Genomic DNA, 1,072,663 nt, shown 5'->3' on the forward strand with positions numbered 1-1,072,663 from the left:
GAAAACTCTTGAGATAATGGAAGGCAACACACAGTACAAAAGGCTTGCCTTCCCTGAAAGATTTTATCACCTTCAATAGCAGAATGGTAATTTCATAATGGACAATTTCTAGAAATGTAAGGAAATGTTCCAAAACTTTGTCCATTTGGATTCTAAAGTCCCACAAGATCTTGACTTTCTTGTTTTCCATGCTTTCCCGCCTGTCTTTAGCCATCCTAATGTTGTAACTTTTGCATAATTTCCAGTGAATCATCGTCATCACCACCACCACCACCACCATTTGATTTTTATCCCACTCTCCCCCACCATAGCAGGCTCAGAGTGGCTCATAACAGTATAAAAACGCAAAAACTATAAGGCTCCCAGTGGAGGCTCCCAGTGGAATTCCGAATCATCTTCAAGGTGTGGGTTTTGACCTTTAAGGCCTTACGTGGCCTGGGACCCTCGTACCTGAGAGACTGCATTACCCCATGTGTCCCTACTCGGCCTCTGCGTTGGGCAGAGGCCAATTTGCTGGTGGTTCCTGGCCCCTCAATGATGCGGCTGGCCTCCACATGGGCCAGGACCTTTACAGCCCTGGCCCCGGCCTGGTGGAACACTCTTCCTCCAGCTGTCCGGGCCCTGCGGGACCTTGGTGAATTCCACAGGGCCTGTAAGACTGAGTTGTTGCGCCGGGTCTTTGGCGTCCAGTCGCTGAGGTGCGCCCCCCCCCCCCACCTTCCTTGCTTTGCTCCCTGGTTCTCTTGCTCCCTATTTTATAATCTGTTTTTGCATATTTATTGCTATTTTTAGGGAGGAGTTTGGTTGCTCCCTTCATTTTGGGGTGGTTTTTAAAGGAATTGGATTGTGGGACGCCATTTTTATTGTTATTGTTTTGACCGCTGTTTACATGGTTTTAATGGTTTTAACGAATTTTAGCATATACGGTCACTATTGCGACAGTATTGATTATATTGTTATATACTGTACATAGATTATGTTGTGCACCACCCAGAGCCCCTTGGGGATTGGGCGGTCTATAAATAAATAAATAAATAAATAAATAAATAAATAAATAAATAAATAAATAAATAAAGCAATAAAGCAATAAAGCAATAAACAATAATGCACTAAAATATGTAAAACATATAAAAATGTTCAACCAAGGATGGAACGACTCAGAAAGTTCCCAATCCTATATCCTAAAACAAGTTCACTGTAACTAAACAAAGGAAGTGAAAGAAAGGAGGACTGGTTTCTATAGTATATCATCTATAATTCAAGGAGACCCCAGGCACCCGGAAGTTGGCAACCCTTCCCTGGAAAAAGTTCCATATGCATGCAGCCTAGCACAGTGATTTTGAACTAATAATGATGGTCTCAACAGATCTGGTCCGGCCCTTGTGATAAGAAATCCATTCCACTCAGAATCTATAGGGGAAAGTAACTACCCAAATTAACTACTCTCACAGAAGTAGTGTTTTTTTATTTGCAAATTAAAACTCTATTTGATATAGACATAAACAAGGCACTGGCGTGGATACAAGGGAATGTTTCTGAGGATGGAAGGAAGTCTGTTCGCACAGAATGAGTTTCTCACCATATCCTCCCAATGATGCCCCCAAAGGCACCCCGAAATGCCACTGTTTCAGCCCCAGGAAAAGACTTTGGGGCTGCAGTGGGAAGAGAGGCAAGTAAATTGCGCTCTGTGGTTGGAAATTTTTCCATTACCAGAAAACCTTACAATTGATCCATTCTCTCTTTATGCCCCTGGCCAGCCCCCACTATGCTGGTGGTGGCAGTGGACTACAATCCTATTCCATTCTAAAGGTGTTTCCTGGTCTGTTAATTCTTCTACAGTTCTGATCTCTTTTTATATCATGCATTCTTGATCTGAATTCACGCACCAACAAATCAGACCCATTCATTCTGTCAGATCCAGCTGAATCAAAACCAAACTTGACACAAGTGGTTTTGGAGGAGAGAGTGCAAGCTAGACTTCCATGCAGGTATTTTTAAATATAATTTGCAATATAGCTCAGTCCTGTTTCTTTTACCCTGTGCAGAATGGAGCTGCAACAGCTTCTAAAGAATTCTCAATTCACTCATAAAATTAAAATGTAAATTAGAATAAGAGTACTATAAATAACAGATCTGCAACTGCTGGTAACACAAACAAACAGATTTGCCAGATGTTAGCAGAAAACATTTTCAATGTCATGTCGAAGAGATTGGTTTTTCTTCCCTAAAGAATTAAAACTTCCAGCAAAATGAACTTTTGATGGCTTTTCCCAAGCTATGTATATATCCCAAAGCAACACAAATTCAAAGCCTGTGTGGAAATAGTATTGTGATTAATGTAATTTTTTATATACTTCAGGAAGTGCTACATAAAAGGTTATACTCCAAAGTCAGTACTTCCAGAGGCTGTCAGGATACCAACAAGTAGAAATTGGGGAAGGGGGGAATAAAAGATTGAGCCACTGGGGGCAGCAATGATGATGATGATGATGATGATGATGATGATGATGATGGTGATGGTGATGGTGATGGTGATGGTGATGGTGATGATGATGATGATGATGATGATGATGATGATGATAATAATAAAAAATAGGAGAAGACTGAATGGAAGAAGACAAATGATAGGAGAAAGTCAATATGAATGACTCAAGGCTAGTGGCTGACTTTTTTCTAAACTTCAGTTTCAGGGCTACATGACTATAGTGGCCTGGTTCATTAGTCAAATCAAGGTGGTTTAAGAAAGCAATGGTTTGAGGTTACCATAGTTTGCCCATTTCAGATATAAGAGATCAGGTAAGAAATATTTTTTGGATTTAAATAATCTTACCTTTAAATGTTAATGGTTAATTATATTTACTTTCTATTTTTTATGGCAAATTCTAAATTGTGAATGCTTGTTATTCTGGAATTTGTATTGTTTTAATCCATTTTTATGATTGATCTATGACCATAAATAAATACATTTGAATCAGACATAAGAGCTTTTTTTGGTGAACTTAAAGGTGAGTGAGGGTATTGGCCAGCATGCAGAGGAAAAAGAGAGGAATGTGATCAAAATAGTGGAAACTCACTGTTACCTAGTCCAAAGTCAAGAATTATTTAGCTGTACAAAACCAAAGGCATTTGGCAGCTTTCCACAGTAGATCACTGGACTGTCATATATCAGAAGCATAGTGCCCCAAGAACATTTGGCCTCAGGATGTCAGAGTGAAGGGAAACGCACATTTTCCCTTTGCATACTACTGAAAAAAGCACAGAATTAATTAAAAGCAGTCTCTAAATCATGCCCAATATCATGCATGGGCTTAGATGGGCATTATTTAGGGCCATTCACCCTCCCTGCCTCCTTCCCCTCTCCCCAACTTTCCCAAAATGAGAAAGAGGGCTTTGCAAAAAAAAAACCCTGGAACTAGCCCTTCTCTAAATACAAACTGCCTAACAGCCCAGATTCACCAGATGTGCACTGATCAAAGCTTTCTTTGAATATTGTGATATCCCTCAAATGTTCTCAGTTCTAGAGCATGACACTGGTTTTACAAATGAAGTTCCTGGACCATTATAATCAAGCCAGAAAGGACCGTTTGGTCATTTTTCTGATATCAGAATCATATCTGGGTCAATCTTAATACCAATCGCAAGTGCCCTTTTCATATAAATTCTAGTATCTCTTTTTCAATAGAGCAACTGTATTATCATATCATAGCCCAAACTCTGCAGCATGTATTGGGTCTTGGATCCAGAAAAGCACCAGTTGGGATCCAGTCCAAATCCCATCAATGACAGTCATTGTCCAAAGTCTAGCCAAAACCTAGCAAAAAATGTCACAGTTTAGATCTACCGGTAACTCCAATTCAGTCAATTCTTTTCTAGGCACCACCAGACTATGAACAATTTTGAACTACTGGACTGGATGCAAATCAGCAGACACAATGGCAACAACAAAAACGCTGTAGCCAACAGGACCACTCAAGCTTCCAGAGATTCATTTCTGACTTCTTCAATAGATCATCGTACCCCTGCTCAGCACAGAAGTAAAACTAAAAAAAAGTCTAGATCATGTCCTTTGTGTTGGACCCATTGACAATTTAGGGCAATCCAGTGGTGTCCGGGAAATCCTGAGATTGACTAAAAGTAGCTTCTGTACAGCTCATGAAATCCCCCTGAATTATAACAAAGTTTCCTAAACCAGGCTTCTGCTAGCAGATTAAGTGACAGAAACTCTAATTAGTTCCTGGTCCCCAACATGAGGTAAATACTATCAATATTAGCCACTGAGAACCTGTGGAAAGCAAAAAAAAATGTCTTGAATGATCACCACCATTCCTCTCTCAACTCTCCTATTTAGGGTTGATGAAGGTCCCAGCCTGAGTCAAATGAGACAGCGAAACGTTAGGTCTCAGTCAGACAGGTCTCTGCTCCCCCATGTTGTTCGTAGAGACTTGGCATTGCACTATATCTAGGTCAGAGGAAAAGTTTCCTTCAAAGTCTGACCAGCTGCATCTATTTAGATGGACAGCAGACTTTAAGCAATCTTTCTTCCCAACAGTGCCCGTAGCCTTATTGGACTTTATAGCTGGAGAATGGAACACTGGCGTAGCCTATTCATCTGCAAAAGATGGAGCATGTGTGTCCATTGCACATGATTCTTCAGAGGCATTCTTGATTTCTTCCTCCATTGTTCAATTGTCAAGTTGAATCTTGGTGCTTCTTTTATCATAGTCTGCTTTAGCATTGATGTATCTCTCAGAAGCAAGAGAGAATCCTAATTTCAGCATCTTGTTACCTAGGCAGTGTTCAGTGTTTATTCTGAGCTCCTACACATGCTGTGCAAGCAGCTGGGGACCCCCACACACTGTCCTTTCCACCTCCAAAATCTTTGTAAGCAAAAAAAAACAAACAAACCCTGGAATCAGAGTAGAAGGGAAACTGAGAATTGACAGGAAAAAAATACATAGGCAGGAAGGAACAGGAAGATAGAGAGCAAGGAAAATGGAGGTGCCCCATATACAATGAGGGAGTAAAGGGACACTTTACCTCACATTATTTGGGATTGAGATTATTTCCTTTCATTGATTTATAGTGGGGTACAGACTGCCCCCGATCAAAATTTAACTGGCAGTATAATCCTATGGTCATTCAAGTATAACAATTTCAATTATTTTAGACTACAGTAACCCTGCACAGGATTTAGGGGAGCCAAGTATCCCACCATAGAGTGAGGACTCCTGGCCTGGGCTCGTTTATCCCTGATGCCTCTCAACAGGACAGCAGGAGAAAAATGTGTGGCAGAACTAGTGTGGCAGTACTAGTCCCAATCCACAGGAAGTTGTACCATTCTCCCACTGAAACCAGTGGCTTTTCATTTATGTTCTTTATTTCTTTTACTATTAATTAAACCAAGTTGAACAACCAATAAGAGATATTGTTTCGGCAATTGATTGAAAGCGTCCTCCTTTTCAAAGGGTTATACATTTACCTTTGAGCATTCCCACATTTCTACAATAGCAGGCAAATATCTAGCAACCCTGTCTGTAACCCATCCATCTTTGTTTCTTAGTAGCTTAATAGTGATCTTCTTTATGTTAGTTGCAACTTTTCTGTACCAAAGATTTCAAAAAGACTACATTGTGGTTCCCAGGATCAGGGCCATAGTGACTTGTAATTGGGTGCTCCTTAAATTTGAACAAACCTGTCTGGGATTAAAGCAAGTTATACTAATATCCTCAATGAAAATAATGCCAGAGGTAGAATCTTTTCAGATACAACAGAACATAACTCTCTTCCCCAGAGATTTTCATGAGATGCTCCCCAGTATTATTGGACTAACAGGAGCTGCAGGGAAGAGATGAAAACCCCATTATGATGTGTGCTGTCACTTGTTAGAGCTTTCTAAAAGTTATTCCACAGAGATCCAACAATCACAAATTTTCCGTAAGCATTAACTTCAGATGTCAAGTCTTCCTGCAACTAGTTATGTTCTTGAAATGCCTCTGTTGAAATTATTATTGCTGCTGCAGAGGTGAAGGGAAAATAGACCTGGGGGGCGAAATGGTAAGCTGCTGTTTCACTTTAGCCAGTGACCTGGGCTAATGAATAGTAGCATGGATGACTCAGAAACTCGTCCTTCTAGAACTGCTTTTATTTAAGGGAGGGCTGTTGTTAACCCCAAATTCCCTTGCAGAATTCCATAAAAAAACTTTTGCTACAGCAAGTGAGGCACACCTGGAATCAATTTCATGTTGCTCACTGTTTAAGGGCCATGTGCAGAACCAAATCAATATATTGTTTTGGTAGTCCTTTGAAAACAGGCAGGATATTGAATGATATTGATATCCTAAGTAGGCAGTCTTCACTTTAGTTGGAAGAATTGGCTGGAGATGGACAGGGATTGACAGCCTACCAGCATAGTCAAATGAGCAGTCAGTTGTACAGTTGGAATGATTTAATTAAAGAATAAAAATAATAAAATATTTAAGGAAATGAACATACACAAAGTCAACAAGATCTAAGAGAAAAGGGGGGAAGTTGGATAGCATTTCAGGGAGGGACATCTTGAAAGTCTGGCGCCTCTATCTTCAAAAATGGGCAGCCAGTGCTTACACACTCAGAAATTCCCCAGAATCTGCCAGGCTCTTCAGCAAGTTCTATGGTGGGAAAAATTACTTTTCTCACCATAGACTTCAATGGAGCTTTCTATTATACCCAGCTGGCTCTGTGGTAGAGGTTTCAATGGGAGGCACTCTGGTGGGGTTCTTAATCTGGGTGGGGGCATTTCCTGCAGGGCTGCTGGTGTGAGTCTCCTGAAAACAACCAACCAACTTTGCTAAAGTTTGCTTGGGAGGGGCAAATGCTGTGGGCATCAGGTTCACCTTCAACTCCTGCCTATTCTTTCCCGGTAGTTAATACAATGTAAGGATTCAAAGATCCTTCTGTGACAGACTTTTTGTGATATGAGGCATCAATATCCACTCCAAAGGTCAACATATTGATCCGGTAGGGATCAATGCTTCTTGTGGTTATCAGATTATGGAGGGTCTTATTTTAGTTCAAAGGATCAGATTCAGGTTACTGCACACATTTCCAAAAGGCAATAAGAAAAAGATTATTAAAAAAACCCTTTGGTACAAGTACTACAATAATATATACTTCATGATGATGTATAAAGATAAAACATAAATAGCACCAAATGAGAGTCGAATACATCATACTTAAATAATAACTTGTGCATTGCATTTAGGAACGATGCCCAGGCTAAAATTTATTTTACTTATTTTATTTTATTTATTTTAGCTTATTTTAACCATAGGCACACATTGACTTATATCTATTGCTGTAAATATCAAAGCATTCCCTGACCACAGGTTAGATCCAAAGTATCATTCCCAGAAGGCAGAGAACTCTTGGTAATGTTCTCCTAATAGATGGGAGCTGAAGTGTGTCTCCCTGTCTGTAGTTAAATGCCCAACTGCAACTGGCAAGTGTGGAGTAGGAAGGGAAAGCTGCCAGTTCATTGCCAGCAAGTCTCACTTCTTTCTTGTATCAAATGGGCATCTGCTGACAGCCCTGACAGGGTCCAGGAACCTTGGCCAGCTGGATGTGAAAAGAACTGAAGACTACAAGCTATGGTCATATGCCCTGTGACTATACTCCTGCTGCATATCCGCTGTGTTCTGTGGTTTGCTGAGGCTGCTTAAGCATGGTCCATTCTGCACAGCACAAAAAAAAAAGATGTCAGAAGGACATCTTAAAAAGAGGCAACTTCTTTTTACGCCACACAACCAAAAGAAGACATCCTGGGGACGTCTTTAGAAAAGCCATTTCTCATGTTTGTTCCAGACAGCAAAAGTGTCGGAGGAGAAAAGAGGCTTTTCCCACTTGACCAATTAGCTGTCTGGTCAGTTTCCTCTTCAGCTTGTGCCCAACATTTTGTGTGCTGTTGAAGGGATTTTCCCTGCCTTCATTTGCTGAACGTTGCCCAAGGACGTTAGTTCTACAGGCTCAGATTCTGGACATTTTTTCAGCCCAAAGAGTAGACAGTTGTACTTAGCTTGTCCTGCCGATTCTGGCAATATATAGTTTTCCTTTTTAAAATTTTCACTGAGGTGTCTGCGAAGAAATGCAGCCATGAATACGAAAATCTTAGCCACTAGTAGAACTGGTCTACCATCCATTGAGAAGTACGGGGTAGACCTGCCCTCCATGGACCATTTTAGTTTTTTCTTACTGCATAGAAAAGCAGAGAGCAAGCACCTGTATCTGACACCTATATTTGCTTTATATGGTTTATATTCAATATGAAACCTTTAAAATATGATATATAATTTCTTCCCAGTTCCTACAGATGTATGAAGTGTGTACCTAGACCAGGGGTCCCCAAACTTTTTAAACAGGGGGCCAGTTCACTGTCCCTCAGACTGTTGGAGGGCCGGACAAAAAAAAACTATGAACAAATTCCTATGCACAAATGATTGTAAAATGTTTGATTTCACCTTTCAGCATTTCTGTCATGGTCTATTTTTAGAACAGTGACCAAAGTATGTCAAGTACAGGGTGGGCTCCAAATATTGTTGGGGAGGCTTTGGAATACCTTCCCCTGTGAAAAAAAAGCAGAACTTTCCAAATGAAGCATTCCATCTAACCCAGGATCAGGTATCTTCCTGGGTTCTTTCCTCCCTAGCAGCCAGCGAGCGATTCGCCAGCCTGGCTGATGCCAATGGGAGTGAGGCGGAACAGAAAGCCTGAGAGCAACACATGGAGTAGCTGAGAGGGAAGGGCGGAGCAGGCATTGCCACATGTAAGGTTTCCAACTCTGGGTCAGAAAATTCATGGAGATTTGGGGGTGCCATCATGTAATTGCAATCAACAGCCGTTGGGGCCGGTTCCTCCTCTCCCTCGAGCCCCCACTGCACATGAATGGAGCCATCGCCGCCATGCCTGGCGGGCCGGATAAATGCCTTCAGGGGGCCACATTTGGCCCCCGGGCCGTAGTTTGGGGACCCCTGACCTCTTTGTTTCTGACCACTAAAGTTTTGGAAGATCAGTTTGACCCTCATAAAATCTGGATTTAAATGTTCTGTCAGTGGACCAGATATTATTAAAGAAGAATTCTCACACAATGTATTGTTCCGTCCAATGTATGAAAGCATCAAAATAATTTTTGTCTCCAAATGTAGAAATATCAGGATTTATCTTTGTACCTTACAATATTATTTAGTTATCACGGGGATGATGCAAACATGATTATCTTTGCTGAACAGTAGCAAAGCTCAGAGTAGTTTTTATTGAGCTTGGTACTTCATGATATTTTACTGATTCTCTGCCATTGATTGGAATTTATACCCACTTGTGAGAGAGTTTATACCCCCTTTTCATTATTTTGTTCATTGCTACAGCCATTAAATGAATCATACAAGGTCCCATGGTAAGTCTCAGCAGCCTTGGATCTTCATTTTTCATTCACCTTACATTTAATTCCTAGAATGGGCCCAGTTATTTTGCTTGTATTCCCACCTGTTTTATGAATCACCTTTTTTTGAATTGACTGTGCATTGTTCCACTAGTCATGGAGGAATTGATAGGTTGGTTTAATGAATTCTAACCATTCTGTGACTCTATATTTAGCTCATATTCTTTTTTTTTCATGCATTCATTCAATAATGCTTTCTCCTGCTGATCCTGCAACAAATATTGAGAGGGATTCAATGCCAAAAGCAAGAATTTGGGGAGCATTTCGAACAAATATTGAGAGGGGTTCAATGCCAAAAGCAAGAATTAGGGGAGCATTTCGAACTGCTGCTGGAGGGTGGAGTTGGGAACCTTACAGTGGAAGCCTTTATGTTGGAGAAAACATGGCATTCATCTTCATTTATGGTGACAGTCATGAAGAGAGTTGTTTGGATGAAAAATTGATAAGAAGGAATGTTCATACCTGCATTTATGTATTTAAACATTTATATCCCACCTTTCTTCTTGGTTCAAGGTGCTTAGAATAATAATTAAAATATCCCCAGCTAAAACAAAACAAAAATGAAAAGCCTTAAATCCATCCAGAAGCAAATCTTGGAAGGCTGCCACTCACCTGGGTCATGTGGGTGGCACATTTGACCCCCTGACCCCTCCCTCCCATCTCCCAGGCCAGTAATGCTGTTGCCTGAGACAGCACCATGTAGGGGGTGAAGCTGAATTTTAAAGGCACAGTTCCAGACACCATAAGCTTTTCCTCAGAAGAAGCTTATCTCTCACACACTGATAAAGTTCTGTTCTGAGATGGAGCTTGCTGCGACAAATATGTGTATCATCAAAACTCAAAACAATTATGCCTTTTTGCTACCAAACTATTGGTTTTATTTACATGCAAATATATGCAGATTAAGTGGGTAATCAAATTATAGTCTCTTTTAACTCTTTTACAGTCCAATTCGTGGGGAGGGATCCCCCTCTGGAGGCCACACTCCAGGTGTTTCAGGTGTGTCCTTGCTGTCATTCAGCGTCAGTAGGCCACCCATCCAAATATTAACTGGAGCGACTTTAAAAAGAATTATAGACAAACTGTTTTTTTTAATTGACTGTAATGTTTAATTGACTGTGAGTAAGTAACTTGTATCCATATTTAATAGGGCCACCTCTTTTTCTTGATGGCACATGTGGGGGAAAAGGTCATTTTCCTGTCAAATACCTCTTCATTTTTTACCAGATCATCGCAACTGTACAAAATGAATTTCTGGATACTGGTAGGTCAGTTGGCAGTGGGAAAGATTAACATAAGAGCAACCCAGCTGGATCAGACCAGTGATCCATTTAGTCCACTATCCTGTCTCACATATTTGCCAACCAGTTCCTCTGGTTTTGCCTCTTGGCACAAGGATACAGAGGCTGACGGCCTCTGAAAGTGGAAGTTCCGTTTGGTTACCAGGGCTAATTGCCACTGACAGGCAATTAGTCCGTGGACTCCAAAACAGATGAATCTATGGACTCCAAAGCAGGTGAGATCATTTACAACTGATACCTCAAATGTGCTCGTGAAGAAAATGCTAGCTATGCTGCAACGAGCTTCTTGGTTCAGCCAAAACAGTAAGAAAGTTTTGAAAGCAAGCCGATCAGATGTGCTGAGCTGCATCACCATCTAGTGGCCACACTTTAGTTTCAACTTTTATGTCGGTTCGTTGGGGGGGGGGGGGCAAGAAGTCCATCCAGACTCCCCACAGAAACACAGAACATGTTATAAGTGATGACACAGCATAGACATGGAAATGAGATAGAGAGGCTAATTCTCATAATTAAACAGCATAATGACAAAACTCCTCACTTCTTTAAAAAACAAATGAAACAATTGAATATAAAATAGGGGCTGTGTGCTATTTTTGTGCTTCCTTACCCTTGCCTAGCTCTTCCATTATAATTGCATTGACTCCCTGGAGAATTGCCTGTTAATTAATTGCCGATATGTATTTTCTGTTGGTTTCACAATTTAACCCTTTCTCTGTCACATAATTTTCCTATCTTCTCTCCATCCCCCTCCTTCCCTCCCTCCCTCCCTCCCTCCCTCCCTCCCTCCCTCCCTCCCTCCCATGCCAATAAAAGGCCTGATATCTCCAGGAACAATGATCACCAATGGTACTCTGTCAGTTCCCACTTGTAGTAAAGTGGACATTTCTCATGACTGTGGACAGTGAGTCACTTTTCTTCTGTCTCCTCAGTTTTGCTTCCTTTCAAATAGATGTTGCAGTACCCCATGTGGGGTCAATGTGGCAATTTAATGTACTTGGTTATGGCCATAATCCCTCCATCTAGATCAGCGTTTTGTTTTTGACACTGCCCACTGCCCACCCCAAATGCCTTAGGGAACGAGGACACTGTAGAAGGGACAGAGACTGAGGAGAAGTGCCTGCACTTTACATGGGCCATTTTCACCCAGCACAATTTAATCAAGTTACAATTGGTATTTTACAATCTGGGTCTATTTTATCACAATTTCTCCCTTCGCATGGCTGCCCATTTCTGTGAAGGAATCGAGTGAAGAGTAGATATGGCAGAACGGATGAGACTCTACTTACGTCTGCTGGCTACCCCATCCCTCTTCACTGTATTTTCATATTGGCTAGGATTTTGTTTCCATTTTCTCAGCTCCAGATTGTTACTGAACACAGCACCATATGTTTATAATCTTCAAAACAACCATTAACACCGAGTGTGGAAAGTATTTATTTTTTAAAAGGAAGAATGCAGTATGAAAATACACAAATTGAAATCTTTACAGATGACAAGCTGTCCTTATTACACCAGAGGCAGGGGAGATGCACAAGTATCTTTTAAGATTCCATCAAGAGGCTGTTCTCCTGTGCTGAGCAAGAATTCTGCCTCCCAGATAGCCAAGGACTTCCAGCCTATGTGGGCTCTTCTAAAACCATGCCATTCTGAGAAGAAAAGTCAGAGCCCCACACATTACCAGTGAACAGTCCAACTGCAATAAGTGAGCACAGTATCGTAGTTACAGTGCTGGACTAGGATCTCGGAGATTCCGGATCAAATCCCCACTCTGCCATGAAGCGTGATCCCCCTCTCCACCTAACCTACCTCACAAGATTGTTGGGGGAGGAGGAAGAGGACATAGTTAGGTATGCCACCCTGAACTCCTTAGAGCAGTGATAGCGAACCTTTTCAAGATTGAGTGCCCAAATTGCAACCCGAAACCCACTTATTTATCGCAAAGTGCCAACACGGCAATTTGACCTGAATACTGAGGTTTTAGTTTAGAAAAACTGGTTGGCTCCGAGGCATGTGTTACTTGGAAGTAAGCTTGGTGGTAGTTGGTGGCTTTTCTTTGAGGCAACCGTGCAACTCTTCCAATGGGTGAATCACGATCCTAGGAAGGTTTACTCAGAAGCAAGCCACATTGCCAGCAACCAAGCTTACTCCCAGGTAAAAGATCGCACTTCAGTTCTTCGCATGAAAATCAGTGGGGTTTAACAGTGCTTAACAGGGTTACCTACATTGCTTCCCCAAAACTAGGTCTTATGTTTAATGCTAATAATCAAGCCCAGCGGCCCAGGCCAGCCTAGATGTGTGTGGGGGGGGCAACTCTGTGCATGCCCACGGAGAGGGCTCTGAGTGCCACCTCTGGCACCCATGCCATAGGTTCAGCACCGCTGCCTTAGAGAAATTATAATTTTAAAATATATTAAATAAATAGACCTGTACCAGCTGGACCGGGGGCAGTCCCTGTTCTTTGGAAATTCTCACATATACATCAGAAACAAGCAATGCAAATGGTGCCCCCCTTTTGTACTTCACCAAATTCCAACAGAGTACATTAACAGATGGGGGCAGGGTTTGGTTCCCTGGCACACATGTTCTCGTTTGATTAAAAATAGCATCTACACATGAATTAAAGTGTTTGTCTGTGTTGCTCTGCCATCAGGGCTAAAACTAATGACAGAATGGGAAAGCAGATTTTTATTGTGATAAAGCATGGCTGCTCACTGTTTTCATGTAACATTGCAATCATTTAAAGAGATTATGGGTTTTTACGCATTCAGTGCTTACTTCGAGGTTGTGTAGTTTGCAGTGGATTTTTCCCACAGTTTTTGTTTGTTTGTTTGAATGGGAGTCTCCCGCTGTGATGTGTCCATAGATGAGCTGATCCACCATTTGACCAGCCCATGGTGGTGCGTTCCAGGTGTTCAGGAGCCATTCCGGGGTGGGGGCAAGCAACGCTGCAACAGGGGCAAAGGGCGCGCACGTGCCCCAGGCACAATTCCCCTTTGCTCTGCCCCTGCCTGCCCTCCCCCACTTCTGTGCTCTATCCAATTGAGAGCAACTGCTGCTGAGCAGGTGGGAAAAGCCAGAAAGACCAAAAAAACCCAAAGGAAGCAAAAAACATGTTGATTCCGTTGCTTTCCCCTGAAAAAGCGGCACTAACCAGTTTTGGAAACTATGGGGAGAGTCCGAACTGGGATTGTGATAAGCTCTGAACAGGGGGAAATATGTGCGTAACTGAGAATCCAACCCAAAGGGAATGTATGCTGAACGCAAAGGAGACCAAATGGACTCAATGGCCTGAGATTTCCTAGCTCATTTGATTTAGTGCAACTATGTCTGCTAGAGGGAGGGGACTGCCAAAAGCTTAGCCTTTAACTCTAATTGCCCTGGAAACTTCATTGAAAATGCAGCCCATACGCAAAGCAAATAAATAGCTAAAATGACACTGCAGCCTATCTGTCATTTGCAGAGAGGGAAACCTGAACATCAGTCAGTCTCTGTTTCCCCCTCCATCTCTGTAGTCCTGCCTATCCCATATGCCCAATATTTAATATTGCCTGGGGGCGGGGGGGAGGCAAACCATAGCATGTTTCTTTCCTTCCTATCTGTCTTGCCTGATTCCCAATGAATGCAATTGAAGCCTAACCACCTGGCACCTTTGCAGACAGATCCAAACATCAGTGTAGGAAAGCAAGAGCCATACTTATGCAGAATTTTTTTTTTGGGGGGGGGGGTCCATCCTTCTATAGCTACTGATTAGTAGAAAGTGAACAAGCTGAGCACAGAAATGCCAGTCAGGTTGATTTTGTTCCCCGTGTACCTAAATACGTGCATATCTGCTGATGCCAAGGCACTCTCTCTCCCCCTCTCTGCCCAAGCCACTTCAAATTAGCTGCCAAGTAAAGTGAAACCAGGTAGCAGTGAAGCAGAGCAAATCATCAGGCTATCAAATAACTGCTCTATAATACTGGGAATAATTTTGTTCCAAATCAGGACACTTCCAGGATTTACGAATGACCACAGTTCAGATTGCAATTTGAATAGTATACTTTTGACTGAACACCCATAGAAAAGAATTTTAACTGGAAGCGTCCCCACTTGTTACTGCAGTCGCATCATGGGATGAAATTATTAAATCTTCCTTCTTTAAAGGTACAGTAGCCTTGTCAGCATCTGGCTGTTATGATGTCCTCTTGTTCACATCTGGTTAAAGATACCAAAATCTACCAAAACTTGTACAGCAACCTTAATCAGAACACAATGAGTGCCATGTGCTCTGGGACAAAACATTCACTGGACTAAGAAGCTCAAGGTCATGAGGTCCAAAGACATAGCATGCACATCATTGAATTTATCCAACTATGTTTATGTGTACAGCCCTACACTTGGTTTCCTCTATGCTAACACAACACAAAGTTTGCAGTCTCCTTACACACAGTCACCATCTAAATATATTGATGATTTTTTACAGTCTTCCTTCATGAATTATCAGGCTCTGTTTTGTGAGTCCTGAACCTTAGAGGCAATATGAATCTGTACAAACCAGTGTTGATTGCATATTGTAGTAAACTGGGTACCTTTTAAGGCTAAAAGAATCTGCTAAAAATACACTCCACATCTTTTAAGTTTTCATACTTCACTCCTCCAGTCCTGAACAAGTTGCTTCACAACTTTACAAGTTAATTATCTGTAGATTTGTTTGCACCGTTTCTATCAAAACAGATGAAAATAGCCTCCTGGTGTTTCTACTATTATTAGGAACTGACCACAATCATGCTTAGATCATTTCTGAAAATAATCCTCCCATCTTTCTTGGTGCTGCACTCTGGCTGACCCAGAGCTTGTCGGAGCTGTTGCTTAAGACCAAGGGGTGCAGTGTTCATGAAGTCCTTTGTCCCTGTAAGGAAGTCAAGTGTATGACCTCCAGTGGTATCTCCATCAATAAAACATTCAGTGATATCCCAAACTGAAGGGAAATCATACACTTGGTATTTGACTCCCATTCCCTCCAAGACAACTTTGATGTCATCGGCCGTAATGTAATGGCCACTGTCAGTTGGGGGTAGACAGTGTCTGTATTTCTTCCATATAGAAGCCCATCCACTGTTACCTGTTGGAACACATCATATGGAATGGTTAATTTCTCTAAATCAGTGAGACTCTCTCAGTCACTGGAGGGATGCTTGTGATTCTTTGATATAGCATCTATGGATCTTCTGAGCACTGGTCTCCAATATGTCTTCTGAAACAAGTTGCTGGTAAGTGGCAAAGCTAATGGGCTTGTGGTTGACATGGGGTTGCCACCTTGAAACACCTGTCACCAGAAGAACAGGTAAGCTGCAAGCCTCTGTGAGGAGTAGGCCTCATGCCAGGAGTGGATGCAAAAGAACCATTTTGGTTGATGGTAACTGCAGATGTGAGTACCACTGCTGTAAATGTTATATTAAATTGAGGGAACTACATGGTGCTGTGGGTCTGTGCTTTGTTATTAGATGCATAACTTAATTGTAAATACTAGGTAACTTGGAAGCAGGAGAGGGATCGAGACAGGCAACTTTGTTCTCCTCCCTCCACACTATTATGCACGAACATGAAAAATCAGTCATTTTTGCTCTGTGTTTACTTCAAAATTGTCACATTGAGAGCTGCTCTTAGTCAGCTCACCCAAGCAAGCCATGCCCAGCAGATCAGCATAGAAGTAATGAGAAGTGACAAGGAGCAAATCAGAAGAGCTGGTCCAGACGCTGACCTTTTTTAAAGACAAGCTGGCACATCTATTCACTATCAGTCTTACTTGTGGGCAAATGCACCAGCTTGTTACTTGAAATGGAAAGCTTGCAAGGCACATGATGTCTATCCAGATGTTGAAAGAGAAACCGCATCAATGAACAAATCCAGAAGTCGGGCCTGAACCTGGGGCACCACTTGAGATGAGGTGTGAGCTAGCTCAGCTGTTACTGACATGTCAGACTAGATTGGATTAACCGCTGAATACGTGTGTCACATTGGAAAGGTAAGCAGACATAGTAGACAAAATGCAAGCACTATCATAATATATTACACATTACTCCCCATTATTCCATAACATAGAATACGTAACACAACGTGTTCTGCTTTTTACCTGAAGTTCTATATTTAATTCAGGCAACCATATGATCTACGGCACAGGTGTCAAACTCGTGGCCCTCCAGATGTTATGGACTACAGTTTGACACCTATGATCTACGGCATTAGTCCTGTTTTCAGTGAAGATGGGTGGCTGGAGCATTAAGAGCAGGTGACTTCACAATTCTTTTGTCATTGTTTTATTTACATATAAAAGATGCAAGGGTGTTAAATTCAGTAGCAACAAATTAAGAGTACAGGGCTGACAACTCTGCCTTGGCAAATTCTTGGAGAATTGGGGCAAAGTTTATGGAGAGGAGGCAGCTCAGCGGTGATCTGATGTCATTCTAGGACTTGCATTTCTCCTAGACTCTATGACAGGAGTCCCCAACATGGTATCCACCAACACTTTTCCTAGTACCCATCAAAATGGAATGGGGTTTTAGCTCAGAAGGGTTTCTGACGGATTTATAAAATGTTGAACAATTATTATTAGAGTCCCTGCCATTTTGTGCTTTGCTCCACATCTTGTGGCAGTCCTTTCAGGTTGTGCCACCACTCTGGGTCAGAATTCCAAAGGTGCACACAGACACAAAAGGTGCATGCAGGGTATGCATCATGGTACATAATTTGCCCTCCAAAGCTGCTAATTCCTCTGGGGAAATTTATCTCTGCAGCCTGGGGATCAGCTTTAATTCTGAGAGCATGTCAGGCCCCACCTTAAAGTTAGTAACCCTTTAAGAATTACCAGCAAAGAAAACGAAGGAAACAATGAATTTTAGTTCAAAAAACCCAGTCATTTCCACTCAGCTAATTAAAAACATGTAGAGAGAATACACAGGGAGTCAGTCCTTCCTATGTCAAATTGAAGTGTACTGAGCTAAGCACAAAGGTAAAGCCTAACTGTCAGCACAACATAAAATGTGACACAGAAGTTGTCAAAGGAGCCTTTCATAAATGGCATTGGTTCATCAGTTGTTGTTAGCCACTCTTGCGATTTTTTGTTACTTCAGTGACTGGAATGAATGTGGGTTTTTTTTCCATTTCAGATGTTCATTCATTTGCAAATGGATTCACATCTCTGCAGCAAAGCAGACGTTTCGTTCAAGCCAACAGAATCTGGAGCCTATTTAATTACTGCAGGAGAATCTACTTTAAAAAATATTCAATGCTTTTTTAAAAATAAAAGCCTCTTACCTGATAAAATTATAATGAGAAGTTTAGCATAACAATCTAGGCAACTGTGAAAAAACTTGATAGTATTTGCAATATTCTCCACGCGATACAGCATCTAAAAGAGACAATTGGCACTAAGGAAAATAAGCATATTGCTAACACTGTAAGTAGCACTAAGAACTTCTGACAATGAAAGCAAATCTGTGTCCCAGTTGCTATTACCCTCCACAGAGATGACAACAGGACAATTTCTAGTCCCATTCTCCAGAGTGGGGCACTGGAGAAAGGCCATATTAATGTGGTGGTCTGATAGTTGAACTGAGGGTAACATAGCATGGTGCTTTATGGGAACATTCTGCTATATCCTTATCATTGGACTGTTGCCATGAGCTTTAAAGCATTTGGGTAGAAGGAATGAAGAATAAGATGTCCCAAAGAAAACAGAGTGTACCCATGGTTAGCCAGTCCTCAGCGGATTCCGTATGGGCCAAAAACAGTGGTGTGAAAATGGTGTAAAATGGTGTAAAAGGGTTTACACCATTTTCACACCATTTTCACACCACTGTTTTTGGCCCATGCAGAATCCAGCTTCTTTTTAAAGTCACCAAGGAAACCAGAAGACATTTGCTGCTCAGAATGGGCTTCACTGAACAGGACTACAGAGTGTGGAGCTGCCCCTCCAGATTGTAGAGTTGAGCAATTTAATAATTTTGATAATGAGGTGAAGACTAAAATCAAGGAAACTGGTAACAAAAATAACCTAGGATTGAATCAATTTCCCTCCAACTTAGATGCCACCTTCAGTGTTGAGAGATTGAGGGACAGGGGTGCTGTGTGGTTTTTGGGCTGTATGGCCATGTTCTAGCAGCATTCACGGCCATACAGCCCGGAAACTACACAGCACCCCAGTGATTCCGGCCGTGAAAGCCTTCGACAATAAATTAAGGGACATTTGAGTAATTTTGTGCAGGGAAGTCCCAAATGACAACATTCAGACTGCACTTCCCATTAGTGGTGATCATGCTCCCCATTACAGTGGTGCCATTTTTTAAGATCCACCAAAGTAAGGCCACAAAGTTGTGGATGGCATTTGTGACCCATACAGCTACTGCCAGTGATGCATACAAAGAGAATGATTCTAAGCTTACCAGCCTCAGCTCCCTGTCCTCACCTCTACTCTTCACTCCAGTGGAAACAAAAGTGCAGGGTGGGAAGCAACATACAACCAGATGTGAGGCTGTAATGTTGTGTGTGTGATGTCCCTCCCCCTCATTTTTGCTGCTGCTGGAGCAAAGTCGTCTTACAACTCAAAATGATTCACTTCTCACTGTATTAATTCCTTTGAACGGGGAGTGATCAAGTCTAGTATGAATAAGAAGCTCTACTTAAGTGGGTCATCAGCAGCTCTTTCAAACTCATGAAAACCATGGAATTGATTCTGACTAATGATATAAAATGGTCCACCTGAATAGAAAAGCTGCTTTTCGGTTTCTGTCAAGCAACGCATATTTAGCATTTAACAAAATATATGCTGTCACCATATACGCTACATTGGGTTTTTTAATACTTCTCCCACACATTTGGTGCAAACATCTTTTACATTTCCATATCTAATGGCAAACCTGGCTGACCCCCATATGGGTGACAAAAGTCACAGTTCTAGAACACCCAGAAATGAGTCAGGAAAATTAAACAGGGGTATATTAAAAGCTAACTCACTTTTTCCAGCTAGGTTTTTGTGAATAAAAGTTTATTTCATCCCTTTTTTATTGCATTTCTTGCCCACTTGTTGTATTATGGTATGTCATGCCTTAAACAGTTTTATTTCCTCTACCCTAATCCTACTGCCCTGTTAACTGAAGTTTTCAGTTGGTATCTGATTGTTTTATTCTGTAATCCCCTTTGAGTCTCAGTAGGAAAAGTGATCAAGGAAGGAAGGAAGGAAGGAAGGAAGGAAGGAAGGGTGGGTGGGTGGATGGATGGATGGATGGATGGATGGATGGATAAAATGTTCACTCATTAAGAAGCTATATTTGTAGAAGTTAGACATCTCTATGTGCTTGAAAAACTGCTAGGAAGATATGAATAACTTAGTCAAAGGAGGAAATAATCTTCAAAAGCCAGCCTAATGAGGACTGAAAACATTTTTCAATAGATGGAATGGTGTATTACTTAAATGTGTAAGTGGGGAAAGGGAGTGCTCAGGTTCTTTGTAAATCCAGCAAATTGAAAACCATGAGTTTGTACTGCACAAACCAGGAAGGTTTATACAACTGATGCTGAATTTACCTGGATCAGGTGTATGAAGTCATATTTCTTTTCTACATTCCCTTCTTTTGCTTGCTTTTCATATTCCATGGAGGTCTGCTGGTGCCAGGTAAATGAGACATTTTTGAGATCAGGAGAATTCTTAATTGCCTCTGTTTATGAAAAAAAAAACACCAAACAAAATTCAATAAGGCAAAATGTATGTTCCAGTATCTTCTTTGGATAGTAATGCAATGCTATACCTTTGTATGCCAGAATATGATGTGGGTTGGGCTCTATAACTTCATTTGCAATGAAGGCTCCTGGATGCTGAGACTGGATTATTCTAATCATTTTCAAGTCTTGTTCCCCTACACAATAAATATACATGAAATCTTATCAAAAATCTTGCTTTTTTGAAGTCACAGTTTTTTGCTTAACTTACAGCATAGCTTTGGAAGTTACACACAAGGACCATCAGCCACTTCCGTAATATTCACTTCTAGAGTGGTTTCTGTGTGTTTTATTAAAATGTTGTTCTGACATCTGTGTTGACCCATACTGATGGAAGTGCATCATTTTGGGATTACAAAGAAGGGATATCAAATTTATTAAATAAACTGTTAACCTTAAAGTAAAACAAGACTGCATTGCTGGAGTAAAAAACTTTCTAGACTTGCTTGTTATCAGGAGCAACTCACTCAAACAAAAAGCATGAATGGAATATTGCAAAATGTTAGTTAAAAATTATTCTTTACCTGTGCCACTTCCCACACCTAGCACACTGATAGTAGATTTTCCATTTCCAACACTGAAATTATAAGCATTTATTATTAAAGTATTTTGCAGTTTAGTTTATTCACCTGCATGTTATTGTTATTAGTGCACTGACAAAAAAATCCGAGAACTTTGGGTAGGAAAATATGTTATGTGCGTTCCTCCAAATTCATAGCATAGTTTACTTTTTGCATTATGAGAAAGACTCTGGAAATCTACATGGCCACCCTCAGTGATGATGAGCTAAAGAACCTGTTTTGTGACCTGCTAAACCTAACACAATTTGTGACCCGCTAAACCTAACATAGCTCACAAGATATATATGGTGTCTCATTTTAAGAATCACTGATATAAATAGGCAAGATTTTAAAAAAATTTTTATTAGATTTATGCTTCACCCTTTCCAACTGAAGTTGGACTGAGGGCAGCTTACACACAGGTGAAAACACTGTGGACAAATTTAATATTTTCAATTAATCAACAATGCTCTGCTATGGCTGGATCAGTGTTTAAGAAGATGTTATCATGTTTTATAAGGGTCCTTAAAACTTGAATTTCACCAAAATTAAGATGGCAGCCTTAAGTGTTTACCTGGGAATAAGGCCCATTGAACTTAATGAAACTAGTTGTTGAGTTGGATTCAGCCTATGAAGCTTATTTCCATTTTGAACAGTGCTAGATAAAAATTAAATATGGTGGTATAGGAATCAAGTTAAAATATCTTCCTGACACAAACTGACTAGTAAAGAGAGGAAAATGAAGAACATTTGCTGATGAAGTAGATAATTTTAAATTAATTTAACAAATCTTTAGCTTTCACATACAAATAAATACATAAATAGATGAAGGTAGATACACCCTCCCCTTCATTTCAACTGAATCCATGAAGGTGATTTACAGCCATTAGAAAAATTGACCATTCCTTGAAGCAGTGGCATTGTATGACATCTTTTCCAAACATTGTGAAATGGTTCCTTACCTGGCTACTATATTTGGCAGTTCCGTTTTATTGAACTGGTCCATGCACTGGTGTTCAGTTGAATGGTCTAAGAATGACTGAAAGGCCCTTGTGTATTCCTCTGCTCTAAGGCTTCTCATGGAGGGCGTCACACAGATCTCTTTGGGAAGCAAAACTGTATTGGTATTTGTTAATAGCGGGAGAGAAAAATCATTATATCACATAATATGATGGAGAACTTCAGTCTTATTGAGAGTAGAAAAACCCAGCAGATGAGGTTATGCAAAAGCGTATTTGAGAAGCTCCAGTGGAATCAATAAAGCAAAGCTTGTTGATGGAGGACTGTCAAGGAGCTGTGATATTTGACATTTTTTATGTCATTGTACACTTTTTGGCACACTGCTGATTTCCAGGAGCAAGTAACCTTACAAATTTATCGATTAGGCCAAAACTATTAATGTAAAGATATACATCTGACAGTAGACCTTTACTTGGCAAGTTTTTTATAGGCTTATTTAGCCAGTGCTACCTAGCAACTGACAAACTGTAAATGTGACTTGATGAACAACCCGCTCTTTGAGTTACACTGACTAGACAACTGTAAGATTACTCATAAATCCTCCCTGCCTGGTGCAGCTCCAAGTTATGCTGGCATAGTGAAGTTTATACCAGCATACCTTTAATCTAACGTACCCTGTCATAAAAAGTGTATGTTAAATGTGCAGAGTTGGAAGTTGGATAGGAAAAGAGCAGCTTTGTTGTCATCCTAGTTCTCCTCTGCCAATGTAAAGTTATGCCAGCAAAAGAGCTAGTGTGCCAAAATACACACCTATTTGAACCACAGGCCCATTTTGCATGGAAGGGCTACCCTGGGGCTGTCCAATGTGCAGTAGTGCTGGGATTTGGCAAGTGCCAGTCACACAATCCAGTAATGAAGGAGTTAATTGTTGCATGCTAATTAGTTAGAGATGTCAGAAGTCAGTGACCAGGTAATTGATACCTATTGGTCTAGCAGACTTGGGGTGGACTACATGCAGTTCTGCATGTAGGCTTTAGGTATGTGTTCTTTGTTACACTCTGCTCATGCTCAGTAGATTGTTAGCCATGTGATAGTCAAGTAGCAAGCTGGCCGAAGGAGCTGGCTAGATAGAGATATATTTACTTGTTTTCTATCCAAGTTACCCTTCCCCATTTTTATAGCTAGTAAACTTTATTTTCAGTAAGCAACTGTCTCTGAATTTTTATTGCATGTACAACAAGTAGGCTTGTAGTGGGGTCTCCTCACATTTCTCTGTTTACATGTGAGGAGGCAGCCCACAGTCTGCAGCACCATTTGTCTGCTGAACTCTGCCAACTCTCAGTTCCTGATTCTCTTAACTTCACCCATCAAATCAGCCTTAAAGGCACAGATCTCTTCCCCTCCACTGTCCTCCCGCCCTCTTTCTCTCTTCCTGCCGCTGCTCCTGCAGCAGGGAAGAGAGAGGCTTGTTTTAAAAGAAAGGTTAGTTTGGGGATGGTGGAAGCAGAGTGGAGGAGGTGGGGTGGAGCCAAAAAGAGATCCTGCTTATACTATTCCTTTTGAAATCTCTGTGTTATTATTATATCAAGATATTGATATCTCAATATAAGCATTTAGAGGAAGCTGGCAACATGAAAGGGGGGTGAGGAGGAAAGTATGGACGGCAGGGTGAAGCTAGGTAGGCTGGCTGTGGGCAGAGGGAACTTGTCCAGGGCAAATATGTGCTCACTGGCAAATCTGTTTTGCTCTGGCAGTGAAGCAAATCAGAGTTGTGCTAGAAGTGGGTCTTGCTTGCCACAGAGAGAATGGAAAGTGAAAGCAGGATTTCAGAAAATACATCCATGCAAGGAATCTTGCTATGGCAGACATTTGCCCTCATTCTGCAACAGACACATTGTGGATAATTGGCTAGAGAGAGCTCATTCCTCTTCAGCCAAGTGTAGCACAGTTCTAGGCATGCTCCAACCTCAGCAAGGGAACAAAATGCCTGTCATGGGTAACATCTGTTACAGCTGCTTTCTACTGTATGCACTGTCACCATGTTCCTCTTGCCTTTTCACAGCAACCAAGCAGCCACCCAGTGCTTACTAATGGAAGGCCACTCCTTACCCCCAATGAAAGCAAACATAGAGGAGTATCAGTTACAAGAAGGGATATGCTAGCAGTGGTTCTTATACAGGGGTTATCCCATGTTTATGTTGGGGCAGGATTGTGGTATCTAGGGGAAATGATTGCAATATGAAATTTATAAAGTTCAGCTTTATCCTGCATGGAGGTACAGGAATGCATGAAACTTCATCCATCATTGACTTTCATTCAGCATTCAAAGGCATAGGAAACATGAAGGAACAAAAGAACAGCAACCCCTATTCCCCTGGCAGGCATTTCATTGATGTTTAATTAAAAACAGTGTGTATTTCTTTCAGCAGTTTGATATCTTTGTGTTATTTTTATGACTTGCTTTTTGCATTTTGTGATGTTTCCATTCTGCCACGTGTTGAGTGGTAGGTTCCAAGCAGTGGTAATCTAGGGCACGGCAAAATTGATTGGTGGCTGCTATTCATGGGAGATGTCTCTGGGGACATGGTTCTGATTGCTGGGCGATAACAGAGTTGCTTGTGATGCTGCGAGATTAGCTGTCGATGTTGCCATGCTGCCTTCCCGTCCTACTGCCAGTCCTGTGCTTCTGGCTTTGAGGCTGGGGAAGCAACTAATTGCTCTGATAACAGTTCTGGATCAAAGAGCTGCCTTGCCCATCATGTAGACATTTTTTTCCCAGATAAAATTAAAGCAAACAGATTAAAACAAAATGAACACTTTAATTAATTTTCAGAAGTACCTGAATCGTCTAAAGAGTTCAACAGCACATCTGTTTCAAAACTCTCGCTTTTTGATTTCCTGTGACAAAAAAAGAGAGAAGAATTGTCGAGAAGTCCGAATAACCACCTCCCTGTTCTTCTGCTGCCAGTGAAAGCAGCCCACAGTTATCCTTTGAACCCTATAACTGGGAATATGTGCTCATTGGCATACCTGGCATCAGCTTCATGAGCGGTCCTAACTAGAGGCAACCTGGATCCATTCATGGGACAAAATCCTTTGGGGAATACTCCAGCCCTTAAACAGCCATCTGTAATTTGGTTTGGCTTGGCTTTGCAGAATCTGAATCAGGAATGATAAATGTATTGTTAAGGCTAATTTAGATCATCATTTGCTAGACACTCTTTGAAACGAAAACTTAGACTGGTTAAGTATTTGTAATCAGCCCTCTGAGATTCTGCCATTTCCTTGCAACATGGATGACAGGCCTCTCAAAAGAGGCAGATTTTGGTGGTATAGTTCACTGATCAGATTAACAATACCATTTTAGTATTCAAAGGTACAGTTAGCTACATATAGTGCACAACATATAGACATGCTTTGGTCTGTCTAGGCTGATATTTTCAATTCTGGCAGTTTCTCCAAGGATTGAAACAGGGATCTATCTCCCCTGAGATCTTTTTAACTGGATAAACTGGGATTTCAGTCTGGGATCTTGCACATGAACATTGTGTGCTCTATCGGTAAGCTGTGGCTCTTCCCAAACAAAATCTTCCCAAATAAAGTTAGTAGTTTGAATATATATTCAGTCCAGCACATTAGCTAATATGCTGTTACAAAAGTCACTGATTTCATACCAACATTCAAATAAGCCTTTCATTTCCATAACTCCAAGCACTAAATAGGTTTAAAATAGGAAGATTTTACATTGCTTACAAAATGTGCTATTTTGAATGGGGAAAAACAAGATGGCAAAGGATTGAGTATTGATTGGTTCTGGTGGGTTTTCTGGGCTGTGTGGCTGTAGTCTGATGGGCATTGAGTATTGAGTTTCTTCACTCAGCTTACAGTACTGCTATGTTGTTTCTGATTTTTTTTGAAAAAAGAAAAAAGAAAGACAGATGCAACTGTGTTTCTTGTAAGTTTGTGTCTTCACCTACCTTTGCTGGCAGCTGAAAAATACTGAACATATCACCTCAAACACTCGCAATGCTCTCTGAATCTTGCTAATTCACCTGGTATTGTCCATTCATTTTTCAAGCCACTTTTTAAAGCCATAAAAAAATTAAAATTGGCTTTTTTGTTAGTTGTTAATCCATGGACAAAACCATAAATACCCAGGGTGTTGGAGTCAGTGCATAAAACTAAGCACAGAGAACAGTTATTGCATTCCAATGGATTGAATGACAGACATCAACATCCCTCCAAAGACCCTGGGTGGTGCCAGGGAAGGTACCCCGTCCAAAATTCAGTTCACTGCAGGTAACACTGCCCTGTGTAACCTTCCTCCTAATGGTTTTGGAGTGTTTGTGAAACCTTTCACTGATACAGTTTTGCAAGATGGTGAGCAATCCTTGTTGATACACAATGTAGCCTTCTCTGATGTGGTAATTAAAGTTGTTGATAATATTAATAATCATATATCAACAAAGCAAGTCTCCATCTTGAATCAGCTATCCAACACACAATCAGTACTCTCTCCTCCTGTGATAGTATCTTGCTGAAATCAGAATGATTCTTCACATATCTCTTACCTTTTCACCTTTGCCACTGGCTCCATGTTGTCTGTGGGCCTTTCGCATGCTCTTTCCTCCTTTAGTATGACAGTCTGGTTCACCTCTGGTTTATATACTCCAGCTGAATGTCAGTATACGAAGTACAGTATTCAAGTGCGGTTGGCCTTCTCTCACTCTTTACCAGTCCTTCTCTGATTTCCCCACATCTATTTCAAAGCGATATCTGCTTTGAATCATCAGTGCTAAAGGTTACAGGCAGATTCGTCTCTTAAGGTGATACGTTCATCTGTTACTGTCACTGTATGCCTAGCCCACTGAGGACCCGTAGTATCTGAGAATGTCCTTCCTCACACCTGTTATCACTCCCCCACAAACTGCTTGAATTAGTATGCTCTGGAAGAAATTTGATCTTCACAACATGGATAACTGATGAAATCATAATGTTAGAGCCCTCTGTAATGCATTTAAGAGACCTGGCACATAAAGTGTCTGGAGAAAGAGATGACATTTCAAAGGGGATACAGAACATACCATTTCTCAGTTCTGTGCAACACCTAGCTCACTGTAGGTACTAAATATAGACACAACAATTGTGGGTACTACATATACAACGAGCAGATAGTACAGGATGCAGCATTCGTAGCAAGCAGCATAGTATAGCTTGCTGTTAATACTGGGCAAAGACTAATGTTGAAATATGTGAACAATAAGTTACATTAAGTGCACTGCACTTACCATTCTCTGATCCACTTCTGCTGGGTTCTGGGGTGTCCAATTATCAGCAAGCAACAGTGTGTACATAACCGAGTGATAAGCTGCTTGTCTGTAATGCATATATATCTCAGATTACCTCTTAATATAAACTGTTGTGACAGTGTAAAGTAACACTGTTTCAATATATTCTCATTTGTAAGTCGCTTGACAAAAAACTGTAGAGTTACCATGCACCAAAAAACTCTTTCAACAGCAGCAGCAACCTCTGTTACAGTCAGCTGATTTCCCAGCTGCTATCTGAAATGACAAAACAGTTTCCTTGGAGAGCACTGAAGTCCTGGGAATTCATTGCTCATACTTTGCCTTGCAGGGTCTGTGCATTTGTCCTCTAAGGCAGGGGTAGGGAACCTGCGGCTCTCCAGATGTTCAGGAACTACAATTCCCATCAGCCCCTACCAGCATGGCCAATTGGCCATGCTGACAGAGGCTGATGGGAATTGTAGTTCCTGAACATCTGGAGAGCCGCAGGTTCCCTACCCCTGGGTTAGTCGATTCAATAAAATAGAGTTTTTTCAGATCTTGGGATGAAGTTAGTCCCAGGAGGCCTCAATGGAAAAGACATCTAAGTGGTGAGTTTCATCTCAAAAAAATGTAAACTGATTTACAAATTAGAGGTAGGAACTGCTGACAGAGGATAAGAACAGCTGCTTTGAGAAGGCACAGTACTGAAAAATTAACACATCTGACCAGTTCAGTAAATGATTTGCTCCTTTCAGGAGTAAAATATGAGCCCAAACAAGGTCCCACCATGCACAACTGGTTCTCAGAAAATATAAAAATATTAATGTAAAAAATGGAATGTCACTAAGGAAGCATAACGAATATGACCACTACTTTTTTTCCATTGACTGTTAAGTCAGAAATGTTGTCTTTTAGAAATCTAAATTAGAAATTTATTAACCAAGATCAGATCTAAAAAATGGCTATTCATAAATATCAGAAATGCTGTAAATTTGAACAAAATCAGACCACGGGAGCTCCACTGACCCGTGGACACTGCTTTGTCTTGCCCTCTGAGATGTCTAAAAACCAGTAGGCATACCACTCCCCCAGCCTTCCCAACCCTCAGTGGGTTTTTTCTCTCCCTTTTTGGTGCACCACTGCTACCTTTGTAGGAATTACCTACTGAGACAACCAGAGCTCCTAGCTTCCCTTCTCTGCATCTTTTCTGCATTACATTCCCCTTTCTGCATTACATCTCAGCTTCCCTTCTCTGCACCACATATAGATAACCCCTTAGAGCAGGGGTAGGGAACCTGCGGCTCTCCAGATGTTCAGGAACTACAATTCCCATCAGCCTCTGTCAGCATGGCCAATTGGCCATGCTGGTAGGGGCTGATGGGAATTGTAGTTCCTGAACATCTGGAGAGCCGCAGGTTCCCTACCCCTGGACTAACCAGATTTCTCAGCTTCCTTTTTGCAGAGTCTGTCATTCTCCACATCCACTGAAGTCTCACTCATTCCTTTTCTTATCTGAGAAACACACCCTACAATAATTCTCCCTATGAAGTTCCTCTTACTTTCCTTTAAAATTCTTGTTGCCAAGAATCTAAGCTTTTGCATAAATGGATTCCCAGGTCTATAAAGAGCAGCGAAGACCATCAGCTATTTTTATGAATGGAAGAACAGGGGAGATAACTGTCCCTGCCTAACAGGAAGGCAGTTGCTAAGGTGCTGACCCGGGAAGAATGTTTCCTGAGGGTAACTGAGGACCTGCTGACTGACAATAACATTCTAAGTTACAGTCAGTACATTTCCATGCCAAATGTTCATGGCAGAGCAAAGATTCAAAGCCAGATAGTCCCAGATCCTAATTCAACACTGTACTAACTGTACCACTCTAAGGCACTACAGTTTGAAGTGAAAGAGTCCACACAGATGTTAACCCCATCCGTGGAAATCAAGCCTTAATGTGATCTCATAGCTGTGATCTGATGTGCTCCTACAACATTATGGGGGAGAAAATCATGCCTTCTCCTTTTGAAGGTCATCCCTCCAAACAACAAACAACTGTCACATTCTCCAAAATGTTTTTCCTTAGCTCAAACTATAACCAGCAGTCCAAACAGGCCCAATTTAAGTTTTTCCTATGTTGAGAATAAAAAAGTTTGAATTTATATCCCCCCTTTCCCTCCTGTAAGGAGGGGCTTACAAATGCCTTTCCCTTCCTCTTCCCACAACAGACACCTTCTTGTGAGGTAGGTGGGACTGAGGCCCTTTCCGCACAGGCCATATACGGCGCCCTGGGGACGGCAAAAACACCGTCCCGAGGGAGCCGTTCGCACACGGGGCGAGGTTTTCAGAAAACGGCGGCTTCGAGCCGCTGCCATGCGAATGCACTGGACGACCACACACACGGTAGGTGGAGGGCTCGAAGGCGCCCTCCCCCCCTTTCGCCCTTTACCTACCGTGTCTGTGGCCGTCCAGCGCGTCGCCGAGGCCTAGGGACACGCCCCCTGCCCTGCGACGCTGGAGCACTCGCGCAGGGCAGGGGGGACGTGTCCCCAGGCCTCGGCGATGTGCCGGACGGCCACAGTCACGGCAGGTCGGCCGGGCAACAGTGCTCCGCGGCGCCGTCTTCCCTGCTGTTTCTGGGACCGTTTGTGCAAACGGTCCCAGGGGGGTTGGGTCGGCGTTGTATACGCCAACCTAACCCCAATCGTGGCCGTGCGGAAACAGCCTGAGAGAGTTCTGAAGAACAGTCACTAGTCCAAGGTCACCCAGATGGAATGTAGGAGTGGGGAAACAAATCTGGTTCACCAGATAACAGTCTGCAGCTCATGTGGAGGAATGAGGAATCAAACCCAGTTCTTCAGATTAGAGTCCACCTGCTCTTAACCACTATGCCACGCTGGCTCTAAACTTCCTTTATTTAGCTCCTTTATTTGTATGCTTCTCATTCCACCAGTCCAAGAAGTTATTCAATGTAGTTGGGTGGAAACTGCACATCATCAATGATGCCACAGAAGCAGCAATTTTGTGCCAGGGGAGACTAAGCCAAACTGCCCCAGTTTTGAAGAAACACCAGAAAGATTCTATGCTTGGTGAGAACAGAGAACAAAATGCATTTGACTGGTCTCCAGTGGGAGATTGTCTCTTTAATGAGCTCAGTTACTGGACCACTTGCTGCATTTGCTCTATAGCCACAAAGGGAGCAATGAGGCATGAGTCATATTCATCACAATTTCCTCCTGTTTGTCTATAACAGCTGACTGTTGGACACTAGTTGCCTCTGCTACAGTAACCGGAACCATGTCATCAACTGACTCTGATTTATTTGCCTTATAGCCAAGAAAAATATTAGGTCCTTTAGGGAGCTGCAATGTCAAGCAGAGGGTCAGTCTCAGATGCATTGCCCTGTATTGATTTGAGATCATAAATAGCATGATTGGCTTGGGAGGAGAGAGAAAAAGAAGAGGGAGCTGGTTTGGAGAGAGAGAGAGGGAGACAGAAAACAAGGGGGGAAAGGCAGAAAAAAGAAGGACTAATAGAAATAAGAAGGGATGATAACAGTAGCAATGACTGAAATGGGGAAAAAGAGATAGAAATAGAGAGTTAGGGAAAGACAGTAGCATGAGGAGGCAATGGTGACACAAATAGGATAAGTTGCTTGATGATTCCCACTTGTATCTATATATTTTATTCACAAGTGTGCCTCTATCTGCCAATTCCTAAATATGCTGATAGATGGCACGCATAACCCAAACAGATGTTTCCCTTTAAAAAAAAGCATTATCTGTGCATGTATAGACAATTCACTTACCTTTTGAACTGCCAGCAACTGCCACTATTAGAGATCCTCTCTGGGCCTGGCTGCCATGTCAGAGGAGCTTCTCTGTGTCCAGCCAGGGTGGTGGATGCTGGGAACTGTTTCAGGCTCAGGTCCCTTGTGCACGGGCAAAGTACAGTGGGTTGCAGTTGGGGTTAAGCAACCCGCATTGCCGTCCGGGTGTTCGCATGCCTCCATGCAGCCAGCGAACGGAGTCTGCGGAGGGGTGCCATTGCACCTTCGCACGGAGGTGCATTTTTTTCACTCACCTCCCTCTGCTATGAAGCCAGGCAGGCATGGACCTCCACAGCCATGCTGCCGTCCCTGTGCCCCTCCGTAGCTATGCAGCAGAGAGGCAGGGACTGGAGAGAAAAGGGGAAGCGAGGCCAAGTAACGTGCTTCCCAGGGCAGCTCGCTCAGCAGCGGCTGCAAACCAAATACCTGCCTGGTGAAATTATGAAAGAAATAAAATAGAGGATAAGAAAACAAGCAGGGTGGCAACAAGCAGTGAAAGATATGGACTAAAAATACGCATCCCTGGTGACCAACAGACAAGGCTCAGACTGTGAGGACCTCCAAGGGACCTTTGAGCAGGAGGGGAGTTCATCATCTGTAGTCCAAAGTTGTGCAGTTCATTATCCCACATATGGGAAACAAACCTAGTCGACACCTGAAAAAAGAATGAAATGGTCGAATTCTGAAAGTGAGTCAAAAAGCAGTATCGCTACAGAGTGAAAAGGAGAAACATGGGTACGTTGCAACACACTGACTGGCTCTATGGTAGTTTAGCAAACAAGGACACTCAACAGGTACAGCATTGCCTTCAATGGTACATTGGAGGGTAGGAGGCTGAAGGTGAAAAAGGACACTCAGGCAGCTCCATTTTCCAACAGAGGGAGTTTGGATGCAATCCCAGCTGCGAATGGATAAGATGACCAAGCAACAGCCATGTGGGCTGTCTGCCAAATGCCTTTTCCCAGAAGAGATAAGAAGCGTGACCTGCTCCTTCCCTCCCTGCCTCCAACGTCAGTAATAGACAGACGGCACTATTCACATGAAGTCTATTTTACCTTACCCTCTACACAGTCGGTTGCCAAATCCTGTCACTGACAACCCCACTGGTTGGACAGCCAGCAGCTATATGCTGGTTGATGTAGTCAAGGGCACAAACATTTTAACACTCTGAGAACTTTCTGCTCAGGCACTCCAGTCCTTTGCAAGAGCAAAGGCTGCTGGAGTCACATAAATAGTAATTGGCACTATTGTTGCTGAAGCACAGTCTTGTCCCTGGGAAATGGGACAAAGGAAAGTCTTCCTCGCTTTCAGGTACAGTGGGAGGATCTTTGCATCAAGCGACTGCTCCTAATTGCTCCATTTCCCCGCTTGTTAGCAAATTCCCTTGTACTCTCAGAATACTAAGCATTTCACCACCTCTAAATTTGATCTTAACCTTTTTTAAAAAAAATACTGTGGATTAGCAGATCGCTTTTCTGAAAGTTGGATTGAATTTATGTTTCAGGTAGACTTTCAAAGGTGTTCTGCACAGCATCAGGAATCTGAAATGGTTCAGACAGAGTGGGGAAAGGGATTAGACGAAGGGAAGGCTGAGATAATAAGATAAAAAGCTCAGCAGAATAATTACAGCAAAGTGGTGGAGTAAGTAACTCACTCAGACTGGGGAGAAACGATTTCTAGTGAAAATAGGAGCAGATTAATGGGTTAATGGATTAATGAGACACGAGAATCAGCGTTCTCCTTCTGGAAAGAATCATGGTTTCTCTACAGCCAGCGCTAAGCACAATTGATTTCAGTGAGCGAGAGAGAAAGAGAGCTGAGTGCTTGCTGAACTCTTCTGCTGAAATCAATAGATTTTCAAAGTAATTACCTGGGGTATGTTTACTTAATTATTTATTTGACTTTTACCCTACCCTTTCTGACAAGTCAGACTCAGGGTGGCTTCTGTGACAAACACCCATAGGGGAGGTGGTTTCAAGTGATAGACAGCCCGGAAATGGTTAATTCCTGCTCAGTCCTGATTGGCTATGGGAAATTGCCTGGGGGTAGAAAAAGAGGCAGCAACAGTCCTGAGAGATCTTTCTGGGGAGAGTCCCAGGAAGGGAGACTCCAAGAAAGGGGTCTGAGCCCAAAAACTTGACAGGGCTACAAAATAAATAAAATTAGGGTGACCCTAGGAACGTGTCATTGGGGGTTGCTTACTCTCCCTAAAGGGGAGGTCTCCTAGATATGGCTGCAGGAAAGTGCCTGAAGGAAACTGATCAGTTTTGAAGTGGAATACCAGTTCCCTGAGGGGAGAGCTGTGACCCTTCTTGGTATAAGCCAGTGGACACGGGGATTCTAGGCAGGGACACAACCAACTCACCTTTGAGCATAGGACCATTTGAGAGCCTAAATACTACTTTGAATGACAATACATACTTCTGTTTTTTTGTTATATGTTTATGTGTTCCTCAACCCTACTAAGGGAAGTTTAGCTTTACTGTTTATTTAAATAAAATCTTTTGTTGTTGTGCTGTATGGCAATATGGGCTCTGGTGCTGATTATTCCGGAGATACTCAAAGGAAAATGGGGAATAATTCCGGAGGAGATAGCTCCTCCGTTTTGGGCCTTGTGAAAGGGGAATTATTGTCCCCCCATCCCCCCCCGCTCGGTTGTTGTGGGTTTTCCGGGCTGTGTGGCTGTGGTCTGGTAGATCTTGTTACTAACATTTTGCCCGCATCTGTGGCTGGCATCTTCAGAGGTGTATCATGGAGGGAAGTCTGTTACACACTGTGTCCAGATCAAGATCAATCAGACCACGGCCACACAGCCCAGAAAACCCACAACAACCAGTTGAATCCGGCCGTGAAAGCCTTCGATAATATATTGCCCCCCCCCTTTTGGCATACTTCAATAAAACTTATAAAAATTCACATCAAAATAACATTAAAATAGCAATTAATAAATCTCAATTATGCTTTAATACAACAGGAAGGGGAAGGCCAATTAAAATTCTAATAGGAAAAGGAAAACAAAATACAACAATAAATAATAAAGGGAAGGAAACAGGCAGGGGTAGAGAGGCCAGCTAGATGGGACAACCATAGGCCTGGCAGAACATTTCAGTCTTGCGGGCCCTGTGGAATTGCAGCCAGATGCTTTTTGGGACCACCAGCTAGTTATGTCCTGAAGAGTTAGTTGCTCTTCCAGGATGTATCAAGAGAGGCAGTCCCACAGATATGAGCATCACATATCATTAAGAGATTTAAAGGTCAGTACCAAACCATGAACCTGATTCAGTACTCCATCCAAAGCCAGTGCAGCTGGCAGAACACAGGCTCAATGTTTGCCCACCACAGGATCCCTGTAAGGAGTCATGCCACTGCACTCTGGACCAGTTAGAGTTTCCAGAACAGCCTCAAGGGAAGCCCCACATAAAGTGAGTTATAGTAGTATAATCTGGAGGTGATCATCACATGGATCACAATGGCTAGATCACAGTGAGATAAGTAGGGGGGCAGTTTCCAGATCTGGCAAAGGTGGAAAAATGCCACTCTGGCGAAACTGGTGACCTATGCCTTCACTGATAACGAGGCATCCAGAGTCACCCCAGACTCTTGACTAGTAGAATCTTATATGTTTTTAATCACATGAAGCAACCAGATTTTACTAATACAGTGGTACCTCGGTTTTCGTCGATAATTGGTCCGAAAGGAATTGACGAAAACCAAAATTGACGAAAACCAAGGCACCATTTCCCATAGGAATCAATGTAAATCCAATTAATCCATTCGAGGCACTCCAGAAAGTGTCTCCAATGGATTAATTGGCTTCCTCAAACCCCAGCCGGGAGGCAGAGGGAGCTCCTTATTTCGGCAGTGACATCAGGGGGTGTCACTGCCCAAATAAGGAGCTCCCTCTGCCTCCCCGCTGGGCTTCCACAAACCCCAGCCAGTTCGGTTTTCGTGGACTTTTCGTTGGTTTCAGTTTGCGTGGAGTTTTTCTGGGCAATTTTTTTCAGGGTTTGAGGACAAAAACCGAGGCAATCGACGAAAACTGAGACAAATTTTGCCCAGAAAAAGTCGACGAAAACCGAAACCGACGAAAACCAAAGTCAATGATAACCAAGGTACCACTGTAGTAATTCTGATGATGAGTGCTCTCTAAGGATTAACATTTCCCCTCCCCCAGCTCCGATTGTTTCTTTAGCTTTCTATAGCTTTGCTCTGCTTTTCATTCTCTTCCTTCTGAATTCTGTTTTATCCTCACTCTAATTTAGAATTACATTGAGGTATCTGTTTCCTATTGTTGTATTGGTCAGGCTTACAGAAATCATTTCACTCCAGGAATATGTTATAATTAATAATAAAGAAGCTAAGTTTTACAAGAGCAAGGTTTCTAGGTCACATCAGAGACCTTTACCAGAGATCATTACAACAAACAAGCATTTCATTTCAGTTAAAGAACCAGTTAAAAAACAAACTAACAAGAAGAGCTGAAAAAACGCCTATGCACTGGTCTAATGTCCTTCTCTAGGGGAAATAGTCCTTAAGTAAAAAGAATGATCCTTAACCAGTTCTAAAAGAAATATCCCTAAATGAAGGGAGTGATCCCTAACCAGTTCTAAGGGATAAAATTGGGGGAAACTGTGTTTGTTCCCAAATTCTTCAACTAAAGAACTATTATTTCAAGAACCTAATGTTTATCTACTTAGCAGTGATTCTATCTCAGTACATATCAAACACCTACCAGTGAACGACATCATATATATCCTGAATTACAAAACATATATTGTTCACAAATATCAATTTTCCTCATTCTTTTGTTTTGTTACCAGCCAATATTATTTTCTGAAATCCCCTTGCTAACCTGACTTGTACAGCTTCCCCAAAAGAGACAAATGAAACAGTTCTGAGCTTTTTCATTCCTATAAGCCTCTCTTGTGCTGTATTTCTGACTTCTACAATGTACAAGTGTTTTTCTTCCCCATCAAAAAGTGTGGGGCAGAAAGAAAACAGGAGACATGTCAAAAGTCTCAAGAGTGATAGTGGTGGTTAGTGAGGGGGAAATAATTAAAAGGTTGGTGAGGGAAAAAATTAAAATAAAAAGAGATCCTTCATAATAACTATTCTAACGCTTTCAATAGCTGTGAGATAGGTGACCATTCGTCCCATTAGAGAACTGAGGCTGGGACTTTGCTTAAAATTAGCCTATGAATTTGCAAAAAGGGCCAGACTGTACATCTTCCAGGTCCATTTTTTCCCATGGGAAAGTGAACCACCTAGTTAGTTGTATTGACCTTGCTTTTTACATGGGCTATAAGATGGGATGTATGGCAGAGAAAACACTTGCTTCTAGAACTTTTTCTAATGATTAAAATATTTATTTCCAATACATGTATTCATGTTTAAAGTAATGGGGAGAGACTTGTATTTGAAATGCATTTGCATTATCTGCTTCTTCAGAAAGAAGGAAGAGTAGAAAACTTTTATATCAGTTGCATAACTTGGCAGCAGTTAGTGAAGAGAAAGGTACTGAACATCACTATGTAGTAGGTTTAATAAGAAGCAGCATATGCAAGTGAAAGAAGCCGAAAGGGGGATAATGTTCTGTCCCCTACTGTTTAGCAAAGTATGAAGCCTCGTTCCAACTTCATTGATCTTTCTCTGGCAAAACATAAGAAGAATCCAGCTGGATTAGATCAATGGTCCACCCAGTCCCAGATACTTTCTCACACAGTCACCAAACTGCTGCTCTGCAGGACAAACAAGCAGGGCATGGTGGCCAATGGGCATCATTTATGCATAGACTAATGCAGTTTTATTGATCCATGAATAATCTTAAAATGCATACTTTTTATGGGAAAACCTCAGTGCAAGTGGAAAAATATTGTGAGAATGAAGAATCTCTGGTTCAAATTATGTAAGGATTAGACACCAAAAATGCACACAAATTAAAAAAAACAAGGATTGTTATATAAAGTAAAACAGCATTCCTAATTGTGCATTTCCCCATTCCTTAGCTAGCTGAATTTTTCATTCCCCACCCCTTCCACAATGCCAGTCATTTTTGTCCACTGATAAGCTGGTTGTAATTACAAAACTCCAACCCAAGTTTGACTTCATTGGATGAAAAAATTCTCTTTCAGTATTCCAACCACCAGAATAGGTGGTGGGCATGTTCTAAGCAAACAATGGAAGTTTGAGGAAAACAATCATGCACAGCAAATAAGCTGCGATTACATCCCCCTGCCCCTCCCCCCCACCACACTCCCATTGACAGTAGATAGGCACATTCCATGTAAATCAGCAAGGAAGGTTGCAAAGTCTGCACAACAAAAAAAAGAAAATTGCACCTTGGCCTGAAGGAATGTGATGTCTTGTTAATACCAGGGATTAACTTCCTTAGGTAGCTGAATAGCTTGGAGGCTGATTGGACCTTTGTGATTTTATTCATAATCCTCTTGCACTAAATTGCTTTCCCCACATAAGCAGATTGATCTGAGTGCAGAGATACATGGAATAGCTTCAGTTACCACAGGACACATCTTTTTGCACATAGGGTGGTAAAGGAAAATGGGCAGAAGCTGACACTGGTTCAACTGGTCAAATGATGTTGCTAGGGAAACTTGACTAGGGAAACCAGAGGAAATTAGCAGTTCTTTAACTGAGAAGATATTTAACTGAAGAGCAAAAGCATATCCTCCAGTATTTTACAACAGGGACACACCTTTGCATTTGACTTGTTCTCACACTTAAATTCACTGCCTGTGCCATTTCTCTGGATACAGTGCTGCAAGTTCTTCTCCACCTACTGTACATTAAAGTGACTGCAGCATTTCAGCTGAACGTTTTATCTCCCAATTGGCCAGGTTGGCTTCTGGTAGAATGGCTGCCACTCACATACATTTGGCAAGATTTACTATCTAAATAGGCAGTTAGGAGGGATAGCAGGCATAACAGGACACCGAGCAAGGGTGTTTTATAATTTGTATGTATGCATTGGGCTATGGGCGGAGGGATAGCGTCAAGATGCATCTGTCTTGCATTCCAAGACCTGATAAGTGAATTTTTTAATGTCCCACTGTTCTGCTATCAAAGCCACTTAAGATATGTTTGTTAAAACAACTAGAACCCGTAATAGATAACTGGTTGTGGTGAGTTTTCCAGGCTGTGTGGCTGTGGTCTGGTAGATCTTGTTCCTAACGTTTTGCCTGCATCTGTGACTGGCATCTTCAGAGTTGTATCACAGACAAAAGTCTGTTTCACACCATGTCTAGAGAGAAGGGAAAGTTTATTGTCCATATCCCAGGGTGAGGAACCAATCAGTAAGTGTTTGGGTAGAACTTGCTATGCAAAGGTGTGGTTGAGTGCCTTGTATTGCAGGTGGGGTAAGCAGTCTATTTTTTAAGTACTGGTAGCCCAGCTTTGTTAATTTTCACTCTCTTCTTTCTTGTTGAAGTTGTCTTGGTGTTTGTGAATTTCAATGGCCTCCCTGTGCAGTCTGACATTGTAACCTTCTGAATTCACAAACACAAGCTTTTTGGAGCTTTATAAAGAATTCCTAGGAAAACCTTAAGCTTTTCCCAAGAGGTATTTGAAATAAATGACACCATAAAAATTAGGAGTGGAAAAAACAAGAACATCAATATTTTTCAGGTTTGGGTTTAACAGACGCAGAACTTTTTGAAACCTTCCCCCAAAGTTAACATTCCATATCAGCTTGTGGGGTTTTCTAAAAAAAAATTCAGATTATTAAACCCAAAACCAAAAAAATATGCCTGCCTCCAAACTCGACATGTGTCTCCAAGGCAGAAAGAGTTGAATGCTGGGCTCACCTGAGCAAGTCCAGCATTGCAGGCTCGGCCTGCCTGGGTCCAGCTTTATACTGTTGGTTCTGCTTCGAAAGTCCACCTGACTTCAGAGACGGAGCTTCAGAGGTGGACCCAGCAGTATAAAGCTGGACCCAGTCAGGCCGAGCCCACCATTGAAGAGCACACCCTGCCCTGAATAACACTTACCATTCAGGGGCAGGCTGCATAGTTAAACACTGGACCCAGCTAGGCCAATCCCAGTTGAATGCTGTCCACTGTTCACCACTGGCATCACATAAGGGAGGGAGTGGAGAGAGAGGGGTTTGGGTTTTTTTAGGTGGTGGCTAAAGCAGCCTGAAAAATGCCAGAAAAATTCTGCTTTTTTTCAGAATATGCTTATTTGGCTCCCTTTTATTGCCACTTTTCTTGCAAAGGGTGGGGACTTGGAAAATACTGACAAGGTATTTTGGTTGGGTTTTTTTTCCTTCTCAGATTTACCAAATGCCCATCTCTTGTACAAATGCTACCCCCGCTCTGCCTCTAGAGTTCTCTGCAAACTGTTTTCCCCTTCCTGCCCTTAAATGCCTCCACAAAATCTACTTTTCCCACAAAACCTCCACAAAACCTCCACAAAATCTCCACAAAATCAGTTATGCACAATCACTCTAAATCATTCTAAAATCATTCTAATCATTCTAAAAAATCATTCTAATCATTCTAAAAAATCATTCTAAAAAAATCATTCTAATCATTCTAAAAAAATCATTCTAAAAAAAAAATCCCAAGGATGCAAACATTAAATTTTGTTTTATGAAGTACATGACCAAAATTTCATTAACACTAAATGAGACAGTGAGTCAAAGCAGGGTATTTTCAAACACATTTTTCAGAAATCTGTAGGTGCAACTAAAGAAGTGTGGGACAAAATATGCACTTTGTTTTAACTCCGGATCAGACAGAAGGCAATGAAGTTGAAACATGGTCCCAATTGGTAATTATCTGGTTGAGAGCATTAATAACATCTCACCACTAGATGGCGGTGTGATGCAAATTTTGTACAGGTTAATTCCTGCCCTCCCCCTTCCCCCATACCAGTATTATTGCTGTTATGATTAGCATTGCTTTTCTCCCTCTCCCTTTGCTTATTTGGTTACCTTAGACAATGGAAAAGCAGAGATTTAGACTCAGCCTTTAACTGTTGATTATCAAACCAAAGCTAAGATTTTTGCTACCTTTTCATACAACAACAACAACAAAACCCCCCATAAACATTGCAGGTTGGTCTCTTAAAAAAAATTTCTAAAAGCAGCACTGCACCACTTGAAATTAATCTCCAAGCTTTGTTAATATAAGAACTACCACCACTAGAGTATATATCCTGATTACTGCTGGATAGAGATCCAATTTACTCCTGGTGGTTTGTACTCTGAAGGAAACATATAGCCTTATAGTGCTTCTCTGTCTTTGGTAAAACTTGAAATCTGTTTTATAGCCAGATAATGTTATGGAATGAAGGCTATGCCACACTTTCTTGTAAGACTCATGCAATATGCAGACCTGGACATCTTTCTCCCCTCCCCCTTTCTACTGAGGATCAATTCTGAAGAAGAGTTCTGAGACAACTGAAAGCCTGCTCACCGCTTTGAGATATTTTACTTTTTGCTTCACAGTCACAACTGGACTGCATTATTGGAGACATGGAAGAGAAGAACATAAGAAGATGAGCCCTGCTGGGTCAGACCAGTGGTCCATGTAGTCTGATAACCTGTTTCTCACCAAGCAGTTGCCGTGGGTGGGGAGAGAGGAAGAGAAATAGCATTGAGGTCAGTCGTGTCCTGATGTTACCTCCTATCACTGGTAATATCAAGGTTTCCTGCAATCATTGTAACCACCAAAGGAGCAGCAGTGGCGTAGGAGGTTAAGAGCTCGTGTATCTAATCTGGAGGAACCGGGTTTGATTCCCAGGTCTGCCGCCTGAGCTGTGGAGGCTTATTTGGGGAATTCAGATTAGCCTGTGCACTCCCACACACACCAGCTGGGTGACCTTGGGCTAGCCACAGCTTCTGGAGCTCTCTCAGCCCCACCCACCTCACAGGGTGTTTGTTGTGAGGGAGCAAGGGCAAGGAGATTGTAAGCCCCTTTGAGTCTCCTGCAGGAGAGAAAGGGGGGATATAAATCCAAACTCTTCTTCTCTTCTTCAGTGTACCAGTCTTACATGAATTTGCCTAATCCCCTGTTAAAGCCATCTATATTTGTACCAAGTGTGTTTTCTCCTTTCACTCTTTCCCACTGTGCAAATCTAAAAAGCAGTGGAGTTTTTTCAAGACCTGAACTCAGTAATTATGTATCACGCACATATCTTTCCTACCCTGTTTCTCCGAAAATAAGACATCCCCTGAGAATAAGACGTAGTAGAGGTTTTGCTGAAGTGCTAAATATAAAACATCCCCCAAAACTAAGACGTAGCAAAGTTTTTGTTTGGAAGCATGCCGGTCGAACAGAACACCAGAGCATGCAGCTGTGGAGCGGAAAAATAAGACATCCCCTGAAAATAAGACATAGCGCATCTTTGGGAGCAAAAATTAATATAAGACACTGGGCCTTTCCCCACTTACCTTAAGCCCCGCACTACTCTCCTCAAGTAACGCGGGGTCCCCCGGCACTCCCCACGACAGGGGTGGCGACAGCACAGCCACCCCGACGCTGCCGCTGTCACACCCCCTCAGCACGCAGGATCCCTGGCTCTCTTGTAAATGGCGCCTTTTGATGACCCCACGCTGTCGTGGGGACGCCCGGGCGTGCACCAGGGATGGCGAGCGCTGAGAGCAGCACGTGGCATAGGGGGGATCATGGAGAGTGGGGAAACGCCCACTGTCTTAGTTTCGGAGAAACACAGTACTTTCTGTCACACCAAACTACACTGGTGTGACAGTGCCTCTCCCCACCCATATATACACAGATACCCTAATCTGGTTTCTCAGCTATTCAAAAGAATATAATTCAGCAGGTCCACTAAAAGCAGGGATGAAGAGCTCCAGGAATAGTAAATGGAACCTCCAGGACAGGGCTTCAGTTCATGGCTTTTCACATGCACATGTAGACAAAGAGATGGCTAGCCACAGCAATGCCATGGGTCGATTTACTCGCTTCCCCTGAAGGACTTAATTTTGTAGAGATCTACTTGTACTATTTATTAATAAAATGTTAACATATATATGAATTGGATTAAATGCGGTTTTTTCTTAGATATTATGGAAAAGAAGAAGAGATATTAAGACAGAAGCAAAGGTTGTTTTATTTTACACAGTACACTAACAGGGCTTCCACTTTGCAAATCTGACTTAGAAGAAAAAAACAACAGAGTTGGGTAGAAAAAAGGAAAAGGAAAAACGACTGTTAGAAACTGTTGGGGAGGTTGCATCCTGGCAATGACTTATCGGTCACAAGCAGTGCCGGCTGGTCTAGCCTTGCTCCAATGTTGGATTGCCAGATGGGTTTAGCAGGATCTAAGAAGCAGCATTTCCCTCAGCCACATAGTGAATGCTGCATAAAAGCCTGGCCAGCAGAGTCAGAGTAACTCCTGTTTACTGTGCTCTGCCTTCCCTGTACCCCTAGTGATGGCAGGGTACAATTACATTAAGAGTAAAATAAACTGAGATGTATTCTGACTGCTGCATGGCACTCACTTCAAGGACCCTCCAGATGACCTGAACACCAGGAATCTTGTCTCCCCCCACCATCCTCCCTCTATGTTGCCCTGGGCAGAATCCCCTCTCCCCCCCCCCCAATACCTCATACCCAACCAGAATTAGGCCCCACTGGCACTTCTAAATTGAGTTACCATGAAGAACTCACAGCTGTCAGAAGACTGCAAGTGCCTATGGTGATAGGGATGCCATTTGCCTGTTCTGTTTGTTTGTTTGTTTATACATTGTTTTATGTTACCTTTCTACCTAGGTAAGGGTCCTTAAAGTGAGGAACAGTCAAAAACTTTAAAATGCACTCCTATAAGTATGCAAAGGCCCCTCACTGACACACCTCATGTCCCCTGTGGCCCTCAATGGAGCAGCAAGGGAAAATTGAGGATGGGGGGAAATGGCATCATGCAAATCCATGATGTCACTTCTGGTTGGAACCCAGAAGTGACGGTACCACAATGTGTGATATTGCAGGAATTTTCTCAATCTCTGTGATTAGAAATCAAGATTATAAATCTTGTCGCTCAACTGTGAAGATTGAACTGCTTCCATACACTTGAATTATGAGCGTCCACTATCCCATTTAATAAAATCAGAGTACTTATACTCATAAAAATTACTGCAGGGAGAACCATTCAGATGCAATATTAGCAAACCATTTCATGAGCAAAGTTTGCTTTATATATATATCACAAATTGGAATGGTGCTTTCATGTGAGTAATAAATCAACTGGATGAGACCTTGCTATCCAATTAGTTCAACCCTTCAATCTGCATCTGTCAGCCCTGGCAGTATCCTCAGCCTTCCTGATGAGTCCATCCTTTATTTACTGTTCTTTCACACATCTGTCACTTCTGATAAGAATAACTTACCTGTCCAGAGTGCCAAACTGTAGAGATAATTGCAGGTGCGCTCACCCCACGTCACTGTTGTTTGCATTCATTGTGTTTGTTTCCATGCAAGAGGGCCCTCAAGTTGGCAGCAGTGCGAGTCAACTTCACAACTGGAGTTGGCACCTAACCTGCACAGCCTCCCTGTAACTGCCAGGGTACCTGCAAGGAAATGCTAAAGAAATCAGACACAACATTCTGCTGGGAAAGCAAAATCCTCCATTGGAACTCCATGAGAGCGCTTAGCAGTTCTCATTTCCAGTACCTTAAAACAATTAAAGCTCACAGCATCCCTCCATAGTTCACAGCTACCGCAGGTGATACAATGCCACTAGGAAAGTAAGTGCTGCCTCTTTTGCTGATAGGGAAAAAACAGCAGCGTGCATAAGAGTGTCATGGTGAGCATCAGAAATCAACGGCTCTTTAACGAGCAAGGTCCTTTCCAGGACCATGTGGCGACACGTGATTCTGCATATAATCAAGAGATAAGGGTGCTTCATTATGGGGGAAGCAGCTAATCTTGCTTCTGTGCCCTGCTCAGAGTCATAGGAGAAAATGCCACATGGAGAATTTAAGTCCTTCGCTTTCAGCACACAGCAAACATTACTATTTTCTGGTACAAAATGGTATTTCTGTGCTGTTTGAGCATGCCTCCCTGTTTCACCTGGTGCACCATAATTGCTCATAATGTTGTAATGCACACACATCGCATGTATAAAATAGATGTATGCAAAAGTTACCTGCCATTATCTGCATTGGGTTTTTTTCCCTGATTTTTTTTCCTACCTGGAAATGTTTTGCATGAACAGAAATGTAAGTTGTGAAGCAGCCCGGCCTTCCTCTTCTGTCTCATGGCTCAACAGGAGCTGAAAGTTAGCCCCAGAATTTTTTTTTAATTCCGGCATCTCTTCCTTAAACATGTGAAGTGGTAAGAAAGTAATTCTGACCATGTGCAAAGCTCCTTTAAATTTTCTATGAGTAAATATCACATGACCGTCCCTTTCTCTTCTGAAATCGGGAGAAAAGACTTGCAGGTCAGAGGGGAGAGACCTACAGCCAGCTATGTTTTTAAGAGTCTCAATGAATGGATGCATTCATATACCCAACATACAAACAGCCAAACCAACATCAATTCTGCAAATCTCACTGGCCCATCAAGTGATTTCTGTAAGCATGATCCTTTCACACAAACACCTTGAGCCCTAACTTATTAATCCAGACACTGGTCACAGGTACTGTCTGTGGAAGTAGCTAGGGTATTGTTATGCTAGAGTTTCTATGTTCTTTTGATGCGCCAGTAAAGGCATTTTAAAATTCCAGAAGACCACATTGTCTGCCTGTCAAGTACCAGGTCATCTTCAAAGTTTTGATAAAGTCATTAATGGTCTTAGACCCACATATCTGCATGACCACCTCTCTCCGTATTACCTTCGGAGACCCCTCCAGTTTGCAGAGTGGAATTTGCTGGAGGTCTCGGGCCCCAGGACTGTTCAGCTGGCATCACCACGAGCCAGATCTTTTACAGCCCTGGCCCTGGCCTGGTGGAGCACTCTTCCTGGTGACATCTGGGCCCTGTGGAGTCTGTCGCAATTCCACAGGGCCTGAAAAAAGAGCTGTTCCACCTGGTCTTCTCTGTCAAGCCAGCCAGACCGTCCTTTTTTTCTTAAATCATCTCTGGTGCTCGTTCAGATGTGGCATGTGCATTCTGGGTTTTGTGCTCCCATGTTGGGTTGTTTTTATGCCATCTGTGTATCTGGGTTTTTTTTTTTGTATTTATGTATTTCTGCTGTTTTAAAAGTTTATATTTATAGTATATTTATTGTATTTATTGATTGTTTTACTGTAAGCTGCCTTGAGTTTAAGGCTGATTCCACATGGGCAAAAAACAGGTGTGAAAACGGTGTGAAAACGATATAAACCCTTTTACACCGTTTTAAACCCCTTTTACACCATTTTTACACCGTTTTCACTTTGCTGTTTTTGGCCCATGCGGAATGAGATATATGGTGGGGTATAAATGCAATAAATAAATAATAGACAGGATAAACCCAGGTTGGTCAAGCATAGCCATGGTAGGCTGCGCTTTCCAGCTGATCCACATCCTTGAGCCATAAGAAGAAACGTGTTGATTTATATCTCACTTTGTGAGGTACAGGTGGGGCTGAGAGAGTTCCAAAGAACTGTGACTAGCCCAAGGTCACCCAGCAGGAATGTAGGAGTGTGGAAGTACATGTGGTTCACCAAACAAGCCTCCACCACTCAGGTGGAGGAGTGGGGAATCAAACCCGGTTCTCCAGATTAGAATCCACTTGCTCTTAACCACTACACCACGCTGGCTCACACTGAACACTCAAATTCACTTCTAAAAAACCTCTTTGAAAAACAAGAGTCCAAGTTGGATCCAGATGCAAGTGTTTTAATCTGAGAAAATGCTTGGGAAAAAGGTCAAATTGGCCTGTTGGGCAATCAAGCTTTACATAATCATTTGTTATATCTTAGAACCAGGAATCCCTCCACTGGATGATTTTGTGCGGATGAAATGGCGAGGAAGAAGTAAGAATGCATCACCACCATCCTTACGACATAGAATAAGCACTATTGCATGTTCTAAGTTATGCCTGGTCATATTCACAGTGCGTTTTTCTTCATTTGTGTTCTAGATAGTTACTAATCTGCTTCATTACTTTAAATTTATCTGAAAATCGGTGGGCTGCATGGGCCAGAGAAAGGGCAACTGAGGCAATCATGTTGACTTCCCAAATAATCTCCTCTTTCCAAACATTATCCAGGGCATGGGAAGAAGCATCAACTATGTCATCTGGAAACTCCTTAACAGTTGTCAGAAATCCTGATCCATCTGCCCTCAGGTCACAGCCATCCTAATAAATCCTACGGAGCTGTAAGTCTAAATCTCACCATGTTGTAAGAATCACTTCAGATTGAATCCAAATAAAACATGTGACCGATTCCATGCATGGGGGCCAAGGGCCAAAATGTTCTTGCCCTACAGTCCTATGGTCTTCAAGGAAGCCATGAAAAACTGTGCAGCGATCTCCCGAAAGCTCTCTGTGTGGATGCTGGCATCTCCTTCAACCAAAAGTCTCAACATTGAGTCTGATATGATTTCTAACAGCTCAGGCAGGGAGACACCAACAGAATCCCTAACCTGTCCTGCTTCCCCAGCTATACCTGAAATTAAAATTTTGTTTATCAAGCATCAGAATGAGTAATATTAGTGTGAAGTCTGCCTCCCTGAGCCCTGAATCTGGGCTGAAACTGCACTGAGAAGCTTGAAGGACAAATCTAGGAAATGTCCACTCCTCCTGCTTTATCAAGCCTTGTCTTGGTGAAACATATACAGTCAGTTCCTAGTAATTGATTTCCCATGGACCAACTTGGCATTGAACAGCAGCAATTTAGAACCAGACAGATGGCTGCTACTGTGGCTGTGTGAAACAAATATTATGAACTCACCCAAAAGCTCCCAGCGCTGTTTTTCCCAAAGGATCCGTCACTGCTGCCCCTGAAGTATTCAAAGATGTAGCAGTTGCATAACAGTGTTACTTAAAGCCTATGAAAAATATGAAGGAGCCAAGCATGCCATCTTGATAAGATAAGAACTGATCTTAGATTCCATTTGGAAAACATATGTTGCTTTCAGACCCCACTAAAAGATGGCAGCATGGAAAGGGTAAATCTGCTTCCTGAGAGATTTAATTCATTGCTACTAGACTGCTCATGAATCAGCATTTTAAAAAATAGCATCTGCTAATATTCGCCATATGGACTTACTTCCTTGCCATGAAAACCTCTTGTTCTAAGCATATGGGAGCAGGCTTGGTGTCATAGATATCAATATGCCTGAGTAACTGCTGGCATTTTATTGGCAAACGCTGCCATTATGAATATGCGTCTCTCCTGTGGGATGAGCTCCTGGCTATTTTCATCAATGCAACCATTGGTTTGCTGTATTAAAAACACAATATTAACAGTGCTTGGATATTCAAGTAGGGATAACTCAGCCAGTACTTCAAAAGCTGGTAAAAATACTAACACTTGAGCCCTATTAAAACAGCTGGGTTTGTCTTTTGAGGCTGATGGAGGAGCACATCCCCATCTGATGCCGCCAGTTATATACTTAATGGGAAACGTGTGTTTGACTAAAACTGATTGGGACGTATCTATTATTAGGTCGATTCCACACAGCAAATGTATAACTGGTTGCAGTCATTATAAAGGAACCCGTTTTCTTTTTCCTATTCACACGCGCGCTGTGCAGGCAGCAACTGGAGCCCATGGAAACAGTTCAGGTTGCTTTTGCACCTTTGCATGGAGACGCTTCTCTTTTTTAAATTTCCTGCAACACGTGCATAGCTGCACAGACATGAACCCCTGCAGTCATGCTGATTGTCCCTGACTGTGGATGGCGTGATGGATGGGAAGGAAATAAAGTGCCTCCTGCTTGGCCATTCGCGTGAGAGCGGCTCCAACCAGGGATTTTGCAAAATGATCACTGGTTTTCAAAAATCCCAGGCTGAGGGAAATAAAGCGGGGCAGATTTGTTTTGGGGGCAGGACCTGTGTGAAGTTCCCCGCTCCAATGGTTTGTGTTGCATCCTCCTACACCCGTTATATTTGTCCTGTGCAGAATCCACCACCTCTTTCTTACAAAAAGGGTCAGTCATATAAGGTACTTCCCCCATTTTTGTCTCCATAATAGACCTGTGAGGTCACATAGGGTATCTGGGTAGATGACTCATCTAAGGTCACCTAGTGAGCTGCCCAGCATAGTAGGGAATTGAACTCTCGTCTCCCATTTCCTAATCTTATACTATAACCACCGTGCCACACTGTGTCTGGACCACCACAGCAAGTATAGTGAAGTGGCTAAGAGCATGATCTGGCCGTCTAGGTTCAGATTTCTTCTTTATTTTTATTTATTTGTTTGTTTGTTTGTTTATTCGATTTTATAGGCTGCCTTTTATAGGAGCAGCAGTGGCGTAGGAGGTTAAGAGCTCGTGTATCTAATCTGGAGGAACCGGGTTTGATTCTCCGCTCTGCCACCTGAGCTGTGGAGGCTTATCTGGGGAATTCAGATTAGCCTGTACACTCCCACACACGCCAGCTGGGTGACCTTGGGCTAGTCACAGCTTCTCGGAGCTCTCTCAGCCCCACCTACCTCACAGGGTGTTTGTTGTGAGGGGGGAAGGGCAAGGAGATTGTAAGCCCCTTTGAGTCTCCTACAGGAGAGAAAGGGGGGATATAAATCCAAACTCTTCTTCTTCATCATCCCCAAAGGGCTCTAGGCTGCTCACAACAACCCCAAGCAACCACATAACAATTCAATTCAATTAACAGAATACATAACCATCTAAAAACAATAATAAATTAAATTAAAAATCAATCCAGCAGATAACTTCAGCACAACAATACAATTCATGATTGGATTGAAGGCACCTGATCTAAAAGGCTGGGAGGGGCTGGCAGCGCCGAAAGATGGAAGCAGCAGGCACTGCCAAAGATGGTGAATGTGGCGGGTATTACGAGGGGGAAGCCGATCCGCGGCCAGCCTTGTCAAAGGCCCGGTGGAACAGCTCAGTCTTACAGGCACTGCGGAACTCGCCAAGGTCCCGCAGGTCCCAGACAGCTGGAGGAAAAGCTTTAGAGCTATGCACTTACACCGTCCCTTGAGGAACATCAGTTTCCCACATTCCATCAGTAAGAAACTGATCAGTAATACAGAGATAATAATATTGGCCTCCTTGTAAATGTATGTGAGGAGCTTTGCAGTGCCAGTCTTGTAAGCGTCTATGAATATATAACTTTGCTTAGGACAGCAGTATTGAGCACTTCAGAACATAATTCACAAATCCCAAGAGGTTTTAAGATTTGACTTCCATCATTATATGTTTATCAACATAATTTTGAAAAGGGTTCCAGGAATTACAAGCAGCAACAAGCTGGTGTCTCTTGCTTCCTGTTTTGTTTTGTTTTGTTTTTGTTTTTGCACTTCTCTCCCGTTGAAGAAACGTACAAGGGGGTTGGATAGTACACCTCCCTTTTACAGCATCACAAGCAAATTCCGTCTTTGCACATTGTTTTCCAGCATAAAGGGTGGCTGAGAATTACCTTGGCGGCCATTGCTGCCTGGAAGGGAGAGGGGTGGGCTCGGTGCCAGCATCCAGCCCAGTAGGCAGAGCTGTCAGAGTCTGTTTCATGGGGGTTGGGCTGAAATGCTGTTTTTCACAATCTCTGGCCTTGGTGGCTGGGACAAATAGTCAAGAGAACACTGTACTGTTTCGGTTCACATAAAGGAGGGGGGAACCTTTGCAACATATTATCTCTTGTTCTGAGCGGAGAAACTCAGAACAGACTTCTGCTTCTGTCTTAAGCAATAAAGCCTTTGAACTTTCAAGTGCTTCATTGTCTATTCAGGGGAGTCCTGACAAGAGCCATTCTGCTGCCAGCGTGAATGGGTGATGTGGACAGAGGGGGGGCATAAGAACATAAGAACATAAGAACAAGCCAGCTGGATCAGACCAGAGTCCATCTAGTCCAGCTCTCTGCTACTCGCAGTGGCCCACCAGGTGCCTTTGGGAGTTCACATGTAGGATGTGAAAGCAATGGCCTTCTGCGGCTGTTGCTCCCGAGCACCTGGACTGTTAAGGCATTTGCAATCTCAGATCAAAGAGGATCAAGATTGGTAGCCATAAATTGACTTCCTCCTCCATAAATCTGTCCAAGCCCCTTTTAAAGAGCTATCCAGGTTGAAGTGGCCATCACCTACCCTCCTCTGTGGCAGCATATTCCAAACACCTTCAAATCACACGCTAGTGAAGAAGTGTTTTTTCCTTTTATTAGTTCTTAATTCTTCCCCAGCTACTTTTCAATGAATGCCCCCCTGGTTCTAGTATTGTGAGAAAGAGAGAAAAATTCTCTCTCTGTCAACATTTTCTACCCCATGCATAATTTTATAGACTTCAATCCCATATCCCCCCTCCCTTGGATCGTCTCCTCTCCAAACTAAAGAGAGTCCCAAACGGCTGCAGCCTTTCTCCCTCATAAGGAAGGTGCTCCAGTCCCTCAATCATCCTCAAGGTTGCCCTTCTCTGCACCTCTTTTTTCTATCCTCTTCAATATCCTTTTGAGATGTGGTGACCAGAACTGAACACAGTAGCACTCCAAGTGTGAGTTCGCATTCCACAGCTTTTATATAAGGGCATGCCACAATCTTTGCAGTTTTATTATCAATTCCTTTCCCTGATTATCCCCAGCATAGAGCCTTTTGCCTTTTTTTCACAGCTGCCATACATTGAGTTGACATTCCCATGGAACTATCAGGAATTAAGACGCCTAATCCCTTTCCTGAAGTCACCAGCTGACTGATAGCACTGACCCCTGTATGCGTGTATGTGACGTTTGGATTTTTTGCCCCTATGTGCATCACTTTGCATTTTGCTACATTGAACTGCATTTGCCATTTCTTAGCCCACTCACCTAATTTATCAAGGTCCGCTTGGAGCTCCTCACAATCCTTTGTGGTTCTCACCACCCTACATAATTTGGTATCATCTGCAAACTTGGCCACCACGCTACCCACCCCTACTTCCAGGTCATTTATGAATAGGTTAAAGAGCACTGGTCCCAATACGGATCCTTGGGGGACACCACTCCCCACATCTCTCCATTGTGAGAATTTCCCATTTACACCCACTCTTTGCTTCCTGTTTCTCAACCAGTTTTTAATCCATAGTTAATCCGGGGCACACTCTTATATGGGTAGGGCAGGCCTTCCCGTGCCTCCCTTTCGCCCCGGCTACGGCAGCTTCTCTTACCCCCCTTCCCTTGTTTTTTGACCTTGTAGTGTTGCGCTATTGTTTGTTGGATTTTGTTGTTACTTACATTTCATCTGTCACAGCCTGGTGGGTTGTGCATGGGGACTGATCCATTCAAGGGAGGAAGAGCCGGTGTGCTGGGCCTCCCCTTTTGGTGGGGGCCTCCATAAGAGGCCTGGGGGGGTGGTGGTAGCCAGCATGTGTACCACATGCCCAGGCAGGGCTTGTGGGTGGCTTGAACCCCTTGGCAGCAAAGGGAGTTCATCCAGAGGCCAGCGCCCAGATGGCTCCCACTATCTTGCTGCTCCGGGGGTTTTTCCCACATGCATCAGACTGGGGAAAGCTACTACTGGGGGACAGCAGATGTGCTGCCCAGTAGTCACTGGGGGACAGCAGGCGTGTAGCCCAGTGCCAGATCCGTCCCCTATGCTGTGCCTCTGCTTCCTTCAGCCAGCATACCAACAAACAGACTGTGGCCAAAAAAAATTTCCACACAAATTGGTTGTCTGTGTTTTCTTTTCCGCACCTTCAAGCTGATTCTCTCTTCCTCAGGCAGCAAAACGTAAAAGCATCTGCTGTTCCAAGCCTGCACATTGACTCATCATGGCAAGTAACTGTTTTGCTCCACATGGTCTGAGAAAGGACACAGGGTTAATTCAAGCCTTTGGTGCATTGCTTGGGAAGCAGATGAGCAGAAACAGGCGCACCGTACAATTGTGAGCGCTTAGGTACCCAACCAGAAGTAGTTTCTCAGGGGAAAAAGAACCACATTCAGTACCAGACAAATTGAGCCTGCTAGGGAAGATGTTGCAATAATTGCCCAAGGGAAGCCAGCGCTGTTCCTAGCAGTTAATTCATTATTTGTGCAATATATAAAACCACGTTGATGGGGCGGATGGTGTAAAGTTGATGTGCCCCAGGGAGCGACGTATCTCGGGTTCTGATAAACATTTGTGCTGCCTGTATCCAGAGATTATCACGAAGCAGATCATTAGTATAGTTCTCACTTTGGAAAAGAATGAGGGAGAAAGCCCTTATCTCTCACAGCAAATAACTAGGTTTCTTTTCTCAGTTCTTCAGTGTGGATTTATTTTTCTGAATGTTTGGAATGGTGAGTGCAATCATAGTGTTTCATTTCATCACAGGGGGGGGAGGGTATTTCAAGGTGTAACATCTGGTTTCATCTGTGCCACTATCCCCGGAGCTCTCATTTGCAAATGAGGGACTTGGTCTCATCTCAAGAGATCAGCATGCTCAGCAAGTGAATTCCAGACTCTCTTTCTCCTTTTGATTGCTTTTTGCATGTGGGCAAAAGGATAGGCCTTTTTAATCTTAGGTGAACGATCCATCCTAGAAGGGTGGTGTATGAAGGGATGAAATAAAATAGCCTGGTTTAGGAAGCTCTGAGAAGTCATCTATTTATGGCCTGCCCAGAGGGTGTTAGCAGTCCGAGAGACTTGCCACCTGTGCCCCCTTAAAAGCTAATTGATCTTATATGCCAATGGGTCTTTGACTGAGAATAGAATAGTCAGACATTTTGATGCATTTTGAAACAGGGATGCATAGAGGTGGGCTAGAGCAGAACTTAGACTTGGATCCATCGTAGCATTTGTGAGGATGGAAGAATTTTCATTCGCAGAACATGACTTTCTTATTTCTTTCTTAGCAACAGCATTTTTGGGAGCAGTTTGGGCTGCAAGAGGAAGACGAAGGCAAGAAAGTTGTATTCCACAAGGGAAATCCTTCTATTCACAGAAGGCTCCTTCGGATCAGCTTGTAGTCTTGGGACTGTCTTCTGGCACCCACTAAAGTGAAGTTTGTATGTTAAAGAGTGTATTTAACAATATGACAAACTGACATAATAGATCTATCGTTTACTTAGTAGTGAATAACAGTAAATGAGGATTCACTAGACTGTCAATAACTGTGAATGAATATTCACTAGACAGGCCAACCTACTTTAATGGCATAAAAATGGACTATCAGACAATCTCAGGAAACTGCAAGAAATTATAAACACTATTGACAATTACTAAAATTAAAACCAGAACTTACCCCTTCAGAGATTGTTAGCCTTGTGGAGTTCTGGGTCAGTTTGCCCCCCTAGCAACCACACAAGGCATGTGTGCAAATAATGTGTGCAAATAATGTGCAAAGAAATAGATCTCTATTCTTTTTTCCCAGCTTTGCTTTTGTATCCGGGAATCTCCCAAACTCTTGAGATGAAACAGCAACTACCGGTAGTTACTGATTGAAAAGCAGCATGTTTTGTTTGGTTCAGCCACTGTGCAGTAAAAGCACTGGAAAAAAATGCCACAGACATACTGCCGGGGAAAAGCAGACACTTCACAACTCTTGGTTGTTTTTTGCAGTCCTCTGAGCCACCTGGCCCACTGCTGTGTGATTTGTTGACAGAAGTCTGTGTCTGCATTCAGTTGCTTGTGGAGACATTGGGCAGTTCCCCTGTGACATGAGCCGTCCGGGCTGTTCCACAGCAAGGACCGATTTTAGTCAGCCAGGCATGCTGCTGAATCAGTAGCTTAATAGTTCCTCTGAGGTCAGGCAAGAGATCAGGAGAGCTGGATGCAAAAAGTGGAAATGAAAAGGCTGGAGCAATTTGGCTTTGCTATTATAGAGGTTTATTCAGGCTGTGGGGCAGATTCGAAGTCTTTTCGACCTAAGCGCTGCTCTTAAAGTCTCAGCGCTTCCTTTCTCTTGAGCTTGGCTCATTTAGTCATTTATTCTGAACAGTTACTTCCTGCTTTCCTTACGCAGCCTTAGTGCAGTTCACAACAGATTACTTGTGCTGCTGCAAACTTTAATGTCTCTGGTGTGAAAGAACACTCAGAAAGGGGCTCCAGGCAGCTGCCATTGTTCAGCCTCCCATGGTTATATCTCTCCTCCACAGCACTCTGTTTTTCAGTGACTGCTGTTGCTGTTCAAATGCTTTCCAAAAGGCACCTTCAGGCAGTTCTCCAGAAAGCACCTGCTGGCTAAGCTGGATGTTCAGGGGCTGCATGAATGGAGAATGGGCCAAGACAGAGCAGCCAATGGAGAAGGTACAAAGGGTTGCTAAACTCCGGGGGGGGGGGAGGGGGGGCTGGAAATCTCCTTTTCAACTGATCTTAAGATGGAAGAAATCTGTTCCCTGAAGAAAATGGCTGCTTTGGAGGGTGGACTCTATGCATTGTACCATCCAGGCTCCACCCCCCCATATGTGCTGCTATTTCCCAACAGGGCTGGCAAGCCCAGCGCGAACAAATGCAAGTGACAGACCTGTGTCTCACTTTCAGGACTATCAATACCAGATTGTCAGCTGAGAGAAGAACTGTGGCCCAGAGGAAGAGCATAAAGTCCAGGGACAGACTGGATATTTAACATAAAGGGAAATTTGCTGCTCTGGAGAGCCACTGGTGGCCAGGAGCAATCAGACTCACACCTAAGGGTCTACCTCAGGGACCATTTGGCTCAGACCCCTCACCAGCAATGACAGTCACCAGTTGTATCCTCTTGCACTGTTTCCACCTTGGGGGTAAATAAATGCCCATGTGTCAATGAGAACTGCTCAGCCTGGATTGCTCCAGGGCCATTTTCACTTCCTAATCCACTCCTGATAAAGTCCCAGGCTGCATCACCCAAGCAGCCATGGAGCAACCCGTGTTTCAAAAGGGTAGCAGCACCAAGCAGCACCAAGGAATAAATGGGCTTGTGCCTGAAGCCACCTCTCAAATCTGCTTGGCTGCTGTTTGGGTGCAAGGTGAACTCCAGAGATCCCCGCAGCATCACTAGAACTTCCCTCCACTCCCAGTATAGGAGGAAGCAATGAATGGGGTTGGCAGCCACAATTGTTTCCTCTATTGCCCTGCTTAGGATGATGAAAGGTCTTCAACGAGCATAGATAAAGCCCAACATTCAACTTCTAGCACCTCAGGTTAGGGCTGAGATCTCCAAGAGCTGCTGCCCACCAGAGTAGATAATACCATGCTGGATGGACCAAAAGTCCAATATAGGATAAGGTATTTCATACGCTCAAATGGTAAAAGGTGTACAAAGGACCACTGCAAGTCTGTATAGAATCCTTGTTTTGAGGTCAAGCAGCATTTCCTTTTATTAATCGGGGATAGTCCTGCCATAGCTTGTTCAGCTGAGCAAAATCAGTACTTTGCATGGGCACCTCAATGTGCAATGGACAATGAGTCTGTGCCCTAACAGGAGGCAGTGGATTTTTGAAAATGAAGAAAAATGGTGCAAAGTGAACTGCTTACTACTAATTAAGCCCAGTTTTTTTGGCCTCTTAATTGTGACCGCGTGCAAGTGATAGATGCTGTGAAATCTGCAGATGCTGTGAAATATGCTGCCTGTTGTGGGAGAAGCATATTGAAAATACACTCTCCATTCCCCCCTAAACAAGATTCTGGATAGAAGAAGGATGGCAAAAGGCACACCAAATGTGTTCCTAACATTTTTTATCAGAGCACAGCAGCTAACAGCATCTTGGAAACTGGCTTGCTGCATATTTATACTTTTTGAAGAAGGGTTCCAGTGTATGAGTACACTTGTAAGCCACCTCTAAATCAAATTATAAATAAATAAATGAATAAATTTCTGCTGAATTGTGACCCTGGCAGGGCACTAGATGGTGCAAGAGTATGCATTTAGAGCTAGTCAAACAGTGATTCCCTGAAGCAAATACATTCTTCCGAACTGAGGGGTGCTTGGAACAGAATGTCATGCAAACTTTGACGCAGGAGATCAGTAAAGACTCTGTTCTTATTTTCAGGTGGAATCAGTTGAGTTGTTCAGTCTGGTCATTTCCAGCTTAGATCAGTGTGACTCCTATCTATACTCACTGCTGAACAACTGCACCCCCCCCCCCCGGTGACTTCCTACATATAATCCTTTGGGTGCCACCTACTACCTAATCCCCTTTTCCAAGGAAGGCCTCCTGAGTGATTTCCACACAGGAAGGGGTTTGTCCAGCCTCCACGTTGCTAGCGCAGCCACAGATAAAAAGCAATGGCATCCCCATGGCAGGTTTCCCAGAAGTTTCCATACCTCAGTCCCCCAGTAGTGGTCACCCCACCCTTCTCTGAGCCCCTGTGGGTTTTACAACTTACAAAATGCTATTAGAATGTTATTATATTGATATACTGTTGTAACAATACATTAACCAGGTTCCCATAAATTCCCAGCTTTCGTTTGTTAAAACAGCATGTTTCTAACTGCTTCCACTGTGAAGATGTTCACTTTGTACTTGTCCAGAATTCCATAGGACCACAGTTGTGCCACGTTCTCTTTACTCCTGTAGAAGGGGAAGAAGCCTTTGCCTTTATTTTTCCACAAAGAATGAGGGGTGTTTTTTCAAAAAAAGCATAAACTGAGAATTAGGAGACCCTGAGTGCTGAGAGAAGTCTGGAAAAGCTTGACTCTCCCACATTCTTATCAGAGAAAGTGAAAGGAAAAAGTGCGCATTTTTCTTTCCACTGGTCTTCTCGTGACTCTTGGTTTTTTTCCACCCAAACAACAGCAGTTCCTCTGACAGGGACAGAACCAGGAACTGGGAAGTGGGCGGGGGGGGGGCAGAAGGATGAATCCATATGGCTGAGGGGCCACTTCGCTGCAAGATAATCCTGTTTGCTAAGAAAGAAGTGGGAAAAGCCCGCTGTGAAGCACAGAGCCATGCAGAAAGCCGTAAGTACACCAACAGCCAGTGTTTCATCGTAGCTTTGCAACTGTGCCCAACTCGACATCAGTTTCAGGACTAACCACTCTCCTAAGCCTCTAAAAGTCATCCATCATTTTCTCTGAGTCAGTCACCCCCTTAAACAAGTGGCAAATCCAAAGGACTTAATTATTAAAGCTGTGTTACTTATCGGCCACACAGAAGGGTTTTTGAGGATTGATTAGTTAACACAGCAGCAAGAAGCTCTGAAGACAAAAAGCTGCAACGAAGCAATAAATAGCAGGTCACGGAGCCCTTAGTCAGCTCTGCTGAAATCAATGGAAGCCATTTAACAGCTTCAGGGAACAGAGACTCAAACTCCAGATGAACATGTTGGCCCATGCTGTCAGTGTGCCTGTTGCCAATAGGCATTAGCCATGTTTCCGTAGACTCTACTTGGTGTGAATCTGAACACTTTTGTCAGGCTCTAAAGAAACTGCTGCAATATCACCACTCTAATAGAATGCAAAGTGGAGTAAGAGTAGGAAATACTTTCTTGTAAACTGGCACTTTAAGAGATGCACACACTGATATCCCAGCAATTTGGGGATGTCGTTTGGAAAATGAAGGAAACTAATACTTTTTAAGCACAGCTGATTAAAGGATGATTGGCTGGATCCAAATTGCTGAAGTGGTGGTCATATCCAAAATGGTGTTCTACAGTGGTGTTCTACAGTGAGGAGGAGGAAACTGTCAACAACCCCCCCCCCCAACACCCCGCTTGTGCAAGTACTCTTGAATCCAGCCTAATGAATTTACATTAAATTGACATGAAACTGCCTTATACTGAATCAACCCATTGGTCCATACAAATCAGTATTATCCACTCAGATTCGCAGCAGGTCTCTCGGGTCCAGGTCAGAGGTCTTTCACATTACTTACTACCTGGCCTTTTAATGGAAATGCCTGGGTTTGAACCAGGAACCTTCTGCATGCAAAGCTGATGCTCTACCACTGAGCCACAGACCCCTCCATAGTGAGTCTCCCAGCTCCTAAGTCAAGTGTCTGCATTAAAACTAAACTTTTAAAAATGTTCTCCCCACCTCCCTTTTTCTTTATTTTGCATTTAGGGGAAACTCGTTTATTCCCTTCAGGTCACTAGAAGGTGTGCTATTATTTTTAAATTCAATTGCACCCGTTGCTTGAAATTAAATTGTTTTTACTTGCAGGAAACTACACATTAACTTTTGTTTTCTGTTTCACACAAATTGGTTTTCCAAAGGGACAGTCATCCCATACATTTCTAACCCACAGTTTTGCCCAAATTGGTTTTACCTTCTTTTGTACTACAGCACATTAATTGGCACAAACATGTTCATTTATCAGAGCAAAAGACTATGCTTTTAGCAGTTTCTTTTCTGGGTATTTGTGATTCATGAAATTGAGAATGTTTATATTCTCAAAAGCGGTTCAATACGTTTGACTGAAATATAAGTGAAGGCGTTACACATCTAGAAAAGCTACACAATCACTGTGACCAGCACTGATAATAACTGAACTCACAGGCTTCACATGTATTTCTGAAGGGAGAAAATGGCTTTGCTTATTAAAGGAATGGCAGAACTGGGTTGCTGTGGGAAAGTGCAGAACTACTTGGCTAAGAGTCAAACTAGATGAATTGGAGATCACAGATGTCCTAGCACCTTTTGAAGCTAAGTTACAGCTGCACAGGACACTAATTCTGACTGAAGTTCTGTAAGGAGGAAAGAAGGGGTTATGCTGATTAAAAATAGCCAGGCACTCACCTTTAGACCTTCTTTTTTTCTTTAAAGGGTTGGTTTCTACTCATAAAACTGTGCAAAGATACATCTCTATCTCCCCCCTGCCCTGCTGGTCCTAATCCAAATGGAAGCGTCACATGGCTGTAATTCAGTTGTCATTCACTAGGAAGATCAAGGTTTGGGAAGCTGAGAAGTGTAGTGCATACCTGCCGATTATTACATTTGATAAAGAGCTAGCAAAGTCACTGTCTTCTCCTCATAAAGACAGCTTTCAAAGTAATTAGGGTGGAACCTTTTTACATAAAATAGTTCATGCTGAATTAAAGCTTAATCTGTTGTGTTGAGTAACTACTTTAATAGCTCAGAATCTGGCCTATACTCTTAAAGTGAGAATATCTGATGTGTTGCTTTGAAGTTTGGAATAAAATGAAATTGCCCTTAAAATAATCTGTCCTTCATTCACATATGGAAATATGATTACAGCTGGAAAAATTAATGCCAGCCTTCTAGAATTCGGTTAAATATTTAACCATGCTTGCATAAACCGCAAATGGGCCAATCTTTCTTTTCTTACAGAACAACAGAGATGTCACTTTGGTTAATGATAATTGCCTTCCCACTGCTCCATTATGGACAAGAGGAAATTCTTTACTATCTGTAAGGATTAGGTTATGACAACTTCCATTCTGTGTCTGTCAGGGGTATCGCTGATACAGGCAGTTGGAGGCAGGGTAAAAGCACAAGGCAGAGCAGCCACAAAATGTACTATTCTCCTACTTGTACAGGGCAAATAGAGGTGGTTTCCCACTCCCCATGGTCAAAATTTTCCCATTGTCCTCATAGTGCTTAACCAGGTTTGCTGAGTAGTGAAAAACACCAAGCCGTCTGTCTTCAGGACCAGAACTGCATTTTTTTTAAAGGGAGGGAATACAAAGTGGTGCCATATATTATATACATTTTTCTGTATATACACAGATAACCAATGTATATAATATACACGTATAATCAGCAGCTCTTTTAAATGATAGACTTCTGGAGGAAAGAAACTTTTTTGGTTTTGCCATCAAGTCATAACTGACTTATAGCAATCATTGATGGGGTTTTCAAGGCACGAGGCATTCAGAGGTTGTTTGCCATTGCCTGTCTCTGCATTATACCCCTGGGATTACTTGAAGGTCTCCCATCCCAATACTTCCCAGGGTCAAGGTACAAGGCGAGTGACTGGCCCAAAGTCACCTAGCAAGCTTCTGTGGCATGAGTAGGGATTCAAACCTGGGTTTCCCAGATCTTAGTCTGATCCCTTAACTGCTACGCCACGCTGGCTGTCATGAAGTAACCATGTCCTCCTAGAACTCTTTTTGTTGATGGGACCCAGGGGAGTTCATGTGTGTTAGATGTTAGGAAGACAGACATTAATGAACTCAGAGCCATGATGTGAGCCATTCCATGGAAAGTATCCAGGAAGGAAGAGGAAGTGAAGGATGGGCATTCCTTAAACAAAAGCTCTTGCAAACTCAAGTCCTTAATATTCCAGCAAGATTGAAATGTGATTGGAATCCCCACTCTGCTGGCATTGTTCTCTGGGTGACCTTGAGCGAATATCTTTCTCAGCCTAGCCTACCTCACATGGCTATTGTTGTCAGGATGAAATATCTAAACAAATAAAGACAAATAAGGATAATCCAGAAACTGAGTCAGGTTTTCAGGGGCATAGTTTCCCACTAGCTTCTCAGCAGGGATGATCATAGCCAGACTGAAAGAGTTTGAATTTATATCCACCTTTCTCTCCTGTAAGGAGTCTCAAAGTGGCTTACAAACTCCTTCCTTTCCCCTCTCCACAACAGACATCTTGTGAAGTAAGTGGGAAGGGATGCATGAGTACGCAGAAGACACTTGATGAACAATAGTTACAGCTTGTTTACCGCTGCCTGCTGCCGCTCTGCCTGCCCCTAACCCCCTAGAACAGGTTCTGTCCGTCTTTCAAACATCTGCTGTTTAGAAAGCAGGATTGTATTGCTCTCCCTTTCAAGAGCATTTGGATTAGCCAGCTGAACTATTTTTAGCAGATTTAATATTTGTTACTAAGCTGTTTTGAAATTAGCCATTAATATATGTATTTGTATTTTAGATGTTAATCTATACGCTACAGGAAAGTCCTTGAGATCCTCTGAAAAGGAGGTTTCACTTGTAAGAATGTTTTTCTGATAGAGCGTGCCTTGATCTTGAAATATACTGGGGCTTATTAAATAATTGCTTCCTTAACCCATTTTGAGTCACTGTCGTATGTCTTTGGTTCCATAATTACAGTGTGTTTAGATGACAAGATTTTTATCTTGATGCACCAAGACTTTTACAGAGATTACAAAGTATCTTGAGCAACTTCATTCCCACTCCCTTTAGCATTTTATTTGCGTATAAATACATGTCAATACCACAAGATGGCACTTTCTTAGTTGCAACACATACTATTACAAACACTTATCTTCTTCAAGATGTTCAGAATGCAGATTTGGAAACGTCTTTTTTTTAAAGAAAAAAACAAGACTTCCTACAAACAGACTTTTGTTTATCTGTGTGTTGAATGTATAATAAATAAGATCAGAGGATAAACTAAAAAAAAAAGAATTTACAAATATTCCAGATAAGAAAAATTTAAATTACAAAAGTGGAATTCATATTAATTCAACTGAATTACAGTTTGCAATGATTAAAATGCATCTAAATGGCTTATCAATTTAAAATATATCTTCAAGCAATCTTTCCATCTCCTTGGTCGTCGTGAAAATGTTTGTTCATCTTGTTTAAAAAACCCAAACCAAAACCAACTGGACCCCATGCAATTAGAAAGCCATCTGAAACCACTTCTTGTGCTGCAGAAACATTTGATAAATGTGCATCATCTTGCTGTTCTGATGAAAGGGGAGTTGAGATTATTTTCCCATCTAAGGAACACAATAATGTTGAAAGCCAAGGAAAGTCCAGAAGTCTCAACATTCCTCTGACGTATTTTGGAAAATACATGAAGAACCAGCATTCAGTCTCAAATGTAACTTGGATGTAAACACTAGAAAACTCATTATTGAAAGAGGTGAAAAAATAATGAAGCCTGCACTAATATAGTGCATAATGACACAGGGTCCCACTTGTCCTTTATAATATAATGTCACCTTTATTCCACAGGATTGTCATGCTTTTAAAGGTAAAAATCAGTAGAGGTTGGTGGCTTTGTTTTATTTTGTTTTTGCCCTTATTCCCGTTGTCACTCCAGAGGAGATGTGTTTCTGAGGTCTCGTTTGGGAAAAGGTCATAAGAGATGAGCCTTTAATGATTTGTTTCAGATAAACCCAAAGGCAAAAAATGTTCTGTTGGTCTTCTGCCCAGTTTTAGCAGGGATGTGATTCCTCAAAAACCAAACAAAAAGCGGAGAAGTCCAAATGTTACAAAAGGGAAATCAGTTAAGGCAGTTGATGTCTACATTTGGATTTCTTTCCATGTTACATGTCAACATCTCCATCGTAGGCTAAGGTCAGACACTTTTGTTGTGGAGGAGAATGTTGTTGCTGTTTTGGCTTTTTGCTAAAAGAGAATTTTAAAAAGATCACTTTAGCAAACTTAAATGAGTCACTTGATTTACTTCTAGAATCTAGGTCATCCTCAACTCTGTTATCCAGCTGATTTCAGTAAAATTAAGTACATATTTAAAGATTTTCCACCTGGGCTAGATGTGCACTTAGCAAATCAGAACTAGGACTACCATCCAGATGCCTAGATAATGACTCACTCTTTTTAACATTCATATTCTGCTTTTCTCACTCAGGAGGACCCAAAGCCACTTATCACATCATTCTCCCCTCCTCAACCTTACCCTTGCAACAGAGGAGAAGGTGTGAGGTCACCTGAAAAACTTCCATGGAACAGCGGTGTTTTGAATTCAGTTGGTCCAAGTCCTAGTCTAACTAATATATTACTCTGCTTCTCACATATCACCGAATCATAGTCATTGTTCTTACTATTCCAATCAACACATCACAGGAAAACAAATCACCCAGGATTCCCCAGGAGAATCAGGAATTGTGTTCCTTCTGTTTTCAGCCTCCCAGATTAGAACTTGGAACTGTAGTAATATTAATTTCCTGTCCAATCGGAACATATTAAAATGGGCAACTCTGCAGTTCTATAACTGTGTCCATTTCTGATTTGCAAAATAATCCTGAGTAACAAAATTCATGTGTCACCCATTCTTTTGCTGTCTACCAAGTAGAAGATTAATGCAATGACTTGGATTCCAACATAAATCTCAACTGACAGAAGGGATTTCCATTAGTGGAAAGGGACTTCCTTGCCGCCTTCTGTTCAAATCGTCACTGAAATCTTGCTCTGGGGAGCAGGAGACTTATACAAACAGCCTGAGGTCTCCAAGATCTACAGTGGGAGGGGGGAATCAGTGAAAATCATCTTCTGCTATTTGTGGAATTTTGCTCTATAGTTCAATCCTAAAAGAATAATCCCCAAAAGTGCTATTCATGAAAACTGAAAATAAAGATTTTAAATTTTTATTCATATTAAACGACGACTGAAATATAAGTCAGACAGAGAACAATACCATTAGAATAGTAAGAACTATGAGTATCATACAATATTATCCTGGTATTTTCCTTTCCAACACATCACAAACATCATTTAGATTTTCATAAATGTATATTGTTTTTAATCTTCCTTCTCAAATTTTATATTGATAACAGCTCCCACAATTAAAGATACAAGCCACAGCTGAATGCAAATATTAGTTGTCTCAGCCATGGGTACTGATCTGGCAATGAGTTCAAGCAAGGCTGCACACTCGGACCTCTCTAATATTTCTATTTTGCTTATTTGAGTCCCAGATAACTAAAAGTGTGGAGAACACTCTTTGTACATGCCTTGAGGAATATTAGTAAACTAGAAAGTTTTAGATATAATATGAAAAAAACAAAAATGTTTTTAAATTTCAGTTGTTCCACATTACATCTAACTGAAGGTGAAGTAGCCATGGAATCTGATTTCTGCATTAAAAAAAACTTTTTTCAATTTAAATCACCTTGACTGGAATCAACTTTCAAGTAAATACATCTACCAAACTGAGGCAAAACATTGATTTCAAGCAAAAAAAAGAATGCAATGAAGAGAGAGTTAAGAAATTTCCCCAACATTAGCCCCTACAGCTCCAATATGCTGAAAGATAGAACTAGGACACGTCATCTAAGCACTACGCATAATGTATACCTCTACCCTAAAACTGAGGCAAAAATCAAATAAACAAAATAGGGTGTCAGGCCTGGCTCTGCTGGGGCCTGGCATCTCAGGGCTGGAGCCAAGGTCACAACTGTGCCTGCTGTTACCTGTGGCCTGAGGGCCTCTTTATTCTGTTTCTTTGTGCTTGCTTGCAACTAGTGAAATATGCATACCTGCCCCCACCACCCATTTCCTGGAGATGGGAGTACAATGGGAGTATGACTGCCAGGGCCTTGGGCAACTCATAACAATACTGCATTCATATTATCTCTTTTCAAGTGGGCAATTGTGGGAAACAGTGGGAGGGGGAACCTCTGAATGGGCTATGCTTCAATGATCGGTAATATAAACTAGGGGCAAAGTCTCGAGCGTCAGCTCTGGCTTTTTGCAGCCCAGGTCTTGACACAGTCCAATAAAGCTCTAGAAATATTCCCGAGTCTCCATTATTGACTGGAGTAACACCCTTACATAGGGGAAATATGCACAAAAAACTCAGGATACTTACCAAAGAAGATACGATGTAAAGATTAGGGAAACTATAATAAAAAACCCGCCTGCTGATACTCCATAGACCCAGATTTTAAGTTTTCCATCTGAGGCAGAAAGAGGAAGAAAAGGAATAAGACGAAAGTTATACACCATTGAAGACTCTTCCCTCTGCAAACACCAACCTCCTCAGCCTTACACCCCTCCCCCCCAAAAAAAATCTCCAGGTATTTCCAAATCCGGAACTGGCAACTCTAACTAACCCCAGCAGAGACAAACACCAAAATGAGTCAGCTGAATACTCTGAAAAAGAGAAAGTTCTGAATTTGTTGGTTTTTCACAGTTTTACAGAAGAAAGTACAATTTTGTTCACAGAATCCTGCCCACATCTGAGAAAGTTTTTGTGTTGTCACAGCTGATTCAGTGCCTCCTATTCTGCTCTTGCAATTTAAAACTCGCTACTTTGAATAGCCAAATATTTCCAATATGTGGCTCATGGAAACCAACATGTAATAAGACCCTAGCAGTGCTGCCTTCCAGAATTCAGACGCAATACTGCTGTGGCTATTCAGTTCCAAAAGCCTAAATTCCCTACGCTTCTTGAGACAAGAAGGGTAAAACTGAACCACGTTCTTGACACCTTTGACAACTGAGCAACTAACTGGTTAAAGGCAAGATGATTCCAATCGGGCTGCCACGTTGAAGCTATTTGTAACTGTCTGCATAGTGAAGCAATTCCTTGCTGTGACGCATACTGCTGCCACACAACAAGCGCTTCCAAACTTCTTCACTATGAGGGGTCTGTTGTAAAAAGTTATTTAAAGGCTTCCTGGTTAACAGTCAGGGCTCCTGTATGGATTTCTTATCATGTGAAGTTCAGTGAGATGGGGCAGGGTCATCTAAGCAGAGCTCTCAACCTTGGCCTGGGGTTTACCTGCTTCAGTGCCAGAAATAAAAAACATACTGACTTCCAGGCAAAGCCATGATTTTGAATAATACCCAAAAGTAACAGTGTGCAGTGGAATATCTTGGGGGAATGGGAATAGGGGGTTCTTGTGACGCAGATGCCACTGGCCTCAGTCACGTGGGGGATACATTTGGCTGTCCCTTCCTCCCTGCGCCCCCACCTACCAGCCTCTGCTCACTTGCCGCCTTGAAGGGCTCCAGCTTGCACAGCCCACCCCCTTCCCTCTCTCCCTGTGCCCAGCTCTGGCCAAACTCCCCAGGCTCCCCCTCCTGCCTCCTCTTGCCTCCCCGAACTCCCATTTCCCAGCTTGCCAGACCTGCTGCCTCACCCAGCCAGCAGCTTTTCCAGACCCCAGCTTGCCTGGCTTGCTGGCACACTCTCTCCCTACCACTGCACTCGCATGGATAAAATGCTTTGCCACAGAGATATAGATTCTCCCTTGGCTCTCATAGTGAAAATCACATCTTGAAGGAAATGTGCAGCAGACTGAAAGAATAGCAGTAGGCACACAGCCTTCAGCTGAATTCACAGTTCACTGAAATAGAGCCAATATGTTTAATAACATTACAGTGATAGGCAGCTGCAATTAATTACAGTTGCACAGATTCCATAGATATTGCAGGCAATATCATTCTGATTTTGCTCAAATCTCGTCTCTAGCACCAATAAATGCATTTTTCTGAGTGACAAATGTAATGCTTGCAAAAACCTTCAACCTTCTTTGGCTGCAGCACCATGCAACCATTCCAGTCATTCTATACTATATGATTTTGCATAAAGTTGCTGCATCTGTTAAAACCTTATTATGTTTTAACATAATTAATTAGAATATGTTGGCAGATAAAGGTTTGGACATTCTCCGGTAAGGTTTCTGCTTATATGATCTAGTTAGCATGACCCTTACTGATACAATATTTAAGGAAATCCCACCATATCTTACCATCATAATATTTTTTTACCTGGGTTAAAAGGTTGAATAGACCATCCTTTGAAAATGTCATGCATTTTAGAGTTGATGGGTTTATTTTTTGCAGCATTCGTTTTAACATCAGCTTTCTTATCTTCTAAACCCGGTATCTTCATGCAATAATCCAGGAAGCCGTCTGATCTCATTATTTCCGTATAGCCTCTCTTGCAACCACAGACTCCGCTCTAGTTAATAAGAATGCATGCGATACTGACAACAGTTTGTTCACACTGTTATGAGAGGAATTCATTACAAAAGAGGTATCAGCCGAAAGGCTTGCCTGCTTTCCTCAGGTTAACCTAACCCCAAATGATGTATTTATTTGCTTAGATTTGAAGCCCAATTCCTCCTAAGTACTTGGGACAGGCAGTTGTATTTCTACAGACTGAAAAACAGTGTCTGATTCATACTGGGCACAATAAAGCAATAGGTGGTCTGTTTGTTTTCCACTCTGTTCACATAAAAGCATTACAACAAAAAATGCTGAAAATAAAATCAGTCTTGTAGAAAGATCACTGTTTCTCTGAAACCCCGGCAACAGGCTGGGAAAAATATAGACTTGAATTCAAAGAAACATGAATGGAGTTGTGCTCACAGATCCTTGCTGACTTTTCCTTCTCACTTCAGATTCTTGTGCCCCACCCCCCAAATTGCTCACAGGGAAAGTGGCAAAAACCAACTCTTCGGCATGAACAGAAGTGCCTCTCCACTTGCTCAAGGGAAGCTTTGGATCCAGCCCCTTGTTCTGGCATATATAACACAACATTTAGCTAATATATACATAGCATTAATTCTGAAGGTAGAAAAACATAGGCCCTTTCCACACGGGGGCTGAGGGGGTGTGCGTCAGCATAGTTTATGCTGGTGCACCCCTGTCAAGGACACCAGTTCGCGATGGGATCCGGTCCCGGGCTGGAAGCTGCACTGGCCGGTCGCGGCTCATTCATAGAAGCCGCGCCGCTTCCAAATGCTGTTAAGCCTTTCCTGTCACTCTTTTCTGTTGCATTGTGGAGGTCAGGGGACACGCCCTCCCGGCCAGAGTGACGACCCTGGAGAATGAGGCGAGGGGGGCGTGTCTCCTGGCCTGCACAACGCGACAGAAGGTGACCTGAGGTAAGCAGTGTTTGGGAGGGCCGGGGAAGAAACGCCGGCTTCCACCCGGTGCTGTTTGCATAGCACCGAATGGAAGCTGGCATTTGCAAAAAACCTCGCTTTTGAAAACCAAGTAGGAATTGAGCGCCGCTGCAGCAATTTGGCAGTGTGTATACGGTGGAATCGGCTAACTGTCCCACAGCCAAAACGGTGGTTTTACTCAGTTCCCGCCGGCCGGGCCACTTTTGGCCCAAAGGTACGATGCGGAAAGAGCCATAGATTTAAGAGATGAAAAGAAAAGAGGAGTACATACAACAACATTAGAGCTACAGGTTAAACTTCCTAAAATACAACCACTGAGAATTTTCTGGTTGATTTTAAAAGAATAATACTGACGTTCCAGATCCACTGAACTTTGAGGATCAGCTGCTTCTGTCTTTTGCCACACTTTAAAAAAAGACATGCACACAAGAAAAGTTTGGATTTATACCCTCCTTTCCTCTCCTGTAAGAACATAGGAAAGAGCCTGCTGGATCAGACCAGAGGCATTTGCAATCACACATCAAGGAGGATCAAGATTGGGAGCCATAAATCGACTTCTCCTCCATAAATCTGTCCAAGCCCCTTTTAAAGCTATCCAGGTTAGTGGCCCAAAGCCCAAAGTCACCCAGCAGGCTTTATGTGGAAGAGGGGGGAAACAAATCCAGTTCACTGGATAAGAGTCTGCCACTTACCTGGAAAAGTGGGGAATAAAACCCAGTTCTCCAGATTAGAGTCCACCTACTTTTAACCACTACCCCAAGATTTATTTATTTATTTATTTATTTATTTATTTATTTATTTCGATTTATTATACCGCCCCATCCCCGTAGGACTCATGCTGCATGCATGAGTCTTTGTAAAATTTGAATGGACATACACAAAAAGCAGCAATGTCTCTGAGCTTTTCGGGAATTCATCCCATGCTCTCCCTTTGATCACAATGGAACTACTGAGAAATGTGGCTGCTTCCATTATCTCTTTTCAGAATATGAGTACAGGAATATAACATCATATGAAATTCTTACAAAGGTAGTCACTAGAGTCAACTGCACATGTAAGGGGACTCGTTAGATAAAGCACATGCATAATTAACTTATGGAACATGTTGTCATGGTCTTATAGCCACAACCCACCTTACTTGATTATGCCACTAATTGAATTAAGCAAGCAGAAATGAAAAGAACATGAGTCACTAATCTTGGTCAAGACAACTAGAATTTTGCAGAATATTCCACAGTTCTCCACCCACCTACCACATGCACAATGGCCATGTCTCAGCCATGGCTTAACTATCATTAAAGTCCACTGTGGTAAACAATACAGCAGGCTCTAGACAGCTGTTGGCATGCGCAGCAGCAAGGGAATATATAGTGTCCCCCCCTTTTTATTTTAAACTATGTGTCTTCAAAGTTTCACAGATATGAGAATCCATGCTGATCCTCATATCAAGTCTGTGAAGCTTCGAAAACACATCTTCTAAAACAAAAAAGGGGAACAATCCTGATCAGTCCAGCACCCAGGATCAGGCTTTCCTTCCCCCTACTTCTCTTCCCAAGGCCCACAGCTCTTGGGAAGGGAGGTGGGGGGACAATCCTGTGTGCTGGACCAATTGCTGCTCAGGACTCACTTCCACACACAGCTAGGCTGGAACTGAGTCCTCCGTAGTGATTGGTTGGAATAGAGTTGTTGCCATGTTCGAAGCCTTAGCCAATTATGTAGGATAACCAATTAAATAACTGGTGTTCCCTCTAAATGCCAGGCTACATTCATATCTCTGTACATGAGGGTTTTTAAAATCCTACTTTATTATCCTTCTAAATTCTGATGATGTAAATTGTGCCATATGGATTACCTGTGTGCAGTAAGAGAAGGGCTTTTTACAAGCTGGGCTGCAATGCCTAGTTGTAGTTGGCTGCCTCTGAATAGAACAACCACCTAGAAGAGAAATGGTCAAGAGAAATAATCAAAACATACATTTCAAAATGGGACAGGATGTTGTAGAAAATACTGCTATTATGTGATATTCACTTCCTCTGAGGAAAAACAATGCATTCATGTCACTCATGAATGAGGGGGAAGTTTTAGTGTCCATTCTACATCAAAAATGTATTCCTTTGACTTAGATTGTCTTTATGTAGTGTCTAAGTGTATACAGCAAAATATAATATGTGAACGTGATAACATACAGGTAAACTGTTGGAGAGATGGGACTAGCTACGAGCTCCCTTTTGGGGATATACTGTCTGGTAAACCTGTTTTTATTATTGCATAATATGGGTTATGTTCCTCAAGCAACTTGTTTATGCAGGAAACTTGCAAATAAAATGGATACTTGTTATTTTCAAAACTCTGTAGGCTATACCTGCATTACAATACTCATTATGCTCACATCTTGTGGCAGCCACATGGCGTAGCCCGTATGAATGGACCAATTCTCCTGCAGCAGCCCCAGTGGCATTTCCAGATACTCTGTTGGGGGCTGCTGATGAGCATAAATGAATGCATATTAATTGGATGGTATTTAACCTAAACAATCTATTTGTCTGTAAACATACCAGCGTGTTTCTAACAACAGGAAGCCTCAAGTGTGAAGGACGAATGGTATAAAAAAACCTGACATTTTGGAGGATCAGATATTTCTTCTTCTGCTTGTGAACTCTCATTTTGCCCCTGGTGCTCGCTGCTGTTGAGAGGGAACATGAATGCTGAGTCTCTAGTATTCCGTCCTTTGTTTTGTTAGTATTATTATTATTTGACATAAGCAAAGAGGGGAAAAAACCTCATTTTCTTGATAGCATTTTTAATGTACATGCTCCACATATCGAATTCATGTCTTTGTTTTGCAGTAGTTGGCTGGTAATATTTGTTTTGTTGGCATTTTTTTTTGCTTTGCTGTGTACCTGTTCCCTGCTTGTGATATGCTAAGGAAAGTTGCAAAATTCAACGCTTCACAGTTGCAAAAAGGATCCCTGCTCCCTTTGACAGTTTTTCAGGTCAAATTCAATTCCAAAAGATATTCATGAGAAGCCCAGCCAAGTTCATATCCGACACTCAGTCCTGGCACTCAAAGTATCTGGATCAGTTCTCAGAGTTCAGAAGTGTATACTTCTAGACTATGGGACAGAATCCAAGAATTTTGTCTCTAAGTACCAGTTATGCTTCCAAGAGCCAGACATGAGGCTTTTTGACACAGAGCCATCTCCTAGTGCTAGATCCAATTTCAGAACCCAAAGGTTCATCCTTCTGGGTTTTCAAAAGAAAACAGATAGAGTAGCACCTCTTTAGTGCCTTGTTCCTAATTGTATTCATATATTTAGTACATGTTTGTCTTACTGCAGTGCTGTGCAACAATCTATGTCTTTTACGGTGCAGGCAGTTCTCCTATGTGGTAGGGATAGTGCTACCAGTGGCAGATGGTTGAGCTGAAGGATTCTCAGTCCCTCCAAACTCTGATTCTGAGTTTCTCCTAACTAATTCTGAATTCCTCCTAATTTTGATTGTGAAAAGAGTACTTAAAATTTTCCTTGGTTTCTCAAGAAGAAAAGGGGATAAAGTTTGAGTTGCAGCTTTTGTACATTTCTAGGGGCATGCAGCAGACATACCTGTGACGTTCACTCCATCAGAACGCTGGCACCACACAGTGCGCTCATTGTCTTGCCAAAGGCTTGCTTTCCACACATAGTTATAACACTTCCCTCCTACGGTACAAACAAGTCAACATCAATCAGTTTGCAAGGCAGCATGCATGTGGACTATTCGAGGACATGGAAAAAACCCAAAGGCTGTTTCCCTACCAGAGCAAGGCCGTGTTTCTAACTCCTGTTCAGGGCAGCTATCTTGGTTTTCAAAAGACTGAATGATAAATGTTCTTGATCGAGATTGGCGACCTGTGGACTCAAAACTCCTGCCATCGATGCACGTTAATTCACAAGAGCTCCACTCTGACCATTCCGTCAAATGGCAATCACCTGCAGGTAAGAAGCAGGGGGAAAAGAATGAATAAGGGCTATGATGAATAAATATCCTATTGGCACATAAGTGGACTGGTAAACACCACTGTGTTTGCTCCCTGGTTGACAGAACACACACAAGCATAGGTATATTTTTGTATGTGAATATATTCATGTATGTGCATGCACGTGTGTGTTTGCACATGTATGTGTGCACATGTGGGTGTGGGTATGTTCCAGCCACCAGTGTGTGTACTACCAACACAGTTCAGGATTGCTCCATGTAAACTCACTTGGTGTGGTGGCTGCATATTGTTTAAACCCATAATGCATGTAGAAAATCTACCATGGGGGACCTGTGAGAAATCTGCAGTAGAGGGAAAATTGCACCATTCACTTGTCCCTACTTTCTCCTGCTGCTTCTCTCTGACTACCCTTCCTCCCACTATTTTTCTTCTCTTGGTGTAGTCGACCCACGTGGTCAGCGTAAGAACGAGACGAGACGCGGAGATAACATCTGGTGGAGATCGGCAGCAGCGGGAGACCGGAGGTCCGTGTTCCTAGCGAGTCTCTCGTCTGCCGGTTCCTGGCACCTTTTATTGTTATTCTATCGGGGGCGTGTAGGAGGGAGGACCGGGGGGAGTTCCGGGAGAGCAGGAGGTCGGGAGATCATCATGTGATGCATGATCTCATCTGGCTACGTGCGGAGAGGAGCGTAAGCGTCTGAGCCTAATCCTCACCTGGGGGGGGGTAAAGCACCATTGTCCCTGGGCGCTCGTGATTGAGCCAGGCAGTTCATGACCCGTGACTCATGGGGGGATGAGGAGTGGGGGTGCGGTGCGACCAGCAAGGCCGTAGGTCCGTTGGCGTCCCAACGTTCTACCACGGTGCTGCTGGGTCAGCAGTGCATCACTACATCTTGGCCCATTTGCTCTCCTCCTCCTTTCTTCCCTCTTTTGGCCCCTGCTGCTTCTCCTACTTTTTTGCCCACTCACAGCATTGCCTATTCCCTCCTGGTCGCAGTGCTTCTGTCACCCTTCCCACAGCCTTGTACCTTCTCCACCACCCACACAGTCCCTGACTCACTCATTGGGGGTGACAATGGTCTCTCCTGCCAGCCTTCCTGCCCAACCGGCATGGGATTGGTGCATTGCTGCGCTTGTTTCTGCCTTTGCCTGCTTATGGAATTACCAAGCATCCTTCAAAATGGCCAAGATCTCAAAGGGCCTACCTTTGCGGCTGATCCGGAAACTGAAATTGGTCCAGGATGCAGTGGCACAGCTTCTCACAGGTGGCTGTATTAGGGATCATATCTCCCTGTGCTGCGCCAACTGCACTGGCTCCTGGTGGAATACCAGATCACCTTCAAGGTCTTCATTTTGACCTTCAAGGCCCTTTGTGGCCAGGGGCCCCCATACCTCAGGGACTGTTTTTCCCCATATGTACCTACTCAGCCTCTGCATTCTGCAGGGCAAATTTACTGGTAGTCCCTGGTCCCTCAATGTTCGACTAGCCTCCACTCGGGCCAGACCCTTCTCAGCCTTGGCCCCTACCTGGTGGAACACTCTCCCGCTGGCCATCAGGACCCTGCAGGACCTTGAACAGTTCCACAGGGCCTGCAAAATGGACTTGATCCACTGGGCTTTTGGGGAAGCTGGTTGCTGATTCGCCATCCCCTCACTGTCTCCCCCCTTACACTTTTCCCTGTATATCACCATGGCTGGTTAACATTGTATTGTGGCCATCCCCTCCCAGGGGGGTAGAAGGTCTTTTTAAGTCACTTGGTTTTGTTACTTGGTTTTGTTGAAATGTTATGTAAATTATTCTTGGGTTTTAATTATGGGATTATTTTTATATGGTTTAATTAGTATTTTATCTTCTGTACACCGCCCAGAGCCCTTCGGGGGTGGGCGGTATATAAAATTCAATAATAAACAAATACATAAATAAAAATCCCAGCTTTTTTAACATGTGGTGTTGTTTTTGCAGATTTTTTTATCCACATTCCAGGGCTATGTGATACTGTCTTGGAGGGACATGGCCTGACCATGAGAATCACCTCTTATTGCTTCAGTTACATGTAAAGAATCGCTTCCAGATATCAGGATCATTGCAGTCCTCTAATTCCATCATTTTAGATTCCTATTATCTGCTTTTCCATTCTGCATGTGGATTTACACTGACTTAATATAATGGTGATCTAATTTGTGGAGGTTTTACAGGTGCACCATAAAAGTGAATGATCTACAATAAAAGGGTTATATGCAAAAGAAAGAAGTTTTTCTTTGGATTAAAACGCTCGTATCTGAAGGTTGTAAATCTTATTGAACTATGATACAGGTGGGTAGCCATGCTAGCAGAAAAAAGTTTTAATCCAGTGGCACTTTTAAGACCAACCAAGTTTTATTCTTGGTATAAATTTTCATGTGCATCCATAGTTCCTCAGATACTAATTATGACTTACTCCTGAAGGACAAAACAAATCTATAATCAGATCTTTCCAGTATTTAAAAAAAGGCTAATAGCAGCCAGGCTCCCCGTTCCGCACAGGCCTCAGGAGAGGAGGTGCACTGGCATATTTGATGCCGGTGCACTCCCCAGGGCCCCTGTGGCCTGCAGGGCTGTCTTTGCACGGGGCCTACTGCTTTAGTTCCCATGTTACCTCCTCTTGGCTGCCGTCGCTCTGCAGAGCTGCGGGGACACGCTCCTGCCATGGCAACGCCTCTGGGGTTGGAGGCCAGGAGGCTTGTCCCCTGGCCTCTGCAGAGCAACGGCAGCTGAGATAAGGGGAGAGGGGAACTAAAGTGGCACGGGGAAAACGGCTGTGTCCACCCAGTGCCGTTCACTTGGCACCAGGTGGACACCGCCGTTTTTCAAAAGAGTCGCTCATTGAGCAAATCAGAAAAACATCGTTGTGCGGGGAGGTGGGCCGTTATGGCTTTGCTCCAGCTGCAACAGCATTTTTACTGGCCCCACACCGGTATGGTCCATGTGGAACAGGCCCTAGATAGCCTCAGGTTAGCCTGATTTCAGATTTCAGAAACTAAGCAAGATCAGCCCTGGGTAGTATTTGGATAGGCAGCCTCCAAGGAATGCCAGGGACATGACATGAAGGCTGGCAATGGGAAACTAGCTATGAACACCCCTTGCTTTGAAAACCCCACAGGAATTGCCATAAATCAGTTATGACTTGATGGCCCAAAATGAAATAGCTGCCACGGAGGCCCTTACCCATCCAGTGAAATATGGGGAGGTTTTGCCTTCCTCTCCCAGTCATGTTTTAGACAACTGAAGACAATCCTCCATACAGTGTAAAAAGATGGACAAAGCCTATTTTTCCATTAGAAAGACCATGTGGGGAGGAAATGGTTAAATCCTTTCTCTCACACACCTTGGTTCTGATCACAATCAGGAGACCCCATGAAGTAGCTATTAGCCTTCCCAAAATGTCAGAAAATCTGATACTTTCCAGCATCATGATTTTTTTGGATTCCAAACAAGCCTGTAAATGTGCAGAAGACTGGTTTACAAAATGTAATGGCTCAAATTATAGTGGCATCTTTGCGGGACAAGACATTACTATTGTGAAATTCTCTTTTTGTGCTAACATAAGGAGTTACCTGGGCAAGGCACAGAACAAGGAAGCAGAAGCACACTTTCTTTAGACGGAAGATCTCCACATAATGAACTTTCCACCTGTTTAGATGCTGCTGATAAAGAGCCATTATGTACCATGCACGTGAGGTTCCGTACTTGGATTCCATCTCCACACTGTCCACCCTAAGAGAAACAATAGAGGCACATTGTGCTAAAATAGCCCTTAGTACATTAATAATGAATGCTAAGTATGCTTGCATAGATCCTTCCCCTTGGAAGCAGCCCAGACAGTTCATTTAAACCTGAAGCAGAAGTGCTTCATCTGATGTTCACGACTAAGAAAGAAAATGAAGAGGTCTTTCCTATTTTGTTTCTAAGTGTTTAGATGTTTTATTTAATAGTTTTAAATATTTAAATGCTGAGTTAAGTGGTTGGTTGTTCACTGTCCCGGGACCCCTAGGTTGGGTGGAAAGGCGGCGCACACACATTTTAAACAAAATAAGCTACTTTTGTGGTAGCCTTGCGCAGACTATTGTTCATTTGCTGTGTCCACCAAAGAACACATATCCAGTGCAAAGGTGATATGCGTGAAGAGGTGTGTTTGTAGTGGTGGTGGGAGGCCAAGGCCTTCCATAAAAGATAAAATCAGCCCAGTTGGACCAGCAGCTTAGTTGTATATATTGGTCTTTGACTGCAGTAATAAGACATTATTATGGAGAAAGGTATTTTTCCTCAGAAATATAAAACTATACCAGTTTTGTAAATGGCTCTTAAGAATATTTCATACTTTCCTCTGTGCTGTATTTTCACTGAGTTATGATCTAATTAGTTTGACACGACCAAAGCGAAGCAGAACCCATCCTCCCTCTACCATGCATGAAGAAGTTGAGTGTGGAAAATCCAGAACGGTTTTATGTGAACATTGGATAACGGCTCAAATGTTTAGATGAGGCATAATCCATGGGATAAAAGGGAAGCTGGAAAATGCATAAAGGAAGCTGAAGTTTGCATGAAGACAGAAAAAGGCATCCAGTCTGTTGATGCTGACAAAGCAAAGGTGTACGTATTTGATGCTCCGCAGTTCATGCCAGCATTTACTTTTTCCAACCATTAAAAAAAGTAATTGCCCCAAAGAGAATAGTCACACTCAGCACTTCATACAACAGCTTTAAACTACACCCTTTCAAGGACTTCTGATGTAGAGAGACAAGCTACACAATATTCTTAGAGCAAAAGTCAATTTTGCCAGTGATAGCATTCTGAAAAATTAGATCATGCTACAGTCTTCATTCGCTGCTGTAAAAAAAATCCATATGGATGCTATTAGAAATGTACATTCCTGTTATTTTTGTAATTATAACCAGTATTTAATCAGCTGCTTGTTAGCTTTTGTGACAGAATTTCCCTTCATTTGTTATGAACCTGCTTCAGTGTTAAAACATATCACACTATAACTTTAAAAAATAGTATTGTTTCATGTTCTGGAATTGGCAACATTAATTTTCCACCTACAATGTCAAGAGGTTGTTTTTAAATAAACACCCAACAGTACCTCAACTCTGCATGGGGACCATTCTCCAAGAACCAAACTGTAGCAGGGTTTTGCTGCACAGTTTCTATACTGAGTGAGTTCAGCTGGGCAAAGCCTTCCTTCTCCTTGTGCTTGCATGATAACAGATCGGGTACGCAGCATCTGACCTAAAACAAGCAGAGAGATGATGATTAAATTTTGTTTTGGAGACGTTTTTGAGTTGTCAGAGGTTGCAATCCAATGCACAACCTGTCAGTCTTGGTGCAACAGTTTTAGCTGGAGCACCGGAAGGTTTTTATAAGATGAGTTATGATAAAGAATGAAGCAGTAGCTGAAGTCACCAATGGGCAGCCAACACAGTGGAGTGTCCAATTTCCTTCAATATGAAAGGAGAAACTTGGAAAAAACAGTACCCTTTGTTCATAGCACATCTCCCACTCATAGAAGAGAACAGGAAGCCTTTTTGCGTATAAAGCCGTAGATCATTTATGCTTCGGTGTATACTTTGGCCATTCATGCACTAGTGGCCTGCTCCGCAGTGAGCGTACATTCCCTTTAATTTTCTTGCTTCTCCCCACCTTCCCCCACTCAACGAACAGAAATTCCTCCAGCTCTTTGGGGCAGCATTTCAGAGCGATCAGATGAGTCTAAAATTTTTATTCTAACACTGCTGGTCTATTGCTGGCACAATAGACCAGTGAAATCTACTTGATGTTTACATGGTCTGGTAAAATAACACTAGATGCAAGATGGCACATACACACCCAAAAAAGGCAGTAGAAGCACCTCCTCAGCTGGAGAAGAGAGAACAGATGGGTAAAATGGTGGATCAGATCGGCTGAGGACATTTTGCAGCAAGAGAGTCCCATTTAAACAAAAAAGTGCAAAGTTGGTGGCCGAGGAGCACTGCATGCATAAAGGGCCTTTGATTCCTTTAGTCAGAAAGGCTTGCCATTCACTTTACTGGCAAGAACAGCTTCCGCCTACAAATTTGCCCCTTCCATTGACAAGGAAGCTCCAAAACTTGACTGGATATTTAATAATAGCGATGATGTAGTAATGAGAGCGCATTAACACAAAATGTCTGCAGGTTATAATTAGATGCATCCTGTACAGAGCCAAGACATATTTCTCCACTCCCTCACTTAATGAGACTCTTTGTTGGGAATCATCTTGATAAAGACGGAAATCCTGTCAACGCAATCATCAGTACTGTACGGCTACCATTCAGGAGGCGCTTTCCATTTCACTAACAAGCTGCCTTCTAGTTTGAATACTGTAAGAGAAAACATTCCTTCTTCCGCCCTTTCTCTTCATATAGGTAGCACAGGATGTTTTAAAAAACCATGAGATTGCTGATACTTTAATGAATAGCATTCAGCGTCACTATTCCAGAAATGATAACCTAATTTCTTGTTCTATTCTCTGAGTTAGGGATATTTCACTGAAAATAAATAGGCTTTTAATGAAAATTGTAAAAGTGGTTATGGGCAGTAATGGCTATAACAGTGCTTGCAATTTTTCAGTTACAATAAATGTAATTCGGTCATAAAATGCAAACTTTGCCTGGCAGGAAAAAAGCAGTCAAAACATATAGCCGCTGCCAGTGTGAAATGCAGTGCTATCATAATTATTGAATTGGTACCATATGTCACAATTCATGATAGTTATTTAATGAAGGATATCACACGGCAAGAAATATTTACCAGAATACGGTATGGGATTTATAAAACGAGTTCACGGACAATATGTTATGCTATTCCATTAAAACAGTTGTAAACCCGATTTCTATAAAAGTTAGTTGCAGGAGAGGAAACAAGCTTCATAATCAGGATTTCTCTCTGTGTGTAATCATTCATTATGATCTACGTTATCTTTATTGATTAACATTCTGTGAAGGAACATAAAGGGAGCACTAGATGCTAGTTTGTCATCAATTCCATTAAGCTTCTGCCTGGAGAGGTGGAACTTAAAAATGAGTTTAATTAAGGAAACAGTGAAGCATTTCTATCAGCTGCTACTAATTAACAAAGAATAGCAGACAAGCTTCTGTGAATCAAATGTACACCTTCCAGTGCTGAAAATACAGATCCATCTGCACTTAGGTGATAACTCCTAGAGCCAACCTGGCTTATAATACCAAAAAGTTTGTACATTATCTCAAAGTCCTTAGTCTCTCGTATACCCTTTTTAGTTTTGCATTCCTATCCCTCTTCTATAAATCACTGTTTCCCTAAAAAGAATCTTGTTAAACTGGTGGGGCTCAGAGAGGAAATCTAACGTAGATTTTGAATGAATATGCTCCATCAGAAATGAACAAGATTGCTATTGTTCGGGGGAGATATTACGGCCACAATCTTGCATATAACAAATTGATCCTCTGACTTCAGTGGGATGTATCCAGCTAACCTGCACAGAAGACTGATGCCAATATAATTACGTTAGTCACAACATTTAAAAATGACCTTAAGAAACTCTGGGTCCTACCAGACCTTTCACAAATGTAACGGGAATCCAAGAATTTGATATAGTGGCATTTTAGATTAAATCTATTGGTGCAAAATCCTGGAAAAAAGCAATTGCAAAGCTGGCTGAAATGGATTACGTAATTTATTTTTATTCAAGGTTTTATTCTCATATCCTTTTGGCTAACCTCAAACTGAAAAACATATTATAAGTTGAAATGATAAATTGCTTATTTCTGGAGTAAAAATGCAGTTTCTAACCATGGTATTACTAATATGCTAAGAATGGGCTTGTTGGATCAAACACAAAGTCCACCCACTTTAGCAACTGGTTTCCAGTAATGACTCTCTGTATACCCCAAAAAGATACTATGTCATTAACTTCCTGCATCTGCGAGTCAATAGTATATTGTTTCAAAATAATGAGGGTACATTTTGGGGTATTGCGGGTACTCTATTTAGGGGTCATAAATGGTATCTTGCTTGTGACAGATCCAAATCTGATTAAGGGTCACATTAGTCCTCTCTCTTGCTCCTTTTCCTCATGTGATAACATCAAAATTGAAGAAGGAAATCTTGAACGACCTCCCATTAGTCATTATGTGCAAATCTGAAAGACTTATCTAAATGAAGTTAATTTCTTTCTCATTAACTTGGATTCTCAGTTTAATCCCAGCTGTGCGCGTAAACTGCCGTCAAGATGCAAGCAACTTGTGGTGACCTCACAGGGTTTTCATGGCAAGAGACTTAAAAGAGATGGTTTGCCATTGTTTTCTGTGCATAGCAACCCTGGACTTCCTTGGTGGTCTTCCAAACAAACACCAACCATGGCTGCCAGTGCCAACCCTGCTGAGCTTCTCCAATCTGATAAGATAGAGCTAGCCTGGGCAATCCAAGACATGGCACATTTAGACATATTGAGTAATTTGAGGTAGCTGAAGGCATCAAGCTCAGAGCGATGCTCAAGGAGCAAAGAACTACGAGAAGCTGTCTAGCTCTGACCTGAGGGATCCATCTGTATTGGTCTGGGTGACATCATTTTGCCATCAGTTTTTCAGACTGCTGCCTTGCATGTATGAAACTGAAATAATTTTAGTGGCCATCATGCTAACTGGGGCAGTCTGCAAGTTGCCTGAGACACAGTGGGGGGTGCAACACTGGCTATTTGTTTCTGAGATTCCTGTTTTTGTTTTTTTCACTTGTTCAACTGGTTGAACACAAGATCACAACTGGGACAGCATCACCCCTATGCAAAAACTGCTGGCATAGCAGCACCACAGGATTTTTGTCAGGTGCTTTTTGAACACTGCTTGAAATGTTTCCAGAGAGCTACTTTGATCAGAAATAAGTCACAGGTTCACAGCCTTCCTCTCAGGGTTTGTCTCCCCTTTGCCATTGTCCTTCTGTATTTACTATAAATAAATTATTACCAAATGAAAGCAGTAGCTCAGTTTTTAAAAAGTGTTTCCTGAAATTCCTCTGGGTAGCCTCCTCTGGGAATATGTGCTTAAATGGAATCTATAAGCTCAAGTATATTTTTAACTCTCTTTCTATACCTAGCAAAATCCAGTGGCAGAAATATTGAGAAAATAATTTTTTAACAGAAATTCTTAGCGCCGAAGCCTGTTAACCTTAGCTTCTACTTGAAATTAAATTCTCATTGTGTACACCCAGGACATGTCTGTGCTAGAAACCCAAACCAAGACCTTTAAACTTCTGTGCTTTCCAACAGAGACCTTTGGAAATTACAGCAAATGTGGTGGAATAAAAGAGCAGCAAGGCTGCGTATGGTCTGTGTATGTTTGTGTGTGAGCTGATGGTTAAATTGGTTTCTAACTGGTTGAATATGACATCTAGATTTTCTTCCTTCTTGACCACAATAAAGAGATATATTCATGTACTGACATAATTCATAAATTATGTACAAGGCACTTTCTACAGGCAAGATTTAGAGCTAGGTGTCACCAAAATTCAGTTCCAAATAAATCATGTGCGCATTTCAGGTCTCAGGTATGGTGGCCATCAAAGCTTACAGACTGCTTTCCTGAAGCTATGGGAAGGCGATGCAGAAGTGAGGTACTTCAGTCCTCCCCCAGCACTTCTCCTGTCCCAAGGAAAAATGCTGAGGGATCTCTGTCACCAGGCTGAGTGAAGGAGAGGCTGGCAGAGGAAAGAATGGAGCCCTGTGGCCAGTCAGGCTCCCCATAAGTTAGTGGGGTGTCAGGCAGGTTCCTTGGCACTTTTTCTGTCTAAAAAGAATGGCAAAACCAGTGGCATGAGAGAAAGGAAGGAAGGAAAGGGGAATTTAACAGCAATTCTTCACAAGTTACCCACTTGTACGTTTCTGTGGCTAATAGTGAAATAATCTGCATCCAGCACATTGGTAGTTATAATACCAGGAAAGGTGGCATAGTATAGCCTGATCTCATCATATCTTGGAGGCTAAGCACAGTCAGTATTTGAAAGGGAGACCTCTAAGGAAGACTCTGCAGAGGAAGGCAATGGCAAACCACCTGTGATTAATTACTTGCCTAGAAAACCCCTTGCTGGGGTCAGCATGAGTTGTCTGTGATTTGACGGCACTGCACACACATATTCAAGGCAACAAAGTAAGTACTGACAGCTTTCAGTACAGCAACAGTTAATCATCTTGCTGCACATTTGCTGAAATGCATTAAATGACTGGCTATTTTTTTTCATATTGAGCTTCTGTGGATTTTCTTTCAGTAAACCTTAGATTTTAAGCCAGTGTCAATATATTTTCAGCTTCACTTCATCAACTATAACCTTGTTCTTGAGATTATCTAGAAATGTATGGATTGCATTTGCACTGTTAGAAAATACACACACAAATACTCGTCTGTGATTCTGTGTGCAGTAATACCTATTGCCTCTGGCACCCATATGATCATATGATTCAAGAGGATGGCAAACTTGTACTTTAGAAAGATATAAAAGGTTTGTCTGGGAACAGTGGTAAGATCCAAGCTCACCTTAAATTAACTTTTAACAGATCCTGGTATTATGTGCAAGATGCAGATTCTCTTTGCGTAACTGCAGATTGCTTTATTATTAGCCATACCAACACCCATGAGCAAATCATGGGCTTATTCTCACAATAATCTCTGGAAGGATGGACCCCAAGATGTTGGACTAGTAGCCACTGGTGCCACATGTGGGATGCTGATCTGCGCAGGCTAATGGCTTGTGGTGAACTCTGCTTTCACTGATTTTTTCAATTCTCTTCTAAGCATTGCTGTGACACCTTCCAATATCACCCAAGCAGGAAAACCACTCCCTGACCAGGCTTGACAGATTTTCTCTACGTTTTCCTGTCATAGGCTGGCTTTTAATATGGTAGTATTTGGTGGCAGCCTTGGCCCTGTTAAACTACCAAGAAGGCTAAGGAAGCCTGTTATCTTAAAACCTTTCTTGGCAAACCCCTTATAAGGCATACATAATAATAATACTGAGGCAGCAATAACTTAAACAGAACAAAATATTTATTTATCAGAGAAGAGATGGGAATGGGAGACAAATAACTGGGTGGAAGAAATGGTGGAGGAAACAGAAATATAGGCCCTTTCTGCACGGGCCATAAACGGCGCCCTGGGGATGGCAAAAATGCCGTCCCCAGGGAGCCGTTCGCACAGCCGGCGCTGCGAAAACGCAGCAACGCCGACCTGGCTCCCCTCCCCCTCCCCCAGGGCGGCGTCAGGCCGCCTCCAAAAACCTCCCTCCTGGAGGGAGGTTTTTGGTAAACAGCGCATTCCCGGCGGTGCGGTGCGAACGGCACCACCAGGAATGTGCTGTTTTCCCCGTCCCTCTCCCACTCACCTCATCGCCTCCGTCGCCCTGCTGGCCTCCTAAGACCCTCCCTCGCTGTCCCCCGACCCCTGGAGGTCGGAGGGCAGCGTGGGCAGCTCTTAGGAGGCCAGCAGGGCGATGGGGGTGACGAGGTGAGTGGGAGAGGGACGGGGAAGAGGCGGCTCTGTGCGGAGCCACCTGTCTTGCACCGGCCTCTTTGGGGGCCGCTCGCATGCTCTCATGCGAACGGCCCCCACCCCTTCACTGGCAGAATTCCTGCTGGTGGGGAAGCGCCCTTTCCGCAGTGCGGAAAGGGCCATATATTTACAAAAGAGAGCTTTGGCAGATAAGTAATATTTGTTTCTCAGGCACAGACTTAGGTTTGTTCAGATTCTGTAAGCTTAGATGGTAATAAGATGCTGTTGCATAGATGATACAGTTCCTCCAAAATGGTATTATGGCTAATGGGTATTCATACTGGGTTCTTTCAGGCTTTGTACATTTACTAAAGTACCCCCACTCAGCCTTCACAGATAGAAAACACTCAAAACAAAACATAAAACGCCCTGTTGAGGAAAACAAAAGCAAAACCCAATACAGCAGACTAACTGATCTTTAGGATTTTTTCCCTCTTCCTGGAAGACATATCCTTTACTGGTTATATATATGCTCCTCAGTTTGGGCACTCAACAACCTAACCACCAGTATACTTCAGTCTGTGTAATATTTGCTTAAACCACAGCATACAGGGCTGTCACCACGGTAGGGCAAGCCAGAATCACACACAGACTGCCACTATTTTCCTCAGAGTTATTATGCTTTGTCACAGCAAAGGCAGATAGCTCTCTTTACTTCAGGAACTTCAAACGCCAAAAACTCTCAGGTTGTTTTACCCAGGGAAATATCCTTCTCCCTCAGTGTCATCAGATCTTTTACCCAATCAGAGTGCAGGGATGCCTCAGCCAATCAGATGGCTTCCCTGATCCTAGGCTTTTATACCTCACTCTAGATGTAAACAATAATGGCTCCTAACAGATCTGCACTTTTAAAATACACACTTTCTCCTGCAGTCTGTCACAATGGCTTTTAAAGAGCTTTCTATAATGTGCAAAAATCAGTTTTCTCTGCATTGTCCTTTCTCTACCCTAAACAGGTGCCTGGAAGTTAGTGAACACAGCAGCTGTCATGCCAACTCTGCCATTAGAATCAAATTGGTTCTAAATTATAGCATGTCACTCGTAGGAAGATACATTTTGCTGAAAAGCTTAACAAGTCTGAAGTATCTTTGGATATCTTTGGGTAGGACCTAATATGACAAGAACCCAACTACTGATTTTTTGAAAACCTTAACACATACCATTTTGACTCAAATAGATCCTTGTATTATAAATACAAATGTAGAAGATGTACATTCAGATTTGCACTGTGAAAACACAAATTGTTTTGGATATACAATTAGCTGTAGATATCTATTATACTAGACATCCTGTCTAGTTTCTGAGGAAAGCAATTTCCATACATAGTCTGGCTTTTGAAGCATTACTTAATAGATGATTTACAGAACAAGGAGCCTTACTTGACATGTTTGCTTATCCTGGGAGCTGGACCCTATGCCAAATATCAATCCCCATCCAGTTGAACTGATATAAGTTCTATTGTTACTGCCTTCTAATGAAATGTCAGACATGGGCCCTTTATGCACTGTACAAATAAAATGTCTTGCTGACCATGACCTGCAGTTGAAAATAATGGGTAGACCTGTCCTCCATGGAGGACAGGTCTACCCATTGCCTCTTAATGGGAGGTAGACCAGCCCTCTGAGCATTTCTGATTCTTATATCGTGTCATCAGAGCTACAAAGTCACCTCCCTCAAAAAAATAAAAATAAAAAATGACACGTGCATGGGATCATCAGGAAAAACTAACCGTATTCATGTACTTTTTAAATGGAAATAACAAACGGATGAGCTGCTAGCAAAGGAAACCTCCATGGGAAACCTTCACCAAATGGCAAGCAGGATGGAGAATATTTGCAGCAGCACAAAATGCCCCCATCTTGGCAAATAAGAATCACTAGTTTTGCAATTTTTGAACAATCCTGGTTGAGAGAAAAAATTCGACCCAAAGGTGTCTTGGAGGAGAAAAAATTACTGGGAAAAGGGAGTTACAGAGAATAAAACCAACAGTGAGGAAGCAGCTGCTACTGAAACAATGTTATTTTAATCTTCACAGCCAGTTGGATTTACAACAGCCAATCAGAAGTCTTGTTGGGCAAGAACCTTACCTAGCCCCACCTTTTTTCTAAAAACATTTGGTGGTCCCCATGGAAGGTTCACCATGTTGGGGATCCTTGTTACACTACATTATGTTTAAAGTCAGACTTCTATCTTCAGAACACATGTTTTGAAGCACTTTAGTGTATATTACTGTTCAAAGAACACAGACAGAACATTGATCAACAAGTTACCTGAAAGGCCACATGAATGTGAACATTCTGACCAGGCAGACCACTCGGACAACTGGCAATTTACCACACATTCCACAAGGCAGTGAGCAATCATTTTTGCAGGCTTCTCCAAATTTAGCTATTTTTTAAAAAGAAAGAAAAACAAGTCACTTGTTTGTCACTGATGGGTCAGGAAATAATATTTTAAAAACAGGTCAAGGAGCCAATTCACATTGATCTGGGTCCAGGTAACCCAAACAGGAACACACTATTAGCTGATGTGGAAATAGCCAGCCAATTAAAGTTCATGTAAGTGAAGTTCATGTAAATGAAGATTTGGTAAACATAATAGCTTCACCACAGAAACACTGAGAGGCCTGGTCTACACATGCAGCAGAATGTTATGTTACAGTTCTGAGGTGATAACACTGGTACTGCTACAGACAGCAGATAAAGGATTTTTTTCAAAGCTCCTATATGTTGACAATTACAAGTGAAAAGTTCAAACAGTATGTAAGCTAGAACTTCTCTCTACATTCCTGATTAGAGACAGTTTTTACATAGGGCAATATTCAAATGTCTGTTTTACCTGCAGTCTGAAACACTATAGCCTATTCTACTACATCAAGATTCGATGTATGTGTGGTGCCAGGCCTTTGGCTGTAAGCTTCCTGTGAATGAGCCATTCCTGTGCACCACTGAGCACCAAGTATATTCCTTATATGTAACAACTGCAGTGTTGAACGTAGTATTTTTCAAAGATAAAGAAATACACTTGGTAGTTATTCATTCATCTACATTTGACGGTGAATTTATTGAGGTCTACTGACCCAGTCACATATAAAATCAAAATGAAACCAACAATACTGAAAAGATAAAAATGTACAGAACATGTTGAATTTTATAATTCCTAGAAATGTACCAGAGACAAGTGGGGAGGGGCTCTATAAAGACATCAAAGCTTTGTTCTATGTGTGACTTCTATATTCTTTCAAACCTAAAATTTTTAATCGCAAGAAGAGAGGATGAAAATTTCAGGATTCTGGTTACCACACAAAGTTGTATCTAGACAGTGTGGACTTCTATGATGTGTGAAAATATGAAATTCTGTATTGAGGTAGCAGAAACCAAGAAAATGCATTAACTCACTCCAAGGGTGGAGGGCGTCAAATAAATTGAAAGTATAAATATAAACAAATAAATAAAAAATATGCTGCAAACCATCTCTGAATGCTTCTTAAAAACTCTACAAAATCATCATGTCAGCCGCAACTTGTCAAATGAGCAAAAACAAAAGCAAACTCTCAAATGGTTCAGCAAAAGAACAAAAATTTTTGAAACATCAACAAACTAAAAGACCTGTGACAATAAGTCAAATTTTGTATTATGTAGCACAACTTACCAAAGACTTCAATAGCACAGATGTATCAGATGAAAGCTCACCTGCTCACAGTAGTTCATGGTCACTGTTTTCCCATCACTGCGTACACAGCTCAGAAGGCGATTCTTAATCCCTTCGCCACAGATTGCATTTTTACTTAGCTGACAAGTGCTCCAGTCTAAAAATACATAATGACCACATTTAGTTCTGTCTGGTATTCTGTATGCATGCTAGTTTCATTGTATCAAAAATTATCTTTGCTATAGACATTTGAGGTAAAGAGATTAATTTTAAAACATGGGCCAAATTTTACTCTTTGTCTCTTAAATCACTTCAGTGTGCAGTAAGGTTGTAATTCTAAACCCACTTCCCTAGGAGTAAGCCCAGTTGAGTAACACTGGACTTATTTCCAAATAGACTAAGCTTTATCAAGCGCCATGCTTCTCCACTGGAAAAAAATAAATAAACATTTTTCGAAGGCTACTTCTTAAAGCAAAGCATGTTGCAATCTTTGTCTGATTTTTGTCTGACAAAAACAAATCATGTTTCATTCTTTAAAAGGTGCATAAACTATCCTGTTCATCTCAGCATAAACTATTTTGCAGTGCCATCCTAAACTGATAGGATCAACATTCCCCACAGTATTATCTGGGGATTAATCTGAATGTACTTGCTTGGACTGTGAGGCTGCTCTATCACCTTCAGATTCTGGTAGAATCATTGGCTGGTCCTGCACTGCTATAAAAGCAGAGAAACCCCAGGTTGGAACTGATGGTTAGGTTTTGGACCAGACCTGTTGCTCAGATCCAGAAGCTCTGGAATTATCCCCCTACTCCTGAAAAAAAGGGTGATAGAAATAAAATGGGTAATGCTGCTATGGTGAAGGTGGTACAGTGTAGTAGGGCCACAGAACTGGTTGTGATGGTTCCAAAGGCACATTCCATTCTGGAAGTAATGGAGGCTAGATATACAGGACCAGTATTCCAATTCTTCTTCTGACAATGATAGTGCTGGAGAAGGCAAGTGGAATCTGGCTGCTCTGTCAGAGCGGGCTTTCAGGGTGAACTGAATTCAAAACTTACAAGTATTGGTGTTTTGCCCCTTGCCCAGACGTAACAGACACAGTGAGTGCCCATCTGATCTGGTCATCTTGGTCTCAGAACATTTTTAAACAATTCCTTCTGCACCACAATGAGAAGGATTAAATAAAAGTGACTTTGGGAATGTGAATAAAATAAATTGCTGAAATTCTGTCCTCCCACAGCAGTGGCGAAGAAAGAACTGAAAAGGAAGGGTTCCTCCCCTCAAGCACAAGACCATTTAAGCAGGAAAATGGCCGCATCTCATGCTCTGAAGAGAAGAGCTCACCCCTGACTTTTCCACACGTGGGGCTGATCTTGGCATGGAGATTTCTCTCTGCTTGCCCCCTTCACCCCGCTGTCTCTCAAACTATTGCTCTGCCCATTATTTTAAAAAGGACTACAAAGACGTTCAGAACTATACAGCTGCATCAATTTGCATACAGGATTCCTAGCTTCAGTGGGAGGGATATCACCATTTCTGAATCCCTTTGCATGTTCTGTAAATGCAGAAGTCCTTACAGGCAGAAAAATCTCAAATGTGCATGCAGGTATCTGTTTTGAACAGATTCCTGGAATGGGGCAACACAGTTTTTACCTCATCTTTCTATCAAGAGGCAATGGATTAATTCACTTCTATGTAGTCACAAGATTTTATTGAAACAAAAGATTGCAATGACCATTAAATTAATAACGTAAGTCTCCTATGCGTACAGTTAATATACTGCTTGATTTGCACTTTTTCTTGTTTTACAACATCACAAATGATAATCAGTTTCAACGGCCATATTTAATGATTAGTAACTGAAGTTAGATCTGTTTAGATTAAGCCTTCGTAGCCCAACTTGTCTGTATGGTCCCTAAACTGATAACTAGTTTTGTGTAATTACATTTTTTTGTCTGCAATGGTAATATAAGTTTTTGTTCTAAAGCATCTAAGTAGCCTCACCCAAGTCAATGGAAGCACTTGTATGTTATTTCTTACAATTAATTATGTAAGTGGAAAATAGCAGGTCTAGTTTCAGCAAAGTATGGCTGAAATTTTAGGCACACTTACTTGGAAGTGAGTCCCAGTGGGACTCACTTCTTGCCAAAGAGGCATAAGGTGGGCTGTGCTAAGTAGATAATTGAAAACACAAAAATGCCTGGAGAGTGAATAGAACATAATTTTAGGTAGTTACTTTTAAATACAGGGCAGTCTATACAATTTGCTTGAACATATATTTACATTACTATTTCTCAATTATATAGCACTTTTCTGTATAGAAAGTATTTTCCTGTTCTTAGTCAGTCTTATAAGAATTAAAACCTACCTAAATGAGCTCTGCCCCTAAAAATAGTTTGCCTCTTGTGATATGACATCAACCAAAAGGGTCAGTAATGACGGGGTGCTTGTAGAGCAGACTATCTTTATGTAAATGAGTTCCAGTAGGCTTTAGCAAGCATCATAGTAGACTCAGAATCAGTCTTTCCAGAATATATCTTTTTTCTTCATTTACCATTCAGTCCTCTCCTTCAGACACATGCATAAAGGAGCACAATTTGTTCCAAGTCACAGTGAAGTACACTTACCTGTTACATTGTAATAATAGTGAAAACAATTTTGATTTAGAACACAAGGCCACATTTGAGAATCTTCAGGGCAGGTTTTGGGATGTACAGGAGATCTCAATAAACGTCGTGTTCGCGTTTGCATTATGTTGGAGTCACAAGGCTGAAAAAGAGGACAGGACAAATGTTAACAAAGGGATGGTACAATTTTGTTAGCAGAGCTTGAATGACCTCTTAGTCAGGTAATGCCATGTCCTTCCTGCAAACAGAAATTCAAAAAAGCTGGCTAATGTAAATATTTACAAAGTGTTGTAGCCACAGGCCTTAAGAACATAATAAAAAACCATATTAATAAAAGCGATACAATGAAATAAAATATATAGTAAGATAAAACACAATAATGAATTCCATAGACAAAAACAGGACTGACAGGTTCTACCTTTGAAGGTTGGCATGCACAAATGTTTTTCTTAATTTAATTGATAAAAGAGGCAACCCGATATGTAATTGCTGGATTTATGTCCATGAAAGAAAAACAGATGTGATCCTCATCTAACCCCAAAGCCTGTGAAATAACTTGGTTGAGTCTAGATAGAAAATGGGCAATAGAAAAAAATAATGGGCAAGGTGTTCTATATGATTACAGGCACAGGGTCAGAAATGAAGATCAAGAGAAATTTTACTGTGTAATTTCACACACAAGTGGTTGGGATTTGCCACAGTGGGTTCAGCAGCTGCTATTTGGTTCAAATAGCTGCTTAACACAATAGTGACTGAATATGGTACAGGATAAAGAGAAAATGCCAACTACACATACATGCCAATGCACTGATGTAGATCCACTAATGCAGATAGCTTATCAGTCCTGCATCCATATTATCCTTGCTTTCAACTACAGGGAAAGAACAGTGTTTTGCTGGCTGGAGAACCTTTGCTTTATATAAGGCTGCCAAAACAAATTCTGGAAAAAAATATCCCACAATATATTTTATTTTTTTCCTGTCAAACTTCCCTGGGAGTTCAGAATGTTTAAGAAACCTTTAACCATAATTCTCAAATCTCTTCACCTAGCCTCCGGCTATATTTTTTTTAGTAGTTTAATAAACTCAGTTCAGATATCATTGATCACAGTCCTGATTAAACAAAGCAGAATTTATCCTTGTGCAGCACATATTTAATTTGTCTGAGTTTGGAAACTGAATTGAAGAATTATACAACTGGAAAAGACCAAAAGATCATTTAGTCCAATCACTGTCAGGACTTTTTAAAGATGTGGATTAGACGAGGGCAGGAGAAATTGGGGAAAGAAACTATCATGTGACCAGGCATGGTAACAGTGGCAATCTGACAATGTCAGTCTGTGTCTTTTGGCATGAACATCAATGAATGAACGCAGTGATCTGTCTCACAGGCTCTGTTCTTTGCATTCATTCCTTGAGAGGTGAGGAAGGTGGCAACGAGAGACCAGCCTTTTCAGCAGTAGCACCTTATTTATGGGACATCTGCTGCCTTGCTTGGCATCTGCGCTTCCATCTTTCCGGTGTCAAGCTAAAACATTTCCTTTCATCCAGGCTTTTCATTAGGAGTTGATCTTTTAACACTATTTTGGACTGGAAACTATTATTTTAAGCTGTCTATGGTCTGCTTTATACAGACTATGTTTTTTATGTTTGGGCTGGATTTTCATTGCTAATATTTTGTTTTCATCCTTTTTATTCTGTAAGCCACATCCAGTAGGTTCTCGTGAAGGTGGAAGGAAAATTTGCTAAATAGATATATAAATAATAAACTCATTTCATGATGCCTTAGACCAGGGGTCTGCAACCTGCGGCTCTGGAGCCGCATGCGGCTCTTTCAGCCTTATACTGCGGCTCCACGTGGCCTGGAGGTCGGAGGGTAGCATGGTTGTGTCCCTTCAGTCCCTCCAGAGCAGCACTGGAAAGAAAGGTGGCCAAACTGGTGGTGGCTCCATGCATGAGGGCACCACTTTTCACGTCCCCTCCACTCATCTCTCCTTCCAGCTCTGGAGGGCTGGAGAGACACACCCACACTGCCTTCCAGTCCCTGGAGGTCAGAGGGTAGCATGGGCATGTCCCTCCAGAGCAGCCGCTATCCCCCCTCTGCCATCCCTGCAGATGCCATCCCCCCTCTGCTCCACAGAGCAGGCGGCCACCTGCTCCGTCAGGCAGAGGGGGTTTCCTTGCCCAGCGCCGCTGCCTCCCACAGCGCGAGAGGCGGCGGCACCAGGCAGGCTGCAGCTGCCACCCCCCCTCTGCCCCACGGAGCACGCGGCTGCCTGCTCCGTAGGGCAGAGGGGGTTCCCCTGCCTGGCACCTCCACCTCCCAGTGCTGGAAGGAAAGGTGAGTGGAGGGGCCAAACCAGAGGCGGCTCAGTAGATCTTTGGGGACGTGGAAAATGGGTCCAAATGGCTCTTTGGGTGGCAAAGGTTGCCGACCCCTGCCTTAGACTTTCACCACTTAGGGTTCTGGTAGGCTAGGTGTGAGAATGCATGATGAACCCCTCTGTAATTTCTGGCAAAAGTGGCAAAAATGTTTTCTAAACAATGAAAAAGGAAGAACTTAAATGAGAATGCATGCAGTCACCCATATGGAAAGGGCACAAAGGCCAGAACGGGTTCTCATCCCACCTGAAAGAAGGCAAGCTAAAATTGTTTGTTCCCTGTTTAATTTGGTCGAATTATCAACCTTTTTGCAGATCCTACAATAACAGTGCAATTCTGTGCAGAGTTCCTCCTGTCCGTACCGACAGAAACCAATAAACTTAGACTAGAGAATGATTCTGCAAAGGATTACACTGCAAAGGTAGCTTTGTTGCAGTTTAAATTCCATGGCCTCTTCACGTTTTAACACATGGATCTGAGGTACTGAACTAACCTGTCCCATTCATCAGCATTCTCCACCATTAAATGCAATACTCTGCAATGAGCTTAGGTGTAATTCTCGGTAGGACTGCACTGCTCACCTGCAGCCTCCATACTCTTATAAAGCAAAAAATTCCAACTTTGCCAATATTCAAGTTATGGTGCTTTTCTGGTAAACATTAAAATGTCTCATCCTCTAGGTTGAGTCATTTCTGGATACAAGATGTCACATACGTGTCTGACCATGTAAGATCTTATCTATTGGCTGTGGGGAAAAGTTGAGATATTGAGCATGTCCCTGTATCCGTAGTGCCCTCCTGTATCATGACATTGACACCTTGGAGGGCAGCCACTTCAGTAATTTAATCGCTCGTAAGGGCAATTATGTCAGCACATACTTTTAAGTGTCTTAACCTGCTGCACTTCATCACAGATGGTAGTGAAGCTGGGGCCAACGGGGGCTACTCAAAGTGATTAAGAGTGGCAGAATTATACCATGAAAGAATGGCAAATTCTAGGCCACTTGATGCCAAAAGTAGCTCTCTTATTGATTCCAAGGAAAGCGAAACGAGACAAGCAATAGAGCACGAAAAAAGTTCCAGGCTTCTAAATACTGGAATGAAAGCCACATGAAAAGTTTAATTAATTATCTTTGATTATATATAATTAAGGACGAGAACCAGTTTTTACCTGTAGAGGGAGGAATCAAGAGCCATGGACTGGACAAGAAATTCTACGAATTTTTTTTTAAATTTTCATATATATTGGGGATTTTTACAGTCACATCCTTCCACAAATCACACTGAGGGCTCTATCTTTCCCCCTTTAAAAGGCCATTAACTATTCAGACCACAGTTCAAAAACACGTGCTTCTATTGCCTTGCAGCTGCCACAGAAGGCAGAACTTGAGCAAGTGTCAGAAGAAGGACTGAGGAGGACTCATTCCTTTCCCTGAATATTCAAAAAGAGATTCGAGCCACTGATGCTCAGAAGCTCCGTTTTGCTATGGTTTCACCTGATACAATGCTGGCACCGCTCCAGACAAACTGCAGTGCAGTTATTTAGGCTCTGTCTAGCAATGTGAGAAAGAGCACACAGTTTGACCCCAAGCGTTTTCTCCATGGACATCTGCCAGGAAAGACCGGGCTTCCTGCTGTTGCACTGCGTCTGAATTAACTAAATGCAATCATTCTGCTATCTTTCGCCTTGTTGTATAATTTCATGTGGCAACCTTATTGAAACCTCTGCTGCTAGCCAGGGGAATGGTCACCCAGACACATATCAGATCAGCCATTATTCTTAATTACCTGAAAACTAATCCTGCTGAAAAGTGTTTACGAATCGTTTATTACATTTCATGCAATTAATTTGATTGTTTACCCTTGCAGGCAAAAATAATAGCGTAAATGATTTGCCAATAAGAATCAAAGAGAAGTGTCTCGCTAGATGCTCCCAATTAATGCTCTACTGCATTTATTTTGATTTGTTAAAATCAATCACAGCGCCAGTGAAATCAGAGAGGGCCAGTTTCTAAGCAACCACTTCTGGTTTCTTCAGCATACAACTAGGTAAGTGCCTGAATTCTTTGAAGGTGAGGGCCACATTTCAAAAGAATCGTTTTTCTGTTCTGTTCTTCTTTTGGTTTATGGTGGTTAGTTATGAAATCCTACTTCAACACTGGTCAAAAAACTGCTGGGCAACTGAAAGCCAGGAGAGGCTCCTCCCTTTCATCTGCTAAAGTCTGCAGTATGTAACTTGGCAAATGGCCATTTTATTCTGATAGTGGATATTGAGATCACAATCCTTTATACAGATTTGGACAAATTCTGATGTGCATGCATATACTGCTCAAAGGGCGGGAGAAAATCAAGAAACCTAAACTCCATCCTGAACAAACCCAAAATGTGTTTTTCCCTGGGCACAATTCTGCTAGGATACAGTCCCAGCCTGCTGAAGGAGAGAGCTGCTTTGCCCAGGCTGAAAGAAAAGGGCAGGGAAGGCCAAGGGTCTCTGGGTACAGCATAAACTCTTCCACCTTTTCTTTACTGAGTTCAGTCCAGCCAATCCTAGTACACGTAGAGGCCAGGAAATACTACAGTCACCAAGGTGGCTCTGTGGTAAATCACCCGGAAGACCCGAATGTGGGGATCCAAGAAGTAACATAGGTGAGAGGAAGGGAAATCCCTTCCCTCTTCTTTGGACCGTGTTTCCTCCTTTGCCTACTCCTAAATTTGGCCTGATTTTCATGTTGCAGTCCTCCTAATTACTGGATATCTCCTTCCCTCTCTAAGGCCCCTTCTGCACATGCAGAATAATGCACTTTCAATCCATTTTCACAATTGTTTCCAAGTGGATTTTGCTATTTCACACAGTAAAATCCATCTGCAAAGTGCATTGAAAGTGGATTGAGTGCATTGGCCAGTTTGTAGGTTTCCCCTCTCCCTAGTTGCCCAATCACCATATTTCTCCTCTCTCCCCATGCTGCCTGATCACTAGGCCACCACCTTCTGTTGTTGAAAACGAGAAAAAACACTGCAATTTAGAGAACCTATTCACTCAGACAATGGGATATAACTATAAGTCGCATGCCTTACAGTCTAGGCATGTCTTCTTGTTGTCACTGAATATTTATCAATACTTATAAGCCCTTAAAACACTGCTAGCTATCTGAAGTTAATATAACACAAAGATATCAAAATGAACTACCACCATTTTCTACAAAGTAAAATAACTGTTCAGGTCCTTAATACAGCTTCTTTATCTCTGTTTACCTGACATATAGGAATTGAATATTGAAGTAATGTAAGAGATTAATTGGCCAGTTTATAAAAACTACTAAAATCCTTCAAAAGGTCTGTGGGAAAATGAGATATAAGTAGGCTAGAGTTTGTCCCTAAAGAGCATTTGCTTCAGAAACTCTAGGCTTTGGTCCAATTCCAAAGAGCCAGGCTCGAGAAAATAAATAGAACTGCTGCATTTCTTGTAATCAATTACATTTTGCCCACTGTGACCTGCTGTCACTGACGGGAGCTAGAAAAGGAAGGGAGAAGTACAAAGAATCTACCTGTACTTTCATGCATTTACAGAGTACAGGAAAAGATATTTTGCTCAAGAAGCTGAACAAAGTTAAAAATGAAGTGATGCAAAGCCAAAGCAAATCAAAACATGTGCCACACCTCTGCCAAAGTTTTAGTGGTGGCAGCATAACCTCACATGCTTTTCATGATCTGTTTCCCAACAGTTGATTACATCAAGCAAGTATGTAGAGTTCTATCAGGTACAGGTTTTTTTAAAAAGTACCAGACAAGAAGCAAGAGATCCATTGAGCCTCTGATCGCTCAGGATTGATACAAGATTGGCTGCATGGGGCACAAGTTATAGAGGTCTGTACTACACAACTCAGTCATGCTCCATCCCAAGGTGGACTATACTAAATGATGGCTGCTGAAGTGATGGACTAGCTTTGCATCAGGATTGACCACAAATGAATCCAAACCAATCTCGATCCAAAGTGAATCAGTAAAACTTATTTGAAGGAGTACATTCCGAATCATACCTGGGAGAACTTGACCGACCCTATGACACTACCTTATAATGAGTCATTAATCTACAGTTATTTCTATTCTGGAACAGTTCTGCAGAGCCTTGTGCAAATATAGGTAATTCCCAATATTTGCTACTTGAGATCCTTTAACTGGGTATGCTAGGGATTAAGTCTGCAAACTACTATATATATTCAACCTGTTACCCAAAATGGTGAATGGAGAATTAGTGAGAGCAGACTCTTGGCTTAGCAGAAGGTCAGGCAAGCTGTGGTTCTTTGTTGCCTACATATACCAAGATCAGCTTTTGCATGAAATTCCACAGGAGAGTGAATAAAGTTAAACAATTTTATTCAGGAATAATGGGAGTACACAAGCACACAATAATCAAAGTAGGAGAACACACGCACAGTCTTAGGACATATGCAGTTCTGAGGGGATAGATTTGGAACAGCAAAGGAACTGGGGAAATTTTCAGGGGTGATATACCAAATCCTGAATTGACTTTGGGTCTGTGAAGCAGAGTCCAGCAACCTACACTGGGCTCCAAGGAAGCAGGATAGAAAGCAGGTGGCACCCAGCAGCAACTGAACCATTTGCTGGCTCAGAAGTACTAGGCAGAACAGTGTGGCCAGATCAGTGGTCCAGACACACTGAATGCTGAGTGTTGGATGGGGGCCTATTTTATGGAGGAGATCAGGTCCTCTTGCCATGCTAAGAGAGTTTAATCTCCCAGGACAAAGAGGAGGCCTGCCTTTCTGAAGAAAGACAAGAGACAGACATCAATCTTAATAGTAGGGTCATTAATTTAATGGTTCAGGCATCAGCTTGATGGGCCAAGCTTAGGAATGCCTGAAAAGGGGGAAGATAGCTGATGGAATTAAAGCTATAGAATAATGACAATGCAAATGTGGTGACTGTTAGAGAGGTTAGTCAGAAAAAGAAGTATTGAGTTAATGCAACACTGGGCAGGAACACTCACAGCAAATGCATTAACAAGTCCTTTGTCTCCGCAAGGGTGTATTGTCCAGGCCTGGAGATGGGATTGCCCTCCAGGGCAGGCTCACTACGTTTTCCTAATCCCTTCAGGAAGGGTTGAGAAAGGCTATATGCATGACTGGTTTGGCAAGGGCAAGTCCAGACAAGTTTTTACTTACTGTGTGTCCTTGCGGGTTCACTGAGCCAATGCAAACAATGGGCTCCCCATTTTGGCACTGTACCGCTAGGCACACCAAGGGTTGGCAGAATGGGTAGAAGCATCACTGTCTTAAAGCAGAGTTTCCCCTCCATAGGTTGGTCTAGCTACCGACCAGTGAGTCACAACCCATGCGTGTTCTATGCTGCAGGCTGGGACTAACGGGTGTGTGTGTGTATGTGTGTGTGTGTGCATTGTATTCTTATTCTCAGCAAAATAATCTGCTCAGATAAATTGGCCTATATTTTTGCAGCCTATTTAGTTTTTACAGCATTAACAGTTTCAGTTAGATATTCACTGGGAATCCCGCGTGTTTCTCTATAGCCTAGTCCACTATCAGCCTTCTACTCAGCATGGCCACCACATGCTGTAGGGCTGATGGGAATTGTAGTTCCTGAACATCTGGAGAGCCGCAGGTTCCCTACCCCTGCACTAGTGCCTAATGAGATGTCTGTATTGATCAATACACTATATGCAGGTTTAGCAAATGGTTTCAGAGTTCTGGATGCATTTTGTATTTTATACAGTGACTGCTGGTGTTTGTTGATCAAAACTGAGTAGCAGAGAACCACCCCAGATGTTGTGTGTGTGACATTCAGAGATAGTTTGCCATTGCCTGCTTCCATGTGGAGTGAGAGAGTTTTGAGAGAACTGTTACTGGCTTCAGGTCACTCAGCAGGGTTGATGTGGAAAAGTGGAGGAATCCAACCCGATTCTCCAGATTAGAATCTGCTGCTCTTAACCACTACACCAAGATGGCCCCATCCTATATGTTACACTTGACATAAACATTATGTTTCCTGTGGCAAGCTCCCTGCATCCCAGTTGTATAATTCAGGATTGTTCATTATGTCAACCCTGCCCACCGACACAGCTTTGGGATGTGAAAAACTACTATACAGTGGATTTCTAATAAATTTCATGGAGTGGGGAGGGGTGATGATGTCTAGACTTATCTGATCTAGAGTGGCTCCATTACTTGTTAAATTATTTGATCCAATTGTGCTGACACCATCTCTAACTATTTAGACACAATTTATTATGAATATTACAAGCTTTAACATAAAACACAGCTCCACTAATGTGCAAATGTGCTTGGGAGCTACACAGATGTAAGGAACTGTATTTTATGTTTCACTTGGAGGTATACTTGGAGGTTAAGAGGTAAGTGCTCCATTTGAAAGCATTCTTGAGCTACTGAAATGTTTTGTTCTGTAATATATAACACTGTCTCTGCGATCTCCCTCTGAGGGTTCTCATCGAGCACCTCACTTGGCCCTCATAAATGCAGGCTACAAAGGTTGTAACATGTTAACCGGCCTTGAAATTTATTGAAAAGCTTGCACATAGTGAAGATCATGACCTTTAACGAGCTATTCGTAAGTAAATGTGCAACTCAAAGCTCACAATGTAATAAAGTGTTCTGCAGAAGAAGGACCTGACCAGCTTTAACTGTATAATGAACCACTCATAACAATCGGCATGCAGATGTGAAGGCTCTGTAACAATTTAATAAGCAATTTACAACACAAGTAGTGATTAAAACATAAAATAAAAGGTAGCTTCACACAACTTATCAATAATGGGGCTTTGAACATTTTTGGGTGGTGTTAACCGCTGGCAAAAGAATGAAGCTCAACTCACAAGCAGGGAGCACTTACATCTACTCTGAAACACTAACATCAAAGGCCTCCAATATCGAGGCTCTTTAAAAACTTACAATTATATTGTGTCTGGTCAAAGAACATACACACAAAAGATTTGCTTCAGTAGTGAAGATTAACACGCTCACTGTGTTGATTCTAACTGTGCCATTCTTTGTACAGTGTGTTCAGATCAATGGTCTTAGTCTGGAATAATTATGTATAGGATTGCACTGTAAATTACTCACAGGGAAGAAAAGTTCACTGAAACAAATGGGACAGGTTTCTATAAAATTGTCTAAATCCATTAACTGTGGATTTAGCATTGACAATGCTACCTGTGGCTCTTCAGGAGAACTGTTCCGCAAGGTGGAGTTGCCCCATGTTTAAGGAGAATGGGCAAGTCTATTGCCTAATGAGACTTGTGGTTGGCAAATAATTCCCACCTTGAGGAAAGGGACTGGGGAATGGGTAGATAAATTGTGAGCCTCTTTCATGCCAGAGACAGAAGGGTACAATCTCTTTCTCAAAAAAAGAAATATCCTCTACCTTTCTCAGCAGGCTCTGAACTTCTATCCCAACACCTCGATGACTTTTATCATAGGCAAGCTCCAGACTAATAGAATTCTGAAGCTTGTAAGCCGTCTTGTGGCCTAAGTGTGACTAGAAGGTTCTTCCTTTTACTCAAAACATACAGGGGCTAAGTTTCAACAGTGGAGGGGAGAGATAATTCTATATGCACAGAGGTTCTAATAACTGAAAATATTAGTCAAATATTGTCAAATTAGTCAAATAGTCAAATATTGAATATTAATAATTATATATTCTATTATTGTATAAGTATGTTTGGTGGTGTGGCACACAACTGCTATGTCGCTCATGGGAATTGTGAATGTGATTCCCTCCGAGCACTATTCTAAACGTACACAAATGTCTGCATAAAAGGATATTATCATGTTCTTTTCAGTGCTGATGAATACTTTACATAGGAATAGGACAGACACTGACCGCATGTAGTGCTTAGAAAACTAGTGAATGTAGACTAGAAGTCAAAGGCTTTAATAGCCATAATCAACTGGATATCGTGGGTTTTCTGGGCTGTGTGGCTGTGGTCTGGTAGTTTTTGTTCCGAACATTTCTCTCCACATCTTACTGTGAGATACATCTGAGGATGCCAGCCATAGATGAGGGCAAAACATTAGGAGCCCAAAATACCAGACCATGGCCACAGGGCCCGGAAAACCCATAACAGGCAGTAGACTAGGAGCCTTATGCAGTTCTTTCTCTTGACTCTGACTAATTTATGTAATTAGCTGTAGGTCAGTGGCAAAACTGCTAGAGAACTGATGAATCAGCCTGTCTTGGAAGGGTTGTACTACATCTGAAGGATCAAGTTCATAGTTTTGGGAAGCCAATGATCCTAGCCTTATGCTGGAAGCTCGGGTCTTCTACATACACAGAGCACCTTTTATCAGGGCTGATGCACCAACAGTTGATGTTCTCTGAAAGTGTGATCTGGCTATGGATGATATACTTTACAAGAGGCCATCTTTAAAACCTCTCTAGAATTTTCAGCTGGTCCCTAATGCAGCATTTACAATGCAATCCTATGCAGACTTATTCGATTCTAAGCCCATTGAAATTAATGGGTTGAGGCTGGAGTAGCGCTGTTAGACTATGGTCACGGGCTGGATTGTTAGCCACTCTTGTGCTGAAAGATCTGCACTAATTGACTATTTGGTCCTTACCTTTAAGGCCCTATACAGTTTGGGATACTTTAAGGACTGCCTACTTCTGTGCTATCCGGCCTTTCAGTTGAAATATTATCATGCCTGTCTCTATGTGCCCCCACCTGAGGAGGTGAGATCACAGTGATAACCCCAGACATGGTTTTGTCAATGGTGGCAGCTCATTTTTAGAATGCTGTCTCCCTTGAGGCTTCACTGCCCTCTCAATACCTAGAATTTCTCTTTGCCCAGATTTTTACCTGAAGGATTCAGTCTTCTAAAGTCTTCTAATGCTCTTGTTCTGGCCTCATTCTTCCCTGATGTCAATTTTATGCCTCGTGATTGTACAGCTTGTTTTAATATTGATAATTTCTATGACTGTTGTGTTTACTTTTCTTAACTTGGTGAGGGAGCCAGGCCTCTGCAGAGGCAGCAGATACATGTTCCAAATAAACAAACAAGAAACATCTAGTCTTAGGGTTCAGAATACATGTGAGAAAAATGTACCCTCATGACAGGGCTAGGTTCTGACTCCCGCACAATTCTCATGTCAGTATCCCTGCCCCAGTGTTAGGGAAAGGGAGAGAACAACAAACAGATTTTGATCCCACGGGAGACACATAGAGACTATAAACTCTGGAAACCATAAATGAGACTACAAAAGAACCAAGGATTACTGGAAAGCATTTTTCTGTCACATGGTGTGGTGGGTTTTCCGGGCTGTGTGGCCGTAGTCTGGTGGATCTTGTTCCTAACATTTCACCTGCATCTGTGGCTGGCATCTTCAGAGGTGTATCACAGAGGGAAGTCTGTTACACATTGTGGCCAGTGAGAAGGGAATGTTTAGTGGGGTATATATTGTCCATGTCCCAGGGTGGGGAACCAATCACTAATTGTTTAAGTGGAACCTGCAGTGCAAAGATGTGGCTGATTTCTGTCACATGTTTCCTCCTACAGCAATTTAAACTGACCCATATAACCAGTGTACAATAAAATAAATGAGATCACTAATTTTTATTTTGTTCTCAGGAAAACATTTGAAGTTATCCTGAATCAAATTAGACCAGCGATCCATGTAGCTCTACACTGAGTACCTCCACTAGCAACAGCATCCTGGGGGCTCCAGAGGGGGTCTTTCCCAGCATTTGAGATGCTTTACTTGGAGATGTCAGGGCCTCAGCCTGAGATTTTCTCTGTGTATGACAGGTTCTCTGCAACAAACACACAGCCTCCTCTCATACAATATTGATAAACATGGGAAGCTGCCTTATGTTGAGTCAGACCATTAGTCTATGTAGCTCACTACTGTCTGCTTTGACTGGCAGTTGATCTCCATGGTCTCTGCACATGCTCTACCACTGAGCTCACCTGGGCAAACTCTAAATGATGATCTAAGGTTACAAAATCCAGGCAATGTAGCAAAAAACTTGTTGTAGCTAATCCTGACTCTTGCTTCAATCATTCATCAACACTCCAGTAGTTCATATCCTTTTTATGGGAACAAAAACTTGATTGATATTCATATAAGCCTATAAAGGTGCTGTTGATCCACAAGCAGAAGGAGCATTTCCTCTTTCATTCTGTTCATCACGCTATAAATTTACATAATTAAACAAACTGTTTTCAAACCCTCTTGAATTAACCGCTGCAAATGCTAACGGCTGATGCTAACGAGGAGGCCACTCAGATCTAGTACTGGGGTTATCAACTGTTGTAAGCAAGAAAGTCACAGCTGATACAATAAATCTCAGATAATTATTCCAGGGACTTGTTACACAAGTTGCATATTAAGTCAGTTTAAGAATGCTTTGATGAATTCAACTGAAGTCAATTAATTACATTTCCAAGTCAGATGAACGCAGAGTCAACACATTGCAGGTATTGCCACGTTAAATATTCAGTGTTGAAGTAACAAGAGATGATAGCCTTTCAATTGCCTATGCACATGAAGCAATCAAGTGATGATGTGTGAACACACTGTTGTTACAGGAATTAATATGAAATCTCTAAAGAAAAATGTGGTTCAATTTAATTTGCCAATGTTTATTGAAATAGACAAGAAATACATTCACTCTTAATGCAAGAATTCCCCGAAAGGTCTTTCAGTACAAAAAAGAAAACTGAGTAGTCAACTAGATGATAAATCATATAAGAAATAATAATACATAAGAAAACAAACTTCAGAGGGAATGGTTCCTGATGCACAAAGATGGAACACTCATGACCAAATCCCCAGGTAGTAAAATTTATTCAAAGGTATACTGAATTTGAGAAGTATCCTCCTAAGTCAGTGGTGGCGAACCTATGGCACAGGTGCCAGAAGTGGCACTCAGAGCCCTCTCTGTGGGTATGTGCAGAGCCCCCTCACATCTGGGCTGGCCTGGGCCACTGGGCTCGATTATTAGCATTAAACCTAAGACCTAGTTTTGGGGAAGCAGTGTAGGTAACCCTGTTAAGCGCTGTTAAACCCCACTAATTTTCATGCGAAGAACTAAAGCGCGATCCTTTACCAGGGAGCAAGCTCAGTTGCTGGCAATGGGGATTGCTTCTGAGTAAACCCTCCTAGGGTCGTGATTCACCCGTTGGAAGAGTTGCACGGTTGCTTCAACGCAAAGCCACCGACTACCACCAAGATTACTCCCGAGTAACGCACGCCTCGGAGCCAACCATTTTTTCTAAACTAAAACCTCAGTATTCAGGTTAAATTGCAATAAATAAGTGGGGTTTGGTGTTGCAATTTGGACACTCGGCCTCGAAAAGGTTCGTCATTACTGTCCTAAGTAATGCACAATCCAATCAAAATTAGGGATTTCAAAGTGGAATTCTAAACAGAGTTAGGGAACAGAGTTATAGCTTTGTAGTCCTAGGGGCAAATTGTGAGGGGGGAAGCATAGGGAGAACACATATCCCATAACAGCTGTGATGGAGTTTAACACGGCCACAGCAAACAGCCTGGATCCAGGCACTAGCTGACCTGCCTCTCTGCCAATGGCAACCCATCCAGCCTCCCTGCTGGGGAACCTGTGCGATGAACACAAGCCACTGTGTAGTTCCCTTACCACTTGGGAGAGAAGTAGATGACAGACCCACAAGCTTGACATGTTGTGGAATGGCTCCAACCCAAGATCCCCAAAAGTGCGGGAGGTGGGTGTGCAAGGCTTCCAAATGAATCCAGACCAATGTCTGAGTCCCTGCCTCCCGCTCAAAAAAAACAAGTTGTGATGAAAACATGCAAACCTCATAAACAATTATAACAAACTCCCCATCAAGGTATGTCACGATAGACCAGGAGAAAAAAGGTGGGGAAGCCAGGACCAACTGCCTCAGGCTCTGTGGCTGAGTGTAGCTACAAAGGGGCTGAGTGGACCAGAGTGAAGACTTCTGCCTCCCAGGTCTGCCCAGGGAGCCTGCTTACCTGCGGACACTGGGTCCAGCGTCCCCACTCCGAAACCACACATTCACTGGGGCAGTAGAGGGTACACTTTTGAGTGTCAAGAGGAATTTCAGACTGATTACAAAACCTGTTGGCTACAGTCTCCTCTTCACCCTCTTCAGGGGTGTTTATACATCTACAGGAGAAGAAATGTGTTATCAGTTGAATGTTCCATGCTGAACAAAACATAAACAACAAATTATGAGTACAAGTTGTAACTATTTTTGTTACCTACATGATTTATTTGTAATTCTCTAGACAATATTCTCTAGACAATGCTATTTTGAATTGGATACAACTGTCAAAGACTTGAATCTTAAGTCTTACTTCAGCTTGCATTGTGCTCTCTTTCACTGTGGGTGGTCTTGCACTACAGAACGTGTTCGTAGAGTGTTAGGAGCTTGTGTTTATGCCAGACCAAAGTCTTCCAATGAGTCAAAATGTACCTATCACCAGAGAAAAGTGCTGCAATGCAGAAGGACACCTTTGCAAAGGACAAAGATGGGTACAACCAGAAACAAGAATCCAACTGTTCTATCATTGATAAGAACATAAGAAAGAGCCTTGCTGGATCAGACCAGAGTCCATCTAGTTCAGCACCCCACTACTCGCAGTCGCCCACCAGATGCCTTTGGGAGCTCACATGCAGGATATGAAAGCAATGACCTTCTGCTGCTGCTACTCCTGAGCACCCCGTCTGCTAAGGCATTTGCAATCTCAGTTCAAGTAGGATCAAGACTGGAAGCCATAGATCGACTTCTCCTCCATAAATCTATCCAAGCCCCTTTTAAAGCTATCCAGGCCATCAGAACTATAGCCTCTGAATATTTGTCTCATCTTGTATGTTACAAGACTCACAACAATTGAGTGATCTGTAGTGTAGAACAGAAAGAAAATGAATGAGCCCATTAAAGTCAGCACTAATGTAAGGCTGGGGCATGATTATTAGAAATACTGGGCTGGGTCCAGTGCTTCCATGAATGAATGAAGTTTACAGACATTATTTCTAATCATCTTCCTCTTTCCTTCCTGTGATTCTGAATAACCACTGCTAACAGTGTGGGAACTCTCCAGATGGGACACCATGGGGCTGCATCAAGAAAGTGGCCTTGGCAGAAACTGACTCCCTTTTACTTGGGTGGAGCTCCAATCTGTTCATTCCTAGAAGAGTTAATGAGGAGCAGAATTCTACCTGTTCTCCCTACTTGCAGCACTTACAGACCACATGTCATCCTGTCTGGGGAATCCCCTTATCTTCAGCTGCAGCTTTTCTAAGTGGTGCAAAAGATGAAGCGAGAAGGGGAATGGGGTCGCTTATGGTGACCCCATTTAGAAATGAACAGAGGTGGTTTGGTCCTTGCCTGCCTCTGCATAGCAATCCTGGGCTTCCTTGGTAGTCACTCATCCAAGTACCAATCAGGGCTGACCCTGCTTAGCTTCCAAGACCTGATGAGATCTGGCTAGCCTGGCCATCCAGGTCAGGTCACCTACATAATCTAATCCTTGCAGAATTACAAGGGTGGGAGTACAGCAATGACACAAAGTGTGTGTGTGGTAAATTGTTCCAGTTCTTTAAAAATTTCTATTTCAAACTCTTCCGCTTTTATGTCTATGCACCTGATTTTCCTAGTCTGTCTTCCTTCTCCACAATGGAGGGAGTTTTGCTCGCTGTTAATTTCACACGGAGACCAGGGTTCTGTTTCCCAGGAATACTGACTGCATTCACTGTAACATGGAATTGCTTCATACACCTTCAAGGGGGGGAAAAGTACAGGCAAAATTATACATATCAGTCATCAAAGAAAGTGTCTCCAAAGAAATAGTTTAGCAAGACAACACGTACAAAACCCCTCTTTGTCATACACATGCTACTGAGAAACACTTTTGATTACATTCCTTAAAGAAAGTATATTCTAACATTTAAATTCATTGATTCATTATAGTCTAGTAAAAAAATATGCAAGTATGCAAAACAAAACTCTAATGCAAAACTCCCCAAACGTAATAGACATGCAACTTAGAAAAAAAAAAGGGGGGGGGCAACCACCATTCTGTCAGAAGCCTAAAGAACAATTCTATTGCAATGTCATTGCTCCAAATGGCTCATACAAAACCCAGATACAATTATACAACAGGTTTGCAACAGTTCTATTGTAATTTCATTGCTCCAATGGCTCACACAAAACCACCAGATATCTTCTACAATTATGCAACAGTTTTCATTTTTTAAAGTTTTCTATCGCACTAACTGAAAAAAAATCTTTTCCTTTTTGGATTTCACATTCTCTTAATACTTAGCTTACAATAGGAGAATGAAACATTTCCCTCAAAGATTCACGGAAAGTCACAACTGGCTTTCCTTATTCTTCTCACCCAAGTACCGCTTATTTATAAAGTCTCTAAGGGCAAACAACAGCAGTGGCACATGAACTCTATTATAAAGCAAGCAAGAGGAACAGGCACATCATCACCAGTTTGCCTCTAAACCTTATTTTTAAAATACAATGGCATGTTTAAAAATTGTGACTGAATGATATTTTCCAGAAAGGATTTAAAGATATGGCACACCCAGTGCATTTATTCTGCTTCCATTTCTCTGAATATAGGCAGTAAATTCAGGCTGTCTACCTAGTTATAGGCAAACTGCAGATAGAATCTTCATTGCTACTCAAAGTATAGCATGGAAATCAGGGAGAAATGAAATAATGTTAGCACTATTCAGAATGCTGAAAGGTTTCCTTCTTAGGCAACAGTCTGGAAAACATTTAATATGGTAGGGGTTAGGGAGAATGTTACCTTTCCATCACTGCGTGGTTTGCCTCATTCTTTCAATGATAAACCCGTGGCTCTTTTTATTTTACATTATGTATTATGATCTGCAAGTTGGGGGGGGGGGGAGGTTAGGAAAGAACAACTGTGTTTTCACACACAGTTTGTTGTAAGAATTTTCATCTCATCTACTTTTTGCTATTGTCCCATTTTTTCATACCAAGGCATGTGACAGTTTTACTCCTGAATTCCATTCACTATCTTGGAAATAATAAATGGAACTCCTGCTGAAGCACAGTCATCATGGAATTTGAAGGAGGAGGAGTGATACCATGATGGAAAGGGAAGAGTGTTGGGTTTAATAGTAGGATTGAGCAATACTGAAAATATTTGGTAAAATTCAGATTCAGCTTTATTCGGGTATAAAATTATCTGTATACCCAAATAGGCGGATACCATATTCGGTACACCCGAATATATTCAGATATACCGAATAATTCAGGTCCTTTTTAATTTTTTTGGTATTTTTAGGTGTTTTTTAAAGGGATTGTTTAAACAATCCTCAAATGCCACTGAATCCCAAATGTCAACAAGCTGATCCGAATATTTTGTATTCGGATGGGCTCAGATTCAGAGCCATTGTATTCGTGCCAAATGTGGCTCGAATATGCCCAAATCACCAACCCTATTTAATAGTTCCAATTCAGGTGTCTTGCAGCTACACCATTCAATGATAATCCCACCACAAAGATGCAATTTTTCATTCTGAAGCTAAAGCCACATTTGTTATATATGATGTTTTATGCACATGTAGCTGAAAGACAATTCATATGTACAATCTCCTTCAGCATTTTTCACTGAAATAGTATTATCTGGGTAGCAATGAAGGAGTATCTATTCTTTCTCATCCCCTTGATTGTGATTATGTTCACACATCTCATTTGATAGGAAACTGCATGTTCTACTGCATATTTGGGTTACAACCAGTCTATGATAATTTAGAGGTTTGTTTTAAATGGAGCAGTGATCCAGCACTTCATTTCATTTGACTTCTCACAATCTACACTCACAATTTTTTGTACACTGAGTGGCTGAATATTGGAACTGCAGGAATAAGTATACCGAAACACCTGTTCGTATGTGTTCTAGTGTGTGCTCACTGTTGTGAAGGACAAAACAGTCCTCATGGGTTTAACACAGGTTTATGTACAGTTAACGATGAGAACTATTAGAACAGTGAACAACTAACAGAAGCTCTATGTCTGAATTCTATCAGGACTCAGCTACACTGCTTTTCCTGGGTCTCTTAGCTCCGACCATTAATTTAAATTCTTAAAGGCATATCATCACATCTTTCCCCCTTCTGAATATATACTAAAGTACAAACTTATTTAAACAATGTAAAAATACTATAAATACATAGCACATAGGGATTATTCTGCCCTGTATTAGGTTGCTAGTACAATCTACACATCAATCACTATATCATGCAGGTTTTCTGATCGCTCTGCCTCTTGAAGTTGCTCTCTGTTTGGTTGGCAAAGGAGAAGAAGTGGTCATTGCTGCAGGCTGAGGTTGAACTGGATCTGATGTAGGAGATTTCATGCTGGTTGGAGAGTTTGGTTCTAGAGTTTCTGGAGTCTCTGGTTCTGAAACTAACTGGGGGTATTTTCTACTTCTTGAAATAGTTCCAGTGTTAGTCATAATGAGGTATGATCATGGTGTTTGCCATTGTTCCACAGCTACTGAAGGGTTGGACCATTCTTTATCATTATCAAGATTTACTATTACTTGTGATCTTTTTGGTAGTAATGGTAATATGTGAACTCTATGAGGCTGATCGTAATATATTCTGTATCCTGCTCTGGCTTTTCTGGTCATTAATTCAGTCTTCAGATTTGGCCTTTGAGGGTGCAAGGCTGTCCCTAAGGTAGGAAGTGGTGTTTGAATTGGTGGCCCATTATTAGTTGTGGAGGACTGTATCCTGGAGCAGTTATTGGAATAGTGCAGTAGGTTAGGAAAGCTACTGTAGCAGTTATTGGAGTAGTGCAGTAAGTTAGGAAAGCTACAAGAATGGGTCTTCTTATTTTAGGAATTTCTTTGTCGTTTGCACAGCTCTCTCTGTTTCCCCTTTTGACTGTGGGAAGTGTGGACTGGCTGTGATGTGTTCAAACTGGTATGTCTCTGCAAACTATTTTCCTTCAAACTGAGGTGCATTGTCAGTCATCATCACATCTAGACAACCCCATCTGGCACATATGTTTTTCTGACAAGTGATGATTGTGAGAGTTGACATGTCTATCGAAGCAATTTCTATAAACCTAGAAAAATAATAAATAACAACCAAATAATTTTGATCATGCAGTGTACACACATCTGCACCAACCCTTTCCCAGAGTCTGGGAGAAAAGGAGTAGGAAACCAAGAAGGTTTGAGTCTCTGGCAAAATTCACAGTTCTGAATGAAAGAGATAAGATCTTGACTAATTTGTAACCACCACACGGAAAGTAGTGCATGTTTTCTGCATTTGGTAAAGCCTTGATGTCCAGTGTGAAACTGGTGTAATATGTACAGCCTTTTCTCAGTGGGAATAACAATACACTTGGTAGACAAAGTGCATGTTTTGGCCACCCTTTGAACACATAGTTAATAACTTTCTGCAACTCTGCATCAGAAGAAGTAAAAGTTTGTAGCTGATGTTGAAGAGATTTTGAAATTGCCTTAAAGTTCACTTTTGGAAGTAGAAATGCTGATATGAACCTAGCAGTGCTGAACGGTGCATCTGTGACGAATGCACTTATCCTGCATTCAGGTTACAGGGTGGAACCGCCCCTGAAGGAGTTAAGCCCTGGCCAGCCCTGATTGGCCAGAGAAAAATAGGCAGATACTATATATACTGTCAGTGAGAGGGCTGAAGGGTTCTGGCTTTTTAGTCTTCGGACTTTTTTGGCTCTGTGTGAGCGTTTGTGCCCTCGGATACTTTTGAGGCAGAGTGAAGAGTATCCGCAGAGATCTCTCACTGCTGTGGTGTTTAGAGCATAGCTGAGGAAGCTATTGAATGATCTTAAACCCTGAGTTTGGAGGCGTGTGTCCGCCCTCAGGTGTTTTATTTCTGAGGGAAACCCCTGTAACAGTCTGTGAGTCTGTCCTTCAGTACAGGGAACATCAGTTTTGGGGAGGCCCAAATCCTGTGGCAGTGAAGCCAAGTTTTGGGATTGTGGGAGAGGGAGGCTGTATGCCTGAATCCCACAGGGCGAAAACTGAGTGTTTTATTTTTGTGAGGAGGAACAGCGGACTGAGGTTTTATTTTTAAAAAGGGAGTGTGAAACCTCCTCAGTAACATCTTTGAGAAACATCTTGTTCTAAAACAAAATCTGGAGTGAAGGGACACCTGCGAGTGTCCATTGTGTAACTGAAGTAAAGTGCCTGAAACCGTTAAGCTTTGAGAACCAAACTCACTCAGCAACCGTTAAGCTTAAGTAAACTCTCTCTGAAACCAACACGCTTATTTCCTCTCCAGTTTACCTGAGAAGCCTCTTGTTAAGCCAGCAAATAAAAGTTTTAAGTTTTGTTCATCTTTAAAAACTGCTCCAGTCTATTATTGTTTTGTCTGTGTCTGTGTCCCCCAAACAAAAGGGAGGTGGTGGCCGTGAAAATCAGTTTTTGTGGGCTATAAGAAAAATTTATATTTTGGTGGCAGCGCAGTATAATAGGCCCTTTCGTTACAGCATCATTGCCTTTTAGTCTTAGTTTAATAGGAGGTTGTGGCGCTCTGCCTCTCTGGCCATTCCTGGGAGCCCTTGGTCCTTCCCTCCTATTCCTTCCTGGGCATTGTCAGGCCCATCCTTACTCATTCTGGGGATTAGTCAGGCATTGCAGCCACAGGATGGCAGGGTCCCTATCTCTCCTTATCACTGTGTTCCTCCTCGCCCGCTCTTCCGCGTGATGCTAGGCCTGCCCTATCCCTCCGCCTCCTCAGGCTTGCCACCTCCAAAATCTCTCAGTTGCTCTACTCCTTTGTCCCCTCTCCTCCACATTTTCACATATTCGCCTCTTTCAATCTCTTGTCCTTCCTCCTGCACTCTGCTCTCTTTCTTTCTCCCCCTTCTGTTCTCCTCTCCCCCCTTTTATCCCTCTCCCTGTCTCTCCTCTGCCCCAGAATGGGGAGCACTTTCCCTCCAGTTGTCCCTTCAGCATTGTAGGGAGGCGCAGGCTGGTAAAGGTGACAGCCCACAGTGGGGAAAGGAGGGAGGGATGTGTGCCTGCATAGAGAACCACTCAATGAACAACAGCTACAGGTAAGTATATCCTTATCCTTCATCATTGTGGCCTCTGTGCAATCTCCTGTGGGAGAGTAGCAAACTTTTATTCATGAAGGTTGGTCATCTAAACAAGGATTGTAACACAGCTTTACCCACTGCCGTCTCTGCTTGGATATTGATGTCCATGGTGTAATGCTTAATAAATGTCAACCAGGTTGCTGCCTTTCATACATCTGCAAGGTCCACCCTGGCCAAGAAGGCTGCTGAAGCAGCCTGCACCCTTGTTGAATGCACATGAACCTCTAAGGGACAATGAACCCAGATCCAGAAGGATTTGGTCCTATCTAAATAGCAAAACAAGACTTTACACATGTCCTGGGAGTACAGCATCTGTTCTACACACGATTGTGGATTCTGAAAGGCATTAAACCTTAACACTACTTTTGAAAAGTGCTCCAGACTTGGTCAGAGGAGCACCATATTTGGGTAGAATTGAGTTAATGGAGGGTCAGAATGCAGTCCAACATTATATACCATGCTAGCTTCATTCATATGCCACTTTTTCACACCAAAGCTGCTTATGTCATTCTCCTTTCCTCCATTTCATCATCACAACAACCCTATAAGGCAGATTAGGTCAAAAATGTGTGACTGGCCTTACATAACCCAGTCTTTTTCCACAGCAGAATTGTGATTCAAACCTGGGTCTCCCAGATCCTAGTCTGAAACCCTAGCCACTATACCACACTGACCTTTAAGGGGTGGCAGCCATAGACACCACCCTCCAAAGCAGCCATTTTTTCTAGGCCTAGGGTAACTGATTTCTGTTCTGGAGATCCCCTGGAGGAAATTGCAGCTTTGGAGGGTAGAGTCTATGGCATCATACACTTCTGAAGTCCCCCCTCCTTAAACCCAGACTTCAACCCTCAAATCTACAGGAATTTTCCACCCTGGAGTTGGCAATCCTGCCTCCTTCACACCCAATAGCCAACCTATCTTTATCTGCCCTGTATTCTTAAGCTTTCTATCTCTCCCCTCCTCCTCCACAGCTTCTATCTTGGAATGCTAGTCTGTTTCCACAGTGGGACCAAAGAAGCTTACATTAGCCTCCTGTCCTCTCCTTTTTATCCGCACAACAACCCTATGAAGTAGGTTAGGCTGAAATTATGTGACTAATCCTGAAGCACCCAGTGAGCTTCCACAACAAGATGGGATGTCACAGATCCTATCTGAAGCTCTAACCACTACATCCAACTGGCTTACATTGGGGGTCTGCTGCTGAATAGCAGAAAGCAGCCAGGCCTAGTTAAATCATGCAAGCCAAGTGATATCAAGTCACCCAGAGGATGCTGCCAGACAAAAAGTGGCCAATCTCCAAGTGAGATCTCCCAGAATTACAATTGAACTCCAGGCAACAGAGAGCTGCCACTCTGGAGAAAGGAGCTGACATTATACACTGCCGAGGCTTCTTTCCTCCCCAGACATTGCCCTCCTCGGTGTCTTCACCACAAAATCTCCAGGAATTTCTCAACCTGGAGCTGGCAACCCTAGCCAGGCCAGGCCCCAATTAATCTTCCTTCAAAAGCCAAAATAGGCCTGGAAAGGGCCCTGTCCCCTTCCACTGCTTTTTAGTTTGTTGGGAAAGGGTGGCCTAATAATTGGATAAATCAATAAACAGAAGCCTAATTGCTGTGGTTGCCTAGTCGAGCAACAGCCACAGATGGAATCAATTCAACAGCCACTAATGTTATCAATTCTGTCCAGTGGCTTCAAGAAGAGGTCTCCTGGCCTGTGATATCTGAGATCGTTTAAAATAGAGGGGCCAGGGACAGTGGTGGGATTTAAATAATTTAACAACCGGTTCCGGTAGTTGGATGCAAATAATTTAACAACTGGTTGTTTACAAGCACCATTTTAACAACTGGCTCTGCCGAAGCGGTGCGAACCTGCTGAATCCCACCACTGGCCAGGGACCTTCTGCATTTAAAGCAAGTGCTCTCCCACCGCACTGTGTCCCCTCACCACAGGTTAGGGGATATCAGCAAACTCAAAGCAAGAATTTCAGAGACAGTGACCATTATTTCTGCCTACAAAATCATAACAAAAAAGTACATACATACAAAAGTATACTATAGTTTCTCTAATAAGAGAAGTCAATGCCGTGTAAATGGCACCATTATCCACTGGAGAACCAATAATTATTACACAAGGTAATCACTAGAAGTAAGTTATCAGACATACAGAAGCAACCATATAGAAATTCAATACAGGATAGATTTGTAAGCTGGGCCAGATTCCAGAGTTCCCACTCAGTCTCAGTCTCCTGGGACATATCTGCATTGTGGCTTCCTGCATTCACAGTTCAGTTGCTTTAGCACTAAATCAGACAAGTGGGGAATGGAAAAAGCAAGCACTAGTGGACTGTAAGGGCAGGATGTCCATTAGATAACCTATTCCGATATCATCAAGCCGAGGCGTCTCTAGACGCCTAGAATTGTAAAATACAACAATTCATTTACAAACCCAGACAGTATTTTTTTTACAGTACATCATTAATACTGAGACAAAATAAACAATTTTCCCTTGGACTGGAAGTGCATTTACATTAGTACAGAATAGTGTCTTTCTGACTGCCTGGAACCATATCTTTAGAAAACCACAACTCCCATTTATTTTATTGTTTCCTCTGACATCAAGGTGAGAACAGGAGAGTGGAGAGATTTTGGACCAGTAAATATTGCCTACACAAGCACCACAAAGGGGGGAGGAATTCCTTCCCCTCCCATACACAAAGCGACCTCTCTATCTAGAACGAAAATACTTAACATGTTTCCTAATATAATGTTTAAAGTAACCCCCACTTTGACTTTCTAAGTACCTCCAAAGTAAAGACACATCTGGGACCAAGCTGTTTTCTCATCTTCATTCAGCTTCCCCGCACTTATTCACTTAGATTCATCACATCCATTTATTGTTGTTAATGACGACTGCTCGGCTGGTGTTTTAGTCAGCAAGTATCCACACCACGTTGCTGACACCTTGGCTTCTATGCATCATTTGTTCTAACAGCTCAGCTTCTGCAGCTATCACTATTAATTGAGGTGCAACTTTATGTCTGCCTCCTCGAATTGATATTATGTACTGCTAGAAAAATGCTCATTATATTATATGTTATATTGTAATATAATATACATTATCTTGTATTTAATTTATTGAGAGGGTTCCTTTTGCTTATTTTTGTTATTTATGTTATATTGAAATGTTGTGCACAGCCCAGAGCCCTCCGGGGGGTGGGCGGTATAAAAGTCAAATAAATAATAATAATAACTATGATGATGATGATGATGATGATGATGATGATGATGATGATGATGATGATGATGATGTTGGGGGGAGGAGCCCTGCACACTGCGGGATTCCTGGTGTGTGAAACACAACTCAGAACATTCTGCGCACAGAGATCCACTGCCCCCAGCCCAAGGTATCCATCAAAAGTTTGCTTTTATACTCAGCCATCCTTTTCTGATTGAATCTCAATTATTCCCTTTATAGGAGACAAGGGGAAAACCTGCTCTCTGCCTCTAGTGATGGCTAGAAATGAAAATATGAGAACTAAGCCTGCTCCCACTTGACTGGCTCCCCAGGTTCTGTTTCTTGGTCTTCCTGGGAATAACACAGTTTTAGGAAGTGACTTATATAATTTCCAACAGCTGTGAAGGACATTTGTGTTTTGGCTCTAGAGTAGACTATGAAGCCCCAGGAGCTATTCTACCATGGTCCCTTTTGTCACGGAAAAACATCAAGTTTTGAATACTCAATTACAGACACATTTATCTTTCTTATATACATGACAATTCTAATCTATCAGAATATGAAAAGAAATTGCACCTACTGCTCAACTTCTGTTTAAACATTGCTAAGTACAGGGAATTTATGACTAGTTAACACTGGCATGTTGTATAAACACCTACACTTTCAATAGCACATGTGGGAGACTTCAAAGATTGACATCTGGATCTTAGTACAAACTGCAAAACTTAATGAGAGAAGTTGGGATGGTTTTCTTGTCTATCTCCCCTTTCCTTTCACTGATCTCAAGACCATTTTCCTGCAGCCACTCATTCGTCCCTTCTGTCTTCCTCCACCAGTCTTGCATTCTATCTCTCTTGCTCATTTTTCAGGCTGATTTTGTTTGAACGAACGTCATAGTTTCCTGCCACTCTTCATTTCCTCTTTTATGCTCATTGGAAATCTAAGTTACCTTTGCTTCTCAACCATACAAAAATGGGGTCCTCCTCATTTTTATTCAGCTTCCTATGCCATGGCTCAGGCCTGTTTCCGGTGTTTCTTAGAATTCAACTCCTGTTGGATTCCAAAATCCTCAACAGCCTATCTCAGGGGTGGCAAACCTATTGCATGGGTGCCAGAGGTGGCACTCAGAGCCCTCTCTGTGGACACGTGCAAACAGAGCCCCCCCACACACACACACACATCTAGGCTGGCCTGGGCCGCTGGGCTCGATTATTAGCGTTAAACCTAAGACCTAGTTTTGGGGAAGCAGTGTAGGTAACCTTGTTAAGCGCTGTTAAACCCCACTGATTTTCATGCAAAGAACTAAAGCGCAATCCTTTACCTGGGAGTAAGCTCGGTCACTGGCAATGGGGCTTGCTTCTGAGTAAACCCTCCCAGAGTCATGACTCACCCGTTGGAAGAGTTGCATGGTTGCTTCAAAGCAAAGCCACTGACTACCACCAAGCTTATTCCTGAGTAGCGCACGCCTCGGAGCCAACCATTTTTTCTAAACTAAAACCTTAGTATTCAGGTTAAATTGCCATGCTGGCACTTCATGATAAATAAGTGGGTTTGGGGTTGCCGTTTGGGCACTCGGTCTCAAAAAGGTTCACCATCACTGGCCTATCTCATACTCTAATACAGCTCTGCATGCCTTGCTGAACTCTCACCCAGACTAGTGAAGTTCCTTACTAACCTGACTTTGTGGGGTTTTTTTTTACAGCTGAAAACTAAACTAGACATGGTACAGGAGACCCATAATCACGATCTCCTAGGACTTTTAAACAAAAAGCATCCATGTGTAACCCAGAGTTCACTAGGGGAGCTAAAGAGTTAGGATATTCCCATATAAGGAAGAAAAGGCGCACATTCTATGTGTGAGAATATTTGTATTTGATTGTTGAAAGGTCTGTGTGCATGAATGTATGTGTGTTTATATTGGTTGGCTAATAGTTCGTATTTTGGTTTTCTGTTATGAATGTTGCAATGGATGTTATATGAATTCTCCCAGATTTGTTGGAGAGCCTGAAGCTGTAGGTAGTTCACCTTAATGGGGTTCCAAGTTTGTTATGAACTATATACTTATATTCCAGGGCTATATTGGAACCTTTGAAGAGAAGAACAGATGGCTCAACAAAGACAAAGCAAAGCAGAAAGCCCATCCATCTCAAAGGGATCCAGCTAGAGAAAAGCCAGAAAAGGGCTGAGACTCTGGCCACTTCAGCACAGCAAATGTACAATGGGTTGCAGTCAGAATAAAGGAACCAGTTTTCCTGTTTTCACGTTCACATGCATCTGTGCAGGCAGCCATTAGAGACCACAGAAACAATCTGGGTTGCTGTCGTGTCTTCGCATGGAGACGTGTCTATATTTTTTAATTACTTCCCACACGTGCATAGCTACAAAGGCATGCATGAATGAACCCCCACAACCATGCCAATGTCCCACAATAGAACCATCTGCACCTGCATAGCTATGCAGAAGCAAGCTGCAAAAAAAAAAAGGGGGGGGGGAACATAAGCAAATAAAGTGCTTCCTGCCCGGCCATTCACTTATGAGCGGCTGCAACTTGGGATTTTTTTTTAAAGGATCGCTTGTTTAGTGATTTTTTTTTAAAACCAGTTTGGGGAAAATAACACGGGACAGACTTGTTTGGGGGATCTGTGTAAAGCCTCCCCCACCCAGGTTTTAAGCATCCTACCCCCATGTTTATTGGCCCGAGTGGAAGGGCCCTCTGCTAATCTGTTTGAGCACAACCAGCCTGAACTATTATATGTTAATTATTGTTATATATTTGATTGCTGTTCTGCACGTTATTTCTTATGAAAGAACAAAAGAAAAAAAAACAAGTTGGGAAATGGTTTACTGAAATTTTTGTAAGTTTTGAGTGTCACCAGGTGGGATCACACTGTCAAAAGAAAGTGAACTCTGTTAGTTTTAAATGGAGAATGATATCTGTTTTGGGATTTAAGTTGGGTTAGACATGCAGGGATGAAATCTGGATTGAGGCAATCAGGCTGGGGAAAGGGAAGTTTCACTTTTCCCTCCTGTACCATTTTTCTAAAGGAAAATTTCCCCCAAAGTTCTACAGCTTCACTCCAAAACGTCTTTTAGATTTAGCCTTTAACAAAAGTACTCACTGAACACCCCATCGTGGTTCTATTACATTATATTCAGCACGGTGCTCTGTAAACCTTGAACACCTGGGGGGAAAGTCCTCCCTCCCTCTCTGAGCACACATGCTTTTTAGCCTGCTGCACAAGATTTTGTCTTGTATTTCAAACCCCTGGGCTTCATCCCTGAAGTCCTCCACAACTGTGCCAGCTTCTGCCCCTTTTGCTCTCTTTTCTTGGAGCAAGCTGTTCCAGCTGGCTTACCAGACCCTTTGCCTTTGAGAAAACACTCGCTCATATCCAGATAGCCAAGTCTGTCTAGTATTTTTTTTCCTCATTATGTAAACTGAGCACATCAAATTGTTGCATTGTGTACAGCTGCTTTGTGCCATCTCAGGGCAGCTACAACAAGGAAAGAGTCAGAGGAAACATCTTTTATCCATTGTGAGTCGTTTGCTCAGGCTTTGTTCTGATACTGCAGAAAAGCTTACCGAAGAGAGATGGTACAATCATGGCTATGACTTTTTCCCACTGTTTGGGACAAGTTATTTATTTATAACACACATGCCGCTTTATCACAGTGGCCTAAGCAACTTGAAAAAAAAAGTAAAAAAAGAAACATTACAAGATTCTTAAGGGTAGGTTTCAGAGTCTGGTGCTGGGGACTGCTGGTCTGCCCTTAGGCTTCTATTCTATGATTCATCCTGGTTTTCTTCTTGTCCCCCATGCTTTTCAACAGCTAAATAAATCCGCTGGGAGAAATCATCCTGAGATTTGGATTGAGTTGCCATCAACATACAGATGACACACAGCACTATCTTGTACTATCAGAAGATTCCAGGGAGGTTGTGGAAACTGCGAATAGATGCCTGAAGGCAGCTTTATAATAGATGAGGGTTCCCAACGATCTGAAACTTAATCCCAACAAAATGGAGGTCCTACTGGTGGGGGAGTCCTGACCGTGGAATAGGATTATCTGCTGCTCTAAATGGGTTATACTCCCCCTAAAGAAGCTGGTTAATAACTTGGGGGTGCTGCTGGACACAGGTCCCCTGTTAGATAAACAGGTGGCAGTGGTGGCCAGGGGTGCCTTTCAGCAGCTTTAACTATGAGACAGCTGCACCCCTTCCTGGGAAGAAAAGATGTTGCTGCTGTATTACATGCCCTGATAACATCAAGATTAGATTACTGCAATGTGCTCTATATGGGGCTTCCCTTGAAGATTGTCAGGAAGCTACAGTTGATACAGATTGCTGTGGTCAGAGTGTTGCCTGGAAAGGAAATTATGGATCATATTATTCCATCTATACTGGCTTCCAATTTGCTTCTGGGCTCAATTCAAGGTGCTAATATTGACCTTTCAAGCCCTGTCTGGACTGGGACCAACATACCTTAAAGTTCCCTTTCTCCCATACAAAGTTATCAGTTCACTCTGGTAATCTTTGGGACCCTGTTTCAGTTGCCACCACCATTTGAGGCTAGACAGATAGTGACCCAAGAAAGAGCTTTCTAGGTTGTGGTACACTGGGGTCCCCTCCCCCCAGTAGAGTTGTCTGTCTCCCTCCATCAGTGTCTTCCACCAGTGGGTGAAAACTTTTTTGTTTCACTTTACATACTTTCAATAACCACTACAGGCCCTCCTCCCTGATTCTGGCATGGTTTGTTTGTGCTTTTTTAATTATTTCATAATTTTAAATACTTTCAGTTGATTGAATGTTTTAATATTTTTACGGGTACCACCTTGGAGTCTCAGATAGTCTGGCAAGGTAGCATAAAAAAGTTTTAAAACAAATAATAAAAAGATTCATATGTTTGCAAAGCGCTGTCAAGTCACAGCTGACATAGCAACCCCATAGGTTTTTCAAGGCAAGGGACATTCAACCACCACCACCACCACCTTTATTAGGCATTTAAAATAGGCTCTAGAGCATTACCAGACATTTACGAAATACAAATCAAGAGTACATTCAAAATGCAGACAAAAAGACTGTATATAGTAGTATACATTACTTAGAAAGTTCTGTCGCTTGCAAGGGACATTCAGAGATGGTTTGCCATTGCCTGCCTCTGCATTGGCTCAGAGAGTTCTGAGAGAATGGTGACTGGCCCAAGGTTACTCAGCAGGCTTCATGTGGAGTAACGGGGAATCAAATCCAGTTGTCCAGATTAGAATCCGCCACTCTTAACACTATACCGTGCTGGCTCTCAACAACCTTGCACAGCTTCCAGAATCCAGAGAGAAGGCAGACTGTTCCAGAGAGTCAGCACAACAGCACAACCATACAAAACGCACGCATCTTAGTAAAGAGAACCAAAGCTGACTATATGAAAGAAGTAACTGCTCTAAAGATCTCAGCTGGTCACAGGGCTTAAAAGTGGCCCTTCAGATGTGTTGATCCCAGGGTGCTTAGTGGTGAAAGCATCATAATTTTGAAATGAGCCCGGAAATACAAGAAACCAATGAAGCTGTTCTAAAAATCAACATCATATATGCTTGGCAACTATGACTCGTCAACAGCTATGTGGCTGTATTTCACATCAACTGAAGTACCTGAGACACAATCAAGAGTGCAGACACTTTGAGAGGTAGCTCTGCCTGGTAACATGGCAGAGTGGTTTAGCTTTATCTTTGGGAGAGGACAGTGCACACAGTTTTTAGGCCTGTCTTTGGTGATGAACAGACCTTGTACCATTTAGCTTGACTCTTTGGAAAGGGCAGGCTGGTGTAGGTGAAATCCTCTCTCTCTGTGTGTGTGTGTGTGTGTGTGTGTGTGTGTGTGTGTGTGTGTGTGTGAGAGAGAGAGAGAGAGAGAGAGAGAGAGAGAGAGAGAGAGAGCCTTAAAGAGAATTCAAGCCACATTCTGAAATCATAGCTGGCTTAAATGTATGTGCCTCAGCCAGGTTCCTCTTTTGACTATCTGAAGACTTGCGTTGCTGATCTGTTTTCCAAAAACAATCTGGAAATAAATCTTTTTTTTTTGTTATTCACATACAACTTCTACCTCAGTAATCTATACGTTCTTGCTCACCACAAAACTTACCTCACAGCATCAAACCCAAAGCCTTTACACTTGCTACCCTAAGAACATCTTGTAATTGAGGAGAAGATTAACAGATCAAAATATACCTGCTCCCCCAAAATCTTAAGAGGCTGTGTGGTCCCCTTGATTCCAGGAAAGGACCTGTCACAGCATCCATTAGCAACTCCACCAAAGTGCTCTTTCAAGAGAAAGGCTGGGCCCATGAGAAGCCCTTTTCAGTTAGCCTGACAGTACTAAATAAGTGACATGAAGCAATGGCATCACCTTTCTCAATCATCATCTGTTGGGATTCAGGTACAGGTCTTTACCACTACACCTTTCAGAGGATCTGAAAAGGTGCAAGAGAAGCAGCAGCAGAAGCAGACATGTTTGCAATGCAACTGATGTGTGGAATACTGCTGGCACATTCTAGATACAAAAAAGCTAAAGACCTCTGAGACTGTGAGGTTTGGAATCAAAACTAGTCGGAATAGACATGTCCAGAATCTAGACACAATCCACTACCAAACTGCAGGCAGGCCTACTTGAAGGAGACTGGTCTTGAAACAGTGAGAAATTGGCATGTAATAATCATTGACTACTTCTGTACAACAGCCTGAATCCTTATTTCTTCTTTATCCTCTAATAAGAAACCAGTCACTATTGCAGGATTTCAAGTCCTCTTTCATAGTAGTATTCAAATGTTCAGTGTGTTTTAATATTTTAGGCTGCAAACACAGAATACTTTAAAAATAAGCCAATAGTTAATAGAGTTCTAGCCAGGCTCAGCTAAAATTTGGGTCTGTTTATTTTTTGGAAACTCTTCTCCTATGATCCCATGCACTATTATGCAAGGTGCCCTGGGGATAGATCTGTCTGTAACCAAACAAATGTGTTTATATGTGCATGGCCTAAGAAAGGAAAGGATCTCACCTAGGTTTGACATAGTACGTCTTCTGAACAGGTTTGATAGGAAAACATGTAAGATTAGTTGATATTTAAACACAGCATTCTATGAACTGAAATCAATGCTCAGGTAACAAATGGACCTATCCCTTCCTACCTGCATTGATCTGCTCTGTTCATTTCTTATGTTTCTCAACAATCATTAGCAGTTGGTGCTGGAGCAGTGGACCCCATTATTACTGTTTAAGTTTGCTAATACATGAAGAACGTAGCTGTTTACTCATAACCAAATGCACATTTAAAATTATATACAAATATATATGCATGTGGTGTGTTCACACATCTGTCTGTCTGTCTGTCTGTCTGTCTATCTATCTAATCTAATATACATTTATACACATACACACGATATAAGATAAGATTAAAATCACTTTCAAAAGTGACTAAAACTGATTTTAAAACCTTAGTTATAGGAAATTTGTAACATATGGGGAGTCAACACATGAAGATATTTATAGCACTCACAAGTACACTTTGAGAGCTATAATGATAACTTGTCATATATCACTGATGGCCCAGCAAACTGGTTTATGTGTAATATATCTAGCTGTAATCTTTGCAACCATTCAGAACATACTCTGCATGAATAAGAACTGGTGCAGTGGGAGGGATCAGAATCCCAGGTAGCAGAGGCAATGATTTCAGTATCAGTTTACTATTTGCAGTCTGGGAAAGAAAGAGTTCCTTGATTGGAGAAAGCAGGATATTCAGCCTAGTGGCTGAATTTCCAGTTGTTGTTTGGTATTTGGTGGTGGGGTGGGGTGGTGATGGGGGGAGGCTGAGGGCCTAGGTCCAAAGGCCCAGGGTTCTTCTAGAGCTTAATTTGTGATTTCTTCAACTGTTGTTAAGTTGCTGCTAACAGCATTTTCTTTGTTTCAGTTCAGGTTTTTGGTTTTTTGAGTGTGTGTGTGGGGAAGGGGTTAGGCCAAGCCCACGGAGGCCTGCCTTTGGTTAAAGTCTACTTAAGGAAGGACTGTAGCTTGTGGTTTTCCCTTTTATGGTTAGTTTGCTTTTTATGGTTAGTTTGCTTTTGTTAAATTTCTGTATAAGTGTCCCAAATTTTGATTCTCTTCTGCCTCCACCAGTCTGCCACTGCTTCTGTTTTTAATTTGCTTTTTTTTGGATTAGAACTTTACTTCTGGGTTTTTTGGTTAAGGTTTGGGTCATTTAAATGTCTCCCTGTGTTTGCTGTTAAATTGCTTCTCCTTTTCAGTTTGACTAGTCTTAGCTGTTCATTCCAAATTGTTTAGGTTTTGCTTTTCCTTACAGGTGTTTCTGTTGCAATTATGGTGCCGCTAGCTTAAAATGTGCCCCCTACAGGCCAAAAACCATAGAAATACTAAAAAATATCCAAAAAATTTGCCCATTTTTTCCCCAGAAACTTTGAAACTATTTGAGTTTAGCAAATCAGATATTCAGCTTTTTTTTTTTTGGCATAGTGGCTAAGGGCAGGTGCACTCTAATCTGGAGAACTGGATTTGATTCCCCACTGTGCCACTTGAGCTGTGGAAGCTTATATGGTGAATTCAGATTAGCTTGTGAACTCCAACACATGCCAGCTGGGTGACCTTGGGCTAGTCACAGTTCTTCAGAGCTCTCTCAGCCCCACCCACCATACAGGGTGTTTGTTTGGAGGGAGGGAAAGGAGATTGTCAGCCCCTTTGAGTCTCCTTACTGGAGAGAAAGGGGGATATAAATCCAAACTCTTCTCTCTAATGACAATTTTAAAGCCCAATAAAGGTGAATCCGAATTTTCAGTATTGCTCAAGCTTAATTTGGCACAGCACTGCAGCTCAGAGGTGGTGCAAATATAGAGTTGCACATTTTAATTTTTCTGTAGATTGGTGTTGGGGGCTGAGGGATGGGGGGGCAAGCAAAGCAGTTTCCCTGCAGCTCTGCTTTAGCTTCAGATCCAGATTGCGGGGGGGGGGGCTGTTATGGTGTAAAAAAGTGTAAAAAGTGTATAAAAAATAAACTGGGGGGGGGGGTGGAAGCCAAGCTGGAGGTAGCTCAAAGGCAGCTGGGCTAAAATAACCCCACATTTTGGCCATTTTAGATTCAGAGGAGCTAGATCCACTCCTCACCCATGACATTTTGGACCCTAAAACCACCTCGGGAGGAAAGGCAGAAGGGCTGGCAAAGGCAAAATCACCACTGAAGTCCCTTCTCCTTCTAGCTCTGTGCCAGCAGTCTCCCCCTGCTCCTTGTCTGTTGCCACTGCCCTCTTTCCTGCCAGCCTTCTTCTGCACCAAGGCCTAGCTGAATGAGACCTTTTACCATGGAGATGATGCCTGAGGCAATCTCGGCAGCTTCTGCTTGGGGCTGTGGCTCTCCTTCCAGCCAGAAACCTGTCAGTGGCTGGAGGCACTCCATCCTGCAGGCCCACCAGGCAGGTCCCAGAAAGCGGGGCTGAGGGCGGCCTGAGCTAAAGCTTGGTGTGGCCATGGACATGTGGGAAGGCTTTTTATTTATTATTACTACTTTTTGTTCTTTTGAAATTTTGCACCCTTAAGAATTTTGCACCCAGGGATACCGCCCCTTATGTGCTCCAAGATGGAATCCAGGATTCAAAATGGAACCTGAAAGAGATGGTACCTATATGGGCAATTGTAAAGCAATCAAATTTCCTATTTTCATCTGCAGACTATGTTCATGTGGGCACACATGTAGTATTTATTCCCCACCATTCCTCAGATGACCTCCTGCCACTTTGTCGGGGGGTGGGGGCAAACCATTTCTATATACATGCATGCACTCATAATGGTTAGATCACTAGAAAAGTCTTAGCCACATATTGGTTATCAATAATTTGTGGCTGTAGGAGAACATTAGCCTTGTTTCTTCATTGATTCTAAGCTGTTTTACTCAAAAATTCTACTCTAGGAACTTTAGTGTCTGACACTTCTACTCTCATCAGCTGGAACCACAGGCACTTAGAACTTCTGAAAATAGAAACACGACTCAATATACAGCTCGGAAACCACACAACCCCCCAGTGACTCAATATATTGGTGACTACCAAGATGCCGTAATCCTTTAGGAAAATATTAACTTCAATTTTCCTTAAACAAGTATCTCAGTTTTCAAGCAAGTAAATCTTGACGTTCCTCACAAGAAAAGTCAATATGTTCGTATATTAGGAGTAACTGCTGACAGATTCAAATAGTTAGCACTGGAACTCTGAAGAAAGCTTTTATACTCCTTCTACCAAAATGGAGATAAATTAATGCTTGCCCATTGCTTCAAAGAGGAATGGGGCTGTGTGCATTGAAGTACCAAGATGAAAGACATGGAGACACTGATGGGGAAACCCCGCTATAAAATACAACTTGTGCAAAATAATCAAGTTCTTTAGATGAACTAGCTTTGGTATGCTTTGATTTACTGAGGCACGAGTGGCAAAATATTATGAACTTAGATATAAAACATGGCTACTGAGACACTCCAGCTGTAGTTTCATTTGGTATGATTTGTTCTATCCACTTTACTCTTTTCCCAAAGTGACCAGAGTTCATGATCAGACAGCCATTAGCATGAATCGGTTCTGAAATGGCTCACTCTTTATGTTACACTGACAGTCCATGAAGAGCCCTGGTGATAGTTTAAAAATCGGAGTTCACGATCAGACAGCCGTTAGCATGAATAGTTTCTGTAATGCCTCACTCATTTTGTTACACTAGCGGTCCATGAAAATCCCTGGTGAATTTTTAAAAGTCTGTTTTTTTCCCCAACAATCAAACTCATGTAACTAGAGGTACAGAAAATTAATAGAGACAGCTATTTTGATATTTTCTGACTTCAGTAGGAGATGGCTCTCCTTCAGCAAATAGGGGCAGAGAGCTGAAGAAATAAATCCCAAACCACCAAGACAAGATCATTGCTTTGTACATACTCAGACAGTAACCCTGCACTGTTACTATTTATCCAGCCCTCGACAAACAGTATTCTTCCTGTCTCAACTTTTTAAAAAAAACCTAGAAAGGAAATATATAATGGCAATTTTCACAGCTAACAAACCTCCACTTTGTATGAGAGTGATATTTATTTTCAATTTAGCTTTCACAAATCAATTTCTTGGCTTAATTAATGAAAGACCCCTGTTCAAGAGTAATTCCTCACTTGGGGAAATTCCTCTAGACTAACAGCTTTATGGATGTATTTTCTTGACTCTCAAACAACTACAGCATCACTTGAGAGAAATGCCGCAGATTTCAACCTGGTTTTTAATCTTATCTTTAATTGTTATTTATGGGGGAATCCATATCATGTTGATTATTACACTCCTGTATTGACTTACTTTTTGGATTTTCACTTTGGATAAGAACATCTAGGAGGTTCTTTATGAGAGTTTCCCAACTGCTCAATCCAACAATTCAGAATTAAATTAGAACTTACTGTCAGGCCTGGCTCTTGCCTTGGCCTAGCAGCGAAGGGCTCGAGGAGACGTCACACCCGTGCTTGCTGATATCTGCAGCCTGAGGGCCTTTCTTGTAACTAGTGAAGTAAGCAATCCCACCCCCCTTTCTCTCCCTGGAGAAGGAGTATGTCGGTTGCTGGTCTTGGGAAAACACATAACAACACTGTATTTATACTATCCTTTTCTCATGTGTGCAATTGTGGGAATTAATGGGAGGGGGGGAACACCTGAGTGGGTAATGTCTGAAGATATACACTCGCTGCTAAAGCTTGAGCACCAGCTCTGGCTTTTTGCAGCCCAGGTCTTGACACAGTTCAATAAAGCTCTTGAAACATAACTGAGTCTTAATTATTGACTGGAGTAACAGGCCCTTACACTTACAGTGCCATCCTAAGCAGAGTTCATTAATTAACATATATATTTTACATTTTTATCCTGCTCTTTCTTCAAGAATTAAGGGCAGCACACATTGGTGTCTCCATCCTCCATTTAATCCTCACAACAACCCTGTGAAGTAGATTAGGCTGAGAGAGTATGATTGGCCCAAGATCACCCAGCAACCTTTCATGGCAGAGTAGGAATTTAACCTGGTCCTCCCAGATCTGGTCAAACGCTATAATCACTAAACTTAGGAAGGTGAAATTCCACTTCAGATAGTATTGTCACTGAAACATTTTCATAGACTGGCCTACCTGTTCCAGCCCTGCATTTCCACCAAATATATGTACAGGTAGGTAATACCATCCAATCCAAGATACCAGAATACTAAACAAAAACTATGTGCTTTGAATTGCTACAAACTAGAATGGTTGAAACAAGCCCAATCTCATCATATATCAGGCGCTAAGCTCTGAGAGAACACCAAGAAACTTTGGGGTCACTATAAAGAGACAGACAATGGCAAACCACCTCTATTCATCTCAAGCCTTAAAAACCTTATGGGGTCGCTGTAAGTCAGCTGTAACTTGATAGCACTTTACACAGGCATAATTATGTTTCCTCAGTGGGTAACATAAAAATGATTAACAGCAAAAGATCTGAAACCTACTTGGCATGCTATAAGAAGTGGGGGAGTTTTAACAAGTGGAAGAGGTTTAAAAAATCACAAATGACTGATAAAAATGCAAGTGGCAGATATGGCTATGCAAATTTTGAAGGGGCAGGGGCAGGAAAACTCCTGCAGTTCCCCAGACATGATTTATTTTTTTAAAAAAAATCTCTAGCACAGACCAATAGATATGAAACATGAAAAGGCACTCCAAAAAAGTTAACAAGGCTATTTAAATCATGAAACATTTAGGGGACAAAATCCATTAAATCCTACAATTTACCATGCAGGCAAAACGTTTCACCTGTGATGAGTTCATTTTGGTTTCAAAAGCAGACGTACAAAATGAGCCACATACTTCAGCAGGGAACACCTTGCATGAACATGAGGCTACCTATCATTGGTTGATTTAGGTTGCAGTCCTAAGAAAAAAACTTCCTGGAAGTAAGCTCCACTGAATAAAAAGGGACTTATTTCTGAGTAGATCGGCTAGGGATCACTCTCTTAACCTAATCTGAATGGCAGAGGAATCCAAGCTCTTTTCTTGTTCCACTGTCCAAGAGCTTTTAACTGGAGAAACTGGGACTGAGCCAAAGACTTTCCATATATTGTGTATCATAGAACTGTGCTGCCTTCCCCTAAGTTTCACATAGCTGCTAGATATAACAGTTAAAGGATTGACCCCTCAATCTGGCTAGAACTACTGCTGTATGTCGCTGAAGTATTATATTGTGGAAAAATACTTTGGAGAAACTTCAATTTTAAAAGCTGGCATGAAATCAGTAAATTACATCAAACAGATAAATATTCATGTCAGGCCTAGATTATTATTCTGATTTGTCTTCACAGTGATCCAGAATTGTTCTTAATTTATAGAGAATACTGGGTTGAAAGCGTAAGGGAGAAATTCTAGGTAGGTCTACTCACAAGTAAGCTTTTTGCTATTAACAAACACTTAAGAATGTTTATATGACCTGAACAGAAATCAGAGTACTAAGCACCAATTTGGTTTCCAAAAGCCATCAGGAAAATATTAAATAATGCAAGGCAGACAGGAATTGATCTAACAAACAAATTATTTGGCAAATGGGTTTGAGCAGCCCCATCTACAAGCTGGGTGCCTGGCAGTGATGCTGAAGCCCTGCTGCCCCACTACTCCCAAAAGGGACTTCCTGGTGGCATGGGAAGGCTGCAAAAGTGCAAAACCTCTTCATAGCCAAGAGGCCTCTATGGGGCTGTTCAGGCGAAGTCTGAACTGAATGCCACTGGTGTACAGCAGCTAACAGAGAGGAAGCTGACTAAAGTTGGCCCCTCCCCAGCCATGCTCCTGGACTGCCCCCTATGCATCAACGGAAGTGGCATAGGTGTGGGAATGCTGGTGCCACAGCAGGAGCCACATCCCAGTGATTGGACCCCCGCCTTTGAATGGTGCTCAAAATCTCAATATGTTCATAAAAACATGAAGCAATTTTGGGGCAAGTCACAGTGTCAAGTTCCATTTGCCTCTGGAATAAGGTAGGGTTGTTTTAAAACTTAATAAAATTTTCCTGTTACAGTTGCTATTATTATTATTGTTACTATATTATTATTTGCTAATGAATACTGCTCTGCAGTTTTTCTTGTGGTCTCTTCCAACTCGTATGCCTGATTTTTTTTTTACAACCCCAGGCTCTTAAGAAACTTGTCTCATGATAGGTTCTAATTCACTGTTAAATATTCAAAGATGGGTATCTCTGCTCAAATTAGTAAGTGCACAATGACTGGAAAATGATTTTTCTTAGAAAAACAACAACTGATTGACATGAACTCTCCCAAGTCATCACCATTCTACTCTATGATAGAACCCAAGGGACTGCAGTTTATTTATTCAGATTAATAGCACTAAACAGTTTTGTTTTTTATAAACCTCATGGTGTGTGTGTGTGTTAAAATAATCTGATTCCAATGTGTTAAGTCACTGGCATCCTTCCATGCAGTTTTAAAAATGAGCTGGTGTAATTAAATGTGAAAAATATGGGATAAAATATTCTCTGAGTGACTGTTCATTTCAATAAACTCCAGGTCTCTAATTAGTAGCAGCAGGAGTCATGAGACCCTAAAGCTCTGTGTGAACAACAGACTCCTGGCTTGTAAACCACAATGATTCCCCAAGCCGTCGCAGTGCTAAATGTTTTCAAAGTGTTTAAGCCTTGGTTGGGGCGGGGAAGAGGAGACGGGTCCCACTGAAACAGCAGAAATGAAATAGCTCACTTCCCAAGAACCTCCACTTTCAAGTGACAGAGTTACATCTCCAGGCACCTCACCTGCAATTCTGAACAAAGGCATGTGGCCTTTGCTATCACCTCTATCTCAACACAGCAGAAATTTCTTGAAGAATCCTCTTGGATCTAATGCTATAGCCATCAGCTGTACTTATAAAGTTGACTCCAGAGGTTGAATACAGTGCTTAAAACTCTAATGATTTCTTGTATGTATTATGCGACTGACATTATTACCAACAGGAATGGAGACAAAAAAATAGTATTGGGGGTTTTTTTTCAGTGTAATCCTAAGAACCGGTGTACTGTAGTGGTTAAGAGCCCCAGATTGTAATCTGGAGAACCAGGTTTGTTTCCCCACTCCTCTGCCAGAAGCCTACTAGGTGACCTTGGGCCAGTCACAATTCTCTCAGAACCCTCCCAGTCCCACCTACTTAATAAGTTATCTTGGGGTGGGTGGGGGACTATTATAAGCTGCTTTGAGATTTCTTACAGTAGAAAAAAAGTGGGGTATAAAAGCTAACTCTTCTTCCTGGGAGTAGGAACCACTGACTAAATTTCGATAAAATTCTGAATGAACCAGCTTAGGAGTCACAACCCCAGACTTGCTCAATGAAAGAAATCAGTACTTTAGAAGAAAAATTCTCATTTACTGATGCCAAGCATAGGAAAGCTGAGGGCTATATTGTCTGAACTGACTACAGGGCAACAGGCAAAAAATTATAGCCCCCCAGTGGAGACACGTCAGACCCCCCCCATTTCCTTCTCCGAAGGTGAGAAAGCGCGCACACACACACACACGCACACGCGCACACACACACACACACACACTCTCTCTCTCTCTCTCATGCATTCCTAGAGGGAAGAAAGAGGAGGGAAGAGGGAAGACAGTCACATGCATTTCACAGACAGTGATAATGACTAAGGGGAGGGGGTGAGAAACCTGACTGGTTCCACTCCACCTCCCTTTGACTGAAAAGAGATAACAGTACCTAAAACAAGCAAACTTTCCCAGGGCCTTCAAGCAGGAAGCTTTCAATATCTAGAAATATGGCAGGACCCAGGCTAAGATATTAGAGGGTCATGACATGACATCAGGATCATTTAGAACTGTTCCGAGTGGACCTGCTTAGGTCTTTATTTTTGATGCTAAACATATCCTGAACCTTCAATTCTTACGGGCATTTTTCAGGATGAGATCCTGGGTGACTGAGAGAACAAGAGGATTGCCCTCTGTAAAGGAATTGATCTTACATTATATGAAAAAACTTTACAGAGTAACGTGTTGTACTGTACATGTGCTTTTAAAATGACAAATGGCTGTCTCATTGAGAGTTAAAAACATACATTCAAATGCAGGCACCTGAATTTCATTATCATGGAAATAATTCATCAAAAGTGGTCTGGGTCTCTGAAATGCTCAATTGGGGAAGCTATTCTCACTGTCTTCTGACTTTATATATACAGATATATATGTCAGATTACAATGAGAGCTTTCCCCATTGAGCATTTCAGATATATATATTTACTGTGCTCCTACATACAAAGCCTAACCAAAGAGCAGACTTATTAGTGGAAAGACTATTGCGCATTTGTGGGGGGGTTTTTTGCTGATTCGAGAATCTTTGCAGTTTTTGTAGTCTCTCTCCCAATAATAAAATAAGGCAAGCAAAGCAAATTTAAACAAATATAAATAAGGATATATGCTGTCTGATTTTGAAGCAGTAATTTTTTGCTGAACCGTAAAGGGCATGTTCAGCAGCAAGAAAATGAATGTAGAGTCTTTCTGGGCATCTCTAGGTTACTGTGTAAATAATTTTGGGTTTCAAAGAGGGAGGGGAGCCTTAGTGGTGAAGAATAACAGAATGAGGAGATTCTCCTCAACTAAATGAGAACAATAAAGATCAAGACAGATTACATCACCAACCTGAGCCTTTGGAGATGTCCATGTTAGCAAGGCACGACAAGCAAAAAGGAGAGAAAATTATATATCCATTAGTTTTATTTCTGCAGAAGAATAATGAAAAGGAAAAAAAGAGTACAAACCCTACGTAAAACTATAACATCTATAATGCCAGGTTGCATCTGATTCTTTCTTTCTTTCTTTCTTTCTTTCTTTCTTTCTTTCTTTCTTTCTTTCTTTCTTTCTTTCTTTCTTTCTTTCTTTCTTTCTTTCTTTCTTTCTTTCTTTCTTATGCCCTTCAATGAAGTGCACATAAGCTGGTGTGAATGAAAAACTGACTAAATAAATGCATCCTGTTTTAACTCATCTGTTCAGCATAATGGGCACTCAAAATCAAAGATGGTTTATGGGCAGGAAGATGCATAATGCTTTAACGGGGACTCACAATTGCAGAATATCAATTATGACAGGCACTGATGTCTCAGAGGGACATAAATCTTATTTGGTTATTCCTGTCAATGACAAAGACAGACACAAATAGACAATCACAGATCCTATGAAATATGTCAGGAACTTGCATCTGGTGGTGTTGGATTTTGATGAACTGCTAATTGGTTATTAATACAATGGTCGCTTAAAGAGAAAACAGTTTTAAAAGAGTATAACATCAATATTAGAATGAGTATAACAACATCAGTATTAGAAAAACAGAACAGTTTGCAGGAAGGTAGAGATCTTCATTTGAATATTCTTAAAATAATATCTTGGCAACTGCATTTTCTAGTCTTCCTGCAAGTTGTGTAGCCCGAAGAAACTATTTTGGGAACAATATGATTAGTGAATACCATAATTTCCTCCCATTAAAAATAACACAGAAAGCACCAAATCCCTATTCCAATTATTTTAATGGTGTTCATATAAGAAAACATGTCAAGGAGTTCTCCTGAAGCTCAACATTGCTGCAGGGCCCTGAATGTTTCATAACATCAGGCCAGCTTTCTTACAAGTCATCCTGAGGACAACACGTTGCTACACCACACAGTACATCATTCTCTTTCAAGCCTGATATTGACATTTCAGCATGCATGGAACCTGTTAGAAACCAGAACTTAGCAACAGCATACTTGTGGAGGCAGAAGGAAAGTGAGGAGAGTCACAGTGTTGCATGCCTGGAGCGCAATGGAGATAATGGTGTGCCCAACTATCATGGAGCAAGAAAAACACAAGCAAGAGGGTGGGAAATGCCAAGTGCGCTAATAATTGCATTAATAAAGTAATTGGCAAAGGGAGGTCAAAAAATGGGATGAAGGAGAACAGCTGGAGAACAGCAGTGGAAGACTACAGATGGGAAGAGGATATTGAGAGTAAGATTGTTGACAAGGTTAAGCCAGTGGGATAAATACTGAGATGTGAGCCAGAGAGCTTTGAGATCCAAACAGAAGCAGGTGGTATGAGTTGCAAGAGTAGTGAATAACAAGATACGGGTATCTGAGCCCAACTTACACGATGCTTTATGAACAGAACAAGATGAGCCAATGCAGAGATGTGCTGTAGTAAATATTGAACATTGAAGTGTCTTTGTTCAACTTCTCCTTTATTGCTAAACTGGAAACAGAAGTGCAAGTATGCCTGAAGGAGGATTTTTTCCTTTAGCAGCCCAGTCTTTTGTGTTTCATGGAGTGAATACCTTCTGCACCAAATTCAATAACATACCATGCTCCTAAAATGACTGCTTAAAACTGGAGCATTTGTTAAAAAGAAGCCACACGAGCTCTCGCCACCCAGATACTAAAAACTACCATCTCTGGATGTTTAATGTACAGCTTTCACATGTCCCTTCGCTATCTAACTGCATGGCCAGCTGCTGTTTAGTAGCTTTCAGACTTACAAAAGTGGAAGCACTTTGTTTATTTCCTGAGTTCATATGGAGCAAATGCGCAAATCTGCAGAAGGCTTTCCCTGCTTTTTTTGTAATTACTATAATCAGATGGTCAATTACTACAATTAACTAAGGTCAAAGACCTTCACTCGGGAGAAGGGCTAATTGCTTTAGATAATTAGCATAGGTCACCACATAATTCAAGAGTCATTACAGAGAGAGAAAGTTGATCAAACTTAATGACTTGGCTTTCTTGAAAGAAAATATTTGATTCAGAAATTTAGACATAGGTGACCGACTGTTTTGCTGGGCATTTGCATAAGATCACGTCATAGTGACTTGTAAAAAACTAGCTTAATTCTTCACCCATATTTGGGATATAATTTTCTTAGGAAAGATGCAGACAATTCCTGTTGAAATCCATGCACTGGATGATATCCTTTATTGATCATCAACAAAGGCCATGCAGTCATGTAGGCAAAACAGCAGAAATTCTCTTGAAGAATTAACACATGTGGCTAATTATAAGTATGCTATCTGAAGCACATACCAACTTCGTTGTTAATTCTAGCCTGATCACATTATGCACAAGGTTACAGTGAAATAAGTACAAGCTGTTTACAGAAACAGATGATTGGGGGGGGGGGATGCTTTCTCCCCATGTCCCTTCCTTCTGATCCCTCATAGAAAATTCCAGGAAGACACCATATAGGAGTGCTTATCATGTTTCCCCACAAATAGAAACAATGGAACTCAGAGGATGAGTCTGTTATATAGCTAGATACCAAATAAGAATCAAGTGGAGAATAAAAGAAAATATTAATCCAATTGCATTCTCAGTAGAAGATATGTAATCTACTTTCAGTAGCTTACTCTTGCCCTGGTCTGGATACCCCAAGATGGCCCAGTCTCATCAGTTCTTGGAAGCTAGGCAGAGTCGGCCCTGGGCAGTATTGATGAGAGAACCCCAAGGATTACCAGGATCGGTATGCAGAGACAGACAATGGCAAACCTCTGCTGAACATCTCTCGCCTTGAGAGCCCCATGGAGTTGCCATAAGACAGCTGAGAATTTATGGCCAAAAGAAAGAAAGAAAGAAAAAGCTGGATCTACTTTGCTTCTTAGATAACCTACTCTCTCTCTTGTTTTCAGCTTCATAATTTAATATAGGAATAATTAAGGGGTCCATCTGTCAATACTAATTTTGCCTGGGACCTGTTATTTATAAGTTTCAATTTTTTTTTAAAAAAAAATTGTAAGCTGCCTCAGGCAGGTTTCTGGAGAGATGGCATAAACACCTTAAAATTAATAATAAATAATAATAATAAATAATAATAAAAGTGCAATCTTAGCATTGTCTGCAATGAACGTTCTATGCAGGCGCTGCTAGCAAAAGCAGTCTGTGCTGCAGGCAGTCTGAAGTCAAGGCAGGCAGAAGGTACAGGCATGGGCAGGTGGCCTAAGGTCAAGTCAGGCACAGGCATTGCCGGGTAGGCTAAAGCCAATGCAGGCATAGGCGTCGTCAGGTAGTCCAAGGTCAAGCAAGTCCAGGAGTTCAAACAGGCAGACAGACTAGGCATGGAGGAACAAGGCGCGAAGCAGGGAACAGGTGCATGGAGCTTTCCAATGAAACACACTCATTGCACCCAGGCAAAGCCAAGCCCAAGGTAGGGTTTTTGCTAATGAGACCACGATCCTGCAGAGACTCAGCCCTCCTCTGTTGTTGCTGTTTCAATATTGCAGAGCCTTTTGCTAAATTAAGCTGCAATGAGGGAGCTTCTTTTTTTACTACTGAGCCTTCTTCGTGCCATTGGCTAGCACTCAGATCATCTGGGGCTGCTAAAGGCTCTCCCAGCTGTACCCCGTCTGGCTCAGTTTTGCCTGGCAGGGAAGGGCTTGGCTCTGCTACTTGTATCTCAGATCAAGGAGCCAGCTCTGGGTCTATGGTGTCATCTGGCTCTGCATCTGATTCCTTATCTCCCAGAAACTGGCTCATAATACAGTCTCTACTCTGCAATCTAAGCACTGCTTCAAAATGGATGCTTTGAGTTATGAAGCCATGTTTGTTACAAACTCTGCAAATGGAAGATATTCTAAGAGGTTTAACGGCACCACAAAATTAATCTGTGCTCCGAGGTTAATGTGATATGACAGATAATGGGCTATCTTTGACAGTTCTTTTGTTACAGAACTTAGTGATACATCACTGAGAAGTGAGCACAAAAGAGCTTTATTGTAGTGACTGTATTAAATAATCCTTCCCATGTTTCCTATCTCCTCTTCCATGGGTTTAACATCTTTGGTAAAAATAAAATCTCCCGAAGGTCCAAGACTGCCAACTCCAGGTTGGGAAATTCCCAGAGATTTGGGGATGGAGATTGGGGAGAGTGGGATTTGAAAAGGGGCGGGACCTCAGTGGGATATATAACACCATATACTCTGCCCTTCAAAGCAGTCTTTTTCTCCAGGGAAGCTCATGCCTGTAATGTGGAGATGTAATATCAGGAGATCCCCAGGTCCCACCTAGAGGTTGGCAACCATATAAAGGCTACATCAAAAACAAATATGTCTGTAACATCCATGATTTCTGCAAGTGTACTTATAAAAGCTTTTTTGTGGGCATTAAGACTGATTTAAGTCATCTTTCCCCATTTACCTCCTCATCGAATTGTGCCTTCCCATTGCTAGTTCTCCACTATTCATGAGTAGACTCAAGGTCCAACCCCGCATTTACAGATGAATTCCTAGTTTGGCTACACAAGGAAGGAGATGAAGGGGACCTCCGGATTCTTAAAGCCTACCACCAATTTTTGGTGGTGTTGATGGAAAGTGCTGCCAAGCCACAGCCAACTTAACCCAATTTGTAGGGTTTCAAGGCAGGAGACACTCAGAAATGGTTTCCCATCTCTCCTCTATTAATAAATTTTAATTCTGTTGTTGAACTTGCCTCTATATTATTTTGTGCCATTAAGAAAGTGGTTTGCCAAGAGATAAAACAATGGGCTCTTTTCACCTTCTAAGACCCCACAGTTAATAATTTTACAGGGCTGAGGAAATTTTTTATATCACCTCACACTACCATCTGAAACAGCTCAGTTCCTGGAAAAAAGGCAGAAAATCTGACATGTCTGGTCAGAGAATGCTTTGCCTGCCTCAGTAAGGTAAGAAGGTGAGGGTCTGTCTCAAGGTTTTTTGAACTCCTCTGTGTGTTCCTTCTCATACAATGCTCTGGTGTTTCAAAATACTATCTTACACTGAGTGGAAAAGATTGCATTTACAAGCCAAACTTCCATCTCCCTGACCTGTATTTCTTCGAATAGTAACCACTGTATCCCCAAATTTGTCTATTTCCAGGATACAGTGAAATCATTGAAATATTGCTGGAAAAGTTCTGCAACAGGCCTGAGCATGTGTTGTCCCATGGGTGCATGCACCTAAGACCACAAAGATGAACAATTGTGGCTGACACTAGTTGCATAATCAACTAGGTGAACGTACAAATGTTGATTTGTCCTTTCCTTTTTCATTCATTAAAGTCAATAAGCAATCTTAGAAAAATCATTTATATTACCTTGACTCTAACACTAAGTAAATGTGTTTTTACTAAATCGTAAAAAGATGGAGACAAATTTCACCAGGTTTATATCAAAGCAGCTTAGCCTGCAGCCATACATTACAATGCAAAGCAAATTCTAGAGACTGACATATTTTCACCTGCTGCTTTACGATTGACAAAGTGAGTATGATTCAAGGCAAATGAACAATCTGTGTCAATACAGACTGAAATAGAAAAGGAAATATGCAACACAGTTTCATATTTTATTCATTTATACTGGTAGAAATGAGAAGAACAGGAACACAGTACATCAACTAATCTAACTGGTCATTTAGGCATACATTTTGCAAGAGAGAGTCCTAAAGGAGTAAAACAAATCTTGTGTCAGAATTTGTCACAGATGTCTAAACATAGCTTGTCACTTCTTTACACAGACACATAGGAAAGATGTTCTCAGATGTGGCTGTCCCTGAAGTTCAACTGCTCAGCATGCTCAGTGGTATTTAAGACTGAGTGCAGCTGGCATGCTGTTTAGTGGCTTCCAGAGCCCTGGAATGTTCACCTTGAGTTGAGATAAAAGACATGTGAGAAATACAAGAAACTCATATAGCACTCTTCTTGCAGCAGAAACACTTATTCTGCGGATCATGGAAAGCACCATTTACCATTCCTGTCAACCAAAAGAGCCACCTGACAACTGTGTGCCCTTCATACCATCTCAAACAATACTACATATCAGCCTTTTATTTACCACAAACCCTCTGAGTACAGCACCACCTTATGCAGTGGCATATGTGGACCCAACCTCAAACACAGGCAACATGTTCTGTTATAAAAACAAAACAGCTTGAACCATAGTAATGATGAAATTATTCCAGGTTCCAAAGCAACTGCCTACTTTCCTGGAAGACGGTGTGTGTGTGTGTGTGGGGGGGGGGTGCTATAAAGAGCCATAGGTGGCATTTCAAAGAGCCATGTGTGGCTTTCAAGCCCATGAGCGTTATAAGGTGACATGCAAAATTAACTCCCTGCTTTTTGGCCTATGTCTAGCTCTGATAAACTAGCAAACAAAGCTTATAAATGTTAAAGGGCTATTTAAACAGAATGTCAAGGAAAGATAATCCCAAATGATTTTTTGTGGGTGATAGGAAAAGATTCTTCCTAAAAAAAAATTTATATTGGAAACATTAAAAACAGTTTTAACCAGAATCCACAGCCGATTGGATTATTCTTGTGAATTGTTAAACGTTACAAAAAATTAAATAAAACCATTTGCCATTATGTTAAAATATAATCAAACACCTCCCTTTTTCACAAAAAAAGAAAAACGGATAAATTCTTATTCTAATATGCATCTGAAAAAAAAACCCTTTCCCATTTTAAAATTTACAAGGCATAAACCTGTAGTCTGCGGAGCAGAGAAAATCTTTTGGTATATTTAAATGGCTTTGATTTCTAGATTTTTTTTTAAAAAAATCACTAATTAAATGCTAAACTGTTTACCCTACAAGAAGGAAGGGGAAACTGTTCTGCTTTAAGTCAATATGACAGGATTATTGTTTATTTTATTAAATTTATACCTCGCCCATTTCCCAATCAGAGTTGGGCTCAGGGAGGCCTACAAATTAAAACATTGAATAGTACAGTAAAACTTTACAATAAAATCGATAGCAATGCTAAAAACTAAACTTAAAATTCTACAGATAGCGAGCAAAAAACATCAACACCCAACACTACACTACACACCTTCCCCCATCTCGACATAGTCCTATCAAGGCATTGTCAGAGAATGGGAGGAAAGAGAGAAAAAACAGATGAAAGGCCTGGTGGAACCATTCGAGGTCCTGCAGGGCCCTGGTGTCAGCTGACAGGGAGTTCTACTTTGGCACTCCAGATTTTATAGACTACAATTCCCATCAGCCTCTGTCAGCATGGCCAATTGGGGCTGATAGGAATTGTAGTTCATAACATCTGGAGTGCCAAAGGTTCGCCACCATGGTACTAGGCTGCACTCAGGGCTGAAAAAGCCATGGCTCTGGTTGAGGTCAATCTAACATTCTTGGGGCAATGGACCACCAGGAGATTACAATTGGAGGACTGAAGTGCCGTCCTTGAGCAATATGGGAAGATGCCATTCCAAAGATACAAGGGCCCCAGACTGTTCAGGGCCTTAAAGGTCACTTTGAACATGATCTGGAATTCCACTGGCAAACAGTGCAGCCAGCATAGCACAGGTGTAATGTGCTCCTTCACCATTGGTGAGGAGTCTTGCCACTGCATTCTGGATCAGTTTTAACTTCTGGATCAGTCTCAAGGGCAGGCCCGCACAGTTACTTTAATCCAATGTGAGGTGACCACTGCATGGATCACTGTGGTCAGGACTGAACAGGATGGGGGGGGGGCAGTACTGTCATCCAACTAATTTGCCTGCTAGATGGGAAAAGGCCACTTTAGCCATGTGTGTGACCTAAGCCTCCATAGACAAGGAGGGCTCCAAGGTCACATCCAGGCTTTTGATGAATGTGGCAGATTGTAAAAACAGTAGAAAACAGAAGGCTGTTCTAAGAGGATAACATTTGGAAGCTTTAAACCAGAACAATTATTCCATGCACATTATCATCATCCTCAGCAAACAAAAACTGATTTAAGCAACTGCAATAGGACATTTCAGGCAATAAGACATTCCCGTCTCTCCCTTGCATGCCACCTCTCCCTCCCTCCCCTTCCCTTGCATGCCACCCCTCCCTCCCCTCTCCCTCCCTCCACTAGGGTGGGTGGGCCATGTCCAGATGCCGGGCCGCCTCCCCCTTCCTCCCCTCCTTGCATGCCACCCCTCCCCCTCTCCCCTCCCTCCACTAGGGTGGGTGGGCCATGTCCAGAGGCCGGGCCCCCTCCCCTTCCCTCCCTTGCATGCCACCCCTCACTCACTCCCTTTCCCTTGCATGCCACTCCTCCCTCCCTCCCTTCCCCCTCCCTCCACTAGGGTGGGTGTGCCAGGTCCAGATGTCGGGGCCCCTCCCCTTTTCTCCTCTCCCTTACATGCCACCCCTCAGGATGACAGTACTGTCATCCAAGTCAAACTGGTTTGTTAGATACTTATCTATCCATTTCTTCTAGTTGACAGTATGCAAACGAGTATATATTTTCCAGTGAATCAGGAACAAGAAGCACTCAAGAAAACAAGTGCAACAGAAAAGTGCACTTTTAAAATGAATACTAATCAATTATCAGCCCCATCCTAAGGGGGTGCTGGGGAATTACCATCAGCAGGCAGTGCAGGCCTATGCTGGCGGATTTGCTTTCCCCTAGGGCATTTACCCCAGCAGAGGGACAAATCCACTAGTGGGCAGCCACTGCAAACTGCCAAGACATTTGGACATAGCGCAGAGCACCACATCAGCACTCCAGTGCCTCTGCTGGCTCGTTTTGGGAACATTTTGGAGCATGGATGGGAAGGAGCCGATGTTAGTCAGCTTCCATCCCGGTTTTGACACTGGATATGCGGCAGCCTGGGACTTGAGCTGAATGGAGGGCTTTTCAATGGTGGAGAGGTTTTGCTTTGTATTTTGCCTGCCCACACCATTGAAAAGTGGCCCTTGGCCACCAAGGGCTCTGAATGTCACAATGGTGGAAATTTGCTTTCGCTTTGGCAGGTGTACTTTTATCACTTCTAGCTGTGGCCTTGGAGTTCTGAGGCTGGGAAGAGACTCCAGGCCGAACAATGTGAACTGTCTGTGTCTCATATGGGGGTGGGGAGCTCTCTCTCATATTATCAAGAGTTTGGCCTGTTTTTTGCAGAACTCTCTTTTTAGGTTCCTGACATGTCTTCAATAAAAGCCTTGAACCCATCAAGTGATTTATTGTCTGAACAGGGAGTCTGACACTTGATTCGGTTGCCTGATCATGTAGCCAATTGGACAATTCCACCTGTTTTTACCAGTGCAGTATTTATTAAAGCATAACAATTAAAGATGTGCTGCATTTTTTTTAAAAAAATTAATAAACACATTTGGAGGAGAGCAAATTTCACAGTGCAAATAGTAATTACTTTTAAATTAATCTAGTTAGACATTTCATCACAAATAACATGGTGCTACAATAGTTTGGTTCCTTGCTGATTCTGGTAAGACAATATTGTGGTATTAGAGGTGGTTAACAAGTGGGGTTACCAGGTTCCTCTTAGAAGCTTAGGGAAGCTTTATGGAGGTGGGTTCAGGGGAAGTGATCTGCATTCCCTACATGATACTGTCCTTGTAATTCAATACAGTACAATTCAATACGATCCCAAAAATAGGTCTAAAATGAATCTAAAAATAGAAATAGCATAAAATTAAAAATTCTGGTCAACAGATTAAAAAGTCAAAAAAGAACATACATGGACAACCTGGAATCCAGTGGATGAGCTTTATATCATCACTTTAATTTTAGAGGAAATAATCTGAAAAAGACTTCATGTTGTAAGGAAGCCCAAAGTTCAGGTTGCATTGGTTGTCATATTTGTTTTCCATGATGTTTGTCAATAGGGTTCCCATCTGTCCAATAATGGAAAGAAATTGTCCACTGATTCATGCCACTGCCCACGGATGCTCAACTGGATGGTGGACAGAAGAACCAGACAGTAGAGTTGGAGCAATCAGTGCCCCTTGCGTGATTATGTAACCTTCAGCTTGATGCAGAAGCATAGCACTGTATCAATGGGGTGGGTGGGTTACTGAAGCACTCTCTCCATAACTGTCTGAAAACCACAGAGTGTGAGCAAAGGGCTAGAGCTTCCTTCCACCCCAATGTGATGCCAAAGCTTCCACATCAACTGTTTAAAAATCCACAAGAATAATCCAATTGGCTATGGATTCTGGTTACAACAGTATTTAATTCCTCCAGTATCACAGTTGTTTAGGGAAATCCCATTCTTCCCAGCCTTAATTGTGATGCTCTTAAGGCAATCTGTTGCAGCAATAACCAACACCTTCTAGAAAACCACACCAGCTCAAACAGGACAATACAACCGAGCTATTGCTATTTGTATTTCATTTCCATTGTATGTTGAGAAATCCCCCCGACTGGAACTCCTTCTTTTGTCACTTGTTGCCATAGAAACTCTTTACATCCATCAAACATCTTGATTGGAAAAACATGCATGGCTGTTGAATCAGTCAAAATCAATTTTTGTAAGCCAGTTACTTTGAGCCATTATGCATAAATATCATCAGGCTGAGAAAACCAAGGCACCAAGCCAATCTGCTGTTTAATGTGATGCTGGGAAAGACCTCCAAGTTTCTTCCAGAGGCTGCTATGAACTCACAAGCCATTGATTTGCAATTCTCAAGAGCAAAGATTCTTTGTAATTGCGGCTGTAGCAATATCAGACTCGCACATAAAACTGTGCATTCTTTAGATGCTATAATATTGCCAAAGGAAAAAAAAAGTTCTAATAATATTTTTTTCCCAAAACAAGAGAGCAATTTTAAAGACAAATATAGTTTTTGTGTGCTTCTTTGATATCAAGCAAGATGCTTGCAACACAAAAGTGGCCCAAGAATTGGTTTCTTGCCAGGCTGGGCCAGGCTTAGTAAACGGCCTTTCACCTAATTGGCTCTGGTCAGGATTGCTTGCAGGCAAAGAAACTTCTGTAAATTGGAAAAGAGGTGTTTTCTGTTTGCATTTCAGGCTGTTCCCTTATGCTGGGTAACAAACAGCCAAGGAATGTGTGGCCAGGCAGGGAAGTATTAGTGCTACCTGGCAGATGTATTTACACGGCTATGCTGGCACTGCAAGATGGTAACAAAGTTGACTTGGGATAGTATCTTCTAAACATAACCTGATCACATCCTGGAGATGCTCTACTGATGATTACATGTATGCTTTCCTCAGAGGGCAAGTGCCATCTCCCTGGGGTTGTTCCAGGTTGGGAAAATGGTGAAGAAAGGGCCTAGGCCGTTCTCCCCGCATATCTCAGTTCTCATCTGAATTCTCATCCCTGAGTTCCCTGTATGAAACTCCATGTATACTTCTAATTCAAAATCATTGAGGCAGCCACATGACTACCTACCATTGAGGCAGCCACATTGAGGCAGACTACATGACTACATGTGGGCTTTGCAACATGTGAGTTGGCCCTTAAAATTAGACATATTTAGGGTTGCAAGGTCTGGGCTGGAAAATTCCTGAAGGTTTTGGGGGTGGAGCCTGGGAAGGGCATGGTATGGAGAGGGGAGGGACATCAGCAGGATAAAATGCCGTACTGTCCCCCCCTCCAAAGCAGCCATTTTCTCCAGGGGAACAAAGCTCTGCAGTCTGGAGATCAGATGTAATACAGGAGATCTCCAATCCTACCTGGAGATTGGCAGCCCTACATAGTTCAGTGCCAGTCAAGATCAACTTTTCTATAATTTTTTTTAAAAATAAAATAGTGTTCAACTTTCAAGAAATGAGAAACCAAAGCAGATAATGGCAGAGGAGGCGGTAGAGGAAGACGAGAAAGAAAATGTTTGTGTGAAAGAGAAGTAGGACATTTTTTAAAAAACACAACATATTGTTAGATTATGAAACATAAGAAGGCGTAGCTGGTTTCAAGCCTTCTTTCTTTTAAGTTGTCATTTTGTGTCATTGTGGAAACAATGAAAAAAGAAAGTAATCCCACACAAAATAGATAAAAGTTATAATTACAACAGCAAGGGAGAACAAACATATATAGCACACTATGCTATTGCTCTCACACACGCCTATGAAAAATGTCAGCCAGTTTTTTAATATTATAAAACTGCACCCATCCATGACAAAAGTACTGTTACTACACCCTTGTTTTTCCTCTAATGTTCCACCTTTGCCACCTAACTATAACACACTATCCTTCACCACACTAAATAGATTTAATTTCGTCTTCTTATGACTGTGCCTTTTTATTTTGAATACGATGGCATTGCAGTTGTCACATCTCTTCTTTTTTTAAAAAAATCATTTAATTATTTACCTGTGAACTATATTTTCAGTGCTGTTGATAGGCATTTTTACCAAGATTAAATCTCCTTATGCCAAAGTAACTCTGAAACATTTTCTTGAATGTTGAAAAGAGTGGTATTCTTCCTGAACAAAAATTGCTTTCAGCAATGAACCACTGAATAAAGAGCACAATGCAATACTAAAGGGATTGTTCTTGTACATGATTCCTTGGAAGAAAGTCCTACTGAATGCAGTGGAACGGACTTGTGAATAAATATGCAAAGGGCAACCTGTAGATCTTTAATCCTAGTGTACGTGCCCTTTCACTTAAATGAATGGGAATTATAAACAGGCATCTTTAGAAATCATTTTCAAAATTGTGAGTTATCTCTGTCCACTTAATTGCAAATCAAAAGTGGGTTCTTCAGTTGATAGTGAAGCAGTTTCCTTCTTAGCACTGAAAGCCCCTGGAGTGACTACTTTTAATAAATTGTGAAGTAGTTCTTATTTCTGATTTGTATTATACTAGAGCCCAAAGGGCTTTTGATTCATCAAACACAGGCATAACAGAGTTACCCAAATGAATTCCCAGGCTAAATTAAAACAACCCAGGATGTGTAACAATGTATTGCAATAAGAAAGAACTGCACCACAGTAATTTAATCACACACCTTCATAAGCTAACACCCTAGACAATATATTATTTTTGAATTATTTTGAACATCACCGCAAATAGGACAGATTACATGGCTGTCATGGTCGATAGCGGTTTGAAACTACACCTGGGTCACAAATACATGTAGTGAGAAATAGGTGCTTTCAAATGAAGCACAGCAAGCCATTGTGGGAATCTTATGCAATGGCCTACATGGGTGTAGAAGTTACATTGGATTATCCTGGATCAAATTTATTGCTGGTTTAACTGCTACACATCTCACAAGTACCACTGGAAAGCTGTTCCTTATGGTAGCACTTCACGCAGATGCAGGAGCATCTTAAAGCTTTTACTTTATGCATCTCCCATCATCACTCTCCCCTGAACAATGAACTGAAGTGCTAGAATGTTTGTACAAACAAGTGCAGAACGTAACTGCTTCTGTTTGAGGTATTGACCAAGGAGAAGCTTTTGGGTGGAGTTCATTTGAAAGTGATAATGTTTGTACCTACAATGTTTTTTTCCCCTTATTCTTCATTCTCCAAAACCTACTCTTATTAGAACAGCTAATGTCAGGGGTTTGATCAAATAAAGCCCAATTCAGACACAGCACAATGACTCCCAGGAATGCCATGTTCCTAGGCATGTTGCCAAACATCATCTGAAAGTTGAAGGCATTACAAACAAATCTCTCATTGCTAGAATGTATCATGAATGTAACGTTAACCTTCTGAACACTTATGTGCATGCCACCCCCCACCCCAGGCTTCATATTGAAACGGAAATATATCCAGAGATTTTAAAAGTTACAACTTTTCAAGGAATGGAATGGAATGCTGCTTCTATTCCAGGGTCCAGGCAGAGTTTTACTCACTGGCCAATTAATATTAACCTCCCTAGCAAACTGAGCTCTAGTTCAAAAAGCATAAAAAGATAATAGTGTTTCCTCTGAGAAAGACCATAACATCAAAACTGTAATCAAGAAGCTAACAGATGAGTATTTTCACAGCATCATGCCATACACACCAAGACCAATGAGTATCTTGTTAAGCAGCAAAATTGGGAAAATAATTCCTCCCAGTGCAGTTTTCACAGAAGCCCACTTGGCATCATTCTGAGCCCATTTGAGTTCTCCTTTTTTAAATAAGTCATTTCCCACAGCTGCAATGTGGCTACAGGGAACACAAATTGGGGGCCACCTCTTTAAAAACAGTAATGTAGTTTGGCCCTGAACAGTCCTAGAATTCTATCATCCAAGCCTAAATATTGGGGGATAGAAGAATTTCATACAAGTCTTGGGAAACACAAATTTTGGGAGGGGAGGGCACCGGCAGTGATTTCCTGCCTTGTCGCTCTGGCCTGCCCCACCAATGGACAGGCACTGAGAATCGATGCCCCACTCTTGCACTGGAAAAAAAAAACAGAGGGAGAAACTTTCCTTTTAAAAAGGAGGGAGAAACCTTGGGCAGAATAGTGGCATGTACAGGCGCCGTGAATGGGAAGGTGGCAATTCTGTTGCATGCACAAGGATTTTAGATTTCGATTTTAGACCAGGGGTGGGGCGGGGTAAGGGCGCCGATCCTCAGCGCCTGTTTTGTGTTCAGAGTCATTTAAAACTAAAATAGTGAAAGTAAGTGGGGGGAACAGGGGGAGATTCAGCCAATCAGAACGCGGAAAACGGAGGTTGTCCACGCATGTGTGGATGACATTGTGGAAGAGCTCGCGGTGCAAATGGAAAAGCCCCAGGCTCATGAAGAAACATTTGGGGCATAACGCACCAGCCCTGCCTCGAATCCCATGAAGAACCAGGGAGCAGTGAAGAGTCAACAGCAGGGCAAAAAATGCCGTGGCAGGCACGGTCCCCGGATCTACCATGGCCTAAGAGTCTTTAACATTATTCATAATTATCATCAGCTATCCACATTGGCCTCGTTTATTAACAAGCAATGGACAGCCTAAGGCCATGGTGGTGAACCTGTGGCACTCCAGAAGTTCATGGACTACAATTCCCATCAGCCCCTGCCAGCATGGCCAATTGGCTATGCTGGCAAGGGGTGATGGGAATGGTAGTCCATGAAAATCTGGAGTGCCATAGGGTCGCCACCACTGGCCTAAGGTAAAATAGCTCAAGGTGGAAACATGCAAGTAGTTACCCCAGCAAGGAATGATTACAATGAAGGCCATACTGTCAGGGACAGTTTTAAGAATTTTGCTTATTTTGGGGTGGCACAAACTGGTTATTTAGAACAGCTTAGTACTATACTACCTTTTACAACCAATTTGCATCTGTACAAGTGGGATATTTCCTTTCCTCATTTTTGTAATTGCAAACATTGTTTATCATAATATATTGTAATAATCGCATGTGGTTCCATCTGCAGCTACCTATATCCACTGACTGAGTAGATCCATATGAGTAAAAGAGATTTTTTTTTTCTGAACTTGGGCTGCAACTCAAAGTTGCAGAAATCTTAACCCTCTGATAAAAAGGTGTGGAGCGTTAAAAACCCTCAAAAACAGTGCTGCTGCAGTGAGGGAAGGAAAGAGGATTGAGGAAAGTAGTGCTGAAGACACAGCTATGTGAGAGGAAACCCTCCCCCCACAACTCTACTGCTTTTCCCTCCCCCACCTCTGTAGCTGCCAGCTCAGCTGTCTTTTTAAAACTTTCCCCCATCTACTAATTGGTTAGACTTGAAGGAGAAGCAGTTCTGGAGGTGCAAAGAAGATTCTCACTCCACAGTCTGACTGATTAGAAGCCGGAGGAAAGTTTTAAACGGACAGCTGAGCTGGCAGCTACAGAAATGAGTGTGAGAGTCTCCTCACCCACTGATATACTTCTGCATTTGCTGGTTCAGCTGTACTCCCCTTTTTAGTCAAATTTCAGGGAGAAGAAATATTGGAGGTGTGTGTGTGTTGTGTGTGTTTGGTTCCTGGGGAGTCCTACGGACTTAAAAAACCCCGAAGCAATAAAAGGAATGCCTGCAACATTACAAAAGGAAGCCCTCAGTGGCAGTTGCTAGACAACCACAGCATTCTACCCTTTGTTTTTGTCAGTAAAAACAAGGGGAGAGGGTGAAGGCCCATTTCCAAACCTGTTTGAACCTATGAGGGACGATTCATCAGGGCCAGGATTGGCAGCAATCACTGGATGACTAGATACCACCCGACTGCCCAACTCACCTGGCTGCTTTCTACTGTTCGACAGCAGCCATCCTATTAGACAGAGCCAGTGTGGTGTAGCAGTTAAACCTTAAAGCAGGCGATCCAGGTTTAAAGCACCAGTCTGCCATGAAAGCTGACTAGGTGATGTTTGACTAGTCCCATGCTTTCAGCCTAGCCTACCTCACAGGGTTGTTGCAAGGGGAGGAGAATGCTGTAAGCTGCTTTGGTCCTTACTGTGGAGAAACTGTATCGATGAAGTAAATAAATAAAAGTATAGCTGAAGATGGGATGCAGAGAAAAATGGCTGAGAAAAAGAGAATGAGGCAGGGAAAGGGGAGAGGATATGGGGGTTGCCAAAGGGAGGGCAAAGGGAAATCATGTGGGGAGGGGGATAAAAGGGAAAGTGATATGTCTGCCTTGCACAAGTCCTTGATGCTGGGGTGGCGGGGGAGGGGGAATTGATGACTGAGGAATAGGTAAAGGTAGGGTTACTGTTTAGTGGGAAAGAGAGAAGGAAGCAGGAAAAGAGAAGGGGCTATGAGGGCTTTCCGGGAAGAAGAGGAAATGGTGGAGGAAGAAAAATGAAATGTCCCCCACAATTCCTTGCAGGTTCCCACCTGTTGAGAATCATTATATTTTCTGAGAACACTCCTTGTAGACATTAAACTATGCTGAAGAGACTTCCTTCAATACATATATTTTGAAAGCCTTACTCAAAATGTGATCATAAGCTATAATATTCTAAGTGCTGCAATGTATTATTTTATAAAATTGTGGAGCCACAGCTGAGGATGTGATACTATATGAGAGTACAGAGGGGAAGTGGAAGGAAACAGTTTACAGTTCTGGACCTTCTGAAACTGTAATAAATATTAGAACTCCTTAGTAGAAGCCAATTGAAACACAGGAAAATAACTTTCTGTGTTACAATAGAACTTACTGAACACAAAGTTTTCCTGGGCATATAGGGTTGCCAAATCTTGGTTGGAAAATTGGGGGGCTGAGTCTGGGGAGGGACCTTAGGGGGACATAATGCCATTGTCCATCTTTCAAAGCAGCCATTTCTTCAGAGGAACTGATTTCTGTCACGTGACGATCAGCTGTAATTTTGGAAAATCTCCAGACCCCACCTAGGGGGTGGCGACATTAACACCAAAAGAGGCCACAAGCTGCACAGTGCTGGTAAACCTTGATTTTCAGTACTCATTTGCTATTGGTGCATGAGCAGCTAAAAACTAATAGCAAATGGCTATTGGGGGTTATGTGGCCATGGTCTGGCAGCTTTTGCTCCTAATGTTTTGCCCACATCTATGGCTGAGATTTTCAGAGGCATGTCACACTAAGATGTGTTTCTGTCTCTTACGATGCCACCCATAAAATGCAGGCAAAAAGTTAAGAGTAAAAGCTGCCAGACCGCAGCCACATAGCCCAGAAAACCCACAATAACCAGTTGATTCCAGCCACGAAAGCCTTCGACAATACACTAGTAGCAAAGTGCCAAGATGCAGATAAACCAGAAACAAAATAAGGTAGAGTCTACCCTTTTCTTCCATTACTGAAACCTAGTCTCAGTCACATTCGGAAATACCAATATTCTAAACTAAATATCATTTGCATGTGAACAAGCTGCAGTGAGTGACAAAAGCTGAGAAAAATATCTCCTGTTTGCCGTATAAATATTGTACTTCTTTCAATGGAAATGGCATTGCTCTGGCTGATTGGCTGCGGAAAGATTTTGGCAAGCGTTCCTTCTATGTATCGGTTCAGCAATATTGCTCACAGCCTCATGTCTCATAATAAAACTCACACACTACTACCTTTGATAGTTTAATGGGCAAATGAAATATATTTAGGGCACCTGTGTGTATTTAACACCCAAGTACATTAAACTGTCCCATAAAAAAATAGCTTTCATTAAATTTATAATAGTACCATTATGTGGAAATAATTACGCATCCCGGTTTGTGATCCTCTATATTGTCAAAGCAGTAAAGACTGTACTCCCACTTCTGTGTTTTGCCACAAATAAGCTATTTAAAAATGTTTAACACATAATCCGCCAAACACTTGGGGCTTGTGAAATGAATGGGAGTTGCAAGGCGGCTATATGTGATTGATGATGCCCTTAAGGCTCTCTCCAATGCACAATCAAGTCATGTGTAAGTCCCTCCCATCAATTTCAACAGACATTTAAATATGCTTAACTCTGTGCTTCAGTGTACTCTTAGGGTTTCACTCTAGTTCACAGCTGTACGTCATAGTCTGTACTGTAATCAGTAGGGTGTTGCATATATTAGTACCTGCAGAATTCTAGCCTCCCCCTCAAGCCCTAAACACAATTGCTGGGAACTTAGTTGAATTGATTACAATAATCACTAAGGGAATGCAAAACATGCAGTAAAACTGATAGCTCTTCTTTCTCATGTACTAATTTTTCACATGCAGTGCGATTTTAAAGTGGGTGAACCCGCGATTCCTTCATGCACATATCTGAGGTGGCTTAGAAAGAACTGAAAGAACTATACCTCATGCCTTGCTACACATTTGTATTGGTTCTTAGTTTACAAGTGTTGAAGTTTTCAATGTGAAATCAAATGCTTGTAATCATATGATAGAGAATGTTTACACAAAACCTATTAAACCAACAAAGTACATTTAGAGTAACGCCATATCTGAGCAACAGATAAACATTATTATAACATGAATTAATATTCAGCTATTTTAAAGTGGCAAAGTACCATACCCCTGATTTGAAAAATTATAGGTTTAATTAATATCTTGTTTTTCCCAGTTAATAATAGGAAGAATATATTTTGCAGTTACTATAGAGGGAATTATTAGAGCTGGTAAACTTGGGCCCAGCAGAAATTCATGTTTCATTAAAACATCTGGAAAAAATAGTAAAATAGTATCTGTAAATCAGTGCCTCATAGATTTTGGCCAGTTCACCATACGCTGCAACATAGCCAATGATCAGAAGAAAAAGGTGGCAATATTCCACTGTGAATCTGTAAACTGCCAAAGTGCTAAGGGCTTTTTTTGGCCTAAAACCTTTTAAGTGAAAAGAAAAAAAAATCCCAAGGCACTGGTAGGAACAAAGAAGCAGGAAGTCATTCATTCAAATGCTGTAGAAGAACTAAATGCTTTTTAATTTACCCAATAAAATGTTGTGTATGGAAGTATCTTAAACACAAACATGTTTCACACAGAGATTGTCTCTCCAATAAAACTGCCATATTTGCCTGTTTTGTACTCCTGGTTCCGATGTTGAACATTTATTGCACTTGTTACAGCATCTTTGGTGATTACTAGAGCAGGCTATGTCCCATTACTAAGACAAATGTCGCCATGACACATATTTCAAATATTATTTTTTATTATTGTTAATTAAATTTAGTATACTGCCCACCCCTGGAGGGCTCTGGTATATATTTTAAGGTACTAAAATGCTATATAAAATGCCACATGATATATTTTAAGGTACTAAAATTCTTAGAAACTATGAAGGGGGGGGGATAACTTTGGACTCCTGCCTCCCTCCACAAAGTCACTCTTCTGGATCCAACAAACTCTCAAAAGCTGGACCAGACTATTTCTCCCCCTTAACACTTTTATCTACACCTCAGCGGATCTCAACATTCCATCATTCCTGAAGCAAATATAGTCCTCACCAGGACATTTTTCGTTTTCTTGCTTCATTTACAGTGTCATTTTTTTTGGCATACATGATGTTCCCTTGAATATGCAGAGAATTTTTGTCATGTCTGTAGGAGCCCCATGGTATGACTTTCCTCATCCACATAGGAGACATCCAGTTTACCATTAAATATAGCAATTAAAAATACCCCATCACAAACTGTGAATCAAGTATTTATTCTGAATCAGAATGGAGTATAACTTATTGTAAGTGGGGATTTGCACTTCTATACATACAGGGCTGGATACCATGTAGAAACTATATTCCAATGTAACCTTTTCCTTGTCATTCTAATTTTCTATGTGACAGAATTTTTTCTCACGGGCAACATTTTACCGTGAAGCATCTCTTGCAGTCTGAAGAGATGCATTCAAAACACAGCTTTATTACTTTGTCTACTATTCATGGAAACTAGGCTTTAGTGCAAATAATTTAATACATACACAATACATTTAATACATTTAATACATAATACATTCAATACATACATACTAATTTAATACATACATAATACATTTAATACATACAACGCTTCTTTTCCCAAAGGCAGTTGGGTCCATCTGTTGCCATGTAAGTTGATGAGGCCATGTGAGTTGATGGAGTTGTTACTTCCCATGCTAGTATCACCTTAGATCCCATAGGTGGAACATAATTTCCTCAGCATAATTATCAGAGTGGTGTAAGATTAAACCACGCTGCAGCTCCTCTCCTATGCCTAGAGAAACTGACGTGAAGAGGGATATGGGGGTAGGGTTGACCATCAACCATATAGTTTCTGGTGATATCCAGAGAGATGTAACATCTCTTCTGGATCTTCCCTGTATGTGATGTCATGTTGTTAGCCTGATGGTAACAGAGTTTTTGACAATTCCTAGAAAGGACTGACATTGCTTCTGGGTTTCCTAGAAGTGACATTAAATAAATGTGATTTTAAAAAGAATCTTTCTCCTGCTGGACACTGGAATGCCAGTGAGCACATAGCAGTCCTAGGACTGATATAACTTAACAATTGGAACATAAGGCAAGTCTAACAGCACAGCAGGAGTGTTTAAAAATGGTTCATTTTTTCCACAGTATCTTCCTAGCAAAAGGGAACTTTGTGACCTATTACTCATGGAACACTTACCTAGGGACTTTTAGCTACGTAGTGGGGCTGAAGTGTGGTCTCCTCACATTTCTCTGTTTACACATTTGTTGGATCTGGGAGGGGATGTTTTTTACGCTACTAACTGCATTGCTAAATAATAACGTCAAGATTTGGCAGTGCTAAGTAGTGAAATGGTTGCCATTCCTCTTAGAGAATGTGGCAAACCAGAGTTGCTTTTTTAAAAGTCACAAGGGACATATCTTTTTTGTTCCTAATGTAAAAAGAAGCACTCTGCAGATGTTAATTCTCAGTAGTTTTACACTTACAGAACACAACACAACCCACCCTGAGCCCTGCAGGGATAGGGCAGAATATAAATTTAAAATATACATAAATAAACAAATTAAATTAAATTATGCAATTAATGCTTAATGTAAGATTTAAAAATGAGATTTAAAACTATCTAGGTCAAACATACATAGAAGAAAGTCAGATATTTTAAAGTCAAAATCTTATTTGGTGATTCCGATCAAGGATATCAGTGCAGGTAAACTATGTGGAAGATGCACAAAGTCATTCTTAAATGATTTCCTAAAGCTTTAAAAAGCAAATTTTGTACGTTGCAAATTACTTTCTGAAATGTTTAAAATATTTGTGTTCCTTCAGCCTACAAGCTGAATAATACAGAAAGCTAATTTTGTACCAGCAATATCATTTGCTGTGTTTCTAGGACAGCATCCCTGTGTATTGTCTGAGTATATTGCTTTATGTGTCCAACACATTTTCAAGGTTAAAAGTAAGCATTAGAGGATTACTTTCCTTTGCAAATGATTTTATTTATGCGGTTAAGTACATATGCGGCCAAAGAACCGCATAGGCTCAGTTGCCTTCTGCCAAACACAGGCCTTTTGTTATTTACATTTAGATTTAGAAGGTTAATTTTTATCTATTAAAACTTTCACAGTTCAAGGAAGGGCCACCAATTGCTTTAAAATTATGCAAAATCAGCAGCACCAATAAAGTAGAAACAGCTGCAAAACAAAGACATTCGATCAGCCCAACCCTTTCCGAAACAAGTTGGTTTTATACCATTGGTCCTCCTCAGAAAACTAATCCCAAATTCTTTGAGACCATTACCATAAAGGCTCTGCTCCATGCAACCAATGTTCTAATTTCATGCACTAAAACAACTCAGGGTGCCTCTGCTGCTAAAGTAAAACTGCTTGGCCTTACATATGCATACCTGGTAAAAAAGAGCAATTTCCTCTAGAAATGCTTGTGTTGCTAAGGAGGTGTGGTGCTGTTTTCCCTCGCTAACCCCAGGAAGGAATGTAAATCTAAACAGTGACAACCTAACACCTGGTTTTTTGATTAACATTAAGGTGAGAAGGTCTATTAATTTAACTATCTATGGGCGAATTCCCACTGCCTCCTTAGCACGGTTTCGGGCCACTTACTAACACGGTTTCATCGACGTCCTCCCCATGACTTCTGTGGCAGCAACCGTTTCTGACGCTTGTTCGCCCTGTTAATCCACATTCTGGCAGAACCTGGATGCAAGTGGTTCAGGCCCCGTTATCACAGTTTACGGCTGTTCTGAGGGGAGGAACAAGGTTTGGAACCTGGAGTTGTTCCCCGCCCCAGAGCGTGACGTGCATTTTGCGCAGCCAATCAGATTGATTTGACCCTTGCGCAGTCTACTTCCCGGTTGATAGAACGATCACGTTTCTGAGCATGTGCAATACAAGTAAACGGTCGCCTGGTAACCGATTTAATGGTAAAACTTTCAGAAAATAGTTGCTTTACTGTAAATGACAAGTATTCATAGTGGTTGCACTTCAGCGTTCGCACAGGTTTTTTAATGGGTAAAAATGGGTAGTGTTTCTGAAGTGGCTAACAGGTCCCGCCCAACTGAACACCGACCAATCAGATTAGGGCAATGAAGCGCGATCACATGGCTGTGGGGATTGCAACGATGCCTGCACCCGGGAGTGTCTGCTGTGTGCTCGCTGTGGTGGGGAGGGAGAAACTGCGATGAGCAGAACACGGATTCACAAGGAACAGGTTTGGATCCGCTTGCAATTTCAAGTGGGGATTCGCCCTATGTTTATTATACTGTTCTCTCATGGACTCTCATTATATCCTGTCTCCATCATATCCTAGCAAACACTAGAACTAAAGAGGCAGAAAACTTGAGTTTCTCTGTCTGAAGTGGTAGGCAATGCATTTCATCAGTTTTATGGGTCTTTTGGGCCAAAATTACAGCCATCTCCTATACGAGACTCCTATATGTATTCAAGCCTTTTGTTCCAATATAGAGATCATTCAAAAATCCTTCCTTGGTGTTCTCTGGCTTCCTCAGAGAGTTTTATGTCCTCATCAGCTCTTGTGAATAAATATTTGTATTTCCTCAAAGCCCCCTCATACTGTTGCCTTTTCTCTTTGGCCCCTTTTTAAAATCAACTACTGGTTGCAGATCTGTATGGTAGATTTTCCAGTATTATACACATACAGGTGATGTGCCCAGTGGGTCTCAGGTGCCAAAAACCCTGATACACATCCTCTTTTCACACACACTCTATGGTAGTTTGATAATCCCCTTTGATAATCCCCTTTCTAACAACATTTCCCAACTATTTGAACGATTACCACATACTCTATCTCCTGACTGGAAGTGAAAACTCTGCTCTTGATGACTGACTTGGAGTCTTTATGGCTTTTGTTTATGGATTATTGAAAGCCATCGTGAACCATGAGGAAGAAGAACATTCTCTAACCCAGGATAGAGTTTGGAGGAATGTTTAAGATTCTTGGCCGAAATTGATAACTGTGGGTAAAAGTTGGCTATCATCTCCTAATCTACAAGAGATAGGAACCTCTGTGTATAACTGGCAAGAGAGACTTTGTTTCCCTTTACTCATTACAGACTTTTCCCTAGATTGAAGTTCTTCATGTGAAATTTTGTCAGATCTCAGATACTAAACAAGGTTGACCCTGGCAAGTATTTGGATGGGAGACCTCTAAGGAATACTAGGATTGTGACAGGGAGGCAATGGCAGGCAAAAACCACCTTTTATCATGAAAACCACACCACAGATTGCCATAAGTCAGATGTGACTTAATGGCAAAAAAGGCATATTCTTCAACATTTACTAAGTGGAGTGAAAAGTGGAGTGCAAATTTGTTGTTCAGCCCTTACATGTACTCAAAAGTTCAAGTTCACTGTTTCTGATGTATTGTTTAAGATCTCGGTGGTTCATTTTCTCACAAACATTAATATGTTTCTCACAAACATTAATATGTGAGGTGAAACCCTGATTTAAATGTAAGTTAAATGAAAGATTACTGCACATGTGATTTTTGTGAAGACAGTTATAATGTGTTACTGATTTTCTCTTCAATATGCCTTTAGCAAAGGATACCCAGGTGTAAAATACTGCTGTGATCCAGATGAAACACTACAAGATGATTTAGGACAGTCTGGAAAAAAAATGTAAATGAGTGGGATAATTTGTTGTGTTTCACATCCTATCATGAAAATGTGACATAAATTGCAGCAATTTATTTCAGGAGGAGGAGCTCCAATTCTCTCTACACTATGGTGAGTTTTATTTGAAAGAGATGAGAGTTCATTATAGAACTACACAGAAATTAAACTGTGCTAGCGTACTGAATAATCTTAACTGTTTTAGAAGACAGTGTTAACATACAAAATCGTTTGAACTGCCTAAGGGTCTAGGAGAATCACATGATCTCAGGACATGTGGAGCCTAATGAAAGGGCAAATGGTTCCCTCGAGCCGTTTCCACTAGGAGAAAACAGCAAGGCCACAAAGGCAGAAGCCCCCCTCCCCCACAGTTCTCCAAACTGCACTGAGTAACAGAGCAGTTATAAAAGTTAGTTTCCTGATGTACATGTGACTGAGTCAAGTCAAAAGAAGCCCAACCTTACTCATAGTTCTTAAGTTAATTACTAGACACAATGAGAGGAAATGAATTCAACACAGTACAAGTATTAATATGTTTTGATCAAATGTCTCTCTCAGAGATCCGATGAACATCAACAAATTAAAAATACAGTCACCTCACCTCCACTCAACAACAAAAGATCCATACATTTTCCGACATTCCACCCCACCCACAAAAAAGGAAGGGGAGTATGGAAATCTCATTCTGCCCCAGCAGGGGGAGTCAGACAAATGCCCAGGTGAAGAGGATAGTCTTCGCTAGGTGCCAAAACACCAAGAGAGTAGATGCCTGGCAAACTTCTGGAGGGAGGGTATTCCATTGTAGAGAAGGCTCTCCAGGCTGCCTCCCTTACTTCTGAATGAGGCAGGCAGGTGCCCCACTCCAGTCTCAGTGCCTGGGCAGGAATGTGTGGGTGGACATACTCTCTCAGGTACCCAGGAACAAAGCTAAATAGGGCTTTAAAAGTTAGAACTAGCCCTTTGAATTGAGCACATTGGCAGCCAGCACAGACTCCTCAGAATAGGGGTTTTGTGATCTGAGTGTGATTTCCTCTATTCAGATTTGTTATTATAATAAAAATAACTTTTTTCATTTATTCACTTGCTTTAATATTCCAGTGCATATCTCTACTGGGTACGTAATAGTGAATTTATCTTCTTTATATTGACGTTCAATACAGTCTATTACAGGGGTAGGGAACCTGTGGCTCTCCAGATGTTCAGGAACTACAATTCCCATCAGCCCCTACCAGCATGGCCAATTGGCCATGCTGGTAGGGGCTGATGGGAATTGTAGTTCCTGAACATCTGGAGAGCCGCAGGTTCCCTACCCCTGGTCTATTAAGTCAATTTTCTTCAGCTTTCTTACTGACTGGTACACTAATATCTGCTTTTGTACACACTGTTTATAGTCTCTCTCTCCCTCTCAGCGAGAAAATACTGAATTGAAACTAATTCATTGGTTAGATTTTCTAATGAATATCTATTGCTCTTCTGGCTGTTACAATGACTGCTACCTGATATTTGCTTTCTCTGGGCGCAGCTCCCAAATTATATAAATCATCTTTGTTTCCCATATATTCTGGCTGTTATTAGCTGAAGGTGGGACCTTAACAAATACAAACAAATCTGCCGTCGAACTGTATATCAAAGCAATATATGACCATGAAAAACAGCTATCAGGTGATGTGTTTATCACAGGCCATTTATGCATGTGTGGTCTCCTTCACTTTAAGCATACATTCCCTTCGGGTTTGATTCCTTTCTACACACACAGTTTTCCTTCTCCGGCACCCACCTCACTTTCAGATTAGAGAATCATCGCAGTTTCCAAAAGCTCTTTAAGTGCAACTTTTTTTCTCTCTTCCCAGGGAAAATGAAGGAGATTTAAATGCATTAGTATTTTCTCAAGTTTTCTCATTCTTCCCTGCCTTCCCCTGTCCACATCACAGTACCTCCCACTGTATCAGCCACCATTTCAGGATAATCAGGTTCCTCTGCTGGTTTTGTTGTTAAAAAAAAATCACGTAGGCAGCCCAATTCAAAGGTCATCTCCAAAGAGGCAATCAGATGTTCAGGCACAGAGGCAGAAGAAGAAAAATCTCTTCTCTCCTGGGGAAGCCCATAGCTGCGAATGACTTAAGCTACTCTTTTGGGTGGTGTAAGTCTGCACCACAAAAAGAGGGCATTCCCAAGCCAAAACTGCACCCTGGGAACACTCTGGGAATGCCCCTGGACCCCTCTCCCCCTATGCTACTGCAGGCATCTTCTGGGTTTGCACATTTGATTTGATTTTTATACCGCCCCATCCCCAAAGGGCTCTGGGCGGTGTACAACAGTTAAAACACAATATAAGTAAATAAGCATTTAAAAGCAGCGATAAAATTCTCAATGCATTTACAAAATACAAAACTCCAGATTGAAATTTAAAGCTAAAATCAAGATATAGGTGGCGTCCAGCATTCCAATAATATAAAATCCCTCCCTCCCCACGGTAGAGGGAGGCATGGCGAGTCTCATTAGATGTTTGGTGGCCCAGATGTTAAGGGCCAAGGAAGGGGCACTATTGGCGGCTGGTTCCTCCAAAGGCCCGGCGGAACAGCTCCGTCTTACAGGCCCTGCGGAACTCTCCAAGGTCCCGCAGGGCCCGGACAGCTGGAGGAAGAGCGTTCCACCAGGCTGGGGCCAAGGCCGTAAAGGTCCTGGCCCGTGTGGAGGCCAGCCGCATCGCCGAGGGGCCAGGGACCACCAGTAAATTGGCCTCTGCCGATCGGAGAGGCCGCGTAGGGACGTATGGGGTGATGCGGTCTCGAAGATACGATGGTCCCAGGCCGCGAATGGCCTTAAAGGTCAACACCAACACCTTGAAGATGATCCGGAACTCTACTGGGAGCCAATGCAGCTGCCGCAGCACAGGCTGGATATGTTCCCGAAAGGCGCTGCCTGTAAGCAGACGTGCTGCTGCATGATGGACCAGTTTTAATCGCCGGATCAAACGCAAGGGAAGGCCCGCGTAGAGCGAGTTACAATAGTCTAGTCTGGAGATGACCGTTGCATGGATCACAGAGGCTAGATCCGTTCTGCAGAGGAAGGGGGCCTGACGAAGGTGGAAAAAGGCAGCCGGGCCTGACGAAGGTGAAAAAAGGCAGCCGGGCCTGACGAAGGTGGAAAAAGGCAGCCCAGGTTGTATGGGCCACCTGGGTCTCCATTGAGAGAGACAAATCCAGGTGGACCCCCAGGCTGCGAACGGAGGGGGTCGGCGCCAATGTGACCCCCTCCCACACCGGCGCGCTGGAAGGCCCTCATCGCTGCCAAGCTTTCAGAGGATTCTCCTGCGCTCTCGATGGATTCCAGTTTCTTAACCTGCGTCTTGTTGCAACCTAACCAGCCGCAATCTCCATCAGCCTCCCCAAGCAGTGCTGTAGGAGCCGCGAGGCGCGGCGTGCTGCTCCTCCATCAACAGAATGAGCTGCTGTGTCATCAGCTGCATTTGATGGCAAATCAGCCCAAAACTCCGGCACTCACAGCTTTCGAGCAAGGGCTCCCATGTAGATAGTTAAATAACAGCAGGGGACAATAATGCCTCCCTGGGGTACACCCCGCATTGGAAGCGGGCACTTTCCAGGAGGCTCCTGGTCCCTGCACCTCACTTTGCTGATTCCGCCCCGGAGAAACGCAGGTTATCCACTGAAGCTGACAGTACCCTCGCGACTCCGGAGGCGCTAGGCGGTGGGCCAAAAGGTCGGTCACCACATCAAACGCTTTCGCGCGTGAGATCTGGAGCTAACACCAGCAGCCACTGCATCCGCCTTTGGTCAAGTTGAATACGGAGGTGCGTATCTGTGACGGGCGACGAGAACAGTTCTTCCATTCCCATGCTCCAGCACATGGAAGCTGGACTGGAAGGGGTCAAAAGCCGATGCGTCATCCAGAAAACCTTGTAGCTGCTCCAGCACCACTCTCTCAATTACCTTCCCCAGAAACAAAAGATTCGAAACGGGGTGGTAATTGGCCAGATCTCTTGGATCTAACGATGGTCTTTTTAAGAGTGGGTGGACCACTGCCTCCTTCAACCCATCCGGGAAGGTTCCTTGCTCAGTACCCTCCTGCTGGAATTGAACAGTACCCTCCTGCTGGAATAACAGCTCTTCTGCCAGTGTCTTTGTCCCTTACACTGGTTGAGTGGACACCTGCGTCAGCACAATGCCATGCCACTTCCATGGCTCCATTCAGCTCATTCTCTTTGGATTGCACTCTTAAAGTCTATTGTAGGAATGATAGACTGGAGCAATGAACCCAGTGAAATTGACAAGGCTGGCTTCTCTCCTTGAACATCAACCAGGGCTCTTGCCTGCATTACTAGATTCTTATCCCTGCCACCTTCTTCCCTCCCTCCCTTCCTTCCATTCCTGTAAGATTTTAGGTTTCTATTGCTCAGGATGGCAGGCCTTGCCTTGATTAGTAATTTCAGTGAACTACTTATAGTATTTTAGATGCCCCAATCCTTTAAAAAGGCAGCAGGCAGCCTCCTAGAATGGAGGTTGTATAGCAACAACAAAGAGGTGGGAGGGCAAAATTCCTGCTCAAATAAGGAAACAAAAACCACAGGAGAAAAAAAGAATAGTACAAGCAGGAAAACCCCACTGCAAAGCAAAGCTAGAGAGTCAGTGAGTCTCAGCCACAGCGTAAATGGGGCATGCATAAATGGCCATAGTCTTCACTGGATTGAGAAACAAGGCCTACAGTGGTTATGTACTTGTATGAACAATGTTTGCAATCCTTTAGGAGTCTTATAATGCTGAAACTTTGGGGCTCTAACAGCTGATTTAATTATATAGTTACCTTAATTAAAATTAATATGTACTAGAGGTAAAAAGAAACAGAGCTGTGACCTACTGCTCAATTTTCTTCTCTTCCTTTTAGGAAAATATGTTGCCAACTATCTTTCCCTTTCTGGTTTTAGGCAGTCAGTTGTCTGATTAGGATACAGTACTAAGATTGCAATATTTATAAAAGTTAAGTATGTACTGCATAGCTAGGATCACATAAACGATAATGTGACTCATGATGGTAAATCTTACTTATTATGCCCCTTTCTATGTGGTAATTGTATGACTAAAGATGATTACCTGCCTCTCTTTACAATTTCTAGTGCTCTGTGACAAGTTATCAAGCAGCTGCTTTGTGGTCACTGGTAGCCTGAATCCAGTCTATCAGGGTATCTGGCAGTGTTTTGCACTATAGTTCCATCCAACTAAGGCACTGAAGCTCCTCAGTGCTTCTGTACTGCCTGGATATAGCAAGAGACAACTGACTTTTATCTAACAGTGGTTAAGTCCTGTCTTAAGCAAGTAGAGGGAAGCTCTCTTGGCAAATCAATCTATATTTAGCTGATGAGATGTGTACTTAACTGTTAAAATGACTAGATTCCATGGATGCGATGTTGAAGACAGTTACATAATCTCATTTATCAACCTTCTTGAGAGAAGGAGCTGCTCACTGAATACTAACCTGCTACTCTGCAGTGGCACCTTCTCTTTATGTTAGGTTGCCCTCCCAAGCAATTCACTCCTTTGAGATCTTAAAGTCAAGCATTGTTTATCTAACGTAATGTGCAAGTTCATTTTTGTATTGAAGAAACCATCTGGATGCACAAGATGCCTGTTTCTCTTTAAAAGTGTGATGTAGCAAAAATATGTGTGATTCAGAGAATTTTAGGACATCATTCAGCTGAACTTAAGCCAATTTAAGACTATAACAGAATACAAAACACACTTTAGGATTAAAAGGCTCATAAATTACTACTAATTAGGTAATAAAGCACAACAGATGGAGAAACTGTGAGACATAAGCCCACCTGAAGGCAAACTGTAAATAAAATAGATGATAACAATAACAGGAATTTTGCCATTTTGTCAATCAGGTGCCCTCAGCAGATTTAATCAGATAGAAAGGGCAAGGATCATAAAAGCAGCTGGTAAGCCTCAAACTTCCAAGGATCCTGCCCATATCCTCCAGTGAAGGTATAAGTAGTAATAGCAAGATTTTATTACATATGACCATAGGTCAAAACAATAGAAAAACACAGGTATAAAAACAACACCTCTACAATATACAATCAGATGACGACTTGTGTATGTGTGTAAACTCCCAAGAGACTGTACAATGAAACTTTCTAATAAACCCAGAGGAGGCATGTTGAAATATGTTACTTGCCTTGGTTACATGTTTTAGATACATATTTATGTTTTAGATACTTTGTCAATAGCAAAGTATCTAAAAGTGTGGTTTCCGGGCACCCTAGTGATTCTGGCCGTGAAAGCCTTTGACAATACAAGGAAGAGAGAGCTTCTCTAAATCGGAGAGGGGATTTAGGTTTGATAACATCTTTGCAAGGAATATGGCTCTAGGGTTTTTATAAAGAGGACCATATCAAACTTAATATAGCATGTCCTCAAGGGTGGACGTGCCACATACGCAATTTTGCAAGGCCACTGAAGTTTGAGAATATTGGCCAAGAAGTATAGCTGACAACATGGTCTGAAAACAAATGGAGGTAGATGCCATTCTGAGATTTTTTTTCATGTAATATTAGCCAAGTAAGATAGGTAGCATTGAACAGGCTTCTGTTCCCTCAATTTCTGCTCCGGGATCTGATATATAATATTAATCTACTTGGCAGTTCATATAAGAACTGTGAAGTGCACTGAAGGTTTAAAATACATAATATAAAATGTTAATCATTGTTATTAACTTAGAACTCACTTTCAGTAATGTACTCATAATATCATATTTGGAGAATTACGGTCATAGAACTATTCCCTCACATTAAGATATGCAATGGGTCATAAGTCAGTCTCTCCTGAAGAAGGGCTTCTTTTTTCTCCTTTTATATTAAGTTAAATGCTCACTGTGCACCACAACATATGCTAGGCATCCCCCTCTTGTACAGCAAAATGTGAACTTCCCAAATTGTCAAGTCTCTTTGCAATGGACCACAGGGAGTGAGTCTAAATGGCTTATCCTAAATAGTCAACGAATCCTCTACCCTTCCCTTCAATCAGAAAAATACTGAAAAATTAAATGAGAAGCATTTTTTTTCCTTGAGCAAGTTCAATGTACTGAAAACCCATTGCAGTACTCCATAAGCCCAGAAATGCAGAACAAGCAAAGCCAGTGAAAGGTCTCAGTATTATTAAATGCAATGAATTTCTGGTCATTATGCCACCAAATTGCCCCTCTATAGAGAGATTATTTCTTGGACACCTCAGACATGGATATGACATTTGACAACCACTCCACACTGTAATTGGAGTCTGGATTCCAAACTTTTAATGAGACTCTCAGTCTAATGCTGACAACTTAGAAATATGTCACATTTATATAGTAAGCTAATATCTGAACTATGGCTGTTATTGCTCACTTTCCATAGAGTGATATCCGAAGACTAGGAATAATAAAGACTACTAAAACTTTTTAATCTGAATGCTCTTAATCCATCATCAAAATATAAATATGGGTAAATAACAGTAAATTAAACGGAAGGGCATTCAGTATAGAACTGTTACACACAAAAAACTGGTAACGCTTAGCTACTCTGGCAATAATGTGATGACAGCTATGGTCCTATTGCTCACCTTACACAACGAAAGAAAGAAATTTGGACCAGTATGAAAAAGAGTGCTGTTTATCCCATTATATGTTTCCAAAGAGTCAATGAAAATTGAGCGAACTCTCCAAAATTGTCAGCTCCCAGAGTAGATGAGAATACTATAACTTTCTCACTCGTAAAACTGGTTTGCCACTCACTGCTCCTTCTGCATCAGCATTTCCATTGCAATGGGTTCTGAGTTTGTACCTTTTATGCCAGGAATGGCTTGCTTATCAGTACCAAGTTTCATAGTAAATCAGTATGTTTTTTATTTACACAAGGATAATATCTGAATGCAATTTTCACATGATTACGGGACACCAGGGTATCGTTACAGATGGTGTTTTCCACATGCAGAAGAAAGCAAACTAATAAAAACAGCACAATCAGATGGTGGCAGTATTCAGTGCTAACTTTTAACACAGGCACCAGGGCAGAATTCTCAGCAGTAACACTGATTTGGCGTAACTATTACAGGTAATGAAATTGTTTCCTAGTATCTCTGCCCCCCCCCTCCCTCCCCGGGCACATACATAACATAGCAACTACAGTAAAAAAAGCACTAAGTAAAATTCTGCCTCACAGAAAACTTTAGTGGCAGCAAGTGACTAGACTTACATTCACTATTTTTCAACATCACATAATCTGCCAAAGTTAATTAAGTCACACAGAATACTATACATCAAGATCCTAAACGTCATGTGAAAACTGATAGTTTCATTGAGTCATCTGGATACATCTTATGAAACATTTTCATGTTCTACAGGCACTTACATTATTGCTGAGATCTACAAAGACCCCAAGATTTTACTTAGCCCCTCTAATTCCACTTAGAACCAACTCAGACATCATATGGATGCAAATCATGGGCCTTGTAAAGACCAATGAGCCTTTGTGGTGTTCAAGGTTCTAAGAACTATGTCCCCGTTGCACCCCTCCCATTCAGTGGCCTTGTGATGTAGCATGCTGTCATTGCCCCTGCTGCATAATTATGGCAGACTTCAATCTAAGCACTCAGAAGTGATGTTCCACTGTTATACAGAATAGCACACAAGAAAAGCCGTCTAGCATCCCCTATTCCCATTACACACGTGCAACATTGGACAAGCGGTGTTGCAAAGAACAGATAATTCTGTGGAGTGGGTGTTCCGGACTTTATACGGGAATATATTTGTAACTCATGTTGATGGCTGCAAACAGTGAAGAGCCATGGAACTATGTGGAAGATGTTTTATGGCAGCCATAAGCTTCTACTCCATCCCCTTTGGCCTGCACAGTGTCATGGGAGATGGGAATTTGGCTTGGGCAGACCTGAATGATTACAGGCTTTCTGAAGTCTGCCTGATGGCTGCTTAAGGAGAGGGAGGCAAGGTTGTAAATTGCGCTACCATGTGAGCACAAAGTCGCCTGCAGAACAAAGAGCTTCAAGTGATCCAACAAATCTATAAGAAATTATTTATCAGGGAACATGCACCCAGTCCCCCTTCTGAGAGTCTCATCTATATTTTGTGTTTGTACTTCTCAACAAAAAATGCATGTTAAATCTCCCTGATAGGACAAGCCTAAAAACTGATACACCTGTTCTAGTCAGCTGCAGTGTGCCGATCACAGTCCCGCAAGTAAAGGGTAGTGTTGTATCAAGCATAACAACATGAAAATTCACAGTGGAGATGAGTATGATTTTAAAAGTTTCCTAGGGCTTTTCTGAAAAGTAAAGAGGAAAAAAGGAAAGCACTAAACATGCTTCCAAAGGGCAAGTAAGGCATCAATCCTTCCATCCTCCTTTGTTCCCCAGACAAAGGTGTTAGAATAAGTTCAACTTTAGTGTTAGCTGTTGTCAGGCTGATTTATGACACCTCAGCCATGTGAGTCTTGCAACATGGCAGACTGTCCACTGGAGATTTGGCAGAAACCAGCCTTTTTTCTTAAAAAATATTGCTGTAAACTAATTGAACCTCAGTAACTGAAATTAAATGATAATAACTTTTTCCTTCAGGCAGTTTGACCTTCTCGAGCTGCTTTTCTAATTTCGCTGCTTTTCTAATTTCACTGAAACCACCACTTTGGGGGGGCTGGTGATTTTTCTGGAATGCTGCAATATTATATACATACAGATATACATATATGAGGTGAGTGTGCACATACATGTACACACACAATGCATTCCAACACATTACTTCTTTTATTTTTAGCCTATTCTTCCACTAGGAATGACTTTAAAAAATGAGACTGCTTTAGTCAGGCTTCTGGAGCAGCACATACAATTAAAAATAATAATAATAATGAACACAAATGTCTTGGACAAAAGCTTCCTACCACTAGAAACTGAGCGTGAAGGTCAGTTAGCCTGAAATAAACTACAACTTGGTAGAGAAAAACTGCCTCAGAATCTGTTTTCAGCACCAGGCCTTTTCCACAGAATATCCAGCATGTATGTTGTGCATGTCAGGGATTTGTGCTCGGAACCAAATAACAGAGCAAAATACATATCCAAAAATATATCATTGGTGTTTTTCAGATATAATCAGGTGCCCCAAATATATCTGGGATCATTCAGGATACCAAAAAATTCTTGAAAGATCTGGAATTAATCAGGAAAACCAACATCTGGGGTTTGCAGGCTCACAAGACTGTTCCCCCACCCCTGCCAACCATGATTCTGTGCCTCCCAAAGGCTGGAATCAGCTTGCCAGGCTGGTAAGATTATGTCGATTTCAAGTGATTTTTGTTGCTGTTTTTAAAGGGTTTGTTCTTTACTAAAGTTTATTTTGCTTTTGTTCTGGGTGCTGGTGGATACTTGCATCTTACATTGAGAGGGTCATATTTTACATAGGTCAAGATTTTTGCATTTTAGCTTCATATTTGGGATTTTTACATAATTTCAGATTCTCAGGTTCTATACTGCAATTGCTTGCAATAACCCTTCTTGGGTTTTACATTTTTCGCAGCTTTTTCCCTCCATAGTAAGCAATGCAGATATCATGTTCAGGGACCCATAGAACTGGACCCCTTCATTCAACTTGAACTTTGGGGATTATTTAAAGCACAGGCTTCTGTGGCACCCTTGCAATCTGGTGCCAGAACCCTTAAAAACACCCCTCACCTCACCCCACCCCACCCCACCCCCGGAAAGCTTCCCTGCAAGGAATAAAGGAGCAAAAACAAAATCAGCAACACACACAAACCGCTAGATCAGAATACCAAACCAGTGTTTGGAACCAGGGAAAACAGGAATACCAATATTTTTCAGTTACAGTATAGCTGAATCTAAAAAAAACCCACTTTTTTTGCTGCACACCGCTAGTGCCTGTAGTAACTATTGCTGAGCTCCCTCCTTCCATGGACACAAACTGAGGATTGGGAGAAGAAAAGCTTTCAGGTAAGAGAGAGTGACTCTTATTTTTAAAAAGTCAGTACTACTACGTATTAAGAATTCAATGGGGCAACATTTGGGGCACTCCCACAGCCGGCTCCATGATACTGTGTGGAATTTGTTGCTAACTTTACTCCTGTCAGACTACTATCAATCTCAGTTCCTTGTCAGAACATTTCTAAGATTCAGATGATATATTCCAGTGTCCTGATTGTACATGTGAAACTGAGTAGTATCCACAGGCATGCCTTCTTTCAGAAAATTTTAATACCCTAAAGAATAAGTATTCCCTCCAAATGCATGCTCACTTCATGGACCTCTGACTGACTGAGTATAAAGGTAAGAAAGAGCTGTGCATATAATGTGGGAAATAACTTATCTGGAACTTTTGGCATTTATCACTGAGCAGTCCTCACAGTGTCAACTCCCTTGGGCTCTATGAACAAGCCCAAATAATTGTATTTATTTCAATATTTATGCCCTGATTTTTACCCCAATGGGGACTCAAAGCAGCTTAAAACTTTCTCCTCTCTCTGCTTTCATCTACATAACAAACCTGGAAGATAGGTTAGGCTGAGAGACAGTGTGTCTCTGTCCAAGTCCAAGGTCACTCAACAAAGTTCCACAACAAAGTGGAGACGCAAAGCTGGGCCTCAGCTAACACCCTAGGCACTAACCACAAGCTACTTAAGAAGTGGGGTTTGTACATGAATGGATGAGTTAAAAACAATGCTAGATTTGTGAAAAGATAATTGCAGTGTGAAGGTCTATCAGTGGATTGCAGTCTTTCCACAGACTCTCTTAAATATGTCAGATACAGCAACATTTCAGCAAAGTCTTCATCTGTTTGTTAACTAGCTGCCCCCTCTCATTTCCACACCTCTCATTCTAGCCTTTGACAAGCAACAGGAGTAAAAATACAGTCTAATATCTTCAGAGAAGTTTTTACTGTGAATAGCTATGCCCAGCACAAGTTACACTGCAAGCCTGAGATTTCTTACATTTTCGGAACTTGAAAGCAAACAAGTTTATTGGGGAAAGTCTACATTTCCACGAAAGCTCTAATTGTGGAGGTCATGGAAGGGAAGACAAGTAGCAGGTACTCAATAATATTTGCTTTAGTTGAATTGTACTTACACAGAAATTGAAAATAAGCCTTCAGGCAATAGATGGAATGTAAGCTATAATACCAGAGCACAGAATCATTACAGAAATTCAAAGCATCCGATTTAAAGTTTAAGACCTAACATAATTCACCAGCCTCTCCCTCTCTCTCAGGCTAATTTTTAACCTGTGGCGGCTGTGAAGTACAACTGCCCACAGTATGCTTGGGGTGATCTGACATCATTCCTGTCTGTTCAGGAAAGGCAAGTGACTTATCATAAAACAGTATGATTTCCTTCTTCACACCAACATTAGCACTGCCAAAGAAAGTTAATGCAGTTGCAAAAACACTTTCTTCCAACTCGGTATAGCTTGGAAGATCCCTACTTTGATATAGCCTTTCTGGCTACCTGGATCCCAGTAACACTGATCCTACACTACTGTAAGGTCTTCACTTTTATTATTATTATTATTATTATTATTATTATTATTATTATTATTATTATTATTATTATTATTATTATTATTGTTGTTGTTGTTGTTGTTGTTGTTGTTGTTGTTGTTGTTGTTGTTGTTGTTTACGTTTGTATACCGCCCTCCCCCGAAGGGCTCAGGGCGGTGAACACAGAATATATAGACAGAGCACAAAATAAAATAAATCAACAAACAACTAGAAATAAATAAATTATGGCTCTGTACATATTAAAACTAAACCCCATTAAAACACAGCATTCTAATTACAGAAAACACAAAAAACACAATAGATGGCGTCCCACAGCTAAACCCCCTAAAGGGGGGGGCGGCAGGGACCACTGATGTTATGAAAAAAGGGGGGGCAATCAGCGGCCGGCCTCCCCAAAAGCCCGGTGGAACAGCTCAGTTTTACAGGCCCTGTGGAACTCACTGAGATCCCGCAGGGCCTGGACAGCTGGAGGAAGAGCGTTCCACCAGGCAGGGGCCAGGGCTGTAAAGGCCCTGGCCTGACTGGAGGCCAGCCGCATCATTGAGGGGCCGGGGATTACCAGCAAATTGGCCCCTGCCGAGTGCAGAGGCCGACTCGAGACATATGGGGCAAGACGGTCCCGCAGGTACGAGGGTCCCAAGCCGTGTAAGGCCTTAAAGGTTAACACCAGCACCTTGAAAATGATTTGGAACTCGACCGGTAACCAATGCAGACGGCGCAACACAGGTAAGGTATGATCTCTAGCGGCACCCCCTGTGAGCAAGCGAGCTGCCGCATGCTGGACCAGTCTTAATTTCTGAATCAGATGCAAGGGAAGGCCCGCGTAGAGCGAGTTGCAATAGTCTAGTCTGGAGATGACCGTTAGCAACAAGATCCACCAGACCACGGCCACACAGCCCGGAAAACCCACCACAACCAGTATTCAAAATGGCTTTTTCACACAGGTGATAGGGCTGCACTGTAAAGAAATAGTTCAGACAATTGCTTTGGAAGAGATATTGGGACTGTGAAATTTATTACTGTGTATAGTAATTTCTACATGACTTAGCATGACATGTTAATGCTTATGCTTTGTTTCAGCTGTGTCAGATCAAATGTCCCATTCTGTTGACTGTATTTGACTTTAATGTAATTAGCCTTGGGCCTCAGTAAGAAATATGGCCTATAAATAACTCAAATCAAATTATAAGAGTTGGTTGTTGTGAGTAATCATCACTTTTACTATTTCTTTGAAAGACTGATTTTCTCCGAGCCACAAGGGAAAAATTCTGAAATAGCCTTTCTTTGTCATCTCCTCAGAAAGTCAGTTGAAAATATCCTCATTTCAGGGCTTTGACTTCATTCTTTCCTGAATACTGTTAATCATCCAGAAGATGATGAATTCTCTTCATTCCAGCCTCCGCTAAACTACTTTTGTTCTTGGTGGTTGGGAAGTCTGTCAAAATGGCAGAAGCGGCTGATGCCTACGATGCCTCCCATTACAGATAATAATAAGTTCAGCATTCTACTAGAGAACAGTTGCTGAGGCAGACTTAAGACGACACTCACAAATTGGATAGAGATCTTTTTTAAAAGCTGTCAGACCAACAGTAGAGATAACTACTCCCTATAAAATATAGGAGCCACATGGAAATTCCTACCTGAATTTACCTGTGGGGCAGGAGAACTGTGATTGGGGCAAAGGAAAGTGGGACTGTGCAAAACTGATTCTGATTATATGGGGGAATTTATGTTGTATTCCTGGCTTTTCCTTTTCATGTGGTTGAAAATGAATGGATGAATACATTTATTTGCCTTGCTTTTAACCTTGTACCATGAATGATCCCAGAGTTTGAGGTGGGAGAGCCATTAGCAAGTTCTACTATGCAGTACCTCCCTTCCAAACACTATACTTTGCTATCTACATTTGGCCTCTTATAAACCTGACACTTAGGATCTTTTGTAGGATCCTGATCCATGGGTCCCCACTTTCTTGAGGTGAGATGTGTGACCACAGGAGGCATGGCCTTTACTGTCATAACATCCCAACTCTGGCATTTTTTCTTTTTCTCAGGCATTTTGTTGACTGCCCCCCTTTGTTCCCTCTTTTTTTGCAGTGGTAACTACAGCTGCCTGTTTTGTTGCTCCCTTAGGATGCTTTGCTGGCTTTATCACCTTGTCTTGTAATGTTGTTTCTGTAAAGAGATTATTATTGGTTGTATTCTGAATTCTAAAATCACATCAAGAGCGTTTGGACCTGAAAGATGTGCTGTACAAACAGCTGAAATTGATTAATAAATAACCCTACTTCATAGATGTTGCTAGATGCCAGTTTAGCTGCAAACTACACCAAACCATAGTTGAGCATGGTGTGGCATGATAACTGAATTGATAAAACAGATAAGAGGCAGCTGTAGCAAATACAATGCTAGAAAGTCATTGTTGACTGCACAGGCTGAGGTTACATTTCAAATGAGGACTATGAAACAAAGCCATCACTCCAAGATGCTTGTCACCTACGGACCTTGTGAGTAAACAAATGAACTGAAGTTTCTTTTTCTTTGTCAGGTCTGGTGATCGGTCTAAAATTCTGATGAAGGCAAAGTTAGTGGCAAGAACAGAAGAAAACAACCTGCTCCCCCAAATATACTCAGGAAATTATAATATTATTTTATTTGTTTTTAAATCCTAATGGTTATATGTTGAATTTTTTTAAAAAAATCAAAGGTAGGAAGCAGCCTAAAACCAGCCCCCCCATCTGCCCCCACCACCATAACAGCCAGGCTAGGCCAGCAGAGCAGCTGATCTGTGGGCCCACAGAAGCCCTCCTGCCTTCCCCACCCAACAGCCAGCCCAGCCCACAGAAACCCTCCTGCCTCCCCCACCCCAAGCATCCCTATTCCAACCTCCCCTCATCCCAAGTCTCACCTTTCCACTCTCCACACCCCAATACTCATCTTCCAATTTCCCCCCCAGCCCGAGCCACATTTTCCAACTCTCCCCCACCCCAAGAACCCCCATTCCACACCCCAAACCTCAACATCCAATTATCCTGCCACCCCATGCCTCACCTTTCAACCCTTCTGCCACCCCAAGCTACTCTATTTCATTCTCCTCTCACCTTGCTACCCTCTCCCACCCCACGCCACTCCTCTTCACCCTCCGCCTCTGCTCACCTTTCCACCTACCGCAAGCTACACCTGTCCAACCTCTCTTCCCTAAGCCACAGACCCAGAACTAGATAGGTGGAAAACACTGCAATGGGATCGGGGGGAGGGGGCATGCTACAGTCCCAGTAAAGCCCACTGCAGGGGAAGATGCATTCTCTTCCACCCTTTGCTAGGGCCCACTGCATATCCCCCTCAATGGGCTTTGCTAATAGTATTTCAATAAAAAGTCAAAACAGCCTGGGATCCATTTCCCGTTGTAGCCAACCACATGCCTCAGGCAACCCCACAAAGAATGCAACCATGCAACAAACAACCTTATTCCATTATCTTATCTACTTTAACTGCTATTTAAAACCACACTAGTTCTCTACACATAACACCTCCATGCATTCAGTCAATGTGCATAGAAGGGGAGCAGGAATGATTATGCTAGCCTCAGTCCTTGCCTCCACATAACTGCCACCTCCAGAGCTTTGTATCTACTCATGGTGGACATGTACATGTATTGGCAACATCCCTGTGATTGGAAATACTGATGTTCTCAATCATAGGGAGAGATTGCCTGGATGTAAACTTACTCCTCTGTGCATAGATGCTACTAAACACATGCTGGGTTCTGAGTTCAGGTCTATGGTCCCTGAGCATCAGGAGCATTTGGAAATTATGGTTAATAACCTACAATAGATCTATCAGCTAGGTCTGTGACCACTGTTACACTATGAGGCAGTGAATTCCATGAATACAACAACCTGACAGCAAAACCACAGAACTCCCTTAATTGATATCTTCTAATGCTACTATCAAGATAAGCAGAAGCTTAAGATTCTCTTCTGAATAATTAAATTACTTGGAACCTTACAGAGCAGTGAATACGGGATAACCATATATCATGTAATCTGGAATGAGTTGAGGGTTAACATTAGTGATAATTTTAAATCACTGTGTATCTGCAGAGGAAAAATCTTTATGTTTCCTGAACAAAGTTCCCATAGTGACTTCACTAAGGTCACTTTTGGAAGGAAAATTGCTGCAATAGTAAAAGGAAACTAGTTGTATCAGCAATGACAAAAGATACCAGCACAGTTAGGTGAATATTGTCAACCTACATAGATTGAAACACCATGCATGTATGACCTACAGGTATGGGACTGGCTATATTAGAGCTCACTGGCTGTTGGGAGCACACTGAGTAAATGGCATAGAAATCTGCAAGTTGAAACTGTCACTAAAGAGCGGCCACGAATCAGTGCGGCTGGCATTGCCAGCCAGGAAGGGCACAGTGAAGAGGCTCCCGCCGTGCCTGCCCTTAGAAGGGTGGAAGACGGGTGGAGGCCATGCCTGTTAACAGTATGGATGTCACAACGCCGGCACAGCAGTGTGACATCATCAGGAAGGGCTGAATGGGAGCCTTTATAAGGCCTTGGTCCTGGCCCCCTCCTTTTGGCTTATGGCCTCACGCTTCTTTCATCCCTTTCTTGAAGCATGCTCATCATCATTTCCTAAGGATATATTTCATCCTATATGTTAGGAAGTAAACTGAAGATGAGCATGTGTTGTTTCTATTCATACACTCCATATCATCCTACTCTCTGAGACAATATGCGACAGTTGTACAGTGCTCTTTGCTCCTTGGTCTTCTGGACAAGTAGCGTATTACTCCGGAAAAAATTATTATCTGTAACCCTCACTTCAGTATTTATTTTCTTAGGCTCTGTATGTTTGCAACAGCTCTGTTTATTTGTCATATGTCTTTTTTTTCAATACCTCCCCTTTTCATTTTCCACATTTTCTGGGTCCATTCTCTTAAAGAAGGATCCTGATGTACACTGGTAGAGAACCACACTGTTGCCTATTTCTCACTAAGCAGTCTTCTAACTCCTTCCCATATTAATTATTAGATTTGAAGACAGATCACCAATTTGTCTAATACCCTTTTCAAAGTGAACAGAGAGAAATGTGTGGCCAGGGGCTCTACAAATGGTCGGCAGAAAGACAAGCAAGTTTGATTCTTCCTCCTGCATAGAAACATTTATATAGCCTACATGTCGGTTTCCAGTGAGAAATAAAGGTAGTTGAATCAAAGTTAATGTACTTCATCTTGTGCAAAAATTGTCATGATTTAGAGGTAAAAGTCGAACACTTAAATCTACTTTTTGATATTACTGGATAGGAATTTTAGCTTTCAGCAGTCAAGATAGCCTGCCAGTTTATGGTTTGCTAAGGGCCTTCCTGGAAAAGATAATGTTATATATATATAGATTATGAAACAAAGCAAAGATTAACTTTTTCCTTTTAGAATTAACTGACATGAAGGAGGCTGTTTCAATGGATTTTAAAAGCATTAGAACAGTTAAACCTGTTTTGAACCCATATATTCTCCTGTCGGTATTAATTGCCAAATTGCTTTCATTATATTAAATTAGAACATTAAGTGAAAAATATTTTACTCCTAATTTCCTATCTGAAATATTACCATTTATATCTTTATCCTTTCCTAATAGAATACATTTTTGAAAATTACCTTGTAATTGTCAGATAGAAACTTATTAGAACAGGGTGAAATTGAATTAGGGGAAAAAAATCAGGTAGGGCAGTTTGAAAACTCAATCTTCACGGATTGTTTTAGATATCATTATTCACAAACCACTTGCTTCCGAATAGTTTTGCTAATTTCACTGACTCAAATTAGTTATGTGTGGTCTTGCCAAACATGATATAAACATTAATTCACGGTGCCTTAAAATACCAGAATATTTCTGAGTCTGCTTTCCTCAGCAGAAAAGTAAACCATATCAATATATAATCTGATTGTTCAGAGAAAGTAGGGCCTGGTGCAAGGACAGCAGTGCAGTCTTAAGCAGAGTTATACTCTTCTGAATCCATTGAAGTCAGTGGGTTTAGAGCAGGACAACTCTGCTTGAGATAGCACTGAAGATTTACTAGAAAGAAGAATTCCTCCCCTTCTCATTTCTGTAGAATTCCCTGAAACCAGCCAACACTTTGGAATTACTGTTTTTGTCATACACCTCACCTGGTTCTTCGGATCCAGTTTTGGACAAGGACGCCCTCCATTGTATGGTTTTTCCTTCAGCCATCTGGATCGAGTTCTCACTCCTGTTCCACAAGTAGAGCTGCAGGGGGTCCACGCAGACCAGTCGCTTAATTTGCAATCAAATGGACAAGGTACCATACACGGCTCTTCGATGTAACCTAATTATCAAAATAAAGAAAGAACATTTGTTTATTCATTTATTTATTCCCTGACCTTTTCTCCTGTGGGGATCCAAAGAGGCTCACATCATTCTCTTCTCCTCCATTTTATCCTGTGAAATAGGTTAGGCTGAGAGAGTGTGACTGGCATAAGACCACGCAATTTTCCATGGCGTGAGCTGGGATTAGAACCTGGGGCTCTAGCACTCTTAATCACTATACCATACTGGTTTAATTATATTTAATCATGTTAATACATAGATAACTGTCCGGTTCACTTATATTTATTAATTGAAATCCTTTCCCAGTTCCTTAGGGCTAAGCAAAAGCCTAAGAACCATCTGTTTCTTGAAAGTTTTATCGCAAAGGAAGGATATTTGAGGTATCATGGACAGTGGAGCAGAAAACTTAAGAGACAGGTCTAGTAGCACCTTACAGACCAATATGTTTTGGGGGGGCATGAGCATGTTTTGGAGTCACAGACTGAATCACAGAAAAACCTGGAAAAAAGCCATACCGGCTTCTTTTTCCACAATAAAAAAACCCTATATTTGAAAACCTGATTATTCCTGGGGCAGAAAAACCTGAATAACATTTGGCATTTTTTGGCCTTTTAAATCTCCCTCCCCTCCACTGTCATCTCCCAAGCCCACATGGAGGATAAAATGGAGGAGAAGAGCCAGTGGAGGAGGGGACGGAGTGAGAAATCTCTATGCGGCACTGAGCAAACTCAGAGTGCTTTTCAAACCTTGCAGAGCTTGACAAGCCTTGGCAGGGGAAAAGTCAGCCAGATTCTATATGTGATGCTGAGCTAGCTCAGTGCAACATTCAGGAGCTATCATTCCCTATGGGGCTTGAAAAGTATCAGCAGCGGAAGAGGTAGGGTTAGATATTGCATGTGGGGCTGAGCTTTCCTCCAGGGCTTGAAAAGCAGCTCTCCCCCCATTTCCCAAGCCCCTGAGAACTTTAAAAATGGGGGAAGGGGGGGGGGGAACTGGAAAATTTCAGGTTCACTTTTTAACCCAAATTTTTCAGTAATAGCCAATGGATGTCACCTTCATTTGGATTTACCAAAAAAATGTCTGGGTTTAAAAAAAGTCGAACCCAAAATTTACCAACATTTTTAGTTGGTGCTCATGCCTAGATCTGACTAAGGAACCTTTGATTCTTGAAAGCTTATACCCTAAAAATCTTGTTGGTCTCTTAAGGTGCCACTGGCTCCAAACCTCGCTGTTTTATTGAACACTACTGAAGCAAGACTCACTTCAAACTTACTCTGCTTTTTAGGATCTACTGAAAAGCAATTCCATACTTTCCCCTTTCCCCAACAGAAAACAGAGGAAAATCCAAAGCTACCATCAAATATAATCTATGTTGATTATATGTGAGTTAATCAATTAATTAAACTTAAGTAACCTAAGTAAATGTGCATATGTACAGGTCAATGGCAGTTGCAATAGAAGCACATTGGCTTGCAGCGTACGAATTAATGTCAGACTGATCTTTTCCCACCTTTTTATTCCATCTATGACCCCCTCCTCCACAAGGCACCACCAAGAACAAAAAGCACCATAGCATGGGCATGGTAATAAACCATAGGAAACTGGAACAATGGCTTTCCAGCTCCTCCTCAACTTACCTCAGCAGATAATTTTTGTTCACAAGGTTCCCTGACCCCAAACTATGTCTGTTCAGGGATCTAAAAAGAACTACAGTGGAAAGGGAATGGTGGGGAAAGTTCACTTCTACCAGTACCTTCTGCGTTCAACTTATTTTGGGTGAAGTTCAGGATATACTGTTGGCAGGCAAGGCAGGGCGGCTGTTTCAGGGCAGTGTCATACCAGTCGTCTATATTGGTGTCATAGACAGTTGAGACAAAGATGGATGCCAGATCTTAATTCTGGACTTTTATATCAAAAGAGGGGTTTTGCTTGAACATGTTCTCCTGCTTCCAATCATATGCATAGCAGCCAGCAATGCCTTTCCTAGAGATTCGACCATTACCATCTTGGTTACAGCAGCCCAGCCCTATGAGGGGCACACCGGTTCTCCAGCCCACAAAGGAAATGCAAATGCCACCCAGTCTTAACCAATCAGCTCTTAACCAATGCCAATCAGCTCTTAACTAATGCCAACCAATCAGCTCTTAACCAATGCCACCCAGTCTTAACCAATCAGTCCTTTCTTCCATAGCTGATCCTATCATGCACTTCCTATCCAACTAACGGAGAACCATCAAACCTTATTCTGGATTGGAATACCCAGAGTTGCAAATTCATGAACTCCACCTAAAATCTGATCAAAAACTGGATGGTCCCTGGCTCTGACTCATCTAAGTAATCATCCATTGTATTGTTCTCTTCTGAGAACAGGAACTCCTCTTTGTCCTGAAAGAATGTCTCTCTTAGCCTGGCCAAAGGGTCCAATTTTCCTAGCCTGTCCAAACAGAGGCTCCTTGCCCAGTGTTTCCTGAGCTCCGTTTGGTTTGGTTACACTAAGTTCAGTGTACCTTGGTTTACTTACGCTGTGCCTGATGTCGCCACTCCTTCTCTGCAGACCACATGGGCATTTGATTCTTGGACATTCCTCTCTGATGAGGTGATTATCACCCTTTCCGCAATGATCTCTCCTATTCCAAACCTACCTGTAACCGCTATCTAAATCCTAAGCTTCTTGAATCTCTCTGTGTCTTTATGTAGGATTTGCGTGCATAACTTATTATTTTACTTTTCAATAAAATGTTAAAAATTATCCAAATTCTGATATCCTGCAGGTTTTTAAACCCTGGAATTAATCGGTAGAGATCTCAGCACGAGCCTCTCACATTGCTGTTTGTTCCTGCTAATTCCCCCAAATTAAAAGGGAACAAATCCCAGACCAATTTGGGTAACAATACGTGTCACATCAAAAATCATCTCAGAAAAGACATTCCCTGCTGTGTGACAGAGAAGCAGAAATGCCTGTTCTGACACCCGTTTGTAAGTATTTGCCTTTATAATAATTAATTTTTAAATAAAAATACTCTCATTAATTTATTTTAAATGATTTCTAATTAATTAAATACTTAAACACTGAAGGACTCATTCAAATATTAAAATCCAACAGAAAAATGAATGGTTTCTAATATCCTGTGAAAACATCAGAAAAACCCAAGCTGATAATGTGCTTTGTTGGCCAAGACACTAAATTTTCTCATGAGAAAGGGAGACACATAAAATGTTTTCTTGTACAACATTACCGGGGGAGAGGGGCCAACAACACCCAGAGCCATTCAAAAGAGTGTGAATACATATATCACAGTGAAATTTGTTCTGGACAACAAAAAACAAAACAAACTACTTAACAACTACATCCAACAGGGTGGGCCATTGTTCCCAGGGAGGCTTCCTGGCAGTGTGGACAGGTTTAAAATGCAATAAAGCCTCTCTACTGCCGGGAAGCCCCCTTGGCCTTAATGGACTTAAGACACTTTTTACTGGTGTAAGTTTGAGGCCCTAGCGGGCCTAGCCACTGGCACAATGACGGCTGTCGACTAATGTTGGCCCCTCCCCCAGCCAGGTCCCTGGACTACTCCTGCTATGATGATGGGAGCGGGGGCTAGAGACACTGGAACAGCATCTGGTGCAGCATCCCACTACTGGGGAGGGTCGTGGCGGCTTCTAGCTGGTGGATTTGCCCCTCTGCTGAGGCAAGTGCCCTGGGGAGAACAAATCTGCTGGCATGACCCACACTACTCCCATTGGCAGATTTCCCCTCCCCCTTGGATGGGGCTGTAAGACTGGTAGTGCCATTTACTTTTCTTTTTGATGCATCCACAGTATTTTTGTTAACCTTTAGCACTGCAGCCAGACAACAAAGTACAATAATTATTCCATTATAGCGTTTTATTTCAACTTGTCTTTCAAGCTGCATGGCCTAATTTAAAATAAATAATTTAAAATAAAAGAGTTACTTTGCAAACTAAAATGCTTTCTCTTAGCCACATCTCCAAATACATTCTGATTAGACACTAGCTTAGCTCTTCACTAAGTATCAATAGTTCCCTCACACCCATTATGAATCGGCATTGACTACTAAAATTTTGTATGCATTTGATACTTGTGTATTATAAATAACAAAGCCCTGCAAAATGATGTGACAATCTTAACCTTTCACTAAGCAAAAAAGACCATCCCACTGACAACTCATAATGTATTAACTTCAACAAAAGAAAGGCATTACTAATAAGAGAATCTGGACAGTCAGCTTTTGGCTTCTTACAAATTCAGATGAAATATAGTTCTATGTCTGATGGCATGACAACTTAAATAACATCAATAGAAAACTAAGAATCTTGTTTAAAAACTAGGCGAGACAGAAGGATTACTGACTGATAAATGAAGCAACGTCTACCAAGCTCTAGGCACATTTTACTAGCTTGAGATCTTGTAGAGGATTTTAGTGTTTTTTAACTGATAGTACATAGAAATGTAATCATATTAATACTATTTGTTTGTTTGTTTTATTTATTTCATATTCTGCCCTTTCCCTGCAGGGCTCAGGGCGGGTTACAACATAAAAACTTATCAATTAAACTTTAAAATACAACATTCCTATAAAAACAATTAAAATACAATACTGACCGCCCACCCTAATAGATTAAAACTGATGACAATAAATAAACTTTTCCACCTTCCCTCTTTCAGAGGCCGAAAAGAGGTGATCTATAATCAATTCAATCTGGCTGGCTAGATGGAAAGAAAGAATTCAAATGTATAATCTAGTCACTGAGTCCTAGTCACCATAAAGTCAACATAGTCACAATTGTGTTACCTAAGTGAACTTCTGTGAAAAGCTTACTAGAAATGAAGGGTTAATTTGTTTGATACAACTTTCAATGAAAGGCAGACAACCCTCTGGGAGGGGAGGGCGGGAGCTGGCCTGCAGCTGTGGTGAACAGCTCAGCTGGCAAATGGCGCCCTGACACAGGGGGAGCTGCCAGGCACCAGCTGGGTCGCCGTGCCATGGGATAGGCCAGGTGCAGGGACCCGGCCAGTGCCCGCTCATGTAATGAAACGCCAGGCACCCAGCAGTACACCACTGGTGTCTGCTTCTCATTTAAACCAAGCTTGAGCAAAACAGATACATATTTTACTATTCCTACCATGAGTAAGAACTCAGAGGATGATAAGAACTCAGAGGATGACAGAACCAGAAGAGTCCCCCAAGAGTACTGTACTGCTCATCAGCCCATCATTCCTTTGCCACATTTCAAGGGGTAGTACATTTTTAAGTGACTTTCTTAATCAAAAAGTTATTATGATCAACATAACAGCTGATTAGAAGGTCTTGCTGTTATCATTCATGTTTTTGTATAGTGATTTTAAAAGAACGAAACACTTTACAAAGCTTCCCAAAAAACTAGAGGCTCTACCTGCCACACTGGATCCTTTTCTGGACTTCTTCAGCTTGCTCTCCCAAGCTGATGTCTTAAAGTTTGACCTACTACCAGTTCCTTGGATCCCTGTTCCTTTTGGTAGGTGAAAGGAGATGGTATGAGGAACAATAAGAGAAATGATTAATCTCTCCTCCTCTTGGGGTTCTTTTCCTAGTTCCCTCAATGACAGAGGTGTAGCTAGGGAAAATGGAACCCGGTGCAAAATCTGAGTTTTGCGCCCCCCCCCCCTGCCCAATAGGTGGCCACTGTGATGCTGGAATCCAACAGCATCACTTTCAATGGTGTTTAAACTAGGGAGCCCAGATTCGCCTTTTAAATCCACCTTAAAGGGAGAATCTGGGGTCCTCAGTTAAAACAATATTGAAAGTGATGCTGTTTTGGGGTGGATTATCCCTCACCCTGAAACAGCATCACTTTCAATATTTAAACTGGGGACTTCAGATTCACCCTTTAAATCCATGCCAAAGGGGGTGGATTTAAAAAGGAGAATCTGGGGAAATTTGCGGGGGGTGTGCCTGCTGTCAGGGGTGCAATTGTTAAGCTAGCAGCACAAAACGTTCAGGGTATCTTTAGGAGACATGCCTGATTTTTTTTTGCACACACCCCAGCACACGCCTGGTGCAACGTGCACCCCCCAGTCCCCTGGTAGCTATGCCTCTGCTTAATGAGACACTGGTAGCACCTCTCCTGAAAAAAAAACCCACCACTGTTCCATGAGAAGGATCCAGCCAATTACAGCCCAGTATTGAGCCTTCCATTCATGGGAAAGGTGACTGAGTGAGCAGTGGCCAAGCAGCTTCTTGATTTCCTGGATAAAACATCAGCCCTAGATCCCCTCCAAATCAGTCTCTAGCCAGGATACAGCACTGAGACAGCCCTGGTAGCCTTGGCGTATGACCTTTGATTATGTCTTGACAATGGTAGACCAGCGTGGTTGATCCTTTTGGATCTGTCAGCTGCTTTTGACATCACTGACCATTTAGTCTGGGGTGAGAAGCACTGCACTGAGGTGGTCCTCTGTGTTCCTTCAGGGACACTCACAGAAGGTTATTGTTGGTGGAGAGAGGCTGGCTACCTCAGGTCCTAACCTGAGGTTTCCTTAGGAGTTCATCCTCTCCCCAATGTTGTTTAATATCTGTATTTGTTCTCTAGTGGAAATCATCAGGATTGCAGTTGGGTGCCACCAATATGCAGATGACACCAAACACTACCTCCTGCTTGAACAGCATCCAGCTGCTATGATCTTGGCCATGGACTCATACCTGGACAACATGGTGGATTGGTTAGGTGAGAGCTACCTGGAGTTAAATCCTTCAAAAATCTGTGGTGGGCTGGTGTGATGGAAAGAGGAGGGGAAAAAAACCTTGCATAGGTAAAATAAATGAATAGGCCAAGAAGAAAGGGTTGGCCACAGTCAGAACCTTCCTAGAGTTCGTTCTTTCAGCAAAAAACTGTTCGTGTTTATTATACAAATTGCTGATGGATCCCTATTGAGGAGAAAAACAGGATATTAATCTCTAAATAAACTGAATAAAATTAGCACACAGTATTCTTCCTATTGAATTATGATATTCCAGGTACAAGCACAATCAAAATATATTTTATGGCTAGGAGACAATAATCTATGGATTTAATGGAAGAAATATATACAGTTTTAGCATTTAATAGAAATCAATGGTGCTTCCTTAGCTATTTCTCTTGTTGCAAAATTTCTGCACAGTGTCTTTAGGAAAATGCAAAACTACTTGGATGAAACTGGGATGTTGTTGGAATAAACCCCCTCTTCTCAAGATGCTTGAGAAGCAGATGCACATCTCATTTAATTGGCGTTAATCTCATCTGCATACACCACTAGCATATTTCATCGTTATAATTAACACACTCTTAACAGCTGAACACTTGGAAAGAAAGCCTAAAGGTGCCTCACAGAAACCAAGGTCCTTGAATGGCATTCCATATATCACTCCAAGTATCAGTGACAATGACAACAGTGATTTCCCTGGAAGAAGGGGGAAAAATGGTCCCTTCTTGAAAAAAAATGAATGCTGTCAAACAATGACGGCTAAATACACAAGCTGATTTATTTTGCTTATGCAAATAAGCAACTGAGAACTGAGGCCTCAGTTCAGCAAGATAGACAGCTACACAGGAGTAGCAGAATCATACAAAATTCCCTCTGTGCCTCAGCACATTAATTTTAAAGCCGCTAGCTCTGAAGAATGGAGCTTTGACTCTCAGAAACGTATACCCAGAAAATCTTGTGGGTCTCTAAAGTGCTACTGGATTTGAATCTAGTTGTTCTGCTGCAGACCAACATGGCTACTCTCCAAAAGTGACCTTTTCTCCGCAGGGTTACCAAAGAGTACACGAGGGTTCATTTATTCATCCTCTTTGCTCCATGTAGCATGGAAGGAAAGCTTAAACCTGTATAACGAGCAGTGAAATGAACTGCTGAAGTCCAAACAGTGATTAATTTATCAGCAATTACATGTAAAATGGTAGAACAGACCCTGGAAAAATGCACATGGGGGGGGGGGGAGGATTGGAGTCAGGGAAAGTGCAGCGTTCAATCCCAGTTAAATCATACTGTTCCTTCTGATCTTTCTAATGGTGCACCTGAAAGACATGTTCTCATACACATAATGAAACTACATATCACTCACAAGACAAGTGATAGTTTTATAGGGCACTAAAGTTATTTGAACACAGGCTTACATAAGCCTGAGTTGTAGAGATGAGAATCAATGTTTCAGTATTCCCACTGAATACTAATTCAATATTTTTACAGCAGTAAATAGGTTTAATTAAATACAGCATCCACCAGCTAAAGTGTTAGAGTTGATAGTTGGCTAGATTCAGAAATTACATGAGCAAACTACATTGAAATCAATGGGACAGATCAGTTATGGCAATTATTTCAAAGTCAGAAAAATATATCAATGAAAGTAAAATTTAGGCTACAGTCAACTAAAGTTTAGCATTTTAAAATTCCACTGATTTGGGTGGGAAAGCTAAAAAAAGTTCATTCCATGGCAGTTAAAATTACTGAAGTTTCAAAGTTTAACTTTAGCTAGGTTCATACGGCATAAAAAAAGGCACACTGGGCAGTAGTTATTTTGGTTACTGGGGTATAGAAACATCTTATTTAAGACATGTTTCAGGATTGCCTCTTTTACCTCTTTTAAAGAGATGGATCTATATCATTACATAGAGAGGCATTTATTACCTCCTGGATCTACTCAACCCAAGACGAGACATGGTCAGCTGCAAACTTCAAGTAGCTTGCCCACTTCATGAAACTTCATCAACTGAAAGCCATCCATACAACTAAGACCAGAACGCACTCCAATGGCATGGCTAAGAATGAATTAAACCAAATGTGGAATTGAGGAGAAAGGGGAATGTTTGGGAGCAATTGTATCCACAGTCTGAGTAATATCCATTTCTACAGGCCAACAAGGACTGTGCCAGGAGCATTGCATTGCCAAGGGACACTCCTACAGCAGATCATCCTAGTGAGGACCCAAATTTTGCAGTGATTTCCAGCATCTATAAACCTCATCACACAACAGTCCATGGCAAGGACAGAGTGGAAAATCCCCCAATTATCAAGCCATGCCACTTACCCCCAGGGAAACTCAAATCAACAGTATGATCTACTTTATGCATAGGGACCCGAATGTTTTTGACATGGTGGCCATGGAGTTCGGTGCAGCTTCTCCCATCAGAACTACCTGAATGTACTAAAGTTTTCAAGAACAACAAACTGTGGATTTTCCAATGTCAAATCTGAGAGTACCTCAGTCAGCTCAGGTACAGAGACAGTTGGACAATGGGTTGGTGAGTACATCAACAGAATGTTTGTCACTAGCATGAGCTATGTACATTCAACACTGAGAGTCCGGGCAAGAACAACATAGAGGCTCAGTAGATCACGGCCACTGCCCTTCTCTGACCATTACATTTAGGCTGTTGTGGTACCAGGAAACCTGAAAGAAAGCAACCCCTCCCTCTTCACCCACTCATGTTTTGGTGCATATCTGCTGGCCTCCTCAACCAGTATCACATTTTGATTGAGGGATAATTTACTACAAACCAACCTGGCATTCCGCAGCAGCACGTTTAGACTAGATAGATGATCAGCAAGATCACCAGGGTCATGAAGCACATGTACCCAGCCACAAACAAAACCATCTTTAGCAGAAGCAATCTTTTGTGACCAATGGTGTCACAGGGAATATTATTTACCCAAATGGGCAGCTAGAATGTGCTTCCCAGGTCTTAAGTAGTCTGCTCCCATGTTTCCAATTGTATACTGAATTATGGCAGATGACAGTAATTCTATGGGTTCATTTCTGAAGGGGAAATTTCACAAGATAAGGAATCAATATAATTTATCTATGGTCCTTTACTATAAATTAATGTTCAGGATGAAGAAATCAAGATAAGACTACAGATTTTTTGTTGCTGGAAAGTTATGATTATTTATTTGTAGTTGTAATGTTCATTTCATCCTGTGAGAATTGTATAAAATCATTACCTACTGAAGAAACTACAAGAATTTCTCACTTGGTAATGGGGCAAGAATGCTATTCAGCCATAGTTTCAGTGCATCCATTCTATGATTTGATGAACCAATCAAGGGACCACCAGTGACAAATTAGCCATTACGCCAAATTTACCAGGAAATATGACACAGCTACATATCTTACATGTTGAGGCCACTTTCAATAGCTGCTGTACCTAATTTAAAAGCATCTGGACAATTTAACTGAGCATGAGCTGTTCTAAACTATCATTAGCCAGCTAACTTGTCTCAGAGCACCAGCCCTCTATCATGCAGCTGTGTTTAGACATACATCAACAATGCTGGTTATCTGAATGGCTGAACACAGGCCAATTTGTGACATTTTAGTTCTGCAAGGAGAAAAATCCCCAAACTAGAGCAAAGAAAAAACCGTCAGCAGAACAGTACAGAGCAGGCACTAATAAACAGTGAGAGTCAAACAAGTCAGTCAAGAGTTTTCTTAGATTTTTTCAGACTGAGTCTAACAGAAGTTTAAAGTTCCTCTGATTAAAGGTCAGTTGTATCTTGAAGTATGCTGAGCAACAAAAGAACTATATAGCAGCATCCTGTTTACTAAAAGCATTGTTACCATACTCAAAGAGTAGCCATAAGAGCCCCTATGTTATTCTGTTATCTTGCAATAAATAGTGACAACTCAGAACATTTTAGGAATAATATTACAATACCCACATGTCCAAACTATGAGCTAGTACTCCATTTAAAAATAACATTCTCAATGGTATTTCGCAGAACATTTATAATCAATCTGAATGAGGAATCCGTAGAGAAAACCCTAATTGTGGTAAGCCCATAAAGTTTAGCTCACGAGTATACTAGAACAATTTAGGACCCAGACAACTGTTTTTCAGGAATAAAAACGAAAAAGGAATTTGGATTTATACATTGCCTTTCTCTCCTGTAAGGTGTCTCAAGGAGGCTTACAAATTCCTTTTGCTTCTTCTCTTCACAACAGGCACCTTGTGAGGTAGGTGGAGTTGAGAGAGTTCTGAATGAACTGTGACTGGCCCAACATCATCCAGCAGGAATGCAGGAATGGAGAAACAAATCTAGTTCACCAGGTAAGAGTCTGCTGCTCATGTGGAGGAGTGGGGAATCAAACCTGGTTCCACAGATAAGAGGTCACCTGCTCTTAACCACTACACCATGCTGGCTCTTCTGCAGCCAGTCATACATGGCTCACTGACTATATTTGCTATGTGCTGTTACTGTTGACAGCAGAGGATAGGACTTGTAATAATGGGTTTAAATTATGGGTAGAAAGCTAAATATTATGAAAAAAAACTTTTTACAGTAAGAGTTGTTTAGCAGTAGAATTGGCCATTCAGGGTGGTGGTGAACTCCCCTCTTAGGCAGTCTTCAAGAAGAATCTGGGTGAACACTTGTCAGGAATGCTTTAGGCTGATCCTGCATTGAACAGGGAGTTTGGCTAGATGGCCTGAATGGTCCCTTCCAACTCTATGATTCTATGATTTACCTTGTAAAATCATTAGTGTTTTCAATATTGGACTTTAGCTAGGAAAATCTAAAGTTAAAAATTACACCTTAGCCATAGACTTACTTGCTCAGTTCAAATGTGTCACCAAATTCTGATTAAGTTAGTAACTTCCACCTTAACACGGAGCTTATTTGCCATTGCATCTAAAGTAATGGCAAATTATGGTTTGTGCTAACAATATAATTAGGCTTGGCGATTCGGGTGGCCTGAACCAAGCCGGATTCAAATCTATTTGAGTGCTTGAACCCAAACCACGATTTGGGCATTCAAATGGATTTGGGAGGGCTTAAAGGGCTCCCGTCGCTTTCAACAGCATTTAACTTTTCCCCTGGAGTTCAGCATGGAATGGGGGAGGGGATTTAAAGAGCTCCCTTTAAATGTTCCTTTAAAGGGAGCTCTTTAAATCCCTCCCCAATCCACGCCGAACTCCAGGGAAAAAGTTAAACGCTGTTGAAAGGGACAGGAGCCCTTTAAACCCCGATTCTCCTGAATCCATTTGAATGCCCATTGCCAGAATTGCAATTCAGGCATTCAAATGGTTTTGGGCTCCCTTTAAATTCACCCTGTTTGACTCCCTTTAAATCCATCCCCACTCAATCCTTGCCGAATGGGGTGGATTTAAAGGGAGTCCAGACAGAAGCTCCTTTTAAATCCACCCCCACCCTTAATCCATGCCCAACGGTGTGGATTTAAAGGAAGTCCAGACAGAGGCTCCCTTTAAATCCACCCCCTTCAATCCACGCCAAACAGGGTGGATTTAAAGGGAGCCCAGACAGATCCCTGCTCTCCTTTAATCTCTGCTGAAAGTGGACGGGGAGAAGAAAAGTCACTTCTCTCCTCCTCCCTCCCTCCAGGAAAGATAAAAGGAGATTCTCGTGCAGATTCTCTAATCTGACCTGGTTACACTGTAGCCAATGGGGAATTTCTGGGGGTGTAAGCAGGGTGCACATTTTTCAAGGGAGAGGCATCACACTTTCAGGATAGCTTCAGGCAAGAGCAACCAGGTTTGGTAAACCCTGGCATGCTTACACAAACCCAGAAATTCCCCATCGGCTGAAATGGAGTCAACTCCGTTCAAGGGAGAATCTGGGAAAATATCTTGGGGTGCCTGTCAGGGGCACTTTTTTTAAGCTAGCGGCACCAAAATTTTAGGATATCTTCAGGAGACTCTCCTGATGATATCACCCAGGTTTGGTGACCCTCAAAGGGGTAGTGCCCATCTCCTGTTAGCTCCCATTGAAAACAATGGAGGATGGGGGACCCCCTTTGGAGATCCATAAAATTGGACCCCCTGAGCCAAACTTCACCAAACATCGGTGATATCATCGAGATCGTCTCCTGAAGATATCCTGAAATTTTGTTGCCACTAGCTTTAAAATGCACCCCCTACAGGCCAAAAACAAAAAACCACTAGAAAAAAATCAAAAAAATCAAATGAACCCGAATTTTTCAGTATACCTGAATATATTCAGGTATACTGAATCAAGAATTCAACTGATTCGGCTATATACAGTGGTTCTCAACCTGTGGGTGGCGACCCCTTTGGGGGTCGAATGACCCTTTCACAGGGGTCACCTAATACCATCCGAAAACAGTCTTTTATTTTTTACATATGCCAATTTTATGGTTGGGGGTCACCACAACATGAGGAACTGTATTAAAGGGTTGCGGCATTAGGAAGGTTGAGAACCACTGGGGTATAACAATGATTTTACAGCTAAATCAAGCCGAATCCAAATTTTACCGAATTTTTTTGGTATTTCTCAAGCTTAAATATAATGTTCTGGGAAATGAAAAAAATTGTGCTTTTCATTTGACTTTCCACAGAGAGACAGTAGCAGGAAGAACATGATGCCAAGTTTCTCAGGAAGTTTTCCTTAACATTGTTGCCTACAGGCAACAAAAACATAGGACAGCCCTCCTCAAGAAATAAACTGTGAGCATATATTTTCCCCTTAGTGTCTGAAAAGGCAAAAATCTAGAAAAAAAGTGCAATTACTCTAAAGATGTTGCCTTCCATGAATTTCCTGTCAGCACAAAAATGATATTGTTATATCCCAATGAACTTCTCCAGGACAGAGTATCCTTAAATTATGGCCGTTTCCGCACGGCCACGATTGGGGTTGGGTCGGCGTATATGACACCGACCCAACCCCCCTGGGACCGTTCGCACGAACGGTCCCAGAAACAGCCGGGAAGACGGCGCTGCGGAGCGCCGTCGCCGAGTCGACCTGCTGTTTCTGTGGCCGTCCGGCATGTCGCCGAGGCCTGGTGGCACACCCACCCTGCCCTGCGTGACTGCTCCGGCGTCACAGGGCAGGGGGCATGTCCCCAGGCCTCGGCGACGCGCTGGATGGCCAAAGAAACGGTAGGTGGACGGTGCACAGGAGGAAGGGCGCCTTCGAGCTTGAAGCGAGGTAGGAAAACGGCAGCTTCGCACTGCTCAGGCGAACGGCTCCCTGGGGACAGTGTTTTTGCCGTTCCCAGGGCGCCATATTTGGCCCGTGTGGAAAGGGCCTATGTTTCCTTCTTAGTTTTCCTACTTGGATTCTAATTGCAATAAATTTGAACGGCACAACAGTAAGGCTAACAAGCTATTTCATCCCACAGCAACTATAGTGCTGATGGACAAAGGAAGAATAAGAAATATAAGAAATAAATAAATAAACAAATAAGAAAATAACTAAATAAACAAATAAGAAAATAAATAAATAAGAAAATAAATAAATAAACAAATAAGAAAAAGTGCACCAAACTTGCATGAGTACTCACTAAAGGAAGGGATTTTTTAAAAATAGCAAAGTGAAGAACTAAGGAAAAATGTGGTGACTTGAGAAGGGATGTGTGTGTTAAGGTAACAGTGGCTTTGTCTTGTTTGTTTGTGCTCAGTGGTGCTCCCTGTTTTGCTCATTCTCATCATCAGCTGCCATGAGCCCTTTGTTTTTCTCATTTTTACACAGGCTTTTATTTCACCAGTTTTAGTTAGGGCTTTTGGGGAAGAAAGTTTGTTTAGTGAGACAAGTAAGCATCCTGTTAAGAGGCTATTACTTATAACTTACATGAACAGGCCCTGTGGACAGGATCTCTATGCATTAGAAGAGCAACCTTGAGCTTGGAGAGGATCCTGTCTGTTATGGATATGGGTTCCAGTGATAGCTTATAAACTGGAATAGACTCTCTAGAGAAAGCGAACCAAATCTCCCCGCAAGGTTTATTTACTTCAACTAAGACTCAGCTACAAAGTATTTACTATCATCAGGGAAACCTATTGGGGGTAAAGTTGAAAAGGAAGTCATACTTTATTTTCTGTGCAATAAACATTTGCTGTTCATCTCCATCTGTGTCTTGTCTGTCCAGTCACATATCTATGAAAAAGCAATTTCTACTAGCCTCATAAATAATTACATTATTGGTCTAGCAGGTTCCCAAATAAAATATCTTTAGAAAGCACATAGCGTACATGCTGCCCTCTCTTAAATCAAAACTTGTCTCTCTCCTTTTCCCCTGACTGTGGGTGGACAGAGTGGGGAATTAGACATTCTTCAGTACAGCGGGCAGATGCCTCAGAGTCCCCCCTCCCCCTCTAGCCACAACAAAGACTTTAGCATTTGAGCACTGTTCCAACAGTACTTATTCTCATCTTCTTTACATTTCCTTTCCATAAGTTTGTAAAGGTGGGATGATGGCCTGAAGCTGCGGCAGGGGGCAATATGAACTATAAATACATTGGTTGCCATGTCAAGCATACAGGAAAGTCAAGAGGAATCCATACTTACATCACAGCAAAACAACTCTGCTGTGTATCTCTTTTATATTATGCTTTGCTTCTGATGAATAGCACTGCATAGCTACTATTGAAATACCACAAAATGTAGAAGTCCCTTTGTGACAACACCCTTTTCCCAAACTTATAAAACAGGGTCTAGCATGAGGTGGCAGAATTGGACAATAAAACACGTACCACTCACTATTACTGCCTGTTTGTTATTTAGGGATACTTATACCCAACTGTTTGTTGTTGTCAGATACAAACCACTCTCCCTTCCACAGAGTGATTTCCCATCTTTTTTCTGAAAAGTGTATAAAGAAAAAAATCCCTAGGAGTCTCGGATATGGTTCAGTGAAAGCTTATTGCCTGTAGAGATGAAAGACTTGATGTCAGAGAATCAGTACATTGTGAGGGGTTGCTACCACTAATTTCTATGGAAGTTAGCTCAACCCTTTTTCTAGTTTCTAGAAAATACTGGAAAGGAAAACTTTCCTACTTCCTCATTTGAGAACAGTTGGGTTTGCGAGTATGACCACAGTCTATATCCTTGAGCCAAGTTGTATCTACTGTTCATACTTTATTTTATTTATTTATTAGTTGGATTTATTATACTTCTTTGATCTGACTAGGATGGGCAAATTTGTTTGGAGACTTTTGAGGAAGGAGTTTAACAAGGATCACTTTCAGTCAATTTCCTGATCAGTATCCTCCTTCTTGTGTACCTCGCTTATTTTCACAAAAGGCAAGCCATCTTACCTGAATGGTTGCAGTGAGAGTGTTCCACAAGTCTGCCAGTCTTATCATAACAGGCAAGGGCTTGAAATCGCACACCTTCTCCACACTCTTTGGCATGCCCATGAAATCTCGCTTCTAACTGTAGTTCTGTTTTTCTGACAGAAATAATGCATTCTGACCAATTTCCGTGGGGCTTGGTGGTAAATATTGAGCAAGGGCACTGTTCTGTTTCAACTTGAGGATACAGTTCTGTATTCTGGCACTTGTCTCGCTTTCTGCTTCGTCCTGTTCAGATTGGGAAAATATGCTTGTTAGTGCAACATCTGCTGCTTTTGATAACAATATGTCATATTATTTATACTTGAAGGGGTTTAATATAGTTAGAACTAACACAATCAGAAATGTAAATACAGAGGAGCTGGTTCAAAGACATCTATTAGCTGCTGCCGATACTCTGGAGTGCCAAGACAATGCAGTTGTCTCCAGGGCAACCAGGGAACCTAAAGGAATGTGGAAATATTTTTTGTTCTAGAAAAAGCTCAGAAGGATGGAAAGACAGCAACTGCCTGCCTACCGTTATCCCAGAAAAAATGGCAATGTATGTTCATTTTCTCCATAATTATGTGATGAAAATAATTTTTGTTCACTGTTCACAGTTTGCCTTGTAATTAGTGGTTGCTTAGGCACACCTACAATGTAAATTAAGTATGTGGCATCTCTTTGCTGTCTATTTTTCTATTTCAACATGGACTTTGCACAAAGATTTTGAGTTCATTTTCTGAAATTACTACATTTTCCTCTTCAGTCCATTTTTCTATTAGAGCTTGGCAGCCAGCGCCTTCTCAAAAGACACCTGCTCTTCCAGCCATGTGACATAATCCTTTGTTACATTATCTGAATTAGTCGGATACACGGTGGATTTCTTCACAATCACTTCATTGGCCAACTTCCCCATGTTGGATTGCCATTCAATGATTTGTTGAGAGATCCACCTATTGTACTACCATGATATTCAGTTTTGCCAACTCATCACTGGAATTCCCCTGTTGCTTCTTTAGGTGCAAGGCCAAAATGTTTCTGCTCAACCAGGCTTTTAATTAAGGGGTTGATTTTTGAACAGCATTTCAGTATGGAAAAGGAGCAGCAGTGGCGTAGGAGGTTAAGAGCTTGTGTATCTAATCTGGAGGAACCGGGTTTGATTCCCAGCTCTGCTGCTTGAGTTGTGGAGGCTTATCTGGGGAATTCAGATTAGCCTGTGCACTCCCACACACGCCAGCTGGGTGACCTTGGGCTAGTCACAGCTTCTTGGAGCTCTCTCAGCCCCACCTACCTCACAGGGTGTTTGTTGTGAGGGGGGAAGGGCAAGGAGATTGTAAACCCCTTTGAGTCTCCTACAGGAGAGAAAGGGGGGATATAAATCCAAACTCTTCTTCTACTCTTCTTCTTTAAGCTGCCAGAAGTCTGTTCTTAAGCTTAATGATGGGCTGGGCTTTTAATGATGAATTTTAATTAATACCTTTCAATTTTTCTTTTACTATATTTATTTTGTAAGCTACTTTGGTTAGGTTCCTGGAGGAATTGCATACAAAATTCTAAAATAAATAAATTCTTCGGTGACAGGAACACAGTTACACAAAGAGACGCATGTTATTAGGATTAACCCTACCACTAGACAAAAAGGGACCCGTGATAACCGTAAGGCTATCTAATTAATCTCTATTCCCCACCTCCTTCAAGAAGCTCAAAAGTGTTCATGGTTGTCCTTTTCCTGTGAGGCAGATTAGTTTAAGACAGCATGACTGGCCCAAGCTTACCTAGCAACTTTCATAGCAGTGTTGTGATGTGAACCTGGGTCTCCCAGATCCTACACCCGTGGTGGTGAACCTTTGGCACTCCAGATGTTATGGACTACAATTCCCATCAGCCCCCTGCCAGCATGGCCAATTTATCTAGTCAGTGTGGTACCGGTGTGTTGCTGCAGCCAATTGGCCATGCTGGCAGGGGCTGATGGGAATTGTAGTCCATAACATCTGGAGTGCCAAAGGTTCACCACCACTATCCTACACTGTAACTACGGCCGCAAATTGGCTGCAGCAACACACCGGTACCACACTGACTAGATAAATATGGAAAGGATTCTAGCAAACCTGGGGGAAAATATGTGAAAGGTGACTTTACTGGGGCATGGGCTGCACACACCATGTTATCATTTTCTCCATGGCATCCAAGTGCCTACCAATGGAGTTTTCAAATCTTTTACAGTACAATGAAGAACAAATAGTTTATACGGGTTCAGAATGTGTCCGCTCTTTCCAAGAGATTGTTACACTGGAATGCAGGTCTAATTCTGAAAGAAAAGCAGATAAACATTTCCTAATCTAGAACCTCCCAGATCTATGTACCCAGATTTCAGCTCAGCATTTCTGGTCTCTAGATGCTACCTTGGAAAACCTCTCCCTTCCACAAACACACACACAACTAAGTCACTTCAATCCCAGAAGTGAACTCTATCCAACATTAGATTTTTTTCCCCAGTTACCTTCTTATCCACTTACTGCCCTATCCTACACTCTTGCTTCACCACTGGCTTTCCATTTGTTCCATTTTAAGGGAACTTGCTGAAAATAGCCTCATGGAATAAATACACCTCTTAGAAAAGCAATTGTAATCCCTTATCCCTATTCTACTACTTTCACCAAGCCCATCAATCTATACCAAGAATGGGTTTGTTCTGAAAGAACAAACTTTACACATACAATTTTGATACCATTGTGTCCCAGCATCTGTGAGTGAATTTCACTTTGTATTAATGGCTAATATAATAGGTTTGCACATTCAGCACCTGTCAAGTTTTCCTTTGAAACTGCAAAGTGCTTAAGCCAACTACACATTTTCTCCTGATATTAGAAATATTAAGACAAATCAGCTGAGTTGCATCAAAAAAGTGTATTTCAGTCCACTTTTTTCCAACCATCAGTGTTTCAATTAGCATATTAACATTCTCAGAGTCAGTTTTAACAAACTATTATCAAAATTACTTTTTCTCAAGACACAGCGGCCTTAATGAAAGACTTTTCCTATTTCCTTTTCAATATAAATGGGTTTTCAGCATTGACAAAAGTGTTGAATTGGAAAAAAAAACTCTGGTACAGTAGAAATCTATTTGCCCTTCACACAAAACGTTCAATTTCAAGACCAGCGCAATGCATATTTGACTGAGTTCATAATTAAAGAAGATTAACATGGCTTTCTTGACCATGCGGATTACAGGGGAAAAACTTCATAATACAGACAGCACAAGGCTGACCTAAAATTAACTTTTAACAATCATTTGCTTTGGGATACTTCTTATGAATAATATTAAATGCACACTGTACCTGTGGATTTAAGAATAAAATGAATTATACTATTAACAAAGAAAGTGGTCTAATACCTAATCTTTGGGCCCAGTTAACATCAAATTACAATGACAAACTGTAAAAAAATTTCCATGACTAAATATATTTCTCTAAGAACAACGGTTACTACAATATACACAGTCATAAAATCATGGAATTATTTTCACATAATGATACATTTAATTTATATAATCAGAATAATTAAATAATGTGTTATCTCAATACAGGCGAGAATCTTCTTTAGAAACAAAAATTACATTATTGCTAACAGCATTGAACAAGGGCCTGCTTTATCTCTGAGTAAATCAACAAAAAGTTAGTATGGTGTATCAAACCATCCATGGATTTTGTGAAAAAGTACTTCTTTGCTTCCTGTTCCATTGCAGTATACTGAGTTCTTCTGATTTTCTTTGTGGGAAATCAGAGGTCTGCAGGAACAGAATGGCTGCAAAGTGGAGTCTGCAGTGGGAGGACTACGAGATGGAAATTGCTGCCCCCTCTTCTGAAGACTTAAGTCCTTCAAAATACATCATTGGACACATGCCAGGATGTGCATTGTGCTCAACTACGTTTCCTCTCATGGCTGTCTGGTTTATCACAAGAGAGACTCTTTTGAAATGCATTTTGTGGTCAGAACACTTATATCCACTGTGACTTGGACGCCATGGCTGTTTCAGAAAAATCTCAGGATGCTACTGGAACACAGTCTGGTTCTAGTCACATGAATGAATTTCAATTGGTAGAGGCTCATGAAATGTGCAGTCTGTCATGTGTAACTTTACCCCTTGCCCTTCTTGGTTGTTGGTGTCAGTTTGCTCCCATGAAGTTGCCTTCCACTGAAAGTAAGTGTTGTCTACTCTGACTGGTAGTGGCTCTCCGGGGTCCCAGGTAGAGTTCTTTCACATCACCTACTGATTCCTTTTGACTGGCGATGCCTGGGATTAGAACTGGAACCTTCTGAATGCCAAGCAGAGGCTCTACCACTGAGCTATGTGGGGGTGGCTCAAGAGGGTCCAAGAAATAATAAATGCCTCTCCATAGGAGTCCTGGCAGCTTTGAAAGAGAGGGTGATGATATCCTTCCTCAAAAAGAAATCCCTGCACTTCAGTGATCCAAATACCTACCACCCAGTGGTCAATATTCTTTTCTTGAGTAACAGCTTGAACATATGGGTGCTCTGCAGCTTCAGATCTGCAGATTACCTAGACAAATTTCAATTAGGATTTAGATTCAGGGCTGGGTTTGAGACAGAAACAGTCCTGGTAGCTTTGACAGATAATCTTCACTAGGAAAATGGCAGGTAGTGTGTATCCCTGGTGATCCTTCTGCACCTCTCAGCAGCTTTTGATACCATTAGCCATGGCATTCTTCTGTAGGGACTAATTGGGCTTCAGCGGTTCTGTTATTACTTGGCTGGCATAATCCAAAAGCTGAGGCTGGAGGACTGCTGCCCAGTACTTATGCTGCAGGGTCCAACAACTGTATTTTTTACCAACTACATACTGGTAAAATTGCTGGAAGAGATTGTCTGGGAATTTGGATTGAAGTGTCACCAATATGTAAAAAAAAATTCATCTCTGTTTCTTCTTAATAACTGAACCAAATGAGGAAGTCCTGACAAAATGCCTGGGAAAGATAATGGAATGGATCAGGATCAATAAACTGATGCCTGATGCAGACCAGAATGAGGTGAGACTCTTCTTAACCCCAGCTTTCTATGCTGCAACCTGCAGATATATGGCAAGTGGTAACCAAAAGATAGGGCTTTTTCATTGGTGGCACCTTGACTTTGGAATACTCTATCCCAGTGGAGGCTCCACTGGTGCCTATTTTTCTCATCTTTTGGCCACTGGTTAAAGCATTTCTTTTTTTTTTTTAACTCCTGATTTTAACTAAAGGTGTTCCACATTTTTAGAGGCTTCATAGACTGCTCCTAGCCGGTTTTATCAGTATTATTTTAAACCACTGTGTTTTATCTGCTACTATGATCTGGATCACTTCCTGACATTCCTTTTCCCCCTGGTACACTACAGGGCTAAAGGAGAAAAAACAGGAGCATAGACAACTAGAGTGAGAGTTGTAGCGGACTCACAACAAAGCCACAAGAGTTCCTTAAAGGGAGTTTATGAAATCCTATGAGGTGGAGTGAAAGCTGCTAAGAAAGATTATTATGTGGCCTCCATTGCATCTGTAAGTTTCTACCCAGCACAACTGATTAGGATAATTTGGTCCCTTACATCCCTTACTGAGGATCATCAAAATGTTAGAAATTTGGCCATTAGCTGCGAGGCATTTTTGACCTCTCCATGAATAAAATTTTGTTAATCTGCCATGATCTCCTCACCACTTGTAATACAGTGAGTGAACTATAAGCCCCTTGGCAGTCTTCTGGTCCAGTATTAGATCCATTCCCAGACCGAAGTTGATTGGATCCTGTCAGTTGTGGCTGACCTGGTTCATCAAAGCCATCATGGGGGCGGGTACAAGCTTCTCTGGAAGATCCTCTGAAGATGCCAGACACAGATGCAGGTGAAACATCAGGAGAAAATGTGGCTAGAACATGGCCATACAGCCCAGAAAACCCAAAATAACCTAGGCCGTTTCTGCACGGCCTCGCCACTTCCCATACGCGCAGGAGTTCTGTCGTAAGGCATGGATCGTTCTGCATCGCAAGCGTGGCGAGCAGGCAACGAGGAAAACGGCAGAAGGCAGGGCGAAAGGCTGAGGCTTCTCGCTTACGGAGCTGCCTCGCTTGCGCCAGAGCCCCGCCCACGCTGCTCTCCCGACCCTGGTAGGTCGGAGGACAGTGCGGCGCGGGCTGCACTCCGGGTCCGGCTTAATGCAGGAGGACGAATCTGCGGCGCGGCGCGAAAGTTCCACGGGCGCATTTGTGGGAAAGGCGAAAACGTCTTCCCCAACAACAACCCTTTAAAGGGTTGTTGTTTAGGGCGGCTTGACACCGCCCTGGGGGGAGGGAAGAGGCGTCAGGTCGCCGCTGCTGCATTGCAGCAGCGGCGCTCTGGTCGGCGGCCTGGGGGCGCCTTTTTTGGCGCCCCCAAGCCATCGTAAAAGGGCCGTGCAGATACGGCCCTAGTGATTCTGGCCATGAAAGCCTTCGGCAATGCATTCCCTGGAAGACATTATCAACCAGTTGTTGACCTTAGAGGTCTTCCTGGGAATGCTAAAGAAGGAAGTGGTGAAGCTGCTTTTTGAAAAAAACCTATAATTGGCTCCATCTAATCCCAACAATTATCTTCCAGTATTGCAAATGTCTTTTCTGGATGAGGTGGTTGAAATAGCAGTGGTGGAACAGCTGCAGGCATTTCTGTAGAACTCACTGGCCCTGGATCCATTCCAATATGACTTCTGGCTTGACCAAGGGTTTTAGATCATGCTAGTTGCCCTTACAGATGACTTGCAGATATCTAGTTCAAGGCAGGTCTGTGTTGCTGTTGTTGCTTGACTTTTCAGTAGTGTTTGACATGATTGACTATGAGTTGTTAATCCAATGCCTCGCTGGAGTTGGCTTACATAGGACAATCCTTCAATGGCTGACCCCATTTATCCAAGGCCAGGGACAGAGGGTGGCACTGGGGAGAAGATTTCAACATATTACCTTCTGGTATCTGGAGTTCCACAAGGAGCAGTCCTCTCCCCAATGTTTTTTTTTAATATCTATATGTGCCCCCTCGCCCAGCTAATCAAGAGTTGTGGGCTGGGAAACCATCAATATGTAGATGACGCTCAGATCCATCTGTGGATGGATGGATACCATCCTGGAAATTCTGGCCAGGTGTTTGGAGGTTGGGAGGAAAATAATTAAAGCATAGCTGTCTGAAATTTAACTAATCAAAAACAGAGGTCCTGGGGATGAGTTGCAGAGATAGGGGTCAGGTTGGTGAGTTCAGCTTCCCGTTCTAGACTGAATTCAGCCAGAACCAGTTTCTTCTGTCAAGAATCTGGGAGTGATTCTAGATGTCTCTCTTTCTTTGGAGGTCCAGGTTTATACACACTGGCAGATCAGCATTTTTTCACTGTCACAAGGCCTGGCAATTGACCCCTTAACCAGGTTCTGGCTGACCTAGCCACAGTATTGCACACAACAGTCACCTCTAGATTTAGACCACTGCAACTCAATTAATGCAGAGCTTTCCTTGAGACTGATCTGGAAATTCCAACTGGTCCAGAATGCATCATGGTGGGTCCTGATAAAGACCCCATGGAAAGCTCATATACCACCAGTGCTCTGCCAGTTGCACTGGATCCAGATTGAATTCCAGATCAGGTTCAATATTTTGGTACTAACCTTTAAAGCCCTAAGAGGTCTGGGACCACTGTATCTTCAAGGCCATATCTCCCTTTATAATGCCCAGAAAGCATTACACTCTGTGGGCACCAACCTTTTAGTGGTCTCTAGCCCAAAGACTAACTTGTCCTCAACCAAAGCCAGGGTTTTTTTGGTAGGGTATAAATTCCATTCCATTCCATTCCATCCATCCCATTGGTTCCATTTTTGTTATTTTGAGTCACCTCGAGGAGGTCTGAAGAGATGGTATGCAAATTTTCTAAATGAATAAATGAAGAATGAATTTGGACACTATATCCTCCCAGAGCAAGCAGGTTAATTTTAAGCAGGAAAAAAGACAGGGAAAGGGTTAAAGATACTTTCCTTTTCAATCATCCTTTAGGATGCTGCCATGCTTTTCAAGAAAAAAAAAGCTGGCAAAAATTAACACACATCTGCATAAAACATCACTTCAGCCTTGAGTCAGTACTTCATCTATCATAATACATTATGTTAGACCAAATTCAAGCAAATAAAATTAAGAAAAATATTTTCTTGTTGCTTGGATAAACGTTTAATGTTTTCTATATCAACTTAAAAGCAGAAAGTTTTAGCTATTTGTATTTCATTAGCCAACTAAATACATCAAAGGTTTGAACAACAAAGGATAAAAGAATTTATATTTTCTAAAGCTCTCATGTTATCTTGTATAAAGAGGTTTCAAGAATGAGAGAATGCATAGTAGCTATCACATTGCCTCTTTTAAAAAAGCATAACGTGCAACCAATTAAAGGTTATTCTGCAATTGTACATATGACCTGGCTTTTGAATAACACTGTTTCATTGTATAAACACAAGAGTATCAAACTGCTTTATTCATGAGCATGGCTCATTAATGAATAAGAGTTATTCTTGCTTTAAAAATTATTACTGTGTATTTTTTTGGGGAAAGAATTTATAATATAATGGCATTCATAATGATACTTGTGCTTCAAAACCAACAGGAATTCTCACTCTCTCTCAAATCATTGTTTGCCAAAACTAATGTTCTTATCAGAAAGCAATAATTGAATTCTATAAATTGCATTCTTGGATTTTTACAAAATTGGCATTATAGTCCAACAAAATTCTCATGTGAGTTTGAACAGTATTATGCTGGAGGTGGCCTTTCCATATTCAAACACTTCAGCACATAGATAAACCAACATTATTTCAAGCCCATGTTAAAACTTTGATATGGAAGAACTGGCTTAAGAAGAACAGAATAATTTTGGGAAGTTTCTTGGCCCTATTGCACTTATTGCAAGGAGGTGAAAATCTGTCACATGTGTTAGTGATTAATACAGAGTTAATATCAAGTAACTGCATTTATTGGAGGTTAACACACTACCTAATTTTTTTTTTTTACAAGGAGGGTAAAAGGATCTTGGTGCAAAGGTTAAGCAGAAAAATGGGAAAGGAGATACCGAGCTCTTTTCTCACCATCTACTGAGTCTACTGTGTAAAATTAAAAATCCACCACCACCGCCTGCCAACAGAAAAGAGAGAAATAAAATAAAAAGGTGCAATGAACCTTTAATACTAGCCAGATGCTCCTCAAGGAGTAAGTTCAGTGCTTTTCCCAACCCGACATAGACAAGTTTGGTTGTATGTTCACAGAATAATTTTTGACACAGGTACTTCCACATTTTATACCAGGAGTTCACTAGAAAGGGAGCATATGTGCCTGTTCCCCCACCTGAGAACAGGGTCTCAGTCCTAGATAAAGTTCTGAACCAGGTCTTAGTCTGAAATTCGTTTTTAATGCCTGGATACACTGGAAGGTAAAGCAATAAGGGAGAAGTGCACGCGGCTGATCCTTCAAGTACTGATCCTGTTTTTATCTCTCCTGAACAACTTGAACGGCTGAGACTTCCTGGCCTTCTTGAGTTCTGACACCCCTCTTTTTATACCTAACTTGCTTGACACTACAACTTTTCACAAAAAATCATAGCAAGATGCTTCATGGTAATTTGGACAAGAGTAATGTTGTTTTGAGAGCTCTCTTCCCCGTCCCCCCACCGTGCTTCAAAAATTTCAGCTTGGCAGAAAGATAAGCTCAGCTGCATTCTAAACTATCCATCCTTCTTTTTCTCCAAATCCTAGGATACAGACACTGTGGCAATCTACCATTTTCCAGAAGAAGAAAAAGAAGGGGAGGTTTTTATGCCCCCATTTTCTCTACATTTAAGGACACTCAGTGGCTTGCATTCACCTTCCTTTCCCTTCTCCAAAATAAGCACCTGGTGATATAAAAAGGGGGGGGGGGCTGATAGAGTTCTGAAAGAACTGTGAGGTCACCCAGCAGTCTCCTTGGGGAGAAAACAAATGCAGTTCGCCAGATTGGAGTCTGCCTCTCCTGTGGAGGAGAAAGGAATCAAAACTGGTTCTCCAGGCTGGAGTCTGTTGCTCTTATCCATTACATGCTCTTGCCAGGGATCTTGTTCATTGGAAGTTCCTAGAGGTAAGGTTTGTATATCTTAGGTTAAATAAGAAGCTCTGCTCTTATGTTGTTGCTGGAAAGTAAATTTTGGGGAATGGTCATAATGTTTGGAGAGACTTCTAGTGGGGTAGCCAACTCCTGGTAGGGACATTATTGGAGATTTGGGGATAGATTGGGGGGGAGGGGGGTTTTGGGAAGGAAGGGAGCTCACCAGAATCGAATGCATACAGCCCACCCTCAAAAGCAGTCATTTTCTCCAGGAGAAGTGACCTCTGCAGTCTGGAGGTCATTTGTGATTCTGGGAGATCGCCAGGCGGCACCTGGAGATTTTGTTTTTGATGACAGCAACGAAGGCATGCAAAGGTACTAGTAGTTGGGTAACAGCACACTTTAAATTAAGCTATTTTGAACCTGATCCCGATGAAGCCTACATAAATTCATTTCAGGAGTGTTCATGCCATGTGGAGAAATCTCATTCCTTTCTCATTCAAGCTGTAATTAGACAGCTTCGTATTTAATGATCAATAGAATCACAACCTTACTGCATATACAAGATGCTTCACATTTGTCTAGAGACAGGGAGCTCTCTCTGCCTCCCCCCAAAATATTGAAATGGTTAACTCATTCCTTATGACATTAACATGTAATCAGCATATGTTCCCCGTTTTGTTTATTTTGTTTTTAAAACATTTTGACAACAGTTTCACAAATGACATAAGTCTGCACTCACTTTACTGTAAAAATGTAATATACGGTAACAAAATGGAGCAAAAAAATAAAGATTCAGAAGTTTGATTTTTATAAAGGGAAAGCAAAAAAGAAATGAGGATTTGAGGGTGAATGCCACAGGGATGGGGGACATGCAATAAACCCCACATCTCTCTGAATGTACTCATATGGATGATTGCTCTATCACTCATGTAAATAAACAGTGTATCCACTTAAACAGTTGATGATACAAGTGGGATTCAAAAAAGAGATTCTTTACCAACTCTAACCAGTCATAGCAAGGATTATTTTGGTAAATGAATACTAATAATCACAGTTGACAGGAACCACCTTCTTCAGAGCATTCAAACTGCTTCACGCCTTTCCTTAGTATCCCTCAAAAGAATCCTAGGGAGTGGGGCTAAGGCTGACAGAATAGTGACTTGGCCTATTGCCAGTTACTAACTCATAACAGGGAGAGCTTATAATCTGAAGTGGTGACGGCCGGACCTCTTATCCACTGTACTACACTAACTCTCACATTTCAGTTACAACACCAGTTGTCATCACAAAGTGTACAATAGCAACTAACAGCAACTAATAGCAACATAGTAGGTACAGATAGCTCAAAGGGGCACTGACTAAAAGTTTAATATCTAAATATATAAACAAAAGCAGATATGAAGGCAGGAAGCCAGCAGGGGGATGGGGGCTTCCCAGTGTTTTGCACTGAGTGTTCACATGTATGACTATCTGCCACTCAGGCCAGAGAGTCAGGTGTGCCCTGGCTGCAATCGAGTCTCCTGGCATACAAGGAGCGTGTCCGTTCTCTTGAAGCCAAGGCTGCGGCGAGACCTGGAGAAGCTGGAGAGAGGCAGAGAGGGGCAACAGAATGCAAGGCTTCTCAGGGACCCAGCGGCCGGGTCCCATTCTGCCAAGTGACATCTCTCTTCAGATGTCATGGAGAATGAGAGTCCTGGGTGACAAGAGGTGCCAGTCTCGCGGTGGGAGAAGATGTTCCCTTAGATGGGACCCCTTCCTTAGTTGGTGGTCAGGATATCCCCTCTGCGCACTGAGGATACCCTCGAGGAGGTAATCCTTGTAGTGGGTGATTCGATCATCAGGAATATAGAGAGTTGGGTTTGTGACGAAGGCGTTGCGGACCGCATTTGCGACTTGGGTCTGCCTGGTGCGAAGGTTGGGCGATGTCACGCCACGTCTAGATATAGGCTGTTAGACAGTGCTGGGGTGGAGTCAGCAGCTATGGTCCACATTGGTACCAATGACATTGGGAAATGTAGCCGGGAGGTTCTGGAAGCTAAATTTAGGCTGCTAGGAAAAAAGGTTAAAATCCAGGACCCCAAGGTGGCATTCTCTGAAATGCGCACCTGTTCCGCAGCGCAGAGGCGTTATAGCCAGAGGCAAGCTGAGGCAGGAATACAGGGTCTCAATGCGTGAGATGAGAAAGGTGGTGCAAGGCAGAGTGGTTTCAGATTTTGTCAGGAACTGAGGGAACCTTTTGGGATAAAGGACGAGGCCTGTACAAAGGGACGGAGCTTCATCTTAACCAAAGAGGAACTAGGCTGCTGGCGGCTCAACATTAAAGGTGTTGCAGAACAGCTTTTAAACTGATCCCTGGGGAAAGCCGACAGGAGCTGAGGTGACTTCGGGTTCGGAATACAGAGATCCAATGGGGATGCAGACACAGAGAAGGAGGTTTTAAATCCAACCTTACACATACAAGTGAAGAGCACAGCAATGGCGATGATAAGTGATAGTGTCTACAAAAGGCTAGAGGAGCCAAAACACATAAATCCCAGGTTAGGGACAGAGATAGAGTATACAAGCAAGTCTCTATGCTAATAGTAGAAGCGATTCGAGACCTAAAATGGGGGAGCTGGAGTACAGAGTTTTGAAGGAGGACATTGATATAGTGGGCATCACAGAGACATGGTGGAATGAGGAGGAACCAGGTGGGATGCTGTTTATCCCAGGTTACAGGTTCTACAGGAAGGATAGGACAGGGCTGTGATTGGGGTGGAGGTGGCCCTCTACATCAAAGAGAGAGCATAGTGTCACATAAAAAATAAGACAATGCAGGGGAGCTGAGTTCCAAGGCAGAAGCACTGTGGATATCAATAACTAGGGGTGAGAAGCATAGTTTAACATTAGGGAATATATTATCGTCCCCTGACCAAAGCTATCAAGAGGATTCTGAGATGGAAAAAGAAATTAGAGAGGCCAACAAAGAAGCAAAAAAAATGTCGCGGGTAATGAAATGCGATTTTAATTCATCCCCACATATAAACTGGAAAAATGCATGTTCAGGTCATAGTAAGGAGAAGAACATTCCTGGATAATCTTGCCTAAATGACTGTGGTTTAGAGCAGATGGTTGTTAGAACCAACCAGGGGAGATATGATCCTAGATCTAATTCTATGTGGAGGACCCAGGACCCAAAAGATGGCGAGGAAGTCAGTGTGCTGTTGAGCCGAAGTAGGGAACAGCCACCACAATGCCTGTCCAGATTCGAGTATCTCTGCATGCTGAGAACAAGTGACAACTACTAATGTAGTTACATTTGCCTTCAGAAAGGGAAATTTCTCTCAAAGATAGAGGGGGGATAGTGCTTAGGAAGCTGAAAGGAGAAAATCAAAGAGAGTCAAAAAAATGTCCAAAGATGTCTTGGAGGTTGTATTTAAAAAACACAGTCACAAAAGCTCAGCTGGAATGTGTTCCGCGAGGTTAGGAAAGGCAGCGCCCAGTCCAAAAGAAAAGCCACCATGGTTAACAAAGGGACGTTATGAGAATTATTAGGAAAAAAAAAGATGTGTCTTTTAGAAAATGGAAGTCCAACTTAACTGGATAAAAGGAATACCAGAGAGAACACAAATGGTGGCAAAAAGAGAAGCCAAGTTAGCTGTAAGGGAGGCAAAAGGATTATGAGGAACACATGGCTGTAATGAACATCAAAACCAGCAACAAACAGTTCTTCAAGTACATCAAAAGCAGGAAGCCAGAAGCAAAGGGAAGCGTGGTAGGTCCAAGTTAGATGACAAAGGAACAAAGGGTGTGCTAAAAGGGTATTGACAGGGAGATTTTCGCAGAAAAGCTGGAATGAATTCTTTTAATCTGTCTTCACTCAAGAGGAGGTGAGGAAAATTCCTGCACCTGAACCAAAGGCTTCTTAGGAGGCGAGATCCGAAGGGAACTAGCAATAACAAAGATAGGTGGTATATTGCTGAAGAAGTTCTTGGCAGCCATTGATAAACTAAATGTTGCAAATCCCTGGCCCAGATACTGCATCTCAATCTACAGAGTTCTTAAAAGAGCCTTCAGCGACATGAAATTGCTGATCTTCTCACTTTAATATGCAACTTATCCTTGAAATCCAGGCTCCATCCCACAAGAAGACTGGAGAAGATGGCCAATGTCACACAATCTTTAAAGAAAGGATCTACTGGGGGGGACCCGGAAATTACAGAGCCAGTCAGTTTGACATCTGTTCCTGAGGATGAAATTAGTAGAATCTTGGTCATTAAAAGATAAAATTATAAAACATGTGTAGAAAAGCAAGACCTGCTGAGAAAGAAGTCAGCATGGCTTTGCAGAGAGCAAATCCTGTCTTTACAAACTTACTAGGAGTTCTTTGAGGATGTGGAAGCCAGGCATGTGGATGATAAAGGAACCAGTGGACATTGTCTACTTTGGAAAAAAGTTTCCAAAAGGCTTTTGACAAAGTTCCTCACCAGAGACTAATATTGAGAAAACTCAGCAACTGAGAAGGAATAAGAGGGAAGTCCCTCCTATGGATTAAAACTGGTTGGAGAAACAGGAAGCAAAAAAATGGGTGTAAAATGGGAAATTCTCACAATGGAGAGATAGGAGTGTAAGGTGTCCCCAAGGATCCGTATTGGGACCAATTGCTGCTTTAACCTATTCCATAAAATGACCTGGAAGTAGGGGTGCCAGGTAGCGTGGTGGCCAAGTTTTGCAGATGATACCTCAGAATTATGTAGGGTGGTAGAGAACCACAAAGGATTGCGAGGGAGAGCTCCAAGCGGACCTTGATAGAATTAGGTGAGTGGGCTAAGAAATGGCAAATGCAGTTCAATGTAGCAAAATGTAAAGTGATGCACATTAGGAGAAAAAACCCAAACTTCACAAACATGCCTCAGGGGTCAGTGCTATCATCAGTCACAGACCAGGAAAGAAAGGGATTTAAGGCGTCTTAGTTGATAGTTCCATGGGAATGTCAACTCAATGTATGGCAGCTGTGAGGAAAAAGGCAAACTTTCTATGCTGGGGATAATTTAGGAAAGGAATTGAGAATAAAACTGCAAAAGATTGTCATGCCCTTATATAAAGAAGCTGTGAGATGCTGCACGCGCGACTTTGAGTAACTGTGTAGCTCAGTTCTGGTCGCCACATCTCAAAAGTTAGGATATTGAAGAGATAGAAAAAGTGCAGAGAAAGCGGCTTAATGCGAGGATGATTGAGGGACTGCAGCACCTTCCTTATGAGGAAAAGAGCTGCAGCGTTTGGGAACTCTTAGTTTTGGAGAGGGAGACGTCTGAGAGGATATGGGATTGAAGAGTCTATGTAAAATTCATGCATAGGGGTAGAAAATGTTGACAGAGAGATTTTTCTATATACTTTCTCACAATACTCAGGTCCGAAGGGGCATTCATTGAAAATGCTGGGGAGAAGAATTAGAACTAATAAAAGGGAAACACTTCTTCACGCATAGCGTGTGATTGGGTGTTTGGAATATGCTGCCACAGGAGGTGGTGATGGCCTACTCAACCTGGATAGCTTTAAAAGGGGCTTGGACAGATTTATGGAGAGGAGAAGTCGGTTATGGCGGTCACCAATCTTGATCCTCTTTGATCTGAGATTGCAAATGCCTTAACAGTCCAGGTGCTCGGGAGCAACAGCCACAGAAGGCCATTGCTTTCACATCCTACATGTGAACTCCCAAAGGCACCTGGTGGGCCACTGCGAGTAGCAGAGAGCTGGACTAGATGGACTCTGGTCTGATCCAGCTGGCTTGTTCTTATGTTCTTATGTTCTTAAGCCATCTATGAACTGTATTGCCAAAGACTTTCACGGCCCGAATCACAAGGGTGTTGTGGGTTTCTGGGTTGTATGGCTGTGTTCCAGTAGTTCTCCTGACGTTTTGCCTGTATCTGTGACTGGCATCGTGAGATCCTCTGAAGATGCCAGCCACAGATGCAGGCAAAACGTCAGGAGAAAATTCTACTGGAACATGGCCATCTGTGAACTGTTGTCCAAGCGAAGTTTTCTATATCAGTCTCTAGGCTTTAAAAAATCTGAGAAAGATACGCTTTAGCAGTGTGCCAAGTGTGCAATTATCTTGGCAGTTAAAGACCTCCTATGTCAAGGATAATTTTTTTAAGTTTTAATGAGAACTTGGTGACCTCTTTTTTGGTTGACTGCAACAGTTTGGAGGGGAGTCAGATACTAGTGATGACTAGGTATGTTTGTGTGTGTAAAATGCTGTCAAGCTGCAGCTGGCTTATGGCAAGTCCTCAGCCAAGCCATTCCACAAGGTGGGAGCCACAATGGGCAGTTGTTGATTTTGTCCATTTGCAGTTTGGCACCTGCAGAACAGTGGTGTAGCTGGGGGGGGAAGGGTGAGGGGGCTTGAGCCCCAGGCGCTACTTGCTTGGGTCACATGGGAGACACATTTGCTGTGCTATAAGAGAAACATTAATCTTGCAGACTGAGCTTAATCTTGCAAACTCCTTCTGGTTGCTTTAAAAGCCAGGCAAAGGGGCCTGCAGGAAAGCTCAGTCTGCTGGAGATCACTTTGCTGGGGGGTAGGCTACTCTGTGAAGGCTGAATTTACTCTTCCTTGCAAAGATCTTTCCCTCTTGTTTTAACAGCCTGACAAAGGGGCCTGCAGGAAAGCTCAGACCACTGACAATCATGTTGTGGGGGTGGGGAGTGCAGGCTGAATGGCTCACAGATTCCACGGACGCTGCTGGACTCATCCATCCCTTTCCACAGAGAAGGGGAGGAGACTTGATCAGCACAGCGGCAGCAGCAGTGAGCGCACACAACCAAAGCCCAAGGCAAGCCAGTGGTCTTCTTTCCACCTTCCTCATCTCATGTGGGGGGTGGGGGTGGGGAACACAGAGAGAAAAAACAAACAGTTGCCTTTTGGGCTTTCTCTTCAGGGAAGGAGCTCTTCTTTATCACGCAAGGGTAGTTAAAAGTGAGTTGGACAGTTGAAAGTGAAGGGGAACTCAAGGCCAGTTTTTCACCCTGCTTCCAAGCGTGCTGAATGGCTTGGTGGCATTGCTCCTCTTCTTGCAGTCTGGCTTGGCTGCCTCACAAAGCCGTTGTGAAAGAAGAAATGCAAAGCAAGAAGCTTTCAGTTTCTGCAGAATGTGGCACGTCCATGGCCTTTGATCATATTTCTTTTCTGGGGCAATTTGCTTTCCATTCAAGGCAGGCACATATCTAACAAGAGGTGAGTAATACTTTTTCGGGAGGGGACGCGCACAGTTTTGGGCTTGCTCTGGGTGCAGTTTTCTGAAGATATGCCCCTGCTGCAGAAGACCTTGCTCAGATGAGTAAAACTGATGTGGTATTACATAGGAAGAGAAATATGAGGATCAGAGGCTAAGAAGGGTTTTGTATGCAATGCTGAACACCTTAAATTTAGCCTGGTAACTGACTAGCACCCTGTGGAATGACTGTAGAATGGGAATAATTTTATACGTAACACATATTGGGTGGGCACGAGGGACAGTATATGCCACACGTATTGGGTGGGCACAAGGAGCAGAGTCTTTTCTGTTGTGGCACCAGGTATGTGAAACCTCCTCCCCATATAAATGACAAATTTCATGCCCTGTAGGCATTAGGCACCCTGACCTGAATGGCTGAGGCTAGCCTGATCTTGTCAGATCTTAGAAGTTAAGCATAGTTAGTGATGGTTAGTAATTGGACAGAAGACCATCAAAGAATACCAGGATGATTAGGTAGAGGAAGGCAATGGCAAACCACCTCTGTTAGTCTCTTGCTTGAAAACCACACTGGGTTGCTATCAGTCAGCTGCAACTTGACAGCACTTTACAAAAACACAAGCATCAGTAAAAGGCATTTTTATTTTCTCAGGCTTCTATTTGAACTATCCGAACATTTTTATCTTGCTTTCCCCTTCGTGAATTCCTTTTTGCCCCATTCTCCAAGTTCTATATCAACTGTAAATCAGTTATATGCTGATGTTTTATGACTGCAGGTAGTTATATTTTCTCTGTTTCTTTTCTCTGTTCTTTGCCACTTGTTTGATATTTCATATAATATAGTGCTTTAGAGTTTTTATAGCCTCAAGGACATATTATTGAGAGGCAGAGTATATATATTTAAATTAAATAAACAAATGCACCATATAATAAATATATACAATCTGTCTGCCTCTTGATGCTGTCTTCTGCGTACTTATAAAACTGCTACACAGGCATTTTCTTCCAAACTCTATTATAGAAACTGAAGCCTCAGTATTGTATAGAGCCAACGTAAAAAGTTTTTTTTTTGCTTTTTGCACACAGACTTAGCAGCTAGAAATAAAGATGCTTTTTTTGCTGTTAATTTATCCAAATATATTTTATGCATTAAAAAGAGCATATGACTGTTATTTGCATTAGCCTCAGGAATAGGCCGTTACAGATTTTAATTTCAAAAATAAGTTATATATTTAATTAAAATTCATAAATGATGCAGTACTACTAAAAGCATGTGACAAGTATTATTTAAAACTATTGCTACTTTACTGCAAATATCTTAAGATTGACATAATTTTGCAAGTTATATCTCTCCATCACCTGATCATTTATTGCCGATCTGCCCCCCAACCTTAAGAAATCAACATCACAGTCACTGTAATCATACTAAACATATTTTAAGGTGCTTTCCCATTATGACCTCTCTCAAGATAACAAGTGCTACGGTTTAGTAGTACAAAGTTCTGTGTGTCAGAATATCAGCATTGTGTATGTGTGTTTTTACAATACAGAGTAGGATGGATTTAAAAGTGGTAGCAGAACAGAAGGTACCCAAGGATCACTGCACGCAATCAGTGTCATTTTAGAACTAAATAGCTACAGACGCAGTATTGGCATACTAGCAATGTTTAGGAGGATGTTACCGTGACAAGAAGCATCAAATTTACGTTGGGACAAACAGAATTGGTTTGGGCCCAATATTGTGTTACAAAAGCTAGAGCCTTTAGAGAACAATGCTTTAATTGCATTTGACAATTTTTAAACTCTCTGTCGTGCCTGGAACAAGGACTGGGAATGAAGTATGAAATATTGATATCACCTGTGAGAGTTCGTCTTCTGGTTCTTGTTGATCCACAGTCTGAAGAACATGAAGTAAATTTAGACCAAGGGGTGAATGTGCAGTCATCTTTGCAAGGAATCAGGCACTCCTGCACAAGGGAAGGCATAGGTTCCACCCACTTCAGGCATTCACCAATGTCTACTGAATGGTTACTCTCCATAACACATGTAACAACTAGATAAAATAGAGAATAATGAAAACATTAAAAACCCTTGTTACAACTGCATAATCATTGGACTACTTATTAGGAAGGCATACACACAAACACAGACACATCTCTCTATATACATATGTGTACACACACATATATATCTTCAACATTTTTTAAAAATGAAAGATATTGATAGAAAAATGAATACTGGGCACCATATAGATTAAAAGCACCTTGTTTTCCCCCCCACAAACCTGAAACAAAATCTGGGAACAAAGAATGTGTTGTTCAGAAATAGCAATCAATTAATTCCCTTATTTTCCATGTTCTTCCTGAGATACCAACAGAGTCGTTCACCTCAATCTTCCAATTTCATGGGTTACAGAAATTCTAAAGCAAAGTCCATACGACAACTTACATATTCCAATTAATATGCACAATGGGAAAGTTTTCAGCATATAAACAACTGCAAATCCTTTTGGTCACAAGGCACAGTACACCCCACATTACCTTAAAGGGTGGAATTAGGAAAAAAACTGGGGAAGAAAAACAGACTCCACGAATTCGTACTAAACATTGAGATGTATAGAACATACCACAAGCTTTACACACAAAAGGCAATGTTTCCTTCAAAAGTGTTCATTTGGAAGAAGCTATTAAACAGTGAAAATAGTTTTAACTGGGAATGCAATGCCATTTGTATCAGCTGCTTTTTTCCTGGTGGCATATCAACATATGAACATGTAAAAATATAATGTCAATATTATAAACAATGTTTCCGCAATCTTTATTCATACCTGGGTAATTCAAGCACAATTGGTAATGCTCACGTGCTACAAGAACAATGAAAACGGATTCCATATGGCTCTATTCTCAACGATTCGGCACAGCAATTGAATCTGCAACAAGTATGACAGAGTGCCCCCACGCCTAACAATGTTTTGTTGCATAGTAAAATAGTTCTTAATCAATTATTTGGATAAGTAGGGTAGAAATATCAAATATGTCATAACAAAGCTTCTCTCCCACCCCTCCCCCACTCATGAGTCATTAGTGCTGATAATCTCTTATGAAAAGTATACTGCATTACCATGGAGGAAGCTGTGATATCATTTTCCTTTAATTCTGATCACAGAGAGGGAGGGAGGGAGGGAGGGAGGGGGAGAGAGAAAGGGGCCAATTCTGAGCAACTTTGTGTAACAGCCCTTTAAGAACTATTCTAATTATGCTGTTTGGGTTAATTTATCATTAATTAAAAATCAGTCTTCTTGAGTGAACAACAGTCAAAGATATGACAAACTGAAGTTAAATGTTTTGATTAAAATAATTTCAGACTCTCACATAGATCTCCGATGTGTTCTTTTTGTCTAGACCCTGGAGAATCCCATCGCTAATTAATGGCTGGCTGTTTTCCTCACACATTACAGTTCAGCTCCAGTTATCCAGTTAAGTGTTATGATTCTGTGAAAGACTGGAGGTTTTTTTTCCCAATAAAGCTGCAGAATGATGCAAAACCTGAGCAGAGATGACGTTATTACATCTTGCAATAAGCTGGCCATGTCATTATGAACATCACAGATTAATCCCCACTTTAATGATTACCCATGCTGCTTTCATTGCCTCTGCCAGCTGAAATAGATTGAATTACAAAATGTGGAAAAGTTGGATACATTTTAATGCATGTTTTTGAAGTGCAGTAGATTAAGCTTTGAGCTAACAGCATGCCAAGGAAGAAAAATAATCACTTTTAAAACAGAAAGCTGCTCCCCACCCAAGATAGAACTGTACTTTAAATGAGCCTACTGAGATATTGCAGGCCTTTTTTTAGAATGAAGCAACATTTAAGTCAATGTATCCATAATTTTTCCCAAATGGCTCATAACTGAGTTTTGATTTCTTGGATTTAAAATAACTACTGCTGGCCACCTACAGAGAAACTGTTACAAATTGGGAGAGAGTGCTATTAAAAAGGGACACTCCAAAAGAGAGTTAAATATGCTTAAAACAACTGAAATAAGCATTTGTGATGCTACCTTGCATTGCAGCTGAGGTATCATACATGGTACCCTTTGGGTATGTACTGTCAAGTCACATCTCATTTCTGACAACATCATAGAGTTTCAAGGAAAAAGACGTCTGGCAAGACATTCAAGGCAAGAGAAGTTTGCCTGCCTCTGCATGGGTTGGCAGAGTTCTGAGAGAACTGTGACTGGCCCAAAATAACCCAGAAGGCTTCATGTGGATGAGTGGAGAATTGAATATGGATCGCTATCTGTTGTTCAAACCTGGCTCCAGATAGCTTATTGACACGCAAGCACCCTTTTGCCAACAAGTATGCAATACAATTTGAGGTTTGTTGAGGAAATCTTGTGAGTATATGTAAATAATCAGTAAATCCCCCCTTAGGCTGCTGTTGACCTAACTTTGAACAAAAACAGTCCAGAATAAGATCTTTATTGTTGGAGTGTGGGAGCAGGTGAACTGGAAGCTAATCATCACACCCTCGACATAATCTGTGAAAGGGAAGAAATGTGAAGGTTTTCCTAATTTCCTCAGTTGTGTTTTTCCACCAAGTAGGAGCTATGACCAAGAATACCTGAGCATGGGGTTAATAAACTGCATTTGCCTGGAGGAGATCATCACAAAGGCCCTGTTCAGATGAGTGAAACAAAAAGCCCTGTAAATACCCAAATCCATGGACACAACAAGCTTTATGGGTGATCACTGGAAGTCAATGATGTGACTACAAAATTGATAAAGTATGGTCACTTCACCTTACTACAGAAAATAATTGAGATACTCTGCAAAAGCTCACATTTCCAAATGGTCTTCAAGGGCAATCCCATGTCCAGTGCATTCAACAGTCTAATCTCAGGATTCCTTAAAAAAATGTTTTCTTAATCTTCCCTGTTTCACATGCAGAGTACTTACACCATAACCTGCAAACTGCCCATATTCACTGCACTTCTAATTCATGCACAAATATCTAATGACGGAAGTATTTGAACAGCATTCAAATTCCTGACCTGACGCAGTTATTCTAGATCTCTTACATGCATTTTTCTACCATTTCAGGCACAGGCAATGATCTACTTACTGACTTACACATATGCAAACTTTTGAAGAGAACAACAGGGTTTGCTAAAATAAATTAAACAATAAACCAGTAATTGCTTGTTAGGGCACTTTAATTGACTCATAAGTACCATATGCGAATCAGCATGGTTGCAGGAACCCAATTATAGACCTACTTATGAAAATGAGCAAGCCATTTGCATGTAGCAGGCATAGACCCCCTAATTAATTTCTTGATGTCTGTCAAGGGGAAAAAAATCTCCAATGAACAACACTTTGATCAAAATAATGGACTGTGAATGACTGCTGTAGTTCCAATGAAGTAACTTAAAACTTTTTGCATAAAAATGAAACTGTTTTCTTAATAGCTCAGAAAGAGAACTCTGAAATCTATTTTGTGATGGTGCTTCTAAAAATTGGCCACTTAATTTGAATCAAAATTGTACCAGTTCATCATCTCTTCAGTATCTTGTCCTTGATCACTGAACTGGTATATCATAAAAGAATTTTGGGTCAGTTATGGGCAGTTTTATGCTAATTTCACAATACACAGAACGTAGTTGATATATTCACATTGTGTGCATTGCCAAAAGAGAAATTATAGTGATCTATACATTATCTCATAATTTAGAAACTAATTCATCCAACATAACATTCTAAGATATAATGGGATGGATCTGTTTGCATGAATGCATTTAACTTACCTAGATCTTCCCTGGCAAACTCCAAGTTCCCAAAAAGGGTCTATTAATGAGTGAGGTTCTACCTCAAAGGTAAGTTTCAGAGTGTGGGGCTGGGGGGCTGCTGCTCCATCCCTTGGCCTCTGGGGCCTCTGGAATATCTTGTTCCTCATGCCTTTCAACATCTAAGCAAAGCCATTGTGAGGTGAACTGGAGGTTTAGACCAATATGTGAATGACAGTGAACACTATCTCGTGCTTCCAGTAGATAGCAGGGAAGCTGTGGAAACTGTGAACAGGTGTTAAGGGGCAGTTTTGGAATCAATAAGGTATAACAAGTGGAAACTTTATCCCAATTGTGGAGAAATGGCTCCTCTCCCCCCCTTTTCATCCTTCTCCAATCAGGTATCATAGATGTGGAGGACTTTGAAATTCCAGAGGAACATCAGAAAGAGCTACCTGACCTAGGGAGGAAAGATATCTTGACCAAGCCTGACCAGATCAAAAGAGGGTGGGGTCTGGGGACTGATAAAACTCTGGGAAGAGAGGGGCGAGGTCTCTTCTCTTTCTGCTGGGTCGCTGAAGGGGGCAGACCTCTTGCCAGGGCTGTGCAGAGAGCAGCTATTTTTGAACCATGTGCTCACCCAGGGAGCTCACTCAGCCTGCCAAGTAATAAGAACTCTTTGAGAATTGCAACCTTCTAAGCTTTAAGGTCCTTCCCTATTTTCAACAACTGCTAGGGTATGTTTAGGGCGAGGGACAGAGGATTTGTGTTTATATCTCCTTTGTTTTGGAAACCCTTGCTCAATCTGGTGCAGTGCTTGTAACCATTTTATTTTTAATAAATACTTTTAAACCTTAGATGTGGAGAACAGTTTTCCGTACCACAAATGTCTTGAATGTGCTATCTAAATAGGAGGGGGAAGGAAGACTGGCAGCTGGCGAGCAGCTTTTCCTCCAGGACCTCCAATCTACCCTGTGAAACCCAGAGAAGGGAACCCAGGGGAAACTGAGGCTAGGCCTCATGGTAGGAAAGGAAGTTGTGGACCCCTGACCCTCCCCAGCAGGCAGTTTCTCAAACGATCAGGTGGTGGCAGCAGTTTACCCAGAAAGAAAGCTGAAGGGGCAGATGCCTCTTCTGAGTTGTGCTGTGTGGAGCTGTGTGGTGCCCGCCCACTGTCCCGTTTGCCCTTCCCACTGCTGTAAGTGCCATCTGGATTGGACTGTAAGGCTAAAAATTATTGATAACCCTTTACTCTGTCCAATCCCTTCTGACTTACACACACAATTTACTGATCTCCTTATTTTCAATATGAATACAAGGGTGCTAATGATGGCAGGAATTGGCTTTTTTGAACTTTGCCACTAACATAAATACTATCATATATCCTCGAATTATATTTTCAGGAGAAAAAGTTCGGACTCCTTTGACCTTAATACCCACAGTAAAGTGTTTCCTTTTTTATGCTTGACCGTCTATTTTAACTACAGGTGGTTAACAACTGTCCAATAGGAAAGAAAATTCAGTTCTTGTTTTGATGCAACATCACTAAGAGTAATTTGCTTTTATATTTCTATGATGAAATCGTTTCTCTTGTTTTATTGGGGGAAAAACACAGAAAGAACACAGCCAGAATTCTGAGCATTTGGAGATGATCACAAAACTGAAGAGGTAGCATGACAACTATACACTAGAATTTTTGTTTTATTAAAAAAACAAAAACAGTACCATTTCAAAATCTAAAGAATGATTAAATTTGTTTCCCCCCTGCTGGTTACATGGTTCTCCCTAGTTTTGCCTTTTTAAAAGATGGTGAAAACTAGAACACAATGACCACTAGAATTAATGGAAGTATCAAACATACAGTAGAATTTTGTCTATTTTCATAACACTCTGCCTTCTGCACACAAAGATTTCTTAAAGGAAAATTAGAAAGACTTTGCGGATCAACCAAGTAGATTTTAGTAAACAACTCACAAATTTGATAGACCTTTAAATGTATTACATAACAATTAACAGTTTAACAGTGAAGCAGAGTGGAGACCCACAAAGGGGGGGGGGGGAATCTAATGACTAAATGACTAAAACCAGTGGAGATTCAAATAGTTTAACAACTGGTTGTTTACAAGAACCATTTTAACAACCGGTTCTGCTGAAGTGTTGCTTCGGAATCTAAATGACTAACACTATTCTCTTCTGACCCCCCAGTGCCATAACATTCCCTGCCCATAAGCACTGGGAGGATAGCAAACAATTACATCTACTAGTCTCTTCTCTCCCACCCTGTTCCCTCCCCATTCTTTCCCCTTATTCCTGGCTGGACCATACTATACCATCATTCCCTGGTTTGTGTGTAAGGTCACCATACTTTTTGTCAGTGGTGTACCACTAATAGGGACAAGGATATCCCATGTCCCTGTGTGCATACTGTTCTGTCACATGGGGAAGCACCAGGGGGCCAGCTGGGTCCCTGCACCAGGTCTATCACATGGTGCAGTAACCCAGCCGAAGCCCGATGGCTCCCCCCTGTGCCAGGGTGCTGCTTGCTGGCAGAGTTACTTGCCGTGGCTGCAGATCAGCTCCCGCCCCCCCAGGAGGGAAGAAGCCAGCCTACAACTACAGCACCCACAACAAGTGGCCTGCCACCGAGCCCCACCCCCAGCCTCTCTGCAGGCTGTCCCTTGCTGTCCCCATGCCCTGGGGAGGGCAGGAGCCGGCCTGCCACTGAAGTGCCCTCAAGCCCTGCCCCCTGAGCCCCACCCTCCCTGGCCCCCCTGCTGGCTCCCCAGCTCCTATAAATGGGACAGAGGGGACAAGGGGATTCAGGTGGCGGAGAGGGGTGCGGGGAGACAGTCATGCCCCTGGGCACAATTTAACCTCTGTACGCCACTGCTTTTTGTTTTCCCTGGGACTGATTTTGTCTGTTCCATAGTTAGGCACCTTTTAAACTGGTTTTCAAGATGTGGATTTATATGATTATTTAGGTATTAATGCTGCATGCTTTTAATGTTATTCAACTGTACATTTTACATTGTTGTTTGCTAATCTGAGCCAAATTGTGCCAGGAAAGGATGGGATAAAAGTTGAATTAAAATTTTTAAGATTGCCAGCATTAAATAGCTGAATTTATTTCCCCCTCTATTGAATTAAAGACAAGAAAATTTTTGATAAATGGTTGTATTGTTGTAAAATTTGAGAGAATATGTGTATATATTCATTTGCTAGAAAGGATTATAAGAAAAAATGAAAAATAAGGCATCGATATAATAGCTGAATTTATTTTCATATATTTTTATTTGGAAAGAAACTAGATGAACATTTTTGGAACATAAAATCTCATTTGCCTCTGGCTGGCCAAAAGGCCGTAATAAATATCTATCTATCTCATTTGCCTTTGCCCCTTTGCTTGAAGAGGAAAAAAAGGGAGTATGACCCTGCTAGATAAGTTCCAGCTATCAATAACCATGGCATCCCTATGGACTGAGTAGTCAGGATGGTCCTGTCTGACCAACCAGTTCCAGAAGATGGTGACAGGAACTGCTGCTTAAAACCATGGATATTGGATCACACAAACTTTTGGAATAAGGCAAAATGTGAGTAATTTGAATGCCTGTTCTCAGTTTTACTTCCTCTTTCTCAGTTGGATTATTAGATTTAGAATGCAGCATCTGTAAGCGCTAACATTTAATTACAGCTCTGTCACATCAAATGCAGATTTCAGAAATTCTGCAATAAAAAGGTTTACGGTGGAATCAAAGGATTTTATGCCGTGCTGTTCTAAAGTGCGAAGCAAATCTTTAAACAAGCTTTGTTGCATCTTCCAGCTATTGAAATGGTAGCTATTTTTCAGACTTAGCTTGGTGCCAGAACTGAATAAAATAACCTGTGAATTTTTTAAAGTGTTTATTATAGAAAGCAACTTTCAAAAAAAGAATAAAGGATGTCTATAGACATTCATAGAAAACAATAGGCTAAATACATCATTTTAAAATTTCTGTGTCATATAAAATTACTGGGCATTTTCACATGGTCAGACATTATTCCTGCAACTCTCATAATGATGACCGAGTTATCCTTTGATAACAAAAACATTCCTGTCAAGGACTCTAATATCTGCTTAGCAACCTCATTCTAGAACACAATGGTAACTTTTATATTAAATAAAATAAATCAATAGTTCCTGGAATTTCTAGTTTTATTGGTCCAGTGTTGTCAGATCTTAAACAAGGTGTTCTTTATTTTTCTCATTTTCATTCCCAGAGTTCAAACATTCAGGTATCCCTTTACACTTCCTACTAAGTCTAAGATACTTTCTATTTCTTCAGAAAAATAAGACTATACACCTCTACTTACAATATACTTTTTCTCAATGCAGGTGGAAGAATATATTTTGGGGTTCATCCTCACTACAGAAACGTAGTAGATCAGAGAGAGGAAGTATCTTTAAAGTCATATGTATTAAAGTAATCTACTAATATTTCTAATTTTAAGCAAAAAATGAAAAGTATTCAGCCTTCGAGAAACAGAGAATAATCTTGAGGATGTAAATGTAAAGCGTAGTTCTCAAAATCCTTTCTGTTGTTCTTGCCATTAATTTAATTTTGCTATTCTGAGAGCCATTAATTGCATTTCAAAAGGTGGGGATGAGAAGTTACTTTCATCAGCACTTTATAACACACTCTAGAAGAATTCTCAGCTTCTACTTTTCTGCACCTTGGAGCTAGAATATATGAATGCCTGAAGGAAGGGTACTGTCAAGAGAATAGTCATCATCAAGGAACTCTCTAGCTTTCAGTGGCTAAGCGAGTTCACAGGTGCAGACTGCGTTCAGTTAAGCTTATCTATTCAAGGCCCCAGGACAGTAGTTAATTGGGATGATTTGGTTCATCTGGAAGGTTCTGAACAGCAAGGATCTTTCACTCCTTGAGGTGACTTTGCTCTGAGTCTGGAAAGTTTGGCCAAGGCAGCCTCTGGATTGGTCAGTTGGAGTCAGCAGATTATGGCCAGCATTTGCATAAAGATTTGCCATTGGAACAACAGTTATTCACCTTCTCCTTTTACGTTTGCTGGAATTGGCAGGGATTTTTGATGGTCAATAGCTATCTTTCTTTTCTGATGTCTCCCATGTAATACAAAGAACAAGAGATTTTTTAAAAATACCTCTGTAATATGTTGTACCACTTAGGTTCTGGGCTAGCTGAGGTGCTTCCTGATCACATCAGCTTCATTTAGTACTGTAACTGGAGACCCCCAAAGAAACTCGGGATTGTTAAACAGAGGCAGGCAATGGCAAACCACCTCATGCTTTGAAAAACCTACAGCATCATCATAAGTCGGCTACAACTTGACAGAACTTTCCACCCATGAAGATATGTTGCTTTTCTACTAAATAGTATAAAGTGGATGACTAAGTAAACATTTTATGGGAGAGTTAGAGTGACAGATACATATGTTTGTGTGTGTGTGTGTGTGTGTATATACTGTATATGTTTTCTCTCTCAGTTAAAGTAAAGTTCTCCTTACGTTTATGAACTTCTGAGGTAAAAATGGCTGGTCTTTTGAGAGATAACTATTCTAATTTAACATGCCGCACAATCCACATTTCTGCTCGTTACTCAGCTTGACAGGATTATATATTCTAAATATACCTGTTGCCCATCAAGGATTGCTGAAAGTGGGAAGAATGAGATCTCAGCAGGAATTCTTTGTACATGCCTTCTCATAGCCATGGAGTCTTTGTCATGCTGCATGGCCTGTCCATGTTATTTGGTGTAGCGATTGTATTTTGCTGTAATACAGCACTTCCCTATCTGTCATATGTTTGGAGGGGGAGGATTTGAGAGCTAACTCCAGGCATCATTTTCTGTAGCTAAACCCTGGATCAACCATCCTTCCTCCTGTCATTTTACCACTCAAAGGCAATTCACCCATTTTGCTATTTAGCTTTTTAAAAATGGTAAGCATTTCTTGGTTATAAATCCTGATTCATTAACATCACATCCATAAAAAAATTCATTTTGTTCTAATAGCAAACTCCACAATTGAGGGTGTATCACCATAGCAAAGCAAAATAGGGCCACCCACAGACAAGGCAGGGGGTCTCTGGATACTCACACAACTTGCCAGGTTTGCAAAAAATTATTTTGCAAATTAAAAAGGAAAAAAAAACAGATAGATGCACTTTCCCTAGGGGAATAAACAGTAATGAGGACTGAGTAAACTAATTGCTTTCCAGGAAGTACAGAATAGTTGAAGTAAGTTGGGGAGTGGGATTGAGAGAAAACAGCATGGAGAGCGATTGGTCTGCTTGAGCCCTTGACAACTTGAAGTAAATAACTAGAGGGCTTTGAGGCAACACAAGCTCCATGCTCAGTACAACCTAGTGCATCCTTTAAAGAGTGCTCAAAATACATGTTATATAGGTGGGGTGCTGTGTTTTTCCGGGCTGTATGGCCGTGTTCTAGCAGCGTTCTCTCCTGATGTTTCGCCTGCATCTGTGGCTGGCATCTTCAGAGGATCTGTTACATGTTATATATTTAGGCATACACTGAAAAAATTCTAAGCCTGGACCTAAAACATGTATGGGAAGAATGCAGTAGGCATTTGGAGACATATGTATCCAACACGCACACTTATCAGGGAGCTATGAGTGCTGAAGCTCCTTACTGAGAGTGTACTTGGTAGCAAACCTGTGCTACCAAGGGGCAATATTGAGGGACAATCTAGGCCCCTTCAGGTGTATTGTAAGAAAAATAAAGTAAATAAATTATCCATCCAATTGTGATCATTGTTCAGTAGAAAAGGAGGGGAGAGGTTCATGGTGTTGTCTAGAACTGTTGGTGTCAATAATGATATAGGCAACGAATGAATACATGAATGAATGAATGAATGAATGAATGAATGAATGAATGAATGAATGAATGAATGAATGATATAGGTAATCAACATTACTATTAAAAAGATATAAAATTAATAACCACTAAGTTATTTATTTTATTGTAGATGCAGTCTCATACTGGTTGTTTAGAGACTCAACTGTTGTTGTTTTTGTCTATTTTAGTTTAGTTTAAGAGCCAGTGTAGAGTAGAGGCTAAACTAGCTGTGTAGGATATAGGGGACTGCTGGTTAAAATTCACACTCCAACATGAGCTGGGGCCAGTCACACAGTCTCAGTCTAACCTATCTCTCAGAGTTATTGTGAGATTAACATGGAGGAGAGGAGAATGATGTAAGTTTCTGTGAGTCATTTCTACATTGGAGAGAAAGGCAGGTTATAAGTAAAAAAAAAACAGAACAAATACAAAAAGATGGGATCTTTAGTGATATTTTTGCAGACAAACACTTAATTTTTAAAAAAAGAAAGAGAAAAACCTATTAAAATGCAAAGTGGAAAAATGCTTATCAAACATTAATAGTGTTCAGACATACAGAAGATCATATTAGCCTCAGGGTGAGAAGTTGTTACACCTTCATATGAACGTTTAAGGCAATGAAAAGTAGGAGACTGAGAAACCACTGGCATTGAGTTATTGCAATGGACCTCTGGTGCAGTGCCTTCCTAATTCTTAAACCTGTACTCCTCAGCTGCCTTTGAAGAATTATATTAGCTTATCTGCGTGTGTGAGAGACAGACAGACAGACAGACAGACGCTGATCGATAGCTTGAGGCAAACTCTGCTGTGACACCAGTCACATTGCTCCCTTTGAACATGGTCTAACTCACAACAGAATTTCTACATACACAGGTCCAAATGCAGCTCATGACAGTTCTCTTCCTAGGACTAGCAGAGGACTGCCTGCAAACTTCTGGTATGCATGCACAGCTTTAATTGGAAACATTGCTCTTCTAAAAGAAGTGACCACAGGTAGAAGGAAGAAAGAAATTCTATTACTGTAGTTTCCTTTAATCATGGGGCAAGGAAATATTAATTCGTCATTTGTAGCATAGCCCTTTTTTCAACATGCAATCTCTGAGCCAAGCTGATAAATATTGGTTATGCATTGATCCTGTAAAACACAAACAGGGCTAACTTGTTATGTAGAATCAGTGAAGCAAGGAGGGAGAGAAATCTTTTGCTATAAAAGTAAGTGTCCAGGAGAAAGAAGGAACTACAAACTTTTATAAAACCATGTGGTTCCAAAGCAACCATAGGGTATCTGTTATTTAAATTCATCCTTCCTCCTAGTCCTAATTCACTTACAGTCACCCTGAGTCCGCTGGGTATAAATTACATTAAATAAATAAAATACACAATTTACGTTCCATTAGCTATAATGATCCTTCCAAACAGGAATGATGATCAATTTGATGTGAATGTCAGGTGACATATGCCCTGAACAGATGGCATCCATCTTGCTGTTCAAAATCCAGCTTGAACTACATGCCAGACAGCTTAACATCTGCACAGTTGCCATTTGTGGTATGGGATAATGGTTTGGCTGCCCCTTTCCTGTCTTTCCTTTCAGTGTAGGTATTTCATAGGCAACCAGCTGTGAGACGCATCCTTTTAATAGTAGTCTAGTTTAAATTGGGACACCTTTTATTGACAGGCAGCATGGTATATAGTATTTAGAAGGTTTGGCAGACCAAGGTTCAAGTTGCAACTCCAGCTTCAAGCTCTCCGGGTGAACTTAGCCCTGTAAACTGTCAACCTTACCTATTGTGAGGAGAAAATACAAGAGGGTAGAATAATGTATACTGCTCTGAGAGGATGGGGCTGGATAAAAATGTAGCAAAGAACAAATAAGTCAGTATAAAGACGACTGTATTTCTAAGATCACTTAACCAAAACCAGTTAAGAGTCACTCCATGCATGAAGCCACTGTGTGTATAGCTGTGGCCTGCCTCTCCAACTTCACAGCTGTAATTTGAGGCTATGAATATCCTAAAGTAGTCTGCTGCACATGAGCATTATGCGCAGCCTGCCATTTCACACACACTGAACCCACTAACGCATATTTTAAATTGTCAACATATTATAATATATAATTACTGTTTCCAAGTTAAGCATTAATCAAAAGCAATCACTCTTTTTTATCAATGGAAGATAAAGTTATTACAGTGGAAGGTGAAGGGCAGCCTTCATCACTGTGTTATAGCCCAAGGAACAGAACCTGTGAAAGGATCCTAGGTATAATTATCCGGAGTGTTGGAAGCATGTCTTCATTTTCATCTGTGGAATTTTGGAGGGCATGGAGACTGACAGGAGAGACTGACTTCTGGAAGCCAAAGGACTGCAAGGTTAGACTGGTAGAATTTCATTTCTATTTTTCCTGAGGTCACACAGAGGTAGGAGTGCCAATTCAAGATGGGGAAAAAACAAGATGAAAAGAAATCAGCTGCCTTACAGCCACCACACACAACAGATACAGCTAACAGGAAGCAAAAAATTCAACCACTGAGGAAAATGAAAAGTTAAGCACAGTATATCCACAAGGACATTACAATCTCCAATAGTTTAGGACCTTCAAGAATAAATTTTCAGATTGTTATATGTGGTCCAAAGATCTCAGTAAGCAAGATCAGAGCTAACTGTGTGTATATGGTGTGTATATAGTCTTTCAGGAAGCAAGATACAGTCTGACCTTGCTTACTAAGATACATAACCAGGTATAACAATCTGAAAAAATGATACTTAAAGCTCCTGCTCTATTCCAGTAATGAAGGGGATTATCTAGTTAATGAACTGGCCCTACTTCTTGTGTGGGTTTTAGAGCTTGGTCAGAAATGTTGCATTTAGTATTTTAAATCATTTCAATGGTAGCCTGTATTTTAACAATCTGAACCGAGAAAGACCTAGTGGCTGAAACATGTTTGGTTTTAATGGATCCCCACCCATTTGTAATGCATTAGAGCAGTGGTTCTCAACCTGTGGGTCGCGACCCCTTTGGGGGTCGAACAACCCTTTCACAGGGGTCGCCTAAGACCATTGGAAAACACATATTTCCGATGGTCTTAGGAACCGAGACACAAATAATTTTATGGTTGGGGGTCACCACAACATGAGGAACTGTATTAAAGAGTCGCGGCATTAGGAAGGTTGAGAACCACTGCATTAGAGTTTTTTTTTAATTGTTGCACATAACCCTTAAGTGCCCTGACCCAGATAGCCCCAGGCTAGCCTGATCTCATCAGATATCAGAAGTTAAGCAAGGTCAACTCTGGTTAGTATTTGGATGGGTGACCTTTGAAGAATATCAGGATTGCAACGCGAAGGCAGGCAATGGCAAACCACCTCTGAACATTCATTTCTTTGAAAACCCTACAAGGTCAACGTAAGTCAGCTATGACTTGATGGCACACGCACAAGCCCTTAAGTATTCATTTGATTGTTAAGCTTCCTGTCAACCTTCTTGATCCCCTGGTTTTTCTGGGTTGAAGTCCATGCTATGACTAGAAGTAGAGGATATTCAGTTACAGCAACATGTAAAAATGTTAACATAAATGAAAAAAGGGATTCTTGTTGCTTTATACTAATAATTTGGACAAGAAAAAAGACAAGCAAAAACTGGGATCAAACTGAGGGAAGTTAAGTATTTCAATTACTGTTAACTGAAGTAGTCAGTGTTAAGATGTTACACAAGAAATAAAACTTAATTTGTGGAAGTTATAGGGATTTATCTTTTTTTAAAGAAAATGCATTAGAAGTCTGGATTGGGAGGGAAAGAAAGAAATGAAGTTAGACGAGAGCCAGTACTATAAATAACACATTTAAAGTCAATCTGAAATTAAATCTGCAATAAAAATATGTAAAAATTTAATCAACAATAAAACCTAGTTCCCAAATAATGTTGACTATGAAACACACTACAACTCAAGATTAGGTGGCTGTTCAGAAGAGCATAAGAAAACCTTTGCAAAGTTTACAAGCTATTTCTGTATCAGGTCTTTATAAGGCATTGATACAACCACAAAATTTTACAATCTTAATTTGTGTTTGATGTGGTAGGTGAATCTCTAACCCTGCCGCACACTAGTCTGGTGCGAAGCTGCAACTAATAGACATCCTAATATTACCCCAGGGCAAAGAAGGACCTATGAGTCTTTGCTAGGGGGCAATATTTTCCTCAAGAGACCTGCTGCAAATTGCTTTAAGGTAGAGTGAAGATAGCAAACATTTATTTTCCTTGATATGCACTTCACTAGCAAGCTGAGCCACAGGCATTCAAATGCCTTCAGTTCCATTAGGGGTGTAAAATTATATTGGGATAATGGATGTCTTGAAAGTGGTAGCCATTTAATAGCAGATAACTGAGACCTAGGTTAAATAAAGACTTTTAATTCCAGAAAGTTTATGTAGCCTTTCACTACCGTTTTAATAGCTACAATTTTAATAAGTGCTTCACATCTAAGCAAGAAATAGGCATATTCTCCCAGAAAATTTGGCGCAAATCAACAAATGAATAACTAGATCTCTGTTCTCTCATTTTCATGTTTCCCCCTGAAATCCACCTTATGGTACAAATTAATTTCCCAATGTTTGTTTAATCAATACACAGTCACTGGTTTGCCTATTAATCTCTAGGGTAGCATTTTCCAAACTTTTTTCCCATGGCCCATTTATTTTAATTTCTTTCCTCTGTGACCCACTAAAAATTTTATGGCCTATTTATCAGTAAAATAAAACTAATTTCAATGTCACCTCAGCTCACGTCTGCCCGTGCTGGCTCAGCAAGGGTGAACCCAGCCCTGCGCCGGGTCTCATATGTATGCAGCAGTGTCAGGGAGGCTCCCCGGGGTGCTGCTTCCGCCCCCACCTCCCTCGTGGTACCAGTATCTGCCACGAGCTGTGGCTCTGTCCCCAGCCCCTTTCTGGGTGGTTGGCTAGCCAGGGAGGAGCCCCGAAGCTGCTGTATCATCCTGGCTGGTCTTGCTCCAGGTGGGTGGTGCCTTCCGAGCAAGGACGGAGGTGTTGTCGGCCTCAGCCCCAGACATTAGGTGACCCAGCATTTTGCTTTTGTGACCCAGTACTGGGTTATGACCCGCCATTTGGGAAACACTGCTCTGGGGGAAAAATCTATACCTAAATCAAGGTGGCAAACTAATGAAACTATAGGACCATTCTGTTATGCTGCAGGTTACCACTTCTATACACCAAGGCTGTGTCTGTGCCATGGGAAATGGCCAAAGTACCTTTATAATATTCTGACTCATTTCTGCTGCTACCCACAAGATACCAATTGCATGCAGTACAACTGGTCTGAATGATACTGCTATAGTGTGTTCGGTAATGGAAGCTTTTGTTTGGGAATTCTACTATAATAAGCCAGGTTCATTTACAACAGAAGAAGAGTATAACAGGTCACAGCCCTATGTACCATGCCAAGTACTGGTTGATTTAGGAATGCATCATGCCATTCCTATTTAAAATGACTTCATTTTAAACAAACGTTTGAATGTTAGATTGTTTGTTTTTGAAAGATATATAGCAACATTAAAACTGCCACAGTCCTTCTCCCTCATTCCCAGCACAAAACCCACTCTCCACTTCCCACTGCTCTTAGAAAAGCTTTTTTTCCTTATGGGCAAACAACTTTGCATGTGCTCCTGGAAGACTGCAAGAAGTTATTCTGCACCTATAATGTAACTAAAACAAGGATAACAGTCGCTAACTTTGCTGCCATTCTCTGTACATTTATATAACTTCAGTGACTTTCTCAGATAATTCCATTTCATATACCAGTGATTCCAAAAAAATAGCTTGTGACTCACCAGAAAATCCTAGGAGCTGTTTCGCTGCCAGAAGAATTTACAACAGATAATTTAACATGAGGTTATATAAGGCTGGTTTTAGTGTCAAGAAAGGACAGGAGCACTCCAGTAGGCTATGGAATCTCTCTTGAGGAATGGTTGTATTCTCTAAAGCAGGGGTGGGGAACCTTTTTTTCTGCCAAGGGCCATTTGGATATTAATAATATAATTTGCGGGGCTATACAGAATTATCAACTTAAAAATTTGCCCTTCTTGGCATGTGCATTTTCTCACTCTCTCTCCTCTGGTTCCTACCAGATTGCCTTTTCTCCCTCCCCCGCCTGTTTTTTGACTTGGCCTCGCCTCAGTCCTCTCCTGATTCCCACCTTTCCTGTTGTCCCTGCCCTGGAGCAGTGTGGCCAGTAGGGCACTGGGTCGTCAGGGGTACCCAACAGCTTTTTAGGATCTAGTGGCGCAGCAGGCAACTTCTCCCACATATGCCGGTCCCCTCCCCCTGCCTGCCTCCCTCCCTCTATTGTCTGAGCAGCCTGGCGGTGGTCAAGCACAGGAGGGATGGGCAGCGGTGGAGCAGGGCACAGATGACAGCGTTAATTGCCTGCCTGAGTGGTTGCAGCCAGATTGAGCTGATGTGGACATGAGCCCCGCAGCATAGAGAGGAGCAATCTGAATGGGAGTTGGAGCAAGGCCAGACCAAATTATTTCAAGGGCCTTATACGGCCTGCGGGCAGGATGTTCCCCACCCCTGCTCTAAAGATAGGGCCAATTCAAGCAATGCACCCACTGAACAGAGCAGCCACACTACTGCACTTTCCCAGTTACTGCTTCTGCTGGTGTGAAGGTTGTCCTCAAGGCCAGGAAAATTTCTGCATTACCACCACAGAGCTTGAAACATGATGGCCCTAAACTGGAATAATCAGTGTCATTCTCAAAGCATCTACTCTGTGGCCATCACTTTAGAATCAGCCCTTATTCCAGCTCTGCATTTGTCTGAGACACATATGCTGGTCTTCAAGTTAGTGAGGGTATTTTAAATGCAGTTCAGTGCTGAAAATTGAGGGACTGGCTGCAGGCGTATTTTGTATAAATATATTTAATGCTATGTTAGTTTGAGCACTGATTACTGCAACACACAAGTCTCAAACTGGAAAACAACCAAACAGTAGTATGTGTATTTTTTAAAAAAAATCTTATCTTTCTGTCTGTCTGTCTTCTGTTACATTTAAAATCAAGTGTCTTCTCAACCATTACAGAACATTGCCTATTTTATGTAAAATGAAAACAGAGATGCTGTTAGTAGTAAGTGGAAGGTTACTTTGAAATTGATTTTAAAAGACAGGGAAATTGCCCTTTAAAAAGTACCAGGAGGAACTGGCGAAATCAAATGCATTTCACCTTTTTGTAACTTGCCCAACAAGAAACACAGAAGTACAGAGCTTTGAATACCATTAAGAAATAAGTCTATCTGTGATGTGGTAAAGATAAGGGGGGGGGAAAGAATTGGGACACATATGCACCATGTTTTACGCATCACCTAAAACATTCTTCACTACTGAGGAGAAATAAAAATGTTTTACCGAAATTACCTCAGGGCAGACCTGCTTTTTTAAGCAAAAAAAAGAGAGAGAAAGGAATTGCTATAATGAACAAGCTAGCAGGAGTAGATGCTAAAAGATGAATTTCTTATATTTTCTTCTAAAAATGGGTATCTACCAAATACAAAGAAGCATTTTGCTTTTTTGGCCTGTAAGAATAAGTGCCTTATTGGCAATTGAGAAGTCTCAAAAGAGTTGTCTCCTAGGGAGAGATGAGCCTGCAATTAGATTTACTGATCTTATGGTAATGTCTGTTGCAGGGGTCATTATCACTAGGAGCACATTCTTTTCTGCAGTTGTTAGCATTTTTGCTAGAATTGCATGTTTCTTCCCTTTTTTCTCTCCTAACTTTAAAATAAAATGGGAGTACATGTAAAGAAAGCTGCTGTCCATAGTTTCACTTGCTTTTTATAGTAGTCATTGTTCCTTTATATTACCAAAAAAAAAAAAAAAGGAAGACACTGAGGGAAAAAAGAAGACATCTTAATTATAATAGCTGCAACTCAGGTACTGCTCCTACTGTATTATTAAAACTTAATACTGGGCTTCTTACATTTCTCCGATCAAGTTTAACAGCAGGTAGATAATGTCACCATATTACAAAGAACACCATCAGACTTTTTAAAAAAGGAAAAACAAGTTCACTTGATGCCAAAACAAAGATTTTAAAAAATGGAAGACAGTACATAAATGCTGTGATTTCAGAAGCAGAACTGGAAGGGCTGGGAAGATCTCTTAGTTCCATAGTTCCAGTCCTGAGTCCCTATTTTCTGCATTCTCAAGAAACAGTATCCTATTCCCTTTCTTTGTGCACTTCCCTTTGTAAAAATATTATATTTATATATCTTGACTAGTCTCCAGAGACCTGCATGTTCAAGGAAAATTGGGACATGTTTTTTATTCCAGACTGCTGAGCTTTAAAACATGGCAGATTCTTTTTGAACAGAGGGAAGTTTCCGAAGTAGTTTTAGAAATGGAGGCCGGGGGGGGGGTTCAAATAAAAATATGCCGAATAAGATTTTGAGTTTACCGAAGGTATTCCTTTAGATTGTAGCCCTTTTTTAGAAAGCTTTAAAGAACTTTTAAAATGTTTTGTTTCTTGTTCTGCCCTTAGTGAAATATATACATTTATTTATTTAACCAATTTCCATGTTGCTTTTCTACACAATTCAGACTTCCTCAATGTAGCAAACACAAAACATTCCGAAAGCATTTTAAATACATACCTACACCCTCACGTACGTATAACAAATAAATGTAATGTAAACACATAAAAATATAAATACATAAGGCCAGAGAGGACAGCTAATAAGTGATAATGAAGGAACAGCACCAAACCAAACAAAAAAGACTTCAACAACAGCCATTTTTTCTTTTTGTTTTGACAACTTTCAAAAGATTCACAATTCAAACTCTAAAATACAGGAAAGCAAGCCTTACTGAATTTAGATCCACATCCTGATAGGTTGGCTTACAATTGCACTATAACTAGCCTTCTTTTAAAGTCTACAGATTAAATTTATAGGATATCAGCTATTTCTTGTGACTATTTCCAGATATTTTTGTTTACCTCACAGCACATTTCTAAATATGTTCATTTTTCCATGTATTAATTTGGAACATAACGGGCGGGAAACCTTTGCAGGGCAGCAGAGTTCATGCCTGCTCTGGGGGCAAGGATCCCTAGGCTGCAAGGCCATCCAGAATTTTCACCGGGGTAAATGTCGACCCAGGATGCTAGATAGCAGCATAAAACTACTCAGGAGGTCAAGTTCTCAAGTTCAGTCAGCCATGTTTGTCTCTGCAGCAACTTGGCAAGTTCACAGGAGGCATAGGCCTGGCATTGTTTGTTTCTGTAAAGGTTGCTTGCATCTAAGAATCCAGAGAAGAAACTTTTCAGATATCCTATATAGGAGCATTTGTTTGGTTGAAATAGGATCCACGACAGCAGAATCATCTTACTCCCCAGATTGGAAGAACCAGCTTTACCTCCCACCCACCCCGCCAATGTACAGATGCACAAACAGGCTCAAGATACACATATTCTCATCTCCTCCACTTCTTTTTCTGTAAAACAGAGTTATGAACAATATAGGATCAGGCAGACATTGTTCTCATTAAGACATTCAGTATCCCAATAACATTATAATGGCAACAATATTGTTGCCCAGAGAAACGAAGGTCAAATGGTGGTCAGAAGTACCAAAATTGAAAACAGCCATTTAGTCAAAAGACAAGAAACCACAGTATTAAAGCATCTGCTGCTGTTAGCTTATTTTTTGCTCTTCTAACTTGCATTTTAAGAAACACTAGAGATTCAAGTCACTTTTTCTATTATACACCCGCAATTCCTACTGCACAAAGATCAAAAGATACATGCAACTGCAGGACAAAAAGAAGAAACAGGACCAATTATTCTGACACTCCCCAGTCTTCTGAATATTAAGTAAATATAAAAACTGATAATTATCTCATTCATCTGGAGATAGGTTTTTGGGAACTAAAATTTAATGAGAAAACAATTTAAAGCTTTGAACAGCCATTAGAATTCCTCATGCATGTGTCTTTTCTAAGAAAGCACTGAAGTTTGAAATTCTAAAGTGTCAATAGCAAATAGTAAATAGCAAGTGTTTCACTAGAAGCATAGAAAACAGCCTAAAATGACCCCATGTATAATGTTTACTGAACTTTACAAAACCTTGCTATTAACCTGATAAAGATATAAATATTTGCTTTATGCAATTCATTAATGGATCAGAGATTTACATAAGAGTGAGCTATCATAATAAAGCACCTGATGAGTAGAAACAATTCAGTAGTATGACTATGGCAGCCTTCTGTGAGATTAGATTTTTTCCCCTAATGTCTGAAAATATAATTGGGATGACGAATTACACCAATGTTTGGTGCTGTACCCACATATCCCTGGTCTACGTTCAAACCTGTTTCACATTCTTTCTACTTCATCATCCACCCCAACCTAATATTCAGTACACACTGCACCATGCGTACAACTACTCTCCCTCCTCCACAAAATCCACTTATCTTCTCCCAGTGCAAGCCTGGGCTGTTGTTTGCTGCCCTGCTTTGTTGTTCCAAAGTTAAAGAAAAATGGCACCCAGCTCTCCTTCTTAAAAGTCTAGTCAGATCAAGCTATGGAACTCAGTAACCGATGCCTAGAGAAGGTAATGGGATAGATAAGGGTCAATATATTGATCTTAAATCTACACAAAACAGAGGTACTGTTTGGACAGTGCTTGAGGCCCAAGTCAGCCTGTTCCACAAGGGATTGCATTCTTCTTGAAGAAGCAGGTTTGTAGCTTGAGGATGCTGCTGGATCCTGGCCTGTGGCTGAAGACACAGGTCTCCTATCTACAAAGCTCTCCACCACATTGCCCTTTTTGTGAACTTCAGCAGATATGCTTGCTACTGCCTTTCCTTGAGAAATGTGATCTAGCCATGGTGATTCATGATCTGGTCACATCCAGTTAGATAGCAGAATAACGTATGATTAAAAATTACCGTGGAACATAAAAGATCTTCTAATACAGTGAAGTTCCAGACATAGTCATTGCCTCTCTGCTCCAGAAATTAAAACTCCAAATTGGTTTTCAAAGAGGTAAAACAAACATTTGAAAAGTGGATCAGATTTTCATGTCCAGTGTAAAACCACAAATATCTACAAAGTTCTCCACCATTAGAATCATACCATTAAACCTAAAGAGAAATTTCTCAGTGGGCCACTGCCCTAGAGGACTGTTGGTGGCCAGGGTTATGCTGAAGCAAGTCCCAGAAACACTGCCCAAGCCTCCTTCGTCCAGATCCATCATCAGGCATGAGCAGTTTGGGTCTCACCAGTTGTCTCCTTCTGTACTGCTTCCAGCTTGGGAGGGAGCTTAATTCCCATTATTGCCCCACTGATTTGAGTAGCCCTGCAGTGCTGGCTTACAGTACAGAAGGGATTGCTCAGCTTGACTTACCCCAGGGCAATTTTCACATCTCTATCTGCTTCTAATTAGAATCTGTTTTTCTTTGTTATTGTTTATGCTTCTGAAGACCTCTGAATGACCTGTGGTCTTTGAACATGTGAAGTCAGTGGAACCAAACGCAATGTCAAAAATGGGTGATCAGAGGTAAGGTGCAACTTAACAACCACCAAAGGAAAGGCAAAGCTAGAGTTTAGAGAAGGATGATCTGGCAGAGGTGCACAGGGATATAACAAGACCGACATGTCTCTGAACGTTTGCTGGGAAACCAAGCATTTGAAACACTTGATGATGAAGCAGCAAAGGTCAAGGGTGTTTTTTTAAAATGCATCTTTATTTTTTAGACAGAAATAGTAACAGTTAAGTTCATGATAATAGGCTAATGGCATACTCACAGGATGGGTGGGGGAACAAATACTATGGTGGCATGAAAACACTATAGAGGAATTGCCTATTTATGGGCTCAATAAAAGATAATGCATTCTGCAGGTAAAATGTTTTCTAAAGAACTCTCTTAAGAAATTTATGAACCATGTTTACTAGATGATTATTGAGGGCAAGTTAATATCATGTAGATAATTAAGATGGAAGTATGTTATCCAAATAATAATGTGCAAACAAGGAAGGGGAACAAAACTTAACCCTGTAGTACCTGAAAGGTCAAGAACATGTATAGTTGGCTGTTAATTATAATATAAATACAGAGAGAGAGAGAGAGAGAGAGAGAGAGAGAGAGAGAGAGAGAGAGAGAGAGAGAGAGAGATTAAAATCATCAGAATATGTTAAGGCCTCATAATAGCCTACTTTACAAATGTTGTATTGCATATAGATAGCACAAAAGGGTCGCACAAGGCAATTTTTGAGCCTTGAGAACCAGATGGATTTCAGCCAAATGGCCTTCTTCAGTGGTCAAAGGTAAAATATCTGGCACCTGGGTATTTCACAAAATTCAAATAATCAATAAGGGATTGATATACTGTGCCAATATGTGCCCAATTCTGCTACAGTGAGATCTTATATTGTATCTAAGTCATATGATACTTAAGTTTGCAGCCATCTGGCACAGTATATCAATCCCTTGGTCATGGGATTTGCCATGTTGGCAGGGGCTGCTGGGAAGTGTAGTCCATGAACATCTGGAGTGCCATAGGTTCACCACCACTGATCTAGATTGTAGTAGATTTGTTATAGCCTACTATCAGCCCTCAATATCAATGAGTATAGCCACAAAAAAGAGCTCTGACTATTATCATACATTGCTTGGTGAGACTAGTGATTACGTGGAACAGTTGAACACATTAAGACGAATAAAGTATGTTTTATCATTCGGCTCTACCACTGGGTATGAGTTCTCTACCCTTGATCCTCTACAATATGGTCTCTAGCCTTGACCCTTCTGACCCTAGATGGGTGGGCCCTGTAACCCTATCCATGCCATACTTGGCCTCCCAAGAATTGTCTACTCCAGGGGTAGGGAACCTTTAACACTCAGAGAGCCATTTGGACCCATTTTCCATGGGAAAAGAGAACACTTGGAGCCGCAAATAATTTTTGACATTTAAAATAAAGCAAAGCAAAGCAAAGCAAAGCCTTTATTGGCATACATAGAACAACAGTAACAAAACACAGCAAACATAAAAAATTTAATTCAGAACCAGTAATAATATGTATATACCTGAGGTTATCCTTTTTGCCTTTTAAATATAAAGATAACACTGTATATATTGGGGGGTTTTACCTTTTACTCCGCTCATTCTGAGAAGCGCATGGATGAGTCCGCCCTGCTGCCTGCAGGGCGGGCAAGGATGGGGCCAACGGCTCGGCTCGTGGAGCCACAGTGCAAGGGCAGAAGAGCCGCATGCGGCTCTGGAGCCACAGGTTCCCTACCCCTGGTCTACTCTAAGTGGAAGTTGAATGGAAGCAGTGCCTTCCACATAGACTATGAGCACATAAAACTGTCTTATGAAGATTCAGATCATTGCTATATTTCATCCTACTATAAGTTGGAAATTGTTCTTCAAGGTCTCCATCAAACGTCCTTCCTACCCCTGCTAAGTAATTTTTTTTAATAGGGGAATGTTGGAAATTTAACAACAAAAAAACAGTTGTTGGATCTTTCTAATGTCCAACATTTTGACTAATTTCACTGCTAGTGGACTTAGAAATGATCTACGAAGCAGTTATTCCAAAGTCCTGGATAGTCAAATGTTTCGACCTAACAGAAGGATACAAACCTAGTATTCATTAGCGACACAAAGATATCCTAAATGTAAAAGACAGAAAAGACCTGATGTCTGAAGACATCTGCTGTGGCTAACTGTACCAGAACTGAACTGCATTGGTCTGCTGCATTATGCACTGAATAGAAGCCACATTAATACAGCAGTAAATATTTGCCAAGATTAGATGGGTGTATGTAAATATACTGGGATAGAGAGATGGGTTATGAAAAATATAAGCTCAAAAGAGCAATATATTCTGCACTTTCCTCTTTCCTTTGGTTTACTGAAAACTAATTTAGTCCCTGGAGATACACATGCAAACTAATTATTTAAGAAACCCAAAGATGATCTGTTATTTTCTCCTAAAATTTGGGGAGCATGCTTCCTAAAACTACAAGGCAGTCTTCAATAGAAGAATATTTACTGCCTCAGGTTCAATAATAATATTTTATCAGGCAGCATCCATTTTGATGCTGACCTTCTTTTAAATAGCCCTGTTGTTTATCATATCTTCCCCTGAAAATCAACTTGAGAGTTTGCTTCATTTGGTGCCATTGAGAATAGATGTCCACATATTAATCCCTTAAGTTTGAAATCAATAAATCAAAGACAACAATAAACACTCTGGATGCATTCTTTCTGCATTCCTCTCAGTTTCAGTACTTGAAACTATTTAAAGCTCTTCTGCATGGAATTTTTCTACCCCTTATACAAAAACTATGTTTGCTTTTTCAACTGAAAGAACAGAATAAAGTTTAGCTATTTCAGACTTTTAAAACAACCCGGTCTACTATGTCAAAACAAACACTGCATCCAAATTATTACTGCTCCAAACTGTGCAAAGTCCCACATGAACATCAAAGGACAGTGGCATCCGATGTCTTTCCTGAAGATTCTGTTCAACAAGTCTCTTATGAGGTCTACCCATTTACCAAGAGCCTGCCGAACCAAACAAGAAAATATGACAGTTCAGATTTGTGTGGATCCTGAAGTTTTAAGGAAATAGGCCTTGCAATGAAATAATGAAACCTCTTTGATAACCAGGCCCAGTAAACAATTACTGGAACCAAAATACTCACTTAAATTGCCCTGTGACATACTGGAATTTCTTTCTTTTGTGTCAAATGAGAGGGAAATCTTTCAGGTATCCCCATTACCATTACAGAATTCAACCTGTAGCCATTGCTCAATGGGAAAATAGCTATTGGGGATGTAGACTGTAGGCTTAAGACCATAATGTAGAAGTTAAATGTTGAGAAGCTCAGCACTTTCTTCCCTGCTGGATTGCAGCCCCAGTGCTTAAAGCATTTTTATGCCACATCAGAAAGGAATCTATAATTTTTTACAAAAATGCTTAAAATCATTTCAGCATGCTATATGAGCAAGACGATTCTTATCAATCAACCAATAAATGTTCCATAACTAAAGCAGAAATAGAAACCCTTTTTTGCATGACAGATGCCAACAACATTAAAAAAACCTCATTGGTAAATTATTGCTTGAAGTGAAGATTAGTAGAACACACAAGCTTTGCCTACTGGCAACATTTTAGAAAGCAATTATGAAACTTATGAATTAAAGATTTCTGTTGTTAATGTACTGAAAAGTTATCTAGTCATATCAAACATTTCATTAGTTGCAATGGATTTATTTGCAGAAAGACTCCTGCAAGTATTAGGTATAATTTCTATAAGCAGGAGCCTTGCTCTGCAAGCCTACTTTATTTGGATGAAACAAAATGCAATCAATCTTGCCTGTTCAATATTCATGATTCTTTGTTCTAAAACAAAAATGAAAGGATATTCATGAATGTGTATATCTGAGAACGGGAGAAGGTGAAAAAAAATGATTAATTCAACCCCAAAACAGTGACTAACAGAAAAGCAAGCTAATTTTACTTTAAGTTATTAGCTACAGATATATTTTCCATTTCAATTAAAAGAATTCAAAATTATAATAATTCCCTCCATTTCCACAGTAGATTCTGCCTAGTTCTAGAGGAAAACTTTTTTGAGAAAGACTTGTCAAGGAGGATAAAATTATATTTTTTAAAGCCAGTGGAAATTCTTTTAACTTGATTCAAATAAAACACGGGCCAAGATGATGTAGACTTAGATATTATATCAGTACATTTGATTTACTTGCATTCTCAACAGCAGGCAGGTAATTCCCATATAAAACTTTATTCTTAAGCTGCAATGACCTTGACTTTTTCTGCAAGTTCAGGAATATCGTTTCAAGGAAGAGAAGAAGTCCCAGGGAGTTCTCATAGATAAGATAATGAACTGTCAAATATACCTTATGAAATACAACTGCTGTTTCCAAAACAGAAACTCTGATTTAGTGTTTGTTAACAGACAATTTTAAAAATTATGACTGAGTCTGTGTATGGAACCAGGGATGACAAACTCTGAATTACTCATTTGTTTATCTCATAAAGCATTGGCTTGTACCACAAAGACACCTACCATCTTACCAAGAGAAGGAGGAGTGGGGGGGGGGGTGTTTGTTGGTCAACATGTAAATTAAATCTTGAAGGAGTAGGTATAGATCTTCAATGATAGACATACTATTTTTAAAAAGTGGAAATCTAAACTTCTACTACTGCAAATGATTGGGATGAATATGTGAATCAAAGACTCCAAGTTACTATTAAGTGATTTACAGCCCAATCCAGGGGTGGGGGTTGAAAGTAGTTGAGGAAGTGGCAGGGCCCTCCGCTGGTGAAAATGCTTCCCCTGAGGAACATGCCCCATTGGGGGGCAAATCCACAGGCAGACAGTTGCCATGCCTCACAGGATGCCTTAACGTGGCTTAGAGTGCCATGTCAGAATCCCTGCCAGCTCCACCAACATAGCTGGGTGTTCCAGAGGCATGGCTGGGGGTCATGCTTCCACCCTGCCATTGCCTCCCAGGACACCAGTGCACACTGAGTAAGCACACTGAGCTCAATAGGGGGCTTTCTGGAGGAGGGGAAGGCTTTTTTGGGGTTTTGCCTCTGGAGGTGGCACCACTGCAGCAGCGCCATCCCTGGCTGCCCCATGGCTCCAGTTTGGGCTGCCCTTAATGCCTGAAGTTACCTCATGTTACCCATTGCTATGCTACTTCACTTTGTTAATAAATTCTGAGCTATACCCTTTTCAACAAAAAGAACAAAACTGTCTTTGTTGTAGAATGCTTCACCTGGGTCGTAAATGGAGCATTCTAAAACAAAAAGTGCCCGGTACGTGGTCAATGAAATTACAATTCTACTTAGTTTTTTTTGTTGAAAAACGTATGGGATGTAATTTTCAATATATCTGTTTATGGGGTTTTGAAAATGGATTCCATGGGGAGAGAAATATTTAGCGTTTCTTTTCCTAGGAATGTTTGTACCGAAGTTCAAACAAACAATACTTTATAATTACCTACTAATGAGTTTCTTAGTGTCTTACTTATGCTCCATTAAAAAAAATCTCTTTTCATAGTTAATTCTGCTGGGAGACAGGATTATTACCTGTCATAGCTGAAACGGCGTATCAAACCCCCTATTGATAAAACTATAAATGGTAACTAGAATAATGGTGGGGAAGAGCGTTCAGGGCCGTACCTACATTTTAAATAAAAGATATTCCTATGTGTATTTCACGTGCTTGGCGAAGACAACCACTGGACAAATAAGGATGAAAGATCACTAATATCCTCCAAGAGATGACAATCTTCTCACCTGTGCCTGACATGCTGTATTAAAAGAACCACCTTCCCTTTTAATCACAAGTCTCATAGCTTAGTTTTTCTAAAAACACACTAGCATGTGATCACATTAATGCCGGTGAAATAAACTAAAATGCATTTAATTGCTCGAAAGACACCTGGCAACTAGAACTTGCACATCAAAGCTTAGAAGTCCATTTACACCACATAATGAATTTCACATTAATTGTCTTTGCCTTTCAAGAATGTCGATCCCATACCAGGTAGGATTTTCTTTCTCTACTTCCTGTGCCTTTTCATATTAATGTTCATCCATTACATTTCATAAGTAGGAATGAGGCAGGATGTAAAACAAAGTTGCATTTTCCTATAAGAGTTGTTTGAGTGTCTTCTGTGCAGGCACACAAAGGGATTGCACAGGTGCAGGATGGCTGCAGGCAGTGATGTACCTGATGGAAATGGCATCTGGGGCATGTACTAAAATTGTGCCCTCCCAAATTGTGGCAAGCAAGCGGCAGAAGAGGTGAGCAAGTGGCAGAAGCAGCGGGTGAATGGCAAAGGCGACGGAAACAGTGGGCCAGCAGCACAAGTGGTGAGTGAGTGGTGGGGGAGGCAGACGCAGTGGGCAGAAGCAGCAGGCAAATGGCAGGGGTGGCAGAAGCGGCATGGGATGGCAGAAGTGGCGGGTGAGTGACAGAAGTGACAAGCAGCAGAAGTGGCGGGTAGCAGCTCGGGTCAATACAGCTGTCAGGACTGTGGTGACTGAAGTGGTACGAGCCCTCTTAGGAAGTTTTTCTGTGGGAGCATAAACTGTTGTCAGCAATTTTTCCCACAACATCGGCTTAAGTCTGCAGGTCCATTCATATCTGTCCTTGTATATTTAAAGGCAAAAAGACAGACGCATATTGGAGACATGAGCCTCGCCCAAGTAGAATAAACATTTCTTGTGTTTGTCATTTCGTGCCATCTTTGTCTTACACTTCATGGACTTTTAAAACAACATCATGTTGATGAAGAAAAAAATCTGAGAATAAAAACACTGTGATGAAGCAAGTCCTCTCTCCACAGACTCCAACTGAGGGAGGAGCACTCTCACCTCCTCTGTCATGTGATTGGGCAGAAAACCACCTCACTCTTGGCTCAAGACAGAGGGGAGGAGGAGTGCTTCAAGTGTTCTGAGGCTTCAGTTTCCCATAGCCAGTCTGTGCATATGAAGTCCCCAAGCGGGACTGTACTGAAGACACAATGATGAACAGTTACACTGTCTGTATACGTTTTCATGAGAATAGCACTTAATGAAAAATAACTTTTAAAAAGTTCATAGTTTCATAAACACAGTGGAGAGCTTCAAGCATGCTGAACATGAGGTCGGAACATGGCTCTCCCCCAGGCAGATCACACACTTGGCCTGGGCATAATTCACTGCCAGTGAAGTGCCACAAAGGCGGTCACTATCTTGTCTCGTTCCTAACACAAGGAGGCACATTGCTCATAAGTAATCCATCGCTAACCCCCCCAAAGAAAAACAAACTGCACTAAATAGAACTATATAAAGAAAAGAACTACAAAATAAAACTAGCTGAAGCTTTTCCCAGACAGCCCTGTAGGCCTCATCAAAAGCTCAGCTATCAGAGAAGTCGAATTTATCTTTGCTCCTCATGGCAATAAATGAAAATCTGGAGGGAGGGAATGTAGCTAGTCCAGGCATGTGGCTAGGAGAGGGAAGCACTCCATATCAGGCTAAAGCTCTTAATTTGCAATCAAAATGCTCTGCAGTTGACCATGTGCTAGCGCAGTCCTATGTAAGGCTGTACAGAGGTCACGACAATGAACCTAGAGCAGTGGGGGCGAACCTTTGGCACTCCAGATGGTATGGGCTACAATTCCCATCAGCCCCTGCCAGCATGGCCAATTGACCATGCTAGTAGGGGCTGATGGGAATCGTAGTCCATAACATCTGGAGTGCCAAAGGTTCGCCACCACAGACCTAGAGATGTGTCATCTAATAAGTTAGGCTTTCACATGCCCTCCCCTACTGGTGAAATATGCTTGGAGAAAAAATTGGGAGATATTACAGTAAGATGTGATAAGTATAGGAATGAAGATTTGGCGGAGTACAACAATGGAGTACAACAACACTCTATTTCTTTTCAGGCAGATTAAAAACCATGCATGTCTTTGTCTACGGTTGACCACCATTTTGGGTTCCATCAGTGGTGCCAAGCAGTGCTACAAGGCGTCTCAAAGCAAATGGTGCAGAGCCATACTCATCTGAGCAAAAGTTATCTGAAAATAGGTCTTGAACTTGGGGTGGACAAAGATAGATTAGACTGTTAATCAGGCTACAGAAGTATTTATGTCTCCTATTCTTTCCAAATGAATTCCTAATTCGATCTTATCAAATACTTTATGGATCACTTATATACCTGAAGATAGTAAATGGACAATAAAGTAAACCAAATCAGGTTTAATCTGAAACAAAGTCATCCCTACCCCCACCCCATGACTATTGTGTTCAAGATAAGATTCTCTACAGGACACTATATAAGTACTACACCACAGATTTCAGTGTCTACAATGCAAGAATGAATGTATTTTATTATTGCGGTCAAAGACCAAACAATGCAAGATTCTGGAAACAATACATACACAAGCTCCACCAAACTATACAAGAGTTCTATATAAGCAGGGATTAAGTTTTCGTATTTGCGTCAACAAAACTGTCTAGTTTTTGTGGAAGTCTGAATCAGACATTTGACTCTTCTGCAGAAGAAAGGCAGTTTCACTTTGAAGTAGTGCAAAGTGAATAACAACTTTCATTCAATGTATTGTTGAACGTATTATTCTATTCAGATGAACTCACCTATTGACCTTGCTATCTTCATTGTTACTCACATGCTAATGGGTGGATCCCAATCAACACATGTAAATCTAGCTTGCTAATTGCACCTTTACTTGTTAACAGACAATGGTTCCTTCCTCCACCCTAAATACAACAGGTATATACTCCACTTGCTTTCCTGCTATCAGATCCTCTGAAGATGCCAGCCACAGTTGCAGGCAAAATGTCAGGAGAGAATGCTGCTAGAACACGGCCATACAGCCCGGAAACCACACAGCACCCCAACTTTCATTCAGTGTGTTAAAAAGGGAACTCCCCATTTCTCTCTCATTATGTCTTTTGAGCAAGTCCCTGAACAGTCTGCATCTCCAAAGACACCTTTTATCTACCCTACTGCTGCTTAAATGTTGATCAGTCACTTAAGGGAAAAAAACACCAAGAAAAGGACATCACCTACAACGGACACTTGAATTTCAAGCCCTGCACATTACATAAAAGCAAGCCATGGAGAGCTAAATAAGGTTCAAACTTCATAAGGGGATGAAAGATAAAGTGCTGGTTCATGCCACTTCCCCCATTAAACATCTTAAATTATCTTTATGTTTGGGTCCTTATTAAATACAGACTTGGCATGACTAGTGTTTGATGACTGAGGTTTGCTAATAGCTCTTGTAAATTGTGTTACAGTGGGCTTGTCTTTAATGGACATATCTCCCATTGATCTGATGCAAATCTCCTACCCCTTCCTATTAATCAAGCAAGTCATACTGTGAGAAGCTTTGATGTCTTTTCACTCTTCTCCTTTCATTATTTTTGATCTTCCTTGCATAGGTATTTATTGTCTGATACAGTTCTTCTTTCCAGTTTTATATGTGCGTGCGTGCGTGGGGGGGGGGGGGGCTTGGATAGAAATATAACATTCCACATGATAGCCCAATGCTTGTATATTGATATCCCAACCTCCTGCTGTTTCGTTTTTCTTGAACAAGTAGTACACAGCAAGAGGAAAACACTAGCAAATTTTGCATGTGTATAATTTTGTACAATACATCCTTTATCATCTTCATTTTATTGAAATTCTGCAGATTACAGAATTGCCTTTGGATAAAGCGAAACATTGCACATATTACTGTCAAGACAGATTGCCATAAAGACTTTCCACAATTTTCAAGGTGCTGATGGAAAGATAACAAGTGTGAAGTAATTTGGAGAATTCCCATCAAGTGGTCCCCAGTTAACTGTCTGGTCCTCAAGATGCACCTGACAATGGTGGCTCAGAATGGCTGGCACGTAGTGTAGTTACAATGATATCCTATGCCTGGAAAGTCTTCCCTAATATAGTGCACTATACCTCCAATCCTATCCCATAAAGTATTATTTTGGAGTGCTGTGCCAATATAGCCTGTGAGATGCCACAGAAATAATTTTTCCTCAACCCATCATGGAATGACAAAACTGAAAGACCTCCCCCAAATCATCTAGAAAAGCAGAGTCACCTTCCCACTACCCCCCATACCATCATAAGCCATTCAGACCACATGTGCCACTATAGAAGAACAGTTTGAATTTATACCCCATTTTCTCAAACGTAAGGGGTCTCAAAGCGGCTTACAAACTCCTTCTCTTCCTATCCCCACAACAGACACCTTGTGAAGTAGGTGGAACTGAAAGAGTTCTGAGATAACTATGACTAGTCCAAGATCACCCAACAGGATGTGTAGGAGTGGGGAAACAACTCTGGTTTACCTGATTAGAGTCTGCCACTCATGTGCAGGAGTGGGGAATCAAACCTGGTTCACCAGATTAGAGTACACTGCTCTTAACCACTACACCGTGCTGGCTCTAGCAAAACAAGTGCACTGATTTTGTAACAAATCTAAACAAAGATTTAAGCTCACCAAGTAAAGCCCTGGTCCCAGTTCTATTTTTTTGTCTAGCCACTAGATCGAAATTGCAGGAACCTCAAAACTCTCCGGGTGTTCAGGGGAACGCTACAATTCCCATCAGCCCCTACCAGCATGGCCAGCGGTGGCCATGCTTGGCCAAGAAGCTGATAAGGGGTGCCAGTTCCTGAATATCTGGAGAGCCGCAGGTTCCCTACCCCTGCACTAGACTGTCACTAGCCAGAAGCAGGTAATGACTAGGGAGTTGTAGAAGGAACACCCTCAGTAGGCCTATTCTTCTCTCACGCTTGTCTCACTTAGAACATAAGCTTTTACTTAAAAAAAAATGAACTCGGCTCTTTAACTGCTGACCCCAACCCCACCCCTTTCTTGCATGCTTTTTTTGGGTAACACTTTGATATACTTCTTCTGCTTTGAGACCCATGCATGTTAAAGTGAGTGCTGCTGTCAAAGTCTGATCTAATCCACCTTGGGTGGGACCATCAGGGGCAATTCATTCCATAGCTTCAGAGGGACAGTGGCTAAGTGGCAGAGCATCTGATTTGTATGCTCAAGGTCCCAGGTTCAGTTGTTGGCTTCTCCAGTTTTATTTATTTATTTTAAAAAACTCCAATCAGATAGAAAGTAATTGAAAAAAGCTCTGGAGCCCCTGGAGAACTGCTGCCAGTTAGAGTAAAAATACCACTCTCGATATAGCAATCATTACAAGGCAGCTTCATGTGCTTCTATGAACTTCAGTGTCTGCCAGCAATACGAGAAATGCTGTGCAGAGGGGTTTTCTTAAGTCTTGAATAGAACAATCAACCTTCCTTGCCTGATTCCTGACCCAGCAACAGCAGCACCCCAGACTGACAAAATGTAATTTCCCCAAGGCACCCAAGTCCTTTATATGCAACTATATTTTCCAGAATCAATGTAATTGCCATGTTCAAAGTGAAAAGAAAGGAGAGGAGGTCTCTTAGATAGGCTTCCCTGGTACTGACCCAATGGTGGAAACATGTACAATGTTAGGAGGCTCTGGGGGAGAACATATTCAGACCCAACCTTAGGATGCCATTAGAATGCTACAGTTTGTGATAGACAGAAAGTTTCGATACTTTGGGGGATGGTTATTACATGTAAAAAGACTGCATTAGGCATGAGTACCGATAAAAATTATCAGCAAATTTCGGGTTTGGGTTTTAAACATGGACATTTTTAGTAAAGCTGAATAAAGCCGATATCCTTTGGGGTTAAAAAAAAATGAACCCTTTTTTTTTCCAGTTCTCTTCCCCCTCCACTCCACCATTTCCCTGGGGGGTTAGGAAACAGAACAGGGGAGAGAACTGCCCCTGTGGGCGCTTTCCAAGCCATGAAAGCATCAACAGGGGACAGATCCTCCATGCCGTGCTGAACTTGGAGGATTGGGCTGTCTTTTCCCCTGCCCATGCTTTCCAAGCAACACTGAGTTTGCTCAGTGCGGCATGGAGGCTCTGGCTGTCTCATCACCTGAAATGTTTATGATCAGTCTGTAAATGTTTTAAAGACAGTCAGTGAAATGAAAAAAAAAATCTACTTTGCCCTTGGAGAGGACACGGGACGAACCAATGTCTAACACACAGTTAAGAATTTTTATATACAGTGGTACTTTTCATTCTGCAGGAAATAAAAAGAAGGAAATCTTTACAGGAAACCACCCAATTTGACTCAATGTGAATGTTTCATTATTTAGAAGAAAAGACTGCAAAATGTCTTTAGGAAAAAAATTGACAGTTTAATTGGATTAGAGTGCAGATTAATGACATTTAGTTAATACTTAATTGATCTACATGTAATGGGAACTGAAAGTAATGAAAGAGAAGATGGATAGATAAACTGCTTTTCTCTCTTTCTGGTTCTTGCAACTTCCAATTACTGAAAGGAGAACCACAAACAAAACATCTGAATATCTTAAGGACCAAAATAAAGTTTCTCTCTTAAAGGAACCTAAGATGAAGAAATAAATGTCATGACTATCATGCACCCAACAAATGGGGGACCCACAAGGATTGGTGAGGGGAAATATCATTTCCTTCCCCCACTATATATATTTTTGTCACCCATAGCCTCCTTCTCTCCTTCCCATCAACTAGATAACCTATCTTTGTCTGCCTTCCCATCTTCAACTACCTCCCTATCCCTGGAAAGTATCTTCCTAGGAAAACTCTGCTTGGTTCCAGCCACTGAGCAATGTCAGTTGCTGAACCCATTGTGCAGTGGGAAACCCACAAGTACTTTCTGGGGCACCCTGTATCTCCCTCCCCACCAGGGACGGAGTGAGGCGGGAAAGAGCCCAGTGCACTGGTATGTGCTCCGCCCCTGCCATGCCCCCGTCCTGCCCTGGAACGCCCCCGTCCTACCCCGGAACACCCCTGTCCTGCCCCGGAACGCCCCCGCCATCCCCCTGGAACACCCTCGCCACACCCCCACAGGGGTGCACACCCAGTGCATGTCCCCCTTGGAGCTACACCTTTGCTTCCCACACTATTTCCACTTTTCCACATCACAGAAATAACCATATCCTCCTTCTCATGCTTTTGATCTGCCTTCCCACCCACCTACCCTTTCTCCACCACCCCCTTCTTCAGCTATATTTATTATTTTATTTATACCCAGCATCTTACCACAATGGACATCCAAAGCATTCTTATTTATTTTTATTTGATTACATTTCTAGGCTGCCCTTCCCCTTCATTCTTGCCTCCTTGAATTCATCCTCACAACAATCCTGAGCAGTAAGAATATATAATGGGCCAAAGAATATGTCAAGAATATATAACTGGCTGAAGTTACCCAGGGGAGCTTCCATGGAACAGTGGTTTCTGACAATGGTGCAGCAAAGCAAAGTGAAACATTTATCCTTGGCCCTATGCAATTCAATGGTCTGTGTCGCACTTTTAGGCAGTGTAAGTTTACACCAGCTAAAGGGGCCATTCCTGCGCCAAAAGGTCTCAGGAAGTCAACTAAGTCAATTCTGTCCCCAGGAATGCCTCCATTGGAGCCGGCCCAGGTGCCTGTGGTGATGAGTGGCTGTGATGGTGGCTGGGTATCCTGGAGTTACATGATGGCCTTCTGCTGGTGCTAGTGCTCCTCATGATGAAACAGGTGCCATGAGGGGCACTAGCACTGGATTGGCGATGCTGCTGCCAGCCCCTGCCCCCCCTGCCACTATTGGGTTGCACACTTAGTTTTTAAGAACCAGTTTGTTAGTCTTTGTTACTAGGCTCTGATTTATTTAATATAACAACTATCATATTTACATGTTTCTCCAAGGTAAACTCCTGACCTTGGATGCCTGCAAAATAATGAGTTAAAGACTGACAGCTTGGTGTTCATCCACCAACATTAGCTGATTAATTTCTAGAATATTGTCATAGGACATTTTATGTTACTTTATTCCAGGCATACTGTTGCATTTTATGAGCTGTTGGATTGGGATAGCATTTTATGGCTGCTTTGGATAGTTTATTGGGCTATTTCTTAACATATTTTATGTTGTTGCATTGTTTGTTTTTATGTCATGAGCCACCTTGAGCAGTTGTTTTTTTCTGGAGAGGCTGCAACCTAATACTCTAACTATAGAAAGAGGAAGAAGAGGATTTTAGGATAGCACTACTGGGAGATCTACATCCTAGACTGGCATTTAAAAACCTTTATTTGATATGAGGGTGCTTTCTGCCTCAGATAGGTCTCTGGACAGGAAAGATATAAATTTTCTATATTCAACCCACATAAGAATGTGATACTACACATGCTGGTTTCTATGAAAACATGAAATGTTACTGCACAATTGTGGTCAGGGTTAGCATTGGACAGTCTCTGATTTGTTTCTCCCACCCTCCTGCTGGCTTCTTCTCCCATGGTCCAACTTCTCTCTCTCTCTCTTGGGTCCTCTGTCATGTGTCATTTTGTATTTCTTTGACAAACTAGAAGAATGTTCAGCCCAAGCATCCAATGATATCCAGTAATCTGACTAGAGGGCCAGACTACCAGAGTGAAGGCGCCCAGTGGCATCTTCCCTGTCTGGCTTGACAGTCACACTAGGAAGAGGCAAAGAGACAACTAAAACTCCTACTTTTATACAATTTCCACTATTGGTCACCATCATCTGATCTACAATGAGATCATTTTAAACCAATCCTCTGGATTACCTAGATAACTCTCGGTCATAGGTGTCAACACCAGGTTCTCCAGATACAGGTGGACTACAAGTTCCCATAATCCCCAGCTGTGCACCCAGTTGGCAGGGGATGATGTCCCTGTAGTCCATAACATCTGGAGGGCCGCGAGTTTGACACCTGTGCTCTAGTTGCAGGAACTACCATATTAGGAAATCAAATAAACTTGCTATGGCTTTGAAGAATATGATATCACTTTTGTAGAGCAAAACAATCTGTCCTATAAGAACCTCTACATTCAGAGACAAACCAGAGTCACATCATTACTTCATTGAATGCTATTGATTTGAATACTGGCTTTTTTATACAAAAGAAATTTCAGAACATAACTTCTCAATCTAGAGAACAAAGTCCTGATTTTGCATTCTATTAGCTCTTATCTCTTTTTGAACATTTACACTGATAACATTTCTACCTTCTACTTATAAAGCTATCCTTATATAAAACATAAGGAATATATTTTCTCAGAATGCTATTTCTCAGAGTGCTATTTCACCCTTGTTGATTTCAATGAGAATACTTCAGAGTAAGGGGTATGAATTGTGATCCTTGACTTTTATATGAAAAAAAGATACTTGTGATTACATTCCCCCTCCCTTTTCTGTGAATTTCCCTTTCCCATCCACTGAAGGAAGAAAAATGCTAAGCATTCAGATTCTGGTGAAGAAAACTATAAGATGTAACTATCATTTCATTATACTCTTAACTAGGTTTGCAATGTCTGGATTGCTGAATTTAGGGATACAGGTATGGTATGTTTCCTGAGGAATAGTAAGAAATCTTAATTCCAACACAGGATTCACAAACACACCTGCAATACTGAACTCTGAACCTAACTTGTCTGGCAGAATTGAAGCATGAGTCTGTGTGTGTTTGTAGGATTTTCTGCTCTACTGAAATTTTCAACTAATGTTTTGCACCAGTCCCACGTAAATCATACAGATACATCTCCAGCAATTTTGGAGAAAACCACATGCACCTTTCAGGCAATTAGATAATAAACACTCTCTACTGAAGAGCAAAAGAATGATAATGTTGGCACATGGTGATGACATGGCTCATAACCGAATAATCAAAAATAATTAAGAGTAAAAGCAATGACAAACCATATTGTCATCATTATAGTTTAATTTGTTAATGAATCTGTGTACATAAGGAATGCCTCATTTATCGGTTTATATTTCATGCTTGACCATGCTTGTAGGGTGAAAGTCAACAGAAATGAGTAATATAAAAAATAGAAGGCCAATTTAAGCATTCTGTAGGAGTCATAGAGGACCCATCTGCTTCAGCTCTTCTACAGGTAACTTGCATGTCAAATATATTATCTGGGTGCTTTTAAACCTTCTTTATCTCTCAGTTGGGTTAATTAACCCTGGTCTGGTTCTATACTCACTTTCCTGGAGGCCTGGCTACCACCAGATTCCACCTAAAGCAAAATGTGAGGTTTATTTGAAGGATGTTTATAAGTAGTTAAACCCCTCCCCCTCTAGAGGGTGCCATAAGTGGCAGAGGGAACAAGAACTGGCATAAGAGCAAGGCACTGTGTGACGGTTTAGGCTATTAAAAGGTTAATTAGCAAAAGTGTAGTTAGCCAGGACAAGAGCACCCCAGAGATAACCAGGGTCAACCTGATTGGCTGGGCTGTAATGCTATGGCTGGTAGCCACAGATAGGGTGCACAGTCTGCTATAAAAGCAGGAAGAAGCCTGTCAGAAAGAGGTTGGGGAATTGAGAGAGGGAATTGACAGTCTTGAAAACAGACTGAGAGTTGGTGTGACAAAAAGAGACTCCTGTCACTTCCTTAGTGTCAGTCTGAGATCTTGTCTGGTGGCAGTGAGGCCAGTGAGAGACAAAGAGAGGAAGGCTAGGTAGCCAGATTCCTAAGTGATCTCTGAGAGACTGAGAGGAAGGATCAGTGTATACCAGAGACTAGAGGCCTGAGTTGGTGGCAGACGAAAGGGAAACTTATGACATGGAGACCCTCCTAAGCCAGTGTAAAAATCCCTTTGGAGATAAGGCTGGGTGTTTAAGGAGTGGGTTCTGGACCGTGTGTGGAAAGTTTACCCGAAAGTCTGTTCTAAAAGCCATCTTACTGAAACTGCTGGCATCTAAGAAAGAAATCTGCCTAAAGTAACGTTTATGTACCTCTATTAACCATCCTGAGAAGAGAAGTTAGTTATAATAAAAATCCAGTTTTTCTGTTTAAAAATTCAAGAGCCTCTCTATGCATTCCATTTGGTGCAGTTTATGGTGGCAGCATTTAAAAACTACAGTTTAGTTTGTCCTGACTGGATTTCTGTTTAAAGGCCTGTGTGTGTGTGAGTTGAGGGGAGTGCCTTAGGCCACCAAAATCAGCTACCCACATATCATCAGTAACAGGCTTTCCTCCCTTTTTGGGGCCGCTGTTTTCCCTCAGGGAGTGGGTGCTGTTATACGCTGCTATTGTAACCTCAGCTTGTGGGTTCTGTGGGGCAGTACTTGGAATGAGTTGCAACAACAATTTTTAAACAACAAAATGGTTTACTTTTCTTTACAATTAACACTTTTAAAACATCAACATTTAACGTTACAATTCAAGGTCCTGTTCAGGTTGCATTTCAAGTCCTTCTATTTACAGTCTACTGATATTGCCAAGTCCAAATTCTTCTTTGCAAGTTGGCTGGCTCCTGAAGACTCCAAGGGCTTGATGAACAGGTTGCAACATGATGAAGGTCTCCAGGAGAACTCTCACCCATTACAACCACAAAAGAAAACCCTTAACAAGGTGTTAAGGGCTTATAGAAATCAAGGTCCGAGTCTGGTAGCCTTGTCTTCTGCAAAGAGCTCTTTCAGCCTTTCTGCTGCTCTGAGTCTCCACCCCCTTACTGGGTCAACCCATTCTGGGCCAATCCATTCTGGGCATGGGGGTTACACTATCACAAAATGGATGCCTCTCAGAGACTTTCAGGTGTCCATCTTGTGTGTCAAGCATGGGTGGGAAGTTGTTTGGGAGTTTACTTTTCCAGTGGCTCAAAGGTGTGCCTGGCTGGCCAATGGGGCTAATTAATCTCCACTGTCTCATCCTAAAGTGACTTAATTGAGCTGACCATTAATTATTCTAATTTGTAACCATCCCAACACTTATCTGCATCTATCACAGCACCCCACAATCACCTACACACATCACAACAATTACCGTATATGCTTGAGTACAAGCTGACCTTTTCAGCACATTTTTTATGCTGAAAAAGCCCCCCTCAGCTTATACTCAAGTATATATGGTCATTCCAAGATGGTGGCCGAAGCTGGGGCTGCTGTGGGGATCCGGTAAGCATGTTGCTGCTTTTTTTCTAACTCACCAGAGAGCCATAAAAACAAGCTGTAAGGACAACCTGCATAGTATTACAACTAGGTGTGTGTGTGTGTGTGTGTGTGTGTGTGTGTGTGTGTGTGTGTGTGTGTGTGTGTGTGTGTGTGTGTGTTAAAAGAAACCAAGGCATTTCTCTCCTAAGGGTTATTGGTGCGTTGCATTCTGGATGAAAACAATTCTTCATATAGTACTTTACTGCCAAATACTGATGTTGCTGAAGACAAACACTTTCTTTGGACCAAAATTTAGCATGGCATGGCTATGAATCCCAGAATTATTCTACATTTGGAGGAAAACAGTGGTTCATTTGTGTTCCTAGAGTGCTGGAAAGCTGCTCATCCCTAATGCAAACTCTGTTAAGCAACTCTATCTCATCTTGCTCCCAAATACTCTGTTTTTAGCTGCTACTGAGTCAAATTCGAAGGCTTATACTCGAGTCAATAAGTTTCCCAGTTTTTTGTGGTAAAATTAGGTGCCAGTTTATATTCAGGTCGGCTTATACTCGAGTATAAACAGTCATCAGTATTCAGGAGGCATTCTGCTTTTTGTCATTTCTTAGTATAGATAATCTAAACAGTAGATGTAAAGATATAAAGCAGTTGCAACAGTCACGGGGATAAAAATAAGGCAAAGGCCAATGGTGCAAAATAAGTGCAAAATAGATTAAAATATATTTCATTACAGAGATAAAATTCCTTTTACCTATTTTGCACCATCAGCCTTGGCCTTATTTTTTTATCTCCTAAACAGTAGGCACACCATAGGGTATAAGAAAAATCATTTAATACTATGGTTTCACAGTGAAGAAGGTTAATCCATGAAATAAATCTGTTTTTACTGCCTGGCATGAATATAAATCAAAAATAAATCCTGGGTTATCCCATGTACTTTTGGCCATTATAATGAACATACCATATAATCACTGGAAATTTTAGGTAATATGGGATATTGGCAGAAGCACAAATTGTCTCATAGAAAAGATCTAGGTGGAAAAATGTTTTATTGTATCAACAGTCTAAAAAGAAAAGACATTTGACAAACCCATTTGACCTTTTTAAAATGGGAACATGGTCTACTTAGGGAATGTAGTAAATTTCAACATTCTCTGTACCATGGACCACCAGACATTTGACATTGGATTTAGAACAACAGGTTCAAAAATTTAATGACCTCAAATCTGAAGGGAAATATACATATATTTAAAATATGCCAGCAATGGTTGCCTAGAATTTTAGTTCTATGCTTTCACAGATTTTGAAAAGGCAATTTTATTATGTTTAAACGTATGCTGTTCTAGTTAACTCTGATATATGTTTTCAATGAATAAATATAAAACATAAATAAATATATTTAGTCCCATAAAACTGAAACTAATTCATAAAATGAATGGCAATTGTTGACAAAATCACATAGTTTTGCAACATACTATAAAAATTGCAACACACTCCCTATTTGAATTGTCAAATTATCTTTACGTAACAGAGTGGAAATGCTAAAACATATTAATGAATCCATTTAAAACTGTTGTGCTGCCCATTATTGGAGGGAAAATGTTTTTCATTTCTGATTGTGAATGGTTCTATAGAGTATGTGGTGCAGACATAATGTTCAAAAATTACATTTTATATACAAATCTAGATAGGATGAATTATGCTGAATAAATTTATTCAGGAACTGGTTATGATTACATTATAATGGAATGATAAATTTCATGCTGTTATTAGCCCTCATGTACTTTTTACATTAATTTGATATATCCATGCTGAAATGCCGAAATATTATTTCTCTGTTGAATTTTGTATTTTAAGCATTTGGTATGTTTGTGTGTGTATGTTTATCATTATCACACATGTACTAAACAAGCACATAAAATGTTTGCAGTAATTCCTAGTAGTTCTATGACTCCATTTGAATTCAAAATCCCAGGCTCCAACAGTACAAGTAAATTTGCACATAGTGTAAAAAAGGATGGTTGCAGGTTTTTTTGTGTCATAAAACAACATGGCTGCCAGGGCAAGAGAAAGGATCCAGCAGGTAAAAAAACCCAGCAGTGATTGCTGCACATATGGAATGATGAGTAACACAGCTTAATACTGCTGTTTATCAATATATTTAATTCTCAACATGGCTTCATGTGGGGCTACTTAAATTCTGAGACTGGGACTATAGACAGACAAGACAGATCTTTCTATAAACACCAAAAAGGCTTCAGGATTTCTGGAAAAATATGAAATAAAAGGGGTGGGTGCATGGGTTTTAAAGCCCAGCAAAATAATTGGGGAACCTGTAGCTTTAGATGGGGGATGCCCTCTGTACCCATTGCTAGGCAAACAAAAGAAAGTTGAAGCTGGCACTATGTAGCCTCCTGGCCACAGAGTTCCCAGGCAGATGCTATCAGAAAAAGATAACAAGGGAAAGCTAAAGAAAGGGGTACAGAAAGTAGGTTAGCTGGTAGACTGGAAGGAGAGAAAGAAGCAGAAAAAAGGAAGAGGCTATCATGGGATCTTTCAGGGAAGGAAAAGAAGAAAAAGTGGGGGGATGAGAAAATGGCCTATACAGCCATATAGCTTACACAAAATTCAGTTTTGTAAATCTACTGGATTCTGACATGTTGCTAAAGAAACAGACTTGGATTCACTTCACCTTGAAAGCGCTATCTTCTTTCTCGATTATGCAAAAGAACTGAATTTTTATACTGGTTGTGGTGGGTTTTCCGCGCTGTGTGACCGTGGTCTGGTGGATCTTGTCCCTAACGTTTCGCCTGCATCTGTGACGAAATTTTCAGATAGCAAAGCTTGCATACACACTGTTTGTACAACACCAACTTCAAAAAATCATAATGCAACGAGAAAGGGAAATGCACCTGGGAAAGCAATTGCTACACATGGAGCTGCCTTCACACATCTGGAATGAAAAGTCTTGTGATCAAACCTCCCAGGTAATGTTATTCTCTATTTTCAGTTTCATTTTAAAACATTTGTTTATCTCCTTTCCTGCACAGACACATATTCCTCCTCCTTTTTTTATTGCTCTCAGATTATGTAACTATTTCAGTCCATCACAAATAACAGCTTCTCTAAGCTTTAAACCATATGGTGCTGAAAATATGATAATCATTCAAAGCCCGTTTTGTCTACTTAGGTTTATTTTCACATCATTTACAACGGATCCCTTTTAATTGGGGATTGAACCTGGGAACTTCTGTATGCAAAGCAGTGACTTTACCACTGAGCCATAGCCCCTTCCAGCAACTCAGATTTAACCAGAGCTCAATCCAAGACTAAGATGCTCTTGGTGATGATTAAGCGAGTCAGGGTGTGAGAACTCTATGCCTTTTTGATGGCACTACATTACACATGAAAGCTGAAATCTAATATCATTGCTCATAGTGCACTGTATGCCTAGAATGTCTCAGAATTAACCATCTTACCAATTTTTTCAGCTAAATATTACCAGGTTGAGCCCTCCTCCTCACCCAGGACTATGTCCTACTTTTCTCTCCCTTACAATGGTTTAAAATATTAAAAGACTTTGGGCATTCTTTGCAATGTATGGTTCTGTTCTCTGTGCAGACACCAAGGACAGAATTAGGTAATTATGGATGTAACAGTTATATAACTGTTATGGATGTATGGATGTAACCAGTTATATAAATGGTTTTGATCATGCATGTTTACACCCATGTAAGAGGAAATAATGGAAAAGAAGAATCCATGGGGCATGTAAATCCACAATGTTGGATGAACTATGCCCCTTTGCCGAAAAGTTCTGAGAGGCTCATTCCGCACATGCAGAATAATGCACTTTCAAACTGCTTTCAGTGCTCTTTGAAGCTGTGCGGAATAGCAAAATCCACTTGCAAACAGTTGTGAAAGTGGTTTGAAAACGCATTATTTTGTGTGTGCGGAAGGAGCCAGAAATTTCTACTGAAAAGTGCATGTGGTTTGATTTTTAGTTTTTAACCACAGCAAATTTCTATGCTCATCCCTTTGTCCTGGGAAGAGATGAAGTTTTCAGATAGCAAAGCTAAATAGATTGCATACACACTGTTTGTACAACATCAGCTTCAAGAAATCATAATGCAACGAGAAAGGGAAATGCACCTGGGAAAGCAATTGCTACACATGGAGCTGCCTTCACACATTGGGAATGAAAAGCCTTGTGGTCAAACCTCCCAGGTAATGTTATTCTCTATTTTCAGCTTCATTTTAAAACATTTGCTTATCTCCTTTCCTGCACAGACACATATTCCTCCTCCTTTTTTTATTGCTCTCAGATTATGTAACTATTTCAGTCCATCACAAATAACAGCTTCTCTAAGCTTTAAATCATATGGTGCTGAAAATATGATAATCATCTACTGGGACAGCCTTCCATTAAAAATATTTTGCGCAGATTTCTAGAAGGAATGTCTAACAACCCAATAAGCTCCTCACTATGCTAAATTTGCTGCCAATAATTCACAGATGGTAGAATGTCTTTCCCTTTCCTTCAACTGATAACATAAATATGATTCGGGTCCACATTAAACAGTTAACATGCCATGACCATACATGTGTGAGGACCCCGCCACCTCCTCCAACCAAGACTCCTTAAATAATAGGGCAATCATCTTACTTCGGACTTAAGTGGTTTTTAATGCAGCCTAAGTGCCAGGGAACCTGAAACACGAGGAAGCTCATAAAGCACCTGGGTTGAGCCATGACATTGAATTTTTTTTGAATGAAGAGGAAAGGTATTGCTGCAAGGAAAGCAGAACTACAAGCTTCCCCCCCACCCATCCCAGTGGCCTATCATAGTCAATAATGACAGACTTTTCTATATTGGAGACATCACCCAAGATCCTGACACAATCCAGAGGTATCTGCCTAGGCCAAGGATATTGCTATTTCATTAACTAACTCACAATTCCCTTTCTCCGTTTTTTTTGTATGCAATCAAATAGGGCACTCAAATAATTAATTTGTCCTCCATCACGTTTCAGGAAGTTATGTTGCCTCACCTTGACTGTGTTCATGCCGATCTAACTCACTTCAACCTAATTAAAGTATGATAATCCAGTTGCCTCACCCAAGCTCTTTGTGCCCATGTAGATTTGGCTCGCAATAGCTTAATCAAAGTACATCCCCCATAATGTTTCCTGCCAAAGATAGAGAGCAGTTGACAATAAACTGCTTGACCTAGGCAAAAATCAAAATGATAAAACTGCCACCATCTCTGGCCCTTCTGTCCATAAAAGGAAGTAACCTCAAACCTGGAAATTGTTCCTCGCATTTCAAGTCCTTCTGAGAACTTCTGCTACAATCTGCAGACTTTGAGCCCTATGCGGGGGGAAACTGGGGTGGGTTTCCACTGGCAAAAATGCCCTCCCTAGGGCACTTACCCCGATGGAGGGGCAAAACTGTTGGTGTGCGCTTGATGCCAACCTCTCCAGGCACCGCAATATGGCAGTGGGGGAGGCACAGGAGCGTGGCTGAGGGAGAGCCCAGATTAGTCAGGTTCCTCCCTGCTATTCACCAGTTTGCAGCGGTGACTTATACAACCCAAAATTCTAGTCCATAGAGGCTTCTTGTCAACGGGGAGGCTGTTTTGGTTTTCAAATCTCTCCACACCACTGAGAAGTATCTCTGGGAGAGGTGGGGCAGTGAGGTCACAGTGCCGCCACTCACCTCACCACTTGGATGAGGCCTTTTGCCTCCTTGCTTTGCCAGCTTCTTGCTCTCTCTCTCTCCATGGCCTTCAGCTGCATCTCCCACAGACCAGTCCAAATCTTGAACCCCAGATTTAAGGCTGTACGTCCCTTCCTTAAAGTTCCCAATTCCCCCCTCCCCCCATTTTATAAAATGCATCCTTTTGTTGATGTGTATGTAATTGCTCAGGGAATCAATTCTCAAGTGCTCACTGTAGATTCTTTACATTTTTTACTTTTATGGAACTAAGTTATTTGCTTGTGTGCTCTATTACCACCCCCAATCTTTCTTCATAATTTTATTATGCCATTCTGCTACTAAGATATACATCCTGATATACAGAGGTTACAAGGTCTCAATAAAATTTTAAAGCTAATTTTCCCTTTAAAGTCACTTTCTTCTGCTCTGTGTCCAGTTTGGGTAACACACGGATGCACAACATTATACATTTTCAGACTTTCTGCAGTACTTTATTTTCAAGGAACTCTCCTTATCTCAAACAGGGTTTTTTTTAACTTTCTGCAAAGATAACTCAGTTGATTCTTCTAAACTAGCATTATTTTTATGGAAGTTTCTCTCATCGGCTGTATGTTTTTTTCAATCCTTTAAAATGCAATCTTTTACATAAAGTATATGTGTGTGCATATTTACCAAATAGGTGAATAGGCAGGCATTATACTGTTTCTTTCCTCTTCCCTACAGAACTCTGGAAGAATGTTCATTTTTCCTAGATGAATCAGCAGATCTTAAAGCAATCCTTTCTTTATTCTGTTCTACAAATAGATGCTACTGCAGACTACACTTTTCCTTACTACCCAGAATGACTGTTGCACAAATTCTTCTCCTTTTCCTTCCTTTGGAAATCAACCCATCAAACATTTTAATTTGATCAGTGCGACCTCAATAAATTGATCAGTATTATTTAATTTGGATTTAATAAGCACAACTTTGTTTCACTCTTTCTCTACAAACACACAAACATGCAATCTTCCCCCTCTCTTCAGTTAGAAGGGGGCACCTTTTCTAAGCACCTCATACTTCACAGAACCATGGGGGGGGGGAATGTAAGATTAACTTTAGAAAAATTAGTGCCCATTTTCAATAAACCATTAACCTAAGAAAAGCATGATCAGCCAACATCAATACCATCACCATTCTCAATGGAACACCATTCTCAAAGAAAGTACCCTTCAGTGAACATACTGCACAGGGGGCCAGAATAACAGCCCAAGTCACAAAACAAATAAAAAGTTGGTGAAAGAATATTACCTTATATACACAAACCAAAAATAAAAAAGAGGAAAATAAAAGATGGAAAAACTAGTCAGAACAACAATGCTACAAAAATATATTTGAGTTATTACAGAAATATGCTGTCACTCCAATCTCAACAGGAAGTTGTTAGATTATGATATATCGGGTTCTGTGGCAAAAAAAGAAATCATTCAAAATACCATGGTTCAAGAGAGATTTAATTTGAATGTTTCTTAAGTAACTCGGCTATAGTGATAATATATTAAAAACAATTTGTTCTTTTCAGCTTGGGAGGATTCAAAAGGATGTTGTTTAAACTGTTACTAAGAGTAGGATATAAAAACACCTGATTTATCAGATGCTCCATGTAAATTACGCATAAGAATCCAAGGACTAGCTGGAGGGCACGAAATGAAACTGGATAATGAAAAAACATAGGAAACCAACATTTTATCAAGGAAATTCACTTATTAATTCTTACCTCTTGACTGCAAGCCGTGACCACATGGCTCACTGACTCCTAATATACCTTGTCTTATAGAATCTGGCACTAGTACACACTGACCCCATTTATGGATCTTCCAGCTGGAAGAGTAAGAGAAGAAAACTTACAAAGCTGTGACTGATCTTTAAAAACAAGCCATCAAATTAAAACAGAGTATTCATCTAATGTGTGACTATGTTTCAGGTGCAATTTATCCAATCAAACATCAGCATTTCATTTATTATAATATAGCGGCTCTCTACATATTGTAGCTGTGGTATATCAAAACCCCAACAACAAATGTAAGAAAATGTGGAGACTGTAGAAGAGAAACAGAATGCAACATTAAATTGATACAAATTGATTAAAATAAATACAGTGTACTAAATGGGTTGCGGCTTCATCAGTATTTTAGTTTACCAAGCAATGCAGCTGTAAACACAGAACTTCGGTTTTAAAATATAGGTGCTATACCCTACCCAAGGACAGGATAGTATAGTATATGAACAATCACACTTTTAAGAAGGATATAAGAATAACTTATTAAAACTAACATGTTTTTAAACATGCAAGATGTACAGTTTAGCTAGATCAGCAGGTTCATCAATGTGTCAAATATAAAAGCTAATTTTCCTTAAATACATATATATCATTTAGTTGTATCCTATTATTTGACATAATTGACAGATGTTCCTAATGTAGAAAAAATATCTTTAACATTTGCAATCAATTGGCAGCCTGATAATACAAATCTTTTGTTAGTACAGCACACACAGTTTGTCTGACAATAGCTAAACCAAACCTTTTTTTGCTTATCAAGTATCAATGATTTAACCCTTTGCCTTACTTCCTTGTAACATAAGAACATTTATGTGATTTCCAGTCTTGGGACTCAACAGCTCTCATGAATGCTATGATAGAGCCTGTCCTATCCTCACTCCTTGTCTTATAAATTCTGCACTATTGTGAAGAAAACAGAACCAGCTCTAGCACAGCAGACCGTTCCAGACCAAGGACCTACATTAAATAACTGTTAAACTACAATTGTGGAACAGCAAGTCACATGACTTCAGAATTATATGGCATGAACAAAGGAAGCTGGAGTTAAGCTCTTTCCAGTGTGAAGGACAGGACAGTCAGCAATAGACTAAGATACTGACAGCCCAATTCAGAGCGGGAAGAACTCCGCAGTGGCTGGAGACAGTGCAGCAAAGGCAGTGCCATGCCGCCTTCAAAGAGATTTCCGTGGCAAAAACGCATACAAAAAACGAAAAATCATAGCCATCTGGAAAAATACCATTTGAAAAAATGACGAATGCCATCATTTGCTATAGCATAAGTCTGCAGCCTGGAAGGGAATATTTCCTGATCTGAAACCCCAGTGGAAGCCGACTAAAGTCAGCTCCATCCCTGGGAATGCTCCCGGCCCACCCCCCGCATGCTCTCCTATGCCAGTTTAGCTCCTAGGCAGCAGACTGTAACAGATTTGAGCACTGCAGAGTTGTGCAGTGTCCGCACGCTGGGATTTTTGCTCTTTCCACAGGCATAGGTGCCCCTCACACTGGCAATGTGGACAAACATGCCAGCGCAGGCCTGCACTGCTTTTACAACCCAGTCCCCTGCCCCCCGGGATTGGGAAGCCCCAGACATGAAACACAAGTCAAATACCTGTTGGAAACTGACCAGAGCCTGAAAGGAGTGGGGTGGCATAGAAACTTAATAAAATAAATAGCAGAAAATACACAAGAAATCATATCTCTTAGTCTGCAAGACCCAAGCAAGGCTGTTAATGACAGGATGCTTTGGTGGTTAATAATTCATAGGGTCACCATAGGTTGAAAGCTATTTGATGGCACTTAATACACACACACACACACTCTACAATAAGGAACAAACCATGAATCAGAACTGTATTGGAATCTTCTTCATTGCTGAATATGAATAACCTTACCTTGTCATCCTTCTGCTCCTCTCAACACATTTGAAAAGAAAAGCAAGATGTAAGGCACCTTGTTATTTATGGACTTGAACTAACAGCAGATTTTTTCCAAAAAAGTGGCTGCACAGGAGTTTGCAAGCAATCCCTGCAACACACCCAGGAGCCCCAATTCCTAAGAGATATCGCATAGCACCAGCATTTCCATGGCTGTTGGGTCATAGTACTGGTAAAAGACCAAGAAATCTCATTACATTGATTACAGCATCTTATAGCCAGTCTTATGAACCACACTGATCCCCAAAAACAGAATTTCAGAGGCAGAAGGAAATTAGAAGTCATGTGCTGCCCCCACACCGGATACTTTAGCTTTGTGACTGCATGGTTGTATACAGACTAGAGTATGCAAATTTCACATTTAATGATTTTGTTCTTTTGATTATTTATATTACCTGTACGCCGGACAAAGAGGGATGTTTTCACATTCTCTTTCTTCAAACAAAGTGTCTGGGCATTCTTGTCCTCCATTGACAGCATCTTGAATGATAATCCTGTAGCGAGACTGTTTCATTGTAGTAGAATTACCTGATTTTTAAAAGATGCAATACAATGTATTTCTACAAGGGACAGTTAAACCCATGCATTAGGCATCTTGCCTTTTACTGAAGAAGCCACTAACTAGGTATAATCAAAGTCAGAACCTAGTGAAACATACACTTTATCAGGAATCCTCACAGCTGACACATGGGTACAATTAATGTGATTAGGCCAAAGGGAGAGTTACCTATAGAGCTTCTGATCCTATATGTCTGCTCAATAAAAGGAATATGAGGATAGTCAACTGCAAAATAATATTCTCGATATATTTAGGAAGAAAGAGTTGCAGGAAAAGAAACCCAGATATCAAACAAATGAATGGTATCTAAGTCACAACATTCTGTTGCTACGATCCAGCAATTATCTTATAGGCATGGAAAGGGTTTTATACATGTGGAATAAATAATAGCAGCTCAGGGACAAATGACAGGATTCCATTCTTTGCACATATTGGTAGGTGAATGGTACAGCACTGAGTAAAACCAAATGCCTACCATCATCATTGGGTGACCCAGATTTTCAGCATTCCAGGAAATGAAGAAAAAGTTCTCTTTACCCACTTTCAACATCCACACATAATTTTAGAAATCTGTATTGCACCCAAGATATCTGTCCCCTGAACTGGAAAGCCCCAGTCTTTATGCTTCCTCATATAAAAGATGCTCGAGCCCTTAATAACTTTGGACACTCCCCCTGCACTTCTTATAACTTTATAATATATTTTTTCAGATACAGCAACAGGAATGACATTATATTCCAAAGGTAGTGAAATCATATGTCTATATAAGAACGTTATAATACTTGCCATTATACTTTCAATCCCTTTCCTATTACTCCCTGAATTGGATCTTGCCTTTTTAGCTACTGCAGCATAGTGAGCTGCCATTTTTAATTGAGTTATTCACTACAACCCCCAAGACATCTTTTCTCCTCAGTTTCTGTCACCTGGAATTGGTAAGGTCCTTTTGGAGGTTGCACATATTGGTAAGGTTCAGTTTTTGCCACATTGAATTGGTCCTCTTGGATCACTTCATTAATCACTTTGGTCTTTAACATCCTTAACTATTTGTTATCATTTGCAAACTGAGCCACTACATTGCTCATCTCAGAGGCGTATCAGGAGGAAATGGCGCCCGGAGAAAGGATTGTCTCCGGGTTCCATTTCCCCCTGATACCCCCCTCTACTACACAACTACATTTGTGTTCTGTTTTAAAAATGCTTTTGAATTCTACCTTATTGCCCTAAAGATTTTTTAAAAAATCTTCAGTAACGCATAACATGAAAATTACGGCAACCAGCAATTCAATCTTAAAACAGATGTACACCTAAACTGAGAAGGGGGGAACTATTTAGGACTGCACTGTTTGTATTTCAAAGGCAAACTGTGTATCCTTTCTTCATAATAGTAACTTTAATAAAGAACCAATTATGTGTGTAATAAGTGAGAGGATATATGACATCGAAAGGGATCAATAAAATGAAGCTTTCTCTACATTTCCTTTTCAATTCCCATTTTCAATTTATGTTTTCCATTATCGTGTTATTTCCTTAAGCTCAGTGTCATCTGCACTGAAGGTGTATGATAATTCTTTGCCAGGTAGCTTGACTGATGACATTTAACTGAAGGGCAAGCAATAGGTGGGAAAGCTGGCTGTAGATTTTCCATCTCATTTCCAGGTATTTTGTCTGAAGAAATATATTTGTTCCCCAGCCAATGTCTAATTAACTTTTTTTAAAATGTCCATTTGCTTAAGTCTTATTATGCTGGTACAAATTTAATTTTATATCTGGCTTACAATACCTGTTCTTCTTTGTCTGAAGCTTAAGCATTCATCTACTTACCATTGTTATCATATAAACTCCTCATGCATATATATCACAGTGTTGTCTAAACTTCCAAGTGTACTGCAGCACAAATTAAAGAACCTGCACTCAAGCCATATCAATAACAAATCCAGTGAGCGACAAAATCCCCACAACTCACTTTTAATTTAGAGCCATATTAAAATAATAAGTCTGCCGAGGAAGTTAAATAATTAATTTGGAAGATTTTGCTTTAAAAAATGTACAGGATTATCCAATAAACAAAGCAATTTACTAGTTAATTTATTCCACTTATTCAGACACTGTTCATTGAAAGTATACTAAATAAGCATCTAATTAAAACATTATTCATTATTTTTAAAAGGACCTAGGAAATCTACCAGAAACTGAACACACTGCAGTTCACCGACAGGAATTTTTCAAGGGGCAGAAAATATGAGAGCATATGAACAAATATAACTTCCATGCTGAGAGTTTAATTAAATGCAGAATTTGCCATTGTAAGTATCAGTGGAGAACTCTGCATACAGCATGCATAAGGACCATACTGGGGGAAAGCTTATTTAGTAAGAAAGTGCATTTTAATTACAATTGTATTATATTTTTTTCTTTTAGAGCTGAAAATAATGGCTTTGAACGTTCCCTGATTTTTCCAGAACACTGGTGAAAACATGATCCACTTTTCCCTAATTTCTGAAACCTGCTCTCATTCCACTACTCTGTACAAACAGCTTTCTCTAGGAAAGGCTAAGTCTACAAGAATTATCTTAAGTGACGAGCATTTCATTTGATATTCAGCACATTACTATCGTACTCCAGACTCTTCCCCAGAATCAGTGAGCATTTTGAAAGACTGGGCAAAATAATTTTCATTTTAAAAAAATGAAGTTGTGAGAACAACTTCACACCACTACTAATCCAAATGACATTTGAAATTGAAATTGTTTGAAATTGTTTCAATAGATCAACCATATCTTCCTCAAGATAGGATTCAGTCAAATAACTATGCTGAGATAATGTTAAACTGATCACATTTTCAATTGGTTTAAAAACTGATTAACCAAACTATCTCCTGGCTGTGCTTGTACAAACAGTTGTAATGACCTCCATGGCTGTCTACATGAACATAATGGGTTATATCATTGCAGCAGGCCATTGCATAAGGCAGACCAATTCACCTGCACTTCTGTCGCAGTGCTGGAATGTTAGGAACACAGCACCCTATATGCTCTTGAGGAGCTTGTGCCGTGACCTCTAGCTAGTCTGAAGATGTTGAAGCAAACTCAAATTTGCCATCCAGGTATTAAAATTCCATCCCCAATTCAAAGCAAATAAGCAAAAATTAGGTCAACAGTAGTACAGCAGTGGCAGTGGTAGCAGCAATAGTAACAGATGGAACTGTGATACGAACTTGAAAATATTACAGAATCAGACCTTTAAATAAAATCTGAAAGCTTTTTGAGATCCTTGTTCTGTAACATGTAGTCCATGGACCACTGCATCTATGGCCCTCAGGTGAGCCACAGGAAACTTTTAAACTACAACAACAGATAAACAGTGCAAGCCTAAAGACACTTTCCTGGGACTAATCCTCATTCCACAGCCCCAATAAGATTATGAGCAGATCTGCTTAGGATGGCACTGTATTACCCAATAGAACTTAAGCAAAGAAACTTCTGGAATGGCAGTCTCAACAACAGTCTGGGTCTACCTAGCTTGCCATCCCATTGGGGGGGGGGGGGGGCTCTGTCTTTTCTTAGATTCTGAATATGAAAGTAGAGCTTGATGTTCTTAATTTTGTAAAATTCTTAACAAATTAATGCTCTTGTAATATTAACAGATCAAAAAGTGATTGGGAGGTTCTGGCAAGCAGTCAGTACAGACCCATGTAGCAGCATGCACAACTTTGGCGACAGTATGCACAACTTTCCTCGCTTCCAGTACACATGCACAACTTTCATGCTATAGTAGTACAAGCACTGTAAACATCATGGTAATCCCAAGTTGGATCCACATTGGTGGGACTCAAGACGATGTGTCTCGACTGGAAACATTATCTAAAAAAATTTCCCCTGCATACACCCAGATAATCGAACGTCTTGGAACTGTAAATATTCCTTTATGATTTGTACTGATATAAAAGCAGACTTATGGTTGAAGGTAGAAAGCAAACAGGGTATTTTCAGATTTTATTTATTCCCTTTTACAGAAACATACCGTGTTGGCAAACAGTAGGGCAACTTGTCCATTCACTGAAAGGGGTCACCACACAATCTTTTTTGCATGTGAGTAGACAGGGGCGGACTGTTTCTGGCCTGATGGATTCTGGGCACCTATCAACATAATTAGAAATGCAACACATGAGAGACCCAAAAAGGAACAAACATTATTCAGGAAAAAATGCTCCACAGTGCAAAAATGAAGACTGCTATGAAAGATCTGTTTAATGTTTATATTTCCAAATTAAAAAAGGAACAAATCTCAAGTGCATTATATACCATTGTCAAGGACTGGGAGCAGCCCTGGATTTCCAGGCCGCATTTACCCCAAAAGAGCTTGGTCAAGTGCTCAGGACCTGAAATTGTCAGGATGCCACAGGCTGGGTGGTGGAGGTTGGTTGAAGGTGGAGGGAGGAGACAAACCAGGGGCAGCCAGAGAAGAGATCTTCTTTCAGGCAGCCAGGAAAGAGGGCTTTCTGAAGCCAGCACAGCAAAAGGCAGGCTGAAGAACTGAAGACAGGTCAAAAGCCCAAGCAAAGCAGAACCAGACTCCACCCTCATTAGCAAAGCTGTCAGTCAGATTACCGGCAGCTGCACTCACACAGCTGAAAGGGGGATTTGAGAGAGGGTTTCAGAGAAAGCAAAACGTGGGGCTTGGAGGAGGGATAGCAAGGGAAGCAACGCCAAGCCAAACAGAAGGAGGGTCCAATCCCAGGGTGAGCTTACTCCATACTCAGCCAACCTAGGGAACTAATGAAGGCAAGGATGACCTCCTTAAAAGGAGCCAGTCTGAGGCCAGGTGTAAGGAATTCCATAGACGCAGAAATAAAAGGCTTTGGGAGTAAAAGTCCATTTATTAAGACATCTTAGAAAGCTCAAGTACACGCAGTGGCAGGAATGACACCTCCCGCCAGAAGCACAGGTTATAATACCAGTCACCCCATCCCCCCTTCCTGCTTCCCATGGGAACAGAGGCTCTATCCCCACAGAAGATAAAAGTCTCCCACATGCATCTAACACATCAGCCTGGCTGTGGAATGCACTCAAGGTTACTTCACCATCAACACCCATTGAATCTCTTTACACTCTGCCTCCCTAGTGAAGACCCTCTGTGGTTTGTGCGGAAAGGCGCGTGGAAAGCAGTGAAATAAGGGTAAATTTTAAATAAGTTTCTCTCAACAAACCCATTGATTATAAATTCTAGAGGGAATATCCCACTCCAAGAAAACTAAATATTGCAAGCTGCCATATTAAAGGAGTCCAGGAGAAGCAATTTCAGAAGTGCTTGTGGCCACTGGGTCAATAGTCGGTGGGGCCTCTCCTCAAGTGGTCGCAAGCAGGTAATCGAAGCGGGAGCCTCCCTTGGAGCAAGCTGGAGTCGAAGACAGGATGGATGTTACTGGTGAGAGTTAGGCACCCAAGGGCAGGACACTACTAATCACTTTAGTAATCTGAAAGGTCCTACAAATCTCTGCTAAGTTTAACATTTATGCATCGCCTCTGAGATTTTGTAGATAAATACACCCAGGAGCCCACACCGCAGAGGGAAATCCGGAAGGTAGTTTCTATCCATTGCAGTTTTGGGGAGTCCCGCTTGCTGTGCGCGGTTCGACCACTTCCATCCCTCGGCTAGGGATGAAATCCATTGTTGAAACTCTGGGGGTCCAAAGTAGCTGCGGTAGTTGCGGGTAACGCGGGAAGGGAGCCACCAGACACAATTTCAAAGGGGTTTTCTTTGTGCTACTATGAACTGCATTGTTGTAGGCGATTCAGAAACGGAATAAGTTCTCGCATCTAAATTGTCCTTGGTGGTAGTTGGTGTAAATAAACGAAATAATTGCTCTAGGGTTCTGTTCGTTTCCGCCTGCCGGCCACTTTGAACGTAGGAATAAGGACAGTCAAGGCCCCAACAACCTCTAAAAAACGCTTTCCAGAACTTCTTTGAGATGAATTGGGGGTCATGGTCGGAGACCACCTTAACGGGGCTGGGAATGGAGACGGTAAACATAAGAATAAACAGCCGCTAACTTAGGGCGGAGGGGATGGAAGCATGGAATAAAATGGGCTTGCTTAGAGAATAAGTTCACCACCTATAAAAAATCAGACAAGGCGGACTTCGGCAAATCTGTAATGAAATCCATTGGAGATGACTTCCTGGCTACGGGAAGCCACCGAGAGGTTTCGTCAGTCCATGGCTTTCCTGGATGGTTTCCTTTGGCTTCTGCACAAACCGAGAGCCTCTTTAATGTATGCCTCAATGTCTCTTTATGCGCATTGCGCTACCACCAGAACTGCCGGGCGGGCTATGCAGAGTTTTCTAAAGCTAAAAATGTCCAGCCGAACGGCATCGTGGGTGTTGTAAGAACTTGGTTTGCGGAGGGGGGGGAGGCATCGCATCTAACATTCCCTCCGCCAAAATCCATTCTCCAAACGCAATTGGGAGTCCTCCTTCGTCATTGGAGGCTCATGGCAGCTCCGCCTCCACTCCTGCAGGAAAGGAGAGGACGACTGGGAACGGGGAATTGGGAGAAGGGACGCTTGAGGATCGGGTGACAGCCAACCCAACTGAGGGGGTAAGAATAGTGCTGGAATGTCTCAAGGCAGCTCCACCCTCTCCCTCGGCAGGAGCTGGCCAGCTAGTTTGTTGGTTTTCTCCTAGGGAAAAATGGACTGTAAAAGAGAAACGAAAAGAAATCGGGCTCCAACGGGTTGTTTTATGGACATCTTGAGGGGTGGTGAGCTGCCAGGTTTCATGATCCACCAACTTGAAAGGTGCCTAGCCCCTTCCAGCCAGTGCGGTTTCTGCTGAGAGGCTGCCTTTGATGGCCGCATTCTTGTCTCCCAAGCAGTCCAGTTGAGTCTCGGCACCAGAGAATCTCTTAGACAAATAAGTACACGGAACCAGTCTACCATCTCTATTTTTCTCTGCAACAGGGGCTGTCCCCAGCTTTGTCCTGAGGCGCTCCACGGAACCACAAACGAGATCCGGGTCAGGGTGCTTTAGGATAGGGTTCGGTGGTAAACGAGATCTTTTAAGAAGTTGAAAGGTTTGACATTTCAGACCAGAAAGGGGCCCTGGCTTCATGGACAGTGGATCTTACCTCTTAGTGCTGGCAGAGGTCTGTGAGTGAGAGCTAGTTCAGCAAATTGGGTATAAAATCATAGAACATAGTAAAACCAAGAAACGACTGGAGTTCTTTTGCGGTTGGTGGGCAGGGCTACTGAGGACTGTCAACTCTTTTGTTATATTCCATTGACATTCTCTGGGCTAGATCCGTAATCCTAAATAGCCGGAGGTCTCGATGAAAACAGCATTTGAAAGAGTTTGGCAAAGAGAGAGTTGCTGCTGCCAATACCTCTCAACCAATATTTCATGCTCTCTATAGTTTGCTGGTGCAAATTAAAACGTCATCTAAGTATACAACTACCCTCAGTACAGTAAATCATGAGAACTTCTGATATGGGCCAAGGAAAGCTCCGGGGCCCTACTTAACCCGGAATGGCAGTGGAGTTCACTTCTATGGCAAGAGAGCCTGAACGCTGTTGCTGTAAATCCAGTCTGACTGTTCCAGGATCTTTAATATCATGGACTGACAGATCTTGGGGCATATTGTCGCTGGAGCTGGCCTTTGGCACGGGTCCAACCCGAGCTGGACTTCATGCTGTTGTTCCCGGGTCCCTCTGTATGGTTTTCGCCTTTGTTGCACCAGCCTGCTCCTCCTCCTATAGTTGGCGCTCACGGTTCCATGCCGCTTGGGCATCTCAAGTCGCCCACTTCCTCATCCCAGCCTCTCGGAAGCGTGGGAGAGGAAACTCGTCCGGCTGGGAATGCAGGCTTTCCCTAGCTCTTCGGCTATCAGGAAGCGAGCCACCGGAGACACCTCGTGAGGCTGTGAGGCCACCGTATTCCCCGAGGCACTCAGGTGCGGTCACTGACCGGGATGGGGGTCCATTAAAGCGGCACGATACCCTCCCACCCCAGGTTGAGTCCTGGTGTCCTTTGACGGCTCCTATGCTGAGCTAATGGCAGGGTTCCTTGGGAGCATCACCAAAAATACGGTCCAGGAATCGCTCAATGGACTCTCCTGCTGCCGTATTTAAAGGTGGTCGCCTGGCCTCCATGACAGGTTGCATCTGAGGTCTTTGTAATCCACACCAAAACGGTAGAGATCCGACCCACAGGCCATCCATGGATACCAAACGACCTTCCAAGAAGTCCCCTATCGCTGTTGCCACGCCCCTGGCTCCAACGGAGAAGGAAGACCTGCCTCCAACGGAGTAAAGGAAGATCTGCATTGATATCAGGACGGGAAAGAGCCACCAGCTGGTGGCCCGCTCTCCCGCCGGCTCTCCAGATTCAGAAGGGAAAGGTCGGAGCCCCTTTGGGGCTACAACAAACCTTCCAGAAAGTAACATCTAACCTCTCCATCAAGACAAGAGGTCCACTGTGCAAGAATATAGATGGGAATTCAGGGATTCCTGCTACAATGTATGGAATTCCATAGACGAGAAATAAAAAGCAATGGTAGAGTGAAAAGTCCATTTATTAAGACATCTTAGAAAAGCCTAAGTACACGCAGTGGCAGGAATGACACCTCCCCGCCTCTGGTGAAGCATTGGTGGGTTATAATACTCAGTCACCCCATCCCCCCCCTCCTTGCTCCCATGGGAATAGAGGCTTCATCTCCGCAAAGATAAAAGTCTCCGGCCATGATCTTGGCCCATCGCCCGGGCTGTGGAATGCACTCAAGGTTACTTCACCATCAACACCATTGAATCCTTTACACCAGGGAGGAAATTTCTGGACTTCTTCTTAACAATAGGGAATGTTCCAGATAGGATAGAGGTGAGGTCACCTACATTGGCATGTGAGAGCAGAAGAGCAAGTAAAAATGAAGCAGGTTGCTAACTTTGTGAATATTGCAAAGCTGACAAAGATCTTTTGTTTCCTAGAAAGGCTGATTAAATTATTATATTAGCATTTTAATTATTCTATAATTCTAACATATATTGTTGTGCAGATCAGTCACAGAACTGATGAACTCTGTTAGTATCATTCATTTTCTTGGAAATGCAAAGTAAGCGAGACATATTTCCCATCAACGAACTACATGGTTTATGATGTATTGTCCAAGTATACTCAAATCTGTTTTTCATCATTATTCATTAAGGAGCAGTATTTCTAATTTGTTTCTACTTTCTGTCCTCCAGACACTACCAAACAGATCAACCAGAAAACTGGTATATCCTTTGGTACGGACTGATAGAACCCGAACCCACCAAACAGAAATAATAATTCATTAAAGAATTTTCACTGTGCAATCCTAAGCACAGTAACACACTTAAAAGGGCTTAGAAGATTATAACTTTGTTTAGAGTAGTGCTTACTAGCAGCACTAACAAAGCAGTTCAAGAAACGTATGCCTTACCTGAAGAACATGGCCTTCTTGTCACACACTACAAGTACATAGCCCTGGATCTGGGCTCCCACACTATCTAAATGTAAATATGAGTTTTGGGTTCTCTTCAATTCCTAAACATGCACTACCCAAAGAGAATCAGGAGCACTGTGCAAGTAAAGTGGGCTTACCAGTTGGATGTCCCAAAACAGAGGGGGCTTTTCAGGGCAGCATTGTGTGTGATGTGACATCACTTCCAGAGAAAATAAGTAGTAGTGCTGGCTTTTATACCCTCTTTTTCTTTACTGAAAAAATGTCAAAGAGGCTTACAATCGCCTTTTCTTCCTCAGTCCCCCTACAATAGGCACCATGTGAGGTAATTGGGGCTGAGAGAGTTCTGAGAGAACTGTGACTAGCCCAAGATCACCCAACAGGTTTTGTGTGGAGTAGGGAATCAAACCCAGTTTTCCAAATTAGGGTGTGCTGCTCTTAACCTCTTATATCGGTAGGAGCGCAGACCGAGCAGGCACACAGGCTCCTCAGGAGTTCCTGTCAGCCTTACTCTTACTGCTGCCCCTTGGGTATACTGATAGCTCTGTGAGGGGATTTTTACTTTTCCCTCCAAAACTGACTGATCTTACCAGGCCCGATTGGGGTACCCTTAAATGCCTCTTAAGGCTTATTAACAGGCAAACAAAGATGAAACATTTATTTATAAAATTACAAGAAAATAAGTTACAGAAATAGCTAAACTTTTCTTTTTAAATGGCAGGAATATTTTATTAAACACTTTAGTTGTTTCAGATATTTTATTATAATTTCCAGACAGTTCTCTGACTCAGTTTTAACAAAACTTCCTTATAATAAACTTCCTTCAGAGGGAAAAACTGTCCTTCACAGAACCTGACAGATACTTAGATATCCAATTCCTTTCACCTTCCACCTGGAAACCCACTCCTGACTTTGTTAATTAAATAATACACACCCTCAGAGACTTCACTGTCCCATATCTAGGTGTTTTCTCCATAGAGACTTACAAATAAGCCCTCCATATGATTTGAGTATTGCCCTTGTGATGATGTTTCCCTGGGACCTTGGCACAGGTTTCCCATTCAGCCTGGCCTTTCCCGTTCCTTTATCAAAACCCAACTATCCAGCCTCTCAAGAACCAAAGCTCTCTCTTTCTCCTTTCCTCTCTTCTTTCCCTTTTTCTTCCCCATACACCCACCCTCTGGCTTTTCAAACAGCTGCAGTACCAGCCAGCCAATTAGGTGGAGCTCCAAGTTAACTCTTTAAGTTCCTTTTCTCTAACAGAACTGCACTTTAAAATGAACCCTTAATCAGCAGTGCGTCACACCTCTATACCACGCTGGCTCTCAGAAGTGAAGCCACACCTACCCTGGACAGTCTAGGAGAGTGGTTCTCAACCTTCCTAATGCCGCGACCCTTTAATACAGTTCCTCATGTTGTGGTGACCCCCAACCCTAACATTTATCAGTTTTACCGATGGAGAACACTGATGCAGAGAGTCTTAGGCGACCCCTGTGAAAGGGTTGTTAGACCCTCAAAGGGGTCGCGACCCACAGGTTGAGAGCCACTGGTCTAGGAAGTCCCCAAATTTCTATGATAAATACTACAGAGGAATTCCTAGAGCATTGCAGGGTGGCTGTGACATCACTTCAGGATTTTGGTCAGAAGAGTTGACATGACCCTTGCAGTGCTGTTCCCTCTCCTATTTTCCTTCCATTGTCCAGAGAAGGGTCTTCAATTTTTTCCAGTACAGAAATGTTAACTGCCACTTTGGACAGGCATACTTCCAATGATGGGGGCCAGTATGGGGGCCAGTAGGAGAAACAGTGGGATGTGGAAATGATGACACACTATGTACCAATGTTATGTTCAAGCAAAAACCCAGATATTATATCAGAAGTCAACCAATGCCCTAGATCCTCTGAGAACTGTAGAACATTGGTTGATGTGCTGATGTCACATCTGGGTTTTTGTGCAGATGTGGCATCTGCATGTAGCACAACTTCTTGTCCATCCTTGCCCCACCTCCAAAGCTCCCAAGAGAGCCAGGAAGTGGCCTGGCATTCCCACCACCGTATTGTTTTTCCAGCCTGAAATATTCCCAGGGCTATTGGGCATATTAGGGAAATCCATGTATATGCCAGAGAATATGTGAAGTTTCCTAAAAAGTGCCCCCTACAACTGTTTCAGGAAGCTAAAATGGCATAAAGGGGAGGCTGAAGCCCCTTCTTCATTTGTGCTGTGGTCCTGATTCTCACCAGGTACTGTATGCTCAGGAATTGAGAAGAACCCATAACTCATGTGCAGTTGCATTACATATGATGCAAGATGTGGACTGAGGAAATTCTTACATATTCTGGCGCAAGAATACTTTTATTCCTGGCTTTTTTGCTGTACCGCCCCCACCGCCCACCCACCTGTTGTGAGCTCATCTTTTACCAGATCTCTGCAGTTTTAATAATCTCTAACTGCTAGGTTTAAACCTTTTTGTCACAGTCTTTCAATATAGCTATGTAAATAAAATTCGTATGTCATCCATTCCTAATTTGAATTATGTGAGGGAAGGGAAGGGGGAAGTTGTCTATGATGAATGACATCTGCTGTTCTGCATTGAAACACTAAGAAAGACTTGGCTTTTCAAAATCATAAGTTCCATGCAGATAGATTGCAGAAGAAACACCCACCATTGAAAGAAAACATCCCACCATTCCGCAGCTTAATCACTGAGCCTTTAAAGTATAGCAGGACCTCTGCATCAGTCATATAGCACACAGGCTTCTTCAGTAGGTATTCTTGTGTAATATATAATATCATCAAACAATAAAAAAAGTTTTTAAAATTAATCCAAGTGAAAGAGAGAAATGACCTATTTAATAAGTGTATATATTGTTCTTGGGGGAATTCTCAGTGTATAATGAGTTTTTTTGTTTCCATTATCTCTTTGGAATGTAAAGCTACTGGAATTTATTTCTAGGTTCTATTCATTTTTCTATCCATTTGGAAGTCCATAAAATAGAAAATGAATTTAGCTCTCACCTCCTTCAAAGTAATAGGAAAGAAAACCCTCATTTCATAAATTCAGCACAGTGGCATAAATTGAATATTTATGCAGATACACAAATCTTATTTTTTGAAGTTACCCTGCGGTTAAACATTGCAGTGGCAGCTTTTAAAGAAGGCCTGCATGTTTAAAATTTCATAACTAGTCAAATGTGATATAATAAGCAAGTCCAGTCACAAACCATTATTCTGCTCATTACTGTAATTAATTTCTAGCAAACCCTACCTGCATACCGCAGGCTTCAAGCAGCATAGGCTCTGCATGGGTTAAGGAGGATCAAGAATTGTGAGCTTAGAAAAGGATGGAAGAGCTTAATCCTGCTAAATCCATGTTCAGCATGCACAGTCAGCAACAAACATGTTAAAGAATCAGTGCTTTCTACATCACTAACATCTGCAGTTTCTGCTGTAAGATCCCCATTAAATACTGGCATTTGTTTGCATATGTACAAAGTACTGCAGTGGAATGTTCTTATCAGGGTTCCCCTTGTCTTCAATCTCACTGCTATTGTAACCCCTATGTAAGAATGGGATGACCCACAAAGGGGTGAAGTCTGAAAAGAAGCAGAACTCATGAGGTTGGAGGAAGCAAGGCTACCAGGCTGGGACCTTGATGGATTTTTATAAGCCCTTAACACATTGTTTAGGGTAACTGCAATGTTGTTGGGAACTAGTGGGAAGGGAGTTGTTTATTTTTGCTACATTGTAAATGTTAGAATTTATTGTTTCAAGGTTTTTGTGTATGTAATTGGTGAGAGTTCTTTTGGGGACCTTCATCATCTTGAATCCAGTTCACCAAGCCTCTGGAGTCTTCATGAGCCAACCACCAGCAGGAAGAATGGACTTGGCATTATCAGACTGTAATAGGAAGGTCTTGGAATGAAACTTGGCAGTGTGAGAGGCAGGCTAGGTGGGATCTTTTAGACAGCTATACCAGAATTGGCTTTTGAAACATTCCACAGAGAATACAAAGAGACTAAATTGAATTTAAATAGTTTTATAAGTTTTTGGTGCAGACATTCATACAGTGAGGCATAAGGAAGCACACACAGTTCCTACGTGATATAAGCAGGGAGGAAAAATAGGTTTGGATGATAGATTGGGGAGGGAAGCAGCGGGGACTATACGTTACCTAACTTCTGCAGAGAAGTTCTTGAAGAAGGCAAGGATTCAAATGGCCAGCATGTAAATCCAAGCGAAGGATGATATCGTGTCTCAAACCACTAGACCAAGAGAGATTCAGGCCAGTAAAATGAGCTGGAACGAGCCAGCAAGCTCACTAGGAGCTGGCTAGCTAGTCAGCTAGCTCTAGAGCAGAGCCAGCAAGAACTTGGGATGCGCTGTATTTTTATACCCCTTTGTGCAGTTTGGGCAGGAGAAAGTAAGTTTCGTTTTCCTGGATTTTCTGGGTTTCCCATGCTGGGATTGCTGGGCTGAGCTTATCAATAGTTCATCTATTGTCTTCTAAATGTCAGGACAGTAGAGCCAATTGTTTCTTGATTGTATCAGGGTTAGTCTTGAATGACTTCTACAGAGTTACTCTTTGGAGTCTCTGCCCAGGTATTCAAATTTGGCTGAGGCTTTGAGTGGATCAGAAAGGGAATGATTGTTAAGGAAATGGTACTAAAAGGCAGAGGAAATGATGATCTGGTATCAGGGCGTTCTCTAGGTTCTTTTGTGTTAGCGAACTTCTTTGACGGGGAGTGATAATCAAGATGCATGTCCATGGGGCTTCCAGTCTCAGCTGACGGCATTAACCCTTTTTAATGATCTCATTTTGCTACCAGACCTTTTTGTACATTTTGGTCTATATTAATATCTGAACATTCTGCTACACACACAAAAATATATGGCTATTGGCATTTGCCAGTACATATTGCAGGAAAATCATATGAAATCCATATTCCAATAAGTCAGGGTAGAAAGGGTAGGGCAACGGGATGCTCATGCAATCCAAGCAGAGAGATTGGTAGTGATAACCAAGTCCTATTAAGTTGGAGAGGCCCCAATGACAAGCAGAGAGGATAGGGTTTACTGAATCACAAAGAAGAGCCAAAAGATCCTGAATAAAGGAGAATCAAATGAGAACCGACCGGACACACTAAAGAGGTCACTTCAGCAGAAGCACTCATTGTCATAGCTGGGAAGCAGAGATGGAATTCTGGGGTGAAAATCATTGCCTGGCTAGATTTTTACTCTTTCTGGGAAAATACAGAGGTGCTCAAATATGTGGAACAGAGAATTTGGGATGTTAGTTAGCAAGGTTTACGTTATGGGTGGAGTCTGACCAACATGCAATTTTGAAATCTTTACCTCTTTATTTCCCTTGTGATAAACATGCCACATTATGTACGTATGTGTGCGTATGTATTTAGACATTTACATCTTGCTTTTCTTCCCAAAGGGGACCAAAAGCAGTTTACCCTGTTCTTCTCGCCTCCATTTTTCCCTTACAACATCCTTGTGAAGTAGGTTAGGCTGAAAAAGAGTAACTTACCCAAGGTTGCCCTGCAAGTTTCCATGGCAAAGTGGGAATTCTCCTGTATCTCCAATGAAGGGCCAACCAACACCTCTTCTGGTGACTCTTCTGGTCAAGTGTTTGTAGGAACTGGGCATGACCAAGTAAGACTTTTGGGCGGAAAGGCTTTTGATTGACTATTTGATTGGCTGTGCAGATTTTTTAAATTTGTTGCTTTGGCAGGAGCTGCCGCCACAGCACAAGGATCTGTACTGTGTTACTGAAGTTAACCTATGGCAATCATTTTGTGGCAGGCTCCACCCCCTGCAGTAGCCATTTTGTGGCAGTTATTTTGTAGCTGCAGCTGCCCTGACATTTCAGAATTTGAAATGTGCCCTCAAGCTAAAAAAGGTTGGAAACCCCTGCCTAGACTGTAATTCTCACTACTAAACACTGTTGGTTCACATTACAATTGTTGTAGGGCACGCAGTATCTGCAGAGTAGTAATCTGATACCTGTAAGCATTGTATACCACTCATATAACATTTTAAAGACAGCCTTCATTGTTTTTTTCTCTCTTAATTCTAATTTATTACAGCTAGAGAATGATGGCTATAAATTAGTGACTCACATATACTGTGAGGTACTGTAGATTATGAAAAATGCAATTCCATTCACTGGAGGACAAATGGCAAGCAGCTCCCTTCTATTACTAACTCTTTTTTTCTGACAACAAAACAGCAAAACAAATTAGCTTTCCTTCTTGTTAGCTATAAGTACATATATATGTTTCTTCTACTTACTTGGCTGGGAGACTACCAAGGACATTCAGGGTTACTATGCAGAGGCAGATAATGGGAAACCACCTTTGAACATTTCTTGCCTTGAAAACCCCATAGGGACTCCTAAAGTAGGCTGCAACCTGACAACACTTTTCATGACATATTTATGTTATAACAAGACTGGCCATGGTTGTTCTTACATAAATATTCTTGACCCAAAGAATACTTGAATTTTCATTAGTTTTAGGTTAAATGTTTTCTTTAAAAAATGAGGCAGTTTCCCACAGAGAACATTCTAATACTCTTACAGTTCAGCCCCACTTATCTGTGGCAGAAACAGCCTAGTATAGTGGTGTACAGGCTCGGTGGTGGCAACTGACTCAGAGCCCGGACTCGCCTGGCCCACCCACACTTCGGCAGCCACGGCAGGGGGGCGGGGCTCTCGAATGGGCCATCTGTGTCCGCATACCACCGCAGGCGATGGAGGTGGGGCCCGTCCCCTCGGGCAGTGTGGGGACTGTGGGGAGGCGCAGCAGCCCACGGGTGAGCAGGCACACAGCAAGGCCTCCTGAGGAAGCGGCGCAGGTGGGCGCAGGCCCTGCTGCCACGAACGCAAAGGCTGGGAGGGGCTCTGGGCACTGGCGGGCATGGCCTCCCACAGCTAAATCAGCTGTGGGGGAAGGCCGCGAGCGACAGCTGGGGCGAGGAAGGGTAAAAAGGAAGAGGATATAAGGGGGTGGGACACGGCTGAACGGGAGCTGCCGCAGCAGCAGAAACTGGAGAAGGGGGTGGAAAGCAGCGGGACAAGGAAGCACAGTGGTGGGAAGTGGACTGGGAGGGTGAGGACCCAGGAGCCAGGATACCACAGCAGAAAGAGGGTTTCCTTCCCGACTGGTCCCATCCCAGTGAGGAAACAGGGTGGGAGTCAACGCCTCAGCCTGCTCCCAAGCCTGTGAAGTAACAGGGTGGGAGCCCCTGTCTTCTTCCAGGCCCACTCCTGTGAAGTAACAGTGCGGGAGCCACACCCCTACTAACAGGCAGCCACACAGGAGAGCTCTAGCCCAGCCCTCCAGGGAGAAGGGAGACTAGGCGGCCAGCTAATGACAGGGACTTCATAAGGTGGGTGCTGCCTACGGCAGGTGCCCTGTGGGCAAGGTTGTTTCTTGGCCCCTTGGGCCAACTGGAAAAGTCAATGACTCGGGTGGACAACCCCCAGGTCAGGGAAAGTCCAACCGCCCGAGGATCACCGAGGAGGAGGGGAACCACCACAAGTGGCTAAAATACTGGAATTCAGAAGATCTCAATTTCAAAATGTGGAAGACCCAGATTCAAATTTCCATTGTGCCATGATACCCACAGGGCCTCTCTCCCAGTTCACATCACCCCACATGATGGCTGATAGCATAAAGTGGGGGTGAGAAGACAGGCTCCTCTAGGAGCTCCTCTCTGCCACTCTGCCACTCTAGGCTCCTTGGAGGAAGGACAGGAAAAAGAGGTGTATTAAATAATTAAATACTCTGACTTCCAGCACTAGCCACCAGCAAAGTACTTCTACCCAAGCACGGCCAAATGTCTTCAGTTAACGGGTGTTACACTATCATAATGCTTCCTTTTTTTTTGTCAAAGTACAAGATTTCTATAATTGCTAGGATAAATCTAGCCAGGTTTTTCACTGTTGAAAATGAGTGGAGTGGTCCCTTTTGACCACTCACTTATGCTGGGGAAAACAGAAATTGTATAACAAAAGCCACGTGCAATGGGCATTGAAACAGGAGGCAGTTGAATGAGACTGAGTGGAACAGCTGGTTCGATCCACCATCTTGTCAATTTTGTTTGAAGTTATTCATTTTGCCTTTTAAGTGGCCTACAACTCTGAATTGTAAACCAGCTTTCCCAGTGAACTGTACTTGTTCATCCTCCTCTCAATAGATTTTAAGACTGTTGACCTTCATTGTCTCTGGGACATATGCTAAGTCTTTGGGATGTGAGTACTTAAGGGATCTGCAGATGAGAGGAGTCTACCGTTTACCCTAATCCTTAATTTCAGAGTCCAACTGTTCCAAAATTCCAAAGGTCTTGCTAACTATCCACTTACAGCGTGCTTTATGTCAGGTTAAGTTATTTGATTAATTATGGTGCAATTAATCTTCACTCCAGTCTAGTTTACTGATGATTCTCATGGGATGCCACTGAAAATTACTCCTAGCTCCATCCTACAATGCCTCTCTGATTCACACTGGCTCTTAATAAGACTATTATCTCCAAAACAAACCCAAACAGGTACTTCAGAAGATAAATACGGTATAATCTGACAAAAATACCTCCGCCAAGCCTACAAAGAACAAATTTTCAGAAATCTCAATGAGTGCAGTCTTTCTGAGATACTTTCCTAATATATTTCACTTTTGAAGATTTTCTCTGAGTTATCAACCCATTCTGATATTCTATCGGAACTATTTTATATTCTGCTTCAGTTCAGTGTCCCTCTCCTGAGTCTTCTTCACCAGGGAAAAAGATTAAAACAACTTTAAGTACTGTATTATGACACAGTAAATGAAATAATGTAATACTGATAAGCCTTTTGCTTGTCAATGGACACTAGACAGCCCCTTTTCTCACTCAATTAATCTAATTAACCTAAAGAATTTTAATTAATTTAGTGAAGTCAACACAGTCTGCTAATTTTTAGCAGAACTATTCTGAGGGATACAATAAGAATTAAAAGTAGGTTGTAATTCTCAAGACTCATTAACAGTGCGAAAAGTAATTAGCAAATGTCTTGCTTTTTTCAAAAAATGTATTTCGGGAAACATCTGTGCTTCTCACTTTTCTGAACTAAAACAGAAAGTAAGTTCATGAACTGTGTTAAATGTGTTTATTATTCATAGAGTAACCTCTATACAATCAACAGCATGGTACATATGTTGAATGTACCTTTTCTTTTCAGAAGTCAAGAAATGCTAAATGAATCTCTACACTGCTTAAAATATATATTCTAGGGTATTTCTGTTTGAATGCTGGCTGCAGTCTGAAAGCATTCATAAAACTGCCAGAATGTTTTATGAAATTTTAAAATTATTATTTTTTTATTAAAACTAATTGCAGTTGTTACAGTTTTTGACACTCAGATCTTGCAAAGAGAGTATGTTCATGGTTGCCACATGAATATTGTCCAACTTTGGTACATGCAGACATATATTTCCTATAAATCTGGATTTCCAACTGCATGAATCCAAGTTAAAAAAATGCACGTTGTCCTTTCCATACAAAATGGCAAGTGTAGATAATGGCAGGATCATACCTAGCGCCATCTCTCCTTATACCAAAACTTTACATGAGTACACAATTTGTATGGTGCCTTTCTACTTTAATAAAAAACTGAAAAATTACAGTTCTGAAATAACAAGTACAATATCTTCCAAAAAGATGGTGTCAGTGCCATTTGCTGAAATAGGGTGTTTGGCAGCCTCTCGGTAGAGACTGAAAAGTTCCATTCAGCATCCAACTGGTTCTCTGGGATATTGACAGTTATCACACAAACCCAGTCTCTCTCTTTCTCTAGAGAGAGAGGGGAGAGAGAGAGAGAGAGAGAGAGAGAGAGAGCTTTGAGCAGCAATTAAGGGGTTCCTTGGCAATTTCTGAAGGCTGCTTCATGCATTAGTAATTCACGTGTATTCCATCTGCCAACATAGTAGTTCCCTGAAGCAGCATACAAGACAATCAATATAAATGTCATAAAATAATAAAAATTAGCTTACAGTAGTATCAGAAATAAACCAAATAAACCAAAACTCTATTGAGCAGTAGCTACACAAGACCAAAAGAAAAGGATTCTCGGGCTGTGGCTCAGGATCCTAATGTGAGGTGTAAAGCTGTTGCAGATGGGGTGTGAGGCCAGGAAGGAGGAGGAGCTGAGGCTCTGGGAAGTTTGATGGCAAATTTGGGTCTACCTCTGCAATGCCATGAAATACAATCCACTGCCCAATAATGCTATATGTTTATCAATACTGAACCCACAAATAAATTATAAGGGTGTCCAGTGTTCAGACTTCTTGATTTTACATTAGAGAAGGGGAAAGTAACATGAAGTTACTTTGCAAGAGGATCGTCAAAATTAGTACAGGTCTAGGAGTGGGCCTCATTTCTAAGAGTTCCTCAATCACTGATGTAACCAAAACTGAAAAAGCCCTATCTCTGGTAGCCAGTCATTTGACATCAGAAGGATAAGGCATACAAATCTAACGGTCAGGAATGCTTTAAGATACCTTTAAAATCCTAAACTGCCTCAGATCAGATTAAAAATCAGCACTTTCCATTGGACCAAGAAATGAACTAGAGGCCAACAGAATTTTTTGAGTACAGTGGTACCTCAATTATCGTTGACGTCGGTTTTCATCGGTTTCGGTTTTCGTCGACTTTTTCTGGGCAAAATTTGTCTTGGTTTTCATCGATTGCCTCAGTTTTCGTCCTCAAACCCAGAAAAAATTTGCTCAGAAAAAATCCACAAAAACCGAAACTGACAAAAAGTCCACGAAAACCAAAATTGGCTGGGGTTTGAGGAAGCCCAGCCAGGAGGCAGAGGGAGCTCCTTATTTGGGCAGTGACACCCCCTGATGTCACTGCCCAAATAAAAAGCTCCCTCTGCCTCCCGGTTGGCGTTTGAGGAAGCCAATGAATTCGTTCGAGGCACTTTTTGGTTGCGAATGTTTAATATAGATTTTAATGTATTTTAATGTTTTAATGTTTTAGTCAATAGATAAATGCCCTTTTTACTAATTCTGTAATTTATTATGCCAATAAAGGCTTTGGAATTGGAATTGGAGTGCCTCGAATGGATTAATTGGATTGACATTGATTCCTATGGGAAATGGTGACTCGGTTTTCGTCGATTTCGGTTTTCGTCAATTCCTTTCGGACAAATTATCAACGAAAATTGAGGTACCACTGTATAGGCAAACTGGATTCCCAGTTACCTATTCTAGTCAGTGGTCTCACCAAAGAAGTCTAAACTAACTGAATTTTCTCAACAGTCACCTTACAAAATTCATACTCCAAGCATATAGATAACTAACTGTGATAACATTTCCACTTGTATTTCACACATGCTTTTCCCTGTACCCCCTGAGATGCAGAGGTGCTTTAAAGAATCACAGAGTAGGAAGAGACCCCAAGGGCCATCAAGTCCAACCTTCCATAATGCAGGAACACACAATCAAAGCACTCCTAACAGATGGCCATCCAGCTTCTCTTTAAAAACCTCCAAAGGGGGCTCCACCACACTCCGAGGTAGAGTAGTCCACTGTCAAACAGCCCTAACTGTCAGGAAGTTTTTCCTGATGTTTAGGTGGAATCTCTTTTCCTTCACCTTGAACCCATTACTCCTGGTCCTAGGCTCTGGAGCAGCAGAAAACAAGCTTGCCCCCTCACCAACATGACATCCTTTGAAATATCTAAACATGGCTATCATGTCACCTCTTAACTTTCTCTTCACCAAACTAAACATACCCAGATACCTAAGTCTCTCCTCACAGGGATTCCAGACCTTTTACCATTTTGGTTGCCCTCCTCTGGACCCGTTCCAGCTTGTCAATATCCTTCTTGAATTACGGTGCCCAGAACTGTACACAATATTCCAAGTGAGGTCTAACCAATGCAGAATAGAGAGGTACAATCACATCTCTTGATCTAGACACTACACACCTATTAATACAGTACAGAATCATATTGGCTTTCTTGGTCTCTGCATCACACTGCTGACTCATGTTCACTTTGTGGTCTACTAAGACTCCCAGATCCCTTTTGCATGCAGTGTTGTCAAGCCAGGTGTCACCCATCCTCTATCTGTGAATTTCATTTTTTTCTGCCTAAGTGTAGAATCTTACATTTATCTGTTGAAATTCACTTTGTTTATTTTGGCCCAGCTCTCTAATCTGTCCAGGTCATTTTGAACTCTGACTCTGTCCTCTGGGGTATTAGCTACCCCTCCTGTTTTGGTGTCATCTGCAAATTTGATTAACATGCCCTCTATTCCATCATCCAAGTCGTTGATAAAAATATTAAATAGCACTAGACCCAGTGGCAGCCCACTAGTCACTTCTCTCTAGGATGAGGATGAGCCATTGAGAAGCACCCTTTGAGTTTGCTCAGTCAACCAATTTCAAATCCATCTAATAGTAGAATTGTCTAGTCCTTGGGTCTGCAACCTGCGACTCTCCAGATGTTCATGGACTACAAATCCCATCAGCCCCTGCTAGCATGACCAATTGGTCATGCTGGCAGGGGCTGGTGGGATTTGTAGTCCATGAACATCTGGAGAGCTGCAGGTTGCAGACCTCTGGAGACTCTAGTCCACATTTCACTAGCTTTCTTGAAAGAATTTTATGGGGCACCTTATCAAAAGCTTTACTAAAATCGAGGTATGTTATAACCACAGCATTCCCTTCGTCTACCAAGCTTGTCACTATTAAAAAAAGTGATAAGATTAGTCTGGCATGACTTGTTTTTCAGAAACCCATGCTGACTTTTTGTGATCATAGTATTCCCTTCTGGCAGACCGTCTGTTTAATGGTCTGCTCCAGAATCTTCCCTGGTATTGATGTCAGGCTGACTGGACGGTAGTCATTAGGGTCCTCCTTTTCCCCCTTTTTGAAGACTGGGATAACATTAACCCTCCTCCACTGGGACTTCTTCTGTTCTCCAGGAGTTCTCAAAGATTATAGCAAGTGGTTCTGAGATTACTTCTGCCAGTTCTTTTAATACCCTGGGATGTAGCTCATCAGGGCCTAGAGATTTGAATTTGTTTAAAGTAGCCATGTGTTTCTGCACTAACTCTTTATTCTGTGCTGAATTTCTCCTACTGTATCTTCTGTTTCATTTCCCCCTGGATGAGCACTGTGTCCTTTTTGGGAAAAGGCTGAGGCAAAGAAGGTGATGAGTAGTTCTGCCTTTTCTCCATCCCCTGTTAGTATTTTGCCATCTCCTCCATGCAGTGACTCTATCCTATCATTTTCTTCCTTTTGCTGTGGACATGACCAAAAAAGGGGCCTTTTTATTGTTTTTAACCTTTCTAGCAAGCCTCAGCTCATTGTGAGGTATAGCTTTTCTGACTTTCTCCCTACACATCCTGGCTATTTGTTTGAATTCCTCTTTGGTGATTTCCTGCCTTTTCCATTTCTTGTACATGTTTTTTTTTAAATATTAGCTCAGGTGAAAGTTTTTTAGACAGCCATCCTGGCTTCCTTAGACACCACCCATTTTTCCTCCTCACTGGAACTGTTTGAAATTGTGCCCTCCAGTTCTACCACTTTCACTCCACAAATCAGATCATCATTATTGGTGAGGAGCAGATCTAAAATAGCTGTTCCCCTTGTTGCTTCTTCCACCTTCTGGACTATGAAATTGTCTGCAAGGCAAGTGAGACATTTGTTGGACCTGACTGTCATGGAAGAATTTGACTCCCAACAAATCTCAGGATAATTGAAATCTCCCATGACTACTACTTCTTTCCTTTCTGAAAGTTTGGTCATCTGTTCCAAGAATGCACCATCCATCTCTTCAGACTGGCATGAGGGGTCTATAATAGACCCATACAATGAGATCAGGGTTGTTTCTCTCCCCCTTAATTTTTACCCAAATGCTTTCAACCTGGCTTGCAGAATTTAAGTAATGGACCCGCTCACTGCTGTAATAATCTTTTACGTATAATGCTGCTACTCCTCCTTTCCTATTTGATCTGTTTCTCTGAAATAGGTTATACCCTTTGATTCTTATGTTCCAGTCTTGAGAGTCATCCCACCAGATTTCAGTGATACCTATTATTTCATATTTGTTTTGCTGTGTTAAGAGTTTGAGTTCATCTTGTTTATTTCCCATGCTCTGTGCATTGGTGTAGAGACATCGAAGGCCATGAGGCATTTCCTCTGACTGCTTCTTCAATGTTTTTTCCCTCCTGCTGTTGGCTCTTGACCTTTTTGCTCAGTTCTCTTTATAACCTTTAGACTTTCATCACTATCACTTGATGAACTCCTGTCTGCTTGAATACTGAAGAGTACCCAGCACTTCACTTAAAACTGAACCCCATCACTTGATATGGTAGCAGCTACCTGTGCCTATTTGGAAAGAGCTGATGTTGTCAGAATTTTAAACAAAGGTGGGAACAGTTACTCTGGCCAAGGATGTGCTCCATTTTCCCACCATCTTTCCCAGAAATGGGCAGACCAGTACCATCCAATGAAATGCCACCTGGATGGATATTTCAGGAAGCATTTGCTTTCTCCAACATTCGAACACAGAACTAAACTCACATATACATTTTTTCTTCAGCTGCAAGTGAACCAATACTGGATTGAGAAGCAGGAATGTTAGCTGCACATGCTTCCAAGCTGAAGACACTGCTTCATTATATAACTGATGTTCATTATTCCATCAGCCCAAATTGATCCATCTGCCTTGAAAATGTGCCCAAAGGAAGATGAAAAATTTGGATTTATACCTGCCTTTTTCTCCTGTAAGGAGCCTCAAGGCTTACAAACTCCTTTTCCCTTCCTCATTCCACCTTGTGAGGTAGGTGGGGCTGAGACAGTTCTGAAAACTGTGACTAGCCCCAGGTTACTCAGCAGACTTCATGTTAGGAGTGGGGAAAGAGATCCAGTTCACCAGATAAGGGTCTGCCACTCATGTAGAGGAGTGGGGAATCAAACTTGGTTCTCCAGATTAAAGTCCACCTGCTCTTAACTACTACACCACATGTGGTCTCCCATCACGGTGGATACTACCTATTCCTCTTCCTAAAGCCCAATCTTGTTCAATCAATTCCAGGGCACAACACAAGCAAGGAGGAGGAATTAGAGGGACTAACGGTGGTGGCTTGCACACTTTCTAGGTAAACAGACTATTTTATTCTGATTATTTTAGCTCTGCAGGGAGCAAAAATCATGCATTTGTTTATCCTGCTTACATTGCACATTCAGTGTACAACAAAGGACATAAACAAGTTATCTTCAATTATAAGTTATACCTTTTGGCTGGGACCTGGCCAGAATTATTCTTCACACAGAATACCTTCCTGGTCTGTATGCCCATTCCACAAGTCGCTTCACCATTCCAGTTAATTGTAGCATTTAGAGAAGTTATCAAGGTATTTTCTGAACAAGGATTCCATACAGATGTTTCCCAGTAGACCTGATTGCAAGAGTGATCATTGCAGGAGCGGTATTCTTGTAATGCCTGACTAGAAGGACATGCCTTTCCACCTATAACACATAAAACCAATGATTGACATCAATGGCTTAGGAAAGAAAGACACATTGTTCCAAACACACTACTTGCACTTCTGATTTTTAATTCATTTGTTGCCTTTTCAGCTGCAGTAAAGGGCCAAAAATTAGCCTTGCAAACATTCCACCAAAACATCCCAAAAATTAGCCTTGCAAAACATTCCACCTTAACATATCAGCTTAGCATCTTACCTTACATCATAGCATTGTTAAAATAAATTGTCCCATTTTGCCTATTTCTAAATGTTCAATTTTGTGGATTGACTTTCATTGCAAAGCCATGAGATGTAGACTTGCCTTTTCCCTGTCTAGATAATACAACAATATGAATGTGCTGTAACCAAGGCAAGGCCGCAGATGCACCACCCCACTTATTTGCCTCAATCAAGAATGCTTCAATAAGCAGCAGTAAACAATAATTCAACAGTTTACATTTAAAGAATTTAAAGTTAATGGAAGCCAAATCAGGTAATGTTGCTTAACAGGTAAAACCCCTCCCCTGGATGTTTATACTAAGCTTGGTCAATGCCTTAAATATTTGATAAAATTCAGATTCGGGCTTATTTGGGCATAAAAGTATATGTATGTCTGAATAAGCCTGAATACCAGATTCAGTATGCCCGAATATATTCAGATATTCAGATATCTGAATATATTCGGGTCAGTCTGATTTTTGGGGGTTGGGGTTTTTTTGGTGTGGGTTTTTTTTTTCCGGCCTGCAGTGGGTGCATTTGGGCAGGACATATTTGGACCGATTTTGGCCCGAATATGCCCGAATTCACCCAGGTTATGGCCAAATCTGGCATTTCACTAATCACAAAAGCGGAGGAGGAGGAGGAGAAGAGTTTGGATTTATATCCCCCCATTCTTTCCTGTAAGGAAACCCAAAGGGGCTTACAATCTTTTTTCCCTTCCCCCCACAACAAACACGCTGTAATGTGGGTGGGGCTGAGAGAGCTCCGAAGAACTGTGACTAGCCCAAGGTATGTGTTTGTTTGTTTGTTTGTTTGTTTGTTTATTATTTCGGCTTCTATACCGCCCGATCCCCGAAGGGCAGAGTACACATTGGAGTGTCGGAGTGCACATGCTAATCTCGTTCACCAGATAAGCCTCCACAGCTCAAGTGGCAGAGCGGGGAATCAAACCCTATTCTCCAGATTAGAGACACCTGCTCTTAACCACTACATCACGTCATAAGAGATTCTTCCCCTGTCATAATAGTTTCCTTTTCTTTTTCCTAATGGAAAAACTAATTATGTTTTTGCTTTCTTCATTTACATCTCTGGTTCCAACAACTGTATAAATAGTTTGTTGAAAAATAAAATGATAATTAAGAAGGGGTGTGAGAAGACAATGATTCTTAAGCTAAACTATCTTTTGTTCCACTTAACCTCTGACTGGCTCAAGGATGAAGGATCGCTGCAGTGATTTTGATACCACTTGACTTTGCTCACCAGTAATAGTCTGGGACAGGCACCCACTTTCGGTTAAAGGGTTAATCCACTCATGATCTAAAATGAAAATAGATCTTTATTTGCTGTACAATAAGGACACCCATGCCCTAACCCGGATAGCCCAGGCTAACTTGATCTCTTCAGATCTCAGAAGGTAAGCACTGTTGACCCTGTTTAGTACTTGGATCAGAGACCACCAAGAAATATTAGGATCACTATATAGAAGAAGGCAATGGAAAAATCACCTCTTTTAGTCTCTTGCCTTGATAACAGCCCTACTGGGTCGACATCAGTCAGCTGCAATTTGATGGCACTTCAGATGCACACAAGGAAGCCAATTCACGAAGTCCTTATTATTTAATTCCTCCATCTGTAGCACTGGTAAAATTATAATAACCTAACTACCGGTAATTCATACTATAAGAACATGAGATGAGCCATGCTGGATCAGATCAAAGGCCCACGAAGTCCAGCATTTTGTTCACACAGTGCCAACCAGCTGCCTCTAGAAAACCCCAAAGCAAGATGATTGCAATAGCACTGTTTTGCCTGTGCTTCTCAGCAACTGATTTAAAGAAGAGTACCAGCTCTGGTACTAACCAGAAGGAGAAGATATTAGTAATGACTCCACTTCCCTTTTAAAGCCTTCCATATGGGCAGCCATGACCACATCCCATGGCAGTGAGCTCTGCAACTATGTGCTGTATGAAGTACTTCTTTTTGTCTGTCCTGAACCCTCCCACCTTGAGTTTCAGTGGATGACCCCAGGTTCTAGTGTTATAGGAAAATGAAAAAAAGCTTATACTATACTAACTGTACAGTATGAAATTGTAATCAGTGTTCAGAAAGACTTAGATTACTATTTCCAATTGGCTATGATGGCAGGGGCTGATGGGATTTGTAATCCATGAACATCTGGAGAGCCGCCGGTTGCAGACCCCTGCTCTAGGGGAAAATCAGACAACTCATATATCCATTTATGTTTATTTTTCTGTCCACGCATCTTGAAGAGTTCCACTGATATGATGGCTTAAGGTGAATAAGTAAATCTGGATGCTGCACATTTCCCACACATGGATAGACACATCTATAAATTTTATACTATACTACTCTATTGGACCAATTTTACAGGTTAAATACTATAGCTCCTGCTCTGCACTTCTCCTCCTAAAGCTAAAAGCCACTATTCCGTTATATAGATAGATGTTGGCACCTATGTTGCCTAAGATAGCACCTTCATCTACTCTAAACCAAATGATAGGAAGTAAGCAGATATGGTACCACTGAGGAGTATTTTCAAAATTACTTATAAACAGTTATTTCATCTTTCCATTTTGGTAAAATTATGCCATGGGTTATTTAATACAGTGCTTGATATATAACTATGCTAAAGCGTAAACATTTTTTAAATGATGCATTAAATTTTAACATGAAAACATACAATCACAATTTTTTCCCACTGTGCTTTTCCACAGCCCAATCTTAGTCATGTTATTTAGAAGAAGAAGAGGAGGAGGAGAAGTTTGGATTTATACCCCACCTTTCTCTCCTGTAAGGAGACTCAAGGTGGCTGACAAGCTCCTTTCCCTTCCTCTCCCCACAACAGACATCTTGTGAGGTAGGTGGGGCTGAGACAGTTACAAAGAACTGTGACTAGCCCAAGGCCACCCAGCAGGAATGTAGGAGTGCGGAAACACATCTGGTTCACCAAATAAGCCTCTGCCACTCAGGTGGAGGATTGGGGAATCAAACCCAGTTCTCCAGATTAGAATCCACCTGCTCTTAACCACTACACCACACTGAATTATCCTTGTGTTCAATAGGTCTTCTTCATAAGCTTGCATAGGATTATAACCTTAGGGTACTTTACAGACCTACAGTAATTTGCAATATTACCAGGAATGAACATTATTTATCTTTTTAAAATTCAGCATTTTGAGGTATTTACTAGCATCATTAAACCATTTTTCACTGTTAACAGATTCCATTGGCAATATAGTGGATTAAGAAATATTTGCAGATGCACAGGTTTTTTTTCAAGGATATAGGTTATTAAATAGTAGTATCACAATAGAATGGCATTTCCCCCCAATTCTTTTTCCAGGAAAATGTGGAACGGCTCACAGTTTTGAAAAGCTGAAGGCCAGACATAATGCACACCATTATATTCTTTACTGGTACTTATCTTCCATCATGGTGTTTATACAAGAGATTCTATTTTTAAACATGTTTGATCTGACAGTCTTAAGCATGAACATTCACGCTTGTACTTTTCCCAACTTTTTTTTAATTGGTTGTGGCACAAGAGGCCACTGTTGAGCTGCTAATAGGACACTCCTCTAATGTGATGCAAAGATTATTAGGTTTAGATGTCAGGAAGGGACCATACTACGTACATATTCCGAACTATTCAGTGCAAATATGCATTTCTTTCATCAATAAAAGTCAGGCACAAAGCAGAAGTGTACAAGGTCCCTCCCGCTCCAAAAAATGACCCTTCTCCCACTTCCCATCTTAATTTCTACAGCAATCTGTGCCGTATCTGGGGGGGTGGGGAAGTGTTTCCTGGATGTAGTAAACCTTATTTTCAAATTCCGAGTCTCAACACTCAAAAAGTTTTAGAACTACTGCAAATAAAACTCAAGCCCTCCTCAGACAATGGCTGGCCCATTATCTTAACCAGTAAATAAGTCAGAAAAATTCTTCTAAATAAGAACCTTTCTTAGCCTTGCTGCAGCCCAGGAAGGTGGCAAACAACAGCTTTAGGAGATCTGCTACTCACCTTCCCCTGGCAATGCCAATATAGATCTTGTGCGGCTTTGCTTCCCTTCTGCATTTTTGCCAGAGCATGAATGAGAACAGGATGACCACTGTGACCACTCAGTTACAACGCAGTCCCTTCCACAGGGCACTTCGCAGCCTGTTGTTCCAGAGGGAGAAGGAACCTCTGAACAAAAGTCATCCGATACATCCTCCCCTAAACAAGGACACAAAATATGGAGAGGAAAAAAACAGTTTAAGATTAACAACCGCTTTTGAAATGAATGTTGCAGTAGTCCTAAAGTAGTGATTCCATGATGTGCTATGGTGCTCACTATGTGTTTCCTGGCACCTCTTTGAAATACACTGCTGTTCCAGCCAACCGTAATTCAGTACTCAGTTAATTCTACAATTTTTGATTCAGTGTACAGAAAAGTATATGCTAACATGAAAGAGAAGTCTATTTACAGGTGATACACATTACCCTTTGTCAGATCTTGCAAACTCTCTGGACACACAGACACAGATGCAAACCTCTAAAAGAGGCCGAGAAAAGGACTTCTCATAGGTAGCACCATCTTGAAGGAGTCCCATGTTTGAACCCTATAAAGTTCTATTCACTCAATTACAAATAGTATTCTCACTTGGAATGTTTTTCCCCTTAAGATTTTTTGGAAAGCTTTCATTATCTTTAATGAATCCAAGAGAGACCCACCAGAGTAGCCGGTCATTTAAACACGTGCTAAGACAAGTGATAAAACTTGGAATTGGAGCTGCAGAAGGCAAATTCATCTCTTTGTTGGCAATGAGGCTTGTGTCTATCATGAGGCAGCCTGGCATATAATTACAATGTAGACGGTAAAACTCTCTATTGCTTTCGCAAGGCAACGTGTCTGTGCCAGCCTGCAAAGGAGAGAGACAGGCTGCCAGTGGAAGTGCTTAAAGCTGTCAATTGTGCAACAGTAATTTCTGCATTTATATCCCTAAATGAGGACAGCCTCATAGTCCCCGAGGTACAAATAAAACTTTCCAAGCATATTATCGGGAGTATTAGAACGAAGCAGGCAGGCAATCATGCTACAAGAGATGTTTTCAAATATTTTCTTTACAACCCAGTCTCTCTAGGTCTTGCCTCTACTGATCAGACAAAGCTTGAATCTCCTGATCACTGTTATTATTATTCTAACCCACTGAATGATTAAACAAATTTGAAAATCCCTCTCCTACAGCAAAGCATCTGATCATGGGTAAATACCGGTCTACTTGTATAATGCGTTTGGTAGGATTCTTTAACGGCACATATCACCCCCTGCTTAATCATTCTTTCAGAATGGTCTATTTCAACAGTAGCACTCTGGCTGATCGCATCAAGCTGACAGGTAGGATGTGTGGAAGATCTTAAACCATGGACCAATTAAGTGCTTGCTTCTATAAGCCATTCTGGTACCACAGTCCTCACAAGCATTTGACAGCCTGCCACTGTCACACTTGTTACCATCGCTCTGAGAACTGGGGTCAAGGTGGGGACTGCAAAGAAAGGGCAAACCTACAGGATTTCAATACTTCAGACCAGCCCAACAGCCAAAAAAAAAATCCATCCTGTTTTACCAATTCTATTCACAGGAAGTCTACAAATCGTTAGTTCCTGTCAGGTTTTATGTTGTAGTAGACAACTGGGTACACACTGAAGACTTACTTCCCTCCTTTTTTCAATCACAGTGGAATGAGTTATACACATTTAATTCTTGTCATTATCCATCTGGGTCTCACCTCAAGGATTACTGATGGGCATTGGTGGAGCTAGCTGAGCTAGCTTTTGGGGAAATATATGTTTTGTTCTTCGGGAAGCAAAAGAGTTATAGTTGAAAACTTGTCCTTTCTTGAAATTATTTTGTGTTTTTAACTTTAATAATAATTTAAAAACCCTCTGTCATCCACAAGGTAGAACATCATGTCTGAAGAAAGAGTCCAGGCAAGATCTAATGCTATTGAAGAAACTGGAATTAAATGGATCTTAGAGCTAATCCAAACAAAACATGGCAAGAAATAGGTTATAGTGCATGTAATGAGTACAAAATGTCACCAACTTCTGCACAGATCATAAAGACAATTTTGAAAATGCTGCATTATTTTTGTAAGTGTAAGTCCAGGCTATTTGCTGAATAAGTTATAGAAATCATTTGTTTAGAGGTGAACGTATACTGGACTGTAAAAGAGCAAAGAAGAGGTTTCATTGGACAAAACTCCAGTCCCATCTTGTCTCGTTACATTCCTACCCTTTTCCACACAATAGAAAAAGGTTTTTTGGGACAGTGAATGAACCTTGTAGTAGTAAAAAGTTTATGTATGCAAAATTCAGAAGCAACTAAAGTTTTCTGGAAGAAAAGAATGATTAATCTTATCGTCACTCATTTTATTTCAATTTACACATCTCAGATGTTTTATCTGAATACCACTCCCTAAATTCATCTACAAATATGCTTCAGATGAAATTTTTAAGTCAACATACGCTGACCCCGAATACTCCAATGACCATACAATGGCTTGTACCATTAGTCTGATGATAGAAGTCATGTCTTTATCTCAGCAAACCTACTTTGTGTCCAACAATCTACTGTGCTATAGATTATTTTCATAAAACTTCAGCAAGGTATATACAGACACCTACAGTTAAGTATGAGACCCCACAAAATCAATTTTAGATTTCATAAGGTATTATCTACATTTGGTATAACTGCCCCTCTAAATAAGATTATTTCCGCAATGCTGTCAACCTACATTGCACTATATGCAGAAACACAAAAAAGAAAGAGTTCTTTCCAGAGGAGCTGAAAATCAGATGTCCCACAGAGGAGAAGACAATGGATAAGAGATGAAGGAAGAACAACATGGGAAGAAATAGCATAAATAGAGTTACAGATACTACAGTCTTAGTTATAAGATGAGCAGGTCTAAGGGATGGAGCTGAAGGCTTCACATGAGGGGGGCTACTGGAGCAGGATTTGAGCAAAGGCAGGGAAATGATACAGTAGCATTCCAGGCAAAAGGGATACAATGAAGGAAAGAGTGGGGTCATTGAAGGAAACAATTAATGAGAGATCCTCTAGCTGCTAAAGCTAGAATGAGTCAACAATGTGATGTGGCAGTTAAGAAAGCCAATGCAATTCGGGCTGCATCAACAGGAGTATAGTGTCTAGAGATCAAGGGAAGTTATAGTATCACTTTATTCTGCATTGGACAGACCCCACCTGGAATACTGTGTCCAGTTCTGGGCACCACAGTTCAAGAAGGATATTAACAAGCGGGTCTATAATCCATGCCCTATGAGGAGAGACTTAGGGAACTGGGTATGTTTAGTCTGAAGAAGAAAAAGTTTAGGGGTGACATGATAGCCATGTTTAAACATTTGAAGGGATGTCATGTTGAAGATGGAGTAAGCTTGTTTTCTGCTGCTCCAGAGACTAGGGCACAAAGTAATGGATTCAAACTACAGGAAAGGAGATTAGGAAGAATTTCCTGACAGTAAGGCCTGTTCGATAGTGAAATTCTCTGCCTCTGAGCGTGGTGAAGCTCCTTCTTTGGAGGTTTCTAAACAGTGGCTGGATGGCCATCTGTTAGAAGTGCTTTGATTGTGTGTTCCTGCATGGCAGGAGGTTTAACTGAATGGCCCTTGTGGTCTCTTCCAACTCTGTGATTCTGTGAAAGAATGATATGAAAGAATGAGTCAATCCAATAGAATGATTTGATTTTTGTAGGTAACATGGGGTTTATTTAAGATACATGTAGTACGTGGATTTTTTTTTTGCCCTATTGCACTATGAGAGACTTGATTATATAAATAACTTCGCAACCAAGCCCTGAAACACAGAAGATTCTCATTTGCACATAAATGACTTGTACAACATTTTTGCATCTTTTAATGACACACTGTCCATCAATATTACTCCTTGTATCCTTCCATGTTCTCTGTGTAAAATAATGAAAGAGTCATTAAAATACTATGCCTGCTATAAAATTTTATGTCTCATTTAAATCTCAGGACACAATGCCAATAAACCTTGAGTAACTGCTTGTCTATTACAAAGATGCCAGTAAATAGTAGTAAATTTAGAAGTGGGAGGGGAGGAATCTAACTTGTCATTTGGCAGTTTGCTAACAGCAGTTTTAAATCTTTCATGATAAATAAGCTAACAGGGGAAAAAAATGTCCCCCAGACACCTAATTAGCTAATGGAACTGTAGCATTTAGACATTTCACAACAACAATTACAGAATTTAAAACTGTAAGATTGATTTGATATATTCCATTCTGAATGTACTCAGCACTTGGAAATGTTGCCATTGACTTTTTTTCTCCACATCACAACACCAAATCAAATATTATGTCACACTCCACAGAAATTTCCACCTGGGTGCTGGCTTTTGCTAATGCCAATCCATAGTTAAGAACTTCTGTACGAAGTGTTGTCAGTTTGTCAGTGTGACCAGCAGGGTGAGGAAATAATCTAATTGCTTTGCTCCGCTGCCATTTTAGCAGTCGAAAGGGAGAAGAAAAAGAACAGTCAAGCAAAGAATGACTGGGGCACAAATGTCAGACAGGAGAACAAAGCAGCAAAGACATGATGTACAAAGAGGAAAAAGGAAAAATTCCTGAATGCTTTACAATATTCAAATATGAATCAAGGGGAAAGACAACCCAACCACAAGGAAGAGGAAGGAGACATATGCTCTAAGATAAGTGAATGGTTTTAAACAAGAATTTATCAATTTTCTTTATTAAAATCCTGCTCTAAAAAGTAAAAAAAATCTAAACTCTTAAAAATCCTACTTTTAAAAGTTAGGTATTTTCTCACTAACATTCAATGGCATTGTTACCACCTGTGGTGGGTGGGAGGGCTCTGTTTTTGGCCCCTTCCAAACACGCAGAATAATGCACTTTCAATCCACTTTCACAATTGTTTGAAAGTGGATTTTGCTAAACCTATACCCTCAATTTTATATAATCCTAAGACTGTGTGTACACTTTGCTGCTTTCATTATTGTGTGCTTGTACATTTATTATTTCCCTTTAATAAAATTGTTAAGTCCACACATTGCATGAAAGGTGAATTCTCACATTCGTTTTGTTTGCTACATGTATGCTGTGTTTTGTTTTCAGATTTACATTCTTGGTTATCATGGGACACCCATTTGATTTAATCAAAGAGTCTGAATACATTTTGGGGTGAGCAAAATCTTGCCATTTTGCCTCATTTAGTCTTTTCCACTCTTATGGATTTGATCCCCAAAAAAGCCACAAAAATTTGTAACTCTAAGAATGAAGAGGGTATGGTCCACCCATAACCCCCCAACTTGTAGTCCATTTGTTTTCCCATGCCTGGGACATTTGAGGACACAGAGAGGGACCAATCCAGGCACTTAGAGATGGTTCTTTCATTGCCAAGCAGATGATTCAGAACCCAAAAGTATCTTTTGAAGGGCAGTTACTATTCCAAGATCTACTATATGTTGTCTCTTTGAGACACATAGTGTAAAAATTCCCCTTTTCAGACATAATGTAATCAGACTCCCTAGGTGTTGAGATAGAATCCTAGTAATTTTAACTGACTCACTGGAATGAGATCCAGAATCAACACATATTGGATAAACATTGTGAAAGAAAAACATTAAACAGTGGAGTGAACATTATCACTGACCAAAAAATGAGTCCAAAAAATGAGGACAATCCCATGAAGCAATAAGCATGGATAAATCTGGTTTAATAGAATCTGACCAAGAATGTTATTCGCTGCCCTCTTACCCCAAACATATTGCTCATATTCAACCATACCATCTGTGCAAGAAGCCGAGAAAGATTTATGTGAAAAATGATTTATAGCTACTACGCCAGGACAATCTTCTCCAAACGTGTCCAGGAATTTCTAAGTCTTTCAAATAAGGTGACAAAAATGTTAGAGTACACACAAAGAAGAATTTATATGTACACAGAAACGTCTTACTGTGAAAACAATGGAAAGTTATGCTCTCCCCAGCCCTACTACTTGTGTGTGGGGGAGATAAATGGGCATGCAATTTTATTTAAACAAAACAACCAGTGATCTCTTCACTGAGTTGTCTTCTCAGTGAAAATGTTTACTATGCCTAGTCAAGCCTAAGGAGCAGAATCTTGTCTCTTTTGTCCCCAGTTGAGTTTATCTTTGATGCTGTCAGTCATTCTCCCTTCCCTCTTTGGCTCTTTGGGGGAGAGATTGGTGCTTACTTTCCTTGTCTCTTCCTCCCTCAATGGATCCTTTCTTTGGCATTTTCCAAGGATCTGTCCTTGATCTCGTCCCTTTTCCTCTTCATTTTTCTTCCTTTTCACCCTCCTTTTATCATCTTTTGGCCTGTCATCCATAAACTGTTGATGTGCAGCTTTCTCTCAATCCCTTCTCTGTGCCTGCTGGAACTTTCCATGGTTACTAATTGCCTTTCTGCTTTTATTACTTCATGGATGTCTGCTCATTTTCTTAAATTAACCTTGATGAAACTGAATTTCTTGTAATTTCTGTCCATAAATCTTTTCCTCTCCCAGTCTTTATGAACTTTGATGATCATATAATCCATTTTCTGCCCAGAATGTAATTTTTTGGGGTTGTCTTTATTTTTCATTCCTGAGAGTTAGTCCTTTGCTAAGTAGGATCAAATAGCAGAGCCCTGACAGATGTTCTAGAAGTAAAGGAGGAGGAGTAAGTAGTAAATAGTGGTAAGGTTTACCTGCATTGTTCAGTATGTATTGCAGCTGCTATTAATATGCTTCTACTATCCCAAGGTAATGTGTCCTTTCCTTGATCCCAACCGGACACGTAAGTTGGGGGGAGGCAGGAACCCCAGGTACTAATCATGCGGATCACATGGAGGTTGCATTCAGCCAGCTGCCTTCCTCCCCTGCCCACCCCCAGAAAGACTGCCTCCCTCCCTCCCCCAGGATGACTGCCGGAGCATGGCCCTCATGTTGGGTGGGTGAGCTGGAGGGCAAGAAAGCAGGTGGCATCAGTGGTGACAACTATGTTTGCTGCTGCCTTCCTTGAAAGAGGCAAGGAAGGAAGGAAGCTGAAGAAGGGGGTGGGGACAAGGCCTGCTTGGCCAATCCTGTGCCCTCATGCTCTTCTGGCCAATCAAAAGCCTCCTGTACCTCCAAGCAAGTTAAACGTTAAAGAAAGAGGTGAGAGGTATCCATTGCGGAAGGGAAGAGCATGGTAGCCAAGCCCTGCCCTGCAGTCCATGTGCGCCTGCTGGCTGGTCAGCCTTTTCTCCTCCCACTCCTTGGAGCCAAGTATGCCGGCCTGTCCTCTATCAGTGGTGGTGGTAGGTAAGGGAGAAACCTTGAGAGCCAAAGGTAACTCCTCACACTTGCACTGGAAAGTGCAGGGTCCACAGAGCCTTCCTGGTGGCCTTGCCCTGGTTGCTGGTCTGAACTGTCCTGATTATGGTCAGGGCTGGTGCTCGTTTTCCTCTCCCTCCAGATGCAACAGACTATACCCGAGGCCCCACCCAGAGTAACTGGAGGCCTTTGGAAGGCAGATGGGGGGGGGGCAGGGGGTGGACTCCTGAATCTCCTGTAATAAGGAGAAACTACATTCATAGCTAAATATTTAAGATCTGAGTAGAAATTCTGAAAAACAGCAATGGATGGGGAAAGATGAGAAGGGCACATCTGAAAGCAACCAGCCAGACTGACTGACTGGGAGGGGGCCCAAAGCTCAGCTGACCTGCCCCACTGAGGAGCATTTGCTGCCATCAGCTACACTTACAAATGATACGTTGCTATAGAATATTGCACAGCAGTCTACCTGCCTGCTCCCTAGCTTTTTTCACTTGCATAACAATGCTACTGTGAGAGGACCTTTAAGTGAAGGTATGTGGAGAAGGTAACAGTTGATAAACCATAAAATCCTAAGAAATAAACCATAAGTACACCGCAAATTAAAACATCACCTTATACTAGCAAAAAGGAAAGTAAAAACTTCAGATTAGTCTGAAGATTAAAAAGAAACTCTAACCCACCCTTTTCCAGCCCCATAATGGAATGTTCCCATCCCCACTCTTTCAACTCTCTAGATCAGTGAGGAAGTGAAGAACTGAAACTGAAAGCAACACGAGACAAGCTACATAGTGGAAAGAAAAGAAACCCAACAAGGGGGGAAAGCGCATAGTCTGTGCAGCTCCTAATAAGAGCCCTGTCTGGGAACATCCTGCACTATCAAGCCAGAACTCCAGATAGAGCTTTCTGGGAAGGTGAAGGAGCTCAGCCAGTTAAACCTTTGTTGACTTGAAGAAGTGTATATGCTGACCCTTCTGCATCTTGTGAATTTTTCTTTTCTCTGTCTGGCTGATTACCCACCGGCGCAGAGGGGCGTGGTGGGACAGGAGGCGTGTCAGGGCAAGAAATCTTATCCCGATGTGCATCCTCTTTGGGGCATGCCGAGAGAGGAGGCGTGTTGGGTCAAGATTTATTGTACCAATGTGCTTCCTCTTTCTCTGCGCACGCTTCTCGAAAGCAAGGCACTTCTGGCATGACTTTTCATACCAAGGAAGGATGAGGCCGGAGAACTGTGGGTAATATGCCTCCTACAACCTTTTCTCTGAGGGAGCCTTTACTTCTTTCTTGCTTGACTCTCTCTTCTTTCACACTAGTGGTTCCAAGTAAAAATGCTGGCTAGAAAAACTGAGCAAAATCTATGATAATGTTGGGTTGTCTCCTTGAATGGTAGTAGAGAATTGCCTCAGGAGTGCAGGGGGCATAGGAAGGGGGGACAAAAGCAGAACTTCCAAGATCTGACAAGATTGGGTAGGTCTGGGCCATCAGGCTCACTGATGGTGGAAAGTGGCTCAGGAGGAAACTCTAATGTTCACAGAAAACTTCTGCTGGAAGCTGACTGCTTATGACAAGGTTTTCTGTTTGCATTCCAGGCTGGTATCTAGCACCTAGCTTTGTCTGACAGAAACCGAGAGAATGCATTAGAGAGAAAAAAAAAGCAATGAAGTCAGAAGATTCAAAATGTTCTCCCAGTCAAAATATTACTGACAGCTATTCCTGTCTTTCTTCTTCCTGTATTATGAGTGGCAATTTAAAAGCACTCTGCACATACTCAGTGGCTTCTTCATTAACCATTTACTCTGGAACAGATGACAGTAATCCATTGTTATGCAGAATTAAAATGTAATTGTCCACCAATCACATTCCAGTGATTTTGATGTTTTCACATCTATTTTTCAGACCTAATTTATATCAGTATTTTTAAGCAATTGCAGTTCCAACCATCCTGTCTATATGAGGACTAACAAACCTTTTTTTAAGTTACCCGGGATGATGTCCCTTTACATTTGACTCCTACTTTCTCTTATTTTAAGCTATTTCTGCTACTTCAATTAATTATTTTTTTTTGCTGTTTGCTGGGATGGTGTGGCATTTCTGAATCATTCCTTGTTGGGGGTGGGTGGGTAATTGTTGCTTTTCTGCACTTTGAATGATCATAATTGTGCAATTACAAAATCATGAAAAATAAAAACAATATTTTGGGGGGTGGGAGGTTTTTCCCCCCAATTTCTCCGTTTGCCCCAGGCACCATTTTTGTAGCTATGCCCCCGATCCCCACAAGTGAGTAGGGTTTGTAATATAAACTGCTCAATTTTTTAAAAAAGCCTCCAACTGTTGTTATCCAGTCCTCCTTTCCAGTTCCCCTTGCTTCTGGAGTAATAAAAGCTTCCCAATTAAAAGGTAAATATGGCAGCCAGAAGAGCTCACTAGAAAAGCAGGATAAGCTTCCGGTTGTCTACTCTTTTTGGAATTACCCAATTCCTACTGTCTCCAGACATGTTCTTCTGCTGAGGATGATCAAGATTGTCTTTTTCAGTCTTCGGAGTTGAATCAAGGGGCCAATAAAATAACAATTCAAAACAACCCTGATGGGGGTGGACGGGAATTGTACATTTGTAAGCATGTATTTATCCCCTGCCCCATGTTGATTCTCCTCTCTTCTTGCTTGGGAAGGTAGAAAAGAACCTAGCAAGACAGAGTGGCTGACATCTGTGTTGTTTTTCGCCTCCTACCAGAATTCTCTTAAGTGCTCAAAAAACTTGTTTGAACATTTAAGACTTCGAAAGAGACAGATATTCACAAAAACGTTGTTTTTTTCCAAATCATGACAGGGTCAGAACATCACAACTTCCAAGTCCATGTCTTATTCTGAATGTTTAGACCATTATATCTTCCTGCAAGTAAAAAAAAAGCCAGATAAAATCAGCTTGCACTTTAGAGATGACCCCAGCCGTTGACTTATATCCCACACAGACTATATCCATAGGTGAAGCAATATGAAATCACAAATTGCAATTTTATCACCTCCCCACTCCCCCAGCAGCCTGAAATACCCCCAAAATTTCATTGCTGGGGGACAGAAGACCCTCACATGCAGGATTCCAGGGAACACTTCAGGCTGCCATAGGGGGTGGGTGCAAGTATTCTGCGTTCTGTGTGTGCATTTCTCCCCAGCTATTTAAATATTGAGTGGGATCGAAGCACTAGTCACTCTTTGTAATGCTAAAGTTCAACTTTTACATGGTGTTTTTGTACAGGTCAACAAAAAGTATTACTATTAAAAATATGAATCCGCTATTGTTTGAAGGGAGCAATCTATTGGGTTGCCTCAGAATTCTATCATTTCATTTTTCTGCATATTGAGGAATACGACTGTTTCATTTGTTCTTAGTTACGTAATAGATTTTGTTCTGAAATCTGTTCTGAAATAGATTTGTTGTCAAATATGGATTGCCTTGATGCAGGATTCTTATAATTATTATATTTCTGCAGAATGCAAAAAGACCTGGCTATAGATTCTAAGTTCTCGGACAAGCACATACAGTGGAAGGCTGATTTCAAGGCTATAATTAAAATTCTTAACTTGGAAAAATGAAGTGCAGCCATCATGTTCCTCGACTTTTTTTATTTTTACCTGCTAACATATGCCTCAAGAAAAGAACCTTTAGTTTGCATAAAGAATTGAACCACTAGCAAAGAGAAACAGTCCATATGACTGAACAAATGGCTTGTGTTGGCAGAGTTCCTGTTTTCAGAAACTCTGAAAGCTAATCATAATAAATAACTATAAATGCCACCTGGATTTCCAAAGAAGAAGAAAAGAACACCTCTCCCAAACACCTGTGTTTGAGATTCCAATATGAAAGGATCATGGAAAACAAAATAAAAAACAGTACAAATAAAATCTGTATGGAAATGAAAGTTCAGGAATCAGCACCTGAATTGTTAAAAGTTGAAGAGGAAAAGGAGTTTGGATTTATGCCCCCCTTTTCTCTCCTATAAGGAGACTCAAAGAGGCTTACAAGCTCCTTTCCCTTCCTCTCTCCACAGCAGTCACCCTGTGAGGTAGGCAGGGTTAAGAGAGTTCTGGAGAACTGCGACTAGCCCAAGATCACCCAGTAGGAATGTAGGAGTGGAGAAACAAACCTGGTTCACTAGATAAGACCATCGCTCATGTGGAGGAGCAAGGAATCAAACCTGGTTCTCCAGATTAGAATCCACCTGCTCTTAATCACTACTCTGCTGGCTCTCTGCAAGTATTTTGGGAATCTTTGGACCATCCAGTGCTTTAAAGCAAATAAATAAACAAATAAACAGGGGAAAAAGAAAAAGAAAGTAGTCTTTTCTAGAGATTCATTAAGTTTTCATTGCAGGCATCACTGCCACCTGTTAACCTCATAATTAGGGTGGTATAAATATGCTTGCAACTGATGCTTAATGGAAAACAAAAGATTCCAATCAGTGACAGTAATTATGGGTTCAATCTAAAAGACTCTGAGGATCAAACTATACGTGTTATGCAATGCATTCACCACAAGGACTCGCAATGAGTACCAGCTGTGGGAACTCAATTTTGAAGTCCTGCAAGGGTCTAAATCAAACTAGAACTGACCTGAAATAGCCCTGTGGGACTTCACTTGCCTCCCAGAGCACACCACCAATGCACATGCTGCTTCTCGACAAGGAACTGTTCCTACCATCTAAAAACACAAGATGCCATTTTCAACCAAAAGCTTTATGTTCCAGTCCAACGCCTTGTTTTGTACCCCATCCACTGATGAAAATAAAAATGAACAAAAGTCTAAAACAATGTCAAAACAACAGTCATACCACAGTCTTGGCATCAGAATTTAATAAGATTTCAAAATGAACGTTTAAATGAATACACACACAATAAAAGCTTTATTATCTGGCACTTGATTATCCAGAATGTTTAATTATCCAACACTGACCAAAGGCTCAGTTTTTCCACCTCAGCTGCCAGACCTCTGCAATTTCAGGCAATATGCCCCATTCCCACCTCTTCAGAAAGCCAGCATATCTCCAGCTACTGCTGCACTTCTGACATCATCTTTGTGTGCCTGCTTTTCCATCACCCTGCCTTGAGCTGTTGGGAGCTAGCTCAGCTAGATGACTTGATTATCTGCTGTCTCTATAGGGTGGCTCTATAGCTTGAGAGAGTCTCTCCAGGTATAGGGCTGTTGTCATGGCTTTCCCAAAAGAGGTGGCATTTAATTGATGTAGATTCCTCTAGGTAGAGGGCAAGGAAGAGAAATAAGCTTGTACATCCAACAAATTTACTTAATAGGCAATTCTTATTCATTTACAGTGGTCAAGGCAAATCTAAAAGGAACTAAAAATGTTAGACCTGTCATTTCAATACAGATGTAAGAACAAATTATGCTAAGTGTACAAGACTAGGAATGCCTGGCATTACAAGTATAAAAGCTTGTAAGAGTGACATCTGATGGAGGGTACTTTGATTCTCAAAAGCTTGTATCCTGAAAATCTTGATAGTCTCTAAGGTGCCACTAGACTCAAATCTAGTGACTGTATGTAGTAGCTCATAACTTTGTGTGGACAAGCAAAGCAAGTTCATCCCACCATGGTACAAACAACAATCTCCATTTTAATAATCATTTGCCAGCTATCTCATATGGCACTTGAGTTAACATGCTCTCATTAACACCCATAACAGCTCTAGGGTGATTTAATCATCCACATCACACTATCACAGTTAAAAAGCAATTCCTTCACACATACACCCAGAAGTCTTCCTTATTAATACGTTACACAAACAAAACAGAGAGAAAAGTCCAACAACACAGGAGATCCACTGTGAATAACAAAATACATCACAATTGTTTAGATTGGTAGGACTGGCTCTGCCCACTTCTATTTACCCCCCCTCCCCATTTTGACACAACACTACTATACTCCTCATACAAAGTGGTGGCTGTTAACTTGCGATGATGTTATATGACAGTTCAGAAAACCGAGCTACAACAGTCCACTCTCAATTGAGATTCATCAAAACAGATGTTAAATTCTGGCAACAAACCTCAACACATTTTTGTCTTATCTTCTCACTCTAGACAGGTCCCTAATCTTAGATCAACGGAAATGTCTAATTTCACTCAGAAAGTCACATATACCCCCTAAATAAGTAAATAATAGGCATGATACCGCAATATAAATGTTATCTTTCTGGTGTGCTTCTGTTTTGCCTCCGAGCTTGGAATTTTAATTACATCATTAATAATTGTGCCATCATTTATAGCCCACAGTGCATGATTCCTAAGGAGGCATTTAAGGAATATTAAATATCAAAGCAGCACCATCTTCTATAACCGGTCCATTGGTTATATTAGAACGGCCATCTAATCCTATGCACAACTCAGTTATGATAGCATCTATAAAAGTATTCAGAGGGAGAAATCATTTATGATAATATAAAAAGAAAACACTCCACAATGAGAAAAGGTTTTTTTTTCTCCTTTTAGACCACAAGGAAAAGCTTACGGGAAAAAAGGATTTTCAAGTGGATTCAAACATCATTTATACTTGCCCTTTAACTTAATCTTGATGTAGTATATTTTTATTTGTTTCCAGTTCTGAGAATTTTCTCCTACTCCGTGTAGGCTTCATTCAGTGCAGCCCTAAGGACAATTACTCCCTTATAATTTCCTTGAGTTCAGAGGACCCAGAAAGGTATAACTCTACTTCAGATTGCACTGAAAAGTTGTGGACTATGACCCTAAGCAACAACAAAAGCATGCACATAGTCAAAAGAAAACGGAAGATGTGTCGTAAGCAGAACATGCTACGAACACAAATTACAATCACATACCAGTGGACAGTTGCAAATTTCCCTTTAAAAATCCATGCTCAAATTATAGGTAATGTGCTACATTTCTTTGACAATGTTATTCAGAAATTATATTGCTAACTTCACTCTTTCTAGTAATATCTGACATGAGAGTCAATAAGAAAATTGAAAACATTTGGCAAAATCTAGAAAACAACAAGCTCAGTAGGGCTTCGGGCTAATGAAAAACAGCTGTAGCCCATATAACTTTTTTCAAAGAAAAGGACACTTTTATTCATTTTTGGTTTTGGTATTTAAATGCTAAAAAGCATTTACAGTTTTAAAAAAAACTTTAAAAAATAATTTGATAATGCAAAGTGTACTTTTAAAGCCAGGAACATTTCAGAGTCAACTGGTTCTGGTGGGTTTTCCAGGCTGTGATAACTTCCCTCTGTGATACACCTCTGAAGATGCCAGCCAGAGATGTAGCCAAATGTTAGGAAAAAGATCCACCAGACCACAGCCACACAGCCCGGAAAACCCACCAGAACCAGTTGAATTCGGCCATGAAAGTCTTGACAATACATTTCAGAGTCAGTTTGAATCATCACATGGAGGGTCTGAAGGTAGGGCTGAGGGTAGGCTGAAGGTGGGAAAAGGAGACGTGAGTAGGACATTGGCAATATCACTATATCCCTTGCAGGTAAAACAAAGTGACAAAGAGTAGCTCTAGGAATCACCAGAATTTCTATGGTAGAATCAAAGAGTTTCTAGTGATTTCTAGAGCTATCCTACGTCACTTCCACATTATACCCAGAAGTGTCATAGTGATGTTGGTGACACTGATTTTTTAAAAAAATTATTTTTCTCACACCACTGCTGAGTGGCAGCAGGCAATGGGGCTTGCTGGCATGAAGCCTCCCACCATAATATGAGGCCTGGCAAGCCCAGTAAGGGCACTTTCGCATGTGTAGAATAATGCAATTTCAAAGCACTTTCACAATTGTTTGCAAGTGGATTTTGCCATTTCGCACATTAAAATCCAGCTGCAAAGTGGATTGAAAGTGGACTGAAAGTACATTATTCTGCATGTGCAAAAGTGCCCTATGTCATGGCAGCAATCCTCGTGAATACTTCTAAGCCATTTGTATAGATCACAGCTTAATTATGATATGTATGGTCCTCAGTCACAAGGGGGGATTCACAACTAAGAGTTGTTCTGGATGTAGGATTATATGTCTATGGCTCATTATACATAGAACGCTTACCTCAGGACTCTTTACTGCATAAGCATAAGCATAAGCATAAGAATTTTATTGTCATTGTGCACGCACAACGAAATTTACAGCAGCATTCCTCGATGCACACAATTTCAGACTCATACATCATCCTCACTTTCCCCTTCCTCCACCCATCCCTACACAGCCCCAAATACATCAATATGAAGCAGCGGAGTTTAGCATAGCCACAGCTCTAGAGTAGAAGCTGTCTCTAAGCCTCTTTGTCCTAGTTCTGAGGGCCCTGTATCGTCTGCCAGATGGTAACAGTTTAAAAAGAGAGTGTGCTGGATGAGACGGGTCCCTCAGAATATTTTGGGCTTTATTTAGGCTTCGGATGCACAATGGGATTCGGATGGTTTAGGCTGCACAGTGGGATTGTAGTGGAATCTCCTTGTGTTTCTCTGTTTACACATGAGGATGCAGTCAATGGCCGGCAGCTCAGTTTGTCTGCTGAACTTTGCTGGGCCTCTGCTTCTCCCAGTTCTCCTAACTTCACCCATCAGCTGCTTGAATACCCGGGTCTAATCACACTCAATCGTTCCAAGGCAAGAACTGATATTCTCTCTCTGACCTTCCCCTCTCTTGCTGCCACTGCTGCAAGAGAAGAGAAGAGAAGAGAAGAGAGACGCTTGTTTTAAAATAGAGGCTTGTTAGAAATAAAGCTTTAAAAAGCCCTCCCAATCATTGGGAAGGGCAGAAGTACAGTGGAGGAATGGAGCCAAAAAGAGCCCTGCTTGTACTGTTCTTTGCAAAAGTCAACTCTATTATTATTATATCGATATATTGTTATATCGATATGATCATTTAGGGAAGTGGGAAGGAGCTGGCAACATGGAACGGGGGTGAGGGGAAGGTGTGGATGGCAGTACGAGGGAGTGGGAAGGCTGGCCATGGGCAGAGGGAAGATTTCCAGGGCAAAGCTGTGCTCACTGGCAAATCTGCCTTCTCTGGCAGCGAAGCAAATTAAAAGTCATGCTGGAAATAGTCTCGCTTGCCGCAGAGAGAACAGAACATGAAAGTGGGTCTCTAGAAAATAGATCTGTACAAGAAATCTTGCTGCAATGGAGGACATTTGTTCCAACTGCGCACCAGACACCTTGTGCATATTCAGCTTATAATAGGTTTGAAAGTGTATTTCTGTGTGTTCTAACTATCTTATGAAGCACAGATATGTCAGAGACAAGTTTATTGTTCAAGATTTGCGAATCAGAATACAGGAAATCCAGCATGGTGTAGTGGTTAAGGTGTAAGACCAGTACCTGGGAAATCCAGGTTTGCATCCCCAATAGTTCCATGGAAGCTTTCAGGATGACCTTGGGCCAGTCACATACTCAGTATTTGGATGGAAGATCTCCAAGGAATACTAGAGTTGTGACACAGAAACAGGCAATGGCACACCACCTCCGAAATCTTGTAAACCCTAAAAGGCATTTTTACCTGGATTACATTGACTCTCAATATTGGATGCCTAAACATAGGGCTCATGCATTGAAGGGAATGCATAAAACCAGATGTTCCTCTGTCCAAAATGCATGAAAGCTCTATGGAATGCATTAGAACTCACTTTCTGAATTGAGAAAACCTGGAAGGTGTCTACAATGGTTGATACCCCCATCCATATCAACTGCTAATATCACAGAAATGAAAAAAGTAATAATCTGTCTATAACTTAGGGGATGGAAAAGTCACTTCTGCTTATTCAGTTATTAAAACCAAGGACTGCTCTTTGATAGCAAGTGCTTTCTGCAAGATATATTCCCCACTTGCATGTGCATGAAACAGGAATGCAGGAATGGAAAAAATATTAAAACCTTCAGTATTAATAAATATTTCCCAAGCTAAGTATTTTGTGACATACCTCCTAATAGATGGTGTTCAAAATTCAGAACACATAGGCAAGCATGATTACATTACTGTCTCCAATTTATTTCGCTCCTCTCATGCATGACAATAAAATACTACCTTTGAACTTTTATGTAGCATAGCTGAGTGAATTGAGTGCATGCAGGCACAAAAATATAATAAAGCTTTTGCTAATTCTATAAATTATTGAAGCCCTCACACAGCAAATAGAATCTTGCTGTCTTCATGCATTCTAAAAGTCTGACTTTACACAAAATATCGAAGAGGTAATTTCAGTAATAGGGTGTGTTTGGGGGATGAGTTTTTCCTAGCATGTTCAAGGGAAAATGTAAAGGAAAAATAAAGGTGTTTTGCAGATTCTGCTCATAATCCCCAAAGCAAAGATGTGGCCCCATGCAGATTTACAAGGAAGTTTTACTAGAGGATAGCTCAATGTATGCAAAAGGATGTGTACCTAGAGCTGCCCTCTACACCGAAATGAAATGATAATGCAGCTCCATAAGTCCTGGACCAATGGATTGGCATGCTTCAGTTTCATGATACTTTGTTCAAAAGTTCTTAAAATGCAGAGGTCTAGCATTTTAAATGATTAACAGTTTCACCTATAGTGTTTTTGTTTTGTTTTAATATCACTAAGCATTTGTCAATCACAGATGAGGGCAAAATGTTAAGAGCAAAAAATACCAGACCACAGCCCGGAGACCCCACAACAGCAAGTATTTGTCATTCATTTATTATAACCCCCCCCCAAATAAACAAAACAAAAAAACTCCCTCCCTTGCTCTCGATTACAGAAAAGCTTTCCTACAATCAGGATAGCTTTTAGAAAGCTGAGTCCTGCTAAACCAGGGGTAGGGAACCTGCGGCTCTCCAGATGTTCAGGAACTACAATTCCCATCAGCCTCTGACAGCATGGCCAATTGACCATGCTGGTAGGGGCTGATGGGAATTGTAGTTCCTGAACATCTGGAGAGCCGCAGGTTCCCTACCCCTGTGCTAAACAGAAACAAACATACATACAAAGCAAATACCTTGGCCTTTTAAAGTTCAGAATGATTCGGAAGAGTAATTTCCATCCTCTCTTCTTCCTTGCCAAACTTAACTTTATCTGTTTCTCCCCCATCTTTCTCCATTTCCCAGAGATTTGCACTCTGTATCAGCACCATTAGAAGAGTGCATCCCAGGAAAAGTAATCATCTGGATACCTGATACTAGCCAGTATCCAACAGTACAGTTCCAACGATTGAAAGACACAAAATTTCAGAAGACGTAGCGATAATTTCCATTGATTCCCACCTCCCACTGCAGCTCTCTGAGCCCACCCCCTAAATTTTTTGCTTGTGGGAGGTCAGCAGACCTACAGGAATAGCATAGGGGGCAGATCAGGAATCTACAGTAGAAGAAGAAATCAACAGACATTAATTCCCATAAATCAACTGCTCTTAAGTTGCTGAATGTGTGGTTGCATGAGTTATTGTATATCAGGCACCTTGAGACTATATTTCCCAGTGTTTCCAGGGTACACCTTATACTGTCCTGCACACCTTATACTGTCCTGCCCCTCGTACTGTCCTGCACACTGGCTATCTGTTGGACCATCTGCCAATCCCCTCCCATCCCAGGGTTTGACCACTGGGGTTGGGTGCCAGACGTCTTCTATTATTAATTCAATTATTTATTGCAAGTATTACTGCTGCTGTAGTTTATAGTTTTATAGTTTTATGGCTTTGTATTTTGACTGGGGTTATTCGATTTGTTTTATTGTATTGTTGTTGTTGTGCACCGCCCTGAGCCCTTTGGGGGTAGGGCGGTTTACCAAATCGAATAAATAAATAAATAAATAAATAAATAAATAAATAAATAAATAAATAAATAAATACTGTGCTGGGGCAAATAGTCAGAAACAAAAACTGGGGACCAGAATGAAAGAGATTGACTCTGTTCCCACCCATGCCAAGTCAATGTCATCAGAATCACAAACACAGGTAACTTGGGGGAGGAGAAAGTTGCTCTCTCTGTGTGTATATGTTTATAAAATCCAATGATGGAGAGACTGTACTCAACTTTATTTGAAAGAGCATCATGAAGAGCTGCTAATGCAACTAACAAGGAGTATGAGCTTCAGAGGGAATCTCTACAAATAAATATATAGCAACATTAATTAAAGGTAGAGGAACATTTTAAAAAACTTATCTAAATAACAAGTTGCCAAGAATGATTGTCAGCAGAACAAGCTACAAAGAATGGTTAGCAACTGGAAAAAAGAAAAGAAAAGCAAATTGAAAATTTAGAAGTCTCTGAGCAACACTTGAATGAGAAAAATAAGTACACCAGGCTAAATCTGTCAGGGAAGAGAGTTTCAGATATGTCACCACTATCAAATGTCATCAGCTACCTCAATTCAGAAAGTGTGGGATCCCTTGAAAGGGTTCTCCGAAGATCTAAGTGGAGTCGGTAAGCAGTTCTCCTGTTATATAAATTAATTCCCTTATCAGATATATCATGCAGAGCACTCCACATGCAAAGCACTAAAACACAGGTCTTGAGCAGCAGGAAAGATTACTTGCCTTACAGTCCCTATGAATCCTTACTGGAAAAGGCCAGGAAAGCTGCTCCACAAACTCAAAGCCAAGGGCTTTCTACAAACAAGTCACATTCTTTATACAAAAAACCTAGGCCGTTTCCGCACGGGCGGAATATGGCGGCCTGGGGACGGCAAAAACGCCGTCCCAGGCCGCCATTTTTGCATCAGGGGCGAGCTTATTGCCTTTGCAGCCGCGACCAGCTTCTTGCGCCGCCGGGCGCCGAGTCGGCATTTCCAGAGTGCGCTGGGGAGCGCGCTTTTCGGGAAACGCTGGCTGGGAGCCGCCGTCGCGTAAACGGCAGCAGCTTCCGGGCGCTTCCCCACTCACTCCTTTTTTTCACTTAGCCTGCTCTCCGGCCCTCTGGAGATAAAGAAGTTGGGGCCTGGGGACATGCCCCCCTGCTCTGCGACACGGAAGCAGGCGTGCAGGGCAGGGGAGGCGTGTCCCCAGGCCCCGGCGATGCGCCGGAGGGCCGGAGAGCAGGTAAGTTGACCGGGCGCCGGCGCCCAGCGGCGCCGTCTTCCTGGTTCTTTCTGGGACCGTCCATGCGGACGGTCCCAGCGTCGTCGGGTCGGCGTCAGAAACGCCAACCAAAGCCCTTCCGCCCCCGTGCGGAAACTGCCCTAGATAGTTGATGTGATTTAATGCTAGAATGGCAGACGGACCAAGGAGATCTGGGTTCAAATCTTGACTGAACTAATAAAAGCCCAGTCCAAACTGTGGAGGCAGCTGGGGACAGGGCTGCTGCCGTGCCATCCCGCTATCTCCAGAAAGCTTTCTAAAAGCACAGGGAAGGATAGAACAGGAAAAACCCTGCCCACCTCTGGCAAGTCCTCCATTGGGGCCAATGGATATCCGCTCCCCAAATGGGTGGTGTAAGTCCAGGACTGGGGCTGCGGCACAACTAACGTCGGCTCCACCCAGGAATGCCACAGCATGCCCCCCTCCATGCTAGTGTCTGTTTTGAATGGCAGCACAGCCTTGCTGCAATTGCAACTTCCAGCTTTTACAGTGGTGGGGCTGAGGGGCACCCAACTGCCAGCATATTGGGCCCTCTACTGGTACAAGGCTGCTCTGGATTCACAGATAGGTCCATCACCACCACCCTCGGATAGGGCTGTAAGTTTATTTGGTGATTTGCAAATAATCTCAATCTCCTAGGATTGTTGTAAAATAAAGTAATTCTGATTGTCGCTTAATTCTTTTTCCCCCGTACTGAATCCATCCCGTAGAATAAACATTGCACTATCAAAAGTAAACATTACTAGGTGGGCAGATAAGAACCTAGTGTTGTTCTGTGCAATTATAAATATACTGAAACCATAAATGCAGCACTGAATTGCAGATGCATCACTGCCGCAATCCCCTTTTCTACTAAAAGGTCACTCAGCACATTAACTCAGTTTCATTGATTTGGAAATTAAGAGAACTGCCACTTTAATGAACCTCAAAACCATTTAGGAAAAATAACCATTTTAGGGGTTTTTTTGCATGAAATACATGCCACTTAATTGTAAGAGAAAAAAGGGAAGGCAATTTGATTTTCTGATTATGCATCATAGGCCAATTTTGCACGCCGAAATTGCTCCTCTGTTGGCATGGGGAATGCCCCGATGCAATCGGGAGTTTTGCACTGCCTCCTGGTGCTGCAGCATGGCTACCATGTTTCTGCCCCGGAGCCGCCCTGCAACATTGGCCTTGCTCCATGAATTTCCTGAACCACAAAGGTTGAGGTTCTTTTGAAATGCCCCTTTGTTGCTCCAGAGGCTTCTGTCACCATGCAAAACTCCTCCATAGCAGAATTGGGGTCAGTTTTCCCACCTTGTTGCTCTGGCCTGCCCCACCAATGGACAGGCGCTGACAATCGGTGCCCTTCTCCCCCTTGCAGTGAAAAAAAAAACAGAGGGAGAAACTGTGGGTTTTAGAAAAGAGACAGAAACTTTGGGCAGAAAAGCAGCATGTACAGGCGCCATGAACGGGAAAGCGGCAATTCTCTCGTACACGCAAGGATTGTAGATTTAGATTTTAGACTGAAGGGTGTGAAGGATGGCGATCTGATCACCCACAAGGATTTTAAACAGGAGGGGGTGGGGTGTGAGGGTGCCAATTCTCAGTGCATGTTTTGTGTTCAGAATCATTTAAAACTAAAATAGTGAAAGTGAGTGAGGGGAATGGGGCAAGATTCAGCCAATCTGAATGCAGGAAATGGAGGCTGCCTGTGCATGTGTAAAAGAGACTGCGGAAGAGCTTAAGTAGCGCTTATGGGAAAGCCCTGGGCTTGTGGGGAACCATTCGGGGCTTCCCTCACCGGCCTTGACTCGAGCAGAGGAAAGAGCTGGGCAGCAGTGGGGAACTACAAGCAGGGTGAGAAGCCTTGCAACACATACACTCCCCGGATAAGCCACAAAGCAATTTTGATGTGCAAAATTGGCCAAAGTAGACCAAAAGGAAGTGTTCCCTCTAAGCACTCACTTGCCAAAAGAGACCTTTGACAAGTGATTTTACCGGATTCTAAAATTCTATTTATTCTATAAATTCTATAAATTCTATAATTCTCTAAATTCTATTATTATATTCTATTTATTAAAATCCAGGGGCCTGGGCGAATCCCCAATTCTAGGAATCGTCCAAGGGATCATAAGACTGATTAACTGATTGGCAAAAATAGAACACATGAACAAACAAGATCGTTCCTTGCGATTCATGCTGGAAGGTGTCCAAAGGAATTAGACTACAGGAAGAAATGTCATGTTTGTTAAGTCTCTCTTATTGTCTTCTCTCAAACCACAGACAGGTGGGTAATTGCGTGTACATCTACTAGGAACGATCGGAGGGTTGTCACAGAGCCCATGTTCACAACAACAGCAAGCATGGGCATGTTGTTGTGTGCGCATGTTTCCGTCAACATCATCCTATCTGAACAGTTATCATCAAATTTCTAATATGGTTCCACAGCAAGCGCATCAGAGTGAAGAAATATAGGGCATACACTGTACGGATTTTCTTGTTTATGCTACAAATATGCCTACTACACAAAGTGGCTCCCACAATCCTCCCAAAAGGAATGGGATGATAGCTAATCTGAAGGTCATGAAGACTGAAAGAGTCTTTGCTGAACAAAATGTTCTCAAATAGATACTGCTCCTGATTAAGCTTTATAGGAGGACTGATGATTCCTTCAGCACTGGGCGGGGGGAGGGGGGAAAACCTTCTCTGCTGGCCCAAAATTGTAATGAGAAGTCCTCCGTGAATCAGAATAAATCCTTACTTAGCAAAGATTTTCAGCTTTGTCAAAATATGTAATTTGAGACATACAGCGGAACACTGGCTCTTCTGGGCAGCTTTTTATCTGCCGCTCACCTTTCTTTGAAGCTTACAGAAGGGATTAAATTAATCAGATGATTATGCGAAGCATGTCACCGGTATCACATTTTTCCATTTTGCTTTGCACCAGTTTAGTTTATGCAGCGTGCATGAGGACAAAACCAAGAAAGAGGCTGCGGGAGTCACAGGAAAGAGATGCATGCTGTTGGTGTGAATGTACTGACAATATCCAGTGAATTTGCTAGGGAAACAAACCTTCAGGAGCACCTTATAAGTGCAGACTGTGCTGTCCTTTGCCTGGGTTGTTTGGAGACATAAACACATGCAATCTCACGCTGAGTTCCTTGGGGAATGGGTATCATAAGTTCTCCCAATTCCTCCGTTACACATCCTTATCAAGACCTGAGAACACTGCATCAGCTGGTTCTGGTGGGTTTTCAGGGCTGTGTGGTCATGGTCTGGTGGATCTTGTTCCTAATGTTTCGCCTGCATCTGTGGCTGACATCTTCAGAGGTGTATTAGATCCACCAGACCACGGCCACAGAGCCCGGAAAACCCACCAGAACCAGTTGAATCCGACCATGAAAGCCTTCGACACTGCATCAGCTGTTTGAAGTATGTTGGGGAACTAGGATCTTCAGGTGGCATCACAGCACAGGTCATTCACCCACATCACAGTGTTTCCTACTGTCTTCTCCTTATGCATTGTTACTTCATTAACAGATCAGTAAACAACTCAGCTGTTGACCTGCATTATCTACAACATAAAAAATCCGGAAACTGGTGCAAGCCCTCCGAGGAACTGTGTAATTCTGCTGCTGCATCACTTTGGACAGGGCAGAAATACATTCACCAAAACTCTACCCGATGTAAAAAAAAGTGAGCATCTCATTCTGTAAATGTATATTGCCTCTGTATAATAACTGTACATAGTTTGCAGGATGCTATTTGAACCAAGCACAGTTCCTACCGAATAATTTAAATAAAGAAAAATCAACAAACCCCAGAGAAACACAATGCGACACACTACGGTTGGTCACATTCCACTGACTTGTTGTTAACACCTACTACCACATAAACACACATTTCACATTTAATTTAGCAGAAGTTTCAAAAGTCTGAGCTGTCAGAGGCCACAGCAGTGCATCCAGTTTAACCTGACCATACTAGTCTAAAGCGAACAACACTAGACAAGCCAAGAATCAGCATGTATTAACACAAGGAACCTACCCCAATATCTTCTTGAAGGCACTCCGTGGCAGACTGAAAGCACACAGGTTGTACAATAAAATTAGTCAGTAAGATTGCCATTAAATAAAAAATGTTCTTATGATCAACACCCCTTTCAGATGGGAAAAAAGATTGCTTCATTGGTATTTTTTGGTATGATCTGGAATGTGATTTTAAAATTGCCTGCCTCAGAATGGCTGAATTGGGAGAGGGCTGTTTTGAAGGGGGAAAACACCTTGACTAAACAAGGAAATAAAATTACACGATCTAATCCAGCCATTACCCAGGTTGTATCTTCCTAAAGCCAGTCTCTCAGTGTGAAATGTATGTAGTCTCCTAGTTACAAACTATGCTATCATCAGTTTGGGTTTCACACTGACATCTTTGTTGTACCATTTCTGCAGCTTCTTCACTCTTATCATGTATGATTTGTATCTCATCCTCTAAAATGGGTCACTGAATAGCATATGTTGTGGCATTTTGTAAACATATAATTGTTTCCTTTTCTTCATGCAACTGATTTCTTCCCCCAAATTACAAAAGCCGGCCTGACAGCTCATTTGTCTGGAGCACATGAGGGGCCAACCCCTCCCCCTTTTTATTAACAACATTAACAATTTAAGCCACAATCCCTTTGGGATCAAAGCTAAAGTCTGCTGAAAGACAGACTATTGCATACTGATTAATATCAAAGGCACAAGTGGTTACAATTAAGTTGTGAGGGGGACCTTTTATTTCTTAGGGTGCTGAAAATGGGAGAGTGTGCAGTTACTCACCAAGCAGATTTTGACATTTTCCACACATCACGACCCTGGCAAAAATCCTTTTGGGAATATGAACGGATCAGTTTGCCATGGTCTTAGATTATAGATACAACAGAAAAACCAACTGCAGCACTTTGGGTAGTTTCTCTTTCTATTGATGGGCCTAATTATGAGAGCCAGCATGGTAAAGTGGTAAAGAACAGGTGGACTCTGGAGAAACGGGTTTGGTTCCCCACATGAGCGGCACTGGTGAATGAGGTTTGTTTCCCCACTCCTACACGTGAAGCTTGTGGGGTAACCTTGGCCCAGCGACATCAAAACTCTCTCAGCCCCGCCTACCTCAAAAGGTATCTGTGGTGGAAAGAGGAAGGAAAGGGTTTTTTAAGCCAGATTCCTTATGGCTGAGAAAAGTGGGATATAAATCCAAACTCTTCTATGCACACTTACAGTCAACTCCGCAAAGACGCTATGTTCATAAAGGACACAGTCACAAAGAAGTTTATTTGTAAGAACCAACAGCACACCTGAAGTGACTGCAATTTGCACATCTGTGGTGACTCCTACAAAAAGGCTGTTGAGATTAGGCAAATAATGTCAGCTGCAGGTATGAACCAGCACGTGGAAATACTGGTTCATAAAACATCATTACTGTATGGATTCCATCTGCCCAGTGGTCGGTCGCCTCTGCACACTCCTGAACTATTCATGTGAGGGATGCTATAACTATGAACCAGCCCATAGCTACTGCACATCTAACAAAGCAAATAAAATGATAAAAGTATTACAAAGCCAACCGAGTACCAGAGAAAGGAATTCTCCACATACGAAGGCTGGTCATCTATCTCAATGTTTCGGACCATGACAAATGGTAGGATGATAACTTCCACTTTCCCTGTCATCATTCATCTTTCTACTGGCCTTATTGCCTCAAATTCTGATGATGAACCTCTGTAGTCACTCATCTCAACAGCCAAAATCTATTGCCTTTACCTGAAAAGAAAATTACTCCTGAAAGGAATTGAAAGGGACATAAAAGCTACATTCAGTTCCGGAAACAAGAGGGAGCAACTTCCAGGACCTTTAATCAGGCTTAAGCAGCGACCACAAATACTACGATAAAGATTTTTCTTTCCATTTTAAGAATATCAGAATCACTTCCCTGAATTAGTTCTAATCTCACCAATACCATCGTTGTATATAAATGAAGCCAGCCCTCATACACAGAAGAATCCTGGTTGAGTATTATTAGAAGTTTGTTCTCAGTAGCAAGGAGGAGGATGGATAGAAAATTTTGACTCCTTCCTTTAAAAAAAACAGTCTACACCCCTGCTGATGTGAATCTGTCCTTTGTGATCTCTTTTCCCATGGAAGTGCTCCCACTTGCAAGTGACTGCAGCTTATTCATGCTTGGAGCAAACTTAATAAGGACACCATATTTATGAAGAGACTTGTGGTAATTCCCATTTACCCTAATTTCCAACTGATCTTCCAAGGATTATCACAGTAGTGGAAAGAGAATGATGGATTCCTCCTGCTCCCCCTGAGCTTGTTCATTCTTGGCAGATTAGGCCAAATCTATATCTGAACATGAGAGACCCTTGAAGCCACGTAACTGACTGAAAAGTGACATTTCAGTAAAGTGTAAAACTGACTATATACATGGTGATATATCACTCAAGGAGATTAAGAATGAATACAAAGCAGTTTACTAGGAAGAAGCTTCCACCATGCCCCCTTCCACACATGCAAAATGATGCACTTTCAATCCACTTTCAGTGTACTTTGAAGCTGGATTTTATTGTGCGGAATGGCAAAATCCGCTTGCAAACAATTGTGAAGCTGGATTGAATGTGCATTATTCTGCATGTGCGGAAGGGGCCCATGAGGTTGCCATATTCAAGAGCGGAAACTGCCAGAAAAAATGCTCCTCTAAGGCAGAAATGGAGAAAATAAAAACAAAAAAAATCTCCCCTGTTGCAAGAGATCAACTGAACTGCCATAGCTGGAAAACTTCTGCCATCAAACTTGCCCTTCATTCTGAGGCTAACCTCTGCTTGAGCATCACTAAATCAGACAGACAGCAGTCACAAAGAATAAGAAACATTAACTCTTTTTGTTTTAAGACAAATGATGACAAATGAGGGTTTTATTTCATTTTTGTTCATGTTATAAACTACCCAGATCCTGACCTAAAACTGAAAACCCTCTAAAATGAACAGATTTTTAATCGGTTTTTGAAATGAAGAAGGGTGAAAGCAATGGTTCAACTAAGCTAAAACTTGGAGTCAATCAAGGTCCTGTTTCACTACATATTTGTAACAGCCCCTGGGTAAGTTATACAGTACTCCCTGGGTTTTATTACAGTTCCATCATCACCTTGCTTGTATACAAACTGCCAGAATTCATAAATAAGGATTGTCTTCTCTTGGTAATATTTTTGAACCTCTTCTATGAATTGATTCAGTGTGCCAAGTTCTTTGCAGACAATCCCCTGAAACAAGGACGTAGGTACGGGGGTGTTCCCGGGTTCAAACCACCCCCCCACATTACATGTCCAAAGCTCTGCCCCCCGCTTGTGGTGTTTTTTGCTTTTTTAGTGTTTTTTCAGTTTTCAGGCTAGCAGCACAACATTTCAGGGATTTGTTGGGCGACTCTCCTGATCAGTGGTTCTCAACCTTCCTAATGATGTGACCCTTTAATACAGTTCCTCATGTTGTGGTGACCCCTAACCTTACATTTATCCATTTTATAGATGGAGAACACTGATGCAGAGAGACTTAGGCGACCCCTGTGGAAGGGCAACCCCCAGGTTGAGAACCACTGCTCCTGATGATACCACCCAGGTTTGATGAGGTTTGGTTCAGGGGGTCCAAAGTTATGGACTCCCAAAGGGGGTGCCCCCATCCCCCATTGTTTCCAATGGGAGCTAATAGAAGATGGGGTCCATACACCTTTGAGGGTCCATAATTTGGACCCCCTGAACCAAACACCACCAAACCTGGGTGGTATCATCAGGAAAGTCTCCAAACATACCCTGAAAGTTTGGTGCTGCTAGCTTAACAATTGCACCCCTGACAGCAGGCACCCCCTCAAATTTCCCCAGATTCTCCTTTTAAACCCACCTCCTTCGGCATGGATTTAAAGGGAGAATCTGAGGTCCCCAGTTTAAACATTGCTAGAAATGATGTTGTTTCTCAGGGTGGGGATAATCCATCTCTAAAAAACAGCATCATCGTTTCACGTTGTTTTATACTGAATCTCTGTGATTCTCCCTTTAAGTTGGATTTAAAAGAAGAATCTGGGGTTCCCAGTTTAAACACCATTGAAAGTGATGCTGCTTGGGGGCGGATTCCAGCATCACAGCGACCACCCTGCCCCCCCAAAAAAACTCAGATTTTGCACCGGGCTCCATTTCCCCTAGCTATGCCTCTGCTCAGAGGGGAGGGCAGAAGGGACTGCCAGCTGCAGGCTGGGAGCCCAGCTGGTAGGGGCGGGCGGGCGGGCGGGGCAGGGGAATCTGCTGTCCCTGGCCTCGGAGAGCTGGTTTTATAAGCACTGAGGCTGGGCGGGGCTTGGGGAGGCAGGGCCCTGCCCCCGAACCCACCCCATAAAAAAACTATTCCTAAGTCACTGTTCTGTAATGTTAGCATTAACAAATGTGAACAATGTTTTTGCAAAACTGTCAACAGGAACAGCCATGACAAAGCTGATTTAGAACCATTTGATGCCACATCCAATCTAAATGCTTGAGAGGAGCAGTCCCATATGATTATTGTACAGCACATGTCTGAAGGTTCAGAAACATAGACTTCTTTTTTTTGCCTCGTTAGGTGCTTGTAGGCAACTCTGCAATGGAGCATTTAGTCACCTGTATGACACATTACAATCTGTACATGAATTAGAATTATGTTTCCAGATACCATTCTACCAGGCATGGCCAATTGGCCATGCTGACAGAGGCTGATGGAATTGTAGTTCTGAACATCTGAGACGCAGGTTCCCTACCCCTGATTTAGGACCAATCTGTGATCTCTCAACAGTTAAATCCAAAAAAGAGACCCAGCCCCTTAATGATAAATGCCTGATTTTACTGGCAGCAACTTCTATTTGTACCTTTGAATGGCACGGTTTCCTTCTGGAGCTGAGCTTAATAATGTGTAAATTGGCCAGGAGACAAAGATGGGATTTGCAACCAGTAAATATATTTTTTTGTTCTGTTGCTCTTTAAAACAAACTAAAATGGCTTTACAGGGAACAACCGAAAACATAGAGAAATGGTTAAAAAAGAGGATAAGTAAAAAAAACAGAAAAGCAGAGAATGAAGAATTCCAAGGATCATTAATTTGGCAAGTTAAGACAGATGACCATTCTTACCAGATTTACCAAATCTGTATCTGAACATGAGGTACCCTTGAAGCCAAGGAAGCTGATTGACATGTGACATTTCAGTAATGTATAAAACTGGCTATATGCATGGTGATATATCACTCATGGAGCTACAGAATGACTACAATACAGTTTACTTGGAAGGAGCCTCCACCATGAGGTCGCCAGATTTAAGTTCCCCAAACTGGGCCACATAATTTGCATATTTTGCAAAGCTTTGGTCAATTATGCAAAGCAAACACACTAACTGATATAATACCAGTAGCTACCTTTCCCTGAATACCACAAGTTGGGTATAGCAGCAGAAAATATCTCTTTACCTGACCCCTTTGCTCATAGCAGGATATGTTCAGGCTGTCCTTTGAGATAACAGCAAAGTTTGTCTGGGCAAAAGAAAGATAGAGCAAGGGCTTGTGGTCTTTGATTTATTTTTTTTTGTTCTAATAGTACATGGCTCTGCGTCTTATCAATTACACTGCAAGTAGAAGTTCCACAGAGGAGATGGTTATCCGTGTGGTTTTTTTTCTGGTGCTTGTAGTGGTTTGCCTGACTCTTAGCTTGTAGTGGTTTGCCTGACTAGAAATGCAAAATCCTCTTATCAGCTGAAAAAAGATTTGAGGTTCTGTTCTGTTCTATGCTATCTCTTACTGATTACATTGGGGTCTCATCCATTTGCATGACATTTACTGTCAATGAAGTGTGAACAGGATCTCAATATTAAACCCAATCCTAATTTACTCTGAAGTAAACGTTGCCAATTCAAATGGCATTGGCTTCCAAACAAGGGTTTATAGTACTGCTACCCTGAAAATTAGGAGCCGCGTGGCGTAGTGGTTAAGTGCTTGCACTGCCACTCACACGGTCAGGAGTTTGAGCCCCCTGTGGGTCAGATATCCTGGCAGCTGGCTCATGGTCAACTCAGCCATCCATCCATTCTTGGTCAGTAAATGAGTACCTAGCTCATAGCTAGGGGGTAAAGAATAGCCGGGGAAAGCAATGGCAACCACCCACAAAAAAAAGAGGCTTACCTATAAAATCACCACCACAAGCTTGCAGGACCCCAGGGTTGGACAACACTGAAGGGGAAACTTTACCTTTACTTTTACCCTGAAATAAAGATCTCCAACAGTACACACTAATATTGATACTGTTTCCTCGGCACAAACCATTAAGAAACCGCTCTACAAAAGTCAGATTAATATATCAGTCCAGAACCCCAGCCAATTAACTGAAGCCAAAAAAAGACCTATCACAGATCCTTGTCAGAAGAGTTGTCACAGACATCAACAGCAGGTGACAGTACCTGTCTCAATCCAAGTTTCAGAACCTTAATAATTTTATTAATTGACACCCAATCAACCCCTACTCAGCCATGAAGCTCACTACGAATCTTAGGCCAGTCCTTCACCTACTCACAGGGTTGTTATAAGGATAAAAAATGAAAAGTATTGTGAGAAAGAGGCAACTTATCCCACTTTGGAGGAAAGGTATGATCAAATATAGTAAATAAAATTAAACAAGTTTTAAAACTACATATAAAAGGTCTGCCCTTCTTTGTATGTGGTTCCTGTGGCAAGATCTACATAGCTCTCTGAAACTGTTACACGTCACATGGATTTCCCTCACATCTGTAAAAACAGGGATTTGGATTCTAAACATTATGTTCCTTCACAGAACAGAGAAAAGTGATTTTGCATACTCCTCACTGTCAATGGAACTCTCCTCTCTGATCCTCACAATATTCCTGATGACCCATTGACCCACGGAGGCATAATTTCAGGGGGCGTAGTCCACTGGAGTGGTAGGGAAGAAAGGGAAAATTACAATGTATGCAGTACAAGTTAAGATACCCAAGCAACATAATAACTAAGCAGTTAAAACACACCAGAATGCAAACCACTAAATCACATAGCATGAAAAGAACATACAAAAAAGAAAAGCCATAAAAAATAATGTTCATTACTTTTATAATCTTCAATACTTTGGCCTTTTCACCTTAAATGTTGTTCAAATATATTAAAGGCTTTCTGTTTAAAAATATGCATAGTGATATAAGATAAAATTGTCCTCTTTCTAGCCTTCATTATTTAAAGTCTAGAAATATCCTGCAGACCATATTCTATGAATAAATGTACAAGTGTATAACATGTAAAGTATGCAATAACAAAAAAGGTAAAAAGAAAGCCCACAAAGCAATTTCAAGGCTCAACTGTTGGTTACAATCTCAACACACAGCTCAAAATGGCATTTTTTCCCCAGAGAACACATTGATTTAATAGCTCCTGTATTACTACTTTAGCATCCTGATTTGCACTTCAAACCTTAGACATGATGAGCCGAAGTTAAGCACTTTAAAGTCCTCTTGATTTTAAAGAGATTTAGGCAGACTTAAAATTTGCCACTATGTGAAGCAGCATAATGCCCTGCTGAAGTCTCTGCCCTTCTCAAATCCCACCCCTCCCGACTGCCTCTGCCCTAAAATCTCAAGGTATTTCCCAACCCACAGCTGGCAACCCTAGAGTTTTTAACTATGCTGTTCAGTGGCAGCTGAAGAAAAGACGCGGCCGCAACTTACCCAAGCCGCCATTGCTCCCTGGGGAAGGGAAAGCACTTCCCCATCCATGCTTGCAGCCCTCCCAGCAGGTAGCTCATTTCGCTCCCGCCCTGAGCATGTGCGGGACCTGGACTCGCCTTCGTATTTTGTGTTTAATCCTTTTCTCCATTATTTTGTCCCTTGGCTGACTCCCCTTCTCATTATTGAAAGATCAAATAAACCAGTTTGGGCAGGAAACTTGGGGAAGGGATATTAGGAAACTAGCTTTGTGGCAAAGGGGTTCTTTGCCTTCCAATTCTTTCTTGCAAACTCTCTTCCCAAATACTGTTCTCAAAACACAGTTTCCAAACCCCACTTATTTACAAATCTACTGTCAAGCTGTATTGATCAAGGATACAAGCTTATGGCAGTTTCTCAAAATAACACTGGCCCGTTCCCCATAGATCCTCAAGAATGTTTACAAACTTTGGACCCCACTTGACAACACTCACCCCTGAAACCATTCCTGGCTGCCATTTTAATTGTTCCAGCTTTTTTAAAAGTTTTTCCATGGATTTGATGCTACGTTGCTTCAAATCCTCATGCTATGATTCTCATAGGTTGTGTACATGAGACTTTGAAGATTCGGCCCCTCACAAAAAATACTTTAAAATGACAAAATAAACAGGCAAGCCAAATTGAGTGAGCTCTGTGAAAATGTTGCCAAGGAAGAAGTCCAGAGACTGCAGAATAGCTTGGGAAATGTTTGAAGAGATATGCACAGTAAAGGAAAATGCTGTGAAATGTTTCCACCTAAAGAATCGCTTAAAGAAATAGATGCAAAACAAAACGTTTTCAGGCTAAAATAAAATGATTTGGGGAAAAAAAAAACATGAGGAACTCCAAGGAAGAAACATTTTATTTCCTGCCTCAAAATATATAATTTTGGTTGTGCTGAAAGAGTCATTATTCTGATCCAACTAGGAAGCTTCTTTTTAGCTAGATGACAGTCTGTACATGGTAGTTTGCTCTTGAACCCAATGCTACACCTGTTGCATACCAGAAAACTAAGGACAGTGCCTATAACTGATTAAAGAACAAAGCTGAGCACTTCCTCCCTCCTTTTTTTAAATAAATTTAATAAATAAATTTAATTAATAAATAAATAAATAAATAAATAAATAAATAAATAAATAAATAAATAAATAAATAAATAAATAAATAAATAAAGAGGTTCCATTGTGGATTACCTAACCTGAGGTACATATGAACTGTTGCAGATTCCACATGACCAGAAATTTGGATTGAAGTTGGTATCTTCAACCACAGTTCAGCTAAAAGGAAGTTCATACCTTTTAACCTATGTATAATTCTCTTCATAAGTCTTAACTAAAGACACAATTATCCAATGTCAGGAAAAATAAACATCTTTAGAAGAGTGTAAAGTGTGTTCCTATGTGCCATGTTTCACTTCGACAGAAGGAAGAATTACTATTAGCATTTATAGATATTCTGTTTCTAAGATTGGCACTGAAGTAACACATGGAGAACTGTATCCATAATCCATTTGAGGAGCAAGTAGAAAATCTATTGCTGTAAGTTTGGTTTTTCTACTTTGGGAAGATAAAGAATCATTAAAGTGGGAATCGTCTTCACTTGGCAAACTCAAAGGACAAAAAATGTGTTTGAACAAGGGGATGGATTTTCTCCAGCTGTCTGACATGGGATTGATATTGCCCATTACAAAATAGTGGCTGTCTAACATGCAAATCTTCTACAAACATTTCCATTTTGATACAGTGTTAAAGTAACTTTCATCACTAACACATATCTTCCTCGTGTCAAATAGGACTTTTATCACTGTAAAGGTTACAACCAGAGATTCATAATTTTCATAATCCAATTCAGATTTGCATCATTTCCACATTGGAATAGCCACAAAGAGCATTGAGTTGGAAAGTTGTATATTTACCTGAACTTTTAACAAACACTCTTTTCATATTTTTGCCCATCATGGTTTCAACTGTTGCCTAGTAACCATTCTGTAATGATTAGTATCAATCTAAGATCTAGAACGCCTGTCAAAATTCCCATTCTGCCATACACTTCAAAAGGATGATGTGGATTCAAGACAGTGGGTTTTTTCCACATTAGGGTTTTTCCCCCATCAGTTCTGGCTCTGGTACTGCTTCTGTTTAATTTCTAACCAATTTCTGAATGTATTTTGTGCCTTTAGTTTTCCTTGATCTCTCCCTCCCTCCTCTGGGTTTTCTAGCTTTTTTGAGACCCCCTAGCCCCACTGTTTTTCTGGAAGCCAATTTTGAGTTGTTGTTTTTTCCAGTGTGAAATGTTTCCATCAGTTTTCTGGCCTGCCCAATCTTTTAGCCCAATTAAGTACCGATTGATTGTTGTCACTATTAAACCACTCTCTCTCCCATCTAAGAGAAGTGATTTCACTTCTTAAAAAAAAAAAAACCTCTGCAATATTGGAGGCTGACACTGTTGTACTTAGAGTTTAAATAGATTCTCTGAATCCCTGCTTGCTTCTTTCTTTCAAAGTAGCAGCCCACCTGGAAGTGCAAGGCTGATGGGGCTGGCTGCTGCCACCTTCAAAGTTGGTTTTCAAGGAACAGAGAGTCAGGGGAAAAAATCCATGACTTGAAAGCCCTCCATAGGGTGCACTTTGGCTGCTAAGTCCAGGTGGAAGCTGACCAATTGCCTTCAGGAGGACTTTTGGGTGGCGGTGGGAGGTGAGGAAAACAACAAACTCCCCACCTGTCGAAAGTCTCACATGGGTTGAATTCTACCTCTACACCACCCTTTTGGTGGCATAAGTCTGGTGTCTCCAGCCATACATCCACAGCTTGAAACCCAGATGGGGAGCTGACTGCAGGGCTTCATCCCTGCGGATCACTCCAGCATGCCCCACCTGCACTGGTGACTGATTGGATGCCAATGAAGTGTAGAATGGCCAGCCTCCCTTCCGGGTTGGCACTGCCAAAGTTCAGCACCTGGCCAACCCTCTAGTTTGTCAACACCATCAGTGCATTTGCCAGATGCACTGGTGGGTGGGGAAATGGGCCAGCTGAAGCCTTGCTGTTCCATTGAACCATCTGTCCACCCTCTTGAATGGGGCTGTGACTAGAAATGGGAGTCATGAAAGAACAAGAAAAGATCCTTAAATGTAAAATGTACAATTGGAGATTAAGATCAAGATACTTCATATACCATGTTATTCCCTATTGTGAAAGTTGGACAACTAAGAAAAGCTGGAAAGGAAGCAAAACCGATGTATTTGAAACATGGCAGGAAATTCTACTGAAAAAGACCATAATGCTAGGAAATGTTGGAAGGTGGCATGAAAAGAGGGAAGACACAGAATGAAAGCAATAAAGCAGCTTACCGCCTTCAAGACCTGAGCAAACCTGTTAAAGTTTGTAAGGCATTTGAAGTTCATTAATTCTTAGCTAGGAAATTACTGACAGCATACAACACATACAAAAAAAACAGAGAAGGAAGAACAATGTTATAATAAGACTTACAATGTTATAAGACTATGCATGTGTTGTAAGGCTTAGTATCCCATTAAGGAGGAAAGTGAGTCATAAATATCTAAAGGATTAGGTGCATTTTGTGGTTTTTTACATTGTTTTTAATTTACATTGGAAGTTGTCTAGGAACCCTTCAACTAAAAAAAATTATAAAATATACTTTTAAAAAAAACAATAAAACTTCAAGAAAGTCATAAAAGCTGGAAGTGTTCGCGTAAGGGATGGTGGAAGCAGCTAAGACAATAATTCAGAAGAGGAAACAACTGTTTGCCACATTTACTAAACTGATTGATTGTAGTGAGGAAATGTGACACTGCCAACAGTTCAGATTACTTAAAGCAATATTTTTTTTCCGCTCTGATTCATGTTGAGTTACACAGGCATAAATATAATCAATTCAAGTCACCTGCATGTGACTTCATGGACCACACATTGGCCTCTAAGGGTGACAGACAACACAATGAAGAAAAGATGAAAATGTCATGCCCCTCCTACCACAAGTATTTCACAGGTCTAGTAAACCCTTTTGATTTGAAAATTCATCTTAGCTTTCGGCCAAGCAGGAATATTCAAACCAGTCATCAAATTCAACTTTAGGAAAACATTCAGACAACTTTTTGGAATTAGGCTGCATCCCCATAGTGAGAATTCTCTGTCTCTCTCTCATATTTGCTGCAGATGCATTCAAACTGACACCAATGAAATCTACACATACATATTTCTCTACCAGTCACCATTGTTCTCCTCTTAGCCATCAAAGCCTTTGAGGGGCTTTAAGTGTTGGTACAGGCCATTGTGCTACAGCATTATAATGTTACAATGATTTGTTATAGTGATCTAATTAGTTCCTCTTGAATTCTCAACTTTCTCATTTTAAAAAAGAGGCTGTCTCTAAACATTACACGTGGAAGAGATACTCTTCCTCCTTACAACTTGAAAAATGCAAAGAGCTAGAGACAAGTACTTTGCCAAGAAATTCAGGGAAAGTAGTTTGTACAACAGGTTGTTGTAAGTAATGATGCTACATGGTCTAGCCATTACAGTTTTAAAGGGCAGCTACGAAGGGAAGGAGGAGGGCTGGAATTATATAGAACAATTCAATAACCAGTGATACTAAGAATTATGAAAGTATGAGAGTCATAACCTACAAACACTGGGTTGAATTAGTACACAAACTGACAAGCTGCATTCAGAAACTAAAACTCCCATGACTAAAGAAACTTGACATAGTCAAATAAGTACCATAAATTTCTATGCAATTTCTGTATGCACTATAAAGCAAAACGAAAATTGGAACTTATTTATAGCAAAATAATTTCTAGGTAGTACCTCTCTAATTTTCCCACTTTCAAAAGTCTGAAGTATTAGGGCAAACTTGATCCCATATTAATCAGTGAAAAAAATTTACAATGCCCTGAAAAGAAAGAAAAAAAACCCTTCAGCTTGTGTCAATGGACACTTTCTAGCAAGCAGGACACACCTGTGGCTGTCTCTATAAGTCTCCTGAGAATCAAGGTACAAGTACAAAGAAACAGTCATATAGTTAACTAGCTAAATACATCACAATTAGTACCTGACTGTTGAGAGTCCCTAGTTACCAGTGATCTAAGGCCTTTCTTTCAACCACTGGCAGATCACACTATCAGATCTTAACAGAATGTCACCTTGTTGACTGTGCTTCCTTTTCACTTTGTTTTGGAATTGCAACAGTGACTCCTTCAAGACAGAATATAAAGCTAACAGCATCCTGAAATCCTTTTTATTTCAGACAGCAGAAAGTCTCAACCTCTATGAGATTTATTATTGCAAAGATCACCTCACAGCTTGGAAGATATAAAAGAGAGAAAATAAAAACAAGTCAGGGTCAGATTAAGTTACAGGAACTCTGAATGTATGCCTAAATTTTATTTCTTAGTAGCTGACTATTAAATCAGTTGTGTGGTTTTTTTAAAAAAAACTATCTCATATGCATGTGATTAAAAACAGTAAGGGATCAAACAATCACTGCTTGCATCAAATCAGCCTGAAAAACTTGAAAGTTACAGAAATGGATGCTATAGTCAAAAGCCCTGCAGTTCTAATATTCATTCCTCTGAAGTCTCGGTGTGGATAGACGTTCACAAACTCTACCAGAAAGGAAAAATTCATACATGTATGCTAAGACATAGTTTACCAGCCATCAACCAAATATGACTGAAAAAAGCTTCCCAGGTGGTAATTCAGTGATCAGAGAGAAACATTCTGTTCTATTAAACTATGCGTGATGTCCATTGGCAAGTAATTGGACATCATGCTGGGGATCCATTCTGGAAACAACCACAACAGCCCCTATATGTGCTTGAAGTTGCTTTATTTTAAGCTTCTTTACATCATACAGAAGGAATCTTAGGCATCATTAAAAAATCATCTGGCTGGGATGGGAATACATCTCACACAGACATACCTTCATGTACCTTGATTTATCTCCCTCTCTGAACCTACCAATGCTTCTTTTTCTAGCGTATCATGTCAGAGCTCCTCCTTCTTGGCTTCTCCACTTTTTCCTCGATGCTGTCCTTTCCTGAACTCTGCCATCTCTCCCCTTTATCCCTGAACTCTTCCCTTCTTCCCATAGGTGGCCCAGGCCCCATCTTCTGTTCCTTTCTCCACAAGCTCCTTCTCTTAATGACACAATCCAATCTGAGTACTCAGGTAGCCAGAACACCTCACAGCCCCATCCAAAGCCTCCCTCAGACCATAGGGAGTAATTGAGCTCCTAGCAGTACCATCCCAGGGATCACACACAGCCCAGTCTGACCTCTTCATGGCAGTCTCAAGGGTCAGCCTTTGTCTGTCCAGCCAGAGCTCTTGATGCCTGCCATTACAGTCATTCCTATTCTTTGGCCTGGTCACTTCCCCACAGCAGGTAAACTTTGACCATTCTGTCTAGTTTCCATGATACCTGAACCACACTCTTCCTTGAACCACACACATCTAGTCTGTGTGGCCTCATCAAGAGACAGCATAGTTTAGTGATTAATAGTGGTGGACTCTAACTAGGAGAACCAGGTTTAGAATTCCCCACCTCCATATGAGTGGTGGACTCCCATCTGGTGAGTTAGGATTGTTTCCCCCCCACTCCTACGAAGCTCCTACTAGTCACAGTTCTCTCAGAACTCTATCAGCCCCACCTACCCCACATGATGTCTGCTGTGGGGAAAAGGAAGGAAGGAGTTTGTAACAGCTTTGAAACTCTTACAGGAGAGAAAGTGCCTCTAATGCTACATTGGTAGTTTGATTTGAAATTTACACATAACTGATCCAGCCTAGCTTGCATCTCTGCCTGAAAATTAAGATTGCAAGTTCTATGTGAAATCTGCAAAGTTGAATCAATCAACCATGCTAGTTTGTATTTCTGACTCAATATCACATCACTAGCTTGTTATAACAAAGAGAAAAATGGAGGGGACCACATTTGCACAAATGGGGATCCTTTACAGGAGCAGGTACCATTACCTGAAGAAACCCCCACAAAGAATCCGTATCAGAGGACAAATTAGAGCTGCAGTAACAAACTATCATTACTGTGGCAAACTCTGCAACTTCCTTTGGTCAATTTCTAATTTGCTCTTAACTGCACACAGTGTATCTTTCCTAATGTTACATCTCTAATTCAAGATGAGATTGACCAAGCTGATATAACTGACCTGTATCTCATAATTCTAATGTTACATCACTAAAGGATGCAATTCCTTTCAAAAACAGAGAAGGAGGATAAATACTGAAGGAGAAGGTGGCACTACATGGGACAAGGATAAGCATTAGGATTGCGTGGTAGAGAAATAAAATAGTTAAGCAACATGATTGCATGCTGAAGGGAAGCCAGCTCTCACAAATAAATCTGGAAGAAAAAAAAGAGGTAAAAGCACCTGAAACAATGGAGGAAAAAATGAAGGGAAAACATGACCAAACTGAGGGGAAAAATGTGAAGAATTACAAAAAAATTTTAGCATTTGGCAGCATTGTAAACATCTCATGTAGAAAAGTAAATGTCTGTATATTAGGTGGGCTTTCAACCCATGGTATACATGCCAACGCTGAACAGAAAAGAAGTTTCACAGTACCACAGCAAAAGTCTCTTCTGGTACCCACTCACTGAACATCCAAAGACTGGAGCATCAAAGAAGGTCCTTTATTGAAGACTTTAACTGATGAGAGTTTTAAATGGAAGCATCCCTAAGCTCTGGTCAAAGTTAAACCATATTATACTAGAGATTCCAGTAACTTTAGTGAGCAGCACTAAGTTAGTTAGCAATTAATCAATGTAATTTTGTTAAAACCAGCATTTAACTTTAAAGTAACAGCTGTAAAATCCCAAAATATGTATCATGTATACTGTCTATATCCACAAGCACTTTGAAGGCTCCTAAACCTGCTTTTAAAATGTTGGTGTTATAAGTAGAAAAGAAACTGTTTAATTGGTTCCAAGTAACACTCTGTTAAAAGGGATAATAACGGTGGTTCATTTTTCACACAGCAAGACATTGATTTTCATAAATGTTAATTCCTGTTGTTTCCATGACCCATATCTACTACAGCAGAGTCTCTTTCCATGTTGATAATATCAGATATATAATCACAGCAAGAGTCAGGCATTCTACGCCCCTCTCTGCTTAAGTTATTATTACAATAGTTATAATATTCTTAAGGTTTGATCTCGTATTTGGCAAGCAGAGTACAAACATACAAGTGCTTGTTTTATACAAGCTGTTGCTCATTTACACTGGATTCTAAGGGATCACATGGGATCAGAAAGGATAGTCATGCAAAAGCAACATGGAAAAAAAACCTTGCCCAAAGAGATCTGTAGACAATTTATTTTGGGTATCACAACCGCAAGAGCCAACACTTCTCACAAGTAATATTATCCTTCTGTTAACATAAGTTTATCTAGTTTTAAAATATCATATTTTCTTCAAACCTAAAGTTATGGAATCAAGTTGTAAAACAGAAGAAAAAGAGGTAGCAATACAACAGCATTCACAATAGTAATTTCTAAGGATCTTCATATCGACATTCATAAATATCTAGAGTTAAAGATTGAGGGAATTTCTCATTTTCCAAGGGACTCCAAATTGTTGGAATGGTAATGTTCAGCAAACTATGATGAGCTCCAAAATAGGTAAAGCAGGACAGTGTGGCAGATGAGATACTAGATAATAGAACATAATGCAATACAGACTAACTATTCCCAGAGAAGCTTTCTGTGCCTCTTATCACTTGATCAACAGTGACAGTAATTAGCCACTGGCATGGCATACAGTAAAAAACTAGCTGAAACAGCCATGAGGATGTCTGATATGTAGAAGTGGTTGCTTCCCATGCCCAGCAAGTATCTGTAATGGGAAGGGGGGTCCATGGTTTGACAAGAAGACTATTTCTCTCCCACTGGTTGAGGGCAAATGGGAGAGCAGCCCCACACAGAGCCTCCCAGAGATCCGTCCAACCCAAGAAAGTTCTTTTAGGCTGAGAAAAAAGTGACTTGGAGGCTGATTAGATCCACAATGTCAGAAGTGCCTACTCAGATGTGCTAATTAAATGTGCCAGGGCTAAAAAGAATATCCACAAGAAACTTAAGATTTTGATTAGTTGCCTCCAAGCCCCTTGTGCCCCAGTTCCACAATTACATATTTAAGGCTGATTACACAGGGAATGTTGACTCTTTTGGGCTCTTTTCAGTGTTGTTGGCTTGCAGAGGGCTCCCTCCTTGTGTTTCTCTGTTTACATGTGTGAGGAGAAAGCCCAGTGCCCGTCCCAGCTGCTTACTGAGTCTCAACTAGCCTCTCCTTTGCTGCTTCTTAACTCCATCCCATTAACAGCCTTAAAGTCACATATCTCACTGATATTCTCTCTTCCCCGGCTCTTCCTAGATACCTTTGCTGCTGCTATTGCAAAAGAGAGAGAGAGAGAGGCTTATTTTTAAAAATAGAAGCTTGTTTGAAAGAATGTTTTAAAAAATGCACCTCCTGATCATCAAGGAGGATAGAGGAACAGGAGAAGTGGGAGAGCTTCTTCAGCAAATTAATGACCAGAAGCAATGGTAGCTACCAGTGCAGTGCTAGCACAAGGCAACAACTGTGTAGTGTCACAATTTCATGGGTTTCCTCTCTTAGTGAGCAGCACACTGGCTCCATGACTGACTGGCACATGGAGCAGGTAGGGAGTGGTTTTTCTCCACCCAGCCTGCCATGAACAGGGTATGACATGCTGCCCTTCACCGATTGCTGCTCCAGGTCAGGATAAGATGGATGTGCTCCTTTCAGATTTGTTGAACTTTCCCCCTTGCAAAAGCCAACTCTGTTATTACTACAGCCATCTGTTGTCATAGCATTTAGAGAAGGGAAGGAGTCGGCATCAGAGAGGAGGGTGAGGGAAAGCGTGCAAAGGCAACATGAGAGAGTGGGTGACAGGACTCAGGAAGGATAACAGGACCACTATCAGTTTCACCAGCATGGCCAATTGGCCATGCTGGTAGGGGCTGATGGGAATTGTAGTTCCTGAACATCTGGAGAGCCGCAGGTTCCCTACCCCTGCACTAGGTGGACTGGCTGTGGGTGAAGGGAAGAAGTCCAAGCCAAAGTTGTGCCCCTTGGCAAATCTGTTCACTCTGGCTGTGAAGAAAAATTAAATTCATGCTAAAAGTAGACTTGCTTGCTGCGGAGAGAATAGAAAGTGAAACAGGGCTGGAGGATATATGTCCATACAAGAAATCTCAGGTGATGCACATTTGCTCTCATTGGCGCAGCAAATGCCTCAGGCACTGGCCCAAGAGTGCCGTGGATAAAGATCTTTTGTATTGCCATGGTACAGCTCAGAAAGACAGATTTATGTATAAAGTCCTTCAGTAGCCTCATCTACTTTGCTCCGTCTTGCAGTTTTCTTCTAATTTATGCCATAGGTCTTCTTTTGTCTGATTAGTCATTTAGATTTTTATTGTAGCTGTTTATTATCCTCAAGTAATCTTCTTCGTTCTTAATTTTATTTCTTGCTAGGTAGCACAATATAAAAAAAGCAAATTAGAAATGGACTGCAAGGGAATTATATCAAAGCATAATGCTGACTAGGAAGGACCCAGATTTTTTTTAAAAAATATATCTAATAATAATCAACTTAATGGACAATGTCACTATCAAATTCCTTCTAAAGAAACAAAGAACTAGCTTTAAAAAAAAGAAAATGTACTGACCTCAATGTATTTTTGCTTGCTGTACAATATACTTCTTGCTTTCATTTTAAAAAATATATGATAAAGCAGAACTGAGATATATTACAAATAATTGTATGTTTCATGCCAGGATATCTGCACAATGTCTCTTTAAAGCACACTTGGGTCCCTTCAGTTTGTTTAAGACTGTGAGAGTGTTAAAGCAGCTGATACTGATGAGGGGAAAAAAGAAATAAGGAAGCTGATATTTAACCACTGGAGTTTTCTTGGCAATATTAATGTTCCAATATTAATTTAATTCAAAATTTCTAAATGAACATTAGGGAAGATGCTGCCAGGAACATTTAAATTTATCTTCCATTTGATATGACTTTTTGGTAACTGAACTGGTGTTTGAATGCATTCTCTATGGCTTTCTCTATGAACTCTTCCTCAGCAGGATATAGTGCAGAATAGAGTCATTTCCCCCTGGAGTATAGCCAGATCAAAGTACCAAAAGAACATAAGTAGGCCAATCCAGAGCTCTGGCAGTGGGATGCAGTACTGCTGCAGTGCCACCCCACCACCTCCAGGAGGACTTCTCAGCAATGCAGGGAGGTGAAAAACAAAAAAAGCCCTCCCACTGGGTGGTGTAAAAGAAGTTACCTTTGCTTCCTCTTACAGATTGGTTGGTCATGGGTTATACCACTCCCATCACCAACCAATCTGTGTGAGAATGACACTTAATCTGATTTATTTAGTTAGTTAATTTGTGGAGCCTGGGCAAAAAGACAATGGAATCAGTAACAGAACTGAATAAATTGCGCCCACTTTTATGCCTCTCAAGTAATTGAAATCGCAGTGGAGGATACTACAGGATCTTTTCCTTCAACATATCTCAGTACTGCTGTTATATACCAGTGGTGGCGAACCTATGGCACGGGTGCCAGAGGTGGCACTCAGAGTCCTCTCTGTGGGCACTCCCACACAGAGTTCATCATGTGGGAGGGGGTGGAAAATCACCCCCTTTACACACACACACACACACACACACACACACACACATCTAGGCTGGCCTGGGCATGATCCTTTACCTGGGAGTAAGCTCGGTTGCTGGCAATGGAGCTTGCTTCTGAGTAAACCCTCCTAGGATCATGATTCACTCCATTTGAAGCGCTGTAACGGTTGCTTCACTAAGCTTACCCCTGAGTAAACGCGTGCGGCCCCAAAGCCAACCTTTTTTTTTTTTTAAGCTAAACCAAAACCTCAGTATTCAGGTTAAATTGCCATGTTGGAACTTTGCGATAAATAAGTGAGTTTGGGGTTGCAATTTGGGCACTCGGTCTCAAAAAGGTTTGCCATCACTTTTATATACTATTTACTGAAATGCAAATAAGTTCTGTCAAGCAAAAAAATGAGGCAACAGCATATTTGGTAGCCAGAATAATGCAGGGCTTTCGTTTTATAATAGGTATTTGAGATACTGAGCTAACAGTTGTTGGGATTACTGGCTGAGATCAGAGGCTGGAGCATGTGAGAATGTAAGATCACCTGCATGATGCATCCCTGGGAAAAATACTGTAAACTTGAACGCAGCTTGACAGTAATGCACTTATTTTGTATACCATCTCTCAGGAGTCTAGGCAAAGACGTCCAGTTTATGTTTTTCCAGTTAAATCAGCCTGAGACCCTTGAAATAGTTTCTGGTTAGTATAAAGTTGACATTACTAGGCTAGGGCTATCCTGATGGTATAAAGAAGGGAAGGGAAATAAAGACAGATGAACACAAAACCAGGGGAGAGATACCAGGTAGCTCTCATAATGCTGGTGTGGCTATTAGCACTTTAGTTTCTTCCTAACTGGCAAGCTAGGCATAAATCTCACAGGACCAAGAATGCAGATTTAATTTGCAAACGGTTCTCTCCTCTTTTGTCCCCCATACCCCCACTGCGATGCTCCATACTTGACCAATAAGGCTGCAGGTACCAGTGGACTTTTTTCTTATTTGGCCAACAGGATTCTACCTGATCCTATATAAAGTTGCTGGACCTGGCGCTTGGTTTGGGGAACTCATTATTTCAATGACTGGATTCTCAGACTACCCTGCTTCAATTCCCAGCTTGTTTCCAGATGGACAGCTCCAACTCTTTCACAACATGGAAAAGAATCAAATGTGTGTTTAGTGCTGTGTGATAGAAGCCACAAAACTGCATTTTGGTGGAAAGGATACATCTTTTATGGAAATTCTTATTAGTCCAATAAATCTTTTTTACAGAACTGACTACACACCTAGATTAATATGTTCAAGCCACGGTGAGAAAGTATGTTGCACTATTCATACACGATGGCAAACTTTTTTCTACAGTGTAAACATACAAGCCATTAATTAGTTCCTTTCATGACTACTTTCTTCCTGAGATCATATAATGTAAAGAATGAAAAAAATTGTCTTACAGACTGATCTAGGGCCCCTTCCACACATGCAGAATAATACACTTTCAATGCACTTTCAATGCACTTTGCAGCTGTGCGGAATAGCAAAATCCACTTGCAAACAATTGTGAAAGTGGATTGAAAGTGCATTACGCTCCATGTGCGGGCCTCACTCAACATAATAATATCTTATTTAGTTTTCCTAATATGTACATTTTGCTGAATATATATAGGCAAAAGTTGTGTCATTCTTCTATTTCCAAACACTTTCTCTTGTTCTGCTGCAAGTCTTTCCTTACATGTATCCTTAAAAGGAAAGGTACATTTTCAAAGTAACATTAAAATCTTAACACATATCCCTAAAATAACCCTTTATTACAGTTCAGCCATTGTGTACTCAGATATGTAACTATTTAATACAGCTATAATAGGATTCATAACTGAACTTGACCTTGCAAAAGAAGGGCTTTAGATGAACATAAGGAAAATGGAAAAGGCACTGCAAATTAAACCACACAGTTTGAGAACAGAATCTGAAATAAGGAAGTTAAATAATGTTCTGCTATTATTTCCCAAGAATAGGGGAACAAATGGCACTTGAGGTTAATTATGCATTCGGTATTCAGGAAAATATCAGCGAAATGTTTTGTGGATTCCCCAAGCTTAGCCACCAAGATTATAAGAACTGTTTTCTTAAACTTCTATTAAGGGAAGTACTGAGTATCATTTTTGTATTTACAAAAAAGGATTATGAAAACGTTAAACATGGTTGCTCACAAGGAACAGATGGGACATGGTTCTATGTTAAGAATACATGTTTCACACACAGATGTCCCATGTATTCCCATGGTTAAGAATAGTAAAGGAGAACAGAGTACAAGATGGGTGGGAATTCCTTAAAAGCGAGATCTTGAAGGCACAATATCAAATAGTTCCAATGAGGAGAAAAAATGGGAGGTGTCTAAAGAAACCAAGATGGATGTCTAAAGAACTCTCAAGTGTGCTAAGATATAAGAGCGTCATGTACAAAAAATGGAAAAGGGGGGAAATTACTAAAAAGGAATTCAAACAAATAGCCAAGACATGTAGGGAGAAAGTCAGAAAAAGCTAAAACTCACAAGCTCAGACTAGCAAGAGATGTTAAAAACAATAAAAAGGTCTTTTTTGGTTATATCTGTAGCAAAAGGAATAAAAGGAATATCATAGAGTCACTGCATGGAGAAAAGGGGAAAATTCTAACAGGGGACCGAGAAAAGGCAGAACTACTCAACACCTTCTTTGCCTCTGTTTTTTCCCAGAAGAAAAACAGTGCTCAGCTGGGGGGAAATGGATCAGAAGATTCAGTAGGGCAGTGGTGGCGAACCGACGGCACTCCAGATGTTCATGGACTACAATTCCCATCAGTCCCTGCCAGCAAGGCCATCTGGAGTGCCGTAGGTTTACCTCCAATGGCAGTAGGAGAAATTCAGCACAGAATAAATAAAGAGTTAGTACAGGGAATACCTGAATACTCTTGAAATGAATTCAAATATCCAGAGCCTGAAGAACTACATCCCAGGGTAATAAAAGAACTGGCAGAAGTAACTTTAGAACCACTTCCTATAATATTTGAGGAACTCCTAGAGAATGGGGGGAAAGTCATAAGAACATAAGAACAAGCCAGCTGGATTAGACCAGAGTCTATCTAGTCCAGCTCTCTGCTACTCGCAGTGGCCCACCAGGTGCCATTGGGAGCTCACATGCAGGATGCGAAAGCAATGGCCTTCTGCAGCTGTTGCTCCCGATCACCTGGACTGTTAACGCATTTGCAATCTCAGATCAAAGAGGATCAAGATTGGTAGCCATAAATTGACTTCTCCTCCATAAATCTGCCCAAGCCCCTTTTAAAGCTATCCAGGTTAGTGGCCATCACCACCTCCTGTGGCAGCATATTCCAAACACCAATCACACGTTGGGCGAAGAAGTGTTTCCTTTTATTAGTCCTAATTCTTCCCCCAGCATTTTCAATGTATGCCCAGAGATCCCTTCCTGATTCACTCAAGCCTCAGCCAAATTTGAATACTTAAGGCAGAGACTTTAGGAAGCACCTCTGCATAAACCATTCAAGTTATCCCTGATATAATCTAGGACCAATTGACTCATTGTCCTGGGAAGTAGAGATAATAGATAGAGCTGTTAATTAGCTCAACCCCGCAAGCCCAGCAAGGAACCCCAAGCAGTTGCAAAGAAACGAAACCTAAGTTTGAATTTCCCGCCTTACCTGTGCAAAGGGGTATAAAAATACTGCTCACCAGAGCCTCAGTGCTCATTTCTAACCTGAGCCTCCCTTGGTCAAGTTGGTGTGAGACATGATATATCGTCCTTCGCTTGGGTACCTATGCTGGCACAGAGATCCTTGCCTTCCTCTGGAACTTCTCTGCAGATTTTAGGTAATGTATAAGACCCCTGCTTCCTCAACTCCCATTCTATCATCCAACCTATCTTTTCCTCCCTGTTTATATACTTAGGAACTGTGTGTATGTGCCTTAACGTCTCACTGTGTGATTGTTTGCAACCAAAACTTATATAAAAATATTTAAATCCACAATGTGGTCTTTTGTGAATTCTCTGCGGATAATGCTTTCAAGCCGCTTCTGGTATAGTTGTCTGCAAAGATCCCCTCCCAACCTACCTGTTGCACTGCTGCCAAGTAATTCCCCATTGCTATATAAAAATAAGTTCGTATACTGTTAAGCTGAGTAACACTCCCCCAGGGAAATGTTACTGTTTCCCTCTATCTGTGTCTTCTCCAGCAAGTGAGACTTTTTTGTATTGTCAAAGTCATTTCATAGCCAGAATTAACTGGCTGTTGTGGGTTTCCTGGGCTCTGGCTGTGGTCTGGCGGTGTGAACTTGTGGATCTTGTCCCAGTCTTGGCTTCTTATTTTCTGGCTGGTGTTGTTGTGAAGTCACAGCATCTCCTTGTTACTGGTCCTCCCTTCTGATGTGGTTTTACTTATGTGTTTTTATTGAATTATTTCATAAATAACTATTTTTAACTGCTTAGATATTTGCAATTTACTGAAAACCCTGGATCAGGGGGAAAAGTGGCATTAAAATGTTTAAAATAAATAATATTTTTTTGTTGGAAATCAGGTGGCAAAATATAGGGAAGACCAGTAGCTCCTTTGGGAAAAAATTTCAGAGTTCCATGGCACAAGCTGAGGCTATTTTTTTTAATCTCTTAATCCATATCAAGTTGATGTTAGCCTTCTGTGCTGGCATACACTCTCTAAAGTCAGCAACACATACCTACACTAATTATCTGTGCTGGAATCAGGAACCATTTTCAGTAAACTGTAACTGCGAAGCAGCATACAAAAGAGAGAAAGAACACAAAAGAAGAAACAAGATCTCCTTGTGCTTGTCATTTCTTTGGACTTTGTCATTCATGAAGTGCTACATTCATCAAGGAACAAGGGGTTGTTTTCTAACACTATACACTATAATGCTTTGTCTCTTTTAATTGACCACTAGATTGTTAAACTGAATATGCAAAGCACTCTGCAGGCATTTGTGGGAAATGTTGGACACTTTGACACCTAAGAAATAACAAGAACTCACTATTGTAGTATTCTCTGAAAAAAACAGCAAGTGTAACAGGAAGTATTATGTTCTACCTCGAAAGGTTTTACAGCTGCCCAAGGCAATTATCATTACACTGTTCAATGAGAGCAGAAAGGGATTACTTCTTTCTTATTATTTGATGACATTTTGTACTGATTGGTCATTGTGTATCAACCACAGAGCCAATAAGCTTACTGCTATGCAATTAGGGATGTTAAATTTTGTAATCTTTATCCTAATGGACATCAGAGAGGGAAGAAAAATCATTTTGTAGATTGTTGGAGTATGGGTATTAATAACTAGTAGTTTTAAGATGATCAATAGAACCTCTAATACAAGTACAATCTGAAAGTCCATGACGTTCTTGTTAATTTTTGTTGATATTTTATAACAGTAAGGAAGAACTTTCAAATCATATTTCTGCCCTAGCATATCTAAATTACCACCTCATTTATTTTTAACCTGCCAGTTAAATTGAGTTTCTATTACAAAATCTTTCCTAATTTGGGCTGAACAGGGGAAATAAATGTCCCACCACAATAGCCGTGGGGAAAATGTCTGTTCGAACATGGCTGGAATCCAAGAGGGGACTACCATGTCATCATGGAGCATGAGAAAAAATAGTCTCTCTCACTCAGACTCAGACACACACACAGACTTCATCAATGACACCAAACCTATCGGTATTTCTCTACTATTATTTTAAAGAAAAGCACAACAAATGCCTCTCTTTAAAAAATAAAATGGAAAAAAAAAAAAAATTGAAGTGGAGACAAAATGCCAATATCTTTCATTATTTAAAAGCTAATGCTAGACCCCTGAGCTCTCAAATTGCAGTGAAATGTACTTCTTTGAGGACAGGCATGTCAGAGAAATGTTGACTTGTTCGTCAATCTGTTCTTATAAAGTTCTTGATTGCTCTTCTGTAAAAAATATCATGTTGAGAAAATCAACTTGCCTTCCTAAGCTTTCTGCTTCTAATGAAGCCAATTATAAGACCACAAATAAAAAATTCTTCACAGGCACAACTTTAAGAGAAAAAGCAAAATACTTTGCCCCAGACTTAAATAGAAATAACAATCTAACTGACCTGGTTGTAATTAAGGGGCTGCATCTCAGAAGACCCTTTGATGCCCCAAAACAAATATAGCATTTACATTAAGTTCTCAGGCATGAATGGTACATATTTACACATTCTATCATAGTGACAATGCACTTTTCTACAGAATATTGCATTAAAAAAAAATCATAACCTACCTTGATTACAATGTATGCTTCTTTGTTTGGTTAAGCACTTAAATAAATGTGATTGTAGTGATTTTTTTTTTTAAACTTGTGTGTGTTTTATGTGTTTTACATTTGTGCAACTTGCCAAATAAGGCATGGTGGCTGATTAAGTAGCTATTACTCCTGCCACCTCACAATCTACTGGCTCATGTCTAGGCCATCATGGACAGATAAGACTCAGTTAAACCAGCTTTCATTTTTGAGTGAGGTCAGCAGCAAGGAGCATACTATGGGACATGCTCAGAACTCTATAGGAACTTCAGAGATGATATAGTTGGTTTTTTTTAAAAAAGCACACTGTATTTGTTGAAACTGGAATATTGAGTGTACAAGAACACACTCACCTTTCGAAATCAGGAAAACAGAAGGGGCAATGTTGGAATATAATGATTAAGTGTAGCCATACAACTTCATACATGTAGACACACACCCCAAAAAAAGCACTTTTTTGTAAGTTAATTTTCTTTTTGTCAGATAGGTTAGGCATGACAGAGAAGGGGAAAAAAAGCACTTGTACAAACATATTGCAGTACAATTTAGGAACAATGTTCACAAGCCGTGCATAACAAGTGAACTCCTTTCTGAATGTTTAAGTACACGTTCACTATTTATGATCCAACAGAGGAGTGTTTGCCCAGCACGGATAAATCACAGCTTTCCTGTGAAAAATAAACACCAACTAGAAAGTGGAGTAAGGCCCCATTTATCGGCATTTTGAAAAGAAAACCTGCATGCACCCTTCATACTAAATTATATATGAACAGCTTTTGAATTCAAGCAAAAGTAGTGCTTGGGCCAGTACTAAGAGAAGTATATACAAAAAGTGCTGAGTATATACCCCAGATTGGATCAGTTCATGTAACCTCCAACAATTGCCCTGACTAAACAAGCTGCTGTTTAAATTTTGAGGACTTTAAGCAATTTTATGGCTTGGACTTCATCAAACAAATACAAAAGAATGACCCTTCAAAAGCTGTTTGTAAGGATACCTAACGCTGAGTTTTAATCTCAGAATTCATATTTGGGAAAGTTCTTTGTATCTTTGTATTAGAATCCCATCAATGTTCAAAACATCAAAGTTTAGTCTTTGTTGTGTAGCCCAGATCCCCTAAATCAGTGGTTCTCAACTTTCCTAATGCCACGACCCTTTAATACAGTTTCTCATGTTGTGGTGACCCCCAACCCTAACATATATCCATTTTACAGATGGAGAAAACTGATGCAAAGAGTCTTAGACGACCCATAATTCTGTGAAAGGCGTCATTACGACTCTAAAGGGTTCGGCTGATTCCTACAGGATTGAGAACCACTGCCCTAAATGCATCTATCATCGCTGTACTCTAGGGACTGCAGGGAAAGTCATCATGTAAAAGCAGACTTAGGAAGTCTGTCAAAGAAAATAAAAAAGCCTGTTAAAATGAGGTATTAGCACAAGATGATGCAAATCTAAGTGGTCTTTGCTCAAAGAGGATTAAAACCTGAGAGCAGAATTCATAACTTAGCTGGTAATGAAACATTACCAACAGTGACTGATGGTAATAAGAATTCTTTGTTTACAATGACATCCTCACTTTGAGACAGAAATTTAAATGCACACTAGAAACAAACTTTGGGAATTTTATCCCATTGCAAAATGTGAGAGAAATTGCAATCATGGAATTTCAACAGAGTAATTATTATTATAAAAACTCTTTTGGAATCTCTTTAGTGTTACATTGAAACAAACATCTTTTATACCACTGGCATCTATGTATGGTTCTTTTGCATACAGGCAGCACACGCAGTCCCTTTGACCACATATTCCATTATATCTGAAGTGAACACATTAACTCCCTTCTAAACTAATCCCACTGGTAACTTATACTTGGATTTTCTACATGGAATGGATTCTACGTATCAAGTGTGGACAATCACCAGAAGTATCCACTGGTTCCACAATAACACGTCTTTCCCTCATTTTGAAACCTAAAAAGAAAAAAGATGGTTAAGTTTTACCCCCAGAACAGATTAATAAAATACATTGTACAATTTGCAAATTACATTTGCAAAATACATTGCAAATTTCCTTTCTTTTAAATAAGGAACTTTCCATTTGAAGGTTTCCTTTTTTTCCAGTGGAAGATTCCTCATTCAGCAGAAAGGAATCACTGGCCCAATCCATTTTGTCTCAAGGTTGAAATAATGATATTTTATAAAGCAATAGATTTGTTTCAGAACTAGAAAACTACGTAGGCTTATTGATAATGGAATAATAAACGTGATGAGTTTCTGTGCCATTGTCTAAGAAAGTGATCCCCAAATATGGAGTGCACTGACATATTTCTTGATGCTAACTTGTCCTTTCCCCAAGCCTGTTTCCAAAGTGAGGAGGAGGAGAGGAAAAGGAGAAGAAGAGAAGAAGGAGGTTGAATTTATACCCCACGTTTCTCTCCTGTAAGGAAACTTAAGGTGGCTTACAAGCTCTTTTCCCTTCCTCTCCCCACAACAGACACTTTGTGAGGTAGGTGGGGCTGAGAGAGTTCTGAAAAACTATGACTAGCTCAAGATCACCCAGCAGAAATGTAGGAGTGCGGAAACACATCTGGTTCACCAGATAAGCCTCCCTGCCAAGTTCAATTGTGGTGGAGCAGTGGGGAAATCAAATCTGGTTCTCCAGATTAGAATCCACCTGCTCTTAACCACTAAACCACTCTGGCTCTAGCTGTTCTCATTACCTGTTCTCAAAATTCCAAATGTGCCCACAAGGTTGGAGACTACTGGTCTGGGTGCTGATATTAGTAACTAGAATGAATCATCCAGACTCAGATCAGCCATCTAGGTAATAGGCAGCCCCATCCAAGTGGTCAGCCATGGTGCCAGGCCACCCTGCTGCTCCGCTAGAGGCTTCCCGGCATTTTTAATGATGTTTTTATTGACTATTCTTAAAGGCCAGATGTTTTTTATGGGTGGGTTTTAATGGTTATGGGTTTCTCTTTAGCAATGGTATGTTTTAATGGGACTTTTAACCCCATAATGTAAGCTGCCCTGGGACTTCGGTGTAGGGCGGGGTATATGTGGAATAAATAAATAAATAAAAACAGTTAGAGAATAATACAGCATGCACCTTTTTTTCCTTGTGTATCGTGACAGTTTTCAAGGACACAAGGGCCCCATGCCGACCAGGAAGAAACCCGACACTCAGGAGGACATTGAATATTGCACAGTTGAGAAGATGGAGGAGCAGGCACAAGACAAAGCTTGTTTTCAACAGGTCTAGTCACTTTGGTGAGGAAACAGAGAAATATACAGGTTATAGCTTGAAGGAATATAGTCTTAGTAGGTAATATGGTTTATTTTAAAAACAGCATTTAAAAAAACATTTAAAAACTATTGCTAACAGTGGAGTGATTTCTCTCCTGCAATAGAGGAAAGCATTTGCTAACAATCGATATAAATTAATGAAATTCATTTTTTGTATTGTTTTATCAGAGTACACTGTGATATGAAAAAAAAACAGTTATTTAAATACATCTTTACTTCATAAACTCTAAAAATAAGTGGCCAGAAAGACTAGAAGCTTATTTTGTTTCAAATAATCACATTTCAATCTTACTAGCACTGATCACCTGTTAGAAAAAGCTGCTCTATGAAGAAAGGAAGCCTATGTGGACTCAAAACTCCACTGATCGTCACTTGCAAATAGGGCCTTACAATTCACGCAGGGGCCTGCCACCTGTGGCTCTCCAGATGTTCATGGACTAAAAATCCCCTCAGCCCCTGCCAGCATGGCCAATCGGCCAATTGGCCATGCTGGCAGGGGCTGAGGGGAATTGTAGTCCATGAACATCTGGAGAGCCGCATGTTGCAGACCCCTGCAAGGCTAGGGCTACTTTATTTACAAACCAGCTAAGATCTGAGGGGAAAAAACAACACAGACAACCTAAGCAACATTACCACCACCTGCTGTTATTGCAAAGGAATGCCCCCTCCCCAACACCCAATTGCCATTCTGAGGACAAGTCCAGTGACTTTAAGTAGATGAAAGTAGGGCTTCCAACCACTCAGTGTGTATAGTGATCTCTCATCCCCCAAGTCTCCTTGGCAGCCACAGAGACAAAGAATAGCCCTAGGAATTGCTGGAAACTTGGATCTATAATTCATATCTAAAGAGCCCATATCCCAAATAATGAGCCAATTCATAGACATGCAGCCATATATGCGCTACAACTGCAGCAAGCTTTCAGCACGGAGACAGTAATTTTTTTTTCCTGATAAGTGCCAAACCATTTTAATTGATGCAAAATCCATTATCACAGAGCTTTGAAAGGGTGCAGTTCTATAATATTAGATCATACAAAGTGGGATAAGATCTAAAATGTTTTGATTTTCAATGTATATGTGCAGAGAATTCCAGTAAACTTTAACACAAATGCCTTTCTCAGTCACAAGACATACTTTGAAATGCAGGAATGACAAGAAGAGAGTAGAGTTTTTAAATGCACAGTCCAAACTCATAAATTTCTTCCCGAGGCATTTGCAGAATGATCAAATGTTAATTACTCAAATTTAATTCAAAACTAATGAAAAGTTCCACTTAGATGAAAAGACTGCTTCCTAAATTATTTTTTTCAGAAACAATATTGCATTTGACATATTCATTTAGGGACTAAGCACCAATCTCTGGCAGAACTAATTCAATTCCTCCTTCTAAAGTAAATAGATCCTTTCTGGTTATGGTTCTTAAAGTCAAACGGTAGAAAGAGCAAGATAAATATTAGCCCATTTTAACCATCAAGCTATTCTGTTTCAAAGAGCCTCATGCATTTCTTAATATGCCCTTCAGCATTAGGCACTGCAAAATAATTTATCATTTTGGTAATTCACTGGCAAACACGCAAGCAAGTCAAAGTCAGGCTCCCTGCGTTTCGTCATCACGAACGGATTCAATTTCAACTGTAAGAACATGATATTAGCCATGTTGCTTGTTTTGACACTGTTTTGCAGGGCCTGTTGGCAGTAATCCATTTATTTTTGGAGTGCCCCAGCAACATAACGTAATAAATAGAATTAATTCCCTGAATAAGAAAACTAGGTGGTTATTTATCTGTGGAAATATTTCAGGAATAAAATTAGAATGAGAAAAGAACGGAACAGAACTGATTAACAGTGCAATCCTAAACAGAGTTACATGCTTCTAAGCCCATAAAATGGTCTCAAAGGGGTTTAATACTGCACTGAAAAGCTATGGCAGCAAGGAAAATGTTCTTATTGAAAAAACAAGAACTAGTTAGGCAACTATATCATCTTGCTGGCTTGAGGATTCCCAAAAAATGAGGAACTGCTGAAGAACCATTATCTATAGCAAGAATTTGTTACGAAACATGAAATCAAATTACAAATGTGAGGACAAGGAAGGGATAAAGGGGGAAGAATAATCAACAGACCATATTGATTTGGAGGAGAAAAGGACACAACTTTTAATGAGTAAAATTATAGGAGCACCAGCATAGCTCAAGGCATGGATCCAACGCTGGGTGATCTTCCTGTGGGTCAATGACCACCCCTCCTGTCAGCTCACTTGCTGGGCAAGCAACCTTGGGATGGCAAGTCCAAGTCCAGGGGTTCCACCATCAGTGTGATCCATTGTGTGGCTTTGTTGCCACTTGAGGAATAGAGCTGGGTCCCAGTCCCCAAGCTAGGCATAATGCAGACAGCCCCACTCTCAAGAACTCTTACAAGGGTTGCCAGACCCAGACAGGCAGGGATGCAGGCTTAGTCCCTTAAATTAGATCAATTTTATTTATTTATTTTTAGATTTGTACCCCGCCCATCCTTAAAGGGCTCAGAGCACCCGCAACATCACAACCACAATAAAACCACAATAAATATACTAAAACAAATATTAAAACACTTACTAAAATAATAGCTCTGTCTTACAGGCCCTACTGGAGGCTCTAATCAGGAGTCTTGCGGCCACATGCTACACAAGTTTCAATTTCTGGATTAGGTTCAAGGGCAGGCCAGCATAGAGTAAGTTACAATAATCCAATCTGGAGGTGACCATTGCATGGTCACTGTGGCCAGATCAGAACCAATGACCAAACAACCACAATAAGTGTCTCTCCCGCCAGTCCTCCTGTGACTGCAGCCAAGAAGGAAGGACATAATGGATACTAGGAACCCACATGTCCTGGCTCCAACTTAGAAAAAGGCACATCATCCACCTGACAAAGAGTCACTTTCCTGAAGGAAATTCCGAGTGCCAAAAGATGGAACCCCTCAGCTGCTTCCATGATCCAGCCAGCCGCCTTGCTCAATATTTACATCAGTGAAGTAGCCCCATGCGATCTATAACATTCCAATAACTTGGACCAGAAGAGCTGTGTCCCATTGAGGCAGGAAATTATGGAACACAAATCCCCCTCCATGGCCTACCTTAGGTCCACCACTTTCCTACAAGAGAAACAGTTTTCTCCTAGCTGGATGACCAGAGCATCTCCCAAACCACCCATACAACAATCTGTCATGTAATGGTGGGAACAAGAGCCTCGCAGTGAATTCCTTTGAGCTCAATCCACGTGATTGAGAACCAGTCCTTTAGTCCCAGAGGTGTCCCCCATCTAGATGAACCATGTAGATCCCGATTCAAGTGAACCATGCTGTGACCTATGATCCAGGACCCCAGGATTCCCCTGATGGAAACGAAAAGAAAAGGACAAGGTGAGCTTGAGGGGTAGAACATATATATGCTTAAAGGGAAAACCTGCAACACTCAAAGGTCTGCATGCAAGTGGGTGAGAGCATAAACTCCACCACCTCTGTGGCCATGTCTATGCAAAAAGAGTGCACCCCAAAGTCCCTCTGCTGGAATCCCAGAACAGCCACGCACACCTGAGAATGCTGATAAACTGAAATGTGTAGGAAAATCCCATCCGTATGGATAGGAGGAGACCGGAGATCCTTAATCTTTTGGACAGATGATCTGCGGTTGCCTGCACCGGGCTGGGCAGCTCTTGGGGGCTGAGTGAAGACACACACAAGTTCCCTGTCCCTTCTGGTTATACTGGAAAGCCCCTACCATAGTGAAACAAGCCCCCCCAAACTGCCTGCCAGCGGCACAAGGCAGAAGCCTCAGCCTTTGCCACAGCCCTTTGTGCAGTGCTTTACTGCAGTAAAGCCTTTCCAGCCCCAATGGCTTCCCAGTGCCCTCCCGCCAGTAGTTCCAGCAGTTGAAAAAGAAAAAAAGAGAACAAAAGCCAAAGAACAAAAAAAGAGGGGGAGAGAATCAAAGAAAGGCAGTAAAGGAACAAAGTGTGGGGAAATGAGGGAACCACAGAATGAAGGTCAGCCTGGGAGTGGGGGGTGGGAGTGAATTTAGTTCATCTATACTTCCCAAGTCAAGGAAGGATGAGCAGTGGTAGAGACCAGTGGTGTGATTCCAGCTCTGATCCAGCCCTGCTTCCCCATGTGCCCAAAGAACAAAGACCCACAGAAAGAATAAGAGCGGAAGTAGTGTGACAGTGCCTGCTACTCTCATGGCTACCACCACTTATTTTGCACACATTGAACACAATCAGCGCTTACTTCAGACTACCTTGATGCCACCACTCTGCCACTTCCAAGAACCAGGAGCCACCACTGGAAAACAGAGCTGACTCCCTATATCTAGGAGGAGCAGACAAGATTGAAAACTCCGGCTTCCAGGCCTGTGCCTGGAGTCCCCACCCCTCCCTCAGCAGGTCTGGTGTCTGATTAGCTGCCCAAGCGTGATCAAGTTTGGTCACCCGGCATGCTGTTCAAAACAACTGAAGGGGAAATCCTTCCCTGCCACTTGCTCTCCAGCCGTTTGGCTGCAAAATCAACCCCAGGGTAAATTCCAGGGTTCATTGCTTGCGTGAACAATACACAGGGAAACTACAGAATGCAAACATACGACGAAGGGTAAAATTCAGCAATGTATAAACACTAGATATTATTTTTATAAAGAAGCATAAGGAAAATTAAGTGAACTGCCATCCCAATAGAAAGCTTTGACTATTTATAACTTCAAGCTCTAAATGCTGATGAAGCAACAACATTACCTATAGTGAAAGTCACATGCAAACCTATGCATCTTTATTGCAACAGTTAGGCCTTCTAGAGCTTTATTTTTTTTTTTTATTCCCTTTTAAAAGTAAATTATACCTTCAGCATCTGACCCCCTCATATTCGCTAAAGATCTGGAAAGAAAAACAGAAGTCTGGAACACGAACAACAAAAAGAGAGATGTCTTTCCAAACGTCTTCAGCAATTCTGAATGTATGCAGCAAGACAAGAATTTCAAGATATATTGTCCTTCACGACTACTATTGGATTCGGGGTCTCTTTAGTCAATATTAAACTCTAAGTAATGTGCATCTGTCACCAGAAGAGAAGTCAATATGTGCCTAATATCTGGTCCAATCCTGCAAAAGTCATTGTTACTCGAGTTTCAGGTAGTAAAGTGTCTCTACTTCATATAATACCTGCTATTAGTGAAGCTCAAAATGGATCACATGGATTGTGATCCTCAAACCACTTAAACTTTAACAGCAAGTATGCTCATTTAAGCAGCTTGTGAACTACATTATCATGTTCTTCTTTCAGCGCCATTGTAAATTAGTTCAGAAACTGAATGGAACTCGATTTACAAAATGTGAAACTCAAGTATAAGACCTCGAAATAGGAACAAAATGAGCAAAGAGATGGAAAATCATGTTTTCTTCAGTAGTATTCAATCCTTATTAAGGCAGAGGTATCAAGGTTTCCCGCAAAGGTACTAAGAAAAAAATAGTACACCTATGGAACGTGGACCATTTTTTCCCCTTTTTTAAACGCTATTCTTCTCATGATCCAAACCCAATGGAGCCAAAGAAAGGACACATTCAAAATAACTTTTGACAACATCATGGAGATATGCACTATGGCATTTAAACATATGATTTATGCAAGAACTATAAGAATGATCTGGTATGGTTCATAAGGACCCATTTCCAGCTATTATTTGCGTGCTCCAGGAACCAGAGTCTACATCATTGAGGGAGAATTTATGAGTAACTCCAGATGTTAATGGACTACAATTGGCCATGCTGGCAGGGGCTGATAGGAATTGTAGTCCATGAACATCTGGAGTGCCATAGGTTCACCATCATGGGTCTACATGAACATTAGCTAGAGAACAACAGACTACAGTGGTTAAAAGCATCTCATCTACCATTTGTGGAAAATAAAAGGTTCTCAGCATGGCTGGGTTAAGGAGCCAAAGAGAAGCTGACAATGGAATAAGGGTGTCATGCCCAAGATGTACCAGGGTTTGTGCATGGCCAGGCTCAGCCCCTGTCCCAGTAACACTAATCAATATCCTACCAAAGGCTGGAGGAAGGCATGAAGTGGAATGGTAAGGCACAAGTCATTGTTACTAGCAATGACACGAATGGCCAGGAACAAGAGCAATTGCATGGCATCTGCTGTTTGGGAAAATGTTCTCAGCTGCTTGTGGGCTAGTGGACACATTTACACTCATCACAAGGTGGCAGCCAAGAACTCCTTGCCTTTGAGGAGCACTTCATGCTGTTGCTATAACATCATCTACAAGGATGAAAAAAAAAAGCCTGCAGCATCGTGATAGTGAAAATAGCAGAAGTAAATCGTAGTTAACACTGCCATGGAAATGTGCGTGCTGACCCAGTGTGAAGTGGCTGAGGTCATACTCCCACAAGGCATTTGCTGAATTTAACATTACTGTAATAAAAGATGCAACTGAATGCCAGAAGGATAATGTTGTTCATTATAATATGTTCTGTGAGTTTACTTAGTCTTTATGAAAGAAATTTAGTCATTACAGGGGCCTTAACCTGGAAAATATCACAATGCTGCCAAACTTATGTGGACAGGAAGATGGTTAGCTGTGATACTTATTTAGAAGGGCAATAGTGTCACCTAAAGGAAGACATCACCTATTGGAGACAGCCAGCAATGAAAAGGGGCAAAATAGCCTCTACAAAGTAGAAAAAAACAAACTTTCCCCCATTTAGATCCTTAATGAAAGGCACCCATTCACATACATATGCAAAACTACAGGTAGGCTTCTCATGGAATCCTACAACAGGCTTCATTTAGAAGGTCAGAGATGTTTGAGACTCTTTATCTTTGCCTCCTTTCTTTTTTTTTTCCCCTCAAGGATCAAGAGTTTGTCCTCATCGTTCCACCCACACTGTCAAGCCATTTTCAAACTTCAGGCTAGGAGCATACTTCACAGTGCCAAATCCTCATAGACACTTCCTGCTGCCATCTATGCAGCCACCTCAAGAGGCCCAGTGTTTCAGAAGCCAGTAGTTTGCTCGCAGGCTGCTCCTTCCTTCTCATGTGCCAAGTTGAGCCAGTTCTAATCTGCAGTCAGGTCATTTGACTCAGGGCTGCTGCTACATGAGGGGCTGGGAGTGTCCAGTGGTTAGAAGTGCTCCTGTGCCTTCCAGGTGCTCCTGTGCCTTCCTAGGATGAATGCGCAGCCTTCCTGTGCCTTCCTAGGATGCATGCGCAGCCATTCCAGTTAATGACTTAGGAGGCCTGGTGGAACAGTGTAGCATTCAGGGGGCCACACCAGCCAAGCTCACTATAAGCCAGTTTGTCCTTGGCTAGCTGACTCTTTGAGGACTCCTTGAGAGACTGGTAAGATCCTTTTGGGTGTAGTGGTGTCTGTCAGCAATGCTGGCATCCTTATCAGAGCTCCAGAATGCATCCAGGATCTCTCCCACACCCAGGTGGCACAGTTCACAGATACTGAGACATAAACAAAGGCCACTTACAGCATACATGATGAGAAAAGTTGTTTTTTTCCAGTGAGACAGAAGAGAAAGCAATCAACAGTGTATAGGCTGGGGGGCTTCGGACACATGGACGAGGGGTTTACTTCAAAGCGGTACAGCACACACTGCCCCAGCAGAAAGCCCACCTTCAATGCAGAGTGGCTCAGAAGCTGCAGCACAAGCACAGTCTTCAGCCTAATGTCCTTGTTACACTGACAACCATCATGTCTCTGGTCCTTGGCTACCTTCACCTCTTTCTCTGGCTCTACTTCCTCAAAAATCATGAGGTCTTCCTCACCATCGTCCTTCTTCTCCTCATAGTCACAAACTGTACCACATCACACCACACGTGCTCTGCTTCTTTGAGGGGGTTGATGTGAGAGTTGGAGCAGTGCAAAGCCCAGGTACATTATAGAGGATGTGACTATCAAGATGATCTGGAAGATCCAAAAATGGACATGCAAGAATGGAGCAAAGGCATCACAGCAGACATTCTCACAGCCTGGCTGCTGTGTGCTGCACACAAACTTGCTCTGCTCATCATAGTAGATGGACTCACCTCCCACAATTGTCAGCGCAATGCTGAAGACAATCAGTACAGTGAGTCACACTTTCCGTAAAAAAGTTGAAAGTTGGTTGATCAACTCAAAGAGGTGCTTCAGGAAACTCCAACTCATTTTAGCTCAGCTCTGGCCAGGTAGTCTTCGGTGGACCCTCATAAAGACTCCTGCACAGCAGTAATTCATCTTCTCCTGCCCGTCTAAACAATGGAGCCCTAGATGGTCGCCACCCCTGCCCCTTGTCCATGCCACGCCACCCCCTTTTCCCCCTCCCCATCATTCTGGTCTCTAATACAGGAAGAACTCTGAACTTGAGGCTTTATGGATAAAACAAAATACAACATACATATTTGTAAGGACATATCATGTGTTAAATCATGCGTAAACTGATAGTTAATCAAAATACCATTCCTGTTTTTCAATCTAGGTAGAATAAGCCCATAGTAGGGAAATTTCACATGAAATCTGAAAGTTTGTGCTATCTTGTAGTTTTTCCTCCTCTATTACCTTGACTATAACAGAAAATCTGGGAAAGATGATCCACCAATTGTATCTCTCACCTAAACAAACAATTAAAATATATGGGTTATCTTCAAGTAATTGTTATTGTAACACTTGTTCCTTAGATTTCATCCCCATGTGGTGGTTTCATAACCATGCCAAGGAGTATTGGGCTAAGATCACTTAAATGTTGAACACTGGATGTGGTAATACAACTATTAGATCTCCAGAACTGTTTCTGCTAAATTATGTTCAATCATTGCCATGTAAGCTGAGGATAATCCTCCTGTATATGATTACCGCAACCAGGCTAGTTTTCTCTAGACATTAGAAATGACTGTCCTACACAACAAGAAAAGATTGACAAAGTGAAGGTACTTTTATTTTAGTTAATCTTACAAAGAGGTTAAAATCTGTAACACTTGGATGTCTTATAGTCTGCCAAACTTATCTAAAAATCCAAACTTATGTCTGGATTATCATTTATCTATAAAATGTATTATTTTATTATTAAAATTTATATATACATTTATCTATAAAATGTTTTATTTTCTTAGAATTTAAAGTTAATAAAAAGGAATATATTCAAAATCATCCCATCAAACTTCAAATATTATGTTCGTCATCATCTTCACTATGGCCATCATCCACACTGCAAGTCATTCCAGGGGTAAACTTACAACTGTGGCATGAATCATTAATTTTTTTTTTAAAAAAAGGCTGTTTGGGGCTAAAACCCTTTGACTATTATAATGCACTTACCAGCACCAGCAGACATACTAAGACAGTCAGGAGCTTAGTACAGACTTGGCAAAGAAACCTGGAAACAAAGCTTTGTATAGTATATGTTGTAGAGAAACTGTGAGGAGGCCTGCACTAGCCAAAGAATTCTCTGCACCTGTGAGTTACATACACAACAAACAGAAAGTCCCCAAGACATACCAGATTATCTGTGGGACAAAAGTCAGAATATTCTTCAAAAGGAAGATAGCTATTTACCCTACAAACTGATAATTTTACCCTGCAAATTGTCTGTGCATTCATATTAAGTACATCCTAGACATTGGAAAATTGAAAATGTTCTACTTCTGTGACTAGAAAGATTAATCATCCTTTCATGGATTTCAGCCTTTACATTTCTGAATTACAAATTTAAAGCATGGTAGTTCCCCACCTCAAAAGATTTCAGTACAATCCTTTTATGTCTTGTTTCAAAGGGTCTCCTCTAAAAGAAGCCTCCTGTTACATATTTATCATTCTATTATGTGGCTTTAATCTTATAAATTCTACTCACAGAAACGTTTTTGTGGTGAACCTACAGATCAATAGCCAAACATCCCAACAATGTAAATTTAATACCTCCAGGTGAGAATATATTTATTTCCTGAGGTGTTCTTTATCAAGTAAATTAGGTCACTTGGAAGAAATATTTATTTTGTACTAACCATTTCCCTTTTGGAAAAAAAATCAATTTGCTAGATCACTTTGCATTTTATCCTGTAACAGTTCAGTTTGCTTTTCTCTCAGAAAACAGGCCAGGGAAGACTCTTATTCACAGAATGGCCACTTTTATGTGACTTCTTGTAAGCTTCACCACAGGTGTCAAACTCGCAGTCCTCCAGATGTTATAGACTACAGTTCCCATCATCCCCTGCCAGCATGATGCTGGCAGGGGATGATGGGAACTGTAGTCCTTAACATCTGGAGGGCTGCGAGTTTGACACCTATGCTTCAGACACAGCTCTAGTTGTTTACAAGAGGTTGTGGTTCAGTGGTAGAACATCTGTTTGGCATACAGATAGTCTTCAGTTTAGTCCATGGGATCTCCAGTTTCTTTACAAAATCAGGTGACAGGTGATGTGAAAGATACCTTGGAGAGCCACTGCCAGTCTGAGTAGATAGTCTGAGTCTGATTCAGTATGAGGCAGCTTCAGGTATTCTGTATATCCACCCGACATGGCTAAGATCTGCATCTGAATAATTCTCCATGTAGGCAAGGCCACCAACCTGGGCCTTTGCTAAAGTATCAGCATTGTGAGATCAACTCACCTGTGAGGTTCTGTCATGCAAACACAAATTCACCTCAAAGAAGCATGGCTCTTAAGTGCCTGGATATGTGACTAAAGGTAAGACTGCTTAATGCATTGATCTTTAGTTTAAGAGACAAATTTGGAATTGGGCTAAATCCTAGCCAACTGTGGTTCACACCACTGGGATCATTACCATTTTCTCTGTTGAAGAGAAGAAAATACGAACAAAAAACGAAAACATTAACAGAGAAAAAGAGAACCCCACTGAACATATGGTTAACAATAACAAGTGGGACCTATGTGATTCTAAAGGTGAGGCCTGGGTCTGAATATGGTGCAGAGGACTGACTTTAAGTTACTTATACACATTACGGTTCTTGTCAGGGAATCATTCTTGTTGTTTGGATATACATCCTAACCAATAAATGGCTAAACGATTGAATGTCACAATTACAACCCTCCCCCCCATCAGAAAGCAGGAGTCATTAAGTGAGTCCTTCTTGCCCATTCATGGGAAAGATTCCAACCCCTCCCGTCTTTCCCAGACCCAACAGCAAGCCCCAGCAGTCCATCCTGGCCAGTGGAGCAGCAGCACCTTGGTGCCCACTGCTCTGCAGGCCATGAGAAGCCATCCCACCTCTTCCTCCACACACCAAAAAGGCTGCTCTGGCTGTCAGAAAATCCACAGGCCAAAAAAAGCTCTTCTGCCTCCCCAACCCAACAGGCCACTCTGGCCAGTGGAGCAGAAGCGCCTTGGCACCCGCTGCTCTGAATGCCAAGAGAAGCCCTCCTACCTTACCCCCCCTCCCCACACACACCAACAGGCCACCCTGGGTGATGGAGTAGTCCGAATGCCAGGAAAAGCCACCCCAGCTGGAGGAGCAATGGCACCTTGGTGCCCGTTTTTCCCACTTGCCTCACTCAATCCACACCTTTCTGACCTATCTCACCCACAAGTCACAGACCCAGGACCAAGTAGATGACAAGTGTCATGTTAGGAGTAGTGGGGGCACTACGACCCTGATGAAGGTCATTGCAAGGGGAAATGCTTGTTTCCCCACCCTTTGCTAGGGCCCACTGCATCTCCCCCACAATGGGCTTTTGCTGCTAGTAAGAAAATAATGGGCTAGCCATCCAAATGCATGCATTTTTCGTTCCAATTTAATTTTGATTGGAAAATGAAGCATGTGTTCCTATCTATCCCACTGAACCTCTAAGTTGCTAATTTTGGTTGGATTATTTAGGTTGTACAGAAAACACAAACTGTTTTCTCAGTAAATATTGCACTTTGAAACAAAACTTCACACACCCAAAGGGGTCAGAGAGCCAGTCAGTGAGAGTGTAGGGGGAAGCAAGGAAAAGGGAAGGAGGCCCTGGAGCAATGCCTGTAGAGGAAGCCCGGATTGTTCTGCAAGGTTCTTCCCTGATATTGAAGGCACTGGAGGAGGCTAGGGTAAGCCCACCTCCAGGAAGTTCTTTTTGGGTAGCTCAGGAAAGGGTCAAGGGGAATGAGCTAGCCTTTCCCATGCTGTCTAGGAAGAGGAAGATGGCTAGAGAACAGGGATGTGATTCTCCCTTCCTGTCTGCATTCTGAAACCCACACCAAAAGCTGCTGAAGAAAAGGGTTCTGGAAGGTGCAGCTGCTCCAGATCCCAGTCAGAGGGTTAGGGGAAGAATTGAACAATTTGAAAAAGAAGACAGTATAACCTCACTTTCTAATTTACCACTATTTTGCTACTACCAATTTCCTGAACAAGTATACACTAAGCTCCTAGAGGAAAATCCCATCTTTGTTTCCATTTCTATAACCTCAACTTTGTCTGCAATATTAATTTCTTATTCAAAATTGCCTTGATCCCTTAAGTAAGGTCAGAGGGCACTGCAGGAAAAGCCAAGATGTGACAGTTGGAGAGTTAGCTGCCCAGCCTAGATGGAAAGGGAAACAGAAAGGGTAGAACCCTGTTTGTCATAATTTAGGATCACGTTAAGTAACTTTTTAAACATTATTTTGAAGCTTCCCCTTAACCTCAGAGGTTGTTATCATACAACTGATGGCCATTATTTTTTCTACTTTATAATTTTGTTTTTGTTAAACCTGTTAGTTATCGCAAGACTGTTAGTTATCTAATTCAGCCTTTACTGCAACCAAAGACTAATCTACAGGTGGAGAAATTTGCTGCCATGGCTGGAATGAGTAGTGGATGGATATGAGTTGTTCAAAGAAACCCAGAAAGGGTCAAAGATGAGGTGGAGTGGCTCTGCATGTGAGCAGAGGATTTGCTTACCAGGAAATACTGGAAGAGGTGAGTGATAGCCCCGTGGAAAGTGACTGGGTGAGGATAAGGAAAAGAAGGAGAAATAATGTCATGGCTGGAATTAGCTACAGACTGCCTGCCCTCTTTGAGCAGCTTAATAGTGTATCCAAACAAATGACCTGGTAGTTATGGGTGAGTTCAGCTTCCCTGATATGCACGGAGAGACAAACTGTACTAAGCATCCACAGTCACACAACTTCCTGATTTGCCTGGCTGACAACTTCCTTTTTCAAATGGTAAAGAAATTGTGGAGAAATCTGAGAAGGGCTCAACCATATTCAACATAATATGAACTTTTAACAGCATCATTGAAAGAGAGAGGACACAGCAACTACGAGGGGATCAACCCTTTCTCCTTCAGCCATTTTCTTAATACAAATGGATATTTCCCTTGCCTCTTCCAGAGGTGCTCTCTGTCTTAATACGATTTAATTACCAGAACAGCTTTCAGGGGATGATTTATTACTGGGGAAAATGGCATAGGGAAAAGAATTCAACCTCTCCCTGCAACACCTCAGTACCAACATGCTCTGTCCAAACACACATTGCTAGTGCAAAAAGGAATTTAAAGTGATTGAAGAAACAATCAGAAATGTCCAAATACCTGTCTAATTTGGGCCAAGCCAAACCTGTTTTAACACATATAGGCCACATCTTTACTGAATGTAGACCTCTCTTGTGAAAGACTTATCTTATCAGGAGGGGTTAGGGAGAGGCAAATCCAATTTTTTTAAAAACAAGCAGCAAGAAAATCCCTCATATTGACTGAATAGATAATCAGCCTTCAGCAGACTGAGTATTCTGGCAGAATGACAGGACAGACGATCTGCCCAAAGACAGACTTGCTTTGCCTTTGTAAACAAGCACGTCTTCAGCTGAGATGATGTGCTTTTGCTATCTTACATCTCTCTACAAAGTCATATTTTGCAGGAGCAGAGGGTATAGTAAAGAAAATACACAAAGATAAATTATTCATCAGGTATCTGTCTATCCACTTGCTTTTCTTCTGACGCTAGAAAATGATTCAATTCATGGACCTACCAAAAATAAAACAAAACCCTTAGATTAAGAACACAAAATAATATTTTAAAACAACTTTTCTCTATTCTAGATTGCACTGTGACAGTTCCATTTCCAATATTATCTATTAAAAAGCCCAAGACATTCCTGATAACTTGCTTACACATTAGTGACATACATAGAACTCATCTTTGTGCAAAAATTTCCCATTCATTTCAATTTGCAATGTTTTGCCCCTCCAGCAACATGAATGCAAAAGACTTTCAACACAAGTAACCCCAACAGTGTGACAGGATAATCAACTGGAATTCTTGAAGAAGCTACCACGGTGTAGATGGTAAAAACCAAAAAAAGATTAAAAATTTACCAGTATATTGCTACAGTTGTGAAGTCTAGCACACTGGTGTCTGTTCCTACATACATTATTCTACTGCAGTGCAATCAAACTGACATTTACAATTCACACCAATTATTTGCTGGCAATCCAAATTACTTCTAACATACCTTCCTTTAATTTGTGCGTTTCATCCAATGTGCTTTGGGCACAGTAGACTTTCCGAACTTGTATCCCCCCTCCACAAAGGGCTGTGGGCTTCTGGTGCTGAGGGTCCTGCTGCTCTAGCAGGAGAGAAACGTCACATTCTTTCCACTCCGACGTCCTCCATGAATATCTTGAGGAAAACAAGAAACATGAGGAAATTCTTCCAAAGCCATTTATCTTAACTGAATTGATTAACTCTTGCTAAATGGTGGATCACAATGCAAATGTCAAAGAGCTAATACGGTAAAATTCGCAATGTTTACAGTTATGTACACATCAAGCACTATTGTTCTAATAATAATACCCTAACACAGTCAGATTTAAGTAGATTATTCTTGACAGTGACTAGATGCCTATGATAACTTATAAGGATAGATGCTGACTGAAGTTCCCTGGTTGTACAGATGCCCCAGAATGCAGTTCACTGCCCTGATCGCAACACAGAAATGGAGATCTCTTGCTTTTTAGAAATTTGTGTTCACTTTGTCTCAAAGAGGATGGGTCAGAAATAAGCAACGTACTTTCTCTCTATCCCTCTGAAACATCAACTGTGCTATGAATTGCCTCAACTCTGGGAAATGTACAGGTATGTGCTTGCTATTTCTGCCATTCCTTTGAAATATGGGCTAAGGTAAAAGAAAGACAAATAAAGCATCTCAGATGAGGCTTCCTTACATTTAGGAAATGAATAATAAAATACACAGAAAGTTCACTTACTGGACTATTTCTAGGTATTGTTGTTTATCAGAATAAAGACTTTATCCTATCACATCACAGTATGTCAGTTCAGTGCCAGATTGGTCTTTTTTGATAGGCCGAATTCCCACTGAAAATTTAATCTAGGTACAACCAAGTTTCAAAGGAATCGGCACCTTTTCATCCAGGTTCCAACATCCTCACTGCAGCATGTTACTAGTGAAGACATGGGGTGCCTGCTGTCAGGGGTGCAATTGATAAGCTAGCAACACCAAAATCTTTAGGAGACCCTTCTGATGATACCACCCAGGTTTGGTGAAGTTTGGTTCATGGGGGCCAAAGTTATGGACCCTCAAATGTGTAGCCCCCATCTCCTATTAGTTCCCATTGGAAACAATGGGGGATGGGGCATTCCCTTTGGGAGTCCATAGCTTTGGACTCCCTGGACCAAACTTCACAAAACCTGGGTGTTATTAGTAGGAGACTCTCCTGATGATACCACCCAGGTTTAGTGAAGTTTGGTTCATGAGAGCCAAAGTTATGGACCATCAAATGTGTCGCCCCCATCTCCTATTAGCTCCTATTGGAGTGTTTTTTCAAAAAGGTGCATATACAAGCAGGTCTGGGGAAATCCTGTGATAAGGGGGAGGAGGAGTGCCAGAAACGGGACTGATCTGTGTTCCACGGTTCGGCTGTGAGGAGATCTCAAGGGAACCTGGATATTTCGGGTGACTATCCCAGGATTAATCGCCAGTGAGGAAATCACCATCGTTTACCAAGGGTCAAGTTAGAGGATATATCCAGGACTCACTGTAGGAAATTTAATTTTAAAAGGTGGCACTAGCCCAATTCAGCTAGAAACTTCAGTGGTGGGAGGGGCTTCTTCCTATGTTCCACGCTGTCTTTCCAAGTCCAAATACCCCTCAATACCCCTGCAGCCGGAATCACTTTGGAGTTGCATATGCTCAAAATACTTCACGTGCAGCTTCAAAACTTATGCAACTAACTGCCTGCCAGAGCAGTTTCAGATCTGGCTAATGATGGGGTGGAGAAAGAAGCCAATTTTCAATATGACATTCTTCAAATATGCTGTGTGGCTGAGGGGAAAGTGACTCACCAAAAAACATATTGTGTAATCTGGCTCCATAGCTGATTAAGTCAGGCAGGATTTGTGCTACAACCTTCTAGAAGATTCCAGATACTCCCTGCGCTGAATTTACTCACAGTTCCTATTTATCCTAGCTTCTCAATCCAATTTCTTCAACATATTAGAAATCCTGTCTATAAACCAGAATTTCTATTGTTCCCTTGTCCTCAACATCCCATATACCTAGAGTTAACTATTAACTGTAATACCGCCTATCTTCTTGTTTCCTACTTGTTGCCATTCCAAGGGTATTTGATTAGTAAACAGAATGCTTGGCTGGTATGACCTTTGGTTTGATCCAGTAGGACTCTTCTTAATTCTTCCTTGTAGCAACCCTTCTCTACTTACATAGAAGCCTACCACCCTCTACAACTCTATCTCTCTCAGGTTTAGGGTTGCAAGAAGGTCAAGTTGTCACTCATCATTCATGACTTTTAAAATCTCTAGACAGCCACAACCATTACACCTCTCAGGTTGTCTCACAGAGGCATCAGCAGATAGGGTGACCCAGTCCCAGTGGTGGGATCCAAAAATTTTAGTACAGGTTCCCATGGTGGTGGGATTCAAACTGTGGCGTAGTGCCAATGGGGCTGGGCTGGGCATTCTGGGGGTGTGGCATTCCTGGGCGGGGCTGTGGCAAGGATGCAGCCACTGTGCTGGTCCCTGGGCAGGAAACGAATGCACACAGGCGCAGGCTGCCACGCACGCCAGTGCACCTCCTGCTACACTGCTTCAAGTTCTGTGCGCTACTGCTGAGAGGAGGGGCGTAACTAAGGCAGAAATCACGTGGCAAAATCACCAATTAATAACCCCCTCTCGGCACACACAAATAATTAATAACCTACTCTCAGGAACCTGAGAGAACCTGCTGGATCCCACCTCTGCCCAGTCCCCTTTAATCATTGTCCCTCTCTCAAATACTTCACAAAGTTATTTGGGGTTGGGGGTTCAAATGCTGTCACCATTTATTCATATCCTAAAAGATATACAGACCAAAATCTTCACTGGTATGTGTGTGTGTTTCTTTCCTTGAGATAAACAACCCAAAGGATTAAACAAAGAGTTTACTTTTACTTAAGGCTTGAACACAACACTGAAGAAAATAAGGTACATGTTACAACGTTTTGTTTCCCTTGACCTTTTAAATTCTAGCGCTGGGAATCTTTCCTTACAAATTGATGTTTCTCTCCGTTTAGCTGCAAGCTGTTCTTTGCCTCTGCTTCAGTCAGTCAGACATACTGTTTTCTTTCTCAGTACCCTAGTTGCCAAATCTCAACTGCTCTCTTAACTGCTTTTCCACTTTTTTGCCCCAACATGCTGTCAGCATTCACTAGTAGTTGCTTTTAGGTAGAGGTGGAACCTCTCTTTTCCATCACACATTTGTTCACTGAACTAGAATTTGCATATTGCTGATGTTCCACGACCTTTGATCATGACCACACTCAAACCACTCAAGACTAGAGGTTTTGAATGGTAAGAAATTAGCCCCATACAAGTAGCCCTGAGGTTGATTTCTACTAGTAGGCACCTGATAATGACATAAGTAATTGTCATACCAGTTAAGCAGTAAGATGGTAAATATTTCCGCTTTCCAATTTCATATGCATTTTTAAAAAATTTAATGTTGACAAGCTCAAAATCTTTTGCTAAAAATAAAGACTTAAATTACCAGCATTAAAGTAATGTCTTAAGTAGTATTTAATGTACATAAAAACTTCAATTCAAATGATAATGAAGCAATGTTAATTGCAAAAAATCCTTTAAAAACTGCAACATATGGAAAATATCAAAGGCTCTCACAGGCAAAATTAACTAGGTGTTGCATGTTTCTGAGCTGTGTGGTCGTGGTCTGGTAGTTTTTGATCCTAATGTTTCACCTGCATCTAAGGATGGAATGCCTCTGAAGATGTCAGCTGTAGATGCGGGTGAAACATTAGGAGTAAAAACTATCAGACCAAGGCCACACAGCCCAGACAATCTACAACAGTCAGTACGGGAAATATTTGTGGAACTACTTATTTACTTTGAATTTGCAAGACTTTGAAATGAACAGTCACTTTAATTACATAATAACATGCGCATATTTGGAAATAACAAGCACGGGGGGGGGTGGAAACATAAAGGAACTGATTCTCTACATGACATTCTTTTAACTTAATAAATAAGAAACTGTCCTCCCACAACACACATATTATAATAGATGGAACCTTCTTTTGTAAGAATAACGTTTTAAATATTATTCAGTAACATGGTTATCACTGTTTTTCATACAGACAAACTCACTTCTGGAGGAGTTAGATAAACAGCACAAGGTAAATGTGCTGTGTTTTGCTTCCAATCACATTAAGCTGTCAAATTTCCCAGGCCTAAATGGAAATCAATTTTCAATACCTAATACTTAAGGACCGGTACCTACTCTTATTTAGTCATTAATGCTTTAAGCAGATGTGTGTTGATTTAAATCCATGTTTAGGTGAAAAAGTAAAGATCTACTGTAAATTAAGTGACTAAATATGAAAATTAGAAGCCCTTTAAAAATATGCAGGCTTGATAAACGAGTCAGTCAAGTATGAATGGACGATGTACAGCACCTTTCAAACCTATGTATATAGTGTTAATTAAAAATATAGAACAAAGTTACACCTATCTGAGTTGAAAGCTGAATGAAGGAAAGCAAATACTTTCCTGCGATGCATCACTCAAAGCTCCCTAAGTGAAATAAAGAAGAATCCATATTTGTTTCAATGGAACTCTCACTTTGTAACATGATAACCAAGTCTGGGGTATCTCACTGATAAAAGCTTGTAACAATAAAGAAATAGAGTACATGCCAAGCACTCAGTTTTTCTTTCATCCTGAACAGTCACCACAGGTAAGAGTTTTAAAGTAAGATGGTAGGAATGTCACAAAGAGACACCACTATCTTTGTATGGATATTTACGTGTTGAAAATGTTCAATAGCCTTACTACACTGTGGAGTGTTCCTTCAAATCTGACTGTTTTCAATAAACATAGCATCATTTAGTGTTGGGAATGCAGGCTGTTGGGGAAAGTTGCTCCCTAAACCATCTATTGGATTGAAGCTGATTTCTTCTGGTGTGGGCTCTCCTACCCATGCTCGGGCTGAGGTCCCTTCCTAGGCTGGAAGGTCCTCAGAACTTCCTCAGTTCCTCAGAATTCCTCTTCAAATGGATGGCCTGCTTCCAAGGAACTATAGCAGTCACCCCGGAAGTGCCACATTCTGTAAAAAAACAGCACTTCTTGGACATTGGTGACAAGACCTCAGTCGTTACCATCTGCCAAATAAAATTTTGCAAGACAATACTTTCAAAATCCCCAAAATTACCAGAGAGTGACACTCTTAATGAACCATTAAGTTAGGCCCTGACTTAATAGGCCATCACTTATCACTCAGATTTAGGAATGCAGTATTTCAAATATGTCTCAATCTTTTCTTTTGTATTCAACAGAAAGAAAAATATATATTTCAAAAGATTACTAGCTGTAAGAAAACTACGTTCCCCTTGCAAATATTTTGGTGAAGACATTCTGAACACACTGTACATGAAACACTATGTGTGGCTGTAAGTAAACACACTTTCTCAAACTCAGTAAACAAAACCTCAGTTTTGGGCCAACTGCTTAATCCTCAGAGATGCAGCTTCTGAGATTCATAAAAATAGCAAGATGTTATGGATACAAATCTCCTTTCTCTCTCATTAAACAGCAGGAAGTGTATTCCAATCACATGACTGCCATTGAGCACAAAGAATAAAATCACTGAGACAATCTGGTCCTTTTGTCTGACTGATTGACATAAATTGGAATGGAAAAGCAAAAATCAGCATACAAGGGTGTTTTTTTTTGAAAGAGCTAATCAAGCAATGTTTTTTTTAAAAGTACCCTCTCTCCTATAGATAGCTAGATGCACAGAGATGATGGACAACTTGGTGATTTTGAAGTAACATGATTGGGCCATGAACACCTCACTTGTGACCTACACATTCTTTTCCTCAGAAAGATTACTCAAGTATGACATCCCTTCTTATGGGACAGACAGGAACAGAATGTAAAATTCTGGTAATGCTTGAATAAATAGCACCAGCACAAACTTTCATGCAATCATTCTACCTTTTCCACTAAAAAGATGCTTAAATACACCAGCCACTGACAACCACCAGAACACACCATCATCAACCCTGAACAAATGGAGGGAGATCAGAGAAAAGTACATTCCCATGACCATTTGCTGCTGAACTGTCTACTAAGCATGTTCATAATAAAACTGGGGTGTGTAAATTGTAGTCTGACTAAAGCTCGGTTTAGTTAAACTTGTGACCCTTGAGTGCAGACATTTGATTCTTTGATTCCAAACCAGGAATTCAAATGGGTATGCACATCTCATTTGTAATACTCAAAGGACTACAAAAAAGGAAAACAAAGAAACAACCAGTCTATGCATACCTATAAAATAAACATGTTTCTTAGTTGCTTTTATCAAACCCACTGTGTGGTTCCTTGAAGCCTATCATCCTTTCACAACAGACCAAGGCAGTTTCCGCACGGCCCCCGAGGAGCCCCACGCCGGCAAGAATTCTGCTGGCGTGGGGAAGACCATTCGCATAGCTGATGCCAAGTAGGCGGCCCTCAGGGGAGGGGCCGTGCGGGAGGACAGGCGGCTCCGCATGGAGACACCTCTGCCCCCTTCCCCGTCCCACTCACCTTGTCCCCGTCGTCGGCCTGCTGGCCTCTGAAGCCCCGCCCACGCTGCCCTCCGACCTCCAGGGTGGTGTTCAGCGGAACACTGCATACGCCGAGGCTCGCAGCTGTTCTTGGCAAAAACAACCCCTTTAAGGGTTTGTTGTTTAAGGCGACCCTGGCCTTACGCCTCTGGGGGGGGGGGAGCGCGGTCAGGTGGTGCGCTGCTGCATTGCGGCAGTCTGCATGCGAGAATAATCCTCTGGGGGACGGCGTTTATCCCGTCCCCAGGGCGCCATAAAAAGGCCGTGCGGAAATGGCCTAAGCAAATGTTAGGTAGCACCTTGAGTTTAGTCATTGCCTTCACTGAGGACTGCAAGACCAAGTAGTCACAAAAGCCTCAATTATAAAAATAAATGTATCTTAAGGAAAATGTGTAGTTTCTAGGTCCAGAGATGGAGTGCTATCACAGGAGGGTACACTGTAGGTGTATTCTCTGTGGTGATGTCAGTTATAGAGATCTATACCTCATGCCAGAAGTACCTCATCTATACCTCATAACTGCGGGACTGCCTCTCCCCTTATTGCCCTCCAAGACCCCTCTGGTTCACGGAGGGGAATCTGCGGGTGGTTCCGGGCCCTAGGGATGTTCAGCTGGCATCAATATGGGCCAGGGCTTTTACAGCTCTGGCCCCGGCCTGGTGGAACACATTCCCCAATGACATCTGGGCCCTATCTCAGTTCTGCAGGGCCTGTAAGATGGAGTTGTTCCGCTGGGCCTCTTCTGTCTGGCCAGCCAGGCATCCCTCTTCTTAAAATAATCCCATAGTCTCCGGCTGGGTGTGATACACATGCTTGTTTTTATGCCTTTTTGAATTTTTATGCCATCTTGTAAAAACTTGGTATTTTAAATATTTCTATATTTTTGTATTGTTTTTGAACTATTTTATTATGATTTAATTATTTTGTAAGCCGCCTCGAACCCTTTGGGAATTGGCGGGATAAAAATGGAATAAACAAACAAATAAATAAATGCCCCTCATTTCAGGCCTTCTAGAAGTCATTGAAATCTGCATTGCTCTGGAAAGCTTTTAATGGAACTTTATTTAGCTTTATTGTTGGCGAACTGACCTTCAGTATTTTACCATCTGTTTTGTCTGCTGAGCTCTGATGCTTTTAATGGGAGGGTGATAATGTTTTGAATTATTTTGGTTCAAACATATGGTAACAATCATGCAAGGATTGCTGCCTTTCCACACATTTCCCATGTTTTTCAATCTTGAGAAAGTTTATATCTGAGGTCACAGGAAGAGTGTGAAGTAATAGGTAGGTAGATCAGTGCACTACAGTGAAGGGGGAAAGGGACAAAATTGCTTATTTCATCTTATTCTATCATTGTTGCTGCACTGACAAAGACGTACAAGGATGTGCTCAGCCTGTGTGGTTATTCGTCCATGTGAGTCCCACCAATTTGGAAACAATCTATCCCGTAGTTGAAAAGGACTTCGGATGGGAGGTGATACAGAGAAGATCTGTGATCACAGTGACACCACTTTCTACAGATAGATCACAAGAGGATTTGAAGTTCTCAAATTAGAAACAAAATTTCCCTGCTAGAAGTTGACAACTAGACTTGGATTTGTGCACAAGCCAGGATTTGTCATTTACATCTGACAGACTGATCAAAGTTTGTTGCATAAACCAAAATTTAAATAAACCATGGTTTCTAGTAACATATGGACAATACAACAATGCCTGTGAACAACTGTGTGTATAAGAATGGAGGGCTGCCAGAATAATAATCTCCTTATATGGATTCAGAGTTGGAATGTCCTACCCCTCCCTAATTTGTCCATCACCCTGAGAGGATAAATCCATCTAGTTAACTGCAGTCCCAACTTTTATTTGCAAACATGAGCTGGTGAGGCTTCTCAAGCTATAAGGTGTCAACTGACTATTGTTTTATTTTGCTGCAACAGACTAACATGGTCACCACTTTGCAGAGGTGGCAGCAGAAGGCTGGCGACCCCCCGAGTTAATGTGAGAGAGGCTGGCCACCATGCAGCATCACATAACACAGTGACATCACTTCCGGTTGTGTAACCTGAAGTGATGTCACCTATCACCAGACACTCTACCAATCTCCCCCGCCCCCATTTTTTTATATGGTTTTACTGGTATCACTTTTCTGTCCAAATTTCTCCTACTGGTGCATTGGGCATTAGCAGGGGACTGGGGGTAGAATGTGGGGAACTTGGTCCCTCTATCCCTTTCCACAAATCTGAATTAAGAGGCCTACTCACATTAAAATCATCCAAGATCAACGGGTATCAACAAGATAAACAGCACAAGTACAGTAGATATATATCCTGGTCATCTTGTTGGACTTCCCAGTTAAATTGTATGGCTTGTTGAACATTTGTATGTAACTAGCTTAATCTCTGAACTAGTTATACTGATGCAAACCTGTGTCTCAAGAACTATCTTTGCAGGTTTTGATATTTGTTCTTTAATAGAGCTCTGTAAAAATCCAGGGTACCTTACGCTACCAACTTGGCATTTAAAGCTTTTTTTCAAGTAGAGTCAAATTAATAGTATAATATTAAAATACACACGTTCCTCTCTCTTAGAGGTGCATCAATACATGTTTTACCCAATATGGTTCTCCACCTAAATAAGTGGGTCCAGAGCAGTATAAAACATTTCAGGATCAATATGTCATCCACCAAGGAAAATATGAAAGTATTAACATACCTTGGACATGGATGAAGATGCCTTCCTCCTCCAATGTTGCATGCCTCTCTTTCTTCTGTTTCAGGACATTCCTTCCCAGCTCCTGTGGCAATATGTGTTATATTCCGAGTTCTTATTCGGAATCCTGGTGACAGGTCCCCTGTGTGACAAGTCTTTGAGCAAGAGCTCCATGAAGACCAATCTGACGTTTCACACTCTTTAGGCATAACACAGGACTGAAAGTTCAAAGGGATGGCTTCTTGAACACAAAGGCTGTGATAAGAAAATATTTGGTTACACTAAAAACCTGAAGACTACAGACTTTATATTTTAGCCAGTTGGCAAATTACATTTTTGCCAAGCCTTAAGATCTTTTCTGGATAACGAAAGAAAGTAAGGGGAAAAGAAGCAGACACTTCTATTTGTTTGCAATGCAATATAGGATCTCAACCCTGCAATAGAAGTGTATGGGTACACAAAAAGAACCCTAGAGATTGTATGCCACAACTCCAGGGCTGATAATGTGTTTATGCTAAAGCCAATGCTTGCAAATCTCAACATACGTGACAAATGTATGGAAATGACATGCATAGAATGCAACCTCCAGAAATAAGTTTATTCTTAACATAATGAAAACCTGGATGTAGATTTCTATCCTTTCTTCACAATCTCATCTTATGTTACATTTTAATAACAGGATCACAGGACTTAATTACCCATAATGGAAGGTTAATAACATTAAATACAGCATAAAATTACAGAGGCACTAAAGGGTTATTTCTGCTTGATAAACTTCAAACTAATTTCATTGATATATATGCATTTGTGTGTGCTAACTGAAATAGGATCCTGCAACTATGTTACTTGGAAACATTGGAATATGTTACACAAATAATATAATAGTTGATGGGTGTTTTCATATGTTAATTGCTAACATTCAATATTGTAATTAGTAGTTAAATAGTGAGGATGCTTAAAATGTAGACTATGTGCAGGAACAGGCACACCAGCCTTTTTCTGTACTCAATATTCAAAGACAGAGGTTTTTAGGAGCTGCTTAAAAGTTTGATGTGTACATATATTGTTCGCTGGAAATCATGCAGCAGTCTTCCTGCCTGCTTCAAGAATTTGCTGCTTCCACCATGCTCTGGGAGTATTTCTAAAGCAGATATTTTAAAAGATGTCACAAGTTTCTTAACTCAAATTTAACCTTTGCAGCAAAGGCGGTTTAGGGGAGAAGTGAAATAATACATTATCTTTAACAGTTTTATCACTGGGATACATGAAGTAGATGCCTTTATTCAGGATCTATACAGAAAAGAAGTTTCGAGAGCGAGTGAAGTTGTTCTTTTCTTCATTGCTTCATGTTGCTCCTACAATAGTTCAGTGATCCTCAATGGGGCAATAAAAGAGCCACGCAGCTGCAGAAAAATCTGCTCTTATTAACAGCAAGAAGGAACAAAAAATGTAAACAGTGCAGGAAACCATGTAGAAGAGTGTATTCCTCAACAGACACATGCATTTAACATGTTTCTAGAATTCGCATAATGCAGTTAATGTAGACTTGTATTGTTACTGTCTTTAACAGATACTCAGGTGGTAAAGCATTTACTGGTTACCCCAAAAATATATATTTTAAGTATTATTGAGACAGGGTTTGAAATTTGTTTTGAATATTTCAGAGCGATGTATAAATGCAAACTATCAAATTCATACAGTTTGAAAACTGATAGACAAGGGAGGAAAAGGAAGACCTTGTAAGTATTACCACTAGTAGTGTACTATCCAATAGGTGATCAGGAGACATACTGGAGGAAGCTGATCATAAATGACCTGGAAGTCATAAATGACCTGGAAATAGGGGTGGGTAGCGTGGTGGCCAAGTTTGCAGATGATACCAAATTATGTAGGGTGGTGAGAACCACAAAGGATTGCGAAGAGCTCCAAGCGGACCTTGATAAATTAGGTGAGTGGGCTCAGAAATGGCAAATGCAGTTCAATGTAGCAAAATGTAAAGTGATGCACATAGGGGCAAAAAAATCCAAACTTCACATACACGCTTACAGGGGTCAGTTGCGCTATCAGTCACAGAACCAGAGGAAAGCGGGATTTAGGGCGCCTTGAAGTTCATGAAAGTTCAATGGGAATGTCAACTCAATGCATGGCAGCTGTAAAAAAAGGCAAACTTCTATGCTGGGGATCATTAGAAAAGGAATTGATAATAAAACTGCAAAGATTGTCATGCCCCTTATATAAAAAAACAGTGGGTGTGACCGCGACTTGGAGTACTGTGTCCAGTTCTGGTCAGCCGCGATCTCAAAAAAAGGGATATTGAGGAGATAGAAAAGTGCAAGAGAAGGGGCAACAAGGATGATTATTGAGGGACTGGAGCACCTTCCCTATGAGGAGAGAGGCTGCAGCGTTTGGGACTCTTTTTTTTAGTTTGGAGAGGATGCTGACTGAGGGGATAAGTGATTGAAGTCTATAAAATTATGCATGGGGTAGAAAAATGTTGACAGAGAGAAATTTTTCTCTCTTTCTGCACTAATACCTAGGAACCAGGGGGCATTCATTGAAAAATGCTGGGGAAGAATTAGGACTAATAAAAGGAAACACTTCTTCACGCAACGTGTGATTGGTGTTTGGAATATGCTGCCACAGGAGGTGGTGATGGCCACTAACCTGGATAGCTTTAAAAGGGACTTGGACAGATTTATGGAGGAGAAGTCGATTTATGGCTACCAATCTTGATCCTCCTTGATCTGAGATTGCAAATGCCTTAGCAGACCAGGTGATCGGGAGCAACAGCCGCAGAAGGCCATTGCGTTCACATCCTACATGTGAGCTCCCAAAGGCACCTGGTGGGCCACTGCGAGTAGCAGAGAACTGGACTAGATGGACTTTGGTCTGATCCAGCTGGCTTGTTCTTATGTTCTTATGTTCTTATGATCCATGAAACAGTCCCCATTTCCTTTCTGTCTATAAAGCAAAGTGTAACTTTATTCTTTGTATATTATATTTAACTGGAGAAATCTCTGTTGCATACTGGAACCGGAGTAACCGAGATTAGAAGCAGGCTCTATATTTAAAACCACATCATGTGAGACAAACCTCAGGATCCTCCATGATGATATTAACTTCCCTGAACAATAAAATGCCTCTCGTCTAACCAATATACATCCACAAAAGGTCATAAACAAGGATAAAGGTATATCTGCACACCAGTGCAAAGATTTCAGCAACATTGATTAAAAACTATGCACCTTGCATCCTGTGAACCCCTTCCCTTTTCCATGTGAGTGTGAATTAAATGTGAAGTTGAACAGACATCAGAAGGAAATATGTGCAGAATCCACAAAATCTCATGAGTCCAAATTTCTTCAAAAACATCTAAAGTAATTGATTTTTTCCTAGTCTAAAGCCACATATGAGAGATATTTTACATTTACTTCTTCAAGAAGATGGGAAAGTAGATATTTTCAGTAAATGTAATAGGAATGTTAAAATACGAGGTGACTGAAGGGAGCCTTCATATCCAGAGGCAGCAAACATCAGTAAATGGGCAATCCAAGGGGCAGGGGGGAGCCATATTGGAAGTGGTGTGCCGCCTGTGCCGTCAGCACCGCATAAAGTGGCTTGTATGCTGGTGCAGAGGCACTTACCTCAGCGGCGGACACAGCAGGGCTCTGCAACATCCAAGCCCACAAGGGGACAGCGGTACAGAAATTTAATAAACAAAAATGAAATTAATTCAGAAGTCTGCCCCACACTGCTGCTTCTGCTCTATTGCAGCCAACTTTAGTCAGCTCCCAGTGGAGTTTGGGATCAGGTGCAAACTTACAACACCAAAAAAATGTGTGGCATAAATTATTTATGATAATAGGCTTCCCTGGGACAGAAGAGGATTTTCTCCTTCTTCCTAACCACCTTTTGGGAGGTGGCATTTATTCCCCTTCCCTAAGGCACCAACCCCAGCCACCGCTCTACCATACTCCTCCTACTCGGGTTGGGCTGCCTGGGAGGTCATCAGCCTCTATCTATAACCACTATGTTTGGTCTTCTAAGGCAACTCATTGGCCACAGTAAGAAATAACATGCTGGACTTGATGGACCCACTAGTGGTCTGATCCAATAGGCTCTACTGATGTTCTTATATTCTTGCTGCTAAAAATACCGACATCCATTTTGAGCATGCTAAAAAAACCCCAATATTTAGCATAAACTGTGCAAAAAAGTAAAGCTTTTTTTAACTGAAACAGAGGCCCATTCCGCACACACAAAATAATGCATTTTCAAACCACTTTCACAACTGTTTGCAAGTGGATTTTGCTATTCCGCACAGTTTCAAAGAGCACTGAAAGCAGTTTGAAAGTGCATTATTCTGCATGTGCGGAATGAGTCAAGTGTTAATTTCTCCAACACAAAGTTTCTACAGGAATCAGTAACTACTGTCCACTGTGTTAGCTGAGGAGCAGCCAGAAATTTCCACTAATATCCACTCCCACTGTTGTCCCTACATTGTTCCTGAATGTTCCCTCAACCCTCAGGAGCAGCATTTCAGTAGATTGAAGGAGGAGGCAGGAAGTAGGGAAGAACTACTAAACCAGTTTCACGGTGCTGGTAGAAGTTAGCATCTGATCTGTAGATGTGCATAATTATGTTTTAATAAAATGTTCGTGGATATCCAGTAATGGATAAATCCTTCCTTTGTAAGCTTTTTCAGGATTTCATTACAATTGCCTTATCCTGTATCTATCGCCTGAGCATATTGATCTCTAAAAAGAAGTTAAAGATTTTTCTTTCTTTCTGGCATTTGCTGACCAGAGTTAAGCAAGTGGAATATTTCAGTCTATTTCACCTTACTCCATTACAGAGCAAACAATTTAGCCCCTAGTTTTAATTACTGGTGATGGTATATTTAGCAGCAATAACAACTTAACATCTCTGCAACACTTCTGAAGACCAGCTCTGCAAAACCTCAGAGGCAAAGATATGGGTAGCTGTTAACCAGGAAAGAATTTGACCTACTAAGAACAATAGAAGTTCTGTAATTAAAAGCTGTTTTGGACTAGTTCTGTAATTTACAAATTACACCCACTGAGTGGACTTGAACAAGAAGTTATTCCCAATTTTAGTATGTCTCAAGTATGTCCTTCTCCCATTAAAGAGCTTCATGGAGGCAAGGGGGTATCTGCGATAGGCATCACAGCATGCAACTTCTCCTCTAAAATAGTTACCCCTCAGTATTTTGGGATTTGTCTTGTTGTGTTCAAGCCTAGACGGGAAAGGGATGACAGCTGACTTTTTCTTTGGGCCAAAAGATGTGTCCTATCTTCACAAAGAAAGGGCTAATTAGAGCCCGGTGAGTCACCTCAAGATGCTTTAATCAGCACACCAAGTAGACTTTTTCCCACCAAATCAGCGTCCAAATGGTCTAAGCATTTATGTTTATGAACCTTCAAGGCTCTCCTACTCTTTGGTCCAAAGCCCTTGAAAAGCAATCAGGTGTTTTTTTTAGCTCTGGCATCCCTGTCATAATAACCCTTACTCCTCAGGACCCATTTTAAGGTATAAAACCAGGTTGTTTGGTCCCCATGGGTGTGTATGTGTGTGTCCTGGATCTATGCCTCACACCTCAACTTGTGTGGGGGTCCTCTCTTTACTCCTGAAAACATGAGCATTTCCTTCCTTCATGTGTTTCTTGAGCAGTTCTTCGGGACTGGCATTTATTCCCCCTCCCTAAACACTATCCAACCTCTTTCATTTTTCCTATAGTTAACTGCTTTAAGTGTGTATGTTTTATGGTTTAAAATTTTATTTCATTTTTAGTAAAACTCATGTTTGTTCCAACAACTGCCTCTTTATTTTAAGAATTTTAACTTGGGATAATCCTGGTATACAGTTTCTCAATCCTAGCCTCCACCCCACCTCACTCTGCCTCCAGCTAATTTCACAAAGAAAGGGCTAATTGTTCCAACAACTGCCTCTTTATTTGTTCCAACAACTGCCTCTTTATTTTAAGAATTTTAACTTGGATAATCCTGGTATTAAGCCAATCCTAGCCTCCACCCCACCTCACTCTGCCTCCAGCTAATTTCACAAAGAAAGGGCTAATTGTTCCAACAACTGCCTCTTTATTTGTTCCAACAACTGCCTCTTTATTTTAAGAATTTTAACTTGGGATAATCCTGGTATACAGTTTCTCAATCCTAGCCTCCACCCCACCTCACTCTGCCTCCAGCTACTCTCATTAAAAGAAAGGGCCAATTGTTCCAACAACTGCCTTTCTTTTTTATTTTAGTTCTAAACAACTGCCTTTATTTTTAAGAATTTCTGAATCTCTAGATAATCCTGGTATACAGTTTCTCAATCCTAGCCTCCACCCCACCTCACTCTGCCTCCAGCTAATTTCCACAACTTAAGTGGAGACTGCCTTCCTGGCATAAGAGTTCCTGAGTGTGTGAGTTCCTTCCCCACCATAATGTTAACAGACTTTCAGTAGTAGTATAATATGAATAAAAGGGTCTTACCTCAGCATAACATTTTTCCCATCACTTCTTGTACACCTCACCTGCCTTGTTTGATAGCCAATCTCTATATCCAATGATTTAGAACTGAGGTGGAGTTTAAACCTATGGAAGTTTTGGTCATTCTCAACCACTTGAAGTTTGAAAGTGCTTCGTTCTGTAGAATCCAAACTGAAGTCCATACTAGTTCTCCCAATCATATTCATTTCTTTAAGGTGAGGCAGTCGGCATTTACTCCAAGATCCAACTTTCAGACTGTAGGTATATTCCTCTTCCCCATGAGAACAAGAGATAAAACCATTGCAAGTCCTTGATTCAGTGAGATTTGGACATTTGGCCCCACCGTAGAGTGGTGGAGCAATAACAGAACGAGTTCTATGCTGTAAACGCTTTCCACAGTGTCTCCTACAAACAGACCAGGAGGAGAACTGTGATACCACACAATCCCGGGGACAAGGAATTAGGCAAGCTTGTTCCATAGGTGGTTGAGGAATGAAATGTTCACATATCTCATTTGAAACAACTGTTCTGTTCAGTTTTTGTACACACTGTACATGTCTGTGCTGTAATCCATGCTGTGCAGTTACACACTCTGAAGTCCGTGGCTTGACTTCACCATGAGCAAAAGGAACTAGAACACACATGTGCCATTCTGAAACTTCCCATTCAAAGAGTTCAAGATGCCAGTCACATATTTTAAAGCAGCTCCTCTGGCTATCAGGCCTATCACTTTGTTCACAGTTTGAATGGTGGGTGGTCCAGCCTTCAGAATGGACACACCAAACTACACGACTCTGAACCCCACCTGAACCACAATCACCTATGCATCGACCCCAATGACCTAAAAAAACAGAGAGAGACAATAAATCATTCAAATTGCCTGTACCTGCTATATTATCAAAGAGATCTACAAAATGACTTCATGTGGAGACATCTCGCTTTCAGTCTCATTTATCATAATGGAACTAACTGATCGCTGAGAAGACAGGCAATCACAGCGCTCCCAAAACCTAACTATGAGCAATGAGCTTGATCCACCAACACAGGTCCAATTCCCGTGCCTTCTATTACCCTGTCATCTCCTTCTTCCTTCCCACTCGGGCTTCTCACAACATCTGATCGTGAGTCCCCAGTGTGGTGTCTTTCCTGCTGATGAGCAAGTGATTTTAGGAAGTAGGTGGACCTTTTCCCAGCTGGGCAGATTTTTGGCAGCAGCTGCTATCACAGCACAAGGATCTTATATGCCTAATAAAGGTGGTTGTTATAGCACAAGGATCTTCACAGAATAACTGAAAGTAAACTGTGCGAATGCAAGAAAATGTTTTTAAACATGTTCATTTTAAAAGGCACTCTGTTAAACAGACCTTTTGTCTGAAATGCTGAAGAGTTATCACTATATCTTGTCTCACCTAAAGACAGATGCTCAATTGTGACCTAATGCCCAATGCCCCTCTTCTTCCTGTGGAATGTTCCTCTGTGGGCGTGGTTCTTCAGGAGCAGACCTACAAGTGGAGCATTCTACAAGGAAAAGAGGGGTATTTGGTCGCAATTGAGCTTCTGTCTTTTAATGAGACAAGGTTTAGCGTTATGCATAACCTCACCACATTTGGTGGCAGGCTCTGCCTCTTGTGGCAATCATGTTGTGCTTGGCTCTGCCTTCTATGGCAGCTATTTTGTGGTTGCACTCACCACCCTGTGTCAGAATTTCAAAGGTGACCACAGGCTCTAAAAGGGTAGATGCATATGCTCCAGTTCTAGAAAATTGTATTGCTTCAGTACCACGCTCGCAATAATTATTCTATACATTTTTAATGAAAGCAGGTAGTTGATAAACAGCTAGTTTATAGTACATGGCATTCAAAGGATAAATTAACAATATTTTGTTATAGTTCATTTAAGAGACTGAGGCCAGATCAAATTGAGTGAAGTATTGTGAAAAAGTTGCAGAATAACTGCAATAATGTATTTAGAGATGCTCCTTCAATAGAAGCCCTTTGGACACGAGGTGATTAAAAAATATATTTAAAACATTCATCAGCCATCTTTTTCCTAAGATTTACACAAGCAACAGAATCTCAGTAAAAACACCTTTCTTAAGAACAGTTTCATTGCCCTCCACAAAAAGCTCTTTGAAACAAGACAGTCTTGCAGGAGCTTGGCAAAGTCAGCACAGTGTGGTGGTTAGAATGTCAATCTAGCACCTTGGAGACCCAGGTTTCAATCTCCATTCCATTTGTTAAAGGGGTCTACAGGGGAACCAGGAAATGACCGGCCAGTCAGCCTAACATCTGCCCCAGGCAAATTAGTACTATAATCAAATACAGAATCATTAGCCACACAGAGGAACAAAGTCTATTGAGGGAAAATCAGCATGGCTTGAAAAGGAAAGTACTGCCTCACAAACCTTTTGGAGTTCCTTGAGGAAGTGAACATGTAGATAACAGTGACATGGGAGACATTATATACTTTGACTTTCAAAAGGATGTTAACAACATACCTTACCAAAGACTCATCAGTAAAATTAAGTTGTTGCATGAGAGGCCAGGTTCAAGTATGAATTAAAAATTAATTAAATAGCGGGAAGCAAAGAATAGGAATAAATGAACAGCTCTCACAATGGAAGAAAGTAAGGAGTGGCATCCCACAAGATTCAGTATTGGGGCCAGTACTATTTAATTTCTTAATAAGGGATCCAGAATTGGGGGTGAGTAGTGTAATGGCCAAGTTTGCAAATGACACAAAATTATTCAGGTGGTAAAAACCAAGGATGATTGTAAATATCTCCAGGTGGATCACCACAAACTGAATGAATGGACAATAATGTGGCAAACAAAGTTCAATGTTGGTAAGTGTAAAGTGATGTACCCTAGAACAAAAAAAATTCCCAGCTTTAAGTATGGGCTAATCTGGTCTGCATTTGCTGAGATTGAGAAGGGAAAAGATCTTAGGGTTGTAGCAGATAGCTCAATGAAAGTGCCAGCCTAGTTTGCTGGATTAATGAAAAAAGCAAACTCAGTAAGTACAGGGTTATTAGGAAAGAGATTGAAAATAAAACAACATATATTATACTGCCTCTATATAGATCAATGGTGTGGCCTCAGTAATATGATATACAGTTCTGATCATTTTATTTCAAAAAGCATGGAAGAGGACAGCAACTTGAGGTTATCCAATGAAGCTGATGGGCAGTAGATTCAGGACAGACAAAAGGAAATACCTCTTTACATAGTGAGTGACTAAAATGTGGAATTCACTGCCAGAGGATATGGTGATGGCCAAAGGCATAGACAGCTTTAAAGAGAGATTAGATAGATTCATGGATGATACATCTATCAATGGCTACTAGCCTTGGTGACTAAAGGGAACCTCCACTGTTCAAAGACAGTCAACCTCTGAATCCCAGGGCCAAATGCCAACATCAGGGTAAGGCCTCAGCCTCTATGCCCTGCTGTTGGAACTCTAGAGGAACTGGTTGACCACTGAGTGATCAACAATCCACAATGGGCACAAAAAATTGGCTTGCAGTCTAATCATTTACTGAGTTAGTAATATGAACCAGGCCTACCATGGGGCTACAGTATGCCCTTATACCATTCATGTGAATAAACACAACACACATCATCAGGAAGTTTCTTCAAGCTAATCTGAAAACTCTGTAACGAATGGCCAGAATCTGTTATTAGTCTGGCTTCAATAAGTCTTTGATGGCTCATGTGTTTGTGGTATTTTCACAATTCTTCAGTATTGTTCCAGATGATTTCATTCATACAGTACAAATTGGACCGTGTTTTATCTCTGCACTGTTTGTCTCGCTGCAAAATGGCCACTGAGTGAGGCAGCATGCTGGATTAGATGGACCACTAGTCTGATCCACCAGGATCCACTTCTTATGTTCTTAGTCGGCCATGGAACTTTGCTACAGGACCATTGGCCATGCATATACTCTCAACCTAACATCTCATAAGGCTGTTGTGAGGATAAAGTGGAGAAGAGGAGAATGATGTGAGTAATTTTGAATTCCCAACTGGGGAGAAAAATTGGGATAAATGAAGTTAATAAATAAACAAATAAAACAAGAAGTGAGGAGTATCTCTATATCTGTTCCAACAGGCCGTTCCACAATGTTAGCCTACCACTAAACATGCCCTGGTTCTGCCATATGTAGAACAAACTGTTTTTAGGGAGGCACAGCAATGAGATTGTAGTCCCAACAGGGGACACCAGGTTCAGACTTGGCACTGCATGAACCCAATCAGTCAAACACCAAGAGGGAGAGGTATAAAACCCACTTTATTTTGGCTGCAGTCCAAAACAGGCTACTTGCTAAAGGCAGAAGCAAACAATCTTACAAAAGCTTAGACGTTATATGGACAGGTATGTGTCAATATTATATCAGCTGATACATCATTTGGAGACATCCCTCTACGCTGGTAAACAGGTAAAGCCCCTTCAGACAATTTCTTGCATCCCTTGACTATGGAAATGAAGAGAAGGGGTCACATGGGTGTGAATTTTACCATGTCAATGAGACCTTGGTCAGCATTCCAGCTTAGTTGAAAAGGAAACTTTTCCACTGCAAGGTCATACAACAATAAAGCACTTACTATGGCTAATTTCCTCATCTCTGAAGTGGAGGAAGAGTCTAATTCAGTGCTTATCTTGCATACTTAATGTTCCTCAGCAGATCAAGGAAAGCTTGAAACTCCCAACTGAGTTACTGTCTTTGGCCATGGATGTAATTCACACTTGAGGTCATTAGTATGCAGAGGTTAACAGAATCTCCAGATGCCCTGTGGCTTTGCATGGGCATTGACTATAGGAAATGGATCCTCAGCTCATCAAGTTAACAGTATAAAACAATGGAGAAACAGAAAAATACAAAAATGGAAAACTAAAAAGGCCTCTATTTGCTTTCTCAAACGCCAAGCCCAGGCTGCTACCACAAGATCACCCTAAGAGCATGATTGGTACACCAGAGTGTACCAGGAGATACAGTTCAATAGGCAGAAGAATTTGAGAACATTAAGGAATTTAGGGTCACAAACTTCACTTTGAATTGGACCCGGAAGCCAAAAGATAATTAATAAAGATATGAACACTGATATTATATGTTCTGAATGGCTGATTCCCGCTCAAAGCAAGACCACCACATTTAGCCCCAAATAAAGCTTGAGTGGTTTTCAACAGAATCTCCCACAGAGCACATTATGGCAGCATAATCTTGGAGGTTACAGTCATATAGACTAGCATGGCCAAGTTGGTGGAATCTTTTATAATGATAAGGGCCTAACTTCAGAGCAAAATGCTTCAGTGAAAGTAAGAGGAAGAAAAAAATGCATTGTCACTGAAAATAAGATTTCTACTAGAGTTCAGCTGCAGGGAAAGCAGTGCAGTAGAAGATATAACAAATTTCAAAAATATCTCCACCTAGTGGCAGAGAATTTGACTCCATACATTATGCACAAAGAGTTCCAAAATCTTAAACCACATTGTGATTTAATGTTCACAGTATTCCCAACGAATCCTGGGTTGTGTAGTTGGGCGAGGTGCTAGAAATCTAGGTTCCTTCTGTTACATTATGTGTATGATCTGCTCCCTTAGTGAAAAATACATTTCCTACAGGTCAAAGCAGTTGAGGTATAGCTACTTTTAGTGCTAGATAAGTTCACAGGTATAAAATTGAAACTGCATACATACGAGTAGGTACTTCTAATTATTCTATCATAATCAGAAAGGGATTGCTTTTAGCACTTCAGTATACAGAAAAGACAATTATACTATCTTAGAGCATTTTACACATTAATCAGCATTGTTCTCATTATCATATATACTTCTCAGCAACTTTAATTGGGAACAAGCAAATGGCAAAGCTCATTCTAAAGCTCATTTGAAAGCTAAAAAGGCCTAAAGGAACATGAAAATTTAATATCAACTTACACAAAAGACATTTTTAAAGTGTAGAATGAATTTGAAAGAAATGTATAAAGCAGCAGTCTAAATGCAAAAATAATTTAAAACTGATTAAGGAAACAATTTGTAAATAGGAAGACTACATATAATAAAATTAATATTAAAAAATCTGAATCACCATCAGAATGACTAAAAACATATTATATCAAATGCGCCTTCATTCTTGCATTCCTAGCAAAAACAAGAACTGCAGCTACACAAGATGCTGAAGAACAATACTATGAACATCCAATATTTTTTATTCTTAAATGTCAGCCTGGAGGACATTCATGCTGGGGCCGCAGCTGAAAGGTACTCTTCTGCCTTCAGGTCAGTTTTAAACTACTAGGCGTTAGTCTTTCTTTAAATAATTGGTATCAGGCCATGTAGGAAGATTAATACAGTTAATGGGTTGTTGGAAATGTGCAGTGATGGCCCTTCTATGGTAGTCACGTTCAGGTTGTTCAAACATGAACTGAATAGCCCATCAAACATTCACCTGTAGAGATCATGATACATGATGTGAGCCAAACTGTTTGGTAATTGAACACTATTAGAAATTACCTCCAGATGTATTGGATTTGGAGCACTGTCCCTATGTTCCTCTGGAGGCAAATGCTTTCTATCTTGAAATCAGCAGAAAGTGCCCCACATTGCACACTGCAGTGGGACACCACATCCATATAAAGGACAGAAATGTAAAAAAGAGTTAGGATACAAGCCATAATTTGGCCCACTGGGCAAATAAACAGGTTTCCTCCAGTGAATAAATAACAACTCCAAGGGATTGTTTGAGTTTCAGAAGCAGCAAAGGAAAAAGATTAGACCATCGTGGATTCCACACAGCATATAAACAAGCTCATTTATAATGATTGCAACTCGTTACAAATATGCTGTGCGGAATCATGGTGACAGATCTAATCTGAATTAGTCCATCTATCATTAGTTAATAATAAATACCACACTGCAGATCTGTTTATAGATCTCCAAGCATTTTATCCAGTTTGACCCTCAGTTAAAGACAGATCATTTCAGCATCCCAAACCACATATATTTTTACACAAAGGCCAAATGAATATCCCCACAATTCTTTCCATTCAATGTTTGTGCTGACTATGCACCCTTATTATTGCAAAACAAATAAGAAAGGATATGAGATTTACCCAGAGATCTATTAGTGGCAGGAACAAGACTATTTACCACACTTTGGCAGTCTGTTCTGTCCCTGGAAAGCTGATCTTTAGGCCATTTCTGCACGGCCGGAGCAGTGGCTTCCCACTGGCTTAAATAAAGCCAATGGAGCGTCGGGACCCCTCGCTTTGCATGGAGCCACCCAGGGTGTTTGCGAGGCACTTACCTTTCCTTCTTGTGCAGCTCTGGATGGCTGGAAAGACATGCCCACGCTGCCCTCCAACCCCCAGCATGGGTGTGTCTTTCCAGTCATCCATCGCAAACACCAGAAGGGCCAGAGGGGTTTCTCAAAGCTGCCTACCACGCTAGTAGCGGCTCCTACACCACGCCAGCGTGAGAATACTGGCGATGAAAGTTCAAAAGCAGCCGCCCTTCGCACTGCTTTGGGTGGCATGTGAGCATTGGCATGCTGCTGCAGCTGTGCTTAACAGCCGGGACAGTGTATTTACCGTTCCTAGGGTGCTGTTTTTTGGCTTTGCTGGACCTAGTTAGTTATACAGTGTACTTTCAAAAAGTTCATACCTACTTTGGATTGGCTTTATTTGATTGGTGGTGGAAAGTGGTATCATGTCGCAGCCAACCAATGGTGACCCCAAAAGGTTTTCAAGGCAAGAAACAGAGGTAGTTGCCATTTCCTGCCTCTGTGTAGCAACCCTGGACTTCATTGATAGTGTCCCACACAAGTACTAACCAGGGTGACCCAGCTTAAATTTCGAGATCATGCTAACCTGGGCTATTACACTGGATAAATATGGTTTTAGGCTGGATTTCCAAGAGATTACACTTTCTGAACACATTTTAAGCAATACAGGTGGAACTGAATGGACAGTCAGTACCTACTGCAGCTCTCATAATATCTTCTAAGGAGCAAACACTGAAGTTGTTTACACATTCAGAACAAGCACATAGTAGGATTACTTTGATTTAGGAAGCAGATGATGTTACTGCATATTTAAATTCTACTATACAGTTCTACACTTATCTGAATGTTTTCAATGGCTATGGAGTGCTTCACATGAAAATCCATTCAGTCAATCCTGTTTCTCCATACAGCCAGAAATGGTAAATTCCTGGTATGCTGAGCATGCAGACCAGTCCAGCTCATCACAGAAGCTGGCAACGAAAGTACTGAATCTAAGAATTATAATTCCAATATGATTCTAGTATGATATATTCATGTACTTTTATCTCACTGTACTGAGCAGGAGCAGAGTAAAAGAGAAAATTGATAACTTCTCCCTCATCCTGACTTCGTGATAGTTCGTTATCTTCTATCCACAGCCTGGAAACAACTGTAGTAGTGCCAAATAAGGAGAGTGATCAAGAACAGTGCTGGGCCTTGAGTAGGAGTAATGCTCCGTGGACTGAACTCAAAGTTTGTCAAGATCAAGATCAGGGAATCATACTTGAGTTTTTAGTTCATGCATACCAATATATTCAAGCAATATGGCAAATTACAAGAACAAAATCCCTTTCTCCCACTAAAGTAGTTGCACAATAACAACAAAATGCAACATGAGAATGGAACCAAGACATCCAATTCCCTGTGTCCCAAGAGCTGCTACAGTGAAGGCAACTTGACAGATGCCAGGCCTACCTTCTTTTAAGGAGTAAGGGGTTTTCACAGCTGCTCCAAGCCAATTCAGAACAACTCTTAAGAAAGTTTGTTTCCACCCTAACATTTAACCAGACCACAGCTTAAACTCTCACTTCTTAGCTCCTGCTCTTTGAAAGTGTTAGACCAGGGGTCTGCAACCTGTAGCTCTCCAGATGTTCATGGACTACAAATCCCATCAGCCCCTGCCAGCATGGCCAAGGCTGCAGACCCTTGGGTTAGACTGAGACGCAGAGCTTCAAGTCAATTCAAAGGCAATACAACCACTGCACTAATCTGAAGGGAACAGAAGCACAACTGCCTTGTACTTTTTTTGTTCCTCTTGTCATCCAAAATAGATTTTTTTTTCATGTATTCTGACAAGAAGAAGTACAAGTTCCCAAGGCAGTAGAAACTTGCACCTTTCCATTAAGGAGGACACAAGAAGCTATGCTGTATTGCACATGTGATAATAAAGCTTCTGGTGTGGATTTTCTGAGGGTCATAGTTCATGTGCCCTGTAAATGCCATGGCTGGAATTAGTGTTGAGTTAGTGTTGAGTTAGCATTAAGCGTCCTCAAGTTGCTTGCAACTTATGGTGACCTTATGAATTTACAATCTCCCAAACATCCTATTGTTAAAAGCCTTGCTCAGGTCTTACAAACTAAGGGCCATGCCTTCTTTTATCTATCTCATTTTGGATCTTCCTCTTTGCATGCTGCCTTCAGCTTTTCCTAGCATTATTGTCTTTTCCAGTGAATCTTATAATGTCCACAAGGAATTATAGCCTCAGTTTAACTATTTTAGCTTCAAGGGAGTGCTCTGAATTGATTTGATCTAGAACCCACTGATCTGTCTGTTTGGTAGTCCACAGCATCCTTAAAAATCTCTTCCAACTCATTTCAAATAAATCAGCTTCCTTCCTGACAGCTTAGTTCACTGCCCATCTTTTATAACCATGCATAGTAACAAGAAATACAATAGTATGAATTATCCTGGTTGCCAGTGACACATCCTTACACTTGAGATTTTTTTTAATGATACCTTCATGGCTGCCCTTCCCAGTCTCAATCTCCTGATTTCTTGGTTGCAGTCCCCTTTTTGGTTGATGATGGAGTTAAGGAAAAGAAAATATTTTAACAATTTCTTAAAGTTCTGTAGTTCCTAGGTTTTTTAAAAGTTTTTTTAATATGAATGACAGATATTCCCCACTACTCCCCCCCCCCCCAAAAAAAAAACCCTGTACAACAAACTGGTTTTTAAATTTACCTGTTTCAAGTGGCATTTAAGAAACAAAAGTAAGAACAACCCTTAAGTATGCAGAACTGAATATATGGTTCTTTGAAATATTGTACAAAGGAAAAAAGTGATGGCATTTGGAATTGCATGAAATAAAAAATATGTATTAATATTGTGAAGTTCAAATATTGGAAACTTATCTAAAAGTAGTGTTTATATTTATTCCTTACAAATTCATAAAAGAGGTAATGTCTTTCTTTTCCAGTCTACTTTGAAAACCTGCTTATAAAAAGAAAAGCACAAAAGAAACATAATGCAGAGCACAGGCCTATAACAGGAAAGACAGAGAAAGAGTAATTTCTTCTAAATGGAATTCAATTAACATAGATGAAGAACCTCATTGTTAACCATCATTTTGCATCTTAGAATCTTTCCAATATGCAGCAACAATTTGTGAAAGTATTTACTAATATAATGCTTTGCTAAAAATCCATTGCAAGCAGTCCTACCATTACATAGTTATTTAGCAGCGGGGTGTAACTTGCAATCATAAGTACAATTACCACAGAAGTTCAGAATTATATTCTTAAAATTATAAAATCCAAAGTAGTGGAATCTTCCCTACAGCCAGAAACTGAAAGGAAGAAAAAGGATAACGAGTTTTTTCTTCCTCCTAATAAAAGAGAAAAGACTTACTTCAGCTTGGATGCAGTTGATCATTCTCTCTGTATTATTCACACAATAGGTTTTTGGCATTCTGTCCTATGTGGGATGTATAGGTGGGTAATCTATTCATTGGCACAGCTAGAGATCCAGCATCCACAATTTGGCTAATTAAAACAAGCTTATTTAGAATTACCACACAAATCAAAAGGAGCCATACATGACTACATAATAGTTCTATGTGCCCCCAAATACATACACATACATACCATATGATGAATAGAGGGAATTCCATAAATCTAATTTAATATATAACCTTTTAAATTAATGGAGTACCTCTGTGGGGTTATCTTTTCTTCCTCTCCCACCCACAAACTTGAATCTTAGCTGGCTCTTATATATATATGCAGCAAGGGAAGGGCTTCTGTAAATCCGACTCCTTTCACAAAAAAAAAAACTATGGAGGAAAGCTTTCTCAAGCTCTCCAGAATATAAGATGTCCTATTCCTAAAATCAGTTAGTTCATCTCAGGATCAGAAAAACATGAGAGGAAGTCTCCCATCCCTAGACTCTAGGAAAACATGATGGGACAGTTCCATCCTAGGACTGAAAAAAACATATTCAAGTTAACTCCTAAAATAGGGAGAGGGAGCTTGAAGCATGCCTGATCATAACATACTCATCATGTCCACATAAGACTTTCTATGAGGGACAAATCTCTTTACCCTCTTGGAGACCTTCTGAGTGCTCCTGTATGCTCTCATCCTTCTGATTCTTAGATTGATTGGTTGTGGGTGAGGTGGGTGCCTTTGCTTGCACCCATCCCTTGGAACTGACGAAGCCAGTCTGATGCTAGAGTTCCGATTGAAGCTTGCCAGAACTGAGGAAATTAGGAGGGGAGACTTCTAAGTTACTCAGAGGTGGGAGCTGACAGTGCCAAGGATGGTTGCATGGGTGTTAGGGACCCTGACAGAAGCAAGGAAGCTAACATGGCCTTCTACCACAAAACCACCTTAAGTCTGGAAGCCCTCTCAGAACGGGCTTTGCGGTTAAACTTATGAGACACAGCACATTTCAATACACTGTGTGCTTCACCAAGGCAAATAAGGCAGGACTTGTGCTCATCCGACACAGCCATCATGATGTGGCACTCAGAGCATTTCTTGAAAAGCATTTTGGTATGGCTGTTGATCCTCTCTCACCCTGTATTTAGAGGCGCGAGCGTCCAAGACCCAAGCAGGGCTTAGTAAAGTCCTCTAGACCCAGCAAAGCTGCCCTAGAGCAGCTGAAGGAAGCAAGAGAGAACTGTAGAGCAAAGAAAACTCACAGACCAAGCTTAAATGAAATAACAGGGATACTTGCTAAATGGGACTCTGAAAGAAGCCCAAAAGAGAAGCTGGAGGGAGAGCAGTCCTGGAACCTCCAGGCCATGCGATGGTTTTAGGGGCAGGAAAAGGTCCACTATTAGTGCTCTTGGAGTGAGGGGCACCATGGCTTGTTAAGCTAAGTGGATTAGGCTGTCTGCCATTCGGCTGGACTGTCCAGGCACAGCCCCCAATATGGGGCAGCACCACAACCGACAACAAGCTATAGGATCTAGATCCTTCTGTAGCATGTGCACTGTAAGTAGGGTTTCCCAGGCAGACACTTTGTAGTATCTGAGACAGGAGGAATTGGGGGGGGGGGGAGATGGTGACGAACCAGCACTTAATGAAATGAGCTCCTGATTTATGACTGACTGCACCTCCTCTGGCCCAGTCCATAAAAGGACAAGAAGAGGAGAAGAGTTTGAATTTATATCCCCTCTTTCACTCCTGTAAGGAGACTCAAAAGGGCTTAAAAACTCCTATCCCTTTCTCTCTCCACAACAAACACCTTGTGAAGTAGGTGGGGATGAGAGAGTTCCAAAGAACTGTGACTGGTCCAAGGTCACCCAGCAGGAATGTAGGGGTGGGGAAACAAATCTGGTTCACCAGCTAAGAGTCTGCCACTCATATAGAGGAGTGGGGAATAAAATCTACTTCTCCAGATTAGAGTCCACCTGCTCTTAATCAGTATACCATGCTGGCTCTGGACCGGCCTAGGAATCAGCCCCAGGAATGATACTAGGATTTATAAATCCAACGAGGCAGAGAAACAGAGGAGGATTGACTCCTTTCTCCCTTCCACTGAGACAGAACTAAATGTGAGTAGTGGCCCTACAGCCCCAGGATCCTCCATTTCCTCAAGAAATAAGTGATCACAAAGACCAGTAATAAGACAGGATGCCCCGCCCCCACTGCCACAGCCTGGCCTTCAAAATTCCGGTCCAAGTCACTTCCCAGAGCAGGAAGGTTATGGAAATAGCCTCCTGGAATAAGTCAGCTGAACTCCCTAAAAACATAACACACAACATTATCAGGTTGGCCTTCAGTCTGCAGAAACCTTGATCATTATACTGCAACAATTAAATGAAATAGCAGCCAAGGTGAAAGCTGGACAGCACAGTTTTGGTCTATGTACTTTGGTCCATGGCACTTGAGGTGTTAAAATGGAAACAGAATTAGGTCATGTTGACAATCTACAGTGCAGACGGAAATTATCAACTCCTGCCGGGTGTTACCAAAAAAAAAAAAAGGAGCTCCTCTTGGAAATACAACTGAGCACACACAAATGGATTAGCCGTAAAGCTATAAGGCCCTCCCCATCCCAGATTCTAAACTGCCGAACAGGAACAGGAGATTTGAAAGACTTTCATTATCTACCCAGTTTAGGAAAAGTTTAACGCATATTTTTTACTTTTACCCAGACAGTCCTCCCCGCAAGACTTATACAGATTAGCAAATATTTATGGGAGATTCACCACATTTGAACTGTGAGGATCTTTAAGGAGGAAATAATTCACAATCTTACCATTGGGAGAGTGACTAAATACCCTAATCTTGTGGATAAGAGCAATAAAAATCAACTTCCCAAACACTATGTCAAGAAGGATGAGACAAAGCTCTTTTTGAGGGAGGTGGATAAATCTGTAGACACAGAGCTTATCAATTTGAAGGGAAAATTAGCTAATATCAAGGCAACTTTAATGGTGGATAATGATATGAAGTTCAGCATAACATATCTGCTCCCTCCTTAACTCCATCACACAGGAAGCTACAAGTTTACTACTCTGATTTTTGCTCCTCTACCAGCTATGAGGACTCCTCTGACCGTTCCGTTCCAGAAATATTGAAAGAACATGTAAAATTCCAAGCAGCACATAGCCAAACATGTTTCAAACAAAACAAACTTCAGTCAAATAAACCTCAGGAACCTCTTGAGGCCCAGAGGGATCTGCACCTACAGGAGGAACACACTCCCCCATCTCCACTCCAATTGGCTAAGTCAAAGGATGAATCCTCTGCTAAAGACAAGGGCTCCCTACTTGCTAGTGATCCACACTTTGCTGATGATGATTCTCTGACTCACTCAATGTCATTGCAAGCACAGTAAGCTTCCTAGTCCCCCCCATGAGGAATCGAGAGGCTAACATTCAAGCAATCAATGTAAGATCACCCTTTTAACCCAGAATGTAGCCAAGAGGGTTGCATCTATCAGAGACACTTGCTTTACTCACTTTCTTTCCCAACATGATAGTCCATTGATTCAAGAAACATGGGTGATTTTTCATTAAGTGGATTCCACTCATTCTTAATTGGGGCAGAACCAGGGAAGAAGCATGGAAGAGAAAAAGGGGGTTTGGGAGTCCTAGTCTCTACCACCCTCTATGTCATATCAAGCCCCCCCCCCCCCGCATTTAAAATATATGCCATGGCCATGTTAATCCAATTTAAATATCATGCCCTGTTGGTAATAAATGTATATATGTCCCCAGTGAGGCAGAAATTTCAGATCAGAGAATGTGGACTGAATTAGAAACATATGTTGCTAACCTTGTATTGCTGAACCCAAATGTATCTGTAGTAGTGAGAGGGGAGCTGAATGCTAGATTGGGCCCCAGTGATGATACTCTGTACACAAAGTATAAAAGTTCCCCACTCAACCTCTCAGTTGATAGATTTCTCCTCAACTGCTGTTCCGAAGATCAGAATATTAGCCTTCTTAACACAATTAGCAAACTGTATGCAAAGCACTTACAGTGGAAACTACAGGACTGGCTAGAACAAGAAAACATACTTGCAGAAGAGCAAGCTGGTTTAGGGAAATGCCAATCTACCATTGACCAATGCCTAGTACTCCAGCTGGAAATGCACAGAGGAGCTCAACTGCCATCCTAAAATCGCTTTAGATGAAAGGGGACCATTGTATTTCTGCAGCACTTAAATTTTTTGAAGTCGAGTCAATTGCACAACTTCCATATATATGTAAGCCACCAGGGCCCCATTACTCAAAGCTTTAAAAACTGGGAACTGGTACACCTAAATTTCTCGAGATCAGCCCCTCCGGGCACCGCAAAATGTGTTTCTAATGCTACCTTGCGTCTAGAAACAGGCCTCAAACAGAGCCATCAGTGAATCTATTAGGTACTCTCTCTCTCCTATGGTATACTTAACTAAATCTTGAAGTGCTTAAACAATTAAAAGCCTTTACACTGGCTTGGTGCCAGGCCCTCCCCTCTGCTGTCCTGGAAGGCCAATACAGGAAGACTCCTTATCAGGAGAGAAAATGTCTCTGTGGATCTAGGCTCACAGAAACAGTTGAATATGTGCTTCTTCACTGTCAGTTTTACAAAAATATACGTATGAGTTTAATTTCGCCACTGTTTTATGGATCCCCAGTCATACAGGTCAATGTTATATCTCCATGTTGCTTACAGACACCAATCCTGATAATTTTCAATGTGGCCAAATTATGTGTAACAGCAGTTGAAATATGTCACAGGATGGTCTGTGCAACACAGTAGGCTTAATGACTTGATAGATACAGCCTTCAATTTACCAATTCTAGACTTTTTATACCTATGCTGTTTTAAAGTCTTTTCACCCCTTTTAGCATTTGTGCATATTGTTTTAATGTTGCATCCTTTATGTTCTATTCTTTATTTCTTTTTCCTTATGCTGGTCTGTGTTTGCAATAAAGGACTGACTGACTGACTGACTGACTGACTGACTGACTGACTGACTGACTGACGAGGAGGAGGAGGAGGAATGGCCCCGGTAAGCCCGATACACAGAATGAAAACTTCAGGGATCACATGGTTTATGATCCTGTCAAGTCAGGGCAACCCCATATGTTAAAGCTGTTCTTATGTATTCATCTGAGATGCTGCTCATTTTTCACTGACCACCAGTCACGGTTGTTAAAAAAAATCTAGTGTGAGTTTCTAGAGAGGTTCAGTTGCCTCCCGGGGTCTCTATAACTTAAATCTCTAAGCAGGGAATAATTACACATTGCCTCTTTCAAAACATGCATGTGAAAAATATGTGAATGAACACTGAGTTGTAATGCATAGTATGACGTCATTTGCATGTAGAATCTTTGCCAAAAGAAGAAAAATCTTGCTGGTTTTTAAATCAGGAGGGGAGATGTGTAAGGGAAGAGTCCTCAGGCAGTGACCCTTCATATTTAAATGGGAAGTGACAGAGGGTACGCAATCCAGACATCATGGAAAATTCAGGTCCCATGGTTCTTTGAATTGCTAGACAGCGTGTGCATGTGTGGGAGTGAAGGGTCCAAAGTCAGCGGCATTCATAATGAGAACTGGGACCTCCCAGATATCCCCTGTTCCTCTGGGGAAGCCTAGTAAAGTTCAAGAACTTGACACTATTAAAATCAGAATCTAGATTAATTTTCAAATGTCCCACAGACTTCTGTCCTTAACCACTGAATTCACAGCAGCCACCTGACTATGTGGAAGGACAAGGCAAACTAAAAACAATACTGATAGACAGCTAGATTGGAAAGTATTAGGAGACTTGTTTGGAGGAGCAAAACGGTGATATATCAAATATTCATTCTTGACATTTCTACTTCAATATATTAAAAAAAACCATTCTGGGCTGAATTTCAGTAACCTACCTACATGTAAATATGATTGAAAGAATGGATTCACCCGGATCATTGACAATAATAGACAGAATACATTCATTTTCCTTCAGACTGTGATAAACTATTTACTTACAAAGTATTGATCTTCCATTAGTGAAAGATTACAATAAAAAAAGAGAAGAATGACAATCCATCTTTGAAGGACATTTACTAGTCTAAGAAAGATAGTGAAAATTCTAAAAACTGATATGGTCTATAGAAAATGCATTCTTTTATTGCTTTATTGCTGCTTATATAATCACTACTAGTTGTGAATTATTCAAGTTTGAAACAGTTCATGTATTCTTTTGACGAGTTCTTTGCCAGTGTTTCTATTTAATATTGTAAGATTTTTTTAGTCTATTGTGTTTTTCTTAGACTTGTTCATTTACTTTGAAAAAAATCTAAAGCAATAGTTGCCAAAGTTTCACCAGACCAATTCACTAATTCAGTTAGGACAGAAACATTTCATCTGGAAAAAACTGAGATGCTTGGAATTAAACTGTTTTTACATATTTAGCCCATTCACATTGAAATTATCAGAAACACAGAAGGACCTAAAAGCCTGAGCATGCATAGCAAAGTCATAGCATGGTAAATTCCCTTGTTCTTGACTTATTTATGAGCGATATCGAGGACCACAGAGATGTCTTTTCCACTGTTCTTGAAAATGTATCAGAATGGAAGCTCCACCACATATTTCAATGTATTTATTTATTTGTAATTAAAAAGAAACTTATTTATATTGTTCACAGGCAGCCTTTCCCAGTTAGAGTCAAGGCAGCTTAAACATCCAGTAAATAGAATTCAGCCTGCAAAACTCTGAAAGGAACTAGATATGGATATCTTACAGAGCAATAAAAAAATAAAGTAAAACAAAGGTGCAGAATTCATTCCTATGGATTTTTGGTGCTTCTTGATATTTTGTTAGACACAGCAGCAAACTTATCTGCAATGCCTCATTGCTCTATTAAATTTTCACTTGTAGCAGCTTAAACAGAATAGAAACCTCCAGATCTTTTGCACTGAATACTACGCTTGGCAATTAGCAATTAATTAGATCCTTTTAAAGGACATTAAGAGCACTTTTCCTCCATAAACCCAAGATCAATTTCAATAAACCGGCAGAAAGAATGAACAGCAGTGTGCTTAGATTTATTAAAAACCAAACGAATTGCTTTCATCCCAAAGCCACAGTAAACTGATATTTTAGTTAGGTTAGCCACAAAGAGATAGCTTCCTAGACTTTTTCCACCCTAAAGGGTTCAGAAAGGTAATGAGTCCTATGAGTAATAATGAACCCATCTTAGACTTAAATTTGAACACTGAATCTTTGGAGAGGAGTCTAGTTTAGGTTCAGTGATAAGAGCAAATCCAAATCACAAAAAAACCCCACCTCTGAAAAAAACCCTTTGGGTTTTTTCGGGTTATTAATTTGCTGATAAAATAACCAGGGCTATTCAACACAGCCAAATAGCCTGGGAGCTGATAAAGCCAAATGATTCAGCTTTTGGACAGAAAGGCAGGGGAGAGTGGACTTATGCAAGCCTGGCATGCAAGATCACCCACTCCCCTCTCCTGTCCAAGCCCTCTTGGGCTGGCACAGGAGAGGTGGTGGGTGAGCATGTGCAATCTGGCATGCCAAGCTGGGCCGCCTGGTATGCAACATCGCCCATACCCTCTCCCTTTTGAACTGGCACAGTGTCAGGAGTGCAACTCCCAGCATTACCAGCTCCCACCCTTTTCCAAAAAGAGTGTGAAAACAAACTGAGAAGCTACATCCCACTGGAGCTTTAGAACCAATGAGAGGCCAGGAGCTGGGGGGAGGGGGAAAGTTGATTGGCTGCTGCCTGTTTTTGTAAATAGAATAATTACTGGAATTGAGGACAAGAATCCTCAGTTCCAGCACCCTGTAGCTAGGGCGACATAGTTCAATAAAGTTAGTTCCTTTTTATTAAGCCGACTTCAAGTGTGTTCAGCCTTACACACAGAAGAGGCAGCGGGTGAGCATGCACGATCTTGCATGCTGGGTTGCGCAGCCTGGCATTCAAGATCACCCATCCTCCTCTCCTGTCCCAGCCCTTTTGAGATGGGGGGGGGAGAGAAGTGTTTGTGATCTGTCTCCCGCCTTTCGGGTTTGAGCCTGAAGGTTAAGCCTGCATTGTGCTCTGACTCAACATTTCTCAAAGATGAGGGGGATAGTGCGCAGGAAGCTGAAAGGGAAAACCAAGAGAGTCAAAACTGTCCAAGATGCTTGGAGGTTATTTAAAAACACAGTAATAAAAGTTCAGCTGGAATGTGTTCCACGGGTTAGGAAAGACAGCACCCAGTCCAAAAGAAAACCACCATGGTTAACAAGGGAGGTTGAGGAAATTATCAGGAAAAAAGAAGATGTTTTTTAGAAAATGCAAGTCCAATTCGACTGATGAAAAATACGAAAAGGAACACAAATGGTGGTAAAAGAAAAGCAAGTTAGCTGTAAGGGAGACAAAATTGGATTACGAGGAACGAATGACTGTGAACATCAAGACCAGCAACAAACAGTTCTTCAAGTACATCAAAAGCCAGCTAGGGAAGCAGTAGGCCCATTAGATGACAAAGGAACAAAAGGTGTGCTAAAAGATGACAGGGAGATTGCAAAGAAGCTGAATGAATTCTTTGCATCTGTCTTCACCCAAGAGGTGAGGAAAATTCCTGGGATGTTGGCACAGTGTATGTCGTGTTCCAGAGTCGGGGGGAGGGGGTGTTGCAGTGGCGGCACACAAATGGAATCAACCATCTGCCAGGGGAAGTGCCCTGGGCAGGGCAAATCCATCGGTAAACTGGTGTGTTGCTCCTATAAGCAGAACCCCCCCCCCCATTTGGATGGGGCTCTTAGGGACTTTCCCACACGTATGTACACTTCATAGCTATGAGAACACTATGCAGCTGTTGTTCTTTTCACAGACTGCATATAGTTGGGGTCCATTACCCTATGAACAAGTTGTAGAAATTCATATGCATGTAAAATAAACATTTATAAGCAAGCCAATGGCTTTCTACCTCATGGCAATTCTATTTCTTTTGCAGGACTGCCATATATTTTCCCCAAACTGTGATTTAAGTCAAGGTTATTCTAACCATCAAGAGAAATGGCCAACATAATCATTGCTTTAACTTTCATTCCCTATTCTGGTTTATAATTCATATATTCATTGAATAAGCAAGTATATTAGCTGCTATAAGAAAATATAACTGTTTGCAATGAAATAGAGTCTACCCAGGATCATAATCTAAAACACCTGTTTATCCCAGGAATTTCCTAAAAGAAGATTTAGAATGCTAGAGTGAGAGCTGATGAATTTTAGAGCTTAAGGGCTATAGTTTGTGGGGGGGGGGGCATCTTAACCATGTGCTCCCCACTTCTGTGTATAGCTAAAGAAAATGTATTTGTTTTGCTTGTTTGTGTGTGCCTTTCACTATACTCTTACCCATGGCATTATTACCCATGTCATCCCTACCCCAATTCACCTACTCAGTCTGAACACAACACTATATGAACACCACTACAGTTTCACAGTTTATAGCAGTAACATTGCCTGTATGGAATGTCAACACAAATAAACATTCTGAAGTTTTTTTGGAGAACATGCAATTAGGGACCGAGAACATTTACTTCTTTATCAACCAAACGTACTACTTTTCTGCATGTGGGATACGAAGTAAGCAGTACTCTTCAGGATGAACAAGGGATCTCTCAGAGAAAGTCAGTCTGACTGACTGACTGACTCATGAAGTGACAAGCTGAAAAGCAGCTGTATTTCAAAGGTGCTTCGCCTGAGGCTACTATTAGAAGCTAAATTCAATACCTCCAAGATGAAGAAGGCAGCAGCCCCAAACACAAGATGATAGCCAAGATATTTTGAAAATTGCAGCAGCATAAGAACAGCCACAGAAAACATATATAAACAAATGATTCTGTTGAATAACTAAATGTTTATAACTTGATTAACAAACCCAAATCAAATGTTTTAAGAAGCAAACGAAATGAAACAAAAACAAAACTGTGCATATTCCCAATAGTTGCTCAGTAAAAGAGTATAGCTCCATGAAACAAACATTAAATGCTCAAATTCAGTATTCACACTGTTTGGTTGACAGTGTAAATATTAATCATTTTAACAATAAATATAAAATACGATGCAGTATGTGTCAAATGTATAAGGCTGAGCCATAAATTGTATATAGAAAAAGTTTAATATGAGGATGAAGAATCGGTTTTAACAAATTTTGCTGCATTCTGTGTATCACAAACAGACCTGCGCTCACAGAATAGAATTTTCCAAGTTGGAATCTAGGATGGATTTGCATATAGCTGGAAGTAACTTGCACCAAAGTTAAAGTCGGGGATGCTTATCCAATAAACAAAGTTTTACAGGTGACTCTGTGGGGGTGAGGGTGGAGACCAAACAGGAATAGTGAAAAAATGCATGAGCCTCCAAGGGAGTGGATATTCCACAATGTATTAGCCTCAACAGTTCCTGCTCTGGAAACCAGGGATGCCAAAAGCTACTAGTGGCTGTCAAATACGCCTTCTTCTGCAATAAATAAACAAACATCAGATGAACACAAATCACATTATTTGCCCAGCAACAAATGAGTGATCAGGCCCCCAGAATACTGTCCCCTTAGTTCCCCTACCTCTGACTGACATGCGCCACAAAGCATGTAACAAGGATGTGCAGCCCATGAACAAATATAAACTACTGTTTCAAAAAGCAGCAGTGAACCTCAGAGTTCTACCACCCTTAGTATTTAAAAAAACCAAAACCTTATCCTTTCCACTACAGCATGCTGTGCTACCCAAAACACTATTCCCAAGTGAATCCTTGTAAACAGTGTGGAAGGGGCAGCAATGTCAGATGGAATAATCAGAAATCTTGTGCTTTCACGACCAGAATCACTAGGACTGTGGTGGCGAACCTTTGGCACTCCAGATGTTATGGACTACAATTCCCATCAGCCCCTGCCAGCAGGGCCAATTGGCCCTGCTGGCAGGGGCTGATGGGAATTGTAGTCCATAACATCTGGAGTGCCAAAGGTTCGCCACCACTGCACTAGGATGTTGTGGGTTTTCTGGGTTGTATGGCTGTGTTCCAGTAGTATTTACTCCTGACGGTTCGCCTTAATCTGTGGCTGTCATCTTCAGGACATAGGATCCAGCCCTCTGGGGAGGCAAAAAAGGATTATGAGGAACGCATGGCTGTGAACATCAAAACCAGCAACAAACAGTTCTTCAAGTACATCAAAAGCAGGAAGCCAAAGGCGGTAGCTGCAGGGCCCGCTAGGATGACACAGGAAACAAAGGGTGCGCTAAAAGAAGATGACAGGAGATTTGCAGTGAAAAGCTTTCATTCACCCTGCATCTGTCTTCACCCAAGAGGTGATGGAGGGAAAATTCTGCACTGAACCAGTAAGGTTTTAGGAGGTTAAATCCGATAAACTAACGAAGAGAGGGTAGATGGCGAAGAAGTTCTGCCATTGATAAATCCAAACGCTACTAAACTTCTTCATACCAGATTGTATTCACCCTAAGAGTTCTTAAAGAGCCTCAGCTAATGAAATTGCTGATGTTCTCAATTTCTAATAAGCGCAAGTAAACTTATCCGGAAATCAGGCTCCATCCCTAGCGACTGGAAGATGGCCACACTGCCACACCAATCTTTAAGAAAGGATCAGGGGACCTGGAAATTACAGGCCAGTCAGCTTCTGATGATCTGCCCTAAATAAGAATCGCATGTTAAAGATAAAATGAGGAAAACATGTACAAAAAGAAAAAAACCTGCTGAGAAAGAGTTCAAGCATGGCTTCTTTGCAGAGGCAAATCCTGTCTTACAAACTTACCAGAGTTCTTGAGTATGTAAAGAGGTATAAGGTAAACCAGTGACATTGTCTACTTGGATTTCAAATAGCTTTTGACAAAGTTCCTCACCAGTAGACTACTTAGAAATCCTTCAGCAACAAGGGAATGAGGGAAGTCCTCCTAAGGATTAAAACTGGCTGGAGAAACAGGAAGCAAAGAGTGGGTGTAAATGAAATTTCACAATGGAGAGATGTGGGGAGTGGTGTCCCCCAAGGATCCTCAGATTGGGACCAGTGCCTTGCAACTCATTCAGTAAAAACACCCAAAGTAGTGGGAAGGCAGTGGCTGCTGGTAGACAGATGTTCAAATTCAGGTGAGAACCATGTTGATTACAGGGTCCAAGACCTTGATAAATTAGGTGAGTGGGCGAAAATGGCAAATGCAGTTCAATGTAGCAAAATGCAAAGTGATGCCATAGGGGCAAAAAAAATCCAAACTTTACACGCTTAAGGAATAAAAGCACGTCACAGACCATATGGACGGGCTGCCTTAATTGAGAAGTTCCATGGAATACAACCGTGTATGGCAGCTGTGAAAAGGCAAACTCTACGCTGGGGATAATCAGAAAGGAATTGATAATAAAACTGCAAAAGATTGTCATGCCCTTATATAAAAGTGGTGCATCACACTTGGAGTTCTGTGTTCAGTTCCTGCCTGGCATCTCAAAAAAGGATATTGAAGAGATAGAAAAAGTGCAGAGAAGGGCAACGAGGGATGATTGAGGTGGACTGGAGCGGCTCTTTATGAGGAAAGGCTGCAGCCGCTTTTGGGACTCTTTAGTTTGGAGAGGAGACGCCTGAGGGATGGTGATTAGCCCATAAAATTGGCGCATGGGGTAGAATGCTGACAGAGAGAAATTTTTTCTTTTCTCACAATACTAGAACCAGGGGGCATTCATTGAAAATGCTGGGGAAGAATTAGACTATCAAAGGAAACACCTTCACGCAACGTGATTGCGTTTGAATATGTGCTGCTACAGGAGGCGGTGATGGCCACTAACCTGATAGTTTTTAAAGGGCCGGAGATTTATGGAGGAGAAGCCATCATGCATTACCAATCTTGATCCTCTTTGATCTGAGATTGTACGCCTTAATGAAACCAGTGCTCGAGCAACAGCCGTAGAAGTGGCCATTGTTTTCATATCCTATGTGGAATCTCTAAAGCAGAACGGTGGGCCACTGCGAGTAGCAGAGAGCTGGACTAGATGGACTCTGGTCTGATCCAGCTGGCTTGTTCTTATGTTCTTATGTTCTTATGTGTGGCTTTTAAATCACTGGTTTGCTTTACACTTACAGATTTTTAAATCAGGCTACTTTAAAGGGAAATAGAGATGTATTTCATAATTTTTAAATCATTTTATTATCTGCCCTGCCCCAAACTTTCTCCACTCATCCTCCACTCAACTCGCTTTGATAAATCCTGACTCAGGACTAACTAAAATGACCATTCATCTCTCCCCCTAGTTTCTTTCAGGTGGCATTCTCCCCTTCCCTATCTCCAACCACATATTACTAAGCTAGTGGAAGAAGGCTTCAAACCATAAATGTGCCCTAATCCAATTATTGTAAACAAGCTAATTCCTATAGCTTAATGCAGAAAACATGCTTTGTATGCAAAAAGCCTCAAACTTAATCCCCAGCATAACCAACTAAAGGAACTAGGGAGCAAAGTGGTGAAAGATTTTCCTGCCTGAGAGAGCTTTTCTTAAGGTTAATATAGATTTATCCATTTTTGGGCATTATCTCGGTGCTCAGAATTCTTGACTCCATCAGTTCTTTTGCTTTGATTGCTGTATGTTCTAAAAAATGTATGAAAGAGATATCTCAACAAGCAATAACTTTCTCCATCTAGGAAAAGGGTTGCAAGTGCCAGATTTAAGTGTTCAGCACATAGCATTCCTCTCATAAACCACTAAACAAATATAAATGTCTTAGGTTTTCTTCTGGGGATAATGTAGAGGAACAGAAGCATTGAACAGGAGCAAAGAAGAGTAGTAATATCCGTGACCACAAGAGATACTTGAAAATCAACAAATGATACCTTTATGTGAAAAAAAAAATCCAGACGCAAACATTCAGTGGTAGTCAGAAACAATAAATGCTCAAGTGAGATTCATTTCTAGGACATAAAACTACACTAAGTAAAACTCTCTGGAATTCAAACTGCTGAAGAGGAACTGTTTCCAGTAAGAGACTGTCTCTGTAACTTTAAACTCTTTGCTCTGTTCTCCACTAAATAGAAGCCACAGGGCAGCAACGGATACAGGAATTTCTTTCTCCCTCCAAACTGATAATGCAGCTCCTGGCCACGTAGCACACAATGGTCAAAGGATATGTTCACAAATCTGAGTCCATTCACTACCATATTAGTTCAGAAGATGCAGCACTGGGGACTACCAGCTATAAAACTGTCCATTAATTCTGTCAATTAAAGATGTTTTACAGTGTCAAATGAAACAGCAGAGTTCAGGCTAGGAGATAAATCAAGGTTTGCAATTACATTAATAAACCTGGGAGAATCCTTAGGCTACCTCTGAATGGAAAGATTCCCTGGAAAAGATCTTCTTAAGTGATGCAGCCAGCACTTCTTGATGGCCATGAAAGCCATGTTAATATATGGTCCACACATAGTGTAGGTTGTCACTTTTATTTGGTTTCCTGTACCATTTTTTTTTTGCTATCGAGTCACAGCTGACCTATGACAACCCTGTAAGGGTTTCAAGGAAAGAGACCTTCAGAAGTGGTTTGCCATTGCCTGCCTCCATGCCATGAGCCTGGTATTCCTTGGAAGTCTCCAATCAAAATAGTAGCCAGGTCTAGGCTGAGGGTTAATGACTGGCCCAAGTTTCCATGATGCAAGTGGGGATTTGAACTTAGGTTTGCCAAGTCCTAGTCTGACATCTTTACTACGACACCATGCTGGCTCTCATTCCTGTACCATACCACAGTTAAATGATTCAATGTGGGAAGATTTCTAATCACTGTGGACAGATCAGTGCCTGGTGAGATTTACACAGATATCTTCCTGCAACCTCCAAAGTGGGTCCACCCTCATAGGCTGATGAACCATAATGCCCTCAGAGAGTTTCCTGCTGTGATACCTGAAGGTCTTGAGGACACTTCTGGTGGATCTATGGAATTGTAAGTTTTTCAAGTGGTCGATAAACTGCTCCCAGGCACCTTCTTCAAAACATCCTGAGAACGTTCAGCTCCCTGGCTTACTATGGAGTCAAGAGCAATGAAAGAAGTAAGACAGACAAAATAAAAACAGCAGAAAATTTGTAGCAAATATGACTAAACACAAGTTAGAGCTTATTATCAAGCCTACTCAATGATGGTGATGTGTTCTTACTTTATCACCACCATTGTTTTCATGACTTCTGGCTGTGTGTTGGCCAAGTTGTCTCATGGCATAAGTGGGTTTTTTTTAATCTGTCCCTCAATTAAACTGACTCTGACTGATCCATAACTCATCTAGACTAACAATGCAGCAATTCAATCAACATGTTATCAGAGCACCATCTAATCAGTTGATTAAAATAACTGTCATTTAATTAAGAATGAGTGGCTTGAATGTGAATATTTCCTCAGAATAAAATATTTCCACACATAAAGCATACCACTCTGGACTACAAAATTCTCCTCAAGTGCTGTATCTGGGGTGGGGGTCCCCCCTGCTCTCCATTCAGAGACATGCTCCCCGATCCAAACCAGTATGGCACAAAACTGCTCTGAGAAGCACAGCTGACATTTTCAGTGCTTAGCCCTTGATCTTCAAGGCTAATTAAAGCTGGGGGAGTGGGGAATCAGTCCTTTGGCTCCAGGAATTAATAACTGACTTTCAGAAGGTTAATACCAAGGACCCTAAAGCAGGCAGTTATGAAACCTGTCCTGAAAAAGCCATCTGCGGATCCAAACAAACTAATATTTCTTGTGGTAATTATCATTTTTTGACCAAGATGCTCTAGTAAATGGCAGCTGGGTGTCTTCAGATATTTATGAATGAGACTGCTAGTTTGACCCTTAAAGGTACAGTAACTCTGTCCTCCTTTGCATCCGATCATCACACATGGGAGCAATTTAACAGTGTACTTCAGATGGCAGTTGTGCTGTGTGATCCAGCCTTATTAAGTGTGCCTGCTAAGAATACTGACACTTTTTGTGTTCCTTACAGTGCCATCTTATACAGTCCATTGACTTAAGACTGGAGCAACTGCCTAAGATTGCACTGTTGGTAAACTAAGCCAGAGGAATCACTTGTCATTTCACAAGGATTTGATGTTACTGATTCAGACACGGTTCATTTTCTTGCAGCCCCACCATTTGCCAGTTTTCCTCAGTAAATTAAAACAGCTAAGGATCTGCTCAGGTGAAAAGGTGAATGAGAAAGGATTTACAAGCCTATTAAACAGAGTGCCTTGTAAAAGAAGGGCTTGGAGTCTGATCAGAGATTGATTAAGTCACAACAATAGGAGAAGAATCGTTCCCTTTCACTGTGTTCAGTAAAATAATGAGGAATGTGATAAAATGCCATTTTCAGAGACCAAAAATGGAATATTTAAGAATGTATTGAATCCTTTAAAAAAGTCAACTGCGGCAACGTAATTAGAAAATGTCACAGACTGCATTAAAACTATCATAAGTAGCCCTGAGAAATGCAAGGGCAGTTACTAGGCTAAACCAATCCGATAAAGACATCTTTATTTTAATTTGTCAGCTTTTATTCGACAGGAAAAGGACTACACTGTCAGCTCATATTGCTTATCTAATTCACTGACCAGCATGTAATTGCAGTTACAACTTATTTTATGTAGTATAAGCTGAACTGCTTCTCATGTCTGCTGAGTAAAAAATGATACAGTACTTATTCTTGCAAAGGCACAGTGACATTTGCTCACACACTTTGACACGCAATGCATATGTACATGGGGAAAATAGGCTACTTTGGATAATGATCACATATCAGAGGATATAATGGCAGTGATGCTAAATATCAATCTCTTCATTCCAGGAGTAATAAGGTGTGTATGGGTGCTTAATAATGGTAGCAATTATAACAACAGCTTCAGTGTAAAAATTTAGCTGTCCTGTCATCAGTGTATTTTTGTGTAGGTCATTCACTGTCACTGAACAAGTGGGGGTTTTTATAGCAAAACATGAAGTAAACTGTGACCCCACGGTCCAAATCTTGATCTGAGATTGCAAATTCCTTAACAGACCAGGTGCTCAGGAGCAACAGCCGCAAAAGGCCATTGCTTTCACATCCTGCATGTGAGCTCCCAAAGGCACCTGGTGGGCCACTGCGAGTAGCAGAGAGCTGGACTAGATGGACTCTGGTCTGATCCAGCTGGCTTGTTCTTATGTTCTTAAGTTCTTAAAAAGCGCGTGATACTCATGGGAAAAGTCCCGGTTTGGGCGAAGAGTCCCCATGGCTCCAGTGTCCAATTCGGCTCCATCCTGGCTCTGGCATGCACTCTCCCCCTTGGCAAGGAAGTGCAACTTTTTGAAAAACATGGGGCAAAGCCAAATCGGTGGGGAGACACAGGGGAAAGCATAGGTTTATTTTTCTCGCTCTAGGGGGTGATGTGAAACGTTCCAACCAATCAGAGCACAGTAGGCTGTGCACAGAATGCATGCAGCCTTTTGTGTGTGTGTGTGCGCGCGTGCATGCGTGCGTGCGCTGGTCGTGGCTACGAAGGAACGAAAATACGAAGCTATATCTGTGAGCTTGAATTGTTTATGCATGGCTACGTTTGAACGTAAAAACGTGAATAATAACGTGAATAAAAAAGGGGAGGGGTATTGTTCCTGCCCCAACACAATATGACAGCCTATCAGAACAGCTGCACAGGTGCAGTGAAAAAGGCTACATGCGCGTCTACGTAGCGATGTAGCTGCACGCAAAATTTTGTTTTAAAAAAAGCAGAGGAAAGGGTCATTGTTCCCACCCCACTCCAACACAACAGCCAATCAAACGAGAAACAAAAGATCCACTGAGCAGATCGTGTGTTCATGGGAAATGTTGCATTGCTTGAAATGGATTAATTTTGAGGTCCTCAATAGAAGCAGGCTGTGGTGGGGAGGGAGAAACCCCAATAAAAAGGTGCTATATCTTCTGGAACTGGGATGTACCGGGTTTAGTTTCCCAGTGGAGATTCCCCCTATGTGTACTACTGTACACAGAGATAGCAAAATTAAACAATATTTTGAGACTTATGACATTATTTTTTAAGTAACAACCATCTAGACTGCATCATAATGTGTAAAAATTTTAAGAACTCTGAAGAAAATGAATAAAGAGCTCGTCTTGCCAGTTTGTAAATGTCTTCATTAGCTCTTTAAAAAAGAAAGAAAACCTCCACTTCTTCTTGAAGATACCAAAGAAGGGTCATTTACAGAAACTAAAAACACATTACAAAGCTCTTGTACAAGGCTCAAATAATATCCGCCTTGAAAAGCTGAGATTAATTTTTGGCATAGACAGTGACCACCAGACATAACAGCAGCAAATCATGATTTCATTACCGCCAGTCTGGAGAATTACTTTAGGCAGTGCTATTACTATTCTTCAAGATCAACCTAGTACACTTAGGCTGAATATTTGTAGTTGACGTCTAGCATAAGTAGTGTTGGCACAACTCCAGCCTCTTTCCATATGATCACGGTCTAGCCTGACAGTCTGACTTGCAGTACAAAGCTCTGAGAAGTGAGGCTTTTATTATCATGGACAGATATTGTTGATTCAAAAGAAAAAGTCAGTTCTATTTCCAATTTGTTGGATGGCTTTGAAGGGAAAACAGTAGTTAATGGATAATCAATTGCAGAGGATTCCATGGAAACTGTACTATGAACTTGCTTATATAGTTCCATTAGCTTGTCTAACAATATGAAGGAAGAAACTATAACTACAGCTATCCATTAGCGCCATAATTGTTGAATATGTATTATTTGGGATAATGTCTGAGTGCACATTGAAAAGAACAGCAGCTGAATAAAATGGAAATACAAAACAAATTGTTTGCTGCGTAGCCAGCCTCTTTTTTATTTGAAAAATTTATACCCCACCTCTCCATATAATGTACCCAAGACAGTTTGCAACAAATCAAAAAATAGTAAAATCATAACTATCCAGTAAAATATCATTATGAAGATGCCTCTCAACTACTTAGATTATTCCACACCTGGGGCCACAAAATAGAAGGTACTATTAAACAAAAATGATGTAGAACAGTTACAATAGCACCATGGAGACCAACAAGATTTTCAGGGTATAAGCTTTTGAGAGTCAACGCTCCCTTCATCTTTATATCCCAGTCAAAAGGTAGGAAGGGTGTTATAAAGAAGGATGCAAATGTATAGTGCATACTGTTATCAACTTGATTACTGCAGAGGGGAAATTGAATCATAGTGTGGAAGGAAAGCAGATGCAATAAACAGTATTACTTCCCACTTTCTAGCAGATTTACAGGAGGCAAATCAGATCTTGAAGCCAGTCCGGAAGAACCTATGCCCCACAGAGCCACACCAGCCTACATCTGTAGGTAAGCAGAACTGGGGACATTCTGGGGGCAGAGCTGACTTTAGTCAGCTTCCGTGGGGCTTTCATGCCAGGAACTCCCCTGGCACAGCCCTCAGATAAATGTCATTAATACAGTGCTGTAAGTCTGTTTCCTCTTCGGGGCTCTTCATGTGGCAGAAGGGATTTTGAATTTGCTTCCTGCTTGCACCACCCAGGCCCCTTTGGAGGCGGGGCTATCTCTGGACACAGTGCAGCTCCCCCCACCTCATCTGGATTATGCAGTTAAACTCTAGGTCCCAAGGTTTATCAGGGGCAAAGGAAAGGGGAACTGTGCCCAGGGTGCGCGCGCCCTGCACCCCTGCTGCAGTGCCACCCACCCCTGCCTTGCATCGCGACACCCCCCCCATCCCGTGGGTGCTACGCCAGTGAAGTTTATAAAAAATTCACATTGCATAGGATGACTGTAGAGAGCAGAATCTAGTTCTATGAACATATACTGAAAAATACAGTACTCAGTATCAAACAACGTGGTGAAATGCTTTCCACCCCAGAATTAGTGCCATAGTTCAGTGCTACATGTTTAGTGCTACATAATTTCCCTGTTTTCCCATGACCATTTGCTCTGATTAGTGCTCTGTATTAGTGCTGAAGCAGTTAACTCTTTGTCTATTTCTAAGTGCCTCAGTCGACATTTGATTCCATCTCTTCTCCTTAATATTATATTAAGAGTAAAATAGATTAACTAGACAGCAGATTAATAAGGAAATTTTGTAATAAACTAGCGGGCCCGGCCACGCGTTGCTGTGGCTCAGTCTGGTGAAGTGGAAAAGAAAGAAAAGGGAAAGCAAACATGGGTCATTGCACAATGCTTGCAAGGGAGGGGAGGGGCAAGGGCCCCCTCACTCCCCTCCCTCTCTCCTGTTCCCTTGCATGGCACCCCACCCCGTCCCTCCCTAACGTTCCCCTTCCTCTGCTAGGGTGGGCGGGCCATGTCCAGGTGGCAGGCCCTGTCCCTTTCATTCCCTTCCCTTGCAGGCAAATTACCTAGCTTAAAACACGCTGGGAGGCATGAGGTACGTTGTGTTCAGATTTCAGAGCGTTTGGTCCAGCAAATCCCCGGACCCTCCCTCACCTTCCCCTTCCGCCGCTAGGATGGGTAGGCCATGTCCAGATGGTGGGCACCATCCCTTTCACTCCAGATGGCAGTGGTTTTCAAGGAAGGCATGGTTGTTTCCCTTGTATCAGAGGGTGTTGCTTTGATGGCCAGCAGATGGGGCTGTAGCAGAACAGAACTGTGTTTCCAACTGTCACAGGTGTGGCACGTACACAATAACTGGCACAGTTGTGACATGTTCGCAACAGGAGGTGTGGAAACAGTATGGAAACCTGGCTGCACGCAAATGCAACGTTGTGTGAAAATTTCAAAGCAATCGGTACAGTAGTTTGGGAGATTACCTTCAGCAGGAGCGCAGATTTTCAGCGCAATCCTAACAGTCCACCCCCTTGAATGGGGGGGCCAGGAGTTGACTCTGCTTTGGGTGATCTCATTTTCCGCTCCCCCGAGTCCTTCTTGGAGGGGGCGGGACCACATGAGGGACCCCAGCAGCGCCACCTTTTATTGCAGATCCCCCAGCAGCCCTGCTGAGCTCCAGGGACTTTCCTGGCAGATGGCAGCTTGGCTGAGTCCACGTGAGAAAGGCGATCTCAGGTTTTAAAGGAGTTATTACCTGCAGCCCTGCAAGGTTGCACTCGTCGGGGCTGTTTGATGGGGAGGCTGGATGGGTGGGAATTGTTTGCTTCTTCATTGCCAAGGAGGGCAGGAGCTCATGAGGAAAGCCTTGCACATGGATCTTGGAAGGTTACTTACTTCAGAGTAAGCCAGTGGAAGATAAGCTTGTAGATCGTGGAAGGGAGTAAGGCCGGGATCATCTTCAGCCATGGGTTGCCAACTCCCAGCGGGCAAATCCCAGGACATTTGGGGGGAAAATTCTCAGAAGCTGTGGCTTTTGGGACTAGGGTGGGGGACATGCTCAGTGAGGAATATGGCTGTTGAGTCCACCCTCCATGGCAGACATTTTCTCGGGGGGGGGGGGAGTTCTGCCTCCCCTGAAAGTTGACAACCCCATTAAAGGCACTAATTTTGATCCACCATCCAAGTGGAATTTGAGGGGGTTCTTTTGGGAGGGCATAATCAGTGTCTTTCAACACAAGAAAAGAGAAATGTGTGAAACGGGGTTTTTACTGTTGGACATTTGAATCACGTACAAAACAAACTTTTTACCCCCCCCTTTTTTTTTTTGCTTGGATGGGTAAAAATGGGCGCCAAAGAAGGGAACTTCTCTCTGCATGAGAATATATACAGTGTTATCTTCATTTTAGATGTCAAAAAGTATTTGCGGCTCCAAGTGTTTTCTTTTCCGTGGAAAACGGGTCCAAATGGCTCTTTGAGCGCTAAAGGTTGCTGACCCCTGCTGTAGACTGTGTCTTCTCTTGGTTGCTTTCATATGCAACTTATCCCTGAAATCAGGCTCCATCCCTGAAGACTGGAAGATGGACAATGTCACACCATTCTTTAAGAAAGGGTCTAGGGGGGACCCGGGAAATTACAGGCCAGTCAGTTTGACATCTGTTCCTGGTAAATTAGTAGAATCTATCATTAAAGATAAAATTATTAAAAATGTAGAAAAGCAAGACCTGCTGAGAAAGAGTCAGCATGGCTTTTGCAGAGGCAAATCCTGTATTACAAACTTACTAGAGTTCTTTGAGGGTGTAAATAGACATGTGGATAAGGGGGAACCGGTGGACATTGTCTACTTGGATTTCCAAAAGGCTTTTGACAAAGTTCCTCACCAGAGACTATTGAGAAAACTCAGCAATGAAGGAATAAGAGGGGAAGTCTTCTTATGGATTACAAACTGGTTGAGAATCAGGAAGCAAAGAGTGGGTATAAATGGGAAATTCTCACAATGAAGAGATGTAGAGAGTGGTGTACCCCGAGGATCTGTTTTGGGACCAGTGCTCTTTAACCTATTCATATATGACCTGGAAGTAGGGGTGGGTAGCGTGGTGGCCAAGTTTGCAGATGATACCAAATTATGTAGGGTGGTGAGAACTGCAAAGGATTGCGAAGAGCTCCAAGCAGACCTTGATAAATTAGGTGAGTGGGCTAAGAAATGGCAAATGCAGTTCAATGTAGCAAAATGTAAAGTGATGCACATAGGGGCAAAAAATCCAAACTTCACATACATGCTACAGGGGTCAGTGCTATCAGTCACAGACCAGGAAAGGGATTTGGGCATCTTAGTTGATAGTTCCATGGGAATGTCAACTCAATACATAGCAGCTGTGAAAAAGGCAAACTCTATGCTGGGGATAATTAGGAAAGGAATTGATAATAAAACTGCAAAGATTGTCATGCCCTTATATAAAGCAGTGGTGCGACCACACTTAGGAATACTGTGTTCAGTTCTGGTTGCCACATCTCAAAAAGGATATCGAAGAGATAGAAAAAGTGCAGAGAAGGGCAACGAGGATGATTGAGGGACTGGAGCACCTTCCTTATGAGGAGAGGCTGCAGTGTTTGGGACTCTTTAGTTTGGAGAGGAGACTTCTGAGGGGGGATATGATTGAAGTCTACAAAATTATGCATGGGATAGAAAATGTTGACAGAGAGAAATTCACGCAATGTGTGATTGGTGTTTGGAATATGCGGCCACAGGATGTAGTGATGGTCACTAACCTGAATAGCTTTAAAAGGCGCTTGGACACATTTATGGAGGAGAAGTCGATCTCTGGCTACCAATCTTGATCCTTCTTGATCTGAGGTTGCAAATGTTTTAGCAGACCAGGTGCTCAGGAGCAGCAGCAGCAGAAGGCCATTGCTTTCACCTCCTGCATGTGAGCTCCCAAAGGCACCTGGTGGGCCACTGTGAGTAGCAGAGTGCTGGACTAGATGGACTCTGGTCTGATCCAGCAGGCTCTTTCTTATGTTCTTATGCTTTCAAGTGTCTTGCTTCCTTTCAGTTCTTTCAGTCTTTGTCCAGTTCTAACTGCTGCAAAACATAACTTGTGCTCTTTGGACCACCATATAATAATATGGACATCACGAATATTCCGGTCTCCAACTACCCTCCAACTCACTCTGACTGACTGGGTAGAACTAAAACAGGAGATTGCTGGGTAAAGAAAGGGAACTGCCTATTGGGAAATGTCTTAAAGGGACAGGGGCTAACTAAAATACCCTCCCTTAGAAGACTTAGCAATGAACTAAAACCATGCTAACTATGGGGAAACTAAAGCTTAACGGGGAAATAACAAAAGCCTCTGTAGAGGCATGACAGTAATACTTCTGAGGAGTGGAATACAAAAAGTCTTAACTGAGAATGACTTACAGGTCTCTCTCTGGTGAGCTCCACCAAATGATTTAAGGAGCAACTCTAATAAATCCTGAAGCAATTCATACCCAAGTCTTCCCAACCAGAAGATGGCAGCCTTAAAAGACTGTTTCAGGAAGAAAATGTAACACTAGCATAAGTTCAACAGAAACAAAAAGGAAACTGCTTTTGAGTCCAGAAACAATGAGATATAGAATGATAAAGCCAGAAGGCAAAAAGTTATTTTAGGTTTCTACTTAAAATAAAACACACAAATATTGAGGGAGCTGAAGAAAAATCTCTGCTGACCCCTGCATGGCCTAGCAACTGAAACTTTGGATGATTGACTGAACGACAATTCATGCAGGTGTACAGTAAGCGTAAACTTAAACACTATACATCAAGAACTGTACAAAGACCTATGTATGTCACCTTAAGTGTCATACATGACATGAAGCACAGAAAGCAAGCCGGTAAGTTTAGCGTTTTATAGTCCTCATATCACTGAATAGAGGGTGCACTTGACAATAAAAGTTCTGAATACCAGTGTAATCCAAATTTTAAATGTAAAACATCCATTTTATTTTACTTTGGCCAAAAAGCAGATAACAGATTAAAAAAGGAAGATGCAGGCAAATATATTAGCAACTTGCCTTCACCCTCATTCCTACTGGTGGGGACTACTTCCGCTGTCGCTAAGCAACGGTCCCAGACTTACCTAGAGCCACATCTGTAGCCCAGGGCTGGGAGGATAGCTCATTGCTCTTCCAGGATGGGAGTGTCAGGCAGTCCTAATGAAAAGGAATCAGCTGGATTAGCTCACTTTCAGCCAAATCCACACTTATCCTATAATACAGAACTGTGATGGAATAATACTGTAAAACTAGCAGAATCACACCTACATGTTAAAATCGGCCTTTGATCTCAAGACCTCCGGATGGAGAAACCAAAAGGTCATGGAAATGTACCCAGGACAGGAAGATGCCCAAATAAGGCACTTCAAATAAGCTTTGCGGACCTCATGGCAAGGGAGAAAGTTTTCTTGGAGACTAAAAACAAAGGCTATGGTGACTCTATCATGGGCTAAACTAAGAAAAACACCTCTTGGCTGGACGTCCCGAGAGATCCATAAGACTGTATTCAGCTGAGCCATTTCTCTAATTGCATTTATGTTTTATTTCTTTGTTTTGAACTTTTACAATAAAATAGTTGAGTACTCAGCTGGTTGGAGTTATTGGAGAAAGGACCCAGATTTTTACTGAAACAAGCTCCCAGGCTTGGTTTCATTATCAGTACTATTCCATCACAGGAACCTATTCAGCATCCTGCAGAAGGGGCACATCAGAACTAATCACAGGACAGTCCTCCCTTCTCATCAACGTGGGCTGTGTTTTGGGACCAGCTTATTTTTCTTTGAATGGTATTTGAAATTCTTGAGCTTGCTCATTAGCCAGCCATTTGGGATTGCTCTGCACACACCCTGCTTCTCAATACCCATCTTAATGTCAGCTGCAAACTTTCTCAGCAAACATTTTACAGTGTCATTACAATTGTAAATGATATAATGGATGTTGAACTAAGGAATTAACCTGACAAAGTCTGCCATTCACAGTGATGCTTTCTGGTATCTCTTTTTCTCAGCTGTACAAAAGATAATTTTAATTCATAAAATGTGAACCTAATTGTTCTATATGATGCATCTTTAATTGAAAAATATAATATTATATTACAAATGCCTTTATCAACCAGCCTGTTAATCTTGTCACAAACAGGATTGTTTAGGAAAAGTATTTTCAATTAAACCATGTTGACTCACATCAACTATTTTATTTTTCAACGAATTGTCTAGCCAGGATTCATCATTAAACTGGAATTTTCCTTTACCCATTTCTTTAACTACTTTAAAATGCAGAAAACCAGAGTCACCACTCTCTAGAACCATGGTGGCGAACCTTTGGCACTCCAGATGTTATGGACTACAATTCCCATCAGCCCCTTCCAGCATGGCCAATTGGCCATGCTGGAGGGGGGTGGGGGGGGGGGGGGGCGGGGGGGGGTTGGGGTGGGGGGGGGGGGGGGGGGTGTGGCGGGGTGGGGGGGGGGGGGGGGGGGGGGGGGGTGGGGGGGGGGGGGGGTGGGGGGGGGGGGGGGTGGGGGGGGGGGGGGGTGGGGGGGGGGGGGGGTGGGGGGGGGGGGGGGTGGGGGGGGGGGGGGGTGGGGGGGGGGGGGGGTGGGGGGGGGGGGGGGTGGGGGGGGGGGGGGGTGGGGGGGGGGGGGGGTGGGGGGGGGGGGGGGTGGGGGGGGGGGGGGGTGGGGGGGGGGGGGGGTGGGGGGGGGGGGGGGTGGGGGGGGGGGGGGGTGGGGGGGGGGGGGGGTGGGGGGGGGGGGGGGTGGGGGGGGGGGGGGGTGGGGGGGGGGGGGGGTGGGGGGGGGGGGGGGTGGGGGGGGGGGGGGGTGGGGGGGGGGGGGGGTGGGGGGGGGGGGGGGTGGGGGGGGGGGGGGGTGGGGGGGGGGGGGGGTGGGGGGGGGGGGGGGTGGGGGGGGGGGGGGGTGGGGGGGGGGGGGGGTGGGGGGGGGGGGGGGTGGGGGGGGGGGGGGGTGGGGGGGGGGGGGGGTGGGGGGGGGGGGGGGTGGGGGGGGGGGGGGGTGGGGGGGGGGGGGGGTGGGGGGGGGGGGGGGTGGGGGGGGGGGGGGGTGGGGGGGGGGGGGGGTGGGGGGGGGGGGGGGTGGGGGGGGGGGGGGGTGGGGGGGGGGGGGGGTGGGGGGGGGGGGGGGTGGGGGGGGGGGGGGGTGGGGGGGGGGGGGGGTGGGGGGGGGGGGGGGTGGGGGGGGGGGGGGGTGGGGGGGGGGGGGGGTGGGGGGGGGGGGGGGTGGGGGGGGGGGGGGGTGGGGGGGGGGGGGGGTGGGGGGGGGGGGGGGTGGGGGGGGGGGGGGGTGGGGGGGGGGGGGGGTGGGGGGGGGGGGGGGTGGGGGGGGGGGGGGGTGGGGGGGGGGGGGGGTGGGGGGGGGGGGGGGTGGGGGGGGGGGGGGGTGGGGGGGGGGGGGGGTGGGGGGGGGGGGGGGTGGGGGGGGGGGGGGGTGGGGGGGGGGGGGGGTGGGGGGGGGGGGGGGTGGGGGGGGGGGGGGGTGGGGGGGGGGGGGGGTGGGGGGGGGGGGGGGTGGGGGGGGGGGGGGGTGGGGGGGGGGGGGGGTGGGGGGGGGGGGGGGTGGGGGGGGGGGGGGGTGGGGGGGGGGGGGGGTGGGGGGGGGGGGGGGTGGGGGGGGGGGGGGGTGGGGGGGGGGGGGGGTGGGGGGGGGGGGGGGTGGGGGGGGGGGGGGGTGGGGGGGGGGGGGGGTGGGGGGGGGGGGGGGTGGGGGGGGGGGGGGGTGGGGGGGGGGGGGGGTGGGGGGGGGGGGGGGTGGGGGGGGGGGGGGGTGGGGGGGGGGGGGGGTGGGGGGGGGGGGGGGTGGGGGGGGGGGGGGGTGGGGGGGGGGGGGGGTGGGGGGGGGGGGGGGTGGGGGGGGGGGGGGGTGGGGGGGGGGGGGGGTGGGGGGGGGGGGGGGTGGGGGGGGGGGGGGGTGGGGGGGGGGGGGGGTGGGGGGGGGGGGGGGTGGGGGGGGGGGGGGGTGGGGGGGGGGGGGGGTGGGGGGGGGGGGGGGTGGGGGGGGGGGGGGGTGGGGGGGGGGGGGGGTGGGGGGGGGGGGGGGTGGGGGGGGGGGGGGGTGGGGGGGGGGGGGGGTGGGGGGGGGGGGGGGTGGGGGGGGGGGGGGGTGGGGGGGGGGGGGGGTGGGGGGGGGGGGGGGTGGGGGGGGGGGGGGGTGGGGGGGGGGGGGGGTGGGGGGGGGGGGGGGTGGGGGGGGGGGGGGGTGGGGGGGGGGGGGGGTGGGGGGGGGGGGGGGTGGGGGGGGGGGGGGGTGGGGGGGGGGGGGGGTGGGGGGGGGGGGGGGTGGGGGGGGGGGGGGGTGGGGGGGGGGGGGGGTGGGGGGGGGGGGGGGTGGGGGGGGGGGGGGGTGGGGGGGGGGGGGGGTGGGGGGGGGGGGGGGTGGGGGGGGGGGGGGGTGGGGGGGGGGGGGGGTGGGGGGGGGGGGGGGTGGGGGGGGGGGGGGGTGGGGGGGGGGGGGGGTGGGGGGGGGGGGGGGTGGGGGGGGGGGGGGGTGGGGGGGGGGGGGGGTGGGGGGGGGGGGGGGTGGGGGGGGGGGGGGGTGGGGGGGGGGGGGGGTGGGGGGGGGGGGGGGTGGGGGGGGGGGGGGGTGGGGGGGGGGGGGGGTGGGGGGGGGGGGGGGTGGGGGGGGGGGGGGGTGGGGGGGGGGGGGGGTGGGGGGGGGGGGGGGTGGGGGGGGGGGGGGGTGGGGGGGGGGGGGGGTGGGGGGGGGGGGGGGTGGGGGGGGGGGGGGGTGGGGGGGGGGGGGGGTGGGGGGGGGGGGGGGTGGGGGGGGGGGGGGGTGGGGGGGGGGGGGGGTGGGGGGGGGGGGGGGTGGGGGGGGGGGGGGGTGGGGGGGGGGGGGGGTGGGGGGGGGGGGGGGTGGGGGGGGGGGGGGGTGGGGGGGGGGGGGGGTGGGGGGGGGGGGGGGTGGGGGGGGGGGGGGGTGGGGGGGGGGGGGGGTGGGGGGGGGGGGGGGTGGGGGGGGGGGGGGGTGGGGGGGGGGGGGGGTGGGGGGGGGGGGGGGTGGGGGGGGGGGGGGGTGGGGGGGGGGGGGGGTGGGGGGGGGGGGGGGTGGGGGGGGGGGGGGGTGGGGGGGGGGGGGGGTGGGGGGGGGGGGGGGTGGGGGGGGGGGGGGGTGGGGGGGGGGGGGGGTGGGGGGGGGGGGGGGTGGGGGGGGGGGGGGGTGGGGGGGGGGGGGGGTGGGGGGGGGGGGGGGTGGGGGGGGGGGGGGGTGGGGGGGGGGGGGGGTGGGGGGGGGGGGGGGTGGGGGGGGGGGGGGGTGGGGGGGGGGGGGGGTGGGGGGGGGGGGGGGTGGGGGGGGGGGGGGGTGGGGGGGGGGGGGGGTGGGGGGGGGGGGGGGTGGGGGGGGGGGGGGGTGGGGGGGGGGGGGGGTGGGGGGGGGGGGGGGTGGGGGGGGGGGGGGGTGGGGGGGGGGGGGGGTGGGGGGGGGGGGGGGTGGGGGGGGGGGGGGGTGGGGGGGGGGGGGGGTGGGGGGGGGGGGGGGTGGGGGGGGGGGGGGGTGGGGGGGGGGGGGGGTGGGGGGGGGGGGGGGTGGGGGGGGGGGGGGGTGGGGGGGGGGGGGGGTGGGGGGGGGGGGGGGTGGGGGGGGGGGGGGGTGGGGGGGGGGGGGGGTGGGGGGGGGGGGGGGTGGGGGGGGGGGGGGGTGGGGGGGGGGGGGGGTGGGGGGGGGGGGGGGTGGGGGGGGGGGGGGGTGGGGGGGGGGGGGGGTGGGGGGGGGGGGGGGTGGGGGGGGGGGGGGGTGGGGGGGGGGGGGGGTGGGGGGGGGGGGGGGTGGGGGGGGGGGGGGGTGGGGGGGGGGGGGGGTGGGGGGGGGGGGGGGTGGGGGGGGGGGGGGGTGGGGGGGGGGGGGGGTGGGGGGGGGGGGGGGTGGGGGGGGGGGGGGGTGGGGGGGGGGGGGGGTGGGGGGGGGGGGGGGTGGGGGGGGGGGGGGGTGGGGGGGGGGGGGGGTGGGGGGGGGGGGGGGTGGGGGGGGGGGGGGGTGGGGGGGGGGGGGGGTGGGGGGGGGGGGGGGTGGGGGGGGGGGGGGGTGGGGGGGGGGGGGGGTGGGGGGGGGGGGGGGTGGGGGGGGGGGGGGGTGGGGGGGGGGGGGGGTGGGGGGGGGGGGGGGTGGGGGGGGGGGGGGGTGGGGGGGGGGGGGGGTGGGGGGGGGGGGGGGTGGGGGGGGGGGGGGGTGGGGGGGGGGGGGGGTGGGGGGGGGGGGGGGTGGGGGGGGGGGGGGGTGGGGGGGGGGGGGGGTGGGGGGGGGGGGGGGTGGGGGGGGGGGGGGGTGGGGGGGGGGGGGGGTGGGGGGGGGGGGGGGTGGGGGGGGGGGGGGGTGGGGGGGGGGGGGGGTGGGGGGGGGGGGGGGTGGGGGGGGGGGGGGGTGGGGGGGGGGGGGGGTGGGGGGGGGGGGGGGTGGGGGGGGGGGGGGGTGGGGGGGGGGGGGGGTGGGGGGGGGGGGGGGTGGGGGGGGGGGGGGGTGGGGGGGGGGGGGGGTGGGGGGGGGGGGGGGTGGGGGGGGGGGGGGGTGGGGGGGGGGGGGGGTGGGGGGGGGGGGGGGTGGGGGGGGGGGGGGGTGGGGGGGGGGGGGGGTGGGGGGGGGGGGGGGTGGGGGGGGGGGGGGGTGGGGGGGGGGGGGGGTGGGGGGGGGGGGGGGTGGGGGGGGGGGGGGGTGGGGGGGGGGGGGGGTGGGGGGGGGGGGGGGTGGGGGGGGGGGGGGGTGGGGGGGGGGGGGGGTGGGGGGGGGGGGGGGTGGGGGGGGGGGGGGGTGGGGGGGGGGGGGGGTGGGGGGGGGGGGGGGTGGGGGGGGGGGGGGGTGGGGGGGGGGGGGGGTGGGGGGGGGGGGGGGTGGGGGGGGGGGGGGGTGGGGGGGGGGGGGGGTGGGGGGGGGGGGGGGTGGGGGGGGGGGGGGGTGGGGGGGGGGGGGGGTGGGGGGGGGGGGGGGTGGGGGGGGGGGGGGGTGGGGGGGGGGGGGGGTGGGGGGGGGGGGGGGTGGGGGGGGGGGGGGGTGGGGGGGGGGGGGGGTGGGGGGGGGGGGGGGTGGGGGGGGGGGGGGGTGGGGGGGGGGGGGGGTGGGGGGGGGGGGGGGTGGGGGGGGGGGGGGGTGGGGGGGGGGGGGGGTGGGGGGGGGGGGGGGTGGGGGGGGGGGGGGGTGGGGGGGGGGGGGGGTGGGGGGGGGGGGGGGTGGGGGGGGGGGGGGGTGGGGGGGGGGGGGGGTGGGGGGGGGGGGGGGTGGGGGGGGGGGGGGGTGGGGGGGGGGGGGGGTGGGGGGGGGGGGGGGTGGGGGGGGGGGGGGGTGGGGGGGGGGGGGGGTGGGGGGGGGGGGGGGTGGGGGGGGGGGGGGGTGGGGGGGGGGGGGGGTGGGGGGGGGGGGGGGTGGGGGGGGGGGGGGGTGGGGGGGGGGGGGGGTGGGGGGGGGGGGGGGTGGGGGGGGGGGGGGGTGGGGGGGGGGGGGGGTGGGGGGGGGGGGGGGTGGGGGGGGGGGGGGGTGGGGGGGGGGGGGGGTGGGGGGGGGGGGGGGTGGGGGGGGGGGGGGGTGGGGGGGGGGGGGGGTGGGGGGGGGGGGGGGTGGGGGGGGGGGGGGGTGGGGGGGGGGGGGGGTGGGGGGGGGGGGGGGTGGGGGGGGGGGGGGGTGGGGGGGGGGGGGGGTGGGGGGGGGGGGGGGTGGGGGGGGGGGGGGGTGGGGGGGGGGGGGGGTGGGGGGGGGGGGGGGTGGGGGGGGGGGGGGGTGGGGGGGGGGGGGGGTGGGGGGGGGGGGGGGTGGGGGGGGGGGGGGGTGGGGGGGGGGGGGGGTGGGGGGGGGGGGGGGTGGGGGGGGGGGGGGGTGGGGGGGGGGGGGGGTGGGGGGGGGGGGGGGTGGGGGGGGGGGGGGGTGGGGGGGGGGGGGGGTGGGGGGGGGGGGGGGTGGGGGGGGGGGGGGGTGGGGGGGGGGGGGGGTGGGGGGGGGGGGGGGTGGGGGGGGGGGGGGGTGGGGGGGGGGGGGGGTGGGGGGGGGGGGGGGTGGGGGGGGGGGGGGGTGGGGGGGGGGGGGGGTGGGGGGGGGGGGGGGTGGGGGGGGGGGGGGGTGGGGGGGGGGGGGGGTGGGGGGGGGGGGGGGTGGGGGGGGGGGGGGGTGGGGGGGGGGGGGGGTGGGGGGGGGGGGGGGTGGGGGGGGGGGGGGGTGGGGGGGGGGGGGGGTGGGGGGGGGGGGGGGTGGGGGGGGGGGGGGGTGGGGGGGGGGGGGGGTGGGGGGGGGGGGGGGTGGGGGGGGGGGGGGGTGGGGGGGGGGGGGGGTGGGGGGGGGGGGGGGTGGGGGGGGGGGGGGGTGGGGGGGGGGGGGGGTGGGGGGGGGGGGGGGTGGGGGGGGGGGGGGGTGGGGGGGGGGGGGGGTGGGGGGGGGGGGGGGTGGGGGGGGGGGGGGGTGGGGGGGGGGGGGGGTGGGGGGGGGGGGGGGTGGGGGGGGGGGGGGGTGGGGGGGGGGGGGGGTGGGGGGGGGGGGGGGTGGGGGGGGGGGGGGGTGGGGGGGGGGGGGGGTGGGGGGGGGGGGGGGTGGGGGGGGGGGGGGGTGGGGGGGGGGGGGGGTGGGGGGGGGGGGGGGTGGGGGGGGGGGGGGGTGGGGGGGGGGGGGGGTGGGGGGGGGGGGGGGTGGGGGGGGGGGGGGGTGGGGGGGGGGGGGGGTGGGGGGGGGGGGGGGTGGGGGGGGGGGGGGGTGGGGGGGGGGGGGGGTGGGGGGGGGGGGGGGTGGGGGGGGGGGGGGGTGGGGGGGGGGGGGGGTGGGGGGGGGGGGGGGTGGGGGGGGGGGGGGGTGGGGGGGGGGGGGGGTGGGGGGGGGGGGGGGTGGGGGGGGGGGGGGGTGGGGGGGGGGGGGGGTGGGGGGGGGGGGGGGTGGGGGGGGGGGGGGGTGGGGGGGGGGGGGGGTGGGGGGGGGGGGGGGTGGGGGGGGGGGGGGGTGGGGGGGGGGGGGGGTGGGGGGGGGGGGGGGTGGGGGGGGGGGGGGGTGGGGGGGGGGGGGGGTGGGGGGGGGGGGGGGTGGGGGGGGGGGGGGGTGGGGGGGGGGGGGGGTGGGGGGGGGGGGGGGTGGGGGGGGGGGGGGGTGGGGGGGGGGGGGGGTGGGGGGGGGGGGGGGTGGGGGGGGGGGGGGGTGGGGGGGGGGGGGGGTGGGGGGGGGGGGGGGTGGGGGGGGGGGGGGGTGGGGGGGGGGGGGGGTGGGGGGGGGGGGGGGTGGGGGGGGGGGGGGGTGGGGGGGGGGGGGGGTGGGGGGGGGGGGGGGTGGGGGGGGGGGGGGGTGGGGGGGGGGGGGGGTGGGGGGGGGGGGGGGTGGGGGGGGGGGGGGGTGGGGGGGGGGGGGGGTGGGGGGGGGGGGGGGTGGGGGGGGGGGGGGGTGGGGGGGGGGGGGGGTGGGGGGGGGGGGGGGTGGGGGGGGGGGGGGGTGGGGGGGGGGGGGGGTGGGGGGGGGGGGGGGTGGGGGGGGGGGGGGGTGGGGGGGGGGGGGGGTGGGGGGGGGGGGGGGTGGGGGGGGGGGGGGGTGGGGGGGGGGGGGGGTGGGGGGGGGGGGGGGTGGGGGGGGGGGGGGGTGGGGGGGGGGGGGGGTGGGGGGGGGGGGGGGTGGGGGGGGGGGGGGGTGGGGGGGGGGGGGGGTGGGGGGGGGGGGGGGTGGGGGGGGGGGGGGGTGGGGGGGGGGGGGGGTGGGGGGGGGGGGGGGTGGGGGGGGGGGGGGGTGGGGGGGGGGGGGGGTGGGGGGGGGGGGGGGTGGGGGGGGGGGGGGGTGGGGGGGGGGGGGGGTGGGGGGGGGGGGGGGTGGGGGGGGGGGGGGGTGGGGGGGGGGGGGGGTGGGGGGGGGGGGGGGTGGGGGGGGGGGGGGGTGGGGGGGGGGGGGGGTGGGGGGGGGGGGGGGTGGGGGGGGGGGGGGGTGGGGGGGGGGGGGGGTGGGGGGGGGGGGGGGTGGGGGGGGGGGGGGGTGGGGGGGGGGGGGGGTGGGGGGGGGGGGGGGTGGGGGGGGGGGGGGGTGGGGGGGGGGGGGGGTGGGGGGGGGGGGGGGTGGGGGGGGGGGGGGGTGGGGGGGGGGGGGGGTGGGGGGGGGGGGGGGTGGGGGGGGGGGGGGGTGGGGGGGGGGGGGGGTGGGGGGGGGGGGGGGTGGGGGGGGGGGGGGGTGGGGGGGGGGGGGGGTGGGGGGGGGGGGGGGTGGGGGGGGGGGGGGGTGGGGGGGGGGGGGGGTGGGGGGGGGGGGGGGTGGGGGGGGGGGGGGGTGGGGGGGGGGGGGGGTGGGGGGGGGGGGGGGTGGGGGGGGGGGGGGGTGGGGGGGGGGGGGGGTGGGGGGGGGGGGGGGTGGGGGGGGGGGGGGGTGGGGGGGGGGGGGGGTGGGGGGGGGGGGGGGTGGGGGGGGGGGGGGGTGGGGGGGGGGGGGGGTGGGGGGGGGGGGGGGTGGGGGGGGGGGGGGGTGGGGGGGGGGGGGGGTGGGGGGGGGGGGGGGTGGGGGGGGGGGGGGGTGGGGGGGGGGGGGGGTGGGGGGGGGGGGGGGTGGGGGGGGGGGGGGGTGGGGGGGGGGGGGGGTGGGGGGGGGGGGGGGTGGGGGGGGGGGGGGGTGGGGGGGGGGGGGGGTGGGGGGGGGGGGGGGTGGGGGGGGGGGGGGGTGGGGGGGGGGGGGGGTGGGGGGGGGGGGGGGTGGGGGGGGGGGGGGGTGGGGGGGGGGGGGGGTGGGGGGGGGGGGGGGTGGGGGGGGGGGGGGGTGGGGGGGGGGGGGGGTGGGGGGGGGGGGGGGTGGGGGGGGGGGGGGGTGGGGGGGGGGGGGGGTGGGGGGGGGGGGGGGTGGGGGGGGGGGGGGGTGGGGGGGGGGGGGGGTGGGGGGGGGGGGGGGTGGGGGGGGGGGGGGGTGGGGGGGGGGGGGGGTGGGGGGGGGGGGGGGTGGGGGGGGGGGGGGGTGGGGGGGGGGGGGGGTGGGGGGGGGGGGGGGTGGGGGGGGGGGGGGGTGGGGGGGGGGGGGGGTGGGGGGGGGGGGGGGTGGGGGGGGGGGGGGGTGGGGGGGGGGGGGGGTGGGGGGGGGGGGGGGTGGGGGGGGGGGGGGGTGGGGGGGGGGGGGGGTGGGGGGGGGGGGGGGTGGGGGGGGGGGGGGGTGGGGGGGGGGGGGGGTGGGGGGGGGGGGGGGTGGGGGGGGGGGGGGGTGGGGGGGGGGGGGGGTGGGGGGGGGGGGGGGTGGGGGGGGGGGGGGGTGGGGGGGGGGGGGGGTGGGGGGGGGGGGGGGTGGGGGGGGGGGGGGGTGGGGGGGGGGGGGGGTGGGGGGGGGGGGGGGTGGGGGGGGGGGGGGGTGGGGGGGGGGGGGGGTGGGGGGGGGGGGGGGTGGGGGGGGGGGGGGGTGGGGGGGGGGGGGGGTGGGGGGGGGGGGGGGTGGGGGGGGGGGGGGGTGGGGGGGGGGGGGGGTGGGGGGGGGGGGGGGTGGGGGGGGGGGGGGGTGGGGGGGGGGGGGGGTGGGGGGGGGGGGGGGTGGGGGGGGGGGGGGGTGGGGGGGGGGGGGGGTGGGGGGGGGGGGGGGTGGGGGGGGGGGGGGGTGGGGGGGGGGGGGGGTGGGGGGGGGGGGGGGTGGGGGGGGGGGGGGGTGGGGGGGGGGGGGGGTGGGGGGGGGGGGGGGTGGGGGGGGGGGGGGGTGGGGGGGGGGGGGGGTGGGGGGGGGGGGGGGTGGGGGGGGGGGGGGGTGGGGGGGGGGGGGGGTGGGGGGGGGGGGGGGTGGGGGGGGGGGGGGGTGGGGGGGGGGGGGGGTGGGGGGGGGGGGGGGTGGGGGGGGGGGGGGGTGGGGGGGGGGGGGGGTGGGGGGGGGGGGGGGTGGGGGGGGGGGGGGGTGGGGGGGGGGGGGGGTGGGGGGGGGGGGGGGTGGGGGGGGGGGGGGGTGGGGGGGGGGGGGGGTGGGGGGGGGGGGGGGTGGGGGGGGGGGGGGGTGGGGGGGGGGGGGGGTGGGGGGGGGGGGGGGTGGGGGGGGGGGGGGGTGGGGGGGGGGGGGGGTGGGGGGGGGGGGGGGTGGGGGGGGGGGGGGGTGGGGGGGGGGGGGGGTGGGGGGGGGGGGGGGTGGGGGGGGGGGGGGGTGGGGGGGGGGGGGGGTGGGGGGGGGGGGGGGTGGGGGGGGGGGGGGGTGGGGGGGGGGGGGGGTGGGGGGGGGGGGGGGTGGGGGGGGGGGGGGGTGGGGGGGGGGGGGGGTGGGGGGGGGGGGGGGTGGGGGGGGGGGGGGGTGGGGGGGGGGGGGGGTGGGGGGGGGGGGGGGGGGGGGGGGGGGGGGGTGGGGGGGGGGGAGGGGGGGGGGGGGGGGGGGTGGGGGGGGGGGGGTGTGGGGGGGGGGGGGGGGGGGGGGGGGGAGGGGGGGGGGGGGGGGGGGGGGGGGGGGGGGGCGGGGGGGGGCGGGGGGGCGGGGGGGGGGGGGGGGGGGGGGGGGGGGGGTGGGGGGGGATGAAACCGTGGAGCACATCATCTGCTGTTGTAAGAAAATAGCCCAAACTGACTATCTTGAACGTCACAATAGGCTAGCAGCAATGGTGCACTGGAACCTTTGCAAAAAGTACGGCCTGCCCTGTAGCAAGACCTGGTACGAGCACAAGCCAGAGAAGACCACTTATTATTATTATTATTATTATTATTATTATTATTATTATTATTATTTCCATGATAGGGAAGGAAGCAGCTGCTGCAAAAGCCAAGACTCAAAAGAATCCAAGAGCTTGCTAGCCCTCCCGCCCATCATTTTCCAGGTGAAGGAGCAGTTCTGATGCCAGAAGCAGGGAGAAGCCTCCAGCAGGGATAATGAGAAAATCATACCTCCAGGGTCAAATTGGCCCTTTCCTCTGTAAAATGAAAATATCCTTGGGTGGAAACCAGGTTTACCTGACGACCATCTGTTAGCTGGCAGGCTTCCTTTTTTCCTTCCTTACTCCCATGCCTACCAAAACCCCTAAACAATCCCAAAATCCTTGGAGATACATTTTCTGAACTTCAGGAATTTCAGGAGTGTTTTGCATCACAGCAGGTGTCCCCGAGCCAATTTGTAACAGCTCATTTCAGTCATAATTTCAGCTTGGGTATATATGAACTCGCACAACCAGTGATGACTGACTATCCTTGATAACACATGCCTTCTAGAGGCGAAAGAGCAGGCTGAATATTTGTAAGGCCAATTTTGCTGAAAATATTAACGTTAAAAATTACAAACTAATGATTTTCTGTATACTTAATAAGTCTACACTGTTGTTGCCCCACTGATGGGAACAGAACCATTACATTTATCACTGCAAGAAGAAATGCTTAAGTCACCAAAATAGGCAAAGTCTGCTTTCAGTAAATCCAATTCAGTTAGACAAAAAGCATACTTGCTTATATAAAACTCTTCCTCGGGCTGGAAGAACAGAACATCAGGAAGGAAATCTGTCTCTCTCATTATCCTTATGCCAACAGACACTGGTACAGTAAACTGTAACATTCATCTATTTGAAGGTCTTATTTTTCGACATCAACATGGTAACAACATTCTCAACTGAAACATATTTAGCAAGAACTAAATGGTGCCTGCTTTTGTGAGCCTTTTCAATGTAGCAGTCTCATGTCTTACAATAAATTTGATATACACCAATGTCAGCAGTTCTGCACTGAATTCAAACGCACATGTAAAAACCAAAAAGTAATGTAGTTCAAAATAGACTCCAAGGGAATAAACGGCAAAAGAGATTCATTCAGAGGCATCAGATATTGTCTCTTTCCAGTTCATAAACTAGTAAAAAGGACACCATTCAGTATTTTCTCCAAGCATGGCAAATGAACACTCACCTGCAATAAACTCGCCTGTTGTTTCTAATACTAAATCATACTTTCTATAAACAGCTTGTTTTGGTCAAACAACAGACTGCCCCTACCACTTTACTTGCTTTCAGAAAGGGCTTGAAGGGACAGCTCCTTCAAGTGATCTTTGGTTTACCTGTCCAGGTTCTTGTTTTATCCAAAAACTAAACGGGTGCTATTTTGTTAGGATTGTTGGTTGTGTGACAAACTTGGGATACAATTCTAGTTTATGTTGTTAGCTATCCTTTGGAAAAGTGTCATAAAGAGAATAAATTAAGTAGCAAAAAGATAGACACACAGATTTATAGATTCAAAAGTCCCTGTCCTAAGGGTGGCTGATATAAAGGACTTCCCCGTGGATTTTGACAATTGTGCAAGGATCCTAAAGCTAGACCAGCTGAAGGAATGTATGCCTGGCAGCCCAACACTGCAGTTTCACTCAAGAAGAAACTAAGGCTCATTCCGCACATGCAGAATAATGCACTTTCAAACTGCTTTCAGTGCTCTTTGAAGCTGTGCGGAATAGCAAAATCTACTTGCAAACAGTTGTGAAAGTGGTTTGAAAACGCATTATTTTGCGTGTGCGGAAGGAGCCTATGACTTTCTATCACTTGGCAGAGGCAAGGACTTTCTATTACCTGGCAGAGGCAAGAACCTAGAAGTAGCAGTAGGAGGAGGAGAGGGAGAAGAAGGCGTTTTTGCCGTCCCCAGGGCGCTGTATTTGGCCCGTGCGGAAAGGGCCTTAGTTTTATATGATTGTTTTAAGGTTTTTATGCTGTTTTATCTGATTCTTGTACACCGGCCAGAGCCCTTCGGGGGTGGGCAGTATAGCAAATTTGAAAAATTAATAAATTTTACACAGCTATCACTTTATTCAAGATTAACAAAAAAATGTAAATACTTTTTTCTCACTGCAAAATTTAAGTACTGTGTAACATTTCACTTGTAAAGGACTTACTACTGCAACCCCAAGTTGCTTTCTTGAATAACTTAAATGAGCACTGATTCCAGAAACAAATTTAAAACTCTCACTACTTGTCATGACTACCTCTGAACCCTCCAAAAACTGAACCTTCACTGATTTCTTTTGATAAAGTGGAGCCATGCATAAATCTCTCAGCAGTTTAAAACCAAATGTCAGCAGAAGTAATCTTCCCATTGCATCTTTGTTCCGCTATGTCACCAACAAAGCAAATCAAATGTTTTCAAATACCATTTGGGGAAGATATTCATTTATCACTTTTTGTGTATGTGTGTGTTACTGGTAAAATGACAGATAACTAGCTCTGAATAATGGAAGGCTTATATTATCTTTAACAGTACTGACAACAAAATGTAATGGCTATTAACTCCACTTCAGGGAATATTTGCAACTTTTCAAATGTGATTTCAAAGTGATAAAAAGGCATCCCTGTCAGAAGGCAAGTGCAGTTCAAATGAAATCATTCTGAAGTTCTTCCCAACATGACAAGAAGTCTTTCTGTTTGTGAAATGCAGGCAGCATAACAATAGGGTAGGCTGCTACAATTAAAACATTAAGAAAATGTTTGAACTTGCCCTGCTGATGGGGTGGAATCAAAAGCAGATCTCCACGTCAAGAGAAGGTTAACACAGGTCTTTTCTGAACACCACACACCCCATTTTGAAGGCGCTTTCAATCCCATGGTTTACCAGGAAGTTTGTCTGCACTCCCCTCCGCCAAATGTTGTTTCCTGGCCATCAATGTTTTTACCTTTTTCATGCATGCGCTACTGCAACGACTCATAGCATTGCTGGTTTCCTGATCCACAAAACAAGATGAAAAAAGAGAAACATACTCAAAATTTGAGAAGAGGGGACAAAGCAGGGGAGGGACAAGGGGGCAAAGATGAGGGGGGGGACGAAAAATGGCAGTCCAGGTGCCAAAAGGAAGGATTGACAGGAAATGGGGGTTTGGCACAGGGGCCACAGACAATGTCTGACTGTTTTCGTGAAGAAAAAATCATGTTAAATATGAGGGAAGCCAGCCTGGAAATGATTTAGCAAGAAAAAAAACACTGCAAATGTGTTTTGAGAAACAACGGACAAACAGTTGTCTGGAATCATTTCTGGAACCAAAAAGAAAAAAAAAACATGCAGAAGTCCATGGAGGACATGCTTTATTGTGGAGGAGAAGTCGATCCATGGCTACCAATCTTGATCCTCCTTGATCTGAGATTGCAAATGCCTTAGCAGACCAGGTGCTCAGGAGCAACAGCAGCAGAAGGCCACTGCTTTCACATCCTGCATGTGAGCTCCCAAAGGCACCTGGTGGGCCACTGCGAGTAGCAGAGTGCTGGACTAGATGGATTCTGGTCTGATTCAACAAGGTTCTTTCTCATGTTCTTATTATCATCCTGGAAACACTGTAAATGACTTGTGTGGAAAAGGCAACACTTGTACAACCCATAACATTTTAATAGTTGTATTTTATTTTAATGTTTAGACTTTAGGGCCTAGTGAACAGGGGCTCACTGAGCATGAGCAGCTGGTAAGTTTGTTCATATGTTACCAACTGCAAGAGCCCCCCCCCCCCCCCGTCAAGCCACCCTATGCAGGAGATGGAAGGCCCAGAGCTTGTCTGAGGGAACTGATCATTTCCTTACAGGTATGTGGTGAGCCCAACTAGGGAGAAATGGGATAACAGAATCTTCCCTAATATAACAAAAGAGTTTGTTAGGTTGTTAATTATGTTATGGTTCAAAATAGGGTTTAACGCTTCCCTCCCCAAGTCAGCCTGCAGCAGGAAAAGGGAGGCCCAGAGCTTGACTGAAGGAATTGATCATTTCCTTACAGGCCCAAGCTAGAGCAAGACCTGTCACAGTCACCACAGAAAAGCAAATGGGGAAGAAGAAGAAGCCCTGTACTTCTAATTAATATTTTGGACGGCTCCCTCTTTTATTACTGGGCACTGATGGTATCTGTAATTGTTCTGAGTGCCTTTCCTGAAGGGCACTGAAGATTCTGTATATCTGAGTTGTGCTATATTCATAATCACTATGGTTTAGTTTTAATTGAAGTTGTAAAGTTCTTGCGTTCATATTAAATGTTTGTTATCATGAACGCTGTTACCCCATTTAAGCAATTTCACATTTGTTTAGCAAGCCACCAGGTGCTGGCATTGTATTGATTTTAAATTTCCCCCCAAGACTCCAATAGAGATTTATGTAGCCAGGGATCTGCCAGTTTACACTTGCACAGAAGTATAATTCTGCATGCAAATATACAGGCTTGGGCCTGTAAGGAAATGATCATTATATACACACACATACACACACGCGCGCACAGACAACTCATCATAAAGAGTGGCATAGATTTATCCTACCACCACCACTGCTGTTCAAGAAGGCAGAGTCAGCAACTTCTGCCGGCCACAGGTTGCCCCCAGGGCAAAGCCATTAGCGGCTTGGCTGGAGCAAAGAGCAGTTGCGGTGTCAGGCAGGTGGGAGCAGAGCCATTGGCTGGCAGGAGCCTCAACAATCTGGCCGGCACAGTTTTTGCCCTCCTTGGCTCTGCTCTCCCATCCACTCTCCCCTCATCATAACACCACTCTCTGTAAATGAGGCCAGCTGTACAATCAGCTAACAAGCAATAGAAGTCACCTAGTAAAAAGCCATCCAGTAAGGATGAAAAGTGCATGGTAATGAATAGCCAAATTCAACTAGGCATTGTGCAGTTGGGAATATAGAAGGCATGAAGCACACAAGCAGAGGAAATTATCAGCTTTACCCATCAGGCAACTCTTCTATGACAACCCTTTCCAGCCTAATCACAAACCGTTTTGTGTTTTCCGTAGTACTTCAGTCATTACAGCTGTTCTTTCTAGTCCTATATGCTCCGTTCCTGGACCAGCCAGCTACAGTCAAGATCAATCAGTCAAGAAATCCTGGCAGTGCCAGAATCTAGCTTTAGGATTAGAGGTCAGGATTCCAAAAGGCCACCACGCTACACTGCCAAAGGAGCAACAAGAGCTGTTTTTAGTGTAAACTGAGGACACAACTCAGCATTTGCCAGCATGATTACTCAGTCTCAGTACTGAAGCAATTCTTGCCAAACGTAAACTTCTGGCACGCCAGTCTATGAGAAATAAACAAACAGATGCAAATTATGCACTTGTATCTCCAAGGTATTCTAGCTACTCTGGCACAGTACTTTAAATAAAAGAAGAAAAATTAAGAGAAGGGATTTAAGAGACAAGGGCTTAGAGAATGGAGCAGACAATGAAACCCATAACTAACATGAGCCCAAATGGCTGCAACATCCAATCAGAAAATTCAGTAACACAAACGTAATGCATAAAAAGTCATATTTATCAAGAATAAAGGTCCACTGAAATCTGTTTCCGAGGGTAGCTGTCTGCAGTAGAAGAGTTAGTTTCAAGTCTAGTAGCACCAAAGACATCAATATTTTCAGGGTATAAACTTACAAAAGGACCATCCTTTTGCCCCAGTAAATCCACACAAGTGATATAGTTTTGTGCTGACTCCAAGGTCTATTGCTGAACAGCTGCCATCTCTCCAATCCACCAAAGGACAACCCACTGAGACCACCTACTGCCACCCACCCAATGCTACAAGAAAAAGAACAGAACAAAGGAAGCTCTTGAATGCTTATGCCCAAAAAACTCTTGTTGGTTTTTAGGGTGCAGTCGTATTTCAATATAGCATTTAAAATTTGTGAGCATATTCAGATTAGAATTAATTCTTCAATCTGTAGTCTCATCAAAAAGTTACAAGGGTGTATAATAAAACTCTACTGAAACTACATACATTTCTGTCAGAAAATATCACAGGATATTTTGTCTTCTTACTCTGAATATGCTGATTCAAATTCAAGCCTATAACAATAATCTTAGCAGATCAAATGAGTGACTTGATTACCTGCTCAATCCTTTCCTCCCCTGAAATAGATCTAGACATAATAGGAGTTGTCCACAGACTCTTCCACAGATAAAGATAAATGATTAATTGTCATGTGCACCTGCTAACATTTATAGAGCCATAACTGCAATGAGGCATGGAACATAATGTGTTTGAAATAAATGTTCATTGAAACCAACTCCTGACAAAATGTACCCAAGCCTGATGGGTTCCAAGCCATAGAAAAATGGACTAGTCCATCATGAGGTGGAGATGGATGGGAATGGGTTTTTTCCCAATTGAAAGTGGCATCTCATTGTCAATTACAAATACAGTCATGCCTTTATCAGCCTTGGAATCTTGGCCCGAATACACTCTTCTTTACAAACCTATTTGATCAGAAACTATAAAGGAACAAAAGATACGAATACATACACTGCAGGCAAAAACGCCTTGTAATTAAAACAGCTGTACCTCCCTTCAAAACTACTGTCCCAATGCCCAGACTCTTCCTCTTGTTGTTTTTCCTTCTCTCAGCCTCCAGAACTTGTTATTGCAAGTATTTTGCTCAGTTTCAAAGTTCTTCTCAGTCACTCTGATATACCAGACCTTGAATCAGAAACACTTTCTAATAGAGTCCATGGTAGTTTCACAAACTTGACAGTTTAAGACAGATCAAGGATCAAGGTTATCATTTCAAAAGGCCAAGACATTTTGAGAAAGAGTTTCACTTTAAATGAGAACAAAGTTTGAAGGGTGAATTGAGTTCACAGAATCATAGAAATGGAAGGGAACATATATGCCATCCAGTCCAAACTTCCAAAGCATCACTGACAAGTGATAGTTCAACCTCTGCTTGAAGATTACGGGAGCTCACAAGTGCCCTAGGCAGCGGATTCCACTACTCTTACTGTAAAAACAAAAATCCCTAACATCCAGTCAGTGTGCCCATTTTTGTGAATCCTGTCCTCTTCTGCCAACAGGAACAGCTCCCTGCCCTCCTCTAATTGATAGCCTTTGAAATACTTCAAGAAAGTAATCATGTCCCCCTCAACCTCTTATTCCCCAGACTGAATATTTTCAAGTCCCTCAGCCTTTCCTCTTAGGGTTGGGTCTCCAGGGCCCTCACCATCCCCATTTCTTTCCCCTACAACCACTCCATCCTGTCCACATCATGTTCACAGTACTCTAAGTGCAGCCTGTACACCAGCCAAACCAATGCAGTGTACAGAGAGACTATGACATCTTGTGATTTGGATGTTGGGCCCTTATTGAAACACCCCAAGAAAACATTAGCCTTTTTTTGGCACTGTGTCAACCTGACTGCTCACATTTAGCTTAAGATCTTGTTCACACACACCCAGATGTGTAATCCTCATCCAGTATGCTTCCCATTTTTGTTACCCAGATGTAGAACTCTACACTTGTCCTTGTTGAGATGCACCTTGTCCACATCTGCCCACTTTTCCAGTGAGTTCAGATCTCATTGGATTCTATATCTATGTTCTGGGGCATCTGCTACTCCTCCCAATTTAATGTTATCTGTTAACCACACCCTTATCCAGATGATTTATAAAAAAATATTCAAAATTATTGCGCTCAGAACTGAACATTGTGGCACCCCACTTGTCATAACCCCAGCCAATGTAGCTTGGGCTCTGCCATGCTGTTTGTAAGAGTTTCTTCACACGCTTTCAGCCTGAGAAAGTTATCAAGTCGCAAATGTTATCGGACTTGGGAATGTGTATGTCTCTTGCTCTCCTTTTCCCCCTCTTACCTTCCAAATTCCTGGCAGCTGGCTCGCTGGCTCGCTGAGGTGAGAGGGGGAGGGAACCACTGGGAGCATATAATTGGTGTTTTGTGAAAAGCTGACCAGTTTAGACAATTTTTCAAAGTTACATACCTATGCTTGCTACTAATAAGCAAGGATTCTATTAGCAAAGTATTGGTTCCTGTTATTCAAGCAAGACTGGGAATGTGACACCACTCCAATCAGATGAAATACCATTGACTGCTACTCTTTGGGTGTGATTCTACAACCAGTTCCCTACTCACCTAAATATTCTAGAGTCCAGTCTGCAGTGCTCCAGTTTACCCATCAAAACGTCATGGGTAGCCCTTTCAAAGGTTATACTAAAGTCACTTAAACAATGCTGATGGTGTTCCCATGATCCAGTAAGGTGATCACTTGACTGAAGAAGAAAATGAGGTTGGTCTGGCAGGACCTTTTGGTGACAAATCTGTGCTGACTTTCCTGGTTTACTAAGTTGTCCTTCAGATGCTCACAGACTGACCTCTTCAAAATCTGTTCCACTATTTTCTGTGGGATTGAGGTCAGATTGATTGGCCTATAATTAGTTCTGACTCATTCCTCCTCTTTTTTTTCTTTTTGAAGATTGGAATAATATTCATCCTTCTCTAGTTTTGTGGCACATCTGGTTTCCAAGAGGTCTTGAGGGTGACGGACAAAAGCTCTGCAAGCTCAACATAAAGTTCTTTGAGCACTCTTGGGTTCATACCATCTGGCCGGGGGGGGGGGGGGTTGTACTCATCCAATGCAGCCAGGTGCTTCTCAACAACTTCTCTGCCCATGTCAACCTAAAGCCTAGATGCTGTTCCTTCCCTACTACTATCTCTAGATGAGACTATTATCTTCTTCAGGGAAAAAAGTCTGATCACATCAAATAAATTCATCCATTGCTAACTGAATTCTCCAGAACAATTTTCTGGATACCTGCACGGGAACTGTCATAAATAGAGAAAGAAATCACAGTAATGAGAACAAGTGGCCCTCATATAAGCCTCAAAGGCTTCCGAAATACCTAATTTTCCTCATATTGTTAGCACTGAAAAAAATGTACTATTTCCTCCTTTAATTTTACTACTACCAAATATATTTGCAATAAAGAAGTGCTCATTTTCCATCTTTTACATTGTAACTCTCTTTTCATTGATAAACTGACGGTAAGTGGTGCATGGTCCACATACATCATTGTTCCAATCCTTTTATTACTTAATGCTTACAAAACCCTTGACTTCACATATTTTTAATTAAAAATTAGCAAATTTTGCTGAGGGGGGAAATTCAGAGAGAAAAAGATGGAGGTAAAGCTGCTTTAGGAATCCTATGAAGCCCAATTACAATTACTACCACTCCAAACCAGTGCTTTAGATAGCTTTGAAAAAATGGTTAGTAGCTACCATAATAAGCACTCAGTACATTGCCTGTTCAGATGGCTCTGTTCATCTAGCAGTAATGGCAGCATACATAAGGCAGTTTGACCTTCAAAATGTACGCTCCAAAATTAACAGCTGGACTGATGTGACAAGTCAGCAGGTGTCAATCAAACAAAGGAAAAGATAGATGGTTTCCCTGATCAGGATTCATAACTCTCACCCTTAGAAAGATGGAGAACAGATGTCATTTCCTGCAGGGCCTTCTGTATTTATCTTCTTTAGAGAATTCAAACTCTAAGCACCTGAATTACTTTATCAGGCAACAGTGCTGGTTTTTTTTAAAAAACTCTACTGGCTGGTTACTCTTCCTGGCTCAGGAAAATGTTTGCACACTGTATGATTTATACATTAAAACACCTGTCCCACTCACTCTTCCCCATCTTGCAGCGACTGCTTTTTTTGTTTGTTTCTATTTTTTAATTCATATTTCAAAGACTGGCACACATTAAAATTCTGCTATCCATTATTTGGCTAAAATTTCCCTGGAATTATTGAAGTTAGTTCCCATTACCACAAATAAAACTGAAAATGTAAGTGGGCTCAGACTATAATATACATGTCAATATTTGACAGCCAGCTGCCTGAAGGCTATTTATGCCCAAACATAACTGGCTATTTCAACACTGGTTGTTCCAGTAAAAGAGTAGGGAAAATAATATACGGATGATAAACTAAAGAGTAGCTTTTTTTTTTTGGCTAAGTTGCTTATAATAATCATTTGTATGTATTTCCAAAGCAGGCAGCTTCTATTCTACTGAAAGTAATTAAAGATAATATATATTTCCTTTGGAAAAGCTGCATAATACCAAGGCTTGGATCCTAAACTTTCTTCCTTTTTGCATTCCCTTTGTCCAATGCAAAGGACTCTTCTACTGTAGACCGTCATTCCCTCTCGTGCTTTGGGCAGTTCTGCTGATATAAGACTGATGTTGTTCACAGAGCCCAGAAGTACTTAGTATGGAAAGAACTTTCTCTGTTACTAAGGGCCACCTTCAAAACAGGCACATTGAAACCAAGGTATAGGATCCAAGCCCAAGTTACCATCCAACCTCTCCCTGTGATTAACACAGCCTACTGCTTGCACACACAGCATGGCAAAAGTGTTTATTATTGTCTTCCCTTTCCAAAATCAGGAGCCTTGATCTTCCACACATAATACAGAAGCTCCTGCCATACTACGAAAACAGCTATACTACACATAATGGTGTGTGTGGAGAGATGTCTCCAAGGGACAAAAAGGAAGTCAGAAAACAGGAGATGTCATGAGCAGAGGGATCCTGTGCTTTGCAAACAGGAATTAAGGCACCCATTCATCTTCCTATAAACTAGTCCTTGCTTGTCATTCATTAGTGTTAGCTCATCTGTACAACCGGCCTTCCCTACCAGGCTGCTATTCCCCAAACCATTCTCTTACCACTTTCTCACAGTGTTGATTTGCTGATTTCTTGCTTTACTCAGATGGGTAAAAATCAACTTTACATATTTACCCAGATTTTTAACAGCATCTGCTCTATTATATAAACAATAATTTGATATAAAACAAAATTCAATTTTTAAAAAGCCTGAGAAGTGAAAATGACACAATCTGTTTAAAATGTGCCAACAAGGAAACAACCCTTTATGCCCCCTTCTCGTGGAAACACCAGGCTGAAGCCGGCAAAGAAACTAGAAATTAAGAGAAAAGCAAAGCAGTGAGGTGAGGTGAGGTGAGGTGAGGTGAGGTGAGGTGAGGTGAGGTGAGGTGAGGTGAGGTGAGGTGAGGTGAGGTGAGGTGAGGGACAAGAAAATGTGGTGAAGCCAGCACCAAAGCAGAGGTTTGGCAAACGTGCAAGGGGCATGAAAAACAGACTGCCATTTGGGTAGGAAGGAAAGAACGTTTCAGTGTAATCGCACTGCAAGGGAAGCCAGCTTGGAAACGTTTCAGTGAGAGACAAAATTGCAAAAGTGTTTTCAGAAACAACTGAGAAAAAGATGCAACTGAGAAAAAGGGTCTCTCTTGTCCTTTGCTGTGTGTTGCATCTGCTGTATTTTCCTGGTAGGTGTAAAGATGGTTTGTAGGTTATGTTTCTTCATCAGTTTCCCTATTTGATCAGTGATTCCCTTGATGTATGGTAGAAATATTTTTCCTGTGGTGGGCTATTTCTACTCAGTCCTCTGGGTTTCTCTTGGTCTTCTGATTTCTGTTGTGGAGTAGCCATTAGCCTGCAGAGCCCAGTCTAGATGGGAAGCCCCCTCAGCCCAGTGATAGCCTTCCAGGACCAATGATGGCAGGAAGTTACATCTTGCTAGTGCAGTGGTGGCGAACCTTTGGCACTCCAGATGTTATGGACTACAATTCCCATCGCCAGCATGGCCAATTGGCCATGCTGGAAGGGGCTGATGGGAATTGTAGTCCATAACATCTGGAGTGCCAAAGGTTCGCTAGTGTGAACACTCTCTTCAACATACTCACTTCCAAGATGTACAGGTACACTGCCAGGGCAAGCATGTATCTTAAGTTATCAGGAGAGAGATCCTGGAGTGATTGCTAGGTCTATCTGTCTCTCTATATCCAGGACTCCCTGCTTAATTAGTGTTCTTGCCCATTCCAGGCCCAGATCTAAAAGGGCCTGGAGGGAGTGAATCAGATGTCAGGCTATATGATGCCAGCAATATTTTATGGGGAAGATGTGGAACTTCTAGATGTGGGGACACACTGGAAGGATATTAAAACTGGGATCAGAGAGTGGTACTTTTGTTTTATAATGCAAAACATTTACTGGGTGCCAGTGGTGCATCTTATGACATTTCTCAGCAGTTAAATGTTGGGCCAGTTTTAAATCAGTTTTGCAAGACCAAAGAGAAATTGCTTTTCAGTTAGCAACTGGTTGCTGTTTCAAGAAGGAAAGAGCAACCCAAGCTTGAAGATTGATCTAGAAATAGAGAGAATGGGCAACAGAAAAAAAAGTCAAAAAGCCATTAATTTTTCCACTGGGTTTGCAAAGGGGGGTATTCCCTTAAATTCCTATTTAAGTGTCCATCTGTCTGCAGCCCACACGAGACAATATACAAACTAGAACCAATATAAAAACTAGAACCATGGACTCCATGGCTTGCAAGCAATGACAAAGGGGGGGGGGGGGTTTCATGAAAGGAAAAAAAACTATTTAAAATGAGGTTATTATTTGAAGAGAAAATGCAAAAGACCGACAACAGAACAAACAGAGAATCTTCTGTTGCAGAACATGCAGAAAGACTGTAGGAAGAGATCAAACTACCTTTGGCACTTCCAAAGACTGTAGGAAGAGATCAAACATGGCCCCTGACAGTTTAACAGGCTCGTGAGCCAGGTAAGGTAAACTCCTTCCTGCTCCCAATCTGGCTTGGGAAGCCAGCTGTGGGCTTCTTTCCTGCTCCCAATCTGGCTTGGGAAGCCAGCTGTGGGTTCGCCACATACCCCTACCCACTCTCAATCTGGCCTGGTGAGGCCACTGTCAGCTGAGGCAGCCCCCCCCCCCCCCCGTGCTAATGTGGTCTGGTGAGACTTCTATGGACTTCCTAGCAGAGGCAAACCCCTTCCCCTTCCACATGCTGACCCCACCAGAGTCATTATCGGCTTGTAAATCAACTGTGAGATCACCAACCCAGGCAGACTCCAACATCCCTGCTCCTAATCTGACCTGGTGAGCTATCCCCTGCTGCCCCCCATAGTGCCAATCTGGACTGGTGAGCCTGCTGCCATCTGAGGTAGTCCTATACACACCCAATGCCAATCATCTCCCCCAGCTGAAGGCTCACCAGTCAAGGCTGCACCCCCTCCCACCCCGGCTGGCAAGTCTATTCGGGGCTCACAGCCATATTTCCTGTCCAAGGCTCAGCCCAACATTTATATCATATTCAGTCCTTACAACAAATGTGTTTGACATCCATGTCATAACATCTTTCAGTTACTTCTGCTTGTCCATTAAGTGCTGATAGTATGTGCTGTCCATACTGTCTCCGGTGAAAGAAGTGTTTTGTGATGGTGCTATTGGTCCTGCAGTTAGAGATGTTTTTCCCCAGAGTATTTGTGGGGGGATTTTATTTTCATTCACCCTTCTCCCTGTTCGTGTATCTTTGTGTTTCTTTAATTGTTTTAAATATTTTATATACGTTATCAGTATTTTAAACATTGTTTTCATTATTCACTATCTTGGAGACTCCAAGTTGGGTAGAAAGGTGGCATACAAATGTTTTAATAAAATAAATCAAGCAGTTACACAGCATCTAATGAGAGATGGCTAAGCAACAGAAATCAGTCAACAGATAGCATTTTGCTACCTTCTACAAGGAGGATGGTAGTAGATAGAAGACAGAACCCTAGGAAGGGAGGTTTGCCAAAGGGAGGTAACAACCCAAATGAACTGAACTTGGGCTCTGACAACAAACTTCCATATGGCTAGGTGAAAAATGAGCAATCCATCTGCCACATCAAAACATTCTTTCAATTCCAATAAGTAACAGAAGCATTTATTGTTCATTTCCATTATTAAGTTAAAAAAAGAAAACTACCTTTTAGTAATACAGCACTTGAGAGCTTATAACATTTGTATTTGTGCTAGTTACATTTATCTTTTGATATTCCTACTTCTCAGCTACATATATCTGAGTTTAGAGTACTATTACAAAACTAGAATCTACTCAGGCATATGTAAATTAATTATCACAAATATGCATTGTGACTAATGCATTATACATAAATATACAAAATAATCACTGCTGCCAAAATAGGCATTGAGGTGTACCATGGATACCCTGACCAGATTTAATTCTATTATACAACATTACTAACGTCTGCAATACTGCTGTTGATGGTTTACTAATTAATTATCAAATATGCAGTTGCTTCTATGTAATTATATTCTTTTATGAGGCTGTCTTATTTGATAATTATCATGGACAGTAGAAATTAATTACAGTCTATTCTTTATTAATGCATTTAGAACCCCTGAAGAACAATATTAACTGTTTAAGCAGTATTAATGTGGGAAGCTTCTTTCCCAAATAATGAATAACAGAAAATGATTAAATAATTATTTTGTTCCAACAGTCAGTATCCAAAACATTCTATCAATTCTACTTAAATTCTCTTTGACAATCTTTTTGTATAACAGAAGCAACATTAACAACATAATCACCTGGAGTGCTATAGGATATCATATAAGATCCCTACACCTGAGTTTGAGGGTTATATTGCCATGATGGAGGCACAACAACACACCAATCTGATGGAGCCAAACTGGGCAGCATGGAAGACACTTAGCCAATATCCCAATTTCCCCAATGGGTTAGATGAAACAACACATCAGCAGAAGGCATTTACTGCTGAATTATCTCCATGTTTCCCTTCTTCCTAGCAGTCCCTTCTGGCCCCAAGAAAGTTGATGATTGGGCTCACTAGTCTAACAAAGAGTAATACCCACACACAAATGGGGATGGTGTAGGTAGCACAATCACCCTTCTTATCTCTTCCACCAAAAAAGCAAACAGATCATTGCACTCCATTAATTCACACAATTCAAGTGTTCAGTTGTGTTTGTGTCTTCCATGTTCTGTTTTGCATACAGATATGTTTGCCGATGATGACATCATGGAGGCATGCTGGAGATGTTTATTAAGATAAAACTCTGTTTATGTTACTAAGGACCAAAAGATATACTTATTGACAAGGAATTGACAAGGAAATCCCTACAATAAATGTACCTATCTATACTTGTAATCTCTATAATTCTCTTTCGTTGTCAAAGTTTTTCAAAGTACGAATAAAAATCTTTCAAAACAAGAAAAGCTCGGCAATCAGCAACTCTCTCTTGACAAAAAGCCCAATTGACAGTAGGTTTGTTTCATGTATAACCAGAAATCTACAGTAGCACAAGCAACTGTTCACGCAGGATGAAAATATGTGAGCATGTCTAAATGATCCTGTTTGCTGACAGAATTTACATTGAGTGTGTGTGAGAGAGAGAGAGACAGAGAGCAAGTGAATGAGAGAGAGAGAGAAAGAAAGAGAGAAAGAGAGAAAGAGAGAAAGAAAGAAAGAAAGAAAGAAAGAAAGAAAGAAAGAAAGAAAGAAAGAAAGAAAGAAAGAAAGAAAGAAAGAAAGAAAGAAAGAAAGAAAGAAAGAAAGAAAGAAAGAAAGAAAGAAAGAAAGAAAGAAAGAAAGAAAGAAAGAAAGAAAGAAAGAAAGAAAGTGTCTATCAACGCTTAGGCCAGTTTTGATGCAGCATTCTTCCAAAAACTTTTGACAGTGAAAGGTTGACTCAAATATGAGGGATAGACCTGGAAATTAAATAAGTTTAAAAAAAAGATAAAATGAGATCCTGGAAATGTTCAGTAAAATGAAATTGCAAACTGTTACACACAAACTGACACCCAGTCCAAGGGAAGGTCATAGCAACAAAGACTGCTTCTGTCTGTGAGATGGATAAGCGCAGTACTTCTCCCATGGGAAACTCATACCAGTGGTAATAGTAGTCCATATTTGTTGCCTAATTTTGAGCCATTAAATATGTTTGGGACAGAGGAGTAGGTTAATGTGGCTTTCATGGTCTTTTTGCTTGCTTGCTTGCTTGACTTGGCTTGGCATACTCTAATAATGGTTATTGGTCCTTTCCTCCAATTCTGAAGTTGTTTATGTGTTTCATTGGAATATGTGTCTTATGATAAACTATCTAATTTGTTAAGAACTAATACCTTAGAGAGATACATAGTAATTTGGGAACCGCTAGTAAACTTCCTGAAAAGTGATGTTGATTATAAAAATGTACTTACTTGCAATGTTACCATTATATAAAAATAAGACAGATCTTTAAAGGATATTTATTTATTTATTTATATGTGTGTGTGTGTGTGTGTGTGTGTATGTGTGTGTGTGTGTGTATATATATTTATGTATATATATGTATATGTATATATGTGTGTGTGTGTGTGTATATATATATATATATATAATGATGTAATTAGCTAAGAGGAAGTCATATGTAATCACTCTTTGTTTTGTTCTGCTTTATGTTTTTTATAATTTTAAAGGACAATGGGATTCCCACTTTTGATGGCGTTCAGCTGACTTCACTGACTCAGTTAAGGTTATAGTGAACCAAGAATTATTACTAGAGAAGCAAGTTTCAACAAAATCTTTCTACCAACTTAAGCCTAGCTCAAAACATGGTCCCTTCTCTTGATTCAGCTGATCTGGCCACCTGGATCCATATCACAAAACATTGAGATTAGACTACAATAATGCTCTATACATTGGCCTTCCGTCAAAATCAATTCAGAAATTCCAGTTGGTACAGAATACCGCAATCCAGCTATTAAGAAGAGCTAGATGGACTACACACATTACTCTTATCCTGAAGGAGAAAAGGAAATGCCATATCAACTGGAGCAAAGATGAAGGAAAAAACAAAGGTGCAGTTGGAAGACCATTTTATTCCAATATGCAACATTCCCACTGCACACAGTAGGTAAGGGGTTTTTCTCTTGGGTTCAAACCCTCCCCCCCCCATTACATGTCCAAAGCTCCACCCCCATTTGTGGTTTTTTTGATATTTTAAGTGATTTTTTGTTTTTGGCCACCTACGTCCCTGGCACCACGGCTTTTTCTTCATTTCTTTGCTCACATTTTGGAGGCACTTCACAGGCTGTCCATCAGTCACAAGCTCAATTTAACGATTAGCATTTAAGTTATTCAAGGTATTAGCTATCATTTACAAAGTCTTTGGACCTTCATATCTATGAAAGTGCCTCTCCTACTACATTCTGCCATGACAGCGAGTGTGGCCAAGCTGCAAAGAGGCAAAACCAACAATTGCCACTACATGTGCCTTCCCATCGTGGCCTCTACCTTATGGAATAGCCTGCCTCATCTGTAATATTCCCAGTGCATGGGGTTAGTAACAACTTATATAGGGAAACCAACAATATATTTTAATGGCAGGCAAATAAATATATTTTAATAGTAGGTGACAGAGGACACTTTGATTTGACATGATGTTTGTCTGGTTTTTGGAAATCAGTGTTAAATGAGGCCACGCATAGAAAAGCCTCATGTTATATCTGATGTGAAGCTACTATGGTCCATTTCCCACAGCTGCTGCAGTCCAAAAAGGCATAAGTATTTAGAAAAAGAAGTGGAAATGTCTACGCAGTGCAACAGAATGATTCTATATCAATTAGAGTCAAACTCTAGGTGCTTGCTTCTCACTTTGCATTCCGTCTCATCGTTGCTCATTCAAAGGAGATGCTTCTCTCAATCTTGCCCAAAGGCAAAAATGATGAAGTACAAGTCAACGTGCATTAGCAAATGGAATGAAGGGGGGGAGGGGATGAGTGATTTAATTAAATTGCAGATAATATCTACATACTACCACTACTAGATAAGGTTTGTAGATCATTTTCCACACAATTATCTGAAATTCTCAGTTGTACATAAGCAGTGGGAACTCAGTGATGGGATGGGTTTGGGTACAAACACAACAGTGATGACACCATTAACAATGCCATCTAGTATCATACATTATTAAGGATATTTTTAGACTGACTTCCATTTGCTTATTTGATCTGCAGGTTATTATAAACTGTTGATTGCTATTGCTGAATTTAAATGTGGTTTAAAACTGCATTTTAAAACTGCATGTTATTATGTTTCTTCATTTTACCAGTCAGTTTACAGAAATTCTGAAACCATATATTCTTAAATAAAAATAAAGAACTTCAGGAAAGTCTGTTCAGTTATTTTTCAAGAACTATGCTCGGAGATTTCCAGTCATCCAACAAACAAACTGGAGGTAATTCAGATTTTTAAAAATCAGTAAGAATAGGGGACAACAAAGACCAGTTTGCCCTCCATAACCTTCTTACAGGTGCCTTATAGGTCGGTGACTGGCCATTGTTTTTGAACTCTCCTAATAGTTTTAATAGTACAACTCTAAACAGATTGAAGCAAATGGACTTACAACAGAATAATTCTGTTATTTAATTATGACAGTTCTAACTCCAAAAGAAAACTCAGTCCAAATTCACAAAAAGAAGGGCTTTAAATCTGGTACCTGTTGCATGCAATGTATCTGTACATCCACTGAACTATGGGCCCTCCCCGACCAATGCAATAATATCTACTACTCTTTCCTTTTTAAATTTCAGTACATTATTGAACACACTGGTGCCAGTGTGTTCTCCCACTGTTCTAAGTTTGCATTTTCCCCCTCAGAGCTATGCATAGATATACACATGCATGTTGGTTAAAGCCCCACAGACGAAAGGTAAAAGAATCATGCAACTGCATCATTTCCCATTTCTGCATTATGTTTTAATCAATGAACATATGTACTTGTGGAGAAAGATAATCAGTAAGGAAAAACACAGAACTCCCGAACTACAATGTACTATGGAAAGTAAGTGGATTTTCAGCTTTGCCTGCTCAAAATGAGAAAAATTCCACCAATAATTCTGATACCTTGGGAGCTTTACTACCTCTAGAATTTATGTTTCTCTCAGACAAACAAAAAATGTCTAAGCTATTGAACAGCCCTAATGTAGAAATTTCTGAAGCAGTTGCTACATTTTTAATCCATGTTCTACATGATATGTAACAATGATCCTGTTTTTGTATTTGGAATGTATGGTACTTCTGGTTTATGCGTAATAAAGGTTTTTGGATTGGATTGGATTCTGATACCTAGCTCATCTGCAAAAACACAAACAGCCCAATATCAAGCAGAGTTACTCCCTTCATCACTTAGGGCTGTACTGAAAGGCCCTAGATTAAGCACTGACTTTTTAAAAATCCAGAAGGTATGGCTGTATCGCAACAAAGGATCTACTCTACACAAAGTTTGTTTAGGCTGTAGATATTTCTCCACTGAGTTACATAATTCTGTATATTGGCTTACGTACACTTGGTCACTTGCAGGTAGAACTACGAATCAGCAGGAACTCTATGGTAAGAACTTTCTGTAACAGATGAGGCCTTCCTTTTCTTGTTAGTTTTTCTCTTGGGACTCTCCGCCCTCCTGTCAGTTCCCAGGGACTGCTCAGAAAACCTTGTTTGGTCATAAAGTAGTGTGAGAGGCAATACAATGCAGGCTAGGATACTAGTGTAGTTTCTACAGAAATGATGGAAGAAAGAGCAAAGGTGATAAAACTAGCATTTGTATTTGAATTGACAAACCAGAGTCTGGTTTCACAAAATAACCACAGTTAAAATAAACCATGGCTTACTGTGATATGTAAACCAGGTAAACAGTTCAAACTTAGATTTCCCCTCCCCTTTTTGTTAATTTTTATTGAATTATTTGGGGTTAACTCTGGTTATTGCTAGTGTTCTGGTTGTTTTGTTTTTCAGTTCTCAAGCAACAATCTGTTATCACTTGGCATTCTACAAATTGATATTCCCATGCTGGAAACAATCTCTCATCTGCTGAGAGTTTGTCAGGCATCATGCTTTATCTACTGCACACTTGACTTTAAAAACTAACTAAATAAAAAAAGTTTTGAAATGGTGTGAAGAACAGGAGTATTTGACAGAGACTGTTTAGCAAGGCTTTTTTTTATCTTGGTTGGTAGTAAATGTCTCTTTATTACTGGATCAATCAACTAAATGAGTTTTATATGATGTAAAATTGTATAGTGGCATTCAGAACAAACATAAGATGCAGTAGGTAATGTGTGCTTAATTCTCAGAATCTGAAGGCTACTTGAGATTGTTGAGACACTTCTTGCAATTCCATACCTCACATCGGCAATTTAGTTGAGTTACATGGATGCAGTTTTATTTTTGGGACGGAAAATTCTCTGGCTATTACACTATAGGAAGGTTGAAGGTCTTTTATGCTTGGCATAATCCTAGGTTTACAGAATACCCTATAGGTTCTAGGGAGGCCCATACTAAAGTAGCTAGCAGGTCTACATATTCCAGGAACCCTCTAAGTCTTGTGATTTGTAAAAGAGGATTTGGAGGGAAAACTAGGGCCAACCAGGGTGGAGGGGTGGTGCCTGGGAAGAATGCATAAAAAGCCTTTCCCAAAAGAGAGGGTGGTTCACTCCTAGGGAGCAGTACTGGGGAGAAGGTGGTGCAGATGGAGGAATCCCTCATCCAGGAAGGTGGGAGTTGGCCTGAAACCTAGTTCCAGGAGATGGCTAGGAAATGCACACATTAAGGTTGTTGTTATTTTATTTGCTGGCCTGTACTGATCTCATCCTACAGGTGGTTTGGGTTATTGTAGTAATTAGATATAACATTGGTCTTACCCGTGAAGGGGACTTCTCCATTGAGCAATTGATGACATCTGGGTATTTGTCAGCTACCATTCAGGAAGGCAGGGGTTAAAGAAAAAACTTCCCAGGCTCCTCTCTGTGCTGTGGCTCCACCCCTTCTCCTGGGCTCCAGTTCTGGCTTCTCCATAAAGCAGTATCCAGCTGAAAAAATTCTGTAAAACTTGACATTACAACGTTCAAACTTGCACCCGATACAAGAGCAAAAAGCCATAGTAACCAGTAAAAGGAATTCTTGTTGGGCGCTAAGGGAACAAGGGGCTCCTGCAACAGTATGTCCAACACAAAGAGGACCTCCTGGGCCGGTTACCAGAACAACAAAGTGTTTGTTTATACTTATAACTATATATATAAGAAAGGAGAAAAAATTCTAACTAATCTGGGAGCAGGATAACGACCAATGGGAGGGCAGATGTCATCAATTGCTCAATGGAGAAGTCCTCTTCACGGGTAAGACCAATGTTATTTCTCCATTGAGCAAGATGACATCTGGGTGAACTCCCCTAGCAGTGACAGACTCGGTTAAAGGGTGGGGTCGAAATCCTCTCCAATGACATGTTGAAGGACTCTGCGTCCATAATCTGCATCGGCAGCGCTGAAGACCTATGGTGCCTGACAAAGGTGGATAAGGAGGACCATGTTACGGCTCTGCAAATTTCAGCCACAGGTACATTATTGTTAAAGGCCACATTAGCGGAAGCATTGCAGACAGAGTGTGCCATGATCCCTACTGGGACCAACAGCTTTTGTACCCTATAAGCCTAATACATTCCCTCAAACACTTACTGATGGAAGGGGATGATAGCTTCTGACCCCTGTTATGATTGGAAATGAATATGAACATGGAATCTGATCGCCTGAATTCCTGCGTTCTAATTAAGAAGGCTTTTAAGGTTTTCCTCACATCTAATGTATGCCAGTACACCTCCTTGGGGTGTTTGGTATTAGGACAAAAAAGTGGGCAGAAAAATTTCCTGTTTCCTATGGAAGGTAGAATTGACCCTAGGAATAAAGGTAGGGTCAATACCACCTTGTCCTTATGAAAAACACATCATGGAGGTTCATCAAGGAGCAGCTAGCTCCGAGAAACCCTTCTGGCAGAAGTGATGGCTACCAAAAATGGTCTTCATATGAGGGATGCTTAAGAGAAATGTCCATTATGGATTCAAAAGGTTTTCTGGTCAGGGCATGTAACCCTGCATGCAGCCTCCATTTGGGAAGTGATGATTAACTGGTTCATCTTTCTGTGGCAGCTTTTCCTAAGGAATCTAACTATGTGTGGATGTGAAGTGGGAATGTATCCTTCCAGTCTAGGTATTCCTGCTGTAAGGGCTGCCATTAGTCTGTGTAGAGTATTAGCTCTAAGACCTGATTCTATACCGTCCTGCAAAAAACCTTAAACGTCCCGGAGTTTAGGGTCTGTAGGTGTCACTCTCTTCCTGCAACACCACCTAATAAACACCTTCCAGGTTGAATCGTAAATTCTTTTGGTGGAAGGTTTCCCGGAAGCCAGTATGGTGTTAAGTACAGCTTTGGGATACCCCTGAGACTCTAATTGTCACCTTTCCACCTCCAGGCGGTCAAGTTGAGCCGCTCTGGTTCCAGGTGGAAAATGGGTCCCTGTTGTAGGAGATCTCTGTGCGATGGGAGTCTGAGGTTTGGGTGCCAACAGCTGTAAGATGTTGGTAAGCCAAGGTCGCCTGGGGCTACCACGGGGCTACCAAGATGACATCTGCTCTGCTCCCTGATCTTGGAAAGTAGTCTGGGAAAGATGGGACCAGGAGGAAAAGGCGCATATGAAATTCTGTGAGGCCAGCTGGAGGACAAGGCATCCATATTCTCTGCCTCCGGGTGATGGAATCGAGACATGAATCTGGGAAGTTGTTTGTTCAGATTGGAGGCAAAGAGATCCAAGACTGATGTTCCCAGAGTTCGGGGTATCATTTGAAAAATCTCCTCTTTCAGTCGCCACTTCCCTGGATGGATGCTCTGTCTGCTCAACCGATCTGTCTGAATGTTCAAGTTTCCCTGAATATGTTCGGCTCTGATGGAAAGCACATGAGTCTCAGTCCACTGAAAGACTAGAAGGGCTTCCTTCTGTAAATCTGCGGACCTGGACCCCCCTTGTCTGTTCAGGTAAGACTTGGCCGTCGTGTTGTCTGTCCGGATTAGAACATAGGATCCTATTAAAAGATGTTGAAAACATCTCAGTGTGAACCAAATCGCCCTTAATTCCAGCACATTGAAGTGAGGTATGGTCTCCTTGGCTGACCAAGTCCCTTGGATTGGAATTCCCTCGAGTGTTGCTTCCCAGCCCAGTAGACTGGAGTCCGAGAACATCTGTTTGGTGGCTGTAATCCAGAAAAACCCGTCCTAAGTTTTGGCTGGCCAAAAGGCCGTAATAATATCTATCTATCTATCTATCTATCTATCTATCTATCTATCTATCTATCTATCTATCTATCTATCTATCTATCTATCTATCTATCTATCTATCTATCTATCTATCTATCTATCTATCTATCTATCTACCCGTCCTAAGTTTAAATAGGTTAACCTGATCCACCATAACAGGCCGACTTTGACAGAACTCGGAATCACCACCTCTCTGTGGGATTTGTGGGCAATGAGATCCTGAAATGGGCGAAGAAACCTCTGGAGCGGTCTGGATCTGAATCTTCCCCACTGTATGGCCTCTGAGAGTGCCACCATTAGACCCATCAGGTTTGCGAGTGTAAGTAGAGAACATCTGTTCTAGTGCAGGATCTGAGTTATTTTGGCCTTCAACATTCGTTTTTCCGGAGGGACCAGAATTTTGCAGGAGTTGGTGTCTATGGTGAAACCTAAATGTTCCAATCTCCGTGAAGGATTTAGTGAACTCTTGGTTCGGTTGACAAGAAAGCCATGACTCTACGGGACCTGGATGGTCTCCTGAGTGTGTTGTAGTGCCTGTGTATTCTGATGTCTCTTTCCCTGAGTAACCCTATCAGATTAATGAGGAGTTTGGAGAAAACTCAAGGAGTGGTGCAGAGGCCAGAGGAATTCGTCTGGCTGGAGAGAGTCTGCGATGGACCTCAGGGTTTACATTCTGAAGTGTTTCAGCCTTACGAAACAGTTGACATACTTCAAATCCAGAATCGGATGCCACTCCCCATTTTTCTCGGGTACTGTAAACAGAATGGAATAGACTCCCCGTTCTCTCTGCTCCTGTGGAACTGGCTCCACAGCCTCTATTTTTAATAGATGTGTGATGGCTTCTAGTTTTCTTGATCTCTTGTCCAGAACTTTGGACAATGGAGACATCATAAATCGACTTGGGGGTAAGGAGAGGAACTCTATTACATACCCTGATTTTCCTATTTCCAGGGACCAGGCATCTGCGTGAGAGGCTTGCCAAATCTGGTGGAATTTGAAGTCTGCCCCCCACTGCATTGCAGTTGGCATCATGCCTTGGATTGACTATTGTCTGTTGGTATCGGTCTTTTGCAGGAGGTGGCCTTCCCTGGTCCCAGTGAGGGCAACGAAAAATGTCTCTTTTAAACTGACTGTCGCTCTGTTGGGGGCGAAAAAGGAGTGGGAGGATGACTTTTTTGTCAAACCCACGATGTGGTTTTGGAAGATGCTTTGGTTTCTCTTTAGGATAGACCAGGAACTTGTTAAGTTCCTCACCAATTATCTTCTATCCATGGAGGGCGCATTGAGAAACCATGGACTTGGACCGCCAGTCAGTCTGCCAAGCCCTCAACCAGAGTAAGCGACATGTAGCCACTGAGGAAACCAAGGAACGGGCCGAAAAGTGACTGAATCAAGGTGGCGTCAGCTGCAAAACTAGCTGCCTAAGCATTCTGTTCACCCCTTCTCTGTGGGATTTGTGGGCTGTAGTAATTCCAACACTTTTCTGGCCCATACAATCAAGGCTCTAGAGATAATGGAAGCTGTAGCCGAGGCTCTAATGGCCATAGCCGCTGCTTCGTGTGCTCTTTTGCAGAACTGATCAGATCTTCTGCACGTCTTTGATTTGGCCTCTGCCATCCTTAGACACCAGGCCTGAAGACTGTAGAGCTGCCACTGGGCCATCTATAATGGGAACTTGAAATATGTTATTAGCATAAGCAGGTAAGTCATTCAATTTATGTAAAAATTGGGGAACCTTTTATTGGCCGCAGTTTGTCCCATTGATTAGTGACCTGAGTTTCAAAATATTCTGGGAAGGGAAAAAATCCTTTAGAGTCAGGATGAGGTGGAAAGAATTCACCAACACCCTTATGCGGAGAAGTGGATTTACGTTTAGAAGACCCTTTACTGCTTTTGGCTTCTCCAAGATGCAAGGCAGCAACAGATTTAAACAGTAAGTAATGGTAATCTTCCACTTTAAACAGGTGAGAAGATTGTTCAGTAACCTGCATCTCCTCTAAATCCTCTTGATCAGAGAGTATCTCCCCCTCCTCCTTACTCTGAGTCTCAGAACATGAGGAGTTCTCAGTGGGCTCTGGGATTAGTTTTGGTTTTGGTTTTGGGCAGTTTTAGTTTGCTAAACAGCACCAGCCCTTTTATTTTCTCTGATAGAATGCTTGGAAATGGGGGTAATGGAGCTGAGAGAAGGACTGGGGGGACAGAGCTCCATCTGTGATTTATAAAGAGTTAACATCTCCTCTCTCACCACTGCCTTCTCCTATTGGAAGGCTCCTTTAATAAAGGCAAAAATTTTAAATCTCCTAAGGAGAGCTTACCACTCTCCTCCTGTATAGCGGGAGCTTCCACCGTCTTGCCTCCCTTCTCATTTTGCTCCATATTGAGCATGTTGAAGTCCGGACCTGGGAACACCAAGGTACGTTAGACTTGTGCAGAGCATGGCATTGCAGCCGTCTGCCATTTCCAATGCGACCTTTTCTTTTAGGGCCCAAGACACCTGGCCGCTAGGAATGGCGCTTGAGTTCGCTGTTGCCACCCCAGCTGGGGACGCTGAGAACTCGCTCCTCTGATGGCTGCCAGAGCCCTCCTGGGACCTTTGGCTGCCTTCACTGTCCTCTTCAGAGGACAAAAGGGTTTCCCCCTGAGGCATTGCAGAGAGGAGAAGAGGGAGGTAGAGGGATCGATCAAGCTTTGCGCTTCTGCTGTAAGGCAGTCAGCCGATCAGCACGGTCACGAAGGGAGCACTCAGCCGCTTAAAGGAAGGCTAATCTCTCTCCCAAACAGTAGAAAGTAGTCCAAGAAAAACTTTTCTCCAGTAAAAAAATTAGATAATGGTGGCTCTGAGAGCCACCATGCCTGCTCTTCCTAAGGCAGGGAACAAACTGGAGCCCAGGAGAAGGGGTGGAGCCACAGCACAGAGAGGAGCCTGGGAAGTTTTTTCTTTAACCCCTGCCTTCCTGAATGGTAGCTGACAAATACCCAGATGTCATCTTGCTCAATGGAGAACTCTTTAATAAACTATTTGTTGTTCTTCTTGAGTCCTCAAGTCTCATTTGATCACCTAAAAGGTATTCCCTTTTGGGGAAAGAAGCAGTCTGTGGCAAGGAGGGTGTTCTGGGCCCTCTTGAGTTAGGCCCATACCAGAGTGGTGGCCGCTAATGAACGCCTCCTTTTCTTCCCACTTAAGACAATGCCAATACTCACAGTCGTAATAAAATTTTGCTCTTAGCCATGAGAAATCAGTGATAACATCTGATTAAATAATTTTTGCTCATCTGGCATTTATATTTTAACTGATCAATTAATTCAGATTTAATTACATTGGTGAAAACGTTTTTAAAAGATATTGGTGAAAGTATAGAAATTCAAGATTTCCAAAAAATCACTTGTGAAAACTTACACTGAAATATGTTTTATTAGCCTTTAAACTGCCACAGGACTCCTGCTTTATTTTGATGGTATACAGACTACAGTAACCCATCTGAAATTGTGAGTTTCCTAGTTCCCTCTTTCTTATTCTTAAGCATGCAATGTTTAGTATTTTAGTATAGTAAATGCCAAAGAGACAGCCAGAAGAACTAATGATTAAGAATGGTGGACTCTAATCTGGAGAACTGGGATCGGTTCCCCAGTCTTCCATTTGAAGAATGCTGGGTGACGTTGGACCAGTCACAGTTCTCTTAGAACTCTCTCAGCTCACACAGAGGCAGGGAATTGCAAACCACCTCTGAACATCTCTTGCCTTGAAAATCCTATAGGGTCAGCTGTGACTTGATGGCCCACACACACACAATGCAGAAGAGATTTAATAGCTTTAAACAAATAAGCACGTCATTAATTCACATTAAAATTTGCCATCACTGATGAATCAATGTAAACTTTAGGTCACTAATACATCACTTAAGCTTGCAGTATTCAACTATCTAAACAGGTGACTGAGCAAATGGAAAACTAAACTACTTACATGGGTGATACAGAAGTGATTTATAAAAATGTGTGCAAAGGGACTACAAAAAAGAGACACAATGTTTTAAACTTCTCTAAGGAAGCAACAAGACACAACAACAAGGTAAGATAAGCTAGAAAAAAATGAGCACAACCAGGACAGAGAGATACACACACCCAGAAGGAGGAAGAGCGGGAGGAGGTTTTAGTAATGATTTATAGCTTGCCATAAAACTACTGAGTTGTACAGATTGCTTCTCTCTGCCTGATCCTGCGCTAGTGTTTTTTTCCAAACATCTGACTGCTCAGTCATATTTAATAGGGATCTGTGAACAACTACTAAATTAACTGTGGAGAAATGATGATTTTAAGTTAATCATCCCAGGCATTTGCCTAGCCCAGCTCTTAAAATGTGGTATTCCAGTACGCAAGCTTCAGCCTTTGACTAAAACCTGAGTTCTGTTGCCTTTGAAATAATGAGTTTTTAAAAATCATTAATATGAAATGGAAATACAATGAGGTCTTATGATTGCACACGGTTACCATCATTCCTCAAATATTATTTTGAAAAATGGATTCCAGCAAAACAAACCCTAGTGAACAGGACTTGCTGTTTCAACAAGCACTACTTATTAACACAGACTCACTGAGATGTTACAGTTCAGAAAAACATTTCAAATACAGAACTCAGGTGCATTTTGTTAATAAATATAATTATGTAAAACACCAAATTCATGAATGTGCTAACAAAACCGCAATTTCAAGCAGATGGGTCATTATTTACAACTGTTTGATGCAGATGGGATACTTAGTCAGTGCTAAGTATTCGCTACATTAGGTAGCGATCAAAACATGCCAGACGGAAAATGTACTTTATTTTCCACCCTTTCACTGTGCTGCTAAAAGCAAACTTCTGCATTTGTTATTGCTGTACATTGTAGAACTTATGGAAGTTTTGAGTGCAAATAAAGTTTCCAGTAGGAACTCTTACCAATAAATACACATAGTATTTATATAGAACTTCCATAACCAAAATATACATTATTATATAACAGATGTACAGAACAAAAAGGCAGACTCTACAGACATTACAATATGGCAGAATGAATGTGAGCAAGGGAAGACACGTAGAATCATTCCTCCTGGCTTTGCCTTCCATCCTACCTGCATTCAGTTTTACTTCTGAAAGCAGTCTACGGCATATATAAACACTAGGTGGAAAGGCCTCTACACTGAATCAGGTCATTACATGAATAAAGAACCCAGTCACATCGACAATGCTTATAAACATTCTGTCATCATGTTGAATGTGCACAAGATAAGCAATTGCACTCGGATGCACCTCAAAACTTGTTTCTGCAAAGAGCACTCAACAAGCTTGTGGTTCAGTGGTTAAGAGTGTTAGGCCCTTTCCGCATGGGCCATTAATGGCGGCTTGGGGACGGCAAAAATGCCGTCCCCAGGCCGCCGCTTCGACACAGGGCGAGCAAGGCCGCAGCCACGCCACCCTCGCATACGCCGATCCCCAGCCGGCGTTTCCCCAGTCTTCGAAGCGACTTGTTGGGGAACGCCGGCTGGAAGCCGCTGCCGTGCGAAGGGCAGCAGCTTCCCAGCACTTCCCCACGCTCCCTGTATTTACCTTGTCCCGGGCCTGTGTGGTGCCGCTGAGGCCTGGGGACACGCTGCCCTGCGCCTCGCTGGAGCAGGCGCTACAGGCCAGAAGCGGTCCCCAGGAATAATCAGCGCGCAAGCTGTCTGAACCGACTGGGCGCCGGTGCTCCGCGGCGCCGGCTGCCCAGCTCTTTCTAGGACCGTCCGTGCGGAAACGGCCACGGACTCTGATCTGAAGAACCAGGTTTGATTCCCCACTCCTCCACATGACCGGCAGAGTTTTATCTGGTTTTCCTGCTCCTACACATGAAGCCTGCTGGGTGACCTTGGGCTAATCATTGTTCTCTCTCTCAGTCTCACTTAACTTTCAAGATGTCTGTTGTAGGAAGAGGAAGTAAAGGAGTTTGTAGGCCACTTTACCTACAGAAAAGAATGGTGAGATAAAAATACAAATTCCTCCTCCTTCTTCTTGGCCCAACTTGAGTTTTTATCCATTGTGTTCTTTCCCTACTACAGTGTTACAGAACTAAATTTTCCTGACATTTCCCATCTCACCGTATTTATAAACATTTTTAGATATTCTGAGCATCCCGAAAAAAAAATCAGTTCTCACATAAACAGGGACAACCAAACAGTAGATTGGGAATTCAAGCAAGTGAGCAAAAGTATAGGAGGAAGGCCTATGCTAGGAACATCACATCTATTACTATACATACACATGCATGCAAGAAGCATAATAGATTCTTCCCATATTTTTAAAAGGACCAACAACTATGTGGAAAGAGACAAAACAGTGAGAATAGAGGGTCAGAAGGAAAAGGAAGGAAGTAGCAGAAGGATGGTTGAGAGGCAATAAGGGAGAGAAAGAAGCAACAGGAAAGGAAGAGAGATAGACAGCAGGGAGGGTTTGGGAAAAGGGGAAGGAGGAGAAAGCATCAACAGAAGGATTGCACTGAAGAAGAGAGAAAGCAGGTGGGATTGAAGTCAGTCAACAATTTAAACTGGAACACCTGCACTCTGATCAGTTATGTAAGATTAATGAATTGTATCTCAAGACTTCCTAGACCCGTGGTGGCGAACCTTTGGCACTCCAGATGTTATGGACTACAATTCCCATCAGCCCCTGCCAGCATGGCCAATTGGCCATGCTGGCAGGGGTTGATGGGAATTGTAGTCCATAACATCTGGAGTGCCAAAGGTTCGCCACCACTGTCCTAGACTGTACTTAAACTATGAATGGCATATAGTGATCAATACTACTCTGAAAAGAAAGCATGATTCAATGGATGTTTTGAAAGGTTATTACAATGTCACCGCTTAAACCATGGTGTAATTATTTGCTGTCCGATGGAAGTCCAAATCTTAGCTATAGTTTTATCATGCCATTTATGGTATGCAACACAGATTCTGGACAATATAAATACAACAATACCACATAAAAAATTCTGATAGGCACAGTGTAAAGTGGAGCCTGACATCCCACAGATTGATCACTGTAATAGGGAGGAGGGGAAACGACATATTCTAAATTAACTGCTTTTGAAATCAAGCTGTGTGTCTCAAAACTGAGGGAGGGGGCTGAAGTTGCCAGTCAGAATATAATATAGCCCTGACTTCCCATTACATAGGGATTGCAGTATATTCAAATTATTTTATCTACAACCAATCCAATCAAATCTAATTTCTATCCCTTCGTATACAAAGGGGAAAAAATCCATTCCTAGCTAATATCATTTCAGCCATGCCTCATAAAGTAGTTAAAAATTACTATTTTTTTAAAAAAAGGTCATTTAATAAAACTTTTTGCATATTCTTATGTTTTATTATACTGACTCTTTTAAAGTCACAAGGTTAAAAATGATTCAAAATTGTACAGTGTAATTTAAAAGGTACTCCAGTCTAAGCCCTTTGATTTCAATCAGTTTACTCTAGAGTAAGTCTCCTTAATACTGCAATGCTTATCTTTGAAAGCCGCATTTATGATTCTATCAGCTCACGGAGGAAGAAAATGATCAGTCTAGCAACTACTACCAGTTTTTTGTGGTACAGGGGTACAGATCAAGCAAAGCAGGATAATTATGTGAAAAAGAAAAGGGGCAGACAAAAACAGAGACGATCTTTGAAAAGAGATGTATTCTGTTTCTGGAATCAAACTACCGGTATTATCTCTCTACCAAATGTACAGATTTTAAACAGACCGTATTTAGGGTTAGAATCTACATGTGAAAGGCCACTCCCATGAAGAAAATAACACCCCAAGGCCATTTTGGATTAGGAAAAATATTGCAGGGGCAGCCTAAATCCCCTCCTCATATGCCATGATCTGAATGGCAGACTCCCAACTGGAATAAAAACTCCAAGAAGGGATGTGTGACCCATTGATTCAAAGTCAGGTTGGACTATTCAGACACAACAAACTAAAAATTGTAACATGTAGTCTGGTCGTAGTGAGCATATTTCTTTTCTCCTGCTTTTAGTTTTAGCTTTTATAACTTTTTAAATATCTATGACTTCTAGTACTATTTAGTTTGAGTACCATTTTAAATAAAATAAATTTCAAATAAAAAGTGCATCTTCAGAGTCTGTCTCTTCAAGTGTTGTAACAACATATGCTCATTTTTGTATACCTGTTTATCCTCCTAACCCTTAGAAAATGGCTCCCCAATATGGGTACTCATACTTAAAAAAAAATAGTGTGGCATTCATATTTCGGATTCATTGCAGAAAGAAAACAGTGTAAAAGTAGCACACAACAGCAATCATGTCTACAACATAACATGCAGAACCACCCAAAAAATGACAACTAATATCATGAAAGTATATATATCAGAAAGCTAAGGCTGGCTGCATCTTCCTGGTAAGTGTATGTTCAATAGCAAAATCAAACTTAAAAGCTAAAGGTATTCTCCTGTGGGATCATGTCACACCAAGACATTTACTAGGCAGACTATGTTTACAGGATGGTTTGGCATTACCTTCCCCAGTCATCTATACTTTACTCCCAGAAAGCTGAGTACTTCTTTTGCCAACTCCATCAGGTTGGAAGGCTGAGTCAACCTTGAGTTGGCTACCTGAAACTGGCTTCCATCAGGACTGAATTCAGGTCATGAGCAGAGCTTTGATTGCAGTATTTCAGCTTACCATTCTGCACCATGGGACTCTATAAAACCAAACTTATTGCTGTGTATTCTGAGAAACAGCCCAAGTGAGACTGCATAAAGGAATAAATATTTCTACTAGGTTTGAAGACATCAAAGATGTGCAAATCTCTGGAATAAACTAATAAAATAGTTCATTGAGCTTTGCCATGGGAACAGGTATTTGCACATTTCTAAACAAAATTGGAATAACTTGTTTATGCAGTGATAAAGATGTAACATTATCCGTGTTTAAGTGTAAAACAACGTAAGCAACAAATTTGATCTCTACGGGCAATGTGCTTGTTCTGTTATTCTGTACATTCCATTAACTGCTATACCTAAATAAAGTCTTGATAATGTTGTATCTCTCATCCTCTTAATTTTATAGCTGTTGTATTTTTTGAGCCAGGAATAATGTGGTGATTAGAAAAGCATTCAGTAAGAAAATGTGCCAATGTTGCAAGGATACACATTAACAAATTTATGGGAAGCTAATTTCTATCTCCAATGCTGAACGATAATATCATCAATTGTTCCATAATTTGCTGAAGCATTTACTAAAATGAACTAATAAGAGGTGGTGGTAATAACAATGATTGGTTCTTGGCAGCTTTTCTTTACTTGTCTAACCGAACTTAGTTTATTAATTTAATGGATTCACTTTCAAAAGTACTATAAAAATATTTGAGAAAGAGTGGGCATTACTACATTCAAAATCATCAGGCTGCAAACTATTTTGAAAAGGGTACCCAAGTTTCTAGTATTTATGAGAGTAGAGAAAAAATCCACAGGAATTTGAAGTGTGTCAGAAATTAAGACAGTTCGTTAAAATATATGCACCTCAATATAACTAATAAATCAACATGGCCCGGAATGTAAGTTAAAAAATCCACATAGTAAGGCCAGGTACAGGAGATGTTTGTGCAAACCTGGGGGGCAAGTTATAGTGGGAACTTATACAGGAACTGTTTTCCAGTGTTAAGGAGACACATCCCTCAAGGAGATCTTTATTACTCTTTCCTTGTGGCAGTGCATGTTGAAACTTTGTACTACTGCTTGTGGCAGAAAGGTTTGTGTGTGGCCTCTCCACCACCCAAAAAACTTTTGTTGAGATACTAAGGATTTGGGCACCATTAATGCACCACCATGTACCCTCTTCCCCCACTTAGTGCATCCCTCTTTACATAGGCGTTTCACCGCGCGGCCCCTCGCCACTCTACCGCAGGAGAGTTCTGTTGGCGTGGTAAGCGTCGCGAGAGAGGCAACGGAAGGCGACGAAGGCAGGGGCTGACTCCGCGACGAACGCTTTCTGCCAGCCCACTTTACGGTGTCTGCCGCCAGCTAGCCTGCCGCGGTAAGCAGCCCGCTTCCGCTGCCCTCCGACTTCTGGAGGTCGGAGGACAGTGTGGGCGGGCTCGATACTACGCAGGCGCACAAGGAGGACACAGTAAGTGAAACATCAGCTGTCAATGGCGGCGGTTCGCAGCGCGAGGAAGACAATCTCCCCAACAACAACCCTTTTAAAGGGTTTGTTGTTTAGGGCGTTTGACGCCGCCCGAGAGGAAGAGGCGTCGAATGCGCGCTGCTGGGTTGCAGCAGCGGGCGCTGTCGAAAACGGCGACCTGGGGGGCTTTTGTTTCAGGCCGCCGTAAACGAGGCGGCAGATACGCCATAATAGTTTGTATGTGGGAACTGTATGGCTGTGAGTAGGATGCTAAAGCAGACACACCAGTGTCAATTATCTAGACCAGGGGTAGGGAACCTGCGGCTCTCCAGATGTTCAGGAACTACAATTCCCATCAGCCCCTACCAGCATGGCCAATTGGCCATGCTGACAGAGGCTGATGGGAATTGTAGTTCCTGAACATCTGGAGAGCCGCAGGTTCCCTACCCCTGATCTAGACTGATAGAACAGAAATACAGGGTGGGATTTCTTTCAGAGGACTGCCATGTTGGACTGCAGTAGAGCAACTAGATTTGAGTTCAGTAGCAGCTTAGGGACCAACAAGATTTTAAAGGTATGAACTTTCAAGAGTCAAAGTTCCTTTTGTCAGATACAAGTAGGAATAGAGATCACTGAGTACATATATCCCAGTCAAAAGATGGGAGGGATGATACAAAGAAGGAACAGAGGATGCAAAGGTACAATGCACTTTGTAAATAGTTTTATTAGAGCAGAGGAAACATGCTTAGGGACAGACAATTAGCATCTATAGCAACTTAAGAATCCCATGTCCCGATTTATCCCTGGGCAGTCCATTGTTCTAAACTTGTGAATTAACTCAATTAACTCAAGCTTACAGTGTAATTCCCCCTTGGGGATTTTTGTTTGAGAACTGCCATTGGAAGGTCAGCAATGGAATGACCTGGAAGATTAAAATGTTCTCCCACTGGTTTTTGAGTGTTGTGGTTTTTAATGTTGGCTTTATGCTCATTTATTCATTTGCAAAGAGACTGACTTGTTTGTCCAATTTAGAGAGTGGAAGGGCATTGCTGCTACTTGATGCCATATATAATATTGGAATATAAATGTGAATGACCCTGACATGGTATGGTGATGCTGTTACGTCCAGTTATTGTGGTTTCAGTGTGAATATGGAGACATCTTGGTTTGTTACAGGCCTTAGTCTCAGAATCCATGTTAAGAAGGGCATTGTTGTAAGTGAGAAGTTGTTATGGTTAGGAGGAAAGAAAAGGTTTATCCCCCAGTGCCTATAAGAAAAGAGTACAATTGTCCACTATAGGTTATAGGGTGTTAATGATGCATTAAACTAGTTTGAATGACAGCCATGTGGCCACTCATAGTGTTCTGTTGTTTTTTCATTTGGGTCTATCTTGTAGGAGGTTGGTTCCAATTTTGTTGGTTTCATTTTGATTGTTATCAGTCTGATTTTGCTGATCTGTTTCCTGATAGTTAGAATCTCTGTCTGAAGTATCAGAAGAAATGCAGCAGCAGTATAGAGCTTGACAGTAGGTACCCGATGGTTTGGTATGTTTAGGATGGTGACTGGAGGCGTGTAGATATGTTCAGAAGATTTCTGGTAAAAGGTGGTAAAAGGTGGCTTCAGTTATGCATTTGTACTGTGTCTAGACAATATACTTCTTGTGTACATTGGTTTATGGTCAGTTTGATGATGGGGTGGAAACTGATGCAGGCCTGGTAAAATTTCTTTAGTGTTTCTTTCCTATGTGTCCAAATGATAAAAATTTCATCAATAAATCTCAGTTATAAGACAGATGTTAATGAATGGGAGCTGGGGAAGTACTGTTTCAGGTCAGTCATGACAAATGTTGGCATACTATCATTCCCTGTGGGTGCCCGCGGCTGTGACATTGACCTGAAAGAATAAATCATCACCAAATTGTTGGATGCCACAAGAAAAGGTCTGGGTGACCTTGAGATTCTGGATATCATTTCATGTTTACCCACTTTTTCCTGTTAGAAACAATTGGAAACAATGGGAGATGGGGGCAACATCTTTGGGGACCCATAGAATTGCACCCCCTAGAACCAAGCTTTACCAAACTGGGGGGGGGGGTCTTATCTAGAGAGGCTCCCAGTGCCACCCTGCAAGTTTGGTGTTTCTACCTTGAAAAATGCCCCCCTACAGACATCCCCAGAAATTCCCCATAGGCTACAATGGAGCCCTGTTAATTCAAATGGGAGAATCTATGTGGGAAAAGGCTCCTTAAAGTTTAAATAGCTGAAATTCAATAACCCAACTATTTAACTATTCAGTTTGGGGATTTTTCTTGGTTCTTGTACTCAGTCTTGAAAAAAAATCAGAAAAAAGTCAAGTAGGGCCTTTTTCAAGTTTTTTGCTGATACAGTTTTACCAAATCAATAATCCTAGTTTTAACTCACTTCGGCAAGATTAATCATATAACCACAATTAGTTCACAGTGAGGCATTTGTGTACACATGCATACTCACACCTTCACTTTGTAGCATGTTACACTTTTTCATACCTACTTTTTTGTAAATTATACCATATCTACATATTTTATCCGATCATATGATTACCATTAATTCAGTGGTAATTCTCATATCACACAGGATAACACAGTTAATACAGAATACATAGTATGCTGTGCAAGATGGATATCATTATAATCATGGCACATAATCCCATGAACTGTTTATAACCACATTGGTGAAGTATGAGACGAGCCGGGAAGCAATCGTGGAAAAAGTAGTAACAAAGCCAGATTTTTAAAAAAGACTTTATTAACAGGTCTGGTTTATGGAAAAGACAGCCTATAAATACTCTAATTTTTTTAATGTTACAAATCCAAGAGTATTGCAAGGCAGAATTTGCTTTAGGATAAAGGAAAGACAAAATTCCAAATAAATTATACTGTACTTTTCTGTCATTTTATGTATGTGAATTCATCTTAGCCAGATCCTCAAAAAGACATAAACAAAAATATACTCTCATTTTAGTTAACATAAAAATGATTAAGTTTGAATGAAAAACATTTTGCTGCTTTAGAGGTAATAAACTTTCCCTCAAAAGGTTCCCAAATTTTCCATAATAAATATTCTAAGATAAAAAGTGGATTCTTTCAAAGTTAAAATAAGTTTTGCTACTTTGAGCAAGAAGCTGCTGGACTCTGTAATCAGAGAGGGATTTAGGGAGCTGGGAAGGTATGCTTACTAATTTAAGGGGATCAGCATCTTACAGCCAAATCAAATAAAACAGAGAAACCATCTGCTTTACAGAGTTAAATGATTAATTTTTGGATGGTTTTCTAAAATGGTGTTATTTTGGCATTCCATTTATTTATAAGATGCTATAACTGGCAGCCCAGCATTTTGCATAACAGGGTTATAACTACATTATCCAGTTATCCATCTGGGCCTTTTTCAATTCAGTGGTTTAATTAAAACTCAATAGTATTATCAATCTGTTGCATTTTTCATTTTGATGGTTATTACATTTACAGTACAGCAGGAGTACAAATTAAAAAGAATAGCAAGATAAATTGCATTCAAAAATTTCATTCTTATATCTTCAGCAAATTATACCGTTACAACATTTTCTAACTTCTTTGGGTATATAAAACAATTTTCCATTTTGAAATACAACAATAATTGGTTTGTCTGTGTTCTTCATAATTTCTTCATAATTGATTCCATCAGTACTGATAAAGAATTTGTGCCAAAATTTTTGATTGTATTTAAGAGACCTTTTTTCTGTTTAAGATTTAAAAAACTGTCTTAATTCTCTGGCTTTTGTTATTTTTATCATTATGATTGTGTTATATTGACTGTATATCGTCTTGAGTTGAACTGGAGAGAAAGAATATTAGCAATCTATTATGTTTTTGTTGTGTAAAGAAATACATAATCCAGCAACATGAGATAAACAAATAGATGTCCCCTTTTTAGAAGACATCACTAAAAGTTTTAAGACTCCAATCATAGTAGAGGGAGAATATATCCTTATCTAAAAATACGCCAAACCCCCACCCAAACTGAATAGATTTCCAAGTACAATCCGTTACAAAATAAATGCTAACTAGCTAAATGTCCTTGCTTTTCCTTATAAAACAACGATATTCTTTGAAGTGTTCTGATAAAGGAGGGCACATTTCTTTTGCAATTTGTGCTTTATTCCTCAGAAAATGAGCACTCAAGATTATTGAATTTATGATGGCATAATTATAAAGATACCAGAGTATTATTGCCTAGGTACTTAATAAAGCTCTTAATGTATAACAATGTGCTCTGAAACAATGAGTTTGGACAAAGACAAGAAAAGAAAACCTATGGAGACAAAGCTACTTGAATGTATTCGGTATTAAGTAGTTTATCATTGCATTTCCTTTTTTAAGGCCTAAGTCCACATATTCAGTTCATCTAAGCAAAAGGAATAACTTGCTAACAAAAGTCATGCTACAGCAATTGGAAAAGTTCTTTAATTGCTTTAAAGGAACCTGTAGTTATATTTGGCAAAGTTCTTTCATTGGACAATCTATTTAATAATTTTACCAAAACGGGGAGAGGAAGAAGAAAACCTAAAGCTGGTTTAATTCACCCATTTAACTTGTAGGCTCCTTTGAAGAGAACAGAGTTACTGGGGAGTGGGTTGACTCCTTAACCACCTTAACTGGAATGGTCCAGAATGAATACACTTAAAATACTAAATGATAATGGAATCATTTCTATGCCCATGCCTCTGACAAGGAACACTGTTCCACACTGTAGTAAGGTTTTTCTAGAAACCTCCCAAGTGTGCTTTTAAATATCTCAGCTATCAAAGATTCTGCAATTTCCTTTGGGAAAATATTCTTCAGTTTAATACATCTACCTGAAATAAGACTTTTGTTGGCTCTGAAAATGACAGGTCACAAGAGGGCAACTTCCATGTAATGAAGATTCACTATTCCAAAGTCAAAAGGGTTTTCCCCCCTCATTTTGTTTGCATTCTTAACTCTACTGCTATACTATTAGAACCACACTGAACTTTTAGGTTTGCAGGAAAGAAATATTGCTTTTATCACAGAGAAAAAAAAGAGGTCAATATCTAAGTTTATCACAGAGAAATAAAGAGATAAACATATTGTAGACATGTTAGAACATAAGAACATAAGAACTAGCCTGCTGGATCAGACCAGAGTCCATCTAGTCCAGCACTCTGCTACTCGCAGTGGCCCACCAGGTGCCTTTGGGAGCTCACATGCAGGATGTGAAAGCAATGGCCTTGTGCTGCTGTTGCTCCCGAGCACCTGGTCTGCTAAGGCATTTGCAATTTGAGATCAAGGAGGATCAAGATTGGTAGCCATAGATCGACGTCTCCTCCATAAATCTGTCCAAGCCCTTTTTAAAGCTATCCAGGTTAGTGGCCATCACCACCTCCTGTGGCAGCATATTCCAAATACCAATCACACGTTGTATGAAGAAGTGTTTCCTTTTATTAGTCCTAATTCTTCCCCCCAGCATTTTCAATGAATGCCCCCTGGTTCTAGTATTATGAGAAAGAGAGTTATGTTATTTTTATTTTAACTAAAGAAATGCTTTTGTAGCAAAACTATTTCTTATTGAAACAGAAAAACAAATTTAAATGCATACACATCACCTTCATTTTTTATAAACAGGCCTGAACCACTAGGGTTTAGGATAACTCAATAAGGATCAAATCAGATAATGTACTGGATAATAAGGTTTCCTTTGAATATTAGATTGTGGCAACCCAAATCCTTGATTTCTTTTCTAACCCAAAGATGTGAATCACAGTTAATGGATCATGACTTAAATGGATATAAAGATGGCAGCTGTACTAGCATAGAAAGACCTTTGAGGTTGTTTTCATGTTGTTTTTAAGAGTCAGAATGCTCATCTTCTGCAATAGAAATGGACAGCAAGAAAATATGTTCCTGCCCTTAAATGTTTACAAACAGAAGCCTTTATTGGCATTATGAATTACAAAATTAAGAAGGAAAAAAACATTTATCCATTAACTGAACCCGTTAAATGTGTTAAAAAATACATTGAGTACCCATGTACAAACCCCTATATATAAAATACATAGAGAGATAAATTAACCATGACTATTTTGTAAAAAAATAATTACGCTTGGTCAGCCCTTGAATGTATTTTGAAGTGACTAGATAGAGATGATTTCACATCTTATACGACTATCAGGCAATTGCACCTCAGGGCAGCTAAACCCATGTCCTGAATTCCATATTTTAAAGGAAAGCAGTCACCTCTCAGAAGTTATATTCAACTGTCATTGGAAGGGAACAATATATAGGTGATGAATTGTGGTTGGATTTGATAGACCAAATTGGGTTTCCTTTGCTTTACACTGAATTGTGGTGATTTGCTGTGAACTGGGCACTGCTTTGAGATCAGCAGATTTGAAAAACCTGGAACAAGCTTTTGCTGGAATTTCTTTAAGAGGCCTTCAAAGTCTGCATTCTTCTAAAGCAGCACAGTAACTGGAATACGGTTCTGTCATATCCTCAGTGAATCAGCATGGAGACCCAACTGCACTGGACTTCAGATCTGCTGCAATTCTTTTGAGCCAGGCTATTATTTAATTCTTATGCTCATAGGTTATATCACCATGAAGTATGGTTAATAAAGTGGTGGCCCATTATTCATTTAGCAGCACATGTTGGCTTTTATTTCTTTTCTCTTCCCACTACGGGCACAAATAAAAAGAATGAAACAAATCATTAATTTTGTGCCCATAAAACTATTCCTCATGCTTAGAGCACACATTTAGCACGCTGATGTCAGCTTCTGATAGATAAAAATAATGTAGTCAAATGATTTACTTAACTCTTTATTGTTAAGTACACACATGCACATATTTGGCTAAAAAAGGGTAGATATTTTGAATAAAACAGGGAAGTCACGCCTTCAGTCTACACTTCCTGTCTTATTTTTTGGCCTGACCTTTAACTTAATATTTTCTCTCAGCTTTTATTTACTGAGAGTAATCACTTTTTAAGTACTATTGATCAGTTGTATTGCAATGTGAACGATTAATGTAGAGGGTTGGGAATTACAACCAATGATGCAGAGGAAGGGGTGGGGGTCAAGAATAAAAACAAAACCACTGGACTATGTACATTTAATCTCTAAGCAAAAGAAAAAGAAATCATCCAAAATTCCAAATATCAGAAAGCAAATGGTGCGGATTAGAATGGCTGGTATGACATTTAAGAAAAACCAGGGGAAAATATGAGATTGAGAAAAAGATGTTTCCCTTGATGATACAGAAAAATCAAGGTGATAGTAGCACAGAATAAAATCAGTGTATATACTTAATTTAAACGCTGTGCTGAAGCAAATCAGGCTCCAGTACACTGTGTTTTTCAATACCCCCTCAAGGACCAGCCAGATGCCTCCTAATGACACCTACATAAAAGGATTTTTAAGGCTCCCTTTCTATCTACAACCAAATATGTCTCAAATGTTGTCCAAGTATTTCTCCTAAGTTTCCTACTCTAAAATTATCCAAAAATTGCTTTCAGTATAACAAATTATAGTATTTTCCTTTGCTTTGCTCATTTTTCTCAAACTGTTTCCATCCCTTGCTTTGAACTAGTATCTGCAGTGTCTAGTTATGGAATGAGACATCTTCCAATCATCCTCCACATCCTCCGCATATTTATATCTATCTTATCATAACATGATTATAGAAACAGAACAAACTAGAATATATGCAATACAACCAACATCTGAATGTGTCAAATGCAGAATTAAAGAATAAAAAAGGAAATTCCAATTTTCTCCATTGGCCTCACAGACAATGCAATAGACATTTAATAGAAATATTCCAGAAAGTATCACACCACAATGGGATCACTACCCTATGCATTATGTATTAACTTCATCCACAGGAAAAGAATTATTATTCATTGCTGTTATACGTAAAAACACTGTGCTAGATATTATATAAAACTAGTTATCTAGTTCTTGTTCAGTAGCTTTTGTGTCATAAAGCAAAGCTAGTTTTCCATGACCTAATGATGACCAGAAGCTCTCAAACACTTCAAAAAAAAGCACTTAAGTGAAACAGAAAATATGAGATAAAGTGTACTGAATTGGGATCATGAACTCAACCTCAACACAGTTCTTTCATTTTCCAGGAGGACAGTATGGAACAAACACAATGAAATTGTGTGAGCTAGGTAGTCTGGAAATGAGGGTTAGAAAAAAGTAAAGTTATTTTTTCTAAGTGACAATCTGTGTGACCAGATCATCTCCACAGATACAGAGTACATATCTTGCAGAGTTGGGAATGTGAGGAAATAATGTGATCATAAAGAAGAGAAAACTGATCACTTGTAATTTTAACATGTAAAGGAGCACATTAAAATGATTTTGTGTCAATTTCTCCCTGGGAATTCCATTTATTCTTATTATTAAACCACTAACCCCTTGACATCTTTTACTGACCGTAACTATAAACTTTCAAAATAATGCATTCCAAGTTTAGCACCAAATCATGGTATTCTCTCCTGAGGAAGAAAAGGAGGAATAAGTGAGTGTGGATGTACTATTTTTAAAAGTTGATTTTATTTTTTTAAGTGCTGATTTTGTACATTTATTGTTTTTAAATAATGATTTTAATGTCTTTTTAATTGTTTGCTGGCTTGAGGGTCCTCATTGAGCAGAAAGGAAGAGTACAAATGCATAAAAACCAAAGCACAATCCTACCAATCCCACTGCTAAAAAGCCTCCTACTATTCTATTGCTTTGAAAAAGCCTAAGTCTCATTTAGCATCCTTGCCCAAAGAAACAGGTAAATATAACTCTCACTTGTAGCTGGTTGAAGGAAATATGCTGGGTCCAATCCCAATACAGAAATCTGCAACGACTGTAAATGCCTTTATTCCAAATATACTTACAATTACAATTCTATTATGTCTATGAATCTCATACAGTGTTAGAGTACTAATTAAATTGAGTTGGCTTTTGTCCAAATACTGGATACTGTGGTGTGGAAGAGAGCAGTTCAGAGTTCCTAGATTATTGTGTAGAGAAAATATGGATTTCTTAATTCTTGCTACTAGAAGAAAAAATTCTACTGAAAAATGAAATATGGACAAAAGATAATACATTAACCCCAGTGGCAATCCATCCATGCTTCTATGCATCCATCCACACCAGAAGCAGCAGCAGCAGCAGCAGCAGCAGGAGTAGTGAAGTAATAAGAAAATATCGTCTGCATTTTTTTCCTCCAACTTTTAGTTTTACTTTTTCTCTGACATGCTTTTGCCATTTCAACTCTTCAGTGCAAGAAAATTATGGTAATAAAGGAGTAGAAGGGAAACCCTACGAAGTCCGTCTCCTCCTGACCTTCAGACCATCCTGCCATATGATGGTGGCAAGGGTAGGCATATATACCCTTCTCCAACACTGACGTTGTACAATGCTAGGTCCAGTAATAGCAAGGCCACCACCCGGGAAATTATTTTGCAGGGCATGAAGTAGACTTGGCAGGAGTGACAAAACCTGGGTAAGGGAGGGCAAGATACTCACCTTGAAAGAGCTAGTCCCACCCCCAGTCTCTCGGTCCTTCATTGCTTACAGACAAAGGATCAGAGAATGACCTTGCTCATCCAGGAGTCTTTCTCCTTCATGGCATTCCCCATCTCAAAGATCCCAGGCATTGATTGTGTGGGATGCTGAAGAGTTTGGCTGTCTGGCTGATATACTGTCTGCCTAATGCTCCAGCTCATACCCTACCAAGCCTGTCGGAGGTGGTTTCAGGATGGACCCTGAGAGATTCCTAGATTGATAGGCTTGGGGGACTTCAACACCCATGCAGATATGGCCACTTCAGTGCAGGCTATGGACTGTGTAACTTCAATGGCAGCACTAGGACTCTCTCAGTTAGTCCCAGGCTCCAGACATCAAGAGCACATGCTGGATTTGATTTTTGGCACAGACATAGATATGGGACCAATATCTATTGATACAGTGCAGTGGTCAGACCATTTTGCTCAGCTGAGAATCCCATCCCCTCCCTGTGTAGGAGTCAAGTAGACTTATGCATGGAGACTTATGGATCCGATTGGCTTCCAGAATGCTTTCCAGGATCCAATACCTCCTAGCAACTTGTTACACACTCTGGTAGAGGTCTGGCATAGTCATCTCTCTGGAGCCATCAACATGACAATCACCCAATGCCAATTTCAAACAAGCCCATTGGTACAATTTGGAGTTACTGATGAAAAAGTGGGAGCTTAGATTACTAAAGCAAGTTTGTTGAAGAACTCATGATGAAGCAGCAAGAGCATCTTATAGGACATTTATGAAATCCTAGGAGATGGTGGCAAAGGCTGTTATAAAGGAGTATTATTCTGCCTCCATCGCATTTACTAGATCTCATCCAGCTGAACTGTTTTAGGTAATTTTGTCTTTAACTACCCTCACTGAGGGATCTTCAAAAATAGTAATGTGACATTAAGTTGTAAGGCATTTATGAGTTTTTGCAGATAAAAGTCTTGTCATTCTGCCAAGTCCTTCCAGCCAGTGTTGATACAGTTAGTGAACTGGAGGCTTCCTTAGCCATCTTCAGGTCTGATACGGGAACAATTCGGTTGTCTCTCCTATTCCAATGCTGATAGAATACTGGCAGCTCTAAAGCCCACTACACCCCTTAGACCCATGCCCCTAGTGGCTGATGAAAGCTGGTGACAGCATGCAGGCTCCCTTGATGGATATCATCAATTTGTCTCTGGGATTTCCAGAGGCAGGGGTGGGGTGTGTGTGTGTTTGAAAGTGGCAGTGGTACAACCACTCTTAAAGAAACTATCATTGGATCCACTTGATTTAGCCATCTACCACCAGTGTCACAAACTTTTGTTCTGGAGTAAGTTAGCTTAGAACAGCTTCAGATATTCCTGGAAGACACATCACAACTGGATCCTTTTCAATCCAGTTTCTGACCTGTCATAGGATGAAGATGGTGTTGGTCGCCCTCTATTCATGTATGGGGGCCTATAAGGGGTGATTTTCTCTAGTGTTATTTAACATTTATATATACCCTATTGCCTACTCTGGATTGTCATCAGTTTGCAGCTACACCCAGCTGTATCTGCTGATGAGTGGCCCATTTGGATGTTGCCCCAAATATACTGACCAGTTGTCAGGAAGCCATAGTAAAATGGTTAAAACAGAGTCAGCTGAAATTAAATCCAATGAAGACTAAGGTCCTTTGACTAGGCCAGGGAGACTTAGGAGTGGGATACCAGCTCCTGACACAGGATGCAATTAACATCTATACCACCAACACTCTGAGAGTAATCCTGGATGCCTTCCTTTCCATCAAGGCCCAGATCACAAACATAGCTAATCTGGCATTAACTACCTGTCCTGTTCTGCCCTGACCTACCCATGGGGTTCTATGCAAAGGTTACCTCAAGGCTAGACTACTGTAACTTGCTTTACATACAGCTATCCTTGAGATCACTCTGGAAACTCCAGTTGGTCCAGAATGCAGCTGCTCAGGTCCCCACCAAAACAACATGGGGAGAACATATTCAGTTAGTGTTCTATCAGTTGCACTGACTCCTGGTGGGTATTGGATCTGGTTCAAGGTCTCAGTATTAACCTTTAAAGTCCTAAATGGTCTGGGGCCTCTGCAACACATTCCCCAAAGAGTGCTGCATTCAGCAAATTGTTATTTTTGGCTCTGGCCTAGTGGAATACTCTCACAGGTGAGACCCAAGGCCAGCAGGACTTACCGTATGTCACTTCTGCAGGGCCTGTAAAACTGAGTTGTTCCACCAGGCCTATGGCTGAGGGCAATGATAGCACTCATCTTGACTAATCCGCTATTCTCTTCCACCCACTCTGTTGAGATTTTTATGACTGTCAGTTATGGTGCATCAACTGGAAACTGGGTTTTTTTAATTGTGTACATATATATTGTTGTATTGTTGTGTATTCAATGTTGTAAGCCACTCTGAGCCCATGGCTAAAACACTGATGATGATGATGATGATGATGATGATGATGATGATGATGATGATGATGATGATGATGATGATGATGATGATGATGATGATGATGATGATGATGATGATGATGCATTTCAACAAATTTTTTAATCTATATGTTTTCTCATTATTGATCCTGGCATGTTATCTGAACAATCAACCATGCACCTCTGTGGAATAAAGGTCAAACAAGCACATACTAAAATATAATACACAGAAAGAACTCAAGTCAGTGGAACAGTAGTGAAACTTATCCTATAGCTAAAGCTTATCCTACCAAATACCTTTTCCAGCAGAAACTCAATAAATGAACTGCCTACTTTGACAAAATAAAGAGCACATTTTCTTTTATAACTTATTGTACACAGATGCTTCAAAGCCAAAAGCAGCATAATGTACCTTGAAATGAACCTTCCCTTTGTCATCAAAATGTAAGTCCTATTCTGACAAGCGTTCATATGATTGCAAAAAATTAGCAGTTGACATAACTGATTGAATTGCCTTAAAAGAAGAGCATCAAAAGAGAATATTTCCTAGTGTCCCCAAGACTAAAAAATAAAAAGATTCAATACTTCATATTTAAAAGTTTAGCACAACCTCAACAGTATGTGCCACGTACCTACACACACACACAGTGAAGAGCTCTTGATTTATTCTCAGCCTTGTATAAATCCTGGGGTTGACTAACCTGCAATTATTCACAGGATTGAGGATTACAGGTTAGGTGAAAAAAATTTAAATTTATGTATATCATTCTTTTGCTAAGATCCTTTCAAAGACTCACAACAGTATTTAATTATTCATATTTACTTATTTTGAACTTTTCTAAACCTACCTCTTCAAGCACATAAGAATATTCCCAAAACACTAATTTACAAGAAATCAGGAGAGGTGATCTCTCAAGACAATGAAGATCCTACCACACATACAGTTCTAAAATACATACAATTAGTGATAACAAGAAAAGAAAAACAATCCTCTAGAATCACATGGAGTCAGGAAGAAGGAAAAAAACACTCCACCGCTCTAAAACTCCCAAATGCTGCAGTTGTGTAATTGAATCAACATTAACTTATTTAAAATATTTATATCCCTTCCCTCTGTCAGAAAAACAAAGACAGTTTACATATGTACATATACATAAAAGCAGTATAACAAAATTCTAATAAGTGATTAGCAAATATCAGAAAATGTAGACACACACTCCTCCAGGAGGGAGGAAGAGTGTATAATGAAAAGTTGTATAAAAATATATGAGGAAAAGAAAGGACAAATATTAGGAGTTATATACAAAAACATGATAGAAGATCAAGAATTCATGATAAGAATCATAATGGAAAAATGGCAACAAGATGGAGTGAAAGACATAGACCTTATTAAAAGGATTATAGATAATATGAATAAAATAAAAATAGATAAATAACATGCAGAACTAGGAGAAGAAATTAATATTAAAATGGTATAGAACACCTAAAACAGTTGGTATATATGATAAGTGGGCTCTAGTCCGAAATGTTGGCATTGTGGAGAAAAATGCACAGGATATATACCCATGTGGCTAGAATGTATAGAAGTAAAAAAAAATATGTGGGAAAATGTGATAAAATACATAGAAAAAAATATGTAAAGGTACAAAAAATAAAGATAAATATAGGATTTACCATTTATAGGTATAGTGGATTATACTATAATAGAACAAAGAAAAAGAAAACTTTTCAAATTCATGAGATTAGAGCGGTCCATGCAGTAATAGCATTGGGGTGGAAGGACAAAAAATCTGACAATGCAGAAATGTGGTTGGAATATATATGGGAGCAAATACAATTAGAAATTTTCGACACAATGTCAAGAAAATCAACATGGCAAGAAAAGCAAAAGGATATGAAGGAGATTTGGATGGAATTCAAAAGACTGGCTAAACGTAAATTGGAATTACATGAAGAAGAAAATGGACAAGAAGATTGAAAAGAATGGACCTGCTGCTGCGCATCTAAAGAAGAGAAGAAGAAGGAGGGAGGGGGGAGAAAGGGGGAAAAATGATATGGAGGATGTATATAAAGTATACAATATAAATCTGTAATAATTCCGAAATATCAATAAAAATATTTAAAAAAAAGAAAAGAAAATGTAGACACAAATGTCACAAAGAGCATTCACAAGGTTAAATATATTCACACAACTCAACAGAAACCCTGTTGCAAAAGGATTGCTTTACAACACCTTCTAAAACACTGAACCTCCTCTGAACCTCTTCTGGCAAGCCATTCCAGGGACACAACTGAAAAAACAATCAGACCAAGGGTGAAACGTCTGGAATGACACAGCTTCTATGAATGGTCAAGAAGAGAACAGGTGGCTCATAGGTTCCTACTAGGGATATGCATTTGGATAGTTCTGGTCTGCAGGTATATCTGAAAAATACTTTAGCAGGTTCACGGATATATTTGGGTGTCCAGGTGGTATCCAGGAATCATTGGAATCTAACAACTTCGCCAATTGGAAACCATTCTGTTTCTCCATATTCTGTTCTAACAGTAGCCTCTTGTCCAGAGTATAGGTTGTGCATCAAAACAATTAGATGCTGTGGCACATCCAGCCACAGGTTTTTATAATCCACACAATCAAAAACTTTGCTGCAATCTATGAAACACAAGCATGTTTTCTTCTGAAATTCTCTCACACACTCCAGTTACCAAATAAATTAGCAATATGATCACTAGTGTTTCTTCCTTTGCTGAATCCAGCTTGAATACAAGACATTTCTCATTCCACATAAAGTAGACTGTGTTGGAAAATTGTGAATAGTCATTGAAAGCTCCTTTTTTCAGAATTGGAATGCAAATCTACTGTTTCCAGTAACTGAAATTGTTCAAGATTTTCTATTCCTTGCTCCATCATTAATCAAAAGGAAGACTGTAACCAAGAATTTGGAAGGAGATTGACACTGGGAAGAGTAGACATGAAGGAGTTAGTAAAGATTCTTAAATGTAAAGTTAATTCATGCTATAGCATTCCCGATTATTATGTATGGGTGTAAAAGTTACACAGTGAAAAAAGCTGACAGGAATACAGTAGCTTCATTTGAAATGTGGTATTGGAGGAGAGTTGTATTTATTTATTTTACCTTTATTGGCATAACAGTGCATTTCCATAAACAATAGGTTCATTCAGGCCAGACAAAGGAGGAGAAAGAAAAGAGAAAGAAAAAGAAAAATAAAAATAAAAAGGAAGGAGATGTAGGAGATATTAGTGAAGGACTCTGAATTATAAGTAAGTCAAGAAATTTGGCTACGGAATCAGTTATATCACTGCTACTATTGTCTAATAAGAAGACAATCTTCTGTGAATTGGAAGCATGCTCCTTTTAAGCTAACGGGGATAGCAGCTTTGTTCTAAGTGCAGTATAAAGGGGGCAGTAGAGCAAGATATGTACTACAAGATATGTACTACACAGTCCTCATTGCATGCACAAAGCCTTTGATGGTAGGAAATTTTGACAAATCTCCCTGTTAGTGCAGCTGAAGGAAGAGCGAGCCAGCATCATTGCTGTACGTAACCTGGGTGAAATTATTTGATAAAGATATTTAGCCCCCCTGCTTCCTATGCGGGGGATACCCAGGGCTAGAGATGAGCAAGACCTAGTGGCCTTTTCAATTAAGATCCAGCAGCCTCCTTTTCAAAAACTGAAATATCTCTGTACAATCACTGTGCACTTGCATTCCAAATTAGATCAACTCAATCATGAACTCTTTCTAAAAGCAAAAATGGGCAAAATAATGCTTTGATCACATACTTTGATCGCATTATGAAAAGACAGTGGGAAAGACAATAATAGTAGGAAATGTTGAAGGCAGAAGGAAAAGAGGAAGACCCAACATGAGATGGATTGATTATAAAAGAAGCCATGGCCCTCTGGTTGTAAGACCTGAGCAAGGCTATTAACGATACCACATTTTAAAGGACACTGATTTACAGAATTGACATGGATTGGAAGCAATTTCATGACACTTAACATACACATCCAGGAATCTCAGGGCGACAGTGATTTAAGGCCCCATGTCAGTGACTTCTCAACAGGTCTTGATACTGGATTACCAGATTGGTTTGGTTTGGATTCCTTGATTTGAAATTGTTCTGTTGGACTTGCGAAAGGGTTCCTTGTTTTCTTGCTTGAGACATGAAGGATACCCAAAAGAATCTCATCTAGAACATCAGTTTTACTAACCAGCATCATTTCCATCTTGTCTGGATTAAGTTTAAGGTTGTCTAGCTGTCGCTCACCCACATTACCATAGCATGTAGGTGACAAACACTTCAGGAGGTTTCAGTCAATGAAAATAGACCTAGCAACCATCAGTATATTAATAACCATCAAGGATGGGGATTTTTTTTTCTAACATACATATTAAAAGTAAGAGAACAGGAATCTGAAAAATACTACAAGAAAAAATCATAGTCTTTCCAAGGTATGTCCTCATTTTCTCCAAGAATGATTTCACTAGTGGAGACTTTTAATTGAAAATTGTGACACAACTCCAGAGTTCTTGCACCCTTCATCAGCACAGTTAGTGCAAAGCTATCCATGGAAAACAAGCAGAGTAGTAAATTCACATTATCTACATACAAACTAATGACAAAAAATGCACTGATTGACAGAAATAATGTAACACCAAAAGAACTGAGAAAAGCATCACAATTAATCAGTAAATATCAATAAGGGAAACAAATCTAGGTGCCATCAAGTTCTGAACAGCCTAAGAGAACTCTAGTGGGTAAGATTCAACAGATGACATGGTAGCAGAGAGAAAAAAGTCTTCAACATTATAACTATCTTCCATAGATCTTTAAAAAAAGCTGTTTTGAGTATTCTGTTTGGATTGACATGAAAGTTAGATCTTAAAAAAACAACCCTATATCATGTAAATAAGATCACTGCTTCATCACCTTTCAGCAATTTTTCAATGCACTGCATATCTTAGAACAAAGCTCTGTTAGAAAACAGGAAAGCTACATAACATTGCACTTTAAAAAAAAAAAGAAAAGTGACTTTAGTTACTACCTGTTCATGCCAGTTTCTGGTTCTAAGAGCTTTGGAACAGGGTCAGGAGCTGCAGTAATTTCCAAGATTTCTTTCTCTCAGCCAGACCTTCAGAAGAACCTCAATAAAGTAGCTCCAACTACCTTGCTTCTTCCTGATATCTCGAGATGGATCTGGCATTTCCTTCTTGGATCACCCACAGCCAGCTTTTAAAATGCCTTCCCAGAGGAGGGGCCTCCCCAGATTACTCCCATCTAATTTCCTGAAAGGGGGAATCTTGCAGATCAATAGGGTCGCAGCCGAGAACTCTTTCTCCTGTGTCCCCCTCCCAGAATCATTCACAGACTGTGCTTTAGGCCTGGAAAGGACAAGGCCTCCCATTTCCTGTCTGGCCCCTCCTCCCAGATTGCCTGGGACTGCAGGGTCACAGGCCATCATGAACAGAGCCAGGCTCAACACCATCTTCAGCAGTTCTACTGTCTTGTTCCCCCATCCCACGCAGGAGCAGCCTTTATTGTCATTGTGCCAGGCAGCTGAAATCTGGGCCTTACTGCTGCTGACCACTTTCCCAATATCCTTGCTGGTTCTGTCTGTCTCTCTCCCACTTCCATGGCCTGCTGTCATCATCTGCTGTCTTCAGAGGAGCAGGGAGGAGTTGCTGACTCTTCCCCCCCCCCCCCAGGAGAGAAGTGCATGGGAGGCAGGGCAATCCCTGGACAGATAGCTATAAATATTGTGCGAGTAAAGCTCTGTAATCTCGTTCTCTTACACAGACGTGTTTGTCATTTACACATAAACAAAAAGGGTCAGTCTACAGTTTCCAACAGTAGCCTACTAGCTGCTTTCCCTGTTGACTTCTTTTTCAATCATCCCAATAGTGAATTAGAGCCATATTGTTTGCCACATCCTAATGATTTTTTCATACACATTAACAGGAGGAATACATGAAGAAATCGCTCCCACATCAAAACAATAAAGGGTTAATTGGCCTGTCTAGATTCAAAACAGGTAAGGACATCATAGGGTCTGTAATGTCAACTGAGAGAAAAATATGTAAAACAGGCAAGTCAACAAATTATGTAAAAAAGGTAAAACAAAACGTCTGCTCTGCAGGGTGCATTGTACAATGAGTCCCTGAAGAAGTTCCACCATGGAAAAATTCCATGTTAAAAATTACCATACTGGAAAAACATCACTATGAAAGGCAACAACATAACAATCAACTCCACAAAAAGTTAACAACCATATCTAATTTCTCCAATAAATACAATTAAAATAATGGAATCTGCAACAGAACTTGATAATAGTCCCAGTTTAGTCCAAATACAAAGTGAAGAATACATCGGAGAAGACCAGATCTCAACCATTTCTTGAAAACTATTTTGATATACCCCTCTTATTGAAATTACATACTCCTGAAGAATGGTCATAAATAAGTTGACACATCTTCTACAAGTGGCTCGCCAAAAATGAATATATGAATATAAATATGTATGCACACAATAGAAGCCCAACTCTGCAGTATTTGCAGAAATGTGTTTTTATTCCAGCTGTGCACTAAAATAGGATGCATTAATGCCCTCAGTAAAAGCCCTTTGACTTAGTGTACATTAGCAACTTACAGCAAAGAACTGTCAAGTCTGTATTATGCATTGCTAGTTGAGGAAAATATGTGCATTAAGTGCCATCGAGTCACTTCCAGTCTCCATAACATTCTGTCATTGATAACCTCTCTCACGTATTGCAAACTGAGGGCCGGAGCTTCCTTTATAGAATCAGTCCATCATACGTTGGGTCTTCCTCTTTTCATGCTCCCTTCATGACTGTCTTGTCCAGTAAGTCTTCTCATACTGTGACCAAAAAAAAAATAGCCTCGGTTTGGTAATTTTAGCTTCTAGGGAGAATTCAGGCTTGATTTGATCCAGAATCCACTGATTTGTCTTTTTAGCAGTCCATGGCACTCGTAAAACTCCCACATTTCCAAAAACAACATTTCCAACAATCAACTTTTTTCCTGTCAGCTTTCTTCACTGTCCAACTTTCATACCCATATGAATTATCGTGATCTTGATTGCCAGCAACCACATGCTTACACTTCAGGATCTTTTCTAATTTTTTTCATGGCTGCCATTCTTAGGATAAAGCATGTTGGTTTAATTTTAAAAACTTCTGCACTTTAACAAAGTAACAGTGAACCATAATCAGTATCAGCTAAAGTTTTTCCCACATCCATCCCTTATTAATATTGTTGTTCCTTTCCTTCCCCTCTCTTAAGTTATCGATGCAAGAGCTCGTTGTTTCATGGAGCCTGTGTGGACGTCCAAATGCAGAATGTTCAACTGCACAGAAAAACAATAGGCACAATTAAAACAAATTTACAAAGCTAACATGCATGTTCACAAAAATGCAATAAATGTATTGCACTGTTGATGACTTAACCACTAACTTTCACAAGCTGGCCTCATCGCTATACCATATGCCACCAAGGAATCAGCAATCCTCAGTCCCTGAAAAGTGTAAACCATCTGGTTTAAAGTTTCAGTTCCGGGATGCTGACTGCTGTGCCAAAAACATCCCTAGAGGAATTCTAGCAAAATAAATGGCAGCTATAAGAGAAATAGCATTTTTGACTTTCATGTTGTTGTAAACTGGCCTTTTCATCAAAGTGAAGTAATAGCTTGAGGCATACTGGAAGTTTCTACGCACTATACAAGTTGAGCCACAGCCTTTACCTGTGGCTCTAGTTACACATATTCTATATCTTCTGTAACTGATATGATGTAAGCATTTCCATCCAAAGAACAGATCACAGTGAAACAAGATCTGTCCCAATCTGAATGCTAATTGGTATTCTAAGACCTGGATAAGTGGATAGGGTGCATTAGGCAGAAAAAGATCTCCAGGGGACCTGAAACTTAAGTACTGAACAGCTGTTAGGTTCTATTAAAGATATCTTAAACAACAAAGCATAAGCTTCAGAGCTGTTGTAACGGTCTACTCAGAAAACTGATATGACATCCCCCTTAAAAAAAAACCAAAGCTATGGACCAGTTCTACAGACTGTTAAACCTAAGCTAGCAATACATAACAACAACTAGATACCATCATGCTATGACAAATGCTCAGATTTAAGACCATTTAGTGTCAATCTGCCCTACAACAGAGTATACTTACTTACAAGCTACCAGCATTTGTGTAAGACTGTCCACTTTTATACCAATACCAAGAAAGTTGTCCCCAGTGTTATCTGGTGGTTTTCAGTCTCCTCCAAGAGATTTTTATAGACTATCAACTTTGGTATACTAGTACTAGCAGTAAAGCCCAATTTAAAGTAAATAAAATGGGTTCTAGATAGGGGTTAGGGGAAGACAGGCACAGGACTGATTGGGCTGGTGGAATGGCCACTGCTTTTTCTGCCTGCCCACCTTCTCTTGACCCCATTTCTCCTGTCCCCCCATACCTTTTGCTTCTTCCACTCTGTCTTTGCCTCGGTCTTTGGGGTGGGGTGGGGTGGGGTGGGGATGGGGAATAGAGATGGTGCTGGCTGGACTGGCAGGGAGGGCAGCTTCTCACTGTGGCCCTGTTGGGACAGTTTGGCTGTGCAGGGAAAGTGGACAGCCTAGATTTTTGCTTGGGGAAGGTGCAGTGGGGTTTCTTCTGGGCCCTGCGGAGCAGAAGCAGCTTATCACCAGTGCTCCATAGGACCTGGCTTGGTCATTCGTGGGGAGGGGGAGATGGGGGAAGGGGAAGATTCTTCTCACAGGCCCTGCACATATCCTGTCAGGGCTAGCTCAGTCTTTGAAGGGTGGGAGAGGATGTGCGGGCAATTGGGGAGGCACCTGCCAGTTCTGGCCGGGGGAACTGCCTTGGTGTCCATGGACCACCAGTCCCAGCTTGGTCTATGGAGGGTAGGAGAGGGCGTGCAAGGGAATGGGGAAGCTTAAGTTGGGCCAGCGGGGCAGCTTGCTGTTTGGGGGGAGGGTAAAATAGGGAGTCTTGGCATGGAGGGAAGGGTGGATGGGGAAGCCTGGGTCAGGAGAAGGTGGAACGGAAAAGCTTGGGGTGAGCTGGGAGAGGGCAGGCAAAGGAGTGGGGAGATTTGAGAAGGCAAAGCAGCCTGGGTGGCTAGTTGGGGTCTGAGAGAGTTTGACAAGGGAGTGGGGAGGGTTGGGCTGGGCTGGGCTGGGCTGGGCTGGGCTGGGCTGGGCTGGGCTGGGCTGGGCCAGCAAGGCAAGGCAGCATTCAGCAGCCCGGCTGTTGCTTTCTTAGACAGCCAGGGGTGCCTGCTGTCAGGAAGGTAATTGTTAAGATAGCAGCACCAAACTTTCAGGGTATCTTTAGGAGACTCTCCTGGTGATACCACAAAGGTTTTGTGAAGTTTGGTTCAGGGGGTCCAAAGTTATGGACCCTCAAAGGAGTAGCCCCATCTTCTATTAGATCCCATTGGAAACAATGGGGGATGGGGAACACCCTTTGGGAGTCCATAACTTTGAACCAAACCTCACCAAACTTAGGTGATATAATCAGGAGAGTCTCCCAAAAAATCCCTGAAATTTTGGTGCTGCTAGCCTAACAATTGAGCCCCTGCAGGCCAAAAACTGGAAAAAACTTTAAAAATACCAAAAAAAAAAAATAACGGGGCAGAGTTTCAGACATGTAATGGGGGGTTAAACCCCCCCCCCTTACCTACGTCCTTGGGCAGGGAAGTGGGTGGAACATCAGGAGAATGACCTTTCCACCAATGGGCATGTAAGATTGAGTCCTGACCGCCAACCGGGGGGGGGGGGGTCATCGTCATGACATTCCACCCCTCTGACGTCCTTGTGTGGTAGTGCAGCAGACAAATCTACTACACAATACAATAGTGTAATAAAAGTTATTCTAGAATCTCAGTTTGCAGCTAAATATTTGGCTCTTTCAATGTGTGATCTAGTTCCTGGAAACCTCTTTAGTATTCCTTATCGGGGGTGGTGGAAACCAGTGAAACTTATACTTCATTCTGTGATTACCACAGAGTTACCCACAGGGTTATATCCCTTCCCTAACAAATATTTTAAAGGTCTGTACAAGCACTAGAATATCGATCTATTCAGTATGATGCCAAATCATATATCAGTCACTAATCAGAAGCAGTTTCAAGAAACAACAGACTGTAAAAACTCACATGCAAGTACCCTTTGGCTTAAAAATGGGGTTGCATTTCCCAGCTGAGCATACAGTACAGTATATTCTATTCCTGTAACTTTTTCCTGTCTAAGAAAGCATGTTAAAAATATAATAAAGCTGCTAACTGCCACCCTCCCACTCACCTCCCAACACTACTGCCATTTTCCAGCTGTCAAAGAATAAAAATCATATTGGCTTCAAATAATGTATCGCAATTCTGTCACACATACTCCTAATCTCCTGGCCTCCAAAACTCACCTGCCTAACTACTCCTTATCTGCTCCTCTGCAACTAGTGGGTAAATCTCTTCACAACCAATTTTGTTTGAGCTTCTTTTTTCAATTCAGTGTTTTATCCACCCAGTGTCTCTAATACCCATTTTCCACTACCTATACTCTACAGCAATGGTTTACAACTAAATGACTGGAACCCTCCAGGAGATTCTAGATCACCACCTCCAGGATCATGACCATCTAGGAAGTGCCTTTTTATGTTTTTGGGGAAGACCTGCAGCTAGCATGCTTGCATTAAGAACAAGGGTCTCACACAGTTCCTGCCTCTCTTTACATGCGTGCTGAGAAAAGAGGCAAGACGAACATCAAAGTCATTCAGCAGTAGAGAGGTTTCCTTTTTATCATGAGCAATTCTTTGCAAAGGATCTCTGTTGTTTTTTCTCTGTTCACTACTTGGCAAAGATCAGTCACCACAACTATTGTCAAGTAGCCCTCCAATATTCCAGGCAGATACTTATGAAGCCGAGCGCCCTCTTCCAACAAACGCTGATACTTCACAGACAGTGAGGCTCAAGAAGCAAACGAGCACACATAGATGTGGGCACTGATAGGGATGGGCAGATGTTGGGGAAAAAAGGGTAAAGGAAAGCTTTGACAAGCAACACACAACTGACTCTGACAGGGGAGGGGGTCCAGCATCTGGACATGGCCCACCAACTCTAGTGGAGGGACAGGAGGGGGTGAGGGGTAGCATGCAAGGGAGGGGAGGGAAGGGAAGGGGCCTGGCATCTGGACCTGGCCCACCCACCCTAGTGGAGGGAGGGAGAGGTGGCATGCAAGGGGAGGGAGGGGTGGCATGCGAGGGAGGGAAGGGAAGAAAAGATTAGATTTATACACTTTTCTCTCCTGTACAAACTCTTCCCTTCTACTGTCCACAACAGACACCTTGTGAGGTAGATGGGAGTGAGAGAGTTCTGAAAGAACTATGCCTGAGAACCCAGCAGGCTTCATTTATAGGAACAAGGAAACAAATCCAGTTTATGGGTAAGAGTTCACCAGTCATGTGGAGGAATGGGGAATCAAACCCGGTTCTCCAGATTAGACTCCACCGCTCTTAACTCCTACACCACGCTAGTTCTTTCCATTCTGTTTCCAAGACTTCAGTTTCCTTGACTGCCCAACACTCCATACAATGGTTTGAATTTTCACACAGATCTAAATCATAATGAGAACCAATGATCAGAAAGTTTTTTAAGTAGCATCTGGATGTACAAACTCATGTACACGTGCCCACAAGTTTAAAAACTGTATCCTCTTTCCTTCATCACTGAAATGCAAATACCATGAAGACTGGCGTGCATTACAATCTGAAATCAGAATATCAGTGTATCTATATTCTAATACATAAGTCAGCCAAAGCTGGGAGTACTTAAATCTGGAGACTAGACCCCTGAACAGACAAGACAGCCAAAACTTGAAAATATATACCAGGTTTGCACAAATAAAAATGAAAATCTACCAACAAAATAGGTTGGAAGGTTAAAAACACCAAAAGAATGAAAGGAGCTTTAAGAAACAGATGCCCTTAGTGGCAATTACTAGGCAATCACAAAAGGCTTGGTCTCTATCATTAAAGACGGTGGAACAGGGCCCTCTCCTTTGATGAATTGGCCTTTGAGGGAGGACACATTGAGGATAGAAGCCACACTAGGCAACTGATATCATAAACTTTACATGACTCACTTCTGTCTAGATGTTTGCTAACATTCACCACCCCATGAAAGCCAGTGTGGTGTAGAGATTAGAGTTTCAGAGTAGGAACTCTAATCCCCATGGTGCTCTGGAGACATTCTGGGTGGTTCTGAGCCAGTTAAACCTCCTCTGTCTAATTTACCTCACAGGCAGGGCAAACATTGAGCATTAAGAGCACCTGGATATTTCCTGTGGGCTGATGTCCTCTCACCTGCACCTGGGCCAGGTAATCCTCTGACAGAAGGACTGAGTCCAGCCCATCCATTTCCCATATAAGGCAGGAGAGTTGGGGCCCAGGCAGTCCAAGATGAAGACAGGGAAGACAAAGCCTGGCCCATTGGAACTGTGGATGAGAGGCGGCAGCAACTGGATCAGCTCACATGATGAAAAATGGACATTGGCATCTAGCCCAGCCACACCTCCCTCCCCCTAAAAATGACATTCAGGTGGCAACAGTTGGGCTGATCCTTACACAAAACATGGACATTTCACCCGGCAAGTAATTGTGGGATCCTACTACCGGTAGTCTATATCTAATTCTCAATGTGGCCAAATAGATGGATACTTAAATTCAGAACTGGAGTCATGAACAGACAAAACATATATTTCTACAAATGTGACAAAAGTTCTGGGTTTGCAGAAAAAAATCTGAAATTAAAAAATCCTTGGTATTTACCGTAATCTCCCAGAAATAACTGAAGCAGCATCTGTAATTTTAAAAAGGCAGTAGTAAGGCAAACTGCAACAGCTCCTACTCCCTGAAGAAAGACAGAGGCCCCAAAGGGAAGGAAGCGTGTTGCTGGAGGGTGGATATTTGATGGCTATTATTGGCACTCCCCAACTCACGCACACACACAAGCCCTTTCAATCAAAAATCCTGTCAGGAAACTCATATAATCTGCCACCAATTCTTGAGGTAAAAATAATATGGAACTAGAGAGGCATTTGAAAGATAAAACAAAGCTAGATTTCATTTTACAAGCATTCTTCTCAGGTTGTTTCAGAGAAGTAAGCATTTCTGGTTTCTTTAGGCAGATATTTTTCTTAGAGTTTACAGAGCAAATGCAGTTTCTTAAATGGCTGTTTCAGTTACAAGAATATAGCTTCACTTAAATATGGCTGTTTCTGTTTCCAGATAATTTCACATATAGTTTCACACACATACAAGTGTCTCTATTTAAGGTAAATCTTTTCTGCACAGTTCTGAACACTCTCCTAAACTCCCACCCTTAACTCCAAAGGGAACTCACACTGGCTTGGGACAGATTAAGCTCTGGGATTTCATGAAACCCACTCTTAACTCTGCCAGTTAAGAAGAAGAAGAAGAGTTTGGATTTATATCCCCCCTTTCTCTCCTGTAGGAGAGAAAATCTCCTTGCCCTTCCCCCCTTAAGCTAAACACACTCTCATGGCTCTGTGGCACCAATATCTAGATGTGGTCTCCTGATGAGACAATAGCCAAGCCCTCTGTGTGGTCTTAGCAGTGTCCCCATGAAATATGCCTCCCTGTTGTTTTCCACCTTCACAAGGCCTCTTAGCCTCAGTGAAAAAAAGGCTCTTTCCTCTCAGTCTGAGGTCAAATCCCCACTACCATCTTAGCCAGGTTTCAGAACACAAACTAACCAGGTTTGAGGGACGACCTCCCTGGTCGAATCCCCACTACTGTCTTAGCCAGGTTTCAGAACACAAATTACCATTAGTTTGTGTTCTGAAACCTGGCTAAGACGGTAGTGGGGATTCGACCTGAGATTCCTTTGAGAACACAGGCCACCTAGCCGTTCTCCCTCTGTGGCTCTTAGCCTTTAGACACAATCTCCTCTGACTGAATCTGAGGACTGACACTATTTGTGTGTCACACAAGCTCACAAGCTGCTTTCAAATCTCTTAAAACACAAACTCTGTCTTCCTGACAGGCTTTTCCTGCTTTTATACAAGCCAGCACACCTGTGGCTCCTGGCTACTGCATTTCAGTCAGCCAATCAGGTGTTGCTCTAGTTAACAGTTTGGTGCTCCTGCTCTGGCTGAACTGCACCTTTTAAAATTAACTATTATAAAGCCTAATCCATCACACAAACCAAGGACTTCAGATCTCCCCTGTCTTGGATGGGGTTATACTCCCTTCCAAAAACCAGGTTCACAGCCTGGGAGTTCTGCTTGACACAGTTTCATAACTGCTGTGACTCAGAGTCTGTTTGCCCATTTTCCACTGGTAAGTCAACTGTATCCATTCCTAGTCAAATCAGATCTAGCCATTATTTTCTACACAGTGGCCAATTATGCCTGGTGAGATTCCCACAACTTCAAAGAGAATTGGTCACGGAGTCTTTGTTTCAGAGCACGCTCAGCATTATTATTCACTGCCCTGTTTGCAGCAAGGCAGGGACTACCCATCAGCTGGCTTTTTGCTTGTATCAGAGGGGTGGGTGGGGGAAGACATTTTTACAGGTTCTCTATCGCATATGCATGCCTTTAATTTTTAATATAATTTTAATATTTAAATTCTCTTCTTGATATATCAACGTATCACAACAAAAAAGGCAAACTATTAAAGTCTTGAATACGGCATTTGTATACTTTGCCTGAACACTGACTGTCTTTTATGGTGTGGAGGGGTGGGTGGGTAATGGCAGTATGCAAACAGCATGAACCACCATTTGCTAAACTCCTTGGATTTACAATTGTCCGTCTCCTGCTGTAAACAAGACTGACTGGCTTTTCCTGTTGTGGTCTGGAATCACTCACTGCTTGTGTATAAAATTACAAGGCTGCAGACCAATCAGGTATTTGGGCTGATCAACCAATCTTACTATTTTTACATTTTGTGTGTGTTATTATCAAGTTATCAATCTATTGATATGGTTATTTATTTTTTAAAAAATCTAAAGATATGCCAGAGAGAGGGCAAGGGCAATTGACATTATATGGCAGGACAAGAAGCTGGAAGGAATTGGAAACAGGGAGAAGGGCAAGGGAGTGGGGGAATGAGACTGGGTAGGCTGGCAGTGGGTGAAGGGAAGAGGTCCAGGGCAAAGCTGTGCCCACTGGCAAATCTGTCCCGCTCTGACAGCGAAGCAAAATTAAATTCATGTTACAAATGGTTTCGCTTACCACAGAGAGAGTGGAAAGTGAAAGCGGGGCTAGAGGAAATGCATCTGAACGAAACATCTTGCCATGACAAACATTCGCCTCCACCACATGGCAAATACCAGTGCTAAGGAAACTGTATTACCAACCACTGTCAATCTGATAGCTTGCTAATAAGAGATCACTGGTTAATTTTTTAAAAAGGTAGCCAGAGACTAGACAAAATATTCCTTTCCCCCTTCTTTTGAAAGGAAGAACTAAATAATGAAGGGGAAAGGAGAAAAGCAGTTTAGAGCTAGTTTATGATCCACATATGGAGACAGACAGCTGTGATTTGGATGACAGTGAGGTACCATATGGTGCAGAATCTCAGCTTAGGAATCTGCCACTGCTTTTGCTGTGTTGTGAATATTGTGTAAGTACAACAAATATTGAAGACATGTGCAAAATAAACTAAACTGTACAGTACCAATGGCCTAGTGTAGCACTGAGAAGTTGGATGAGGATATAAGAAACCAGGGTTCAAATCTCCGCTCAACCCATGAAGCTCATTGGCTGACCTTAGGCAAACTAATTTACCTCACAGGATTGCTGTGAAAATAAATGAAGGGAGCAAACAGCTCTGACCTCCACTGAGGAAGGGTAGGATACATTTTTAGGCCATACGGGAGAGGATTCACACCTAGAACTATATTTTACATTTCTTAGTCATGGTCACATTGGGGTTTGTTGCTTCTGTTATTTAAAAGTCAGGTGAGAGGTTAGATGTTTTAATATTCCACATTTTTTTTCTTTCTTTGTTCATGAAATATTGTACAGCTGATCTTTTTTCAGTTATTCAGCACCGGAACAAAAATAGACATGCTTCAGTCTCATATGGGTATTTTCTAACTAGATGTTTTGGTCAATTCAGATAACAGCATTGATTTTTTAAAGCAGTGTCCTTTTGAGATTGTTCAATTGATTGGTTTGAAAATTATCAGTTGAAGTGTCAAAAGTTTATCACGTCCAATTAAGTGTAAAAGGGTCACACAGGTATTGTGTAAAACATGTCCTGATATCCTTCTTCCTCGACAACTGCTTGTGCCTAAAGTGGATTAAAGAATGATGTATCACTACAGGAAAACAGAGGTAGAGGTACTGTGTTGGCTGTTAAGAGTGCAGCTCCTGTTATTTAACTCTGCTATTAACATGAAGAGGTTTTAAAAATTGTTTAGGCAGTTTTTAATGATATAAAACAGTGTTATTTTAATCCACAAACTGCTCATGGATTTAGACAAATTCTAAAGCAAGGATATTTTAAATAAAACAAACTAAAATATGTGCCTCAAGCTGAGACAAGATGGATTTTCAGACAAATTGAGAATAGTTTTTCTAAATGGTAATATGGCATTGGGCTCACCTATAAAGAGAACTGGCAAACACTCATTTATAGTAGCTGGGAAAAGCAGAAATCTGAGCAGTTACTTATAACTCATATGCCTCATCAATATCTAGAGGCAAAATAGCTGTACTATCTATTATGATATATTTTACTCTTGTAGGGCATAGAACCTACCACAGAAATCGATACAATGGCACTTATACTTCATTGTCGTAAAGCAAGTATTGTGTATACTCAGGTTAGCACATATATATGCTCTGTCCTTGGAAAATCTTGATTAGTCTGACAGAAATGCAAAACTTCATAAAGAATAACTTGCTTTTAATCATCTCAGCAAATCACTTGTCCAAGTTGATGGGAACATGACAAACTATTTAGGGGTTACGGGAAATGTTGTCTTTAATAGCTTGGGATGCCTTCTAAGCTATGCCATGGGGATGTGCCTGAAAGCTGACTCCTCCCAGCTTTCTATTAAAAAAAGAAAACTTTACACATAGAACTGGTTCTTGATAATCAGCAAAGAAGAAAACAGGAATTCTGCACAGAGGTCATACAGCACCTCCAGGGGGGGATCTACCAATCTTGATGGGGGCATATAGAACTTTTGGAGTAATTAGAGGGCAGGCAGAATTTTAGGCAGACCCACTTGCAGTGACTTCCAGCAGGCAATAAAGGACAGCTGTTTTAGTTTTACACTGTGTGTTCGCCTTCCTCTTAGATTAAAACACTTTAAAAGTGATACGCAGAAAGCAGCAATCTAACCAAAACATTAATGAGTTAGAGGACAGCCATCGGACACATTGAATGTATGTCTGAGATTTGTAAACTATGTGCACATATTATAAATATACCATTACAAACAGCATTTCCTGGTAAGGTGTGTTGCTTTTAATGTCCTAAATTGAAGTCCTAATTCCAGGAGATCTCCAGGTCTACAGAAGGTGGAAACCCTAGAACCCACCAATTAACCCATCTATTAACAAGGATAGTTTTGTTTATTAAAAAGTTAGCTACCCAAAAATACAAGCTCACAATCCTGATCACAAACAAACAGAATTAATTACATTCCATAAAACCCAAATCGGCATGGATTACTTTAGTCTCACTTTGTTATTCTATGTACCACCTGTTCCTGTCTTTTCATCTTCCCATCTTCGTATTTAACATTTATTGGATCATTTGTTACTATACAAAAATATTAATTTAATAAAAATGTGCTATGTACATTCTCCTTGGTGTCAAAATTGGTTTGTCACATGGCTTCATCCTGAAAAAGCAAACACAAGGGGCCTTCATTCTGCAGAAATAGCTGCGTAGTTCTTTAGATCCCAGTTTATAAATGTAAACAATGTAAACAACTGCAATTATCAAAGCTCACAAGGAATTATAATCTGCATCTTCATTTTATCCTTGTGAGCAGCCTGTTCCTGTGGATAACTCTATTTGCATATCTAACTTCATTTTTTATACCTGTGCCTATTCCTAAAAAACAAAAATATTTTGAAAGACATAAAATAATATTATACCTGCAGAACTGTTATATTCCTAAAACTGAAACCTTGTCAGTTTTGCTGTTGCTAATTTTAAAAGAAAATTTCAACAAACAGGCTTTTCAAACATATCCTGCTCCTAATCAAAATAATCAGTCCTAAGTACATTTTAATGGGTTGGTCATTACATTTTCCAAAATGGGAACATACAATTGGAACACTAAACACTGCCAAAGTGTACTTGTCTCCATGTGTTAACACCACAGCATAATAGCACAAAGCATAGAGTGCAAATGTGCAGCATGGAATCAGACACACACACACACACACAAAACCCATCTGTAGGCACTTAAATCTGTGACAGAAATGCTATTTTCCCACCAGCCTTACAGGAAAATTTGAAATTTTACAAATCATGGAGGGTGGTGATAGAAAGTGCTGTCACGTGTTGCAGACAACTTATGACAACCCTGCAGGTCTTTAAAGGCAAGAGATGAACAGAAGTAGCTTGCGGTTGCCTTCTTCTGCATAAGGACCCTTAGCTTCTGAGACCTAACAGGATTGGGCTAGCCAGGGCCATCCATGTCAGAGCACTAAGGAGGAAGGTGGTTTAACTTCCCCCCAACACAGGAACACTGTCTGCACAAGTGCAGAGATGGAGAGAAGACAGTCTAGTGTATATACCAGGACACCCACTACCCAGGGTAACCTTGCCATTGCCACCCCTCAGGTTAATGGAGAGGTGGACCAGGAGCTGCACAAGCCCTTCTACCTCACCCTGCACATGTTTAAGCCAAATGGCAGCACTGTTGGAGGTGGACAGAGGAAGAGGAGGAGGAAGACCAGGAAACTCTCCCAAATGAGCAGGAGAGAACGGCCCATTGGATACTCACCATGAAGGGCCCTTCTCATGGATATCAAAGAGGACATCTTGGAGTGGGTGATATGCTCTTTTTTTCTGATTTGCAAAAATAGACCACCTAGAACCATTCATTCCATTCTTCCTCCTTTTCCCCACACCTCCAGACAGACCAATAGCCTTTCCTGTATCAAGCTGTAACGGTGACCCTTATATCCCGGGCTAGGGTTCAGGGATCTTCTTTTTTTACTCTGTTGCCACCATTAAAGGGAATGAACTGCTGCTGGCTGCCAAATATATAAAGGATCCCACCTCACATTCACTCTTGGTCTGAGAGGAAAGTCCTTCAGAGTTCCATATACAAAAAAAATGGAGGGAACTCAAAATTGACTGGGATTCTAGTATCTCAGACAGGCACTCTTCCACCCCTCACACACAAACGCATGCTGGCACGAGGGTAACTTGAATGCAACGAATTAAATTTATTTTAAAAACAAAAGAAAGGCTTCTTAAACTGGCTCAGATAGGTACTAACGCTTGATGGTTTCAGAGAGTTACAGAGCTTCAGTTATAACTTAGATATAACTTCAGATATAACTTAGGTTTCTCAGACCTAACACACACTCAGACACACGCAGGTGTCTCTCAGAAACGACTTGGCTTTAATATACTTTACTTTTCCTCACAGACACACCCTTGACCTTATTTCTTCCACTACCCACTGTTTCACACACCCTCAGTCCTGGCCCTGTGAGTTTCAGGCATTACACAGCCTCCCTCCCTCACACACACCAAACCCTCTCTACCTAGAGGTTTGGGGGCTTCCCAGACTGGTATGGTACAGGGGCTGGACAGACTCCTAGGTCTGGTCAGTGTCTACTGACAAGCCTCTGGCCGGCGCTTCACTCTGCACCAAAAAGCCAGTGCCTTCCTTCCTCTCACAAGCTTCCTTCGCTTGAGGAGAGTCACTAGAATCCTGCCAGCTATCTGAGCTGGACCAGAATTCCTTTACACCAGAGACAGAGCGGGGAGACTTCACTCCACAGACTCTGCTCTCAACTGAACACGAGCTGTTCTCTTCAGAACTCTCCACAAAGAACTGTCTGACAGGCTCTCTCTGTCTTTCTGTTTATCTAGCAGCGTTTTAGCGCCCTCTTACATTGGCCAGGGGCAACAGTGCCTTCCATCGACCAATCACCTTGCTTTTATTTAAATTAGGGCCTGCTGCCTTACTTTTACTGTCACCCAGGCCTCTTTAAGCAGGCCTGCTTCACACCAGCCCTTCAGGGTGGAGCAAGTCCGTTACACAAGCTCATACGACCAAAGGTTTCGAGCATAATCCAGTATATTAAAAGATGAAACATTACAACATCATAACAATCTTAGACATAAACCAAAACATAAGAGGAAAAACAGCGTTTGAACATTACAAAACAGAACAATAGCAGTCCAATAGCAAGACTGATAGCCTAGCAGGATGAAGACAGCCTCACCTCAGCCAATACCAGTAAGGAATATTTAAGTGCTCAGTCTCCATTCCTGACAGGCAGTGTTAGCAACTCCTACTCTTACCAGCATTTCACTAACCTCATAGTTGAAAAAGCGTTAAACAATGGAAATATCCCATTTTCAGCCTCTGACATATGCTGTAGTTGACAGATTAATCCAATAGTGTTTTGTCTTTCAAGTCAGGACACAAAATCTTAATTTGTTGTTGTATTAAATTTTGATGTCAAATATACATGACCTATGTCCTCTCTTTTTCCCTTATTATATCAACACAGGATTTCGGGGTGGGGGTAAATGGGCCCTCAGCTCCTGAGCCTATCAGTCTTTAAAAGAGTCTGATGTACATACACTACCTGTGTGAGAAGATGGTGTAGCTGAATTCCCAGTTTTCCTTTCTACCAGCACAGTAATCTTTTTATACACAAACACTAAGTGTACTCGTCTTTCAATTTCTTAAAAACATCTTCTAATAATCATCGCTAAATAGAGGAAAGGAAGCAGAAGTGAACTTGAGTGGCTAAAGATGAGAAATTAACACAAATTATTGTGTTGGTTTTAAATATTAGCTGTTTCAACGGAGGTGGACTATTATTGCTAAAGCACTACAGCATTCACAAGCGAAAGGATATCAGAGTTAGGCAACTTTGGACTGGAGTTTGAGCTATGCATTCCCTTCTGCCCTGTTATGCTAGAACTGGTGCCGTTAACTCACTTATAATTCCTTCACCATTTTGTTTCTAGACATCTATTCATTTCCAGACTTCCATTTCCATCATCCTATCTTTCCATGATTGATACTGATGTCAGCAAGAGGTATAGAAGCCTGCAGGGGGTAGAAGAAAAGCATTACGGCTGACCTGCCACAAAAGACTTTTAAACAGCCTTAGGTATCACATCTGCTTTTGTGACATCCGAACAAGACCGGGGATTACTATGCCATCCAGGACAGTGTTTCTTTCCCCCACTTATCATACAAGATATTTTTTTACCCGCCAGATACACTGAGATAAATCTCAACTACAAAATTTTGAAATGCTTCATCACCTACAGTAATGACTTCAGCCCAATGCCTTGAAAGGGAAAATATCTTGTATACATAAGATCAACAGTGCTTTATGTGGAGCTACAATCTAGCAATATGCAGTTTCTGCAAGATGTATAGTGACTGTGGAGTCTTGCCAGCACAGGTGAAAGTGTGCTAATGTTCTTTAGATATCTATAATCTACATCAGACCAACTGCCAAAGCAGAGCAAAGCCACTTTAAATGAAGAGGAAGAGTTTAAATGTATACCCCGCTTTTCTCTTCTGCAAGGTGTCTAAAACGGCTTACAAACTCCTTCTTTCTCTCTCTCCACAAACGATATCCTGTGAGGTAACTAAGGGGAAGAGAGTTCTGAGAGAACTGTGACTAGCCCAAGGTCACCCAGCAGGCTTCATGTGTACAAATGGGGAATCAAACCTGGTTCTTCAGATTAGAGTTCACTGCTGTTAACCATTCTCATGGTGTACACAAAACCATGATCAAAGATCCCCAAGGACCTGAAGAAAAAATGGGCTCCTCAAATTTTAGGTGATCCGTGGACTCTGTCCAGCTTGACAAAAGCCTGATGAGCGACTAGTTTTTACAACCTTGCTGTAAAGGTAGAGAAAGTGTGATAGCGAACACTTGACAAGACACACATCACAACTAATGGGATGCATACAGCATGAGGCCTACAGATGGTACCTGCTTATTTCCTCTACAAATGGATTATAAGTGACCTACACTTACATTTCTATGTTTAAAAAGAGCCAGTCTAACGTAACAGACTTACAAGACCTTTGGCTCAAGGCAGTGCAGAAGCAAGAGGAGAAGGTTACAAAGAATTAATTAAAAATTGGAAGTGCTGAAGCTTTGATAATTCTCCAGAGGATGGAGGCTTCACATGTAGGACAACTTCTGAGAAAATCTATTTATCTCTTTGGTATAAACAATGAATCTACAAACATTTAAATTTGAGGTGTACTTTCTAAAAACCTGAAACAGCAACGTGCTAAAATAAAAAAATCAGGTGAAGCAGCAAAGACTACACATATTAACTCCTTTAAAGAAAATGCTACATGGATTTTCTTCTCATTTAGAAGGTCATTTTGTACTCTTCCCTGCTCATCTTACCATTTTTTAAATGCCTCTTCAATAAAATTCAGATAATCTGGAGCATCTTGCCGTTAATTATATTTTGAGGAGAAAGAAGCACATATGGATGAAAGGGCAAATATAGAGACAATACACAAGGAGTGGGGTTTTCATTACATGAGCTGAGCTTTTTTTCCCCCAGAAATTGAACTTAGGAGGACACAAGCTGTGTGCAACTGGGGTTTCTGTGTATTTCATATCGGGGGAAATGCTGCATTTTGCCAAAATGGAATCAACAGACATCTGGAAATTTGGTCTACACAAATTAATACCAAACGGCTTAACTGAATACAGAAATTTTAATTCCTTAGTGGTTTTGCAGAAGAGGCCATGTCAGCAGGTCACCTTGTGTTACAGTGCAGCAGAAGCAAGAAAAGAGGTTCCTGCCAACATTCCTTATTCTCCTACCCAATCAGATGACATAAAGAAGTCCAGCTATCCAGTGAATCTGGTTACCCTATTTAAAAGGGAAAGCTGAGAAAGGCTGCAATCTAAGAATGCTTTCTTAGGAACAAGCATTGTTGCATAAAACAGGACTTACTTCCAAGTCGATCAGTTTAGAAAGTTCCCTTAATCGTGTTCGTTTACAGATGCAGAAAACCGGCTCAAAAATCAACCAAATCGCATTGCTGTGTTATGCTCCTTTATTTCTCAGGAAACAGAAGGGCAAAATGCTCAATCATGCTTTCTTTACTTTTCTATAAGGAGGAAAACGTAGACCATGTCTGAACTTCCCTCCCCTTCCCTCTTTCCTTAATGAAAATATTATTGATTTTTTTATCCCTGCAAATCATTGCCTTACAGCAATTTCTTTTAGGTGCCGGTTCTCACATTTAATTTGTAATGTATGCCTTAAAGCAGAGTACATCAATAGAGTCTCCAGAGAGATACTGAGAGATTTTTATTCGAAACGTATGTAATTATATACGAAACATTAGCCACCTGAACAAAACAGATCAAACAAGAAATTAATTAATATAATTCCATTTTTATGTACATCTTAAGGACACACACAGAATCTGATGAGAAAGTTTGAAATATTTACCATGTTAAAAAATGAAAATAATTTTTTCCTTATTTATCTGGACAATTTTGTGTGAACTCTTAACATATGAGATTGTGTGCGCGAATCTGGTTACCCTGTTACAGCATACTGTTACTTCTTCAGACCATTCAAATGTATGAAGGTATCTGCATTGGGACACATCCCAATTTTATAAGGGGGCTATTCTTGGCAGATGGTTACCAGAAGTAGAACAGAATATTCTCAAGCTCTAAACCTTATATGAATCAAACTTCTAAAAATGTGAACTTGGAAACTACTGAAAGAACTGTCAACTGCATATTATGGTGACCCTTGGACATGTAAGTACAATACATTTAAATAAACAAACACTAAAGAAATTTAGTCCAAATTACAACAGACCTGTTTCTTTTCTTTTTTTCATTTTGTAAAATGGCCAGGGATTAGATTTATTTATTTATTTTGTTTTAATTGGCAGGTGCATGACTATGCACATTTAACCACTGGTATTATTGAAATTGCAACTGAAATGGTGATGCTTTTGCTTAATTATTCTGCTGATTGTATTGAACAAATTACTAGTTAGTTCAGGAGATTTTTCTTGAAATTTAGGTAAATAGGTAAGTTAACCTCTATTACTTCCATTAAGACAGACAGACAGACAATTGTACACGAACTAGGTATACCATACATAGAATTAATAATCTTTGTTCCAACTTTGCATGAAGATACATCTAATACATACTTACACATGTATACAGATTAAGTATAAACACAAAAATAGTACCTTTGGACTGCTTAATTATTGTCTCAATTCAGTAATGTGGTTTCATACAATGTAGGGTACAGCATCTGTATCTTTGTAGGACCTGATCCCCCCTCCTCTTGAACAAGAAAAGCCTTCCACCTATCTATAGCATTTTTATCCTGCCTTTCTCCAAGTTCAGGACAGCATTTAGAACTGTATCTCTTTCCTTTGATTCTCACTGAAGCCATCGGATTGGATCAACCATTTTTCCACTAGTGCAGGTTCTCCTTGACTACCAAACAGCCCGTGTTCTGGTTCGTGAGAACCACCATGTGGTGGAAAGAACTGCAATAAGGAATTGACTGAGACTGAACAAAAAAATTGGCTGAATCCAACCCATTCCATTTTGAAAAGGAAGGAAGCCTGTGGATTGGCTGGTGGGGGAGGGGGGAACCAGCATTTCCATTAATATTATTATCCACTTTTGATGAAGCTATGAACATTGATTTATGCCCCAAAGCCACACCCGGTGCTATAAGCAAACAGCACAGTTGTGCATATGAGCAACTCTGAATCAAGACCTGTATATTTAACAGATTAAGTGGCACTATTACATTCAGCCCCTATGACCTTTCAGAGAAGGCCTAGAGGGAATCCATTAATGATAGGCCGATTGGGTGGTATCAGTTATCAGCTACTCTATATATCCCTCTCCTCTTACAGCTAAGTGTTCTCACTAGGATTTTCCCCTCCTGGTTAATAACCTCTATCAATGTACCTCAAATCTGATTTGGGACTTTGTGTGCGGTAATAATTAAATCATTGTGAGGGCTCCAAAAGCTGACTTATCCTTTCTACAATAAATCAAGGACAAACTAATGAGACTATCAAAAACGATAAAGAAACAGTGACAGTTTTTTTCAGTGCATGCTTATGCTGAACTCTGTTATAGATAAAGCTAAATGGGAGTGGGGAGGACAAGCAGCTCTTTCTATTATTTTGGGTGATATTACAAATTTCGCATACAGACGGAGAAAACACCCAGAGTGAATTAAGATCCAAGTTTTCTGAAAGCTCAGTTTCCAAGGACAGCTTTAATCCCTGATCTTCCTCAAACATTCAATTTATTCCAGTGCCATAGGCTTGTTATTCACAAATGTCATTCATCTGCACACTGTGCCTTTTCAGAGGTTATTCTAGAAAAGGTCAGCAGTCAAATACCCATCAATACACACTAAATAGGTGAAAATGCTAAGTACTAGAAAAGTTCTAAAGTATAATTTCTAGCATTTCAAACCCATATTCTTCCTTAGATAATGTTTGAGGACTACGACAGTAAGAGCAGAGGCCAACAATTTGTGACACACCAAAATGGATAGAGCACAATAGTCACACATTGTGATCTGCCAGAGAATCTTGTGGGGCCCAAGATGAGCAGTTAACAAAGTTTAATGTTTACAAGGTTTACTGAGCCTTTAGATGGTTCATAATCTATTGCTGGTTAGCTGGCTTCAAGTCTGGTACCTTACCACTGAAAATGTGGAACTAAGCATTTTTTTAATGTTAAACTACACTACACTAATACCCAATCTTCCTTTTTCAACCAAGCTTCCCCCCACCCACCCCCACCCCGGTCCAATATCATTAAACGTTTGGCTTTGCACTTTATTTTTTTGTCTGACCCACTTTTCATGCTATTTTCATATGACTTTCAATTCTGTCCCTGCAGAATCAATGCTTGTTACGGTAGAACTTTTATGGTTTACATTAGGATTATATGCCAAGCATTTCTACTGCTATAATGCCCTACTTTTTGCTTTTTCCCATTTGTATCTTTATTCAACTTGCTGGAATAAATGAATCCATTTCTTTCTGTATATCCCTGACCTTTGAACATCACATCTGCCCATCAGCAATTCCTCTATTATTAATACCTTCACTATTTACAGCTTCCCATAACTAATTGCTGCTTCTCATAATGCTGGTTCCCCATAGAGGAATGCTTCTGAAAGGTAGCTGCTTAATGCAGGTAGGTATTCATGTATGGGAGCATGCTAGGTGAACGGCCCCCAAATGCATGATTTGGGCCCATGCCATCACAAAAGGCTACTGCTCACATCAGAGATAAGAAGCCATACTAAGCACTCCTTTCATCTAACAGAACAGGACATACAATTTAGGAGAGCAGCACATGTCCTGCATTTATAACACTGAAACTTCAATCTTTCCCATCTTTTACTTTTCTCTGTTTGCCGCAAGGAAAAGAATCCTGCCTAGAGCTTTGCTTGAGTTGCTGCCAGTCAGAATAGAAGATACTGTGCTAGACAGCAGTACCGCCTGTGTGTACAACAAAGCACAAATGTCAACTTTTTGCAGCACTGTTCCTAAATTATTTGCTTTGTTATATAATCAAAAGACCTTTACACAATCCCTTTAATAAGATAATACATTATTAATCTCAACTAACTGACTAACAGCAAAACTAACTGATTAAAGTTTTTAATTAGCCCTTGTGAAAATCTGTGCTGTTAAGAGATCATGGAGAACATACCTGATTCAGAACGCCTTCTTATATTTTAACCAGACTGGCCCTGACCCTGAGTCCCCAAGACATGCAATAGAATTTGAACAGAGCTGGAAAAACTGGTAAGTGTCGAAATATTGGTGATAGTAGTAGCTCCCTAAAAGGGGAAACTAAAGAATAAAGTTAGAAGATTGTACACAACAAAGTATACACAGAAGGCACACAGGGTTTTCCAGCATTTTTCTCAACCCCTGAAGTCCCTTTAGATCCTCAAAAAGATAATTCCTAAGGAAGGACAGCTGCACTGGGAAGGGTTGCAATGAGAAGGTATATAAAACTGTTCCCTCCTCTCTCTTTCATCCACAGAACTGCGCCAACATCAGAGGGAGGAAGGATAATTTCACCTTCTCAGGCCTCCTCACAACAGCCCTCGCCAGCACTGACAGCTATTCCTCACATGGATCCCATGACCCCATGAATGACCTTTCCAGGAGTTGAAAGGGGCTGCAGGAGCAGGGAAGAAAAAGATAAAAAAATCAGCATTCTGTGCACACTTCGCTGGCTAAAACCTAACATTGATTTCACTGGTTCAGGAATACCTTGTTATATTACAACTAGCAATGCCACGATTGTGTTACAGTTGATCTGAGACAATGCTTCTGTATAATACTACACAATTATACATCCTATATGGCACACATAACAGTAAGGCAGCTGCTATGGCAATTCAGAAAGAATGTAATTGCTATCGTGTATACATATACATTTAAATTCTTGTGGTAAAGTTACCCGGTCATTTCCTAATAAAGCCAGCACTACAGATTCTCATTATGGAAAGATATGTATAATTAATAAACATTACTAATTTAATTACGGAATCTTCCCTATGCATAAAATGTCATAACTAGAGACATGATGTCTCAGGACCTCCAAGGAGCGAGAAGCCAGTGATTTGTCCTATTAAGAAGGAATTTAAATGACACATATAACCATTTCCAAGGGATCAAAAGAGACTGGACTTTAACCTTGTTACTAGCATAGAATTTAATGCCGCCTCTTATTCATGTTTAAATGCAAAACTTCACACACAAAAGAAAACTGAAAATGTCCCCTGAGTGGGATTTTAAAGTTAGGTGAAGATTGCGGACCCATAATAAATTACAGAAGAATACATTGTCAGGCAAAATATAGATCAGATCACTAGAAGTACACAATAAATCTTAGGTATCGTACAGAGTTGAAGTTTAGCTGCAAGGTTATCACAAGCTATCGAATCAGAATGCCCTAGCCTGATGAAGTTAATCAATTTTTTTCTCATTATGCAAAATTTATGAATAATAAAAAATGTGGAAAATAAGAATATACACTTCATATTGGTAATCTGAGGCTATTTGTCAGTGTAGTGAAGCCAGAGGGCACAGGATCGGCATAGTGTATGTAGACCCACACCACAAGAATGAGAATGCGTGGTCTCTCCTTAGCAGTGAGAACCAACCTAAGCCCAGCAGCCACTTCAGGCCAGTGCTTTAGAATAAAGTTAATAGCACACAGCAAGGCAGGGCCACTGACAATCCCCTGCTTTCAGATCCAGAGCCCTGTGTCTACTGTTTTGATGCCCCAGAATGCACAAGAACGCCTTATCCTATTTTCCCTAGCTCAGTGGTCCAAGCGGCAGAAGCAAAGCTGGATCACAAGATCAGATTGTCTCTCGCTATGGATAAAACTTCAGAGCGTGCTGATTCATAGGCACCAAGTTCAACTTACACTGTCACCAAATTAAAGCTCAATCAGCCTCAAGTCATCCATATAATCATTATGCAAATACGTCTGAAGGTTAATACTAACTTTACAATGTGTTCACTCAGACTTCCGTGGGTAGCTTCTTCTTTCCTCCCCTTTTGTTATAGGGAGATGTTTGCTCTAAAAACAAGTCAGTTTAAATGATCCCCTCAGAATCAAATACCTGCCCAGGAGTAGACAAAACTAAAACGTTTTATATACTGATCGGATGAATAATATTTGTGTGCTGATCCTTTTTCCCCCCTGGAAAACAGTAGGGTACCAAGTTGAGTTAAGCTTCCATGCTGAAAGGATGTCAGCGCCCCTTTCGTGGTGTTCCGACTGGATTCTCTTTGAACATATGCCCTTTCAAGTGAAATTAATCAATCTCTTTATCGCTCCCACAGCATCTGGAGCCATAATCATTACCCAACTGCTGAGAAAGAAATGAAACCGCTAATCGCATAGGGAGTAGGGCTTACCGTTCAGAGCAGGAAAGTTTTTATTAAGTTCTAATTTGAAAAGTGATTTTTCACGACTAGCCTTCCAAAACACACTGAACACACAGGAGACTCTGCTTCAGCAAGACTTCGAGTGGCCTCCCAGAATACATATTGAGAACCACGCTAATTAGGGTATCATGCTTTTTAAAATTGTACATTTGACTGCAACGATCCTAAATTATAATCCAGCCAAAGTCAGGCAGGTTTATGTCCCGTGGATTTCAATGAGAGAGATTTGAGAGCGGGTTTCCTTCTTCCGTTGAAAGCAACAGGGTTTAAAAGCACTTAACTTTGTTGAATTGTGTCCTGCTGAAGTGACACTCAGAGGGTTATTTCAGCTAAAATAATTGCAAAACCTTTACATCATGCACAATTAAAATATAGAAGCTGCCCTGGGTTGTAATTATCTTGCAGTAAATTAGCTTTGACCAAATTAGGGAATATTCACATGCTGTGAATTAAATGATCAAAAATTGGCAAGGCATTTCCAGGAAGGTCTCAAGCAAGACAGCCTACTGATTTAGCTAATCCGTGCCTCTTTCATGTTTGGCCAAAGACAAGTAATGCATTGGACTCCAACAGGATGCAGCTGAATTGCAAGCGCTGAAATCTAAATGAGTCAGAGAAAAGGAGACTTGCAAAAACAGCTCCAATGCAATTTTTTTTTGTTGTACACCAAGCTGGCTCAATTCAGGCTATAGACTCTAAACCAGTTTAAAGCTCCATAGTAGTAACCTGAGTATTTAGAACAACAGTAATAAGGACAGGAAACCTCTTGGCATCTTGTATTTGCATGCATTAGAAGAAATCCACCCAGGTAAGTTAAAGAAAATAACCGATCATATGTGAAACTCCAAAATACCAGGTCTTGAATAAATATTGAAGTATTACCTTGAACACCAAAGCCTTTTAAAAATAAATCCTCCCAAAGCATTGTATTTGATGCTTTAAATGCATTCAATTGTTTGCGCTTACTTTATTTTATACTAGAGGGATACCCATTCAATTCATTCATTCACCAGGTCCATAATTCACTGTGCTTGCAATATTTAACAGTCGTTTCAATACAGAATGATAGGTTCTACCATTCTGCCTCCTGCCACAAGAGCTGTAGTAATAATGGATGAAGCAACAGCAAATAATATATTTTTTTGCAATTGAAGCTGAAATTAGATTTATAACAAATGTCATACATCCCCATTCTCTCCAATGTAGACCCAAAGCAGCTTCCATTGATCTTCTGTCCTTCATTTTATCTCCACAATACAGAGAATAGATCGCCCAGCAAGCTTCTGTGGGCAGAGGAGGAATTCGAACTTCTCCTAGTTCCTAGTCAGACACTCAACTACTGAGCTACATTAGCTGTGACAGTCCAGGGAAGTTCTTCAACCACTCTTGCTTTCTAAAGAAGGGATTATGTTCCGTCCTCCCTGTCTGAGTTTTCTTTATCCTCAGTATGGACTCCAAGTAGCTCACATCATTCTTCTGTCATCATGACAACAACCCTATGAGGTATGTTATGCTGGGAGGGTATGATTGCCCCAATGATTGGATGGGAACACAATGAGGAAGTCTAGGGTTGCTACACAGAGTAAGTCAATGGCAAAACACTCTCTTGCCTTGAAAACCCTATGGGGTTTCCATAAGCTGGCTGTGACTTTACAACACTTTCCACATAAGCTTAGATCCTAGCCAGACACTATAACCACTAACTCTTGCCTTGAAAACCCTATGCGATTTCCATAACCTGGCTGTGACTTGATAGCATTTTACACACAAGCATAGCTACTAGCCAGTCTAACCACTATACCACACAGATTTTGATAGGTCAAGAAAGTTTGTTAAACCCCTGCTGCTTTGTTAGAGAGGAAATGTTTTCCACTCACCCTGTCTGTCCTGCCTACCTTTCCTGGCTTCTTGGGAGTAAACCTTTGCATTCACTGCAAACATCAAAGGCATGTTTGGGATCTAAACTATGCCAGGATGTTCCAATCCCCTTTCTTTTGGGCATTTGTTCTGCTGAGCTTGCACTTCAGTAGTGGCCCTGGGTCCTATTGGGTACCAGTGCATTCTCATTGATGTAGCTGAGCAAGCAAAAATGCTTCCATCACCTTCAGCTTCCAATGTAGAGATTCTTTTGCTTCAGTGCAGGAAACTATGAATATAACATGGTGTGAAATATAGGGTCCCCGTTAGGGTTGCCACCTCTGGATTGGGAAATTTCTAGAGTTTTTGGTGTTGAACTTGGGGAGGGAGTTGTTTGGGGAGGGAAGAAACCTCAGTGGGGCATAATAAAAAAAAGTCCACTCTCCAAAGCAGGTGTTTTCTCCATGAGAATTGATCTCTGCAGCCTTGAATTCAATTGTAATTCCAGGAGATCTCCAGGCTCCACTTGGATGTTAGTACCCACAGCTGGCCAAAGAAAGATAAAACATCACCTTGATAGTCTAAGACACACCATCATGTCCTCACAAAGCTGAGAAATACTGTGGACAGTTTAAATAATGAAACTAAGGTTAAGGGCTGAAGAGAAAAGGGAAACTCCACGGAGGAGGTTTCCTCACACAGCTTCCCATTGTTTGCCTTCTGTTGGCAGGCATCATAACAACACTAATTCTGTTCTCTCAAATGAAGTAATGGCTTAAATTTCTTGAAAGCTCTCTGAAGTCAGTTCTGCACCAGTGATATGTTAGGCTGCTGTTGTTCTTCTGTTCATTTGTTTCACCATACAAAGAGATTCACACATGGGCAAGTAATTCAATCTAGTCATCTCTCTCTGCATGTGAAGAGAGGTATTACATGGTTCTTATGAATTTCTATACTTCCCCAAATAGGTGCAGAATTGAGGCATAAGTTTTTTTAAAAAAAGAGGAGGGAGAGGAAGGGAGAGACAGAGACAGAGAGAGACAGAGAGAGAAAGTGTAGATTCCTACCCGTTTTCCAGACAAACTGATGGGATTTTCTGCCTTCCAAATCAGATGTGTGTAAAAGTAATAGAGCAAGCACAACCAAGCAACTTCTTGAACTCTGCCATGCCCAGTGAGCGGAAAGCCAGCTATTCCTTAGAAACATACTTCATGAAATTCAGTCCAGTTCACTTCACTATTCCTAAAACAGAAAGAGAGAGTTCATTAAAACCGCACTCACCAGATCATCTTAAACAGTGGCAGTTTATCAGTTTTACCTAGGAAAGGAAAACTTTATAAGATGGTATCATGGCCTATTTGTTCTGGAACATTAGTATTAGATGTTATCATGGCTTATTTGTTCTGTTTGCTCAAACAATGCCTCACACATTTTTGATACAATTTTGACACTTCAATGCAGCATGCTATTACATGCCGTTATGTACAACAAATGCACACATTTCTACCTTACTGACTGTTCACATGATTAGAAATGGCCATTGGCAGGACAAACAAATAAAAAACCATATACCACACTTGAAACTGTACATGATTTTCTCTAGGTAGAAGTGACATCTGTGTAGCAAAGTAATCAGTCTTTCTTCAAAAGGAAATGAGATTTAGATATGCTTGACTTTGAGTTGGATCCTGTAGATCCATTATTAGAAAACACCGGCAACCACAAGATTATCTGGGTCTCCCCACCTCACAACCACCATTTCCAATCCATGAAAATGTATTTGCAGGGTTGCAAGAACTACCTAGATCGGTGCCCACTGACACCTTCCCAGTGACACTATCCTCCAAGTGTTTTCAGAAAGTAGGCGGGGCAAGGTAGGGCTCTTGCATGGCATGGATTCTGATTGGTTACTGGAGAACTGACTGGCTGTGCAGATTAAAATAATATTGCTTCAGTGGCAGTTGCCACCATAGTGCTGGTTTTATTTTTTTCTCGCCTTTTAAAAGAAGTACCCTTCTTTTCCCTTGAACTTGGATTTCTTCTGATATATGGTTAGCTCTGCCTGCCACGGTTCCCATTTTGTAGTTGTGTTCATCACTCTGGGTAAGAATTGCAAAGATGCCAACAGACTCAAAAAGGTTGGAAACACTTGACATAGAATAACAAGTCAAGATGCTGTAGTCCAAAGAGAACTGTTGAGTGGAAATCCATGACTGGAGTCAACTGCCAGTTGGAGGGAAGAGCCAAGAAGATTGGGGTTGCTTGTGCTGACTTTGCAGCTCAAGGAGCTGGCTCCAACCTGTAGACTCTATCATTCACTTTCATTTAGGAGATTACTGCTAAATGAAGCTCAAAATGAAGATAATTTGTTGGGGGGTAGGGAGTCTGTACATTCTTATTTGGGAACAGCAGAAAACACCCATTAAGTTGCTTAATTAAACTATGCTGTGGGGCGGGGGGTTGCATCTGCTTGTTACTGGAAGCCCTGGAAAAATCCTGGGGCAGGTCTGGAGTGGGCAACGTTCACAAGAGATGCCATCAAATTTAATCTACAAAGAAATGCTGAAGTGAAACTGATAAGTTGTGATAAATGGGAAAAGCAAAAGAGTTCCAATAAGACTTGGACAATCTTTCTCAAGTGCTTTCCAAATCAACCAGGCTAACTTAAATAGTGGATTCAGCAACTCAGTGAAAAAGTTGAAACACCGGATGTTACTGACATTCCAACTTATGTAGCCGAATGCAATGCCAACAGCTTTCAACTTATGACACAAAGCAAAAGAGGAAATGTAAATATCTCAAATGAATAAATGAACGAAATGTCTCCAGAAAATAAATGAACAGAGGTCAATAGAAAACTGGCTTCCTTATCCAGAACAAATTTACAAACTCCCAATAACTTGGTATTTTTATTGTATGCCTTTTAAGCACTTATCTCAATTTTTAACATTTTACCTTTGCAACTGGTCATTTTTCACATGATTTGTTTTGTGATTCATATCTTGGAACAGGACAGATACAAGGAATACGTTTCTTTCCACAAAAGGTCACTAACATCATATTTGCAATTATTAAAAAAATTATCAGTTAAAAGTTTAGGGCCAAGCTATTACTTTTCCAACTGTATAAATATGAGCCATTATTACTATACATAATACATAGTTTGTGCTTCTTGATAAAGTCAAGATAAGTCTGAAAATACAGTCCACGGTAGATACACAATAAAAACCCGCTTTTTTAAAAAAATGTGGTTTTAGGTAATTTACTCTGGAATGGTTTGCACCATGATAAACTCATTCAATTATATTTATCAGGTATGGGCTATCTAAAATAAAAATATAATGCCATTTTTATCTAACTTCATTCATTTGTATAGTTGAGCTATATAGCAACTCTTATAGAAATTATATACTGGGCCTTTGCTGGGAAAGGCACAGCATCAAAATTAGCCCATCAAGAGGTTTCACGAATTTCTCAGTCTGAAAATTACATTTTAATTCAGCTCGGACTAATTCAGGGTGCCAGGACAGTTCTGGAGGAGGGGAAATTATCATCTGAATCATACTCAGCTTGTCCTTCACAACACTAAGGGACAAAATGATATGAAATTCATATGTCATAAATGGTTCCCAACATGACTCACAGTTATAAATTCTAGGGGAAACTTACCTTTCAAAAGCTCACAATTTCTCCATTTGGCTGCAAGTGGGTCACAGGGATGGAAGGGGCTTCAAGCTTCCCTCCTGTGGCATTTTTGCTACCAGAATGGTACGAGCAACCTGTTTGCTCTTTCTTCTGACTTCATGTGCCCTGATGTGGACATGTAGTGCTGGAAGAAGGTGCAAACAAAGCCCCCCAGCCCATGCTGTTTCCTGAGGCAAAAAAAATACTATAAGAGGGAATCCCTCCTGCCTGCTCCATTTGCAGACAAATAGAAAAAAAAGAGCTAGCATGGTTATGCTAGGATGTGCAAGAGAAACTTGTAGGGGATTCCAATTAGTCCCAGTTCCAGTAACCTCTACATCTGCTTAGCTTCGGCAAGAACAAATGCTTCCATGCCACTCACTGCAATGTTACAAAGTTGTTTTCACTATAACTCCACTCTGTGATCATGTTAAACAGCATGGGCATGACTTAGCAATATAACTGGAAGCAGTACAAGCAGACAGAGCTTGCTATGCAGGGCAAGCACCAGCTATGTTATGTAATGAAATGATCCCAGTATTGTTGGACTACAATATTGTGGACTGACCCCACAAAAACAGTCAGGAAGAACTCTCACCTATCAGCCCCCAAAGGGAAGGGCAGCACATGTTTAAAATGGGAAACTTGTTTGAACATTGAAAGCTCACCAAAAAAAGAAGCAGCAGCAGCTTTGGCAGTTCAATATCAACCTTTATGTTGAGCTACTCCTAACAACAAAAGTAATACAGGGGAAAGTGCAGAGTTGCTTAGACTCTTATAGTGTACCTTCTCTTTTCTTTCTCCCAACCAAAGCTCAGAAAATCTGTAACTATCTCAGAAGGATTTACACAGTTTGGCTGTTAGTTACTGAGACACCTTATTAAAAGTGATCTTTACAAGGCACAGAACTCCAATACAACCTGGCCAGCAAATTAGACAACATGATTTGACTAGCTTGTGGGTAAGTAGAAGGAAAATCCTAGCCATGGAATTAATACATTAAAAAATGAAAATTCAGAAGATAATAACATATTATAACAGCACTACATAACAGCACTATGGCCTGGCTAGCTGGGGCCAGAAAGTGATACCGGTGTGTGTGTGTGGGGGGGTATTATTTGACACCCCCCCAAGAATTTGTGTGAGAGTATCACACAGGATTTTACTGTCCATGGCCGTTTCCGCACGGAGGCGGAAGCGGCTGGGTCGGCACATTTCGCACCGACCCGACGACGTTGGGACTGTCCGCATGGACGGTCCCAGAAAGAGCCGGGACGACGGCGCCGCAGAGCGCCATTGCCCAGCCGACCCAGCATGTCCCCAGGCCTCTGGCACGTCGCCGAGGCCTGAGGACACGCCCCCCCCAGCGTGCGCGCCTGCTCCAGCGTCACAGGGCAGGGGGCATGTCCCCAGGCCTCGGCGACGCACCGGAGGCCCGGGGACAAGGTAAGTGCAGGGAGGGAGTGGGGGGGAGGCGCCTTGAAGCCCCTGCCGTTCGCACGGCAGCGGCTTCAAGCCGGCGTTCCCGGGATAGTGCGCTTCCCAGTGCACTCCGGAAATGCCGGCTTGGCGCCAGTTGGGCGGTGCGAGGGCGGCGTGGCTGCGATGCAGCTGCGCCCTCTGTGCGAATGGTGGCCTGGGGACGGCGTTTTTGCCGTCCCCAGGCCACCATATTCCGCCTGTGCGGAAACGGCCCATGTTATCTATGACATCTATGGGAGAAGGGACTGCAAATGAAATGTCAAATTCAATGCAGACATACAAATCTATTTATCTCTTCTAATACATTCACATGAGGCAAGTAATGTTTTGAACCTAAGTACAGGATCAGTATAGGCGGGTTGAGGTCAATAAACTGAAGCTCAGTTCAGATCAAATGAAATACTGTTAGCTAACTATATAATTTACCAGATTCTAACAAGTTTGCTTGTTTTAGAATAAGTTTACAGGTTGAGGTTATCTATAAATGGGCCTTTGCAGGCTAGAGAGTACAGATACTCATAAGGCAACATTTCTGATCAAGAGGGAAGCCGGAAAGAACTCTTCCTAGTTGACCCAGGCAGACTGACTTCCCATAGCTTAACCCTGCAGAAAGACTGCAGGGACCAGAACCAGATCTTAAGGAGCAGGCGATGTGAAGGAGCAAAGTAATTAAAGTATCTCAGTTGTATTTTTGACACCAGGGTAAGGAGATGGCATTTCCCAAAGAGGATGTGGCCCTTGGCCATAGGACCATCACAAATACCTTCAGGAAAATGTGCATGTGAGTACTGCAGAAAGGATGTGGGTTTTTTGATGTGTGAGAGCGAGAGCGATGACAGACAGACAGACAGACAGACAGACAGACAGACAGACAGACAGACAGACAGACAGACAGACAGACAGACAGAGATCTAAAGTGCTTGGGAAGTAGCTTTATTGGTACTTGGCATGCAGGGAGTTCTTACCCTCCAATAAAATGATCCAGGATAAGTTAGGTTGCTTGCCATTAATGTTATTGTCAATATTATGTAACAGTTGCCCACGATAATATACAATTAAACTTCACCCAGCACTCAGAATTGCAACAGCAGCACTAGGAACAGGGTAAGGGGAAAATTGGAAGACAGCATTTTTCTATCAACAAGATATATGTACATATTTATATAATTTATACAATTTGAGTCAATAATGCAAATAAAAAACTAGCAAATAAAGAATTTACATTGTGAAAAACATCGAGATTGTGAAAAACATCCTTGAATAAGAAATGACTGCTTATTGTCAGTACTATAACAAAATTTCTTTACATTTTTATTTATGGTCAGAGAGGATTCAAACTATGGGTAATTGAGAAGGATGACACATAATAAGGGAAACGGTGCCTCAGAGTCCTCAGTACATTTTAATTTCAGATTCGAGTCCAATAGCACCTTAGAGGCGAGCAGGACTTTTTTGGGTACATGCTTTCAAGAGTCAACATTCCTTTTGTCAGATAAGGGAGCTCAAACTATTGAAAGCTTTGACTCTTGAAAGCTTGTTGGTTGCTAAGGTGCAACTGGACTGAAATCAAGCAGTACAGAGCCAGAGTGGCGTAGTGGTTAAGAGTGCTGGACTTTAATCTGAAGAACCACATTTGCTTCCCCACTCCTCCACATGAGCGATGGACTCTTTTCTGGTGAACTGGATTTGTTTCCCCACTGCTACACATGAAGCCTACTGGGATACCTTGGGATAGTCACAGTTCTCTCAGAACTCTGTCAGCTTCACCTACCTTGCAAGGTGTCTATTGTGGGGAGAGGAAGGGAAGGAGTTTGTAAGCCACTTTGAGACTCCTTACAAGAGAGAGGGGTGGGGCATAAATTCAAACTCTTCTTCTCTTCTTCTTTTATATTTTAGTTGCTCAGAAAAAGTTGTTAAAGTACCTAAGCAAGCTCCTGCCTCAGACATGCATACAGAAGACAGATACTGAGTTGAGCAAAGAGGGGGAGAAATAAATTAGACTAACTGTATGACAGGTTAACTGCTGTGGCTTCACTCATTTGCACCAGAGTAAAATAGTAAGATCAGAATTAGACACTAGACACAATCTAACATACCATCAATTCTTTGCAGAAATGATAAAAAAAAACTGCACAGACACCATACGTCAATCCTACAGCACTATGAATAAATTGCATTATGAAGGCTACAAACATTCACATCAAAATTAGTTACTGCATATCTCAGCCTCCAAATGTGTTGGCATGGTTGATGGAAAAAACATTCATTCAGCAGTCAGCAAGGCTTTTAAAAAAATAAAAGGTAAAAACTTATTCACAAGAGATTTAAATGCACTCAGGTTGTATACCCAGCAGTTTCAAATACAGATTATTTTCTTTCTATATATGTTGACTATTGGTTCCCTTGCTTTTTCAGGGGAAAGCCATTAGGAAACGATGACACTGGGACCATCTTGGTCCTTCCCAAGCGAATAGAAAATTATTTTCAACTACGAATTTAACTTAAATGTATCATCCATTTCAGTTTATTCCATTCTACATTTCCTTTTCGGATGAGCCCCATAACTGTGACTTTGTTGCTGGTGTAGAGGCAAGATCCTGATCACAAAACAGGCAACAGAAGCTGCACTATCGATTCCATTTGCAACAAGAGTGTATTTTAAAATATACTAATTTCATCTCAGAACAGCCTTGCATTATGACACCAGTGAGCATGACCGAATCAAGACTGCTTATCTTACTTAATTCGGTTTTTTCATATTCCTCTCTTGCCACACGCATACTTTGTTCCCGAAGAACAATGGCCTCATAGCCACTCCTGACCTGAATTGCAGCTTCTAAGAACATCCTACTGATCATTAATGATCAAGTAAACAATTCCAACTATAACACTGACAAAAGCAAAGTCACTCATTTATCTCATGAACTCCTATAATGGATCACAGGTATAATAATATGGCAATGGGTTAAATTTCCAATTCTCAAAAATCTGCCAAGCCATTTCAGAGTATAATCTTAAACAGTTACAACTAGCCTCTGTTTAGGATTTCACTGTTAGCTTCCACTTCATTCTTTCTTTTACCATCAGCCCATGCCCCCAGCTTATAATTACAGTAGTCACAACTTACAGCTACAGTATAGTCACATCGTCTGGAAGCTTTCTGTGTGCAGAGAAGCGAAAGCATTGTTATACTTGCACCACAAGTATACACATCTTTAGTTCTACTGCTGTAACTAAGAAGCAAAAGGAAAATATTGAAAACCACACATTTCCTGCTTGGCTACCACAAATTTTGATTTTGTCATTCAACCTGGAAATTTAATAAAGGAAGCTTTGCATTTAGAAGTTTAATTATGAACTCAGTTAAGTGGATTTTAATGAAATATATCTCTAGCAAGGGAGTCCAAACAGATGCATTACGAATACATTAAGGAAAACACCAGAGAACAAACTCTCCATCAGCAAAAAAAAAAAAAGATTTTAATTAAAAGAACCATAGAATGGAACTCTTCTGTGAAGTGATAGTACCCTTATATTCAATTCATCATTAAGTACTTCCAACACATGCTGTGGAACTATTCCTGAGTCCGGATAATAATTTTGAAAGTTTTATATTGCTTCTACGCATTCCTTGGTGGCCTGGATGAACGGATCATTGGCATACATGCAAGTGAAGCCAAGTCTATATGCAAATATGTAGCACCACACATCTGTGCAGATGCATGAACTACTTATACGAAAATTGTAATCAGAAGATTGCTGTGGCTTCCCTTACACTACAAAAGAAACCCTGACAGACAGAATATGTAATTGAAAATAGGAAATATCAAGAGGAGATGAGCAAAGTTCACAAATGAGATCTCCTAAATGGCACATCTTTAGGGCACAGAAAAATCAATTTAAAAATCAGATTATTTTTAATTTAAACCTGTTTGTTTAAAATGTCAACTACATCTAGGGCCTCTTTTAAAAATAATCTGAATTTAATACCAATGTGTTAATTCTGCCCTTCAACGCAGTGGTCCTCAATCCTGGGATGGCTGTGAGCCCCTACCAAGCTCCCTTTTTCTTTATTTTTTGAAGGACATGCTGCTAAAACCCTTCCCCCATGCTTATCAAGCAAGGCATTTCCAACAACATCAACAACCTTTATTGTCATAACAGTGCATTTCTGTAAACAACAGGTTCATTCAGGCCAGACAAAGGAGGAGAAAGAAAAAGAAATAACAAAAAAAATTAAAAGGAAGGAGAAGAAGGAGATGTTAGTCAAGTTTACTCTTAGGAATCTGAATTATAAATAAGAAATTTGGCTACTGAATCAGTTACATCACTGCTGGTATTGTCTAATAAGAAGATGATCTTCTGCGAATTGGAAGCATGCTCTTTTTTACCTAACAACGGTTATAGCAGTTTTGTTGTAAGTGCAGTATAAAGGGGGCAGCAGAGTAAGATATGTTCTATGGAAACTACACAGTCCCCATTGCACACACAAAGCCTTTGATGGTAAAGGATTTTGGCAAATCTCCCTGTTAGTGCAGCTGATCGAAGAGCATTGCAGCAAGCAAGCATCATTGCTCTACGTAACCTGGGTGAAATTATTTGATAGAGATATTTAGCCCCCCTGCTCCCCATGCAGGAGATACCCAGGACTAGAGGTGAGCAACACCTGCAGGCCTTTTCAATTAAGAATTGATGTTCCTGGTCTAGCAGCCTCCTTTTCAGGGACTGAAATATCTTTGTAGGTGAAAGCATGGCCAAGAAATCCAATGAGTAGCCTAGCTTGAGGATTTTGGATTCAATATGGCCCCACCATTCAGAGTGATAAAGAAGATATAAGGATTTGTGAATCAAATAAGTGGCTTCATAGTTAAAGCAGAGGCGTAACCAAAATTTGAATGTGGCAAGCCAGGCTCTTGTCTCCAAGAGGTGCTGTCCAGTCTCAAGGCACAAAACAGCGTAGGGCACACAATGAGGCATACCCAGGAGTTTGTATAAGAATCTTGATTGTACCTGCTCAACTGAATTGGACCAGGAGCCTATATGGGGTAAAACCCCATATAAAAGCTGCTGGGATACCCTGGCATTAAAGACTTTAAGCGCAGCGGGTACATATTGTTTGCCCTTATTATAGAAGAAACACATGATAGCTGAGACGCTGGCCACACAGTTTGTAATCACATGGTCTCTGTGACTTGCCCAACCCCCTCTATAGTGAAGCTGCAGGCCCAGGTATTTAAAACATTTGACCTGTTCCAGCTGGTGACCTCCTAACAACCATCGAGAGGGCTTCCAGGATCTTGAAACACTACTATCTTAGATTTTTGAGAGTTTAGTGTCAGGCCGTTGTTAAAACAATATTTGTTACAGGACACTAGTAGTTGCTTCAGACCAATTTTAGTGTGCGACAGTAGGACTGCGTCATCAGCATATAATAATAAGGGAGTTGGATGACCAGCTAGACTTGGGAAGTGAATTAACTGAGTCGAGTACAGTGGTTAAATAATTTAAATATAGTTTAAAGAGAAGTGGTGCAAGGACACAATCTTGTTTTATTCCCCTGGAGATAGATATTTCAGGTGAGAGCAGTCCCTCCTGATTGCATTTAACTTGGCACTCAGTGCCTTAATGAGCAGAAGTAGTCTGTTTTCAGCACCCATTTTGGCAAGCTTGGCCCATAGCTTGTCTCTAGGAACAAAGGCCGCCTTTATGTCCAAAAATGCAGCATACTAGGTTTGCTACAAATTTTGGCAATGAGTTGATTAATGACCATTATGTGATCAAAGGTAGACTTGCACTGCACAAACAGCTGGTATTTTACCATGTCATAGTATGAGTCCACTAAACAGCAATGCCACACAACTGCACAGGCCAGGACCAGCCATTTCAGAAGAGTTGCTTACTGAGTGTGGAGCCAGAAAGAGTTCACCTTGGATCTTAAAAAAACCTATCTGCAACTATGCAGCAACTCCATGACACTGATAGCCAGTACAGTATAGTGGTTAAGAGCAACGGCCTCTAATTTGGAGAACTGGGTTTTATACCCCACCCTGTCACAAGAGCAACGGACTCTAATCTGGTGAACTGGGTTTGTTTCCCCACTCCTACATATTAAACTTGCTGGGTGACCCTGGGCTAGCCATAGTTCTCTCTGAATTCTCTCAGCCTCACCTATCTCAGAAGGTGTCTGTTGCAGGGAGGGGAAGGAAGGGCAAGTATAAGCTGCTTTGAGACACCTTACAGGTGGAGAAAAAGGGGAATAAAATCAACTCTTCTTCTGTTTGTTTGGGGGGTTTGGGGAACTAGCAAAGGATGACTTGTTCCCTAGGGCTAATGAGATACCAATTAGTTACTGATAACAAGACTAAAGATAGCCATTGTGCTGTAAGATTAATTTACAAAGCTACTCACCCTTAATTTACATTGCTACTTGCCCTGTATCCACCAAGTTTCTTAAATGCAAACCCATAATTTCTATTGCACCCATTTTGTCCTCTCTCTTTGTTGTTGATGATGTTCTTCAAGTCCACCATTAACTTCATCGTAAAAGCTACAGGCCTCAGCACACTGACCTCTTTCTTACAGAGACCTTCAGCAGTGTTGGCACATAAAGAAGAACGCGACAGATTCTCCAAAGAAAACTTTTTTGGAAACCATACCCTAGCAAGGGCAATTATCTCTTCAGTTTGTAGGAGACCAAGAGTTCATGTTATATCATCACTGGCCCTATCATTTTTGACCTTCCCTGCTGTCATCCCCATTATAGTTCAATTAACAGAGGAGCCCTGCAGTGGCTTGATGAGCATCTGCTGGCAATACCTGGCAATAATTCAATAAGGATGTGCCATAGGAGGAAATAATGAGAAGTCAACTCGATTGTTCCCTGTTCCCCCTTGAGAATGCAGAGCAGCTTGGCTTATGGGAAAGAGCATGACCTACTGAAAATTGTCAGCTCATTTCACGTTTCAGAGTTTAAACATATTATTACTCCCCGACAACAAAAAATGTTCTTGTTTACTCTCTGTGGATGCAAAGTCAATATGTTTTCAATAAATCATTTTTTTAATTCCCTTGATGCAAGCACTGCAGATATATTTTTCTAAGGGAAAGTGGAATTTGTTAAGCATTTTACAAACCCAGTTGTACCAACTGACTGACGGGCTGCAGAACCTTCTATGACAGATGGAAAGAACAAGACAGTCGGCCATAAAAGTCAGTTCTATCAGCTGCCCAGCAGGTGTAGAAGGCAGGCTATAAACTTCCCTGCATCAGTGAAACAGAAACTTATGGCATTCTTCTGGTGACAGATTCTGACTACAGCAATGATACTAACAGTGTGACGCTTCCAGCTTTGATATGGTACAGTAATGTTGCATAACATGTTTCATGTGGTTGAAGTACGTCAAAGTTTGCCTAGCGTGGGAAAATGATTTCACATTTCTTAGTTAGGAACGGAACACCCATGTTCATTTGACAGACAACAGGACTAGAAAAGACCCCATGGATCAGAAAAGCTATTAGGGTTGCCATAATATGTTTAGAAGTACAGCAGATAACAGCCAACTGCCAAGCTCTACATAGTAATAACCTTTTCTCTATAACTATATTTGGATAGGCAGAACAATCTTAGGATCCTTCCGCACATGCAGAATAATGCACTTTTAATCCACTTTCAATGCACTTTGCAGTTGTGCAGAACAGCAAAATCCACTTGCAAACTATTGTGAAAGTGGATTGAAAGTGCATTATTCTGCATGTGCAGAATGTGGATGTGCCTTTGTATGGCAGACAGAATAAAAGTTGATTCTGTGACCCCTGCCTAACATTAGCACAACACAGCATTGCAAAACAAACTCTACTGTAAGTAGTATTGAAAGCACTGTTCTGAGCAGCAGATTTTACCTGACTAAGGTCGTGGTCTGCTCATTATGTACCCTGATAATTTTTGATCAATTACAGATTATACTGTCCTAATTTGAGCAATTACTGATTACGTTGTCATAATTTAATGATATGGTAAAAACATGTCAAATAATAAGTTGAGATAAAAGCTCAGATTCTATTGAAGTCACTGGAATCAGGACTGCATTCTTTATTTTAATTTGAAATAAATGATTGGAAATAGTTCTGTAATACAATTTCATAACTGCATTTTAATATTTATAAGCAACGCTCATCCTCATTTTGAAGGTCAGTTGATTTTTATTTTTATTTTTGCTTCTGATTTAATTTGGACGATCATCAGAACTAGGTACTTGTTTCCAACTCTAGCTTAAACTTTAAATATCAATAAATGCATCTGAGATTCAGTACTAAAAATAGTAGCTTCTACACCAACAGTCTTTCTGCAGTGGGATTATTACTGTGAACCTCCAGAACGAAAACCAAATCCAACAAAAATCACACTGGACTTTAGCCCTGGCAACTTGATGCTCCCTTGATTTTGACCCCAGTGAGCCGAAGCTTCCCTTACTGTTCCATTCCCTTCTTGCCTACAGAATTCAGAATTATTATTGTTGTTGTTGTTGTTGTTATTTAAATTTGATAAATCGCCCACCCCCAAAGTGTGTGGCATACAAGCCTACAGTACATGTGGCTGATTCTGCTACATCCCTAAATTTTTCCTGCCTTATGCCATCTTCAACTCCATGCCCCAACACGCGTACAAGCTCTACTTTCTACGACTACACTCAGTCAACCCAGCTTCAGAGCTGGGATGCATTCAGAAGACACAAATAATGCAAACATCCTTGGGTTCACTCTCTCTCCATGGTTTAGTTCAGAATCCTGGTTTTGAAGCAAACAAAACTTGATAATTGGTCTAATTTGGATGTCATAACAAACTGCCATTATTGAAAACTTCATGTTAGGGGCAAGTGATTCCAGGGCCCTAAGCAAAAGTCAAGTATAGGAGATTAGAATCACCCAGGCAGTATGGGGAGAGGGAAATCAGCTGTAGAGGGACAGGGGCCCTCAACTGTCTTACAGTTGAAGCCTTCAACCCCTCCCTGAGTCTTAGACAGTACAGGGGATCAGCAAGGTGAGGAGGGGTGGCCGACCGTCAGTTGGGGCTGCCAGCACTTTTACAACCCCACATAGCTGGCCTGGGTGCCCCATGGCTGACACTGTTCTTGCTTTCTGGTTTCTAATTTTGGCATTGCACACAAAGCAAAGAGGAGCATGTAAACCCAACTAATTGTGGCTTGTTTTCAACACGTATAGTCTAGGGCAGTGGTTCTCAATCTGGGGGTTGGAACCCCTTTGGGGGTCGAACAATCCTTTCACAGGGGTCACCTAAGACTCTCTGCATCAGTGTTCTCCATCTGTAAAATGGATAAATGTTAGGGTTGGGGAACTGTATTAAAGTGTCACGGCATTAGGAAGGTTGAGAACCACTGGTCTAGGGTGTGTGATGTCTGAATAGAGTGTGTTTTTTAGTTAATCTGTGCCTTCAGTTTCTTCACAGAAACTGTTTGCAATTATTCCGGTGGTTGTCAAAACTGTTGTGAACATTCCATTACGATTCTTGTTCAATACGTAGAAATTGTAAGAAATCATAACTTATTGAGCAACTTAGAGCTATATTTACTACATTATTTTTCTTCAAAACATGAACCTCCAAGAACATCTTAAAAGTGGACAGCAATTGCTCAGGGTTGAAGAGATAGATTGATTCTTAAGAAATGGCAAATCTCTTGTGCCCTACTTTTAAAAGATGAGGATGTCACCGTGCCAGAAATTGCTTCATGCGAACATCTTATTTGTAAGATTAATGTCCGAATCAAGGATTTTCTGTTACATACAGAGTAGGAAACATACACAAGATAGATCACTAGAGCGGTTTTGTGTTAACCACAACTTGCTTGTAGTTCTTCACACTTCACCCTTAACAGGAATCTTGCATCCAACTTTGTTCTCAAGGATTTAAGAGAAGTACTAGGTCAAGCAAGAAAAAAATCTAAAGAGATTCATATTTTCAAAAATGTTGCTGCTTTCCTTTCAACCCCTGGGATCTTTGACAGCTATTGACTCAACCTTATCTCATACCACTGCAGACACTAGAAAGTAGGCTAGCTCTATTTCTGGATATACTACGTACTTTTACCCTCACCTATATTATAATAGGAACACAAATAACCTCCAGTGTACATTTTTTAGCTACTTTGGGTAACTTCAGTTCATCCCTCAGATTATGGTCACTTTCAATAATATATGTGTTCCCTTTGTAGACAATCACAAACATGTGGTTATAGCATTTAATAATATTTAATGAAAAGGCACAAGATTCATAGGACAAGCCACAAGGATGTTCAAAGATATTATAACATTAATGCCTGACACCCAGCCACACAAGTGTCAGGTCTTGGTACACACTGTTTTCCTATTTGGTTGTCTGAATGGCAATACCAGATAAATGCTTTCATGTGGATATCCAAAAGAACAGAAAGAAATCTGGAGTTCCAACTAATGTAATAAATTAATGCTAAATATGCAAGTTAAACTTTAATCCAATTAACGGCTCCAGAAACATCCAGAGGTGAATGAATTACAGGATAGAGCTTTATCACTTTGGATACACAATTCTACTCATAGCTCCATGGTTAGAAATCAAAATTCTTCCTGAATCTCCTTTTGAACCATGTAAGGCAAAAATATTGTGCTGGCAAGCCTGCAGATGAGATAGTTTAACAAACTTTCTCCCTTAGATAGGAGGGCTGGTTCCAGCAGAATCTCAGTCCATCAGAAATGGAAATTTCAGCATGGTGCTGGGAACAGTGGGTTTAGCTATCTTTTTTTCAGATTTTGTAAAACTCTCAAATAAAAGGCACACAAGCCATTCCTCCAAATTCTAATAGGCTCTAGCCAGCCCTTTCTTCTGTTCATGCGACTTAATGCATCTTCACAGTCAGTATCTCTTCTATGGGCCTGGTACTTGTTTGAAGAAACACAACGCGTAAAAACTATTTTCTTGGGGAAAATCGGCATTAATTTAAATGAAACTTGCTTCTATGAAAGTGTTCTTATGACCACAATGTTAGGATATATACATGCACCTATAATCGCCAGATTCTTATTCAAACACTGAACATTACAACACTGCATTGACAAAACAGAGACTTAATTTACAAAATTCCTATTATTGTTCAAGTGATCACAGCCTGTGCCATCCCCACCCTTGAACACTGCAGAAAGACCTATTCTACTTTCTCTATTCTGCCTTAATTTACTCTGCAATAGAATGGCCTACATTGTTTTAAAAGCCAAGAGAGTCTTTATTCCTTAGGTTAAAGACACACTGGTACACCTTAATTGTTCTACAATTCATCATCAACAGTTCAAAATGAGCTTCATCAGCATGTAAAATAGCAGGCTTTGTATTATGTAGCAACTTAATGTTCAAGCATGTGCATTAAAGATATGTATTTACCCACCTACTCAGAGATTTAACTTCTAGAGACCCTGGGGAGAGAGCAGAATGAAAATTTAAAATCTCAGAAAGCCACTAGGAGCAGTTAAAGGGATGTCATGTTCTGCTGGGTCTGAGTGCAGGGCTGTCTCACCCTCCAATTCCAGGGTTGCTTTTAGTTGGACAAGTGCCCCAGGACTGAGACTCAGAATAGAGCAAGAGAAGGGAATTTCTCTTCACCTATTTGCCCCAGTCTCGTTTACCATTTACCCATTTCACCAGCCTTGAAATGGGTCTGGCTCTTGCCCAACCCTGGGCTCAACCAATCCTCTGTTTCCAGGCCAGCTCTGGAGACTGACAAGTCCCTAGACCAGAGGTCCCCAAACTACGGCCCGGGGGCCAAATGTGGCCCCCTGAAGGCATTTATCCGGCCCGCCAGGCATGGCGGCAATGGCTCCATTCATGTGCAGTGGGGGCTCGAGGGAGAGGAGGAACCGGCCCCAACGGCTATTGATTGCAGTTACATGATGGCACCCTCAAATCTCCATGAATTTTCTGACCCAGAGTTGGAAACCTTACATGTGGCAACGTCTGCTCCGCCCTTCCCTCTCAGCTACTCCATGTGTTGCTCTCAGGCTTTCTGTTCCGCCTCACTCCCATTGGCATCAGCCAGGCTGGCAAATCGCTCACTGGCTGCTAGGGAGGAAAGAACCCAGGAAGATACCTGATCCTGGGTTAGATGGAATGTTTCATTGGGAAAGTTCTGCTTTTTTTTTTTTACAGGGGAAGGTATTCCACAGCTTCCCCAACAATATTTGGAGCCCACCCTGTACTTGACATACTTTGGTCTCTGTTCTAAAAATAGACCATGACAGAAAGGCTGAAAGGTGAAATCAAACATTTTACAATCATTTGTGCATAGGAATTTGTTCATAGTTTTTTTTAGTCCGGCCCTCCAACAGTCTGAGGGACAGTGAACTGGCCCCCTGTTTAAAAAGTTTGGGGACCCCTGCCCTAGACCAATGGATACTTGCCTTGAAGTGGTAAGTTCACTGGCTCTTCCCCCAGACTTCTTCAAATAGCTAACTACCTTGCTCAGCCTTTTCTGTGAAGGTCAGTGCTGCCTGTTCTCCCTGCCCCTTTGTCAGAGCTCCACTAAGTCTCAGCCATCTCAGGTAGGAACTCGGGTGGGTTGGTCCCTGTTGCTGAGAATGCTGCTGCGACCCAGCTGAGCTCCTTCAAGCTGGCTGACTCCTGAATAGACTCTGCCAAGGCCACACTCAGCTGCAACCTGACAGGCGTCTTCCCAGCCTCCAGTCTTGCTTACGCAGTGTACTTCAGTGGAGCTTGCAGTTCACTGGTACGTGTGGGGGTGGAGATGTCCTGAACAAGGGAGAAGACCTGGGATCAAATTCCAATTCAACTCAACAGACAGCCTTTAACAAATTATTTTCTCTTAGATTAACCTACTTCACCAGGCTGTTGTATGAGTAAAATACAGAAGGGAGAACTATATATGCCACTCTGAACTCTTGGAGTAACTGCACGGCAAAGGATGATAAGACGATTAGATTGGACTGATGGATGGATGGACAGACAGAAACATTTAAAATAACATCAGTTTTATGCCACATATGTTTATCATAAGACATTTTAAAATTCTACCTTTTTTGTTTCTCCTTGAACTATGCAGGGCAAAAAGGTTGGTATTCGCAACCTGGGGACATTATGGACTGTAAAGCATGCATGCATGCATGCATGCATTCATTCATTCATTCATTCATTCATTCATTCATTCATTCATTCATTCATTCATTCATTCATTTTTAGATTTATACCCCGCCCATCCCTGCAGGGCTCAGGGAGGCGAACAACATAATATAACAGTATACATTAACTAGAATACAAACTTGTAAAATAACATACGTAAAACTGTAAAATAAAAATGTTTCAGATGGCGACTTAACACATCAAACCTAGCACTAGTCAGTTACAATAACAGCAGCACATTAACAATTCAATATATTAGCAATATATCAATACATTAACAATACAGCATGAGATAATTTGCTTTGGCTGTTGGAGAGCTAGCAGGATATAGTGGGCAGAGTGTTGTTGGACTAGGAGTAAGATTCAGTAAAACAAGCAAACGGCCCTATTGTTCTATGTGGGCAAGTATTTCATGAAAAAAAGCTAAATTTAGGGAAATATGAACTCACAGGAGTTAAAGTTAGAAAGATTATAGTGCCTGAGCAGCATGTCTTCTACAGCTTTAAAAAACAGTAACTTAAAAGTCAGACCACATTCATTCACAATCCGATTAGCACTCATGTATGCACTGCTAACTCTCTCAGAGTGTACAAAATCAATATGGCAGAGGAAGGAGATCATGTTTATATTCCCTTTTTTTTTGAACAATTAAAGCACTACAATATAAAGTAGCACTTTCTATTTTGTTTGTTTTATTATAGTTTATAGGTTGAATGGATTTTCATTTTATTTCCTCCCTCAAGCTTTGGAAAAGATAGACTATGAACAACTGAACTTACATACACAAAAAGCCATCCTTTGTACAATGTCATCTGTAATAGTTGTATGTAGGATTGCATGAACTACAGAAATTGGTCACATTTTGGTAAAACTCCTAATTCACAGGCTCTGATCCATGAATTCATTTTGTCAGGATGTGAAGCCTCTCATACCTAAATCCGGCCACTGCTTCATCTATCCTACTACAGACCACTTTAACTGGATGGACAACATTAAGAATTCTATAAACCATTCAAAATACCCTTTCTGGACTGTACTATTACAACATCATTCTGTCCTCTTCCAAGCCCCAAAAGCACATCATCTGGATTATGCATGCCCTGAATGCAGTGGAATAAATGATAGGATTGAAGGACAGATTAAAGAACTGAGGTGGGAGAACGTCTAATTCTTAAACATTATTTCCACATGCTTCTCCTCAAAAGTGGGACTACAAATGTCACAGCGGCATCCAAGAGGCCAGGTATAACATATACAGACACTTGGGCACCTTCAGGCAATAGAAGGTTGAGAGGGTTAACACGGAACTCCATGTGATTGGCTAGAGAGAACTGCACAGAGTTCTTAGCCAGAGCACTGAAAGTTCTGAGGAGAGAACTGATTTGAATGCCAGAGTGAATGGTTGTTCTGTTGTAGCTCTGTTCTCTGGAGGTTGAGGGCCAGTTCTAAGTGAGCAGAGTTAATCTGATTAAGTGTCAGGAAGAACAGATTTAAATTAGGGAATCTGTATCAAGGTCCTGGAATTAACCATAACATAGTAACACTGGTGGCTTGGTTGATTTTCTCTGAGGAGAATCCATGTTAACAAAGAGAATCTTATGGGATTAAGAGACACTGGTGTTGAAGTCACCTTGATAAAAATCTAAATTAGTGGCTCCTGAACAATATGTTAACAACAGATTTTATTGCATAAAGGGCATAAGTAGGCCAGAATTTGAGGTTCCAATTGAAGAAATTCCCATCCAATATAAGCATTTTATTGGAAAATGGCTTTTGGGTGTTTTGGATGAGACAGTAGTGCCCATATTAACTGGCAACAACCTGGCCAAGCATTGCACAAATATTAACACTGTAACAAGAGAGAGAGAGCTCAAGTTACAGAGGCCCAAGAAAATACCTCAGCTGGTGAAGAGGCAGAGTTAGAAATACAGATAGACACATTTCATGCTGCACAGTTTCAAAATGAACAGAGAGATGAGGAATCTCTTCAGGAAGTGTGGAATGCAGCTGAACCATCTGATCCTGATGTTACCATCGAATGTCCCTGCATTTTTAAAAATCATGGACAAAAGAATTCATAGAGTTGCCAGGAGAAAAGAGAATGTGGAAAAAGAGAATGCAGCTGATAGTTCCAAGTAAACACAACTGGCAGATGACATCCCTTTAACTGGACATCTAGGTACTAATATGACCAGAGACCATATTCAATCAAGGTTCTACTGGCCATATATGGGGGGGAGGAAGAAGAAGAAGAAGAAGAAGAAGAAGAAGAAGAAGAAGAAGAAGAAGAAGAAGAAGAAGAAGAAGAAGAAGAAGAAGAAGAAGAAGAAGAAGAAGAAGAAGAAGAAGAAGAAGAAGAAGAAGAAGAGGAGGAGGAGGAGGAGGAGGAGGAGGAGGAGGAGGAGGAGGAGTTTGGATTTATATCCCCCCTTTCTCTCCTGTAGGAGACTCAAAGGGGCTTACAATCTCCTTGCCCTTCCCCCCACACAACAAACATAAAGGTTTTCTGCCAGTCCTACAAAGTCTGTCAGTTGGTAGGGAAAGTTTGGGATAAAACCAGGGGATTGTACTTTACCTGAAAATAGTATTCTCACACCACTTGAATAAAGATCAAGAATGACAGCTGAAAGTGTCCTGGCAAGGGCAAATCTGCCGGGGCAGCTGTGTGCTGCTTCCATGGGTGGATTCACCCCTCCCCTTTGGATGGGGCCATCAAGCTTTCTTAGAAAAAACAGAGCTAATCAATTGTTTAGAAAGGAGATAACCCAACCTTCCCATCTCCTCCCAAATAGCTGATCAGTAATATCACTGTTTTTCTGAGAGAGTTCGGTAGAAGAACCCATAGCAGATTGGTCAGGGAGAAGAACTTCATAAACAGCACCCATCTGTCCATGCATTTCCTCATCCGCAGAAAGATGTATTATTTATTTATACTGTCCGTCATGAAAAACCATAGCTCATGAAAAAATGCAAGTGGAAGGCCCTGTCCAATGCAGACGAAGCACCTTCCAATAAAAGTTCATGATAACACGAGTTGTTTTTCTCTATCAAATTTTAGTTCTAAGGCAACTCAAACGAAAAGACCGCATAAGTATTTCTGGGATATGGAAGTAATGGTTCCTTCACCTAGTGGCATGTCTTTCTATTGAGTTATAAACTCCCTCTGCAATTCAAGGGAAATTGCTCTGGCAAAAAGGAACCCAGAACATCTGTACCGATCAAATGGAAGTCTGTATTAATCACCTAGGAATTAATGCTCAAGCTCAGGAATGTATGAAAAATACCCTACTATAAATCAAGAGTTTAGCAGAAATGCCACCAAGTTTTTTTAAAAAAGATCATTCAGACTTAGTAATTCCTAACTATTATAAAAAGCTATTAATATCACTTCAGTAGTAACTTCAGAGGCATTATGAGCCCATTTAAACTGGTAGAAATGTGATACCTAGAATAAGGACTTTCACACGTTGCCCCTGTTGTCTTGGGAGATGGGAGTGGAAAGCGCCACCAAGTTGCGGCTGATTTATGACGACTAAATAGAGTTTTCAAGGCAAGAGACATTCAGAGGTGGTTCGCCATTTGCCTGCCTATGTATAGCAATCCTGGACTTCCTTGATTATCTCCCACACAGATACTAACCAGGGCCAACTTTACTTAGCTTCTAAGATCTGACAAGACCAGGCCAGTCTGGACCACTAAATAGTCCATTTAAAGTAAGGGCAAAAATAAAAATGGCACTGGAAAAGGTGTGAAATATGATTTGCTGGGGCCCTGATTGCAAAACTGTGCTCCTTGGCTCCTAAGGCAAGACAGACAGGTAGAAAGTAATAGACAAAATACAATGGATTAGATATGGAACAGAATAGAAAGGAGTAAGGTATGAATAAGATATGAAAACAAAAGGATTGCAAAGCTCTCCCCATCTAAGGCAGGAAAAGAACAAATGAGGGCAACTCCCACCACAGGACATAGGAAGTAGAAGAAAACTTAGAATCATGGAGTTGGAAGTCCAAACCCCTGCAATGCAGGAACATACAATCAAAGCATTCCTGACAGATAGCTATCCAGCCTCTCTTTAAAAACCTCCAAAGAAAGAGACTCCACAACACTCCAAGGTAGTGCATTCCACTGTCAAACAGCCATTACTGTCAGGAATGAACGCATTACACCTTGAACCCATTACTCCTGGTCCAAGTCTCCGGAGCAGCAGAAAACAAGCTTGCCCCCTCACCAACATGACATCTCTTCAAATATCTAAACATGGCTATCATGTCACCTCTTAACCTTCTCTTCACCAAACTAAATATAACCAGCTCCCTAAGTCTCTCCTCGCAGGGCATGGATTCCAGACCTTTTACCATTTTGGTTGCCCTCCTCTGGACCCATTCCAGTTGTCAATATCCTTCTTGAATTGTGATGTCCAGAACTGTAAACAATATTCCAGATGAGGTCTAACCAATGCAGAATAGACAGGCACAATTACATCCCTCAATCTAGACACTATACTCCTATCGATACAGGCCAGAATCGCATTGGCTTTCTTGGTCTCTGCATCACACTGCTGACTCATGTTCACTTTGTGGTCTAGTGGTCTACGAAGACTCCCAGATCCCTTTTGCATGTAGTGTTGTCAAGCCAGGTGTCACCCATCCTATATCTGTGCATTTCATTTTTTCTGCCTAAGTGCAGAATCTTACACTTATCTCTGTTGAAATTCATTTTGTTTGTTTTGGCCCAGCTCTATAATCTGTTCAGGTCATTTTGGATTCTAACTCTGTCCTCTGGGATATTAGCTACCCCTCCTATTTTGGTGACATCTGCAAATTTGATTAGCATGTCCTCTATTCCATCATCCAAGTCATTGATAAAAATATTGAATAGTACTGGGCCCAGGACAGACCCCTGTGGCAGCCCACCAGGGGGAAATGGCACCTGGGGACAACTGCTTCGCCCCCCCCCCCCATTGCTCGGGGGTGGCTCAGATGGGCACCGTGGCAGCAGGCTGGCTCTTGGCAAAAGGCTGGCTCTGTTTTTAGGCGCCTCCCCCACACCGACCCAGCTCTTCCGAGCCAGGTTGGTGTGGGTAAGGATAAGGGTGGGGGGAAATTTTGCATGCACCCCCCCACCATTGTGCCTGGGGTCATTTGACACACACCCCTGTCCCCATGGGCAGTACGGCCCTGCACCCACTAGTCACTTCTCTCCAGGATGAAAATTAGCCATTGATGAGCACCCTTTGAGTTTGGTCAGTCAACCAATTACAAATACATCTAATAGTATCACTTCTGGTCCACATTTCACTAGCTTACTTGCAAGAATATTATGGGGCACCTTGTCAAAAGCTTTACTAAAATCAAAGTATGCTACATCCACAGCATTCCATTCATCTGCCAAGCTTGTTACTCTATCAAAAAAAGAGATAAGATTAGTTTAGCATACCTTGTTTTTCAGAAACCCATCCTGACTTTTGTGATCACAGCATTCCCTTCTAAGTGCTGGCAGACTGTCTGTTTAATGATCTGCTTCAGAATCTTCCCTGGAATTGATGTCAGATTGATTGGGCGGTAGTTATTTCAGTCCTCTTCCCCCCCCCTTTTGAAGATGGGGATAACATTAGCCCTCCTCCAGTCCACTGGGACTTCTCCTGTTCTCCAGGAGTTCTCAAAATTGTAGCAAGTGGTTCTGAGATTGCTTCTGCCAGTTCTTTTAATATCCTGGGATGTAGTTCATCAGGGCCTGGAGAACTGAATTTGTTTGAAGTACCCAGGTGTTCTTGCACTACCTTTTTATTTATTCTGCGCTCAATTTCTCCTACTGTATCTCCTGTTTCACTTTCCCCTGGATGAGAACCGTTTCCTTTTTAGGAAAAGACCAAGGCAAAGAAGGTTTGGGAAAAGACTGAATCAAACTTGTTCCTGCCTCCCTAAACGGAGGGGCAGGAATCACCCAAACAAGATGTGCTGTCTCAGGGAGAGAAAGGTGGACCACAGAAAGGAGCATAGAGATTTCTTGTGACAGTGAGTCCTACAACAAGAATTCAGCAGGTCTGGTTGTTTGCTGAGTTTTCTGATTATGACAATATACTTCCAGATCCTAACTCACCACAGTCCACCATAAGTGCATGTCATTCCACCTAGTTCCAGGAATTTCTGGTGCTTTCATGCAAGCTAAAATAAGGCTCACACACAGAGAACTCTAATGGGACTGACTGGCAAAAGACCACACTCCAATGGAGCAAGTACTTCCCTTCTCCTTAGACACATGAGGCATAAATCACCTTTCTGCATGGCAGCTCGAGTGAGACTGTACATATGCATCTTTTTCATGTATTTATTATCAGGGCGCTAAAGTTATCTATCACTTCTGCTTGAAGATCTGCCCTGAACTGCAGAGCTACTATACATACCATAAAGTAAGCAGCTCTTTAAAGTGACTGTTAATATTATAGATGATTTTGTAGCTCTCTTGATTTTTGGTTTTAATTTCAGTTACATATTTAAGACAGTTGTGTTTATGAGATAAGTTGATGCACAACAAAACCAAAGAACAGAAGGCTGTCCAACTATCTCCCTCTAAATAGATAAATAGAACTGCAAGCAATACCACACATTGCATGATGTAATTCAGGTGGAAACAGCGCAGTGTGTGTGTGTGTGTGTGTGTGTGTGTGTGTGTGTGTGTGTGTGTGTGTGTGTGTTTGTTTTTAAGGGCACACCAAGTTGTTTCCAACTCATGGCAACCCTATGGATCGATGTCCTCTATAATGTCTTCTCATTAACAGTCTTGCTCAGGTCTTGCAAACTGAGGGCCGAGGCTTCCTTTATAGAGTCAATCCATCTCATGTTGGGTCTTTCTCTTCTCCTGCTGCTTTCAGCTTACTCTAGCATTATTGTATTTTCCAGTGTGTTTTGTCTTTTCATAATGTGTCCAAAGCTCAACAGCCTATCCACATCTGCCTCTCATTTCCTTGATTTTAGCTTTTCCTATTAACTTCAAACTTTTTTATCTGAGCACTCAGAAATGTTTTCCAGAAGAAGTACAAACTTACATGTACATATAATCTCCTTCAGTTTTTCTGGTCAGTCCCTGATTAATCCACAGTAGTAGATTTTATTGACTACCTCAGACTAATAGCTTCATTCACACTTCCACGAAACGGAGAAAAAATACCATTTATCACAGTAGCATACATGTTATACAAAACTCATTATGAACCAAACCAATTTCTTAAAAATACCCAAAGATATAAGAAAAAATGTTACAAATAAAAGGCACCTCAACTGATAGAAAGTAGGGAAAAGCTCACATTTACTATAGCTAGTTAGGGAGGAACAGTGATTCAAGAGATGGTGGACTTCAATAGATGTATCGTTGCTGCTGAGTTTACAGACTTGACAGTAGGTTATAACATAGCTAGTCTCCCTCAAAAAGAGTATATATCAATTAACCTTAAAACATGGATTTCAAAATACATTGGGGAGGGGAAGTTTAGCTCAAAAAGCAAAGTAACTGTTACAGCTCACCTTCTACTCATAAAACCTGAATTTTTGTTGCCATGCTTTGACAAACACTTAAAATCAGAAGGCAGCTGCTCCAAAAAGTTAATTTTGCTTACTAGTATAACAAAGCACTAGAATAGTTAGCATGGGGTTCTCAAGTATGACTCCTATATATGGGTCTATGCATACTAAGAATTCCCATAATGTCCTTCCAAACTTGCAGAGGACATTGAAACTTTAAACAAGTTAAAGTTCTTTTCTTTGATATAACTTTTAAGATCTGATAAGCAACTTTCAAAATCCCAAATGAATGGGATGCTATAAGACTAGCCTTAAATAGACCACTAAAAACACATCCTGTGGGTACAGATATCTTCATCTACTCTTTAGTTTTAATTTAGCAACTCCTGGTTTTAACATGCAAAATATTACAAAAAAAGAAGCCAAAGTTAATTTTATTTTCAACCGCATTATCACTGGAGAAGGAACATTTAGAACTGTTCCTTGAATCAATCATCAATAATAAATTGAGAATGTGCACATAACCCCTTCTCTTCACCACCAATGTGGCCAACCCCAACCCCATGTCGACCAGCAACATGCAAGACATGTGCCCTGGCCACAATAATTGCCATGATCACTGTTTGATGAACAAAAGCTACAAACACTGGTGTACTATTAATACATTTATTTTTATCCAAAAAAGCACCAAAAATATTGAGTTGAAATGGCAAATGAAAGTTGTATGGGTTCATCGGACTAATGAAATCTTGGACTCAGACTGTAATTCCTTACCAGTACTGATTATCATTCCACAGCCCCCTCGCACTCTTTAGCAGAGATCATGTATAAAAAGTGCCCTCTCACACAAATGCTGAGAGCATAAATAATGCATATCTCTTAAACACACCTCTAAAGCTCTCTCACTGCTTGCCACAATGTCCTTTCCCAGTGTTTTCTCCTGGACTTCTTCCTAACTCTGACTCAGCTAAAGGCAAGTATCTCTACTGTGGCTTCTACCTTCAGGAATGGCCTGCCTGAAGTGGTCAGGAAAGCTCCCTTATGTCTGTTATTCAGCAAGCTACAATAAACAGAACTGTTTAGATTTAGAACATCATCTTTTTAAAGGAAAAAAGGCTATAGTGTAACGCAGGGGTCTGCAACCTGCGGCTCTCCAGATGTTCATGAACTACAATTCCCATCAGCTGCCAGGGGCTGATGGGAATTGTAGTTCATGAACATCTGGAGAGCCGCAGGTTGCAGACACCTGGTGTAATGGAATAGGTCAGGAAGGGGCTTTTATAAAGGTAATCAGGACTGTAGTCTATGCCACTGTTTATGCTATATACTATCTGTTTATTATATGTCCTCTCCTCTTACTACATGGTTTTCTACTTCTGTAATTTCATGCTCTGCTTTCTTTGACATATTATGTAATGTTTCTAGTTTTATAATCCAAGTCCTGTTGTATTGCTTATTAGATGCGTCATGCTACTGCACTGCACTGTTTTATAGTGTGTCATCATCCTTGAGTCTCAGGGAAAAACACACTTTCCATTTTTAGAAAGCTGTATAGAAAGAACTAAATCTCAGCAAAGATATATGTGCACCCAGTTGTACCTGTGAAATTCAGTTACTAACTGCTTTTACTGAGCAGACCTTGATAAAACTCTTCCATCCTAACATTTGTACATCTTTATTAGCTCAGGCTTTTTGTAATTACTAGCAGGGTACCCGCGCTTCGCTACGGGGAGTGAGAAAAGCGGAACGCAGAACTGCAAATACTCCACCTGTAAGAAATGCAAAGAACTCCATCCGTAAGGCGGTTGTGGCCAGTAATATCTTGGAGCATCCTATTTAGGGCCTTGAAACCTCATGTGTGAGGCATGGTGCAGTCATGGTGCTGGGGTCCCGCCATGAGGCATCCTATCCTGTGATCACAGCATCTGTATGAAGTTGTTGAATCACACTGTAGCGGGTGCAGCAGAAGGAATGGGTTGCTATGCATTGAGGACCATGGTGTTGGATAGTAGGGCACCTAAGGTTCTGCACGTGTTAAGAGAGTGCATGCGTCTCTGTGAACTTCGAGGTGACAGTCAGCATACTTCTGTACAGGGTGGTTGTGAACTGAGGGGTGACATACAGAATATTTCCTCACAGCCTACCTGTGGAGGCAAGGATCGGGTGGGTTTTGCACATGTTGCAGCAACTTCCTGACGCTGTGTGTGTGTAATGTAATGGGCGTAAGTTGGATGTAATGGCGTAAGGGGCATGCTCTCCCTTTAGCAGTATTCCCAGCAGTGGAAGGAACAGGTCCCTGTGTGCTGGAGGAGCATGGTGTTAGACAGGGCCCCCCCTGTGATTCTGCAACGTGACATCACAGTGTCTGCATGAATTTGCTGAGTCACCCTGTAGCGGTTGCAGAAGAAGGAACATGTTGTTGTCCGCCGCAACAACAGGCTGCATAGCAGACACCTGCTGATTCGCCATGTGTTGGTGAGAGCACTGCCCGCACATGCCATGGAGACAGGCACCCTGCACACTTCTTTCAGCATGTTTGTGCCACTAAGGGATTTCCTGCACCACAGTTCCGAGGGCATGCCTGCAGGTGTGGCGGGGTGGGTTTTGCATGGTTTGCAGCAGCTTTCTGGTGCTGTCTGTGTGCAGTGCCTCTCTGCCCAAATCCCTGCATGTAAGGCACCGCAGACCAGTGGATCTGCAGTGCCCAGAGGGCAACACCATGGGCTTGTCGATTTGGATAGTGGAGTTAGAGCAGCAGCAACGTAATGTCACTGGAAAAGTCCTGTGACATGTAGTTGTATAATATAAACATTAGTCAATACCAATCACTACATAGAGTGAGTGACTCATCAAAGGAACTAAAAGCTGTTCCATGAGTGGGTGATTCTCAATGGTGGTTGTTCTACTCTCATGTCCGGGAGGCAGGAGGGAGAATCCTGGAAGGGACCCCTTCCTCCAGGAAATAATTCTGATTACCCCTGGGACAGCCCTTTATAGGTTTTCTTTGCAGTTGTCCAGTTGGATCCTCAGCGTACACTGAATGCTGCAAATCTAACGCATTTATAGTTTTTGTAGTTAGTAGAGATAAATCCCCCCTTTAAAAAATCTGGGAGTCTGTTCTATGTCCTCTGTGAATGGATCGTCTGTATCTGAAAATTGAGTTTCCTCCTGTAAGCATTCACCCTCACTTAGATCCTCTATACCCAAGGGACTGTATTGAGAGAAGCTAAATGGTCCAGGATCTAATGGAACAGCTACCTCTGCTGGCTGTTGTGGCCATTGTCTGGTATTCTGGGAAGGCTGAAGTGCTAAACTGTCACCCACGGAATGTTCGGGCAGATGGGCAGAGATGAATAGGAAAAACAGAAAATAGCTAATAACTCAAGTTGACTTCAATATTTTTGGAAATCCTTTCTTATTGAGCGCCTTGGGCACATGAGGAACAGGCGTGCCAAATTTCAAGTGCGTAGGTTCGGCGGTTTCTGAGTTCCGTTGGCGAGAGAGTCAGTGAGTGGAATTCGCTTATATATAGATAGATAGTGAACTTCACTGTAATGATCACATATTCCATCAGGATTTAAATTTCCAAATATGCCTTCTTGGGGATGCAGCCCAAAATAAATTTCATGAGTGGGACTGCAAGACCTCTCTGCATGAGCAAAAATCCACTGCAAGCAAGAACCACCAGCCCACCACTATTGGGGCGGGGGTGGGGGGTGGGATATCTTGTTCAGCTTATTTTTAGAATAATATGAAAACCTCTTGAATAGCAAACTTTTATAAACAACAGCAGAGTAATACCTGTATATATAACAGCAGAGGAAAGATGTACAATGTGAGTACAAAATCTTAATAGCTTTTCTTTTTGCCTATCAACTTTTAAACTTTCTGCTTTTTAAACTGAAACTTTGTAACTAATATATAAATTTAAATTCCAGAGGGGTGGCAATGTTTGAAGTGCTTACCTGTGACTGTAGTTCATAGGAGCATACACATCTTTAGGAAGCCACTGGGTTCTTTCTTTTTTTATGCACAACTACTGAAGGCTGTGTTAATTCAATGTTTGGAATGTTTTCACTCCCTTGGAATTTATGGCAGCTACTTTATAGGCTAGTTTCACTGCTAGGACAGTAGTAACATCATGCTTATTAAGGTAACTTCACTGCTTTTCATGCACTGTCATGAATTACAATAAATTTAAGCCAGATTTGTGTGAAAGCATAATATTAAAAAAGGTGAGTAAATGCGACACCTTGTCCTTTTTACAGATACTTTATTTTTAAATCTAGCGTCCCAGAGGTTTGATGAGCCTCTCCACTGTCTGTACCTGGCATCCTCTGGACTACAACTCCCAGAGTCCTTCACTTTTTCTGGTTTGTTGTTGGGAACATGCTACTCAATTATATATTTCTTTTTTAATGTTTAATTTCAAATATGTTTTTGTGAAAGACATTATGAACCAGCTAGTTCCCTAAACGACTCCCATTATTCCTGTCTTTATAGCATCCCAGCTGTAATTTGAAAATATTAATTTTAAAATGTCAGTAATATCCCTACAAACTCAAATATAATAATTCAGCCAACATTTCTGCTCATGACTAGCATTAAGAAGTAAAGGAATGAAACAGAACTTACGGAAACTGACCTGCCAATGGTCAACAAGGATCAAATGTCTGGTCTCAAATACAACACTTCCAGAAAAATTTCCTTTCTTCAATTCATTGCAATTACTTGCTTTTATAATCCTCATATATGTCCCATGTCTATAGTGCAGCAGCCTTGTCAATAGATCACATCATCTATTCTATTCTAAACAAAGCCAGCAAGTTGGGCTATCTGCTACAGATAATTAATAACATGCTTTTTTTTTTTTACTGCTATGTACCTCTGAATGGTCACTAATTTTTGCATTGATTCTGCAAAGGATAATGACCTGAAAAAAATTCTAAACCTTTTAAAAAAGATATCTAGTTATGCTGCCAATTTGATCTATCGACTCAAGTGACTCAATAGGAACTCGGGCACCCAGTGTCTACCGTGTTTCCCCAAAAATTAGACAGTGTCTTATATTAATTTTTGCTCCCAAAGATGCGCTATGTCTTATTTTTAGGGGATGTCTTATTTTTCCGCTCCACAGCTGCATGCTCTGGTGTTCTGTTCGACGGGCATGCTTCCTAACAAAAACTTTGCTACCTCTTACTTTCGGGGGATGCTTTATATTTAGCACTTCAGCAAAACCTCTACTATGTCTTATTCTCAGGGGATGTCTTATTTTCAGGGAAACAGGGTAACTAGACACCTCTACCAGAATGGGGGTAAATTCTCTGCCATTTTTCCAGCCCCATTATCCCGCATCCTGTTTTGTGTTGCTTTTTGTCCTGCAAGAAAAAATACATAGGCAGTAGTTTGGTGCCTCCAAACTGTCCCCCCTCCATGCATGACACACACAGAGAAGATAAAGTCTCTCTGAGCAGGCAACTGAAGTTAGGGGAAAGGGTGCAGCGTTAAACGATCGTCTTCCTTCCCTGCTGATGCAATTATCTGAATGTGGAGCCTTGTACTATTTAGCCTTGAAAATCCCAACATCTGATTGTCAGGGTCCACCCTTTCATTCTGGAACAGTATCATGACCATCTTGGCTTCCCCAACCCCTGTTTCTATCCACAGAATATAGGGTCAGTGCATTAAACATAGCCTGTATTGAGATTTCTGCATTGCCTAATCTATCCAACATCTGAGGGTCAATTCGTACATTCAACATGCAAATAAGAAAACATATATAACAACTCATATGACTAGTCTACTTGTATGAAAAAGAATGCAATACCACAACAACAACCAGGTTTTTTTACATCCAGGAGACCTTGAAAATCCACTTTGCTGTTTGTGGAAATAGTGACTATAGTTCTCTTCCTACGTACTGTACTCCTCACCAAAGTACATCACTTGAATGACCTTGTGCATGAATCAACAGTCACCACAAATCTATTTAATCAACCCTCACATAAGATGTAACCAAAACCATATGGCACCACTCTGAGTACATTACTTTAATGAATCTGTGCATATTATACAAGCTTAAGTCCTGCTGACATGGGCTTAAGCATGCCAAACTCTGATCTGAATTGTGGACAATGTGTCACACAAACAAGGGATTATTATAACTCACCGATGTATGTAACTCAAATAAAACTACACTGGAACAGTTCAGGGTTTTTTAATAGAGGGAAGCGCTCTTTTCTGCTTACATAAATTGGAACATCTATCGATTTCTGTTTCTTCTCCATTACCAAGAAATCCCACACCTTTAGCGCCAATTGGATATCAATATAACTGCACTTTTTAAAAATGGAAACAGTTAAGCCCTTAAAAGCTAAAAGATCAGGGACATAAAGTAAGTGTGAAATACCTTTTGACAACACATCAACAGAAATTCAGTGTTCTATAAGAACATCATTATGAACAAGTTTTGGGGGAAAATCATTAATCTCCTCAGTGTGTGTTTATGTAACGTGTAAATATTACAAAGTCATGAAATATAACAATTTCTGTACTTCTTGTTATGATCAAAGAATTAGAGGGCTGATTTCTAAGAGTTGATAACATGGAAGAAGAGGCTGAACTAATTGAAGACCAATTTTAGGTGTTTTATTTTAAATAAACCTATAGGCTGGTATCGCTTAGAGCACTGTACACATGCAAGCAAGCTCCCACATCTGTTGGATGGGGAACCACAATTCAATTCAGCATGTGCAGCTTCCCTCTTTGATGCAACAGTCAGCACTACAAATTAATTTGCATTTTTAATCCTGGTCCTGAGGGAGGGTCTGGATCAGTTTCTCACCCCCAGGTCTACCTTCTCCAAAGCTGATAAGCAAAACAATACTCCCCTGCCTGCATGATACTGTATCACAGCAAATCTGTATGATAACCTGTGACGTAACTAGGTACAATGGCACAGGTCTTTCCATTACATTTGCATCTCTAGATCTGATTTCGGAGATCACAGTTATCTCTTTCTTGGCTCCTGAAAACCCCAGCTAAGACTCATTCTTTCAACTGAGCTTGCTTACTCTCTAGTCTCAGAACTGGAAGGATCCTGTCTCTCAATTCTGGCAGCTGAATTAGGCAGCTACACCACCAAGAGTCCAAGTTTCAGAAACAGCTCTGTAAAATTCCTGCTCACCTGAACCCAATAACATCAGTCACTTTAACATGCAACTGGAAAAAGACTTTGAAATCGAAAGGTAATAGTAAAATACGCAGTGGTGTATGGGGCCCAAATGGTACCCGGTGGCATGACCGCACTGCCAGTATCCATATTCTAGCAAATAAATCAGGCTTATGACCGAGTCTGAAATCAAATCAACCATTTCGGTGCCATTGCTAGCCGCCAGACTGCCAGCCGACATGATTTTACCTTCTATATGATGCCCAGATTTATGGATGAATAATAAAAAGATAAAAACATTGGTTACTTTCTACTAGCATGACTGTACTTTCAAACTCTAAAAAACACAGAAGGTAACTGAATTTTCCTTCCATTCTAAACAAGAGAAAATATAATCTATAGATTTAAAAACCTTACTCACACTCCCCACATACGAAATGAGTTAATAACTCTTGAGTTAAAGTAAAACTTTTGACACTTCCTCAATTACCTCACATTTTATTCAAATATTCCCAATGCCAGTCTTTAGAGTACAGAGGTAATCATAACACCTCAGGTGCTCTGCATATCTCCTAGCAAAGAGAAATTCTAGGGGTAGCACTCTTCGGTTCAGGCAATCTACAAATAAAGCATGCAGAGGCAATCCATCATATTGGATTCCCAGGGAGAAACCTTGAGAGCTTTCAGCCAATGTAGAACTCACTGCCTGTGTTCTTTATCTGTATTTTATCTGACATTTCCTCCAAGGACCCCAGAATGGTACACATGGGTCTTACTTCTTCCGTCCTGTCTCTTTTCAATATTTCCAACACTCTACCTGCTGGGTTGGTGTTTTGTTTTTGTTTGTTTTGTTTTGTGTGCATGTGTGCATACTCATATACCCGCCTTTGTACTCTGAACTGGCAGAAAATTATCAACTTCTCCAAACTGTGACAGATTTTGAACAAGAGAACCAGAAAAGTAACCAAGATGCCATCTCCTAATAATTAGCTGCCACTGATGAGCCATCCACAGCCATCAAGGAACATCGATTTTCTTTTGTCATCGTGGCCTTCTGACCTCATCAGATGTATCCGAATGTGTCAAGCCATAGTGATCCACCAGTTCACTATAGTCAAAGAGCAATATCACAACAACATATATTTCCCAACTACAATTTTAAAGTTGACTGACACTACAGACAAATAACAACCTGATGTGCTCCCTCATCATTTCCCCTCAATTTATACGCATTCACTTCTCTTATCATCTCCTAATTCACAGTAAACACAGTTAATCTTCAAGATCAAAATCAGAAATCAAGATATGAACTGCTTTTCTGATTCTAATTATTAAGAAAGCTGTGTGTTATCAGTAATCACACCACAATTCAGTCACTGTAGCAAAGTTCTTGTCAGTGCTGACCGGGACAGATGATGGGTAGGGGAAAAGGAATAATATGAGCCAAAAGATATTCCTAACAACAAAATCATAGTTTAGCCATCAAATATGCACTATTTATTGATATTCTCATAACCAAGCAATGAAAGTGGAGCACTAGCTTGGGAGGAACCATCTCCTTTGGACTTTGGAGCACAAAGTGCCTCCTTTTAACTGTTTTATTAGGACAACATCATTCCAATGAGAACACTTGCTGGATAGCATTGCACTGAGAACACTTGCTGGATCACAAATCTATCTAACTTAGGACAGCCTACAAGTGGAAACAGCTTTCAGGGGCCTCAATGACAGAAAGGGCCTCCTCCACACTTGTTCCTATGACATGTCTGAGAACTTCTGCATCCAAAACCTGAGGCATGATTTTCTGCAAAACTACACAAAAAGTAGAATCATTTTGCTACAGAATTATGTTTAGGATTAAATTTTCCAAAGCCTGCTCAATACTAGGTGATTACTGACTAACACTGTTATTCAGACTAATTAAGAGCCTTAACACTGAATATTATTAGAATTGTAGAGTTGGAACGGATTATCCAGAGGCCATTTAGTCCAACCCCTGCTCAATGCAGAATCAGCCTACAGCAGTGGTGGTGAACCTTTGGCACTCCAGATGTTATGGACTACAATTCCCATCAGACCCCCGCCAGCATGGCCATCTGGAGTGCCAAAGGTTTGCCACCACGGGCCTAGAGCATCCTTGACAAGTATTTGTCCAGCCACTGCTTAAAGACTGGCAGTGAGGGAAAGCTCACCACCTTTATCCCTTAGCTTTTTCATATCATATCATATCACCTAAAATACAGAAAGGTTCCTCAGCTTGGTCTCCAGGCCCCTGGTCATCCATGTTGCTTTCCTCAGTACCTGCTATTATAGCTGCTTGTACTCCTGCAAATAAATATACAACATTTTAATGTAACGATATGTTCAGTGGGTTAAACAGGACTGTTACAACAACCAAACTAGGGTGACTTTTCTAAACATTTAAACATTTTAAACATTTTTCCCTTATCGCTCAGCCAGATAGGATCTTGGCAGCTTACAAGATTAAAACACCATAAAAACATACAAAAAGACAACATTCTAATAACTTACAAGATCTAAAAGAAAACTCCAACATCTCTTTAACTTCCATTATTATATTTGAAGTCCCAAAGACAAGAATGCACAGAATGCTACTGTATGGGAAGCAGGTATTAATCTTTCTAGAAAAATACAGCAAAACTTCAGTTTTTGGTGAAAGAATGAATGCTTGAATCAATTTTTCCATTCAATGATTTTGCACTATCATTCTGTATAAAGATTTTTAAAATCCTTCACCAAATCTCATGGATTTTTTCAAATGTATAGAAATAATATTGCTGAAAATTACAGAACTAGGGTATAATTACAGAGTCTAGGGTATAAGATATATCTATAAATACATATTGGTTTAATCCTAAATCACAAAATCTTTCCCTAAAAATTCTAGCAATTATAGGTGACAGCCAGGTTCATTTTTAACATTTCAGTGAACTGAGTTGGCTTCTATTTGTTTTAACAGCAGTATGCTCACACTCCAGTTAAATAACAACTATACAGATAATACCTATTGAACTTGCATTATTTACCTATATTTCCTTTGTACTGAATAACAATACTGAATCTTGGTTAGTATAAAAAGATAATACTGGGAAGCATAATGCTACTTTTTTCAAACATATTGTTAAATAAATTATTCAACGAATCTGAAAACAAGTGATATAATCAATTTTCTCCAACCAAGTACTGGTTGCATTCAGACACCATGAACCACTAGAGATTAGTCTGGGATAGGAATGAAACATATGTTTTACCTCACCTTTTTGCCATCACTCCTCCCATTTCAAGCATAGAACGAACAAAGGCTTTCATGTTTGGAAAGTCTTGAACCAAGCTTCAAGGTAAGACGGAGATGTTCCGCCAGGCCTATGGTTGAGGCAATGACGGCTACATTGCTACTTACCTATTTTGTTTATCCTTATTGTATTGTATTTATGTCAGTTTGCATTAGGTATGTCCTTCCTTAGTTAGTCATGGGGCAGTGAATGAGATAATTACAATGTGCTAGGGGATACAGTATATTGTTTTAATATAGAAATTTGATTGTTTAAATGTTGTGAGTTGTTAGCCATCCTGAGCAGACTCCAGTTGGGAAAAGCAGGATAAAAGTCTAATAAGCAAGCAAATAATTAAAATTCAAGGGCCTGGGTGAACTGAGGAATACAAATTCCAGTTCGGTTCAGTGCCTGTATCCAGATAACATGGTGACATGAAGCCTGAGTCAAGGTTTCCCAAACACGGAAGCCTTCAATTGGGATCTGCATGTAACTGGAAGAGCGTGGAAGAGGAAAAAGCAAGTTATGCTCATCCTGGACAAACAATGGTTCATCTGCAGTGTCTGAATGTAGTCCGTGAGTCTTCTGTTTATTTTGTAAAAAGACATACATGAAACAACAGAGCGAATATCACAATCATTTACAACATGGTTAGTGCTGCTTATGCTCTACCTGGATTCAGGGGCGTAGCAAGGAGAAAAAGCGCCCAGTGCACTGGTGCGTCCTCTGCCCCGGAACATCCCAGAACGCCCTCGCCACACCCCCACAGGGGCACGTGCCTGGTGCGTCACTTCCCCCCGCCCCCCGCCCCCTTGGAACTATGCCTCTACATGGACTAGAATTTTTCTTCAGCTGGATATAATGCTGTCATGATGATGGACAGCTTTCCATCATGTATGCAAACTGTATTTCAACTCTAGGCCCCTGTAAAGTGGAATGGTATGGTGAGTCATCATTTATACCTAGTACGGAGCCTCTAAGACTTCTTTGCTATGATTTCTGAACTGATGAGAAATACCAACAAAAATATGGGAAATAAGCCAGATGTCATGTAGTCAGTACACATTATGTCTAAGCTTCCAAAAAAGCCAGCTCGTTAAAAACACAGTAGCTATAAAGCTGATAGTGTATCCAGCTCTTCATGGTTTCCATTTCAGAGTCGGTACAAAAATTAAAGGCAAAAACAATTGCCTGAATCCACTCCAATTTAATCATTTTAAGACAAGTCACCATATTCCTTTACCACTAACTATTCAATATGCAAGAGAGCGGCCTAGATTTATGCTCTACTTCTTCTGATCTCCAAAACTAATCCCATCAATCTGCAACACATTCTGAATTCATGTACAGAACTGTGAGACCATGACACAGTGGCAGATTATCTGCTTTACATACAAAGACCCCAGGTTCCATCCAGAATAGATAATACTGGCCTTCATAGACCAATGGTCTAATTCAGCAGAAGGCAACTTCAAGCGTTCAAACACTTCTCGTATTTTTGAAGCCATGCCTTCTCTCTTTTCAGAGCCAAATCATAGTTAATGAACCTTCACAACGCTTTGCTATGGCGTCTGAATTGACAAACTACAGTTATAGACATTGCTGCACCTCCAGAAGCTGCTGCGCCATGGAGATGGGAATGAATTTATTCATTCAAGCGTACTGGAATTTGAAAGCAAACAAGCAAGCTCTAACCATATGATCACCTGCTGCTTGTCTTGAAGCTCAGATAGTTAGCCTAAACAATGGTTAGTACAATGTATTGTTGAAGGCTTTCATGATACCTTGTCATTCCACAGGCATATATACTCCATTTGTATTGTCGAAGGCTTTCACAGCCGGATCAACTGGTTGCGTGCGGATATGCGGAGGTTCACTCCAATAACCATTAACACCATTGTTAAATTGGAAGAGAATAGGCCGCAGCCCATTTATTAACAGTATAACATTTTATAACTGCAACCAATAAGGAAGCTGGGCGAGGCATAAAGGAGCACATCCATGGCCCCCAGGCAGCAAGCACTGACCTGGTTCATGGGGCAGCCCCCAGCTGCCCCCCGGACCCTTCGGACAGCCACTACTGTCCGGCACATCCCCCAAGGGACTGGAACAGGAAGTTACTAGGTGTCACATGAGTGCACACTCATTATGTGACACCCCTTCCTGCCGGGCAGCGAGCTCTTGCATGGCCCCCAGGCGTGCATATCGAGCTCTGCCCTGCCTCGGACCTCTTATGGAGGCCCCCAAAGCGGGAAGGTCCGGCACGCAAGCTCTGCCTTCCCACGAACGGGTGTGCTCCTATGCCCCCATCGCCACTGAGCTGTAAACACAGCTCCCGCCCCAGCTTCCCGAGCCCGGAGTCATAGCTTATTGTGAGGCGCACAGCCACTCCAACAAAGCATGACGTATGGCATGCAGCCATACATCCTGTCCCCAGTCTGACAGATGGACTCCATCGGGCAGGAAAAGGGCCTCTATAGAATGTGAAATGCCCATATGAGAGATCACCCTTCCGCCCATATCGCTCACCACCCGAGCTGCGGCCTTGCACACTCTCTTCTTGGCACCGTTAACTTTGCCAAGAGATCTGGCCCCCCGCCAGACCCGACGCTCAAGCAAAGTGGACCAAAAAATTGTTGTCCTTGGCATGCGCCAACTTAAAACTGCAAGGTCATTTTTGATTTGGAGCAACAGCGCCATGCCCTTCCCCCCAGGGATGTCGTTTTCGCCCAGCTGCAAGACCATGGCGTCTGGATGGCCAAACTGATGCACCAAGTCATGCAATAACGGCAGCAGGGCGTTCCAAGCCATGCCTCGTTTCTCGAGCCAACGAATGTTCATGGCAGCATCGAAACCCAAGTTGTGTCCCCATCCGGAGTTTTCAGCGTAGCATCCAGCCCAGTAAATGATGCTGTGACCAACCAGCCACACGGAGAAATTACATCCCTGCAACGCTAAAGGGAAATCACAAGGACAGGTGAGGCCGCACGTAGACCCGATAAGCCAGCGATCTCCACTGACCGATGGCCCTGATTTTGTCCTCAGACAATCCATCTCGAGCTGCTGATGTAGCCGCTCCAATTCTAAATGAATGAGGACCAAACTCCCCAGCTGGCATCCCCACCGCTTGCAAACATTGCCGTAACACTGCCGTATATTGAAACTTGGACAGTGAGGATCCATCAATATGAACGAACAGTGGACCCTGGCAGTGAGGCCTAAGGGACAGATATGCCGCCATAGTGGCCACCGGGCATGGCAATCCAGGGGGTGCGGCCGGCAAAGCTACGTGGGTGCCCCTTCCAAGCTGGTCTGTCTTTGAACTGCCTAACCATATCCGCAGCCTACCGTCTTCTATGATAACATCCTGGTTTTTTAAAGCCCGGGGGGCCGAGGATGTAGTGGATGGAGCCACCAACTCACTGCATCTAAATGCCCCATGAAAAGCCAGGGTAAAAGCCGCTTGAAATAATATACCCTCATATTGGGAAGAGCAGATCGTTGAGGTAAAACTAAGTAATGTCTGCAGTAGCTCCCTGGTGATAGGCCGCCTGCTGTCCTGCTGCCGAGGAGCTGACTGCCGCCAACCTCCTAATGCCCGTCGAACAAAAAAGGAACGTGTAATGTCTGGCATCCCTAATGACTGACTAAAAAAGGAAATGGCCGCTAGGTGGACCTTAATGGTCCTTACTGCCATTCCCCTATCATGGAGGTCAGCCATGTATCGTAGCAAAATTCCTTCCGATATCCCCTGTTGGATCAGCAAGCCCTTGGAACCAGCAAAGTCTAAAAAGGTCCCTATCGCCCCTTCGTATGCCCTCCTTGTAGCCGGTGCTAAGGATTGCAGGACACCTTTGGCTATTGTCAGTTGCCAAGATCCCACAGGTTCACAGGAAGCTGGTCGGGCAGAGGGTTGGCGTCGGGAGCTAGAGTTCTGAAGTGGTCGACCTGGCGGCGAGACAAAGCATCAGCAATGCTGTTGGTAACTCCTGGGAGAAAAACTGCTTTGAAAGAGATGTTATAGATTAAGCACAATAACACTAACTCTCTAACCAAACGCATAACCCGCTCTGACCGGCTTGATTGCCGGTTCACCACCCTTACAACTGCCTGGTTATTGCACCAGAATTTTACTGCATGATCCCGGAAAACATCCCGCCAAATGTGCACCGCCACCACTAGCGGAAACAGTTCTAAAAAAGTCATGTCCTTGAGAATCCCAGATTGGTGCCAGGCAGCAGGCCATTCGCCCCTACACCAACATCCAGCAAAGTAAATTCCAAAACCAATTGATCCAGCAGCATCCGTATGCACTTGGAAATTCTCTCTAAGTTCCCAAGGCACTTGCCACAGAGATACCCCATTGAAATGATCTAAAAAACGGAGCCAAACTGTCAAGTCCTGTCGGAGGCTGGCTGTAATTCTAATATGATGATGAGGTACCGAATACCCGGCTGTTGCCCTGGCCAACCGAACGCAAAATGCCCTGCCCGGAGCTACCACCTTGCAAGCAAAGTTAAGATGCCCCAGCAAGGATTGCATCTCCCTCAGCTTGCATTTTGACTTCTTGCATGTAAGCTCAAGCAACTCCTTCAACGCAGACAACTTGTCCTGCGGAAGGGATGAAGTCCCAGCCTCAGTGTCCAGTTGTACTCCTAAATATGTCAAGAGCGTTGCCGGGCCCTCCGTCTTGTCAGCAGCCAATGGGACCCCCAGGTCAGCTGCCAATGCCTGAAAAGTAGCCAATGCTGTTGCGCAGAGGTAGGAGCCCCCGGCACCTATAAACAAAAAATCATCTAAGTAATGTGTAACCTGCGCTGCAGGCAGCCTGTCCTTCAAGGCCCACTCCAGGAATGTGCTAAATTTCTCAAAAGCAGCACATGCGATGGAGCACCCCATGGGCAAGGCTTTATCGACATACCATTGCCCCCTGAAGTGAATACCCAACAAGTCGAAATCCTGCGGGTGTATGGGTAACAGCCTGAAAGCCGACTGAATGTCGCATTTTGCCAACAGCGCTAAAGACCCCACATTCCTGATCAGCCCCACAGCCTCGTCCAGTGTGGCATACCGCACGGAACAAATGGCGGGATCGATGAAATCATTCACCGACCCCCCTTTTGGGTAGGAAAGGTGTTGTATCATCCGATACTCCCCAGGAGCCTTTTTGGGCACCACCCCAATAGGAGAGACCCTCAAATTGGGCAAGGGGGGTGATGAAAAAGGACCAGCTATCCTGCCTGCCCCGCATTCTTTGGAAATTTTTGCTGCCACAATGTCTGGGAGTTCCCTTGCTGACTTGAGGTTGGGAGCAAAAGAGGCAACCCTACTGCCAGTGAATGGGATGCGAAAACCCAATTTAAAACCGCCCTCCAGGTAACTAGCATCCGCGCGATTAGGATACTTAGCCAGCATTTTGACCAAAACTATCACATGCACCGGGGAAGGAGCCAGACATCGCAGAATCTCAGGAACCTCACGCCTTTGAGACGGCAAGGGATCCTCCCTGGCTGCCGTTGTCTTTCCTTGGGCCGCCGGAGCCAGGGGTCAGGCAGGACCGAAAGGGCTTAAAAGGGGCCTGAAAACACTGAGTCTTGGGATGCGGTCCATAGCACTTGGAACAGACATGTTCATATCTGCACCTATCCCTTTTGCAAGAACCTTGATTAAAGTTCCAGCAAGTAAGCCTATTGGCCGCCCGCTGTCCCGCCCATTTTTTCTTTTGGCCATCTCCGACCAACTTGGGCAACTGATGGACTGAAGTCATCCACGTTTGGTCGTGGATTAAATCCCATCTCAGACCAGGACGATGGGACGCACTTCTCCTAAAGGATTCGTCGTACTGTAAGGCGGCCGCCTCCCCAGCCAACGAGCGAGCCTTTAAGACATTAGCCCAATGGGCTGCTCATGCCAGGCCCAGAGAGGATTCGTAGCACTAATGAGGGCCATATATTCTGCATACCCCTTCAGCCAATTGTCAAATGACCTGTCGGCCCCATGTATTTTTCCCTTGTTTCTGCTTGACCGAGAACCGGACAGCCCCGGGTCACCTTCCGGCCTCAGGACCTTAAATATGTCCACATAATAGCCGTCCAGAGCTCGCTCTCTCAATTTACGAGAGAGGTGCGAACCAGGAGGATCCCCTGCATCCCAAGCGGAGGACCCGCCCGGACCGTCCGCAATGGGCGGAGCACACTGCCCCTCACTGCCTTGCTTCCTCCTATGCGCCAGCCACACCGGTAATGAGGGAACCCCTGCTCCCCGCACCCAGTAATCCCCTGCCACCTGTACTGAATCCTCATCCGTTGACTCACTGGATGAGGATGTACTAGGGGATCGTCTTGAGGACCTTGAACGCCGTGCAGATTTTCGCCCTTTACGTCTGCCCCTGGTCTGAGCTGTACTAGCCTGGCCGGATGGACCTGGCGCCTCCTCGCCTTGACCTGCCGTTGACCAAGACTGAAACCTGTTGCTCGCCATGTTGACTAGATGATGGCAGGGGTCCAAATGGACCGAGAGGGAATACCTCCCTTGCAGGACCAGCTACTGCTTCGGTTGCGGGCATCTGTCCCTCCCCTGGTGGGCGCGGGTGAAAAACAGAGGCTGGCACGGGGGAGAAACCGGCATACGGCTGCTGCAGGCCAGAAAAAACCGACGGCCACTGGGGAAAGTACGGCATTGCTGACGCCTGCCCCAGCCAGCCCATGGCCATGGCTGGGCCCAAATAAGGCATGTGGCCAAAGGAAGGAGCACAGTAAGTGGGCAGCGTCATATTGCCCGGCCCACCTTGCCCCGTAGGTGGAGGTGCTGGCATAGACACCTGGGTACCTGGGTCTCCACCTATTATATATCCTAAGTGCTGGCTCCGTGAACAAGGTGCTAACGGCCCAGGTTGGGATGTTGGTGGCCTGTGCTCCTCCTCAGCTGGGGGAAGCAAACACTGCTGCGCCATCCCAGGCAAGGTAGCCTGCGGCTGAAACTCGCCCTCCTGGCCAGTGCTTGTTTGCACAGCTGGGGTCCGACCCCTGCACTGCTTAGATGCCCGGTTTGGTTTTGGTGCCATGACTGAAATTAATGCACCTTTTGAGATTATACCAAATTAAATGTAACAATATATAAAAATCTAACGATTAACAATTATTAATTTTTTAATTTTTTGTATTTAAGGGTTGTTTTTTTTAGTTTTTAAATTTCTTTTTTTTAATCTATTTATGTAATTTAAACTTATTGAACTTATATAACTGCTAACCTATCAACTATTATAACGAATAAGTCTAACAACCAGCTCATCCACTAAAAACTATGAAGTATATTTAAAATTATGAACTGCAGCAACTGTCAATCCAACCGGCAACTGACAGCTGCCAGAGAAAGAGCAGCCAAAAATGGCCGCCCCTTGCCTTCAAAGGTTCGAACCAAAAAAGGCCGCCCCTTCTTTACCAAATTGCAGAGCAAGCTGCTTAAATGGCTCCTACAGTTGGTCAAAGCAGCTGCAACCAGGTGGAAGCCGAACAAAAGGGGACTAATATATAAAAACCTAAAACCTAAGTGAGAGGAAGAGGAAAATAAAAGGTTTGCTATTTTCGCAAGAGGAAGGGGCCAGGAGAAGGCACAGCACTTGACGCGCTCGCAAAAAATGCCCCTTAAAACAATGGGGGATTTTCCCGTCAGCCGCTTTGCGAACCCCGTTAACGAAGGCCAAAGGTCGAACACCGCTTCATGACCGCCTCTCTCTCCTCCCGCCCCTTCCGTTACCACTAGGAGGCTCTTTAATTAACGCTGTTAGCACCGCTCCTAAAGCTCCTGCTGGCCGGACCCCAAGGGACGGGTGAAAAAACCAGCGAAAATATTTTTGCTTTTTTACAGCAGCCTCCGCTCTTCCCGCTAAACGCTGAAGGAGCGACGGCCAGTAACTGCCGTTCTCATGCTCCACAGCCTCGGAAGAGGCTGTTCCTCCCGGCCAAGCCCCTTATATGGGGTTGCTTGGCCCCTGTCACATGCTGGTTCCTGGTCACGTGACCGGGGCTTCTCCGGCCGAGAACGGCCAGGCGGTCGTTTCCCACTCTCCTCGCCGCAACAGCACCCCAGGTTAATGCCTGGGGCGCGTCTTCTGGTGGGTTTTCCGGGCTGTGTGGCTGTGGTCTGGTGGATCTTGTTCCTAACACAGTGTGTAACAGACTTCCCTCTGTGATACACCTCTGAAGATGCCAGCCACAGATGCAGGCGAAACATTAGGAACAAGATCCACCAGACCACGGCCACACAGCCCGGAAAACCCACCAGAACCATACTCCATTTGCTTTACTACCATCAGATCCTCTGAAGATGCCAACCACAGACGCAGGCGAAATGTCAGGAGAAAATGCTGCTGGAACCCGGCCACACTGCCCAGAAATCCCACAACACCCCAATGGTTAGTACAGTTTATGGTTTGGCATAACATCTGAATTGAGCCAAAGCTCTTTCCAACACTACAAAATTAACAAAGTTTGTATAGCAGATACCACTATCAAAAGAATACATTTGTATAAACTAGCTCTTAATTTCTTATTACAATGAACTTGTGTTTGACCCTCCTAACGGGACTGATTTGACACACTGAAGATTAATGAATCAATTATTTTTGGACAAGGTACAAAGCACACAAATGGCTTCGCTATTTAATATATATATAGCAAGTGTGCATCTTTTAGAAGACTTCACATCCATAAAACAATCAAGAGCTATTTTTCAATGAAGACATCATGAGCTGAAGGCTCATCCTAAAAATATGGAAACCACTGATATGAAAAAGCTAAGGGATAATGGTATAGTTCAAGCAATTCTTTAAAATGATTGCTGTTAAAGGTTTTCTCTTTGGCAAATCTCAGCATTCACAAGTTTAAATGAAATATAGTTTAACAGAAATGGGCATGGTTCTCTTGACCCCGCAGAACTGGTATTCGGAACTCACTTGTAAATCTCAACAGCCATGAGGGCACTCCATGACAGCTGCAACCTTTAATTTAAGCAAAAAAAAATATTAAAATTAAGAAACTGTTCTAACAGACTAGCTAACATTTACAAACGTAGAGGTGTTTCAGGGCTACTTCTCAGACATCTTGGCAGCAGAAAATGTTGAACAGGTCCTAGTCCAATCAATCTAGACTTTTCCCACTCACAGCCGCAATGTACATCATCAAGCTAGATTAGTGGTCCCCAATATGGTACCCATGGACACCATGATGCCCGTCAACACCTTTCTTGACATCCACCAAATGTTTTTAGAAAGATAGTGGAGACAGGTGAGGTTGTTGCCCAGCAGAACTTCTGATTTGCCAGTGAGGAACTGATAGGCTATGCAGATTAAAATGACATTCTATCCGTGGCAGTGGCCACCACAGTGTTTATTTCATTCTCTCTCACCTGCCTTTCCCAATGTAATTTTTAATTATCTCTCCTCCCCCAAGCCCTGCACTTGGGTTTCCTCTGAATGGGTGGCTCCACCTCTTGTTCAGCCATTTTTGGGCTGTGCCTCCCTCCTTGTGTCAGAATTTCCAATGTGCTCACAAGTTCAGACAGATTAGAGCTAGATAATATGTACATTTAGCTACCCATGCAAACTGATTACACATGTAAGGTCGATTCCCCATGGGGAAAATCATCCTGGGATTGGACCGGGACCATAAAGTACAGTACCTTTTGATCCTGGTCTGTCCCTCCCCACGGCAGCCGAGGTCTGGAGTTGAAACCAGGATCAGAGCCCAGGATCAGCTCCACAGCTCTTTTGCTCCTCGTTCCTGATTGGATGTTGCTTTAGGGCAGGAACGTTTTGTTTGTTTGTTTTCCGTAACAGCTACGTAACTATGTCGTCACAAAGCAAGAACGCCACACAAACGTGCACCTATTAGTTGCATGATCGTAGCTTTGTATGCAAAGCAAAACAATAAAAAAGAGCATTCCTGCCCGCCCTGAGTCTCCCATTCTGCGCATGCCAAGACCACTGTGCTGTGATTGACTGACAGCACCAACAGAGACTCAGGGATTCCCCACGATACTGGGCTCATCCTGGGATCACTAGAAAAGATGTACCTTCCTGGCAGTTTCTGAAAATCCCTCCATAAGAATATAAGAACATAAGAACATAAGAACAAGCCAGCTGGATCAGACCAAAGTCCATCTAGTCCAGCTCTCTGCTACTCGCAGTGGCCCACCAGGTGCCTTTCAGAGCTTACATGTAGTATGTGAACGCAATGGCCTTCTGCGGCTGTTGCTCCCGATCACCTGGTCTGTTAAGGCATTTGCAATCTCAGATCAAGGAGGATCAAGATTGGTAGCCAGAGATCGACTTCTCCTCCATAAATCTGTCCAAGCCCCTTCTAAAAGGCTCATCCAGGTTGAGGTGGCCATCACGCACCTCCTGTGGCAGCATATTCCAAACACCAATCACACGTTGCGTGAAGAAGTGTTTCCTTTTATTAGTCCTAATTCTTCCCCCCCGCATTTTCAATGTATGCCCCCTGGTTCTAGTATTGTGAGAAAGAGAGAAAAATTTCTCTCTGTCCACATTTTCTACCCCATGCATAATTTTGTAGACTTCAATCATTATCCCCATCAGTCAGCCTCACTCTCCCAAACTAAAGAGTGTCCCCAAACGCTGCAGCCTCTCCTCATAGGGAAGATGCTACCCAGTCCCTCAATCATCCTTGTTGCCCTTCTTCTGCACTTTTTTTTCTATCTCCTCAATATCCTTTTTGAGATGCGGCGACTCAGAACTGGACACAGCTTACTCAAGTCGCTTGGTTGCACCACTGCTTTATATATATGGGCATGACAATCTTTCCAGTTTTATTATCGAGATTCCTTTCCTAATTATCCCCAGCATAGAGTTTTGCCTTTTTTACAGCTGCCATGCATTGAAGCTTGACATTCCGCCATGTGAACTATCAACTAAGACGCCTAAATCCCTTTCCTGAGTCTGCTGACTGATAACGCACTGGACCCCTGTAGAAGCGTGTATGCGTGAAGTTTGGATTTTTTGCCCCTATGTGCATCACTTTACATTTTGCTACACATTGAACTGCATTTGCCACTCACCTAGTTTATCAAGGTCCGCTTGGAGCTCTTCGCAATCCTTTGTGGTTCTCACCACCCTACATAATTTGGTATCATCTGAAAACTTGGCCACCACGCTACCCACCCCTACTTCCAGGTCATTTATGAATAGGTTAAAGAGCACTAGTACCAAAACGGATCCTTGGGGAACACCACTCCCGACATCTCTCCATTGTGAGAACTTCCCATTTACACCCACTCTTTGTTTCCTGTTTCTCAACCAGTTTTGAATCCATAGGAGGACTTCCCCTCTTATTCCTTCATTGCTGAGTTTTCCTCAACAGTCTCTGGTGAGGAACTTTGTCAAAAGCCTTTTGGAAATCCAAGTAGACAATGTAATCCACCTGGTTCACCCTGTCCACATGCCTGTTTTACACCCCTCAAAGAACTCCTGAGTAAGTTTGTAAGACCAGGATTTGCTCTCTGCAAAAGCCATGCTGACTCTTTCTCAGCAGGTCTTGAAACTTTTCTACATGTTTTATAATTTTATCTTTAATGATAGATTCTACTAATTTACCCAGGAACAGATGTCAAAGAGCCCTGACTGGCCCTTTCATGTAATTTCCTGGGTCCCCCCTAAATCCTTTCTTCTAAAAGATTAGTGTGACATTGGCCATCTTCGGGAAGTCTTCAGAAAGGATGGAGCCTCCGATTTCAGGGATAAGTTGCTGTAGTATTAAAAGTGAGAAGATCAGCAATTTCATGCTTGAGCTCTTTTGGCTAGAACTCTTGGAGTGAATGCAATCCGGTCCAGAGGATTTGAAGTAACATTTAGGTTTATCAATGGCTGCCAGGAACTTCTTCCTTGTCTACCACTATCTTTGCTTCGCGTTCCCTCGGATTAAACTCTGCTAAGAAGCTTCTTCTTTCTTGGTTCAGGTGCAAGAATGTTCCTCACCTCCTCTTGGAGTGAAGACAGATGCAAAGGAATTCATTCAGCTTCTCTGCAATCTCCATAGCCATCTTTTAGCACACCCCTTTCTTTGTTCCATTTTGTCTCATCCTAATGGGCCTACACGCGGCTTTTCGCCTTTGCTGGCTTCCATAGCGCTTTTGATGTACTTTGAAGAACTGTTTTGCTGCTGGTCTTGATGTTCGCAGCCATGCGTTCACTCATAATCCTTTTTTTGCCTCCCTTACAGGCTAACTTTCTCGCTTCTCTTTTGCCATGTTGTGATTCCCTCTCTTTTGCCACCATTTGTGTTCCCTCTTCATCAGTCAAACTGGACTTCCATTTTCTAAAAGACATTTTCTTTTTTCTGATAATTTCCTCAACCTCTCTTGTTAACCATGGTGGCTTTCTTTTGGACTGGGTGCTGCCTTTTCTAACCTGTGGAACACATTCCAGCTGAGCTTTTATTACTGTGTTTTTAAATAACCTCCAAGCATCCTGGACAGTTTTGACTCTCTTGATTTTCCCTTCCAGCTTCCTGCGCAGCTTCCAGCTTCCTGCTTCCCTTTCAGCTTCCATGAGGGGGATATCGCAGGGCAGAGCCAAAACTGACCCGAATTTGACCCAGGAGCGGGGGAGTTCTCCGTTGTCCCAGGACACCTACCAGGGCTATCCCAGGATGAATTCCCCGATGGAGAATCACCCTAAATCTCACACCAGCAGATGTTCTGTTAGCTTGGTTCACTACACACTGGAAATCCCTTGCATGGAAATAGAAACTTTAATATCATTCATACTTCTGCTCATGTTACACCTCAGTTTGATAACAAACATTCTGAATCTCTACCTTTCCCCCATCCAATTTATCTTTATAGTGTTCGGTAGTCCAGTTGTAGCTACACACCAGTTCTAGCTACCATACTTTCTCATATGGTCATGCAGTGGCTATTTTTTCACTGGATGAATGGAATGGTAGCCAGGATTGGGCACTCGGGGTCTTCACAGCAGCAAGAAGTGGACAGACATATTGTGACTCAAAAAAACCTGCTTTCTGCACAGCATTCTCTTACAGCCAATTGTTACAACTATTCTGCCACAGTAGCCCTTACACATTTACAATGTCAGCCTTTAGTGCCATACACAAAGCTGATTATACAAAAGTGCTGAGAATTACAAAGGTATGTCACAACCAGTCATGAAAGTTTGTATGTAAACAAGATGTTGAGGCCATATTCTAATGAGCTGACCTATTGATTAGGCATTGGCCAAGTTAGTAGCCATTGACTACATGTCCAGGAGCACCTACATTGGAGGTTATAAAGTTATCTTACCTTCTTTGTTCTACACCAGTTAGCATTATGCAGCTCTCTGTTTCTGTCTTGTGCTGAGGCAAGTGTGCGAATGTACCAGTGTAGATTAGAGTGTAATGTTTTCTCCATGTTTACTCTTCCTTTAGCTAGTAAACTTATTATAAAGCAAATCACTGGTATCCGGGTCATTATTGCTCTTTTATTATGCACTGATTTAACGTAAATTCAACCAAAAAGGTATGTAGAACTTTACACCAATTGACTTTTAACATGCCACACTTACAAAAGGTTCTGTTATAAGCATTCAAAATATTCAATTTATACTGCATGTGAAGCTACCTTTTAAAGGGTCTCTGTCCAACATAGCATCTGAGGCCAGTTACGTGAAACAGATACCATACATACCAGTGGTGGTTGTAATTTTCTTCCACCTTTCCTCCAAGGAGCTCAGAATTGCATATATTGTTTTCTCCCTATTTTATATACTGTAGAATACACTGTGATTGGTCCAGTGTATTCCATGTGTGAGTGAGGATGTAAAACCAGTTTTCTCTGAGCCTGACACTCTGAAATGGTCCATTGGTAGACTTACCCTGAAGGGGCCTTCTCCTGGACGGCGACGAGGGCATCCTGATTGGGTGATTCCTAGCTCATTCTCAGGGAGGCAGGACCTATTTTTTGTTGTCACTTCCTGAGGAGGGCTTAATCACCCTTCCTGGATCCAGTATTTGGAGTAACAAAGTAGTATAAGAGAAACGTTCACTAACAGGTAAGAAGAAACATTAGGAAGTAACAACATATAAATGCGGCAACAAGCCTAAACATATGCTCCTAACAAGGGCTGTAATGTTTGAATTTGTAGCTAACAGCTTATCGAGTGGTTGCGTGAGTGCTCATTATGTTTGAAAAAAGTAGTAGCGGTCCGATGATCAGTATTCGGTGTTCTTCGGGAGGGCCAGGATGCCCTCGTCGCCGTCCAGGAGAAGGCCCCTTCAGGGTAAGTCTACCAATGGACCGTTCTCCTGGAGGCGAGGCTCGGGCATCCTGATTGGGACCTCCCAGAGCAGTGTCCCTATCGGGTGGGATTAGTCACCGAATATGTGCTCTAGAACTGTGTGGCCGAAGGCCGTGTCGGTGTCTGCTAAAGATTGTAATCTGTAATGTTTAATGAATGAAGTGGAAGAGGACCATGTAGCTGTCTTGCACATGTCTTCCACCGGCACTTGCCGTCGGTAGGCGGCGTTTGTTGCTGCACTTCTGGTGGAATGTGATGTGATTCCTGGTGGGACAGGAGTATTAGACGATCTGTAGGCTTCTGAGATGCAGGACCTTATATTTGAGCTGATAGCAGCTCTGGACATTTGTGCACCTAAGTTAGGTGTGGAGACGTTGATGAGTAAGGATTCAGTTTTTCTGATGCCTTCTGTGCGAATAATTTCAGTGTTCTTCTGACGTCCAAGGTGTGCCAGAGAACCTCCTTTGGGTGTCTTGGATTGGGAAAGAATGAAGGAAGTACGATTTCTTGAGCAAGATGAAATGCTGACCTTACTTTGGGGATGAAAGTTGGGTCCAGACGCATAACTACCTTGTTCTTGTGAAATACGCACAATTGTGAGTTGATGGACAAGGCGCGGAGTTCTGAGACTCTCCTTGCTGAAGTGATGGCTACGAGGAATATTAGTTTCATTCTGAACCATCTCAAGGGTATGGACTGGATGGGCTCAAAGGGTGGCTTTGTGAGGGAGTTCAGCACGAGGTTGATTTTCCATGAAGGGAAGCGATGGATGACTGGCGGCTGCATTTGGCGGACTCCCCGTAAGAATCTGACAATGTCCGGGTGTTTGGAGGCAGTGATGCCTTGTAAGCGGGTCCAAACCGTAGATAATGCTGTCGCCAATTTGCGTCAGTTCTTCAGGGTTGAACTTCTAGAGACCTTTTTTTTCCGCTCCCCTCCTGCAGAGTATGCACTAAGAACCCTGGGAAGACCTTCGGATGGATGGGATCTCTGTGTGGTGGTTATCCACGCCCACCTACCTGACGAATGATTTCCACAACGAATCATAGATGCGGAGAGTAGATGGTCTTCGGGAAGCAATGATAGTGTCTATCACCTTTGGGGAGTAGCCCTTCCTCTCTAGCGTCGCGCGTTCAAGTGCCACGCGGTTAAGCAAAACCAATCGGGATTTTGATGGAGTACTGGGCCTTGCGATAGCATGTCTGGAGGTGTTGGGAGGCGAAGCGGTGGGCTGACGGACAGCTGAAGAATGGAAGAAAACCATGGTCTCCTCGGCCAACAGGGAGCCACCAGTATTACGTCCGCCTCTTCTCTCCAGATCTTCCTCAGGAGTTTGGGAATGATGGGGACTGGGGGGAAGGCATATAGTAGGCCTGGTGGCCAGGGGGAGGTCAGCGCATCGGTGGCCGTTGCTCTGGGATGGTGGTACCTGGAGAAAAAGGTTGGTAATTGGTGGTTCTCCTCTGACGCAAAGAGGTCCACCTGGGCTGTCCTGAACTGTTTGATTATTTGATGGAAGATCGATGGGTGGAGTTTCCACTCCGCTTCCGAGATGGTTTGTCGGCTTAGCCAGTCTGCCTCGACATTGAGGTTTCCGCTGATGTGTTCTGCTGATATCGATTTCAGATGTGTCTCCGCCCAGGTTAGGATGTTGACAGCCTCGTGATGTAGTTGGATGGACCTCGAGCCCCCCTGATTGTTGAGATGGGCTTTGGCTGCCACGTTGTCGGTTCTCACTAGGACGTGGTGTCCGTGGACTTGTTGATGAAATTGTTGTAACACCAAGCGAATGGCCATCATCTCCAGGAGGTTGATGGGAAGTGTCGTCTGCTCGGGTGTCCAAAGGCCCTGGGCTGCTTGACCTTGGAGGGAGGCTCCCCATCCTCGCAGGCTTGCATCTGTGGATATTTGTAGTTTTTCGCCGTGGAGGTAAACTTTTCCTGTGGTCAGGTTCTTGAGTCGGGACCACCATATGAGGCTGTGTTTGACCTGAAGCGGAAGGACAATTGTTTTGTCCTTCTTGGTGGTTCGATCAATGCCATGATGATAGGGCCTCAGGCACTGTTGGAGGGCTCTGGCGTGAAATCGCCCCCATTGAAGCATGTCGATGATGGAGATTAGGAGGCCCATCAGTTTTGCCAGTTGCAGGATGGTCGTTCTCCTGGCTCTTATGAAAGATGTCGCCAGCCTCTGGATCTTGATGGCTTTTGTGTATGGTATGAAGAGTGCGTTGGCTTCTGTATCGATGATGCTCCATGCGCGTCTTGGGCACGAACGAACTCTTAAGTTGACCAAGAAACCGTGCGAAGCCAGCGTCCTCATCACTAAGTTGACATCTTCGTTCGCCTGATCTCTAGATGTTGAACGAATTAGGATGTCGTCCAGGTAAGGATGGACGTGGATGCCCTGTTCCCGTAGGGCAGTGATGGGGGCCAGTAGTACCTTTGTGAAAACTCTTGGGGCGGTAGCGAGCCCAAACGGAAGAGCCCTGTATTGGAAGCGGTGGTCTTCCACTGCGAACCTCAGGAAACGACGGTGCTGTGGATTGATTGGCACATGCAGGTATGCCTTGGTGAGGTCTACTGATGTTGGAGGTGGGGTCGGGTTCGGGGAGGTTCTCCGCAAGAATGGACCTTGAATGTTTCCATCTTGAACCCGATTGCAGCCATTATTGCCCGGTTGACATAACGTGGAGTTTAAGATGGCTCTCCACTCTCCTCGGGTTTCTTTTGGGAATGACGGTGAAAGAAAGTGGGAAGTATGAGCTCCGCAGAAATGTCTCCGATTGGGGACCTGTCTCTATGGCATGAATTTGAAGGAGGTGGTGGATAGCCGCCTGCGTTCTCAGTCTTTTCTGGACTTAAGTGGGGTGGGGAAGTATTGAAATCTGGGTTTGGGAATTTTTTGAAGAATTCGATTAGAGTAGCCTGAGGTGACCACCTCTGAGATCCATTTGCTCGGCGTTGGTTGCCTCGCGTCCCATGATTGGTTCTGGAAACTTAGGAGGCGAGCGCCGACCGGGATGTCGTGATGGTCAAGGGATTCCTGTTAGGCGGTCCAAGCTACTGGAAAGCGATTTGGCTCTCCTACCTGCTCTGGAGAGCCGAGAGTCTACGAAAGGAAGGCTGACTGGCATTGGGGTTGTTGCTATTGTTTTGACGTCTGCATGAGGTGAAGGAGCTGGACCAGTGTCTGCAGTCTTGGGGGGCGCGCGTTAGTGTACATTGTGTTCTAAAGGTAGAATACGATTTGGTGTTTGAATTTTGTTCTGACCTAACGTATTTTGGCATGGTTTTCTTGTTTCCCTTGGATTCTACCAAGACTGCGTCCAGGTCCTTGCCGAAGAGCCGGGAGCCATGGTAGTTGAAGGTAGAAACGACCTGCTTGGAGTGTAAGTCGGCTTGCCAGGCTTTAAGCCAGGCTTGTCTTCTAACTACTACTCCCAGGGCTTGTATGCGGGAAATCAGGATGAGAGCATCGAGGTTGGAGTCGGCCCAAAATGAGACAGCTGACAGCATTCTCTCCAGCCCTTCTCTAATTCCAATATGTTCTGGGGGAATGATTGCCAGGATTCGCCTTGCCCAAATGATGGCTGCCCTGGCCATGGTGGCCGAGGGAGCCAGGGTTCTCATGACCATTGCTAGACGGTCATGCATTCTCTTGAGGAGAATTTCCCCTTTTTTGTCAAAGGGATCCTTTAATGTGCCTTCTCCATCCTTGGTAACCAAACCTCCGGACTGCACTGCCACTACGGGAGCATCAACTAGTGGGGTTTGGAACACAGAATGTATGTGCTCGGGGAGGACATAGAGTTTTTTAAGGAGTGATGGGTAGCTCTTATTGACATCTAAGTTAGTCCATTCTTTACGGATTTTCTTTTCGAAGTACTCTGGCAGAGGAAAGGCCCTGGGGGCTTCCTCAGATTGAGGGAAAATTACTTTTGTGCCTTTTGGGCAACCCTTAACTGGCTTTTTGGACCCTGCTGGAGCAGATGGATCTTCCGCGTCTTCCTCATCATGTAATTCTAAAGCTGAGATGGTTTTGGTGATCATTAAGGGCAGTTCCTCCTGCTTAAAAAATCTTTTGCATTGATCACTAGGTTCAATGCTCTACTGGTTCCATAAGGTCCCCTTCGCTAAACTCCTCATCAGATATGTCAAGTTGGTCCCTATATCTGGAAGTGGATGGGGGTGGGCTCTGGGATTTGGAGGAGGAACTGGATCTGTGTCTTCTCCTTCTGTTCCTATCTCTTTGCCTGGATCTATGGCGCCCTCTGGTGCTTTTTTGTTTTTTCTTGTCATGGATGTTAATCTCCTGTCTGATCTTTTTGGTAAACATACGCATTAACAACTCTGGGGAGGCATGAGCCCATGACCTCATATCAGTGAGAGAAACTGTGTTGGAGGAGGTTCCTCCCCCCTCCTCTGTGGCACTGCCGTGCCTGGACTCTGAGTCAGAGTCATTGTGGCTGGAATGGCTGCAAGCGGGATTTTCCCTTCCCGCGTCGTCTCCGCCCCCTCGCTCTGCAGAGGAGCAGGAACGCTCTCTGCTGGCCTCTTCCGTCTGGTTCTGAGGGGGGTGCGGAGGGGGATGCGGAGTTCCACCGTGCGCATCCTTGGAAAGGGCGCTGGTGCTCCGAGTGGGGGAAGCATCCTCCCTCTCTGGCTGCTTGCGGCGCTTGGCTGGGGCCGCTTTCGCTTTCGTGCCCTTGTGTTTTTTGGAGGGAGGGGGAGCGAGCTCGGAGCGAGCCGTCTCTTGCGTTGGCGGCTGAGAGGCTTGGGAGCAAGTCTCCGAGGCCACGTTACTGGCGCCCTGGCGTTGCGACCCGGAGCGGGTGGCTGCCCGTGTCCCTTCTGCCGCGGACCTTCCGAAGGTGTCCCGTGGCGGTGAAAAGGAACGCAGTGAGGCCATGATACGGCCTGTGCGTGGTGTGGTTTTCCCCTTGGGTTTTGGCGGGAACCGCGGTGGGGGAGGGGAAAGACTCAACGAAAAGACAAAGACACACAGTGGGACAGGACTTACTGTAGGAGACTATGGAAGACAGAGGAAATTAGAAAATTGTTTCTTTAGCCTGTTGGGTATATTGGGCTTGGAGCACTGCACAAGCCCTGCTCTCCCTATCTAGGCAGGAACAATACTGGATCCAGGAAGGGTGATTAAGCCCTCCTCAGGAAGTGACAACAAAAAATAGGTCCTGCCTCCCTGAGAATGAGCTAGGAATCACCCAATCAGGATGCCCGAGCCTCGCCTCCAGGAGAAACTTGTGTTTACTGGATGTCTAGCTGTTAAAAACAGATTCCTAGAAATCACAAGAGTTGCCCACGTTGTTCACTTTCATATTCCATTTTAGTGGGGGGCATGTTTGTAAGGCAGCAGTGCCTCTAACTATCTCACCAGCCTTAGGGGTGGCATAGGAATGCAGTGCCAAGATAGATGCCATCCTCTGCATTGGCTCAGTGTCACCCATAAGGACATAAACCATCAACTTGCAAAACAACTTGCCTCATCTGTTCCTAAAATGATTAGGAAAAGACAATACCTTCAGCCTGAGAAGATAGTTCCCATTCCAGCCTCAGTGTACCTGCCCCTGTGAAACAAAGGGTATGCTAAAATGATTTCATCAAAAGTTCCTGCCAAGTTATTCTTATAAACACTAACCTCATATTTTAGTTTCTAACTCCTCCAAAGACCACCTTCACTTACATTGGCATTGTCCCAAAACCATTATTGAACCAGCTTTGCCCTAAAAATCAAGTTATCTCCAGCACTCCCCAGCTTGGAACATCGAGTCTAAGTGCTGACCATTAGGTGCTGACCATTAGGCTGACCACCACTTAACTTTAGTGTCCTTCTCTTGTTTCTCCTCCTGAGAACAAGAGCACCTTTGTCCTGGAAAGATTAAGTTCTCCTAGTATAGCCAGAGTGCCAGATCTTCCTTATAAATTAGTCGTCCACCCTGCAGTCAGTGCCCAATTCATCTGAGCCTACTCCTGGTTCAATTGTGCTGAGTGCCATCTGCTTTTACCCCGTCTCTTCAGAGCTCAATGCAGGCATTGAACTCTGCTTTCCAGAAGCCATTCTTCAGGATAAGGTAATTATCACCTTTATTCCCCAAAAGTTGCTATCTATTCCAGCTCTCTACCCCCAACTCTATCTATATCTTAGGACTGTGTGAATTCTCTCTGCACTTTAACCATTTGTGTGCTTACTTTTTTATTATTTTATTTTTCTAATAAAATTTTTAAACTTGTATTCCAGATTTTTGTAGGTTTTTTGCAGAAACAACCTTCATAATTTTAGTGGAAAAGATCCTGTTTACTCCTCTCAGCTAATTCCTCAACCTAAGAGGCAGACCCAAGCATTTTGAGTAAAAGTACAGTTGGTGGTTTATTAGTTCTCAGCCCTTTGTCTCTCCTACTGATTAAAAGTGCAATTTTTAATCTCTAGAACAGAGATGAAATAAAATATAAGTTGTTGCTCTCCATTTACCTCCCATGCTCTACCTTCTCTCTCACTGTAGTGGTTTCCCAGTTCCATATTATTTGTAAATAGGAAAGATCAGCAGTAATGTAATCCCACTGGGAAAGTTCATGGTTATTTTCACAATTCAGTCATCAGTGAATGACTCTCCCATCCAGACTGGCATACAGCATATTTCCCCCTTAAAGCACTGCATATCAAAGGATAGGTTTTTGCACTGTGACAACCACATTTTCAGTTTGTTAATTGTTTTTTATTTAAAAAACCCGAAGCTTTCAATAAATCAATCATGCAAGCTTTGTACTATATTCTATGATGAACATCTAAAGAAGATAAACAATAGTCTTTTCTCATACAACATCTTTCCAATGTACTATGATTTTATAAGGCAAGCAAAAATGATTTGGCAATTCAGTGTTCTGGTTTTACACTCATCCAAGCAAGGGCCATGCTATAGCTCCCAGGAAACTGTTCACATAAACCACTGTTCCTCTGTCTGACTTACACAACTACCATGCTGCACACTGATGTGTCTCTTATGGGCCATTTGATTTTTCCCCAAAAGAATCCCTCTTCATTTCAGTGGGATAGGGGATATTTCATAAGACGCCACAAGGCAACGCCTTTTGGTCTGCTGTGAGTGCTCATTTAGAAATAGCTGCCTCTATCATAGAAGGGCATTTGAAACCTCCTAACATTTTGGAGACTGACCCTGTCAGAACTGAAACAGCATTACAGAGATGTTCCCAGTTCCACCACCTGGAACCCTGAACAGCTTGCCCAAAACCTGGCAAAGCTGCCCAACCACTTTACCATGTGTTCCAAGATGATTTCTGCTCACACAAGAACCAAGCCAGGCACAATAAGAGAATGTTTTATTTATAAAAGTTACAGGAAGTAAAATGATTAAAATTCCATTATATATTAAGTCCAGAGCAAGAGCAAAAAACAACACCCAATTCACTACATAAAACATAGGATACCTGCAGTGAAGACAATAAATCTTCTGTGAGCAATCTGATAATAGCATGCGGAAAAATAATTCAAATTATGCCATAATACAGAATACTAGCTTCAGCACCAGGCAAACATGACAGGTAGGCAGGGAAAGGAAAAACAGGAGCTGGTCCTAAACTCCTATACCCAATCATAGGTTTTGACCTATAGGATCCAACTAAACACGTCAACCAATGAAATCCTTCCTTCATTAGGAATCTTCCAGAAAAATTCACATTTATCTCAACTTCCCCTCCCCACCATCCTTTCACCACAGTCAAGTCTGATTCTCATAAAGGACTTCACCCATTCCACTGCTCATCCCTGGAAGAAATAAGGACCAATCATTCCAAAACCAGGTGCACCTGCTTAACCTGACTGGACCTTTTAATTCTCAAGTTAACACCTAGGTGGAATGACATCACAGATCCCGATAGTAGTTATTTTGAAACTGAACCAGTTTTCCTTAGCAGTTCTTTTGTGGTGTCACCTGTGATGATAGAGAAGAAGAGTTGGATTTATACCTTCCTTTTCTCTCCTGTAAGGAGACTCAAAGGTGCTTACAAACTCCTTTCTCTTCCCCCCTCACAACAAACACCCTGTGAAGTAGGTGCGGCTGAGAGAGCTCAGAAGAACTGTGACTAGCCCAGGGTCACCCAGCTGGTATGTGTTCGAGTGCACAGGCTAATCTGAATTCCCCAGATAAGCCTCCACAGCTCAAGCGGCAGAGCAGGGAACCAAACCCAGTTCCTCCATATTAGAGTATATCTGCTCTTAATCACTATGCCACTGCAGGATACCTTGATTAACACTCAGGGCAGCCCTGATCTCAGGGAAAATATTATTTCCTGAGAACAGAGCAATAAACTCCTCAGATTACAGATGGATAGGAGGTCAGTTTTCTTCTATTGAGAGAAATGGACAGGCGGTAGATGACTATTTGCACACATAGGCAAGATCAATGACTATTTGCACACAGGGGCCAGATCAATGACTATTTGGATATGGGGCCATAAAGGTTTGGAGATGTGCTTAATTTGATTGGAGTATGGTGCAAAGCAGCACACGTGAGCGCTCAAACCCTATTTCAAAGTGAAAATCTCCCAGCTAGGAGAGAATGGCTTAAATGGCCAACACATTGAAACAGCTATGAACAAGTCAGCAAGGAGAAATTGAGTCACGTCTGCCCTGACCAGCCTCTGCTTTCCATTTCCAGCAGGCTTGTGTCCATTCCACTGAAGGAAATTTCAAGGTCACACCAGTTACGGGATCATGTTTTTAATCCCCCCTCCCTTTAGTTCTGAGTATGACAGTATTTTGATTTGTTTCCAGTGCTTTTGTGCTGTAATGAATTGAGGTAGTATTGAAAGAGAGAAAGTGCAGAGCTTGAGTGGTGTCACTACCACGTAAAGCAGAAAGGGAGAAAGCACATGGGGCAAGTCCTCTCACACATACACAGTGTTCCCCACCACATTTTAGGCTCTCGGGGGTAAGAGGAGGAAGGGAATGGAGGATCACGTTATTATGATACCCAACCCCCCTTTGCCAAAGTCCAAAAATATCCACAGGTTCAACCAAATTTCCCACTCAACCAGATCAGGGCCATTTAACATACGCTAATGTTGCTAGTTTACTTGTAAAAGTTGAAACAGTACACCACATGCATACTTCAAAGTGACACATACCTTAGTAGACTCATTTAGAAAGCTCTCCCACATTAGTTTTTTTTTAAAAAAAACACATGACAATCAGAACATTACATGAGGTTTACTTAAAAGTGATATTTTAAAAACTGAACTACCTAGTCAAAGTTAAAAGTTCCATTGACTCGTCTCTGTTGAAGAAAAAAATGCTTAATTTTTCTGGATTGTGCCCACATTTCATTTGCACTAGATTTGTCTTATGAACAAGGGAAAGACATATGAGTCTTTTTAACATCAGCCAACAATGAAATTCAGTTGATCTGTTTTTCATGGTATAACCAGTGTGGCTACTACTGTCATAAAAACTCAGAGATCCTCCAGTACGAAAGTCAGGTATTTTATGGCAAGAAGCTGAATCCCAAGATTTCTGATAACCAAAAAAACCCCATGCTTGCTAAATTAGAATGAAAATATAGGGAGCTAATCTCTGTACAATAATAGGTAGCCATTTTTTAATTTGCTCCATTTATTTCAATAAGCTCACGTGTACGATAAGTGACTCAAGAAGGCTTAAACGGGATCTTTTGTGGGAAATGTGTTACACTTCTGCTTTGCACTTCCATACTCCAATATCTGTCTCAAAAACTGCTGCTCAAGGGCAAGCTGCCTTCTCTCTAAGAAACTTTGAGTGCTATACATAGTTGTCCTCTTTTCCACTTTATCTTTCCAACAACCTTATAATTTAAGCTATGACGAGAAAGAGTTCAAGATCACTTCATGAACTTCATGGCTAGATGGGATTTCATGCAGGACTTCCTACTTCCTCTCCAGCATTCTAACCACTACATCCCATTCTGGTTCTGTATTATGCTTGATTTCACAGCTGCTAGTTCTTTAGCTGGTTGTTGGCCTTCATTACAATTCGACCCTCACCCAGAGGCCTAGGGAGTTGTTATGTATCGGCATAGTATTCGTGTGGATTCCAGAAGGGCTGCCTTCTGAATCTGATCTATGTTGATTTTGTCAATCTGAAGATGTTTCAAGTGCTGCCCTAGAGTTCTGGGAATTGTGCCCAGGATGCCGATTACCACTGGGACAACCTCAGCTCATTTGTGCCATAGTCACTGAAGTTCGATTTTCAAACTCTGGTATTTAGTGACCATGTTCTTTTCCAATGACCCTGCTGTCACCAGGTACTGCTATGTCGATGATGGTCACTGTCTTGTCCTTGATCACTGTGATGTCCGGTGTATTATGTGCCAACACTTTGCCTGTTCAGATCTGAAAGTTCCACAACATCTTGACCTTTTCCATGACTTTCCCTGAACAATGTTCCCACCAGTTTTTAGCTGTCCTAATATTGTAATTCCTGCATAAATTCCAGAGGATCATCTTGGCTGCAGAGTTGTGTCTCTGTTTGTACTGAGTATGGACAATCTTTTACTGTGACTGTTATAATCATCATTTGCAAGCCTCAGGTGTCTTCTCCATATTTTTAATTATGTTAGGCATCTACACACATTGTTTACACCAGCTCAATGACTAAACTCCAAACCCCTACTCCCAGAAGACAAGGCTGCAATTGTTCTCTGTGGTCCCAAGAATCCACAAAGAAGATACAATATTTCTTTTTATTCAACTGTATATTTTGTTTATGGCAGGTGGGTTTTAAATTTTTCTTAAAGAATAAAAATAAGGGGTTAAATGACTGCCATATTTGTGTCATTAAGCCTTCTACACATTTTAGAATATAATAATTAATATTTACATGTATGTTAAGACTTGCATTATAGTTCCCTCAAACCCAGTAAATAAAAATGCAAATATAGCAAACAAAAGAAACTGCAAGAATAATTTCTTTCATTTTTTTGTAAACATTTATGCTCTGCCTTTATCCATCAACCACAATGGATCACCAAGGCCAGGCCAGTGGCTAAAAACAATTAAAACCATAAGCATTCCAGATTCAACACATAACATCATTCAATAAACCATACTACACCTTCAAAGTATAATACTATACAGTCTTTGGTTACCTGTCAAAAGTCCAATTGAACAATATATCCTGGCAGTGTTTGTGAAAGAAAACTGACAGTGGCCCCTCCTCATTCTTATGATACCCTATGATCAGGAGCCAACACACCAACATGTTTTGTTTGCGAGGTTTGATGTACATGAAAAAAATGGATTCCAAATGTTCATTTATGAAAAGCTTTTTCCCCATTGACAAACAGAATCGGAAGCTTGTCTTTGAATGTTATATGCAAGAAATAAAAGATTCATGCTTATAAAAACAGCCTTGATTTCTGAAACAATCTTGGTTATCTCTGATTACAAAAACAGACTATAATAACTAAGTATATCTATAGCAGATATTTATAGAGTTTGGACAGTCTATGTAAAGAGACAGTATACTTTGCTGTTTAGACTAGGACAGCCCAATCCAGATGAGGGGCTGAATACTCACAGGAAGAAATGGAGCGCCAGATGTCCAGGCCAATCTGGGGAAACACTGGCATCCACTCAGATGCTGATGTGGGGGGTCAGGCTGGAGCATTCCTCGGGGTGGAGCTGAAGTCAGTCAGCTTCCACTGGCACCCTGGGAATGCCAGTGCCCAGGCCTGCAGATTTATGACACACAAAAGTGCAGTGTAAATTTGTTTGGCCCATTGGGTTATTCATGCAGTGGGAGGGATTTTTTGTTTTCTCTCCATTTTACGCTGCCTGACACCGCTTCGCTGTGCAGCCTCCAGCTGCCTCCTCACACACAACCCCGTCTGGATTGCACTCTTAGACCTAGATACCAAGATTCAAGCCCATCAAAAATTCACCTTAGGCCAGTCATCATCTCTCATCCTAACTTGCCACACAGAGCTTTCAGGAAAGAGAATAGAACCACTTATGCTGCACTGGGCTCCTTGGAGAAAGGACACTGTTAGATATAACAGGTAGGGCTTTTTTGCACACACGGTTTGTTCTGGAATAAATATATGTGGTCGTCACGGTTTGTGGTATTTGTTCACACACACTTGTGCCGGAATGTGCTTCGACCCCTAATCTGTCGCCCATTCGAACCTTTACCTCAGATTTTTCCTGTCGCTCGATGCTTGTGCAACTTTCCTCTATAAAACGGTTTCCCTCCACATTCCAGTGCCTATGTGCAAAACGCAACGCAAATGAGCAACTTTTAAGAATCACGCCCCCGTGGTGATGCAATTTCTCCCAGCCAATCGGAAGGTGCCAGGCAATTGCTGATGCGCACGCAGATTTTTAAGTTTCGTTTCCGTCTCACTTGCCTCCCCCAGCTCATGGCGGTCGGTCATGCATAAGATTGCTCTGCTCATTAACTTAACTGGTGACGAAATCTAAAATGTGTATAATAACAGAGAGCTTCAGAGCTCAATTAACTCAGTCACACTTTGGGTGGTTGCAGAACAGGTATGTTTGAGAAGGGTCTGGTGGGGCATGGGCCAATGGGAGTGCAGGATGCACAGGGCTTGGGTTGGTATGCATCCCACACAGTGATTGGCTAAAGGTTCGTCATTGGATGTTCGAATCCTTAGCCAATTATTTATGGTAAGATACTATTTTTTAATTCCCTATTTTAGCACACAGGTTGTTTTTTAAAAAAATATATAAAATCAGATTGACAGTTTATATATCCCTATTAAACTGGCAATTTTACTAACATTTATATTTGGTAGCCGATTACTCTCAGATCTACCCTTCATTTACTTCAGATTATTATTATTATTATTATTATTTATTAAACTTGCTATACCACCCTATCCCCGGAGGGGATCCCACCATTTCATTGCTCTTTAATTGCATAATAATTAGTTGTAATGATGAAGCTACCTCTTGATTACCTTACAGATCACACCTAAGGATAGATATTATTGCTTTCAGTGTTTCTTTCTTTTAAATGGGTGCTTACTTTCATGTCACTCTTCCTAGTTTATGCTCAACTTTTATGTACACATGTATAAATTGCACCTTATGACCCTTTAAAGAGTGATATCATCAGGAGAGGCAAATGATCAAATACAACACAACTGCTAGCTTGAATCTGTTTACTTTTTTCAAAAAAAATTGCTTACTATGAAGCTTGAGGAATTTATCATTTAACTGAATCTACTAAAACTGCTTTACATACCAAATCTAATTTATCAAACATCAGCATCTGCACTCTTATCACGGACCTCCTCCTCATCTCCAATTTTCTAAAATACCAGATGTTGCTTTTTTCTGGGTTTATTAACTTAATATACTAGAAAAGACTGCTGTGCTGTTCCCCTCCGCTTTTTAAACAAAGTTGTGGAAAGCTGCAGATCTTTTGGGAAAACCTACAGTGAAAAACCATTAGGTATAATAACTCAGTGTAATGCTTCAGCATAAGAATTACTGTACTCATTTATTTCTCGCCACTCATAGAAATTAATTTATGCTATTGTTGTTGTATGCTATGAACTCTGAAACGAGGGCAACAGTCCAAAGAATACAGAGCCGGATCACCCCAAGTCCTATATTATCATGTATTGCCACTGATACCAAAGCCAAATGCACACACACATCCCAAATGACCACTTAGTGATGACTGTCATGTGACAAACTGGGTGCACAAAAACCACTTAAGCGAGTGTGTGCCCTGGCCCCTTGTTCACAGTGAGTCAATAAAAGCAGGTGCTTTTAGCACGTTTAAGGTGGTATGCACAAAGCTTGGCCTTGAGTCACATGCCAAGTTCCACATAAGCAGCCTGAACAGGCTGTAATGTCATGCGACTAATATACCAGAGGTGAACTGGAACTGGAACACATGAACCAATCATTCCCTTCATAGTTAAAGCAGCAGAGAGCACTTACTATCCTTATTTGTAATTGCCAAGGGCCAACTACTGTGCAGACCAAAGAATCTGCAAAACAGGGCCAGCCAAAGCTAGGATTTCAGGTTCTGCAAACCCAGGGCAACTCCCAAGTTCTCCAGAAAAGCAAATATGTTTTAAAAATGGGAATCTCAAGGGCATTAAGAACAGTGTTTACATATGCACACACATTAGGTAAAAGAGTATAGTCTGATACTGAAACACTGGTGCCAGCCAGCAGTGCCACAAAGAGGTGGGGGTGGTGGTAAAAAGGGGAATGGGGACAGAGGACAGGAGAGAGGAATCAAGCTAGTGATGAGAGTGGGAACAATAGGAGTGAGATGGCTCTTCCCCTCCCCTGCAACTCTTCACAGTTCTCCACTTGTAACTCCGTAACACAGTGATGGCGAACCTATAGCACGGGTGCCAGAGGTGGCACTCGGAGCCCTTTCTGTGGGCACACACACACAGAGTTCGTCATGTGGGGGGCAGAAAATCACACCCACACACACCATTACTCTCTAGGCTGGCCTTGGCCACTGAGCACGACGTGCGTGCACCACAGTGAGCAGGGAGGACTCGGCTGGCGGGCCTGGTGCCTATGCTCTGGGTGGCTGCTGCCTGAGGGGGGGCGCAGAGGAGGCAGAGATTAGCTAGAGAGGCACAGAGCAGTGCACGCAGAACTTGCTGGAGGCTAGAGCAGGCTGGCCCCTGCTCAAGCGGGTGGGGCAGAGGAAAAGGGAGCCAACTGTTTTTTTCTAAACTAAAACCTCAGCATTCAGGTTAAATTGCCAGGTTGGCACTTGGCAATAAATAAGTGGGGTTTGGGTTGCAGTTTGGGCACTCGGTCTCAAAAAGGTTCGCCATCACTGCCCTAATTTTCAGTTTCCAACCTCCAGGTGATGGCTGGAGATCTCCTGCTATTAAAACTGATCTCCAGGAGACAGAGATCAGTTCGCCTGGGGAAAAAAACAGCTGTCTTGCAAGGTGGACTCTATAGCATTATACCCCACTAAAGTCCCTCCCCCCCACAAACCCCAGCCTCCTCTGACTCCAGCCCCAAAATCTCTGGTATTTCCCAACCCACAGCCAGTAACTAACCATTGTTAAAAGATACAATGGTGCACCTGTTGGATGGGGAGCCAGGATCACTCTAAAGACTTTCAGGATTTCATACATCCTCAGCATACTCAGAGAAAAGCCTTTAATACTGCCTCCCCACCATTACCCCTTCAAAGCTGCTGATCTGCTGTTGTGGAGTTTGGTTCAAATGTTGATGACAGGAAACAACGATCTTCTTTCATCTGTGGTAGGACACATTTACTTGTGGTCACAGTGCAGCAGCTTATAGGCTGGGCGCATGTCTGTAAATTCTATAAAACCTAATCATCAGTCCAAATGCTATAATCAGCTGCATGGATTTTCACTAGGGATTGTGGGAATTTTCAAAGGACCACTTAACTCAGATCACCTCTAACAGGGCAAACACATTGAAGTCGTTTAGGATCAAGATGCCTACCCAATTTAAAATGAACAAATTGGGTTATCAGCTCCATGTTCTTATTTGTAACTTTAAATTGCACATAAAGGATTACATTCTGTTTAAACCCTCAGGAAACAGGGATGCGCTCATTGCCTTAACCGGAAACCTTTAAAAGCTCCTTTGAAATATGTGCCCCAAAATAAACCACCATCAAACATTCATGCAACAATTTTTATTTGCTGTTTCGAGCTGTAATCAAATTTGCATGCTGAAAAGCTGGACTTCACTCTCCGTATGTAACACCACATTTCAGAATTCAATCAATCAGAAATAAATATAAACTCCCTATATCTATTAGTGGTGTGAAAGCAATCAAAACAGAAGCAATCTTCACATTCAGGTGACCATAAAACATAAGGCACACAGAGACACATATCTTGTTAGTGCCTTAGTAAACAGAAGTTCACTATCACCAATAATTCATAACTACCTTTTACTGAATCTGCACGCCTATCATTAAATGTTAAACATTTGCGAAGTTAATGAGATGCCACATTACAAATTTACATGCAAAGCGGAGCACCGATTTTGCCTCTGAAACATGGCTGATCCCTTCACCTTATCCATTTCAACAGAAATATCTATCAGGGAAAACAGAAGGCTCATATATATTTTTAAAAACCCACTTCCCCCAGCTACGTTTCAGCTGTCACCAACAAGAGGGGAGACCCTAAATTAAATGTTCCCAAGCTTAAGAAAATAAGTTGCAGGTACCCTATGTAATCAGCTGGAAAAATGACTGCATTCGGAACAGTCAGGAACCTCAAGACCTGTCTGCGCTGGTGCTTTACTGTGCATTAATCAATCTTGATTTCACTTGTGGCATCTTAAAGAGGTACAGCTGGGAAACAGATAAGTCCCCTAGGCTATCGTACGAAAAAAAAGGTGATAGACTGAAATGTGATTTCTTATGTGACAGTTTCACATTTACAACATAACAAGAGCCTTGTTCACAAGTTACAGTTGATGCAAGTACAATCTGTGTACAATGTTGATTTGATTTTTCTTTACATAGCGTTAAGTAATTCTCGTATTATGCTCAATGCATGAACAGCTGAAACTGTGATTAAAACCACACATTTACCCAGGGACTGGTCCCCAGTTTCATTTAGAAGAAGAAGAAGAGGAGTTTGGATTTATATCCCCCCTTTCTCTCCTGTAGGAGACTCAAAAGGGCTTACAATCTCCTTGCCCTTCCCCCCTCACAACAAACACCCTGTGAGGTAGGTGGGGCTGAGAGAGCTCCGAAAAGCTGTGACTAGCCCAAGGTCACCCAGCTGGCTTGTGTGGGAATGCACAGGCTAATCTGAATTCCCCAGATAAGCCTCCACAGCTCAGGCGGCAGAGCGGGGAATCAAACCCGGTTTCTCCAGATTAGAATGCACCTGCTCTTAACCAACTATTATTATTATTATTATTATTATTATTTATTATATTTATAAACCGCCCTCCCCCGAAGGGCTCAGGGCGGTGAACAGACAAATTGCTAGAGCACAATAAAATCAGTAATCATTAAATAACGGCTCTATACATTTTAAAATCAACCCCGTTTAAAATGCAGCGTTCCAACATCAGGTAAGCAATACGCTCCTACTATCATAGTGATCCCCAAGGAAGGGGAAGGAAGAGAAGAGGGACAGCAGGGTCCACAGATGCTGCTCCTTTATAAAGTGAATGCACGCTGGCTCTTTCTTACATACAGCTGTATGAATATGCAGGTTGTTCACTGTGTCCACTATAACATATGAACAGGGCTTAAGTCAGTGCATCTTACCTGAACCCCAACCTTGAAAATGATTATTTAATATGTGAGCCGCAAGCACTCTTCTGAGTGCTGTCTTTCTTGTGATTCCCCTTCCTTTCATCTATTCCACACGCATATATATACACACAGAGAGAGAAAGAGAACAAAAGGTGATACGCCCAAGCTTAAGTTCTCATTTGGATCTCACCATGTAAATTTGCAGCAATTGCTGTATCAAAAAAATGAGAAATACTGTAAGATAGATAACTATGTTCCTGTCCATACAGTGATGTCTGGCATGAGTACTTGCCATGTGGATTTTGCAAATGTCAATTTACAAGGAGTGGTCAATTAAAAGAAATTTTAAAAGACACTCTCCACAGAGCCTTGAAGGCATTACCCCATGTATCATCACAAGCAAGTTGCAGAAGTGAACATTTTCAAAGGAGAACTTAAGGAATAGATAGCCCCCATTCTTTCAGGCTTTCTGGAATCACACCACTATGGTTTGCTAAATCTGATAGCTTCCTTCCGCAGGGGGATAAGGAAAATATTTACGTCAAGAAATTGAATCCCTTAATGCAGTTTCTTGTTGTCTTATGCATTGGTTCAGGATTCAGGACTATAAAGAAAAAGTAAAGTTGGAAGATAACTGTGCTGTTGCTCGAGATTCAGCAAGCTGTGACCTTTTGCAACTGAGATAGCAGTCCAGGTTCTGGGAGGAGACAAGGTCAAGAACAGTGAGGCTACATTCCGTTCAATTAGCAAAGATGAAATCATGAACCTCAGTATCTGTGAGAACAGGATGGGCTTAGCTACAGATAAACCCCCATCATTCCATCTCATTCTGACCCTCCTCAGGTCACATGACTAGGAACAGGTTTATGTGGACAACTGACATCATCAGCCATGGATGTGACGGGTTAAATGAGTTCAGACCAACTCAGACTCTTGGCCATAACATTTAGTATTTTCAGTTCAGTTTGGCTCTTGGTGCCTCATTTATGGCTCCATGATCCAACCCTTGGACTTTTCAATTTCATACCTGCTTTCCCTTAAAAAGAGTGAACTTTGAAAGGTGAAGGATTTCAGCTGAAAGGGTGACGTCTAGTAATCTGGACAAATGTTATTAGTTAGTCTTTTTCATTTAGCCTTTGTTATTGAAATCCTCACTGTTCTCTAGAGGATTTTTAAGAAATATTCATTCACAATTTGTCATCAGGGGGCTTCAATTTAATTCCAGTATCTAAGCCTACATGGCTACGCCTGCCATGATAATTGTTTTATGAAACTGAAAGTGACCTATCTTGCAGGGGTGTCTTTTTTTATTCTAATTCTAGAAAGATTGAAAGAGTGCTGCTTAGCTTCTGGTTGATTGGCTAAAAAGAGTTGGTGGCAGCAACTAAGGTGTGAGGACTCACACCCCAGGGTTCTGGAATTTTTTTGTGGGTTGCTAGCCCATCCTGAGAATCCCTTGGTCTAGCGGTTCATGACAATCTGAATTTACCACAGGCCAGAAGGATTGTGGGGAACTATTAGAGAACTGTCAAGATGAATTCCTGTGGCAGCCAATATGCATCCATGGTTTTTCAAATGAATTAATATGTCACATGGGAAAAAATGGTTTCTGTAACATCAAAATCTAGACTATGCCAAAATCTGGCCAAAAAATACACAATTTGTTAACAGTGGAATGGAAAGAAGATAGGTACAAAGAGATGTAAAATCTGTAGTCATATGCATTCTAATTCTTCAACTGAGAAAATATTCTTGGTGTGCTGAGGTTTTATTGTCTTCAGCAGTGTTATTTACCCAAAGTTTTGTGAAGTCTCTCCCTTTTAGTGTGGGGAAATTAGCTAAAGCAGACTCTTGGTTTTACAAAAGGCCAGGAACGTGGGGTCCCGATTGCCTCTACATATAAGAGTCAGCTTTCTGTAGGAGAAACTCGCAGGAGAGAGAATAAAGTCTTTTTTAGGGATAATAGACGTTTTTTATTTATTTTATTTATTTCTTAGATTTCTATACTGCCCCATTTCCGAAGGGCTCCGGGATAATAGAGGTTTTTAGGGACAATAAAAGCATCAGATCACGTACACAGTCCTAGGATATAAGCAGTTATGAGGGGATAGGTCTGGAATAGATAAGGAATATATGAGAAGAGACAATAACAGTTATACTCACCTGAACATGGAGTGTAATGGTTTGATGAACAGAATTGAGTGACCAGCGCTTAGATCTGGAAGAAACAGTGCTGTGGAACAGTATCACAGACAGAGAGATACTGAACACTGGCCACTGGGAGAGTGGGCTTTTTATAGGGAGAAAAGGACCCTCAGGGTTATGCAGAGTGATCCTAAATCTCCCTAGACAAAGAAATTCCCTGCCCTTCCTGGGAAGGACAAGAGACAGACATCAATTTTAATGGCTGGGTCATAGGTCAGGTTGGGACTTTAGCCTGATGTGTCCAGGGTTAAGAGTGTCTCCAAGAAGGAAGTTAGCTGAAAAAAATTACAGCAATGAAACAATGACAATGCAAAGTAAGGTGGTCATTGGAGGTATTGTCAGAGGAAGAAACATTAGTAGGTACAACACTGGGCAGGTAAGAACATTAATACATATATTGTCTTCACCGGGGTGTATGGTCCAGGGCTGGACATGGGATCTCTCTCCAGGGCAAGGTCTTATCAGGAAGTGTATGAGAGAACATTATGCAAGTTGCTTTGGAGGGAGACAAGTCCAGTCAAAGTTCTTTTTTGTGCTGTCGAAGGCCCAGAAAACCCACCACAAAGTTCTTTTTCTTTGTAGGTACACTGAGCAAATTCCCAAAACAGGCTCACCTATTTTGGCACTATGTTGCTAGGCACCCCAAGGGTTGGCTGAGGTGGTAGAGATGCCACTGTGTTAAAAACAGGGTCCCTTGGTCCACCATAGATCAGTCTAGCGACAGTGTCATCATCCAAAATGTTCAGAAAACAAACACAACTTGACCTAAGGCCAAATACCATTCCAAATCTTTCAATATACAGTTCAAAACCACCATGATGTCTCTCAAATCCAAAGAACTATCATGATTCTGTTAACTCTTTTAATGGTTCTGCTTACTAGAATCAAAAACTCCATCATCATAAGTTTTTGTACTATTCCTGACCTAATTCTACAGCTGTTTCTCAAACCTCTTAGCTCACATCTAAAGACTATTTTAAGCTGTTTTAATAATGCAGCTTTTAAAAACTCCAGCTGAAAGTAGAAAGCCTAAATTGAGTAAAGAATGTAGTTTTCCCATTCATTAACCTTCTCTCTATTGATGCATAAACTGAATTCTCATCTGTACTTTCCCAGAATATATAAAACTCTTCCAAAAACATATCTTAAAACACTCCATGCTGCATTTACCACAGAACAAACCCTTGATTATACTACAGTAGATTAAAATGTTGTGGTAAATGCTTAGAATAGGCTAATTTGATCTGATGCAATGGAACCTTTCCAGTTGTTCAGGGTGCAAAGATGGCAACAACCAAATTAGAATAATAAAATCTCAGAGTTGGAAGGGTCCATAAAGGCCATCCAGTTCAATGCAGGATCAACCTAGGGCATCTCAGACAAGTGTTTGTCCAACCACTGCTTGAAGATTGCCAATGAGGGGAAGCTCACCACCTCTCTCGGCAGCTAATTTCACTGCTGAACTACTGACACTGCAATTTTTTCCCAAATACCTAGACAGCTTTTTTTGCCTGTAATTTAAACCCATTAACATGAGTCCTGTCTTCTGATGCCAACAGGAACAGTTCCCTGCCATTAAGTGACAACCCTGCAAATACTTAAAGAGAGTACCTTATCTACTCGTGTATAAGTCTACCTTTTCAGCACATTTTTTGTGCTGAAAAAAAGCCCCCCCCGTGAATTCTATAATACTAATCGAAGTAGAACAGGGTGGTGAGCAGGTGGGAGGAATGGGTGGCAAGCGAAAAAAGGCTGGGAGCTGAGGGAGTTTTTCTGCACCTGCTCCCTGCTATGTGGACACAAAGGCTGCTCCCAGATAAGCCTTGGGCTGTTGCTTCTGCATCTACATAGATGGCTGTAGTAGCTTCATTCACAGTGAATATTCAGTGAATAGGTATGAATATTAAATTTATATGTTACAGAATTTTTGTTCAGGCCAGGAAGCTCCATGAATGCTAGGGAGCCATACTCATTGGGAAATCCGCACCATTGGAGCCCATGGTGGCAGGAACTCCCCCGCACACATAGGGTGTCCTGGGGTGCAGCCAGCACCTTTCTCGGCCCCCACCCAGTGTTTCTGGAAAGCAGGTGGGACTTCTGTCCAGCTGAGCTTGCAAACCTGAAAAAAAAAAATTGCTTTGGGGCAGCGGCTGCCATCACCACGCAAGCATCTTTACTGTGTAGTGATAAGCTATCCATGTTGAAAAAGAACCTGTATGGACTTTTTAAAAGGGGGATCTTGTTGAGCATCTTCGAACGCAGGTCGAACGCAACTCGAACTTAGGTCGATAACACGAGTGCGGAATCGACCCCAGAATATCAACCAGAGACTGAGACCTGAGGGGGAAAGGGTAGCCACCATTGTTCCCAGGCAGGTTAAAAGCAGACAAAAATGATCAAATATTAATAAACAAATTGATAAATTGATAAAACAAATTGATAAAGAAAGCATAAGGGGGCTAGATTTCCCTGCTTTATTCCTTCCAATGTATATGTCTTGAAACCCCTTGCCTATTCCTTTCTCTATTGCGCACCTGTCCAGCAGCTCCGGTGCCTTCTTCCCTTTCCACTTCTTCCCTCCCTTAAACACCTGTCATTCATTTTGTTCCATTCCACCACTTACTCCAGTTGCTCCTCCACCTTCTTTTTGTTCCTGCTTGCCCACTTCTCCTTTCCCCTAATAACCTCAGATCTCAAAATGAACCTCCAGGGACAGTCAAAGATTATCCAGACATCCACAGATAACATCAATGGTATTGTCCAAAGTCAGCTGGGAAAGCCCACATGGTTACCACGACTTTGTTAGGTAATCGTAGAAGATCTCAGCATTTTAATACATTTTAATTTCACACCGTCCTCTTTTTTGAATGTCACACTTTTCTGCAGATCAGAAGGTTGTTCTAGGTTTGTAGAAACATCTCCCCATCCTAAACATAGCCCCCTTGTGTAGATCTTTTCATCTGCACTCTCAAGCCAAGAAGTGCCATGCGAATTGTCACACAGGATACAGTACTTTGTGAATAACTCGGAAGCCAAGCAGGGAGGTTTGCCAACTTTCTATACTTGTTTTACAACCAGCAGCCTTAAACAAACTTTAACAGCTCACAAAACCTGGTAAAATATTTTACTACCACTCTAAATGGCATATTAGTCATTCATATCTGATAAACAATGCTTTTCAAGCAGCTTTGAAGGCACTTGGAGATACCAAACCCCATAAAATTCAGAAGCAAGCAACAAACAGATAATTTGAAAGCCATTCTGTGCTTAGAGAGTATTAATCTAAGGAATGTTACTGGTATGAATAAAAATAAATGACTAGAGGAGAGAATGCATACCATGTAGCATTTACACAAAAATAAGCTAATTAAAAATCTGATTTAAAAGTGTACTTTCACCAGGATGAAAGATTAGAGCTAGGTCCAACATACTTGCATAGTTCTAGGGTTGCTAAAAAGCCTTTTCAATTAGCCCAGTGAAGAGGACAGCATATTTTCCCTGGAAGCTTGCTCCAAGCAACCTTCAGGTAGGCTTCAAGTCCATAAGAAGAAATAGAACTAAATTTCCCTGGAGACTCAAATCCCATTATTTAGCAGGCAAAGCATTCATGATTGGGAAAGGATTCACTTCCTGTAGGGACTGGGACCTATCAGTTTTGCAGAGGAAAGGCCTGTGAAAGCTAACCAATGCCAGGAAAGATAAAACTGATAGCATGGAGTTTCTATTTAGATAAACTTTGGCTTTGCAAGGGATATTCCCATTTCAATTAAATATTATAGGAAGAATTGCTACCTCAGCAACTTTTACAGGAAAACTGTCAATTTATTAAGAGTTCCCAGGCAGACAGAACAGTTTTCTCTAGTGGTTCCTGAGGTGATCATTAGCCCCAAAACACATGCTTCTAAGGATTGCTTTGGAAGTATTTTCAATTATAATAGGTTTAGGGGAAATGAGAACTGGAACCAAGGCAAATATATATTCCAGCAGAGGCATACAGGGTTTTCCGGGCGCTCCCCCAGGAGACCCACCCCCGCACGTCCCTGCTACAGGGAGCCTGGGAGGGTGGAGCGCCCCAGCCCTGCCCACCTGCAGAGTGGGCAGAGTTGGGCATCCCTCAGCTCTGCTCCCTGGTCTGCCTGGAGATCAGGGATGTGGCCCCTTTCCCCTGCTTTTAGCAGGCCCAGTCCTGCCTTGAACTATCTTTTCAAGTTATGGTGAGCATTTCAACAATAACTTGAAAAAGACAGTCCAAGGCAGGACGGGGTCTGCTAAAAGCAGGGGGATGGGGCCACGTTCCTGATCTCCAAGGTCAGTGCCTTGGACAATGTTTTCAAGTTGTGGTGATCATTTCAACAACATACCCATGAGCCTTTGCTAAATATGCAGATTAATAATTAATAATTTGCTTATTTAGCAAAGGCTCATGCGTATGTTTTTTAAATGCTCACCATAACTTGAAAACATAGTCCAAGGAGCTGACCTGCCCCCACTTATTTTAATTCTGCCAGCAGCCGGCTGAAAAAGCAGCCTGCTCCGGCTAGGTTGTTTAGGCTCCATGCTTTGTCGGAGGCAAGTCAGAGTTGCCTCCCTCAGGGAGGCTGACTCTCTGGTCACATGGGGGGGTCAATTTTGCACCACCACCCCATGTGACCGGATGGCATGAGCCTGGAGACAGGGGTTACCCCATCTCCCCGGGCAGATACGCCACTGTATTCCGGTTTCATGGGGAGATCAACGTGAACAGAGAAAGAGCCTACTAGCACTATAGGGCAGGGGTGTCCAACCTATGGCCCTCCAGATGTTCATGGACTATGATGCCAGCATGGCTGACCAGCAGAGCTTATTAAAATTGTAGTCCATGAACACATGGAGATTGAATCTCCCTGCTGTGGGGCAGCACAAGCTCAAATACACATTTCAGTGGCAGACACAGGATATTATCTGAATGAGCAAGTTATACTAAAAGAGCAGAGACACTGAATCAACAGCAAAAACAAAACGCACCAACATTTGCTTCCACATGGGTTGAAGGTCAGTTTAAAAATAATTAGTATAGCACAGGGGTAGGGAACCTGCGGCTCTCCAGATGTTCAGGAACTACAATTCCCATCAGCCCCTATCAGCATGGCCAATTGGCCATGCTGGCAGGGGCTGATGGGAATTGTAGTTCCTGAACATCTGGAGAGCCGCAGGTTCCCTACCCCTGGTATAGCAGAACAACAGAAGAAATCAAGAAAATTCCACTTAAATGTAAGAGAGTATTGTGAATGCTAATGCAGTGTAGTAGTTAAGAGCAGCAGACTCTAATCTGGAAAACCGGAAATGGAGCAGAAGAAAACATGCCAGACCCATATTCACTGCGTATTACCTACACACATATAAGTCATACTCATCCAGGATTTACCCTTGAGATCACAGCCTAAATCAGAGGTCCCAATTATGGTGCCCATGGGAACTTTCCTGATGCCTGCCAAGTGATTTTAAAAAGTAGGTGGAGCCAGAAAAGACTTTTGCCCAGCTGGCTGTGCAAATTTTTAAAAATATTGTTTTGGCGGCAGCTGCCAATATAGTACAGGGACCTTCACTGTGTGATTGAAGGTGAGCTGGAGCAGCCATTCTGTCTCAGCAGCTCAGTCACCTGTGGAAACCATTTTGTGGCTGCACCCACCACCCATGTCACAATTCCAAAGGTGTCCACAGGTTCAAAAAGGCTGGTAACCACTGACCAATACAGATTAAAGTAACATTGTTTCAGTAGCAGTTGCCACTACAGTGTTTGTTTTATCTGTTCCTACTGCTCTTTTCCTGTGTATTCTTAATTAGCCCTCTTCTCCCCTCTGTGCATATGGCTCAGACTCCTGTGGCAGCCCTTTTGTGGTTGCGCCTACCACCCAGTGTCAAAATTTCAAAGGTGCCCACAGGCTCAAAAAGGATGAGCACAATGAGACCAGGTAGATAATTGTTAAAATCCCTAAAATTAAAAACTGAATTAAAAACCTCTCCCAATTTTTTTAATGCCAGCAGAAATCTCACAATATCAAACCCAATTTTTAAAAAAGATGAAAGCATGGCATGAAGATCAGCATTAAGGAATACACTAGCAACTTCATACAACAAAGCTGAGGGAAAGATGGATATAATGGAAGAAGAGTTGGTGTTAGAAGTTGTATACGCGCTCTTAGAGCAGCACAGGCTTATCAAGTGGAATGGAAAATTAAATCCTAAATCACAGCCCAGGACAGGAGGGGCAGATTTAGACTGATCAACTGAACTGAAAAGGGAATTTAATCCCAGTCACAATTTCTGTTATTTGGCTAAACTTCATAGATTACTTACTTACTTTGAATGCAAAACTTTACACTATTGAATTTGGATTGCCTTTAGAAGGGTACTCCCTGGCTAAGGAAAGTCCGTAAATGTCTTAACCTAGATTGGAGTTCTGTGTCAAGACCAGAGTCAAGTCTGATATTAATGAAAGACCTATCTTGGACCCAAATACAGGAAAGGAAATATAGAGAGCCTTTATAAATATAGGATTAGCTAGCAATTTACCTTTTCTAAGTGTTCTGCCTTAATTCTACATTCCTGATTGTACCCAAGCATCTGTGCTTCTAGAATGTTATTAAAGTATACTTCTTTGGGATCTTTGAGAGTATGGTCTTCTACAAACTGCTCCAAAAATATCTCACCCACATTTCAGCGCAGGCTACTTTGTTTTGATGCTGAGAAGGAGTCAGTGCTAAGAGAGACAGCGTTAACAGATTCAGATAAAGCGAAAAAGGCCAGCCCACATGCATCTGTTTCTTTCCCAAATCTTGTGATTACATATTAAACTGAGAATTAAATGGGTTATTGCTATAACTCTTCCAACTTTGATTCATTAAATGCTGTAGAAAAGTCCCAGTGATGTAAAGTACTTGCAGATCCTACTTACAGTCATAGAATCTAGTGGTATAGTGAGTATTTATGTATGTTATCCTTCCAGGTTACTAAAGATAATGGCAGCAAAAACAACATGGCTCCAGACACAAAAATCCAAGCAATTGAAACAGTTTAGAAAAGCATAGTGTATTTTGAATTATAGGGCTATAATTCTATCTCAGGATTCTGGTAGCTATATAAACCATTCAAAGAATGCTGCCATGGTATCTAATATCACCAGACTCCCTTGACAGAGCTGTAGCTCCATAATTCAAAGATGCATGTTTAGATGACCTTCATATAACTTCTGGATGAATTCAGCAATCGGCTGTGGTTTTAGATGGGAAATTAAAAGGGAAGGGAATTTCAGTATCACATAGCTTGCATCTGGATATGTACTTAAATAGTGGTCAGTCAATTGTTTCCTCTCTCCTGAGGATCAGTCATTAACGTTCCCACTAAAAGTTCACCACTCTCTTGGCATAGGTGAATAACATTTACAACAATATTGCACTATAGAATATTGGTTTCTTTTTTGTGTTGAGTAGGATATTATAGTAAACAAGCCTAGCCATTCGGCTAGTGAGGAAAAATACTTGTTCAGCTGAACAGTTAAACAATCTTATATAATGGTTAATACCTAAAATAAATGCAAAGAATGTCAACAACTGAAATAACTTTGCATAAAGAATTAATTTAGTACAACTGAAACAAAGAGAAGTTTATACTAATTACAAAGTGTAATTTAGGAAACAAAGAAACATAAATGTTATACTGTACATTATTATTTATAGCTACAATTTATGTAAACAAAAAATGTGACATTCATACAATTGAATAGTTCTTGGCTTTTACTGACATTCTGCCCCAAGTGAAATGCACGTACTTCAGTACAGATCACGGCATGCAGGATACCTGCATGTGGAGGGAACCTGCATGTGGGGGTAAGATATAAAATCCACCTTTCTCAAAATGTGAAAACACACTGGTTCCCAAGATCAGAGGCATAGCCAGGCCAGAGTGCGCCCTGTGTGCACTCTGTGTTTTCCGCCCCCCCCCCCGCTCTCTGCCTCGCCAGCCCCCCCCCCTTATCTTAGTGCAGACTGGAGAAGTGGCCTGTTCCCTTAAGGCTGAAAATGGCCTGGTGGGAACTACACTTCCCAGGAGACCCTGGGGCTCGCAAGGTTCCCACCAGGCCATTTCCAGCCTGAAAGGAACAGGCCGCTTCTCCAGCCTGCACTATTTCATGAAGGTAAGTGTGTGGGGGGAGGGGGCACCACGAGGGGGAGCCAGAGGGCGAATTTCCACCTCGCCCCTGGGCACACGCCCAGTACAACGTGCACCCCTCCCGGTAGCTTTGCCTCTGCCCAGGACACTACAACATTTTGGGGAATGGAGACCTCTGTAAACTTTCATAGTCCTCCTCTGCTTATTCAAGAACCCCTAGAGCGTCCATGGGGAAGGAAGAATGGGGATATGGAAAGTGTGGGAAATGCAAGACCTGTGTAGTCTAGATCTCTTCATTCGGGTTTCAGAACTAATATTCTAGGTAAAGAGATTACTTTGGTTGACCTATCTGCACTAGGGGATGGACTGAGTATCTCTACTGGTTTTCTTATATGTAGCAGTGGCGTCTGATGCCATTAACTATCATACTGTCTGGAATTGCTGCTATTAACTGAGGAAGTACTTCTTCCAATACTGGTTCAAGGTCTTCCTGAAAGATAGATTCTAAAAGGTAAAGCTGACAAATCAAGCAATAATCCTGAGTTCTAGCTTGCATAGTTTAAGGTTCCATTCTGTTTATATTTTTAACATCTACATGATACTGTTGAGAGAAGCTGTCCAAAAATGTGAGGTGTAGTGTGACCAGTCGGTGTAGCATGTAGTGGTATAGTGAAGTGTGACCAATTCTGTCCCCTTGCCATTAAATTCTAGGGAGAAACAGATTCTGAGTTTTTAACCTTGGCTCAGTTATAAGCTGACAGCTGTGGTAGTAAGCTATTTTATTTCTCACTGAGAACTGAGGCAGATTACAGAGTAAAGAAAAAAACAAAATGTAATCTCAGTAGGAATATAAAAATTCAAAGACAATGCAGCAACAATGAGAACAGCAAGGCAAAGTATAGTGTGAGAAATGCAGAACATGGGAGTACAAGGTATAAAACAATACAGCAAATGCCAGACGATACCTTCAATAATAAATAATACCAACAGTTATCACTTAAGCAGGCCTATTTCCCATATGAAGATGTCCTTCAACACTGTGCCACCCCAGTAAAGTTCTGTTGCCCTTGTAAGAACACACTCCTGAACATTTTTGTTCTGAACATTCTGCAGAATGACAGAACTGTGGGATTTCCTCTGGGAGGCCATTCCACAAGGTGGGAGCCACCATGGAGAATGTGTGTGAAGAAGAAGTTGCTGTTATCCAATTGTAGGAAGGCACCATCAGACAGCTTCATTCAAATGAGCAAAGCTGTGGAATGAACCTAGCAGAAGAGGTGATCCTGCAGGTATGTGGATCCCAGGTCTTCAAGGGAGCTGTGTAGGTGTTAATCAATACCTTGAATTGCACCTGGTAAGTGATCACTAAATCAGTGGAGCAACTCCAGAATGGTTATGGCATTTATGTTCCACCTGGTATCCATTAGCAAGGAGGCTCCAACATGCCTGGAATTTCTAAGTTGACTTTAAAGGGCAGAATTATGCAGAGTGTATTATAGTAGTCACAGCTGAGTTAAAATACAGGGCCATCTTCCAAGCTATGCAAAGTTGGTGGACTGCTTATTTTGCAGCTGCATTAGATTACAGTAATGATGGGTCCGGTATAACTCCAGGGCTCTTAATCAAGTCAGAAAGTATCGGATGGAACCCATCAAAACAGAACAGCACCTCAGTCTTCAAAACCTCAGTCTTCTCAACCAGCATTACCTCTGTCAGCAGAATTCAGATTACACCCTTAGCCAATTAACAACAGTTAACCACTAGTTCAGGAATGCTGTAGAATCACCAGGCAATTTAGTTAAGGAGATACACAGCTGGGTGTCATCAGCGTAATGGTAACAGCCTAACCCAAAACTGTGAATGATTTGCGGATGATTTCACAGTTCTCTAACAACAACCATTAAAAAAACTTACAAAAATGGTATTTGGGGTGTATTTTTATCCCAAGTCAAATTCCAATATATCTTGGGGTAGAAAGCGTTCCATGGTACAGTTTTTATTTGTAGTAGCAGAAGTTATTAAGTTTCACAGCACTGAAATGTTCAGCGCTTGATAATACATTCTGTCAACAGGCAGAATGTTTTTCATAGAGCCAACCCTCCCCTTGTGCATACTGATTAACTGGCATCAGTAGGGTTGCCTGACAAAGCTACAATTTTTTTTGTTTGGGAATAACAAAAAATATGGTTTGAACCTAAGACTACTGAAAAACTTCCATTAATTGTATGGAAAGTTACTATACATTATAAAGAAATCCAGCATTCAATTTTCCCTTTTCAGTCAAGACATTTGCATTTAGATTTCACAACCACAGTTTTTATACTACAGTTAAATTCTACTTCAATGTGATGCCTGCATTTAGGCTTCTGTGTTTTTTTTAAAAAAAAAGGTTTCAGATTTTTCTCCAGACATAGGGGGTTCCCTAAGTCAGCAGAAAAACAACTTGGGCAGGGAGCACACTTCAGAATTAAATATATAGATTTTTACCAGGTTTTTCAACTAGCAGAAGTTTGTGATATGTCTGAATGAAGATATCCCAGCTTGTTCAGCAGCACTAACCCTCACAGAAAATCTTGCCATTGCTGTGGGTTCCCACTAGCCAGCAGTAATTTCTATGACAACTCATGCCCTCTTGCCTTCTCTCTATGTCCTTTCCTTTCCAAATAGTAAAAAGTTAGAAAACACGGCAGAACATTTTCTGAGGAGAACTATAAAAAGCTGCAAAAATAAAGGAGGGGCTTCTATTTCAGAATGTAAAAGGTTCAGTTTAACTATTAGACAGAACAGAGTGAAAGACTGTCAATTCTTAGCCAAGGGCTAAGAGAGAGCGGCTTAACCAACCAATAGCAGACAAGCTGAATATGAAATGAGGTTTCCTAGCAGCCTGACAGTGCAAATGGTAGCATCAGATTCTTCTTGGGGCCGAAAAAGCATGTGAGAAGCAGACTTGCTTGAGTTATGAAGAAACTGTAATCTATTACATATTTGGGTAAACGGGGGTTTGTGCTAGAATCTATAGTGTGAACAAACCCCACTTTATTGTGATCCATGAATGCAGCCAGAACCTGGCTAGTTGTTGAGCATTTTCTCTTCATAACCCACCCTCCAACTACAATAACTGCAGAAAAACATTGCTACATCATGTGTAAAGTGCTGTCAAGGTGGAGTAGGATTATGGCAATCCCATATGTTTTTCAAGGCAAGAGACCAACAGAGGTGATTTCACTGCTACATCACCTTGCCTGCATGAGGGTTCGAATGGTTTAAGTCCCATATGATAGTGAGGGGAATGTGTGGCTTCCCTAACAGGAGATCTCATCAAAGCTCCGGGAGTTCAATGTCCAGCAGTAAGGACATGGAAGCAGCACCAGGTCCAAGAGCAATAGGATCAAGTACAGGAATGGGTAACTGTTATTTTAATATCCTGATACAAACCAAGAGCCATTAAACCAACTTATTAATTTTACGACAATCTGTAAAACATAGCAACTGATGTGCTAGCAAAGGATCAGTCCTTGTTGTCACACGGTGATCTATGCAAACAGCCAATCACAATCGGCTTAAAACAATGATGGGACAGGTAAACAGTATGGCATTTTTTTTTTAAAAAAAAAAGGTATATCCACAACGGAAGTGCCAGAAGTATCCAGATCATTTCACTTCAGATGCCAGTGGTTTTTCACACCAACAATTGACATTCAGGAGTCAGAAGGTAAAAACTGGAACAGCAGAAACATTAAATGTCAGGAGTCAGGTGTACTGGTAGAATCACAGTATGTCAGGGAATTGGCAAAGCACCCTGGAGGATTCTAGTAGCTATTTTCTAAGTTTTAATGCGTTGCATTTATGGACAATGAATCTACACACTTAAAAACCTTTCTTCTACATTCCCAGAAAAAAAAAAAACTATTCTTCCACTGATACAAATTTCCAAACCAAATCAACAGTAATCATAAGCAAGTAATCATAAGCAAGAATATGATTTTTAAGGATGTTTGAGGAAGAATTAAATCTATTAATATTCATGTCTACCTGCTTTACATAATTATGTAATGAGGCATCTCAATGCAAATTATCTTCTAGTTCTCTGAACAGTCAGTAAACTATTTCCCACCATTTCTCCCCAGTTTTACCGAAGAGAAATTAGAGCTATTTAGTCCATAAAGGGGATAGAGCTGTTTAAGAGAGAGATCGGGTATCAAGAATAGTGTGTGTTAGCTATTAACGTGGGGGGGGGGGGTTGCCTTCAGACATACCATAGCTGAAAATATATATGAAAAATCATTGCTTTAGCTCAGCTCAGGTATACGTAAAGTGACTCTGCAATTCTGTGAGTAATTGCAATTAATATCCCAATTCTGGAAATGTTCTAAGTTTTAGGGCATAGAAAGAGAAAAGAGGAAGTTGGCCTGGCAAAAAGCTGTTTGACAGCTCCCGGTCCCTTTAAACACTGAAAGGTCATTCTTTTTCATAACAGAAGGACTGACAGTTCCCCCCCCCCCCAAAAAAAGCCTGTTAAAAAACGCCACCCACCCCCACCCCAGCAATGCCTGTTAAATTTTTAAATGAAAGGAAGGACCAAACTGGCCTGGCCTTGGAATTACCTGGCATAGTTTCATTGGCTGCTCCAGAGTCACATTTTGATCCTTCCTCTTCACCTTCAGTCCCCACTACCAGAACTGAGCCCACCCAAATGGCTAGCAAACAGCAGGCTGGCAAGGTCCTGGAGTCACATGAGGCTTAGCAGGACAGCAAAGTTTCAAGCTCCACACGTTCTATTTTTTTTTTCAGAATTAAAAATCACAATTAAAACAGAAGATTGCCATGTCAACAATACAGCTTTCACAGAGGCTGCTCAGAAATAACCTTAATTTTTTAATATCAGGGGTGGCTGAATACTTTTGCCATTTTTTGACAAATCTCTTTCTATAATTTGGACAGTAGAAGAAGCAACAGTGACAGAGTCCACCCCAACTGCCAGAAAATGGTGGGAGGACCTGCAGGCAAGCTCATGGAGTCCAGCAAGGTTTGGCTGCCCTGACTAATCTCCCTCACTTTCCAGCCACAGGAAGTAATGGCCTCAGTATTCCCTATAAGAAGTCCTCAAGTCCTTCACTCTCTCTCAGCTTAACCTAGCTAGGGTAGGTAAGAGGCTACACTGGGGGAGAGAACGGTCCATTGGTTACTTACCATGAAGGGGCCTTCTACTGGACGGGAAGGAGGACGTCTTGTGAGATGTGCTTTCCAACCGGAACTCAGGGACGCAGGAACTCAAATCTTGTCACTTCCTGTGGTCTGATTGGACGCCCCTCCTCTTCCTCAGTATACAACTGTCAAAGCAGTAATGGTAGTATCCTCTATCGTAGAAAACAACAGGAGGTACGCCACAAATAGGAAATGACAAGAACTCAACAACGGTAACAATAACTATAACAAGAACTCAGATTGTGGAGGTGAATTCGCCCTGAACCTTACGTGTCACTGAGAGAATGTATGTATGTCTGTCTATATTCAGGAAAAGAGTGTAGAGGAAATATTGGGGAGTAATGATGATCCCGGGAGGGCCAAGACCCTCCTTCCCGTCCAGTAGAAGCCCCCTTCACGGTAAGTAACCAATGGACCATTCTACTGGCGCAGGAGGACGTCTTGTGGGACCTCCCAGAGCAGTGTCCCTCAACGGGTGGGTCAGGATCAATCCCCAATAATGTGCTCCAGCACTCTTCAACCAAAGGTGGGTTCTGAAGCTGCCATTGTGTGAATCTTGTAATGTCTGACAAAGGAAGACACTGAAGACCAGGTGGCTGATCTGCAAATGTCTGTGACCGACACCTGTCTTCTCAGTGCTGCATTGGTGGCGGCACTCCTGGTGGAGTGGGCCATGATCCTTTGTGGTATGGATTGATTGGCAGCCTTATAAGCTTCGATTATGCATGCCTTGATGGAGTGGCTGATTGCTGCCTTGGACATCTGAAGACCTAATTTGGGTTGAGTGATGTTAACAAATAGGCTACTGGATTTTCTAAGAGACTCAGTCCTAATGATAAACACTTTCAAAGATCTTCTGACATCCAGATTGTGCCAGAGCTTTTCTTCCTCCCCCGCCAGTAGAACTGCATGGTAGTGATGTGATTGGGGCAAAAGTTGGGTACCACTATATCCTGGCTGAGGTGAAAGGCGGACCTTACTTTGGGTACAAAGGTTGGATCTGGTCGGAGAATGACTCTGTCCTTGTGGAATAGGCAGAGATCGTTATTGACTGACAAGGCGTGCAGTTCTGATATGCGTCTGGCTGACGTGATCGCCAGAAGAAACAATGTTTTCATGCGCAGCCATTTCAAACGTATTGTTTGAACGGGCTCGAAGGGTGATTTGGTAAGCGCTGATAACACTAAGTGTAATCTCCAAGTGGGGAAACGGTGATTGACGGCAGGTTGCAGCTGTTTAACCCCTTTCAGAAACCTCAGGACATCTGGATATCTAGACGCTGGTACACCCTGGAAATGTGGCCAAACAGAGGTGAGAGCTGCAACCTGACGGCGAAGGGTGGTACTACGTAAGCCCTGATCAAAGCTTTCCTGCAAGAATTGAAGGATTTGGGAAATGCCTGGGGACTCGGAATTTACTAATCATCTTCTGTACCATTTAATGAATGCTTTCCAGGTTCAATTGTATATGTTATTGGTAGAAGATCCCCGGGAGGCCAGGAGGGTGTTTGTCACCTGATCCAAATACCCTTTCTGTTTTAGCAATCTCCGTTCAACAGCCAGGCAGTTAGTCTGAACCGTTGTGGATTTGGATGGAATATTGGTCCTTGGGACAGCATGTTGTGAGGTGTTGGTAGGGTAAATGCTGGAGCTACTGCTAAGTCCAGTATGGATGATAACCAAGGACGATGTGGCCAGAAGGGAGCCACCGAGATTACTAAGGCCTTTTCCGACAGGCTCTTCCGGATGACTTTGGGTATTATCGGTGTTGGGGGAAATGCATAAAGTAATGTCTTGGGCCAAGGGTAAAGAGGTAGGAAAAAACTCTAAGCTAAAAGAGCTCGCTCAGAGTGCTGCTCTCCCTGCTTAGGCAGGAAAAAATACTGAGGAAGAGGAGGGGTGTCCAATCAGACCACAGGAAGTGACAAGATTTGAGTTCCTGCCTCCCTGAGTTCCAGTTGGAAAGCACCCTCACAAGACTTCCTCCCCCGCCAGTAGAACTGCATGGTAGTGATGTGAATTCATGTATTTCTAAACTGAAAGAACTTTCAAAATCAGCTGTTCAGAATTAGCTTGGTGATACCCAAAACAATCCAAAACATTCCCAAAATGTTCGGAGTAATCACAATTTATCTCTCAAAATTTCAGAAGTGTACCAGGGAGAGATAGTAGGAATGGGAAGGGATGAGGGAGGAAGAAAGTAGGAGATTGTAAGCCCCATGCAGTAGACCTGGTCTTCGATGCCAGACACCAAATCAGTTTTCCACTGATTTTGATGGAGGCCAGGTCTACCACAATAGATCTTTAAAGGAAGCTTGCCATGGCCCAGCCAAGGGGTTCCTTGTCTCCCTTCCTGACTACTCCCACTACCTCTGCTTGTTTTAAATTTTAAAGGGCCACTGTTTAAAATGGACAATAGATGCACTGCATTGCCCTTTAACTCTAGTCGTCTTCAGCTATATGAGTACAGTGGGGTGGTTATTTTATTTTGAAACCCACCTTGAGTCTGTGCATGTAAAGCAGGCTATAAATAATGTAAATAAGTAAACTGAAGAGCTGCAGCAGGATCTGGGGTGTGCTCTCCCCCACCCTCCTTGCCACTAAAGGGAGAAAAGGAAGCAGGAAACTAGATAGGGCCACTGTTTTTCAAGGGCAGTAGATCTGGTGTCTGGACTCAGAGCGATGTTACAATATGGTCTATAAACAATAGTTTTGTGCAGTGGAAAACCCTTCAGTTAAGCTATTCACCCCTGGTAGGTGAATTTTTTTTAAATATTTCTGACCAACTCATGATATACCTGTCCAATTAAATATTTACCATTTGCACCCTTAATTTTTAATCTGAGACCACAGAATTAGTTTTACTTTACTTTCCTTGATAACAAAAATGTCAACTATACATGAATATTTACGAGTACATTCTACTTTAAACTGATAACCAGCAGTATTTTTCCCTTTTTGCTACTTAATTGAATTATGCTGTATTCAATACCTCCTGACACCTCTGGATAATTACCACCCTCTTGTATCTACAGAGTAGATAAAACCAGTACAGTTTTAATTGCCTTTTAATTAAATATCACAGCAATGTAGTTTAGCAATTTTAAGCCTGAATTTCCACAGGTAAGAGTTAATCATGGGTATTTAATAGGTTTCCAGATTGCCTCCTGTTGGGCTAGGGCAGGGCAAGGTTGTCCTTAACCAGAAAGGAGCAAAGAGCTCAGACTTTCCTGTTTCATCAGATTAGCAAGTCTCACCCAGAATGATTTAATAAAGATCTGGGGATTTTACCTGACCCACTCAGGTCCAGTGGGGGGAAGAGGCGCAGCTGCCTTCTCTTTGGAAACTCATTGGATATTTCTCTGATTGCCATTATGGAATTGATTCACCATGGGTTTGAATCCTGACACAAGCCAAACTTTAATGTGCTATTTACATTTCATTCATAGTTAAGCAAAAGTGGGGCTTTATAAATGCTTGGCATTCTTGCAGTCAGTGATAAATAATGTAATCCTTTAAACAATCCTTTAACAATGAGGACTGTATCCTGCAAAGCAGTTCCACAAAATAGGGCAATTTTCACCAATTCTACCCTCCTGGTTTAGACCTCTAACTTCTCACTCACTTCCTGGGGGGTCCCTGTCTGTAAGGAACAGTATTTCACAATGCATTTCGAGCTATGGTAGCAGAGGGAAGGCAAAGAAGATCTACTGCCTTCCTTCCATCAGTGGAATTGTTCTACAAGCTCCAAGCTTTAAATTGCAACTGTTACTGTTATTTACAGCAATCTTCAAAGAGAGAAGGAGAAAATAAGTTGTTTTAGGCACGGCAGCAAAGTCTTCAATTATATATAGTCTTAAAATGAAAAATATGATGTGCTAGATTCGTTTTGATGGTGCCAGGTGCAAAATACGTTTTCAAGTTGAAACAAGTTGCTGGAACAAAGGAGAAAGAAAAATATGGCATTCTCTGAAAGGCAGAAGTAAAATCAACGGTTCACATTGTTGTCTTAAGGCCTAGTGGAAAGGTATAACTTCTCACTTATCCTTCAGGGGGTTGGTGTATTGAACAGCTGAACAGGTGAAAAATTCTGTGGAATTCTAAGGTTTACATATTGCTTTCTAATAGAAATGGTTTTGTTTTGGTTGAGTACAATCAAAAGGTATTGCACAACTGTTTTTAAAATCCTCTTTGAATCAATCAACTACTCAATGTTTTGTCTATTCAAGTGGTAAGTTTAGTTTACTATTCATCGCTTTTCTCAAATAACATCTGAATGAATTTTTAGCCTGACAAATATGCTCATTCTAGGCTTAACAAACTATTAATATACTAATGTTTAGAATGGAATGGAATTAAAAGATTGACATGAAGAGCTCCATAGTCACGTTTCTATAGGAAAATTTACAAAAATTCCCTGTTCAAGTAATATTCATTTTAGCTCTTTATGCAATTCTTGTCAAAGTATTTAAACTTACTCAGATACTGAAACCAGAAGAAATTAAGAGAATACTGGATTGGATTAGCAGCTACATGAAGAGTTTGACTATGGACAGTCAAGCCCAAATGCTACTTATAAAACTCTGCATTCAAATGTCAAACATCAACAAAATTACTAGTGTAATAAAATATATATTTCTACTCTTTTCCATAGTACCTTCATTTCATTTTGCCATCAAGATGACCTTGCAAAGTTTTCAAGGAAAGAGGTACTGGGAAGTGGTTTGTTATTGCCTGCCACAATGTTACACACCTGGTGTTTCTTGGAGATTTCCCATCCAAAGGTCAGGGCTGAGACTGTGTTACTGACTCAAGGTCAACTAGCAAACTTCCATGGCATGAGTGGGGATTTGTACATGGGCTTTCCAGGTCCTAGTCCAACACCTTAACCAATGCACCACACTAGCTTAGTAGCCTGCTACTGAAGCAGAAATGATAGAAAAAACCACATCTGACATAGTAAACTCTGCACCACAAATGCTTATGCTAACAAACATTTGTTAGACTTCAAGGTGCCATAAGCCACATCCATAATTTTGCTGTAACAGGTTAGCCCTCTGGAAAGAACTACAGCTAGCTTCCCAAACGTAATATGTGCCAGTAGGGTATAATGGCTATAAAATGTATAAACAGAGAACTGTGCACACAGCTCCTTGAAGGACTGGCAGGATACAAATGCAACTGGCCATCTTCAGGGTTTTTTTCCCCACAACTTTCCATCAAAAAAAAGAATTTAACTGCAAATATGTTTGTGAGTTAAATTGCATTCTCACCCAGGTTACACAGGGACAATCCAGCTCAAATTGCGTACAAAGAATAGTCAGGTGTAAGATACAGTATCCACAAATTCAACATGCATTTCCACCTGCATGAAAAGATGAATTCAGCTCAATCAATCTTACTGAACAAGCACAAAGTAGATAGGAATACATATCCAGGAATGCATATCATTCGTATCATCTTATGTATGTAGATCTTTGTTACTGGATAAGGATAACTGTCTTCCTGCAGCCAAGATAAGACTGCTGTGGTGGAAAATGCGATCAAGTCACAGTTGACTTATGGCAACCCTTGTAGAGTTTTCAAGCCAAGAGATATTCAGGGGTGTTTTGCCATTGCCTGCTTCTGAATGGGCTGAGAGAGTTCTGAGAGAACTGTGACTGATCCAAGGACATGCAGCAGGCTTCATGTGGAGTGAGGAATCAAATCAAGTTCTCCAAATTAGAGTCCACTGCTCTTAACCACTACACCACACTGGCTCTCAGAATGTTGCTATACTGCTACAAAAATGTCACATTTTGCCACCCTGTAGAGGTTAGCTAGATGCTATGGATGTGATGAAGTTGGTAGGGAACCTGTTCAGCAGCCAGATATGCCGTGTTCAACTCTCATGATAAGACAGTGAGCAAACAAAGATTTGTTCAGCTCAGCCAAAACAGCATGAACAGGGTTGCTGAGAAGCTGATTCCCAGCTGATACGGTCTTGCTAGGAAACAGCTTTGGGGGGGAGGGGGGAATCTGAAATCAACTCTCAGCTGATCAATCTGAAGGGCAACCGGTATATTGAGTATATATAATCATGTCAAGCAAAGTAACAAGTAGAAATGTGGAATGTGCAGCACATCAAATTAGAATAATTATCTCTCAAAAGACCAGCCGTTTTACCTCAGAAGTTCATAAAAATATAAGGAGAACTTTACTTAAACTGAGAGAGAAAACATACAGTATATACATTAACAAAGTATCACAAATATATAGTTACATGCATTGCTCATGGTTTGTTACAGTTTGGTTGCTTTACAACATTTTTTAGTCAGAGTACTTTAATATATCATTTGGTTTACAGAGCACAGATAAACTGTCTTCTCAGTCAGTCAGGGAGTCTCAGACAGTATGTGAGGGAACAGAACACCACCAGCAGATTTTTAACTGTCACCTTTAGAATGTTCGTGCAGCTTCCCAGAATTCCATGCTGCTTCTGCTCCTGCTGCATGCAAGCAAGGCTGGAAATGCCAACACAATCAACCATCTGAGAGTCAACTTCTGATCTCAGACTTGGAAATACAGGTGTGTGTTGAACTTTCTAAAACAGCTAAGCTGAAACAAATAATTGAGAAGGAAGGAGATACAATGGATCAGAGCAGGGATGGACTGGTCATTATACTCATCAGGACTTCTCCTGGTAGGCTGGCAGTCTCTTCCCCCTAACTGGGGCTGGCCTACCCCAGTATAGAAGAGCTGCAACCAGCACGAGCAAGTATGATGCAGGTAAGGCAGGCCCAGCCTCTTCTAACCCTGCGCAGGTGGCTCCCATTTCCAGACTGCACTTGGTCCTCAGCATGTGGAAAGCAGAGCCTAACCAGATAAGCAGACAAGTGGTCTATTCCTTCCGCTCTCTTTTAGGGTCTGGGACTGAGATTAGGGCTCTTTTCCAGGGCCGCTTTTCCTTCCCAGTCTGCTCCTGAATCAAAGAATCAAGTGGGCGTGTGTCTGATACCCTACCAAAAATCACTATTCTCAGTAAGACTAAAGCACAACAAAGTTGGAGAGGTTTTTTTGGAAACTGGAAATCCATTTTTAGGTGAATGGAGAGTTTCTAATGCTTCACAGCAAATGCAGAAAGCTAACTCTTTAACTTTGCTATATCTCAGTCTTCCCCTAATACAGCAACTTGGATGGGGTAGAAAATGTCGACAGAGAGAATTTTTTCTCTCTTTTCACAATACTAGAACCAGGGGGCATACATTGAAAATGCTGGGGAGAAGAATTAGGACTAATAAAAGGGAACATTTCTTCATGCAATGGGTGATTGGTGTTTGGAATATGCTGCCACAGGAGGTGGTGATGGCCACTAACCCGGATAGCTTGAAAAGGGGCTTGGACAGATTTATGGAGGAGAAGTCGATCTCTGGCTACCAATCTTGATCCTCCTTGATCTCAGATTGCAAATGCCTTAGCAGACCAGGTGCTTGGGAGCAGCAGCAGCAGAAGGCCATTGCTTTCACATCCTGCATGTTAGTTCCCTAAGGCATCAGGTGGGCCACTGCAAGTAGCAGAGTGCTGGACTAGATGGACTCTGGTCTGACCCAGCAGGCTCTTTCTTATGTTCTTATGGATGGGGAGGGAATCAAAATCCACTCTCGATTCCTCTAGAATTGGGTTTCAAATCAATCTATCTCCCCCTCAAAAAGCCAGTGTTTTGAGAAAGCCTGAGACAGAAGAAAATCAAAGATTAGCGGGATCACTGATGTTTTGTTAGCAGGAGATCAGAAGGTAACTCCCAGCTGATGGGAGATTAGGTGGGAGAACTGCAGATCTCCTGCTGAAACCAGGTTGCAAACTGAAGAGTTCATCAATTAAATCAGCTCCATGAGTGGAAGTGGTGAACAGGTGCTGAACCAGTGCATGATCAATCATTCCTGCTATATACCACATTTTAAGTATTTAAGTTCTGGTACAGGGCCAACTGGAGATATCTGCTACACTTCTGAAACTCTCTGTTCAAATAATCTTTATTATTCAAAAAAATAAGGCAGTTAACCATTTTTAGCATAAAGCTGCCCACCCCAAAAGTCAGTAATCGTGTGCTTTTCACTGTCCAATAACCAGAACAGATATTAACTAAACTCAAAATATGACAAAAGATTATATCAACCTGAGGTCAGTACAGGATACAGAATCTTATCTAAAATATTCTGATCTAGTTTTCAATCATTTATACCATTCACAAATGCTGTGCTTGTTATTACAGTAAATACAACTACCATGCTACCATACCAGCCACAAAAATGGCTCAACACCGATCACCATTCCATGAGCAAGTTGTCATTCAACTAGAAAGAAATCTGTGCACAGTGATTTAAGGACACAATGTGTTAACATGGAACAATATCATGCTCACCCACAATAATCTTCTTGTCTGTCTTATCTAACAGCTATCATTAGACCATTCCCATCTGAGTGGCCAACCTTCTTGTTTTGATTTAAAATTTAAAGAGTGGACACCATCTGTCTACAAAGTTTTACAGGTAATATGGCCCTTGTAAAACTCATAAAATTTCTATTAAAAGAGTTACTCCATAAAACTTTGAAAGAATTGCTTCATAAAACGTTACTTTAAAGTGACTTAAAGGGCAGAGGACTTTTAATAGTCATTTAATTTTTATAGGATATTTCATTCACAAAAGAACTAGAAAGGTACAACTTAACCAAACGCATAAATAAAAGAGAAGGTGATCAATCATACTTGCTAAAGAAACACCTTGCTAATTCATGGTTCAATGGTATTGGCCATTACAGTAAACAAAAACATAAGCTAGTATTTTCCATTAATATTATAGCTGATATATGCTGAGGTTCCATGTGAAGCAAAGAGTTCCAAGTCATCACAGAGTTTTCAAGGCAAAGATGTTTGAAAGTGGTATTGCCTGCTTCCACATCATGATCCAAGGTATTCCTTGGAGGTCTCCCATCCAAATACTAGCCAGGGTTAGGGCTGAGAGTATGTGACTGGCCCAAGTTCACCCAGCAAGTCTCCATGGACTAATCCGAGACCTTAACACACTGGCACTGATCCAAGCCACCATACCACAGTGAATTCAGGTGGCACTGGCTATCCTCAAAACCACTGTACTGCAAGATAATTACATTCTTGATGGTATTTGCAACTGTATGTCACAACTCAGTCAAAACTGTTCAAATAGTGATGAACTTTTGCTGGACTGTAACAGCTCAGGCTGGAAACTGAATATATTAATTCTAGAGTGAAAAAAAGTGTCCACATATACCAAGCCTGCATTGGAGAAGATTCGAGAATAATCTTCTGTCAAATATATTTATAGCTCTGGGATTGGTTTCTTTAACTCCAGTCAGTCAGCTGCAGCTTGTAAGACAGAATGCTGAAGAATAGCAATGATATCTCATGTGAGACTGGCCAAAGATTTTACTACCCAGTAGAAAGGAATAAAGACTCCAAAATGGATAGCGTCACTGTAACAGGGAAATTTAAGGTTTTGTTTGATATCTCAAAAGACTTATGTAGGCGTATATATAGTATGTCTCATTCCTGAAACAAGTTTATATTTACCCTGTTGAAGGAACAACGCTGAGTAAAAAAGGGTCCATACTACTTTGAAACTAACCAAATGCTAGGTTGTGTTTTCCCTTTTTTATCTCTAGGCAGACATATACATCAGAAAGACACATGACTCAAGCACAAACAAATCAAATCCTCGTGTGTGTGTGTGTGTGTGTGTGTGTGTGTGTGTGTGTGTGTGTGTGTGTGTGTGTGTGTGTGTGTGAGAGAGAGAGAGAGAGAGAGAGAGAGAGAGAGAGAGAGAGAGAGAGAGAGAGAGAGAGAGAGAGAGAGAGAGGGAGGGAGGGAGGGCAGAGAGCGAGATTCCTCTCCCCTAGACATAATTTTAGCCAAACTAAATTAGGGTTTTTTCAAAGCAAACATAAACCATAGACTTGTGAAAAACAAAAACAAAAATCAAGCTTTTCTTGTCTTGACCTGTAACTGAGTGTCCTTTTAGTACCATCTGCTTCAAGAAAACATAGATACCACTTTTATCACCATATAAAAAGCACATTTTTAATTCCAGGCTACATTTTTAAAAGTCTCAACTTTGTTCTAAATCAAAAGACAGAGAACACTGTAGTTTCCTTTTTAACCAAAGCAGCAAGTTGAAAGGTTTAATATCTTCAGAAGGATGTGGTAACTGCAAGATTTTTAATGAATTAAGATGTGGTATGTCAAAATATTTAACATATAACAACAAATTATAAATATCTGGGTAGTTTGTGAACACTATAATCTATTGTAATGGTTATTTCTAGTCCAGTGATTCAGAAAACCTACTGAAGGTCTGTCAATATATATATATATATATTTAATCCTAGCATATTTTGATAAGGTTTTTAAAACTAATTTCTTCCAAGAAACTATAGAAACTGTGTTATGAAGGTGTGGATAATTTTCTGACAAACAGCCACCGCTTCCAAACAAAATAGCAGTTTTGATAGAAATAGCCATTTCTGGTGAAGCCTAAAAAAATTCTGTGCAAGCGTTATCAAGTCATTAATATTATAATATTTCAATACTATAATGTTCAGCACAACTATAAATATACATTCTTGTCACCCAGTTTCCTTTTCTGTCTACAGAGCACTCTGGGACACACAGTCTCCAATAGCTATGGTTACCAACCTCCAGTTGGAACCTGGAGATCAGCCAGAATTACAACTGATCTCTAGACTATGGAGAGCAGTTCCTTTGGAGGAAATGCCAGCTGTGGTGTGATATCAGATGAGCTTCTCAGAATCCACACAGCCAGAACTACCCGTAATCTTCAGGAATTTCCCAACCCAAAGTTGGCATTGATAGCTCACGAGTTCCAATCAGTCCCAATTTCAGGTACAAATTCCTCAAAATTAAATCCTTTCCATGAAAATCCATACTTCTGTGAACTTAGCTTGCTTGCTTACAAATGGAAAAATCAAAAAATGTGCATCTACTTGCAAAAAAAAAATTAAACTAAGATCAAAAAGTAGTGTAAAGGCACAAGATGATTGGCCACATCTACAAGTCAGTACTCAACTAACTCCCATTTAACAAGGCAAGAACATTTCAGAATGCTAAGGAATGTAGTCAACTATTGATTGATTTGTGGTGGATGTAATGATTTATAATGTGTCTGAACCAACATGCAGTAAGTGACAGTCCTGATTGGAGCTCTTGAATGAAAGGTCAGTGCAGCCAAAGATTAAGTTGCATTTCAAATACAGCAGTGTACAGGTGCTTCCCATAAAGACGATATTTCTGAAGATGCTGTGACTGTAGGTCAAGAAAGCCAACAAAAGAACTCTGTCAAATTATGCCAAACCTGGAAACATGCTTATCTTATGTGATTGTTAAAAAAAAATTAGACAGGTCCACCAAAACACTGAAGCTCACTGAAAAACTTCAGCATATTTAATGAGAATCCCTGTCTGATGCCTAAAGCCTTGGTTTCTATTCTGACAAACATAGTTGCCTTGCAAATAACGCAGCATTCATTAGTGGCTGGGGCCCTAAAACCATCCAAAGTTAACAAGCCTTGCAATAAAAAAAAATTCAAGAATCATAAAACTTCCTACAAGAGGAATTTGCCTTTCCATCCTTCAAAGGCTTACACAATTACAGGAAGAGAAAGTGAGCTATAAAATGATTAATGTGACTTGGGGGTGTGAGAGTTTTAACCAAACAAGAATGATGGGCTTGCCAGATAGAGGGCATGAGGCCCAATAAAGACAGCTTTAAAAAGTTTCCAAGATATCAACAGAAACTCAGTCTGATCCATAACTCAAGATTACATTGACCAAAGAGTGCATCAGTCACAATATTTTGTGAGCCCCAAACAAGAATTGTGTTAATTTCACACCATTACCTTCCACATAATTCTGTATTATAATGATCTCACTTTAAAGCAAATGCAAGATTCTACCTCTAGTTTAGAAATCAGTCTTCTAAAATTTAAAAACAAGGGAGTCAAGACTCAATGATTTGAGAGCGGAACTTCTTAGGATTCCCCAACTCATTTTCTCCAACTTTATTCCAGTTATTTCCTCACACAACATTGCATTTTGTTCCAGTTTAAAGCTGCATCTATGAGCACACTTATCAAGAAGACAGTCCCACTAAACACAATGTGATTAATTTTGGAATAAATATAAATGATCAAGATAGAGATCTGCTTTCTGAAAGGCTATCTTTGACCTGTCATTTTCTTACTAAGTGAAACAATAGGATGAACCTGCCTAGCACAAAACTGGAAATGGTTGTTATATCCTTGCACACACACACACCCCAGTATTACTGCATTGAAATCTCAGTAATTAGTTCTGCATGAATCTTTCTCAACTTTGATTTGGGGATAGAAAAATTTGCAGTAGTTTTCCTGTGTGGCGCAGAAAATTTTCTGCTGCTTAAACCATAATAAATTATTGTACATTCACAATAGCACCAGTTTAGTTTGTTTCTATTGTTATTGAAGCTTTGCCTTAGCATCTTCCTTCTGCTTTATTTACTGTCTGTTCTACCTGTCTTTGCTCACTTTGACTGGAAAGAGACACAGTAGATCCACCATGACAGGGCCATGACCTCACTTGTCACACAGAACAGTTCTGCCCCCTCTCTTCAAGAAGCTAGCTCCTTAAAAAAATACTATTTTGAGTGGAATTATAGTTTCAATTTCTGCATTCACAGGAACTCTTGTTAAAGACCTATCCATCTGACTGTCACTTCCAAACACACACACACACACACCCTTTAAATAGACTTTAAAACAAATTTCTCTATTTAGCATCCTACATCTTTTAAAGGTTCAAACTACACATGATGATAAAATCCATTCACATTTCTTCATGTGCCCATTCACATGTAAAATGAGGAGACATTTTCATATATTAAAAGCAGTCCATGGTTATTAGAAGCTAAGCTCTTCGAGGGTTCAGATGCCCCTGTCATCTGAGGCTAGATGGGTGGCATCCCAAGAAAGGGCTTTCTCAATTGTGGCACAGAAACTTTGAGACTCCCTTCCCCCGGAGAGTCATCTTTCTCCCTAGACATTTTTTGTTTTAGGTGCTGCAGGTTTTCCAGGCTGCGTGGCCATGGTCTAATCGGTGTTTGCACCTAATGTTCTGCCCCCATCTATGGCTGGCATCTTCAGAGGCATGTCACGGTAAGATGCCAGCGACAGATGTGGCCAAAACGTTAGGAGCAAAAACTACCAGATGACAGCTATACAACACAGAAAACCTACAACACCCAGTTGCTTCCATCTGTGAAAGCCTTCAACTACACAGTGGCGTAGGAGGTTAAGAGCTCGTATATCTAATCTGGAGGAACTGGGTTTGATTCCCCGCTCTGCCACCTGAGCTGTGGAGGCTTATCTGGGGAATTCAGATTAGCCTGTGCACTCCCACACACGCCAGCTGGGTGACCTTGGGCTAGTCACAGCTTCTTGGAGCTCTCTCAGCCCCACCTACCTCACAGGGTGTTTGTTGTGAGGGGGGAAGGGAAAGGAGATTGTAAGCCCCTTTGAGTCTCCTTACAGGAGAGAAAGGGGGGATATAAATCCAAACTCTTCTTCTTCTTTTTCTTTTGTTTAGCATACCCACAACAACTGTTATTGTCCTCCTCCCTGGTATTTGGTGTTATACTGTTATTGCACATATAGCTTATTTTAAATGTTTTATGTGTAAAATGTTTTAAATGTTCAATGTTCACTGCCTTGGGGACCCTATCTGTGTAGAAACACAGCACAGAAATGTTCTAAATGAATAAACCCCTACCCCTTTTCCAAATCACAGTACCCTGTTTCTTTTTAGGCATTTCTCACTAATCTCTACTCTGACACCAAAAGCAGAACAGGATAGAAGAAAAATCAGTGCACAGCAATATAAGGTTTATCTCTGTTTTGAAGATGACATGAATAAATGCATGCTGTTCAGCACATCAAATCTGGTTGAACCCTAAAATCACACACCATATAGTGGTTTCTAAAAATATACTACTCTGATTCCTCCCCTCACACCCCTAAAAGGAGGAACAATTTATGAGCCAGGCTCTAATGACATACCTCCAACAGCTTGTGGGGGAAAAAATCATTTAAAATATTACGATTTAGTGAATCTGCTCTACCATTCAACCCTTTTAAGGCCTTACTAAGTTGCTGGGTCACTTGACTTTCTTTTCCATTTTGATGATCACACTCCAAGCAGATAGCTATACAATCTGCATGCACCTGCAGGGCCCTTTGGTAATGAGCAAATCTGATGTAAAGGCTACTATTCTTAACCATGGAATCACACCCAGTAGTTTCTGATTTTAGTAAACTTAAGAAACTACTTGGTGTGATTCCCTGGTTAAGAATATTAAAAGAGAAGGGAGTACAAGATGGATGGGAGTTTCTTAAAAGTGAGATCTTGAAGGCACAATATCAAACAGTTCCAATGAGGAGAAAAGAAACCAGGGTAGATGTCTAAAGAACTCTCCAGAGAGCTAAGGCATAAAAGAGACATGTACAAGAAATGGAAAAGAGGAGAAATTACTAAAGAGGAATTCAAACAAATAGCCAAGACATGTAGGGAGAAAGTCAGAAAAGCTAAAGCTCACAATGAGCTCAGACTTGCGAGAGATGTTAAAAACAATTTTAAAAGCTTTTTTGGAAGGAAGGAAGGAAGGAAGGAAGGAAGGAAGGAAGGAAGGAAGGAAGGAAGGAAGGAAGGAAGGAAGGAAGGAAGGAAGGAAGGAAGGAAGGAAGGAAGGAAGGAAGGAAGGAAGGAAGGAAGGAAGGGAGGGAGGGAGGGAGGGAGGGAGGGAGGGAGGGAGGGAGGGAGGAAGGAAAGAAAGAAAGAAAGAAAGAAAGAAAGAAAGAAAGAAAGAAAGAAAGAGAGAAAGAGAGAAAGAAAGAAAGAAAGAAAGAAAGAAAGAAAGAAAGAAAGAAAGAAAGAAAGAAAGAAAGAAAGAAAGAAAGAAAGAAAGAAAGAAAGAAAGAAAGAAGGCAGAAGTACTCAACACCTTCTTTGCCTCGGTTTTTTGTCTCTGTTTAAATTCATTTTGTTAGTTTTGGCCCAGCTCTCTAATCTGTCCAGATCATTTTGAATTCTGACACTGTCCTCCTGGGTATTAGCTACCCCCCTAATTTAATAACATCTGCACATTTGGTTAACATCCCCTCTATTTCAATATCCAAGTCATTCATAAAAATATTGAATAGAACTGGGACCAGGACAGAACCCTGTGGCACTCCACTACTCACTTCTCTCCAGGATGAAAATGAGAAATTGATTTGGGTTTGGCCAGTCAACCAATTATAAATCCATCTAACAGTTGCATTGTCTAGTCCATATCTTTCCAGCTTTCTTTCAGAAATATCATGGGGCAAAGTCCTTGTCAAAGGACTTACTATCCATAGCATTCCCTTCATCTAACAAATTTGTCACTCTATCAAAAAAAGAGATAAGATTAGTCTGGCATGACTTGTTTTTGAGAAACCCATGTTGATTTTCAGTGATCACGTTATTCTTTTCCAAGTGCTTACAGACTGTCTCCTTAATGATCTGCTCTAGAATATTTCCTGGTATTGATGTCAGACTAACTGGGCAGTAGTTGTTTGGGTCCTCTTTTTTCCCCTTTTTGAAGATGGAGACAACATTAGCTGTCCTCCAGTTATCCTGTTCTCCAGGAGTTCTCAAAGATAACAAGCAGTTCTGAGATTTTTTCTGCCAGTTCTTTTAATACCCTGGGATGTGGTTCATCAGGCCCTGGAGATTTGAATTCATTTTAAGTATTCAGGTATTCCTGTACTAGCTCTTTATTTATTCTGTGCTGAATTTCCCCTGCTATATCTTCTGATCCATTTCTCCCTAGTTGAGCACTGTTTTTCTTTTGGGAAATGTAAGATTCTGCACTTAGGCAGAAAAAATGAAATGCACAGATATAGGATGGGTGACACCTGGCTTGACAATAGTACAGGTGAAAGGGATCTGGGAGTGTTAGTAGACCACAAACTGAACATGAGTCAGCAGTGTGATATGGCTGCCAAGAAAGCCAATGCAATTCTGGGATGCATCAATAAGAGTATAATGTCTAGATCAAGGGAAGTAATTGTACCACTATACTCAGCATTGGTCATACCTCACCTAGAGTACTGTGTTCAGTTCTGGGCACCACAATTTAACAACGATATTGACAAGCTGGAATGGGTCCAGAGGAGGGCAACCAAAATGGTAAAAGGTCTGGAATCCATGCCCTACGAAGAGAGGCTTAGGGAGCTGGGGATGTTTAGTCTGGAGAAGAGAAGGTTAAGGGAGGACATGATAGCTATGCTTAAATATTTGAAGGGATGTAATGTCAAAAAGGGAGCAAGTTTGTTTTCTGCTGCCTCAGAGACTAGGACACGGAGTAATGGATTCAAGGTGCAGGAAAAGAGATTTCACATAAATGTTAGGAAGAACTTTCTGACTATCAGGGCTGTTTGACAGTGGAATTCACTGCCTTGGAGAGTGGTGGAATCTCCTTTGGAGGTTTTTAAACAGAAGCTGGATGATCATACATCAGGAGTGCTTTGATTGTGCGTTCCTGCATGGCAGGGGGTTGAACTTGATGGCTCTTGTGGTCTCTTCCAACTCTATGATTCTATGATTAAACTTCAATGAAGAATCAGAGAAGCATATATGATATTTGTTCCCTATCTGCTTGTACTGACAGATTTGAAACAGGCATCCTCCTACACATACACAGTGGTTGAAGGAGCAGAACCACCTCTGGTGCATCACAAAATAATTCCAGGTGAGGTGTGAAGGAACAAGCACCAAATTATTCCATTTGCATACTAAATCTTTAGCAAAACAGTGATTCTCAGCAATGTGACAGCTTAACTCATAATATGATTTACGAGTCTGGAGCAAGGTTTTGCTTTCCAGGGCTCACAGCCAAAATAAATTCTCCTCAACAAGCATAGATTTTCATTTGCTAAGACTATTTCACAGGGTGACTGCTCTTTTTCTTCACAACACGCCACCCCTCAGTCCTAAAACATCGAGCAAAAAGCCAAGCCAAGCTTTTTAAAAGTTAAGTAACTGAAATCCAGAACACAACAGTAAATGGAGTCAGCTATAATCAGTATCAATATAGCAGGTCAAAGTTCTTCTTCTGGACTATGGAAAACATAATATAGGAAATCTGCATAAAGTCAAAGCAACCAGTACTGATCAAGGAAAGATGTATGGTATGCTTATACAAGTGATTTAGATGTGGAATTTGCTGCCAGAATGCAGTGATGGCAAAATAATTTTACCCTCCTATGAATTTTACCCTACTATGAATACTTCCGTTAATCCAGTCAATATCTGAGCCTCAACAAAGTGAAAATGAACAAAGAAGAAGTCAATGACACTGCAGGTCCATGATCTTCTTCACCTGTGGCATAATTTGAAAAAACACATGCTGCAGAGAACAATATCTATATGCTGCAGAGAACAATATCTCTTGGTGGTCTACATGTGAAGATCACAAGTTGTTCACCACCTACACCAACCAATAATGAGGTCTGCTCTAAACAAAACTATATGAGCATCCTTTGTTGTTTGCTGAACAAATACCTGTGGTATTCAACCAATACTTTTATATTTATTGTTAAGGATATCTAGAGTTCAAAGGCATACCTGAAATTCAAAGAACCTTCTATTTTCAGACTATTAACACCCATTCAAGAGATGTTTTCATTTGGCGGCACAAAATCTGCTGAAGCACACAGCAACTGTCTAGAGAGCAGGACCCTCACGGATCATAAAGCCCTACAACTTCAATTAGTGGCATTTAAACTACTTGGATATAATCAAACACTTAACATCATCCCAGGGTTTAGAATGATCTCCTGCAATTCTATGCCCTGGAATAAATCTTAATGCTTTACTGGTAATATAATTTCAAGAAGGAAACATTCCCTTCTCTATGAGGTTACAAAGCAAAGAGGGAAATAGGATGGATAATGAAAAATGTAATGTTGCTGTTATTAACCTTCTGCAATTACCGCCTTAGACATACTTAGAAGGAAGCAAGTCTCATTGTTTCTGAGGAAAGGTAGAGAGGACTGAGCTGTCAAAGACTGAAAGAAACATTGGCCATGTTTTGGTACACCTGATTTGTTTTTCTTTTTAAGAGAGCTAATGATTAGAACACAGCATTTAACACCTACATGGTTAACTGTATCTCCAGTGGTTTCATTTTAACTACAGGTAATCTGTTACACACCTCATTCCCTATTGGGCACTCTAATTAGGGTGCAAACTGCTATACAAGTCTCTTGCCAGATTGATGAAGGAGACATCTTGCAAGGTGATCCAAAAGGCTGTGTTGATGCCATTAATCATTCATCTGTTAGAAAGAATACAAAAAGCTCTTCCATTTAAACAATTCCTCTAGAACATGACTTAAAGAAAATCCTTCTCCACTATTACTCTCCATCCCTGTGATAATGAAAATCAGAATTAACTGGTGTTTTTAATTATTTCATCAGTTATGATTCTCCCATTTACATCGAACAGTACAAAGCCTTCCATAATGGGCTTATTATAGTTGGCTTAGGCCAATAATGGCATCTTGCTTGGAAAGGAGCAAGTTTTGATTATAAAATGTATATACCCTGTTTTTCAGCCCAAACAGAGTCACCAAGGTGGTTAACAATTAAAAGCAAAATATTATAAAGGTACATTCCTTTAGTGTGGTGTAGTGCTTGAGAATCTGATTTGGAGAACCAAGTTTGATATCTCATTCCTTCCCATTCCTGGGTAACCTTGGGCCAATCACAGTTCTCTCAGCACTCTGTCTGCCCACATCTACAACGACATCTAAGGCAGGGCTCAACAAATCCCAGGTGCCAAGGTGCCTAGAAATCACATTCTGGCACCTAATATTTTAAATAATGGTTTTAAATAATGGTGGAAATACAAAACTCATTTGTCATTTTGAATATGAATATGTTCTGCCATTATATGACAAAAATAAATATGCATGAAGCTATTTTTATTGCTTTCTTTATGTAAAGTTTAACTTCCACCATTCAGTAGTGGTACATGAAGTGTACTATATTTTGTATAATGGCTCAGATAACGTTTTTTTTTAAGAAGTGAGAAATTATGAGCAAGTGGAGAAATAAAAATTAGACTAGGATTAAAGTTCAGATTTTTATGGTGATGATTTATATACTTTCAACACTATTATTGCGATTTATTTATATACTTACAACACTTTTATGATAGCATTCATAAGATTATCAGAAATGGAAAAGACGTGAGAGTGAGGCTTTGTGGTAGCACTAAATAGAAAATATGGTAGCTAAATTATAAAAAACCTGAAGGCCGAGTCTACCTCCCATGTTTTTGAACTGGTTCCTAAATTCAAATAAAGTTTGTCAAGAGGGGCTAACATAATCTTTGAATACATTCGTCACAATTTTTTTTAAATTAACTGTCTTCAAAATTCTGTAGCCTTTAGTGATCACCTCAAAACCTTACATAACTAGAAGGAAAAAATGATACTACAGGAAAGCTCTGAAAGCCTCCTTGTGGTACGAGGAATGAATACTACAGGGCATAGACAGCAGTGCCATTTTGAATGTAGGTCTTAGTATAGATGAAAGGGGTAATAACAAAGTACAGACAAAAGAAAGTTGACAAATGGAGGCCAAAATTTTGGATATGGAAGACTGCTCCTCATCAATCTCTTCTGCCCTTGCAGCAGAAGCCAGACCCATGGCCCACCACAGAACTCAGTGACCTAGAGAGTACATTTAGGACGACACTGGCAGAAAAGTCGCACTGAACCCAACAGAGCATGATATAGAGCCAATTGGAAAACTTACGAAGGGGTGATGACAGTGGCAAAGAAACATTATTCCTTTGCAACCAATGCATTGGCTAGTTCACAATCATCCCAGTTGTTCAAAGTATCTCAATATCTCCTGACTCTTAAGCAAGAATCTTTATTGCCTCAGGAACAGATAATTAGCTGTGACACCTTTGCAAAGTTCCAGCTTAATAAAATAACAAATAAGACTCTGATCTTAATGCTAGCTGTAAATATACGCTAGGCAGAAAAAAGTAGACACTGTCTGGTCTACATATGGGCCACTTTGATCCCATTACTGTGATGGGCATTGACAGCATCTTAGGATCTGTGAAGGCCACCATTTAGACACGGGGTCCTTGCTCATGCTGGCTGATAAAATCAGGTAAGAGCCACATTAATGGGCCGTTCATATCAGTCATCAATCAGTCACTAACTATCTTCCCTTGGCCCGTTCAAGTTATCCACCCACTATTTAAAAGCTACCCTTAAACAAAAATGATGCCACCAGTTACTGACCAGTCTCTAATCTGCCCTTTCTAGGCAAAGAGATTGCAAGAGCAGTAGAAGACCAACTCCAGATCTTCTTAGATAACTCATGCTCCATGGACACTTTCTACTCTGGTTTCAGGCCAATCTATGGGACAAAGGTGGGGTTTGTGGCTTTAGTTGATCACCTCTGTCTGAATACAGAAAAAGACCATGCTACTTTGCCATTTCTGCTGGATCTACCTGCAGCCTTTGATATACTAGAGTAGTGGTTCTCAACCTTCCTAATGACACGACCCTTTAATACAGTTCCTCATGTTGTGGTGACCCCCAACCCTAACATTTATCCATTTTACAGATGGAGAACACTGACGCAGAGAGTCTTAGATGACCCCTGTGAAAGGGTTGTTCGACCCTCAAAGGGGTCGTGACCCACAGGTTGAGAACCGCTGTACTAAAGCATTCTACCCTATTCAGGAGTAGATGTGCCTAGGACTGATTTAAATTGTTCCTAAGGATAGGACTGAACGGTTGCCGCTGGAAACCAGGTATTATGAGTGTGGCGTTCCACAGGGTACAATCTTATCCCCAATGTCATTCAATGTTTCTCTAAAGCCTTTAGAAGAAATAATTTGTAGCTTTCAAACACCATGTCATCAACATAGCTTGCTGGGTAACTAGTTGATTGAGAAGATGGAGGTCTTGAAAGGCAGTGCGCTTTGAACTTTGGTTGGGATTCAGCTGATCTTTGCAAATTGACAACATCAACAATTGCTCACATACATGCTTCTCTGCCCTAGGATGACTGAAAAACCACCACCCTCCTGACTTTCTGCAAACTTTGGAAAACTGATTTATTTAGGAGGGCTTATTACATGAGTAATATGGTTGTACTGAAATGAAATGCTTCAGAAAGATGATTTTGTAAAATAAGGCCTGTAGATTATACTACTGTGCACTATCTGTTGCTGCAAGTATGCTCCAACTACCGTGTTTCCCCGAAAATAAGACAGGGTCTTATATTAAATTTTGCACCAAAAGATGCATTAGGGCTTATTTTCGGGGTAGGGCTTATTTTAGGGGAAATAAGGTAAATATGGTACCTTCACAATTCATTAAGGCAGGCTCTCGGCAGGCCCACTGCTTCACTGTCACGTGTGATGCAAGATGCATCCTCATTGGCAGGGAGCACCCTCCTGGATCACACCATCCTGATCTGTTACGACCAGTAGGGCTTATTTTTGGAGTAGGGCTTATATTTTAAGCCTCCTCCAAAAATCCTGAAAAATCACGATAGGGCTTATTTTTGGGGTAGGTCTTATTTTTGGGGAAATATGGTAAATTATTTAATGTGTCATGTTTAAATGCTTATGCTGTGTTCCAGCTCTGTATCAAATTTCTGCATGTTTTCACATTTCCACAATCTAAGTTATATCATAGTCAGGGTGGATAAAAATCAGATATTTTAAAAAATCCAAAAGCCAGACTTTATTTAAATCAGATTTTAAAATAAAATACTTTTTGAGGAAAAATCTATCTAAAGATAGTTTTCTATTTAAGATACATGATAGTCCAAAGGTTATTCATCATGAAACAAGGATTAGTAGCACAAGGCTGTATATTCATGCAATGTTTAAATTATTTGATAAATGAATTCCATTAATCCATTCTCAAAGTCATATTTTTCCAGAGGTTTTTGTAAGGTTATTTTGGGCAATTTTTTTGCAGATATCATAAGATGCTTGGTTTTGCATTTATTAAAACTGTGAGCTTGTGTCTCTTAACATAACATTCTTCTTCCTCACAGCAAAATGTTATAAAATAAACACATAGAGCTGATGAAAAGACCTAAATCCCATTGTTCCTTTGCAAATCTATGCAGAATCCACCCCTTATCTCTTAAGTACTAAATTAAGTACTAAGAAGTTCAATGAATAGAAGATTGTCTGGAGTGGAATAGATCTGCACAAGGAGCTAAGTGTAAGGTGAGAGGAGAAGGAAGTAAAAATGAGAATGAAATCTTTTGAGCAGAGCACTCCACACACCTTGGTACCTTGGAACTTCAGTTATCGTTGATGTCAGTTTTCATCGGTTTTGGTTTTCGTTGATTCTTTGGTTGGAAATTTTGTCTCGGATTTCGTTGATCGCTTCGGTTTTCATTGGCACGCGCACACTAATTTTGCAACAAAAACTGGTGACCCCCATTGCTTGCCAATGGGAGCCTCAGTTTTTGTCGGTTTTGGTTTTCGCCGAGGTTTCCAGGACAGATTACCAACGAAAACCAAGGCTCCACTGTATAGCCTGGGGTTTATCACATCATTCTCTTCCAGGAGGAGAAAATCTATAATGACAGCAGGCTGGAAAAGACACTTACTGTGGGAAAATTTTAATTATGTTTCTCTACTTATGGGTAAGACAGGCTGGCATGCATGCAAAATGCAAACACTGCAACAAAGAAATGTGATACCTAGTGGTACAAATGAAACTGGAGATAGTACCCCTCACAATAATTTCATAATTATGTATCTATGTATTTCTACCAGCAAAACCAAAAACTAGGGGATTTTTCAAACACCATTCAACGATCTACCAGATGCTACAAACTCCTTCCCTTCCCCTCACCTCCAGTTTTTGGGATGAGTCAAACCACCAGAACAGATACATACCAATTTAACTGCAAATGAATTCCAACTGGACACATGCAAATGTGCCTCGCCCCTCCCCCCTGACAGGAAGACTAAACAGATACCCAACCAAACAAATCATTCCACACTGTGCCACAGATAGAAATACATCCAATTGTGATATGGCTCTGAAGATGTCAGTCACAGATACAGGTGAAATGTTAAGAGCAAAACTACCATATCACAGCCACACAGCCCAGAAAACCCACAACACCAAAATAAGTAATTTTTTGATATAACTGTAAAACTAATCTTAAGGGTTACAATTTTAAAAGGTTATTATTCTATATATGAAACTTTCATCTGGTTGTAAATGTTAAGATTATAACAGCAAGAATGAGTCTTATGTGGAAAGCCATGATTTAAATCTAGTCTTACTGTCCAGTAATTCAAACCAAACTGATTGCACTGTTCATTGGATGACCTAGTTTATTAATTGTGTCAGTCTCAAATAGAAAGAAAGAAAGAAAGAAAGAAAGAAAGAAAGAAAGAAAGAAAGAAAGAAAGAAAGAAAGAAAGACAGACAGACAGACAGACAGACAGACAGACAGACAGACAGACAGACAGACAGACAGACAGACAGACAGACAGAAAGAAAGAAAGAAAGAAAGAAAGAAAGAAAGAAAGAAAGAAAGAAAGAAAGAAAGAAAGAAAGAAAGAAAGAAAGAAAGAAACTTGCCTGTGTCTTCTGTAAGTCTGGACACCAAATGTGGATTTAAAAAGAATTTTAAAAGCAATAAGACAATTTGTCTGTTTGCTCTTCTGTTTTCTCTTTGATAGAAGGACAGATATTGTTTTATTGATAAACTTAGAACATTTTTTATTCCACCCTTCTTTGCAAGAAGCTCAGGGCAACATACGCTGCTCTCCCTTTCTTCATTCATAACCCAGTGAGCTAGATTCAAATGAGAGAGGATGACTGGTTCATGGTCCCAGTTAACTCCACAAGTTGCAAAGCCATACAAAGTTCCAGGAAAAGACTTTCCTGGGCTACCTCTCTCCAAAATAAGAAATTATCTGGGAGAAAAAAAATGAATGAGATTATCTACAGTTAATGTGTGTGCTTCACACCCTCCATGAGAAACGTATAGTCTACTCTAAATGATAAAGAGCTCTGTAAGGAATGCTGTGTGAATTTAACAGGTGTATTTGCAAAAGTTTGTTATCATACATTAGCAAGAGAGCCAGTTCCCTGTTGAGGATATATCTGGGTTTGCTTCTGTGTAATGTGCGGCACAGCCCCGTGGCTCTGCCCTTTTAGGACATTATCTTAACTCTGGAATCTCAATGATTTTCAGTCACAAAGCTAAATCATTTTGCTCTAAAATTATTCCTTTGCAGACTATATTTCTAACATTACACTTTTAGTCCCAAGGAGACTATTCTCCTTTTTCACTGCCAGTTTAGTAGAAAACGGCAAAACAAACACCTTCATTTTTAACAAAAAATACAATTACACTCACTTGGATTCTTAAAATGTGTTCCATTGCTCCCAGAAGTGGTTGTCTTCATCGCCATCATTCCACACACATACAAAAGAACTAATCTTCCAAATGCGTATTTTCTACAACTCACTGGCTAGGGCTGTCCAGCTTTAAAGTTCCCACTAGGGTTTCTTAAACTGTAGTTGTCCAAAGCTCTCTGAAGCTTTATAACAACCACCAGAGAGTACCTCTTGAAAATAACAATGCTTTCTTCACTAAAGAAATTATTGTTGGCATCACTCTATTATTTCAGCGAACACAAAATAAAAGCAGACTCTGTAACTTGATGAAGTACCAGCTACATTTGAGGATGCAGCAGCTGCCATTAAGCCACAAACCAACACACAGGCATGATCTTTAAGCAGTACATCTAACCCCGTATCAGACTGTGGCAAATCCCTTAGAAGTCTAGTTTCTGCCATCCTCATTTCTGTCATAACTGCTACAATGGTGAAACTGCATGTCTGAAAAGTCAGACTCACCCCCCCCCCCCAAAAGAAACCTTAAGTTAATTTAAATTAATTAGCAAGAGCATTCCACTGAAATCCACGCTGAATCCTAGTTATGTTCCATGTGCACATCAAAGTATGTCAGGGGTTGTATCCATCCAATTCGTCATTGGATACTGTCTGCTATTGTAGGCATTCCCAACTTTGTTGGCCTAGCAGGCACTTTTTAAATTTTTGAAAACACACAGTAGATGCCACAGCAAAATAGCTGCCATGAGTCTATGATAGAGGGAGCTATTCCCAGAAGGGCTAAGCCTCTTGGGCTTTTCCGAACATTTGCTGCTTCATACAGGTGAAGGACAGCCAGGTTTCGCTCTTTGCTTTGGGAAACAGATGATCTGGAGAAGGAAAGGGTGTACAGGAAACACATTGGTGGACCCCAAGCTGGGAATCAATGTGCTACAAAAACTGTTTTTTTTTCTTGACCACACAGGAGGAATCCAGTTGCAAATGGTCACTATAAAGCAATGTCTAACAATGTATGGATGCAGCCCTGATTTTTGGATGAATAGTTAACGTACAGAATCTTTCTCCCAGCTCTAAGCAGGCAGCCTAACCCTAGTCTTCCTTGTTCTCCCTTTTATTGACATCATCATATTGCAAACGTACATTAATCCCACTTCTCTACATTTCAAGAATTAACACCTCTTCAATTTTAGCCAGGGTACTCAACAACTGAGGTTGATTAATTCTATCAAGGGGTTAATTCAACAGATCAGAGAGCTCAGCAATTGACTTAACCGTTCCCTTATGAGAATGATAGTTATTTCAGTTCAGCAAAGAGGAAAACTGAATTATTTTATATTCAGTTTATAGCAACTGATTCCGCCATGGACATATCTTGAATCACAGGGAACAGCTTTGTTAAAATCCAATCAATAATTCAATTTTAATTAGTGATTAATGAATCAATCAAACACATTTCATTAACTGCTTCATGCTTTCAGCCCTGGTTTAGTCAATTTTGAAATACCCCGCCTTCAAACTTTCAAGCAAAAGAACATTCCCTAAGCATCACTGAACTTACTTTCTTCAAATGTAAAATGAGAAATTTTACACATCTGCCTATCAATAAATAATCCCCCCCATCATAATAACTACCTGTATTTCAAACCAAAGTCCTAGAAAAGTCCATTCACGTTTTATTGAGTAAAAGGTGGAGAGGGAATTCAGAATGTGAATCCTTTGAGAATGACATCCTTTCTGGAAACTAACCGGCATTTATAGCAGGCAACAATGCTCCTCTTGAGTTAAAATTAGGAGAAAAAGAGGAGACGGTTGCCGAGATTCAAAGCTCCGTGGAGCTCCAATATGCTTACACAGGTCTGCCAGGGCACAGGCTGTTCCATTCTTTACAACACTAGGGAACGTTCCAGAAGCATCATGGGAATTTCATAAAATCTAAAAATCTGAGGCAGCATCTGTTTGCCTGGTTTCCATCGCATGTTCTGTGCAAGGACCAAAATCACCGCTGGACTCCAACAGTCCCCCCAAATTAGGAAGCTATTCAAAATTAACTGGCTATTTGACTTTAATGATCAAAACTATGCAACAGTATGTTCAAGCTAAAACATCTGGCAGGGTTGGGTTTTTTTTAACTTATTGCTATTGAAGTCAATAGAATTAAATCCGTTTAATATACATAAGTTGCCTTCGCTATTCAGCTATCCCCAGTAACTTTTTATATGACAAAAGCCACTACCTGAGTTCGCCTGTTAAAACACGGCAGGGAGAAAATTGTTCCACAGGGGCTACTTCTGCTGTTCACTTGCAAGTTACACACTCATAGGCTGCACTAGATACTATGCAATAGGATCTAATACGGTTTTGCAGAACATTAGCACAGCATAGCCTAAGTTCTTCAAACACAGAATCCTGCTGGAAATTGAACAGCTGCCTTTCTGTGGCAAAACGCCTCGATTTCTTTCTTTCTCTATCTCCACATCATGGTCTCATGCTTCCCCAGTCTACCTTCTTCATCCAGTGGTTTCAATCCAGCAATTCTTTCAAAACACAGTCATTGTTCCAATCAGATTTTTGATACTGACTCGTGTGTTTGCTTTTCCTTCTTTCTACTTCATGTTTTCATTCGGCAGAATTTGGTCTTCTCACATCCCATCTTAGTTTCCGGGATCCAGAAACTTTTCCTTTGTCATCCACACAGCTGTCTTCATGTACCCATTTTCTTTCCAAGCTTGCCTTCCAATAAGCAATTTGTTACTAAAATACAGCCTACATTTTCTTTCTCTGCAGAGAACCTTTATCTTACTGTTACCTACCTGTAGAAAAATCACAAAGCCAGTACATCTGTTCAGACCTTTACTTTGTTACTATTTAATTGAACAACTTGCTTGAACCAAGCCAAAACAAACAAACTAACCTCAGTTTTCACCTCCCACCAATGTTAGGACTCTACTTGGATTTCAAAATCTCACAACTGTTTGGTCATGGCTTCATCCCGATTCAAAGCCTTCTCTCTCGCAATGTATAGCTCAGACATTTTGAAAAGTACTCATGATTTGCCCCCAAATGGGAACTTTTTACAAACAATAGAAGACATGATACTGATCAGCCTAAGACCTGAAACTGCAGAATGAATTCCCAGTATTGAAAACGTTAGCCACAGAATAATAAGTATTTCAAGAACTCAAGCCAGTGAAGATATGTGAAGAAAAGAAGGGAGTTGCACCAAGGCAAAACAAACATAACAAAACAAATGGTGCAGAGGGGTTCTTTTTAATAACATCCCTGTACATAAATTAAGGGATAAGTCTTGATTAGGAACAAGTCTGCACAACTCCTTGTCACCACTCCTCAAATGCTTCCCATCTCACTCAACAATGTGCTGGTATTATGTCTGGCCAACAAATACCACTAAGGGTGCTCATAAATGACTACATTTACTTGCTTTCATTTTATAGATACCAACAAAAGAATCTTTAAATGTGGGAATAGTAAGCACTTATACTCAAATATACACAAAGACACTGCTACATACAGTTGACCAAAGCAGGAGAACTCAGAAACTGCCAGTATCAAATGTTGAAAAGTGCTTCAGTTCATATGTATTTCCTCAGCATGAGATTAGTGTTCCATATCACCACATAGAAGAAAAGCAGCAGAGGCAGCATACGCCTAAATGGTTCCTAATAAGCTGTACAAACACAAACCAGAAGGTACAGCTGTCCCATCATCTCACCCTGGGCTTAAAAGAGGGTTTGACTCATCTCTATCTCACAGATATGGAGAGCGTGTTTGCATCCTGGTTTGTTAACAAAAAGAGGTACAGATGAAGCATCTAATTTCTCCCTTGGTGAAAAATAAAAATGTCTCTAAGACAAGGTGGTTTAAGCTTACTCTTCTGCTACAATCACGAAGATGCAACATTAATTGAAGAAGCCACACGCCAAAAGTTAGGTTGATACACCATAATTATAACAGGTTCCTGTTAAACATCTGCCAACACTTCTCCTTTCTCTCATTCACCTACACACTCACATAAGTGCTGTTATAAGTGCCATTATCAGCTACCCAGATCTGATGATAGAGACAAAAACGTTACAATTACTTTTTCCTGTTGTACAGTAACCATTTTTAATGAACACAGATCATTCTACTTCTTCTACCACCACTGTCGCCCAACTTTATCCTTCAAAACAGGAAAGAATATTGTCAGCGTAATGAAAATAAAGCTAAGAGAGGTCAAAGATCTGTTAAAAATATTTTTTAATTAACAAATAGAACATGATAGGGGGGAAAGCCTTCACACTGTAGAATACAGCACGTTCTATGAACTGTTGCAACTAGCAAATATATATATTCAAGATGATTCAAGAAGTCTATAAAGGAAGAAGAAAAATTTACTCCCAAAGTCAGAGATAAAGGAAGCAGACACATAACATCTTAGAAGCAATTGCTACAAGACATAGAGCTTGTTTGAATGTCCTTGCTGATCCAGAAGTAATGAAGTAGGAGGGAACATGACCCTAGGGCACAAGTCAACAGCCTACCATAATGCATACATATGGTGTGCAGCAGCCAGCATCTGTTTGGTCTTCCATGTACAAGGCAGTTAAAAAAAGAACGCAAAATAGTATGCCAAAAATATAAACCAAGGCTGCAATCCTGATACAGGTAAGCTGCTTAAATTCTATCAACTTCAGTTGGGATTTCAGGAGCCCAGGAGAAGCATTACAGCCTAGTCTTACATGGAAATCCTCCTGTCAGTGAAAGTTTGCTGCCTTAATGGCTGTCATTATACTGAATACTGTCAGAGAATTAAGCGGATGCTTTAGAAAAACAGCAGATATATGAAACAGAATGTACACAGGAAACCAAGAAAGGCCAAATATCTGAACAGAAAAATACAAGTAATGCAATCTGATTCAGCAAAAACAACAGGCATCTTATTGAAGAAGAAGAAGAAGAAGAAGAGGAGGAGGAGGAGGAGGAGGAGGGTTGGATTTATATCCCCCCTTCCTCTCCTGTAAGGAGACTCAAAGGGGCTTACAAATTCCTTACCCTTCCCCCCTCACAACAAACACCCTGTGTGGTTGGTGGTGCTGAGAGAGCTCAGAAGAACTGTGACTAGCCCAAGGTCACCCAGCTGGTGTGTGTTGGAGTGCACAGGCTAATCTGAATTCCCCAGATAAGCCTCCACAGCTCAGGCGGCAGAGCGGGGAATCAAACCCGGTTCCTCCAGATTAGTATACACCTACTCTTAACCACTACGCCACTGCCGCTCCTTGAACCTTGAAGTCTTGAACCTTAAAGGCTAACAAAAAAAATGATCATGCTATGAGCTGCCCATGGTCTAGACCCCTGTTCCTTGGTTGCATAGCATGTGGGATCCACTCATGTATCTGAGCAGGCTCCAGCGATACCAACCTAAGCAGAGCTATATGGTTCTAAAAACTTAGAACTGTATATAGGAGGGCCTTGTGGCTCACAAAACCTAATGCTAGATTAAAAATGAACTATCTTTCAAATGACGCAAGGCTTTGTTTATTATTTAGTACAATAATGCAGTGCTATTTACTCGTGTGTGGGTGTATAGTGCCATCAAATCACAGTCAAAACAAAGACACCAGCAACGGTCTTTCAAGGCAAGTGAGAAGCAGACAAAATTTTCCATTGCCTTCTTCTAGAGTCTTCCTTGGTGGTATCTCTTCAGGTACCAAACCTTCTGAGATCTGATGAGATTGGGCTACCTTATGCCGCCTTCCATCTCATTCCTCTTGTTAACTGTATTACTCTTTGAGTCTTCCTATCATTCATCCAGGCTATAATCTGTCTGAACAACTTGTTGGTTGATATGAAAAGCAAATTCTACAATTAGTCCATTAAGCTCTCATGCAAACATTCATTAGCTTATCATCTCAATGCTACTCTGTGCACCTCTTTTATGAGGATATTTCATACTTTTCACAAAGCAAAGATTGTATTTTAACTTCTACGCAGAGAGATACAGTGCAAAAAAATAGTGGGGAAAACCTTTGGCATTTACCTCTGTAATCCTAAGAACACTTCCCTGGGAGTAAGGCACACTGAATAAAATAGGAGTTACTTCCGAGAAGACTCACTTAATTTTGCTCCGCAGATCCATCTCTGAATACTACCATTATATATAAAATATACAGAAAACATCTTGCAGAAAATAAGATTAAGAAAATGGCTAGTCAACCATAACTCAAATGATTTGTTACGAGTAATGCTAAGTAGGCACCTCAGTATTTTTACCCTTCTTAGTTTAAAAACGGGACCAAAGCCTTTTAAAAACAGAAATACTGGCACACAGTGCAATAATTTTCAAGCAGTTACTTACAGATTTGACAAACATCTTCATTTTCTTTAGAACAGAACTGGAATCCAGTTATCTATCCCAATCATAAATATATTTAAAGGGAAGCAAAAGTTCAGAGATCAGACGGACGTTTCTTCCAAATAATCATGCTAGGCAGTCATAATCACAAATTAACTGGTTGCTCGCAGCCACATATAGACACCTGTAGAAGTACAACACAAGCTAATCATCAACTTCACAATGTTTTCCCAGATCCGTGTGTGTGTGTGTGTGTGTGTGTGCGTGATCAAGTCACAGCTGACTTATGACAATCCTGTAGGCAAGAGGGAAAAAAGAGGCTTGCTCTTGCCTGCCTCTGCAAAGTAACTGTAGACTTCTTTGGGGGGTCAACCATCCAAATACTATATAGGGTGGATTCTGCTTAGATTCCAAGATCAGGCAAGCCTGGGCTATCCAAGTCAGGGCATCAGACTATTTACTAATATTTAAGTTACTTTATGTTACAGCCCTATCCAGCATTTTCACTGTCTCCTACCACTTGTTATTACCAGTTACTTCCAGCTTATCCACTGTACCTTCTCTCCTGTGTTTCTACATCAGTGGTTCTCAACCTGGGGGTCGGGACCCCTTTGGGGGTTGAACGACCATTTCACAGGGGTCGCCTAAGACTCTGCATCAGTGTTCTCCATCTGTAAAATGGATAAATGTTAGGGTTGGGGGTCACCACAACATGAGGAACTGTATTAAAGGGTCACAGCATTAGGAAGGTTGAGAACCACTTTTCTACATAATTCTCAAACCATATATCAGTTATTTGTCTCCATCCTCCCCTTTCTTCTTTGAACCACTTCTCTTTCTAACTTCAAAGGCATCTGTTTCCAAGAAAAAGACTTCAGTCTTTTTCCTGCAGATAACAAGTTAATTTTAATTAAGAGCCGGAAAAACCTATTATTAAAAGCCAACAATGCCTTTGTCACCCTGACCCTAGGCACTTTTTGAATAGAATCATTCAATGCCATATTTTTCTGAAGTATCATTTTTCTACGGTTTTGAATACACACGCTGGAAACAAGTGCTCAGCCCATCTTAATTCTGAGGAACTCATTCACCAGAACATGCAGTTGGATCACAGCCTTATTTAAGATATATGATCCCCTGGAAAACAAGGCGACTTTGCCACGGACATAATGATAACCCTATCCTAAACATACACCAGGGATCACAACCACTCCTACTTAACAAAAGTAAGTCTCACTCAGTTAATATAAAAGTAAATCTCACCAAAAGTAAATCTCACTCAGATTATTCCCAAGTGTGAGTGCATCTGACATCAAAATCCTATGCATGCTTATTCTAACACGATTCAATGTACATTAAACACTTAAGTGAGAAATGAAATGTAAATCCAAAGAATCTAAGGCAAGTGGGCAACAGGTATTCTTTACAACCATCTAACTTTTTGAAGCATCTACCAAACATCAGGCACAAGATCAAATAGAAGGTTTTCAAGAATGGGGAAATAGGCATCCAAGACCTACTGCTGTTACTACCTCTTTATCAAAGGACAAATTTCTACATGGCTTGACCTCAGCACACTTATTACCATGTGGCTGATAACTGAAATGTGGAGATGACCCAGTCGACCCAAGGAGTAATGGCTTTTCAAGTGCTGACCAAACCAAAAGGTTAAGCAAGTAAGGAGGAATGGTAAAATCCATTTTATGCTTTGAAAAACTCAACTAGAGGCAGGCAATTCAGGTTACAACTTCAGAGACTAGAGTATTTTTTAATAAAAATCTGGTGCTAGACACAAAGTATGAGAAAGAAAAATGACAGCTAGTGAAATGAAGTGATTGTGTATATTGAAGAGCTTTTTAAAGAATGACAATCTTCTCTTCCCAGGATCAATTTGTCCATCTACAGAGGAGGATGTAATCATGTTTGCGCTGAAGAACAGCACCCTGAATAAAATTTCTCAATCTTATTAGAAAGTGAAAAAGTTGTTTCCTCCTTTCCATTAAACAATCTTAAGCAGTTATTAAAGCTATGTGGCATGGAGCACAAAAGGGAGGTCCCCGAAGATTACCTGCTTTCTAGTTACCCAACAAACCTGTGCTATCATTGACACTACAACTGAGACATAAATTCATCATCTTGACATTCAGCTACTGCCTTAACCAAGCAAATCATACATACACACAAACCACAAGTAAGCATTTTATCCTGCATGCAATACACTACTGGAACACCCAATGAAAATACTGGGAAACATACATATACACACACATATGTACTTCCTTCGGACCCCCCAATAATTTAGTCATACTCAAGTGGCACAGATGTATGCATCTATCACTTTCCCACTAAAAAGTGTCCAATTTGACTGAAATAAAACAAGGGAATACAATTGTAGAGTGACTTGTGTTGCATTAAAGGAATATTTTTAACCTTAGTGATAAGAGATTGTCTGTTTCAAAGAAATGAATAGCAACTGATGTTATGCCTCAAGCTCTCTGGAAAAGAGTTAAAAGAGAACAAAGTGCAGGAAACTGCCCAGAAACAGATTTAATAACAGGGTTTTGATTTCTGTCTGGAAACTGAAACTTCTTTTATAGAGGACAGAAGTGTTTTTAAGATAATGATTATTAGCATTCGATTTGGAGATAGGGTTATTGAACTAACCAGTTTAATGTTACAAGCACATTTACAGACTGATTCTGAGGATGCTTCTTAGCAGTGAATTCAATGGAATTGGCTGATAACCTAATTCCTGGTTAAGCATGCAGAATCAAAGTCTGAAAGTGTTGCTTTCAAACTCCACCAAGTACACAGCCAACTACAATCTTCTGCACATTTACTTAGAAGAAGTCCCACCAAATTCATTGGCACTTGCTTCCTTATAAGTGTGTTTAGGATTGCAACTTCGTGTCTCTCACACCTGTCCTCCAGTGGACCCTTTAGGCTATATTTTAATTTGTTAAACCGCACCCTGTACAATAAAAACTACATCTAAGCAAGGAGAAGGTTCTATCACATTGACTGGGAAAAGGAAAAAAAACCAGACCTAGCATACTGCAGACACCCGCAAACTTCTCCTCGTATCGAGAGCGGGTAAAAAACCTCAATCGCAATGCAGATTAACAACCAGCCCGGGAAGGAGTAAGAAAGAGAACAGAAAGGAAACCTGCGAGGCTGTTGGACAATTCCTGACACACCAGTAGTTCTGATCAATTAGGAACCGGCAATTCGGTGCAACAACGGCTTCAGATCTTTGAAGAATATTGCGAGAATGCAGTCTGAGGGTGGATTGTAGAAGGGGAGGAGCACAGATACATACACACCCCCAAAAAAGTCAATGCAATCCTTCTGTGGGTTATCCGCATGAAGACTCGCCGGTCTGCTCCCAAATATCCTAAAGAAAATGTGGCAGGGAAACTACAACCGGGAGAGATTCAATGCATGGTCGGAGCCAGCTGCCAAGTTCGCCTCCTTTAAAAAATACAATGCAAAAAAAACCCCCATACAATGCAAAAAACATACAAATACAGAGACCAGAGCTACGGGATAGAAGAGGTTGGGATCCCTGCAGACTTACCAGGCTCGCCGCGGTCTGGCCAAGTGAGCGGCGCCTGCAGCCGCGCGCTTCCCCGGGCAGCGGAAGACGGCGATTTGGCAGCAGCCCTCCCATCGCCCGGCGTCTATGCAATAGCCGCGGGGTGTTCAGCTTCGGAGGTGGAAGGCGGCGAAGGCGCGCGGGCAAACGCCATCTGCTGCACGGCGCTGCCACGCGATTGGCTGCTCGGAGGCTCCCGCCGGCCGCGCGCCAGCCAACCCGCCCCCCTCCCCTTCCTGCGCGGGGAATGATAATAGGGAGAAACGGGGAGGGGAGGGGATGGCCGGGGAACGCCCGGCGGGCGGGAGCCTCGCGCCAGTCCTGGCACGTGGGAAGACAAAACGCCGGCGAGGGTCTGCGCTTGCAGGGAGCGCCTGCGCGCCTCTTAGGGCGAAGGGTTCAGGGAAAGAGCCTCTCGGGTGGGAGCCCCAAGTGGCGCGGTTCGCCTGTGGCTGGAAAATGAGATTGAGAGCCCAGTGGCGCTCCAAAGACTAGCCGGGTTGACTCCAGTCATAAGCTTAGAGCCCGCTTGGTCAGAGGAGGGTCATTTTTCCCCGCTTGGGGTTGCCGTCGCCTTCACCAGCGACAGATCGAAAAGGCACCTCTCCAGAAGCCCGCTGAAGTTGGCAGCCTCTGCCGCATCGGCTTTGCCGTTGATGAACTCGACCACTGTTGCATTTAAGGCAAGGGGAGTTCTGATCGGCAGCCGCCTTTCAGGAGTATTGGCAGGTCCTGGAATGAATAGCCTTACTTATGGGGAACTCAGTCGCTGCATGGTTTTTAGCCAGTCGGCTTCTGCCGGTTTATAGGCGGCCGGGTCAGCTTTCCTACCTCGCCCAGTTTTGTTCTTGTTTTGTTTTTTTTAGCGGGAAGATGGACGTCGAGTTTTCTCCTCAGTGCGAACTTTCCTCCCGAATGCAATCTTGAGATTGCATGCGCTGAAAGCCAGGCAATGGCGTCAGCCAGAAGGGAAGCCACCCCGACCTCTGAGAGGGGAAGTGCAAGGATAGCGCCGGCTGCTCCCCTTGCACCAACCTCAGCCGCTGAGTGCAATCCCGGGATGTCAATGCTGGCCTGAAGCTCTCATCTAAAGTGATGCAAATGTTATAGAGGAGACCAGCCTAGTTCCAAGGGAAACCCGAGCAGGCGACGACAGAGCAAAAGACAGTTTTAAGTGAAAATAACCTAAGCTGGGAATGGACAGAAATCCCTGTAGAAGCTAAGGTGGTCGGTCGAATCTGTTAAAAAGAAGAAGAGTTTGGATTTATACCCCATCTTTCTCCCCTGTAAGGAGACTCAAGGTGGATTACAAACTTCTTTCTCTTCCTCTCCTCACAACAGACACATTCTGAGGTAGGCGGGCCTGAGAGAGTTCTGAAGAACTGTGACTAGCCCAAGGTCACCCAGCAAGAATGTAGGAGTGCGGAAACACATCTGGTTCACTAGATAAGCCTCTGCCACTCAGGTGAAGGGAGAAACCCAATTCTCCAGATTAGAATCTACCTGCTCTTAACCATTACACCACGCTGGCTCTTAACAGGCTTGGAACCATGGCACACTCCTGATTCCTAATTGGTGCCTGGTTTTTAAGGTTAGTTTGGCCCTAGGGAAGCTCCAGGAAAAAAAAAATTATGACTGAGCAAATCACTCCTTTTAGAGACTGTTAAAACTGGCAGTCGTTTGGTGCCCTGAGGCGGGGAGAGGTCATTTTCTCTTCAGCGGAGGAGCTTACTTGAAGGCTGTTGATGTCTCTCATATTATCTGGTTAGCATATATACAGTCATTCATTACCAAATTGGATATGTTTGAGGTTTGTGTACTTCCTCTGGTTTAGTGCCGAAGGAAAGCATGTACTCCTGTATAATATTTCAACTAACTCTTCAGGATGCAAACCTTTCAAGAATTACAGTGCAATACTATGCGGTGTTACAGCAGTTTAAGTAGAACAATACTTCAGCAGTGCTGGAGCTGGAGTATTAACCTCTTGAAGTGCATTAGTCAAACCATGATGTGATTTTAGTCATCTGAAATCATCAGGCTTACCATTTTTTTGTAGTATTCCTATGCAAAGGATGATCAGAGGTGTAGTTTAATATAGATGTAATGTTTATTTCCCGGTCGCTTCAAGTTTTACCTGCTGAACTCTACAGATCTCAATGCTTTTAGAGACAAAGTAACTGTGTTAGTCTGTGGCAGAAAATTGAAATGGAGTCTTGCAGCACCTGAAATCAGGAGTCTCCAATGTTGTGCCCATGGGTGCTATGGCACCTGCCAACACCTTTGCTGGTGCCCCGCCAAGTCTTTTTAGAAAGCAGGCAGGGCCACGTGGGGCCTTTGCCCAGCAGGGCTTCTGATTGGCCACTGAATGCCTCATTGGCTTTGTGGATTTTTAAAAAGTTGCTTTGGCACCAGCTGCCAATCACTACAGCACAAGAATCTTCACTGCATGACTGAAGGAATAAGCAAGAACATATTGTGGATTTTAAAAGGCAACCTGTTAGATAAAGCTGCTTGGGGATGGCTGTTCTTCAGCGGTAGATCATGTTCCTAGCATGCAGAAGGTCCCAGGTTCCGTCATTGACATCTCCAGTTAAATGATCCAAGGCATCCACCTGAGAGCCTGAGGAGATGCTGCTGGGCCCGTGTCATTTTTCACATTTTTTTTCAATGACGTGTCTTCAAAGTTATGAAAACACAATATAAGAATGGGTTGCGATTCTCATTCGCGTCTTCGTAGATTTGAAGACGTGTCAGTGAAAACAAAAAAATGGAGAAAATGAAATGTGCACATCATTGGCAGGGAAAACGAAGTTGATTCATGTTCTTTACAACCTGAAATAGTGGCCAGCTGTGATGCAAGCAGAGGAAACTGCCCTGTGAAACCTTGCAGCAAATGGCGGGCATCAAGGAGGATCCCTGGAGCAGCAGAAAGTGGCGGGCACGAGCTGTGGAGAAACCAAAAGTGAGAGCTTTAAATCTGGCAGGAAAAATAAAACATTTTCTGATCTTCATACAGCCAGCAGCAAATGTTTTCAACCTGTCTTGGAAAAAATATGGCTAGTTTAGCATTAAAAAAAAAACCCTGGGTTTAGCAGAAGTAAAACTTCCTGAGGACATCTTGGTGGGAAAAGCTGGGCAAACTTCCTCCCCAAAAATGCTTCTTTAACATCCTCAAGACATGTTATTTGTGTTGTTCAGAAAAGACCAATATCTCAGAGTCTTCAAAACCATAAGATATTTCTGGTGTATCAAAAACCGATTAGAAGTATTTCCTTCTGCTAGTAATTGATCTCTTAATTTCATTTTACCTTCCCCTTGTGAAAAGTCTCAAAAGTTTGATCCTTTTTAGGGGTTGTTGAGGTCTCATATGTTGGCTTGTTATGATATCATTGATTATCAAGTGGAATATATTTGAGGTTTGTATACTCCCTCTGCTTCAACATGAAGGCTTCATTAGGCTATTAAAAATGCTTTCTTCCCCACTCTGGTTTTAGAGAAGTCAGTTTCCTCCCCCAGGTTCCGCTTTGTAGTAATTTATGATTATTGTGTTCCAAATAGAGTCAAAACACTCTATTTGATTTTGAAACCATTGAAGCAGATAAATTTTTATTGTCCATTTTTGGTCTTTAAGACTTGTTAATTGGTGTCTTCAAGGTAAAGCTATGGTTGTTTGTTCCTCTTTCTCTTTTTTTCCTAGGAAGGAAACCAATTATCTTTCATGGATTATTTTGTGGTTTTGTTAAGTGATGTGGTGACAGCACTGGACAAAAGCCTGATAATGTTGTTGACACAACTGCACTGGCATTGCTAGAGTTGAAGTACCAGTGTATCAGGTAAGGTGGGCCTTGGTAATTATTACTCCTTCCAACACAGAGAGGAGATTGCATTGATCCATAGCACAAAAACCATGCAATACCTTTTGTGTTATTTTGTTCGGTCTTAGTAAGCTTGCACACTGTACCGTGTTATGTTAGTTGGTCTTAGTTGGTATGACATGGCTTTTGTGTTTGGATTTTTGCCCCTTAACACTGTGAAGGGTGGTCAACTACTGAACTGGCTTTTCTGGTTCTAAGAGCAACTTAATGTGCTGACATTAGAAGGTGTTAATGTTTGTTTCAGTCCTGTTAAAAGCTTCACACTGATTTCTGCAATCGAGCAGCTGCTAAAGGTACAAGGCTAGGTCTTTTTAGATGGAGTTGAGTGTTGCTTTATTATGAAATGTAACATACAGAGTTGGGTAAAAATGTGTAGATGTTGTACTCCCTTATCTAGAGATGCTTAATCCCAGGAGAAAGTTGTCCACTTCACTTGATGTTTTCCTGGTCAGTGCTGTTGCCTGTTCAATTTAGTGGCTCATTTAAATTTACCTCTAGTCAGTGGTGGGATTCAAATAATTTAACAACCGGTTCCGTTGGTGAGATTCAAATAATTTAACAACTGGTTGTCTACAAGCACCATTTTAACAACTGGTTCTGCCGAAATAGTGCAAACCTGCTGAATTCCACCACTGCCTCTAGTTTGGTTAATACAGAGGCATTCCTCCCATTGGGCAAAGTGCGCAGCTGCCCATGGCGTCACCTTGTGGTGGGCGACACAATTGCAGGTTCGTTTGTGGGGGATTTTGTATTTTCAGTGTTTTTTCATTTTTGGCCTGCAGATGGCGCAGATTTTAGGCTAGCTAGCAGCACCAAAATTTCAGGGATTTTTTGGGAAACTCTCCTGATGATACGACCCGGGTTTGGTGAGGTTTGGTTTAGGGAGTCCAAAGTTATGGACTCCCAAAGGGAGTGCCCCCATCCCCCATTGTTTCTAATGGGAGCTAATAGGAGATGGGGATCCACCTTTGAGGGTCCATAATTTTGGATCCCCTGAACCAAACTTCACCAAACCTGGGTAATATCATCAGTAGGGTCTCATGAAGATACTCTGAAATTTTGGTGCTGCTATCTTAATAATTGCACCCCTGACAACAGGCACACCCTAAATTTCCCCAGATTCTCTTTTTAAATCCACTCCCTTCCTGCCAATGGTTGTTTTCTTTCTTTCTTTTATTCTCTCAATGCCTAATAAAGGTTGTTGTTGTTATTACTATTATTAAATCCACCCCCTTCGGCATGGATTTAAAGGGAGAATCTATGGTCCCCAGTTTTAACATTGAAAGGGATGCTGTTTCAGGGTGGGGGAGAATCCACCCCAAACAGCATCACTTTCAATGTTGTTTAAACTGGGGACCCCAAAAGGAGAATCTGGCCTCCCTAGTTTAAACACCATTGAAAATGATGCTGTTTGGGGGTGGATTAAACTAGGGAGCCCAGATTATCCTTTTAAATCCACCTTAAAGGGAGATTCTGGGGTCCCCAGTTTAAATAACATTGAAAGTTATGCTGTTTCCCCGAATTGGGGGGACTGGATACAACACCATAAAATGTTTTCATAGCAGTAATAAATCATTTTGAAAGCATTCTGAAAATGTTTTCCAAAAATTATTTCTGTTGTGTGGCATGGCCCATTGCTGTGTTCAGATTTGTGAGTTGGGGGATGCTCTATAATGTGATGGTGACTTTGAAATGATCTGGTGTAAAAAATCATTGCTTGGTCACGCTGGGGAAGGGCGGCTGACCATGGGGGGGGGCATCAAACTCAGGTTTTGCCCAGAGCTCCAGTTTGCCTAGGTACGCCTCTGGGTTTATATTATGACAACCATGGTTATTTTTGCCTGCCTCCCCAATCTTTTTTTCAGGGATCTTTATGGTGTTAGACACATTTGATCAACTTCAGGTACTTCTGGTTTCAAATGGTAGATGATATTATCTCCTTCCATGAAGGTTAAGGTACAATTTGACACAAGCTCTAGTCTAATCTAAACTCTACCCAATCTAATAAAATCCACAATACATTCTACACAAGATGCAAACATGATGCCTTTATGATTCTGACCTACAATTTGTTTTCACCCACTTTCCTTTTTTATCTAATCTGATAAATACCAAATCTGAGAGAATTTGGCCACTGCTTAGGGATATTTTGGTTGGTTGTGAATAAAAAAAAAGTTACATGAGTTTTGTTTCTTGAATTAATCTCATGTATGACAGATTGTGAATTGATTTTGTGAAATTGATTGTTGTGTCCTGTGCCCTCCAATCATATCCAGGGATTCATGCAAAATCTGCACTGGCTCCCCACCACTGGGTGCAACAACACTTGTACTAAAAAGCCAATTCAGAATTGTAGAGCCAGTGTGGTGTAGTGATTAAGAGCAGATGGATTGTAATATGGAGGACTAGGGTTGATTCCCCACTCCTCCACCTGAGTGGCAGAGGCTTATCTGGTGAACCAGACGCGTTTCCGCACTCCTACATTCCTGCTGGGTGATCTTGGGCTAGTCACAGTTCTTCAGAACTCTCACAAGGTGTCTGTTGTGGGGAGAAGAAGGGAAAAGAGTTTGTAAGCCACCTTGATTTTCCTTACAGGAGATAAATCCAAACTCTTCTTCTTCTACATTGCTCTAAATAATGTAAATCCCACAAATGATAGATTCAAACATGTGGTTAGGAAGAGTTCATTCAAATAAGTAGACAAAAGCTATAGTGATACCTGTAGTATCACTATAGTAGCTATAGTACTATAGTAGCTATAGTGATACCTCCCAAAGTCCAAAAACAGTGGTGGACACAGCACAGTATTTCCATGGCAGAAGGATTTTCACGTATGGAAATTGACTTTTTCACCTCCCTCCTCTTGCTGCATCCTGAGATATGTCCCACAGTATTGGGGAGATGAAGACCATCCTCAAGGTAGGAGAATTGATGTGTGATATGAGAAAGGAAATTTGATTTTTGGTGACTTTAAATGAAGGGGAGAAGTTGGATGACCTAACCGTTTGCCTAAATGTGACATTTCATCCCTACTCGTCTCCCTTTCCTCCCCAAACATTCCTCTCCAAAGGTACCATCCACAAATCTCCATGAATTTCCCAAACTGGAATTGCTAACCCTAGCAGGAGGACATGAGCAGCACTGGGGGATATTTGGGGCAGCAAACAAGAAGAGGAAGACAAAAAAGTTGCACTCCACCAGCTGAAATCCTTCTGCCTGTAGAAACATTGTGTTGAATCTTTCATTGGGACCAACCAAAAATAACACAAGATGGTGGGCAGGCTTGCAAGTTTGCCAGTGTTAAAAGAAGTGCTCCCCACCCATTGTTGTTGTGCTTTTTAACATCCAGCCTGAGGAGTTCTGGAAAGTTTGCACACTATATTCTGATGTTTTGGTTGGTCCCAATGAGAAATTTTATTGATTTGCCTAAATAAATGATCAAACATTTCTGGGCAGCAGTGCAGGGAGAAGACTTAAGCTGATTAGTCACTTCAGAGCAGGCTTAGGTGCCTTCTCTATATGTGAGATAGCAGTGAGTGACTGGGGACAACTAATTAATGCATCCTCTGTGGACCAAGTTAACCAAATTTGAAGTTATATTCCTCTGCCTTTAGGGCAGGGGTAGGGAACCTGCGGCTCTCCAGATGTTCAGGAACTACAATTCCCATCAGCCTCTGTCAGCATGGCCAATTGGCCATGCTGGTAGGGGCTGATGGGAATTGTAGTTCCTGAACATCTGGAGAGCCGCAGGTTCCCTACCCCTGCTTTAGGGGATCTGTAGAAGGACTTGATGACTGATTTATGGACCAATCTGTTCCTTTTGGTCTCACGTTTGTGCTTTATTGACCTCTCAACAAGGAGGGGGGAAAACCCTTGAACTGTGTTACTTATCCTTAAACTGGAAGGATAATTCCTCCCATTTTCAAACAAAATTCCCCTAGATTGATTTATTCTGCTGTTACATTGGGGAAACATATTGAAATTAACAGTTTCAAAGCCTTTTAATGTTTTATTTACATAGCGGTGTTTAAAATGGAAATCTTGCAGGAAGCCAAGCGATATAATTGGGAGCAGTGTAGGCAGTAACTAGAAATTGGTTTGAACACACAAAACAGACTTTTCCCAAGCTAGACCACTGATCTACCTAACACAAGGATCAGCTCTGACGTATGTGTGCTGCCACTGAGCCATAGAAGCTCAGATCAAACTCTAAAACATTTTTTACCTTTTCTTAAGGGTGCCTGCTGCTGTTTGGCTCACCTAGGAAAAGTTAGTTACAACGAAGCTTGAGAACTAGCAGCTGTAAGGCTACGAGTAAATACATTATCTAGCTTTTAAATTAAGCCCAGTAATGCTTTTTCCTGTGCTCAACATCTTCCTCCATCTCGTTTCCATTTTGTATGATCCAGTCTTCAGCATGAATCCATTTGTACTCGAAACTTATAGACATTTGTAGAAACAGTTAAATTATTTAATACCTTTATTGGGTTTTAGCCTGTTTTATATTTAGCTTTTGGCTATTTTGCAGTAATTTATAATGCCGTTACATGACCCTTGCCAACGTCCTCCTTCATCATCCAAAGCAATGTTTCTAACCAGAGGCTTGGGTCCTGCCATTGTTAACAGGCTCTATAAACTAATGCGCAGGGCCATGTACACCATACCCTCAAGCCAATTAAAACAATGTTATACCATTTGAAGATAATAAATTTATCAGTTAAAACATCTCAGTATCCAAATGCTGGCCAGGATTGATACGTTTTAACCAGTTTTTCAAAGAAAGCCAGGGAAGAAGTCAAATAATGTTTGAGTCACAGCAGTTGTGGCTCCTAACTGCAGGAAAGGCAAAGCCAATACCTCATAGTTATGAGTTATAATGACAATTCTTATCTAGAATGTGTAATTCAAGATAACATTGGAAAGGTAAAGGCATTAAATTATTTTATAGTTGTTTACTTTGCAGTAAATTAGATTCTTTTGTAATATCATGTTGTAGTATTTGAGATTTTTAGGAGGATAGTCTTTTCCTATCCAGCACTACTATGACTTTTACTGTTGTTATCTCCGCCTTCCTAAATTGCCATGAGAGTACAAAGTCTTTCAAGTTAGGAATGTTTCAATATAGTTTTTATGTAATTTGCAGAAGATACTGTGAAATCAACAAAATAAGTGTGTGCCTGGGATGTCTTCATTGCTCTGTCTCATGATTTACTACTTGTATATTCTCCATTGTGGGAAGATCATTGTCTCTGCCATTTATTTTGCATTGCTCATATTATAAGTGGATGAACATTTACAAGTATACCCTGGTAATTTTCTCTTCTGTAACCCGTCTTTATTATTTCAAGGTGTTATGTTACCTTGAAGTACACATTCCAGATACCAATTGTCATTATTTTGTCTCTCACACCTATTAGGTCTTGACTTTGTCTCTACTTTCTTGTCTATTAAGACCTTCTTCCTTTCAATTCAGATATTTCACTTTTGATTTCACTTTTCCCATGCAATAAATGATACTTTACACCTTGATTTGTTTTTAGATTTGAGTCCAAGAACACATTAGAGAAATAAGCTTTTGAAAATATAAGTTTCCTTCATCAGATCCTTATACCCCAAGCATCTTATTATGGCCCCATCTGGGAGTGAGAGCTTGGAGGAGTGGCCAGCATCTAACCACTCCTCAACTCTGTGGCGATGGTAGTCAGGGGTGCTGCGGAACAAAGCTGGTGTCTGATTGGATGTCAGTGCAGGAGGGCAGGCTGCCATGCTCCTGGGATGGTGGCAATGTTAATTGTCTTCCACCTGGGGGTTTGGGCCAGGAGTGCAGACCAACATACCTACCCTCTGTAACTGTCTTGATTTTGTAACTGTCTTGATTTCTGCTTTCCCACAGAACACTCCCTCCCCCAGATCTGTACATGTTTCAGTGTTATTTGTGCACATTCTTTGTATATAAATCCAATTTAAATATCATAAAATTGGAACCAAAGCATCATCAATGAGAGCAGTAAAAATGGGGGTGGAGTGAAACAGATGGTGATGACAATATGCAGAATCTAGAATAAATGTCAGTGACCATATCTGCTCATCTCTACAACAGAAATGCCTTCTTCCTGGCAAATATTTTATACAGTTCTATTTTACAGTAATTTCCTCAGAGGAACCCAGTCCTGTTAACTAGAGATAAACCCTGGAATATGATCTTCTTACCAGATCATGTGGGATAATTCTATATGGGATTTCAGAGTTCAGACATAGTATCTAGAATTGGCCCTGATTGCAAATTAGTGATAATTTTTCCTAGAACTCATTATTCTACCCAAATCTGGAGATGCCAGTAGCCACAGAACCATTGAGATTGGGTTCCAGAATTTTCTGTATTAAATGCGCCTGAGCTCTAGAACACAATAACATGCCTGAAGTATTTATTTCACATTTAGGCATTCACTACTGCCCTCATGGATCTTATCATCCTTGGATATACTGCAGATACATAGTACTGACCATGACTTCTATTCCTGCTGCTGCCTTTTTACCAGGAACTTCCTTGCCTCCACTAAATTTGAATTTGGAAAGGGCTTTATTTGCTGTATGAATGCCTGGTGAACCCTAAGGCCTCTTGTGGCATTAAAGTTGTTGAGACCATGGAGTCAATTTAGATCTAACCTGGAATTATGCAAAAGATATCTGGGATATTGATCTGTTCTGGAATGCATTTAGGTGTCTTGCCTATCAGTGTGCACTTAGAGAGAACAAGTAGGCTGACATCTCTAGTCAGCCTACTTTTAGAAGTTCCTTTTCCTACAAACTAGGGATCTAGTCTGTTGCACTTAGTTTGGCAAGTTTAGGATGATACTAATTATCTGGTATACAATTAGGAGCTATGTTGTACTAAGACTAGGAAATTTGATCCAATTCTACATTTCTATATTATTTTATTGAAGTTAAATACCGGTACTGCTGTGTAAGAAAACATGCAAGATACTGTAGGCCAAATCTCACTTGATGCAAAGAATCATCTTTCAGATCCCCAAATACATAAAGGAGAGTGATATGGCTCAAGATCATGAAGCTGGGGGGAAATGTTTCAATTATTCTGGATGTACCATTTCCCTAATCAGAAATGAGTGCCGCCACCCCACCCCCCCTTTAAGCCCAGGATGGCAGAAAGTCAGGTGCAACACATACCTGCCTTTTTTTCATTTCTGGAACACAATTACTAGAAATGCTGGGAGCATTTCAAATCAGGGAAACAGTACTGAGAAAATTACAACTCCCCTTTCGTAGTATCATGGCCCTGATCCATATTGATTCTTCCGTGGCTGCTTTCTGCAGTTTAATTACACATCTGGGAATCCAAACTTGGGTCTCCAGCATTGTATGTGTTTCTGTCCTGCATTCTTAACTAGGACATGCCCTTTCAGATCCATGAAAGTCTTAAGTCGCAGCTAAACTACAGCACTGAGGAGGGAAAAAACCCAGATACAAGACTGATCCCTGGTGAGCCTTTGCTCTAATTGATCTCTGGGGTCAATAAATTCCTCCCTTTGCTAGGGATTGTCCCAGCCATTTGCAACAAATTACTCAGATTATCAAAAGGCCTGTTCAAAATGAATATATTTGTCCTTACTTTTAGAGGAGGAAAGCCCCTTATACAATATTTCTTCATTCATTAATCTTCTCCCCTGACATGCTTCTTTTCCTAGTAATAAACACTTGAGATTTGCAGAAGTCTACCAACTGATCACTTGTTTCATTCAGACCCTTTCTGCACAGCAAATGTAAAGTGGATAAATGAATCCATCATAGCCCCGGGCCATTCGCATCACTGGGCGTCCTGTGGTCAGCAAGGGTATTGACCAGGGTGTGCCCCTTTGCACAGTAGTGCTTTCTTTCCCACTCACCTCCCTCCGCTGCATAGCTAAAAAGCCTGGCAGGCATGGACCTCCACAGCCATGCTGCCGTCCCTGTGCCCCTCCGTAGCTATGCAGCAGAGAGGCAGGGACTGGGGAGGAAAGGGAAGCGTGTCCAAGTAACGCTCGGATGTTTGCTCGGATGAAGCTGCAATCTGTGCTGCCAGCAGGCAGGCTGTGGCCAGGTCTGACCTAGCAGGGTCAAATGAGCAGCAAGCACGAGCGTAGTCAGGTCACAGTCCAATGGGTCAAGGCAGATGGCAGGCAAGGCATAGTCAGGTCACAGTCCAACAGGTCACAGCACAGGCTGGAGATTAGCAGTAGACCAGGCACATGGAGGCAACAAGAAGTACACTTGTTGCACCCAGGCAGAAGCAAGGCTTAGATAGAGAGCCTTATACAAAGGGCTGGGATTCTTCAAGGAGTCAATCCTCATCAGATGCAGAGACTTCTAATCTCCCATATCTTGCTGCCAAATGAACACTCCTCCTTTGCTTCTGAAGTAGCAGACTCTGCTTCTGCCTCCTTTGCACAGCTGGCTCATCACTGGGTTCCCCAGGAGACTCCTCCACCTGCATGCCATCAGGCAGGGAAGGGACTGGGTGTTGGCTCTGCTGCCTGGTCTTCCTCAGGAGCAGCCAACTCTGGCTGCACTGAGTCCTCAGGTTCTGCCTCAGAGGTCCTCTGTGTCCTAGTAAGCACCCAGCAGCTGGCTCATGACACAATCTATGTTAAAACAAAAGAATCACAGACAGTGCTATTCTTGAAAAACCCAGGTTGGGGGAGAAACACGGAGCGGACTCGCATTAGGAGCGGGATCTGTGTGAAGTCCCCCCCACACACACACACACACGTGTTTTATACCGTGGTTAGCCCGTGTTTATTGGCCCATGCGTCAGGGGTCTCAGAGACTCCCATATCTAGAAGTCCTCAATCTCCACTAAACCTCAGTCACAACAGTGTACATTAGCCTTAATTGTAGAGCTAGTCATATTTAAGTTACATTGTTGTCTATTGTTGGCAAAACAGTAAATGCTTATCAACAAAGCTGGTGGGATTGTATATCTTAAAAGACAACAGTCGTGTCCTGCAGGAAGGGAAAGGAATCCTACATTTATTCACATCTTGTGCCAGAAACTACAGCAGGACCTCTCAAGAGGGGTTTGCATCAGGGACGTGGGTATAGATTTTTTTATGGGGGGGTTCGGGGGGGCCACACACACCCCGCCCCTAGCGCATGGCCACGCCTCCCCAAGCCCCGCCCCTGGCCTAGCGCTTATAAAAGCAGCTCTCTGAGGTCGGGGATGGCAGACTCCCCTGCCCGCCCCCCCCCGCCCCTCCCCTCTGGGCAGAGGCATAGAGGGAAAATGGAGCCTGGTGCAAAATCTGAGTTTTGCGCGCCCCCCACCCCCGGCAGCTGCTGTGATGCTGGAATCCACCCCCAAACAGCATCACTTTCAATGGCATTTAAACTAGAGAACCCAAATTCTCCTTTTAAATCCACCTTAAAGGGAGAATCTGGGGCCCCTAGTTAAACAACATTGAAAGTGATGCTGTTTTGGGGTGGATTATCCCCCACCCTGAAACAGCATCATTTCAATGTGGCGTGGTGGTTAAGAGCAGGTGCATTCTAATCTGGAGGAACCGGGTTTCCCTGCTCTGCCACTTGAACTGTGAAGACTTATCTGGGAAATTCAGATTCGCCTGTGCACACCCACACATGCCAGCTGGGTGACCTTGGGCTAGTCACAGCTTTTCGGAGCTCTCTCAGCCCCACCCACCTCACAGGGTGTTTGTTGTGAGGTAGCAAGGGCAAGGAGATTGTAAGCCCCTTTGAGTCTCCTACAGGAGAGAAAGGGAGGATGTAAATCCCAACTCTTCTTCTTCTTCTAAACTGAGGACCTCAGATTCTCCCTTTAAATCCATGCTGAAGAGGGTGGATTTAAAACGAGAATCTGGAAAAATTTGGGGGGGTGCCTGCTGTCAGGGGTGCAATTGTTAAGCTAGAAGCACCAAACTTTCAGGGTATCTTTAGGAGTCTCTCCTAATGATACCACCCAGGTTTGGTGAAGTTTGGTTCAGGGGGTCCAAAGTTATGGACCCGCAAAGGTGTAGCCCCCATCTTCTATTAGCTCCCATTGAAAACAATGGAGGATGGGGCACTCCCTTTGGGAGTCCATAGCTTTGGACCCCCTGGACCAAACTTCACAAACCCTGGGTGGAATCAGTAAGAGACTCTACTGATAATACATCCCAGGTTTGGTGGAGTTTGGTCCAGGGGGTCCAAAGTTATGGACCCTCAAAGCTGTAGCCCCCATCTTCTATTAGCTCCCATTGGAAACAATGGAGGATGGGGTCACCCCCTTTGGGAGTCCATAACTTTGGACCCCCTGAACCAAACCTCACCAAACCTGGGTAGTATCATCAGGAGAGTCCCCCAAACAATCCCTGAAAGTTTGGTGCAGCTAGCCCAAACAATGCGCCCCCTGCAGGCCAAAAACCTAAAAAGCACTAAAATGTTTTTAAAACCCACAAATGGGTGGGCGGAGCTTCGGACATGAATGGGGGGGGTTCAAACCTGAGAACCCCCCCTTACCTATGTGCATGGTTTGCATTTAGGGGGCAACATCACCATTCCATCCAATTTATCTGCCTCTGCCTGCCAAGCATCACCAAATCAAGATGAAAAAAAATATTATTCTCAAGCCTCCCATCTATGGGCTGCAACCATCTATTTTTTCCTTTATTGAAGGCAAAAAAGCACTAATTCTCTTGGAACACAACACTTAGCATCTATGTGGTAGCGATAATGCTGCATTCAGAAGGGATTAGCACACAATCTTCTGCAAAACTGTAGCAGCAGAAATCCCCCAGGGCTGTCATTTCACTACAGACAACTCTAGAAAATAGTTCTCCACCCTCTAAACTTCACATTGTGTTATTTCAGTTTTCTGGTGGAACCATTGGCTTAAATATTGACCGCACACACATTAAGTGAAAGAAAACTAGGAGGTCTAGCAACATCAACAGAAGCAGCCATGTGAAGTCGTGCTGCATGAATCTGAAAGACAGCAAGGTCACAATCCTAAAGCATGTTTTCTTGGAAATAGATCCCATTGAATTCAGTGCATCATATTTATGAGTTAGCATGGTTAAACATGAAAGTGACCATGAAAGGGGGATTGCTGGCAACAATTCTGCTGGCAAGAATTGTAAAGCCCCTATGGTTAGCCTTTCAATCTGTCACTTACAAAAAGTAAGTCACTTATGTAGAAGTAAACCAAACTGAGGTAGACATTATGCTTTACTGGTGTTTAGAAGTGATGTATAGAAGATGGTACGTCACAAGTTTCTGCCTGCTTAAATTATTTAAATGCGTCACCACTGAAACAACTTACATTTCCTGATCCTTTGCTTTTGAGGTTGTGTGCTATTCTTCAGCACTCACATGGATATCTCCACCAATATGGAAACATTAGCTCTCTCCCATTCCCAGCCTTGCACAAAGGTAACTGCATCAGTCTACATTCTATTGCATAGTGAAACAGCTTCCTGTGGTTAGCTTGCTACTAAAGAAGCGAAGCGTTATGCTATGTTAGAAATGGTATAGTCTAGAAAAGTCTTATTAAACCTGTAGTGAAAACCTGTAGTTTTCTGCAGTAGTGCAAAGATGCAGTTGCTTACCTTTTCCATCAATGGATTTTCATCCGTAATGCAAAGTGAATGTTATTACATTTTGTTATAATTTTGAGTAGAATTAGTAACTCAGCTGTTTGAAAAATAAAGCTAATGCTGCCTCATAATATCATTGCACAGTAATCCGATTAATTACATTTGAGGTAGTGAATCGTCTAATACTGTTTGCCTGAGCTAGATTGATGTTTAGAATGTTTATGAACATTCCAGATGCCCAAATGAACCAGTCACAGCGTTTTCAGCCCAGTTTCTGTGAAGGAAGGAATTTTGTCAGCCAAAACCTCAGCCAAAATTCTTCAACAGACTGGGGGGGGGGGGGTTGTATCATTATAGCATTACTATAATACAGTAATTGACAGGACTGAAAAACTTGTTGCTACAGTTAGTATCATCTCTAAAATTACAAACAGTGAAATTTTGGTTTAAAAATTTGATTTTATCACTTTTGAACTCTAATTTGAAAAGTGTGGTAAAATATGATAAAGAAAAGGGCTATCTATCTGCATCCTACAAAGAAGAGCTCAAAAGTGGGAAAAACCTCACTAAATGAAAAACCATGGAAAATCTATTTTGAAAACATATACAGTTACATAGAAATGTATACAACCAATGGTTACTCACAAGAAAACATGAAAGAGAACATTATACAAGAACTGGATGACATCATTGAGAAGTCAGCCACAAATTAAGAAGCAAAAAAATCTAATGAATTATGGCTGCTAGAAGGATCTTTTGGTTAAATGAATGTTGTTCCTTTCTTCAGATATAAATTGTGCTTTTTTCTTTTTTTGCATGAAGCCACCAATCAAATGAATAGCTGAAGATACCAATTTTTCTCTAACAGGCTCACTCAGTGCAAAGTCACAGCTGTGAAATATGCCATTCCTTTAACGATTCCACTTTCTCCACTTACAAGTCATGTTTATATGACGGACAACATGTAGTATTGCAGCGTCTCTATTACTGAATTATTTTACCCCTTTTGTGCCAAACTATGTTCCTGTAAGAGGAATGCATGAGAATGGCAATTTTACTTTGTCCTTTCAACACTACAAAACCTATAATGCAGTATGGGGTATGATTAAACAATTGATCATATTAAAATAATTGCAGTACAAATTTGAATAAACACATTTCAGTTTTATATATGTAATATGAAGGACATGGTTTCTATCTGAAGATATTTAGTGCAGCAAGTACTTGGTGTTTTGTTGACCAGTTGCTATGTACTTGGTTGTCTGTTGAACAGTTATTATGAAAAGGCAGAAAAAGCACCAATTAAAGTGGGAAAATAGAAGAAAAATCTACCAGAATAAACAATTTACAGTTCAATCCCAAAAATATTTTTTTTCTGGGGCAAAGCACCGATCAGTAGATCTGAGTAAAGATTCTGAAAAGGCCTACTGAGATGTATTTTCATTGGTTTTGTTTTCCATTTTCTAGTAATCTTCTTAGTTGGGGCTAACACAGATAATATGTGAAATTGCTGTGAACTCTTTGTGGCAGACTTTCTCATGCTAACCAATCTATAAGTTACCAGCCACACAACAGTGGCAAGAGAAGAGCCTATATGAGTTATATTATTGTGACATTTTAAAGATGCTTGTTCCTTCATAAATTTCTTCAAGGCATTTGGAAGAACAGAATTGCATCAGATAAAAAAAGGGTACCCAACCAGATGCAGGCAGTAGGAGTATGAAACCCCAAGATTGCACCCTCCCATTATTCTGCTTCATCTAGAATTCAGATGTTTCTTCTTTCATGCCTACTCCTGTTTAAATGGATCTTGCTAACCATTTGATGTGACACTGAAGCAAAGGAGGACAGCACCTGGAAGAGAGGGTTGTAAATGCCGAGAGACAATTCTCTTTTATGAATGAATAGTGCAAACCAATATGGGAATAACAAAGCAATGTGAATGACAGCTTGGATCAAATTCATAATGACCTGGTTTGTATAGGCCAGGTGTTTTGTAGATTGGAGCTTGTTATTGTGCATCGTTTTGGCAACCCTGCTGTTCAACTGCTACTTCCAAGAAAGCTGGGCACCAAGCCACATGCTTAAGCAGGTCCTATCCTCCGCCAGATATACAAGAAATGCTTTCCACCCCCACGTCCTATGGGAAAGGCAGTCCTGCTGCTGTATCTTCAGTCACTGTAAAGAGCTTCAGGACAACTGGCACCCTGAAACCCACAAGAGAATGGAAGCCTGCATTTGGTACTATATATTTAACAAACTCTTATTTGTAACTATGCCTTTTTTTGTCCCCTGTAAAAACACTGACCGAGGGAAATCCTTTCTAGTTTTTTTAAGTCATATGAGTGGTTCATTACAAATAGCAGCTCAAGTTTTGTCACTTTTAAGATTACGGAGAGAAATCTGTCTGTCTGTCTGTCTGTCTGTCTATCTATCTAATCTGTTCCACTTAATATACCACCCACCCCCGGAGGGCTCTAGTATTATTTTTCTGGATGCAAATAATTAAATGCAAACAGTGTAGAAAAACTGAAACAAGTGCTTTTCAGGTATGTGGCTGGTTTCTGAAATATTTTCTTTAATTATTTCTGCTGGGTGTATATTCTGTAGCATTTCTGGAGGATTAATATTTTTGTCGAAAACCCAAGAGAATAATAAATAGCAAAGACAACATCAAGTCTGTGGATAAGCCTGTGATCAAGTTTAAAGACAGCATTTTTCATGGATGTGCAACACTTATCTATAATTTCTGGTAAAACAAATGTTAAATTTGGAAAGTGGAGGCCACTCTTGTTTGGTAAAGGTGGTGCAGTACAGACATTGTTTCCTGTGATGCTAACTTTCATCCAGTTGTGTTTATTCCCAGCTTCTGTCCAGGTTTTGTACCACTTCAAAATCAATTTTTATTAGGGAAAATGGAGGCGGATTTTATTTTTTATACCCATGAAAAACAAATTATTATTATACTATAAATCAACCTGCTTCTAAACTATAAGCATAATCTAATTAAAGCATAACACTTTGCAGTCACATTACGTCAGTGAGAGAGGTTGTGTTTGATTTTGAGTAGAATGTTCTCCCAGCTCAAATTTGGGTTTTCTCTGCAAGAACAGGGGACACAATATCTGCTCAGGGTGAAATGCTCTTGCCAAGGAAAGAAAGGGGTGCCTTGAAATATTGTATACGATTGTGGACCACCTTCTTTAAAGCAGTGTGTGATATTGTGATGACTTGGCTCTTGTAAAGAAAGCAGCTACTTTTACGAGAAACACACCATAGCCCTTGATGAGCCCCATGTAATCCTTTCGCTCAGAGGAGCTGGATCCCTTTTCCATATCACTGGAGTTCACTTCCTTTAAGGGAAGCAAAATGTAATGGTAGACAGAGCCTCATCAAATCTACTTCCTCTTATGTCCTGTCAAGATGGGGGATGGAAATTTTGCACACCTTATTTTGCTTGTCTTCAAGAGTGCAATCCACCTCTCCTGACAAAACAGGAGGTGGGTAGATAGATCATTTGAGGAAAGGAGATTCTCACAACAGAACCATGAACAGAGAATGACCTACATCAGTGATGGCAAACCTATGGCACGGGTGCCAGAGGTGGCACTTGGAGCCCTCTCTGTGGGCACTCGCACACAGAGTTTGTCGTGGGGGGCGGAAAATCATCCCCCCCCCACACACACATCTAGGCTGGCCTGGGCCACTGAGCACAATGTGTGCGCACCACGGTGAGCAGGGAGGACTTGGCTGGCAGGCCTGGTGCCTGTGCTCCGGGTGGCTGCTGCCCGAGGGGGAGGGGTGAAGAGGAGGCAGAGATGCTAGAGAGGCACAGAGCGGTGTGCACAGGACTTGCTGGAGGCTTGAGCAGGCTGGCCCCTGCTCGAGCGGGGAGGCGGGGCACAGGAAGAGGAAGCCAACCGGTTTTTTCTAAACTAAAACCTCAGCATTCAGGTTAAATTGCCGGGTTGGCACTTTGCGATAAATAAGTGGGGTTTGGGTTCCAATTTGGTCACTCGGTCTCGAAAAGGTTCGCCATCACTGACCTACATCTTCTCTTCCAAGATGGCATGGGTTGTGCTCTGCATGGAAATACAAGTGAAGTTAATACTTTTGTTGCTACTTGGACTACCCAAAGAAATCTAACTGTATATATAGGGTGTCCTTTTTTCAAGAGAACAAATACTTTTTTGCAGACAGACCCTCTCCCGTTTCACCTCAGCCCTGATTCTCTTACTCAATCAGAGTTCAATTAAATTTGTCTGGATCATGTCTCTTGTTTGTTTCCAGCCTTAGAGTTTACCCCACTTTTTCCACAGTTCAAGACAACTTACAAAAGCAATTAGTTAACAAATATAAAATATAACACAATTCCAAATAACTATCCCCGTTAAAATGACACCCTTACAAAATAACCTAGAAAGGTTTTCAGCAAACATCAATTGAACTGGGAATGTATTGACTCACCAATGCCAAACACATTTGGTTGGAGCTGGAAATGTTTTGATTTCAATTCTGAATCCATCCAGATAAAGATAGTTATCATACATCAAATTTATTTATACAGTCACGGCCCAGATAAAGATGTTTAGGACACAGCTTTTAAAAGCACATGGGTACATGATTCAGATACTGCAACCACAGCTCGTTTTTTATCACCTCATTTCTCTGTGCTAGCTGCCCCAATAATCTCAACCCCCATAGGACTTCACCTCTGAAGGCCCATTTTGTGAGGGTGGGATGGAATGCTGGACATGAAACAAGAATAGAGAGCTGCCCACAGTGGCATTAAATGACTCATGAAAAAGTGGCGGGTTAATTTTTTTGGATGACTAGTCGTTCCACTCATTGTTAGAGACTTATTTTTAGATCAGTTCTCCAGTGCTAGTTCAGGAGACACAGAAAGGAAAAAGAACCTCCCTCTCATCCCTCGAGACGGTCACTCCACAGCATAAATGCTAATGAACAGAGAACAGCAATGGGAAGCCTGTGTCTCCTCTGCTCTGTCAGTGCCAGAGATTCACAGGAGCCCTTCGGAGTGTTGTCATATGCAATTAGAAGAGCAGAGGAGACAGGCAGGAAGTCATTCATCCATGGTTTACAAAGCACATTATCTTTCAGACTGGTAGGCTGAGTACAGATTGATTAACAAAACATTCAGTACAATAATATGCCTACACAGGGGCAAGTTAGGAAAGGGGGGAGAGGAAGAAGAGAAAGAAAAGAACAGTAGAAACAGGATAAGATAATGAGGGAACACAAAGGGGGGGGAAGAACCTCATTTTGTGGCAGTAGCAACATGCCTAGATAGGACAGGTCAGCAGATCCCCAGAGGGTATGAAAAATGCAGATATACAGAATATTTAGCGAGACTATTACTAGTGATGGTAGATCAGATGAAGGCAGGATGTGCAGTCTGTGGAGATTGTTCCTGGTCCAGTCAGGCTCCTCATTATCGGCAAGTGCCACACTGGGTACCAAGTAGGCTCCTTCACATCCAAAATACCAGACCAAGTCAGATTAGCGCATAAAGCTCTTTTTATTTTTTGACAGGGGTATGCATGTAAATAGAAGATTTATTTCACAAGCCCATCACAGTTACTTTATGTAAGGGAGGAAAGAGAGATCGAGAGGCAAATGCTTTGGGAGAGAAGTCCTGAGACTGTTTCCATTAGGCAGTTTTCCAGATGTAAAAACTGTCAAGCACCTCTTAAAGCGTCTGCATTTGGTAATCCAGAAAACTGCAATATTTGCATAGAGAGGAGAAAAGGCATTATTTCTTAATTCCTTCTTGGGACAGGATGAGAAAGTCTTTCATGCATCAAATTGTATTTGGAGTCAAGTGTTTGCGCCGTGGACAGAAATGGAAACAGTTGGGACTGCCGCCTTTGCTAAATTGTCTTTCACCTTGGACCAGTGATTTACAGTACAATCCTAAATGGAGTTACAGCCTTTTCAGTCATTGATTTCAAAGGCCTTATAACGGTGTGACGTTACTTAGGATTGCACCACAAAATTCCATGGATATGACTGACTTCCCCCTTCTACAAATACTGTTGCAGTTGTGTTGTTGAAGGCTCTCAAGGCTGGAATCAACTGACTGTTGTGAGTTTTCCAGACTGTGGTCATGGTGTGGTAGTTTTTGCTCCTAACATTTTACCTGCAGCTATGGCTGGCATCTCCTGAGGCAGGTCATGATAAGATGTGTTTTGCTCTGTGGCACATTGTGGACTGCTGGAGCTGAACTATGTAGAATGGAGAAAGCTGTTTGAGAATAGAGAAGGCAGAAAAAAATGCAAAAACAGCACTTGAACAACTCCATACACTGACTTATGCTGCTTACTACTCCAGCATTTTATGCCTGGCAAGGGACATAAATAACCGTTGGGTCAGTGCATACAACTCCCACAATAGCAAAGGCCTGTTGATTCCCAATTACCATCTGGTCCCCACCAGCACAATGTAAGTAACTTTGCAGACTATGACTGTGCCCAAGCAATAGTTTCCTGACTAAAATGCTGGAAGGGATTGTGGAAAGGAGTTGGAAAGGACTTTATTATAAAGCATCATGCAGCTCCTCTAACTACATCATGCCAGTACCACTTACAAAAAAGCTTTCTGCACATCTTACTTTGCCTGATTTGTGTGAAACCAGCCTATAATAATGAGTCAGATTAAAATGGGAAACATCTCTAGAGCACACAGTGGAAGTTGGTACCCATTGGGGGTAGCAAGACAGTGGTAGTCGAAGCCACAATCCAAAGTAGGTGGGGCCAGTGAATTCTGCTTGTATACCCATTCACCATTCTGCTTGTATACCCATTCACCTCCCTTGCAACCCTGCAGAAGGCAACTGTATTCCGAAGACATTTATTTCACGTACTTATATGAATGTATCCTAATGTAGCTTCAGTTGAGTAATCAGTCTGGATGTATTTGATTTTAACATGAGTTATTGTCATTATTACCAGCTACTTTGATGACATTGAAATTGAGGGATAGGATTAAAAAATCTTTTCCTTAACTTCATGTACTTATTTATACATAAGTAAAATACAGAGTAAGGTACAGAGCATAAATGATTCAAGGGACACTCAAGTTAAGCTGTTAATGTTTATAGTTTGTGCTATTTGATTAAGATGTAAAAATAGTCCAGAACCTCTCACGCTACAGTTGCTTGCATTAGTATATCCAATGAGCCAACAAGTCCCCACTAAGAGTATTGTCAGTAACATTGACTATAACTGAGGTCGGGAGTTAGAATCTGAGCTATCAAAAATTAGAGAAACATAAAAAAATGAAACCTATCTCTATGACAAATTATAGTAAAAGATAGATAACCCACAAAGGCATCCAGTGAATACAGTGTTTGAACCTGCCTCCCTGTTAGGGTTAACTGCCCTATCCAGTTCCTGGAGGCAGCCAGGGACAGTGCTATTGCCATGCCACCCCACTGCCTCTAGAGGGCTTCCAGGAAGCACAGAGAGGCAGGAGAAGTTGGAGAATTTCCCCATAGGGGAAAATGGAGTTACGCCAGCCAAAAGGTTGGTGAAAGTCCATATCCCCCGCTACTGGTGTTATCGGGGGTCAAAGCCCCCTGGAATGCCCTCAGTTGTGTGAACCTTAACATTAGGCTGACACAACTCTGGAAATGGCAGCTGGAAGCTAGTCAGGTGCCTTGGAGCTCTACAGCACCTGCCTGTCTCCCTATTTGTTAAGTGCCACTTAACACTGGCTGTGAGGGTGAAAGCATCGACACAGACTAGTGACGCAGACCAGTGGCCATTCAGCACTTCACCGCCTGGATTGGGCTTCCTGTATTACTGATATTGAAGAATGAGTATAGAGTAGCATCCACTTACTCAACAATCCTGACAATCCAAGTATTCTACCTGACATGCAAAACAAGAGAAGCCTTGTGAAGAAATTCACAAGCTATTAACCTTTCCTGATTGGAGTCTTGAATGTGCAGCTAGAGAAGCAGGCACACATCACCAGTTGTCAAGCATAGATTTCCTAGTCAAGAATTACTCTGATTCACTTTATTGTGATAAAGGGAAGAAAGCTGTGTCATTTAAATTATTTTTCAGCAACTGTGGAATCCATTGTCAGATAGGCCAACTTGTTTTGTAAACATCAAACTCATACAGATACATGTTATCCCTGTTTACACTCTGTCCCACGTATCTTTTTGTGTCCTTCTATGCGTTCATCAACTGAGAGTGATGGCTCCTGAATAAAAAGAGTAAAGTTCAAAGACACCATGACAATGGCCTCTTCATATCTTCAAGCTACCTCTTCATATCTTCAAGCTAACCAGACATTTTGCACATACAGATACATCAGATTGGCTTTTCTGCACTTGTATATTCAGTGCTTGAAAATGACAGCTGAACATGGGCTCTCACTCTGTTGGCCTAGAAGCTATTTTGTGTCTTCTGCCTTGTGTAGGAATGAGATGTCTTGAAAGTGAGACACAAGATTAAACCATTAAACCATTTTATGGCATTGACTCAAGGGACAGTGGTTTTCCAGGTATCTACTCCTGTACATTCCCCAAACCTCTAGAAACACCCCCAAAGACTCCAGGGAATCTCCAGGGTTGGCCTGGCATAATTTATTTCTTCCTCTTCATTACATATACAACCCATTGAGGAGCGTGAATTATAATATTAAAATGAGCAAGATTGATACCTCTCACCCAATCAACTGATGTAAACAATTGCTCCTTGTGTGTACAGAATTCAGGAATGTTTTAGCACTCCAATATGCCTCTCCTCCTTCTCTCCTGTTACCCTGGAAACCAGCCAAAGGGCAGGAATAGAGCCACAGGAATTTTCTCCTTCCATAGCAATGCAGCAAAAGGGAAACATTTTGCCAGCCCAGCAGAACCCAACTGGAAGCCTGCCAGAACACTAACCAAGGTAAGTCTAAAGACGGATGTTAAAATTTAAAAGCCCAATCCCCTGTCCATAAATATGTATAAAATTTAAAATTAAATTTTAATTTTTAAAAATATATATTAAAATTGTAAAAAAAAAAGTAAAAAATTCCCCCTGTGGCTTTAAAGGGACTGTGGGAAAGTTGAAAAGCCGAAGACACCCCTCCCCTCAATTGACAGTGCATTGCCAGAGGATTGAAAGTGCATTATTCTGTGTGTGCAGAAGGTGGCATGCAAGGAAGAGGAGGGAGGGGGCCTGGCATCTGGACATGGCCCACCCACCTAGTGGAGGGAAGGGAAGAGAGGGAGGGGGAGGGGTGGCATGCAAGGGAGAGGAGGGAGTGGGAGGGGCCCCGGCATCTGGACATTGCCCGCCCACCCTACCAGAAGGAAGGGACGGGGAGGGAGGGGAGAGGTGGCATGCAAGGGAAGGGGAGGGAATGAGGGGTAGCATACAAGGTAGGGAGGAGAGGGGGCTTAGCATTTGGACATGGCCCACCCACCCTAGCAGAGGGAAGGGATGGGGAGGGAGGGGAGAGGTGGCATACAAGGGAAGGGGAGGGAATGAGCGGTAGCATGCAAGTAAGGGAGGGGGCCCAGCATCTGGACATGGCTCACCCACCCTACCAGAGGGAGGGGAGGGAGGGGTGGGGTGGTATGCAAGGGAGGGAGGGGGAGGGAAGGGAGAGGTGGCATGTGTGACAAATGCACTTATCCTGCATTCAGTTTACAGGGTGGAGTCTGCCCTGAAAGAGTTAAGCCCTGGCCAGCCCTGATTGGCCAGAGGAAAAAATGCAGGTACTATAAATAGAGTCAGTGAGAGTGCTGAGGGTTCTTTTGGTCTTTTTGTCTTTTTGGCTCTGTCTGTGAGCTTTTGTGCCTTTGGGTACGTTTTGTGGCAGAGTGAGGAGATTCCGCCAAGATCTCTCACTGCTGTTGTTTGTTAATAGCTGAGGAAGCTATTAAGACATCTGAAACCCTGAGTCTGGAGGAGAGTGACCGCCACTCAGGTGTTTTGAGGGAAAACCTCTGACAAGTCTAAAAGTCTGTCCTCCACAGCTAACACCAGTCTTGGGAGGCCCAGTCCTGTGGCAGAGAGGCCAAATTTGGGATTGTGGGAGAGGGAGGCTGTGATGCCAGAATCCCACCGGGCATAGACTAGGTTTTTTGTTTAGTGGTTAGGCACAGTGGACTAGGAGTCTGCTGCAACAGAGAGTTTAAACCCTCTAAAGAAACATCTTTTTTCTGGAAACATCTTTTTCTGATGAAAAATCTTACTAAAGAGACACCTGCGAGTGTCTAGTAACGTTTTAAAACTTAAGTGAAGTGCCATTAACATCTCTGCAACCGCTAAGCTCTGAAATCATTAAATTCTGAAACCAAGAAGCGTAAATCCTCTCAAGTTACCTGAGAAGCCTCTTTTAAGTCAGAAATAAACGTTTTAAGTTTTTGTTCAGTCAGATCCGTTCCAGTCTCTATTTTTTGTCTGTGTCTGTGTTCCCAAAAAGAGTGGTGACCATTTCATCAGTTTGTGTGGGCTACAGTAAAATATATTTTGGTGGCAGCGAAGAAAATCAAGCTAATTAATAGGAAGGTTCCTAAAACATCTGACAGGAATCCTTCCTATAGAGCAGAATATAATACCCTTACGTTACAGCATGCAAGGGAAGGGGAGGGAATGAGGGGTAGCATGCAAGGAAGGGGGAGGGGGCTTAGCATCTGGACATGGCCCACCCACCCTAGCAGAGGGAATGGATGGGGAGGGAGGGGAGAGGTGGCATACAAGGAAAGGGGAGGGAATGAGGGGTAGCATGCAAGTGAGGGAGGGGGCCCAGCATCTGGACATGGCCCACCCACCCTACCAGAGGGAGGGGAGGGAGGGGTGGGGTGGTATGCAAGGGAGGGAGGGGGAGGGGGCCCGGCATCTGGACATGGCCCCCCTAGCTGAGGGAGGGGGAGGGGTAGCATGCAAGGAAAGGGGAGTGAGTGAGGGGTAGCATGCAGGGGAGGGAGGGGAAATATTATCTTATTTTCTCTAGTACAGACTAGTGTTGCCTCATACTGAAACATTCTAGATGTGATATTGAAATGTTTACATAAGCTGAATCCCTAGATGTCTGAGTTAACATGAACCAGACTCGTTAAATGAAAGTTGAACCGACAGTTGAATTGTCCATGTCTTTTAATTTGATTTTCTTTACATCCTTCTATCAACTCAACAGAGAATATTATGTTTAACATGATATGACATTGTGGCTGTGAAGTTTTATTCAATGGCTCATTCAGTCATGCAAGAATGATATGACAATTATTAAATGATGGACATGCATGTTTGAATCACCCTATGACCCACATAATTCTCTACATGCTTTTCGATACTGTACTCACCAATAATATTCCATGCACTTAATGATGTGGAGTACCGACAGCTCTGGGCTAATCAAGTAAGGTTTTGGTTCACGATCCTGAAATTGTTGAAGGTAAGATATTGATTATCCTACCAAGATAAATGCCTCAATATTAGCATCACTTGAAAACTAGCCTTGCTGCATGTCTTTGCACTGTAGCTGTTGTTTTTCTTCTTCTTCTTCTTCTTTATATTTATTTATTTATTTATTTATTTATTTATTGTTTTGGCTTTTATACCACCCCATCCCTGAGGGGCTCTGCTAGTGTACTACTTGCAGACAGGCAGCCCCATCCAGCCCTGCCACCCCCACCCCCAAAGAGGCTTCCTGGTGGCAATGGGAGTCTGGAAAATTCAAACAGCTTGCTCACTGCCAAGGAGCATTTATGGGCCGCAATGGATTTACCCAGCCAAAAGGCTGGCTTAAGTCCTAATTGAGGCTTGCCAGTGTAACACCAGCAAAGGGAGGGAGGGAGTCAAGAAATGTTGGCTCCTCCCCTGGCTACAGCCTTACTACACCAGCAGCAGGGGTGCTGGGATGCTGATGTGGCGTTCAGTGCTGCAGGGGCAGCCACACACCAGCGGGATTCCCCTTCCACTGGGGTAAGTGCCCCAGAGAAAGCAAATCTGCCTGAGTGACTATGCATCCCTCCAACAATCAGCCCCCTGCTCCCAGATAGGGCTTTTAGTCCTGAAAGTTTATACATTAGAAAACAGGTATAACAGATGTTGGCAGTGTTTGGGTCCCACGAGGAAAAACATATTTGAAACCTTTATCTCAGGTCTGCATAATTTAAAGTTCACAAGTCTAGCCAATACCCACCAGCCATCTATGGCAGCCTACCTGGGGCTTCATCTGTTTCTCCTGCCTGTATGTGTTTGCGTAAAGCACTTGAAAGGCCACAAGTCAGTGGCTATTGGTTTGGATTTGATCTGGAGAATCAAATGCATATGCCTGCTTTGAATTACCCTCTAGGCATAACCCAAGAGATTAACAAATAATGTCAGTTATAAACATTGTTTTAAAATGAACCATGAACACATATACATGACTCAAAAATAATATGGGGATGAGAGGAAAGAATGCAGACTCACTCTGGAGCTGTCCGCGGTACTGAAAAGATAGTCTGGGAGTTCACAGCTGGGAGTTCACAGCCACAATGCTCCCTTATGCAAAAGATGCAGCAGAAGTCTAAACCCAAATAATTGCTGTAATACTGGTGTACTTTCTTGCTTGGTGTATTTTCTTGTAATTTGATTGTATGCTAGCTCTTGAATGTGATTAGTTTATCTTCTTGGCAATTTGCTGCTTTCAAATTCCCTGTCATTACAAAACTAGAAATGCCGAAACAGTGTCTGACAATGATAACTTAAAAAGAACAATTTTACTATTATTGCTAGTGGTTCTGGAAGATCATGGGTTGCACTCTGCCATTTTACTTAACAACATGTGGCACCTTCCCACATTATAAGAAGCATTCCTCTGAAGAAAGAACTATGAGCAAATGCTTCTTAAACTGAAGAAAGGCTCCATGTTAGCTGAGGAGGAAAGTGATAGGATAAAGCCACAGAGAGAGAGAGAGACATAAAGCAACTAGTGCATCTCCACTACAGAAGTGACTTATTCCATATATATTTGTTTCCTGATTAAAGTAACTTTGAACTATGTAATAGTCAATAAAATAAAACTTTCCTGTTTGTGAATTGCTTGTTGGTACTCTGAGAGTCTTCCTCAATACTCCCCCATTTATTGTTAACAGCAGGGTTTTTTTGTGGTGGCATTCTTCAGTACTGAGTACCGATACTTTTTTGGGAAGGTGAATCTCCCAGTTCCTGATTCTTATGTATCAACTTGCCCCACTCAGCCAGACAAAGAGAGAATGGACTCACGGGAATAGCTTAATAGGGATCTGCAGAGGGAAGAAGGAACTGGTGGGAATTGCCACTGCCCTCTATATGGGCACTGACACCTTTTTAAAAAACTAAAAAGTTTTGGCTAATAGTATGTAGATTTAAGAGTGTAGATAAAGTGCTTATAGATGAGATGAGACTTTTAGTGCTGGTGAATGCCCTAAGTCAATGATTTTTAAACTTTACAGGTTAAAAATTCCCTCTTGGTGTGAGACCACAGTCCAAAAATAAAGCACGCTGTAGTTTTTCTTCTAAAAACATAAGACTTTATTGAGAACTGAAGCATATGAGAGATAGATGATTTCTGAGGAATATAGAAAGAACCAGCCCTTAAATCCCTGCTGCCCTTGGCCTGTCCCTTGCTGGGCCCAAGAGCCGCAGCTACAGTAATATAACAAAGGGAAGAATACCACCATTCAAATACAGAGTTAACATTACAAAAGACAGGGACCTGGCCACACCTTGGAGAGTTGTGGCTGCATTTTAACTTTCGTTTCCTGGAAGGCTGGGGGGGGAGAGATAAGCCCTGCCAGGGGGTCCATCCTGACACTTGGGGGAATAGTTGTGTACAGTAGGATTCTGGCAGGTCGCTTGCCACAGTCCCATTCATATGAATGGCAACATCACAAGGCCATCGTTGGCTCCAAATCATTTTCAATGGTCCTTGCAGAAGACCTTCCTACTGGATTGTATCAGGAATAAAGAGACCTTTTGTAATTTTAAAATCTACATATGCTGGAGTCATTAGTTTCTTCCCTGTAGACTTGATTTTCTAACTGCAGTCCAATCATCTGGTATATTTACTAAGCAGATTGCTTTTCATTATATAACAGCACAAGTGAAATTATTTTAGGCAAAATCACTTTTTTACTTGAGGACATAAGTAACTGCTGGCAAAGTTTGCTGTCCTTATTAGTCGGTGTTGAAATGCTTCAGGATTAGTTATAATTAACTGTCACTGTGTCATTTCCCCTCCTCAGATTAATATTTGAAAAGACCAGCAGAAACCATGATTAAAACAACTCTATTCTGTCCTGTTTGGTCCTTGCATGACTTTATTTTGTATTTCTAAAATGTACCTCAACTGTTCATCTTCTGGTGCTTTATACTACAATATAAACTAATGGCATTGCTAATAATGGCAAGTTGCACAAAGTAGACCATATGTTAACAAATATTCGGTAAAAATATTTTATGAGACATTCGTTAAATCTGTTTGAATTACAGTTTAGATCTCAAAGTGGAATGTCAAAGGGAGTGAAAGGTGTGGAGGTGATTATAACTCATGACCAGTGACAGTACAGAGAGTACAGCAATAAGTGTCTATGAGACTTGTGCAACCACTATTTGGCATCACAAAGTATAATGAATTTGAGAAAAAGAGAGAAGGAAATGCATTATCCCAGTAACAAACTATTGCTGGATTTTGCCATAAAGATGACAGATACCTACAAAAGATGTGCCAGCTGGGACGAATATGCGGAATGCTCTCCAAAATGAAGCTACAATTGTACGATTATTCCACACTGAAGTGAATGTCTGGAAAAACACTAACATGTCAGATCGTCATTATTTATGGGGAAAAGGTAAATAGATTTCATAAAATGATAATGGAAGTAAAAACCAGACATTCCCCATCCACCCTAACAGTAAGAAATTAATTCAACACACATTTTACAGAGTCTGCTTTAAAATTCTACAGCAAAAAAATATCACAGAATAACTTATTTTATGTAATTAATTTTAAGCTATCCTTGAGATGAGGCACCTCAAAAGCATTTTTATTGGAAAACAGCGTCAGCAAGAGGAGGGACTTCAATCAGGACTAATGAACAAGGGCAAAGGGGAGTGCATCATCCATTCTCCAATGTTATTTTCCTGTTTTCCCCAAAGGGTTCCACAGAGCTGCTAGTAGCCCTGTTGAAGGAAACATACAAGCAACTTACAGTGAACGTTTCAAGAAGGGGCATTTGAAATTAGGAATGTTACATTCCCTGTGCCAGCCATGCTCAATGATGGCTCTCCCATTGTCTTGCCTAGTTTTGCACCAGACATATTTCCACTTTTCAGTAACTGTTTGAGTAGTAAGTGGAAAAGTTGTATTAACATTAGATTGACCCTCTTGTGTTGTTCTGATTTCATGTGTCTTCAGATAAGCTTCTACAGCTTGAGAAAATATAATTTCAAAGATATAGTAAAAGTTTACATGATAATTGTACTTGTTTAAAAAAAAGGCAAAATACCAAATTGTGCCTTCTCTCTTAACTTTTTAAATTATAATTGTGCCAAAAACTTCCCACTTTTAAATACAATGTGAGTGCTAAACTGTGCAAATAAATAAAAAGATATACAATTACTGTTATACTCCATTAATATATTTGTTAAGAAAAGTATAAAATTCTTAAATAAAACTCAGAGGAAAGATTGGGGTAGGGTAAAGTTTCTCCTCTCACAGCTATTGTTGAAGAATAATATGACATATGATATTAAAATGCTGCGGGGGTGGGGGAGAGATACTTTTAAAAATGACAGTGTTACAGGTATATTTTTTCCTGCAGTACAACATTTGAGTGTGGTGTCTGATGATCTTGCTAACTGTTGTCCTTGCTTTAATACAAACAAGGATAAGTAATAATAATAATCAAGACAGTCCCCATGAGGCTCGTCCATACCAAGTGTGCTGACTTCTTAGGTTGTGGCCCACCCACTCTGGGGAGAGAAGGAGAGAAGAGGTTAGAGTTAGGGTGGAGAGAGGACCTGGCATTTGGTCAAAGCCCACCCACCCCAGAGGGAGGGGGAGGGGCCCAGCATCTGGTCATGGCCCACCCACCCTGGGAGAGGGGAAACAGTAGGGAGGGGGAAGAGGGCTCATCATCTGGTTGTGGCCCACCCACCCTAGGGGAGGGAGGGGAAGAGGATTGTGTTATCCAGACTATGTTAATACCATAAAGAAGATATTGATGTCTGCTCAGCCACAACAACTGTAACCAGTATACCAACCCAATGCAATTTTGAAAAGTTAGCTTAAGTTTCCAGTGTCAACATTCTTGTTTAATTTCACAGACTAAAAATATCAGTATTGAGCCACACCACTGTATGCATATGCATATCATAAAGCTTGTCCTGTGCCATCCTAGACCTTACTTATGTCAAAAAGCTACAGTGCTCTAGTTCACTCAGCTATGCGTAATAGTTGCATTCAATGACCATCATAGCAGAACAAGAGGCTGTTGTAATCAGATTTCCAAAGCCGTTGTTAGTTCTTGCTTTGAATGACCATGGGGACCACAAGTATATATTGCTTCATATTTACCATTTTTTAATGAGTGGTGAGAAGTCCAGGAGTAATGTTACAAGGGCAGTTTCCTTGGGAAAATAAAAAGCATTGGAGACTTATGGTATCTTTGTAATACTTGTTTTATTTACAAATAATCAGACAGAGCACCATGGGATCAAGTAGGTACTCATTCAGCCTTGCTACTGTTGCTTTTGATTACTGTGCAACCTGTGAAGCTGTACCCCAATTTCTGCTAGAAAGTTCTATCTCCCTTCCCAACTGAAATGGCAACTAGAATTGACCCTATTAAGAGATACGAAAACCCTATCATGCTTTGCAGGACAACATCAGTTACGTGGAGGATTAAGATTGCTGATAACGATTCTCATCTGGTCTGACTTAGAAACCCAGTTAAATGTGGATCCTTTACCAAAAGTGCTGGAAGTACCTGGTTGTCAAGTTTCCATAGACAGTTTCAAATTGATCCCCCTGGCTGATGTGGACAGGGTCCTTGGCATTGCCAAGGCCACCTCCTGAAAGAGAAGCCATTCTCTGACTTCTGAAAAGTTGCTGAGAGTAAATTAGGAGAACTCTTCCAAGGACTATACATACCTCTTAGTCAGAAGAAAACTACTGGGTCTGATGGAACTGTGGCCTTTATTGGAAACAATGACATTTCTGCCCTCCATGCATTTCATAAGGCTTTAGGCTTCCTATGGAACAGAGACAGCATTAATTTGTCTTTAAGCCACTTGGTTGTGACCACTGGTTACTGATTCATACCAGAAGAAAAATTAGAAAAGAGTTGTTTGTAACATGAATCAGCATTCTGGACATGTAGGTGAAATCTTCCTAGAACTTTGTTGACCTAAAAGTATAAATTGGTTCTGAAACTCTCTAGTAATGGTCATTTTGCTACCTTAGCATTTTGGTCAAGGTATCTAATGCCTTCATTTGTCAGGATTCTCAGAAGTGGCATACCTTCTTCTAGTGCTTTGCTGGAAACTGCAGGTTCATACCTGTGGTCTGTGTTGTTCTAGAAGGTTCCAAAATGAGGCTTTGGAGCAGTAATTCCATGTCAGTGGATAAGATCATAGATGCCAGGACAAAGAGATTCAGTGTTAGCGAGGTTTAGAAGATTGCTTTTATAGCTTCATTTGTAATCAAAATCTAAAATCAAATGAAAGAAGTCTAGAGGAAAAGCAGAGGAGATTCTTGATGAATAATGTTTCTACCCAAGAAATTGACTATAAATAAACTGCTGTCTGTTTCAAGTCATGCTGATGAGAGAACCCAATTTTTTGCCACAAATGATTTATTAGGAATGCAATAACATGGAAATAGGAATTCATGCAATCTTAGCCAATCTTCAATTTTATGTAAAGTCGCTGTCTTAACCTGACAAACAAAATCAAATGCAGAAATGTAATAAAAGGAATGGAAACTTCCCTTGGACTAAAAGTTACTGCTTGGCTTTAAAATATACTTAAGGAGTAAGTTCTGTGGCTCATTAATCTTGTTACCTATACTGCACAGGGCTCATTTTCTATCTGACAGAGGGTAAAATACATTTTCCATTGGGAAATGGAATGGAAAATATATTATACATGCAATGCATTTTACAAATGCAGCATTTTTGGTGAATCAGGTGGATTTCATGAGCAGATGTGAAGTTTAGGGGGAAAAGGCCACTTAGAGATATGTGCAGTCTATATCTTGCAACACTGAAATTGCTCACAAATTCTCAAGGCTGGAGATGCCAGACAGCTATAGTTGTAGTTGATGTGCAATAATTTTGTACCAACAAGTCAAGAAGTAATGTAATATTCATATAAAATGAGGGGAAGCCAGTTCTAGCAGCAGCATGGAGGCATGACAATAAATATTCTAATTGGTTAGGCTGAGAAGTATTTTGAAGTTGCATTCAAACCAGTGGTGTTATTTGCTTAAGCACTAAATAAGAATTGGCATGCTGGATTCTGTAAACAGAATCTTCTTGAAGTATATGAAGAAAGGCTTGAAGCCTTCACAGTGTTTTTCCATCCCTATGAGACACAATTCCATGCCTACCACAATCTGGCTTAGTGTGGGCAGATGTGAAGTTTAGGGGGAAAAAGGCCACTTAGAGATATGTGTAATCTGTATCTTGCAACACTGTCATATGGGAATGAACAGTCTCCTTTCTGTGGTGGAGTTGCAGCTACTCAGCCTTGCTGTATTCACTCCTTCTAGTAGTAAAGTGACAAAACTGTGTAACCTGGAGAGAATCCAGGGGTTTCTACGTACTCAAGAGATTGCCCAGGTATGCAGAAGAAGACAAGTTCAAATTAACTAAAAGGAAGAAGGGAAATAGAATGACCTGATGAAGACTGGATATGGTCCATGAGGCATAGCATGTTGAGAGAGATTGAGAGTCAGTTAAAGGGGAAAGGAGATAGAGAGAAAATAAGTTTGCTCAGTCCCCTGAGAATTGGTAGAATCTTGAAGGGATGGGATGGCCAAACTGTTCCCACCTCTTGTTGTCCTCCCTGAGGCCCTAGCTTGTTTTTAACAAATAATGAGTTGGAAAACAAAAAAGGTAGAGAAAGAAACATTTGGGGGGGGGGGGGGAAACGACAATACATAAGGCTTGCTTCCTGGCAGGAAAAAAGTCCAGCTATTTAGAAACAAAAATCAGCACCAAATAAGAATCCTTTAATGATTATTCAAAAGTAAAACCAAAATAATGCAAAATTATAATAACATGTATAAAAAAGTAAGAGACCAGACTTGTTTTGTGCGCCAGTAATCAGTCAGTCTAATGTAAATATTGAAATGCAGAGTGAAACCACTTCCTATGACTGCATTAAATATGATTTACAGGGATCAGATAGACTTTCAAAACCCTTCACACCTCTTAGCATCCGTGGAGTCACCACAAAAATGAAATATTGGAAACTAACATTTATGATGACAAATGATGAAATCGTCACTTTTGAGTGCATTTTCCATGTTCAAGTAGGTAAGTACTATTTCCACTGCTCCATTTTCAAATGCAGCACAAGGCACCTATTGGACCAGGGCTATGATTTGTTAAACTATGTGCAGTCCAACAAATATGTGACACTCTTTCCATGTCTATTTAAACCTACTGGGCCTTTTGGGGGCAGGCATTTGCCATGAGATGGTCCTTCCACCTGGCTTTTGGAAAAATATGGGATTACCTGCTCACCTGTTGGTGTTGAACAGAAATGTTTTGAGAACCCTTCAAATTGACCGGGAAGGGCAGCATTTTGTGCTCACTTCACATTGTTTACGGAGTTCTGGGAAGATTCTAATTAGACTTGGTTTTTGACTGATTGGGACATAACCAGGTTGACAGGAATAGTGCAGATTGCATGGGTTTTGGTAGGGTTATTTGGCAAGCACCCAGAGACATCTATGAATGAAAAAAAAAAATTTCAAGCCAACCCACCTTTGATTTACATAGGGAAGGGGGGCCCCCAGAGGGTTTTTGGTCTCTGTTGATTTATTGTTACTATTATTTAATGCAGCAGTGTTAGCTGTGCAAAGTTCCTCACACTGCTGATTTTGGCCCATGCGGAATCCGCCAGAGTGGGGGAATCCTTAAGCTGAGGATTTCCCCACCCAGACTGTGGCACTCCCACAACTCTGACTCCTTGTGGAGGCCAAACTTGGGAGGTGGAGTCTAGGCTGAGTAATCCTCAGGCTTCTGAGGGTTCCCTAACCTGGAATCTGCCACCCCAGCATGGCCTCCACAGCCCTTTCCTATTGAGGAAGGACTGCAGATGCCATGCTAGGGTGGTGAAAGGTTACTCAGTTTGGCATCTACATCCACAGACTCCACTGCACCACTCCAGCACAGCTTCCGCAGCCGTTCCTCAGCGAGAGGTCATGCTGCAGAGGCGATGCTGGGGCAGCAGAACTCTGGCAGGACTTTTTTTTCCCTCTTTCCCTCTTCTCCACCCTCTCTCTCTTTCTTGCTCTTCCTTTCCTTCATTATTTCTGTCTTTTCTTTCCCTCTTCCTTTGATTGAATGAGACTCACACAATTAATAGGCTAAGTAATCCAAAACACAGCATAATCAGGGTGGATTTGATTTAAATCATTGGGCAGTGAGACTAGATTTAAATCATGGTTTTCTCACTGTGTTCTGTCAAAACACACAAAGATTTCCATCAGAAAACTCTCTGATAACTCCATTCTGATAATTAAGAAGACATTTTACCTTAGAAATCACTTTTAAACTTCTACAATCCTGTCCCATTTCCACCACTAAATTTTCTGGTCTTCACCACTGCCCCACAGAAATTTTATTTCCTTTCACAGTACAATGTTCTGCCTACCCCCACTGCTCGGGATGCCCAGTGAAAAGAAAAAAAACATAGCTTCAGAATAACCCACCCAAGACTGGATTGATAACCGAGATAAAACTTCTAAGCACAAAGGCCACACATCATAAACATAATAAATACACAGGACAGCCACATATAACCTCTTATAACAAAGAGTGAAGATTAACTAACACTGTGGTTCGTTAATACCTCGAATTGCTGCTAGTCCTGTTTACAACAGAGTTAGAATTTGATTATAATATTTTAATATTGTTTCACTTTGCAAAACAATGTTTTTGTAACACTTTTCTAGGAACTGGGGCAAAAAAACATTGAGCTGTCTTTGAAGTAGACAGCTTTGGATAATCCAACTACATTACTATTCAGCTTTAAAAAACAAGCCTTTTCTTAATTTTAATGTATTCTGCTAAGTGCTCGCACTCATCTACAACTGTCAAAACAGAGGATATCCAAGCATAATATTTATCTCATTAGAGTAAGTAAAGAGGTTATAATTAGGTGGATGTGATTCAAAATTATCTTGCAATTTGTCACTAGAATTCTTGACATAAAGTAGATAATGTGACTTTTCATTGGACTAATTTCTCTTGGTTGTAGGAGAGCAAAGCTTCCTTCTCTAGGAGAATTTTTAAAGTCTTTCCTATAATGCCTATGAGATCCTCACAGTGCAATCCTGACCAGAATGACAATCTTCTAAACCTGGAATTAGAAAAGCAGAGCCCTGCTTAAGACTGCACTGCAGAAAGTGAAAATGAACTCCTCACCTTTTTTGGCCCAAAGTACATAGGATGCTACTGTTCTGTCATAGGAGCACTAGACTCATAATTTGGGCCTTAAAAGCTGAGCTGCACAATTCTGTGGAAGGGAAGTTCACATGTGAGTCAGCATGGTGTAGTGGTTAAGAGAGGCAGAATCTAATCCAGTGAACCATGTTTTTTTTCCCACTTCTACACATAAAACCTGCCAGGTGACCTTGGGCTTGTCACAGTACTCTCCAAATTCTCTCAGCCCCAACTTGCAAAGTGTTTGTTGTGGGGAGGGAAGGGACGGAAATTGTAAGCTGCTTTGAAACTCCTAAAAGAGGGAGATAAAAGCGGGATATAAAAACAACCCCCCCTTCTTCTATTCCCCCTCCCTGCCGCCGTCTTCTCCAATCCAAAATGCCTAGGACTGCTTTGAGGTCCAATTAGGGGAAAAGGCAAGCAAGTGTCCACATTGTTTATCTCCCCCCCCCCATTAGACCTTGAAGCAGCAAGGGGGGAGTGGTGTAATTTGTATGTGGGGAAGTTTCATAGGAGAGAGGAATGAACTCTTCCTTCCAATGCAATGTATTCTCAATCCAGATTGGGAGCAGTGTGTGGGTATAACTGTTTTTTGGCCAAGTAAGACACTGGGAGTTTCATTCACAAAATGTCATCGTTGTGTATAGTTTGGCTCTCTCCCCTCACTTCGACCCTGCTCCTCCAGCCCTAAATGGCGACAATGGTTTCCCCAAATAATTGTGCTGTTCAATGCAATTTGCTAGAAGAAAAGAAGCAGAACACTTTTACTGAAATTGGCAAAGAGTGATATTAATTTGCAATTAGACAACTGAAAGCTTACCCATGTATTTCTTTCAGCAAGTTAGACAGCTGCATTGTCAATAAAATCAATGTGATCAGGGGTGCAAAAGGGAGAAGAATCTGCAAAGAAAACTATTCAGCACGGTCTAACAGCTGCCCTCAGCTTCACAATCCTGCTGACGCATCAGTTTCCATGAATGTCAGCAAAGGACCGTTGATTGGTTGTGTTTTTACTTCACTTTTCAGCCAACAATTGAGTGGCAAAGGAGCTTATGGCAAGGGAAAAAACTACTGCAAATATCAATTACAATTTAACTTTTTAAAATTAAAGTGCTCAGAAAAGAAGGTCTTGGTGAAATCATGGTCTTAGCAAAGGGGACCTGGCTGCTGCCTCTTCTTCCTCTGGTCACAGTAATGGCAGTTGATAGCTCGGAGGAGGATGGGATACTCTTGATGAAACAAACAAACAAACAAACAGAAGAAGAATATATGGATACAAGGAATAAGGACCTGGCATGCATGTGCTTCTTGGCAGCAAGGAGAGAACCACTTTAATATTTTCCCAGTGACCCCCAATGGCTTAAGGCTAGCCTGAGCTGCTGTTGTTTATGTAGTACAAAGCACATTTTCTTCATTGCATTGTGAAAGTGCAGAGAACTGTGTTCCGAGTCTGACAATTGCGGCATGATAAAATGCCTTTTACAGTTCTCAGAAGTTGTTTAAGGTTACTTCCACTGGGGTAGCATTGTGAACCAATAAGAAAACACTAAAACTGCTCTCAGAAAGATGAGAGCATTGATGCACTTTAAATTGTACTCGCTGTATATGTACAGGTTCGTCACACAAAAATGGAAGCAAAGAGGTCACAGGGGACTTTAATCTGCCTTTCTATCGTTAGGCTTATCTTTCAAGTCAAATTTTACATGTTGCAACCCTTGTCAGGATGAAAGCAACATTTTTCATGTTCGGTTATCAGTGCAGGAAGATGGAATCAATCCTGTGCAGCCTAGTACTGTACATGTTTTCTCAAAATGAAGTCTTGCTGTGCCCAGTGGGGCTATCACTCCCAATTTTTACTTGCGACGGCTTTAAACTCTGAGATCTTTAAATGCATAAGGAAAATATGCATTCCTTCATCTTTATGTAGTAAGATATTCTGCTTTGGCACTGGGGAAGTACAATTTAAAGCTTCAGGATGACAAGTCCCTTGAACACCTGAATGTGCAAATGGTAGCCTCCTGTTTTTCCTCTCACTTTCTCTGGTGAATTTCTAATGATAGCTACACAGACTGTTGGAAGACGGGTTACTAGGGATGCAAGGTTTTCTCACCTCAGAAACATGAGGTATATATATTGACCACCTAAAGCCACTTTGAGCTGAAGGACAAAGTCTTCTTGAAAAGTCATGCCAATGAAAGTTGTGTAAGAAGACTCCAGATTTATTTGTTGAGATTGCTCCTCAGGTCTAACACACTTGTCCCAGCTTGGGCTTGCATCTTCCTGTAAAATTAATCTGCTCTTACCCACCATTACTGGTGAGGCAGCTGGTGAATTGTTACTTCCTGCACACCTGGGACTAGAACCCTGGAAACATGGATTTGACTTTTGAACTCATGTGGTTTGAATAGAACTGTTTCTAACAACCTTGTGACTCTATGCAGAACACAGGGCAAACCAGAAACTAAGGCAGCTTCTTACCAGTAATCCAGAAGTGAGCAGCATTCTAAGAGACCTAAAATGATTGCAGTGAGAATTGCTGGTTTCTTGGACATGTTACTTCTTTGAACACTTAATGGTGGAGACTTTGATTAAATTTGCAAGCTGCTTGGGGTTGACAAATTATGCATAAGTACTAGGGCTTCAAACATGATCAACAGAAGAATAGGTTTTTCCATAAAGTCTTCCAACTCATGACAAAGTCTTGCTGCATTGCCAACTTTTTTACCATCCACCATCAGCAGTATCATGACAGGGAAGCTTCTCTTGGGAAGATTCAGCCTCTCAAAACAATTTTTAAAACCCACTGATCAGTGCTGTAGGTATAGATTTTTTAATGGGGTGGGTTCAGTGACTGAGCTGACTTTCCAGTTGTTCCATTTCATGCATGGTTTCAAGCAAGCCAGACATGTAATGAGAGGGGTTTGAACCCATGAACCCCCCCTTACATACGTGCCTGCCACTGAGCCACCCCCCACCCCACTCACATTCAAGCAGAGACTAGCCAAGGAAACTTTACATTATCCCTTTCCTCACACAAAACCCTGTGGAAAACAATTCCCTGCTGCCGATTTCACAGCTCCCTTCTCCTTCACAAACACAATTGATTAGACCAGTCCAAGCATCTTGTCCTTGCTTCATACCATATACATCAGGGGTCCCCAAACTACGGCCCGGGGGCCAAATGTGGCCCCTGAAGGCATTTATCCGGCCCGCCAGGCATGGCGGTGATGGCTCCATTCATGTGCAGTGGGGGCTCGAGGGAGAGGAGGAACCGGCCCCAACGGCTGTTGATTGCAATTACATGATGGCACCCCCAAATCTCCATGAATTTTCTGACCCAGAGTTGGAAACCTTACATGTGGCAACTCCTGCTCCGCCCTTCCCACCTCCAGCTACCCCATGTGATTTGGCTCTCTAGGCTTTCTGTTCCTCCCTCCTCACTCCCACTGGCATCAGCCAGGCTGGTGAATCGCTCGCTGGCTGCTAGGGAGGAAGAACCCAGGAAGATACCTAATCCTGGGTTAGATGGAATGCTTCATTGGGAAAGTTCTGCTTTTTTTTTTTAAACAGGGGAAGGTATTCCACAGCCTCCCCAACAATATTTGGAGCCCACCCTGTACTTGACATACTTTGGTCACTGTTTATTTATTTATTTATTTTATTAAACTTATAGGCCGCCTTATCCCCGAAGGGCTCTAAAAATAGTTCTAAAAATAGACCATGACAGAAAGGCTGAAAGGTGAAATCAAACATTTTACAATCATTTGTGCATAGGAATTTGTTCATAGTTTTTTTTAGTCCAGCCCTCCAACAGTCTGAGGGACAGTGAACTGGCCCCCTGTTTAAAAAGTTTGGGGACCCCTGATATACATGCTTGTAGAAGATAATGCATCCCCTCCCACCTTCTACTGATAGGCTGTAGCAGATTTGGGACTCCCTGAAAAAACTGCTAACTCAAACCAGTTAGGGAAGAAGGGGGCATATCTAGAGTGTTCACACAGAGTCCAACCCCCGCTCCACCAAAGCTGCTGGAAGAGCCTACAAAAACATCCTAATTCTCCAGTGTTCATTCAAAGGAAACTAAACCCAGGATGTCCTGCCCCTGGAACTTTTCATTGCTCAGGGAAGTATGGAATACCATTTAACAATATAATTATTTCAGTTGTACAAGAAATCTATGCACTATATTGGGATTCCTTTCCTTCTGTCAAATATGTGTCTTTGCATTGATTTTCTTCTTGATTTGGAGGGGGGGAAGCAATATGTAATTCAAATTCCTATTTATTTAACAGACATTTATTCACTCTTTTCTGTCTATTTTTGTGCACACGAATCTCTTCTTTGGCAGGAAGAAGAGATGCATCACCACAATCATGTCTTTATTCATTGCAAATAGCCAATTGATAGGTAGTAGAGAATGCTGTGAGCAGTATTTTGGATACAAATGCAGCTGTTCTGAAATAGTACCTGGAGAGCATTTTGTTGCTTGAATGATGTAGACCTTGCCAGTTTGGTGATGACCCTTGCAACTGGATATGTCTTAATTAGCATAGTTATTCACTCGTCTTTTTTCAAAAGGTGAGGAAATCAATTTTAGGTCAAAATAAAAATGTCATATATTATGGTGACTATCCAACAATGCTGACATGTGTCATCAATAGTTACTGCAGCAGATGGCACTGTGTTCTGATTACTATACCTTTTTCAACATAAAGATGACAGGAGATTTGAGAATTCATCCACCATTTCCTAGATGATCTTTGTTCTAGAATGCTCCGTTTGAGTCCCAGTGCCTTGGGGACAGAACTAGGTAGGCATCAGGATCCAAATGGAGCATTCTAGAACAAAGACCATTTAGGAAATGGTGGATAAATTCTCAAATCTCCTGCCATCTTTATGTTGAAAAAGATATTGTTCCAGAGGTCTGTTGGGGTAGCTCTGTCCATCAGCACAGACTGGCTCTATCACACCTACATAAGAGAAAAGTAGGAACAAGTCAGTCCTGGCCAGTTCTCCCCAATTAAAGGACAGTTTCTCTCACTGTTCAGTGGGTGTGGATGTGTATGTTTTCTTACAACGCAAGTTCTTTTCAGATATTATCTACACTCAAGCAGGAGCAAAGCAACCATGCTCATCAGAAATGTGTGGTATCTACAGTGTTCAAAATAGAATGCTCAACATTGAGCCTGACTTTAGTTGGGAATGGGTCAGGTAAAAATCAAATAAATATATAATAAAAATATTTGGCATGTGTGTAAACTTTGGTAGATGTGAACAAGAACCCTGAAGAATCTAGTTATCTGCCTGTGTGTATCGATGTTTATATGCATTACTCCTGTTCAAATAGTGTGGCAGCTGTGCATCAGGACGGTCTATGTGTGTATGGGAGGTTCCCAGAACACATGGATGTAATATATCAGTGATGGCGAACCTTTTTGAGACTGAGTGCCCAAATTGCAACCCAAACCCCACTTATTTATCGCAAAGTGCCAACCTGGCAATTTAACCTGAATGCTTAGGTTTTCGTTTAGAAAAAAATGGTTGGCTCCCTCTTCCTCCGCCCCACCTGCTCGAGCAGGGGCCAGCCTGCTCAAGCCTCCAGCAAGTCCCACGCACACCGCTCTGTGCCGCTCTAGCATCTCTGCCTCCTCTGCGCCCTCCCCCCTTGAGCAGCCGCCATCCAGAGCACAGGCACCAGGCCTGCCAGCCGAGTCCTCCCTGCTCACCACGGTGCGCGCACATTGTGCTCAGTGGCCCAGGCCAGCCTAGATATGTGTGTGTGTGGGGTGTGTGATTTTCCTCCCCCACATGATGAACTCTATGTGCACGTGCCCACAGAGAGGGCTCCGAGTGCCACCTGTGGCACCCGTGCCATAGGTTCGCCATCACTGTAATATATGAAAAGAATAACTGTAAAGTTGATATATGATGCTGGTTCCAAGTTCATGCACAGGGAAGAAGTGCATGAAATTGTGTCCTCTACTACTGTTTCCTCCCTCTGGAAGCTCCAAGCATCCCTAGAAAAATGGCTATCATGGGTACATGGATCCTTGTGAACAATGTGCCTTTGAGTTTAGGAAGCTGCAGCAAGGAAGAAGGATTAAGCAAAACCAGCCCTTTGATCTTGGCCAAATGGTGTGAGTTTGAAGATGAGATTGCTATGAGCAAACAAGAATCAAGAGGGAACTAATTTTATCCACCACCCCCACCACCCATTTAGGGTTATCAACCTCAAGGTGGAGCCTGGAAGTCTCTGAGAATCACAACTGATCTCCAGAATATGGAGATCACCTCCCATGAAACAAATGGCAGTTTCAGACGCCAGACTTTATGGTACCAACTCTATGGCACCACTGTCAAAAATCTCCCAAACCAAAGTTGGCAACAATTTCCCAGCTTCACCTACCTGCACTATAGGGCAGGGATGGTTAACCTTTTAGAGACCGAGTGCCGGGGCAGAGCAAAAGAAAACTGTGCCTGGGGCACATGTGCACTCTGTGTCCCTAACACGCCCTTGTTTGCCCCCACCCTGCCCTGGAACGCCCCCACCTTGCCTCCAGAATGCCCTCGTCATGTCCCCACAGGGGTGCATGCCCAGTACGTTGCACCCCCTTCGCCCCCTTGGTGCTATGGCACTGCCAAGTGCTCAAACTAGGGGAACAGTGCACGTGCCCAAAAAAGAGGGCTCTGAGTGCCACCTCTGGCACGCGTGCCATAGGTCCGCCACCACTACTATAGGACATCATGACCAATTGTTCAGGGAGGTGTATTCACACTCAGCTGAGATTTTTTGAGAAGTGAAAGCGTTACTGAGGGAAGGCGAAAAAAATGAAGATCTGCTTGTGCAATCTACTCTTGCTTAAGAATATTTGAACCCAGCCCTATGAGTGCAATGTAGAGAAATGAAGTGTATTTTTCCTTCTTCAAAGCTATGATTTGTGCACTCACACTTAAGACTATAATAGTGCCATCTTAAGCAGATTTACACCCTTCTAAGCTCGTCAACTTTAATGAGCTTACAAGGATAATAGCACAATTCCAAGTAAGTGAAATAAAGTGAGAGAGTCTGTGTGTATGCTGTCCCAAAACAGAAAACCTCCTTGTTTTGCCATCCATTCATTTATTAGTCCACATTAGCCATCCAGCGTCCTCAGTAATTAGCATTATGTTAGACTACCCACTCTAAAGAAGTTTTCATAGCAGTTAACAATATATCAGAGTGCAAGGAAAGAAAACATAATCCCCTCTACCCCAATAGTCATTAAAAACAATAAGAGAAGCAAATGAAACAAAATATAAACCTTTTAAAATTACAAGAGATAAAAAGATGGTTACATTGCACTTTTATATATTTAGAGAAGTTATATGATGCAGTCCATGCACAGCACAGGAATCTTTTTAAAAGTATTTAATTATTTATCTTCTATATTTCTCCCCAGGGCCTTTTCTCCCAAAGTTGCTGATGCTCCCAAGTGCTGTCAAGTCACTTCTGATTAATGGAAATCCTGTGAATTAACAACCTCCAAAATGTCCAATTGTTACCAGCCTTGATCAGGTCTTCAAACTGAAGGCCATGGCTTCCATTAGTGAATCAATCCAGCTCAAGTTGGGCTTTCTTCTTTTGCTTGTGTCTTCAGCTTTTCCTAACATTATTGTTGTCTTTTCTAATGGCTCTTGTCTTCTCATAGGTTCCTTCCGCACATGCAAAATAATGCACTTTCAATCCACTTTCAATGCACTTTTCAGTTGGATTTTACTGTGTGGAATAGCAAAATCCACTTGCAAACTATTGTGAAAGTTTGCATTACTCGGCATGTGCAGAAGGGCCATAATGTCATCAAAGTATGATAGCCTCAGTTTGGTCCCTTTAGCTTCTAGGAAGAGTTCAGACTTGATTTGTTCTGGAACACACTGATTTGTCTTTTTTACAGTCCATAATATCTTTAAAGCTTTCCTCCAACACCACTTTTCAAATGAATCAAATTTCTTCCTGTCAGCTTTCTTCATGGTCCAACTTTCACACCCATATACAGCGATGGGAAATACTATGGCATTAATTATCTTGAACCTGGATGCTAGCAACACATCAGTACACTTAAGAATTTTTTCTAGCTCCCTCATGGCTGCCTTTCCAGTTTCTGTCATCTGCTGATTTCTTGGTTTCAGTGTCCCTTTTCATTGATGGTGGAACCAAAGAATAGAACATCTTGAACAATTTCAATTTCTTCATCATCAACCTAAAAAAACACACAAGTGCATTCTCTTTGAATGGTAACCCAATCCATTAATGGAGGAGAAAAATGGAGGAAAAATAACAACAAACATGTAAATATGATTTTTATGTACCGCATACAGTCTACCCAGCCCAACCAAATGTAAGCCAACAGGCAAATATGACACTCCACCAAGAAACAGATGAACCTCTTGCCAGATTGGTTTAGCTTCTCATATGGAACAGAGAGGTTTCAAAAGCAGCGTGAAAGCCATCTTCCGTCCTCGTCGTCGCCTGCTGGGCGTCGCAGCCCCGCCCAAGCTGCCTGAAGCTCTGAAATAGGGAAACTTCACGTGGAGGCCCTCCTAAAGTCAGTGACCATTCCCTTTTGGTGTTAAAGGACGGGTGATTTAGGAGTGTGCTAGACCAAGGGTGGAAAGTTTTCCCTCAGGAGGCACCTGTGGGTGAATAAGTTTATATTGAAGTCTGTGCTGAAATAGCCAAGAAAGAAACATCTATGAAACCAAATATGCTTTTGAAACCTCTCTGTTCCATATGAGAAGCTAAACCAATCTGTAAAATAAAGTTTAGTTTAGTTTTTCACGTTACCAAGTACCAGCGTGTGTCTGCTTGTCTGGACGGGGTAGTGCCTGTATATTTTTATAAATCCTAGCCACACAAACAGAGTTTCCCTCCTTTTTACAAAAGGCTCTGTTTTCTCCACAGCGTCTCAGAGGGGTGTTGGTGCACCCACCATTTCTGCTCATGCTGTGATCCGCCTTGCCGGCTGCCATTTCCTGAAGGTTTCCCATGGATGTTTTTACTTCATGCTTCTCAGCTGCCTACAAATTCAGCATTTAAAGTACGTGCATCAATTTAATTTTCCCTGACGATGCCTTGAGCATACCGTTTCCTTTTTTGTTTTGTTTTCAATGAGCTGTCTTTGAAGTCCAGATATGAGAATCAGCTGTGCTTCTCATAATGCACCTTTGTGGCTTCAAAGATGCATTTTTCTGTCCTCAAAATGTTTTATTTGTGCTGCAAGGGCTTGATCCTGATCAAACTGGCAGCATTGGATGACCAGGTGCCTTTTTGTTCCCTTGCCTTTCAAGTGTATAACATCTGTAAATGGTCCAAGTTCTGATTTAAAATGGCTGTGATGTCTATGAGTTGGACCCATGAACACTGTAACATCTGATATGATGATCTCTTACTAGAGATCATTATTGGATTGTCAAAGCTGAAAGTGTGGAACAATACAGTATTGTGAGATACTTCTGCCACCATGCATTTGTGTGCTATAAATCATAAGAAACTGGATCATTCAAAGCAAGTTGACCAGAGAGTCCAGTGACCATTGGTGTAGTGAGGAGGGCAAGAAGGGGCTAGAGACCCATGCACAACATCCTCGCAACTGTGCCCCAGTCCCAGAGGCAGAGCAAGGGGGAACTGGGCCTGGGGCGTGCGCACACCCTGCGCCCCTACCCCGCCCTGCCCTGCCCCCTTCGCTGCTCTGCCCGGGGCGTCGTGCCCACTCCGTTGGCGCTACGCCTCTGCCCAGCCCTGTTCAGGACCAGAGCACAGTTAAATGCTGGCTACTCCCAAGCTCCATGTGGAGTTCAAATGCAAGGCCAGGAATCCTGCCCCAATCTTCACATGGAGTCCAGAGCCATTTGCTTCTGGCCTCAGTTGGCCCAAAATCTCATTGGGGCCAGAAGCAAACTGAACACGTAGCCGGTCCTCCTCTACTTTTATACTGTTGGTGGAGCTTCGGGGTGGAGCTTTGGGGCGGGGCCAACAGTATAAAAGTAGAGGAGGACTGGCTGTATACTCAGTCTGAGCCTAGGCTCAGACTTAAACATGCCCATGCCACTGACACCACCAGGTTCCTCCTTGCTCCCTTTATGAGGTAAGAAAGTTGTTCATGAAAATGAGCCTAATAAGGGAGGTGTTCCCTGATCTGTTGCCCGAGACTGCTTTTGGATACATGGTTTTGGCTCGGTACTGAAACTAAGACTGTATCTATGCTCTGCTTATTTTCCCTGAATGTTGACACCTCTGGCTACATAAAACCGGATGAGCAATGTGACAGCTGCCAAGGTCAATAAGAGTTATAGTGATTTGCTGAGTAAGTGCTGGTTGCAGAAATTAAAGCAGCTTAAGGGCAGCCGCAACTGATACAAATATGCACCTCATTCAAACTGCTTTTGAACTTTAGAGAATCAACTTGCAGGTGATTTATCTTCTGCTCCCTGCAGAGAAGTTAAGGGATGCAATGTGATTAAATCAAAGACAATTTACAAAGCCCTAGGGTTATATTCATGTGTCACCTTACTGAGAATCGAAAAGATGGACTAGAAATTAAGAAATAATAATAAAACTAAATACTGCCTGGAAAATAATATAATCTACTAAACTTCATGGAATGGATGTTGGGGAGGACTATAGAAGGCTGACTATGGCTCTACTAAGGGAGATGGGAATGTGGTTCAGAGGTATTGCATCTAGGGCACAGCAATTTCCAGAAGAGTTTCCAGGCTGCAGCCTTGAACTCCTGTGGACATTTGGAGGATGGGATTAGGTGCACTGGCACCATGACAACATGCAGCATCACTTCTTATGAAAAATAGTTAAACAATAGAGTTTGGTGCAAATATGTCTTTCCAGTGTCATGACAACACTTACGATTTTCTCTGGAAGTGACATTGTGCTCTTGCATAATGCTCATATGCCCTTTCCCCAATTTGCTGCCCTTTTTTGCCCCTTGCCAGCCTCTCAGGTGCTGGCAAGTAAAATGGGAATTGCAAGAGATGGAGGAAGACCCTGCAATCCTAAACTGCAGTGAACAGGATCAGGCAGCAAGTGATATAATTGACCTCTGTCTCAAGTTTGGAAGTACTGCTGCTAGTTAGAGTAGATGAAACTGACCTTGACAGACCAACAGTCTGACTCAGTATAAGGCAGCCTCACATATTCGTAACCCTGCATCACAACCTGGCACCAAAGAGGAAAGCTACTGGTCATGTTTGATCTGTGTTTGTCTGAATCAGACCAGAACTTAAATCCTAGTTTAACAGATTTATGGGTCAGGTTGTCCAACCTTCTTTTTGAAGAGCTATAAAGATATCATTTAAAGAAGCAGTTTAAAAGAATTGAGCCTTTCCCTTCACAATACAAGTTTGTTCCCAGACAGAAAAAAATCCTTGAATGCCACAATCTTTACCTAAGCAAGTATTTACAGCCAAGTTCTTAAGCTCTGAAAATAGAACTTCATAATGAAAGTGCTGACACGCTCTTAACAGAGGTGCTGTGAGCAGTAACACTGTAATAATTACAATGAAATAAGTGTTAGAGGGTGGGGTGAGCAGAAAGATCTCTCTTCTTTCAGTTATTAGCTTACACTGCACTAGTTTAGAATTATAGGCAGAAACACTGCTAGACAGTATGTCCCATGATTTTTCAATTTTAAAAGCTGGTAATTGACCCTCTGAGGAGAAAGCTAGTTCTTCCCCCAAGTACTACTGACATTAAGAAACCATTATTTAACATTTGTTTAGAGAAGATACAGTGGACCAAGCTGTATGGCAGGTCAGGGGGGCATTAAAAATGTTCTGATTATGGTTCTGGCTGGGACTGCAAACCAGAATTATTGAGCAGCTGACAGGCCACAGTACATGTCTGGTGGGCTGTTCTTGGCTTAATGTGTCACAGGTTGGGCAGGACTTAAGTAATATTTGCTAGTCCAAATGAAGAAAAGTGGAAACTGAATCCCCTTCATGCCGTACTGGATTAGCAGATGTGAAGGTCTTGATGTGAATGTTGTATCAATGTGGGTGGAACAGAGGACACTTTTGCACACGCAGAATAACACATTTTCAATCCACTTCCACAATTCATTGTCAAAGGCTTTCATGGCTTAATCACTGGAGTGTTGTGGGGTTTCCGGGCTGTATGGCCGTGTTCCAGTAACATTTTCTCCTGATGCTTTGCCTGCATCTGTGGCTGGCATCTTCAGAGGATTCACAAAAGATGCAGGCAAAACGTCAGGAGAAAATGCTACTAGAACATAGCCATACAGCCTGGAAACCCCACAACCCCTCACTTTCACAATTGTTAGCAAGTGGATTTTGCTATTTCGTACAGTAAAATCCAGCTGCAAAGTGGATTGAAAGTGGATTGAAAGTGCATGTGTGAAAGTGCCCTAAGTAAAGCAGGCAGGAAGAATAAATTATTATTATTATTATTATTTATTTAATTTGTATACCGCCCGATCCCCGAAGGGCTCCGGGCGGTGAACAACATTCACTACAACATCAACAGGAGCGGTCGTACAAATATAAACACATAGGCTCCATCCCATAAAATAGCTTAAAACTCATAAAACAGCAAAAAACCATAATACATAATAAAAGGCGTCCGACCCCAATTTAAAACCTACCCCCATGGGGGGGGATGGCAGGACCCCTCAATATGAATGACACAAAGGGGACAACAACAAAAGGAGCAACAAAGACTGAGGGAACAACAACTAGGAAGTGATTCAGCAAGTTCAGCAAAGAGAGAGAGAGAGAAAGCACAGGAGGAATAGAATGTAGATGATACACGACATGGGTGGGATACAGGGAAAGGGCCGGATATAAACAAACAAATAAAAGACCTGCGTTAGAATCAACCTGATTTCCATTCAGTGTTGCCAAAGTCCCCTCTCTACTCTGGCACTTGTTCTGCATCAGGTTGCAAACTCTGGGTCGAAAAATTCCTGGAGATTTTGGGGTGGAGTCTGGGAAGGGTGGCCTTTGGGGATGAGAGGGGCCTCACTGGGGTATAATATTGTAACATCTATGCTCCAAAGCTTCCATTTTCTCCACCCTCCCAAGGCTGCCTGTTTCTCCAGGGGAACATCTCTGTAGCCTGGAGATTGCTTATAATTCTGGGAGTTCTCTAGACCCACCTGGAAGATAGTAACCCTAGTCCCTTATGGCTTTTGTACATATACAAGTCATGATTCACAAGATAGCCTTTTTTGGTGGCTACAGAGGTCACCTCCTTCCTTTTTTACTAACAGAAAAGTTGAGTGAATTTAACCTTGTAATGATAGCCAGCATTTGTGACCTCTGAAATATCACACCTCAAATGGCAGCTTCTTCCAGGGTGATGAACAAGCTATGGACATATAATTATTTCTTTCCTCACTGTTTCAGAGACACAGATGACACATATGGAATTCTTTCTTATATAGAAGGGTCAAGCAAGCATCTTCATGTGCCTTGTGACTTCACTGAATGGTTTTTTTCTTGACTAGTGGGCTGATTGGTGCCATTTGTTTACACAGCTGCTGTGGATGTGTAAAACCTAGTTATGGCACATGGTCACATGGTTTGTGAAGCTGTCAAGCACTGGCTCACTGTCATTTATTTATGTTTACTTATTTATAGTATTTGTGGATCCCACACTCTACCTGAAGGCAAAGTACACACTTTAAAAATAGGGCACATCCTAGCATGATAAATGTTCAATAAAAATATAGTAAAAATGAAGAAAACAGCAGCAGAACAACAAGCACATTCCCAGGTGGCAACCATTCCTAACAGTCAAGAAAATTTCTGCTCAGCCACAGGCAAAACTTTTATATGATGGTAACTGGGAGCCCCAAATTCTATTCCTTCACAAAGCTTAAATGGCAGTGGCTTACATGCTTTGAGGAAGCACAAAAAGTGAACCAAACTTGCTTGTTGGAGGCTGCTGGGGTAATGTGCAAAAGGAGAACTCACGTGTATCTCATTGCTGCTTTTAATAACGAGTTGCTGCAGTTGCCATTATGGGCAGAAGATAATAAGTATATGGAATTCTGTCAGTCAGAAACATTGCTTGTGGGTTTGTTCATTGGGAGTTAACAATCCTGCTCAATGGAAACATATGGGGTGCTGTGTGGTTTCCGGGTGGTATGGCCGTATTCTAGTAGCATTCTCTCCTGACGTTTTGCCTGCATCTGTGGCTGGCATCTTCAGAGGATCTGATAGTAGGAAAGGAAAGCAAGTGGAGTATATATACCTGTGAGAAAAGGTCAATAAGTGAGGGCATCTGAATAGGAGTGACCTGGCAAGTGAGTAATAATGGAGATAGCAAGGTCAATAGGTGAGGCATCTGAATAGAAGTAGTCTGGCCTTTGTTCCCTTTGATTGTCTATAGTCATCCTGTGTTTGTGTGGAGCTGATTAGTCACTGTCTTGACTCTAGTGTTTTTCAAAACTGGCAGCCAAATTCTGTTCATTTTCAGGTTTCTTCCTTTCTGTTGAAATTGTCCATGTGCTTATGGATTTCAATGGCTTCTCTGTGCAGTCTAACGTAGTGGTTGTCAGAATGATCCAGAATTTCTGTGTTTTCAAATAATATTCTGTGTCCAGGTTGGTTTATTATGTGTTCTGCTATTGCTGATTTTTCTGGCTGAAATAGTCTGCAGTGCCTTTTGTGTTCTTTGATTCATGTCTGAGCGCTGCGTTTGGTAGTTCCTATGTAGACTTGTCCACAGCTACATGGTATACGGTAGACTCCTGCAGTAGCTAGAAGATCTCCCTTATCCTTTGCTGAACATAGCATTTGTTGGATTTTCTTAGTGGGCCTGTAGATTTTTTGTAGGTTATGCTTCTTCATCAGTTTTCCTATGCGGTCAGTGGTTCCCTTGATGTATGGTAAGATGTATGGTAAAGCCTTCGACAATACGGAAACAGATATTTTAGGGACAGCAGAGCCTTAGCAAAGAAGTAAGCTAAAGGCAGTAGCAAAGAGGACATTTATTAGGTGCAGGAACATTGCTGCTGCAAACCAGATATATAAAATCTATCTTTTTATCATACAAGGTGGTAATGAGCAGAGATCCTAATACAGCAAACCAGTAAATTACACATCATGCTGGCAATCTGTTTCACAATGACTAATGTGCTACTTTCCTTACAACACTGGAACCAGCAGCGGGCACATGATCGTTTTAGCAAACATTGGCCATTTCGACATTTAAAAGCAGTGCAACTTGCTAACAAGGTTAAGAGACAAATGTTTCAATTATACTGAGCTTCAGAAGCAGATATTTAGGATAGGACTAAAGTTCTGCTATTTCAGGTGCATTTTCATCTATTGGACTAAGACATAGATGGTTATCCTACAAGCGCTCTGGCAATGAAAAAAATATTTCACAAGCTCTAAAATGTCCCCTGGAGCATCATTGATTTCATTTTACTTTACACTCACCTAAAACCAGTGTTAGAATTGTTGATCAAAAAAATCTTTGAATAGTCATCTTATGGCCTGATCAGCATTTTGTAGACTCCGGTCAAGTTCAGTAGAATATTGTGCACAATTAATCTTTTACTTGTATATAGCTCAAGAGTCCTAAATAGTTTGCCCACAGTTTATGCAGGAATAGCTTCTTCCGGTATGTTTTATGTAGGGAAATATTATAGTTCAGTGGTAACATACAATATGTATTGGTGAAGGCTTTCATGGCCAGAATCAACTGGCTGTTGTGGGTTTTCCAGACTGTGTGGCCATAGTCTGGTAGTTTTTGCTTCTAAAGTTTTGCCTGAATCTGGCTGGCATCTTCAGAGGCATGACATGGCACATATAAGAAACACGTATTACTGTGATATGCCTCTGAAGATTCCAGTCATAGATGGAGGCTAAATGTTAGCAGCAAAAACTACTAGACCACGGCCACACAGCCTGGAAAACCCACAACAGCAGCCAGGTAACATAGATACCTCACATACTTAAGATCCATTGTTATACTTCAGGTTTGAGAAGTCTAATTTTTTTTCTTCCAGTGCTTCAGGTCCATCAGTTAGAACACTTGCACAAAGATTCCTTCTAGCAGGTAGAGTCAATGACAAAATAGCCGACTCTATAGGATACAGTTGATCTAGTTCTCTGCTGTGGTATATCACACAAGTCATACACTGTGGTATATGGCTCTAGAATTTAAATTCATACTTCATGTATTAGACACTAGGGATTCCAATATCAAACCCTGAAATTTCTAAACAAAGACCTGGTAATAGGCAGGTAACTTACATTATAAGTTCATAAAGGATCATTCAGGTTAAGAAATAAGTTATGATCTCTTCTTCTTTGCGGTGCTTAAACAGCAGCTTGTGTTGGTGTTCTTATTTATGACTTTACTGGAAAGGAACATCTGCAAAGTATCCATTGGACGTAGTGATGGCTATAAAGGGAAATTAGGTTCATGGAGGATAGGTCCATCAGAGGCTACTAATCATGATGACTAACGGTAACCTCCACATCCAAAAACAGTAAAACCTCTGAAATACCAGTGCTAGGAGGCAGCATTAGAAGAAGGCCTTTATGCTCTGTTTGTTTGACATGCAGTGTAAGTGCCTGGCCATGGTGTGAAACAAGATGCTGGTCTAGATGGACAACTAGTCTTATGTTCTTAATTGAATGATTTCTAAAACAATGGCACAAGCCCTTGAAGGGGTGCGGACTTCTAAAAAGCTGGATGCAGGAAGAAGATGTAAACTTACCTGAAAATCATATTTAAGCCAGAGCTCTATAGCCATTTAGCGTACATACTATGGCTTACCAGGATCAGGATCTATCTTCTGCCCCTTGTTGTGCTATATCTGGTGAAACTGTATCTCTCTCTGAGACTATGAAAAATTGCTCAAGGTTAGGACAAATCACATTCTGTTTATTTATTTATACCCACTTTTTATAGAAACAATTAGGGTTGTAACATATCAAAATTCCAGTGCTGTTAAAAGTAGATCTAAAAGCCATATTATGCTCATAAAACGAGTGCACATGCTACCTAAGTTGGTTACTTAAATGTTTATCTCCAACTTTTCTTCCCAAAGAAACTCAAAGTAGCTTTCAAGAACAGGGGGGAAATTACAATTTAAACAAAAGACACCAAAAGAAATCTGGGGTTCTTCTTAGATCCTGGATCAACAAACTAGATCATCCAAGACCAAAACAAACAAACAAACATGAGTCCTGAGCTTAGGGCCTTGCCATAGGTCTTGCACCTCTGGCTGCACCTGAGCTTAGGAAGAGAAAGCCAATCTTCAACTCAGATGTTACATCTGGCAGTACTGTTCTCCCCAGCTTCCCCCCTAGCTGAATGTGGTTTGACTGTCTCCATGAACAGCTAATTTGGGTTGCCACCTCTAGGTTGGGAATCTCTGGAGATTGAGTGGCGGAGAGCTAAGAATGGAAGGATTTGGGGAAGGGAGGGTCTCAGCTGGTCATAATATTGTTGACTTCACATTCAAAAGTAGCTATTGTCTCCGTGGGAAATGATTTCTGTCAAGTGAAGATCAGGTAAAATGCCAGCACCTTTCCAAACTCCACCTGGAAGTTGCCAACCTAAGCAGATTGAGTATATAATTAAAAGCTATGTTTCAAGGCCATTTGAAATCCACTCTGGCCCAATTTTGATTCAGACAACTCCAACATGCATTCTGCACTAAAAGACTCTTATTCCATTATAACTTGAACAAAGATGTTGTGAACTTTTAATGTTTTTATGATATGAAAATAAACGCAACTATATATTTTTAAAAAATCCAGTGGAACCTGTATGCTTAACTATTTAATGGACTGTAACCTTCAATAATGACCTTGATTCTTATGTACTGAAGGATTATATTTCTTTCAATTACTGTTAAAATGGACAATGAGCTATTTTAAATTTGAACTTGTCCCAAATAAATGAATAGATGTATACAAGCTAATGACTCCTAGCATCTACCTTGGTCAAAACACCTGAGACTGAACTAAAAAAATTAAGGCCCATTATCCATGTATTCAGAAGAAGATGGAAATGTTTATGTCATTAGATGGGATTCTCAGCTGGGGTGAATCAGAAAGGCAGCATCAGACTCAAGAGGTGGCTATACTAGTTTTTATTCACTACCATCTCATTTTTCTCTTGTTTAGAGAAAGTTGATTTTTACTTTGTAAATCCATCTCCATCTTCCTTTCCCCCATACCTTTCCTCCTTGACATTCATAGTTGGGAATAGATTTTTCCCCCTTTCCCCCTTTTTTGGGGTATTGATTTGTCCTTACTTCATTCTGTTGGGAAGCCTGAACTATAGAAAGTCAGCAAAGCAAAAGTTTGAAGCCTTGCTTCTGGTGAAATAAACTGTTTCAAAATGTGAAGACATCCCACTGGAAAAAAATAATGTATTAGCAGAGTTCTTGCCATTAGAGTTCTGGCCCAGTGGGGAATCACAGGCATCTCCAGTCAAAGGTTCACAAAGAAAAAAATATATATCGGAAAAGATCTTGGTCTGCCTGAAACCTTGGAGAGCCACTGCCAATCATGGTAGCCAATACCGAGATAGGTGGATCAATGGTATCACTCTGTATAAAGCAGCATCACATATCTTCTAAAATGTTATTTCAATATGACTGTCACAGTGCTAACGCTTCCCCAAGAGATTCCCTCCTCACTTTGTTTAGATTGGCCCATGGTTCAAGGCTGGTAACTGTGGACCCTTTTCCCCACCTTTTTAAGACAATTGCCCTTGCAGCCAAAGAACACCCAGTTCAACATACAGGTAAGCTGGGGCAAGAGTTATGAGCTTGAGGCTTCAGTGCTATTCAAAGCCATATGAGCTTCAGTGTTTTTCAAGCTTCAGCTGGTTTATTCAGCAGCAAACCTGATATTTTATTTTGAAATCAATAAAATAAGCAATCTTTATTAAGTCATAAAATTCTTCTCTTTTACCTTTTCCAGAGCGAGGCCTTTTGTTCAGTCTTACATTTTGTTTTCCGGTGAGTTCTTTTTTTCCCCTGACTGCCACTTGATCAGCCTACAATATCCCCCTGCTGTGTTATACCTCATAACACTGCTCTACTTTTTCAGGCTTTTGCTTTCCCCCTTCTTTTAAAAAAAGCTGTTGCTCTGTTAGTTCTTAAAAAGGCAATAAAAGTGAATTTAACATTACAAGCAAGCTTTGGTTAGCAGGCTGGATAGAGATCCCAGTTTCTTTGTCCTCTGACTGGAGCAGAAAAATTCAGCAAACAGGATCTAGACAGGCAAAAGACGCAGGCTCCCTTTCTGCATCTGGTGCCTACTTGCTATGTAACCCAAGAAAACTCTGATATTCTGCTCCTGTCTTTAATGTAGGAATAGTGCATTTTTGTTACACATGGAAAACAGTTTGGAATGCATGGCTGTATATTCTTTGGTCTACAGGTTTTTTTTAGATAGAGTGCAGAAGTTATTCATAACATAACATATACTAAGTTTATTAATCAAACCACTTTCCCTTGTGATATCCTGAAAACTTCATCTTGCAGTGTCATTGGTACCCACATGGACCAAAAGAAAGGGATAATGGCTAGTGGCGAACCTATGGCACTCCAGATGTTTATGGACTGCAGTTCCCATCAGCCCCTGCCAGCATGGCCAATTGCTATTTTCTGGGTGGTTAGATGGAATGAAGTCTTCCCATTGGCCTAATCAGACAAGAGCAGCTAATTCTAGACAGAATACCACAGCCAGGGTGACCAGATTCAGCTACCCAGTAGCCACTACAGTGACAACATGTAAAGTTGAGATTATGTATACGTCAAAATGTGTATATTTGGTAAATTATTTATTTGCATGTAAGGAATCTAATTTTTTCCTGAGTCTATATTGCAAGCTGAGATAACTGATATCATGCATAGTGTGGACGTGGTACTGTGCCAAGATCCAGCAAAAGGAAGGACAGGAAAAGATCAGGCCTGGAAGGAGCAGTATACAGTAGAGTTGCTATTGCTGCTTGTGTCTAAATACTCTTTCCTGGTTTTCTACAGGTAATGAAAGAGGAGTCTTGTCACCATTGCCTGTACTGGCTACTGATAGAAGAAAGCTCACTCTTCATTCTGCTTGCGAGTACACGCAGAGCGGAGCTTGATGACTGGGACTGCAAGCTAGAAACAGTCCAAGTTATAAGGCAAGGTATAAACAGTCCAGCCTTTCACTCTGTCAAGGAGTTCAAACAATATAAAGGACAATATAAAGATGAATTTGTTGCAACCAAGATCATAATTGTTGTCTGTTAACATCATTTACATTTGAATGATTAAATAAGAAGCTGGAAAACAGGTCACTAATGCCTGATGGTTGCCTTGCCCTTATTGTTTTCTGAACATTTTCAGAGCAAGAAAATGCACAAAATTGGACAGGCAGTATGAATCATAATTCCACAGAAACAGTTTTTGTGTTTGTAAAGTGCCATCGGGTTGCATCTGACTTACCCCATACGGTTTTCAAGGCAACTGATTAAGCAGAGGCAGTTTGCCATTGCCTTCCTTTGCAGAGTCCTCCTTAGTGGATTCTTTTCAAGTACCAACCCTCCCTAGCTTCTGAGATCTGGCTATACTATGCTGTTGTCCCTCCCAGAAACAGCTCACCCTCAGTCATTTTATTTTAAGCACTGTTGTTCCAATGGTTACTAGCGAAAGCCCATTTAACATTTAAACTGAAGACAGCCCTGAGTGAAATTTGTTGAGACACACAATTTATAGAAAGAAAGCATGGATAAATTCCATTCATAGTAGGTTTTCTGTTACAGAGTTTATAAAGAATATGCCAGTAAATTGGCAGAAATTCTGTTTCATATATTGCATATTTTGACTTTGTACCTGCTATTAATCCATGGATGTAAGATCTATATACTGCTCTATTTTAATTGCTGTGGTTTTGTATTGATTATGTCCTCCTTGAAAAGAGACTAACATACAAATCAGCCTTTTGTTATCTTCTTCTAAACAGCCAATAAGATTTCACTTTGCTCAGAATTCTCCTACTCCACTCCTTTGCCCTTCTGTTCTTTGTTTGCTTATTCAGTTATTTATCTCATAACACACAAAAAAGAATTTCTGGCTCAGACCAAAGGTCCATCTAGGCAAGCATCCTGCTTCCTGTAGCAGATAATCAGATGTACCTCGTTTGTCCACAAGCTGGGCAGAAGGAAAGTAGCCCTTCCCCAATTATCCCTCCGCAAACATCATTTATTGGCAAACTTCATCTGAGCCTGGAGGTTTCCTCATCATTGGATCACATATGACACTGGGAGCTGCAAATGAAGTTTCCTTCCCTTCCTGTAGCCTTAAGCTCTTATCTCCTAAGTCATCAGCATAACAAAAGAATTATCAACCAGTAGAAGTGCAGATTATGAAAAAATCTGGAATTAAAGACATCAGTTTTGAACCATAGTTGGAAGGGACCGCCAGGGTAATTAAGTTCACAACTACTTCCAACCCTACAACCATCTGTTACCCCATGTCCAGAAGATGGCAAAACAACCCCTCCAAGATCCCGGGCCAATCTGGCCTGAAGGAAAAATGCTTCCTGACCCCAAAGTGGTGATTTGCTTTATCTTGGGCATGTAAAAAATGGTCCCAAGAGCCAAGCACTGATGAGATCCTTTGTGCCCTCTCTCTCATGATCCATCTAAGTTCACAGAATCAACATCGCTGTCAGATGGCCATCTAGACTCTGCTTAAAAACTGGTTGTGGTGGGTTTTCCGGGCTGTGTGGCCGTGGTCTGCTGGATCTTGTTCCTAACATTTTGCCTGCATCTGTGGCTGGCAACTTCAGAAGTGTATTACAGAGGGAAGTCTGTTATACACTGTGTCCACACAGTGAAAATGCCAGCCACAAATGCAGGCGAAACATTAGAAACAAGATCCAGCAGACCGTGCCCATACAGCCCAGAAAACCCACCACAACCAGTTGAATCCGGCCATGAAAGCCTCTGACAATACATCTGCTTAAAAACCTCCAAAGAAGAAGAGCTCACCACCTCCTAAAGAATCCAGTCCCACTGAGGAACTTATCTGTCAGGAAGTTCTTCCTAATGTTTAGCCGAAAACTCTTTTTGATTTAATTTCAACTGTTAGTTCTGGTCTGACTTTAATGAACTTGGAAAGTCCAGGCAAAAGTAACTTATTCAACAGTTCTTTATTGTACTGGCAATCATAGTCGGAAACAAGCAATGCAAGTTCTGAAAGCTTCAGAATTCTGATAGCAGTTTAATACAGTAGCAAACCTCTTTCCCGCCACAGAAAGTTAAACAAAGAATAGTTTCACACAGGCAAGCAGAGATAATACTCAGCCAGAATCCCCCAGCCTAGGTACACAGCCAGAGCCGACAGGCGGGAAAAAACCAAGGACGATGCACACACTAACATCACCCTGACACTGACCTGGAGTACTAGAAAACAACTCCACGCCATCTGGTTTATGACAGCCCTTCAAGTACTTGATGATTATTATAATATCATCTCTCAGTCATCTCGTCTCCAGGCTAAACATACCAAGTTCCTTCAACCTTTTCTCTTAGGACTTGCTCTCCAGATCTCTCACCATCTTCACTGACCTCCTTTGGACATGTTCCAGGTTGTCTACATTCTTCTTAAACTGTGATGCCCCAAACTGAACATAATAGTGTGAGTGAGGTCTAGCCAGAACAGAGTAAAATGTAATCTGGACACGTAATCTGAACACTATACTACTTTTGAAATAGTCCAAAATCATATTTGCCTTTTCAGCTACCACATCATACTGCTGATTCATGTTCAATGTATGGTCTACTAAGACCCCTACATCCTTTTTTGCAGATACTATTGCTAAGACAAGTCTCCCCCATTCTATTGTTATGCATTTGATTTTTCCTAACTAAATGCAGAACTTTACATTTACCTCAATTTAAAAATCATTTTTAGTTCTAGCCCAGTTTTCTAGCCTGTCAAGATCATTCTGTATACTGACTGTGACTTCTACCATATTTGCTACTCCTCCAACTTTAGTATCATCTGCAAATTTAATAAGCATTCCCTCTATTCCTTCTTCCAAATAATTTATAAAGATGTTGAACACAAGTCCCAGGTCCCAAGATTTCCTGTTGAAGTCCATCTGTAAGTCGCCCATGTTCAGAAGTTGCAATTTCCTCCCTCAGTTAAAAAAACAAAACAAAACTTTGGCAGATTCCGCATGGGTCAAAAACAGCGGTGTGAAAACAGTGTAAACCTCTTTACACATTTTAAAACCATTTAACACCGTTTTCACACCACTGTTTTTGACCCATGTGGAATCTGCCTTAAGGAGGTTCACCAAACAATGCCCCCTTTAACACTAACTACATTGTATTGTTGAAGGCTTTCACGGCCGGAATTACTTGGGTGCTGTGTGGTTTCCGGGCTGTATGGCCGTGTTCTAGCAGCATTCTCTCCTGACATTTTGCCTGCATCTGTGGCTGTCATCTTCAGAGGACCCTCCTTCAGAGGATCACCACAGATGCAGGCGAAACGTCACGAAAGAATGCTGCTAGAACACGGCCATACAGCCCGGAAACCACACAGCACCCAACTAACTACATTTATTCCAGCGTACTGTTAGTCTTTAATGTGCCACTGAACTGACGTTTTGTTTTGCTGCAATGAATAGACAGAGTTACTCCTCTGAATTATTAAGGTCAAACTAGATAAGGCATTGGGCTGTGAACAGATGTCCCAAAATTTTGTTCCTTCTCAAATGCAGGGCCAAAGCAGTGGAGACAGAATCCCTGTGTCAGACACAGGGATGTTGCTGCCACTTTAAAATTGAATGAATTTATTTTAATATGCTGGGAGTGCCCAGCCCCATTGTGTCCACAATACAGCAGGATGAGGCACTCTTGTCTGCACCTTTTTAAGTGACAAAGTGGCTGCATCCTCATCCCCCACAGCTGTTTCAGCATGTTAAAAGAAGGTGTAGGCAAAAATGGACAAGAGTTTCTAATCTTGCCATGGTTTAGGCTCAACCAGGAATGGCATTCATGGCATTTCAAGTTGCTTCATTAGGCTTTAAAATGGTGGTGGCATCTATGTGTTGGACCTGTGGATGCTGTCATGTCTAGTTTGGCCCTCATCTGCGGTCCTAGGTTCAACTGGGACCACAGAACAAGGGAAGTGCAGATTTCAGATTGATAAATTATGTGCATGTAAAATATGTCAGGTGCATAACAGGCATATATCAAACATATAACAGTAATCGGAAATTGGGTGGAAATGCCAAATTCAGATTTTGCTGGAAAGTTCTTATAGAGGGAAAAACGTGGGTATTTTAAACAACAAAGAACAAAAATGGCCACAGGTTCATGCACCCCTATACATAACTCCACAGCAGGGATTACTTTCCAACTTTGGATATTTATACAGAACCCAGGTAATAAATACACATAATAGCAATAATAATAATTTTCATGTAGCCAGCAAGGTCTGATGCAGTAGTATCAGCTAAAGGTTTGCAGAATGGAAAATCCTAGTCACTTTCTTTATCTAGATCTTCAGGAACTGCGGGTGATGAAAATAAGAATGTATAAAATAACACAGTGCAAAACGCTGCAATCTCTTCTTATTTCATGCAAAGTACTTTGAAGCTCTTTAAGACAGCAGGCCATCCTTTATCTTTCTTCAGCCTTTATGTGACATGATACTTCTGCAAGTCACTGAGATAAAACATGAGATAAAGCATCACAAGAAGAAAATCTTTTGAATTACCTTGGTGACCTTGCTTCTTCAGAAAATGCAAATGTCTTTGGAAAAAGTGATATTCTAGCAAAGTCAGAGACGGCCTATCTTTCACTTAAATGAATGAGGGCTTAACCAGATATGGTTGTTTCTGCAGCTTCCAGCATTTTTCAAAGTTTTAGGTATTGGGGGAGAGGGATTAAATCTTTCCTCTTGCACCATTTTCTTGACATTTATTGCCCCCGGGCCTCGTTGCCTCAAATGGACGTGTACACGTCGGTTTTCAGTGTGAAAATGAAAAAAAGAAGGCTGCGTGCGCATCGCGCACAGCCTACTGTGGCCTGATTGGATGGGAGGCTCCACGTCACTCGCAAGGGTGGGAGTTCGAATCTGGATTCACCTCCCCCCGCAACTTCCCCACTGCTCCAGATTGGCCGCACGTTTTTTCAAAAGGTCTACTTTCTTCCAGGTTCTGAAATAACACATGCTGAGGGGGGAGGGGCAGAACCTGGATGACTGCGTGTTCGGCGCTGGTGTAGTGGGTAACTCTGCTGGAAACCTGGATATTTGGGGTGGTGAGCACACATTTAATGGTGAGTGGGGAATCGACCCTAGAAAAACATAATTTGCCCTATCAGAACAAGAAAATTTCCCAACCAGAACAAGCAGTGAATGCCTGGGACTTGGAGGCCATTCTGGAAATGAAATAGGAGCAAAAGGAAGGCCTGCTGTCCAACTGTGTCACAGTCCCTATCTGAATTGACAACTGCTAATTGAACTTGAAAAAATTCTGATTGCTGCAGAAACATACATGTCTGGTTAGATCCTGACAGAGAAAGCATCAAGTCCTTTCCCTGATGGCCCATCTGATTTATTGTTACATCTAAATTGCCCATGGTTAATCAGGAATGAATGACTCCAAAGCAGATAGAGTGACTATTTATTGATCTCATTTAATCCCATATTCTTTCATGCACCTCATAGTGGCCCACATGGTTCTTCCTCAATTTAGCTTCACAACAATGCTGTGAGGCAGGTTAGGCTGAGAAAAAAATGACTGGCCAAAGGTCACACAGAGTGATCACATGGGTATTTATACTCAGTCTCATCAGTCCTAGTCCAACACTCCAGTCATAGCCCCGCACTGGCTCTCTTACTGTTAATTTCTCCAACCAGGGCAGTTGTACTAGATGCTTAGGCCCAGCAATCGTTGTTAGGGGTGTTTTAGACTGGCTCCAGAATGTAATTTTTTGAGGTATTGGTCAGATAATATACTAGGGAACAGACTTTCAGGAACGGAAGGCTGCATGATATAGCCCAAGTTTACCAGACCTTGGTATCTTAGGAGGGTCAGTACTTGGAAGGGAGACCACCAAATAATCTGCTGAAGAAGGCAATGGCAGCTCACCTCTGGCTCTAACATACCTTGCAAGCGCCTTCTTAGGGTTTCTCTAAGTTGGCAGTAAGTCTATATCACTCATGTACACAACAGAACTTAGTGATGCTTTTAGGAGGAAGTAATATGAACTCAGAACAATGGTTAGCAACTAACTATGAGCCAGATCTCAAATGGATGCTCCAGCCTTGCCTTATCTACATGATGCCAACAGCTGTTGGAATTAAAGGTCTCAGGTAGATGGGATTGTTTGCAGAGGAGTGGGGGATCTGAAATAATTACATGGCTGGTTTCTTACCCTGTTTCCCCGAATATAAGACATCCCCGAAAAATAAGACATAGTAGAGGTTTTGCTGAAGTGCGAAATATAAGGCATCCCCTGAAAGTAAGACGTAGCAAAGTTTTTGTTTGGAAGCATGCCCGACGAACAGAACACAGAAAAATAAGACATCCCCTGAAAATAAGACATAGCGCATCTTTGGGAGCAAAAATTAATATAAGACACTGTCTTATATTCGGGGAAACACGGTAGCAACTGTTCATGTAGTTTCCTGCCACATTCAAGTTACTGAGAAGCAGCATGAGCCATACTATGTTTTAAAAACCCAATCTAGTTAGGGGTCCACAAGAAAGACACTCTTCTTAATTTAAGTATATTCACAAAACTAACAACACAGCATTATCAGGTCTGTATATGGCCCATTGCTATAATATCTGACCACAGTTCAGGTTGGTGACCATTGGTCTTGTATTGCTGTTTCGTTTTTAGAAATTTTTTTGCATATCATGCCATTACATTCATTTTAATTCAGCAGCATCTGTTGGTGGTTAGTCTGGTGACTAGTGGTGTTCTAGCAGTGCTGCAGCTGGGAATTATATTTAAGATTTCAATAGGAGAAGAAAATGCAAAGGCTCATAGCAAGGTTTAATGACTAAAATGCATAAAATCAGTGTACTTTGAGAGTCTATAACATAATACCAATAGCAATGTGAACATCATGTCAGGTTCTTGCACTCTTTCAAAAACACACTTTTCTCATGTTGCTCAGATTTGTTTATAATCCAGAAGAAGTATCTCTCTCATACACGCTCACACATAGTGCTTTTCTGGCAGGTGCTCTTGATACCTGTATTACAAGGTCAATAACCTGAATCCTTAAACCAGATTTGGCCTCTGAAAGATACTTTCCTAGTAGATGACTTGTAGGCAGAGAAGATATCCAGGCTGCAAGCTGCTGATCATTCCCATTATGAAATACAGACTCAGCTGCTGGCCTCACTCCTTTCCTGAAGTGGCTCTTAAAGAGCCACAATATTCATTAGCTTGTTTACAATATTAGCATTAGCAAAAAATATAGGTTTTCCCAAGCAATAATAAAAGGTAGCTCTTTATACCCCTAGTCAATTCAGATTATTTTCCCCCACTTTTGATTGCCAGCATTCAAATTGGCCTCTCTAGCTGTCTTTTTAATATCAGTTCGATCTGCATCAAATATCAGCTTGATCAGCATCTGGTGATGTTATTTACTACCATGCCATTTCTGCCCATTTCTATACATGGAACCTCTATTAAAGGAACAGGACCTCCTCCCCCCGCCACAGGCCAGCTGGCAACCTAATCCTTACTATAGACACCAAGTTCAGTCAGATCTTTTCACGTGGAGAAGTGCTCTTATGATATTTTACAGCATCTGCTCTTTGTAGTAATAACACAATTTCATTCTTATGTACTCTGGAAGACAGCAATCCATAGAGATGGATTGTGGCAAGAAGTACTGAAGGAAAACCGAAGTGCTGTCCTCCAAATTCTCAAAGACGACCTAACCATTTTATTGTACTATTGCTGCCTCTGTCTGTGTAAGTCTATAAAAGCAATCTAATAAAATTCTACTTAGACTCACAGACCTGGCATTTAGAGTGAACAAATAAAAAGAATTACTTCATCATGCTCACATATGCTGTGCAGCAGGAATCTGGTTTTTTTTTTTTTACCCCCTTCAGGATTCTCAAGCAAGTCCTCAAGGCTGCATTGATAAGTCCATGATTTCAAATATTCTTCTTCACGACTTAATATTTGAGAGTTACTAAGGAAGGAAACACCTTGATTGTGCATGTGACATCTAGCCCATGTAGGGCTTGCTTTGATGAGGCAAGCACAGAGCAAACTATAAGTCATGTATCACTACATTGCCACCAGCATAATATATGTGACTCTCTTACACTCCAATTTCAAGGAAATAAGATATCTCTATCCAAGGCCATTTCCACACGGCCAGCTGAGCAGGGGTGCATCAGCACAGTTTATGCCAATGCACCCCCCAGGACCATTCGCATGGATGGTCCCACTGGTTGCGCAGCTGACAGCGCAGCCTTTGCACAGGCTGCCCTGTCCCCAAACGACTCTTACGTTCTCCTGGCTTCCGTCACGTTGTGGAGGCCAGGGAACATGCCCTCCATGGCCAGAGTGACGGCTCTGGAGTTGGAGGCCAGGAGGCCTGTCCCCTGGCCTCCACAACGTAACAGAAGCCAGGAGAAGGTAAGAGCTGTTTGGGGAAGGTGGGGGGAAAACGCCATCTTCCACCTGCTGCTGTTCGCACAGCAGCAGGTAGAAGACATTGCTTTTGGAAAACCTTGCTTGTTGGGCAAGGTTCAAAAGTGGTGTTTTCGTGCCACTTGGCCAGCACGAGCATGGCGCTGCATGATTAAGAGTGGTGGACTCTGATCTGATGAACTGAAATTGCTTCCCCAATCCTCCACATGAAGCCTGCTGGATGACCTTGGACTACTCACAGTTCTTTGGAATTCTCTCAGCCCCCCCCCCTCCGCCCTCATAAGGTATCTGCTGTGAAGAGAGGAAGGGAAAGGAGCTTGTAAGCCACCTTGAGTCTCTTCACAAGAAAAAAGGTGGGGTATAAATCCAAACGCCTTCTCTTCCACCTCCTCCTGTCTTGGGAACTTTCAGGCAGCATGGAGAGAGTCTAGTTTTACAAAAATACAAGTTTGTGGGAAGCAGAGATAATCCATGTTCCTAAATTCACCAAATTCCATTTCTTTCAGTGTTTTTCCTTCCTGCCTGCCTGGCTTTGCAGCTATGAGGAAGAAAAATAATTCAAACGCCAGAAAAAGACGTGGAATGAGGTAGGCTTTGCATTCCCTGACCACTGCTTAGTTCTAGTTTTTGCACATGTGAACAAGGAGGATTTTTCTGCCTTTTTTCCCTTCTAAGATTAGTTGCAGTTAGAGAAAAACAGCGGCTGCTTGGTACGCTTACATTCATTGAGATGTCTCTGACACTGGATCAACAATTCACTGGTACACAGTGATCTGATCCTTCCTTACTGATGAGCTCATGAACCCCATCTGATATGGCACATGTGTGCTTTGTGTCGAGGAATGAACTTTTATAATCTGCTTCTTGATTGCAGTTCCAACTGATAGGATACTTTGGTGTCATATTTTTTACCAAGTAATCTTGTTCTTGTTGGGTATGAATAGAATAGAATAGAATAGAATCTTTATTGGCCAAGTGTGATTGGACACACAAGGAATTTGTCTCCAGTGCATATGCTCTCAGTGTACATAAAAGAAAAATACATTTTTCAAGAATCATAAGGTACAGCACTTAATGATTGTCATATAGGTCTAGTAAGCAATCAGGAAACAATCAGTAGTAATGAAAACATAAAATGTAAAATCATAAAATAAAATAAAATAAAATAAAATGTAAAATAAAATGAAATGCCAGCACAGGCTATAGTCATACAGTCATAAGTGGGAGGAGATGGGTAATAGGAATGATGAAAAAAGTAGTGCAGTAATTATATAATAAGTATATAATAAATAGTTTAACATTATCGAGGGAATTATTTGTTTAACAGAGTGATGGCATTCGGGAAAAAACTGTTCTTATGTCTAGTTGTCTTGGTGTGCAGTGCTCTGTAGCGACGTTTAGAGGGTAAGAGTTGAAACAGTTTATGTCCAGGATGCGCGGGGTCAGTAAATATTTTCACAGCCCTTTTTTTGACCCGTGCAGTATACAGGTCCTCAATGGAAGGCAGGTTAGCAGCAATTGTTTTTTTCTGCAGTTCTGATTATTCTCTGAAGTCTGTGTCGATCTTGTTGGGTTGCAGAACCAAACCACACAGTTATAGAGGTGCAGATGACAGACTCAATGATTCCTCTGTAGAACTGTATCCAGCAGCTCCTTGGCAGTTTGAGCTTCCTGAGTTATGCAGAAAGAACATTCTTTCTTGTGCTTTTTGATGACATTTTTGATATTAGGTGACCATTTTAGGTCATGAGATATGATGGAGCCTAGAAATTTAAAGGTCTCTACTGTTGATACTGTGTTGTCTAGTATTGTGAGAGGAGGTAGGATGGGAGGGTTTCTCCTGAAATCTACCACCATTTCTACGGTTTTAAGTGTGTTCAGTTCTAGATTGTTCCAGTGGCACCACGAGGCTAGTTGTTCAACCTCCCGTCTGTATGCGGTTTCATCGTTGTCTCGAATGAGACCAATCACCAGTATTATAACAGATGGATCGTTTGAAATGCAGTCATTGGTATACAGAGAGAAGAGAAGTGGTGAAAGTACACAGCCTTTGGGGCCCCTTCTGTGCTCATTTTCCAGGTGTCTGATGTAATTTTTTTCCTAGCTTCACCTGCTGTTTCCTATCTGTTAGGAAGCTTGTGATCCACTTACAAATATGCTCAGGTACTGCTAGCTGATTTAGTTTGGTTAGAAGAATGTCCGGTCTGATAGTATTGAATGCTGAACTAAAGTCAACAAAGAGGACCCTTGCATAGGTCTTTGGCGATTCAAGATGCTGTAGGATATAGTGCAAAGCCATATTAACAGCATCGTCTGTCGATCTGTTTTCTTCGGTATGCAAATCTGTAAGGGGTCCAACTGTTGATCCGTGATGGTTTTCAAATGGTACATCACTAGCCTTTCAAAAGTTTTCATAACTACAGATGTTAGAGCAACTGGTCTGTAGTCGTTCAGTTCCTTGATGGAAGGCTTCTTCGGCACTGGGACGATAGTGGAGTGTTTGAAGCAGGAAGGAACATAGCACATCTCTAGTGATTTGTTGAAGATTTGGGTGAAAATGGGGGCCAATTGGACAGCACAGACTTTTAAGCAAGAAGGTGTTATCTTGTCTGGGCCTGGTGCTTTTCCAGGCTTCTGTCTGTGAAATAGAACTTGCACTCCCTTTTCTGAGATCACCAGGGGTTGTAAACCCAATGAAATGGGTTCAGTTGTAGGAAGTTTGGCTATTGTTGGTGCGTCTGAGATAGAGGTTGTGGAGAAAGGTGACTGTAGATTGTTTTCAAACCTACAGTAGAACACATTCAGGTCGTCTGCCAATTGCTGATTTCCCTTCCAGCTTGGGAAGGTGGTTTGCTGTAACCGGTGATATTTTTGAGAGTTTTCCACATGTTTGCTGTTTCGTTTGGTGAAAACTGATTTTTTAGCTTTTCAGAGTAGTTTCTTTTGCTGCTCTGATCTCCTTTGTTAATACATTTCTGGCCTGATTATACAGCATTCTATCACACCCTTTCTGTAGGCCTCTTCTTTGGAACAACGTAACTGCTTAAGTTTAGCTGTGAACCAAGGTTTGTTGTTTACTATATATAATGCATAGAGTTCCTGGTTGAGTATACAAAGATCTTCTACAGAAGCTGACATATGATGTTACAGTATCTGTGAGTTCATCCAAATCTGCAGAGTGTGTTCTTTAAAAATGTTATTCCAGTCTGTACAGTCAAGGCAAGCTCTGCAGCTTTAACTTTGCCTCTTCAAGTCCAAGTTCTCACTGTGGTTTAGTTATTGGTCTTGTGGCTTTAACTCTTTGTTTGTAAGCAGGTACAAGGTGAATCATGCAATGATCAGGAATGGCCTCCACAGCTGCTCGTGGTAAAGAGCCGGGATAAGCATCTTTCAGTGTTGTATAGCAGTGGTCTAAGATATTCTTGCCTCTGGTGCAGGACGAGGATTGACATGCTGGAAAAGTATTTTGGTAGGTCTTCCCTTAAGTTTGCTTTGTATTTAAATCTCCCAAAAATAATAACCAGTGAATCAGGGTATTTGGCTTCAGTGCCTCCATAATCTGATCGGCTAGAGTTCTTAATGCCTTTTTTACAGACAGCTTGTGGATGAACGTAAACCAAAAAGAACAGAACTGAACTTTATCTCCTCGAGGGGAATAAAAGTAATTTGCGAATTAATAAGTAAGGACTCCAAGTTTTTCATCACAGAATTTTTGAATTATTGTTATGTCCTGACACCAGCTTTTGTTGATGTATATACATAACTCCCTCCTCACTTTTTTTCTTTCCCCTGATAATTCTGCGTAATCCTGTCTGAACAGTAAATATCTGAAACCCCGGTATGCACACATTGCTATTATCATCAATGCTCCTCATTTAGCCAGGTTTCAAGTAAAGCATAGGGCAGATGCGTTGTAAAAAATCAGAGAATTGCATCTGTTTAAAAGAAGTATTTCATCTATCTTGTTGGCAAGTGAGCATAAATTGGTAAGAAAGATTTGAAGGGGAAGGCCCGGGGTATTTTTTAATTCCCTTATTCCTTAGTCTATTTTAAAATTCCAGCAGCCTCCTTTACCTCTTCGCCTCTGCCGCCTTGTGCTCTTGTTTTTTGCTGGATCTGTTGTTTTGCCGGGAAATGGCATTGCCTCCTGTGCTGAAATTTCCTCCGTGGGTTGTAAAGATCTGCTTGTTGCCGGGAAATCGGCTGCCTCCTGGTGCTGGAAATTTCCTCCGTGGTTGTAAAGACAGATAGGGGTAAAGTTGCAGAGAGCCACTCCTTAAGGAAACGTTCCCTAATTCTTAGCAGAAGGTCTCTGGAGTATGAAATTCGTTGTAAATTGCAGGAAATAGTAGAAAATGTAGAAGCCATTTGAGAGCATTCCACCGAGGCAGCCCTCATCGGCGCCATCTTGGAAAAAGCCGCATTATGTTGGTTAATGTAGCAGAGTTTTGCCCAATCATGGAAGCTTGATGCTGAGTGCAGAAAAATCAGCCTTCCGAAGAAGTAAATTGCAAAAGGTGAAACTTGCATTTATTCAAGGAGGTTCTGTCCACATTCTTATTGCAGTTGAAAGAAAGATAGAAATCGTAATCTAAAGAATATAGTTGCCTATAGTGGCCACCTACTGCAGGATCATGTGAGTTCGATGTATGGGGTATTTGGTTCAACAGGAGAGACCCGTAGAAGCATCTGCCTCCATGCAAGTCCACGTGGTGAGAGAACAAAGAACAATGGCTACTGAGTCAGAAGGAGGAGGGGTGAGCGGGCAGCTCCCAGGTACAGACAAAGAGAGGAACGTCCCAACAGGTAACACTTACACACTGAGAGAGATTTAGCATCTGTCAACATTCTGGCATGCTGAATCAGTCTTCCCAAGAAGTAAATTGCATACCCAGATTGTCCGCACGCATTTTCTACTCACAAGACCCTGTGAGATAGGCGATGATGAAAAAGAGAGAAATGGGCCCAAAATCACTAGAAGAGCTTCATTCAAACCCATGCATCCCTGGTGAAGCTACTACACTACAATTGGTTTTTAATAACATCTCCCAGCAGGGATTATGTCTTCTGGAGCAAAAGTGTTATTTTAAGGCAGCTTTTTGATCTTTTGATTATAATACATCGAGGGGTGGGATCCAGCAGGTTCTCACAGGTTCCCGAGAGTAGGTTACTAATTGTTTGTGTGTGCCGAGAGGGGGTTACTAATTGATGATTTTGCCACGTGATTTTTGCCTTAGTTATGCCCCTCCTCTCAGCAGAACTTGAAGCAGTCTAGCAGGAGGTACACCGGCATGCGTGGCAGCCTGCGCCTGCGTGCATTCGTTTCCCGCCCAAGGACCAGCGCAGTGGCTGCATCCTTGCCACAGCCCCACCCAGGAATGCCCCGCCCCTGGACTTCCCGGCCACACCCCCATCGTGCTAGGCCCAGCCCCATTGGTGCTACACCACAGTTTGAATCCCACCACCATGGGAACCTGTTACTAAAATTTTTGGATCCCACCACTGAATACATCCTTGCTTTAGATTAACTGAATTTGTCCTAAGTCTTTGTGTTTAGAGGCTTCCTGTTCTTTGCTATGAGAGGAAACATTCCATGCGAGGCATGTATATTGTAACTATTGTAACTATGCACATGTAATGCTTTCTGCAATGATCTGATTTGCTGCACTCACCTTGCTCCCAATTGGCTACTGCTAAATGCATGAAGCATTTAGTATTTCTCAGCATGACAACAACCAGCTTGTGTTCCAGATCATACTCCAGGGCTGTGATTTGGCTTTGAACTGCTTGGCATCCAATCTGGGCAGCGACCCAGCTGCAAGGTGACAATTCAAAAGTGACTGCTGAAAATCTATACCAGCTGTCACCTACAAGGGCATCACTTCTTAACCTTGGAACCATCCTATCGATGCTCTGGAAACATAGCCAAGATCTACCAATTAAAGCAGGAATTCTGCCAGTTTCCAGTTAGATAATGAGACCCAGAGGAAAAAGAGAGAAAGGAAGATGTTATTACAGCAAAAAGGAATAAATGTACAATGACAGCCACCAAAGAAAGTTACAATAAATAAGATTCTGATCGATATATTGAGCACAAGACAATTCAAAACTAGTGATTTACAACTAGCATGCCAGAACCTGAAGTCAATGGAGCCAATGAATGGACTGTTAAGTTGTTTGCAGTAAAATGTTGGGATTATCATAGTGCGCACAGAAAGAGAGAGCGAGAGTGAGAGAGAGGTGTTTGTATGTACCTACTGGTTCATAAAACATACTGTAGCATTTAATTGTAATTCTTCTATAATATTACATACAAGTTGAATTCTACAAGCAGTGCAAGGAAGATATGCATGGTATATTTGCCCAACTTTTATTCTACCAAAACAGATTAAAAATTGAGACTGATTGTTGGAGGAGACTTTTAGTCAAATGCATGGGTAACTATAGTGGGGGAGAATTCAGGTGAAACAATTCCTCCTTCTTCTTGGGCCAATAAATAGCTTGCTCTGCCATGCTTTTGTCAGCAGTGGAAGGAACAGTGTTTCCCTTGAAACATCCTGTACCATTAATATGTGGAAGTGGGCAGCTGAAGCTTTTCATGGAGGCAGGGACATAGCAAGGGGGAAAAGTGTCCGGTGCACTGGTGCATCCTCCACCCCCACCGTGCCCTGGAACACCCCACCACGCCCTACAGGGGCACCCCCTCAGTGTGTCGCCCCCGTCCCCTTGGAGCTATGCCTCTGCATGGAGCCATATGTGTGTAGAGTTTTCAAGGCAAGTGGTTAAGTAGAATGGAGGCAAATAACATCTGATAAATAACATGCCATTAAACCTCTATCAAAAGGACTTTTTTGTTTTTGTTTCAGGCATTCAGCAATCTTAGGTGGACATTATTTCACCTTATTTCCCCCATCCTACTGTAACCACTGTGCTTCAAGATATTTTGTCTGTGAGGTGCCCCCAAGGCCAACTGTGGCAGTTGGTGGACTTTAAAGAACTTCTGGCAGCAGAGAAAGCTCTGCTTTATAGGATTCCACCCTGATTCAAAATGCACCACAGAAATTCATGGTCCTGAACATATTTTCCAAGACAAAAACTTCCAAGAAAAAACAGCTTTCTTGTCACTGTTGGAAATGTCTGCCTGTGAAGTACAAAAACCTGATATCTTAGCCAGGGAGTCTGGGAAATCTAGGTTTGAATTCCTACTCTGCCATGAAGCTCGGTGGCTGACTTTAGTCCAAGCATTCTGTCTCAGTCTAACCAGCCTCTTAGGGTTCTTGTGAGGATAAAATGGAGGAAGGGAGAATGATTTACATTGTTATGAACTCTTTGGAGGGAAAAGTGACATAACATTGTGTTATAAATGAACAAGTCAGGGCCCATGAAACTCATGTGTGTGGGGGGGTCCCATCTCCCCCTTTCAGGGGGTGATTTCATTTTCCCCTCTCATCATCCTCTGACTTGACTCATTTTGGAGCCTGGCTGGAACAGTGATGGTGTCTGGGAGCTGCTGGGAGCCTGGAGTAGCTCCTGGGGTCTGCTGGAGTCACCACCACCATCAAACTCTAGGGCTCCACCATAGCAGATGCCGTGGTAAGGTTCCTCTCCAGCTTCTGAATGGTATTCAATTGGGGGGGGGGGGTATTTAAACCCCCAATTATTTTTTAAACGTTTCAGATTTTTCTATAGATCTAGGGGGTCTCCCAAGTCTGCCAAAAAAACCCCCCAACAACCCCCAAACCTGTTTTGGATCACTGTGGCCCTAAACTGCAGATTTAGGTATCCACAGATAAGAAATAGATATATAGATATCTGCACTTAAGAAATAGATATTTTGATAAGATCAGTAAAAATTAATATCTGTCAGGTTAAATGGGGTAAAAGTCAAAAGCCGTGTTAGGTATCATGATACTTACTTTCTGTCATTCCAGTATCACTGTTCTTTGTTTCAGTGAGATAGCTCAAATGGGTAAAATACATTTTACAACTTAGCAAGGAAATACTACACTGGATGACATAGTGCTTATTACTAGAATTTAATAAAAACCAGAACAAGGGGAGTATGAACCAATGCCTCTTTGTAGAATAAGGATCAAACTTAGCAGCATATGAAAAGTGATGTACAACCTACAATAGAAAAATGGTTACTTTTATGTCTGATGCCACAGGGAAGCTTCACTGCCTGAATCTAGGGAAACTTTATGTAAGCAATGAGGGCACAACGGAGGAATAACGAAAAGTGAAGTGTATATTTATTGATGGTATTCAGTCAGGCCAAGTTCATAAAAAGCTCCTTTTTTTGCTTCAGAGTACCTGTAATGATGAAAGAAAAGAACATTTATAGTCCTTTTTTTTAACAGAAGGGCATTCACACACACACACACACACACACACACACACACATGCACACCCACATACATATTCATGCTGCCATTTAACCTGTTTTGCAATGACTCTTTTACTTCACTAGATGTCAAACAAAGACTATGGGATTCACACAGTCTATGAAGTACTTTGTGGTCCCTGGATATAAATTGAATGAATCTATATGTGGGAATCATTTATTTTGAAGTGTCTAATTTAGACATTTTATATTTTTGAGGAAGACAGATCAAGCGTTTCATATGCCTAAATCTTAATGGGGAGAGAAATAGTGCATTGTTTGGGAAGAGAGAAATTTTGCCTCTCAGATATAAATTGTTGAGAGGGCTGGCCCAATCCAGTAATCTTCTTCTCAAAGCCAATGGTGGGAATTGCTTAACTGTAGGAATATCATACAGCTGTTTTACCCTCCTGAGAATTTGCAGTATGGATTGGGTTTGAGCTAGTCTCTCAAATGTATTCTAGCTATGGCTTGGATCAGGCTTCTCACAGTACACTCCACAATTCCCATCTATACTATACAGAGGCAATCAAATACAAGAAATCAATATGACTGGTCGATTCCCCATGTAAAAAATCACAGTTTAAGGACTCCCCACTGCTTAAGTGCTGAACTGATCCTGGTTCTGGCGTGTGCTCTCCCCCTTATCACATGTTTTTCAGAAACCTGCACGGAAGTCCAGCTTTTTGAAAAACACGCGCTGAAGCTGGTTCGGTGGGGAGGTTCAGGGGGCAGGTTTATTTTTCCTGCTGTAGGGACTGATGTGTAGTCTTCCAGCCAATGGGCTGTGGGCTGTGCACAGTGGGCTGTGCACAAAGCACGCATAGCCTTTTGTTGTTGTGCTCCAGTTAGGTAGGAGGTTAAGAGCTCGTGTAGCTAATCTGGAGGAACCGGGTTTGATACCCAGCTCTGCCACCTGAGCTGTGGAGGCTTATCTGGGGAATTCAGATTAGCCTGTGCACTCCCACACACACCAGCTGGGTGACCTTGGGCTAGTCACAGCTTCTCGGAGCTCTCTTAGCCCCACCTACCTCACAGGGTGTTTGTTGTGAGGGGGCTAGGGCAAGGAGATTGTAAGCCCCTTTGAGTCTCCTGCAGGAGAGAAAGGGGGGATATAAATCCAAACTCTTCTTCTTCTTCTATGTAGAAATGTAGAGACTCTTATGTGCAAACTGTGTAAACTATAAACTGTGTAAACTTAAATTAGTCTTCTGTGCCAATGAAGCTGTGCAGGTTAACAGTTGGAATGGCAAAGCCACACATCTACTTATCTGCGCCCGAAAAACAGACAAAGGTGGAGTACTGTTCCTGCTCCAACACAACAGCCAATCTGCTCAAACACATAGAACCCCACACAGATGTCCATGCAGGTCCAATGATCCCCAGCATAGCCTTTTGGGGTGGTCAAATGGAATACCTCTTTCCCTTTTCAATGCACATCGTTATATGGTGCTGTTTTTTTTGTTTAGAAGAAAAAGGCAAACTCCAGCTTGCTTTTAGTAAAAGAGAGCTGTGGCGAATATGGGTGAGGAAGTGGGTAAGTGGTGGTTGGATGTGAGGAAGGGCAGAGTGAGGTGTGTGAGGATGAGCTGGATGTGTGTTGTGTGGTAGCAGTGGGTGAGGCACAGAGTGTGAAAGTTACCTGCGTGTGAGGGGGGGGGGGCTGACGTCTCACATGGCAAAGTGTGTATGTGTTTCACTTCCACTCATATTACCTAACAGTATTACCTATTTACTGTTTTAACTGCTCATCTCTAGCCATCTGTGCGAACATTCTAAGGGCATACCAACCCCTCAGGCCACAGATATGCTGCACGAACATTCTAAGGGTGACAGTTAAACACAGCCAACTTCATGGCCTGGTGTGCCAGCAAAAAGACGTTTTACCTGGCTCAGGTATGGACTTTCGGCGATTTGAAGGTCCGATTACCTGCCCACAACGAGGAGGGTCCTTGTGGGAAAATTTGGGAGGAGTTTACCCAGCAGCTTCTGAGGGAGACCATCAGGGATAAACACACATTTAGATTTTTATATATATAGATGTCTGTACTGGGTTACCAGTGATAGGCAGGGTCCTGGAGTTCTCCTTAGAAATACATGTGATCTTCAGATTGTAGGATGGAATCAAGAAGGTGGACTCTATGGTATCACATTCCAGCTGAGCTCTTCCCCTCCCCCCAATTTCACTTCCTCAGACACTAGTTGGCAATCCTATATCTGTAATACCAGTCATGATTACTTGGAAGTAGGACCCACTGAAATCATCACTTTGGAGTGTACATAGTTGTGATTGCACTGTGCTATTCATACATACCGTGTTTCTCCAAAAATAAGACAGTGTCTTATATTAATCTTTGCTCCCAAAGATGCGCTATGTCTTATTTTCAGGGGATGTCTTATTTTTCCGCTCCACAGCTGCATGCTCTGGTGTTCTGTTCGACGGACATGCTTCCAAACAAAAACTTTGCTACGTCTTACTTTCGGGGGATGCTTTATATCTAGCACTTCAGCAAAACCTATACTACGTCTTATTCTCAGGGGATGTCTTATTTTCGGATAAATGGTATATATAATCAATGAAAATTAAACATCCTTTATATCCAACAACACATAATTTCTTTGTACTGACACACTAGTAGGAAAATACAGTGAAAGATTAAATAGCTAGTATGAAAATACACTAATAGGAAAATACAGTAGAATATTCAAATAATAGCTTAGATAATATAGGAGATAATGTCAATACAGCATTCTGCTTCAGCAAATCTGAAGAGTTTAGTAAAAGCAAAACATTATAGCTCATTTGAGAGCTTCTGTAACTTTATTTTTAGCAGAGGAGCCTCCTTTCAACCTCCATACGAAAAGACTGTCTGTCAGACACTTAAGGTTCCTCACAGTTTCTTATACCAAACTGCTGTACTCGGGATCAATATGCTGCTATTGCCAGTTGTGCAGGGCCCCCCTTCCAACCTCCCACACGCAACCAGAACAAAAGAGTTCAAAAATGATAGTTATGTGTCAAAGGAAGAATGACAATGAACAAGAAATCTGAGAGATGCTGTTAACCATCTTCCATGGTACACATTAAAAGCCTAAATACAACACCACACATAAGAAATCTACTAGAGGAAACAAAAATAAAAATAAGCCTTTGGCTTAAGGCAGCGCTGCTCCTCTAATGGTTTACTAACGCCATCCATTCTTTACTCAACTCATTTAGGAAGAATCGTAGTACAATGGAGGCTTACATGCCATGTTCACAGGTTAAAGGTAGAAACAGCTATTGTAATCTAAAATCCTATTTTTAGAGCCATATAATTTTGGCTAAGAAAAAAAAGAGAAAGAAAGAAATTGGTTTAGCCTGAAAATTTCCGGGTTTGCTGTAAAGCCAAAAGAAGTCTGTCTGTAAAATATGGAGAAAATTGATCTTGCTGTTGTTTAAACTGCTGGCCATTCAAATTATCCTAATTTGAAATCCTGACCCCTCTGGCTCAGACAAAGAATGTGGAGACTTGATTGCTTGCCTTTCTTCCATTTTCCCCAGGCTATAAAAATAGCACACACTTAAACAAAGATATTATTGTAATGCTCAGAACTTTTCACAATGAGGATATCATTATGTAAATCTGGCTTTGGAACAAGCAATCCGGCTGTTTTCCAAATCCTTTCCAGGTTTGGGATAATATAGCATATTTTCTGAGTTGATTATTGTATAGGATACTTTTGGATGGGTTACTTTTGGATCTCTTTGATTCCTGGCTGCACAGTGTAAATCAAGACTTACCAGTATATTGTTTGGCCTCTGAAGAAACAAGTGCCTCCTACTGCATTGCTAGGAACATGAACCGAGTCTGGTTCCACCTCTACATATAATAAAATGGGGGTGTGCTCTGCTCTTGTTGTATAGTGCCTGCCCCAACATGAAGGAATGTGGTAGCATCTAATATACTTGCTCTTTCCTATTGGGACAGGAGAAAAATATGACTAGAGCTAGCTGGCTCTCTTGAACTGCCTGTTTAAGGAATAAAAGGTAGAAAGGAAGGAAGGCCAAGAAAGGTGGTAAGTCGCATTGCCAATGAACAATAGAGACTGTTGTTATTTATTGTGATTGGGGAGCTGTATAGGAATTTTGCTCTGAGTTTCTGACTGAAAAGGTTACACAGTAATGTCTGGCTCTGAGTCACAGAAAACACAGCAATCCTCAGACATGCTCACAGAACAGCAGTAGAGTTTAATAAAGAGAGAAGCCTAGAGACACAAAGTCTCTGAACATAGACAGAGAACAACAACTACAAGAGAGCAACTACCGGCTCATGATGAAACATCAGGCTTATTAAACATCAGGTGTGCTAAGGGAACAATCCTACTTAAAGGAACATACATCACACTACTGCTTACATACATTTTGGGAAATAATCTGGTACACACAGAGGCAGAGCGAGGGGGAAGTCTGCCTGGGGCGCATATGCGCCCTGCACCCCTGCTGTAGTGCCGCCTGCCCCTGCCCTGGAACGCCCCTGCCACGGCCTGGCCCTGCCTCCACCACAGCTCCACCCAGTGCATCGCGCCCCGCCCCGCCCCGCCCAGTTGGCGCTACGCCTCTGGGTACATACGGACATTCTGGTTTTGTTAGTATATTCATTTTGCATTGCACCTGCATTACTTCCCCTCCCCCGCAACGAAATTTATATAAATCCTTTGCAATGTTTATGGTTTCCCCATTCATTCTGGAGAATCATTGCCCTGAATCAGACAGTACTATTGTGTTGAAGAAGACCATATACCATTCTCTTCAGCAGGTACACAGAAGTTGCCTGGAAATTCCTCCTTTTATTAGGTTCTCCCTGCCTTATGCCAGGAACAGCGAAGAATCAAAATTCTCTCATCATTCACAAATAGGATCTAAATGGAGGAAGACATGCTACAAACTAGTTCTGATCTCAAAATAAAGTGAAGCAGAGGGAGAAACCCTGAAAATGATGCTACTGACAAAATTGTCCATACTTGGCTACCCCCAGATTAGATTTTTTTTCCAGAGAACTGAGTCAAATAATCTACGTGCTAGAAATAAAAGAAAAAGAGAGAGAGAAGCCAGATTACCAATTACAGCAGAGACAAAATCCCACTGTTATTTCAAATGACACCCCTAGGAGCAGAGTGTGAATCAATTTACACCAAACAGCAAGCATCCTAGGGACAGAAAATGAAGAGATGGAAATAATTTTGTTTCCACACTCCCCCAAAAATAAAGATACATAAACAGAAGAGGATACCAAAATGAATGTATCATCTACATCTTTAGTCTTGGTTTAGTTAGCTAGTTCAGGTTCATAGCTAGTTCAGAAGACTCTTCAATGAAATTACCGGTAAGTTTTAAAAGGGTAGCCATATTGAATTACAACAAAGCAACAGTTTTGTCAAGGTTAAGTGATTAACAGGGCTGTTCTGTTCCCCAAGCAAAACTGTTACTGGTGCCCTGTGCCCGGCTAGAACAGAGAGGAGTCACAAGCAAGGTTTAACAGTTCAAACAAAAGGTTTATTATTTAGAAGAATGGAGATCCTAACTCCTCCCAGGGTCTGTCTAAAATAAAGTACTTGCTTGACTGGACAGTAAAAGCTGTAGACTTTTGTTCTTTCTCTGACTGCTTCCAGGAAAGTCTACTTCTTTCAGTTCCTTGAGTCTTCATCAGGCTATTACTCTCTGTAAACCTCAACTTTGTGCTCTCTGCACACCTTTGACATACACCTTTGACGTAGCAAAATGCTGCTGCCTCCTAACTCATTGGGCACCTGTACTGAACTGAACTGAGTTAAACGGGCATTGCTGGGAGATAACAGAAAGACTGCCTCTTGGGAAACTTCTTAAAGGAACAGGGGCTAAGTAAAATTCCCTCCCTTTGGAGACTATACAGAGGATTAAACCCATGCTATCTATGGGAAACTGATACTTAACAATAAAATAATAAAGGCTTCGGTGGTGGCATGACAAGTGCAATCTTTTACAGAATTACACTGTTTTAAACCCATTGACTTTAATGGTTTTGCAGTGCACTTTAGGGGCACACAAAACTAGCTGTTTGAGGTGTATTCAGGGATATTTAAAATGACTCAAACACTACCAGAATTATGGGAGTAATGATAATTATTTATCTCCTGGAATTTCAGGATTGCTTTGGGTTAGTTGAGGTACAGACTCAGAGACAGGGTGAGAGAGAAAGCCTCCAGTAAACAGTTTTTTGGCAGTGCATATGCCCTTTTAATGTTAAAGGGTCATCATTTTCTATGGAAGGACCTGGTCCTGAAATTTTAGAATACAATAAAGCACCAAAACAGAATTCAAAACCAGGAATTCCAAAAACAACACCAAAACAGAATTCCAAACCAGAATTCCAGAATGCAATATGAATTCAATACAATGTAGGATAGCAAAAATCATGACCCTGAAATCCCAAAATGAAATTAATTTAAATTTTTTTTGCTGTGTACACCACTAGAACAATCCTAAAACTACCGTATTTACAACCTTCTAAGTCCATTGAAGTCCATTTGTTTAAAAAGGCGTATTTCTTCTCAGGAGTGCACTAGTTTGAAGAGGGTAACTCTGAAAGTGCTCCTATGCATTCTTACATGTAACTGAGGACCAATGAACACAGCAGAATTTACATCTTAGTATAAATACATAGGACTGCGCTACAACTCATTTATTGTGGCATAAACTTTCACATACTATACAATATTCTGGGTAGAATATGCTGATTTTCTTCAGCTAAGTGAGAAATCATATTCTGAAGGAGGACTTCTTAATTGGAAGGACTCCTTCGTTCCTCCAATAGAAGGAGAGTTCCTCTGGATGAAGATTGCTTGTTTGGCAGAATGAACCTTTGGATTTGGTCCATGATTAATGAAACATATTGCATGGAATCTTACTGTGTGCATTACAATACAATAAAATACAATACACTGAATTTATTACAGTCTATGGACCCAATTACGTATAAAACCAATACTAAACGATAAGATAAAAACAAACACAACAATGTCAGAATTTATACTTTCTAATCAGCATCATTTATTAAGCTAGATATAAGATGGCTCCTTAATGCCTCTGAAAGAAACGTAGCTACAGCCAAGGTAGTTCTGTTGCACTTATCCTCTAAGAGGATTTTAATTAGTATTGATGGGGTAGGCTTTCCCACGTAACTAGCAATGGCATTATCCTCAATTGACATATTCTAAGATAGAATTTACAAAAAAGCAAAATGCGTATCAGTGATGTCACCTCTCTGAGGGACATACTTTAAATCTGACCTTAATGAAAAGCTTTTGATAGTGTGGGAATGGTCAAATTCTTAAGACAATTTGCTAAAGGAATTATTGTAACTTAAGCCAAGGGAAACTGGAGGACAGAGAGAGATGAAGGAGTCAGTAACTCTGCCAAAGTGACATCCTTAAGTCTTTGAGTCACTGGTTGGACAGCCATATCAAGACTCAACAGAGAAAGAAAAGAAGGGGAAAGACCAAATTAGGTTACTTTATGTACAGTTGCCCTGGACTAATGACTAGTATAATTATCTTAGACTAAGTATGTAAGTAAATCAGAGCCCTTGCCAAGTAGAATGACCTTAAGCCATAACTTTATGGTTGCAAGCCATGCTCTATATGGCAACAAATATTTTTCAGTTTCTAAGAGTAGTACAGAATTTGGAACACATTTGATGATTTGTGGAACAGCTCTCAGAAATTTAACTTGTAATCTAACTCAATTGATACCTTGAATCCATATGGCTGGGGCATACAAAGCTTGAGCAGCAACCTTGCATTGAAAACCTTAATAGCAGGAAGTAGATAATGACCCCCCAATGGTGAGATAGAACCAAACAATTGGATTATAGCTAATATTTGTTTTTTGCCTAGCTATGCTACTATGAAAGGACCAGGACAGGGAATGATGAAAAGCTATGGCTAGGATGTGTATTACAGAATACATTATTCCATGTATAATGGATTATTTTTCTGAAACAATATTTGGATTTTCAATTTTGTTAAAATTTCATTTCAATAACTTTATTGGCATAGGTAAATGGATAAAGACATTGTCTGGGGGTCACCGCGCCGGCTCGCCCCGGACTCCGATGGCCTGGGGGCGGGGCCGCCAGCGCAACGGCAGCCGGCCGGCGCAACGCCCTGACCCGTGGCAGAAGCGCCAGTGGGGGGGCGGAGCCGGCAGACGACGGGCGCGAAGAGGAGCAGCTGCAGCTTAGCTGACAGCTGCCGCGCCTCTCGCAATCGCCGGGGTGCGGCCGGGACGACGGCACAGCTGGGACCGCCCCCGAAGACCCGGGAAGGCTTCAAAAGGCGAGAACTGCCGGGAGAGCGAGGCTGGCCGCAGCAGGGCATGGGAGGGTTGTGCGGGAGCCCAGGGAGGTCGGGGAAAGCATCGTGGGGGAAGGGAGGTGGATGAGAGAGAGAAGGAGCGACGAAGCAGAGGAAAGAGGAGTGAGAGAGAGAGGGGGAGCAGAAGGAGGAGGAGTGAGAGAGAGAGAGAGGAAGAGCATAAAGAGGAGGAGTGAGAGAGAGAGGAGGAGCAGGAGGAGGAGGAGCGAGAGAGCGCGAAGGGGAGTGCGGAGGGTCCTTGGTGAGGGAAGAGAGGAGTCCAAGGAGGGGAGAGCAGCCGGCTGGGAAGAGGGCAGCACACCCCTGTAGGGGGGCAGCCACTCCCAAGCCCCAGTAGGAAGAAACCCCAGGGAGTGAGGGCTGCCCTCACCCCTTTAGGAGCACCCTGTGGCTAAGGCAGCTGACCGCATTGAGAGCCCCAAAGACCGGGGCCACAGACGAGGAGTCCATCACCTTGGAAAGGGACGGTGGGACGGCTTGTCAGCCGCGGCCACAGGAGGGGGAGGGGGATCGCCACAGACATAAATTCCTAAAATGCTAAAACATTAAAATTCTGTTTCAATAGTTACGTTTGTTAGAAATGTGTGTGTGGGTGTGTGTATATGTATGTATATGTGAGTGTGTGTTTCCCTTTTCAGAGTACCAGTTCTTAACCACAGCCAGGTCTTTTCGTTGTCCACCTTGCTCTTGATTTTCTCCAGAAATTGACCATGCAGTGCTTTGTTGTGCCAGCTTTCAGTCCTCATTTTAATCACATTTTTCCTGTATTCTTATTTGGTTTTCTGGGTCTTCAGCAAATGTCTGTTCTTCACTTCAATCAATGCCTGTTCTTGACTTTCCTTCACATAATCAGCCAGTGCATGCTTCTCCTCTTCCACTGTTTGCTGTACTTGCAGTAAGCCTCTGCCACCAGACCTCCGGGGAAGCGGTATAATCTATCAGTATCACTGCGTGGCAGTGTAAAGCATATGGTGCATTTCGTCATAAGCTTCCTCGAAGTTTTTCTATCCAAATGCATCCAACTCAGTCTGTGTCCAGTTGATGATTCCAGCAGTGTACCTGATGACGGGTATGGCCCAGGTGTTGATGGCCTTGATGGTATTCCCACTATTTAATTTAGATTTCAAAATTTCCTGACCCCTCTTGGGTGTACTCTCTGCTGACAACGGTCTTCACTTGTCCGTGTTTGATGTTATCTTAACAACTGCAAAATGCCCAAGTATTTATAAGCTGCCTCTTGGTTGCACTTGATGAGTTGGCCATCAGGCATTTCAATCCCATCACTCTCTGTGATCTTGCCCCCTCTCTTATTGCCACAATAGCGACACTTTTCACAGGCCAAACTCCATCGAAATGTCTGTGCTGAATGATTCGGACTGTGTTTACTAGTGGACTGGATTTCGTGTGTCTGATTTCCCATACAACTTCAAATCATCCATGTACAGCAAATGTGTGAGGATTTTTTCTGAGTCTTTGACCATTTGATAGCCCAACTTTGTTTTCTTTAAAATTACTGTTATTGGGATCATGGCAATGATAAACAGTAAAGGTGATAGTGAATCACCTTGGAAAATTCCTCGCTTAATGTTGACTGTTTCGAAGTTTTCATTTCCGACTGTCAGTTCAGTTTTCCACTGTCTCATCGCTTTTTCAGTGAATACTCAAACGTTTTTGCTGACGCCAATTGTTTCCAAGCATTTCATGATCCAGCTATGGGGCAGTGAGTCAAATGCTTTCTTGTAATCAATCCAGACCATATGCAAATTTGTTCTTCAATTCTTGCAGTTTTCCATTATCATTTTATTTATTTATTTATTTATTTATTTATTTATTTATTTATTTATTTATTTATTTATTTATTTATTTACACTTTTATACCGCCCCATCCCCTAGGGGCTCTGGGCGGTGTACAACAACTTAAAACATAATAAATAAATTATTAAAATCTTTAAAACAGCGGTAACACAATACTAATAATAGTAATAATAGGAAGGCGTCCGACCAGCCCCGTTTTCCATTAAAATTCTCCCTGGGGAAAAAGCAGGGGGGGGAGGGCGGCGAGCCACATCAGATGGTAGCCTAGATGACAGCCGGCTTGGGGCACCATTTCAGCCGGCTTGAGTCCCTCCTATAAAGGCCCGGCTGAACAACTCCGTTTTACAGGCCCCATGCGGAACTCATTAAGGTCCCAAGCAGGGGTCCCGAATAACAGCCGGGAGGGGAGGGTGTTCACTCCGGGCCAGCCGTCAGATGCAGCTGCCCTGGCCCGGTGGAGGCCACGACCGCATCATTGAGGGCCAGGGACCACTAATAAATTAGCCTCCGCTGAGCCGGAGAGGCCGCAGGGACATACAATGGGGTGATGCGGCCCCTGGTTGCACGAGGGGCCCCAGGTCTGCTAAGGCCTTGAAGGTCAACACCAACACCTTTGAAGATGATCCCGAATCCTTCCACCGGGAGCCAGTGCAGCTGGCATGTAATACACAGGCTGAATATGATCATAGATGGCGCTGCCTGCAAGTTCGGGGTAGTCACTGGGCTGCATTACGCGTTGGACCAGCTTTAGTCTCCGGATCAAACGCATAGCGGGAAGACCCGCCGTGAGAGCCGAAGTTACAAGCTAGTCTAATCTGGAGGTGACCGCTGCAATGGTCACAGTGGCTAGGTCTGCTTGGGAGAGGAAAGGAGCCAGCCTCCGGCCTGGACGAAGCGTGGAAAAAGGCAGCCTGGTTGTATGGGCCACCTGGGTCTCCATTGAGAGAGACAAATCCAGGTGGACCCCCCAGGTTGCGCGCATTGTGAGGTGGTCGGGTGCCAATGTGAACCTCTCCCACACCGGGTGGCTGGAAAAATCCTGTCCTCCCCCCCGCGCCGCAAGCCAGAGGATCTCCGCCTCTCGGCGGATCTTCATAGTTTTAACCTGCTCTGCCACTAAACTTTCAAACAGCAAACCACCTCCAAACAGTGCTGGAGAGCCAAGAGGGCTGTGTGGCTGTTCCCCCATCCATCACAGAATGAGCTGCATTGTCATCAGCCGCACTGGTGACAGGTGGTCAGCCCAAAACTCTCGTACTTGTAGTCGAAAGCAAGGGGTCGCATATAGATATTAAAGAGCAGCGGGGATAATATGGCGCCCTGGGGGACACCGCAGTCAAGCTGGCACTTCCGGGAGGCCTGATCCCCCGACGACCTCACTTTGGCTGGACTTCGACCCTCGAGAAACGAGGTAATCCATTGAAGCGATTGCAGTGCGCCCCCACACCCCGGAGGCGCCAGGGCGGTATGGGTCAAAAGGTCGGTCGTGGTTGGCCACATCAAACGCTGCGGTAAGATCTGTAACAATACCAGCAGCGCCGATCCGGGCCTCAATCGAAGCTGAATATCGGAGCATGTCTGCGACGGGCGACGAGAACAGTCCCTCCGCCCTCGCGCTCCAGCACCGGAAGCCGGACTGGCAAGGGGTCAAAAGCCGATGCGCCATCCAGGAAATCTTGAAAGCTGCTCCAACACCACTCTCTCACCACCTTCCCCAGAAAATGAAAGATTCAAACGGGCGGTAATTGGGCTGTGAGGGATCCCTTTGGATCTAACGGTGGTCTTTTTAAGAGTGGGCGGACCATCTGCCTTTCCTTCAACCCATCCGGGAAGACTCCTTGCTCGAGGGAGCCATTGATGATACTCAACAGATGGGGTCGTAGCTCCACCCTGCAGGTTTTTACAAGCCAGGATGGGTAACGGATCCAGAGGACAGGTAGTAGGTCTAACAGCAGCTAAGGCGTCCGCCTTGTATTGGACATTGTGCTGTGGTTTCAGAGAGACAAGGGAAAACTGGGCCAAACAAGGGCCTGAAGACGGCAAGGGAGCCTCCAGTTCACTAATTGTATCCGCCAACGTGGGGGAAGGTCCCATGAGGCGGAGCCGCACGCGACCCATCCGTGGGCAAGGAAAAGCTCATAAAGGCCTCACAGCTGATGCTCAATTGTGGATTTGAGGACCTCTCCGATAGGGAGGTCAAAGACCGAATTATAATGTAAATACCATTGTGCCGGGCAAGAGCTAGCTAATAGCTAGTGAGGAGGAGAAGAAAGCTCTCTTCGCCTCCTTCGTCGCCATCTCATAGGCTTTCATAAACGCCCTCCTATAAGATGTTCACAAGTGGCCTCGGCTACCGCAGATTTCCAACGCCACACTCGCTCGATCGCCTAAGCACCTGTTTCATATGGCGCAACTCCTCAGTATACCAGAGAGCCGTGCCGGTGAACGGGGGCGTAGGAGGACGCCGGGGGGCAACAACCTCGATGGCATCGGAGAGTCAGCCGGGAATCCCAGTCCTCCACCTGCTCATCGAAAGTGTGCCATGGCGAGTTCAGGGTCCCGCAGGAGCATTCACAGGAAACCAAGTGTGGGATCCATAAGTTCCTCCATCGCGGGCTGGGCAGTAAATTGGCCCTGCCGCCTAGACAGGGTAAGTTGCGGCAAGTCCACCCGACTTTCAGGGCATAATGGTCGGACCATGGCACTTGCCAACACAGAGAGGATAATGCACCCAGATTTCTACTACCTCGCACACCGAAGACCAAGTCCAGCCGTATGCCCGGCCATTCATGAGTGGGGCCAGCAATTTATTAAGGAGAGGCCTAGCGCCGCCATGGATGACACTAGCTCCGCAGCCACACAGACATGAGTAAGTACGGTGTACAACATGGGACGCTTGAAGTCCCCCCAAGACAGTAAAGCTCTGGAAAACCGTGACGCCTAGTCCGGACACCACTTCCAGCAGCCGCCGGGTAGGCCGCCTCCCCGTGCGCTTAGGGCGCACCGTAATACACCAGAAGAACGGCTGTAGCCTCTCCACGGCCAACCACTCGAGGCCGACGCGATTCCATGCCGGGCGACCTCCGGGACGGGACTGCCCTAAAAGGGCGATAGATCTTCACGGGCTTAACAAAGCCACCCCCCCCACCGCCCTGTGTTCAAGGGATTGATGGAGACACATCGAAACCTGGTGGCGCGACCGCATTGCAGGGCTTAATGCAGTCTCAACTTCAAGCGCACATTCAGGTTTCCCCGGTGACACACGCCAGGTCCACCTGCTGGGCCCCAAGAAAATCCTGGAGCACCTTGGTCTTGTTGTTAATGGACCTGGCGTTGATCAACACCAAAGACGAAGCAGAGTATCCCTGATCCCAGCCACCTTCGTACTTCGGGATAGGTCGGAGGTCAGAAGGCGAACGAGCATAGCCATATCTCGTGCACCTTCTATCATATGGCCACGCCAGCTTCTACCGCACAATATCTTCCTCTCCTCTGGCCCCCATCATCAGCACTGGGATCCCTAGCCCCAAAGTTGGTGCCCCCATAACTCTGCCAACCTCCTCCCACCCAGCGCCTGACTAAACCAGACCCCCCACCAAAGGTGGGTCCAGCTCTGCTAGATAGATAGAATAAACCTAATAGATAGGGTAAACCTAAACTAAACCTAGGCACCAACAAAGCTGGGCAACTATCTATAACCTACCCACTAACACAACACTAATACAGTTCAATACAATCTATAACAAATCAAACTACTACACTACTACAAACTAATATTCACAATACTCATCTAGATTGTAAACCACAATTAACCACAATCAGGGAGTTTAAGGAAAAATTAAATCAGAGGCCAAAAGAAGAGAGCATAAGATGGCAAAAGGAGTTGCTGCCACCAATCTCCACGCCCTCTTTTAATAAGCGATAGAATTACATGGTCTACCGGCCGAGTCAATAGGGTGATGACATAGTTCTTACTGCACAGATCGTGGGTATGGGGCTCACACCACCCAGACCGATTGGTCATGTGCAGGATGTCCAGGTTGGGGAGACAAATCACTGGGGGGTAGCAACACGGAGGAACAGCTCGGGTAACAGCCAGTGGGCCGCTGCCACCAGTCACCCTAGATGGTCCCCGAGTAGAAAGCTCCGTGGTCAAAGATTGTCTATTGTGGTATAGTTCAATCAGCCCTCTCACGGCTGATATATCCGGTGTAGGGCCGGCGGCGATGTTGCTAGCCACCTGTTCCAGTTCCCCCACGACTCCCCGCCACTCAACTGGCTTCTCAAGCCGGTCTCGCTGGCCAAATGCTATGGGTATCTAGCCTCCCAAATTAACCTCCATAGTGTCTCTCTTCCTCCAGGGTGGCTCGTTGCTTCATGGGTAATAACGGATGTGGGCTTTGCTGCAGCAGGGCAGATGTCCAAGGCTACAAGGCCCAAGAGAGAGAGACCACAGCTGGGTCGCAGAACACGTGGCCTCCTCGGCAGCGCCACCTGCAGGGCCAGCTGCTTCGCCGTCTCCCACAGCAAGCCTCAATGCAGCCGCCACGCCCAGTTCTCTCCAACAGGGCTCCCGAGGCGATGGCGTCTGAGCCGAGAGACAGGGGGGAATCCCTGCCACCGATCCCCAGTACCACAGTCTCCCGGCTCTACTCAGGGGGGCCACACCCAGCACTCTCTGGCTGCACAGCCACCCAAGCGTTCCTTCCCAGGTCTTAACGGAGTGGAAGCTGTAATGGCTGTAATGGCAGCAGTAAGGGAAGCAGAGGACTCCACGGAGACGAGGGCGGAGGAGGCAAGGGGGGCAAGAAACACGAAATAGAGGCACAGGGAAATCCAGGTACCTCATGCCGCCATCGCGCCGCTTCACTCTGTTTCGCCCCAGTTGATTACGTCTCTCAGGAGTTGATTTTGTCTATCAGGAGTTGATCTTTTGTTACGTCTATCAGGAGTTGATTTTGTCTATCAGGAGTTGATCTTTTGTACCCCTTCTCCTTCTTTTGTTCCCTTTTTGCTCCACTGGCAGGATGCTATTTACTTCCAAGTAGTCCATGATGTTATCTGCTATTATGCCAGTGAGTAGTTTGAGCATTGTGGGTAAACATGTTATTGGCCTATAGTTTCCAGGTGTTGTTCCTTTGGCTGGATCTTTCTGAATCAAGTATGTCTTCCCAGTTGTTAGCCATTGATCAATTTCACCATTTTGCATGGCTTCATTGAACTGCTTGGTCATTATCGGATGCAAACTGGTTAGGTATTTGAGCCAGAAGTCATGCAATTGATCATGTCCTGGTGTCATCCAGTTTTTCACTTTCTTGCTTCGATTTGTTATCATATCCATTGTTATTTCCAGCTCTGGCACTTGTTTTTGGCCAACATCTTTTTCAAAATCTTTTATCCACTGTGCCTTCCTGTTGTAATCTTTCTCATTTTCCCAGAAATCTTTCCAAAATCGAAGTGTTGCATTTTTTTCTGGTTTTTTTGCTTTCAACATTGATTTTTGTGTTGAGGCTTTGGTAGAAATGCCTTTGGTCTGAACAAAATTGCTGATTTTGTCTGTACTGGATGTTTCTTGCTTCATATCTTTCAATTTTTCTCGCTGTGGCTGTTATTGGTGATCTCCAGTGCTTTTTCAAATGTTCTAGTGTCTAGCCAGTACCTTCTAATTAATTCTTTCATGATCTTGCCATTCTTTAACCTTTGTTCTTTCATATTTTTCAGGTTACTGGCATCTGATCTTAGTTTTTTAATCTTCTGTTCCAGTCTAATTTTCCACTTTGGTTTTGATGGTTGATTTATCTTGGGTTTAAGTATTTCAATGCCCATTTCTCTTGTGACCACTACTGTCATATTGTACATGAGCTGATTAGTTTCTTTGATGGATGTTGTTTCAATTGTCATCAGTGCCATGTTTACATCCCTTGTTATGGTTGCCAGGTCTTTTTGGGCACCATTTTCAATGCTGGCAGCCGCTGTCTTTCCTCATTTGATTGTCCATAGTGGATTATCTTTTCCCTTAGTTCTTTTTGTCTTTCTGTCAGTCTATCAATTTTTTCTGTCATGGGTACTTTCTCTGGAGGTTGTACTATTATTTTCTCCCCTGTGCTGGCGTTTTCATCTTGCAGTTCTATTATTACCTCTCCTGTTGTTTCTGAATTATGTACTGTTTTTTCATTTGATGTTACAGTTGTTTTCTTTTCACAATTTTTCTGGACTTCTTCCAGTTCTATCTCTGTAAAGACTTTATTCTGTGCAGGATGACCTCACTTTTGATCTGCTAGTCTCTTGCCTTCAGTGATATTCAAATCCTGGGTAGCGCTTTGTTTTGGCCACAATCTTCGTAGCATCCACTCTCCAAGTATATCCCCTCTTTTTTCTGGCTCTGAGTTGTAATAACAAGCCATGATGGCACTATTTTCTTGCGCACTATACTTCTTTCTTTTGGATGGTTGGTCCACTTGTAGCCCACTTGTTGACGCATGCCCAGGGACCCCAGCATGCAACGCGGCCCTTGTTAACCCGTGCGACGACCGATGCGGTATGGAATAATTTTTCATTTGTATCACCATATTGTATGAGTTGGTGGACACTCTTAGTCTGGTTTCTCAGTTGAGACCTGTCTGGCATGGGATCTGTCCCCTATGCTGCACCTCTGCTTCCTTCAGCCAGGATACGAATAAACAGGCTATGGACAAATTTTATTCCACACAAGGTGATTGTCTGTGTTGTCTTTCCACATCCTTGAGCTCATTCTCCCCTCCTCAGGTGGCAACATCTAAAAAAGGAACTGTACAAACTATAAACCATCTATGAAACCAACATCTAAGCTAAAATGTACCAAATAATCTTAAGTGCTGTGCTGAAGAAACCAAAAACTATAAGTCTCTGTGCCAAACTCTCTTGTGAATGCTGTATATATACTTATCTTGCCTTCTGCCTAGTTTACCTCATCCATCTATCTCCAAGTTAATATTCTTCTTTTTACCATCTCCTATGTATATTAAATAAATCTGAATTACTGTTTAAGTTTACCTCTGCCTCAATATATTTATTTTAGAGTTTCTAGTGAGTGGTGTTAGCCTTGCCCTTGACACCCCAATATATATATTATTTCATAATATTTTCCTGTTAAACTACATAGGCAGAAGCCACCTCTCATATTTTTGTGTGGTTAGCAGCGTGTCCAAGCTGAAAGCAGGTCCCAGGCAAAAGGTCTGTTTGCAAGATTAAATCAATGGATGAGTTACTCCTGCATAACCTGGGGGTCTCATTTTGTTTGTGGGCATGATCTTGATTACCACACCTTGCAAAGATACTGTTAAGACAAAGAATATGGAAAGCCACTTTAGCATCAGTTGCTGAATTTCACTATCTCTTCTAGCAACAGATGGTTGCTTCCTTGCATTTCCCCAACCTCTAGATATGATCTCCCTAACAACAAGATCCCATCCTGAATCAATCAAGCCTCATTCAAATCTGAATACTTAAGGCAGAGACTGTAAGAGTTACTTTGCATAAATGTATCTCAAAGCTTCCTGATATAATCTAGGGACTAATATTGACTCCCAATGTCCTAGTAGAACAATAGAAGAGTTGCTAATTAGCAAGCCCAGCATGGGAAATTCCAGAGAATTTAGAAAAATGAAACTTAAAACTCACTTGTTCCCGCCCCTACCTGGGCAAAAGGGTATAAAAGTTTAGTTCACCCCAACACCAGTGCTCATTGCTAACTTGAACCTCCCTTGGTCTTGTTGGTGTGATACACGAATTCGTCCTTCGCCTGGATTCAGATGCTGGTCATTTGAATTCTTGCCTTCTACAAGATCTTCTTCAGCTGAATTTAGGTAACGTATTACCCTGAAAACCCCCCTCCATTTCTATCCTCCAATCTATCTTTTAAAACCTTTACGTATCTTAGGAACTTGAATGTATGTGCTCTTGTGCCTTACTGTGTGTGTGTATTTTTGAACAAATTTATATAAAACGTTTAAACTCAATTTAGACTCTTGCATTACTCTGTGGAATATTCATTGCCAGAATTCCTTCCCCGTATTATACAGTCTAAACGATCTCCTCTTGGCCCCTCTTGCTGCCAACGTGAGTGCTCATTCCCCTTTGCTACTTTTAAAACCATATGTGTGCTGTTACACTTTTAGCAGCTGGTGGAGATTCCCTTTAATAAAGCCCTTACCCCTGTTAGGCCAGTAACAGTTTAGTGCATGGAAAAGAATAAAAAATCAACAGGCATCTTTTACCTTCTGGGAAGTATAACAGGGCTGAGGGAAAGTGCTTCTTGTCACCAATTTCTTCCATTTCTGAAGCAGCTCAGTCCCTGAAGGAAAAAAGGCAGGAAAATCTGACAAGTCTGGTCAGTGAGGTTTCCCAGCCTGAAGAAATATAGAAGGTGAAAGGGGTGCACATTGCAACTGGTTTTTAAACACTGAGAGCAAGGGATGAATGACCTTGTTTCACAGATTGATGTATAGTTGATTGGCAAAAAGAATGTGTGAGAGTGCATCAGGACTGTCACTTCCACAGGGGCAGACTCTTTTAAGAAAAGGAATCCGTCAGTATTTTCCTTCAATAACTGAGGAAGAGAAAATGTTAAGCCGTGCTAGCATGAAGATTCTATGTTGTAAGGATGGCATATTGGTGAGGTATCTGACTCTTGACCCACAGGGAACCTGGATTCCCCAGTGAATTTAAATGAACCTGCCTTTCACAAAAGGAGTTCTATTGATATAAGGATTACAAGACTGAGCATTAGAATGTTGAGTATATCCTTTCTACAATACATTCAAGGGGATTATATATTTATTTCCGATATTTTTATCCTGTCTTTCTGCCCTTACAAGGGCTGCCAAGGTGGCTATCAGTTAAAAAAACATGATAATATTATATTGTAAAACTATTCATATGAATCTCCCTCCCAAACATATCTCATTAAAACAACTTTAAAAAGTGTTTAAGAACAGTAAAAATACATGCAAAACATAAAACAATGGGTAGGAAGGAGCAATAAAAGAAATAAATAGGAAAGAAATTGGTGAAAATTGTGTCATAGAACATAAGAAAGAGCCTGCTGGATCAGACCAGAGTCCATCTAGTCCAGCACTCTGCTACTCGCAGTGGCCCACCAGATACCTTTGGGAGCTCACATGCAGAATGTGAAAGCAATGGCCTTCTGCTGCTGTTGCTCTCGAGCAATCTGGTCTGGCTAAAGCACGGTAATCTCAACCAAGGAGGATCAAGATTGGGAGCTATAGATCAACTTTTCCTCCATAAATCCAGTCCAAGCCTTTTTTAAAGAATGCAGAAGAGTGGCTTAATCACCACCTCCTGTGGCAGCATATTTCAAACACCAATCACACATTGCGTGAAGAGATGTTTCCTTTTATTAGTCCTAATTCTTCCCCCCAGCATTTTCAATGTATGCCCCCTGGTTCTAGTATTGTGAGAAAGAGAGAAAAATTTATTTCTGTCAACATTTTTTACCCCATGCATAATTTTATAGACGTCAATCATATCCCCCCTCAGACATCTCTTCTCCAAACTAAAGAGTCCCAAACGCTGCAGCCTCTCCTCTTAAGGAAGGTGCTCCAATCCCTCAATCATCCTTGTTGCCCTTCTCTGCACTTTTTCTATCTCTTCAATATCCTTTTTGAGATATGGCGACCAGAACTGAGCACAGTACTCCAAGTGCGGTCTCACCACTGCTTTATATAAGGGTGTGACAATTTTGCAGTTTTATTATCAATTCCTGTCCTAATTATCCCCAACATAGAGTTTGCCTTTTTCACAGGTGTCATGCATTGAGTTGACATTCCCATGGAACTATCAACTAAGATGCCCAAATCCCTTTCCTGGTCTGTGACTGATAGCACTGCCCTCTGTAGGGTATATGTGAAGTTTGGACTTTTTGCCCCTATGTGTCAAAAGCTATCAACTGCAAAAAGAGCTAGGAAACAATTCTTTTTTTAAAAGAATCATTAAAAAAACAGAGGTTAAAACCATTTACAGACTTCCCACTAGAATTTTAGCACAAATAAAACACAAGTAAAAATTCCTGAAAGTCCTCTGACTTAAAAGCATTTAGCTTCTGGTAATTCAGGAGGAGAAAAAGGGGCCAAAGTATTGTTTTTAAGAGGGGAGTTTCATAGGATGGTTAGTACATTGAAAAAGCCCTGACCAATGTCCTGATGATTGAATTCCAATAAAAGAAAGGAGCCAGAACACACACAAGAAGGTCATTTCCAATATTCACATGGCTCAAATCATTTATGTAATAAAAGGGTAATTTAAAGGATACTTTTGCTGTATAACTAGGCAGGGAAAGAAGAATAGGGAACAACCCGAAATGAGCGAAACATTTTTATCATGGGAGAATCACTCCTGAGCATCTGTATTCAGAGTGTCCATGTCATCTATTGTGGCTGTATTGGCAGCCAGACAGGACACATTATGCTCACAATGAATCAGAGGAAAGAAACAGAGGTTAGTCTCATCCATGAGGAATAGCCAAACCAACCTCGGCTGTCAGGCCAGCTCTCTATTCTGTAAGAAACTGTGCGTGACTAAGCAGTACCATAGTTGATTAGCTCTTAAGAGACATGGACCTGGCTGTTGTACGGCAGCCAGAAGTAAAGAGAGCAGAGGACAAAGGAAAACATGAGGAGAAGGAATAACAGGCCATTCTGCACCGTTGTGACATGCTGGCTGAGCACATAGATAGTCTACCCTCACAGAAGGCTCACAAAGATATATCAAAAATGAAATAGGATTGTGTAGCCTTTTTCTGTAATGGCATTCAAAATTAAACTGGTGTGAGTTGGTGCTACCTAAAGAGCAGGACTTGGCAAGCTGAGTTTCTGAGAAGTTCAGACCTACATTCTGTTGGTGTGTAGAATATAAGATAATATCTTAGATCCCTGGGAAAAGCTTGTTGAAAGAGATACCAGTCAAATGTCCCTAATTTATACTTCTTAGGGAGTATACAACAACAAAGTATCAACCTCATCGTATTGGGAGTATCAACAACAAAGCATTTAGGAATTAATAATCAATAACAATTTATACTTCTTTGGGAGTATACAACAACAAAGTATCAACAACAAAGTGTTGGGTGTATCAACAACAAAGCAATCAAGCATTTAGGAATTAATAATTAGTAACAATTTATATTAATAATTATATCAATTAATTAATTAGTATTATATTCATTAATTACTATATTAATTATATAATTAATAACAATTTGGGAGTATACAACAACAAATATTCCCAGAGAAGTATAAATTGTTATCAATTATTAATTCCTAAATACTTGATTGCTTTGTTATTGATACTCCCAATACTTTGCTGTTGATACTTTGTTGTTGTATAGTCCCAAAGGAGTATAAATGAGGGAAATTTGTATGGTGATCACAATGCCATTATTAGTGCCTTGGAATATACTTAGCAGAGAAAGAGATGTTATATACCAAGCATAAGACCATGAAATGCCGGACAAAGCTCATGACTCTCTCAGAACAAGAGGTCTGCCTGTTGATAACCCTGATGACCGTCTCGTTGCCCCACCAGAAGAGCACATGTTTGTCCTTTAACTGGTCTTGCCACAGATGGACTGCAACTAGAATGGGGAAAAATTCCAGGAAAGAAATGTTTCTGAGTATGCCTGAGTCTCGCGGGTGCAGGGCCATCTCTGTGAACACCAAGTCCACTGAAAAAACCTGCCAAAGTCCCTGCTGTTGGAAGCATTGGAGTGAACCCGAAAGGCCTCCTTGTCTGCCAGAGCAAGACCCCATTGTAATGGCTGAGAAATTCCAGCTTGATGCCCTTGCACAGATGGCAGGAGTTCTTCGCCTTCTATGTATATGTTGTAAGCTACCTTGAGCAAGTTTCCAGAAGGGGCGGCATAGAAATTTTTCAGATAAATAAATTCAGAGGCAATGAATCACAGTTGAACAAGAAGGCTCTTCATAGTATGTGGAAGAAGGAACTTTTCACAGGATTTATCCAAGAGTTCTAACATTAGTAAGAGAGGATGTGTGGTATGTATAATATCTCACAATCCCAGGGGTAGATTCATGGGAGTTCTGTGTCTTGAACTCACTCACAATAGTTTCTGTCCCATGAATAATGTGGCTATTTGAGCTTTACTTCCGAGAAACTTCTTGCTACATTCTCAAGGCAATTTCTCTCTCAGTTTAAAATATAATGAAAGTGGCAGCAGCTAAAAATAGTCTCTGAGATACCTTCTTTAAGGTACATTTCTGAGCTGGGCTGTAAACATCCGAATCACATTTTTTTCACTCTCATAATAAGCAACACATGCAGCTTGGAGCCGGAGCTGTTAGGAAAGCCATTTTCACACAGCCCACAAAACTGCCTATTGTGTTTTTGCTATGTTTAAAACATTCCAGTTACTTTACTCCACAGAGTATTTGTTGCATTTCTTTCATCCTTGCAATATCATTGCATTGGACTCTAGACGTTACCAGAAGCATTTACAATGTAATTTTCTCATCACAACATGCAGATGATAGGTGCATCTCTGAAGGAGTAGTGGTGCTGTGCAGTAACAATCGTATGAGATCAGTCTTGAATACTCATAGTGGTGAAGAAAAACAATATATGTAAGGGTACAAAGCAAAGTAAACCCTCTGGATTTCAGTTCTTCTAAAGCCTTGTGAGGAAGCTAGAATCAAATATTCAGAACCAAACATATGATCTCTTCTCCTTTCCTCAACTAAAGTATATATGCCCTTATATATAAGGATGAGTTTGTGGGAGACTAATATGCAAGTACTAGTTTCAAGAAATACTAATTAACTTTCCCTATGCTCCCACATCTCAAACCTTTGATAAGCATCATAAACTTTAAAAATGACACTATTATCACATACAGGCACGCATCCAGACACACATATAACCTTCATCTTAAATACATTATGTAAATTTGAAAAGTTTGCATCTATATCTTCATAGGAAAAGTTTTGTTTTCAATTAAGAATTCCTCCTGACTCCTGAATAACAGACAAGTTACTTTGGGATGTAAACAAACTGTGGAGGTGGTAGACAGAGACTGAAAGGACGCAGCATGAGAAACATAGCAGTACAAGGCTGATAGTAACAATTTTCATACACTCATTTTGGAAACTCAAATTAGATGGGGTCTGATAGACCATCTAGTCCAACTGTCTGATCAATTCAGGAAATCCAAAAGTATACACCGTAAATCCATATCCATCCATTTCCTGAAAATCTCTAGCAAGCAAGACTCCATCATCCCATAAGTACTTGGTTCCATGCTGAGATTTCTTTCACCATTAGGAACTTTATCCTATTTCTTCAGCTGAAATATGCCATTCTGCAGCTCAAAGCTGTTAGATCTCATTTTGCTTTGAGAACAAGTCTTTGCTCCACTTTTCTGTTTAAAAATATTGAACACACTTTGCAAAAGGAAACATTAAAAAGCCATTAAGCCTATGAGCAATAATAAATACAAGTAAGAACCCACAAGGATTTGCAGGAGGCATCTCATTGCCTCCGCCTCCACTATTTCCTCTTTCCCTTTCCTGAAAGCCCCAATAGCCTCTCCTCTTTTCCTGCTTCCTTCTCTTGTTCTAGGGTTGCCAACCTTCGGGGGGGGGGGGGGGAGGGTCTGGAGTCTCATAAAATCACAGCAGCTGTCCCAACTACAGAGATCAGTTTCCCTCAGGGTTGCCAGCTCCAGGATGGGAGATTCCTAGAGATTTGGAGTGTAGTCTGCACAGACAACACTGGTTTTTGGGAGGATCAAAACTCCCCGTTGTGGGGATTTTTAAGTTTAATTATTCAGATTTTCTGCAACCTGGAGAATGTCTCAAGTTTTGGGTAAGCGTGGCTCTGATCCACAGATTTAGGTAAGTGTAGATGAAGCCCATATTTGGACAATAGATATATAGATGATGATGATGATGATGATGATGATGATGATGATGATGATGATGATGATGATGATGATGTGTTTAATTTATTATACTGCACACCCCCGAAGGGCTTTGGGTGGTGTACAGATAAAACACTTAAAAAACTTAAAATCATTAAAACAATTAAAACAGAATAATGTAAAAAATAGAGACAACACAATTCAAAATCTAATGTTGGATGGCAACCTGTAAAAGACCCTCTGGGAGAGGACCAAGCGCAATACATCACAGCCTGCAAAGATGGTATATGTGGATGGGTGGCAATCAGCGGCTGGCCTCCCCAAAGGCCCGGTGGAAGAACTCCGTTTTACAGGCCCTGCGGAACTGTCCAATGTCCCGCAGGTCCCTGACAGCTGAAGGAAGAGTGTTCCACCAGGCGGGGGCCAGGGCTGTAAAGGCCCTGGCCTGGGTAGAGGCCAGCTGCATCATTTAGGGGCCAGGGACCACCAGCAAATTTGCCTCTGCAGATCGCAGAGGCTGAACTGGGACATATAGGGATTATGAAGATAAGGACAAAGTGATGGACCAAAAAGTCAGCAAAAACCTTTAGTAACATTATAAAGGATCCCAGGGCATAAAGCAGAATTTATTTATCTATTTATTATGCCACATTATTTATAATCTGTCTTTTTCATTTTGGACTTAAGGCAGATCACACAGAGTGAGTGACTACAATTGAGGAATGGGACATTCATTAAACAACGCAATCGAATTAGGGTTGTAGAACCAACCAAATGTCTAAAAACAGACTTTTAACATAACACACTAAATGATGCATAGTTCCATGGTTCGGTTCTAGTTTCAGCAGGCTATAGAGACAGTAGGATAAACCACAGTCCCTAATCCTTTTTTTCTAGGTAACTTTGCAAATCATTTAGTATAGTGCAACTCTCTATTGCATGTATAGAATTATTAACAGCTTTTAAAAATCTATCTGGAATAAGGTCTAGAGGGGTGGTGTCAATGGCACCCCCAGTTTTATAATCTGGAAATGGCTGCTAAATATAAATACTGGTCTAGATTTTTACAGAATTTTGAGCTTTTTATAGATCTAACAAATTTCCTGCAATTAAGAGAGACTGAACAATGCTGTAAGGATGCAAAGTATGAGTATCCAAAGAAAATGAACACTGAATGATCCTGGTACAATTCTGAGAGCTATTGTGTTGTTGACAGAAATTCGGTTTGCTTAGCTATAACAGTGTAAAAACAACTGAACGGTATGTACTGTTTTAACCGTTTACTCTGTTGTTCTTATGCTTTACTAACTAATAATGACATTTCTGTAGAAGCAGATGTTTTGTAACTAGCATCTTTTCATATGAAAGAGATTTCCCCCATTCCAAAATAGGAAAATACTGTTGTCTTCTTAATTGTACTGCGTATTAAGTAGCCCTTGCGTGTTTGTATATTGTATATCATAAATGTAAATAAATTCTATGCTTTATTTCAAGTTACTTCCTATTTTTAGGGAAAAATATGGAAGCCCTCTAGTAATAAACTGATTGAAACTACACCAAAGCTCTTTCAGGCCAAACTTGTTTAAATGCATCAGTCATTTATATATACATTTACTTACTTACATACTTCATTTAAAGTCCATCTTTCTCACTGCAGTTATAAACAAAATAATGCATACAATAAATGATACAATAAACTACCCTATTCCCTTTCCTGTCCTACTTTTAATTTTAGAACTTGAGAGAGTAGAAGGTGGAACTTTTGTAGATGACCTGCATGTTGTATAACATTATAATTGACAACATTTTGAATTGGTTATGCCCTCTTCCACACCGGGAAACAAAAAAGAATAATTTATTATGGTCAGAGATCAGTAAAATTAGACAAGCTAACAAAACAATTCCACCTGGAAAGGAAACAGCTTCTGCCCCTTTGGCCTTTGACTATTCTGCCATATTGAATATGTTAGCCATAACTGGCCAGTGCCCGAACAACAATCACCAAACAGAAGTCTATCAATATTCCCTTTGGTAGCTGTCTTTATGAAGCAAACCTTATTTCATATATTTGATGGATTAGATACTCTGCATGCTTAAATGAGTGCAGACGAAGTTGGCCACATTTACAACTGGTGTGATGTTAAATGGCCTCTCTGGACTGAGCTGTTTGTATTGATCAGAGCTTAGTTTTCATACCTCTGTGGCTATAAAACTGTGGCTATAGTACAATTGAATTTTTTTTCCTTTTCAAAATTAAACATGTTGTGTTAATTTGATTAAAATAGCAAATGACTGAATGTAAACTAAGTAGCACAACTTTTGAAATATATGTTATTATGTGCTATTCTTTAACTTGTTAATTTATTGCAGTAGTCTTTGAATCTGTGGACTACTGAGAATATTTAGCAGAAAAGGGTTAGTTTGGGTATTTTTTTGTTTTGTTTGTTTTGGAGGACATACTATTAGATATGTTTTCTCACTGCAGGGATCACTATTGTCACCAGTGCTTGATTCAAGTCCAGTAGCCCTCTAAACACCAACCAGATTTTCAGGGTATAAACTTTTGACAGTCAAAGTTCCCTTTATCAGATACATCATAAAATATTGTTTAATATGTGCATGAGGCTAGTGGGCGAGGCCATCTGCAGTCTGAAGCTAGTTATCATTGATATATTTAGGATACCATTAACTTTTAAAAACCTTTTAAGGTAACTTTATTTCATATTTTTATCCTGTCGTATCCCGACCAAGTAGGGCTCAGGGAAGTGAACAGCATAACAGCAACAATACAATACAGTTGATACAGTCTAATCAAAATAATTTCTACCATGGTTAAAAACAACTGTGTAAATACTCGCAATTCGACTAAAAAGTGGTGTCATGAGGTCTTAAAATCCTTAAAGTTTCCAAATGGTGCAGAGACCTGTTTCCAAATAAACTGCACCCCCCCCCAACTCCTCCTCTCAATATCTTAAAAATTGTCTATTACTAATGAACAAGAAAAATGGGGGGGAGGGGAAGAGCAGGGAGAAAAGAAGAAGAAATATGGAAGGGGAGAGGGGAGGCCACACTAGATGTTAATTTACAGCTGCCTCAGCCATGGGCCTGGCAGAACACCTCTCTTTTCAGAGCCCTGCGGAACTGTCCTACATCCCACGGGGCCCCAACATCAGATGGTAGACAGCTCCACCAGGCTGGGGCCAGTTGGATATCCTTCGGGCTAGGGATTTCCAGGAGATTACTGCTTAAGGAGTGTAATGTCCTCCAAAAATGATATTGGGAAATGGGGTCCTGCAGATACAAGGGCCCCAGACTGCTCAAGGAGTTAAGGATTAATTCCAACACCATGAACTTGATCCAGAACTCAACCAGTAGCTAGTGCAGCTAGCAAAGGACTGGACATGTGTGCAGTTGTACTGGGATTGGAGATATGTGCCACTGCATTCTGGTTCAGTTGTAATTTCCCAACAGACTCAAGAGAAGCCCAGCATAGAGAGAATTACAGGTAAACATCTGAAGCAGTCATCTCTATTCTGAACTAAAGTAATTGTCAAATGAATGAGGGGTAACATTAAAATTGTGGCCATTTATACATGTGTAGTCTTCCTCGAAGTGAGTGATAATTCTCTGTGGGTTCAGTTTTCCATTACGTACACATGCTCCACTCTTCAAAACTCCCTGCGTGTCAGGTCAGACATTCCCCACAGTTTCCAAGACTGGTTAAAGTGTGATTTTTTAGGAAAAGTGAAGGGAAAGCAGGGAGAATAAACATGTGTTTGTCTTTCTTTGGGTTTCCTTGTCCCTTCTGGTTTCCCCCACTCATGCAAAAGAAGTTCCTCACTGCTTGGTTCGGCTGTGATTGCTTCGCAGAAGGTTTTCCCCATTCAAATGAAAAATTGTGGGGAAAGCTCATTGCGAAGCACATAGCCCTGAGATAAGCCCTGCATACATAAAAGCCCTGTATGCTGACAGATGGAAGTAATATTATCTGGAAGTCATTCTAGAGAATATTGATTTTGCTATGATTTTATTAATTGCAAATTACCCTATCCGATAAAGGGAAGAGCTTAGGAGTTTTCTTGGACCCTGTCCTACTTCTTCAGAAGTTGGAGGGGTGAGTGGCTAAACATGCCTTTCCTCACTTAGTTTGAGTACATAGCCTCTCATCCTTTCCAGATCAGTCCGACCTTATCCATGCTTATCTAAGCTTCAGCGACTTAAAAGTCTTGACTACCACAATATACTGTATATGCTGCCCTTGATACAATTTGTAAACCTCAAGCAGATTATTACAGTCTCTTTATTGTCTTGTGTCAAATTTCAATATACAGACAGTTCTATTCCATTTGCAATTATAGTTCTGTTGTGTTCAAAATCAATTTTCATCTATAAAGCCCTTTGTGACCTGGGAGTCATATAGCTGAAGGACTGTCTCTTCCTATGTATATATGCACATGCACTGATTTGTGATCAGGACATTCAGCCCTCTTTGCTGTCCAGTTATTCACCAGGTAACTTCTTGTCCTCCTTCCACCTTATCAAGGGGGACATGGGCTGCAAAATGTATTTATTTCATTGAATAGGTAAAGTTTTATAGGTAATTTGTGATATGGTGATGATTTTATACTTTGTTGTAATTTCGGTTTATAGGTCTATCTTATGATGGTTTTATGTTTTTTCCCAGCATGTTGATTTTATTATGTTTATCAAGGACATTAACTGTGAAAGGGGGTATAGATTTTTTTGGACCAAGTGAATTTCTGTTCTCTTAGAAAGAAACAAAAAGTGAGAAAACATTTGGTTCCACTGTGATCTAGATGTGAGACATGCTGAAGAGCAGTAGATTGTAGTAGATTATAGTATTGTTCCGCTGAATCTAGCATGCTCATAATTTATTTTATTTTCTTTCAAATTTGTTCTTCAGAACCGTGCTGCTGCCTACCATTATGTTTCTTGGTTTGCAGCTTTTCATTACTGCAGAGGCGTAGTTGGGCCAGAGTGCGTCCGATGCAACGCGCACCCCCCAGTCCCCTGGCAGCTCCGCTTCTGCATTACTGCCACTAATATCACTCTTCTACCTGTTTGCTTATTCTTTCTAACAGTCTCTCCTGCTGATCCGCATTTTATCATCCTGTTCCTCTCCTGTCTTTTTTCTTCCAGTCCCTTGAACTGCATAAGGTACATTCTTTTATCATACAGCTGCAAGATTTAGTCAAAATGCAGAGACAAGACACATAAAACATGGTCATAGCTGACCTTGCAGATTCCTAATGATCATTATCGCCCTTTACTAATTAGGAGCAAAAAAATGAAGAAGAGGGAAAATTAATGCCTGTTTGCTCAGCTGTTCTGTCTTCTCAGCTGTGTTTGTGTGGTTCTTGTTTATTCAATGTCTTTCTGTGAAGAGCACCTTACTTACAGACCAAAAGCAGCAATGCTGGCAATAACGTTCTCCACACTGTCTTAGTCCACTTAATGAAAGGGTGGAGGGCTGCTAGCCTGCTACTATGACATGCCACCAATTACCCAGAATTATGGGGAGGGGAACCTCTCTGAAAATACTTGGTTTGCTTAACACAAAGAAACTGGTGCTTTGATTTGAAACAAGATTTTAATAATGGTTCAGAACAGCAAAGAGTGTATACTGAACTGCAGAAATGCATCAGGAAATTAAGTAAAATGATGAGTCCAAAAGCTGGCTGGAGTGGTTTATTGCAGAAGGAAATATGTTGCCATTTCGGCCTTGCTATTTAATCATTCTCAAGCACAGCACCATTCATCAGTTTAACACCTCAGGGATCTTGGTGAATGGGTTTTGACTAATCTTGTGATAGGTAAAGCCATATAAAGACATTTTTTGCAATCTGTGTCGTTGTGTATTTAGCCTGCATGTAGAAGGTCTTTTTCAAAATCGGAACCTCTAAAAGCAATAGATCCCAGCTGCCAGTTCTTAATAGTTCTGCATATTTGGAAGCTGCTTCAATGTGTGTCTTTTGTGCTTCATGGAATCCTTGGGTTACAGTTCAAAACAGACTGAAACACACTTCACTTCTGAATGACTTGTGGCCTTGTGGAATTATCACTGCTAGGCCACCCCCACCTCCCCAAATCATCTCTCTAAATCAACTGCATCATCTTTCATTTCTGGATCACCACTGCCTGTAAAAGAGTTCTTTTGCCTGTGTATTATTAAAACCACTGCATATTTTCACTTTGATATTCAATGAACACTCTTAATAAGTTGTTCTAAGGTCTTTAGAGTAGAATTAGAGGCATGTACCTTCCTCAGCTCCCATGTTCCTTTCCTATTTGTCCCCTAACTATTAAAATTCTCCTCTCTTAATATTATTTTCCATACCTTAAACGAGGAAACATAATATGACTCCGTTAGTTTTAGTTAAACGCGCAGCAATGTATGATTTTCCCAATCTGGTCCTTCTCATGTATTTTTCATGTGTTTTAATTAAGTGTATTTCTTGCAAGAAAATCACTAGAGATTTTGCTTTCCTTTGTTTTCTCTCTTTGCCTCTTAAATGTAAACATAAACACATGAAGTTGAATGAATGAATTTATTTAGTGTTGTGGCCATAGGCCATAACAATGCACGCTATACATCAGCAGACAACAAACAACACATAGCATATCACAAAATTTGACAGAGTAATAATACAGTGATCCTATAAATAATAACAATACTCAAAACCTGTTGGATATCAAATAAAGCACTAAAACAATGAACAGTAAACTAAACATGACTGTAAAATCCCATTCGAGATATGTTATCCTGAAATCTCTTTAAAGCATTTAAGAAACAAATTTCTTTCTTACAGTAAACTAGTGGGCCCGGCCACGCGTTGCTAATAACGGAGCTGTAATCCCCTTCTCATCATTAGTCCTGCGAATCCACACAGGATGTCGCATGCAGGTCCAAATGATCCCCAACTGCAGCCTTTTGTGGTAGCCAAGATGAGTAAATCCCTCTTTCCCTTTTCAATGCACATCATTATATGGTGCTGTCTTGTTTTTTCTTAGAATTTTCTTAGAAGAAAAAGGCAAACTCCAGCTCGCTTTTAGTAAAAGAGAGTTGTGGTGAATATGGGTGAGGAAGTGGGTAAGTGGTGATTGGATGTGAGGGAGGGCAGAGTGAGGTGCGTGAGGATGAGCTGGATGTGTATGAGAGTATGTGTGTTGTGTGGTAGCAGTGGGTGAGGCACAGAGAGTGAAAGTTACCTGCATGTGAGGGGGGGAACCCCACCTGATGTCTCACACGGCAAAGTGTGTATATGTTTCACTTCCATTCATATTACCTAACAGTATTACCTATTTACTGTTTTAACTGCTCATCTCTGGCCATCTGCGTGAACACTGTAAGGGCATACCAACCCCTCAGGCCACAGACATGCTGCACAAACGTTCTAAGGGTGACAGTTAAACACAGCCAGCTTCATGGCCTGGTGCCCCAGGAAAAAGACGTTTTACCTGGCTCAAGTATGGACTTTCAGTGATTTGAAGGTCCGATTACCTGCCTGCAACAGGGAGGAACGTCCTGTGAAAATTTGGGGGCGATCCGTCCAGCAGCTTCTGAGGGAGACTATCAGGGACAAACACACGTTTAGATTTTTATACATATAGAAGATAAAAAGGCAAAAGTAGCAACTTTAAAAGTAATTGAAAGACTAGCATCTACCTGAAGGAACATAATGCAATATTCATCAGTACCATGCAGATCTGCCACATCTAGAAGCAGTTTCACACATATATTGTCATATAACTGGCAGTATAAGATGTAATGAGTAAGGTCTTCAACTTGGTTAGAACACTGTGGGCATAACCTCAATAACATGTGAAGTTGCCATTGATCCATAAAAGGGTGTGTCAGCAGCTCCTGTTTTACGGCCAGCATCATCACCTTTGATTTCTCCTTCCTGTCCCAGACTGGCCAACTCTTCATATCTGGCTCTTGCCTCTCATCATCCTGCTGCCACATCCTTCCATTCCTCAGATGCTGCAGACATCCCTTGATGAGGCTTCTTCCTCCTTGTCAGTTTACTCATTAGCTAGTAAACATCCTGCCCTCTCTCCAGCAGCAGTGAGCCACTTCTTGCTCAGTCATTTTTACATCTGGCCAAGCCATGAGAGGTCTCCAGCCATTGGCCGGGCCTCACAGGATTGTCCCATTGGTCACATTTTTAAATGTATTTAATTAGGATATTACTACCGGTATGCTGTGTATCCAGCATAAAATTAAAACCATCTCAACATTAAAAACAAGCCATTGAATGAAGCACCGTAAAAATTATCCATAAAACAAAAACAGTCCATTAAAAATCTGGTATGATTAAAACTTTAATATAAAATGTCTTTTTAGACCCGGTACCTAAAACAATGCAGAGGAAGCTCCAGCCAAGATTTAGGGGAGACTTGCAAAGACAAGGTGCAACCACAGAAGAAGCTCTGTCTGTAGTTGCCACCACATCACCTCTGAAGGTAGGGGCACAGAGAACAGGGCTTGAAAGGCAGATCTAAGCTAGTAGGCTTGATAGTATGACAGGAGATGGTACCCTGGCCCCAAGCCATTTAGGACTTTAAAGGTAAGACCTGGCACTTCGAATTGTGTCCAGAAACCAATGCTGATCTTTCAGCACAGAGTTGATATGATCCCTGTAACCAACCCCTGAGAGTAGCCTGGCTGCCATGGTACTGGACCAACAGAAGTTTCTGAATGATTTTCAAAGGTAGCCTCACATGAAGCTCATTACAGCAGTCTAACTTGGATTTGATTGGAGCATGGATCATTGCAGTCAGATCACTTTCCACAGAACAGCTGTAGATGGTTAATGAGCCAGAGCTGAAAAAAGGCATTACATGAGCCTCTAGCTGTAGGCCAGGATCCACTGTCACCCGTATGCTATGAACCTGCTGCTTCAAGGGACGTGGAACCCCATCTAGGATAGGCTGACTTCAAAGTTCTTGAGCAACTTCTCCACCGACCAATAGCATCCCGGTCTTGTCTGATCCAGCTTCAGTTTATTGCCTGTCATTCATCTCATCACCTTCTCCAGTCACTTATTGAGGGGGTTTTTTTCCCACAGACCCTCCTGGTTTAGCACTTAATGAGAAATAGAGCTGGGTGTCATTCACATACTAATAACACCTTACTCCAAATCCTCGGATGACCTCTACCAGTGGTTTTATGTAGATGTTAAATAGCACAAGGGACATAACAGTGCCATAGAGTTAATGTCATGGGGTGAGCACCAGTCTCCCATAACCTTCTGGAACCAGCTGAGCAAGTAAGCATAGAGCCACTGAAGCATCCCCTACTGTCAGCCCAACCAGCTTCTTCAGCAGGATACCATGATCAGTGGTAATTGAAAGCCACTGAGGTACCCTGAGTAGAATCAGCAGGGGTACATTCCCTCATCCCTCTCCCAGAGAAGGTCATCAGTTCAGGTGACCAAGCCATTTCTGTCTCAAAGCCTGGCCTGAATCCAGATTGAAATGGATCTAGATAATTCATCTCCTCCAAGACCACATGAAAGCTTCGTTGCCACCACCCACTCAAGCACCTTGCCAAAGATTCAAATATTACCCATTGTTTTCTCTCATGACAGTGTATGTATCTGATGGAACTGAGGTGGGCAGTTTGCTGTGCTACGTCCCCTCGTGGGGCTATCTTAGGGAGCTATGGAAGAAACCTAACATCAGTCATAAGCATGTACACATGATTGCCTGTGCACATCCCATACTATATGTTTGTGTACAAAATCATTGCACAGCAGACAGCATTCATAGTGTAATAATTATTCTATCCCAATTCTGCTTGCAGAGACATGTGCTACAACTCTGGAGCACTGAAAAGGTAAAGAAACAGTCCGATGCCATTTTAACCAATATTATTGTGTATTCAAATGTGTGTTAAGTGATTAACGATACTTAAGGATTCATTTTTAGAGACCATCAGAGCAAAGCACCATGGCATTAAAGCTGTGATTTTCTGTGCTGATTGGTCCTGTTCTGTGAATTGTTTTAAATAATGTTTGCAACTCTAATGTTAAATGTTCTTTCTGCTTTGCTTAGCTGAGAGATTCTTTAAAAGTCAGATTAAATAATTATGTTATAATTGCTGTTGTGAAACCAGTAATGAACTTATCTTTGCCTTGCTCATATAAATATACAAAGCAAACACAATGGGGTGTAGAATGCAAATACTGGAAGGTATAATTGCATGAAATGATGTTTGTTAATATTTCTGAGGAAGATTTAGTGCTTGTTGTTAAAAGAGAGTCAGTAAACATGTTATTTTGGAAACTGGTTTATAATGCCTATCTGCATTATTTGCTAAACTTTTACACAGAATGTTACTAGATCAGGCTTCCAGTTCATCAGTTATTTATACACAGTGCAGCCAAGATGAGAAAATATTTATTTCACACACAATTGATTACAAAGGACTGGCTGTTGATCATAGTTACAAAGAGATAGCCGTTGATGGCATTTTTCAGCCACTCTGTAGACAATAACTAACTATGTGATTCAAAGGAGATGAAATTATAATAGAGTGACACATTCAGACATTGAAACTATGCTTGATTGTGGTGGCGGAAACTACCATCAGGTTGCAGTTGATTTATGGCAACCCCCATAGTGTTTTCAAAAGAGGTTAACATAGGTGGTTTGTAGTCCTACCATGCTTTGCTTCTATGATCCTTGGTAGACCTATTTTGCTTTGCTTCCATAATCTGACAAGATCTGGCTTGCTTGGGTTATCCAGGTCAGAGCATGCTTTATTTATTTGTTTGTTTGTTTGACTTCTAACCTGCCCCTTCCCTGTCACAAGAGGCTCAGAACGGCTAACATCAACATTATCAATTTCATAGAATAAAAATAAATCAACATGAAAACAAAAATCTAGCACCTTAAAATGCAATATCTCACTAAATGCAATATCCCACTAAAAGGAGCAGCAGTGGCGTAGGAGGTTAAGAGCTCATGTATCTAATCTGGAGGAACTGGGTTTGATTCCCAGCTCTGCCGTCTGAGCTGTGGAGGCTTATCTGGGGAATTCAGATTAGCCTGTACACTCCCACACACACCAGCTGGGTGACCTTGGGCTAGTCACAGCTTCTCGGAGCTCTCTCAGCCCCACCTACCTCACAGGGTGTTTGTTGTGAGGGGGGAAGGGCAAGGAGATTGTAAGCCCCTTTGAGTCTCCTGCAGGAGAGAAAGGGGGGATATACATCCAAACTCTTCTTCTTCTCTTCTTAAATTACAATGTTCTCCCCATATCCCCCAGAAAACAGTGAGTGATAACAATAAAACAGAAAAGTTGGAGGAAGGGGGGAGAGCTTTTTTGGGGGGAAATGCTGTTTCCCTGCTGGCGCTATGGGAACTGCACCAGCTTGGAGGTTCTGCTTTTTGGCGCCTTCAGTTTTCCCCACACTCACCTTCTCTCCTGATGGAGCTCGGCAGGGATGGGGAGGCATGGCCACACTGCCCTTTGACCCCCTGAGATCGGAGGGCAGCGTGGGCATGGCTCCCCGTCCCTGCTGAGCTCTGTTGGAAGAGAAGGTGAGTGTGGGGAAAGGAAAAGGAGGAGGCTCTGTGCAGAATCATCTCCATGGACAGCAGCTGCTCTGGGACCACTTGCACCTCAGCGTGCGAACAACCCCAGGGCTCCACCGGCATCATTTATGCTGGTGGGACACCGCTGCCCCCCGCCCATGTGGAATCTGCCTTAGAATGGCAATAGCCAACTAGCATGGTATGAGAAGAATTCAGCTTCCCAGGCGATTGATGCTTGTGCCATGTTTGAGGACAAGAATAATGCTTCCTCTTTCCTCCAAAACATGTTATGATCAGCCAACACAGTATTAGCTTGGTAAACTAAGACTAGGGAAACTGAAATTCAAATTCCCCTCAGCACAAAACCTGGGTAACAAGGGGACCAGTCACTGTCTTTCAGCCTAACCTAATACAACATGGTTAGGGTTGTGAGAATAAAATAGAGGAAAATTACATACATTACTCCTCAAGTAAAGCTGGATAAACTCAGCAGAAGTCCTGTATTTCATGATTACTATTTCCCATCAATGCACAAGCAGTCATGAACCAAAATTAAACAATGATAATACAATTAGCACTGGATGGAAGAATTGTAGTGCAGGGTTGTATCCACACATAAAGCAGTTCAGTTGTGAATGATTCCATGAACAGTTTCAGCAGGAAGCTGTGTTGGTCTGCACAAGTACAGCTGGATACAAATCCAGTAGCACCTTAGAGACCAGCAAAATGGTCAGGGAATAAGCTTTCAAGAGAGTTGACATCTGATGAAGGGAGCTTTAACTCTTGAAACTTCATGCCCTGAAAATCATGATGGGCCCCTTCCGCATATGCAGAATAATGCACTTTCAATCCACTTTCAATGCACTTTGCATCTGGATTTTACTGTGCAAAATAGCAAAATCCACTTGCAAACAATTGTGAAAGTGGATTGAAAGTGCATTATTTTGCATGTGCGGAAGGGACCTTAGTCTCTATAGTGCTATGACACAATGACAGGGCAGCCAGATGTGAATCCAGAAGCAATGCCTATGTTCATCCAAGACTGAGTCCTATAGCCGCTAGGAGTTAGGCACCCTGGGGCGAGAGTATAGATTTTAAAATTGATCTATTCTACTTTTTAATCCTTTATTGAAGAACAGGCATAAGATACATTGCAAACTACAAAGCAGTCTTAGATCTGTTCTGAACATGCCCATGATCTTGCTGCTGCTTCAGTCGTCGGCTCAGCAGTGTGCCCTGCTCCCCTCCTCAGAATTTTGAAGAGTTCTATCCAACTGTTCAAAAAGCTGACCTCCAGTCCATTGTTCCTACTTTTTAGTGAAATTTACTTTATATGTGACCACTTAAGTGACAGCAAGAAACACCTCCTCCCCATCTTCTACAGCACTTTGGAGTTTGAAGCAGAACAAAATAGAACAAGAATGGACTTATGAATTGGTGGCCCATTAAAGGCATTACATGGAGCAGAAGAGTTTCTAACTGGGTGTAATGGAAAGCTTGTTCTTCACAGAAGTTATAGATTTTGTCTTGTTTAAACCTTTTAACCTTTGGAATGGCCTACTAGAGAGGATGTAGCAGACACCTTTATCTGCTCCCTTCAGGAAAACATGTAAGGTTGTTTTGTTACAAAGAGGACTTTGTGACAGGTAAACGGTTTGACCAGTTTTGCATCGTGCATACTTCTTTTTAACTGTGTATATCATTTGTAACTATGTATTTTAATTGTGTACTGCTTTTAATATTGTTGATGCTAATAATGTTTATATCCTTGCAGCTGTTGCTGTTCTGTTTAGCTACTCTGAGTTTGCAGAGATAAGATGAATTATAAATATTTTAAATAAATAAGCTGCCATTTCTAGATGTATGTTATTTACTTGTTTCGGTTATTCCGTTTCTACTTCTCAATAAAATATATCCAAAGAGGGTTAAACTGGAAACATAAAAAGCTGAGGAAAATAGAGAGTAATAATTATGAACAAAATAATAATCAAGGGTATTTAAAACAGCAGCATAAAAATGAATTGCAATAACTTCAGCAGGTAATGCACAAGATGAAATAGCAAGGCTAAAAACACATCAACAGTGATTCAAAAAGCACAATAAATGAATGGCTTGTTTCCCACATAGATCTGCATGTATGCAAGGAGGCAGGCAATTTTCACAGCCCCCCACCTTGGAAGATCTCTGATGTCCCCCTAAGCGGCTGCTGCAGGAAGGGTGAAGAAGTGAAAATCATCCCCCTTCCTTGCACATGCAGAAATCTGAGTGGGATTGAACCCTGTTTTAGCAATGGCAGACAAAAGCTTTAAAAACCAAACCAAAAACAGTGCAAGCAAGCAAGAATGGAAGAAAGAACTAGCAAATAGCTGTGGGAGGGGTATTTCAGAGCTTGGTTAGGGCCATGTTCTGTTCAGCAAGAATAGGAGTTTTCAGTGGTTGATTCAATAGGTCATCAAGCTGTTCATCAGTGTTCAACAGGTTGCTTCACTGTATATCTTCCTAACTGTGCGGCAAAACTGAATTTCCATGCATGCATGTTCACACAATGTGGACACCTGCCACGAGCGGCTTTAAATTTCTAATTTGTCTGTATTTCAGCTTTTCCCCAAAACAAAGATTTTCCCCCAAAACAAAGATTCCCAGCTCAGCTAGTAGTGGGCTTCTAATCCATTCCCCTCCATCACTGTGTTTTGAGAAGGCAGAGTTATTATTATTATTATTATTATTATTATTATTATTATTATTATTATTATTATTATTAATAAAGTTAGCGATCAGAGGCTTCAGGTCTCTAACTATGCTGTGTTCCAGCCTTCTCCAAACCAACCAGTTGTGAGTGCTCCCAAGGAGTGAGTTTCTAGTCCACAAATCATGTGAGAAGTATTTTTGGGGGAAAGGGGATCTGGACAAAAGTCAAGATTATTTGAAATGGATAATCATGAATTCATAGGAATTTTACGCTGAAATAAAACACATTGAAAGACAAACTACATACTGCACAAAAAAGCATGCTTACTCCTTTGTAGGAGCAAGCTTCTAATACATACACACACACACACATCCCCTCCAATTGTTGTTTTGAAATACAGTAAAGTCATAGATTTGAACCCTCTTGTCTCTAACTTTGCTGTGTTTGAGCCAATCCCAAATGCAATGATTGTGGGGGAGCCATGATTCTAATGGCTACTAATCAGTTTGAACTGGCAGGGTCTTTGCACATAACTAGTTTGGCAGGTGTTCGTGGCAGTTCCATATGATCCAAACATATTGGGGTGGTCAACTGCAGGCCTGGTGGGCCTTTTGAAAGTGGGGGGGGGGGGGAAGGTAGCTGCCAAGCCTGCAGAGCAGGTGCTCCACAGGCCCAGCAATGGCCAATGGGGCTGCTTATTGACACCTTCAAATATGTTAAATTCAACTGTTCCCAAACACAATGTTGGGTTCATGGCAGCATTGGCAGCTTCCCTTTCTAATCACCCCCCTCCACATTTCAGTTGATAGAAGCATACAGAGCAGGACGTTAAATTCTAGTCTGGTCATCAGACAGTTTCTGCACTAAGACTCAACATTCAGACTGAAAAAACTTTAAAAAGAAAACAAAAACATTCCAACAACCCCCCCACTGCCACCAAAAGCACTTGCAGTTGCAATACACCTAGCAACCCATCAGAATGAATGTACTATAAAGCTCAAGCCGTTTGATAGGCTGCTGCAGCATCACTCCTATGGCATTCTTTTATACCACATGGAATTCATAGCTTACTTGCTGGAAAAGTCAGTAAAATAATTTATGTTGCTATTAAATGACCTTCATGCTGGATGCTGCATCCTCAGCATATTAACTGTATTTACCATCCAGGGCTTGCATTTGAGTCATCTCCCTCTCTCGACAAAGGAAGCAGCCAAAGTTATGGTGAAATAAAATTAAATCATAGAATTTTTTTAAAAGGATTTGCAGTAATGGTCAAAAGCTCACTGCTTATGTTCCCCATTATGTTCTAAAATTATATTTAATTTAGCAGGATAAATCAATTTAGCATCTGTTGATGAATAGGATTTTCAAAAAGGCCATACAAATTTGGCAAATGCTCTGAAAATTCACCATTAAATGGTGAGTGTTAAAACATGTGCTCAAAAGTATACATTTTCACATTGCAAGGAGGAAAAGAGTACAGATGTGAAAGGAATAAATGTCCTGTTTTTAATCTTCTCCAACAGAGATGAAATGGATGGTAGTCACTGAAAACTGTCTAGAGGAAGCACTTTAAAGTTTGGGACTGGAAAAAAAAGACTTGGAAGTTGTAAAACACCCTCAATAGCTTTTCTTGTAAGGGAATAAGGTCATTTCAACATCTATAGTCATTTTCAGACATTAACAGTCACAGGAACCATGAGTCTACCAACTGGATAAAATGAAAATGTCTGCTATCCATGACACCCCCTATTATGTGTGGTCACCATGTTGTATGAACAGGGCAATATATATTTGTCATGCACATATAGCTTTGGTATGTGTCAACTGACCACTGAATTTTTCAGGTTTCACATTGATGTCTACTTAGGCTGTTCACGCTTGGTAAACATGTGTGTGTTCCCACCACTTACACAACATAATGGGTATGTATATCTGGAGGATCATAAGAAGCACATGCTTCTGCGGTAGACAGTTGGTAGGTTCCCAGTATGTGTTACTGAAACATCTGAAAAGAACTTCTAGGGAAAAAAAGAATCCACTAAAGGTCCCTGGGGTTCCCAACAGCTGCTTGTGTTCCCAGGGAGGAGAGCCATAAAATGGACCAAGAGTTCAGAGATAGCAGAGATGTGTTTCCACAAAGAGATAACCGTTTTCTCTACCTTCCAGGAAGGGCAATATAGACAGCTGTTATAAAACATGATCCGGGAATCAAAATGTGAGGAACATTTATCCTTGGTTGATTGGGAGATCAGGTCATCTTTCCATTTGGAGACGAGTACCCTAAATCTGTATTGAGTAAGAGGCTTCCTCCCTGTCAGCTAAGGCAGGAAGAATTAAAAGTCTGAAGACATCTGGGAACATTGTTCAAATGCTAGGAGTTGGATTCCTGTGCATGGAGCAGGTGGAAGTTAGGATTTGCATTTGCTCCACAGCCATCCAGAATGTCAGACGTAAATCTTCTGTATCGTTAAATTCAGCATAGTGTTATATTATCCTTTTCCTTTCCTTAGACCTGTACAGCCAGTATTCTAGGCTATTACCTGCCAATAGGTACCTTGTTTTGAAAGAGAACGTTGTGCGGAATTCCCTTCTCCCTCCTGACGAACCCCAGCTACCAGCAATTCCAAACAGGCACACACAGTGGAAGGGCTGAAGTAATTAGGAGACTCTGTCTTTCATGCACACTCAGAGACAGCTTTTACTAGTGTTCCTCAAGTCACTGGAAATGTGGAAGCTGGATTCTTAACTTGTGGTGGTGGTATGTAGAAGAGAAACATGCTTGACATGCACACGAATGTGCTAAGTGCATGTAAAGATGCATAGACTCAAGTGGGGTTGTTGTTTTTTTTACAGTCATGAGTGCCATCATTTACCCTTCATTCTGTCTGGCCCTTTCCACATTTTCCTTTGCCTCCTGTGTATCAGAGTGGCATTCCAACTGGCAGCAGTTACTCATTTATGTGCTATTGCATCTGACCAGCGATTAACTCATGCTAATTACGAACTCCCATAGCACAGAACTCCCATAGCACAGAGTGGTAAGCTGCAGTACTATATTTTGCCTACCCCCGCTTCCTAGTTCTATCTGTGCAACCTCCAGCTGGGGAGGTTGCCTACCACCTTTCTGGGGGAGTGCCGTCTTGAATCAAATGTTAATTTGCTATTCTGTGTTAGGTCAATTTCAAGTGTTGTGTGTTTTTTAAAAAAAAAACCCCAACCTTTTCAATCCTTCTGAAGTGGTGCCCAGAGGAGCAGGCGGAACTGCTACTGTTTGGGTGGGAAAGCCAAGAGAAGGCATAAAACCTGAAGAAAATGAAATGCATGTTGATTCCCTTTACTCTCCCTGCAAAGTGAGAGAAAAAGTCACACTTTCAGAGGTTTCAGAAACCTTGGAGATTCTGTGATCAAAGCATGGTGAGTTCAGGAGAGGGGGAAATGTGCATGTATCCAAAAATCCAACCCAAAGGGAATGAACACTAATGCGAAGGAGACCACAAGTGCATAAATGGCCAAAGTTTGCATAGTAAATGTTGTGATGTGAAGTGACTTCATGGGTCAGTAATGACCAGATGTTTGCACATGGGATTACCTTTACCTAATGGACTAGTCTAGAAGATAAATGTGTGTCGGCAATGAAAATCACTGCAGAAGAAACAACAGCTCCAAGTTCAATGAAAGAATGTGCTTTATCTAGGAATAGGATTTGCTTTCCAGCAAAAAATTATCAAGCAACTAACTCACAAAAACTTTGTAGCAGTAGATTCACCAGTGCTCTGACCCATCCCTATTAATGACTCTTATCATGAACTTTTGAAAATGGTAGACAGTAATATTGATATGTTTTATGAAAGTAGACTATGCCTTTTTATGTGGTCTGCTCAGGCTCAGTAGACATTTTGGGATAGGTCCCTGAAGAATCGAGATGACCTGGGCAACCCTGTACACCTGGGTCAGAGCTTTACTATGAATTTGCATTGATGCTCATGCAGCATTAATGTGCAAAATTGCTTTTGTATTCATTTCAATAGAGGATGCACAGTTTTGTATGCGTACTTTGTCTATAAACTGCCACTGAATCCATTACAGTTGTGGAGAAACTCTTGCAGCACAGAAGTCATGTTTTCTATGTGTGTGCCAAATGCCCCACTGAATTGCTAGACTTAGGTATTGGGAATGTACATACACATATATGTTTGGCTTATTTTGTGCACTAAAAATTCCATTTGGAATTTTTGCTATTGCTAAGCCAAAGGTTCAGGGTTGTATGTGGGTGAGGTTCACAAGTAAAAGTGGAGATGAAGAATGGAAAATGTTGCTATCTGCTGCCAGCACATTCCTTTGCACCTTGAAGTAATGCAGTCTCTCACTCACGCCTGTGATTAGCTGCCCTTCAGAGGGAAAAAGATAGGATGTGCTCAGATCTGATGCCGGTTAGCTATTATTCAGTTGCAGAAATTGATGCATCTCGTCTCATATAGATTCATTTATTTCATATAGAGCTTTACTTTTTGCCTTGGCTGCTAGGAAATTACAATCCAAATATGCCACTAAAAATTCCAACTAGAGCATAAAACTTCTTTGAACTGAATGCCATTTACAGTGTGTTATTGCATAATTTTCTTAGATATTTTATACTATGTACATGGTTTGTATTTTATATATTTAAGTTTATATCTGTTTTGTTATATTTTGCGTTTTATCTATTTTGACCTATTGTGAAGGCCTACAGCCAGAGGTGGGATCCAACCAGTTCTCATCACTTCTCTAGAAGTGGTTACTAATTTTTTCTGAGTGCCGAGAAGGGGTTGGTTACTAAAGCAACCTCCCTGGCCAATAGGGACTGGAGGTGCGTGTGTGCGGCGGCGCCACTGTTTGAATCCCACCACCATTGGAACCTGCTATTAAAATTTTTGGATCCCACCACTGCCTACAGCCATATACAATAGTGGTTAAGAGCAGGTGCATTCTAGTCTGGAGGAACAGGGTTTGATTCCCCGCTCTGCCGCTTGAGCTGTGGAAGCTTATCTGGGGAATTCAGATTAGCCTGTGCACTCCCACACACGCCAGCTGGGTGACCTTGGGCTAGATACAGCTTTTCGGAGCTCTCTCAGCCCCACATACCTCACAGGGTGTTTATTGTGAGGGGGAAAGGGCAAGGAGATTGTAAGCCCCTTTGAGTCTCCTACAGGAGAAAAGGGGGGGGGGATATAAATCCAAACTCTTCTCTTCTTCTTGTATTATCCAGATGCATGTTCTTTGTATATAGATCATATTCTATTTGGCCTGCTAATATAGTTTTTTATATACAGAGATATGTCAGGAAGGACCTTGTGGGCCATGAATTCCAAACATTTTTAGGGGAAAAACTTGTTTTCATGAGCATACAGATACAGGATGATCAAGCAGAAGCATCCATTTTTCTGGTTTGCTTCTCTTTTCCCTTCCCCCAGAACAGAGCACATTCAGGAAAATAAAGAATTCTTTTTGTTTAATGTTATTGCTTTAAAATCCATCTTTGATCTGTTGCTCACGTTTCTGGTAAGGTTGAATAGCAGGAATCGGTAAGCACATGCCCGGATTGGGACCGCCAAAAGATAACAAAATGCTATCAAACATTCTGTGGATGCAATCTACTCTTAGGCAACTTGGCTAAGCATCACTGTAACTCAACCTGACAGTACATCCTTCCACTTTCTCATAATTACTTGTCTGGGATACAAAACATTCTGAACTAATCTGCAACGGTCTTTGAATAAACCTCACTGCTTCCTGCTAAGATTCCTGGACATCAGCCTCTGCATTGGTTTTATAGTAGAACTCAGTACCTGAATCATAGACTTCTAAATTCACTCACTGGTATTAATCCTTCCCCAAAGTTACTTATGGTATAATCAGGTTCATTCATAATGACATCATACTGCAACTGCAGCAGTTATGGAGTGGGCTACCAGAACCCCTTCAGCTACCCGTCTCAGCTCACAAAAGGCTCATGCATGCCTGTTGCTTTCTACTGCTTTCTACTTTCTACTGTGCTCCTTGGCAGTGTATACTTGCGGTCCTTAACACGCCAGTTTCCAGTGGGGATGAGACTGTAATTCCTTACTGTTTTCCTGACAAAGCAGAAGAGCTCTTTCATTGGGAAAGGTGCACCACAGCTTTTGACATCCTTCCTGCAACCAGGCTTGAGAGATCTCCTCCAGACCTTATAAAAGGGATAACTGCAGGGACACAGTGTAAAGGAAGGAACAGAACTAGCACTCAAGTTTATGGAAAATCCAAGGGAGAAGACATATACGTGAACTGTTGTGGAAGTGGTTTGAACATACACAGTTTCTATCCTGAAAACAAAGAGAAACCTGGCTTTAGATTACATCTGGCGAGGACAATTTTTGTACTTCCCAAAGAGATATGGAGCTATTGTTTATATATTTATTTAAAATATCCTACTCTTGTAATGTGTGCAGGGTGGTTAACAACAACAAAAGTTAAAAACTAAGACTAAGTTTGAAAAACAATTCTCAACAATAGACCAGTTCAAACTTTAGCCAGCCATAAAACATGCTCCCCAGATTGCCACCACCCAAACTTCAACTCTATGCCAAACCCTATCAATTAAAATTAATCAGTCCTCAACATGTCTGCGACGAATTGCACCTCCAGCCTTTCAGTTCATTTTTTAATAATGGTTGCTTTATTCACAAAGGGCGATCACCTGATCACCATCCATTTATAGGCCTATTAAAACCCGCCTTACAGGTGTCGAGAAACTGCGCCCAAGTACTTGCTTGATAGAAGCTCAGTAATGGATTTCATAGAATAAAATCTTAGGGCTGGAACAAGTAGGCTTTAGAAAGGGCAAATCCACCTTGGACCATTGCATGGTCCTTAACCAGCTAATATGCAAATATGGTAGAAAGGCAGAGGCAAAACTGTACGCAGCCTTTCTTGATCTTAGAGGGCCTTTAATTCTATGTCTAGGGACTTGTTGTGGAGAAAGCTTGTCAGACTGGGCATTGATAGTAGCCCCAATTAAGTCACTCTACAGGTCTACATTCTGCCAAATTAAATGCTCCTGTTCGGGAACACTAACTCCTCAAATACCTGTCAACAGAGACATGAAGCAGGGATGTGTTTGGGCCCCTGTGCTTTTAAATCTTTTTTTGAATGACCTTGTGCCTGCATTAACAGAAATAGACTCACATTGCCCAAGACTAGGTAATGTACATATCCCACACTTGCTCTACGCTGATGAAGCAGCCCTTCTCTCTTGCTACAAGATAGGCCTCAATCATCTCCTTACCTGTTGCAATTATAGTCTTGCTTTGAACTTCGAGAAATCTAAGATCCTCATATTTTCAAGGGAATTCCCTGGAGCAAGTTAAGCAACTCAAATACTGAGAGCTGCATTTCCATTGCAGAATGGACTGGGCAACTCATCAGGACACAGCAATCTTGGCAAGCAAGAGCAGTGTTGCGGAGATAATCCACTTTTTCTGTAACAGAGGCCATGAATATGTCCCTGCTGCCCTTAAGACCTATAACACCAAGGTAGGTGAGCAGTTGCTCTGTGGTTGTCCATGATTATGAACAACACATGAGAAAATGCTGGAGCAGGATAACTTTGGTTACATACATTTCTTTAGATAGATGACATTCTAAGGTTTTATATGTCAATCATTTTGTCATAAGCAACTTTTTATGAGCATCCAGTATTGCCAGGCATGCAATGTAGTTTTAATACAATGGTTGTAGCTTTAATACAATGGATTATATATAATACATTTGTCACATGAGACCATTTTTCTTTGGTCGGAAGCCTCTCCAATAGAGGAAGACAAGTGTTCTTATCAAGAATCATCTCTGTCCCTCTCTATTGTTTGTAGAGGGGGACTGAAAGGGCCCTAGGTGGCGCCAATGGCTGCACATCCCACAGTTGCAAAACCCAGAAGTTCGGGCTGCAGCAGGGTTGTACTGGTGTCCTGCTCAGATGCCACCATGGGAGTGGCAGGCTGGGGCGTTCCTGGGGGTGGAATAGACATTAGTTCACTCTCTCCCAGGGATGTTAGCGGGGCATGGATGCACATGGGGGGGGGGGGGGGGTGGGGGGGGGCCCACCCCCACCCACCCCTAGGGCATGGCCACGCCTCCCCAAGCACCACCCCTGGCCTACTTCTTATAAAAGCAGCTCTCCGAGGTCGGGGATGGCAAACTCCCCTGCCCTGCCCCTCCCCTCTGGACAGAGGCATGAGAGAAAAAATGTTTGCCTGAAGTGCAAATCCTGGTTTTGCACCCCCGCCCCCCGGTTCAGGGTCATCCCGGTTAGCAGACCCTCAGGTATGTAGCCATGTCTTCTATTAGCCGGCTCATTGAAAACTAAATGGAGGATGGGGCGCTCCCTTTGGGAGTCGCATAGCTGGGGACCCCCTGAACCAAACTTTACAAAACCTGGGTGGTATCAATAGAAGACTCTCCACGATAATAAAATCTGGGTTTGGTGAAGTTTGAGTTCAGGGTATCCAAGGTCCTGGACCCTCAAGGAGTGTAGCCCCCATCTTCTATTAGCTCCCATTGGAAACAATGGAGGATGAGAGAACACCCAGAGAGTCGCATAACAGACTCCCTGAACCATCTGGCCAAACCCGGGTAGTATCATCAAGATTGAACCTGAAACGAAACCCTGAAAGTTTGGTGCTGCTAATTAACAATGCTCCCCCTACGGGGCAAAAACCGAAAAAGCACTAAGATGTTTTAAAAGCCTGGCTTGGGTAGAGCTTTGGACATGAATGGGGGGGTTCAAACCCGAGAACCCCTCCTTACCTATGTCCATGCTCCCTCCTTGGGTTACAGCTGGTTGCACAGCACAGTGCACCAGCCCTTGGATGTACACCACAATTATGTGGCATAGTCCATTCAGCCCTATTGGGCTTTTTGTCAGTGGGGAGATCCAGGCCTTTCCCCTGTTCCCTGCACTGCCAAAAAGCTCTTTTTGAGGCGTCGCATTGCAATGGCACAGCAGCCTGCTGTCTCAGGACTTGATGGGGCTCTAAGAAACCTTATGTTTGTCCCATCCCTTCCCAAACATGCCACTAATCCCATCCTTCCCCTCTGAAAAATCCTTTCCTACCTGACCATTCCTACTCACCCTATTAGTCTTCAACTTCCCCCTGGCCTCCATAAATTACCAAAGAGGACAATTTGGCAACTGTCCATTCATCTAATTTTTATCCCGTCCTTTCTGTAAGTACCATCTTGAATGGGTCTAACTAGGTAGTCTTATTTTGTCAAATGTTGGACGTTAAGCAGAGTTGGCCACGGTTAGTGCAGGGATGAGAGACCCTCATGGAAGGTAGGGATTGTTCTGCAATGGGAGGCAACAGACAGCCACCTCTGCTCTTTTCTTGCCTTGGTCCTGGGAAGGACTTGGTAAGGTTGCAATTTGGCAGTACACAACTGTTGCTGTTTTCCTCCATGCAGCTCAGAGTGGTATAGATGCTTCCCCCGCCCCCATCCCTTTTATCTTCAGAACAACCCTGTAAGTTAGGCTGTCCTCAAAAACCCATGACCACTTCTACAGCTCCGCAGGAACTTGTTCTAAATGTGCTGTTTTGTGGGGTTACTAATGCTGAAAGAATATATACCCTTGTTGGAGGGTTTATTGGCACATTCTGCTTGCCCAGAACTGAATTCTGCGTGATGTCCCGAAGCATCTTCTGTTTTTACTTGCTGAATTAAAGACTAATGAGCCCATTTTCTTCAACAGAGTAACTGTTGACCTTTAACTGAGTGAGCTCTAGACAGTGTACACAGAAGTTAAAAACAATTTGCTTGACTCATCATTTTCATGCACTGGAATAAAATCATGTTAAACAGAACTCTAAATCAACCGGGGAAAAGAATAGGAAACAAGTCGACAAGAGCAGAGCTGGCGGCCCTTTTGTGAAAAGGGCCTCTGTTCAGCAGGGAAGAACTGTATCTCTGGCTGCCGGATGATGCATCCAACTGAGAACCCAGCAGGAACTCAGCCTGGCACGGCTGTATATTTGTTCCCGCTTCCACGTATACAATGCATCCTGAAGAGAAATGCCCAGTGCTGCTGAGCACTTTACTCAAACAGGCTTTCTCATCTCCAACTGACTTTTGAAAGGGAGAAAGGGGGGAAAAACCACAGAAAGAGATATTTTAACAGCCAGAAAGGTTTGGCCTTTCCTTAGCCAGCTGTATCAGACACTGTGATTTAGAAAAAGAGTTGGTTTTTATACCATTCTTTTCCGTACCTTTAAGGCATAGATTGGTAAGCTGGAGCACTGCAATCCAAACTCTGCTCACAACCCATGTTCCGTCCCAAGGGAAGTTGGTTTCAGGTAGTTAGCTCAAGGTTGACTGAGCCTTACATCCTTCTGAGGTCGGTAAAATGAATACTGAGCTTGCTGGGGGTGAAGTGTAGATGACTGGGAAAGTCACCCGGCTCTACCTATCTTTTCCACCTAATTTTGAGGATGCTATTGATGTTCTGTATAGTTGCTAGGAATCAGTAATGGGTTGGATGAGGGTAACTGTGGCAAGATAGAGGTTCTCTGGGTTACTAGAAAGACTGACTTGGGATGTGAGATTTCTCCTGTCTTGGATGGAGTGATACTCCTCTTGACAATCTATGTTTGCAGCTTGGGAGTGCTGCTGGACATAGCAGTCACCTTAGAAAATCAGGTGGCTGCAGTGGCTTGGAGTGATTTTGCCAAGCTTCAGCTGGTGAGCCAGCTGCATCTGTTCCTGTTTCAGCTAGATTTAGCCATTTGATCCATGCTTTAGTTACATCTAGACTGGACTATTGCAGTGTGCTCTGCTTGGGACTACCCTCAAAGATTTTTTGGAAGCTGCAGTAAGCGCAGAATGGTCAGGGCCAGCTACTTTGGTGCATTGGTCCCAATTCCACTGCAATTTCTTGAACAGATCCAGCAATTTGTTAAAGACTCAGCAGGAAAATAGCACCAGGGAAATGTTTAAAAGAATTGTTGGAGTTAGTTGAATATGGATCAGCCCAGACCTGTGCGTGAGTGCAGCAAGAAGCTCTTCCAAACAAATATATGCAAAAGAGGAAAACTTACATTTATTTCAAGTAACTTCAGATCACAGGCATTGTTCCAGGTGAAAGGTAGATAGAGAGAAACCCCAGGCAAATAAACGTTGCTCACCCTTGCACTTGGGCATACCGTTAAAACCGCATACTATGGCCAGATATTTCCATTTGGTTTTAGAACCCAAACTGCGACGAGCTGTAACTGTTGCCAGGTGCAATATTCTCCCTTCAGCTACCACTCAGGGTAGAATACAGAAAGTGCCCTTTAACGAAAGACTTTGTCCCTGTAGCTCAGCCCATGAAGAATTGAGCCAACATGTGATATTATATTGCCTGTTACATAGCTTAGCTAGAAATAAATATCTAGACCCGTGGCTAAGAACCCCCATTGATTATACTGATTTTTCAATTGTGGTAACCATGTTGGATTGTGGATCTGCATGAGTATTGGAAGCGTTGACTAAATTTTATATATAGTCTAAAGAGATAACTTCCCTATAACAAGTGGGCACACTAAAGCGCCATCACGTATGTGCAAGTGTAATGTGCACACTAAAGCGCCATCACGTATGTGCAAGTGTAATGTGCTTTTGTGGGAAAGTCCCAGCAGGAGCACGTAGCGATTACCACTGTGCTCAGTACAAAGGAGAAGAAGAAAGAAAATGGCTATAGGGTGAAGAAGGAGGAAGTTGGTGGGCAGACCCCAAACATGGAGAGCAAACAATAGAATTGCCTAGGCATGCAGAAGTCGCTTATACCAACAAGAACTTCCCTATTTTATTTTATTTAAATATTCATAGGAACTTTCTCTCAACCAAACTGGGACCCAATGTGGGCAACAAAATAAAAAGCTGTAACATCGGAAAACACATCAAAACCCAAATAATTTGAAAAACAGTCAGTAAACTTAATAAATCATTCTAATTTAGACTAAGTCTTGCCCACCATATATTAATAACCACTGACAAAACCAGTAGTATCAGATTGCCCACAGTCTTAGAGAAAAAATCCTGTTTACTTAAATAGTTTTAATTTTCCAAATGATGCTATTTACATCCATGCCATTTACATTCAGCTGCACATTTCCACTCTTTAAACCTTATGAAAGAGACAGGGCATGTTCCTCTAGGCCTGCTGGCAACCCAAAATATTAATGACACTAGCAACACCAGCTCCATGTCTTATACTGTTTCTCCAAAATGCCCCTATACAAACTTCCTTGACAGATGAGAGTTCCAAAGTTGTAGGGGGTCACAAAGAGCACCTTGGCTTCTCTATCTGTTCTTCCTGCCCAAGAACAAATTCATATAAGCTCAATAGCCACCAGTGGTCACATAATATCGAAGCATATGGAAACTATTCCGTGCAGATAGATTACATCTGCTCAGCATGCAGACTCTCCACTCACCACTCTGTCATTGCAATTTATCCCTCTCGTATAGTTTATGGTGAGGACTGCATGGTGATCGTCAGTAAGGAATAGAGCCTTTGAAATAAATCTTGCCAACCCACAAGATGACCTTGAGTGCAAAAAAAATAAATAAAAACTAAAGGCAGGGCCTGTATCACTATGTAAGCAACGTGTTACAAATCCCCATTTGCAGCAGCTTTCCAGAAAGCATGATAATAAAATAAAAGAAATGACTGTTTACTCATTTATAGTCCACTTTTCTTCCTGAAACACAAAGCAAATCACAACTAAAAGCTATTCCATAATAACCGTACAAGTCATGGATCCAACTAAAGTAGAGAATGCATTGATACAAAACAATAAAGCAGCACTACAAAATCAGTGAAAATGTAATGAAATATTATATTACACATGAAGTTAAGTATGTTATCTAACTGAACTCTTAATATAAATTATTGCTGAATGGTCTTTTTAAAATGGTGTTTTATTTATATTGTATAATTGTCACTGCTGATTCAGTGTGGAATCCTATACATGTAGACTTTTAATGGAATAAATGGGTACAAGTGGTGATCGGCAAGAAACTTGAGGGAAGGTGACATGACCCGCATTTTTTTCTCCTGTTCTTCCCTTTCTTCACTGCCTCTCACTTGTCATCCTGCCACCCTTTCTCTTACTCTTCTCTCTTCCTGCTCCTCTAACAGCTTTCTTTCTCCCTTACCCCAGCTTTCTTTCTCTCTCTGCCCACTATCCCAATTCTCTCTTTCTCTCCCTCTGTCCCAACTCTCTCTCTGTATCTTACTGCCACTCTGCCCCTGTTTTTCTCCTCTCTTTCCACCCTGCTACCCCAAGCCTCTCTACCTCCCCAACCCAACTCTCTGTTTCTCTCTCCCCCACCTGTCTTGGTGGCTTGCCTGGACTGCTCTGGGTAGAAGTGCTGAGGCTCCCCTGACAGACAGCCCTTTCCCTGCCACCTTTGCCATTGCAGGTATGGTGATGTCTTCCAATTGCCACAGTAAATGGGCTGTCTGTGTATTTTTTCTTCTTTTCAGATTTATCTGCAAACTTGGGGAAATAATTGTTTGGGGTGAGTGTGCCTTCACCTGTAGATTTAAGTATCCACAGGCAGGGCGTACAGGTGGGAATTAGATATTTAGATAATTCTTCTTATGATTGTGCATGTGTGTGTGCAGGGGACAGATATTGCCAATTTGATGACTACCTGTACTATTGAAATGAATTCACACAGCTTAATGGGTTGTAGAATTCTTTGTGATGGAAAACCAGGATAAAAGTAGTTTAATGATTAAAGAAGAGCTTATGCTTTTCTGAAGTTTCATGTTTCATAGATTTACTCTGTCCTCATGGGCTTCATCGGCTCTTCCACAAGACAACGAAAAGGTGAACAACAGCTAAAAGATTTCAAAATAAAATGCAATTTTGAGCCAGTACACATTTTCAGGGGAAAATGCTACTGCAATCTACACCCCAATTATGTTGCTGAGAACAAAATGAATTTCCACATAGGTATTAATTTAAGATTATATTATAGAAATGTGACAGAATATTGGTCTTGGTGATGGAAATAATTTTTGTGAGCAAAAGGTTTTGGTTTCATTTCCCAACCTATCACTTCCTTTGCCTAACACATGCAGCTTTAGAAATGTCTATTATTGGAGACACAGTTTACAATCGGTCTTTTCAATAATTCAAAGTGCACAAAGGAGTTTGATCAAAGAAGCCAGGCCCCAATCCCAGTCTATATGTATTCATTTTACAGCGCGGACACAAGACCCCCTGCTGAAGTAAACCAAAGGGGCATCTATTTCAGCATCCTTTTTCCAACAGAGGGCAATCAAATGCTCCTGGAAGGAGCAGGATACACAGAGGTCAAATACTCCTCTTGTTATTGCTATCACACAATTTGTACTACCTCTGACTTTAGAGGTCTCATTTAACCATCAAGGCTAACAGCGATATCTTCACTAAATTGTGTGCACCCAAATGTAGACCAAAGCTGGCTCAAGATATTTTGCCACTCCAAGTGGTACACAGCTGGGATCAAGATGAGTTTCTGTGGCACTGCCTCCACTTCGGAGACTTGCTTTTGAACAAGGGTTGAGGTGAAATCAAGTAAAATTGAGTGGAAAAACGAATAGTATTCAACCCAGGGCCCACTGATTTTAATTGGACTTCTTTCCAAGTCAATACGCACTTGGCTGATGTCCTTTTCTCTGAATAATTAACATTGCTGTTTCTCATTCAAATTAACATCACAGCTTCAACATGCAGATCAAATGGAAAGGATATTTAATTAATAACAGCTTTTCAAATGCAACAACACTGTAACTAATAGTAACATCACCTCTAGTGAATTGTTAGAGTGACAAGAGCAACACCGATTTTTACAATAGTGGCATGAGCCCAATGTATTCTTTCACGGGTGACAGCTCCGGTGACAATCATATTATGGTTCAATTTTGTAATCTGTAATTAATTTTGGGGGTCTTTATCATTCTCAATTAATTCTACATTGGTATCTTATGATCTAGGAAAAAACTGGCAGACTCATTAAAACTCAATAGGAGCAAGAAATATGGGACCAAAAAGGGTCAAGGAATTTTTTCCCATTAAAAATTATTTAAGTTCCTGCAAGTAGTGGCACACAATGGCTGACATTCAATAATCCTTCCACTGAATCCTTCATCCTATAAATGTGAACTAGATGTATCATGCAGCCAATCCAATCCATGAGAAGTTGGCCATTGATTTCAACAGGAACAGGGCAAGACTCTTCATTTTTAAAAAGCTGCCCCCCTCGTAATTCCTCTAGTAATTGCCACTTAGTTCATTCATAATCGAAAAGCTTCCCAAAGTGGCATGGGGATTGTCCATAATGGGGATTTGTACTTTGGCTGGGTTTCCAGCGATTCCCCGTTTTAAAGCACATGGTAACAAAAAGCTATGAAGTGATTAATTAAACTAAATTATGATGCTTTACTTATCTGTCTGTCCTTAATAAGAAAGCAAAGAGTAATAAAAAATAGGATCTTGCATAATAAATAACAATAAGGCAATAGGCAACAAGGGTAAAAAAAATGGCTCCGATTTCTCAATCCCAGGTTAATTAAGCTTAATATCAAAAGTGACTGGAAGGATTGGGAGAAGGGAAATGAATAACTAGATGTTGCATGATTTTATGGAGTCCATTACATACTGGTAGAGGTATTTTATCCATGGCCCATTGCTCCCAGTATTGCTTTAGTGGTTAAGTACAGTTTAGGGATTAGAAAAATAGTGAGGACTAATGGTCAACCATTAGGAACGCCAGAACTAGTGCATGAGAATACTTTCCCCCAACACATTTCTATACCATTTTTTCCCTCTAAGGAGCACAAGGCAAGTGTGATGGACTGCACAGAAAAAGAGATTTAAAAATGCAAATCAGTCAGTGGAACAAGTTGCTATCACAGCAGAGTGGGGGAAAACTTCATAGGATTGGGAAAATGCCCTGATTGGGTAAGCTGACCTGCACTCTGGTGGAGCAACCAGAAGGAGGAGGAGGTATCTCCCTAAGGGGAAAACGAACTTCCCTTGGATTTCTGGTGCCTTAAAAGGGGATTTGCCAGAGGGAAAAAAAGGTTCCCTTCACCTTTCTGGAGTTCTGAAAGCTGAGCAGACTACCATCATATGCTACCATCAAAACAACGCCATCTTAGAAAAGGCAGGAAAATTTGCCCAGCATACTTAGGAGTCTGCCTGAGCCTATCTTGCCACAGCAAATTACCCCCATTTTATTCTAACCATGACTCAGAATCATTAAACCTGTTTCTCTACTGGTTATACTTGACATTTGGTTCAGAACTGGAGTTCAAAATTTGCAGTCTAGAACAATGGTTTCCATCCTTTTTGGTATGGTGACCCTCAAGTCCCAATTTACTTTGTATAGTGACCCATACAGGGCTGGCCCAAGGGTTTTTAGTTCCCAAGACAAACTAGGACCTTGGATTCCATTGATTCCAATATTCCATTTTCTACAGTGCTGAACCAGGTATTTTTGAGAAACCAACAAACATCACACATAAAATGCAGTTGCTCCCACTATAAACCCCAAGCAAGTGAGAAATCATCTGCTCCTGCCAGCTGGCCCAGAGCTGGAGACTGAGGAGGTGCACTTGGGGGTCACTGGAGATATGAGAATATGGTGGAGGAGAAGTTGCCAGCAAGGGGCTCGATGCAGTACGTCTTCCTCAGCAGGTAGAAGCCAGTGAGACACTGCAAGGGGCTGGGCTGCTGAAGGATCAGCACCAAGACAGAGCCCACACACTCACATGCCTCTTTCTTCTCAAATGCCACACACTCACATGTCTCTTTCACATGCCTTCCTTCTCTGGTTTTTCCATAGCATGCTGAACAGCTCCAACCAAGTGCCCAACCTTTATCTTTTTTTCTTTCAGCTACTACTGTGAAGTTCATAGATGCTGCATGGCTTTCCCCTTTCATTGTTGTGACAAAGAAGGAGGGGAAGATGAGAATTTGAGAGGTTGTCAAGGAAAAAAGAAAGTGAAGGATGCAAAGGGCAGGGGCTGCAATTAAGAAAGACTGGCCTGTGACCTACTTTTGGAGGCTTCACAACCCACCTTTGGGTCCCAACTTACCAACATGGGTTTAGAATGTGGGGATGAGTCAGACTTGAAAGCATGTTTGAAAAAGAAGTCGAACTCTTTAATATTTGAGTGAAAGCTGTTGGGAAATCCATAAGATAGGCATTTCTACTGGTTTTAGTAGGGAACACATTCCCACCTGTGCCTTGGCCACACCTACCTGATTGGGATGAAATTATCAGGAATTTCATCTCTGACTCATCCCACCCAAATTTCAATCAGCTAGGCCACTTCCGCATATGCAGAATAATGCACTTTCAATCCACCTTCACAATTGTTTGCAAGTGGATTTTGCTATTCTGCACAGCTGCAAAGTGCATTGAAAGTGGATTGAAAGTGCATTATTCTGAATGTGCAGAAGGGGCCCTAGAAAAGAGTATCTTTGCTTCTTCTTTTTCCATCAAGTCACAGCTGACGTACGGTGGCCCCACAGGGTTTTCAAGTCAAGATATGTTCAGAGAAAGTTTGCTGTTGCCTATCTCCATGTCATGACCCTGGTATTCTTTCAAGGTCTCCCATCCAAATAGTAACCAAGGCTGACCCTGCTTAGCTTCTGACAAGAGCAGGGCTCCTCACTGATTAGGCAGATAAAATTCATATTTGCAGAGAGGGCACAAAGCGTAAACAACTGGTATATGAATTAAAGTGGCCAGAGTCTTGAACTAGAGTCTTGAACAGAGTCTTGAACTGGAGTTGAGCTTTAGAAAGCAGCAGGCAAGAACTTTTTTTTTACAAAAAACGGGGCACACTCTACCCCCCACTTCAACATGTGCTCCAGAGTTTTTCTCAGTAATTATTTTTTATTTGTACTTCAATATCAAAAACATACACAAAATTAAAAAAATCAATTAAGTACCAAATGATGAAGTACTTATTTCATAGAAACTTCAGTTTCGTCTACACTGAATATTAACCCTTAATTCTAAATTTTCAGCACTTGGCCATTAAGGATCAAAATGAAATTAAATCATTAGCATGATTATTAATAAAAGTCTCCCTTTTCTCTGTTGAATCTTATTTTAACAGTCCTTAACTTTCAAAGCCACTAGTCATCAATTTTTCTGTTTTATCTAAATATTCTGTCAAGGATTTCCAATTTCCCATGAACTTAATTAAGTCCTTTTAAGTTAACTTGGCCGTCTCGGCCAGTTCTAATACCTTCAACCACCATTCTTCAATTGTAGCTATAGCTGGGCTTTTCATTTCTGCCCATGTACTATTCTTGATGCTACTGTCATATATAAGAACAAATATTCTCCAGGTTCCCCCTTCCCAAATATCCAGGAGTTTCCCACTCTGGACCTCCTCATCCCCCGCTGGCAGTCGGGGGAACCTGGCAACCCTACATTGGACCTCCAGGAAAAGTAGTTAGCCACTGGGTGAGACAGGATGCTGGACGAGATGGCCCACTTGTCTGACCCAGCAGGGCTCTTCTTATGTTCTTATAATTCTTATGGTTACTTGTTGAGTTGTGACTCAGACAGGCAGATTTTGAAAAACATTCACAGGTGGACTCTCCAGCTTTGCAGCATGCTTCCTATTCATGGAAATACAAAATGAGATCTCCTATTATAAAGAGCGTGCAACCCATCTGAATAAAAATAGGCCTTTTGTGTGTTTCCTTACAGATAACTAGCAGTTTGAATGTATCAGGGGGGGAAAAATTACACCTTCCTACACAAACTGTCAAATTATCTGTCATCTTTTTTTTAAAAAAATCCCACACTATCAGGGATAGATAACCCACAAAGGGCTAATTATTCCAGCCTTGTAAGTAAAATGTGAAGAATCATTTCTAATGGCAATTCAATTTATTTTTCAGTGACTTCCCTTTCAACACCACTATTTTCCTTTTTATTTCAAAGCCGCTTCCCACTTTCAAATAAAACACTTACCATATATCATCCTTGCCGTAATCTCATATTCTTTTTTGTTATACATATATTGCAAACCCAGCTGCTCCTTGGATACTCGCTCTGCAAATCTGTTTTGGGGGGCTGTGTGTGTTTTCAGAGACAAATTATGTCACCAAAATGTTTTTCCCACTCTGTGCAGCTTAGGGACAAACTTCACATCCTGTGGAAAGGTATAAAACTGAATCCCAACAGCCCATTTTCCAGGGGAAGAAAAAAAGTCATTTTGGGAGATACAATTTCGAGCAGAGAAGCAGCTGGAGGGGAACAAATGAGTTTTGAAACCCCACGAGAACTAAACAGCTGGAAGGCAAGTTGGGTCAGAGAAACATCAGGAGTGGAAAAGAATAAGCCACCTTCTAGCTCTTCTTTTAAAATCACCAACTCCCAATGCAGACTTTCCTAGCAAAAGGGACCTTTGGGTTCATTACTGAATGTAATATATATTTATATTTTTAGTCAATCAGATGGCTTTTCTAATCATAAACAACACAGCAAGCAGAGTTACCATATCCTGAGGAGAAGAGAGAACTTCTGTCTTCTGTGCAGTACTCTGTTTAACACATACTAGATGTTACAATTATGCAGCACTAGGATGCGGACTGCAATGTGCACAATGATATTACAGTGTGGATCCCCCATTTAAGAGGAAGAAAGGAGGCATAAGGCCTCACGACATCTCTTAGTTCCCTGAATATGGCACCCTCCTGCTGGAAAAAAACATTACTGTTCTGGACCATTCTGGTCAGGTCTGACTGACATATAGGCATGACCTAGCTATCTAGTTATCTTTCTTATATCAGATCATTAACCTTCTGGAAAGAGGTACACCGCTTCGTTCATTTGAGAATCGTACAAAGTAAAAATAGTAATAGAGGATCTTGCCTGCATTTTATATTTTTATTATAACATAATTATTTACACTTTTAACAGAGACTAGCTTAAATAACAATACCATCAATTGATTTTACATAGAATATATCTATATATTAATATTTTCTTAAAATACAAGCAAGAGCTATGTTTGTTCCTTCTACTTTTATCACAACCAAGAGAAGCAAAAATAGTATTAGCAAGTTTCTATCTGTTGTATTTCAGCCAATACACCCAATCTTTGAACTATATCTTCACTTCTGTATTTAGAATACATTCTGAATACATTCTGTATTTCACTTCATTTTTGCCATTTGTTGATTTATACACTAATTGCAAAGTTGACCAAATCTGAGGATACTTAAATCCAAAGACTGGAGTGGTGAACAGGCAAGATAAATCTGTTAATAAACTTGAAAAATACACCAAGTTGGCAGAATAATGTGAAATCTAAAAAAAAAAATCACATGGGGTTTTAAAAATTCTAAAATGATAAAAGAAATACTATAGCTTGAAGAAACAGATTCTCTCAGTGGTTGTTGCTTGGCAACCACAACAAGCTTGGTTTCTATGAGTAAAAGGTAAGCAAGGAGAAGACCTTTTCTAGGGACATTTTGGTCTTTGATGGAGGACTTACTGAGGAGCACATACATTTGCCCAGCAAGGCTTCTGATTGGCCACTGCATAATAGATTGGCTGTGCAGATTTTTTAAATCTGCAACTGCAACCACAGCACAAACACTTTCTCTGAGGTAAGCTGCAGCACCCATTTTGTGGCTGGCTCTGCTTTCTGAGGCAATCATCTTGTGGTAGCCATTTTCTGGCTGTGCCCACTGTGCTGCATCAGAATTCCAAAGGGACCCACATGCTTTAAAAGGTTGAGAACTCCTGCTTAATGTATTTTTATCCTTATATCAAAGAAAAGAACTTGTTACAATCAATTCTGTGGTAGGTTGTTTAATAGTAAATGTAACATAGTACAATAGGAAAAAATGGCATAGCTTGTTCCTGCAAAATTAGTAAACCTTGAGAAAGCCAATGAATAAAAATGTGATAACTGACAGGGACATAAACAGACAGACAGAACAGTTCCTAAGATATTAGATTAGTTATCCGGGTTCCCTAATTGAAAAAAAAAACATTCTTTTTCGGCTACTACTCCAGATTTGTAGAAGGTGTACCTTGACTATAAAGAAGTCATTTCATTACCTGGAATCCTAGCTACTGACTTTTATCAGGCCTGCTATCCCCATGGAGTAGCTGTTTAGAAATATGCCATAAAGCATTTGTCTGTGCATGAGAGTGCCCAAGACCATATGGCTTCGAGACAAAATCATGATTTACTATGTGTTCTGTGCATGCCTGGAGTTATTGAAACAAATTGCATTGGTAGAGCCAGATAATTTATTTACTGACATCAAATGGGTAAATATTAAACTGTCCCAAATGAATGAGTGATGCTACTGTACTACAGGCAAGGTATTTAAAAATGTAATCTTGACCTTATGGCCCTGACTTTCCATCCAATATCTGATTAAACAGTATACCAGATATATGTTTTACCACACAGCTACCCTATGACAATAATAAATAACATGGCTTATGGAAGGATTATTATTATTAGAATTTTGTTTAATATCACAGCTTCCAGTTCTTTAGCTAGCTGTTGGTCTTTGATTACAATTTGAGCCTCTCCCAGAAGCTGTGACATTGTAATGTATCAGTGTAGTATTTGTGCAGATCCCAGCTGGGCTGCCTTTTGAATCTGACAGATGTTGATTTTGTCAATTTGAAGATGTTTTAAGTGCTGCCCCAGTGTTTTCAGAATGGCACCCAGGGTGCCGATTACCACTGGGATGACCTCAGCTGGTTTGTGCCATAGTCACTGAATCTCGATTTTCAAATTGTGGTATTCAGTGACCTTCTCATGTTCTTTTTCAGCATTATTGTTATTTTTAATGTCACAGCTGCCAGTTGTTTAGTTAGTTGTGGCTTTTCATTTGAGCCTCACCTAGAGGCCTAGGAAGTTGTAATGTATTGGCATAGTATTTATGCAGGACCTTCTGAATATGACAGATGTTAATTTTGTTGATTTGAAGATATTTCAAGTATTGTCCTAGTGTTGTTGTTGTTACTGTTTAATTTTGTTTAAAATCACAGCTGCCCATTATTTTGCTGGTTGTTGGCCTTTCATTACAATTCGAGCCTCACCCAGAAGCCTAGGATGTTGTAATGTATTGGCGTAGCATTTTGTGGATCCCAGCAGGGCTGCCTTCTGAATCTGACAGTTATCAATTTGAAGATGTATCAAGTGCTGCCCTAGCATTTTTGGAATAGCACCCAGGGTGCCGATTACCACTGGGACAACCTCAGCTGGTTTGTGCCATAGTCACTGTATTTCAATTTTCAAATCACGGTATTTAGTGACTTTCTCATGTTCTTTTTCAACAACCCTGCTGTCACCAGGTACTAGTATACTGATGATGGTCTCTTTCTTGTCCTCGATGTCTGGTGTATTATTATTATCATTATTATCATTATTATCATTATTATCATTATTATCATTGTTATCATCGTCATCATCGTCATCATCATCATCATCATCATTATTATTATTATATGGTATTCCCACCATTTAATTTAGATTTCAAAATTTTCCTGACTCTCTGGGTGTATTCTCTGCTGACGACAGTCTTGACTTGCCCATGCTTGATGTTATCCAGCTGCAAAATACCTAGGTATGTATGTATGTATGTATGTACGTACGTACGTACGTACGTACGTACGTATGTATGTATGTATTTATTTAATTCATAAACCGCCCACCCCCGAAGGGCTTCCTTTTGGTTGCACTTAATTAGTTGTCCATCAGGCATTTCTATGCAGTCACTCTCAGTGATCTTACCCCTCTTTATTGCCACAGTGGCAAATTTTTCCAGGCCAAACTCCATCCAAATGTCTGTACTGAATATTCAAACTATGTTCACTACTAAGTGGATTTCTCTATGTGAATTCCCATAGAGCTTCAAATCATCCATGTAAAGCAAATGTGAGTCTTTGGCCATTTGCTATTTCAACTTTGTAAGGGCGATAGTGAATCACCTTGGAAAATTCCTTGTTTGATGTTGACTGTTCCATAGTTTTTATTTCTGACTGTCAGTTCAGTTTTCCACTGTCTCATCACTTTTCCAGTGAATACTCAAATGTTTTTGCTGACACCAATTGTTTCCATGCATTTCATGATTCAACTATGGGGCAATGAGTCAAATGCCTTCTTGTAATCAATCCAGATCATAAGCAAATTTGTTCTTCAATTCTTCCAGTTCTCCATTATCACTTTGTCTATCAGGAGTTGATCTTTTGTACCCCTGCTTTTTCTTTTGTTCCTTTTTTGCTCCACTGGCAGGATGTTATTTGCTTCCAAGTAGTCCATGATGTTATCTGCTAATTTGCCAGTGAGCCGTTTCAGCTTTGTAGGCAAACATGTAATTGGTCTGTAGTTTCCAGGTGTTGTCCCTTTGGCCAGATCTTTCTGAATTAAGTGTTTTCCCAGTTATTAGCCATTCATCCATTTCATCATTTTGCATGATTTCACTGATTTGCTTGGCAAACTGATTAGGTATTTGAGCCAGAAGTTGGGCAGTTGATCATGTCCTGGTGCTGTCCAGTTTTTCACTTTCTTGATCTCATGTTTTATCATATCAGTTATTTCCAATTCTTGCATTTGTTTTTTGCCAACACTTTTCTTAAAATCTTTTATCCACTGTGCCTTCTTGTGGTAACCCTTGTTTTCCCACAGATTTTCCAAAATTGAAGTACTGAATAGGCTTAGTGATTCGGTATATCTGAATTTTATAAAAATACAAAAAAAATCTGTATTAATCTTTTTCCAGCTTTTATCAGCCCCCAAAAGAAGCAGGGCTGATAAAAGCGGATCCAAATAGCTCAGAATGTTGAGTCCCCAATCACCCAAACTTCAGCAAAGTTGGCTGGTTCCTTTGAGGAGACTCATCAGCAGTCCTACAGGAAATTTGGTGCCCAGAGCAAAACCCACGAGCGCCCACTAAAATCTCCAGCACAGAGCCAGCTGGGCATAACACCAAGCCCTATTTAAGTCTATGGTGGGACATTTTCCGCCATAGACAGTTGCTGAAGAGCCTGGCAGATTCTTTGATCTGATATGACTCCATTGCAGCCAATGGGTCATTTCTGGGCGTGTGTAGGCAGGGTACACATTTTTCAAGGTAGAGGCACCAAACTTTCAGGGTGGCTTCAGGAGACCCTCCTGGTAAAAGCACCCAGTTTTGGTGAACTTTACTTCAGGGGGTCCAATTTTATGGACCCTCAAAGGGGATAGAGCCCATCTCCCACTGTCCCCTGAAGCAAAGTTCGGATTTATTGAATCAGATATTTGAATTTTTTGGCTTTAGCAATAATTTAAAAGCCAAATAAAGCTGAATCAGAATTTTATCAAAAAAAATTTCAGTATTGCTTAAGTTGCATCTCTCTCTCTCTCTCTCTCTCTCTCTGCTTTCAACTTTGATCTTTGTGTTGAGTCTTTGGCAGAACCGCCTTTGGTCTAATTCAGGGGTAGGGAACCTGCGGCTCTCCAGATGTTCAGTTACTACAATTCCCATCAGCCCCTACCAGCATGGCCAATTGGCCATGCTTGTTACAGAAACTGATGCAGAGATTGGATTCTAGTCCCTATCTGGGAGGAAACCTCACAGGTATCATCTAATGAGAATTGCTGATGTTGTCCTTACTGGATGTTTCTTGCTTCATATCTTTCAATTTTTCTTGCTGTGGCTGTTATTTGTTGTTTGGTGATCTCCAGTGCTTCTTCAATTCTTCTAGTGTCTAGCCAGTACCTTCTAATTAGTTCTTTCAGGATCTTGCCATTCTTTAATCTTTGTTCCTTCATATTTTTCAGGTTACTGGCATCTGATCTTAGTTTTTTTAATCTTCTGTTACAGTCGAATTTTCCACTTTGGTTTTGGTTGGTTTATCTTGGGTTTAGGTGTTTCAGTGCCCAGTTCTCATGTGACTACTACTGCTATACTGTACATGAGATGATAGGTTTATTTGATGGAAGTTATTCAATTGTCATCAGTGTCTTGTTCACATCCCTAATTATGGGTGCCAGGTCTTTTTTTGGGTATCGTTTTCAATGCTGGCAGCTGTTGTCTTTCCTCATTTGATTGCGCATAGTTGATGATCTAGTCCCTTAATTATTTTTGTCTTCCAATCAGTCCATCAGTTGTTTTCATGGGGACTTTCTCTTGTGTTTGCACTATTATTACCTCTCCTGTACTGGCATTTTTGTCTGGCAGTTCTACTATTATATCTTCTGATGTTTCTGGAGTATGTATTCTTCTTTCTTCTGGTGTTACAGTTGATTTCTTTTTACAATTTTTCTGGATTTCATCCAGTTCTATCTCTGTAAACACTTTATTCCATATGATGAATCACCTTTGATCATCCAGTCTTTGCTCAGTAATATTTGAATCTGGGTAATGTTGTTTCCACAGTTTGTACATACTCTTTTTTTGGCTCTGAGTTGTAATAACAGGCCATGATGGCACAATTTCCTTGTGCACTACTTCTTTCTTGTTGATGGTTGGGCCACTTGTAGCCCACTTGTCGACACATTCCCAGGGACCACAGCATGAGACATGGCCCTTGTTAACCCACATGAAGACTGATGCAGTATGAAATAATGTTTTTATTTGTTGGCAGGGGAGGATCAGTGAGATCCAGGTTGCAGTCAAGATCCCTCAACCAAGCAGTCGACCAGGCAGCTCTTCCTCCTTTGCTCTTAGGTGAAATTTTATGGTGTTAGTTTGTCACTCTCTAATGCTTTCAATGAAAAACTCTTAAATGTGACCTCAGTTCCCATTTACGATAACTTCAATTCTGTTAAAATGTAATTACAGGCTTACAGAATTATTGTTAGTTACCTTTTTCATCTTCCTGTCTTTTCAGTTGCAATGGATCCCACCCACAATGAGAGGAATATTGGGGAAAAGTCCAGAATTCATGTACTGTTGATGATGGAATAGTGATGGGAGAGAAGGGAGAGAACATTGCTGGGTTATTTATTTATCTATTTATTAAGAGGATATACATCCCACCTTTTTGTCCTGAAAGAACATTCACAGTGGCTAACAATATCATAAATATCAATAATACAACATTAATACATTCAACAACAGAAGCTAATAAATCAAACTAATGATATCAGTATAAACAAGAGAGAAGAGTGACAAATCAACAAGGGACTTGATGGTCTCCCTGGTTGTAAAGTTCTCTCCAATTTTCAATACTGTGGGAAGTTGCTTCTATTTATTTTCTTCCAGTTCCTTTACTGGAAATTTCAGAAACAACATCTTAAAACAATATAACCAAGAATCATAAAACTTCAAGCAGCATATAAGTTCATCGGCACAAACTTATCTTTTAAAAATGTTAGTCCCAAATGCCTGATGGAACAAAGTTTGTCAGTAATCTCCTAAAATCCCAGTAGAACTGACTAAATATGCTGGAAAGTCCATGAAGGAACCCTCACAGGGAAGGCTTTGTTTCTTCAACCCACCAACTTTGACTCTCATACCACATATAGCTAGAATAAGGTTTCAGTCAAAAATCTGGACAGAGAGGGGTATATGGACAAATATGCTTCCTTAAAACATTCATCAAATATTAGTGCTAAAGCTCTGTGCAGAAACAGTTGTAATCCTGCACATCCCTGTCAAATTCGGTGATACATAATAACTCAGAGTTTCAGTTGCTGGCCTGTTTACTTTATTCCTTTCTGACAGTGTCTTTAAACTTCCTGATTGTTCTCCATATCTCACCAGCTGGCTTGCCTTTCATTTTTTCCAACTGTCTCCAAGGCCCAAAGGATTACTCAGTTATAATGAAAAGTGAGCTTCACCAGAGACGATTGCTGCCATGTTGACTACTGCCAGTCAAACCTTTAAGCCAGTAATATAACAAAAGTTAGTCAAATACAGTGCGTTTTACTGGAAGAATGAGCAAACAGGCTGCTGATCATGACAGCCTTGTATATTAGCCTCCTGCTGTGAACTGAGGATGCAAGATTATATTAAATGAATATGTAATCCCATGTATTATGTACAGATTAAAAGTGACTTTGGCTTGGGTGTCAGAAAAATGATGGATGGAAATTCCTTGCATATGCATTTACCCAGTAAACTCTATTAAGCAGAAAGTCTCCATGGAATTGAATATGCTGGTTCCAGGATAGACAAAATCAATAATTCTGGCAAATCTGACTAATTTTCTTGCTTCTATCCCCTCCCCACCCCGCCCCGTCATTGGCCTGTAATGGGTCTTATATGAAAAAAGCTGTCAACATGTCGAATAAATGTCTTTTTTCATTTTCCGGAGCTGAGAAAATGGGAAAATATGTTGTACTGTACAGTTGTCCTTTACCTGATTATTTGTCTTGCATATTACCTCACCATTTCGGAAGATTCAGGATGAGGGTGAAACTACTTATAAAAGATATTAAACTCTAATGTAAGCCAAAATTAAACTTTAAGAAATCGAGTACATACTTGACAGAATGGTTCCTAACCTTGAGGTATATATGCTATGTCAGATTCATTCACTCCAAACCGTCCTCGTGTTTATTTATTTATTTATTTATTTCTTAGATTTATATACCGCCCGATCCCCGAAGGGCTCCGGGCGGTAAACAACCTGTAAACAATCCGGTAAACAATCCGGGCGGTGTTGGCTGAGCACTGAACGGGGAAAAAGGTTCCAGCAAAGTAATTATTTTATTTTGCCATCAAGGTGGAAAACAGCACTGAATGGGGTCTAGCACATTTAAAATCTTATTTGACATGATGCTAATACTTATGCTCTCACATATGATATAATGTGAGAGTATCAGACTAGGATCTGGGAGACTCAATGTAACGAACCAGAAACTCCAGCAGGAACCTCTCCAAGGTTGAACTGCACCCTTACATTCAGGTCCAAATCCCCACTCTGCCGCAGAAACTCATTGGGTGACCTTAGGCCAATCACACAGTCTCACCCTAATCTACCTCACAGAGTTTTTGTGAGTGGAGAAGAAAATTATTATGCAAGCCACTTTGCATCCCATTGAAGAGAAAATGAGGTTATAAATGAACAACATGAAATAATTAAATAAATATTCTGCTAACAACAGAGCCTTCATCCAGCACAAGGAGACACCAGTAGCAGAACAGTATGGCAGATTCCAGTTCCATTGATATTAATGAGAAAAACAAATTGCCTTTACATTAATGTCAGTAGGATTACCAAGAAGTACATGAGACTTAGAATTGAAGCCCAAGAAATGAATCCATCCCCAGGAGTCCTGAAAATCCTAACCTACATAAATAAAGAGCAACCAGATATTCTAAATGCACAAATCTCTATTAGAGAAGAGAAAAGTAAAGCATCTTGACAATTCTAGGGTATTTGAAGGAACATTGGGTTTTTAAAAATAGAAATAATCAGATAACTTAAAGAAAAGTTCTAGTCAGCTGAAATTCCACAGGAGTCACTTTGAAATATCCATAAATCTCTAAAAACCTGAATATTTTCCCCTAAAACTATGGTTCAGAGAACCATTTGCATGCGGATGTGTGGAGATGTGGTGACAAGAACACATCTTTTTGTTGGAAAAGAAATCGGCCACAGCCCAATTTATTTAACATATAACTGTAACCTTGAAGCTGGGCAAGCATAATAGAGCACATCCTGACCCCCAGGCAGTAAGCCGCTGAACCTGGTTACAGGGCAGCCCCAGCTGACCCCTTAGGCCCTTTGGACAGCACCGCTGTCCAGCACATCCCCCATGGGAACTGGAACAGGAAGTTACTAGGTGCCACACGGACTCAAACCCATTTTGTGACACCCCTTCCTGCTGAGCAGCGAGCTCTCGGCGCAGCCCCAAGGTTTGCCCTCACGAGCTCTATTGCCACCGCGGACCTCATATGGAGGCCCCCGATGTGGGAAGGTCTGGCATGCAAGCTACTGCCTTCCCAAATAGGATGTGCTCTTATGCCCAAACCACCCAGTGAACTGCGACAAAGCATAACAATAAAAAAAACCCAATAACCATTCAAAATGGGAGGGAAGGGAGGGCCTTTGCTGCTGCCGGCCTCGAAAGAGGATGGTCCCTGCCAATGCAGCCTCTTATAGGCTGCCTGGCCCCAGTCACGTGCCGGTACCTGGCCATGTGATTGTGTTGGCCGGCCGGCAGGCAGGGGAGGCTTTTCACTCCTTCCTCCCCTGCTGCAATGGCGCCACCAGGCTGAAGCCTGGGGCACGCTTTTTCTTCAGAGTAAGCTTCCTTTGCATAAATAATGGCACTAGAATCAACTAGGCCCGTAAGTGCAACAGGGGGCAGGGCACGCGGTAAGCGCTCCAAGAAGGGAGCATGTGTGTCCCTGGGCAGCTGAACGGCTGGCCTCACCACCCAGCAATTGCGCGCGGGCATTTGGATGGAGCAAGCTGCCTATATAAGGCAGCACGCGCTGTCCTCGGCCTCTTCTTGATGCCTCGAGACAAACTGACCCACCCACCCTCCCAGAAGGGATGGGACTTTTTTAGTTTATTCGTCGCAGTCCTTTGGGGGCGGTTTGGGCAGAGGAGCACGTCATTTTGGGGGAGGACCGAGCTTGCAGGCTGGACCTCCCCGCCTATGGAGGCCTCCGTAAGAGGCTGGAAGTGGGGAAAGGCTCGGGGAGCATGCTTCCAGGGGCCTCTGCAGGTGAACCTGATGCCCCAGCTGGTAGTGCCACAGGGAATGGAGCGGATGCCCCATGGCCCAAAACCTCTGTCCTCCCTCCCCAATTGAATGGGGGGAAGTCTGGATCAGCCAGGAAGGCTGATCAGCAGGAAGATGTGCTTCTCTTGATCGCCCAGCTTCATTTAAGCATTGTTTTAATAAAAAGGGCTGTGGCCCTATTTCAGTCCAAGCTGTGTCTGTGCTTATTTCAGTAGCCTCTACACATTTGGCCACAAATGAAATTATCCCACCCTGATAACCGAAAACAAACATGTCTTCCTTGTGAAACTGTGAACTAACTGCAGTCTTCAGAGAGCTGATATGCAGAGATAGGCGGATTGTTGCACTCTAAGCATCAAAGTGCAAGGCCAGAAGTGATGCAGAAGTTCCACCTTGAGGAGTTTCACAATCCCATTCTTGGTTTTGACCATGCAGATGGCAAAGGCATCTGGCATCATTACTGGAATGTTTAAAACATGCCATTGGGTTCCTAAGGCTCTAAAGGCATTTTATTTTAATGAATGCGAATAAGCATTTACTGGCCCATGTAGAAGAAAAGCTTGTGACCTCATAAATCCTCATAATGATTTTACTGTTTTATATTTCTTTTTCTTACCGTTCATCACATATGGCAATGTTTCTTGAACGTTTTGAATTCACTTTATCACTCTGTTTTCTGGGATCTACATAGTGCTCCCTGCCAGCACCAAGGTATCCCGATCTATCACACTTTTACCTGGCCCTTTACCTGGCTTTAGCCACCGCTCACCCAGAGTGTCTTGCAGCAACTTATGACAACATTATAATAAAGAAGTTTTAGAAAACATGAACGTTCACTTTATCACTCTCTTTTCTGGGATCCAAAGTCTGGGTTTCTCCTTCCCCGCCACTATACATGAGTGAGATTGATCTAACAATCTCTTGGGCAGTGTACTTAGGGAAGCAGGAAGGAGCTGACAGCACGAAAGGGGGTTAGGGGAAAGGCATGCAAAGCACTGTGAGGGAGTGGGAAGGCTGGTCATGTGAAGACTGACCCACCCACCCTCCCAGAAGTCCAGGGCAAAAGCTATGCTCACTGGGAAATCTGACCCGCTCTGGTGGTGAAGCAAAATTTAAATCGTGCTATAAGTGGTTTTGCTTGCCACAAAGAGAGTAGAAAGTGAAAGGGGCTCCAGAAAATATGTCTGTACAAGAAATCTTGTTTCGGCAAACACTGACCTCTACTAAGACTTTGTGCATAATCAGCCAATGTGTGCAAATATTAAGATACATGACTCAGTATCATATTGTTAGCAAACCAAGCCAGAACATCTGGTTAACCTCCAGTTATAAAGGGAGCGGTGGTTCCACAGGTATGAGGGACCAAGACTGTAAAGGGCTTTAAAAGTTAACACTAACACTTTGAATTGATCTGGAAATTAATTGACAGCTAGTGCAGCTGCTGCAAAACTGGAATAATATGAACTAACCATGGTGTTCCAGTCAGCAGCCTGGAAGCTGCATTCCACCGGCAGTTTCCAAAGCAATTTCAAGGGTAGCCTTATGTTGCAGTAGGTCCTTCCCACACAAATCTCCTAAAACATTTGAACATAAGAAAGAGCCTGCTGGATCAGACCAGAGTCCATCTAGTCCAGCACTCTGCTACTCGCAGTGGCCCACCAGGTGCCTTTGGGAGCTCATAAAATGTTTTCAATCCTTCCTTTTGTTCCGACTCACCTTCTCAAAAAGATTCCTGGCTGCCATTATGTGATCCCCCCCCCCCCCGTGTTGATTCAATTCTTCAGTGCTTCACAGCCTTGTGCTGCATCCTATATTCCTCATATCCTCGATGCTTTGAAGGCCTTTGAAGAGAAATGCTGCAAATAAACAAGTGAGAGGGAACTGAGTGAACTCAGAAAATAGCGCTGAGGAGGAAGTTCAAAGAAGCAGGGAAGTGTGGGAAATGTAGTAAATAGATAGCAAGCAACTGAAGACATTCTCAAACCTTTTCAGCCAGAGAGCTGTTTTAAAAGGGGATTCATTTAAAATGTTTTGAGACTGGAAAGAAAACATTTTGGGGTAAAAACAGTGTGGAACTCCATGGAGTAAATGTTTGATTGCCTGTCTCAAAAGGTTATGTGGAAAAAGTCCATAGTCCAGTCTGGAGGTGACCATTTCATGGATCAAGGTGACAAGGTCTGACCCAGACAAAAAAGGAACTAGCTGGAGAACCTGTCTTAGGTAAAAAAAAATGCCTACCATGTTACCATGGACACTTGTTAAGTCAGAGAGATAGCTGAGATAAATCATCTATTGTTGGAGCTCGAGGTTAATTGACGCAGTAAGTTTGTTGAGAGTGGCAAAGTTAGTTAAAGCAGCAAAAGAACGTAATCTTATTTTCTAACTCACGTCTCCTGCTAGTGCGCATCTGTGCTGCTCCTCCTCCTGTTGGTTAATTTACTGTGGCGAAGATATATTTCCACGAGGAGGATAGTGGTATCAGCTTGGATAGCTGAGGGAGTAGGTAATCCAGCATCTTGGAAAAAGATTCAGGAATGTAAAAACAAATTATTTGACTGGCCTCAATGTAGCTCATCCCACACACAGCTGCCCGCATGCAAACTGGAACCGGATCCCATAGACACTTATTTATCCAACAATAGATTAGACTAAATAAACTAATAGATAGATAGACAGGCTAGTGACAGATGATCACCCAGTTTGTTTCATGGCAGAGTGGGGATTTGAAGTCAAGTTTACTCTAACCATTATACGCCACTGCCACTGTCTTCAGATTCATGGGATGTGCCTTGAATGCTGACGGATGGAATCTGATAACAGGAGTATAGGGCAACTGGAATTGTCTGCTCAAAAATTGATCAAATGGGCCATTTGGCTGACAAAACTGACTTTTGGTGTGCAGTCATTATCTTAATGAGCTTTCCTCCATCAGCACATCTTGACACAATTCCTTCTGAATCCACAGCAGTTTCTGGAACGTGATTACTATCTCTGGAAAAGGGACTTTGCGAACAGAAGAAATTACCATTGCTTTGTATTTCATTGCTGTTTCTGCACTCTGCAATTATACCACATATACTGTGATGCTGCCCTCATAAGATGGCAAGCATTTATATTACAGGGTGCAGAAGTAAAATTGGAAGGCAGGGGGAGGCTAGCTTTGGATTGCTGCATTTTATAAACAACCCTAGAAAATTAAAATGCATAAATCCAATGGAGAAAGGGAACCCTCTCTGCAGTGCAGAAATATATACTACCATCTTTTCAGATTCTTCTGCAGATATTTTAAAATCACTAGCTAAGGAAGGAATTGTATGGGAAATGTATATACGAAGGTGCCTTCTGTTAAGATTGTTGGTCCATCTCACTCACTGTTACATTGTTGGGCCAGTGAAGTTCACAACCTCGCTGGGTGACCTTGATCTATTTGCTCTCTCTAGGCATATCCTACTCACAGGGTTTATTATGAAGGTAAAGTGGAAGAAGGGAATGGAGAATTTATGTTTTCCCAAGATTTTCTGAGAAAGAGTGGGATATATACTAAAATACTGATTACTTGTGTTGGCAGAAATTCTTCAGGGTCTCAGGCAGAAAAAAGCCTTTCCCAGCATCTGCTGCCTGAAATCTGTCTAATTGGAAACATCACTATATGACTTGTATGTTCAAAAGATATGCTCTCCCACTGGTTCAATCTTGTACAATCAACTATGGTCATGATCCAGACACCACATCCTCTATAAAAAAGGGAGAGGAAACAGTGGACCAAGAATGATAATAGAACTAGGAGAGAAGAAATACAGTACATGAATACATGACGTGGTCATATACAGGGTTAGACCGCTGGTGCCTCAAAAATGATGGCAATGGCTGGCAGAGGATTGCTCGGCTTTCAGGTCAAGATCTTTCATACTTCCTGAAATTCTGCAATCCACAAATGTCAGAAAATGAACCTTCTATAAGCAAAATGGATGCTCTACCACCAAGCTGCCACCACTCCCTGATGCTGGAAAGAAAAGGAACTCCTCTTTTCTGACTGAAAATAGGTATGTAGATCAATATTAGGAACCGTGTAAGTATGAATGCAAGCGTGAGTGAGAGAGAGCGGCAGAACATAGGAGGAGTGAAAGTCCTGGAAATGAAATATTTTCTCTTGCTTTGCCCTCTCCCCTCAGCTATTTTCTTTGCTCCTGGCTTCTTGTACTCTACAAGTATGGCTGTTATGCCTTCTTCCACTCAGAAAGAATATATTTGGCTCATGGTTCTAATTATTAATATATATCTTTTCAAGAAGTAATAATAGCGAACAAATACCAAGGTACATAAGTTCCAACACTACATTTCACAACATACTTATTTCCACTTAAATACATGTTTGTCTGATAAATCTGACTGAAGGAATAATTCTGGTTTCTGCTTTATGTAAACATAAGAGTCACCATGAGACATGTCAAAATTTAATTTGTGATGATCATCTGCCTTTACTATACCAACATCAAGAAGATATTGTTCACTAATCCAAATATTGCCTGTAGCAGTGAAGATGTTTCTAACAGGAAGGGAGATCAATGCCACATTTAGCACAGCAGTTTCTTCTAACTATCTTCACATGGATTTTCACTTGTCACCATCTTGGACATCATTTTTGTATACAAAAGCAAACTCTGACCAAAACAGCTCCTACAAGAAATTTGTTCCCATTTCATTCCTGCTGTCAGATGACTGGAGCTACAAGATGATGAGGGGTAATATTTATGAAGCAGATCAGCTATGGGAGAAGCACACTGGTTCTTTTTCTTGGATAGAGTTGGGAAGGATTAATTATGCTGTCTTGTGAAGGGGCCATTAAAAACCTAGGCCGTTTCCGCACGGGCGAAATATGACGTCGTGGAAACGGGAAAAGAAACGTCAGAGCGAGAGCGTTCGCACGCATGGCGGCCGGAGGTCGCGCCAGTCAGCGCCGTCGTGTAGCGTTTGTCGGCGCCAAAGATGCCGTGTTATTCAAAAAAAATGCTTCGAAGCGCTCTTTTTCCCGCATGTGGCCTTGCCGACGCCTTGCATAGTCCGTGCGAACCGCCGCCCACTCCGCAGACGTTCTCAACAATGGCGACTGCCAAAAGGCCAAGCTTGGTCACCGTCCCCCCCCACACACACACACACGTTTGTCCCTGGTGATTTCCCTGCATGGTCAAGCACCTTTCCCAGATCCATGTCGCCTGTGCAGATGGTGGCTGCCCATACACACTCTGGTCTCACAGGTAACATGAACTGGGACTGACAGTAGCTGGGAGGGGAGGCAATGACAGATGGGGACGGGCAGGACATCAGAACGATCCACGATCCAGCCAGTACGCTGCCAGCGAGTGCATAGCCGCATGAGGCGTGTGAAGCGCCGCTTCCGCTTAAAGCGCTTCGATGCGAACCGTCCGCATTTCTGCGGAGACTCCTGGCGCCGCGCCAGCTTAAGCCTGTCTGTCAGAGCAGCTTTTTTATGAGATGCGCGTTGCTATTCTGACGTCAGCCAGCGTCCACTCCTTTTGTCCGTGCAGAAACGGCCCTAGTTTCAATCGCTTCAGAAATAAATGAGCAAATAGAAAGAGGAGAGGTCTATCAACTGCTACGAGTCACAGTAGCAAATGGAAACTCCACATTCATGGGCAGCATTCCTCGAATTTAAGAGGCAAAGAACAAGAATGAAAAGTAGCCTTCATGACCTACTTGTAAGAGTGTTTTTAACTGGCCCCTATTGGGAACCAAACATATATTGACCCTTAGTCTTCTTCAGTTGGGATCTCTTTATGTTGTTACTCTGCAACTATGGGAACTGGGAATGCAGTTTGAAAGTATCTCTCTTTCCCCCCTCCCGCCCGCCCCATTATTTGATTAATAAAAACTTTGTGGTGCATGCATAGTTCATTTTTCTGACCATAGACCTAAGCTCCCAAGATTGGAAATCACCAGCCTAACCAGTCCTTTTCATTCTTACCCACTCATTTATCTCCCCAGAACCTAATTGGAACTCAACAGCATAAGCACAAGTACTGGTGAATCGAGTTATAAGGTTGGTTCAAGAAAGCCTTTCCTGTAAAAGGAAAGTGCAGACAAGTGTTTACTGGGCGAATCAGGACAGATTTATTTATTTGATTATTTACATATCTCCTGATCAACATCAACACTGGTATCCCAACTGGTATCCCAACTCCACACTTCCAAAAGCCTAGCTGATGAAGGTGTTTGTCCATTTCAGACAAGTTACCAGAAAAACAAGGAGAGAAAGCATGTTTTAAGAATAACAGTTGTCATGCGATTGTTCTACCACTTCTTCTTCAGACAATTAATTTTCTTTGATCTTCATAATCTTGGCCACTTTCGTCTTTCTCAAGAGGTAACTTGCCCGGCTGCTTGAATATTCATAAAGCTGCACAACAATACTGGGTGTAACAAATGTGTGATCCTGTGCATTGTGACACCAGCCCCAGCTGTTTGCTACCGCTCCACAAACAGTTCCATAGGACTTTCAGTAATTGGGTGCAAATTGGAAAATGCAGGCATAATAGGAAGTTTCTTAGAACACTTCTAATCATAGTGGTGCATTGTACACATTTAATTGCAATGTGTAAAAGTGGAAGGTGTCTCTTGACTGGCATATTTAGATCCCTGTGAGAATTCACAATAATTTTGGAAATGACACAAAAGGAAAGTGGCAGTTAGTAGCTCCATTTGGCAAATTGTGCTTACTTTGCATAATAATCTTTCTTTTTTGTAACATGCACATCTGCTCTGGTATGGCCTCAAAATAGTCCAAGATATACGTTCAGTTTTGAGTGGTTAGGTACTCTTTGGTGTTTTCATTTACATCGGATCAAAAGGTAAAGTATGAACAGATGCAACAGTAAGAAAACTGAGCTCTTTGTAGTTTAGAATTTCCTTGAAACTGCAGTCTCTTGTTAGAGATAACATAATTGCTGTGTGAAAAATTGCCATATTTTCCATTGGCAATGGACCAAATTAGTCAGTGGTGTGATTTCCATTAGCAGAGGGAAGTCTTTTCAAGCAAGAATTTTTTAAGTGCAAAGACTAACAGCCCAACCCAAAGGGAGGGTGTGTGTGAATGGGTTTATGGAGCCAGCGCAAGCTCACGTCAGTGCATTTGCCCACCCCATCAGCACTTTTGGCAAATGTGCTGGCAGGTGGGCAAACTGGGAGGCAGGTGGGCACCACAGATCTCAGTGGCACCTGACCTGGAAGGGAGGCTGGCTTTCAAAGCTGCACTGGTGTCCAGAAAGATCCCAGTGCAGCTCAGGGGGTTTCAAGGGAAGTCCCTGGGGCAAAACCAACATTAGTCAGCATTTACCTGGGCTTTGCTGCTGAGAACATGGCACCCAGGGCCTTTTGGCATAACTTCCTTTCAGACAATAGTGGGCTTCCAGGCTGCCAGGGAATTTTTCTTTTCCCCCTTTTCCCTGTCTCCCTGCTCTGCCTGAAATCCCTTTGGAGGTTGCATGGTGGTCTGGCAGTGGCACCATCCCCAGCTGCCTCAGGTTTTGTATTGCGCTGCCCATCACTATTTCTATACTTTATGTCTGATATATAGACATAATTTATTGAGAACAGTATTACAGTAGGCTTTTGTTCAGCAGCCGAGTGCCTGCTGCCATGGGCATTCTCTCACTCCCCAGGTCTAGGCATCTGCTACTGCTCTTTATTCCAGCAGGTGAAAAATGGGAGGTGGAAAGTGTTATCACCTGATGTTCCCACAAGCAATGGAGTCTGATGGCTCAGTGAGAAAACCAGGCAATCAGGCTGTGATTATAAATACTTTTATTTTAAGGGCTGCCATTTGGTGATCATCTAAGTTTGTGTTATTGTTATTTGGCACATGTGTATTTTCACACAGAATTTCAACTACTGTACACTCCACCACCACAGCTACTGCACACGCACAAAGCGGTTTACCAGCTGTTTGAGTCAGATGGCGGCAAGGTGAGGAAATCTGAGGTTCAGCTCCCAAGTGATGATTATGGCTGGTAAAGACAGGATGTTTGGATTGGGGAAAGATCTTCCTCCTGCATCTTTTGAACTCCCAGTCACCCAAGAGACGTGGGTGACTGAGCCATCAGACACCATTACTTGTGAGGAAAGACATCAGGTTTTTTTTTCAAGAGGATTAAGATCAGATGGACAATTTTTTTTATACGAAGATGGAACAGCAAGAAAAGGTTTAGAAGGCCTGATGGATTTTTTTTTAGTTTTAATTGGAGTGCTCCTTGCAAAAATGTGAATAGGGTGTTGTGGGTTTCCCGGGTTGTATGGCAGTGTTCCAGTAGTATTTTCTCTTGATGTTTCAGCTGCATCTGTGGCTGGCATCTTCAGAGGATTTGCCTTCGACAAAAATGTGAATGTTGAAAAAGGAGGAGGAGAGAACTGGATGGATGGTCTTGTGCTTTCACAATTATGAATCTTCCATAGTATGCCGAGAAGAGATTTTTGAAGTTTCCCAGGCTTAGCCTGAAGTGTCTTCCAGATTTGCCACAGAATCACATAAATGATGTTCTCAAAAAGGTGACTATCGTCTTTTCTTTGTAACGTGAAAAGGGGTGAAAGAAACACACTAAAGTCTACCTAACAATAAAAAAACTATGATAAAGCCAGACAGATCAAGATGCAAACTCAGACAAAGCTGTAGGTAAATACTTGTTTAGACAAAAACATGACTAAATAACAAGATTCTTCAACATCTGTATAAAAGGGTTATTCAATACCAGAGCTATAAAAAGGGCCCCCCTTGCCTTGGGAGCACAAAGCTGAGATGGGCAGAAATAATAAAATAGGCATCTACCATCCCAAGCTGCCATGCCATTAGGAAAAGAATGTGTTTCTATTGATACAAATTGAACCAACCAAGCAGGGGCAGCTGGTGCATTAAGACAATGTCAGCCCCTTGCCTCTTTTACAGGAAATAAAGTGAAACCACAATCTTCCTGAACCTACTACCAGTCTAAAACTTGCAAGCTATCAGGTCTCTCCTTCCTCAGTCTTCTTGCCTGCTGGTGCTCAGCCAAGATCCTCCCCACGTTCGAGGTAGAGAGCTTTCTCCACTTCTTCTTCAAGACCCAGGCTCTTTTCTGGACCAAAGTATTAGGTCTTGGAACTGCAAGCCAACAAACAGACTCTGAGGTATTGATCAGTAGTGTTTATTGTTGAGGTAACGGAGCACCCATGCTTGGCAAAGCCAGTTCTGACAAACCTGGCCTTTGCCATCCCCCATATTCCCCATTGTAAATCCCCCCTCTCATTTTCTTAAGAAGTCGTGAAAGACAGAAAAACAGTCCCTGGAGCTGAGGCGCCCCAAGGTTTATGGCAGATAGTAAGAGAGAGCCACCTGGCTTCCTGCCCCATGAGATAACAGATACAATTCTTTTTTCTCATGGGACCAGAGGGCCAAGGGAATCCTAGTTATCTACAAAGTACATGAAACCATAAAGTAAGGATTAAGGAAAGAATGCTTCAAATGGCGAGGTTTATATATATCTTTTAGCAGCATTGGTTTGTTATTTTAAACAGTTGATCCAGAAATGCATCTCCATCACATAGATACTATTCCCCTGACACAAAGTCCATGGTTGCCCAATGCAAAGAAGAAAAAGAAAGTGAGGCATATTTAAATAAGAAAAGATTGACAGGCTTGTAGTCATCCCCGCAGGGTCGTCGCTAAGGAATAGGCGAGACGCGGAGGAGGTTTCATCTGGTGGAGAGCGTCAGCAACAGGAAGCGCGGGATTTCGTGATCCTGACAACTCTCCCTGTGCTGGTCTCTGGCACCTTTTATTAGGGTTTCATTGTGGGCGTGTAAAGGAGGTGGGTAGGGAGATGAGCGGGAGACCGGGAGACCTTGGAGATCATCATGTGCATGCATGATCTCACCTGGCTGCTACGTGCGGAGAGGAGCATAAGCGTCTGAGCCTAATCCTCACCTGGGGGCAAGACCATTGTCCCTGCGCCCGGTGACTGAGCCAGACAGTTCATGACCCGTGACTCATAGGGGATGAGGAGTGGGGAGGCAGTGCAAACCAGAAGGTCAGAGGAGCGAGGGTGTTCCAGCTGCCGACCACGGTGCTGCTGGGTCAGCCGGTGCATTACTACATCTCCTCCTTTTTTTACATTTGTGAAGCTGAAGGTCAAATGCCGTTGGGGGGCGCATTTAAAGGGACGCTTTGTCCCTCCGCCGCCACGCTTGGTCGAAAGGACTGAGAGCTAAGCTTGTGCAACATTAGAAATCTTTGGTTAAGCTTGGTGGTAAGGGAAATTCGAGGGGCTTCTCTGCTAACACGCTACAGGCAATATTAGATACACATTGAATGAAACAAGATCAATACTTATCAGGCATACAATCAAACCAATGGTGAGCTGTACAATGACTAGCAATTCTCCCCTCACGCAGCCAGCTCCAGAGTGGCTGACCAACCAAATGGGCAATACATCGCATTTCAGATTTGATACAACTTCTTTGCAACTCAATGACTTTCATATGAATCAACTGGGGAATTATCAGAGAGATTAAAGCAACACATATTATGTACATTCACAACCCTGGTGGGATGCAATAACAACAAACAATCAACATGGCGGCACAATTATCTAAAGTCGCTGACGAAATTCCTGTTGCCTCGAGGCCAGGGCATCCAGGAGTAAACGGAGGTGGAGCGCTGATGGATCCTCAAGAAGGGCACAGGCCAGCTCGCCAATAGTCTTGTGTTAAGCAGGAACAAGTCCTGAGTCCCAATAAGGGAAGTTGGCGAGGGAAACACACTCCGGGCTTGAGTTAGAGTCAGCCGCCCGCAAGGGGCCGAGGGGAAGGGCGGATGCTGGCTGTGCTTTCTGGGCTTCCGGGTGAAGCCTGAGGCAGAACGATGGTGAGAAGGTAGCAGAGAGTTCCGCAGACACAGGCGGAAATGCAGCAACAACAAATAACATAACTTCTAAAATTCACAGGCATGTAATAACTTCAGCAATAGTTATTCACAGTAAGCAATAAACATGGCTAACCCATACATAGGCTGGATGATGTACATGGAAGGAAGGCAACCCGTGGAGCCAGATAATTGGGTCCAACGCATGGCTCTTTGCCACTTGACTACCAAAGCTACAGAGCCATGCATGCTAGGAGTCCATGGATTTCTCAAGAGCCAGGGAGAGCTACTGATAGTCTTTAGCATTGCAGGGTCAGTGGATTCTCACGAGTTGCTGCGAGCAGAAGCTTGTTCCAACAATATTCAAGGGCCGGTACCAGGCAGGAGAGTTCCAAGGGTTAATCTATCAGGAATGTCTCATGGCTGCAATTCAAGTTTCCAGCCAGGGGGCAGTGAGAGGGAGAGAGAATGGCGACTGTGGATGAGGGGCATGACACACAGTATCAAACTCTGAGCCATAGCCAGCTCCAGGCTGCCGCTCCCTCGCGGCCCCAGCAGGGCTGCAAGGGATCTCCGCGGAAGAATGGGTGTGCTGGACTCCAGAGAGATCCCTCCCATCTCGCCCAGGCTGGGGCAATCGGGCCCCTCTCTAACAGGGCTGCTGGGCTGATCCTTCCAGGGGAGGCCCTCGGGCCTCCATCTCCGGGATGGGGCTGGTCTGGCATGGCTGAGCCAGGACTCCTGTATGGAAGAGAAAACAAGCAACGCTTTCCCCAGGGGCTCTTTGCTGGCCGGGTTAGTAGATGACAATAGAGGACCCTGAGCCCCTGAGTGGGGGGGGGGGCTATACCAATTTTGAACGATTGATAGAGAACGACACTTTGGATATGGTCTGCTGGATGAGACCTTGATTGGGTCGATAGGGGACTACTCCCCCCTTTCTTTGCTCTGTTTTGGCCAAGCTTCCTTAGGCGCAGAAGTTGGCTCCATTCCCACAACGACCACTCTCTGTAAACATCTAAGCATGCTAAGAGACACAAGGCAGGAATTCGCCTCAAGGCTTAGGAGAAGGGAGAGGTCACATCCAGGTCGGGTGTTTGTTTGTAAAACAATCCCAATCACCGTTTCAAAGTGTGGGTTTTTTTTAAAGCAACTTTAAACAATTCACAATTATAGTCATATCGTAATATAGCAATCCATAGGAAAGATTTAGAGAAATATGCAAAGAAAGCAGTTCCTGGGCTTGGAGGTTTGATCACACGAAAGAAATTGGAGAGGGTTTGCAAAAACTCCCTTTATCAGGATCCTAGATATAGAGGTGGGGTGCGCCAGCCCATTAGAGAGAAGGAGGGCGTGCAGAAAAGAAGGCGGGTTGGAAGTCAGCTCTACCTCTTCCCTCCTGTAAGGGACTTTGGCTGTTTGAGCTTGTTTCTACCTTCACAGCGGAGGCTGTGTAAGATAGGTGGAGCAGGGAGACCTCCCCGGCACTGTGACTAGCCAGGGGGGGGCTTCAGCAGGAGATGTGGGAGCATGAAAATACTTCCTGGCGCCACGCCAATGTGGTGGCAGTGTAGGCTCAGATGGACGAAGGAAAAGGTTCTCAAGGAGAGGTTTGAAGAAGAGTTTTGAAGGTTTAAACTAAGATGGAGGCATGGGCTTGGCTCAAAGCAGGTCCCATCGGTATCCTAGGGAGCACGACGAAGCTGTGGTCCCGCTTAAGGCGTGGATGATGTAATCGGGCAAGCCTTTCGCAAGGCATTGGCACACATAATCAGAAGGGGAGAAAAACTTTAATTGAAGCACAAGAGCATAGCTTAGAAGCTAATGGAAAAACCCTCTTATGAGGGGAAAACTCTTTAGGGTCTCTTGAAAGGGGCAAGACATACAGAACATACATATTAGGCATACAGAGCACATATAAAGTAACCAGGAGGGATTGCAACTTGATTTGAGAGATCTTTGCTCTCTTGAGGTACTGGACGATTTTGCATGCCACTGGAGCTTTGAGCTTAGGGCTTTGGCACACAGGCTCAGAGGCTGGGTGAGATCTGGTTTGAACCTTACAAGCTGAGAGAGGGCCAAGCGGGGCTTCTTCACGGCGACCTTTTTTGGCTTAAGGCCATTGTGCTTGTTATCTTCCCCTTCCATGCCCTTCACATTGTCCTGTAGATTGGCTATGGGGGCATTCCTGGAGGAGGGTTCAAACGGCAGTCCTCTTCCATCCAGCATTTCTTTCTGTTGCAATTCAGTGACTGTGTGGACTCTGCAGAGATTTTGAAATGCGCGCTATTCTGGGGCAATTGGCGGAGGTGGCATGGTGACTTTGGAAGTAGAAGGGGTTGTTAGCAGAGCAGGGGAAGTATAGATCGAGGGGAGCAAGCTGGCAAGACATTCAGCCCAATGGTCTCCGTGGGGATGTGGGATCGACTATACTGAGCTGGGGCAGCTAAGATCTCATGGGGGAGTTCTGGGAAGGGTTTCTGAGGTGCCAGATCTTGGTTCGGCTGGGGAGATGTCTGGGCGCTGGCCTCCCAGCGGGGCATTGGGAGCTCCTGGTCTTAGATTCTCTCCTTTCCTGGGGTCTTCCGCTCTCTCTGGGAGAGAGACCCTCCGGCCAGGGTTGTAGGCCCCCCCGCCGGCAGCCTGCTACACTCCTCGAAATGTCCTGGCTTGCGTCGCAATTGGAGACACTCTCGCCTTCGGGCTCGTCTCCATGGCAGCTGGAGAGGGCGGCGCTAGGTTGGCTTGATGGGCTTAAAGACCCGGATATCCTGGCGCAGTAAAGCTTTTGAGCATGTCGGCTTTCAGCTCTCGGGTTCCTCTTCCTCTAGGCCTCAGTGGGATCGCTTTAAGTGCACTCAGCGGAGGCGCTCTCCTTGGCAAGGCGCTTTAAGGAAAGTTCGCCTCTGGGCCTCCCTCGGGTTGTCAACCTGCCTCTTGAGGGCCTCCTGAGCCTGTCTACAAACTCCAGCATAGGGCTCTTTGGAGGCTTCTGGCCGGGTGCTAGAAAAACTTTTGGGTTGGCTGTCCGGTATTGGGGGACTTTTCAAAACGCCTTTGTAGTGGGCTTTATTCAGAGGCGCAATCAGAAGCGCGGCGGCCACCGGCAGTGGGCTTAATTTCAGCATTGGGGCCAGCGAAAAGCTTCAAGAGCCATAAAGCTGGCGCTGGGTGGTGTAGGGCGCCGCGCAGAGGCTGCTCCTCCTGCTTTATGCACTGCTGGCGGTACTCGCCTCCTGTGATCACATACTGTGCAGGGTTTAAAAGCATGCGGAAGGTGGTCTTCCAGTCCGGCCGAACCATTAGGTGGTTCTTGGCGACTGCTTCCAACATGCCTCGCACATAGGCTGCTGGTGGATTCCTAACGTCCCGCATTGCTTTGGCGGAGCTCAGTGAGGATATTATAGCTTAAGGGGCTGTACCGACAACCTCACCGGTAACAATGCCATCCTCCCCTCGGTATCTGTGGAAATGGATCGGGCACAATGCGAGAATATCGGGCATCGCTCTCCGCCAGGGTTTCTTTCTTTGCAGATCGTATTAATACGCTTCATGGCGTAGAGTTTTTTTGAAACCCGTCAGCCATTACGCATAGGCGCTGACGGAGAGGTGCGGGTGGCTTCGGAAAATGAAGGCGATAGCAGAGGGTAGCGGCTGAGCCGCTGGAGAATTTGAAAGCGGGGCGGAGGAGCCGCAGAGGGCAGAAGGAGGGACAGTACGGCCCAATTTAGTGGATAATGAGAAAATTCCGGGCTGGAAATTGAAGGTGAAAGATCGAAGCGAGGGCGGCCTAGCAAGCGAGTTTCATAGGTCTGCAGGCTGGGATGGCGACATAGCATTGTCTCCACCGCCAGTAGTAAATGACATCGGGCAATGGCAGGCTTCCCAGGCGTAAGAGTGCGTACGATGTTTTCCTGAAGTCCTTAAGATTCAATGTCCCCCCCTGGGTACCATGGACATTGAGCTTCAATCTCCTCGAACCAATTTGGCGCGAGCTCCTCTCTTTACCGGAGACCTCTGCCGATTTCGCTTAACTTCAGTTCAAGCTAACGTTTGCTCTATAAGCCCTGCTTTTGCAGGCTCCCCATACTCACCGTGTTCCGGCTGACGCAGAGAGGTCCTAGGACGCTGAAATCTCTGGATGCGCCGATCCAGAGGACAGGCGATAACAAACGGGTGGTCCCTGGATGCTCGCATCCAGCCGGACTCTCGGTACCGCTGCATCACCCCCTTCCCAGGCTGGCACGGTGAGCAGGGTGGGAGGTCTCGAGGATTCCTCGGTTTCGCACCAAGCTAGGTAGTCATCCCCCGCAGGGTCGCCGCTAAGCGAATAGGCTAGACGCTGGGAGGGAGGTTTCATCTGGTGGAGAGCCGGGCCAGCAACAGGAAGCGCTGGGATTTCAAGGGATCCCGACAACTCTCCCCTGTGCTGGTCTCTGGCACCTTTTATTAGGGGTTTCCATTGTGGGCTGTAAAGGAGTGTGGGTAGGGAGATGAGAGCTGGAGACCGGGAGACCTGGAGATCATCATGTGATGCATGATCTCACCTGGCTGTTTACAGCAAGGAGAGTGAGCTGAAGCTGCCTGAGCCTAATCCCCTTCACCTGGGGGGGGGCAAGACCATTGTCTCCTGCTGTACCGGTGACTGAGCCAGACAGTTCATGACCCGTGACTCATAGGGGGATGAGGAGTGGGGGTGCGGTGCGACCAGAAGGCCGTAGGAGCGTAGGTGTTCCAGCGCTCGACCACGGTGCTGCTGGGTCAGCGGTGCATTACTACAGACTTGGTCAGTGGATTATTGTGGAATTTATTGACCAATCAGAGACTCACAAAGGTAGCAGAATCTTCTGCTCAGTGTCCAGTTGTTGCCATGGAAAGTAACAGGAAGGCTAAGTCAAACATGTCATTGCTGACCTATCTGGGGCTTTTGCTGTGATGCTCTGGAAGATTTAAGAAATGGTTAAGACTGTTCAAGTCATCAGTGCTTGGTGGTTTGTATTAATGTTCATGGTTGTCCATCTGGCGGAAAGTAGACTTTAAAAATAAAAACATTGGTAATTTTGTTCAATACTAGCTGTCATTGAAAGCACAAAACGCATGACTACAAAAATGATCGTTCCTGATTAATTTAAGTTTGTATTTTTTAAAAATAGTACTAAGTTATTTAAATAGTAAGTTATGCAGCAGTTGATTGTGTATGCAGATCTCATGACAAAAATGTTCTATTGTTTTCTTGTTATTTATGTATGTACCTTTTTTACTGAAATTACTACTATGGAAATACAGGGGGTGCAATATTATGTTCTAGCCTTGGGTACAAAATTAGCTCATTATGGCTCTATCAGCACATGATCTGCAACACATTTCAAAGAGGTTTTATTTCAGAGTGACTGCTACATAGTGTAAAAACTGGTTTTTTGGAACATGTTGCTTCTGTCCTAAAATGACCAGAAAACCAAATATACACAAACACGGCTATTGGAAATCTTACCATTTGAGATTGGTGCATGCAGATGTTGATATGGACATCAGAAAGATGTGCATGCTCGCCAAGCACGGAATGGAAGTCAGGAATAAGAGAAAAGGTTGTAATTAGATTCGGAATGAAGATAAACAGTTGAGCATGACTACTGACAAGAAGCAGAGAGGAGGCAGCTTGCAATTGCAGCCCTACAGCTGCTTCTCCAGTTGACAAGCTGTTTGTGTGCAGTTGCTTGCCATGCCACTGTTTCATTTCTACCGAGGAGGGATTTGAAGACTGATTGACCTAGGCTGTCCCATCAGCAGGGAAATTATAGGTGTTAGAAGAACAAAGTATAATATGCCAAGGAGGCGGGGGAATACTGACCATGACTCATTTCCACTTGGAACACAGAGGAGACTTTGAACAGATTGCAAAGGTTGGCTCTGCAGATTCGCAACATCCTTGAGACTTGAATGAAGCCAAATAAACTTGTTACGTGGCTGTAAAAAATAATTCCAGGAAGTGGAGGAGGATAATCTTGGCACTTGAGAGAGTTACAGCTCATTCATCATGAAGGCAATAACTACCAGCTGGGAGTGTTTACTATCCAAGGGTCTCTGAAATCTTCTCTACTTAGTTACTCTTCAAGCTGCTTCACTCATCTCATTTTTAAGGACTTTTTTTTTTATAGAAAGCCATTTCCTACTCAACTTTTACTGCTATCAAGCAAGTTCCTTCCCTGGGGATTTTCACTCTATCAAGGAAGAGTTATAAAACTTACAAGGGCGCAAGTTCTTAACATTTATATGCATTACAGCTGCACCCCAGGTACACAAGAACAACGAAAATGCTCCTTTAACATGTGTAGTTTAAAACATACCAAGGATGAATAGGTGGAAAATGAAGAAAAAAAAACTAACCAAAGGGAGGAATTAAATTAGCAATAAGCAGAATTCAAACCACATTTCATCAAACCCCATTTCACCAAGCAATCTAAGGGGACAGTTGCTAATGAAATTCCATATGCAAAATGCATTAATTAAACAGAGTAATAACAGGCATGTTTCCAGTATTGTACAAACACTAAAGAAACTGAACTCTGTTAAACTACAGATCAAACATCATTGTTTAATTTAGGATGTTAGGGAGCTGGACATGCAATAATGGGAATCTGTATGACAATGTGACATAGGGGTGGGACTGTGTACAATAATTTGGGGGATTTGCTAGGTTATTGTTACCTTCTAGTGCACAGAAAATTTATTCACAGTTTTAGCAAGTTTTAATTAAACTTTTTGTTTGTATTCTGTAATATTCTATCCGCAAGCATTCGGAGTTGGTATTCAGGTAACACTTGCATTGGTTTTGAAAGGAAACATGTTCCCACCATTAACAATTTTGTCTTCTGCCCAATGAAGAAGACATATTGTAGTTGTCACTCAAGGGATTCTCCTTTGCCAACTGGAGGCAGATAGACGAGAGTATGCCTGGTCCAATAGCAATTAAAATCCTCACTTGTAGAACAAGAAGGGGGGGGACCCCTCCAAAGTAAAGAGCTCTTCCAAACAAACCATGTTGATTTTGAATCTGATTTTTTGGAAGGTTTTGTTATCCTGAATTTTTGGGAGCATCCTTGCTCTGCATTAGGTTTTCTTTTTTAAGATTCTGAAGTTCAGACCCATTTTTTTTAATTCCCCTGGTTCTCTCTGAAGGCAGCAGAAACAAGAAGTAAAGGAGAATAGGCAGGATGCAAGTCCTGGCAAACAGTTGTTAGAAATTGTTTCTGATTCCTTTCAATTTTAGAGGGCCGCTATGTTCAATGGGCCGCCTCTTCAATGCACCCTTCTATGTAGTAAGGCAGTTTGTGTGTGTGTCAGTGAAGCTGAGAGCAATACCATAAGGGGCCTAGACTCTACCAAGAGGCTAAGCTGCTAGCAGAGAGCAGAATGGTCACAGCTGAAATACCAGACTTAAATTCATCCACTTCCTTCAGGGACCAAGGTCATACTAGAAGAAGAGAAATGATAGTTTATTGTCGAAGGCTTTCAGTTCCACAATAGTTCCAGTTGTGATGGGGGCAGAAGAATCCGTGAATGGTAGCTGCTGGGCAGCAGTAGCGGAAAGTGACACTGGTCCGAAAAAGATTAGAGAATGTTGAGGGGGAACACAGTTGCTCTCTTTAAGTGTTTGAAAGGATGTCACTTAGAAGAGGGCAGTGAGAGCTAGCATAGTTTCAGTACAGTACAGCATAATGCATAGTTTCAGTACAGCATGCTACTTCTTTCCATTCCTTGCAGTTGAGACATGGGCGTAATGCCCATTGGACAAGGTGGGCATCTGCCCAGGGCACCACCTTGTGGGGGGCATCAAAATGCAGGGTTCATTTTGGGGTATTTTTAGTGGTTTCCATTTTTGGCCTGCAGGGGGAGCAGTTTTTAGGCTAGCGGCACCAAAATTTTAAAGCTGAAATTTTGGTACTGATATGTCTAAAAATGCACCCCCTGCAGGCACCAATGTCCTGGTGCAAAAAATTTTTTGGTCGTGGTGGAGTGGCCACCCATGGGGGGGGGGGAGGGGGCCATCCAACTCAGGTTTTGCCCAGGGCTACAGTTTGCCTCCTTACGCCCCTGAGTTGAGATCTAGCAGCCTTCAATCATATTTCTGGGAATATAAGGGCTCACTTATTTTTGGACCATTGTAAACCATTTAGAATTTTGTTTGAGGAGCTGCCCTGGTTCCTGATAAATCTGACTCTGGCTGGCCAATTAGAATAATGATCTTAGTGTTACTCCCTCTGCCATACTGTCTGATGCTGGTCATTTTCTGTTCTAGTTAGTACCTTTTGGATCATGCCCAGCATTCTGCAAGCTCTCAGCCCAGTGGATGTAAGGCACTTTTTAGAATCACAGAAATGTGAAAACATGAATTCAGAATATTATATCTTTAGGGATTACAGCTAGGCCTGTTTAGGCAGATTTTATGAGAGGAATTGGAATTGGAATTGTTCTGAACCAGTAAGAACAAGTGTTGTAGAAAGGACTGAGTTGTAAACTTGAGATGTGTTTGAGAAAAACTGTATATGTGTCATGTAATCATAAGGATGGCTATGAATTCAGGGAGAAATTAATCATGGAACAACAGAAAAACTCTTACTTTTTCTAAAATATAAGAGAACAAAATTTAAAGTGACAACTGAAGAGAGAGGCAAAACGTTTGCTGAGCAGGATGGGCAGTGCAATTCAGAGCGGGAATGCCGCTGCAGCCAAGGATGGCGCAGTGAAGGTGGTGCTGTACCGCATTCAAAGAGGCATCAGGCAGTGCAGGGAGAAGGGAAATCAACAAACCCTTCTCCCACCCAAATCACTTAATTGGGGAAACAGGCTTACGCCACACTTTTGTGTGGCATAAGTCTATAGCTGCAGAGAGGGCCATTCCTGGGTTGGAAGCCTGGTGAAAATCAACTAAAGTGGGCTCCACTTCTGTAACACCCTCGGCCTGCCCCTCCCTGCACCAACATCTGCTTGGATATCAGCATGGTTCCCTGCTGGCACCTGCTTCTGGGTTTGGCAGCTATGGGGCTGAGCAGCACCCAAAAACTGCCATCCTTGCTCCCCCTCCAGCATAGGCCTCCCCTTGCACCAGTGTGGGAGGCAAATGTGCCAGTATGGACCTCCACTGCATCTGGAAACCAATTTGTCCCTCCCCCCCCCCCATCTGAATTGGTCAGCACGCTAGTCAGTTTTTGACCACTGCAATGGGCTATGCAGGAAAAGTACTAAAGTGCTATGGGAAATCATTCTATCAGTGCTTCTTGATAAGAACAGCATCCTTGAATGCATTGATAGGTATGCATGCATAGTTCCATAGGGACATCAACAGTTGGCTTTCCCATTTTTTTCAACTATGTGCCAAGCTTTCCTGCAAGGCAAGATGTTTTCATTCAGCAAAAGAGCTTGTTTATTCAACAGACAATGGCCTTCAGGATGAAAACTCCTGTGCTGGAAAAAGGTTCTGCATTTCGCTCAATGGGATGGTACAATCCAATCCCATAATACTGCATGGAGTTAAACATACTTTAAGTCAGGTGAAATCCATAGGCAAAGTATATTAAACTGTGGAAGATTATGGCTACATATATATTAACCAAATAGTATCTATTTTTGACTTTGAAAGACTAGTGTATGTTTGAAAATAAGCTGAAAGAATGCTTCCTTGGTCCCGCAGCGTGCAGCCTTTTCTTCATGCTTTTTGTCTTTTGCTTTGAAGAATGGGGGAAAATGTCTCCAGTAACTCAAAATTAGAAAACAGTCTCAAAAGGGTCAAACAAGAAAACACTATTCTGGCTGTAAATCAAAGTGTACAAAGGGGATTTATATCCTCCTCCAGGTTTGATAACCATGATTGGATTTATGCAAATGATAAGGTTAAAATAATTAGAGTTAGGTCGAAGGTATAAATCACGCACCTGAAACTGACATTTCTAACATTTTTGCCTGTGAGATTCAGGATAGTCAAAGTGCAAATGCTTCATAGCACCCTGGTGGGGCAACAGCCAATAGACGTCTAGGGTGGTGTATACAAGGGCTGTTATTATCTCATTTATAAACTAGTGATTGGAAGGCAAAAATCTGGTTAGTGATTTTAAATTAGTATGTGAAGTCTAACTCCAACATCCTTCATACCTCGGGAACAGGCACCCAGCCTCTCCGTCACCACCACCCTTTCCCCACCAACAGAAACCATCCAGTTTCTGCAGACTGTTGTAGACTTTCTGAGGCCTTGGTGGGCCGATTTGCACATCCCATTTCTTGAGCTTGCACATTAATAAAGATCCCACTTTGATTTCCTTGACTAGCTGTCCAGCAGATTATTATCAGTGATACAGGCGTCATGCTGTCGTCTGAAATAATTTCCTGTTGTGCACAGCATAATATGCAAAAAATGCATTTGCACGGTCACTTAACAGTTAGTTACTGCTTGGTGTACTGACATGATACCTGCATGATATATTTTGGCGGGTGAACTTTAAACTCCCATTCTGTCCTTGCAGTGTGGCCCTGATCCACATCATTGTCCCAAATGAGTGCTTTTACCTTTTTTAAAAAAGATGGAACATCTTGATCAGAGGTCACATCTAGTTTGCTTCTAACAACTGTAACAGAACAGTGAAAGGATGAATCTTTATTCCGCCTTTCAATGTATTCTTTTGGGGAAAGGGTAATATACTTTAGTGATTTTTGAAGCCTGCTTTGAATACTCTGGCAATATAGTAGCCAGTATAAAATACTTCCACATGGAAAATTCGGCATTTTCATGCTGCAGTGATGAAAATGAATGCAAGCAATAATCATGTGGCTTAGTCATATTACCTGATTACTTTCCATTATACTGCTTGCGGCCTATGAAAGTGTAAGATCTGGCATAAGAGGTAACCATGTAATAAGTCTAAACCACAGAGCAGTGGTTTGCATACACCATGACAACTGTTACCATTTTTAGTGGCTAGCATGACCAAAATAGCATATGCAATAGACTAGAAAATAGATTTAGTTATGATTTATATTCTCCTATGAGATCTTCATTTATTACTCCATTGATCTCACACTTTCCAGTATGTTCACACATTTATCTTCTAATATATTTGCTGTCTGGTAAAATCTGTTACCCTATCTGTAGCTCATTATTTAATGCCTGCCTTGAAGATGCTTCCAAAGTTGTAATTAACTTATGCCTAAATGCTCATTTGCATACACTGCACTGGAACTAGAAATCAGAACAGCACTCACTAGCCTTGTCTTTAATTAGAGCTACCTATGAGTAAGAAAAAGTATTCCTCCCAACACAATACTGAGTTTGTTCCATTTTAGAATCAGAACATGGACCAGGAAGGGCACAAGAAAGAAAGCTATCAATTCCTGTGGAAAATATATATATATATTGGAAGATGGGAGATTTTACCACCTTGTGATTCTCTGCCCACAGATAGCTCATGAGCTGCTGTAGAATAGCTCAAGTGTCTGCTAAGAGAGCTTGTGTGTGTGTTTGTAGATATAGATATATAGACACACACACACACACACACGAGCTCTCTTAGCAGACACCTGAGCTATTCTACAGCAGCTCATGAGCTACCTGTGAAGGCAGGGAATCACAAGGTAGTAAAATCTCCCATCTTCCAATACCTGAAGGCAATTAATGTTCCGTAATTTTCCTAAGATCTTATTTTCCTCACTGCTGTTCATCTTTTCTGTGTATATAGAAAATGTATATGTGTGTATGTGTGTGTGTGTGCATAAATACACATTTTTGAGGTTCTCTTCTGTAACAGAATGTTTAACTGAACCAGCAAAGGGAACTGGGGTGATTCACCCCTCCCTTCACTCTCTCTGGCCCTTTCTGCACAGCGGAAAGGGCGCCCCTGCACCGGCAGGAATTCTGCCGGTGGAGGGGTGGGGGCCGTTCGCACGGGAGTGTGCGAGCGGCCCCCGCAGAGGCCGGCTGTTTTCCCCATCCCTCTCCCACTCACCTCGTCGCCTTCATCACCTTGCTGGACTCCTAAGACCCGCCCACGCTGCCCTCCAACCTCCAGGGGTTGGACGACAGCGAGGGAGGGTCTTAGGAAGCCAGCAGGGCGACGAAGGCGACGAGGTGAGTGGGAGAGAAACGGGGAAAACAGCGTGTTCCCAGCGGTGCCGTTCGCACCGTGCTGCCGGGAATGCACTGTTTTCCAAAAACCTCCCTCCAGGAGGGAGGTTTTTGGAGGCAGCCTGCCGCCCTGGGGGTAGAGGAGGGGAGCCAGGTTGGCGCTGCTGCATTTTAGCAGCGCCGCCTGTGCTAACGGCTACGCTGTCCCCGGGGCGCCGTAAATGGCCCGTGCGGAAAGGGCCTCTGTTTTATATCAGATAACCAAGGAGCTATTTTTTTAAGTTCAACAAATAATAGAATTTTATTAAACACTTTGGAGGAATAACATGGGGGGGGGGGGTGACATTGCCAATAAGGAAAGAAGCAGTTCTATATACAGGCATGATGTTGTTTCCAAAGTTCAACACAGATGGTAATGGGCTTTTTGAAAAGATGTCAGTTTGTCACAGAGTTCTTAATTTTTTTAAATATGATGGACATTCAAGATGTTTGGCGGATTTAACCCAAGCTAACACTCAGAGGTTCAGATGTTAACTCTGGTGCCTATAAACAGAAAGGAGTATTCTCCCAACTCGCCTTCTCTTCAGAATTTTGAAACTTTAGGGTCACTTCATAGCATTTGAAGTAAATCTCTCTAAAGAACTAGGGATGGGAATTGTTTCCCCCCATGCAGTGTAAATTTCCCTTCTGGTTAGATAATGGTCTCCCTCTGACACACACTCTTTTGAAGTCAGCTTACTCAGTTCTACTAACTCTGTTCAAAAGATGCACCAGCTCTTGTTGTAGAATCTGGGCTAGGAATTCTCTCTCTAGAAGTAAATTCCATTCCTGGCTACAGTAGGGATGCTTTCCCCCAATTGTCTCTTCTTCACAACACAACAGGTCTTTCACAGACACTAAATACATTTGCTCTCCCTATAACTCAGAACTGAAACCTCTCAAATCCTCTCAGAAGCTCTGACTCCTTCTGAAACTCCACCCACTCCTAGCCTGTCACTCACATACTTAGACTTTGTGAAGGGTTAATGCATTACATTCTAGCCTTTCTGCCTCTGCCTGTTTTTTAGGTCTGTCATACTACCAGTAGTGCACTGGACAGGGACATAGCCAGGTTCTGAAGCTAGGGGGAATGGGCCTATTAAAAAAGGTGCCATACTAAACAATTTTAAATTTGTCAGAAAAAAATCTATGATTGTTTTTCTAGATAAACTTAACAGTAGACATAACACCCTCATAATAAAATGAAAAAGTAACTTAAACTCGCCTTTGCAATATATAATTGAAAGTAGCCTACTACTAGACCAGTGATGGCGAACCTTTTCGAAACTGAGTGCCCAAATTGCAACCCAAAACCCACTTATTTATTGCAAAGTGCCAACACAGCAATTTAACCTGAATACTGAGGTTTTAGTTTAGAAAAAAATTGTTGGCTCTGAGGCGTGCGTTACTTGGGAGTAAGCTTAGTGGTAGTCAATGGCTTTGCTTTGAAGCAGCCGTGCAACTCTTCCAACGGGTGAATCACGACCCTTAGGAGGGTTTACTCAGAAGCAAGCCCCATTGCCAGCAACTGAGCTTACTCCCAGGTAAAGGATCACGCTTTAGTTCTTCGCATGAAAATCAGCGGGGTTTAACAGTGCTTAACAAGGTTACCTACACTGCTTCCCAAAAATTAGGTCTTCGGTTTAATGCTAATAATCTAGTCCAGCGGCCCAGGCCAGCCTAGATGGGGGGGGGGGGCAACCCTATTTGTGCGTGCCCACAGAGAGGGTTTTGAATGCCACCTCTGGCACCCGTGCCATAGGTTCGCCACCACTGTACTAGACAGTCGTAAATTCTATGCAGGTGAGGTGGCTGTGTTGTACCAGAGGTTCCTGAAGTCAATGGAGGTAAGGAAATGGGCCCAGCAGTACAAGCCAGAGCCTTGGGAGGAAGAGCCTGGGGAGCAGGGGTTGGGATGGAAGGGGGGGTTACGGTTTTCCAGATCACAGGGATTGGGGGGTGCCATGTCCTGATTCCCACCATCTCTCTAGGGACAACTGTATTGGTGCAGTTATGACCTTTGTGATGTGAGAAAGATGGAACTCCATGGGATTGTCCAACATCAGAGAGCAGGTAACTGTAAGGTTGGTCAATAATGACTCCAGAAAATTTTTCCAAGGTCATGTGATTAAAAACAACAACAATGAAATTAATGAAATTTGACATTTATCGCACAAGTGAACTAGAGTTTTAAAAAACTGTGGAAAAGGCACCACTTTTCAAAAATATGCTCAAGGGGAGTGGTCACTTCCTTTGCGTCCCATTAGCTATTCCACTGGCACTGGACTAAAGGAGGGCAGTTTTCTTTCAAATAAGAAATATAAAAGTACAGGTTATATTTGGTGATATGAAATTCAAGATGAATACAACTTCCTATTTAAGTACATTGGCTTCCAGATAACAGTCCTTATTGATTTTTTACTGCTTAGAATTATCTTCAGACTGCCTTTCTTCTAAGGATACAATCTTTGCTTGTCCTTACAGAAGTGATGGGGTAGAGGGAGAGAAAATAGTTGATTTTTTGACACATACTTTTTTTTCTTGGATGACTGGAGGAAACATCCACAATAGATAATGAACCACATTTCATATTTGAGAAATGGTGTCTTTCTTTTTTAAAAAATGAAGCGCTGACATTCATTAGATTTGCTTTGTTGCTACCTCACAGCATGGCAGAAAGAAAGATTTCCCTTATACATGTTTCGTTTTGTTTTCCTCATTTTCCATTTTCTTACTCTCTTTTCATTTGCCACTCTCTTGACCTCATTAATACAGACTCTTTTAGAGGCCCATCATCGCAATATGTTCTCTACATTTATTATTCCTTCAGTAAAACAATTTTATTTAAACTTCCTTTGTCCTCACTACTTTTTAGTAATTTCCAGGATTTGCTGTGATATTCTTCTTCTTGGGAAAGTAAATAGTGCTCTCTATGCTTTTTTAAGGAGTGGGGTGATTAGAATGAGAATTCATTGGTAGCTTACGTTGATTAGGCTTTTTTAAAAGTGGGGTGATTAGTATAATAATTCATTGGTTTCACACCCAAAGAACCAAGACTCTGGGGTTTACTGGAGACTGCAGATTATACAGGCAATATATATTTTATTATACATAACAATGTCTTTGGTTTCTTTGCCAGTGTAAGCTGTTTGCTTAAGAGAGCAGAACAAATCCATCCCAGTAAGTATTTATTAGTATAATTTCACATCTTTCTTTTTGATTATTTTAAAAGAACTCATTGTTTGTTTCTTGGTTCTTGAGTCATGACTAGGTCTCTTGAAACTGTAGTTAGCATGTGAATAGCTCATTTTGGATACCTAGAATTTTCTGATGTGAAGAACTGATTCATTTGTCGTAACTTTCACTCCTACAAAAATGTATGTGTTCTATTCAGCATCAATGTTACTCATTCGATGTTAAATCAAGGTGATAGCTACTCCCAGGACAATCCTGCACATGTCTATATACCAATGCCAGAAGCATCTAAGACTCACTGGTTGGAAAACACTCCCCAGGTCATACTGTCCCTGCATGAGCCGACTACTCTATCAGGGAAATGACTACGTTGTCCTATCTACTTCAGTTTTGTCATGATCAAGGAGGGCTTGATACAGGAATGATTTAAAACTGTTGTAAACCATACTGACTTCTAGTGAGGGCTACAGAGCTGTATGGAATATTACTACTACATGAAAACATGGGAGAAGCCCTTATTATTATTTAGAGTAATTTGTCAGGCACCTTTACTAGGCTAGGCTGTGTAGACGTATCTATGTTTATCTTCCCAAACACTGTGGGGAACAGTTAAAATGTTTACTAAATTCAAATTCAAAACCTCTAATGGCATGAGAAAATGCCATTAAAAGTTTTTGAATTTGAAAATGTTTACTGGTTACATGGGACACTGATACTTGCCATTTGGTAAGTTCATCTCTAAGAAATTTGTTTGACTCCAGATCCAAGACTGACTTTTGGTCAAACTGGATGAACAGAACTCCAATTTAGATTGGGGGCATTCATGAAGAGAAGAGGTCTAACCCCCTTCCCCAATGGAAATTGCCTTCACATATTGTCAATAGCCCTTTAAAGAAAAAACATAGTTACAGTAGGTGTCTAGTTACTGACCTTCTTCTTTAAAGAGATAGTACAGTGTAGGGAGCTCAGTTTCAGTTATGAAAGCAACATGGGATTGAAGAGTTAAAAGCCATCCCGTCCCCATGTGATCCAAACAGAGGATATGCATGGCTGTAATCCTGACTTTACAAGATCTTGAGATGCTCTGATCACAGATCTCCCAGCATCTCGTCTTTTTGACCTTTAGGCTACCTTATGTGCCAACCTGTGATAGACCAGCGATTGTAATAAATCAGGTCTAGAGCAAGGATATGTTTTACCACATAAGAGCTGCTTGTGAGAGTCATCTTGTACTGACCCTAAGGAAAACTTGTTCAATCTTATTTGCAGACATCCCTGAAAATCTGCATGAATGAGAGGCTGGGAATAATCCTTCCAAATAAATAAAATAAGGATATCTTTCTAATCCTTATTATTTTACTCTTTAAGTTTGTAAAAAGGTTTGTAAAAAGTTTGTAAAAGGGTATTTTGATTATACGATTCTGACATTAGAATACCGAGAATTAACCGATGTTCTAAAGTATGGCAACCAATTTGGCCAATGAATATTTTCACCTCAAAAAAGGAGGAAAACCAATATCACATACTATACTTGAGAGGAATATTGCATCTGCATGGTTAGGCCATTAAGAGCAAATATCTTTGAAAAACGATGAAATAATTTGACAGAAGCCACTGAAGGGTAACATAATAAATTTCAATCCTTTGTTGGTTTTTGCCAGCCTTTAGAATTCTGCAAATATTCTGGATTGATCTGACCCTATTTGTGGGCATTATGTCCCTGCCCAGGCTAACCCAAACTCATCAGATCTTGGAAACTAAGCAGAGTTGGTCCTAACTAGTTCTTGGATGGGAGACCACTAAAGAAGTGCAGGGTAGCTATGAAGACAGACAATAGCAAACCAGCTCTGTTTGTCTCCTATTGGGTTGTGTGAAGAGAGTAACCATTTTTGCTTGCATATTGCTATGTCCTAAGAGACTCTATTTTGATTGCTGGAAAAGCTTACAAAAAATCTTGTCTCTCTTGTTTTTCACACAGCTTAGGAGTAGGTATTTGTAGTTAGAGATAGGCCGTACCCCCACCAAGATTCCTCATTTCAGGCATGGAATCATCTCCATTTTTTTCAGATGAATCCAACCCAAATGGAGGGTTTCAAAAGGGCAAGTGTAACTTGCTTACCTTCCATAGAATTCTCACTAACTTGATACCTGATTGGTTAATTGATAATTATTTGGTGTGGCCAGCTTATGCCATAAATTAATTTAATCTGCATTAGCAGCCATCTTTTTCCTTTGTCTTTTGTCTATTTTGCCTCTACTTTTCTGGAAGAACTCTGCTTATGTTCTGAGGATTTGCTATTATAACTTCTAGCCAATGTTTATTTTAGTAAGTAAGGTGTTTTCCGCACATTACAATTACCCTGGGATAGAACCAGGATCATACATACCGGGTAGTTTGTATCTCGGTTTCTTCCTTTGCATGGCTGTCCATTTCCATGAAGGAATCAATTTGAAGTACTCCAGTTAATTTTGCACAAGCCCCTGGTTTCTTTGTATTTACAACGCAAATAGGCAGGGGGCGGTGCTCCCCACTAGGTGCTCCCTTTGCTGCTACCACTGCCAGGATATCCACCTCAACTTCCTCCTTTTGCTTGGCTTCCCTCCACCCCGTCGCCACTCATCTGAACGCAGGATGGAGAGGAGGAGGAGGAGGAGGAGGAAGGCACTATCCTGCCCCTCCAGCGGGACGATGCTCAGTTCACCATTCACCAAACAAGGTGAACAGGGGCTGCAGTGCAGGAGGAGGGGCAGTAGTGGCAAGACACTGGACAGGCGCAGGGGCAGGGAGAGCAGGCAGCGAGGCAGGAAAAATAAGCTGGTCCTTCTCTGATGGTGTTTACATGGCAGCAGGATCAGCATGGGATATTTTAAAAGAACCACCAATTTAGCGATTTTTTAAAACCCCAGGATAAGGGAAATCTCGTGGGGCAGGCGCAATTTAGGACCGGAAGCTGTGTGAAAATCATGCACAGACCGAAATGTTTCACCTCCCCATCTCAGAATATTTGGACAGTGCGGAAAACACCAAGGTGTACTCTCTGTTTTATTGTGTGTCTGGAAATGCACCTTATGACGTTGTATTCACTCCCTGTTTTTAAAAGCTATTATTTTACAACCTTTCTTTTAAATAAAATATATAAAAAATTTGCTTTGTGTTTTGAGTACTGACAAAAAACCCAGGGTTTTGCATTGTTGCCACTCGAAACGCCTAGACGGGTCTTTACCAGGTTGCCATAAGTACCCTACAAGTCCCTTTAAACACACACAGATCTTAGTCTAGAAATCTCTAGAAAATCCTTTTTGTGCTTGTTATCAGTTATGCACAGAGATCAAATGATAACTATTGAACATTCTGTGGCCTTTGAAATAGCATTGTATTGTCTTGTACTGCTTGTTTCAATTTCTATCTTTGTTTTCCATTATTGACTTAATGTCTAAATTAGGTACAACAAAGATGTAAGCTTTTAAATATGGTAAGACAAACACACATTTGGCTGTCAAGAAAAAGCCCTACAGTCAATGCAATGCAAAGACACTGGCTTACACTGTATATTCTTTACTAGCAGTAAAGCCCATTGTGGGGGACAATGCAATGGGCTCTAGGAAAAGGGGGGCCAAGCAAGCATTGTTCCCCACAATGGGCTTGACTGCCACTTTACCTGTCCCTTCTCCCTCTTGCCGGGCACTTCCTACCTTTCTTTCAATGATCCTATGGTCCCAGGACTCCGGTAAACGTGGAAGGCTGCTGGTGTGGGGTGGAGGGGCTGGAGAATGGGCTTGTTTGGTGTGGTGGATATAGGGTTATTTGGGTGTTGGAAGGGGGATGGGGTTGTTGGGGGTGTTGGGGGTAATGAGGTTGTTTGGGTAGGTGGGATGGGAGAATGGGGGTGTTTGGTATGGTGGGAGGGGGAAGGGTTGCTTGGGGTAGTGTAAGGGGGGTGGAAGACTGATAGCAGGGCTGGTAGAGCAGCAGGTGGCAAGGGACCACTGGTCTGCTGGCCTGGCTTGGCTTTTGAGGGTGGTGGGAGGGATGGCGAAGGCTGTTGTTGGGACCAGCAAACCAATGCCTGCCAAGGTGCAGCTACCTTGCTAGCTGGTATTTGAACATGATGGGAGGGGGGAACCAAGAAGCTGTCAGAGGGCCATGTGGCCTGCCCTGGCTTTTGAGGCTGGTGGGAGGTAGGAGGGAATCAGGAGGCTGTTGAGAGCCAGGCAGACCAGCAAGCACCAAGGCCCCGCTGCTGTGGTGACCCAGCTTGGCTTTTGAGAGTGAAGAGAGAGGGAGAACCAGAAGGTGGCCCAGCCAGGCATTTGAGGGTGAAGGGAGGAAAGAACTGGAAGGCTGTTGGGAGTGGCAAAAGGTGACGAACTCCCAATCAGTAGGCGTGCAGAACAGTCCAGCGTGCCCATCGGTTGGGGATTTGTTGTCACGACCTTAGTGAATTATATAGGGAAAGGTTATGCATAGTTTTGTATTATTTCCCCCCAAATAGGAGCCGTAAATAACACAGTTTTATTTTTGTTTGCATTAAACAATTATTTATTTACCCCTGTGATATTACTTGAAAGTCTGCACTCTGGGAAAGGATGCCTGACACTTAGATGGCAGACACAAGCTCAGAATCTATTATTTATTCAGTGACTACTTCATTTATTCCTCATCTCCTTCCACAATTTACATTTCAGAGACAGTTCATATTTTAAATGCTGCAGCTGAGAACTGAAATTGTGAAATGCTCTGAACTGGATGATAAATGTCAGGACTAAATCAGATGGGGAGAACTGAAGGAGGCTAGAATTTAGGCAGGGGTAGAAAAGACAGAGATGTAATCAGGAACCAACGAGGTCATCTGGTTCAGGAGTTATGATATCCAAACATCATAACTGTAACCAAGAGAGACAGAAAAACCAGTTTCAAAATGTCAAGAACACGATCAACAAGTATAAGACCATCTGCAGATTGGAGATGGTATAGATTACAACTATTTTTTTCAAATCTGGACCATTGAATAGAATTTTCTGTCTATATCCCAATGCAACTGTGAGAAATACCTTTCAGGGCTAGAATGGAGAGATATCCAGTCATTGTTCTATAGATGAAGGGTATCTTCCTAAACTGGAATTCAGTTTCTGTGATGCAACTGACTGAAGACAACATTACCTAGTAGAGCTACATACTCTATAAGGCATTAGTCACATTAATAAAATACTGTGAGTGAGAGCCAGCATGGTATAGTTCCATGTTATGGACTACAATTCCCATCACCCCCTGCCAGCATGGCCAATTCGCCATATTGGAAGGGGCTGATGGGAATTGTAGTCCATAACATCTGGAGTGCCAAAGGTTCGCCATCACTGGTATAGTTGTTACAAACAGTGGACTCTAAACTGGAGAACCAGGTTTGATTCCCCACTCCTCCACATGACCAGTGGACTCTTAGCTGGTGAACTGGATTTGTTTCCCTGCTCATATACATGAAGCCTGCTGGGCAATCTTGGGGTAGTCACAGTTCTTTCAGAACTCTCTCCACTCCACCTATTTCACAAGGTGCCTGTTGTGGGGACTGGAAGGAAAAGAGTTTGTAAGTCACTTTGAAACTCCATACAGGAGAGAAAATAGGAGTATAAATTCAAATTCTTTTTCTTCAGTGCGGTAAAGTCACTTCTGACTCATGGCAACCATACAAATTAATGTCTTCCAAAGCGTCCTATCCTAAACAGTCGTGCTCAGGTCTGGCAAACTGAGGGTCACGGCTTCCTTGACTTAGTCTATCCATCCTATATTGAGTCTTCCTTTTTTCCTGCTGCCTTCAATTTATCCTAGCATTATTGGCTTATCCCATGACCCTTATCTTCTCATAATGTGACCAAAGTACAATAGCCTCAGTTGAGTCATTTTATCTTGTAGCATAAGATGGAAGAGATTAGGAGACAAACACATTTTTGTCTAACACCTTTGCCAGCTGGAATGCTAGCAGTGTACTAACAGACTGTCCACTAACTTCACAGAGCAAGACTTCCCCTCCTGTTCCAGCTCACTGAAGGCCTCTAGAATTCTGTGTGTATGGAGGAGTGTTAGTGGACTCGCAGAAACAACATAGGAACAAAGTAGAGATCTGTAATGGGAGGGTAGAACTGGTGGAAACCCCTTTCCGCTTCTTCATATATGGAAATACTGGTGCTTAGGAGGAAGTGTGGTTGGATTAATAACAACAACAACAAAGAGCACATCTGTTTTTTTTTATTTCTACCAATACAACTGAAAACCACCAAAGCAATTTTCATTTCTCCCATGCCTCATTCATCCTAATTCGAGATTCAATATTCAGATCAGTCAGCTGGCTCCTATTGCAGCAATTGTTGCCAAGCCAAGCACCAAACAGCCAGCTATAATCATCATTGGGGAAGCAATGGAATTATTTATAAGCTACCTTTACTTTCCTGGGGAAAGAATTGCAATAGATTTACAGCCCTGCCTGTCTGTTTCTCACTGTTTGACCTGAATGGAGACACAAACTTGCCAGTACAGGTGCATTGGCATTAAGTAGCCTTAACAGATTTCCAGTTTTCAGGCTCTTTTCAAACTCTATTACACCCTCTGAAATAAACTTCATCTACGTCATGGTTGCTGCTGTTGCTGCCACAGTTGCATCTTAAGAAATGTATTTCATGCCTAGCCTAAAAATAAAAAGTGATACAGCAAAACGCTGATGGCACAAAAAGCAATTTGAATCCAGTGGTGGAAAATATAGCCCTAGCAGGCACAACAATAGAATGCTAAGATGCTTTTTAAACTTTAGGTGAACAAGACTTTCTCATACCATTTTTCAAAAAACAACAAAAATGAAGGCTTAATTTTTCTCATATTGCAGACAGAAGTAAAAAAGAGAAACATAGCTATAAGGGAGTCATATACCAGCCAGATGGCTATATTTCATAACAGCCTGCTTTTTAAATCAAGTTACATTCCATTTTGTAAACCCTGTAAGCTAAACACTTGTTCAAGATAATAGTGACCAGTCCTTCTGTTAAAGGATCATTTCACCATGAAGCAGGAACTAACCTGGATTTGCCACTCACTGACAATCTTGGCCATATTAGCTGCTGCCTCAGACTTTATAAAGGATGCCAACAGGAGACTATAGCACACGCAGGAATTTTACTTTTATGTGGATCTAACCACCCATGCATACAATGTTTTCAAATGTTCCTCTCCATTCTGGAAGCCACCTCTGACCCCCAGAAAGTTTACTATAAAGGTCATGTGATCTGTGAAAAGAAATAGCTATGCAGGTTTGTTACCCAGAGTCTCCTGGTTTTAGTAAAGTTAGCATAGGAGACTATGTAAGAGTGGTTAATTTGGGATCTGTAATATCAAATTTACAGGGATGGCGCAAGTGGAATCTCTTAAATGAGCAGGCCATTATAAAATTAACAATTGAGTTTTATTAATAAAATAATGAAACACAAGGAATATGTTTTCAAGCACAGAACACACACACACATGCACGCAAGCACGCACGCACGCACGGCATACAAGAGCTAAAAGAGAAAGGGTGGAAGTTGATAGGGTTTCAGTTATGGGTGATATTTACCAGGCTGAGTAGGGGAGGCGTCCAACAAAAGCTGCAGCTGAAAGGAAAAAGGAGGCCACACAAACTTGTGGGTGTGCACATGGATCCAAGACGCATACATTATGAATGGCCACAGGAGTAATACTTTTAGTCAGAAATGGGTCCTGAGGCAACATGAGGTAAACTAGCAGGAAGGACTATTTCTGTGTGATTTTGGTGGTGTTATGTGGCTGCTGTTAAGCTGTACATTGATCAGGACTAAGGGTGGGCAAAAAAAAATCAGTTTGGGGGTTTATTAGACCTGGGAAATTTTTGAAAACCTGGAAAAAGCTAATCTACATATTGGCTTTTGTGGGAATTTTTTTTAAAAAAAATTCAAGTTATTAAACCCAAACCTGAAAAATATGCCTGTCCGCACACTTCATGTAGGTCTGGGAAGCAGTGCAGAGCTGAATCTGTGCCAGCTGCTGCCTCTGAGACCCATGTGGACTTCAGAGGCAGGTGTACAGTTGAACTCTGGTCCCAGCCAGGCAAAGTCTAGTATTAAGCTGTGTGCTTGGTTTGGCCAGGTCCAGCTTTAAAATATGAACTCCACCTGAGAAGCCTGCAGTTTAAAGTTGAGCTTAACCTGGCCACTGGCTCTTTCTCCAAAGTACACGTGATCTTGGAGGTGAAGCAGGGATATAAAGCTGGAGCCTGCCAGGTTGGGCCTGCTGTTCAACACTTGGCCTGGCCTGTGGGTGTTGTTAAACTGTGAGTGCTGACGGTGGAGATTGCAATTTAAAACTGGTCCCAGCCAGGCCAAGGCCAGCACTGAACTGTGGGCTTGGCCTGGCAGGATCCAGCATTGAACCCTTTGGGGTTGGGCGGTATAGTAAATGGAACACATACATACATACATACATACAAACATACATACATATATACATACATACATACATACATACATACATACATACATACATACATACATACATACATTGTGCACAGCACCTCTGAAGTCCACATGGACTTTGAAGGCAGTGCACACAGTTCAATGCTGGATCCAACCAAGCTGCAGATAACAAGGGGAGGGAGGAAGAGGGGTTTTCTTTTCTTTCTTTTTTTTTAAGTGAAGGGCCAAACAGGCCTGAGAAATGCCCCCCAAAATGGCAATTTGGGGGGGGGGGTCTGTTTTTGGCTCCCTTTTATTGCCATCTTTTTTGGGGGGGTGAAAAACTCTAAAAAAATAACTTGTTGATATTTTTTCTGGGTTTTTTTTCTGGGTTTACTGAATGCTTACCCGTAGTCAGCACAATGTCTGCAATATATAAAATGATCTCAAAAATCTAGAATATGAAAACTAATAGCATGGATTTAAACCCAGACCAGTAACACCCTACCAAAAATGAAACAAACGCGGTAATTCTACACACACCTCGCACACCAAACCTCCGATCTGAAATTGTAATGAAATTTTTCTCGGGACACACTTCTATTATTGGCCCTCATTTTGTCCATTAGAACTTCCAGGGAAGGATTGAAAATATCCAATGACCTGACTTGATAAGAAGAAATATATCTGGGTGTCATATGGATATTTATTTGATATAATTTCACATCTTCTGACCACCTCTCCCTGTGGTTTCATTTAGATGGGAAAAAAGATGGGAAAATAGAACCTTGATGTTTCCAGCGGTATATTCTGACACCAGTTAATCAAGTACAAATGGAGTGGCTGAGGTGCTGTTCTCCCAATACTCATTCAATCATCTAGTCCAAGAGCCTATTAAGCAGCATTGAAAAGTGCAAAGAGAATTAATAGGTCATACTTCCAAATAGGTCATACTACTCTTTCCTTGTAAAGTTTGTCCATCAGAACAGCCAAAGCGGTTTTTGTTCCAAATCTAGATCTGAATCTGGATTGAAATAGGTTGTGTGTGTATGTTAAGCGCCATCAAGTTGCTTCCCATCAATGTTGTCCAGCATGTCCTCTAATTGAACTTTGCTCAGGTCTTGCAAACTGAAGGTTGTGGCTATAGAGTCACTCCATCTCATGTTGGGTCTTCCTCTTTTCCTGCTGCCTTCAACTTTTCCTAGAATAAGTTAGAAATAGGTCAGACAATGTCTTATAAAAAAAAGACCCTGCAGTTGGCCACCAACATTCAGTGATGCACCATTCACTATTCATTGGACAGATGGACATATTTGCTGCTACAAAGCAGTTGATGAGTTCTTGGTTCAGAGAATAACAGCTTCAGAAAAAGTTTCTCAGTTTCCTTCTACCCTTCTTTTAGAGAAGCATTTACTAACTTGTGTCCATTGATGTTCAAGTTGATTATTCTCCACTTGAGTTATATTCCTTTAATAGACAGAAAGAAACATAAATTGGATAGAAGAGGAAGCTGCAAAAAGATCAATTGATTTAGCTGTGGTCAGATTACAATTTGCATATTACACCTCCTGTATGAGAATCTTTTGACTTTGTAATCAGTTGTTTATTTCTTTGAATTAGCTGATCTCTTGTTGAGTATTTGATCCTGCCTCTGACTTGCTACAGAGGACTAGATTGAGTGTATGATCTGCTCAGTGTGTAGTAACTATGATATCCTGCATGGTCATTATTGTTTCACGAAAGGCACTTTTAGGCCCAGTGATATACTTATATGGTAATCAGGGTCCAAACTGTTGAATAAAGTATTGTTGAAGACACAGGGAGGCCATTGAAATTTACAAACACCAAGACAATTTCAACGGGAAAGAAGAGACTTTGAAAATTAGCAAAGCTTGGCTACCAGTACTTAAAAACACCAAAAGCAAACCCCAAGGGCATGCTAAATTCATGAACAATGGACTCCATCCAAACACAGGATTTGCATTCACCAATACTGGTGCTGCTGCTGCAGGGCATGAAAATGTGAACTGATAAGCCCCACCTGCAATACAATACTGTCAACCACATCTTTGCATTACAAGTTCCACCCAAACACTTACTGATTGGTTCCCCACCCTGGGACATGGACAATATATACCCCAAACATTTCCTTCTCTCTGGACACAGTGTGTAACAGACTTCCCTCTGTGATACACCTCTGAAGATGCCAGCCACAGATGCAGGCGAAACGTTAGGAACAAGATCCACCAGACCATGGCCACACAGCCTGGAAAACCCACCAGAACCTGTTGAGTAAAGGATTGGAACAAAGCACAGGGATTAAGTATCAGATTTCTTCAGGGGAGGAGGAGCCTTCATGCCGGTCCTCCCCATTTGGTAGGGGTCTCCAAAAGAGCGAGCCTGTGAACCACCTGCCCAGGCGGGGGCTGCTGGTGGCTCAAGCCCACTGGCAGCAAGGGGAGTTCATCCAGAGGCCAGTGCTCAGAAGGCTCCCGCAATCTTGTTGCTTCAGGTGTTGATGTTTTCCCTCAGGCATTGGGCTGGGGGAAAGTTATTACTGGGGAACAGCAGACGTGCTGCCCAGTGGTCACTGGGGGACAGCAGACGTGCTGCCCAGTGCCAGATCCATCCCCTATGCTGCACCTCTGTTTCCTTTTGCCAACACACCAATAAAATGGCTGTGGCCAAATTTCACCCACACAATGGGATTTTCTGTGTCTCCTTCTGCACCCTTGGACTGCTCCCTACCCTCCTCAGGTCGCAAAGCATTTGTTGCTGTCTCTTTCAGGCTCCAAGGTAGTGTATTCCTAAAAATATTTAAAGCAGCATCCCACATCTAACCATTCCACTATTAACACTTTTAGAACCCTTTTTTCTCCACTGGTTACATCCCCATACATGTAAATGTTAACCCTTCATTAGCTTTGAAATGAATGCTAATGCTTTGGAAGAAATCACAAGTTAACTTATTTGTTGAAGCCAATCTTCTCTCATCGATGCAGGAATTTTCTTCCATATTCTTGGTGTATTACAAGGAAGCTTATTTCTACTCTCTGCTGCAAATGAGGCTAGGTTTTTTTTTCCACTGGCACTGAACATAACAAAGAAGAAAGTACCCCAGGGGTCTATAGAAATGTAAGCTATTATTTCCATGTAATTTCCATTTAATATATAGCTAACTTTAATGTGCTACAATACTCCCATGCCACAGGCCTAATCACCCCAGCATTCTGACAAAAAGATTATTCATGTTATGCTTTGAGGGCACTCCGACTATTTTGCTTTCCAGTTATTCTCAACTAGTTGCTATATCACAAAAGCATTGCAAGTGAGGCATTTTAAAACAAAGAATTAAAATGTAATAAACGGAAATTAGTTTTTTGTGCAGCTGGGTTTATTTCTGTGAGCATGTTGTGAGCCACAGGGAACATGTGGCAGTAGCTCAATGGGAGGAGAGTGTGAGTTTACATAATCAGCTATTAATGGAACCTTAATGCTCATAGCCAGGCTTGGAGATCTGTGAGCCTGATTCATCCTGAGGGCTTATGCTCCTGAACATGGGATTTGTACCGTTGCTAAACAATGACTAATAAATGGCCTGATTTGGTCGTTCAATTTAGGCGTGCACATAGAATACACACCAATGCCAGCTACCTTAGTACATTTACCCTATTATTTGGGGGGGGGGGGGTTGTATCCGCATTTCATTGATAATTGCACTATCATTATTCTATAGCAAATGTATGATTATTGTGTAGATGAGACAATTCCATTTTTATTTATTCGTATAGAGCAATGATAGTTCTGTATTCGATGAAGTGTGGATACAACCTAGGAGCTCCTTTTAGCAATCACCGTTCTTAATCTAAGATACCTCTGATAGTTGGTAGAAAAGGAGTACTAGAATGGAAAAACCAGTTTTCAGGACTGCAACTTCCAGCATGCACCGGCTTCCACCTTTTTCCAAAAAGAGCAGGAAAGCAAACTGAGAAGCTACATCCCACCAGAGCTTCACTGCCAATGAGAGGCCAGAGACTGGGGGGGGGGGGGAGCTGATTGGTTGTTGTTCAGTTCAGACATAAAATAAATACTGGAACTGAGGACACGAATCCTCAGTTCCAGCACTCTGTATTTAGGGCGACGCAAATCAATAAAGTTCTTTTCTTTAAGTTAACTGTGTTTGAGTGTGTTCAGCCTTACACCAGTGTGAGTAGGAGTAAGACTGTTGGATTATGACTAGGAAGATTTTGCTTCAATTACCCACTCAGCGATGAAGCTCATTGGTGACTTTGGGCCAGTTATTTTCTTAGCCTACCACCTAAGGATGGTTTCCACATGGGAGTTGGGGACAGTCTGATGTGATTTCTCAGATAAGGTGTAGAGATGTTGTATCCCAGCTGAATCAGAAGCATTTTGGAGGAGCCCTCTTTCCCAAAATGAATTTTACCCGTTACATTACTGGTTTTTCAAAAAATCACTGAACTAGTGATCTTTTCCCCACAACCCAGGTTGAAGATTTGCCCTGCCTGCTGAAAAAACTCAAGCAGGCAGGAAACACTTAATTTCTCCCGCTGAAACCTCTTACTTTTGTTTCCACTGCTCACCCCCACCATTTTGTGTGCTGCAGCAGATTCTCCATGAAAATTCCCCATGGAGGTTTCCTCTGCTTGAAGCTCATGTGTGTTATTTCGCTGTCAAAAGTAGATGAATAAAGTTTGTTTTGCCTAGTGATCTCATGCATGTTTTTCCCTTTTTTTGTTTTGAGGGGGATGTCTGCGAAACTACAGTGAAATCATTAGAGAAGCTGCAATATGTGCATATTTGTGTTACTGTAACTTCACAGACATTTCCCTCAAAACCAAAAAAAGGAAAAAGGACACAGGATCACTAGACTAAACAAACTTTATTCATATACTTTCTTCATTGAAATAGCAAACAGATGAGCTGCAAGCAGATGAAACCCCTGTGGGGAATCCTCACAGAGAATTTGTTGCAACACACAAAATGGCGGGTGCCACTGTGAAACTGACAAGAGTTCTGTGCAGCAGGTGGGGAAAAGATCTGTTTTGGCTGGCAAGCTTGTGTTCTCCCATGCTGTGGAAACACAAAATGGCTCTTTTTATAATGTCCTAAAGACATTATATTTATGGTATGCAGAATCCACCAAAGAGTGGGCATATGTCACTCTGTTGAAAGAGGCTAGAACAGGCCTCTTTATAACTCTGTATAACTCCAGGATATATCAGGTCAAAATGCATTTACGGATAGACAGGACATCTCTTTAGCTCATTCTATAGAGTCATACCGAAACCTCAGACAAACTGCATTTAATATTAAAGGCACTTCTTAGCTAAACTATACTATACTAAACACTCCGTGGCATAATTTTCCTAAACCTACAATCTTACTTAACACTTATTAAATAATACTAAAATACTTTAAACCTCTATAGGCTTATTACTTTCTAATAATATTAAATCTCTTCTACTGTATCACTAACAGTGAACAGTGAACAATTATTTCTGTTGGTTAGCATTTTAGCAAGAAAGTGTGATTGTAAGTGGCATCAGTTAGGACTGCTGCTTGATAGATAAGCTTCATAGGCAGACCATACCTTCAAGAAATGGCAGCGGCATCTGACATCAGTGCGTTCAGGTGTGTTTCAGCTCTTCTCTGTCTTTCAGTCAATGCTTCCTTTGAGCAAATACTGGGACCCACACTTATGAACTCCCACACCTATGAACTCAGAGCTTTTGCCCTTAATGAATGCAGCAGCCTCGAGTCAACTGTCCAGATTCCTTTACCTGCCTTCTTAAGACTGTTTTCTTTCTCTTATCTTGGTGGTTATCTCTGCTTTTGACAATGAGACAATAAAGCACAGTAAGGCAAAGGACAGCTTGTGTTCACAGGAACATTTGTCTTCCTTCCTAAGCCAGCACAAAATTGAGTTCTTTAAAAGGGATCAACCTGGAACCATTTTCAAAGAAAACAACCCTTCCTCAAAGCTTGCATTGGAAAATACACATTGCATGGAGTCCTCTGCTGACAAGTCAGTTCTGCCTACAATAAATGGAAAAATACTGGTGTGGTGGAACAATTCCTTGCTCCTAACCACTTCTGGTATTCCATTTCCAAGACGTTTTCTATTACTGTTGATATGCCTTTTCAAATGGCAAAACTAGAGTTCAACACCCCAATCCAGAGGCTGCTGAGCACTTTGTTTCAGTGACATTTTTCCCCACATTACATGTCAACACAGAACTCATTGTAATTCTTTTAGGCAGCTGTACACTCATCGCTGTTCAATAAGCTCTTTGCTGTCATGGGCAACATTTTTTTTCCCTTGGCTGTGTTGCAACTAATTTCAAAGTCATCAAGTGGTATGATTAGTGCAAATTATTCTTTCAGAGAGCATTACCTTCACTTCTTTGGGCTGAGGACATAATGGCAAATTGTCTAGCTTGGATGTGTCCTTCAGACCCAAAGAATCTTCTTTTCATCTACCTCACCTAGGCAGTTAGCAATTTAGAGGAGTCTGCTATTATCCCTGCCAGATCATTAATGAAATTCCAAATATAGGCCCTTAGGTCACCAAGCTGTTGCCCTTACTTTATATTTATTACTTTTCTTAAACAGTTCCTAGTCTATCAAACAAAAAATCTAATACATTGGCAAGACATTACATGCCCTTATAATTGTTTGGTCAAGAGCTGCTTGAAGGCTAATGTAAAAAGACTGCTAAGTAGTCTCAAATGTATTCATGGTGTTGCTCTCATTGTTTTTCCTTCAGGTAAATGTTCTTCAGGTAAATTGTTGAGTTTCTCATTTATTTACTTGAGCTGATATTGCATAAATTCTTAACTGGGGTCACATAACATTAATTGTATACATTCTTCACTTACTTAGAAATGCAAGGGTTAAATAAGGAAGCAAGTCTGCATGCCCAGTCTTGTCGGAACTCCTAAGCAGGATCAGTGCATTGAAGGAAGCCTTTCAAGGAATACTCTCCAGAGGAAGGCAATGGCAAACCACCCAGTGGAGGGATTCAAATAATTTAACAACCGGTTCCGATGGTGGGATTCAAATAATTTCACAAGTGTTTTTTTTCAAGCACCATTTTAACAACTGGTTGTGCCAAAATGGTGTGAACCTGCTGAATCCCACCACTGAAAACACCCCTGAGTAATAACTTGCCTTGGAACCCCTTGCTAAGGTCACCATGAGTCAGCAGTGACTTGACAGCACTCTACACACACAAACAAGGGTGTGGGCACCCTGCTTAGTATGATGTTATGATGGCTACCCCTTTACCTCCTCAGGAACCCATCTTTGCTGTTAAATTAAATCCTCTATCGTGGTAGCAATTGACACAGTAAACACTTGGCTGCACATATTGTTGTCTCTGTCAGTCACTACCACGTTCAGTCTAATCAATGTTCATGTTTACCTACTTCAAATACACATTGAAAAGCTCATAATGGGCTAGCTGGCAAAAATGTCATAAATAATCTTAGATGACAAAGACAAGACACCCTGACTTGCCCCAGTCAACCTGATAAGATCAAGATTCATACCTGCAAACATTGCCTCCTCTTTTGGCTCCCACCCAAATTAACCCCTTTCCTCATACATCATTTACATCCAATGTATTTTCAATCGCTTTATACAAGTCCTTTTATATGGCTCAAGCTGAATTCTCTCCTATGACTGATTAACCTTACTTGGCTAATCTGAAAGTTATTGACAGGTTTGCAGCAAGTGCTCAACTAACTCTGGGCAGCTTCTTTTAAAATGTATGGAGCCAGTTTCCATTCAACACATTTGTCTGCAGCAGGACAACCAAGCAGCAGTCACTTTCCGAGGAATCAAATCAGCACTGCTATGCAGCCAATGATAAAATATTATATACCTATTAAAACGGGGATATTTGAATGTACCATTACATTATAACCCTATGCTACCTATTTTATAGTACTCTGGGTTGTTACCACCCTAGATATTGTATACAATCCATTAAGGCACAATGTTCCAGCGTTCTAACCCTCATAATTTCTGGCCACAAAAAGAAAAAAGAAAAGAAAGAAACAATGTCTTAGTTCAATGAGATGCTTTCTGTCTAATTTAAGCACACACCAAGAAGGCACTGCCATTTTGAAAGATACCCATTCAACAAAATCCAAATCTCATCACACTTGTTTGTGCTGACCTTTAGAGCTGAGGGTTGAGATATTTCAATGGCTATAATTTTATTTACTTCTGCTTGGAGAATTGGTTTTTGCTTGTTGCCTTTTGTAAACCTTGGGTACGTTTCAGATTTGAACCCTGATTTCCATCGTTAGTAATGGCATGCTACAGCATCTAACTAGAGGCTGACTGCAAATATTGGGCGTCACTTTCAAGTCTCAGGGTTCAATCTAACAAGAATTACCCTGCTAAATACTATAATCAAACCCATTGTCATTTACCACAGTTCACAGCAGGAGTTTAAAGAGGCCATATTACAAGCCAGAGCCAGAACAGAGACTGTGAGGTATGTTAGCAGAGCAGAAATGGAAAAATGAATTCAGGGTCAGCACATTCCCATTTCATTATTCAAGAAAGAATAAAAGATGAATTTATTCATAGGAGCTCAGAAATGAATCAGAGGAAAAGGTTCATTCATAATAATAACAGTCTGTGTTCCTCTTGCAGTTGTACTCAAAACCACTTAAATCTTTTAAGGTGGTCAGAACTACACTGTCCCACAGAAAGAATGATTTAAACAAATCAAAAGCACATGCCCTGAACCTACTTCTGCTTCTAAACATTTCAATTAGATTATATGGTCTTCTGTATCAAAGGCAGCAGATAAATTCAGTATGAGGAACAATGAGATACAGCCTTTGTCTAGCTTCATACACAGATTAGGCCCTACCTCGTAATGTTTTTATTTAGGGAACTTGTATGCTTATAATACTGTCAGGGCCAAACAACAAATGCTATACAAAAAAACAATCATGTATTAAAATCATTCTACAGATAAGCCAGAGCCCACTTATATAAGCTCCAGCTTGTCCATGTAACTCAAATAGTTTAACTATATATAGCTTTATTGGAAAGTCCCAAGCCTACTTCCCTCCATAGGTGTGGGGTAATAGCAGAAAATTCCTGAACCCAAGTTGTGGTGAATTATAGTCTTAAAAAGAGGGACTGTAGTGAAAAGTGCAATTACGCAACTGTTGTGTGAATGAAATGGAACAGGGAAGAACCATGGATGTCAGTATGCGAAGCTTCTTTGGGGGTATGTTGATATGTTCGCCACCAACTACTGGCACAACAACAGGGCTGGATTAAGTCTGACTGATGCCATAAGAACAGTCCAATCTTGGTGCCCCAGCCCTTCCAAACTGGCTGTTCTCCTGATGGTTGCTACTGTGGAGACGGACCAGAATGTCTATAAATTTGTATTTAATCAAGAAACATGGAAATTCATATGAACCAAAGATGCTAAGAATCAAAATGGGTGCTTCTGTATAAGTGACTAGAAGCCTGCATGTTTGCAGCAGGTCAAAAGGAATGTTAGAAGCTTGTAGTGATTATGCAGGCAAGCAAAGATAACATCTTTAGGATCTTGTCACTAAGGGCCAACGTGACAGAAGACATATGCATTTTATAACTTTGGTTTTTGGGTTAGAACTAGCTATAGAATGTGATTAGTTAAATTAAAAAGTATTTTTCTATATATAGTTAAACGAACACAGAAATGATAATGAGAGATTCACATGTATTAGTATTTCACTATAATTCTATTGTTTTAGAATCAGTGTATGTAAAATCTTTTAAATGTTTTAACATTTCAAACTGGGGAATCGAAGGGAAGTTTTATGATCCTAAGGAATGTCAGAATGCTGCATGCCTTAAGGACATATCTCTCTCTGGGAGAAAACTAAGAAAACAGGTTTTTCTTGGAAACAAGAAAGACAGCAAGCTAGTTTTATTGCAGCCCTTTGCATATGGGCAGAGAGGGCACGAGCTAACAGCATGCAGCATTTGAATGACACGTAGAATAAGAGGCTGTCTTACTGTGACCAGGAGACAGATCTATCCAATGAGATTTTTAAGGTACATGCTTGTAGCACGTGAAAGAGGTATGGATTATGTACTTAAATCTTATGATGATGATTGTGTTACGTCTGTATTTTGTTTCTATAAAAATTGGTCCCTTTGTATGAAGAGTGTGCCTCTTACCCTTAAGGGGACACCCTGGTCAGATGCTTATGCTGTCCAGTAAACTTATCTTCTGTTTCAAAACTGTTTCTTGGGTGTTTTCTAACTTAGTCTTAAAACTAATTCAGCTGTGTAGGACCAGAGACGGGGTTCTGGCCCCACACTACGATATCAGTTGCCATGCTTATATTCACTAACTTTAGTGCCAGAATTCACATTCTCTAGGTGGCAACACTAAGATGGGACAGACATGCCGATCTTTATGCAGTTTAGTTACGAGTTCTGGCTGCATTTCTGTCTGTAAGATATACGTGTATGTGACAGAGGCCTTTATTTTGGGAACTGTAGTTCACCTGAAGTTGAATTAATTTTTTTGTGATAGTGGTGCCCCCTTTTCACACCTTTTTTTAGTTACAGTAATTTTTTTGTGGTGGTGGTGCCCTTTTTGAACTTGTTGTGGTGCCCTCTTTCCCCTTGGTGCCCTAAGCACATGCTTATTATGTTTAATGGTTAATCCAGGGTTGCACAATGGTTTAAGGCCTGCCCAGGTTTCTTCAGTGTGACAGGCATGCCTGTGATTTCGGGAACAGCAACTATTATCCCCAACTGAGAACACTATTCCTGGTGTTGAAGTCTCACAGGTTTAATAACATGGCAAAAATGCGAGTGGAGTAACATTCTTAAATTTTAAAAACTACAATCCTTTTGCAATTTTGTCAATTCTTACGTTCATATAACAGCATTATCCTTAGCAGACAAGGTTCCACCTCTCTTTCGGAAAAAAATACGGGGGTTTATAGCAGTTTCTGGTGTTGCAATGTTTGATCTTAGAAGACTGTTTTTGCAAATCTCTCCCATGATGAAAATCACCACATCAGAAGGATTTATACTGACCTGCTTTCTGGAGTCTTCTTGTGCCTCTGCTGGGATCCATAGTAAGCACAGTTATAAGTCCTTCTGATGGACTTATTTTATAGACTTATCATTTTCATCATGGTAAGCCATCAATAACTAAAAGAGAATTAGACTTTGCTTCTGGCCACACAGGTGAATCACAGTCCACGTGAATGCCACCTATGTGAAACACGTCTTCCCGACTGTAAAGACAAATATTTGGCTCACAGCAACAATTGTGGGAATACTTTGTGGAAAAAAATATTTTTTCAGGGCTTGTGAGGCAGTTTGGATGTGAAAGTACAAAAAAAATCTGTTAAACAGTGACATTTCTGAAGTTTATTGGCTAATCTGCTCCTTGGCTCTCGGTCAAGATGAATTGGCCTTTCTTGTACCACTTACCCGACCCGAGCTTTCATGCTGTATATATTTTGCTTCTGGCACTTTTGGAAGGAAATGGTAGTAATCAAAGACTGGCAAAATAAACTCAGATAAAAGTCAACCACCCCAGAATTAGAAAGAGTCTAGCAGGTAATTGTATGTATGTATGTATGTATGTATGTATGTATGTATGTATGTATGTATGTATGTATGTATGTATGTATGTATTATATTTGTATACCGCCCTCCCCAAGAAACTCAAGGCCGCCTACGGTGTCAATAATAAAATACAATAAAATACAAACTTTAAAAACATAAAAACATTAAAATACATTAAAATGTTAAATCCCAACAAAATGCCATTATAAATAAAAGTGGGGAACTTGTTCCATAATCATGGAGCTGCCGCTAAAAACAGCCCTTTATTTAATTTTGTTTACTATCACAGCTGCCAGTTCTTTATCTAGCTGTTGGCCTTTCACTATAATTTGAGCCACATCCAGAGGCCTAGGATGTTATAATGTATTGACATAATATTCATGCAGATCCCAGCAGGACTGCCTATTGAATCTGACAGATGTTGATTTTGTCAATTTGAAGGTGTTTCAAGTGCCGCCCCAATGTTTTCAGAAGGGCACTCAGGGTGCCGATTACCCCTGGGACCACTTCATCTCGTTTGTTCCATAGTCACCAAATCTCTATCTCCAGATCATGATATTTAGTGACCTTCTCATGGTCTTTTTCATCAACCCTGCTACAGTTCTTTTTCATTGACCCTGGTGCAGTGGTGTAGCGCTCACAGGGCCAGGGGGCATGATGCCCCGGGTGCACCCCAGTGTGGGGGCATGGCCAGGATGTAGAAGCAGCGTGGAGGGGCAGAGTGGGGTTGACGGTTCAGCAGCAGGGGTCCAGGGCACGCACGTACCCTGGCCACAGTTGCCCCTCGCTCCGCCCCTGCCCTGCCATCACTAGATATTGCTATATCAATGATGGTCAGTTTCTTATCCTCGATCACTGTGATGTCCAGTGTGTTATGTGCCAACACTCTGTCTGTTTGGATTTGAAAGTCCTGTAAGATCTTGATCTTCTCGTTTTCCAAGATTATTTCTGGTCCATGTTCTCACCAGTTTTTAGCTGTCCTAATGTTGTAATTCTTGCATAAATTCCAGTGGATAATTTTGGCCACTGAGTTGTGTCTCTGTCTGTACTCAGTCTGGGTGATCTCTTTGAATTGGTCCAATGTAGGACCCCAAAAACAGCTAACGGACCTCTTGCTGACTCACTGCATTCAAATTGGCAGAGAGGTCCTGACAGAGTGATAATATTTTATCCACAAAAAACTTGCAAAAGTCTTAAAGCTAAAGGCTGAATTTCTATTTGTTTGGGGCTTCTGTGGCAAAGCTGTTAGTGATTGAATTGTTCCCGGGGGATCCAAGATGGTGTTGAGAGATTAAGTCAAATTGCTCTAAATAACTGTGCCAAGCAAAAGCTTGCAAATGCAGTATTGGCTGCAAAGTATTCCTTCTTCATAGGATGGGGAAATGAATTTCCAGCTGATTTGGGGGATTACTTTTCCCAAAAGCTGACTTGGGGGATTACTTTTCCCAAGATTTCCCCCTAATACTTTTGTTTCAGTTCTCATAACCACAGTTTAACACAGAGACACACAAACTCTTCAGGAGCCCAACCCTGTGTGAGACTTTGCTATAGACCATCATTGACTGAGATACAGGCCCATTACTCATGGAACACTTACCTCAGGGCTGGTAGTTACATGGTGGCGGGACTGAAGTATAGTCTCACCACATTTCTCTGTTTATATGCAAAGAGACAGCCCAGTTGTTGTTTCTTGCTGCTTCTTGCTAATCTCAACCAACCTTTCCTTTTGCTTCTTCTCCTAACTCCGCCCGTCACTGGTTCTTTTAACTCTGCTGATATTCTGTCTCCTTCCCTCCCCCTCCACATTCTCTTTCTCTTGCTGCTGCTGCTGCAAGAGAGAGAGAGGCTTATTTTTAAAAATAAGCTTGTCTCAAAGTTTTAAAAAGCCCTCTTAATCACTTGAGGAGAGAATAAGCAGGAAAGGGGAAGTGAGCTGGAGGCAGAAAGAGACTGACTTATACCAAAATCTCCATATAAGCACTTAGAGAAGCAGGAAGAAGCCAGCAATATGGAATGGGTGTGAGGGGGAAGGTGTGGACAGCAGGGCAAGGGACTGGGAAGGATGGAGCTAGGAGGCTGGCCATGGGCGGAGGGAAGAGATCTGGGCCAAAGCAGTGCTCATTGGCACATCTGCCTGCTCTGGCCGTGAAGCAAAATTAAATTCATGCTAAAAGTGATCTCACTTGCTGCAGGGAGGATAGAAAGTGAAAGCAGGGCTTGAGGAAATCAGTCTATACAAGAAATCTTGCTTTGATTGACATTTGCCCCCATCGTACAGCAGACATATTGTGCATAATTGGCCACAGTAACTGGTCCAAGAGCAATCAGTGAGCTTTATGGATTTGATCGAGTGCAGCATTGATCATTTGCAAACACTGTCATTGGCAGAAATAAGGTAATATACTACCCCTTATTTTTCCTGCCCTAGTATTAGTTATACTAAAATCCTTTTTAAAGGGAATAATTTACAAGAATTTGTGAAGAACTGTAATTTTTGTAAACAATAGTTTGCAAATGGACATGTGCAAAAAAAAGCCATCTGCAAGTGTAAGTAATGTGACTGTTATTTACTTTGAAAGAAAGAATAAACTGCTTATCTTTTGGGGAGCGGGGAGAGAGATGTAGTGGATTAGCCACCAGTTCATCCATTGAAAAGTGAACTGGAGGTGATTGGAAGAGGGCAGGACAAAGAAAATCAACAGAAACATTATGTAAAAGAAAAAGGTGATGCAAAATTGGCTTCCAGAAAAAGAGTGGGGTAAAAGTGATCTCAAGAGTGATGGAAACCCCCCCCCCGGGAGGGGGGGGGGAGCAGCAACAACAAAACTTTGAAGGTAAAGGCACAAAATGTGTGCAGAAATCAGGGGACAAACAAAAGCAATATGGGGCAAGAACTGATGGATAAAAAACTGTGGAAAAGCTTTCAGAAAGGATTATTAGTCCATGGGCAGCCCAATCCAGAGGAGGGGGCTGAATCCCCCTCTGGAGCCCACACACCCCTGTGCCAGCAGAAATGTGCTTTCCACTGGCCCAAGGGACAAATGCACCAGCAGAGGAGCAACTTACCAAGGTGGCCGGGTGCTGCATGACTTTGTAGTGCCCAACCTAGAAACTGACTCTGCAACCAAGGCTTGCCAGTGCAAAATGGTGTGCTGGCATGGCATTCCAGGGGTTAGGCCAACCTTAGTCAGCCTCCAGAACCCAATCAGCTTCCTTGTGCCAGCAGAGCATTGGCAGAAATACACCAATATTTTTGTGGCATATCTCTATTCCCCACCATGGGGGATTTTTGCTGTTTTTTTTTTTAAAAAAATAATAATTAGGACTTTCTAAAAAAAAAAATTAGGGCTTCCCTCTGGAGGGGGCAGGGTGGTGCCAGAGCACCAACATCCCTACCAGCCCAACAGCACTGGATTGCACTGTTTTAATAGCAATTCATGTGGGGTTTTTTCATACAATGTTTGGGTCACATCTCAGAGATGTGGATACAGATTTAGATGGGACCTTTGTCTGCGGTCCTTAGATATTCTTTGAAGCTTTGTAAGGCAGGTATTTTTTTCAAAGTCATAATCAGCAATTGAACATTGTCGCTATAAACATCTGTCTCAAAATAATATAGTGTGTCCAATTATTCCTTTATGAGTAGAATTCAGTGCCCATAATATAGAAGAGCCCTATATGTTTTTCACAAACAAAAATCCTTCCACTCCCCTTAAAACATGTTCCAGTTCAAAACTATCCACATTTGTTATAGGGTTCTATAGGTGCCTCTAGATATTTCAGTTCAAATGGCCATATTACTGGATTATTCCATAGGCTGACTGAGTTGTGACAGTGTTTGTCTAGATCCCCCCTTGGTCTCTGATCCCCCCCCCCCCCCAGGATCATCTAGCACTACTCTGACAAGGAAATGTGACAGCGCATTCCTGGATATGTTCCCTTTGTGGTGATTTGTCTCACCTCTTGAATGCGTTGTGCCCTGTAGCGTGGTTAGAAGGAACTTTGAGGACTCATAAAGAAGGTAGCCCCCAAACCTAATACAAGGATTGCCTTTAATGAGAGCTACTTCAAATTGCCACCAAAAAGCCATCTAGATAGAAACAACAAAATCCTGTTCATAAAAACATGATCTGTTAGCAGGAATGCTGAAACAAATGTGCTCCAGATAACTCTAGTTACATAGCCATGTTATTATGGTGTACAGGTTGACTTGAAATGAATTTCATCCTAGATAAACCATATTGTCATTAATAAAACATAACAGACAAAAAGGCATTTCTTTTGCAAATAACTGTAATGATTTGTTTGTGTGAATTCATGGCTGAGCTGGAATTTCATCCCTAGTCATCCAAAACCAATGTTTGAATTTGAGTCATCCAGAACCAGTGTTTGAGTTTGAGGTCCACATGGTTTAACAGTAACAATTTAATAGAAGTAGCAGGAAAGCCTTTGTAAACACTACATGCTACAGATGAATGTTTGCTACCAGGACAGGTTGATTATGTCTACGATATTGAAGCTGACCCATCTATTAATTATAGAGATGTTGAATACAGGCTTTTTCTGTTAACTCATTGATTTTGAAGTACAGCACAATGCTCGGCCTAACTGACTCAAAGGATGATGATGTATATCTAGCAGTTTATTTCTCTTAAAGTGTCCCTATTGTTGTCATCTGCTGGAAGCCTCCTATTCTCCTAGTTTAACCGGAATCTAGTCACAATCACTCGGCTGAACAATTCCCTCATACAATGCAAGCTAACAAAAGCCACCCCTCTGGTGTCAGAATTGTTTGTTTTGTGAAAGAAGCACTTTCCCTTTGTAAGCTTCAAAACATTTTTATAACTTTCTGCTAACTATGTGCTAGCACTCTGCTGTGTGTGACTTAACTCCATGAATAGCTTCCCTGTGTCTCTTACCTATTACGCAATAACAATTACTTCCTTGATTTGGAGAGTTTGGTTCATAAATCAATTATGTAAGAAAAACCTTTTTTTTTCAATTTTTTTTGCAAATGGACAAGCCTGTGATAGATATTTTGGGTGGGAATGGCCAAATAACATAATCCACAGTCAAAAGCATATAAAAGAAAATACAAACATATAGTAAAAATTCATAACTTGCTTTAACTAAATTCCATGTTACATGCATAGTTAATTTTTGTTCAAAAAAACTATCTTTTCAGATTTTAACTAAGACCTATAGTTTTATGAGAGTATTATAGAATATCTCTTTCAATAAACCCTTTTGAATTTATGGTATAGATGAGCTGGAGATATGTGACTCTTTATATTCTGCTATCCTATTTGTTTATTTTTTTATCTTGGTTATTTTATCTTGGCTATTTACTTTCTTTTAAAAATATTTTATTATGAATTTTAAACTTTCATACAAAAATACACGATATACAGAAAAAATGCACAATCAGAATAAAAATGAAATGATCAATGGAGTGCAAGATAGGAGGCAATTTCCAAACCTGACACTTTCATAAAAAACCTACCTTGCAGTTCCATTTACCTAGTGTTCAAACAACAAAGTGGGATCAAGGAAAACTCCAAAACCTTTCACAGATTCAGCGTAATACAGAACCATTCCGTTTACAAAGCTATCTCACCTAGATGTTTAGTATTTCTAACCAGCCTCCCTTCTGTGTTGTCTGGATTAAGTGTTAGTTTGTACTCCTTAAGCCAACTGACCATGACCCCCAAGAACTGGCCTAGGATACAGAAACAGAGAGTTGGGCGTCATTCACATACAGATAACATCCAAGCTGCAGGAACCTAAGATGAAAGAACCACACTGGTGCCTCCAGTCCCTAGTGCACACACAGGTGTATGTGTGTGTCTACTCAGATGTAAGGCTTACTCCCACAGAAGTGTGAATAGGTTCGCAGCTTTAGCATCTTAGACAACAGGAAGTCTTGGGACCATCTGATACTGCCTCTCTTCCAGAGGAAAGAAGAAGAACTGTCCTGGACTTTGCAAACTGAAAACTTTTTACATGAGTTCAGTGTAGAGGTGCCAGGCTCCTCCTGTTTCCCACCACAGTTGATGATGCCAGTGGGAAAAAAAAGTCTGCAAAAATTGGCTACCGGTGACATTACTTACAGTTTTCAGTAGTTCTGGGCTTTCTCCAGTGACATCACATCATCACCAAGGCATTCCCCTGTACCCTTCTCTTCCTAGTCAGGCTATGCCTGTCAACCATGGTCGAACCTTTCAGTGCACATAGCCAGGCCAGGACATAATACTTTACCTTCTGAGCCACCATTTTGTGATTGACTTTGCCTTTTTGCCATTTTGTAACTGAAATCCCCGTAATGATTTTCCCCAGTGGCTCTTTTTATTTCTCAGTTTGATCCCACTAATTTTCCCTTCTTTCTCAGTAGGTAGATAAAATTTATTTTGAACTTGCGAAAGATAGCTTTCTGAAAGGAAAGATATGCATTGCAGGAGTAATAACCTTGATTCATACGTCCTGTAACTATTCCTGTCACATTGTATCAAAGGATAATACTGCAAAGCACAACACAGGAGGAAATTTAAGGATGTTAGCGCCTTACCATTCTGAGAATAAACTAAAGTGCTCGGCTTACACAACAGAATGGCAGCTTTTCTATTGATGGCCAGCTGTTCTTCCTATAGAGCCTGTTGCTAGAGGCTTGATCATTTTTATGCTTTTATTTATTTATTTTGCTCTGCTTTGAGATAGCGTGCAAAAGTCTGTTGGAATCATCTTTCGTTTATCAGCCCTTCTTGTTTTAGTCGGGATGCAGGTTCCTGATAGCTCAAGAAAAGACTGCCCCAACTGCAGCTCAGTGTGGGACTTCTGTGTAAGTGGTAAAGATTTCACACTCTTTCAGGGTTCAGTTGACGAAACCAAAACAGGACAACAGGTAGAGAAAAGCGTCTCAGTGATTACCAGAGCTAAATCACAGACCACGTTGGTAGGCTTATTGATGCTGAAAAGACCCCTGGTTGCAGCCAAACAACAAAACTGGAATGTTTTCTTGCTCCAGAATTAGTGCTCCTCAGTTTCTTTCCAAACATTCTTTTGACTCTACCTCTCTTAATCCCTGTCAGGCTTCTCAGACAACATTAGATTTGACAGAAATTAAACTAATTCTAAATAAGCAGTCACAGCAATACCAACAATCAAGGAACTTAGGACACATATGAAATCCCAAGTAGAGTGTCATGTAAAGGCACTTAACACAAATATTTTCTTGTAAACAAAATTTTCACTAAACTGATGGTTCAGAGCACGTGGTTCAGAGAGCAGCTACAGCCATGTTGGAAGAAGCAGGACTCCTGAATTCATTTTGGTTTATAATCTTTAAAACTCCCTTGCTCTTTGTCCAGAGGTCATTGGTGGGGTATCTCTCATCTGACATAGCTAATGTCATATTAATGAGTTACCCGGAAAGGAAATTCTATGTGTGCATATGACACATAATATTGTCACGGCATTCTGTGGTGGTGTTTCAGCTGACATGCATCTTCATATGTACAAGTGAATGAGCTGATATCATAATGCTATTAATGTGGCACCTATATGTACTACAACATAGGCTGCAAACTCCTACAGCAAAACTCATCTCCTTACATCTAAATGCTGAGTGGGAAATCCCTTGCAAGTACCCAGTTAAAGCATTTGTAAGATTCATATATTTTTCTAAAAACCTCCACCTAGTTACTAAATTCACCTCCCCATATTCTCATGCACATAAAAAAGGTAAAGTTTCCCCTTCAGTCATATTTGACCCTGGGGTACTAATGCAAGCAGTGATTTTATAGGCAAGCCGCTTTTGTGAGGTAGTTTGCCATTGCTTTCCCCAGCTATTCTTTACCCCCTAGCTATGAGCTAGGACAGTAGTGGCGAACCTTTGGCACTCCAGATGTTATAGACTACAATTCCCATCAGCCCCTGCCAGAATTGCCAATTGGCCATGCTGGCAGGGGCTTATGGGAATTGTAGTCCATAACATCTGGAGTGCCAAAGGTTCGCCACCACTGAGCTAGGATCATAGGTGTTAAACTTGCGGCCCTCCAGATGTTATGGACTACAGTTCCCATCATCCCCTGCATGCATGATGCTGGCAGGGCATGATGGGAACTGTAGTCCATAACATCTGGAGGGCCGCAAGTTTGACACCTGTGAGCTAGGTACTCATTTACTGACCAAGAAATGGATGGATGGCTGAGTTGACCATGAGCCAGCTGCCAAGATATCTGACCCATAGGGGGCTTGAACTCCTGACCATGTGAGTGGCAGTGCAAGCACTTAACCACTACACCACATGGCTCCTACTCATGCACATACATGCACATAAGCATTGAAAAGTCAATTCCTTGTATACATTGTTTCAAAATCTATTTTATTCTAGGCAGTTCCCCAACCTTCCATTCCTAATGCTGGACAAGGAAAAAAGCTTTAATTTTACACATTCATATAATTTAAAAGCAACTTGCAGAAGACTGTCATACGAAGTCAGCTTATTAACTAGTTGAAACCAATCTCTGTGGGACTTCTTTTTCTGCCTTTTAAGAAATCCCAGGAGGCTGTTTTTCGTTGGGGTTGTTTTGCTTCATTTATATGTCTCCCAGCCTTACAAAATACAGCCTGTTCGCATGCCAAGACAGATCTGAGGGTGTTTGCTCTGCATTAATACCTGATTTGCCAGACCCTGTTTTCAACCCTGTAGCTTGAGAAAGTAATTAGCAAACTTCAAAATAACAGAGCAGAAACTGTCTATCCAGCATATAGTGTTGCAAGATCTAATTAGGTAGAGCTAGTTGACATTAATAAAACTCAGTTGTCAAGAAAGGGTCATCTGTAGAAGGTGCTTGGAAATGGCTGATAGAAATAAAATTATGTCATTATATTGTTTCATTGAAAACAGCATCTAATGAGAAAGTTGCACAATGCATTTCACTTTTTTCATAAAAACGAAATGTGGCACCATTAAGGCAATAGAATGTCCAAATATAACAATCTTGTAGTCTTCCTTACACATGCTGTATATGTCAAACATTCCTGTCACTCCATGGCTTGCAGTTCGAAATGTGATTTATGTCAGTAAGAAAATACTGCATAATGGTTCCAGTTCATGTGTTTGACATGTGATGGCAGTTTTTTACATTCAATTCATCACAAAGCTTCAATCATTATGATATCAAGATCTGGTTATATAATGTGGTAGTTTTCATTGACACTGGGGTTGCATCCACACATCTTTGGATATAGTGGTAGAACTGTGACATGGCAATCAGTCACAGCTGGACTGGTTTGCCCACACAGGATAATCCTATTGCCAATTATTGCTGCAGTTTAACAATGATTCAATAAAAGTGTGGGTTCAGCCATATAGCAGCCCTGTTTAGTTGGATGGCATTTCAAAAATGAGATGCCACTGCAGAAAAAACACTTCTTGTGGTTTCCAGCCACCTTATCTCTACAAGAAGGGTCACAAAGGTCTATTCCCCACTTGCAAAATTGTCCTAGGATCGACCTAGGTTTGACCTAGGAACTCCCCACATCTCCTGAGTTCAACCCAGGTCCGTTCCAGCTCTACCCCTTTTTATTGTTAAATTTCTGACTCCACCAGGGACGTACAGGTTTTTCTGCCAACCTAGGTCAAACTCAGGTCGAAGCTGGTAAAGTGGGGAATCTTCCTCGCCGTGATTCTTCCATTCAGCCAATCACAGATAAGTGTTTTGGGCATGCGCAGAACAGGAGACTCATGGCGGGGAAAAGGGGGCTCTTTAATTTTTTTCCTTTTTTTGTATACAAAGTGACGGCCATACATATAAATGGCACACATATCTGCGCAAATCACGCCTCTGTCAGATCACTGCTTTGTGACAACGTGGCTATGTAGCTGTTACGTTAAATAAAACACACAAAAAAGGAACATGCACTCCCATTCCTGCCATAAAACAACAGCCAATCGGGAACAAGGGCAAAAGAGGCACCTTGCTGATCCTGCAGAGGTGGAATGACCTCAGCTGGCGTGGGGAGTGATTGGAATCAACCTAGGTACTGGTCCCATGTTAACCTTAGGTCAATCCTAGGACGATTCTGCAAGTGAGGAATCGACCAAAGAGTCTTAAATTCAGTTAAATATTTGAGAATAAGCCTGACTGGACAAAAGAACACACTTTAATTATAATTTTTATTGCATTCATATATATATTGCATCCATATATATATTGCATCCATATATATATATATATATATAGAGAGAGAGAGAGAGAGAGAGAGAGAGAGAAAGAGAGAGAGAGAGAGAGAGAGAGAGAGAGAGAGAGAGAGAGAGAGAGAGAGAATTATAAGATGACATGGATGAAGATACAAGAGGAATTGCAAAGATGGTCCAAATTAAAAAATTCATGTCCAGGAAGAATTTCCCCTGTAAAAATAAATGCATTGCCAAAGCGAATTTTTTTATTCCATAATGTTACCAATTGATATGCAAGAGAGAAAACTCTGAAGAAATTGTAGAAAAAAAATATACAAGTTTATATGAAGCAACAAAAGCCAAGAATCAGATTTAAAGTTTTACAGCACGAGAAAAATGGAGGAGGTTGAGCAGTATTTAATGTTAATTTCTTTTACTAAGCAGTAGGTCTGGTTGGGATTACAGATTGGATTAGAAACCCAGACCAGAGAGTGATCAATTAGAAATAGCAGATCTGGAAAAAGCTCTACATAATTGCTTATGGACAGAAAAATTAATGAAAAAAATACAGTACAAAATGGAAGTCATGTAATCAGAGATGGATGGTTTAAAATTTGGGAAGCTACATGAAAAAGAACTAGCCCTCTAATGTCTCCTCTAATGCCAGCTATAAAAGCTTCTTATGATAAGAATGTGATGAAAAATACTGATTTTATAACATATGAAGATATGATGGACATTCAAGGAGGAATTAAACCTTGGCAAAAAAAAGAGATGAAGGCAAAAAGATACAATGGCTATTATATTTTTAACTATTTCCAAGACTAAGAAAGGAACTTAATACAGCAAGACATTAATAACGGGACTGACAGAATTTGAAAAAGAGATGACGCAGCAAAAAGAACATTTACTAGGATGAATTATGAACTATTGCTAGGAAAATTGGTTCCTCTACCTTGAAAAACAGTTCCTCAGAGCCTTGAATCAATTCTCCATAGACTGTAATGGTGCCAAAAAAATAAGCCAAAAGAAAACATTTACCATTATGGCTATTCAACTTTTTCCAGCTTTACCGAAAAATTTCAGTTCCAATAAACTTGAATCTGGAAAGTACTGTGAAAAAAAATGATACACATCCCTATTTGTAAATTATTTCTAACGTATCTTTTCTATTGTTGTCAGTCTGTTTCCTTGGTCCTGTTGGACTGTGTTGTGGCATCTGTGTGGAGCAGCATTGATTCCTTCCTGCTCTCCTCTCCCCACTCCCATCCAATTAAGCACATGAGCGGGGGGTTTGATTGAGGAACACTATGAGCTGCCTCTTTTATTTTACATCTCTTTTATTCCATATTTATTTTTCTTTGGCCCGTTACACATCAGTGTGGCCCTTTCCGCTTGGGTAATAGCAAAGCCCTATGGGCCGGCAAAGCGCCCGTCCCTAGGGGGAGCTGTTTGCATCAGAGAGGCGCACAGCCCGCACCTTCGCTCCCCCCCAGTGGCGCGAAGCCGCTGTTTCCCAAAAACCTTGCTCGCTGCCATGCGAACTGCAGTGGCTGGAAGGCGCCACCCCCCCCTTTCCCAAACGCCTTACCGTGTCGTCCGGCCTCCGGCGCATCGCACAGGCAGGGGACACGCCCCCGCCCTACGACTTCCGAACTGTCGCGCAGGGCAAGGGGGGCGTGTCCCCTGGCCTGTGCGATGCGCCGGTGTCCAGAGGACATGGTAAGGTATTTGGGGGACGGCGCAGCCAGTGCAGAGGCTGCGCCGTCTTCCCCACTGCAACCGGGACCATTCGTGCGAACAGTCCCGGGGGGGTTGGGTTGGCGTCATGTACGCCGACCCAACCCCTAGCGTGGCCATGAGGAAATGGCCTGTGTTTCCTGCCACAAGCAGCCTTTTGCTTTGGATCAGATTTTTAATTTCCCAACAGTTTCAATATATGATGTGGGCTAGTTTTTCCCTTATGCCACTGCTCTGAAGTGACCTTGCTTTTTCAAGGGGAAGCCCCACGTTTTAAGGAAAAGCTGGGAAAAACCTGGACTTTTTTTCACTTCACAGGGAGAGCATAGTAAATCTACGCCTCCTTCAGGTTTTTCCTCCTTCCCTTCTTCTCCTTTTCCCCACCTAAAACAGTGTATTTTTACTCTTGCACCATCCCAATCTCCTCCCATTTTTCCAGCAGACCCTTTTCTCTTCTCTTCTCCTCCAACCTCCTTTTTGTTCTGCGCTTTGGTTGAGTGGCTTCCAGTGGATTTTTTTAAAAATTTGTAATTCATTGATGCATCAATGCATTAATAAAGTGAAAAATGTGCCGAATATCTGTGAACTGCAACCATAAAACCTGTTTGTCTGGGGATCTTGGGATACATGCTGGTTTCTGCCAACTCTGTAGAGCTTGTTGCTTGCCATGTCTGCTCCAACTTGGTAGGGGGGTTGGATCCCAGCAATCCGCACTCGAAACCCTTTGTTCAACTTGTGACCACCAGTGGATAACTACATAAATACTACATGAGTACTTGTTTTGTGAAATCTACTCTGATTGGGAGTTTTTAATGTCTCTGGCAAGTTTCTGGCACTGCCATTCCTGTTGGTAGAATGGCTCAACCCCTTGCCAGGTTTCTCCATGCTTGTTTGTGATCCCAGCAGAGAAAGATCCCATCTTGTTTGTGATCCCAGCAAGATAATGGCATTGAGGTTTTTGCTGCCTTCTTCACCCATGGCATAGAATCCAACATTTCCCACTGATGGTACCATCAATGTATTAATGTATCAATATATTAATGTTACATTTCTTTGAATATGATTAATACATTTTTGTACCCTCCCCCCACATCACACACAAACAGACTTCAGGTAAAGAGTGCTAGAAGTCATATGAAGGGAGAGGAAAGGGTGCATGTGCTGCAGGACACTGATCCATGCAGATGCAATACAACTTCCCAATCTAATTCCCCATGCAAATTTTTTCTTGAAGAATCTAATCTTTTGGTTCCACATTGCGCATTGAACAACTGGAACTTGCCTGTTCCTGCATAGTGCAGGAAGAATCAAAGGACTTACTTGTATTAGGCATCTGTACTTCAGGGCTTATTCATCTTCCTATGGACCTTATCTTTCTGGATGTTCGATAGTATGTTTTATACAGCTGCTTCCTGTATTGTGTCTTGTATGTTGTTCATTACTATAGAGTGGTTACTAATGTATTTTTTTCATCACATTAGCACTAATTTTTCACTGATTGAACTGTGCACTATATTTTGATTGATGTTGGTCTTTCAAAAGCCATAGTAGTGTAATAGGTTCTGCTCATTTTTGTTTTAGATCAGTTCAGTACTAGAATCCAGGCCCATAGAGTTTGTTCTCCTCTCTGTTTGGGATTGGCATAGCCAAATTCCAGTCCAGCCTATCTTGATTAGTTGGTGGTTGGTTTGCCTTAATTCAATCCTAACAGCAGAACTTTTTTTGCCACTTTGGGAGAATTCCGTTTGTCGATCGACTTTATAGTTGTGAGTCAGGGAGCCTTGACACCTTGCCCCATTGTCTACTGAACTGTCCAGAATTTCATAGGCATAGGCATAGGAACAGGCATAGGCAGAATTTCATAGGCATAGGCATACGCATAGGAATTTCACACCCATGTTTGTCTCTCTCTTTTTAAAGTAGCTGGTTAGCTTTCCAGTCCATTGTAAGCTTCAGATCCTCTTGGATGGAAGTTATCATAACACTACTTGGCAGTTGGCAAGTTTTGTTTCCTATGTAATCAGACTTAATACTTAGTTAGGTCTGGGCAACCTGGTGCACAAGAAGAAGAGGAGGAGGAGGAGTTTGGATTTATATCCCACCTTTCTCTCGTGTAAGGAGACTCAAGGTGGCTTACAAGCTCCTTTTCCTTCCTCTCTGTACAACAGACACCTTGTGAGGTAGGTGAGGCTGAGAGAGTTCCGAAGAACTGTGACTAGCCCAAGGTCACTCAGGAGAAATGTAGTAGTGCAGAAACACATCTAGTGCTAAAGGTGTATTGTTGTTGTTGTTACTCATTTGCCTTAATGCCCCTTGCTGGGGTCATCAAATGTCAGCTGCAACTTGACAGCACAGTACGCACGCATCTCTTCTCAACTCTTCCTCCTTCTTCCTTACCCTTCTTTAATTTTCTGTAAAAAATAGGTAAATGACTTTTTTGTTCTCCTTGTATCTGAAGTTAGCTCTGTCTCATGAAAATTCATGCTAGGATAAATGTTGTTAAGATACAGTATGATGCAGTATGTTAAGATACAGTATGATGCAGATACAGTATGATGCAGTAGCTAAGAGCAAGTGGACTCTAATCTGGAAAACGGGGTTTAATTCTCCAGTCCTCCACATGAGCAGCAGACTTTTATCTGATGAACCAGATTTGTTTCTCCACTCCTACATTCCTACTGGGTGACCTTGGGCTAGACACTGTTCATTCAAAACACTCTCAGCCCCACCTACCTCACAAGGTGTCTGTTGAGGAGAAAGGCAAACATGTTTGTAAGACTCTTTGAGCCTCCTTACAAGAGAGAAGCAGGGTATAAATCCAAACTCTTCTTGTTGTTTTGCTACGATAATTTTGCTACAATAGTCTAACATGGCTGCTCCACTACAATGAACTATTGTGCCATAAAAAAGGTAATGAAAAATGTGGTAAGACCTACCCAAAACATCTGAAGAAAAGATAAGAGAATTGGTTCAGATGTCACTATGCATTCGAATATATCAAAGAAGACAAATTATTTTTGTAGGACAGAGAGAGGACATTTGTAGAAGATCTACTGAAGTCTTCAAAGCAAGTGGTATGAAGTTTCTTATGCATTCGCCTCCTCCCCCTGCACCACCTGTGAAGGCTGAGATCTGGCCTTTAAGAACGACAAATTGGAACTTGACAGCTATGGGAAGAAAATGTCATTTCTTTGCTGCAAGGGGTGGGGTTTTGAGTATTACCTACTGTCATCTGAAGTGCTCATTAGCAACTATCAGCCAGAATGACTGACACGATAGTCCTAGCCTCCCAAACAATCATGACTTGGTTGACTTAGCAGAGGCATTTATTGCTTCTTTTGGTTTGAAACCCTCTCTCCATACATGCACATTTTATATTCCAGTAAAGTTTTCAGAGTGGTGGGTGGAAAAGAGCAGATCCCAAGGAATAGCCTTCTTGTCAGGAGAACAGAAAGATCAGGGGGACAACCAATGACATATAACCAATGTGCTGCCTGATGCTTATCGGAGCATTAATAGAACAATTAGTTTGCAGCTCTTTTAAATCTTGGATATGTGTAGAGGTGATTTATATGCAATTAAAGTGTACTTTAACTCACAATAGATGACCTACTTCAAGAGTCTCTGAATGAGACTGCATAAAATTCAGATTCATTGACAGAAGTTATGAAATGGGTATATAAGGGAAGGACAGACTATTATCTTGATGAGGCAGAAAAGATGCAGTATTTTGTCTTACAAATTAAAAATGCTGCTTCTATCACTATTTCCTCAGAAAAAAAATGCGCACACCCTGGCCAACCAGTGTCAGCAGAGCTGATTTAGGATTTAGCTAGTCAAGACTCACTCATCTCTCTGCCTTTTACTTAAGTGAGTCAGATAAGTATCTGGGAGACTCAGGTTTTAATCCCCACTCATTCCATGGAAGTTCATTGGGTGACAGGCCAATCATACACTCTCAACCTAACCTACCTCGCAGGGTTGCTGTGAGGATAAAACGGAGAAGAGGAGAATGATGTAAGCCACTCTGGGTCTCCATTGTGAATAAAGGTGGGATATAAATGAATACTTTAAAAATCCATAAATTTGTAAAATCTTGTCTTCCCTCCAGTGAGCTCAGAGTAGCATACGTTATTCTCATCTGCTCCATTTTATACAACCCTGTTTTAGTCTGATTGGCCTAAGTTCACCTAGTGAGCTTTCATAGCTGAATGAAGAGTTGAATGTGGGCCTTCCCCAGGGGCAAAGCAAGGGGAACTGCGCCCAGGGCACTGTGCACCCACGCCCCGCCACACCCCTGCCACGCCTCTGCCTGCCCCTGAAATGCCCCCCTGCATGCCCTGGCCATGCCCCCACACAGGCCTGCGCTTGGGACATTGCAACCCCCCCGCCCCGTTGGTACTACGCCACTAGTCTTCCCAGCCAAGTACTCTAATCACTACACTATACTGCTTTATGAGCCTAATTGTGGGGATTTTTAATTATTTATTTACATGTTTATACTGACATTCTTGGAAAAATAGCTCCCCTTTTTCCGTTTTTGCTGCCATCTTTTCCTCTTCTACCTAAGGCAGTTTTCTTTTTAACATTCTTTTTTGAAGGATCCTGTTCTTCTGGTAGCCACTTAAGCCTTAAGCCTTTCTCTCTTATCTGATATTTAAGGCACAGTATGGCCTGGTCATGAAGTTTCAGTCTCATTTGAGCAGAGTTAGTACTTTTTTCCTCTCCGAATCTTTAACTTCCTCCTTTGTTGTCTTGAAGTCTTCTTTCAGCTGTACAACTTTAAAAAAATCATTCTTGATCTCTTTACACTCTTTTAAAAATTCAACCATTGTTGCTGATAGATTTCCCAGTTCTTTACTTGGGATATTTTCAGTACTGGTTTTTAGGAAGTCTATTTCAGATTGCAAAGTCTGTATATTAACAAAGATAGCTTTCACATTTCCACATAACTCCATTATTTCCAAATAAACTTATCCTTTCCTGGTTGAGGCCATTATGTCTCTGATGTGTCCTTATTTCTCTTTTGCCTCTTATGTAATTTATAATTTATAATTCCATAAAAATCTGTTAGCAGCCAAAATATCTGCAACATCTCTGTTGGCCACTAGATGTCACTGCAAACAGTCACCTACAAACAATAGTAAATACTGTGGAAGGCTTTCACGGCCGGATTCAACTGGTTCTGGTGGGTTTTCCGGGCTGTGTGGCTGTGGTCTGGTGGATCTTGTTCCTAACGTTTCGCCTGCATCTGTGGCTGGCATCTTCAGAGGTGAACTCTTCATACACCTCTGAAGATGGCTAATAGATTAAAACATACAAATTAAAATCTCATCTTAAAAGATATTTAAACCAACATATAAATATATTCTTAAAACAATTCAAAATCAGAGCGTAAAATAAGTATAGAAGATAAAACAGTAATTAAAACATGGGGGAATGCCAAGTGAAACAAAAAAGTCTTCACCTTCTAACTGAAGACAACAACAAACTTGTACAGACTAACTCCCTAGAGAAAGAGTTCCAGAGCTTTGGTGCTGAGGAAAACCTGTCCACGGTTGCCACCTGATAAATCTCAGGTAACGGGGCCACATATATCAGGGCCCCCAAAGATGACCACCGAGATCCAGTAGGTTCAAAAGGTTCAGAAGGCAGTCCTTCAAGTATGTTGGTCCAAAACTTCATAGGGCTTTAAATATTAGAACCAACAACTTTTATAATTAATCTTGTTCAGGAGATTGTCAACTTATAGATCCAGTCAGGTTCTTAAAATATCCACATTCATAAGGCCAAACTTTAATAGATTAATTATGAATCAACACAATCAAATAAAACTGAGCCTTCTTAAAAAATACCCTATATCATGTGAAGGGTTTCCTGCTCACCTTTTAAAGATGTCTATAGAGATGCGAGGGTATCCTGGAGACCACTTTTTCATCATCTGAGTATCAGAGTCCTTATTTTTTTTGGTTTCTTCTTTTGCTCTCTAGCTCAGGCATGCAGTTTATTTCAGAAGGAGAGAACTGCTCACAATCAACTGCCTATCATAAGTTGAACCTCTAGTGGTTTAGTTGTTTCTGGCCATGTTTGGAAGCATATATAATTCTGGCATGGGAAACCTGGCTACAGTCATTTGCAACTAGAACCATTCAATGCAGGCAGTTCAAAGTGTATCCCCGGGTATAAACTAAATATTCTTTTATATACACTGGGGAAAAAAGGCTATTGCAATAGCTATAATTTCTGGAAAACATTTTTAGTTAATCACAGTGGACAATGACACAATTTTACACATTCTGTGAACTGGCTACCAGCAATAATTTGTTTGTGTTTGAGAAACTGCCACTTTTCTTTTGTTGGTTCTTTCCATGCCAGGAGCAGCTTGACAGAACCTTCATCTCAAGCAACACCCTGCTTTCAAAGAGCTGCAATCTGCATTTACTTCTTACCAAAAAAAAAGGCCAGGTATCCAACGAAAACTTCACAGTACCACTGAATGCATAAGGTCAATGTAAGATAAAATAAAACAATCCCATTCTCCTTCCTATTATTGATGACAATAAACACCCTTCAGCCCAAAACAGGTTATCAAGAAGGGGATACCATTAATAGACGACACAATGAGCTGATGTTAACAACAATGGTCCCCATCGGTGGCAAGTGGTTGGGAGACCAGCAAACTGCTGACAGCAGGGGGATGCCTCAACCAAAAGCCCATTGGAACATCCCATTTATAGGCCCTGTGAAACTGGACAAGATCATACAGGGCCCTAATGTCAATAGACACCACCCAGGTTTGGTGAGGTTTAGTTCAGGGGGTCCAAAGTTATGGACTCCCAAAGGGGGTGCCCCTTCCCCATTGTTTCCAATGGGAGCTAATAGTAGATGGGGCTACCCTTTTGAGGGTCCCTGATGATACCACCCAGGTTTGGTGAAGTTTGGTTCAGGGGGTCCAACGTTATGGACCCCCAAAGTGGGTGCCCCCATCACCATTGCTTCCAATGGGAGCTAATAGAAGATGGGGCTACCCTTTTGAGTGTCCATAACTTTGGACCCCCCTGAACCACACTTCACCAAACCTGGGTGGTATCAGAAGGACAGTCTCCCAAAGATATCCTGAAAGTTTGGTGCTGTTAGCTTAAGAATTGCACCCCTGACAGCAGCCCCCCCCCCAAATTTCACCAGATTCTCCTTTTAAATCCACCCCATTCAGCATGGATTTAAAGGGATAATCTGAGGTCCCCAGTTTAAAAATTGAAAGTGATGCTGTTTCAGGGTGGGGCATAATCCACCCCAAAACAGCAACACTTTCAATGTTGCTTTAACTGGGGACCCCAGATTCTCCCTTTAAGGTGGATTTAAAAGGAGAATCTGAGCTCCCTAGTTTAAACACTATTGCAAGTGATGCTGTTTGGGGGTGGATTCCAGCATCACAGCGGCCGCCCATTGTGGGGGGGGGGGGGGCAGTGCAAAACTCAGATTTTGCACTGGGCTCCATTTTCCCTAGCTATGTCTCTGCCTGGAGGGGAGGGCAGAAGGGACTGCAGGCTGCCGGCTGGGAGCCCAGCCTGTGGGGGGGCGGGGGCAGGGGAGTCTGCCATCCCTGGCCTTGGAGAGCTGCGTTTATAAACACTGAGGCCAAGGGGTGGGGCTTGGGGAGGCATGGCCATGCCCCCAGGGGTGGGCGGAGGTGTGGCACCCTGACCCCCCACATTGAAAATCTAAACCTACGTCACTGTGCCCAGGTCCCTCAGATTCAAACCAAATTCATTAACTACATGGCCACACTGGCAGCTCACAAGCCAGTCTGCATTCTCATTCAGCCTCAGGATCAAAATGATCCAGCTGTTCTCTTGTATTTAAACCTGGATACTAGAGACATCAAACTTTTTTTAATGTATATTTGACTACTGAACCTGCACATCGGCATTTCAGAATATCTCTGTTGCAATAGTCCATTCTTTCATTGCCAGCATGTTTGATACAACAGCAGCATGCAAGTCTGATCGCTGTCTTCAAAAGCTATGTTCTCCACACAAGCCTTATAGAATGAGCAGAGAAGCACCAAACAAGCACTGCGAAGGTTTTTTTATAGAAAAAGTCAAATGGAATATGCTTGGCTGCTTTGCCATGAAACTGACTGTTCATGTCCGTTATATTCACCAGATCACACCTTAAATTGTTTAATGTTATTCAGAAACAGAATGATTTGATCAGTTGCTGCTTTCAAGCACAACTGAAAGATTTACATCATCTGTCCCTTTACCTCGATTGCTTTTCCCTCTCCTTTGAATCACAAGGTGAATCAGTCCTTTTAAAAGAGTGCCACTTCTAACTCTGTCCTTTACTTCACAAGATCAAAGCATTTGGATATTTAGCAATGTCAACAGAATGTGAGGGGCTCTGTCTTAATAAATACATGTTCAGGTTGGGAAAGGTTGAACCAAGAGCAAGTCCCTGTCTTTTTTATGGAAAGGTCTTCAATAGACTCTTTATCAGAGTGAGTTCAGTTGCCTAGATTGTGCCAATTCTTACACATGCTTGCATTTTTCCCAGGAAAAGTACAGGCCCTCTAACAAAAGACGAATCTTTACTTTGGCAGCCCCAAAGCTCATTAATAATTAATTTAAATAACCTCAAGTCTAATGCTGATTACAACTTAGCTTGCAAACATTTGTACCCTTCTTTGGGAATAAGCCCAGTTGAACTCAGTGGTACCCTGTTTCCCCGAATATAAGACATCCCCTAAAAATAAGACATAGTAGAGGTTTTGCTGAAGTGCGAAATATAAGGCATCCCCCAAAAGTAAGACATAGCAAAGTTTTTGTTTGGAAGCATGCCCGACGAACAGAACACAGAAAAATAAGACATCCCCTGAAAATAAGATATAGTGCATCTTTGGGAGCAAAAATTAATATAAGACACTGTCCTATATTCAGGGAAACACGGTATATATTAGGGGGATGAACCATTTTTTTCTGGTATACTTTTAATTTAGTTTTTCTATGTCTGAAATTTTTTTGTAAAGCTGAAAAAATCCAAATACTCATACCAATAAATTGATTTTTAATGGCTTTTTTGACAGCTGGGTGGGGGGAGGGTTTCAAAGTAGAGATATCAAATTGGCAGCATAGCTGTGGATGACATTCCTTAGAATAAAAACCAAGTTTGGTGAAATTTAGGTCTGGGGCCTCAATTTCATGGGCTCCCCAAGGGGACTCAGATATATCTGGTCTGAATATTCCCCCCAAAATATCTTATGTATGTATTTGGGTATATTCGGGTATCCAGAATGATATTCATGATTCTCAGGAATACTGGTATCCTTATCCGGCATATTTCTGTAAATATTTGGGAATATCCAATATGGGTGTTTTCAGTATCCCAAGAGGTTGACCAGTCCCAGGTATTTGCATTCAAACCAAGCCTTCTACCACTGAGTTCTGACCTCTCTCCAATTCAAACCATGGCAGTCCAGTCAGAAAGGTCTACTTTAGTGCCAGTTAATCGGATAATGTCTGGATCATTGCACTGAAGTATCATAACAATCCTGGTTAAAAAAGCACAGACAAGAAACCCTTCAATACACATTCTGGTTGTTGTTAATGTAATCCTAAGCAGTCACAAAGACACTGCACTGCAGGGATATTTGTTACTTCAGCTCCAGCAGTCCAATGCAAACATCTTTATTTGGTACCACTGAACTACATCAGTTGCAAAAGGAATAGCAGCTGCTGCTCAGGCTGGTGTAGGGTTCCCTCACCAGTAACCGTTCATTCTGGTTTTACTGCAGCAGCATTAAGGCATTCCCATCAAACTATATGAGTTACTTTACTGTTGTTATGCTATGAAGCATGTTGCAGAATTAGCCTATGAATGTTTTAATTACAGGTATGATCGAGCCTACCTTAGGCATTTTAAGACCCATTGATTTCATTGGGAGAGATTTAAGCATATGTTTAACGCCTCCCTGAAAATCAATGGGACTTCAAGGTGCTTAACTGTGGTTGGATCTTACCTATAGTTTCAATTGAATGCAACAGTTTAATGGGTTTGTGCATCACAGCCAGAATCGCTGATAGTACAAATAATGTTAATGAAAGGATTAATTAATGTATAAGTCTCACCAAAGTCAATAGCCTTGTGCCACTTCATGTATTTCATCAGCATTCATTAATGAACATCAAGGAAGGGAAAAATCATGAATGATTATAATGAGGTAGGTAGATTGGGCATAGCAATAGGGAGGCTACATCTGCCCCATCCAAAATGATAGAGCAGACATAAAAATGGGTCAGCACATCATAGGGTGCAAGAGGTAACATGATAATAAGAAACATAAGTTTGAAAAATGACCTGAAAGCCAAATGAACGACATTTCTTAAAGGAACCATAAATATAGATAGGTTAAGAAGGTGATAAATCATCAAAAGGGAAAAGAAGAAAGTTTAAAGACCAAAAGCATTCCAGCTTACATCTCAAGGTAAGGCAAGACAGTAATCAAGCAGAGTTTGGAATTGGCCTGTAGGGAACATTTTCCCTTCCTTTTATTTCCAAATATTTCTTTCTTCTTTTTTTGCTCGAGAATATGGTGCATTTTTTGCCAGAAATTTTCAATGGCAGGTTTCATCTCTTCAGCTGTGCACGCTGTTGGGATGTGACTGTTCGTTCAGGAAAGTGCTATTATTATAGAATATCAGGATAACAGAATCTCAGAAATAATTCACTATTATTTGGAGAAAGTGACAGTTTTGGAGATTTACATTTTGTTTCCTGAAGTGAGATGGACATTCTATAGAATAATCCACAAAAGAAGAAAAATAAGACATCTCCGTTTGTTATGTTCCTCTCAAAACCTGACTTCAGGCTTATTTCCAGAATGTTAAAACCTGAGATTTTGGAATGCTTCACTAAGGCAGATTCTGCAAGGGTGAAAAACAGTGCTCCTGGAATGGTAAAAACACCATTCCAGGGTGCTGTTTGCATGGCTGCCGCCTCTGAACCGAGGCAGCGCCGTGCTTTTCCCAGGGAAACGCTGTTTCCCTGCCGGCGCCGCTTTTTGGGGCCTCCATTTTCCCTCACACTCACTTTCTCTCCTTGCCAAGCTCCACAGGGACGGGGAGGCATGCCCACGCTGCCCTTTGACCCCTTCATATATGCCAGTGGAACACCACTGCTCCCGCCCATGTGGAATCCACCAAAGTATGGGGGCCAATAATTATAGAATGTTCAAATTCTACCACTTTATCAACAGCTTTCTTCCAAGGCATTAAATTCCCTCCCAGAGATCCACAGCTATTCCTGCTACTTCCACAAAGACCTGTTCCCTATCACTGATGTTACCTGAGCTCCATCAAATATAAGTGCTGACTAACTGAACCATTTATTTTACTATATATGTTATATAATTCTATCAACCTCTCCCACAAAGAACCAACCCCCCAAATATCAGTCCCAGTTGAGCAACAAATTGAACATGCACTGCAACTAGATTTTTTTTCTTTTTGCCAGCAAGTCACTGTTGACTTTTGGTGACCCTGAAGGGTTTTCAAGGCAAGAAACAAGCAGAGGTGGTTGGCCATTGCCTGCACCCATGTCATGCCCCTGGTATTCCTTGAAGGTCTCCCATCCAAACAATTGCCAGGGTCAAACTTGAGAGTGCGTGACTGATCCAAGGTCACGCAGCAACCTTCCATGGCAGAGTGGGTATTCAAACTTGGGTTTCCCAGATCCAACATCTTAACCACTATACCAACCAGGTATACAGTGAACCAATGTCCAGTTGTTCCTCTGCATACAGACTTTCAATTTTTCAGGAACAAACATTGTTCTATAACCTTTTCCTTCACAAATCTATGCTGACCAATCTCTTGAATTATTCTCTAAAAGGCTGTACGGTCCAAGCACCGAGCACACCAGATCATGGCTGACATCAGTGCAACACTGACATAGCTATTTAAATATCCTGTGCACTCAAAGCAGAGAAAAATAATGCCAAAAAGACACCACCTCAAGAAGTTGAGAACATAGCAACTGCACTGGACTTCACAGTGACACTACCAACAGTGTCAACTCATGGGGGGTCATGTCAATGACACACCCATGGTATGGAAGCAACTAACCCACACCTGGAAGTGGCCATACATCACTGCAGATGAGGTTTCAAACACCTTTGCACAAAGGCAGGTCATTTGGAAATGCAGAAACACAGGGAAGAAAGCACTTCAACTGTGATACCCCCAGAATCTTTACAGTTCACCAGGCAGAGGAAATGTAGAAAACGTACACACATACAATTCACATATATGCACATCAAAATCAGCTACGCAGTCTTGAGACAGCCTACTTCTTAAAAGATCAGTTTCCCTCTGAAAGCTGAGAAGAGGAAACTGCAGAGTTGCTGCCCCCATGGAAAAGGCCCAAATTTTGGTAATACCCTGAGCTATAGCCAAAATAGGGCCAGTGGGTATACCACTCTGCCTAGGGTTGGTTTAATCTTAGAGCTTTTCAAAACAGCACACTCTTTTAAAAACCTGGCATTAGTTTGTAACATCAGCTCCCATTTAATGCTTTAATTTTTTTTAGAATGCAAGCATTTCTAGTTAAAGTGAGTGCCTCCCCATCCCCAGTTGTTCTTGAAACTACTTATATAATTCATTGAAGGTTACCCCTGATTACCTTACAATTCATTAGTGATTCAGGGGTTGAGGTCAACTGGTGTTGTACCATAAACACTTTTTCGACTGGGCAGGTGTCCATGCTTCTGGTTGTTTTGTAAGTGGTTTACTTTGCTTTTGACTCTAATCTTTTCTTATTGTCCTGTATTAGAAATGCTTTGGAGAACCAGACAGATAGAATTCACTGAGCTGTTCCTTGGTGATGCAAGGGCAGAGTTTCATTCCTTTAGTTCCTTCTTTGGCCCCTTTCAAAATCCCTAGTGATAACTGTGCACCCTCTCCACTTATAGGGCTGCTATGATGGCTGCTTGTAAAAAAACAAAACCTTCATTTTGTCCTCTCTTTGAATTTACAATTGCCCAGGTTTGGTTCAGACACAATATGAAATCACGGCTTAATTTAACTGTGACTGGGAAAGCAGGATTCATCACACACTTAAATCATGGCAAGTTTAATTTCTGTACAACCTGGAAGGGGCATTATCAGAGAACAGACCAGAGTTAAGCAAAATCAAAAGCTTGCAATTGTTAATAAACCATCTTCGAATCCTGGTTTTGGATCCTGGTTTGATAGATCCTAACTAGCCATACTTAGTGGAGGCACTGCATTCAGACACCAACCATATTAAGGCCCACTCCGCACGGGCCAGGGAAGCGGATGCACACTGGGGTAAATTACCCCAGTGCAGCCCCAAGGCCGTTCGCACACTTCCGTGTGGATGGCCCCGGAGCTGCCGCAACAGGCAGAAGCACCTTCGCATGGAGGCGCGTCCTTCTTGTTTTTAGACGTACCTTCTCTTTCCTGCGAAGCTCTGCAGGGACAAGGGGACACGCCCCCATGGCCATGGCAATGCCTCGGGGGTTGGAGGGCAGGAGGTGTGACCAGAGGCGGACCACCCATTGGGCAGAAGGGGCAGCTGCCTTGGGCATAGAAATTGTGCGTCACGTGATGGGCGACAAAATGTCTGAGCGGCCCCACCCACTCTGGCCGGCCGAGCAGCCTGCAGGCTGAGTTACACTTCCCCTGCCTGGCTCTGCCTGCTGGCGCCGCCCACAAGCTGAAGGAACGCCGGGAACCAGACTACCACTCTCCCCTCCAAGTGAGCGGTGAGGGTACTCTGCTGCACTCCGCTGGGGGCCCCGGCTGGTGAGCTTGTCCCCGGGCTGTCTGTGCCGGCAGCCAGCAGACTGGCCATTGAGGAAGTGCGCAGCTGAGTGCGGAGACCGGGGAGGAGGCAGACTCGAGTCCACACACAGTTCTGGAAGGGCAAAAAGCCTTCAGGCTGCTGCCGGTGCTCCTGCTGTTTTCCTTGGACTTTGAACAAACTCGGGGGGGAGGGGTGCTGGTGGAACAGGTTTCCACCCCCTCTGAGCCGCTTGGGGATTGCGTCAAGTAAGTTGGAGAGGAGGATCCTCCTGGAAATGAAAACTTACCAAAAAACCCCCGTAAACCCCTGCTTCGAAGCTCATCTCTCTGCACTCGCTCCTCCCCTCCTCCCTCCCTCCTCCTCCCTGCTCTGTTTTGAAACGGGATACAGGCTCCAGCCACTGCCTTTCGCCAGGGCTTTATCACCTTCTGCCCAGCTCCGATGCTCACCAGCCGCAGCAAGAGGGCTGCTGCCTCGGGCTGGGAGCCCCAGCCGGTGAGCTTGTCCCCACCGAAGCTGTCCTTTCAGGCCGCCCGGCCGCCGAGGTGAGCGCTCAGCCGAGTGCGGAGGAGGAGGCGGAGGACCGAGGCGCTCTTGCTGTGGCTGGTGCGCATCAGAGCTGGGCAGAAGGTGATAAAGCCCTGGCAAAAGGCAGCGGCTGGAGCCTGGATCCCGTTTCAAAACAGAGTAGGGAGGAGGGGGAGGAGGGGAGGAGCGAGCGCGGAGAGACGAGCTTCAAAGCAGGGGTGGGGGGTTGGTAAGTTTTCATTTCCAGGAGGATCCTCCTCTCCAACTTACTTGACGTAATCCCCAAGCGGCTCGGAGGGGATGGAAACCTGTTCCACCGGCACCCCTCCCCCCCCCATTTGTTCGAAGTCCAAGGAAAACAGCAGGAGCACCGGCAGCAGCCTGAAGGCTTTTTGCCCTTCCAGGCTGAAGGTCTTATCTGTGAGGGGGGGGGGCACCAGACTCAGGTTTTGCCCAGGGCTCAGGTTTGCCTAGGTACGCCACTGGGTGTGACTCCTTGTCCCTGCGAAGCTGCGCGGGGAGAGAAGGTAAGTTGAAAAGAGAAAAGGACATGCCTAAAAAGGAGTTTCAAAAACACCATTTCATCACTGGTTTGGGTGGGGGGAAGCACAGTGCTGCCTTGTTTCGGAGGCAGCAACCGTGCAAAGTTCTCCCCCCAATCGGTGTTTTTACGAGACCTGCACTGATGTTTTTGGCCCGTGTGGAGTGGGCCTTAGTCTAATTAAATGTTGTTTTTGCGTGATGTCGAAGTCATAGTGATTATAGTGAGAATAGATACACACAGAGCCAAATTTGCTATCTGAAATAAGGAGAGATAAAGGGAGACTCAGCCATGCTTCACATTTGTGGCTGTCAAGACAATTGGGTAGAAAGCCCCAAACACAACAAACCCATTGTTTTTAAACATGGATTCAAAATATGTTCATGGTAGACCAGCAATGTCAATGGTTTGTTAGGAGTTCTCTAGACCACTGGGCTTTTCACCTCAAAATGGCTTTTGCCTTCTTCCTCAAATAAAATATCATTTCAGTGGTGCTTGATGCAGTAACAACATATGTTCCTAAAAACAGTGAAATTATCAGCGAGGGTTTGTTTAGAAATCTTATAGGCTCTACTCAGGGATGCAAAAACAAAAGAGTTTAATGGTCTGGTATACCTTCCTTCTCCATTTGTACCCTTCACTCACAGAGCTCACCTTGATGAATAATCTCTGCTCAAAGGCAGCACAATTGCAAATATGCCCTAGGTTGGAGTAAAGTTACAAAATCAAAGCTGCTTTCATAAAAATCAGCAGAGCACTACTATATTGTTTCCAGCATCACAATTCAGAACAAGCACTAAGGGATGTGTCATGGCCCTTCTATTTTCTCTCTCTCTTTTTTCATTGGGACTTTATATGCTTCAAATTCTTCCATCTCTTTGGAGATGTTAAGTCAACCATTTCAAGAGCTTTAGAATTTGGTTTGCTTAGGTACACCACATTCCAGGATCTGGAAAATAACATGAGACATGAGGCTGCGGTTTATACCAGCAACTATCCAAATATATTAAAAATAGACTCTGATATACACTGTCCACCTAGCATACTAAATGGAAGTGCACAGCCTGCCATCTAGTGCAAGCAATAAGAAAAATTCACTAAGCTAACAAGAGCCTATTCAAATCTTGCATTATTCCTGTAAAGCAGCTATTCTTGACACTGTGGAAGGGGATGAGCATTAAAACAATCAACAACACAAATGTGGCCCAGAGAAGCTAAAAAATGCCCCTCATAAAAGCTCCTAGGGCAGGGAATTGTCTTTCAATTTTTAAAAATTATCACTTCAAGGTTTGCACTGTAAAGCACTATATGTTACTGGCCCAATCTTATGCATTCTTACTCCAAAGAAAGTCTACCTATGTAAGAAGTAGGAGCCCTTCTCCCATTAAGTGTGCCATGGAGGAATGGGGGCCAAAGACTGGAATAAGAACAAGACTCTGGTCCCCCTTGCAGAGTTCTGGGATCCATCTTGTGTGTCAAGCCTGGGCAGGAAGACTGCCCCTCCCCCTCCCTTGCATGCCACCCTCACTTCCTCCCCTTCCCTTGCATGCCAACCCTCCCCCTCCTTCCCCTCCCCCTTCCTCCGCTAGGGTGGGTTGACCATGTCCAGATGCCGGGCGCCTCCCTCCCCTCCTTTGCATGCGACCCCTCTCTCCCCTCCCCCTTCCTCCGCTAGGGTGGGTGGGCTATGTTCAGATGCTGGGCCCCTCCCTCCCCTCTTTTGCATGCCACCCCTCCCCCTCCCTCCCCTCCCCTTTCCTCCACTAGGTTGGGTTGGCCATGTCCAGATGCTGGGGCCCCTCCCCCTCACTCCCTCCCCTGAAATATCCAGTGATTTAGGCAAATGAAAAGAAAGACCCCAAAGCTTGTTTCTGCCTCTTCATTTGATTGTGGACATCTAGGCTTTAAAGAATCTATAGGAGAGGTGAGAGTGTGGGACAGACTAGGCATGGTTCAGTTCAGACAGTTGCCTCAGAATCTTCCTCTCGTCCCCCCCCCCCCCCAAAAAAAATCCACCGCTCAAACAAGGCTGTGGTAGCTTTGATTTCTAGGGAAGTCCCCGGGTTTGTTTCGGACTTGTGTATTGGGATCTTAACTGTGGACACAATCCAGCTTTTGTGAAACATCTTTAAGTAGTGCCATTTCCAGTAGGAAGGATTTAAGGGCATGGCTCATTCTTTCACTGATATCAAAGAGACTTTCAATTGCTTACTTGTGGTGGGACTGAGCCCAATATTTGTACTCACAATTGTACAATTGTATAATGTACAAAAAAGACTGGCCAATGAACTTTTCCCCAGGCCCTAAGGCTGGAAAATTGGGCTAGCTCACCCCCACTGTTTCATCCTAAGGTGATTCAACCGGTGCTCCCAGCAGATCATTACTTATCCTAGCTGCACCCATCCCAACAATGAATCAATATTTAATAAAATAATCCAGGCATTCTCTTGAGTCCTGAAAACTCACCAAGCCTCTCCTATCATTTTGTTTGAATCCTGGAAACGCAATCTCTGGCTTTCCTGCCAGTTTACCCCATACCATCTCAGAACCCATTCTGGAATATAAATATTGTCCTTCAGCCATTGTGTGTATGTGCTGAATCTGTTCATGCACCCCCACTTGAATGTGGCCTTTTCCTTTTGCTCCTGGAAATGCTGGTTGTTTTTCTCTTCAGCACTGCTTTCATAAGAACATAAGAACATAAGAACAAGCCAGCTGGATCAGACCAGAGTCCATCTAGTCCAGCTCTCTGCTACTCGCAGTGGCCCACCAGGTGCCTTTAGGAGCTCACATGTAGGATGTGAAAGCAATGGACTTCTGTGGCTGTTGCTCCTGATCACCTGGTCTGTTAAGGCATTTGCAATCTGAGATCAAGGAGGATCAAGATTGGTAGCCATAAATCGACTTCTCCTCCATAAATCTGTCCAAGCCCCTTTTAAAACTATCCAGGTTAGTAGCCATCACCACCTCCAGTGGCAGCATATTCCAAACACCAATCACACGTTGCGTGAAGAAGTGTTTCCTTTTATTAGTTCTAATTCTTCCCCCCAGCATTTTCAATGGATGCCCCCTGGTTCTAGTATTGTGAGAAAGAGAGAAAAATTTCTCTCTGTCAACATTTTCTACCCCATGCATACATTTTTGTAGACTTCAATCATTATCCCCCCCTCAGCTTGCAGCCTCCTCTCCAAATCTAGTAAGAGTCTCCAAACGCTGCAGCCTCTCCCTCATAGGGAAGGTGCTCCAGTCCCTCAATCATCCTTTTTTGTTGCCCTTCTCCTGCACTTTTTCTATCTCCCTCAATATCCTTTTTTTGAGATGTGGCTACCACTGTGAGACTGGACACAAAGTACTCCAAAGTCTGCGGGTCACACTGCACTGCTTTTATATATATATGGGCATGACCAATCTTTTCCAGTTTTATTATCAATTCCTTTTCTAATGATCCCCAGCATAGAGTTTGCCTTTTTTACAGCTGCCATGCATTGAGTTGACATTCCCATGGAACTATCAACTAAGACGCCTAAATCCCTTTCCTGGTCTGTGACTGATGCCAGCACTGGACCCCTGCTTAGCGCAGGTGTATGTGAAGTTTGGATTTTTTGCCCCTATGTTGCATCACTTCCCTTTACATTTTGCTGCTACATTGGAACTGCATTTGCCATTTCCTGAGCCCACCTCACCTAATAATTTGTATCAGTCAAGGTCCCGCTTTGGAGCTCTTTCACAATCCTTTGTGGTTCTTTTCCACCCACCCTACATGAATTTGGGTGTCACCTTTATTCTGCAAACTTGGCCCACCACGCTACTCCACCCTCGCTACTTCCAGGTCATTTTATGAATAGGTTAAAGAGCACTGGTCCCAAAACGGATCCCCTTGGGGGACCCACCTCACTCCCGACTTATCCTCTCCTCCATTGCTTGAGAACTTCCCATTTACACCCACTCTTTGTTTCCCTAGTTTCTCAGCCAGTTTCTTTAAATCCAAAGGGGAGGACTTCCCCTCTTATTCCCTTTCCTTTGCATTTGCGCTTAGAGTTTTTCTCAACAGTCTCCTGGTGAGGAATCTTCGTCAAAAGCCTTTTTGGAAATCCAAGTAGACAATAGTCCACCGGGTTCACTCCTCTGTCCACATGCCTGTTTACACCCTCAAAAGAACTCTAGTAAGTTTGTAAGACAGGATTTGCCTCCTGCAAAAGCCATGCTGACTCTTTCCTCAGCAGGTCTTGCTTTTCTACATGTTTTATAATTTTATCTTTAATGATAGATTCTACTAATTCTACTCTCAGGAACAGATGTCAAACTGACTGGCCTGTAATTTCCTCGGGTCCCCTAGATCCTTTCTTAAAGATTGGTGTGACATTGGCCATCTTCCAGTCTTCAGGGATGGAGCCTGATTTCAGGGATAAGTTGCATATTAAAGTGAGAAGATCAGCAATTTCATGCTTGAGCTCTTTAAGAACTCTTGGGTGAATGGCCAGGGGATTTGGTAACATTTAGTTTATCAATGGCTGCCAGAACTTCTTCCTTGTCTACCACTATCTTCGCTAGTTACTCGGATTCGCCTCCTAAGAAGCTTGGTTCAGGTGCAGGAATGTTCCTCACCTCCTCTTGGGTGAAGACAGCTGCAAAGAATTCATTCAGCTTCTCTGCAATCTCCCTGCCATCTTTTAGCACACCCTTTGTTCCTTTGTCATCTAATGGGCCTACCGCTTCCCTTGCTGGCTTCCTGCTTTTGATGTACTTGAAGAACTGTTTGTTGCTAGTCTTGATGTTCGCAGCCATGCGTTCCTCATAATTCTTTTTTGCCTTCCTTACAGCTAACTTGCTTCTCTTTTGCCACCATTTGTGTTCCCTCTCATATTCTGGACTTCCATTTTCTAAAAGACATTTTCTTTTTTCTGATAATTTCCTCAACATCTCTTGTTAACCATGGTGGCTTTCTTTTGGACTGGGTGCTGCCTTTTCTAACCTGTGGAACACATTCCAGCTAAGCTTTTATTACTGTGTTTTTAAATAACCTCCAAGCATCCTGGACAGTTTTGACTCTCTTGATTTTCCCTTTCAGCTTCCTGCGCACTATCCCTCATCTTTGAGAAATTTCCCTTTCTGAAGGCGAATGTAACTACATTAGTAGTTGCCACTTGTTCGCATGCTGAGATACTGAATCTGACAGCATTGTGGTCGCTGTTCCCTATCGGCTCAACAACACTGACTTCCCTGCACCAGGTCCTGGGTCCCACATAGAATTAGATCTAGGATCACTCCTCTCCCCTGGTTGGTTCCCACAACCATCTGCTCTAAGCCACAGTCATTTAGCATATCCAGGAATGCTCTCTCTACTATGACCTGAACATGCATTTTTTCCAGTTTATATGGGGATAGTTAAAATCAACGCATTACCACTACATTTTGTTTTTGTTGGCCTCTCTAATTTTTTTTCCATCTCAGAATCCTCTTTGTGCACTTTGATCAGGGGACTTATAATATATTCATAATATTAAACTGTCCTTTACACCTGGTATTGATATCCCCAGTGATTCTGTAGGGGAACCGTCTCCCTTTGCATTATTGTCTATATTTTATGATACTATGCCTTTGATGTAAAGGGCAACTCCACCCCCCAATCGCCTCGTCCTATCCTTCCCTATAGAGCCTGTAGCCTGGCATAACAGCATCCCACTGGTTCTCCCCATTCCACCATGTCTCTGTAATGCCCACTATATCAAAGTCCTCCTTCAAAACTCTGTACTCTAGCTCCCCATTTTAGGTCGAATGCTTTACTATTAGCATACCTGTATACCCTGGTTCTCTGTCCTTAACCTGGGATTTATGTGCTTTACCCCAAGTCTTTTGTAGTCACGATCCCTTGTCACATGCACGTTGCTATATTCCTCGCTTGTATGTGGTTGGATTTGTGAAAACCTCCCTCTCTGTCTGCATCCCTATGATACTGTATCTTCAACCTGTCACTCCTGTTCTGCCTGTCCGCTTCCCCAGTGATCAGTTTAAAAGCTGTTCTTGCCACCTTTTAATGTTGAGCCAGCAGCCTGTTCCTCTTCGTTAAGATGAAGCCCATCCCCGCTTGTACAGGCCTGCCTTGTCCCAAAAGGTTCCCCAGTTCCTGACAAATCTGAAACTCTCCGCCTTACACCACCTTCTCATCCACGATTGAGACCCTGTATCCGCTGCCCACTTTTCCTCGCCTCTATGCCAGGTGGAACGGGTAGCATTTCTGGAGAATGCCACCTTGGAGGTCCTGGACTTCAACCTGTTTCCCTAGCAGCCTAAATTTAGCTTCCAGAACCTCCCGCTACATTTCAATGTCGCGGTGCCAATGTGGACCACAACTGCTGACTCCACCCCAGCACTGTCTAAAAGCCTATCTAGGCGGTGTGACATCCAAGCAACCTTCGCCAGGCAGGCAAGTCACCATGCAGTCATCATGCTCTCATAAACCCAACTCTCTACATTTCTAATGATCAATCACCCACTACAAGGAGCCCCCACCTCAGGGGTATCCCTGCGCGAGGATAGCTGATCACCAGTTAAGAAGGGATCCCATCTAAGGGAGCATCTTTCCCTCAGACTGGCACCCTCCGTCCCCAAGACCTTCATTCTCCATGACATCTGAAGAGATGTCACCTTGGGAGTGGGACCCGGCCGTTAGGTCCCTGAAAGCCTTGTCTGTCATCACCCCTCTCTGCCTCCTCTTTCAGCTTCTCCAGGTTCGCCACCTTGGCTTCAAGAGAACGCACACGTTCCTTGGAGTGCCAGGAGCTCATTGCAGCAAGGGGCACACCCACGACTTCTCTGTCCTAGTGGCAGATAGTCATACATGTGACACTCAGTGCAAAACACTGGAAAGCTCCCTCATCCCCCCTGGCTTTCTGCCTTCATATCTGATTTGTTTAGATATTTAAATATTGCTTTTAGTCACTGCCCCTGAGCTATCTGCATGTACTATCTGTCAAATATGTCCTTATTAATTTAAAAAACAATAATTGAAATTGGCAAAGGCCAACGCTGCGTCATTGGTTCCGCGAGACTGAACTAAAGCCCCACCTGTCAGGACAAAAGCCCCACCTCTCAGGACAAAGAGGAACAAGAGATGAACTCTGTTAACCCCTGTTAAGCCCCACCTTCCAGATTCAGCAGCCTTAGCTCACAGGAGCCTTACAAGGAGAAAAAGAGATAACCCCTGTTAAAATACACTGTTTTAAAAGCTGTGGCTTTGAGAAAAGCCCTCCAAAATGAACACCAGCAGGTCACTCTGCTCTTCCTGGTCAAGTCTGCCTTTCCCTGGACCTGCCTTCAAGACTGGCGATTATCACTCATCCCTGAAACCCTATCCAACTTCCTTCCTTTTCTCTTAGTTGGCTCTTGCATGTCTTCATTGTTTAAAATATATTTCTTGTGGTTGTGGTGGGTTTACCGGGCTGTGTGGCTGTGGTCTGGTGGATCCACCAGACCACGGCCACACAGCCCGGAAAACCCACCACAACCAGTTGAATCCAGCCATGAAAGCCTTCAACAATTTATTTCTTGTGTTTATTATTTTCTTCTGTGATAAAACCAATTTTATTCATACAACTGCCTGCTCCTTTGTGAATTTTCACGCAGGAGTGTCCTGGTATACATAGGTTATAGATCCCAGTTATCCCCTCTCACTCTTTGTCTTCAGCTAATTCCCCAATTTAAGCAGAGACTGCTCGCTTAGCGTAACCCACTGAGTTCATTAGCTCTTACTCCCAGGGGCATCATCATCTTACCTAACTGTAACAGTTATTTTGAAAGTGGTAAGGTGATTTAGAGAAGTCAACTGGTTAATTTTATCACAAGCTTTTGTATATCCAGTACATATTGATCCTTCCATGGTTCTCACTTTCCATTTTACTGTCTCAAGTGAGGTAGATTGGGGTGAGAGGGTGTGACCGGCCCAATGTCCCTCTGTGAGCTTCATGGCAGGAATTGGAATCGGGGTCTTCTATAATTCGCTCTGTCTAACTATTATACTACCCTGGCTTGTAGGTAGCAAGTGACTTGATCTGACGGATTGAAAAGTAATGATTATCCTTTCACACAGGCAGAGGTAAAGGATAACATTTTAACAGCAAGACACCCAGAGATGCGCAATCAGATACTTTCAGCATTTTTAAAATGTGAATAAAGGTCAAGATAAGACATACAGATAGTAGGATATGCATTCTAATTGGCGGAACACTAAATATCCTTTTATCTTTCTTCCCGGCACATTCTGTCCCAGGCATCTGAGACATGTAACAACATTGTAACGAAATGGGGAAATAATTTTTCCCATAATGCTTCTTCAAACCCTCAGGCAAGTATACAATTCCTTCCAAGCATTTCCCCATAATGTGAAGGTTTTCCAAACTCTGCATCACTAATGAATGTCAAAAAAAATAGTCAGTGGAGAGAATAAGAATCAAAATGGAAACATCAATAAGCTCTTAAGTGAAGTTATATTACAGCTGTCTAATCCTGTCTGAAGACGTCCAAGATGCCTATCATGCTTCATGATTGATACTTAAGATTAAGATGTTGAGGCACAAACAAAAGAGATGCCAAGGCTGAGGTAGTGATCTTTGAACCATTATATTAGCCGTGCTGCTGTTGTATTATTTATGATTGCTATTAATATTGTTCCTCCATATAGTAATGCTGTTTAATAACCTGGAACATTGCAATAGCAAACATGCCTAAAAATCCCCAGGCTCAATCCTCATCTAATATTAACAACAATGAAAAATGCATACAACTTCTATCAGTTCTTAAGATGAAATCAAAGGACACGTCCAGATGTTTTGTAAGCGAATCATCACACCATATTCCAGAAGACCACTGGGGAACAGGGTCACAACCAGAAACTGGGAGATCCATGAATGGATTCTCTGAATGTTTTTAAACAGCTAATAAAATCATGCTGGCCCCCAGTTTGGACCAATATGATTGAAGACAGGAGAGTTTGACTCTCATCCACTTTTCACATGTTCCTGATCAAAACTGACCTTCTCTCCACTCCCTCCCCCTCCACTCAGGTGCTGTTATTATCCCTCAAAGGAGAAAAACAAGATGGATGAGCAAAATTTTCCTTTCCAAGACTGTGAATCACAGGGCAGAAAGACAACCTTCTCTTGCTCCATGTACTCCAATTCAAACTGAGGCTGTCATGGCTCAAACAGACCATTAAAAGACACTGGGGGCTCCTTCCGCTTACTTTTGTGTTACTGTACGGTTGTACCGTTTCTACGGTTTCTCAAGGTTCAACTCAGTGTATCCGCATTCACAACCGAGCTCGGCCGTTGTGCTTTGTCTCCTGTTCCCCAGCAGGTGAGTCAGCGACATCCCCTATGCAGTTAAGTGAACTCGGCACTGACTGGCTGGTGGAACAAAGGTCGATATCAGCCGAAGCCCGAGAATGCGGACGCATCGAAACGACACCGCATCCATTCAACCAATCAGGAGCTGCTTCGTTCGCATGCGCAGAACAGGAGAGTCGTGACGGGCAGAGAGCGCGGCTTTTTTTATATGCACGGTTTCCCTCACTCGCCGTTTCAAAGCTCACGATATTGAGGATGCGAACTTTCAAAGTGACGAGGAGAAATCACTGGCTGGAAAAATTTTGAAAAGCCTAAAAGCTTCGTAGAGCTCCGACTGCGCGAGGAAGTAGTTCAAGCGTGTCAATGCCCTAAATGTAGCTGCGACGCACTGAGAACTGTAAAAAAAAACAAAGAAACGTTCCACGTTTCCCTCCGTGAACACACAGCACCAATCCACGATCGAGGAAGTGAAACAGAGTACCCGCCCACTTAGCTTCGGTTCCAGGGGCCCAAAGGGAAGTTGCAATGTCGCGGACAGCCAGTGAGATCGCCCCCCATGAAGAAGGGAACCAGGAATTACGACCTTCACTCCCTTTTGTAGTGCGGAAACACCCTGGGAGATCAGTTGAATAAAAACTCCAACTTCTTATGATATGGAAGTCAAATTGAGAAATTACTAAGGATGGCAGGGAAGAGAAAAAGCCACCACCTGGTGAGATATCCAAGCTGAGAATGAACCAATCCTTTCTGGCACTTTCACTCATCAGCGCACTGCGTAACACTTGTGACTGTGATATGCATGTGTTGTGCTACCTACAGCCACCTCAGATAGTACGAATAGATAGTATTCTTTTACTGGTCATGATAGAAAATGACCAGGGAAGGAACTGACTCCTGTGCCTACACAGCTGTGAAGGTTCCTGCCTTTTCAAACTCTCCACAGCCCTCCCTGTCTTCTAAGCCAGTAGCCCTTGTCCTGATTTTCTTGTTGGGGATCTTGGTGCAAAGCAGTGAGTAGAAAAAACTGGGGAGTTGAGATTCTGAACAGCTAAAATAAAGTGTAACGAAATCACGAAAACTGCCAGCAAACAAGAAGGGGAATGCTAAATCCTACATTTGATTGTCTATCGTACTTGGCAGCTTGGTGTTTTAAGTGCTCATCCTGACTTAACAAAAAAAAAATAGGCATCAAGATTCTTCATACATTCCAATGCACATGTGTTAAGGAATCAAAACATGTATCAAGGCATCAAAAAAGATCAGAGAAAAGATAATATATTCTTTGTCATGTCCTGTAATCAATTGTCATCAGTTTCAAATACAAGTGAAATCAAAGGTTGCGTTGGAGAAAGACAGTCTGCAGATATGGGTGCATCTATTATTTTGTCTCAACAAGCTTTATGTCTAGGAGAATTGTACAAATCCAATTTTTTTCCCTGCCAAGCATTTGTTGCTGTCATAGCATTTGGTTGTGATTTGTTAGATTGCTTGGTCTTTCCAGACTGCTTGGTCTATTTTTGGACCAAAGGGGTGGTTGATTTTCAGAACCCACAATTTAAAAAGGAAGGGGTCCAGTATTATGCATAGGACTTGAATGCATAGCTCCATGCTAATCGCACCACATGAGAGAAAGGGCCTCTTATGATGGAGAGTGGGAATGCCCACTTTGGCCCATGGATATAATAAGCAGCATCTCAGAGGCAAGTGGCAGCATGCTGATGGTACCATCTCTTTTTCCCATCTTAAACAAACAAACAGTCAGGCTGTGGAATTCTCTAATCCAAGAAGTCCAGTCTGTTCCCTCATCAATGACCTCCCAGAAGTTGTCAAACACAGTTCTCTTCCAGTGGGCCTTTGAGGGGAGGTGTTTTTTTATTGCTAGAATCCTTTGCCAGTTTTTGTCATAGCATTTTATTTTGTGCGATTGCTTCCCCACCCCTCTCCAGGGGTTAGAAGTTTTTATCTATCTGTGTTCACTGTTTATTTTAGCCTTAAAACAGAGAGTGGAAGATATCAAGCGACAATCTGATCTAGCTAACTCCCTAGATTTTTTTGTCCTCAGCAAATAAAAGATATATCCTCGCATAGGCTGCTTATCTCTCACTTCTACAAATTAATAACTACAGATGAGCATTTGATGCTCTGCTCTACCAACAGCAGAACTGGAGGGTAAGTATAGAAAGATCCCTGGATAAGGGGGTTATGCCCATGCAGACAAAAAGAAGTGGAATCAATGGAACCGGCCTTGTTCCATTGTCCATTCTACAAAGCCGCTCAATTCAAGCTTATCCACCCACTACTAGATATAATTCCAGATTAATCTGAACCGGTCAAAATGTTCTTGTTGGACAGGTCTCTTTTGTGCATATATGTACAAAGTACATCATCAGGTACTCCAAATGGAGTAATTATACCTTAGAAATTTCATTATATGACCTTCAGAATTTTTTCTTCTTATGTCAGGTTTTGTATACAGATTATTTTTATGAGACTACATAATTCCTATTTAGAGCTTCTGAGGTTTTTAATGTGATTATTCTATTTGTAAGTCTGATTCAATGACTTTATTAATAAAATAATGTACCATATACTATTTTAGTAGTAACTTGTACCGTGTTTCCCAGAAAATAAGACAGGGTCTTATATTAATTTTTGCACCAAAAAATGCATTAGGGCTTATTTTCGGGGGAGGGCTTATTTTAGGGGAAATGCGGTACCTTCACAATTCATTAAGGCGGGCTCTCAGCAGTCCCCTTGCCTCCCTGTCACGTGTGATGCAAGCTGCATCCTCATTAGCAGGGAGCACCCTCCTGGATCACACCATCCTCATCTGTAATTACAATTAGGGCTTATATTTTTAGCCTCCTCCAAAAATCCTGAAAAATCATGATAGCGCTTATTTTTGGGGTTGGTCTTATTTTCGGGGAAACACGGTGGTTTTACTGGGTTTTGGCTTTGGCTGAGGTTGTCCTTACATGTATTTTAAATTTTAGTGTTTTAAGTTTAGAAGTCATTCTAAGAACTTTGTAGAAGTGTAGGATGTAAATAGCATAAAATAAATAAATAAAATGCGGTACACGCTTGTGTTGTCCATCATCATTTCTTACATCTTACCATTATCTATTTATTTTGTAGGTTTAATAGTACTACAAATCCTGCATAATCTACTTGACCAGAAACATCTACGAGCCATAAGCCACAAGAAAGACTGGCTCTCTCATCAGTATCACTAGTTTGTAAACATCATTATTACTCCTGATAAGAGAAGAAGCATGCAACATTATTGTTGGCTTGCTTGCCAGCGAAGGGATATTACTGCAGGCAAGAGTTGACTCTCTGTTGTACCTTAAATTGCCTGAGCCAGGAAGATCATTGCAAGAATGTTCTACCTTGACATTTCAAAGGATTTCTCTTCTAACCAGCCACTTTGGTGGCACAGGGAACAGGAAATCAGTCTGCAAAACATGTCTGTCTGATGATGTCTGAGGAGGGTTTAGGAGTGTTGTAACTAGGAATCACTGCTGTTCGTAATCTAGCAATTGGCATCATACTTTCTTTCCAAATAAAAGCAAAACAAACTATTTCCTTCCAAGTAAAAGCAAAATGAATTACTAGACACTATTCTGAAGTCCACTGTCTATCTTTTTTAGCTACCAATATCTTTGTACTCACCAGACACTGTTTAATGTGATACATTGAATTTGTTCTGTTCTGGAACATCCAGATGATGATTTCAATTTGAAGTGGTGTTTAAACTGTCAGCATGGCTTGTATACCTCTGGTGAACAATATAATTATCAGGTATTAAGAACACTGAGAGCTTTTGAAGAGGCCAATGTCCTCATCACAATCACCTCAGGTAACCCTCCAGGACACTGACAATGGGCCACTCTAAAAGAAAAGTCTGAGGGCTCATATTGCACAACAAAAGTATTTGGAAATACTTGTTTTGTAATCTCATTCACACCATTCTAAACTCTGAAGTGCCTCTCCAGAACAATTAACAACATGACACATAGATAGATCTTCATTTCTACATACTTACTTGAAAGCTTCTCATGAATTTGCTTTTTCCATTCTTTGTAGCTGAATGCAGTGGTCTCCAATCAAAATGCTTCTGCAAAGTTGCCAGCTGAGTTCCAAATAATATTTTAATTAACCGGTGGGAATTCTCATTTCCCTCTTTCCTACTATTTCCTCTTTCCTACTATTTCCTCTTTCCTGAAAACCCCCTAATCCCCCTTTTCCTGCTTTCTTTTCCCATGCCCACCCAATTGCCAAGCTACATCTAACTGTCCCTCTTGTCTCCCTCACCTCCATATCCTCTTCCCTTTCCCTGCTTTATTCTCCCCTCAACCAGGGGATAAAAATAATATCTTCATAATGTCTAGTCTTAAAAGATACTTAGTGAGTGGGGTCTGAGAGGCACTAGGGAACTAGTTGAAGAATTTACATGCAAACATTCACTCACAGAACCATCACATTCCAAATTCTAATATTAAGTTATTGCTGCTTTTCAAGACAAGACCTTCCCTCAGAATTCTGATGGTTTCTAGCCTGCCTTTCTACCTCCTAGCAGTGACTTAAGCCCAGCCCAGCTTGACTATACTCAGTTTGCGGATGGAGCAAGAAATCTGATGGGCTGAGAAATGTGGGTTGGTGTGCCATTGTTAGGTATATGTACCAAGGGTTGCTAATCCCTTTGTTAAACTCTGATATTTACCACATCTGGGAAATGTCCTCCGCGATGCTGGGAAATAACAGATCTCCCCATGGGGCATAGTCAAAGTCAGAAAAGGAGCCATTTTTCATGTACTTCATTTTTTTTCTTACCATGCAATAGCAATTCTAACACATTAAAATGCCTGAAGGAGCTAAGCTTCAGTGCATAAATAAGGATGCTATACTCCAAGGTTCTTCAATTCCAGTTCCTCTTCCTTGTAATGAATGCTGGTCTTCTAAAATCATCTCCATTTTCCTAACAAATAATGTAGGCTCCTGAAACGCTCCATGTTCATATATTAAAAAAAGAGAAAGGATGTTGGAAACTTTTAAGACACATGACTGCAGAGAACATTAAAATAAAAAAAGAAATTTCTATTAAATATTCTATGAAAGAATCAAAGCGGAATGGGTGTTGCCCTCTACTACAAATATCAATTTTTCTTTCTTCTTTGCCATCTCCCCCACCCTCACCCTATCCAATTAAGAATATAAGAACATAAGAACTAGCCTGCTGGATCAGACCAGAGTACAACTAGTCCAGCACTCTGCTACTCGCAGTGGCCTACCAGGTGCCTTTGGGAGCTCACGTGCAGGATGTGAAAGCAATGGCCTTCTGCTGATGCTGCTCCTGAGCACCTGGTCTGCTAAGGCATTTGCAATTTGAGATCAAGGAGGATCACGAGTGGTAGCCATAGATCGACTTCTCCTCCATAAATCTGTCCAAGCCCTTTTTAAAGCTATCCAGGTTAGTGGCCATCACCACCTCCAGTGGCAGCATATTCCAAACACCAATCACATGTTGCCTGAAGAAGTGTTTCCTTTTATTAGTCCTAATTCTTCCCTCCAGCATTTTCAATGAATGCCCCTGGTTCTAGTAAAGTAAGTAGTTCTAGTAAAGTAAGTAGTAAGTAAGTAGATAAAATAAAACAGGGGAAGGAAAGTGACAAAGTGACAAAGTCAACATCAATGTTATTGCATACATGTATAACTGGGCTTCAAAAAGTTTCAAACTTTTAAATGTTTATATTGTTTTATATCAATATATCTGTTTCTCAACATAATCTCCTCTGTGGAGTCTGGAGTCATAAACAGAAAAGACTGATCTTTCTCAAACCTGAGAAAAATCTCAGATTTGCAGAGAAAAAAGCTTTTTTTTAAAAAAAATCTGTTTTAAAATAACCCAATAATTTACAAGCAGTATCTTTACCTTTAATAAATGAATACCCTGTGAGATATCAGTAGCCACTGTTGGGGTTGTTAGGCAACAATATCACCAGCCTTCAAACCTTGTTTTTTGTAATTAAACGGCATGGGGAAGGACCCTTTCCAGAGACACTTTGGCTGTTTGCCCATGCTTCCCTCACTCCTCCCCTGGGGGAACTATTCCTTGGGTCCAGGCCCACCAGCAACCACCAGGCAACATGCTGCTATGCAATTTATGCAGTTCATCCAGGTGCAGTGGTGGCTACCAGCTAACTTGATTCAACATAACTCAACTGGGCCCAGTAGCAGCCTCCATACAGTTTGCACAGCTTGGACAAGCACAGTAGTGGCTACCACATAACTCACCTGAGCAACTTGTTACTACACAATTTCACAACATGACCAGGCTTCTTCCAGGGAGAAGCTGCCAGGGATAGAAAAAGCTAAAAGCCAGTGTAATGGATAGAACCGTGGTGGCGAACCTTTGGCACTCCAGATGTTATGGACTACAATTCCCATCAGCCCCTGCCAGCATGGCCAACTAGGATCTAGGCGACCCAGGTTCAAGTCCTCATGGAGTGATGTTGAGCCAGTCACTCTTTCTCAATTTAACATGCTACACAGAGGTACTGTGAGAATAAGAATGAGGTACTGTGAGAATAAGAATGAGGTACTACACAGAGGTACTGTGAGGAGATAAGAATGATGGGAATTGTTTTGGAGGGCCCTTGGGGAGAAACATGGTGTATAAAAGAAACAAGTAATCAATAAAAGATTGGGTGGGCAGATGGGTTGGTGAGTGAGAGGAAAAAAGAAATGGAAAGCAGAGACTATATCAGTGGTGCGAACCTTTGGCACTCCAGATGTTATGGACTACAATTCCCATCAGCCCATGCTGGAGCGCCAAAGGTTTGCCACCACGGGACTATATGTTGGCTGCTAGAAGGAAAGAGAAAACTGTGGAGAAGGGCATATGAGAGAAAATAAAGTGATTTCTGTAAGTCTAAGAGTTCCCTGCTTGTAAGGATATTACTGAAGGTTCAGAACTACATGACCACTACTTAATTTATTTAGAATTAATTAGGATGAAATAGGCAAGGAGTCATCCCTTTCTTTTTATATCATCTGTCTGTCTGTTGTCCAGTTCTCATTCAACCCTTTACTGGCTTCTAAAACCAAAGCTGGCAAGGAATTGAGGGGTGGGGTGGATAATATGCATATAAGAAGAAGAAGAGTTTGGATTTATATCCCCCCTTTCTCTCCTGTAGGAGACTCAAAGGGGCTTACAATCTCCTTGCCCTTCCCCCCTCACAACAAACACCCTGTGAGGTAGGTGGGGCTGAGAGAGCTTCAAGAAGCTGTGACTAGCCCAAGGTCACCCAGCTGGCGTGTGTGGGAGTGCACAGGCTGATCTGAATTCCCCAGATAAGCCTCCACAGCTCAGGCGGCAGAGCTGGGAATCAAACCCGGTTCCTCCAGATTAGATACGCAAGCTCTTCACCTCCTACGCCACTGCTGCTCTAAATGCACCTGCTTCAATGTGCAGATTATACCAATAGCCTATAAAGCAGTTTATTCATTCTCCAAATTAGGGAATTCTTCAGGGTTGGCTCCACAGTCTCCCTTGAACATTTGTACTTCATGTTTGGTTTATGCATAAAACCATCAGGCACACGGTGCTCTGAAGCCACAGCTAACAGCCATCTAAGAGCCTTGTGCTCAGGATGACTTAATTATAACAAGTCAAGATGCCAGTCAAAACAGAAAGACAATATTCCTTTCAACTCTTACTGTTCAGTTTCCTGCCAGCAAGTGTTTATACAGCCCACTTGCCCTCTGCTGGTGAGAAATTGAATTACTGCTGAAATTGGACAGGACAGGAGCAAAAATAACTAATTTCATTACCAAGTATCAGAACTTAGCTTATAGAAAAGCAGAAGTGAGGACACAAACTGTGGGCCAAGGAAGTGATTTAGTATCTTCCATTCATGACTCGTTTGCTCTAAAACTGAACCCCTACTTTAATGTTCATCAGGGAGCAGGGCTGCCAAGGATAGACTACATTTGGGGTGCCCAAGGAGCCAGATGGGTTGTGGGATTTGTCTAAATAGAATGTTTCAAGTTGAATGTGGGTGGTCCTATGCCCCCCAGGGATCTTTGTCTGCAGTGGTTCTTGGTAGCCTGCACTGGGGCAGTCCTATGTTTACACAAATGGGCCTACCAGTTCCATGCCTCCTTTGGCCTCCTCTAAGCAAGAATCTGCCAATAGGGAGGTTACCAGGAGGAAGCTGGGGATTTGGTGCCTAAAACCTGGATCTCCTCTGCCCTGTAGTATTGTCACAGATAACCAACTGATATACTGCTTTATACTGAGTGTTTCAACGTACATTCTTTCTGTCTTTATTTTAAAAATTATCTATTCCTGAACAAATTTCCAATTTTATTTGAATAAGTTATATCTACAGCTCTCTCAGACTGTTCCTGTCCTCATGCTCAGGCCCAACTAACGAGAAAAAAAAAGTGTATATTTCCCTTGCCAAACTGCTGGCTGCTCCCAGGAACCACAACACAACTTTTTTTTCCAGGTCGCTCCACAGATTCAGCCCATTGCTCAATAAAGGTCAATATTGACTTGGGCTGATTTTTCACGGTCAAAATGCCCCATGGTAGATCTGGGAGCATACCTGCTTTGTCAGATTGCACAGGGAGGCCATTGAAAATCACAAACACCATGACAACTTCAACAGGAAAGAAGAGACTCTGAGAATTAACAAAGCTTGGCTACCAGTACTTAAAAACACCAAAAGCAAACCCCAAGGGCATGCTAAGTTCATGAACAATGGACTCAACCCAAACACAGGATTTGCATTCACCATTACTGCTGCTGCTGCAGGGCATGAAAATGTGAATCACTCCCTGGACTGATAAGCCCCACCCGCAATACAATACTATCAACCACATCTTTGCATAACAAGTTCCACCCAAACACTTAACGATTGGTTCCCTACCCTGGGACATGGACAATATATACCCCAAACATTCCCTTCTCTCTGGACACAGTATGTAACAGACATCCCTGTAGATACACCTCTGAAGATGCCAGCCACAGATGCAGGCGAAACGTTAAGAACAAGATCCACCAAACCACAGCCACACAGCCCGAAAAACCCACCAGAACCAGTTGAATCTGGCCATGAAAGCCTTCGACAATACTTTTTTTGAAGTGCCTAATAAAGGTTACTGAACTGAACTTTTTTTGAAGTTTACCCCTGAATAAAATGAGGCCTACTTCTTAGTAGACCTGCGTAGTATTGCTGTCAACCTTCTAAAGGGCTTTGAGACGAAACCTGCAGCCTGGCTTACCTATTGTGAAGTCCTGCTAATGCATTCACTATGTACTTCACAGAAATCTCACCCCTTGCTGCTTGTACTATACAGCATATGTCTGGCAGGCTCTTCATTTACAGTGCAGATGGAAACAGTACCCTATAAACATGCATACTGTGAAGAAAACCTTTCTTGGCCAATACTGAAATCTTAGCATTTACAAAACGTTCCTGAAAGAAGTCCTGTGTGCAGTTTCTTTTTTATTCAATATGTAACTGAAAAATAGTGCTGTGCATGAATTTTTAAAATCAATATGAAACCTTAAAATGATGAAAAAATAATCTATTTCTCTTTCAAAATTACTATCAAGCGTGCTGATACTCTGCCAGGTATTGGTAAACCTTTTCAGTGCAGTAAATATTGTAGACGTACTTGCTCCGATTTATGAATGCAGGAGAATACAGCTAGTTCATAGCCCATTTGCTTGAAATACACCCTGGTATGAGGAGCTGTGAGAAGCAGGAAATAAAACAAGAGCTTATCAAACTCCCCACCTGAACATCTAGATCCGTAAAGAAGCAGTGATTGAAACCGAGGTATATTCTTTTAAAGAAGGGGAAAGGAGTGTAATATCTTACACGAGGTCAAATGTGTAAAATGAGAAAAAGGGCCACTTCTCCTTCGAAGGAAGCATGCATAAATATTGATTATATGCCATGAAGAAGCCTGGCGCTAAAATTATTTTAAAATTAGAAGGCTACATTATTTATTTAGCTTGTCATGCAACCTACAAAATATTAAAATGGCCAAGATGCAGCTCGCTACAAAAAAGGATACAAAATTGAAGACTGCTGAAAATGGCCTGTGGTATAGCCAACAAATGAATCGTTTATAAAGGTTTGCTTTGTACTGAAGTGATTTCTAGAGATGCTTGAACACCCACCAGTTTATCTTACATACTATTCACCAGTAACAACCATGCAGGAAATTTATCAGCAGGCTGTTCAGCTGTTTGTGACCTGTTGACTAGTGGTTCAGCATGAGCAGTCAAGCCAACAAAGGGGGGGGGGGGTTGGGGGGGGTGTCAAAGACCTGACTCTGCCTTTGAGTTGGTGGTAATGCTGAGCCATGGGCCCTGAACCAGAACACCAGACACTATTTATATTTTAAAATTTCTATTAAAGAAATAATATAAAACAGGTTTAAAAACATAACAGTGACACAAAAATCAAGGTGCAATACATTCACACAGTAAAAAAACAAAAGCTAAAGTTTAAATACAAAAATAAATACTTGCAGGCAAAAGATACTCCGTATCTTCAGTACATGTGCAAAGTTCCAATAGATTTCAGGCAGAGTGGACAGCAGACCATAGAACAAAGAAAAGGAAAATAACTGTTAACACTGATAGAACTAATTTATGGTTTAGACTGACTGCCTCAAGTGATCATTGATTAACCAATCAGGGTCTGTCTTGACCAGAAAGTTCTAGATGAAGAGTAAATCTAGTCCTCCCTCCTAAAATGAAACCTTTCCAATTAGCTACCAAGCGACCAGTTCCAGCTGGTGGGAATTAATGAACATGACTCCATATTGTCTATCAAGTGCTAGGACCTTGGAGAGATAGTATATTCATTCCCAATTAAAAAAAATACACCTGCTTTCTAAACCTACTGAGCTCATGTGAAAGGAAAAAGGATATTTCTTTTTTTTACTTAAGCAAACAAAATGAATTCTGTCTTAATGGGGAAGGGGGAAGGTAAAGGGAAGGCAAAGTTAGTTCCCAGTTCACCCTTATGATCAGCTGGGAGCCCAGTTTCTAATCTCCCACACACTTCTCTGCAATGCACTTGGAATTCAACAAAGCTTGTGGTGGTGATCAGAAGCAGTCTCCCAGGTGATCAACTGGTGGTTGATTTCTGATCTTGGAATGCTTCCTGGAGTGGAAGACAAGTTGGGACTCTGCTTCTGAACACCACCACAAGGTTTGCTGTTTCACAGTAAGGCTGCACAGCAAGGTTTCCAAGAGATCAGAACCTACTATCTGGATGTGAATTTCAAATGTAGTATATTTGCTGCAAAATCATTGGCATCCCTAGCGGTTTCCACTTTAACTCTTTATGAAGTAGACTCCCTTTTGATACAAAAGAAATCAATACCAAACACTGACATTGTCTCACAGTTTCCTTGAATCCCAGTGCTGGCTCTCTGGTGATTACACGTGAGATATGCTTTAACACTGGTAATCCTGACTTTAACTGGTGGGAAAAGCTAGGAAGGTGGATGTTGAGTGTTAGTATCATACAAAAGAGGTAAAAAGAAAAACATTGAACCAAAGGGTGGAAATATTTGCAGTATGGGTTAGCTCTGGTCACGCATCTTAATCTGGTGTCTCAGTTGTAACCATTCTGTCTTCCATGACTCTGCTAAGTATTTAGCCTCTTGACAGAGTCAAAACCCCTTATAGTATTGCCCCCAGATTTGCTGACACACACAACCCCCCTCACCACATTAAGGTATGTGTCCAAAGGGTGCAGAGAGTTCTTAGGAAACTCAAGTGTAGGTTTCCTGATCTAGCAACCTGTATATCAATAACTTCAGAAGACTGAATATAAATATTCCACCAATTTTTTAAAAGGGGTAAAGAGGGAAACCAGGAAATTACAGTTCAGCTAGCTTAATGTCTGTTCCAGACAAATTAGTAGAAACTGTAATCCAAAATAAAATTATTAGGGATATAGAGGAATAAAGCTTGCTGGATGACAACCTGTATGGCTTCTGCAAAGGTAAATCCTGCCTCACCAAACTTTTGGAGTTATTTGAAAAAGTGAACAAGTGTGCGGACCATGGTGATGTGGTAGACTTATATACTTGGGACTTTCAAAAGGCTTTTGTCAAGACACCTCACCAAAGACTCTTGAGTAAATTTAGGAGTCTTGGGATAAGAGGACAGGTCCTCTTACAGATTAAAATTGGCTAAATATCAAGAAACAAAGGAAGAAATGGACATTTCTCACAATAAATGTAAGTAAGCAGTGTGCTGCAGCAGTGAAAAACACAAACTCTGTGTTGGGGATTATTAGGAAAGGAAGTGGAAATACATTTATTTATTTTTATATTATTAAATTTAATGCCACACCCTTCCTGGCCAAAGTCAGGCTCAGGGTGGCTTACACACAGAGGTGGGATCCAGCAGGTTCTCACAGGTTCCCGAGAGTAGGTTACTAATTATTTGTGTGTGCCGAGAGGGGGTTACTAATTGGTGATTTTGCCACGTGATTTCTGCCTTAGATACGCCCCTCCTCTCAGCAGTAGCGCGCAGAACTTGAAGCAGTCTAGCAGGAGATGCATCGGCGTGCGTGGCAGCTTGCGCCCACTGGCGTAATGCCCATTGGGCAAGGTGGGCAGCTGCCCAGGGCATCACCTTGTGGGGGGCATCAAAATGCAGGGTTCGTTTTTGGGTATTTTAGTGGTTTTCCATTTTTGGCCTGCAGGGGGCGCAGTTTTTAGGCTAGCGGCACCAAAATGTCAGCATATCATCAGGAGACTGTCCTTATGTTACCCCCCAAGTTTGGTGAGGTTTGGTTCAGGGAGTCCAAAGTTATGGACTCCCAAAGGGGGTGCCCCTATCCCCCATTGTTTCCAATGGGAGCTAATAGGAGATGGGGGCTACAGTTTTGAGGGTCCATAACTTTGGCCCCCCTGAACCAAACTGCACCAAACTTGGGGGGGTATCATTAGGGCAGTCTCCTGATGAGACCCTGAAAGTTTTGAGACTGTGCCTTCAGAAATGTGCCCCCCACAGCCTGCAACCCCCATTGACAGCAATGCAGAAAACTCAATGCAGAACAAAGATTCTTGGGCAAATTTCTAGGATGTTCCTGCAGGGGGTGCATTTTTGGATGTATCAGCACCAAAATTTCAGGGTATCATCTGGAGGTGATGGCACCCCCCAAGTTTGATGCAGTTTGGTTCAGGGGAGCCAAAGTTATGGACCCTCAAAACTGTAGCCCCCATCTCCTATTAGCTCCCATTGGAAACAATGGGGGATGGGGCACCCCCTTTGGGATTCCATAACTTTGGACTCCTTGAACCAAACCTCACCAAACTTGGGGGGTAACATAAGGACAGTCTCCTGATGATATGCTGAAATATTGGTGCTGATATGTCTAAAAATGCACCCCCTGCAGGCACCAATGTCCTGGTGCAAAAAAAATTTGGTCGTGGTGGAGTGGCCGCCCATGGGGGGGGGCATCCAACTCAGGTTTTGCACAGGGCTACGGTTTGCCCAGGGCTGCCTCGTTACGCCCCTGCCTGCGCCTGCGTGCATTCGTTTCCCGCCCAAGGACCGGCGCAGCGGTTGCGTCCTTGTCACAGCCCCGCCCAGGAATGCCCCGCTCCCGGAATGCCTGGCCACGGCCCCGTCGTACCCTGCCCAGCTCCATTGGCGCTAGGCCACAGTTTGAATCCCACCACCATGAGAGCCTGTTACTAAAATTTTTGGATCCCACCACTGCTTACACACATAATTTAAACCAATTCCAAAATCAAATTCAATACAATTATAACAATAAAAGTTAAAACACAATGAGCATATTGATAGTGCAAAAATTGGATATCCGAAGGATCCCTATATAGCCTAAAAATATCAATCCCATTGTACATCTAACCATCACAATCAGGATGGGGAAGGAAGGGGGGAATTTGGGGGTTCAGCAAAGGAAAACGGACCTACAATTTCCTCAACCAAAGGCCTGGTGGAACATCTCCGTTTTATAGGCCCTGAGGAACTGATTAAGGTCTCACAGAGTCCTGATGTTAGCTGGAGCAAGATCACCAGAAGGCTACCTCCAGAAGAATGTGAAATCATCAATATTATAATGCCTTTGCATGGCTTTATGATGCAGCCTCATTTGGAAAACTGTGTGCAGATCTGGTCACCATCTCAAAAAGGACACAAAAAACTGGAGAAAGTACAAAAGAAGGCAACCAAGATTTTTAAGGGGTTGGGATATTTTCCCAATGAACAAAAGCTGAAGTGTCTGGGATTTTCAGTTTAGAAAAGAGAATGAAAAGAAACTAGATGTTTATAAAATTATGCACAAGGTGGAAAGCGTTGACAAAGTGATTTTTTTTCTTCCTCTCCCAAAATACTAGAACGGAAAGGCCTCCAGAAGCAGATGGGCAGTATTTTCATGATGGATGAAAGGAAATACTTCTTTACATAGCAAGTGATTAAAATGTGGAATTTGCTGGCAGAGGATGTAGTGATGGCTACAGGCATAGACAGCTAGAGAAGGGAATTAGACAGATTCATGGATGATAAGTCTATCAGTGACTACTAGAAGTGGCGTAGCGCCAAGGGGGTGGTGTGTGTGTGATGCGCCAGGCACGCGCCGGTGTGGAGGCATGACGGGGGCATTCTGGGGCATGGCAGGGGTGCGGGCGCATGCGTGCACCTGGGCACATTTTTCCCTTGCTCCAGCCCTGACTACTGGCCATGGTGACTCAAAGGAACCTCTATGTTCAGAGGCAGTAAATCTTTGTACACCAGTGGCAGGAGACATCAGGAGAAGATGTCAGCCTCTGTGCCTTGTGTGTACCTCCAGAGGAACTGATTGACCACGGTGTGAGGCAGGATGCTGAACTACAGGAACTTCTGGTCTAATCCAGCAGGGCTCTTCTTACGTTGTTATGTATTGAATACATTTGACAACCCATGAGGCAGAGAGATAAATTATACTATTTAGTACATCTGCAGTACAGACCAACACCACTGCTTCCTAAAATTACTTCCTATCTTTTCATTGCAGAGTAAATTACTCCCAGAGGTTCAAGACAGCAGAACATCACCTGTGATTAATGACTGTAAAGACCATATTCGGTCCTGTTTAGTATTATGCATAGGCAAAGCCTGAGATAAATAAGCATTAATATTCTAATCTGTGGTTACCTCATTTCACTCCATGCAGGGTGATTGTAATGACAAATCCAGTTTGATTTGCTACTGCGATCATCTGGCTTGATGATTAAAATTGTTTTTTAAAGAGAAAAAAGACCATAGGCATACTCACTAAATGTATTAACGGCAAATAAATCAACAGTTTATGAAGCAGTAAATGTCTGAATGGAATGGGGGACATTGTTGAAGTCTTCTCACAGCAGGTAAGACATTTCTCTTTCAAGGCTGTGATATGCTCATTTATAACTGTGCAGTCCACATGAAAACTTAAAATCAACTCAGCATCTGACTTGAGATTATATTTTTGTAGATCTGTTGCATGGCATTTGAAAACATCTACATTTAGGGGAAATTACAGGCAGATGGGAGTTTTCCTGAAAAGGGACACAACTGAACAGGTGTTGCCAATCCTTGAAGCATTAGAGGTCCTTGAAATCATATCTCCACATATGTGAAGCAGGAGTTAGAGGGCATGAATACCAGTTAATACAATTTGGTGTCCATATGGCAAAAGCAGATGGAGGTTTGTTGCAGAAATCTGGACCTTTTTTTGTGTGTACGTCAGGGTAGCAAGTCAACAATCTTGGCTCTAAATGCATAAAAACAAAGGACCCTTTTTCTTCCAGCCAAAAGTGAAGAGAGTAAACATGCTGAAGGACCAGCTGTAACCTACAAGCACAGCAATCCAGTTGTTCATGGCAGAAGGAGAAGAATCTAGGCTACCCCTCCTCGTGAGGGCAAAGGCATTTTCTTTCTTCATTCAAACATTTCTAGCTGCTTTGGCATCAAAATCCTGTCTCCTCTCCTCCTGAGTCACATTGGGGCAAAACCCTAGGGATAGACCTCTCTACCTAATCAGACAGAAGGCTCCTAACAGTACACTCTCTTAAAAATTTGAAGAAGAATACAACAGTGCTGCTTCTGAAGGATGTTTCCTTGAGTTATGTGCTCAAGGGAGTGTCGGGACAGCAGGTGTGAGACTTACAACTGCATCAATGGCTACAACAAACAACCATTTGATATATCAAGTAGCTAGTTACATGAAACGCTACAGAAGAGAGGTGCATTTTGGAGGGGGGAATAGATAGAATGACAAATGAGACCCAGAAAGCAGTATGGACAGTGAGGCAACAAAGGATCAATGGGGTAAGATTTCATCTTTCACTTCTAGCCTGACGTATAAATGCCCGTAGAAGTCAGGTGGGATTGAGATATGGATTATTCAGTTTATGAAATCCTCTTTATTCACAAACATAAAGAAGAGTACTGTGAAGGAAGAATAATTTCTCTCGACAGCTATCAGTACTGAACAAATGCTATTAGCCAAAGCTAACTGTCAGAGCATCCTGGTCTTTCCAAGCCACATTTGAAGTCATGTTCCTTTCCTAGCCAAGCCCAAATTGATCTAGATTAATAACATATTATTGTATTGAATAATATGGTTGGCAACATAACAATGGAAACTAGGATCTGAGGATGTCAAAGCAATATGGCTGTGATATCTTCCACCCCATTGATCGTCTGGGTTAATTTGACTGAACCTGAAGTATTATATAATCTGAGAAGAGCTCGTGATTCAGAAAAACAGGCTGTCACAGGAGGACAGCTCTGAAAGTGTTATTTTTCCCTTTGGAGATTAAACCTTTGTGCACATGTGTTTTGGCTTGTGTGCAAGCTGGTCATAAAGTGGAAGTCATCAAGGCAAGTAGCCTGTGCTGCAGGCATGCAGGGTGTGGTCAGGTCCAGTCTCGCAGGACAGAACAGGCAGCAGACAAAAGTGTAGTCAGAAGGCAGTTCAATGGGTCAAGGCAGCCAGCCAGCAAAGGCATAGTCATGGGTCAGTCCAACAGGTCATGGCACAGGAGATCAGGCAAACAGGCTGGAGATCAGCAGTAGACCAGGCACACAGAAGCAACAGGAAATACACTTGTTGCTCCCAGGCAGAAGCAAGCTCATAGCAAGGCTTATATAGAGAGCCTTGTTCAAGGGGCTGAGATTCTACAAGGAGTTAATTGCCATCAGATGCAGAGACTTCTAATCTCCCATATCTTGCTGCCAAACGATTACCCTTTCTGTGTTTCTGCAGTAGCAGCCTCTGCTTTTGCCTCCTTTGCACAGCTGGCTCATCAATGGGTTCCCTAGGAGGATCTGCAGGCTCCTCCACCTGTATGTCATCAGGCAGGGAAGAACTGGGCATTAGCTCTGCTGCCTGGTCTTCCTCAGGAGCAACCTCCTCTGGCTGCACTGTGTTCTTGGGTTCTGCCTCAGAGCAGGGCTGGAGCGAGGCGGAACTGTGCCCAGGGCACACCCCTGCCCACCATGCCACACCCCCACCACACCACACCACAATTCTGTTATGTCCCCACACCGTCATGCGCCTAGTGCATCGTGCATCCCCCCCCCCCCGCCCTTGGCGCTACACCACTGCCTCAGAATTCTCCGGGTCCTGGTAAGCACCCAGGGGCTGGCTCATGACATAGCCACTGACAGGCCCAACTTCCTTGTATCTATCTAATCCCCCTTTAAAGCTGTCTATGCTTGTGGCTAACATTATATCTTCTACGACCAAATTCCCCATTTCAATCACTCGCTGCATAAAGAAGTATTTCCTTTCGTCCATCCTGAATTTACTGCCCATCATCTTCATTGGATAGTTGGATGCCCTTGTGTTCTAGTATTTTGGAAGAGGGAGAAATGTTCTCTTTATAAATCTCTATCATACCCCCCTCAGAGGTCTTTTTTGTACACTGGGAAGGTGTTCCAATTGCTTAAATACCTTGGTGACCCTCTTCTGGACTTTTTTCAGCAATGTGGCTTCCGGTTTGGGAAGAGAAGCGGCAGCAGCATCCTTGCGGAGCTGCTGATTTTGACGCCCTTCACCGCAGCGAACCCTAAAATATTTAGGGCGGTAGGAGACTTCGCGGAGCTGGAAGATATCCCACCCACGCTGAACCCCAGTTAGGGGACCCGTGAGCCTGCAATTCGTGGTCGGTGAGCTGGCGCGGAAGAAAATCTCACCGCGACGGTTGGGGGAAGGGCGCTAGAACGGGGAAGAGCAGCCTTCCCCTTTGGAAGCAAAATACCCAAACCCTAGAGACATATATCAATACAACCGTTGTAGAAACAGACGGTGAACTTGAGTGAGAAGTCTGTACTTAAAAGAGTTTAAACTCTTCTATATGCTTCCACCTCTATATGAGAACAGAAAGTAACGGGCGGTTTGAATGTGCGGTTTTGAATATAGAGGTGAGGAGAGTGGAGACAGGACCCCCGGTAAGGAAAAAGATAAACAAAACTTAAACTGGGCAATTACCGAGAGAGGTCAGAAGACTGAAACTTCTCAAATTTGTGGCTCAGAGAGAAAAGCAGTCACATTTAAATTGAAAGAAGGAAAAACATTACCACTTTAAGGATACAAGTTGAATGGAATAGAGGGAAAGACCGGAGGAGAGTCAGAGGCAGAGTGGAAGGAGGTGATTGCGAAACCATAGAGATGTAAATTAGCCACTCTGGCACGTGTGCTAGAAGACTTTAATTCCATACTAAATAGCCCTAAGGATTACGTTTAGAACTGCTGATGTGGAAAAATGTGTATCTAACTTAACAAGTAAATGGTGAAGACAGCTCATTTTGTTCCATTACCAACAATTATTTAAGAAAATAAATGGCGACTAAGGGAAAGATGCAAACGAAAGATAAGGGAGGAATAAATGAAGAAATAACAAGTGGAAGGATCAGATTCGCTCCAAAATGGAAATACTTTATGAATGATCTCTGCAATGCAGCAAAACATTGCTACATTACAGCAAGGATATGCAAAAGAGCCTTTAAAGAACTTAAACAGGAAATGGCCTGGGATTAAAACTTGAAGGCAGTCCTGCTTCTAGAAGACAAGATGTTAACAATGTTAAAGAACAACTAATAACAATGGGAGAGAGAATGGATGAAAAAGATAAGCGAATAGAATTTCTGGAGGAAAAACTAGTGCTAATGGAATTAAGAAGCAAAGAAAAAAATATACGGATTAGAGGTTTGAAAGAGGAAAGAGATGAAGAACTGGATAAGAGAATAATACCTGAAATGGCCCAGCTTATAGAATATGATAATGAAGAGCTAGAGGCAGGGAAATGAGCTCATATTTAGAGTTAACTCTAAATTTGCCAAAAGGAAACAACGTGCCTAGAGACATTAGCGTGACCTTCCTCAAAAGAGACAAGGGACACATTACTAAGAGAACATAAAACAGAAATTGAGGATTGAAAACCAAGGGTGACCTTGTTAAAGAAATACCAGACATTAGCTATACGGAGAAGAAGAAAGAAATATACCCCTTTGACTGACACCCTTAAAAAAAAGAACATCCTTTATCGCTGGGAAGTGCTGGAAGGGTTATCGTTCACCTACAAAAGCAAAAACTGGACTATAAATTCTGAAGAGAAAATGAAAGACTTCATGCAAAAATACAAAAAAGACTTAACAAAATGAGACACTGTTGGTAATGTAAGGCTATGAATTATTATATACTGTGGAATTAATTCTTAGCTGGTATTATAAAATATGCAGATAATATTTAGATCATATTAATTAGATAACTTGATTGGAATAGAACGGTAAATATAATAATGTGTCCCTCTTGTTCTGAATATAAGGTGCCTATATACATATGTGGAAATATAAATATAATGTGTGTATAGTTAAGTAAATATTTATATGGTTACAAGTGGCTGAATAGAAAGCTGTACAAAGGAAGGTGCAACTATATAGATATAATAATGTAAGTATAATTATGTATGTACAGATAAGGATGCATGTATGTGCATGTATATATATGTGTGTGTATGTGTGTATATATGGGTGTCTATATATGTATATGTACATATGTGTGTGTACGGTATGGATGTATGTATGTATCTTTGTACGTATGTAGGTATATGTATATATATGTATTTCTTAATTGAATTTTGTTTATCTCCACCAATTACAACGAAGTATTTGACTGTACGGTGAAAAGGGAGGGAATAGAGAGGGAGGAAAGGAGGGAACAGAGGATAGATTCACTATTTCAAACCTTAATATAATTATAAGGAGCAAATAAGAATTAATATGTAAATATAAACTAGACAACAACAATGATAGAACTACATATAGTAGATAGAAGAAAAGAACAAGGAAATGGCAAAGAAAAGCAGACTAATAAAGTATTAAGATATTATTATAGGAGATTCTGTCTTCACCAAGATGGGAATTAAAAACCATGAACTTGAAGATTTTGGTAAATAATATTAATGGATTAAATATACAAAAGCGCAAAATATTTTTTCAATTTCTTTATAAACAAAGATGTGTTAGCATGCATTCAAGAGGCATATATCAAAAAAAGAAGGACGAAGAGCTTATTAAAAAGAAATTTATGGGGAATTCTTCCATACATTTTATATAGAAAAAAAACGGGAATTGCATTGTACATTAAGGAACACCTAAAACGATACTGAAATTTGAAGACTCCCAGGCAAGGTATATTGGAGTGGAAAATAAATGTGTTAGGAAACAAAATATTACTGGTAGGGGTATATGCACCCAATGAAAAACAAGAATATTATAAAAATTTAACAACAATTTTGTCAGAATACCACTATGAAAATGTGGTTTGCATGGGAGACTTCAATGGGATAGTAGATCCAAGTAAAGATAGAGTAATAAGAAAGGACTTAAGAAAGAAAAAAGGGATAATTAAAAATAAATCAGTTGGAAACTGCCACAGGTTTTGACATGATGGGAAGTTATCAACTAAGGACGTTTGGAGGAAAAAAATGGGGAGATGCTAAAGACTACACTTTTTCTCACATAGACACAAATCTTCCACTCGCATAGACATGATTTGGACATCGTCACAATTAGTGACTAAAACTAAAGATATTTCTTTTTTACCGAAATTATTTTCAGACCATAACCCAATTTTATGGCAATTGGAAGTTAATAGAAATTCAAGAACATGGAAACTGAACAACTATATACTTGAGAACAAAGAGAAGTGGAAAAAGTGTAGGAAAAATATAATGGGAATATTTCCAGCTTAATGAAGGAACAGTAGATGACATAAAATCATTTTGGGATGCTCACAAAGAAGCCTTTTATTAGGGGTATCCTAATACAAGAAGGATGTAAACTTAAAAGAAAAAAGGAGGAACAACAAAAGAAATAATGAAAGAACTTACCTCCCTGGAACAACAACAATGTAACAACCCAGAAATAGAAATTAGGAAACAAAATTAAAATACTGAAGACTTATTACATGACCAGTGGCAAATTAGAAGCCCTAAATAAATTAAAGCGAAATAGGCAAAAATTTCTATAATGCTAAAACATAGGAAAATGGATAGTGTTAAATTGAAACAAGAAAGCGAAAGAAAAATAACAAAGTTAAAAGAGGGAACATTATTTGACAGACCAAAAAGTAATAATAGAAAAATAAATAAATATTATTCAGAACTATATAAAAACAAAAACATCAAAATGAAGCGAAATTGAGCAATATATTGAAGGTAACATAAGAAGTAGGATAGAAAGATTTACATTTAAGATCATTAAATAAACCCTTTGACATGGAAGAAATTAGGAATGCAATAGCGATGGCCAAAAATAATAAGACACCTGGACCAGGCGGCTATCTGACGAGAATTACTACAAGTTGTTTCAAGACATTCTGGCCCCTAAATTGACAAGAAGTGATAATAATGTAGCATCAGTTGTACAGATGCCAGAGACTTCAGAAACAAGCGAATATTAGCCTAATACCCAAACAACGAAGAGGATTTAACAGTTGGGCGGCTTTTGGAGCCGATATCTTTGCTTAACACCGACTATAAAATCTATGCAGCGGTGTTAGCCAGAGGCTACAAAAGTGATTCCACAATATATAAAATAAAGATCAAGCGGATTCATCAAAGAAAGAAGTATAACAGAAAACATTAGAATGGTGATAAAACACAATTGAATTTTTGAATTTGGAATCCTAGTAAAAAGCTCTTATTTTGTCGATGCGAGAAAAAGGCATTCGACAACATCAGTTGGCAATTTATGAAATATATGATGAACCAAATGGGTCTGGAAGGAACCTTTGCAAATACAATAAATAGTATATATGATACTCAAAGAGCCAATCTAATTATAAATGGGACCAAATCTAAAGAAATAGAGATCCAAAAAGGAACGAGACAAGGATGCCCGCTGTCTCCACTAATATTTAACCTGGTCTTAGAGGTCTTATTAGAAAAGCTGCGAAACAGTAACTGTTATAAAGGGATAAGGATTAAAAAAACAACTATAAAACTGAGGGCGTATGCAGACGATCTAGTACTTTTCATAGATGACCCGAATCAAAATTTATCAAAGACGATTAGTGAGATGGAAAAATTTGGACAGCAAAGCAGGATTTATTCTAAATAGAAAAAGACAAAAATTCTAGGATTTAATTTAACCCAGTAAAAGAAAAAATGAAATTAAGAATAGAAACAAGCTTACAAGTAGAAAGAATTAAATATCTTGGGATTGAGATTGAAAATAACAACTAATCAATTATTTAATAATAATTATAAGAAAAATGGGCAGAAATAAAAAGATTTGGCTAAATGGAACAATATGCCCATGTCAATTTCAAGGGGAAAGTTGAGTTGATAAAGACTATGGTACTGCCAAAATTTTGTAATTATTTCAAAACACCTGTAATATATAGCTCAAGACAATTGTAGAGATGGAAAAGGACCTTCTGAAATTCATTTGGAACAATAAGAGACATCATTATTAAGTATGTGTCATTGATAGGAGTCCAAAAGGCAGGTTTGCCTTTCCAGACCTAAACATACTGATGCAGCATCATTGCTATGGAGTCAGGAATGGATAAAACTGGAGAATGAAGAGCTTTTTGAATGTAAGAGGGACATAACATCAGTGCAAGTTTGTGAATATCTTTGGCCCACAAGAAAAGGAAATGATAAAGGTTTTCAAAAATCCCATATAATCAGAAGAGCATTATGTGACCTAGGAAAAGTATAAATACTATTATAGTAAAATACCATCCTGGCTGTCAAGAACAAGAAAGTTGTTTAAATATCCAAAACAATAGCAATAGACCTTGGTTAAAAGGTATTCCTGATATATTAATTTGGACACAAGAAATAACACGACTCAAAAGAAAGACCGCGACATAATAATTGGGCAGAGAACCCTGCCACTGGTTTTACCTACCAACAAATTCAAAACACAATTTAGGAAGAGACATGGAAGAATGGACAATTAACAAAAAACTGTGGGACTTGGATAAAGTATACTAATAGAACCAAATAAGAGGCTTTCAAATTATAAGAAGTTGTTATTGACTCCTGAGACGAAAAGAAAATGTTACAAGATGTAATAGGTAGAGGTGGGCACAGGATGTGGAAACCAATAGAATATGAAGACAGAATTTAGTTGGCAAATTAACACTAAGTTCTCAACAAGCTTAGAGTTGAGAGAGCCTTAAAATATACCACGATGGTACTTGGCCTTAACACAACTTGCAAAATAACTAAAAATAACAACTCTAAATGTTGGCATTGTCATAAAGAAGAGTGCATGATACATATGTGGTGGTTTTGCCAGAAAATTAAAAGTTTTGGATGGTGGTACACAAGAATATAAAAAGATATTGAAAATACAGGTAGATTTGCCCGGAAATATATATATTGAATATAGGAATATGGAAGATTTCTAAAATAAATATAGGATTATTTTTATGCATGACGGCTTAGCAAAATAGTGATAGCAAAAAATTGGAGAGGAGAAGGTCATTTAACGAAGGAAGTGGCTTCGCAAAAGTAACGATTACATGGAAATTAAGATAGATTATCAGTTAAGGTGAAAGAATTACCCTGGAATAAATTTGAGAAGACATGGAATGATTATCTTCAGTACCTAGAAAGATAAAGAAAAATACAGATATATATAAATATCCTAAAGAGGAAAACTGAATTTAATGGTATATTAAACTATAATATGTATAGAAGATATGATGATATAAATTATGATATACATTAATAGAAGAATCTGTAAATTTAACTGTATATCAACTCTTATTTGATGAAATTGAATTTTGCTTTTTTACTTAATTCTCAGACTCAGCCAAACCAATGAGGAAGTCTAAAAGTAGTAAAGATAAGAAACAAACCAAACTACTTGTTTATCAGAATAAAGGACAGCAATGAAGAAAATGATTTGGTAAAAGGGTTGGACTAGACCTTTTTTTGTTAGCTGTAATAGAGAAATAATGTATGAATAACTGTATGTATATTTTTAAACAATAAAAATTATTGAATGACTTTTTTCAGCAATGTAAACATTTGTCATATTCTTCATTTATTCATTGATATAGCTCCAGAAATAATACAGGCAAGCAACACAATGGAACCTTTTGAAAGCTGACAAAGTGGGCACAGATACCCATAAGAGGAGATCAGAGATGACCATCTACCTGATCCTCTTTTCCTCTGAACTGTTTACTTAGTTCCATTTTGCTTCATTCCCTTTTCGGCACACTGTTGCTTTGATTGTATGGGACTGTGTACGATATGTGTACAACTGCCCTGTTGGACAGATAAGGTGTATAATTATGCCACTGTTTAGGTTTGTACCTTGCTGTCAAATTGTTCTTGTGTTTTGATGTGACAGAGAGAAGTTTCCCTCACAGATACCAAGCCCTGCAGAGTTGTCAGGCTTTGTATTTCTCTTTAGAGAATAAAGTCTGCATAAGATTGCACCCTAGAGCTATACAAGGGCATTATAATATAGGTGATTTTATTTTCGATCGCTTTCCTAATAATCCCCAACATAAAGTTTGCGGTTTTCATCACTGCAGCACACTGGGTTGACACTTCCTTTGAGCTGGGTACTTTGACCCCAAGATCTTTTTCCCTCTCGGTCTCAGCAAGTTCAGGCCTTATTGGCCTATACAAGAGTTGGCATTTTTGTTCCAATTGCATCACCATATACCTACTGATACTAAACTTCATCTAAACTTGATGCCCATTCACCCAAATTTGTGGACATTCTCTTTGAGCTCTTCACTGTCATCCTTGGTTTTCACCATCCTAAATAAATAGTCTCACTTGTAGCTACGCTACTCACCCCTAGGTCCTGATTATTGACGAACAAATCAAATAGCAATTCTGATCCGCAATTCTGATCCGTATGGAAACCCCACATCTTACTTCGCTCCATTGTGAGAACTGTCCTTTTATTCCTTTTCTTTGCTTCCTGACATTTAACCAATTTTAATCCATAAGAGAACCCGCCCTCTTATCCCAAGACTTGAATTTTCTCAGGAGTCTTTGGTGAAGTCTCTTGTCAAAAGCTTTTGAAAGTCCAAGAATATGTCTACCACATCACCGTTGTCTATACATTTGTTCACTTTTTCAAAAAAACGCCAAAAGTTTGGTAAGGCAGGACTTCACTGTTATAGTTTGTACTAATTTATCTGGAACAGACATTAGGCTAACTTCCTTGTAATTTCCTGATTCCCCTCCAGACCCATTTTTAAAATTGGTGGAACATTTGCTAATCTCCAATCTTCTGGTACAGCAGCTGAATTTAGTGATAGATTAGATAAATGGATTAGTAGATCAACCATCTCATATTTGAGTTCCCTAAGAACTCTCAGATGTATGCCATCTGGAGATTTATGTGTTTGTAATTTTCCCCAGATGTCTAGAACTTCACCTCTCGATACCTTGATTTGACTCAGTTCTTCAGACTCTCTTCCTGAAAACAATGGCTGTGGCATTGGTACACGCCTTCCACTTTCCAGAGTGAAAACAGAAGCCCAATATTCATGGACTCTCTGCTGTTTCCCCATCTTCCTTTATTTCTTGGTCATCCAAAGACTTAACTGTTTGTCTAGCTGGTTTAGAGTTTCCATTTGCCTGTGCTATGCAGTAGTCACTTTCCTTAGTCCTTTGCTAATGTGGCCCATTCTTCATCATTCCTACTTAGATTATATGGATGAAAAAGGAGAAGACACTGTGGAAAGTAACATCATTGTGGCATGAGAAACCAGCCACATGTGTATGGTGACCAGATGCAAAGAAGAAAAATTATGTAATTGGAAGAATTTTGATAGGTGCATATCAATCAGCAGAAAACATTATTTTTCTGATGTTTATAACTAGCCACCCAGGGCATTATGAAAGGACCGGATAAAACTATTTTAAACAAATAGATATGTGAGCAAACCCATCACTGCAAATCAATTCCATCACCGCCCATAAATCGCCTGCATTTCTTTCAAACGTAATTAAGAGGTCTGATCTACATTGTAAATGCAACTTGTTTACCAATGCGTCAAGCCTCTAGGCATCTGTATAACAGGCAGAATTTAACCTCTGTAACTCTGGCATTAGTCACCACCTGACTCATCTGTAAAGTGTATAATTTGCATAACCAAGAGGTGGCAGCACTCCATCAGGCTGAAACGTACAAATCACACACTACTGCTCAGTTAGAGGGACAGAAACTCCAGGGCCAAAAATAGCAAGAATGGATTAGAAAAGTTAACAGAATATTGCCATGTTTAACCAAAATCTGCAATTAAAAATATTTTTTTGTTGTGTCAGTCTGAAGCAGGGTTCAAGTAAATAAAATTTGACCACATTAGGGCATTTAGAAGTGTGTGGACTTCTCTCTTGACAGGATTCATGGACTGTTTCCAGTCAATGCAAACAGGATTTGGCTAGAGTCAGGCTAATGCAACTTCATATGTTCAGCCACACCTCTCCCCCCACCCTTGATTTGTATCTTTCTTTGTCATGTGAAAATTAATCTTTATAGCCTACCTGTTTTAAACGCTATTGTTATTTGTGCTTGAATAGAACAAGTTGAAATTGCTAGACAACTATGCTAGCCAATAGCAGACAACTATGCCAGCCAAACAGCTATGCTAGCCAAACCTATGCTAGCCAATAGCAACCACACTGGGAGTCGGCTCCAGTTAATTCACCCTGCCATGGACAACTGGCAATTTCCATTGATTCCCTCTTCCTTTTGCAGAGCTAGGTCTTCCAGCTCTGAGTAGGGAAATTCCAAGAGATTTATGGGTAGAACTGTCAAGAGGATTGGGCTTGGGGAGGGGCAAGGTATCAGCTAGGTATAATGTCATAAAGTACATCTTCTAAAGCAGTTATTTTCTGCAGTGAACAGATCCTTGGAAATCAGATGTACCTCCTGGTGATCTCTAGGCCCCACTTGGAGGCTGGCAACCCTAAGCATCAGATCCCCTGGTGCTATCTTATCGCTCAGGAGCAACATTTCATGGAAATCAGAAGGCTGCAACCGAAGGAAGTGAAAAGGAACATCAGGATTATCAATTATGTTAATCTTGATCATTCCCCCTTAGTAAGGATGTATAAGACAGGAGATGATTCTCTATAATACTAACAAGGAGCATGATGTAAGAGAATATTGCAATAGTGGGAAGTGCTGAAAAGTTATGAAAACAGTGTTACTTTCCATGACCTTATCAATTCTTGGCACCTCCTGACCACTGCAGAGCTGCTACACAAACATGTTTGTGTGTACCACTTGATAAACCACTTAATAAACATTGCCTCCATGTATAAACCCTTGCCAATAATTATCGAAAGAGTTACTTCTTCATTCTCTGCAAATTTACATCTGATAATGTATCCAAATCCAAAGGGGGATTTCTTATAATTAAATTTCACGCATGACTAGAGCTACTAAAACGTGCTTTATTCCATGGTTAGGCTCCTGTACTGTTCATCGCGCAAGAGAAAAGAAATGTGGATTTTCCTTCAAGATCAAGCTGCCTATTCGGCCTCATAAATATGCCAAAAGAAGGAAGAAAGTTGGCTCATTTAGACTGGGAATCAGCTAGAGCAAGTAAGACTGTGCTAAAATCATCAAAGCATGCTCCGCTTTACACAACACCTAGATTCATTATCTGTGGTAGTATTCTGATGATAAAAATGGCAGCAAAATTAGCCACGAATAACATCTCCCTCCAAACCTATGCTAGCCATTAGCAACCACGCTGGGAGTTGGCTCCAGTTAATACACCCTGACATGGACCTATCCACCTGTCCAGTGGCGAAGCTCCCAGGGGACAGGGGGGCACAATGCACCGGGCGCACGAATTTGAGTCACGTGGGGGGGTGCAAAATCCCCCTGGCCCCTCCCCCTTTCCCCTCCGTGGCACCCCCACACACACTTACTTTAGAAAACCGAGCAGGCTGGAGAACAGGCCTTCCTGTTCTGGTGGGAACTACATTTCCCAGGGTTGGCACTGTGGTATGCACCATCACTTCAGTTGACCTATATGGATCTTCATAATGGGTAATTGCGTAACGTGCCTTGAATCTGCCCCACTCTATAGTGGCAACCCTATGGACCAACCCAGTCTGGATAATGGCACATTGTTGTTTTCAGTGAATCTACATCCTCAGTGCATACCACAGTGCCAATTTTATTTTGTATTAAGCTAAATTGTTTTTCCTCCTTAATAAGATTCTGAGAAGTGACTCTGAGAATTGTCAGCTGTTTTCTGCCTTTCCTAAACTGCTGGGGAGCATTAACTGAGGCTGCTATTTGAGTGAATAGTGTTTGAGGGAGAGTGGGTGCTTATAACTGCTGGAGAGTGGTTTCTGTTTGGTAATTTGTCCGGTTTGTTACTGATTGTTGCTGATTGAAGAGGGTCTGTTTACCTGTGGTTGATTGCTGTGCCCACCCTCTGCTGTTGCTGTTGTGAAACAGGGGCTTTGAAGGTTGAACTCTAAAAGCTCATCAGTTGCACGGGCCTTTGGTGCAAGCTGAAGGGAGATATCCGAAATGCTCTTTGTTTGGGGATTGGACCTGGGGACCTTATAAGGAGCTAAGAAGTTTTTTACATTCCGATATGTATTGTCAGGCCTGTAAAATCCAGTTTACATTGACACACAAAGAAAATTCTAGGATGAAGGAATATACTTAGAAGGCAAGTATGAATGCTCAAGATCCATTTACAGTCACTTGCAGGGAGTTTGTCATGTGGACTTCACTTGTCACAGCAGACCAGTGGTTCTCAACCTTCCTAATTACTAAACTGATACACTATGATATACCCTTGATAATATGGAACTTAAACTTTGACTGGTATCATATCTACTTTTCATGTTATTTCACGATGAGAAATATTTGTGTGGCTACCATACTGATGAACAAGCCTATAGTTTCTGGAAGTTAACAAGCCCCATAATTAATTTCCAAGCAATGACATTTAACTGCCATCTCTGCTTTTTGGCTCCACTGTTCAACTGGCTAGAAGATATATGTCTGCCTTTGGGCCTGGCAAACTTGGCTGTAACTTGAATGCTGCATTATATTTATCCACAATAGTTGTCTTTATCCACAGGTTTATCCTATTATTGTATCTTTTGTTATGAAATTTTATAGACCTTATTATAATACCAAACAGAGCACTTCCTTCCTTATAGCATCAGGCTTTTTGTTTGTTAAACTCTTTCTTCCCCCCACCAAAAAAGACAAAAGAGGTGGTGACTTAATTTTTAATGAAAGCTGGGAATGCAAAAGAAGTAATAGATCAGTAGGTCCCAAATTTTGGGGGGCTGCCACTCCCTTGGCTCCAAGGTCACATCCCTAGTGTTCCCTCACACTATTATAACTCACACTGAGATCATGGTAAAATGTAGGGAATAAATGTAAATAAATGATACATAAATAATAAATATGAGTACACACCTCTTTCTTGGTATTAGGTCTACTGCCAATTCAAAACACTGTGAACACTGTGAACACACACATACATGTTTTTCACAAGTAAAACATGACCTAGTAAAAGCTATGTATTGTCGAGGGCTTTCATGACCGGATTCTACTGGTGGTTGTGGGTTTTCCGGGCTGTGTGGCCATGGTCTGGTAGATCTTGTTCCTACCGTTTCGCCTGCATCTGTGGCTGGCATCTTCAGAGGTATAATTACAGAGAGAAGTGTGCTAAGTGAGAAGGAAATGTTTAGTGGGGTATATATTGTGGAGAGTTGGAAGGGAGCCAGCCCAGGAGTAGTGCCTTTCCTGATTCTTCCCAGGAAAGAGGAGGGAAACCACCACAAGCAAATTATTGAACTAGTTCTGCTGCCTGGCTATGGGATATAGGTTGGCCTATATCCCCACCCCCTCACTGGAGACTACTGGGGAGCCATCAAGAAAGAGGGTCAGTGCCAGCAATGGGGGAACACTTCCATCTACCCTGTTCTGTGGGGGCGGCCTGCACTGAAAAGGCCACTAGTCTGGGGGGGAGGATGCTGTGGCTGATGTGACTGGTGTGCCTGAAAGCTGATGGGTAGGCAGGCAGGTCAATGGCTGTGGCTCCACACGTCTTCCTCGATGGAAGGCCCAATCCCACCACTGCCTGCAACTGGGTAACAAGGCCACTCCCTACTGTCACTGTGCCACTCAGGCCAGCCAAGGTTCCAGATCAGACCACACGTCTGGGCTCAGAGTGCTCTAGAGTCCAGCCCATCCCAACTTCTGGAGTCCCTCCCATGGCTGGAGCAGATGTGCATCCAGCGTTGTGCACCAGCCCCATTCCTGGCATGCATCTCCATTGGCTATTGAGCTGGGCCAGGGCTCAGGTTTGGGCAGGAGGCAGAGCCCAGTGGGGTTACCCAAACATTATCCCTGCAGAAGCTTTTTCTCTTCCTGCTGGGCGGCCAGTGGTGCTGTCCTGTAGGCTGAGATGCTTTGGCTGGGGAAGTCTGACCCCAAGGCGCGGTTGGGGGAAAGCCTGAAATGCGCCCCCAGGAACTCGTGTCTGAGGCTCAAGCCTCCTGTGACCCCCAGGTACACCACTGGCTTACCACAAAATTTTTCATACAAAAGTCAATTGTTTAATTGAATTCTGAGACCGTTTCAATTTCCTGTTCACATCTATATGTCTGTGTTAGCTATATCAGTTTAGTTGCATTGTTTCATACTCTGGAAAGGTTGAATTATTTTTGGGGGGGGGGGGGTTGCTTTGGCAAATCTGTTAAATCATCCTTACGTTCCTCACCTACAGGGCTTCTGTGAGGGTGAATGTGGGCTGTTAAAAATTCTAAATACAAAAAGCAACTTACTCTGTAGAAATGACAAACTAGCAGCAGCACATTATGAAATGGTACAGTCTCTAGCACAGAGTTTGCAGCATTCACTCACTTCAATAGTCTGTAAGGAGCAACAGTCACACACTTCTCACTCAGACCTCAGCCTTCACACTCTCCAAAAGAAAACACAGTAGGATGTAGCTTTGTGAGCAGAGTTGCAGGGTAGTTATTGTTGCTCATAATAAACAATTCTTTCCTGGCTAACAAAACATACACATTGTGCTATGCGTGGTGTTTACTATGAAATTTAGGTTTTCACAGATAAACTAAACTTCCGCCACAAGCTCAGAAAAGTGACTCAGTTTTTCCTGTGTTCTTTGTTGAATTTTGTTTACTTCAGTGCATAGTATTCCACAGGAGGGGACATGACTCTTATTTTGTTCTCTCTCTGTGAGTGTGTGTCATTGAACAAACTAAACTTTAAACTATCCCCATTATTGTTCTTTACTTATATAAACAAAATTAAGCTGCGGGGAGTCCATTAATAAAAATCCTACCTAACACACAGAGATGTACACATACATCTACCCAAAAACACACTGCCAAGCTTCAAGACAAGTTTTAATCTCCCAGGAAAATCAATGTTACTTTGAATAAAATACCCAAGAACAGAGATTACTTAAGGGAATCAAGCTCCAAAGTATGATTGAAAAATATAGATTTTTTCCCTTTCTTTACCTCAGCAGTACAATGCTGCAGCGCATATAAAAATGCAGCGTAATAATTACGCCAATCTGTAAAGAAACTCCAGGTGCAATCCCCTAAAGGTTTCTTTCAAACAAGTGTTTGAATGAAGGAAAAAATAACAAAATAAGAAAAACCCTATAAACTTCAAAAGATGGAGGAATGAGCAGTCCCCTTCAAAAGCTCTGTGTGCGCGCACACACACACACACACCACAAATACAAGGCCATTATATTGTAATTGGTAATTTTATTTTTCCCCACCTTCAAATAAGATTCCTTTCCATGCAGGATTATCACTGAAATGTTGTATGGCTATTTTTTGGTTGGGTTGGATTTTACTTGAGTCCTTTGTAGTGTTCAATAAAATGGATATTATTTTTAGAATTGGATGCTTTAACTGGGAAATTAGTCCACTAGAACTGAGAAGTAGCTAATTTTAATAAATGGAATTAAAGGAGAATTTTTTTGGGGGGGGAGGTTATGCTTTGTGTATGGTATGCCTTTCTCTTGTGGAATCAATAAGAAATCACAAAAATCTTTTACTACTAAAACGAATGTATTAATAAATGTGTTGGATTTTATGACTTCTTTCTGGTAAGTGAAGATTCTCATTCTAGAGCAGGGGTAGGGAACCTGCGGCTCTCCAGATGTTCAGGAACTACAATTCCCATCAGGCCCTACCAGCATGGCCAATTGGCCATGCTGGTAGGGCCTGATGGGAATTGTAGTTCCTGAACATCTGGAGAGCCGCAGGTTCCCTACCCCTGTTCTAGAGGAAGGAGTCTTATCCTTTTTGTCCAGTACAAGATTTTACCTGACAAACTGGCTTCTCAATTAATGGAAGGAAGTTATAGGTTGCAACAAAAATCATTATACATGCCCTCCCTTCCAGAAAAAGATATCTATAATAAGATTTTGGTAATATGAAAACATCTATAACCTACATGTAAGCAATAGGTTGAAAAAATATCCATTAAATAAAAATGGTCTAATTTGTTCACAGCCTGTATATTTAATTATGTTAAAGATAAGGGAAACTTTTTATTGTGAAATGGGGATAACTTTTTATTAGTCAAAATTCAGATAGAATTCATTTGTTGGACAAACCTGTTAGCAAAGCCATAAATAGAAATTGGAATCCCACTGCATCCAGGGTTTATATTCTAAACCTTTGGGGCACGGATAAAGTTCCCCTATCCTGCACAGGAACCTTATATAATGCTGCAATTTTTCAAGAGATGACTGATTACAATATTTATATGAACTAAAGGGTTGCTTTTCTTTTGACTAGGAGAGATACCAACTATATGACATTTTTATTCTGTCAATCCTCCAAGGAACTCAAAACAGCATCTATAATCTCCTGCCTCCATTTTATCTTCAGAACGACCTTATGGCAAAGGTTAGGATGCCAATGACTAAACCATGGCCACCCAGTGAGCTTTGGTCTTCCCAGTGCCACACTCTAACCACTACACCATACTGATGCCATCCAATTAACCCTGTTAGTATGTACTACTTTCTAACTAAGCTACTACGCTTTTGTGCCCTTTGCTCTAAGAGCAGTAGGCACAGCATGATATCCAAATGATTAGGTCAACTGGAGCTATTATATTGTTGCTCTCATCATACAAGTTCACCCTGCCTGCAATATTACAGCCAGCCAAATAAGATAGACTTTGGAATTGTTCAGCTTTGTTGTTCTTCACCAGCCACCATGATCTCCTGCAGGAAACACCATCAAAAAGAGCAGCTTCTCTGCTCCTGCTGGGTAAATGTTCTGCACTCATTTCTTTTATGATAGCAATGATAACAACGATAACAAGAAAGATAGAAAAGCAATGGGGCACTTTGCACATTGGCCAGAAAAACAAGCAAACAGATGTGCATTCTAACACATTGTATGAACAAGAATAATACATGAACACTTTACCTTTGCCTTCATGACTGAGCATGAGATTAAAAAACAGAAGTTCAGTTTTTTCCACCATTTATTCCACCATGAGCTTTTATCAGAGCTCACTTATTCAGATGCTATAAAGAGGAAATCAAAATTAATTGACATCAATAAGGGTTAATCACCTCTTCCTAACATTTGTATCATACCCTTTGCTGATGTCAGTTAATTTACTTATGCTTCAAACAGTTTCTTCCTTGATTAACTGTTGTTTATCTACTTTCATTTGTCTGCACCTCAGGAGAAAGATGCTGGAACCTCTGATCTCTTGCACCATCAATTATGTGTAATAACCTAATTTATTCCAGTCTCTTACACAGAAAATCACATCTTAAACATTTAGGATGGGATTCATACAAGCCTCTCTCTATACCCAACTCCTCAATTTCCCCCTCACTTTCAGAAATGTTCTTTATTAAATGTTCTAAATGAGTATAGCATTCCTCTTTGTGGCATCTTAAGAAGTGAGCTCTGACTTACAAAAGCTCAGGCTGAAATAAATATCTTTAAGGTACCGCTGGACTTCTGTTATATTTTGCTACAGCAAACTGACATAGCTATCCCTCTGAAAGTACACTGAGCTACCTGGCTGCACTTTCCACAACTGTGTCTCCAGTTTGTCAAGCTTCTGTGGTGACAGGAACTACTAGAGTGGATGTCTCCAGATGTCACCAGGTTCACAATAACACTCCTCTGTGTCATTCTACACTTTCATAAAGAATCATGTGCATGAAAGAGCTCTTAGGTTTGAACTGAGTGATGCACATGGACGACATCGGGATCATAATAGCTGCATGAAATTCCTGCCTGGATAAGCCTGTCATGACCTGTCACCACCTCACAGCTATCAAGCTCAAGATTATTTTCTGGCAAGCCTCAAACCAAATGGAAGCCTGCCACACCATGCAAAATTCTCCTTCTGGCACATGGAGGCATAACAGCTGCACATGTCTGTCTGGTTCCACACAATTAGGTGACAGGCTACACTATGAGATTTGTAGTCATGTGATCTGTTTTCAGAATCACGCTTGTCACCAGAGTCATTGATTCTTAGCCCCATATTGTTTTTATTTGAGCTTTAAAACCCTGCTTTTTCTAAGGACACTGACCCAAAGGCCCAGCAAAGGTAGCACAACAAGATGCTGGAAAATGGAGAGTAATTGTGGAATCATTAAACTCTGTTCACAAGGTTAGGAAGTTAATTCATTGCCTGTTTTCCAGAGATTGAGTTAGATGAATAAATGCTGTGATCTCTGCCCACTGGTTGTTGCTCTGTTTTGTATGTGTTTTCCTATTTGCTCTAACGGCACTTGTTCTGGTTACACAGTTCTTCTGCTTTCAGGGGCTTTTATTTTGTTGATTATTGTAAATGGCAATGAAGTCCACTACAGATCAAAAGAGCAGACTCAACGAACAACAAATAGTTCTTCTTTGACAAGAAAATTATTCTTCCTCCAGCAAACCTTTGTGCTAGGGGGAACCCAGAAAAGTAAAATAATCTGGTCACTTTTGCTTCCCCTCTTGTTTGGGTTTTTTAATGTTTCTGGTTAAGAACCTGGAGAATATAGAGGGGAGGAAGTTCCTTGAGGTGTAATGGATTACTCTTGGCATTATTCACACTAACTAGAAAACAGAACGGAGCTAAAGATCTCAGCAATTTCCTTGCCAAATGGCTAGGTGGGAAAGAAGAATGCCTGGAGTGCATCATCATAAACAAGCTGGAAGCCTTTTCACATTGTTTTTACAACGGAACCTAAATCTAGTTGGCCAGGCATTGGAGTCAGAGAGAAATACACCACAATATGCCTTTCCATTTACGGACTGGCTTTGCTAGAAAGTCATTTTGTTTCAATAGGGTTGATCGCTGATATGATGCTAATGGCGAACACAAAGGATGCAATCAACCTTCTATTGAAGCCGCTGACACTAACAACACTCCACTATGCTCAAAGAAGTTTCAGCCAGATTTTTTTAATAGCTACCAAATCATGAAGCCTTTTTTCTAAGTTGTTCACTATGAGTAATCAGCATCAACTAGGCAAGTGACACAAGGCCTTTAGCTCAACTATTCAGTAATCAGTCTGCATAGTTTTCTGGAACATAGTTATTGGAACTGTTAATGCAAATAACTGGAATGAATGAATCTCATACATGTATTCAGGCACACTCCAATTCCAAACTCAAATCAATGGTGATATAAAAATAATGCAAAATACAGTGTAAAATATCTCCTTTGAAGACTAAAGTGTCAGAAGAATTAAAACTGATGTACATGCTGATAATATAATTAAACGTTTCAAATTCAAACCCAAATTTAACCCCCACACCTGTTTTCAAAGACAGCTAGGAATAGAAAAAAAAACCATTTGAAACTTCTGGATGGAAACCATACAATGGCCGGGCCCTTCCTCATGCCCTTACTGCTCTGAGAGGCAGGAGAAAAGGCCAGGGCTGGAATGACATCCAGTAATATGTAATGCCACATCTGCCTGAAAACCTGGCTGTTACACTAATGTATCGTGAGCTTTTAGGGGAAGCTTTCAGGAGCTTTCACTTATGTCACATCCGGGTTTTTGGATGGATGTGACATCATGTGCTGCTCAACATCATTTCCAGCCTAGGCTCTGCCCAGAAAGTTCCTGGGAATGCCAAATGGCAGTTTGGCATCTTCTGCCAGATATGGAAAGCATGTGTTTTAACAGTCATGTACTAAAGTGAATTGAGATGGACATTCAATTCAAGTTCTGTACATATTGCCAACAGAAAGATCAATTGTTTGTTTGCATAACACATTCTGGCATTACCTCTCTATCTTGCAATCAACACAGAGATGCTGATAACAACCTTAGACACCTTTGGACTTCAGAAACTCAGTTTATTTAAGCTGCTTCCTCTACAATATTTTTAATTGATCCCTGAACCATACGAAACCTGACATTTCAGTGTCTCAGACCATTGCTCCATATATGTCAGCCATGACTTCCACATATTTCAGGATAGTTTCTTCACAGAAGTCTACAGATAGAAGAAGCAGAAGAAGAGTTAGTTTTTTAAACCCTGCTTTTCTCTACCATAGGGAGTTTCAAAGCGGCTTACAATCACCTCCCCAGTCCCACAACATGATTATTTTTGTAATACTTTGAATGAGTTTTTAGATTTTGATGTATATTTTCAACTAAAATTTCTATTAGTAAAATTTCTATAGTTTTCTATTGATAAGAGTAGAACACAGTGTCATAAAATGGGCATTTAATATATTTTAACAGACATCCATCAGATTCTTTGGGTGCCTATCTTGTTTTACAGATCAGGTCTTTTTTCCCCTTTCTTTGGCTGCTACTAGCTCTAGGCCCCCCAGCAGGCTTCAGGTGTAGGAGTGGGAAATCAAACCAAATCCCCCAAATTAGAGTCTGCCATGCTGACTTCTGAGCATGGAACCTAAGATGGATTTAAAATTATAGTGAGATTTCAACACAGCATTATCCATACATGGGGTTCTGTTGTGCTGACGTGTGTATCTTTTGATTTTTTACTCTAAACAAATGTAAAACATTTTTACTGCTGACATGTGCAGAGATTGGCCAATTTTATATACAGTAGGTCCTCAAAAGGACTGAAATAGAAATAAGGCTGTTTGTATTTTTAACATATGGAGAAAAATTCTATTGGGGAAGCTTTTTTCCTGAACTGGAGATACAGTATAAAAGTTTTTTGTTTAATGCATAAATCTGCACATTTAAAAAAAACCATACCATGATTATAATGTGGTAGGCCTGCCAAGCCAAAACTTCAGGTACTGGCATCATTTAGGCTTGCAATGAAAAATACCTTGAGAGGTTAGAGGCGGAGCCTAAGGAGGGTGGGGTTTGGGATGGGGAGGGAATCCAATGGGGTATAATGCCATACAGTCTACCTTCCAAAATGGCAGTTTTCTTCAAGTGAACTGACCTTTTTCGCCTGGAGTTCAGTTGTAACCCCAGAGATCTGCAGCCACCTCCCGGACATTGGCAACCCTAGTCATGACATTTCAGTGACAAAGTTTAAATTGCAGAGTGAATAGTCAGAAAAAGACAAAAAGTGCTGGAAAGTGAGTAAGTAATCCCTGACTGAAATCTTTCAGCGAAAGACTGGAATTCTTTTTCCTTTAAAAAAAATCACTCAGCTTCTCCAGGTCTTGTCAATTTCTCCATCAAGTAGCGCCTTTAAGTTTCAGGCTCCATCTCAGAATCTCAGGGTCTGAGTATTAGGAGATTTGGAAGCCCTAACATCCCTGGTTTTTAGCAAGAAGGGACGTTTTATTGAGACTTTTGTTACAAGGTGGATCAGCAGGACTGAAGAATTTTCATTTATTTCTAAAGATCTCATGTCAAAGTATCATGGCTGTTAGAGGCCAACACCAGGTGTGACTTCAAAGTACAAGAGAATTTAAGGTGAGAAGCCTTTTATAACTATAAGGTGAAAGCACAACAGGAGTCTACAGGTGCCCAGATCAAAAGCCAAGACCAGAAGGGATCACACCAAATGGACTCAGAAAAGAACTCAAATCTTAGGAGGGATCTGGCTGAGTAGCCCAAACTTAGAAGTGAAAGTGTTTAAAAAAGCACCAAATCAAAGAAGACATAGGGATGACAGGACAGTTCTACACAATGATCTCCTATGCATAAGTACTCTCAGTGAGATGCAAACACCATTCTTATAATGCACCTAATATGTGAGCTCAGTACAGGGTTATCAACAGCCCTGGAGAAAAATGTCTTGTCTCTTTAAATGCAGGCTTAAATGCAGGACTATTTTTTCAGGCCTACTGGCACCCAACGTTTGGTAGCCAGCTGGTTTACTTAGCAAAATTGCCTTGTCTTCTCTAGGAGGAACATGGTTTCTGCATAGTTAAGGCACAGGAGATGATAGCAGTTCGACAAAAAAGCAGGAACATGGAGCTTGGCACCAGTGCTGTAATTTAACTTGAAGAATGCACAGTCATAAGATTACAAATCAAAAAAGAAGAGGCAGAAGAAATAAGATACATAATAGAACAGGACAGCCATTGCTGTTAGCTGGTATACAGAGAAGGAACATCCATGTTCAGAAACAGCCTACTCCTGAATACCAGTACTCAGTGGAGGAGCTACAAGGGGCAGAAGGTGCATGCATTGCACTGGGCGTAGGCCTGGGAGGCATGAAAATCACCCCCTCCAAGCCCGATCCCCTTCCCCCCTCACCCATCCCACCTCGCCAGGCCTGGCCTGCCCCATCAGCCTGGCCAGTTTTCAGTCGGCAGAAAGCTGTTTTCTGCCGGCTGGATAATGTAAGTGGGGGCCAGGAGGGGAGAGGGGGGCTGCAGGGGGGAGACTATGGGGGGGAAGAGAAAAAAGAGAAAGCTGTGAAAAATCAGATAGGATGATAAACTGCTTGAAAACCCTTGACTATGGCCCTTTCCCCACTTACCTTAAGCCCCGTGCTACTCGAGGAGAGTAGCGCGGGGTCCCTCGGCACTCCTCACTGAGAGGGGCGGCGACAGCGCAGCCGCCCCGACGCTGCTGCTGTCGCGCCCCTCAGCGCGAGGCATTCCTGGCGCTCTTTCAAAGGGCGCCTTTTGATGACCCCGCGCAGAGCGCGGGGTCGTGGGGACGCCCGGGCGCGCGCCAGGGATGCCGCGCGCTGGGGATTGCGCGCAGCAACCCTCGGAAAAGGGTAAGTGGAGAAAGGGCCTATGATCCAAACATCTGCCACAGTAGCAGTTGCTCACCTGTCAATTTTCAGCATTTGAAGGAGATATGAGGGAAGAGCTGGAAGTCACTATGCTTGCCAATCTACCTGCTTCTCCTCTGGCCACTCAAGTATCCACATAGCACTGGGCTATTATGATGTGAAAAGGTTTGGTGAAAGTGAGAACTATGACTGCTACATGGGAGGAAAGCCAGGAACTGGCCCTGCTCCCAGAGAGTTATTGGCAATGGAGTGTGACATGTCATCGGGTTTTCAAATTAGGACTCCAGTGATGCCTTTCTTTACACTTCAGTCATTTCCATTTCCTTTTCTGCTCCCCAGTCCCATCTCTCTCTCTCAGGTGGTGGCACTGCAACACTGCATTTGTCCTTCCCCTTAGATCCTTCTGAGAGACATCTGAGCCATTTCTTAATCTTTAGCACCCACCACTTCCACCATCCACCACGCCTGCTTCCATCTTCTGACAGAAAATCTGCCCTTTCAGTTATTTACTGCTGAGGCATGCTCCCCACCTTTTTTTTAAAAAAAGGATCTAAAATGTGTTATTTAATTTTCATGTGGGCAATATACCTTTGCACTAATAATCCTGTTCTTATTCAGAGGTCTCTACTTGATAGGCTTTCATTTTTATCTCACACCACAATCGCTTGTGAAAAAATAATTCACCCTACTGGAGTATAATCATTTATTGATCTAATGTTTAAAACCTTTTCTTCTCCTGTTGCAGCAATAAGTTCATAGGTTAAATGATACAAAACATTTACCTTAGCATTTGTTGAGCTCCTCATTCAAATAATCTGTCCGACGGGTCTAGTGTTGGAAAATTCTGGGAGATCTGGGGTAAAGCTTTAAGAAGGAGGGTTTTCAGGAGGGAAAACCTCAGCAGGGTATAATGTCATAGATTCCACCCTTCAAAAAAGTCACTTTCTCTAGGGGAACTGATCAGTATAGTCTGGGGATCTGTTGTAATTTCAGGAGATCTCCGGGCCCTACTTAATGAAGCTGAAATGTGTGTGCATAGTGAACCAGCCAGGGGCGTACCTGCCAGAGGGACATGGGGTGTCCCATATCCCTGGGTGCCACCCATCTGGTCACGTGGGGAGCACAAAATCGCCCCCCCACACACACACACAACAAAGTCGACCACAGGCCCGCAAGGCTCCCCTTGGCCCAGCCCCAAAATAGGAAGAGGTCCAGCAGGGAAGACAAGGCAGGGAGGCAGCAGAAGTGGTGGGCTGCCACCAATAAAGGTTGAGCTGGGGCCGGGGGTGGCAGCAGCATGGAGGTCCACGGCAGGCTCTCCGCAACCCACCAGCTGCTGCCACACACACATCCTCGCCCCTGGCCCGGCTCAACCTCCATTGGCAGCAGCCTGCTGCCTCCCAGCAGCCTCCCAGCTGCCTCCCAGCAGCCTGCTGCCTTGTCTTCCCTGCCTGGCCCTACAAGAGGAAGAGGCCCAGCAAGGAAGACGAAACAGGGAGGCGGTAGCCACTGTTGATGGAGGTTGAGCTGGGGGCAGCAGCAGCTAGTGGGTCACAGTGAGCCTGCTGCAGGCCAACCAGCTGCTGCCACTCCCCCACCCCACCTCCATCAGGGGCAGCCTGCTGCCTCCCTGCCTTATCGTCCCCGCTGGGCCTCTTCCTCTCGCAGGACTGGGCAGGAAAGACAAGGCAGGGAGGCGGCAGGCTGCCACTGATGGGAGGTTGAACCAGGCCCGGGGGGGCAGCAGCCAGTGGGCCCACAGCAGGCTTGCTGCGCCCCACTGGCTGCTGCTGCTGCCCCCGGTCCTGGCTCAACCTCCATCAGTGGCAGCTCCCCACCTCCCTGCCACCCCCACAGCCACCAGAGAGGTCTCACCACTGCTCCTGCTGCTTTGCCCAGGTGAGGAGGTGGGCGAGCGGGGAGGGCACCCCAACTGGGCCTGCAGGAGAAGGGTGCCATTTTTGTTCTTGCCCCCAGGCACCATTTAGTTCAGGTACCCACTGCAACCAGTCTATGAGTAACCCAAACTTCTGTCCAGTTAGTAATTATAATATTGGTTAATTAATTTGTTTACTATTAGTAATTTTAAAATTGTTCACTGCTTACCTCTGAGGTAGACTTGGCCTTGGCTAAGTACTGATCCAGCTGGAATCCATTCTGATACTGTTAATTTATCTCCAATTGTTAAAATATGGCTGAAACATTAACTGGTTAATCAAGAAGTATCTCAAGAGTTCACCTATACCCAGTAACCAAATGGATGTACAAAGAGGAGAAATATTAACCTCACAATTCTCATGTTTTGTTCCCATATAATATTTGAATTAGGTTTGTGCCATGTGATGGGGAGAGAATCATGGGCTGGGGGGCTATGGTGACCCTTGGTGGTCCTGCCTGGCAATTCTGTCAGTGCAGAGTCCTCTTTACAGGCCCCCTATTTGATATCATGCAAGAGATATACAGCCCAAAATGTCACCCTTCTTCAATTTGACATGTGTGCTAGCAGAGATAAGGATGAAGATTGGCATAGTTGCTTGTGGCTAGCAGCTGCAGTTGTTGGGTCCATTGGAGTATTATAGTGGACTCTCCTCTCAACAGCAGGTGATGTTGCCTAGTAAACCAAACTACAGTTCTATCCAGTTTCTTTTTAATGGAATTTGTAAACTGGGGAATGGTTAGAAGAACAGCAGTTTCTGAGGTCCACACCAGCCTGCCGGATAACAAGTGTTCCGCTTTTTCTGACCCACACTCTATCCTTTTACAGAAGGCTAGAAGGTTACATTCTGGGGTGCCTTTATATGGGTGTTGAAGGCAATTAGAAAGAATGCACTGGGCTCCTAAGCCTATGGTTTATTATTGGTTTTACTTGAAGTGATTTTTGTAAGGTGCAAAGTGCAAAATAGAGATGTACAGAGATGTATCATAATAAAAATAACTCTCCTTTATTAATTATTATATCAAGAGATTTATGACATGCTATACCAGTAGCTGTTTTTATTAACTCAACATCAGTTGTTTTTCTCTTGTGTTTCCATGAAATACAAAGTTAGTTTTCACTGTTTAAAAAAAACAGAGACAAGCAGCTTTTCAGACTGACAGCAATGATACAAATCTTGGAAAGAAGTCTTATAAAAGACTGCAGGGAACAGATGGCAAATAGATTGGTCCAGATCAACACGTTGTGCTATTAATTTGCTTCATTAAATATATATATATGATTTATGTGTTTTCTTGCTTGTTTAACTCATGCTCTGGAGGTTTTGATACTAACAGGATGAATGTGGGAAAAGAAATCAGGCACCCTGGTTTAAAGTTTATACCATCAATCTTTGGGTATGTGGAGGAGGGGGATGGAACCAACTTTATCTTTAGAGCTATCATAGAGCTACATGCAGAGTAGCATTATCAATGCAGGCATAATTTTGTAGCAAGGTGGAATGTCTGACTGATCTTTTTAAAATGGAGATTTTTTTAAGTGGGGGGAGATGTGTACTTTAGTGTTCACATTCACTCTGCAAAGGAAATCCATTTTGGAAATAAAGAGACGTTCCTAAAATTGCATGTGTAAAGATGCTATGCTTTCAGACACACTGAGGAAAATTTTCCTTCCAAAAGATAATCAGTCTGTCCCCTCTAGAACTCAGTAGTCCATACTTTATGAGCGTAGCATGTGAGTGATGCTATATAGACATACAAATATCGTACCACCCTTAACTAAAATATATATATTCCATAAATTGGGCTTTTCCTACTCAGTCCTAAAGACTGTAGAGTGTCACTGTATTTCCAGAAAACTGTACAGTGTCACTGTATTTCCAGAAAACTGTACAGTGTCACTGTATTTCCACACCCTAATCCTTGTCAGAAGCAATTTGGCACCAAAGGCTTTTGACCAGTTTAGATACTATTATAAGATTTGAACATGTTTCTCAATACCTGGTAAGAAGTTACAAGTAACTTAATTTACAGAAAGCTTTAAATACCATAAGTCTTTCTTAGGAATTTATAATTCAAGTTAGGTCTCGGCACCTCCTGATGCTAGAGTTATTAGAATTCCTTCATCTCTAGACAGCTTGAGAGTATACATTTATCTTGAGGTAAAATCTTAGCAGTTTGACCTAACACCAAACCAAGGACAATTAACCATATGATTATTCCTTCTTCACATGGATTATGATCAGCATTCCTTCTGTCCCTCAGAAGAATCCCTTCCCTCTTAGGGTACTTACTGAATTAGGAGTCTCACTGCCTCTCCCCTTCAACGTATCTTTTCAAAAAATAACCAATATCCCTGTGTATGTCTGTTTTAAACCGTGACAAGGGAACACATAATAGACCAGCCACAACTGCCTGACTGTCCCCTCAGAAAGTAAATCCCACTAGCGGTCACCATAAGTCAGATATGACTTGATGGCATTAAAAAAGTTCTTCTACACGTCTGCCCTCCCTGTGTATTTTGACAGTTGTGAAGGATCAGATCTGGGGTGGGTTGAGGGGGCAGCTGTCCCAGGTGGCGGGCAGAGAGTTAGGGTTAGCTGGATCAGAAGCAGCAGCTGCCCACCCAGTTGCTAATGCACATAGCACCTTTGTCTTGCTGGGAAGCCTTCCCAGCAGGTTGTAATGTGCTGCCCCAGCAGAATAGGTGGAGCCATTTTAATGTATGACAAATTAGTATTCTCTCTTTAAGATGCATCCTGGGAAATGCTGTCCTAGTGTCACAGTCAGATGTTCCCTGTTGTTCCCTCTATTGGTGAATAGCAAGTTCCTTCATGCTGCAGGAAACTCTTCTCACCTGGGGTCTAGCAGAAGTAAAATCACCTATAGGAATTGGGGGAGGGGATTAATGCCAGGAAACCAACATCAGTAGGGCAGGGGATTATTTCCCTCTCAGACCCTTCTCATGGACATTATGAAAAGGTTAGAAACAGGAGAAAAAATGTTGTATGTGTGTCCATGAGAGGGGATTTTTTTTTCAGTAAAGGTGTTTTGGTGTGGGAGGGTTAGAAAGTGCTCTTTTGTCTCCCAACTTTCTTGGGCTTGGTCTGTCTACAATGGTTTCCTTATACATCTTCCCATGTTGCATTTTTTCGCTCTGCCTGTAAATCCAGTAATATTGGGAGTGGGGACAAGTGCTATACTTCCCTCTCAAACAGTTGCAGAAATAAGGTTGCCAACCTCCAGGTGTGGTGACTGAAAATCTCCTGGTATTACCACTGATCTCCAGGTGGCAGAGATCATTTCAACTGGATAAAATGGCCACTTTGGAAGGTAGACTCTATGGCATTATATCCCATTGAAGTCCCTAGCCTCTCCAAAACTGTCGTCCTCCGGTTCCACCCCCCAAATCTCCAGGTATTTACCAACCTGAAGCTGGCAACCCTATGCAGAAATATTTGGATGGCAAGAGGTAGTAGAAGAGTACAGCGGATTTTTGGCAGCTCAGCGCTATACCATTCCTATAACCAATGGTGGGATTCAGCAGGTTCGCACCACTTCGGCAGAACCGGTTGTTAAAATGGTGCTTGTAAACAACCAGTTGTTAAATTATTTGAATCCCACCACCAGAACTGGTTGTTAAATTATTTGAATCCCACCACTGCCTATAACCATCAACCATTCCAGTTAGGGTGAATTACTGGTGTCTGCTCTAGAATCTAGAATATATATAAAACTCAGCCCCAGAATATAAGCAACCGTAATAGACAATAAGTTCAAAAATGTTCAAGTTTCAATTTTTACCACAACCTACTTCTCCCTAAATGAGAATACCTGGGAAGGTTAAGAGTAAGACAGCAGGGGTAGTAGATAGACTGGACAATGGTACTCTTTTAAAAAAGAATTAATTATGGATTAATTTTAATTACCACTGTTTTATTTATGTTGCTTTTTATTGGAAGTTTTCTTCTTTAATACTTGTTGTAAGCCACCTAGAGACATATTATAAGACCAGGTAGAAATATCTATACATAAATAAAATTAAAATATAGGAAGTTTAGAAATATTTGTTAATAAAAATTTGACAAGGCACCTGGTCATACTTAAGGAGTGAAATATCTTCAGAACTTCAGAAATATCTTCAGATCTTCAGAAATATCTTCAGAACACCTTATTCTGACTGCAGCTGTCTCCAAGCAGAATGCAAGATTATACACATGGCATCATCCCTGTTAGCCAAACCTGTCTCTTCCTCCTCCTCTCTTCCTACTTTATATGCAGCCTGGCTGGGCCCAGTATTGAATTTAGTGCACTGCCTCCAAATTCTATGTGGGTCTCGGAGGCAGCAGGCAGGGCGGGTTCAGTGCTGAACTGTCTGCAGCCTCCCAGACCCACCTGGAGTTTAGAGGCAGGCAGATTTTTGTGTTTGGTTTTAATACTCCCATGCACCCCCCAATCTTTTTTTTAAAAACCCCAAAAAGCCAATATCGAACATTGGCTTTTTTCAGGGTTAAAAAAAAAAATTCTAGGTTTATTAAACTTGCATCCGAAAAATACAGAGGGGAAAAAATGGTGCACACCCTTACCAGAAGCCCTTCCTTTCATTCGCTGTATACTTTAGAGAGTGTAAAATGACTCAAAGGAATCCTGGATAAATAAAAAAGACAAAAATATAACATGATATTCTAACCACCACAGTTCTCATTGCTGTGGTCAAGTTTAAACAATGACTGGATTTGATATAATGCTCCCATTATTCACTTCAACAGCAACCCATTATGAGAGTGTTGAATTTAGCGACATGAGACTAGGCACCATTTGGCATTCTGGCACCAGAGCAGACACCCAGCTTTCACTTTCCTTTGCCAAAGTGACTTTCACTTTCCTCTGCCAAAGCAGACTTCTTTTTACAGCACCAAACTGCATCTCAGAGGTTCCTTTACAAGGAAACACCTACTCAGACAAATCGTTCATTAAGGAAATAATAATGACAGTAGTTACACTGTACATAAAGAATGGCTTGACGGGAGTGGAGGAGACTGAGGGCTGAAATCTGATGCAAATAAATTAAATAAATAACACAAAGAAGCACTTTGGGCGCATACATGTATTTTATTCATACAGGTAAAACTGAGTTAATGGTGTCCTCATTAATTAAAGCTATATTCACACACAAAAGTGTCCATATGACGCCTATCAAAAAGATATTTATACACAATTGAACTAAAGACAAATGATTCGTCAACCTTGCCAGAAATAGCCCTGTCCAGACTTTGTTACACCACAAGTCTGATTCAGTATAAGGCAGCTTCTTGTATTCCATTCAAATAAGCATGCATTCATAAGCAGGAAGGCTTGCTGCTGTAAATTTGTCTTTGAGGAAGCAACAGTGCTTCAGTATGGTGTAGTGGTTAAGAGTGGTGGATTCTAATCTGGAAAATCAGATTTGAGTCCCCGCTCCTCCACGTGAGTGGCAGATTCTAATCTGGTGAACCAGGTTTGTCTCCCCACTCCTATACATGAAGCCTGCTGGGTGATGTTGGGCTGGTCCAGGGACGTAGGTATAGATTTTTTATGGGGGAGTTCAAGGGTGGGGCCACACCCCCACCCATCCCTGGGGGGGACATGGCCATGCCTCCCCAAGCCCTGCCCTGGCCTCAGTACTTATTTTTTATTTATATTTTACATTTCTACCCCACCAACTTCCCAAGGGACTCAAGGTGGCTTACATACTTATGAAAATACAATAATATAAAACGTTACAAAGTGTAAACATTAAAACATTACAAAAATGTAAACATTTGGAGGATATGAACATATATTAACAGAAATATAAACATTTGGAGGAGCTTAGTAGAGAAGAAAGAGAAGGGAGCACTCTAACACATTTGGGAACTCCATTCTTCTTCCCAGAGCTCTCCACTGTCATCCTTATAACAGCTCTCCAAGGTAGCAAAGTCTGAGAACACGTGACTGGGCCGAGGTCATCCAGCTAGCTTCTGCAGCAGACTGGGGATTCGAACTCAGGGCTCCCAAATCTCAGTACAACACTCTACCCACCACACCCCGCTGCCCAGTTAGAGACGGGCCGAGAGACTCCTGGGATGCCCAGCGGAGCAGCTCTCCGAGGCCAGGGATGGCAGACTTCCCTGCCCTACCCCCCCCCCCCACTGGCAGTCCCTTCTGCCCTCTCTTCTGGGCAGAGGTGTAGCTTGGGAAAATGGAGCCTGGAGCAAAATCTGAGTTTTGCACATGTGCCTCCCCCCCCATGGGCGGCAGCTGTGATGCTGGAATCCACCCCAAAACAGCATCACTTTCAATGGTGTTTAAATCCACCTTAAAGGGAAAATCTGGGGTCGCCAGTTAAAACAACATTGAAAGTGATGCTGTTTTGGGGTGGATTATTCCCCACCCTTAAACAGCATCACTTTCAATGTTTAAACTGGGGACCTCAGATTCTTCCTTTAAATCCATGCCGAAGGGGGTGTATTTAAAAGGAGAATCTGGGGAAATTTGGGGGGTGCCTGCTGTCAGGGGTGCAATTGTTAAGCTAGCAGCACCAAACTTTTAGGGTATCTTTAGGAGACTCTGTTGATAATATCACCCAGGTTTGGTGAAGTTTGGTTCATGGGGGCCAAAGTTATGGACCCTCAAATGTGTAGCCCCCATCTTCTATTAGCTTCCATTGGAAATAAGGGGGAATGTGGCTGCTAGTTTAAAAACTGCGGCCCCTGCAGGCCGAAAATTGAAAAAACACTTTAAAATACAAAAAACCCACAAACGGGGGGGCGGAGCTTCACACATGTAATGCGGGGGTTGAACCCAAGAACTCCCCCCTTACCTACGTCCTTGGACTGGTCACAGTTCTCTCAAGACTCTCTCAGCCCCACGTACCTCATAAGGTGTCTGTTGTGGGGAAGGAATTTGTAAGTCACTCTGAGATTCCTATCTGTTGAAAAAAGCAGGGTATAAATCCAAACTCCTCTTCTTCTTCACTGTTGATATGTGTTAAATTTGTGCTCCCTGTTCAAATTTCAATTGCTGCACAACAAACGTTGGCAGAGAATTCTATGCTCAGAACTTAATTTCCAGGAACAAGATTTGGACTGGACTGCTGGCAGAGGGGTTAAATCCTTTTCCTACATGATGATGCTGTGAGAGGTTTTGCAGAAAATGAGAAAAGTTCAATTGAATTATCTGCCCCATTTCTGCCTTACTGGGATACTGACAGCCTGAGCTTGCAAGAGCTCTTGTTTTAGAACAGTGGTTCTCAACCTGTGGGTCGGGACCCCTTTGGGGGGTCGAATGGCCCTTTCACAGGGGTCACCTAAGACTCTCTGCATCAGTGTTCTCCTTCTGTAAAATGGATAAATGTTAGGGTTGGGGGTCACAACAACATGAGGAACTGTATTAAAGGGTCGCGGCATTAGGAAGGTTGAGAACCACTGTTTTAGAGAGCCTATCCTTTATTTGCCCCTCTCTCTTCCAGCATCTTTACCATGGAATGATGCTCATCAGGCCTCTAAGTTAATTAAAATTTGCAAATCTACTGTGCATATCTGGCTATAAACTTCCTTGATCCTCCACAGCAAAAGGAATTTTAGGAGGGCAGGTCACATCCCACCACCTTCACTCCATCTACTAATTCCAGCCTAATATTAAATCACCCATTCTCATTAGGGAAGCCATCCACTCTGTTGTCCCTCTGACTGGTCTCCCCATCTCTATGCAGGGCCTCAAGACTGCTGTTAATGAACCTCTAATGAACAGTGGCACTCTAGTCCTCCAACCTCTGCACCTTCTCCTCTATGAGCCCTATCAGCTTTCAATTTTGATAGGTCAACACAATTGATTCTGCCCTTTAAAGGAGTTATTATATATATTATATACACTGGTTATATATGTATATTTAAAGAAAAATATGTATATAAGATATAGGGGGTGTCATTTGGTACTTTTGCACCTGTAGGGACTGTTCAACAGATGCTGATGAATTTCCCACAAAAAAATCCACATTTTTGTTAATGTACTGATGGTTGCCCAAGGTCTAAACAGAATGTTTTAATTTTTAGCAGATGTTTCCTAGAGGTGTTCAGAAAGTAGTTTGCCTATGACATAAATTCAACCCCCCCCCCAACTCTAAAGGAGTATTATAATGTGCAACAACAGTACAAGAATATACCTCAAAATATGTTGTCTTTATGAGCCCTTAAACTCCATTTTGCCTGAAAGCTATAAGCAGTCTGACACTTTTACAAATAGGGCTACATACCCGGTAGATTATTGACTAAACTACTATTACTGCTAATACTCCACATTTACATAGTACTTTGCATCTCCAAAGAACTGTGCAAATATTACCTAATTGATCTAGTCTGGAAAAAAAAAGTCCTGGCAATCTAATATCAAGCCTAATATATGTAGAGGAGAACAAATCATTAACTGAAAGGAGCACATTCTCTCGAATCCTATTACCATAAATTATATACAGCTTTTTTCTCCCCTCAAAGTTATTCCCTTAGCCATCTGATTAATGACTGGATTGAAGCAGATTCATTTACTTGTGGTTCTGGAAACTTAATAGGTAAAAATGTAATAGAAGCCTGATAGAATTGTCAGAGATAATTGATGTTTTAAGGGGCATGAAATCAGAAAAAGCATCCAGTTAAGATGGGATTCACAATGGACTTTTTAATGCATGAGATGGGAGTTTCTCTACTGTCGTTTTTGAATTTAAGAAGTGATATTTATATGGGAAAATGCTGTTCCCCCAACTGTGAGTCAAAGTGAATACAGTGTTAGTACTTACTTCTTACACCGAGTGCTATTATGTGTGCAAATAAAAGGGTAATTGATTAAGCCTCAAGCATGGTTTCCTGTCTGCAAAATGGGTAATCATCAACTGGCTGATAAAAAGAATCAGATGAAGATTTTGTAAAAAGACCTTTACATAACAAAGAGCTACAAGAAAGATTAATAATTACAAGGAAGCAATACCTCAGTAGCAACAAGTGAAGAGGAGATTAAAGAGGATGATCCACTACCTTGCCACAGACACTGCTTCCTGTCTTGGAAATGCCTGAAGATTTGAAGTCATACACAGGAGAGGTTAGTCTGAGGAAGGGAGAAAAGATGTGATGGCACTCTAGATGATCTCTGTAATCTGGTTGCTATTCTGGAAATGTTCAAGGTCCCACCTTGGGGCTTGCAACAGTAACCCTGTGCAAGATTTCTCCACTGCTATCCATACCAGTGACATAGCGCCAAGGGGGCGGGTCACGATGCACTGGGAATGCACCTGAGCGGGGGCATGGTGGGGCCATTCCGGGGCGTAGGGGGATGTGTGGCAGAGGCAGACAGGAACGTGGCAGGGGCGCAGAATGCATGCATGCCCCAGGCGCAATTCCCCCTCATTCCGGCCCTGATCCATACCCTACTGTTAGCCCATGACTTCATGAGCCAAACTAGCATCATGGATATTTTCTCTAGACTAATTAAACAAATAATGCATTAGTTGAAATATAACAGAACAGTTAAGTAGATTTCAGCTTCTAGCATGAATTAACTACCAGAAGCACTATTAAGACTATATAGGGCTGTGGGGTAGCCAGCTTTGTAAACTTTGAGGTTTGTAAACTTTGAATATATTTATTCCATCTCACTGGGCTGCTGGAGAAATCCCAAAATCAAGTCGAGTTTCCCAATTCAATCAAGAGTCTAAATGGAAGGCAATATGTTCTTATAGCAGCTAGTGCCAGACAACTAGCTCAACACACAATTCATTCTGAGTGAGCTAGATTTTTTAAAAGCCTGACATATTTTAAGTCCTTTTAGCAACTATATGAAGTGCTTCCTATAGAAAAAGTTGTACGTAGGGAAGGAGAACCCAGTGTTCAAGCACTGTTGATATATTTAACCACTGAGTTGGGACTGAAAAGCACTTTTAAAGGAAAACATGGGGATGGCAGGAGCTCGGTCCAAGCCTCCACCACTGCCTCCAAGCCCCCCAAGCACTTGGGGGCACAGAGCAGGGGTGGGGGGACACCTGAGGAGGTGTTGCCCCCAAGTGCCATTTCCCCTCAATACGCTTTTGCTGCTGAGCAAAAGCCCACACACACTTCCTAAGAATATTTGGCAGGTGCCAAAGGGAAAAGGGAGCACCACGACGCCAACAAATACAACACTGGGGACCCTTACCTTAAAGAGTACTGGAAAATTATTCGAAAGCTCTTAAAACAAATTTCAATTCAATTGACTTCCTGTATCCCAGAAAGCATTTTTTCTGGATCTTTTTTTAAAATGGTAAATTTACCGGCCTGAACACTTTCCACTGAAGAGGTGGCACAGCAGCTGAAATGTAAAGAAGGGGATCAGAACATTGTTCCTTAAATAAAATTTCAGAGGATTTCAAATTTTATACTACATGAAGGTTCTTAATTGAATAAAATGCGATTGCACTTAATTTTAATTTCATTTTACACTACATATAATTTATTTATTTTAGTGAGGAAGAAGGCGCACGTGTGTGAAAAATGAAACTGAGTTGCAATTCCCAAAAATATCTGGGATTCATGACGTGGAGTAGATACTTGTCACTACCATTTGTGTGGTTTTTTTTCTCATGCGTATAGATGCTGAACACATGCAGGCAACTGTGGCAGGTCAGTGATAAAGACACATACTACACATTCATGTATTTTTCTACACAGAAGTATTTCCACAGAGGAGAATTAACACATCGGAAACCGCACTGACAGAGCGGTTCTAAGCAGAATTACCTTTGTCTAAGCTCACTGCTTTCCATGTACAGTTAGTGATTTTATACCAAAATATTTTAAAGCTTGATACAATTTTTTTTTAATTATACCAAAAACTGATATAAGGTATGAGAGCCAAATGAAATTTCTTTCTGTTTATCAAAACAGACATCACCCATTCTCTCCATAAAATGCCCAGCCTATGGGAGAAGCAACATATTTTTTTCTGTGAGGGTCCAATCTGGTCTCTATCATTTCGCTCAGTTAATACCAAGAAGTTCTGGCTACAGCCGTTACTCCCTCTGCCCATTTCCCCAGTAACTCTTTCACAAGCCAATAAGTAAAAGTCATTGTAGTGCTGTCTGGCTTTTAAATGCATTGAGCAAGGATCGCATGTTTGAGCTTGACAACCAGCCAGCCATGGTGATTATGGAGAAAAGGAACTGAGTTTTTGTTGTTTTGTTCTTATGGCTGTTATTGTTATTAAGACTAGCACCATCCATCAAGACATGAAGTTATTTTTGATGTGCTTGCAAAGGTCAGTTGGTCACATACAGTGACAATAGGAAAATCCATGGAAATCCATACCTAAAAATCTGAGGAATGTTCCTTTTAATCGTCCATCATCTTTGATGCATATATATTTCAAAGCTAAAGATCAACCAAGTCACAGACATTTAAGCACTGCAGATGTATTATTGCCTGTCCAAGGAATACTTGTGCGAAACACCAGAGTTCAATCTCAGACCATGAAGCAGAAAAATAATCTCCCTCTAAGGACTAGTGTAGATACAATGCTGAAAACTGAAACAGGATGTTCATCCTGATTCCATCAATTTCAAACACTTGGAAAGGACTCATTTTCTTGAATGGAAAGCCACCAACTTGTAATGTACGCTGTGAGAACAGCAATCACAAAGGCAGTATCATTATACCCATGTTTAGGAGAATGGCAAGAACTGGTTCCTCATTTATCCCCACCACTCCTCTCCATTCATGCAACAATTCCCCCCTTATTTTATAGATTGCTATAGCTGATGCATTTTTTTTTTGTAGCTGTGAAGAAGCATTAAGCACACTGGCACTTTTGCAAACTATGCTTCACTTCAGACCACACTTTGCAACCAGAATTAAAAGTGGTTTTGCAAATGGTGATCTGAGCTACCCATGTTTAGCACACACAACCGTGAAGTTGCAACACTATGGCTTTCAAAAATAAAGGCTGTCACTTAAAGGAGGGCAGGGAGTTCCTGTTGGCAGCAGGCAATAAGACTCACTATACTAGGTTTAAATTACAGCCAGAAAAGTACTGGCTGGATATTTGGGGGGCAGGGATTACAGTAAGGGTAGTTCACCAATGAAACTGACTAATTGACAGTCTTCAGGCAGTAGCTTTAGGTCAATCCTGTATTGAGTAGGGGGTTGGACTAGATGGCCATGACTTTACATTACATCGTTGTGTGGAATTATGAATGTGCGTTCTGAGACCTGGTTTGTCAGTACTCCCTCTCTCTGTTCAGAGTTTTTTCTGTGGCAGCCACATTTCCCTAAATTAGGGCCGCAAAGCCCCTACTGGGGGTTGGAAATCTCCTGCCCTGACGTCCTATTGCCCGCCACTCTGCAGCAGAGGTGGGAAAGACTTTTTTAAATGCAGTCAGAAGTGACAAAGGATAGCTCTAGGAATGACTGGAAACTCGGTAGTTTTATCATACGGTTTTCAGCAATCCTTAGAGCTACCCTTTATCATTTCTTGTAAGAACTTCTAGTAAATACTGTAAGCTATATTAAAAAAGAAAATCCCTACTACACTGCACCAACACTCCACCAATCTATTGCCTAGACCTTATTTATGTCCAGATGAGCTGTAAGCATGAAGTATCCTGGATTTGTTTTGTTGGATACATAAATATTTCAAGTATATGTCAAAATCCCAATTTAATTCTGCAAAATTGTTAAGAATTACAGGCTTCAGTCCCTGGCCTTCTTAATATGGGTGTGCCCCAAAAAAAAATCAGTAACATTCCTATTTGGGTTTAGTGGACTTGAAATTTTTCAGGAATCCTGAAATTTCCAAATCTCCAAATTGGAAATATTCAAAATTCCTGAAAAAATTCTGACCGTTAGACCCAAATCTGAATTTTACTCTCTCCCTCGGTCTCCCCCTCCCCTCACTTAAGTGAGCCCAGGAGGCAAAGGCAGTGGCCACTGGCCACACCAAACCCAGCTTGCAGCTCTGCTCCAATCACTGCCCCCCAAGCCCCTCATGGAGCCCCAAGGTAACAATAGTAGAGCTCTGGGCCATCGTTGTCAACTATCAGATATGAGAGGGGGAAAGGGAGGGAGATGGGAGAAGGAGAGGAAGGGAAATGGCAGGGACTGAAGGGATTATCCCAGTGTCTTTTAAAAAACATGGTGGCAGGGCTGAGTAGGTCCAAATCATGCCCAAAAAGTTCAGCATGATTCAGGAACCACTTTTCAGCTCCCTTTGAACTGCAGCTATTTTGGGGGAGGAGGAAAAGCAACAAATACCGATAAGTTATTTTTTCAGGGGAGTTCAGTTTAGCTTTGCCAAATGCACACCCCTATGTCTCAGTATAGCATTTTAACAGCGTACATATCTCGTCCAAATTTCTGAATACAATAAAGGCAGTTCGTGCTGGATGTGTGGGCTGCACGAACTGTACATTGGTGTGTATTGGATAGCTCTAATAATTTCTAGTCAATTTAGCGCATCCCATTTGGTAAAGGTTATTTCACAGACCACAAATTTCATTGGAGAGCTTGATGCATTCATGAGATGGCTATTGATCGCTGAGTTGCCAAGTACATTGCAGAGAAAAGAATAGAAATTACATGGTTAAGTAATTAGGGTGTAAATAGATCTCTGTGTCTCCCATATTACATACTGCCGACTTACTCTCTCACTTTCAGAGATATTGAAATTATTAGGATATTTCCTGAGAAGACAGAGTTCTGGCATTTTGGTACATACATTTCAGTCATTCCATTTATTATAAAAGTCAGAAAGTGGGAAAGTTCTTTTTCTTTCCCCTGAAATATGGAATTCAGAAGGGATCCCAGAACAATTAAGCTATTTCTGAATTGCCTAGAAAAATGAAATATTCTGATCATTACAAAGGTGTAAAAGGGGACACTTAAACAACTCTTTAAAACAACGTACTCACATTTTAGCACCAAATGTTTCAGCTAATTCCACATTAGTTAAGTACTTAACATTTAGGGCATGTACCCAAAGATATTCTGATTACTTTTAGAATGGAAAAGGATGACATAAGGAAGATGTTTATTTCCCTAGAAACACAGGTCTCTGCATATACATCAAAATGGTTTTCTGCTAAAGCACTCAGAAAGCTGAAATTAAGCACAGATATTACAAAGCACACTAGTTACTATAAATGTCTGAAAATTGACATTTTAATGTCAAACCGATAAAGTTTACTGTTTCAGCAGAGCTCATCAAGATCATGTATGTTCCACCTTATCACTACAACCCTTACATTTCTAATTCTTGTTGCCTAATTTGCTTAAAATAATGTTATCATGCTTTCCTTCCATCCCATACAGTGAGTACAAATCATGCAAGAAAAGTAGATTTTTTCGAACAATTAAAACAACCCCCCAAAACCCCTTATCTATGAAAAATAGTAACTAAAAAGACAACACACCCAGCTTGTTCCGTTCCCAGCCACTACATGTTTCCTATTCCCACCCACTACCTGTTTTCTAGAAGGCTAAGAAAGAGGAATATTTACAGATCTGTTCAACAAGGTTATTCCAAAGCCTCCAAAACACCAATGAAATACTTTCTATAATAGTTGTTTTGCCCTCTCTTAAAGAAAGGATTTGGAGCAGGGCCTTACAGAGTCATCTTAATAAGAAGCTGAGGTCAGCCATTATAGGGGAGCTATACCAGATGTAGGCCAATACAACTATGGAAGGAACAGCTGGAGTGAGTTGGGCACTGTGGAGCTCCACAGCACCAGTTAACCTCCCTGTTTGCCCTCCTGGATGGTAAGTGCCTCTTATGCCAGCCAGAAGGACAAACGCATTGGCGCAGGCCCACACCACCTCCTATAACCATTTCACCCCCATCCATCCCCAAATCTGGATTGTGTGGCGATTCTGGTTGTTGTTTTTGTGGACCAGTTTTTATGAAGGCCAAATTTGATGGTATAAAATTTGAAAATTAATTGCAACAAATCTGTGACCAGATTTCAAAGTAATAAAATGGTCTCAAGCAATGACCAAATGTTGGCATTTTCAGAGATATTCCTGATTTACAAAAAATAGAAAATTGTGCAAGGTAATTTACAAAAGTATGCTTTGCAGGAATGCCTAACACTAAAACAGTGAACCAATGAAAACATAGTAGAAACAAAATATCTAGCAAAACATATTAGAAATTCATTTGGCAGTGCAGAACTACCTCTAATAAAGGTGACAACAGATGAAATCACTGCAGAATCTGGCCTTCTGAGGCCAGATTCAGGCCTTCTTCATAAGTGAAATTGCACAGACAATTGGCTCTGAACCAATGTTGCAAGTGGTAGGTGCGGGGAGGAGAAACAATAACCTTCTCCACTAGCTCCACACATCCCAAACCTGTGGGCAACTTGCCTATCTCCACCACTGCCTGGTAGGGGGAGCCAGGAATCTCTATCATGCCTCCTCAACATCCCCCTCTGCCACTGGTCCACCACTATGGCAGATGCTGCTGCTGCTGCTGCTGCCACAATTTGGACAGCCAGAACACTGGAAAAATAGTTGGCCAGTCATGTGATCCAAATCCTCTCCCTCACCGCCTCAGAAAGTGGCTGAGGAGGAACAGGAGCCCCCAACCCCCTTCCTCTTTGACACCAGAAATGAGGCAGTCAGCTGGGTAGATAAATAGAGTGGTGCCATGGGACATGGGGCTGGGAAGCCTGAGCAGAGGACGGATAACTCGCCAGATACAGGCAGATATAGAAAAGGGGAAGGGGTGGACAGAGGCATATCAAGGGGGGAAGCGCCTGGTGCACTGGTGCGTCCTCCGCTCCATCCCACCCCAGAACACCCAGCCCTGGAACGCTCCTGCCACGCCCTTGCCACGCCCCAACAGGGTGCACACCTGGTGCGTCACGCTGCCGCCCCGTCCCCTTGGAGCTATGCCTCTGGGAGTGGGCAAGCCATACCTTCCTGCAAGTTTTACAGCAAGGAAGAAAGAGAAAGGGAAAAGAATGACAGAGAATTGGTGGGAGGAAAGAGAAGGAGGGTGACAAAGAAACCATGGGGAGAGAAAAAGAAGATTAAGGGGTAGGGAAGAAATAGAGAAGGGGTAGGGAAGAAATAAAGAGAGAAATACTGACTGAGATAAGAAGTGGGTGAGGGGGAAGAAAGCATAGGCAGAAGGAATGGGATGCCCCCCCCCCAAGTTCCCTAGGTCATCATTTGTTATAACACAATTCACACACTATTGAATAATTCTTCTATATTAGGAAAAGTGATGAGAAAATACACAGTGAGGATAAAATAACTGACATTCTTCATTTCAAGATGTTCTTCTGCAAAGTGTTACAATATTAGGGTGCCAATGCCACACATGAAAGTGAATTAGGCTCCAGGTGACCTCTATATTTGAAGGAGCTCCAGTAATTGACAAAAAACCAAGTCAGTCTGAAATTGCCTGAAAGGCTCATAGAGCGAAGTATAATTTTGATTCACTCCTGAATGAATCATTGATTCAAAAACAAAAAGAGGAACGCTTGAATGAGTTTCAAAACGACTTATTGACCAGAGGTTAAAGTGTGGGGGGTGGAAGCACCTGCTTCACGCAATGACCTTCTGCCTAGGATTACTATCTATGCATGCTCATACATATGATATCTACTGTCAGAGAAAATTCTTATGTGTTGTATATTGTGATTTACTGGAAAGCACCTGAGAATCTATCTCAACAAATAAATATTGTATTACCGGTATGTCTCCAGGACTGAAGTAATTTTAAACTGACGATAGGAAATTCAGCCATACAACACATATCTGGTGTGTCAACTCTTTTTCCTCAGACCAGAGTCTACTTTGGTATGCATACATGCAAGTCTGCATCTTCTCCTCTCTTGAAGAGACTAGGGCTGGGCAAGCATAAAGCTTAAACTAGATGACCTCACACTGACAAACACTGAATGTGCAATTTGATTTTGGTTACACAATTATCTGTGCATTCTGGTATATCAAAATCATTGACACCTTACTCTTGAGAATACAGTGACTTGCTAAACTGCCCAGAATGTCTTATCCAAAGGCATGTCCTGCAAGTGAAGCCTCATAGAATTGGATATTCTTCCATTAAAAAAAAATCCTGCTTGTAGAAAGGTTAAAGCTAGGCTCCTTCCGCACATGCAGAATAATGCACTTTCAAACTGCTTTCAATGCTCTTTGAAGCTGTGCAGAATGGCAAAATCCACTTGCAAACAGTTGTGAAAGTGGTTTGAAAACACATTATTTTGCGTGTGCGGAAGAGCCCTAGTCTAACATACTTCTTCTTAATACTTATTGTTCTGTAGAGGGAATTATTTTGTACAGAGAAACATTTAAGCCTGTGAGCCTGGACAGGTTGTATGAAGTGGTATAGCCCAGATAAAAGTTTATCACCAAAGTTTACCAAACTAGTGTTTGAAACCCACAACTAGATCTTCTGATCTGTTTTTTAAAAAATGATGACAGGCCTGATTTGTGTCAGGGCTATTGGTTGCAATATGAAGAAACGACAGGTACAATATTGGAGACTGCCACAGAGAGTGATAACCCACCACTAATTGCTTCTCAGCAACAGGGAACATTAGGCCTGTGGAATATCTCACTATTTGTGTCCATATTCACACCTAGTACAAGATCTAACTACAACCACAGCTGCCTTCAGAGGTCATGCTTAAGTTAAAGGTGCAAAATCCCAGTTTACTACAGTGCTCTCATACACATCTCACTCTTTGCCCCTTGTCCCTCCCTTCTTGCATGGAGGATTCAGTAGAAAATCAGTCATTGCCTTAGGTAGGTAGTTTTCACTTTAATTAGAGGAATTAGCTGAAGAGACAGAGCAAGAGGGAATAACTAGGATCAACAACCGTGTGTTCCGGGATAATCCTGAGTGGAAACTCTCAAATGAACAGGCAGTTGTACAATTAACAAACTGTGTTTTATTAATGATAATTATTGAAAACAAGGAATATATTTTAGGCAATGAGGACACACATGTAAAGCATACAGTGGCTTATTAACAGAAAAGGGGGTGAAGTTGGATAGGGTGGAAGGGATGGGTGACAGTTACCAGTCTAGGGATGTCCAGTAAAAGCAGTGCTGAAGAGGAAAATGACCAGCATTTCCAGGCGCTCCCATGCAAATAGGGATGCATACACAGATCCAGAACACACACACTGTTAATGACAAAAAGACCAATATTTATCTCAAAATTGGTCCTGAGGCAGTATGAGTCAAGCTGGCAGGAAAGCTGCAGACAAAGAATTGATTGCTTTTCTGAGGCTCTAACAATAAGATAGGAGAGGCTTGATGAGTCATCAGGGCCCAAGGAAATACCTGGACTATTCTCTTGAATATGGGTTGACTGCTGGGATGGATGCAGATAGGATAAGTAATGGTCTGCTCTGAACTCTGATTAAATCACATTAGGGTGACATAATGGAGATTACCTAGACCCACTGTCCAGCCAGGCACATCTTTGGGCTAGAGGAAAAGTTCAGCTTCCAACCACCTTCCTGCCCAGACTTGACACACAAGATGGACCCCGAAATTCTCTGAAAGCCTTCCATTGTGGAGCAATGCTTGCTCTGATGTCAATCTTTGGTTCCTGTGCCTTTATGTCACTCCTTAGTGGAGGGTGGGTTGGTTGTTTACAGTTTCCACTCAATGAAAATATATGGCACCAGTATTTGACTTTGTTCATACATACCAGACCACTAATTAATTGCTTGGGTTGCCCAAGAGACGTGTCACCTGTAAGCTGTTATAAGGAGACTCTGGCAGGGAGAGGAGGAAGGCTGGGAGAGAGAGGAAGAGGACAGCAGTAGAAAAAGCAAGCAGGCCCAGATTCATTGTCAGAAAACAAAAACAACAAACAAGCAATCAGCAGACTGAAAGGGTGAGGTTGAAGTCAGACGCTGCTTCCACTGTTCCTGGGTGTGGGGGATTCCCTAACTATTAAAACAATCAACAATTATTCTTAAATGGTAGAATAAATCAAAACACATAAACGACTAATAAATCATCAAAGGCTTCCATGGCAGGAATCACAGGGGTGTTGTGTGGTTTCCAGGCTGTGTGGCTGGGTTCTGGTAGCATTTTCTCCTTGTTAAATACTGAGTAACAATTTGAAAGTAAATTCAGTGCATAATAAAGAAAAATACACAAGGAGGAACCAATGATCCTAACTACTAGGTACATAATGGTTTGTGGTCAGAGTAAGATCCCACCAATAGTTATTTTCAAAACACATTACTGGTTTTGGCAGTCACTCTCCATGAGGCGAAAGCCTTGTCGTATGTGACACCCACCCCCTGTATCCACATTGGTGGGGCGCAGGCACTCGGGGAGCCACTGGTTGCAGCTGCAGAAGTTCATGGAGGCTGGCTGACACACTCATCTATCAACAAGCCCACCATTCCTTGGTGCAGGCAGTGCTGAATAGCTGAAATATGAAATCCATACTACTCCTCTGACCTAAGGTGGCAGGGGGGGAAACTGTTTCCACAGGATAATCCTTGGTCCATTTCTTGTAAAGATGATCAGCTCCATGACAATCAGGACAAATGCAGACTCCCCACCACAGTTTACAATTATAAAGAAATCCTGTCAATAACACTTCACAGCTGTCACTTTTATTACTGAACTCCTCCTCCCTCCACACATCACTGCACTGGGTAACCATGGCAAGACACCAAATTGCTTTGCTTCTAAAGTGTATAGCTTTAAAAAAAACCACCTTCATCATTGTGTGCTATATCTTCCACTGTGTTCAGACTCATTTATATTGCTGGGGCACACACAGGTTCTTCAGCCATTTCACAGAGTGGCTTCTTTTACTGAATGCATCCAAATCTTTATATCAGCGTTATGACATTCCATTTTTTACAAAAATCTGTAAATAAGGTCAACAAGATAGGGATGTTCTGGGTGACAGAAGGCTTAATAGCTTTTGAAGAATAGTCGTCTTTTTTGTTGCTGTTTTTTAAGTCAACTTACTTTTGACTCATCCGTGCCTGTTAAAGGGACATACTTTGCGTAAGCAGAAGCAGGGCAGTTTTCAGGGCTTTTGATTAGCATCAGAGGGCTGCTATAAGCAGTCTGCATATGCATAGTTATGATAAAGGTAACTATATGAGAGTTTATCTTCCTCAAACAATATCAAGTTTAACCCAATTAGATCAGTGTCAAACATATAATCCAAATGGGAACCCACAAGCTCATTTTGAATAATGTCATTTAAGTAGATTAAAATTAAAGCTAAAAATAGATTAAAATTAAAGCTAAAAATAGCTTCCTTAATTGTTTTGCGACTAATAGTGATCCCTCTGGACTAGTTTTGCTTAATGCGGAAAAGACCAAGTCTCTGTTTTACAATAGAAGGATTTACAGATCTGCTGTTCTGCTCCTTTACCAAGTACAAATCAGAGATCACTACAAAGAAAACCAACAGTAGGTCATGGGGTTGAATGATATCTGGATTTCTGAATAAAAGCCAAACTCCTGTAAGGTGATTTGTAAGAATAAGCTTATGAGTAGAATACAGACACCTGTTCTCACCCACAGATTTCATTACTACAATTACAGAGATTTTATAAGTACCATGGAAAAGTAGCAACAAAAAAGAACACTGTAAAAACAAAGGCATTCAAATAACCATAAAATGAATCTACAGCAGTGATTCCCAACATTTTTTTCACTCACGTAATGCCAACCCATTTCCCTAAAACTGTACCCCCATATTAGCAAACCCATTAAGTAATTTTTTTCATGTACCTCCAAACGTTCTGGCATGTACTTGTACCCCAGGTTGGAACCACTGGTCTACAGTAATCTATCAGATTTTTATCTGCTCTTTTCCCAAGAAACTCCAGACAATGTATCTGTCTAGTCCAGGCAGTGCATGTAACTATTCTGTTCCTGCAACAATCCTGTGAGGTAGGCTGTTCTGAGAGAAAGATAGTAAACTGGGCCAAAGTCACCCAGGACATTGTTAATGTTGAAGCTTGGAACTGAACCACTAGCCTGCCCACCTGTAGTTCCACATTCTTACTAGTACTCAATACTCAATACTGGCTCACACTGAGAACAGTTAATTTGGGCTATTATAAAAAGTATAGCACTCCTTTAACAGTAAGAGCTGGGCCAATGCATGATGTCAGCTTGAGTTTTCTAACTTGCGAACACCAAAATGAATGGGGCAACAACTGCCTATATCAAAGAAGGAATTATAATTCTTATACTGTGTAGAAGTCAGAATGCAGAAATCTGAGCAGTGTGGCTGTTTCTGCTGAGACAGAGATGAGCAGCCAGCTGACGTCTATAAATTATTGTAATTCACTTTTATGCAGAAGCTGTGGTTTCTGAAGTCCAGCTTTGAACTACACATAGCGTTAACAATAAAAGCAGCATGCTTGTCCTCCACTGTCTTTGGAAAGTGCTTGGCTTTCTTTTCATCCAAAGTGGTTCACAACCCTCCTCCCTCCTTGTCTTTTAAAGATTTTTCTCTTTCAAGGTTTTAACCCTGTTTGTAACCTCCAATAAACCACTGATAATTCCCTTTGTTCTCCAGTTTCACCAGAGGTGAAGCTACAAGGGGGCCAGGGGGTGCATGTTGCACAAGGCGCGCACCTGGGAGCGCAAAAAATTCAGGTTTGTGTTTTTTGTATTTTTAGAGGTTTTTCAGGTTTTGGCCTGCAGGGGGCGCAGTTTTTAGGCTAGTACAGGGGTAGGGAACCTGCGGCTCTCCAGATGTTCAGGAACTACAATTCCCATCAGCCAGCGCCAGCCAGTCAATGCTGGTAGAGGCTGATGGGAATTGTAGTTCCCTGAACATCTGGAGTTCAACTAACACCAAAATTTCAAGGTATCTTTAGGAGACTCTCCTGATGATACCACCCACGTTTGGTGAGGTTTGGTTCAGGGGGTCCAAAGTTATGGACTCCCAAAGGGGGTGCCCCCATCCCCCATTGTTTCCAATGGGAGCTAATAGGAGATGAGGACTACACCTTCAAGGGACCATAACTTGGGACCCCCTGAACCAAACTTTACCAAACGTGGGTGGTATCATCAGGAGAGTCTCCTAAAGATACCTTGAAATTTTGGTGCTGCTAGCCTAAAAACTGTGCCCCCTGCAGCCCCAAAACTGAAAAAACACTAAAAATACAAAAACCACAAACGAACATGGGGGGGGGGGGACACAAAACTCAGATTTTGCACCAGGCTTCATTTCCCCTAGCTACGCCTCTGAGTTTCACCACACATAAGTAACCCACCTTCTGAGACTTGGAGACAACTTGACTAGGATCTCATCAGAATTCAGTACCAAGTACAGGACAAAATAAATCACTTTGTCACTTTGACAGTACCCATTCTATTCCTAAATGAATCCTTTTTACCTTAGAGACTGCACTATTCCGTATGAGTTGATTTCCATCTACCTATTTTAATCATGTTTTGCAGCAGGTGCAACACTCTAGATGAAGAACAGATCCTTGGATACTTACCATAAGGATTCCTTCTGCGCTGAGGTAAGGAAGGCATCTTGAAACCTGGGTGATTCCCACCATCTGCTCAGGGAAGAGTGATTCCCACAAGCTGTCCAGAACTAACCTTATCACTTCCTGTCTCCCAAGTGGGAATCTCCTGAGCACAGTTTAAATGCTTTCTGAGCTAATAAGGAGGAGAACAGGAAGGAATACAATGAGCACACAACATTAAACAAAAACAGGTGAAAATTCTGTCATAGTGCAAGGTGACAGAACAACAGAAAAGGAAGAGAAACTGGTTTTGAAAGAGAGAGACCACATCTTTTCCCTTTAGGTATTTGGTTACGTAATTTTTGACAATCCAGAACGGACTCTTGCACGGTTTCTTTGCTCCATGTACTGACTGAACCTTAATCATTTCTTTTCTTTCTCTCATTCTTTCTGGATGATCAAGATGTCCTCCTTACCTCAGAGCAGAAGGAGCCCTTACAGTTAGTATCAAAAGTTCCGCTCTTGCTCTGAGGAGGGCATTTTGAAGCTTGCGACTTCCAGTAGCGATGTCCCTCAATCTAGGTGGGAAGTAGTCCTTATACACATGTTGCAACACTGCATTGAAAGACTGCATCAGCTGAAGAGAATGCATTAAGCCTGTAATGTCTGACAAAGGAGAATATGGAGGACCATGTAGCCACCTTGAAAATCTTTTCCACTGAAGCTTGAGCATTGGTAGCTGCACTTCCTACAGGGTGTGCTGTGATGGCTGCTTATTCATTTCATTGATGGGCAAATATACGTTGTCCATCAATGCAATGAATAAGCAGCCATCAATTGAACAAAGACTACATCCCCTTGTACCAATGAAGGTAAACTCTCCAAGGAAATCAAGGCCCATTTGTCCATTTAGCATAATTAGGCCAAGTTGAATAATTAACTTGAATAACAGAATCCCAGCTTGGTTAAGCTTTTGATTTCTAGTCTGTTTTTCAAAGCAACCCAGTAAAACAAGGTAAACAGATGAATCTGGAATTTTACCAAGGACAGTCCCATCTGAGGGGCCTACCCTGGCATTAAAATCCACTCTCCACCTCTGGAAAAAAACTTAGCTCTAGGGAATTTTGTAAACAGTCCTTCAAGTAGACAACCACTTCCCTATCACAAACACAAATAAGCTGAGTAACTTGCTTGCAAAAGTAATGTCCTATTAACATGACAGACCTCATGGTTCGAAAGGGGATGCCTGTAAAGGCTGATCTTACGTTGTAAAACATGATGTTAGACAAGTAATGGCCTCTGTTGTTATTTACCAGGCCAGAGTGCTATAGCAGGAATGGTGTCAAGCTGTTCATTAACTGTTGACTCTGTAGACCTATGGAGCACTATGGATAAGGACTACTGACACTTATTTATAAAAAGCAATTGGCAACTGACATGCTTCACTTGAAGGTGGCCTGTTTCATCTTTTTTAAATTATTCTGTGAAAATGCAACTGAACACTAAAACAATGCCTGCTATTCAGGAGAATTCTTACCTGCTGTTAGTACAGCAAAAAAATAAATTCAGTTATGCTGTATAGTTTTGAATTTTTAAACAGAACGTATTTCCCAGGTCACACTATCAACTTAGATAACAACTCACATGTATCTGTGACATAAATTTTCCAATGAAACAAAAAATGAAGTGTACTCTTTCATCCCAGTTTCCCCTCTAAAGTCAAATGTAATGAACTAAGTCAGTTTTCAAGTTGAAATATTATGAGTCCAAATGGCTCACAGAATTCTGCCCCATCTGGCATCGTCTAAATCTCAAGTAGCCTCCTGGAAAAGTGGTGTAACTTACAAGTTTAAAATACACTAAGCGATGTCTGCCTCTGTCTATAATCCTATGTGTTGTCCTTCCCCAGCCATTACAAATTCCACTTTAAACTGTTATGTCTAGAAAGTCAGCAATTTTGCTGACATATAACTTTTAAAGAGAGGGCGGCCACTGTGTCTTAGGATGCTTCCAGACTGCCCATTCTCCCCATAATGGTGGTGCAAACAGGAAAAGGAAAGACCAGATCACTGAATTGTGAGTCTACCATCTCTGATTTGTTCCTTCAATCATTTGGTTTGGATGAGCAACAATCAGCATGATGGGCACTGTTGTAGATGTGTTACTGACTGATGAACTATTGAACCACATGGATATATGTTAATTCAATCCCTTGTGGCTCATGGATAACAGGTATGATGAATCCTGTTGAGTCAGCCATCTGCCATGAGCCATCTGCCACTAGCTATGATCTCTGCAAACACTGTATAGAAGCACCCTTTTTGACCATATAGGACAAGCAGCAATGTTTAAAGCCATTCACACAATGCAAAAAAAAATGCCCATTTTCTATTTAGAGAAATACAAAAGTCCTCAAAAGGGGGAAAAGACAACTGAGAATTACAGTGTTAAAATCCATATGGAGTAAGCTGTTACAATTACCTGTGCATTCTGCTCAGAAAAGTGCCATTACCTGCACAAGCAGTTCTGGGCCTGATTCTTGCAATGTGGACAGCAGCAAAAATGAATTCAGTTATTGCACTCTGCCTGAACACAGAAACAATCCAGAATATCCTTGTCCCTTTGGAGCAAAGGATAAATAAAACCAAAGGGGCTAGCTCAAGACTACTGGTAGGCAGGTATAGTGAAGAACGTGTTTCTGTACTGTACCTGTTACCGCGCTGTGAAGCATTATAATCCAAATGGCAGGCATAGGATGGGATGAGAAGTGGATTGTCCTCCAGTAGAGCAAAAGGAGGGAGATCTGGTACACTGGTTTATACTTACCAGTAAGACTAAAGAGAAAGTGAGTAGTTTCAGCTGTCTACAGAGTCCAGGTAAATTCATAATTCAAAAAGAAAAACAAAACACTTGTCCATAACCGGCATAGAGGCTTAGTTTAGTCCCTCAGAGGACCTGCTGCAAATTTAAAGCTCTCTGTGAGGCACAGTTCTGCGATTGCTAAGGTTGCAGCAAGATATAGCAATACCAAACATAGAGAAATGATAGCAGAACTACACAGCTACTCCTTGCTGCACATGTATATACCCATACTCTACAGGATCTCTGTAAATTAAGGACTGAGCTACCTTGTATCAGGTCTGTTGGAGAAAAAGTAATAGTAAACTTGGGACAACTCTGGGGAAGCAGCTATACTTCTTCAGTACTGCCTGTTTCTATAGTCTCACCTCTTCACGTCTATATATGACCACCATAGGCTCTGCTAATCAGTCAACTCAGAATGAATGAAATATCAGAAACTGACATTTACATAGTATATAACTACTACTGTACTGTAAATACAGATTTTACGATGATGAAAGAACAAATGAAATCCCACCACACAATGATTTCAAATCTAAAATGTACGTTCCAAATTCTACCTTTTTAAAAGTGTGGTTCCTTCAACCAAAAGAGTTCAAGGTCTTCCTTAAGGCATTCCTAGCAAACATGCTTAAGAATTGTATTTATATGGCAGGCCATACCATTTGCAGAGAAGGAAAGGATTAGCTTTGAAGTGTAAAGATCAAAAGCTATTTTTGCAGGTAATAAGATCTCTCTCAGATGGATTTCAGTAATAGAAACTGCCTCTTCAATAGCCAAGTAATAAAATGAAATCACAGTACAATAAAACCAAAATAGTGAATAACTGGCTCACCCTGAAATACACAACATTAGCATTCCACAGAACAATGTTTACAAGAATTAATGTGGTTCTTAGCACACAGTAGAGAATGTGGAGAGCATCTCTGCATTTGTGGGCTTGAAATAACTTGGTTGTGGTAACACTACATTAATTATAAACTGTTTCATGAGAGGAGTGATGACATTGGTCGTTTCCGCACAGCATAATAATAACAGATTACATTCATTATTTTTTTAATCTGGGTCTATTTTATCCTGGTTTTGTCCTTCTCATAGATGCCTGTTTTCCATGAAGGAAATAAATCCATTCTTTTTCCTGCCCCATCACACAAACTCTTTTTTTAACAATGCAAATGTGCAGGCGTGAACATGCCATTTTTCCTGTATCCTGATTGGTTGTTCCACCACCACAGTCCCCCTTCTGCCTGCTCCCACCCTACAGCAACCCTGGGAATCAATGCAAGACCTCCCCCTTCCATTTCTCCAGCAAGGAAAAAGTTTGGGCTTTGAAACTACGACACATGTAAACATGAAGCATGCAAAAAAAAAAAAAACTCTTAACATTGTGATATACAGAATAATAAAATCTGTCCAAAAAGGGAGCAAAGCAATACGTCCCATCCACATGCAAAGGTGTACATCTGCCTAGTTATGTCCTCTGAGAACCCAAAAAATAAAAAGGAAAGGAAATGTGCCCATTGCTTGCAACAGCCCCATTTGTTGTGAATCCATTGCCATGCATACTTGGGTAAAATGGCACGCGGACGCTGCCATGGATAGAAAATGTACTTGGGGAATGTTTCAGAAAGGGCAGGCTGCCACACGGGTTGGCAGCTCAGCAGAAATAAAATGACATGATGTTAGGCAAGGAGAACTGGCGGTGGGGCAGGAAAAATAAAGTGGTTGTGCGCCTGCGGTGTTCCCATGGAAGCGGGTTCAACACAGGATTTTTTAAAAAGATGGCTATTCTGGCATTTTTTAAAAAACTCAGGATGAGGGAAATATCTTAGGACAATCCCGCTTTAGGGACAGGACCTATGCAAAGTTCTTGCCCAAACTGGGATATTTCCCTTCGTCAGCCAGGTAGATTTGTACCATGCGGTATCATCCATTCAAAGTTCATTTTGAGCATTTATTTGACACTATATTTTTAAAAAAATATTTTTAAGATAGCAAGTACAGTCACAGGATACAAAATGCAGGTGCATAATGCTATTTAAAAATGGGACTGCTGACTTGCTGGTGACTCAGGGGCTTACAATCTCCTTGCCCTTCCCCCCTCACAACAAACACCCTATGAGGTGGGTGTGACTAGCCCAAGGTCACCCAGGAATAAAAAGAGAGTGTTAATGACTGATTTTAGGTATTTATGGGGCTAAAGGATTACAAAGCATTTTGTATAAGTGAAAGGTTAAAAGTACTAACTACTAATGCTTACTCGATTTTTTATCCTGGCAGTAGCCTTGATATCTAGCTCTTTAATAAGCCTATGCAGTAGGAATGGTCCATCGGATCCATGTTTTAATGAATTTGTGTCTTAATCTAAAGCGCAAATTATTTTGAGTATTTAGCCCTTTAGAATATAGTTAACAAACAGTGGTGATGGTGATTCTTCACTAAACTGTAGTGACCACTCATGATTTCACAGTTGGCATAAAGTCCTGTTGTTTCCTATGTGGCTGGTTAGCAAAGGTAGAAAACGGGATAATTCTCCCTGTTGGGCTGTTTTAAAAACATGTTTTAGAAATATGGCAAAGTTCCTTGTTTAAGGAAAGTATCCTTCTTTTGATTTCTAGAAACAAAATTAAGTATTTGAAAGTATTAAGTATTTGACAGGCAGTCAATCAGAGGAGAAGTAGTTGTTTCTATTGGCAGTAGACAATAGGACTTGCTATAATGAGTTTGAATTATGGACAGAAAGATACCAGCTGGAAATTAGGAACTTTTTTTTACAGTAAGAGTTTTTTACAGTAACAGAGAAATTATTAATGCCCCGCCCCCGGAATGCTCGGCCACGCCCCTGTCGTGCCCCGCCCAGCCCCACTGGCGCTACGCCACTGTTTGAATCCCACCACCATGGGAACCTGTTACTAAAATTTTTGGATCCCACCACTGGGAATAGGAATCAACCACTGCACCCTCCCATTTCCATTCTTAGTATGTGGGACTGAATATGGCTCTAATGGGGGTCACAAAGATCAGACTAATCACATTGAAAATGAAAAGAAGTTCAATAAGAAAATTAAAAATGCTCTCAGGATATTTATGCATAACTGACTGAGCAAGCAAAAAAAAGGTAATAAAAATATAATCTTCTGTGGCTGAATCTTATACATTTCCAATGGTGACAAGTAAGGACTAACTTTTAATTCTTGGAGTTTCAAGCATTCAAAAATCATCCATTACCTTGTTTCAGTGTTCTCATCAACATGTGCTCAAGGAGAAGTCCAAAGTAACATGGAGACTGCTTAGAACAGTTGACAGTAAAATGGCCAAGACCTTTGTGCTTATAGTGATTATAATCTCCCATCTGCCCACCTCTCAGACCTTCTTTCTCTTCATGTTCCCCCCCAAAAGACCTATTCCTTTCCTTTTCCTTTAAAACTCTGTATGTAAGGTGGTACCTTGTGATTGTTCTTTCCTTGCTAGGGTCATTTACATTATTAGGGCATTGGATACTTGAGATGTTAAGTCATACTCAGGCCTGTTTTTCTTCCAACCCCAGCAAGCAAAAAGTACTTTATAAACATTTTGGGTACAGAGAATCTTGTTTCAGTGCTGAGCTTGCAAGAACCCACTGGCCACAAGCTGATCAGTCTTGACTATACTGCTACAGCAGATACATGCCCACGCCTCTATATGTATGCAGTCATTGATTAACACCTTGCACTATCAGGTCTCCTTAAACCATGGGCCAATTTATAAAACACAACTGAGTTGAGAACTGAGAACATTTGTTGAGTGGATCAATATAGAGCCAAACACATGCTGAAATGTTTCTACAAGGTTTGCATGCATGCCAGCTCACAATTTATCCCCCATTTATGGCGCTACCTCACATTTTGCAACTGAGCAAAAGTGCCTTATATGTGAACTGAGTGGTACGAACATCCATTTAGCATGCACTGAACTGTGGTTATTGAGCAATTGGTTAATTAAACTGCTTTTACTCAGAAAGCTGAGAGAGGTTTATGTGAGGTATCTTCTATCCAGGCAGAGATCATCGTTAACGCTGAACTCCAAATGGTCTCTTTTCTGGGCACTGCTCAGGTCCATACTACTTAACTTGTGCAAAGTTGTAGCACTGAATGCTTTACTGTGCCCACTTACTGATGCATTTATGCCACATTCTCCATAGGTAATGGGATTGTTTAAATTGGTCAGGATGGTTAAGACTGCCCTTGATGTTAACGATCTGTAGCAATTTATTATCTTTGCCCAATGGAGAAACAGAGCTTTTCTGGAAAACAGAAAACAGATGACTCAGGCCAAAGAGATAAAGTGATAGTATGGTGTTGTAAAATGAGTCAGTGTCTCATGCCCGGATTATTCCCTGGCTCAAGTTCTCTAACAGACCAGCTGCTTCTCATGCACTGGCTATAGGGAAGTTTGGAAAGAAACTGGCCTGAAATATCATTTCAGCAGGCAGCAGGTTTCCTGTTGCCAAATCCTGAATAATAAGTTAAAATTTTCTGAAATCAGATACCAGTCCTGGGGGTGATGTTTGTACCTTTTACTAGTACCTGCCTTAAGGTAGTTTCTAGAGAAATGGCAAGAGGTCAGCTTTGTTTCAGCTTTAATGTGTGTGCCAGCATGATCCTAGCTACAAAGATTTAATGGGACTTAAATCTTCAGAAGCAGGAGGGGGGTAGCAATTTCTAAGTTCTCTGTTCTCCCACAGCAAATTGCCACTGCTCCTAGGAGCAAAGTTTCAGGGAGTTCTGTGGATCGCAGTGGGAGGGGGAAGTAGGAAAAGCTCTCTCTGCAAAATCTGTAGATGGCTGGATGTATTTTTAAAAAGGTAACCACCAAATGTCTCCCTCAACAGTCCTAAGATTGCAGCTCCTGATCTACATCAGAAGCAGAAGTGGTATCAGTCTGGGGTAGAACAGCTTGGGGCATGCCAGATCCCTGAAACAGCCAAGCATCTAGCAGAATATATAGAGACTGGGAGCAAAAGAGCAGCAAAACAAAAGGACCTCTTCCTTTGTATAGTGAATTGCTGCTGTTTTACCGCACTGACGTCTGTCAATGCTGATCAGATGAAGGAGACTGAAACTTTTTCACAGGGTCTTGAAAGTTCTAACCCAGTGGTACTCACACTGACAATTCCTGTCACCTGAAAGAACCACACCACAAACACACAAACAATAATACTATAACCTGAGCATGTAGAATCATGGTTATATACTGAACATTTAGAGTTGTCTCTCCCTACCACTGTTAATTTCTGGGTAGCCTTTGGGTGTCCAATGTGAGGGGAAGGGCCTGCAAGTCAAACTTGGGACACAAAACAGTATGCAAGCTTTAGAAGTATTAGTCTGAAGCTCATCCAAGTGCTGGGATGAAAGTACAAAGACTACAGAGCAAGGGGAAGAATTCTTTAATGCTCAGACCCTTCACTTCTGTTCCTGACATGAAGGAAGATCATAGCTTATGCATCCCCAGTCCCTTCAGCAGTGAGTGAATCAAGATGGAAACCACATGTCAAACATAAACCCTACTGAGCAATGGCCTTGTCCCTTATTCTTGGACATGGGGCAGGTGCCATCATGGGGAACTGTGCTCAGAAGAATCACAGGTAGCATTGTCAAAGAGCTGCATGTGACTTCTGAGTCTCCTTTGTCTAGAACTGCCGGGTGCCCCCTGGCCACCAGTGGGGGATGGAGGGGAAGAGTTGCCAGTTCCAGGATGGGAGACTCCTGGAGATTTGGGGATGGAATGTGGAGAGAACAAGAACCTCAGTGGGGCACAATTCCATACAGTCCACCTTCCAAAGCATCCATTTTCTCCCATGGAACAAATTTCTGCAATCAGAAGATGAGTGAAATTATGGGGGATACCAGGGAATATCCAGGTCCCACCTGTAGATCCATGTAGGCTATTTTACTCTGAAGTTGGAATCATCATCAGAGTGAGTGCTTAAGGGGTTTATTGGACTGGTTGGGATCTTCCCAACCTCATGCAGTACTCTTTTCCTTTCAGGACACTTGTGCTCATGTATCTAGACATATATGAGTGCTGCGCAAAGCTCTTGTTCCCCTCTATACTTTGGGATCACACCCCAGAAATCTAGCCCTGCTGTATATTTAGAACAGCTTGTTAACTATAAGTGCAGATGGGTCATGACCAGAGCAAGGTGCAAATCATTCCCCTCTGTCTATCTTCAACATCCCACGAAGTGAGCGTTGTTGTCGGTACTGTCCCAACACTATGGACTCAATTCCTCATATCCTGCTTTACTGTTCGAGGTATAATGATATTAGAACCGATCTGGGAGCTTTACTACCTCTAGAATTTATGTTTTTCTCAGACAAACTAAAAATGTCTAAGCTATTGAACAGCCCTAATGTAGAAATTTCTAAAGCAGTTGCAACATTTTAAATCCGTGTTCTACATGATGTGTAACAATGATCCTGTTATTGTACTTGGAATGTATGGTAATTCTGGTTTTATGCCTAATAAAGGTTTTTTTAATTGGATTGGATATATGAGTAAGACTGAGCTTGAAGTACCTACCATATTTTAACTGGTAAAAATGGACAGGGATTAAGTCTTCAACAAACAGGCAATTACCAAAGGACACCAAAGTATAAGCGAAATGCTTATATCCACCCCAACTCTGCATTGTAGAAATTTATTGAGCTTGTTCTCAAACATGGAAAGTTACTAAACAATAATTAGCATATTCTTATCTTGCTGTGAAATATGACAGACAGCATTTCTCCAGGATGGCTGACAATATGCCCACACCCACGGGAAAAAAATACTTTAGAATCCTTGAGCTAGGACGTTTAGGAGATCAAAATTAATGTCTTAATGTGGGAGTTTTTGAACCAGCCTGTGGTGAAGTTTCTTTTCAAGATAGTCTTTTCGTGTGTTTTTAATTGATTAAAGACAAATGGAGCGGGAGATAATCTACTGTTTATCAGGATTCAGGAAAGACATTATATCTTAAAGATTGCTATTTAGTTGGGAGCGATTCGTCTGGAAGAAAGTGTATTGCGTTTGTTTGTTTGTTTGTTCCCAGATTACCTCTGCTATTTCCTGATATGTGATAAGTCAGAATTGTGATCTTGGGGACAGTTTTTAATATGTACATATATGGGCTTTCAAACAAGTGTTTCTTCTAATATAGTAGTCATCTCTATGCATTCCTTTAAAAAGTGTATTTATTTATTTATTTATTTATTGTTTAAACTTTTATACCGCTCCCATCCCCGAAGGGCTCTGGGCGGTGTACACACAAAGTATAAATACAGGTGTAGGACCCCAGTTCTACTTATTATTTCTTAGGGTAAGATAGTCAAGTATTGTGGCCAAAAAGGTTGATTATTGTCCCATCTTAACCTTAATGTATAATTGACCAAGAACTCAGGGTATAATAAATCTACACAAAGCTTTCTCCTACTTCCGCAGTCCACTAGCTTATAGCCAACAGCACTGTAAAGAGAGCTTTATTTTAAAGAATCAAAGTCTTCTGCCAACAAAACTTTGAGATATATATATTGTCAATTTTCATTTGCCACCAACCAAGCAATAGCCATTTCTGACAAGCTAATCATATTTGATTGACATCACAGGAAGCACAAAATTGGTCTTGGATTGGCTAAAGCGAGGCCATCCTATGACAGGTATTGTGTGACACATGTAAAACGACTGAACATAATGCAAGTTACAGATTGGATGGTTTGAACAAGTGGTTCAGTTAGATCTTGATAGATTCAAGGTGAGTTTAACTATACTTTCATTACATTGTTTTCTACTGACAATTTGGACACATCATGATACCACAGCCTGTTCTTACCTCACTTCAGTTTCTGGCAGATATTGTATTTCAGAAGTTTGGGTGGACACAATTCTGGTGAGACAGTTTTGTGCATCCTGCTGCCCATTGCTGAATTCAGCACACAAGAAATTTTGGTGCAGCAATCTTAATGCTCAAAAATGTACATTTAAAGAAAGGTGCCTTTGTTCTTTGTTTAAAGAAAGGTGACTGTGGCTCCCAAATAGAACCAGTCTTTTTTTTCCCAGCATCTACAGTGTCTTTGTTCGTTCCCAGATTATTTGTGAATTTTTGTGATTTTTTCAGCTTTCCCTCCATTTTGCCACAGTCTTGTCTAAACCTGCCCTGGGATGAACTGAGGTAAGGTTGCCAACAGGCCTGCAGAAAAATGCCCTGTCCCTTTAATAGAGGCTTAATGTGTGGAAATGGGCATTGGAAGCTTTCCATCGTTTGGAGGTAGGTAACATTGCCCAGTAAATAGCATCTCATTAAACCACCATTCAAGGGACAAAACATTTTTCCATTAGGAAATCCTGGCCCAAATACATTTGTACTGGTATGGGTGCAAAGGTGAGAGGGGTTTTCAGATTCCACCTGTATCAGCATCACTTTCCTTTCCTAGACTCCTGTGCCCACAATTTCCTTTCCCTCCCAATGTCACCAAAAGGGGGATTTTCAGGCATTATTTTTTTTTAAAAAAACCAGTAATTGATATACTGCTGTAGCATTATAACCCCATAGCATTTTTGCTACAGCAATATGTGAATTACCCATTTTTAAGGGCCCCCCAAAATATATTTTGCATGGAGGAGGGATCAGCATTTGGAGCAGTTTCAAGACCCACAAGAAAAAGCATCACAGTGTGGAAGCACAGTCTGTTCCCTGTTTTAGCATGTCCACAGCATATAATCTTCAATGTGATATGGTCACCACCAAGGTTCCACACATTAGCAGAATGGCCATGATATTTTTAGAACACAAAGAAGAGTTTGGATTTATATCCCACTTTTCTCAATTGTAAGGAGTCTCAACGCAGCTTACAAACTTTTTCCCTTCTCCCCAAAACAGATATTTTGTGAGGCAGGTGGGGCTGAGAGAGTTCTGTGAGAACTATGTCAAGACAAAGGTTACCCATCAGGCTTTATGGGGAGGAGTGGAGAAACAAATCTGGTTCACTCGAATAGAGTCCACTGCTCATATGAAGTAGTGGATAATCAAACCTGGTCTCCAACTTAGAGTCTGTCGCTCTTAAGCACTACATCAAGCTAGCTCTTTAAAATATTCAGTGTGGAGCTGCTGCTGAGAACAGTTACTTCATCAGTGATTTTTCTACTCTTCACTGTAAACTGGATCTCCTCAGGCCTACTCCAACATGCTAACCATCTCAGCAGGCTGGCTCTGCTTTGAGCATTAGCCAAGGCCAAGAGCAAAGTTGTCAACATGCAAGGAAAATATCCAGAGAAATATGAAAAAATCTCAACCGAAACAATAGGGGAACATGTTGAATCACATTCAAATGTCAGGAAATTTGTAATATTAATTTGGAATAATCATTAATTAGGTTTCCTAATTTCCTAACTGGCAAAAACTTAAAATCCATTGAAGATCTCTGTATGTTGTCACCCAGAGAGATTCTGCAAACCTTAAAAAGCAGACTTCTAGAACAGGAATACCATATCTTGTTGGGGCAAGCAAATAAATCATGCTCACCCCTTTCTGTCGGAATAAAGAGTACTTAGGAATAGGGGCAGCTGATAGCCAAATATCTTGAACTATTAACTGAACCCCAACAGAGATGGATTATTACAAGGGCCAGATGCAATACTTTTTCATCAGCCATTACAATAGCGTTGGTCAAGCTACCTATCTATCCCTCTCCAGGATCGGGTCTGTCCATACTGTAAAAACCAAGTGGAGACTCTTGCTCACATTATACTTGACTGTCCGAGATATGTGGGTATTAGGAATTTCTCTCCTGGGCTGGTCTTAGACAAATCTGAAAGAGACTCTGATAACTCTGTTGTGGACCTTTTGTTAAATAATACAGAGGCCATGCTCTTGGAAAAAGTAGCAAAATTTCTTTTACAAGTGACAGAACTTTCTAAGTAATGTCCAATGCTAGATACAGTTTATCTGTTCTCAGTGTTTTTTGAATGTACTTTTGATTCTTGGTGTAATTTCAGAAAATGTCTGTAGCATGCTTCTTGGAGTCTATTTTAATATGCCTAATAAAGGTTGTTGTGATGCTAACAATGAATAATACCGCTGTTTTATAAGCCTGTTAAAACTGAGGAAATAAAAATGTGAAGGGAAAAAACCTCCAAAATCTATTCAAGTCTGAGGATATACTTGATGCTGTTCTACAATTAGACATGTATCTTTGTAGAGAAGCAACAGCTCAAATGCCAAGGCATTGTTCTATCTGAAGGTTGCAGAAGGCATACAAGCCCACTTGAGCCAGAGAAAGGGAGGAAAAAACCTTTGTGAATGCCAGAGATCAGTCAGAATCCTGTCTGAAGTTTGTACGCCTTGCTCTATGGGGTCCATTGACATTCTGCCCTCGTTTGCTTCTGTGTAAATGCCATTTGTTGGCTTTATGTCTACAAGGCTTGTATATGGAAAGGCCAGACAATTTTTCCACTGCAAAAACTCATAAGCTGTGAAAGTTACTTTTCAAGTTCCATGTACTAGCAACTGAAAGAGTTGAAAATGATGCTTAATTTCTGAATGAGGGCAAATCTGGGGCAGAGGTTTGCCAGGATATCATGCTGTCTCCCCTGCCCCAGGGGAAAGTAAATCCTGTTCCTTAAATGTCTGACTTGCAGCATAGGGTCTTTCCAGTTTGCTTGATGATCAGGTGCATACATTAGACTCAAGTGATACTGCGCATTACTTCAGAGCAAAGTAATAGGGCAAATTCCTTCTCTTATCGCTTGATGTCTTTGGAAGTCGGGCCATAATTTTTGCATCAGTTAGTTTTTAGTTAAGTGGAGTGCATCATTCACACACACCCTGCCTTTTTTCACCAGACTTAGTTTTATGGTGGTCTCTGGATGGCTGCTGTCAGCATTCTAAGGGTTTAATCATTGTTATTGTATACAGACAGAACAACTTCTTCGCTGCAAAAATTTGTAAGCCAAAGAAGTACTTTTAAAAGCTTTCTGTGCCTAAAAGTTAAGGGGCTATAGTGGTGCATTGTCTTTGAAATGCCTTCCATTTTGACATTTGCCTGACATATTTTCTGTGGAGAACTAGGCTACAACATTTCTCTTTACCTGGGCTATTAATTGAAAGACTCTATATTCTTTAATGGTTGTTATGGCCTGCTTCTAGCCAGTGATCTATTTGATGGTTTTATGGTTTGTTTTAATAATGGCCCATTAAGCATGGAGTGTTTTTCTTGGGGTTCTTTGCTCCACAGTGGGGTATTGTAGTTGGGTCTCCTCATGTTTCTCTGTTTACACATGAGGATGTGCCCCACTACCTTCTCACATATAAACAGAGAAACATGAGGAGACTTCCAGGTCATTCCCAGTTGTCCCAAGATTCCCAGTTGTATTTTTAAAGGCCTTTAATTTTTTGTATCGATATTTGTATGTAATAGCTATATCAATTTTTCTGAGATATCAATATTTCTGTGTTTTTTGAAAATGCCTATGAGGAGGGGGGAGGAGCAGAAACCCAAAAGCAATGGAAAATACTGGGGTTTCTCTGCTCTCACGAGCTGCAGAGCTTTCGTGATCTGTGATGCCATAACACAGAGTGTGTCAGCACATAAAGCTCTGCCCCAAAGGAAATGTTCCCTTGCTGTGGGGCAGAGCAGCAGTGTGTATTTGATCAATGATAATTTTATGTATGTTACTTTTATTATTCTATTGTGTGTGTTTTTACTTTGCAAGTCACCTTTAACAGATCTCAGAACAAATTGCATATACCTTTTTATATAAGGAAACACTGTGCAGCTACCTGATAATTTGTTGTTTTTAGTAATTTTGATAGTTTTTGTAATGAATAGGTATACTGTGTTTGATATTGACTGGTTTTTCCTATTATTAACTGCTGCAAGTACTTTAGCGGTGAGGCAGTATATTTTAAATAAATGAAACGCTCGACTAGGGAAAGCATTCGCTTATTTCTTGTTCAGAGGATATCTTCTCCTTTACGAGTTCTTTATTTGCTATCACCAAGATATATATTGTAATCCTGGTCACAATTATAATGCTTAAATTCTATTAAATCCAATGTGTCAGTGAACAGGATTAGAGCTTTAGATAACAGGGCTTTTCAACCTTTGCCAGTCCCCTTACCAACTGCAAATTCAAAAGCAATTTTTAAAAAAGTGATGTAAAAGAAAATTCTATCTAATAGAAACAGAGATGGGCTGTGGGCCAGTCTAATAGCACTCCTCTGTATTCTGAGAATGTCTTTATTTTTTCAAAACAGGCAAATAAGCAATTCATCTTGTACATTACTCTGGTCAATGCACAATTTTCGCTTGTTTCCTTAAGCTTGATAACCCTACTCTATACTGATTTGCTTCAAGGTCGTCCATCGACCAGTAATTTCCACGACTATTTCACATATTCTGAGGATAACATTTTGCTTGACAGCTTGAATTCATCAAACTCTATACTGGAATCCAAAATATATTCTTATTTTTACACAGTTATAACACAGTTATAACAGAACTGAAAAAGTGTTGTTGTTGTTGTTTTCTATTGTACATGTGGAGCTCTATAGAGTTTAACTTGCCAGGTCTTTACTTTACTTTCTCCCAGGCTTTCCTCTGTTTCTCTTCTTCCAACTATCATTGCCCTCCATCCCAGACAGGGAAGGGACCTTAAACATCAGTCAAAAAAACACATATTGGGCTCAAAAATTCACAGCATTGAAAATCAGTACCAAGTATTCTCCAATGAATAAACGAACTTCACAATGAGCATAAAATAATGTATTGTTGAAGGCTTTCATGGCCGGAATCCTCTGAAGATGCCAGTCACAGATGCAGGTGAAAAGTCAGGAGAAAATAATACTGTAATATGGCAATACAACCTGGAAAACCCACAACATCCTAGATCATAAAATATTTTATTTGAAAAAAAAAATTAAAATATCCAAGTAAGTATCTAAAATAAGTTCCCCTGGAGAAATGGGACGCTTTGGAAGGTGGAATCTATAGCATTGTACCCTACTGAGGTCCCTCTTCTCCTCAGGCTCTAGCCCCATATCTCTTGGAGGTTCCCAAACTGAAGTTGGCCACCCTACCCCCCCCTTCCAGTGGCAAGCAGGAAAATAGCAACCCTGTCTCCCTCATTTTACACCATAACTCTAACCATTATACAACACTGTTCGCAAATACCGGTAGCTCAATAATAATCAACTGACCAAACAATTTAAAGTAAATCATATAATAGTAGACTAGTCCTAAAACTGTCAGAATCTGCTAATGGCCATAATCTAGTCACATTATTCACTTTAGAAATACATCAGCAATCTCCATAAGTGAACTAAAGAGGGCATGAAATTTGACTGTGGTTTCAAAGATCAAAAGTCCACATGCTGCCAACCTCCACTAATGGACTCAGAAATGTATTTTTGTACTGGGAACCTCAAGCTATTTGCTTCTAATACACATAACAAACACAGAAAGGGTGGAGGTTGTTATGACAGGTCTTTAGAATCTCTGCAGTAGCAACAGCTAAGAGAATTGCACACCAAAATGAAAAAACTTGTAAATAAGGAAGTGCTTGACAAATTGGGTCCACCAGGCTGATAAAACATCTGGCAGCCTCTATTAAGTAATCCTAATCTTTGGCCACCCTCTCGAGTAACCTACTCTTTCATTTCTAGTGCTTGCAGCAGGACTCTTCCTTCAGTTCCTTAGGCAAGCAAATCAGTAGAAATATACATGCTTTTGACCTTCAGTTTCCATGGTTGATTGGTATCAGATTTCATAACAGGAAGCTCCAGCTGTTACAGCAAATGACCCAGACAGATATGAACTACATAGAAAACTTAACTGGAAGACAGGAAACCAAAGGTCACTTTTGAGACACAAACAATGGTCATAAAGTTTGTGTGCCGGAGACACTTGACAGTGTCAAAAGTCAAGGAAGGACAAATCATTGAAGCGTCATACTCATCATGCGCAAAGAAAGTTGAACACATTCTGAGAAGGAGAATTATGGCTCCTTAAAACAACAGTTAACATTGGCAGTTATTTTTTAAAGAGTTAATAAAAATAAATATTTTTTAGATGATCATGTAAATGTGACATGCCCATAAGCACTACCTCTTAGGAGCTACTGAAGGTGAAATGTGCAACCTTTGGAAGAGAAGCTCTGCCGCACCATGTGCCATGCCACTGAGGTAGCAAATATAGTTAGTGGGAGAGCCAGCATGGTGTAGCAGTTAAGAATGACAGATTATAGTCTGAAGAACTGTGTTTGTTTCCCTATTCTGCCACATGAACAGTGAACTCTAATCTGGTGAACCAGTTTTCCCGGCTCCTCCACAAGAGGTCTGTGGGTGATCTTGAACTAGTCACTTCTCTGACAACTTTCAGAACTCTCTCAGACCCACCTACTTCACAAAGTGTTTGTTGTGGAGAAGAGAAGATATAAAATATCTATATGAAAACATATAAAATAGATATTAAACACATAAAGCAGAGGAGAAGGATTTGAGACTCCTTTATCTAGTATCTAGCCAGAGCACCTTTTACCAACTCTGGCTGGTAAGCCAGCTGTGGATCTTCCTGGACAGTAAAAAAAACTGATCAGTGTGGTGCATGCTCTGATAATACCCAGATTAGATTATTCCAATGCAGTGTACATGGGACTGCTCTTGAAGATTGTACTGAATTGGTACACAATGCTGCAACCAGAATGTTGACTGGAGTGTGTTGCAGAAATCATATCAGTATAGTTTGGCTCCATCTACACTGGCTCCCAATTTCCTTCCAGGCCAAATTCAAGATGCTGTCATTGACCTATAAAACCCTATATGGCTAGCACATTTTACGAACTATCTTCTTCCATTAGAACCTACTCATCTATCCAGTTATCTTTGGAAACCTTGCTTTAGGTGCCCCCACTATCTTTGGAAGTCTCTTCCCAAAGAGATTCATCTGTATTTTGGTCATTGTCATTGGTCATTGTCTTTTGCCAGCAAGTGAAGATTTTTTTGTTTCATTGGGTGTAATAAATCCAATAAACTTTTAGTGTCCCTCTTCCCTGGTTATGTCATGTTTCAGACAGACAGACAGACAGACAGACAGAGGGGGCAGTGGCGAAGTTCCCACGGGGACATCCAGAGACAAATGCCCCGGGGACTCCCGATCGCGCCCCACCCCCTCTTCTGCCTGATCGCACCCCCTCGTCATCCTTGTCCTCCTCCTTGCCTGCTCCTGCTCTCTCTGTTTCTCTCTATATATAAAAAACTCACTCACCTTGGTATTTATGTCTCCACAATCAGCAAACCTTTCAAGTTATGGTGAGTCATTTTACACACTCTTCCAGCAACCTCAGGGCATCTGAACATCACTATTTTGTAATTTCCCCTCATCCCTTTCTGCTCCTCCAAAAGGATGTTTCCTCCCCCAGCTGTCCCCCAGCACCCTCAGAGCCTGCATGCAAATGAGCCTTCGCCTCATTGGCTCCTACTTTCAGTTTTGCCTCATGGGGGGGGGGGTGGAAACTGGCAAAAGGGCTGGGATGGAACCTGCAGGGACAGTAGAGAAGAGATCATGCATGCCCTTCACAGAAAATTGCAATCTTCAGAGTAAAGCCTTTTAAAAGAAAAGATGACTTCTTTCTACTTCTCCACTTTTACAGAGGCTTCATGGAGGGGGGCTTAAGAAATCAGGAAACAATAAAAAGCTGGGGGTTTGTAACTCTTTACCTGTTATCTCTCCAGCATAAGCACAGTATGATATCTGTGAATTGCATTTGCACAAGATCTTTAATGCATTGAATATGAAAATAATCCCTTTATAGGTAACAGTTTAGCACTATAAAACTGCATTATGCAAACAGCACAGGTACAGAGATCAGTTCACCAGGAGAAAATGGCAACTTTGTATGGTAGATTCTGCACTGCACTCCACTGAAGTCTGTCCTCTCTCTGAACCCCCCTTTCCTCAGGTTTCACCCTTGAAAATCTCCAGGTATTTCCCCAGTCTGGAAACAGGCAACACTAGTTCTGCACAATGTAGGATGTTTTGGGTAATAGCTATATCTTCAATGTTTGTGATATCTAAATTGTAAACAAAGGAGCCAAAAAGAAAGAGCAGGGGACACAAACACATAGCTGTTCATAATTTCTCTGCATCTGGGATGTAGAGAGTGATGTGTTGGAATGCTTGGAGTAAACTCCCCACAGTAAACTCCTTGAGGTTCAACAAAAATGCATAAAGGCTGCAGTCTAATGTTGCCTCTTGGCACTGGTATTCAGAGGTTTACTGCCTCTGAATGTGGAAGTTCTGAACAGTTTCAACACTCAAGACAGATTTTTCAAGAGCAAGTCAAAAAAGTAGATTCTGAGTTTGTGCCCAAGCAGTCCCTCCCCCCTCCCTCCCACCCCCTCTCTCTCTGGAAAGAACCTTTGGGTCATCCAGGGGTGACTTTGTAATTAGCAATCTGCAGTGCTTGGAGTTCTTGTAGATACAAGTGTGACATAGGCATTCAGAGGAAGAGATGGAAATTCAGGCTTGCTTGTACTGTGGCTTATTTGGGCAGGTTTTATATTAATCCAAATTGGCTATTATTTCTGGCAACGCTTGGGAAAAATGCAAAGGAATGAGTGGAGGGTAATAAAACATTATTCACAGCAGTAATAAAACATTTTGAAAGCATTTTACGTTGTATGACACTTATAACAGTTGTTAAACATTTTGAAAGCATTTTGAAAATGTTGTTAATTTTTTTTTATCTCTGCTGTGTGCCATGGCCCATTGCTGTGTTCAGATTTGTGAGTTGAGACATGTTCTATAACGTGATGGTGGCTTTGAGATGACCTGGTGCAAAAAATCGTTCTTTGGTTGTAGTGGGGGAGGGTGGCCTTTGGTCATGGTAGGGGAGGGTGGCTGCCCATACGGGGGGGGGGGGGGCACAAAACTCAGATTTTTCCCTGGGCTCCATTTTCCCTAGCTATGCCTCTGAGAGGGGGAGAGGGAGAGAGATTGCAAAACTGGAATTTATTGTAAAATGCAGCACCCTAAATGTCTACGTTTAAACACAGCCTTTATCACAAAAATGTAACTGTGTCCCCTCTTTTCCCCAGGTGATATTAGGAGGAAACTATATCTGCTCTAAGATACTGTTTTGAGATAACTGTTACTGTTTTAGTTGGTTTAACACATCTTATGGTTGCTCATTTTAGCTGTGGATCCTGAAGAGGGGGTATACAAATATTTTACATAAATAAAGTTTATGTCCCACAGTCCAATATTTAGAATACATTCTCTGTACATATTACTTTTTGGTTTTCTTACCTTATCAAAATTTATTTTTTCAACACTACTTCCACAACACTTCTAGATATACTGACATGCAACCAATGAAGCATGTCTTTATGTATTCCATCTTTAAGGTACACAGAACTAATTAATATATTATCATAGTTATGATACTTCATAGTTATGATACTTCATAGTTATGGATTTCATCAAAACTTGATCAGAACTGTATTTGTTAATTATGAAGGGAGACTGGATTGAAAAGACATTACTACATGGGTACTACCTCACTACAGGGATGGTTGGTTCTCCCAGACTCCATGGAAGTGATACTTCTTGCAAAGTTCTAAAATTGCCCTTTTTTACAAATGGAAGCTGTCATCTTTCTCTGTTTCTCTCGTAGGATCTTGAACAAACACAGTTTGTATCCTGCTTTGTAAATAACATCCTTGTACTTTAGATTAAATCACAGAAGTGAAAGAATAGAAGCCCTCATCATTCCCTCTGTATCCTTTGTGTCCAAAGACAATAACCCTGTGCACTGCCTCATTTCACATAGACAATGCATGTTACAGGATGATCTTTACAGTTACGCTTAATTAACTACTGATTGCTCAATAAAGTTCAGTTCAGTTGGCTTGTGGAAACAACTGATTACTTCAGAGCTACAAGCCAATTGTTCAAACATGTGTGTAACTTAATTCTTTGGTCTCCTTTAACAGCTATGTAAAAAAGAAGATGCATGTTACAGGTATTTGGTGAACATCGATGCATGTCCAAGAGAAGGTTATGCTGTACAGGAGAAGAAGAAACAGGGAGAGAATTCAAACAAGGTCAAACTAGATAGCGGACAAGATCTGAGGGCCAGACAATGGCTAGTTTGTGTCATTGAACATATAGGAAAATTAGCTTTTTGAGTTCAAACTCCTTGACATCTGTAGTACTTCATGTGGATTCAAGAGACCATATTATTCTCGTTACATAATTTGTTTGTTTATTTAACTAATTAATAAATTAAAATATAGCACTCTTTCCTCATGGTTCAAAGAGTCTTAGTGACTTCTGGTTTCTTGAATCATACAAGAATAGTTATTTCAGGAAGGGGTCAATGTGTATCATACATGATGTGCTTTCTTCCAGAAAAATGTTTACAGTTTGTCTATTGCAAATAACAGCTTACTCAATCATATTTCTGATCCTGTAATTTTAAGAATCCCTCAAGCAAATCTACCTCATAGAATTAATGTGAGGTAGGAAAAAACACAAAATAACCATGTTGGCCATGGAAGAACAGTAGGATATCAGTACAAAGAATAAATCAAACGAAATGCCTGAATGTGACAAGTAGAATCATAGAGTTGGAAGAGACCACAAGGGCCATCAAGTCCAACCCCCTGCCATGCAGGAACAGACAATCAAAGCAACCCTGACAGATGGCCATCCAGCCTCTGTTTAAAATCCTCTAAGGAAGGAGACTCCACTACACTCTGAGAAAGTATATTCCACTGTTGAACAGCCCTAACTGTCAGGAAATATTACATCATAAGTAACACAAAGCCTTTTCTGTCGTGTTTTACATTTATTTTTAGGTGCTCACATACATTCACATTGTGCCCTGTTCTACAGGTGACAGACAGCCATTTTCCTGAGGCTGGCATACAGGCAGAAGTCCACCCCTGTGGAACTAGATCACACCCTGACACATGGCTTGATTTCTCTGGTCCTGGACTGAACACTTCAGACCACAAGTGTGTGAAGCAGGGAGTGCAGAATACCTGCTCAGCAAAGAGCAGAAATGGCAAGGGCCATTCTTTCTAACTTGAAATAAAGCTTACAAATAAACCTACTTTATGCTGGGTAGCAGCACTCCAAAAGGTTATTTCCACTAGCAGCTTGATGTGCCCCAGGCTACTCCATCACCTCATTCTTCTGCCTCTGTAGATGAATGTTTGAATACAGTAAATTGGAAGGCTGACTTTCAATGTGTGAACTGACTCCACTTAAATGTGATGTCACACGAAAAGTTTATTTTTCATGTTGTCTTTCTGACAGCTCCTTGCAAATATGCATCATCCGTTTATCATGCAGTCACCAGTCCTGTTTCTTTTTGGCTCTGTTGTACAACTTTCATTCTTTTCTCCCCATTTCCCACAGATGTCATTCTTTTTTCCCATTTGGGTACTTGGTGCTAGCTAGCAATAATTAACTGTCTTAGCTTTATCCCAGCCTAGAACCAATGTAACAAAGGAATTGACAGTTTTGGGAGACCAAGCACTAGTTTAAAATGGTGGAGGCTGACAGACTGCCCAGTCTTCACTGAGTTCTAAGTGAATATGAAATGAAAAAGGTGGTTCTGCATGTTTATAGCAACCTGGTCCAAATTTACAAAGAGAGATCTGAACAGAGTACATAAATTAAATTACTTGCTCAGGAAAATGACAAGTCTTCTTCTCATTTGAAATAGAAAGATTGGCTTTCAAATCTTTGCACTTTCAAACTGCTTTCAGTGCTCTTTGAAGCTGTGCGGAATAGCAAAATCCACTTCCAAACAATTGTGAAAGTGTGGGTTTTGAAAAATCTATTTATTTCTTGGCTCTTTCCAGCGTATGTTTCCATTGGATTCCTAGACCTTAGAGAATAAATAAGGCACATTTTTGGGATACATAAGCTGTTAGAGAATTAAAAATTCTCTAATTAGATACAAGTAAGTAGGAATGGGAGATCTCTGAGCTGTCATAACTCCTGCGGCTGAAGGCGGAGAGGGGTGTTGCAAAGAAGATGACAGATAGAGAAAGGGAAAATATAACCATCAGGAAGTCCTTCACCAGCTCCAGTTCCACTTGGTTCCCCAAATACTCTTGTAAGCCTGACAAGAAGGCAAAACATTACTCAGTATGTAACAGAATCACACTGTTTAGTTTTACATTCTGTATATCATAAAATCTATTTTGGAAATATACAGATAGCTTTTCTGTATTCAAAATAACATGTTGACCACAACTTCATAAGCTAAAGCTGGAATAATGAAAAAAGGATTAAGATCAGTGTCAAATTCCTGAAAGATGTGTGTTATTCATGAATTTCTTTAAAAGATACCAATCTTGCAAACTACCACACACAGTTGTTTTGTTTGCTTTCTTCTTGATAACATCCTCTTTTACATCAATGTCAGATGACAGGATGGTAGTACCAAGTGTCTATCAGGGAAATCAATCAAGCAGAGCTCCAAAAGCAGGACCAACATTTGGCAGACTTTCACAATCAACTGTTGGCAGTGAATTGTGGCTGATCTAATACTTTGGTTTACTACAGAGAAGGCTGTTGTTTCCCACTGAATGTGTCTTGATGGTTTTCTCTCCAAGGCCTCTTTTCACCTCATTTGCTTTCCAGTTTATTAAGTCTTCATTTACATGCATCTTTTTGATGGTTCTCATACTTTGACAGAATAGTTTGCTTTTAGCAGAGCTTCAGAATAAAATATGTTGAACCATTCCAAGCATTAAGATTATATTGTACTTCCCTCTTTTTCTAAGCCATGGTATATTTAAGTCTTTCCCCATCATCTCCCAGGTGGAGAAAGTGCTGGATATTAGTAGAATGTACATCAGAGGAATAGCCAGCCATGCAGTAACTAATGCCAGGGGTTCTCTAAGCTTCCTTGCTATAATCCCCTACATTAACGCTGCTTCCTTGTATCGCAACTCCCACCTCCTGAGCGGTGGTAGGGATAAAACTAAAATTTTAGAAGTCCAACAGCCAGATTTTTCCCCAGAAATGATGCCAGTTCTCACTAGGAATTGCCAATAAACACTACAGTTTCAGCCAATTCCTTGAGGTGGGGTCCTGTCACTTCTGGATTTCCCAAGAAGTGACATTATGCCGACAGTCACCACATATGTTCCCCCCTCCCAAGTCTCCCACTGGTTGCCAAACCAAGGCTAGCAACCGTAGTACATGTACACATCAAAGACTAACAGATTTGTTGTTGTTGTTGTTGCTGTTGTTATTATTATTATTATTATTTGTTTAATTTAATATACCGCCCTATCCTGGGGGGCTCAGGGAGGTGCACAGCATAAAAACATCATACATAAAATCGTCACAGAAAGTTATCACCATAAATACAATTAAAACAACAGTTAATTCCTAATACAGCGTCCCAAGGAACCCTTGCTTGAACCCTCCCCAGAAATATATATATATAATGGGTCCCGATAGTGTGAGGGACCCATAGAGGCAGAGAGGAGGGGCAGTGGATTTCCATATAGCTCGTTCCACAATGTGGATTTCCATATAGCTCGTTCCACAATGACATAAGGTTTACCTCAGAGCCACCCACACAGGATGAGCATACCATGGTGGCGAACCTTTGGCACTCCAGATGTTATGGGCTACAATTCCCATCAGCCCCTACCAGCATGGCCAATTGTATATACAGCTAAGGCATCCTGTTCTTTGGGTCCAGCTAAGAATTCTAAGGCAAGAGCCTTTGATGGCAGAAAAAATAAGGAAGGCAACATAACACATATTATCTCACAACACGACAGAGAGGTGCCTTTACAGAGCTCACTCATAAAGGGGTCATTAAAAAAGACCAAAAGCATCACACTAGATCAAGTTCCCAGGTATTCCCAGAGTTATGAACAACAATAATCCAACTGCTGGTTCCTCTGCTCTGCCACTCCACAGGCAGAGTACTTAGGATCAACATTAACATTTGCTCCTCAGCTTTGTCACAATATGGAATGTCACACAAAGGATACTTGCAAAGCACTGATGGCACCAGGACAAGGTAAAGAAAGTGGCAGGGCCCCTTGCTCAGTAGATTATAAGTCTTTCTGGTTACTGGATACCAATAGAACTCTAGGTCAGGAGTATAAGAATGCAAGGTTGGCCTGGCTAGAGCAAATTCAGACAGGTCTGCCTTGTTTTCTGACCTTAAGATCTTTATTTGAGACACACAAGAGCACAAATTGCTGAGCTAAAGATGCTATAAATTATAGTATTTTATTTTTGGAAGATGGAGATAATTTTTCTTTTGCTGTATTAAAGCCTGGTTTTCCTTCTGAAAACACTCCTTCAGTTGATCAGTCTTCCTCCTCCTCTTCCTGTCTCATTTGTCCTCATTTTACTTTTGCTATGCTCGGCCCTCCTACATAAGAACCTCAGCTCCCATTCTGACAGCCATGTTATTGAACTGGACTTGTTATTCAACTGGATTATCCACATACCATCAGAACTAGTGCCCTTGAGGCAAGTTACTACCCATACTCTGTTTGTATCAGATAGCACAGTTCATGGTAATCGAGACCAATGGGGTTTTCCCACTCAGGATGTGCAGTAATAGCATTTATCGGTGAGGAAACTCAAGGTAATGAAGCCACAAATCACATATTAAGTTGGAGTAGATGACATAGAGCCAGTAAGAGGGCAACTTGGCATAAGGCTACCAACCTTCACGATGTGAGCAGTGCATAGACCAGCCTTTATCCCCACTAAATGTTTTGAAGACTGACTGTGCATCATTTTAATAGGGTATATTTTTAGCAATTTTGACTTGAGACACTTACTTATTACCATACTGAGGTTCACATATCCAGTGACCATGTAGAATCCTCACAAACAAAATGTCTATCACATCCGTATGAGTCAGTGTGGTATAGTGGTTAAGAGTATCAGACTAGGAACTGGGTGATCCAGGTCTGAATCACCACTCTGTCATGGAAACTTGCTGGGTGACCTTGGGCCACTCACATACACTTAGCCTAATCTACCTGTGGTGAAGATAAAATGGAGACAAGGAGAATACGGTAAGCTACTTTAAGTCCCATCTAGGGAGAAAGGTGTGGTGTAAATGAAGCAAAAAATAAATATGAGTGGAAGGTGCAGTTTTGAGTAAGCATCAGTGGCAAAGTTGCAACAGGGCAGGGGGCATGACGCCCCGGACACACCCCATTGCCATCACGTGGGGGAGGAAAATTGCCCCCCAGACCCCCCTCTCCAAGAACGTGGCATGGCGTGGGCAGATTGGGGCGGGGGTGAGGGGCACGCGCAGTCAGATTGTGCCCCAGGCACAGTTTCCTCTCCCTCCGTCTCTAGTAAGCATCCTTTGTGAACATGAGACACTCACCTCCACTGAACTGAATGGGGAAACTAGTTACACTCAATTACAGTATGTTTACATTGTAATGCCTGCAAAGCTTTAGGCTTGAAGTATTTTGTGAATTTTTTTTCAAGTACAGCTTGTTCTGTGAGGAGGAGTCATTGCAATTTTTCATAGTTAATTCCTTCTTTCTGACATTTTTACATTTGATTTTAGTCTTGGTAGTAACTCACTCATATGTGAATTCCAAATGTGTATGAACATTCTTATCAAATTAAATTGGGCATATATCTCCACCTTCATTTAGATCAGTACTTACCAACAGTGGCTAGCAAGTCTGAAACAGAGTAAAAATGCTATCATGTCTCAGCCACCTCAAGCTTAGGTATCAGGATATCTGTTGCTTTTTTAATCTCCTTGGCCAAGTTAACAAATCACTAAGTGGGAGGTTTTTTTGGTCACTTTCATTAAAAACAACCAAAAGGGAAGTTCCCTTATTAGCCAACAGAATGACAAAACAGTCAGCCTACTGTATTTTCTGTGTAAATTGCTAAGGCGTTTTCCTCATATTGGTACATTCCTTTTCATTGCTTTAAAGCCAAATTTTGAATCTGAAAGTAATTTTGCTCCTTTGCCTTCCCCAAACTTTTTTGTTTTACAACCTACATGTTAATACAGTAGAAGTCTCTTTCCAGTTTCTTTTTAACATTCAAGCAATGCAGTTTCCTAACAGCACAATTTTGATTGATTCATTCTTTCCTTTCTCCTATCACCCGTAAACTTTCCCTTTTTTATACGAAGATGGGGTTATGAAATCTTTCAAATATGTTTGCTAAAATGCCTCAGATCATGTAAGTGAACCCTGATATAACTTCTATACATTGAAAGGAAGAGATCCAAAAAAAGTTGGCAACTGGTGTACAGAGGACATTTCTAACATCATATGCAGGCATTGCATTATATCATTAAAACTGAGTTTAAAATTCCACCATGACAATTATTTTGTTAAGCACATAAAATACAAAAGGCTTTGCATCTCAATTTAAGCATGCCAATTCAAAAGGAAGCTTTGGTGTGTTCATTGGCCATTCTGCCAAGTAAGCATGCAAAAGACTAAAGCTTTAGCATCATATTTGACATTTATCTTCACAAAAACACTCTCACTGGATAGACAAAGGATCTGCCTACTAGTCCAACGCTCTGGTGAACACTCAAGTGGGCACTCAGATACCTCCAAGAGAACACAAGAAGGGCCTGAATACTACAGGCCTGTGTGTATCTAGCATCTGGTGAGGCAACAACCCTGTGAGACAATATTAGTATAGACAAAAAAGTGAGGTTGTGAAATAGTCAGTTGCCCAAAAGCATTGCAGAACCTCTCAAGATCAACTGCAAAAGCAAAATGACAGGATCCCATGATACAGACATTCAGACAGTGGAGGGCTTTCCGGGAGTATAGGGAAGGAGAAAACAACAAAAACACTTCCCACCGCTGGAAAGCCTTCCACTGGGGCCGATGGACTTTATGCCACAGTCCAGGTCCAGGGTTGCAGCACAATTGGCAGAAAACTAATATTGACTCCTTCATCAGGAACGTCTTCACCACCACCACCCTGATGCCAGCATCTGTTCCTTATGTGAGCACAGTTCTGCCACTACCAGAACTTCCGGTTTTTGTGGTGGCAGAGTTGAGGGGTGCCCTCTTGCATAACTCCCCCCCATGCTAGAGCATTTGCCCCTTGCGCCAGTAGAGAAGACAAATGTGTTGGAGCAGGACTGCACCTCCTCCTAAGGTGAGTTTGTCTCCCTCCTCTGGATTGGACTATTAATCATGAATTGATAAGAAACTTTCATGAAGAGCTAGCAACAAACAATTTCACACCTGGGTAGCTCTTTGATGTTCTGAGAAGAAGGTGAAAGACAGGTGGGAAATGTCTCCTCTGGAGTCTGTTGTCTAAACAACTGGCTTTCTTTGCTTTGTGATAAAATCAAGCCCTGAACCCATAACTTTAGCCCAGATCATGAATTGGCATGTTTTGCTATCCTACTTTGGAGATTTCTCAAGCTTCATCTCAGACTTCTAACATTACTGTTAGCATTATGTCTCCACAAAGTTGCTTCCTTCCACTTTGTCACATTTGCAAGTTTGAGATCCTATGAAAGGTTATCTCAGAGTACCTTCCCACACTAGTGTTGGTCCTGCCAGGATTCTTCCCATTGGGCCTCTGAACTACGAAGCAATAAATGGAGTGGCACTCTGCAGGAACTCCCATTGTAAAGGAAACATATAGACTATAAGCACAAAACCCAATAAGAGACTGTTAAACTTAAATGCATTGTAATCAACCCAAAGCAATCAGCTTGAAGCAGACCTAACGTCCAGAGCTTTGGCCAGTGTAAGCTTAATGAGTGCATTGTCTCACTTGAAGCTGCAGTTTGCCACATCTAAGGGTGTTTTGTAAACAGACTTTTCAATTTTAACAGGGGTCTTCCATTTAAACAATGAGACCGTACACTTAAAATAGCAATTTTTCTAATTTAACAAGGAACTGTTGTTATTCAACTTGTATGTTTATGATGCTAACACTTCATGGCCACCAATGTATACACACATTTGACTTAGCAACACTCCAATCTGAATCAAATTTAAATCAGTCAACAATGGCAGTGTTTACTCAGAAGTAAATTCCAGAACACAATATGTCTTGCTTTTAAGTAAGTCCAATTAAATCAGCTTAATGTACTTCTAAGTAAACATGCGTAGGATCATGCTACAAATCTCAGTACAAAGAACACAAAAAGTTGTCCCTCTGCTTCCCATGAGATTTAGTTAACTTTAACTGAGTTGGAGCCTCTGCATTGGCTGAAGCTTAAATCTACAAGTTTCCAGTTTTTCCCTCTGTTTTTATAGGCTTTGTAATTTTTTTGTGGATATTGACAAGTAGAGCTGAAAAGTACCATGTAGTTTTAATTCTGGAGTTAAAAGGTACATCAGTGTGATAACGTACACATTTTTATCATAGTAACTACACTGTTGGTTAAGGAGTCAACCAAAAAAAACCCCAATAATTTGTTTCATAGTGTTGTAATACACACATATCATATGGATAAGACAAATGCAGAAACAGTGTGACTTACAATTATTTGAAAAACCCAAATGCTATATTTTAATGACTTATTTCATATTGTTAAAGCAGTAAAGTAAATATAGGCTTGAGTTAAAATATAAGCGATACTTATTAAAATATCCCAAAATTCCAGGTCTTACACTACACAACTTAGTGTTAGACCTCTAGTTCTGCACACATAGTCCATTTGATTGAATAGCAGAATTATGTACAAAACATTCAATTAAACATATAGTTCCTCCTCACCCAGCTATAGATACATACAGTATATGGAAGCCCACTTCCACATGTATACAGCTTATAACTGGAGATGCGTGCAAGAATTTTTGGTATTTTAGACTGTTCACTGAATTTTCATTACTGAATAGTTTACACTTTTAGCTTGTCAGCTATGAATGAATGGACAAAATATAGGTTTCCTCCTTTCTGTGACAGTTTATGGCAATATTGCATCTGCACACTACTTTCCTTAGTTTCCTATCTATGAAGCCAAGCACACTTTGCAATTGCCTTTGAATATCTGTCTGCAACAATTGTGAGCATAAACAAACTGGTAGCAGTAGAAGATGGAGATCATTCAAAGGGAACCTGAAAAGAGTAACATAAGTACCTGGGCATATTTTCATGGAGACACACGCATCAGAAGAGGTTTTCAATTGGAGCTTCCATTGCCTACGAAATCTGAAGAAGCAAACTCCTAATGAGAATATAAGGTTCTCATTAAGTCCCTTCCTCTCAGGTTCCATCCATCACAGAAAGTAGATTCTTCTCAGGAGAGACAAATGTTTTATATTGAGTAACAGGATCCCCCACATCTCCCAAAGGTGTCAGCTACACCAAACCAAAGAAGCCGAGGCAAGGTGACAACAGGGCATTGTTGCTTTTGTTTGAAAGGCACCAGAGACAGAGGTGAGATTTAAGTTTTAAACTAACAAACTGTGCAATAAAATGAAGTCTCATTCAACACTGACATCACATCCCAGTATTCACATTCTTAGAAAACAAATAGGAAACAAGGAAACAATGAGTTTATTATTGTCAATGTTACTGATATTCTTCTACAGTGGTGACACCAATATACCGTAGTTTGTTAATTTATGTAAGCTACTGGGTGAGCTAGCCTTTTTATTTTTACATTAGATTTTGGATACCAGATTTTTTACCAGTGTTTTAAAATAATTTTGAGAATGATAATGACAACAACAACACATGTAAGACAATATGTGAAGCCCGTTTTGTAGCTTGTAATGTGTTTCTAAGCAAGCATCCATGGTATATGCACACAGGAAAAGCAAAAGTCATTTTCAAGGCAATGGGCAATATCTAACCAATGACTCTGCTTGCAGAATGAAATGTTCCTACCTCACCGATTCCACTGCTGCTTACTGTACTGTTTGAAATTCAAGACCCACCTGCATCTTGGAACCTTCTACAACAATATTAGGTGCATAGCTCCCTGCTGTTGAATAAAAAACACTGAAGTTTTACACACATTTTCAAACAAAGGGAAACACTGAATGCTGTTGAATACCTGTTGGTATTGTGTCTGTATTCATCTCCCCTTCCTTTGCCCCATCATCTTATCTTCTTTAATTTTATTCCGACTGATTTTAATCCGACTTGGCTTTCTACTACATTGTAAAAGTAAACTCTTAAATCCAACCCATATATATTCTGCAGCATTTTATTGCTATTTTGGTTGTTCATTAAGTTTAGTATTTTAAACCACCAATCTTTGCTGGTTTTGATTTTTTTTTGTATTTATTACTTTTGCCCCTAAATTGTTTGACTATTTTTAATATAAGTTGCCACGAGAGCTACTAGCATGGCTGACTGTATGGAGTATAAATACATAAAATATATAAAGTAGCAGAGAGAGTAGCATCTGCATAAAGAAAATGAGTCCTTATAAGATTATCTCTTTTTAACAACAAGGAAACCTAATCTAACAGCAGAAACTACTTTTCAAACTTCAGGGGTTTTAAAATGCACCGACACAGGTTGCAATAACAAGATTTCAATAATTTAATTAAACACACTAGACCAAAAGGATTATTCATTTATCAGTTTCACTCCAGCCTGCAACCCCTGACTCATCAGGCCTCAGCTTGATATTGATTACTTACAGAAAACCTTTTTTCTGGGCATTTTTATTGAATAGAATGAAATATACTACTAATTTTATGCAAAAATAATTACCAAAGCAGACAACCACAGCAGAAATATGAAATGATGAACTACCAAAACCAGGGATAGCTGGGAGAGTAGCAAAATGGCATAGTGATCTATATTGATCTACGGAATGAGTTTTGAGCAAATGGAACCTACAGGTTGTTAGCCCGAGAGCATTTATAATTATTTTTGGGAACTTAGCCTTTAAACAGATTAACAGTAGCAAACTCATCATTCTGCTTGTTTATGTGGAAAGAATCCCAAATTCAAGTTCCCCATTAAAAAGTAGCAGTGCGGGGCCCAGGAAAATAATATAAAATGCCAAATATTAGTGTGCACATCAAATGAACAGGTAATTTTCTAAGGCAATAATTCCTAAATAGTAAAGCAGAACTTGGTGATACATCACAGAAAGCTTATGGGTGAATTTGCCAAGGCTGTGTCAGCAAAGAAGGTAGAAAATAATTCAGAAGAGGCTGCGCAGTAGGGATACTTTCCACGCCAGCAATTGAGGGCAATATATTGGCAGAGATTCACAGCTGTAGATATAGACAAAATAAAGAAGTTAGAAAGCTGATGGTGTTGCTTAAAATTGCAATGCTTACAAAGAAATTGAGCCCTTAGGAGATTGGAGGGAGTGGGGACTGGCATCAACTGGCTGTTGTGGGTTTTTTGAGCTGTGGCACAACAGATATAACAGGCAGTTTGTGTTCCTGACATTTCCACCACAGAGGGAAACACATGCTACCATGACATGCCTCTGAAGATGCAGTTGAAATGTTAGGAGGAAAAACTACCAGACCACAGCCACATAGCCGGGGAAACCCACAACAACCAATTAGAAAATCCGTTTCCCATACCATGTCAGTAGCATGAGCCTACAGAGCCCTGGAATCAGTCCTGGACCCGGGCAGGTCTAGCAGTGCCTCCCTTTATGCAATAGAACTGACTACTGAACAGGAAGCTGTTCACCAAACCCAAACATGAGACCATCATTTCACTATTACATAGGGTAATTAATTTACAGCAGGAGGACCAATGAAATATGAAAACAGCATGGCTCCTGCTGGGGAAAGAGGGAAACTAATTAGCCTTTAATCTTTAGAAGAAAGGAAGGTGGGATGAAAGCTGGCATCATGCCACCATCAGAGGCAGGCAGAGCTTTCCATATTTAAAGTGCTATGCCTCCCTCAGGGCATCTTTCCCCTTCACAGTGTCAAACCTTCTACCCACTCAATAACCAGCAGGCAAATGAACTAGAAGTCCACTAAAAGCATGATATTTTTGGTTCTCATTCTTTAATTGGGATGGAGCTTTGATTAATTATTTAATTGGCTGGATTTAGTCTGAAACATTTTGCCAAATGTAAGTCGTTACAACAAGTAGATTCACTGTGTGAATAACCAGTGAGCACCAGGTACCACCACTGTGGTAAAATGAGCTTTTTTTTTGATAGAAAGTGCTATCCAGTTGCGGCTGGCTTATGGCAACCCTATAAAGTTTTCAAGACAAGAAATGAGCAAAGGTGGTTTGCCGTTGCCTGCCTCTGCAGAGCAGCCTGGATTTTCTTGGTGATCTCCTATCCAAGTACTAACCAAAGCCAACCCTGATTAGCTTCTGAGATTTGACAAGATTAGGCTAGCCTGGGGCCTCTTGGTCAGAGTGAAATAACCTTATCCAAACTAATCTGTTGTGCATTGCTCTGTCTCAACGGGACCCTCGGTATGGAGTTCCCACTCTTGAGGACTGAAGACTCCCTGAAACCAAGGTTTATGGACTGATAATGCTGACAGAGCATCCTTGACACAACTTGAATTAAGTAAATAAATAACTACCTTAATTTGTACTCCACCATTCTCCATAGTGTGGACCCAAAACTGCTTACATTGTTCTCCCCTACTCCATTTTATCCTCACAACAACCCTGTAAGATAGGTTAGGCTGAGACAGGTCATCAGGCAAACTGCCATGTCACTAGTGGGAATTCGAACCTAGGTCCCCCAGAGACTAGTCCAACTCTCTTAACTACTACACCACACAGCAACAAAGGAGGAATATCAGATGTTGGAGCTGCAGAGGCATCACTCAAATCAGGTGAGCAGAAGAAGACCCAGCTTCCTAGCTGTTGTCTTGGTAGAAAGAATATCTAGACTGTGTTTGCATTATGTAGTTCGGTGTGATAGATACCAGACATACAATTAATAAAACTGTAGTCTTTAGTTAAACCTGATTTCTGTTTCTCAAATCTTACTTCCAATTGTGTGGGCCCAAGTTCTTGAGCTTTGTCCTTCAGATGGATAATAAGCCGAAAGAACTGTTTGCCAGTGGGGTATATTTTCAAAACTGAAAAGTCCCAGACTCTTCAGTCTTGGTTCATAAGGAAGGTGCTCCAACCCTTTTAACATTTTGGTTGCCCTCTTCTGCACTTTTTCCAATGCTGCAATGTCCTTCTGGTGCAGTGGCTGAATTTAGTGACAGGCTACATATATGGATATGATCTCAAAGAACTTTCAGCACCCATCTTACCAAACATTCTGCAGGGTCTTCTTCCTAGGCTTCAGTACAAGAACCCTACTCCAAACATGAACTCTTCATTAACCTGATAATACTTTTGCATACTTCTACCATTGCAATGAGAAATAGAAAGTGAAACAATGTACTGGGAGACACACACCCCCACACACACACACACACATAACCCACTCTGAGTAATGTGTAATAAAACTTTCTCCTAGCCAGGTATCACAGTTGTCTACATTTCACTAACCTCCCTAATGGCTTCTGCTGGCATGGGGCCAGAAAACGGGAAAATATTGCCTATTAACTATATCATGCTTGGATTGGAGAGATCCAAGTGCACATTTCATTGTGTGACCCTGAGTCAGTCTCCATTTCTCAACCTAAACTAGGACTGTGGTGAAGATAACTTGATGAAAAGCTTCCTCAGTAAAGGGCTAGATTTTTTTTAAAAGGTGATAAAATTGATTTTTAATGGGTGATCTATGAATCTTGGGAAAATTAAGAATCTGGGGGGAGAGGCATGAGGCAACATTTGGGGTTCACTGAAGATATGCCTGGGATCAGAGTAAATCATATTCTTATATCATAAATATAGCTACAAATAGTTGTCTTGTTTGGAAAGCTGTTTTTATATCCTTTTTAAGTTGTAGCTAACATGTGATGATAATGTGTACATCACAAGCATTAGCAGATTAAAGGTTAAAAACTACGGCAATGGATAACTAGAAAATTATGTGGTAAAGGTTTCTTGGGAAATTAGCTTCAAAGCAAAGGCCAATTCTCTCTAACCTTTTTATCTAGGTATGGATCATGGAGTACATGCAGTACATGTCTCTCATCAATTTGAAAACTACTTATAAATAAAAAGTTATGTGCAAGTCCTAATGGCAACTAAGATCAAATCAATCCTCTTTTTCTGCAGATTTTAAAAGACCATATGTTGGTTTTTATAGCCATATGCCTTCACTTTTAATGAATGATGCCTCAGTGCACAGTTACAGAAGTATAAATATTTAAAATAAAATACAAATAAATATTCAGTTATCCATGCAAAAATGTAAATTGTGCTGTTGAAATAAACAGTGTTATCTTTTCCATTTCTAGTACAATTATGTTACTGTTTGGACATGGTATGAATTGGGTGTGGTAGGGCTATCATGTTATATCTATTTTTTTGGAAACCAGTGGGGGGAGGCACTGAAACTGACTTACATAAATAAGAACTACTACAGAAGTATTGTCCACAATAACAGAATGTACACATCCTCTGTGGTTAAGGATGTTGTAACTTTTAATTTATCACCCAAACTGCACACCCTAGGAACCTCCCATAAGCTTGCTCAATTATTCCCAAGTACCATTTAGCTATTTAGCACTTCTACAATGGCATTCATTGATGTTGTCCACAGGACAACAGGGTCTTCTGAAGAAATTAAAGGTGTTTATTTTAGATTACATTCTACTGAGACCTAGGATTTCCAGGTCCAGGTTGGGAAATACCAGGAGATTTGGGGATGGAGCCTGAGGAAACAGGATATGGGTAGGGGAGAAACCTCAATAGGTGTAATGCCACAGAGTCTATCTTCCAAAGGAGCCATTTTCTCCAGGTAAACTGATCTCTGTCACCTAGTGATCAGTTGTAATAGTGGGAGATCTCCAGCCACCACCTGGAAATTGGAAACCCTAGTATGAAATGTATGGTGGCCAAAGTATGGTGTTCTCCAAGTATGAAATGCAAGGTGTCCAAAGCAGGCAAAAATCAAATGATAATGAAAGGGCAAGCTCTTGAATTGTTGCCTTTCTCACCACTATTAAAGGCACAAAAGCCCTGTCAGATGTCAACAGTGAAACAAACACGGTTCTGAGGAATGATCTTCTTCTTTTTATTTATTTATTCGTTCGTTCGTTCGTTTGTTTATTTATTTATTAGATTTTTATGCTGCCCTCCCCCGGCGGGCTCAGGGTCATAAGTCCCACCCCAATCCTTTATTTTATGCATTACAATGCTTTTTAAGAAAGGAAACAAAACAAATTCTCATTTTAATGAAGCTGAGGCAAACCTGATACTTAATTATCCTTTCAAGTATAAGGAAGCATTTTGTGTGGTTGCTGATACCCTTCAATAAATTGCATAAACATAATCTATATATATATAGTTTAAATCTACATTAGACATAAAAATAACTATCTATAAATATTTACCAAGGTCTGTTCTTACAGCATCTAAAGAAGGCTATCTTTTCTTCTCTTAGACCTAAATATTTTGCTATTCAGTTATTAGGCACTAGCCCTGTGTAATGTTTGCACCAAAGATAAAGGTAATCTCTTCTGGTGTTTTGCTGTTTTCAGTAAAATAGGACTGTAACTACAAGAGGGGCATGTTTGATGACAGCTGAAGATACCACAAGATAATACTGACAGTGGAGTGTTAATTGGAATCAGAGTATTTGAAAAGAATAAGCCACTAATTAACTTCTTATCAGAAGTACGTGAGAGCAATTTTCTTTTATCCATCCTAATATATTTATGACATTCACAAATAGCCTCTCTTTAGTGCTACAAAAGCCAATGACCCATGTACATTGAAAATGCTGTCAGAATAATTTCCACAAGAATTAAAATCACAGGACTGGCTAGAGGACAATATGAGCCCTGGCAACAGACTGGCAGTGGATCTTCTTTTTCCACCACTTCACTGGACATAAATACATGACATCTCTCTTTCATGCACAGGTATGACAAACACCCAGAGACTCTATCACACCCAAATGCAAGCATGCAAAGCAGAGAGGCTGAAGAGCACAGTGTTAGGTGGAATCAGCCACATCTGCCCCCCATAGTGTGTGTCATGTTTGCAGACAGCAAGCTGGGAGACCCAGTCTCAAATACCCACATTGTCATGGAAGCTTGCTGGGTCAATATAGTGAGGTGTCTCACAGCATAATTCGCCTCACAGAGTTGTTGTGAGGATAAAATGGGAGATAGAGAGAAGGCTGTTTTAAGCTATTTTGGGTTCCCCGTTGGGGAGAAAAACAGGTCTCAACAAAATATGAACTTCTGCTCTGGCCATGGAGCTTGGTTTGCTCACACAAAGGAGGGGGCTGACTTCTTTTTGCAGCACCCAAACCACATGACCTATTGTCCTGGCACATCCTCCCACACTCAAAATTAATAGGTGGGAAGGTGGTAAAAACAGCTTTCATTGATTTGCTCTGTTGGTGGAAACTTAGATCCAATCTACTATGTTGGCTATGGTACAACTGGGATGCTACTGTTGTTATGATTATGATTCATTTTATTAATAATAAAAGAACGCCCCTAAAAATATCTGCTTGTTTTGTCAAAATTTCTTTAACGTCCCTTGAAATCCCTCAGTTTGGCCTAGCAGGAATCTCCAAAGCTCCACCTTGCATTTTGTTTTTGTTGAGATCCAGTATCATCCCATGACTGTATAACATGACCCTGAACTTTTTTGCTAGTCTTTTGAAAACTCTTGCCTTGTATGGAGAATCAGCTCTTGAAAAAGCTGCTCAGCTGACTAGATCTCCTTTCTCTACTCCCTTAAAACTGTTCTCTCTGAATAGCCACTGTCACAGACTGTATCAAAGGATTTCCCTGTCATTTTTGTGCTGCTTTAAGAGGATTTCTGTGGACACTTCCTGACTTTCCTCACCTTGGCGGTACCGGGGACTAGCATTTTCACAAAAGGGTTGAGAGGCTTAACTGCTGCCGCCTCTCTTTGGTTCTTTCTCTGGGTAAAATGATCAGTTCAGGAAAATGATGGGTCACAGAGATCACTGTAACTTTTAAGTTTAAGGCACATATTTTAGGTTAACATCTGCTAGGACATGTACAGAGGCAGGATCAGAGCAATTTCATAGTTACACTTTTCTTCTGAATCCCCTGCTCAGTTTGTTGCTGCGCTAAGAGTATGCATGTGAGCATTTTTTAAAAAAATAATTGCTTTATAGCTTTTAACGCTGCTGGTAGCTTTTTGTACTACATAGACCCCCACCATTTTGAACATACTTTTTTAAAATGTGTGCCAAGGGAAGGGAAGTAGTCAGTTGGCAAGTGGCTACCATCCTAATAAAGTGCAAGTTCAGTAAGGTGTCCCTGTGGAAACCAGATGCTGGATAGCAGGCGACATGGGCACAAAGCGAGGTCTTAGTATGGTAACACAGGGAAGGGAAGCTGGGAGCTCTAGTCCTCTCAGCAGGTGATTCCCAGAAAGGTCAGGAAGAAACAATGGTTTAACTGACAGAGTGAGAGAAAAGACCCTCTGTGGGTTGGTGTGCACAGGTAGAGACCTTGGATAGCCAAAAACACCTCAGCGAGCAAGATGGAACACGGCCTGCCAATCAATGTGGCTATTCTACCATATAAACAATGATAGCAAACTAAATTCTATACACACCCTAAAGGATGCTAATTTAAAGTAGGCAATATAATCTTAGAGTTACAAGTAGTCAAAAGTAATTCATTACCTAAGTTCCTTTGTGATGGGTCATTCCCCAAGGCAATCCTCAGACCATGTGATCAATTCAGAGTCCAGGTATAAACAAGAATGGCTTAATACTTCATGGCTGTGAAAAGCTGTCTTGGGGCATGTAAAGAATGCAGACTCAATTATTGAAATGCTAGCATGAACAACTGGGGTACAGGATATTTCTCCACACCTCGTCTCAATACTCCCCAGGTTTATCTTGAGGTAAAATTACTGATTCTTGATTTAGATAATTTTGACAATTCTATCAAAAAGTATCATTTCAGAGCATGGTGCAGAGAAACCATTCCCTGTATGTTTTGTCTTGGAAAACAAATAGCAGCTCTGAAGGAGAGGAGGACAATTGCGATCAGGAAAATTATGCTGAGGCTGAAACTGCAGTACCCACTAATTCAGTTCAGTTCTCTCTAATTTCTACCATGACTCTGAATTGCACTGGGGTCCCTGCAGTTAATATTCATCCAAGATTTCATCTTGGTTGAAAGAAACTGACTAATTTTATTTCCTAAGACCAGGACTGCCAAATCTCCAATGTCCCACATCCTGCAAGTCATGAAGCACAGCCTAATCAAGTCACACTGCATAGCAATACTGGTGACAGTACTTGAACACACACTAGGAGGTGTGGTCTATGGTACTTGCAAATATGTGTAGGCACAATCATACAGCTTTCAAGAGATGTAATATTTACCACATACAAACATTTTCAAAAGTGAAAACTAACTATATGGAAAATATAAAATATAATTGAGCTGGTAGTGCCATGTATCTACCTCCCATGTCCAATTGATATCTGCAATAGTTGCCTCAAAGAAGGCTTGCACAGAAGTTTTAAAAGAAGCCATCAAGTGTCTGGCCTGAGATATTAAGGGCTACCAAGAGGCCCTGAGAATTTAAAAAGTGATGATACCACTAAACCTGCTACATAACAACCAACTTCCTCTAACTTAGTGTATTTTAACAACACTGAGAAACTGTAGCCAGACTGCTTAGTTTGAAAGAAAAATATAACAAATGCTTAACAAGACTTTTCTGTTTCCTATTCACATCTGCTTTAGGTGGTAGATTTGGGGTACCATTAAGGAGTAGCTGTCAGCAGATCTCTGAAGCGGCAGCATATACATTCTGTAAATAAAACAAACACTGACTTTGGCTTTTCTCATTCTCAGGCCAAACCTAGATTAATTTAGAGGGGCCTTTACCTATGGCTTATCTAGTATTCAAGATAAAATACGAGAGGAATATGAGTTTTTATTCAAAGCAATAAAAGGGGTGCAGGAAAGGAGATAAATGAGCTAGATTTCCAGCAGTTTCAGGATGCTGAGTAGTATGGATTGCAGTAATAATTTTGCTGCAGAGTACCCAAAATTAATACTACTTTGGGGATTCCCATCAGTCTTAATCTAGTCATGATTTAACAAAAAAACTTTTAAAGTTTCATTTCTGCAATAATTTACATTTATGGGGGCAAACTATTATTATCACTCCTTGAAGATTCATTTAAGGCAGGACTCATCAGCCAAATACAAATGGAATGAAGACTTGTGCCACTCAGAGATATTAACCATCACAGCTAACCAGAGTAAAATTTGACTCCATAAACTGGCTTAGGAATTAACTTCAACATTTATTCCCAGTTTATCTGACCTTATTTTGAACTTGACACTTGGATTCTGTGATCATTCTGGTTTTGTCATCCTTTTGCAATATTTCTCTGGAATGGGCAGGAACACGGGTAGCCAGATAATTATTTCATATATATGGCAAAACTCACTTTGGCCATTTCTGCACGGCCCATTTATGACGGCCTGGGGGCGCCAAAAAAGGCGCCCCCAGGCCGCCGTTCGCACAGGCGCCGCTGCTGCAACGCAGCAGCTGCAACCTGACTCTTCTTCCCACTCCCCCCCCCCAGGGGCTGGCGTCGAAGCCGCCTAAATAACTTTAACCCTTTAAAGGGTTTGTTGTTTGAGGAAAGGCGTCTTCCCTGCGGCCTTTGATGCGAACAGCGCCACCGGAAGAGCCGCTGTCTCCGTCTCCGCCCCACTCCACGGTGTCCTCTAACCGTGCGCCTGCGGGGCGTCGCAGCCCCGCCCACACTGTCCTCCGACCTCCAGGAGTCCGGAGGGCGGCGTGAAGCGAAGACTGTGATACACCGAAGGCGGCTGAAATTACCGTGAGTGAAGCGAAGGGAGGGCGCAGAGGCGGCTCCATGCGGAGCCGCCTGCCGTCTGCCGGCCTCCGCTTCGCCCGTTCGCATGCTTGCATGCGAACGGGCTTCCGCCCCCACGCCGCCCGCACTCTTGGCGGCGTGGGGGCGGAAGGAGGCCGTGCGGAAACGGCCTTACTGAAATAAGAGCCAGCCATTATGTGTTGGCTACAGTGTTCTAATTGATTCCTTGAACATCTGGTATTGCTGGTGGGAAAGGAGTGGTGGAGGGCACACTTCGGTGCATAAGGCCCCATTTGAAGAAAAAATGGGCTTTGCTTTCTGCTTTCCTTTCTACGCCCTGAGAATTTCTGTTTGGTTGTGAAACCATATAGTGTAATATGACGTTAAGATGATGGAATATGCTTTTGTAACTTGCTTGGTGTTTAGTTCTGCAGAGCAGGCAATCAGTTTGCAAAGCCTGATTTCCAGAGTTGCTAAGCAACCACCATTCTTGTTGCCGCCATATTATTATTCCCATTCTGCAATTGCTTCAGTGGTTTCCTATTAGGTAATGTGTTTCATTCTTGGGCCATCTTACTGTCTTGCCTACTGAACAAACAAATGCTCTGATGACAGCAAAGCTAATATATGTGATGTGTTTTGAGCAAACAGGCAGTGGTTTCTGGAAATATTGCTGAATTATTATTCATCAAAGCTGAATCCCACCCTTTCCCCAATGAGCTGAGAGTGGTGCTTTCAGTGAATATCCCTACTTTCTCTAATGTTCCCTCTGTGCTTCTGTTTTTTTGTACATTACTAGACTGAGGGGCCTCGCTCTGCCAAAGTCTCTCTCAAGTTAATTTTCCCAGGGTCACGTGATGATTTTTTTCACTATGGACACAGCATTTTCTACAGAAGTATTTTCAGCAATAGTTGGCTTTTCTTCAGTAGCACTCATTACTTACAATGCCTGTGCCTGCCAGCCCAGGGATTCTTCAAGCTGCTTTTATTGCAGTCCAGTCTGATCTTGTTGTCCTGCCTTAATCCCACAAAATTACAGACCAAATAATTGGGGAATCAATCACAGATTTTCCCAGAGTAGAAATTTTAAACATATCCTTTAATCTGCAAGTTTCCAGAGATGGTGACAAAAAAAGATTATCAAGCAAGGCACTTTATGCTAGAGAAATTGTCTGAAATCCTGACTTCATAAATTAAATTATTTACATTTAAGGCTACCTCAGTGATCTTCAGCCTTTCCAGATCCAGCAGCTATTAAACTACGATCATGACCAGAAATCAAGTACCATTAAGACACATGGTGGAGCCAGTTATCTGGTGTTAGGGCCAGAATCAAAAGAAATGTGGACAGAAAATGCAAGCCAAGCAACAATGAACCATGATGAGGATGGGGAGTAATCAACAATTTACAACCATGGAGGAATCATCTTCACAGAGAAACAGTACTTCACCAGCTGTGGTGATCTTAGATAACAGCACTTACTATAAACAAGAGCCTGCTGGAAGATGTGGTAGTCTAGGACAGGAAACAGGACTATCAGAGAGGTGAACTTCTGGGCTGAGTCTAAGCTACCTTACTGAATGATGTAGCAGTTGTTATGCCAGTTTTAAGATTTACAATGAATCTCATTTGTGATCTAAATTGGACTCAATTGCTTGATGCAACACCAGCCTGCTCGCAAAGAGAGGCAGTAGGCTTAACACTTTCACTCTATGCATTAGTTTCTAAGGCAGTCCATGACCCAGAGTTCTAAGACAGTCCATGACCCAGAAGGAGTCTGCAACTCACCCGAGAGTCTGAAGCTGTTTATTAAGGAAGAATTCAGGCACACATGTTCATTGCCCAGTTGCTTTTGCATCAACACAACTTGCATGCATGATATAGTCATCACAGATAGGAAAACACCAGAGAGAGAAAGAGACAGGGGTCATACTACATGTAACACTTTTATTCAGCACCATTCATACATTGATGCATGAGTTTGCTAGACCGGGGATCTCAAGAGGCTCTTGCATCACAGGAAGGCTTCTTGCACCTTTCGGTGCTTCCTTTGGGTGACTCGCCACACATCCTGTCAGTTGCCCTATGATTTCTTCCTAACACATGGAGTTTGCCACACATTGTCAAGGAATATGTGGGATTAGAATGATAGCAACAAAGCCTATATTAACTGGTGCTATGTTATGATATAAATATGTATGAAAAATCATCATGAAAATGTAGCCAAGCCACAAACATCATAAGTGGACCGGCCTCCTGCAAAATCTCTGGAACAAAGAGACATTCAGAGCATTTGCTTGAATGAACCACCCTTAAGTTACATTGGTACAGCTGAAACAAACACACTCTGCACAGCGTAATAAACACCAGTGTTAGCTTCAGTGGGGGGAAATAGGATTGTGCACTATACCAGGGACTGCCTGTACTAAATGGGTTTATGCCCAAATGTTAGCAAAGTGGACAGATTTGCGCTCCTATTAAAATATTTATTGAGAAAAACTGCAAGATAAGACTACTCTGCATCACTGCTATCATTACATGTTGTAATACAAATTGAAATGTCCAGGTGCATTACGTATACCGTATATACCGGCGTATAAGACGACTGGGCGTATAAGACGACCCCCCCACTTTTCCAGTTAAAATTTCCAGAGGTTGGGATATACTCGCCATATAAGAGTACCCAGCATATAAGACAACCCCAGACTTTACAGATGATTTCCCAGGGTTCAAAAGTAGTCTTATACGCCAGTATATACAGTAGCAGCCAGCATGGTGTAGTTGTTAAGGTGTTGAATTATTATTATTTTTTTTATTATTATTATTATTATTATTATTATTATTATTATTATTATTATTATTATTATTATTATTATTATTATTATTATTATTATTATTATTAATTATTTATTTATTTATTTATTTATTGGGTTTATAGACCGCCCTCCCCCGGAGGGCTCAGGGCGGTGTTTTTTTTTTAAGAGGAAGAGCTTGGATTTATACCCCAACTTTCTTTCCTGATTAGGAGACTCAAAGTGACGTATAAACTCATTCCCTTCCTCTCCCCACAACAATCACCTTGTGAGTTTAGGTGGGGCTGAGAGAACGTGACGGGCCCAAGGTCACCCAGCAGGATAGTAGGGAATGGGGAAATCTATCCGGTTCACCAGAGAGATTTTCCCTCACCAAGATAGAGAAGGGGGGAATCAAACCCGGCTCCCCGGATTAGAATCCGCCTGTTCTTAACCGCTACACCACGCTGGCTCTCGTTAAGACCTGGGAGACCAAGACCTGGGAGAATTAAGACCTGGGAGACCAAGGTTCAAATCCCCACCCTGCCATGGAAGTTTGCCTGGTGACCTTAGGCTAGTCACACATTTTCGACCCTGAACCTGGCTAGAATTTGGATGGGAGACTGTAAGGAATATCAGGAGTGTTGCATGATGCAGTCAATGGCAAACTATCTCCAAACATCTCTTGACTTGAAAGCCCTATGAGGACACATGATTTTTTGTCACATTAATTTTTTCCACTAAAAAGCAAAGTCATGGCACTACATGCACAACTAAAATGACAGTGTGGAAAATTTCCATTCTCATCACGTGCATATGTGGAGGCGGAAATAAAAACTAACCCAAAATAATAGGGTATAAGAAGAGGTGTTTTCCATCAGTTTAAGTCTACGTCCCACTTGAGCTCCTCTGTAACATGACCCTAGTACCTTCAGGGAGTTGACATCATCAACAGCTGCTGCCTGTTGCATCAGCAGAACGCTACTCACAGTCTTTCTTAGTGTAGTGACTTGTGGAAGGGCCCATAGCCAGGTCTCCAGGATGAGCTGTTTAAACAGGTAGTCCTTCAGGGACAGCAGCCATCTGTTGAAGGCTCTTCCACACCCTATTACTTCCACACCCTATTTCTTACAGACTCCCGTGCTGCAATGGGAAAAGGAGTTGACATCAACTCTCAGGGTTGTCTGGGCAGCTCTTCCAGCCCAGCTAGACACACGTCTAGTCAGATCATCAAACTCATACAGCCAGCAAAAGGCCTCCCTCCCACGGCACAACTGCAGACACTGTGCAACATAAATAAGTTGGGTGTGTGTGTGTGTGTGTGTGTGTGTGTGTGTGTGTGTGTGTGTGTGTGTGTGTGTGTGTGTGTGTGTGTAAGCAGAAGAATATATATATAAGCAGAAGAGAACAGAAGAATATATATATAAGCAGAAGAGAACAAAAGAGACAGATTCTCAGTTGCTTTTTATACATGAGTTTACTAACTATAAAGGAAGTGTTACGTGGAGATAAAATAAGAAATCCTTTCTTTCCTGTTACACATCCACATTACTGTACGTTTGGTTACATTTTGGTACCTATCTGCTGTCTCACATGATGTCGTCTACCTCATGTCCCCTCTCTGGTGTTGTGTCTGCTCAAAAAAACAGAGTTAACTTTATAACTTCAGATGTACATGCTCACTAACATGTAAGCAATGGCTATCTGACTGACCAATAGCCAATCAATAGATCAGGTCATAAAGAGTGACTTCAGCAACTTGTTTACATACAAACAGTTAACCCTTTTATAACTGAGTTATGACAGACACTTGCAAAATTCCAACAAAATAACCTTATATACATAGCACAGAAATGAGGCACACAGTTCCCTTCTTTTCCTTATCCAGCCTATTGTGAAGGTTAACTTATTGACTTAGTAATTCAAAATGTTAATTATGCTTTATAAATTTGCAAGTCTATGACATTTCTATTTTATTTCTATTGAGTGTATTTTAACCCATATGATTCTGGGGCTTTCAATGTTACATATGGTTTACTGTGATAAGTACAAAGGTGACATGTTGTTATGTATCTAGACCATTCCATATGCTACTTTTTATGCATTGTATATTCTGGGGGTGGGGGAGAGAATTAATATGTATTAGGATACATTATTGAATGTACTTCTGGAAATGAACCTCACTTTGGATCATTTCCTTAACTATGTATAACTGGTTTGCCCAATGTTTTTATTTTCACTTGAAAGCTGCAAGGAGAGATGGAGAAAAGGGGAGAATAACCCTTTTCCCCAGTGCAAAATTTGCTGTTCTGAGAAAAAACTACAGGTAATTTACACATGGGGGGAAAATATATGAATTTTCAGTTTGAGGAGTAAGCAGAACAATATATTCCATTATTTTCCTTGAGTAATAATGAACCTACTAGTAGTTTCCATTAAGAAATTTCAAAGCTGGAACAATAAAACCAGTATTTCATTCTGTACAGCCACATATCAAATGCCATTCCATGAAGCCCATGGTTACACACAAACAATCTGGGAGGTAAGCTCATGCCTCAGACATCTTTATTGTAAAGGATTTGTCCTTCGTTTGACACTATGGCTGCTTCCACACCCACACAGAGACAATTGTCCATGTAGTTCTTACTGCCTTTGGGAATGCAGAAGCATTTGCAGTAGCAACAGCACTTCCACATGGCAGTTTCCCCTGCATTAGCCTCCCCTCATTCCCTGTGATCCGCCCACCTACCCCCAACCCCAATACTACCAGCCAGCTTTTTCAGGCTTTAAAAAATCTGCCTTCTTAGATCGCTACAGCACAATAATGTTGTAACAAGTATATTGCCATGATCTAATAGCTCTTCTGAATTTCCAGCTTTCATTTTTTAAAAAAATCTGTAGCCATTATCATTGCACCTTTTCACTTATATCTGTGAATTTACCATTAAAAATAAAAGTCAGGGATTCAAAGGCACTAGTAAATAATAGCAATAGATTATTGTGCTGTGGTGATCTAGAATTGCTAGTTTTTAAAAAGTGCCCCCCAAAGTCTCTGGTGGCATGCTGGGGAATGGCGGCTTGCGCCTCAGATTGAGGGGAATGTGTGGGGAGATCCTTGGCTCTCAATATGCTGCAGCTGCGGGAGAGGAGGGAAACCAATTCCCCCCACGTTTTGAGCTTCGGGTGGAGGGGAACAGTGTGGGGGAGGATTCTTGGCTCTCAACATGTGGCGGCCATGGGAGAGGGGAAACCAATTCCCCATGTGTTTCACACCTCAGAAAGAGGCGGCCATGGGAGGGCGGCTTTCTTCTGCTTCCTTGGCTGAAAAATACTGAAAGGAATTTTTCTCCTATGCAGGAATTCCCAGTGATGTACTGCCTGACTCGGATGCCATGCAGACAGATGAGGCAATGCTGGTGGGTAAGCATGAATTTTCTATTCATTTGCCGTGTAGTTGTGCACAGCAACTGGACTCGTGATGCTCGGTGGCCTGCTTACCTGGGAAAGAGGGGGCATCAGTCCCCTGGTTGCCTAGGAATGGAGACTTAGGGGTACACGTTGGGGTGGCTAATGTGTCCTCCTTTTATGTCTGTCCTTTGACAGCTGAACAAGCAGGAGAGGAGCAGCAGCTCATGCAAACACCAGGTGACCCAGGAAATGGCAGCTCCTCCAGCAGTGAGGGCATGTGTGAGTTTTCTCCCCTCATTCCCCACCTGCCATGTGTTACACCTGCAACAGTTGCCAGGCTGACACCAAACTGCTGTTTCACCAAGTACCAGATAACCATGTCAACTACCAACTTCACCATTAATGCAGTCTGCATGCTCATGTCCTGGCACAGCAGATGGGGTCTAAGGCTGTTCACAATCCTCATGAAGATCCTCCTGGTCATGCGGAAGTTCCTGAACCATTCTTCGTCATCCCAACAAGCCATGACACAGTTGTGCCACCAGTCCCGGCTCACCAAATGTGCTCCTGCCTGAGAACTGTGGAGCAGGTCTAAAGGCAGGTGCAGCAATTCAAAAAGTAGGACAGTGACATCCATTCAAGCTGCCACCCCAAAACAACAGCCAATCAGAACGAGGGACACCGTAGATATTTGCACATGCGCGGATACGCTTGCAGTGTAAATACAAAAAACCCAGGCTTGTGTGAAACAAACTGGAGTATTTCCTCCCAGTCTTAATTCAGTCTCTTCATGGAAACAGGCACCCATGAGAAGGGAGAAACCAGGATAAAATAGACCCAGATTGTAAGATACCAATTGTAACATGGTATAATTGTGGTGGGTGGAAACGGCCCCAGATTGTTGCTTACTTTAGACATTTCCCTTCAGCAACACTCCACGATAATTTATGATGATGCAAGTTGTGCCTGTAAAATCCATCTTAGATTCTCTGGAACAATCTGAAGTTCCTATTGGAACTCTCGCACCAACGGGAAGGTTGAATAACACTGCATTTGTATACAGGCCTCCAGCAGTGAAGGGTGCATCCTGTTCAGTTGCTAGATATTTAGCTAACAATCAGTTTTGGCCTATTAATGGAACACATGGCAATGCTTTTGACAAAAGGATAAAGGCCTATTTAGCACTGCAGAGACTAGAAGGGAATTTATACTGCTAGTGTCTCCAAGTGTGCATTCTGTGGGGATGGTTAACCATTAATACAGGCTATAATAAAAACAGGATTTACAAGAACACTCTTTAATTGTACCCCAAGCCCACCTTTGCAATCAAACTTGTATAAGACAATAATAGCTATTGTGTCTTTTCTGTTCTGCTATGAGACCATTTCAGGCAGATCCAAGGACAAACTGTGAGACCTGTTTTCTGTTAGGTCTAACTGGCAAACTGTTTATCCATAGTCGGAACACACTGTTTAGCTAGGCTTGTCAGCCATGTAGTGGCTGGAGATCTCTCACTATTACTACTTATCTCCAAGCAACAGAGATCAGTTCACTTGGAAAAAATGACCTCTCTGGATGGTGGACTCTATGGTATAATACCCCATTTATGTCCCTTCCCTCCCCAAAGCCCCACCTCCAAAACCTTCAGGTATATCCCAACCTAGAACTAGCAGTCCTGTGTTTGGTTGAACAGCATGGTGCAGTGCTTACAGTGTTGGACTGTGATCTGGGACATCTGGTTTTGAGTAACCTCCCTGCCATAGATGTTTTCCTGGTGACCTTGGGCCAGTCACTGGCGTTTTCTGCGCAACACAAATAAAACATCCTACAAATTATATAAAAAGAAACATTTTGGCTTTTTTGTCCACATAACATGAAAAAATAAAGCTTTTCTGGCGACACACAATCCTTTCCGGGAGGGGGGTAATTTTCTGTGATGTATCTTCAAAGCTAAAGAAATACAGACACCTGAAATCTTCATATATTGCTGATTCTCATATCGTGTCTCCATAGCTTTGAATATAGCTCACAGAAAAGAAAAAAGGAAAAACTATACATTTGCATAAACAGGCAATACTGCGTTGATTAGAGAAGAAGAGGAGGAAGAGGAGGAGTAGTTTGGATTTATATCCCCCTTTCTCTCCTGAAGGAGACTCAAAGGGGCTTACAATCTCCTTTCCCTCCCTCCCCCTCACAACAAGCACTCTGTGAGGTGGCTGGGGCTGAGAGAGCTCCGAAAAGCTGTGACTAGCCCAAGGGCACCCAGCTGCATGTGTGGGAGTGCACAGGCTAATCTGGATTCCCCAGATAAGCCTCCACAGCTCAAGCAGCAGAGCAGGGAATCAAACCCGGTTCCTCCAGATTAGAATGCACCTGCTCTTAACCACTACGCCACTGCTGCTCCTTAGTGAACAGTAATAGTGGCAATGGTGAGCAGCGGCGACACTAGATGACAAAACATCTATGAGGCACTTCAGTAAATGACAGATAGCATGAAAAATTGCGAAGTGGCAGAAAATGGCGGGCAGCAGCAGATGACGGAAAAACAAGAGTGAGAACTTTGAAATTAGGTGGGAGAAATAATATGTGTACACCATATGTACAGCATGAGGCAGCATCTTGAACCCATCCAGGGGGAAACGACTGCTAAAATCCAGGACCCCAAGAAAGATGTTTTGAGGCTGAAATGATATGTAGTCACAACATTTTGGGGAGAAAGCTGTGCAGAATTCCTCCCCAAAATGCCTCTATTTCAGTCCTATTCAGTTTCATTTGTGTTGAGCAGAAAAAGTCATTCCCAGGTGCATTACATACAGATCAAATAAATTGTTCTGAAGATGGGGGAAAAGGTGTCTCGGGGAGGAACTCTGCACAGCTTTTTCTCCAAGATGTCCTCAGAATGCTTTATTTCAGTTCGAGCTGTCCTATTTTGAGGATACAAAAATACCGACCTTCTCCCCCCAAATCATCTGCAAGTCGTCAGTACAGAACTGAGGAGCTGAGGAGATATCTTATTTTTCCCACCAGACTATTAAAGCTGTTTGGTCAGTTTCCTCTTCTGCTCATGCCTGATATTTTATGGTACTGCAAGGATTCTCCATTCCTGCAGCTGTGTGCTGAAGATTTCCCCGGGACGTTTGCTCTGCAGGCTCTGCTGCGGGACACCTTTTCAACCCCCCAAAGTACATGGCTCTACTCAGCTAGTTCTGCCAATTTGGACAATGTATAGTTTCCCCTTTTAAAATTTTCAATGAGATGTTCTCAAAGACACATAGATGCAATTTCAGAATCCATGCCGATTTTCATAGCTTTAAACTCGGATGGGAGGAAAAGGCAAGCAGGGGAAAAAAGCTTTTTTCTCCTCTGATGCCTTTTTTCTCCATGCTGTCCAGACAAAAAACAAGACAGCTTTTTCTAAGACATCCCCAGGGTGTCTTATTTGAGCTGTGCATAATGGACCTCACCTAGCCTAACTTTCCTCACCATGTTATTGTGGGGAGAAAAGTGGTATGAATGAAAAAGGAATAGATGGTCACAAGCTGTGCAGGCCTGTTGCAAGGAGGTAGATAAGTAGCCCCTACTCACGAATCTTTATTCTACCTTAATACACTGCATTCAAACACATGAGAAGGAAAGAATACCATGTGTGAAGTTGTAGGAAGAAGTTGATGGCTGTAGAAAGAAATCAATGGTGCAAGGCAAACGTACTTGAGTCAACACAAACCAAAAATTAAAATGTAAACTTGAAATTGTACATTGCCAGCATGGCCTCAATGGGCTTATGATATCATATTCTGCTGTTTTCCAGAGATTTATCTCAGCTTTTTGGAAATGACTGAACATCCAAAATAGGAATCTCTCAATGGAGGTCATATGAGATAGTGAAAGGTAGGGATGTCGACCTCCAAGTGAAACCGGGGGGGTTCCCTGGAATCACAACTCATCTCCAGCATACCGAGATCAGTTCTGCTGGAGAAAATGGATGGAGTCTATGGCATTGTACAATGGTTGCCACATTCCCCCTAGGCATCAGCAGGGGAGGGGGGGATCTTGCCAGGTTTAAAATTAGGCCTAGGCCTCCATGTCACCAGCATTATGGTGTCACTTCTGGAACTGACATCAGCACACAGATGATGACAGGGGAGACACTCTGGTATTTGGGCATGGAGTTTTGCCCAAATACCAGAATATCTCCCCTGAAGTGACATCATCATGCTGGTGACATCAAGGCCTAGGTCTCATTTTAAGCCTGGTAAGCCCCCTTCCAGGCAGCTAGATGGCCCTAGGTGGGAGTAGGCCAAAAGTTAGGAATCTCCCACCCCCGATGGAGGTCTGGCAACCATACATTGTACCCCACTGTTGTCTTCCTCAGATAGATAAGTAGTCTCTACTCACACATCTTTATTCTTCCATAATACACTGCATTAAAACACAGGCAGGACAAAAATACCATATGTGAAGTTGTAGAAAGACGCTGATGGCTTCTAAGAGTTTCCTAACCTGGGTATAGCAACCCTAGCCCCCACCCCCATTCCCTGCCAGTGACCAGGAGGACCTAGCAACGCTAGAAAGGACTCAGAGGGGTACAGGATTATTAGAGGCAGGGCAATGTTTTCAGCTGTTAAGACTCCCCGCTACCCTTCCATGCAAGGGGAATTGTGAGTATAGCTTATAGCAGTATAGAATATAGCAGTAAAAGGTTTTGTGAAACTTCTTCCAGGCCTGAGTCTCTAACAAAGGGAAGCTGAACCAAAAATATATTTGAAACCAAGTTTTTACAATCTTGTTTTACCAATGACCTGAAAAGTCCTTATTCGTCTTCTTAGTTTGGAGGCATAAATAAAACATCCCTTTTTATCATTATTGCAAAATATCTAGGTTGGTCTAAGACCAAACTTTAATTTGAAATAAATTAAGGGGCAAAATCTCCCTGTGGGATGAGACAAAAGAACTTTGATTCCTCTTCATTGCTATTAAAGGAAGCATTTAAAAAATAATCCATTTCAAGAAGCTTACAACTTGACTGGCAAAATATCAGGCACAATAAGATAAAACAGTGCCATGAAAGCCCAAGGGAACAGTAGACCTTTTGTACTAAACTTGCTTGGGGACAACTTGGAAGTCCTGTGATGGGAAATGATGCCTCACTCCGAGCTCTTACAAGCTAAACACACAGTAAAATTGTGGACTGCTATTTTAACAATTTGTGTTTGAATTGTCACAATGCAGCCAACTACTTAAATATCATGCCTTACAGCTTGAAAATAAAAGCCTGCGTGAGACTCATTATCCAGGGTCTCCTTTGAGAACAAACCGCTTGTACAATTATAACTTAAAGAGTGTAGTCTTAGTATTTCTACAAAAATACTAATAACCTGGAAAATAAACCATGTTTCTGCACATGTATTAAATCAGGGGTAGGTCTTGGTCAACTTTTTCACTACACAGTGTGGTGTAGTGGTTAAGTGCAGGTAGACCGGGTTTGATCCCCACTCCTCCACATGATCAGTGGACACTTATCTGGTGAACCAAATTTGTTTCTCCACTCCTACATTCTTGCTGGATGGCCTTGGGCCAGTTGTTGTTCTTGTTGTTCTTGTTGTTCTTCTCCTCCTCCTCCTCCTCCTCCTCCTCCTCCTCCTCCTCCTCTAATCAACTCAGTATTACCTGTTGTTTATGCAAATGTATAGTTTTTCCTTTTTTTTCTTTTCTGTGAGCTATATTCAAAGCTTTTCTGTGAGCTATATTCAAATGCAGCATTGCCCTTTTAAGAAAACCATAGAACAGGCTGCCCCGAGCGGCAGCTTCCCTGTAGACTTAGAGCCTGCAAGAAAGAAAGCCGGCAGCTTCCCTGAAACCACGCCTTAAACTTAGAGCCTGCAAAAAAGAAAGCGTGAGTTAGTGAGGGGGACAAGACTTCGCGACGCATGAGTAAGCGTGTGGCTCCACACGGGGTGTGTGTGTGTGACCCACATATAAGCCGAGGGGGGCATTTTTCAGCCTAAAAAAAGGCTGAAAAATTCAGCTTATATGCGAGTATATATGGTATGTTATTCAAGTTAGTAAACAGTCTGTTTTTGACAGCACAAATGTCAGAATAAAATTCATAATTAATTTTCTAATCATGATATAGGCCCTTTTCGCAAGGGCGATATACAGCGGCCCAGGAACGGCTAAAACGTCGTACCTGGGCTGCTGTTCGCACAGGAGGCACTGCTGTATCACAGCAGCACCATCCTGGCTGCCCAGGAGCAGCATGAAGCCACTGCTTTTATCCTCGCTCAACGAGCGAGGTTTTTGCAAAGCAGTGTCTTCCCATCAGCAAAGACGCCGCTTTCCTCGTCGCCTCCACTGACTGTCATGGTCAGCGTCACTCTGGAGGGCTGCGGAGACCCGCCCATGCTGCCCTCCAACCCCTGGAGGCCGGAGGGCAGCATGGGCGGGTCCCTGTAGCCCTCCAGAGTGACGCTGGACATGAAGGTCAGTGGAGGGGGCTGATAAAGCCTCTCCGGCTGGGGGGGGAAGTGGGGACCACTCGCACGCTAGTGTGTGACCGGTCCCCGAGCCTCCACCGGCTTGTTTCCATGCATGTGTGGAAAGGGCCATAGAGAGCGATACTGTTATATCCACTGACTTTCATCCATCAGCGCCACCCATTATAATATGAATGTTTTAAAACTTGTTAATAATTGTAGTTGGAAATCCAAATGACTCTTCCATATATCCCTAATCACTGTTTTGGCTGGTAAAACATCTAACAGGAAAGTGATTTGCTCTTGCTAATCACAAAAACAGCAAAACCTGACTGCTCACAGACAACAGACTCTCTAAATACACACACCACAATTTCAAAAATAAACCACAAATGAATCATCCCCTCCCCAAGATATGGCTTAATAATAGCCAGCTTAGTGTGGTGCTTATTTTTGGATACCCAGATTCAAATCCCCCCTCTCGCATGGATGATCACATGATGACCGCAGGCCAGTTACATAGTCTCTGGCAAACCCACCCCCAGGGCTGTTGATGTGAAGATAAAATGGAAGAGGAGAAGAGAACAGAGGTATAAGCCAGTTTGGGTCCCCATTGGGAAAAAAGTGAGATGTAAATAAATAAAATTTCTTCCTTCTAGCTGTTTCAGTGAATTCCAAATAGTTTAACTCTGAAAATATTGTACAATCCTCATCCCCTCTTTTCTTGCCTTCATCCTTTCTCTTCAATGCATCTCCTAAACTGTACTTGGAGAGAAAATAATGTTTTTACATCCCCCCTTTTGCTCTTGCCATTTTGCTGTCTGTTAAATTTTTCCTCTAGGGAGGCCAAAGTCTCTGAAGCATGGTCCTGCTTGGTGAGTAATTGCTAACAAGGAGGAGGATGTGTGGACAAAAGGCAGAGGGAAGGAGTGTCCTCAGGAAAAAAAAGTCATCCACAACTAAAGGAGGCTGGAGCAGTGAGGTTTCTGCTGATCTGTGTTTTTCTCTCTGTATTCAGGAGAAGAAACTGATAATAGAAAGGTCAGTACTAGTGAACCAACTGGGATTCCTACAATCAGATGCCACAATAAAACATAACAGAACCACAGTTAACAAGACAGGCTCAAACCATAGTTTAGAATGTCACTTGAGCCGCCTACATTCAGATATCACATTAAAACAAACCTACTACTACTACTACTGTTGTTGTTACCAGCACACTGAGTGATATTTTAAGCACTATCTATTTAAGTTTTGGAACTATCAGTTTTAAAATTAGTATGATATAGTTGTATTTTATTGTCGCTTTATATTTATTCGATTTTATATGATGGAAGACACCATGAGCCAGCATGCTCAAATACAAATATAATTATACAAATATAATTAAGTAAGTAAGATTGATAAACTGTATATTATCATGACCTTTGAGTGCAGTCTTAAGTAGGCTATACAGGTATGTTTCTGTTTGAATGAATGTTGGTAGAAAATAATGTTTTATACATGAGGGTGGGATATGAGAGCCTAGATTACAGAGCATTATTCTAGGCACCAAGTCCATTTTTGCCTGGTCGTTCTTGGTGCCTCAGATAGTTAAGTTCAAATATGAATAGAACAAAACTGTCTTTCATAAGAACAAAAATCTGTTTGAGAAGAAGAACTAATCCCCAAAGACGTAGGTAAGGGGGGGTTCTTGGGTTCAAACCCCCAATTACATGTCCGAAGCTCCACCCGTTTGTGATTTTTGTATTTTTAAGTGTTCTTTTCAGTTTTTAACCTGCAGGGTGTGCAGTTTTTAGGCTGGCAGCACCAAATTTGCAGGGATTTGTTGAAAGACTCTCCTGATGATACCACCCAGGTTTGGTGAAGTTTGGTTGTGGGGGTCCAAAATTATGGACCCTCAAAGATGTAGCCCCCCTCTCCTATTAGCTCCCATTGGAAACAATGGGGGATGGGGTACTTTCTTTGGGAGTCCATAACCTTGGACCCCCTGAACCAAACTTCACCAAACCTGGGTGGTATCATCAGGAGTGTCTCCTAAAGATACCCTGAAAGTTTGGCGCTGCTAGCTTAACAATTGCACACCTGACAGCAGGCATCACCCAAATTTGCCCAGATTCTTCTCCCTTCAGCATGGATTTAAAGGGAGAATCTGAGGTCCCCAGTTTAAACATTGAAAGTGATGCTGTTTCAGGGTGGGGGAGAATCCACTCCAAACAGCATCACTTTCAAAGTTGTTTTAACTGGGACCCCAGATTCTCCCTTTAAGGTGGATTTATTTATTTATTTATTTATTTATTTTTCAGATTTTTAGACCGCCCCATCCCCTAGGGGCTCTGGGCGGTGTACAACACAGTAACCACCGTGTACAGCTAAAAACAGCTAAAACCTTTAAAAGCAGCAGTAAAATAGGAAACTAACTATAATAGTTAAATTAATTCATAGAATGGCGTCCGCAGTCTCAATTTCAAACCCTCTTGCCGGAGGGAAGGACAGCAATCCCAAGATGATAAGGCCCAGATGTATGGCCATGGGGGGGGGGCACCATCAACGGCTGGTACCTCCAAAAGCCCGGCGGAACAGCTCCGTCTTACAGGCCCTGTGAAATTCCATAAGGTCCTGCAGGGCCCGGACAGCTGGTGGAAGAGCGTTCCACCAGGCTGGGGCCAGGGCTGTAAAGGCCCTGGCCCGCGTGGAGGCCAGCCGTATCATCAAGGGGCCAGGGACCACCAGTAGATTGGCCTCTGCTGAGCGAAGAGGCCGTGTTGGGACGTGTGGGGTGATGCGGTCCCGAAGATACGAAGGTCCCAGGCCGCGTAAGGCCTTAAAGGTCAGTACCAACACCTTGAAGATGATTCGGAACTCTACTGGAAGCCAATGCAGCTGGCGTAGCACAGGCTGGATGTGATCCCAGATGGCAATACCTGCGAGCAAACGCGCAGCTGCATTTTGGACCAGTTTTAACCTCCGAATCAAACGCAAGGGAAGGCCCACGTAGAGCGAGTTACAATAGTCTAATCTGGAGATGACCGTTGCATGGATCACTGTGGCCAGGTCGGTCTGGGAGAGAAAGGGGGCCAACCGCCGGGCCTGACGGAGGTGGAAAAAAGCAACCCGGGTTATATGGGCCACCTGGGTCTCCATTGATAGAGACGAATCCAGGTGGACCCCCAGGTTGCGTACGGAGGGGGTCAGTGTCAATGTGACCCCCTCCCACACCGGCGGCTGAAACATCCCCCTCTCCCCCTCGCGGCCCAGCCAGAGGATCTCCGTCTTCGATGGATTCTGTTTTAACCTGCTCTGTCGCAACCAACCAGCAACCGCCTCCAAACAATGCTGTAGAGCCGCAGGGGCGGTGGCTGTTCCCCCCTCCATCAACAGAATGAGCTGAGTGTCATCTGCATACTGATTTAAAAGGAGAATCTGGGCTCCCTAGTTTAAACACCATTGAAAGTGATGCTTTTTGGGGGTGGATTACAGCATTACAGCAGCCGCCCATTGGGGGGGGCGCAAAACTCAGATTTTGCACCGGGCTCCATTTTCCCTAACTACGCCTCTGCCCAGAAGGGAGAGCAGAGAGGTCTGCCGGCTGCCAGCTGGGAGCCCAGCCAGTGGGGGGAGGGTGGGGTGGCAGGGCAGAGGAATCTGCCGTCTCTGGCCTCGGAGAGCTGCTTTTATAAGCACTGAGGCTGGGGGCGGGGCTTGGGGAGGCAGGGCCACACCCCAGGGGTGGGTGGGGGCAAGGCCACACACCTCAAACACCTCCATTAAAAATCTACACCCACGTCACTGCTAATCCCTCATGAGTCATTATCAGAAATTGTGGTGATGGAGACAAGGTTGTGCTGCTTTTGCAAAATGGCTGGGAATAAGTTAGTTTAAATGTTTATGTCACAGATATAAACCTCTGAATCCTGGATGCTGGATACAAATACGAAGTCCCAGAAGTCAAGGATTGATCACTCATTTAAAAATGCTAGATTAGTTCTCTGGTCACACAATGATGTTTAAAGAAGACTCCATTTAATGGTAGCATTTTTAGGTTTTATATTAGTTCAGTCTTTACCATCCCTTTACTTCCAAAGTTTTAGCCACAAGTCTTCAGAATATTCCATACTGAGCAACAAATGTTTTTAAAAGCCCAGTAATTCCTATTGTAATATTTCCATTTCAGTGTTTCCAAAAACAAAATTCAACAGTTATATATCTGAGGTGACGCAATATGTATTTTTAAATTTCACCATGAAGAAAATTAATGATGATCCTCATAGAAATACAATTTTTGAAAATTGGCACCCAGAAAACAAAATGCGACATTTTACTAGCAGGATTACAAGATTTCTATATGGCATCCCCAGAACTGACACATTTCTCTAAATATTTGGACAGATTTCTAGTTCAAACAAAGGAGACCATTTAGTGTGTTTTCAGATTAAGCTGTTTGGGGGGAAGTTTACTCTGGAATGGGTGTTGGCTCATCTTGGCCCAATAGCACCATTGCTATTGCTTTGTAAAGGGTCATGAAATCCAAAGTACCAGAAAGAGAGGCACTCCAAAGCCATTACTTCACTTTCTCATTAATGTATCCCAGCCATGAATTGCAGCTTTTGAGACGTTTCAAAAACCTTAGAGTCCTTCCAGCTGGTAATGGATAAAAGCTTTAGGTTAAAGGCTGAGATACTGTCATGTTGAGTTTTGAAAAAAGTTAAACAGCCCTCTAAATTAACTCTTGCTTCAAAGCCTGGGGCTATAAAGAAACTTGATTGGGCCAGCAAACTTTCAAAGCCTATATCCTGTCTCTTTCCTGCCCTGGGGATCCTTTGTGTGAAACTCATTGTTAAGCAATGCAGCTACTCCAGCAAAAAAGGAGCCATTTTAACAACTGGAAACATGTTTGGTTGTTGATGTGTCTTAATTTGAAGCATTTATGAGACACCATGTTTATATTTCCATATTCATTAAAATTCTTTGGATGCTTTGCATGCAGCCCAAAATATTCTCTCTTCAATTGCTATACCTGATGATGGTTAGCATTCAATGTAAATAAATGAATGAAACATCTGAAAGTCACTAAGTGCTAATGTACATGTGTACTTATTCCTCACTATCTCATCACCCAAGATTTTGCCACTGAAGTTGTTAGCTGCCTCCAGGGGCGTAGCGCCAACGGGGCAGGGTGGGGTATGACGCCCACGAACGGAACCACGGCAGGAGCGTGGCCAGGCTGAGGGGCGTTCCGGGGTGTGGCGGGGCAGGCAATGCTGCGGCAGGGGCGCAGCACGCACGTGCACCCCAGGCGGAGTTTCCCCTCGCTCCGCTTCTGGCTGCCTCCCCCTGGAAAAGTATTATGCAAGAGGTGAGGTGACAGATAGTCTACCTGTACTGCTAGAACTGTGAGTGTTTCCCACGTGCAAGCCTACACCTGCTCTGTCCAGTAATAGGAAATTTAATGTGTGAACTTGCCCTGTATACTTGGGGTTTTCAAAGCAATTTTTACCCCTTTTGAATGTGTTGCAGAACCATGTCACACCCATGTTAGCATAAGACAGATCACCAAACTAGGCACCCATGTATATTTTGTTCACTTGTCCTTCCATTCACAGCTAACATCCAGGGATGAACTGGATCATTTGCCCTATTGCTGGAAACAAACAAACAATTTGAAGAAGTTTCAAGTGCTGCCCTGGTGTTTTCAGAATGGCGCCCAGGATGCCAATTACCACTGGGATGACCTCAGCTGGTTTGTGCCATAGTCGCTGAAGCTCTATGTTCAAACTATGGTATTTAGTGACCTTCTCATGTTCTTTTTAAATGACTCTGTGACAGAATTTTCTAAGTAACGTCCAATGCTAGATATAGTTTATCTGTCTGTGTTTTGAATGTACTTTTGATTTGTACTTCAGAAATGTCTGCAATGCTCTGGAGCCTATTTTTAATATGCCTAATAAAGGTTGTTGTATTGAAGTAAGACTCTGCTGTCACCAGGTACTGCTATGTTGATGATAGTCACTTTCTTATTATTGATCACTGTGATGACTGGGGGATTACGTGTCAACACTTTGTCTGTTTGAATTCGAAAGTCCCACAAGATCCTTTTCCAGAGTTCCAGTAGTTAACCACAGCCAGATCTTTTCATTGTCCACCTTGTTTTTGATCTTCTCCAGAAATTGCCCATGCAATACTTTATTGTGCCAGCTTTAAGCCCCCATTTTAATCACATTTTTGTACTTCTTTTTGGTGCTCTGGGTTTTAAGTTAATACCTTTATACTCTCCTCCTTTTTCTCCTGTGAGGAGACTCAAGGGGGGTTACAAACTCCTTTCCCCTCCTTTGTGAGATAGGTGGGGCTGAGAGAGTTCCAAAGAACAGTGGCTAGCCTAAGGTCACCCAGCAGGGATATAGGAGTACGGAAACAAATCCTGTTCTCCAGATAAGACACCACTGCTCATGTGGAGGAGTGGGGAATCAAACCCGGTTCTCCAGATTAGAGTCCACCTTCTCTTAACCACTACACCATGCAGGAGGCTGGCAATCCTATTAGTTCATCTAGTTTGACTGTCTTTTTATATCTCTAGGCTTAATCTAGCACTGAAATTAGACACTTCCCACTGTTTGATATTACTTCATACTTTTTCTTAAAGCTTACTTCGCTATAACTGATTTATTCCTCATGTTGCTTCCTAGGCCTTTTGCTGTTCTTCTCCATTTGTGTTTGCTCTACAATATGCTTGATACATACACAGAACTTGAATGTCAACACAAGCTCCAGGCCTAGATCAAGGGCATGGTAAAATAATAGAAAAATGCTTAGAACATTAGTGTCATCTTTCATCTGAAGATTTCAAATGGTTGATACTCGTTCCAAAATGAAACCCTGCAGCACCTCTATGAGGCAGACATGATCGTCTTGCAGGCAGATTCACTTAATACGAAGCATGGGCAAATGACTTGCCTAAAGTCAGGTGATCTTACGATAGCAAAACCCAGGAATCAAACTCTGCAGCACCGGCTGACAAATTTGACCTCCTAGTTATCATAGGCCTGCCTAGACCACAGTGCATTGCATTCTATTCTAGAAAACAGTTTCTGAATTTTCAGTACTTGGATTTCATTGCTTTTGCTGATGTTAAATGACAGTTGGCCTCAAAGCACACACAGAGATATCTTATCTCGTGGTATTTGGCCTTTTTAGGGTTTGTTGAAAACCAACTTTTTTTCTTTCACTATATCTTTTCACAAATCCTCTGTCCTCTATCACAGTTTACTGAAAAGGTGGAATTTCTTGCTCTGGAGTTGTGTAAATCACACCCAAATGAGCCCATGGCACAGAGTGGTAAGCTGGCATATTGAAGGCAAAGCTCTGCTCGTGACTTGAGCTTGAACCTGACAGAAGTCGGTTTCAGGTAGATGGCTCAAGGTTGACTCAGTGTTCCATAGACAGTAAAATGAGCACCCAGTTTGCTGGGGGTAAATTACAGACAACTGGAGAAGGAACAACACAATTACCACGAGCGGAACTTCACAAGTTTCTCTCTGAGAATCAAGGTCCAAATTAAACATGCCTGACATGTTTTTTTAAACCTGAATGCACCCAACCACATACAAAATAAGGGTCAGATAGCAGTCCAGCTTTTTAAAAAATTGTGGTGAAACTGCCACAATCTGCCGTTCACCTTTCTATAATTTCTCCCTACAACCCCTTTTTGTACCATCTAAATTTATTCAGCTGAAGAAAAAAGTGTCAGAGAAAATTGAGCTTTTACAAGACAGATAAGAGGATTCCAACATTTCTCAACTAACTTTTTTCTAATGACTGGCTTTTTTAAGAACTGAAAGGGAAACTTACAAAGTCATTCAATTCTAGGCCATTGGTTCAAATCTTCCAAAAATCATTTAGTTGTGAGTCTGATTAGCATACCAACAGATGCTTCACATTTCATGTGAAATGAATTGGTGGCCTCGTTCCAGTTCCTGCCAGACAGTTGTCCTCTTCCTATAACTCACGCATGGTCATAATTGGCAATCTCACAAAAGACTCATGTTTCATGGAAATTAAATTGTTCTTAGCCTTTTTCAAGATCATTTTATGAGGGTGAGAGCCTTGATTGACTGATGAGTCAGTCAGTGGTTTTCTTTTCTTTTCCAAAGAATGCTAACAGTACTAAAGATGACGGGCATTACAACTGAGGGAAATTGTGGCCCGAGTGGACCATGTTCAACTTGATCAATAGCAACTTGTACAGTCTTGACTTAGAGCTACCTTTGCCCTAAATTTTCTGAAGTAGTATTACTTTTTCTCCGAGGAGAAACCTAATTTCCAAAGCTCACAACCCCATGATAAGGTTGAGTAACACAGCTTGTGTCAACAAAGAGCTTTAGCTCCCTGATGAAGAATCACCCAAGCATTGGTGTTTAAGGAAATTACAATCAAACAGGTGGCATTTGGAAGAACAAATGTATAACATTTGTGTATCCATGTCCAACATATCTGTAAGTAAACACCAACAAAGAAGAAAATACATGAAGAGTTAATATGAAGTCAATGGAAAAAAACAGGGGCTTGAGATATCTGCTGTAAATTCAGAATATCAGCCATTTTGCTAGAGCAAGGCACTAGCCATTCTAGCCATTTATGGAGATAGTATGTACATAATTCCCTATTAGAAATATGTTTCTTTTTAAATACACACACGTATGTGTGTCTTGTTGAACAGAAGAACACTGCCAATACACCCCCTCCAGATAAAGGGATAATTGAGGGAAATGACTGTTTAAAATAACTAGACAGTCAGTAAGAACAAATTTATTTTGTCTACTGTGTTGCATTCTAGAAAAAATCACTCCACATTTCCTGACATAAGTAGCAGTCTTTACCATAAATGCTTGAATTCATTTTAATGGGCAGGCTGATTCACATTACTGATTATAACACAGAAGACTAACCATGAGAGGGCATGTCCCTTCAGAGTTCCCCTAGTAAAAGAGTCATCCCCTTCGGGGATGGGGCGGTATAAAAGTTTAAGTAATAAATAAATAAATAAATAAATTTAATCTGTGAAGACTTCCCTCATCAGCACTACCCCCTGGCTTTCATCTGTTGTGCTGCTTTACTTCCCCAAGGTCTCTCCAGGGCTCAGAATAGGAAAGGGGGGGGGGGCACAGGGTTGCACCACCCAAGTCCTCCTTTTCCTGGAGCAGTGTGCCTGCAGAGTACAGCACAGTCTGCCCTGGCCTGGTTGTGGAGCCACCATTCATGCTTTTGCTCCCTGTCTCCACAGATCAGCCCTAGTCCTACCAACTTGGGGTTGGAACATCATTCCCCCTAGTCTCATGCTCCATCCTTGCTGTCCCTTCAGCTGCCTGTTTCCTGAGAGGCCTTCAGTGAGGCTTTCCCTGCCTGGCTCCTCCCAGATTCATACATAGAAGTGCTCCTTTCATGCCCTGCCCAAGCTATCATGGTTGGGATTCTGCTGACTGCCTCCACATTGGCTGGCTGGCTTGATGGCCTTTGAGGTTCGCTCTTGCTCATCTTCTTTGTTGTTCAAGAGATGACGTCAGCATCTCACACTCAAAGCTCTGGGGCCCAGGAGGCAGATGACCAGCCATCACCTGGAGGTTGGCAACCCTAGTTGGAGAAATCCCCAGCTTTGTTCCAGGCACCTTGGCTGAGGATGGGCCAGCCACAGGCCCTAGACAGAACCCATACTCACATGGAAAGACAGCACTTTTCTGCTCATATTTTCCAATTGCACTTGGATCGGGCTGAAAGCCCATTCCCATTCAACAACAGTGTGAATCTGCTCACAAATCCAACCAAAATGGACTGGCAAGAATTTAAAATAATGGCACACTGGCATTTCCTAAAAACCATAAATTGAATATGTGTGGTCCATCTGCATTTGATGTCATTGCTCCTACAGGAGTGGGCACCGTTCCTAGGTCGCAAAGTCACCCACCCCTTGTTCCTGCCCTTCAGTGGCCTCAATGTCTCTCTTTCTTCCCCATTACTGTTTGCATCTTATGGGCTTTATTTTTCAACCTTGCTTGGCTCTATTTGTACTCTTTGCTTTTTTGGTTTAGCCTCACTCTACAGGCTCCTCAGGAAACACATCAAACCTTCTTTATTTCAAGGTGAGTTCTGTGCTCAGAACAATGACAAGAACCAGTCTTTGTTCATTTCTAAACACTTCTTTCTTTTCTCTTCTTTTCTTTTTAAATATCATTTCAAAAAGTCCAGGCACATGAGTCACCGGGGCTTCTTGAAAGAATATAGGCTAGCATTTACAAATGGCTAATAAAACGGCACTGACTCTCTTCTAACATAGCATTGCAGGTTAGCTGTTTTAATGGTATTCTTTCTTGTAACACAGACCTTGTGAATACGTTGGTAGCTCACAAAATAATGGGCAGTGCAGAAAATATTTCCAGCGGTTCTCCTTCCTTCCCTTGATCTTTTCTCTTTTCTTTCTTTTTCTTCCAGATATTACACAGAACTTAGATTGGTTAGCTGCAAGATATTGTGGCCCTGATCCAAAGTAACTGGAGTGGAACTGTCCACCTTCCCCTTTTCTGCTACAGCTCCCTGCCCTCCCTGAAATTCTGCCAAAGGGGTCAAGAGACAATCCCAAGAATAGTGATGTGGACAATGTGGGGCTCTTCAGTGAGAAAGGGGGAAATGGCAAAAAATACCCTCGTCTCTTGTCTTGAAAACCCCACTGGTAGAAGGATACTTTGATCCAAGGCATTATCTCCATGGACTGGGGTCATCTCCTGAAATTAAACTACATTTTAAAAAAAATGACATCTCAAATACTCCAAATATCCTTCTTTTTTGCCTTCATTGCACAAGGAAGCATCATAGATTTATACTGAGATATTGTATTGATTTTATTGCTATTTTATGTTGAAAACTGCCCTGAGCCTGCAAGGGAAAAGGTGGCCTAAAAATAGAATGAATGAATGAATGAATGAATGAATGAATGAATGAATGAATGAATGAATGAATGAATGAATGAATGAATGAATATTATGTAAATCTATATACATGTAGCATCCAGAATAGGCCAGACTATTTTGACCTTGTCAGAGTTTGTAAGCCAAGCAGGCTCTGGCCATGAGTAGCACCTGAGTGGGAAAACCCACCTTTCTCTCCTGTAAGGAGACTACTGTAAGGTGGCTTACAAGCTCCTTTCCCTTCCTCTCCCCACAACAGGCACCTTGTGAGGTAGGTGGGGCTGAGAGAGTTTTAAAGAACTGTGACTAGCCCAAGGTCACCCACCAGGAATGTAGGAATGAGGAAACACATCTGGCTCTGGCACTCAGGTGGAGGAGTGGGGAATCAAACCAGATTAGATCCACCTGCTCTTAACCATGACATGTCTCTGAAAATGCCAGCCATAGATGGGGACAAAACTTTAGGAGCAAAAACTACCAGACCACAGCCACACAGCCCAGAAAGCTGGTGAGCCACTGCGAGTAGCAGAGTGCTTGACTAGATGGACTCTGGTCTTATCCAGCAGGCTAGTTCTTATGTTCTTAAAGCTACAACAGCCTGTTGATTCGAGCCACGAAAGTCTCTGACAATACATTTTCAGTAATATTAGGCATAACAAGTAATGCTCAACATTCAACTTGTATCTTCACTGCTCCCTTCTATCATCTTGCCTTGTTTTCCCTACTGCACAAACCCAAATTCAGGAGACAACATGACTGATCAGATGCCTAGGACCCTGAAGTCCACGCCCTACTAATGTGCCACAACAGATGCAGGACTGCACCACCGTCCCAAGATAATCCTCTCCACTCTCCCTTGAGGCACTGGTAGGTGACTCTTCCTCTTCCTGCCAGCCAGCAGAATACCTTTGCACAAGCCAGACAGGTGGGGTCCAGTCCTACTGGTGCATCTGCCACTGCGATTGGAAGGGGGAAAGCAGCTGCCATTGCTCCATGTTCCAAGGCTGTTCCATCCAGGTCAGAGATACATAGGGCTAAATTTAAAATTAAAAAAAATGCCATTCTGTATTTTTAAATATATTATTTACATTTGGGTGCTGTGTGGTTTCCGGGCTGTATGGCCGTGTTCTAGCAGCATTCTCTCCTGACATTTCGTCTGCATCTGTGGCTGGCATCTTCAGAGGATCTGACGATGCCAGCCACAGATGCAGGCAAAACGTCAGGAGAGAATGCTGCTAGAACACGGCCATACAGCCCGGAAACCACACAGCACCCAAGTGATTCCAGCCGTGAAAGCCTTCGACAATATTATTTACAGATTTTGCAAATTTTAACTACAATAGTTTTTTTAAAAAATCATCCACAGGTGTTTGCAGAAAAAATTGAGGTACATTTTGTCACACATTCAGACAGCTAGGAGCATTCAGCTCTGAGAACAAAGAAGATAAAAGGTTCTTCAGGATCCCCCTAGCTGCTATCTAATGTTTTCAAATGTAAATATAAATGCTGAATTGTCAAGCGCTTTATAACAGTACAGTATTACTGAAGTGGTTTTTTTGGCTTGATTTTAACTGTAAGTTTACAGCCAAGCCACAGTTAATCCCTCCCTAGGGATATTCTTTTGACGGCGTAGTTGTTATGGAGCAAATTTGTACTTCGCGTATTCTGCATCTAACCGCAAAAAAACCGTTGAAAAGTACTGCACACAAGATGTTTGAGAGTGTGTGATTACTTAATACCTAGACCCGTGGTTTTTTTGAACTGGGATTTGCGCCAAGTTTCATGCACTGGAACTGTAAAAAAACAAATAAGTGAGCATGTCCGTGGTTATGGTGATCTGCACTCAACAGCGACAGGGGACCTCTTTTTTTTAATAAAAAATGAAATAAGAGGTAGGTATCCGTCTTATCACTGGGGTCCTCAGATGAACCACTCTTTCTTCCTGTTTTGAGAAAGGGTGGTAACCGGCACAAAACGTCCTGAACACAATCTGTACCCAAGATATTTTTAGCATGCCAACCCTGCTTTTCTTTTCAAATGTTTTGTTTTAGTTCAAACCACCTCAGCAGTGAAACAAAGTTATAATATAGGCTGAAGCGCTAAGGTGTCAAATGATAGTTTCAGAAACATGCTCTTCCATATCTCTGTTTCTGCTTTTTCCTTTTCCCATTAGAAGTAAAACATGGAACTAAGATCCTCTAAATCAGAGCATTCAGCTTATCAACGTGGCCCATCAGTCATATACAGCAACATCCCCAACATACACACCAGGGTTTTTTCTCTCTGACTAGCACTGTAAAAAACAGGAGGGGGGGTGTCAAGAACTTGTCAAATCACAGTACATAACTAGTGGGGTGCATTCAGCTTGTGAATTAGAAAAAAAGGAAATTACATGTTAGGGATTATTACAAATGGGACTGAAAATAATACGGCCAGTATCAAAATGACATTGAGTGCAGCCACATCTGGTACACTGCATGGTCGGTTGGTCTCATTCTACCTCAGAAAAGGGTATCCCGGAGCAAAACAGCCAAACTGGCCAAAGATTGTGTTCTTTGCTGAAGTGCTTGAGGAAAGCGCTACGTCTTTCAAAAAACTATGTGAGGAAGTGAAAGACTGTTTTTATGCTCAGCACTGTAGAGAAAGTAGATAGGCTAGGCATTCCCATCATAAAGAGACACCCAGGTGAGGTTTTCCCGCTCATAAAAAGACACCCAGGTGAAATGGATTGGCAGTAGATTTAGGACAGAGAAAGAAGTATTTCTTCATTGCATCTATGGAACTGTTTGCTGCCAGATTTGGTGATGTTTCCTTACCTGGCTTGCTTTAAAAAGCAATTGGACAGATTAACTGAGGATAGGTTTTTAGCCATGATTGAATTACTCTGACAGCAGCCATTGTCCCTGGGTCAGCATAGTAAACCATGGAGCAAAAAAAACCCTGCTGCCACCTGGAGCCCTCCATCGGAAATCATGTCGTGTCGTAATGGTGCAAGTCATCTGACTGCACCAGGGGCATTCCTGGGGCAAAAGCTTGGTGGAAGCTGACTAGGGTCGGTTTCACACTGGGAATGCTCTTCTATTCAGAACTCAGAGCTCCAGATGTTCAGGATCCACCCCATCAGTTTTTCGTCAGCATGGCCAATTGGCCATGCTGGTAGGGGCTGATGGGAATTGTAGTTCCTGAACATCTGGAGAGCCGCAGGTTCCCTACCCCTGCTCTAGCCTGTCCCCAGCTGCTGTGGTGTCCATGTTTGTTTGTTTGTTTGTTTGTTTGTTTGTTTGTTTGTTTGTTTGTTTGTTAGATTTGGTATACCACCCAACCCAAAGGGGGTGACACAGTTCTAGGGTCAGAGGCCATTTTCAGTTTGGACGCCATAGACCTCTGAAGCACCTTCCAGCCTCTGTGTTCGCCCTCCCCATTGGCATAAGTGCCACTTATGATGGTCAGGTGGCCAAACACACCGGCACAGCTCTGCACCGGTTCCAAGAGCTGCTTTACCCACCCCATCTGCATTGGGCTGTCCAAGACTAAAAAGCCATAGCCACACTTAAAAACAAATATTGTGAAATGGACAATTACATAAAATTACACTAGCTGCCCATTTCTTCTCAGACAAAAATCAGAGTGTTGATCCTTACCTATAAAATCCTAAACAGCCTGTGGTAAGAGGACTTGGAGTATTACTTTCTCCCATATTGTTCAGCCCACCTGTTAAGATGTACCTCACAAGGCCTGCTCTTAGTGCCTGCAGCTTCAGGGCTTTTTCAGTAGCGGCACCTCACTTATGCAATGCAGTTCCCTTTGAGGCTAGCCTGGTTTTTCCACTGCTCTCCTTTAGGCATCAGGTCAAAATATTCATCCAGACATTTAACTAAGAGTTTTTAGTGTGCAGTTTAGTGTGTGTTTAGTCTGAAAATGTTATTTTAAGCTGTTAAATGGTCTGTACTTTTATACTGTGTCTGAAATGCTGAATCTTACTTAATAACTTTTTAATCCTCTGCTTTTATTGTGTTTTATTTTGTAAGCTGCCTTGGGCAGGTTCTATGGAGAGGTGGCATAAAAGTTTGCTAAATAAATTAACAAACTGAGTTTGAATAGAGCTTTAGAGGACGAAAACACATGAGCATAATTGGTAACCAGGACAGAGTACCTGAGCTGTTCAAGGTGAAGTGATAACAACATTCAGGTAATAAGCCCCTCCGTTTTGACTTTGCTTTCCTAATCCGGAACTGATGTCAATTCTGGAAAAGTCCTGAAAAAAAGGCATCGTGGAATGCCCGCTATGTAATCCTCTGTGGTGAACTGTCAGCTAGACCTGGAGCACAAATGGAGACATGTTTGCTAAGAGGATTAACTGAGTTGTTCAAAGCATGTTGTCAGGGTCAGTTCAGCCTAAACAAGTGGTAAACTAACTCACAAGCAAGCAGGTTCCCTCCCCATCCACCCACCCCGAAACATAAACACTGCCCAAGAGAAGGTAATGACAAGACTAGAGTCTACCTTGTTTTGGATTCCCTTCTTTTGGTAGAACTCAAAAATAAAGCCTGGTCCTTTAATCAAAGAGATCTGCAGGCAGCAAATCACACAACACTCCTCTGAGGCACTTAAAGCAGCATAATCTCATTTTGCAGATAGATGAGTTAAGGGATGGGGGTTGAATGTTTTGCAGATAGGGAAGGGGGCACAGAGAGCAGGCCAGAGAATGAGGGCTCTTTCTGCTAGATCACACAATAGATGGCATGTGTATCGCACATGCCATTAGACACCAGTGACTCAGAAACACAGACACTTGTTGGACAAAGGGGAAACTGGATCATAAAAACAAGTACAGCCAGAGAGTCACAGTGGGCTGGGGGCAAAACCTTTCACCAAAACAGGGGTTAAAGTGTAAAGGCTGAATTGAGGGTATATTTTGCTTTTATCTTAATACCACTCTTTACTTTTCCCCATTTACTCCTATAAGAAAATATAGGCCCCAACCCCTGCAGCTCCACATGTCTGCCAATCATAGCAACAGGAATTTGACTCATATTTCTTCAAAGTGCCAGTCCATTCATAGCTTTTTAGCTCAGTGGTGTGATTTTTTTTTGAAGTTTATGATAAATAAAGCTTATTGTATGGAAAAATTACATTGTTCCACATTCATATCTGTTTTCATTTCCTTGTCACCAGTTTCGCTGAGGCTCAATCTGAAGGTGGTTATATTTTGAAGAGGGTCAATTCATATTACCCAGTACCCCTATCTTTGCCCTTGCTTCCACATTTAGTATAGTTTCAAAGGGTGGCCAAGTGGTCTGCAATAGGAAAACTAGAGCCCTGTAGCAACTCAGAGACCAACAAGATTTCTAGGGAATAAACTTTCAAGAGTCAAAGCTCCCTTTGTTTTATCTGATGAAAGGAGATTTGACTCTTGAAAGCTGACACACTAAAAATCTTGTTGCTCTCTAAGATGCTACTGGACTCAGTGATATCGAGTGCATTTCCTTTATACAAATCTCTGTGCCACCACATCTGGAATTCTGGGCGCCCCATCTTCCAAGGAATATTATAAATCCGGAAAAATCACAAAGGAAAAGAAAGGCAAAAACATTTGGAATTATAAAAGAGGATTAATAAGAGAACCTGATAGAGGTTTATAAAATTAGGCATAGTGTAGGAAAATGAAGAGCAATTTTTCCTCCTATCTTGGAATATTAGAATTCAGCAGGTCCTCCAATGAAAATGATTAGGAGCAGATTTAAAACAGACCAACACTTTTCCATACAATGCATACTGAACTTTGGAAATTGCTGCTGCAGGATATGGTGGTAAAGCCTAGTGGAACTTAGTGGGCCTTTAAAGACTTGTTCCAACATAAGCTTTCATAAGTCAGAGTTCACCTCAATCTCGTGAAGTACAGTCTCACAACACCTCATGCTGAAATGTGTCTGATCTTTAAAGTGGCATAGGTTTCCTGTTGTATATTGCTAACATGATGACCCATTTAGAATTAAGATGTGGGATGATGGTTTGCGGCTTACATGGTTTTACTAGATCGGAGAATTGGCAAAAGGCTCAAGGACTTCACATGTCTCTCTACTTTTCTATTTCAGTTTCATCAGTTTTTGCTATCTGGATAACAATTCCCTAAATATATCTTCCACATTTGCTTTAACATCGCCCATGCTTCTACAGCATTCTTAGTAGTAACTGGCACTGTCATAAAACTGTAGCATCTAGCCCAGTTTACTCTTGGGAAGATTCCCTTAAAAATGCATTAACTAATCTGATTAAGGACATTTGGTAGGTCGGTCGGTTTATTTAACGCATTTCTACACTGACTTTCTACCCAACTAAGGGTCTCCAAGCCAGTGAATATTTTGGTTTAAGTGTTATGCTGCCGCATTCAAAAGTTACTTTTCCAATTCAGCCATTTTATTTATTTTTACTTTTGTTCATTAGAGAACAATAGAAACAGTTTTGTAATTTATTTATTTATTTATTATTCAAATTTAATATACCGCCCCATCCCCAAAGGGCTCTGGGGGGTGTACAAATCAATAAAATACAGTCACAATAAAATTCCAATTAAAACATCAGGTAACAACAACTTCAACCTTAACGCTAAAACAGGTGACAACATCAGCAGTAGACTCACCAGAGCGGTCAGACATAATAAATGCATACTCCAAGAATAGAATATGGAGTGCTTGGAATTCAAGGGATGGCACCCTCAACAGCTCACCTCCCCAAAAGCCTGGCAGAACAACTCCGTCTTGCAGGCCTCGAGGAACTGTTCTAAGTCCCATAGGGCCCAGATGGTGGGGGGTAATTGTTTAACATGAACATGTTAATGATTCATAGGTCAATGATACAATATTATAAAGGCACTTCAGATTTTTCTCTGGACATGTCACAGATTTTTACAAACCTACAGCAAGAGCGTAAGATCTTGATTTCCTTAGCCAGCAATATTCTTAATCCGGAATTCAAGCCTGGAAATTGCCCCTTAAGGCTTGTTGGATCACAATATGCTTTGACTGAAGTAGCCTCGTCTTTTATTTCTTTGGGAATCATTAACTGAAACACTCCTGCTCTTTCACAGGAAGTTTTTGACATGACTGGTTTTTGCCTTGGGTTCAGTTGAACAAAAATGGCTATAGATATCCACCACCATACCTAGTAAATTAATGACCTGCAGTTAACTATACATATTCCCACCAGGACTTACTGGTTTTCAAAGAGTCATGGCGTCCAAAATTCATAGTCATTAACTCTGGAGGAAGCTGTTTGAAGATTCCTATCCAAAGCACACTTGTGCCATCAGGAATTGCTCATCTAATAGACCAGATCACTTTTGGTCTTCTCATAGTTCTGAATGAGCATTTACAGCTGAATTCTAGAACCTGGTGAACCTGCAAATTAGTGAGTGAAGAGGGGATTCCAGCTTTTCTGTGGCCGTTATCATACATCTCAGCTTTATGTTGGCCCTGAAAATAAATACACTAGTGCCAACATCAAAGAGGAGGTTTATCTTCAACAAATATCTGTAGGAGACAATTTCCTGTGGCCCAGAGGCCAGAAGTCACACTACTATGTGAGGAATTCGAGATTAGGAAATCGAGATTATTTAACAGAAGATTTCTTTCTTTTTCCTCTTATAAACATAAGAACATAAGAACATAAGAACATAAGAACAAGCCAGCTGGATCAGACCAAAGTCCATCTAGTCCAGCTCTCTGCTACTCGCAGTGGCCCACCAGGTGCCTTTGGGAGCTCACATGTAGGATGTGAAAGCAATGGCCTTCTGCGGCTGTTGCTCCCGATCACCTGGTCTGTTAAGGGTAGGGACAAGAAAAAAAATTCTCACAGCAATGTTGAATAGAAATAGCTTGACTTTAGGGTGCCTCGGAGACACCAAGAAAATGAAAATATGAAGGTGTTTGTTATTTTTATCATATCTGTCTAATAGCTATGGATGGCCATCCTGTATAGATCAAAAATCTGTAATAGGAGGGGATACCCAAGGATAGAATATATTTAATTCACTGACTGATACACAGTACAATCCTAAACAGAGTAATGCCCATCTGCATCCTTGACTTCAAGATCCCACTAAGGCCATAACACTAATCTTCACTAGCCTAAAATAATATCCAAGACATAAAAATATAATTTAAAACCATGGGATATTCAGTAGTCCCCAGGTTTGCATAAAAATATAAGTGTTGTCTTTTTTTCTTTTAAAAAATGGGACTATCCACATATCCCAAAGCATATCTCCAAACAGCAAAAAAACAATATGTAGATTACCTGAGAGGAGGGATGAAACAACTATGTCAGCAAGGAAGTTGGAGGGGAACATGCACTGTTAGGCAAAACACTACTAAGCAATAGGCTGTATTTCCCGGTTACTGTTCCTGGTTACAGAGGTGTAGTCATCCCCGCAGGGTCGTCGCTAAGGAATAGGCGAGACGCGGAGGAGGTTTCATCTGGTGGAGAGCGTCAGCAACAGGAAGCGTGAGTTGGGTGGATCCTGACAACTCTGCCCTGTGCTGGTCTCTGGCACCTTTTATTAGGCTCTTGGCCTGTGGGCTGCAAAGGAGGTGGGTAGGGAGATGAGCGGGAGACCGGGACACCTGGAGATCATCATGTGATGCATGATCTCACCTGGCTACGCATGGAGAGGAGCCGTAAGCTGCCTGAGCCTAATCCTCACCTGGGGCAAGACCATTGTCCCTGCTCGGGTGACTGAGCCAAGGACAGTTCATGACCCGTGACTCATAGGGGATGAGAGGGGAGTGGGGGTGCGGCACTCAGAAGGTCAGAGGAGTCCGCATGCCCCAACGTTTCTACCACGGTGCTGCTAGTCAGCAGTGCATTACTACATCTCCTCCTTTTTACATTTTAGAAGGGGACCTAAATGCTAGGGGTGATTTAAAGGGACGCTTCGCCTCCTCCGCCACTGCCTGGTCAAGCTGACCGAGCTGCTTGTGTAGCATTAGAACTTGGCTATGGGCAGGGGAAATTCGAGGGGCTTCTTTACACAATGCTACAGGCAACATTAGACACACACTGAACGTAAACAAGATCCGATAACGAGGCATACAATTAAACCAATGCAGAGCTGTACAATAGCACTCAACCATCCTCCTGGCAGCCAGCTCCAGAGGGCTGACCACCAATGGGGCAAAACATCATATTTCAGATTAGATACAACTTCTTGCAGCTCACATACTTTCATATGAATCAATTGGGAATTGTCAGAGAGGTTAAAGCAACACATATTATGTACATTCTCACAACCTTGGTGATGCAAACAACAGCAAATAATGTATAACTTCTAAAATTAAGGCATGCAGTAACTTCAATAATCAGTCGGGTCATAGTATTCTCAACAATTCCCTTGGAGGTCGGCTCCAATGGGCATAAGCAAGGCAGATCAGACATTAAGGTCGGGTAACAATATATACAAGACATGCATGTTTGTAGATAGGCTTACATCATATAAAATGAAAACAATAAACATAGCTAAACAGTACATAGGCTAGATGTAAGGAAGGAAGGCAAACCCAGTGGTTGCATAATTGTCCAAATGCATGGCTCTTGCTGTTTGACTCACCAAAGCTACAGAGCTGCATGGGCGTTAGAGTCCATGGGTTTCTCAAGAGCGTGAGGGAGAGCTACTGATAGTCTTTAGCATTGTAGGAAGACCAGTGACTCTCCACGAGCAAGGTTGTGAGAGAAGGCGGTTCCAACAATTATTCAAGCGGGCTGGAAACAGCTGGAGAGTTCCAAGGGTTAATCTATCAGGAATGTTCCTGGCTGCAATTCCAAGTTTCAGCCAGGGGCGTAGAGAGGAGAGAGAATGGCTGCTGTAGATGAGGAGCAGCCACACACAGCGCCAACCTTTGAGCCATAAGCTGGCCCAGGCTGCCATTCCCTGGGGCAGCGAGGGCTGGCATCTCCGTGGAAGAATGGGTACTGGTTCCAGAGAGGTCCCTCCCATCTTGGCCCAGGCTGGGGTGATCGGGCTCTCTCAACAGGGCGGCTGGGCCGGATCCTCCAGGGAGGCCCCGCCTCCATCTCCGGGATGGGGCTGGCCTGGCATGGCGAAGCTGGACTCCTGTATAGAAGAGAAAAAACAAGCGGCAGCTTTTCCCCAGGGCTTTGGCGTGGCTGGCTGAGTTAGTTCTTATAGCAGACAATGGAAAGTATGAGCCCTGGGTGGGGGGGGAGGACAATTTTTTGATAGAGAATAGAGCCGAGTACTTTGGATATGGTCTGCTGGATGAGACCTTGATTGGGTCAATAGGGGGGGGAACCACTCCTTCTTTCTCGTTGTTTTTGGCCAAGCTGCTAGGGCTTTTGCAGAAGTTGGCTCCATTCCGACAAATCCATCACTTGCAACATATCCAAGGCGCTAAGAGATACAAGGTAGGAATTGCCCGGTATTTAGGGAGAAGGGAGAGGTCATATCCAGGTCGGATGTTTGTTTGTAAAACGATCCCAATCACCGCCTAAGGTGTGGGTTTTTTTATGGGCTAAACTTAAACAATTCACAATTATAGTCATATCGTAATATAGCATCTATAGGAAAGATGTAGAGAAGATGCAAAGAAAACAGTTCCTGGGCTTGAGTTTTGATCACACGAGCAACTTGAAACCCTTTTCAAATCCTGGGTGTTGAGGTGGTGAGTCAGCCCATTTGAGAGAATGCAAGGGGTACGTAGAAGAAAAAAAAGGAGGGGGGGGGTTTGGAAGTTAACTCTACCTTCCCCTCCTGTAAGGAGACTCTGGCCGGTTTGAACTTGCTTCACCTTCACAGCCGGAGGCTGTGTATGGTGGTGTGGCTGAGAGAGCCCCCCAGGCACTGTGACTAGCCAGGGAGGGCACTCAGCAGAAGATGTGGGAGCACGGAAATAATTCTGGCTCCACATACAAGCCTGTGCTACGCCAATGTGGCAGTGTAGGCTCAGGTAGACAAAGGAAAAGGTTCTCAAGAAAAGGCTTGAAGAAGAATTTTGAGGGTTAAAACTAAAATGGAGGTGGCTTGAGGCAGAATGGGTGACACCTTTCAAGGCATTGGCACATATAATCAAAAGAAGAGAAACTTTAAATTGAAGCATAAGAGCATAGCTTAGAGGCAATGGGGAAAATTCCTCTCATGAGGGAAGAACCTTAGGGGTCCCTTTTAAAAGGGCAAGACACACAGAACATACATAAGCATACATGAGCATATATAATGTAATGAGGAGGATTGCAACTTTGACTCAAGATCTTGCTCTCTCTCTCTTGCTGAAGATGGTTTTCTTGTGAGAGCATTTTAAACAAGGCGACTCAATCATATTTGGGATTTCTGTGAGAGCATTTTATCAATATAAGCGGGGGTGAAAGGAAGTGGGTTAGTTAGTCCTTGTCTTAATTCCATAGGAAGTGTTTCCAAACTGGATCATTTTCATTGAACAGACAATTGAAGACAAACCTAAGAGGAAATAACATGAGTTTAAGCATCCAGACCCCCGTAGGGGGGAGGGGTCGGCAGTTCCTCGTGTTGCTGTGGAAGAAAAGATTAGTTGGGGGTCGATGGGGGAATTGCGCAAGCAATTGGTTCCAAACTGGCTCAAACAGGGTCCTAGAGGCAGGCACATGTTGAATCTCTATGAGAATGGCTGCACCCAAACTCGAGAAGCCCACCATCTGGGTCTCGCAGGGCGGCTCCTCCGCAGGCTGGGATCCTGCTCCTTCTGAGGTACTGACGATTTTGCTGTTACTGGGTGCTTGGAGCTTAGGGCCCTGTACGTGCTCAGAGGCTATGAAATCTGGCTTGAACCTCACGGGCTGGAGGGGCCAAGGGGGCTTCCCTCTTTATGAAGGACTCTAGGCTTAAGGCCATCGCAGGCGAACGCTTTCCTCTCCATGCCTCATTGTCCTGTATGTGACATTCTGAGGAGGGTTCAAGACGGGCAGTCCCTCTTGGTTAGTGAGACGGACGGGGCATAGTGCCAAGATGTTGGTGTGTTTCTTCCGTCCAGCATTCCTTCCGGCTGCAAATCAGTGGTTTTGCAGGATTTTTGAAATGCGCGCCATTCTGTGGCACTGACGGAGGTAATGGTGATTTCAGAAATAGCAGGAACGAGCAGAGCTGGAAGTGGAAACGCAGAGGAGGGGCAGGCAACGAGATTTAGATCAGCTGAGCTTAGATTAGATTCAAGTGAAGGCATAGAGGCAGGAGGACCGGGGGAAAGGCAGGCATTGGACACCGCTGAGGGAGGTAGGCATCATCTTCCGTCAGGGTTTCCTTCCTCCGCAGATGCGTGGTTAATGCTTGGCTCTGCCAGAGTTTTGAAACCCGCTAATTACGCGTCATTGAAGTCGCGGTGGCTCCAGAAAATGAGGGAGGAAGCTGTACGGAAGGCGGAGCGAGAGGAGGAGGCGGCCGGGCCGCGGGAGTGCGAGCGGGAGAGTTTGAGGGAGGAGAGAGGAAGCAAGTGAGGCAGAAGGAGGACAGAAGCGTCCAAATTAGTGGATAGAGAAATTCCGGGGTGAAATTGAACGTGAAAAGATCGAAAGGAGGGCGGCCTACAGCAAGGGAGCCATAGGTCTGCAGGCTGATGGCGACATAACATTGTCTCCATCGCCAGTAGCAGTGACACCGGGCGCCACAGGCTCTGTGCTAAGAGTGCTACCGCATGTTTTCCCAATCCTTAAGATTCAATGTCCCCCCCTCGGGGTACCATGGACATTGAGCTTCAATCTCCTCAACCAATTTGCGCAGCTCCCTCTCTTTATGGAGACCCTGCCGCATTTCGCTAACGCTTTTAGTTCGTTAACGCGTGCTTGTCATAAGCCCTGCTTTTGCAAGCTCCCATACTCACCGGTGTTCTGGCCGGGACGAGAGTGTCCCAGGACGCTGGGCAGTCTCTGGATGCGCCCGATCCAGAGGGACAGAAAGCGATACCAAACGTGGTGGTCCCTGGACGCTGCTCTCATCCAGCCGGACTTCGGGTATCGCTGCCCTTTCCCAGGCGTGGCACGGTGAGCAGGGTGGAGGTTCGAGGATTCCCGGTTCGCACCAGCTTGTAGTCATCCCCGCAGGGTCGCCGCTAAGGAATAGGCGAGGACGCTGGAGGAGGTTTCATCTGGGTGGAGCTGCCAGCACAGGGAAGCTGGATTTCGGGATCCTGACAACTCTGCCCTGTGCTGGTCTCTGGCACCTTTATTAGGGTTTCATTGTGGGCGTGTAAAGGAGGTGGGTAGGGAGATGAGCGGGAGACCGGGAGACCTGGAGATCATCATGTGATGCATGATCTCACCTGGCTACGTGCGGAGAGGAGCGTAAGCGTCTGAGCCTAATCCTCACCTGGGGGCAAGACCATTGTCCCTGCGTACCGGTGACTGAGCCAGACAGTTCATGACCCGTGACTCATAGGGGGATGAGGAGTGGGGGTGCGGTGCGACCAGAAGGCCGTAGGTCCGTTGGCGTCCCAACGTTCTACCACGGTGCTGCTGGGTCAGCAGTGCATTACTACACAGAGGCAACCCCCAGATTTGCCATTGAGGCCGTTAAGAGCTTCCTCTCAAAGCTGCCCTCATATCTTGCCTTCCTCCTGGCCTCGCAACCCATCTGCAAGAAAGCTGTGGCCCACTTCTAGGTCCCACCATTTGAAAACCACTGGCTTAGAATTCCTTCTTAAGAGAACAATATATTACAGGGCAGAATTTATCCAACAGACGTTGTGTTACTGAGCTGTAAGTGGGAAATTCCTGAGGGAGTTGGAGGCAGAGTCTGGGGAGGGCGTGGTTTAGGTAGGAGTTGGACATAACCACTTTCACTTTGAAGGGAACTTGATAAAGGTATTTTGGTTGGGAGATTCCTGAAGATTCAGGAACAGAACACCAGTAAGGGTGGAATTTTAGGAAAGGAGATTCAATGCTGTGTCGTTCACCCTCTAAAGATGCCAGTTTTTCAAGGGAAGTGATCTATGCCATCAGGAAATCAACTGGAATTCTAAAATATTCTCCAAGCCCCACCTGTAGATTGGCACCCCTGAAGTGCACTTCATCATTAACATTTCTTGTTCTTCCCCCCAAGTGAATCTGTTTGAGGTGCCTTGTACTTGGCTAGGACAGAATGGGGGAGACACAAGCTAGGTTCAACAGTTCTTACAATGGGTTTATTACTGGAGAGAAACCACAAAACGCAGCATTCAGACCCGTATTAAGGAACACGAAATACACTTTCGGCTTAACCATCCTGAAAAATCTGCAGCTGCAGAACATGTGTTAAACAAAACTGGACATAATATTTTATTTGAGAACACTGAAATTCTGGACAATTCAGAAGCTTACTATGTCAGACTGCACAGGGAGGCCATTGAAATTCACAAACACCAGGACAACTTCAATAAGAAAGAAGAGACGTTAAAAATTAGCAAAGCCTGGCTTCCAGTACTTAAAAAATGGACTGATAACCCCATCCGCAATACCATGCACTCAACGACACCTTTGCATAGCAAGTCCCACCCAAACACTTAATGATTGGTTCCCCACCCTGGGACATGGACAATATACCTCACTAAACTTTCCCTTCTCACTTAGACACAGTGTGTAACAGATTTTCCTCTGTGATACACCTCTGAAGATGCCAGCCACAGATGCAGGCGAAACGTTAGGAACAAAATCCACCAGACCACGGCCACACAGCCCGAAAAACCCACCAGAACCAAGACCCTAACTCCTCCCTTGGGTCTATCTAAGTCAGAGTACTTGCTTGTCTTGAGCAGGTTTGAAGCTGTAGACTGTGTCTTCTCTTGGCTGCTTTCAAGAAAGTCCACTGTTCCTTGCTTCCTTTCAGTTCTTTCAGTCTTTTTCTAGTCTTAACTGTTGTTAACTTGACTTGTACTCTGTGGACCACCATATAATCATATGGACGTCACGAATGTTCCAGTTTCCAACTACCCTAAACACCTCTCTCAGACTGGCTGACTAGAACAAAAACAGGGGATTGCTGGGTAAAGAGGCAAACTGCCTATTGGGAATTGTCTTAAAGGGGCAGGGGCTAACTAAAATACCCTTCCATAAAAGACTTAACAAAGAACTAAAACCACGCTAACTATGGGGAAACTAAAGCTTAATGGGGAAACAACAAAAGCCTCCAAGGGGGCATGACATTTCTATATATTATAAGCATAACATTAACTAAAAAGTTCATCTTGGAGAAACACCCAGTTATGGTTACTGGATGGGGTTCTATACTGTTGTTAGTACAAAGCATAGTTGAGCATCTTTTCTGAATGGAGCTTGTATGCAGAAGAGAGGGAATAAAATGGAGCCAGAATGCAGGTGGCACAGTCAGCAGGTAGTAGTGATAATGTTAATTTGAGCTTAAATAATGTCTTGCAAGATTTAACATTTTTATTTAGGTATTTATAGATATCTATATATATAAAAAGCTAACCGTGTATGTGTTGATGACAGGGTACCTCAGTAACTGCTGGGCCAATTCCTCTGAAAATTCCCAGCCACTATAGTCAGTCAGGCGAGAGTGTTCTTAGATGGTCACATACCTGAAATTTCACACCTGGCCCAGGTAAAACGCCTTTTTCCTGGCGCTCCCTGGTGAAGGACAGGGAGGGGCCTGTGTGTAACTGTCACTTTTAGAATGTTCGTGCTGCTTTGAATGTTCACTCAGACGGCCAGATATGAGCAGTGAAAACAGTACATAGGCAGTAACTCGAGTGGAAGTGAAACACATACACACACATACACATGAGGGAGAGGGAAGGAAGGGAGGAGAAGAAGAAGAGGAGGAAGAGGAGTTTGGATTTATATCCCCCTTTCTCTCCTGCAGGAGACTCAAAGGGGCTTACAATCTCCTTGCCCTTCCCCCCTCACAACAAACACCCTGTGAGGTAGGTGGGGCTGAGAGAGCTCCGAGAAGCTGAGACTAGCCCAAGGTCACCCAGCTGGCATGTGTGGGAGTGTACAGGCTAATCTGAATTCCCCAGATAAGCCTCCACAGCTCAGGCGGCAGAACGGAGAATCAAACCCTGTTCCTCCAGATTAGATACACGAGCTCTTAACCTCCACTGCCACTGAGAGGGAGGGGTGGCATCAGAGATGGGATCCAGCAGGTTCTCACAGGTTCCCGAGAGTAGGTTACTAATTATTTGTGTGTGCCGAGAGGGGGTTACTAATTGGTGATTTTGCCACGTGACTTTTGCCTTAGTTATGCCCCTCCTCTCAGAAGTAGTGCGCAGAACTTGAAGCAGTCTAGCAGGAGGTGCACCGGTGTGCGTGGCAGCCTGCACCTGCATGCATTTGTTTCCCACCCAAGGACCGGCGCAGCGGCTGTGTCCTTGCCACAGCCCTGCCCAGGAATGCCCCGCCCCTGGAATATCCAGCCACGCCCCATCGTGCCCCGCCCAGCCCCATTGGCGCTACGCCACAGTTTGAATCCCATCACCATGGGAATCTGTTACTAAAATTTTTGGATCCCACCACTGGGTGGCATGCAAGGGAAGAGAGGGAGGGAGAGGAAAGGGATGGTGGGGGAGGCATGCAAGGGAAGAGAAGTGAGAGAGGGGAGACAGTGAGGGGTGGCATGCAAGGGAGGGGAGGCAGGGGGCCCAACATCTTGATAGGACCCACCCACCCTAGCGGAGGGAAAGGGAAGGGAGGGAGGGGGGTGGCATGCAAGGGAAGAGAAGTGAGGGAGGGAAGAGAGTGAGGGGTGACATGCAAGGGACGGGAGGGAGGGGCCAGGCACCCTAGATTCCCTGAATACTGCGGTTACAGTTAAGAAAACCAGGCACGCATTACTCAGGAGTAAGCTCAGTACAGCCACCATGACATACTTTGAATGGCTGCGTCGCGCCCCTCAGAGGGTTTCCTCAGAAGCGACACCCATTGCCACCAACCAAACTTGCTCCCAGGTAAAGGATCATGACCAGCCAGCCTAGATGTGTGGGAGGGGTGCCTTTCCATCCCCCCCCCGCCCAAGGAATGTGGGCACACACATCACTGACATCGCACAGTATCAGGCTGTGTGTTTGCGTGAGCATGTACTGCTGGCCTCTGCAATTGATTTGCTGCTACTGTTACTTTCCCATTTCACCACAATAAGCCACAGCAATGCGTGGCCGGGCCCTGCTAGTTTATTTATAGATTTTCCTCAATGGTAAACCAAAGCAGTTTATAATATAATTTCTCCCTATTCTATTTTATATTATCAATCACCCTGCGAGGTAGGTTAGACTGAGAGAGAATGACTGGCTCCAGATCACCCAGTGGGCTTCTATGGCATAGTTGGAGATTCAAACCTGGATCTCCCTGAACTTAGTAGGCATTCTAACCACTATACCACAAAGTTCCTTAGGAGCAATTCAGGTATAATGTACTATTATTTATTCTCAAAGTATTAGAACTTCAGGTCTTGAAATTCAGCGGACAAACAAAAGACAGATGTGCAACACACAAGTAATTTGCAAAATTCTTCTCCAGAAGGCATGATGATGACCAAACCAAGGAGTTACATGACCTGTGAATGCCATTACCTTCCTAGCCAATACCCAGCATATGGAAAGTGTTCCAGTGCAGTTTGCAACCAGGAAAAGCATGTGCAACCCAGCAAGCAGGAGCTGCACACTTTGGACAAAGATGCGGATGACCAAGCAGCGAGCACTATGAAGAACTGCTCATTGAAATGACACAAGAAAGGGAAAGGATAGGTGCTCTCTCCCTAAAAACCAAATGGAATTATTTCAGCGGGTTAGCAATTACTTGTTTTTCATCCAGGACATCTGATTGTAGATTTATAATAGAAGTCACCATTTTCCTGCACGAGAACTTCAGTGAAACGGCTGAACTGAGATTCATTAGCAGGTTTCACAAGACTTAACCCAATGGCCTGAGCAAAGACTTGGGATTTATGACTCATTCCCTCTCTAACTAATTTAACAAAACCTGGGGCTCCCCAGGCATTCGTTAGAAGCACAGACTGATTTAGCATAACCAGTAAAGGGTCTCTGTACTTTCCTTGATTAGGTTTGAATTAGTTACATTTTGCATTGTGGCTTCTTGATCCACCTGTTTTATTCTCTCCTCCTGCACAAACATCTACATAGCAAGGCCTCATGCATAACATCTGAAGGAGCAACCTGTAGTTCAAGAAAGTTATGATAAGTTTCATTTATTTACCTTTTCCCCCCTTTGCCTTCCTTTTTCATGTTACTAAACCTTTTCTTGTTGATATTCTTGAATCTGGCACCTATTATTAAACAATTCAATGATTAAACAACTTTTGAAAGAATTACAACCCCAGGCAGAAACAAAGCCAATACATGTTGCTCCCAAATAAATGTAAGCAGGGCAGCAGGCTTAGCTTCACTCACCAATGATACTGGCTGTCATGAGTTTTCTGGCTGTGTGGCCATGGTCTGGTAGTTTCTGCTCCTGTTTCACCTGTATCTATGGCTGGCATCTTCAGAGGCATATCACAGTGAGATGTGTCTCTCTCCCTGGCACACATCTCACCATCACATGCTTCTGAAGATGCCAGCCATAGATAGAGACGAAACATTAGGAGCAAAAACTACCAGACCACAGCCACACAGCCCGGCAAACCCACTACAACCAACTGATTCCGACTGTGAAAACTTTCAACAATACATCACCCTTGATGCATCTGATGATCCTTATAAGGTTGCCACTTCCAGGATGAAAAATTCCTGGAGATCGAGGCTCAGGCTGAGGAGGACAGGGTTGAGGGAAGGAAGGGACCTCAATTGGGCATTATGCCACTCTCCAAACCAATTTCTCCGGAACTGATCTCTGGAATCTGGAAATCCCAATTCTGGGAGAATCCCACATCCCAAAACAGACCAGAGTTTGAAAGAGTGTTAACTGTTTAGACTGCCTCGTCTGATCTTGTCAGACCTCAGAGAAGCTAAGCATAGTCGGTTCGGGCTAGTGCTTAGTTGGGAATATTAGGGTCACTACGGAATATCAGGGTCACCTTGCAGATGAAGGCGATAGCAAACCACCCCTGTCAGACTCCTGCCTTGAAAACCATACGGGGTTGCCCTAAATTGGCTGCAGCTTCACAGCACATTTCCCACAATTGGACTGCACGACTAAAATAGCCCTCGGTCCGCCTAATCTCGGGAAGCAATATTTAAGATCTTGGTTTGTTTGTGATTCCAACACCAACACTCCGATTTTATTGGAGGAGGGGGTACTCTAACGATGGCCTCACGCCAGTTGCACGACACAAAGCCTTGCCCTGCCTTGCCTTTTGGGGCAGGCGGCTCAGGGAGCAGAGCAACCGAAAAGGGGGGGGAGAGGGTGTTTCCTCTCCCCGAGGCACGAGCGTCACCGCGCCCACCCCCTGCACCCGCCTGCTCCGGCAACGCTTGGGCGAGCCCCGCGGCGCATGCTCAGGCACAGCAAGGGGCTCTCTTGGCTCTCTCCCCCCATTCAGTCACCTACCCCGACTCGTCACCCACCCCTGTCGCTGGTCTGGGGCGGGGCTGCCTCCGAGGGGCAGGACGGGTTTATATAGCGGCCGGGTGGCGCCAGCAAAACTTTAGTTTGTTGGAGTTTGGGGCTTCGGCTGCAGGGCGCGAGCGGGAGCAGAGGCTGCAGAGTGTCCGGCCGAGCGAGCGATGGAGCCCAGCGTGGATGTGAGTGCTGCAGGCAAATGAATGAATGAATGAATGAATGAATGAATGAATGAATGAATGAATGAATGAAAAGGAGACGAAGGGGCACATTTGCAACGGGCAAGGGTTGCCCAAGGGGTACCGCCCGTTCCCCCCTGGAAGAATCTCTCGGGGAGCCATATGCGCCTTGTTTGGCAAGGTGCGCGCGGCACAGCGTGCTCCTTCGTCGCCAGGAGCAAGCCTGCGGCTGCTTGCGACCTTTTTGCACCTTCTGACCCAAGGCGATCATCCTTCAGGGAACGATCCGTTATACCATGCTTGCCTGCTTCCAAAGACGCAGGCGAGTGTGTGATAAAAAGCGACAGGCTGCAAATATTTCAAAAAGAAACCCAGATCTGCGTCGCGCCTTATTATGATAATAGCGTTCTGGGGGTTGCTGGGTGTGAGCGGGAGGCGCGCCGCTTTTGCGGTGAAAGAGCCTGGCTTGCAGTAAAGTCGTCCAACTTTTGGCTGCGGACCGTGTCGCGGATTGGGGACGCGCAGTGCAGACCTGTCCCGATGCTAGACAGATTTCCCGGGCGAAACAAGAGTCCGGTGAAATCAGCACGACTTTGGAGGTGGGAGAGCGGAGAGCATTTGCAAACCGTAAAGAGAGAGCGGAGGTCGCCTTTGCACCTTCGCGTCCAGATTTAAGAGAGAGAGAGAGACGCGAGCTGCTCCTGGAGCTGGCTGTGATTTACTGTGTTTATAGAGCTGTTCTTGCTGCGTGCACTTCGCTGAGAGTCGGCGGCGCGTAGATGCAACCCGCGGCCCCCTGCGTTTGTGGAGCGCGAATAAAGGCTGGGCTATCCCAGGCTGAATGGCGATACAAGGAAGGTCGCGGAAAGAATAGATTCAGTTTTGAATGTGGGAAAAGGAAGAGTTGCAAGGTGGATTAAGCCCGTTTGAACGCTCGTGAGCTCCCTGCCCCATTCCTCATTCTCCACATAGATGGGAGGACACTTTGTCTCTTGCTTTGCAGCATTACTAGAAAACCAGAACACTAGTTGGGGAACTCCTTGAAGTCCAGTGGAATTGAACTACTAATGCCCAGGCAACATGGTTTGCTTTGCTAAGCCAATCCAAATGAAAAGACAGCTTCTAAACAACAGAGGGGTTCTTTTTCCATGGTGGTTGTATTATTTGTCTGGTTAGCCATCAAGGATACGTGACAGATATTCAGCAGAACCCATATGAAGGACTGATGTTCTATGGCTGGGATATATAGTTAATCGATGATGACAAGTTGGCATAAGCCACACTTTTCGTGACTGAATTACATTTGCAGGCTAGGTTGGTTTCCACTTCAACAAGAGCTGGGCTCCTAACAAGGCTTTGAGCACTTCATACCTACCTAGATGCTCAGAGATGTTTGACAGTAGAGTTTCTATCTGAGTTTTCAGCATGAACCTTTGTGTGTTGCTTGAGTTTCCTTGTTGGAAACAAAACAATGAACTCTTGCTCTGATCCAGAAAGCTCTGTCTAATCTATATTTAATGGGTCTGCAAGACCAGTTGGGAAGCACCATTACAAGGGAAAAAATCTTAGGCCTCCCAAGGAAAGAGCTAGGGGGCCACTCCCTTTGTTCAGCCTCCCTCCTGCTATTTGCATGTTCAAACGGCCAGCCAGTGGTTTCCTGAGATGTTTCTCTCCTTCCACTTTCTTTCTTTTGCTGTTGCGCACAAAGTCTCAAGTGAGAGCAGCCTATAGAAAACAAAAGTCTTTACTAGCTGAGGTGTCCTCTTACCAGTCTACAAGAACCGCTTTGCCAGGCTTCTGCTTATCTCCACAACTAGATGGTGATGGGCTTTGGCTGGCTAGCTAAGCGTTTAGGCATTGTGGTGCTTTTCCTTACAGGCCTTCCCCCCAACTAGATTGGCCTGAAGCATCGTTGCATGATGTTTGTATATTCATTATCAACTTAACATGTTGGAAGCTAATCTTAGTTTCCAGTATCTAGAAGAGAGCTTGGATCTGTTGTTTGGCTTGTGACAGTGCTAGACTTTCCTTCAGAGATTGCACTTCCATCTAGTAAAGCCCACAAAAACCACAAGTGGATTGCCAGAGCATGCTCTTTCACAACCTATGTGTAAGCGCGCTGGAGAGCTGCAATTGGCCAAGTGAATGTACACCATGACCGCATGCAGAGTGGTTTCATTGGTCCATCTGGGCTCAGTTTTGTCTTGCTTGAAGCACAGTCCATCAGAAAGTGTCCTTATATTTGAAGCATCTTCTAGAAAGCTAAAGTGTATGATGAAAATCAAACCTATTGACACTTTTCACTCCTTGTTGCTATTGCCCTCTACCATTTTGAGATACCCAACTTTCCTTCCTAGTTTTCAGCCTGGCCACTATTATTACTATTTTGTGATTAGAGAATTAGAAATTAAGCATGGGACTGTGGCACTCAGTGTTCTAATATTCCAATGGCAAAGCATTGACAATAAGGGATTCTTTCTTTTTGTCTTTAAAAAATGTAATCATGGCAAAATTTCCAGCACTCTCATTTTCTTAAAGAAGCTAGTGAAAAGTAATCCAAATTTGGATTTTACAGTTTATATCAGCAGAACTGCTGAGCATTTGTAAACAATATTTTATTACAGCTAGAGAAACAACATTTGAAAGTCATCAACTTGACAGAGGCCTTTTAGAATTTGAGCCTTACCAAGTAGAATGCATTTCACCTTTTAAAAATCTATCTGTTTTTCTTTCACAGAACTCATACATGGGTGTTACCCATTTTACCCTCCTCGCAACCCTGCGTGGTAGGCTAGGCAGAAAGAAAGTAAAGCTGAAGGTTGCCTGGTGTGCTTCACCATTTTCATACTTGAGTCTGCCCAATCCAGATGCACTGTACTTCTCTATAGCAGCTCTTAGACTTTTTAGGACCAGTCTTGGACTCTGTCTCTCACACTGTCATCTAACTATTTTGTTTTGTCATTCAGTTCCAGATGTCTTCTGAAGTCTTGATTGATCTGTCGAACAGTACTGATGAATCAGGATCAGGTGATGATGGGGACTACCAGGAGGTGTGTTTGGAGCAGAACAAGGCTGATTTCAACCGGATTTTCTTGCCCACAATTTACTCCATCATTTTCTTGATGGGAATAGTTGGCAATGGCTTGGTTATTGTTGTTATGGGCTACCAGAAGAAGCTCAGGAGCATGACTGACAAATACAGGCTACACCTCTCTGTGGCTGACCTTCTCTTTGTCATCACTCTGCCCTTCTGGTCTGTGGATGCTGTAATCAGCTGGTACTTTGGGAATGCCTTGTGCAAAGTGGTCCATATAATTTACACCGTCAACCTTTATAGCAGCGTCTTGATCTTGGCCTTCATAAGCTTAGACCGGTACCTGGCAATTGTGCATGCTACCAACAGCCAGAGACCTAGGAAGTTGTTGGCTGAGAGAATTATCTACGTAGGGGTTTGGCTACCGGCTGTGGTTTTGACTGTGCCTGATATGATCTTTGCAACAACGAAAGATGATGGCGGGAAATTCTTGTGCCAACGATTTTACCCTCATGATGACTGGCTGATTTCTTTCAGGTTTCAACACATTTTAGTTGGACTTGTCTTGCCCGGTCTTATAATTTTGACGTGCTACTGTATTATCATCTCTAAGCTGTCACACTCAAAAGGCCATCAGAAGCGCAAAGCTTTGAAAACCACCGTCATCCTCATACTTGCCTTCTTTGCCTGCTGGTTGCCTTACTACATTGGCATCAGCACAGACACCTTTATCCTGCTTGGACTCATCAAGAATGGCTGCAACTTTGAGGCAATGGTGAACAAATGGATCTCTATCACAGAAGCCCTAGCATATTTCCACTGTTGCTTGAATCCCATCCTTTATGCTTTTCTGGGTGCCAAATTCAAGACATCAGCCCAGAATGCTTTAACCTCCGTTAGCAGAGGATCAAGCCTGAAAATCCTTTCCAAAAGCAAACGGGGACACTCTTCGGTTTCAACGGAGTCAGAGTCTTCCAGTTTCCATTCCAGCTAACAGAATTTTCCCTTACTACAGTATCTATAAAGATATGGGACTCTCTTTAAAATCAGTTTGGCAAGATTTTGGAAGGGGAAACTCCTCCAAGATCACCTACAAGTTTATTCCCGGTTGGGATTGTATATATTTGTTTGTAGTGTTTTGTTGAATTTAATGGATGTATTTATAAAACAAATTGACATGTTGTCCAGAGAGAGTGTCTAGGCAGAACCTGTGAATAAGTGAGTAGGTGAGAAAGTTTTATTGCTTGCCTGTCAACTAAGTTTTATTGCTTGCCTGTGTTGGAACTAAAACACTTTTAGAGCATAGCATAGCTGATGTGCCTGAGTTCTTTGTAAATGAAGTATTTCCAGCATACCCATTTGAAAGAAGGCTTCATTTCTCTGGATGTTTAGGAGTCTGTCCTACATTGCATAAGCTGTTTTGGTTTACACTAGTTGAATTTAATTGTATTGCATGGATGAAACCACACCCTGCAATGGCAGTGGCAGAACACATTGGACTGAAAGCAGCTGGCTTGCACCCAGTGGCACTTACAACCAAAGTATTTTCTGTCGATGTTTTTTTCAATAACAAACTGGTTTGTAAACTTCTGCCTTGTAAAATTGTAAATAAAAGCATGTGGTCAAGTCTATTTCTAATTGTCTTTTTACTTTACTGAGCTTTCTTTGTTTTTATTTTGGATTGCAGTTGCACACGGATTCTCAGTCCGTTGGCAGCCCCGTGTCCCTAAACTGAGGATTTAGGGTCCCTCCAGAGCAGTCTGCCTTACGTTACAGGAGTCTGCATCAGTCAGGGGAGCTCTTCAGGAATCTCCCACCCTCTTGTCTGGGTAGATCTTGAAGCCCTGGATCTCCCTGCACTGGAGTGGAAAGATTCCTGCTGAGTTCCCCATTTTGCTTCAACACTCCATACTATGTGGCATACTCTTTGAATTTAGGCATACTCCTCAATCACAACAATGGTTTCGGGCTGGGAACTGCTGGGAAGCTAATAGGAATGGTTTCGACAATCTAACTCCATGAATGGAAACTCCGTGAATGGAAACTCTTTTGCCTTTTAAGGTTTTTTTGACCAAAGTCTGAGTCAGATTTTGCATATTTTAGGCACAAAGCTGTGCCCCCAGAGAATTGTTGTTGTGCTGAGAGATACCTTTAATGACATATAATGCATGAATCCATTGTATATGCAACTTTCTTCCTATGGGTATACAACCCCAGGAAAAAAAATTGATTCAAGAGAGTTGGTGGAGTTCCTGGGCATTACATGGCTGAGTTCATATATCCTGCAGGGGAAATTAACATCAGAAACACCCCAGAAAAACAACCACCCAAACTGAGATCCATATCCTTGTTTGAAAGCTGTGCTGATTAAACAAGGTGATCTATAGTATTATGAAATAGTCGTGTGTTTTTAAAACTGAAGTAATTCTCCTTGCCAAAGAGATTCCTGGATAACTCAACAGGCTGCTCCCTGTTTTCAGTGACATGAATGGTACAGTTTGCTGTTCATATAACTTTGCAACAGTACTGCAAAATTGACTGCTGGTCCTGCTTGCTCATCCCCCATTCGCCACCCACACCTCATCTGCTTTTTCTGTCCACTTCCATCTTCTTTCCAGCCTTAGTTCATTAGTTCTGGAAGCACCTGGAGATGCTGAGTCCCAGGCCAGGAAGAGCACAACAGTGTTCCTGAGCCAGGAGGAATATCATGGGGCCATTACAGGTACATATTCTTTCTCTTTGACCTTCAAAGATCATTGTAACAAGCAAGGGGGTAAAAGACTGTCATTGAGCTGGGAATAGACATTGCTCACCCCAGTGGAAGTTAGCAGTTAGCTAATTTCACCTCTCCATTAACAGTGGAACATGTGTTTTTCTTGTAGCGTTTACAGTAGTCGTCTCTGCTTCCGTTAAATCTATTGTGTCAGCTGCTGGAAACTAAATGGAGTGGAAAGTTGTCTGTATTTGTAATAAACTTAAAGAGTCAGAAAAATCTTAAGCCGTGTGACTTCCTCCCATAATCATTTTAAGATGAGAATTTAATGATTTTAAGCAAGTGTGCCTCCTCAGATGAGCATTTTTGCAGGTGCTATCTGTTAGCTGAGTACAAGACTGGCAAGTGGGACTTTTTGGAAAGGAAACTTTAGAGCACGATGTGGGTGCAGAGTTGTCTGGGTAGTAGAACACAGGGTTGCCTATTGATACATTGCCAGTAAGTACAGGGAAAAGGAATTATTTTGTACAACACAAAGTCTGCTTATGGAATTACCTTCTACATTGTTTGATGGCCATTAGATTAGATTGTGAATATTCAATACTAAACAGCTGTTGGGGGGGGGAGCATATTAAAGACACCTCAATGAAACCTTCATGTTCAGCGATTCCAAAAAATCAAATGTGAGTGGGGGCAAACAGCAGCTTCCCAGCTGGCCATTGTTGAAACAGAATGCCATGCTAGATGGAGCTTTGGTCCAATCCAGCAAATGTGCTCTTACAGTGTTGTCACTGTGAAATCAATTTCCGTTACATCAATAACAGAATAGCTGGAAATGATGTCTGCCAATGCACATAAAAAGCTAATCCTGAAATCTCTTGCTTCTTCCCACAAAAATATAACATTTGTTTTCTGTATCTTCCATAGACGTCTGCCTTGCAGTTGTGCATGGTTAAGATATCCTTTACCCACTAAAAGTGGGAAGGGGCATGACATGGATCAAGAAACAATGACACGCTTTGGTGGTCGATTGTAGTCACTGGGCAGCCTGGAAGAACCTGAAGCCTATTAACATTCTCAGTTCCCTGTGCTCTGAGATCACCAAATAGTGCATTAAGACTTCCCTCACCCAAGTCCATAAGGAAATGTTTAATGACAATAAAGATTTATGAGTTGTTGTTCAAGAAACTATTTCAGAACATCATCAAGCAAATTCAAAGGCCATGCCTCTGTCTCTTCTTTATGAAAAGAGAAACATTGCTCACGTGAAAGCTTTTTCTACTGGATGTGCCAAAACTTCCCTTCTTACAGAAGTGCACGAAATTCAGGACTGGCTTTAGATTTTGTTGCTGTTGTTCTCATATATCACATGATGGGTGAGCACAATCTGGGAGCACACCACAAAGTGTCTGCTATCATGGAAGTTCTTGGTGTATAATTGCAACCCATGTGAGAAACTGAACCTGACTTCTACACTCCTGAAGGGGTGTCCAGCTCACTGTGAATCAATAGTGGATCCTAAAACTCACTGTGACATGGCAGAGGATTCTGGTATTTGGGAACTCCATGCTAGAATAGTGTGGAAGCCCTAATGTGTATGCTGTTTCTGGAATTTAGACGACCCACTTGGACTCATGCCTTCCTAGGCAAGTGCCTAATCTGCCCTAGATGGGAAGGAACTGTGGATTATGGCTGTTGAGTTTAACCCTTCCACTGATAGAGAGCCTGCTTAAGGGGGGGGGGGGTCCCTAAGACTGACTTAACTGCAAGAAGGTGCCAAAAGCAACACAAATTATTAACCCTTGATTTTTAATGCCTTTGGGTGACATATGAAAGTTGGAATTCTCATGGTGCTCTGTGGTGAGGTAGATATTTAAGATGTCCATATGTGACATTTTGGCAGTTTTCCACAAGTATGAGTTATTCTGAATCAATAATTTCAGAAGCATCTTTAAGGTGCCACCAGTTGTGGAAACAGTCCAAGCTGAGATGTTTCCGTTTATAACTTACTAATCTTTCTAGGTCAAATAGTGCCTTTTGAACATGTACAGTGGCCTCATACTAAGTCAGACTGTTGGTCCTTATATCTGAGAACTGACTAGCAGTGGTTGTCCAAGGTCCCGAGCAGAGAGAGGTCCTTCATGGCATCTACAGCCCAAGATTCTTTATGTGGAGATGCTGGAGACTGAATGTAGATCCATGTGTACAAAGCACTCAAACGCATCTCACCATCACATGCCTCTGAAGATGTTAGCCATAGATACTGGAGAAACATTAGGAGCAAAAACTTCCAGGTCGTGGCAACATGGTCTGGAAAATCCACAACAGCCAACAAACAAACACAGCTCCCACTCCACTGCATACATACATATTCCTCATTGACAGTATTTGTACTAGTATCTTCATATTGCTGTCCTCAAAGAGTTTTTAGAAATGAGAAACGTAGGTTTTTGCTGGGTTATGGTGAGCTCGGGCAAATGACTGTGGCTCATCAGTCTAACCTACCTCATAAGGAAAAACACATATGCAGCAAACAAATGTTCCATGAAGAGCTACGGAAACTGAATTTTATAAGGTTTTTGTTTTGAACAAATTCAATTAAATCTCATTGCCATTTTATTCCAAGGCAAAGAAAAGCTGCATGTTGTTTCATCCTCAATGGGAGCATCCTGGTTCCCACACTCCTCCTTTATAATATTTGCCTTACCTTAGTCAAGATTCAAACATGTGAAGCGAGGTTGAAAAAGATCTTAACTCTGCCTGCCTTTGCAGTGAACTGCCTTATTGTTACTTGACTCATGTTTAAACCATTTTATTTAAAATGAGGTTCCTTAGAAGGTCAGCAAAATAGTTCCATTGGCACTGAAGTCCCACTCACGTCATTCACACTAAATAAGATGCACATTTCTAATAAGCCTGATGGTAATATATTCAAAAACGAAATGAACAACACACTCCGTTCCATTGGATTAGAATAACAAAGGCAACACAGTCTGGCTATTCCAATCAAGCGTGGGCAGTTTATATAGTTTGTGTTCAATGTAGGCACCTTTTTGTTAACAACTGCACGTTACTATGCTTGTAAAATGTGCATTTTAAACCAGACAGACAACAGTAGGAAATAGCATGTTGTGATCAAGCAAATAGGCAAATTTATGAAACATTGCTTTGAGAATAAATACTGTGTTTCAAGAAGTGTTGTACATTATTTTTAAGATGAGACTGGAGCTAGTTTAAGAATTAAATATACAAACTAGATGAGATCAAAACGGCACCCACTTTTTCACAAGTTTGTACAGCTGAAAGCTAATGAATGAGAGCAAGAATTAGCATCATTTATGCCAATAAAGGCTTTGCTTTGCTTTGCATCAGTAGAACATAACCCCCAGGGCCAATTCAGCCTCGGCTTGCATCCTTGCAAATTTGAGCTCAGAGAACAGACTAGCCAATCCTGCTACCCTGCAGTACTTCGAGCTGTGATGAGATAGCCCTCCCCTGCAATCATGGTGGAACCACAGGGCTGAGAAAGAGGATATTGATCTCTCTCCCTGTGCCCCACACCATTTAAAACCCTGTAGTGAGAATGAACAGACGCTTTACTAGTCCTATTTTTTTCCTTAAGAGATTTGTGAAGAGGGGGTTTTTCAATCAGAGAAATAGTGCAGGGTAAAGAGTTAGCCTCCTCTCTCACAGCCCCAGTTCAGATGGCATCCAAATTGCAATTCTATTGTGAGGCCAAAGCAGAAATCCAGAGCAGCAGTGGCGTAGGAGGTTAAGAGCTCGTGTATCTAATCTGGAGGAACCAGGTTTGATTCCCAGCTCTGCCGCCTGAGCTGAAGAGGCTTATCTTGGGAATTCAGATTAGCCTGTATACTCCAACACACGCCAGCTGGGTGACCTTGGGCTAGTCACAGCTTCTCGGAGCTCTCTCAGCCCCACCTACCTCACAGGGTGTTTGTTGTGAGGGGGGAAGGGCAAGGAGATTGTAAACCCCTTTGAGTCTCCTGCAGGAGAGAAAGGGGGGATATAAATCCAAACTCTTCTTCTTCAGAGTCTGAACCACAGACTTCAAAGTCCACATGTGATCTGACCACAAGGATCAAGGCTGAACAAATGCAGATAGTTTCCCTTTGATATAACTTTTGATCTGCTCCACTGAGGCTTGGCATCTGAGCATTACTTTATGCTGCCAACATATAAATATGTCTCCAACCATTTGTGGAAAGAAAGGATTTTTTCATAAAGAAAGATTGGTCTGAGTCTGTCTCTAGAGGTTCATTTCTGTTCTATCCCTCTTTCAATTTTTCTGTCTGCCATATCTACACAGAACATGTCCCCTTTACTATAAGGGGGAGGATAAGCTCCTCCTAATTTACTAAGCCACGGAGCAGGCAGCAGTTTTAGCACAGGTCGCATTCTGTGCTGTAGTCAGATTTTTAAGGCCCATTATATTTTACCTCTTCAGTGGGCAACTAGTTTATTTAACTTCTAGTTAAACAAACTGAGAAGAGCCATACCTCCCAAACTGAGAAGAGCCATACCTGACACTTTCCTGTCAAATCTTTCTAAATACGTTTGTGTACACTTTCCTGTCAGTTTTTGTTCCCATAGATCATTTCTTATGCTGTCAAGTCACAATTGACTTTGACCCTGACGGTTTTCAGGGCAAATGATATTCAGAAGTGGTTGCCATTGCCTGCCTCTACAACCAACCAGGGCCCAGACTGCTTAGCCTCTGAGATCTGATGAGGTCAGGCCAACCTAGGACTATCCATAGCTCATCTCCAGGGTTTATTGAGAAAATAATACAGTTGCCATCTTTAAGAATAAGCCACTGAAGACAAACAGAACAGAGAAGTCACATACGGAGACCAAGCCCCAGCTGCCTAGCAGCTCCTCCATACCTTTAAGGGGGTCCCGTGGCATACAACGCAAAGCCAAGTGAGCATCCCCCAGAAAGGGGCTTCTCTGCTTCCTGCTGCTTCCAGTGTTGACAACAGATACCTTCCAGGACTACACAGGGGCTTATCCTGTCACCAGATTCCAGCGGCAAGGGATGAGGTGATGGATGCCTCCCAGAACTAAATCTCTGTCAACCTCTGTCAAACTGAGGCCGTTTCCGCACAGGCATTAAATGGCGACCTGGAGACGGCAAAAACGCCGTCTCCAGGCTGCCATTCGCACGGGGGGCGCAGCTGCAACGCAGCCGCGCTGCCCTCACACCGCCCGCCCGGCCTGAAGCCGGCGTTTCCCCAGAGCGCTGGGAAGCCCTCTTTTTGGGGAAACGCCGCCATGAAGCTGCTGCCGAGCGAACGGCAGCGGCTTCACAACGCCTCCCCCACCCGGCACTTACCTTGTCCCCAGGCCTCGGCGACGCGCCGGAGGCCCGGGGACATGCCGGGTCAGCCGGGCGCCGGCGCTCCGTGGCGCCGGCTGCCCGGCTGTTCCCAGGACCGTCCGTGCAGACGGTCCCAGCGTCGTCGGGTCGGCGTCGGAAACGCTGACCCGGCCGTTTCCGCCTTCGTGCGGAAACGGCCTGAGCTTCAGAGATGTTGCCATCCTTCTAGGTCTCTGTTTATTCCCAGTTGCTGGCGGAGTGGAAGAAGACAAAAAGGGCCCATTTTTATTATTGCCTCACAGACCCATCCAACAGTCAACTGGGTTGAGGTGTAGGAAAATGTCTCGAGTCAGGACTGGCCATGTGTACCATAATAAGATGATGGCTGTAGAGAGTACAGCCAAGCATTATACTGATGTTACTCCTAAAATCTACTGTGACATGAACCCCCTTTGTGTCATCTCCTGCTGCATTAGCAAGACGTGGTGTGGTATGGTAGGTAGAGCTAGACTTGAAATGGAGTGAGAGGGATCAAATACTCTCTCCATGAAGTTATCTGGGTAACATTATTAATGCTCAGCCTAAACTTTCAGGAAGGACACGAAGATAAATTGCTGCCTTCATCAAAGGGAAGTGGATTACAAAAAATAAATACGGTAAACATGGGAAATAAATCCTGCAGTGGATTAACCAAGTAGATCTTCTCTAGCATAAATGGGACAGCAGGGCAGTGGTGTAGTGTCCATGGGAAAGGGGGGCGTTCCAGGGGCACTCCGGGGCATGGTGGGCAGCACTGCAGCAGGGGCGCGGGGCACACACATGCCCCAGGTGCAGTTTCCCCTTGCTCCGCCTCTGCAGCAGAAGGTTACACTGTAAGGAGAGTAATATATATTTGCTATTGAGAGAAGAGTGGGGAGACTATGTTTTGGATCTTTTATTACGAACATGACTATTTCTTCTAATTCTAGTTTCATCTCCCTTTCCCATCAGATGAGAAGGTTCCAGGGAATAAGCAATAGGGACAAAATCAGCTCTTAAAACAAAATACAATCCTGAAGTAGTCCTACTGGAATCAACTCAGCTGTAGCAGAGAGTTAATTGCTTGAAGAGTGCTGACACTTTGGGAAAAGTTTTCTATTTTCCCCTGACCCTGCACAGGGAACCAATTGCTGCTGGAATTACATTGACTTCCAGTCTTGTCAACAGAATCTGTGCAGTTAGCATCTTGACACAGAGCAAACTGGCGATCAACTTGTTGCCGCATATCCAGGAAACACTTGCAGGATACAGCACAGGAGTGATCACTTGGGCTGCTGCTTCACAGCTCTGCGGCCAAATGACTTTTCTATTTCACAAGAAACTTACGTAAGAGAATATGTAGAAAAGAGGAACAACTGGTTTGCCATTTAGTTGAATATAACAATCAACCTGACCCTTCAACAGGATTCCTGAAAATAAGGTTTGTGAGATTAGGAACAATTTTTAATCTGTGAGAGTTATATGCCTGGGACCCAGGTGCCTGGTGTCCAGTTATGGGGGCGGCCCCAAACAACCAACAGTTGGGGGCTTTCCAGCAGCATCTGGGAGGAACGGGAGCAACAGTCCCCACCCCAACCAATGGTAAGTTTCTTTCCAGGAGAGGAAAATAAAGGATAAAATATAATTAAATTTTGTTCTGTAAAGGAAGTAAAAATATCTTAACGTTATGCAGTGAATTCCAGAGACTTTGACTATATATTCATTGTGGCAATCCTCAGTAGAGATACATGGGCTTATAAAGATGGAACTCTGCTTAGTATACCATAGTCAATTTTGGAAAAATGTAATTAAAAAGATGGACCTATGCTTCTTTTTTCCCCCCTTGCTTCAAGATACACTTATAAGAAATAGCCAAAAAAGCAATTACCAAATATTTTGAGGCATGAAAAGCAAACATGTTTCAGGACTAACTGGCTGCTGCCCAAGAAGGGAAGGGTTAGAAGGAGGGTGCAGAAGGAGACACAGAAACCACATTGTGTAGATAAAATTTGGCTACGACCATTTTATTGGAGTGCTGGCAAAAGGAAGCAGAGGCGCAGCATAGAGGACGGATCTGGCACTGGGCAACACATCTGCTGTCCCCCAGTGACCACTGGGCAGTACATCTGCTGTCCCCAAGTAACAACTTTTCCCCAGACGGATGCATGCCCAGAGCAGCAAGACAGTGGGATCTATCTGGGCGCTGGCCTCTGGATGAACTCCCCTTGCTGCCAGGGAGCGTGAGCCACCAACAGCTCCCACCTCAGCATGTAGGTTCACAGGCTCGCTCCACCCCCCACCCACCCCAGCCTCTTATGGGGGGCCGGCATGCAGGCTCCTCCTCCCCTGAACAGATCAGTCCCCATGTGCAACCAGCCAAAGGCCATCTTGCTCTCACCAAAGCTTCCTAAGCCAAAAACCAATCACACAGAGCAGATCTGACACTGTGTACCCAAAGGTCCATACCCTATTCCCTGGTGGCAAACCTTTGGCACTCCAGATGTTATGGACTACAATTCCCATCAGCCCCTTCCAGCATGGCCATGCTGGCAGGGACTGATGGGAATTGTAGTCCATAACATCTGGAGTGCCAAAGGTTCGCCACCACTGCCCTATTCTGACATTGGCTAACTAATGAGGAAACATCCTCCCTCCCTCCAATAAGAGCCACTGACGTGGGCAGTGTCCTCATCTGAGGAAGACTCACCAGATGATGAGCTGTTGGGGGATGTATGGCAAGATAGGCAGCACGACCTCTTGAGCTTCCAGTGATGATCGCGAACTCTGGCAGGAGCCTTAAACCCAGCACCTGCTGATGGGCCATGGATCTAACTGCTGACTGAAGCACCCTCCCCCAGGCCCAGGCTGGCATCCTGCCCCCCCTTGCTGCAGGATTTTCACTTGGGGTGGGAGGCCCCTCTGTGCCAAGCTGGCCCATGCACTGTGAGAAGTGCATGAGAGTCCTGGCGTTGCCTTGGAAGAAGACATTGTTAGCATTGCCTATGGAGGAATCTGGTGCTGCCATGCTGATGGTGGAGGGGCATAAGGACCTTCTCCGTGGGGCACAGAGGTGGCTATAGCTGCGAGCCCCCTGCCAAGAGGGAAGTGAGGGTTGGAACCCTCCCCGGCTGCTCTTCCCCTTCCTGTTGGCATGCAAGGCATGGCATGCCGGATAGGGTCTGGCCCAGGCATGCTGACACGTTGATCTGCCCCACTGCTTGCCCTGTTTCCAGGAGGCCCAAAACTCAACCCCAGTGGGTGGTTTGGGTGGCAGACTGTTGCTCCCGTTCCCGCCAGATGCTGCTGGAAATGTCCCCAACTTTTAGCTTGGTTGCTGGGGGCCACCCCCATAGCTGGACACCAGGCACCTGGGGCCCAGGCATCTTGGAATTGGCTGATGGTTGCCAACTGATCCCATCCCCCAAAATCTCTGACCGGTGGCCGCTCGTGGGGATGCCACTGGGGCCTGGAGGCCCTAAGAACTTTGCCTGGTGCCCCTCCCCCCTGACCTGGGGAGGCCCTCTTCTTCCCACCAGAGCACCCCTTGGATGGGCTTGGTCCTGCTCTAATTTGGGTGGACTCCCCCATCCCCACTAGATGTAGAGGAGGCCCCGAGACTGCATGCAGCACAGCCCTCAATGGGTCAGTTACGCTTCTGCCGCCCCTGGTGCCGCTGCTTGCCTCTGCTCATATGGCACCTGGCTCTGCCTGTGGCCTGGAGAGGCACTCGACTGGATTGCCCCTACCATGCTGCTCCCTCCTGCCATTGGTGCTCCATCCCCACTATGTGGGTTCTTTGCTCTTTTCCCTGGCATCTCCTATCCGAGCTCCAAAGGGGGTGTGTGTGTTCCTGTTACTGCTGGGCTTACTGCAGCAGCCACCTCCCTTGTCCTCCTTCACGTGCCACTCAAGGTTGCACTGCAATCCGCAAGTGCAATCCACCAATTCCCAATCGCTCACTACTGCAAGCCTGCTGCTGCTATCTAGCTCAATTGAGGCCTCCTTCCATCGCCTAAAAGCACTAAGCTAAAAAGTTGGTTTGCTGCTGGTCCACATGGACTGATAAACAGCTGCCAGGTGACACGAGGGAGAGAGGAGAGAAGCTGTAGGCCCTCAGGCAAAAAGAGGCACATCACTTGCTCGTGCCAGCAGCTGGACGGCCCAGTCCTACACTGAGCTGGATGCTAGCCCTCTCCCTGCCTCTCCTGGGCAGCAACAGCAGTCAAGGTGTAATTGAGATAAAATTCCCTACACTAAAAATTCCCATTGCAAAATTGTTTATCACCAAAATTTTAAAAAATTCAAAATCCACAAAAACAAGTTTTGTTTTTGCTTAATTTTTTTAAATTATGGTCAGCAATTTGGGGAAGCCACTTGATATATTTTGCTTTCCTACAGATAGATTAATTTCTGTGACAGGATAAAATCCCCATGTAGACATTCTGATTCTGTAACTGGGTGGGAGAAGGGCCATGGTTGCTGAGGCAGGCCCAGTTCCTCTGCACATCTGATGTCCATGTATGCGGTAGAACATATACAATGTGCACACAAGCCTGCACACCTAGTCCCCTCCCCTAGCATGCATATGTGTTATTTGTGTAGCTGTTCCATTGGATGAGTAAACACTGGTGTGTGGAAAGAATGGGAGTTGCCACCACAATTGCAGTTCCTCTCTCCACATGAAGATGAATGCTGTTAAATACATAGATGAACATTCAAGTAAGAAGTCTGGTGTCGATGCTTCACTGATATTGATGCACAGATGGGCAAATGCTGTTGTATTCGCATGGCTGAACAAATTCAATGCTACATAAGACAGACTTTGCCCTATACAAAGAGTAATCATTGTGCTGGGCAAGTAATATATGAGTTGGCCACTACATAATTACCTCACTAATGGATAGGTATTGATTAGGTGTTTTAAAGATAAATGCTGCAAGGATTCACCCTGAGATGCTGATGCTGGTGTTTATCAATTAACTAAATGACCAGAACCAAACATTTATTTGAAAAGACCATTTTTTAAAAGTTGTTTGGGAAAGGAAATCGCACGACAACAGAAGGTTTCCTCAAGCCAGCAAAAAGCTCCTCAATAATAGTGAATTCTGTTACAGCATTGAGCACTGAAACTTAGGAAATGGCCTCTGGTATTTGCCATTTAAAGCATGCAACTGCCTCATTTTTAATGCCCTGTGCATTCAAGAGACCATTGGTCTGAAGAAACAAATGCAGCTATCAAACAGGTGCTGGTAGAAACGTTGATGTGGTTTGAAAGAAACGCTGTCACGCCCACTCCTTTGTCATTTGATGTGGCAGTTGCCCTGTTTCTCACATGATGAATTTCTAGATGGATGTAAGTTCTGTGTAGAAATCAACGTATTTGTTATGTAACTATTTGCCATGTAAAGGTGCCATGGGCATGTGAGGTGGCAAGTGGCACTGATATGAACATTATCAGGGCATTACATGAATCAGGGCTGGTTTAATTATGATTTTTGTAAAGTAACAAATTTTTAAAACTAATTTCTCAATAAGTCAGCTTTGTACAACTAAGGAATCAATCTGAATATTATGAACTACCTTTCAAGGACTCTTCACAATGCCATAGCAGAGCCAAGAAAACTCCCAAACAAAACATGTGTAGGGTGGAAGTGAGCTTAGGATAGCCTTGCTTCACATTATGAAGTCTTTGTGGTTTTTGGTGGATGACATAAGGACTTTGCATCAGATTGTGATGGAAGTTTTGTGACTCCTCAGAAACGTGCCAGTCCTGTTCTTCTTGCCACCACAGCATACATTAGAAGCAAAAACTACCAGACCATGGCTGCACAGCCTGGAAAATGCATAACAGCCAATTGATTCTAGCTAGCCTTCGACAATACAATCATAATAGTTGTCGTTTTGTGAAACCTGGAAGAACCGGGTTTGATTCCCTGCTCTGCCGCTTGAGCTGTAGAGGGTTATCTGGGGAACTCAGATTAGCCTGTGCACTCCAACACACGCCAGCTGGATGACCGTGGGCTAGTCACAGTTCTTCTGAGCTCTCTGAGCCCCACCCACCTCACAGGGTGTTTGTTGTGAGGGGGGAAGGGTAAGGAGTTTGTCAGCCCCTTTGAGTCTCCTTACAGGAGAGAAAGGGGGGATATAAATCCAACTCTTCTTCTTCATCTATATTTTGCAGAATAAAATATAAAGTAACACTAGAAACAAGTAGTTAAAAGTACTCTGTAATGGGGTTAACTAATCTTCTGTTTGAACTGTGGGTATATATGAAGTTTGCAGCACAAAACGAGAGAACATAAGCAAGCTGTTCCGCCTCTGCTCTCTGTTTCCCCCTCTCTTTCAAACCAGTTCCCACGGTTGTCTCTGCACATCTTCTTCCATGCTGTTCTTTACGCTGAGATTCCTTTCCCTTCTCCTAGAGCACCAAAGATCACTTCAGTCAATTCCCTATTGAAATGCACTCCTTCTGGCAAGCTTGTTACCATTAATCCGCCACAGAGAGAAGTCTTGTTGTAATCAGTAACATCAGGCCAAATGGTGCCCTCCCTTACTCTGGTCTAATATTATTCTACACAAAGGACCATGGATTTCGTACCAAGGAAACCACAAGCAGAATCTTCATATATTTTCATTTTTAAAATGACTGTACAAGCAGATCATCTTCCTTCCTTGCCAGTTCTTTTGGACTTCTAAGCAGCATTCAGTACCATCAATCATGGTGTCCTTTGGGAATAAATGGATTGGGAATTGGGGAGAATGGGCTCCAGTGCTTCCCTTTTTGTTTTTAACTAGACTTAATCTTTTTTATGGTCTGTTCCTTTAGCTATATATTCCTCATCATTTAGCTATACAATGCCTTGTATTTGCTAATAAGTTTGAATTAGATATTCAGCCTCTGAAATCATTATTGTCAGTCATCAATCTACCAAAACAGAGTTAATATACATGAAGTTAAAACATTAATAAGTATGGCCAGATATTATTCAATGACAGAGGTATGTCTCTACAGCATCCTGGATCGTTTTCATCCATTAATAAACAAGTGGGGTTGCCCAGGATTGTCTGAAAAGTGGCATGGCATCCCCTTGCTCTTTAAGCAGCTGTTCAGCTCCAGAAAGTGGTGCGAGGAGAATCTTGCTTGGCCTCATGGCTTTTTTGTTGTGGAGTTCCACAAGGACTAACTATTCTCTTCAGCTTCAGACATGTAAGGGGGGGGGGTTGAACCTGAGGGAACCCCCCCCCTTACCTATGTCCTTGGTAGTGGTTAAGAGCGATGGACTCTAATCTGGAGAACCAGGTTTGATTCACTGCTCCTCAACATGAGAAGCGGATTTTTGTCCAGTGAATTGAATTTCGGCCCCACATGGCCCATTGGGTGACCTTCCATAGTCACAGTTCTCTCAAAACTCTCCCAGCCCCACCTACCTCACAAGGTGCCTGTTGTGGGAAGAGGAAGAGTATTTGCTAATAAGTTTGAATTAGATATTCAGCCTCTGAAATCATTATTGTCAGTCATCAATCTACCAAAACAGAGTTAATATACATGAAGTTAAAACATTAATAAGTATGGCCAGATATTATTCAATGACAGAGGTATGTCTCTACAGCATCCTGGATCGTTTTCATCCATTAATAAACAAGTGGGGTTGCCCAGGATTGTCTGAAAAGTGGCATGGCATCCCCTTGCTCTTTAAGCAGCTGTTCAGCTCCAGAAAGTGGTGCGAGGAGAATCTTGCTTGGCCTCATGGCTTTTTTGTTGTGGAGTTCCACAAGGACTAACTATTCTCTTCAGCTTCAGACATGTAAGGGGGGGGTTGAACCTGAGGGAAACCCCCCCCCCCCTTACCTATGTCCTTGGTAGTGGTTAAGAGCGATGGACTCTAATCTGGAGAACCAGGTTTGATTCACTGCTCCTCAACATGAGAAGCGGATTTTTGTCCAGTGAATTGAATTTGTTTCCCCGCTCTTACACATGGCCTGCTGGGTGACCTTGGGCTAGTCACAGTTCTCTCAAAACTCTCCCAGCCCCACCTACCTCACAAGGTGCCTGTTGTGGGAAGAGGAAGAGAAGGAGTTTCTAAGCCACACTGAGACTCCTTACAGGAAAGAAAAATGGGGCATATATGCAAACTCTTCTTCTAGACAGTTCTAATTCATCTTCACCAGCCATGTCTTCCTGCCTTCAGAAGTAGGGTGGGCAGCCATGAAGAATGTGACTATATAATCCCATCCCCCACTTCATGCTCTGCCTGTTGACAAATACTTTTTAAAATTGAATCAAGACTTTAAATCCATCATTGTCAATTTTTACCTAGTAAACTTTATTTGTCTATTATTTGTGGATTATGGATGCTGGGATGTTGTTTTAACTGCTAGTTTAACTAGCATTTTAATTATTGTTTTATTTTCCATCCTAACTGCCATTTTAATTTCTGTTTTTACTACCCTTAGTGACAGCTTCTGCTGCTTTAAACACTACTTTAATTTCCATTTTAATTTTAGATATTTTATTGTGCTAGTGTGGTTTCAATGAGATTTTTAAAAACTATTGTATGAATTGTATTTCGCTGTAAACCACTGCATGTGTAAACACGATGAGGCATTACATGAGTATTTCAAATAAATAAATATTTGTGCCCCGTTTTTTCCCATAGCAGACACACAAAGTGGCTTCAACATTATTTCACTCTTTTCCATTTAATCCTAATAACAACCCTGTGAGGGGTAGTTAGGCTGGGAGGTCACCCAGCAAGCTTCCATGGCATACTGGAGGTTTGAACCTGGGTCTTACGGCTCCTAGTCCAACATTCTAGCCTCTATATCACATGGTCACATGCAGCGGCGAAGCTCCCAGGGGAAGGGGGAGATGCACGACAAACCGGGCGCACGAATTTGGGTCACGTGGGGGGCGCAAAATCCCCCCGGCCCCTGGGTCTCCTGGGAAATGTAGTTCCCACCAGAACAGGAAGGCCTGTTCTCCAGCCTGTTCAGTTTTCTAAAATAAGTGTGGGGGGCGCCACGGGGGGGCCGGCATGATTTCCCGCCCCACAGCAATCCCCCTGCAGTGCCTCCCCCCACATTTACTTTAGGAAACTGAGCAGGCTGCAGAACAGGCCTTCCTGTTCTGGTGGGAACTACATTTCCCAGGAGACCCTGGGAAATGTAGTTCTCTCCAGAACAGGAAGGCCTGTTCTCCAGCCTGCTCGGTTTTCTAAGGTAAGTGGGAGTGGGAGTGGTGGGGCGCCACCGTGAGGGGGGTGAAAAAGCCAGAGTGGGCACCGGGCGCACTCTGGCCCAGCTACACCTCTGGTCACATGGTGTTTCTGAAATATGCTGTTTAAATAGTATGAACTAAGGTATTCCTGGTACATGACAAAAGGGTAGGAAGGTGTTATTATTATGGCTGAGACATATTAAATGAAGTTCATCCTAATGTATCTTTATGGAGCTTTTTTCATTTTTCAGGTCTCAAGAATAAATAATCCAATCATCAAATATAATTTCCCATTGTTTTTCTAAATCTAAGATGTGCCACATGCAACTGCAAAGCCCATCTTATTAGAAAACTAGCAGTAAAACCCATTGTACAAACTAATGCAATGGGTTCTAGAAAACTGTTGGTGGATTAACGGTGGCCATTGATGGGGCTAACCCCTCTCAGCTTTCCTCCCCCCTTGGTCCCATGTCACCAGCTACCTCCTCATCCTTATCCCGGCTGCCTACATCAGCACACAAGCATTAATGGATGGCCCAAGGGGCAACCCTTCCTGCTGTTCCTCTTTCCTTGGCCCTGTGTCACCAGCTCCCTCCTCCTTGTCCTCCTCTTCCTGGGAACCTGGTCCTCTTCCTGAACACCTGTGTCACCACACAACAATGAATGATGCAGTTGTGGCCACTAGCAGTCACAACCCTCCCATGAGGAGCAGATGATGGCTGTGCTTGCTCCTCCTCAGGCCACTGGAGATGGTACAGTGACTGTAATTATTCAGCAGTGGGGGCGAAGGGTGAAAGAGCAAGAGAGAAACCACCACATTCCGCTGTTTTGTTTATGTTGTTTTTTACCTGTTCTGTGAAAGTCCCGCCCCCAAGTGAGGCATCGCCACCATAGTTAGCCATTTATATAAGAGCACCCATTCTTTCTTGAATATGTCACAGTGGGTCAAAATTACTGATTTTCAAATGCCCAAATACAGATGTAGATTTTAAAATCAAACTGTATTTTTTTAATGTGCTAGCAAGCAGGAACAGGTGAACCTCAAGGGTGTCTGCTTTGGTGCCAGGAGCAGCAGTGGTGTAGTGGTTAAGAGCAGGTGTACTCTAATCTGGAGAAACTGAGTTTGATTCCCCGCTCTGCCACTTGAGCTGTGGAGGCTTATCTGGGGAATTCAGATTAGCCTGTACACTCCAACAAACACCAGCTGGGTGACCTTGGACTAGTCACAGCTCTTCTCAGACCCACCTACCTCACAGGGTGTTTGTTGTGAGGGGGGAATGGAAAGGAGTTTGTAAGCCCCCGTGAGTCTCCTGCAGGAGAGAAAGGGGGATATAAACCCAACTCTTCTTCTTATCAGAAGACAACAGGCTCAACATGGCTACACAACAGTTTTAGGATGGATGTATTGGATTTCGGACTCAAGTTTCTGCTTCAATACTGAATGCATCATTAAGTTCACTGATCTATCAACACTTCCTAAAGAGAGAAAACTACTATGGTAAGAAGGTAAACAAGCTCTGTCATTCATCACATCAACCATTAAGACTCAGCTAGATAAAGCATGCCTCCCAAGAAGTCTCTAAATCCTTTCAGATTTATATTTATGGTGCTAATTTGTGATCTGGACAGAGGAGAACTTGAACAGGTAATGGAAGATGATGCAATTAGAAATGCTAGTGATATCTGTGTGGTTGATCCCATATTCTTGAACACATCTTTCAAACCTGTGACTAACATTCTAGGGTGCAGAGACCGAAGTGTACAAATGCTTCCTCATATGTGTTCCAGACTCCAGACCAGGATACTTGCATGTATCACCATCATGTTCCTTCACTTTCCTGCTACGTATTTCATGTGAACTTTTACATAATAAGAATGTTCATGGATTCTGTTACACATACAAAATGGGAGAGAACAGTGGAAGACCCTAGCGAGTAAATTAACATATTCGTGCTACATAGTCACAAAATTAGGCAAAGCTTTTTATCACGCTTGCAGACACGAAAAAAATATGATGAAGATATGTGTATAGTGGTTAAGGCAGATTAAACTGGTATTCACATTCCCCTGTATAATGAAATCTTATTCTCAGATTCCACATGGGAATCACATAAGATTTATAGATGTGATGTGGTTGTCAGAATTGTGTGTACACTACTTTCCATACAGACATTTACCAAAGTTCAAAGGTGTGATCTTTAAGAATTATTGGAATAAAACAGACTGTATAGAGGTACTCAGAAGCATCGGAGGTTCAATTCTGTTAAAGAAATTGTGGCTATAGCTGGGAGATTTGTTTGAGTTTTCCACTGACAGAAAGGAAACAGTATGGTTACAGAATATTTAACAACAGTTACAGAATGAATGACAAACATACCTCTGTAGAACTCACCCAAGGAACAGAAGCAAATTCCTTGCCATTATGCAAATCAGTTCCCACAAAATATATATGTTATGCACATTGGATTTCATTGCCATGAGAAAAATGTGCACAAACTAGAAATGAGATTACTGCATCTGAAGGGCAACGGGTAGTATTCTGAGAATGGACAATAATAGCCAATATGATTTACATGTGATCATTTATAAATTTTAAGTGGCAATCAGTGTTACCATAAACAGGGTCATTCCATAAGCATTAGAGACAATGAACTAACAAGGGGATAAGTCTTGTTAGTATGGCACTGTGTAGGTCAGGTGTAAATCTTAACTAATTATAGCAAAATCAGATGAAAATATTGAGAATGATGGTGAGGTAGAAATTCACAGGACATATTTGTTTCATTTATTGTCAATAAATGGCTAAGATGGATATTTTTAACTTATGTGGTAGACATTTAAAAAGTCAAAAATTCTGGAAGGAGATATAAGCAAAAATGCAAAAAATAATGCAAATCAATATGGACCCCAAGAGGACGTTACTAGGAATTTTCCCAAAGAATCTATCTAGAAAAAGCAAGAATTGTTTCAATATTTGATAAACAATATTTGATAGTGACACTTGCAGCTAATTTGAAAGCAGAAAAATGTTCAAGAAATTTGGGAAGAGAAGATCAGAGAGTATGCTACAATGGTAAAACTAACTAGCCTCATAAATTGAAGATCATATCAGGAGTTTCAAGAGAAAATGGAAGTTAAAAACTGTGTTTATTCAATGCTAATTATAACTAGAACATTTAGAGTCCCACCCAAGGGGAGGCAAATCCACTAATGGGAGCAGCATACTGCCATGCAGGTGGATTCACACTCACTGGGACACTTGCCCTGGAGAAGAGGAAACATGTGACCGCTGTGCCACCCCCCCCGCCCCCCGCCCCCCGGCACTAGCACGCAATGTGGGATGCTGCATCAGCATCCCAGAGTTTTTACTGCCATTGGTGTATCAGGACCAGGCCAGGGGCATGGCTGGGGGGAGCCGACTTTAGTTGACTCATTAAGCCACCCTTTGGGGCAAAGCTAAGTCCACTGGGACCCATGAAGGCTGAGGTGGTGAAGCTTTTTGACTTTTCGAACCTTTCCCCCACCGCTAGGAAGCCCTATGCTGCAACCACTCTTGGTTGGCAATGCCCATATACCTTCTGCCCTATTAGTAGTGTCGAAATAGACCATTGATATTTATCAAAGTTTCTGATTTTCATTCTTTTTTCTTATCATGAGCATCATTGCCTCTCATACTGATAGCAGCTTTCACAGCTCTTGAGCCATGGAGGAAACCTAGCTAGCTTTCTGATTTACTTATTTGAATGAGTCTAAATATAACCGTTGAAGGCTTTGTCTGCCATATCAATAAGGCCACAAAAATGGTACATGAGCTCAGCCCACATGCCAAGAAGTGCCAAAAACAGCACCTTTTACTGTCCTTTCCATAAAGCATTGCTAAAGCAAAAGTCAATGGAAAGCCAACGTTAACGAGTGCTGTAACCACAGTGGCATTTTAAATCTGAATCAGCAAACCCTGGCAAAGGGAGCTCAGCTGCTGCAAATGAAATTATTTTCAAAAGAGTAGAGTTAATCTAAGCAAAGGTCAGTCAGTGCAGGCCATTAATGATAGGTTTCTACCTTCATGCTCCTGTAATATCTATAGTTACCTAGGAGTTCATGTCATGGCTAATGCCTCCCTGTTGGATGAAGGCAACCACAAGTCCCCTTTAAATCAAATTAGTGCTGATGATTACATCACTAAATCATAGGAAAGGCTCTCCAAGCGCTCTCATCGGAAAGGCTAATTTCATTTGAACTGTGCTTCTTCTGAAATAGTCCTATTTGTCTCGGGGTATGGCTGCCAATAAATATTCAGAGGGTTTTTCTCCCAGGGCAATGGGACAGAAACAGTTAATTCTTTATCACTTAAAACTGGTAAGTACTTTTGCTCCAGGAGTGGCTGTTAGGGTTCGGATGCCTTTTATCTGTTATTATTACACTGGACCAAATCCAATATATTACGGATCCTTTCCATAAGTAAAGGAATTATTCTGAGTTACAGAAAATTAAGCAGGAGCAAAGAGGTAATGTTCCCCCACTAGAAACTTCTATAGGGTTTTTGGCTGGTGGTTATTGTTGTTGTTTTTTTTAGAAAAGGTGTTGGTAAAAAATGTCTGAACTCTTCCCATTGCTTATCCCTGCACCCCAGCCTTATTCATTCTATCCCAGAAGCAAAGAACAATGGACATCACTTCCTACTTCTTTCAAAGTCTGTATCAGGAAAACTAAAATCTGGGATACTGGTAGCCAAGTGTTGCTATTTCTAACTCATTCACAATTCCTGTGTATTTGGGAACTGTTTTTATTTTAAGGTTATTGGTGCAGTTATTGATCTGTACACCATTTCACAGTTCACCTTGCCCCTACTCCTCCAAATTCTTCAATAACATCTTCATAATTTGTCCCCAAGAAAGGAAGACTTTACAGGCACTTCAGTTTCCATAGTTTGTTTGAGTCTGCACCAGCCTATCAGTAGGTTCACTTCATAGACCTTCCTGCTCAACTGCCTGATGGATATAGAAACACATTCTACTGGAAATGTATGAACCATCGTATATCTACAGGCTTTCAGCTACTGTCCTGTGTGCTCTGCATAATCCATTGCTAACCATCCAGTTATTTATTGCAATTGCATCTGCTCCTTGTAGTAAGATTTGGAGGATGTGCATCAGGCATTCTCAGTATCGCAAGATTCCTTTTTTCCCCCTTACTATTTTCATTGCAAGGTATTTTTACAGTAAGTAAATAAACTGTGAGTAAATAAAAGTATTCCTTTTCCTAGACAGACAGGATGCAAGAAGAAATAAAGATATTACGACTGCTGTCACTGGTCATGTTTTATTTGCATTCTTGTACGTTATACATGGGCCGATGATACCCTGGTGTTCTGCCAAATGCTGAAGGGAGATTCTTTTCATGGCAGAGCTTGTGCTATGGATGCCTTTCCTCCACACACACACTCACTGCGTGGCAGATCCCATAAACTCCACTGTTTGTGAGAGCAGGCAAAGAGCAACATTTTCCCCTGTTTTGCAGGGAAGATGAAAGAAATGGCCCTGCATTATTCTTTGCTTCAGGCATTTTGGCTTCACCCCACCTCCCATGTCTGCTTCTGCCCTCCCTGATGATTGGGAGGGCTTTGTAAAACTTTACTTCAACTTCAAGCATCTGTGTCATATTCGATCTATCAAAATAATGATGGATCTAATAAAGAATATTGATATACCTAACAATACCAAAATAACACCTCCCACAGCAGTGGCAAGAAGTGTAAGTGTGTGGGGGTGGGAGTGGGAGTGGAATATCAGTTCGAGGACATGGTCCCCAACTTCATCAGAGTGTGGTCCAGGAAATTGCTTTGCCTCTTTCATTTGTGAGGGGGATTATTTTTGGAAAAAACTACAATATTGATATAACTTCAATAACAGCAATATCTGTATAACAGCAATGTAAAAGGCTTAACAAAATCAGTAATCTTGTCACTGTGAGCATTTTAGAGTAAGTTGATGGGCAGAGTTAAGAGAACCAGGAAAAGCAGACCCACAGCAGGCAGTGGAGTGCCTACTTGCGTATAAACAGAGAAATGCAAGGAGACCCCACTACATTAAATCAAGTCACCCTAAAAGCTAAAATGACTAAACTTATCCCATCTTACTTTGGTCATGTATGAGAAGTCAAGTAACTGGAAAAGACAATACCGCCAGGAAAAGGTGCAGGGAAAGAACCCAACATGAGATGGATTGAATAAAGAAAGTGAGGCTCATTCCGCACATGCATAATAATGCAGTTTCAAACTGCTTTCAGTGCTCTTTGAAGCTGTGCGGAATAGCAAAATCCACTTGCAAACAGTTGTGAAAGTGGTTTGAAAACGCATTATTTTGCATGTGCGTAAGGGGCCGAAGCCTCAGTTTGAAAAACCTGAGCAAGGCTATTATCGATAGCACAGTTTGGAGGTCACTGATTCATAAGGTTACCCTAAATTGGAAGTGATAGCACTTAACACACACATGCCCTTATGTTTGTCAGCTATAATCAACCAGAGGTACATGCCCCTTCCTACTGAAATTATTATTTTTTGTTTCTTTTAAAGCCATAGTAATGAACATTACTTCCAGCAATGCCACTACAACAGAAGCTGAAAAGTCTGTTCAGCTCCTGAAAATGGCTGTGGTCCATAGCAGCATTAGGTCTCTGTATCAATTTATAAGTTCTTTTAAAGACTTTAAAATTGCTCCACACCTCCATGGCAGACTTGGGGAACCAGGATCATGTATTTTGGTCCTCAAGTCAAGACTTCTACTTGATGTTAGCGGTGAACAGATTCATACAAGGGTAGGGCATGTGAAAAATCAACCAGCCCTTCCCACTAGTGAGGCAGGCTAAATTGTTACCTCCCTAGAAATTGTTTCATTTTAAGCTAAACAGATTTTTTCAATGAGCAATCTGCAAGGGACAGCTGAAAGTGTATTTGAAGAAGCACTACCTACCCACCTGAACATGAGGTAACCTGTCCAGTGGTGAACAGTGTTAATACGAGCATTAATTATCCTAATTATTTGGCCATTTGTCCTTCTCAGAGTGAAAGAAAAATGAAGAGGTTCATCTGTCACAGAATAAAGATCCATTAATCTCCTCCCATAACTTTTCTACCTCCTCAATGTAGAGGAAAATTTGTAACAAGATAGATGTTTATGTTTTCTCTAAAACTGGCCCTTTTTATACTGTATTTTTCCTTCCCATATTGACTTCAGCCTTTCCAGACAATTTTTCCTCACACAGTGCATGTACACAGTTGTTACTCATTTGGATACAGACATCTTTCCTCAAGGTTGGACTTCTATTCAACATCTAGGTAGTGAATCAAAATGTCACACGCCTCTGTGGAAAACATTGCTGTTTTTCTAGCACTGACAGGTAGAGAAATCTCAAGTGTCCCTGTAACCCAGAGGTTTCCACAGTTTCAAAACCTGTTTGAGCAGAGGTGACAGTAGGACCACACAAAAAAAAAAACATTGGTATCATAAGAATTGAAATGTTTCTCAAGCAATTTTCGACTTTCTTAAAAAGTATTGTCTGTCTCCAGTTCACCTTAAGATATATTTTCCAACAGGAGCAGAAAGTGGTGACAATCTTTATTTAATCTTTTTGAGGGGTCCCTGCTTGTACAGGACATTCCCCGGTAGTATCAGTGGACTCTCAATGGTTACTATTTGTGTCTTTGTATGTTTGGGGACCATGTTTCTACACCCTGGAAACTACAGGAGTATGTTTTGTTTTCTGAATGTATACTTTTCTCCTCAGGGCCTCTTGTAGCAAAGACTAACATCAGAGGGTTTTTTCAAAAGCTTATTTTGGGGAGGGAGGCCAGACATTTTTCTTCAACTTCTGTTCCATGATCCTCTTCTAAATATTCAAACCACATTATTTTTGTAACTGGGGGAAACTGCGACTGGTGTAGTACGAAGTGTGGAAAGTCAAAGGCTCTTGGTGTGTTTTAAATATAATTTTACTGGTAAAATTATAATTTTACTGGTAAAATTATCCATATAATAACCAGGCCACATGATGGTGCCTCTAAGCATACAGTGATACTCAGGCATAGGGAAATATACCGGTATGTATGAGTCAGGAACTCTCCAATTCCAACCAGGGATGCTACAGACTTCACATCAAATTTGTTTGGCAGACAAACATACTGTCTCCAGCTGCAGTGGCTTGTGATCCAAGCCTCAAGTCTTCTTACCTTGCTGCTTGTGGAGCTTCATGGCTTTGCAGCAGCAATAATTATAAAGTTCCATTTTCTTCTACCTTGCAGCACCTTTTGCATATACACAATAGGTGAAATTGTATCTAAGGGTCACGGATAGACATGCAATTAAATGATACAGGTGATGGAACTTTCCATAGGTCTGTGTAAAAATGTGCATGTATCAAACAATCTCAGTAACACAGACTTAAAGTAACCATTTAAAACATGGTATTATAAATAATGGCCAAACTGATTCATTCACTCTTTATTTAAACAGTTGATTGCATAACAGCATGCAGCACTCAGCAGCAGCAGAAGAAGAAAAACAAGAAGAAAAGGTTTTTATACCCTGCTTTTCTCTACCAATACGTCTCAGAGTGGCTTACAAACTCCTTCCCTTCCTCTCCCCACAACAGGCACTTTATGAGGTAAGTGGGGTTGAGAGAGTTCTGAGAGAACTGTAACTAGCCCAAAGTCACCCAACAGACTTCTTGTAGAGGAGTAGGGTATCAAACCTGGTCAGTCTGCCACTCATGTGGAGGAGGGGAGAATGATGGGAATCAAATCCAGTTCTACAGATTAGAGTCCACCATCTTAACCACTACACCAAGCTGGCTCTCAATGACCACCCTGTTAGGAGGAAAATTTGGGAAGGCCATTGGCCTGTGTGAACATGCACATATGAAACACTGCCAGCTGCGCTGCACTGAACTATTTGAGTGTGCAGACAATAACCTGTTGACAGGGTCAAGCTGTTCATGAACAAGTGAACTACCCAACAAAATACTGTTTCCTTTCTCATCACCAATGAACAGAACAAAATTGAACTGGTAGGAATTCAGGCATCTCAAGTTCAAATCTTACTCTGGCCATAAATTTACTGTCAAGCCATTATTTTCTTAGCCTAAAAGTCAACCAGATGTGATGCTTGGAACTGTACCCTTCCTCCCATGCATCATATTGCACATTTAGAGAGGTATTTTGACAGTGCATTCCCAAGCAGAATTAAACCTTTTTAACTTCACTGAAGTCAGTGTACTTAGAAAGGTGTAACTTGGTTTAGGATGGCACTGTCAATTGCTGTATAGGCAGTGTCAATTGCTGTATAGGGGTAGAAAGGATTAAACACAGCTTCCCTGAACCTTAAAGCAGACATAAAAATCCTAATTACATACTTTTCACGTCATATCTGATTTGATCCTCAGTCTCCCAAAAGGGGGTTGGAAACTCCTTCTTCACAAGCTAGTATTGTATTGGTTTATCCTATCGGCCAGTACATTACAAGGACTGAAATAATGTCCATAAAGCTCTTGAAGTAGTGTGTGCAATTAAATATGTAAAATATTATAATGTAGGCAAGCTGTACAGTACTTACAGGATATACGTATGATACATGCATGTGGCTGATATGTAGGCATATCTCCACATATCACGACAGAGACAGAACCAATTTCAGAATGGATCTACGGGAATATTAGAAGTGGTCCCATGGGTCGTGAGCATTTCTTTAACCGTGTTTCTTTCCATGACCCAAACAAAATGTGAATGAAGATCTGCAAGAAATCAGAAGGCGCAAATATGGACCAAAAGCTGCTTTTCCCCTGATTCTGCCCAAGGGTGGCATACAAGGTGTGGTACCAGAGGAAGCCTTGTTTATTTCAGAGAGGTCTGAAAGCTCCTATTGCTTTAGATGACATCCTGCACATTTGCAAACATCTGATGATTCCAGGTATGATTCTTATTCTTCCAGTTATTCACTGGCTTCTGTAAACGGGACTCTTTCATGATCTGTGGTTTAGCCTACGGAAATCCTGAGAGAACAATGTGTGAATAAAATGCTTGCAGTTTCCCAACCAGTCTCAAGACTTTTCAGTGCCACTAGTAATGGTAGAAAAACCTCATCTTTCAGACAATCCAATCCAGCACAGAATTGGGCAGTGTTAAGGCTGCTAAAATCAGTTGAACCTAACTTTCTGCTAGCTTATAGCCACTGTTTTTCCCCTCACCTGATATCTCTGAAAATCAACAAAACTGCAATCTACCTTTTTTGCTTTGTTTCTTCAGTTCTACTCTCCAGGGACGTTAGTCTCAGCATCTCTTTGGGGCATATATGCAAAGAGAGAGAGAGAGAGAGAGAGTTTTACCCCACCAGTGGCTTGATCAAAACTTCATGAGAGTCAAGGGAAAGATTGCTGTTAGCTTGGATCAGACTTCTAAAGGAAGGCCTTCCAGTTCAGCATCCTTACAGTTTCTTTTAGACTCAGTACAACTACCTGACAGACTTTGATTTGTGGCAGTTTTCAGAATACTGGGTCTTTTCAGAAGATACCCTTCATAATGATCAGATGTGGAGTATCTGCCTTTTAAAAAAAAACACCCAAACAGTAAGTTATTCAGAGAACCACTGCTGTAAAGTAGCATCCGTCCGTTTTTCTTCATGAACGCTTTCGAACGTGATTACTTACATTTCAAAATATTATTTAGGCAGCGATTAGGGCCCCAGAACCAGCACGTCTCCAGCTAGCCCCTTCTAGCTATAAAAGCCAATATTCATTCACCAATTTGACTTTTTCTAAGTGCAGCTTTGTTTTTGATCCAATAGCTGAGCCATTTGTCTGAAGGGAAAAGAAAATGGCATCTGTATGTAATTTCCATGCTAACTTGGCACCACCACCCCCTTTTGAAGACAGCCTGTACTGTTTCCCAGTCCCCCTTCCCCTGCCTCCAGCTGCAGGACCCAGATGTCAAGCTCAGGAGGATGGGTTTTTTTCCCCCAGCAGCAATATCTAGGCTTGCTGTTGGTGCTTTTGGCTATTGGGTAGGTTGCCCATGACACAGTAAAGGAATCAACAGACAGCAAGTGAGCATTCTTATTTTGATTTTAAATCTCCTTTCCTTCAACTTTAATTACACAAGAAAGGCAGTTAAATGATAATTACATTGCAATTCCTTTTTAATTGATCCATTCTGCTCTTGACAGTTCCTTATCTGTCTCATTAGTATCTAGAATCAGAAATGTTTTTATAGCTGCAAGAGCACTGTGGAACATTTCCACTGGTGGAAGGCATTTCCATCACCAGAGTGGGACATCCTCACTTGTCCCTCTTACGGAAACCCAAAAATGTCTCCAAAATGCTGCTCCTGGTGTGAAGAAGACACCCCACCCACCCACCACCCACCCACCCCGCCAGGGAACAACATGAGAGGAGCTGGAGATCTGCTTTGGGAATGAGGATTTGCTGGAAATCAATTCTCCTTACAACATAATTTTTCTCGGGATCCAACTCAGTATTTAGTAGCCAAAGAGCAGTTTGACTGCCTCTCTCTTCTACAGGAAAATACACATTTATAATGTCATCCTGAACACATTTACTAGATCCTGAAAGCAAGTCTCACTGATTTCAATGAAATGTGAAAGTAGAACATGCTTAGAATCTCAGGTACATATTCTGTTAACAAATTCCAGCATATTTATGTCTGACTAGCGGAGCCTGGCCAAGCATTGCTGTGGCAACTGTCCTTCTCATCACAGTCCGCAACCCACACAGATGTCCATGCAGGTCCAATGATTCCCAGCATAGCCTTTTGGGAGCAGCAGTGGCATAGTGGCTAAGAGCAGGTGCACTCTGATCTGGAGGAACCAGGTTTGATTCCCAGCTCTGCAGCTTGAGTTGTGGAGGCTTATCTGGAGAATTCAGATTAGCCTGTGCACTCCCACACATACCAGCTGTCTGACCTTGGACTAGTCACACAGCTTTTCGGAGCTCTCTCAGTCCCACCCACCTCACAGGGTGTTTGTTGTGAGGGGGGAAGGGCAAGGAGATTGTAAGCCTTTGGAGGTCTCCTACAGAAGAGAAAGGGATATAAATCAAACTACTACTACTACTACTACTACTACTACTACTACTACTACTTCTTCTTCTCTCTTCTTCTTCTTCTTCTTCTTCTTCTTCTTCTTCTTCTTCTTCTTCTTCTTCTTCTTCTTCTTCTTCTTCTTCTTCTTCTTCTTCTTCTTCTTTTGGGGTGGTGAAATGGAATCCCTCTTTCCCTTTTCAATTCACATTATCATATGGTGCTGTCTTGGTTTTTAGTATAAGGTAACCCTTTCCATTCCACAACAGAACTGTCCAGAGTGCGAATCCAGATGTCCATGAGGCTGGTTGACACGCACAGTCCTGGCTTGGGTAAGGCAGAACTGGGGCAAGGAGGCTATCCCAGTCAAGCAGCAGAGTACTTAAAAGGTGGTGAGTATCAGATCGTGAGGCCAAGAAACCAGCTCCCCTTGGTTTTTAAAGGCCACCACGCGATGCAAGTGTGCTAGCCGAGGAGCCAGTAGTGCTGGATGTGGATGAGAGTATGTGAGGTGTGTGGTAGTAGTGGGTGAGGCACAGAGAGTGAAAGTTACCTGCATGTGTGGGGGGGAACCCCACCTGACGTCTCACATGGCAAAGTGTGCATGTGTTTCACTTCCACTTGTTTTACCTAACAGTATTATCTATTTACTGTTTTCACTGCTCATCTCTGCCCATCTGCACGAACATTCTAAGCCCTCATACCAATCCCTCAGGCCACAGACAGACAGGCTGCACGAACATTCTAAGGGTGACAGTTAAACACAGCCAGCTTCATGGCCTGGTGCGCCAGGAAAAAGACGTTTTACCTGGCTCAGGTATGGACTTTTGGCAATTTAAAGGTCCGATTACAGGGAGGGACATCATGTGAAAATTTGGGGGCGATCCATCCAGCTGTTTCGGTGTTAGGGAGTCACCAACAAACGGACGGTTAGCTTTTTATTTATATAGATAAAGATGTAGAGTGAAAAAAGAGATTTGTCCTGCTTCGGCTGCATGATAATTCAAAGAATGGAAAATGGGGCAGAACCAGCCTGCCCTTCCCTACATGACAAGCAATTCCTATTCACATTGTTCCTACCAAATTTTGTCAGCCAGCATGTGCTTCCTGGTCAGAGAAAGGGAGGAAGCCATGTTGCTTGCTAATGAGCCCTCAACAGTAGGGAGAGGCACCAAGGTACACACAGTGTGAGTCCCTTCTGAAAGTTATGAAAAAGAGTATTAATAAGGTTGATTTTACATATATATTCAGAATACTACATTCCAGGACACCAATGTCAAGTCACAGCCAAATTTTGGCAACTCCAGTAATGACCTTTTAAGACAAGTGAGAAGCAGAAGTGGTTTGGCGTTGTCTTCTTCTGCAGAGGTCTCCCTTTCAAGTACCAACTCAGATTAGCTTCTGAGATCTGACAAGATCAGGCTATAACATGCTGCTTTTCCTCCACTGGGCAACCCATAGGGACAAACCATATCCCGCTTTGGGCATTCCAGGATGCATCTGGCCAGCTGCCTTTGGATTATACAGCTGTGGCCTGATTCATAAAAGACAACCTTTTGTTTATAACATGGGGATCTTGTCATGATAGTTAAAGTGTCCATATCCTATCCAGCATGAGTCAGCATGAGACTGAGCTGACAAACCGGTTCTTACCTGTTCCAAGTGACCTTTAACATGATTGGTTGAGTCTTGTATAAAAGCACTTGTATGATACTGGTTCAGTGTTCCTTTGGGAAACAGGTGTTAGGCGAAGCACTTTGATTGTCTGCTGAATATTCTTCGTTGTATATAGTTACTTGTACATAGAGCAACTGAATGATAAAAGCCTTCTTATGAATGACAAAGCTGTGTGGAGTTTACTTCGTGAAGGTGGGAGTGTTGCTGTACAAGACCACTAGTTCTACTCTAAGTAGCCCCGCTCAAATTCTGCTATCAGATCTTGCCATCACTCCAGTGATAGTCCTGGCTGCCACTGACAGGGCATGCTGACTCAGAATATTTTGGCAGCAGACCACATGGCAAGCCCTTCTAGATCTTATAGCAGGAGATATTTATTTATTGAACATATTTATATACCCACCTTTCTCCACCAAATGGAACCCAGGATAAAGAATCCTCTGAAGATGCCAGCCACAGATGCAGGCGAAACGTCAGGAGAGAATGCTGCTAGAACACGGCCATACAGCCCGGAAACCACACAGCACCCAAGTGATTCCGGCCGTGAAAGCCTTCGACAATACAGGATAAAGAACTTACTTATGGAAGTGGGGGTGGAGAGATCTGTTTATTATGGCATTCCTGTGGCAATTGCAGCATATGTTCCAGTCATGAGTTCTTCAGTTGCTTTGATAAAAGATCTGCATTTCGTCTTAAAGTTCTGCAGAGCATAGGGCTCGTCCCAACTTGGGAGGCGATGATTTGCAGTAGAGTATCCAAAAAAGGCAGGGGAGAGTTTAAGAACTCTCCTCTACAGCCAGCGTGCTATAGTGGTTAGGAGCAGTGGACCCTACTGCTTGTGAGCACACTGTGCCCACTGAGTCTTTTTACATTTACCTGCTCCAAACAACAACATTAAGAATCACAGCCGCTCAGAGGGTTGATCTACTTCTCATTAAGAAGCATTGGGTAGACCTACCCTCTTAATAGAAGGTAGACCAAGTCTGGCTTTGTGATTGAGGAGGGGAGATTGCTTGCAGTAAGCAGAGGGCTCCACTTTTTGCAAGCAACTCCCCTCCCTGTTTGAAAAGTTGGCAACCAGCTTTGCAGTCAGGGAGAGGGGGTTGCTTGCAGTTGAAGCAACAGCTGAAAAAAACCTATTTGGCTTTTTTTTGGCACCAGGATAATTTGGCTCTGCCTATTAGCCTGGGTTTGTTTGTTTTTTTACAATCATTATCCCTAGTTACAGACATGACTACAAAACCCAGCACTGGAGTTCTCTATCTCCCAGGAGTTCTACACACAACAGAAGCATGGACGTTTTACCTTCTCCCTATCTTCCCAACCTACTTAGTCCTCGTGGGCCCTGCGTCACAAACAACAAAGTTTTGCAGGATCTGATGGAGGAAGGTGAACATGGATAAGATCCATGACTGTCAGCACCTCCAGTTCATGGCTATCTGGATCGAACCCAGTGTTTTCTGGAAAATGCTTTACTTATTTATTAGAAGGATCGGGGTTTCATTTCCCCCTAGGTTAGATACAGGCATTGGTTTTTCTATCGGTGGAAAAATGTTTGCCTTTTCAAAGGCTATGAATATCACATAATGTCTGGGGAAGTCTGAGTCACTCATGCAGCTCACTCTGACTAACTCCTCTGAACCACAAGATCCAGCAGCTGCTCACTTGGTCTCCCTCAGCCCAGTGACTATTTTCCTGTAAACAAGCAGCCATGAGAGCTCATGTCAGACTTCCCAAATGGCAGAAGGACCCTTTAATACAGAGAGCTACATTTTGAGATGTCTGCTTTGAGGGGGCCGTCTCAAGTGTACAATGGGGTAAGTGGGCATTTTAAAAAGTCAATGCAAAAGAGGGGATGAAACCAGAACACCAAGGCCCGATTATTTTGATCTGGGGTGAGTTTTTGTCTGTTTCTTCTGCTGATAATTTAAAGCACGGCTATGACTAGAGATGTGTGCCTTTAGTGGGAGCTGAAAGGCAAGAGCCAAAGGGCTCTTGGCTCTATGGCTGACAGCTCATGGAGCGCCACTAGCAACCAGAATCAGCACTAGGCAATCTTGTGGCTTATCAGCTGCCTCAAAGGTGTGTTGGCGGTCTGTTGGGCTAAATGCCTTTATTTAAATAGTATTTTATTTTTCTGTACTTCGTTTTGTAAGGTGCTTTGAGACCCCTGACCGAGGGACAATAATAGAGAAGAGAAAATATTCACATTCTACAGACAATTAACATTCATGAGTAAGCAGTAGGGGAGCATTTGGCAAGTGGAAAATTAGACCCTCCCCATACTAGGCATACTTCACTGCACTTCAGTGCTTGAAGCATTTTTCTGTCATTTCCGTTAGGTGGCTGGAAGAAAAATAACAGCAACGTAAGTTTAAGGACTTCTGTACAGGCACAAGAATCTCCCAATTGGCCTTTAGTTAAATTAGCTCAAAAAGTTGACTGGCAAGGTTAATAGTTTTGCAGGAGAGACAGCAACCCCAGAAAGGGTATGGAATGATGAGGTTAAACTCTCTCCTTTGAAAAGAATTTAAGACATAGAGTAAGCTCAAATTATCACAATTGAGCTCTCACATCTCATCTGCTTTGGCTTTAAGTCTGCCTACCTATGGGCCAAAACAGATGCGACTCTGGGAAATTTGTGAGTGGATGTTTAAAAGCTGCCACGTGGGGGCTCAGTTTAGACCAGGAGGGCAGGGAGGATCTGAGCTTCCTGCTTAACTATATTTTTTTCTATTCAAGAAGGGAAGGGAGAAGAGGCATCCACACACAACTGCACAACAATTTGGGTTTGTGTACATCATTCATAATTATATGTAATGTTTGAATGCAGCCTTTTGTCTTTTACACACTGATTCTTCCCTGCAAATTCCACTTCTCCCTCATCCATCCTTGCATGTGTGTTACAAAGAAAACAAGGGGTTGTGAATCCTGTAGCATCTCGTTCTGTCCTTAGGACATATGGAAGGCACAGCATCTCTGACTGCTAATTTTGGACCCCATATGCAGTTGCTTATCTGATTTTTGGCCTAGGAAAGACTATTCTATAATGGGAGAATTCTGAAAGGAAAGAGATTCTCTGCTTTCTGTGAAGCCCTCATCTTCTAGAATACAGTACCCCTTACTATGGTACCATATATGGAGCTGAGAGGGAGATTATTTGAGCTGGAGACTGAAAAGAGTATTTAAAGATGGTGTGAGAGTATTATGGTTGTCTATGGTATATTCAACTAAGTATTTGCCCAGTTCTTGTCTCATGTTTAATTTTTTTTTACAGGTTTTAGAGCACTTCTAAAAGGGTACTTTATCAGCTACTACCGTGGAAGCTAACATAGGCAGGAATCAAACATGAGCTTGGATCCCACCTAGCATTTCCACAGATACAAAAACCTATGGAATGTGATTGTCCTCCCTCCCTCCCTCCCTGCACACCATGGCAGCTCATAGTGCCCCCCAATCCAGTTTCTAGAGGTCCACTATCTCCCCCCACCTGAAACTCCTTGCACCCACAGAAATACTAGCCAAGATCCATGATCTTTGCATATGCATGTTCTCAAAGCAAAGATATTTTGAAGGGGCGCACCTTGAAGGGAAGAATCAGTGGGCAGGAGGACAAGATTATTTAACCTGCAAACTCTTGTAAAGAAGGATGATAGTCAAGCCAGCATGCACCCCATAGGGCTCAGTGCAGGACAGGGTGGAACAGACAAGGCAGTTATCCAAGAACAAAGCATGAATCACTGAATGTTGACCCAAGAACATGGTAGCACTTGGGCCATGTTCAATGGAGGACAGAAGTATGATAAAGGGGTTTGTCCTGTTTTCATGGTAGTAAACAAGATCTTACAGCAGTGGTGGCGAACCTATGGCACACCAGATGTTCATGTACTACAATTCCCATCAGCCCCTGCAAGCATAGCCAATTGGCCATGCTAGTAGGAGCTGATGGGAATTGTAGTCCATGAATACCTGGAGTGCCATAGGTTCGCCACCTAAAGTAACATGCTTTTTGACAGAAATGAAAGATGTCTAAAAAGGAAGAGATATTACCTAGAAAGAAGCACTCATAACAACATCAACAGGAAAATCACTCCATTTTGTGTCAAAGGTTTTTTGAAAATTGTGTAATGATGTTGAATCCTTCATCAACACAAACATTTCTAAGCACCAATTTTTCACCCCACCGACGTTAATAGGTATTAGCCATTGCTTGAAGCGTGTGATCGAAGTGGCAGAAGTCACTGTCAGTTTCATGAAAACTGAAAGAGGATCCAAATAGGAAGAAAAAAGTATGTTGTTTAATTAGCATTTTAATGCATAAAAGCTAGGTCAGTGATCTTGCTAGTACAAATGAAAGTAATCAGCAGACAAAACCAAAAAGCTCAGAAGTCTCCATGGAATTATAACTTATTCTCGCTATTTATGCTATCAAACTATTTTCCACTCCCACAAAACACTTGCTAAATTTGCCAAACTCTACCCAATCAAGGCAAGTCACCTTTTTTGGCGGGGAAGGACCTTTATCACGCAGTGAAATTGATAGGCTTAGACTGGAGAAAGTCTGGATAGGATAGCACTGTTGATCAATAAACAACATGCAAGGGGAACACCACACACAACAAGAAAGCAGAAGAATGATGTATTTAGAATATACTTGCTTTACGAACTGAATGAAGTCATTTGATAGTGGAAATGGGCTTTGATAAAAACTGATTGTTGATATTGGGACAGGGTCTTTTACTGGTTGAGAATAGGATTAAAATGCTGATAACCACAACTGGATCCTAGTTTGTATGAATGGATAATCTAATGATGTTCTGTAGCAAGATCAGACAACCCTGGCATGTGTGCCAGCAATGGTACACCAGACTACTTTGCTTGAGATACAGGGCCAGATCTCTCATCAATGAACTGAGACACTGGCAGCTTTGCTGAGGCCAGCAGTGTGAAAGAAGGCAGAAGGTGTGCCTATCAATGCTTCCCAGGCCAGCCACCAGCCAAGCCCAAGGTGAATCCTGAGATGTTAACAGCATCACTGCGGCTTGGCTTCCTCCAAGCATATCCGGCCAAGTACTTATCTCTCACCCCCTACTGAGTTGCTGGCAGGCCAGTGTCTTTGCTGGTAGATAATGCATTTTGTTTCTGGCACTTGGTCCAAAAGAAGATGCCTACTGAAGCTCTATAATTAAGAAATTTCTCTGCAAAAATAATATAGAATTCATATTGTCTGATCATGAAAAATAACCATTGCAATCTTCAAAAATTATGATATTGATTTACAATTCATGCAAGTTGGGGAAGGGGACATTTAGCAAAACCCATTTTATTTGCTACGAGCAACTGTTTATCGGTATTCCAAAGCAAATTGCTGTCACTACTAACAAAGAGAGTGAGCATGGGGGGGGGGGGGTCTGAAGAAAACATTTTCCTGGCACTAGATCCATCACAATTTCTTTGAAGTTCTTCACAAGTGATATATTCCACTGGAAGAAAATCAGACAACTTTTGTTATGAATGGGAAAAAGGAGTGAATATTGCCTAACATCTTCTGAAAGGATTAGATAATGGCATTTTCAAAGTGAGAGGGGAGGCAGAGAAACAAAGAACAAACTATCCTTTTTTATTTCTTGGACTCTAGCAGATGAAAACTTCTGGCACAGACTTGTAAACAACATTAACAACGTGTGTTCTTGGCTTGTTTGCAAAACAAGCAAGGGGAACAGAATCGATAGCACTCTGCAAACAGGAGGAAGAAGATAGGGAACTCCAAAAAACTCTGTTCCAGTTAATGCAATTTCTTTTCAATAGAGCTTCTGCTGGGATTCACTTTCAAATGGAGCCTGGTTATTATGATTAGGGACAATGCTATGCAAACTCTCTGAATGTGCCCCAAGGCTCTTATATATAAAAAAGGAAAACATCACACTTTTATCTGAAACAGTGAAGCAGAAAAGACCTAACAGAGCTGCTTAGAATGCAAACAGTAAACTATCATACTTTGGTCACATAATGAGAAGACAAGAGTCATTGGGAAAGACAATAAGGCTAGGAAAGGATGAAGGCAGTGGGAAAACAGGAAGACCCAACATGACATGGATTGACTGTATATAAAGGAAGCCATGGTCCTGTTTTCAAGACCAAGCAAGACTGTTAACAAGAGGATGTGTTGGAGGACACTGACTCATGGAGCCTCCATAAGTCAAAAGCAACTTGATGGCATTTAAGACACACAGTATGCTAAGGAAGCTCCATGACTAAAAGCAGAGGTGGGATCCAGCAGGTTCTCACAGGTTCCCAAGAGTAGGTTACTAATTATTTGTGTGTGCCGAGAGGGGGTTACTAATTGGTGATTTTGCCACATGATTTTTGTCTTAATTATGCTCCTCCTCTCAGCAGTAGCACGCAGAACTTGAAGCAGTCTAGCAGGAGGTGCACCGGCGTGCGTGGCAGCCTGCGCCTGCATGCATTCATTTCCCACCCAAGGACTGGTGCAGTGGCTGCGTCCTTGCCACAGCCCTGCCCAGGAACGCCCCGTCCTAGGAATGCCCCGCCACGCCCCCATCATGCCCCGCCCAGTCCCATTGGCACTACGCCACAGTTTGAATCCCACCACCATGGGAACCTGTTACTAAAATTTTTGGATCCCACCACTGACTAAAAGGGAACAAGCTGGAAGGAATAAGCTCTGCTGCCCCCTTTCCACTCCCCTCAAAAAAGAAAAAAACAGTCCTTGTTTATTCCACTTCACTGTTTAAAGGTGTCTTTACTTTCAAATTGTCCATTTACAGCACTGATAACAAGCTGCTGAAAGCTAAGTCTTGTGGTGAGGAAAAAACCCAATATGATATATTAAGAATGGTCCTCTCCAGAGGTGTAGCTGGGCTAGAGTGCGCCCAGTGCGCACTCTGCCCCCCACCCCCACCCCCCGCTCCCACTTACTTTAGAAAACCAAGAAGGCTGGAGAACAGGCCTTCCTGTTCTGGTGGGAACTACATTTTCCAGGAGACCCTGGGAAATGTAGTTCCCACCAGAACAGGAAGGCCTGTTCTCCAGCCTGCTTGGTTTTCTAAAGTAAGGGGGGGCGCCGCGGAGAGGTGGGGGAAAGGGGGAGGGGCTGGTGGATTTTGCACCCCTCCACGTGACCCCAGAACTGTGTTTGTGTGCTGCCACAAGTACTCCCCACCCCCTGGGAGCTTTGCCACTGGTCCTCCTTCTCCCCTCCCTCCCTCCCTCTCTCTCTCCCTCTCTCCCCCTCCCTCTCTCTCCCCCTCCCTCCCTCCCTCTCTCCCCTCTCCCTCCCTCCCTCCCTCTCCCCCTCCCTCTCCCCCTCTCTCCCTCCCTCTCCCTCCCTCCCTCTCTCTCCCCCTCCCTCCCTCCCTCCCTCCCTCTCCCTCCCCCCCTCTCTCTCTCTGTTGTCAGTGCCAGCCAGCAAGACCTGAGTGATACTTGCCAGAGCAGGTTGACAAATTGATCCTGAGGAGGGGGCATACAGATCAGTAAGACATATACATTGAAGGCTCTAGAATGCCATCACTTGCATAAACCTGGTTTAAGATCCTGAGTAAGCAAATGGCCAGTGGTTAAATTCACAAAAAATGGGGGGGGGGGGCAATGTATCACAATCAGGTAGTCAAATTGCCCTGACAGAATAATCTTGAATCCAACAGCATGTAGTATTCCAGACTGAATTAACACCCATAGATTTAACTGTATAGCCTTCAGAATCAAAATTATTGGGACCAAACATGCATATATCTGTCTAGGCTTTCAGCAAAAACAAAAAGTATCCATGCCACATCAACCCTTCCAACACCAAGGGTGAGCCCCTATGCATCCAGCATGCTGGATTAATTTTCTAAAATACCTCTCACAATACTTTAATGTACTACTGTGCGCAAGCTGGAACTCAGTGGCTGAAAGGATAGCCCAGTATCTGCCAGACCTTTCCACATGTTTAAAAAACAAACAGGTACCTGAAAAAAAAGCTACCGTATTGAATGCATATTAAATTGACTTAGTTAAACAGTTTTCTAGACAGATAAAAACCTGATAAAGAAAGAAGTATCCATATTGTGATAGATCCCTGAATCAAAATGCTAAAAAAAAATAATGAAGTAGCATTCAGGACTTCAGCACTTTACTTTAAGATAACACTGTAAGAAGTTTGATAATCAGATTTTGAATGATACAAAAATGCTCTGTCTGTCTGCCAATTCTTAATGTGTTTCTCCACAGCAACATATGGTATAGTCATTATTTAAGGAGTGTGCATCTTCCCCATTGAAGCCAGCGCGGGAATCAGGATAGAAGCCCCATCTGCTTGCCTCTATTGACTCCTCTACCAAACCTTCAACTCTCAGCTCACTGCCGCATTCAAAATATCACAGTCTTTCTTTTTTGTTTTGTTTTTGGAATGCAAAGCAAACAACAGGAAGGTGATTTCACTTGATCCAAATCGATCTTCCAATTCTTATCAGGGAGAAGAATCAAAGGAGCAAACAGCTGTGGTGCCGCATCAGTCATGCTATGCTACGCAAGCTGCTCCTGGACCACTTTTTCCTTTCTTTGTTTAAGGAGTACTCTATTCATTGCACCTTTAAAAAAAAGAAAAACTTAGTCCACTAAGATGTATAGATGATCCTTTTTATTAGCTTGCTCTCTCACCCCCTCCCTCTCTAATACAAATAAACAGAACTCTTGGAGAATTTTTATTTCAATTAGTTTAATCCAAGCGTGTAAGCTGTAAAGGGAGATATCAAAGGGTTGCCCTGCATGGTGCCTCTTGGTAAAATAATCAGCTTTGATGTTGTTCTTTTGATAGCCCAGAGATCTCTGAGTCTTGGGTAAGAAGCAGCTCCTTTGGATTTGCTGTCATTGGACACGGTCTGGCCAATTTGGGGAAATTTCCCCTCCCCGCATCTGCGAAGGCCTATTGCTATGCAGTGACATTTATTGAGCGGTCAGTCTTTAAACGCTTCTCAAACCTGCACAATGCTGAAAATCAGACGTGAGCTGGGAAACTAAGTGGAACATTATTTAGTGTCAACATTAAAACAATGGGAACTGGTTTTCACATGGTAAAATCTCTTGCTGGGCATAACCCCCAACTTACTTTTGTGTGGTTTGGTACCTGAAATCCAAGTGCCATTATCTGCATTTGTTCTATCACTTTTAAGGCACCAAATCTTTCCAGGTTCTCTGTTGCTTGGGTAGACAGATACCCCCTAAAAAGAGGGGGAACAAAGGGGAAAAAATTCCAGGGGCACCTGGAACAAGAAACAAGGAAAGGTGCTAATGGTGGGCAACTATAAATTCAGCAGCCCCTTCACTGGGTACTGAATGATCTATTTATTTAATTTACAACAGCTGTATTCTACTCTCCTTCAAAAAAGTTCCTGGCTCTGTGCATTATTCTCCTCTCCACCATTTTAATCCTCACAGCAATCCTGCGAGGTAGGTTAAACTAAGAGAGAACAATTACACCAAGGTAAGTAAGTTAGCTTCATGACAGAGTGGGGATTTGAACCTGGCTCTCCCCGATCCTGTCCCAACTTTCTAAAGAAGTGTAACAATGTTCTAGTCACTGTTTGCTACTACTCATAGGGTGTCAAGGTTTGACATTATCAAACTGGAGGCAACCCAGGTCAGTATGCTGATCCATTCTGCACACAAGAGGTAATGGAACCCTCCAGCGGGAAACCTAAATTATAACTATGAAAGCCCTCAGACCCTACTGAATCCAGGAACCTTGGGACATACCCCTTGATTCAGGTTTCAGCTGCTCTCCAGCCTGCAATCACTTGCTGAGCCTGGACAGAATCCATCTTTAGTTGGAGAACAACTCCCCTTTCAGACCAGCTACAGAAGATGCCTCCTGCAAATTACTCCATGAAGGACTGAGGAGCCAAGCCGCTATTCGCTTGCTGTCTGCAAGCTACTGACCTGCACTATCTGAGCCTCCTGTGGCCATGTGGACAGCTCCCCTGCCATTCAGCAACTGTGTTCTTGAACCTAGTCCTAGGCCAATCCTAGGCTATCTTTTGCTGCTGGACAGCTCCTTAGCCTTGCTCACTAGCTACTCCGCTCTTCTGGTTGCAAGAACTAGACAAGGGTTGTTGAGAGGAACCATGTACACTGCCCTGAACTCTTAGGACAGTGGAATATAACTGTGAAGAAGGGAATGGGAAAGAAAATGTGTGAGGCACGTAGAACAATTACTAGTCTATTCATGAATGGGGAGAGCAGCTGTGGTTCCGTGCTAGCACACCTGCTTAGCATGCAAAAATGTCCTGGGTTCAATTCCAGGCATCTCCAGTTAAAAAGCTCAAGCAGCAGGTGATGTGAAAATATCTCAACCTGAGACCCTGCAGACCTCTGCTATTAGTCTGACTAGACCCCACAGAATATTTGATGAACCTGTAGTTTGATTCCTATTCATGAATGAATGTTTAATGAAAGTTTATTTACAGTTAACAGCTAGCAATACAACAATTCACAAAAGGCCAAATTCCAAACCTTAACAAAGAGGTAAAAAGTTAAAATATAGAATAGAACTTATTTCAATATTCCTCTAAAAGAACTGATGGTCTCCTATCCACCTGCTTTCCTGTACTTATTTGCTAACAGCAAGCCAAGAGATGTATTTTTATATAAAGTCTGGGTGGTGTGAAGTGGTTCCCAGAGAGAAATCTTTGCTGGAGGACTTGTCTTTGGTGGCCCTAGGCCCCTACTGTGGCCCATACAATTGTATTTGCAGACAGATTAACAAAACTAGTAGAGGAGAAAGAAGTTTGAATTTCAGGTCCCTATTGTAGTTGCTATTTAAAAAAAAAACTAAAACAAACCCCATGCTTTGTTATGTGAAAAATGAGGGAAAAAATTACATGAAAAGGGAATGGGGGTCCTTTGATACTCTTTTCAGAATATTTTCTCATTTGATATTTGGGTTTATATTATTTTCTTTGATTTGCTCCCTGACCTACCACATTATGTATTTTACTGGAGGTTAGATTACTGTATTGTGCTCCTTTGACGACCACTGAGAAACTTCAACAGGCCCAAAATGCTCCCTTTAGGTTGCTGTCAGCAGCTCACCACAGTGAGCCAGTGTAATATAGTCATTAAGAGCGGTGGATTCTAATCTGGAGAACCATGTTTGATTCCACATGAGAGGAGAAGAGAAAAAGAGGAGGAGGAATAGTTTGGAATTATACCCCCACTTTTTCTCCTGCAAGGAGACTGAAAGGGGCTAACAAACTCCTTTCTCTTCCTCCCCCCCACAACAGACAACTTGTGAGGTGGGTGGGGCTGAGAGAGTTCAGAGAGAACTGTGACTAGCCCAGGGTCACCCAGTGTAGGAGTGAAGAAACAAATGCGTAGGAGTGAAGAAACAAATCCAGTTCACCAGATAAGAGTCCTACCTACCTCACAAGTCATTTATAAAAATATTGAATAGTACTGGACCCCACTAATCACTTCTCTCCAGGCTGAAGAGGAGCCACTGGTGAGCACCCTTTGGGTTCAAGCAGTCAACCAATTACAAATTCAATTACAAATCATCTTCGTCTACAAGTTGTGAGTGCCAGTTTTGACCCTTAATGTTCTAAACAATGTGAATGCATGGCATTGGAAGGAATATGTTCTTCCATTTGAACAGCTTATACGCTGAGATCTGTCTTGGAAGCCTTTCTCTGGGTTCACCTGCCACACAAAGTAAGGGGGATAATGACCATGGAAAAGGATTTTTTCAATGGTGGTGTCATGTCTCTGGAATATTGATCCCTATGAGAAACATAATATTTATTTTTATTTTATTGGATTTATATCCCACCCTTCCCAACAAAAGCAAACTCAGGGTGGCATACAACACATTTAAAACAATTCACACATGCATAAAATTTTTCCAAACATATTTATCTAAAACAAATCAAGATGGCAACATAGTTGTACTCATAAGCAGCCTATAAAAAACACCCAGCCCAACTCGGATAAAAACCTTAATTACAATAATCCAAACATGGGTGAAATCAAGGGGAGGGTGGGAACATAGAGTACCAATGCACTGTTTATTGTAGGTTATTATGTTTACATTGCTAAAGTTTTGGTAGACAAAAATCTTTTTGTTCACTACATCCTGTTCATTTCTTATTTGTGTGTGTTTTAAACGTTTGTCCAACATGATTTATTTGCTGCTGTTCTTTTGAGATGTATTTTTAATTGCAATGTTGCAGCTTTTTTGTGTTTTACTGTGTATTAAAATGGAAGGGGATGCATCTTCTCCTTTTCCCTGATTTCTATGATTCTATCATTAAAAATCTTTGAGAATAGCAGTTTTCAACTCATGGGTCATGGTCCCTAAAACCTCATCTGAAGGGGTGTAAACCTCTACAAAGCTACCATTTTGCTACCCTTGGAAGGACCTGCTTCTATAGGGTGTGTATATTGAACAATGCCTTTACACCTCCTGTGTCTCCTTGCACATATGCTGAGAGGAGAGGAAGGACAGCTAAGGCAAGTTACTCAGTGGTGGAGTGGATTCCTCTATAGCTATGACCATTGGCTTGATCATCACTAAGGTACATCTCCTGAAAGTTGGCAAGACTGAATATTTTTTCCTCTTCGATGACAACCAGCAGATATAGGCAAGTCCCACATGAAGACAGAATAGCTCCATGGCAGCTAAGGTACCCAAAGCCATGAAACATATATTACTACATTGTCCAAGATACGATGGCAGGTGAGTCCAACAAATTCTGCCATTGTTACAAAAAATCCACTGGTCAAATGAAAGAAAAATCAAATTTCTCCTATCAGATAATAACCCTGAAATAACAATGAAAGTGGCTGAATTTTTAGTATATGTTACTGTATGATGGAACCTGAATTAATGTACTGTACTACTTTTGTAATTTATACTGATTTTATATGTTTCTTTGTTGTGCCATTAAAGGTAGTTGTTTGTTGTTTCTTGTTGGCTTTTATTTCTTTTCCTTGGCTCTCTTTGGCCCGTTCTGCGCAGGCCAATAAACACGGGTGTAGGACACTAATAAAACCTGGGGGGGGGGGACTTCGCACAAATCCCGCCCCTAAAATGAGTCTGCCCCATGTTATTTCCCCCAAACTGAGTCTTTTCAAAAACCACAGGTCGCAGCCGCTCACAAGCAAATGGCCGGGCAGGAGGCATTTTATTTACCTCCCTTTTCCTTTTAAAAAATTTCATAGCTTACATTTGCACAGTTACGCAGGTGCAGGTGGTTGTTTCGTGAGACGTCACCATGGCTGTGGGGGTTCATTTGTGCATGCCTGCGTAACTACGCATTGATGGGAAGTAAATTTTTTTTAAATAGATGTGTCTCCATGTAAAGGCGCAACAGAAACCTGGATTGTTTCAGTGGGCTGCCTGCACAGATGCAAGTGAATGCAAAAACGGGAATACAGGTTCCTTCATCCCGACTGTAACCCGTTATATGTTTGCTGTATGGAAGAGGCCTCAGTCTGTTACCCACAGTTCTGGCCAGGACATTGGTAATTATAACTGTGTCCTCTTCCTGTCACATGAGTAGAGTTACCAATGTCAAAGTGAGGCCTGGATTGTTCCCAAAATTGTAACTGATCTCCAGAATACAGTTAGTGGGTATAGTGGCTAAGACAGTGGTGGGATCCAAAAATTTTAGTAACAAGTTCCCATGGTGGTGGGATTCAAACTGTGGCGTAGCACCACTGGGGCTGGGCAGGGCACGATGGGGGTGTGGCATTCCTGGGCGAGGCTGTGGCAAGGGCGCAGCCGCTGCGCCGGTCCTTGGGTGGGAAATGAATGCACGCAGGTGCAGACTGCCACGCACGCCGGTGCACCTCCTGCTAGACTGCTTCAAATTCTGCGCGCTACTGCTGAGAGGAGGGGCGTAACTAAGGCAAAAATCACGTGGCAAAATCACCAATTAGTAACCCCCTCTCGGCACACACAAATAATTAGTAAACTACTCTCGGGAACCTGTGAGAACCTGCTGGATCCCACCTCTGGGCTAAGAGCAGTGGACTCTAATCAGGAGAACCAGGTTTGTTTCTCCACTCCTACACATGAATCCTGCTAGGTGATCTTGGGCCAATCACAGTTCTTTCAAAACTCTCTCAGTCCCACCTATAACACAAGGGGTCTGTTATGGGGAGATGAAGGGAAAGAGTTTGCAAGCCACTTTGAGACTCCTTACAGTTGAGAAAAGCAAGGTATAAATCCAAACTCTTCTTTTTCAGTTCTCAAGGAGAAAATAGCAACTTTGGAACAGCATCACTTGTTCACTTCCCCAAACTCCACCCCCCAGGCACTGCCACAAATCTCCAGGAAGTTTTGAAGCCAAGCCCAGCACATAATTATGATGTCATGTGATTTGTTGCAGTTCAGTGGGTCTGGAGAGACTGAAAATCACTGTTCTGGAAGACGTTCATGCTGAGTCTTTGGCAGAATTTTCCAATGAAAAATTCCAAAGCTGCTAAGTAGCCATGAGGAAAAACTCCCTTGATTGTGTTGCCATCTATATAGTAATACTAAATATCCAGTGCTATGCTAAGTTTTAATGTGTTTTTACAAGCCCAGGATTAAATGAAAACATATATTATGCAGATTTACAAAAATAAGATTTTAGAGAAGATGCTCCCAAAGGACCAGAAGTTCTTTGGTATTACAAATCACTGCCATAGCTCTGGTGTCTTCTCACTGAAATGAGCCTACATGCATTTAGGCTTGCTCACTGGTAGCTAATCTGAGCAATAATAATAAGATGACCCTGAGCAAGAATTTAAGGACATTTAAGGAAAAGAAGCCCTGAATGTAGAAAACCACACTGTCAGAGAGAAAAGCACCTTTACATGGTACTAACACAAGTGAAAGGAAACTGATGTATGTCAGTACCTTCATGGAGAGTTTCTAGCAAATGTATTTTAAGAAACTAGGAACCTGCTCTCTGGACAGTCACTCTTATGGATCTCTATGGAACCCTTCTACCCACCCAGCTACTGGAAGGAGTTAGGAGGCCTCTGACAAATGTAGTGGAAACTGCAGCAGCAGCCTACTTAAGGCATTGGAGATCTCCTTCCTCCACCTTCATTTCAACCCTCTATGATTTTCACTGCACGGTAGCACCCAGTTTCTGACATCCACCTGAACAGTGAAAATGACTCTTCTAGCTCACTATAAGATGGTAGCTGTTCTTATGAGCCCTGCACCTTATAACAAGCATGGGCCCACAAAAGATGACATAGAGGGCATGGAAGCATGTCATGCATTTGCTACATGTATGTTTTATTATGTGGTTAGTTTTTGGAAGCTTGATGTGCCTGTAAGCTTGATGTGCATGGCCAACATCACACAGGGGCTGGAGGGGAGGTTTGGATAGTAGCAATTCAGTTAGCAAAATTCTCAGGCGGTGGTGACTTGGGGGAAGCCAACTCTATAATTCCGCGTTCGGCGGAGGCCAATTTGCTGGTGGTCCCCAGCCCCTGGATGATGCAGCTGGCCCCTGCCTGGTGGAACACTTTACCATCAGCTATCCGGGCCCTGCGGGACCTTGGAGAGTTCCGCAGGGCCTGCAAGACCGAATTGTTCCGCCGGGCGTTTGGAGAGGCCGGCCGCTGATGTGCGCCCCCTTCCTCTTTCTCCCCCCGTTTACACTCTGGGCCCTTAATTTTTGTGGGGCCCTCAGCTCTCTGGGTTTGTTTTCTTTCCAGGGTGGGTTTATTACATTTTATGAAGTTATGCTGGACGCCGCTGTAATTTTGTTAATTTCGCTGTTTTAATTGGGTTTTAATGTAATTGATTGTTATTATGTTGTTCACTGCCCAGAGCCCTTCGGGGGAGGGGCGGTATAGAAAATTTAATAATAAATAAATAAATAAATAAATAAATTTCCATGCCAGCATTGTCCAGTTTCTGGAAATGTCATGCCAGTGTGAAAAGGATTACAGAAGGGCTCCTCCCTCAGGCACTACCGAGTTTCCAGTCATGGGGAAAAGATGAACTGCAGTGGGACCCATCCTGTCAGCTTACCACGAGACCTGATTTGCTGTGCAAGCATACGAACAATCTTGGCAACACCTATTGACTCTCAGTGAGTAATTCCCCCTTTACCCAGGATTCCAACTGGATTCCACTGGGGAACAGAAGGAGTTGGACTTTTAACCTAGAAGTCCAAATACTTTCCCATGATGTAGCCATAATTTAAGAAAATTTCTTTTTCTATAAAGAATAATACTATCAGAATACAGTCTGGGGTACATTGGTATATTTGCTTCTGGATTAAATCATAAAGATATGAATACATTTCTTTATTTCAAATAATCCAATGACCCAGTGGTTTGGGAAACTGTAAATCTCACTAATATGTGTGCTTAAAGTGCTATCAAGTTGCAGTCAACTTATGCCAACCCCAGCAAGCGGTTTTCAAGGAGAAGCAAAGATGTTCATCATTGCTTTCTTCTGCAGAGCCTTCCTTGGGTGGTCTCCTTTCCAAGTACTGACTCTGCTTAGCTTCCAAGATGTGACAAGTTATGGCCATACCATGCTACCTTCCCTCCCTTCACTGTAATGCCACCCTCTAATTCCACCCCTGCATTGAAGCCACTGCAGCCAAAATTTTTGCCACAACTGAAATGACCAGAACTTTGCAGTGCTTGCTATAGTTTTTTGCAGATATGAGTCATTTCTCCTGAATAGAGCATTTCCATGGATGGAAGGGTTTCTATCCAAAAAGCTTTCTCGTCTCTCCCTCTTGCTGCCACCCAAAACACACGCCAATATGCTGCTTTCAAGTACAGCATTGGGGAACTGCAGCAGGAGAAAAGAGAGGGGAAATCATACTCCAAGGGAAGAAATTCTTCAATCTGTGGAAATGTGCTGATGGATCCAAGCCATAGGATCACAGTACACTGATTAAAATCTTTAAAATGCCACTATTGTTCAACTCCTCCTATGCACGGCTCACTTGGAAAAATCACATTGCAGTCAGTAAAACTTACTTCTAAGGAACCCTGCTTAGCATCAGGCTGTAATCTTTCTGTTCACGCCACCCTGTTAAGCAAAAGGATGACTGAAGAGCTTTAATTCGGAATTTCCCTCTTTTGTAATCCACACACTAGTCCTGGAACTATTTTGACATTGTTTTTTGTGTGTGGTATGCCTGGTACAACTGATAAGAAAACTGTAAAGGTCAGGCCTAGATTAGGAAAGTAAAATGCATTTCCTTTGTGGTAAGAATTGTTAGGGCACCCACCTATCCTGTGAATATCTGGTAGATATTACCATAATAGTTTTAAAAAGCCTCTCAGCAAATTGATTTGTTTTCTTGCATCAAATCTGGAGATTATTTCTCATGACTAGAGATAGAAAGAGAAAGCTGACCTTCAGGTGTGCTCTCCCTTGATGGACAACTTGTATGGCTCATTTCCCGGGCATTGCCAGGGAAACTGCTTTTTGCACATACCGCTGAACTGCAAAGAATTCAAATGGGATGCCTGATGAGCGTATCCATGAATAGCCAGGAAGTTTTAATCTGGTTTTGAGTTAAACTAGAATATGTCATACGTATGGAGGGTCATTTGAGCCAAAAAGGATTTGCTTCTCTGAGTTGCCTGACAGATTGGAGCTGCAACAATAGCATTCTCCGGATAGCTCCTGTTTACCCAGGGAAATCTAGCTCTGTCAAGGGGATAATGCAAAATAAAATGCTTTCAATCACCAACTACATTGCACTTTTTCAATTTTAGGCTGCTGTTTCTGTTAGGCATGAGATTTCTGTTCTATTTATGTGACCATCTGAACCCATCAATCCAGATTATAATTGCTCACCTTTCATTATGCCAAACAGTCTGATCCGGTGCATATCTACTCTGAAGTAATTCTGTGTTCAGTGTCAACAAAATAGTCCCAGGCAAATAGGAATAAAATGGCAACCTTAGTATATAAGGAACACAACTGCATCTAGGACCAATATTTTTACTAGCTACTTGAAAGATCCACATCCTCTTTCATCCAATGAGCTGAGGGACTCCCATCCTCTCTTTTATACACACAACAACTCTGTGAGATAGATCACTGAAAGTGAATGATTGGCCTAAGGCAGGGGTAGGGAACCTGCGGCTCGAGAGCCGCATGCGGCTCTTCTGCCCTTGCACTGTGGCTCCACGAGCCGAGCCGCCAGCCCCATCCTTGCCTGCCCTGCAGGCAACAGGGCGGGCGCACCAACTGCCCGTGGTCGGCTGGGCTGCGCCGCGGGCTTCCCCTCTCGCCTGCCCTGTTGGAGCGGGGCAGGCGCTTTCCCGGCGGCCGGTGAGATCAAGCTGCCGGCTTCATCCTTGCCCGCCCTGCAGGCAGCAGGGCAGGCGCATCCATGCGCTTCTCAGAATGAGCGGAGTAAAAGGTAAAAAAACCCTATATGTATAGTGTTACCTTTATTTTAAATGTCAAAAATTATTTGCGGCTCCAAGTGTTTTCTTTTCCCATGGAAAACGGGTCCAAATGGCTCTTTGAGTGTTAAAGGTTCCCTATCCCTGGCCTAAGGTCACCCAGTAAATTTTATGCACATTTGAATTCGGCCTCTAGTCCAACACTCTAACTAGTGGCAGGAGTAGACATGCACATGAAACCGTACAGCATGACCTATTCATATATCTGATTGTTTGTTTAGATTTATAGCTTGCCCTCCTGAAGGCATGACACGGGTAACAGTTTAAAGCAAAAACATCTATTAAGCCTCTGTGCTCTCACTCATTTGGTCATCCATCCTGCTTCTAAATCAGCCCACAAATTGCCTTCAGCTGTCTCTTGGGAAAGCCTCTCTCTCCAGTGCACACATTTAAATTAATATAAGACACGCACACTGGCATGGCCTGAAGGGTTATAGCCATTTCCATTTCTTCCGACTGATGTGGCTCTCCCCTGGGCAAGCTTTCTCTACACAAAGGCCATTTCCCCTCTTTATCCTCCCCTCTTATGAGGGGGGTTGTGGCTGCTCCAAGACTTTTATATCTACCCATCCTCTCTACTCCAGGTCTTCCCTCAGTCAGCTTATACACAATACCACCATTCGACTGACAGTCATGTACATCTACGAGAATGAAAGCCTATGTCTGCATAGCTGCATTGTTAATTACCCACCATTCCCATTCAGCTCCCTCCCTCCTTCCTTGGTGCCAAACCCATCTGAATTGGTGAGCTCATTTTCTCCCTCCCCCCTCTTTTCTCTCCCTCTGTTCCCCTCTTTACCCCACTGTTAGCTTCAATGGACTCCTGCAGTTACTCAGGCGGACAGCATTCTGTTGCCAGGCAACTCTCAGAAAAGGGAGCAAATGCCACCGACTGCCAAGACAGAGCAGGCCCGTCTGCTCCAGGAAGGCTGTGGCCTAATTTTTGTCTCCCCTGAATGAGGTACAAAAGGAAACGTCTTTGACATGGCTGGTGAAGAGTGCTCAATTATTTGCACTATTATTTTGTTGCTTGGCTTCTTCTCTCCTGTCCTCCTGACTAGAGTATCTCATTCCAACTCCAAGGCCCCCTGAAGTCACGCACACCTAATCCACTTGCCTGGACCTTGCAAACGGGTTCCAGTTTGGGGATGGCAATTTCCTGAAATGATGACACATATAATTAGCCCTTCTGAAGAGGAGGCTGCATGAAAATGATAGTTTGTTTTGCGTTTGTTTTAATTTCACCACTACCCCAATACTTTTCTGCTTTCTGTCATTCACGGGGCAATCCTATGCAGTTACCCCACGGGCTTAGACTGGAGTAGTTATGCATACCATTACACAGTGAGAAGACTTCTTGGAATAAAACCCTCTTTTCCTTTTGCAGACAATGGGCTTTTTTCACTCGCTCCGAACCTTCCATTTTGAATCTGATTCCAATTTTGTCAAGTAAAAGGGATGAATTACTGTTGATTTTTGGTTTGAATGCCACATCCAGTGAACCCTCATTTTCCTTTGAGGCAGGAATAACAACATAACAAGGCTTAAATTATCTCAGATCTGCACAAATTATATCTTCTGTGCACAATTTCACTACGAGTAAATGCCATGATCCATATATTTAGTCTTTTGAAGAGGGAAGGATAACAAGTACTTTTCTTAGACTGCAATTCAAAGCACGTTTACTTCGTAGGAAGGGCCAAGCTAGGTGAGATGTAGCAGATGTGTGAGCAATCTCCTGGTGACAGCATTTTTTCCCCCTGAAATATACCCAAGAGAACAAGGGGGACTGCAAATTCTGTTGGAGTAGCAATGGGAAGAAGTGTGTTTAACATTTTCTCCATGGACCACTTTTCCTTTCTGCATCAAAACTGCTCTACTCAGCTGCTTCCGACTGACTCAAGAAAAGAGATGGGATGTCTGCATCTGCAGTCCTACTCTTTTTGTATTATCGTCGTTACTTTGTTTGCGGGTTTTAATTTTGTGAGGCAGCCTGTATTTTTACTGTTTGTATTATAACTTTCAAATTCGCTGGCTGCCTTGGAGGCAATATTTACCAAAAGAAGGGATCAAACTACTTTAACAAACAAATAAAGCTGGCACTCCACGACAGCAAAACACCTAAAGGATGGAAAATATCATTCTTGTTTGGAATGCTCAAACGGATAACCCCACATCACCCATTTCAATAGTTGCAGCTGGTGCTGTTTCAAGATGCTGTAATGCTTCTGTAAGTTTTGTAACAAAAATAGGGGGTTTCCAGAGCAGCCTAAAAGTTCCAGCTCCTCAGACAGATGCTCCAGATGATTATATTATATATGCCAATGGCCTTCCTATTATTTTAAAGATGACACTGAAAATGTAGCGCTGCCAGCCCACAAGTGAAATAATAGTCCAGTGTACACACAGCTGTCTTCAAAGAGAAATAGACTAATCCTAGTGCATTTCCTTTCCTCAACCGGTATATAAAGAGGAGCCTGAGGGGATTAGAGAAAAACTGGGTAGTATTTGTTCATTTCCCTCCATCTCTGGTTCTCTTGCTGCTGGAAAAGGAAATGGGGTAAGAGGGCAGGATTCTCGTCAATTTCCTTTTGCCAATATGCTGGAAGCTATATTCAGTCCTCTGTGACACCTGTGCCATTTCACAGGCTTTACGGATGTTTCTTTTGAGCACAAGAACATCAGCATGGCTTTTTTCTGAGAATGAAAATTCAGTTAGGAAAAAGTGTTGCTAAATGTCATTGCACAGGACTTCATGACTCTTGGCTGCCAGTGCCCTGCAAATGCTAACAGGGCCAGTGTCAGGGGTCAGTGTCTCTGGGCAGCTGCCCTAGAGGGGACCTCTGACTGATAGGCTTAAAGGGGCACAAAAGAGTCACACTCCACTGCTCCCTTATGCACTAACTCCACAGAAAAAGAGAGAACATCCCTAAGGCTGCTGTGACATGGGGTCCTTTGGAGTGTTCTTCCATTTCCTGTGGGAGAAGCACACTAGGAGCCTTGGGAGAACTTCTTTAGGCCCTGCCTATACTGAGATGGCTTGAAGAAATGAAAAGAGTCATGTTCCACAGTTTCAACCAGGTGCCCCTTCCAGTAGGAAATCCAGAGGTGGCAGCTAAGTACAGTTCTTTCACACTCCTTTCAACTCAGTCAGTTGGGTAGGGCTTATAGGACTGCAAAGAGTTCTGAGTGCTTCTGGATTTCCTACCAGTGTGATGATATGGTAAGAGTGTTGGACTCAGCACTGGGTTCAAATCTTAATCTTGCCACAAAACTTGCTGGATTGCCTTGAACCAGCACAACTTGCCCTAAACTATCAAACATAGTTTTTGTGAGGATAAACATGAGGTAGACAGAATCATGTACAATACCCAGGGCATCTTGAGGTCTAGCATGGCATAGTGATTAGAATTGTGGACTAGGACCTGGGACTGAATCCACCACTCTCCTATGAAAGCCTGCCAGATGACCTTGGACTCATCACAATCTCCCAGTCTCACTTATAAAGAGTAAGTGGAAGAGGGGGAATGATGGGAAAATCCATTTTGGTCCACTGTATAGAAATCAAATAATTACATAATCAGAAGCTGAAGATGGGGGAGCTCTATTCTCTCTGCCAAAACATGGCCAGGAGCTGATTGCTGTATAGACCATACATTCTGAATATCAAAAATTAGAATAAAGCTGAAGAAAAACACCAAAACATGAACAGTGCCGTCAAAACCAGCCAGAAAGACTGATTGCTTTGCACTCCACATATACAGATTCTGGTGGAAAGACTTAAGCAAGGAGATCAGACTGTACTGCTTGATGTTCAGAATGCAAAAGATACACAGATTGAGAGCAAGACTATATTTCAGCTAATGCATGGTCCCATATCCATGTTTCCAAAGATGATGGGAATACAAGATGAATCTGAAAAGAGAGTTCAGGAAGAAATGGAGCATACCTCCACCTGGACTGTAAATGTATTTTGCGCCAAACAGTTGCACTTCTATTTGTGAGGATTGCCCAGAGAAACATAACTAAAATGATTACATGTGCTTGAAGCAGTGCAGCAGCTTGCTCTTAGGGAGCTGAAAGGCCTACATGGGTCATAGAGTGATGTTTAGCTTGTTCAATATGGCAATGATGACCTGTCAAGAGATGAGGTCACAGTAGACCAGGGTCTGGGCTAAGTGTACTTGGTTCATTTCCTTAAAATGATTTTTCTTTCTTTCTTTTTTGCATGCTACCACTATAGCAATTGCTGTAGTCAACAAAGCACTAAAGAACTTATAGATTAAGAGCAAAGAGTTAAGAATAAAGCAGGGTAATTATTTTTTGTTTTTTGCTTTTTTTTGAAGCTGCAGAGGTTTAGATTCTGCAAGCTGTGCGCAAAAGCCTGAATATGCCCTTTTGACCTTGGAAACTATCACCTTGGCTCTCTTGAAGAAAATCTGTTGCTTGAATCCATCTTGAAGCAATGATATCATTTCTCTGCAGTTCCTCCTCAGCAGCAGCCATGGCCAAAGGAGATGAAAAAGCCCAGAGGTCAAATAATGGACAAGAAGATATAACAGGCTATCTACCGCCTCCTCTTTCCCCTACTGAATGTTTGGATTTTGCAGCTATTCTTGTGGAAAATACAGCCTGAGGCAACTTAATGAAAGCTTAGAAATCAGCAAGATTTGCTTCAAGATATTTTTTAAACTACAGGTGGGTGCATCACAGATTTGGAGCATTCCATGCCGTACAAAGTCACAAAGGACACTGGGATACATGGTTCCATTCACATAGTGCTTTAATGGCACCCCTGCAAATATTGCCACCCAAAATAAGCACATAGTAAAGATAGCCCTAGTTTGTTATGAATAGATATAGCGGTAGCCACTAATACCCCAGATCCTCAGAAGATGGCCCAGGACATGTTCAGGTAAACCATGGCTTCTTGTATATCCTCTTTCTGGTATCCCAATGGAAGTCTGAGAGGAAAATCAGTCAGGGAAATGAACAGGACAAAACAAAAGGAGAGAAAGCCTTTTCTGCTATATCATTCTTTAAATTGAACAAAATACTTCAAGGGGAGAAATGTAAATGAGATTCAAGTCTAATAGTGCAGGTCTGAACAATGTTACACCCTTCTAACCCCATTGGCTTCAATAGACTTAAAAGGGACAGACACTACTTAAGATATATAATTAGATTGTCAAGTATCGCTAGATTCCTTGTGGCCCATGGGATTTCAAAAGTGGAACTCAAAGCCCAGACATGAACATTCCATATCAAACCCTGATCTCTTTCAAATAGAATTTAACAACAGCTGTTCTTTCTGTCTCAGGCTCATGGCTCTAACTTGGACGTAGACACTGTCAGGCACTGTGGGCTTGCCCTAAAGCCACACAATCTGCTAAAGAAGTCCATACAACTTTGAATAGGTAGAGAGATAAGGAAGGTAGGGGAAAGGCCAGAGAGTTATGTGTTCATTCTTCCTCAAAAGACTCCAAGACCCCAGCCCTTCCTTCTTGCTCCAGCAAACAGGGCTTCTACAGGAAGGAATCGGTCAACACTTCTAGATATTATCAAAAAGCAAATAAACCCAAGAAACAAAGGCACCTTACAACTGAGGTTTCCATAGCCATGACAGAGTTATTAAGCCTCCCTACACACACACACACCTCCACCACAGTAGGGCCCTAATAGCATTTGCATGCTTAAATTATATCACACTTGATTCATTCACGTTTTGCCATAATATTTTTAGTATGTGTTTTATTTCTTGCAATAGGTTTGGCTTTCCCAGATACAAGCTACATGTTACAGGATGATGCACTTGAATCCCTGGCAATGGAGGAAAGTATGTGATGTCATTGCACCACCATGTCCTTGCTTCTCATCCACTACTACCCTTCCTAGCAGTAGTTACCAAAGGAGCCCATTTCATATAGTTTCTGCTTTTGATTAGCTGCTAGCATAGTGTAGTGGTTAAGAGTGGTGGACTCTAATCTGGAGGAACAGGTTTGATCCCCCACTCCTCCATATGAGTGGCAGGTTCTAATGTGAGCTGAGTTTGTTTCCCCTCTCCTACACATGAAGACAGCTAGGTGACCTTGAGCTAGTCACAGTTCTCCCTCAGCCCCATCTACCTCACCAGGTGTCTGTTGTAGGAATAGGAAGGAAAGGAGTTTGTAAACTGCTTTCAGACTTCTTATGACCAAGAAAAGTGGAGTATAAATCGAAACTCTTCTTCTTCTTGATATCCTAGCAGTTTTGGCAGATCAGAGCTGTCAGCAAAGGCAACGATTGTAAAACTCACCATGTATATGACTTCACAATATAATGTTTACTGAAAGGATTTGCATTCTGCTGAAGGATTTGCATTCTGCTGCTATCACATGATTGCATAAACGGTGAGCTCTTGATCTGATTACCTGGGATGGTAATGGTGAAAATTCCTCTGAAGCAATGCTTCAACAGGCCATGCACCTGTGCAATAGCTATAGAGCTATAGCTATAGAGCCTGGTCTAGCCTTGGTAATAGTGGCATGTTTCCAACCAGGGAGTTACTCCAATCAAATGAGGAACCCCTCAGGAACAAAATCGCAGAGGGTTCCGTGAGCTGCAGAAATGGGGCAAATCTGATTCCTTGCAGTCCATGGAAGGTTGAATACATGCGAGTAACAACTAAAAGTGCAATGCTATGAATACTTTCCAGGGAGTAAACCCAATTTAACAGACCTGAGTGGACCTGCTAAGGATTGCTCTCTAAATTTTCTCAGTTACCAGAGAAGAGCCATGTATCACTGGCGTCATGTTTGGAATACTAAAATGGCTTAGTTGCCAAATATGAAATTTATTTTTCTGTTGTTGTTTTTGAAAAAGAAGGTTTAATGCAGTGCTTTAAAGCAATTTATTGAAACACTAATATCCCATTCACCACCACCCCCAAAAGAGACCTAGAACAACTTACAAAAAATTCATCCAAATACAAATATCTAAAATCTAATGTCATAATCACAGACCAAACACACCTCTATAGTTCACAACTATGTATCGGTATGAGTGGCAAAGAAGCAGATTCATATCTTGAGGGTGCTGCAGCACCCAGGCTGTTGTTGAATAAAAAGGTGGCAGAAGTGGCCAGGGTTCACCAGCCTTTGGTCCTTCCTGGGACCAAGTGGGAAAGTTCTTGCATTGTGGACCATACTCTGGTAACATCTATATTAGATTACTACAATGAGCTCAATGTAGGGCTGCCCTTGAAGACTGTCCAGAGGTTACAGTTAGTACAGAATGCTGTGACCAGTATTGAACCAGAATATGTCATAGGGACCATCACCCCAGTCTTGTACCATCTACACTGGCCCCCAATATATTTGTAGACCCAATTCAAGGTGTTGGAATTGATCATTAAAGCCTTATGAGGGATCACATGCCCTTCCCCTCCACACACATATACATTTATACTCACTCACTCACTCACTCACTCACTCACTCACTCACTCACTCACTCTGTATCTCTGCCGCCATTGCAAAAGAAGAGAAGAGAAAGACTTGTTTTAAAACAGAATATTGCCTAAAATAAAGTATTAAAAGCCCTTCCATCCATCAGGGATGGCAGAAGTAGAGTCGGGGAGGTAGGGTGGAGCCAAAAAGAAAGACCCCTGCTTATACCATTCCTTGAAAAAACCCTCTCTGTTGTTACTTTATATCAAAAGATCAATCTCTCGATTTCTCAATAGAGATGCAGGAAGAAGCCAGCAGCATGGAGGGAGCAAAGGGAACCTGGCAACTGAGGCTGTGTTGTGCTGAGGCTTTGATAGTGGAGGAGAGACTGAACACAGATGTTAGACAGAGATGCGGGGGGGGGGGACATGTATATGAGAGATCAACCAATCTATACATATGAGAGATTGATCTCTTGATCAGTGCACTTAGGGAAGCAAGAAGGAGTCAACAGCATGAGGGGGGTGAGGTGGAAGGCATGCAAAGCGCTGTGAGGGAGTTGGAAAGCTGGCCATGGGTAGAGAGCAAAGCTGTGCCCATGGAAAATCTATCCCGCTCTGGCAGCGAAGCAAGATTCAAATTGTGTTATAAATGGTTTTGCTTACTGCAAGGAGAGTGGAAAGTGAAAGTGGGGCTCCAGAAAATATGTCTGTACAAGAAATCTTGCTGTGGCAAACACTGGCCTCCTCTACCCAGCAAAGACTTTGTGCATAATCGGCCATCAACTCTTTTCTTAGGTAAACTTAAAGCAAATCCCTACATCCCAGGCAAACTGATATACTAGAACTCTCCTCTAGGAGAAGTCTTTATCCTGGTTTATTAAGCCTTCACAACTGGTTTATTAAGCCCTTCAACAAACTCCACCAGTATACAGTGTCTGTGTATGACTGTTTAAACTCAGCACTCAGGCTCATACCAGTAGAATCAGCCAATCTCTCTGGGCTGTTCTATTCCTCTCAGAATTCAGTTTTCAATTAGTTATAACAGACAGCATTGAGCTGCTGTTAACAGTAGAAAGGATTCCAACCTAAAGTCCTCTAGACTAGAATGTCTGACAGGGAGAAATTCTTCTCCTCCCTCTGCATCACTCTGTTACTTGCCCAGTCAGGGTGGAGGAGGCCACAGCCAATCATGAGGTTCTTCAGTTCCTAAGCTTTTGCTGCTCCACTCTGAAGGTAAACAGTCAGTTTGCTTTGTCAGAATTGCATTTTAAAATTACATTTTCTTTGCAACCCATCACATGGGACATCTCAGTTATGGCACAAAACTTTGGAACATTGTTCTTGCTTTTGGCATTTTCCCAATAACTTTTATTGGCCATCCTCCCTGGTTGTGGTGCTATATGTGCGTATAAATTTTTAATAAAATATATGCCTACTCTTTATTTTAAATGTTGTCTTAATATTGAATTTTTTAAAACATTGGGGGCCTATTTGGGTGAAAAGGCAGCATATCCAAAGGATTGGTGCCATGACATAAAAAAAACAAAAACAAGAGAGGGCTAAGGATGACGTAACACCCCTATGAGAATATACAGCAAACAAGACCTAAAGTGAGGAGCATAATTGGCGTTTGGCTTTATCCCAGATATGTTATCCTTTAGATATATGAGTCCTGGGCCATGAAGGGTTTTAAAGCCAAGAACCAACTGTAGGTAAAACCAGCAACAGGAAGTTAAATTCCGCACACATTTACACAATATGCACAAAATCACAGCTTTGTGCTTTGTTTTTTTACTCACAATAACTTCCACTCCTTCCCACCCATACCAGTAACTGCACAAAAGATTCAAGCCATACTTTCCACTGAAGTTGTGCCATCTATCCTTTCCTCATCTTTATTTATTTGGCTAATCAGTACAACAGGATGGTTAAAAGATAACTAACCAGACTTGGGTGATCTTAGGGTTTTTAAAAGAGATTTTTGAAGGGAAAATGGTTAACTTTAGGTATAATCATTTACAATCAGTACCATACAAAAATAATTTGTAATAACGCAGCAGCTACACAATTAAAGAATGTATGTTAATGGATAAATCAAATCCCTATTCTTCATGGTTTCATGTATAATCAGAGGAACAATTCTCTTTTTATAGACGTGATTATGTAGCAACAGATCAGAGCAATCACATGGAGCATCATTTCTAAGACTATCTCAGACACACATTTTTAGAAGCATAGTGAGCTAAAGGTCACTGTTAAGGGGAAAAAACAAAGCACAGAGTCCATTCCAAAGGCTAAGGGGTTGGTTAGCAAAAGAAGCCTTTCAAATGACATTTCAACGGCCTTTGCGATGTGGGAAAACAGAATGAGCAATACTACTCATGTAGGTCAATGAATGACTGAACCTCATTAAACTGGTTTGTGTTGAAGGTTTTTTCCCCTCAGGTTCAGGAAAAAACAAGATGATGTGGTCAGTCTTCAGTAAACATTCAGTAATACAACTTCAGCCAGCATACAAAGACTTTACCTTAGGATGAGAGGAGAGGTTTGCTTGTGTTAGCAGCCTTGACACCAGCAAACTACCTGGGGAATATGTAGAGGTCTGTGTGCTGATTGCTTCTAGCCCAAAGAAACTATCAGAGTCAGGATGGATGCAACAATAACACATAAACAGCAATGATAGCACACGCCGTTGCATTGCTACCTTTTTCTTTGAACTTCCTCCAGTTTCTGTTTTGGAAATGTTGTTCATAAAGAAGCTACAAGCTGAAAGCATACATAACTCAGATATTTCTGAAGGGTAAAGGGTCTTTAGTAAACAGCAGCATAGTGTGTTACTAGTAGGCAGTCTCCATTTTGATTGGAAACATTAGCTGGACACGGGGTGCGGGGTGGGGGTAACTGGAATCAATAACCTAGGTATACCAGGATAGTCCTGAGTGAAAACTCTCAGACTCTCAAACCTGGGTGAAAACTCTCAAATGTCTTGAAATGAGACAGAAAAGCATTATATGAATCATCAATAAAGTCCATTTTCAGCAAAAATAAATAAATAAATAACAGTATAAAAATTAAGCCCATAATGCATACCTAATTATTTTTTGAGTAGTGCAGAGTTCTAAATAGCATTGACATACTGTAAAATGTCACCAGATGTAGAGCCTGAACCTGTTAACATGCACACATACACAGGTACATACACCAGCTGCTGCTTGGGAGTGACATATGGGCACAGATGCTGTCGTCACGGCAGTGCATCCCTGACACAGAGGCTCACGCCAGTACCAAAAGGGGTGTTCCTGGAGTGGAGCTGACGTCAGTCAGCTCCCTGAACCCTTTCAAGTTGGGAACACCCAAATTTTCCAGCACAAAGTTACAACAGCAAAAATCATGGTGCAGCCCACAGAGCTACATTATCAGACTGACAAAAAAGACCCTCCATTATTACAGTCTCCATGGCCTCAATTGGCCCTGGAAGCTAACCAAGCATCTAGCCAGTGGGGCAGCAGCAGATGCCAGCCCAGCTCACTGAGCAACTGCCAATAGCAGGGCCCCTCACCCTTCCCAATTAATTACTAGTAAAAATCCCAGGGTTAAATACATACTTTAAGATGGTTTGAAAGTGGGTGTAGGAGTACTAAATGTTCTTTAGTCTTAATTATACTAGGTACAGATTTAATCCCGATATCTCCTTAGTGGTTTACTTGAAAAGACAAAAGTCAAAATACAAACAACTTCTCAGCCAGAAGAAACCAGAAACTACAGTTGCCGCCTGTGGCCAGCTCAGAGATCCCGCTAAAATCGAGAACTCCACTTTGTTTTTGCAACTTGCTGCTGAGTTCACTAGGAGGGGGCCCCATCCTGACATTATCATTCTTCAAGTAACATGGGAAAGGTACTTCAGGGAACCCTATGGCAGTGCTGATATGAACAACCACTCAAGTTCCACCCCGTGGATGAGAGCCTCATTCATTTGCCAGGAGCCAGGCTGGTGAAAGGAATCTGAAGCTGCAGGCAGTCACTAGGCAGAAGGAGAGCAGCACCCAGAAGCAGCTCATGCAGCCCACCATCCTGGGCATGGATGGTGGGTCCAGGGAGCCTGCTGAAGCTGCTACAGTCAAACACTCCAGTGCTGCATACACACAGCGCCTGTGCCTTTCTTCTGGCATGCCAGCACTGGGGGCTTAGAGGGTACTCAGTGAGGAGCTGCCCCCTGTACCCTGCTGCCTGGCCACCACCCGGAGAAGGGAAGCCAGCTACCTAGGACCATGTGATGAAGCAGTCCAGGCAGCTACTTCTCCTCCTCATTCATCACACTCCCTTCTTCCCTGATGGACATCTCCCAGACTCTGACCTCATTGGCTCTGGCGTCTCTTAGGCTCCATTAGCAGCTCAGGCAGAGGAGGGCTTTGCCCAGAATCAGAGCGCAGGAGGCCCTGTGAAAGAGGCAGAAGTAGAGTGCAATGGGAAAGGCAACCCACTGCTCTTTCAGTCACCACCTGCCAGGATAGGCCAGGCCACGTGGGGGCTCCCAGAGCCCAACTTGGTGGTGGTGAATCCAGGTGTTCCTCTGTTATAAATGGACGGGCTTGCAAAGAGGCAACTCAGATGCCCACAGTCAAATGACACTCGGGGGATGAGCCCCAGCCTGCCCCACCCTAGCTATGCGATGCTAGCATCTCCAGTGGAACATCAAGACTGGATAAACAAGGGCATTGCTTGGCTAAAGAGGAAACCAGATTTAAAGAGGGTCGCTTGACAATAGACCAATGTATGATACTCAGTCATCTGACTGCAAAAATATTCTAGCAGTTCTGCAATGACCTTATATGCTTTTATTGATTTAAAGTCAGCTTTTGCCTCTATTTCTAGAGCCATACTTGGGAGGAAATTACAAATTTTAATCATAGATTTATTATTTCAGATTCTTATATAAAAATACGACCATAGGAGTAAGATAGAATACTCATGGACACCTTACAGATCCTATAATGGTAGGAAAGGTGGTAAAGCAAGTGCATATTAGTCCCTCTCTTGTTCAATTTTCATATAAATAATGTAGTTTACCAACTAAACAAACCAGAGGTTTGTTCTCCTAAGCTATTCTCCCGATGATGGACAAGCCTGCAGCCACTACACAACAGGCACCATACTGTGCATTTGTGGAGCAGAATGAGACTGGTCAGTAGTCAAGATACGGCAGTAGTTTGGAGATGGCCCCTTCTCAGTAAAGTTTCTATGCAGCCAAATGCTATGTCCTCCTCATATCCCTAATACAAAAAGGGAGGGAACTGGAAGAATGGATTTGAGGGGAGGGAGACAGAGATGATCCTGGCAGGTGGCAGGCCACTTGCAGCACAAACTCCACAGTTGTCTGGGGGGGGGGGGGGCGAAGCAATTATATGTGCCTCCACAGGGGTTGTGTGTACCTCCACGAACTGGAAGCTCCCCTTTGTAGTGGTGGCAAACCTTTGGCACTCCAGATGTTATGGACTACAATTCCAATTGGCCATGCTGGCAGGGGCTGATGGGAATTGTAGTCCATAACATCTGGAGTGCCAAAGGTTCACCACCATGGTTTTAGGGAGAGATCTGTGGTCAGGTATCAAGGGCTCTGCCCCACCAATGGAAGAGGGTGGCACTCTCCCACTGGCAGGGGGCCCTAACAAGACCACAGCCCCTCACTGAGTTACCAACAGGGTGAACTAGTTGGCTGTCCCAACCTCTAGGCAGCTGGACAAGACAAGGAGATGGGTGAAAGTATGGCCCTATGTCATAATGGGCCCATGGGTGAACCTACAACACTCCCGTGCCCTGGAGGTGTCAATTCACACAGAGTAGCTATGCCTCAGTGCTGGGGCATTGGACAGAATGACTGCCAGGAGCTGCCCCACACCAATTTGGATCCTTCCCGTCCCAGCAGTTACTCTTGATATTTGCATATGCTGATGGACGGCCAAGGAAGGGCTGGGGTGGCCAGAACAGCTGTGACAGTCTGTGCTAATGTCCACATCTGTCCAACTGCCCTCGGGCCAGGAGCTCAGGGCATGCTTGGTCTGCCAATGACCATGTCAGGGCTTGGAGGTTCCACTCTCATGAGATACGGACCAGGATCTTTATGATCAAAGAAATCACCATCTCATCATATGCACAATTCCTGGGTGGCTGGTATTTTTGCAACAATTATGAATGGTGTGTTGGCAACCAGCAACCTATCCAGATATAATGATGACCGGAGTACTCTTGTGTGAAGCAGGAATTTGAAACTTGGAAAGTGCTGTTGCCCCTTCCTCTAGTCAGGAAACCTTGACACATGTAAATACCAGACGCTCCACATTGCCCTGGAATGGGTGTACCCATTTCACCTGGGAGGAGGGAACGGGGAGCCTGTCAGTGGTGTGAGTGGGAAGGGTGCCTGGATTACCCTTTCTCTGGGTGCATGCTCCCTGTGTCAACACAGCTGCTTTCTAGGCTTGCTCATTGCCCTTGGGGGGTTAGCTATCATGGGGGTCTGGATGCCTTTGTATCCTTTCCCTCCTCTTGGGTTTTTTCCAAATGCCTTCAGTGGCTCTCTTTTTCCTGCACCCACATTTCTCGACCCCTCTGATAGATGGCAGCCATCCTGTCCATCAGGGCCCCTGCCCTACCTCCTCCACACGTGCACTGGTATACTATTGTTTCATGTCTGCAGACTGGTTTTTTGGTCTGCCATCCCAGAACTGGCCATGGCACAGCAAACCGCTTAGGAGGTAGCTCAGCTGTCGCTGTGCCATCTCCAGCCTGTCCCCCCACCCTAGATTGCACTGCCCAAAAAAACATACTGGATCCTTCAGATCAAGGGTTTGTTTGTTTTTTAATTGTTGTATAATCTTATTTTAGACTGAGCAATGTTTTCAACTCATTTTAAAGCATTCCATGGTGTATGTCGTGTTATGCTTTGACTGCATTTTTAAGACCTTGGTATTAATTAAATGTTGTGAAGTTTTATGTTTTTATTATATTTTATTCTGAAAGTCACCTTGGGCAGGTTCCCTGGAGAGGGGACATAGAAACTTCCCAAATACATGCATAAATATTTCATCATGCATACATCAAAAGGCTATTTTACTCTTCTAAAAATATTTCTTTATAGCCTATCAGCCACAAAATTGATCCACAACACATCATTTAAATCTTATAACTCAGATGCCTTTTACGTTGTTCCTAAAGCACAGGAATTCAGGACAATGTAACTCCTTCCTCTTCCTCAACAGGGGTTGGGTTTTTGTTTTTGTGTTCCCTGACGGACATTGTCTCACAATGCAGCCGCTGGACAAATGTTTCATTCTCACCTCACTTTTTTGGCCAACTCCTGTGCTGCTTTATAAAGAGCTTTTGGAGTTTCCTTGTGTTGTTGGTGGGTTTTTTTCCCCAAAAAGCTTTCTTTGATGAGGCCTGTTTATAATGCAATGGGAGGAAGAAACAAAGCAATTGTGAAGTTTGTTAAGAAGTACTCCGCCTGTTATTAAAAGTGACCTTGCCACTTCCACTTCTATTTATTCCGTTTCCTTCCTACCGTGGGCAAGATCATGTCAAGTGAAGTTTAAGCTATGCAGTTCCAAACAGAAGGAGGACAGGAATGTAAGCACAGGTGGTTTGGACTCAAGCCTTGTCTGCACATACAGCAAAATGAGGTGGGAATGAGGCAATAAACTAGAGAAGGGATGAACTGTAATGTGCTGTTTCCTCATATAAAAATATTCCTGTAAGTAAAAAAATTAACATGATAGGGAGCTGGCTGGCTAGAATTTTTCTTGCTAATTTTATTTACTGCCTACGACTATGGCAGACTGGAGCATTCTAAATGGTATGCCTTGCCAGAGCTCTGTAGATCATTCTAATGCATAAGCATTTTACCACCTAATTCTCTACACCATGTGTATATGTGTGGCCAACTCCATCTTGGATTGGATTCCAGCTCTGGGTTGGGAAATACTTGGAGATTTTGGGGGTGCAGCCGGAAAAGGGTGGGGTTTGGGGAAGGGAAGGACCTCAGCAGGGTATAATGCCATAGAGTCCACCCTCCAAGGCAGCAATTTTCTCCAGGGGAACTGATCTTGGTTGTCTGAATATCAACTGTAATAGTGGGAGTTTTCTAGGTACCACCCTGGGGTTGGCAACAGGGGCGTAATGCCCATTGGGCAAGGTGGGCAGCTGCCCAGGGCACCACCTTGTGGGGGACATCAAAATGCAGGGTTCGTTTTTGGGTATTTTAGTGGTTTTCCATTTTTGGCCTGCAGGGGGCGCAGTTTTTAGGCTAGCGGCACCGAATTTTCAGCGTATCATCAGGAGACTGTCCTTATGCTACCTCCCAAGTTTGGTGAGGTTTGGGTCAGTGAGTCCAAAGTTATGGACTCCCAAAGGGGGTGCCCCATCCCCCATTGTTTCCAATGGGAGCTAATAGGAGATGGGAGCTACAGTTTTGAGGGTCCATAACTTTGGCCAAGCCTAAGTTTGGAAAATTCCTGAAGGTTTGGGGGTACTACATAGGAAAGGCAGAGTAGGAAGATGAGAGGGGATTCAGTGGGGATGCAATTTCACAGAGTTCACCCTCCAAAGCTGCCACTTCTTCCAGTGGAACCAATCTTTGTAGCCTTGAGATCAGATGTAGTTCTAAGAGAACTCCAGGTCTCTACCTGGAGGTTGGAAACCATATCAGGCATCAGATACTAGCATGAAATCAGATCCTTGGGCCCAACATATTTCCCCAAATACAAACAGAAGCCTGTATGTTAACCTGCACTCATTAGAACACTGGAAATAAGTTGAGCTCAATCCTGTTATGAGTAAACCTCAAGCGGCTTTTCTCTTACCAGGTTTGCATTGGGGTTTTAGCTTGTTTTTGAGCATTTTGTTGAACTCCTCATTGTTCCTCATTTTGTTGAACTCCTCATTGATCATCCTTTCAAGTCAGCCCATCTCTGAGGATTAAAGCAGCAGTATCAGTAATAAAGCAGAGTAAAGGCAGATCAGGCTTTCCAAGTGTAGCCAGAGTCATGATTTCAGAATGTTTCTTCCAGCCTGTGTTTGGCTTAAGTTACTTTCTAGTAAGCCAATGCCTGGACAAAATGAAATGCTTCAAAGCTGTAGGACAGGGCAGAATTTAGCTCTCTTCATCTGTATGTTTCATTTTTGTGGGGAAAAAATACACCCATCCCTATCCCAGTTTTGTTTATGAACTTTTAGAGAAAGAAATCTTCCACTGCCTCTCTGTGTGTTTGTTCACATGCTTTCTTTTGTACTTTGGAAGGGTGGAAATTTTCTAACCTCTATTCTGAAAAGCAAGTTACTGCCTCAGGGAAAGGGAAATTTAAAGACAATGGTTCTATTATCCTACTCCTTACAAAGTTGGAAGCCTTCTTCCTAAGGCACCTTCTTCCCATGGAAATGTCTCTTTGGCTGGATGAAGACTTCAGACTTTGATAAGCAGAGTTGTAGGTCACAAGCCTACCAGCCGTTCTGAGGATATTGAAACTGATGTCAAGAATGCAGCTGCACTTCTTGGTACTACCAGAAAAAAACAGCCAGAACTGACCTAGTTGGTTCAGGTGTGAAAATTAGAGGAATATTCATTTGAATTAGTTACTCAGGCTCATTTTTGTGCTTCCTGAAAGCACACAAACAGTAGTTATCAATCAGATTCCAAACTGAGATGAAGAAAGCTTGGTCTCAAACTGCCTTACCTTATTGTTTTTATGAGGATAAAATGGAGAAGGGGAGAATGATACTGTAAGCCTCTTGGTGTCCCTATTGGGGAGAAAAATGGGGTATAAAAATAAATTGTGTGCGTGTGAAGTGCAGTCAAGTTGCAGTGGACTTACAGCAACCCCAGCAAGGGGTTTTCAAGGCAAGTAATTGATCAGAGGGAGTTTGCCATTGCCTTTCTCTGCCAAGTGGTCTTCTTTCAAAGTAGAGACCTTGCTTAGCTTCCGATATTTGACAAGATCGACCAATATCATACTGCCTTCCAACCCCAACCCCAAAATGGTAGCTTTTTGTTTATCAGTGGAGAATGGAGGGTCTAGTTAAGTCTTCTGGTGGTCACCAGGCAGGGCAGAAGAACAGAAGGAGGAGGAAGACTTTAGATTTATACCCTGCTTATTTCAACCATGAGAAGTCTCAAAGCAACTTAGAAACTCCTTCCTTTCTCCTCCCTACAATAGACAACAGTTCACCAAGTTAGAGTCTACTGCTCGTGTGAAGGAGCGGGGAATCAAACCTGGTTCTCCAGATTAGAGTTCACTGCTCTTAATCACTACACTACACTGGATAACAAAGACATAATAAACAGAGCTGCTCTTGCTTCCTACCCATAGCCCACATATATCTCAGTCCACCCTATTACTTAAATGTGCTCCCATACTTCTCTGTCAAGGAACTATCTTTGCCACAGGAACTTCAAAGACCAACTTGACACAGTTTCTCTAGGGATTATGTTTTTGATGTTTACACTGCAGCAAAATGAACACTGGCTGCACTCCTATTATTTTATGGAACTAACAAAATGTGGAATTTCCCTGTGTCTATTTTACAGCTAATATCCATCAGCTTATGACCTATTCAAGACCAATTCACACATGACAAAGTCCTTGAGGCTGCCACAAGAACTTTCACTCAGAAGTGTGCTGGGAGTGCTTTTCAGACAATGTTCCAAAATGGAACATTGAGAAGGCCTAAGCATTTGCTCCCCATGAGTGGATTGTATCTGAACTGAGGGTGCATGCACTTAGAAATGACATTGTGGGCATGGAACTAGTAGCTCACTTCTGATTGAAAGTCCTCATGGCAGCCACAACGACTTTGCCATGTGAGAATCAACCCTGTCAATTCAAAGGTTGTTGTTCTTCCACTATAGAAGAAATAGGAACAGCAGTAACGTAGTGGTTAAAAGCAGGTGTACTCTAATCTGCAGGAACTGGGTTTGAGCTGTAGAGGCTTATCTGGGGGATTCAGTTTAGCCTGTGCGCTCACACACGTCAGTTGGGTGACCTTGGGCTAGTAATAGTTCTTCGGAGCTCTCTCAGCCCCACCTACCTTACAGGGTGTTTGTTGTGAGGGGGGGAAGGGAAAGGAGTTTGTCAGCCCCTTTGAGGCTTCTTACAGGAGAGAAAGGGGGGATATAAATCCGACTCTTCTTCTCCTATATTTTAAAAAAAACCTTTACCTTTATGGGGATGAAAAAACTAGTCAGCTTGAAAAGAGGGCATGGGGGAAACTCTGCAAATCCTGCTGCAAGGTGAGGATGGAGGAGTCTGTAGGGAAAAGGTTGCTCTTCTTCATGTCTGTCTATTTTGGCAGCAAGTTTCTGGCTGCGGGTCCCACCTTTTCTTATCTTTATAGTTTGAAGTACTGAGCTATGGTTAGCAGCTTGTCAAAACAAAGAAGTAAATTGTACTATCAAGTCATCTTTTTTGCACTTTTAGAATGAAAATAAACAAAAGCTACAGCTCAAAGTCTGTCTTGGGCCTGCAACCCTGGGAGGCTCAATCACATTTGTATAAGTTCTACAAACTTCAGTGGAATTTATGTATAAGGAACTTTGCACAGGATTGCATTTCCATTTTCAAGAAGAAGAAGGTCTTTCTAATCCACCAAGTTTGACATTTTGTGTTGAAGACTGGAAGTGTTAGGTGGAATATATTTTAAATTCAGCATTTATCAGCTTTGATAGTAAATCTTATTCAGAGCATGCATTTCAATTTCACTAGACACAAAAGAGTCTGAAATATAACCACAGGAGCATATTTAGTGATGGGTTATTCACCAGCTGACGATTTCATATTCCCTATGGCTAAATCAGGAAGCAGAACCAGGTAAGGGCTTGGTGTATCCTCTATAAACAAAAAAAAAGCGGAGTGTTAAAAAGCCAACAAAAATCATCACATTTGCTGAAACCATGAATTCATATAAGAAATGCTTTGATCATAACATTAATATTTTTATTTAGCCAGAATGGAAAGAAGGAAAGATGACCCACAAAACAATGAAGGATAGATGATCAATCATTGTTCTTATTTGTGTTTTATTCTTTGTGTATGGCAGGGGAAGGGGAAAAGCATCTGCTGCATCTCAAAACACACTAGAAATAAACAAGTGACCTGTTTACATTATATTTGTCTTACAAGAACAATCCCTGATGTCACTTCACCTAACTATGTGTTACAAAGTTCAAGTATAAGACAGATGTTGGTTAAAAACAAGGATAAGAAGAGCCCCTAGCTAATGAGGGTATCTTTTCTTGACCCCCTTCTTCATTCTGAGTCACTAAAACAAATATTTACTCACTGGAGGGGGGTGGAATAGCTTCAATAAACAGAAGGTTCATAGTTTCCATGGTGGCTTACAGACAGATAGCTATAAAACTGCAGGTAAGAAAAATAAATTGATTGAACTGATACCATACAGTGGCAAATAATATTAGCTAGGAAGTCCTCGGTTCAAATCACAGGTCAGCCATAAATTTACTGTGAGGCACCATGACTGAGGCTCAGTCCTCCCTTCTGCAATAAGGGACAGATACTGATTTACCTTACATGGTAGTTACAAGGAATGCCTTTAATAATCTGTGCAAAGTGCTGTAGCCACTAAAAAAAAAGCTGTATAGAACCATGAAATATTATTTCAGCATTTCCTAACATGTTGAAGCTAATCTGACCCACATATGCAAATGGGACTCTGCAGTTCTATGGGAACTATGGGAAGCATATCAGAAGCAGGCTGTTCTGCAGCTGATACTTCTTAAATGAAGTCTCCTGAAGAGTTTCTGTTCTGGCTGTTTTTCTCATTTGCTCCCACTTCCATTTCCCACAAAATTCATCAAGCTTTTCAGATAATGAAGCTGGTATTGTCATTTTTTCCCAAGCATATGTAGTTCTTTACTAGAACTGTTACTTACACAGCATCTTTGTCCGCCAAAAACTACACAACTTCTTCCAAATCCTAATGGCCTAGAGAGCAATGAACCCAATACCACTAGAGGAAGCGCAGACATCTTACAGGAAAAAGTCAGATCTTCCTAGGGCAAAACCTCTAAACCTTTCAAATATGAAAAAAATATTATGCATTGATGACTATACAATGACCTTGGTAACACAGGCAAACTTTAATTCCTGAGTACTTGGATCAAATAGTTGGATCAAACCCATATAATAATTTGAATAATTCTAGATACCTCTATGTGTGAACAACTTAGAGCAGGTAAGTATACTAACCAGTTATCAGTCACCATTTTAAAATATATTTTACAGCTGATAAATGATGAGATCAGTTTCTTTTCTAGATGACAGTGGGAATGCCACAAAGTTAATTCAAATGTAGTATATGTTGTAAAATCAACATTAAGATAGCAGTTGGAAGCTTTGAGTCGAGAAATATGTACCTCAGCAAGACTGGCCACATAACTGCTCTACCCAAAGCACACTTCATTAGAAGTAATAGTTCACATTGTGATGAAATGACACCTCGCTCCAAAGTACAGATTTGAAAAGTAAATGTTTAATGAGTTATCTCTTAACACTCAAAGGATAACCTAATGACATTTTCATGGGCAGACAAAAGAATGGAAACCAAGTCTGTATAGCTAGACTTCAGTCAGCCTGGGTATGGAGATTTGCTTTATAGCTAGATCCCCAACAGAACAAATGAGTTTAATTTGTGGCCTCTAGAATGATAAGCAGGCTAAAAGGGTTTTGATGATGCTGTCATTTGTGAAGAAAGAAGGCTTGGGCAGATTTTGAAATAGGAAAGCTCAGGGGAAAAGAGGAATTTGACTTTTAAAAACTCAGACATATTTAAGAAAAGAAAGAGGCCAAGTTCTGGCTTGGCTGATAAGAGAACGCCTAGAGCAGCACACAAGAAACAGAAATTTTGTCATTTAAAAATTATTCTACTGACCTCGAAACTCAGCATCATGAGGGGTACGGTTCAGACCTACGTAGAGTGGCTTGTATTTATTGCTCTTTATGTTTCTCTTTGCCCAGTGTATTTTTCTTTGGCTCATTCTTTCCCTTTTTGTAATCTGTGACTGTCCATGCAAGCATAGTTTTATTACCTTTTATGAATTATCTGCATCCACATAAAAGCCTAACTTGGGCAAAGAACACCAAGATACAAAAAGAAAGTGATGGGCCTCCTACCTGGATCTGATTTATTCAACAGACCACATTCACCATTCTTTTAGAACATTCAGAATTAGGGTTGTTACCGCTGGAGAAATAAAAATTAAGTTTTTTTAAATAACCCCTTACACCACATGGAGCCAGAGAAAATAAAACAAGGACAAGCATTGCTCAAATAATCATTTTTCTTTATTTTGTCCCAACATATACATGTATGCTTTATTACATTATAGATTCTTTAATGTTGCATTAGTATTGGTTTGATTTTAAATAATGTTTGTAACCATTTTGGAAAATTGTTGTTTTAGATAGAATATATATATATGTTATAGTAGTTTGTATTAGTTAAGTACTAGAACTCAAGGAAGTCCACCCTGGATTAGCAGAAGCCAACACCCAGGAAATCCCATTGCTGAGAGACAAAGACCCTTTGGATTTACAAACCAAACCTAATGATGGCAATTCCAGAGGTTCCAGCCATTGAAGAACATCCCTGCCACACCATTGGATTATTCGAACTGCCTTTTGTTTGAGGACCGAGAGGCGGGAGCCTCAGGACAGGACTATGTACTGATAACAGGACTCTTGGGTGTGTTATCAGCCGCCCAAGTTTTCTGAATGGGATGCTCCCTGCTTCTTGCCTCCGCAATGCCAAGCGGATCGCGAAGACTCCATTCATGATTGTGAAATTGTATCTCTCTTTTAAAATGTTGTTGTTCGTTATTGTTATATGGTAAGGGACCTGCCCCTTTACCTGCCCCTTTACCTGCCCTTGCCCCCTCCTCCTATTCGAAGTGTATAAAATGATTTGTGCTTGGCTCTGCAGTGGTTCTTTTTGCTTGACCATTTTTGAGGAATCACTTGAAAATAAAGAATCTCCTGTTTGAAGAATCTCCAGTCTCCTGCGCCTTTGCTTTTGCTGCCACGAGCTGAAATCACTTGGGGTCACTCCTAGACCCACTTCAAGTTACCGAGGCAGCAGTAACAGGGTTGCCAGGTCCCCTCTGGCCACCAGCAGGGACTGAAGGGCAAGGTTGCTAGGCTGGGATCTAGGCTAGGAAATTGCTGGATCTTTGGGAACAGAGCTCAGAGGGCTATAACGTCATGAGTCCACCCTCCAAAATATCCATTTTCTCCAGGAAACTGATCTCTACAGCCTAGAAAAAAGGTGTAATTCTGGGTGATCCGAGGTCCCACCTGGAGACTGTCATCCCTTGCAAGAATGCCTTGGGAAAAACAGCCAGGAAAGCCTGAGTTTCCTAATGTGTATGAGAGTTGAAACAAAAATAAAGGCGGATTCTGCATGGGCCAAAAACAGCGGTGTGAAAATGATGTAAACCCTTTTACACCATTTTCACACCAATTTCACTCCGCTGTTTTTGGCTCATGCAGAATCCGCCAAAGACTTCAAATTCTAAAAGTCTGTAGTAGAAAATGATTATTATTGGGGGTGAGAGGAACAAAGTGAATTCCTCATTAGAGTGATGGCTTGAGATTTGGACCACCTAGTTAAATTCTGTAACTCCCATAGTAAATTGCAGGGCTCTCTCTGCTACTTAGATGGGTCGGTGCCTTTGCTTTTAAATTTACAACTATAATGCAATATATTAATGTAACCAACTGTGCTTACAAATGCCTGTATCTTACATGCACGCCAGGTGCAGGACTGGCTGCAAGCCTGTACAATCAACAAACAAAACACAACCAACCTTAGTCCAGGTTTGTAGTCATATGTTCCACTGATTTCGAGGGGTTTCTGTCTAGAAAAGGGGTGCTGATCAGAGCTTGTTCACTGTTTTCACCATGCATATTGCTCTACTTGACTTCATCAGATGTCCCTCTACTCATATCTCATGTTCTGCTGCGGCTATGATAATTTATCAACTTCACACTGATGCAGGCTGCAAAGCAACCAAAATTATGGCCAGCAAATAAATACTTCCTCTAATAATGATACTTGCAGTACAATAACTTCAGCACATGTGCCCTTAAAGTAAAATTTACAGCCATGCTGGATTTGATGAATCTTGATGAGGCAGACTGGGTAAGAGTTTCAGATGCACAGAGATATTAGCTTCTTGAATGTGATCCTTTGCCAGTTAAGTGGGGGGGGGGGCACCAATACAGAGTCAAAGCAGAGAACCACAACTGGGGGGACTATAAATCTTGCTGCACACCGGCCACCTGTTTTACAACTTATTATGGTGGGAATATACTGAGAGAAGGTTACTTTACAGGCTGGTCACGTTCTCAGTTCTTTAAATTTAAGGAATTTTATATTAATGTGAAAGTTATGAAATACGTTTAACTAGTTTAGTCTGTACATGGATCTGTTATGTGGAAAAGCCTCAACGATTTCTTTGCTATATCAACCAGAAGATTATACACTTCCAGAAAAATATTTTTATATGCTCAGTTTGCACTGAGCTTATAATCTGTTTTTATGTATTATGTTACATCCCCTGACAAAATGTTATGTGAAACCCATACGGATCTTCGTGTGGAATATAATTTTTTTAAAAATTCCCACTGCACTGTTCTGTTTCTTCTCTGATCTGCTTCTGCCAGAAGCCATGTCAAATACCAACACTACATTCCTACCCTGAACTTCATAATGTCAGGATTAGTAAAATGGCTGACAGAAACAAAATGGATGAATATATGTTCAGCTTGTCAGTCCAGCAGAAAAGTATCATAAAGTTAAAGGTTATGTAAAGTTCAAGTGACAGTTAGGCTTCAGTAAAAAGTAACAAGCGTAGAACCTTGAAGGGATTGGTGGAAAGTTATGGACCAATCGGGGGCTTGTTGCTGAGGCAGGATAATGTATCCAATGTATGAGACTGAGCCTAAGCTGGAGTTGGGAACCTTTATATATAACCTCCTACTCTGCATATTGTTCTTCTGTCTGACCTGTCTGAAAAAAAAGCTGTGTGCTTAGAAAGCTGTGTGCTGTATATAGATTTGAAGTGTTCTGTATAATTAGAGTAGTTTATATTTGTAGTCTTGTATATTCTTGCAACTTATTAAGTAAAAGCCTTCCTATGGAAAGAAGAACATGTTTGAAGAGTGTTTATTTCCATGAGTGAAGAAGGTTCCTGTTGGGTGCAAGAAGGCTACACCACTCTCTCCTTGCCATCCCCTTGCGTTAAATTACCTCTGCCGACACATAAGCCTGTGGGCATGTTCACAATTTTGACACTGTAGGAAGGCACAGACACAAAATAGCTGCTGCAGGAGGTGGAGCCAAGCACAAAATGACTTCCACAGTGAAGACTCTTGTGCTATGGCATCCATGTGCACTGTGCTGGGGACCCCTGGCCTATACTTTTCAATTAGCATATTTTTGGCTGTCCATCATTGAACCGAGAACAGCCTTATGAGGTGTACAATGCAATCTTAAGCAGAGTGACCCACTTACTTTAATAGACTTGGAAGGGTATAACTTTGCTTTGGGTTGCACTGGTGGTAAAAAATCTCTGTCACCAAAAGACACTGAAAATGGTCTTCTGGCACCTTATGGACTCGGTGTAGGTATATTTGTGTACACCACAGAAAAAAATGTCAACACAGACCAGAAGGTAATGAAATGCAGTAGTTATGGTCTGTGATATTTTTATTAAAAGTTCAAATGTTCGCAAAAGAAGACACTGACCTTTCACAACAACAGCATAGTCATTAGTTTAAATTCTGTTTTTACCACTTGCTGTAGACTCCTTTCTTACAGGTGTTCTACAATAGGTGAATCACATACCTTTGCCAAAATAAGAGGGAAAGTGTGCAACATGACATATAGAGCCATAAATGTGAAAACCTCAATCCCAAACACAAGAAGCAGCTTTTTAATGTCTCTTGACTCAGTCACACAAAAAATTGCTCGGGAATTGAGATCAGTATAAAATTAATTTACAGTGACACAGAACAAAATATTATTTGCTATGCTGTGCTTTTACAGGGGTTATATTCTCAGATGCTGGAGTTCCTGCTGGAAACCATGAAAGAAATGACTCGTTCTGCCACATCTGAATTTGACATTGTCTACTTGACAGCTTCTGGCTTTAACATTACTATTACGAGGCAGGATGAAGAATGAAGACAACATCCAATTGGCTAAATAGTTCCAACCATTTAGTGTCACCGTAGGGTAACAGTGGCTTTTCTTATCAATAACAATAATAGTTTATATTTATGGATCATGCCAAGCTCAAGCCCTTAAAAGAAATCAAGCCATAGCAGGTGCACGGAGCTGTCAGACCTTGAAATTTGTTTTGAAACTAGCCACCTGTTAGTGTAATTGTGTAGCTGTTTTTCCTGGCTTATGGGATTTTGTTTCAGCTGTTGTTTTCACGCTAACGTTTATTTCCTCTAGGAATCACTCAGTCCACTTGCTATATGCTACACATTTCTTGTGACAGTCATTCTGCATTCTGATTCACACAGAAACAATGCTCCATGTTTTCTTAATTAACATGAGCCCCCCCCTCCCCCATTGATCCCAGGACAGAATGTAAGTAATGATATCTTTCTTGTTTCTGTGCTTCATTGCGACTCCTGTTTTAATATTCATTCTATATGAAATATATGTTTGCCTATAGACATGACACAGCTCCTGTTCACAAGCAGTGTCTGTTCAAGACATTTTACAGCCATGGGAGGTGCATTTCAGGATGCCATTGAATGTCACAAAGATTCTGTGATGTAGCTCATGGATGGCAATTGTCAGTGAAGTAACCTTTTGAAATGTTTCTGCAATCCTATTAGCTTTGCCCAGAGATGTATAACATGGCATATTTAGATAGGTATAATGACCCAATGCTTGCACAAGGGACTACCTTTGCTTTTAATATTCCTGCTCTGCTTTTCAGCCCCACATATGTCCAGAGTGGCTTACAATAAAACATTTTAAAATTGGTAACATTAACACAATTGTCATCAAAACAGACTGCAAGATAGCATCGGCATTACTGATTTATTCGCAAATAAATAGACCGGCCCAAACACTGCAGTGGCTAAGAGATAAAAACAACATGAGCAGTTACCCAATGCCATGTTTGACCTCGTCCCATTGTACATGGGAGGGATTTGAGTCCCCTTCCGTTTCAGATGTAACATGGTCACACACAAGTTCTGGTTTCTTCATCCCTGCATGAATGATGCCCGATTAGGATCAAGACCTCTATGTAGCCAGGGAACACGAGTTGTTCCAAATACCCCACCCCCGCATTGTGTTGGGTTGCAAAAATGTTGCAAGAGGGAAGGCTAAAACCCCTTCTCCATGGTACATATAAGAATTTAGGACAACCCACAACTTAGTTGTGACTGTGTTACATCTGACAAAGGGTGAGGGCACAGAATCAGTCAGTACATTCCGTAATGTGTGATGAGAAGGCTGCCTGTCTTGATTTCTAAAGACAGAAAGAGCAAAATGGGCCTCTAAAGGGGAAGAATTCCTTGGTCTTCTTGGTACTGTCACTGAGAATTAAACATCACATATAGCTACCCACTACCCCTTCAGTGCTGAGGAAACACAGCATAGGGTCTTTCTCGATCATACAGGCCCCTTCCGCACATGCAAAATAATGCGTTTTCAAACCACTTTCACAACTGTTTGCAAGTGGATTTTGCCATTCCGCACAGCTTCAAAGAGCATTGAAAGCAGTTTGAAAGTGCATTATTCTGCATGTGCGGAATGAGCCACAGAGAAAGTGAGGTAATCTAAAACTATTTAGAGCTTGAAAGGTCAAAATACTTTGAACAGGGGTTACAAACCACTTAGGAGCCAAGTTAAAACTGATGTGGATCATCCCAGCACATTCCAGCCAGCAATGCGGCAAGAGTCATGGAGAAAGGAGTTTTGTGGCAGGAGGTAGAGGAGGAGAGGGGTGTGGCTTGATGAACTGGGAATTGATACAGACAGGGGAGGAGCATGGTGGAAAGCATGAAGATGAAAAGTGGGTTCTGAAGTGGATGAACTTCATTAGAATCTGAAAGTTGATATTTGCCATCTCAAGAAACAAAACCAAAGATGTAAGGGATGCACTGATGCAGTAGGGGTAACAAGAATAGCCCGAAGCCAGAAACTGGTGTAATCTGCACCCTGCTCTTCCGCCACTTCTCTTTTGCATTTGGTATCCCAACCCCTCCTATTGGTATTTTACTCTCCCAACTGAAAGGACTGCTGTATGTTTAACACATCTTTGGATGTAAACTAAATACTACTGTGGAAGAAGCACATAGGGATTCAGTGGTGAGGAAAGCAGAGCCAAGGCTTCCTAAAGACCCCGCCGGGATTTTATAGTACTATACTGCTTTCATTGGTCTGCTTTCTTTGAAGCTGTCATAAAGACAGCCGTGTCAGAATGTCCATGCATGATTCATCAGACCTAATAAAACCCCAGAGAAATATTGCCAGTGAAACCAAATAAGACCCATTAAATAGTATCGGAGGTTCAGGTGGACTGGTGAAATTATTAGGAGAAAATGTTTCCACCATTTTACAAACGGGAAGCATCTCTTTATTTGGAAGCAATATGGGAAGCACATTTCTTAAAACATTTGATCTTGTGCACATATCTAGAGCATGAAACTGATCCATTTGTTCAATTCATTTGTTTCCCACCGACCCACCCACCTGCCCCCAAGCTGTGTTTGTTAAGTGTGAGCCATCCAAGATTTGTTTTGTTTTTTCTCCTTCACATTTCCCGAAAGACGTTGAGATTCATAGGAGTGCTAAGGAGACTGGCTCTCTCCAATTTAAATGCACTGCTCATCACAGCTTAGCAGGGACCGGGGCTTCTTTCTTATCAGAATGGCCCTTCAGAACCTGATTTTAAAACCCAGTTGTTATCAACATCTTAATTGAGAAGGGATGCCTCTTTGTGAGAAATCCTTTTGGCAAAAAAGACTTCTTGCTTCTTATCATAAGCATGCACTTCCTCAAAGTTCCTGTGTTAGAAGTTTTATTAATTGAAAATTCTGTTTGTCAGAGGAAAAGCCTCCTTACTGAAGCTGTAAAACAAAGAGAATACTCTGAGCTTTTAATTCTTTGAATAAGGTTTTGTTTCCCCATTGACTAAAAACATCCTAAAGGAAACAAATAAATGAAAATCCAGGATGGACTTGGATTACCCACAAGTTCTACAGGGATTTGGAAAAAAAATGTTTCTCTTCTGCAGGAGTAAAAACTCAAGTGCTAGAAAATTACATTCCTTCCAATAGCTGGTAATATGTAAACAGCTGAATGTTTGCTTTGAGTGACAGAACAAAACTAAATGGCATTATTTTAAAATCTCAAAAGCAAGAGCCTTTTTCCTGCATTAATATTTGGGAGAATATTGCAGGTTGCTTAAAGCTAAAAACTGACATTTGAAAAGCTTAATTTGAGGCATCCTTTGGGCACATGCATATTGGCCAGCACAAACAGACATCTGCTGTACTTCTGCTGGTTAGGTTAGCGGATTGGGGATTTGATTAAAGAGGGTCATATTTCCCTCTTTTACAAAATGTATTGCAGAAGGAGACTAGCAAGTTAATCCTGACAATCCAAACCAGGGGTCTTGTGGTATCTTAAACACCGAAAAGTTCTTACTGTAGCTTCAGTTTTCGAAGACTAAAGCCTACTTGGTCAGATGCATAACATGGTGCATCTGATGTAGTCGGCTCTAAATAAGGTATATTTTTTCCTGGATGATCTGTACTTCTACCTCTTCAGAATCTGCTTAAATTGACTAGAGTAAAAATGTATCTGTCTTTAAGCCCTGGCTTGGAGAGCCTGGACTAACTTGATGTCGTCAGATTTTGGGAACTAAGCAGGGTCAGTTCTGGTTAGTATTTGGATGGTGGATAATAAGCAAGGAAGTCCAGGATCATTACGGAAAACCATCTCTGAACATCTCTTGCCTTGAAAACCCTGAGGGGCACCGAAAGGCAGCAGCAACTTGATAGCACTTGTCACTACCAGCGTTCCTGTTTGAGACATTGCTGCCCTTAGGAATTATTGTCAAACTACTTGAAATTATGACCCACAGTGCTAGTAAATATACATACATACATACATACATACATACATACATACATACATACATACATACATACATACATACATACACACATACATACACACATACATACATACATACATACATACATACATACATACATACATACACACACACACACACACACACACACATACATACATACATACATACATACATACATACATACACACACATATACATATACATATACATATATATATATACACACACACACACACACACATATATATATATACACACACACACATATACATACATACATACATACATACATACATACATACATACATACATACATACATACATATATATGTATGTATGTATGTATGTATGTATGTATGTATGTATGTATGTATGTATGTATGTATGCATGTATATAAAAAAGAAAAGAGATGGGGAAGGAGCATGGTAGAAGTTTATTGAATAATGCAAAGGGTAGAAAAAGGGGACACTTGGATTTGAGGGACATCCAGTGAAGGTGATGGGCGGCAGATCAGGATGGATAAAAGGAAATACTTCTTTGTATTGTTGAAGGCTTTCACGGCCAGAATCGCTGAGGTGTTGTGTGGTTTCCGGGCTGTATGGCCGTGTTCTAGTAGCATTTTCTCCTGACATTTCGCCTGTATCTGTGGCTGGCATCTTCAGAGGATCCTAGAACACGGCCATACAGTCCGGAAATCACACCCCAGAAATACTTCTTTATTCAATGAGTTATTAAAATGTGGAATTTACTGCCACAGGGTGTAGTGATGGCCACAAGAGTGATGGCCACAGATTCAAAAAGGATAGCTTTCACAGTGGATACAAGCCCTGGTAACTAAAGGGAACCTTCATCTTCAGAGTCAGTGAACCTCTGAATCCCAGTATTAGGATGCAACGTCAAGGGAAGGCTTCAGTTTCCATGTTCTTTTGTTGGATGTCCAGAGGAACTAGTTGGACACGGTGTGAGACAAAATGCTGAACTAGATTGGAACAGGGGTCTGATCCAGCAGGGATCTTTTTATGTTCTTACTGATTTTATTTTAATTTAATTTTTCTTCACCTAATTTTTCGTGTTTTCCTCACAAGTGAGATTCCGCACAGCCAATCTAAAATCGGATAAGAAGGCAAAATAAACCTGTTTGGGGGGCAAAGGTTGCACAGAACACTCCCCCAAAATTGGTCAGATTGGTTTTAGAGATCCCAACCCTCATTAAATGAAGATTACTAAACAAGCAATCTTTTTCCTGTAACCCAGTTTTCAAACATTCATGGTTGCCTGTGTGAACTGCAGCATATGAATTGTCCAATTTCCCCCCTTCCATCCAGAGAATCCACTCAAAAGGCAGCCACCATGTTCGGGTGGGGGGGCATATTCTTGTGGGGGTGGATCTCTGGTCGCCCACCATTCCAAAGTCCCAAGCATGGGTGGGGGGAGATTTTTCTTTTTCTTTCCTTGCCTGGGCATTGCATGGCCACAGAGATCTCCTAGAGGTCTCTGTAGATACGCATGCATCCTGGGAAGGGAAAAGAAGTGCCCCTGTGCAAAGGAGCTGCAAAATTTGCTGCCACTTCCTGAAGAGCAGGCGAGCTTCTTAAGTGCGAAGGGGGAGAGGGAGAAACAGGTTCATTCATAGTGAGTTACACTTATGAATGATATTTGCGGAAAGGGCCCCAGAGAGCCTTCCCACACTTCAATACAGTCCTTCATGTTCAGGTTTTCCAGTCTCTGTATGTTGAAAATGTGTCCATATCACCACAAGATAGGTTAATTTAACATAATGTATATGCTGCATTCCACACAGCACCACCACTTGATTGCAAGCAAATATTAAACCAACCTATGGGATCCAGAAAGCAGACCAACATGTTCCTTGGTGCAATTGCTTTCCTAGGTTCTGCCCGTTTTCATGCAGTAGTACTCATATTGTGGGTTTCTTCACTAATATTTTCCATTATTTTTGAGGTACAAGTAACTTACAGTTTTTTGCTTCTTCCCATACCAGTGACAGCAGCAGCTAAAAGTACAGCAACAGCCTTTGATACACATAATTTATCTCAAGGTTAAGTGGCAAATTAAATTACATTAAGTACTTTGTCTGAACTTTCAGTACAAGAGTTTCCTCAGAGGAAAACATTCATTCTGATTCAGCCCTCACACTCTGCTTATTTTGCTTTGTAACACTACATTTGAATTTTGCATGTACCTTCAAAAGTTGTGAGAAAAACCAAAAGAACCTTTGCCGTTTGTGTAAACGCCTTGATTGCATGAGTGCCTCATAAATCAAAATGTCTTATCTTAAAAAAAATTCAAGTTGCTAGCTCCTCTACAGTTGCCTACCATGAAGAAGAAGAAGAAGAAGAAGAAGAAGAAGAAGAAGAAGAAGAAGAAGAAGAAGAAGAAGAAGAAGAAGAAGAAGAATTTTTCTCCTGTAAGGAGCCTCAAAGGGGCTGACAATCTCCTTTCCCTCCCCTACCCCCCAACAAACACCCTGTGAGGTAGGTGGGGCAGAGAGAGCTCAGAAGAACTGTGACTAGCCTAAGATCACCCAGCTGGCATGTGTTGGAGTGCACACTAATCTGAATTCCCCAGATAAGCCTCCACAGCTCAAGCAGCAGAGCGGGGAATCAAACCCGGTTTCTCCAGATTAGAGTACACCTGCTCTTAACCACTACACCACTGCTGCTCTCTATGCCACTGCTGCTCTTCTTGAGGACTGAGTCAGTCAGTGAGCTGGTCAGAAGGCTTCATGATACTAGTCTAACCTACCTCAGGATAGTCGTGAGGATAAAATGTAGGAGAGCAGAATTATGTAAGCAATTTTAGCTCCCTGTTTGAGTAAAAGATGGGATAAAAATGAAGGGAAAATAAATCTCAATGTTAAGTAACATATTCATTAGGAAACATAAATGCCCATAACCCGCAAGTAACCACTCTGAGCCCTTCAGGGGTAGGGCGGTCTACCAAATCGAACATATAAATCGAATATATAAGTATGCATGGGAAGTCCTTGTGTACTTTCAGGAGTCCCCTCTGGAGCCAGCATATGGCACAAAGTTCTAACTGATTTTCTCTGTAGATTAATCAGCTACAAGAGAACCACCCAATCTTAAGGGCTGGTCCAGATTCAAGTGCCAACTGATCAATCGATCGATCGATCGATCGATCTGCCTGCCTGCCTGCCTGCCTGTCTGCCTATCTATCCATCTATCCAGCTATCCATCTATCCACCCACCCACCTACCTACCTACCTACCTACCTACCTACCTACCTACCTACCTACCTACCTACCTATCTATCTATCTATCTATCTATCTATCTATCTATCTATCTATCTATCTATCTATCTATCTATCTATCTATCTATCTATCTATCTATCTATCTATCTATCTATTTATTGTTTAGATTTGTATACCGCCCAATCCCCAAGGGGCTCTGGGTGGTGCACAACAAAGTCAACACATATACAATTTATAACAAGAGATCACAATAAGTGACCACATAAACAATTATTACATTTACTAAAATCCATTAAAATCCATTGAAACAGCGGTCAATACAATATGAATCTATGCTGTGACCTTGGGCCAGTTGCACCCTC

At 42.3% G+C, this 1,072,663-nt stretch overlaps 3 protein-coding genes, 1 long non-coding RNA gene and 1 other non-coding gene across 7 annotated transcripts; 2 read left to right on the plus strand and 3 right to left on the minus strand.

Annotated features, from left to right (window-relative positions):
• Positions 1–12,188: 12,188 nt before the first annotated feature.
• On the minus strand, positions 12,189–26,855 carry LOC125425702 (carnosine N-methyltransferase 2-like). 3 transcript variants are annotated; one of them, XM_048483235.1, is made up of 9 exons: positions 26,615–26,850; positions 25,074–25,202; positions 24,883–24,941; positions 22,046–22,199; positions 21,048–21,100; positions 20,553–20,660; positions 20,332–20,462; positions 18,064–18,157; positions 12,189–12,416 (listed from the first exon to the last, which is right to left on the minus strand). In XM_048483235.1, exons 1-9 carry the CDS (start codon positions 26,638–26,640, stop codon positions 12,277–12,279), a joined length of 894 nt encoding a protein of 297 aa, XP_048339192.1. In that variant the 5' UTR covers positions 26,641–26,850; the 3' UTR covers positions 12,189–12,276. The 3 variants fall into 3 exon arrangements, with proteins under 3 accessions (XP_048339192.1, XP_048339190.1, XP_048339191.1); XM_048483233.1 differs by lacking the exon at positions 12,189–12,416 and adding an exon at positions 14,854–15,871 and having other exon boundaries at positions 26,615–26,855; XM_048483234.1 differs by lacking the exon at positions 12,189–12,416 and adding an exon at positions 14,854–15,871 and having other exon boundaries at positions 22,046–22,184; positions 26,615–26,854.
• A 31,137-nt stretch (positions 26,856–57,992) lies between these two features.
• Positions 57,993–58,065, minus strand: TRNAA-UGC. Its single transcript has one exon. It is a non-coding gene; the product is annotated as a tRNA-Ala (tRNA).
• A 3,137-nt stretch (positions 58,066–61,202) lies between these two features.
• THSD7B (thrombospondin type 1 domain containing 7B) lies at positions 61,203–614,064 on the minus strand. The gene is made up of 28 exons (XM_048484496.1): positions 613,867–614,064; positions 497,001–497,175; positions 372,970–373,807; positions 366,461–366,712; positions 357,129–357,295; positions 342,500–342,655; positions 341,311–341,361; positions 289,231–289,425; positions 284,736–284,970; positions 263,989–264,104; positions 259,802–259,934; positions 257,411–257,514; positions 209,561–209,755; positions 190,354–190,617; positions 174,130–174,308; positions 105,488–105,621; positions 103,853–104,006; positions 89,470–89,611; positions 86,881–86,996; positions 85,459–85,576; positions 76,741–76,886; positions 75,212–75,371; positions 71,436–71,609; positions 71,244–71,339; positions 69,494–69,576; positions 66,500–66,692; positions 64,593–64,680; positions 61,203–62,392 (listed from the first exon to the last, which is right to left on the minus strand). Exons 2-28 carry the CDS (start codon positions 497,137–497,139, stop codon positions 62,311–62,313), a joined length of 4,710 nt encoding a protein of 1,569 aa, XP_048340453.1. The 5' UTR covers positions 497,140–497,175; positions 613,867–614,064; the 3' UTR covers positions 61,203–62,310.
• A 244,153-nt stretch (positions 614,065–858,217) lies between these two features.
• Positions 858,218–863,268, plus strand: LOC125426972. The gene is made up of 2 exons (XR_007243612.1): positions 858,218–858,690; positions 863,067–863,268. It is a non-coding gene; the product is annotated as an uncharacterized LOC125426972 (long non-coding RNA).
• A 123,442-nt stretch (positions 863,269–986,710) lies between these two features.
• Positions 986,711–991,574, plus strand: CXCR4 (C-X-C motif chemokine receptor 4). Its single transcript, XM_048483221.1, has 2 exons — positions 986,711–986,912; positions 989,876–991,574. Exons 1-2 carry the CDS (start codon positions 986,895–986,897, stop codon positions 990,935–990,937), a joined length of 1,080 nt encoding a protein of 359 aa, XP_048339178.1. The 5' UTR covers positions 986,711–986,894; the 3' UTR covers positions 990,938–991,574.
• The last annotated feature ends 81,089 nt before the right edge of the window (positions 991,575–1,072,663 follow it).

Source organism: Sphaerodactylus townsendi, linkage group LG02 (genome assembly GCF_021028975.2).
Source record: "Sphaerodactylus townsendi isolate TG3544 linkage group LG02, MPM_Stown_v2.3, whole genome shotgun sequence".
Lineage (NCBI taxonomy): Eukaryota > Metazoa > Chordata > Lepidosauria > Squamata > Sphaerodactylidae > Sphaerodactylus > Sphaerodactylus townsendi.

Coding starts and splice junctions, on each gene's coding strand:
- LOC125425702 (XM_048483233.1), bottom strand. CDS start 26,640: ATGGAGCCAGTGGCAAAGGTGAAAAG. Junction 21,101..22,045: donor CTGCCAAATATAGTAGCCAG/GTAAGGAACCAT, acceptor TTATAATTTCAG/TGTTGGAAATGGAAAATCTA. Junction 15,872..18,063: donor TCTCATTATAATTTTATCAG/GTAAGAGGCTTT, acceptor GTGTTCCAACAG/GTAACAGTGGATGGGCTTCT.
- THSD7B (XM_048484496.1), bottom strand. CDS start 497,139: ATGTTTCTAAGGAATAGCTGGCTTTCCGCTCACTGGGCATGGCAGAGT. Junction 366,713..372,969: donor GGGAAAAATGTTATGCTGAG/GTAAGACCCTTT, acceptor TTCTTATCACAG/CCTTTGTGTTCAAGAAGCCA. Junction 190,618..209,560: donor CAGAAGACGAACTCTCACAG/GTGATATCAATA, acceptor CAATCTGAACAG/GACGAAGCAGAAAGCGAGAC.